This window comes from Lissotriton helveticus, chromosome 11 (assembly GCF_964261635.1).
Source record: "Lissotriton helveticus chromosome 11, aLisHel1.1, whole genome shotgun sequence".
Classification (NCBI taxonomy): domain Eukaryota; kingdom Metazoa; phylum Chordata; class Amphibia; order Caudata; family Salamandridae; genus Lissotriton; species Lissotriton helveticus.
Genome location: NC_136072.1, coordinates 399,661,697 through 400,815,129, shown reverse-complemented (window position 1 = coordinate 400,815,129; position 1,153,433 = coordinate 399,661,697). Strand labels below are relative to the sequence as shown.

The 1,153,433-nt window shown below is 45.2% G+C and overlaps 1 protein-coding gene and 1 long non-coding RNA gene across 4 annotated transcripts; one reads left to right on the top strand and one right to left on the bottom strand.

Annotated features, from left to right (window-relative positions):
• The first annotated feature begins 184,768 nt into the window (after positions 1 to 184,768).
• LOC144792671 (alpha-1,4-N-acetylglucosaminyltransferase-like) lies at positions 184,769 to 844,950 on the top strand. 3 transcript variants are annotated; one of them, XR_013602590.1, is made up of 7 exons: positions 184,769 to 184,819; positions 366,461 to 366,499; positions 476,644 to 476,688; positions 599,975 to 600,430; positions 673,902 to 674,018; positions 744,885 to 745,055; positions 843,562 to 843,682. XR_013602590.1 is itself a non-coding variant. In XM_078667818.1 (5 exons), exons 1-5 carry the CDS (start codon positions 184,811 to 184,813, stop codon positions 844,141 to 844,143), a joined length of 1,131 nt encoding a protein of 376 aa, XP_078523944.1. In that variant the 5' UTR covers positions 184,769 to 184,810; the 3' UTR covers positions 844,144 to 844,950. The 3 variants fall into 3 exon arrangements, 1 of the variants encoding a protein (XP_078523944.1); XR_013602591.1 differs by lacking the exon at positions 673,902 to 674,018; XM_078667818.1 differs by lacking the exons at positions 673,902 to 674,018; positions 744,885 to 745,055 and having other exon boundaries at positions 843,562 to 844,950.
• LOC144791772 (uncharacterized) lies at positions 308,601 to 308,968 on the bottom strand. The gene is made up of 3 exons (XR_013602470.1): positions 308,937 to 308,968; positions 308,792 to 308,849; positions 308,601 to 308,693 (listed from the first exon to the last, which is right to left on the bottom strand). It is a non-coding gene; the product is annotated as an uncharacterized LOC144791772 (long non-coding RNA).
• Positions 844,951 to 1,153,433: the final 308,483 nt, after the last annotated feature.

Genomic DNA, 1,153,433 nt, shown 5'->3' with positions numbered 1-1,153,433 from the left:
CTACGCAGGGCTATCAGGGATTACTATACTACATTCCCAGACGAGCCGGCGATCTCCAAGTCGCTGGAATTGGTTGTGACGACGGCCTCCAAGGGTTCTGTTCACGTGGGATGGGAAGCTGGGCCCGACAGCTGCCAAATGGTTAACTGATATGGTGTATTGTCAAGAGCAACTGTCCCTCTATGAAGAAGAACTTCCAACGAGATCACGACCTAAAGACATTTGGGCCCCATTACGGGAATACTTGTTGGCCTGTAGTGCGCAGACTGAAGATGCTGTCACTGCTCCCGCGGACTGACGGGAGAACTGTTCCAATCAAGGATGGTAGCCACTGGCTGTAAACCCGCAGGGCGAGGTTGTGCTCTAATACTGATATACGTATCCACCAGCGAGAAAGGTCAAACTGTGCTATGGTGTGGTCTGAAATGCAGCACTGGGCTCGGGCGGGGGGTGGGAATGGGGGGGCGCTCTTCAGTTCTTGGGTTTTGTATTGAGCGTGACTATGTATGCTGAATGTAATTCTCACGTATGTTCCTGACATGTCTTTCTATTTGCTTTGAAATCAATAAAAAATAAAAATTAAAAAAAGTAGATAGTCGAGCTGCTCCGAACTACCGTGTGTTTGTTAGGGCAAGTGTAGGCATATTTATACCTGGAAGGTGCCTAGTTTGACGTAAAGTCGGACATAATAACGTCATCAAGGAACCCAGAGGGAATCGTAGTTCTTCGAAAACTCCATGAATTTTTGGACAAATCAATATTCACGCAAGGGGATGTCCCTGACTGCTGAAGCCGAGTTTTCCAAGAAATCGTTGTGGCTTTTTGGAACGAGTGGAAGTAGCCATGCCTGTATTTGGACTGCATGGGTTATGTCTAAATATGGTTATGATTTCTATGCCTATTTAAGGGCAATGTGAATTGTACCTATATAAGGGCATGAATAAGTAAATTTCGCTCAGATCCTAAAACACTATACAACACCCACTCCACTTTATTATGTTCGATATTACTAAAATCTAAGCATTTTAAACATATCTAAAGCACGATGTGTAAAAATCCCTCCCAAAATACATAAAATGCATTCGAAATGGTTGTACACGAAAGAGGAGTATTTGTGCTGTACACATTTTAAAAAGCAATATTTTCATTCAAAGCATGTAGTGTGACATTGGAACTGGTATCAGAATGAATCATGAAATAACATTTATGAAATGGCTCTTAAATACAGAAGAAAGGTCAAGACCATTCCATGACAGAATATATCACTGTTTAGGTTGTGGACAAGGTCAAATATTGTCTCTTGGAAGTGTTTCAAAGAATTCTTGTTCTCTAAGAATAGTTCTACTTTAAGCAGATTACTTTATGCCACAAAAAGGTTCAATTTTGAAAAAAGTCAAATCGCAGAAAAATAGAGTTCTAAAGTTGGATTTTTTTTTTTGAAAAGTGAAGGTCGATTACAGAGCCCCATAGAACGCTGTGTGCTAACTTCAAAAGTCATTCTCGTTGTTTGGAGAAAACATCAAATCTTCTAAGCTGCTAAAGAATTTGTCCACCGCAGTAGGTGAAAGTTGGACCACTTCGTTAAGTAAACCGATAGCACAAAAATGTGAAGCATCGCCGTAAGCGTTAGCCGCATTAACAATGTTCTCCGGAGATGGAGATGGTACCTGTGTGCCTGTCGATCCACGAATCTCACCGTCAGCAGATTGCGTCTGTGAGAGCTCAACAAATGCCGTCATCAGGATTGGTAGCCGCTGGGGTCAACACAATGCATGGGCCGTTACTGAGCCAAGCAAAGTATGAACATCCGTTGGCAGTGCTGATGGAAGTGTTAGACAGATGTCCAAAACGCATTCTTCTCCACATAGCAGGCATCGTAGAACAGGTAAGATGCAATCTTGCCAGATTGGTCGGAATGATAGAAACCACGTGGTATGCAGATCTTTTAAACGAGCCAGGCTTAGAATCTATATCATGCACTCATGACACTTCATTGCCAGGAGAGTGTTCTCTACGGTAATCTGGGTTTCGCTGCTGACTGGACTTGCCATATCCGAGCAGAAGGAACAAGAATAGTATTCCTGCTAGGGGTCCCAAAATGAGAGACAGGCTGCCGAACACAGAATGCACGAAGTTTGGAAAAATGCTGAGGACTGCTTCAAATGGTGCTAATAGTCCCGAAAAAACTGTCTTAAATACATGTACAATACCACTGGTATCAGACATGTGTGAGATACGACCTAACATTTCCACGAAATATACAGGGCAGTTTGTCGATAATAGGGCAGGTATCTCTGCAGAGGACCTTGCAACTTGTAGTTCATACGTCTCTTTGGACGAGGTCAGTGGCACAGTTTTTTTAAATAGAATGGATTTTATTCTGCTTAAAGTATCAATTTGAATAGAAGAGATGTTCAGTAAAGGCCATAACGGCGACTCCCCGTCTGTCTTAGCTTTAGGAAACAATATTTGCATACAACAAGTGACCCTGGCTGACACAGTTACGAGATAGGCTGTTCCTGGCAACATGCCACAACAGCTGTGATCATTCAACATTATATAGCATCCGTTAGAAAGCTGCCTAAAAATTGGATCTATCACTGCTGCTAGAGAACCTTGCAGGTGGCAGGATAAGTAGGTCAAAGAATCGTCACAGGCTCCATGTAAATTAATACCCTGACATAAAAGTGTACCGCTTAGAGTGCTTTTACATTGTGTACCACTAAGAAATACTTATTTTCCCCCACTCCAACAGCTATGTGTATATGGTAATTCCCAGGTTGACTTTAGGTATTCTTTACCCAAGATTTAATACACGCCAGCTGGTATATGTTTCAAACAGTATTGAAAATTGTGACAGTCAGAGTGATTATCCAGTGTATTAACAATTCTGTTGCAGGTTTTTCTGAAAGTTAATGGTAATCTTTCCAGTTTCTCAATGCTCAGCGCCGTATAGTCTGCTCCTCTCTGTGCCAAAGTGATAAGGTTAAATACAGAAAACAATGACGTGGTGTTGATTAGACGCCATGGCACATATCCAGAACGAAGATTTTGCAACGTCCAGCCTAGAAGCATTATAGAACGTAATTGCGACTGTCCGTGCTGTAGCATGAGCAAGTCCTGTTCCCTTATGTCTATGGCAGAGGATACTCTGCTGTCCAAAGAATACATTCTGGATGACAGAGTCGATTGTCAACTACAGAGAGAGCTTTCTCTAAATTAATACGATCAATTTCTCATATTCGTTCTGCAGTCTCTGCCTGTGTCGCTTTCCAAGCTTCATTATAAATGACGTGTAGTGTAAATCCTATATTCCCAATAGGCTCTGCGCATTGGAATAATATATCCTGCAGCTTAGACGTAGGACTTATGTCGACTAGGTCTCTGCCGAATATATTAGACTTAATTGTGAGTGCCAGCTAGCTCAGAGGTCACTTGAAACTTTCTCAAATAAACAAGAAGGGATTAGTCTCTGACAACCATATAACATGACAACTTTGTTTCCCCAGAATGAAACGTATCTCTAGAGTCGCGGAAACAATAGACGGCTATTTCACTCAGCCAGAGGTGCATGCTTCGTTTCACCAGAGTTGCTTAGAAATAGAGAGACGGGCGTTTTCAATAAAAGTATTTATTGAACAGTCTTATTTCTTAAGCATAAGAAATGCACTGCTACAATTGAAATGCTAGTTAAGAAGTACACTGCATATAATATGAATAGTATTATGAAATAGTACTGTAAAAGCATTATATGGTTTCTGAGCCATATACATAAAATACATAGAATGCATAAAATACATACAATGATAAAATAGTGGCTAAATGTACTCAACTGGTGCTTCTAACATACGCCTACCCCGGTGTACCTAATCTAAGCCTAGTACTAGGGAGGAAGTAAGTGAGGAGTAGTTTGAGTTTTAGTATTTCTCTGCCAAGAGTCTGTTCAAGAATTCTTTAGGGATGTAATCAGCTCCGTACCTTGGTTTTAGAATGATAGAGGTCTTGTATCTCTCTCTCGGGACTCGATCTCCCAGCAACCCGCAAGGGTAGCCTGGAAACACTGGAGCTGGATTTCTCGGCAAAAGAGAAAAGACAGCGTCTTTTCAGTGCGTCAATTGAAGGGTCGGCTTCCTTCAGCACTTGCAGCAGCAGGGCGTCAGGCAAGTAGTTAGTCGATCTGCTCCTGAACCACCGTGTGTTTGACTGGACAAATGTAGGCATATTTATACCCCTGAAGGTGCCGCGTCTGACGTAAGATTGGACATAATATCGTCACTAGTGCCTCAGTTCCTTGAAAACTCCCGCATTTCTTGGAAAAATCAGTATTCAAGCAGGGGGAGGTTCCTGGCTGCTGAAGGCTGGTTTTACCACGAAATCAATGTGGATTCTCGGAGTTTAGTGGAAGTAGCCATGCCGTATTAGGGCTGCACAGGCTATAACTAAATAAGGCAATGATTCTTTATGCCTATATAAGGACTGGGTGATTTATACCTATATATGGGCAAGAATCTGGAAAAATTACACTAGGGTCCTAGATTACCACATAACACCCACTCCACGAATATTACGTTCAATAATACATAAGCACTGAACATATTCCAAAGCAAAAGTGTTCACAATCCCACCCCAAAATACAAAAATGCATTTTTCGAATAGGGTCCTTTGCATGAAGTGAGCATACATCATGTAGAAAATCATAGGCATCATATGAATTCAAATATAAACTATGAGCATATATCTTCACATTATATAAAACGAAAGTAAAGTCATTAATCGATACCTGAGATCAGTCCCATAGCATAATAATTTGTTCACTATCTTTGTAATCGAGGTTGAAGCCAAATATTGTTTTTAAGGAAGTTCAAACACGAAATCTTGTTCTCTAAGAATAGTTCTACTTCAAGCAGATTACTCTGTGCCAAAGTTCTATTTTGGAAAAAAGTTCAATTTAGTGGAATGTTTTGAAAAAATAAAGGCCGAATTTGCAGAGTTCAGAGAACGCTGTGTGAAATAATCAAAAGTTATTCTCAGGAGTGTCAGTAGAGTCGGGAGAAAACATCAGATTATCTAGGCTCGCAAAGAAACCCTCTACCGTAGTAGGTGAAAGTGGAACCACTTCAATTAGTAGTTCAAAAGTGCAGACGTGTGTTTCATCGCCTTCAGCGTTTGATGCATTAGCAATGTCCGTAGTAGATGGTACCTGTACGCCTGTAGTTTCTCGTATCTCACCCTCAGTTAGACTTGCCGGTGAGACCTCAATGAATGCTGTCATCAGAATTGGCAGCCGTTGGGGGCAACACAATGCATGAGCCGTTACAGGACCTAGCAAAGCGTCGACATCCGATGGCAGTACTGACGGAAGTGTAAGACAAATGTCCAACGCGCATTCCTGTCCGCAAAGCAGGCATCGAAGAACAGGTAAGATGCAATCTTGCCAGATGGGTCTTAACGAAAGAAACCAGGTCGTGTTCAGATCTCTTAAACGAGCCAAGCCAAGAATCTGTGAAATCCTTTCACGATATCTCATTGCAAGGAGGCATTGTTCCACGGTAGTTTCGGTGTTGCTGGTGACCGGACTTGCCATATCGGAGCAAAAGGAATAAAAATAGAATTCCTGCTACTAGTGCCAAGATGAGAGGCAGGCTGCCGAACACAGAGTGCACGAAATTTGGAAAAATGCTTCAAATGGTGCTAACAGTCCCGAAAAAATCGTCTTGTTGATAATAATGCATGTATCTCTGCAGAAGACCTTGCTACTTGCAGATCATACGTTTCTCTAGACGAGGTCAGTGGCACATTTTTTTGTAAAAGAATGGCTTTCATTCTGCTTAAAGTATCAATTCGTATAGAAGAGATATTCAGTGAAGGCCATATAGCCGTCTCCTTTTCTGTCTCTGTTTTTGGATACAATACTTGCATACAACAAGTGACCGTGGACGACACAGTTACGAGATAACTTTTTCCTGGCAACATGCCACAACAGCTGTGATCATTCAACATAACGCAACTGCCATTGGAAAGCTGCCTTAAAACCGTTATTATCGTAGGAGAGGGTGAAGCATGCAGGTGGCATGAAAGGTTATTTGCAGAACCGTCACAGGCCCCGTGTAAATTAACTTTATAGCACAGAAGTGTACCACTTAGCGATTTTTTGCAATTATTGCCACTAAGGAAAACTTCATGTCCCCCATTTCAACACTTGTGTGTATATGGTAAAACCCAGGTCGACTTAATGTATTCTTTACCCAACCTTTCATACAGGCCCGCTGGTATATGCTCTAGACAATACTGAAACTGGAATGTCGTGACTGGAATTGAAATGGAGCCATGAATTATCCACTCAATCACAGGCTTCTCGGAAACTGTCAATTGTAATCTATCTCATTTTTTAATGCTCAGTACCATATAGTCTGCTCCTTTTTGTGCCAAAGAGATTTGTTTATCTGTAAGGTTAAATACAGCAAACAATGACGTTGTATTGATTAGATGCCGTGGCACATAGCCAGAACGCAGATTTTGCAACGTCCAGCCAAACAGCAGGATAGAACGCAATTGAGACTGACCATGTTGTAACTTTAGTAAGTCTTGTTCTATGATGTCTATAGCAGATGACACAATGCTGTCCATAGAATATATTCTGGAGGACAGAGTCATTAACCCATTGTCCACTACAGAAAGTGCTTTCTCCAAATTAATACAATCAATGTCTCGTATTTTTTCTGCAGTTTCTATTTGCGTCACTTTCCAAGCTTCGTTGTAAGTCGCATATATACCGGCGTATATGAAACGTTTTTGCCTTGGCTTGCGAGGTCCCATTAAGAAATCTCGCAAATCATTGCTTTCTTTAAGTAAAGATAAGTGTTGTTTTATTTCTGGAAGTGTAGAATTCTGAAGCCATTCAAGGCAAAGCTTCCCTACACTGTAAGTAGTTACCATCCCTGGATGTTGTCTCTGGGAATATCTTGGATCTGGCCTATTTCCATCTGAATCCTTGTGATGTGTTCAGGAATCTTTCATGACAGTTATTAGTGTCTGTTTGCCAGATTAACCATGTTTTCCAATTACGATCAGTTCTGTTCTGTTTTAATATGAAGGTTACGTCTACCTCCTTATCCGAAGCGTTATTACTGTCCGGTGCAGGTTTTGGTATGGACGGTTTATTTAAATCTTTTATCTTAGCTAAGCCAAGACAAGAAGTCTGTTGAACAGTGTCATTTAAAAACAAAATTTGTTCTGGTATAATGCAGGCTCTGAATAGTGCTTCTAAACCTTGTACCTGCCAATCTTTCGTGCCCCAGACAATTTTTTCTCTCGATGTTGTCTTTCTAGTAGTCAAACCCTAAAGTAGACAGTTGAGCATAAAAGTTTGCAGAATAAATTTGTTTAGTATTTGTCAACATTGTTTTCATTCCTGTGTTATTTATATTTTTAAAATAAACCGTTCCTGGATTTGTAAAATGAAACCCTGTAAAGTATGGAAATTTCTCAAAGAATTTTCTCGAACTTCCTTTTAGCGGTGTTGGACAATGTTCCCATTGATTGTAATAAAACATATTTCTAGGGCTTGCGGATTTATGCAAGTAATGGTGACCGTAATGATTAAAACAATACATTTGTTCATAATCTGATGACCCTTCTAAGTAGTCATGTTCTGTATAGTTAGCTGACATTTCTAAATCTATCATCATGTTGTTAATAGTCTCAAAGTCAAAATCATCAGAAAATTCACTGGGGGCGACAAAGTCACTCAAAGAAACCTTAAATTGGTGTAGAAGCTTCAGAGGCTCAACCGGACCATAGATGTCATAATCAGTTCTGTCCCATGCTATACCCCCAGGTATAGGAACGGCTGTGATGTTCACTGCTGACAGTCCTCTTTTTTCACGATGAGATGACTTGTAAGGTTTCAGGACCAAGTTGATTTTCTTACTTGCTGTGTCCATAGTACTGTATTTTCCATCAATCATCCTTCCCAAGCTCAATACTAGCACGAGCCAGAGCAGGACGGAAAAGTACACCCAATCTAATCCAAACTTCCACCCATGGTGAAACCAGATATGTTTTTTCTAGTAGATGAAGGAGTTCTGTTACTTTTTTCTTGAAGGTTGTCTTTGCTGGCTCATCTTCAGGTTCACTGGGATCCTCAGAAAAGTTATCGAAGTTGATAAAGTAGCCAGAAGCAGTTCTGTCAATTGTTGGGATCGCATCAGGATTACTCGAAATCACTGGAGCTGTCTCTTTCCTTGTCATATTTGTATACTCAGATGGTACATCATTGTAGACAGGTGTTTCTTGACGAACTGTTATTTGGGTCTCAAGAGGCACAAGTTCCATGGCTTTGTTACATAGTCCTTCTTTTCTTACTGCAGGTTTATCAAAGGTGATAAGTCTTTCAGTTTGAACCTCTTGGATTGTAGCAAGATTTGGTCATCTGCTACTTCTTGGGAGTCCACTGGGCATACTACTTATTATTGGCCACATGATTGTGGTTTGACCAGGTCGATGGATACAACTCTGTTCTCCCTTTTACCATCAAGGGGCGGTAGTACTACTGATCTTGTTCCTTGGATTGCCAAGATAGGAACCGCTTTTCTGTAAGAAGGCCCAAATTCCTTCTTCACCACGATCTTCTCCCTGACCAGATCCCCAATCTTTGGAATCCAGACAGGCCTTGCTGGGACAGGTGGTTTCTCTTCAGTGGTCGTTTGCTTCTGTATAGTATTACTCAGACTTCTTCTTGTTTCATTTAAGTCCTGTAAAACAGCCAAACGATCTTTGACATCAAAGGGTTTTTGTTCCACCACTGAAGTCTGACTATCGAGGTCTTCGATTATCTTTCTAGTACCAAACATTAATTCATACGGAGTGACTCCACCCATAGAATTTCTTGGCAGATTGTTAAGACTACATTGGACACTTGTTAGATGTTTGACCCACCCTTCACCCAAACCTAATACCTTAGCTGTTATGGATTGCTTTATGTCACGTTTTTTTCTTTCCACTACCGCATTTCCCTCAGGATGGAAGGGACTAGAGTACCGCAATGCAATGCCCAAGCTAGCCATGGCTTCTTTGTAAGCTCGAGAGCTAAACGCAGGACCCTGGTCAGAATGTAGCGTGCCAATTGCGTATGTGCCGATAAAGACTCGCAAATCCTTTATAACAGTTCTGGCGTCAGCCGAGCGCTGTGGCCACATCCAAATAAATCTTGTGCATGAATCCACTGCGACCATGATATATTTATAGTTGCCATCCCTTGTTAGGGGACCACAGTGGTCCAGATAAACACACGCTAGTGGTTTATCTGAAATCAGAAGGGGCGTCTGTGCAGGTCGCTTCACTGTAGAAACTTTTATTTTTGGCAGATTCCACATTCTAGAACATAGTTTCTAGTTTGTTTCCTCTTGCGCGGCGACCAATATCTTTGTTTTAATAAAGATACTGTGGCGGAAATGCCTGCGTGGGAAGATGCCAGTCCTTCATGTGCTGCTAAGATCAGTCCTAACCTATGTTCCATGTTTGGAATTGCCCTATCCCCCACTCCAGGGATTTGAGCAAAAGGAACATTATTCGCATCAGTTATATATGATATTGGAAAGCCTTTCAGGAGTGTCTTACCACTGTCTTTAACTGAAGCAGTGACAGCTTGCATTATTTCGCTGTCTATTTTTGTTTTTTACCGAGTAATCGCAGCTACGGAAGCCGTTTGCACAGCTGCCTTTGCGGCTTCATCAGCCAATGAATTCCCTGCAACGTGAACGCCATCACGCTGATGACTCAGTGTATGAATCATGTGAGTCTTTTGTAGTTCTTTCTGCAAAAGAACTACTTGTTCCCAAAGCGTTTTATGCTTAATGGTGCCCTCTTTTGCATCTTTGAAACCGTTTTGAACCCAGTTCTGCAGATACTCATTGTAAGATTGTACGCAGTAATACGAATCACACACTATTAGTGTGGTGGGGAATTCGCGATCGGTATTTGCAAGCGCCATCTTGAAAGCCTGTAGTTCAGCTCGCTGAGCTGTACAGTCTCCGAGTGATTGAGTTTTAGTGACCGTAGGTCTGAATTTACCTTCGCGCCAATGGTCTTTAACGATCATGCACGCAGCACTATAGGCTTGTTTACCCCCAACTGCGGGCTGTGCTGATCCGTCTGTATTGATTATACATCCGTTATGTTCTAGAGGCAGACTTTTGGTCGGTATTGGACATTCGTATTCGTATTATAGGAATTCTTGTGTCTTTAAATTAGGGTCAAAGTCATATTCAACGTCTGTCGCAGCAAGAGAATTACCCATTGTATCCATCTTGGATGTAAAGCCTTAGCATTAGGAATGCTTGCCTTTGCTACTGCCTCTAAGGCAGGTACAGGTGTAACGCTCAATATGCGTTTACCCTGCGACAGAGTTCTTTCTTTTGCTACTGCAGTTTGAACCGCTGTCAGAATTTTTTCTGTTGAAGTAAATTTCATTTCTGCTTGTGTGTACAAGTGTGATTTGAATGCAATTGGTACCTTTTCTCCTTCATTAAAGGTCAGGTATGTGAATCCGCATTTCCCTGGGATGACACAGATCACGAGATTGCGCACATTATTGCGTGTATCTAATTTTGTTTTAGTCAACATGTCTGTTTGTACCGAACATAAAATTTCGGTATGTGTTTGAGTCCAATTAGTTGGTTTGAAATCAGGTTTGATTAAGTCGTAGAGAGGTTTAACCCTTTCTGCATAGTTTAGAACATAAGTTCTTCCAAAATTCAGGAAACCTAGAAATGACTGTAAGTTTTTCAACGTCTTTGGAGGTTGGAGCAGCACACATTTCTCTAGAAAGTTTGCTGCTAGGCTTTTGCCTTCACTTGATAACTCATACCCTAAGAATAGGACGTTGAGGTGGGCAATTCGTGATTTCTTAAAATTGAATTTATACCCTTCAGATGCAAACCCAAGTATTATGGTGTTCACTCTTTTCAAGTGCGCGTCCAAATCATCATCTGTAAGATAGATGTGATCGACATAAGATAATGCCTCATCATCGTACATTTGTAGTATTTCTGCTACTCTGGCTGAAAATAACCCCGGACTATTCTTAAATCCCTGGGGGAGACGGCAAAATTGCCCCTGTGACCCCAAGATTGAGAAAGCAGTCAAATGCCTGCTTTCTGGTGCAATGTTTTGACAGAAACACCCATTTGAAATGTCTAATGTGGTTTTATATTTTTTGCGCACTATGTTATTCATCAGTGCTGCACTATATGAATTTTGTTTTGCAAAAGTTTTGCAACAAGAGTTCAGGTGTCTGTAATCCAAAACTAGACGATATGTATTGTCTGGCTTGGAGACAGGAAACAAAGGATTGTTCATAGATGAGGTGCATGTTTCAATCACCCCTTGATATTCAAGTTGATCTAAGTTCTCCCTGACTTGTTTTTTATCCCCTTGCTTTACTGGATACTGCCTCTGAGCAGTAGGTTGATTTTTTAACTGGATTTTGTGGTGAGGAGAATCCTCATCCCATCCTACGTGATTTTTATATAATGCTGGAGCCTGAGCCACTGCCCATTTCCTGGCATATGTATATTTTTTATGAATCAGAATGTGATTTGAGAAGGTTGGCATAATTATCTCTTCGCCGAGTGGGCACTCCCTAACAACTGCAGGTGGCCAGTCTTTTTCAGCTAGAAGTATATCATAACCCTTGGAAAGCTTGTCCCTGAAGAGAGCTTTTATTTTTCTATTTATGTCCCCCTCCATCCGGAGTGTCACTTCATATAACTTGTGGGGTACACTAACCCTGGTGTCGGCAGTTTCAACCTGAATGTTTTCATTCAAGTCCACTGTCTCCAGATAATCCTTCAGGATCTTGCGAACTATGGTTACTTCTGCTGCGCTGTCTAGCATTGTCTGAGCCCAATCCCCGTTCTTGAGTTGTGTCCTCAGAATCCTCGGCATGTCTGATCTTTATGCTTGCTACCTTCTTTTTGGAAAATTTAGCTTTTTTACTCCGGTGAACGGGTTCTTTGTCTTTGGACTTGACGCGTTCTTCTTTGTGTTTTGACCGTTCTCTTCTTTCCGATTTCTGCGAGGAAGTCTGAAAAGATCGAGAGGGACGTATGTCATTATCTTGATATCTATCAGGTTTTCTTAAAGTATCCCTGTTTCTAAGGTTATATCTTTTTTAGAAGGTTCCCGTTGGGGAGACCTACCTCCTCGTTGAGGAGATCTTCCTCTGGACTGAGAGTGTTTCTCTTTAGGAGGTGTCTGTTTAGTGTTCTCCCACTTCTTTTTAGGAGTAGTGGGATTATTTTTAATAAAAGTTTTTTCAGGATTCTCTGTTAGTTGTGGTTTTAGTGGTTTCCCACCCAAACTATCTCTACCTAGTTCTTCATAGGATTTCTCAATAATTCTGGCAAGCTCATAAGGTTGCTCAGTAATGTCTGTTTCTTTTAATTTCTGGCGGATTGCCACTGATGCTGCTTCTCCACTAATGTTGGCTAATAGTATAGCCGAGACCTGTTTGAAATCTTTCAGTAATTTCATACCTTGATTTAAGGCCAGTTCTGGATGGTATTCATTTTGAATCTGTCTTAGAACGTCTGGTATCACCGCCATGGACGGAACACCATGTGTTTTAGTGTACATTGATGCAAAGACTGTACCCCAAGTGTCACAGTCCTCTATGTGTGGTGCAATCCCCATAGGTAAACAGATTGTGAGAATCCTGTGTTTCTCATGAGGTGTACTATCAGGAAATACTGCCTCTATTTGAGTAATTTTTTGTGCTAACCAGAACGGAATTTGTTCTCGTTTTGCTGGTAATTTACCAATGACTGACTGTATAGTCTGTGGTGCGATTTTATTTGTGTTCCCCTGGTGAGGGTTGTGCTGTGGAATTCTTACAGCTGGTTGGACTGTTAATGTCCACATGACATATTGAACCAATTGTCTATGTATTTTAATTAATTGTTTCAGCTGAGCTAATAATTCTACATCTGACATCCTTTCAATGTCTGGATGTGGTGTATAGCTGGCTAGTACCGGCCATGTAGCTCCTGGTCTACCTAGTGGACCGAGCCTGGTAATGTGATTTTGATGTTTTAGGGCGCCTTTAAACCAGAGCTGATGCTATTGGTAAGTTAATGGAATTTCAATGTCCTCGAAAGGAATGTATTCCGCTGGAGGTTCCTCTGCTTTGTAGTAATGGAACCCCTCGTATTCCCGCATTTGCTGCTGGAAACTGAATCCATGAATAGAATACCTCTGTCTGCTGATACTCATGTGCCTCTATGACAAAGATTACTCTGCCACCTCTTGCTGATACTCCATTATGTATCAGTTTGTAAGTTATACTTTTCCTTACATTTACAGAGAGCAGTGTAGCATCCGTGTCATTTTCTAGGATAGCTGCGTCATCTAAGATCGCTTGAGCTGCTGCTGCAGCTCTATCCAATTCGGTATCACTATCCGGCATTTTAGTCGGCTGAGAGTTTGCAGAACAAGTTTCAAAGAAACAAAGATTAGGTGCACAATATTTTGGAACACTGTATCCTTCAACATTGTATAAACCGAAAACTAATACATAGGATTTTTCATCCTTATCAGTTTTGGCGGATATTTTATCCTTTTAACCCACTCCAGACGTCTTTTGGAGTTTTTACGGGAAAAAGGGGTCTGTGTGAAAAGCACGACTGAGTTACTCTAGTATCTAGCGTTAAATTATCACCTTACCAAATGTTGGGTGCCATGGAGTGTAGTTCCTATATTCCCAATAGGCTCTGCGCATTGGAATAATATATCCTGGAGCTTAGACTTAGGACTTATGTCGATTAGGTCTCTGCCAAATATATTAGACTTAATTGTGAGTGCCAGATAGCTCAGAGGTCACTAGAAACTTCCTCAAATAAACAAGAAGGGATTAGTCTCCGAAAACCATATAACATGGCAACTTTGTTTCCCCAGAATGAAACGTATCTCTAGAGTCGTGGAAACAATAGACGGCTATTTCACTTAGTCAGAGGTGCATGCTTCGTTTCACCAGAGTTGCTTAGAAATAGAGAGACGGGCGTTTTCAATAAAAGTATTTATTGAACAGTCTTATTTCTTAAGCATAAGAAATGCACTGCTACAATTGAAATGCTAGTTAAGAAGTACACTGCATATAATACGAATAGTATTATAAAATAGTACTGTAAAAGCATTATATGGTTTCTGAGCCATATACATAAAATACATAGAATGCATAAAATGCATACAATGATAAAATAGTGGCTAAAAGTACTCAACTGGTGCTTCTAACATACGCCTACCCTGGTGTACCTAACCTAAGCCTAGTACGAGGGAGAAAGTAAGTGAGGAGTAGTTTAAGTTTTAGTATTTTTCTGCCAAGAGTCTGTTCAAGAATTCTCTAGGGATCTAATCAGCTCAGTACCTTGGTTTTAGAATGATAGAGGTCTTGTATCTCTCTCTCTCGGGACTCGATCTCCCAGCAACCCGCAAGGGTAGCCTGGAAACACTGGAGCTGGATTTCTCGGCAAGAGAAAAGACAGCGTCTTTTCAGTGCATCAGTTGGAGGGTCGGCTTCCTTCAGCACTTGCAGCAGCAGGGCGTCGGGCAAGTAGTTAGTCGATCTGCTCCTGAACCACCGTGTGTTTGACTGGGCAAATGTAGGCATATTTATATCCTCAAGGTGCCGAGTCTGACGTAAGATTGGACATAATATCATCACTAGTGCCTCAGTTCCTTGAAAACTCCCGAATTTCTTGGATAAATCAGTATTCAAGCAGGGGGAGGTTCCTGACTGCTGAAGGCTGGTTTTACCACAAAATCAATGTGGATTCTCGGAGTTTAGTGGAAGTAGCCATGCCGTATTAGGACTGCACAGGCTATAACTAAATAAGGCAATGATTCTTTATGCCTATATAAGGACTGGGTGATTTATACCTATATATGGGCAAGAATCGGGAAAAATTACACTAGTGTCCTAGATTCCCACATAACAGGCGTATATACCTGCGTATAAAAAATGTTTATGACGTTGTTTCGCAGGACCTTGTAAGAAGTCCCTTAAATCAACGCCATCTTTAAGTAAAGATAAGTGTTGTTTAACCTCTGTTAGTGTGGATTTTAGTAGCCACTCAAGGCACAGTTTTTCTACCCAAGGGGTCTCCATCCTTTTCTGTATTGAGAGCTACTTATATTCAATAAAACACATTAACAGCTACTAATATTATTAGTGCAGTATAATTTCAATGTATTTATATGTATATTAATTCAACCAAGCAAAATCTTTCTAATTTAATAAACTGGGCTGCACACAGGTGAGTTACTCAGAGTTAGCTCAAGAGCTACAGTAGCTCAAGAGCTACTGGTTGGAGACCCCTGTTCTACACTGTATGTTGTTACTATCCCTGGATGTTGTCTTTGCACATATCTTGGATCTGGCCTAGTTACTGTAAACCCTTGTGTCTTGTTCAGGAATCTATCTTGACAGTTATTCGTGTCTGTGGGCCAGATTAACCATTTTTACAATCAGGGTCAGTTCTGTTTTTTAGTAAAATAGTTTTTACGTCGACCCCTCCCTCTGAAGTGCTTTTACTATCAGGTGTAGGTATAGACGGTTTGATCAAATCTTTTATCTTGGCCAGGCCAAGGCAGAATGTCTGTTGCACAGTGCCGTTTAAAAACATTATTTGTTCAGGGATAATGCAGGCTCGAAATAAAGCTTCTATTCCCTGCACCTGCCCGGTCTTTTTAGCCCCAGACAGTTTTTGTTTCTATATTGTCACTCCAAAAGTCGAAACCTAATGAGGACAACTGGGCATAAAAGACTGCAGAATAAATTTGCTTTGTATTTGTTAACATACTTTTCATTCCTGCCTTATTAACATTTTTAAAGTAAAACATTTCCGGATTTGTGGTAGTAAAAACTGAGAAGTATGGAAATTTCTCATAGAATGTTTTTGAGCTACCTTTTGGTGGTGTTGGGCAATGTTCCCATTGATTAAAAGTATAAACTTTTCTAGGGTTTGCAGATTTGTGCAAATAACGATGACCATAGTGATTATAACAGCACATTTGTGCATAATCTGATGAACCTTCTAAGTATTCATGTTTTGTAAATTTTGCAGACATCTCTAAGTCTGACGTCATATTATTAACAGTCTCAAAGTCCCAATCATCAGAAAATATGCTGGGTGAAACAAAGTCACTCAAGGAAACATTGAATTGATGTGGAATCTTCAACAGATCTGCAGGGCCAAAGATGTCATAATCAGTTCTGTCCCATGCTATACCACCAGGTATGGGAACGGCCGTGATGTTCACTGATGTCAAGTCTCTTTGTTCACTATGAGATGATTTGTGTGGCTTGAGGAGCAAGTTGATGTTCTTACTTGCTGTGTCCATTTTACTATATTTTCCATTTATCAGCATTCCCAAAGTTAATACAAGGATTAGCCAAAGTAGGAGAAAAAGTACGCCTAGCACAATCCAAAATTCAACCCATGGTGAAACCAGATACGTTTTGTCAAGTTGCTGAAAAAGTTCTGTTACTTGTTCTTTAAAAGTTTTATTTGCTTGCATCGTTTCATGTTCACTGGGGTCCTCGGAAAACGTATATCGAAGTTAATGAAATAGCCAGAGGCAGTTCTGTCAATTGTAGGAATTGCATGAGGATTATTTGAAATCACTGGGGCTACCGGACCCTTTGTCATATTAGTATAGTCAGATGCTACATCATTGTAGACAGGAGTGTCTTGACGAACTGTTATTTGGGTCTCAAGAGGCACAAGTTTCATGGCTTTATTGCTTAGTCCTTCTTTTCGCATTGCAGATTCTTCAAAGGTGATGAATCTCTCAGTTTGAACCTCTTGGATAGTAGCAAGATTTGGTTGTCTGCTACATCCTTGGAGTCCAGTGGGTCTACTACTTTTTATTGGCCACATGATTTGGTTTGACCAGGTCGATAGATACAAACCTGTTCTCCTTTCTTCCAGCAAGGGGCGGCCGTAACACTGTTCTCGATCCGTGGATTGCTAGCACAGGTACTGGTTTTCTGTAGGAAGGCCCAAATTCCTTCTTATCCGTAAGCTTTTCTCTGACTAGGGGCCAGATGTAGGTAAATGTCATTTACCGATTCTTAAATACCGAATTTTACCTATTCGGTATTCAAAAATCGGTAAATGAGATGTAGGTTAAAAATCGGTATTTATTACCAAATCGGTAAAAGTCGGTATCGGACTTTCTGTAATTACCGAATCGGCAAATACCGAATCGATAATTACCGAATCGGTAATGGCCATACAACCCTATGGGCCAAAAGGCCCATAGCGTGCATTGAAAATACCGATTCGGTAAATACCGAATCGGTAAATACCGAATCAGTAAATACCGAATCGGGAAGCAAGCAAAAGTGAAACTAATGAAAACAGCCAATCAGGTGCTACCACCCTCCCCCTCCCAACCAGGAAGTGGCTGACCAGGCAGCTGCAACTCATTAGAAGGTTCTGGAGAGGCAGTCAGAGCTGAGCAGAGAGACAGAGCAGCAGGGAGAGATTTGTTTGCAGTGAAAGAGAGTAATAATGGCAAGCAGCACAGAGAGCCAGAAGGCTGAAAGAAAACAAAAATTAAAGTTCAGCAGCATGGAGCTGTAGGTACTGGTGGATGAAGTGGCGAGGGTCCACAAACAGCTTTTTGGCAGGCTGTCCCTCACAGTACCAGAGTCAGTCAAAAGAAAACTGTGGCTTGCCATAGGGGAGAAGGTGAATGTTGTGGGTGTGACCAGCAGGAGCCAAGATGACCTGAAGAAAAGTATTTACGACCTCAGGAGCCTCACCAAAAAAAAAATGGCAGAGATCCACAAGCAGGCTGGTGTGACCGGTGGAGGCAGGAACCCAGCGCCCCCCCTGACTGACCTTGAGGAACTGGTGGCCTCAACCATCGAGCCTGACAGTGTTGTGGGAGTAGGAGATGTGGACAGCTCAGCCAGAGCTACTAGAAAAGGTAAGAGGCTTGCGCAGCATGACACCCCAAAGCAAACTGCTTCCCTTTAGCCTTTGTGTACAGGCCAACCCCAGTCCAGTACTGCTAGCACTATACATGAGCAATGCATTATGGGAAATGTAGTCAGCAAATGTAGGACCACATGTAAGTGCACAGAAAACAGCAAGGCATTGAAAGCCAATCAGAGTAATGAAAGTGAAATGTGCAATGCATTATGGGAAATGTAGTCAGCAAATGTAGGACCACATGTAAGTGCACAGAAAACAGCAAGGCATTGAAAGCCAATCAGAGTAATGAAAGTGAAATGTGCACTGCATTTATTGTAGTGACTGTAAGACAATAGCACTCAGTGTACATACGCTTCTTTATACCTAGGGCCAACATCAGGCAGTGGACCATCTGCATCACAAGGAACTGCACCAGCGAGGGAGGAGAGTGTTGAGGCAGGGCCAAGCACCGCAGAAGCCTCGCAGGAGGACGAAGACGCCACTGCCATCTCACATGAGGATGACACTGTTCATCCCCTTGTGTTTCCCCAATCCCCACACCTTTCCCAATCCCCCCCATTGGTGTTCTCACCTGAGAACTCCCCATCATGGTCCCTGACAACACCTGCTACCTCACCAGCCAGGAGGAGAAATGTGGCCCCACTGAGAGTCATGGCGGGAGGTGAGGGTGAGGCTCCAGCAACCATACCAGTCACTCCTACTGCACAGGTGTGCACCCATCAGTCCAGCAGCACTCGCAGCCGCCAACGCACTCCCAGCAGTGCAGGTCTACCTGGAGAGGGCACTGTGTTCCGTGGCCTTGAGGGGAGCATGGTGCGCATCCAGCGCATGCAGGGGAAATCGATTCAGGCCTGCCACCGCCAATTTCGGATCCTAAATCAGCAAATGGGAGACATGGGCAAGGGCATCAATGATTTAGTGTAAACCAACAGGGAGGTTGCAAAGACCAACAGTGACATTGCATCTGGAATGCTTCACATGACCACCGCCATCAACCAGCTGTGCGCAAAAATGGATACCTAGGAGCAGACAAGGCGCAGGGATGCGCATGTGCACAACAGGGCTATGAACCGGCTGGCCACGGCAACATCCCAGCTATGCCATAGGAGCGTCAACATGCAGGAGAGCCTCACGCAGAACACCGCGGAGGTAACCAGGGGCATGGCCAGGATCACCAGTGCCCTGGAGGCCATGATCATCTCCCATACTACTGTGAATCCTGCCCTGGACATTGCTGAGCCAGACAACAGCAGCAGTCGCAGCAGCCCGGCTAGCGCAGTTGTTGAGCCACGCAGGAGTACCAGGCGCTCAGCTGAGCCTGCAGGCCATGCTGAAGGGAGTGAGTAACACCCCAGTGGCTCTGCGAAGCGCGGCCGCAAATGACATTGACAGTGTGGGTGAGGCAACCTGGGACATTAGCAGTCCCCACGTTCAGATACTTATTATTTGTTCCACATCAGTTTCATGAACGTTGTGGCAACATTAAAAATCGTTTTTCACAACCTGTCTGTGTCTCTTTACTCACTCAGAAATAGTTGTCTGTAATCTCCTCACGTCTGTATCTGCCATCACTTGGTGTTGACACTCCAGCAGGTTGGGTTTCTGGCACAGCATTGTCGTCATCATGATCCTCGTAGTCTGACAACTCCACCTCAGTGCCCTTCTTCACAGCAAGGTTGTGCAACATGGCACAGGCAGCAATTATCTTACAGCAGGTGATGGGGGTATACTGCCTTGCACCTCCACTCTTGTGCAAGCATCTGAATCTGCTTTTCCATATGCCAAAGGTCCGTTCTACTACATTCCTTGTGCTTTTGTGGGCCCGGTTATACCTCCTTTGGCTGGGTGTGGAGGGGTTGAGGTAGGGAGTGAGGATAAATGAACGTAGGGCATATGCACTGTCTCCTAAAAGGGAAATGGGAATACATTACTCACATGCATACTTGTTATTCTTACTGCAATAGGTGTTGAAGGGGTCTCACACTCTGTCTTACCTAGGAGGTATCCTTCGCCAAATTCCCCTGCAGACAGCCGTGCATAGATGCCGCTGTTCTGAAAAATATAGGAGTCGTGGGTACTCCCAGGGAATTTTGCAACAAGGTCTGTGATGACGAACTTTGCATTGCAAATCACGTGTACATTGATGGTGTGGGTGGATTTCCTATTCCTGTAGATGTATTCTGTGGCAGCAGGGGGACAAATGGGGATGTGCGTGCCATCAATGCAGCCGATGATATGGGGAAATCTAGCCATCTGGTAGAACTCAGATTTGGTTTGAACCAGTTCAGCATGGGTGGCTGGAAAAGAAATGTAATGCTCCATCCTCTGCAACATGGCGTCAAGGAATTTGTGAAAAAACCTTGAGAGGCTGCTCTGGGTCACCCCACCCACCACAGCAACCACGCTCTGGTAGCTCCCAGACGCGAGCAGGTGGAGGCTGCACAGCACCTGTACATGGGGTGGAATTGCATGTGCCCTTGGGGTAGTGTGCTCCAACAGTGGTTGTAGGTCCCTGATGAGGGCCAAGATGGTGTCTGGAGCCAACCTGTACCTCTGCAGTATCTCTTCCTCTGTGGGCATGAACAGGGTCACCCTCTGCCTGTAGACCTGCTCCTGTCTCAGCCATTCCCTCTCTCCTTCCTCCTGTAGCCGTAGCCGTCTTGCGATGACATAAAATGCCGCCATTGTGCAAACAGAATTGCATTTTGGGTCCATTTTTATAGGCTGCACCTGGTTACCACCTGATTTGAATCCATGGTAAATACCGACTCTTAAATACCGAATTTGAAGCAAATTCGGTATTTCAGAGCTTACCTACATCTCAATCTTGAATTTTACCTATTCTTAATTACCGATTCGGTATTTTACCGATTCGGTAAATTTTCCGAATCAGAAAATATTCCGATTCGGTATTTTTCCGAATCGGTAAATATTGCGATTCGGTAAATATTTTGAATCGGTATTTTTCCGAATCGGTAAATATTCCGATTCGGTAAATTTACCGATTTGGCCAATTTTCTATCTCCTACATACCGATCGCTCAATACCGGTAGGTAACGGCCGAAAATACCGATCTGGCCCTAGATCCCTAATCTTTGGAATCCAGACAGGCCTTGTTGGGACGGGTGGTTCTCCTTCAGTGGTCGTTGGCTTCTGTATTTTGTTGCTTTGTTGCTTTGACTTCTCCTTTTCTGATTTAAGTCCTGCAAAACAGCCAAACGGTCTTTGATTTCAAAGGGTTTTTGTTCCACCACTGAAGTGTGACGATCAAGATCCTGGACAAGCATTCTAGTACCAAAAAGGATTTCATATGGAGTGATTCCACACAGAGAATTTCTTGGCAGATTATTTAAACTACGTTGGACACTTATTAGATGTTTGACCCACCCGTCACCCGAGCCTAATAACCTAGCTGTTATAGATTGCTTTATGTCCCATTTTTTTCTTTCCACTACAGAATTTCCCATAGGATGGAATGGACTCGAATACCGCAATGCAATGCCCAGATTGTCCATGGCCTCTTTGTAAGCTTTGGAGCCAAACGCAGGACCCTGGTCAGAATGTAGCGTGCCGACTGCGTATGTGCTGATAAAGACTCTCAAATCTTTTATAACAGTTAGGGCATCAGCCGAGCGCTGAGGCCACATCCAAATGAATCTGTCCCAATAGTTATGGGATTGCATTTGTCCATAGGGACAACTGCGTTTAGATAGTCTAATGCTGCCTAGCAAAAGTGTCTGTCCTGGGCTGGCTACACTGCATCTGGCGGAGTTCTCTGCTGCGATCTCTGTTGCAGTCAGGGTAATTCATTGCAAATTCATACATTTGGATATTCATCCCTGGCCACCAGTATGTCTCTTTTAATTCTAGAATGGATTTAGAGATACCTTGATGTGTCAGACCCTCACCCATATGTGCTTCTTGTATCAAAGCTCATCTACGTCTCCTGTTTGGAATTACTCTATCCCCACTCCAGGGATTCGGGCAAAAGGAACGGAGTTGGCATCAATTATGTATGAATATTCGAGTGGATAGTTTAGAGGTAAGGCTGCACCGCAACCTTTGCTTGTGGAATTGACAGCTACCATTGTTTCGCTGTCTAATTTTGTTTTCAGACGAGTGATTGCAGCTACGGAAGCCGTTTGCATAGCTGCCTTCGCGGCTTCATCAGCCAATGAATTCCCTGCAACGTGAATGCCGTCATGCTGATGACTCAGTGTATGGATCACGTAAGTCTTTTGTAGTTCTTTCTGTAATTGAACTACTTGTTCCCAAAGCAACTTATGCTTGATTGTGCCAGCTTTTGCATCTTTGAAACCGTTTTGAACCCAGTTCTGCAAGTATTCATTGTAAGATTGAACGCAGTAATACAAATCGCACACTATTAGTGTGGGGAATTCGCGATCTGTATTTTCAAGCGCCATCTTAAAAGCCTATAGTTCAGCTCGCTGAGCTGTACAGTCTCTGAAATATTGTGTTTTTGTCCATAGGTCGGAATTTACCATTGCACCAGCGACCTTTAACAATCGCGTACGCAGCACTATAAGCTTGCTTACCCCCTATTGCGGGCAGTGCTGATCCGTCTGTATAAATTAAACATTCGTTCGATTTGAGTAATTTTTTTAGCTATCCAGAATGGAGTTTGTTCCCTTTTTGCGGGTAATTTACCAATGACTGATTGTATAGTCTGTGGTGTGATTTTATTTGTGTTCCCCTGGTGAGGGGTTTAGTGTGGAATCCTTATAGGAGGTTGGACTGTTAGAGTCCGCATGACAAATTGAACCAATTGTCTATGTATTTTTATTAGTTGTTTTAGTTGAACTAATAGTTCTTCACTTGACTTTTCTTCAATGTCAGGATGTGGTGTGTAGCTGGCTAGTACCGGTCATGTTGCTCCTGGTCTACCTAGTGGACCGAGCCTGGTAATGGGATTTTGATGTTGTAGGGCGCCTTTAAACCAGAGCGCATGTTCTTGGTAAGTTAGTGGAATTTCAATGTCCTCGAAAGGAACGTATTCCGTTGGATGATCTTCTACTTTGTAGAAGTGAAACACACGCGATACTGCATTTGCTTCAGGGAAGACTATCCATGAATAGAATTCCTCTGTCTGCCGATATTCGTGTGCCTCTATGACAAAAATTACCCTACCTACAAGAGGTCTTGGTGGTAGGCCATTTGTTATAAGCTTTATAGTGATGGTTTTCCTTAGGTTTTCCGGGATGATTATAGCATCCGGGTCATTTTGTTGGAAACCTGTAACGTCTAAGCCCAGTTGGGTTGCAGTTCCTGCAGCTCCACCGGTTGCGTTATTGTTGCGGTTTCGACATTGTTTAATAAAAGTTTGCAGAGCAAGTTTCAAGGACACAAAGATAAGGTGCACAATATTTAGGAACACTTTATCCTTCAATTTTGAATCAAACCAAAAACGAATACATAGGATTTTTGTCCTACTCAGTTATGGTGGATATTTTATCCTTTTACCCACTCCAGATGTCTATTGGAGTATTTTACGGGAAAAAGGGGTCTCTGTGAAAAGCACGACTGAGTTAATCTAGTATCTAGCGTTAAATTAGTGCCTTACCAAACGTTGGGCGCCATGTGGTGTAGTTCCTATATTCCCAATAGGCTCTGCGCATTAGAATAATATATCCTATAGATTTGACGTAGGACTTAGGTCGACTAGGTCTCTATCGAATAAATATTAGACTTAATTGTGAGTGCCAGCTAGCTCAGAGGTCACTAGAAACTTTCTCGAATTCACAAGAAGGGATTAGTTCCTGACAACCGCATAAACATGACAACTTTGTTTCCCCAAGAAAAAATGTATCTTCAGAGTCGTGGAAACAATAGATAGATATTTTACTCAGTCAATCGTGCATGCTTCGTTTCATCAGAGGTGCAGAGAAAATAGACAGATGGGTGTTTTCAATAAAAGGATTTATTGAACATTCTTCTTTCTCATGCAAGTAAAGTGAATTGCTACAATCGTAATACTGGTTGCAAAGTATAATGCGTACAGTAAGAAGAGTATTATAAAATAATACTGTATAAGCAATGTATGGTTTCTAAACCATAGATAAATACATACATAAATAACAAAGGATAAAAAGTACTCAACTGGTGCTTCTAAAATACGCCTACCCAATGTACCTAACCTAAGTCTAGTACGCGGGAAGAAGTAAGTGAGGTGTAGCATAGGTTTAAGTTTTCTTTGCCACAAATCTAACCAAGATTTCTCTTAGGGTCCAATCAGCTCCGTACCTTGGTTTTGAAATGACGGAGGTTTGGTATCTCTGTCTCGGACTCGATTTCCCAACACCCCGCGAGGGGAGCTTGGAAACACTGGAGCTGGATTCTCGCCAGGAGAAATGCAGCCTCTCGATCAGTGCGTCAGCTAGAGGGTCGGCTTCCTTTGGCACTTGCTGTAGCGAGCTGCGTCGGGCAAGTAGATAGTCGAGTTGCTCCGAACCACCGTTTGTTTGCTAGGGCAAGGGTAGGCATATTTACACCTGGAAGGTGCCTAGTTTGACGTAAATGGTACAAAAGGAGGTGGTGATGGACGGAGCATCTGAATCAATCAAACACTCACACCCAGTCAAAAGATCTGGGTTTAATCCATCACCGTTCTTTAGCCCACTCTGCCACCCCAGTTCTGACATGGCTATATGCAAATCAGTCTGGCCCTGTGCCTCATGGGAACAGTCCAGCCCAAACTGCCAAGCCATGTCTTCCCTGGACCGGAAACAAGCTTCCGAGGACTGGTTTCTGGCATTCCAGCCGTCTTCAGCCCGGCTTGCTTGAATCCAGTGGCAAAGTGAGCAAGGGACTCACGTCTGAGCATACCCTGCCACACTTATGGCGGCCAAAAGCGGTACAAAAGGGGGTGGTGATGGACGGAGCATCTGAATCAATCAAACACTCATACCCAGTCAAAAGATCTGGGTTTAATCCATCACCGTTCTTTAGCCCACTCTGCCACCCCAGTTCTGACGTGGCTATATGCAAATCAGTCTGACCCTGTGTCTCATGGGAACAGTCCAGCCCGAACTGCCAAGCCATGTCTTCCCTGGACCGGAAACAAGCTTCTGAGGACCGGTTTCTGGCATTCCAGCCGTCTTCAGCTTGCTTGAATCCAGTGGCAAAGTGAGCAAGGGACTCACCTCTGAGCATACCCTGCCACACTTATGGCGACCAAAAGCGGTACAAAAGGGGGTGTGATGGACGGAGCATTTGAATCAATCAAACACTCACACCCAGTCAAAAGATTTGGGTTTAATCCATCACCGTTCTTTAGCCTACTCTGCCACCTCAGTTCTGACATGGCTATATGCAAATCAGTCTGACCCTGTGCCTCATGGGAACAATCCAGGCCGAACTGCCAAGCCATGTCTTCCCTGGACCGGAAACAAGCTTCCAAGGACCGGTTTCTGGCATTCCAGCCGTCTTCAGCCCGGCTTGCTTGAATCCACTTGCAAAGTGAGCAAGGGACTCACGTCTGAGCATACCCTGCCACACTTATGGCGGCCAAAAGGGGTACAAAAGGGGGTGGTGATGGACGGAGCATCTGAATCAATCAAACACTCACACCCAGTCAAAGGATCTGGGTTTAATCCATCACCGTTCTTTAGCCCACTCTGCCACCCCAGTTCTGACATGGCTATATGCAAATCAGTCTGACCCTGTGCCTCATGGGAACAGTCCAGCCCGAACTGCCAAGCCATGTCTTCCCTGGACCGGAAACAAGCTTCCGAGGACTGGTTTCTGGCATTCCAGCCGTCTTCAGCCCGGCTTGCTTGAATCCAGTGGCAAAGTGAGCAAGGGGCTCACGTCTGAGCATACCCTGCCACACTTATGGCGGCCAAAAGCGGTACAAAAGGGGGTGGTGATGGACGGAGCATCTGTATCAATCAAACACTCACACCCAGTCAAAAGATCTGGGTTTAATCCATCACCGTTCTGTAGCCCACTCTGCCACCGCAGTTTTGACATGGCTATATGCAAATCAGTCTGACCCTGTGCATCATGGGAACAGTCCAGCCCGAACTGCCAAGCCATGTCTTCCCTGGACCGGAAACAAGCTTCCGAGGACCGGTTTCTGGCATTCCAGCCGTCTTCAGCCCGGCTTGCTTGAATCCAGTGGCAAAGTGAGCAAGGGACTCTCTTCTGAGCATACCCTGCCACACTTATGGCGGCCAAAAGCGGTACAAAAGGGGGTGGTGATGGACGGAGCATCTGAATCAATCAAACACTCACACCCAGTCAAAAGATCTGGGTTTAATCCATCACCGTTCTTTAGCCCACTCTGCCACCCCAGTTCTGACATGGCTATATGCAAATCAGTCTGACCCTGTGCCTCATGGGAACAGTCCAGCCCGAACTGCCAAGCCATGTCTTCCCTGGACCGGAAACAAGCTTCCGAAGACCGGTTTCTGGCATTCCAGCCGTCTTCAGCCCGGCTTGCTTGAATCCAGTGGCAAAGTGAGCAAGGGACTCACGTCTGAGCATACCCTGCCACACTTATGGCGGCCAAAAGCGGTACAAAAGGGGGTGCTGATGGACGGAGCATCTGAATCAATCAAAAACTCACACCCAGTCAAAGGATCTGGGTTTAATCCATCACCGTTCTTTAGCTCACTCTGCCACCCCAGTTCTGACATGGCTATATGCAAATCAGTCTGACCCTGTGCCTCATGGGAACAGTCCAGCCCGAACTGCCAAGCCATGTCTTCCCTGGACCGGAAACAAGCTTCCGAAGACCGGTTTCTGGCATTCCAGCCATCTTCAGCCCGGCTTGCTTGAATCCAGTGGCAAAGTGAGCAAGGGACTCACGTCTGAGCATACCCTGCCACACTTATGGCGGCCAAAAGCGGTACAAAAGGGGGTGGTGATGGACGGAGCATCTGAATCAATCAAACACTCACACCCAGTCAAAAGATCAGGGTTTAATCCATCACCGTTCTTTAGCCCACTCTGCCACCCCAGTTCTGACATGGCTATATGCAAATCAGTCTGACCCTGTGCCTCATGGGAACAGTCCAGCCCGAACTGCCAAGCCATGTCTTCCCTGGACCGGAAACAAGGTTCCGAGGACCGGTTTCTGGCATTCCAGCCGTCTTCAGCCCGGCTTGCTTGAATCCAGTGGCAAAGTGAGCAAGGGTCTCACGTCTGAGCATACCCTGCCACACTTATGGTGGCCAAAAGCGGTACAAAAGGGGGTGGTGATGATCGGAGCATCTGAATCAATCAAACACTCACACCCAGTCAAAGGATCTGGGTTTAATCCATCACCGTTCTTTAGCCCACTCTGCCACCCCAGTTCTGACATGGCTATATGCAAATCAGTCTGACCCTGTGCCTCATGGGAACAATCCAGCCCGAACTGCCAAGCCATGTCTTCCCTGGACCGGAAACAAGCTTCCGAGGACCGGTTTCTGGCATTCCAGCCGTCTTCAGCCCAGCTTGCTTGAATCCAGTGGCAAAGTGAGCAAGGGACTCACGTCTGAGCATACCCTGCCACACTTATGGCGGTCAAAAGCGGTACAAAAGGGGGTGGTGATGGACGGAGCATCTGAATCAATCAAACACTCACACCCAGTCAAAAGATCTGGGTTTAATCCATCACCGTTCTTTAGCCCACTCTGCCACCCCAGTTCTGACATGGCTATATGCAAATCAGTCTGACCTTGTGCCTCATGGGAACAGTCCAGCCCGAACTGCCAAGCCATGTCTTCCCTGGACCGGAAACAAGCTTCCGAGGACCGGTTTCTGGCATTCCAGCCGTCTTCAGCCCGGCTTGCTTGAATCCAGTGCAAAGTGAGCAAGGGACTCACGCCTGAGCATACCCTGCCACACTTATGGCGGCCAAAAGCGGTACAAAAGGGGGTGGTGATGGACGGAGTTTGACGTAAAGTCGGACATAATAACGTCATCAAAGAACCCCGAGGGAATGGTAGTTCTTCGAAAACTCCATGAATTCTTGGACAAATCAATATTCAAGCAAGGGGATGTTCCTGACTACTGAAGCCGAGTTTTCCAAGAAATCGTGGCTTTTTGGAACGAGTGGAAGTAGCCATGCCTGTATTTGGACTGCATGGGTAATGTCTAAATATGGTAATGATTTCTATGCCTATATAAGGGCAATGTGAATTGTACCTATATAAGAGCACGAATCGGTAAAGTTCGCTCGGATCCTAAAACGCTATACAACAGGACTGGGGTGTGGGGCGCAGGGGGCGCAGGTCTGACCTCCATTGCCAGGAGGCCTATTCCCACTTATGTCCTTCTACTTTTAGGGCCTCCCCACTTGTCAGTTATTCTCAATATTGCAGTCTTGGGGCCTTTGTCCGTTGGCCATATTATCACCCTTCAAGGATATTGCAGACTTCTTCTCAATATTTTCCTAATATTATGATATTGCCGCACAATAAGTAATAATGTGTCCATCAATATCTCACAGGTTGGGCAGTTTAATCCTCGGCCTCCTCCTTCCCCTACCCTTTCTAGGGTGTAATACACTCTGTGGAAATATTTACATTATACCAGTTATAGGCAGAACAAGACTGCCAAGGCCTGGGAACCATATTTGCTTTTGTCAATTCTGCCTTTTTCAATGGGCCTAAATGTTCTTCACATGTCTCTCTCAGGGCTTGGAGGGATCAGAAGTATTAACTACCAGGGATTTATATATATATATATATATATATATATATATATATATATAATTTATTTATTGCTTTGCCGGATTACATATAACATTAATATCAATTTGGTAACCCTGTTATGCACAGAACCTGGGGATAGTTACAGTAAGCGAACAGTCGTTCTGCTACATGGTTTATCAAAAAACCTTTCTTATTTAATACCCACCGGCGGGGGATTCTCATTTAATGAAAAAGAAACCAAATTGATTCTCCAAACTCATCAAGTAGATATGAAACAAAACCACTACCAAATAATGAAATGTGACTAATTCATATATATTAAATTATAAAAGGCATGACATATAAACACACAAAGGACCATTCAGAGCTTATTACACAGAAAAACACCGGGAAATTACATTACGTGAAATACAAACAATCATACACATAAATCACAATGCAATTGAATCAACAAAAATTGTTTACATATAACACAATCAGTTACTCCAACATCATAATCTTGTGCGACCGTACTAACTTAAACATAAACACTTAATCAATGGATCTCAAGTTTAATTGGACTATAATGTTTGATTTTCATACACGTTGAAGTTTTGACCACTTAAAGTAGTGTGAAATTGGTAACCATTGCTACGGGGTCTTCATCAGGACTAAGGACCAAATTGTGTGATGCCTGCATAAAAAGAACAAAGCCTACTTTAGAAAGTGATGTGGGAGAATTAAGGGGTCTATTAGGATGGTGGTTGGAAAACCACCCTGACCGCCATGGTAGCGGAAATAAACCATCCGCTGGTACAGCTGTAAAACCAGCGGCCCGATTAGGATCAACCGCAATAAATTTTTGACCGCGGCATAATGATGCCATCAAAGACCGCCGGTAGCGAGCAGAGCTGGTGAAAATCTGTCCGCAGTGGTTGAATTCATGGCGGAAACACACAAAACCGCAGCGAGGCCAGCGGAGTCACCGCACGTAAAATTAGGATTTTATTGAGGTGGCAGCAGGACGATCCGCTGTTTTGGACCACTGCACTCGCAAACAGTGATGAATGGGAGAGCCAGCTACGGACGCTCGGTGAGAAATATGGCGGTCAACAAAAAAATCACAAAACCCGGCCACCAAGTGCACACATCAAACTAGCTCTGCCCCCAAAAACACCTAACACACCCCAATGAGACATCCCCATGGTAACTTAAAAAATACTAATCCCAGGACAACCTACACAACAGACCTGACAGCAATACTCCATTGTGACACACCCACATTGCTGAGTATAAAACCAGCCCCTTCTCTGACTAGAATACTTTGCACTACTCCAGCCCTGAAGGAACCAAACCCTGCAGTATATTGGATAGGCAAAACACCACATATCTCACCAGCACAACAATACCCCCACACACCACCCCCACAACCCTCAAAACTGCACCCCAAACCATTTGCACATCACACACCATGGCACAAAAGAAAATGCCCAAATTCACTTACAGTGAGTTGTCAGTCATGACAGATGAGATAATCAGAGTAGAACCAGAATTGTTTGGTACTCTGGTCCAACAGACACCATTAGCCACCAGAGAACAAATGTGGACAAGGATAGTCAACAAAGTCAATGTAGTAGGGACTGTCCCACACACCAAGAAGGAGATTGTGAAGTGGTGGCATGACCTCAAGAGCAAGGTGAAAGAGAAGAACAACAAGAACCGTCAGCTGGCTCACATGACAGGCGGTGGCCCTCCCATTCCACCAAGAACATTCACTGCATGGGAGGAGAAGGTGCTTGCCATTCTGCATCCAGAGCATCTCACAGGAATACCCAGGGGAGTGCAGGCTGGTAAGTACAAACAAATGTACACCATTGCACTGCTATGTATGTCTTGCACAACTACAAAGCTACACCTCCTAAGCCCAATTCCATTCATCTGCACCACAATACCCAACACAGGTCTCACAGATGTAACATTCACTCCATCTGAATCACCCCAAAGGTAGCCAGCAACATTCCCAGGGTTGCATGTGTACAGGCATCCAGCACTACAACTCCCACCAGGCCCCCTAGTGCCACAGCTCAGGAAGATGGAGTACTGCCCCCCACCCAGAAGCATATGGCAGCCATTGCATTGTTCACCTTCACCTAACAGGTAGGTAGCCCTCTTCCCAGGGAGGGCTGATTGGGGGTGGGAGGCCTGTACTGCAACTCCCACCAGGCACCCCTGTCCCACCCCTGAGCAGGATGTAGCACTCCACCCCGCCCAGAAGCATGTGGCAGCCTTTATATTGATCACCCTCGCCTAACAAGTAGGTAGCCATCTTCCCAGGGAGGGCTGTTTGGGGGTGTGAGGCCTAGACCTCAACTCCCACCAGGCACCCCTGTCCCACCCCTGAGCAGGATGTAGCACTCCACCACACACCCAGAGAGATGTGTCAGAAATTCCACTCAAATGTGACAACAGAACAGGTAAATAGACAGTGCATGCACCACACCATACCTCTCAAAAAGCATGGAGCCATATGACACCAGCCCTCACCTCCCACCAAAATTGACACAGATCCAATAGCCACCTACAGTGTGCAGACAGCTAAGCGTATGTAACTGTCACAGCAACCAAAGTGTGACTCACCAAATTGCATGTAGAATAAATTCAGGGCACAATCATGCACAGCACTGAATGCCATCTGTAAGTTGAAGGACCATATGAAAACAAAGCTAGCATGGTCTGTAGAACAAATAAACCAATCCGCAAGCCATGACAAAGGTATGCATGATATAACAATGGCTAGTTCATGCTCAGATGTAACGTCTGCCAGGCAGAGTAATCAACAAAGATGCTTCACATAAAGTTGTTGTGCCTCTATTCATTACATAACAACATGTACTCGTAATCACAAAATCTGCTTGTGGCACATGGAATCCATTGACATGTCACAGCATGGACAAGCAATGCATTTACCTCCACATCATGTCATGATGCTCAGTACTATGCATCCATTCAAAGTGATGTCAATGTAAACTGTGTGGTGAATAACATGTAACATTCAAACATCTAATACCAAGCATGTGGGGTGCACTTCAATGACCATTTCCCCTCTGTTCCACAGGTGACCAAGAACTGACAGCAGAGGATGACGACACCAACCTGCAGAGCTAGTCTCCACCCCAGGAACATGGACTTTCTGATGATGACTCCCTGGATTTTGAGGATGCGGAGCAAGAAGCTGGCCAACAGGGTTGCCAGGGCGCAACAGGTCCCAGGACCCCACTCCCCCCCGCCACCACAACAGCAACAACAACTACGCTGACCCCTGCTGTAATTACCTGTGCGGCCTCCACTACCACCACCAGTACTGCCTGCAACACTCTCCCTGCCCCAGAGGATGACCACCCCACCCCACCAACTAAGGAGGGCAGGGAGAGTAGGTGGTTGCGTAGAGTGGTGAGGCAACAGGTTAGTGACAGCAGGGCAGGTGGGAGGGCAAGTGGGAGTCAAACACAACCGTACACTTAGACCGAAGCCCTGACCAACATCGCCAGAGTCCTTGGGGCGTATGAACAAGCCCAGGGACAAATGGGCCAGGCTCGAGAAGATTTCCATGAGCTCCGCCTGCTACTGAGGTCCATAGACAAATCGTAGACCTCTTGGGCCAGTTAGTGGTGGTTCTGAGAAACAGGCATGTGGCCCAAACAACATCTCCACCTCCATCCAGTGGCCTGCAGGATCACAGTTCCCCAACCTCCCCTGCAGCCACAGGGAGGGGGAGTCCTCAGACCCCACTGGGCCCACAGCAGAGCCCCCCCCCCCCCCCCTGCCAAACGACCAAGAGGCCTTCCAGAGAAATCCTAGGGAGGATCCTGAGGCAAAGCATCTGCCAAACACCAGTCAAGGAGCCAGCCATGATGGCACCCCTCTTCACCTTCCCATTGACTTTGTTGACTGTCCTTACCCACACTGCCACATTGTTGGCTAGCATCTGTTGGACTGGGTCACCACGTCAATGTGGTGACTACTCAATGGTTTCATCTTCAATCACTGACAACTCATTGATTCACTATTCACCTTTTTGTAAATATTCACTTCCCTGTCACATGTACCCAATGTAAATAAACATTCCTTACACACATATGTATTTGTGTCTGCTCCTTGTATATCACAGGATGTACAATGTTGACAATGATTACAATGTACCATGAGCACAGATTGTTTGTAGGCATGGACAGGCTGAAGGGACCTAGGAAAACACAACAAAACAATATTCACTTGTCAGGCGGTGGCATCACAGCCATTACACAACACTTGTCATCAAGGTACTCCTATCTGCACACATTACAATGAGCAACAGTATCGACATAGACATCCTGTAGCTGTGGATAACTACCCTGAGGGATATCAAGAGCTAAAAAATAAAGTAGTCTTTTGGCTGAGTAAGAACAGACCACTTCCACCAAGCTTTGATGGGGAAATTCTCCATGTAAGGAGAGTGGGGTGGCTGGGACATAGGCCAAAGGATGTATCAGGGGATCTGATCATTGTTAACTTTAAGGATAGGCGTGTAATCCCTTATTTGCAAAGCTGGCATCTCCAAAGAGGCGATGGAGGTAAATGTGTTTGTATTTATATAGCGCACTTCTACCCAGAGGTCTCATAGCGCTGTATTCATACCGCTGTGGAACCCATCCTGGCTTTCCTGTGAAATGTCCACTCCTGGGCACCCCCAAGGTGAAGCCAGGCATCCAAGCGCTGCTGGGGCCGTTGTGGAGATTAAGCAAACTATTGCCCAGAGTCACAGAGTGGGCACCGAGGCAAGAATTATCAGGGCTGGGGAAATTGAGTCCAAGAGCCGCCGAGGCGGGAATTGAACCCTGGTCCCGGGCCAGACCTCTGCATCAGGGTCTGCCGTTCTAACCATTGAGCCACGCTTCTCCACAGGTATATCCACAGGTATATCCACGCGGGACCTAAGTTACTTTTATCCCAGACCCCCAACCATGCCACTGGTTAGATATCAAACAGGAAATCCCTATACAGGTAGACCAGTTGACTTTAGCCGTAATGGCTTTAATATTCCAACCTTCAACCATTTTGCCATGTTTTCGGGACTAGAAGCGGTTGATTGACTTGCCATGGAGCTATCTGACCACTGCGAAAAACAAAGTAGATGGGAAAGTGAAAATGATGATAGCTCACAGACGGAAGTGAGGGTTCCCTGGGGGGGTAATTAAAGTTGCAGGATGTTGAGGAGGAACCCTTAGGGAGAGGGCCCCCACAGGAGGTTGAATCCTCTATTACCATACCTGTAAACGTGATTGATAACGCTGGGGAAACTGGAGCACCCAGGAGTGTAGGCGCAGTGGGTGATTTGGTTGGGGTCCCTTACGCAAGGAATAATTCCGGTAATCCAATTAGTCCTTCTGATAATGGGGAAGAATTCCGTTTGATGTTCTAGAATGTGGCAGGTCTAAAAACCAAAATAAACAATATCACATGGGATAACATCATAAACAAGTATGATATCTTAGGATTACAGGAGACATCAGTCAGTCAGTCAGTCAAAATACTTTATTTCGATAAATAAATATCATAAAAAGACAATAGCACTATACAAATTTCACGTGTTCTAAGATACATAGTTTATACAAAATAAAAAATAAAATCACGATTAATTTACACAGTCAAAATATTTACAAAAAGTATAAAAATGTTAAACTTTTAAAAATACATTTAAAATACATCAAAAAGAGGTCAGTTTGATAGGGATACAAGATGTCATTCATTATACAATACCACATATCAATTCCATTCGGTAAGCATTCCCATATTATAAGCATTGTACTTGCTTTCATCCACTATAAATCAACATTATAGGAGTTATTGGTCGCCTTCCTCTTCTTGATCCTAAAAGCTCCCACTAAGAAGTTGGCAACATGAGACATAATCCTGGGGGTCTGCAATAACTGTAAAAACAGAAGTGCTGGCTTTACTTGGATAAACCCTGCCTCCTTTAGAATAGCGATCAGATATTTCGTCCTTACTGCCGTGTAGTGTCCACAGAACATCACAAAGTGCATTGTATTCTGGGTGGAAAAATGATCACAAGAACACGGCATCGCATTTTCAGGAGTACTCCATGTTGGAAAATGACCAAGGTTCAGGTGAATCAAATTAAACCGAAATCGGGTTAAAAGGAACCAGTGATAAGCTTGATTCACAGTAGTTAAATACAATTCAGGGCCTAGTTGGGTACTCATAAGAATGTTAGCCCTCACCGTAGGTTTTTTTTAATTCCATTTGCTCCCTCTCCAGGCTTAGCATTTCTCCCATTGTACCCTTAATCAAGGCAATGTCCTTTGTTGTTATGGACTCCGGGGAGGAAAAAAGCTCAGGTCTCCCTAGCTTAGCAAAACTGTCTTTAATGTATGCTAGCCACAGGATTTTATTTGCTCTATCTAGCCGAAAGCAATCTTTTAAAATTATATGATTAAGGGGGATTTCCTGATTCAACCAGATCTTCAGCCATGCTAGAAGAGGGGCCATTTTTATCATGTCTGAAATAAAACCTAGTCCTAGTTCAGTGTGGATTGTGTATGATGGAGTAGATTGGGGCACAGAGAGGACAGCTCTTAAAAATGTGTTCTCAGTAGTCTGTATACTATCTGGAGAACAGTATCCCCAAATGGCACTACCATATGTGGCCACCGCAAGGCATTTTGCTTTATAGATTTTCATTAAAGTTGCTATTGGCCTTGCCCCCAATTTTTTCGAAAAGCCCTGTATAGCAGAGGATGTTCTTGCGAGAGAGATGTTTCTATTTTTTATCTGTGGACCCCAGTTCCCTCTCATCAAAAGTGATCCCCAGATATGGGAAAGTGGATACTCTACAAAGTTCTTCTTTGCCACATGTAAAAGTTGTTAGGTTCTTATTCTTGCTACTCCTGCCCATTATCGTGATTTGAGACTTTTTGACATTTATCTTAAGGTCCAGGGAACCCATAAAGTCTTCAAATACATCCAAGAGGCGTTGTAAACCAACACCGGTCCGCGAAAGCAAGACGGCATCATCCGCGTATAGGAGAACTGGAATTCCAAGAACACCTATACGCGGGATGTCAAGGGATGCCTCTTTTAACGCTGGTTCCAGTGCATTTATGTAAATGGTAAATAGGAGGGGTGCCAAAATGCACCCCTGCCTAACACCCCTTTTGGAGTTAAAATGATTAGTGCAGCGACCCTCCGAGGTAACCCTGACAGCGGCTAGAAGGCCGGAGTGTAAATCCGCCAGGAGATTTACTAAAGCCCTGTCCAGGCCCATGTCAATTAGGATTTGCCACAATTTTGATCGGTTAACAAGGTCAAAGGCTGACGAGAGGTCCATGAACCCCAGGTACATGAACCCCTCCTTGGCCCTGGTATATTTATCCACTAATAAGTGCAAATTAAGCCCTTGATCTATCGTGCTTCTTTTTGGTCTAAATCCGTACTGAACATTTGATAAGACCCCTTTCTCATGCACCCATTCATTCAGTTTAGATAAAATAACCCGACCCAATATTTCCACAGATGAATCAATCAGTGAAATGGGTCTATAACAGGAGGGGTCTTGCCTGTTACCCTTTTTATAGACCGGAATAATGATAGATTTTTTCCACGAGGCCGGGATGTTGTCATTTATTAAAGCATTAAAAACATTACATAAGATTTTTGACCAAAATTTTGGGGCACATTTGAAAACATCCGCCGGGACCCCATCAGGGCCCGGCGCTTTGTTTTTCAGGGTCAGATCTATTGCCCATTCCACTTCTACAGCCTCAAAAATTACAACAGGGCCCTCAACGTTATGAATAGTGCCCTTGATTTGCAAGTCGTTGCTAATTTCTGAGTATATTTTACTGAAATGTTGGGTCCAACCCTCGTCTGAGATGTTTGCCTCAAGAGGGGTGTTCTCCTCACCCGAAAATAGTGGCTGATTTATAATTTTCCAAAATAAACCACTATTTTTTAGGGTTTCTGGGTCAAGTAGTTGGGCCCAAGCTTCGTCTTTCAGTTCCTTTTTTCTCTCTAGGATAGCTTTTTTATATGTGCTCCTTAAGCTAGCTATATGTGCACGGTTTTTAGGCATGGCTTTCAGGGCTTTAAATAAATCTCCGTGGGCTTTGGAGCATTTTTTGTCAAACCACCTTTTACCTTGAAGTGGCTTCTGTCTTGATCCTGCTTGTAGACTATGGTTGATTTCTATACAAATGTTATCAAACGCTAATATAACATCTTCCTTTTGTGTCCGATTTGCTAGGCATATTGCCACTTCATCCTCTACCTTGATCAATACTTCTTGAAGGAATGTTTCAGGAACTATTTTTGTCCATTTTAACCTTCGCTTTTGATCTTTAACGGACACATTTAGTCCCCCTCTATGTATCACCGTTTTTAGTGAGAGTAGATCTGAATACTTTAATTCCAATAAAACAGGGTTATGATCATTAAAAAACTGATACCTCTGTGTGATAATTTAAAACCTTGCACAACAAAAAAGAAGACATAAAAATATAATCTATAATAGTGCCATCATCTTTACCCTTAAATGTAGGGGACCTTTTTATACCATCCCCGCAACCTGACTCATATAGATTCCATCTGGCAAGAAAGTTTTCTAAATACTCCCCCGCCTGGTATGTTCCAGGTGGATAAATGAGGAGAGGTGCTGGCCTTCTTCATCCTGGCTAATACATGGTAGGGTGCAGGGATGAATATTAAAATCCCCCAAAAATAATATTTCAAAAGTATTTACATTTACACTGTAGGCTGACAAGAATTTATCCAGTACTTCCAAGTTGTGACCGGTACACTCATTTGCATTTGAGTTATAAAAATTTACAAATAGAATCTTGGCCTTGGCCTGGGTAGAAAGTTCAACAATCAGACAATTATCGCACCCTGAGTTACACTGTGTTATTTTGCCTTTTACATCAAGTTTAAATAAGGTTAGTAAACCGCCCTTGGCTCTGCCTGCAGCACTACTAGATGCAGGAATGCAAAAGTGACTGTAGCCGTCCAAAGAGAAGCTATTAGCTTGATCCCATGTCTTTTGTAAAGCAATAATATCAAAAGTTTTTAATGTATTGAGCCACTCAATATTTCCAGCTTTGGTCTTAATACCAGAAATGTTCCAAGTAACAATTTTAAACGAAGGTATGGGGAGCTGAGATATACTCCCTGGTTTGATAGGGAGTCAATCATTTTCCTCCAATGAGGATAAAGGGGTATAACGATTAAATAGTGGTAGAGCCTGATTGAATTGATTATGCGTGCTAGCCAACTGGTAACAATGAGGGTCCCGTTATTTTGGTGTTGATAAACGTTTGGGACCCAGCCGGCAACACCCCTTCTATACCCATTAGCTGGATGCTTATGATGATGGGATGATGGTCGTTGGGTGTTATCCAGGTGATTGTAGAAAATCCCCAGAGGCCTAGCACATACAGAGTTATCCACTATGGGTAAGGAGGCTGCTCTAAGGAGGACTGTTGCAACATGTTGCGGTTGCTTAAAATTTACAATAATGCAGTCCCCACTCGAGTTCTTTCTAGCGTTGCCAATCCAGCTGACTCTTCGGGTGGAAATTATTTCATTCGAAAAGGAAAAAGGAAAACCACAATTCCTATTTAGCCATGCTAATGTTTTGTTTTTTAACGTGGCATGGGTTTCTAAACTGGACTCAGAAAGACAGGAATCAACCTCAGGGACATTTGTTAATACCACTGTATATGGGACACACTCCGGTGGGAGGTTAACTGTATATTTTCTCTTAGGCCTACTTCTCCCATCCTTATCTCCCCCCACTATAGTGTTCTGGCTACCAATGTTTAGTGGGGCTGGTTGTACTAATGGGGCTGGCATTGATGGTAGGTTGGGAGGTGGGGCTTTCTGTGGTCGAGTGACTGGTGGATTTTGTGCGGTGACCATTGGCCCATTTCCCCCTATGCTAGCAGAACCCACAGCCCCTATAGCATTGTTGCCAGTAGCGGGACTCGTGTGTGTGTTAGTCCGAGTCATGTGTGAGTCTAGCAGGCCCCCTAACCTAGAAACCTCTTGGGTAACCTGATCTAACTTTGCCACAAGAGGTCTAATCATGGCTTCTAATTTTGACTCGATGATACTTGCCAACAGCTCAATGTGGACAGGGTGCAGATTATTCAGCTCAGCGTTATTTATTGATTCTGAAACACTTCCACTGCTAGTTGATGTGCTCCCCGTCTTTTTTAACTTCCGGCCCACCGCCCACTTGACAGGTGCCTTCCTACATGCCCGCACAACTCTACGAGCGGCGATTGTACTGGTGAAGGCATTAGAGAGGGCGTCGGGGTCCGACTCGGGGTAGAGTCAGTTGTGACTTCTCGCTCCTCCTGTGACACTACAATGGACCCGTCATTAATATCAATGACAATAGAGTCTTCCAGGCGACTATCTGGCTGAGTCAAGGGAGTTGAAGGCAAACTCGGCCTTGTAGGTGAGGCATTTGGGCTTACCCTATTTAATGAGAGTCGCCTTTCTTTATTGATCTTGCTAACAACCTTCACAAGATAATTGTCCATTGTCCTTGTCTCGTTTACTGTCGAGGGTTTTGATGATCTAAGCTTCGTCATATTATTGGACCTAATGGTACTAAGGTACTAAACACAGGTACAGTAGAACGATAATGTCTCACCCAGAGGGTGTTTTAGTTCAATATCGTTGATAAGGACCAGGAAACAAAAATGATAAAAATAAGTACGTGTTATATTGTCTTACAGTTAGTGGAGTCCGAGGGTGAAGAGCCAAAATCAGTGGCCCAGCCCAGCCTCTTCTGGCCGCAGACGGCCCCGCCCTTGTCCCGGGCTTCTCCCGGGCGCGCCCGCGCGCGTCCCGCAGGACGAGATACCAAGGGAGCCTTTATGCGCCTCCAGGCGCTTCCGGTTCGCGTCAGCGGCGCCCTTGCCGCGATGAGGCTGCTGGGAGTTGTAGTGCGGCCCGGCGGAGCCAAGCCCGGCCAGACCATGAGCGAAGCTATGCATGGCCCTCAGGCACCACACCAAGGAACAGGGGATCGGCGGAGCCAAGCCCGGCCAGGAAAACACAGCGGAGCCAAGCCCGGCCGTCAGCAACACTCCAGGTCAGCGAGAAATAGTTCCCCCTGAACTCGATAGCAAGGGAGCCTTTATGCACCTCCAGGCGCTTCCTGTTCGCGTCAGCGGCGTCCTTGCCGCGATGAGGCTGCTGGGAGTTGTAGTGCGGCCCGGCTGAGCCAAACCCGGCCAGACCACGAGCGGAGCTATGCCCGGCCCTCAGGCACCACACCAAGCAACAGGGGATCGGCGGAGCCAAGCCCGGCCAGGAAAACACAGCGGAGCCAAGCCCGGCCGTCAGCAACACTCCAGGTCAGCGAGAAATGGTACAGGAGACATGGATAACAGAGCCCCTACATCTTTGCGGATATAGAACTCTGTTTACATCAGCAGTGGGAGCACCACATGGCAGGGCTAAGGGGGGTTTGTGCATATACCTATCGAACCAACTTAAATACGAGAAAGTACAATTACTATCTCATAATAGCCATCATCAGCTGGTAAAGATAGGTATTAACAAGGTGGTGTGTGTCATAATTGTCAATTTCTATAATAATATTCCCGCTGTCGATATTGAAGTGACAATAAAAAAATTGGGTTTCGAATTAAAAAATGAAATGGATGTCAATTTTAAAGAAGTATCGGTTATTTGGGGGGGGGTTAATTGTGCAATTTGCAAGAGGGGATGTCAAGGAATTTGTGGCATTATGCTGGCTCAGGATACTACTTTAACACATTTTGAACACACTGTATGTGGGGATTTGTTAAACGAAATTTTGTTCTCCTGTGACCTGGGCTATGCTTATGAAATCAGTGAAATAGAGTCTCCCTTTGTGCCGACTTTCATTGGCAGGGGTGCGTCCACGACAATTGATTTTATTTTATTTTCCGCCAGGTATGGACGCCAGATTAAAACTTGTAAAACCCTTAACGTCGCACTCAGCGACCATTTACCGCTGACTACACTATCCATCAAAGAGCTATCTCAGGCCTGTGGATTGCACAAGACAGACCTTGTGAGAAGGGTTTGAGATTATAAGAACATGTCCCTAAATGTGACTCCCATGACACAGTGAGCCATTCACAGAGCAAGGACATTGAGGGGTGTGCAGTGTTGGAAACAGTGAGTCTGCCCCAACACATCAATCCCAATGTAATGTATGTCTTGCTCACACACAAACTGGATAGCAGATGTGGGCCTCCTTCACATTGCATTCTGTGCTGGCATTCTGCATGTGTATGAGAAGGGCAGGTACTGTGTCCATCCTCATACCTGCATGCATTTTGGTATGATTATCCCATGCTTATGTACTATGTGTCATGATGTATTGTCTCTGCTAAACATATCTGTGAAGTAGTGCTGAGTTTGTGCATGCTCCTGTACTGAGAGATAGTGGTACGTAACCCAGTGTCACTGAAATTTCCTCCTCTTGTCTCCCATGCCTGCAGCCCAAAGTTCACCAGCGGAAGGCCGTATGGAGGGCCATTGCATGAAAGGTGCAGGCTCTGGGTGTCTCCAACTGATGGCACACACACCGTCACAAGAGGTGGGCTAAGCAAAAACGCGGCGGAGATGATGCTGGGGCTGCTCCCTTGGACTGGCAGGTTGACACGCAGGAGCATGACACCACTAATGGCCCGCATCTTAGCTGTGACACAGCCTGAGCTGGATGCAAGTTTGAAGGACCATCAGCAGCAAGCTGGGGGTGAGTATTGTGGGAATGGTGACTTTGGTTGTGAGTGACTGCATGTATTCTAAGCCTGAGCTAGTGCCGAGCTCTGTGATGTTGCTAGTGTGCTGCAATGGCTTATAAGTGGCCTCTGTGTTGGGTGCAGCTGTCATGCGTTTTTGCTACATGTACTTTCTCATCTCATTGAAGTAATGGCCCTTGACATTGCATTCTGAGTCATGGCATCAGCTGCATTGGGTGAGCCAGGGACATCCCATGGCAGTGAACGGCAGTGTGCCTCATCTGAGTGTGCTTTCATCAATGTGTGCAGTGCCTGACCTCAAAATTGAGAGAACTACACATCTGACACCAATGTGCCACGGTAGTTGTACCCCAAAGTGCGACATGAAGGATGGCATGAGCTAATGGCCATTGCAAACTTTTATTTAGGAGTCTGTATCCGTGTTGTCTCCTCACATATGGAGTCCACTTTGGTGACTCCATATGTGACTGCGACTACATGCTCAGAGGCATTTGTAACTCTGGTAACACGGAGGTACGGGCAAGCTATTTGGCTGTGTGGACATCACATGGGTCAATTATGCCAAGTTTGCATGATACCATGCTATTTGAGACTTTGGAATTAAGCTTGCACAATGTGACTGCACAGGTGGGTATCATCTTGTTTTGTGCTTTGCTTGCAGATGATGTTTGTGTGAATGGCAGTAACTGAACCTATGTCTCTGTCTCTTGCAGCATCTACCGAGGGCACAGAAGGACATGGGACGTACACCAGTGGGGAGGCATCAAGCACGCCTGCTGCACATGAGCTCACTGACACTAATGTGACCAGGGCCTCAGAGGGGGACAGGAGTTTGCTTGCGGAATCACAGCCAGAGACACCAACCTCAACGTCATCTGACTCCAGCAGTGACTACTCTATGTTGGCCGGCACAGGGAGTGGGAAATCTGCCCCCTCTTCCACCACACTTTGTTCAGTGCCCGCCCTCACAGCTACTTCCACTTAGTGCTGCACGTGCTCGCACCAGTAAGAAGGGATGAGTGTCCTTCTCCCCAGGCACCGCGGCCCCGGCCCCTGTCTCCCCTGCTGCCCTCAGTGTTGAGGCTATGGACCTTTTGCCCCCAGCTGTGTGTGGGTCAGACAACTCTCCTTAATGCCTTCCTAGACCATGGCATGAAGTTGGCACAGGTAGTTGTCTTCATGGAGAGCATTCATTCAGATGTGGGTGGGCTGCACAGGACTGTCCAGTCTTTGTCCTCCACAGTGACAGCAGCCATTCAGCTATCACAGGCTCAGAGTCCAGCTCCAGTCCCATCGGCCACCCCCTGCCTTTGCCTACATCTGACGAGAGTGACCACACACCACAGCCCACAGTCTCAAGATACACCACACGCTGCACACAACAGCAGCACCCCAAGCAGACCAGATCGCAGACACCATCCCCCAAACAAACCAAAGTTACCCCGGAGCACAAAGGCAAAAGCCCTTCAGGTAACACTCAGGGGCATCAAGCCAAGAAGCAGGCCTCAGGCTCACATGCCTCAAAAGCATCCCCATCCAAGGGCACTCCCGTCACTAAAGCATCTCCCAAAGATAAGCAGACAGTAGCCGTGCCCGCTGTGAAGCTGGTACCTGCTAAGAGTTCAAAGAAAAAGCCCTCTAAGGCAGATTTACCCACAACCTCAACTCCCATTCACACCCCTGTGAAGCTCGGAAAGGAGGGCACTGTAGGGGGTTCACCTGGTCAACAGGGGATGGATGGGAAAAGGCAAGGCCAGGCCAAACGTACCACCGAAAACCAGCAGATCTCCTGAAGGAGGGCCACCACCTGCACCTGATGCACCTGTGGTGGAGTTTGAGTCTGTGTGCCCGCCCGCTTACCACTCCACCCAAGACAATAATTTACTATCGAGTCCCCAAGAAGTGGAAAGGTATCCCTCCACATTCTCCCTCCCACACTGTAGCTCACGGCAGCATGACTCCACCTCCACGTGCCACCACACCACCCGGTCAAAGCAGCCCTCCGGCTCCCAAAGCCACTGATGCCTCTACCTCAGCTGCACCTCTCTTTCCCAGGTCCAGTCCTCCAACTTGCTTTTCATCAATGTTGCTGCCAATTCCCTGTGCAGCTTCTCATGTACTGTTAGAAATGGGGATCTCTAGTTGGCAGCGGCTGCGCCGAGGGCCAAATAGGGATCCTTCTTCCTAAGTCAGTGTAAGGGGGCTACACCTTTTGATAACCCCTGTTCAACCCTGTGGTAAAGTAGCACGAGCAGACAGGCCTATCCCAGAGGCAGTGTGTGAAGCAATTATAACCATACACAATAACGCAGGGGAGACGCTACAAATGGACACCACAAGCAGTTATAGAAAAATAGTTATCTTTATATAGACTGAACACGAGGTTTAAAAGTGCTCAAGGAGCCACAATACACGTAATTATAGATTCACGTCAAAAGCAATAAAGGCACTCAAAAAGCGAACGGACAAATTTAGTTTGAGGCCGGGGTCCAAGCGACCCGGTGATGCACAATGCACCAGAGATGTAAAGGGGGCACGGCACGCAGCCTCACAAGGAAGCTGCGGTGATGACAGGTGGACTTGCAGCGGCTCAGCATGCAGCTGTAGCAGTCTGCGGCGTGCACTCACGATAATCCTGGGACGGGGCTTAAAGGCGGGCACCCAGTGGCACATGCAGGTGATAACAAGATCCTCGATGTGGTGACTAGTGCGGCCACTCAGTGGCACAGCTTCTCAGCTGCAGCGGCCCACAATAGCAATTGGGATGATTCTCGTAGTACGGCAAATGCTGGCCCACAATAGCTATAGCAATGATTTTGGTGACACAGGCAAATGTGGGCTCTCAGCTGCAACAGCTCCTCAGTTGCGGCGGCCCACAATAGCCATGACTTTGGTAACACAAATGTGGGTTGTCAGCGGGTGGTGACTAGTGCGGCCACTCAGTGGCACAGCTTCTCAGCTGCAGCGGCCCACAATAGCAATTGGGATGATTCTCGTAGGACGGCAAATGCGGGCACTCAGCGGCACAGCTCTTCAGCCGCGGCTGCCCACAATAGCAATAACAATGACTTCGGTAACATAGGCAAATGTGGGCTCTCAGTGGCAACAGCCCCTCAGCTGCGGCGGCCCACAATAGCAATTCAATGACTTTCAGCCCACGTTCCCCGCAGTAGAACCGGAGGCTCTGGAATTCTGGACAGAGGTCTCACCTGAGAGTAGAATCCCCCTCAAATAGGGATTCGGATGGCTGATGGGTGAAGTCTAATTCCCTGAGACTTCAGCAGGAGGCAAGCTCAAATTAGCCCTTGGGTAGTTGCTTCAGCAAGATGGATGAACGTTTCAAAGTCCTTTCCCTCTAGTTCGTCTTGACATCCAGAAGTAACACACCGTGTAGGGGTTTTAGCCCAGATCTTTATACCCCAAAAGTCACAAATCACTGAACCCAGCCAGAACCAGTTTGGTTTTGTCCTAGAGCACTTGGTTTACAAGGCTGCATCTGCCTTTCAGGAAGAGGGGGTCTGCCTTCATACGCACAGTGGGCGGTGGAGCCATCATTCACCTTGCCAGGCACAGCCCTGCTCAGATCAAAGGGTCACCCCTCCCCATACTCCAACTGCAGATCTCTCTATTCAATCTACGTCGGTCTCAGCCTGCCCAGACCCTCCAAACCCAGACAGCCAATACACATAACAGTAGAGCACACTGGAAGGCTTAGGCAAGAAAATACCTACTTCCTAGAAGTGGTATTTTCAAATACAGAATATAAAAATAGTCGTCACTAAAAGATGTACTTTAATATTCGGAGCTCAGGCATTCCAAATTCAACTTTCCTATCATGTTCCTTGGGTCAATTAGGATTATACCAATTCATACAGTCAATTTACAAAAGGGAGCATTTGCACTGTGGCACTGAATGGCAGTGGCACAGCGCCCAGAGCATCTAACACCAGCAAACACAGAGGAGACAAAAGCGAAAAATGAAGAGAGACCCGCGCCAATCGTACCAGGTCTAACATTTACCTACTTTGCACTTTGTACTGTCCACTGGCCTTGCTGTTTATCACTTAGGATGCCCATTCCCTGTGCAATTTCTCAGGCACACCTGTACTGTCTTCTACTTTGTACTGGTCACTGTCCTTGCTATTTATCACTTAGGATGCCCATTCCCAGTGTAGTTTCTCAAGCACACATGTGCCTAGTTTGCACGTTGTACTGTCCACTGGCCTTGCTGTTTATCACTTAGGATGCCCATTCCCAGTGCAGTTTCTCAAGCACACATGTGCCTACTTTTAACTGTGGACTGGCCAATGGCCTTGCTGTTCATCACTGTCGAAGCCCATTCCCTGTGCAGGTTCTCATGTACCTCCTGTGCACTTTTTACTGGCCACTGGCCTTGCTGTTCATCACTGTTGCTATTCCCTGTACAGGTTCTCATGTACATACTTTGCACTTTGTACTGGCTAATGGCCTTGCTCCTGTCTACTTTTGATGCCTATCTGTGTCATATGTAATAAAAGTTATTCCTGTTGTCTGCTTTGTCAATGTCCTTGCTAAATAAATGGTTTGCTTTACGGGTATGGTTTAACGTGACACATGCTCTGTATGCCCCTGTAACATTGCCAATGGCTTGTTTCACTTTTTCAGAGTTTGGCAGAGGTGACATGCACTTCAGTTCCTCTTGACTCTGAGGCTTGGGGGTACACTGATGGTTGTTTGTGGTGACCTACTGTCATTCTAATCATTCTATGGCCAGGTTTGCTAAATTGTACCCATGTCATGTTTGGATGCCCTGCCAGCACAGGGGGGGGGGGGGGGGTTATATCCCCAGGATTTCAGGCAGGCTGGGCAGGGTCCATCATATCTTTGTGATCTTTCTTGATGTGCGGACAGCAGTGTTGGCGTATGGTCATCTTGTGATGGCCTGTCTTCCTAGTAAATAACCAGTATTGCCAGAATTACCCAGACTGCCCATAAAAAAACTTTTAACCTCCAGCTCAACTTCTCCATAAGGAAATGAGTGGCAACAGGCAAAAAACCAAATAAAACCGAATCCAAAAAATCCATTGAAGTAGGCTCTCCATCAGGCCGAAAAATAAAAGCCTCAAGATTGAGCGAGAGGCTGGTCTCAGCACCGACTCCGAAAACATCTTTGAGTCCCAGAAGCAAATCCGGGATTCATAAATTCTTCTTCCTAAAGGACTCAATGGTTGCGATTTACGCACCAACAGTCAAGGCCACCAAGCTGCCAAGTCCAATTTTTCCAGACATAAGGATCAACAAGGGCCTCTTTGAGTCAGGATCACCTGCTCATCAAGCAAATCGCAATGCCACTCATGGAAAATCAAGTGATTCCTCCACACAGGTACACACCAATGATGCTCTAATAGGGAAACCAGCCCTACAGGAATCAATGATAGAACTTCCAGAAAGTAAGTTGGTAACTGTAATTGCACTGGTGCACCAGATCAAACCCTCAACAAATGAAAAGGATGCATCTATAAGCATAGTAATGGAGGGAAACAAAAAGGATCTTACGGAGAAAAAGTCAAAGAAATCAGCAATGCGGGTAGTGCTTGGGGAAAAAGCCTGGTCAAACTAATTTTCCTTATCTAATAACTTCAACCTTTTAGAAATTCTGGAAATTAAAACACAGAAAGAAGAAACTCAAGGGAATCTCTTGCCACTGGAAACCAGTAGGGGAGCACAACATAGTAGATTGGGAATGGCGGAATCCACTAAATTAAGCTTGTCCCTTAGTAACGATCAACAAGTGATTGCACCACAGGAAGGCAGCAGTTTTTCTACATAAGTAAACCAATTAAACCTGTCATCCTCAATAAGAATTTCATCCGTCAGTAGGATCAGTCACAAGTCAGGGGACCTGGGGAACAGCCGTGAAAGTCATCTAAACGCACAATGGAGCCAAACCATGTTAGGGCACACTGGATCAAGCAATAGGGGTGCTTAATTACCAATCAGATAAAATGGAAGTCCAAATAGACCTCATTAATTTAATCGCCGGCCACATCACAGGTATAAACACCAAGATGGACTTAATTACGTCCCTACTAACTTTCAGGGGAAACTCGGAGCCTCATACACACAATGATAAACAACTGCCTAATTGTGGCTGCGGCGTTATAATTGAGAAATTGGCACTTCTGGCCGAAATATTAAAGGACATTCTAGGGGCCGTAAAAATGACGCGTAACACCAAGCAGCACACCGAAACTCAAATAAAGGTTGAAACAAAGAAAACATCAAACGGCAATAAAGCAATGACAAAACCAAGCAGTAAAGGCATGGGTGAAACAGAGGAAGAGGAATGTGATGATCAACCTGAGATAACGGATCACCAAATGGAAGTAACACCGAGCAGCCTCAAGACCTCGCCTAGTGCAAAACCAACAAAAAGGCAAAGAAAATGTGCAAGGAAGGCAAGGCTGAAATATAACAAACCACAAAGTTTAGGTCCAGTGAAAAACGGCTCAATTTTTACAATCAAAACATCACAAGGGGAAAAAAACAAATCATTGAAAGAGTCCACTTGTGAGGCACCACTAACAGTCTCAGATCAACCGAAACATATATTAGAACCCAAGCCAATGCAAGAAATTTCGAGCTCCATTGTCCCCACCACACAAAAAGAGATGAATCAGGATCTTCATTTAGTGTAGGACACCCACCGGCAAAAGAAGCAAACAGAAATCTAGACATGAAAAGTGGCATCTAGATCGAAACCAAATAATTGAGAAAGGGGCAGGGCGAGAAAAAATAACTCGAGGCCTAGAGAAAAATTTATCTTGGAGTTATAGATGTCCAAGCCCAGATACAGGAGATAAACATCTAATCAAAATGAGGAGAGTAAAAAACAGAGCGAACTAGGAAGTTTGGAAGATTCAACAAGTAAGAGGTTGTATGAGACAACAAACATCAAAGCCCAAAGCAATCATAAACCGATAAAAGTCACAATAATTGGAAAGGGCCAAAGATGTAGGCTTTCTCTCATTGAACTGGAATCTGTGCCAACAGGGACACTGACATCCAAAAACCCTGGAAAAATAGAGAAAAAAAGGATGAGGCGAATGTAGAAGTAATGGAGCAAGAATCGAACTCTGAATACGACATATCATCGACTAGAAACCCTGCGGTGGGAAAAAACGAAACTTTACAATCTTCTAGTAGCAACCAAAAACAGTCAAAGGTGTTTGAATCAAAACTGACATTAGCACCTGAATATTCAACCAAAGGAAGACAAGATATTTTGAATCGAGTAACCTGCAAAGGCTGTTTAAAGAAATTCCAGAATTAAATAGAATAGCCTCACAAGATCTAATAGCTGTGGAATTTCAACAATTATCATCAACAATTGAAGAACCATTAACAACTTGGTCCACAAAGGAATTAGTGGGCAAGATATATCCAAAAATATGTGTATCACTCCTGCAATGCCGCCCATCGCAAACGGGGCCAACACAACAGCGAATCCACTAATCGTAGAAGGCCGAACACTTGACAGCATGGACTGGTCTTGGGTGCCAAAGGTGTTAAGTAACAAATGTACCTAACAAAGAGCTTAAGTTAAGCATGGAAGACAAGAGGCAGGGCCATAACTGGGGGGAGGCACGGCCAAACATGATTAGGATCTTCTCATGGACCATGAAACGTTATGCTTTTTTCAACAACAAGACATAATTCTGGTCCAGGAAACTTGGAATATGAACCAAGTTTAAGGATACATAGAACACCACATTCTTGCAGAAAGATTTTCAATCTTCGGTCACCCGCGAGGCGGTTTATCAATATATGCTTCCCAAAAACATGACTGGTCAACTGAAGAACTGGATGCTGGGGTCAACTGGGCTCAAGTGATCAAAATTACTGTTAAGCTCCTGCCAAACAATTCAAATTGGCAATTACTACTAGTTAATGTTTACATTCACCCAGAGAGAAAGAATCAGAAAGAAGAATTCACTACTTTAATGAATCTGATAAAAGAGATGCAAAGATCTCACGAGTGATGCCCAATGTTCATCACAGGAAGTTTGAACTGTAATCTCATCCATACTAATATTATAAAGAGAGAGCCCAAACCTTTGAGGAGGGTAATCTCAGTAACCACAGCACCAATCACAACACCCAAACAGCGTTGGAAAGGGCAGTTGCAGCAGAAGGACATAGGCTATGCAGACGGCCATCATATAAATTTATTTATTTAAAAAAAACATGTTTTAATTGTTTTTATTAACTTTTCAAGAAACAGTGGTGTTCATCACAATCATACAGTGCAAGACATACAATTGTACCGTAGGACACCATATACATTTCAAAGGTAAAAGAACCATGCCAGCAAAGTAGTCCCTTGTGGGCGTGTCTGCGTTGTGCTGTGGGCGTTGGCTGGGGCGTGACTAACGTGACTAACGTGACTAACGCTGGGGGCGTGTGGTACGCCTCACCAGGAAGTGTGCTACTCCACTTCCGGTTTTCGCCGAGGTTAGCAGTCTAGCTGCTCGCCTCCACCGGCATATAAACCTTATGCCCCCTCTAACGCGCAGCGGACGAGCGCAGTGGGCCCGACGCGGGCGCGCAAGGCAAGCCCGTCTGCGCCCGTCTGCGCCCGTCTGTGCCCGTACCGGGCCCAGGGCCACACCCCCTGGCCCTAAGGATGCCAATTCCATTGGTACCCCTTTGCGCTATTCTTCATCTCAGCTAAAGGAGCTAAACACATGTGCCGCCAATTTACGGTGCCGGCCTCTGCCCCTTCCCACTTGCTTTGCATCTGCTCCAGCACCATGCCCTTGTTGCACTTTCAAACTCCCCTCCCCCCTTACGGCTACATATTTCACCCCTCTCATGTCCAGGCTCCCTTATCGTGCTGCGCTCATTAATGCATGCTCCCTTCCCAAACACAACCTGGAAATTAGGGAGTTCATCACCAGCCAAGAGCTTGACATCCTCTTTATTACAGAATCCTGGGGCGATGCCGCCTCCGGCCCGGATTTTTGCTCAGCCACACCGGATGGTGTCTGTGTGATAAGGCAGGACAGAACCATAGGTAAAGGCGGCGGACTAGCTATTATTCATAAAGTCTTATATCACACCAAAATAGAACTCATTTACCGCTCGGACTGTGAGGCCTTTGCCTACTCCATCACCCTTAATTTTAATCAAGTCTTTAGAGGCATTCTATTATATAGCCCCCCTGGTCCGCGCAAACGTTTTCTCTCAGCACTTGACGAACTCACTGAACTTTCGGTAGGACCTTCTGACTATACGATACTAGGAGACTTCAACTTTCATCTGGAAGCTCCTGGTGACAAAGACACTATCCAACTTATCACTGAGTTGCAACCTGTTGGATTACAGCAGTTAATCTCAGGCCCCACTCAGTAAGCAGGACACACGCTTGTGTGGCTGTTTACTAATAACTCTGACATCACGCTGCTCACTGTCCTCCCTTTAGCATGGTCGGACCACTTTGCAGTCATCTTTACTATGAGAGCCCACAATCCTAACCCACCTCAGTCTAAAGCTGGCATTCCCAAGAGCACTCGAGCCTGGAAAAACCTAGATATCCCTCTATTTATTCATACCCTTACTAACTCCCCTTATGAGGCCTCTTCCATCCTAGTTTAGTGTCCAACAGGTACCAGGACTGGATCCAGGATGCGGTCAATCAGGTAGCTCCGATCAAATCCATCTTTCCCAACCGCGCTACTCCATCTGCTCAATGGTTTACAGAGGACCTCAGACTACAGAGGCAGTACTGTAGGAACCTCGAGAGACACTGGCGCAAATATTACAGTCCTTTGGACAAGCAAACTTATAAAGATGCGCTAGCTATATATAAGAGATCCATTGTCACGCACAAGAGCACCTTCTTCTTATCCCAAATTGAGTCTGCCCAGAACTCTGCCAAGAAGTTATTCCAAGTAGTTAACTCCCTCTCTAATCCCCCGACAGGTCCTTCCATTGAGGCATCTCAAGATCTCTGCAATTCGATAGCCAAATTTTTTGCCACCAAGGTTACCAATAAATACTCAGCTTTCTCCTCCCAAAACCACCCTGAGGGCTCCGACCCCTACCTCCTGTCCTCATCCTCCAGACCGACTTTCTCCAATTTTCAGACAGTTTCGGCTGAACAGATTAGTAAACTTACTACCTCCATTAGGTCAGGCTCTCCTCTAGATCCGTGTCCACCTTCCATATTGAATCTAATCACTGAGGTTATTAGGCCTCCCCTCACGGACATTTGTAATTCCATCTTTCTGACAGGCTTATACCCGGAAATATGGAAAAAAGCAGTCATTAAACCGCTGCTAAAAAAACCTTCCCCTAACCCCTCTGATTCAGCCAGCTATAGACCCATTGCTTGCCTTCCTTTCCCTGCTAAAATATTTGAAACACTCATGAACCAGCAGCTTTCAGAGTTCATTAATCATCATCATCTCTTAGATGATACCCAATTTGGGTTCAGGAAGGGCCACTGTCCAGAAACTGCCCTGATAAAGGCCTCTGATGAGATCAGGGCTATCCTAGACCAAGGGGGGGGCGGCGGTCCTCATACTTTTAGATCTGTCCGCTGCCTTTGACACGGTCGATCATTCCATCCTGATCGACCGTGTCTCAACCTTAGGGATCAACCATCTGGCTAAGGTTCTCCTCGCCTCATTTCTGGCCGACCGCACGCAATCGATGAAGCTGGGCACGTTCTATTCGCCCTTCTTCACCCTACCCTGTGGGGTGCCCCAGGGATCATCGCTAAGTCCGACACTATTCAACATATATGTGTCGGACTTGGCAAGGGTCATTAAATTAAGGTGTTTAACCACCTATGCGGACGACACCCAGCTGGTGTTGGCAGTGCATAAGGATGGATTAGCTGTTGCATCAAGATTCCAGGAAGGGATGTCAGCCATCTGCTCCTGGATGTCGAGTAACTGTTTGAAATTAAACTCGGACAAAACCGAGGTCATGACCTTTGGTAAACTTTCTCCGGAATGGTCTTCCATCAGGTGGCCAAGTGAAATTGGCCACCACCAGTCCCAGTGGCCAAGGTCAGAAACCTCGGGGTCATGTTCGATGACAAATTGTTATTCAAACACCACGTGAATACAGTGGTCTCATCCTCCTTTTACATGTTAAGGAAAATTAAGAAGTTACTCCCATATCTTCCAGCATCAGCAGGAAAAACCTTGATGACCACTCTTATCTTTTCCAAAATTGATTACGGGAACTCTCTTTTCCTTAACGCGCAAGAACAGGTCTTGAATAAGCTCCAATCTATCCAGAATGCGGCAGCTAGAGTTCTGCTTGGTATCCCTAAACACCACTCCGCCTCCACGGCCATACGTCATTTGCATTGGCTACGAGTCAGAAGCCGGATAAAATTTAAAGCGCTCTGTATCGCCTACAAGGCTATTCATAACACTGGACCACGGTTCTTGAAGAGCGCTTTCCAGATATATGCCCCTAACAGACCCCTAAGCTCATCCTCCACCTGTCTCTTACCAGTCCCACGTACCAGAACCTCCGCCTGGGGATTCAGACGTTTCCTAGTGGCGACTCCTAGGCTTTGGAATATGCTTCCTCTGTCCATCAAATCCAGTGCTACTCTCGTCATTTTCCGTAAACTTCTGAAAACTTGGCTATTTGATCAATGATTTTGCCAGCAGGTCTCTGTCCAGGAAGATCCATATGCGCCGAGACACCTCAGGGTATTTGCGCGCAATACAAATCATGAAAACATAAACATAAACATAAACATTGTGGGCTGTGGGCGTGTGCTGGGAGTGTGACAAACGCTGGGGGCGTGTCCGCCCTTCATGCAATGTGAGTCGTACATACAAGCGCCAATTACGTTGCTGCGCAGCATCAAGGGGCACACTGAGGGCGTGACACGCTGGGGGCGTGAGAAACGCTGGGGGCGTGTGTCCGGCCTTCATGCCATGTGAACGCAATTGCGCCACATCAAGTGGCACGCTGGGGGCATGAGAAACACTGGGGGCGTGTGCTACGTCACGCCCTTCATGCCAAGTGGGTCGTACATTAATCAGAAGATCGTCTGCTGTGGCCGTGTGCTGGGGGCATGACAAACGCGTTCAGCTGGAGGCCTGGTAAGTAACATTACTGCAGCCTCTCCTGCGCGCTGTTACTGAACTCTCTCATTCAACGAAATTAGACGCGCCTGCTACCATCAACCAGGGCTCTAGCCGGGCTCAGGCGGTTGATCAGTACACTAAATACACACGCCTGATAACATCAACCAGGGCTGCAGCTGGGCCTCAAGCAGGGGAACACGCGCCTGCTAACATCAAACAGGCCTGCATCTGGGCCTCAAGCGGGGGAACACGCAAATGAGCGTGTCTGCGGGGACAATTACTGCAGCCTCTCCTACTCGCTGTCACTGAACTCTCTCATTAAACGGATTTACCCGCGGCTGATAACTCTCTCATTCAACGACATTAGACGTGCCTGCTAACATCAACCAGAGTTGTAGCCGGGCTCAGGCGAAGGATCACTACACCAATTACACGCGCCTGCTAACATCAACCAGGGCTGCAGCTGGCCCTTCTCCGTCCCTATTCTAATGAAACAAAAAATGTTGTCTACCGCAAGATTTTAAAATAAATTGCCCTTGCCAAATACACACATAACACACATTCTATTTCATACCCGGACAACGTCGGGACGGGCTGCTAGTAATCAATAATCAGAATAAAAGAAAGAGGCTTGAGAACTGGGGAGCACGAATAATAACAAATTAATCAGATAGCCTTGATCTGACAATTCTGAACCGCAACACAAAAGGAGATATACCAGCGGCAATAACACACTTGAGTGGAAAAATTTGCTCAACAATAGACTTCACCATTCCCAGCAGTGATTTAGTCCCATGTATCGACACATTTCAAATCGACCCGCGCATAGAAAGTGAACATCTTCCTCAAATTACGAGAATTAACATTACTCTCGCCCAGGCCCAAAAAATAAATGCCCTTATACGACATGCAGAAAGGTTCAATCTGCGGAAATTAAAATGGAGGGGAGCAGATTTGAAAATCACAGGACACAATCAAGGAACACTGGAGCATAAAAAACTGGGAACAGTTGGCCCTTGTCCTCATCCAAAAATGTCCAGCCACCAATGGAAGCCAAAAAAGATCAGATACCAGGAGGGAACCATGGTTCAACATTGAATTACGAGACCAAAAGAGAAGGATCGCAAGAGAGATGTGACTACAAACATGGGCGGCAAGAATGGGCTGTAAAAATGATAAAAGTAAACTGAAGGAAATACGGAACAACTATAGGAAGATGTTGAGGGATGCGAAAGCAGCGTATAAAGAAACCATCTGGACGAAATTGCCAAATAGCAGGGTCTTTTGGGGAATTATAAATAATTTGACTAAAGGCTCAAGACTGCAAAAGAAGCAGGAATCGGAGAGGAAATGTGGACCCAACATGTGCGAAACATGTACAGCAGCACAGTATCAGGGGCAATAGAAGGGTCCCGAGAGCCCTACATCGAACTGGAAAAATACAAACAATACCCTCCCAGGATCGGGCATAACGTGAAGAACCAGGACTAGTTGTTTAGTTCATTACAACATTGTAATGAACTAAACAACCTGACCGACAGTAAACAATTAAGAGGCATAATACAACAACTAAAGACCGAGGGGGTGCCAGGTCCAAACGGGCTTCCCAATGAGCTTTTTGAAAATGACCCAGATTTCTGGTCAGACTATCTTTCGCCACTCTTCAATCACATTTATACTCAGAACAACGTCCCCAATTCCTGGAAAGGGAACATAATCCACCCAATATTCAAACATGGATATCATTGTAAGCCAGGAAACTATGGATTGATATCTCTGATTGATGTAGAGGCCAAGCTGTATGCTTCTAGTCTCCTAGCCCAGCTTCAAGATTGGATGGACGAAACGAACATAATTCCCAAGTTTCAAACGGGCTTTAGGCAAGGGATGGGCACAATAACAAATTTGGCCATCTTAGCACTTTTAACAGAAAAAGCGGTAAAAAAGATAACATGGCTGTAAGCATGTTTTGTCGATTTAAAATCAGCTTTCGACCGAGTGAGTAGAAACCGTCTCTGGGAAAACTAAGCGAATGGGGATTGCCGAGTAAATTACTGAACCAATAATTGCATTATACAGTGATACCTGGGCAAGAGTGAAACTGGGTGACGGGTGCAGTGCAACCTCGAGCATCCATAAGCAGCAAGGTCTAAAACAAGGCGGCGTCTTAGCACCAAGCCTATTTAACCTGTTTCTCTCAGATATCAGCAAACAGATGCAGGCAGCTGATTGTCACCCGCCGAAACTGGCCAACGAGCCAATTGCCTTTTTACAGTACGCTGATGGCATCGTAGTGTTGAGCCAAAGTCCCATTGGATTACAAAGAGCGATAAATAACATAGTAACTTATTTGGACCAGGAAAACTTGAAACTAAACAAAGAGAAAACCAAAGTTGTTGTGGTTGATGGGTGACCTGGATGCAGAGGGGTGATTTTGTGACAGGTGGGACATGTGTGGGTACTCTTGTGGATGTGTTCCTGTCCCCACCAAGGTGTCTGTTGTCGACAGGAACCATATATCAGCCCAGGAGTTGTGTGTTATGGTTGCGTGCGGAGTTGTGTGATTGAGTGCCTGTGGCGTTGTCCACGACGGTGCATTACTTGCTGGTAGAGGATCAGGTACAGCACCGGAAAAGCGTGTAAAGATGGATCCATTACGGTCGTCACTGGGTGGAGGGGACCGTAAGTCTGGTTTAGCACTCCGCTGTCGTGCTTCTGCCATCTCCGGTTGGGTGGTTTCTCCTCTGCGGTGTGACAGGCTGTTTGGGGCATCCTGATTTGTACGGCGGTCCTGACGTCATTCCGTGGTGGTGGGTGCATTTTCATGGTGGTTCACGTCGCACCGTGGCAGACAGGAAATGGGTTATGTTTTGCCATTGTAATATTGTGGGCGTGAAGACCGCTACTGGCGTGCAGAAAATTATATTTTGCGCCACCACCAGTACCGCGAAAGTGCCTCGGCCCGCCATCATAATTAGCACCCTAAGTGTGTAGAATTAATCATACTCAAACTGAAACGCAAGACCTGTTTGATGCTCACTGTGTTTCTCAAATTGAGCAGCCTCATTTGACAGGTCTTCTTTGTAAAAAAATATAAAGTGGAGGGGCACAGTATGCTCCCTACGAGTTCTGTAAACTGTATAAAAAGAACCCCTGTCGTTAATGTTGTACTTTATTAGTTATCTTATAAAAAGATTAGGAGGCAGTACAAGGACTCACCTACAGCGCCAGGTGTTGAGGAGTCAAACAAATCAAGTAAGTTTCACTGTGTCAACAATTGGGGCCTTTCGCCTCCGTTGGCAAAGAAAGTTCCAAAAGCCTACCTAGTGGGGGGCAAACATGAATGTATAACATTAATGAAGTATCACTTGTGGGGTGATCGATTCAAAACAAAAGAACGCTGACAGCACTTACCTCCGGCTGCTATGCTCGGAGATTAAAGAGAAGTTACCTGATTAGATTATGGACAGAATATAATTGTGTCCAACAGGCAACAATCACTCCTATGTGCCAAAATGAGTCAGAAGCAGAATGGCTGCCTTGACCGCTGTAGAAGATACAACATAAAAATATTTGTCAAAGCGTCATTACGCCAGAGTCCACTCAAAGACCTATTACTGTGAATGACCCTGACTGTTGTGTTCCTGTTTATTGTGCGGTCGTGACGCCACTGGCGCACAACGTTAGGTCTTGTGACCTCCTATAATAAAAGAGGCACGCACGCACGCACGTTCATTCGGGTGCGGAGCGGAGAGCCAGCAACATATCATTTAGTGTCCGCCTCCCTTACTTTCTAGGCCACGTGTTAGGCCTGTACATCATCTAGGTGCCCCCTGAGTGTAGGGTCCCAGTGGCAGCCCCTAGGGTCATCCGATCAGCCCCTGAACAACACAACAATTGGCGACGAGGGTGGTTGATCGAGCCTTCGCCACGTGTGGGTGGCGCCAGCCCTTTTGTGCGGCGGCCGCGAGCGTGCATCTCTGCTCGCGGTGCTCGTGCCACACGGCCGCCTACACGCTGTGCGTGCACCAGGACACGGAGTCTCGCCTGTCGGGCGTGCAGGTGAGCGGGATCGACGCCCCTGGTTCATGCCCGCTGTGCCCCTGCCCCGTTGTTGGACCCTGCGAAGTGCGCACTCTCTCATCCCACGGTCCCTAGGCTCTCTGGTTGGGGCCCCGGTGCTCCTGGATCGGCGCCGCACTCGGCCCCCCCGCCGGTGCGTGAAGCACGCTCTCATCTGGCCCGGACGACGCACCTCCACTGAGCCGCGCCCAGCTTTCCCCCACGCATCACGCGGACGCGGTGTCGGTCACGTTATGACCACGATTCCGCTTATTGAACCGTTTGTGGTGGAGGGATCACCGTCGTCATTGGCCCCTAAGTGGAAGGAATGGGTGGATCGACTTCTGGTATTTTTTGAAGCCACGAAAGTCCACAAAGAGCAAAAGCGAGCCATGGTGCTCCACCTAGGTGGCAAGGACGTGCATTCCATTGCCAGAACATTTTGTAGAGGCCACTCCCAAAACTCACCACACACTCATCAATGCCCTGAATGCTCACTTTGAACCTATGGCTAATCAGGACTACGAAAGATTTGTGTTCAGACAAGCGCGGCAATTGCCCGAGGAGTCGTTAGACACGTACCACACCAGGCTTAAGAGGCTAGCGCTGTCCTGTGGGTTCGCGGACGCCACTGAGGAAATAAGGGGTCAGATTATTCAAGGCTGTGCATCGGCCAAGTTGAGAGAAAGGATCTTGGAAGAGTCGGGTAAGCCGCTAGCTGATATCCTGACCCTTGGTCGCACCAAGGAACTGTCCAAAGCACGAGCCGCCCACATGAAGGCAGCCCTACAAGCACCGGTCAAAGCTGAACCGGTCAACAAGCTACAAGTGCGACCGCCGGCCAAGTGGAACAAGAAACATGCGAGGACACAGGCAGGCGTGTCTGGGTTCCCGTGTGGGTACTGTGGAGGCCCAAACCATCCGGCGCCGGAATGTCCAGCTCGAGGGAAGCGTTGCTCAGGATGTGGCAAGCTCAACCATTTTGAAAAGGTATGCCGCTCAAAGAAGTTTCGCAAACCTCGACAAGCAGTGAACGCAATACCGGAAGGTGATCAGAGTCAAAGTGACATGGACGATGATGAGGAGGAAGAAAGGACGGTGCACAAGGTTCACATGATAGGAACAGCCGCACGTCGGACCAGGACACTTCCCCAATGCTCACTCCGAGTGGCCGAGCAGGATATAATGGCTGTAGTAGACACAGGGGCCACCATCAATCTCATGAGTGCCGACCTGTACAGAACACTGAATCACCCCCCAAAGTTGAATCCATCACCCATCAGGGTTTTTGCATACGGTCAGGAAACGCCCCTCCGAATCAAAGGAAAATTCCGGACATCCATTACTCATGGAGACAGAACCATCAATGCGAATGTGTTTGTCTCGGAAGATGGGCAAGGTATGCTATTGGGATGTCGAGCGGCTGAAGACCTAGGTGTTGTCACTTTTGCGTTTGGCGTCCATGAGGAATCGGTGCAGCAACTCATAATGGATTTCTCTGATATCTTCCAAGGCATTGGGCGTTTCACAGGTCGTGAAATACACCTCCATGTGGATCCGACAGTGCAGCCAGTCGCCTTGCGCCACCGTCGCATAGCATTCCATCTCAGGCCCCTGGTGGAAGAGGAACTCAGAAAACTGGAGGCAGCGGGTATCATTGAAAAAGTCACGGGCCCCACACCCTGGGTATCACCCATTGTGGTAACGAGGAAGCCAAAACAACCAGGAGCTGTTCGGATTTGTGTAGACATGCGCCTTCCGAATGCTGCCATCAAACGGGAGCACCACATCACACCCACAATTGATGATCTCATTGGGGAAATGGCTGGAGCCTGTTGGTTCTCAAAACTGGACCTTCGGTCTGGGTACCATCAACTGGTGTTGGACCAAGAATCGAGGAACATCACGACATTTTCCACACATATAGGCCTCAGGAGATACACTAGACTCAGTTTTGGAATATCCAGTGTGGCTGAAGTATTTCAAAATGTGATCCAGGAACTGATTGCAAACATACCTGGTGTGATCAATGTCAGTGATGATATCATGGTACATGCGAGAACCATTGGAGAGCACAACCAACGACTGGTACAAGTATTCCGAAGGCTAAGAGAGGCTGGACTAACCTTACATCGAGAAAAATGTGAGTTCCTGAGGCGGAAGATAGGGTTCTTCGGATATACCTTCTCGGCAGATGGAGTTCAACCCGACCCGGAGAAGGTCAAAGATGTTAAGGATGCCAAACCCCCCACCACGGTCACCGAAGTCCGCAGTTTCCTAGGGATGGTCAACTACTGTGGAAGGTTCATTAGAGATCTTGCCAATCTGACACTGCCTCTGAGAGAACTTACAAAGGACTCCACTCCCTGGACATGGGGACCGGAACAAGAAAAGGCATTTGAGAGCATCAAGGCAGCTCTATCGGACAATACCACTCTGGCTTTCTTTGATCCCCGAAATCTCACCCTGGTGGCCGTAGATGCCGGCCCGCAGGTTTGGGCGCAGTGCTCATGCAGAAACAGCGGGATGAATTGGATTGGATGCCCGTGGCCTTTGCGAGTCGTTCACTCACGGACACTGAGCAACGATATTCCCAAATTGAAAAGGAGGCCATAGCCATACATTGGGGTTGCAGACATTTTCATCTTTATCTGTATGGAAAACCATTCACTGTCATCACAGATCACAAGCCGTTAGTGGCCCTGTTTTCGGGGACCTCGACGAAACCACCACCCCGCATAGAAAAGTGGATGCTGCAACTACAAGACTACAACTGTACCATCGAATATCAACCAGGAGCCAAGAATCCAGCTGACTATCTTTCACGACACCCCGGGCTGCAACGCTCGATGAGATAGAAGAGGCTGAAGAAACTGAAGCTTATGTCAAGTGCGTCATGGCCAGGTCGTGTCCACGATCCATCTCTGTAGGTGAAGTGGCAGAGGCCACCACCCAAGATGCGTGCCTCCAAAGGGCCAGGGAAGCAATGCAGAAGCGAAACTGGCACAGAGCCAAGGAGAACTGGAAGACACTCACACCAGAAGCTCAACGAATCATGGAGAGTCTATACCATGTGAAAGATGATCTGAATGAAGACAACTCTGGTTGCCTACTACGAGGACACCGGTTGGTAATACCCTCAGCTTTAACGGACCAAGTTGTTCAACTGGCCCATGTTGGTCACCAAGGAATCGTCAAGACCAAGGCACGTCTGAGAGCTAAGGTGTGGTTCCCTTTGATGGATGAATTAGTGGAGAAGATGGTAAGATCCTGCACTGCTTGTCAGGTCACGGGGGATGCACCGCGGGAAGCACCGGTCATAGTGGAGCCCCGTCCGCAACAACCATGGAAGCAGGTTAGCATGGATTTCGTCAGTCTTCCAGATGGACGACACACCATGGTGGTGATTGATGATCACTCAAAGTACCCGGAGGTTGAAATCATATCCAATACAAGTGCTGCAGAAGTAATCCCCAAACTAGAAAAGATAATAGCTGCTCATGGAGTAATGAGAGAATTGCGCACTGACAACGGACCACCGTTTCAAGGCCAAGAACTAGCCAATTATCTGAGCTCTCTAGGTGTGCGACTTCGCCGGATAACTCCCCGCTGGCCGCAGGCGAATGGAGAAGCGGAACGGTTCATGAGAACTCTCAACAAAGTGATAATGATTGCGCAGGATAAAGGGCAGTCAGTGGAGATGGCCATATTCACATTCCTTCGAAGTTACCGCCAAACACCTCACACCACCACTGGAGTAGCTCCGGCGCACATCCTCATGGGACGTGTAGTAATGGACTCTATTCCTCACCACCCAAGCTGGATGCCGAAGAGGACGGATGAAGATAAGATTGCGAACAGCCGAAGAAGAGCATATGCCCAAGTCAGCCAAAGACGAAGAGCCACAGCAGTGAAATTCCGCAGAGGAGATGTGGTGCTATTAAAGAATAGAGTAACCAGTGGCAAGTTCAGGCTAACTTATGAAAAAGGTCCCTGGCGTGTGATCAGTGTGAAGGGTACCCGTGTAATGGCCACCAGAGGACGAGAAATAGTAACTAGGAATGTGTCTCACTTCAAGCATTTTCACAAGGAACTGAATTCAAGGGTGATCCCACAGGAAGCCACAGTGCAAAAAGCGAATGACAGGTCAGTCTGTGTGGATCCCATGGCCAGCACGGAGGACTCATGGAGAGACGCATCTTCTGATGACTCTGGCAGTGAAGTAGAAGAAAGGATCAGTGATGCTGGAGCTCATGAGGCGGCGGACGAGGTACTGAACAGCCATCCACTCACAGATGGAACCAGTGAAGGAACTGTCGCAGGGCGGGAGAGTTCGCAGTACAGCCTGAGAAGAAATCCAGAGCCCTCCTGTCGGCTGCGAAATTATTTCACGTAAGAATGTTCCAATTTGTTTCATTGACTAGCAGGGCACCTTGGTGTCACCCGGGACATTTTTGCTACTGTTAAGCTGAATCATGCTATACCAATTATGCCAAACGTGCCTGATCGAGTTTGTGAACTGCTGAACTGAAGAATCGTTTGTTCTTTGTTTTTCATGTTTTAGGAGGAATGTTGTGTTCCTGTTTATTGTGCGGTCGTGACGCCACTGGCGCACAACGTTAGGGCATGTGACCTCCTATAATAAAAGAGGCACGCACGCACGTTTATTCGGGTGCGGAGCGGAGAGCCAGCAACATATCATTTAGTGTCCGCCTCCCTTACTTTCTAGGCCACGTGTTAGGCCTGTACATCATCTAGGTGCCCCCTGAGTGTAGGGTCCCAGTGGCAGCCCCTAGGGTCATCCGATCAGCCCCTGAACAACACAACACCTGACTATGTCTTACCTCTGGCATCCCTACTCAGAGTCACATGTAGAAACGTCCTCTCTCCAAGGAGGGGGGCGTTCATAGTGAAATAGAGTTGATAAATGTTACGGTGCTGACAGCGTCAGCGTGCACGTCATGCACGCTTGGAATGTAGCTCTGATGCCTCACCATGGTAACCTGCGCGCGAGGAAGCAGCTCGTAAGAAGCCATCACCATGGTGACCGAACAGAGCGCGAAACTGCGCTCACTAGGTAGATACTCATAACACTGAGCATGTGCCTTCAGTGCTAAGTTACGCAGCATGCGTGTTCATCATGTAAACGGGACATTTTCTAAGGCAACATGAACCTCTATCTGTGCTTTAAAAGAAGGTGCCAAAATGGAAAACCAGGACCCCAATGGTACTGCTTATAAGGTTCAATTAAAATGTTGTAAACCTGATCAATGTGGTTTTTTAAAAACACATTGGGATTGAACATAGATTATAGGTATTTTAATCAATGTGTGTGATGTGGTGTTACTATCTCTTGTACGATAGTGCAATCTTTAGGTATTACATGGTCACATAAGGTACAGCATTGTGCAATCAAACATGTGTAATCTCATCCATCTTTCAAGAACAGTAGGTAGCAATAGACTTTTGGTGAGAAAATCATAATTCTTAGTGAAACGCCTTTAAAAATCCAGGACTATATTAACTGTGATCTAACTATATACAAAGAGGTCAAGCTTTATACAATACAACATTAAACAATGATCCCATCATGTAATGTATTTCAGAGCTACAACAGACTTCTATGAAACTTGCATCAAACTTCAGCCTGTGTTAAGAAGTGAAATTTGTCTGGAGATATCCTCCAGTTCGTTGAGACCCCCATGTGCGGAATCCAAGAGGTGTATCCATTTACACTCTCGGAGATTTAAAGTTGCTAATAGGGACCCACCTCTTGGTTTTGGCACAATTTTGTTTTAAGCCCCACCATCTCAGACTGTTGTATGGATGACTCTTTGCTCCAAAATGCTCAACTAAGGGGCCTTTTGGACTTTGCATCGAATGCGTGAGAAGTGTTGAAGTATTCGGGTCTTGATTTTCTGTCTGGTCTGGCCTACATATACCATATTGCAAGGACATCTGATGATATAGATAATAGGGGTGGGCGGAATTTGCGGAGTTGCCTTAAGCGAAATTCCACAAAACGGCAAGACATCTCTGCTAACACGCGGCCGTTTAATCTATGCAGGGTCACTCTCAGGGAGTCGGGGCAGACGAGCATCGTCCCAGATGAATCCTGCCCTGCATATTTGTCAAAGAAGATGCCACCGGTTTGTGCAGTTCCTCTACTCAGCTGGAGTACTTTCTACTGGCTAATCAATAAGTGCTACCTCGTTGGGTAGATGTGACCAGTGACCATGTGTGTCTGTAACTTTGCCACCGCGCCGAATGGCGCCGAGGTCCCTTGAGTGAGCTGTCCATCATAGTTGGGAAATGGCTGGAAGGCCGGATCGTGGCCTTGGGTTAGTGCCCACCTTTCACTCTGGAAGTTTCACTCTGGAAACCTTGAAGACTTATTGGTCTCAAGGCTCGACCCTTCTTTTTTCGTGACACTATTTTGTACACCAGAGAACATCCCTTTTATGGAATCACTATCGTTCATAGGCAATTTTATCTAAACTTGCCCCAGATTATATTTTTTTGCTGGATTCAATCCTCATCTGGCTTGGATTGCGATCTCTCTCTACTGGAACTATTAGACCCAGAAATACCATATCCAGACATTTGAGGGAACGTCCTTGGACCAATCGATATTTCTTGATTTGTGACCGCTTTAGGAGTATTTTTCCGTCCACCAAAAGATAATCTTACTTTTGACTGGGATTCCTTTGGTGTACAGAGTGGCAGCTGTACTCACAGCTTATGAGAACTTAATAGATTTCTCTCCTTCGATACGGGTATTACCCTGAGAAGCCCTCATGAAGTTCTCAATGAGAACAAATCACGTTGGCTGAACTGCATGTAATTTATTAAATATTTTCAATGAATAATTTTTGGGAATACTACAGAGCAAATTCCTGGACATTCTATTTCCCGGCGCACACCATCTAAGTAAATGGCGGGAAGACGTTGCATACCGATAGTGTGTGTGAGGCATTTCCAAATGGGCAGGGCTTCAATGCGAGTTCACATGCCTCTTGTTTATAAGGGTCAGAGGCCGATCAGAACAGCAGATGAGGCGAAAGCAGCCTCCTGGTCACACTTCCTGGTGAGGTTTAATTACCTCATGCCACCGAATTCTGTTCAGCCACGGATCGCGGAAGTTTTGACATTTTCGCGTACCACGCGGCACACGGAAATGCTCAAATTTTGCATGTTCCGCGAGCGGAACGGAATTTGCCGTCCACACTTAATAGATAAAATCCTTTGAGTTGCAATTGGTATGATGTCTGAGTTGGAAACGTCTCTCTCCCTGCGTGAACTCCTTTTGTTCTACTGTCAACTCACAAGCTTTGCATGTACCACACTTATAATGTACTTGTAAAGGTGGTAACCCAAGCTGTGTCCGTAAATTAGATGGAGATGCTTCTCTTAGAAATAAACTCACCACCTGGTCCTTGATATTTCGACTCGTCTTAAAAGCAAAAAGAGGTGGATCAGTAGTCCCTATTTCATCAGTTATTAATGAGCAATTTTTGTTAATGATTTTCTTTATATCATTAATCCTCATGGGATTACATATAACAGCATGCACATAAGGCGCATCCTGCTACAAAACAGGATAATACATAGGATACAGGTATTTATCCCGCCCCCCTCTTGTTACAACAATAAACAGTCAGCAGAGCCTGCAGAGCAGTATAGTACATTCCCTTCGCAAGTGCAGCTAATTTGCACTTAGTGGTCCTGCAGATCGGTACTAACATAAAAATGGCAGTTACACATAAACATTTTAAACCATGTCGGGATGTTCCATCAAGTACGCAGTCAATGGTGACGAAAAGTTCTCAGGTCTCGACGTCACCGGCAGCGCCTCAGCATATATATCCATTTGTTCTTTACAATACACAAGATCTTTGATCCGTTTTACCAATGTTGGGACAGATCCACCCCCACCCATGCATTGCGACAGCACGTTTTGCAAACACAGTAGAGATAACAACTATACGCCTTTTACTAGGCTATATCTTTTTCATCAACCAACAGAGCTCTGGTGTACCCTGAACCGTTTCCATGGTCATATCAGATAATACATGTGCAACGTGCTACCAGAAGTTATGTATCGCAGCACATCTCCAGGCCAGGTGCAGAAAGTTCACTACTTCAGCCCGCACCTAGCGCACATAGCATCCTCCCTTAAACCAAATATAATCAGTTGCGCGGGAGTGTAATACTACTGATGTAAGTATTTAAAATGTATTATTCTGAGGTCACAGTTGGCCGTCAAATGCCCGGTCAGTGCACAACATACCTCCCAGTCCTCCCAGGCCATAGGACCCGGACCACCCAGCAATGTCCTCGCCTCCCCCTGACTAGCATGCAAGCCCACATACAAATCACCAAAGAGATTTTGCGTGGGTATAAAAACGGCCATGTTTAATCACAAACAATCCATAAACATGACAGGCAAATAACATGCATAAATGATCATTCAAATTCACATTTTAATAATGACTTGTATGATTGATCTGATCCTCATGCCCCCAGCACCAAGGGGCCCTCTGGCTCGCATCTCGCAACTGAGCATCCTACGCCAGGTGCCATGCACCTGCCCCTTAGAGTGGTGGGCCCCAACCTCTGATCCTTGTCCGCCATTACCAGGGGCCACCCCTCGACCACCAGGCTGCCCAGGGACCCAGGAGGCTTGAAATCTGTCACCCTAGCCTCCCCAGCCGGTGGTCACTTCTTCCCAGCGGAGAGCTTACCGTCTCCCCCGTCAGTGCTGGCCTATGGAGTGCGCAAGGCGGACTCCAGTCCATTGTGTTAGTCACTGTTCACTGATCGCAGGTCTCTTTACCGCCACAAGGGTGGCCAATGCCCACAGGTCTGCCACCCTCCCTACCTGCGTTCAGAATAAACGACCAAAGTTCCTTGATAAAAGTGTCCGTGCACAAGTTCGAGAGATGCACCCCATCGTGGTGATACATAGCGTCCCCTGAAATCATCCGGTGCTGGATATGACACAAGCGGCCCTTCACTGAGCACAACCTTGCCAATTCGCCATTGAGCCGCCTCACTGAAACATTCAAAGATCTAGCCCGTACTCCAGGGCCCCATGACCTGCGCGGTATCATGCCCGACCAGGCAATCCTGGCCGATGGAAAAACTCGCCCTAACCACGCAAATTCCGTCAGCAATGGCTCCTTCACTGCCAGGCGTCCCCGTTCAACCATGTCGTTGCCTCCCAAATGTAGGATAATCCAATCAGGAGGCTTGTGCCCTTCCTGTTCCCTTATCTCCTCCACGAGCCGCCTCAGGTGCCGGATTCTCATCCCCCCGAAGCCTCGCCACATGAAGGTTGTCTCGTCCAAGCCCACCGGCTTCACCATTCGCCGTTGCTGCAAACGCCCAGTCGCGCGACGCACGAACGAGTACCCCAGTACCCACACCACCTTCGTGGGCATACTAGTTGAGAGGAGAGAAATAGAACAGTCAAGCACAGTCCACCAAGGGCCACCATTAATTTGTCATAACAATTCCGGTCTCACATATCGCTTGTAACAATCGGAAGACCAGCGCCCCACTCCCTTCACTGTGTTGATCTGGAGGGCCGCCCCAGCCGCCAATGTGGCCGCACCTATTCTAAAGGAATGAGAGGTGTACCCTACCGCCCCTAACCCTAGCTTCGCCAGTGTTAACCCAAAAACTGCTTTGAATTGGAACTGAGATAGGCAGTCCCCATTCTCGTGAATTAACAGTGCCTGCCCCCCCTTATCTGGGCGCAGGGCCAAGTAGGCCCGCAGCCGGGAAACTGGGCAGGCTGCCACCCCGGGCACTGGATGCAGCCGAATCGTGGCCCCCACCCCCCCTGATCTGTCTTGGATCTTCTTAAGATTACTTCCAGTGCTCCCAGGTAGAGGGTAGTGTCCCTGAATTGCAGTCCCCCCCCATGGTCGGATCTGGAAACACCCACCACTTCCCCCAGACGAAAGGCCCCATAGAAAGTCAGAGTAAAGGCCGCCCCCAGTAGGGCAGTCTCAAACAGAGAGGTACAGATTGTGGATAAGGACTCTACGATTTTAATCAGGGTATAAATGTCTAGTGGCCTGCGTTGGTCCCGTCTAGGCCCCTCAAGCCTAGCCCACCCCGCCAGCGCTTTCCTGACTACAAATGCAGAACCATGGTCCCGCTCCCCCGCCAGCTTTGCGAAGAAGCCTATTGCCAACAGGTGAGCCCTGGCATAAGAAACAGCCCTGCCCTGGTCCTTTAACACCTGCAAAAAAACATATATTGCATTAGCGGAGAATAAATCGGCTATGCCGGCTTCCTCCACAAAGGACCTGTAAAAATTTAAATGTTGTTGATATGCACGCTTGGTGCGATCACTTAGGGCGGCACCTACCAGCCCCGCTAATGCGGGGCTCCAATTGTCCACAGTGATGTAGGAAACACTGTCATTTGCTCCTCTGCTCGCTGATGGAACCTCCGGAAGTCCTGTAACTTGGAACGAGACAAAGCATCAGCAGCGTGGTTATCAACACCTGGTATATGTGCTGCTTTGAATGTCAAATTGAGTCTCAAGCATGCCAGCACCAATATTTTCAACAACCTCAACACATGTCTGCAGGTAGCCCCCTGTCTGTTAATGGCCTCCACTACTGCCATGTTGTCCGACCAAAAGATCACTACCCTGTCCTTGAAGCGGTCAGCCCAGACCGTAACTGCCACCCATATGGGAAAGAGTTCTAGGAAAGCTATGTTCCTGGTCAGGCCTCACCCATGCCATTCTGCAGGCCATTCCACTCCACACCAGGATGAGCCCAAGATGGCGCCAAAACCAATGCTGCCTGCTGCGTCAGTAAACAAGCCTAACTTAGCACTGGAAACAGGGGGCGCAGGCCACACCACCCTCCCATTGAAGTCCCTGAGAAAGCTGAGCCACACCTTGAGGTCCTCTTTTACTTCTGCTCTCAGGCGCACCCGGTGGTGTTTCTTTGTAAGTCCCACCATTGCCCTGGCTATGGACCTAGAAAACGGGCGCCCCATGGGGATGATTCCAAGGGCAAAGTTCAGTTGACCCACCAACACCTGCAACTGGTGCAAGGTCACCTTAGGACCCGCCAAGGTATCCTCAATCGCCTGGGAGAACGCCTGCACTTTGTCTAGAGGCAGCCTACACTCCCCCGCCACTGTATCAATCTCAATGCCCAGAAAGGACATACATGTGTCTGGGCCCACAGTCTTGTTGGGAGCCAAGGGCACACCAAATTCTTGGAACATTGCCACCAGGTCGGAGAGCGCCCGGGCGCACGCCCCTGATGCCGCCGGTCCCATCACCATGAAGTCATCCAAATAATGCACTACGTCTAAACACCCAGTTCTGTGAGAAAAAAACCACTGCAACATAGAACTAAATGTCTCAAAGTACTTGCAAGATACAGCGCACCCCATTGGCATACATTTGTCATAATAAAATTGGTGGTGCACCTGGAAACCCAGCAAGTGATAATCATCAGGATGGACGGGCAAGAGGCGAAAGACTGACTCAATGTCTGTTTTTGCTAACATCGCTCCCCTACCTAAGTCCCTCACTTTCTGCACTGCAGCGTCAAAGGAAGAGTAAGTCACAGAACATAGCGCCGGATCAATGGCATCATTCACTGAAAGCCCCTTGGGAGCAGAGAGGTTATGAATCATCCTAAACTGCCCGGGCTCCTTCTTGGGCACCACACCCAGGGGTGAACATACATAATCCTCCCACGGGGGGGCTGGGAATGGGCCTGCCACCCGGCCCAGCAAACGCTCTTTCTCCACTTTCTTAACCACTACTGCGGGGTACATCCTAACTGACAGGAGATTGCTGCACTGGCTAATGGGGGGACATCTAGAGCTGGAATGCGAAAACCTACAGAAAAACCTTCAAACAAAACCTTGGCTGCCGCCCTGTCAGTATACAGATTGGGCCAATAAGTCAGTTTCCCTATGTCAACCGGCGTGGGCAGTTTAGGACTGTGGGGGCTTGGTGTCTCTGTGCCCAGCCCCCCTACGCTCTTTGGCCTTCTTGTTACACTTGAACTCAGGGTGAGAGGCGTGGCCACAGAATGAGCACGCATGCTTGAACTTGCACTGCCCCACAGGCCAGGTGCACGCTTTCTTATTAAATGCCCAGCAGGCCCCCCTCTTTTCTCCCGGGCCTCCCTGGGACGTCCGAAAGGGCTGTTTAGTGGAATGTTCCCTGCTATTCACGCTCTCTAGCCAAGCATTCACTTCCACCTGATCCCAATCAATGTTCGGGTTTTCTTCTTTTGCCCACCGGAATTCCCTGTCATAATCTAGCCAAACAGCCCCCCATGCGTTGAATGTGCCTTCACAATCTTGTTTGTATAAAAAATTAAAGGAATTGCCAGCTCAGGTCTTTTTTCCAACACCACTGTTGAGAACACATGAAAACCAAAGAGCCAATTAGTCAAATTCTCCTCAACTCTCGGCCTCCTATCCCTGAAGGAGCTCTCCTTGCCTTCCCTCTCCTTGTACTCGACATCCCTGCGCTTGGGTCTGAAGAGTGCAAATATATCGACATATGCTCCCTTCCAAATCTTTTCCCGTACCTCCATGGCTACGTGGGTCGCTAACATTCCTGGCTGGGACAACACATTCCCCTGTGTTCCCCCCGTTACTACCCCCACTTCCAAGCCCTTGGACGCAGCTTCTCCCGTCTTACCTCCCATGGGTACAGTTGCTAATGCTGCTCCTGCCACCCCGCTGGGGTTCGCCTTGCGCGTGTCCACCAAGAGCGCCAACTGCTTCTGTATTTCTTTCAGCACGCCCTGCTCTGTCGCCTGCGCGGGGACCCAAGTGGCCACCGCTGAAGTGTTTGGCTTATTACTATCTGCCCCAGGCGAAGCTAACTGTCCCACCAGGGAGACCACTGATGCCAGCAGGCCACTCGTCGGGTCCTGCGCCCCTCCTGCTGTGACCACCGGTTGCGGTGGGGGAGGGGCCGGTGGGTCAGGTACTGAGGTAACCCCACTCACTGGTGCTAAAGATTTTAGGGCTTCCCTAATTTCTGTCAACACCGACCCCACTGGGTCCACTAACGTGGACGCCCCACTTGGGATTGCTGCCCCTGCAAGGGAGTCTGCGCCTTGCCCCCCTGCCTTAGGTGCCACTGGAATGGGTGGGGGGGCCACTATTACCTCAACCTCAAGTGGATGGGGGACGGGACCTACTGATCTCGCGTCCGTATCTCCTGTGTCCTGGCTGGTCTTGCTCCTTTTTTGCTTAGGCCCCCCTTTGCCCTTCCGCTGTGGTTTGGGCTTTTTGACTAAAGGAGGGAAGGCAGCCCTAGGTGGCACCCCCTCCCTGCGAGGGCGCTCTACTATGGTAGGCTGCTCATCCTGCGAGGAATCACTCTCTGCACTGCTCTCGTCCCCGTCCTTGCCGAGCTTCGCTAGGAGAAGTTTCATAATTTTTGTCAATTCGGGGTCCTTCTCTTTTCTCTTGTGCCCTCCCTTCTTAGGCGCCATCCTCTCTATTTGTGAATCAATTTATGTTAAACACTGGCCGTGGAAGCGCAGGCCGCACTAACTTCCCTTTTCTCGATTCCGAGGACAAAGGACACGCGCCTGCCGCCTGACTCTGGTAATGTTGCCTAGCAACCGCTGCTTCACATTCGCGCTGCCTTAAGCCGCCGGCTGCCTGCTCCCACTAGCACTATTAGGCCGCACGCTTGATCCCCGCACCCGGTGCCCCCCAGGAGCTCCGCCCACATTGCCCGGCAGGAGCCCGCGCCTCCGGAGCCCGCACACAGCCGCAGCAACTGCAAGGAAGAACACCCCAACGCTATTCACAACCAGACCGCAAACCTCGGCTGTCCACGGGCCCCCCCAGGCACCCGACTCCTTACCTGGCTCAGTGGGCGTAGCACCGCTGCAGCCGCACTCGTTTCTGCTGTCTCCCCGCCGCACCGCAACCACTAGCGAAGGGCCGCCGACGGGCTCAGAACCCCCGGTCTCCAAACTCCGTGCTCCCTCGACAATCCAACAGGAGACGCGGAGCTCGCAGTCGAAACAAAGGCCGGGAAACAGACCAGGGTGGGGTCAGGAGAGTTGGCGCGCGGTCTGGGCGACCGGAGTGGAAACAGGAACAGAGACCGAGGCCACAGGAATTAGCCCCTAAATAGACCAATGGTCTCCGCCCTCTCACCCCTCCGGAAGCGCCTATCCCCTTTGATCCGGAGGTGAAAGAGGGGGGCGGCCGGTCGCCCATTGGGCGAGCCGGCCGCCCAAGCAAGAGAGACCGGAGGCGGGGCCCGGGGAGCCGGGTCCTAAGGGTGCGCGTCATGAATGACGCACTTGGCATAGGGACAGCCAGCTCATTATTACATTTCTCAAGGTATGGGGAGCGCTGAACATATCATTTTCCCCCTGGGAAGCACAATAAAGACTAGTGATCATTCTCTCGCTCTCGTGACCCACATGGATGGCCCCAGTGTAGTCCTTGTTCTAACATCTTGTCCACATTGTTTTGCCTCCATGTTATAATCTTAGCACTAGCAGCTATTAGACATTTTTCCCTGCAGGCTGCCATGTACCTTTTTAATTTTCCATGTGTGAATGTATAATTATTGCGGTGAATGAGGTTTAGAGTGAGAGTGTATTTAGTGGTTGATTGCGGGAGTGTGTGGGACCTAGACAAATGCTTATTGCTTAGTGCCTATCATGATATGCACTATATTAGACTTTAAATCACTTGTTGATATATATTGTGTCTAAGTACCTGTATGGACTTTTTATACAAACTTTAACCTAACAAATGATGAATAAATCATATATATTTTCATATAAAAGGTGTACGGACTCTGTGTGATGAAGTATCGGCTCTGATATGTTACCTGTGTCACTTCTTGTTTGAATGTATGGATCCCCCTGAGGGACCTTGAAATTAACCCTGGCAGGGTTTCTTCTTTTTCTATTCAGCCATTCTCTCGCTCTCCCCTACCGTCAACACTCGTTGTAATGATTTCAGCATCTGCAGCTCTTGAGGGAACTCAAGATAAAGTGTTCTCACCGCCATGCTCAGTTTAGTATATATAAACCTATGCATTGAATTATAAGCTTGTCCAGCCAGGTACCCTTCCAGGGACAGGAAAAGCCCATTTATATACATGTCCCCAAGCTTACTAACTCCTGTGTTTTGCAAGATATTCAGTGCCTCGCGTTCCTGAGCTGCTGAGATATCCTGGTGCGCAGAAATTGGCATGGCAGGCACATACAAATACTCTCTCCCTGCACTAGCGCCCAAAGCTCTCCACACCCTGACAGTGCCCCTGACCATGTTAATCTCCTTCCTAGGTCCGCCATCATAATTATGCAGGACCATAGCGGTGAGCGGGACTGGGTATGAAGTGTCCGCCTCCACAGCTCAGTGTGGCAGATACCTCTGAGGAAAATGCCGGTAATGATCGAATTGCGCCTGAGCACACAGATAGTACAAACGCAAATCCGGGGCCTCAAACACTCCCTGTTCAAACAGCAACTTCAAAATACTCCAGCCACATATCGGCTTCTTACCAGCATGCACCAGGGCCAACAGACAGGACTGCAATGTTTTAAAAAGTGCCATATTCAAGGTTATCGGAATTTTTACAAATAAGTAGAGGAGTTAGGGGAGAATAGTCATTTTCATCACTGCGATTCTATCAGGCAGAGACAACGGAAGCTGCGTCAACTGTGCAACTTGTTCTGTGATTTTGGTTATTACATGCCTGTAGTTCATACTGAGCACCGTATCAGGGTCTATGCGCGCCTAAACCGCCAGGTACTTCACTGGCTCTGTGGATCAGACAGTTTCTTAAGTGCAATCAGTTAGTGGGAAGACCGTAGACTTCGCCCAATTTATGCCTAGCCCAGAGTGCCTCTCAAACAGGATGTATTCGCAAAGCACAGGTGCCAGATGTGTGGCCGGCTCCCAGACATATAGCATCATATCGTCCGCGTACAGTGAGATGGCAGGCAGACTCTGTCAAAATCCCAAAGCGGTGTCAGCATGTAGCTGTCAAATCTTACATGCCAGGGGCTTTAAATGTAAATGTAAATGTATTGTATTTATTTAGCGCACTTCTACCCGGAGGCCTCGTAGCGCTGTATTCATACCGCTGTGGAACCCATCCTAGCTTTCCTGTGAAATGTCCACTCCTGGGCACCCCCAAGGTGAAGCCAGGCATCCAAGCGCTGCTGGGGCCGTTGTGGATATTAAGCAAGGTATTGCCCAGAGTCACAGAGTGGGACCCATGATTAGAATAGGCACCAAGGCGAGAATTATCAGGTCCGGGGAAATTGAGTCCAAGAGCCGCCGAGGCGGGAATTGAACCCTGGTCCCGGGCCAGAACCCTGCATCAGGGTCTGCGGCTCTAACCATTGAGCCACGCTTCTCCACCATTGAGCCACGCTTCTCCACTTTAGCGCCAACGAAAAAAGCATCAGGGAGAGGGTGCAGCCCTACCTGGTGCCCCTACATATTGTAATTTGACACAATACCCACCCATTAACCCTGACCCTAGCAACAGGGCCAGTGTACAAGAGGCACACCCCCTTCAGGAAAAACTGTGGCATTCCCATTTTCTGCAAGGCCACAAACATGTACCCCCATTGAAGTGAATCAAAAGCTTTTGTCGCATCAAGGAGCACCGCCACAGGTGGGAGTTCAGGATCCGTCCGATGTAGTACTGCGAAAATGGTAAGTAATTTATGCACGGTTGATCGCTTGGGCACAAATCCAGATTGGTCCAGTAGTATCAGATTGGGAACCATGGGCTGAAGCCTGTTAGCAATCATTTTTGCCAATATCTTTGTATCAATATTTATAAGGGATATTGGCCTAAATGACTCACAGCTATTAGGTTCCTTGTCCGGCTTTAGGAGTGTTACAATAAGTACCTTCCTCAGAGATGGGGGCAAAACATAAGCTTCTGCAAAGACCACCATCAGCCTCGGAGTCAAAACATCAACATACATTTTATAAAACTCGCTGGACAGCCCATCCAGCCCAGACGCTTTGCCAGATGGCAATGCCATTATAGCTTCCCTGACATCTTCTATCGTAAAAGGCTATGTTAAATATTCCTGTTGACCATTGGCAACCACCCCAGAGCTACATTCTCCAGATAGCTAGAGATCTCACTATCACTGGCCGTCGTTCTGATCCCATATAAATCTGAGAACAAGTATCAGGAGTGGAGAATTGGGAAATGGAATCACTGTCAAACATCTCCACTATGTGCTCCTGTCCCTTTGGAAGGGCCAATTTATGCACCAGAGCTGCAGGGCCTGCCTTCCTCCCCATAGGTACGCGCCTTACATCTCCTGGACCTGTGCAGTAGTTCCTGTTCAGCATCCTGTACCAAGTCACCAACACCAAGTAACTAATTTGAGCTAAAAGTATGGACGATGGGCACAGTTCATAGTGGTCAAGACAGCTAGGAGGTTTTTTAGGTGTTCCAGAATTTCAAGGCGCACAGCCAGAGTACCCGCAAGGTAAAGGTAAGAGAAGTGAATGGTCAGTATAGGCAATAGGGCGAACGGTAAATCCTCACAACCGCTCGGGGATGGACCAGGGTTGGTCCATACGAAACATAGGAAAACAACAATGCCCCTGCGCTATACAATATTGATATTTTGATCACTTAGTGTAAAGAATGTCAATTCTATAGATAGTAAGAACAATAGAACAACACCCAATTCAGTTGGACATTTGAACAATTAGCGAACAGGCTTGACAAAATAGAGGTGTAGATAAGATCCGTTGTTGGTGTAAAAGTTCTGTTTATTGTTCCTATATGTAGGCCAACACGTGTTTCATCGCAGGGAAACAGACTGTGAATCTTCAGGGCTGAATAGAAACATAGAGAATACATTTGCGATCATGTTTATAATGCAAGTGTATACAAAGGTGACTTGGTAGTGTCACCCATTGTGAAAAAAGCATGCCATTGTGTGACTCCGTGGCAATGTGCATAACGATCATTACTTAGATGAGATGAGTGAATTTCAATGGTATCTAATCTTCTTAGTATAAACTGTAGACAAAAGAAACTTGGCCGCGGAAAGTTGTAGTGCTAAAGTGAAAAACGTGGGGTGTGTAAAAACAGAAGAATTCGAAATCCCAAGTGACTGTTACAGTGTGTTTAAACATTACTGACAACTCCTTTGGAAACCTATTAAGGAAACCTTTGTAGCTCTGTCTATATTGTTAATTCGTATCTGTATTGATTCCATTTCCAATTGTTAAAATTTTGGGGTGTGTAAGTGGACGATAACTGAGCTACACTGTTCCTTACTAATATATTTATTTGTTATAACGATATGATCCCTGTTATCATTCCAACTCTATGTGGACTCAAATATAAAAGGCTGGATTTATTTCTCTCAGGAGTTTCGATATGGTGCAGTGTACTAATCTGTAGAGCGGCTATTATACATGTCTACATTCGAATAATATCAAGTTTGAGAGTAGGAAAAACTAAAATGAGAATGAGGTGAAAAAATTATTCATTACTTTACACAAGAGAGGTCCATATTAATAGTTACTCTAAAAAGAACGCAGCGTTGGTCAGTGACACACATGCTCTGAGGATACAAAAGTATGCAGCAAAAAGGACGAAAAACTCACCCTAATGGGTGAGGGGCATGAGCCACCTCAGTCTGATGCGTGAAAAGGAATCCCGTTTTTTTGGAGTTTAAAAAATATACGTGACAGCAAACTCCAAGAGACCTGATGAGTCTATAAAGAGTATAATCAGGTGTTTTTTTATTATTTTTTATTAAACTTACGTGACATGTTAAACTATTGGTGTGATAGTCCACACGTAGAAAAAGAAAACGCAAAGCACTAGATAGACCTACCTCAAAGGTTGTGCAGAAATATATTAACCGGGAGGAGAGGATAAACAGGTTACTTCCAAATGGTGACACTGTTTATAGCGAGATAAGGCGGGTACACCTATATCAATAAACCATGGGGAGACAAACGAAACGGAGTGTTGGAGATACTCTAGTACATAGGCTCCGAAAAGCATCTAGTGTTTGTCCACAACAAAATGCGGAGGGGAAAGCTCGCTTACCTCCTCGTCAGTATTCTCCCTCTTGTATTTCCCGGCGCCGTTTTCCTAAGACGGTCATGTGACCGGAAGCGAGGCATGAATAAATACCGGCGAATCGCTTCCTGGAAGGGCAACGACTAGACCGTAAACTGTGGTTAGTTCCATTCTTCTACTAGCCATATAAAGAAGAAATACTACTAAAAACACTCGTATACCGAGTGTGGGTAGACTATCATTGATAATCAGTCCTTTTCTTGTTGGAAATTGCTAGAACCCATATCAAGGTGGGGAAAATATTTTAGATAGTAAACTAGATTATTGGGATTATTTGAACGATATTATGGGGCACTAATTTAGGTAGAGTTATTATGTCTGTTCGAGCATGTGCCAGATATAGCTCGTAAGTGCTGTGTATGTTAGAGTTGAAGACATACATGTATATTGCTACCCCTTAGATGTTGAACACCCGGATAAAATCAGAATCTGGGGTCTTGGATTATGGTGAAAATGTATGACTCCTACTCTAAGGATTTAAATCTCATGCTGCCTAAATTTTATGTGTCAAGGTAGTTATTGGCATTAATCAGTAAATATACTGCTTCGTTAGGAACACAAATGAATACACAATCTATATATACACAATTCAAAACATAGTATAAGGAGAAAAATTACAATAATTTGATATTTTTCGCTAAATTAAAGATTCTTATATCATTATAGTTAAACAATTAAGTCTGGGCGAAAAATGCAAAAATGGGCCAAAAGAAACACATCGGAAGAAGGATCTGGATCCCAAGGATTCAGAGGGTTCTTAGTTTCCTAGAAAAAATTGCATCTCTGGGTCATAATTTAATCCGTGTTCGATACTTTGAAGACGCATAATCCAAGTCGCTTCTTTGCGTCTGAGTGCCAACTCTCTGTTGCCACCTCGTACATGTATAGGCACGGTTTCAATTCCAAAAAAAGATACTGAGAAATCTCCTGTATTAGTTTGACATGTAGCCACATGAAGAGCCACAGGATATTTCGGATCTTGTTTCTGAATGGCCCTCATGTGCTCTGATATTCTCTCTTTCAGTGCTCTGATGGTGCTTCCGACGTATAGTTTGCCGCATCGGCATTCTATAATGTATACCACATATTTCGTGACACAGTTGATGTTCACTCTTATGTCATAAATCTCTTTGTTTGGTCCATTGAAGTGTTTAGTTTTATGCTTAGCCCATTTGCACATGGTACAGAAGCCACATTTGAAAAACCCATTGCTGCGTTGAGTTAACCAGTTGGTGGTCATGTCACCTCGTGGGACTGTAGGACTAAGTCTGTTTCTCAAAGTTCTCCCTTTGCGGAAGGTAATTTGAGGAGTTGTGGGTATTATTTCTTTCAATGTTGAATCTTCTCTAAGCAGACCCCAGTGTTTGGTCATACTGTATCTGAGTGATTGATGCAGTGCATTGTATTCAGTGATCATTCTCACTGTTGAGTCTCTCGCTAATTGTGGGTTGCTGGGTTTCAGCGTGTCAGGTCTTTTGATTTTGGAGAGTTTCTTTTTCGCTTGAGAAAGGATGGCTTTAGGGTACCCCCTTTTCTCAAACCTCGTTTCCATGTCTTGTATAGTTGTTTCAAGATTCTTGTTATCACTACAGTTCCGCCTGGGACGGAGGAATTCTCCAAAAGGTATCGATCTGATCTGGTGGAAGGGATGAAAGCTATCTGCTCTTAAAATGGCATTGCAAGAAGTGGGTTTCCTGTACAGTTTGCTTTGTAACTTATCATTCTCCACATAAAATTCTAGGTCTACGAACTCTATGTGTGTTTTGCTTGATTTCATGGTAAAGTTTATTTCCCAATCATTATGATTGAGATGATCAAAAAAGCTTTTTAGTAGTTCCTGTGTACCTGTCCAAAGTAGAATGCAGTCGTCTATATATCGACCCCAAAATAAAATGGAATTAGTATACATAGTGCCTTTGTTGCCCCAAATGTGGTCATCCTCGAAAGCACCCATGAAAAGATTAGCGAAAGATGGGGAAAATTTAGAACCCATGGCCACCCCGCGTTTTTGTTGGTACCATTGTTTGTGGAAAATGAAAAAGTTATTGGTTAAGATTAGGTTCATCATTGAGATTAGCATTTGTGTGTGTGCCCAGAGAGACGCCGGTCGTTTGGATAGAATCCGAGTCATTGCTTCCATACCTAAGATTGGATTAATGCTAGTGTATAGTGCGACGACGTCCATGGTAACCAGGGTAGTGTTTGGTTGCCATTCTAAGTCGCCCAATACACTTAGTATATGCTTCGAATCCTGTATGTAAGAGGGAAGGTTTTTTACCAGTGGGTTTAGGAACATGTCCACATATTCTGCAAGTCTCTCAGTTGGACCTCCAATTCCAGAGACAATGGGCCTGCCTGGAGGAAAAGGGAGATCCTTGTGAATTTTCGGCAGGGTGTAAAGCCATGGGTATGTGGGTTTGAGTACTTTGAGATATAAGTACTCATCATCATTCAGGAGACCATCTTCTTTCCATTTCCGTAGATGGTCATTGATGGTAATTGTCAGAGGGCCCATTGGGTTGTTGGTGATTCGTTCATAACAGGAATGGTCTGCTAGTTGATTCAATATTTCATTGTTGTAGTCATCTGTGTTCATCACCACAATATTGCCTCCCTTGTCTGCCTCACGAATAATGATGGTGGGAGTTTGGGTGAGTGTGCTAAGGGCGTTACGCTCTCCTTTAGTCAGATTGTCTTTAAAAGTAAAGGTTTCATTGTGTTTTTTTATGTTGATTTTATTTAAGTCTTCATGAACTTGTCTATGAAAGGTATCAATGCTGTTACCACCTGGTAAAGTAGGTGTCCAAGTAGATTTATTTTTTAGACCACTTACTACATCCAAATTAGTCTCTATATTCAATTCTTCCAGGAGTTGCCCCATTTCCATAGGACTGTCTTCCCGTTCAGTAATAGATAACAGTAAATGAATTGCTTGAACATCTTTTATTGTTAGTTCATCATTAGTCAAAACATCAGGAATATTCTTTACATTTTTGTCGCTAGGTGTTTTTCCTATAAAATGCTTTTTAAGTTTGAGACTGCGGACAAATTTAAAGAGATCTATTTTGATTTGACAGATGTCTCCAGTAGAGTATGGATTGAAGTTAAGGCCTTTAGAGAGAAGATTGGTCATATCGGGAGTTAGGGGAAAAGAGGAAAGGTTTATTACTTGAACCTCTTTATTTTCATTTCCTATTTCTTTGTTGTTCCTGATCTTAGTTTTTTTCGATAATCTTCGTTGCCCGCCCCTACTGCCTCTGTGGGTCTTGGATTTTGTGTTCTCCTTTGCGGTAGAGCCCTGTATCCCTTTCGAATCCGCTCCATTTCTACTAAAAAAGGAGTGCTATTCGCATCTAGCGTGTCACCTGTTTCCGGTCCTGGTTCACTTGTACCTGCACTATTCAGGGATGTGTTGCTGGACGAGACTGAGCTGGGGGCAGATGTGTTATCGCCCGATCTTATGGGGTTGGTTGGTCGGATCATTGCATCGTATTTGCGATCATAGGTGAAAATTCTACCGTTGCGGTAGTCTCCATCGTCTCTCTTTATTTGCCTTGCTTTCCTTTCTTTTATTTCATCCTGATGTTTAGATAGAAACTCATCCAGGATGGTGTAGTTTTTTACCGTCGGTTCTGGTAGGTTGAGGTCTTTTATTTCTTTTTCAAGGATCGCAATTTCTCCTAGCAGTTTAATTGATTTGCGTTCCGCGCTCTCTATTAAAATGTCCATGAGAGCAAATGAATTGTTAGTTACAGAATCTTCCCATTTTTTTAGAAGATCAGCATCCAAATTATCATAGGTAGGAAAGACTTGAGAGCGTAAGCCTCTGGGTATCTGCTTTAGTCGCATATATTGTTTGAGCGTGGTGGCATCCCACCATCGTGAGCTCTCTTGTTTTTTCAATCTTTCTAATTTTTTAAATTTATCTTTTAGACCCTCAATACGAGGGGGACCAGCATTAGCCGTAGCAGTGTGAGTAGGCATGCCCTTGGCTAGATTTTCAAATAGATCAGCAGCTATTTTGTCTCTGTTCATGATGAGGTAAATACGGTCAGAGAGGTGTGCTCGAAGGTATGGGATACAAATAGGATTAGGAAATATACGGGGGGCAGCCCTCTCTGGAAATCAGGAAGTACACAAGACAGCTAGGAGGTTTTTTAGGTGTTCCAGAATTTCAAGGCGCACAGCCAGAGTACCCGCAAGGTAAAGGTAAGAGAAGTGAATGGTCAGTATAGGCAATAGGGCGAACGGTAAATCCTCACAACCGCTCGGGGATGGACCAGGGTTGGTCCATACGAAACATAAGAAAACAACAATGCCCCTGCGCTATACAATATTGATATTTTGATCACTTAGTGTAAAGAATGTCAATTCTATAGATAGTAAGAACAATAGAACAACACCCAATTCAGTTGGACATTTGAACAATTAGCGAACAGGCTTGACAAAATAGAGGTGTAGATAAGATCCGTTGTTGGTGTAAAAGTTCTGTTTATTGTTCCTATATGTAGGCCAACACGTGTTTCATCGCAGGGAAACAGACTGCAAATCTTCAGGGCTGAATAGAAACATAGAGAATACATTTGCGATCATGTTTATAATGCAAGTGTATACAAAGGTGACTTGGTAGTGTCACCCATTGTAAAAAAAGCATGCCATTGTGTGACTCCGTGGCAATGTGCATAACGATCATTACTTAGGTGAGATGAGTGAATTTCAATGGTATCTAATCTTCTTAGTATAAACTGTAGACAAAAGAAACTTGGCCGCGGAAAGTTATAGTGCTAAAGTGAAAAACGTGGGGTGTGTAAAAACAGAAGAATTCGAAATCCCAAGTGACTGTTACAGTGTGTTTAAACATTACTGACAACTCCTTTGGAAACCTATTAAGGAAACCTTTGTACGCTCTGTCTATATTGTTAATTCGTATCTGTATTGATTCCATTTCCATTTGTTAAAATTTTGGGGTGTGTAAGTGGACGATAACTGAGCTACACTGTTCCTTACTAATATATTTATTTGTTATAACGATATGATCCCTGTTATCATTCCAACTCTATGTGGACTCAAATATAAAAGGCTGGATTTATTTCTCTCAGGAGTTTCGATATGGTGCAGTGTACTAATCTGTAGAGCGGCTATTATACATGTCTACATTCGAATAATATCAAGTTTGAGAGTAGGAAAAACTAAAATGAGAATGAGGTGAAAAAATTATTCATTACTTTACACAAGAGAGGTCCATATTAATAGTTACTCTAAAAAGAACGCAGCGTTGGTCAGTGACACACATGCTCTGAGGATACAAAAGTATGCAGCAAAAAGGACGAAAAACTCACCCTAATGGGTGAGGGGCATGAGCCACCTCAGTCTGATGCGTGAAAAGGAATCCCGTTTTTTTGGAGTTTCAAAAATATACGTGACAGCAAACTCCAAGAGACCTGATGAGTCTATAAAGAGTATAATCAGGTGTTTTTTTATTATTTTTTATTAAACTTACGTGACATGTTGTACTATTGGTGTGATAGTCCACACGTAGAAAAAGAAAACGCAAAGCACTAGATAGACCTACCTCAAAGGTTGTGCAGAAATATATTAACCAGGAGGAGAAGATAAACAGGTTACTTCCAAATGGTGACACTGTTTATAGCGAGATAAGGCGGGTACACCTATATCAATAAATGTCAGTAATGTTTAAACACACTGTAACAGTCACTTGGGATTTCGAATTCTTCTGTTTTTACACACCCCACGTTTTTCACTTTAGCACTATAACTTTCCGCGGCCAAGTTTCTTTTGTCTACAGTTTATACTAAGAAGATTAGATACCATTGAAATTCACTCATCTCACCTAAGTAATGATCGTTATGCACATTGCCACGGAGTCACACAATGGCATGCTTTTTTCACAATGGGTGACACTACCAAGTCACCTTTGTATACACTTGCATTATAAACATGATCGCAAATGTATTCTCTATGTTTCTATTCAGCCCTGAAGATTCGCAGTCTGTTTCCCTGCGATGAAACACGTGTTGGCCTACATATAGGAACAATAAACAGAACTTTTACACCAACAACGGATCTTATCTACACCTCTATTTTGTCAAGCCTGTTCGCTAATTGTTCAAATGTCCAACTGAATTGGGTGTTGTTCTATTGTTCTTACTATCTATAGAATTGACATTCTTTACACTAAGTGATCAAAATATCAATATTGTATAGCGCAGGGGCATTGTTGTTTTCTTATGTTTCGTATGGACCAACCCTGGTCCATCCCCGAGCGGTTGTGAGGATTTACCGTTCGCCCTATTGCCTATACTGACCATTCACTTCTCTTACCTTTACCTTGCGGGTACTCTGGCTCTGCGCCTTGACATTCTGGAACACCTAAAAAACCTCCTAGCTGTCTTGTGTACTTCCTGATTTCCAGAGAGGGCTGCCCCCGTATATTTCCTAATCCTATTTGTATCCCATACCTTCGAGCACACCTCTCTGACCGTATTTACCTCATCATGAACAGAGACAAAATAGCTGCTGATCTATTTGAAAATCTAGCCAAGGGCATGCCTACTCACACTGCTACGGCTAATGCTGGTCCCCCTCGTATTGAGGGTCTAAAAGATAAATTAAAAAAATTAGAAAGATTGAAAAAACAAGAGAGCTCACGATGGTGGGATGCCACCACGCTCAAACAATATATGCGACTAAAGCAGATACCCAGAGGCTTACGCTCTCAAGTCTTTCCTACCTATGATAATTTGGATGCTGATCTTCTAAAAAAATGAGAAGATTATGTAACTAACAATTCATTTGCTCTCATGGACATTTTAATAGAGAGCGCGGAACGCAAATCAATTAAACTGCTAGGAGAAATTGCGATCCTTGAAAAAGAAATAAAAGACCTCAACCTACCAGAACCGACGGTAAAAAACTACACCATCCTGGATGAGTTTCTATCTAAACATCAGGATGAAATAAAAGAAAGGAAAGCAAGGCAAATAAAGAGAGACGATGGAGACTACCGCAACGGTAGAATGTTCACCTATGATCGCAAATACGATGCAATGATCCGACCAACCAACCCCATAAGATCGGGCGATAACACATCTGCCCCCAGCTCAGTCTCGTCCAGCAACACATCCCTGAATAGTGCAGGTACAAGTGAACCAGGACCGGAAACAGGTGACACGCTAGATGCGAATAGCACTCCTTTTTTAGTAGAAATGGAGCGGATTCTAAAGGGATACAGGGCTCTACCGCAAAGGAGAACACAAAATCCAAGACCCACAGAGGCAGTAGGGGTGGGCAACGAAGATTATCGAAAAAAACTAAGATCAGGAACAACAAAGAAATAGGAAATGAAAATAAAGAGGTTCAAGTAATAAACCTTTCCTCTTTTCCCCTAACTCCCGATATGACCAATCTTCTCTCTAAAGGCCTTAACTTCAATCCATACTCTACTGGAGACATCTGTCAAATCAAAATAGATCTCTTTAAATTTGTCCGCAGTCTCAAACTTAAAAAGCATTTTATAAGAAAAACACCTAGCGACAAAAATGTAAAGAATATTCCTGATGTTTTGACTAATGATGAACTAACAATAAAAGATGTTCAAGCAATTCATTTACTGTTATCTATTACTGAACGGGAAGACAGTCCTATGGAAATGGGGCAACTCCTGGAAGAATTGAATATAGAGACTAATTTGGATGTAGTACGTGGTCTAAAAAATAAATCTACTTGGACACCTACTTTACCAGGTGGTAACAGCATTGATACCTTTCATAGACAAGTTCTTGAAGACTTAAATAAAATCAACATAAAAAAACACAATGAAACCTTCACTTTTAAAGACAATCTGACTAAAGGAGAGCGTAACACCCTTAGCACACTCACCCAAACTCCCACCATCATTATTCGTGAGGCAGACAAGGGAGGCAATATTGTGGTGATGAACACAGATGACTACAACAATGAAATATTGAATCAACTAGCAGACCATTCCTGTTATGAACGAATCACCAACAACCCAATGGGCCCTCTGACAATTACCATCAATGACCATCTACGGAAATGGAAAGAAGATGGTCTCCTGAATGATGATGAGTACTTATATCTCAAAGTACTCAAACCCACATACCCATGGCTTTACACCCTACCGAAAATTCACAAGGATCTCCCTTTTCCTCCAGGAAGGCCCATTGTCTCTGGAATTGGAGGTCCAACTGAGAGACTTGCAGAATATGTGGACATGTTCCTAAACCCACTGGTAAAAAACCTTCCCTCTTACATACAGGATTCGAAGCATATACTAAGTGTATTGGGCGACTTAGAATGGCAACCAAACACTACCCTGGTTACCATGGACGTCGTCGCACTATACACTAGCATTAATCCAATCTTAGGTATGGAAGCAATGACTCGGATTCTATCCAAACGACCGGCGTCTCTCTGGGCACACACACAAATGCTAATCTCAATGATGAACCTAATCTTAACCAATAACTTTTTCATTTTCCACAAACAATGGTACCAACAAAAACGCGGGGTGGCCATGGGTTCTAAATTTTCCCCATCTTTCGCTAATCTTTTCATGGGTGCTTTCGAGGATGACCACATTTGGGGCAACAAAGGTACTATGTATACTGATTCCATTTTATTTTGGGGTCGATATATAGACGACTGCATTCTACTTTGGACAGGTACACAGGAACTACTAAAAAGCTTTTTTGATCATCTCAATCATAATGATTGGGAAATAAACTTTACCATGAAATCAAGCAAAACACACATAGAGTTCGTAGACCTAGAATTTTATGTGGAGAATGATAAGTTACAAAGCAAACTGTACAGGAAACCCACTTCTTGCAATGCCATTTTAAGAGCAGATAGCTTTCATCCCTTCCACCAGATCAGATCGATACCTTTTGGAGAATTCCTCCGTGCCAGGCGGAACTGTAGTGATAACAAGAATCTTGAAACAACTATACAAGACATGGAAACGAGGTTTGAGAAAAGGGGGTACCCTAAAGCCATCCTTTCTCAAGCGAAAAAGAAACTCTCCAAAATCAAAAGACCTGACACGCTGAAACCCAGCAACCCACAATTAGCGAGAGACTCAACAGTGAGAATGATCACTGAATACAATGCACTGCATCAATCACTCAGATACAGTATGACCAAACACTGGGGTCTGCTTAGAGAAGATTCAACATTGAAAGAAATAATACCCACAACTCCTCAAATTACCTTCCGCAAAGGGAGAACTTTGAGAAACAGACTTAGTCCTACAGTCCCACGAGGTGACATGACCACCAACTGGTTAACTCAACGCAGCAATGGGTTTTTCAAATGTGGCTTCTGTACCATGTGCAAATGGGCTAAGCATAAAACTAAACACTTCAATGGACCAAACAAAGAGATTTATGACATAAGAGTGAACATCAACTGTGTCACGAAATATGTGGTATACATTATAGAATGCCGATGCGGCAAACTATACGTCGGAAGCACCATCAGAGCACTGAAAGAGAGAATATCAGAGCACATGAGGGCCATTCAGAAACAAGATCCGAAATATCCTGTGGCTCTTCATGTGGCCACATGTCAAACTAATACAGAAGATTTCTCAGTATCTTTTTTTGGAATTGAAACCGTGCCTATACATGTACGAGGTGGCAACAGAGAGTTGGCACTCAGACGCAAAGAAGCGACTTGGATTATGCGTCTTCAAAGTATCGAACACGGATTAAATTATGACCCAGAGATGCAATTTTTTCTAGGAAACTAAGAACCCTCTGAATCCTTGGGATCCAGATCCTTCTTCCGATGTGTTTCTTTTGGCCCATTTTTGCATTTTTCCCCCAGACTTAATTGTTTAACTATAATGATATAAGAATCTTTAATTTAGCGAAAAATATCAAATTATTGTAATTTTTCTCCTTATACTACGTCTCGAATTGTGTATATATAGATTGTGTATTCATTTGTGTTCCTAACGAAGCAGTATATTTACTGATAAATGCCAATAACTACCTTGACACATAAAATTTAGGCAGCATGAGATTTAAATCCTTAGAGTAGGAGTCCTAGTCCTAGGACGCTCCCGCGCCGCACGGCCACCAGCTGCTGCGTGTGCTTCCCCTTCCACTGTGCCTTGCTGCCCGACGGCCGCCTCGTGACCACGCCCCCTCCTCCGAGCGGCGTGGTCCGTGATCGGCGCTCCTCTCCCTGTGCCCCTGGTGTATTTACTGTATTGACTAAGTAGAATTGTTATTGTCATAATTGTTGTTTCTCCCGCTGTATTTGTTAGTATTGTTTTTTCTCCCGCTGTATTTGTTATTATTGTTGTTTCTCCCGCTGTTTTTCCTGTTCTCTCCTGCCTGTTGCCGCCCTCCGTCGTCCCTCCCCGCTCCCCGCTTCCCGCCACCACCGCTGACCCCGCCCCTTTTTTCCTTCTGTTCCCTCCCCGCTCCCGCCTCCCAGCTGCTCCGCCCACCCGTGCACTTGGCCATATATGGCGACCGTGCGACGCAGGTGAGTGTGTCCTAGTCCTAGGACGCTCCCGCGCCGCACGGCCACCAGCTGCTGCGTGTGCTTCTCCTTCCACTGTGCCTTGCTGCCCGACGGCCGCCTCGTGACCACGCCCCCTCCTCCGAGCGGCGTGGTCCGTGATCGGCGCTCCTCTCCCTGTGCCCCTGGTGTATTTACTGTATTGACTAAGTAGAATTGTTATTGTCATAATTGTTGTTTCTCCCGCTGTATTTGTTAGTATTGTTTTTTCTCCCGCTGTATTTGTTATTATTGTTGTTTCTCCCGCTGTTTTTCCTGTTCTCTCCTGCCTGTTGCCGCCCTCCGTCGTCCCTCCCCGCTCCCCGCTTCCCGCCACCACCGCTGACCCCGCCCCTTTTTTCCTTCTGTTCCCTCCCCGCTCCCGCCTCCCAGCTGCTCCGCCCACCCGCGCACTTGGCCATATATGGCGACCGTGCGACGCAGGTGAGTGTGTCCTAGTCCTAGGACGCTCCCGCGCCGCACGGCCACCAGCTGCTGCGTGTGCTTCCCCTTCCACTGTGCCTTGCTGCCCGACGGCCGCCTCGTGACCACGCCCCCTCCTCCGAGCGGCGTGGTCCGTGATCGGCGCTCCTCTCCCTGTGCCCCTGGTGTATTTACTGTATTGACTAAGTAGAATTGTTATTGTCATAATTGTTGTTTCTCCCGCTGTATTTGTTAGTATTGTTTTTTCTCCCGCTGTATTTGTTATTATTGTTGTTTCTCCCGCTGTTTTTCCTGTTCTCTCCTGCCTGTTGCCGCCCTCCGTCGTCCCTCCCCGCTCCCCGCTTCCCGCCACCACCGCTGACCCCGCCCCTTTTTTCCTTCTGTTCCCTCCCCGCTCCCGCCTCCCAGCTGCTCCGCCCACCCGCGCACTTGGCCATATATGGCGACCGTGCGACGCAGGTGAGTGTGTCCTAGTCCTAGGACGCTCCCGCGCCGCACGGCCACCAGCTGCTGCGTGTGCTTCCCCTTCCACTGTGCCTTGCTGCCCGACGGCCGCCTCGTGACCACGCCCCCTCCTCCGAGCGGCGTGGTCCGTGATCGGCGCTCCTCTCCCTGTGCCCCTGGTATATTTACTGTATTGACTAAGTAGAATTGTTATTGTCATAATTGTTGTTTCTCCCGCTGTATTTGTTAGTATTGTCGTTTCTCCCGCTGTATTTGTTATTATTGTTGTTTCTCCCGCTGTTTTTCCTGTTCTCTCCTGCCTGTTGCCGCCCTCCGTCGTCCCTCCCCGCTCCCCGCTTCCCGCCACCACCGCTGACCCCGCCCCTTTTTTCCTTCTGTTCCCTCCCCGCTCCCGCCTCCCAGCTGCTCCGCCCACCCGCGCACTTCGCCATATATGGCGACCGTGCGAACGCGCAGCGTTGACGCGCAGCGGGCGCGCCGATTGTGCGCCAAAGGTAAGCCCGTCTGCGCCCGTCCGCGCCTGGACCGCGCCCAGTGCCAGGACCCCTGGCCCCCACCGACGGAAGCCAACCCGACGAACCTACAACGCCGCCGAACTCATCGCACTCAACACCGGCGCCATCCCGAGATGTCACCGCGCCTCCCCGAGGCACACCCACGGACCCTTCAGCTGCCACGCCTGCAAGTTCACCTGCATCCGGACTTACCCTGCACCAGCACTCGCCAAGCCGAACACCAGCAGCAACCACCTCAAGTGCATCCTACTCAACACCCGCTCCATCCACAGACACGCCGTAGAACTCTGGAACCTCCTCGACACCACCGCCCCTGACGTCGCCTTCCTCACAGAGACCTGGATGAACGCCTCCTCAGCGCCCGACATCGCCATCGCCATCCCAGAGGGCTACAAGATCACACGGAGGGACCACACCTCCAACCAGACGGGAGGAGGCATCGCCATCATCCACAGAGACACCATCCGCATCACGACCAACACCGACGACACCCTAACCACCGCCGAACACCTGCACTTCCAGATCCACACCGACCCGAAGACCACCCTCAGAGGCACCCTGATCTACCGACCCCCGGGTCCACGCACACGATTCAGCGAGGACATCGCCGACTTCATCAGCCCGCATGCCCTCCCCTCCGCCGACTACATCCTCCTGGGGGACCTCAACTTCCACCTGGAGAACAACAGCGACCGCAACACCATCACCCTGCTCGACAACCTCGCCAACCTCGGACTCAAGCAACTGGTGACCACCCCCACCCACCTCGCCGGACACACACTCGACGCCGTCTTCTCATCCAGCAAAGACGTCACCTTCAGCCACGCAACAGGACTCCACTGGATGGACCACAGCTGCGTCCACTTCACCTTCAAAAGAACGACGATCCACCAACACCAGCAACAGGTTGCCCGAAGAAGCTGGAACAAGATCACAGCCGACCAGCTCACCGCTTCCCTGAGCCAGCACCCTCCCGCCAGCTCAGCGAACCCCAGCCAGGCCGCCGACAACCTCACGAAGTGGATCAGCAACTGCGCGGACGAACTCGCCCCTCTGAGAACCCCGCCCAGCAGACCCGGCAGCAGAAAAACCCCATGGTTCACCGACGAACTCAAGAGCTCCAAGAAGAACTGCCGAGCCCTCGAGAAAGTATGGAGAAGGGAACCAACTGCGGACAACATGACCACCCTCAAGCTCGCCACCCGGAAACACCACCAACTGATCCGCGCCACCAAGAAAAATACTTACAAGGACCGGCTGGACAACAACGCACACAACTGCAAGGAACTCTTCAACATCGTGAAAGAGCTCTCCAACCCCAACGCCGGAAACAATGACATCACCCCGTCGCAAGACCTCTGCAACTCCCTCGCGTCCTACTTCCACAACAAGATCGCAGACATACACAACAGCTTCAGCAACCAACCAACGCAAGCCACAACCGCAACAACGCCACCCACCACCACCCTCCGCACCTGGACTCCGATCAGCACCGAAGACACCATCCACACAATGAACTCCGTCCACTCCGGATCTCCGACTGACCCCTGCCCTCACCACATCTTCAACAAGGCCGACGCTGTCATCGCACCCCACCTGCGGGACATTATCAACACCTCCTTCGACACCGCCACCTTCCCGGAGAGCTGGAAGCACGCAGAACTCAGCGCTCTTCTCAAGAAACCTACAGCAGACCCCACCGAACTCAAGAATTACCGTCCCATCTCGCTCCTCCCGTTCCCGGCCAAAGTCATCGAGAAGACCGTCAACAAACAGCTGGCCGCCTTCCTCGAGACAAATGGATCCCTCGACCCCTCACAGTCTGGCTTCCGAGCGAACCACAGCACCGAGACCGCCCTCATCGCTGCCACCGATGACATCCAAACCCTGATGGACAACGGAGAAACAGCGGCCCTCATCCTCTTGGACCTCTCCGCGGCTTTCGACACTGTCTGCCACCGCACCCTAGTACAGCGCCTCGGCAACATCGGAATCCAGGAGAAGGCACTGGAATGGATCACCTCCTTCCTCAACGGAAGAACACAGAGAGTCCGCCTACCACCGTACAAGTCAGAGGCCACCGAAGTCATCTGCGGCGTCCCTCAAGGATCCTCGCTGAGCCCCACCCTCTTCAACGTCTACATGAGCCCCCTCGCGGCCATCGCACGCCAACACAACCTCAACATAATCTCCTACGCCGACGACACCCAGCTGATCCTCTCCCTGACCAACGACCCCGCCGCCGCCAGAGCCAACCTGCACGAAGGGATGAGAGATGTAGCCGAATGGATGACGACCAGCCGCCTGAAACTGAACTCAGACAAGACGGAGGTCCTCATCCTGGGCTCCTCGCCCTCCGCCTGGGACGACTCCTGGTGGCCCCCCGCCCTGGGCACCGCACCCAAACCGACGGACCACGCACGCAACCTGGGCTTCATCCTGGACTCCTCCCTCTCCATGACCAGACAAGTCAACGCCGTCTCCTCGTCATGCTTCAACATCCTACGCATGCTACGGAAGATCTTCTGGTGGATCCCCACCGAGACCAGGAAGACTGTCACCCAGGCCCTCGTCACTAGCCGACTGGACTACGGCAACGCCCTCTACGCCGGAACCACCGCCAAGCTCCAGAAGAGACTCCAGCGGATCCAGAACGCCTCAGCCAGACTCATCCTCGACATCCCACGAAACAGCCACATCTCCGGACATCTGAGAGACCTGCACTGGCTCCCCGTCAACAAAAGAATCACCTTCCGTCTCCTCACCCACGCGCACAAAGCCCTACACGACCAAGGCCCGAGCTACCTCAACAACCGAATCAACTTCTACACTCCCAAGCGCCACCTCAGATCAACCAGCCACGCCCTCGCCGCCGTCCCCCGCATCCGAAGAGCGACAACAGGAGGAAGGTCCTTCTCCTACCTGGCCGCCAAGACCTGGAACTCACTCCCGACCGACCTGCGCCTGTGTGGAAAAGTAAATTTTGCCATGTTCTGTGTCCCTACGTGTTCCCCATCTTATGTTATGTGTGCATGATTAATATGCATATGTATTCCCCATGATCGATTTAAAGACGCAATTACAGTTGTGTCCATCTCTAGTATGCCAGTTTCCAGTTTTCGTGAATACAACGAATATCAGGCCTATGTAAAGCTACGTTGCCACGTTTTACAGTGTGCACGTTATTTCATTGTAAAGTCCCCGTTTCTAGGCCTCAAAAGGGCCCGGACTCAGATACAGCTCCTGTCTCCTGAACCCTCGCTGAGGAGCGATACAGCCCCCACCTGTATCCCTGACCCTTCACTTACTTCCTGCCTCACAGTGCCCGGCTCGTCCTGGCTCTGCCTGCCAGTCTGCCAAGAGTATGTTATGATTCTAGTTATCAGTCCAGCCCTCCTTCTCTGCATTCCTAAGCTACTGAATTGCATCAATAGTTTCCGTCACAGTCTAGCCTTTACGTCTCCATGTAAGAGAAATACTGTATTAATGGTCATTTAATATTCCTCAGTACACACTACATGTAGAATAATGCATGCACCAGTCTTAGAATCTGTTAGCCTTTACCCTGATAACTTTTGGATTCTATCAACATGTTCTCTAAACATCAGATACTAGATAGTGTTTAGGTACATGTCGCTCTGACTCTCCAGACTTTCGTCTCTCCTTCTAGCTCAGAAGTCATAGCCCCCAGCTTCTCCCTAGTCACACGTCATTGTCAGTTTGCGCGCACCACTAGGTTAGAGGTCCCGGCTCCTTAGGTAGCCCCCTCCATGTTTCCGCCCCATTTATGACATATTCTGTTACGTTTACATCACATGTCTATGTTCACGCCTCCTGTTACACCCACTTTCATCCTTATCTTTCGCGACTGTTGCTAACTCCACCCACTGTCACGCCTACTGTATGCACCGTAATGCAATTGTTTTAGTATATATACTTGTGCACTGTTATTAAAAGTTGCTAGCCATCCCAGATCCTGCCCGTGCAGGTTGTCCTGTTCCTGTCCTTTATGCTGTATTAAACCTGCAAACTCCTACTACCTCGAATCTTGACTCTTATTTATTGAGCTATCTGTTATTGTTATGTCCAGTCAAAAATAGAGGTATTATTTATTTATTTACCACATAATGGCGCCCGAATAGGGACTTGCCCTTTCCCCACGCGCCGGAGAAGCCACGCAAGCCCCCTGATCCTCTGCAGTCGTGACGGAACCATCCTGCGCAGTGGCAGATATTTCTGCTTCAAGTATCCCTCAGGCCCACGGAGGAGACGGAGGTTGCGGTCCAGCATCCAGACGAGGCGGTGGAGGAACGCGGCGAGTCCCGACCAGAGCCCAAGCCGAGAGTCCAAGGTCCGAGGTATCCGGAGGCCCACCCGTAACTGAAGTCCGAAGTTCGGCCGTCCGGCGTCGTAGCAGTCCAGTCCAGTCCGAGGCCTTCCGTTCTTGCTGCCCGGTGAGTACCATTGCTGGGGTAGTATCTAGACAGGGTCAATTGTATTGTCTCTGGTCCGTGGGTTTGGGGTACACAGATCCAACACGAAGTGTCCACTTAGGTGGATGCGGGTCCTGACGTGTCTCTTTATGAGACCGGTAAGTTTCGTACTGTTTTAGCAGTGCATCTAGTTTCTGTTCTAGTCCGTTCTGTTCTCGAGAAATTCATGTATTTCTGTTCTCAGTATTCCAGGTAGTATTTTATCAGAACTGTTATATTAAATGTCATTCATGTATTTCAATGTCGTGGTATGAAAGTGGTGTAATTATTGTGTTTATTGTGTATTGTATTGTGTCTAGACTACAGTTCAGTCATGCCTTTGTTTTCCAAGTTACGTCAGTTAAAAACTAGAAAAGGTCTGCTCGAAGAAGCAGTTCCTGTCCCGCCTAGGGACAGTCCAGGTCATTTTATGTATCAAAAGCATGGCATAAGCGCCATATTATATCTAGATTTATGGGTGGAGTACACCAAGGAATTAGAGGAAAAGTATAGATGGCCCGTATCAGGTACGTGGGATGCCGAGTGCATCATGCGAGTAGAAGAAGTATTATGGAAAAAGAAAGCCAGACAGTCACAGAAAGATGCCATCGAGTTATGGCGCAAAGAATCTCATAAAAGAACAGAAAAAGAAATCAGAAAGTCAGAATTAAGTAGAGAATCCTCAGAAAGAGCCCAAGAAAGGGAACTAATCGAGATAGGTGAACGAGTTAAAACCGAACAGTCAGACAGACAGAGGAATGCCCTTATTAAGGGTATGTACCCTCTTCTTGCCGAGGGCTTGCCAAAAGCAACCCCGGAAGCATCCAGTAATCTTCCGCCACCTTTAGTCCCGACCAAGTTACGTCACAAAGCGACCGCAGCTGATATTTTTCTCTCGTCCTATTTGGACGACACAGTCCCAGAATATGCAAATCCTGTTCCACCAGCTCCTGTAAATAATGTAAATCCTGCTCCTCCAGTCACCGGGGCACCTCTTGCAGTACCTGCTACGGTACCCCCGGTCCAGCCCGTAGTACAAATCCCCGCCACATCAGTCACTCTGCCAGCACGAAGAGTATCAGTCGATGATTCCAGTATAGGGGTCGCAGGAGGAGGTCCTCCTGGCACCCCGCCGCCAAGTAGACGTCTAGGAACAGTCGAGTTACATGAACGTGCGTTACAGCGTACGCCCAAATATAAGTCCGTTGCAGAAATCAGGCGAGCTCTTACTGAATGCGGTTATGATCCAGTTCCAGGCGAGGATAGTATGGTTCTATATTCCATACGTATAAGACAGGTGTCCGAGTATTTGGTCACCCTACCGAACATGAAAGAAGATTTAGACAGAATGTATCATTTCATTCGTACAGGACAAGATCCAGAAAGTATTGCCGAGGTCATGTCTCTCAGGAAATCTGAGATCCAGTTGATGTTATTAAAGTTTCTGATCAATTGTTTAATACGGGAACAAGATTCCCCGACTAAAGATCCGGTCGAAATGAAAGTTCTGACAAGGTGGAGTGATAATATAGCCAAGGGTAAGCACAAGACCCTCAATAGTATAGAGAGTATGTACAAGAAAATACGTAAAGAAATAATAAGGTTACACGAACAACGCAGAGAAGCACAAGTAAGCGAGAAAGAAAATGACTCTTCTACTGAAGAGGTAGAGGACGAGAATACCGCCAGAATAGCGTATGTAGGTAAATCTAGATTTCCAGACCGACATTTACGCCTAGAACACAAGAAAGCCTTTCATCTTCCAGCACCAGAACAAGGCTCTCTAGAACAAGTATTTCAAGCTACCGATCAAATTCTGAAATCACGAATCGGTTATAGTGAGTTAAGTACTATGCATGAACAAGAACTGGCCCGATCAGCAGTCCGATGGATTACTGATTCTACCACTTTTCCAGACGAAATAGTGGCACAAATGTTTCTGAAATTGCCCCCAGCCGAGCAGCGACTGGTGGGTATGTATATGATCCAGCACCTCATTACACTGTATGAGGGTCAGCATTCTGATCCAGGTCCGTTACATGATATCCTGAACGAGTTACTCCAGTATAGATGGAAAGGTTTAGGTACCGATTTAATTAGTGTCATTCTAGAACAGCGCCACAAATATAGAACGTTTCTGAACCCGCATTTTGTTCATGTCTCACCTCCAGAAAGTAAACCGTTTTACATAGACAGACAGAATCCGTTACGAGAAGTACACCCAGTTAGGACAGCGGGTGGTGAAATGCAACGAGTATTTGTTTACACCCCAGTTACCAAGATGGAACTCTTAGAAATGAAGAAATTAATTCCCTGTCACGACAAAGATCCAGCAGGGTTCCACCGAGAATTAAAAGACATGCTCCGTATGGGAGAATATACGTATCCAGATATTATTAAAATGTTAAAAGTCCTGTTGCCCGCAGGGATATATGAAAAACTCAAGGAAAAAGATTGGGAGGTGGGAGAGAAAAAGATAGATTGGACAGCTCTAGAAGCTGAAGAAAATACACGTGTACCAGGTACCGGTCTAGGAGGTAAATGTAAAGAATTACCTGAATTATTAATACAAGTTTTGCCAAGATTACTAGCCACGAAAAAGGAAGACTGGGATGCAATCTCAGCCTGTAAACAGAAACAAGACGAAGATACTAGTGATTTTTATTCTAGATTCGAGAAATGCTTTAGCATTAACAGTGGTCTCAAGACAAGTAGTGAGTCATACCCTCCTCTTTTTGTTACTAAACTAGTCGAGAATTCGAGTCCACAAGTTAAGAATCGAGTTTTGAAAGTCGAAAGTACCTGGCAAGCTAATACTCCGTCCCAAATGTTACAGATGCTCCAGTATCACCAGAATAGAATCAGAGAAGAGCAAGATCATGAAAGGAAACGTATGAAAGACACGAAAATGAAAGTACTAGTTGCACAATCTGTTCCTCAAGACAGTCAGAAGAGGGGTCCGAATCAAGCCAGTCATCCTGCAGCTCCCGTTAAAGGGACATGCAATTATTGTAAACAGCCAGGTCATTTTATAAACGAGTGTGCAGTTCTGAAACACAATATAGCTACCGGTAAGACTAAAGAGAGACCACGTTCGCCTAGACAAGAACAAGTTTCACAGACTTCTCAGCCACAGAATGCACAACAGACAGTTCCAGCACCGCAGCCTATCGCTGCAACACAGCATGTTACACAGCAGATGTACCAGTATGCACAGTCCGAGTATCCAGAGTACCAGCAGTATTCATGAAACAGCCTAGAGAGGGAGGTAGGCTTGCCTCTCATCGAGATACCTGTAGATCAAGAGGGTCCCTATGTTCATAGTCAAGTATTAGGGAAAGACAGAAAGTTTCTGATTGATACAGGGGCAAGTAGGACAACTATTAGTCACGACGAGGTTCCAGGGGCTCCGCTCTCAGGCTCAAGAAATGTTTCCCTTGGATTTTCAGGAAAGCCTATTATAAACGAGATATCAAAACCAGTTACTCTAGAAGTAGGTCCATTGTCCCGAACTACTGATCTGTTACTTACTAAGTCATGTCCAGAAAATTTGTTAGGTATTAAGACCCTGAAAGAATTAGGTGCAGTTATTTGCTGTTCCCCAGAGGGAATACGTTTGTTTTTACGTGACTTCAAGGGTCACTATGTTTTACGAGATTTTGATCCAAGATTACTGAATGTCCCCCAGCATCTATGGGCACAAGGTCCAACTGATGTTGGTTTTATGCAAATCACACCCCATCGTGTGACTCTCAAGCAAGGTGTAGTGTTACCACGAATCAGACAGTACAGACTGCCACCTGAGGCTGTAGCAGCCTTATCCAAAATTATTGACGAGCTCATGGCTCAAGGAGTAGTTGTAGAAACTGACTCCAATGTATGTAATACTCCGATCATTCCAGTCATGAAACGTACTGATCCAAATGCACCCCCAGTATATCGATTAGTGATTGACCTTCGAGAACTCAATAAATGTATCATTCCCCAGTACCCAGTAGTCCCAGATATTTCTTCCCTATTGACAGCCATTGATTCTGAGGCAATATTTTTCACAGTTATAGACCTTAAGAACGCATTTTTTAGTGTCCCAATTCATCCAGACAGCCAGTACCTTTTCGGTTTTTGTTTAAATGGAAGGAGCTATAAATTTACACGAGCTCCTCAAGGTTTCACAGAAAGTCCTAGTATTTACAGTCAAGCACTTAAAAGACAACTAGACAATATTCACATGCCAGCTGACACTGCCCTGCTCCAATATGTCGATGATCTACTGATCACAGCCCGTTCTGAACGTGCTTGCGAGCGAGCATCACTTACAGTCCTGTATTTCCTAGCCGAGATGGGGCACAAGGTGTCCCCTTCGAAGCTTCAATTCTGTGTCCAGCAAGTGATCTACTTAGGCCACTTACTGTCCAAGTGGGGTAGGCAGTTGACACCCGATCGTATCCAGTTAATAGCGAGTCTTCCTCAGCCCAAGACCCAGAAGGAGGTACGTGCTTTTATCGGCCTCACTTCTTATTGCAGACAATGGATTCCTCAGTATGCATTTCTAGCCAAGCCACTGATACAGTTAACGACACAGGAGGCAGCCGTATCGACTGTCCTCCCTTGGACATCTGAACATACACTTAGTTTTAATGAGTTGAAGAAAGCTTTATGCCAAGCACCTGTTCTAGCTACACCGAACTACAGTAAGCCTTTTACACTTTTTGTCACAGAACGCGATGGTACGGCATTATCTGTTCTTACACAAGATCAAGCAGGACAATACAAGCCCTGTGCTTATTTTTCAAGCACACTAGATCCTGTAGCCCAGGCTCTGCCTGCGTGCCTCAAGTCAGTTGCAGCCACAGCACTAGCTATCAGACAAAGTGACTCCATAGTATTAGGACATTCCTTGACAGTACAAGTTCCACACTCCGTGGAAGTTCTTTTAAATCGAACACAGACTCAACACTTGACAATTGCACGTTTAACAGGTTATGAATTGACACTGTTCCAGCCACACATAGAAATCCGACGCTGCAATGTTCTGAATCCTGCTACACTGTTACCGTCAGTTATTTCAAGTCCTGCCACACATGACTGTGTGGAAGTTGTTAACACTATGACCAAGCCAAGACAAGACCTGACAGATATTCCATTACCAGATCCTGACCTGACACTTTATGTGGATGGTTCATGTATGAGAACAAGTACAGGAGAACTAGTAGCCGCGTATGCAGTGACCACTGACACTAAAGTTATTGAGACACACCGTATTGACACTCTGTCTGCTCAAGCCGCAGAGCTAGTTGCTCTGACTCAAGCCTGCATACACGCCAAGAACCTGAAAGTTAATATTTACACAGATTCACGTTACGCATTCGGAGTCGTACACGACTTTGGAGTGCTCTGGCAGGAGAGAGGTTTCATGACTTCTCATGGAACCAAGATTCAGCATGGTTTCCTTATTCAAGCTCTGTTAGATGCAATACATTTACCGACATCTATCGCTATCATGAAGTGCAAAGCACATACGAAAGTCACTGACATTATTTCCCAAGGTAATGATCTAGCAGATCGAACAGCCAAGCTTACAGCACAGACACCAGACATACCAGGTAACAAGACACCGACATCCACTCTAGAACAGACTACTTGTATGACAGTTAAGGACCCTACTCAAGATATCATAGATATCCAGTTACATGCTACTCCCGATGAAATCAAGAAATGGTCCGAACAAGGAGGGGTCCAGACAGATCAGGGATGGTTGACGAAGGGAAAAGCCACATGGTTTCTCCCCGACTCAATGGTTCAAGTCATTATCAATACCGCACATAGTCCTGCACACTTAGGAGAAAAAGCCATGTTAGACAGTATCCAGAACATTTGGTTTAACAAGCATTTACGAGCTGCAGCCAAGCAGAAAGTCCGTACTTGTATGATATGTTGTCAATTCAATCCAGGTAAAAGTGTCCCGGTGGAACAAGGTGGATTCCAGCCTCCTGACCACCCTTTTGAAGTCCTCCAGATGGATTATATTCAGATGGAGCGATGTCGAGGTTTCAAATATGTCCTTGTAGTTGTATGCGCTTTGTCCAGGTGGACAGAAGCATATCCAGTCCCAGATTACACAGCCGCGACCACTGCCAAACAGTTGGTTCGTGAATTCTTCCCCCGCTACGGACTCCCTAGGGTCGTACATTCTGATAATGGCCAGCCATTCTCATCCGAACTTATGAAGCACGTTTCCCTTTTGTTAGGGTACCAGTGGAAGTTTCATTGTGTACGCCATCCAGAAGCAGCCGGTCTCGTAGAGAGACATAATCAAACCTTGAAAATACGTATTGCTAAAATCTGTCAAGAGAAAGGTGTGGACTGGCTAGTAGCTCTGCCAGTCGCCTTATTTTATATGCGCATGGTCGCACATTCCAGATCAGGTCTGTCCCCGTACGAGGTCGTATTCAGCCGCCCCCCCAAACATGTGGGGTACACCCAGACCCCGAAGTATTACAGATGTTTCCAGTAATATGCTGACAGATTACCTAGCTTCCTTGATGTCTGCCCTCCACTCTTGTCGTTCACAGGTTGCCGCCGCATTTCCAGACAATACCGAGGTGAAACCGCATGAAATCGTTCCAGGAAGTCTAGTGCTTGTCCGGAATTTTGATCGTTCAAGTCCGCTGGAGCCTCGCTGGAAGGAACCGAAGCAAGTCCTTCTGACCACCCGTACGGCCGTGAAGTTGGAGGGCCGTAAGGGGTGGGTCCATCTGTCTCACGTCAAGAAATTTCATGGACTAAAACCTAAAACTTTTGCCAAGGATTGCATTTTACCTAAAGACTGCCAAAATACTATTCTCAAGGACTGTCCCGCAAATGACATTGATACCAAGCCCTCCCTGTTAGAGGAAACTCCGCAGCAGGAGTATAAAAAGATGCTTCGGTCTAGTAAAATAAGTCAGCCAGTTTAATTGTCTAAGTCCTCCCCTAGGTGAAACGGTTAGACAGGTATCTGACATGTATGAAATAGACCCCCATAGTGAGAGAGTTAGTCAAAACTCAATCCGATGTATCGTTTTTCTAAGTTTCATATTATTTTTAAGCCTGATGGTTACCTGCACGAGTTATGCATTTCATTTATGTTTTCCAATTTCTCATGTAAATAAGTCTTCTAATGCTACAGTAGAGCACACGTTTAGTGATCTGCCTCCTCATGAACTATCTTATCGTCTCGCTATGCGCAACAATTCATTTATCCGTATGTTACATTATTCACACCAGACCAGCAATGCCACTAATTGTTGGGTGTGTGGTCGACTCCCCCCTTTCCAGACACCTAAGGGAGTTCTGCCACTCTTTCCTTATCCGTTCTCACATAATGGCTCATGTGGAGCCTGGTCCATGTTAACGTCATCCTCAACTGATATGTCCTTTCTGAACAGTACATGTTTTCCAGACAAGCAAGGTCTTCCCCACAGAACAGGGTTAGATCTAGAAAATGAAGTTTATAATTTAGGTAATTATTCTTCGAATTTCATGGTCCTGAATGTTCAGTCTGATCCTACTCCAGACTTACCTGCTATTTCAGTACTACCAGTCAAAGGCGAATTATGTGTCAGAAATAATGGTTCCGTACATGTAGGACATAGTGATTGTACTACTATTGTCGAGTATAGTGACAGTGGGAAATCTATTTTCAAAGCTTCACGTCATTCTTATTTTGTTTGTGGTCAGACCGCATATGTTCGTCTGCCCCTCGATTGGGAGGGAACCTGTTACATTGCCTTCCTACTGCCACCAGTTTTCCTAGCCCCATCTGATTATCATAGAAACACACATCTAGTACACATTAGACATAGAAGGGAGATCGAGTCCCCGGTTGTCGATCAAACTGAAACTGCTCTAGAACAGTATACGGATTTCAATAGAGGATTCTTCTTCTTTATAGGCCCGATCCAGAATAGTAAGTTAATACGTAGATTAACCAGAACCCTTGAAGCAGTAGTGAATGAGACTGCCTCTGCCCTAGGTAACTTAACCGAAGAACAATCTGCTATGAGATTTGTCGTGCTCCAAAATCGTCTCGTTCTTGACGTCATACTGGCCGATAGAGGAGGAGCATGTAGAGTCATCGGATCTAGTTGCTGCATTTTCATTCCAAATAACGCGCCGTCTGTTTATTCAGCTATAACCAGACTTCATAAAATTGCCCATCAGTTACACCAGAATCCAGGCACCTGGACATGGTCCGGTTGGTTTTGGAGTATAGTTTCTGCCTGGGGATGGAAAGTATTGTCATTTCTAGGTATTGCAGTAGCGATCATATTCAGTTGCTGCCTCTGTATACAATGTGGCCCTGCGATTTGCGGCATTTGTGCTACCTCTTGTATTCCTAGTCCCAAGTCCCGTCCTAAATCCCGTCCCAAGACAATTCGAGACGAGCAAATGATACTGTATGAAATGATAGATGGTATCATGAATATTGATGTTTCCTGATGGAAACGTAGTGACAAGGAGGGAATGTGGAAAAGTAAATTTTGCCATGTTCTGTGTCCCTACGTGTTCCCCATCTTATGTTATGTGTGCATGATTAATATGCATATGTATTCCCCATGATCGATTTAAAGACGCAATTACAGTTGTGTCCATCTCTAGTATGCCAGTTTCCAGTTTTCGTGAATACAACGAATATCAGGCCTATGTAAAGCTACGTTGCCACGTTTTACAGTGTGCACGTTATTTCATTGTAAAGTCCCCGTTTCTAGGCCTCAAAAGGGCCCGGACTCAGATACAGCTCCTGTCTCCTGAACCCTCGCTGAGGAGCGATACAGCCCCCACCTGTATCCCTGACCCTTCACTTACTTCCTGCCTCACAGTGCCCGGCTCGTCCTGGCTCTGCCTGCCAGTCTGCCAAGAGTATGTTATGATTCTAGTTATCAGTCCAGCCCTCCTTCTCTGCATTCCTAAGCTACTGAATTGCATCAATAGTTTCCGTCACAGTCTAGCCTTTACGTCTCCATGTAAGAGAAATACTGTATTAATGGTCATTTAATATTCCTCAGTACACACTACATGTAGAATAATGCATGCACCAGTCTTAGAATCTGTTAGCCTTTACCCTGATAACTTTTGGATTCTATCAACATGTTCTCTAAACATCAGATACTAGATAGTGTTTAGGTACATGTCGCTCTGACTCTCCAGACTTTCGTCTCTCCTTCTAGCTCAGAAGTCATAGCCCCCAGCTTCTCCCTAGTCACACGTCATTGTCAGTTTGCGCGCACCACTAGGTTAGAGGTCCCGGCTCCTTAGGTAGCCCCCTCCATGTTTCCGCCCCATTTATGACATATTCTGTTACGTTTACATCACATGTCTATGTTCACGCCTCCTGTTACACCCACTTTCATCCTTATCTTTCGCGACTGTTGCTAACTCCACCCACTGTCACGCCTACTGTATGCACCGTAATGCAATTGTTTTAGTATATATACTTGTGCACTGTTATTAAAAGTTGCTAGCCATCCCAGATCCTGCCCGTGCAGGTTGTCCTGTTCCTGTCCTTTATGCTGTATTAAACCTGCAAACTCCTACTACCTCGAATCTTGACTCTTATTTATTGAGCTATCTGTTATTGTTATGTCCAGTCAAAAATAGAGGTATTATTTATTTATTTACCACACCTGACCCAAGACCACCTCTCCTTCAGGAAGAAGCTCAAGACCTGGCTGTTCGAGCAGTAACGGCACCCCCCCCCCCCCACACCTAGCGCCTTGAGACCCTACGGGTGAGTAGTGCGCTCTATAACTGACTTGATTGATTGATTGATTGATTGATTGAGTCATACATTTTCACCATAATCCAAGACCCCAGATTCTGATTTTATCCGGGTGTTCAACATCTAAGGGGTAGCAATATACATGTATGTCTTCAACTCTAACATACACAGCACTTACGAGCTATATCTGGCACATGCTCGAACAGACATAATAACTCTACATAAATTAGTGCCGCATAATATCGTTCAAATAATCCCATTAATCTAGTTTACTATCTAAAATATTTTCCCCACCTTGATATGGGTTCTAGCAATTTCCAACAAGAAAAGGACTGATTATCAATGATAGTCTACCCACACTCGGTATACGAGTGTTTTTAGCAGTATTTCTTCTTTATATGGCTAGTAGAAGAATGGAACTAACCACAGTTTACGGTCTAGTCGTTGCCCTTCCAGGAAGCGATTCGCCGGTATTTATTCATGCCTCGCTTCCGGTCACATGACCGTCTTAGGAAAACGGCGCCGGGAAATACAAGAGGGAGAATACTGATGAGGAGGTAAGCGAGCTTTCCCCTCCGCATTTTGTTGTGGACAAACACTAGATGCTTTTCAGGGCCTATGTACTAGAGTATCTCCAACACTCCGTTTCGTTTGTCTCCCCATGGTTTATTGATATAGGTGTACCCGCCTTATCTCGCTATAAACAGTGTCACCATTTGGAAGTAACCTGTTTATCCTCTCCTCCCGGTTAATATATTTCTGCACAACCTTTGAGGTAGGTCTATCTAGTGCTTTGCGTTTTCTTTTTCTACGTGTGGACTATCACACCAATAGTTTAACATGTCACGTAAGTTTAATAAAAAATAATAAAAAAACACCGGATTATACTCTTTATAGACTCATCAGGTCTCTTGGAGTTTGCTGTCACGTATATTTTTGAAACTCCAAAAAAACGGGATTCCTTTTCACGCATCAGACTGAGGTGGCTCATGCCCCTCACCCATTAGGGTGAGTTTTTCGTCCTTTTTGCTGCATACTTTTGTATCCTCAGAGCATGTGTGTCACTGACCAACGCTGCGTTCTTTTTAGAGTAACTATTAATATGGACCTCTCTTGTGTAAAGTAATGAATAATTTTTTCACCTCATTCTCATTTTAGTTTTTCCTACTCTCAAACTTGATATTATTCGAATGTAGACATGTATAATAGCCGCTCTACAGATTAGTACACTGCACCATATCGAAACTCCTGAGAGAAATAAATCCAGCCTTTTATATTTGAGTCCACATAGAGTTGGAATGATAACAGGGATCATATCGTTATAACAAATAAATATATTAGTAAGGAACAGTGTAGCTCAGTTATCGTCCACTTACACACGCCAAAATTTTAACAAATGGAAATGGAATCAATACAGATACGAATTAACAATATATACAGAGCGTACAAAGGTTTCCTTAATAGGTTTCCAAAGGAGTTGTCAGTAATGTTTAAACACACTGTAACAGTCACTTGGGATTTCGAATTCTTCTGTTTTTACACACCCCACGTTTTTCACTTTAGCACTATAACTTTCCGCGGCCAAGTTTCTTTTGTCTACAGTTTATACTAAGAAGATTAGATACCATTGAAATTCACTCATCTCACCTAAGTAATGATCGTTATGCACATTGCCACGGAGTCACACAATGGCATGCTTTTTTCACAATGGGTGACACTACCAAGTCACCTTTGTATACACTTGCATTATAAACATGATCGCAAATGTATTCTCTATGTTTCTATTCAGCCCTGAAGATTCGCAGTCTGTTTCCCTGCGATGAAACACGTGTTGGCCTACATATAGGAACAATAAACAGAACTTTTACACCAACAACGGATCTTATCTACACCTCTATTTTGTCAAGCCTGTTCGCTAATTGTTCAAATGTCCAACTGAATTGGGTGTTGTTCTATTGTTCTTACTATCTATAAAATTGACATTCTTTACACTAAGTGATCAAAATATCAATATTGTATAGCGCAGGGGCATTGTTGTTTTCTTACAGTTCATAGTGGTGCTCCAGTGCACTTATCGCCTTGCCCAGGCCCTGTAACCTATTCCGAAGTGCTTTTAATACACCTGCTTGTGCCCCAATACAGTCACCCCTAATGGTAACCTTAAACGACTCCCAAAGAGTACATGCCTCATGGACCAAGCCTCCATTTTCAAGGAAGAAATTTGTGATAGCATCACCAATTGTGGCTTGGAACGCAGGGTCCAATAGGGACGACAGCTGAAGCCACCACTGGAATGGCAGTCTGGTTAGAGCAGGCACAGCCAGCTCAAGGAGCACAGGAGCATGATCAGACAATGTTTTTGTCAGGTGCCTAACCGTCACAGTCCATGGGGCAACTTCCTTAGAGACCAACCAATAATCCAGCCTGGACCATGACCCATGCACCGTGGACACAAGAGTCCCCTCCCTCCCAGCAGGATTACAGCTTCGCCAAATATCCATGATCCCGTTGGCCTCCATCATCTCAGCGAGCACACACGCCGCCTGTTTCCCCTGTCACAGCGAGTCAGCAGACCGATCCATTCTAGGATTCAGATACACATTAATTGTCCCCACCCCATATCACTATAGAGGGGGGAATGACACAATACACCTCCAAATATCATTGCAGAAGGCTGGGTCATCCACATTTGGCCCATCGGTGTTAACAAATAGAACAGTTGTGCCACCCAGTTTGTCCCACACCAGAAGCACCGACCCTGCTCGCCCGCCTCTGTCTTAAGCAGAGTCAATGGTGTGCCCCTTCTGACCAGAACTAGCACACCCCTAGAATATGATGAATATGAAACTGCCACTCGCACAGCAGCCCAGCGAGCCCCCACATTGGGTTCTGATTGCTTAGTGAGGTGCGTCTTCTGGAGAAACGCCACTTGAATATCATTCCTATCAATAAAAGCTAACACATTGCAGATCTTCTTAGGTTGTTTAGACTGCGCACAGTCTATGTTATTAACTTAACAGTACCACCCAGACATGCATTTTCAAATTATGACTTGCAAGACCCCACCTTACATACCTCCAAAAGGGAACACACATTTTTGATAATGTACTGCATTTTTAGTGCACTGCACCTGCAACATTTCTCCCCTACCCATCCAGCCACCCACCCACTTCAGCACCCCCAACTTGCTAAAGACAATCCATGGCACAACAAACAAACCCCCCCCAAAAAACAGCACCCTGTGAAAGAAGTGGGGTACACCCATTGGGAAATGCTAGAGTACAGTCAGACTCCCACTGAACAGGGAGGTGGCCGATCATTCCAATTATATCAACAGTCCAACTAGAGTCTAGAGCCCCAGGGATATCACACAACCAGTGCCCTGCCAGTGCCCATGCTACTGCCAGGAGAAATGCCCCAGGCGCCAGGACGGCAAAATAGAATGTTACTAGAGTTTATATACCCTTCCTTTTTTTATTGCTTCACAGCAGCATAAAAACAAAACAATACAGCTTGTTAGTATAGCAATTTCACAAATTCAAGTATGGTCACAAAAAGCACCCCAGATACTCAAACCAATCTTACGTTTTTTTGCCCCCTTAACAGAAAGTAAACTAAATTCTAAATTAAAAAGGTTATACATTTTACCCCGCCTTAGCTCAAATGCGGGGGTTTCCGTTTGAAGCCAATTGGAGGCAACACAGAGCCGAGCAACTGTCATTGCAATAAAAATCAAATAACAATATTTATACAATTGAGTACCTTTATCAGTTTCAGACCCCATCCCTAATAACAGGGCCTCCCAGTAATTATAAACATGCATTTCTCTATATCCGCTATAAATCTAGACAGTTTGCAACAACTATAGAAAAGGTGCAGGCTATCGGCGTTAATTCCCCGACAACTGAAACATTTTCCATCCTAGCTCCCCCCCCCATTTAAACATACGAGCAGGGTATAGTACAAGTCAAAGACAGTTTTAAAAAATTGCACTTTCAAATTAGCTGACAATAGCATGGCCCGAGATTTGGCAATAGCGTTCTCAATAGATATGTTAGGTTCACCCAGAATTTTAGACCATTTAGCATTATGTTTCCCTAAATCATCTGCTCTATATGATAACAAAATATTATACAACACCCCAATTTTCTCCTGCCGCCTTACAGCCTCTACAAATGAATTGGGTGCAACCATAACATTTCTCCGTGATGAATAATCCCGGATTTGAAGAAATTTTAAAAACTGAAGATTAGACAAATTATAATGTCTTGCTAGTTCTTCAAAAGACATGAGTGACCCCTCCTTGGCAAAGAAATCCGCAATTGTCATAATGCCTTTGTTCCTCCATGCGTGAGCTATATTATCCCAAAAGATGGGAGGAAGAATCTTCACTGCATTCACAGGTGTATAGTATGATAATTTTCTTCCATACTTTGAAAGCTCCTATCATAACTTTAAATCTTGTTCGCTTAAAATAACTGCCCTCAATTTCTTTAAACAAGCATTGTCGGGCCTCAGATCCCAACAAGATCTCAAAAATCGAAGGGGCCTCTGCTGTACTAACCATTCCTTCCCCGGTCAGTAGTATCCGCATTTTTAACAAAAAACATTCATAAAAATATAAAGCAAAATCTGGTATTGCTAAGCCACCTCTCTCAACTGGTAGCGTCATAAATCTAACGGCTCGTCTTGATTTGCCAGGAGCCCAGATAAACTTCGAACACAAAGATTGAACATGTTGCAACTGAGCACCTGCCACCTCCAAGGGAATTGATCTAAATATATGTAGGACCTTCGGTAAAATATTCATTTTAATTATGTTACTTCTACCGATTAGAGTAAGATGTAGACGTCCCCATTTATCAAGTGAGTCCTTAACGCTCTGTAGCATCGCATTCCAATTGGCGTCAACCACCTCTGACATATGTCCTAATTTTAATGCCCAAGAAAGTCACCTCTTTTAACACTCTATTATCCTGCAAAACAATGCTCTCTGAGCAAAGCATTTGTGTTTTGGTTACATTAAGTTTGTAACCGGACACCTGGCCTGGTGTTGCTAATTGCAAGTGCAAGAAATGGATCAGCATATGTCAGTGCAATGTCATCCGGGTAAGCGAAAACGGAGAATGGGGTGTCATATACATAAAACGGGGGTTGTTGCCCAGCTGCTCAACAAAAGGATTAATATATAAGGCAAATAAAAGTGGCAGGCAAGGGCAGCCTTGCCTGGTATCTCTAGTGATTTTAACAGATTCTGACAATAACCCCATGGCAGTAATTCTACCAATTGGCAAAGTATATAGTATCTGCAAAGCAGTCATAAATCCCTGTCCAAAACGAATATGATGCGTCAGTTGCCATTAATACTCCCACTCCACCCGATTGAATGCTCACTCTGCATCCAATAAAATTAGCCCTAAATCTAATTTTTCAGTATGGGCAACATCAAAAAGTGTGATCACTTTATTTATATGTGTAGTGGTCCCTCGGGATGGTATAAACCCATGTTGGTTTTTAGAGACTAATGAGCTATTGACCTTAGATAAACGATTTGCCAATATCTTAAAGTATATTTTGCTATCGCAGTTTAACAATGAAATCGGACGATATGATCCAACTAGTTCTGGGTCTTTACCCTTCTTACAAACACCCACTATAGTGGCTTCCGCCTATGATTTTGGAGCATAACCCTTCTGTGCAGCCTGAAAAGTATTCAACATTTCGTCCTTCAGATAATGTAAGAACAGTTTGTAAATCTCTGCCAGCATCTTGTCAGGCCCAGCCGCTTTTCCTAAGGCAAGACTATTAAGGACCATCTCTAACTCTGCCATTGTAATTGGGCTATCCAGTTGTTCTGACTCAAGAGGATCTAAATATGTTATTCTCTGCTCCACGAATACGCTATTGTCCACCCCCGCCCCTTCCTGTTTTGTACACAATTCATTATGAAACTTATGAAAAATAGACAGTATCTGCTGTGGATCCTGACAAGATTGACCATTCTTATCCTTCAGAGAGACTATGGACCGGGAAGATTCTTTCATGCGTAGCCGTAAAGCCAGACATCTACCAACTGTTTCCCCGTACTCATGAATTTGCTTTTTGTAGAATAAATACTTTTTGGCACTCTCAATATTCCATAAACCCTGGATTTTATCCCGTGCTCCAGCACCAGAGTAATATAGCTCCAAAATATTATTACCTTGCTGTGCAATCCCCAAGGATAAATTGCCCTCCGCCTTTCTCAAAGCGGCATAGAGAGCCAGTAGTTCTAATTTAATTTTCCTTTGCTGATAGAGTCCGAAACTAAATACTTCTCCCCGATAACAAGCATTAAACGTATCCCAAATAGTTGCAATATGGGCAGACTGCATATTATTGTCAAAAAAGTCCTTCATCCAGCAAATCATATGCTCTCTAAATTCATCATTAAAACATAATTTCCGGTCAAAAGAGAAAGTCTTAGGCTGCACCGATCCTATCGAAATCGTTCTCACATACTAGAGTTATTTACATTACGGCTTTGGCCGCTCAACACTTTGGAATTACACACCCGTGTGGAGAGGATGACACGTCACACCCTCACTATCTCGCGGTAAGCCCTAGAGTCATTTCACGCGCCAAAATACTAGACCTCTGTGATCAGGTCGTTCTGACCGTATCAATCTCATTATGCCTCTACAATTTTTACAGACTTTAGTCACGATCTTTATACGGCACTGAGCGTACCCCTAGGCATCAGTAACAGGTCAGATTCAATGATTTGAGATGGTTATACTATATGAACAAGCGCATGAGTCACACGTGTTTGCTAATCACAGCGCACATTGTTCTCACACAAATATACGTGCACTTAGTCCTGATAACCACGCCCTCACTTTCACCCTTTTCCACCGAACAGACCACTTCTCCTTTTTCTTCGTTTTTCTTCAGTCTAACACCCTCCCCTTTTCTTCTTTTTTCTTTTTCTTTTTCCGGGAATCACATGTTAACCAAAATCCTGCTTGAAATTCGTCCTTTGCTTGAAAAACTGATAGACATTATCAAATGCATGACGTAGTAGACAATTATTAGCATCAGTATTATAATATATTAAATGTGTGCCTTACTTGGTTGCTTTCAGATATAAGACCCCTGATGAAGGGCGGACGCCCGAAATGCATTGGGCTGACAAGAAATATACGTTTGAATACATTATGAATCAATAATGTGAAGTATGAAAATTATTGAAAAAGAATAAAAATACAACGTACAAACCAATCTCAAGAAATTTTTATTAAGCAAATTCAAAGAACGTGTTCTTCGGAGTGCATCGAAGGGACGCTGCTCCCGAGGGAAACAGCGCTAACTTGCAATACAGCAAGACACCCCATGAATACCAATTCACATATGATACCATAACTAAATATACATACTGCCTTTGTGACTATATCAATATTTTATTTTGAAATATATTCTTCCAAATATTTACTGCTGTGGATTTTCTTTCCCTTTTCACCCCACCTAGGTGCCCCACAACAACCTCCCCGGTTTCCCCCGGGGTCCCCCTTACCCCCTCCCCCCCTGTAACAAGGCTTTCGGACCCATGGTCCTGTAGATGCAAGCTTCCGTGAACCTCCTGCCATTCCTCGCGGGCCCCCCAACTCAGGGGAAAGGAAAAAAAGGCTTCCCCCCTCAAAGTTAGCGGGAAAAAACACAGCACACTACAAATTAAGATTTTATAAGAAGAAGAGAGAAAACAGAAAAAGAAAATTCGACCACCACCCTAGAAGAAAGTAAGTAAAGAAGTATCGGGCTCAAAATAGCCAATGCCTAAATAAAGATCAAAATTAGCCTCACTAGATAGAGCCTAAAAACTCCTTAGCTAACCCTGCATTAGTGAAAAAACGAATACGCTCCTGGAAAATAACTTTGAACTTTGCAGGAATTAAGTAAGCTTGAGCCCCTTGACTTGAAATTGTGTGATCAGCTGCAGAAGTTGCCAGCGAAGCTCGACAGAGTGTTGGCAAAGGTCCGGCCTCACAAAAAATTCCACATCTCCCCCTACTTGTTTTTTATCAGGTCGAGCTAGCTGAAACACCTCTGTTGGACCTAGAGTTGTCAGGTCACCTAGGGTAGCCTGGCCTAGGGTAAGACAATCAATTTCCAGAAGCACATGTGTAAAGGTTGCACACCACCATGCAGTAACTTAATGCACTTCCGCACAAAAATGACACTACACCAATATGTTGGAAAAATAAGAGCTGTTTTATAAAAGTTCTCTTTCTTCCTTTAAATGTACTCTCCAGCACGTCTTTCTTTGCAATACTTCAAATCACATTTGTTTCGATTAATCATTAAGACATCACATTAGAGGAATGATTACTTGGTTTAAATCTTTTCACAAGCGCAGTACAGCGCAGACAGTTTCTCAGTTTTAACCTTTCCTCCTTTCACCTGTAAACATGGCTAACAATAGGCTTTATAAATATCTACCAGTTATTCTTGGCGGAGCATAGATCAACAATTAGCTGTTAACACAAAATTCCACAGGGAGCGCTACTATTACTCCTCCGACCTTTCACTCTCCTGGGCAGGTGTCATTGATCATTTCAGGAACCCCAAGGTAAGGTACATCACTTGTCTCATATATGCTGTACAGAGAAAATTCTCTCTCTGCCCTCAAGAATAAACTGTCTGTTATTTCCAGCTCATTGTAGGCCTGGTTGAATGAAGCCAACTCAGTCGCTGTTCCTGAATTCTCTCAGCTCTACGCTAAGGGCAGGAGAATTCCTTCTAACAAGTTCCCCCTCCACAGTTCTCCACACCTAGCTTCGTGGAAGTACTTCCGCTTTGGCCGAATCTAACTTGTGTGCCAATAACTCCCGTTGCTTTTCCTCACTCTCCTCACTTACGTCACACTTTGGCTGGGATCAAGCAGGATGGGGCTCAGCTAATGGGAAGATTCAGTCTTCTCCCTTACTTCCTTCCAGACGCACAGGTTCTTAGGGCCGGTCTCCCAAGTTGTAGGGAGGTCTCTGCCTACGTTTCCTGGCGGCCGCTCCTCCCGCTGGACTTACGCGGGAAGAAAACACCTCGGACTCCCTCAGCGCCTTCCCTCACCTCTCACTCGCGTTGGGGCTGTTGGATAGCACTGTGCTTCCTGTCCTGCGCAGAAGCTGCACGATGACGCCGCCTCTCACCTCTGGGCTGGCGCTTCAAGCCGCTTCCTCTCTGGGACACTCCTCCCAGTCACGCCTCTGCTGAGCCTGCACGAAGGAGAGACGCTACTCTCCCCTCTCCGCGCAGAAGCGGAACCAGGACACCACTGCTCGGCAGCTTCCCCAAGCCGTCTCACCGCCTCAAGGACCGATGGCCAGCCGATGACTGGAAAAGGCACACGGCAGAGATGTGGCAAATCCTCCTCAGCTCACGCCGGATCTCAGCACTAATGGGGGTAAGGAGAGAATCGGAAATCGGGGCGTTCTGCGGCCCCTATCCTTTTGATATCCCAGAACAGATTTTAAACATCGAGGATCCCAAGCCGGGTCAGACCCACTCGCGGGGATATGTCAGCAGAGGGGGGAAAATAGTCCATTTGACCATGAACCCTCCTACAGTGCACTATCCTCCTGACCGGTAGTCTAGACTCCTAACTGGCCTCTCAATGATTCTCCTCACATCTAAAATGGCTTCCCTAGCGTTGACCCTTTTATAGGTTTGCCCCAGATTTCCAGAACCAGCTGGAAGGTTTTAGAGCGTCCTCATGTTATCCTATGGGTCTATCTCAGGGTTGACAGTTTTGGCAGTTGAAAGCCACCATTTTGTAGATCTGGGTGAATTCTAGTCAGGAAAAAGGCACCTGGGCCCGAGGTAAAAGACCATGAGGGCAAAAGAGCATCTATCCCCCCTGGACAACACCATAAAAATCTAGTGGACACAAAAAAATATAATGGGTATGAGGGGCAAAAAGGGGACAAAATAAATAATGAATAGGAAGGACTTCCCAAAGGCAGACAGGTCTAACAACCTCCTTTTGAGCTAAGAAACTATTGAATTAAATTAGGAAGGCTCTAGGCTTGGGATCCCCCTGGCCAACTCTAAGACAAATATTAAAGGGAAACCTGTGGGCGCGTTCAGTCTCCCCAAACAACTCCTGGGCTCTTCAGCAATGCCATGTCATATGTTGCAACGCTGGATGGCACATTGTGAAGCAGGGTTTCGGGCAGATAAAAGGATCGGCCGGCAGAGTTGCACTAAGGCACAGCCATCTTGCTACGTGCGCTCTAGTGCCCTCCAGGGATTTATATGTTTGAGAGACCACTTTTCTCCCAATAGGATCAACAGTCAACTTAGCTGCCAATGGGCTAAAATCTCTTTAGTTCAGTTTCACTTATTAGCCCAGCGTCGGACGTGTGTCGCATATGAAGTGGTATAATTGAGTGTTGGATGGGTGCAACTTTTCCTTTAACTATTCAAATGACTTAATGTTGCTGCCTGTCCATGCATCTCAAACTGTAGAGTTCCAATCAAGACATATTCCCTCTGGCTTAGTCCTGCGTTTGAGCTATTTCCCCTTCCACAAGACAATTTGGGCTGGCAGGTAATAGTGGTGTACATCTGCTCCCCTCAAAACCTTCCTCATATGTGGACTGCACATATTTGTCAAATGAACTCTGTTCTTTCCCAGACCATATAAACGTATGAATATTCATGTGCAGTGTCTTGAAAAATTACTCAGGGATCTTGGGTGAGAACTTTTCATGAGTTTAGATTTCAATTGGAGTTGTGATCTAAGGAGAGGCTCAGGTCATTGCCTTACTAAGTCTGGCATGGGTGGTAGGGAACTTTCATCTACTCTGATAGGTGACAGCACAGCTAAAAAGAGACCTCCACCTGAAAAGAAAGACTGGCTCATTTGAGGACCCAAGCGCTGTACGGCCAAGCACCAGGACTCGTCAAGCCACTGGTGGGCAAATTCCTCTAGGGCGTTTAGTATCATTGAGTTCATTCTGACTAGAGCAGAGGACCAGGGCACAGACTGGAGTTGTTGGATTCATACTTCTTTCATTGGCAGCAAAGTGGCAAAGTACAGTACATCACAGCTAAAGGGCTATGAAACCCACCACTAACCATGTTGCAGGACGACAAGTGTGAGAACGCTTATTTTCTGATTGTGGTACCTTTCCTCACACATGCTGGTGCACATCCATTGCCTGCCATCTTTGTATCTCAGATGTAGATCATTTGTTCCCATCCATATTATGCGTGAACCAAGAGAGGCATCACAGAAATGCTTTCCGGCACCAACAAGAAGACACGTTTTCGACATTTACAACTTATCACCCAGCGCAGGTGTGGAATGCGCAGAAGGTCACTGCTACTCATGGGGAGATGAGAGGACCTTATCAAAGATAAGATGTCGAGGGAGAGCATTTACCTCACTAGTGCAAGTGTGACTCTGTCATTGGGGTACGTGAGAGTGAGGATGAGGATAGTAGGACTGTGTATGTCCTTCCCTATGTTAGTATGAATTCACCACTCAGTCTTATGTTGATAGTAAATCAGAAACTTTGGAAAGGCAGTCGCCACACTTAACGGCATCTGAGATGCCTATATGTAAAGGCCACTGAAAGTGTGAGAACGTGCAGAGTTGTCAGAGGTGTAAGAAGTTGCAAAGCTTTTAATTCTCCATTTTGAAAATTTGCTCAAACTTTACAAACTCCTAAAAGGGAATTTGTACATAGTGAAAATATATTTTGCAGTTGCAAACTTGGATTCGAGAGTGTTTGTGGGTGAAAAACAGGTTTGTACATCTGACCCAAGTTCTGAATACAATAATGGAGAAGTATCATCAACATGTGCCAACCATACATTGATGCAACAGATGGGAGTTGTACAGTACCATTTTTAACAGATCACACAGCTTGCAACCCATAAACTAATATGATAACTCAGTGCATGCACTGTAGACAGTACAGCACAGAAACAAAGATGATTAGTATCAGTCTATGTTTCTGCTCTGTGCCGTTGATGGAGCAAGGATTCGCACATGAAGCGACTTGCTTGTATTCATGAACCTCGAATAACGTTAATAATATAATCAACATGTTTGTTTTACTAATTTTGCATATTTTACCTTTACATGGGGTGTCTGAGTGAAGCTTGCTTATGTGTTTTACTAATCTTAATACGCTTGCATATAAAATAGCTGCTGCTATGCGAGGGTTTCTAATGCGCATGCGTAAGTCATACACACGTGACATGATGTATTCGTAATTTTGGAGGGAAGCTGCCGCTTCTGCGCACTACGGCTAATATGGCTGCTCTATGTTCTCACATGCGAGAAGCTTGCACCATTGTTTTTGCCAAGCTGTTCGTTTTGCCTGATTCTAATGCTATAGATAAAATTAAGATAATGGGTATAGAGTAGAAGTACATGGTATACAGTGTATTAATTTATTCTGTGTTCTAAAACTGTTTCTTTTCCATTTCATGTCGCACTTTGAAAACTGGCCTGTCTCATAACGCTGTTCTCCATATTTTTTTAAACTGCGACTGCGCGAGAATCAAAAGTCTCTGGAACAGTGACCTTTGGACTATAGCCAAGGAGCTGACTGACTGAGAAGATACTCCTGGGAACGTACACTTGTGAACCTGACATTTATACAATGTATTTGTCAATAGAACATCCATTGTTAGGTAGAATGAAGACACCATGTGAACCTGATTTTGATGGGCGGGAACGTAAATTTGAATATGAGATGGTAAAAGTCTCGAATTTGATGTGGTGTGACGACTTCTCCTCCTTTGACCATTCAAAATTGGGGATCCTTACACTTGCAACATTGGGGGGTGGTACACTGACCTGGAAAACAGTATAACTAGCCTAGGTTTAGCTAGAGAAATTGTCCCACTTGTCTGAATAGCTGACCTGTCACTGACCCAACGCACTCAATAGGTGATTAAAAGTAGAGGGCTGCGGAGCACTCTGTTAAAAGATTTGCTGACCCAATCGGGGTTCGGGAAGCTGAAGTGCTGGCGGAGCACTTTGTCGGTGAATGCTGTAACCCAATAGGGGTTCTGGCTGATTCCTTGCAAAGAGGGAGTAGCGCAGGCGTTGCAACCGAACTGCGGGTGCTGGTCCTGGTCCTGATCCAAATCTGGTTTGCCCTGTCCTGACTCTGATCTGCAACCTGCTGGTCTACTGGCGACTGCAACCTTTGGGGTTCTTCCATGTCCTTAACTGGGGAAACAACCTTTACAACGCAACTTTTACAACGCACTACCATTACAACGGAACTTTTACAACGCAACATCCATTACAACGCATGCATTTACAACGCAGTCATTACAACGCATGACACTACAACGCACACCACTACCACGCATGCCATTACAACGCAGTCATTACAACGCATACCATTACAACGCATAGCATTACAACACATAGTACCCTTACACTATCCAACACTTACCCTACTGTTGCACCCCCTGGAGTTAGAATAGTAATTTTTACCCCTTCACTATCCAACACTTACCCTACTGTTGCACCCCTGGAGTTAGAATAGTAATTTTTACCCCTACACTATCCAACACTTACCCTACTGTTGCACCCCCTGGAGTTAGAATAGTAATTTTTACCCCTACACTATCCAACACTTACCTTACATGCAATGTAATGTAATGCGTTGTAATGGTATGCGTTGTAAATGTAGTATGCGTTGTAGTGGAATGCGTTGTAAAGGTAGTTTCAAAGAATTCGTTGTAATGGCATGCGTTGTAATGGTGTGCGTTGTAATGGATGTTGCGGTGTAAAAAATGCGTTGTAATGGTAGGCGTTGTAAAAGTATGCGTTGTAACGTCATACATCCCCCTAACTGACCCGTGGCCAGGGTTGGTCTTACCATTCTAGGTAAATATAAATCTGTGTGGGTAATCGTCATTATAATTTGCGTCCTTTTTCTTTACCTTCCTTAATCGATAAAAGCTTTGATTGTATATGTTCCTTTTTCTTACCCTTCCCTTTGAATGATCAAAATCGTTATTTGATTTAATAGTATGTTCCACTTTCTTACCCTCCTATAGATTATGCTGAAATGTTCTCATGATTGCATAGTACATGTTACTTGATACTTTTTCCAAACCTTCCCTTTTTAGAATACTTAAGTTTGGTTATTAGATTTAAAAGCGTGTTTCATTTTCTTACCTTCCCTATAGTTATATGCTCAAATATTTTCGTAATTGCATATTATGTTCCTTTTTTCTTACCCACCCTTTGACAATTGCTTAAAGTTATGATATTTAGTATGTTCCTTCTCTTTACCCGCCTTTAGACAAATTGTGCAAATCTGTGTTAATAATAATTAGCATGTTCCTTGTTCTTACCTTCCTTTTAAATTCTAAATGATTGGCATAATATTTATTTTGCATAGCTATACACTGTTTCTAATGTTGATTATTGATAGTTTAATTGCTTTTAACCTCTGGATCATGACTTATGACTTATGATGAAATTTAGATAAAGAGTTTAAAACTTTCCTGAGTCTGTGGTTATTATATGAGTGCATATGTTATTTGCTACCAAATTTACACTAACTCCCTGATCCAATAGGTTACAGGTACCAGTGACAAGGAGTGGTAAGTCAATGGTATAGGACCTAGTAGAATAAAATATCTGGTAGTAGCATGGGTTACCTGATTAAGTAAAACGTGTAATTGATTATGGGCCCAAGTGAGTTTGGTAAATTCCTAGTCGGGTGACCTGCACGCTCTATCACGTCAAGTGGTGGCTCCTCCAGTTAGGTTGAAAATTAAATTGATAATAGCATTGTGTTATCATCATTATATTTTTCAGTACTGGTTCTGAAGGTACGTGGCAGGGCTGTACACACAGCAGGTGGAGGAGTGGTGAGCCCTTTCTAAGTGCCCACGACTTTTTGGCCAGCCATCTTTACCGGCCAAACAGTCATGCGCACTTAGCATGTTCTCTATCCGGCAGTGTTGCACAGCCGGGTGAAAAACATGCACAGTCTCACACTGCCTGTCTGAGTGCCAAACAACAGCACTCAGACCAATCACTACGCTGCTATCATGCAGATGACTGCAGCGTCGGTATTGGTTTAGGGAAGCCTGCTTCCTGCATCGACTGAAGAGGATGGAGGAGAAGCGGCGACCGGCAGGTAAGTGCAATTTTCTCTTTTTCATAATCCCCCACGCCTCTCCACAGCCTGCCCCACCACCACTGCTCCGTAGCAGCCACTGCTGGTGCTTTCTTGACTGCTTATGCTAAAAGGCAGAGTAAAAATGTTAGCACGTGCTCTCCAGACAACCAAATTTTGTTAAATGTGGCTGCACATCAAACTGTTGTATCAATGTTCACTTGCGCACATGGTGAGTAGTGCTTTTTCTTTATGCAAATTCCAGGACCTTAAACGGCTTCTCTCGTTGGACTGGAAGTGGTGTTAGTCCCCTAAGGATGTTGGTGCACCACAGTTGAGCCTGGTCAACAAACCAAACCATTCCATAATATGTGATGTACATTAAACTTCACAAAAAATACAGAGAATATTTTAGTTTCAAACCATGAAGGTTTACTTAAAGTTAATGGTTTACAGAGGCAAAGATAAAGTGTGTATGTTTCGTTTTAAATTTAAATTAAGTAAAAATCTTATAAATCAGAGGACAAACCAGCATGGGGTCCCCTCAGCAGGAAATGCAAAGAAAAGTCAGCCTCTCTCTGTGAGAGCACTCCAAGATCTTCCCTACTCTGCTCTGCTATATTTTGCTCTACACTATTCTGTTTCCATCTCTCCTCTGCCCTCAAGACACATAAGCACTAACATTTTACACACTTACACGGAGTTCTCATAAGAATGTCCAATCAGGTTAAAGCCCAATGATACAACTGCATATTCCTTAAGTTCTCAAGGTTTCTCACAATACAAGCTTCTCTCTGCTTCCTTCAAGCTTATACTATCCCAACCTAAATAAGAAACATAAACTAGTCTGCACCTGCAAGGGTCTTCTTGAATGTGCTATTTACTAAAACATTCTACAATAATCACACACAAAAAGTCTTCACGTGGGAAAGAAGGAAAAATAACATTATAGTAGACAATTAGAAATGCAGCTCAAAAAGAGATAACATATTTATGTGTCACAAAACAAGATGGAAACCAACGTTAAACATTTTAAAATTCAGGCCTACATTAGCCATGTCAATCCACACATGAATAGTATAATTTATCTCTACATATAGCATTTGCATGTCTATGTGTTAATGGAAATCATTTAATATATGAAAATGTCATCATACCCCTGCGTATGGTGAGTCTACGAAAAAACACCAATCACATTTTCACTAACTGAATTTTCCCATAATACAGAAGTTGTTGATTTTATAGTTTGCTATAGACTCCTCCAACCCCCCCTAAGTTTATAGTATACTTTGTCTTGGATGGCATCTACCTCAAACTCTTCTCTTCTCTTTTCCTCTTTCTTCCCCTCGTTGCTGATGCTGATTTTCTCCACTGCCAATTAACACACATTTTTTTCAAAATCATGCTGCTTCCTCTTATAAACGAAAAATGCATATCTCACAATTCAAAAGGAATAGTATTGGTGTAAATACAGTCCTTATGATTCCTCCCCCATTACTACCAAATCACTCTCCAATCTTTGATAATCCTTTCCATGGTGCTTTCCAGGTAGCTGTCTCCTCTAAAGCTTTCACTACGCAAGAGACATCTGTCATGTTAGATATGAACTTGTTAATCTTGTTACTTGCATCAGGTGCGTAAGTACAATGCTGCTGAACAAGAAGCATGCAACAGACTCAATCCTTCTTCACTAATGAGATATCTAAAGCAAACCTATTCTGCAGCACAATAACTCATGCGGCTATAGCCTCTATACTAACTGTAGTTAAAGTACCAGCTGTATTAGTAGCCAAACAATCTACCAAAGTAGACAGCTTTCAGCTTCAAATCAATTAAAACTACCTTACAGAAGGCATTATAGCTCCATATATATCTCTTACTATTTGTCAAGCACTTTCCTTACCTTTTCCAGGGGCCTCTACACTCCTGTCATCTATATGATATACCTTAGGACAGTGTTCCCCAGCTGTGGGCCATGACCTGATTTCTGGTAAACTGTGAAAGTCCAAGCAATAATTAAAGATGCCGTTATATTCTGTATTTATCTTGTTACATTTGCTGCATTGCAAAGACAGAGGTCACATTTCTGACATATTGCTGCTTGTTTTTTTTTGATGGGGGTTGGTGTTCACAAGCTACTTTAACTTTGCAGATAGAGAAAGACAAGTAATGTGAATTATGTGACAATCTTGTTGGAGTGCAGAGAATGTGAAAGGAGATGCTGTAGGATGTCATTTGTTATAACACAACAAAATGTACATGCAAAACAGCCTTAACATCACAGCTCGAACCATGATGTGCTTTAACAAAGCGGTCCAAGCCATGAATGGGTCTTTGCAATGCATTCTTTTACCACGCAATTCGTTACACCGACATGTCGTAAGGAAAGCGTTGTTGGACTGATGTTGGACTTTAAATCCAACACTTTCTCTACTGTTGCTCAGACTATAGTTGGAATAGTAAATTATACTATCCCAAAGTCCAGCATTTTCACTAAGGCAAGTGGTTACAACAACTTCTGTGGTAAAAGAATGCCTCGTACAAACACATTCATGGTTCGGACTATGATGTTAGGGCAGGTGTGGTAAATGCCTGCATGGTCCTGACATACAGCCAATGTAAATACCTGTAAATTAACAATACACATTCAGCAGTTAGAAAACCAAAGCTAAAGCACTTTTAAAAAAACATCTGAAGTGATGGAAGCAAAGATTGTAATAAGATGAAAACAAATTAAGACACTTTACTTGGTGATGCACAAATGATGAATATTCACTGAAACCTGATTTCCACACATTATAATATGTGTGCAATACATTTTTATCAGTAAAATAGTGTGCCTGCGCCAGGGCCGGACTGGCTACCGGGCAGTTAGGAATGCTGGCGAGCTGCTGCCTGATTTTACTTCAGTGGAGGCTGATTTTGTCCATGGAGACCTGCGTGCGCTGCGAAATACTGAATGCAAAACGAATTTCGTTTAGCTCACGCAGGTCCCCATTAACGAAATCACCCCCCAGCTCAACAGCTTTCCTAACTGCCCGGTAGCCAGTCCGGCCCTGGCCTGTGCAAATTTATGGTTCACTGATAGAATATCGACACCCAAAATATCCTCATACACAATTATCGAGTCATAAATACCGATGTAAAAAATATCGACATCCTATATTTATAATGGTATGTATAAAAATATCGAAAAAAAATATCGATGTACAAAATATAATTTTTTTATATATATAAAAAATAATGTTAAATATATTAAATAATAAAATTTACTTAAAAAATGATTTAAATTTAATGTACATTTTAACAAATATAAGAAATATATTTAATTTATAAAATATTAAACATACATATATGAAATGTAAAATATATATCTATATATTTACTTTAAAACAATTAATAAACTAATAATTTGTATTTATTTTAAAATGTTATAAAAATATAAAAAATTACAAATAAATATATATATATATATATATACATACACTATAACATAAAATCTAATTAAAAAACATTATATTATAAATTAAATCATTAACATTTTTAATAGTTTTCAAACTTACATTTTGCACTCCATTGAGTGCAACAATTGGGAAGGTTTTGGATAGCGTGGGGGTAAAAATTACTATCCCCACTCCAGTAAGTGCAACAGTAGGGAAAATGTTGAATAGCGGAGAGATAAAAATTACTATTTCCACTCCAGTGCGTGCAACAGTAGGGAAAGTGTTGGATAGCGGAGTGGTAAAAATTACTATTCCCACTCCAGTGAGTACATTAGTAGGGAAAGTGTTGGATAGGGGATGGGTAAAAATTACTATTCCCACTCCCGTAAGTGCAACAGTAGGGAAAATGTTGGATAGTGGTGGGGCAAAAATTACTATTTCCATTCCAAAGAATGCAACAGTAGGGAAGTGCAGGATAGCGGAAAGATAACAATTACTATTCACACTCCAGTGAGTCCAACAATAGGGAAAGTGTTGGATAGCGGCATGGTAAAAAATACTATTCCCACTCCAGTTAGTGCAACAATAGGGAAATTGTTGGATAGCAGAGGGGCAAAAATTAATATTCACCCTAAAGTCAAACAAAATACCAACTACAACACAAAAGATGTTAAAAAAAAATATATAAAAATCTTAAAAATTACAAAAGATAGAAACATATTATAATGTTAAAAAAATCTAGAAATGACCTACAAAGATTATTTAATACTAACAACTATTTTCAATAGGAATTAATTATAATCAAAAACATTAATTGTTACATAAATGTAATATTTTTTATTTCCTACCTATAGCACCACACAATTCCCAAACACACATCTAAAGTTTAAAAAAAGTGTACCTCTATAATTAACATAGTTAATTATCAATTAAACAAATAATATTAATTAAAAACAAATTACAAGAGATAAAAAGTAGTTTACTCACCAAACGTTACCCCTATAAAACCAAAATCAACACAAAATCAAAATAAACAATTAGCATGAATATTTATCAATTCATGAAGTAATAATAATGATCAACAATTATTAATTTATGAAACGTAAATTACTTTCCACCCTCTGCCCCAATAAACACAACACACACTTAAAAATCATTACACAATTTCCATAACTAATTTTTCATTAATAAAATAATATCAATTAACAAGTTATTAATTAATTTATAAGAATTTATTTCCCACCCTTTACCACTATAAACCCCACAACCCACAACTCACATCTCAAATTAATTACACGAAAGCTACATTCGAATTAATTAGTTATCATTAATTAACAAGTAATTATTAATTAATTATAAATAAATTACTTCCCACCCTATTCCCCTATAAACCACACCACCTATTCCTAAAAAAATTACACAATTAACATATTTAATTACCAATTAATTAATTAATACTAATTAACAAGCAATTGATAACTAAATATTAATAAATTAAGACCCCCAATTAACACTATAAAATATAAATTAAATAAATATTAATTTATAACACATATTAATACATTTATTAAAATTAAATCCCTTCACACCCTATTCCCCTATAAACACACAACCCGCTTCTAAAAAAATGACACAATTAACATAATTACCAATTAATTATTAATAATTAACAACCAATTCATAAATAATTAATAATACATTAATTTCCGCAATTAACAGTATAGAATATAAATTAAATAAATAGAAATGAATAGAAAATATTAATAATTTGATTATAATAAATTACTTCCCACCCTATTCCCCCATAAACCTACAACACACTACAGAACTAAAAAACGCAAAATGTAATTAACATAAAATGAATAAGTACTAAAAATGTAACACATATCTTAAAAAAGAAAAGCAATAATTATACAAAAAAAGATCACATACTTTTAAAATATATACTAAAATACATAACACTAATTAAAACATCTATATTTTAAACAACTATATTTTTGCAAACAATATTAATAATTTCGATATTTTCAAAAACGATATTTCTTACCTTAAAGTCGATATTCTTGACCACGATATTCTTGCTGTCGATATTTCTGTATCACGATATTTCCAACCCGATATTTGTGTATGTCGACATTTAAAACTAGATATTCTGTCTGTGCTCCCAAATTTATATGGCCGTTTCAATGGATAATGTGCTGTCTGTAAATGACATGATGCTTTAATTACATAAAAAATTCTCTCACCTCACGTGTATTAAAGCTAGGTGGAAGCTGGAAACAAGCATTCTTCTGACATGATTAATAAACCCCTCAAGCAACAGGTTCTTGCACTGGCAGAACTTCATCACTCATGGCTCTAAAGTCCTGTACACAATCATTGTTACCCAACATCGCTGGCTGTTGTTTCTGATCTTTCCCTCTTTCCAGATGATAATTTCCCCTTGTTTGTAAATCCACACGGAGGGCCCAATTAGGATGGCGGGCGGCAGGGCCGGACTGGCTACCGGGCAGTTAGGAATGCTGTTGAGCTGGGGGGTGATTTCGTTAATGGGGACCTGCGTGAGCTAAACGAAATTCGTTTTGCATTCAGTATTTCGCAGCGTACGCAGGTCTCCATGGACGAAATCAGCCTCCACTGAAGTAAAATCAGGCAGCAGCTCGCCAGCATTCCTAACTGCCCGGTAGCCAGTCCGGCCCTGGCGGGCGGACTTCAGTTCGCCCGCCACCCTAGCGGTGCAGGGACCATCCGCCAGCAGTGCGACGGTCCGTGCCGGCAATCGTGGCGATTGCCTACCGTCGGAAAAGCAGCGGACGGACTTTCCGGCCGCCGCAGTACCCCCCGCCATGGTAATATGGCAGGGGGAAATGGCGGTCGGGCGTGGAGTTATGGCGGGCAGATCACCACCACCGGTCGGGCGGTTGGATCTGCACGCCATCATTATGACCCCCTAAATTTAAATATATTCCTAATTCCCTAATTGTGTCTTCTTCTCTTTCCCAACCAATTCTTTCTTCTTTCTTTACTCCTTCTTCAGCCTTCAATTCTTCCTAATACAATACTTCTACAAAATGAGAATTTGCCTAGCCTTCATGCTGGTAAGTTCCAATTCTATTAAGGACTCGGAGGCGAGGATTATGCCTTCTTCCTTTGCTTAATTACTACACAGAGCAGCAAGAAAAACATCAAACAACTACATTTCCCATGAACACTTGGGAATCAGAAAATTTTTGCACATTAGTCCTTCTTTAGTGTCCGCACTCCGACAGCTCCCATCATGCCCTGCTGCTGCTTCCTCTTCCTCTTTCTTCGCGAGAAGCCTATGTTCCAGCATCCTCACGCATCCTGTTTGGGACCATCATTCCCTGCAAAAATCGCAGTGTCAGGTACCGATCATCTACTTAGACCCACCAAAGTCACATGGCAAGAGAAAACAATGCAAAGCAAATACAGCCATAACAGCATAAACCTTCCATGAAAGAGTTATTTACATTCCATACGGGGAGGGTCCACTTCTTGAAGTCATAGGGGGGGATAATCCTCGCCTCCGAGTCCTTAATAGAATTGGAACTTACCAGCACGAAGGCTAGGCAAATTCTCATTCTATGGCAGGACCGGAGGCTTCGGATTATGCCAGTTCAAAGCTTATCGACAACTAGCCGAGCCACTTCCAACACTGGCTTGAAATAAAACCTCTTAAAGGTGGAATATGACGACCAATTGGCCGCTCCCATCAGATCCTCCAACCTAGCCCCAAGGGCAAATGCTTCAGAGGCCATCGCCCCTCTCGCTGAATGAGCACCGAATTGCTTGGTATCAATCCCGCCTCCTTCATCACCCAACGCACCCAACTGGCGATTTTTGGGGAAGAAACAGCCTTGTACGGTTTGCGTAGGGCAATGAGAAGTTGTCTTTCGCCCGGAGGGCGAGTGTCATCAGTCATATCCTCGTAAGCACAGAGGAACTGCACTATACACAGTTTAGGGGAATCTGGAAAGGCAGGGTACGAAATGACCCGTGTGTGGGACTTAGTCCGCCTACTCACCGTGAAGGACACCCCGTCAGGGGAAAAAACTCTGGCAGTAATGTCAAGGGATCGTACGCCCGAGACCCTCTTGCAGGATATCAAGCACAAAAGCATTGCTAACTTAGCTGTGAGCTCTTTACGAGAAAGAAATCTATTTGGCTGCCAAGACAGAAATAAGTTCAGAACCCTGTTTACATCCCAAAGGACGGAATACTGCGGCTCGGGAGGCAGCGAGAGACGGATCCCTCTCAGAAGTCTGCACACCAAGGGGTGCTCCCCAACCAGGGAACCCTGCACCAGGTCGTGACCAGCCGAGATTGCGGAACGGAAAATGTTGATTGACCGATAGGCCAGACCATCTTCCGCCAAACCGGCCAGGAAGTTAAGAACGTGGACTACATCTGCCCCCACGGGATCAAAACTCATCACACACACACACAACACACCAGCGACGCCATCTATGCCAGGCTGATTGGTAACTCCTGGTCGTGCCATCAGCCCATGCCTTGGAGAGCAGATCCTCTGCTTTTCCTGAAAGGCCTGGGAGCGTCCAACGACGCCAGAGATCCTCCAAGCCATCAGCTTCAGCGATCCCTCCTGGACCAACCAGTGGGGAGTCCCATCCGGACTGAGCAGAATGTGAGGAGAATGAGGGAGTAGGATTGGAAAATCCTGAGAAAGTTCCAGAAGAACCGGAAACCAAACTTGAGACCTCCACCATGGCGTGATCAACACTGCCTCTGCCAACTGATGACGCAGTAACGCCGACACTCGCGTTATCACTGAAAACGGGGGATACGCATACCCCTTCTCGCCCGACCACTCCTGGAGGAAAGCGTCCGTTGCCTCCGCCAATGGATCCGGGCGCCAACTGAAGTACCTCGGAAGCTGATGATCCAAAAATCGCACGGCCCTTCCAGGCCTCCATGTGTGTCAGCCTTCACTGCATCTCGTCCCTCACTTCCTCCGAAAGAGGAATCAACTGAGAGTATGTCAGGCCCTTCCGTAGGTGATACGTCTTCAGACGCTGCATCACCCGATAATGAAGCGGGCCCGGGAATATGGCCTGAATCGAGGACGACAGGAGACCCACCAAACGCGCCAAGTGGTGCAGAGATATGAGCGGCTTCGCCAGGGTCTGGCGTAGCTCGTGCCTGATCTTCGCCATCTTCCTGGTGGGAAGACTCAAAGTGGAAGACACCAAGTCTATGTTGAACCCCAAAAAGGTGGCACACTGGACGGGAACCTGAAGGGACTTCTTCTCATTGAGAACGAAGCCCAGCCCCTGAAGGGGGTCGACTGCAACCTGCAGTTGGGAAACCAGCCGCTCTGGACACTGGTCCATGAACAGCATGTCGTCCAGGTACACGATCATCCTGATACCCCGTGCCCGCAAGGCCTCCACTGCCGGATGCAGCACCTTTGTGAAGCACCACGGCGCAGAGGAGAGCCCAAAGGGCACGTGGTGAATTCGTAAACCTGGCCGTCCCATTTGAACTGGAGGAAACGACGGTGAGGAGGAAAAATCGGAACCGCCAAATAGGCGTCTTTTAAGTCGAGCCTGACCATCCAATCGGATGGACGCAAAACATCCCTCAAGAGGTGAATCCCCTCCATTTTGAAATGGCGGTATACCAGCCACTCGTTGAAGTCCCTCAAATTGATGACCGGACGCCGGCCCCCGTCGACCTTGTGGACCAAAAAGAGGTTGCTGAGGAAACTCCCGGGATGCTCTTGCGCGCAACAGATCGCCCCTTTGTGGAGGAGGGCGGAAACCTCTTCGCGCACTAAGGGGCCCATTAGGATGTCGGGCGGATTGCCCCCGCCAGGCTGGCGGTAGCAACCGCCGGCCTGGCGGGGGCAATCCGCCCGACATCCACTCCCAAAATGCCCCCCGCCATATTAGTATGGCGGGGGGCACCGCGGCGGACTGAAAGACCGTCCAGCACTTTTCCGCCCTGGCCGCCTTGCGGCCGGGGTGGAAAAGGATTAATATGGTGGCGGTGTCTAATAGACACGCCAGCCATATGATGATGGGCCAAATCGGATGCCTGAAAGGCATTCGGTCTTCACTCGGAGGCCCCCCTGAGGGCCCCCAGAGTGAAGGAGAAGTGGGGGGGTGCACATGGGGGGTACCTGTGGTACCCCCCAGCATTTGCATGAACAAAGCAGCAGGCATCGCGTGGTGCCTGCCGCTTTGTTTATGCAAATGCACGCATACATTTTTAACATTGTGGCGGGCGGTACAGTGAGCACCGCCCGCCACAATGTTAAAAATGGGGGATGCACACATCGGGACGCGGGCGGTCCCGTTTTCCGCAAGGGTGGCGGGGGGGCCAAAGCCCGCCCGCCATCCTAATTGGGGCCTAAGTCTGCATCTCGCTGTGAGAAAGTAATGGGGCGGGGACGATGTAGCTGACACGGACGACCATGGAACTCCAGCTGGAAGCCCTGGACCGTCTGCAGCACCCAAGCATCGCTTGTAAGGGAAACCCATGCCGGGAAAAACTGCGCCAAGCGCCCCCCTATCCGCAAACTCGCTGAGGGCAGTACACTCACCTCTTCCAGCACCCTGTTGCTGGCCTCTTTGGCCCCCTCGGCCATGGAATCTCTGTCCCCTTTTCAGGTAGAAATCGTTGAATTGGTCGGTGCTTTGAAACTGACTGCGGCCGGAGCCTTGCCCCCGATCGGAGCTGTTGCCACGACCGAACGAGCGGCCCCTGCCACGTCCAGCCCGCTCAAAAACCTGAGGGGCTAAAACTTTCTTTATATTGGAATGCGCTCTCTCCAAAGAAGTAAACGTGGCTACAAATTTGCCGAGCTCCTTAATGAATGGGTCCCCGAACCGTCCCCCTTGCGCCACAGCGCCAGCCTCAGAAGAGGCGAGGTCACCCAGCTTAGGGTCAATCTTAATCAATAGTGACCTCCTTCTCTCAGTAGAGAGAGCGCAATTCGCATTGCCAAGGAAAACAATGGCCCGCTGCGCCCAATTGGAAAGGACCTCCGGGGATATAAAAACCCCTGAGACCTTGGCCTCTTCGGCCATGTCCAGACTCTTGGTCATGGGACCTACCGCATCTAGAATAAACGGTTTTGAATATGACTTGCATTACAGACAGCTTTGTACCTTGCACGGTAACCGTAGAGGTGACCGTGAGTACACAGCCTCGGTTATCCTCAGGAACGGATGCTTTTCTTTTGGGACCAAGGCAGGAGACACGTCCTGGAATTAGGTGACACTGTTGACTGATCTACACGACTTCACACGCTGACACATACTGATAGTCCTGTCCTCCCCCTTTCACGCCGTTCCTTTTGATTGGGACGCCCCTCCCTGACTATACTGCGCCAATCCTGGCCCGCTGGCAGTACTTTCAACACTCTTCCTGTACACCCGACTCCGGTTGATTCACCGGTTATTTACCATAGGCACCTCACACTAACCATTTAGTTAGCGAGATATGGTTGGACGGTTGGCTTATTCTGACATACTGTTGTCATTGTTATGTATTCTCACACAGCTCTGTTCCACAATCCTGTCATGTTGTTCTTACAACTTTGTGCTTATTTCACTATCAACCATGGAAAACTGATATGACATGTCATGTATATCCTACAATACCGCTGTGTTATTTATTTTCATGTATTTTCAATCAAGAAATGCAATAAAAGATATAAAAAAAAATTTTTTAAATGGAACCTACCGCATCTAACAGTTTGTCCTGGCTGGTACTGTCTATACCTTTCCTAGGTCCTTGACAAATTTAGCCAAAAATGTCACCATCTTCGCGTCAATATCTGGGGTCATCGCCACCTTACCGTCTGGTGGGGCGAGGACACTCGGCTCTAAGGCGACTGCGGGTGTCCTTATTCACGGGCTTCCGCAAACGGTTAGCCACATATTGGGCCACCTTTTCCCCGGGAACCCAGTCCGAAGACCGGGGGTGGACAATATCGTCCGGGTCCAACATGTCCGCGGAGGAGGCAGCTTGGGGCGGGAGCCACGACCTATAGGAACAGGCCTCCTCGTCTGTATCCGGAGAAACCCTTATCCTCCTGTGGCTCCGGGGACATAGTGCGCGGGGTCGGGGTGGCATCTCCACCGGGGGAACAGGGATGGTCTGGGACCACTCGTGCACCATAAAGGCGCTTTTAACCCTAGCAAAAGCCTCAGAGTCAACCCCCTCAGTACAAGGCTTCTTATTAGGAGGGGGGAGGGTGAAGGCGCTGGGGACGGGGCCGGCGCGGGTATAAGGGCCGCAAGTTTTGCGTACGCCTCAACCATCCGCGCTGTGAGGCGCTGCTCTAGGGGAATCATGGCCTGATCAACTGCTCTATAAATGGAATCATCCACCGCCTGGTAAAAATCGTCATCCCAAGGGGCATAGTTCAGAGGGTCCTCCTCTGGGCACTGGCCTTGGTCTCCCTGCATCATGAGGTAAGTTAGGCTCTGCAGGTTATCAGGGATACGACACAGCAATCAATCAAGGGCCCTCACGGGCACTAAGTTCAAACTGGGAGGGAGCCCAGAAAATGTGGGGGCACGAAAGGCACACAATTTAAGGGGGATTAGCCCTGGGGACGCTGCAACCCTTCTATTTACAGGGCACCACCCGGTAAAGCGTCCCACCGCACCAACAGACTGGTGCTGATTTCGACCTCTTAGGGTGTCAGAAATTGCAGTACACCCACACAGGGCATTCAATTATTGGGGAAAAAGCCTACATTTGCGACCCCGAAGGGTGTCTGACCGGGTGGCAGGGGACAAGACCAGCCTCCTGTGGCAAACGCGCAAAAAAACGCTTTGAAAAGCGTCCTTTCCTCGCGCTGGTCACAGAGTGAAAAGCTCGCCTCCTGGCGGTGGGAGGACCACACCGCGCTGTCACTGGGCACAAAATCGCGTGAGGAGCGCTAAAAGCGTCCAGCGATTTTCAGGGGATTCTGAAAATGAAGAAATATGTTAGCGCTAGCCAAAACACCAAACCGCTAACACTACAGCCCCCAAAACCCAGCAGAGAGAGTAAAAAACCACTTAACTTGCTGCTGAGCAGCGAAGAAAGAGGAAGAGGAGTCAGCAGCGAAGGACTAAGGTGCAGAATTTTTCTGATTCCCAAGTGTTCATGGGAAATGTAGTTGTTTGATGTTCTTCTTGCTGCTGTGTGTAGTAATAAAGCGAAGGAAGAAGGCATAATCCGAAGCCTCCGCTCCTGCCATAGAATCGTGTTTAACCTACATGAAGCCTTAAAATGAATTGGGTTAGTTGTATTAGTTTGTGTGATAGGCCTCATATATGAATACATGTGATTCACATACATCGCCTTTGATTATGGATTTAAAGACTTAAACATATGTACGTCATCCAAAAGCATATCAAAGTCAAAACATAATACTCAAAATGATCTTGAAGTAAAAAAAAATCATAATTATACAGCAGGGAAGAGAAGGCAAAGTGAAAGATAAATGGTGCTATGTGACATCAGCAGCTGTAAAACAAACAGGAAGACACATTCAAATATAATATTATGGGTACATTCAAATATCATATTATGGGTATCTATAGGTGAGTTCAAACTTACTAGTAAACCCAGTATTACTTTAATAATTGCTTATGCCAAAACTATTAATATCATTTTGCAACCCTTCTGCTTGGTTGACGGCATGATTTCTCTTGAGTCAGATCAAAAAGGAAAAATAAAAAATCTTCTTCTTGATACTACTGTGGAAATTTCCTGCAAAGCAAATTGTTTATGTGAACTTTAGGATTGGGAACCTACAACTTTGACTGTCAGCTAAAAGGAGAGTCTACTCTTCAGCTGGATACGCATGGGAACCTAATATCTTTGTCTGGTTAACTAAGATGCAAAACATTAATTTTCAACATTTGGACGGATGCCGCTTAAGTTCAGTCATCAAAAAATTCCTTCAATCCTTAACTGTAATAGCATTGTTCAAGTGGGCTTTTCAAACACATTTCAATGACTTTCAGTTTCATGAACTCCTAGGCCAGGATCAGGTTTAACAAAGTAGGTCCACTCAGTAGTGGGATACCTGCAGTATGACCCTCTTTGTCTCTTAGTTCTCTTACTTCTGATTGTTCACTGTCACTAGCACTCTTTTCAGTTGACTCTAGTTCTTTCATGATCATCTCTGGAATTTATACTTCTTTCACAACTTTCTTCAGTCTTTCACTAGTTTTCGGCCACTTCTCTTCCCGCTGCACTCTACCATTTAAAGTGCTTGGACTTGGGGGTGCTAGAGGGCGCGTGCACAGATGGCTAGGCCTTAGTGCAACTCTGCCAGCGATCTATAAACTGCCCAGAATCCTGCTTTAGGACAGCTACATCCAACGTGGCACTGTGCCAGTTATATGTAAATGTATGTAAATGTAAATGTAGTTGAGCTTATATAGCGCACAGCTACCCGCAGTGGGTTTCCCGGCGCTTGCTTAGGGAACCCTTCCTGGTATTCCCCTGTGAGATAGCAGGGTATCCACAAGGTGAAAGTCAGGCATCCCGCCGCGAGGGGCCGTTGTGGAGATTAAGCAAGCTATTGCCCAGAGTCGCAGAGTGTGAACCCGTGAGTCGAGGAGGCACCGGGGCGAGAATTATCGAGTCCGTGGAATTTTTAGCCCAAGCTCCCGCCGAGGCGGGGAATTGAACCCTGGTCCAGGACCGATCTCAGCTTCCGGGTCTGCTGCCTCTAACCCCTGAGCCACACTTCTCCACACAAGCCTAGGACAAGATTGATGCTCCTTGTGGCCCTGTACATGAAGCAGTGAGCCGATACTGATAGTATGCAGAGTAGCCGCGAAAACAACATGGTGGCCGCTGTTCGCAGTTGAGATCTGCGCTCGATCCTACATGCCGCTGAGGTCCCTCTGTGGTCAGACGGGGCCGCTCGAGCACTGGAGCTGCTACCTGTCTGAAGATTCAAGGCGGAGACGCCGGAGGAGCAGTAGTTGCCCTTTTGCCCGTGCGCAGTTACCTACTGCTGTGAGGCCTGCTGGGATGTACTGCGCTGCTTGACCGTAGTGATGCTGGGCCTGCTGTGGCATTGCTGAATTGACATGCTTGGGCTGCAGTGAGCTGTATTGTTGCGGCTGAGGCAGGCAGGTTCTGTCCGTACCAGATTCGCAGTGAATTCTTCCCCGACTGTGAGGGCTGTGATACGGGGCCCAAGTGCTGATGTACATTTACCTTGATGCTGTGGCCTGGGACGACGGGCCTCCCCTGACGGCTTGACTCACCTCATTGGCCTAGCGCTGTATCCGCGCTGAATTCCTACAGCCATCTGGCTGCATGACTTGTGGCGTTGCAGCTCTGCAGGACTGATTGTCCCGACTGCGTGGTGGCCCCTTGGATGGAATCTGGTTTCTGACTGGTGTGCAGGGAGTGCAGGGGTGCGCTGCGTGCCAGTCATCTGGACATCTGGACATCTTGACTGCTGCTGCTGCAGGAAAGGCTGGACAAGTGTGTCCGGGGCTGTAGTGGAGCACATATCTGGAACTGGCATATATCAGCTGGCTGCCCTGGAAGTGTTGAGTCCTGAGGCTGTGCCATTTATCGTAGCAGCCAGTAGCTGTGGATGCCTGTGACGATATAGCGACACATCTGTGGTCCAGAGCAGTGGTGCCTTTTGTCTCAGTATCCTATCTGCACCAGTGCAAATAAGCGGCTTGTTCCACTGTAAGGTATCTTACACCTGACTAGGTGGCTATGAGTGGTGACTGCTATTGCTACAAGTGAGCTGGTCACAATGGGCAAAACCGATAAGTCGCAATCCCGCCTCACGTTCGAAATGCGCAAGCCTGGCAGGTCGCAGCCTAAACAAACTTCGGACTCTCGGGTGGATGCTACACCAGACACTGCCCCACTCTGGAGACGACGCTCCGGGCGATGCAGGATAGCCTATAGTTGATTGATGTAAAGAGTGACATGATAAACTCTACGGCTGAAGATGACCTGCACACTGTCTCCAATAAAACCTTGAATATGGTGAAAGTGCTGGCAGTTATCCAGGCGAAGAATGAGGACTTGGAAGCGAGATCCAGGAGAAACATACTTGGAAGATGGAGATCTATGTGAAGGGGATGCTCAAAGATATCTTTGGTGTGGACAATCTGTCGCATATGCTGATCGTGGAGCACGCCCACTGTTCTCTGGTGGCTTGTCAAATCCCTGGGGCCCTGCCGCTACCTACTATAGTGCGACTGCTAAACTATAGATATCAGGACACGATCCTCAGATTAGCCCGAGAAAAAGGTACCATCAACTATCAGGGGAATGTGTTGGCTTTCTTCACGAATTTTACCACGGCTGTCCAGGCGGGAAGAAGGGATTTTGTACCAGTCAAAAAGCTGCTGTTGGCGGTGGACATCCCATATGCTATGCTCTACCCTGCACACCTGAGGATTGTCCCGGAGGTTGCCTCCAAGATCTTCAACACCCCGAGGGCCTCCATGGAACATGCTAAATCATTGAAAAAGCCTCGCCGTGAAACCACTAGTGATCCAGATGAAGAGGAACAGTGATACTGTCTGTGCCTGCAAACGGTGATGGTATGGTTGTGGCCTGAATGTCGCCTGACTGCTTTGGTGTTCGTTGTGAGGTTGGATGTTCGCTGAAGGTGGTCAACACCATGCAAAATATCCTTTCCCGAAGTGGTTTCATATTGATTACACGATTTGTTGTTCATGTGAGTACTTCAAAAAGGTTGAGATGACCGTGGTTTCATAGGCACTGAACACTGACTGGTCTGTCAAGTTGTCACTATGGACAAGTTCGGCCATCTCCCCTACCATTGGGAGGCTGTATGCACTCTAGTGAAACCTAATAGGTGTACCCCAACTATTTCTCTGAGGTCTGTTCTTGTGTGGGGGGGGGTATTTGTATTTCACTGGGATGTCTTTAGCAAGTTTGGCTTGCTGAAGTGGGTGGGAGGATTGGGGGAAGGGGGTGATTTGGCAATTACTGTGTTGTGTAGATGCAGTTTATTGGGTAACACGATGGTCCTATCTAGGAAGTAAACAATGTGGGATCTTGCAAATTATGATGGTTCAACAGATGTCAGGGTGGTACTGTTAAGTTAATAACGTGGAATGTACGCAGGCTTAACAACGCCACAAACATCCGTAATGTGCTAGCGTTTCTAGATAGGCAAGAGGTGCAGGTCGCATTTCTTCAGGAGACACATCTCACTAAACATACAGAACAAAATGTGGGGAGTCATTGGGCTGTGGTGCCTGTGGCAGTATCGTATTCCTCCTATTCTAGAGGAGTATTGATTCTGGTCAAGACATTTACCCCGTTCACCTTACTTAAGTCTGAGGCTGATGAGCAGGGTGCCTTCTGGTTCTGGGCAAACCGGGAGGCACGGCTGTTCTATTTGTTAATACTTATGGGCCTAACATCGTCGATCGGCATTTTTTTATGACGTCTGGGGGTTAATCTCCTACTTCCCTCTCTCTGTAGAAATATGGGGCAGTGACCTAAATGTATGTTTGGAACCTCGGCTCGACCACTCTGTGGATGCGATGGGGTGGGGGAAACAAGCTGCTCAAGTGCTGGTTGAGCTGATGGAGGCTGAGGGACTTATGGATGTATGGAGGTCCCGAAATCCGCTGGGAGGGAAAGTACAGTTGTGTCCACAGTGCATGGTCCCTGGTCCAGGTTGGAATACTGATTGGTTTTCAAGGAGGTGTGCCCCTGGACTGTCCCTATCAAACAACTGGCCAAACGTTCTCTGATCATTCTCCCGTGCTTCTAGAACTGAGTGTCCCTGAATGTGTTAGTCTGCCATTGCTGTGGCAGCTACAGCAGTCTTCCCTACTAGATCTGGTGTTCCGGGCCACGATTGGCGCTGCTATCTCCAACGCTTTCACGGAGAATGAAGGCTCGGTTGACTTTGGGGGCACACTTGGGAGGTCTTTAAAGTCACCATTAGAGGAGAATGTATTGGGGCACAGGCTGGTTTATTGAAGGACCTCCGGAATAGGATAAGTGGTCCAGCTGATAAGACTAGTGTGCTAGAGCGTGAATATGAACAATCTCCCTCGCCCGCAATTCTGGCCCAAATCAGGGAATTGATAACTGAACATAATCAGGTAACGGATCAGGAGGTACTACACAGGTCTAGGAGGTGTAATGGAGAGGTGGTAGACCCAGTAGGTCGTTGGTACATAAACTGTCTCTTCCAAAGGGACAAGTGCATATTGTTGAGATGGTGGATGAGGACTCTTTTTCCCGTCATTCAACCCCGGAGATTAGCAAGGTGTTTATTGACTTTTTCACCAATTTATATGAGATCAGGTCTTTGGCTAACAAGGACAAGGTCTCCAGTTACTTGGATGATATCGCTCCAGGGTGGCTCTCTCATGGCCAGCGTGAATATTTGACTCAGCCCTTCGATGTGGAGGATGTCAAAGAAGCTATAATGGCCATGCCGACCTGTAAGTTGTCGGGTCTAGATGGGCCGCCCAGTGAATTTTACAAGGCGTATATTGAGGTCCTGGGCCCGCGTTTGATGGAGGTCTTTGCTGAGGCCTACGGGACTGGTACACTACCCCCCAGCCTTAGGGAAGCACTGATTGCCACACTTTTAAAACAGACAACTCTGCAAATAAGTGTATAGGCCCCTGTCCTTAATAAATATTAACACTACAAGTTTGGCAAAAATCATTACTAATAGACTATAACCCCTGATCCCTGACCAGTCGGGATTTGGCCCCTAGCGATTGACCGTACATAACCTGTACTATTTTTGCTGTGATACACCACTTGGACCCTGAGCTCCCTGTTGTGGCAGTGCTTTTGGATGTAGCGAAAGCCTTTGGTTCGTTACAATGGTGGTACATGTTCGCTGTCTTGCAGAGAATGGGAATGCCTCCGTTCTTCTTGAAGTGGGTACGACTCTTGTATGCAGGCCCGGTCGCCAGGTTGTGCGGTAATGGATGGGTATCTGGTACATTCTCAATATGCAGGAGCAACAGGCAGGGCTGCTCCCTCTCCCCTACGCTCTTTTCATTGGCGCTCCAGCCTTTGACATGTAAGATCCGACAAAAGCATCCTGATGCCGCTCTAGGTTTCGGTCAGCGTCCGCGGGCTATCTCGCTTTATGCGAACGATATGATGTTATACGTTCGTGAGCTGGCTTTGCAAATGGCATCCCTACTACGCAAATACATCGGTTTGAGAGACATTTGGGGTTGGGTATGCATTGGGCAAAGTCTACAGTCTTCCCATTGATGGCCTGCAACCCAGAGCCACAATCATAGAGTACCCGCTATCCTGGTTAGCGGACCCTGTAAAGTACTTGGGGATCTGGCGGCACAGGCATCCTGACATGGTGCTCAGTATGAACTATGGGCATGCCATTCCCAAACTTACAGAACAGGTCTCTCGTTGGACTCGTCTACCACTGTCATTGGCAGATAGAATTGATGTAGTGAAGATGACTATTCTTCCCAAACTACTTATTTATTTGTGAATATTCCAATAATGCTAAATGTAGCACTTTTTAAAATGTTGCATTCTGCCTGCTGGCTTTGGTGTGGGCTGGCAAGCAGCCTAGATGCAGCTGGAGCAGTTTGGCGCTGCCGTTTAAGCATGGGGGTTTGAAGCACCTGATTTGCGTTTGTATTACCTGTGCACGCACACACAATTCACACACTATTGGTCTTTTCCACAGCGATATTTACCGCACTTGGCTGTGGAAGCGGACACTGCATTTCCAACACCGTTAGCCGCTATGATCCTGCATGGTGGCGAGGATGGCACCAGGATGGAGCTTAATCCTGTCAGGTGTACTGTCTGGGCATGGAGGGCCCATGCTACTCGCACAGGAGGGACTATATATATGCACCAGACATGCCGATTGCTGCAAACCCAGGCATTTCTGCAGCACAGGAGCAAGGGGCCTTAAATGTCCTACAAAATGCAGGTGTTACTAAACTAGGGGACATGTATCTGAATGGGTCATTTTTATCATTGAATGATTTTCTGGCCAGTCAAATGTACAAAGCAATGCACGGTTTCACATACACTAGACTGCGTTCGGCAGTGCGTATTCTTTACCCTGAGTTCCCTCTGGAGCCTAGAGTGCTGAATGCGCTACTGGTGGTTTTGTCAGGAGGGGATAGTAAAGGACTTATTACAAGCTTATATAATGCTTCCCAAAAGGAAAATGACTGGTCTGGCTCCTCCACGTTCAGTAAATGGAACAAGGATCTTGTTGTTCATATGTCCTGGGAAAATTGGGAGTCTTGCTCTAAACTGACTGGGCGTCTGACTGCCAATTGTAATCTTTGCATTATACATTTTAAGGATCTGCATCAGCTGTATTACACCCCTTGCTAACTGTTGAAATTTGGACTGCGGGAGGATGCGAGATGTACTAGCTATGGGCAGGATGGGGTCAATTTTATGCACCTGGCGTGGGGTTGTGTTGCTATATACAGTTTTTGGCAGTGTGTTGTGAAGGTACTCTCTGATATGACCCTGGATAAGATTGAATGTACACCGGAACTGTGTCTGCTAAAGCTGCTGAAGAAGGTTAAGCCATGCAATAGACGCATTGTTGCTATCTCTACATTGTTTGCTAAACACATTGTTGAAATGCATTGGGGTAGTAGAACAGTGCCCACTTTTGTGAAGTGGATCAGAGACTAAGGGCCCCATTAGGATGTCGGGCGGATCGCCACCCCCATGCGGGCGGTGGCAATCCCACCGACATCCTTATCCCGCCCGCCACCCATTTCCCCCCATCATGTTACTATGGCGGGGGGGACCGTGGGGGGGACCGTCGCCCGGGCGGAAAAGGGTTTTATATGGTGGCGGTGTCTGTTAGACAACGCCATCCATACTAGGGTGTGGGCGGGAACATGCGCCGCCACGGAAAGGCATGCGGGAATGTCTTGTGGAGGCCCGTTGCGGGTCCACAGGGACTCCGAGGGGTGGGGGGTGCACATGGGGGGTTCCTATGGTACCCCCCTGCACTTCACTGTACAACGTGGCAGGCACCACGCCGTGCCTATTATGTTGTGCATTGAAGTGCGCAATGTGCATTTTTAGCATTGCGGCGGGCTGTGCCGCAATGTTAAAAATGCGGGATGCGCTGCCATTTTGGCGGGCTCATCCTAATGGCCCCCACGGGACCACTGCTCTTATGGTGGGCGGTCCTGTTTTACGTCAGGATGGCGGGCGGACAAAGTCCGCCCACCATCCTAATGGGGCCCTTAGTGTACTGCAAAGAACAAATGGAGGCATAGGCTGAGGAACTGCCAATATCTTCTAGACCTAACGACTTCTGGGCTCCACTGAGTATGTACCTGTTGGAACATTCTGACATCTCATAATCACCTGTAGAAAATCTGTCTGCAGAGGTTGTATGGGCTTTGTAAGATCTATTAATATATATTGGTCTTAATTGTGTTGCAAATGTGTATCTTGCTCTGCACGGTCTGCCTTTTGTTTTGAGGGGTTGGGGTGGACAGGTGGGGAAAAATGACTGCATCCTACTTGCCATTCTATTGATGTACAGAGAGGCTCCTTTGTATGCTGCCTGATGTATCTTGCAGCATAATAAATAAAGTTTAAAAAAAGTGTTTGGACTTTCTTCCATTTCATGGCGCACACTCTACTTCTCAGCTTCTTGATCGATTGTGGTTATTCACGGCATATTCACCACAGACTGCACTCTTGTCATGACTTGATCACCCATAGCATCCCAACTCCTTGCAATAGTTCTGGAGGGTTGGAGCCTCAATCTTCGTTCTTGTTTTTGGTTTGGAGGTGTGCATCCTTGTGTATGATCTTCTCTTCATCTGCTTATCTCTCTGTCCTGGTATGGGAGGTATGTAGTCAGTGGGGCAATCTGCCACACTTAACAGCAGTATTCGTCACAAGGATCACATGAAAGGATTGTTTCCAGAGTAGTCAAGGCACATTTTCATGGTGAATTTCTTCACCAACACCCAATCGCCTAGACTGAGGTCATGACACAACACTTGTCTTGCAGGTGCGGTTGCCAAGTCAAAATGATGGGAAAAAGAATGCACTACATCAGCCAATCTTTTGCAGTTGTCATGAGTCATGTCATCAGTTATATTCACAAGCATAGATGGTGGCATTGACAGAATTCTCATTTCTCTCCCCATCTGTACTTTGTGAGGGAGAAGGCTAGTCTTTTGATCGGGAGTGCTTCAAAGGCTCATCAGAACATCAATATGTGGGTATCTCCCTAGACAGTCTAAATAATACGTAAATATATCATGCAAAGGCCTAGAAAATACAATGTCAAGCAAACATAACTCTATTAAAAGTTTATAGATTTATTGTTTTATGGTATTCAATCATAATATGCAAATTACATTAAATCAATATAAAAATTTAACAGATACATTATTCAAACAGTGCATATATATAGTCATATTTTAGAGGGTGTGGTGAGATTAAAGATAGTTCCGACGCGCGTTTCGGCGCTATTCCAGCACCTTCTTCTAGGAATCGAGCCACAGATTCCTGAGTCTATAGAGGCCAGCGAGTTATGGGAATTTGGAAATCTTCTTATCCCTGGAATTTAGAAATCGACGTTATTCTGAATTTGAGGTAAAAGACTGCCTCAGAGGGTTCTGTATCGGTTCAAGTCCTTCGTAGACGTAGTTGGTAGGTGTATTTCTATTTCATCTGCAGATTTAACATTTGACCATGGATTAAATTATTCAGACACACCACCATAGTGGCAATGGATCTACTAGAATGAAAATTAGGCGTAGGAAGAATCAAAGACCAGCTTTTACTTCTTCATTTATCTAATTTTTATTCAAAGCAAACTTTATCATGTCTGACATTTATGCATTAGTAAATCTTTATTCAGTAAAATCTTAAACTTTATTTCAAAATGATCATTTTATTTAGAGCTCAAGAAAATCGCTTTATTTTAGAAGACAGTTAAAATTTAGCAAAGAACAGATAGTTCCAAATCATTCTTTTCTAACATCCCTAACTAACACCCTCATCTTATCCTTCAACCCTGCAAAGCAAACAAGAAAAAATCATAAGTATCTTACATCCAGGAATCGGTCAACAATCGGGCAGCATCTCCGATGGAAATGGAAAAAGCGACCCAAACTAGACAAAACCAGGGGGTTTTATACCCTAAATCCCTAACTTAATCTATCTAAAAAGTATCTAACATCTCTTATTCAGAATTTCACTGGGCAATTTCGGGGTGGGTGAGCATCATCTCACCATTACAGCATCATTTTCACAACATGTCATCAAGAAATAAAGGGTTATTGTTTAAGTAAGTCCGTGGCCTAGACATTTCCTTGTATTCGACACATCCTCAAATTCTCCCAGGCCTTGAACATTACATCGTCCATGCTTGGCTCCCATCCTAGGTTCCGGGCTACAGCAGCCTTGAACCTTCTCGAGCACAGGCAGTTCACTCGGACTTGCAGGTTTTAGCGCGCCTGCGCTGTCCAACTCTTGCTCACAGTTTACCCAAGCAGACATCTTTTTGCATAGGCCTCAGAGGCCACTTTTGGAACTATCGAGAAACAAACACAAATTTATGTTAATTATTGAATGTTTAACCCGTTCTGTTTACCTCCTACCATACTAATGTTTCCCATTAGTTGTTACCTAGCAAAAAGTCACATAAATGCGTTTTATACTTACAATTTCGATCACCTCCTAACATAGAAACGTGTACAGTAAGCACATTTAAATTGCGTTTGTTTACACCTAAGCTGCACATTAATTCACAACACGATAACAATACATATTAGCTGGGTTTAGTGCAACATGCAAGCAAAGTTAGTTTTCCCCATGTATAATAATAAAAGTAATGTGTGCATTTTACTCTATGGTTGGTTATTTTCGAAAAACATGCAATCAGTACTTATTACGTTATGGGACATTAACTTTGCGAGGGGTACACAAAATTTTGTTTTTGCCACCTCGCTCCATCAATTCCCTCATCTGGTGATTCTATCACCAAATAACCCTCAAAATTTTGAAAAATTTTGCAGAACATGTTTCAATTCCCTTTTGTTAATATCATCTATACTTTTGTCTCCTTCTCTTTTAAATTTTTGAAAACCTTTTCTTTAATTTCTTCCATTCCTATCTCATTCTTTTCTCTCATTCTTGCCAATCGTTCTTCATTCCTTTTCTTCATCAAGTTATTGAAATCTCTTCTACCTTTGTATATACAACATAACCTTATAAAGAAGATCACTATCACTATAACTGTTACTGGCATTAGTATCTTACCTATAATTGAACTACCTATTTCTTGAAACCAATGTTTAATTGCTGAGAAACTTGTACCCAGCCTTACAAGGACACCTTCAACCTCCAGTGGTTCTATTTCTTTATGCAAATCTGTAATATTTATAATATACCTTTCAATGTTTTGACTTTTATCTGGAATATAAGTACAATAATGTTGAACTTTCAATATTCCACAGACTCCTCCCTCTTTGCTAAAATTATATCAAGGGCAAGTCGGTTTTGCACAACCATAGCTCTCATGGCAACCATTTCAGTATCTACCATTAGGAATCCTCCTGCTGTATCTGTCGATAATTTATCAACAATCGTGGACAATTTCTGATTCTATTTGCATTGAACGAAATTCCCACTGCTGGTATCAGTGCTTCAAATACATCACCTATTATTTCTAACACCGTTTCTCTTCTCTTTCTACTTAGAACTTTACCTATCTCATGCTTTCCATTAGTACCTCTATCTACATGGAAAATTTTAGGAAAGACCAAACCCACATAACATGTCCCATATCAATGGTCCGGCAGTCTATAATAAGCTTTATTCCCACATATGAAATAAATTCCAGGGAAAACAGGATCATTTCCTCCTTTAAATCCCCAACCCCCTATAATTCTATAGGTGTCTTCGCACCCACAAAATAATTGTCATACATTGAATTATCTCTTCTGATACAAAATGTTCCCATCATTGGTGCATCTATATTTATTGCTACATTTACATTCTTGTCTTCAATATTCTCATCATCAAATGTATAATATTTAGATTTTGCATGTTTCATCCTTTCCTTTCTTTTATAAGCAATTCTCCTTTCCTCAACCATGTTTAAGAATGCCTTTTCTTCAACTCTCATTTTACAGGTCAAATTATTATTAAATGCATACTCATGTGTTAACTCATCTATTTCTAGAAAATGTTCTCCCATCCCCTCTGCATATTTCCTTTTGTTTAGTGTGGCATCAATCTTCAACTTTGCAAATATCTCATCCACATTAGAATAATGATATTCCAATTTCCCAGTCTTATAAAACAAACTTGAGATTACACTACAAGTTACTCCATATGTAAGAGGAAGGTGGTGATAGGTCACCCCTTCTGACACTGATGTTGGCAATTTTACACAAACATAACAGTCATCAACATTCACAGTTTTGATGTACTCAAGCAATAATTTTGAAAAAGTATTTTGGGTGTAGTCACTAATAGACCTATCTTGATGAAACTCTGGCTTATACACATGAACCTCATGCACTTTTTCTTTATCAATTAGCTTCCTTGAACTCACATTCGGTTTTAATTTTGTTAAATTAGTTTGGAAAGGAATCACAATAGCTAAAATTATCCATAGTATATTCAACAACCCCATACATATCGTACAACACCTGCACCATTTTCTAAAAATAGAACTTTTCGTTTTATGGTTATTCATTGCCATTTTTTCTCTAACACTGTTTCTTCGACCTTATGTCACCTATATTTTTCACACCACACAGCACTCTAACAAGTTTTCTTCGACCTTGTGTCAACTCCGACCTCTTCTATATTTACAAAAACCGTCTCACAGGACTTCGGACTTTTTACTTTAATATCATATACTTTGAACATCTATCTTTTCTCTTAGATGACCTTTTACTCACTTTTCCCAATTGGTTTTGGGTCATACAGATTTTCCTGACTGCTATTTACTTCAACAGTTGGTGGAAGAACAATATATGTCCACTCAGGTGACTTGTACCTTTGATTTGGACGTCTTACTCTTTTTGGCCTTTGAATAGTTTCTATTTTCTTTCCCAGTGTTTCTTTCTGACTGGTAATTTCGTTTACTTGATCTTCTTGTTCTTTTATCACATTTACTATTTTAAATCTCAATCCTCCAGCCCCTTTAGGCCAATTGTCTCCTTTGCAGACTTTCTTAGTCTTTGGCTCTACAGTGTTATGCTCCACTCTCCAAGCTCTTTTTCCTGTGCTCTTTCTTAATGGAGTCTCATCTGTACTGTCATCAGTTTCACTTTCAGTATCTTCTACTGTATCATTGATTATGATTTTCACAATGTCTTTGTCTTCATCTGTCTTAGTTTTCTCTACTGTCACTCTGTCAGGAACTCTTTCATAACTGGTACTTGGAATCTCATCCTTGTCGTGAGTTACTTCCTCTTCCCCAGTTTCAGGAGTTCCTACTTCCAGAGTTTTCAGTTTGCGTTTCAGTTTTCTCCTTTTCAACAGCTCTCTCTTCACTTTCTTTTGCGTCTTTACTGGTGCTTGTCTTTACCGATTCTCGATCTTCAGATTGATCTTCTGAATCTGGTATTTCAACAATCTCCCTTTCACCTTCACCTTCAGACGCAGAACTGGCGTCTGATACTTCCAGATATCGACGTTCTTGTCGATCTTCAGTATCTGGATCCTTTTCTGGTTCACCTTCAGAATCAGAGTCAGTTGTACTTTCACCGTCGTATGGATATTCAGGTTCAGGCACACGGATGGTGTGACTAGCATAAACCCACCTCTTCAATCCAGCACACTTAACTGCAGTATTGCTGATCAAGATCACTTGACGTGGTCTTTGCCACCTTGGTACCAAACAATTCCTTCTGCGATGAACTTTCACCCTTACCCAGTCCCCAGGGACTAGATCATGAGCTGGGTATTTGATTCAGTTCCCACCTGGTGGCGCACAGAAGTTACTACATCAAATATATTTTTGCAGTGATCCAGTATGATGTCATCATTTATAGTTAGCAACTTATTAACTGGTACATAGCCCTGTCTCATTACCCTACCCATTAAAATTTCATGTGGGCTTAATCCAGTTTTTCTGTCAGGTATGCTTCTCAGAGTCATCAAAACCAGTGGTAAAGCATCAGACCACTTCATTCCTGTTGCCAAACACATCTTTGCAATTCTGTTTTTAATCGTACCATTTACCTGTTCAACTACTCCTGAAGCCTCAGGTCTATATGCACAATGTAGCTTCTGGCGAATGTCCAGAGCTTCACAAATCATCTGCATTAACTCATTTTGAAAATGCGGGCCTCTGTCCGATTCAATCGTGACTGGAAACCCGAAACGCGGTATTATCTCACGCAATAACAGTTTAGCAACAGTTATTCCATCATTCCTTCTCGTGGGGAAAGCTTCTACCCATCGAGAGAACAAGCAGATTATTACAAGACCGTATCTGAGCCTGTTGCATGGAGGTAATTCAACAAAATCCATCTGTAGTCTTGTAAATGGGCCACCCTCCCGTCCTATGGTTCCCAAACTTACAACAGTTTTTCTGTTTGGATTAAATTATTGGCAGACTAAACATCTTTGACACAAACTTTCAGCAATCATACTGAATTTAGGATTATACCAAGTCTGTCTAAAGAGACGAATCATAGCGTCTCTGCCAATATGTGCTTGACCATGATACATTCGGGCCATATCTTAAATCATGCTATCAGGCATTACTGGTCTTTCATCTTTGTAAACCCAAATTTCATCTTCCTCCCTTTGTCTGCAACCTGATTTTAACCAAATATCTTTTTATTCTGTTCCTGCCTCTTCCTGCATCTGCTTTACTTCCTGCCAAGTTTCTACTACAGTGGTTAGCATTAAAGGACTTGGAACATGTTCTTCAGTTTTCTCCCGATTGATTGGAATTTGATTTTTGGCGCAATGCTTTGCAATTGCATCAGCATAACTGTTTCCTCTGGTGATATAATCCTCACCTTTCTTGTGGGCAGAACATTTTACCACAGCCAATTTTTCAGTCACCTGTATCACATCAATCAATGTCTTTACAAACTCTGCATTCCGAATGGGTGTTCCTGCAGAGGATAAATAACCTCTTTGGGACCAAAGTTGTCCATAATCATGAACAACCCCATAACCATATTGACTATCAGTCACTATGGTTACTTTCACTTCTTTTCCCAACTCACATGCTCGTATCAAAGCAATCAACTCCGCTATTTGTGCAGACTGAATTCCTTTCAGACAAGATGCTTCCAACACTTCTGCTACTGTACAAACATCATATGCGGCACTTAGAACACCACTCTCTGTTCTCAAGCACGATCCATCCACAAACATTACAAAATCTGATTCAAGTAAAGGTTCATCTTTAATGTCTGGACGAGGTTTTGTGTAATACTCCAAAACATCCAAACACTTGTGATCAATCTCACCTTTCACTTCTGCTTCAACTGTATCAGGTAACAGTGTCGATGGGTTGACATTTACACATCTTGCAATTGTCACATTCTCAGCTCCTAAAATTATTTTCTCATAACGAGTCATTCTGCTGTTAGTTAGGTACTGAGTTTATGCACTTGTGAGGAGAATCTCTACCGAATGAGGTACATAGACTCTCACAGGAAATCCCATCACAATTCCTTCACTTTGCTCCAGACTTACACTGGTTGCTGCTACTACTTTCAGACAACCTGGCAAAGCTTTTGCAACAGGGTCCAAAACAGCTGAGAAATACGCAATTGGTTTTCTCATTCTTCCATGCCTCTGAATCAATACTGACAGAGCACATCCTTCTCGTTCACTGCAGTACAGTTCAAATTATTTTTCGTATCAGGCATTCCCAAAGCTGGTGCTTCACACAATTTAGTTATTAGCTGTTCAAATGCTTCCATCTCTGTTTTGGTCAAAACAATAGGTTCTCTGATGTCTGCTTTTGTCAGTCTCTGCAATGGTTTTGCAATCAATGAAAATCCACTTATCCACTGTCTGCAGTAACCTACCATTCCTAAGTACATTCTTACCTGTCTTTGAGATGTAGGTGGCTGCATTCCCTGTATCATTTTAATTCTCTCAATTGTGACTTGTCTGATCACTTTTGCAATCTTGTGACCTAAATACTGTACTTCTTTCTGGCAAAACTGCAATTTTGATGGAGACACTTTATTTCCCTCCTCTGCCAAATGATTCAATAACGCTACTGTGTCAGCTACACAGGCATCTTTTGTTTTTGATGCAACCAAAAGATCATCAATATACTGCACCAACACAGATTCTCCAGGCATGCTCAAATTATTTTCCAACGATTTCTTTAATAACTGATTGAAAATCGATGGACTCTCAGTGTACCCTTGCGGAAATCTACACCATGTTAGGATACAATTTTGGAAACGAAACGCAAAAATTGGTTGGCTTTCTGGAAGCAATGGAACAGTAAAGAACGCATTGCACAAATCAATCACTGTATACCACTCTCCATCATGTGGTATCTGGTACAAAATCACTGCTGGATTCGGAACAATTGGACAACATGGAACTACAATTTTGTTAACCTTTCTCAAATCCTGCACAATTCTAAATGTCCCATTTGGCTTTTTCAATCCCATAATTGGTGAATTGCAAGGTGAATTGCTCTCGATTTCTCGTAAAATTCCCTGCTCAATCATTTATCAATCACTGGAGTAATTCCTTAAATTACTTCAGCAGTCATTTTATACTGTGGTATATTCGGATAACTTGCACCTTCTTTTATAGACACTTTTACAGGATCAACTCCTTTCATCAAAACTATATCTTTTCCAGTGAATTCTCACACACTTTCTTTCACTGCCTCTTTCAATTCAACAGGAATTTTCTCTTATTCAAAAACAGGAAACAGTTTGTCTTGCTCTGCCTCAATCATGAGCATTGTCAATTTATACAAACTATCTTCGTCTGGAGTCTGCAATTCTATGCCATCTGGTGAACAGTATATGGCACAGTTCATTTTACACAATATACCTCTGCCTAACAAATTAACAGGACTGCTGTCGCACACCACAAACCGATGCATATCTTTATAAGTCCCAATCTCTATTTCAACTGGTTTTGTCAAAGGAGTATTTATTTGTATGTTAGCTACACCTACAACCTGGATCGTCTCACCAGAGAGAGGAAGATTTTGAATTTCAACTGATCTAACAGTAGAACGGGTAGCACCAGTGTCCACTAGAAAAGTTATTTCCACATCATTCACCTTTCCGCTCACAAATGGACCTGACTGATCTACCTCAAGAGTGGCTCCAAGCACAAACTCATCTTCCTCCCTCAGGCACCGTCAGAAACTTTCATCCGGATCACTGCCATTCTCTTCTTGCAACCAATATTGAGGACACGCATTTATTCTCTGCAGTCTTTTTACCTGCTCACCACCGCTGAATCCTGTCTCTGCACTGTATCTCTGCTGATTCCCACTGTATGGCAGTGGCGGTTGTGGCACCTGACTTTGCTGATTTGCTATTTGCTGTTGCTGTGGTTGCTGCTGATTTACCTCAAACTGCACCTGCGGATTCAATGATGTATGTTCCCCATTAACTCTAGGCGGACTTTTACACTCTCATTTCCAATGCCCTATCTGGCCGCAGTTAAAACATGGCAATTTCTTTTTCATTTCATCAATATTCCCCACTAATTTAGGTTTACCTTTAATCCCACCTTGATTCCCTACATTCTTATTCTCCACCTGTGCTACTTGTTGTTCGGCTACTTTTACTTGCGCCCACATGGATTTTTCTTTTAACTTCTTTTGTTTTGCATCAATCTCTTCACTACAATACTTTTCTTGTCTCAGAACCTTATTTACTGAACTTGACTGCCAATTCATCATGCTATGTCTAATCATATCTGGAATTTCTGGTCTTAATCCATATACAAATCTATAAACAAAGTGACTCATGTCCTTCTCATTTAATTCCTCATAACCACTGTACTGTTTAAAGACTAACAACAACCTTTCGTAAAATGAATGCACAGTTTCTTTTGGTTCCTGTGTTGTTCTCTCTATCTTTACCCAATCAGTTTCTTTTGGAGGTATCTTGTTTTTCAACCACACTATCACTTGCTCATATTTCCTCATCACGTCTGGTGAGGGAGCTCCCGTTTTCTCGTCCCTGGGATACTCCTCCCTTGGCCAATCCACAGATATTTTACATTCTGTCCATACATCTGTTGGTACTACTATGTCAAATAATCCATCCAAATCAATCCACAATACTTTTGACACCTTTACAAATCTGTCCACTTGTCAATACCATTCTACTGGCTTCTCTCTCAGTCTGGGGAAATCATTCGTAAAGGACAATATATCTTGTCTGCTCCAGGGCACATGTACATATCCTCCTCCAGGAATTTCTCTCATAGGGAATTCAGTTGCCACCTTTCCCTTCTCTCTAATGGGGAAAACTAAAGTAGAATTATCACTATTTTCTTCTTTCTTCTTTGCCCACTTGACTATCCATTTACCTACATCACCCCATTTGCGCAATAACACAATCACATCTTTTATCTGAACTTGTCTTCCTGCAGTGTTCATATTTTCAATGTCTCTTTCTGCAAAATTAACTCGATAAGATTTCTGCAATGACTTTATTTTTGAAAAGTCTATTCCACATTCACTTGCCACTTCTTCTAATTGATCGTACATTGTCTTTGCTCTCCATGTTATGCTTTTACATAAAAACATGAGCTCATCATCCTGATAAGTTTTTAATCTGTCTGTCCCTATTGTTCCAATTATTAACTCTTCCATGTCTACTTTTAATTTAGACACATCCAACACTTTTAATTCCTGCTCTTTTAATTTTAATGAGTTTATCCATTCACTCAACTCTTTTTCTGATGGTCCCATGGGTGTCTGTGTTAAATCTATTTTATCTGCACTTTTCTCTGGAGTAGCAGAGTCAGATTCTGCTCCTGTTGGGTATCCGCATGACACATTTTGATTAAAAGTTAACTCTGGCGGATTTACACTTATATTCTGCCTTATTTATGATAGATCAGGACAAGTATTCTCTTTTGCTCTTTGTAAGCTTTGCTGTAATGGAATGGTTAATCTTGGCACTTTTATTTTCTGGTCTTCAAATACCGGTATCACAGGTCCCATGGTTACTGGTACAGTTACAGCTTCCATATTCCTAGTAAGGTTTTGAATCAATTAATCTGTAGAACGCTCATAATCAGACATGATTGGCTGTTCATTACTTTGTCTTTCTGCACTTAACACAATTCTGTGTGAATAATTACTTTGTACAGGAGTTCCTGTAATCCTAGCTTCTCCTATCGGTGTACTCGGAACATATCTTGTTTCTACTCTTTCAGGAAAATCTCTGAAATTTGATGGTTGTCTTGGTGATTCATTAACTCTTTCTTCTGTCATCGGGGCATTTGGGGTAGTCCATAAAGAACTTGGTTGATATGGGGGTGGTCTGCTATTTAATATTTCTTCTAAACCAGCATCCTCTGATTCACTTTCACCATAGCTTTGATTTCCCAATTCTGTATTCTTTTTCTTTTCTGTACTCTTTCGCCCCTCATATTCTTCTACCAATCTGACGGGATACATTCCATCGCACATACTTCCATCCCTCCATCTTCGCATTCTACTCTCATGTGTTTCTCTACACAGATCTCTGCCTCTACCTCTCGGTCTAAGATGCCTACTCAACCTCTCACTCTCCAATTGATGCATCTCATCTTCCCATTCCACCAATGCTTCAAACTGAGTTGGTCTGGGTCTCGGTTCAAGCTTCATCATTTTGTCCCTCAAATTTCTCAGAATAGCCACATCAAACGATCCTCCTTCTGGAAAAGCTAACACACCATCATCCTTGGTATAATGTACCCAATTTTCCAACCAAACACACCTATGGTAACCATATTTACTTAACATATAGGAAGCAGGTGTTTTCGTTGAAGGAAGTACCTTTCCCTCTCTCGTAACTACCTCTTTGTCTTTTACGAACACGTTTTTCAGCTTTTTAAACCATGAAGATTTCTTCCTGTCATCATCATAATAGTAGTATGACATTTTCGATAAACTTTCCTGCTTTCAAAAGATCGCGTACTATTCTGTTGTTGATTCCGTAACACCAACCTATCACAGAGTGGTTCACACTAATGCACCAGTTAGAACACGATACGTCACTATAGTGCTTAACCAATAGCCTTTGCTGCTTTCTGTGATGAACCAATCAACTCCTACTCTGTCTCGGTCACATGGACCAATCCCAGCGCGACACTTTTGATGTCACCAGCGCTCCGGCTTCTGCAGCGCCGACTGACCCCCGCTTTACAGTTTTTTTTTCAAGAGGCCGTATTTACAAAATATTTTACAAAATCAGTTAGTAACTTTACACAAAACAAATCCATTAATCTGTTTCGCTAATAAAGTGATAGAATTTTCAATCGCACAAGTATTCTGTAACCGGAGTAGACGACGCTTATCTCCTCAGAATTTTTAGACTCGCCGATAAAGCAACGCTACTGGCTTTACCCTTCTATCAGGTAATAACGATCTCGCTTCTCTAGGAAAGCACATAGAGATATCTTTTTCACCTCCTTAGAGACAGTCCCAGAGTTTCGCTTGAACGCGTATTGCAATATCATTTACACACGCTCATACGGAAAACCCTATTCACATATACATGAACTCTGTGTTATCAATAGGCAGCGCGTCCACTAACCCACCACAGAATTCCTCTTTTGTTAGCAAAAGAGAGACGCCACTCCCATTACCCTTCAATCAAGCTCGGATTAAGACCTATTACTCTCCCAGCAGTAAGTTTTAGTCGGGAAGCACGGAATGATCCCTATACTTGAAGACTGAAATTTCATAGACTGTCCTCACTATACATTTATCCTTTCACACCTAAGGTCCCTAAACAGTGATATGCGACGATACCACTGCAGTATTCGGCAATACTCCTTTTTTGAAACAGACTAATTCACTGTGCGACTACCTTGCCACACTTCCTCCACCTGCAGACGAAGGCACTGGCTTCACCCTACTCTATGAAGCCTTTCCAGGACTACATGTAACGTAATACAAACTCAACAGATGTTAGTCATAATTCTGTACATCAAACTCTATATAGTACTTTACCATAACCCTAGCTAATTTCCTTAGTAACCACTACTCTGCTACCAAGAAATAACTGCTACAGCGCGGCTCCAGAAATCATTTCTAATCAATACTCACCGTTTCCCTGAAACCTTAAACTCACAAATCATGCATCAGTGGGGCCCATAACACTGCGCATTTACCCTGTTCACTTACACTTGGCTTCAAGGCTCTGGTGAATCGCAATGGAGAAGCGCTGTAACATTTGGTGGAGCGTCTAAACCTATTTAACTATTCATTATTTACACCTGCAGATTTAACATGTGACCATGGATTAAATTATTCAGACACACCACCATAGTGGCAATGGATCTACTAGAATGAAAATTAGGCGTAGGAAGAATCAAAGACCAGCTTTTACTTCTTCATTTATCTAATTTTTATTCAAAGCAAACTTTATCATGTCTGACATTTATGCATTAGTAAATCTTTATTCAGTAAAATCTTAAACTTTATTTCAAAATGATCATTTTATTTAGAGCTCAAGAAAATCGCTTTATTTTAGAAGACAGTTAAAATTTAGCAAAGAACAGATAGTTCCAAATCATTCCCTTCTAAGATCCCTAACTAACACCCTCATCTTATCCTTCAATCCTGCAAAGCAAACAAGAAAAAATCATAAGTATCTTACATCCAGGAATCGGTCAACAATCGGGCAGCATCTCCGATGGAAATGGAAAAAGCGACCCGAACTAGACAAAACCAGGGGTTTTTATACCCTAAATCCCTAACTTAATCTATCTAAAAAGTATCTAACATCTCTTATTCAGAATTTCATTGGACAATTTCGGGGTGGGTGAGCATCATCTCACTATTACAGCATCATTTTCACAACATGTCATCAAGAAATAAAGGGTTATTGTTTAAGTAGGTCCGTGGCCTAGACATTTCCTTGTATTCGACACATCCTCAAATTCTCCCAGGCCCTGAACATTACATCGTCCATGCTTGGCACCCATCCTAGGTTCCGGGCTACAGAAGCCTTGAACCTTCTCGAGCACAGGCAGCAGGGGCGGTGCGTCCATTAGGGCGCTTGGGCGTTGCCCCCCAACTGAGCATTGCCGTCATTCACTCTCTGTGACTCTCGTCTCACACAATGCAATCATTATCCCAGCAGGCAGCGGGGGCCGGAAGCAGTCGGCCCAGAAGGGGGCGGGGCAGCACTTCAGAGTTCTGCTGCTGCAAGTGTCAGTCTGAATGACTGACGTCATCCACACATGTATCAGGAGGTCGGAGGCAGAGCGCACAACACCGAGGGTGCGCATGCTCTGTTAAGGGCTTAAAACATTTGCGACCAGCCCGAACATGCGCACTAGGCGGTGCTCATTAGAAGAGCGATGGTTGTTCCATGCCACTCTCCTAATGAGCAGCCTAGTTGCGCATGTCTGGGCTGGTTGCAAAATTTTTTAAGCCCTAATGGGTCCCGGGGATCTTGGCATGAGCCGGTGTCCCCCGGGATTGTTCGCGCAATGTGACCTCCCACGGGAGGTGATTGGTTGTTTGGGGTGTGGGAGGGGCTGGGCCGTGCTCGGGATGGGAGCGGGAAGGCTACGTCACTCGCAGCGAGTGAGGAAGCGGTGTCGTCGTTTTTTCCTGTGAGGCGCGTCAGCTGGTGAATTCCTGTCAGATTTTTACGGAGATCGGCTGTAGCGGAGTTTTAAGTGTAGCGGAGGTGCGGAGGTCGGCTGCGTGAAGATTCTGTCACCGTTTTTTCCACACTTGAATGCTTTTCGGCGAGCGCAGTATTTGGTGTGGAGCGGAGTGAAGATGTCGGCGGCTGAAATTGCCAAGGAGGCAATAAGAGCTTTGGTGGCGGTCGGGCGCACTGACTTACTACGCCCAGGAGCTGTCCCTGAAGGCGGTTTTCAGGTGAAGCGCCCGCGGCGGTTAGCGGCTGAAAGGGTGAGTCATGCGGTGGCGGCATGCATGGCAGGGGTGAGCCACTCCTCAGAGGCTGCGTTTGAGGTTTCTGTGTCCGCTTTTAGACCCCGTCGAGCGCGCTCTGCAGGCAGGAGCGCTAGAGGGAAGAAGGCACCGCTGCACTCTGCCTCAGCTCTGGTTTTTGTGAGAGAAGGTCAAACTGTTTATGAGCTGCAGGTAAGGAAGAGAGCAGGGAAGCGGGATGGAAGGGCCAGCATTGCCTTGGTGAATAGGCAGCAGCAAGTGGAACTGTTTGAGGAGCCTATGGGTGGTGATTTCTTCTCAGAGGACAGTGTTGCTGCACAGGCGTCAGGAGTTTCATTGTTCCTTGAAGCTGAATTCCCTGGAAGAATGCCCACAGTGGCATATGCTGTGGGCGCTAATAGCACAAACGTGGATATTGCGCCTTGAGGTTTGGGTGGGGGAGCCGGCCAATGCGTTGGTGGACTACTCCAGCGACAGCGACGAGGAAGGTTGTCAGGAGGTCTCCGCGGGGGCTGTAGGTGCTGGGAGTGGTGAGCCAGTGTCGTCTACACACAGCCTTCAGACGCAGGAGATTTCAGGATTGCAAGGGGCGTTGCTGCCTCAATCTAGAGGGCCCCTGAAGGCAAATGTGGGCATGGAGTCCGGGCATGAGGAGGATACTGTTGACTTGCAGCCATATGATTTTCAGCTTGTTGAAAGGGGTCTGATGGGCAGACGTGTTGGGGCAAGTTCTCGTTGGGGGGAGGAACAGGGTGAGGGTGTTGCTGTTCTCAAGGACAGTGATGTGGTGGTGGTGTATCCGCAGTTCAGGCCACCTCCGTGTCACCCTCAGGTGCAGTTTGATTCTGATAGGGGGCCCCAACAGGGGCAGTGGGTGTGGGTCAAACACGCCGACTTGCCCAGGAAGGTTTTATCCGGAGTCAATGGTTTCAGGTAAAGAGTAAGTTGCGGGCGGTTCCTCACTGGAGCGGCGGGAACTTGTCAGCGGACTCTGGTCATGGGTCTGTTGGTCAGGGTTCTGTTAATTTGGTGGCAAAGCAAAGTGCGGCTTTGGGTACTGCGCAGCAGACCCGTGGCGAATCTGGTGCGGATTTTGCGTCATCGGCCGGGCGCTCGCAACAGAGGCCTGTGTCCAATTGGGTAAGTTATGATGGCGGCATTGGCGATGGCGCTATGCCGAGCACAAGTGGTGACTTCACTATGATTCATGATGATTACATTGGTGAATATGATGAAATTGATAAGGAAAATGTGGATAATTCCAGGGAATGGGTGTCAAGGGCGGCGGCTCCTGGCTGGGGCGGTCAAGAATTTGGGGTTGGGGGGGTCGTCTCACATCTTCTAGTGTGTTTCAGAGAACTGGAGCGGTTTTCTCTGCTGATCGGGGAAGGAGTGGCGGTCATCATCAGCGTGATGGTCTGAAGGATTTTCAGCAAAGGGCTACACAGCTGCCGTCAGGTAAGGAAGACTGGTGGGCTGCGTGGATGCAGCCTTTGGCGGGCGGCTCAGGTGTGGAGCCAGGGGAGAGTGGGCGTGAAGGGAGGGCTAAGGTACAAGGCGATTTGGGCAAAGTGACACAGGAAACACCACAGTCCACTATGGGGTCTGGGGGTCAGTTGGAACGGGTTGGGGGGGCAAGTCCTGCTTCGTCCATAGGTAGCTCTGCGCTGAGTGAGGTTCAGGGGTGTGGTCGCACCAAGCTACCTTATATGGGGGTGGCCATGCCTCTGGGCATGCACTTGTCGCAGAGGACGAGACAAAGAATTTGGAGTCATGACTATGTGGACGTTTTTCGTCTCTTACATAAGGACTTGCAGGCTAGAGAGGGATCGAAGGAGGAAGAGCTAGAGTTGTCTCGCCGCCCCAAAGTGCCGAAGACCATCGAAAATTGGACGGCCGCTTTTATAATTTATGCAAGTGTTTATTGTGAGCGGTATCCAGAGCGGGCGGTGGCACTATTTAAGTACATGGATATCATCAGGAGGGCACATTTGCAGGCGGGAGGCTATGCCTGGTTGAACAATGACGAAGAGTTCAGGGCCAGAGTGAGTGTGTTCAATGACAAACCATGGGGAGAGGTGGACCAGGAGCTGTGGCTCCAATGGATGTCGGGGCATCAGGTATCGGCTACGATCCATACAGCTAGTGGTCTTCCCATACAATATCGGCTCTTTCTCCAGCGTCCCGCTCCATTGGGGGCGGGTGGGGGTTGGGACGGGGACAGTTGCCTGCCACGGGAGCGTGTTGGGGAATTAATAGGGGTACCTGTGTCCGTCAGTATTGCAAATTCAAGCATGGGGTCGGTATGCCATATTCCAGTGTTTCCCCAATCATTACCAAGGGGATCAAGGGAGAGGGCAGAGAGGCAGAGGGACCCTTCCACCTCTTATACCAAAAGGCGCCTACCCCAGTTAAGCTTCAGGCCATGCGGGACTGGTTGGAGGAATACACAGATGGGCCAGCATCGGTTAAATTGCTCTGGGGTTTTCGTGCAGGTTTTCGGATTGGGTACCAAGGTCCTCGGTGCAGCGTTGGGCTGATAATCTAAAATCTGCAAAAGAATTACCTCATGTCGTTAGAGCTAAGCTGGTTAAGGAGTTGGAGCTGGGTAGAATAGCGGGTCCCTTTTGTAGCTGTCCACTGCCCAATCTGATGGTCTCGCCTTTGGGAGTCGTTCCAAAGAAAGCCCAGGGTGAGTTTCGTCTCATTCACCATCTGTCCTGGCCGGAGGGCCATTCGGTAAATGATTTCATCTCCGCGGAAGACACGGCGGTGTCATATGCTTCAGTAGACAACGCTTTGCGTCTGGTACGTTTGGCTGGAGTGGGGGCGCAACTTGCCAAGTGTGACATTCAGGCGGCTTTTAGGTTGTTGCCCATCCATCCGTTGGACTTTGAGCTGCTCGGAATGTATTTTGAAGAGAAGTTTTATGTTGATCATGTATTGCCCATGGGCTGTTCCATCTTGATCTCTTTTCGAGACGTTTAGCACGTTTCTGGAATGGTGTGTGAGACGCAAATCTGGGCATGAAGCTGTTTGCCATTACCTGGATGACTTTTTGTTTATTGGTCAAGCTGGGAGCGAGCAATGCACCAAAGTGTTTGCATGTTTTCAGGAAATGACAGGCGATTTTGGAGTGCCTTTGGCCCCAGACAACACGGAGGGTCCTGCGTCACAGTTAGTATTTTTAGGCATTGAGATTGATACTGAAGCAATGGTGGCTCGTCTGTCCTTGGCTAAGGTGCAGGAGATCAGGACGTTTTTGAGAGAAGTTCTGGATGAAAAGAGGTTGCAGCTCAGACAGGTTCAGCGGCTTTTGGGGTACCTCAATTTTGCCTGTAGGGTGGTGAGAGCGGGAAGAACCTTTTGCAGACGTCTTGGTCTTGCTATGTCGGGAGCTTCCTTGCCACATCACCATGTAAGATTGTCCAACAAGGTGAAGGAGGATTTGATCATTTGGCTGAGGTTCCTGGACGAATTCAATGGTGTGTGAATTAACTTTGTGGAAGACGACACTGTGTGGCAGGTCCAGATTTTCTCGGACGCTGCAGGGGCTCACAGATTTGAGCTGTTTTGGGAAGGGCGCTGGTGCGCCGAGAGTTGGCCGAAGCATTGGTTGGAACAAGGCCGCAGTATCGCCTTCCTGGAATTCTTTCCGTTACTGGTGGCGTTGCAGGTGTGGGGAGAGGAATTCAGGGACCGTTGTGTGTTATTTCACATCGACAACATGGCAGTGGTAAGTTTGGTCAATGGGCAGAAGGCAAGAGATGTGAGAGTGCTCCAATTACTGCGAGCTTTTATGTTGCAAATCCTCAAGCTGAACATTGTTTTTAGAGCCAGGCATATTCCTGGGGTGAACAACTCAATCGCCGATGCTCTGTCTCGTTGCAATTGGCAGAAGTTCCGGTCTTTGGCGCCAAAAGCGGACAGAAGCAAGACGGCGATTCCATCGACCATTTGGGATCTGGGGGAGTGAGGATTGTGGCACTGGTGGAGCAGTCTATTGCTAAGTCCACGCGCAGGAGTTACCAGCAAGCGTGGTCTGAATTTTTAAATTATGCTTTGGCACACGATCAGGATGGCGCAGCAGTTGGAAATGAACAGTTTATGTTAAATTTTGTATTACATTTGCTAGATAAGGGTTTGTCGCATACAACGATTTCCGGCAAACTGGCGGGCATTTCCTTTTATAGTCAATTATTGTTGGGTAAGGTAGTTCAGGTTGGGTTTTTGTTGAGGAGGATGCTGAAGGGGTTTGGGCGTAACAAGGTTCCTGGTAAATCTTTGAGGGAACCTATTACTTTTGAGTTGTTACGAAGGATCTTAAGTGTTTTGCTTAGGTGCTGCTATAACGAATGGGAATTAATTAAGTTCAAGTTGTGCATGGTCTGGATGTTCTTCAGGGCGTTTTGGGTTTCGGAACTGTTGGGTTTACGAAATCAACTTGGGATTCAGACATCGGACATTCGTGTTGGGAATGGGGACATTTTACAGATCAGGTTGAGACATTCAAAGACAGACCAAAGGGGGGTTGGAACTTGGATTCAGTTGAAAGCGAGTGGGGTTGTGGGTTGTTGCCCGTTGGGGGAGTGGGAGTCCTTTTTAAAGTCTGGTGTTTTCCGTTCTGGGGTGATTTTTTGCCATGATCAAGGGGGGCAGTTGTCTGGTTTTCAGTTTTTATCAGTACTGAGGAAAGGGCTTTCATTGGTGGGGGAAAATCCTCAATGCTTTGGGACACATTCTTTTAGGATAGGTGCTGCAACGGAGGCTGCCAGATTGGGTTGGGGGAAGGAGGAGATACAGCGCATTGGGAGGTGGAATTCCAACTGTTGTTACAGATATGTTCGGTTATGAAATACAGTTATTTTCTCGTATGTTAGTTAATTGTGGGTTTTTTCATCATAGGTCGAGTGTTGGATTTCCCCCGGAAAAAACGGACATGGATCGTGGGCCATTCCTTGATTAAATGGTCATCAGTTTTTGCAGAACAGCAAATCTGTGGAAGGGGTTTGGGTTTGTATGGGAAAGATCATGAGGTTTTGTGGAAAGGTGTGGGCGGAATGAGGTGGAAGGACCTTTTTCCATTGCTGTCAAAGCTGTCTGCTGAGCGGGGAATCCCGGATCTTCTAATTATACACCTGGGAGAGAACGATTTGGTGGAATTGTCAGGCCTCACCTTGATAAAACAAATGAAGTTGGATCTGGCAGTTCTAAAACAAAATTGGGTTGGAACAAGGGTTGCGTGGACTGGTTTTGTATACAGGCACCAATGGAGAGGGGCTAGGTTACACTCAGCGGTGGAAAAAGCCAGTCGAAAAAAGAACAGAGCAATGTCAGTTTTTTGCTAGTCTATGGGTATCACGGTCTTGGTGCATGAAAATTTTTCAAGTGAGATGCTTCATTTGTTCAGGTGCGATGGGGTACACCTGTCGCAGATGGGGCAAGCTTATTATTTAATGGAACTGCGTGATGTGCTGGCAAAGTTGTGGGGGGTTGATTTGTGGTGTTCTCACAAAGAAGTTTAAAAATTGTTGTTTTATATTTGCAGGTTTGGGGTGGGGCAGGAAAACAGTGGGGGTTTTCCTGGGTGGCCTGTTTTGGGGGATAGGATAGTCTAGAGCGGACATATCCTTTCTCTCTGGGGGTGGGGGGAGGGTAGGTGGATAAGGGAAAAGAAAAGTTGGAAGAAAAACTTTGGTTGGGATTAAAACAGTTTTGGAGTTTTGGCAAAATGATGAAATCATTGGGGAATGGTGATGTAAAAACAGTTGGGGAAAAAGGTTTTGGACAAAAGGTACAAAGGTTGGTGTTTTAATAAACGTAAGGTGCGGAGTCTGTCTTTGGTTGTCCTAATAATAAAGTGACCTTTTATGCTATAAGCAGAAATGTGTGGGGTGTCTTTGTTGCGCGAAGAGCACATGCGCACTACTGGTCAAGCCAATCCTGGCGCTGCTGCTGGAGCAGCGTATGGATTGGCTGAGACCAAACGCAGGCGGTACATGCGTAGGCGCCAACGCGGGAGTCGGACCCTGGCGCGGACCCGGTAAGTGTTCAGTTTACTTAATAAGTAATGCTGCTTGCTGCTTTATTTTAATCTCCCCCGGCCCCGTGCCGACCTCCCCACCCCACCCCGCGAGTATTTGAGCGTGAGCCGCCACTGGCCGCAAGCCCCAAGGTCACACTTAACAAACTAAAGTAATCATATTTCTGCACGCAACAGTGTGGGCGTCGATCCTCTTGTAAGAAGACCATGTAATACAAAGATTTCCTGCAGCCATTTAGCGAACCATTAGCAGAGAATCGCCCCGTACGTACAGTCCAGACGGTAGTGCGGGTCACAAGTCATTTTTACAGAGGAAAGTCACGCTTTCACTTTCCCCCAAGGCAAATGCAGCCGACGTGCAAATAAAATGTTAGTCGATTTAAAAAATATATCATTATAGAAAATGATGTTCTCCCGGGCCGGAAATGCAGCTTGTAGAATGGCTTGCAGTGTCCCTTTGGAAATGTAAACAGTCTGCAACCAAACTTGTTTGTCTGCATTGTTATCGTATTTCTTTCCACCTTCAGTGTTCAGCCCCCATTCTCTCTGTAGAGTGAGAGTCTGTCCCTGGCCTTTAACACTAAGCTAATGGCGCAATCCACACTCTCCCACTAAGTTCCCCCTGTGTGTTATGTCCACCTTTGCCAGGAAGGGCTTTACTTCAAACTTTTACAAAAAAGTGAAACCGAGATAATTTCGACCTGTGATATGTGTTTATTTTTATTTGCCAATATTTTCTATCACAGTTGACATTGCTCACTTCGGCTGTTGAGTGAACATATTTATTCATGTGAGCTTTCTTTGTATTGCAACACAGGGCGCGTGTTAAACTAACGTTACAACGTTTCGGTTTGCTGTGCAGCCCCAGATGCACTGTCTTCGCACGATGATGATTTTCTCTGCAGGGTTAATAACACACTCCATTTAACTGAATAGTTAAGCCTGAAATGTTAATGCTACACTGTGCATTTTTTGGAAAAATGTTTCGATCTTTGTTCGGATGAAGCATTAATGATGCAGTGATGTTAAGGGTTAATGACATTATTTGCTCCAACGCAGGGTTAATGGTGCCCGTGCAATTCTGTGAAAGGTTAATGGTGCCCCGTGCAGTCCTGTGAAAGGTTAATGGTGCCCCGTGCAGTTCTGTGAAAGGTTAATGGTGCCCGTGCAGTCCTGTGAAGGGTTAATGACAGATTTTGCTCCAGTGCAGGGTTAATGGTGCCCGTGCAGTTCTGTGAAAGGTTAATGGTGCCCGTGCAGTCCTGTGAAGGGTTAATGACAGATTTTGCTCCAGTGCAGGGTTAATGGTGCCCCGTGCAGACCTGTGAGAGAGCGCAAACTGATAAATGTATGAGTACATCACACTTACCTGTAGTAAGCACAAGTCATGAAGAGAAATGCCATGAGTGCTAATAGTATTTGCAAATATATCCTAAAATGTATAGCTAATGTAGAGATTTAAGTAGAAGTGGAACTAATACAGAAATGTGTGACATTATATGACTTTATTAGACGTGATTATTTTGAATCCATGTCGTGAAGCTGCTAAAACATGAGATGGTATGCGGTTAAACGCAGAACGTGGTAGGCCTCAGGGCCAGAGCTGGAGGGAAAGGGAAGGTGGTTCTTTTCACGACACAGATTGTTTTAAGGTTTTTGGCCATTGCATTAAATAGGCCATGATTTATAGAAATGTTTACTTAATAATAGAATAAGAGTATTAACATGTTTTAATTAAATGAAGAAGTTGAATGCTATAATCATAATGAGAAATATTGTAGGCCTGAAATGTTTTAGCATTGATTTACACGTACATGTCTGGGCTGAGAAATGTTGCAAGCCTTTTTCTTTTAGAAGTATATGAGAGTTGGGTTCTTGGCTACTGATATCTGTCTGCAACAGGAAAGGGGGGATCCAATTATAAATGAATGAATAGAGGTCTGTTCAGTAGACGGCCCAGACATGGAGGAGGGTTTTGGAATGTTTAAGGGGTATCAGCGGGCCGGAGAAGAATCTGAGAAGCAAGGTCAACTCTAACGTCTGAGGCCCAAGACAAAGCATCATGGAAAAAGCCAGAAGTTGCACCACGTGAGGGGCGTTCCACAAGGGGCGTCTCAAATGTTGTTGACTGTTTTGTATTAGGGACAGCACCCCTGGGTGGAGTTAGAGCAGAGACCTGAGGACCCCTAAGAGAGTGGATGGGTAGGCAGAGAGGGGTCATGACTGGAGAACTATAGGTTTTCACCAAGAGACTTAGAGTGAGTGACTTCCCTTGGGGGTCATTCACTGCTGACACCTTTGTTAGGTTGGGATTTGGTTAAGTAGGGATACCATCTAGAACCGGGTAGGGACGCCTAACCTGTGTGTTTTTTCCTCCAACCTAAATGAAGGAGAGATATGCGTCTATGCTGATAGCTTTGCTATTTCTAGAACTTGTGTTAGTGATTTCTGTTGCTCGTTTGAGGGCTTTCCGAGAGCACATGTATGTAATTGGACCTGTGTATCTCGTGAATCTCATTCTGAGATGCCTGTATTTGCAGCTCATTATATCTTTACAATAAACTTTTGAAAACTAGAAGTTGTCCGTGATCTTTGAGAGTAGAGTCCTTTCTTGGGTGAACTAACTTGGAAATGGGTGCACTTCCTTTCCTTACAGACAGGCAATAAAGGTTCAGTCGACCAGATCGAGGTTTGGATCAATAGATATAAGGTATCGATCGAAATCTCGCCCTTTCAGTTGGTAGCTATAGAGGATGGTTGCCTTCTTGAGGACGGTGACCTAGGCCAGGTTAGCTTACCCCAAGGCCCCTAGAGATCGATGATTGGAAGAACAGCCCGCTGGAGAAGATCCGGATGACGTGAGACAGGAAAAAGCAGCAGTATCGGTCGAGAGTGAGTATAAAGGGTTATGCGTGTTAGATTGCGGTGTTTTGTATTGTATCTATGTTGTAATGTCTGGCGGAGCTGAATGTCTGTAGAGTGACTGTGGAACAGGTTGTGAGCGCGCGCAACCGGTGGAAATCTTAAGTTCAAGGAGAGCTTAAGTGGTTCGGGTGTATCGGACACCCAGAGTAATTGTCAACTAGTGTGAAGGGGGTCATGAGGTACCATTGATCACCCAAGAGACCGAGATAGGGGGAACGTAAGAGTGAGTGCGTGAGTAACGGACGCTGGTCGGAAGTTACTGTGTGTGTAAGCAACCTATCAGAGAGACGATAAGACATCTCGTCAGTTGTGTTGACAATTACAGATAGACTGTGGACGTACAGTCGAGAGAAGTGACCGCTTGGTCGGAAGTAGTCATTTTTCGGTGTATGAATGGGACGCATGCATAACCGGGAGACGAGTTGAGAAAGGAGGGGTGCTGCTGCGAAGCGGAGAAAAGAGACGTCAGGTGGTGTCGCGCAGTGATTGGCTGACCGGAGAAAGACCGCGCTGTGATAGGCCAGCTAGCGAACACGTCACACAGGGTCGCGACGTGATTGGCCGACAGGAGAAAGACCGCGCTGTGATAGGCCAAGCTAGCAAAGCCGCGATAGGATTGGTGGATTGTCATCAGGAAGTAAACAGAGTAGCGAGGCTGGATTTTGTGCGCATAATTATGAAGTGTTTTAAATGGTTGAAAGCGTTGTTTAAGAAAGAGAAGCGGGGATCGTATGAAGGGGAAGAAGCCCCGCCGGAGGGTACGCCAGCTCGTTACATGGCAGTAAATGTTGGGTTGCATACGATCCTTTGGATATCAGAGTGGAGTAAGATTACTGAAGGAAACGAGGAACTGACGTTCCCAAAGTACGGGACGTTCAGATTAGAGGTGTTACATCGATTAAAATCAGTCATGACCTCAATTAGACCCTTGCCTAGACCAACCCAGTTTGAAGCTCTTGAAGCATGGATTAGGGCAGCGCATGAAAAGAATATGAACAGACGACAAGAAAGGGTGAAACGATCGGTAAGGGCAGTACAGGATGCCAGGTGGGATGCAGATGCTAAAAGATGGAGAGTGCATAATTTGGAAATAAATAAACTGTACCCAGTGTTAGAGGCGCCAGTAAATAAAAGCCCCCTAGAAGAAGATGATGAGAGCGAAACAGAGGATAGCCTGATAAACAGATTATTGACAGACAGGCCACCCCCATATAATAAAGCAGGGGGAGAGGTCGAGAATACTGAAGGAGAAAAGGGGGGCATTGCAGGAGAGCATAGACCGCTTCCCAGTTCACAGTGGGATCCTGAGCCAAAGAAAGAGCTGTTCCAGCCTAGTCAGGTGCAGCAGGTGGTCGGTAGGTTTGTGGTACAAAGAGCGCCGGAAACGGAAAGTGCCACATCCTACCCATTACCAGATGCACTACAAGTACCTGTTACCATAGGTCCTATAATATCGATATATGACCAAGAAAGAGCAAGAGGGGAAGAACGGGTACGGAAAGACAGAGAAAGAGCAGAGAAGGCTAGGAGGAACGATACCACTAATTCCCCAAGTCAGATGCCGATACCCAGAGAATGGAGTACACCGATGCACACAGCAGGGGACCCGGGAGGAGATCCTGGGGGCCCTAGATGGCCAATGGATCTGAGGGGATCGGGACGAAAATCCTTTCAAGAGCTAAATGAGTACATGAAGCAGTGGGACGAGGCAGTGAAGGCTCAAAAGTGCATCAATGCTGCAGAAGCAGAAAGGGAAAGTCAGGACAGCAGAGCACGGACTCACTGCGGGGCTGGGGAGAGTAGCCCGGAGTGGGACTGTAGAGGGAGTAGGGGAGTCACCCATTGGGCCCGGAGTGGAGGTAGAACAGACCTGGAAAACGGGGGCCCCGGGAGTGAAGGGGTGGCGCGCCCAATACTCAGTGAAGGGGAGAGGAGAGCACAAGAGTACAGAAACAGCTTTAAATGTCCACACTGTGTGCCCGGCACCAGAGAACTGAATGGGAGTTGTGAGAGGTCGCACCATAGTCCCTGTGATGACGGCAATGAGCGCAGCCCAGGGAATATGGGGAACCAGGAAGGATCGTATCGGATACTGAGCGATACGAGGCAAAGGGAGTGTAGCGACCAGAGGGAAAATAACAGAGAGATGTGCGGTGAGAGGAGAGAAGAAGAAGAGAGTGGGCAGAGAGAGAGTGGGGGTAACAGGCCCGTGTTCCATCACCTTCCTAGATCGGATGGCCGAGCATGGGACCTGGAGAGATGGGAGCGAGGGAGACCACCCATTAACTCTCCCGAGCCCAAACGCAGAGCTCGAAGTTGGGATGGTAGGGAGACCAGTGAGCCCCCTTCGAAAGACATATTGCGAGCTGAGATAAAAGCCAAAAGACTCGATGTCTCCAGTTTAAGGTCAGATCTGGATGACATGGTAGATGGTACCCTGCCTTTAGAAAGAATGGAAATGTATGAACAGGATGAAATACTGTATATGGCAAAGGACATTACTCGAAAAGCGAGAGCAGTCCATGAGAAGTTAGTCGAACTAGCAGGCAAATATATGGTGGACTTGTCAAGAACCAAGGCATTACAGGGTAACCACAGGCTACATTACTCAGATCGAGACCTAGATGAGAGGAGAACGATTGGGCTGAAAACACACATAAGGGAACTGATTACTGGAATAAGGACATGGAGGGCACTAGATAAGTGGGAAGAGAGGTGGTCCAAGAAAGGGACCGGCAGGAGAAGCATGATTGGTATGACACCAGGACAGCAGGGAATAGAAGCTTACCCTTTGCGTGAAGTTGCAAATGGGAATTATGTACATGTCCCTTGGAGTAGGGGAGATTTAGCTGCTTTTACCACCTCTTTCCCCAAGTTACGAGAGAGCCCAGTGGAGTGGTACAAGCAAGTGGAGAGATTTGTAAAAATCTCAAAGGTCCTTTGGATAGATCTGAACACGCTGTTTGACATTGTAGTACCAGGCGACCTGTGGACAGCATGCAAGGTTAGCGCTGAGTGGCCCATAACGGAGCCAGAAAGAGATGCCAAGACTAATGGGCCGTCCGAGATTGTGATGGCAAAATACGAGAGAGTGATGACTTGGCTGAAAGAGAAGGTGCCAATGCAAGACATAGATTGGGTCAGAATAGACCGAACAAGACAGGAACCCAAAGAGACAGTTCATGAATATTACGAGAGATTGCTGAAGGCGTTTAAACAGTATAGCGGCTTGGATGTAATGGATCCAAAAGACATAGGGCAATTTGTGTCCAAGTTCGTCCTGGGACTGAGACCGGATATTAGTTTAATGATTCAGCAACACTCGATTTGTTGGCAAACTAAACCCCTAGATGAAATACTGAGATATGCCAGGTACTGCTGTGATGAGATAGACTCCAAGGCTAAGAAACTAAAAGAAAAGTTGATGGTGGTACAGATGCAGGCAGCAGGGAAGGGGGGACAACAGCAACAGCAGCAAGGGACAGGTACCGGAGGAAAGAAGCAGTACAGTCAGAACAAGGGTAATGAGGAGAGTTCCACCTTTAGACCTAGAATAGACATAGCTACCTTGAAGAAAACGACTAGGTGCCACCAGTGCAACGAGTTGGGGCATTGGAAACGCGAGTGCCCTTACAATGTAGAGATAGGAGAGCAAGAGATAGAGGAGGAAGAGGTCCAGAGCGCACCTATGAGAGGGGCGACGCCATACCAAGGAAAGGTGCTCAAAGGGGGGGGGGCTCCTCCCCGAGCCCAGTTCCCGCAACCTCCTCGAGTAGGGAGTATGGGTAAGACCTATAGACAAATGCCCCTGTTTGTGGAAGGTGAAGAGTGCTATTATGTGGACCCATTAACCGGACAGAGAGTGGAAAGAGAAGACTGCACCCTCGGGGCAGCCTTAGAGGTGGATCAGAGGGGACCCTATGTGGAAGCAGAAGTAGCAGGGTGCCCTACGACATTTCTGGTGGACACAGGAGCCACTAGATCCACGATCAGATCAGCTGCAGTTCCAGACCTGCCCATGTCTGGAGAGACCATACAGGTGGTAGGGGTCGCAAACAGGAGAATAACCAGCCAATTGACAGAACCGGTGCAGGTGAAAATAGGGAAGTACAGCGATGAGCACCAGTTTGTGGTTTGCGATTCAAGTCCTGTGTGTCTGCTAGGAAGAGACCTGTTGTGTAAATTGAATTGTACTATATATTGTACACCTCAGGGAGTGGAGGTATTGACCAATGATGATGATGCAGATTTCAAAGTTGCAAACTCTAGAATATGCGTGGAACTGTACCCTACTTTAACAGTAGAGGAGCTCCCCTGGGACTTGAGAGAGACAGTGGCACCAGAAGTATGGGATTTCACTGGGGAAGAGATTGGTTTGGTCAAAGGGGTGGACCCAGTGAAAATTGTAGTGAAACCGCATGCTGAGTTCCCAAGAACACCCCAATATAAATTGACTCCAGAAACGATTGCAGGCATAAAACCCGTGATCGAGTCCATGATTAAACAGGGAATACTGAAAGAAATCGTGGGTAGTCCATGCAACTCCCCGATTATGGGTCTACAGAAACCAAATGGGAAATTTCGGATAGTGCAGGACCTTCGAAAGATTAATAACATAGTCGTTTCATGTTGTCCAGTGGTACCGAATCCATCAGTGATACTGTTTCAGATTCCATTCCAAGCAGAGTGGTTCACTGTGATCGATCTTTGCCAGGCTTTCTTTTCGATCCCTCTGGACGAAGATAGCCATTTTCTTTTCGCATTTAAGCTGGAAAATCGCGTCCTAACATGGTGTCGTATCCCTCAGGGGTATACAGAGAGCCCATCGATCTTTAACCAGCTTTTGAAGAAAAATCTTGAAAGTCTAGTGCTGCCCCAGAAGTCAGTTCTGGTCCAGTACATAGACGACCTCCTTGTGGCGTCAGAAACAGAAGAAGCTTGCAGGGAAGACTCCATTGCTTTGTTAAATCACCTAGCTGCCAATGGGCATAAGGTATCCCCGGGAAAATTGCAGTACTGCCTGACAGAAGTGCAGTACTTGGGACACAGAATTGAGAAAGGCAAACGAAAAGTGTCACCAGACAGGATAGAGGCGATCATGAAAATGAATGCGCCTCAGACCCAGAGAGAGGTCAGGATGTTCCTAGGGATGGTGGGTTATTGCCGACAGTGGATCGTGAACTTTTCACTGAAAGCAAAGCCCTTGCAAAAACTGACGCACAAGGAGGTGAGTGATCCGGTACCATGGGACAAAGACTGTTTGATGGCGTTCCTACAGTTGCGAGAGGACCTGTGTCGTGCTCCGGCATTGGGAATGCCTGATTACAATAAACAATTTTTTCTTTACTGTTGTGAGAGAGAAGGTTGTGCGTTGTCTGTGTTGGTCCAAATCCATGGGAATGCCCGTAGACCAGTTGCTTATTTCTCGGCTACTTTAGACCCAGTAGCCGCAGCGTTGCCCGGATGTCTCAAATCCGTTGCTGCAACGGGTGTCAGCATTGAGAGATGTGAAAATATTGTCATGGGGCACCCGTTAGAGGTGTGCGTGCCACATTCTGTTGAACTGTTGATGACCAGGACCAAAACACAGCATCTGACCAATAGCAGGCTCACGCGCTATGAGCAAGTTATTCTTGCTGCAGAGAACGTGACCCTCAAGAGATGCTCTGTTTTGAACCCTGCTACCTTGATGCCACTTCCAAATGATATTGAGGATGATGATGAATATACAGACCATGACTGTCTCGATGTGACTGAACTATGCACCAAACCCAGACCCGACATTGTGGATGAGCCACTGACTGACCCAGATGAAATTTTCTTTGTCGATGGCTCATGTGTAAGAGACGAAGTTGGGCAATTGAGAGCAGCGTATGCTGTTTGTACAATTGAAGGAGTTGTGGAAGCAGGGTGCCTGGAAGGAGTAAACTCCGCTCAGGTAGCCGAGATTATTGCCCTGACACGTGCTTGCTTAGCAGGCAATCAAATTCGAGTCACCATCTACACCGACAGCCAATACGGGTTTGGGGTAGTTCATGATTACGGGCAGTTATGGTCTCAAAGAGGGTTCATGACTTCTTCAGGCTCTCCCATTCGCAATGGAGAGTTTGTGCGCCTGTTGTTAGAAGCATTGCAATGTCCAGCAAGTATCGCAGTTGTAAAGTGCATCGCACATACCAAAAATGAGGACTTTGTTTCGAAAGGCAATAGATATGCTGATGAAGTTGCACGGTATTGCGCGGAACAGGGTTACTCTTTCACAGAGGTGGATGTGGGTGGAATAAATGTAAGAACTGAATTAGCCATGATTCTGGAAACTGTTGATACTTGGGATGAACTGTCAACCATGCAAGAAAATGCTCCTGATTCTGAGAAAGAAACATGGGAAAAGGCAGGATGTGTAATGGGTGAGACCCATTTTTGGGTCTCAGCAGACGGCAGAGCAGTGTTGCCCAATGAGATGGTGAGTCCAATGGCTAGACTCATACATGGTCCAGTACACCTAGGGAGAGATGCTATGCTGAGAGTGTTTAGACAGACTTGGTACAACCCTAAGTTTAGAATAGCAGCAGAAGCAGTGTGTCAGCGTTGTGTGACCTGCCAGCAGCTGAACGTAGGAAAAAGAACACCAGTTGCACTAAGTCACATAGGAAGGTCTGGAGGTCCATTCAATAGAATGCAGATAGATTTCATTGAAATGCCAAGATGCAACCGCCTTCGCTATGTCCTGGTGGTTGTTTGTGTGTTCTCCAGGTGGGTTGAGGCATATCCTACACGTAGGTGCGACACCCTCACAGTGGCTAAGTTACTGCTTAGAGAACTTATCCCTCGTTTCGGGGTGCCGGCCTTTTTGGAATCAGATAGGGGAACACATTTTAACAGCGAGCTTGTGAAGATGATTTGTGTTGCGCTAAATATTGACCAAAAGCTCCATTGCAGTTACCGACCAGAAGCCTCAGGAATTGTGGAACAGATCAATGGAACGATCAAGTCCAGAATAGCTAAAGTCTGTTCCTCAACGACCCTGAGTTGGCCTGATGCCCTGCCATTAGTCCTCATGAGCCTTCGTAGTACCCCAGACAGAAGAACAGGGTTGTCACCACATGAGGTGTTAATGGGGAGAGCAATGAGGCTGCCATCTATTCCAGCTACTGCACTGTTAAATATCACAGATGATATGATCCTGGACTATTGTAAGGGGCTGTCTGACGCAATGCGTTCTGTGTCTCTTCAGGTACAGGCTGCCGAGGTTCCAGCGTGCCAGGGCCCTTGCCATGACCTGTATCCTGGGGACTGGGTCCTGGTGAAGAAACATGTGAGAAGAAGCTGCTTGGATATTCGTTGGCGTGGGCCCTACCAGGTCATCCTGATCACCAACACAGCTGTAAAGGTGGGAGGCCTGCCCAATTGGATCCACGCGTCACATACGAAAAGGGTTCCAGCACCTCTGGAAACAGCTCCTCTCTCGGATGGACGTCCAGCTGGGGACCAAGAAGCCATAGAGGGGGCTAGCCAAGCTGTAGAGGTGCCAGCGGAAGCAGGGAACGAGTCTGACCAAGCTGAGGACGGTCAGTACAACAGTGAAACAGACGACGCTACAGAAGGAGAAAATAGCTGGGAGTACGAGTCTGACCCTGACAGGTCTGAAAGAGAGCGAGAACAGACCAGAAGGAGAAGGAGTAGAAGGGCACGTGGAGAAGCTAATTGGCCGCAAAGAAGGAGCTCTAGCCTGAGGTCAACTCCAGAGTTAACCCTTCCTCCGATATCAGAAGACTCAGACCCAGAAGAAGGTGCTCAGGGCGCTGAAGCACCGGACCGAAGAAGGTCAAGAAGAGTGCGTGTGCCTAACAGAAGATACTCCACACCTGAGTGGACATATCTGGCGACAAATGTCTGTGAAACCGGAGACAGGGAGGATCCGAGCGGTGGTGGTGTCCAGTTCTGAGCCCATTATCACCGTGGAAATACGGCTGTTGGTACCCGGTGTCGAACAAGAAGGGTCACTAACATTCGTGCTCCCCAGACCTCCCCGCCTCAGTAAGTTAAAACACATGTTTCTTACAGAATTGCAATTCCCCGACTTTGGTACAACGATAACAGCACATGAAGAGCACACTCTTCGCTTGGAAATATTGAACTATGCTATTGAAGCTGCAACCACAAATCTGATAGTCGATTGTTAAAGGACTTTGTAAATAAAGCAAGCAGAAAAAGAAGATTACCTAGCGCCCAGGAAGCAGTGAATTGTAGGGAACTTCCCTTGAGTTGATGGAGAAGGGCTAGGGTTGTCTTTTCGAACTGTTAAAGGACTTTTGCGAAGAAGGTTGTCAGCCTCCAGCTGTGTGGATTCTAAAGACAAAAAGGATTGAAAAGAGACTGTAAAGGAACGAGAGGAAAAGAACTTTTTGCGGAGATAAAGAGAGAACTATATAGTCTGACGAAATGGAGGCCGGCACCCCGAACCGCAGAGCTAAATGTATAATAGGTACACTAATAGTAGGAGTGATAATATTAATAGCTTTAGTGGTAACAATTTCTTATGTAAAGGGACATGCAGAAGAGGTAGAGGTAACTGATGCGAGTTCTGCAGTAACACTTACACCCACTGTTGCAGGTGAGAAAAGGGAAAACACTCAAGAGAAAGCGTTATTGGCTGCAGAAGCCCGCAGGTTACATGTAGACGAGTCCCAAGGAGACTTTAGGTCAAATGCTTATGCTAAACTCTTGTATGAATACGTGGATGCCATGGAGGTTAAGGATTGCTATGTCTGCATGCAGTTGCCGGCATCTGTAGACGAGGGTATTAGATACCATCACCTCCCGCTGACATATGGCATTACATGTAGCTTATTGCTTAGTATATTTTATGAGAGAGATAGTTTTGAATACTATTTCTCTAATTATGATTCAGTGTTGCCAGAAGTCCCAAATTATAAGCAGATGAACAAATGGGATTACTGGAAGAGTGAAGACAGATTGGCCAAGTTCTTCATTCCTTGGATTACCTTAGATACTTCACATGCCCGTAGAAATAACCTGACATGTAAGGTGTCAGAAGTCGAGAAAAAGTTCATAGGGCAGGTGGATGATCGTTACAGGAGACAAAAGATTTTGAAAAAATCAGGACAAGGGAAAATAGATTGGACCGAGGAAGAGAAGTCACACAAGAGAAAGGGTAGTAGTGGTCCAATAGCTTTAGATAAAGCGCAGAGAGGAAAGTTATGTCTTCACCGAGCCAAAACGTATTATGAAAATGTATACGTGGGTGAAGTTGACTGTGAACATGCTTTTAATTTAGAGTACTACACTAAGGATTTCCTGAAGGGAATGCAAGTGATTCCAAATGTGTATTTTGTATGTGGAAGAAATGCTTACGTGAGACTACCTGACAACTGGTATGGATCATGTTATTTGGCAATTGTCTTCCCCAAAATATATCATGCACAAGACTTATTGATCATTGAGGGCCAGACATCATCGAGGGGAAGGAGAGATTTAGGCGATGCAGAAATGGTTGGAGATGTCTTTGGAGCTATGTTTCCTCTTTTGGGAATAATCCTTAATGATGTTAAAATTAGACGACTGGCAACAGTTGTCGACAGGTTGTCTGCCAGCACTGCTCAGTCCTTAATGCTGGTAGAAGGAGAGATGCAATCGATAAGGGCTATGGTTCTTCAAAATCGTCTTGCATTAGATGTCCTATTAGCAAAAGAGGGCGGAGTCTGTAAGGCTTTGAAGGTTCAGGAATGTTGCACTTATATTCCAGACCTTTCAAAACCCCTTGAGAAAGTTATTAAGAACATAACTAATATTCACAAGGAGATCGAAGACTTGAGTAGAGAAAATGTCTGGGAAAAGGTGGGCCACGGAATGAGTGCAGTTGGAGGGTGGTTTTCCACCTTAGGAAAAAGCTTTATATGGTATATCCTAAAGCCTATCATCATAATATTGATCTGTGGGATAATATTGTGGGGATTGGTGAGGGTATTCAAATGGTACAGAGCAAGAAAGGCAGAAAGGGCCCAAAGAGAGCAGCTGCAGAGATTGGCTGCCATACAAGATAATCAGTACAGGAGCCTGAGAGCTCTGGAAGCGCAGAGAATGCCAGCAATAACTGCAGTTTAAATGTTAGTGATGACCCCGAGAGGTCATCAAAGGGGGGAACTGAGAGAGCGCAAACTGATAAATGTATGAGTACATCACACTTACCTGTAGTAAGCACAAGTCATGAAGAGAAATGCCATGAGTGCTAATAGTATTTGCAAATATATCCTAAAATGTATAGCTAATGTAGAGATTTAAGTAGAAGTGGAACTAATACAGAAATGTGTGACATTATATGACTTTATTAGACGTGATTATTTTGAATCCATGTCGTGAAGCTGCTAAAACATGAGATGGTATGCGGTTAAACGCAGAACGTGGTAGGCCTCAGGGCCAGAGCTGGAGGGAAAGGGAAGGTGGTTCTTTTCACGACACAGATTGTTTTAAGGTTTTTGGCCATTGCATTAAATAGGCCATGATTTATAGAAATGTTTACTTAATAATAGAATAAGAGTATTAACATGTTTTAATTAAATGAAGAAGTTGAATGCTATAATCATAATGAGAAATATTGTAGGCCTGAAATGTTTTAGCATTGATTTACACGTACATGTCTGGGCTGAGAAATGTTGCAAGCCTTTTTCTTTTAGAAGTATATGAGAGTTGGGTTCTTGGCTACTGATATCTGTCTGCAACAGGAAAGGGGGGATCCAATTATAAATGAATGAATAGAGGTCTGTTCAGTAGACGGCCCAGACATGGAGGAGGGTTTTGGAATGTTTAAGGGGTATCAGCGGGCCGGAGAAGAATCTGAGAAGCAAGGTCAACTCTAACGTCTGAGGCCCAAGACAAAGCATCATGGAAAAAGCCAGAAGTTGCACCACGTGAGGGGCGTTCCACAAGGGGCGTCTCAAATGTTGTTGACTGTTTTGTATTAGGGACAGCACCCCTGGGTGGAGTTAGAGCAGAGACCTGAGGACCCCTAAGAGAGTGGATGGGTAGGCAGAGAGGGGTCATGACTGGAGAACTATAGGTTTTCACCAAGAGACTTAGAGTGAGTGACTTCCCTTGGGGGTCATTCACTGCTGACACCTTTGTTAGGTTGGGATTTGGTTAAGTAGGGATACCATCTAGAACCGGGTAGGGACGCCTAACCTGTGTGTTTTTTCCTCCAACCTAAATGAAGGAGAGATATGCGTCTATGCTGATAGCTTTGCTATTTCTAGAACTTGTGTTAGTGATTTCTGTTGCTCGTTTGAGGGCTTTCCGAGAGCACATGTATGTAATTGGACCTGTGTATCTCGTGAATCTCATTCTGAGATGCCTGTATTTGCAGCTCATTATATCTTTACAATAAACTTTTGAAAACTAGAAGTTGTCCGTGATCTTTGAGAGTAGAGTCCTTTCTTGGGTGAACTAACTTGGAAATGGGTGCACTTCCTTTCCTTACAGACAGGCAATAAAGGTTCAGTCGACCAGATCGAGGTTTGGATCAATAGATATAAGGTATCGATCGAAATCTCGCCCTTTCACCTGTGAAGGGTTAAAGACAGATTTTGCTCCAGTGCATGGTTAATGGTGCCCAGTGCAGACCTGTGCACTCATTGCTCGTCCGATGTGCCCTCCACCGCGGACAGGTGTCCATAATTGTTTCCTCCATTCAGGGAATCGGGATATTTGACAGTCGCCAGCATGAAGGTGCTGTGTGTCTACAATATAAAAGAACAGGGGTTTTCGAATGCCGTGGCAGGGTGCGTACTGTAGCTGCACAATGTGGATTTTGCCACATGACCACAGCTTTAAGTCGTGCAGTATTTCATCCTGTCACACAAGTGCTGGGGAAGTGAACAGTACTTGCACAGACTTGTCGCGTATTAATATTTCACATAAAACCATACTTTTAAAGCTGAGTGTGCTGACATTCTCTTGTGGGATTATTAAATCAGCTCATTTGCATCCTAATAAGAACAAATGTTTGGTATTATTGCATTGTTAAAATGCTTAAACGGCGTGTGTGTAATTATTTTGCAGCTTGGATTCACAGAACTCCTTTCCCAAAACTCCCTTTTTTATGAAAAAATTAGTTAAAGAGACGGAACTCCAGACCATGACGTACACAATGTATGTTGTGTGTGCGCGTGCCTCAGTCCATGGTTAGCTGTGAACACATGTACATTAGACTAAGTTCCCAAATATTGTATTAAGAGATCAGCCATTGTATTTTCGGGGATATATTTGTGATGATTGGCCAGATTGTCCAATGAATTATAGCTTTTTTTGATGTATTAAATCATTGCTTTTCATGCTGCGGCATTTAACTGGGAAAGTGTTGTCAATATTTTATTTAAGGCATGGTGGAATATTCGCTAGCACTATTTTTTTTTTTAAATGTATTTTTATTGCAGTAAAAGGTTATAAGTATACACCAGTCACAATAATTTTTTTTTTTTTTAAATTAAGGCAATCAGTGGTGGCAGCGCCAATGGTGAGGTAGTACTGTTACACAGCCATTCAGCCCACAACCCGGAGGTCGGGCGGCAAACTGTAAATGGTGTATGTGCGTGGGTCCAATGGTGAACCCGAAACAAACAATCATCATGCCACATCTTAGTCCTGCTTTTGTTTTTGTTGTAAATAAAAGAAACCTGGAAAGGAAAAGACAAGGAAACAACCCCCCCTCCTCCTCCCCCATTTCAGCAAAACTCACCCAACGGTCTAGTGGCTAAACAACTTAGTCATAAGATCAAATGTCCGTGAAATAACTTGTAGGCGCTGGCTATCCACCATCCCCTTCCCCCCCCCGCCATCAGTGCATTGTTAGTTCATCTGTGAGCATGTAGGAGGAAACTATTCATAGTGTGTAGGAAAATGTAAGAAACCTATCGCATTATGGGGACGCAGGCAGTTCAGCAGTATCACTTTCCGTGTCGCTAGGGGAGTTGTGATCGCGTAGGGCTTGTACCAATGTTTCCCACGCCTGTGCAGAGTCCAGTGCCTTTTCATTTTGCTGCCGCCTCGCTAGTTGGTAGCGCAGGTTGCTCTCCCCCTCAACCCATTTGAGGAATTCAGTATGCCATTTAGCGCCCGTTGGACCAACTCGTGCCTTCCAGCGTCGCGTTATTTCCCGTTTCGCCAAGAATAGTCCCATGTCGATAAATTTGCTAGTCACTCGTGTCTTGGGGGTGTGTGGGAACCAGTGTAGAAGCCCCACTGTGATGTGAAACTGCAGGGTCCGCTCTGTTACCTCGTTAAGGGTGTCCCCTATCATTGTCCAGTAAGAGGACAGGGCGGAGCAGGACCAGAGCATGTGGGCCAGGTCCGCTCCAATTGTCCGGCATCTAGGGCAGGCCGCGGTGTCAGAGGCAAAGTACTTCTGTATCTTTCCCGGGGTCAGATATGCTCGGTGTAAAATATAAAAGTGGACCAATTGGAACCGAGCATTAATAATCGCTAGCACTATCATAGACTTGATAAAATACAACATACATCAGCCCAATTTGCAATGAAAAGGAGATGCAGTGGTTACCCCTGACTTCTTCCCTGTCAAAATCTTCATTGGACATATTTGGGAATGGTGAGGTTCTAAAACATTCTTCCATGTATTCACCTGAATTTCACAATTCCGATATCATCATGAACTGCACGTTTTCTGCACGTGTTGGATGTGCTATTACAGTCTCTTTATTGATATTGAATTCCTTTTTTGTCCATATTATTTACATGGTACTCTTTTGTTGTCACCGGTTTGTCACATAGAACATATTGATGCTTCTTTGGTTTGTTTTATTCCTCATTTTGTTTAATATTTTATCATAAAAGTTCAAAAGAAAGTGCTGCGTGTTTCTCTATAACATTAAGGTCTGGTGCCATGGGAATGCTCATTTTAAGGTTTTAAAAGGATTTCTTTTTCTAGTGTATTATACGTTTGGATTAATTCAGACTCAAAATTTTGTATCTGTACGCTAGGCTGACTTATTGTATGAAATATTACTTTCAATAAAGCTTTATAATTTGAAAAACAGAAAGTAATAACGAGTTTGGTGCTTGGCAGTGTCATGCAGTGGGGATACCTATCTAGGTTCTTGGGCTACAAATTCTTACAGGCCGCAGATTCCAGGCGCGTGTGCGTGCTTGTGTGTGACTTTGATCATGCATGTTTCACAGCACAGGTAATGTCCCATTGTGTAAGGCACATGAGTGGGGGAGGGGGAATTGATGATAGTTTGAGGGGAGGCAGTTCGGGCTGGCTCTCCCGCCGCAGTGTGCTCCACCACTAATTTTACGCCTCACCACTTTCAAATGTCACCAGCCGCCACTGACTGGCAGTTCACTCTGACTTGCAGGTTTTGGCGTGCCTGCGCTGTCCATCTCTTGCTCACAGTTTACCCAAGCAGCCATCTTTTTGCATAGGCCTCAGAGGCCACTTTTGGAACTATCGAGAAACAAACACAAATTTATGTTAATTATTGAATTTTTAACCCGTTCTGTTTACCTCCCACCATACTAATGTTTCCCATTAGTTGTTACCTAGCAAAATGCCACATAAATGTGTTTTATACTTACAATTTCGATCACCTCTTAACATAGAAACGTGTACAGTAAGCACATTTAAATTGCGTTTGTTTACACCTAAGCTGCACATTAATTCACAACACGATAACAATACATATTAGCTGAGTTTAGTGCAACATGCAAGCAAAGTTAGTTTTCCCCATGTATAATAATAAAAGTAATGTGTGCATTTTACTCTATGGTTGGTTATTTTTGAAAAACATGCAATCAGTACTTATTACGTTATGGGACATTAACTTTGCGAGGGGTACACAACATTTTGTTTTTGCCACCTCGCTCCATCAACACCATTCAAGGTCGAACAGTATGACCAGAACAACTTGCTTACTGCCATTCTCCACTACACACCGCTATGAAGAGCCAGTTGTATACCTTCTTTAAGTGCTCTGTTCCACCTTTCTACCAAACCATTGTGTTGTAACCTATACTGTGGTATTTCCCGTGCCCCATTTTCACCCCTCCTGCTATGCAGTACTTGGTACTGCCCATGTGACAGCCGGCGCTCGCTATGGAATGTTGACATAGCAGCGCGGCTCAAGTGATGACAGCTGACGGCATTCTTTATGTTATATTCTACTGAATAAAGAACCTACCTTCTGACTGCAGAGTTCGTTATTTACAACATTTCTTGGCGACGAGGAGAAGGAGAACTGTGCCAGGGACAGTGGATGTCGTCTCCCTGGGATGAATTTATTGCTGTCGACGGAGAAAGAAAAAAAAGAAAAACAAGTTTAAACGGAGCCTGTGAAGTGATGTAAGGAAAGAAATTAGAAGGGTCTTGGACAGGCGGAGATAAAAGCAGCACAAGTAAGAGCGCTAACGTTGCATGATACGGAAACTGACCAGCGCTGTGGTGCTAGGGAAAACTTCCCAGGGTGGTTCCGAAGTTATTTCGGGTGTCGTGTCGGGCACCTCATCCACTGGCTAGCCCTTGGATGTAAACTAAAAAGGGAGCAGCGCTCTGGCTTTAGGGATCGGCGAGTGTCTGGTTTAGGTCGTGTGTCATACCGGGCACAGGGGGGCGCTGAGGCGAAGTGCTCTAAAGTGACGACAACTGCGTGAGGGAACCCGTCACATCTTCCATTCGTTTTAAGGCAGGCGGCAGAATCATCGATATATTTTAAACGCGCTGCGCACTGTGCATCAGCTGTTTTAGGAGCTTGCTGTGTGGGAGTTCTCGAGGAAAATCCGGAAGGTACCTTGGTTTTCGGCGGCGTGTCCTCCGTCTACTCTCCTCACGCCAGGAATCTTGAGCCTCTGACTGAACTCCTGTTATTTTCTTTTTCGGTCATGTCTTTGAAATAGACAGTTGACTAACGGAGTGGAAGTGTCACAGCCAACGAACATTCACTGCGCATTTCCCTCTAGACTTTCAGACACTGTGAGGAGAAGTTGTTTCCACAGGAAGGTCCCGCCTGGGGGTGGAGGTTAACGAGCTCATTGGTTGGGCATACTAGATCTGAGGAAGTAAAAAGGGGACTTGCTAAACCCCTTGCCATGCTGATTTCACCTGATGTTCTAGACGTTTTTAAAAGTGAGCTGATGTGGTAGTTTCTCTAGTGTGAATAATTTCATCTTCTTCAAATAAGCATTTTTCCCCGCAGTTTCACCATCTTGTTTTGAAAGAAAACAAACATTTAGTAAAGTAAAGATACTGTATGGCAATGGCGGGAGCTGGTATGAGCCAGCCTCCACCCTTCCTCAATGAGTTAGGAGAACCTGTCATTCCTTGGAGGAGGTGGGAAGGCATTTTCAAATCTTATTTAATTGCCATAGGAGGTAGCAATTACACCAATATTCGCAAGCAGCACATACTTCTCCACAATTTAGGTACACATGGGAGGAAGATATATGAAGATATAACAGGGAGGTTAGTGGAGGATGACCAAGAAGAAGTGGAGGAAGGCGTTAATGTATATGAAAGCACACTGAGAGAACTAGGGGCTCACTTCAAGGAGAAAATAAATGTGGTGATGGAGAGGCATAAGTTTTTTAAGAGGGTGCAGAAGAGGGAAGAGAAAGTGAGTAATTACATAGCAGTTCTGAGAGGTTTGTCTGCCACATGTGAATTTGGGCAACTCACCGATTCATTGATCAGGGACCAACTGGTGAGGTGCACCAATGACACCAAAACCCAAGAGGAATTGCTCACCAAGAACCCCAATTTAGAGGAGGCCATTAACATAGCTAAGGGTCTAGAACATACCGCAAGGTGCATTAGGGAAATGAAGTCACCTGAGGGGACAAACAAGGAGAGGGCAGAAACCAAGTCTAGCACAGAGGGAGAAACTGTCTGTAAAGTAGGGGACAAGAACAAAGAGGTGGTTCGCAGTAAAGCAGGTCCAATGGTGTGTTTTAAATGTGGCAGTCCCAACCATTTGGCAAGTAATTGGAAGTGCCCCGCTAGGAACGTGCAGTGTAGAAAGTGCAACAGGTGGGGATACTATTCTAAAGTGTGTAAAACTCCAGGTAAAGCGGTGCACTTTGTTGAGGAATCCACACAAGGGGAAGAAGGGGAAAGATCCCAAATCTTCCAAGTAGGTGAAGAGAAAGAGGATGAAGGGGACATGTATCCAAAATGTGATGTTTTCTTGGATGGTGTGATGTTTAGTATGTATGCTCACTCATGCTCCCCTTACACCCTGGTGGATAAAAGTGTTTTTGAGGAAAAATTTGCTAATCATCCTGTGAAATTGATGCAACCTGACATCAGTCCCAAGGGGTACAACAAGGGAATAATCCCACTAGAGGGCATGTTGACTATGAGAATATCCTTTAAGGATAGACATACGGTAGGAAAGGTGTATGTATCCTCTAGTGGCTCTACTCTACTGGGCTGGAAACACCAAAAGCAGTTAGGTATCACTCTAGACCCAAATAACAAAGAACAGGTGTTGTTAATTGACCCCTTAGGCATAGCTGGTAGTCTCACTGAAGAGTTCAAGGAGGTGTTCAGTGACAATTTGGGGGTCTTCAAGAACTATATGCACAAGATCATTCTCAAGGAGGGAGCTGAACCTGTAGTGCACAAAACCAGATCCATACCGTTGCGCATGAGAGAACCCCTCCAGCAGGAACTTCAGAGACTGGTCAGTCAGGGGGGTCATCAGGGAGATTGAAAGTTCAGCCTGGTTGGCCCCGATTGTGATCACGGCAAAAGATGGAGGGAACAGTATAAGACTCTGTGTGGACCTGAGAGGCCTCAACGCGAACATTCTGGTGGACAGATTTCCTCTTCCCAGGATAGGTGAAATGCTGAGCACAATCAAGGGAGCAAAGTACTTCAGTGTGCTGGACTTGTCCTCCGCCTATTACCAAATAAAACTTCACCCGGATTCTCAGATACTCACTGCATTCACAACCCCGTTTGGTAATTTCAAGTTCCTGCGTATGCCATTTGGGTTGGCGTCTGCGGCTGCGGCCTTCCAAAGAGTCATGCAACATGTATTAAAGGACTGTAAGAACACCCTCTGTTTCCAAGATGACATACTGATCTACGGAGGTTGTGAAGTGGAACACAATGAGATGGCAAAGGAGGTATTGAAAAAATTGAAAGAGGTAGGATTCACCACCAAACCTTCAAAATGCAAGCTAGGAGTATGCTCTGTAGACTACCTAGGACATACTCTATCTGAAGAGGGTATCAAGCCTAAGCACGACCTAGTCAGAGCTGTGAGAGACGCCCCTACTCCCATGTGCAAAGAGGACATACTATCGTTTCTGGGGCTTGCGGAATATATGGCCAAGTTCATTAAGGATTTTGCAATGGTGTCACAGCCATTAAGAGACTTGATCAAGAAGGACAGCGTCTTCAATTGGGGCAAGGAGCAAGCGGAGGCTATGATGGACATAAAGAAGGCCATCATTGAGGCCCCATTTATCGGAAAGTTTGACCCGAATGGCGTGACCATCATCTCGACGGATGCCAGCAATAGAGGTATCGGTGCCACCCTGGCGCAAAGAGAAGGGAGCAAAATCAACGTAGTGGCCTTTGCATCAAGGACCCTCACCTCTTCAGAGAAAAATTACTCTACCATAGAGAAAGAAGCCCTAGCGGTCTATTGGGCAGTCTGCCACTATAAATTTTTCATCTGGGGAATTCCTTTTGAGGTGCAGACGGATCATAAACCTTTAGTCTCACTGTTCACTTAAAAAGACATGGAAAGCATGACACCTCGTATAGCCAAATGGGCAGTGGGACTTCAAGCCTACAACTTCAAAGTATCCTACATTCCCGGACAACAAAACAAGGTAGCTGATTTCCTGTCAAGAGCACCGACAGGGGAAGAAGCAGAAGGTGAATTGAGAGGTGATTCTATTCTGGAGTTGCGTTTAGCAGCGGTAGAGAAAAACACTTGGGAAACTCAGATGAAGCGAGATGAAACGCTGAAAAAAGTGAAAAAACATATACTCACGGGGTGGCCGAAGAAGTGCAAGGACATGGAAACGGAGATCCAGCCGTACTGGAATGTGAGGGAAGATTTATCGATAGAAGGAGACTTTATACTGAAATCCGGAAAACTGGTTCCTCCAGAAGCTTTAAGGAACCAAATAGTGGATCTAGCACACGAAGGACACTTAGGTAGAAGTCTGAGCAAGGCTAGACTTCGTACAGATTACTGGTTTCCAACGATGGACAGTGAAATGGAGGACAAAGTGCGTGATTGCTATGCGTGCAGTTTGAGTGACAAGTCTAAGACCACGAGAAGGGCACCATTGTCACCAGTGGAAGTACCTGATGCTCCGTGGAACAAGTTGGGCTTTGACATAGCTGGACCGATCCATGGCAAAGGGCCTCAAGACTGGTATCTACTAGTCATGGTGGACTACTTCTCAAGCTGGGTAACATGCAAGATAGTCCACAACGTGAACACCAGAACGATCATTGAGTTCATGAAAGAGGTGTTCTCAAGAGAAGGGGTGCCTGCGACACTGGTGACAGACAATGGCGTACAGCTAATCTCAGAAGAAATGAAGGAATTTCTCAAGGACTGTTCCATTGTACATGTTCGCACGCCTCTGTACTGCCCCAAAGCAAATGGCAAAGTGGAAAGAGTAAACCGCATGGTGAAAGAGTGCATACAGTTAGCCAAGCAAGCAGGACAGAACGTCGAAGAAGCGATAAGAGACATGTTGTGGGCATACCATACCACGCCAAAGTCTACCACCGGTTGCACGCCTTTCGAGTTACTGAGGGGGAGAAAAGCCGGCACCAAACTCACACCGAGTTGGATGGGAAGAAGACTAGAAGAGGAGGCCAACCCCCAGGAGATCAAGAGAAGGATTGAAGCAAATCAACGCAAATACAAAGAATGGTACGACAAGAAGTGGGGAGTTAAGGAGAGAGGATTCCAGCAAGGACAAAGAGTCTATGTAAAGAAACCTGAGAGACTGAGAATAGGGGGTGACAAGTTTTATGCTCCCAGTACAATCAAGATACGAAACAAGAATTCAGTAGTCATGGAGGATGGTAGATTGTGGAGTAATGACAGGGTAGTACCTGCTGGAGGGGAAGAATCCAGGTCTCACACGACCAGATCTGAGAGTGTAGACATCAGTAGGGATACCAGACCTGGCAGGAGGAGTGACAGACCTAGGAACACCCCCCAGTGGCACAAACATTACCAAATGAGATAGCTGCTTGCAGTAGAGCCATGTTAGTCTAGCAGGTTCCCCGAGGTAATCCTACAGCAGGGACAAGGAGGTTACCGCCCCATCTTTCCTCCCCTTTAGAGGGCTGTTTTCCTTCCCAGTTGCTTTCCCCTCCCACATTGCTATTAATTCTCATAGGGAGGATGATGTGTTGTAACCTATACTGTGGTATTTCCCTTGCCCCATTTTCACCCCTCCTGCTATGCAGTACTTGGTACTGCCCATGTGACAGCCGGCGCTCGCTATGGAATGTTGACATAGCAGCGCGGCTCAAGTGATGACAGCTGACGGCATTCTTTATGTTATATTCTACTGAATAAAGAACCTACCTTCTGACTGCAGAGTTCGTTATTTACAACACATTGGTTTGTGGATAATATACAGAGGACCACACATGCTCAATACCAGACTTTTCTAAAAAGTCCTTCATTGTCTCAAACACAAATTGAACACCATTGTTTGTGACAATAACTTCCGGCACTTCTTCTCTGTCCCCCAACTTGCAAAAAAATTCCACCGGCACGTCCGTAGTAATACGGCACCTGAATGTAACTTACAGCCAACGAGTATAATAATACACCACTACAATGGCAACCTTTGGCCGAATACCCAAAGCATACAATGGTCCTGTAAAATCAACAGCAATTTTCTTCCACATAGCATTAGATTTATCCAATATCACTGGAGGGTATTGCACCAAGTTTTGTGACTAATCGCTCCAAGCACTCAGCACACATTCTCTAATGCAGTGTTCCGCATCCCGGTCAAGTACGGTCACCAGTACTCAGCTCGGAAGTGCTTTTTAGTAGCACTGATGCCAATGTGCCCATCATGTGCCAGTTTCGAAATTCGCTCTTTCAGTTTGACTGGTACCACCTAAAACTCTCCAAGCAGCAACACGCCATCTTTTAAAGACAGCTCATCATTCATCACCTGTCCCTCTTGACCACATTGGACCAGATACTTTGGGGGCTGGCCAGCACCTAGAAGCAGGGCCTTCATTGGCAGCACTTTTGCGCTATCAATGATTGATGGCACTCCCAAACTGCATACAGTGGCCTGAGGAACGTTTTCCCTAGTGGCGGCGCTGCACAAAGAATTTCCGCACAAACTGACAAATAAAGCCCAAATTTGTGCAACCCTCCAGTACGGTTATTTCCCACAAAAACAGAAAAATATTGCCTATTTGTACGGGAAATAGCTCAATCTGGCAACACTGCTTGTTGCTTCCAGTCAAGCGTTTTCATGAGCTGCTTATTCGGTCATTGGTTGTAATGCATTGTGATATCAGTTTGTAGTGTTTTTCCTAATGGTGCATGGGAAATATAGTAGTGTATCTTGGCTGCTGTTCGAGTTAAGGCATGGAACCAACGCATACTCTGTGTCTTTAATTAAACCAGGATTTTACTAAAGACAGGAAAATCTCAAGTTTCATTGCAAGCAACATTTGGGAATTTAGATGGGGTAAGAGTGATATGAAAAGCTCTGTGTTTCTGATATTGCTACAGGAGCTTCCTCTGAACAAGCATTTTAAATAATTGTGTCAGATACAAATTTAAACTATTCATTTCAGTTTCAATGAACCCATGGTGAACTAATTTAGGCACCAAATATACTGAACAGATTCCACATTACAACGCAAATATTATGTTTCCTTTTCTTTTTTATTTTGCACATTAGTTAATATGAAAAGTAATAAAAAAATGAATAATGATCTTTGACATCGGTCGATGGGTGATTTTTTCTTTACATTATGAGAACATTCCTAGGAAAATAAAATTAAGGCTGGCCTCCTACAAAATGGCCGCAATACATGGCTGGCACAGGGAGGGAGATCTCAGCTAGTCCCTTTTTTCTGTTTAGTCTAACGGAGTACTTGACAACGAACAGAGCTGTACACAGTTGCTGCAATGAATCTTGTGAGTTTATGCAGATGCATCATCTTAAATGCATTAAGTATTGATTTTTTTTAACTGATAGCTTTATTATTTTAATAAGGAAAAGTTTGTACTAGTCTTTGAGGAATATAGTTATATAATAGTATCAAGGCATTTCTAGGCCTCGCAGGATCAGTTATACTCTATTTAAACGCAGGGCCAATGGGTACAAGGCCACACGGTGAGCTGATTAAAACAGAAATGCGTAGAATATGGGAGAGACTGGAGTTAATACATCCAAAAAAAGGAGCGTCGGGGATATGAACAGGCCCCGAGAATCTGTAAACAATACTTGCCGCTTATTTATGTTTACTATTTTTAAAGTGTCAGTACACGTTTAGTTTGTTTTATATTTCCGCGCACGAGGTCTTTATTATTGTATTTAATGATGTGCTCCTACAAAGTGTTTCCTTTCTCTGAGCTGTAGTTATTTTATATCAAGTTTCACGTGGCCGTGGCTTCAGAGTCGGAAATCAGTAAGGTAGACGAATTATGTAGTATTTTAATTATTTTGATGAAATTGATGTTAAGCTTATAGAATGTTTTTGGTACGTCGGGTTGCCACCATTCACAGTAACCATACCAACTACTTCTTAATGTTTTACGATTCTGTTAAGATAGTCATGGGGTTCTTAAATTACATTTTATGTAAACTCATTTTTCGATTATAACATGGCATTCCTACCTTTACTACTAAGGAATCGTTTAGGCATTACACTTTTTAAAGAGGTTTGTTCTATTTACGCAGTGAAATATGTACGCAGTGAAATATGTACTGAAAAGGGATATCAGTTTCCTCTGATTTTCCTGTTTTTTTTCCCAGTCTTGACATGAAAATACTTGTCACGCCCATAAAAGACGTCCAGTGGCTAACCTAGCCAAAGAAAGGTTCAAAACACATTTCTGATGTCTGAGCTACATAGGTTTCTCATGTTCCAAGAGCATGCCAGAGTAAATTCTCGTTGATATATTTAAGCATTCCTGTGGGGTTTCAGTAAAATGGCTGATTCGATAAGCACTGTAAGGCTTTTGCTGTTTCGGTATTGATGTTACTGTGATAAAAGATGGCATGGGAATTATTGGGGCCCACGATGACATAGGTGGCAGAGGAGGACTTTGGAAAAAAAATGCTCAGGATGATCCAAGAGTTAGGAACTCTGGGCCTGATTCAAAGAGGTATACTTTTGTGTACGTTTACAGTTTTTGTGGTATTAACAAATTACGAGTTAATAGGAGGTTTATGATTGGAAAGTTTTTGCAATCAGGGCGGAGAACTCCGCAAATAAAAAGATAGACCTGTCGTAAAAGTACTATTAACTAGTAATTTGTGAATACCCCAAAGAATATAAATGTACTCAATAGTGGAAGTTCACCTTTGTGAATCAGGCCCGTAGTTTCTGGGATGTTGTTTAGCACTGGAGATAAAGCCATATCTTGTATGTAAAAGATGTGTAAATGGATATTATATCTAATAAGTGTGTGTGTGTGTGTGTATATATATATATATATATATATGTCAGGAAGTCCTACAGGTTTTTCAGCTAGTGTGAAGCCTTTAACTAAACACTTTTGAAAACGATCCCTGGTATGCGAGTCTCTTTCCTGCTAGCTGAAAAACCTGTAGGACTTCCTGACAATTGAAGTCGGGTCCCGACGCCCGGAACTCGCACCGACCCGACAGGAGTGAAGCTGGTAGTCGGGACACTTTCTTTATATATATATATATTTTGGGTGTGCTGACATGTGAACACGGGGATGGGCTGCCCGACCAATGGGAGTGCAGCAGGAGGTATATGCAGGTGTGGGACTAACAAGACTGTATTTGAATGGGCATCTGAGGAAGGCGCTTGTTGCGCCGAAATGCATCATGCCGCATTGTCCGAAATAAAGCCTCCAACCGGTTTCCCCCGTGTGGCCTCTCACCTTTCTACATTGAAGGGGTGCTTTTTGTATATATATATATATATATATATATATATATATATATATATATATATATATATTCACTGAAAAAACCATAGGTTATAGACCATATATAGTTAGGAATTAGCATTTACTAAACCTTATTTTACTCACACAAAACCATTGAAATTCCATATATAGTTAGTTGCACTAACTATATATCGCGCACCCGCAATCCACTGCTGATCATGTCACATATTACATCATTCATGACATGGTCAGTGACATCACTGATGACATCACTGATGACAACATCCAGTGATTATGTGTTTCTGTAAAGTTTAAATATGTTTTACATATTGAAGAATGAGTGGATGTATAAGTGTCTGAATGAAGGTTTTAGTAGGTGCGTGATTGACTGTATGAGTGAGTGATTAAATGCGTCTTACTGAATGCACGGGTTAGTGACTAAACTGTCTAAAAGTGTGCATCAGTATGTCTGTTGTTGTGCAAGCTGCTGCACGTGTTGATCAGTAGCTATATAAGTAGCTATATGGGTTATTGATTGGTTGCACAAGTATTTGTATGGGAGACTGAGTGTGTGTATGGCTGGCTGGGAGGTGTGTGACTCTGTGCAGATCAATGTGTACTTGTATCAGTGATTCTATAAGAGAGTAACTATGTGTTAGTATATGTTTCAAAAATGTAAGGTGTTCTGTGTTTAACTGTATAGATGAGAAAATGGAAGTGTGATTGATTCTTTTCAGGACTGACTAGGTGTGTGAGTAACTCCATGGATGAGTGGCAGAGTGTGAGTGTCTGTATAGGTGTATGAGTGCATATGATAGTGTTGTAAAGATGAGTGATTGTATGTATGAATGATTGTATGAGTGAATGTGTGTGTAGACATAGGAATCAGTGAGTGCGTATGTAGTAACTAGTATTGGTGTGTCAATGGTTTCAAAAATGATACTCTCTATTTAACACTGGGTGTAACGGAGGTTATATTAGAGTGTGAGGAGATGCATTGTATTATCACATGAATGATATCATCAGTGATGTGATCATTGATATCAAGTGAGATGTCATCAGTGATGTCATTTGAGATGTCATCAGTGATGTCATCAGTGATGTCACTGACCATGTCATGAATGATGTAATATGTGACATGATCAGCAGTGGATTGCGGGTGCGCGATATATAGTTAGTGCAACTAACTATATATGGAATTTCAATGGTTTTGTGTGAGTAAAATAAGGTTTAGTAAATGCTAATTCCTAACTATATATGGTCTATAACCTATGGTTTTTTCAGTGAATTTTCAAGGTTTTGTAAATGCTAATTCCTAACTATATATGGTCTATAACCTATGGTTTTTTCAGTGAATTTCATTGGTTTTTTAACAGCTAATATCTGTAGCTGTAAAATTTATTCTTCTTTAAATCCAAAAATATATTTTATATGTTTATGAATAATTATTTTTTTAAATATTTTTTTTTCTTCGTTCCCGCTTCGCGAATCGGGAACCTTACAGTAAAAAAATGTTCAGAAAAAAAAAAAAAAAAGTTCTTTTCAGAACTACCTCCCCGTTATTAAAAAATTGGTACAATATTTGGAACTGTGCCAACCTCTATTTCTCTTAGTTCGCTTCCTAGTTCGCTCGCTGGTACGCGAACTGGAAGCGAACCAAAAACAGTAAGTATAAGGGAAGGAAACACACACTTATGTTAAAAGAAAGACAGCTATAGGGGAGTAAACTAGAGATACTATTACCCATAATCCACTACTGATGATGTCACATATTACATCATTCATGACATGCTCAGTGACATCATCAGCAGAGGATTGCGGGTTTTTTGGCAACATGCCTTATCGACGGTTTAATAACGCTGCCTTTTGCTTTATATAAGTTTTCAAATTGTATGAAATATATACCAATAGGTCTTTATGAACCTTTAGGTAGTGCTTTTGTTCATGAGGTCTGGTCGCTTCCATACACATACAGATGTTTCAAAGATGATCAAGAAGTTTATCTGAATGGAGAGGAATGCACTGAGACGCCAGATCATTCACTAATGTGTAGGCACATACAGTTACACGATTCATGCAACAAACAGCGACCAAATATGGCTTGCGTGATGCAAGGCACGCCAGTTCCTGCTATCATCCCCACGTTCAAGTTGTTGGAAAATGGTAGTTATTTGATGCTCAATAATGAAGATTGTTCTGAGTTAATTAAAAGTATTCCTTTTATCGTAACAGTAAGTGAACGGGTTATTTGCTGCAGAAATGTTCTATTTCCTCCCACACATGAACATAGGGAGTTTTCAATCTGGCCACAAATACCAACCTTGGGACACGTTTCAACGGCATGACAAGAATAAGAGCTCTTTTGTCTCAGAGAGAGGTGGCCTTGAGTTCGGCCCGTGAAACTTTCGTACTTCACATAGCGAACACCCGTACACAGGTTTGCCTTTCAATTTCAGCAACATGTTTCCGACTATCTTTAACGCATCCTCCACAAAATCCCTGGCACACTTTTTTAAAGTTGTTACCAGTGGTCTCGTGACTTCATTTGAGAAAATCTTTGGAGTCATCCCTGCTCCCTTTCATTCCATTTTCTCCACTCTGGTTCGTGGATTGCATTTTTACTTGCATTACCAGCGGACGCTCTTGTACTTTTTTACATTTTTAAATATGGATGTCCCTCCTATGCAACCTCCGACCCTGCAGCTGCTGACACTGTTCCGCAATCGCATGCTAGAATATTATGGCACAATGCCGTTGGCGATATTAAGCACGGCATATGGATTATCTTTTCGGTTCTCCTACTTCACCTGTGTCCAGCCTGTATTTCACTGCCTGACCTGTGATTTCGATTGGGCCATTGATTTGTGTCTCTGCGGACCGGTTTCTCCTGACGTCGACTTTAATCAGCTGATGACTCCTATCATTACTCACGAGTTGATTTGTCCTGGCGAAAGGATTATGGCTGTGGCATTGATGCATGGACTACTTGGTCCCTGGAATTTACTGGCGGCAGCACAGTCTTTCTTGGAACACAGCTTTCTTGAAAACCCACCGAGCTGTCCTCTGATGGTGATAGAGGATCCGGTGCTGGGAGAGCACGTATGTTCTTTTCCGCTTTTAAATTGGATGGCTGAACTGTTTTCGGATGAAGACGGTGACTTCCTGTTGGAGGCTGTTGCAGCTTATTTTGCATACACAGTTATGTCATAGACCTTTTTCATGTTTCATATGCTGAGTACTAGCATTTCATTGACAATTCATTGACTTAATTGTCAAGTTTTTATTATTTACCTTGCCTATTGGCTTAAGACTCGATAAAGTACTTGGCTGTTTTATTTTTCTTTAGCATTGAATTTTCCTAGTTTTTAATGCTTTACCTTGCGGACCGTCCACATATAAACTTGCAATCTGCTCTCATGAGATGGCACTTCTATTATCTTATTCAGTTCGTTTCCGGATCATGAGGAGGTGTCATCTAGGTCCTGGATATCTTTACACCGTGTTAAGTTAGCATGGGCTCATTACCGGTTTAAACGCCATTTTTCCTTTTTTGCAACTTCTGCACACGACATTTAGTTGTTGCTTTAGCTTTCCACCTAGTAGTTCATCGTGGTATACATGAGAATAATATGTTATTGGTCTACTATCTGCTTTACTTGTTAAACTATATCTGTACAGCGAGTGCTAAAGTTTCAAGAACAACACGGTACAGAATTGTTATGAGGTCTGATCTCCACGACTTCATACTCATAACATAAGTGCAACTTCTGCCAATTCTGGGCATGAGGCGGGTTTTATATTGCTTTGCCGAACACACATACACAACAGTTGATGCGGTTCACATGAAGAGAGAGCTGGTGTATGCTGATGTGATTCCTTCAAATCTAAGACACTAAAGTATGGGCACGCCCTAAACCAACACAAAGAGACCTTCTTAGCAAATAATATAATATGTGTATTAGGGAGGGTGAGATATAAGCAGCCGCGGGCCGTGGAGGGAGTTACGGTGAGGCAGGGAGGCGGGGAGGGGGAGAAGCAGGGTGGAGCCCTCTCTACCTTGCCCCTCCCCCTCCCCGCCTCCCTGCCCCACCGTAACTCCCTCCACGGCCCGCGGCTGCTTATAAGTGTTGCTAACTCTTATTCATTTACAGCATGTTAACATACTGTCACCATTCGCTTTTTATGTACTAGTAACTATGCTGGTAATTTTGCTACTGATAATATGTGTACTTGTATTCTCCACCCTGCTTCTCCCCCTCCCCGCCTCCCTGCCTCACCGTAACTCCCTCCACGGCCCGCGGCTGCTTATAAGTGTTGCTAACTCTTATTCATTTACAGCATGTTAACATACTATCACCATTCACTTTTTATGTACTAGTAACTATGCTGGTAATTTTGCTACTGATAATATGTGTACTTTTATTATCTAAGGTACTACGCCTGAGAAGACGGCATTAGTAAATAAACATTTCAAATACACATGTGTTCTTCTTAACTCCATGTTCTGGTTTCTAAGAAATATATAACGACCGACTGTTCATGAGTTCCACGTATCCTGAGGTACTATAAGTTCATATTCTGGATTGTCTAAACATTGAGAGTTTGTTATATCCAATGTGACACTGTACCTAGCTTGCTAAATAGTTTTTGATTACTAACGTGAGTTTTGGGACACCCTAATTCGCCGAGGTTCCAATCCTCTGTCCACAGTTCTGTGTGAGAACAGAAACCCTGCGACAGGGGCACCCCCGACCCTTGCTGGACCTTCATCACACTTGCGATACAACTCCAGCAATGCGCCACCTTTACGGCACAGATACATCACGCATCTGTGCTGTTTTTGCCCCGTGATGCGCCGCATTGTAAATGCAGCACACCATAGGTGACGGAACAGCGGCACAGAATGACTAACACATCCCTGGTGATGCGCCAGTCATCATAAATCTATCCCTATGCTTCTTATCTTGTTAGAGATGAACCGCCATATGTATCATCAAAGTTATTTGCATTTCCTAAATAGCGAACTTTAAGGAATAAATAGCGATTCTTTACCATTCCTAGTTTGCGATGAGCTATTTGCTAATTAGCCGAATGTAGCCCAATGAAGCCCAATGTAGCCCAATGTAGCCCAAAGATGGCCGCCAGACACACAAAAAAACAAATGTAGCCCAAATATCAGCCAGATGTAGCCCAACTATAGCCCAGTGACAGAATGACCAATCAGCTTCGCAAACCTCCGTTACGCGAAGCGGAGCGCTGTTACAGATATATATCTTTTTTTGAACGTTAATTTCTCAAAATCCACTGGAGCACATATATTGAGACCTAGCAAAGGCACATCGGGCTACCAGTCCCTAATATTTTGCCAAGTTTCGTGCAAATCCATTCAGCCGTTCAATTATTATTTTTATTATTTTTTTTTGCCCCGCGGGGCCCTTTTAAAACCTCCACATCAAACCTAGGGGGTCAGCGAGGATCTACTATGCCCCCTTATAGTTATTTCCCCCTTTGTTTTGACCTCCTCTTGTCTCTCGATCCTACCGAGAGACAAGATGGCGGCCGCTACGGACTGTTTGGAATGTTGACAGACGCCGGAGAACCAATCAGCTTCGCTTCACAAAGCTCCGTTGCGCGAAAAGTCCGCGAACCAGAGCGCTAACCGGTCCGCTGTTACAGATATATATCTTTTTTTAAACGTTAATTTCTCAAAATCCACTGGAGCACATATATTGAGACCTACAAAAGGCACATCGGGCTACCAGTCCCTACAATTTTGCCAAGTTTCGTGCAAATCCATTCAGCCGTTCGGGCTAAAAGTGAGGCCAACCGCCCTATGGAAAACTCAATGTTAAAAACACGTTTTGGGACCCCCCTTTTTTCTCGGCCCCCACTGGACGAACCCCCCCCAAATTTTCAAGGGCTGCTCAGAAACAAAATGTGCCATTTTCCTGAAAATTTCAGCCAATTCCGTCCACAAACGCCAAAGTTATTAGACATAGAATTTTCAAAAAACCCATAGAGAAAAAATCCTAACTATATATACCTACTGGCGACCGCCAGTAGGTAATATATATATATATATTCACTGAAAAAACCATAGGTTATAGACCATATATAGTTAGGAATTAGCATTTACAAAACCTTGAAAATTCACTGAAAAAACCATAGGTTATAGACCATATATCGTTAGGAATTAGCATTTAAAAAACCTTATTTTACCCACACAAAACCATTGAAATTCCATATATAGTTAGTTGCACTAACTATATATCGCGCACCCGCAATCCACTGCTGATGATGTCACATATTACATCATTCATGACATGGTCAGTGACATCACTGATGACATCACTGATGACATCTCAAATGACATCACTGATGACATGACTGATAACAACATCCAGTGATTTTTTGTTTCTGTACAGTTTAAATATGTCTTACATATTGAAGAATGAGTGGATGTGTAAGTGTCTGGACGAAGGATTTAGTAGGTGCATGACTGACTGTATGAGTGAGTGATTAAATGTGTCTCACTGAGTGCATGGGTTAGTGACTAAACTGTCTTAATTTGTGCATCATTATGTCTGTTGTTCTGTAAACTGCTGCATGTGTTGATCAGTAGCTATATGAGTAACTATATGGGTTATTGATTAATTGCCCAAGTATTTGTATGGGAGACTGAGTGTGTGTGTGGCTGGCTGGGAGGTGTGTGACTCTGTGCAGATCAATGTGTACTTGTATCAATGATTGTATAAGAAGGTAAGTATGTGTTAGTATATGTTTGAAAATGTAAGGTGCTCTATGTTTAACTGTATAGACAAGAAAATTGAAGTGTCATTGATTCTTTACAGGACTGACTAGGTGTGTGAGTAACTCCATGGATGAGTGGCAGACTGTGAGTGTCTGTATAGGTGTATGAGTGCATATGATAGTGTTGTAAAGATGAGTGATTGTATGTATGAATGATTGTATGGGTGAATGAGTGAAGGTGTGTGTAGACGTAGGAATCAGTGAGTGCGTATGTAGTAACTAGTATTGGTGTGTCAATGGTTTCAAAAATTATACTCTGTATTTAACACTGGGTGAAACAGAGGTTATATTAAAATGTGAGGAGATGCATTGTATTGTCACATGAATGATATAATCAGTGATGTGGTCATTGATGTCAAATGAGATGTCATCAGTGATGTCATCAGTGATGTCATTTGAGATGTCATCAGTGATGTCATCAGTGATGTCACTGACCATGTCATGAATGATGTAATATGTGACATCATCAGCAGTGGATTGCGGGTGCGCGATATATAGTTAGTGCAACTAACTATATATGGAATTTCAATGGTTTTGTGTGGGTAAAATATGGTTTTTTAAATGCTAATTCCTAACGATATATGGTCTATAACCTATGGTTTTTTCAGTGAATTTTCAAGGTTTTGTAAATGCTAATTCCTAACTATATATGGTCTATAACCTATGGTTTTTTCAGTGAATTTTCAAGGTTTTGTAAATGCTAATTCCTAACTATATATGGTCTATAACCTATGGTTTTTTCAGTGAATTTCAATGGTTTTTTAATAGCAAATATCATAAGCTGTCGAATGTCAAGTACGTGGTAAGTAAAAACATTTTCGTGTTTATGCACACTGATCTGCTTTGAATGCTGCCCCCCCCCTCATTTCTATTAGGAGTACTCTCTCTTTGCAGATAGTGAAAGGTAGTTAACGCAGGCCTTTGCCCCGGTTGTAATACGTCGTGCCTGCTTCTCTCTCCATTTGATTGATTGTTATCCAAGCATTTACTGTTTTAGAATTGGTTCTCTTTGGTTCATTCTCTATTTACAAACAAAGACAGAGTCGCAATACTCTGTTTAGTCTTTGCAGATAACGAAAAATCGTGTAAAAAAACAAAAGGAATCGAGCAAAATCAGTAGGCCACTAATGGGATCTCTTTTTGACCTCGCTAAAATAGAAACATTAAGAACAACCCCTCATGACAAATACGAAACTAGTGAGATGAACTGAACTCCACACCATGATGGCTGCAATACAGCTCGGCTCCGCCACCCACCCCGCCCAAAATAACGATAAAGAGCGGCTGCCATGATTGCTCGCGGAATGGCCACGACGGAGCTACGAAATGGTGGTGCTCTCATGCTAACGCCAGCTTCAGTCTGAAACATCCAGAAACACTGTAGACTACCAATTCGATCAGTTCCGGTAGCGCCCCAATGTAACCCGGTAGAGAAGAACTAGCCCTCCCCTCTTTGACTGATGGTTCTTGTTGCCTGTCCCTTCTGTTGTCATTTAACAGAACTATTTAGCCTGCTGAAAGGGGTTGTGTTCCGACCACTGGTTGGTGGAGACATTTTGACTATATTCTGGACCTGCGTTGTCGCGTAATGCGTCATATGACGCGCCGCGTTAGCGCATCCGGAAGTCATCCGGGGCGCGACGCGCAGCGCGTAACGTAAGCATAACAGGTCATGTGACTTGTTAATAAAACTTTTCATTGGTTCATTTTACTTTTCTTATTCTAATGATGAAAGGCTTGGTCATATGACCTAAAAATTACGCTTTTTATTACTTCCGAACATTATTTTTTCTTAAATATATGTTATAATGTTCCAGGCTAATGTACTTTCCCGGAAAATTTACAACTGTCCTGCAAGTAAAATATATTCTTTTTTCGAGAAAAAGGGCGTTTCTTCGTCCCATGACGGAGCCGTTGAGCAAAAGAGGGTCGACCTGCTGTCTTAGTCGCCGATACGCCTGAATATGAGATTCTTATCGATCACTTTATGTTGCAGGAGTAGAAAACACAACAGCCCTTGACCATTTATCTTTACTGCGTTCCTGCGTATTATACCTTTTACCCTTCATGTGATTGGTCTGCTTTATTTCACTTGCCTTTTAATGATTCTAAAACAGTGACTATTATTAAAAACTTTACCAATGTATATACTACTACCATGTTTTCTTTTAAAAACCTTTATTGTGAAAATTTCATTATACAAATACGAGCCTATAACCACGTGGGCCGGCCACGGAGCAAACTGTAATCGTATATGATGAGTAGACATTTACACTGTAGAGGAACGTAACGGGCGGGCCATTAGGTTGCAAGAACTAAGGTGTCTAACAGTTGCGGAATCGGTGGACGTACATTTTATAATTAAAATACGACAGGGCCAGTTACAATAAAATTATCTAGATATACATTTGCGGGCAAGTACCATGCGTGACGTTAATTCGAACTTTCAATAGTACAGTAATCAATAACACATCAGAACTTAATATCAATAGGGATGTCGAAATACTCAATCAATTCTCGTCCCCGCCCGCCATGTGCTTCAAAACTGCATACGTATCTCGTGATTTCAAGGTTCTGCAACCAGTACACAACAAGGAGTTACGAGTCCCATTTATTCCGGCGCCATTTTGGGCGAGGACGGGCAGGTCCAGGATATAGTCAAAATGTCTCTACCAACCATCGACTATGATGATGTTCATATGCTGTATTTATAGAGTAACACTCATCTGTCCACATGAAATTAATTTGCCACAATCTAAACATGTCATTTTAATCTTTGCAAAGTTCTTCTAAATATTTGGGACCGTTTCCCTTGCCTCTGATGCTGTCCATGCCACTTCTTTGATGAATGTACTGGCAGGTCGGGGGTTCTCCTCCAAATCTCTCTTTTATGCAGCACTATAATTAATTGGTGCCACCTCTCCATATGACGATGCATGGTATAGTTACCATAACTATATTTTTTTCCGGTTCCTCTGGAGAGTACATCGTGGCAGATGAAGCGTATAACGTACCGGGCATTTACCTTTTTTTGCATGTAGAGGAAAGGAAAAAAAAATCGAGCGTCCGAGTTCTAAGGTGTCCCAGGGCCATTTTAGTGGACCAGGCCCAAATCCAAAGAACAGGCCGCCATTTTGAGAGTCCTGTTGCAGCCGCCTGTCGCTGTAGCATCAAGAGCGGCCAAAACTCAGCTGAATGGCAACTGAAACGGTAAAGGGGCGCCCCACTACAGCAGACGAGCCTCCACCTAGGAAGGCCCGTTCACGCCGCCTCCCCCCCCCCTTCGGGCACCCCACGCCGTTATTCGGAGCAGTATTGTAGGATGGCCACACCAGTGCAGCAACTTGCTAGACACCACCTCGGTGGTAACCGAATCTCAGCGCCTTGTGGTGTCTTCTATTCAGAAAACATTGTTGTGCTGCCTTCGACCTATTCGCCGCAAGTGCGCACGCAACTCAGCTGCATAGCTTGCTAGACACCACCTCGGTGCTAACCGAATCTCAGCGCCTTGTGGTGTCTTCTATTCCAAAAATATTGTTGCGCTGCCTTTGGCCCCATTCGCACATCGGTCCGCTACTGCCCCATCTCACAGGCCAACGGGGCGCCCCACGCCGACTTTCAGCATTGTAGGATGGCCACACCAGTGCACCTTACTAGACACCACCTCGGTGCCATCCGGATCTTGGCATCTCAGCGCCTTGTGGTGTCTTCTATTCAGAAAATATTGTTGCGCTGCCTTTGGCCCCATTCGCACATCGGTCCGCTACTGACGCCATCTCACAGGCTAATGGGGCGCCCCACGCCGAGTTTCAGCATTGTAGGATGGCCACACCAGTACAGCAACTTGCTAGACATCACCTCGGTGCCATCCGGATCTTGGCATCTCAGCGCCTTGTGGTGTCTTCTAGTCAGAAAATATTGTTGCGCTGCCTTTGGCCCCATTCGCACATCGGTCCGCTACTGACACCATCTCACAGGCCAACAGGGCGCCCCACGCTGACTTTTACCATTGTAGGATGGCCACACCAGTGCCACAACTTGCTAGACACCACCTCGGTGCCATCCGGATGTTGGCATCTCAGCGCCTTGTGGTGTCTTCTATTCCGAAAATATTGTTGCGCTGCCTTTGGCCCCATTCGCACATCGGTCCGCTACTGACGCCATCTCACAGGCCAACGGGGCGCCCCACGCCGACTTTCAACATTGTAGGATGGCCACACCAGTGCGGCAACTTACTAGACACCACCTCGGTGCCATCCGGATCTTGGCGCGTTGTGTTGCCTTCGGCCTATTCGCACATCGGTCCGCTACTGACGCGAACTCACAGGCCAACGGGGCGCCCCACGCCGACTTTCAGCATTGTAGGATGGCCACACCAGTGCTGCAACTTGCTGGACACCACCTCGGTGCCATCCGGATCTTGGCGCGTTGTGTTGCCTTCGGCCTATTCGCACATCGGTCCGCTACTGACGCCGCCTCACGTGCCAACGTATTTTCTCCGCATTTTATACCCTATGCCGCATAACAGGTCATGTGACTTGTTTATAAAACTTTTCATTGGTTCATTTTACTTTTGGTTTCCTAATGATGGAAGGCTTGATCATATGACCTAGAAATAACACTTTTCATTGGATGAAAACTTTTTTTTTCCCAAACGATGAAAGCCCCACCTTGTTTCTGGATGTTTCAGACTGAAGCTGGCGTCAGCATGAAAGCACCACCATCTCGTGGCTCCGTCGTGGTCATTCCGCGAGCAATCATGGCAGCCGCTCCCCACCAGAAGCCTGCAGGAGTCGGGGGCCCCCAAAACTTTTGTTGAATCCTCAAGGCGGAGGGGACGCTTTCGAGAATGGGGTCCAAGACCTAGCAGACAGTCGTCCGATTTCCAAGGTGTCCCAGGGCCATTTCAGTGGACCAGGCCCAAAAAGAAAAGAGCCTGCCGCCATTTTGAGAGTCCTGTGGCAGCCGCCTATCGCTGCACCGCAAGAGTGGGCGCAACTCAGCTGAATTGCGGCTTTTGACACAGTGGACCAAAAGCGGACGGAATGGCAACTGAAACGGTAAAGGGGCGCCCCACTACAACAGACGAGACTCCACCTGGAGAGGCCCGTTCATGCCGCCTCCCCCCCCCCCCGGGGCGCCCCACGCCGTTATTCGGAGCAGCATTGTAGGATACCAAAACCAGTGCGGCAACTTACTGGACATCACCTTGGTGCCATCGTTCTGCTGCCTTGGAACTATTCGCACAACAGTTTGCTACTGATGACCCACCCCCCGCGACGCCCCACGCCGGATGCCGAAATCAGTGCGGCACCCAGGCAACATCACCTGGGTGCCGTCCAGAAATCTGGACGTTGTGCTGCGTTGGGACTATTCGCACAGCCGACCGCTACTTCGTTGTTTTTCCCTAAAAATGTTTATATGTTTTTACTGTTTTTGTTTTGTTGTATATATTTATAAGTTATTAAAGTTTTATAATCTTACTACTTTGTTGGAGTGCTATATATTTTTAATGTGACACATAATTGTAAAAACTTTGATGTACAAAGAGTCATCCCTGGAATCTTCCGCTTCAGGCTCGGTCCCCTCCCCAATCACAATACAGGATGGTTTTCAGATAGTAGGAACGCGTGTGCTGTGACGGATCTCATTGAGTGTGGGCCTTGATCTACTATAACTCCTTTGAAGAGGGGTGATTCTTTACAGCTGGGGCCATAAACTACATCTGCAGGGCTAGCTGATAGCCTAGGACCGGCCTGGACAATCGGACACAGAGGAAAAGGAGTGTCAGAGGGTGCGGTAGTGAATAGGGCGAAAGGGAGGTGTCGGGCGGGCACAGGGTGTGATTCTCAGGGAAGAGCAGCGCAGATGGGGGGAGGTTTATTACCCATGCATAAGACAGAGAGCGGGGGTGACCAGTGCCTGGGGGAGATGCTTGCGAGGGTGGGGAGCCATGCTAAGGATCGACAGCGTGCAGAGAGTGGGTCTGGTCAAGTCATCTAAAATGGCTGCCGTGCACGACAAAAGTGTGGCATTTGAAAAAAGGCAAGATGGCGCAGACAATGTTTTTCAACACTTCCTGATTTCCTTCGAATCGAACGTTAACAGACGTTGGGGCATATTACCAAAGTTAAGCGATATTTATCCCTAACGATGCTTAGCAACAAATTTTTTACCGCTAAGCATCGTCAGAAATTATCGCAGATAAACCTTGCTATTATCAAGGTTTATCGCAAATGCCATAAAAAACGACCGCAATGCATTAATATCGCTGAAAACTCAGCGATATTCATGCATTACCGAGCTAATGCTCTTAGCCATGTTATCCACCTCCCATTGGATAACATGGCTAAGAACTGCTCAGGGCAGGTGGTAGCTTTTGGAGATATTCGCGCTTAGCGCGAATATCTCCAAAAGTTGGTAATAGGAGATAGCGAATGTTAGCGACTGTTTCAAGTCGCTAACATCTTGGCATGCCCACTTTGCATGTCATTAGTGATAAATATCACTGACATGCAAAGTGGGGCCCAAGATGGTCGCTATCTCCTACTAGCGGTCGCTAACTGGTGTTAGCAACAGCTAGGTAATACAGAGATAATTTTATCTCCGCGAAGCGGAGCGCTGTTACAGATATATATCTTTTTTTGAACGTTAATTTCTCAAAATCCACTGAAGCACATATATTGAGACCTAGCAAAGGCACATCGAGCTACCAGTCCCTACAATTTTGCCAAGTTTCGTGCAAATCCATTCAGCCGTTCGATTATTATTATTATTATTTTTTTTGCCCCGCGGGGCCCTTTTAAAACCTCCACATCAAACCTAGGGGGTCAGGGAGGATCTACTATGCCCCCTTATGGTCATTTGCCCCTTCGCTTTGGCCTCCTCTTGTCTCTCGATCCTACCGAGAGACAAGATGGCGGCCGCTACGGACTGTTTGGAATGTTTACAGACGCCGGAGAACCAATCAGCTTCGCAAAGCTCCGTTACGCGAAAAGTACGCGAAGCGGAGCGCTGTTACAGATATATATCTTTTTTTGAACGTTAATTTCTCAAAATCCACTGGAGCACATATATTGAGACCTAGCAAAGGCACATCGGGCTACCAGTCCCTACAATTTTGCCAAGTTTCGTGCAAATCCATTCAGCCGTTCGATTATTATTATTATTTTTTTTTTTGCCCCGCGGGGCCCTTTTAAAACCTCCACATCAAACCTAGAGGGTCAGGGAGGATCTACTATGCCCCCTTATGGTCATTTGCCCCTTCGCTTTGGCCTCCTCTTGTCTCTCGATCCTACCGAGAGACAAGATGGCGGCCGCTACGGACTGTTTGGAATGTTTACAGACGCCGGAGAACCAATCAGCTTCGCTTCACAAAGCTCCGTAACGCGTAAAGTCCGCGAACCGGAGCGCTGCCTGGTCCGCTGTTACAGATATATATCTTTTTTTGAACGTTAATTTCTCAAAATCCACTGGAGCACATATATTGAGACCTAGCAAAGGCACATCGGGCTACCAGTCCCTACAATTTTGCCAAGTTTCGTGCAAATCCATTCAGCCGTTCGGGCTAAAAGTGAGGCCAACCGCCCCATGGAAAACTCAATGTTAAAAACACGTTTTGGGACCCCCCTTTTTTCTCGGCCCCCCCTTGACGAACCCCCCCCCAAATTTTCAGGGGCTGCTCAGAAACAAAATGTTCCATTTTCCTGAAAATTTCAGCCAATTCCGTCCACAAACGCCAAAGTTATTAGACATAGAATTTTCAAAAATCCCATAGAGAAAAAATCCTAACTATATATACCTACTGGCGACCGCCAGTAGGTAATATATATATATATATATATATATATATATATTATTGATTTTGCAAAAATAACACAAACAAGCCAGATTAAATTACAAAATGAAAAAAAAAAAGAAAGCAGTGACAGTGCATATACATTACGGTCAAAGGACATTTCCGATATCAAGTTACATGTCCAGGGTATTATACATTCAAAAATATAAAATGACATTCAAAATGATCCATTTTACAGCCTACTCTAGGCTAGCATTTACCCCTCGAGTGCAGCGTTGTCTCATGAAAACATCCTTTGGATAGTATTCTCTATACAGTGTGTAGGATTCTTTAGTCTAACAAGTGCCTAGTGTTAAAAACTAATATATGGTATCCTTCTAACCCAGAGATCACTACTAGCATGTACAATCCAAACTACCAGAGATATTCATTCTAGGCCAGCTAAGAAGCTCTGATACAGGCTCCAGAAATGTTTAGGGCGGCTCTGAGGGGGGGGGGCAACTCACTATATAGTTTGGATTGTGTGTTGCAGTACAACATATCCCTAGATCACTGTACTACCGTACGAGGAGACCCTTGTTCCCAGTGCTTAGCAACTTCACGCTTAGCCAGTAGTAAAGCCATATCCACCAGTCTACATATTTCTTTCCGAACATGTTTAGAATAGCCAATAAGAGCTAGAAGAGGATCGAGCATCAGAGGCTCCCCAATAATACCACTCAGTTTTGGGAAAATTAATACCCAAAATGTAGCTATATTGGGACATAGCCAAGCTAAATGTATAAATCCTGATTGGTCTACTCTACATCTCTTGCGTCTTGCAGAGTTCCGAAGGCCGTAGCTATGCAATCGGATGGGGTTATTAAATAATCAATCAATCATTTGTAAAGCGCACTACATAACCGCAAGGGTCTCAAGGCGCTGGGGGGGGGGGGGCGCTACTGATCGAACAGCCAGGTCTTGAGTATCCTCCTGAAGGTCAGCAGGTCTTGGGTCTGTCGTAGGCTCAGTGGGAGGGTGTTCCATGTCTCGGCGGCGAGGTGGGAGAAGGATCTCCCACCGGTGGTTGGTCTTCGGATGCGTGGGACTGTGGCCAGTGAGAGGTCGGCAGAGCGTAGCTGGCAGTTGGGGATGTAGAAGGAGAGCCGTCTGCTGAGGTAGGCTGGGCCAGTCTTGTGGAGTGCCTTGTGGGCGTGGGTGAGGAGCTTGAAGGATATCCTCTTGTTGACGGGGAACCAGTGCAGGTTTCTCAGGTGCGGGGTGATGCGGCCATGGCGTGGTATGTCGAGGATAAGTCGCGCCGAGGCGTTTTGGATGCGTTGTAGTCGTTTGATGAGCTTGGTCGGGGCTCCCGCGTAGAGAGCGTTTCCGTAGTCGAGTCTGCTTCTGACGAGGGCCTAGGTGACTGTCTTTCTTGTATCTGTCGGGATCCATCTGTAGATCTTGCAGAGCATGTGGAGGGTGTTGAAGCAGGAGGAGGAGACGGTGTTGACCTGCTTGGTCATTGAGAGGGTAAGAAATGTAAAATGAATAAGACGGTGTCTTCCATTTGGGGAGATGCGTTGCGTGGCCACGCCTCCGGTCATAGCTCCTGCCAGCCTGGGGTACCAATGGATAGAGCGGTGCCTCTGACCTGAGCTGTTGCCAGGTGAGGTGAGGCATCTTACTCATAACTAACGGGTTACCATCAGTACATCGTAATTCACCAAAAGTGAGACTAGTGCTGTGGGTTATATTTGTCCCAAATCACACCTTTAAGTGTTTTTATTATTATTTTTTTCACTTTATCACCTTGTTACGCAGTAGCATTGAACATCGACCCTGACACCAAGAGTTAACTAATAAAGTCTATTTTTCTCCTGGTAGTTAGTTTTAGAACACTCATTACATTTAGTTGAATTTTTTGCACTGCGCCCATCCCTCAAGCAACTTTAGTGCTTTACATCTGTCGGATTTTAGTAGATCCTTTATTAGAGTAGTATCTATAACATCCCTGCGCTCCTCCCTTACAGAGGGGGGGGGGGGTTGTAGCCCTTGGCTGCACTTGGTGTTCCAGCCAAGATGAGAAATCCCAGATGATGAAGCATGCCACTTCAGTGGGGGATGGGATTCCGTCCTTAATAATAATAATAATTATAAAGTAGTTTATAAAGCGCCTGGCGACGCCATCCTGGCGTGTCCCCGCGCTGTGGAGATAAAGATTAGCAAGCAACATTTAGCACCACCCCCGCCCAGGCAATAGATTAAAGATTATACAAGTGGGTTTTTAAAAGACTTCTGAACTTGGCCTCTGATTTTTCCAGCCTAAGGCATATCGGGAGTCTGTTCCAATTTTGAGCCACTACGACTCTGAAAGAGCGACCTCCCAGTTTTGCTCTTTTTACACGGGGAATCGTCAGCTGGCCCGTCCCTTCTGAGCGTAGAGCTCTATTAGGCTCATACCTATGTACTAGGTCTTGAAGGTAGGATGGAGCTTTATGCCAGAGTATCCTGTGGCATATTAGAATTGTATTGTATTGTATTGTATTGTAATTGTATTTATATAGCGCTTACTACCCCTGACGAGGCGTCAAAGCGCTTTTTCGGCGGGTAGCACGCTACTCCGGGACCCACAGAGGATTAGTGTTGAATTAGTATAGTGAAACATGCAAGTACATTTTAAGTGGTGGATAAGTTAATCAGTTATTTGGATTTGGAATGATAGCAGAAGGATAGAGTAGGACAAAGGTTCGTATTTATCTATCGCTCGCTTGTTGACGCATGCTATTCAGGGAGCCTATAGAGGATTAGTGGTGAATTAATATGGTGAAATATGAGGTAATTTCAGTGGTGGATATTAGTCTGTTACTTGGAGTGAGAAGGATAGCGGATGGATAAAAGGGGAAGAAAGATTTGCATTCATATAGCACTTGTTACCCCTGATGGGCGTTGAAGCGCTTTTCTGGCGAGTAGCACGCCACTCCGGAACCCATAAAGGATTAGTGTTGAAAATTAGTATAGTATAAATATGAAGTAATTTGAGTAGTAGATATGTTATTCAGTTATTTAGGCAGTATATTAGTATAGTTGAATATGGAATTTGAGAAGTGAAACATGTTAGTCTGTTATTTTTTATTGAAAAAAGGATAGTGGAGGGATAAAAGAGTAAAAGATTTTTTTTTTTTATATATATATATATTAGTAGTAGGAAGAGGCTTTTGGATGAGTAAAAAGGAGTTTTGGAGGGAAGGAGTCAGAGGGGAGAGTTTAGAAATGATTGTTTTAGGGGATCGGTGTAGTAAAAAGGTGTCAGATGATGCATGGAGGGGTAGAGCAGGAGAGAGTCTAGAAAAGGTTATTTTGGCGATCATAGTAGTGGTATGGGGTTTGGGATAAATGAGAGAGTGGATGTAGAGGATATATTGATAGATCTATAGGATGCGAGATAGGGTAGTGCATTAGAAGGAGTAGTAGAAAGAAGTTTGAGAGGAGTCTGAAGGTTGGGCTAGAAGATATATTGAGTGAAGTATAGGCTGAGAAATAGGCTAGTGCATTGGAAATGCTAAATTAGAAGAAAGAGATAAGTATATAGATCCATAAGTACATTAAAAATATATAGATACATAAAAAAGTAAGTATATTTAGATTAAATATATTGGTAGAGGCACAGGATGAGAGATAGGGTAGTGCATTGGATATGCTTTTTTTCAGGAGAAAAGTAACAGACACACAGATCCAAGTACATGGATGGTACATAGATGTACAATGGAAGTATGTACATGTAGACCAAAAATGATTTTTATTTATTGATGATTATTATTATTATTTTTTTTCTTCTCTTAACAACATAATTGTTTTACATGTTTTATAAAGTAATACACAAAGATAGATACATATCTATAGTGAAAACAAATGCTTATATACAGAGGGATATGCTGTAAATTTCTATTTCCGTATGGTACCTATGTGGGGAAGAGCCAGATCTTGAGTAGTTTTCTGAAGATAAGGTGGTTGTCGGTGGATCTTATGTTGGGGGGTAAAGAGTTCCATAGTTTGGCTGCTTGAACAGAGAAGGATGTGCCACCCATTGTTTTTTTCTTGTATGGTGGGATTTTGAGGCGAGATGCTCCTTTAGAGCGTAGGTTCCTTTGTTGAATGTGTTTGGTGATTTTATTCCTGATGAAGAGTGGTCCTACTCCATGTATTGCTTTGTGGGTAATACAATACAACAGAAGAGATTTAAACATAACTCTCTTCCTTATTAAAGGACTCCTTCTATGTACGATTGAGAGCCTCTGCTTGTGGCTTTTAATTTACGTTTCTGGTGCTTCTTCGAAGCCCGGCAGACCCATGGATAATTGTGTGTCTAACCATGCAGAAATAACGCCATTTATCATCATCAAGTGTAACCTCCAAGTCCGTCTGCCACTCCAATCAGGCCTTCATATAGAGTTTTTTCCGATAATCTTGGTCCATGCTGTATAGCCTAGAAGCTCTTTTACTAGTAGACTCTGCACACAGTATCAGCAAGAAGTGGGCGACTTCTGGGGGTTCCAGCATCTCTTCTCCAAGCAAATCACTGAGTGCGTGCCTAACCCTATGGAGATGAAATATGGTGAGCGGGGTGATATGTTGTTTTTCCAAGACTATCTCTTCCCAACGCTGTCCCATTCCTTCCTCAAAAAGATCACCTATTTTGGAGATGTCTAAGGAAGCAAGGGCATGTGAAACCTTCGGTTCATTAACCAGTGGCTGCCATTGGCACCACTCCCCTGGGGTAAGCGGAGAGTTCAGGATTGAGGCAGCTTGTCTTTTAATTAAATTCTGCCATGCGTGGGCAGTGCCTTTTATGAATCCCAATAGCCCTGTTCGCCGGGATGGCAATCATTGCAAAGAAGAGGCAAGGGGAGAAGGCGCATCTGCAACCTTTTCCATATGTAAGTGTGGGGAGAGGGTTGTTGGTGCAGCCAATAAAACGCATGAGTACACTACACCACACGGTAGTAAAGCTCCAAATCTGGAGCGCCGAGACCGCCCATAGAGTAAGGCAGTGTCAAGATATCCCATCTGACTCGGGGCTGCTTACCAGTCGATCTAACCAGCAAGGACCTGATATATTTAAAAACGTGAGTTGAAAGAACCATAGGGATGTTTAAAAACAAGAATAGAAATTAAGGTGGCACTACCATCTTCATTAAATAAATATGTCCCAGGAGAGACAATGGCAATTGCATTCATCCAGAAACATAATTTTCCAATTTCATTAATGCTCTGCCATAATTCTCGCTGAACACTATCTCCTAATTGGTGTGTACTTGAATGCTTAGTTAGCGCACAGAATCAGTGGACCACCTCAAGGGAAAATCTAATTATAATGGTGTCATGGCTGCAGTAAGGGGAAACATGGTGGATTTAGTCCAGTTGATTTTCAGTCCTAAGAATTCCCCATAGCGTACAACTTCCCTTAACACCGGGGATAAATTAACATCCAGGTCTCTGATGTACAAAAGGGTGTCGTCAACATAAGTGGAGATGATACAGTTATATCCAGAGAAACGTATTCCTCTGTGGCTATGGTATTCATCATCATCATCATCATCATGACTCCCAGTCTGGCTTCCGCTCAAATCGTAGCACCGAGACCGCGCTCCTTGAGGTTTCTGAAACCATCAAAGGGGTGCTGGATTCCGGGGGCAAAGTCATGTTGGTGTTTTTGGACTTGTCGTCGGCGTTCGACACCGTCCCCCATGATGGCCTTCTCGCAAGACTCTATGAGATAGGTCTTCGGGGGACGGTGCTCAGCTGGTTTTCGTCCTTTCTAGCTGGCCGCCGGCAAATGGTCTGGACATCGCCTGACACCGCCGTGATGCCGCCTTTGGGAGTCGGGGTCCCTCAGGGCTCTATATTGAGCCCGACCCTCTTTAATATCTTTATGACCCCTTTGGCGGCGGTGGCGGAGTCATTTGGTGCCCGGATCGTGTCGTATGCCGACGACACCCAGCTCCTCTTTTCTTGCGAGAGAGGGGCAGACTTTGACGGGGAGAGTATCCGGAATTGCCTTGGGGCGGTGTTCACATGGTTCCAACTGAACAGCCTCAAGTGCAATTCCGATAAGTCCGAGGTACTCTTCTTCGGGTGCGATACGGAGCCTAGCTGGCAGGCCTGGTGGCCCATCGATATGTTCCCTCCGTCCGGCTCTTCCCCTATGGCTAAGAACTTGGGGGTTAAGATGGACAAGGGGCTGACGATGAAAGCCCAGATCCTTGGGGTGACCGGCACCTGTTTCGGCCTATTAAAAATGCTGCGGAGGTTTTTGCCTCTTTTGTCGGAGGAGCACAGGAGGCTGACTGTGCAGGCCCTGATAGGCTCCAGGTTGGATTATGCCAACATTCTTTACCTGGGCCTACCTGAGTACCTGCTGCAGCGGCTTCAAGTTGCGCAGAATGCGGCGGCCAGGGCCCTTTTTGGTCTAAGCAGACGTGCTAGCGTCTCGGGGTTTCTGTTGACGCTGCACTGGCTACCCATCCGCAAACGGATTGCCTTCAAGGCTTTGACTTTGGCCTACAAGGCACTCCACGCTGTGGGAGCAAAGCATCTCCAAAAGAGAGTGGCCTTTTACCATCCGGCTCGCTCTCTGAGGTCAGAATCTCTATTCTTGGCGGCGGTCCCTCGAGTTAAGAGAGACCGCCTGGGTGGTCGTTCCTTCAGCCTGCTGGCCCCACAGATGTGGAACTCGCTTCCACTCCCACTCCCACTCGGGGGGCTGCTACTCTTCTTGACTTTAGGAGAGGTCTTAAAACTTGGTTGTTTACCCAGTAGTCCTCCCAGCAGTCCCTTTTTATCTGTTTGTTGTTCACTCTCTTTTACTGTATTGTGTTATTCCGAATTAGTTCTCCTTACCCAAAGCGCCGGGACACTCTTTTTGAGTAACCGTTGCGCTATACAAAAGAATAAATAACATAACATAACATAACATCATCATTGATAACTTTATTTCGGTCGGCAGACCATAAAAATGCAAGTAAAATACATACAAAAAAGCACAAATCATTAAAACAATAAATAGAAGGCCAAGTCAATATTAGACATAAAAATTAATTAAACTGAATGGTTATCAAGGACATGAGAATATAAAATTCATGATTAAACAGAGATATTATCCAAAACTTTTCCTTCTACGCCACATGCCAAATAAGAAGCGAGATACAGCAAAGACGATAGGGGGGTGAGTATCATACGTTAAAACCCTACAGGCTTGGATGCAACATCTGAAACCTAGGTTCCTGCATAAAGGAATCAAACAGCATTTCCTTATAACTTCATATGCAGGGCAGAAAAACATAACATGGCAGACATCTTCTCGCTTATAGTTACATGCCGGACAGGCTATATTTTCCGATTTTGACCATTTACTGGTAAATGCCCTGAGTGGTAGACTGCCATGCCTCAGCTGAATGTAAAGCTTCCTCGCAAGGGGTGGGTAAATTACATCTAGGAATTCCTCCGATCGCGATTCAGTTTTTACTAGGAGGAACTCTGCAGACAGTCTTCCCAGGGTAGCTCAACTCTGTAGAGCTAGTAAGTTCTGGTGCCACAGCTGACGTACGAGTTCCGATTTGGTTATCCCCGGGCAACACAACTCAGGGGTCTCCCAGAACTCAAGTAAACCAATCCGGGTACTGAGAGCCCTGATGTGAAGCAGCCACTGGATATTCTTGCCTTTTAAAAGAGCCCTAACCTCTAAAAATTCCTCTCTATAGGAAGCCAATTTGGGCACTGACCAAAGTCTCTTGCAGTAAAGCATAGGCCGTGCTGCTGCTAGCTCTTCTATTGATTCCAGCCCCAGATCAAGTGGCAGGGGGATGAGTGGTGTACTTAGTGGCTAGCCCAAAAGGCTCCTCATAAATCCCTGCTCTACCCTCAGGAGATTAGATGTACTTTTGTGGCCCCAAAGTTCAGCGCCATACATTGAGGCCGTTCTAGCCTGGAGTCGATATATTTCAAAAACCGGGGCTGCCGGTTTGAAGTCTGAATTGATGGCACTTTTTCCTCAAACTGCCTTGGTATTTTCCAATATATGCCAAAGACAGAAATGGAAGTGGTCCAACCAATTTTGTCCACAATTTGAGAAAGCACGGAAACATGTGAATAAATCTGTTTTGTTTCGCATTGACTAAATTGTATTGACTGCCTGATTGTTTAAAAATAGCGCTTGCTCGCATTGTTTGATATTGCATTGACTGCCTGAATAATTATCGTAGCACTTCATCGCATAGCCCACATCGCGCTTATATCTTTTGTTGCCTGTGTGATCTAATAGCGCTTTATTTGGAAGTCTGTAATAGCGCTATATTTGGAAGACTGTACCCGATTGTGCCGGTGCCTCTGCCCACATCCTGTTTCGCTTTTGCTTTACAGCCATTTTGTTACCAGCCAGGCTCTCCACCCCGCTCCCGCCTCCCAGCTGCCCCTCCCTCCCACTGAAGTTAAGGCTGTCCTGCACTCTCCAGCGCTGTGACCGTCCTGACTCGCTCAGAAGCGGTCGCTCCCCTCGCTCCCTGCTCACGTGGTATCGTAGCGCTTGACTGCTCATTGCTGCCTTTACCACTTGTACTCGCATTGACTAAATTGTATTGACTGCCTGATTGTTTAAAAATTGCGCTTGCTCGCATTGTTTGATATTGCATTGACTGCCTGAATAATTATCGTAGCGCTTCATCGCATAGCCCACATCGCGCTTATATCTTTTGTTGCCTGTGTGATCTAATAGCGCTTTATTTGGAAGTCTGTAATAGCGCCATATTTGGAAGACTGTACCCGATTGTGCCGGTGCCTCTGCCCACATCCTGTTTCGCTTTTGCTTTACAGCCATTTTGTTATTGCGCCTCCCAGCCAAGCTCTCCACCCAGCTCCCGCCTCCCAGCTGCCCCTCCCTCCCACTGAAGTTAAGGCTGTCCTGCACTCTCCAGCGCTGTGACCGCCCTGACTCGCTTGGAAGCGGTCGCTCCCCTCGCTCCCTGCTCACGTGGTATCGTAGCGCTTGACTGCTCATTGCTGCCTTTACCACTTGTACTCGCATTGACTAAATTATATTGACTGCCTGATTGTTTAAAAATAGCGCTTGCTCGCATTGTTTGTTATTGCATTGACTGCCTGAATAATTATCGTAGCGCTTTATCGCATAGCCCACATCGCGCTTATATCTTTTGTTGCCTGTGTGATCTAATAGCGCTTTATTTGGAAGTCTGTAATAGCGCTATATTTGGAAGACTGTACCCGATTGTGCCGGTGCCTCTGCCCACATCCTGTTTCGCTTTTGCTTTACAGCCATTTTGTTATTGTGCCTCCCAGCCAGGCTCTCCACCCCGCTCCCGCCTCCCAGCTGCCCCTCCCTCCCACTGAAGTTAAGGCTGTCCTGCACTCTCCAGCGCTGTGACCGTCCTGACTCGCTCAGAAGCGGTCGCTCCCCTCGCTCCCTGCTCACGTGGTATCGTAGCGCTTGACTGCTCATTGCTGCCTTTACCACTTGTACTCGCATTGACTTAATTGTATTGACTGCCTGATTGTTTAAAAATAGCGCTTGCTCACATTGTTTGATATTGCATTGACTGCCTGAATAATTATCGTAGCGCTTGATCGCATAGCCCACATCGCGCCTATATCTTTTGTTGCCTGTGTGATCTAAGAGCGCTTTATTTGGAAGTCTGTAATAGCGCTATATTTGGAAGACTGTACCCGATTGTGCCGGTGCCTCTGCCCACATCCTGTTTCGCTTTTGCTTTACAGCCATTTTGTTATTGTGCCTCCCAGCCAGGCTCTCCACCCCGCTCCCGCCTCCCAGCTGACCCTCTCTCGCTCTGCCCCCCCCACTATCCACTTATGTCAGAAGAGCTGACGCGCAGCGGACGCGCCCCAAGCGCGCCAAAGGTGCGCCAAAGGTAAGCCCTTCTACGCCCGTCCGCGCCTGGACCGCGCCCAGCGCCAAACCCCATGGCCCTCGCAAAATCCACTCCACCCGCTTAACGTACGACGCCGCAACCCTCTCAGCACTCAACCCCGGCCGACTCCCAGACTGCTACCAAGCCACCCCAGGACACACCCATGGACCCTTCACCTGCCACTCCTGCAAGTTCGACTGCATCAGGACCCACACCAAATCCACAAACTCCAAATAGAACTCCGACGCTAATCACCTGAAGTGCATCCTGCTCAACACCCGCTCGGTCCACAGACACGCCATTGAACTTTGGAACCTACTTTACACCACAACGCCCGATGTCGCCTTTCTTACAGAAACCTGGATGAACGCCTCATCAACGCCCGAAATCGCCATAGCCATCCCGGACGGCTACAAGATCATCCGAAAGGACCGCATCAACCAAACAGGAGTAGGCATCGCCATCGTCCATAAGAACACCATCCGCATCACGACCAGCTCCGACGATAACCTCGCAGCCGCCGAACACCTTCACTTCCAAATCCACACCGACCCCAAGACCACACTCAGAGGCACCCTCATCTACAGACCACCAGGACCCCGCACTCAATTCAGCGAAGACATCACTGACTTCATCAGCCCACACGCCCTCCCCTCCGAGGACTACATTCTCCTAGGGGACCTCAACTTCCACCTGGAAAAGAATAAAGACAGCAACACCACCACCCTTCTGGACAACCTCGCCAATCTCGGACTCAAACAACTTGTTGACACCCCCACCCACTATGCAGGGCACACGCTCGACCCAATCTTCACCTCCAGCAAACACATCTCCTTCAATCACACCACAACTCTCCATTGGACGGACCACAACTGCGTTCACTTCAACTACAAAAAGACTACGACCCACAACCACCCACAACCAATTCCCCGCAGAAACTGGAACAAAATTACCTCCGACCAGCTCTTCACATCGCTCCACCATAACCCTCCTGCCAAATCATCGGACCCAAACCAAGCAGCCACCAACCTCACACAATGGATCACCCACAGCGCTGACATATTAGCACCCTTGAAAAACCATCAAATCAAGCAAGGTAGCAAAAAAGCCCCCTGGTTCAATGATGACCTTAAGAAATCCAAGAAGATCTGCCGCACCCTCGAGAACGCCTGGCGAAAAAACCCAACCACTGACAACCTGGCCACCTTCAAGAACGCCACCCGCAAACACCACCAGTTGATCCGATCCACCAAGAAATCAACATTCAAGGATCGACTCGACAACAACGCCCACAACAGCAAGGAACTATTCAACATCATCAAAGAGTTTACCAACCCCACCGCCGGCACCAACGACATCACTCCCTCCCAAGTCCTCTGCGACTCTCTAGCCTCGTTCTTCCACAACAAAATCTCTGACATACATAACAGCTTTGGAGACCAGTCCACCCCACCCACCTCCGAACTTAAACCCCCCTCCAACAACCTCTGCGCCTGGGACCCAATCACCACTGAAGACACCATCCGCCTGATGAAGTCCATCCACTCAGGACCGCCAACCGACCCATGTCCCCACCACATTTTCAACAAAGCAGACTCCATTATCGCACCCCGTCTCCGAAACGTCATCAACTGCTCCCTCAACTCCGCTACCTTCCCGGAAAGCTGGAAACATGCCGAACTCAGCGCCCTCCTGAAGAAACCCACAGCAGACCCCACTGAACTTAAGAACTACCGCCCCATTTCGCTCCTTCCATTCCCTTCCAAAGTCATTGAGAAAGCCGTCAACAGTCAGCTCGCCGCCTTCCTTGAATCCAACAAATCCCTCGACCCTTCACAGTCCGGCTTCCGAACCAAACACAGCACCGAGACCGCCCTCATCGCAGCAACAGACGACATTCGAACTCTACTGGACAACGGAGAAACAACTGCCCTCATCCTACTTGACCTCTCCGCAGCCTTCGACACAGTCTGTCATAGCACCCTTATACAACGCCTCAGCAACGTCGGAATACAAGGAAACGCACTGGACTGGATCATCTCGTTCCTCGCCGGAAGAACCCAGAGAGTCCACCTCCCCCCTTTTAGATCAGAAGCCACCGAAGTCATCTGCGGCGTACCACAAGGCTCATCACTCAGTCCCACCCTCTTCAACGTATACATGAGTCCCCTCGCATCCATCGCGCGCCAACACAACCTCAACATCATCTCCTACGCAGACGACACCCAGCTGATCCTATCCCTCACCAAAGCCCCAAACACCGCCAAAACCAACCTACACGAAGGGATGAAAGAAGTAGCCGAGTGGATGAAGAACAGCCGTTTAAAACTGAACTCGGACAAAACGGAAGTCCTCATCTTAGGATCATCCCCCTCCGCCTGGGACGACTCATGGTGGCCGCCGGCCCTGGGGACCGCACCCATACCAACAGACAACGCACGTAACCTGGGCTTCATCCTGGACTCCTCCCTCTCGATGACCAGACAAGTCAACGCTGTCTCATCATCATGCTTCAACATCCTACGTATGCTCAAAAAAATCTTCCGTTGGATCCCCACCGAGACAAGAAAGACGGTCACCCATGCACTGGTCACAAGCCAACTGGACTACGGAAACACCCTTTACGCCGGAACCACAGCCAAACTACAGAAAAAACTCCAACGCATCCAAAACGCATCAGCCAGACTCATCCTAGACATCCCCCGCCAAGCTCACATTTCCGGTCACCTGAAAGACCTCCACTGGCTCCCCGTCAACAAGAGAATAACGTTCCGTCTCCTCACCCACGCACACAAAGCCCTCTACGACCTAGGACCCGAATACCTCAACACGCGCCTATCCTTTTACACCCCCACCCGCCAATTACGATCGTCCAATCAAGCCTTTGCCCCAATTCCACGCATCCAAAGATCCACCATGGGAGGAAGATCCTTCTCCTACTTAGCGGCCAAGACCTGGAATTCTCTCCCCACCCACCTCCGCCTTACACAGAACCACCTCTCCTTCAGAAAACAACTAAAAACTTGGATATTCAATAAGTAAAGTAACCCCCCTCCCTCAAGCGCCTTGAGACCCTCTGGGTGAGTAGTGCGCTATACAAATTTTAAACTTGAACTTGAACTTCTTTCTGCTTACATGAGAGACTATGGAATGGGTTCAATATACAACAATAACTTGCGTTACAACATGCAAGATATCTACAGAGGAGATGGTGTGCACTTCTCAGATGAGGGGAATAGAATGTTCCTCCTGAATTTACGACTGTGCATTGCAACCTACTTGTAGGTACCTAAATAAGCCACAGAACACAAAAGCTCTTTTCAGGGCTACCCTACCTCTGATCACTCCAAATGATTATTTTACTCTAACTTTTTTCACTGTGTTTCACCAAAGTACGCTCCTCGGTACGCTCCCCGGTACGCGTACCGGGCGCTCCCCCGCGAAAAATAATTTGTTTTTTGTTTTTCGCCTATATGGGCCTCCTAAGCCCCCCTCAGAAAACCTAGGGGGTCAGGCGGTGTCTACCGTGCCCCCTTTTACCCATTCCCAACGTTGTTTGTCCTCCATCTTGTGTCTCAAATCTACCGAAACCCAAGATGGAGGACTCCCGTTGCGCTGCCAGTACGCGTACCGGGGCGCGCACCGGGAAGCGCTCCCAAAATTTTGTAAAAGTTAATTTACATAAAAACCACTGGAGACACTTTCACCAAATATAGAATAGGCCCTACCATTTCCCCAAATTTGGTGGAATTCCATTGAGCTATTTGAGCTGTAGCACTGTCTAAATATCCTGAGGTAAATTACATGACAAAAACACATATGAAGTGTTAGAATTTACAACCAATTAAAATGTTCCTTTCATTTTCTACTTTTTTTTCCTGACATTTGATTGGTTATGTACATGAATATTAATGAAAAATGAGAGGGAAACACGGCCATTTTTACTACAACTACCTGAGGTACATCTTGAAAGGATTTTCGCATTTTTTCTTCTTCACATCTCTGTAAAGTAAGTTGTTAATTTGTAAGGGGCACTCTAAGTTAATTTGTAAAAACGTTTTCTGATAGTTATTTACTGTAGCTCTGTTATAGTTATAGATAGAGATGGGCTCCTCTGTTATATTTATGGATTGACTTAGGATTCTCTGCTATAATTATGAATTTACTTACGCTTCTTCACAGGCACTTTTTTATATTTCTACTTCCTGCCTGATACCATACACTGCCCAAAGTTAACTTCACTGTTCAAAAATCAGAACTACCTGTCTGAACTTAAACCCAACAGTGCCCTAACTCTACTGATATAGTTATTTTGTATGCAATTTACAGCAAGAAAATGGAAGGGGAACAAGAAAACATCAATGTTTTTATTGAGATTACAAATGAGGAGATTCTTAATGAAGATTTTGTTGACGAGGATTTTATGGATCAGTCTTTGGATCAACAATTTATTGACTGGTTACAAGATATTGAAACATGCATTTTTGAGGAGATTCCAGATGATCTAATGCTGGAAGTTTTATTAAACTATGAAAATTCTAACCAATAAATTTGTATTTAATAATTAAAAATTGTTGGAGACATTATTCATTTTTATATCTAATTCATGAAGTACTACCAAAATGATTATGTTTATATTATAGTATAAAGTGAAACTTACAGTATACTGTGCAATTTTAAAACATCATAAGGGAGCAGGGTAGACTACCCATGATCCCCTAGGTCTTCTCAGGGAGTGCTTAAAGGATCTGTTTCTGCTTTCCTGACAGACTATGGTATGGATTCCATATACCACAATAACTTCTGTAACAACATGCAAGATATCTACATAAAAAAAGGTGTACATTGAATTTAAGACTCTGCATTGGTACCTACATGTTGGTACTTAAATCACCCACACAACACAACAACTCTATTCAAAGCTACCCTACCTCTAAGCACTTTAAATTATTATTTTACTGTTTCACTAGGTTTTCCCCTTGGTACGCTCCCTGGTACGCTCCCCGATGCGCGTACCGGGCGCTTGCCCCGCGGGGACCTTTTATGGCCCCCACTTCAAACCTACGGGGTCAGGGGGGGTCTACCCTGCCCCCTTATGGTCATTTCCCCCTTTGTTTTTGCCACCTCTTGTGTCTCGATCCTACCGAGACACAAGATGGCGGCCGCTCCGGACTGTTTGGAATGTTGACAGACACCCGAGAGCCAATCAGCTTTCCGCGCGCGAACTCGCGTTACGCGCCGGGTGCGCTCCCCGGTGCGCGCTTATAGATATATATATTTTTTTGAACCTAAATTACTCTAAATCCTCTGGAGCACATATCTTGAGACATAGCAAAGGCACATCGGGCTACCAGTCCCTACAATGTTGCCAAGTTTCGTGGGAATCCATTCAGCCGTTCGGGCTAAAAGTGAGTCCAACCGCCCTATGGAAATTAACATGGGGAAAACACGTTTTGGGACCCCCCTTTTATCTCGGCCCCCGCTTGACAAATCCCCCCCCCAAACTTTCAGGGAAGGAGCGGAGCGGAGCGGGCCATCTAATTTGAGAAATTCACGAAAATTCGTCCACCGACGCCAAAGTTATTCCCAAAAGAATGTTGCGGATTTCCTATGGAAACTAGGTCCTAACTATAACTACCTACTGGCGACCGCCAGTAGGTAATATATATATATATATATATATATATATATATATATAAACATAGTATTAATAAAAAATATACAATATATTTACCATAGGATAGCGAGAGGGTTACATTTACTATTACCACTCCAGTGAGTGCAACAGTAGAAATAACATTGGATAGCGTAGCAGTAAAAATTACTATTCCCACTCCAGTGAGTGCAACAGTAGGGAAAGCGTTGGATAGCGGGAGGGTAAAAATTACTATTCCCACTCCAGAGAGTGCAACAGTAGGAAAAACGTTGCATAGCGTAGGGGTAAAAATTACTATTCCCGCTCCAGTGAGTGCGACAGTAAGGAAAGCGTTGGATAGCGTAGGGGTAAAAATTACTATTCCCACTCCAATGAGTGCAACAGTAGGGAAAGCGTTGGATAGCGTAGGGGTAAAAATTACTATTCCCACTCCAGTGAGTGCAACAGTAGGGAAAGCGTTGGATAGCAAGAGGGTAAAAATTACTATTCCCACTCCAGAGAATGCAACAGTAGGGTAAGCGTTGGATAGCGTAGGGGGTAAAAATTACTATGCCCACTCCAGACAGTGCAACAGTAGGGAAAACGTTGGAAAGCGTAGGAGTAAAAATTACTATTCCCACTCCAGAGAGTGCAACAGTAGGGTAAGCGTTGGATAGCGTAGAGGTAAAAATTACTATTCCCACTCCAGTGAATGCAACAGTAGGGAAAGCGTTGGATAGCGTAGGGGTAAAAATTACTATTCCCACTCCAGAGAGTGCAACAGTAGGGAAAGGGAAAGCGTTGGATAGCGTAGAGGTAAAAATTGCTATTCCCACTCCAGAAAGTGCAACAGTAGGGAAAGCATTGGATAGCGTAGGGGTAAAAATTACTATTCCCACTCCAGAGAGTGCAACAGTAGGGTAAGCATTGGATAGCATGGAGGTAAAAATTACTATTCCCACTCCAGTGAGTGCAACAATAGGGAAAGCGTTGGATAGCGTAGGGGTAAAAATTACTATTCCCACTCCAGAGAGTGCAACATTAGAGTAAGCGTTGGATAGCGTAGAGGTATTCCCACTCCAGTGAGTGCAACAGTAGGGAAAGCGTTGGATAGCGTAGGGGTAAAAATAACTATTCCCACTCGAGAGAGTGCAACAGTAGGGAAAGCGTTGGATAGCGTAGGGGTAAAAATTACTATTCCCACTCCAGAGAGTGCAACAGTAAAGTAAGCGTTGGATAGCGTAGAGGTATTCCCACTCCAGTGAGTGCAACAGTAGGGAAAGCGTTGGATAGCGTAGGGGTAAAAATATCTATTCCCACTCGAGAGAGTGCAACAATAGGGTAAGCGTTGGATAGCGTAGAGGTAAAAATTACTATTCCCACTCCAGTGACTGCAACAATAGGGAAAGCGTTGGATAGTGTAGGGGTCAAAATTACTATTGCCACTCCAAAGAGTGCAACAGTAGGGTAAGCGTTGGATAGCGTAGAAATAAAAATTACTATTCCCACTCCAGTGAGTGCAACAGTAGGGAAAGCGTTGGATAGCGTAGGGGTAAAAATTACTATTCCCACTCCAGAGATTGCAACAGTAGGGAAAACGTTGGATAGCGTAGGAGTAAAAATTACTATTCTCACTCCAGAGAGTGCAACAGTAGGGTAAGCGTTGGATAGCTTAGGGGAAAAATTACTGTTCCCACTCCAGTGAGTGCAACAGTAGGGAGGGCGTTGGATAGCAGGAAGGTAAAAATTACTATTCCCACTCCAAATAGAGGAACAGTAGGGAAAGTAAATACTTCATATATAATTAAAAATATATATATATTAATACCAATTACAAATTAATTAAAATTAATTCCCAATTTAAGATATTATAATAATCATTCAATTAAAAATAATACAATTAATTTAATTACTAAAAAATAATTAACTATTAATACAAAATATTTACCAATAACAATAAATTATTAAAAAATTTAAAAATAATTAACAATTAATTCAAAATAAATACCAATTTATATATTAAAACATTTAATTAATTACAATTAAATGACTTCCCACCCAATTCCCCTATAAACCCACGACCCACTACAAAAATTAAATACATAAAATTAACATAATTATCAATTAATCAATTAATAAAAAATAATTAAAAATTTTATATTAATTAATTACCAATTAATAAAGTAAATAACAATGAATTGTAAATAAGTAGCAATAAATAATTTAACATATTTAATTAATTATAATTAAATTACTTCCCACCCTATACCCCTATAAACCCACAACCCGCTCCAGAAAATAAATAAAGAAAATTAACATAATTATCAATTAATCAATTAATAAAATTTAATTACCAATTATAATTTAATTAATTACCAATTACAAATTAATTAACAAATATTTTTAAATAAATACCAATAAAAAAATTTAAATATTGAATTCATTATAATTAAATTACCTCCCACCCTATTCCCCTATAAACCCACAAACCACTCCAGAAAATAAATGAATACAATTAACATATTTATCAAATAATAAAAATGAATTACCAATTATATGTTAATTAATTGCCAATTAAAAATTAAATAACAATTAATTGTAAATAAATACCAATAAAGTAAAATATTTAATTAATTATAATTAAATTACTTCCCACCCTATTCCCCTATAAACCCACAACCCGCTCCAGAAAATAAATAAATAAAATTAACATAATTATCAATTAATCAATTAATACAAATTAATTACCAATTCAATTTTAATTAATTGCCAATTCATAATTAATTAACAATCAATTGTACATAAATACCAATAAGTGAAAATATTTAATTAATTATAATTAGATTACTTCCCACCCTATTCCCCTATAAACCCACAACCCGCTCCAGAATTATATTACGCAAAAATTAAATACCATAAATTGACTTACTTACTTACCTAAAATTCGATATTTTTGCTGTCTATATTCTATCCATCTCTATTTTTGTTGTCTATATTCTGTCCCTCGATATTTTTGTTGTCTATATTCTGTCCATTCGATATTAGGTCCATTCTATATTTTTGAGTCGATATTATTGTCATTCTATTCAATATTTTTGTAGTCTATATTCTGTCTTATCTATATTCTGTCTACTCGATATTTTCAACTTGATATTTAGCTACCTCAATATTTTTATGTCAATATTATGTCTGTATACCGGTGCAAGCCCCAGCATATTGCATGTTTTACCCCCAGTTACATCCTACCCTCTGTGCTCACATGTTGAGGTGTTGTTAAATTTTCAGGGGTATTGATGTCACCATTGCCCTCCACTAACGCTCTTTGAATACCTAGGCTACTAAAATTTTGTGGTATAGGACTCTGCCTCTCAGGGCGTCAATCCACCTGTTCCAACGTGCTAAACCTATTTCTTTGAGGGAATAGTGAAAGTAGAGGGATATGCGGCTGGAAGCCCTCCCAAGTTGTTGTCCCCTGTTGAATTCTATGGGGTAAGATGTTCTGGTCCCCTTCATGCTGGACACCTCTATACTGCCCAGTTCTCGACTGGGGGGTGGGATAGAAGTACGATAAATGTAGGGGGAGAATTTGAGTTTTAGACCAGTTGGGCACCCCACTGCAGATGTTTTCCACAGCACGTGTATGCTTAAAGTTGATTACAACACAGTTTCCTGCAATAGTTTTAGGTCCAGTCCCAATCCAGTCTACTCCTCTAACACACAATATTTCACCTGAGGCATTAGGGGGAAAGGCCTGTTGGAACTAAGCCAGTGTATACATTCATTTTTAAGTTCGGTATGATCCTCACTTTTACCCTGGCTTAGGGTAGGGACCCCAGCAAGCACCACAACAATATACGGCACGGAGTTCTGTGACGCCAGCTGTCTCACGTCTGCCTCTCAATATGGCTGCTAATGTAGCACCTTGTCGCTCTCCCTCCCCATACGTTTTAGTAAGAGCGTATTTCCCTAAGTACTTAACTTCTCTATCGGCGCATCATGATACTCCTCTAAGTTCTTTTTAAGCTCCTCAGTGGCTCGATCGCCCCCACCCTCCGCCACCTCTCACTCCAGAGCCGCAATTTTCTTTCAAGTGCTACCATTTCCCCTTTGGTTGAGCGCAGCACCTCTGAGTGTTTGGCCATTGCTATCCCTCTAATGTAGACCTTGAAAGTCTCCCACACCGTAGCAAACTGAAGTTACAGAGCCGACATTTTTATAACAAAACAATTCAATAGCTTCCGACATTTCTGATGTAAACATATTATCAAGTAGTGCATAGGGTTGGGATCTCCAAGTAAATGGGGCAGGTCTTTTTACTGGGGTCTCAAACTCTAGCTGTATAGGAGAGTGATCTGAGTACGAAGGAGGGTTTCCCTCACAGCGGTTAATCGCCACGCTCAATGATCGTGAGGTGAACCAATAATCAATCCTGGTATGCGGGTCATGTGGGGCTGAGTAGTGAGTGAATCCACCCGCTCCGTGAGTTCTCGAACGCCATGGATCGACCATGCCAAGTTCAGCAACAACATTCTCTATATCTTTAGCAGTTAGTGATTGTCGTCAATCCGGGCCTCCACAGCGATCTAGAGTCGGGGACACAATTGAAGTCACCCTCCCAAATCTGTGGAGACGGTGCTTAGTTGGCACAGGCACCCATGAAGTTTGCGATAAAATTGCGGGTGGTCAAAATTCAGTCCATAAACATTAACTATAATGAATTCCAATCCCTTCCCTTTGCATCTGGAAATGGTGTACCTTCCACCTTTATCTGTTTCAATAGCCTCCAATGAAATACCAGTTCTAGGGTTTACCTAGGTAATTACCCCACACGCGTGGGTAGGAAAGCCTGCTGCATAGAATGAGCCATGCAAGCATCTCCGAGTTAACATCTGACTATCCACCGGCAAATGGGACTCTATCAGCAGAGCTATGTCTATATTATGTCTCATTAGATAAGCAATTACTTTCTTGGTTTTCCTGAAGTCATTCAATCCCCTAATATTCCAGGTTAACAGCCGCAATCTATCCCCCAGAGTTTGAATAGGGTTCAGTCCCCTAATATTCCAGGTTAACAGCCGCAATCTATCCCCCAAAGTTTGAATAGGGTTCAGTCCCCTAATATTCCAGGTTAACAGCCGCAATCTATCCCCCAGAGTTTGAAGAGGGGTTTATATCCTTAGCAATGTTTCTCATATGACCATACAGGCAAGCTCCCGGGACTCCATCCTACAGCGGGACTCCCCTACAAGTATTAATAAACATACTATGCACATTTTGACCATAACAAAAATAACTGAATAAACACCCACTTAGCAAATCCCCTCCACCACCCACGCCATGCAATTCCTAACTTAGCACAGTCGAAATTCCCCCACCCCTTTCCTTCCCCACATAGAACATAAGGCAAGATGCCATATAGTGAGTAACACGCGGGGTGGAAGTTACCTTGGCTTTGCTAAGTGCACCACTAAGACAGTACATAGTAGTGCCAACCAAGGGTATCTGGGACATCCGCAAAAGACATTTTGGGAACCTTTTCAGCTCCCTAACAAATGGTGAGTCTCCCCTTCTCACATACAAACAGTGTGGTTAGCAAATGTTTGAGTTAACAAACAATGCAACCCACCCCCAAATCTTATTAACATATCCATAACAATATTTGCGGTATGCAGATTCCACTACAACGTACTTAACAAACTCAGATAATCTGGGCGCATGTATTAGCTCAGTCAGACCCAGTATTTTAGGGCAATTCTTAGACTCGTGTCAAACATTCCAGCCACAATTCCTGAGTGAAGACTCAACAGCGAATGACATTTCAATCCTGTCTGTCCATGCCACCGCCAGACACTTCGTCAAGCCTTTCCGCCTCTTCCGCTCTTCTGCCCTAGTGCAATCCTTGAGGGCCTTCTGTAGAGATTATGGGTCCTGGAAGATCTTTGACCTGCCGTTCATCTCGGCTCGCAACCTGGCAGGATACAGCATTGCATAGTCCAGGTTTTTTAAAAGCAGACGCCGTTTTAGCGGGGCAAACTGCCACCTAGCCTCCTGCACCTTCATGGTGAAGTCCGGGTATAGTGATATTGAAGAGCCCTCATACTGTAAAGATGGGGCGGGCCCCCAGGCGGGGTTTTGGGCCAAGAGAGCTGTGAGGGCTTTCCACAACAAACACATCAGAGAAGGTCTCCCGGCTTGAAGGGCAATGAGGAGCTTTTCTATGAACACCTCCATGTTACCCGTTGTAGTAGATTCCAGCAGTCCCGTGATACGAATGTTGCTTCTCCTAGATCTAGCCTCCAAATCTTCTACCTTGTCTTGCAATGTAGTAATTACTTTTGCCCGTTGTTTCTGTGTCCGCTTCCGATTGTGCCTCTCCTACCTCAGACACCCGTCTTTCAGTCAATGTTGATGCACTCAGCTTGTTTATCGAGGCGCTCCAACTTTCTGTCCATACGATAAGCCAAAGAGTCTATTTTCCCAACGATAGTTGAGAGGCTCTTCTGTATCCCCACCAGAATGTGTTTGATATCGCTGGCCGTCTCCTCCGCAAGGTCCGTCTGTTCATCAAGGGACTGGGCCCCCTCCATTTCTCTGTTCCTTGATTTCCTTAGTTCGAATTGTAGCTTGGGCTGAGTCTTGTCCACTTTGCCCATTCTGATGCTCAAGGAGGACACAGCCTCCTCCCGCCCGTCCCTCTCTGTGACCCAAGCGCTATTATCAGGGGAACAAAGTACTCCTGATCCTGCACAGGGACAGGCCCAGGTCCTGTGATAAATCGGAGGGATCAGGAATAATGGGCAACCACATGCTGCTGCAGAGCGCCAACGGAGGGGGGACCGCTCTATACCTTTATATGCCAACACTCCCGCATGGCCTTCTTTTATGCAGCAGCAAGACCAAGCCGCGAGTGCAATAATCAAGCATGGCGCTTTACTGCCGCTGGCTCCTTCCTTTTATTTGCTTTGCGCCTGGAGTCACACCACTGTTTTGCCCAGCACAAGGAGGCAGCTTAGGTGAGGATATCAAAGCCCGTCCAGTACTGGTGCTATTATCGCTGCCGCTCCTTGGTGAAGAGTGGGCTCACTGCTTATGGAGATCGTAGGCACAACCACAGTACTGCAGGCAATCCAATGGGGCACCGAGGCCAGGCCCTTCCAGCCCACACTGTAATGGCAGCAATCTCGGTTGGGACAAGCGAGCGCTCAGGCCTAGTCTGGCCACGCCTCTCGCAAGTCCCACAGCAGCAGCACATACCTCCACTCCAATGTTTAGGGCAGCGATGCAGTATCAGACAGGGACCGCTGCAGGCTGCACTATTCCCAGCAGCCAGGCCAACCGCAGCGTTGACTGCCGCCATCAGCTAGCCAGGCCCCCAGAAGGCAGGCACTCGATCTCCATGTCACCCGGGCGGCGCTCTCTACGTCCGACCAGGCCGGGGCCACAGTTTTCAAGATCCGCCACTCACAGCCAGACAGTGCTGCGCAAGAAGGCCCCACAAGTCCCGGGTCCGATCCGCATCTACAACGGCTCCAAAAGAGGCGGGCGCACACAAGCACCATGCACGGGCCGCAGAGGCAGCCCGCATCTGCCTGTAACCCGCAGTCTCGCCTGTTTGCAGCTACATGGTCATCTGGCGGTGGAGCGGCATCAGCACGATGTAATCCGCTGATTTAGGCCTATAATTGATGCGCCAATGTCAGGATATTTACGGATGGGAAGAACGGCTCGCTGAGCTCACTCAAAGCACGGCCATCTTGAGCCTCGGCAAGCCCCGCTCCGTGCCTAATAAGTATTTGTATATATCTCAAAGAACCACAGATAATCTAACAAGCAGTCTAAACGAATTTAGGTGTGCTGATGTAGGTCATGTGGTTATACGATAACATTGTGTGATGCAAGTCATGAGGGAACGTGCAAGCAACTGGTACACATATCAAGTGATTTCCCAAGTTTGGTACCAGAGTTATATGCCTTGAGTTGCCTGGGATTGTTGTTGAGGGTGATAGAATTGCCATTTAGGGGTGTTGTCAGTAGAGGCGAGAGCGGACTGAACCAATACACCATAACCTCTGCCAGGAATAAGTCTGCATAGGTCGAAGCTGGTGGTGTCATGTGACGTTAACTGTATGTCTTTGATAGTGAAGGCTCTTAATTTTGGAGAGGCAAAACCCCTGTTCCTTATAACATTCAAGATGCAGGCTTAAATATTCCCATCGGGAACGTTATAGCATATTTTAGAGACGCATGGTCACTATTGCCGCGGTTTAAAAAAATGAATTATCCCAACAGGAGCAAGAAAAGGAATTGTGCACAGCAGTGTGGAAGGTCTCAAGGTGACGTATATTAACCTTCATGGCTCTGATATTGATGATTGATTATGTGCTATTCTATCGCAAGAGGTCGAGATGATCACTTTAGTTTAATTTAGGATTTACCTCATATTATAATGTATTGGGCACATACAAAGTCCAGGTAGAAGAAACCAGGCAATATTTAGATCAGGTGACTTTCCTCAGGAACGAAAGGGAAACGAGAGGGCACTTGTGATTCTTAATGTTAGCAGAAGAGATAGTTTGATGAGTTTTTCATGGTGTGCCATTTCTAATACATGCATTTCATCAAGGCTGTGACAGTTTGTGGACTCTTACATTACCCCATTTGTGCTCCCTTTACTTTTTGGTCATGGGGAATCCATTAGTCATTTTATTAGACTATAGATCAACATGATATGTAAATGAGAGCCAGTTTGTTTGTGAGTGCGAAACTCAAGGTTCATTTGTTTTGTTTTACGTTTTGGAGGTACAATTTGTATAGAACATAACGACGTGGAAACACATAAACAGGCTTTGGGTTTTTTCCACTACTATTGCAATTTAACAAAATAAGGACGTGCACACACAATCTAATGCAATAAAATGCTTGCAGTGTTTCTGTGTTATACTACTATTAAAAGTACTAGTTTTGCTAACAAGAATACTAAATGATAATTACTAATAACCACCTGCCTTAAATAATTTGCATTTCAACCACACCATGCACTTTCATCCAACACTAACCTTTGTTTAAAACAATAACAACCCTTCTTCACGTTACTGTTTTTGCACAAGCATTTTGTAACTGAGTATTACCATCCTATTAAAATGAAAACCTATTAAAATGAAAACCTTTGCACTACCACGTCATACATATTAAATATGTACCCATTTCAAATTGGTAAAATATATGTATAGATATATATATTTGGCTTATTGTATACCACAAATTTATTTAGCTGCACTTTCGTTCATAACACTTTTCCATTTTCTTTCCGAATTTTTCGTCACTTCTTTTTTAAATGTTTATTGTGCTCATGAAGAAATGCAAAAATGAAAGAAGACCTCCTTGGTACACCATAAAATTACAAAATATTATAAAGTGTAGGTGTCCTGCGGAGACACATTTTCGCAGCCGTTGGCATCAAGAGTGTGAGCATCATACCTACCCCCAGGGCTAGCCAGGACCCTCTGTCATCGAAAAGTTCTCCGAAATAAAAGAAGGTGCTTACTTTGGTGTGTTCAATCCCTTTACCAAAAAACATGGACCTAGTGGCCTTCTGACAGCCAAGAGTCATTGTGTGTGATATGGTTTAGTTAGAGAGCAGTTCCAGAGAATACATGAAATCTATGAAGGCATTCAAAAGATGTGTAGGTCCACGGCGGTCCACTCAATCAGGACTGTATCACCTGCTTACAGTAAGGCAGGTATGCATTTGGGGATCACTGTAGGAAAATCCCTATAGGCAGCTGTCAGAACCTCCCCCAGTTCATTAATGTATAGAGAAAATAGCAGGGGTGCCAGAATGCACTCCTGCCTTACCCCCTCTGTACCCTCATGAGGCAGACAGACTGCCGTTCTATTCATTCCTCATAGAGGGAGATAGGTTAGAATGGAGCTATGTAAAAAGGCCACAATTTCGGGTTCAATTCCCAAGTCAAGGAGAAGAGACCAAGGCTTGGATATATTAACTCGGTCGAAGGCCGCAGTAAGATCCATAAAAGCCAAATGCAGGTAACCCCCCTTGGCTACAGTATATTTACCCATGATCAACTTTAGGTTGACGTACTGGTCATGTGTCCCTTTCTCCTGTCTGAAAACGTATTGCAACTCAGATATCAAATTGGTATTTTCCAACCAGGATGTAAGGTGGCCCAGACCAACCTTCCCCATAATTTTGGCAGCAGAATCTAAAAGAGAAATTGAGCGAAAACATAGTGGGTTGTTCCATGCCTCTTTTTTAAAAATAGTTCTAATGAATGATAGCATTAGACCAAGTGGGAGGGAAGTCACATTTACACGCCACACTAAAAATGTGAGTCAGAACCATGGCCCAGGTTTGAGGGTCAGCTCATCTGGGCCTGGCGCTTTCGGTCTCTGCATGGGTGCGCTCCACCCCATGGCAGAGATTGCTTTACATACTTCGTCTGTGCTGAAGATCAGTGGTTACATTTCACTCCCAGGCACCCAAGGGGTATCTGGGACTTCTTGGTACATCCACTATACATCCCCTCGAAATGGGTGACCCATATGTCATTAAAAGAACCAAATCCTCTGCACCTTGGTTCTCGGAAGAGCTCTTGTCCCCTCGGCGGGAATTGCGCAGGCAAGAACAGAAAGGGCGTGCCAACTCCAGCCCCATTGAAAAAGCGAAGCGGAAATCTCTGCTTCAGAAATATAAACAAGCTATTTTCCAAACTAATTCACGCTTTTTTATTGATAAGATTAAGTCAGCTGACAACTCTTCCAGTATGATGTTTAAAGTCATAACAGAGATATCTGAACCACCAAGTATTCAGGTGCTAGAACCTCAAGATTTCTGTGACAAGGTTGCAGCATACTTTCAGGACAAGGTCCTTAAGGTTGTTCACGATTGTACCCCCCTCGGAGGGGAGGAACCGGCCCTTGTGGACCTCACTCAGGATTCCAGGAAGAGTCTTTTTATCACTTTTTCTCAGACTACGGTTCAACAAATAAAGGAACTTTTGCTGGGCCTAAAATCGGGAGCTCCATCTGACCCATGCACACCTTCCATACTTAAATTAGCCCCAGACCTAGCGGCCAATTTCCTGTGCAAAGTGTTTATTGCCACACTGCAGTCTGGTTTTTACCCAGCCATTTGGAAGGAAGCCATTGTTTCACCGCTTCTCAAAAAACCCAATGCTGACCCACAAGATCTAAAGAATTTTCGTCCAATCTCTCATCTCTCCGCCCCTGCGAAGATCCTGGAGAAATTCTTCAATAAAGAATTTATGAACTACGGTGAATCACAGGAGATATTGGATCTCTCTCATAACAGGTTCCGCGCCAGTTACAGCACTGAGTCTGCTCTCATTGCGGCTACTGATTGTACCCGCGCGCAGGTTAATCAGGGCGGGGTGGCAGTTCTGATAATGCTTGACCTATCAGCAGCTTTCGACACTGTCTCCCCGGTGTGTATGGCATTGCGCTTGTGGCAAGTGGGAATAAGGGAAGTGCCTTGCAGCTTCCCCCCTCTTTCATGTCAAACATGGCCCGATCATCTTCTATGGAGGTTTTAGAGACAAGCCCTTTAGCCTTGCTTGTGGAGTGCCTCAGGGCTCGTCTTTGAGTCCCACTTTCTTCAATCTCTATGTGACCCCATTTGCCTATCTGGTGCAATCTTTTGGCTTTTAGGTGCTCTCATATGCGAATGATATGCAAATTATCGTCTCTATATCTAATGACCTGCAATTGGTTGCAGAGAGGTTCAATCAGTGTATGTCCAGCATTATCTGTTGGATGAAGGACAACTCACTGAGGATCAACGCAGACAAGACTGAAGTGCTGGTATTTGGTTAGCAAAACACCATCTGGTCGAACTCCTGGTGGCCGTCCGTCTGTGGTCCTCTCCCTGTCCCGGTCAAGACAGAAAAAAATCTTGGGGTCCTATTTGACGATGGTCTGTGCTTTGACACACAGGTCAGCGGCACAGTGAGCACTTGTTTTTATATAATGAGGATTCTGAGAAAGGTTTTACCTTTCATTCCGGCCAAACTGCATCAGTCTATCATGATTGCTCGGGTCACCTCTTGGTTGGACTATTGCAATGCTCCATACCTGAACATTAATGCGGTTTCCCTTAACTAGCTCCAGGTAGTCCAGAATGCAGTAGCGCAGCTAATTCTTAAAATTCCCAGGTGTCAATCTGCCAGGAATAGGATTTGCTCCCTGCATTGGCTCCCCATCAGGAAGTGTATATGCTATAAGGCTATGAGCATGGTATTCAAGGCCCTGCATAGTAAGGGTACGCTAAACTTGAAAACTCTCTTCCAGTAATACAACCCTGGGAGGCTCCTGAGATCTTCCTTACAGAAAATTGTGACTCCCAGATTTGGCAAGCCAAAATGGGGTGGTCGCTCATTTTTTATAGCAGCCGCCAAGCTTTGGAACTCCCTGCCCACCATCATTTCCAATGCGGACTCTTATCTAGTTTTCAAAAAACACCTGAAAACCTGGCTCTTTACATCTTATGTGGCTGCAGATGGGCTTTTGTCTCTGCTTCATGTTTTTGTCTGCTTATCATCTTGACACCCTTCGGTATAAGTGCGCTTTATAAATATTATCCTATCCTATCCTTGGGGGTGATGGTGCAGTCCAACCTGAAGTTTGATACACCTACAAAGAGAGGTCTATTCATATTCTCTCACAATTTAGAGCTGTTGGTTAATATGCAAGTCGGTAGCATATCCTCCCATGCCTGCTCCTTAATTTAATCCCCCCCCCCGCAGTGTTGCTTTCCTGCATGTCCTAATCTTTACTTCATCCCTGGGTTGCTACTTAAGTGCATCCATTAGATTTCTATGAGTTCTGCAGCAGCTACCATCAAACCACGTTTCTTCTTTAGTGTTCCTGTGTTTACCATGGGACAAGAGATTTGCGAAGATCTGCTAACAGAGTTTGCCAAAGGTATCAAGAAACTCCTCATCCTGTGAGCCACTTTCTAAACAGAGTGCAATGTCTTCTGCATTCGCTGTGTTTATGTTTTTTAAAAATGCCCTGGTATCACCCTGTTCTACTTCAACCTCTGGGCTTGGTCCTTAGCACCAAGGATTTTATTAGACAGACCTTTTTTTTTTACTATACATGTCAATATCCCAGGATAGGTCAAACATTATAGGGTTATGGTCACTGAAATTGTTCCAAGTTACACTCATGGATTTGATTGCAGAAGACAGAGGGGCAGATAAGATAATGAAGTCAAATATGGAGGAGTAGCTTGCCCTCCCCTGTCTTCTCCAGGCAGTACAGGTTTTTGGCCGCCAATAACTCCTCCAGCAGGTTACCTTGCCTGAAATGTTCAAAGTGTATTGGAACTGGAGTTGCGTTACATGTGCATTTCAAAAGGACAAAACCTTGCTGACATAATTGTATGTTAATGTCACCCAGTATGATAACCTGATAATAGACAACCTTTTCCTCCCCATAAAATTCCCAAAAATACTTTCAGGGCGTGGATATGTTCTGTTACTGTTTGCCTGCCAAAGGAGTTAAAAAATCACCACCAGCAAGGGGGTTTGTCATTAAATATCAGCTCAACAGCTAATATAGTTGGTGAGGAATATTCCACCAGGGTGGTGGTGCAGGGGTTCTTGAGGGACTCTAAAATAAGATGACCGTCCTTAGCTTGCCTTGCAGGAGATGGGAGCGCAGCTTTAAAAAACAACAACAACCCGTCTATAAAGAAAGAGTTTTCTGCCATGCTATGATGTGATATCCCCAAAGCATTCCAACCACCATGGGGCATCCCTTTTTTACTTCAGCCCGGCAATGTTCTATGTCATGACTTTAAATGTAGGGGTGTGTGGCTTTTGGATAAAACATCTTCACCATCTAAAGGACTCCGATGCCTAGGGCTAATGGAGTCAACTTTTGGTGGCATCAGTCAGTTGTTCTCATCTAGCCCACACAATGGTGCAAACCTATTGTCAAGTGATAAATCCTTCCCAGGAGCCTCCCTCTGAGCTACCACTTGAGGCATTATGGTGGTGTAACCTTTGGCTGCTAGCCTAGAAGAGTGTGGCGAGGGGGGGCTAGAAATACTGTAAAGAGACAATCCTGATCCTTGTCCTGTGTTTGAAAACTACTTTGTGTAAGTGCGTAATTGAATCTTGGGTGCCTTAAGTTAACAACAACGCAATCCCCCTCAGTGTTCTTCTCCATGTTATTTCCCACCCATCAAGCTCTTCTTGCCATTATGATATTGGGGACAAAGATGCCCATTTACTAGGGTGTTGTCGCACCAGTGCTTTACCTTAAGCATGAGGTGCACTGTGGTATTCCTCACTCCCTGCTTAATAGGTAGTACCCCCGTTAAAATAATGAGTAGGGTTGCTGATTTGGTGGTAGATGTAATAATTTAATATCACCCGTCGGTTGCTATATGAGACCCATTCGGGGAAGATGCGCTTTTTACAATATCCCTCGGACGATCAGACACTAGGAGGGTGCGCTCCTTCCCGGTGATACATTTGGCCTGGGTAATTTGGGATGAACCAATCCGACCCAGACCTCTCGATGGACCCCTCATATAATTTTAGCCCCCATCATAGTCTTGACTAGGTCCATCCATTCCATCCCCTGTGGCAATATTAACGACTCCTGTGAGACCACCCTGAACTTTGGTTACCGAATCCACTCCCTTTGTACTAGTAGAGCCTGTCTTGGGGCATAATCCCCTCTAAGCGCAACATAATGGGTGCCAGCAAACCGTTTAACAATGTTTCAAACCTTGGGAACAATATCGGAGAAGCACTTTCCCCTTTCTGTATTAATGGTGCCCTCTTCCCCTCCTTTCTTTTAACCAGTGGCTTGTCAGGCGGGATATTGTCATTGACAAGAGAGTCCTCCACAACCGCTTTGTGGCTAGCATTGATTCGCCTGGTGGTATGGTGAGGCCCACCTCGGTGTCCGTTTGGAGCAGCAGACCAGGTTCTCCTCTAGTGGTCTCCAGGGAAAGTCGCCTTTCGGTCAGGGCAATTTCCTTGGAAATAACACTCGCTACCCTCACCAAAAATGAATCTATGGTTTTAATAGTGTCTCCCCCACAGTATCTGCTCCCTGCAGAGACGAGAACGCTGACGGTGCTGGGGGCTGGACCACAAGCCCAGGTAAACCTTGCTGCAAGGCGCCACAAACACTGTTTGCGCCCAGAGCCACCTTCAAATCCTGCTGGGGCTCCCGCAGTGCAGGAAAGGAGAGCGCTGACGCTGCTGGGAGTCAGACCACAAGCCCCGGTAAACCTTTTTTTATTTATTTTTTCTTAGATTTTTATTGACAACAGTACATACTTGATCACATTCACATACCAGAAACATTTCTTAGATGGTACACCCGCTGACAATTTTGTTTGCATTGAGTCACATTGTTACACAGCATTATGCAAGCTATCCCAGCTCATTGTCCGACATTCCTAACCGTGAATATAGTTTCGTACAATACATATAAGCATGTTTGATCCTGCAATAAAATCATGTCCCCGAGCCAGTCCTTGAACTTGGGTGCTCTCCCCTACCCCATCGACAGGTCACCCGCCTTTTTGCCAACATGAGGCCAAAGGGGACAAACCAGCGATGTTTTGCTGGGATCTGTTCAGTATAGCCAAACAGCGCCACCAGAGGGGATCTCGGAATTTATCTGGGGACCATGTGGTCTTGTGCAGTCAAGGCCTTGGACCAGTATTCATGTACCTCTGGGCACGGCCAAGCGAGACGGAGGAAATCAGCAGATTCCACTTTGCATTTGTTACACTTGTTTGTGTCCCGTAGCCCAAATTTGTGTAATCATAATGGGGTGTAGTAACTGTGTTGAAGGAATTTATAATGAATGATGCACAGTCGGCTGCTTGAGGACACCTGTTCAGTGTGCTTATAACTAAATTCCCATTGTTCATAATTGAGAGGTTGTTCCAATTCGCCAACCATTTTTCCCGGGCAGCACACAATGTATAGGTAGTATCAGTGTACATAGTGCGGTATAAAGTGAACACTAAATGTGCTGCTGTGGGTGCGTGTGTCGTGTATGGTGCAGTGGTGAGAGAGTCTCTGGCTCTTCTGGTTATGTAGGTGTGCAGTCTTTCATTTCATGCCATAAGCATGCATATAAGAAAGTTTCCATGGCGGTGGGCTGGACGTCCGAAAAGAGCTGGTGTAGTGTGCGGAATATGCCATTGCTATATAAATCACCCCAATTGCGAATGTTTCGGGCCCTTATCATTTTGCAAAACACCCCCTCCTGCAACAGAGGCAGCTGTGGGTGGTATTCCAGTGGAAGTAGGGGCGAGTAAATGCATGTTACTTGTGCCGTGTTAGCGATGTATCTCCAGGCTTTGAGTGTACATTCTACAGAGTTAGGCCGTGATTACCGAGATGTAATTGTGGATAGTATTACGCCCTCCAGCGGAATGGAGTGTGCATGCCAATGTTCAGTTGCTACATGAGGCGTGTAGCGGGGGGTTTGAAATGAGCAAAGTGTGCCTGAGCGCAGTGGTAATATAATTCAAAATTGGGGATGTCAAATCCCCCCAGTGCATATGGGCGCATGAGCGTGTCCCATTTGATCCAGGGCCGCTTGACTCCCCATACCAGTCTGATTAGCTCTGTGCGAAAGTTGGCGAAGAAATGTCGTCCCGGGTAGTATGGGATATTTAAAAACAGGTAAAGAAATGTCAATAATATTACCATTTTTATTAGAGAGTTGCAGACCGCCATGGTCAACGGGAGTGCATTCCACCGAGTGACGCACCCAATAATGTGGTCCATAGCTCGCCCATAATTCAATCGCATTGTGAAAACAACGGGGTTAACCCTGTGTCCCTCAGAACCTGGGTACTTAATAGTTCAAACAAAATTGGTTCTGTCGGGTACGGACAACAATTTCTTTGTCATAGAACTCTGAGTTTACCTTAAATTTAAACCTAAAAACACACAACAACAGCTCAACCCCCTCTGAAAACAAAAAGCAATTTCTCACACTTAATGAAAGAAGAAAAGCCTTTTTCGTGACTATATATCCTTTTTATATATTTTTGTATAAGTCACATTTGTACAAAAAATCCTTTCTATGTGACGACTGTCAATATCTACAATATAGTGCAATACAGTGAAAACAGTGAATAGTGATCACATGTGAATATATACAGAATTAATACATTCAAACACCAATATACACATTTACAATATTCTTTAATTTACAATGGCCTCCCTTTAGTGTAAAACTTCCTGAACTCTTTTAATTTCTTTTCATTCAATGGAGTTCTAGAGTTATGGGGCCTGTAGGAAAATGTCGACGTTTCGACCCTGTGAGGCGCCAATTTGTTGGTCGCGGCGGGTCTTTCTCAAGACGAATATGAACACGACAGTCCTAGCGTCAAGTAGCATATATATCAACTGAAGGCATGATGATTTTAACGTCCTCTTGTCCTAAGTGTCTAAATCACTTCGCTCTGCATGATGCGGCGTCCGTTCATACACACAGGCTCCGGGCTCAATGGCGCGTACACTCTGGTCCAAACATTCGTTGAAAGGATTTTTTGTACAAATGTGACTTATACAAAAATATATAAAAAGGATATATAGTCACAAAAAAGGCTTTTCTTCTTTCATTAAGTGTGAGAAATTGCTTTTTGTTTTCAGAGGGGGTTGAGCTGTTGTTGTGTGTTTTTAGGTTTAAATTTAAGGTAAACTCAGAGTTCTATGACAAAGAAATTGTTGTCCGTACCCGACAGAACCAATTTTGTTTGACCCATAATTCAATCGCATCAGCTCCTCCCGGTCCGCTATAATCGTGATCCCCTGGTTGTAAGAAACAGCTCAACCCTCTCTCAGCATGGTGCTGTCTGATTTTAGCGGCTAAGGGCTCAATTACAAGAGCAAAAAGTAGGGGGATAGCGGGCATCCCTGACGAGTGCCCCTTGAGAGCGCAATCGGTGACAAGCGCAAAACCATTTATTTGGACCTTCACTGTTGGTGCCGTGTATAAGAGCCTGACATAAGTCATGAACCTATTTGGTAATCCCTTGTTAGCGAGTATAGTGAATAGGTATCCCCATTCTTCCAAATCAAAGGCTTTCGTGGCATCTAGAAAGACAACCACGAGTGCCAATCTGGGGTCCACATTTTGGAGTATTGAAAACAACGTTCGCAGATTATGAGCGGTGGCCCTTCCAGGGATGAATCCTGCCTGGTCCGGGTGAACCAGTTTCTCCATGAAGAGTTTGAGCCGGTTTGCAATTAGCTTTGGCAGAATCTTGGCATCGGTGTTTATTAGCGAAAGGGGCCGATATGACTCACACTTATCCGCAGGTTTTCCCGGTTTTAAAAGTGAAATTATGAGCGCCTCTCTCATCGACTCGGTAAGGATTCGCAGTTCTTGCGCCTCTAAGAAAACCTCCTTTAGAACAGGGATTAGTTGATCAATATAAGTTTTATAGAATTCTATGGTGATGCCATCAGACCCGGGGGCCTTCCCCGAGGACATCTGCATGATGGCTTCGCGAAGCTTATTGTCTTCAGATGGTGACGCCAGAAACTTCCTCTGACCATCCCCCAACCCCCAACCACCCTAGCGTTATGTCTACAAGATTCTGCAACAGATCCGGAAGGGATGCTGTGACGCGCGGTGTATAAGTCCGCATAGAACTCAGTGAACTTTTGCAATATGTCCCGGCTGTCCCTGTGCCTCGTCCCATTGCTTCCTACCACCTACAACACATAGTTGGAGATGCGGGTGGCCTGATCTCCGACGCCAGCGCTTTGCCCGGTCTTTCCCCTACACCATACTACCGGACTGTGAAGTATTTGCCTTTAAATCTGATCTCCCGCTCTGCTGTGTTAGAAAATTCAGATATTTTTTCCCATAGGAGAGCCCGTTGTGCACCCGATGACTCTGTCTGTCTTTATGTCTGCTTGCCATGCAAGGTCACCTTAAATACTTCCCATACCATGTTTACATATTCGACCGAGCCCTTGTTCCTGGCGAAGAAGTCGGTAATCTCTTCCCCCACCTCTTTTTGAAACACAGAGTCCAAAAGCACTCTCGGCTCTAGCCTCCTGCAGCGCTGGGACGCAAATAGATTGGGTGGCACAATCGTCAAACACACTGGGGCGTAATCTGAATGCGTGCTGGCCAAATGCTTGACTGAGTTTATCCATGTGCCGACCCCCCTGGAACAGACCCAGTAGTCCAGCCGTGACCAAGCCTGATGTCCGTCCATGTAGAAAGTGCCTTCTCTAGTGGATGGGTGGGCGTATCTCCAGGCGTTGATGAGGCCTTGATCTAAGAATAATTGAGATAGGGTGTCTTGTGTGTTATTATAATGTTGCTGGAGGGGGTGGATCTATCTAGTGCAGGGTGTAATGCAACATTAAAATCTCCTCCCCATAGGATGTATGTGGACCCCGTTTTGATTATCTGTCCCCATAAGGTGATGAAGAAGTCTGGGGCATCTATTTCGGGCCATAACAGGAAATCAAGGTAACTGACTGGGTGCCTAAAGTACCCCATAGCAGGCAGCTGCGGCCCGAGGGATCTCTGTAAGTGGCGCCGAGGATGAAGGGCAGGCCTCGTTTGACTAGTATGAGTGTTCCTCGTGAGTATGTGGAGTAGGAAGAAAAAATCCTTGTGGATGCACCCCTGCTCCGAAGCATGACCCCCGGCGAGGATCTATATGCGTTACTTGTAACATCGCTGTCTGTATGCTGTGCCAGTCCAGGTATGCCAGTATTTGACGTGAGTAGTTTAATTTGCACAGGTTCAGTGTGTGTTGACATTACAACTGGGATTCTGAAACAGTGAATGTGTGCTGCATGCAACGCGTGTGACCTCAAGCATTCCTGGTGCAACTGGCCCATTATTATCAGCCCTGCTGGACAGTCTTTGTCTCTTGGTAAATAGAACAGCCCCAACATCCCCATCCCACCCCTTCCCTCCCCAACAGTCCCCCAAAGATCGCCACATGGGCGAGTGTCATCAGCCCAAACCGCCCTCTCCCACAACAGCACTCCAATCGTACCGGTACATAGATACCCTCCCATCCTGCCCAAACAGCCCAAGTCACAAAACTGTGTTGCGTAAAGTCACAACTGTAACTCTATGTCGGTTTAAATGTCACTATATGGAAATTAGGGTGGAAAAAACAAACCAGAGAGGGGGATCTCCCGTACAGGGGGGGCACCAGTGAGCCACCAACAACCCTTTCCATGATCCCACTCCAGTTCCTTACAGTGCCCAAATGTTCCCATGGGGGGTGGGGAGGAGCGGTAAGGGAAGGGGGCCTGGCGATGGGTATTGTCAAATAATCACTGCCTGACTTAGGGCGACTTTTTGGAGCTACATGTTATAAAGCATAGCTCTGCCAACGACCATGGTATATGTTTTACACATTTTTTTTTTTTGCAGAGTTTTATATAGCGCGAACTAGACCCAAACCGAATCAGGTATCAGAGAGCTTTACATATTTTCCAGTTACGTTACATGAGGACACACTTTCATTTTAGGCACGGGGAGATTAAGTGATTTGCCCAGAATCACAGGAGGTTTTTTTGGCGTCGTTACCGAGACTCGAACCCAGATCCCCAGGTCCGAGGTCGAGCGCCCTAGCCGTTAGCCGTTTGCAGTAGTTCCGGACTTGAGGCAGCGCCGTGTGGCAGAGAGCATCAGTCGATTCCATAGTCCCAGCAGCGGTAGTCGGGGTCACAGGATGCCAGAAGCCGGTTGGCTCTTTTGAAGCCCTCTCATATGGGGAGGGCAGCCACCCTCACCAGTCTGACCAGTGCGAAGAGCCTGTCGTAGTCTGGTTAGTCGTCCATTAGAGAAGGTGAGTTGGACAGGCGTTCTTGCCGAGGTGATCTCGGCTGTGCAGTTTTAAGGAAGTCTTCCGCTTGTTGTAGGGTGTTGCAGACTACCTGTTTGCCCTCGTGCGATATCCGGAGCCGTGCAGGATACATTAAGGCGTATTCAAACTGAGCCTTACGTAGTTTTAGCTTTACCGGCAGGAACTTCCTCCGCTCCTCCTGCACTGCCTTAGGGAAGTCTGGGTATTTATTGTATTTGTTTCCTTTAAAGTGCAGGTTTTTGGTTTCACGTGGCTTCGGGAGGGCCACATTGCGATCCCGATAATTTAGCAGACGGGCTATTATGGGTCGTGGGGCAGTTCCCAGCGGGGGTCGGGGGCCCATCGCTCGATGTGCTCTCTCCACCGCCATGTGCGCCCAGAAGGATTCTGCTCCAAACGTGGTGACCAGAAGCCACTCCACAAAGTCCTCCATAAGACCAGTATGGGTACTTTAGGGTATTCCAAGAATGCGGAACATTGTTGCGGCGACCTCTAGCCTCCAAATCCTCGTTCTTTGCTGCTATGACCTTTAAAATGTTGTCCATGTTAAACACCTGTTTCTGTAGTTTGGCCGTGGCATCCTCAGTGTCCAATATCCTCCGTTCTGCCTCTTTAATTTGGCCATCGTGTTTGTCTACCTTTTGCACGAGGAATTCCAGCCCGTTATTCATGGTGTCCATCTTGCCTGACAGGTCACTTAGGCTGTGTTTCATGGCGAGGAGCAATGTTTTTACCTCGTCCTCCTGGGGTGGTGGAGGAGTGTGGGGCCGGAGTTCACCAAGTTGGACCCAGTGGATGTTTTTTTGTTGTCGAAGGTAAGACGGGGTTGGCGACCATCTGGTTTCCCCATCTCGGAGTCAGGTTTTTCCAAATCCCCCTCTCTGACGACCAATCTGGGCGCGGTGTGTGCAAGCAGTCGCGGTTCACTGCCAGCCACTCCGTCTAATTTTGTTCTCTCCTGCCGGCCCTAGTTCACTCTTTTTCCAACCTATTTGGCCGGTGGGCAGTGGCAACAATTCTCCGCATGGGGGGGGGAGGGGGTGGGGAGTCAGACCCACTATGGCATGGGCGATTGTGGAGCAACAGGCCAAGGCCGCAATCTCCAGTGTCTTACTGGCCTATCCACCTCCCGCTGTGTCAGCCAGCCTTGATTAAGTCTTGCAGGGCGCCTTTTGCTGTGGTGCGGTATTGCCACCTGCCTTGTCTGGCGTCTTTGTTGTGAAGGCCGTTTTGTGTATGCACACCGCCCTTTGCCGCAGTCTCTCAGTTTCTGGGTCTGCCGTCTTTCCCGCCACTCCAGTGGAATTCGCCCAATCTCTCCGTTCTCAGGCTTTGTCCGCCCGCTCCCTCGTGTGCTCAGGTGCCTCTCGAGGATACTTAACTGCTGCTCAGTTCGGCGTGCGGCAGCTGGGGATTAGCCTCCAGTAGGCCCAGTGCAGTCCGGGAGGATACAATGTGGTGTGATGCAGCGGGGATCTGCGCCGATGTGCATTAAAGGAGCCGCTCCTCCGGGGGGGACTTACCTCATCAGCGGCATCCAGTCCAGCAGCCCACAGCAAGTCCGACAGTTTCACCCGCGTCTCGGGGAACAGGGCAATATGGTGTTGATGAATCCTCCTTTCTCCCGCTCCATCCTTTTGCCGCTCTGGATCAGTGGCTCACTTCTGCCCGCATGCCGCGCATAGACTCCGCAAGCGCAGTTCCAGTCACCGCCCGCCTCATTTTTTTCTGTAGCTCACATAGGGCAGCTGATGCGACTGTCGGGGCCCAGCGCTGCGCAAGATCCCCAGCGCTCCAGTGGCTCAGCCAGCTGCTCTAGGGAACCACAGCCACGGCGCCTCTGTCCCCCAGCTACTATTTCTCGCTCCGGTTGTGCCACCGCTCCCCGGTGATCCGGGATTTTTACACCGCAGCTGCAGCTCTGCCCCGGCAGTCAGCTCCCCGTTTATTTTGTGGATCTGCAGAGATTATGAAGGATAAATGCTGAATTTATTTTGCCAGGTCACCAAAGCCTCATTAGATGTGCGGCCATCTTGGCTGTGCTCCACCTAGCACCTCCAAGCCCCGGTAAGCCTTGTGGCAAAACGCCGGCGACGATATTTGTTTGCGCCCGAAGGCGCCTTCAAATCCCACTGGGGCTTCTGCAGCACAAGACAGGAGAATGCTGATGGTGCTGGGGGCCGGACCACAAGGCTGGTGAACCTTGTGGCAGGACGCACCAGATGCAGTTTGTTTGCACCGGAGGCGTGTTCAAATCCCGCCGGGGCTACTGCAGCACAGGGCAGGAGAATACCTACGGTTCTGGTGGCAGGACCACAAGCCCTGATAAACCTAGTAGCAAGATGCCGCCAACACTTTTTGTTTGTGCCCGTAGGTGCCTTCAAATCCCGCTGGGACTGTTATGTTATGTTATGTTATGTTATAAAATTTATAGAGCGCTCAGCTGCCGCAGCAAAGTGGCGTCCCGGCGCTATAATGGACAAAATAACACAACCAGAGGAGGGAATTTAGCCGGAACCAGGATTAGGGTGATGGAAACAGAAAAGTTTTGATAGCTCTTCGGAAAGACAAGATGTCAGATATAGCACGGATGTCAACAGGTAGTGTGTTCCAAAGACTCGCTGCCAGAACGCCAAAGGAGCGACCGCCCACTCTGGCCTTCCTGAAGCGAGGAACACAGGCCAGAAATTGACCCGTTGAACGTAGTACTCTAGCAGGGACGTAGTAGGTAATTGCCTGTGCAAGAATAGGAGGTGAAGAGGCCTTTAGAATCTTAAAGGTCAGGCACAGAGCTTTGAACTTGATCCTCTGTCCGACAGGCAACCAGTGAAGATCGTGGATGGTGCGACTGACGGAACAGAATTTGGGCAAGCCTACTAGCATTCTGGCAGCTGCATTTTGCACACGCTGAAGGCGTGTTAATTCAGCTTGGTTAACGCCCAAGAAAAGCGAACTGGCGTAATCCAACCTAGAGAGTACTGTAGCTTGGACAATGAGTTGTCTAGTTTGGGCATCGAAAAATTTGAAAATAGGTCTGAGGCTCTGCAAGACCCCGAAACAGGTGCCAGCAACTCTTTTGGTATGGGGGATGAAAGTAAGGTTGGAGTCAATCCAGACCCCGAGGTTCTTAGCCTCTGTCACAGGAGTGGGGGCTTGGCCCAGCTCCGGTGGCCACCAGTGGTCTCCCCAGAGATGAGCCTGTTTACCCAGAACTAGAACCTCTGTTTTTTATGCGTTAAGTTGGAGACAGTTCTTCGTCATCCAACAGGCCACCTCCTTTAGGGTTTTCTGAAATTTCAGGGCTTCAACCGCAGGGTCCCCATTTAGTGCAACCGCTAGCTGGGTGTCGTCGGCGTACGACACCATGGTTAAACCACAGTTTTTTGCAATAGTGGCTAGCGGCTGCACGTATAAATTAAAAAGAGTCGGGCTGAGTGCCGAGCCTGCGGGACCCCTTGGGAGATGTTGCGTGAGGCAGATTCAAATGGGGGGGTGGATACTTTGAAGGTGCGTCCAGATAAAAAAGAACGAAACCATTCTAGTGCGGTATTCTCTACACCGGCCTCTTGTAGTCGTTGAAGAAGGATGGAATGCGAGACAGTGTCGAAAGCGGCACTGAGATCCAACAGGATCAGTGCCGCCGTCTGTCCTGCGTCTATCAACTTCCGCAAATGCTCCACCATGGCTAACAAAGCAGTTTCCGTGCTATGGCATGTACGGAAACCATTCTGGGATGGATCTAGAATGCCTGAGTTTTGAAGATGGTTAGACAGGATTTTGTTGGCATGTGCCTCCGCAAGTTTGGATACCCACGGGAGGAGGGAGATGGGTCGGTAGTGTTCAGGCTTTGAAGGGTCCAAGGTGGGCTTTTTTAAAATAGGGATAACCGTAGCTTGTTTCCATTTACTGGGAACAGTCCCGGACTCAAAGGATAGCCCAATTAGATCGAGCACAGGAGGCAAACAAATCTCGGCGAATTCATTGAATTGTGCAGGTCTTAGGGGGTCAGCGGGTGAGCCTGATTTAACTTTTATAGTAAGGGCTTTAAACTCTTCCTGAGATGGCTTAGGTATAAGCGACAGAGATCTGGTGATCGTGGGATTGCTTCCTAAGTTAGTTATAGGTACAGTTTGTGGGGGGAATGATCGATAGATCGCCTCGACTTTCTCTACAAAGAAGGCCGCTAGCGTTTCGCAGTGATTTAAAGAGCGTTTTTCTATTGCCGCCGTTTTCTTGCTGATGAGATCTTTACAGACCTTAAAGATGAGTTTTGTCGGATTAGGACTATTCTTAAACTCCTCGGAGTAGAACGTGGCTCGGGCTTTACATATGGCTCGATGGTATGCTTTAATACTAGTCAAGTAAGTCTGCTTGAGGTTGGAATCATAAGACTTACGCCAGGTTCTTTCTGCTCGTTTGCAGGCAGTTTTAAGAAGCCTAAGGGAGTCATCGTACCACGGACTAGAAGGACCAGGTCGAACTTTACTCCACCTAGCGGGGATTAGGGAGTCCAAGGCTAGGGTCAGCCACTCACAGAAGTGGTCATATCCCTGCGAGGCATCTTTAGGAGGGTCAAGAGGAAGCGATGACAGAAGCTGATAGAAGTCGGCCAGTCTCAATTTTCTCCAAGGCCGCTTAAAGATCGGTGGAGTGGAGTTCTTAAAAGGAGAGATGTTGCATATTAGCTGAACTTCTATTAGGTGGTGATCTGGCCAGGCCATGGGTCTGGGTGGGGGAGTGGTAACATTGTGAAGATTCGTCAGGAAGGGATCGAGGATGTGCCCGCCCACATGAGTCTGACGATTAATAAGCTGATACAGCTGTAGGGCCTCAAGATCTGCAAGGAAGCTACTAGCGGTAGTGGAGAGTGGAGTATCTAGGTGAAGGTTGAGATCACCTATGATGCTAAAGTTGGCTGATCTAAGGGCCAACGAGGAGACCACCTCGGGGAGGGCGAGCCGGAAGGCGGCGTCCGGGCCGGGGGGTCTGTAGATGAGTAATCCAGAGATGGTAAGTTGGGGATGTATAGAAATTGCAAAATGGGCACTTTCACATCCAGCTATGGGAATGGTATTCATGAGCATGGGTAGCATGATCTAGTTACAGCCGCAATTCCGCCACCTCGTGAGTTGCGGTTCAAAGTATACATGACGTATTCATCAGGAAGCGCAAGGTTAATAGCTGCTATGGCATCGTCGTGAAGCCATGTTTCTGTTAAAAAGAAAATATCAGGCTGTTCGTCTGTAAGTATAGTAAAGACATCTAAGTGGTGGCAGACCAAGGATCTAACATTAAGATGTAGTATTTTAAGTGTAGTCTGTTGGCTAGTAACCATAGGGGGGTTCACACTTAGGGATGACTGTATAGGCTGTAAGTCCGCAATGAGTAGGGGTAGCGGAAGTTCAAAAGAGCACGTAGGGCATTGGACCGGCCCACAGAGAGGATCAAGAGCTCCATAAACACAAGAGCTTACCTTGGGACGGAAACCAGTGAGGACATCACTGGATAACATAGTGGGGAATGTCCTGGGAGCCCTGCCCTAGCCCTGCCTAAGCGCTGACGAGCGCAGACGGGCAGGACTCTGGCTTGACTCCGGCGCGACTATGGCGCGCCCGCTGTACGCGTCCGCTGCGCGGAGCAGTGGCCGTTTATTTTTATACTCAACCCTATCAAAGATGGCCGCCGCCGTCTCTTCGACCGTGCCCCCGATGAGTCAGCCCTGAATCGGCTGGTCACCCAGGGGAGGAGGCAGAGGAGCGAAAATGCAGCGCTCAATCCTGTGAGTTTGTCAAGATTTAAAACTAGGCTAAAAACGGTAGTGCCTCCACCCGCAGTCGGTGGAGACAAGCAGCGCGATAATTCCGCGCGTGCAGGCAGGGGGGGTAGGACACAGAGGATAAACACAGGAACAAAGTAAAATCAGCTTAAAAGATTTAAAAGAAGTAGCAGCCCGGCTCAAGCCTCAGGCATCAATGGAAGACTCCCACAGCGCAGGACAGAAGAAGGCTAATGGTGCTGGGGGCCAGACCACAACCCCCAGTAAGACGCCACAGACGCTGTTTTATTTGCTCCCGGAGGTACAGCACAGGACATGCCCAGGTGTGCACTCAGGCCAAGACCGGGCCTGTCTTAGCCCGTGATAGCCCGACAGAGGCAGAGCTGGGTCACCCCCATTCACCTGCAAGGTAAAGGCTATTTATACTTCATTTCCATTAAACCAGGATTACAATGGGGAAAATGAAGATGTAACATCTCTTTATTGGTACAATTGATAAACATTAGCAAAACAGTTCATTCTTCCCAATGCAGATGCAACCTTGAGCAACAATCTTGAAGGCTTAGAAGAGAACATCACATCTCACTCCAATCTCCTATCTGTCAATTTGTGACCTCTACAAAATACCTTCTTAGTTATTAGTTGCATTAAAACTGCAGCAGTGTGTTCATGTTATTTAGACAAGATGGAGTCATTTTGGTTTTATTATTTCGGCCTAACCCCTCTCCCTCCTCCCTCTCAGATCTTTCCCACGTTTCGGCACATCAAGCATAAGCTAGGCCCTGCACATGTTAGTAATAATAAAAGAAGAAAATACACAAACACTGCCCCCAAGGGCCCTAGAATCGATTTTCCCCAGCTACCTAGCTGGTCCCATAGCTTCTACAAAAAATCTCGACTTGCCCATATCATGCTCTTCCTGCGAAACGTTTGAAATGTCAAATATAAGCTCTTGCATGTTCCGAGTATTTTCGGGGATAAAACTGCACATTACATGTGTAAATTACTCAGAAGGGTAAGTAATCTTTCTGAATAGCCCCTGCAATTTTTGAATAACTCCCAGTTTGAAGGAGAAATGCAAGTTACACATTTGGAATACATTTACACACAGCTTTTGTGAGTAGCCGAAAAGTAGTAAACTTACTCAAAAGTTTAAATTACTCAAAAATGTAAATCACCTTTGTGAATGAAGCCCTAACAGGGAATCTGAGGACCACTATGTTTTTAATAGCTCTTAAATCTAGGACCTTCTCCAGAGATGTCTTGGAATGGCTTAACACAGTTCTGCTAATAGGTGCCCTGTCATAATGAATCTTGCATCACTGGCTTAATTCCTCCTCAGTTATTTTGCTTAAGTCTGGTGAAGGTACATGTGGTACTGTCATCAAATTCATCACCTCGGGGGTACTATACACAGTTGTTACCATTTCACATAAGAGGTCCCTCCCAAAATTTCCATTCCCAATCAAAAAATTGACCATAATACTGTGCACTTACCAACATTTCCTATATTGTCTTGTCCTTGACAACATATCACGGACTGCTGTACTTGGGTACTAATATTGGGCTGCAGCCCCATCACAAAAGATGCCCTCAGGCCCAGCATTCCCCGCTGAATAGCATCTTGCATTCCACTATGTTGCTTGTATACATGTAACATCCTCTCCTAATAAGCATGCACGCTCTCATTCTTGTTTTGTTATATATTATATGTTATAAAATTCTTATAAAGAGCACGTACACCAATTGGTTTCATGGCGCTGTTTCTAGGACTTGCCGAACACTAGTGGAATTAATTCATATGCTTGGGCGAACAACCATGTCTTAAGGGATTTCCTGAAGCTCAACAGATCAGTGCATGATCTAATTTCCAGGGGAAAGGAATTCCAATGCCAGAGTTGCAAACCTACAGCCCCCTAGTCGCTTCAACTTGAAGGCAGGAGTTGCCATGAAATGAAGGTGAGCCAAGCGTAGATTATGTGAGGGAGTGCACCTTTGAATAAGACTATCAATGAATTTGGGGCTCCGTCTATGTAGAGATTTAAAAACAAGACATCCCACTTTAAAGGCGCAGCACTGGGGGACGGTAAGCCAGTGCAGCTTCCTCAGAAGTGGGGTGACATGTTGCCACCTAGGTTGTTGGTGGATCAGTCTGGTCGCTTGATTCTGCACCAACAGTAAACGTTTGGTTAATAATAGTGGCATTCCAAGGTAGACTGAGTTTGCGTAGTGGGACATAATCATGGCTATCATAACCTGTGTCAATGCTTCCTGTGTGAGTAGTCTGCTGATCTTTCAAATCTTCCATAGTTGGAAGAAGCAGGTAGAGATCACAGTACCAACCTGGGTTTTTAGTGACAGGTCATTATTTATTGTGACACCAAGACTGTTTGCAGCAGGAGAAGGGGTGGGGGAGGGTCCTAGTTCTGTTGGCCAAAAATGTGGGCCCCAGAAGTTGTGGTCGCCTGCCCCCCCCCCCCCCATCAGGACCAGTTCGGTCTTGCCTGGGTTAAGCTTTAAATGGTTATAGTCCATCCAATAGCGGATGTGCAGCATGGTTGACTGAAATTCAAAAGCTGATTTAGGTGAGTTGTTGATGGTGAACATTAGTTGTAGAGTTGTAGATCATCAGCGTAATTGAATGTGGCAACTTTCCTTTCCTTAAGGGACCGGATCAGAGGGAGGACGTAAAGATTAAACAGATGGGGGAATAGCGAGGAACCCTGCAGGACCCCCAAGTGGTTTTTAATTTGGTGCCGTGAACTGGACTGTGCGGACTGACTGGGAGCGATCCTCTAGGAAGGAACTGATCCAACTGAGGGCTGAGCCCTGGATCCCTGCTTCCTTGACACGGTCCACCAAGATACCATGGTCGACCGTGTCGAAGGCAGCAGAGACATTCAACAGCACCAGGGCCTGAGGGGTGCCCCTGTTGGCCTTCTCTCGCAGGGAGTCTAAGTACCGCCAGTATTACCTTCTCAGTTGAGTGGGCAGGGCGGAACCCAGCTTGGTGTGAATCGAGATAGTTGGATTGTTCATTGACGTTGGACAGGCATTTAGCCACATGGGCCTCCAGTACCTTAGCCAGGTAAGGAAGCAAGGAGATTGGACAGTGGTCCGACAGGATCTAGGGGTCAGCCCCTTGTTTCTTCAGAACGGGAACCACAATTGCCTCTTTAAAAGCCTTTGAGACACGACCCTGGGATAAGGACTCATTGAGAAGAGAGAGGGCAGGCCCCGGAAGACTGGTGAAGGCTTCTTTCAGGATGTGGGATGGACAGCAGTCCGTAGGAGATGCAGATTTTACTTTAGACGTAAGGTCCTGGAATACCTGTAGGCTAATGGCCGGGAAGTGTTCGAGAGAGCAGGGATTTCCAAGCATAGAAGGGAATATTTATTTACTCACGCTCTCCCTGGGCACTTGTCCTTTGGACACTCACCTACGGGCCATCCCCGCGCAGCGGATTGTAGTGCTGCCGCGGGTCACTACATTGTTGCCGCCATTCCCCAGAGGCTACTGGCCACGCCCACCACCAACAGGGCACGCCCCCCCCGCCGAAGGCATTTAAACGCGCTGACTGCTAGCGCGAGCCAGAGGAAATCCATCTCCTGAGGCGGAAGCCGGGAGAACGTTAGCTCTATAATTTTAAAAATTTGATTGTTTATACTGTGTTTTTATTTACTCACGCTCTCCCTGGGCACTTGTCCTTTGGACACTCACCTACGGGCCATCCGCGCGCAGCGGATTGTATCGCTGCCGCGGGTCACTACATTGTTGCCGTCATTCCCCAGAGGCTACTGGCCACGCCCACCACCAACAGGCCCCGCCCCCCCCCCCGCCGAAGGCATTAAAAAGCGCTGACTGCTAGCGCGAGCCAGAGGAAATCCATTTCCTGAGGCGGAAGCCGGGAGAACGTTAGCTCTATAATTTTAAAAATGTGATAGTTTATACTGTGTTTTTATTTACTCACGCTCTCCCTGGGCACTTGTCCTTTGGACACTCACCTACGGGCCATCCGCGCGCAGCGGATTGTATCGCTGCCGCGGGTCACTACATTGTTGCCGTCATTCCCCAGAGGCTACTGGCCACGCCCACCACCAACAGGCCACGCCCCCGCCTAAGGCATTTAAACGCGCTGACTGCTAGCGCGAGCCAGAGGAAATCCATCTCCTGAGGCGGAAGCCGGGAGAACGTTAGCTCTATAATTTTAAAAATTTGATTATTTATACTGTGTTTTTATTTACTCACGCTCTCCCTGGGCACTTGCCCTTTGGACACTCACCTACGGGCCATCCCCGCGCAGCGGATTGTATCGCTGCGGCGGGTCACTACATTGTTGCCGCCATTCCCCAGAGGCTACTGGCCACGCCCACCACCAACAGGCCACACACCCCTCGCCTCCGCCCCCTATAAACAATGTGTCTCTTCCGGTCGCGCAGCGGACGGGTGCAGCGGGTGCACGGTCAGCGCGCCGAAGGCGCGCCAAAGGCAAGCCCGTCTGCGCCCGTCTGCGCCCGTCCGTGACCAGCCGGGACCAGGGGCCATGCACCCTGCTCCCACCCTTACTTACACCCCAGCTCAACTGCTCTCTTTAAACGCAGCTCAGTCCATTGCCCCTTTCTCTGCTTCAGCGCATTGCCGCTCTGGGCATCTCTATCCCTCTACCCCCTTCGTCTGAACCTACGTTGCTTACTCCCCGGTTACAGGTTCCTCCCCCCCGCCCCTCTCCCTCTCCCTTCACCCATCACGGCCACTCCCTACCTGCTTAATACTAGATCGGCAGGTAAGCACCAGCTTGAGCTTTTTAAACTATTGGACACCGACGCCCCTTATTTTCTGTTTCTCACAGAGACTTGGTTCTCGGCCGACTCCCTTCCTGATCTTCTGTCCGCCCTCCCCGACTCTTACTACGCCCTTTGGGCGGATCGTCCAGCTGGTAAAACCGGTGGGGGTGTGGCGATGATCATTCGTTCTAATCTTCAGTTCCAGCTTCTTCTCCACCCTCCCATACTTGGCGTCGATTTTTTAGTTGCCCGCTCAGTCAACCTTCTGGCCCCCCTTACAATAGTCCTTATGTATCGTCCCCCTCAGAACATTCCTTCCTTTGTGCCTGCTTTGCAAGAACTACTGGCTACGCTTGTGGTCAATAATTCTTCTGTTCTCCTCCTGGGAGATTTTAACTATTGGCCGGGCAACCCCAGGGAAGACATGTCCTCCAAGGACTTTTCGGCCACTCTCCAGTGTCTCAACTTCCTTCCTCACCTTCACTTTCCTACCCACGTTCATGGCCATACCTTAGACCAAATATGGTCAGCTAGTTTTACTATCCTCCCCCCCCACAGTTTTCCCATGCACCTGGTCCGATCACTTTTTGATTTCATTCCCTATTGAGCACGGAGCACAAGAGAAACTCCCCTTACCCAAGAATGTCACAGCTCGTAATTGGAATCGGGTTGATCTCAACTCTCTCTGTGCCTTTCTCACTTCCTCTCCCCCCGACCTACGTATTCTTTCCCTTGATCTTCAAATAGACGCCGTAAATCATTGGCTGTCCTCCTCTTGCGATCTGGTTGCCCCCTCCGGAAAGTCAAGACCTGCCGCCCCCACGACGCCCAAAAATGGTTTACAGACGAGCTGAAAATCCTTAAACTGGACCTTAGGCGTTCCGAACGCCATTGGAGACGCAACTATTGTCCCTTCTTGCGAGCCAAATACAAGCTTCTTTTGGCTAACTACAAAAAGGCTATTCTCTTAGCCAAAACCAACTATTTTTCGGAGAGAATATCTTTGTCAGCCAATAAGCCCAAAGAGATTTTCTCCATAGTCCGCAACTTAGTTGCTTCTGATAGGGCCAACCCCAACCTTATCCCTTCCCAAGCTCTCTGTCTGTCTCTGAACGACTTCTTTCTAGAGAAGATCGCGAAGATCAAATCCAACATTCCTTTAGTATCTTTGCCACCTTTTTCCCCTCTTTCCCCTGCTCTTCCTCTGTCCTTCTCTTCTCTCTATCAGTTTCCACCTATCTCTCTGGACTCTTTTCTGGCTCTACTTCAGAAAGTGAAGTCAGGCTCCCCGGTTGACTGTGCTCCAGCTCGCATTCTGAGAGAGCTTTTCACTCACTGCCCTGATCCCCCCTCTCCCTCCTTAATGCCTCTATCTCCTCAGGTCTAGTCCCGAAATTTTTCAAATCAGCTATAGTTCGCCCCATCTTAAAAAAGCCTGGTTCAGACCCCTCCCTTCCCTCCAACTTCAGACCCATTTCCCTTCTCCCTTACCGTGGGAAGATCTTGGAGAGTTATATTACATCTTGTTTCTCGTCCTTCATTGAGGATAACCATCTTTTGGCCTCCCACCAAGCGGGTTTCCGTCCGGCCCACTCTACCGAGTCAGTGGTCCTGTCCGTCCTAGACGAGCTAAAGAGCAAGGCGGATTCCAACTTACCTCAAGCCTTGGTGCTCCTTGATCTGTCCGCTGCGTTTGACACGGTCGACCATTCCATCCTCCTCGGCCGTGTCTGCGCGGCGGGCGTTCGGGGCACCGCCCTCTCTTGGCTCGCCTCTTTTCTTAAAGAACGGACTCAGGCGGTCCATCTCTCCGGCTACACCGCCCTCACCCGCTTGGTCCCTTGCGGGGTCCCCCAAGGCTCCTCCCTGTCCCCTCTTCTTTTCAATCTTTACATTCGTCCCCTTATTCTTTCTCTCCTTGACATGGGGGTCTCCGTATATAACTATGCGGATGACCTCCAGTTAGTTTTCGATCTTTCCTCTCCTCTGCACTCCCTACCTAAATTCCACTCCACTCTAGTTTTCATCTCGGAGTGGATGAACCGTAATCAACTCAAGCTTAATCTGGACAAGACGGAGCTGGTCCTGACTGGCCCTACCACCTCCCCTTGGTCGGCCGCCTTCTGGCCTCCCATCTTCGGCCCCCCGCCCGTACCGGCGGCCTCCGCAAAGACCTTGGGTATTAAAGTCAGTCAGGACCTCTCCATGCATGCCCAGATTAGCTCAGTTGTTTCTTCCTGTTTCCTCTCCCTCCGGATTATCCGGAAAGTGTCCCGTTTCTTTTCCTCCGATGCCCTTAAACGTATTATTTTGGCAATGATTCTCTCCCGTCTTGATTACGGGAATAGCCTGTACGTGAGCATTCCGGCCTACGAACTACGCCATCTACAGGCTATTCAGAATCAGGCCGCCTGTCTTATCCATCACCTTCCCAAGTCCTTCCACATCAATCCTGTTTTGAAATCCCTTCACTGGCTTCCCATCTGTCAGAGATCCCTCTTTAAGATGGGCTGCCTGGCATTTATGGCTCGCACTCGCACTGCCCCGGCTTTCATCAATTCTCTCATTATCCCCTACACTCCCAACCGTGCCCTTCGTTCCTCCAATCAATCCCTCCTCAATGTTCCGCGGTTCCGTAGATCTAGAACTGGAGGCACTAGATTCTCTGTATCAGCTCCTCGTTTCTGGAACAGCCTCCCTCTGTCGATCAGATCTATCCCAGTCTACTCTCAATTCCGCAAAGCCCTTAAAACCCATTTGTTTTCCATAGCGTACTCTTGCTGATCTCTTTCGGCAAATTCCATTCTCCTCAGCCCTCTACCTTCAGCGCCAGGAAGCCGCTTGGTCGCAGTGCGCTTTATCAAGAACTTTCTTCTTCTTCTTCTTTCTTCTTCTTCATATCTCATGGGAGGTGTGTTTTGGAATGCTAGCTTTGATGGTGGAAATCTTTTTGATAAAGAAGTTGTTCAAGGAATCGCAGAGTGCTTGAGTCGGTGTGGGTTTTGTGAAAACTCTGTACGAGTTGGACAGTTCGTTTACAATTGCGAAGATTTCCTTGGATCAGAGGTCAAAATTCTGGAGGAGAAGTGAGCGGCTTTAGCGATTAAGATTGCTTTTTTATATTCTCTCATAGCGACCAGATAGATTTGTTTCCCTTCTGATAGGTAATTCTGTCTCCACTTCCTTTCCAGTTGGCGAAGGGCCAGTTTTTGTGATTTAAGTTCAGTGGAGAACCATCTCTGTGCATCAAGACAACAAGACAGTTGTATTTCTTTGAGTGGAGCATGTTTATTACTGGCTGCTAATAGTCAGGCTGAAATAGTTTTCTCGCTAAGATTAATATCAGATTCAATGATTGGGGCTGTGTTGGCCAGTGTGCCATGGAAACCAGTTCTATCAATAGTGTTCCATTTCCTAGCCATCCCACCTTCACTCATAGGGAGATTGGCTGTGGTAATATTCATTATGTTGAACTTTATTAAATAGTGGTCCGACCATATGCATGGTGAAATCGAGAGTGCGGACACAACTAAGTTATTGGTCCATACTTGATCCAAAATGTGCCTTTGATGTGTGTGGCCGAGGATACCTGCTGCGCAAAGTTTAAATCGGTTAGCTTGGTGGAGTGGGGCCCATCTCGTGTGTCAATTGACCAATGGTTAAAATCTCCTATCAGCAGGATTTTGGAGTGATTAGTTACCAGGTTAGCTACTTGTTTGTCCAGAGAATGAGGGAACATAGGCATGTACTGCGGGGGGTGGTAAAGTAACACACATATAAGAGGAGCTGAATCTGACTCCAGTTTGATTACGACATTGTCTACCGCGGGGAGACAAAGTGGGGCAAGGGCTGTGAATTTGAGGTCCTGGCGAATGATAGCCGCCACTCCTCCACATATTTTGCCTGGCAGGCGGTTCGTTTGAAGGATATAGTAGGCATTGGGCAATGCCCCAAGATATCAGGGGTAGATTCATGTGAAAGCCAGGTTTCGGCTAATAGGAGGATGTCCGGTTTCTCTGAGACCAGAAGGAGGAATATGTTGAGCTTGTGTTTGACTAGAGAGCAGGTATTTAAATAGTAGATTGATAGTACCGAGCACCTGTATCTGTCCTGACTGAATGTGGTAGCGTGTGGAATGAGTGACTTCAGGGAATGACATCCGTAGCACCATGATCTAATTTTGGGTCAGGCTGGAACCGACAGCAGGATTATGTGGAATCTTGACCGAGGGAAGCCGTCTTAGTTCCTGCAAGAAATATATAAGGAATTGGGCATAATGACTGGGCCCTGGGGTCCACGCATGGGCGCAGACGGGCATGCCTTCGGCTTGCCTTCGGAGTGCCGCCGGTGGGCCCACTGCGTGCGACCGATGCGCTCCCGCGCTGCGACCGGCATTAATGGCCGGTAGCAGCCTAAGCTCCTCCCCTCGCCCACAGTGATTTGCCGCCCCTGATGGGTATAACCAGGAAGCAGCTGGGAGCCTAGGACGCCGCAAACACACGCAGGTTGCCGGTAGCATTGGTATTTTTTAAAATACATAATTCTAAGTGCAAAGTGCACATTCATACAAATTTTATAGATAGTAGAGGTAAAATCACTGGCCCACAGCATAGCGGCACAGTCCTAAAGTGCCCACTCCCGCGCTGCGACCGGCATAAATGGCCGGTAGCAGCCTAGGCTCCTCCCTTCGCCCAACGTGATTGGCAGCCCCTGATATGTGTAACCAGGAAGCAGCTGGGAGCCTAGGACGCCGCAAACACACGCAGCTTGCCGGTAACGTTGGTATTTTTAAAAATACATAATTTTAAGTGCAAATTGCAAATTCATACAACTTTAAAAGATAGTAGATATAAAATCACTGGCCCACAGGGTAGCAACACAGTCCTAAAGTGCCTGCTCCTGCGCTGCGACAGGCATAAATGGCTGGTAGCAGCCTAGGCTCCTCCCCTTGCCCACTGGGATTGGCCACCCCTGATGGGTGTAACCAGGAAGCAGCTGGGGAGCCTAGGACACCGCAAATAGACGCAGTTTGCCGTTAACATTGATATTTTTAAAAATAGATAATTCTAAGGGCAAAGTGCAAATTCATACACTTCTAGTGTAGGTTGCATAATCCCCAACCCCTTCACACATTACAGCAGCACCTTTTCCTTGAAATATTACATCACCACCTTATACTTTTCCATTACTGTTGATGAGGGCTCATACTTGGGACCCACATGCTGTGGCTCCGTCTCTGTCCACCTTACAGCCATCCTATAAATGTATGAGTACTACAATAGAATACAAAGCATCCAGGTCTATCCTCAAGAGTTTTGATAACTTTATTGTCCGTTTTACCTCTGTGTACCACTTTTTGAGTGCTTCACGCAAACTTGGGAAGTCTTAGCTAAATGACCAGAAATCATAACCGATCTAAGTCACATGAATATGTATTGGTTGCCCCTCTGGCCCCCGTACCTCTCTCAGCGGGTACTCCCGTTCAACACACTCAAGCAATTGCATTTCTAGAATATCACTTTCATCATCAGAGCCCATCCCCTGATCCTCTGTGTCCCCTTTATTCCAATTCTTCTTCAATCCTTACTCGTCCTTGCACATGCTTCTCTTTTCTAACAAATCCTCAAACGAATGCTGCAATGTTACTATCTGTTTTCCTTCCTCCCTGCCATTTCATTCAATATCAATAGATATGACGGAATTATCCTCTACTTCTTCAAATGCATTCCCAGCATTTCAGCTTCAGTAATAATTCGGTGATACGCCGCCTTAGTCTGACCACAGGCCTGTACTATTAATTCTACAAATTAATTTCCACTTAAATGTTCCCTTGCCGGCTCTTTTTTCTGCGATTTTACAGAATTATCTAAAGACTTCTTTTTCTTCTCTGATACTTTTTTCACCAGCTTTTTTGCCATATTGGGGGAGGAGGAGGATCGACATTCAACAAATCTTCAACAACACTTTTGTAGTGTGTTTATCTAGGGACCTGAATCGATATTTCTATTTTACGCCCTTGTCCGGTTATAAATCAATAATATCCCTACAACGGCATAAAAACCCTATTCATAATTCAGTCGTAGCACATGCTGTCACATTAAGCAAGCCTACTCCTCCAGCCCCCTAGAAAGAACACCGAGTTCTCTAACCAAACCAAGCCTTCAGCAACCTGGGAAGTCCCCATTGCCTTTGTTTTGATTTCGTCCGAGAACTCCTGTAAAGCACTGTAAGAACGACCAGTTCTTAGGGACATCTTCATTGACGTCTTATGTCCAGCCTTACGTCAATCCCGGCACCTTTCAGGTATAAATATACCAACGCTGCCTTAAGCAAACACACGGTGGTGGTGAATCTGGAGCAGCTATCTACTTGCCCGAGAGCCCAGCTGATGCGAGAGCCCACGGACGCTGCCCCTCCCTTTTGACGCGCTGAGAAAGACGCTGTCTTTTCTCCTGCCGAGAAAATCCAGCTCCGGCGTTTCCAGCCTACCCTTGCGGGTGACTGGGATATCGAGTCCTGAGAGAGAGATACCAGACCTCCTGCCTTCTATTACCCAGGTACTGAGCTGACTAAACCCTTAAAGAGAATTCTTGAGTCAGATTCTTGGCAAAACAAACTTAACTTAAACTGCTACTTACTTACTCCTTCACACGTATTAGGCTTAGGTCAGGTACACCGGGGTAGGCGTATTTAGAAGCACCAGTTGAGTATGATTAGTCAATGTATATATTTTATCTATTTTAAAGTATCATATGGCTAAGAAACCATATCAATGCTTTTACAGTATTATTTTATAATCCTGCTTTTACTGTACGCACTTTACTTTACTATAAGTATTGCAATTGTAGCAATTCATTTCTCTTGCATGAGGAAGAAGACTGCTCAATAAATAATACCTTTTATTGAAAACGCCCGTCTCTCTTTTCTCTGCAATCTGGTGGAACTAAGTACGCACCTTTGACTGAGTGAAATAGCTGTCTTTTGTTTTCACACGACTCTAGAGATATACTCTTAATCAGGGAGAGCAAAGTTGTCATGTTTTATGGTTGTCAGAAACTAAATCCCTTCTTGTCTATCCAGGGAGGTTAAACTCCTCCTCGCTCATTCGAGAAAGTTCCTAGTGACCTCTGAGCTAGCTGGCAAAAACTTACGTCTAATATAGTCAGTAGAGACCTAGTTAACCTCAGTCCAACGTCTACACTGCTGAATATATTATTCCAATGCGCAGAGCCTATTGGGGCTATAGGAACTACACTACATGGCGCCCAACGTTTGGTAAGGCGATAAATCTAACGCAAGACGTTAGAGTAACTCAGTCGTGCTTTTTCACACAGACCCTTTCTCCCGTAAATACTCCAAAGACGTCTGGAGTGGGTCAAAGGTTAAAATCCGCAGGAACTTAGTAGGAAGAGATTCCTATGTATGGTTTTTGGTTTATTCAACGTTGAAGGATACAGTGTTCCAAAATATTGTGCACCTAATCTTTGTTTCCTTGAAACTTGATCTGCAACAAAAACCTTTCTGTCAGTAAAAATGTCAGACAGTGAAGACGAAAGGGAGGCAGCTAGAATAGCAGCTCAACTCCTAGAGGATGACAATAGTCTCCTGCAGACCGACCCGAATGCTATACTCATTCCGGTCAACATAACAAAAACTATAACTCTTAAACTTATAGAAAATGGACTAACATCGAGAGGTGGTATAGTCGTATTCGTAATTGAGGCACATGAATATCGGCAGACAGAGGTATTCTATTCATGGCTAAACTTTCCAGCAGCATACGCTGTCACACACAAATTCCACTATTACAAAATAGAGGAACCTCCGGATGAGTACACTCCTTTCGAGGAGGTGGAAATCCCATTAAAATACCAAGAGCACCTGCTCTGGTTTAAAGGCGCCCTAAAACATATTAATCACATCACCAGGCTCGGTCCACTAGGTAGACCAGGAGCAACGTGGCCGGTTCTAGCCAGCTACACACCACACCCAGACATAGAAAAAATGTCAGGCAAAGAACTCTTAGTTAAAATAAATGAATTAACAAAGGCATATAGAGAGTTAGTTCAATTGGCAACGGAGGATATAACTTACCTCCAGAAATTGAAAGAAACAGATATAGCAGAACAACCATTTGAACTTGCTAGAATCATAGACAAATCCTATGAAGAACTAGGAAGAGATAGTTTGGGTGGGAAACCAGTAAAACCACAACTAACTGAAAATCCTGAAAAAATATTTATTAAAAATAATCTAAACACTCCAAAAAAAAACTGGGATGGAAATAAACAATCCACTCCCAAAGAAAAAAGATTCCAGTCCAGAGGAAGGTCTCCTCGGCGGAGAGAAAGATCTCCGGACCAAGGACACAAGTCTCCCCAGAGGGAGCCCTCTGAGAAAAGATACAACCTTAGAAATAGGGATAATCTGAAGAAACCTGATAGATATCAAGATATTGATACACGTCCCTCTCGATCTTTTCAGACTTCCTTACAGAAATCGGAAAGAAGAGGACGGTCAGAACACAGGGAAGAGCACGTCAAGTCCAAAGACAAGGAACCTGCTCATCAAAGTAAAAAATTACAATTTCCAAAAAAGAAGGTAGCCAGTATTAAAGTAATCAAACATGCCGAGGATCCCGAGGACACAGCTGAAAAATGGAGAGTGGGCTCAGACAATGCTAGACAGCGCAGCAGAAGTGAGCATAGCTCGCAAGATCCTGATGAATCATCTGGAGACAGTGGACACGAATGAATACATTCAGGTGGAAACTGCAGATACCAGAGTTAGCAAACCTCATACAATATACGAAATAACATTACGTATAGAGGGAGATAAGACTAGGAAAATAAGGGGTCTATTTTGGGATAACCTTTCAAAAGGCTATGACATCCTTTTAGCTGAAAAAGACTGGCCACCAGAGTTTGTCAGGGAGTGCCCTCATGGTGAAGAAATGATTATGCCTACCTTCTCAAATCATATTCCAATTCATAAAAAATATACACTTGCAAGAAAGTGGGTAGTAGCCCAAGCTCCTGCATTATATAAAAACCATGTAGGATGGGATGAGGACTCTCCTCCTCACAAAATCCAGTTAAAATGTCAACCAACTGCACAGAGGCAGTACCCAATTAAGCAAGAAGCTAAAAAACAGGTCAGGGAGATCTTAGATCAACTTGAATACCAGGGGGTTATTGAAACTTGCACCTCACAAATGAACAATCCTTTGTTTCCTGTCTCCAAGCCAGACGATTCATATCGACTAGTTTTGGACTACAGACACCTAAACACATGTTGAAAAACTTCTGCAGTACAAAACTCACACAGTGCAGCACTAATGAATAACATTGTGCGCAAAAAATACAAAACAACATTAGACATCTCTAATGGATTCTTTTGTAAAAGCATAGCACCTGAAAGCAGGTATTTGACCGCTTTCTCAATAATGGGCTCGCAGTCTGTCGACTCCCACAGGGGTTCAAGAACAGCCCAGGATTATTCTCAGCAAGAGTAACAGAGTTACTACAAATGTATGATGATGAGGCATTATCTTATGTCGATGACATCTATCTAACAGATGATGACTTGGATACTCACTTGAAAAGAGTGAACACCATAATACTTGGGTTCGCAGCAGAGGGTTACAAATTCAACTTTAAAAAATCACGAATTGCCCATCTAACTGTCCTGTTTTTAGGATATGAATTATCAAGTGAAGGCAAAAGCCTGGCAGACAATTTCTTAGAAAAATGCGCTGTAATCCAAGCACCAAAAACGCTGAAAAACTTACAATTTATTCTAGGTTTCCTGAATTTCGGAAGAACTTACATTCTAAATTATGCAGAGAGGGTTAAACCTCTCTATGAACTAATAAAACCAGATTTTAAACCAATCAATTGGACTCAAAAACACACAGAAATTTTGAGATCATTGCAAATAGACATGTTAGCTAAAACAAAATTGCAAACTCGCGATAACACACGCAACCTTGTAATCCGAGTCATCCCAGGAAGATGCGGATTCACGTACCTAACCTCTAATGAGGGAGAAACGGTACCAATAGCATACAAATCACATTTGTACACAGAAGCTGAAAAAACATTCAGTCTTGCGGAAAACATTGTACATGCGGTTCAAACAGCTGTAGCAAAAGAAAGAGCCCAAGCACAAGGCAGACGGATTACTGTTTTAACAGCAGAATCCGCCTTTGAGGCATTAACAAGCCCATGTAATTTAACTACCGTGGCATTAGATCCAAAATGGATACAATGGGAAAATTCTCTTGCTACAGACAAAGTGAAATACTATTTTCACCCGAACATGAAAAGATTAAAAAATCTAGAATATGAAAAAGAATATCCTCTGTCAATCGACATTCTACCTCTACAACTTTACGCCTGTGTAATATATACAGACGGATATGCACAACCCTCCGTTTGGGGAAAACAAGCCTATAAGGCCGCATGCGAGGTTGTTAAATGCCGGTGGCGTGGAGGTAAATTGAGACCTCTGGTAACAATGTCACAATCTGTGAAAGACAATTCAGGTCAACAAACCGAATTAATAGCTTTAAAAATATCGCTAGATATTGCCGATCGCGAATTCCCGACACTAATAGTGTGCGATTCGCATTACTGCGTCAAATCATACAATAATGACTTGCAGAAATGGGTTCAAAACGGTTACAAAGATGACACAGGTGCCACAATCAAGCAAAAATCGCTTTGGGAACAAGTAGTTCTTTTACAGAAAGAACTACAAAAGACTCATGTGATACATTCACTAAGTCATCAACGTGATGGCGTTCACGTTGTAGGGAATTCATTGGCTGAGACAGCCACAGCGGAAGCAACTAAACCGGCTTCCGTAGCCACAAAAAAGCGTTCAGAAAAATACATAGACGGGGAAACCATGCTGGCGGTAAAAACGTCATCAAAAGGTGACTGTGCACCATTACCCGTGAACTATCCACTCAATTATACATATGTAATCGATGCAAACTCCGTTCCTTTTGCTCAAATCCCTGGAGTGGGGGATAGGGTAATTCCAAACACGAACAGGAGAGTCTTGTTAATAGCAGACGCACACATGGGTGAGGGTCTAAGACACCATAAGATTAAGGAATCTCGGAAAGAATTGCAATCAATATACTGGTGGCCGGGAATGAGCCTGCAACATCACAACTTTGTAATAAGCTGCCCAGATTGCAACAGAGATCGCAGTGGCGAACCGGCCACAGTAGTGCCGAGACCCCTGATAGAAAGTATAAGGCGATCTATACGCATGATCAAACAGGAAAAATGCGTCCCATTGTATATCATTTAAGACTAAATTCACTTAAAATGTAGACCCCTGCTCTCGGCTGACGCCAGAACTGTTATAAAAGATTCGCGAGTCTATATCGGCATATACACAATTGGCATGCTACATTCTGACCAGGGTCATAATTTTAGCTCTCGAGCTTATAAGTGGGCCATGACCAGCATGGGCATTGCGTTGCGGTAATCTTGTCACTTCCTTCCTGAGGGAAACGGGATGGTGGAAAGAAAAAACCGAGACATATAGCAATCTATAACGGCAAAGGTATTAGGTTCAGGGGATGGGTGGGTCAAAGATTTAACAAGTGTCCAACGTAGTCTTAACAATCTGCCAAGAAATTCTCTAAAAGGTTTCAGTCCGTACGAACTATTGTTCGGGACTACAATGCATATCCAGGACCTTGATAGTCAGACTTCAGTGGTAGAAGGAAAATGCTTTGATGTCAAAGATCGTTTGGCTATTTTACAGGACTTAAATGAAACAAGAAAAGACCTGAGCAACATAAAGTTGAAACAGCAGCCAACAGCCACTGAAGAGAAACCACCTGTCCCAGCAAGGCCTGTCTGGATTCCAAAGATTGGAGATCTGGTCAGAGAGAAAATCGCGGTGAAGATGGAATTTGGGCCTTCTTACAGAAAAGCAGTACCTGTCTTAGCTGTCAACGGAACAAGATCAGTTGTACTACCACCCCTTGCTGGTAAAAAGGAGAACCGAGTTGTATGACCTGGTTAAACCACAATCATGTGGCCAATAATAAGTAGTAGGCCAAGTGGACTCCCAAGAAATAGCAGAACACCAAAGTTTGCTACAATACAAGAGGTTCAAACTGAGAGACTAATCACATTTGATAAACCTACAGTGAATCAACAAGGACTATGCAACAAAGCCATGGAACTTATGCCTCTTAAAACCCAAATTGCAACAGCTCGTCAAGAAACACCTGTCTACAATGATGTAGCCTCAGACTATGCTAATGAAACAAAGAAAATTCCAAAAGCAAATGAAAATCCGTAAGCAATTCCAACAATTGACAGAACTGCATCAGGCTACTTCATTAATTTCGATGACTTTTCTGAGTATCCTAGCGAACCTGAAGAACAGCCAACTACAAAGACTTTTAAAGACAAAGCAAAAGAACTCTTTCATCAACTCAAAGAAACCTATCTGATTTCTCCATGGATTGAATTTTGGTTTGTGCTAGGTGTACTTTTCCTCCTGCTTTGGCTCATCATGGTACTGTGCTTGGGACATTTCATTGAGGGACAATATAGTACAATGGACACAGCAAGTCAGAACATCAACTTGGTCCTAAAGCCACACAAGTCATCCCACATCGAGAAAAGAGAACTATCATCAGTAAATTTCACAGCCAATCCAATACCCGGTGGGGTAGCTTGGGACAAAACAGATTATGAAATGTATGGCCCGGTCGAGCTCTTGAAGTATCCACATCAATTCAAGGTTTCATTAACTGACTTTGTAAAACCGAGCACATTCTCTGATGATTGGGACTTTGAAAGTATTAATGATATGATGTCAGATTTGGTTATGTCAGCAAAATTTACAGAACATGATTATTTACAGGGTTCATCAAATTATGAACAGATGTACTGCTACAATCACTATGCTAACCATTATTTGCATACATCTGCTCAGCCTAGAAATGCTTTTAATTATAATCAATGAGAACATTGTGCAACTCCACCAAAAGGCAGTTCAAAAACATTTTATGATAAATTCCCATACTTCTCAGGGTTTAACACAAGTAATGCAGAAACATTTTATTTCAAACTGTTAAATAGGACAGGAATGAAAACCATGCTGACAAACACTAAATTGATCTATTCAGAAACATTTTTTGAAAAAATGAATACATTTGGTTTTGATTTTTGGAAAAATAACATTGAAACAAAAACCATCTGGGGTACCAGAGATTGGCAGGTCCAAGATATAGAGTCATTATTTAGAGCCTGCATGATCCCAGAACAAATTATATTCTTGAATGACACCATTCAACAGACAACCTGTCTTGGCCTAGCCAAAATTAAAGACTTAAATAAACTGTCTATTCCAAAGCCAACACCTGACAGTAATAGCACTACAGATGTTGAGATAGACGTATCCCATATTTTTAACCAAAACAGAACACATCCTGATTGGAAAAAATGGTTGATCTGGCCCACAGACACAAATAACTGTCAAGATAGATTCCTGAACAAAATACAGGGGTTCAAATTGACCAGGCCAGACCCTAGATACTCCCAGAGACAACATCCAGGGATAGTTACAACATACAGTGTAGGAAAACTCTGCCTCGAATGGCTACAGACATCCACACTGGCAGAAATTAAGCAACACTTGACTTTACTTAAAGAAGGTGCTGACTTGCGTGATTTCATAAAGGGACCACGCAAACAGCGTCAAAAACGTTTCATAGCGGCCAGTATATATGCGGCTTACAACGAAGCTTGGAAAGAAACACAAATTGAAGCAGCAGAAAAAATACGAGAAATTGACCGTATTAATTTGGAAAAATCACTTTCTGTTGTGGACAATGGGTTAATGACTCTGTCTTCCAGAATATATTCACTGGACAGTATTGTATCATCTGCAATTGATATAATAGAGCAGGACTTACTAATGTTACAACACGGTCAGTCCCAACTACGTTCTATTGTACAGCTTGGCTGGACGTTACAAAATCTGCATTCAGGCTACGTGCCCCGGCGTTTAATCAACACAACGTAATTATTCTCTATCTTTAACCTTACTGATACACAAATCAGCTTGGCACAAAAAGGAGCGGAATATACAATTCTGAGCATTGAAAAACTTGAGAGATTACCATTGACAATGTCAGAACGACCTGTCATTGAATGGATAATACACGGAATCATAACTATTCCGATAGCAACTTTCCAATTTAAATACTGCCAAGATTATATACGAGCAGGCCAGTATGAAAGGTTGGGTAAAGAATACATTAAGGCATCATGGAAATTACCTTACACACACACATGTTATAGTGAAAAAGGACAGAATGTGTTTCTTAGTGGTGATAATTGTAAAAGGTCACTAAGTGGTATACTTCTGTGTCAGGGTATAAACCTACATGGGGCCTGTGAGGGGACTTCAAATAACCTTTCATGCCACCAGCATGGCACACCTGCAACTCGAATAGAGCCATTTTTTAGACGGCTTTCTAACGGGAGCTACATTCTAATAGTGGATCACAGATGTTGTGTCTTGGTGCCAGGAAAAGCTTATCTAGTAAGCGTTTCTTCCATGGTCACTTGTTGTATGCAAGTATTGTATCCGAACAACACTCCAGACAGGGAGGGAAAAATTTGGCCCATTTTGAATCTCTCTTCTATTCGAATTGATACTTTAAGCAGAATGAAGTCTGTTCTTCTACAGACTACTGTGCCCTTGACGTCATCAAAAGAAACGTATGATCTTCAAGTTGCAAGGACAACGGCAGAGATACATAAACTTTTATCAACAAATTGCCCCTTACATTTCACGGAAATGCTAAGCCAAATCCTAAACATGTCCGATACGAATGGTATCCTACATGTATTTAAGACAATTTTTTCGGGACTGTTAACACCCTTCAAAGCAGTCCTGGGCATCTTTCCTAATTTTGTCCATTTGGTCTTTGGCGGCCTTCCACTCCTGTTGGGACTCGTAGCAGGAATTTTATTTTTGATTCTCCTGCTTTGTTATGGCAAGCCATGTCACAGACAAGACTCCAGCAACAATGGAAGAAACAATCCTAGCTATACGCTATCGGGACCGCATAACTAAAGTCCTTGGATTAGCCCGGCTAAGAGATCTGAATATGACCTGGTTTCTTTCATTCAGACCCATCTGGCAGAATTGTATTTTACCTGTGTTAAGATGTATGCTGTGCGGAGAAGAATGCGTGTTAGACGTCTGTCTCACACTACAATCAGAAGTACCATTGGATACAGATACTTTGCTAAGTCCTGTAACGGCTCATGCATCGTGTTGTCCCCAGCGGTTACCTATCCTGATGACGGCATTCGTGGAAACTGCACCACTGCGATTAAAGGGTAGTGAAGTGCAAGATGAGAGCAGCATCAACCAGGTACGACCTTCTGTGAGCAATGCTAATCAATACATGGATGATAGCAATCATTCTCACGACTGCACAGTTGCGGCATTTTCCAACTTGGTCGAACTTTCACCTGAAGCGGTAAACTGCTTTTTTTGAAAGTCTGTCTGAAATGATGTTCTCCCCTGAACAGAAAGAATAACTTTAAAGCAAACAAGCACACAGCGTTCCATGAACTCTGAATTCGGCCTTCAGCTTTGATAAACAAAAGCTACTGAAAACATTTGGAACTATTTTTTCTTCTTCCCCTGAAATACGATTTTTTTTTTCCCGATTCCAAAATATTTACTTTTTTTTGGCACTTGTACTCTGCTTAAAGTAGAACTATTCTTAGAGAACGGAGCTTCTATTTTTAGGAACTCTAGAGACAACATATTACCTCAGCCTCTAGCATATTTACAGATAACTGTATTTATATGTGATGAAATGGTCTCGCACTTCTTTTTTGTATTAAGAGCCATTTCATGTGTAATTTTCGGAAAATCATTCCGCTGATATATATATGCATCCTATTTTTATGAATGATTACTCTGCTTGAAAAACGTACAGTACCTATACTCATTTTCATGTATTTCTTATGCACCATTTCAAATGCAAAAAATGTATTTTGGGGTGGATCGGTATACACATGCACCTTTAGATATGTTTACTATTGCTTAAATTTTAGTAATGATGGACATTAATTCGTGGAGTGGGTGTAGTGTGTTTATCTAGGGACCTGAATTGATATTTCTATTTTACGCCCTTGTCTGGTTATAAATCAATAATATCCCTACAACGGCATAAAAACCCTATTCATAATTCAGTCGTAGCACATGCTGTCACATTAAGCAAGCCTACTCCTCCAGCCCCCTAGAAAGCACACCGAGTTCTCTAAACAAACCATGCCTTCAGCAACCTGGGAAGTCCCCATTGCCTTTGTTTTGATTTCGTCCGAGAACTCCTGTAAAGCACTGTAAGAACGACCAGTTCTTAGTGACATCTTTATTGACGTCTTATGTCCAGCCTTACGTCAAACCCGGCACCTTTCAGGTATAAATATACCAACGCTGCCTTAAGCAAACACATGGTGGTGGCGAATCTGGAGCAGCTATCTACTTGCCCGAGAGCCCAGCTGATGTGAGAGCCCACGGACGCTGCCCCTCCCTTTTGACGCGCTGAGAAAGACGCTGTCTTTTCTCCTGCCGAGAAAATCCAGCTCCGGCGTTTGCCAGCCTACCCTTGCGGGTGACTGGGATATCGAGTCCTGAGAGAGAGATACCAGACCTCCTGCCTTCTATTACCCAGGTACTGAGCTGACTAAACCCTTACAGAGAATTCTTGAGTCAGATTCTTGGCAAAACAAACTTAACTTAAACTGCTACTTACTTACTCCTTCCCACGTATTAGGCTTAGGTCAGGTACACCGGGGTAGGCGTATTTAGAAGCACCAGTTGAGTACGATTAGTCAATGTATATATGTATGTATATATTTTATCTATTTTAAAGTATCATATGGCTAAGAAACCATATCAATGCTTTTGCAGTATTATTTTATAATCCTGCTTTTACTGTACGCACTTTACTTTACTATAAGTATTGCAATTGTAGCAATTCATTTCTCTTGCATGAGGAAGAAGACTGCTCAATAAATAATACCTTTTATTGAAAACGCCCGTCTCTCTTTTCTCTGCAATCTGGTGGAACTAAGTACGCACCTTTGACTGAGTGAAATAGCTGTCTTTTGTTTTCACACGACTCTAGAGATATACTCTTAATCAGGGAGAGCAAAGTTGTCATGTTTTATGGTTGTCAGAAACTAAATCCCTTCTTGTCTATCCAGGGAGGTTAAACTCCTCCTCGCTTATTCGAGAAAGTTTCTAGTGACCTCTGAGCTAGCTTGCAAAAACTTAAGTCTAATATAGTCAGTAGAGACCTAGTTGACCTCAGTCCTACGTATACACTGCTGAATATATTATTCCAATGCGCAGAGCCTATTGGGACTATAGGAACTACACTACACTTTTTTCTTCTTTTTCCAGCCCATCAGGAGCTGAAAGTGTAAACCGGAGAAGGATGGTTTCACTTCCGCTTCTTTCTGTTCCGCAAAGCTTCCTTTTTTTATACCTGCCATCCCCTTGCACAGCTGTCCATTTACCTTACTCTCATTTGCCTTATCCTTGTGCCCACTCATTAAGTGACTCAGCCTCAGCCGGTCTAGGTGATTTTTTCCACTCATTTATGCATTTACGCAAATATTGAAAAGCGTTTTACCTCAAATGAACCATATTCAAGAAAGTGCAATTTCAAATCATTTTTGGCAAGCTCATGCCATTCTTTCAATCATAAATAAGTATGCATCCTAACCTATATCAACCTTTCGTGCACTGACGTTCCCTTGGGGTGTTGAGGGGTCATGCCTTGTCTAGTCTACCTTTACTGTTAGACTTACACTGGTATGGGAAACATACTGCTTGTGTACTTGAAGGCGAACTGCCCCTCCAAAAACATTTGCACATTTTCAACCTCTAAGAGACCAACCTATCACATTTCATCTATCTTCCTTGCTTGTGAGATTGCCTGGGTATGGGGAAGGTTCTCAATAATTTCTGGTTGCAACCTGGAATCACCTTTCAGGTCTGAAAGGCTTACTCCTCACTAATTAACCTGTAGAGGAACTGCAGCTACCCAGAAGGAAGACGCATGCACTTTTCCTTCACACTTCTGCATTTCTACATTCTCTCCATGGTGAGAGGAAGGGAAAAAAATCCTGGCATGCTTTTCACTTCTCACAGTCACCCTAACTGCAATCTGTCGTCAGTTACTTTTACTCTTCTTCCCCTGCTGTATGACTACTCTTCCTTTCAAAGAAGTACTATGGTTTGGCAGAGGTCGGACTGTTAGGGGAATAGTCCACTGCTTTGTGTGGTTTCTGTATCTGCCAGGATCACCGCAACTTGGCTCCCTCAGAACCTCTCATCCAACAATAAGTGTGACGGCGTGGTTGTGTTTTCCTCCAAACTGTTAACACTAAGTTCTTAAATAAATGTCTGGAGTAAGATATTTCACTCCCTTGTCTTCCAGTTCGTCCATTGCTTAGCTCTGCAAAATATCTTCTTAATTATTAGGTGCTAAAGCCCGAAGTACGTTAGTCTGCAGCAATATGTTCATGTGGTTTAGGCAAGATGGAGTCTGTTTACTTTCTTGATTTCGGCCTAAGTGCTCATAAGCAAAAGTTCTGTTATCTGTAGGGAGTCACAAAATTCCCACCACCCAGCATTGGTAAACTTTGTCTGATAAAATCGGTAACCCACTTGTGTGGGTGAGCCCATTGCCCGTGTCAATGGAGGCCCCAAGACACAATTTGGAAACAGCAACATTTCACATTGAAAAGCTACTCATTCTTGTAATATGGGTAACTGCAATATTTTGGCCTGGACTTGGCTGCCACAAAGCGGAGCTGGCAAATCCAAAAATTTCTGAAAACTAGACAGCCGTGGTAGCCGAAGGTGGTGTGACTTTCGTGGATCCTACCACGATTTCGTGACAGCGTCAAGCTTTGGCTAAAATAACATATTTCCATTACATTTCTGTGAGGAAATGTACAGTTATCTGCAGGGATCCACATGATTACCATCGCCCAGTATTCCCTCACTGCTGACAAAAATGATACTCGTGGGCAGGGTTATCAGCCACTTTATACAGGCCCCAAAACACGATATGGAGATATTCAAATGTTGCTGTGACAAATTATCCATTTTGGTGATGTTGATAGCAGCAGTATTTTGGCTGGCTGAGCCATCACAATGGGAAATCTACCAAACACAGACATTGCTGATAAAAGAAGCCCATATGAGTCCAGGATGGTATGATTTGCAAAGATCCTGTTATGTTTTCCTATCTATAATGCCCTACAAACATTAACCTTTGGTTAAACACTATTTTCCAGGCTACTCCATCTGATTTTTTACAATAACTTCACACTAAGGTCGTAGTGTGCTTTTGATCTGCCTACCCCTCACCACAGAGGGAAATAAAGGGTAAACTCTTCCATATTCCCCCAGGAGTGGTAGGGTGACTGTGAGGACCATTTTGGGATGCGGCCACAGCCTGATGCCCGGGCAGGTCATTCCAACCCCCCCTTTTTCTTTCTTTTTAATAAACTCCTTGGCATTATATTGGGAATTCAGCCCCCCTCCCAGGAGGACAGATTGAGAAAAACAACTTAAATCTAGCCCCAGATGAGGCTGTTTTAGGTGAGCCCGGCCACCCCACTCCTTTTTCTTTTTTTTCAAAATCCCTCCCTGGCATCCTTGTGAGCTTTGTGCCCCCTGGGGCTCACAGATTGGATATATAACGTTCTAGTTACACTTTCAGGGGCGCAGAAAGACTGTGTTTTCATTATTTGGGGACGGTGCAGTAGCCAACTGTCTGCAATGCATTCCCCACAAAACCAATCCCATGCATGTAGTGGGTGGATCCCTGCTTATGGATTGCCACTGTTTGGTGAAACTCAAGCATAGACCCACCAGGGAGAGATTCTGTTGGAAAAAGAAGATTTTTTTTTCCACAGATACCTCTCTTGCATGGATTAGTGCTTTGGGGGCATCCGGCGCCAACTGCTTTCATTTTCATTTGTGTGATGTCACCACACTATGCGAGCTGATAGTCACAAAAGTAAAACTAATAAGCATCAGAAGTATTTTTTTCCCAATGTTTAGGAAGAGACATTCATGTCCTCCACATTATAAAGGTAATGCAGAGGACGGGAACATTCTATTCATTGTGTTTATGGGGTTAAAGATCTATTGGAAGATTGATCCTCACCCACTTAGAGTTTCATGCTGTATTGTCTTCATTGTTTTCGAACTGGGCAGCATCATAGTGTGTGCGTTGTATGCGTTATTGACCTAAATCTTCTGAGCCAGTTTTATCTTACCTACACAACAGGACCCCTTCTTGAGGATTTGTTACATCTATGACTGACCCTGTGATGTATTTATTTTGCTGTTATTTAATTCCCTTTCACTTGAGTGGTCTGTTTTTCATCCAAGCAATAGCTATGAAACAAGATCAAAGTTTAATCTAGAGTTTCACGTAGAAGTCAAAGGTTACAGGTATTGCAAGTAGGAAGATAGCAGCCACACCGGTAGCAGCATCCCAGCTGCTCAGCCCACATGCTCCAACTGACAATTACTCAACCAGGCACACATGAACATTCTGTGACATCACATACACTGTGGCTGAGAAGCAGGGCACATAAAACAAAGTAAAAAATATATGGCAATAAGAGCAGGTTACCACATACCTCCCTCCTTAACGGAAACAATAACAAAGAACAATACACATACGAAGGATACACTCATCAAAACAGACACATAAAGAAAGAAGAAATACAAAGAGGAATCGCGCACACACACACACACACACACACGCACACACACACACACTCTCTCCCCTTCAGAAAAGGGTACAATGCATGTGCTCCGACGGGTGCCATTATACCCCTATGTATGCAACACAAATGCCCTGGGATTGGGTGGTGCAAAGGAAATGTGTAGTAAGTAGATCCACTCGAAGTTGATTGTAATAATGAGATTTATTGTAGTAAAATAGGTGCTGCGCAGCAGCCGACTCAACCGAGGTATCCAGTCGCATCAACTGTACATTTTCAAACCCAAAGACTCTAAATGGAATGCTTGTGGCCAGAACATCATGGCACAAGCATTCTAAACCTCTATGGCCCTGTCACATCCTGTGCTCCTCCGACCTTCTCATTCACCTCAAGTCTCTGTAATCAAATGTGTGTCTATTTGTATCTTACACCTGTCCAGTACCCCCATTCATATTTCACATCTCCCCTTTGTTCTTCCACACCTTCTTGAACCAATGTCCCTCTCCCCTGTTACCTCAGCACCAGTGCTTAATTTGAGCTTAATGTGAGCAAGTGGTTTCCGCACTGGCACCTAATTGTGCACACTGGCACTTTGACAGTCTGACAGATGGTGGCTCTGTCTCTGTAATTTAGAGATGAGCAGAACAGCTATTTATTAATTCAAAATACATTAAAAATGATAAACTCCTGACACCCATGCTTGCCAATCTTATAGCTTTGGGGGCTTGAAATAGTCTGAATAGTCACGCATTTGTTTTTTACAGAGTTTTATATAGCACGAACTTGACCCGAATCTGGTATCAGACCACTTTACACAGCTCCAGTTGCATTACATGAGGACACATTAATTTTTTTTTCGGGGGTTAGGTACGGGGAGATTAAGTGATTTGCCCCGAATCACAGGATGTTCAGCGTCATTTCCGAGGCCCGAACCCTGTTCCCCAGATACGAGGACGAACGCCTTAGCCGTTAGGCCAACTCCTCTCCCATAACACTTGTGCAAGTGTCATGATTGGTAGTTGCATAGGTATTGTCATTGGATGCACAGGCAAGGCAGTTGGTGGGTGGTTAAAGTTGCAGTGGCCTACTGGTGAGGGCCCTTGCAAATGTTTTATTACAAATTAATCACTGCTCAGCACCCACCCCAGTACAGCAAATATAAATAGAAAGCACTTTTAATTGTGTTCTATGGCTGCCTCAATGATTCATGACTGATAAATAAAGGTAACAAAGACAGAAAAGTCACATAACAAATGAATATATATATATTTTTTAATAACTATATTTTGTGTCGAGAGGAGATCTTTGCAGGCTCTTTAAACAACACATGGCTGGCATTTTTCTTTTGGCAACCCTACTTTATATTCCTTTTCATGTAATGCATTCTCACACTAACCCAGTAAATGTAAAGTACAAATGTAATAAATAGGAAGAGTGGGGACCCAGAGGGTTCTGAACCTAGAAAAAAAACTAAGCCTTGGTAACCAGTTCACAAAAGGTATGTAAATATGCAAATGGTCTTTAAAGACCTGTGAAAAACCCAGGCGTGCCGGAGATAAGACTCCAGACACTGCCCAGCCCAGCCCACAGCAGCTCGAGCTGCCACAGCGTGGGCTGACACACACAACGGGGGAGGAGGGAGGCTGAAGCCCTTGTAGTCCATTGCACTTCTCTTTCATCCATAAGGCCAAGAATACCTATTTTAATGAATCCTGTGTTTGCAGATTATCTTGCACGTTTTTGTACCATACTCTCTATTGTTAATCGTCACAAGTTGTAGCCTCACACTAACCTTATTGGGCGATCGTATTTTTGGTTTCACTAAAACGAATTAAATATGTTACCTTCCGACAATGTGAATCGTGCACCCAAGAGTGATGTTTCACTTGCACTTTGTGTGGCAGTGAAACAAATTTTTTCAATGAATGAAAGGCATTTCCTGGAGGAAGTATCTAATTAGTAGCATAATGTGAGATGATTGATAACGTTAAAGCTCTTCGGTATTATGGATATATAACATCTATGGTAATAAGTCATTGCAGGTTATTCATTTTATCATTGAAAGTTAGGAATATACAGGACGCGCAATCAGCTTCTTTGATCCCGAACACCTTTCAACTTCTAAATCTGAAGCACGCTCCTGCTTCGGGGAGATGAAGACAACAGAAGTAATTTGGGCAGAAGTGTGACCGGGAATGCGCGACCCCTTTCCTATCACTCCACGACCCCCCTGGGGGTCGCGCTCCGCAGTTTGAATACCCATGGCCTAAGGTGTGCTCATCCCCATTTATGTTTTGGGTGAGAACAGCACCTAATCCCACACCACTGGCATCCACTGCGATGGTACACATAACATTGGGGTCAAACGGTTTGAGTATTATGGAACTAACAAGACATTGCTTAATCCACTCAAAAACATCATTGCATTAATTGTCCCATACAAAAGGAACACTTTTCTTAAGCATATTTGAAAGTGGTTAAACTCTGGAAGCGTAATCTGGTAAAAATTGCGAGTAAAACTCACACAAACCATTGAACGATTTAAGACCTACATTGTCACTTGGAGCTGGACATTCTACTATGGCTTTAACAAGACCTGGCCTAGGTTCAACACCATGTCCAGAAAGAACATGACCAAGATAATCTACTTTCTGTACGTAGAAAACACATTTCTCTTTCTTCAAAACCACACCTGCATCACGTAATGTCTCTATCACACAAAATACAGTCTCGTCATGTGACTCACACGTTTCACCATGGACTAAAACGTCATCTTGGAAAACGACAACTCCTTTAATATTTTTTAGTAAATTAGACATGATTCTGTGGAAGACTGCTGCCGCAGAGGCCAACCCAAATGGCATGCGACAGTATTGAAATGTCCCAATAGGGGAAACAAAAGCAGTTAAGTGCCTAGACAACGGATCCAGAACCACCTTGTGATAAGCTGATGCCAAATCTAATTTACTGAACCGTTTAGAACCATTGATAGCATGTCGTAAATTTTTGGGAGAGGATGAGAATCAATCCATATATTTTTATTGAGACTGCGTAAGTCTATGCAAACTCGAAGCTCACCATTTATTTTTTTTAGCCATGACCAAAGGAGAAAGCCAGAGAGACGATTCAATAGGTTCAATAATCCCTTTTTTACAAAGACCCTTGAGCTCTTGTTCTAACTGTTCTCTCACACTGAATGGATCATTTCTGAGTCTGTGCTTAACCGGTATAGCATTTTCCTTGACTTAAATACGATGAGTAAAACCCTTGATCTGTCCAAGACCATCGCTAAAAACTGATGGATAACGTTCAGACAAAATATCAACAAAATCCTCTGAACGAAGAATAGAGACTTGATCCTTTGTGCCTGGTCTAAGTATCATTTTGAAAAGACCCTGGTGGAACCATCCAAGGATATTTAAACCCTTGATGGCTTCATATACTTTCCCAAAAAATTTCCTGCCCCTAAATTCCAGGGTATCTTCAAAGTATCCTGCTAGTTCAATGATCCTCCCCTCGTACGATACAGGAGTTCTATCTGGAGGTTGCAATGAACAAGATCCCCTAAACTTCTTTGAACTTTTCCTTAGTGCTGGTAACTTCTTTAGGATCTTGAGGTAAATAAAAATGACTTCTCCCACTCTGACAAACCTTAGAAAAATTACCTAATCTACCACACATCCTGCAAGTGAGATTTTTAGCAGGACAGGGACGTTCTGATCTAAAATGCGGAAAATTACCACATTTAAAATAAATATTTGTCTGTTTGAAAAACTTGTTTTCATTACGAGTAAAAGAATAATTTCTAGCATCCCTGGGCCTTATAGCATTTATAGAGTCTTATTTGATAGATGTAGATAACGACTTTTCATCTAGTTCCTTCATGGAAAACTTTGAAAGTTCGATGTTCTTTGCAATGCGAATAGTTTCCTCCAGTGTTGGGTTCCCTAAGGAGAGTAGTTTCTGTTGAATACTCTTGTCAGTGCTCTTACAGATATATTGTTCCCTTATAAGTTGATCTCTAAACCCTTAAAACTGACATTCTGCACTTAAAATTCGTAATGCGGAAATAAAATCTTTAACTTTTTCACCAACTCACTGTTCTCTCCTAAAAAATGTATGCCTCTCGACAACTAAACTGGGTTGAACATCAAATCGTAGTTCCAATTTTTTAACAGTCTCAACAAACTCATCAATCTCTTCTTCATCAGCAGGACGCACTAAAGGAAATGTTTAAAAATGGATCTCCCTTCGAATCCTAGAATATTTAATAAAAGGCATTTCTTCCTCTCAGCTCTGTAACGTAAACTCCCTATTGCACCAATGTAGGTAATAAAAGCATCATACAATTTTTTCCATGAGATTGGTGGATCACACGGTGTTTCAAGAAAGATGGGGGTGGAGAAACAGACTGCATATTCAAGTACACTACTCTCCTAAAGTATTAACAATTAGAAGTTGAAAATTAATATTAATGTTAATATAACTTTTAGACAAAAGTTTTATAATCGTCAGATGTTATTTTATCGGGCGTTATATGAAATGGATAAGCTTTTCTGCTAAGTTTTCTAACAAACCACTGACTGACTGATAATTATTTTTTTTTTTATATGTAAAGCCTTGGAAATGTGTATGTCACATTTAACTTAGTAAGAACATACATTTGGTGTGCACATCACCATTGCCAAAGTTATTATCATAGATGTAGATGTGTACACTTGGATGTATTTCACAATAGATTCTAATATATACGCTTGTTGTAGTGAAGAAAAAAATAATAATACTAATTAAAAAAAATAATTAGCTGCACAGTATTACTTCTAAAACATACAGATATTTAAAATGTTGTGAATGCAAATGTCACCAATAACCTCGTGAACTTGGAGTTGTCAGTCAGTCAGTCAAATGCACTTTATTCGATTCGTTAAAATCATAAATGCAATAAAACATTTATATACAATTAAAAGGACACTTATTTCATACATATAAACAATCATTACAAATTCATTAATGGTGCATATTGTGACAGATGCAAACCTGAACACTGTTATTGCACGCTTAATCTGTACTAAATCCCTCAGTGGGCCTTTTTTGATTTAATTCTATAAAACGCCACTAAGAAACTGGCCACGCACAAAAAATGACACTGATACTACATAAGGACTGTAAATAGGCAAAGGCAGGCCTAACCTGGATAAAGCCTGCCTCTCTTAGTAAGGGTGCCAGATATTTCTTCCTGGGGCCCGAGTACAGACTGCAAAACATGATAAAGTGCATAGAATCCTGCAAAGAGAATTCGTCACAGCTGCATGGAGGGCCGCTTTCCGGCTTACACCATGAATGGTAAGTGCCTAAGGAGTAGTGAATTAAATTAAATCTGAATTTAATTAACAAAAATCTATGAAAGGGCTTAGTCACAATTCTGAAGTAAGGCTCGAGGGAAGGCGAACTTAATAACATATAATGTTGTCTGACCGTTGGTTTCATCAGTTCCTGCTCTTCCCTAGCTACTCTTGCCACAGCCATAAAATTCTTTTTAGTCCAGATCACGTCCTCTCGCCTAATGCTAGATGGGACATTGTATAAATCAGGACGTCCTTGCCGTGCAAAAGTATGTCTTACATATTCTAGCCAAGGTATTTTCATTGCATGGTCTAATGACATAACATCTGTCAGGATGGAATGATTAAGTGTTAACTCATCATTAAGCCATGTCTTTAGCCAGAATAATAAGGGGGCCATTCTGATTCTACTTGGAGTTAATCGTTGTATGTATCACAAATGATGTTCACAAAAAATAATAATAAGGAATGCACTGATGTGCGTGTCATCAAAAACAAGCACGTAGGGAAAATGTCGTGAAGGAGTTCATGTTAATGATAAACTGAACGTGTCACGTAATCAAAGAAAAGCGAAGATGTGCGTGTCATAGACAACAAGCACGTTGCGATTAAGCCAATAAGCTGACAATGTCACAAATAAGGTGTGCGTGTCACCGGTAACATGCACGTTAAATTTCCGGCTTTACCATATGTTAAAATATATTTAACAAGCACACTGGATGATGTGCGTCTCACCGTTGCCAGGCCGTGTGATGTGCGTCTCACCATTGCCAGGCCGTGACAAAAATGATTGCCGAACTTCAACTCCGACAAAACGTTCACCAAGAACACTAGAAGATTTGCCAATCGCAAAATGGCCCCTACGCTCTGGGTAGCCTCATAAAATTACTCCCTGTTGTACGCGAACACAATGTCACCTCAGTCATAACATTTCTGTGAATAGATGGGCCGCTATTACTTAGTACTCAGTACTCCCAACATGGTGTTTTCTGAAGAACTGTAACACCACCCTCATTTTCAGTTAAACAAACACTTTCTCCCACTGCTACAAGAGAACAACAACACAGTACCTCATTTATTTTCGCTCCGGCGGGTGGATTCCCGAAGTTTGATCAGTTTCACCAAAGGATTCAACAAGATGAACAACACTTCTTTCCTGCGCCGATTCGCTGACGAGGTTATCTTCACCATAAAGTGGGTTCTGCAGACACCTGTGATCGTCGCCACATAAAATGTAGTAAGTGGATCCACTCGAAGTTCATTGTAATAATGAGATTTATTGTAGTAAAACAGGTGCTGCGCAGCAGCCGGCTCGACCGAGGTATCCAATCTCATCAACTGTACATTTTCAAACCCAAAGACTCTAAATGGAATGCTTGTGGCCAGAACATCACGGCACAAGCATTCTAAACCTGGATGGTGGACACTACAAAATGCCCACCACCAACAATCGTAAGGAGAACACCAGGGTGCAAGACATGCATCCCATAAAATTTAACTGTATCACAGCTTGCGTGCAAATGCCCAGGACCAGTGAACGTAATTAGCACTTGAGGTCTCCAATCACATGTAATGCAGAAGTAAAATGTAAATACTAGAAAGGTTTGAGCTTAAAGCAAATGTCCTTAACCAGTAAAATGTAAGCACGTGGAGTCACAACTAACATGCCCCATCACATGTAAATTAATGTAAAATGTAAATGCAAGAAAAGTGTGAGCAAAATGCAAATACCATCATCAGTAAAACGTAAGCACTATGTGGAGTCATAACTAATATGCCACATGACAAGTAATGTAATGTAAAATGAGTTGAGGGAAAAAACATGCACCTCACCAGAAAATGCATGAAAAGTTTGGGGTAGCAATATACCCCCTGATAATGGTTTGAGCTCAACAATGTTTCCCACCACCAAAGAATGCAAGTCAAGTTTGAGCGCAACAACATGACCCAATATCTTAAGTACACCTATCAAATAAGGTTTGGGAAATAAGGTACATGCCCCATCAAACAACCATGGCAATGAGAATGACAGTCCCTTCTCTATTTCAAATTTTGTATCAGTTCCTCCCAGGTGATAAGAATTCCCTACCAAAATGCCTCCAGGCACGCCCCTCCAGCTTGCAGAAATACAATTGTTGAGGCTTTATGATTCACGATGATGTCAAGTTGCTTCGTAGAAGTTCCAATTGGCACTGCACACGCGAATGCCATGACAGAGCCTCACTCTTTGCACAGTCCTCAACAATAATATGAGGAAACGCTGAGCTGTCGTTCCAGCTGCTCAAGAAGGGTTTCGCCGATAACTGAGCGATTTTCTCCTGCTAGGTTCTTTATCTGAGATCTCAGATTTTGTTGGACTACATGTGACATAGGAGGGTGGACCTAGCATATCCCTCTACCCCCCCCTTTTTTTAATCTTGTTACCCACCTCCTGACATCCTCCACATCAGTGAAAGGAAGCTACCTGGGGCCAAAGGACATGTTTCCACCGGCAAGTTACTGGAGTGTAGCTGACATCTCCAAGCAAGCGTTCGTGTCCTGAATCACTCAGGTTAAATTATGAATGACCGCCGAGATCGTCCTGCTACGGCCGGAGACACCGGTCCTGGTCCGCTATCTTCTAAATGCCTGACCCGAGAAGCTGATGGACCCTGTGGTGTATATTTCATTGTTGTTTATCCCTACAGGTTGAACTAGGGAGCTTTTGTTTTATTAAAATTTGGGAGGAATGTTATGTCCTGTGAGACATGTTCTAGTGTCTAGACAGACATCAAGTTAGTAGCCACTCCCCTATGGGAATGGGCACACATGCATCCCTCACAGGCGTCACAAATGACGTGAGCCTGTTAATAAAAGGGCCCAGGTGCACGTGCTTGTGGCCAGTTATTCAGCCCCCCACTAACCGTGTCGGTGTCAGTCATTTCGTAATATGTGGGCCGAGGGCCCACGACGTAACACATCCCACAATCAGCTTCCCATTTGTACCGGACCATGAGGGTTTCTGCCTGTCTATCCTCTAACCGTTTTGTAAAGCACGGTGGTGGCCCTACCATTTAAAGATAAGTGCAATAAATGAGACTTTGTAATTTGATTGGGTGGGGGGGGTCGTGGGAAAAACATGCTAAGTAGCTGTGGAAGCTTTCCGTATTGTTCTGTAATGCAGAAATTGGCCATTAAGTTTGTCAGGGCTCTCTGCGAGTTATAAATGTGTAGTTTATAAACTGATCTCCAATAGATAGACATGCAACCCTGCAATATCCGTTACAACATATGACCATACATTTGCAAGTGCAAATACATACATTAACAACAAAACCCTCTAAAAAGTCAGGAAGTGAACTAAAAGGATCTGCCATGTTGTTGGAATAATCCATACCAATCAGAGGTTTTCAGGGACCTAGATGTCATACTAATTTAATATGCCTGCAATCAATTAAAATAAGATCAGATAAAACAATCAAAGCATCAATATCATAATAATTATCTGATATAAAAACAGATTTGCCAATAAAAAAATGCATTGTTATTAACTATTCTAGAAATTAATGGACCAGATGTGGTCTTTTTTTTAAAGCAAAACAAAAGCTATTTTATTTTATGCATAAACTTTACAAATAAAAGCTAGCTATACATTTTTGGAGTAGGCAACGTTCACATAAAAATTAATGATTTCAGGATCAATGCAAATGGGAGCAAACATTGATAAGGCATTTCAGCTTTTGTATAGTGAGCATATTTTCACAAGAATCATTAAGATTCGCATCACAGATACAGGACTGGCACCTACAGAGGACTCTTCCGTAACGCACGAAAAAGGCTTGGAACAGCTGTCAACAACAGTAGCAAAGAAAGATTCCCTCAGGCAAAAAATATGTGCAGTACGAACAGAAATGCAGTTTTACTAATAATGTAGACAGACCCAATTGTGGGACACCCCCGCGCCGCACGGCCACCAGCTGCTGCGTGTGCCCCTTCGCTGTGCCTAGCTGCCTCGCTGCCGACTGATCCTGCTGCCGTCCGTTTCGTTTTCTCTTTTCAATCATTTGTGCCTGTTTTTATTTGCTAATCTCTTTCCCGTGTTAAGCTTGTTTTTCCCTATCATTTGTGCTTGTCTGCCTTTTTAGTCTTTTTCCCCTGTTAAGCCTGTTTTCCAATCATTTGTGCTTGCCTGCCTATTTTTTAGTCTTTTTCCCGTGTTAGCGTAATTTGTTTCCATCTGTAAACTCTGCCCGCTCTGTTTCCCGCCTCCCTCGCCGCCCCCGCTTCCCGCCACTACCGCCGACCCCGCCCCTTTTTGCCTTCTGTTCCCTCCCCGCTCCCGCCTCCCAGCTGCTCCGCCCACCCGCGCACTTGGCCTTATATGGCGACCGTGCGACACAGGTGAGTGTGACCCACTTGTGGGACACCCCCGCGCCGCACGGCCACCAGCTGCTGCGTGTGCCCCTTCGCTGTGCCTAGCTGCCTCGCTGCCGACTGACCCTGCTGCCGTCCGTTTCGTTTTCTCTTTTCAATCATTTGTGCCTGTTTTTATTTGCTAATCTCTTTCCCGTGTTAAGCTTGTTTTTCCCTATCATTTGTGCTTGTCTGCCTTTTTAGTCTTTTTCCCCTATTAAGCCTGTTTTCCAATCATTTGTGCTTGCCTGCCTATTTTTTAGTCTTTTTCCCGTGTTAGCGTAATTTGTTTCCATCTGTAAACTCTGCCCGCTCTGTTTCCCGCCTCCCTCGCCGCCCCCGCTTCCCGCCACTACCGCCGACCCCGCCCCTTTTTGCCTTCTGTTCCCTCCCCGCTCCCGCCTCCCAGCTGCTCCGCCCACCCGCGCACTTCGCCTTATATGGCGACCGTGCGAACGCGCAGCGTTGACGCGCAGCGGGCGCGCCGATTGTGCGCCGAAGGCGCGCCAAAGGTAAGCCCGTCTGCGCCCGTCCGCGACCGGATTGCGCCCAGCGCCAGGACCCCTGGCCCCCACCGACGGAAGCCGACCCGGCGAACCTACAACGCCGCCGATCTCAGCGCACTCAACACCGGCCGCATCCCAGGATGTCATCAAGCCGCCCCGAAGCACACCCACGGACCCTTCAGCTGCCACGCCTGCAAGTTCACCTGCATCCGGGCACACCCTGCACCAGCACCCGCCAAGCCGAACACCACTAGCAGCCACCTCAAGTGCATCCTGCTCAACACCCGCTCCGTCCACAGACACGCCGTAGAACTCTGGAACCTCCTCGACACCACCGCCCCTGACGTTGCCTTCCTCACCGAGACCTGGATGAACGCCTCCTCAGCTCCCGACATCGCCATCGCCATCCCGGAGGGCTACAAGATCATCCGGAGGGACCGCACCGCCAACCAGACGGGAGGAGGCATCGCCATCATCCACAAAGACACCATCCGCATCGCGACCAACACCGACGACACCCTAACCACCGCTGAACACCTGCACTTCCAGATCCACACCAACCCGAAGACCACCCTCAGAGGCACCCTGATCTACCGACCCCCGGGTCCACGCACACGATTCAGCGAGGACATCGCCGACTTCGTCAGCCCGCATGCCCTCCCCTCCGCCGACTACATCCTCCTGGGGGACCTCAACTTCCACCTGGAGAATAACAACGACCGCAACACCACCACCCTGCTGGACAACCTCGTCAACCTCGGACTCAAGCAACTGGTGACCACCCCCACCCACCTCGCCGGACACACACTCGACGCCGTCTTCTCATCCAGCAACGACGTCACCTTCAGCCACGCAACAGGACTCCACTGGACGGACCACAGCTGCGTCCACTTCACCTTCAAAAGATCGACGATCCACCACCACCAGCAACAGGTTGCCCGAAGAAGCTGGAACAAGATCTCAGCCGACCAGCTCACCGCTTCCCTGAGCCAGCACCCTCCCGCCAGCTCAGCGAACCCCAGCCAGGCCGCCGACAACCTCACGAAGTGGATCAGCAACTGCGCGGACGAACTCGCCCCACTGAGAACCCCACCCAGCAGACCCTGCAGCAGAAAAACACCATGGTTCACCGACGAACTAAAGAGCTCCAAGAAGAACTGCCGAGCCCTCGAGAAAGCCTGGAGAAGGGAGCCAACCACGGACAACATGACCACCCTCAAGCTCGCCACCCGTAAACACCACCAGCTGATCCGCGCCACCAAGAAAAATACATACAAGGACCGGCTGGACAACAACGCACACAACTGCAAGGAACTCTTCAACATCGTGAAAGAGCTCTCCAACCCCAACGCCGGAAGCAATGACATCACCCCGTCGCAAGACCTCTGCGACTCCCTCGCCTCCTACTTCCACAACAAGATCGCGGACATACACAACAGCTTCAGCAACCAACGTACGCAAGCCACGACCGCAACAACGCCACCCACCACCACCCTCCGCACCTGGACTCCGATCAACACCGAAGACACCATCCGCACAATGAACTCCATCCATTCCGGATCTCCGACTGACCCCTGCCCTCACCACGTCTTCAACAAGGCCGACGCTGTCATCGCACCCCACCTGCGGGACATCAACACTTCCTTCGACACCGCCACCTTCCCTGAGAGCTGGAAGCACGCCGATCTCAGCGCTCTTCTCAAGAAACCCACAGCAGACCCCACCGACCTCAAGAACTACCGTCCCATCTCGCTCCTCCCGTTCCCGGCCAAAGTCATCGAGAAGACCGTCAACAAACAGCTGGCAGCCTTCCTCGAGACGAACGGATCCCTCGACCCCTCACAGTCTGGCTTCCGGGCGAACCACAGCACCGAGACCGCCCTCATCGCTGCCACCGATGACATACGAACTCTGATGGACAACGGAGAAACAGCGGCCCTCATCCTCCTAGACCTCTCCGCGGCCTTCGACACCGTCTGCCACCGCACACTAGTACAGCGCCTTGGCAACATCGGAATCCAGGACAAGGCACTGGAATGGATCACCTCCTTCCTCGATGGAAGAACACAGAGAGTCCGCCTACCACCGTACAAGTCAGAGGCCACCGAAGTCATCTGCGGCGTCCCTCAAGGTTCCTCACTGAGCCCCACCCTCTTCAACGTCTACATGAGCCCCCTCGCGGCCATCGCACGCCAACACAACCTCAACATAATCTCCTACGCCGACGACACCCAGTTGATCCTCTCCCTGACCAACGACCCCGCCACCGCCAGAGCCAACCTGCACGAAGGGATGAGAGAGGTAGCCGAATGGATGACGACCAGCCGCCTGAAACTGAACTCGGACAAGACGGAGGTCCTCATCCTGGGCTCCTCGCCCTCCGCCTGGGACGACTCCTGGTGGCCCCCCGCCCTGGGCACCGCACCCAAACCGACGGACCACGCTCGTAACCTGGGCTTCATCCTGGACTCCTCCCTCTCCATGACCAGACAAGTAAACGCCGTCTCCTCGTCTTGCTTCAACATCCTGCTCATGCTACGCAAGATCTTCCGGTGGATCCCCACCGACACGAGGAAGACGGTCACCCAGGCCCTCGTCACCAGCCGACTGGACTACGGCAACGCCCTTTACGCCGGTACCACCGCCAAGCTCCAGAAGAGACTCCAGCGGATTCAGAACGCCTCAGCCAGACTCATCCTCGACATCCCCCGACGCAGCCACATCTCCGGACACCTGAGAGATCTGCATTGGCTCCCGGTCAACAAGAGAATCACCTTCCGCCTCCTCACCCACGCACACAAAGCCCTACACGACCAAGGCCCGAGCTACCTCAACAACCGGATCAACTTCTACACTCCCAAGCGCCCCCTCAGATCAACCAGCCACGCCCTCGCCGCCGTCCCCCGCATCCGAAGAGCAACAACAGGAGGAAGGTCCTTCTCCTACCTGGCCGCCAAGACCTGGAACTCACTCCCGACCGACCTACGCCTGACCCAAGACCACCTCTCCTTCAGGAAGAAGCTCAAGACCTGGCTGGTCGAGCAGTAACGGCACCCCCCCCCCTACCCAGCGCCTTGAGACCCTACGGGTGAGTAGTGCGCTCTACAAATGACCTGATTGATTGATTGATTGACCCTGCTTGAACCTTCTCTTCTATACCAGAAAGGTGAAGGAACAAGCAGCAGCACAGGCCCCTGGTGCCCACACAGAACACAATGAGAAGAGGGAACAGCGTTGAAAACTGGGGGCTTATCTACAAGCCTCCCGCGCCACCGGGCACGCCACCGCTGACCATATTAAAAGTGACGGAGCAGCACCGCAAGGGGCCTGCAAATAAGTCCCTGGGTTACTAGTTGAGAGGGGTGGAACCATACGCAAGGAGCAACCACCAATCTATGTCAGGGTGGAGTTACAAGCAAGCCCCAAATTAACCTGTGCTTAACCCCCTGGTAGCCTAAATTTTCAAAAACCTTTATTATTCGCTTGTATGTTACAGCATAATAGGATCTTTTAGCAATCAGTGATTTACCAAGTTACATGAACCAGATTTGTCTCAAAAATAACCCCATAGTGCATACATTACACTGAATCTGAACAATCTCCCCCCCCCGCGCCCAGCCCTTTAAGCATACACATTTTCAGCATACAGACTTCCAGTAATTTGGAGAAATGTAAGGCACAGTAGCCCGCAACTCTGAAGACCAAGGGTTATAATTTCACGTGTAGGATAGCCAGTTCTTGAGTGATAGGGTTAGCATAGCGTTTTTATGCTAAAATAGGCCCTTTTCCCGTCCAACCCAGTCCTTTCACCGCTCCATGTCTGTCAACCATCAGTGCTCCGGTGCTTCAGCATCATTCTGAGAAGATAGAGGGTGCCCAACCATCCCTTCCGCCGTCTGGGCCCCGCCCACCTCCTCCTCCGGGTCCGTGTCTATGTCCACCTCTTGTGCTAAGAGGTATGCAGTCAGAGGACCCCACATGTCCTTCAGCCGCGATCTCAGGGGTAAAAGTTCAGCATAGCAAATCAATTGCCCCTGCCAGGTGGTCAAGTCTTGTATCCAGTCTTTAAACGTAGGGGCACGGCCCCTTCCCCATCTGCAGGCAACTTGGCGCTTCGCAAGTAGAAGGATCATCGTGAGGTACTTTTTGAGAACTGTAACTCCATCTTGGATGCTGCTCAGGAGGTCCACCAATGGGGTTGGCTGCACTTGCACCCTTATCATATGCAACATACCCTCAAACACCTGTAACCAGTATTCCAGCACTTGTGGACATTGCCATGCCCAATGAAGAAAATCTGCCCCTTCCCCTCCACATCTTGCACATCTGTCATTTTCCCGCAGGCGGAATTTATGAAGTTTGACGGGAGTATAGTAGAGCCGGTGTAGGAATTTATAGTGGATGAGTCGCAGCTGGCTACTAGCTGTAACTGTTTCTGTCTGCATGCACCTAAATTCCCATTGCTCGACCGTCAGGGGCACCTCCAGATCCTTATCCCACTCCGTCCAGGCAAGCGGGACATGGGAAGATAACGCGTTCAATATGTGTTTGTACATCAAGGACCTGACGTGTTTGGGAGGTCCGGGCTGCAATAGTGCGTGTAGAGGTGGTAGGGTAATTGATTCCGAGGGGAATGACGGAGTGGCATCCTTTACACTTTGCCGGAGTCGTATGTACATGAACAAATCATTAGTGGTATGAATGTGTGCTCCAAAGAACTGCTCCCTGGAGCGAAACTGCCCCCCAACATAGAGATCCCCTCCAAGTGGTGTATTGAAGACTATCGAGCAATCTCCTACATATCCCTACATATGTGACCTGCAGCAAAGGATGACACACTAAGGGCAGTCTGGGGGAGTACATCAATGGGACTTCCAATCTGGTAGCCATCCTTCGCCAAGCGGTATTGGTACAGTCCACCGTGGATGGGTCACGTTCCCGGTCTTTAACTGCCGTGAACAAATAACCAGAAGATGGAGTCAGGGCCATATACCCATCCTCAACAGCCAAGTGTGGTATAAACAGGGGTGGGTGAAACCAGCAGGCTGCAAAATGTGCCTAGGCACAGTAATAGTAATATTCAAAATTGGGGACTTCAAATCCTCCTTGGTGATATTGCAACATTAATGTTGCAAGGCTTAGTCGCGCTTGTTTCCCTCCCCGTATAAGTCTTGCTAGTTGTGTTTTGAGCAATTTAAAGAAAAACCTCCCAGGATGATAAAGAATGTTGATAGATAGGTATAAGAATTTCGGTAGGAGGACCATCTTAATGGTCGGTAATGTTGTCCGTCACTTTATCTATTGTAGTCCCATAATTTGCCCGCATAAGTGCTTCTTTGTCCCTAGTTAAGTGTATACCCAGATATTTAATTTGGTCATTCTTCCAGACCAGGGGGTATTCAAGATTGTGTGGGATAGTCTTGTCCGTTAGGTGGAAAATTGCAGACTTGTTCCAATTTATTTGTATCCCGGATATGACCCCAAATATTGTTATTTCTTGTAAGCCCAGATTAAGATTTTCTTGTTTTAAAAAAAATATATAATGTAATATCGTCTACATATAGTGAAATGAGCAACTGTTGGGATGGGTATACTAATGCCCTCTCTTTATGATGTTGCCTTATCTTTGCAGCTAGGGGCTCAATTACAAAAGCAAACAAATTGGGGACAGGGGGCAACCTTGCCTTGTGCCCCTGGAGATAGCAAAGTTGTTGGATCTGGCTCCGTTCAGCAATACCGTAGCTATTGGTTGCTTGTAGAGCAATTGCACCCAGTTTAGAAAGACAGGGTGCATCCCCATGTGTCCCAAGGTAACTATCAGATAGTCCCATTCTACAGAATCAAATGCCTTGGTGGCATCAAGGAACACTGCCACAGATGAACTGTTAGGATCTATGTCCTGCATAACCGCTAAGAGGGTTCCAAGATTATGTGACGTGGCACGGTTTGGGATGAACCCTGCCTGATCCGGTAGTACCAATCGCTCCATCAAGAGGCTGAGCCGATTAGATAGGACCTTGGCAAGGATCTTAGTGTCACAGTTCAATAATGAGAGAGGTCGGTAGGATTCACAGTGGAGCGGGTACTTATCAGGCTTTAACAGGGAAACTATCTGGGCCTCTCGCATCGTTCTCGGAAGGAAGCCCCTTATCCCTTGCTTCATAAAATACCTCTTTTAGTATAGAGGCCAGCTGTTGCACATATGTCTTATAAAACTCTATAGGCAGGCCATCCGACCCCGGTGTGTTCCCAGATTTCATGTGCATAATTGCTTCAGTAATTTCATCCACTTCTAAATCCAAACTCAGAAATTGACGCTGTGTATCTTCCAGCCAGGCCAAAGCCGTGCCCTCAAAGTACTGTGGGAGGTCAAGTGGGGGTCCCCTTTGGGAGGTGTAAAGTGAACTATAATAATCCATAAAGGTTTGTAACTGTCCCAGGAGGTTTCTATGAATTCCTCCATGTGAGTCCTGGATATCCGCTATATAATTGGAGAACTTGGGCGGACATACCAAATTTGCCAGGACCATCCCTGGGCGGTCCCCTTCCCCATATACTCTCGCTGTGTGATACGTCCCTCGAAATTTGCATTCTCTGTCCGCGGTGTCCTCGTACTCATTCATCTTATCTCGCAATTTGGCCGTAGTTTCTCCCCTATTCTCCCCAGAGGTGAGGTCTTTCTCAAGAGTTTTACTGTCCCCTTCCAGTCGGTGTAGGTCCCTTCGTATATCTCTGAGTATAACCCCGCCTTTGGATATACACCATCCCCTTGCTGTGACTTTGAAAGCCTCCCATACAGTCATGAGACTAGACACCGATGCAACATTGCGTGCAAAAAAGTCCTGAATTTCTTGCTCAACCTCAGTTTTAACCCCTTCGACGCTCATGACGAGCTCAGCTCGTCATGAGTTACGCCTGTCGTACGCTCATGACGAGCTGAGCTCGTCATGATACGCGGTTTTCGCAAATGTTAGCGCACAGCGGGAAAACCCGCAGCGCGCATGTAGTTAAAACCCGTGTCATGGAGGTGCATGGGGTTGAGGCGCCATCTGGCATAGGAGGCTTGTTCCACTAGGGTTTGCATAACTACCAACACAGGAGAGTGATCTGAGTATGTGCGGGCTAGGTGAGTCGCTGTTTCCAGCCAGTGCGCCATTCCCACCAATACAATCAAGTAGTCCAGCCTGGACCATGTTGAGTGGACTGCAGAGTAACGTGTACCCTCTCTCTGTGTAGGGTGTTTGTAGCGCCATGGGTAAGGCAGGTAATTGGTGTCTATCAGGTCCTTCAATGATCTTTGCATATTCTTGTAGTGTAAGGGGGAGACCCAGGATCTATCCATCTGTGGTCACACTACTGTGTTAAAGTCCCCACCCCAGATTACATAAGTGATGCTAAGTGCCTGGATCTTACTCCACAACATGTTTAGGGCTTGAGGGTCATCAGTGTTTGGGCCATAATAATTAGCTATCATCACATTCTGCGAGTCCCTTTGCCCCCAAATTAGACAATACCTCCCCTGTGAGTCAGTTTCCAACCCCCCCAGCACAAAGGCCACATTACGCTTAATGAGTATGGCTACTCCCCTAGAATATCCAGAGTATGATGAGAAGCAGCGGTGCGATGCCCATCGCGTAGCAAACTTTCGGTTTGGTTGCTGGGTTCAGATGAGTTTCTTGCAGCAGGGCTATGTTAATGTGATGTCTTTCCAAGTACCCTATTACTTGTCTTTTATTTCGAGGGTTGTTCAGACCTCGGACATTCCTTGATAATATGTGTAGTTTGGTATTATGGTTGGTAGTGTCTGTCATGCCTCCACCTCATATGAAATAGATTGAAGTGTATGTCGTTACCGTTCGTGCGCTGAATGAAATAAAACTCGTCCGGCTAGGACAATCTTCCCCCTCCCACTCCAACATCCCCAACTCGTCGGGCGTTCGTACCCACCCAAACAACCAGAACCTCAGATCAATCAATAACAAAAGCTCAACAGCGAAGATATGGGGGATCACCCTCTTGGGGAAGTCACTAGGTACCCACTACTTGCCCACTCCCCTCCTCTATTACACCCACTCGCCACCAAGCCTTCAATAGACTAGGAGCATGCTTGAGATGGAGGCAAGTGTCCGGGCGGATCAATAATCAATGTAGCGTCAAATGCAATATGCCACCATTGTACTGCGATTTGCGGTAGGAGGTCTGTTAGAGGCAGTCATGTCAATACTAGTTGGAGCTATAATAGCCAATCCGGGTTCGACTTCGGTGATTGGGATCTGGAGCGTTGGCGTGTTCCCGCCTCCATGGAGGCCACCTGGTGGCAGTGCTTAAGATACTCCTCTACCTGCTGTGGATTTTAGAAGAGGTGCTGCTCCCCTCGATGTGTGATGCGCAATTTCGCCGGATATAACATTGCATATGGGATCTCTTGCTTGACAGCTGCATACTTGCGTCGGGCCTCTTGCACTGTTTGTGTAAAGTCCGAGAAGAATGCTAAAGTAGTGTTTTCATAGGAGACCTGTTTCTTCTTCCGGGCTAGACGTAGGACAGTATCCCAGTCCCGATAATTTAGGAAGCAAACTATTACCGGGCGCGGTGGCACCCCTGGAGGCGGGCGCGCGGCTAGAGATCTATGTGCTCTTTCCACTATTAGGTGCGCTGAAAAGGAGTCTCTTCCAAACAAGTCAACAATGAGCCGCTTAACGAAGTCTTCCATACGGCCCGTGTTGGTCGTCTCAGCCAGGCCAAGAATGCGGACATTATACCTTCTAGAGCGGGCTTCTAAATCCTCTTTTTTATCCGCTATAACCTTAAGTAGTTTGTCCATTTGTGAGACGCGCTCTTTATTCGCCGTGGCCCCATCCTCCAGATCAGATATTCTGGTTTCTGTCTCTTTAATCCGTTGCTCGTGCTGGTCTAATTTATGTCCAACAGAGTCCAATCTTGCATTCATAGTATCCATTTTCGTGTATATAGACGTCAAGCTATGTTTCATGCTAAGCAGTAATGTCTTCCAGTCCTCCTCCTGGTTGTCTGCAGTATCCAAGTCTGCCTGCTCCGGTGGGCCAGTTCTGGGTGCCCTGCGTGATTGAAAAGATATTTTTGTCTGCTTTGCGTCAATACGCCCCATTGTGCCCATCAACTGTGTGCTGGAGTCCTCTGGGCAGGGTATGGTTTTAATGTTGGCTCCCCTCGCTGCGTTTTAACCCCTTGGGCGCGGCCGCGATTCTGCGCCTGTGTGACTGTTTCTAAGAGTGGGCGTGGCCGTCATCAGCACACGAGCACTGTGATGCATGACGGACTGGGGCCGTCATCAGCACGCAAGGGGTTAAAATGACAATCACCGGTGCCACCCCCATGCTCTCTCCGTGGTGGTCAATATTGGCCCTGCAGCAAGTTCCAGGTCCTACACAAGAGGTAGTAGTCACAGCTCCCAATCCTGAGGCACAGCCACACGAGGTCAAGTCCCAAGGTGTACACCAGCTTCCCCTGCCAAGCCCGGATCCTGTGGATATTCCTGATTCTAACTAGCTGGGAAAATGGCGTCCTCACCGCCCCTCCATACTGGGCGCAGCATTGTGCAGGTTTAGATAGGCTTGGGCCTCCGTGTATTATGGGATCACACGCTATGTCTCTGTTAGTTCCTCCCAGCTCCCACGATCACGAGTCTTCACCCAGCACTTTCTACTGTATCTGCAGGCAGCTGGGCCTCCAGCTGTAGCTCCTCCCGGCCGCCAAGTTATGGAGCCCAATTTAAAGGCTTTCTCTATGGCTTCTTCCAGCGTCGGAGCTGTTATGAAGCGCTCGCCACCCCCGTATCAGCTCACCTTGTGTGTATGGCGCTGCGATATCACGGGTCATTTATTGATGGCGGCTCCGTCGGGAGTCTCCCACACCGCGGCCGCCACGAGAGTGAAGCCTGCAGCTTCCTGCCCGAACGCGGTCTCGCCTGTCTCCCTCAGCCATCCTTCAGCTCCAGACGCCAGCCGCAGGCAAAAGGCGCAAAGTTGAGCAGGCCGCCGTCTCCATGGGCAGCCCCAGCGTCAGTTCGACCTCACCGGCTGCAGTTTATTCTTCGTAAAGAGCTTATCTACATCTCAGGATGGGTATAACGGATATTTTTCTACCCGGCGGAGTCTCACTGGTGTGCGGCCATCTTCGTCGTGCGCCACCTAGCGCCCGACCAGATGTAGTCTAATAGCCTGCTGCACCCCACTATCCTACATGTTCCATAAAGATTACTCTATAACCCTGTAGGATTAATATCTTCTCATATTATTGGAAAATACTAATTCCCCACAACAAACCTTTCAATATGATAACACAGGCCCTTTGTAAATATCTTGCCACTGCAAAAACTATAACTTACTTTAGGTCACTTCTTAGGATTATTTGTACCTCCCAATAATGCATTACACCCTCTAACTTGCAAACTGCTATTATCTATTTCTTATGCAGCGTGCTATATCAACGACAAAATAGGAAGAAATTATCTTCCTTTTCTTCTGTCTATAGACAGAAAGGACAATGCCTGTTAATGAACCTGTTTTGTCCCATCTGGAGGGGAGCGATCTTAATGGTAAAGTACTACTTCTGAACTGCACCTAACGGCATTTAGCCTTCAGAGGGTAAATTCAATCCATATGCATCTCAAATTTGGGCAAACATTTATGACCCAAGAACTGGCCTATGGGGCTCCCTGTGTTCAGACCAGATTCGGAGCATAACATTTTCCCAATATACTTTTATAAGAGTCTGTTTTACACCTTTAGTGGCTTCTGCAGGAGTATTCCACAGTTCGTCCAATTTCAGCCATTCACACTGCTTTTTGACATATTTCAGCCACGGGGTACAAACATATTTGTCCCAAGAAATTACATTTCCAAGTGACTCCTTATAAGGAGTTAATTCCAGAGTTGCGCATACCCGAACCCAATAGATTAACGGCTTTTAGAGGGACACCAGATATATAGAGTTAAGTGCTAAGTCTAGTCTCAAAGGAACAAGGGGAGTACTCCTTCAAAGGAACACGGGGAGTAAGCCTTGGTAAATTAAGAAACCTCTATAGAATTTATTTTCTTCTAATGTAAGAGAAGTTGCATCTTCATTCCCCTATATTTCTGCTCCATAGAGAGCTGCTGCCACTGCGGTAGCGTTATAGATTTTGACCGTAGGTGAAACCGTGCCGCCTGCAGTTGCCTTTTGATTCATTCTAATTAGGAGTGCTCTTTGGTTAAGTGCTCATTTAGCCTTTCTCAGCTGCATCCTCCAATTCAGGGTACCTGTCAATCTTATACCTAAGTAATCAAAGTTTTTTTTACTTGTTTATCTGTTAGATCACCTCCAAAATTCGACCTCACCTGTGTATATGTGTATGTACGAAGCACTCTAAGGATCCAGAGGAGATCTACCGCTAACCTGTAGGCATTCAACACCCTCCATAGGTTATCCCTAAGCACTATGTCAAAAGCTGACCTCAAATCAATAAAGGCAACATACAGATGGTCCTTCTTCAAGATGAAGTACTTTCATCACAGCACCTTAAACTGAAAGACCTGATCGAGGGTATTTACTTTATTCCTGAACCCTGCCTGAGTGCCTTACAGATTCTGTTTGTCAAATATCCATGCTTGTAGTCTTGCCAGTATCTGGCTACAAAGGATGTTTTACTATCGTCCAGTACACTGATAAGCCTATTATTAGATGGTAAGACTCTACTCCTCTTTTTAAAAATTGAGATTATGGCAGCACCATGCCACAAGGGTGTAATTTGACTACCTCTCATTATAGCGTTGCCCAGATGGTTATATTTGGGGACCCAGATTTCAGGATGTGACAAATATAGGTCACCGGGTATGCCATCCAATCCAGGAGTCTTTTGTTTCTTCATTTGTTTTATGGCATACTCAGTCTCTCTTAGGGTGAAGCAAGTAGGCTCACTATTATCGACAATCTCACTACACTCATGGGAGATTAGAGCGACTTGCTCTGTTCCGTAATCTTTTGCCTTATCTTGTTCTGTCTCTCTCCTTGGTCCCACTTACAATAAAAGCCCAAAAGTGGTCAACCCATTTGTCTGGCTGAACTACCACCTCTAGATGGTTATCAATGGCCCGCATTCCAGCTACCACTAGTTTCCAAAAGACCTGTGAGTTTTTATTGTCATGTACATCATTGAGTTCCATTTTCTGCGTCTTTTAGTTTTAGTTAAGGCCGTCTTATAATTTTTTATTGCAAGAGCAATTTCTGATTTACTACCCTTTTTTCATAGCATTTAGCCGGTAGATCTTCCCATGCCTGCAATCTCTACTATATCAAGTAGATAATAAATTTTGATGACGCCCCCGCTTTTGGTCCTCGACCAAGAAAGGCCTTAATTGGTTCAAGTTTGCCATATCCATTGTACCTAGTTTGGAAAAGAATTTCAGAAATATTTCATATATTTGCTGCTTGATATCAAGGCTTGATGCTATTTCCGCCCATTTGACATTTCGTCTATTATTTACTGTCTTAATTAGGCAAAAAAAAGGTTAAGGGTGCCAGGTTTGAGCTCCTTAACATAGAATTCCCAGGTTTTGCTCTAAGTGCTTGATGGTCACAATCCGGTTTTGGGACAGTTGCCATATCCACCAAGAATGGCCATAATATCTGATACAGCAATATATAATCAATGTTACTGGTTGTAGATCCTCTTTTAAAGCTGGGCCACGGAGGGGAATCTGATCTAGTGTTACCAGTAACTATTCTAAGGCCATATTCGACAATCGAATAGGATACTTTACCCCGCATTTTTTACTCCGTATGCCATTACCCCACATTTATTACTCTGCAAAAACTTTTACAACACAGGGCTTTACAACGCATTCCAACGCAATTACTATTCTAACTCAAGGGAGGAGTTACTTTGGGGAATGCGTTGTAACAGTTTTGTGGTTTAAAGCCCTGCATTGTAAAAGGTTTTGCAGAGTAAAAACCGCGGGGTAGTAGCATGCGGAGTAAAGCATGCGGGGTAAAGGATGCTTCCCTCGACAATCATATCTGCCAGCTGTATTGCTAACATGTTTGTCTTTGACGAAACTTGATCCAGAGTTCCTCTTTTGGATAGTGCATCAAGAGTTCCTATGATCTGATCTGTTTCTGTTTTACCAGGGTGAAGTCTTGCATTACAGTCCCCCTCAAATATTATTAAAGCGCTCTGATGTGAATGGGTCTGTATATTGGCAAGGAGATCCACAGTTGGAGATTGTTTATTCTGGAAGACTGATCTTATACACATATTCACAATGACAATATATCTAGTCCCTTGCAGAGTAGTTATTTATTTATTTATGAGTTTTATAGAGCGCGAACCTGACCCGTTAGGGTATCAGAGCGCTTTACAGGAAAATATAGCAATAAACAGAACATGTTTAACATCAACCAGTTACGGATCGAGTAGTAGGGGACAAGGTGCAGGATACATGAGGGAGATAAGGGCATGTATTTACAGGTTACCTATCCAAATACTCATGACACGATAACATATTACAGATTACATTTACAAATGTTCAAGACAAGGCTCCAAGTTTCTGATGGGGTAACTAGATAATCCAAAGGGAGGCTATAGACAGGCATAGATCTGGGCCATGGTCATGGTGGAGGCCAGGTTTAAGCTAGAAATGTACCTGTAAGGAAGGTTTTGGCCTCCCTTTTGAAGCGAGTCAGAGAGGGGATTCTTCTGATATCAGGTGGGAGAGAGTTCCATATTCTTGGGCAGCCCCAGAGAAAACCCGATTGGAAGTTTCTTTTTTAGTTAGTGTTTTTTCTAGTCCCAGCAGATGCATTCTATTGATGGAACTATTTTAACTGCTGGGAATAGATCAAACCTCATCCAAATTAGGAAGCCACCAGAAGCTCTACTCGATGGGGACGATATTTCAATAACAAGAAATGTTATATAACCACTTCTGAATACCGGATCTTCCGCCCAAGTCTCCTGTAATAGGGCAATATGATGGTGATCAATTAAATCCCCCCATTCAGGCCAGGAAGCTTAGTTCTAACCCCAACTAAGTTCCATAATAGAAGTCTGAGAGGATCATCCTGAATTACCCTGTCCACCGAACCATATAGATTTATGGCACGATTCTGAAGTACTGATTCAAGAGACACATTTTCAGCAGACATTAAATCACTGTTCATCCTCCCTCTCTTATCCCTAGCTGTTAATTCATGGAATGGCTCCAGTCCTGGAATTAGGTTGATTATCATTCTTACACAGTATTTTATTGCCTGTTGAAGCCCTTGAACATGAATGTAGTCAGTCAATCTCAGACAGACTAGAAATCTCATCTGAGTTATGCAACTGTTGGAGGGGAGCTGGCGAGTTATGGGTTACAGGCCTTATACTATTTACTTGTGGGGTGTGGATAGTCAACATAAGTTTTACTTAATAGCGGGCCTAAACCTCAACTCCTGTGAAATTAGCCCTTCAACCAGGTCTTTTTGGGCCCGATTCACAGAACTAACTTAAGACAAAATCCTAAACTTACTACTTTTGGTATTCACAGAAGTTAGGATTTTGTGTTAAGTTTGTCTTAAGACAGACTTAAGACAGACTTAAGACAAAATCCTAACTTAAGTCTGTCTTAAGTCTGTCTTAAGACAAACTTAAGACAAAATACTAACTTCTGTGAATACCAAAAGTAGTAAGTTTAGGATTTTGTCTTAAGTTAGTTCTGTGAATCGGGCCCTAAGTCTGTAATTTGAGCCCTATGTTGTCAAAGTGGCTCTGTTTGCCACTGAAGCATGTTGCCCTGAGAATATTTTTCCCTGATTATAGATCTGCATCCTCTAATGTGTCTCAACTAGTGGAAAACTTTATTAACACGTGAATCATGAGATTTGTGATCTTCTTGTTCAATTGTAGCGACCTTTATAAGGAACATATCATATGGTGTATTCATGGCCTCTGATGAAGTACTGTTACATAAGTGGCTATAATGTCTATAGAGCCTTGGGTCACTCTGTCTTTCGGGTATATAGTTTCCTTGTGGACAGATCGTCCTAGGTCTATACCTGCCTCCTATCAGATCCCCTCTGTCTTTATTTTCGCTAGAAGGTAGCTGAAGTCTAGGATGGTTGCCTTTTGGTGGAACCTCTGTTTTATCCCTACAAGGAGTTGCTTTGTGAGTGGAGAGTTGTTATACTAGCCGCTATAGCCTGTGTCTGCTGTCATTAATATGATTACTATTGTTTATTACCATATCCGCTAACTTATCTAGTTTCCCATTTAGCACCTTTGCCAGATTACCCATACACTCATGCAAGCTGAAAATCTCTCCCCTAAATGCATTTATCTGATTAGGTGTTTTGAATTCATCATTAGTGATTTTATCCAAGCGATGCTTAGACCCTACTTGTTCTGGGACTGTATTTGTTTCTATAAGTTCTAGTGCCACATTTCTATTCGAGCATTCAATATTTGGGGCTCTCCGGTAGGGGGACAGCTGTGCAGTTATCTTTTTTCCTAGCCCACAAATTACCGTTAGGGCTTGATTTACAGAAAAGGAGGTAATGCCCTTCTGTGTAGGTCTTTTACCCTCTTCCCCAAATGTCTTCCAAGTTCCTTTGTAGCAAATACGCGCTCCACCTCCTGTATTAGCTAGTCCGTTTCGCTCAAAGTGCAATTCTCTGCAAAGTACCCAGGTATCTTACTAGTGCCTTACCCCCCAAGTTTTCCGCTTGCCCATAGTGTTAGATGGCTGAGTGCTAATCACCACCAAAGATATTCAATTTTTTTTTAGCAGCCTATCCCAATTTACTTATCCTTAATTATTAAGGTTGAATGGTGTAGCATTTCACACATATGAAACTGTGGCATCATCTTCAATATGATAACCAACTTAAATAATTTAATTCATCATCTGCTACTAGTTAAGGTAGTCTCGGGCCTCCAAACCAGAGTTACTCAAAAATTAGCAGGGACAGCCCTCACCCCCTATTGTAGAGGATAAAATCACAAGGGTTATGGAGTGAACTAGCAGCTGGAAAGTCATTAATCACAAAAGGCAGTCTCTGCTCAAAGCAGCTAACAATTTGACTCAGTATTGAATAGCACTTAAACACCAGAGAGTAGGCTCTTCAGTTGTTAATAGTTTAACAAGACCCAATTGTAAACTTGCTTACCCTGTTCAAAGTTGGAGGATGACAACATCGGTAGAAGCAAGGCCAAGGGGGAATGTTCCTGTAGGGGATGGGGCATGATGGGCCCGCCCTTGGCACAGGCTGGCGTGGCCCTCACTTGTTCCTTGCAGCAGGAAAGTGAGGATGATTAAGTAGACTGAAGTAGAACAGCTGACAAATCTGCCAGGGATTGCAGTGAGCAGCAAACTGAAAGGGAAAGTGTATAGATGACACTACTTTTTATGGTTCTTGGTGTTCACTTGGGATCGAAAAGTTGGAGCATTCTTTTACAGCAGTAACTGTTGGAAAAAGTTTGCCGCACTTTTGAAAAACATTTGCCTGGGCTGGGCCACCCTTCTCGGTCTTCTTGGTCCGCAGTTGTGTGGATTTCCTTAGTTGCGGCCATCAAGGGAGCTACTAGCAAAAGAGCCTTGTGGTGCATCATCGTTGCCTTCCATCACGAGCAGGTAGGAGGAAGATCTACTGCCCTTTTGTTTTTTTGTCAGGGGGATACAGGTACTGTCTTAGTCTAGCTTGTTTAGCTCACTAATTGTTGTGAGCCCCTGCCTGAGAGCTATGGGGAAACGTAAAGGTCGGATGGCAGTAGCCTCAGGACTATCAGCATCTACAATGGACTACTTTCTATTAAGAGCAGCAGGGATTATAGACAAAGATATTGAATGGGCGGTCCGTCGGCTCTCCCGTTCCCCAGTAACTCGCCCCCTCTCTAGCCCACCAAGTACACCAAGGGTCAGCTTATCCCAGACTGCCAAGCCGGACCTAGGACTCTTAACCTCACCAGTAAGATTCACCAGTCTAGGGGTAGATGGAGGACCTGGCTCCAATGAAGTGTGAACACCAGGCCGGAGTCACCATGTTCGATTGTCTGAAGCAAGGGCTTGGAGCTTGGAGTGTTCCATCCAGTCAGGGAGCATCAGGGCGGGGACTGGATTGGGAGTCAAAAGGAAAGGCTCCTTGACCGGGAGCAAAGCAAAACGTCCAAGGGCGGAGAGGATAACGCTATATGCCTGAAAACTGAAAACCCTGACCAAGGACGATATGGTGGCCATGATGAAAGGCTGGCTGGGTTCTTTGCTGGCAAGTATGAACCTTAAACTAGATCCTATCAGGCAACGTTTAGCTACAATAGAGTTGGAGCTCTCAAGGATCAGCCAGCATAGCCTAGTGGGGGACAGCGCCTCGCAAAATAAATCTTTGGGGGCATCACCCGGCTTTCAGATAGAGAGTGCCAGAGGGGGCGATCAAGGACCAAGTGGGCAGATGCAGTCATTATCGTTAAATCCTGTGCAAGGTAGTGACACTCATCCACCCAGTCCCGGGTGGAATTAGTTCCTTTGGTTGTATACCCACTGGGAGGAGTGGTGATTTAGAAAACCCAGTGCCCTAAAGCTTGTCCTGGGCAAGCCAAATCCCCATTGGGAGAGTTATTGAGAGGAGGGGAGGGCTAGCACAGTGGCCCTGGTAGTAGACACCATGGGGCGGAGTCAGAGGCAGAGGTTATCATTTTTACATCTTCCACCTGAATCATCACTTTTTGTAGTGGTACTTGGGAACGTTCTGGTGCTTCCCTCGGGTGCAGCTGAAGACTAAAGACCTGCACTGGCTGCACTGTAACACAGTCCTGGGTCTAAGGATGGATAGATTTATCAACATGGTGCGAAGAGTTTACTGAATTTGAAGGTTCACAAAATACATGGGAGGATACTGTGTAATTGTTCATTTCAACAGACGTCAGTTTGTAGAGAGAATCTTGCATGCAGCTATACAGAGTAAATCACGTGGTGGCGTCTCGTCCATTTTGGCCCTCCCCCAGTGGCATTTCTATAGATCTTTGAGCAGCATGATGACACCTAACGAGGTGAATCCATGGAGGTTCCCTGCTCATCCTGTTCGCTCTCAGTCTGACTGGCAGATGGTAATTTTCGACACACCTCTCTCCAACAGATTTGCCCCTCTCGAAAAGCTGGACTCCTGCAATTGACTCACTGTGACAGAACCAGCAGAGCTATCACCCTCTTATCTTAAGAAGTCACTGGGTCTCTCAATTGTTCCAAGGGATGGCAAGGCTTGCAAAAATGTATTGTGGAACATAGCCGGGTTAGCGAGCAAGTTCGCTGATCCTGGCTGGAGCTTATTCATAAAATGATTTGACATGCGATGTCTCCAGGATACATGGTCCAATACGAACAGTTTTTTTCTAGAGGGATATCAGACCTTTTTTGTGGCCGACATTCCATCCAGGGCCTGGAAGATCTAAGGGCGGGTTGGGAATGTATGTCTCCTTAGCAGTATGTTGTCGCCTGACTGTGCTGCCAACCTCTAATCGTTGTTTGCAAGCGTTGTCATTTTTCCATGGTTCTGATAACCTGTTGCTATTGAACATCTGTAATGCTAACTATTTCTCCAGATGTTTGTAACATTTCTAGGATGGGTTCCTTTCAAAGAAAAGTAATCCTCAAGGCTCCTCATATTGGCCACCTTATGATTGCAGGAGACTTTAATCTTCACTTATGCTGGGACCCAACTTCTTTAAATCTTACTGACATGGGATGCCTGCGCTTGATGGGCATGCATGTAGAACATAACATCCTCAATTCCCTTGTCAATGAGTTTGATTTAACCCTGGTCATGTGCCGGCTGGACCAAGTCAGGAAACCTATCATTCCCACTCAATAGGTTCCTGAGATACCTTTTGACAGTCCCTCAGTCTACTCCCACTTTCTCAATACATTCAGAGGTAGGCCTGGACTATCTCACAGACAAATTGAAAATGGCCCATTTAATACTCTGGGTTAAAACTTGGCTTAACCTTGAACCACGCTATCTTGAGTGACATTGTAGCTTTGGATTATGCTAAAAGGGTACCCTGGCTGAAATACCTGAGAACAACATTTGAATGGCTAGGCCGCCCTGAGCTGTACTTAAACCCATCTTGCATTAGGAAGGAGGACGTAAACTGGATTAAGCAGCATTTTGTAGGTAGGAACAGATTAGATCGTGAGGTGCGGGAACTAGTAAAACCCACAGTTAGATCTCACTTCATGTTACTGACCTCCTCCTCACTTGAGCCATATCTGAAAATTGTGACTAAACCCTACCATAGAGTTTTACTGATAAAATTCAGATTTAACCAGATACATTATTCCTTGGGTACATACCAAACATGGGGTAATCCAGAATGCTGCCCGCCCTGTAACTGTGATAATTTTTCTTCACAGGATACCATGCATTTCCTCATGTTTTGTGGGATTTATGCAGAAATTAGGAAAAAATATCTGCTCCCGATCCTGCGAGAAGCTGGCTTTAGCCAAGTCAGACCTGCTCCTATGTTTCTCCAGATGTTAGGCAGTCCCAATACTATCTTCTGTTTGGCGAGTTTCTTAGTGGCAGCATTAAGAATTAAATCAAAAAATGTTGAGATAAATGTATAAACCTGTCTGTGTTTTTATAAATGAAATGTATTTTATCTGTCTTATATGGGCTCGCACTGAAATTGTATATATATGAAATGCTCAAACTTGTGCATGTATGAATTGTTGTCTCTTTTATGATTTTAATCAATCGAATAAAGTATTTTGACTGACTGACTGACTATCATTCCCACCTTTACAGGGATGGGGTATGCATCTTTTATAGATTTAATTTTTGTTTCAAGCCCCCTTTACTCACTTTTGTTGGACTTCTTAATTGAAAATAGCATCTTTAGTGACCACAACACGCTGTGCATCATAATCATTTGGCCTCCACTAGGCAAATCTAGGATGACAGTAGGTACGAGGACACTAAAGGCAATTGACCAGGGTAGAAGGTTAAGGTGGGCACAGATAACTCTGGATTTCTTCTATGAGTCCCTTCTAGCTGTGTGCAACAGGGAAATAGATGTTTGTACAACCTGGCAGGTAGCGCAGGGGACTGTCCTGGAGACTTTCTCGGTCATCTCGCATACCATTGGAGACCTATTAAAGGCGCCATCCATGAACCCAATGGAACGAGCCCCGAGATGGGTTGACCAGGTAACTGAGGGGAGCGTTAGGTACAAAACCAAAGGATCCGTTTTCGTAAAAGCTTGTAGAGGGCTCTACAAAGTGGAATTAGCAAGGCGTAAGGCCGAGTTGAGGGATAAGGCATGGAGCAAGCTCTCCGAGGCTAGCACTTTAAAAAATAGTGATACGTTTTGGAGTAATAATAGTCCCTTTCTGGCAGGAGACGCTGCACAGGTTCTTGATGCACTTATCACAGAAACGGAATGGGTTGGTCATTTCGAGTAAATGTTTAGAAGCCCATTAGATATTAGTATAGCCAGTAGTAGTGGAGAAGGGAAATCAGCTCTCGGTATTACAGGTGATGAAGTCAGAGAGAGCATTGACGGATTGTCTAGAAATAAGGCACCCAGACACAATGGTATTTCCCAGGATCTTTACATATCTAACCCTCCGTTGTGGGTGCCAGGCTTCACTTCAATTATTAATGCAGCTATCAGAGATGACCCGCCTAGCACCTGGGCTATATCCACCTTTGTCCCAGTTTTTAAAAAGGTAATAGGGATAGCACAATCTGTTCAAGGCCGATATCCCTATTCGACTCAATGGTCAAGGTGGTGGGACGCATTCTACTGGACAGGCTAACTACATGGGCAGACGATAACAATATCCAATATGGCTTTCGCCTCGGGAGGCCAACAGTGGATCAATGCTTAAATTTGTATATGATTGTAAACAAGTACACGGTTGCCCTCCTGGTACCATCTATCTGGCCTTCATGGACTTGTCCTCCTCCTTTGATAGTGTGAACAGAAGGAAGTTATGAGAGACCCTACTGTGAATGGGTGTGGATTAAGATATTGTTCTCTTCTTACACGAGCTCCATTGGGACACTAAAGGGAAGGTACGTTATACTAACGATTGCAAGGTGACCCGACAGTTTCTAATCAAGGGAGGGGTTCGACAGCGTTGTGTATTGGCTCCGTTTTTATTTAATCTATGTATTAAAAACCTGGAGAAGGTACTAGTAGATACACAGGTGTATTATCCCCAGGTGGGACGGTGTTGTTTGCCGGTATTATGGTATGCGGATGACACTGTCCTTATCGCCTGGACAGCAAGGGGTGTGGCAAACTCTTCTTAACTCCTTTGTGACGTTTATGAAAGACCAATACCTGTTGGTTAACATCGCCAAGTCTTGTGTGATGCAGATGGGACATAGCTCAAAGAAGTCTTTTAACTTCAAGGTCGGGTCTACTTCAGTCCCTAAGACTAGTGCTTTTAAAAAGCACTTTTAGAAAGCAGGAATACTTTTTACGGGCCCACACTGCTATTTATAACTTTGCTTCCCGTCTGGGCAAAAAAACAATAGGCGCACTCCTGCAGTTTTATAGAGCCAAGTGTAGAGGACAGGTGGCATTTGGTAGTGAAATTTGGGGCTATATTTCTCATGACAAGCTCCAAAGAGTTGAATATAGGTTCCAGAGACGGCTGTTATGTGTACTTCAGGGAACCTCCACTTTTATCGTACATGAAGAACTGGGTGTGTCCTACTTGTCAGACCTTTTGTCTTTTCACCCCCATCCCATTGGCTCAAGGTATGGGTAAGTAATGGGTGTCCCTTAAATAAGGAGATCCTAAGGGACTGCCTGGCCCTAGACCAGGGCTATCCAACCTTTTCTGTAGTGAGAGCTAATTATGCTCAAGGGAAGTACTGCTGAGCTACTAGCATTTTTTATCACTGCAGTGCTGACATTATGTATTAACATTACACTATGACCACCCTAAGCACAATTATCAGTAGTAACCACCCAAAAATTCCAGGTGAAGTTATCAGCAGAATGCTAGGAAATTGTTTATCATTATTAAATGATTGTAATCAAGTAAAATTCAAATCATCACATGCTGTGTGCCACAAAAGGTATTACCACAGCAGTAAGTCTCCCCAACTCAAATTGAATTATCATTCAGCTAACAACTTTAAATGTGTTTTAGAATTGCAATATTTTGTCGTCATTAGCATATTCGTTTTTGAAAATACACATTTTTCTATCAAAATCCCTTTCCACTTTGAGCCATCAAACTCAATTTTACAGACGAAAAACCTTTTCCCTTTTCTGAAAAAGCATAATTTTTTCCTTTAAAAATCAAATCAGTTTTCATCGTTAGAAAATACACAGTCCCTAAAAATCAGCTTTTTGTTTTCATTGAGTACCGCCATGTAAAAATGCCTCTCATGGACAAATTATACTTCAAATACCCAGGTATTGGAATCATAGGCCATGCTTCCTCACCATAACACTTAGGGGCCGATTCCGATCTCAGTTGGAAAGCACTCCGACCGAGCCGGATCCGGGGTGTTTTCCGACCGATCAGGACTCCTGCAGTCCGACCGAGCGAGTACAATGCAGACGTATGCTGTCGGACTCGGTTCGGTCGGACTCCCATAGAAGCCAATGGGAGCCGATCGTACGATGCATACATGGGCTCCCATTGACTGAATGGGTATGTTGCGGACAAGTGCGCCCCCTACAGTGGGTACGCGTTGGTGCCATCCGCACCGTACATGCCTGTGTTGGGGAGACCCATGGGTATCCCCCTGTGTCTGAGTCGTAAGGCTGCGGGTAACTGGGGGTCCGGCGCGGACCCCCAAAGTCCACCTCCGGGAGATTTTTCGAGCCGGACGCTCCGACTCGATCCGGATGTCCGAATCCAGCATTGTACTGGCTCGGTCGGAATTCGCCTTCATTGCGTGCCACGGTTAGCTTACGACCGAGACGTACGGAGCGGTTCGGACCCGGAAATGATTTGGACAGAGATTCCGCGCTTCTTCGCATCGTACTACGTCGTCAGGACCCGTGTACAAACCGGACGGAAATTCAGCCTCCGAATCGGATCCGCTGATGCCGAACCCGATTCAGTGCCCTTCCGACCGAGATCGGAATCGGCCGCTAAGAATGCGTCTGTTATGCCAAAAATGCCCACCATTAAACCAGGGCTTCCACTGTGCCACAGCTGGATGCCCATACTGCTTTATGAAACAAGAAAGTACCTGGTTCGTGTATTTTACCGCTTTTATATTTTGTGCGGGAAAAGAAACAATGACCATAAGGTTCATATGTTCAGCATATACCATTTACATTTTTTTCAGACATATAGAATATACATTTGAATTTCTTGTCTAAGACTCAATACATCTAACATCCACCAAAAGTAATTTTTGATCAAGTGCAAATCAAATTAATAATACAATGTGGCAATATTATAGAGTGAAAACATAATACAAAAACAACATATAGAATTCATCCAATTACTTCTGAAAGAATTACACCAGCTGACACATTTCCATAAACAAAATAACTCTATTCGCCTAGCTATAGGTGATTTTAAAGAGTTCCTAAAGCTACATGGGCAATTCTTCTTCACTCCCTATCGGGTGCGTAAACCTTTCTACACCCTAATTTTGGAGTTTAGAGCTGATTAAACGCCCTATGTGGCAAATATATTGAAAAGGCCGACGTGTTTCTAATTCCTGCAATGACTTGCGGGATTATCATCAGGGCACTGGGGCACGGTGTAACCTGAAACATGAAATTAAATAAACTAGTTAAAATCTGAACCCAACTCCCATTCCACATCTTTTGTAGTTTTTTAAGGTAAGAAAGTCGTATACCTGAAGGTCATGAAGTTGCTTCACACTGGTTAGTATGGACGATGCCTCTTTCAGGTGGAATCTACAACTATCAAGGACAATTACTGTTGCCCGGTTACCCACCGGTAATATCCATTACTCCGAGTCCTGGTCTCCCCGTCCCATTCCTTATACGTGAGCAGCTAGTCTGCTCTACAGAACCCCTACCTAGCTGAGCTGTTGGCACTTCCCCCTAGGATGATGTCACCATCACGTGACTACAAAAGGGGGAAGTGCCGGAAGAAACATCCTGAAATACCAAAGACAACAGAACGAAACACACAATCACCCAAACAAAAACCCAAACCAGGGAGGGAGGGAAGGGCTCAGGAATGGGACGGGGAGACCAGGACTCGGAGTAACGGATATTACCGGTGAGTAACCGGGCATTACCTCCTCGTCCTGTCTCCCCGTCCCATTCCTTATACGTGAGCCCATACCCAAGCACACGGTGATTGACAGAAAAAAACAGACCACAAAGGTTCGAGAAAACAAACAGGTCCATTTAATTCACAGAAAACAGTACATTTCAAACATCATGCACTGCAGAAAGGACAAGAGCCCCAAAGGCAGCAGAGGCCGCCATCCCCAACTGAAGCCGGTAATGGTAACAAAAGTATGGGGAGAAGCCCAAGTGGCAGCATTGCAAATGTCCCTCAAGGAGGCCCCCTTGAACATGGCCCAGGAGGACGACACGCTCCGGGTCGACCTACCCTGAACAGAGGAAGGCAGAGGACAGTGGGCAGAGTCGTAAGCGGCAACCACAGCACCCCGGACCCACCGAGACAAGGTGGACAAGGAAAAACGAAGCCCCAGCCCCGAGAGGCCATAGGTGACACAGAGAGAATCAACCTTCCGGAACGCAGCCGTACGATCCAAGTAGATGCGGAGAGCCCTCAGCACATCCAAAGAATGGAGGAGCACCTCCTCAGGAGAGGCAGGAGCCGGAAAAAACACAGGGAGAACAATATCCTCCTGACAGTGAAAGGAAGACACCACCTTAGGGAGAAAGAACTGACTCGGGCGGAGGATCACCTTATCCTCGCAAAAGCGCAAGAAGGGCGGCGAAGCCATCAGCGCCCCAATCTCACCAACCCGCCGGCCAGAAGAAATGGCCACCAGGAAAATAACCTTCGCAGAAAGGAACTTCAGGGCCACAGAGTCTAAAGGCTCGAAAGGAGGACCCGTCAAAGCCCGCAGAACCAGGGGAAGATCCCAAGGAGGCACAGGAGAATGGGAGACAGGACGCTGAAGTAAGAAACTCCGCAGAAGGCGAGCCACCAACTGGGAGACAGAGGCAAAGGAGGAACCCCGAAAAGCAAGAATGGCAGCCCACTGAGTCCTCAGGGAAGAAACAGCAAGACCCAGGAGGAAACCATCCCGTAGGAAGTCCAACACCCTCACAGCCTCACAGGAGGCAGAAGAGAGACCCTTCCCAAGGCACCAAGAAGAGAAACTCTTCCAGTGACGGGCATACGACTTCAAAGTGGAAGGACGCCGAGAAAGCTGAAGACAATGGGCAACCTCCACCGAGCAACCCAGATCCAGCAAACTCAACCTCTCAAGTGCCAAACCCCCAGCCGGAGGCGACGCAGGGAGACAAGGCCGAGAAGAGGAACCCTCAGAGGTAGGGACACAGGGGAAACCTCCAATGAGGGCGAACAGAAAAGGCCAGTAGAAGGGGGTACCAAGACCGCCGAGACCACTCCGGAACAACCAGGAGAACCTCCGCCCGATCCCAACGAATCTCCCGGAGGACCCTGGGAATTAAGGCAAACGGAGAGAAGGCAAATAGCAGACCCCTCGACCAAGGAATCGAGAAAGCATCGGTGGCCCATGCCAGCGGAGAGGGAACGACGCTGCAAAACCGAGGAAGATGGGCGGATTCCTCCGAGGCAAAAAGATCCAGCCAAGGAAGGCCGAACCGGAGGACAATCAGATCGAATAGATCCGGGGACAGACAGATGGACACCGAGGACGGCAACACCCGGCTCAAAGAGTCCGCAGGCCCATTCTCCTTCCCCGGAAGATAGACCGCCATCAGAGACAAGAGATTCGACTCGGCCCACAGGCCGATCTTCCGGGAAAGGAGAAACAGGGCACGACACATGCCCCCCTGGTGATTCACATAAGCACGAACCACCTGATTGTCGGTCTGCACAGAGACCGCCTGACCCTGAAGGAGAGGAGCGAACCAAAGAAGAGCCAACCAAACCGTCCTCAACTCCTTCCAGTTCGACGACTGCAGGGACTCGAAGCCGGACCACCGACCCTGAACCTTGGAGGCACCCAGAACGGCACCACACCCCAGAGCTCTGGCATCCGTGGACAAAACGACCACAGATCGAGGAGGAAGGAGATCGAACCCCCGGGAAAGAGAGAGAGGGGACAACCACCACTGGAGATCCGCCCGAATCCCCGGAGTGACAGGTATCAGAGACTCGTAATCCAAGGAGGCAGGATCCCAGTGCGACAGGACATGATGCAACAGGGGGTACACATATAGCCTGGACCAAGGAAGGAGATGCAGAGTGGACGCCATCTCCCCTTGACTCTGCAACCAGAAACGGCCAGAAACCCGGGACTGGGACAGAAGCCAGGAAAGGTGACGAAACAAAGTCAACTGGCGCTCCTGTGAGAGAAAAACCATGTCCAAGTCCATCCTGAAGAGAGCCCCCAGGAATTTCAGGGACTGGGAGGGCACCAGGGAGGATTTCCTGTGGTTGATAAGGAACCCAAAGGACCCCAGCAGAAGACACACCCGGTCCACATCCAACAGAGCCTGCGAAAAAGAAGGAGAGACAATCAACCAGTCATCCAAGTAAGGAAAAACCAGCAGCCCCATGGAATGAAGAATACCCACCAGAGGGGCCAACAGCTTGGTGAACACCCTGGGCGCCGAGGAAAGGCCAAACGGGAGCACCCAGAACTGATAATGCCGGCTTCCCACAGCAAACCGGAGAAAACCCTGGTCGTCTGGATGGACAGGAACATGAAGATAAGCATCCATCAGGTCCAGGGACGCTAGGAAGCCACCCGGAAGGACCAGAGGCAGGATTGGCTGGAGAGTCACCATCTTGAAAGGACGATGGAGCACGAAGCGATTGACCCGCTTCAGATCCAAGACAGGCCGAAGATCCGAAGTGTCTTTCTTGGAAACGAGAAAGAGAATGGAGTAGCACCCCATGCCCCTCTCCAGAGGAGTCACCTCCACAATAGCCCTCTTCTCCAACAGGAGCCGCACGCCGGCCAACAAAGCATCTCGCCTTAGAGGTAGACGGGGCAGAGGAGTCCGTACAAAACCCGGAGGAGGAGGAGAGGAAAACTCTATCCGGCAACCCTCTGAAACAGTCCGAACCGCCCAGGCGTCCGGGACAGACAACCACTGGGCGCGGAAGCACTGGAGGCGACCACCCACGGGCAAAGGCAGACAGTCATTGAGAAGAGGAGGAAGCGGTGGCGGCAACACCGGCAGCGGCCTGGGGCTTGGCACTTCAAGGGGCCCCCCGGCCACGACCCCTGCCACGAAAGGGCTGAGAAGCGCCACGAGCAGGAGGGCCAAAAGCGCGACGATAACCAAATCCACGCCCCCGAGAAGGAGGACGTACCGGGGCCACCAGCTTGCGGTTCTCCGCCGACTGCTTGACCATGCCCTCCAGCTGAGGACCGAACACCTTCGAACCCTCAAAAGGCAACTTAAGGAGAACCGACTTCTGGGAAGAGTCCGCCTTCCAGGAACGCATCCAAATATGACGACGAAGCAGCGGCTGCCGCCCCCAAATTGTCAAAGGAAATGTCCGACAGGTAGCGTACCTGCAACTCCATCAAAGACAGAAGAGGCGTGGCATCCTCGCTGTCATTCAGCAGAACAGACAGAGACTGGAAGTCTTTAAGGAGCGACTGAACCATATAGTTGGAATACGCAGTCGCCCGGACAGAGAAATTAGAAGCAGCATAGGAACGCTACACCGCCCCCTCAACACGCTTATCCACAGCGTCCGCAGGAAGGGCGTCCGCAGAAACAACCAATCCCTGAGAGGAAAGGCCAGCCATTAAATTGTCCACTTTCACAGCCTGAGGGAACTCATCAGCAAAACCCTCAAGAGGGTAACGCCTGGACAGGAAACGAGGAAAAGAAGACGTGTCCACCTCCTTCCATTCGTGGGACAGCACATTGCGCACAGCACTATGCAAAGGCAAAGAATCCGGAGCAGGCTGGACATACTGCGTAAAAAAGTCATCCTCAACAACAGCATCCGCAGGAGGAGAAAAACCCAAGTTGGACCTTACATGGGCAAACAGTTCAGTGAGCTCAGCACCCTGAACAAAACGACCACGGACACCCTCATCCTCATCAGGACCAAAGTCATCCACAGGAGCAGCCTGCGCATCCAAAGAAACACAAGGCACCTTGGGAGGAGGTCCAGCCGCGTCCCTAGCCAGGAAAGCAGCAGCCACAGCCTCATTAATAAGGAGGCGAAGGGCATCCAGAGGGGCCGCAGAAGAAGATGCATCCGCATCCATAGCGGAAGCAAAAAGTCCAAACAACACCCCCAACAGGCAAAAACAAGGACAAAAACAGCCCAACAAGGACCCCAGATATAGCCGAGGACCCGAACACCTGTCGGAGGAGAAAAAAACTGGGCCGGCATAAGAAGCCCAGCCAGCCGCAAAAATCGCCCCCTGAAAACATGCAGGACACCAAACTCCACAGAAAAGCCCTTGCCTGCTAGAGCAGGCAAAAAACGGACCGGAGAACGCCCAGGAACGGCCGCTGGAGCAGGCCAACCCAAGCCAGGTGAGCAAGCAAGCACTAACAATAGAAAACGGCCGCTAACGCGAGCCGCGTATAAAATAGCGCCCCAAACAGAGACGGCCGCTAACGCGAGCCGCCTGTAACAAGGAAGCCCCACAACGGAGCCAGCGCGGGGGAAAACGGCAGAGAAGAAAAACACAGGCGGCCGCTAGAGCAGGCCGCCGCAAACAAAAAATAAATGAACAAGGAGACTTACCAGTCCAGGAAGCCTCCAACAGCACAGCCAGGAACGCGGTCGTAGACTGCAGAAAAGAAAAAACAGGATGTTTCTTCCGGCACTTCCCCCTTTTGTAGTCACGTGATGGTGACATCATCCTAGGGGGAAGTGCCAACAGCTCAGCTAGGTAGGGGTTCCGTAGAGCAGACTAGCTGCTCACGTATAAGGAATGGGACGGGGAGACAGGACGAGGAGGTAATGAGTTACAGGACACTGTGTCTTGTAAAATTTTATGTGAGCTACTTTGAACTTCAGCATAAAGCTCTTACTTTTTAAATCAATGGATTAGGGGATGCCTGATGCTCGTGGTCAATTTTAAAGTATATGTGGCTTCCAGCTACTTCGTTTTCTTTTACCTTGATCTGCCATGAAATAGACAATGCATCCCAAATTACAATCCCTCTAATGTTATGTGATTTAAACTGCCAAATTATGTTAAATTGTCAACATGTGCATTTACTATTGAGCGCTGACACGCGTGTTCGACTACTTGTGAGCTTTACATCCTGCTGTTTTATCTGTGCGCCGTATGTAACACAGGCCAGAAAGAAAAAAAACGGGGAAAGAAATTGCTGTAAACCTCAAACGTTCTTAAATTCACTTACTTGGTGGAAGCAGTGTTCGATTTCAAAGGCGATCCATCACAACAGTTTAGGAGTCAGCCATCGCGCTACACGGAAATTGGCGTGTATACTTCACTAGTGAATTATGGGGCATGTAGTTTTACTCCACACGCCACCAGAACACCCAAATGGCTACCGTTTCTGGATTTAATTGCAACTTAGTGTGACTTTAAACCTGTGTGGCCGTGTCATTAAGATTAAGATTAAACTGCACACTGCTGATATCGTGCAGGAGTTAGGCCACCGATGAAAGCTTGGCATGTATTTAAAAAAATGATAATTGTGGGACAGTTTCTTGTTAAAGGGCATCATGTCTGACACTCGATTTATTGCGCATGGTAAATTACTTCCATAATCATCCTACGCTGTATTCGAGGCATTTATTAGGCCATTGGTGTTGACAACTACATATGGGGTGCAAACTCTATTCCAGGCAGATCGTAATAGTCCCTTTGTTCTACTTATGCTTCTTAGTTGGACATGTGGGCTGCATTACTATTTTAGCAGTGCCCATTTTATCACAGCTTAGGTTATTCGCATATACAGAGGTTTTGTCAAAACTGTTATGGTCATCACTGGTGGCCTCCTATTTTGTTAAATTTTATAATTAACGGAATATTCTGTCACTATTATAAGTGATTTGGGGCATCTGCAGTTTTTACACAAGGGACCCAGAGCTTCCAATCTGATGAGCTATGGCAACTCATTCAGACCATCTGCTACACAATCAAATTTCATGATGAGGTATGTTTCTTTATTGTTCAGCAGGAGTGTCAATGCAATTTCCCAAACTTCTAATATTCCAACTGTGTCCATCCGGACCTCTTGGAAGAATATGAATGAAGCAATATTCATAAAAGGCAGCGTTTATTCAAATGAAATACCCAATGCATTTCGGGCAAAAAGCCCTTCTTCGGGGGTCACTGTAAAGAACCATATAAAACACATAATTAGCAATTTTTGTATGACATTTACCATCTCTCATTACTTTATGCATTACATTAGAACTGCAAAACTGTATTGTATTCCATTCCAACCCAATTTACATTATAACCACTCTTATTTACAAGCCAAATCTGTCCCCCGGAGCGCTGGCTTTGATCTCCCTGATTTAACACCAGATCTGTTATGGGCTAAAATTCCAGGGTTATACATAGAAACTGTAGTGGCGCGTTCTAGTGTTCGCACGTCACGTACACCACGTGACGTGCAGATGGCAATGTTAGGCTGCGCGCGCAGGAGGCGCGAAAAGGGATTAGCGCTCAGGCCGAGAGCAGGGCTGGCGGCTCGGCGCTCCTTAGAGCTTGATTACTAATAAATACCAGATAACCCTTCACATGTGCAGCGTCCTCATTTATGGTAACAGCAACGTTACAATGGCGACGAGGGTGGGATAGCAGACCCAACCCCACCAAGCACAGCGAGACCAGGAGCCACCGAGGGAACCAACAAACACACCGGGGCACTGGGCCACGCTGCAAGGAAGAGAACGGGGAGCCAGCAGAGCAAAGGAGCTGGACATCAGGAGTGACCAGCCAGAAGGGAACAATACAGAAGGAAACACACATAGGTATCAGCCCTAAGCAGCGTGGCAGAGCCCAGGGAAACTCGAGAAAGCAGGAATAGACACTGTAGAGGCGGGGCGCCACCCAAGACCCAAGAGACAGCGCGCCCAACCAAACGGCTATAGGCCGAGGTGCGCCGAATCAAACAGCGACCGGAGAGACGGAGAGACAGCGCTGGATCCTCCACCAAAGAGCGAGGGGGCGGACGGAAGTAGTCCCCAGCAGCACACAAGTAAGGAGGAGCAGGACAACACGCCAGGCAGTCCCAGGAACCAGGGGAGCGCGCCAACCAAGGTCAAAAGTGAAAAGATGAGTGCGCAAGCGGGATATGCGATGGCGCCGGTGCAATTTCTACCCAGGCCGGGTGAGCCACTGATGAAGTGGGAGGACTGGAGAGAGTACATAGACAATTTCATAGGAGTCTTGGAGGACGAAAGTGAGGAGGAGTTCAATTCCAAGAGGAAAAAACGAATCCTATTACTCAATCTAGACCCCGAAGGCCTGAGGATAACAAGAGCTTGGTGCCGAAGGAAAGAGGGAGCACAGACGACGACGTGTACGCCCATGCCATCGATGACCTGAATGAGCACTACAGACCGGCGGTGTGCGTATCGGTGGATAGATTTAATTTCCAACAGAGGAAACAACGCCCAGGCGAGACAGTGGAGGAATACGTGGCGGCCTTAAAGAGACTAGCATCCACGTGCAAATACGACAATTGGGAAGAAGAGTTTATCACAGACCAAGTGGTGATGCACACCACGTGCACAGCCGTGCAAGACAAACTATGGGCCAGCGGAGACACCACCCTAAAAGAAGTGATGGTGATCGTCAAAAGAGCAGAATTAGCGCGAAGGTGTGCGGAAGCAACGAGGAAGGAAACGGTGCCCACTTGAGGAAAATGAAATTTTACATGACCAATATGTCCCCTGCGTATACCCTATGTTTAATGTATGTGCATGTCACCCATGCATTTTCCCTTAGTGGCCTGAATAACGAGGCCTCTGCATTTACGTCCTGCATTAGGATGCCAGTCATCAAGTCTCCCATGTAAGAAACGTTAATTTTGCATTGAGGCCCATGTGTTTGCATTGTGCACTTTTAAATCAGATGAACCCATTTTTGTGGCTCAGCCTGAGCCAGTCTCTGAATTAGGGTTTCATGACTCCAGACACTCTGAGAGCTGCAGTTACGTATCCCTGACCTCGCATACTTCTGGCTCAGCCGAAAGAGGCCCAGCACGGGGTGCCAAGACAGTATTTTGCACAACAGTTATCTGCTTGCTCTACAGAATCACATTCCTGCCTGGTGAAGAAGGTAAACAGAACCCGTCTGCAGAGATAGGGCCTAGCCTTTCTGTCTCCGTTTAAGTGAATTACAGAGCTTGCATCCGTAGAAAGCCCACGGCCCCCACGCAATGAACGAAGAAATATATGCCCTCTCTGGCTCTTAGTGATGAGCGACCTTTGCTTCAGATAATACATCCCCGGACTCAAGATATCAGATAATACAAGACGTACTGATCGCCCTGACACTGAAGGCCTCCCTACTAGACTGAATGTCAGCTCCCCCCAGTTACACGTCAGTTGCACGTCATGATCAAGTTGCGCACACAAGTAGGGCAAAGTTCCAGCTGGCCATGCAACCCCCTCCCTGTATCCACCCACCTATGACTCACCTATGACTCCTCAAATGCACGCCCACATGCTCTTATCTCTCTTTCTCTTGCTCTGCCTGGAGCGTTCCTCCCTATGTATGAGATTGTAAGTATATATATGGTACTCAGTAAATAAGATTCAGAAGACCCTTCCTGAACCTTAGTGGTGATGGAACTGATTCTCCCCTAACTCGAGTTATGGAAATAAAGCCCTTTTGAATTGGACACCACGGACTCTGCCTCTCATTTAATGCATGACACTTTGTTTATTTATAGAAATTATGACAGGGTAATATTTTATTTACCACATAAATCTGGCGCCCGAACAGGAACTAATCCCTTTCCCCACGCGCCGGAGACGTAGGTCCAGCCTTTGCCCCCTTCTACAGCCGCGACGGACTTCAAAGTGTACACGCCAGCGGGACTTCCTGCTTACTCCCTCAGGCCCACGGAGGAGACGGACTGCGACTAGGCGTCCACACGAGGCGGTGAGGATCGCGGATCATCCCAACCAGAGCCCAACCCGTGAGAGAGCAAGGTCCGAGGTTTCCGAAGGCCCACCTATTCCGAGGCGCATGCGCAGTATCAAGTTTCCGAGGCCTTCAAGTTCTGCTTCCCGGTGAGTACCACTATGGGGAACGCATAAAGTTAAAGACGGGTTCATTTATTTGAACACGGTAAAGACGTGTCCGTTCACACGAACACGGTAAAGACGGGTCCACGGTAAACGTGGGCACGGTAAAGACGTGTCTCATTTCTGGGACCGGTATGGCTGTGCTGTATTCCAGTGCATAAAGTTGTTTTTTTAAGTACATGTTTAGCTCTCTGTATCAGTTTAGATTGTATCTGTTTTAGTGTTTAATTATTTTTTTTGTGTGAATGATTGTTGATTGTTTCAGTCTATTCTGTGTGTATTGTGTTTCCATTGTGTTGGTTTCAACATGCCACTGTTTTCGAAATTACGTCAGATAGGGACCAGGAAAGGTATACTAGAAGAGTCAGTTAACATCCCGCCTAGAGACACACCTGGCCATTATATGTATAATAAGCACGGGCTAGACGCTATTTGGTTTTTAGACTTATGGGTAGATTACACGAAGGATCTGGAGGAGAAATATAGATGGCTTGTCTCAGGAACATGGGATTCTGAATGCATTGTGAGAGTAGAGGAAGCGCTATGGAAAAAGAAATCAAGACCCTCTCAGAAAGATGCCATTGAGTTATGGCGCAAAGAGTCACATAGGAGAACAGAGAAAGAATTGAACAAAGCAGAGAGAAGTAAACAAGCAGCGTAAAAAGCCAAAGAAAAGGAACTGCGGGAGGAGGGGGAGCGGGTCAAAACAGAACAGGCTGATAGAGAAAGAAATGCCGTTGTTACTGGTATTTATCCCGTCCTCTCGGAAGAACTAGCTAGAATGACCCCCTCAGAAACACCCAGTAGGTCGCGAACGCCACCACCTGTACCATATAGAGTACGTAGAATAAAGCCGACAGCATCAGAGGCTTTTATTTCCTCCTATCTAGAAGAGACCGCACCGGACTATGTAAACGCAGATTTCCCTCCGCCCCCATCGGCCATATAAGTTTACTGTGGAGTTCCTTGTAAATAGCTCCTTGTAAATATGGTTTATGAAGAGCATGTCATTATTATAACTTGTTGAGTTTCTTGTGAATATGGCTTGTGAATAGCGCCATGTGGTTATGGTTTGTGCAGAGCATGTTATCATTACGTTAGGCAGGAGAGAGCTGGATCTCTTTCAAGTGCTTGGAGAAAACGTTTTGAAGATGTGCGTACGTGTTATGTGATAACGTGGAGAGATGAGTTCATGACTTTCCCATGTACTACAGTCATTGGGGAATGATTGTGCTTCAGCTGCCAAATGGTTAATATCTTGTATTGAGAAGGCAGTATTTGTTTTAACATGCTGTTTATTTAACATGCATGGTTATGTGAGCTGACACTAAAAGTCAGTGAGTGTTTAGATGAATGATGGTTTGATTTAACTTTTTCATTGGTTGCTGGGTCTGCCTATGTGCTTTGTCAGCTTGCTGACTGAATGGTAACATCTTGCATGGAGAGTAAAGAAGTGTTCATTTAACATTCTATTTCAAATGCGTCCGCGTATTTGTGTGGGTTTGCCTTGGAACACTTGATTTAATGTGTTTGACTCAGAGGTCGGTAAGTTGTAAATAAACCAGTCGGATTGAGATAAGGGTTTGCACGGAGGGTGCTTTAATGTTTTCACGGTTGAGAAGAAAATATAAAACAGACCCATCATAGAATGTGCTTTTAATTAGTGTAATGCAACCGTGTGCTTTTTTTTTTTTTAAATAAAAATGTGTTCTACAAAATATACATTATTATTTTTCCCGAAGCAAGCTGCCCTTTAGAATAGTGTGTGACAGTTAATCCACTCAATTAGAAAACATGGCTTTTTGAAAAATGATGAATCTGGCCCTTTTAATAGGTAGAATAGAAGAGCTTGCACACTTAATTATGAAAATCTTGGTTATGCAATGCAAAATTATGGTGTTTCACGTTATTTTCAAAAAGTAAAATGTGATGTGTTTCCATGCCATGTTGTTCTGTTTCTTTTTTTTTCTCTTTGCAGCTAGTAACAATATTTTATGATATAATTATTTTAAAATGCTAGCATGTGTCTAAGTTACGAAATAAAATATGTCCTTATTAATTACTGATTTTAGGATGCTTTTTATCACGTTTTAAATTTGCTTCAGTCAAGTTAGAGAATGTTGGTTAGCTCTCTGGCCTGGGTACAGAATATGTTTTGAATTACAAAGAATGTGTTTTTCGACCTTGAGGTGGCCTGGCTCCCAGGGAAAGATATTTTGTGAAGGGAGGGCTACAGTCCTCCAACTGACTCAGGCTTCCTTCGCATGCAGATAAAGAATGCTTGCAATTTGACCAAGCTCTCTCTTCAGTAACTTGGCAGCTGTTCTTAGCTCTCAGAGTTTTGGAAGAGTGGAGGAACCGCCCTGTGGTTGACATCACGATGAAGAGGAGGGCAGTGTAGAGAAAAAAAACTTGATGAGCCACGGAGAAATGTTTATATAAGGAGGGGGTCAAGTTGCTCTTCCTTACAGTCAGCACTGAAAGCTTCATTGACTTCAGATAAGGCATGCTTGCAAATGAATAGTTTTTCCCTCGTAGTGTAAACAGAATAATTGGCAGGAGTTTTGCTCTTGCAATGAGCCCTAGCATTTACAGTCAGGCACTAAAAAGACAGCTGGACAGTATTAGCATGCCTACCAACACTGCACTACTCCAGTACGTAGACGACATCCTAATTACAGCACGATCAGAACCAGACTGCGAAAATGCATCACTGACAGTTTTACACTTTCTGACAGACAAGGGGCACAAAGTGTCCCCTTCAAAGTTACAATTCTGTGAACAGCAAGTGGTGTACCTTGGACACTTGCTGTCCAAGGAGGGTAGACAGCTAACACAGGAACGTATACAGCTCATTTCTAACCTTTCACAGCCCAAGACACAAAAGGAAGTACGGGCCTTCATTGGCCTCACTTCATACTGTAGGCAATGGATTCCCCAGTATGCCTATCTAGCCAAACCACTCATACAATTGACAACACAGGAGGCAGCGTCTTCGACTGTCCTCCCTTGGACACAAGAACATACCTTGGCATTTGAAGAATTAAAAAGAGCATTATGTCAAGCGCCAGTTCTAGCGACTCCTAGTTACAGTAAACCTTTTATGCTTTTCGTAACTGAACGGGATGGAACAGCGTTATCTGTCCTCACACAAGATCAAGCAGGAAAACACAAGCCTTGTGCTTATTTTTCTAGTACACTGGACCCAGTGGCCCAGGCTCTACCTGCATGCCTGAAATCGGTTGCGGCAACAGCCCTAGCCATAAGACAAAGTGACTCGATAGTGCTGGGACACCCCCTGACAGTACAGGTACTGCATGCAGTGGAGGTTCTCTTAAACAGGACACAGACACAACATTTGACTGTAGCAAGACTGACAGGATATGAACTGACATTATTTCAACCACACATAGAGATCAGCCGATGTAACATTCTGAACCCTGCTACACTTTTGCCCTCAAGTACAGTAAATGCACCACCACATGACTGTGTGGAAGTAATGAATATAGTGACGAAACCAAGACAAGACCTGACAGATATTGCACTTCCAGACCCTGACCTAACACTCTATGTAGATGGATCATGCATGAGAACGAGTGCAGGAGAGTTAGTAGCAGCATATGCCGTGACCACTGCTACTGAAGTCATAGAGACACAAAAAATAGACACACTGTCAGCACAAGAAGCAGAGCTCATCGCTCTGACACAAGCCTGCATAAGAGCTAAGTACTTAAGAGTGAACATTTATACAGATTCACAATATGCTTTTGGCGTAGTTCATGATTTCGGAGTACTGTGGAGGGAGAGAGGTTTCTTGACCTCTCACGGGGCCAAAATTCAGCACGGCCCGCGTATTCAGGCCCTGTTGGAAGCAATACATTTACCTGCAGCCATAGCTATCCTGAAATGCAAAGCTCACACCAAAGTGACAGACACCATTTCCCAGGGTAATGACCTGGCAGACCGAACTGCTAAACTTACAGCCCAGACACCAACAGACACGACAAGGACAGAGGTACCATTACTGACAAAAAGTATGACAGTCAGGGATCCTTCTCAAGATGTACTCGACATACAGACACATGCCACTACAGATGAAATAAAGAAATGGATTGAACAAGGAGGGGTCCAGACTGACCAAGGTTGGATGACTAAGGGAAAAGGCACATGGTTTCTTCCAGATTCCATGGTACAAGTAATCATAAACACAACACATAGTCCAGCACACTTGGGAGAGAAGGCAATGATAGACAGCTTACAGAATATCTGGTTTAACAAGCACCTGCGTGCAGCAGCGAAACAGAAAGTACGAACATGTATGATCTGTTGCCAGTTCAATCCAGGTAAAGGCATCCCGGTGGAACAAGGCGGATTTCATCCTCCTGACCACCCTTTTGAGGTCCTCCAGATGGATTATATCCAGATGGACAGATGTAGAGGTTACAAGTATGTCTTGGTAGTTGTGTGTGCACTAACTAGATGGACAGAAGCGTATCCAGTTCCAGATTATACTGCTGTGACAACCGCCAGGCAATTGGTGCGCGAATTCTTTCCCAGATACGGATTGCCCCGTGTCGTCTACTCAGACAATGGTCAGCCATTTTTCTCTGAATTAATGAAACAAGTGTCTCTTCTGTTAGGATATAATTGGAAGTTCCATTGTGTACGACACCCTGAAGCAGCAGGCCTTGTAGAAAGACATAATCAGACAATCAAGACGAAACTAGCAAAGATCTGTGCAGAAAAGGGCGTGGATTGGATGGTAGCCTTGCCGGTTGCCCTCTTTTACATGCGTATGGTAGCTCATTCAAGAACAGGCCTATCTCCGTATGAAGTAGTTTTCGGTAGACCGCCAAATATGTGGGGTACGCCTATGCCTAAGAAAATAACTGATGTTGACAGTAACATGCTGACAGATTACCTGGCTTCCTTGATGTCTGCACTACTCTCTTGTCGTTCACAGGTTGCTGCCGCCTTCCCTGACAACACCCAGGTCAAGGAACACGCCATAGTCCCTGGTGATTTCGTCTTCGTGCGGAACTTTGATCGATCAAGCCCCCTTGAGCCGCGTTGGAAGGCGCCGAAGTTAGTGTTACTGACCACGAGGACAGCTATCAAGGTTGAAGGAAGAAAGGGATGGCTTCATGCCCATCATTGTAAACGGTACTTTGGACAATCTGGAACTTTGGAAAAGAATAAAGACATTAAAGACATTACAGACTTTGCGCCGCCTTTGCTAGAAAGGACTCCACAGCAAGAGTATAGGTCTAAGTTACGATCTAGTAAGTCAGACGAGGTTTAATTGTCTAAGTCCACTAGGTGGTGAATCGGTTAGACTAGATTTCTGACATGTATAAGATCGCATATGAGAATAGTAAGAAGAGGAAAATGAAAGAGAAATACTGCAAGATATTACGTAGTAGATGTATAGTTTCTTTGATTATTCTTTTTTTTTCTGTGCATCGTTATAATCTGTGTTAGTTTAATACTACATGTTTTCTTTCCTCCTATTGCCTCACATATGCACTCTTCCATTAACAACACCGTAGAGCATACATTCAGTGAACTGCCACCCCATGAACTGTCATATCGACTTGCCCTGCGTAACAATACTTTCATTCGAATGTTACACCGTTCTCATCAGACCAGCAATGCGACTGATTGCTGGGTATGTGGCCAACTCCCACCTTATCAAAAGACGAAGGGAGTTCTGCCCTTCTTCCCTTTACCGTTCTCCCACAATGGTTCGTGCGGAGCATGGTTTGCCTTAATGACCTCACTAGACAGAAAGTCCATAGTTTACCAGGGTGACTGGATATATGGAAACTTGAATAAAGTAATGAATGAGGCATGTTTCCCAGACAAAGACGGACTTCCCCAAAGGAAGGGAACCGATCTAGAAAATGAAGAGTACGAACAAGGAAATGCATCCGTTAGTTTTATAATGCTGAATGTTCAGCCCATGCAAAATATAGGTCCACCGTTTATTTCAGTCCTACCGGTAAAAGGTGATTTGTGTGTTAGAGAGAAAGGCTCAGTACATATGGGACACAGCGAGTGTAAAGCTGTAGTAGAGTTTAACGATAAAGGACAGTCTTCTTTCAAAGCATCACGCCATACCTATTTCATTTGCGGTCAGACAGCCTATGTACATCTGCCTCAGACTGGGGTGGGACGTGTTATATAGCGTTCCTGCTGCCACCCGTCTTTCTGGCCCCATCCCATTACCATCGAGATTCACGACTAGAGCATGTTAGACAAAGGAGAGAGACCGATGTCTCAGAGATCGATCAGACTGAAACAGCTTGGGAGCAATATACAGATTTCAACAAAGGATTCTTTTTCTTCATAGGTCCCGTCCAAAACAGTAAACTGATACGCAAGTTAGCAAGAACTCTGGAAGCAGTTGTGAATGTGACTGCTTCTGCTCTGGCGAACTTGACCCAGGAGCAGTATGCCATGAGACTTGTTGTTCTTCAGAACCGCCTTGTTCTTGACGTCATCCTGGCGGATAGGGGCGGGGCCTGTAGAGTGATCGGCTCCAGTTGCTGCGTTTTCATTCCTAATAACGCGCCATCTGTGTACGCAGCAATAACAAGGCTCCACAAGATTGCTCATGATATACATCAAGACCCAGGCACATGGACTTGGTCCAGTTGGCTCTGGGGTGTAATATCAGCTTGGGGATGGAAAGTGTTGTCGTTCCTAGGAATGATACTGCTTATGATATTCGGCTGCTGTCTCTGTCTGCAGTGTGGCCCGGCCATTTGCGGCCTGTGTGCGACTGCCTGTGTTCCACATCCACGTATACAAAGGATCAAAGATGAACAAATGATGCTGTATGATCAAATATACGGTCTCATGAATATAGATGTGTCCTGAAGGGTAAAGTAGGGGACAAGGAGGGAATGAGGAAAATGAAATTTTACATGACCAATATGTCCCCTGCGTATACCTTATGTTTAATGTATGTGCATGTCACCCATGCATTTTCCCTTAGTGGCCTGAATAACGAGGCCTCTGCATTTACGTCCTGCATTAGGATGCCAGTCATCAAGTCTCCCATGTAAGAAACGTTAATTTTGCATTGAGGCCCATGTGTTTGCATTGTGCACTTTTAAATCAAAGATGAACCCATTTTTGTGGCTCAGCCTGAGCCAGTCTCTGAATTAGGGTTTCATGACTCCAGACACTCTGAGAGCTGCAGTTACGTATCCCTGACCTCGCATACTTCTGGCTCAGCCGAAAGAGGCCCAGCACGGGGTGCCAAGACAGTATTTTGCACAACAGTTATCTGCTTGCTCTACAGAATCACATTCCTGCCTGGTGAAGAAGGTAAACAGAACCCGTCTGCAGAGATAGGGCCTAGCCTTTCTGTCTCCGTTTAAGTGAATTACAGAGCTTGCATCCGTAGAAAGCCCACGGCCCCCACGCAATGAACGAAGAAATATATGCCCTCTCTGGCTCTTAGTGATGAGCGACCTTTGCTTCAGATAATACATCCCCGGACTCAAGATATCAGATAATACAAGACGTACTGATCGCCCTGACACTGAAGGCCTCCCTACTAGACTGAATGTCAGCTCCCCCCAGTTACACGTCAGTTGCACGTCATGATCAAGTTGCGCACACAAGTAGGGCAAAGTTCCAGCTGGCCATGCAACCCCCTCCCTGTATCCACCCACCTATGACTCACCTATGACTCCTCAAATGCACGCCCACATGCTCTTATCTCTCTTTCTCTTGCTCTGCCTGGAGCGTTCCTCCCTATGTACGAGATTGTAAGTATATGTATGGTACTCAGTAAATAAGATTCAGAAGACCCTTCCTGAACCTTAGTGGTGATGGAACTGATTCTCCCCTAACTCGAGTTATGGAAATAAAGCCCTTTTGAATTGGACACCACGGACTCTGCCTCTCATTTAATGCATGACACTTTGTTTATTTATAGAAATGATGACAGGGTAATATTTTATTTACCACACACTGCCATGGTGAACAGAGTCGATGATGAGGAACCACGCCGAGACTTCAAGTACAGGGGGTCGGGGCGAAAGGACACAACAAGTGGCAAGGCAACCCTGGTCCACCAGGCAAACAAGCGGGAAACAACAAGAAGCCATGTTACAGGTGTGGGAGCTGGTCCCATGAGGCGCATGACAGGAAATGCCCAGCGTTCCGCACCAAATGTATGTACTGTGGAATCGTGGGACACTACGAGAAGGTATGTCGGAAAAAGGCATCGAAGAGCGCAGTAAAGTACATTGGACAAGACAGCGAAGAGCAATACGAAGAAGTGGGGGAAGAGGTCGTCACAGTCATCTACATCGAGGACCAGGTATTAGATGTGGACGGTCAAGTAATGAGTGTCGACGGCAAGAGAACGATGAAACCAGTCTTGGAGATGTCGATAGGAGGAGTACCGACAACCGTGGTAGCCGATACTGGCTCGCCCTACACCATCGTCCAGAGAGCAGTATGGGAGGAGTGTTTTGTGCCGCACCTGGGCCCGGAGCTGGAGAAGTTGGACATCCGGCCGGTGACGTACAACGTGGACCGCATTCCCATGGCAGGGGTCAGGCCGTTGCATTTCAAGTTCAGAGGCCGGTCCGCGTTCTGCAAACTCTATGTATCGGAGAGGGGGCCCTCGGTGCTAGGGTGGCTTGACCAAGGTGACCTAGGAATCAAGCTGGACCCAGGGGGCAAAGAACAGATACTTCTCACGGAACCGGCATCCTGGCCGGATCTAGAAAAATGGAAAGAAGAACACCCCAAGGTATTTGGAGGCACCGTGGGCAGGATGGAGAAATTTGCCCACAAGATAATCCTGAAGGAAAACGCCGTGCCGGTTGCCCACAAGGTGAGGAATATACCATTGGCAGTGAGAGACGCAGTACAAGAGGAACTACAAGAGCTGGAGAGGAAAGGAATCATAGAACCCATCACATGCGCCGAGTGGCTCGCGCCGGTGGTAGTAGTGATGAAACCCAGCGGGAAGGTCAGGTTATGTATCGACCTGCGTGAACTGAACAAGAGCATCGTGGTGGAGAAATTCCCGCTGCCTAGAATCGAGGAAATGCTGGCTAGAACCAAGGGGGCCAGATGGTATTCCACCATAGACTTGACCTCCGCCTACCATCATATTGCTTTGCACCCGGAAAGCAGTAAACTCACCTCCTTCATCACCCCGTTTGGGTGCTACCAATTCTGCGGCATGCCGTTCGGGCTGGCCTCAGCGGCTGCGGTGTTCCAAAAGCTGATGCACCAACTGCTGAAACACCGAAGGCGTCCAATATTTCCAGGACGACATCCTGGTGATGGGACAAGACAAGCAGGATCACGACAACAAACTCGAGAAAGTACTGGAAATCCTTGAGAGTAAGGGCCTCACAGCTGAATGGTCCAAATGCAGGATAGGAATGGAGTCTGTGACATACTTGGGACATGAAATTGGGGTACGAGGAGTTACCCCGAAAGCAGACAATGTGAAAGCCATTTGTGAAGCTCCACCGCCCTCCAACAAAGAGGAAGTCTGTTCGTTCCTTGGAATGGCGGAATATTATAGCAAATTCGTCCAGCACTTCGCCTCCAAGACCCACCACATGAGGCAGCTGACCAGGGACAACACAGAATTCGACTGGTCGAAGGAGGCACAAGGTGAATTTGAAGTCATAAAGAGAGAGGTAGCTGGAGCAATACCGCTACAAGGGTATGACCCCCAAGGTAACACGGTGCTCACCACCGATGCCAGCGACAAAGGATTGGGTGCTGTCCTTATGCAAGACAGAGGTCATGGGAGAATGGAAACGATCAGTTTCGCCTCCCGCGCGCTAACTGAAATCGAAAAGAAGTACAGTGTAATTGAAAAGGAAATGCTGGCGGTAGTGTGGGCCATGACCAGATTCAGGCAGTTCTTGTGGGGCACACGATTCTTGTTGAGAACAGATCACAAACCCCTATTGAAAGTACTAACGTCCAGCGGACATGCCAGTGCTACGCCCAGAATTGCAAAGATGACGATCAGGTTACTGGAATTTAGGTACGATGTAGAACATATCCCGGGCAGCAGGAACCGGGTAGCTGACTATCTAAGCAGATCAGCAGCTACGGACGTGAGTGGAGAAGACCAAGCAGGAACGGAAGAGATGGTGGCGCTCACAGAAGACCAAGAAAAAACCATTGGGCTTCAGGAATGGAAGGAAGCATATAGGGAAGACCAGATAATGGAGGAAGTGAAGACGTGCATCACCAGAGGATGGCCAAACAAGCAACAAACACAAGGGCACCTCAAGCCCTATTTCGAAGTCAGAGAGGAGTTGTCGATGGAGGACCTAGGAGTGTTCGTATACAGGGGAGAGAAGGTCATTCCCCCGGCAGCAATCATCCACAAGCTATTGAGATGCTCCATGAAGGTCACTTAGGAATACCAAAACTGAAATTGAGAGCTAAACAAAATTACGGGTGGCCAGGGATGGACCTAAGGGCCGAGAGGCATGTCAGTGAATGCACCCAGTGCCAAGGGGCAGATAAGACCCTCAAACCAATACGCCCTGCCCTTGGAAAGTTCGATCTCCCGAGTAACCCATGGGAAGAGTTATCGGTGGACATTCTGGGGCCAATACTGGACACGCAAGGAGTCCAAAAGTATGTCTGTGTCCTGATGGACAGATATTCCAAGTAGCCGGAACTGAAAATAGGTGAGGCGATGGATGCGGAAACGATCGTTAAGTTCCTGGCCGACACATTTGTGAGGGAAGGTGTCCCGAAGTCCATCTTGAGTGACAACGGTCCCCAATTCAAGTCAGAGAAATGGATGGATTTCTTGCAGAGAAACGGTATACTGATGAAACACACGTCCATATATCACCCAGCCGGAAACGGATTGGTAGAGAGATTTAACAGAGTGGTGATGGGGTCGGTTCAAGCAGCCATCTCCAGCAACAAGGACTGGGAAAAGGAGTTATGGCATTTGGTCTGGGCATACAGGATTACCCCTACAGGGTCAGGATACATTCCTTTCCAGATACTAAGGGGCCGTGAACCATTCACCCAAGACAATCGAGTATGGAAAGAAAAAATCATAATGAGCGAATGGTCCCCTGCAGTAGTGAGAGCCAACTTAGAAAAAGCACAGACTGTCTACTCGAAACACTACAACAACAGGAGGAACGTGAAAGAGACGAGATTGGAAAAGGGAGAATGGGTGCGAGTGAAGCTAGCCACCCTACAAAGGAAGGGTGACAGCAAGTACAGCAAACCTATGCAGGTTGAGGAGGTACTGGGCAGAGCAGCTCGGCTAAGCGACGGAAACACATGGTCTATGGACCGCATGGCAAGATGCAACAAAGTGCTGAGTTGGGACAGAGTTGGAGCAGACCTGGAAAACGATGAAGGGGAAACCATAGAGCATGGACATCCAGAGGCAGATCCCGAGGAGAGGAGCAGAGAGCAACAGGAGGAGAGATCAGGTGGTGCCAACCAGGCATTGGCCAGTGAAGACAACACGGACTGGAGAGAAAGTAAGGTGGCCGCACTAACAAGGGAAAGGTGCGGGGAAGGGAGTCAGGAAGGAAGGACCCCGTCCACCCCGGTGAGACTGACCCAGAGGGGGAGAGCGGTGGTCAAGCCAGCCTGGTTCCGAGACTTTGACATGAATGGCGGACTGTGAGTTAACAGTTTTGTATGGGAAAAAAGGGGAGATATGTAGTGGCGCGTTCTAGTGTTCGCACGTCACGTACACCACGTGACGTGCAGACGGCGATGTTAGGCTGCGCGCGCAGGAGGCGCGAAAAGGGATTACCGCTCAGGCCGAGAGCAGGGCTGGCGGCTCGGCGCTCCTTAGAGCTTGATTACTAATAAATACCAGATAACCCTTCACATGTGCAGCGTCCTCATTTATGGTAACAGCAACGTTACAGAAACATCTCCATTACTTTGAGATATTGATGCTCTTCTTCCTAGGGGTTATCATATGGTGAATCAAATTCAAAAAGAGTCCCGGAGGATAGCTGCTTTCACAGCCTGTTTTTTTGTGTGCACAAGCCCCCTCTTCTGCAATGAATCAAAATATTGTTTATTCGGTTTCTCTTTGCACTCACTTCAGCTGCCTTTCAGCATCTGACACTTTGGAGGGGCAGCAGCAGGTTGCGTTGTCATGGCGAACTACTGTAGGGAAGGGATCCCAAAGACAATGGCTGCGCAGCCTTGAAAAGTGACAGGCGCGAGCTTTCTCTCTCAGATCGTAATTCTGTCAAGAGAACAATATCTACCCGAGCATGCCAAGTTTGGGGGACAGCCTTTGATCTTAAAAAAAGATCAAAGCGACAATGTCAGGTGGGAGAGAAAGCGCCTCTGTTTCAAGTGGGCCTTTCTGTTTTGCCGAATTCGCTGAATACTGGGAAAACTAATATAGTTTGATAATTAATGATTATGACCCCCCTTTATGCTATTTAAGTCCCTGTTCTTATGACAAATGTTTAGATTCTCCCAATCTCCTTTATTCCCAACTTGGTTGTGACTCGGGAGAAAAAAGGGGGCCTTGTGCATTTTTGATGAGTTAACCTTCTGATAGTGTTTTACTTGTTTTTATTGTTTCAGAATAGTGTGGTTATATAGAAGAAATGCTGATTTTGACCAATATGTTTGTGGCTGTTTTTTTAAAACATTAACCAGAGGCCTGGTCAATTATCCTAGTATTTAAAAAAAAAAAAGATTTTTCTTTTTCTTACCATCAGTGCAGTATGACATCCATTTACAAATAAGATTAACGTCGCACAAGACTTCATCACAGTTAAGCACATTCCATATTTCAAAGTCACATCTCTGTATTCTAGCATCATTATGATCAGATACCCACCCGCACACCCTTTGGTCTTCATTGTCCTTCCGAATCTGAATCTTCATTTTCTCGTTCAGGTGGTGGATCACATATGTCTCCCCTGTATTTGTTCCAGGCCCACCAGATTTTACTCCACTTTTGGGGGCACCCCGGACTACTGAACACTGTTCTTTCGGCTATCACGGCCGCATCCATGTCCCTTCCCCATGCAGCAAGAGATGGTGCCTCCGCCCCTTCCCATTTCTGGGCCAAGTTCCTTTTTGCGATCATGATCCCTAGCGTGGCCCAGCTCTGGGCTGGACAAGTGAGGTCATTCGGTTCCCATATATTCAATCCCATATATTCAATAAACACTGTCTGGGCTCTGGCACTAGTGACAGTCCCTTTGATTGCGACATTGTCCTCATCACCTGTGTCCAGTATTCCATTATTTTAGGACATTCCCATAGGGTATGAAAAAAGGTGCCCTCATCCCCGCAGCCGGGTAGACAGAAGGGATGCGCTATTTTACCTATCTTGTGTAGGATGTGTCTGGTGTAGTATGATCTATGTAAGATTCTGAGCTGCACCAGCTTGAGGCGCGAGGTATGCCCACCTCCCGTGGAGAAGCCAACGCTTCCTGCCATTCTGAGTCATCGAAATCGCCTACGTCCTGGGACCATTTGTCTTGCAGGGGTCCCATGGGGTCTGGCAGGTTGTTTACTAATTTGCGATACGTGAGTGAAGTGGCCTTCTTTTACATGTAATCGGTCAGTAACCTATCCTCCATAGGTGATGCCTCCGGAACTTTGGTACTGGGTGGCAATGCTGTCATTAAGGCATGTCTTATCTGCGTGTATCGGAACAGCTCCCAAGACGCCAGTTCATACTGTTGTTGAAGACGCTCAAAGAAAACTATTTTGCCATTTTGCCACATGTCGCCCACCGTGGATATGCCAATATCATCACAATTGTCAAAGCCCTTACTGTTTCTGAGCCTGCCTAATCGCTTCGTGTCCCACAACGGAGTAAGTTGGGTCATAACCCCGTGCCATCCCAGTTTGGCCTGGGCAGCATGCCATAGGACAAAGCCCTTACTGTTTCTGAGCCTGCCTAATCGCTTCGTGTCCCACAACGGAGTAAGTTGGGTCATAACCCCGTGCCATCCCAGTTTGGCCTGGGCAGCATGCCATAGGACAATTGTATGTCGTAGTGGTCCAATCAGTGTTGGGGTTAGTTTCTTGTCGTAGAGGGGAGAAAGCATACCTTTGGTACCTAACAGTGCTCTGCCTGCCTTGAATGCTGGGTCTGACTGTGGGGCATGCAGCAATTGGTTAACTACCTTCAGTTGTGCCGCCCAATAATAAAGTTGTATGTTTGGGAGAGATATCCCTCCACCATACCAGACGCGCACCAACTTGGCTTGCACAAAGCGTGCTGGCTTGTTGCCCCACAGAAGGCTGGAGACCTGTGCCGTGATAGCCTTAAAGTAATTTGGCAACACCGTGTACGGCGTATTCTCTAATACATACAGGAAGCGGTGCAAGGCCACCATTGTGAAAAGTTCTGCTTTTCCTAGCAAAGTCAGCGGCAGGGTTTCCCAATGGCATACATCTCTTTTGAGATGGTCCAGTGGTGGTTGCAGATTCACTTTAAAAAATTCCACAGAGTCTGCCGTGATATATATGCCCAAATATTTAAAACCACTCTCCGCAATCTGGAGTGGGCAGTCCTCAGGAAGCTGTGGCGGGGAGGCGTGTAGCACATACAATATTGATTTGGACCAGTCTATGGTATATCCAGACGCCCTACCGTAATCGTACAGAGATTTAGAAGGGTCAGTATGGAGCGCCTAGGAGATGTCAGATATACCAGGATATCGTCGGCATACAGGGAGACTCGATCCTCCCAGCTGTCTGTCCATTTGAGTCCCCGTATCATTGGCTCCCACCATAGCCATGCTGCCAGGGGTTCCAGCACCAGAGCAAAAAGCAGCGGTGACAGGGGACAGCCCTGGCGCATGCTCCTCGCCAGGGGGAAGTCATCAGAGATGTGACCATTAGCAGTGAAATGAGCCGTTGGTTTCGTATATAAAAGTCGAACCCATGTACAGAAGTTTGGCCCAAAGCCCAGGTGATGGAGCACTGCGAACAGAAAGGGCCATGTCAAATGCCATTTGTCCATCCAATGAGAGCACCACCACCGGTTCCTGTACCGCTCGAGCAAGCACTCCATGTAATCTCCTCAGGTTGAGGGCCGTGTTTCTGCCTGGCATGAATCCTGATTGGTCTGGGTGTATTAGTGCTGACAAATGAGGTGTGAGCCTATTCGCCAATCGTTTTACAAGGATTTTAGCCTCTGCATTTATCAAAGAGATAGGACGGTAAGAGGTGCACTTATCAGCAGGTTTCCCTGGCTTCAGTATAGCCACTATGGTGGCCGTGCGTTGGTCCAGTGGGAGTTCGCCCACTTTCAAGCTGTCAGTGAACATATTTAACAAGTGGGGTGCAATGGTCCCTGCCGTCCTCTTGTATAGTTTGACAGGTATGCCATTTGGCCCTACAGCTTTACCCGACTGCAGCGCTCTGATTGCTACCTGCAGCTCGTCTGCCGTGAGATCTGCCTCTAGTTCCTGTGCTGCTTCAGGGGTGAGTCTGGGCATAGCAAGGCCTTTCACGTAAGCCAACACCTCTTCCAGTGACATCTCAGAGTCTGACAAATAGACTGTCTGAAAGTGCCACGCCAGTGTGTGCACTATCGTCCGCGGGTCGGTTGTTGCCCGTCCCTCCCCCAAACGGAGTTGCGCTATCCATCTGTCACCCTTGTCCCTTCTATCTAGCCATGCCAGTAATTTCCCGGTTTCATCACTGGTGTCATATATCTTTTGTCGTGTGGCCTCTAACTGCTGTCTGGTCAATTCTATAAGGTGTTCTCTGTGTTGCCGCTGCTTGAGGTGCAGGCTGTGGGATGTTTCAGGAATTGGGTCATTGGCGTGTTGGGTCTCTGCATTCTGTAATTCTAGCTCTAGATTGTGCAGCTCTAGCTGCTTCTCCTGCTTATGCGCTGTAATGGAGGCGATGGCCTGTCCTCTTAGGACTGTTTTAAATGCCTCCCAGAGGAAGGTCGGGGAGTCAACCGACCCGGTATTTTCTTTAAAGTAATGGCCCATCGCTTTTGTGACCGCCTTCCTTATCTTGGGGACTTGCAAATAGCTGGGACGTATCGGGTAAATACGTCGTCCTTTCTGGTGGTAGTGGGTGTATTTCAGAAGCAGTGGGGAAAGGTCAGAGATGCCTTGGGTCGGATCTCTATACTGTCTATATTTTTAAAGCTGCCCGCTGATCCCAGGAAATAATCTATTCTAGTTAGGCTATTGTGTACCCCTGAGTGGTATGTGAATTGGCGCTCTGCTGGGTGGTGCCGCCTCTACACATCCCTGAGTCCTAGCGCGTCCATAAAACCCCCCAGGCGTGACACTCTCAAGTTACCTGCCCGCAAAGGATATCTATCTAGGGCTTCGTTCATAATGGCGTTAAAGTCCCCACCAATAAGTAGCTCTCCCTCCGGTAGGTCAAGTAAAAACTCACTGAGATCCAGGAGCGCCACTTCGTGTAGTGCAGAGGAATGTAGACGGAAACTATAGTGAGGGAGAGCCCCTCCCACTGAGTGATTATGGATGCGAACCTCCCTGACCCATCAGTTTTAGCTTTATGTATTATCAATGGGAATTGTTTTCGCACCAGTATACCTACCCCCCTGGACCTCGAAGAAAACTCTGAATGTACCACCATCTTATACCGATTTTGGAAAAGGGGGTGGTGATGGACAGAGCTTCTGAATGATGCAGAATACTCTTACCAAGTCAAGAGATCATGGTTTTAATCCATCACCGTTTTTTAGCTCACTGCACCATCCCAGCTCAGAACTTGGCTATATGCAAATTAGTCTGTCCCTGTCCCAGTGCATGATGGGAACAGAGCAAACCAAACTACCAAGCCAATTCTTATACTGGGAAGGAAACAAGCTTCCGGGGACCGGTTCATGGCATCACAGCCTTCTTCGGCCCGGCTTGCTTGAATCCTGATGGTGCAATGAGCAAGGGACTCATGTCTGAGTATACCCTCCCACACATAGTGTGGATAAAACCGATTTTGGAAAAGGGGGTGGTGATGGACAGAGCTTCTGAATGATGCAGAATACTCTTACCAAGTCAAGAGATCATGGTTTTAATCCATCACCGTTTTTTAGCTCACTGCACCATCCCAGCTCAGAACTTGGCTATATGCAAATTAGTCTGTCCCTGTCCCAGTGCATGATGGGAACAGGGCAAACCAAACTACCAAGCCAATTCTTATACTGGGAAGGAAACAAGCTTCCGGGGACCGGTTTCTGGCATCACAGCCTTCTTCGGCCCGGCTTGCTTGAATCCTGATGGTGCAATGAGCAAGGGACTCACGTCTGAGTATACCCTCCCACACATAGTGTGGATAAAACCGATTTTGGAAAAGGGGGTGGTGATGGACAGAGCTTCTGAATGATGCAGAATACTCTTACCAAGTCAAGAGATCATGGTTTTAATCCATCACCGTTTTTTAGCTCACTGCACCATCCCAGCTCAGAACTTGGCTATATGCAAATTAGTCTGTCCCTGTCCCAGTGCATGATGGGAACAGGGCAAACCAAACTACCAAGCCAATTCTTATACTGGGAAGGAAACACGCTTCCGGGGACCGGTTTCTGGCATCACAGCCTTCTTCGGCCCGGCTTGCTTGAATCCTGATGGTGCAATGAGCAAGGGACTCACGTCTGAGTATACCCTCCCACACATAGTGTGGATAAAACCGATTTTGGAAAAGGGGGTGGTGATGGACAGAGCTTCTGAATGATGCAGAATACTCTTACCAAGTCAAGAGATCATGGTTTTAATCCATCACCGTTTTTTAGCTCACTGCACCATCCCAGCTCAGAACTTGGCTATATGCAAATTAGTCTGTCCCTGTCCCAGTGCATGATGGGAACAGGGCAAACCAAACTACCAAGCCAATTCTTATACTGGGAAGGAAACAAGCTTCCGGGGACCGGTTTCTGGCATCACAGCCTTCTTCGGCCCGGCTTGCTTGAATCCTGATGGTGCAATGAGCAAGGGACTCACGTCTGAGTATACCCTCCCACACATAGTGTGGATAAAACCGATTTTGGAAAAGGGGGTGGTGATGGACAGAGCTTCTGAATGATGCAGAATACTCTTACCAAGTCAAGAGATCATGGTTTTAATCCATCACCGTTTTTTAGCTCACTGCACCATCCCAGCTCAGAACTTGGCTATATGCAAATTAGTCTGTCCCTGTCCCAGTGCATGATGGGAACAGGGCAAACCAAACTACCAAGCCAATTCTTATACTGGGAAGGAAACAAGCTTCCGGGGACCGGTTTCTGGCATCACAGCCTTCTTCGGCCCGGCTTGCTTGAATCCTGATGGTGCAATGAGCAAGGGACTCACGTCTGAGTATACCCTCCCACACATAGTGTGGATAAAACCGATTTTGGAAAAGGGGGTGGTGATGGACAGAGCTTCTGAATGATGCAGAATACTCTTACCAAGTCAAGAGATCATGGTTTTAATCCATCACCGTTTTTTAGCTCACTGCACCATCCCAGCTCAGAACTTGGCTATATGCAAATTAGTCTGTCCCTGTCCCAGTGCATGATGGGAACAGGGCAAACCAAACTACCAAGCCAATTCTTATACTGGGAAGGAAACAAGCTTCCGGGGACCGGTTTCTGGCATCACAGCCTTCTTCGGCCCGGCTTGCTTGAATCCTGATGGTGCAATGAGCAAGGGACTCACGTCTGAGTATACCCTCCCACACATAGTGTGGATAAAACCGATTTTGGAAAAGGGGGTGGTGATGGACAGAGCTTCTGAATGATGCAGAATACTCTTACCAAGTCAAGAGATCATGGTTTTAATCCATCACCGTTTTTTAGCTCACTGCACCATCCCAGCTCAGAACTTGGCTATATGCAAATTAGTCTGTCCCTGTCCCAGTGCATGATGGGAACAGGGCAAACCAAACTACCAAGCCAATTCTTATACTGGGAAGGAAACAAGCTTCCGGGGACCGGTTTCTGGCATCACAGCCTTCTTCGGCCCGGCTTGCTTGAATCCTGATGGTGCAATGAGCAAGGGACTCACGTCTGAGTATACCCTCCCACACATAGTGTGGATAAAACCGATTTTGGAAAAGGGGGTGGTGATGGACAGAGCTTCTGAATGATGCAGAATACTCTTACCAAGTCAAGAGATCATGGTTTTAATCCATCACCGTTTTTTAGCTCACTGCACCATCCCAGCTCAGAACTTGGCTATATGCAAATTAGTCTGTCCCTGTCCCAGTGCATGATGGGAACAGGGCAAACCAAACTACCAAGCCAATTCTTATACTGGGAAGGAAACAAGCTTCCGGGGACCGGTTTCTGGCATCACAGCCTTCTTCGGCCCGGCTTGCTTGAATCCTGATGGTGCAATGAGCAAGGGACTCACGTCTGAGTATACCCTCCCACACATAGTGTGGATAAAACCGATTTTGGAAAAGGGGGTGGTGATGGACAGAGCTTCTGAATGATGCAGAATACTCTTACCAAGTCAAGAGATCATGGTTTTAATCCATCACCGTTTTTTAGCTCACTGCACCATCCCAGCTCAGAACTTGGCTATATGCAAATTAGTCTGTCCCTGTCCCAGTGCATGATGGGAACAGGGCAAACCAAACTACCAAGCCAATTCTTATACTGGGAAGGAAACAAGCTTCCGGGGACCGGTTTCTGGCATCACAGCCTTCTTCGGCCCGGCTTGCTTGAATCCTGATGGTGCAATGAGCAAGGGACTCACGTCTGAGTATACCCTCCCACACATAGTGTGGATAAAACCGATTTTGGAAAAGGGGGTGGTGATGGACAGAGCTTCTGAATGATGCAGAATACTCTTACCAAGTCAAGAGATCATGGTTTTAATCCATCACCGTTTTTTAGCTCACTGCACCATCCCAGCTCAGAACTTGGCTATATGCAAATTAGTCTGTCCCTGTCCCAGTGCATGATGGGAACAGGGCAAACCAAACTACCAAGCCAATTCTTATACTGGGAAGGAAACAAGCTTCCGGGGACCGGTTTCTGGCATCACAGCCTTCTTCGGCCCGGCTTGCTTGAATCCTGATGGTGCAATGAGCAAGGGACTCACGTCTGAGTATACCCTCCCACACATAGTGTGGATAAAACCGATTTTGGAAAAGGGGGTGGTGATGGACAGAGCTTCTGAATGATGCAGAATACTCTTACCAAGTCAAGAGATCATGGTTTTAATCCATCACCGTTTTTTAGCTCACTGCACCATCCCAGCTCAGAACTTGGCTATATGCAAATTAGTCTGTCCCTGTCCCACTGCATGATGGGAACAGGGCAAACCAAACTACCAAGCCAATTCTTATACTGGGAAGGAAACAAGCTTCCGGGGACCGGTTTCTGGCATCACAGCCTTCTTCGGCCCGGCTTGCTTGAATCCTGATGGTGCAATGAGCAAGGGACTCACGTCTGAGTATACCCTCCCACACATAGTGTGGATAAAACCGATTTTGGAAAAGGGGGTGGTGATGGACAGAGCTTCTGAATGATGCAGAATACTCTTACCAAGTCAAGAGATCATGGTTTTAATCCATCACCGTTTTTTAGCTCACTGCACCATCCCAGCTCAGAACTTGGCTATATGCAAATTAGTCTGTCCCTGTCCCAGTGCATGATGGGAACAGGGCAAACCAAACTACCAAGCCAATTCTTATACTGGGAAGGAAACAAGCTTCCGGGGACCGGTTTCTGGCATCACAGCCTTCTTCGGCCCGGCTTGCTTGAATCCTGATGGTGCAATGAGCAAGGGACTCACGTCTGAGTATACCCTCCCACACATAGTGTGGATAAAACCGATTTTGGAAAAGGGGGTGGTGATGGACAGAGCTTCTGAATGATGCAGAATACTCTTACCAAGTCAAGAGATCATGGTTTTAATCCATCACCGTTTTTTAGCTCACTGCACCATCCCAGCTCAGAACTTGGCTATATGCAAATTAGTCTGTCCCTGTCCCAGTGCATGATGGGAACAGGGCAAACCAAACTAACAAGCCAATTCTTATACTGGGAAGGAAACAAGCTTCCGGGGACCGGTTTCTGGCATCACAGCCTTCTTCGGCCCGGCTTGCTTGAATCCTGATGGTGCAATGAGCAAGGGACTCACGTCTGAGTATACCCTCCCACACATAGTGTGGATAAAACCGATTTTGGAAAAGGGGGTGGTGATGGACAGAGCTTCTGAATGATGCAGAATACTCTTACCAAGTCAAGAGATCATGGTTTTAATCCATCACCGTTTTTTAGCTCACTGCACCATCCCAGCTCAGAACTTGGCTATATGCAAATTAGTCTGTCCCTGTCCCAGTGCATGATGGGAACAGGGCAAACCAAACTACCAAGCCAATTCTTATACTGGGAAGGAAACAAGCTTCCGGGGACCGGTTTCTGGCATCACAGCCTTCTTCGGCCCGGCTTGCTTGAATCCTGATGGTGCAATGAGCAAGGGACTCTGTCCATCACCTTTTCCAAAATCGATTTTATCCACACTATGTGTGGGAGGGTATACTCAGACGTGAGTCCCTTGCTCATTGCACCATCAGGATTCAAGCAAGCCGGGCCGAAGAAGGCTGTGATGCCAGAAACCGGTCCCCGGAAGCTTGTTTCCTTCCCAGTATAAGAATTGGCTTGGTAGTTTGGTTTGCCCTGTTCCCATCATGCACTGGGACAGGAACAGACTAATTTGCATATAGCCAGGTTCTGAGCTGGGATGGTGCAGTGAGCTAAAAAACAGTGATGGATTAAAACCATGATCTATTGACTTGGTAAGAGTATTCTGCATCATTCAGAAACTCTGTCCATCACCTTTTCCAAAATCGATTTTATCCACACTATGTGTGGGAGGGTATACTCAGACGTGAGTCCCTTGCTCATTGCACCATCAGGATTCAAGCAAGCCGGGCCGAAGAAGGCTGTGATGCCAGAAACCGGTCCCCGGAAGCTTGTTTCCTTCCCAGTATAAGAATTGGCTTGGTAGTTTGGTTTGCCCTGTTCCCATCATGCACTGGGACAGGAACAGACTAATTTGCATATAGCCAGGTTCTGAGCTGGGATGGTGCAGTGAGCTAAAAAACAGTGATGGATTAAAACCATGATCTATTGACTTGGTAAGAGTATTCTGCATCATTCAGAAACTCTGTCCATCACCTTTTCCAAAATCGATTTTATCCACACTATGTGTGGGAGGGTATACTCAGACGTGAGTCCCTTGCTCATTGCACCATCAGGATTCAAGCAAGCCGGGCCGAAGAAGGCTGTGATGCTAGAAACCGGTCCCCGGAAGCTTGTTTCCTTCCCAGTATAAGAAATGGCTTGGTAGTTTGGTTTGCCCTGTTCCCATCATGCACTGGGACAGGAACAGACTAATTTGCATATAGCCAGGTTCTGAGCTGGGATGGTGCAGTGAGCTAAAAAACAGTGATGGATTAAAACCATGATCTATTGACTTGGTAAGAGTATTCTGCATCATTCAGAAACTCTGTCCATCACCTTTTCCAAAATCGATTTTATCCACACTATGTGTGGGAGGGTATACTCAGACGTGAGTCCCTTGCTCATTGCACCATCAGGATTCAAGCAAGCCGGGCCGAAGAAGGCTGTGATGCCAGAAACCGGTCCCCGGAAGCTTGTTTCCTTCCCAGTATAAGAATTGGCTTGGTAGTTTGGTTTGCCCTGTTCCCATCATGCACTGGGACAGGAACAGACTAATTTGCATATAGCCAGGTTCTGAGCTGGGATGGTGCAGTGAGCTAAAAAACAGTGATGGATTAAAACCATGATCTATTGACTTGGTAAGAGTATTCTGCATCATTCAGAAACTCTGTCCATCACCTTTTCCAAAATCGATTTTATCCACACTATGTGTGGGAGGGTATACTCAGACGTGAGTCCCTTGCTCATTGCACCATCAGGATTCAAGCAAGCCGGGCCGAAGAAGGCTGTGATGCCAGAAACCGGTCCCCGGAAGCTTGTTTCCTTCCCAGTATAAGAATTGGCTTGGTAGTTTGGTTTGCCCTGTTCCCATCATGCACTGGGACAGGAACAGACTAATTTGCATATAGCCAGGTTCCGAGCTGGGATGGTGCAGTGAGCTAAAAAACAGTGATGGATTAAAACCATGATCTATTGACTTGGTAAGAGTATTCTGCATCATTCAGAAACTCTGTCCATCACCTTTTCCAAAATCGATTTTATCCACACTATGTGTGGGAGGGTATACTCAGACGTGAGTCCCTTGCTCATTGCACCATCAGGATTCAAGCAAGCCGGGCCGAAGAAGGCTGTGATGCCAGAAACCGGTCCCCGGAAGCTTGTTTCCTTCCCAGTATAAGAATTGGCTTGGTAGTTTGGTTTGCCCTGTTCCCATCATGCACTGGGACAGGAACAGACTAATTTGCATATAGCCAGGTTCTGAGCTGGGATGGTGCAGTGAGCTAAAAAACAGTGATGGATTAAAACCATGATCTATTGACTTGGTAAGAGTATTCTGCATCATTCAGAAACTCTGTCCATCACCTTTTCCAAAATCGATTTTATCCACACTATGTGTGGGAGGGTATACTCAGACGTGAGTCCCTTGCTCATTGCACCATCAGGATTCAAGCAAGCCGGGCCGAAGAAGGCTGTGATGCCAGAAACCGGTCCCCGGAAGCTTGTTTCCTTCCCAGTATAAGAATTGGCTTGGTAGTTTGGTTTGCCCTGTTCCCATCATGCACTGGGACAGGAACAGACTAATTTGCATATAGCCAGGTTCTGAGCTGGGATGGTGCAGTGAGCTAAAAAACAGTGATGGATTAAAACCATGATCTATTGACTTGGTAAGAGTATTCTGCATCATTCAGAAACTCTGTCCATCACCTTTTCCAAAATCGATTTTATCCACACTATGTGTGGGAGGGTATACTCAGACGTGAGTCCCTTGCTCATTGCACCATCAGGATTCAAGCAAGCCGGGCCGAAGAAGGCTGTGATGCCAGAAACCGGTCCCCGGAAGCTTGTTTCCTTCCCAGTATAAGAATTGGCTTGGTAGTTTGGTTTGCCCTGTTCCCATCATGCACTGGGACAGGAACAGACTAATTTGCATATAGCCAGGTTCTGAGCTGGGATGGTGCAGTGAGCTAAAAAACAGTGATGGATTAAAACCATGATCTATTGACTTGGTAAGAGTATTCTGCATCATTCAGAAACTCTGTCCATCACCTTTTCCAAAATCGATTTTATCCACACTATGTGTGGGAGGGTATACTCAGACGTGAGTCCCTTGCTCATTGCACCATCAGGATTCAAGCAAGCCGGGCCGAAGAAGGCTGTGATGCCAGAAACCGGTCCCCGGAAGCTTGTTTCCTTCCCAGTATAAGAATTGGCTTGGTAGTTTGGTTTGCCCTGTTCCCATCATGCACTGGGACAGGAACAGACTAATTTGCATATAGCCAGGTTCTGAGCTGGGATGGTGCAGTGAGCTAAAAAACAGTGATGGATTAAAACCATGATCTATTGACTTGGTAAGAGTATTCTGCATCATTCAGAAACTCTGTCCATCACCTTTTCCAAAATCGATTTTATCCACACTATGTGTGGGAGGGTATACTCAGACGTGAGTCCCTTGCTCATTGCACCATCAGGATTCAAGCAAGCCGGGCCGAAGAAGGCTGTGATGCCAGAAACCGGTCCCCGGAAGCTTGTTTCCTTCCCAGTATAAGAATTGGCTTGGTAGTTTGGTTTGCCCTGTTCCCATCATGCACTGGGACAGGAACAGACTAATTTGCATATAGCCAGGTTCTGAGCTGGGATGGTGCAGTGAGCTAAAAAACAGTGATGGATTAAAACCATGATCTATTGACTTGGTAAGAGTATTCTGCATCATTCAGAAACTCTGTCCATCACCTTTTCCAAAATCCACCATCTTATACCCCCATCTCTCCATCGCCTTGCTTGAGGTGGCAGTAAGGTGCGTCTCTTGCAAAAAAACTACCGCTGGGGCGCTCCTCTTGATACATTGCAGAACCAGACCCCGTTTTATTTTGTCTCCCAGGCCTCGCACATTCCACGTAAGAGGTGGTACCGGGGTTAAGGGGTCAGTGGCAGACTCAAGATGTGCTATACCGTTCACTACCATGTCTGATGGGACTCATAAAGTATGTGACTGATTTGCATGTATAAGTCGTGTGCTTTACAGTGTGTGCTTGTACTGCAAAACCCAGCGTTGTGTGTGAAAACAAAACAAAGCTTTGATATGAACATTGAAACAATCCCAACCCCCTCCCTGCCTCCCTGCCTTGCGGACTCAGAATTGCCCACCACCCCAACTCTGCAGAGTGCTAAAAACCCAATCCCTTAAACATTACTTGTGTGGATGGGAGCGGGAAGTCCGAGGAAGACCGCGACCTTCCCCTTCCCCAGAGTCCATAGTCACTGAAAAGTCTATCGCTGTTGCTCAGCCGAGGGGGGCCCATGTAGGCGCCTGTTCATACTGTCTACACGGGGTGTTAGATTGTCGCACCGAGTCTCACTTTCCCGGCTCATTTTGCAACTGTTCAGCCTCTTCCTCCCCTTGCTCGTGTTCATTGAGGTCTTCCTCCCTCCCGAGACGCCGTCGCCGCCTGTTCGTACGTCCGGAACTTTCCACCTGCCGCCATCCCTAAAGCCAATCGTGAGCCTCCTCCGGCGTCTCGAAAAACCATGTCTTCCCATCCGCCACCACCCGGAGCTTTGCCGGAAATAGCATGGAATAGGGCAGTTCGCGGGCTCTCACCTTCTTCTTGACCTCTAAGAAACTCCTGCGACGTGCCGAGACTGCCGCAGTGTAGTCCGGAAAAAAGGAAACCACAGAGTTCTGCACAAGTATGGGCGGCGCCACCCGGGCTGTTTGTAAAATTGCGTCTCTATCACGGAAATTGAAGATGCGAGCCAGTACTGGTCTAGGGGGGGGCCCAGGTTTGGGCCTACCTCCTGGCACCCTGTGTGCGCGTTCTACTGAGAAGAAGGTTGAAATACCCCTAGGCTGCAGTCCTGTCTTTATTAGCTCCTCGATGTAGAGGTCCATGGCGGGGCCCCCTTCACTTTCAGGAATTCCCGCAATCCTAACATTATTGCGCCGGGAATGCCCTTCCTGGTCATCCAGCTTCGCCGCCATACGTTTGTTTTCAGCCTCCAACTGCGACACTTTTTTGATTAACATAGTAGTGTCCTTTGTGAGGGATGTAGTCGCTTGTTCTACCTCTGTGACTCTGGCAGACATTTTCTGAAAGTCTGCCCTGAGGAACGTCACATCTGCAGAAATAAAGCCCACCGTTGACTGCATGCTGTGGAGGGCTGCCATGATATCTTCCAATGTCACTTTAGGGGTTCCCGCCTCCTCCGAGGCTATGTCCGTGTGCCCTTTATGCTCTGGCAATGGGGGAAAATCCTTGGGTATGCAAGTTTGTCCAGCTTTCCCTGCTCGGTCGTGAGTGTACCCCTGCCACTCATTGCCAACTGGGTGGTTGCCTCCTTCTACTACTATTTGTTGGTGTGGATCGTATGACTTTCGGGGGGCTACCAGCGGTCACCAGCTGGAAGTCTCTGGCCAGACACGTGGCAGCGCGGTCAGTGAGTTCCTCTTCACGTGGCACACAGTTAGTGTCTGGGGGACAATCGCGGCTTGTTAGCAACAGTCCATACCCTCAGCCACCTCTCCCCGAACGAGACCACTTCCGCAGTCCCCGCGTGTGGGTCTCCAATACTTTATAGGCTTGCACCACAAGCCTTTTAGCAGAGTTTATGTGTGTGGTAGTGGGCGCTACTTTTCCCTCAGGTCCACAGCTGGCTTTAGATGCCCTGTACCTGTGTTCTGCTTATTGCCTCCTGACACATCCAGTAAATGCCCAGGCAAGATCTCTCATCGCCGGAGCCTCAGTCCCGGCCGGGCCAGCCGTCGCAGTTGTCCACAAAGGCGCCCCACCGGGGGTGCCACGCGTGTTTCAAAGCGCGGTTCCTGTCAGCTCCGATCGGGCCTATGCAGCAGTGCCGGGACGAGGTCCCGATCTCGTTCTCCTCCACCAGCGCCTGGCAAACCACAACGCCAGACCTCGGTTGCGGTCGCTCCCCCCCCCGGGGGCCGCACCGTCACCCCAGCTACGGGACAGCGAAGAGTCACTGGTGCAGGCAGACTCCGCAGATGCCCACGCCCACCGCCACTCACTCGTCGTCTCTCCTCCAGCTGCGGCCGCAGGCTGCGTGTCCGGCGCTCGGGCTTTGTAGCAAAATGAAGTCCCCGGCTACCGTCGCCCGCTTAGGCCTCTGTCTGCAACACCGCCCACGTGATGTTCTAGATGGCGGAGAGACACCGGGGTCGGTGAATTCCGTTCTGTTCCCTCTCGTCTGCTTGCAAGTGTCCTCTGGGTACAATTTGTACTGCGGATCAATTACCGGATTATAGGGGAGACAGCCTCACCCTCGGAACTCCGTTAGATTGCGGCCATCTTGCTCGGCAGCAAGCCAAACCCCCCTTCCTAGTATTTTTTTTAAAACGGTGATACATATTTTCGGAATTACTTTCTGAAGTAGCGTTTGACATACGTTTAATTTGAGGCCTTGTTGCCCTATTGCCATAATTCACTGTTGGCTTTATGTAACCAGGGTTAATTACATTTTAATTTTAATTGTGATGACTGGTAATCCACGCTCTCTCACCTGAGGAAGTCATGTTGTCCTATATACATTAGGAATGTCTGAAAAACTATGAAAAACTGTGCTCAGGAAACAGAGCAACTGGTAAACTTAAGAGTATTTGGCCCACCCCGTCTATTAGCCAAGTTTGTGTGCAAAGCACATGTGGCAGGTACACTGCATAAAAAGCATTACTCTGGTTTTCACTTCCACCTGATCAGCCACTTAGGCACATTCACGTTTTCAAGGTTGTGCGAATCGCAACCAACCCCTAAAGCTCTTGTTACTCTTTGGGTAGATTGCTCATAAACAAGTGAATGTGCTTGTATGGTTAGAAATGCACACACTAATATTTCATGATCAATATTCGGGCACTTTTAAATGAACATGAGGCCCATGTGCACTGCTGTTGTGCGTACTTCTTTACAGCGTCAGTTGCCCGGGTTTGTGCCTCGTGTTAACATGGTTGGGGTGGGTATGTTCACAGGCATAGTGACCTGCCTTGTCCTGATCAGTTACACAGCTCTTAGTACACTCTCCTGGCTTTCCCGGGCAAGCATAACTAATAATTTCAGTAAAGATTCCAAGCCTGTCCAACATCTGCTTTTAGTTTACTATGAACACTCTACCTCTGATCTCATATGTTGAACTACTGTATGTTTGCCACTGTATTTCCTCTGAAAAAACTCCATTGAACTATAATAGCTTTTGTTCATAACCTTGCTGCCATTGGAGCAGCTGAACAAATATCTTCCAAGCCTCTATTTGGAATAATTTATTCTGCGTATAAGTTTGTGTAGAGTCATTTGGGTTATTGAATGTTTCATCAGTTGGAAATCAAATTGCAGGATCTCGTGCTATTTGGACGGTTAAGTGTTATGGAATCAGTTGGAAGCACTAGATGGGCTATCCACTCAGTGCTGCATGGTGGTGTGTGTGTGTTTTGTGTAGTGTGTGTCGTTATCTCTGGTAGGATTGAGGCTGTGAATAAGCACATAGCAACCTAAACAAAACAGCAATAAAATGTCATCTGTGTCACATATTTTAGATGATATGGGGCTTGCAGTGAAATGCCGCTGTACTAAATACTATTAAATGCTTTTCTTAGGTTTGTGCTAGCAGGGGAAGGGCTGTGGCAGGATCAGGTAATGGTCTGGGCCCTCAATACGAGCCGCCACTTAATACTGCTCGGGTTCGGTAATGGTAGATACCAGCACCATTGAATTATCGGATCCATGGGTTCCCGGTAAATCCGTTTAGTTTCATCCGAGATGTCGGCTGTTGAAAGCCTGGCCCGAAATGGGGTGTTAGTTCAGGCTCGGACCGTGAATTACAGATTCCTCTTGTAGCGTATCATTTCTCCATGGACCCTCAAAGTCCAACTTTTAGTGGGCTAGGTTCTATCCACCACCAGAGGCACAGGTAAAGCAAGGTAAGGTGTTTTAGAGTGCCGGGCAGGTAGAGGTAAAGGGTCAGACTAGGCTGACTAGGATGAGATGTATGTATTTAACATCTGCATAATCACATGCACTTTGCTCTTCACAGTCAAAATAATTAGTTTAGGGCAACCCTCACCTCGTTTTTGACTGTGGAGAGTAAAGTGCATGTGTTCTCAAATTTGCTTGAAAAGGAACCATTTGCCCACTCATTTTTTCAAAATTTTCTCTGAGGGAGCAATGGAGCAAGGATTCGCACGTTACGCGACTTGCTTGAACTCATGAACCTCAAATAACTGTAACAGAATAACCCAACATGTTTTGTCTTACTAACTTCCCTTTATTTTGACATTTGGGGTGTCCTAGCGAGGCTTGCCTATGTGTTTACTAAAACTTAATAACGCTTGTCACTAAAAATGGCCGCTGCTTGGCGGGTTTTCTTCTGCGCATGCGTTAGTTACACTCATGTGACGTGACGTACTTGCAGTTCTGGTGGGAATCTTTGCGCTTGCGCATTAGCATAAAGATGGCCGCTTTGTATCCTCACATGGTGAAGCTTGCGCTGCTGCTTTTGTGTTATTGTTTGTTTGCATTAACCATAATGCTATAGTTATATAAAGTAAGGGGTATAGAGTAGCGATTCCTGGTATACAGTGTATTCATTTATTTCTATGTTTTAATTTGTTCTCGCTTATTTTTCATGTATCGTAACCCTTGGGCCTGGGAGGGAGTCCAAACCCCATCTTAGAAGTCCCTACTGCGCATGTCATCTTGGCAGAGGGAAGAAAACCTTGTACCAGTGGAACTCAGCCAGCTGACAGCCACAGCCAAGATGCTCCTGAGAAAGTGACCTGCGACCCAGCAGAACGAAGCTGAACTGTCCTGCAAAAAGAAACAATTGTATATAATCCATTGTATTCTGTAGAACATCTCAAGGGAACCCCAAATTTAATAGGCGGTCCCGAAGTATGCTAATGAAGTCTTGTAAAGGTGAAATGTGGTTGGTGTGTTAACCTATCCTACTTGGGGACCAATCGAAATTGGGGATTCTGACATTTGCAACATTTGGGGGGTGGTCCACTGACCCGAAAACAGTATAACTAGCCTAGGTTTAGCTAGAGAAATTGTCCGACTTGTCCAAATAGCTGACCTGTCACTGACCCAACGCACTCAATAGGTGTCTGATACAGAGGGCTGCGGAGCACTCTGTCCGAACTTTCCATAGACTCTGGAGGTTTTAAACCTTAAGTGCTGGTGGAGCACTTTGCGAGGGAATTCGAAAACCCAATCGGGGTTCTGACTGATAGCTGCAGAGAGGGTGGAGCGCAGGCGTTTCTTCCGAACTGCGGGTGCTGGTCTTACCTTGGTGGTCCTGTCCTGATCCTAATCTGGGTTTCCTGTCCTGTCCTGGGGTGTCCATTCTGCACCTGCTGTCCCACTGATGACTGTCCTTCCTTGGGGTTTCTCCCGTCCTTAACTGACCCGTGGCCAGGGTTGGTCTTCACCCCATACTAGGTAAATATCGTGCTGAAAACTCTATTCTGCACCTTTCTATTTTTTCTGTCTTTTGCTTTAATAAAGACATACCTTTGCATACGTTGATTCTTCCATGCTTTTCGCAAACCCTACTAAATTAAAAGGTTATCCATTATTGCTGTTTTCTAGCATGTTCCTATGTTTCCCTTCCTTGAGTATTATTCTCGATACTGTTCATGAAATATAGACGTGTTTTATTGTTGTCTTCTTTACTGACTATATGATGGTCCTGTGATTCTAGCATGTTCATTTGTTCCCTTAACCCATAGTCATATGGTATCCTAGAGTTCTCATTTGATAAACTAAAGGTTCTTTTTCCATTTCCATTTAGTAAGGGTATTTTTCAACTGTGACATTCTAGTATATTCCACAATCTTCCTCGTCCTTGGCTATTCTATTTTAAATCTATACTCTGAAATTTCTGATTAGCATGTTCCCTGTTTTTACCCTCCTTCAGACTCATAAATGGTTAGCTTGATTTATTTCCTATATGGGTATGTGCTTTTTGTAATATTAGTTATCGATTGCTTACTCACTGTAAATCTTATGTTCTCAGAATCTGATGAAGCTTAGATAAAGGTTTTAAAACTTTCCCAGAGTCTGTGGTCTTTATGAGAATATAAAGAAGATATATATATATGTTGGTATTTTGTTGTCTGCCTTTCTTTTACAGCTAGCTCCCTGATCCGTCGTGATCATAGGTACCCGTAACGGTGGATTGGTAAGTCGGGTACAGTAGAAATATATAGGAAGGAACAGGGATACTGGTAGTAGAGTGTATGGTCGCCCGATTAATAAATATGGTAAATTGAAGTTTATGGGCCCGATACGTATATTGGAAAATTGGTTGGTCGGGTGACCTGCGCGCTCCATCAGGAGAACCCCCCCTGAACCCTCCCTAGGTTGTTCGTGCTCGCTCGTTACGCTCGCTTGCCACGGTGCTCCACCACAAATTTTACAGCTCACCATTTTCCAATGTCACCAGCCGCCACTGGTCCCAATTCTTACCTCAATACATAAGGGATGAGACATGGGCAATCCTGGAAATCACCGTCTAATAGCTTTAATCGTTAATGACACTAAGTGTTATACAGGAGTCTTACTGGAGGAATTACTACACTGGGTTGAGGCACATTCCATTATCACAGTGAACCAACCTGGCTGCACTAAACAAACAGGGAGCAAGCATTACAGCGCTTTTGTTGCTGGCCGATTACACAGAAATTAATAAACATCCACTCCATCTGGGTTTCATTGTCTTTAATTCAGCTTTTGATACAGTGGATCGGGGGAAGCTTTGGAAGAAATTGGCTAATCTAAACATCTCAAATAGGTTGTTAAACGCCCTGGAACTACTGCATACAGACACCTGGGTTAGGATCAAGGTAGGGGACAGGTCCCATTTATCTAGAGAAATCAAAACAATGCAAGGGCTGAAACAGGGATGTGTCTTGGCCCCAGCCTTGTTTAATCTGTTTTTTGCAGACCTTACGCCCCTACTAAATAATGTGAACTCTCATTTGCCCAAACTGGGGGGCCTTCAGCTATCTAACCTACTGTATGCCGACGATTTAGTCCTTGCAAGTAAAACCAAGGTTGGCTTAAGGCACCTGTTTGACGCAACCATTGCTTACTCTGAAAAGAACAGACTGAACAGGAAAAAAATAAAAACATTTACAATGCAAGGAAAAATGGCACAATAGCCTACCTGGTTCCAAGGGACGAAAGAGTTGAATCAGTAGAAAACTTCAAGTACCTTGGAGCTCATTTCAATTAGAATGGAAGCTGTAGTGACCATCTGGAGAGAATCAGGAAAAAGCGCAATGCGCTGGCTTTTGGTTTGACATCAAAACCTGGCTCAAGACCTGGCTCTTTGGATGAGACAAAGCTGTACAATATCCCCCGGCCCACCCCAGCTCTTTGAGGTCCTCACACATGTCCTTTGCCTGTGCCGCTTTGGTATGGGGGATCGATGCAAGCTTCTGTGGAGGAAGTGGAGAATCCAGCGCATAAGGTAGGGAGATGGTGCTTGCTTGCTTTAGACCTATGGACATCAGTCTGTACTGTGCCATTATTACTATTCCTACAGAGATTTGAAAATAAGGCCACAAGTAAGGATTCAGCCACTGGTGGAGAGGCAGGCATTGATTGAGAAGTCATCCTATGAGTGCTTATACCCTACAGAAATATTTTTAATGAGTTTCTAACTGAAGAGATTAAATATGTAATTTAGGGCCAGATGTAGGTAAATCGATTTTACCAATTCTAAAATAGCGAATTTTACGGAATCGGTATTTTAGAATCAGAAAATGGGATGTAGGTAAAAATTCGGTAAAAAATACCGATTCGGTAAAATTCGGTATCGGAGACTCTGTATTTACCGAATCGGTATTTACCGAATCGGTATTCCCCATTCATTCCTATGGGCCTTTTTGGCCATAGGATTGAATGGGAAATACCGATTCGGTAAATACCGATTCGGTAAATACCGAATCGGAAAAAAATAAATACCGAATCGGAAAAAAAAAGAACAAAAGTGAAACCTATGAAGGCAGCCAATCAGGTGCAAATACACTGCCCCTCCCTACCAGGAAGTGGCTACCCAGGCAGCTGCAACTAATTAGAAGGTTCTGGAGAGGCAGTCAGAGCTGAGCAGAGTCACAGAGCAGCAGGGAGAGTTTTTTGTAACTTTACAAACTGAAAAATGGCAAGCAGCAGTGAAAGCCAAAAGCTAGACAGGAAGAGGAAAATCAAGTTCAGCAGCATGGAGCTGAAGGTACTTGTGGAGGAGGTAGTGAGGGTGCACAACAAGCGTTTTGGCAGTCAATCCCTCACTGCCAAAAGAAAAATCTGTCTGGCAATTGTTGAGAAAGTGAATGCTGTGGGAGTCACAACCAGGAACACTGAGGACCTTAAAAAAAGATTCTATGACCTCAGGGGCCTCACCAGGAGGGAAATGGCTGAAATCCACAAGCAGGCAGGCCTAACCGGTGGAGGCAGGAACACAGCCCGCCCCGACTGACCTGAAGGAGTTGGTGGCCTCAACCATTGAGGCAGACAGCGTCTGCGGACTGGGAGATGTGGACATCTCAGCCAGAGGTGCAACAAAAAAAGGTAAGACGCATGCGCAGCATGACACCCCATACCAACCTGCTTCCCTTTACCCTTTGTGGACAAGCAAACCCTAGTCCAGTACTGCTAGCACTTTATGGGAAATGTAGTCAGCAAATGTAAGACCATGTGTAACAGCGCAGACATCAGCAAGTTAGTGAAATGATTGCAGATAAATGAAAGTGAAATGTGTAAATCATTTATTGTAGTGACTGTGACACAGTAGCACTCAGTTAATATACGTTCATTTACACCTAGGGGCCAAATCACGCAGTCGATCCACTGACACAGAAGGGACTGCACCAGAGAGGGAGGAGAGTGAGGAAGCAGGTCCAAGCCGAGTGCAAGTCTCGCAGGACGAAGGTGACACAACTGACATGTCCCTGGAAGATGACACTGTACTGATCTCAGAGTTGCTGCACTCCCCACAGCTTTCCCAATCCCCTCACTTGCAATTCTCACCAGAAATTTCACCATCTCTGTTCCAGTCCACTCCTGTATCCCCACCAGCCAGGAGGCGTGTCGTGGCCCCACAATCATCAATGGAGGCAGTAGAGGGTGAGGGGGAGGCGGAAGACACCGTGGATGATAGTTCAGCAGCACTGCAGTTCACAAATGAGATGGGCCCTTCTCGCAGAAGACAACGCAGACTCAGCAGTGCAGGTGGACGTGGTGAGGGCACTGTGTTCCGTGGGCTTGAGGGGAGCATGGTGCGCATTCAAAGGATGCAGGGCAAATCAATCCAAGCCTCCTGCCAATGCCAAATCAGAGCCCTGAATGTGCACATAGGAGACATAGGGAAGGGCATGAGAGATATAGTGGAGGCGAATAAAGGAGTGCCAAAACAAATAGGGACATTGCAGCAGAGATGCAGCAGATGAGCCACTAAGTAACGCAGCTATGCTCTAAACTTGACAGTGTGTCACACACATGGCGCAGGGATGCCCGTGCCCAGAATACGGCCATCAATCGCTTGGCCACTGCCACATCCCTGCTATGCAGGAGAAGCATAAATATGCAGGAGGCATTGACGCAGAATACAACTGAGGTCACCAGATGCATGGCCAGAATGACCAGTGCTCTAGAGGCAATGTTGATATCCCACACAGCACAGAATCCTGCCCTGGACGTGGCAGAGGATGAAGACACAAGTAGCCGGAGCAGCATAGCAAGCTCTAATGTGGAGACACGGAGGAGTACCAGGCGCCAAGCTGAGGCTGCAGGGCACGCTTAACAAAGCGAACAACATCCAAGTGGCTCAGTGAAGCGCGGGCGCAAGTGACATTACCGTTCATGGGTGAAGTAACCCAGGACATACAGTCCCCACGTGTATATTTTTTTATGTTGCACTTACGTGCTTAAACGTTGTGGCACCATTAAAATACGTTGGTCCCATACACAACCTGTCTGTGTCTCATTACTTACTCAGAAATAGTTGCGCGTAGTCTCCTCACGTCTGTATCTGCCATCACTTGGTGTTGACACTCCAGCAGGTTGTGGTTCAGGCACAGCAACCTCGTCGTCATGATCCTCAAAGTCTGACAACTCCACCTCTGTCCCCTTCTTCACGGCAAGGTTGTGCAACATGGCACAGGCAGCAATGATTTTACAGCAGGTGATGGGGGTATACTGCCGGGCACCTCAACTCTTATGCAGGCACCTGAACCTGCTCTTCCATATACCAAAGGTACGCTCCACAATATTTCTTGTGCTCTTGTGGGCCCTGTTATATCTCCTTTGGCTGGGTGTTGAGGGGTTGAGGTAGGGGGTGAGGATGAAGGAGCGGAGGGCATATGTACTGTCCCCTGAAAGGAAATGGGAGTAAATGTAAATGTCATGGTACTTATAGAGCGCACTGTCACCAGACGGTCACCTTGCGGTGTCGCCTAAGTGGTTTCCTGGCGCTGATACTCATACCGCTGTGGAACCCCTCCTGGCTTTCCCTGTGAAGTGTCCACTCCTGGGCACCCCCAGGGTTGAAGGCAGGCATCCTTAGCGCTGTTGGGGCCGGTGTGGAGGCTAAGCAAGCTATTGCCCAGAGTTGCAGCGTGGGGCCCGTGATTAGAATAGGCACCGATGCGAGAATTAACAGGTCCACGGAAATTGAGCCCGAGACCCCGCCGAGGCGGGAATCTAACCCTGGTCCCTGGCCAGAACTCTGCATCAGGGTCTGCCGCTCTAACCATTGAGCCATACTCCTCCACAGGAGTACATTACTCACATGCATACATGTACTTCTTTCTGCAATAGGTGTTAGTGGGGTCGTACACTGTGTCTTACCTAGCAGGTATCCTTCACCAAATTCCCCTGCTGTCAGCCGTGCATAGATACCGCTGTTTTGAAATATGAAGGAGTCGTGGGTACTCCCAGGAAATTTGGCCACAAGGTCAGTGATGGCGCACTTGGCATTGCAGATCACCTGCACATTGATGGTGTGGGTGGACTTTCTATTCCTATATATGTATTGGGTGGCAGCAGGGGGACAAATGGGAATGTGGGTGCCATCAATGCAGCCAATGATGTTGGGGAAATGCGCCATCAGATAAAAGTCAGTTTTTGTTTGGAGCAGTTCAGCATGGTTTTCAGGGAAAGTTATATACTGGTCCATCCTCTGTACCTTGGCGTCAAGGAATTTGTGGAAAAAGCGTGACAGGCTGCTCTGGGTCACCCCATCTACCGCAGCAACCACACTCTGGTAACTCCCAGACGCAAGCAGGTGTAGGCTGCATAGCACCTGCACGTGGGGTGGAATGGCGTGCGCCCTTGGGGTAGTGTGCTCCATCAGTGGGTGGAGGTCCCTCATGAGGTCCAAGATGGTGTCTGGGTACAACCTGTACCTCTGGAGAATCTCTGGCTCTGTGAGCATGAACAAGGTGATCCTCTGTCTGTAGACCTGCTCCTGTCTCAGCCATTCCCTCTCTCCTTCCTCCTGTAGCCGTAGCCGCCTCGCAATGACATAGAATGCCAGCATTGTGAAAAAAGTATTGCATTTTGGGTCCTTTTTTATAGGCTGCACCTGGTTACCACCTGATTTCAATCCATGGTAAATACAGACTCTTAATTACCGAATTTCAAGCAAATTCGGTATTTAAGAGCTTACCTACATCTCAATATTCAATTTTACCACTTCTTATTTACCGAATTGGTATATTTACCGATTAGGTAAATTCACCGAATCGGTAAAATTACCGATTCGGTAAACTCACCGAACCGGTAAAATTACCGATTCAGTAAATTTACCGAATCGCAAACTGTTGCGATTCGGTAAAATTACCGATTCGGTAAATTTACAGATTCGGAATGTTTGCCGATTCGGTAACTTTACCAATTCGGTAAATTTACTGATTCGGACGATTTTCAGTCCCCTACATCCCAAAAGCTCAATACCGGTCGGAAACGGCCGAAAATCTGTATTTTCGGCCGTTTCCGACTGGTATTGGGCTACCTACATATGGCCCCTAAAGTGTATTGTGTTGATGTTCTATTAATGTATCATATTGCAAAGGTTTTTATTAATTATGCAATAAAGAACTACTTACTTACCAGGCATACCCACTGTACTGTTTTAAATGCTTGTCTGCCTGCAAACTAAGGTCTCTGTAAGGGCTCTGTCCTGTTGGTGTGTCCCAACAGGTTCTCTGAGTATCTGTTCTTATCTTTTCTACCTGTTTTGTATAGCCAAATTTATCAGACAAGTGTATTACAGTGCTTATTGATAGCCTTTGGGAGATGAAAATTGATGGATATGTACGTGGTTATACTAATTATCTTCTCCTGCCCTTTTTTGGATGTTTCAAGTGAAGGTTCCTGTTATGTTTTCATGCTTTTCACTTTATGCATTTACCCCTGATTTCTACCCTGATCCTTTCCCCCTTTCCCTTGCCTCGTCCTTCCTTCCCTGATACCCATTACAGGGCTCATGTTCGAATGTTGGTGCTGGGTGGTTCGGGTGGGTGACGGTTGGAGAGGGATTGTATTGTGAGGAGTCGGCGCAGCTGGATGGAATAAATCTCGCAGCTGAAACTTACTAGAGTAACTTTGTTTTTCTTCCATGATTACCACATTATTATTGTGGCAATGAGTGACGGGATTCTAGACGTTTGGTTTACTTCAAGGCTTGGAGATTCCTGCCACAGCTAGCCTGCCGCATTTTCACTGTGCCATTCCTGCTTGAGCCCCCTTTGCTGTTCTTCCAGTACTCTGTCTGTGGGCCAGCGCAGTGAGTTAACAGCATATGGGTGTTCTGCTGCTGTGGCTGGTGGGCGGGACTGCCTCCTCGGTGTGTCTGTTTGTTACATGCCTGTAGGAGGGGTCCTGCTGTTTCCTCATTCAAAGGGGCCAGACAGATTTTATTTTTTCATTTTTGTTCCCACTCAGCCAATACGTACTGGAGGGTTGTCTATTTTATTTTATTTTTTGTATTTTTAGAAAAAAACATTCATTGATTTAAAATATGTCATCAGATAGACAGTCGACAAACAGTGAAAAAATACATATAAACAAATGAAATGTGCAATAATAAACTGTACAAGTGCTCAAGAAAAATATTGTCAGTTGATACAGGCGACACCAAACAATACACAATAGTATACCTAACGATACATTCTCATTAGGAACCAGTCCTTTCTATTAGGTACAAAGACAAGCGGACCTCAGTTTACAGAGAACTGCCTGCCTGTCTCACTAAGCCAAGGATCAGAAAGCTAATTGAGGGGTTACACATCTAGGGAACAAACAGTGTGGATTTGAGCAGCCCTAGTGGCACCCTTGTAGTTTTTCCAAGACTCAGGGTCAACGCGTTTCGAACCGCAACGTTAGTGGGGGTTCTCCTCAGGACACTGACTGGACGGAAGCCGAAACTGAAAATAATGGTGAAGAAAGGTGGTGTAAGTGTTGTGCCCAATTGTGAAACTAGGTAACATGATTCAGACTCGTGACTCATAAATCAAAGGGAACTTAGAAAGTACCTGGAAATGACAAAAAGATGTCACTTGTGAGTAGTAGCAATGTCACTCAAATGGAAGTCGCAGTGCAATGGAGAGTCTCTCATATACCGTATTTCTGTAACCGAACAGAAGTATACATCAGGGGGATCTAATGTCACACAACTGAGTTGGTATAAACGACATGGACAGAAGCCTACCTTTCCGGGAGGGCGTGCTTTCTGCGAAAAGGTGGAGGGTTGTCAGAAGCGGTCCCCTGGTGTTTATGGGGCTGAACTGAGCTGGAGCCAACCTAAGAAGAATTGGAGGACTTATTTTAACTGTGAGTCAGGCACTTTCACAAGAAACACTGGGTGCTGTGTGCTCAGCACAGATGTAAGAACCATTGTGACACTCACTGTTAAGGTGGCAACCAGCACCGGGGCTCGTAAATCTCTCTGGCGCCTACTCGTGTTAGTCGATGCGTCAGCGGTAATGATTCACCTGGAAATATCAAGAACCTGGGTCTTAATACAACTGTGCCATCCTGGTTCTTCCAAAATCGCTTAGCGCGGGGAAAGGGACTTTCACTCACCGGACGGTGTGGTCGATCAAGGCGATCTGTCTGTTTCACTCGAAAACGGCGTTCGGCTTGGGAACGCCGCGCGCGCTGAATGCAGGATTAAAGGGACCGCTCTGGGTCACATGTGTGACCGGGGGAGCTGGGACATGTAGTCCACAAAGCCAAAGAGTTAGACCTCTGAATTTCAGCTTGAGAATGCCACGCGCACCGAATGCAGAATTCGAGGGGCCGCTCTAAGTCACGTGTGTGACCGGGGGAGCTGGGAAATGTGGTTCACAGAGCCAGAGAATTAAACCTCTGAATTTGTCCTCAGAATTGAACCAAAGGGCGCCAGGTGATGGGCTGGGGAGGACAGACCTTGCACTGCAACATTCCTTTCGAACTTTAGAATGGCTGAGACACAGCGAGACAAGCCAGAACCGAACACAACACGGACCACATAGCCGAATTGAAACTTGGAACTGGCGGGTGTCCAGTATGGGAAGAGAAGGGCACTGAGAATTTACAGATTATTTATTTCGGACAGGTCATTCAATCCGGAGTGGGCTGTGTCGAATTTGAGTATTAGTTATGCTTCCCTCTGAGACAGGCGGAGGTCAGGATCACCTCCTCCCCCTGCTTTGATAACTAAAAGCACAGTCCATTTTAATTCGTCCACTTTGTGATTTTGTTGTAGGAAATATGCCACCAAAGGAGCAGTGAGAATTTTGTTGTTGATTCTGGACCGATGTTGAATGATCCTTTGTCTGACTGCTTGAGTTGTTTTGCCAATATACACCTTTTGACAAGAACATTGAATGGCATACACCACGTACTTGGTTTTGCAATTGGTGTGTTCTTCATGCCGCCAGAATTTATTTCCATCTGTAAACAGAGAGCCTTCCATTGTGAGGTTGCACACTGAGCAAGTGCCGCATTTTCTATGACCCTTGACTGGATTGGCACCGAATATTGTGCCCTGAGTGTCACGCTTCTTTTGGGGTCTTGTTGATGTAATCAGCTGTCCTATACTGCGATTCTTTTTCAGTGCAAAAGAGGTGATCCAACATCAGGGAGCACTTCTTCTACTAGATGCCAAGCATTACGGATGATTTTCTGTAAAGGGTGTGTGTGGGGTCCAAATGTAGATACACACACCATCCGCTGAATTGGTGGTTTTAGTCTTTTTTTCTAGCAGGTGCTCTCTAGGTGTCCACCTCGCTCTCTTCATGGAGTGCTTGAGAAGCTTTCTGGGATAGCCTCTATCATGTAGTTTTTTGACCAAGGCTTGGCCGTGGATGTCGAAGTCTTGGATTCTTGAACAATTCCTTCTGACCCTTAGAAATTGTCCATAGGGAAGGTTGTCCTTAAGGCTCCGGGGGTGGTAGCTTTTGAAATGCAGGGCGATGTTTTTAGCCGAACGCCGTTTTCGAGTGAAACAGACAGATCGCCTTGATCGACCACACCGTCCGGTGAGTGAAAGTCCCTTTCCCCGCGCTAAACGATTTTGGAAGAACCAGGATGGCACAGCTGTATTAAGACCCAGGTTCTTGATATTTCCAGGTGAATCATTACCGCTGACGCATCGACTAACACGAGTAGGCGCCAGAGAGATTTCCGAGCCCCGGTGCTGGTTGCCACCTTAACAGGGAGTGTCACAATGATTCTTACATCTGTGCTGAGCACACAGCACCCAGTGTTTCTTGTGAAAGTGCCTGACTCACAGTTAAAATAAGTCCTCCAATTCTTCTTAGGTTGGCTCCAGCTCAGTTCAGCCCCATAAAGACCAGGGGACCGCTTCTGACAACCCTCCACCTTTTCGCAGACAGCACGCCCTTCCGGAAAGGTAGGCTTCTGTCCATGTCGTTTATACCAACTCAATTGTGTGACATTAGATCCCCCTGATGTATACTTCTGTTCGGTTACAGAAATACGGTATATGAGAGAATCTCCATTGCACTGCGACTTCCATTTGAGTGACATTGCTACTACTCACGAGTGACATCTTTTTGTCATTTCCAGGTACTTTCTAAGTTCCCTTTGATTTATGAGTCACAAGTCTGAATCATGTTACCTAGTTTCACAATTGGGCACAACACTTACACCACCTTTCTTCACCATTATTTTCAGTTTCGGCTTCCGTCCAGTCAGTGTCCTGAGGAGAACCCCCACTAACGTTGCGGTTCGAAACGCGTTGACCCTGAGCCTTGGAAAAACTACAAGGGTGCCACTAGGGCTGCTCAAATCCACACTGTGTGTTCCCTAGATGTGTAACTCCTCAATTAGCTTTCCGATCCTTGGCTTAGTGAGACAGGCAGGCAGTTCTCTGTAAACTGAGGTCTGCTTGTCTTTGTACCTAATAGGAAGGACTGGTTCCTAATGAGAATGTATCGTTAGGTATACTATTGTGTATTGTTTGGTGTCGCCTGTATCAACTGACAATATTTTTCTTGAGCACTTGTACAGTTTATTATTGCACATTTCATTTGTTTATATGTATTTTTTCACTGTTTGTCGACTGTCTATCTGATGACATATTTTAAATCAATGAATGTTTTTTTCTAAAAATGCAAAAACTAAAATAAAATAGACAACCCTCCAGTACGTATTGGCTGAGTGGGAACAAAAATGAAAAAATAAAATCTGTCTTGCCCCTTTGTTTGTTCTGCATATTTGAGTGGTCCAAGCCAGTACGGATACAGGACCCAAACCTTTTCCTCTTGACCCGTTTCCTCATTCAGGCATCAAGTACCGGCGTTTCAATCCTCGCTTTCGTTTGGGCAGCCATTTGAGTGCCTAATAAATCTTAAGGAAATTTGTGTTCCAACTCTTGAGGCAGATTTTAATGGGTGGGCGAGGTGCACAGCGGTTTGTTTAGAGGTTTTTTATCTGATTTTTATGTACTGGGTAGGGTTGGGTGCTCCAGCAGGTTACGTGTCCGTCCGTCACGTGTAAGACAATAGATGCTAAGTGTGTGCATACATAAATTATGAATGCATCCCTGCGCTGTAGGGCACTCCTTTGGTTCTATATATAAGACTCCAAAACAAGTTATTGCGGTATGCTTTTTTAAATTTGTTTTCCAAAAATGTTCATTTGATATTAGATCATATCGATCAAAGTTCAGAAAGTTATTTTCATCATGTCGTGTTTTCAAACAATGAAAAATCCGTCAAATTTCATACATGCTCCAATGCATTTCGGGCTACCCTGCCCTTTATCCAGGAGCTTTAACGGACTGTGATCAGGATGAGGTTGATAGACGATTGAAGCTAAACATCTTAACGGTGATCGGTTCTCTGTGGACGGCTTCACGGGAGTGTTATATATAGAACCAAAGGAGTGCCCTACAGCGCAGGGATGCATTCATAATTTATGTATGCACACACTTAGCATCCAACTCTTGAGGCAGCCATCTTACACTGTTCAAATACTCATATTTTACCTCAGTGAATTTTTTATTTCATTGCCCTTTATTGGATATTATGAGACTTTTTTTTGTTTTACCAAGGGCTAGGATTTGTGGTTACCCTTTATTTTTGAGTTTTGTTTTTGACACTTGAGGCTTGTTAAGTGCAAACATGCAATTGGATCCTCCACTAAAACTTTTATAAATAAAAGGTGATAAATAAAAGGTGAACCTACTATACCTTGGAAGAGATGGAAGGAAGAATTTTTTATTTATTTAATGGCGATTGATAGTGGTAGTATGTGAGCTGGAAGGAAAAAAAGCATCCTTTTGCATTCACTAGGTTCAGAAGGTCAGGATGTTTTCAGGTCTTTGCCTAAAATTGAAAATGTAAGCGAGGATGAGGCATTGAATGAATTTGAGGATGCACTTTTGAGACTTAGGGCCCGATGTAGGTAAAAAAAATGTACCGGTTCATAAATACCGACTCATACCGAATCGGTATTTATGAACCGGAAACCCAAATGTAGGTAAAAATCCGGTACAAAATACCAATTCGGTATCAATCGGTATTCAAACTCGGTAAATACCGAATCGGTATCTACCGATTCGGTAATATCCGACTCGGTAACACCCATACAACCCTATGGCCTTCAAGTCCCATAGGAATGAATGGGAGACACCGAATCGGTAAATACCGAATCGGTAAAATCCGATCTTGAAATTTCGAATACATGACATGTGAGCCTGTGCACCAATCAGGGACACCCACCACACCCCACATCCTGGCATCTGAGAGATCAGCCAATCAGGTGCAAGTACCACACCCCAGTACCTGGAGGTGGCTACACCCATGCAGGTGCAGAGCAACAGAACTGCAGAGAGAGCTGGAAGGGAGACAGAGGAGCAGGCTGCAGTGAGACCAAGAGAAACAGCATGGAGTCCCAGGAGGCACAAAAGGATGGAGGGGACAGGGAGAGAAAAGTGAAATTCAGCCCCACAGAGCTCCAGGTGCTGGTGGAGGAGGTTGTGCAGCACTACAGCCAGCTGTTTGGGAAACAGTCTCTGCATGTAGCAGAGTCTGTAAAGATGACCACCTGGCTGGCAATACAGAGCAAGGTCAATGCTCTAGGAGTGACCCACAGAGAAATTGACGACATGAAGAAGAGGTGGTATGATCTGAGGATCACCACCAAAAAAAACTAGCCACCCAGAGGAAGGAATCAGCAGCAACCGGTGGGGGGAAGAGCCGTGCCCCAAGCCTCACCGACCTGTAGCAGCTCGTGGAATCAACCATGGAGCCTGAAAGCATACATGGGATCGGGGATGCTGATAGCTCAGCCAGAGCTGCAAGTAAGAAAGGTAAGATGCATGGACATGTACCCCACCCATTCCCAGGCCCCTTCCCCAATGTAGGTGAATCACTCACAATCTAGCACACATGACTGTAGTCCCCAGCAATGCATCATGGTAGTTGTAGTCATAGGTACATACATCAAAGCTGCCAACACCGAACCCTGCATGCCATGCCACACTCCCCATGCACAAACAGTCTAGGCAAATGAAAATGTGTGTTAGGAATCTGTGTTGGGAAAACAGGCAGCTGATCATTGTCCATGTCTGTTCACAGGTGAGTCATCGCGCAGAGCAGCGCTGAGAGGGGAGTGTAGTGCCACAACATCGTCTGCGTGGGAGAAGGCAAAAGACACTGCTGGACCTAGCACTGTCCCTGAGGAAACATCCACACCCCAGGCACCCACAGCAATGGAGCACGACACCACTGCTCAGCCACTCTCGCCCCTGCTGTTCGACACACAGACTCAGCCAGCACCAGCAGGAGCCACAACACCCAGCTCAGGGTCCCCTGTGCGCGTGAGGCCAAGTAGGCAGGATGCCCCACCTTTACGGATCCTGGAGAGCTCCGATGAGGAAGTGGTAGTGGCTCCCAGACCTACTACACCAACAATGGCTGGCCACGCAGGACAACTTGGCTCACTGGGATCTGGCCGTGCAGGTGACCGTATCCATAGGGCACGAGAGCAGGATGAGGGGCAGGATGTGCAGGGTGTCTTCGCTGGGCTTGAAGCCACAATGGTGAAAGTCCAGCGTATGCAGGCCAAAGGCATCATGGCTGTGCACCGGCAGGTGCGCAGCCTGAATACCAGGATGTCGGACATTGATAGGGGGATAGGTGCCATGGCAAGGGGAATGGAGGCCATGGGCAAAGGGATGGAGGCAATGGGCAAAGGGATGGAGTCCATGGCAGAGGGGGTGAGGGGCATGGAGGTGCGCATGGGCACCCTCTGTGACAGGCTGCAAAGTGACCAAGAAGAGAGGCGCAGGTACAGGCGCGAGGTCTGGCTGCTCAATCAGTCGATTAACCGCTTGGCAACTTCCACCACCCTGCAGTGTCGCCGCTCTGTTAATCTGCAGACTGACATTCTTCACTGCTGCAGTGACTTGTCCCGGGGGATGGGGAGGGTGACCTCAGCAATGGAGGCAATGTTGACAGCTGACAGCCACAGGTGGCAACATGGTTGTTGGGGACACTGAGGAGTCTACGAGCAGGAGTGGGTCCAGCACGCCTGTTCAGGACATACGTAGGAGCAGCAGACTCCATGCCGAAGACACCGGCACCACTGCACATGTAGACCCCCAGCCCCGTGCCTCTCAAAACATCATGCGTAAGCGCAAGCATTGAAAGACATATTGATCACAGGACAGGTCAAAGTGAGGAAACTTTGGCAAAACATTGTGCAAGGTGCATTTAATTTGATTAATGTTTTTTTGGAAGGTGCAGTTGTGTACATTAAAGTGAGTGTTCCAATCACTGGACCTGGCTGTGTGTCATCGCTCAATTAGAAGTATCTGTTGGTAATTTCAGCACGTCGCAGTCGACCATCTGTTGCTGGTGCTGCTCCTGCTGCATTGTGATCTGCTTGTACTGTCCCATCATCAATGTCCTCATGATATGTGAGTTCTATCTCTGTGCCCTCCTTGGTGGCTAGATTGTGCAGCATGGCGCAGGTCGCAATAATCTTGCAACAGATAATTGGCGTGTATTGCCGTGCACCTCCACTCTTATGGAGGCACCTAAATCTACTTTTCAGCAGCCCAAATGTACGTTCCACCACGCAACGTGTTGTTCTGTGTGCCAGGTTATAACGCCTTTCACTGGGTTCAGGTAGGGGGTGAGCACAAATGAACGCAGGGCATATGCACTGTCACCTGGGTGGGAAAGGATAATAAGATTAGTCACATACTCAGGAGTGCTCCTTCTGCATGAACTGTCAGGGTGTCTCACACATACTTACCCAGTAGGTATCCATCACCAAAATCACCAGCAACAAGGCGTCTGTATATCCCACTGTTGGTGAATATGTAGGAGTCGTGGGTACTCCCAGGATATTTGGCTACAATGTCCGTTATCATGTTGCTAGCGTTGCAGATCACCTGCACATTGATTGAATGTGTGGACTTCCGGTTTCTGTAAATGTGCTCAGTTGCTGCAGGTGGGCATAGTGGGATGTGCGTACCATCGATGCAGCCTATTATGTGCGGGAACTGTGCAAGTTGATAGAATTCGGTTTTTGTCCTTGCTAGTTCTACAGGTGTCTCAGGGAACTCAATGTAGTGCTCCATCCTCTGCATCATGGCGTTTAGGAATTTTCTGAAGAAGCGTGACAGGCAGCTCTGGGACACTCCACCTACACTGGCACGTGCTGGTAGCTCCCAGAGGCAAGAAGGTGTAGGCAGCACAGCACCTGTACATGGGGTGTGATGGCGTGTGCTCTTGGGGTTGGGTGTTCCAGATATGGGTGGAGGTCCCTGATCAATTCCAGGATCGTTCTGGGGTGGAGTCGGTACCTTTGCAGGATCTCTGCTTCAGTGAGTTGGAAGAGGGTGATCCTCTGCCTATATACCTGCTCCTCCCTTAGCCAGACCCTCTCTCCTGCTGCCTGTATCCGTAGCCGCCTTGCAATTACGTAGAAGGCCGCCATTGTGGGTGTACTGTTGCATTTTGAGAGCTTCTTATATATCCTGTTCCTGGTTTCCACCTGCTTCCAATCCATGTTAAATACCGACTCTTAAATACCGAATTTCACGAAATTCGGTATTTCCTGACTTTGCTACATCTCAAATGGCCTTTTTTACATGTGGTTTGTGGAGTCTCAGGAAAATTCGTAAAAAATGAGAGTCATAAAGGTGTGTGCAAAGATAGTAAGACATACTGTTTCAGGTGTGGTGATCCTAATCATTTTGCATCTTCCAGAAATTGTCCGACACAAAGCAGTGTGTGCAACAATTGTAATAGAAAAGGTCATTTTTCAAAAATGTGCAGGGACATTAGAAGACAACCCCTGCCTCGAGGTGCGCAGGTGTTTTAAGGCCCAGCATTGAAAAATTTGGAATTGGACAATGAAGATGTGATGGAGAAAAACATTGTTCTAATGGTGCATGGAGAACGGAAGGTAGATGATGAAGAGCCCATTAGTCCCCTTATGTGCAATTTGCAAGTGCTGGGTTTGGAACTGTCAGTCACCGCTGACTCTGGTTTGCCATTTACCGTAATTTCACATACATATTTTGAGAATAAGTTTGAAAACAGGAAGCCATTTCTTTTGAAACCTGATTTTATAGCTGTGACCTTTGATGGTCGACGCATTGATTTTTCAGGTTACTTTGAAGTCATGACCACGTTCAAAGGAAGGAAAGCCCAGTTGAAGATTTATGTGGCAAAGAAAGGTGCAAATGTACTAGGATGGAGGTATCAAAGATGACTGGGCATTAAACTTGTTCCTAGTGCAGCAGATCCTGTACTGGTGATACAGGATTTTCAGAATAGAGAAAAGATGTATTCCTCTTTCCTGGAAGTAGTTAATGAAATATTGGATAAACTGCAGGGGTACGAACATGAAATTAAATTAAAGAATGTTGCTAAGCCTCTTAAACAAAAAGTGAGAAAAGTACCATTTAGTGTGAGAATAGAATTGCAAGTACTCTTGGATCAAATGTTGGAAGATGATGTCATTGAGGAGACTGAAACCTCAGAGTGGATTTCTCCTGTAGTTATGGCCAAGAAAAGCAATGGTAAACTCCGATTATGCATAGACTTAAGGGCTCTTAATGAGAAAATCATTGTGGATAGACATCCCTTGCCTAAGATAAACAATCTGCTGTCCATGTTCGATGGTGCTACAGTATTTTCCACGTTAGACTTATGTAGTGCTTACCATCAAATACATTTGGCTGAGAAATCTAGACATTTGACCAGCTTTATCCTACCCTGTGGGGTATATCAGTTTAAAAGGATGCCGTTCGGACTGGCGTCAGCATCTTAAGTCTTTCAGAGAGCCATGCAGCACATGCTCACAGACATGGACAGTAAAGTTAGATGTTTTCAGGATGATATTTTGGTGTTCACCAAATCAGAGAAGGAATATTTTTATCTTTTGCAAGAGTTTTGCAGAAGACTGTCTGAGAATGGACTTGTACTATGCATCGAAAACTGTAAATTATTTGAGTCCCAGGTGGATTACTTGGGGCACACTATATCTGCCAATGGTGTGGTACCTAAGGAGAGTCTTTTGGATGCCATCAAACATGCTCCTGCACCAGACAACAGCGAAAAATGTATGTCTTTTAGTCGACTGTGTGAATACTATAGTTGGTTTGTGAAACATTTTGCCACTGTGATGGAGCCACTTAGGAAAGTATTACGCAAGAATTGTGAGTATTTGTGGGACAAAGATCAGCAGAATGCTTTTGAGTGTATTAAATGTTAAATATTGACTGCGACTGCACTTCGGCCTTTCGTGAAAGGAAAGAAGTGTGTGATATAGCAGCTGATGCTAGTGCCTTTGGGCTTGGTGCGGTGTTGTCGCAAAGAGCAGGTGGGTCGGAATGGGTGGTAGCGTATACTTCCAAGACTTTAAATAAAGCAGTATGAAAATATTCCGTTATTGAGCGCGACCTGTTGGCTTGTGTATAGGCTACCAACCATTTTAGACATTTTCTCTGGGGTACCCGTTTTGACATTGTGTCAGACCACAAGCCCTTTATTCCTATTCTGTCTCCCGGGGGTGGGAGAATTGCTACTGCCTGCATTGCCAGGTTCCCCTCCAAACTCCAGCAATACAGTATTTATTTTAGTAATGTGCCCGGCCGTTTAAACCGTCAGATTTTCTCTAAAGATTACCCCGGGATGATGAAAAGGAGGAAATGTACCTAGAAGAGGATTTGGTTGTGGTGGCCGTGTGACTGATGTGACTGGAGGCAATACAGCAGTTGATGACGATACCCTGTGGGCCACTGAATATTCTAAGGATGTAGAACTCAGTCTGGTCAAAAAATATATTGTTGAAGGGTGGCCTAGCATTAAAAGCCTTGTGGGTCCCCTACATTCCTTCGCTCAGGTGGCCCCTAAATTATCTGTGAATGGGAAATTTGTATTTCGTAACAACAAATGTATTCCCCCTGTTGAGATACGGAAATGTCTTCTTGAATTGAGTCACCACTGGCGCTTGGGAATGACTGCATTAAAAAATGAATTGCTGGAACATTACTTGTGACCTGGAATGGATATGGATGCTGATCGGTTTGTGAGAAAACGTGAGGTGTGTAAGGTGGCACACAGAAATTGCAAGACTCTAGTTCCTCCCATGAAAGCTACTCCTTGGCCAGAACATGCTTGGCAAAAAGTGTGATTAAATATTGTGGGACCATTGTTGAATTTACCTAGTGGAATGATGTTTGCCATTGTCCTTATCATTCCAAGTGGCCAGAGGTAAAGTTGGTGAAAAGCATTAGCACCAGTTGCGTTTTCTATTTTCTCATAAAGGTGTTTGATCTGGAAGGATATCCTGAGAAGCTGGTCACTGACAATGGTATGCAATTTGTTTTGAATGAAATGAAGCAGTTTCTCTGTACCCCTAAAATAGAACATGTGCGCACTGCCTTATTTGATCCATAATGCAATGGTTTAGTGGAACGATTTAATCGTTGTCTGGAAGAAAGTATACACTTGGCTCTGGTAGGAAAGATTCTTTTTCTGATCCCTGTCTGTGAAAGATTTTGGTCGTATAGGATTATGCGTCATGCTGTCACAGGAGTATTACCTTTGTTGCTTCTGAGAGGTAGACAACCCACTTTGTTAATATGTCCTTGGTGGTTCAAACTTAAATTCTCAAGACATAAGATCATGAATGAGCACGACATGTTTGTCATCAAGAAGAAGGTCAGTGACATGCAGTACAAATCTAAAAGACAATATGACATGGCACATAAAGTTGCACCTTGAAAAGGGTGGTTTCGTGAGAATTAGGTGGGACAGAAGGATGAGTAAGGGTTTAAGCAATTCTCTAAACCCATCAAAGTGATCAAAACTAATACGAGAAGTGTTATAACGCAAGATGGCAAATGTTGGAACATGAAGAGGTTGTCCAAGTGCACATTGGATGAAAGTGAGAGAATGTCTGGGGAATGCAAAGGGGGTACCGTACATGATTTTGTGGGTGTTCCCAGAAATGTGGATAATGGTGTGTTGATTGAAGAGATTCCTCGGTTTCATGACAAATGTTCTGAACTGAGTAAAAGTACTACTGAGGAACCTTTGGCTGTAAATGATCCAGTTGTCTTTGACAGCCTGGATGTAAGTGATGAGGACACTATTACCAGTCGGTGAGATTTGCTCCTAGGTCAAGAATTCCTTCAAGGAAAATATTTTTTGAGGATTAAGTCTTCCTTATTCATTGTTTTTTGAAGGAAGATGTGTTATGTTTTCATGCTTTTCACTTTATGCATTATCCCTGTTTTCTACCCTGATCCTTTCTCCCTTTCCGTCTCCCCATCCTTCCTTCCCTGCTACCCATTGATCAGAGGGCTCGTGTTGGAATGTTGATGCTAGGAGGCTCGGGTGGGTGACGGTTGGAGGGGGATATTATTGTGAGGAGTTGGCGCAGTGGGATGGAATACATTTTGCAGCTGAAACTTACTAGAGTCTCTTAGTTTTTCTTCCACGATTACCACAGTTCACCATTATTGTTCTAGGCTCTTTTTCTAGCTTCTCAGGTGTGTTTTCACCCTCTGGGATATATTTCACTTGTATTCTCAGTAATTATCCCATACACACTATAATATATCATTCCAATGTGAAACAATTATTCCATGTTATCAGTTATAGAGCCTTACTAGTTACGCGCACTACCTCTTATGGCATAATCTTATTTGGTTGTGTGTATACTGTCATTCAATATGTTCTTTCTAACAGACTGTATTCTAACAGATATATTTATGCAACCTTTGTTATGCCTCTTATAACATGAGTTGTTTTGGGCTCCAGCACAAACTCTCTAAGCCATATTTGTTCTCATGCCCGTTTACCAAGCAACCCTGTGACATGGGTTGTAACATAGTATGTGGGAAGTTTTACTTATCTCAACAGATATGAAAAAAACTGTTGGATAGGATTTGTTCTAATTTAAGAGATACAGTATTTGGTCTTTGTATTATTTTTGAACTAATAATATTCACCTTTGCCAACGTCTGTATTTTCTTAGTTATTCTGATCCAAATACCCGATAATATTTTAAGGTATAATAAATCACCATTAACATACCAATGAATAGTATGTATCCTGATTTGGAGGATGGAGTCCAAAACGAGTTTGTTCCCTACTATTCCCTGCATGTTCTCAGGCCGGTCTGTTGGTCTTCAGACATCATATTTCCAATGTGTGGGAGGAGGAGCCAAGCTAGCAACCAAGATGGTCTCTGACTCCCGCCGGAATATCCTGTCACTTATCCTGTTCTTTCGCCCGGCCTCCATGTTTATGAACCTGCCGTGAGCTTAATGGAACTATTCCGAACTTTTTACCTGTTCGGCTGACGAAGTTACGTCGAATGGAAGTTTGCGGCCTAGATCTGCCCAGAAACCGGGGTCTCGAGTACTGGCCCGTCCAGGTTTCAGTTGAAGAACATCGGCTGCGGTGGTGTGCTTGGGTCCGGTCCACCTGAGTGGAATCATTTATTTTGCTTTCTTGATTGCTATGGATGACGTTTGGCTGCCTCGGTGAAAGTCGGAGGAGGGGGGACAGCTCAACGGTCACGGCTGCGGACTGGGGTCCTGCCCGGTGACCCGGTAAAGGGCCCGCTGGTGTTCGCTGGGTTGGAGCCTACGCCTGCGGTTGTGGACCTGGGATTTCATCGGAACCATTGATAAGTCTCCCTCCGCAGTCGGCTATTCCCGACTCGCCCGTTCCCTCTCTGAGAGATCGAGTTCGAAAGGGGAGGCGATCATGACTGTCGCCGATTGCTGAGTAGAGGAACGGACCGAGAGTGACCCGTCGCTACGAACTGTGTTGGCAGCCATTGAATCTATTCATTTATACGTTGAAGAGCGTATTCAGACGATGATGGTACGCTTGTCTGAGGCGGTACAAATTGGACCGGACCCTACTCCACTACATGAAACGGTAACGACCGAGACACCCAAGATGGCCACTCTGCTGGATGACATAGACTCCGTACTGTGTGATATGTCGGAGCCTCTACCCAGTGTCATGGAAGATGAGAACAAACTTGATGCCACCAATGGATCGCCAAGCCTACAATCGCTGCCGCCTCTGGAAGAACTAAGTGTTATTCCCATTTTAGAGACTTTTGATGAGAGCTGTTATCGGAATGGAACAGCATCACTCCTCCATACATCGGGGCCGCTAAGATGGCGGAAGCATCGTCGTTGGGACTTCATAACGAGGAGGGGAGTCTCTGGACCTGTCGGTGTTCACAGCACTCTCGTTCTACTATTTTGTCTTGCATTGAATTCTCTTCCTCGTACTGTCCGGTGGTAGAGGCGGTTCGTTCAGAGGGGACTCCTGCGTCTGATCGTAAGGGGCAAGGATGAGTTTGAAAGACTGGGGTTTTTTACTTAAGAACGATGGACACGGGATCTGTTAACCTTATGCCTTGGAATGGCTGGGCGGTTATTGAAATTTCACTTGCAGAGACATGTTTGGTATCTGATAGCTTTCTTGACTTCAACTTGGGGATTCATGGTTCTGGCGGGGGGGAGGGGCGACCGGGGGCCCGTGCAAATATGCCCTCCTCCACTTCTCTACTCTGGTAGAGTTCTTCTTTTAGAGTCTAGTTAGTTGGGGAGAAGGCACGCTGCTACTGGGGGTTAGGCGGTAACCCTTTGCAGGGGTGCAGGGTGGGGGGAAGGGTTTATTGTTTTCTTTTTGTTATCCATATTATTTTCTAATTTTTCATTTTTTTCCTAGTCTTTCCTATACATGTACTGTTGTCGTAATATCCGGACTCTGATCCTTAACTTCTAGTGTCAGGTTGCCATGATTCTCCTGCTGTTTGATTTGTGGGTGGGTGGGTGTTGAGGATCAGCTGCTAAACTGTTTAGCGATTATACTGCAGTCAATTTTATTTTTGTGTTTACTACTGTGGACCTCTCGAAGAATTGTGCTGTTTCAAGTCTATCCTGTTTTTGTACCACTTCACCCTGGTAACATCGTATGTATCTATGGCACAGGATATCTCTGTTGATTTTTTTTATTTTTGCTTTAAAATAATAAAAAGATTTATAAAAAAAAATATTTCCAATGTTTGTAGCCGCATCTGAGATACCTATCCTTTTCCCTGCAGCGATAATCTTCTCCTCTCAGGGGATAAGGGAAGGGTAACTGGGTATGCTTCTATGAATGGGATACAGGGCTTGTCTTCTTAGGGCCTCTATGGTTCAGTGACTCAATTTTCTAGTGACACACTTGTAATGTATCAGAGACGGGCATATGTACTCACTGTGGGGGAGGGAGGGTGGGGTGGAATACATCAAATTCTTGAGAGAGAAAAGCAGCTAAATAAACACATTTAATTCATTGTCCACATTTAACCCTTTTGGTTCATGTAATTCTAATTTCAAAATGTATTTTGCTTCCAACCTGCGGAGATATTTCTCATGTTCCCTAACTCTGTTTTTTTTTCTCTGAATATTATCAATCACGCAATAATACAACTGTTCAAGGTCTCCCGGGTGTGCCTTCCAGAAATATCTCGCAACAGGGTAAGTTGTCCACGTTTTTATAGCCCTAAGATGCTTCAGGACTGTTTTGTGAATCTGTTTGATTGTGTTTCCTTTGTGTACTTTATCACAGCTTCATTTTAACAAGTAAATAGCACATTTAGTCTTACAGGTTAGGTGTCTGAAAATTGTAATCTCATGTCCATAGGGTGTGGGTACTGAGGTTATGTTTTTCCCATATCTGCAAGCTTTCCAATTGTCGCACCTGAAGAAGTCTTTCCTTGGTTTTAACCACTGAACATTGCTATTTCTAGTGTTATTCTTCACCATCCTGTCTCTAAAGAATTTGTCTTTCCTATAAGCTATAAACGGCTTGGTGGAGATCAAATCCGCAATTACTTTGTCACTACAAAATAAATGCTAATGTTTCTGTATTGTGCTCCTTACTGAGAAATGGTCTGTATTGTATGTAATTACAAACCTCAAGGTGTTCATCTTTTCTGTGGGCCCATTTTCAGAGCATTCTTTAAATAAAACCTCTTTGTGTTTGAGTTTGGTAACCCTGGAAAGTGCTGTGCCAAGTACCCCCTTACTATACCCTATTTCTCTGAATCTGTGCAGCATTTCTCTGCTGGTGTTGCTAAAGTTCTCATTCTAATTACATATTCTATGAGCTCTTAGGTACTCCCCAAACGGTATACTATGTTTCAGGTTTAATGGGTGACAACTAGAGAGAAGCATGTAAGGTGGTATTTCCAGAGGTGGATTTCCTAAATATATTCGTCTGCATTTTACCATTCTCAATAGTCAAGGACATATCAAAATATTCATTGCAAGTTTCACTGATCTTACTAGTAAATGCAAGATGAAAATTGTTGTTATTGATTGCCGCAATAAAAGCCTGTGCTGATGCCATGGTGCCAGTCAGATTTTATCAGGTCAAGCTACTTTTAGCACCACCATGTCCATCTGTTCTGGCAAATAAATGCAAGCTGGAAGGAACAGGTGTTTTCTGTTTACTCAGAAAGTGAATGAATAATAAAGAGGCCTTTAAGTCTTATTTTAATCTTGATACATTTGCTGTCTGTACAAGGGCAGAGGTCAAATGTCAGTTTTTCTTTTTACTAATTGTTTCTCACCCTGGAGCTTTTTGTCAAGTTAGCTGTCTGACAGTCATGAAACAAAAGGCTAAAAGATGTCAGTTTGTTTTTCTAACGCACAGCATTTAAACAGCTTGTAAAGGAATAATACAAGTATGTCAAAATATATCAAAGTTTTGAAATCATTTTTTTTTGTAATTCAGAAGTTTGATGCAAACAAAGCATTAAGTAGCAGCAAAACAAATCAGAACACTTTACTTGGTGATGTGTAAATGACAAATATTTGCAGAAATTCGATTTCCAAACATTGTACACTGTATAGTTTTATCAATAAAACCACATGTCAGTGGGAAATGCTGTAGCTATTTCAATTGAATTTCTGCTAATTGCAAAAAAGTGTGCTCCTATTTCATACTTCGGGTATATATTTATTAAAAGTGATAGTTATCAAACATGATTTGAGAAACATTCCTGCCCCAGCCCTGATGACAATGTGGTTAATGAACTATGAGGTAAGTCAGCAGTCATGTGTATGCTATATATGGCTAGATTTTTATTGTATATAGAGCGAAGGTTTAGTTTATTAAATCAAACAAAAGTATTTTTTGTAGAGCAGATATGCTGATTTTGCATATTTGAAGGTGCTCTCATATGTGATAAAGAAGAAAATGGCAACTCAGTGAATTAAAATATTTGCGATGGATCACATAATTTCAAACTATTTTATGAGTCAATAGCATTATCATTATATACCATTTCGTAGGCCAAAGAATGACATTTCCACCTTTGTCTACTTTACACAGCCAGCATTATTGGATAACCTAGGTAAAAAGTTTTTATCTCTCTGTGTTTTTAATGTTCATCTTGATCAGTCTATTTCTCTTGTACATTTGTTTTAGATCTTTTATCAAAGGCTCAGAACATATTCTAATATTATCATGCAAAATAGGAGGAATAAAAGAGGATTTAGCTCTAAAATGCAAGTGTCCCCCTATCAACAAATCCCCTTCCATCAATTACTCAAGGGAATCATATGCTTCCCCCTTTCTCCTCTTTCCAGATCTAATAGCTGTTGAAAGATGTCCACGTCTTCAACCAGCAAATTGCTTCCAACTTCAGGGTTACTAGGTGGCTTTCCTTTCAGAGTAACACCCTTTTTTCTTTCTTCAAAGAGTTTCATAAGCCTCAGTTTCCTAATGAAGATATATATATATATATATAGATATATATATATATGCGGCCATCGCGGACAAAAAGTTCGCTTTCGCAGCAATCTGCAGAGTGAAGGAGGCTATTTACGATTAGACTATCAGTTTGGCAGATACTGAGATTTGCCCCCCCTATATTATGAACGAAACGAAGCTACAAACAATGGAGGCTCAATAGGATGCAAGATAAGCCCTGCCTGACACAAAAATGGCTGCCGCTGCAGACAACATTGACAGAAAATAACTGCTAGCAAGCACAGCTGAAGGGGAAGAACAGGACCCCGGCCCGACTGACCCCAAAATGGTGGCTAGACCACAAAGTGGACAAAACATCAAATAAAGGCTACATCACCCAAAAGGCTTAAACATCACAGCAACTCTAGTAGAACATATTATTATTATTTAAACAGCAGAGGAGAGCTGATTACATCTCAAAGAGTCAACACCGCTGGAAGATACTGCAATACACAACACCTGACAATATTTAGCAAAATAGTTGATAACAACCTAGAAGCGACGGGCAAAAACGCACAGGTCATAAAATATCCATCGTACTTATCCAAAACAGCGGCCAAAAAGTTTAAACACAATCTAATGAGGAAAAACCCAGACATTTTGGTCTCTGACCCCTCATTTAGTATAAACAAAGGCATAATCGTCAACGACCTGATATTTTTCACTAGAAGAACGGCTAAATGGCGCAATATCATCACAGAGAAGCTCAACATAAGAACTATTAACAATATACCTCATGGCACAAAACTACTGACCACACTATCACCAAGACTTAGAGCAAACCTCTGCATAACGTTATACAAGAACGGAATAGTGCTCATACAAGCAGCCAATGATGATTTAGAGAAATTCGACAATATATTCCCGACCTTAAAAGAATGGGTAGAGAAACCTAGGGATCAACAACAACAACATCCTCGGACAACACAAGCAGATAGCCTAGACTCCATCCACCATAACATCACAAGCAACACATTGCCTAGACAATCGCAAGACCCACATCACCGAACGCCACCTGATGACACAGACATCATGCTACCCAGAGAGCCACAACATTCTCAACACCCAACGCCATTAAGAGACACAACGGAGACAGGAAACAGTTGGGACGGAAAGGACACAGTAAGAACAGTAACACCAATACCACTGGCCAATAGCGAGCCAGCACACGCACAGAACGAAGAAACATCACTGCCACAACATGAAACGACTCAAGGGATCATAGCGAGAAGTGGAGACAAACTGGCTGAAGGGGATATAGAGAGAAGAGAATTATGTACAACATCGGGGAACAATGCGTTACAACAAACAGGTAGGGAACTTAAACAGATCAACTCAAACGATGAAGACCAAACTGAGAGGACGAACGCTGCTAATACATCTCAGCAGCCCCATAAAGACTTCAAAGGAATACAGACACAAATTGACAATATAGCACAGGACATCCAAAATACTCTGAAAACAATGGTAAAAATCCTGGAAATCACTGCGGGAACACAATCCAAAGTTGAGCACATCCAAGAATTAGTGCGGAAATCGCTAGAAACAAGGAACGAGAGGGACATGCCATCAGCAGATCGATACAATCGACTAGACAGAAACCTTAGTTACTTGACAGAAGAAAAAACCCTGTCATTACTACAGACATACGAGCCGACTAAATACGGGGGAGGGGAAAAAATTGAAACAGTTCCGATTGACACTAACAGAACTTCCAAACATAAGACAAGGAAACCAAACTTTAACAACTTACAACAAATCCAGCTACCCTCCAATGGGCTTGCAAAAGACCCGAACAATACAAAAAAGCCTCTAAAATGCCTACTGCTCAACTGTCGATCAGCAGTAAAACACGCGTCAGACATCGCTGCACTTATCATTAACCAGGAAATTGACCTAGCAATCTTAACAGAAACATGGCTCTTGGAATCATCCTCTCCCTGCATGGATCTGTTAGTGCCCCCGCAATACAACATAATGAGACTAGATAGACCGAAGAAGATAGGGGGTGGGATAGCCTGCATCTACCGATCAGTCATAGAAATTAAACAAATACAATCAGACCCCCCGGAATCCTGTGAATATCTAGGTCTTAATATTAAATCAATAGACAATCAAAGATGCACACTACATACCCTGTACCATCCTCCAGGAAACAATGAAACCTTCATAGACCAACTAATGGAGATTATCACGGATAACTCTAACACTCATTCTAACAACATATTCCTAGGTGATTTTAACTTACACTGGGAAGACAAGAAGGACAAACAGATTAACACTCTTAAAACCTTCCTGACTGAGCTAAATCTAGTCCAAGCTTGCACACAGCCAACACGTTCAAAAGGAGCAACACTAGACTGGATACTATCAAGAAACAAGAACATAGTGGTTCACTCAGTTATGCCGTGCGACTGGTCGGATCATCACGCCATAATCTTCCTAATTCCAACATTAGGAAGGAATAAGATATCACAGCCCATCAAACTCAAAAAGTGGACACGGGACACTAAAGACCGGAATATTGAACGATTGGTAGAAAACTGTGAGAAAGATCTGAAACCACCTAGCAGCCTACAGAATGTGAATGATCTAACGGATCATTACACTACAACAGTAACAAACATAGTTAACACCACTATGCCTCTAAAATTGAAAAGAGTCTCGGAAAAAGACAAGAACCCTTGGTTTAATGGCTCATTGAACGATGATAGAAGGAAACTAAGAATGGCAGAAAGAAAATGGAGAGAACACCCTGCAACACCAGAACTGAAATCCCTCAGAAAAATCAGAAACGAATACAACAAAAAGATCCTCAGAACCAAAAAAGAATATATTAGATCAGAATTGGACAACGCCAAAAACAGACCACGGAAACTATTCGAAATCTTAAAGCAACAATCCAACAAACTAGCAAAATCGGCCCAAGAAATCACTAAAACCCAGTTAAGCTGTGAAGAATTCTCACATTTTTTTACCGAAAAGGCCAACAAGTTGGAGATAGAACTCAAGACGGCAGCGGACCACCTGCACAACCAACCATACAGACTGAGCACTGCCACACCGACAGTTGACCAAGAGGAAACAAAAAACAAAGCGCACTGGGATACCTTCGAGCTATATGATCAGAATACCATTGCCAAGACACTAGCGGATATCAAACCAAATAACCACTACAATGATCCACTCCCCACCAAATGTCTACAAAAAATCAACCACATCATCATCCCGATATGGACAAAAATAATAAACGCCTCCCTATCACAAGGGATCCTTCCAGAATGCTTAAAAACAGGCCAAGTGGCCCCGATCATCAAGAAACCAACGGCTGACCCAGCAGACCCTAATAACTTCCGCCCAGTTACCAATATTCCATTACTGGCCAAGCTAATCGAGAAATGTGTACAAAACCAACTGAGCCAACACATCACTAATTACATGCTGCTAGATGACTGCCAGTCGGGATTCAGAACAGGTCACAGCACTGAAACAGCTATCCTACATATCGTCGATGACGCAGTACAGGCCCTTGACCGCAATAGGACATGTCTACTAGTTCTCCTGTCCCTGTCATCTGCATTCGACACTGTAAATCATGGAAAACTACTAGACAGACTCCACTACAGGATGGGAATGACAGGAAATGTGCTGAAATGGTTTGAATCCTTCCTTCAGGACAGATCACAAAGATTTTGGGTCAACCAGACACTATCCACATCATGTCCGAATTCAATCGGAGTCCCTCAAGGATCGACACTATCTCCTTCACTTTTTAACCTGTACGTCGAACCACTGACAGAAATCCTCCGAGACGCAAACATATCCTACCACATGTACGCGGACGACACGCAAATTTACATCAAGATCGAATCCCTGGAGGACATCAAGTTATTGAATGAGACCTTAAAAATGACATTGAGATGGCTAACAAGTAATCACCTGAAACTCAATGCACAAAAAACTGAATTCCTACTAATTTCACCACCAAAGAACCACTCAGACGCAGAAGAATGGACCAGATTGATCACAGCGTTGAATTGCACCCCTACGCTAGTGGACTCAGTGAAATCACTAGGAATCACATTAGATAAAAACCTAGACATGAAAGCCCACATCAACTCAATGGCAAAAAATGCCCACTTTCACCTGAACTACTTAAGGAAAGTGAAACCATTCATTTCACCAGCAGATCTCAAACTGGCAATACAATCATTAGTAATCTCAAGGATTGAATACGGATGTACAACCTTAGCTGGCCTACCAAAAATTTCCACGGCACCACTGAAGGCATGCCTCAATGCAGCAGTAAGGCTCATTACCGGCTCAAGGAAATTCGACCATATCTCCCCTCATCTAAAAGCATTACATTGGCTCCCATACGAAGCCAGAATCCAATTCAAAATGGCATGTGTTACCCACAAAGCTGTTCACTACAGAACACCAAGATACCTGGCCCAGAAGATTGAGCTGTCTGGAGGAAGCAGACCAGTAAGGAGCGCCAATCTGCTGATGCTGAAACCACCCATCTTCCGGAAAAAGAAAACATACGACAGAGCTTTCTCAGGGGCAGCTCCTAGAATTTGGAACTCACTCCCTCCAAATATCAGAAAAATTACAAACACAACAACATTCAAAAGGGAAACAAAGATCTTCCTAATGAGTAAGTTCTTTACATAGCCAAGAAAGGACCACTCCGCCACCACGTAAATGTGTCAAATCTGAACATTGAATGGAAGAAAGAGAAAGTATATACTAGTCAGGACAAGCTGGAGATACTTTATTTACCCAGAAACGGATTGAAGAATACACAGATAAAAGACAATGCAATTCATTTGAACTGTAGTACAACTTACAGAAATAATAGATTAGTAGAATAACCGGGCTGACGCAATCTGAAAATATAGAGAAAGATGTAACACTGATGTCAATCACTTTTCTATTCTTACGAATCCAGAGTACATATGCTAGGATAGGTTCCTTATATACTTACACTTAACCTACCTCTTAGCAGCGGGAAATGTTTAATATATAACTTATACTTTAGACTTATACCTAACCTACCTCTTATCAAGGGAAATGCTCACTACATATCTCTGTACTTCCTAACCCATGCACTATATGGTAATGATGTACGAAATATATATATATGTACTTATGTTCTATATAGCCCTATACCTTAGATTATACCTACCTACCTCTTATCAAGGGAAATATTACTCTATAGCTTATACTACCTTCCTCACTCACGGTATGGCAATGTTTATGCAAAGTATACCCCAATACCATGTATATGTATCTGTGAAGCGCTCTGATACCCAAGGGTCACGTTCGCGCTATATAAAACTCTCTAAATAAATAAAATAAATAAATAAAATAATTAATTTATTTATTTTGAAAGTTTTATATAGCGCGGACAAGATCCTTGCAGATATCAGAGCGCTTTACAAAGAGAAGTACATGAGGGAGCATAGTCAAACAGATAAATCAATAGGTCAAATAGTACAAATAGGTGGCTACAAAGCCAAACATGTGTACAAAATAGTACAAATAGGTGGCTACAAAGCCAAACATGTGAGTAATAAGACAGTTAATACAAATAAAGAAATGGGTCAAACATGTAGTATAGATCGGTGCAGAGTACTAACAGTGTTCGAGATAGTAGTTCAGGTATATTTACCCATGAGGATAGCTTTTACTTCATTTTTAAAGAGTGTGGTGGAAGAGATAAGCCTGGTCTCGGGCGGGAGAGAGTTCCAGATTCTAGGCGCCATTCCTGAGAAGGAGCGCTTATATGTTTTTTCCTTCCGGAATCTTCGAGGTTTCAACAGAAGATTGTTTGTGCCTCTAGTGTTTCTAGCTCCTCCAGAGATTGTCAGTTTCTGAGCGAGGTATCCGGGTGAGTTTAGATGTAACGCCTTGTGTGTCATGCAGGCGATTTTTTCAGATGTATTCTAGCTTCAAAAGGCAGCCAGTTCAGGGATTTCAAGTCAGGGGTAATATGGGAGTGTTTTTTTGACCCAGTGATGAGTCTCGCTGCAGCGTTTAGCGAAGCTCTTAGGGGTGCGGTTGTAGTTAGGGGGAGTCCACAGAGGGAGATGCTGCCGTATTCAATTCGACGGATGACTAGTGCTTGTACTGCGGTTTGGAAGTCTTTGGCTGGGAGGTAGGGTTTAAGTTTCCTCAGAGTATTGATCTGGAAGTTTGCTCCCTTTGTTGCCTTGCTGATATGTTGCTGCATGTTCAGATTGGTGTCGAGTGTTATGCCTAGAGATTTTGCTGAGTCCACGATGTTGGGTTGGACATTGAGTGCGGTTAGGTGTTTAAGCCAAATTTGAGTGGTGGAGACCTTCGCTGGAGGTGAGATCAGAAGGAACTCTGTTTTCAGGGCATTGAGTTTGAGATGATTGTCGGCAAGCCAGGATTGGGTGCATCTGATCGTTGAGTTCAGGAGCAAGATGTCTTTGGGGGACTGTAATTTGAGATAAAGTTGGGTGTCATCTGCGTACATGTGAAAGTGTACATTGGATGCTTGTAGCAAGGTGGTGAGGGGTTCCATGACTAGGTTGAACAGAGTTGGGGATAGAGAGGATCCTTGGGGGACACCTAGCGTTACGGGTATTGGCGAGGACATCAGGTTGTTGCTTTTGAATTTCTGCGACCTGTTGTGAAGAAAGGAGGTGAACCACTTGAGAACAGTTCCAGATAAACCCATTCTTGTGTTTAGAAGCTCTAGTAAGTTCTCATGTTTAACGGTGTCGAATGCTGAAGAGAGATCAAGGAGGATGAGAAGGCAGGTGTCGTTTTGGTCTAGCATTTGAAGTGCGTCGTCAATTATGTGAGTCATAGCAGTTTCTGTACTGTGTCCTGCTCGGAAGCCTGACTGGTGAGGGTTGAGGAGATCAAATTGTTCAATGTGTTTAGTCAATTGTAGTTGTGCGCATTTTTCCAGCAGTTTGGCGAGAGTGGGAATATTGGTAATGGGACGGTAATTGTTGAGATCAGAGGGGTCGGCTGTAGGTTTCTTTAGTAGAGGTGTGACCTGACCAACTTTGAGGGAGTCAGGTATGCTTCCTTGTTGGAGAGAACTGTTGATAATTTTAGTCCAGAGAGGGATAAGCCAAGGGGTAAAGTCTTTTACTGCGGTAGCAGGAAGGGGGTCCGTGAGATGATTGGATGGTTTCAGGGTGCTGAGCAGTTTGCCAATTTCTTCTTCTGAGTATGTGCCAAAGGTTGACCATGTGGCATTGTTTTTTGGTTCAGTGGCTGCTAGGGACTGGGGTTTGGAGTAGAGGCTTGCGTCAATGAGGAGATCGCTCTTTATGTTGTCAGTTTTTTGGGTAAAGAAAGCAGCGAAGTCTTCACAGGAGGGTGCCTCACGCCCAGTGTTGAGTGGTTGGGATTGATCCTTGGATTGTGATCTGATTAGCTCAAACAGTTTTCTCGGGCGGTTTTTTGCTTGGTCGAGCTGGAGGCTGAAGAAGTCTGATTTTGAGCGTTTTATTTTCCTGAAGTAGGCGTTTCTCTTTTTCTTCAGATCTTTTAGGTGCGTTGCCGAGGGAGCTGATCTCCAGGTACGCTCTGCCATTCGCATGTCTCGTCTATCTTCATTGAGTCTCCCGTCGTACCATGGATTGGAGATTTTAGTAGAGACTCTTTTTAGCTGCATAGGTGCCGCCTCATTAATTATAGAGGTCATAGCGTTGAGATAGTGGTCAGTCAGTGTTTGAACGTCCGTATCGCCTGTCGGTGGCCGTAGGAGATTGCACCTGTTAGGGGGCAAAGAGCATGGGTTGAGTTTTTTCATGTCTCTTTTCCAGACTTTGGGCTTTGAAAATTGAATCGGGTTGACTTTAACTTTTTCATTGATAAAAAATGTGACAATATGATGATCTGACCAGTCACAGGGTTGGATGGACTCGAGTTGGATAGACTCCTCTTTGGAGATGATCAGGTCGAGGATAGAACCTTTCTCGTGAGTCGGGCTGTTGCATATTTGGGTGAGGTTGAGGGCATCGAGGAAGTTTTTAAGACTATTTACCACCGCGTCATTGCTATCGTTCCAGTGGAGGTTGAAGTCACCAAGGTATATTTGGGTGAGCTGCCGTCCGGAATTGGTTGAGATCATATCCATGATTTGTTGGGAAAAGGTGAAGTTGTCCCTGGGTGGGTGGTAGATGCTGTGAAGAGAGCATATCGGTTTGCCCTCACTAATAATGTCGAGGCAGATGTATTCCCAGGATGTTGGGGATGATAGGGAGGTGGAATTGACTTTCTGAACAGAGAGGTTATTCCTGTAGATGCATGAAATTCCACCACCTACTTTGCCTGCTCTGTCTAGCCTGATAATGTGGTAGTTGGGAGGAACCAGAATGTCCATTATAGGTGTCGAAGATTCAGTTAGCCAGGTTTCAGTCAGGATGATGAGGTCAAGGTCCAGTGATAAGAGGAGATGGGCAATGGCGGTAGAATGTTTCGAGGCCGATCTGCAGTTGAGGAGAGTGCATTTGAGACGGGGTGTGTTGAGGGTGGTAGACTGTTCTAGAGAGAGAGGGACTTTTCTAAGGTTATTGGGGATGGAGAATCTGCTGTTTAGTGTGGGGGGTCTAAGGGGATTTGAGTGTATCGTGGGAATGTTGAGGTGTGGGGTGGTTGTGTGATTTTGGGGGGCTGGGTCATAGGAGCGGAGAAGGGGGAGTGTGTCGAGGTCAGAAGTAGAGTTGTGGGTGCGACGAGGGCGGTTGTTGCGATTGCTAGCTGGGAGTGAGGTCAGGTTGGGGGAGAGTTGAGTGAGAGAGTTAGTCGGAAGGGTGGGGGACCCGTTGGGCGGGGAGGTGTAGATGTGTGAGGTGTTGCAGGGGCGACGAGGGGGACGAGGGCAGTTACTGCGCCTATGAGCAGGGATTGACGCCCGGTTTGGGGCGTGTTGAGTGAGGGAGTCAGCCGGAGGGGTAGGGGACAAGTTGGGAGGGGAGGTGGGTGAGGGGTGTATGGGGTGTGTGGCGAGTAGTTCCTTGATGTTGTGTATGTCTTCTTTGATCTGAGAGAGGGTGGCCATGATGATGTCCATTGTGGGGTAGGTGGTGGAGGTGGGGGCGGCAGTCAGAGGTGAATGACTGACCAGGGAGTTCGTGTGCAGGTGGGAGCGTGGGCTGGTGTTCGAGGAGGTATGCGTTGTGTTGGTGTACGGGAAGGTGTTAGGGAGGAGGGAGGTTTTGGGCGGGAGGGGTGTGGATGAGGAGGGGTGGAGGTTGGTGGTATGAGAGAGGGCATTGATGGTAGGCGGGGGGGTCAGGGTGTAGGCTGGAGACTGATAGTCGTGGTGGGGGTGCCGGAAGGGTAATGGGGGCTGAGAGTAGGAGGGGAAATGGGATTGGTGGTGGTCATGTTGTGGGGAGGGGGAGTTAGATTAAGAGAGGAGGTGTGTTCTGCGTGGTTGGTTAGGGGGTAATGGGGACTGAGAATGGGGGGGATGAAGGGGGGGATTTGTAGAAGTGCGTGTTGTTCTGGTGCTGGACTAGGTTAGGTGTGTTGGGGGGGGGAGCTGTGCTGTCAGGGGTGAGCGGAGTGTTGATGCCCGCTGTAGGTGTGAGAGGAGTGCTGCTGGTATGTGTGGAGGTCTGGGGGTTGGTAGAAGGGGTGGGGGTGTGTGTGGTGTATGAGGGGGAGCGATCTGTGTCTGTGTTTGAGGCGTGTGTTACAACTGCCTGGTGCTGAACTGGGATAGAGGGGTTGTGGGTGGGAGATGAGCGATCAGGGGTGGTAGGTGTGTCCCTGGTTGAGGAGTATGTAGTTGTGAGGTCATGGTTGGTGTGACTGGAGGGGATATGAGTGTTGGTCCGCGAATGGGAGAGGTGCTCTTTGAAGGTGGGGAACAAGTTGTCTAGCAGTTCCAGGTTCCTGTCTGTGGATTGAGATAGGACAATCCCGTTATTGTAAATGGTGATGGTGGCTCTGCCTGGAAAGAATTGGGATGGTGTGATGGAGAGAGTTAGGCTGTAAGCGGATTTCCTGGTGGAGGAGACGGTGAGTAGGGTGAGGAACGCTTTTCTCCATTGAGCTCTGCGTGTGGTGTGGAATATGATATCAGTGTTCAGGGATCCATTGTCCGGTGAGAAGTAGGTGTCAGCAAGGGGGGTTTCAGGGTGTGACCTAAGGAAGTTGTGTTTAAAGCGTTTAGCGGCTTTTTTGGTGAGTGACGGTGGGTAGTTGATTTTATATGTGTGATTGCCGATAGGATCCATGTTGCGATGATGGTTTAGTTGGGAATGGGAGAATGCACTATAGTGTTACACATGTGCAGGAAAAACAAATACATACAATAGGTTAGACGGTGCAAGAGTAGTACTAGTGATCAATCAGCATATCCCAAATGTAAGAGTGTGCAGAGAAGCATATACATACAATAAGTTATAGAGAACAAAAGTGGCACTAGTGATCAATCAGCATAACCAAGATATACGAGTGTGCAGTAGAGCAAATACATACGGTATTACAGAGTAGAGCAAATACATACGGCATTACAAAGTACCAAAGTGAAGTATAATACTGGGACAGGATACAGATGCAAATATCAAGTTACATGGATCAAAGTGACCCTAAATGGCAGAAGTGACACTAGTGATCAACCAGAGATATATGGATCAAGAGTGACCCTAGGGGCCAGAGGTGACACTCGTGAGCAACCAGAGATATATGGGGTAGTAGTCGGTGCTTTAGAGTGAAGAGTGAAAATGGATGCAGGTTGTAGAACTGTGCATAATAGTGCAGAATACCTTAGAGGTATATTAAGTATGAGGTAGCAGTCTGTGCATAACAGGAGCGAAAAAGTAGGAATGGGAGCAGGTTGCGGAAATGTGCAGAGTAGTGCAGAATACAAGTGCAAGTATAATACTGATAGAATATAAGGACAGGATACAAATACAACAGTTTACGTGAATCAAAACTCAAGAATCAAAAGTGACATTAGTTGGTAAACCAAAAAATATGAGGTAGCAATCTGTGCATTTACAAATGTTCAAAATACAGGTAGAAGTGGCACTAGTGAGCAACCAAAATATATGAGGTAGTAATCTGTGCATTACAAAAGTTCAAAATACAGGTAGAAGCGACACTAGTGAGCAACCAGAAATATATGAGGTAGCAATCGGTGCGTTACAGGAGAGAAGAGTGAGCATGGTTGCAGGTTGCAGAAGTGTGCAGAGTAGTGCAGAATAAAGAAGAAGTATGCGATATCTGAGGTAGCCTAACAGGAGGGAACAGTGCAGGTTGCGGAAATGTGCGGAATAGTGCAGAATACATGTGTAAGTATACTGCTGATCGAATGTAAGAACAGAGTACAGATGCAGACAATAGTGTACATGAATCAAAAATCATAAAAATCAGAAATGACATTAGTTAGCAACCAAGGCAAATGAGGTAGCATTGCATTACAGATGTTCAAAATACAGGTAGAAGAATAATACTGCAGTAATAGGTATATGAGGTAGCAATCTGTGCATTACAAATGTTCAAAATACAGGTATAGGTATAATACGGCAATAATAGGCAAACATTCTTTCAGAAATGAGGCAGCAATCTGTGCATTACAAATGTTCAGAATAAAGCTAGGAGTGTAATACTGCACTAATAGGCAGACATTCTTTCATATATGAGGTAGCAATCTGTGCATTACAAATGTTCAAAATATAGTTAGGAGTATAATACTACAAAAATAGGCAGGCATTCTTTCACAAGAAGGTGTAGATACCTAACTGAGCAAAGTACTCAGTAGTTGAGATTAGTCTAGAATGATAAATTCTTAGTGAGTGTTCCGATACTGAAGAAAAAGACTAGTCCAGGATGTCCGCCCATGAGAGAGACTAGCCTAAAATGGCCGCCAAATAGTTGAGATCAAGACAGTAGTCCTCTGTTAGTTGCTGTTGCTTAGATAGCAGGGGAGAGCAGTTTCCCTTCACAATCATGCAGGCAGGGGAGATAGAGATATTAGTCCTCTGTCTGCTGCTATTAGTTTGAGCACAGGGGAAGGGATTACACTTTCTTATTAAGCAAGCAATGCTCTAGGCTAGCTGTGAGGAATTCTTATCTCTGTGTGGGGGAGTTAAGCCGAGGAGCCTCGTGGACAACAGAGGTACGGGGGGGATTTATTGCTACAGTTTTATGGCCCCAGCCATTTTGAACAAAGGAGTTAGTTTTTAAAAAGTGAGCAGGCGGGTGGGAGAAATAGATACCTTAAGTTTCTTTGTGCCTGTTGATTTTGCCAGCAGAGTTTTACAGAAGCACTGTTTTAGTCCATGATTGGCTCAGTCCCTTCCGCTTCGTAGATATATGTGAGCTGCATGTACGTGATCCCAGATCAGGGCTCCAAGCCTGTATTATCCTGAAAAGCGGCTCAACCGATTACCAGGTATCCACTAGTGCCGATGGGGGCAGGCTTCGGTCTTCTGTCGCCCCTACCGCTCCTGTTAGACTCCGGGTTCACTTCACTCGCTATATATACATAGCGAATACATATACTCGCTGAATATACATCCATCCTTGACTACACATATTCAAAGGTTGATTCCTGATAAAAGGATAGTCCCAGAGTTAGTAGTTGGGTCTCCCCTTGTGACAATATAATCCCTGTCATGTTTATTAATGTTTTTGCCTTAGTATTCATTTTTGCTGCTCCTTGTTTTCCTAGAGCCTCCTTTACTGGCGTTTTCCTTAGCACCATCTCCTTTGTTGTTCTCTTGTGCTTCCTCTGCCTCCCCCAGGCATGTGATTTGTACTCCTGGCATTCATTAAAAAACTAAACTCATCCAAGATCGATGGTTGATGCAGGACGTCAGTACTTCTGCTTGTACCTGGCTGTTCTGGATCTGAGTTTGTCTCATCCAGTTGTGGTCGCTGAGTTGCTGCTTCCTTATATACTCAAAGCGCCTTGCAAAAGTATATATTTGACCCCTTTCATAGTCCAGGCAGTCACGTTGAAACTTTTTCATTTTTATTTCATCTTCATATTTATTGAGCATTTCTTGCATGTCTTTTCTGTGCTTAGCAATAGTCTCATTATCACTGTCCTGTGCTACACTCTCTTTTAAGGTCTCAATTTCCGTGAGCAGGCTCTCCCTATCAATCTCTGTATATTTTATAAGAAATGTCAACATTCCTTGTGAGCCAGCATTGTTGTGCTCAGCTCATTCCGTAATAAGTGCTGGGTTAGGGCACTCATAACTCTGCATTATCGTTATTCCAAGACCTTGTGAGACTCTTCCAACTTCCACATACTTCTGTAATGAATTGAACTCCCACCATTTAGAGACCTCCTGTCTTGACAGTTTCTCCGGAGTTGCAAATTATGTTGTAAAAAGTTATTAAATGTTAAATGGCTCTTGTCATATTTGTATCTCTCTCTGCCCGTAAATTTAGTGAACTGCTCTTTCGCTGCTTTCTCCCTTGCCTCAAATTCATCATCAGCCATAGTGCCAAACTCAGGCACATGAGCACTAGTAAAGCAATGTATTCACTGAGTGAGGCTTTCGGTCGCTGTATAAGTTTGATAATACCTTGTGTGTTTTGGTCCTATGTTTATGCTTATTCATCTTTCACTCTTCACCGTGTTTTATTTAATCACTTGTCATGTTCTAATAATGCTTGGAGACACAAGCCTGTAACCGGGAGCAAGGTCCAGATATTACCTACTGGCGGTCGCCAGTAGGTAGTTATATTTAGGACCTATTTTCCATAGGAATAGCGTTTTTTGATTTGCCAATATCTTTAGCACCGTTTGACGAATCTTGACGACATTTTCAAAACTATTGGGGAGCTCAGGTCAGCTCCTGTCTTTAAAGTTTGTGGGTGATTCGTCAAGCGGGGGCCAAGAAAACGCATTTTCTCCATTTTAATTTCCATCGGAATTTTGAAACAGGCTACAGCTCGAACTGCTGAACGGAATGACACCGAATTTGACAAAAAATTAGGTCTTGGTCCAGAAAGCGTGCTTTTTATTAAAATGGTGGAAAACCGTTCAGTAGTTCCAGAGAAACAATTTTTTTTTTATATATATCTGAGCACCAAGGAGGAGTCGCGACTTTTACCGATCACGAGCTTCATTCTAATTGGCTGCCAACACTCCAAACCAGGAAGTGTTGGCAGCCATCTTGTGACTTGGTAACCGAGTCACAAGAAAAAGGTTAAAATAAAACGTAACAAACAAGACAAGGTGGCAGGGTAGAAACACCCTGACCCCCTGGGCCTGCTCAGGAGGTCCCACAAAGACCCGCAGGCCCAAAAAAAGCATTTTTAAAAAAATGATTGGCCTAAATTCTCAGTGGGAAATAATTTTTAAAAAAATGAAGCGTAGTCTCTCGCGCTTCAGTTTTTTAAAAAGCCCCTGGGTGGGCCAGGTACCGGGGGAAATTCTAAATTATGGTGTGTGGCCACATGGGGGCCCTCACAGACTTGGGGACCGCCACCTCCCGGGGCTTAATATTTTAGTCGGGCACGTGGCCCCCCCACAGCCCCGGGGACCACCACCTCCCCAGGGCTTTTAATGAAAAAAGGGCAGGGGGCCTTGTGGGTCCCCCAAGACCCAGGGACCACCACCTCCCCGGGACTTTTTAAATGTTGAAGGGGGGCCGCGCTCCCCCCACGGAGTCCTTTATGGTCCTGGGGACCGCCACTCCCCAGGGCCGGCTCCTGCAATGTTCTGGGGTGCCCACCCCAAGACATTGCTGTTTGCTATGGCAGGGCGGGAGCCCGGCTCCCGCCCTGCCATAGCAAACCCTGCTTTGCTTTTTGGAAGCGAGAGCAGGAAACCTGCTCTTGCTTCCAAAAAGCAAAGCAGATTGCTTTTGTACGTGGGGAGCTGCCTGTCTGCAGCTCCCCTTGTTCAAAAATGAAATCCAGTATTTGTAAAGCTCACAATTACCTGAGGGTGTCAAGGCGCTTGGGGCCGTCAGGAAGATTAAGCGAGCTATTGCCCAGAGTCACCAGGGTTCGAACCCTGAACCCCGTGGTCCGGAGTCAGGCGCCCAGGCCACTGCCCCACACCTCTTGCTTAAGAGCAAAAACAATCCCAGCTCCTGCAGGAGACGGGAGCCGGGAGCTGGCTGGGACCATGGGGGCATTGGGGCTTCCCCCACGGTCCCCACTACTAAAGGCCGGCACCAGGAAATGGGTCCCCGGGGCCAGAAGTGGCCCGGGAGGTGGGCCACGTGGCCCCCTTCCCTCTAAAAAATAATAATTTAAAACGCAAAGGCCGGCCCCGGAGGATGGGGTCCCCAGGGCCATTATTGTCCTGAGGAGTGGGGTCACACGGTCCCCCTTCCATAAAAAAGATTAAAAAAAGAAGGCTGGCCATCCCTGGGGGATGGGGTCCCTGGGCCATTATTGGCCTCTGGAGGGGGCACACTGCCCCCCCCCCCTTCCCCCAAAAAGGCTACCAGAAGTGGCCCAGGAAAGGGGGTCCACGCGGCGCACCTCCCATAAATTAGGAAACTTATGAAAAAGAAAAAAGAAACCGGCAACTCGCCAGAGTCCCCGCCCCCTCCCTGCATGATTCTGCAAACGCACCCCCTGGTGCGTTCTAAGTTGGGGTATTAAGTCCTGTTGAATACTGACGGTCCCTGGGGGTCAACTAGCCCACCAGGTACCGTCAGTAAACGCCACACAGCTGGATTGCAGAGAGGTGGTCTGAGGCCATGCCGCTTTGTACACCACTCTGCAAACACGCCTCTTGGCGCACTGCTGGTGGGGCGATGAGGTCCTCTTGTGTCCTGAGGACCTCAGGACACAAGTGGACTTCATCCTCCAAGAAGCAGTGCTCCAAGAGCTGCGTCTGCAGAGTGGTGTAAAAAGAGGGCATGGCCTCGGACCACCTCTCTGCAATCCAGCTGTGTGGCGCTTACGAAAGGTACCTGGTGAGCTAGTTGGCCCCCAGGGACCCACAGTATTCAAAGGGACTTAATCCCCCAACTTAGAACGCGCCAGGAGGCGTGTTTGCAGAGTGGTGGAGAAAGGGGGCGTGGCCTGTGTCTACCTCTCAGCAATTCCACTGTGTGGCGCTTACTGGAGGTAAGAGGTATGCTAGTTGCCCCCTAAGGACCCCCAGCAGTGAAGGGACTTCAATCCACATCAAAGAGCACGCCAGGGAGCGCGTTTGCAGAGTGGTGTGCAAAGGGGGCGTGGCCTGTTATGGGAATTTAGCAATCCTGCTGTGTGGTACTTACTGGAGGTAAAAGGGGTAGTTGGCCAAGTACCCCTCTCGTTACCTCCAGTACGTCCCACACATTAGGATTGCTAAGACGTCTTAGAAGTCCATGCCCTCTTTCTCCACCACTCTGTAAACGCGCCCCCTGGCTGACTACGGGATGGGGAATGGAGTCAACTTCACTCCTGTGGGACTTTGGGGAACAAGAAGCCCTTTTGGTACCTCCTGTAAATCCTACACAGTGGAATTCCTGAGCGCTGGTCGGAGGCCCAGCACCCTTTCTCCACCACTCTGAAAACGTGACTACTAGTTAAAGAAGTGTTTGCAGTGTAATAGTTTTAGCATTTGCAAGAGTTTGAGCTATTGGTATTGTAAATGTCAAAGTTTTTAACTAATGTTTTTTGGAGTGGAGTGGATGTACTTTGTGTGTAGTAGAATTATGTGGTATGTTGTGCTGTGAAATTATGTGGATAGAAAGTATGTGGTATTTAGTGTATAGGAATTATGTAGAGTGGGGTTATGTGTTATGGAGAGTAATTATGTGGTATGGTAGTCTGTGTTGTGGAGTGGTAACCTCAGGTTTAGTCTTCCTCGTTTCCATAGAAGCTCAACTATGAACTCAGTGAAAAAAAAAGAAAGAATCGCTGAGGAGCACTTGTGGACCTAGCCAGAGGTGTAAGCAGGGCCACTGGAATTATGCGACTGTTTGGCTGCACCGACTTTCGCACAATTATACATTTTCTTCATTAGCCACATAATTCATCATCTGCTCCTTAATCTGCAGATTTTCTTTAAAAAAGCCTTGTTTCTAGCTCAAACGGCTCAAACGTTACCAAAAATGCAGCGACAAGTGTTACAGCATGGTGTAAGGCCCTTTTTAAACCTAGAATGCTCACCTGTTACCTATTGCTAAATGTAGGTGTCAAATTGACACTAATTGTGTGTAAGCCACTCTTGTTTCCTTCTGTGCCTCTCTTGCCTCTTTCGACATTTCTGTTGCTTCTTTCTGCATATTTCTTTTTCTGCACTTCTCTTACCTCTTTCTACAAATTTCTTCTACTTTCTGCACCTCTCTTCCCTTTTCTGCACATCTGTTGCCTCTTTCTGCACCTCACTTGCTTGTTACTGTACCCCTCCTGCCTCTTTCTGTACCCTTCTTCCCTCTTACATCTTTCTGTACCCCTCTTGCCTCTTTCTGTACCCTTCTTCCCTCTTGCGTCTTTCTGCACCCATTTTACCTCTTTCTGCACCTCGGTTACTTCTTTTTGCACTTCTCTTCCTTCTTTCTGTACCTCTCTTGCTTCTTTCTGTACCTCTCTTGCTTCTTTGTGCACCTCACTTGACTCTTTCAGCACCTCTGTTGCTTTTTTCTGCAGATCTCTTGCCTCTTTCCGCACCACACTTGCCTCTTTCAGCACCTATGTTGGTTCTTTCTGCACTGCTTTTGCTTCTTTCTGCACCTCACTTACCTCTTTCTGCACTTCGCTTGCTTCTTTCTACACCCCTTCTGCCTCTTTGTGCACCTCTCTTGCCTCATTGTGCACCCTTCCTACCTTTTTATGCACCCCTCTTGCCTATTTTGCACCTCTGTTGGTTCTTTCTGCACTGCTCTTTCTTCTTTCCACACTTCTGTTGCTTCTTTTAGCAATTCTCTTGCCTCTTTCTGTACTTCTTGTCCTTCTTTTTGCACCCCTCCTGCCTCTTTCTGTACCTTTCTTGCCTCTTTGTGCACCTCTCTTTTTCTGCACCCCTTGCCTCTTTTTGCACCTCTGTTGGTTCTTTCTGCACTGTTCTTGCTTCTTACTGCACTTCTCTTGCTTGTTTCTGCACCTCTCATGTCTTACTGCACCTCTGTTGTCTCTTTCTGTACTTCACTTCCTTCTTTCTGCACCTCTCTTGCTTCATTTGGCTCCTCTGTTGCTTCTTTCTGCACTCCTCCTGCCTCTTCCTTCACCCCTCTTCCATATTTGTGCAACTCGCTTGTCTCTTTTTACACCTCTCTTCCCTCTTTCTGCACCACTGTTGCGTCTTTCTGTACCTCTGTTGCTGCTTTCTGCACTTCTCTTCCTTCTTTCTGCACCCCTCGTGCCTCCTTTTGCACCTCTGTTTCTTCTTTCTGCACTTCTCTTGGTTATTTCTGCACTGCTCTTTCCTCTTTCTGCATCCCTCTTGCCTCTTTGTGCACCTCTTTTGCTTCTTTCTGCACTTCTCCTTCCTCTTTCTCCACCTTTCTTGCCTCTTTCTGCACCCCTGTTGCTTCTTTCTGTACTTCTATTGCCTCATTCTATACCTCTCTTTCTTCTTTCTGCACCTCACTTGCCTCTTTCAGCACCTCTGTTGTTTTTTTCTACAGATCTCTTGCCTCTCTCTGCACCTCACTTGCGTCTTTCAGCACCTCTGTTGCTTTTTCTGCAGAAAATGTGCCCTTTTCTGCACCCTCTTTTCTTTATGCACCTCTCTTGCCTCTTTCTGCACCCCTGTTCCCTGTTACTGAACCTTTACTGCCTGATTCTGCACATCTCTTGCCTCTCTCTGTACCTCTGTTACCTCTTTCTGCACTTCGCTAGCTCTTTCTGCACCCTTCACACCTCTTTCAGCACCTCTGTTGGTTCTTTCTGCTCTGCTCTTGCTTCTTTCTGCACTTCATTTGCCTCTTTCTGTACTTTTCTTGGTTCTTTCTACACCTCTGTTGCTTCTATCAGCAATTCTCTTGCCTCTTTCTGTACTTCTCTTCCTTCGTTTTGCACCCCTTCTGCCTCTTTCTGTGTCTCTCTTATCTCTGTGTACCTCTACTTTCTCTTTCTGCATCCCTCGTGCCTCTTTGAGCATCTCTGTTGCTTCTTTCTGCACTTCTCTTGGTTCTTTCTGCACTGCTCTTGCCTCTTTCTGCATCCCTCTGGCCTCTTTGAGCACCTCGTTTGCTTCTTTCTACACCTCACTTGCCTCTTTCAGCACCTCTGTTGCTTTTTCTGCAGATCTCTTGCACCTTTCTGCACCCCTCTTTTCTCTGTCTTCACCTCTCCTCTTGCCTCTTTCTGCACTCATGTTTCCTGTTACTACACCTTTGCTGCCTGTTTCTGCACATCTCTTGCCTCTTTCTGTACCTCTGTTACCTCTTTCTGCACCTTTCACGCCTCTTTCAGCCCCTCTGTTGGTTCTTTCTGCACCGCTCTTCTTTCTGCACCTCACTTGCCTCTTTCTGCATTTTTCTTGGTTCTTTCTATACCCCTTGCTTCTTTCAGCAATTCTCTTGCCTCTTTCTGCACTTCTCTTCCTTCTTTTTGCACCCCTCCTGTCTCTTTCTGTACTTCTATTGTCTCTTTGTGCACCTCTCCTACCTCTTTCTGCATCCCTCTTGCCTCTTTGAGCACCTCTTTTGCTTCTTTCTACACTTCGCTCGCCTCTTTCCCCACACTTCTTGCCTCTTTCTGCACCTCATTTGCTTCTTTCTCTACTTCTATTGCCTCTTTCTGTACCTATCTTGCTTCTTTCTGCACCTCACTTGCTGCTTTCAGCACCTCTGTTGGTTTTTTCTACAGATCTCTTGCCCCTTTGCTGCCTGATTCTGCACATCTCTTGCCTCTTTCTGTACCTATGTTACCTCTTTCTGCACTTCTATTGCTCTTTCTGCACCCTTAACGCCTCTTTCAGCACCTCTGTTGGTTCTTTCTGCACTGCTCTTGCTTCTTTCTGCACCTCTCTTGCCTCTTTCTGCACTTCTCTTCCTTCTTTTTGCACCCCTCCTGCCTCTTCCTGTACATCTCTTATCTCTTTGTGCACCTCTCCTACCTTTCTGCATCCCTCTTTCCTTTTTTGAGCACCTCTTTCCCCACCCTTCTTGCCTCTTTCTGCACCTCTGTTGCTTCTTTCTGTACTTCTATTGCCTCTTTCTGTACCTATATTGCTTCTTTCTGCACCTCACATGCCTCTTGTAACACTTCTGTTGGTTTTTACTGCAGAACTCTTGCCTCTTTCTGCACATCATTTATGTCTTTCAGCACATCTGTTGCTTTTTTCTGCAGATCTCTTGCCCCTTTCTGCATCCTTCTTTTTTCTTTCTGCACATCTCTTGCCTCTTTCTGTACCTCTGTTACCTCTTTCTGCACCTTTCACGCCTCTTTCAGCCCCTCTGTTGGTTCTTTCTGCACCGCTCTTCTTTCTGCACCTCACTTGCCTCTTTCTGCATTTTTCTTGGTTCTTTCTATACCTCTTGCTTCTTTCAGCAATTCTCTTGCCTCTTTCTGCACTTCTCTTCCTTCTTTTTGCACCCCTCCTGTCTCTTTATTTACTTCTGTTGTCTCTTTGTGCACCTCTCCTACCTCTTTCTGCATCCCTCTTGCCTCTTTGAGCACCTCTTTTGCTTCTTTCTAGACTTCGCTCGCCTCTTTCCCCACACTTCTTGCCTCTTACTGCACCTCATTTGCTTCTTTCTGTACTTCTATTGCCTCTTGCTGTACCTATCTTGCTTCTTTCTGCACCTCACTTGCTGCTTTCAGCACCTCTGTTGGTTTTTTCTACAGATCTCTTGCCCCTTTGCTGCCAGATTCTGCACATCTCTTGCCTCTTTCTGTACCTATGTTACCTCTTTCTGCACCTCTCTTGCCTCTTTCTGCACTTCTCTTCCTTCTTTTTGCACCCCTCCTGCCTCTTTCTGTACCTCTCTTATCTCTTTGTGCACCTCTCCTACCTTTCTGCATCCCTCTTGCCTTTTTTGAGCACCTCTTTCCCCACCCTTCTTGCCTCTTTCTGCACCTCTGTTGGTTCTTTCTGTACTTCTATTGCCTCTTTCTGTACCTATATTGCTTCTTTCTGCACCTCACATGCCTCTTGTAGCACTTCTGTTGGTTTTTACTGCAGAACTCTTGCCTCTTTCTGCACCTCATTTATGTCTTTCAGCACATCTGTTGCTTTTTTCTGCAGATCTCTTGCCCCTTTCTGCATCCTTCTTTTTTCTTTCTGCACCTCTTTTGCCTCTTTCTGCAATCCCTGTTCCCTGTTACTACACCTTTCCTGCCTGTTTCTGCACATCTCTTGCCTCTTTCTGTACCCCTGTTATCTCTTTCTGCACTTATCTTGCTCTTTCTGCACCTTTCGCGCCTCTTTCGGTTCTTTCTGCACTGCTCTTGCTTCTTTCTGCACCTCTCTTGCCTCTTTCTGCACTTCTCTTCCTTCTTTTTGCACCCCTCCTGCCTCTTTCTGTACCTCTCTTATCTCTTTGTGCACCTCTCCTACCTTTCTGCATCCCTCTTGCCTCTTTGAGCACCTCTTTCCCCACCCTTCTTGCCTCTTTCTGCACCTCTGTTGCTTCTTTCTGTACTTCTATTGCCTCTTTCTGTACCTATATTACTTCTTTCTGCACCTCACTTGCCTCTTTTAGCACTTCTGTTGTTTATTCTGCAGAACTCTTGCCTCTTTCTGCACCTCATTTACGTCTTTCAGCACCTCTGTTGCTTTTTTCTGCAGATCTCTTGCCCCTTTCTGCATCCTTCTTTTTTCTTTCTGCACCTCTTTTGCCTCTTTCTGCAATCCCTGTTCCCTGTTACTACACATTTCCTGCCTGTTTCTGCACATCTCTTGCCTCTTTCTGTACCCCTGTTATCTCTTTCTGCACTTATCTTGCTCTTTCTGCACCTTTCGCGCCTCTTTCAGCACCTCTGTTGGTTCTTTCGGCACTGCTCTTGCTTCTTTCTGCACCTCACTTGCCTCTTTCTGCAATTCTCTTCCTTCTTTTTGCACCCCTCCTGCCTCTTTCTGTACCTCTCTTATCTCTTTGTGCACCTCTCCTACCTTTCTGCATCCCTCTTGCCTCTTTGAGCACCTCTTTCCCCACCCTTCTTGCCTCTTTCTGCACCTCTGTTGCTTCTTTCTGTACTTCTATTGCCTCTTTCTGTACCTATATTGCTTCTTTCTGCACCTCACTTGCCTCTTTTAGCACTTCTGTTGTTTTTTTCTGCAGAACTCTTGCCTCTTTCTGCACCTCATTTACGTCTTTCAGCACCTCTGTTGCTTTTTTCTGCAGATCTCTTGCCCCTTTCTGCACCTCTTTTGCCTCTTTTTGCAATCCCTGTTCCCTGTTACTACACCTTTCCTGCCTGTTTCTGCACATCTCTTGCCTCTTTCTGTACCCCTGTTATCTCCTTCTGCACTTATCTAGCTCTTTCTGCACCTTTCGCGCCTCTTTCAGCACCTTCGTTGGTTCTTTCTGCACTGCTCTTGCTTCTTTCTGCACCTCACTTGCCTCTTTCTGCACTTCTCTTGGTTCTTTCTATACCTCTGTTGCTTCTTTCAGCAATTCTCTTGCCTCTTTCTGCACTTCACTTGCTTCTTTCTGCACCTCTCTTACTTCTTTCAACACCTGTTGTTTCTTTCTGCACCCCTCCTGCCTCTTTCTACACCTCTCTCCCCCTTTCTGCAACACTCTTGCCTCTTTCTGAACCTCTGTTGCTTCTTTCTGTACTTCTCTTGCCTCTTTCTGCACCCTTTGTGCCTCTTTCAGCACCTATGTTGCTTCTTTCTGCACTTCTCTTTCTTCTTTCTGCACCCCTCGTGCCTCCTTTTCCACCTCTGTTGCTTCTTTCTGCACTTCTCTTGGTTCTTTCTGCACAGTTCTTGCCTCTTTCTGCATCCCTCTTTCTGCAACCTTCCTGCCTCTTTCTGCACCGCTGTTGCTTCTTTGTGCACTTCTATTCCCTCTTTCTGGACCTCTCTTTCTTCTTTCTACACCTCACTTGCCTCTTTCAGCACCTCTGTTGTTTTTTTCTGCAGATCTCTTGCCTCTTTCTGTACTTCTTGTCCTTCTTTTTCCACCCCTCCTGCCTCTTTCTGTACCTTTCTTGCCTCTTTGTGCACCTCTCTTTTTCTGCACCCCTTGCCTCTTTTTGCACCTCTGTTGGTTCTTTCTGCACTGTTCTTGCTTCTTACTGCACTTCTCTTGCTTGTTTCTGCACCTCTCATGTCTTACTGCACCTCTGTTGTCTCTTTCTGTACTTCACTTCCTTCTTTCTGCACCTCTCTTTACTCATTTGGCTCCTCTGTTGCTTCTTTCTGCACTCCTCCTGCCTCTTTCTTCACCCCTCTTCCATATTTGTGCAACTCGCTTGTCTCTTTTTACACCTCTCTTCCCTCTTTCTGCACCACTGTTGCCTCTTTCTGTACCTCTGTTGCTGCTTTCTGCACTTCTCTTCCTTCTTTCTGCACCCCTCGTGCCTCCTTTTGCACCTCTGTTTCTTCTTTCTGCACTTCTCTTGGTTATTTCTGCACTGCTCTTTCCTCTTTCTGCATCCCTCTTGCCTCTTTGTGTACCTCTTTTGCTTCTTTCTGCACTTCTCCTTCCTCTTTCTCCACCTTTCTTGCCTCTTTCTGCACCCCTGTTGCTTCTTTCTGTACTTCTATTGCCTCATTCTATACTCTCTTTCTTCTTTCTGCACCTCACTTGCCTCTTTCAGCACCTCTGTTGTTTTTTTCTACAGATCTCTTGCCTCTCTCTGCACCTCACTTGCGTCTTTCAGCACCTCTGTTGCTTTTTCTGCAGAAAATGTTCCCTTTTCTGCACCCTCTTTTCTTTATGCACCTCTCTTGCCTCTTTCTGCACCCCTGTTCCCTGTTACTGAACCTTTACTGCCTGATTCTGCACATCTCTTGCCTCTCTCTGTACCTCTGTTACCTCTTTCTGCACTTCGTTAGCTCTTTCTGCACCCTTCACACCTCTTTCAGCACCTCTGTTGGTTCTTTCTGCTCTGCTCTTGCTGCACTTCATTTGCCTCTTTCTGTACTTTTCTTGGTTCTTTCTACACCTCTGTTGCTTCTATCAGCAATTCTCTTGCCTCTTTCTGCACTTCTCTTCCTTCGTTTGGCACCCCTCCTGCCTCTTTCTGTGTCTCTCTTATCTCTGTGCACCTCTACTTTCTCTTTCTGCATCCCTCGTGCCTCTTTGAGCATCTCTGTTGCTTCTTTCTGCACTTCTCTTGGTTCTTTCTGCACTGCTCTTGCCTCTTTCTGCATCCCTCTGGACTCTTTGAGCACCTCGTTTGCTTCTTTCTACACCTCACTTGCCTCTTTCAGCACCTCTGTTGCTTTTTCTGCAGATCTCTTGCACCTTTCTGCACCCCTCTTTTCTCTGTCTTCACCTCTCTTCTTGCCTCTTTCTGCACTCCTGTTTCCTGTTACTACACCTTTGCTGCCTGTTTCTGCACATCTCTTGCCTCTTTCTGTACCTCTGTTACCTCTTTCTGCACCTTTCACGCCTCTTTCAGCCCCTCTGTTGGTTCTTTCTGCACCGCTCTTCTTTCTGCACCTCACTTGCCTCTTTCTGCATTTTTCTTGGTTCTTTCTATACCTCTTGCTTCTTTCAGCAATTCTCTTGCCTCTTTCTGCACTTCTCTTCCTTCTTTTTGCACCCCTCCTGTCTCTTTCTGTACTTCTATTGTCTCTTTGTGCACCTCTCCTACCTCTTTCTGCATCCCTCTTGCCTCTTTGAGCACCTCTTTTGCTTCTTTCTACACTTCGCTCGCCTCTTTCCCCACACTTCTTGCCTCTTTCTGCACCTCATTTGCTTCTTTCTCTACTTCTATTGCCTCTTTCTGTACCTATCTTGCTTCTTTCTGCACCTCACTTGCTGCTTTCAGCACCTCTGTTGTTTTTTTCTATAGATCTCTTGCCCCTTTGCTGCCTGATTCTGCACATCTCTTGCCTCTTTCTGTACCTATGTTACCTCTTTCTGCACTTCTATTGCTCTTTCTGCACCCTTAACGCCTATTTCAACACCTCTGTTGGTTCTTTCTGCACTGCTCTTGCTTCTTTCTGCACCTCTCTTGCCTCTTTCTGCACTTCTCTTCCTTCTTTTTGCACCCCTCCTGCCTCTTTCTGTACATCTCTTATCTCTTTGTGCACCTCTCCTACCTTTCTGCATCCCTCTTTCCTTTTTTGAGCACCTCTTTCCCCACCCTTCTTGCTTCTTTCTGCACCTCTGTTGCTTCTTTCTGTACTTCTATTGCCTCTTTCTGTACCTATATTGCTTCTTTCTGCACCTCACATGCCTCTTGTAACACTTCTGTTGGTTTTTTCTGCAGATCTCTTGCCCCTTTCTGCATCCTTCTTTTTTCTTTCTGCACATCTCTTGCCTCTTTCTGTACCTCTGTTACCTCTTTCTGCACCTTTCACGCCTCTTTCAGCCCCTCTGTTGGTTCTTTCTGCACCTCACTTGCCTCTTTCTGCATTTTTCTTGGTTCTTTCTATACCTCTTGCTTCTTTCAGCAATTCTCTTGCCTCTTTCTGCACTTCTCTTCCTTCTTTTTGCACCCCTCCTGTCTCTTTATTTACTTCTATTGTCTCTTTGTGCACCTCTCCTACCTCTTTCTGCATCCCTCTTGCCTCTTTGAGCACCTCTTTTGCTTCTTTCTACACTTCGCTCGCCTCTTTCCCCACACTTCTTGCCTCTTTCTGCACCTCATTTGCTTCTTTCTGTACTTCTATTGCCTCTTTCTGTACCTATCTTGCTTCTTTCTGCACCTCACTTGCTGCTTTCAGCACCTCTGTTGGTTTTTTCTACAGATCTCTTGCCCCTTTGCTGCCAGATTCTGCACATCTCTTGCCTCTTTCTGTACCTATGTTACCTCTTTCTGCACTTCTCTTGCTCTTTCTGCACCCTTAACGCCTCTTTCAGCACCTCTGTTGGTTCTTTCTGCACTGCTCTTGCTTCTTTCTGCACCCCTCCTGCCTCTTTCTGTACCTCTCTTGTCTCTTTGTGCACCTCTCCTACCTTTCTGCATCCCTCTTGCCTTTTTTGAGCACCTCTTTCCCCACCCTTCTTGCCTTATTCTGCACCTCTGTTGGTTCTTTCTGTACTTCTATTGCCTCTCTCTGTACCTATATTGCTTCTTTCTGCACCTCACATGCCTCTTGTAGCACTTCTGTTGGTTTTTACTGCAGAACTCTTGCCTCTTTCTGCACCTCATTTATGTCTTTCAGCACATCTGTTGCTTTTTTCTGCAGATCTCTTGCCCCTTTCTGCATCCTTCTTTTTTCTTTCTGCACCTCTTTTGCCTCTTTCTGCAATCCCTGTTCCCTGTTACTACACCTTTCCTGCCTGTTTCTGCACATCTCTTGCCTCTTTCTGTACCCCTGTTATCTCTTTCTGCACTTATCTTGCTCTTTCTGCACCTTTCGCGCCTCTTTTGGTTCTTTCTGCACTGCTCTTGCTTCTTTCTGCACCTCTCTTGCCTCTTTCTGCACTTCTCTTCCTTCTTTTTGCACCCCTCCTGCCTCTTTCTGTACCTCTCTTATCTCTTTGTGCACCTCTCCTACCTTTCTGCATCCCTCTTGCCTCTTTGAGCACCTCTTTCCCCACCCTTCTTGCCTCTTTCTGCACCTCTGTTGCTTCTTTCTGTACTTCTATTGCATCTTTCTCTACCTATATTGCTTCTTTCTGCACCTCACTTGCCTCTTTTAGCACTTCTGTTGTTTTTTCTGCAGAACTCTTGCCTCTTTCTGCACCTCATTTACGTCTTTCAGCACCTCTGTTGCTTTTTTCTGCAGATCTCTTGCCCCTTTCTGCATCCTTCTTTTTTCTTTCTGCACCTCTTTTGCCTCTTTCTGCAATCCCTGTTCCCTTTTACTACACATTTCCTGCCTGTTTCTGCACATCTCTTGCCTCTTTCTGTACCCCTGTTATCTCTTTCTGCACTTATCTTGCTCTTTCTGCACCTTTCGCGCCTCTTTCAGCACCTCTGTTGGTTCTTTCGGCACTGCTCTTGCTTCTTTCTGCACCTCACTTGCCTCTTTCTGCAATTCTCTTCCTTCTTTTTGCACCCCTCCTGCCTCTTTCTGTACCTCTCTTATCTCTTTGTGCACCTCTCCTACCTTTCTGCATCCCTCTTGCCTCTTTGAGCACCTCTTTCCCCACCCTTCTTGCCTCTTTCTGCACCTCTGTTGCTTCTTTCTGTACTTCTATTGCCTCTTTCTGTACCTATATTGCTTCTTTCTGCACCTCACTTGCCTTTTTTAGCACTTCTGTTGTTTTTTTCTGCAGAACTCTTGCCTCTTTCTGCACCTCATTTACGTCTTTCAGCACCTCTGTTGCTTTTTTCTGCAGATCTCTTGCCCCTTTCTGCACCTCTTTTGCCTCTTTCTGCAATCCCTGTTCCCTGTTACTACACCTTTCCTGCCTGTTTCTGCACATCTCTTGCCTCTTTCTGTACCCCTGTTATCTCCTTCTGCACTTATCTAGCTCTTTCTGCACCTTTCGCGCCTCTTTCAGCACCTTCGTTGGTTCTTTCTGCACTGCTCTTGCTTCTTTCTGCACCTCACTTGCCTCTTTCTGCACTTCTCTTGGTTCTTTCTATACCTCTGTTGCTTCTTTCAGCAATTCTCTTGCCTCTTTCTGCACTTCACTTGCTTCTTTCTGCACCTCTCTTACTTCTTTCAACACCTGTTGTTTCTTTCTGTACCCCTCCTGCCTCTTTCTACACCTCTCTCCCCCTTTCTGCAACACTCTTGCCTCTTTCTGAACCTCTGTTGCTTCTTTCTGTACTTCTCTTGCCTCTTTCTGCACCCTTTGTGCCTCTTTCAGCACCTCTGTTGCTTCTTTCTGCACTTCTCTTTCTTCTTTCTGCACCCCTCGTGCCTCCTTTTCCACCTCTGTTGCTTCTTTCTGCACTTCTCTTGGTTCTTTCTGCACAGTTCTTGCCTCTTTCTGCATCCCTCTTTCTGCAACCTTCCTGCCTCTTTCTGCACCGCTGTTGCTTCTTTGTGCACTTCTATTCCCTCTTTCTGGACCTCTCTTTCTTCTTTCTACACCTCACTTGCCTCTTTCAGCACCTCTGTTGTTTTTTTCTGCAGATCTCTTGCCTCTATCTGCACTTCTCTTCCTTATTTTTGCACCCCTCCTGCCTCTTTCTGTACCTCTCTTATCTCTTTGTGCACCTCTCCTACCTTTCTGCATCCCTCTTGCCTCTTTGAGCACCTCTTTCCCCACCCTTCTTGCCTCTTTCTGCACCTCTGTTGCTTCTTTTTGTACTTCTATTGCCTCTTTCTGTACCTATATTGCTTCTTTCTGCACCTCACTTGCCTCTTTTAGCACTTCTGTTGTTTTTTTCTGCAGAACTCTTGCCTCTTTCTGCACCTCATTTAAGTCTTTCAGCACCTCTGTTGCTTTTTCTGCAGATCTCTTGCCCCTTTCTGCATCCTTCTTTTTTCTTTCTGCACCTCTTTTGCCTCTTTCTGCAATCCCTGTTCCCTGTTACTACACCTTTCCTGCCTGTTTCTGCACATCTCTTGCCTCTTTCTGTACCCCTGTTATCTCTTTCTGCACTTATCTTGCTCTTTTTGCACCTTTCGCGCCTCTTTCTGCACCTCTGTTGGTTCTTTCTGCACTGCTCTTGCTTCTTTCTGCACCTCTCTTGCCTCTTTATTATTTTTTATTTATTATTTATTATTTATTATTTTTACAATTTATACAGCGCGAACAAATGCCCTTAGGCGTCTCGGCGCTAAGAACAGTACGTAGAATTCCCCCTAAGGCTTAGTCGGAAGCTATTCTTGACAAAACAGCCAGGACTTTGTTTTTCTGCGGAATTGCATCAAGGACGGGCTTTCCCTGATGGTTACTGGCAGTGAGTTCCATAGTCTGGGAGCAGCCACCAGGAAACGCCTATCGCCCCAGGTGACTGTTTTGGTTCGTGGTACCAGCAGATGGTTGAGATTATTGGATCTGAGCGATCTTGTGGGTAATTGGAACCTAAGATGGAATTTCAGGAAGTGAGGACCTTGGTTGTGCAGAGCCTTATAGACTATGCATAGGGTTTTAAACTTAATCCTATTCCGGATCTTAAGCCAATGGAGATTTTTTATAGTCTCTGTGATTGGCATAAACTTTGGGGTTCCAGTCAGGAGACGGGCTGCAGCGTTCTGGATAGTCTGCAGTTTATTAGTCACTCTAGCCTGGGCATTGATGAATAAGCCATTGCAGTAATCTAGGGAAGACAGCACTAAGGCGCTTACCAGTGTCTTTCCTGCTGCGACTGGGAGGAACGGTAAAACTTTCTTAATTAGCCTGAGTTTATGATGGGCGGTGGCTGCTGTTTTATTTGCATGGGCCATGAAATTCAAGTTCCCGTCAAAAGTCACTCCAAGATTTCTGACTGTGGGTACCGGTTTGGGGGGGGTCCCATACGTAGGAGGCCACCACGTATTAGACCAACTGGGTGAGAGGTGTCCGAAAATGACCACCTCCGTTTTTTCGGAATTTAATTTTAGGCAATTGGATGCCATCCACTCTCCAATTGCCCACATGCCCCCTTGAAACTTTTCTGCTACTTTCTCTCCATCACCATTAATGGCCAGCACAAGTTGCGTGTCATCTGCGTAAGATGTGAGGCTCATCCCATGGGCCTTGATGACAGACGCCAGGTCCGACACATAGATATTGAAAAGTGTCGGACTTAGGGATGAGCCTTGAGGTACACCACACGGCAGTGACAGCTTGTCTGATTGAAGATGCCCCAGTGTGACCACCTGCGTTCTCCCAGCCAGAAAGGACGAGAGCAGCTTCTGTGCCAGATGGCGAATGCCATCTTTCCGACACGGTCCACCAGGATCTTATGGTCGACCGTGTCGAAGGCTGCAGATAAATCGAGCAAAACCATTATCGCTGTTCCACCCTGGTCTCGGATCACTCGTATATCCTAAGTCGCTTTAATAAGGGCCGTCTCAGTACCGTGGTACTTGCGAAAGCCAAATTGGGTGTTGTCCAGTAGCTGGTGCTTCTCTACGAACTCGGAGAGTTGTATATTAATGGCTTTCTTGACTACCTTGGCTAGAAAAGGTAGGCTAGCTATGGGGCGATAGTTTTTTAATTGCTCCTTGTCCAGGTTAGCTTTCTTAAGAAGAGGCTTCACTAGGGTGTTCTTTAGTGAATCCGGGTATGTCCCAGTTCTGAACATTGTGTTACAGATTGAAGCGATGTCAGGGGCTAAACAGTCCATAACTGGACGAATGACCTTGAGAGGACAGGGATCTAATGCTGATCCGGATTTGATGGTGACAATCAGATCCTTAATTGGTGTCTCTGCTAAGTCTGTGAACTGGAGCAGTTCGGCGTCCTGGGTTTTGCTATTTGGGGTGGATGAGTGGGTTACCGTGTTGACGGAGAATGCTTGGTATATATCATTTACCTTGGTGAAGAAGAAATTGGCCAATCCATCACAGAAACCTTGGGAGAGTGACGGGGCTAGGTCCGGACTGTTTCCCGCTAGAATCTTGGTAATGTCATATAGTTTTTTACTGGAGTTTTTAGCTTTGTCTATCTGTTCAGTAAAAAACTTTTTCTTGGTTTCGACAATAAGGGATTTATACAGGCCTAGTGCTTGCTTGTAGCTAGCCTTACTTTCTGAACTATAGGATCTGCGCAATGCCTTTCCCTATTTCTGCATAGTTGTTTCTGCACTTCTCTTCCTTCTTTTTGTACCCCTCCTGCCTCTTTCTGTACCTCTCTTATCTCTTTGTGCATCTCTCCTACCTTTCTGCATCCCTCTTGCCTCTTTGAGCACCTCTTTCCCCACCCTTCTTGCCTCTTTCTGCACCTCTGTTGCTTCTTTCTGTACTTCTATTGCATCTTTCTGTACCTATATTGCTTCTTTCTGCACCTCACTTGCCTCTTTTAGCACTTCTGTTGGTTTTTTCTGCAGAACTCTTGCCTCTTTCTGCACCTCATTTACGTCTTTCAGCACCTCTGTTGCTTTTTTCTGCAGATCTCTTGCCCCTTTCTGCATCCTTCTTTTTTCTTTCTGCACCTCTTTTGCCTCTTTCTGCAATCCCTGTTCCCTGTTACTACACCTTTCCTGCCTGTTTCTGCACATCTCTTGCCTCTTTCTGTACCCCTGTTATCTCTTTCTGCACTTATCTTGCTCTTTTTGCACCTTTCGCGCCTCTTTCAGCACCTTTGTTGGTTCTTTCTGCACTGCTCTTGCTTCTTTCTGCACCTCACTTGCCTCTTTCTGCACTTCTCTTGGTTCTTTCTATACCTCTGTTGCTTCGTTCAGCATTTCTCTTGCTTCTTTCTGCACTTCACTTGCTTCTTTCTGCACCTCTCTTACTTCTTTCAACACCTGTTGTTTCTTTCTGCACCCCTCCTGCCTCTTTCTACACCTCTCTCCCCCCTTTCTGTAACACTCTTGCCTCTTTCTGAACCTCTGTTGCTTCTTTCTGTACTTCTCTTGCCTCTTTCTGCACCCTTTGTGCCTCTTTCATCACCTCTGTTGCTTCTTTCTGCACTTCTCTTTCTTCTTTCTGTACCCCTCGTGCCTCCTTTTCCACCTCTGTTGCTTCTTTCTGCACTTCTCTTGGTTCTTTCTGCACAGTTCTTGGCTCTTTCTGCATCCCTCTTTCTGCAACCTTCCTGCATCTTTCTGCACCGCTGTTGCTTCTTTGTGCACTTCTATCCCCTCTTTCTGGACCTCTCTTTCTTCTTTCTACACCTCACTTGCCTCTTTCAGCACCTCTGTTGTTTTTTTCTGCAGATCTCTTGCCTCTATCTGCACTTCTTTTCCTTATTTTTGCACCCCTCCTGCCTCTTTCTGTACCTCTCTTATCTCTTTGTGCACCTCTCCTACCTTTCTGCATCCCTCTTGCCTCTTTGAGCACCTCTTTCCCCACCCTTCTTGCCTCTTTCTGCACCTCTGTTGCTTCTTTCTGTACTTCTATTGCCTCTTTCTGTACCTATATTGCTTTTTTCTGCACCTCACTTGCCTCTTTTAGCACTTCTGTTGTTTTTTTCTGCAGAACTCTTGCCTCTTTCTGCACCTCATTTACGTCTTTCAGCACCTCTGTTGCTTTTTCTGCAGATCTCTTGCCCCTTTCTGCATCCTTCTTTTTTCTTTCTGCACCTCTTTTGCCTCTTTCTGCAATCCCTGTTCCCTGTTACTACACCTTTCCTGCCTGTTTCTGCACATCTCTTGCCTCTTTCTGTACCCCTGTTATCTCTTTCTGCACTTATCTTGCTCTTTCTGCACCTTTCGCGCCTCTTTCTGCACGTCTGTTGGTTCTTTCTGCACTGCTCTTGCTTCTTTCTGCACCTCACTTGCCTCTTTCTGCACTTCTCGTGGTTCTTTCTATACCTCTGTTGCTTCTTTCAGCATTTCTCTTGCCTCTTTCTGCACTTCACTTGCTTCTTTCTGCACCTCTCTTACTTCTTTCAACACCTGTTGTTTCTTTCTGCACCCCTCCTGCCTCTTTCTACACCTCTCTCCCCCCTTTCTGTAACACTCTTGCCTCTTTCTGAACCTCTGTTGCTTCTTTCTGTACTTCTCTTGCCTCTTTCTGCACCCTTTGTGCCTCTTTCTTCACCTCTGTTGCTTCTTTCTGCACTTCTCTTTCTTCTTTCTGCACCCCTCGTGCCTCCTTTTCCACCTCTGTTGCTTCTTTCTGCACTTCTCTTGGTTCTTTCTGCACAGTTCTTGGCTCTTTCTGCATCCCTCTTTCTGCAACCTTCCTGCATCTTTCTGCACCGCTGTTGCTTCTTTGTGCACTTCTATCCCCTCTTTCTGGACCTCTCTTTCTTCTTTCTACACCTCACTTGCCTCTTTCAGCACCTCTGTTGCTTTTTTCTGCAGATCTCTTGCCTCTATCTGCACCTCACTTGTCTTTCAGCACCTCTGTTGCTTTTTTCTGCAGATCTTTTTCTACACCCCTGTTGCTTTTTCAGCAATTCTCTTGCCTTTTTCTGCACTTCTCTTCTCTTCCTTCTTTCTGCACCCCTCCTGCATCTTTCAGTAACACTCTTGCCTCTTTGTGTACCCCTCCTACCTTTTTCTGCATCCCTCTTTCCGCACATCTGTTGGTTCTTTCTGCACTGCTCTTCTTTCTGCACCTCTTTTTCCTCTTTCTACATCCCTGCTCTCTGTTACTACACCTTTCCTACATGTTTCTGCACATCTCTTGCCTATTTCTGCACCTCTGTTACCTCTTGTTGCACTTCTCTTGCTCTTTCTGCACCCTTCTCACACCTTTCAGCACCTCTGTTGGTTCTTTCTGCACTGCTCTTGCTTCTTTCTGGACCTCACTTGCCTCTTTCTGCACCCCTGTTCCCTGTTTCTGCACCTTTCCGTACCTGTTTATGAATCTCTCTCGCCTCTTTCTGCTCATCTGAGTTAGAGGTTGTTTTAATCCACCAGCCCTATTTTGTACTGGGGCCTTACAGAGGAGGTCATACCAATCACAGGGATACCCAAACCCATAGTGTACCCTAGTGCATGTAGGTGTTTTATCTGTATTCTAAGTGTTTTTGAGCATAGCACTAACTCCGCCCTCGTTTGTCACAGTCAGTTACCACCAGTATCAGTCAGCAAAATAGTTGGGGGCACAGATTTACTTTGCAACAAGGCCTCTTTCTGTACCTCTATTGGTTCTTTCTGTATATCTCTTGCATCTGTCTGTACCTTTCTTCCTCTTCTTGGACTTCTGTTGCTTTTTTCTTCATTTCTCTTGCTGCTTTCTGCACCTTTCTTCCTCTTTCTGCACGTCCTACCTCTGTTAGCTGATTTAGAAATTAGCATGTAAAAAACCTTAGAAAATCACTGAAAAAAACATAGGTTTCAGGGACGTTATAGTTAGAGATTATCATTTAAAAAACCTTTGAGATTCACTGAAAAAACCATAGGTTTCAGAGTCGTTATATTTAGAAATTAGCATTTAAAAAACCATAGAAATTCACTGAAATTCACTGAAAAAAACATAGGTTTTAGAGATGTTATAGTTAGTTGGACATTTCACTCGTACAAAACCAGAAAAATGAAACCGTTATAGTTAGTTGAACTAACTATAACTCGCCCCTCGCAATGCACTGCTGATGACGTCACATATTACATCATTCATGACATGGTCAGAGACATCACTGATGACATCTCAATTGACATCACTGATGACATCAGCCAAGTGATAATCTGATGCACCTCCTCTCACCCTAATATAACCTTTGATACACCCACTCTAAAATACAGAGTATCACTTTCGAAACCAGACACACCAACACCAGTTACTACATACCGACTCATTGATTTCTAGGTCTACACATACGTCCACTCATTCACCCATACAGTCACTCATACATGCAGCCACTTATCAATACAGCACTATCATTTGCACTCATACACCTATACAGACACTCACACATTGCCATTCATCCATTGAGTTACTCACACACCTAGTCAATCGTGCAAAGAATCATTCTCACTCCTAATTACTCATCTATACAGTTATACACACACCGCCTCACTTATTCATACAGATGCTAACACATACTTACTCTCTTATACCATCACTGATCCATGCACACACTCATCCATACAGCCACTCTCGCAATCACTCACTCTCACATATAGTGATTTATGTACTCCAACACTCACATATACTGCATTTCACATATGTAGTTACTCACACATGTACCACTGAGACATCCATTCAGTCACCAACACACCCCTACACACAATCACCCACCCATTTAGCCCTACACAGATGCACTCTTGAACCCATACACCCAGTGAATCACCCACTCACACATCTATGCACAGAGTCTCCCCCCCCACTCACACAGACACTCAGGCACCCATACAGATATTCAGACAACCAAACAATAACCCATATAGACACTCATGTAGCTACTCACCAACCCATGCAGCCGCTTACACACCAACTGACAGACTGCTACAGACATTTACACAGTTTACTCACTAACCCATGCATTCAGTAAGACACGTTTAATCACTCACTTATACAGTCAGTTATGCACCTACTAAATCATCCATTCAGATACTCTGGCATTTATATATATATAAAACATTTAAACTTTACAGAAAAACACAGTCACTGGATGATGTCATCAGTGATGTTATTTAAGATGTCATCAGTGATGTCACTGACCAAGTCATGAATAATGTAATATGTAACGTCATCAGCAGTACATTGCGGGGGCGCAAGTTATAGTTAGCTCAACTAACTATGACAGCCGAATTCCTCTGGTTTTGTAGGAGTGAAATGTCCAACTAACTATAACGTTCCTGAAACGTATGGTTCTTTCAGTGTGTATATATATATACATAAGCTCCTACAGTTTGCACCTTCTTAGCGCACTCGCGAATGGGTGCTTTTCGCGGGTGGTGCTCCCGCTAAAATCAGCGCTCCAAACTTGCCTTCTTGTCAAAGAAAGAGAAAAAGCACTCTTGGGGGCGAATCCAGGTCTTTTATTCACAGACTCACAGTGACCAGACGCATTTCGGCAGTTGCCTTTTTCGATGGTAAATCGGCGCGCCGGAAATGGCCATTATTTATTGTATTTAATTTCCGACATTAACACAGACATGGAAAGCGGACTATTCATTTCCAAATCATTCACCATCTTAGAACATGTAAATGCATAGTTAACTCACTTTTGACATTAATTCACTACAATCTCATTTCTAATGAACACTTTACATATGTTAATAAATGTAACCCACAGATGGTTTCACGAGTTCAAAAGACGCGCAATGTTTTATCTATGCGTTCAAGAGAACATAGCAGCATTTATCATAGATGGCGCTCGAGAATATATAACCACATGTATTCACGTTATATCATCGTAAATCACGGCATTATATAAATTAATGCTTTCCAAAATTCACAGTTTACACTTGAAGCCCTATATGGACACATATTCATTCAATTTCATTGAAATGTATATATATATATATATACATATATATATTCAAGCACTCATAATCTTATTCAGAACCCAATTAATTTTGCTAGCAAACTTTGATTATGCGAATGACCATTTTAAACAATCTAACCAGAAGCATGATCTCAATTTAAATATCTTTTACTTTCCTAGGTGAACTGCCAGTTCCTCATTCGTGTTCTATCCAACTGGGGCTTTAGTTTGGAGATCCATTATATATTTAGACTCCAGTCTTCTCAGGCTCATCACCCTATCACCTCCTCTTGGATGCAAAGGAACATGATCCAGAGTAACAAATGACAGGAGATCCCTATTGCTGTTATGTTTGATTTGGAAGTGCCGGGCTACCGGATACGACATGTCACAGTTTTTTATCACCCTAGTGTGTTCAAGAATCCTCATCTTCGTTTGGTGAATAGTACTCCCAATATAGTGGAGACCACAGAGGCAGGCAAGACAATATACAGTATATGGGGTGCTGCATGTCAAAAACTTCTTGATTTTAACCAACATTTTCAGCCCTGGGACCTTATAAGACAGGACTCTTTCACTCCCTGCGCATGCTTTGCATTTTTCGCAGGGTTAAAAGCCCTGCAACCTGTTAGCCAACAGATTTGGTACTTCCTTATTCATATAACTACTTGTAAGAGAATCCCTCAACAATCTGGTTTTCCTAAAGGTGAGTAACGGGTGACTAGGGATATCCATCCCTATAACAGGATCTAACTTCTGAAGATTCCAATTTTTTCTGAGGATCGTTCTCAACTCCCCTGCCTCTTCTGAAAAAGTGGTGACCATCCGAAATGTACTTTTGTCAGTCAGCTTCTTGATCTTTTCTCCTAGCAGTTGCTTTCTCGGAATCAAATTCACTTTTCTCAGTGCACTCTGGAGTACTTGGTCTCCATAACCCCGTGCCCTGAATCTATCAATACATTCTACTGCATGTGTCTTAAAGTCACTTTTCCTTGGATCATTACATTTTATTCATAAAGTTAGGACTCACAAATTTAGGACTCCTAAACTGAGAAAAATCCTAACCTGAAGACTTTCGGTATTCACAGAAGGCATTTAAGAGTCCTAAAGTTAGGAGTCCTAACTTTACTACTCCTAAACTGAGAACAATCCTTACTTTAAGACTTTCAGTATTCACAGAAGGCATTTAGGAGTCCTAAAGTTAGGAGTCCTAACTTTACTACTCCTAAACTGAGAAAAATCCTAACTTTAGGACTTGTATTTACAGAAGGCATTTAAGAGTCCTAAAGTTAGGAGTCCTAACTTTACTACTCCTAAAATGAGAAAAACCCTAACTTGAAGACTTTCGGTATTCACATAAGGCATTTAGGAGTCCTAAACGTAGGACTCCTAAATTCTGTGACTACCGAAATGAGTAAGTGCCTTCTTTGAATATCAAAATTAGTAAGTGTCTTCTTTGAATACCAAAATGGTAGTAAGTTTAGGATTTTGTCTTAAGTTAGGTCTGTGAATCGGGCCCCTTGAGTTGTTCTTTGTGTTATATAAACACACCAAGGAGCCATCAAAATAGTGTGTTCAGATTGCGTAGCTAACATTTTTCGCATTCCTAACGCAGATCTCGTTCTGCCTTTGCAAATCAGACAGACACAACCGCTGCAGATTTAAGCATCCGAATAACGTTTGGGGCATTAAAAACAAGTTGGATCCCAAGGTGCCACTGAGAGAAAAACGATTTATCGACAGACCTTTGACTAGTGAATATGTTAAAACACATTTGCCCTTTAAACAATGACTAGTTTGGTATGCTACATTTGTACAGGATATACTTAGTAAATTTAGCATTTTATGTTCGAGACACTCGAGGTTAGACTGTGTGCGCTAATGTCCGTAATATTTGCTGTGATAATTTTAAACTTGGACTGAATGCTTGAAATGTTTTAAATGTCACAAATGTTTTAAATTGCACTAGCTCTCGATATTGAGCTCTTGCACAACGTAAGAAGGGGAAGTGTTTACTCACCTCTTTTTGCCTGCTTGCCCCGGTCCACCCCGCTGTGTGCCGTTTGTATGGAGGGCGGAGCAAAGTGTGTCACATCCGGTCTAGCAGGCAGAGGTGCTCCTTCCGCCTGATTGCCTACAAAGACCGTGGGGAAATCGGACGCGCTGAGACACTCGAGGTGAGACTGAGTGTGCGCTAATGTCCGTAATATTTGCTGTGATAATTTTAAACTTGGACTGAATGTTTTAAATGTTTTAAATGTCACAAATGTTTTAAATTGCACTAGCTCTCGATATTGAGCTCTTGCACAATGTAAGAAGGTGAAGTGTTTACTCACCTCTTTTTGCCTGCTCGCCCCGGTCCACCCTGGCTGTGTACCGTTTGTGTGGAGGGCGGAGCAGAGTGTGTCACATCCGGTCTAGCAGGCAGAGGTGCTCCTTCCGCCTCAATTATCCCCCCTATTTAAATCAATGTGCCCGTGACCGCACAGCAGACGTGTGCAGCGGGTGCTCTTCGGCGCTCCAAAGGCAAGCCCGTCTGCGCACGTCCGCGACCGGCCGGGACCTGGGTCCAGGAACCCTGGCTCCAAGAGGACCTTGGAGAGGATTAAATACTCGAAAGAAGCACTATTAGAACTAAACAAACCCATTGGTGGTGCATGTATTCATAAAATCCATGTAGAGAACATTGCACGAACATGTAGGCATTGCAATACAATACTCACTGGTAGAACACACACCACCAGGGAGCTAATAATACAGTTAGCACTACTAAATTGCAGGTCCATGGGCAAACACAAGCATGAGATACGCGATCTACTGAGTGAAAAATCTCTGGACGCCCTATTCCTAACCGAAACATGGCTTAATGAGAACTCAACACCTGATGTGATAGACGCCATCCCCAACGGCTACCGCCTTGTTAGGCAAGATAGAATAGGCCAAAAAGGGGGAAGAATTGCCATAATTCATAAAGACGAGATGAAATGCGAGATACAACAAACTGATCTAGATAACTGTGAGTCACTCTTCTTTACGCTGTCAATAGCAGATGACAACACGTTAGCAGGATTCCTCATATACCGCCCTCCCGGCCAAATAACAAAGTTTGTGACAAGTCTAGAGGAGAGGATAGTTTATCCAGCATTGAGATACAATAACTTTCTGGTATTAGGAGACCTAAACATACACTTTGACGACAAAGAAAACCAAGAAATAAGTACTATCTGTAAAGACCTTCTATCACTACATCTGGTGCAAAAAGTAGATTCGCAAACCCATCAGGGTGGCCACATTTTAGACCCTATTTTTACAAACTGCAATGAGTTAGATATAGGAGCACCGTGGCCAGTTCCGTGGTCAGATCACTATCTGGTCCCATTTACTGTGCCAGCGCAGAGATGGAAGGCAGAACATCACAGGGAGGCAATAACCACCAGAAAGTGGAATAAATGTAATGCCACCTCATTTACACGAGCTCTAAAGGAGCAGAAGCCAAGGTTGGACAATGATATCAACAGAGCTAATGACCAGATAGAGACATGGATTACTGATGCACTAGATAAGGTAGCACCTTGGAGCACGAGAATCCCGAAAAGACCAAGGGTAACAGCACCCTGGTATAATGACGAGCTAAGGAAGGTGAGGAAATCATGTAATTTATTTATTTATTTATTTTGTGTACTTATATAGCGCGGACCTGTCGCCCCAAGGGCATCCTGGCGCTTGAAATCCGGTCAACAACACTTCCACTGCTCAGCCAGTTCTAGGGAAAAGATGGGTTTTTAGGGATTTCCTGAACGGAAGGTAGTCCCTAAAACTTCTTAAAGGAAGTGGCAGGGCGTTCCAGAGTTTGGCCGCTGCGACACTAAACGAGCGGCCACCCATTAGAACGCAAGAAATTAGAACGCATCTGGAGGAAAAATTATTGCAATAAATCCAAAGATGAATATAAAAAAGAACTAAAATCCTATCACCTATTGATAAAAAAAACAGATGTGAATTCTATACAGATAAAATAGACAAAGCCAATAACTCACATAAATAAGTGTTTGCAATTCTAAAATCTCTCAAAAACCAAGAAGAGAAGAAAGAGGATGTACCAGCGGCGAAAGAGATCTGCAATGAGATAGCAGAATTCTTTGCAAACATAGTAACAAACATATATGATTCCTTTCCTACAGAGGCGCGACTTGGCACCTCTGCACCTGCTATTAAAACTGTGAACTCTGTAAAAGTAACGCTGGATGAGTTTAAAATACAGGAAAGTGAGGATTTAAAAACCATAGTAAAAGGAATAAAATCCGGCTCTCCTCGTGACCCATCACAACCAGAGAAAATGATGGAAGGGATGGATACTATCCTATCCACACATCGCAGATCTTATCTCCCGCTCCTTTTAGACGGGTATAGTTCCTAAAAAATGGAAACAGGCCATTGTCAGACCTCTTAAGAAAAACCTAGCACTAGACTACACCAAACTAAACAATCCGCGCACCATCTCACTACTTCCATTGGTGGCGAAAGTCGCAGAAAAAATTACAAACAAACAGCTGGTAGACCACATCAACATGAACGACCTACTTCACCCCTCGCAATCAGGCTTTAGAAGGGCGCACTCAACAGAATCAGCGCTACTTATGGCGACAGAGGCACTTAGGAAACATGTTGATGAGGGACAAACAGCTGCGCTGATATTGCTGGATCTCAGCGCGGCATTCGACACCGTTTCGCATCCCCTGCTACTTCAGAGACTTGAAGCCTGTGGCATCAGGTGCAATGCTCTGAAGTGGCTGTCCTCGTTCCTAAATGAACAAAGCTTCCAAGTTGCCCAACAGACATATCAGTCTGATAGCTTCCCTCTGCCTCAAGGGGTCCCACAGGGATCAATCTTAAGTCCCACCCTGTTCAACCTGTATGTGGGACCACTAGCAGAGTGTGTAGAGAAACATGAGGTGTCGATAGTGTCATATGCAGACGACACGCAGCTAATTGTACTACTATCCCAAAACAAAGCTCAGGCAGCAACCTGCTTTGCTACATGTTTAGAAGAGGTGGTTGACTGGTTGTCAAACCACTGCCTCAAACTACACGGGAATAAGACGGAGGTCCTGGTGGTGGGTAAGACACCTACCATCTGGTCATCTGCCTGGTGGCCAGAAGCACTGGGTCAAGTCCCGCACCCTAAACCAGAGGTGAAAAATCTCGGATTCTGGTTCGACTCCAAACTGTCTTTTGACACTCAGATCCGGAAGGTAGCAGGGAAGTGCTATGGTGCCATGAGAACCCTGAGGAAAATCATAGATCTATTACCACCTAAAGCCAGGAAAACCATAGTTCACGCAGTAATTACCTCACAATTAGACTATGGCAATATACTGTATTTAGGTGCCTCCAAAAAAGGCCTTACTAGACTACAAAGAGTACAAAATGCTGCACCACGCCTGGTTCTCAGCCTTCCAAGGAGAGCTAACACTAAGAAAGCCCTGACCACCCTACACTGGTTACCAGTAGAGAAGAGAACCATGTTCAAGGCAATGTGCTATTGTCACCGCATTCTTTCACAAAAAAGACCCAGATACCTATAATCCCTACTGGCTAAATATACTCCAGGACGAAATCCGAGATCCATGGATATGGCTTTAGTAGGCATCCAAAGAATATTCAAAGCCCGTATGGGGGCTCGCTCTTTTAGGTATATGGCAGCAAAAATCTGGAACACCCTACCAATCACCTTAAGAATAGAACCCAATGAAGGATCATTTCACAGACAGCTGAAGACATGGCTGTTCTCAAAATCTGAGGATGGTACAACATAGGAACTAGGCTAGAATTACAGTCACTCTCATCTGGATATGTCTCAGCGCGGGGACACACCGTCGCTGTAACCATGCGCTCTACAAATGGAATAAATAAATAAATGTTTATAAAAGTATACTATTTTTTTTTAGCTACTAAAAGCTGTATAATGGAATAGGATACGCCCGGCGCATACAAAGGTGCGCTGTGTCATCTACGCTGTGCCCCTTTGAATGTTTGTTTATGCACCTTATTATGTAGCTGCGGCGCAAAACCCAGATGAATTCCATGTTCAGAGAATGTCTGCGCTGGCAAACAGGTACAGTTACTATACTGGCAGTAATGCGTAAGTATGGGCAGAAAATCCGTTCCGCTTGCGGATTTTGCGGATTTTCAGCAAATTCGCAATCCGCGAGATTCGCGAATTCCCCGCAAAATCCGCGAGCGGAACGGATTGGGTCAAAAGTTGAAGCTGACTTTTGTAACTATTTTAGAATGGCGCCGGCAAGCTGCCAGCAAGCTGCCAGAGCCATTCTAAAATAGTTACAAACATCAGCTTCAACAGGGAGCACTAATAGATAAAGCAAAGCAGGTGCTCGAGTTAAAGCTCAAATTCAGTTACACAATCATTAATCACCCCAAACTCGGGGTGATTAATGATTGTGTAACTTAATTTGACCTTCAACTCGAGCACCTGCTTTACTTTCTCTATTAGTGCTTCCTGTTGAAGCTGACTTTGTAGCTATTTTAGAATGGCGCTGGCAGCTTGCCGGCGCCATTGTAAGTGGGGCTGAGGGCAGAAGGGCACAAAGTGGGACAGAGGGCAGAAGGGGACAAAAAACGAGTGGGGCAAAAGGGCACAGAAACGAGTGGGGCAGAGGGCAGAAGACCACACAAAACGAGTTGGGCAGAGGGCAGAAGAGCACAAAAAAACGAGTGGGGACAGAGGGCAGAAACGAGGGGGGCAGAGGGCAGAAGACCACAAAAACGAGTTGGGCAGAGGGCAGAAGAGCACAAAAACGAGTGGGACAGAGGGCACAAACACGAGTGGGGCAGAGGGCAGAAGACCACAAAAACGAGTTGGGCAGAGGGCAGAAGAGCACAAAAACGAGTGGGACAGAGGGCAGAAACGAGTGGGGCAGAGGGCAGAAGACCACAAAAACAAGTTGGGCAGAGGGCAGAAGAGCACATAAACGAGTGGGACAGAGGGCAGAAACGAGTGGGGCAGAGGGCAGAAGACCACAAAAACGAGTGGGAGAGAGGGCAGAAACGAGTAGGGCAGAGGGCAGAAGACCACAAAAACGAGTTAGGCAGAGGGCAGAAGAGCACAAAAACGAGTGGGACAGAGGGCAGTAACGAGTGGGCAGAGGGCAGAAGACCACAAAAACGAGTTGGGCAGAGGGCAGAAGAGCACAAAAACAAGTGGGACAGAGGGCAGAACCGAGTGGGGCAGAGGGCAGAAGACCACAAAAACAAGTTGGGCAGAGGGCAGAAGAGCACAAAAACGAGTGGGACAGAGGGCAGAAATGAGTGGGGCAGAGGGCAGAAGACCACAAAAACGAGTTGGGCAGAGGGCAGAAGAGCACAAAAACGAGTGGGACAGAGGGCAGAAACGAGTGGGGCAGAGGGCAGAAGACCACAAAAATGAGTGGGACAGAGGGCAGAAACGAGTGGGGCAGAGGGCAGAAGACCACAAAAACGAGTTGGGCAGAGGGCAGAAGAGCACAAAAACGAGTGGGACAGAGGGCAGAAATGAGTGGGGCAGAGGGCAGAAGAGCACAAAAACGAGTGGGACAGAGGGCAGAAACGACTGGGGCAGAGGGCAGAAGACCACAAAAACGAGTGGGACAGAGGGCAGAAATGAGTGGGGCAGAGGGCAGAAGACCACAAAAACGAGTTGGGCAGAGGGCAGAAGACCACGAAAACGAGTGGGACAGAGGGCAGAAACGAGTGGGGCAGAGGGCAGAAGACCACAAAAACGAGTTGGGCAGAGGGCAGAAGAGCACCAAAACGAGTGGGAAAGAGGGCAGTAACGAGTGGGGCAGAGGGCAGAAGACCACAAAAACAAGTTGGGCAGAGGGCAGAAGAGCACACAAACGAGTGGGACAGAGGGCAGAAACGAGTGGGGCAGAGGGCAGAAGACCACAAAAACGAGTTGGGCAGAGGGCAGAAATGAGTGGGTCAGAGGGCAGAAACGAGTGGGGCAGAGGGCAGAAGACCACAAAAACGAGTTGGGCAGAGGGCAGAAAAGCACAAAAACGAGTGGGACAGAGGGCAGAAACGAGTGGGGCAGAGGGCAGAAGACCACAAAAATGAGTGGGACAGAGGGCAGAAACGAGTGGGGCAGAGGGCAGAAGACCACAAAAACGAGTTGGGCAGAGGGCAGAAAAGCACAAAAACGAGTGGTACAGAGGGCAGAAATGAGTGGGGCAGAGGGCAGAAGAGCACAAAAACGAGTGGGACAGAGGGCAGAAACGACTGGGGCAGAGGGCAGAAGACCACAAAAACGAGTGGGACAGAGGGCAGAAATGAGTGGGGCAGAGGGCAGAAGACCACAAAAACGAGTTGGGCAGAGGGCAGAAGACCACGAAAACGAGTGGGACACAGGGCAGAAACGAGTGGGGCAGAGGGCAGAAGACCACAAAAACGAGTTGGGCAGAGGGCAGAAGAGCACCAAAATGAGGGGGAAGGAGGGCAGTAACGAGTGGGGCAGAGGGCAGAAGAGAAAAAAAACAAGTTGGGCAGAGGGCAGAAGAGCACACAAACGAGTGGGACAGAGGGCAGAAACGAGTGGGGCAGAGGGCAGAAGACCACAAAAACGAGTTGGGCAGAGGGCAGAAGAGCACAAAAACGAGTGGGACAGAGGGCAGAAATGAGTGGGTCAGAGGGCAGAAGACCACAAAAACGAGTTGGGCAGAGGGCAGAAGAGCACAAAAACGAGTGGGGCAGAGGGCAAAAGGGCACAAACACGAGTGGGGCAGAGGGCAGAAAGGCACAAAAACTCATGGTACAGAGGGCAGAAGGGCGTTAAAGACGAGAGGGTGGCAGTGATGAACCAGAGGGCGCATCACGGTCTCGCCCCAAAAAAAACCCGCGAACACGGAAAGCGCCCCGCGAACATGCCAAAACGCCCCACGAACACGCAAAGCGCCCCGCGAACACGCAAAAATATAAAAATCACAAATTCGCGAATTTTGCGGATCGCAAATTTGCGAATCGCAAACTTGCAAAATTCGCCCATGCTTAGTAATGCGGAATAGCTCACCTGTGTGTAAAAGATTTTGGGGAACTGAGCTGCAGTCTTGTTTTCACTCCTTCGTTTGCGCTTTACAGTGGTTTTGTTTAATTATAACGGGTTGTATTCTAAATAAAGCAGACTTTGTTGTCTGCTTTTGGACAAGTTAGTCTCCTTTCTAAATTACATTCTCATTTTGAATGATTTTATTGTAGCTGCAAAAAAGTACATGAAGTATTTTTTTCTGTGTGGTGAGCTAGGTTATCTCACTTGTGAAGAAGGGGACGAGGACAAGGGATACCTGAGAGTAATTGACTGGAGGTTACTCTGTGGTATTATTTAAACAAGCATTTTCAATTCAATATGTCTCGCAGTTACAAGAGTTTCAGCTATTGGCATTTCAAATCACAATGCCTTTTATTTATGTTTAAAAAAAAAAAAAAAAAGGCATCATTATTTGCAATGTCAATAGCTCGAACTCTCGTAAATTCGAGACCTATTGCATTGCAAATGCTTGTTGTATTTGCGCCTGGATTTTAATGATGGCTGTACATGGGCTACTCACAGCAAAAGTAGGACATTGCGCTTTCCTCAAGCCGTTGGTACTACTGCAGCTCTTGAGATGTCTATTGGCAAAAAAGCCATTGCCCCCATCCTTGAAATATATAAACGGAAATGCCTACGAATTTTAACATACGGAATGGGTATCTGGGGATGTAGGGATGTTCATGTAATCTAGACGGCAGAGAATAGATTCTGTTGCCAGGTATTAGGCGTTCCTCCGTCAACCCCGCATTTCCCATTGCACCTGGAGCTATGCTTGGAGTATGTCCAAGACACTCACTACCGCACCCCTGGCTCTTTGATGCTCATTTTGGGTCAGTAAAGAACCTAAGCTCAATCGGGCAGTCATCAGTGATTGCTCATCGTGTGCCCAATGATTGGCCATACCATGGGTAAAATACATAAAAGATTACTTTATGGCACTGGGTCGTGCTCATTTGTTTGAGCACCCCGAGACCATCCTGAAAAAAGATCAAAATTGGCCTCTGTAGTGTTTCTTTAAGCATAAACAAGTTACCAAAGAATTAACAGAAGTGTCCAGACCTTCAGTCCGAGACTACTACATTATTCAAATAGTGCCCACTATTGCCCCATATTTATTATATGTGACTGATGTGTAAGAAAGGACACTGTTGGCAAGGTTCAGGTTAGGTTCTTTTCGCTGGCTAATATGTTTCCCTTTAGGTTAGTATTCTTCTGCCTCAATTTGCACCTGTGCTGTCCATGTGATGAGCAATCGAGTCAAACTATTTTACATTTTGTGTACTTTTGTCAATTTTATATGCCGTTTACAAGAACATTTATATTATCTCTTTTGCGCAGGCATACATTCTCCAAGTGTAAAGCTGCTTTATTTTACCTGTTGCAACTCAATGCTTACTTTGTATGCAATGCAGTTGCTAGTTTGCTTAAGAGTATTTTAGCTGAAAGAAAAAGTATGTTGTTTTAATGAAATCAGTTTTATATCCTTTTCTTTTTAAGTTTGGTGGGTTACATACTGTAAATGGAAATTGTGTTCCTCGCATCTGTTACCTTATCTATTACATTGATTTAGTAGAGTCAATGCTTTTGAATTCAAGTAGTATGCACTGTCACTTTAGAAATTGTAAATTAATATATAACTCCCCCTTTTTTAATTGTGGATGTTTTTAGGTCTCCTGGCGTTTAACAGCGCGTCAGCGCTGTGTCCGCCAGGAGATCTTTTGTTACTGACTCTGCTTCCCAGGAGACAGCACCTGGCCGCGTGCATTTCGCAAAAGGCGATGGGCGCAGGCCACGCGCGCGCGAACGCGCTCGCCGTGGCTGTCTCCTGGGAAGCGCAAACATACACAGGCACACCTCCCCCTGCACGCATGCGCACACACATACACAAGCACACATACACGCACGGAGAGACATCCCCCCCTCCCCTCCGCCGTCGCATACACAGACACACGCACACGCACACATACAGGCATCCCCCCCTTCCCCGCTCACCGGCACTGCGGACTTGTGCAGCCTCCGACCGCGGGGCTCTCCCTCGGGCATGGGAGCCCCGCGTCACCACTGCTCCTCCAGGCACTCCGTGGGCGCGGGCTTCACAAAACGGAAGTCCCGCCCCCACCATAGGTTTCGTTTTTAGTGCGCGCGCAGTAGCGTCCTCCTCCGTGTCAGCAGCAGGCCTCATTTCAGCACTCCAGCCCACAGCAACAGGAAACCACGGACCATATGGTTTAAGTTTTTCACTCGCTCCGTTGTGCATCGAATACAGTGACTCGTAAAACAAGCACTTTCAGTGCGTAATTGCTTGCTTGACAGCTAAGATTGTACCTTAATATTAATTAAAAAATAACATTGAAAAAAAAATTATAAAAGCAAAAAGAAGAATATGAACCGTCTAAGCGTTTTACTCTGTAAAAAGCAGCTAAGATCTCTCTTGGCATTCGTTTGGTTGTGTGAAAACAATTGATTTCCTGCTGCTACGACCATGGAGTATTCGCCCAGTTAAATGCAATTCACTTGAATGCGTTTTCGTGTACAAGTAGTTTATTTAAAAAAATGGCAACTAAAGGAAACGGTTGTGTTCAATAAATGATACTCCATGGGGTGTGACTATGCAGCGTTTGCCCGCCATGCTTCTCCAAGTCAGAGCAGCCTTTCCAGTCACTGACAATCACAGCGCCCAGACCCACTTCTTTGCAAGGACTCTTGTTACCTCTTCCACCCCTCTGCCCCCGTAGGCTTCTTCTCCCACCCCCACCTGCCTATGTTTCATCTCCCCATCCCTCGTTCGTGTATGTGTGTAGTTCATCGGTGATGTCATACCCATCACAGCTAGAGCCGAACGCCTGGCCCGCCATTGCTCGGACAGCCATCCTCTGAGGCACACAGCTTCTCCAGAGTAGCAGCACTCATGCCTGCCACGGGCCAATTATTAATGTGCAGAGAGTCTGCACCATCCCACAGGCACGTTTCGGAGTCACTGGTAGCAGTGTAGAAGCGCTTGTTGTCTCGGAGGGTGCAATGTCCACACCCAGACACTTGCATGGGCACAAATTCAAAAAAAATATTCTCAGTGAACCGCAGACAATGCAATTTACAATGTGTAACACGAGGGAAAGTTGTTACATACCCCCTCCTCTTACTATATGTTAGCCATCATAGCCTAGGATAACAGATGACCACATGTCTCCAAACACCAAGCGGTCCAGTTCCGATTTTTCATTTAACAACCAAATGCATTCTGGGAATTATAATTAATTTGAGTCAGGTTAATTTAAGTTGTATTTTGTATTTTTTGTTGCATTTGTAAGTAATTGTGAATGTTTTTGATATTGATGATATGTGTACGTATAAACTGCTTACGTCGTTTCCTAATGGAAATATTTATTTTATGTTGATACAAGTAAATCATGTGCACATTCTAAAATGGCGCACAGTATGTGGTCGAGGCCATTGTAACGGCTGAAACTCGTTGTGGTGACTAAATTGAATAAATTAATTTGCACTCAGCCTCTACTGCATCGGAGCTTATCTTGAATAAGACAGAATTATTAAATGTTTAACAGAGCTACTGGAGATGTAGTCCGAAGCACCCCTTTGTTATGGAACCAATGACTGTAGTTGGAGGATATCTCATGAGCTATTTAGATCCCTTCAGTCTGAGCAGTAAGATGCGAGTTCCAAGTCCACTTTTCCAGTCCGCTTCGCTACTGTGTAGCAGGTATACTAGCGGCTCCATGGCAAGTGAAAAACAAGCATTTTTTTTTATATAGCACGAACTTGAGAACTGTCTAACAAAAAGCAGCCAGCTTGCCTTACTCTGACTGCGCTCCCTCTGGCTGCAGCTCGCAGAGCCCGGCTGGGAGGGTGAGCATTACAAGGTGTTACAAGTCGTTAGTTACAATTTCACGTGGCTTCCACGATTTGCTGCAACAATAGCCTCTCTGGGCCACATGGTCATGCAGCAATGAATCAGTAAGTGAAAAAAACAAACACTGGGATCCATCTGGACCCAGCCTCACATGGACCATCGTCTGTTGTTGTCTCGAACCAGTGACCACACACTATAGACAGCGAATGCCGCTCTGGCAGGGGTAGGTCTTGGTTTTCTTTTCATATTGTCAAATGCCACCCTCACAGTGTTCGGGTGGGGAGAGGTCGAGCTGGCAGGCAGTGGGCATGGTGCACAAGATGCTTTCCCCTTTTTGCAGCTGGCCTCCCTGGTACTCCAGACAATTTCTGCGGTCCGGCCAGATTTATTGTGATTGACTGGAAGCCAACAACTTTGCCCTCGCCAGCAGCTATTGTCATGGCAGTCCCAATATTGGCCCGGAATGTATGAGAAGATGTAGGGGGTCCGGGGTTAGAAGTGTGGGGTGCAGCTCGCTGTGACACTTCTGCACGGGTATACCCACTAACCTATCCCCCTGTGCCTACAAGCCTCACTTTAGTAACCCCAGTGACTTTCTTGGTGCTTCAGCAGGCGTTATAGCCCCCGCCCACTCCCCCCACCCCGGGCAGTGGCTGCAGATCTCACCTCCAATAATCCCCACTTCTGAGGTCCGCTAGTTACACGGACAGATGCTGGACGCTGCGGAGAAGTGTGGAGGCATCGAGGCGGTTCAAGGACGCAATTGCAGCAGTGAAGAGATCCAGGCCACACTCGATGGAAGCTGAGGGAACAACGACCTTCCACTATCAGGTAGTAAGTGCAACAACAGGTCCAAACTTTCAAGGTATTGCATCCGGGGTGCACAATGGGGACAGGGAACTTTGGGACACTACCGCGGAACTGCACTTTTCACTGGGCTCTAGTTTACTGAGGAACAAGAATGTATACAATTACTAGATGCACATCTTATGTACTGATTAGTGTGTAAAGCTTACTTAGTAAATATCTAATTTATTTTTCCTCGTAGGTGTTGTACTAAATTATCGTTATTTTCCCACTGCAGGAAGCAGTATTAAATGCAGTTCATAGGGGTTTCTATCATTTCATGATTTACTTGTGTTATTTGTCGTGCGAGAACCAGGTGAGAGACATTGTTTCAGCAGTCCCTGAGTGCAGAGTAGTGAGTGCAGAGTAGTAAGTAGTGAGTGCAGAGTAGTAAGTAGTGAGTGCAGAGTAGTAAGTAGTGAGTGCAGAGTAGTGAGTAGTGAGTGCAGAGTAGTGAGTGCAGAGTAGTGAGTGCAGAGTAGTGAGTAGTGAGTGCAAAGTAGTGAGTAGTGAGTGCAAAGTAGTGAGTAGTGAGTGCAAAGTAGTGAGTAGTGAGTGCAAAGTAGTGAGTAGTGAGAGCAAAGTAGTGAGTAGTGAGTGCAAAGTAGTGAGTAGTGAGTGCAAAGTAGTGAGTAGTGAGTGCAAAGTAGTGAGTAGTGAGAGCAAAGTAGTGAATAGTGAGAGCAAAGTAGTGAGTGCAGAGTAGTGAGTGCAGAGTAGTGAGTGCAGAGTAGTGAGTGCAGAGTAGTGAGTAGTGAGTGCAGAGTAGTGAGTGCAGAGCAGTGAGCTGCCTCAAGTGAAGTACTCTGGTACCCAAGGATGACTAGCAAACAATATTATTCACAACGTTGCTTACTATTCAGCAACATTTGACAGTTTGCAAATCATCTTTATACAACAATTCAGAGTTTGATAACAAATTAATGTAACACATTGTAATATACAATGCCAATAGCTCAAACTTTAATGATGGGAGACCTATTGCATTGTAAATGCTTGTTAATAAATGTGTTTATAATCCCATGGTTTTTTATCATTGTATGTATGTATGTGTGTATCTTTTATGATCTGCTTCTGCGAGATCGAATAAAGACTAATTGAATTGACTTGCCTATAACTCTGGCATTGTTTGACAAATCTTCACAAAACTTTACATAAAAACTGTAATCAAAAGTCTTGTTGTGCATGGAAAGTGGTGTTTCGTCAAGCAGGAGCTGAGAAAAAGAGGGGTAAAAAAAGTGGGGTATCCATGTTAACTCCCATAGGACCTTTAGACCCGCCTGCAGCCCGAACCGCTGTTCAGTAGTTGTTGAGAAATGTTAGAAACTCAAGATAGTGATATTTATGGCCTTGGATATTTTGCAATAATTTCGCGGTTCACTGCAACGATCTTGTGATTAGCTGCGGATACATGCGTCAACAGGAATGGCGTGATTGGCTGGCCGAAACCTGAGGAGAGAGTTGTGGCAGCCATTTTATGTAATGGGAACTGTCCCTGGGAGTTTTAAACAAAAGTGAAAAGAGGTTAAGGGGTCAGTGTGACCACATGGGTGTGATATGAGGGTGCTTGTGGAACCCCTTATGTGTACAACACCTCCAAAAGTGTTTTTTTGCCTCATGAGCGGTATTCGCGACTACTTCGCGACCGTCAGCTGTGTCCCACCCATGTAACGTCGCAATGTACTTGTGAATATCGTCTTAAAACATTAAAAACAAAAACATTCGCAGACCCACTCAGACAATGATGCACTAACTCACAGACATACTCAATGAATCATGCACCCACTCACAGACTTAGTGATACAGTTATGCACCTGGTGGCCCCCCGCCCTCGGAAGTCCACCCACCCCCACGGACCACGCACGCAACCTGGGAATCATCCTGGACTCCGAACTCAAAATAGACCGTCAGATCAACGCTGTCTCGTCCTCCTGCTTCCACACCCTCTGCCTCCTACGCAAGACCTTCAAATGGATCCCCCTCGAACACAGAAAGACTGTCACTCATGCCCTGGTCACCAGCAGACTCAACTACGGCAACGCACTCCACGCCGGAATAAACAAAAACCTCACACGCAAACTACAGAACATCCAGAATGTCGCCGCAAGACTGGTCCTCAACCTGCCAAGACACTGCCACATCTCCCTGCACCTGCACACACTCCACTGGCTCACCATCGAAGCTAGAATCAGCTTCAAGATGCTCACCCATGCTCACAAGGCCCTCCACGACACCGGACCAGCATACCTGAACAGCCGATTCAAATTCCACGCACCCCAAAGGACCCTACGATCAGCCCAGCCCTTCTACGCTGTGGTCCCCCACACCAGAAAGAGCAGATCAGGCGGCTGCTCCATCTCCTTCCTTGCTGCCAGAGCCTGGAACGCCCTCCCTCTCCACCTCAGACAGACATCTCTCCCCATCTTCACAAGAAACCTCAAAACCTGACTCTTCTACAGACCACCTTCTTGATGGACTGGAACCGTGATTGATTGATTGATTGATGCACCCAATCAGAGACCCACTCAGAGACTCATGCACCCACTGACAGACCCTGATGTCCAATTCACAGGCCCACTCACACAATGATGCACCCAATGATGCACTCAGACAATGACGAACCCCCTCACACTTAGGAACCCACTCACAGACCCTGTAGGAAGGTGGAATCTGACTGTATGGTCCCCCCATTTTTTTCCTGGGGTTTTGCTGGTTTTCGACTCAGTTGGCCTGGGACCCTGCTATTCAGGACCCCAGACTATCTGCTTTCTCTATCAAATGGACTCCATGTACTTTAGGTACATACCAGATTGTTTACTGGGTCACCCTTGTGAGCCCCTGTATAGTGTACCATAGGTACCCAGGGCATAGGTGCACCCTAGGCCTACTAGAGGCTGCAGCATGTATTGTGCCACCCCTGGTTTGCCTTCCAAACTGACACCACAGGTCTGTTCACACAGCCTGGGTAAGGTGGTGTAATCACCCCTTACTTAGATATAGTATACTTATATCTACCTTTACATATAGACACATATACACCTATAAGCCACTCGTGTGGTAGGCCTCAACAATCCTGGAGTCAGCGTGCTTGGCTTTATGTGAGAGGGTGCCCTAGCATGAGCTGAGCCCCTCTGAAGCTTTCGGAACCATCTCCTTATAGCTGTTCTATGATATAACCATACCATATACTCTTAAGTACATTATAATCCTGGTGGTTAATGCTGACTTCGTTTTGGCTTTATCAAAACATGTTGTGTAAGGTGTCAAACACTTTGGAATACTACCCCCGCCAATTCTGGTAGCGGGGGTAGCATTTCACCCTTCTAGAAGGAAAAGACATATAGTTACTGGTTTACCCGGTTAAAGTTAAACAGAGCCTCAGTATCACAAAATGGATGCTGCTGCCAAAGACACGAGTCTGACCTCCTGTTGCTGGACGAAACTCCGGCAGGGGAGGCCTGGACAATAGGTTTCCTGTCCAGGAGGTGCTGGCACCTCCCCAGACAGGGGTTTTGTGGATTGGGGCAGGGAGGGCTGCGTTTAGTGAATGCTTCTAGACACTGCCTGGGGCACACAAGGTGCTCCATGCATAGCCCAGTTCAAACCGGTTGCTGGGGCACACATCCCCAGCTCTGGCACGAAACTGGACAAAGGGAAAGGGGTGTAACCACCCCCTTCTCAGGTCCACCCATAGGAGGGACCTAGCCAGGTAGTCCAGCCCCATCCTTACTATAAGTATAGGAGCTGTATCCCTAGGACTTTAGACTATCCTGAACGAATCTTTGAAAGACATATCCTGGACCTTCGACGTTCCATTCTGACGGGAAGACGGAAGACATCTCCCTTGTGGTCAAGGAGTGACCACCCTGTGCAAACAGGCACCAACAGCATCTTTGCCGGTCTGCAGTTTCAAGGCTTCCGTAGGAACCCGAAGACTCTGCAACACAGGAACTGGACTTCCAGACTTCTCTGACTCCGACCCACATCCACAGCAAAGCTGAGACCCGTGGCTGACACGAGAGACGTGGGACCGGCCACCCTGGACCTCCTGCATTTTGCTACCTGCACTCCTTTCCTGAAGCCTCAGTAAGTTTTGCATTGGGGTACGAGAAGCCCCAGCCCCGAGCACCATTTGCACTGAAGCCCAGGCCCCCACACTCCGTGAGTGTCCCGCGGGCCCGCCTTTGCATTTGAGCACGACGCGTCTTCCCGGTTCCTTGCCCGTTGGCTTGTGAGCCCCCTGAGGATCTTCCTTTGAATTTAACTTGCTTTCCTGGTTGCTCCAGGTTTACTCTAGGCTTGCTCCAGCTTCCCTGAAAAGGAGAAGCACCACAGACCTTGCTGGTCTGCAACAGAGACAATCTCGACATCCTGCGTGGGTTGTGGTTGCCAAGGCTTGTTGGGTCCAATCCCGATTCCGACACCACAGTCATCTAGATCTATCGTGGAACATCTCGAATCCAGCGCCTGGTCATCGTCGATGCCTCCTGGACCTCGTGGCTGAAGAGACAAGTTCGACTACTTCACCTGAAATCACCTGACATCGCCTGGTTCCTTCCTGGTTCCTTCCTGGTCACTGGCTAGTGACCCAGACTCTGTCCCTTCTGCTTTCAGGTTCTTCAGATCTTTGATCCACCCTTGGATCCACCCGGACACTTTTCCTCTGGTCGCCTGCAGCACTTCTTTGCAGCTCTCCATTGAAAACAACAACGAAACCCGACACGAAAAGACACCTATGCACCCGGCTTCCCTGGGTGAGGTAACACGAGTACTCCGGTGCTTCCGTGGGTCTTGACTCTCGAAGTGTCCTAGTTTAAAAGGGTTCCATCCTAGTCTATCCGGAAGTGTCCTTAAATTGTAACTTCGTAACTTTTACGGTCTCCATAGAAAGTCAATGGTAACCCGTGGCTGTGTTTAGACACTGCACGCGTCTCCCGTGGGCCTCCTACTTCCTAACCTTTGGTTGATTAGTGTAGCCCTAGCGATTCCACAGGCCCTAGGCTTTCTTTCTAATTCTCTTGTGGTACTTATACCACTTTCTTAGTATATGGTTTGTGAGGCCCCTAGGGCATAATGTATACTGTTCAACTTATTGTATATTAACTGTGTGGCTTGTATGGCGTTTTTACCTCTGACCTCATAAAGAGTGCAGAGGGGTGGTGTGTAGATTAAATACATATATATTTGATATATACCTTGTGTGGTGTCCTTTCATTTGGTATTCAAGGGATTATATATGGTAAAACAACTTGCTTAACTCGCCTACTGAAGTCTTAGCCTGAAGACTGTTGGTTAATGCTACCACTAGGATAGCTTTCTATAAGGTTGACTTTACAACCACCATCAATAAGGGTCTATTAGACTGGTGCAAGGTGCCCACTAGAACTAGTGGACATCATATGCCAGGCCAACTTCTCACAGACCCATTCACAGTCATGCACTCACAGAGCCACTGATACACTTAGTCATTATCCCACTCACAAATTATGCACTCACTCACAAACTCACTGGTACACTTACATTCCCACTCACCAACCTACTCAGTCACTCATTTGCCCACTCACAGATCCACTCAGAGACTCATGCACCCACTTAGACACTTACGCACCCAATCACAGCCCCACCCAGACACTCATGCACCCATTCACAGAATCACTCTGAGTCTTACACACACACACACCCCGACACACACACACTCAGACCCACTGACAGACTCTTGCACTTACACACAGACCTAGTCAGACATTCATGCACCCAGTCACAGGCCCACTTATATAGTCACTGACTCACTCAGAGGCCTACTCATACACTCACCCACTCAGACTTTTATACAGACTCACTGAGAGACACACGCAACCACTCAGTCTCCCACACCACCCACTCACAGACCCACTGAGAGACTTATGAACCGACTCACAGTGTGAGTGGTTGTGTGGGTGTGTAAATGTGTGTGTGGTGGGTGCATGAGGGCCTGTGAGTAGGTGTGTTACTGGCTGTATAAGTGTGCACGTGGGTGTGTGAGTGCCTGTGTGGGTCTGTGAGTAATTGTTTGAGTTGTTCTCAGGGTCTGGAAATGGGTGTGTGAGTGGCTGTATAGGTGTGTGAATTGGTGTATAAGTAGTTGTCTGAGTCTCTCAATGGGTGTGTAACTGGCTGTATGGGTGTGAGAGTGGAAGTGGCTATGTGTGTGGTAGATGAATAAGAGGTTCTCTCGGTCTGTAAGTGGGTGTGTGAGTAGCTGTATGAGTATTTAAATGGGTGTGTAAGTGGTTTCTGGGTCTCTGACTGGCTGTGTGAGTGACTGTGTCTGAATGGGTTTGTGAGTGGTTTTCAGGGTCTCTGAGTGGGTGTCTGCTTGGCTGTATGGGTATGAGTTGATGTGAGTGGTTGTGTGGGTGTGTAAGTTGGTATGTGAGTGTGTGGATGTATCAATGTCTGGGTATGTGAGTGGGTGTATGAGTGGCTGAATGGATGTGTGTCTCGTTGTGTGGGTGTATGGGAGAGTGTGTTAATTGGGGTCTGGATCTGCAGATCCGCCGCAGCTTCACTATGGGACTGCACTGAGCACTGCACTGGATTTACTTGTCCTCGTACGCCTAAAATAAAAAAAAATTGGACAATAATTTGCCCCTGAGGAGTCCCTCACAGACCCCTCAATCAGTCCCATGGGGGTAAAGATACTGCTATCCTGACCCCATATTCCTATTTATACTTTATTCCCCCTACCCCAGGAACTGTGATCCGATTCACAAAATGGCGGGCACAGCGTTTTACTCAGGTTGCGGCCAACCAATCACAGCATTGCTGTTGGCACGTGGGGCCGATATACATAAATCTCGTTTCTTTAATAACTCCAATACTAATGAACAGATTTACACAAAATTACAAAAAAAATACTCTTGCTGGACCAAGATCTAGCTTTCTGCCAAATCTGGTGTATTTCCGTTCAGTGTTTCGGGCAGGTGTCATTTCTAAAAGCCCTATGGGAAATTGTATTGGGAAAAAGGGTTTGGGAACTCCCCTTTTTCTCACCCCTCGCTTAACTGCTCACCCCAAAACTTTCCGGACAGTAGCTGACGTGACTGGCACACTCATTTTAAAACGTTTGTGAACATTCGTCAAACGGCGCCAAAGTTATTGGCAAAAAAATATTGTTTTAAAGCGTTTTTTCTTTTGCCAATATCGTTGGTGCCGTTTGACGAATCTTCGCGAAATTTTCGAAACTAATGGTTCACTTAGGTCAGCTGTCATGAAAGTTTCAGGGAGATTCGTCAAGTGGGGGCAGAGAAAAAAGGGGGTCCCAAAACGTGTTTTCCCCATGTTAATTCCCATAGGAACTGTAGACAAAGTTACTGCCCGAGTAGCTGAACGGAATTATACCAAATTTGGCAAAAAGGTAGGTCTTGGTCCATAAGGCGTGTTTTTTTTTTTAAATGGTGTAAATCCGTTCAGTAGTTGCTGAGAAATTAAAAAAACTAAAATGTATATATCTGAGCACCAAGAAGGATTCGCAAACCCTCCCAAGCATGAGTTTAATTCTGATTGGCTGCCAACCCTCCATATTAAAATGTGTTGGCAGCCATCTTGTGACTCTGTAAAAATGAGTCATAAGAAGAAAGGGTTTAAAAAGGATAAAAAAACAAGAAAAGGGGGCTGAGTAGAAACACCCTGAATGCCTAGGCCTAGGCCTGCTCAGGGGGTCCCCCCAGGAACTCCAGGGCCAAACAAAACATAAAAAAAAAAAAAATTGGCTGAATTTGCGCTGGGTGCGCAAATCCGGTCGAACATTTAAAAAAAAAACAAAGAGCTGGCTCCCGTATTTTGTTTTCTAGAAGCCCCCAGGTGGGCCGTGGGCAATGTCCAGATATGCAGCCCCAGGGACCTCCACCTCCCCATGGCTTATATAATGATATGCAGGGGCACGCAGCCCCCCCACAGCCCCGGGGATCGCCACCTCCCCAGGGCTTTTCAAAATGCAGGGGGAGCTCCTACCCTCCCACGCTGCCCTGGGGACCGCCACCTCCTAGGGCGGAGTTATTTTCGGGTGGGTGGGCCTCGGGGGAACCCCCAAGCCCTGGGGACCTCCACCTCCCTGGGGCTACATTCTAAAATTATGTGGGGGGATTGAGCCCCCTCACACTGCCCCAAGGACCACCACCTCCCCGGGCACAAGAAGCAGAGCAGAATTGTTTTGGGGAAAGAAGAGCAGCATGTTAGCAGCTCCCTTTGCCCAAAAGCAGTGGTGGCTCCCGCAGGTGGTGGTGAGCCGGCTGGGACCATGGGGGCATTGGGGCTTCCCCACAGTCCCCAAAGTAAGGCCAGGCCCCTAGGGACGGGGTCCCCAGGGACATAATTTGCCTCAGGAGGGGGCCACGCGGACCCCCTCCCAAAAACATAAAATAAAGTCTGGACAGGCCCCGTGGGATGGGGTCCCCGGGGCCAATAGTGGCCCAGGAACGCCCCCCCCCCCCCCCATATACATATTTAAAACAAGGCTAGTGGCCCAGGGAAGGGCAGCCACTCGCCCACCCCCTCCCTTATGCATAATCTTTTTTTTCTTTTTCAAAAGGTTGGCCAGGCCCTGGGAAATGGGGTCCCCGGGCCGTAATTGGCCTCATGATGCGGGCCATGCGCCTCCCCCAAAATACCAAAAAAAAGGCTGGCCAGGCCCTGGGGGATCGGGTCCCTGGGGCAATAATTGGCCTCCGGACGGGGGCCGTGCGGCCCGTTCCCTTTTTTTTAAAGACTTTTTTTTAAGTGGGTCAGGCCATGGGGGAAGTGGTCCCCAGGGCCCGAACATACTAAAAGAAGGGTGGGGTGGGGGCGATGAGGTCCTCTTGTGTCCTGAGGACCTCAGGACTAAAGTGAACTTCATCCCCCGAGCAGCAGTGCGCCAGGAGGCGCATTTGCAGAGTGGTGTAAAAAGGAGGCCTGGTCTCAGACCACTCTCAGCAATCCAGCTGTGTGGTGCTTACTGAAGGGACCTGGTGGGCTAGTTGGCCCCAGGGACCCTCAGGATCCAAGGGTACTTAATTCCCTAACACAGAATGCACCAGGAGGCACATTGGCAGAGTGGTGGAGAAAAGGGGCATGGCCTGTGTCCATGTGTCAGCTATCCCACTATCTGGGGCATACTGGAGGCATCAGGTAGGGTAGTTGGCCTCTAAGGACCCCCAGCAGTGAAGGGGACTTTAATCCCCATCCAAGGGTGCGCCAAGAAGTCCGTTTGCCGACTGGTGTGGGAAGGGGGCGAGTCCTGCTATGAGAACTTAGCAATCCTGCTGTGTGGGACTTACTGGAGGTAATAGGAGGGGTAGTTGGCCCCAAGATTAACCTTAGGGCCTAACGAACCCTCCTGTAACCTCTAGTAAATCCCACACTGTGGGATAGCTAAGAAGTCTTCGGAGGTCACGCTCACCTTTCTCCACCACTCTGCAAACACGCCTCCTGGCATAGTATTTGATGGGGATGAAGTCCACTTTGCTCCTGAGGGACTTTGGTGGCCAAGTAGCCCTCCTGGTACCTCCTGTAACTCCTACGCAGCGGTATTCCTGAGCACTGGTTGCATGCCCAGCCCCCTTTCTCCACTACTCTGCAAACACGACTACCAGTTAAAGAAGCATTTGTAATGAAATAGATCTCGTATTTGCAAGAGTTAGAGCTATTAGCGTTGTAAATCTAAAAGTATTTTATTATTGTTTCTTGGAGTGGATGTAGGTTGTGTGTAGTGGAATGATGTGGTATATTGTGCAGTGAAATTATGTCGATAGAAAGTATGTGGTATTTAGTGTATAGGAATTATGTAGAGTGGGATTATGTATTATGGAGAGTAATTGTGTGGTATGGTGGTCTGTGTTGTGGAGTGGTAACCTCAGGTTTAGTCTCCCTCGTTTCCATAGAAGCTAAACTATGAACTCAATGAGACAAAAAAAGAAGGAATCTCTGAGGAGCACTTCTGGACCTAGTCAGAGGTATGACCATGCCACTGGAATTATGCGACTGTTTGGCTGCACCAATTTTCACACAATTATGCATTTTCCCCATTAGCCACATAATTCATCATCTGCTGCCTACTCTGCAGATTTGAACAACAAAAAGCCTTGTTTCTAGCACAAACGGCTCAAACGTTACCAAAAATGCAGCGACAAGTGTTACAGCGTGGTGGAAGGTCCTTGGTAAACCTAGAATGGTCACCTGTTACATATTGCTAAAGGTGAGTGTTAAAAGGGTATTATGGTGTGCAAGCCACTCTTGCTTCCTTTCTGTTGCTTCTTTTTGCACATTTCTTTCTTTTTCTGCACTTCTCTTACCTCTTTCTACAAATCTCTTCTACTTTCTGCTCCTCTCTTCCCTCTTTCTGCAATTTTGTTGCCTTTTTCTGCACATCATTTGCTTCTTTCTGTACCCCCTTGCCTCTTTCTGCACCCTTCTTCCCTCTTTCTGCACCTCTCTTGCCTCTTACATCTTTCTGCACCCTTTTTACCTCTATCTGCACCTATGTTACCTCTTTCTGCACTTCTCTTTCTTCTTTCTACACCTCTCTTGCTTCTTTCTGCACCTCACTTGCCTCTTTAAGCACTCCTCTTGCCTCTTTCTGCACTTCTGTTGCTACTTTCTGCACTTCTCTTGTCTCTGTGTACACCCCTCTTGCCTCTTTCTGCACCTCTGGTCATCCTTTCTGCACTTTTTTGTTTCTTTCTGCACCTTTGTTCCTTTCTGTATCCCTCTTACCCCTTTCTCAACCCCACTTCCCCCATTCTGTATCTCTGTTGCTTCTTTATGCACTTCTCTTGGTCCTTTATGCACCTCTCTTCTTTCTGCACCCCTCTTGCCTCTTTGTGCACCCCTCTTGCCTCTTTCTGCACCTCTGTTGCTTCTTTCTGCATTTTTCTTGCTTCTTTCTGCACCCCTCTTGCCTCTTTCTGCACCCTACTTGCCTCTCTGCACCCCTCTTCCCTCGTTCTGCACCCCTCTTGCCACTTTCTGCACCTCTGTTGTGTCTTTCTGCACTTTTCTTGTCTCTTTCTGCAACCCTCTTGCCTCTTTCTGCACCTCTGTTGCTTCTTTCTGCACTCCTCTTGCCTCTTTTTGCACCCTTTCCCCTCTTTCTTCATCTCTCTTGCCTGTTTCCTTTTTCTGCACCTCTCTTACCTGTTTCTGCAACTCTCTTGCCTTTCTGTAGTTTTCTTACCTCCTTCTGCACCTCTGTTGCTTTTTTCTGCACTTCTCTTGCTTCTTTCTACACTTCTGTTTGTTTCTTTCTGTACTCCTTTTGCCTCTTTCTGCGCCCTTCTTCCCTCTTCCTACACCTCTCTTGCCTCTTTCTGCACCCCTGTTCACTTTTTCTGATCTCTCTTGCCGCTTTCTGCGCCTCCCTTGTCTCTTTCTGCACCCTTCCTGCCTCTTTCTGCACCTCTGTTCCTTCTTTCTGCACTTCCTTTGTTTCACTCTGCACATCTCCTGCTTCTTTCTGCAACCCTTTTGCCTCTTTCCTCACCCCTTTTCCCCCTTTCTCCATGTTTGTTGCTTCTTTCTAAACTTCTCTTGTATATTTTTCCACCCCTCATCCCTCTTTCTGCACCTCCTTTGCTTCATTCTGCACTTCTCTTGCTTGTTTCAGCACCTCTGCCCCTTCTTTCTGCAATTGTTGTGCTTCTTTCTGCACCCCTTTTCCTTCTTTCTGCTCCCCTCTTGCCTCTTTCTGCACCTCTGTTCCTTCTTTCTGCATTTCTTTTGTTTCTTTCTGCAACTCTCTTGCTTCTTTCTGTATCCCTCTTGCCTCTTTCTCCTCCCCACTTCCCCCTTTCAGCATCTCTCTTGCTTCTTTATTCACTTCTCTTGCTTCTTTCTGCCACTAAACAACAAGAGAGAGAGGGATTTTTCAAGAGCACTCTTAGCCCCCTGGCAATATATTCAAACAACAAAAGAGTGAGCCTTCTTAGAAGAAGAGCAGAGCAAGCGAGAAGAATCACATTTGATTCTTTAGAAAGCCCTCACTCACCAACCTAGTTGGTGACATGCTTCATCATCGGGCCCCACCACATAATCGAGTACCTCCCCGGTGTGCTTCAATGCCAGAATGACTGCGGAGCCGGTTCATTTTTTATAGTGTGCAAGTGAGAGTGATGTGAGTTAAAAGTGTCTAGGTTGTGCCCCAAAAATGATTCGATGGCCAACCAGGCACGGTTAAAAGATGGAGTGAGTGATGGATGCTGGATAGATAGTTCAGCTATGTCTCACTGTGGGTGATCGTGGGTGGTCAACATGTTTCTGCCTATATGTTGCAGTTAGCTAGGCATTTGTCAGGACCAGTATGTCGACCCCGGCGATATGAGCGCGCTAAGGCTCACCCTAACCAGGAGGTCAAGTGTGTGGGGAAAAAAAACAGAAAACAGGAAAAACCTTTTCAAAACATGTTATTAATGAGGGAACTTGATCCTTTTTCAGGAACCCAGCAGTTTCGGGAAAGGTAAAAAACAAACAAACACAGACAAACACATATAGAAAAGAGAGACATTTCAAGTTATGATTGTCAGATGTTTGTAGTTCTTAGAATTTATTGAGTACTCATGCTCTGTTCAATGTGCACTGGAACTAAATCTCACAAGGCTATGGTGCAAAATAGTGAGAAATGTATGTGCACCTAGTTTTCACATTATCATTAGTGGTGGCAGAACACTCCACTATTAATGTGATGGTACCAGTTTCTTATCACTATATCGCCTGCACGCCTACCAGGGCGGTACGTGGTATGGGTGCGTTAAAATTACACTCACTGTGTTGTGGCTAACAGGACCTCGCCCTGTGCAATGTGGCGGGTAGCTGAAAGCCTGATATAAAAAATGGGTGGGCAAAAGAACCTTACATGCGGAATGATCACTAATCACCCCATAGGTCTCGGGAGGGGGGTGATGGCTAGTAGGTACACCCTATATGGAGAAACGAGAGAGACGCCAAACATCAATGAAAAGGTCACCCGCCCCAAGCCAATTACTTATCTGTGTGGTTGCGTGGTTTGCGGTAATCAACTCACGCCTGCAAAGCCGGCACCCGCTTGGTACCTGGTCGAACCCTCTGTAACCGGACCTCGTTGATGGGTTGTCCGTGTCTCAGAGTTCTATTTAAAGGCTGTATTGGCTGCCCAGGATCTCTCTGGAGTCAAGCTGGCGGGGCGTGGCTTGGCACAGTAGTGTAGGTACGTCATTCCGTATCCGTTGACACCAGTGGCCAATCAGGGTCAGAGAATAACAGTCATGTGACCGTGATCGTCAGCGAACAACTAGAAGGTTGCCTTCTGTGGCCCCAACTTGGCTTGACTAATGAAGTATTGTTCACAATTTCAATCACGTAATATTGTTAATCTGGGATGCTTTATAAATCGGAGAAACAATGTTTGTTTGCAATAATTAAAGAGAGTGGGAAAAGTCAAGATGCAGAACAAGTGCGCGTTTAAGTAAGCAAAAGTATTTAAAAGCGTATATTTCCTCATGAGTAAGGGTAAGGATGTAAAAAACAAATCCCCCATACCTCTGAGGGCACTTGATGTAATACCACATGTCGGTTGGTTTAGTCACAGAAGAACTCCCGAGACCAGTTGAAGGTGGATAGGAGTTGATCCTTGATGGTTTTCAACCAGTCATTTTCCAAGATGTATCGTAATGGTGTGAGTCATATGTCGCTTATTCCAGTCGCATATGGTTAAGTCACATATAATTTCCTGGAACCAGTTGCTGACAGTGTACACCGGGATCATGAGTTGATGTTTTACAAACAGTCAATGTGTCTTATAGTGGAACAAATCACTGCTTCTTTCTGCACCTGTCTTTCTTCTTTCTGCACCCCTTGTGCCTCTTTCTGCACCCCTCTTCCCTCTTTCTGCACTCCTCTTGCCTCTTTCTACAGCTCTTTTGCTTCTTTCTGTACCCCTCTTTCTTCTTTCTGCACCCCTCTTGCCTTTTTCTGCACCTCCGTTCCTGCTTTCTACACTTCTTTTGTTTCTTTATGTACCTCTGTTTTTTTCTGTATCCCTCTTTCTCCACCCCACTTCGCCCATTCTGCATCTCTATTGCTTCTTTATGCACTTCTCTTGTTTCTTTATGCACCTCTCTGCTTTCTGCACTGCTCGTGCCTCTTTCTGCACCCTCTTCCCTCTTTCTCCACTCCTCTTGCCTCTTTCTGCAGAAATCTTGCTCTTTCTGCACCCCTCGTGCCTCTTTCACACCCCTCTTCCCTCTTTCTGGACTCCTCTTGCCTCTTTCTGGACCTCTGTTGCTACTTTCTGCACATCTCTTGCCTTTTTCTGCACCCCTCTTGCCTCTTTCTGCACCTCAGTTGCTTCTTTCTGTACCCCTCTTTCTTCTTTTTCCACCCCTCTTGCCTCTTTCAGCGCCTCTGTTTCTTCTTTCTACACTTCCTTTGTTTTTTTCTGCACCTGTTTCTTTCTGTATCCCTCTTGCCTCTTTGTCCACCCTACTTCCCCTGTTCTGCATCTCTATTGCTTCTTTATGTACTTCTCTTGTTTCTTTATGCACCTTTCTGCTTTCTGCATTCCTCGTGCCTCATTCGGTACCCCTCTTCCCCCTTTCTGCACTCCTTTTGCCTGCACCTCTGTTGCTTCTTTCTGCACCCTTCTTTCCTCTTTCTGCATCTCTCTTGCCTCTTTCAGCACCCCTGTTCCCCTTTTCTTCGCATTCTCTTGCCTGTTCCTGCAACTCTCTTGCTTCTTTCTGCAGTTCTCTTGCCTCCTTCTAAATTTCTGTTTTTTCTTTCTGCACTCCTCTTGTCTATTTCTGCACCCCTGTTCCCTGATTGTGCAACTCTCTTGGCTCTTTCTACATCTCTCTTCCCTCTTTCCGCACTACTATTGCCTCTTTATGTACCTCTGTTCCCTGTTTGTGCAACTCTCTTGGCTCTTTCTACATGTAAATGTAAATTGATACTTGTATAGCGCACTACTCACCCGCAAGGGTCTCAAGGCGCTTGTAAGAATACCGCTGTGGAACCCATCCTGGCTTTCCCTGTGAGGTGTCCACTCCTGGGCACCCCCAAGGTGGAGGCCAGGCATCCTTAGCGTTATGGGGGCCGTTGTGGAGATTAAGCAAGCTATTGCCCAGAGTTGCAAAGTGGGACTCCATGATTGGAATAGGCACCGAGGCGAGAATTATCAGGTCCGTGGAATTTTGAGCCCAAGACCCGCCGAGGCGGGGAATTGAACCCTCGTCCCGGGCTAGACCTCTGCATCAGGGTCTGCCGCTCTAACCATTGAGCCACACTTCTCCACTCTTCCCTCTTTCCGCACCACTATTGCCTCTTTCTGTACCTCTGTTTCTTCTTTCTGTACCCCTCGTCCCTCTTTCTGTACCTTTCTTCCCTTTTCCTGCACTTCACTTGCCTCTTTTTGTACCTCTCATGCTTCTTTCTGCACCTCTTTTGCCTCTTTCTGCACCCCCTTTCCCTCTTTCTGCACATCTCCTGCCTCTCTCTGCACCCCATTTCCTGTACCTCTCTTCCCGCACTGCTCTTGTTTCTTTGTGCACCTCTCTTGTCTCTTTGTGCATCTCTCTTACCTCTTCCTGTACTTTTATTGCCACTTTAGGCACCTCTGTTGCTTCTTTCAGCACTTCGGTTCCATCTTTTTGCACCTCTGTTGCTTTTTTCAGTACTTCTCTTGTTTCTTTCAGCACCCTCCTTGCCTCTTTCTGCACCTATGTTGGTTTTTTCTGCACTGCTCTTGCTTCCTTTTGCAACTCTCTTGCCTCAATCTGCATCTCACTTGCCTCTTTTGGCACTTTTCTTGTTTCTTTCTACACTTCTGTTGCTTCATTCAGCAATTCTCTTGCCTCTTTCTGCACTTCTCTTACCTGCTTCTGCACCTCTCTTGCCTCTTTGTGTACCTCATTTGCTTCTTTCTGCACCCCTCTTGCCTCTTTCTGCGCCCCTGTTTCTTCTTTGTGCAACTCTCTTGCCTCTTTTTACACATCTCTTCCCTCTTTCCGCACCACTATTGCCTCTTTGTGTACCTCTGTTTCTTCTTCCTGTATCCCTCGTGCCTCTCTCTGTACCTTTCCTCCCTATTCCTGCACTTCACTTGCCTCTTTCTGTACCTCTCATGCTTCTTTCTGCACCTCTACTGCCTCTTTCTGCACCCCTCTTCCCTCTTTCTGCACATCTCTTGCCTCTCTCTGCAGCCCTCTTCCTGTACCTTTCTTCCCTCTTTCTGCACTGCTCTTGTCTCTTTCTGCACTGCTCTTGTCTCTTTGTGCACCTCTCTTGTCTCTTTGTGCATCTCTCTTACCTCTTTCTGTACTTTTGTTGCCACTTTTGCACCTCTGTTGCTTCTTTCAGCACTTCTGTTGCCTCTTTTTGCACCTCTGTTGCTTTTTTCAGTACTTCTCATGTTTCTTTCAGCACCCTGCTTGCCTCTTTCTGCACCTATGTTGTTTTTTTCTGCACTTCTCTTGCTGCTTTCTGTACTTCTCTTGCTTCTTTCTACACCCGAATTGCCTCTTTCTACACCCTAATTGCCTCTTTCTACACCCGAATTGCCTCTTTCTGTACTCTTTTTGCCTCTTTGTGCACCTCCACTGCCACTTTCTGCACCTTTCCTGCCTTTTTTTTGCAGTTCTATTGCCTCTTTCTGAACCCCTCTTGCCTCTTTCTGCACCTTTGTTGGTTCTTTCTGCACTGCTCCTGCTTCTCTTCTTTTTGCACCTCTGTTGCAAATGAATGCATCTATCTTGCCTCTTTCTGAACCCATCTTCCCTCTTTCTGGACCCCTCTTGCCTCTGTCTGCAGTTCTCTTGCCTCCTTCTGCAATTCACTTGTCTCTTTCTGCACTTCTCCTCTTTCTGCACATCTCTTCTACTTTCTGCACCTCTTTTGCCTTTTTCTGCACACCTATTGCCTCTTTTTGCACATCACTTGCTTCATTGTTTACCCCTCCTGCCTCTTTCTGCACCTCTGTTCCTTCTTTCTGTACTTCTTCTGTTTCTTTCTGCACCTCTTTTGCTTATTTCTGCACCTCTCTTGCCTCTTTCTCCACCCCTCTTCCCCCTTTCTGCATGTCTGTTGCTTCTTTCGGCTCTTCTCTTGCCTCTTTCTCTACCTCTCTTCCTGCATCTCTTTTGCTTCTTTATGCACTTCCTTGTGCCTCTTTCTGTACCCCTCTTCTCTTACTGCACCTCTCTTGTCTCTTTCTCCACCTCTCTTCACTCATTCTGCACCTCTTTTGCTTCTTTCTGCACCTCTGTTGCTTCTTTCTGCACCCCTCGTGCTTCTTTCTGCACCCTTCGTCCCTAGTTTTTGCACCCTTTCTGCCTCTTTCTGCACCTCTCTTGCTTCTTTCTGCACCACTTCTGCTTCTTTCTGGACACCTCTTCCCTCTTTCTGCACCCCTCTTGCCTCTTTCTTCACCCCTGTTCTTTCTTACTGCTCTTTTCTTTCTTTCTATACCTCTCTTCGTTCTGCACCTCTCGCCACTTTCTCCACCCCTGTTCCCCTCTTTTGCAACAATGTTGCTTCTTTCTTCACCCCTCTTCCCTCTTTCTGCTCCCCTATTACCTTTTTCTGCACCTCTGTTCTTTCTTTCTGCATTTCTTTTGTTTCTTTTTGCAACTCTCTTGCTTCTTTCTGCACCCCTCTCGCCTCTTTCTCCGTCCCTCTTCCCACTTTCTGCACCTCTGTTGCTTCTTTCTGCACCTCTGTTGCTTCTTTCTGCACCCCTCGTGCCTCTTTCTACACCCCTCTTCCCTCTTTTTGTACCCTGCTTGCCTCTTTCTGCACCTCTATTGCATCTTTCTGCACTACTCTTGATTCTTTTTGCACCTCTCTTGTTTCTTTTTGCACCACCCTTGCTTCTTTCTGCATCCCTCTTTCTGCACCCATCTTGCCTCTTTCTGTACCCCTGTTCTTTCTTTCTGTATCTCTCTTGCTTCTTTGTGCCTCTTTCTTACCACTTTTTCCACCCCTGTTCACCCTTTTTGTATCTCTGTTGCTTATTTCTGCACCCCTTTTCCCTCTTTCAGCTCACCTCTTGCCTCTTTCTGCACCTCTGTTCCTTCTTTTTGCATTTCTTTTGTTTCTCTCTGCAACTCTCTTGTTTCTTTCTGTATCCTTTCTGCCTCTTTCTCCTCCCCACTTCCCAATTTCTGCACCTGGCTTGCCTCTTTCTGTACCTCTCTTGCCTCTTTCTGCACCCCTGTTCCCATTTTCTGTACCTCTTGTGCCTGTTTCTGCAACTCTCTTGCCTCTTTCTGCAGTTCTTTTGCCTTCTTCTGCACCTCCGTTGCTTCTTTCTGCACTTCTCTTGCTTTTATCTACACTTCTCTTGCTTCTTTCTGCACTCCTCTTGCATTTTTCTGCACCCTTCTTTCCTCTTTCTGCACCTCTCTTGCCTCTTTCTGCACCCCTCTTGTCTCTTTTTGCACCTTTGTTGCTTCATTCTGCACTTCCCATGGTTCTTTCTGCACTTTTATTGCCCCTTTCTGCACCCCTGTTGCTTCATTCTGCACTTCCCACGCAAGCACCCTGCTTGCCTCTTTCTGCACCTATGTTGGTTCTTTCTGCACTGTTCTTCTTTCTGCACCTTTGTTGCTGCTTTTTGCACATCTCTTGCTTCTTTCTGCACTTCTCTTGCATCTTTCTGCACCAGTCTTGCCTCTTTCTGTACCCCTTTTGCCTCTCTGTGCACCTCTCCTGACACTTTGTGCACCTCTCTTGTCTTTTCTGCAGTTCTCTTGCCTCTTTCTGCACCTCTTTTGCTTCTATTTGCACTTTTCCTTTTCTTACCTCTTTCTCTACCCCTCTTGCCTCTTTCTGTACCTCTGTTGGTTCTTTCTGCAATGCTCTTGCTTCTTTTTACACCTCTGTTGCAAATCTCTGCATCCCTCTTGCGTTCTACTTTTCTGATTACCTCTGATTTATATCCTCTAGTTATAAATCTTTGCCTCATATGGTAATCAGAAAAGCAGAACGCAATGTGGAGGGGATTGCAAGAAGCAATACCCTCAGAGATAAAGCACGTGATCCTAATGCTCAGTCCCATGTGAGACTAGTAACTAATTACAATGAAGTGGCTATCACACTCAGGAGGAGTATGCAAACCCATTGGAAAATACTTACCAGTGACAAAACACTGAATAAGTATATTGCAAAACACGCCCTAATTACATACAGACGAAGCAAAAACATTAAAACATTGATCAGTCCTAGTTACCCAAAACAAAACATGAGACAACCGAATTGGCTGGAACAGAGATGTGTGGGATTCCTTAAATGTGGATGCTGCAAAATATGCCCTCTGGCTATGAACAACACCAGAGCTTTTCGCAGCCACCTGGGAAAGGAATATGAAATCAAGCAGATGATTAACTGCAATAGTCGCTACGTAATGTACATGATCAGATGCATATGTGGAAGATTTTACATAGGCAGCACAATCAGATCACCGAAGGAAAGAATATATGAACATTTGAGGGTCATTAAACATAAAGATGCACGATACACAACTGCATCTCATGTTAATGATTGCCGAGCGCAAACAGAAGGCAAAACAATTACATTCTGTGTCATGGAACAGGTGAATCCGGACCGAAGAGGTGGCAATCATGAGCTACAATTAAGATGTAGAGAGGCTCTCTGGATTTTGAAGCTTCAGGCGGTAGAACACGGCATGAATTCTGACCATGAACTACATTACTTCCTGGGGGATTGAATGAATGAATGACTGGAATATTGATTTGATGCTGCATATTGAAGTGTCTAGACTTGTAAATAGCATACTAATGAGGATATGTATATTGAGATAAGCGAATACAACAATGATGACAAGGTGTAGAAACCCTAGGATATGACAGATCTTTGTAACCATGTGTTGCGGTTCAGAAGGAGGGACAAGGACACCAAAGCGAGGTAACTGGGGTTTTATTTTTATAAATGTCTTTTTCTTGCGTTGGGACTGTCTTTCCCTTGCTAGAGTGGCCGGATCCAAAGTAGCAGCTAGGTCTCGGGATCTGCGGGGACTCGACCTTCCGTCTTCCTCTTCCGAGTCTCTTCCCGGGTTGGATTCCAGCGCCACATGCAGAAAAGAAAGACTCTTAGGGATTTGTTCTCCTTGTATGTTTTCCCGTAGGGAAACCTGGGGAAGTGAGGACACCGGTGAGAGTGCACAACTATATATAGTGCCGAACGAGTGATGGGTACTTTGGTGAAGGATAGAAGGTCTGGGGAGGTAGGGTGAGTACATAAAGGGGTGGATAGGTATGAAACGCTATATACTATTTACACGGCGGCTCCCCGCCTCCCTCACCAGCCTGACACACGGTCACGCACTTGTGAGAGCCACACTCCTCCTCCTCCTGGAGTGTGGCTGGGCGCAGCGCGGTATCGCGGGCCTCCTGGCACCGCTCCTCCTGGTTTCTTCTCCGCGTCTCCCTCCGTTAACGCTCCTCGTCCGTCCTCTTCGTTCCTTCCTCGCTCTCCTCTCTTCTCCGTCTCCGCGGTGTCGGGACACACCGATTCCTCCTCTTCCGGGTTTTTGTTCACTCCTCTTTGCCACACGTCACGAAGAGGCGTGACTGCCTGTCCCCTGCTGTATTCACTGAGGCTTACGAGTACGTCACCAGGGGGCGTGTCTTCTCGGTCTTCCTCGTCCGAGTTAAAGGTATAGTCCTCCTTTCTGCCCTCATGCTTGGTCCACCATTCTTCGGACTCCGATCCCCATGAGTTCTGCAGCAGAGAAGGGGCGGAATTACTGTCAGGGGTCCACCAGTCTGTATCTGTCGCGATACCCTCCACCCCATTACACTATGACAAGTGAACTAGATAACCATTACCTATGTAATAATAACATGTGTGAGTACCAACCAACGATAACATCTAATGACATATAATTGTGGGACAGTGTGTAGATATTGGTTTGACTTATATTATTAATCAACTGTATTGTAATGTGTTTTGACAAGTTGAATCCCCTCAAAACCTCTTTAATTTACCGACTGATCATGATGGTTGCACAATTACTGAGCACCTAGGAGTACCCTTTCCAAACTGCACTCTACTGAAGGACACTACTTTGCACGTGAAATATATTTTATATAGAGAGATAATACATATTGGATTCACTATATAATGGCGGCAGATTTGTATTTTGGATAACCTTAAATGTAGGATATTATGTGCGAACGCTGGGGTTTTTGATCAATATCTGATCTGCAGACCCTATACCAGCGCGATGCGCATTCGACTTTAATTTTGGCATAATGGTACCATTAATAAATTTTGGATGCCGGATACGCGGATCCGTAGTGAGGATTTGATAATTGTCGTCGTATGCATCAGTGAGATATTGGGATTGTAATTGTACCTGAGCGCGATTTTACGGGAGTGAAGGTGCGATATATGTTAAATGGACACCCAATATGGCGTCCAATGGCTCGACTCGAGTTTCTCGGGTAGATGGTCTAGTTGTTTTTACCTAGTCATATGGATATTTTAGACCACTTCCGCGTTTGCAGTGCCGAATCACATAGACCACGCGGAGACGCCGGATAAGGGTGGCCGCTTGAAAGTAGCTGGATACAGGTACGAGTAGTTACACCACTTCGCAGCACATTGGTTTGTTATGCTGCTTGGATTCTTGTTTGCTAACAGTATCCCCGCTCTTCTTTCGTCGTGTCTATAGTGCTACTGACTTACTGGCAAACTTATCTGGAGCTCATCTATTTTCCGGACATGGATATTGCACGCATTTGATTACTTGGGATCACATAGGTTGTGGGATTTGCTACCCTAGTTAGGGACAATCATTTCTGTGGAGTAGACTTGAACATTATAACTCTCAATTGTCTGATGTATGACAGGTCGCATAGACATCTACATCTTTAGAAGGTCTGTTTAGATGTGCCTGATTTTGTTAATGAGGATTAGGACCATTGGTGGTCTTGTACCATGGAGAGTAGAAGCGTTTCAAACCATATGTAAGGATGCCTCTTGATTGCATCAACTATATTTGTTTATAGATACTGAACTGAATTACGAAGACCCGATTGTGAGCGTCTTTCTATCTATTTGCCCAACGTGTAATAGGCTGGGTCGGAATTATAACCAGCCAGAAGGTTTGTTACAGACCTTTTTGTGCTATTTAGATGACAGTAAGATTAGACGGATTGAATGGTTGATTAAATGTTTGTGTCACTATTGTCTAATGTAGGCGGAAGTCCTTTCTGATTATTACCTTGAAGGTAGGCCTGGGGTACGCCTAATTCTCATTTGTTTTTGGACTGTGCACATCTATCACGAGTAATTCCTATGATAACCGTTCGGGATACATTGGTAGACCACACCCAGCACCCCCTGTCCCCACGATTCGTAGACGCACGTGGATAGAACTAGTGAAATAAGTTTGCCTCACGGACACGATCATCATTGATTACCCTGCTCGGGTTCACAATCTGGACTGGATTCTGGTTTCTTGTTTGGGTTATTTTCTCTCAATTTTTCTCTCCATTTCCATCACTAATAATGAAAGTATGCCACCTGCACCTGCAGGCTCCTCACATTGCCATGTGCATGAAGATGTATAATTATTTGGAAATGTTTTAATATGATGTGAGAAACGCCCACTATATGTAGGGCTTACACTGTATTATCTGTATATGTCTTTCCAGCCCTGAGGAAGTCGTGGGCAATATTCCCGAATGACGAAACACGTGTCGGCTGGAGTTCGAACAACGTAACTACATTAAAAGGATACATGTTTTTAATGTTCATGTTTAATTTTGGAGACAAATTAATCTGTCGAGATATGTATTGTGGTGTGCTAGGTTCTGGTTTCAAGTTATAGGATCGGCTGATCTGTATGTTGAGGTATTGGATGACTGCCTCTACCCTAAGCACCCGCTAACTAGAAATACCTTGTATTGACAATACTGACCATAACAGGCGAAGCGCCAACATAGCCCAGGGTAAATTCATCCCAACCTTGTACACACCCTTAGACTCAGGGGTGTCCCAGGGTCAGTGATGCACTGTTGTTGCACCCTCAGCGGCACTCGGGCGGCCGGGTGCAGAGTGTTGAGACCTATATTTATCCTATGGAGGATAGGGGGGCTCCGGTTGTTGGCGGCTGGCTAGCAGGCCACAGGGTTGTGGGAGCCAAGCTCCTAGGGTTAAGCTCAGGGCAAGTTGGGGACCAAGTTAGTAGAAAAGGGGCACCCTCAGCGGCGCTAGGGCAGCCAGGTGCAGGGTGCTATTTTGAGGTTGGGTGCCCTGTTGATTTCAAAGGAGATTCTCCGGGTCAAAGATACCCTGCAGGCTCGGGGACGAGGATCTTCCAGGAGTGACCACAACTTCGAGGGGTAAGTTAGGATGTAGAGAGATGGTGAGGCACCGCTGGGTTGGGCACACAAGGCCGTGGGGCATCGGGTGCAGGGGTTCCTTTTGACGTCGGATTTTCTTACCCGCTCTGGACGCAGGAGGGGGGTCCTCTGGATTGAGGCTGCAGGCATCGTCTGGAGGCTTAAGGCAGGTCAGGGATCACCGGATCTCGGGTCAGGATCACCGGGGGAACCTCCTTGTGATGTTTGTTCACTCAAACACGGGCGGGTCTGGGCAGGTGCAACGTGTGCTGGGTTCGCGGTTCTGGCTGGCACCAGAAGCTGCAGTTTACACACGTCCCGGTGTTCATGGGAGAAACAGCTTGGAAAGTGAATGCAGGCAGGTTCTCTAGGGTTTTTGAGGTTGCTGGCCACTGGACTCGCCAGGGTTTTGCAGTAGCAGGTTCGAGGGGAGACAGGCCTGTAGGGCTGGGTTCAAGTCAGTGGGCATCGTCCTCTTGTTAGCTCTTCATGGCTTCTCGACCTTCTTCCTTTTCTTGTTGCTGGATCTAAGGAAGGAAGGCTCAGGGTGCCCCAAACACTATATTCAGGGTTGCCACAGGTAGGCAAAGGGCAGGGACCAACTGGTCCCCTCCCTGGGGAGGGCACACCCCCACTCTGCCACTCTCCAGTGGGAGGGGGGCCGGAGCCGTCCCTGGTTGGCATGGTCCCCCATCCCCAAGACGGCAGGGACCCGAGGCCGCGCCCCACCTCGCCTCCCCCACCACAGGGGCGGAGCCAGCAGAGGTGGGCACACCTCTCTTTCCAACCCGCTTTTTCCGCCGGTTCTCCCGCCCATAGTGGGGGGCAGAACCAGTGGGGACCAGCCGCAGAATACAGCAAGTGTGCTGGAGAGGCTCACAAAGGCGGCATGCCCCTGAAGCTTCTCCCTCGTGAACCCCGCCCAGGGCCTCCAAGGGTGGTACAACAAGTGCTGCAGCCCCTAGAGGTTCTCCCTGGTCACAGTGCCCTGGGTACCTGTGGTACCACCTACCAGGGGCTGACCTGTGGCCAGAGATGTCAATTGGGTTTTGTGGGGTAGAACACGGGCCCTGGAAAACTGACCGGTAGGGATCCAAGGCACACCAAGGAAAAGTGCATCAGTAGTCTGACAAAAAGTGTGGGGGTTACTGCAAGACAACCCCACTTTCCTACAGTCAGCACCTATTACCTTCTGTGCTGCTTATAACGCTATGTGTTAAGACTTTCGCTCAAATTTGAGCATAGTAGTGCTCGCATAATTGATTTTTTTTCCATCCCTGGGGCGCAATCACGTCTGTTACATTTCTATTTGCATTGATGTTGTCTTTAAATACAAGCATTTGCAATGCAATCGGTCTCGCAATTACTTAACTCTTGGAAAATGCGAGACCCACTGCATTGGAAATGGATGTTTGCAAAAGTGCCCCATGCAGCGCTTTCAAGTTAATGGCGACGTGCCTCTTTACTTAGACTCGGCTCGTCTCAAGAAAGAGGCGTGGCCTACATTAACGTGAAAGCGCTGCATGGGCGCTTTTACAAACAAAAGTCGAGAAATAGAAAAACAATGAATGCGAAAGCAGTGCTAGTGAAACAGGCGCTGCTCTGATAAAGTATGCCCACAATTATTGAAAAATATTTGCAATGCAATAGGTCTCGCATTCAAATGCAAGACCTATTGCATTTCAAAGTAGCGGCCGCCATTGTCCCGGCTGCTACAAACGAGAAACAGGCATGGCACGCTGGACATAAGTAAAGTACGTCCTGCCTGCAGCAAGAGAAACTCAATAAAGAAAATAGTGCTTGCACACTTAAAGAAGACGCACCGTGTAACAACTGAAGTAAAAGGCCAGTCTCCATGGGAAGTTACAGATGAAGACAAGACGGTACTAACGAGCGACTAACAAGACTCTTTGTGAATCAGTCACCAGCATTTAGGAAGGACACAGACAGAGGCAAGGACAAACATGGGTGGAAAGTGGGCGAAGCTTCTCTTCCGTATTACACTACAACCAGTCTCGCTGAGCAGCGCATGTGCGCTGACTGATGCTCGACCTAAAAAGGAGAAATTCAAAATGCTCACGTTGGCTGAGGTCCTATCAACCCTGGAGACTGAATGTTTGTGCTGGGCTGGCAGGAAGCATATTTCCATATACCGGTCCCGCTGGCAGGTATCATCTGAGGTTCATTTTGGGGCCAGGAGCATTTTCAATTGATTGTGCTCTCCTTTGGCCCCACCAGCACCCCTTGGTGTTCTCTAAAGTGATGGGAGTGGTTGCAGCACATCTGTGGAGGTCAGAGGTCCAGTCTTCCCCCGCCGGCGACTGGTTATTGAAAGCAGGATGCCCCACGCAGTCGTTGCCCACCTCCAGACTATGGCGGATGCCTGCATTCGCTAGGTTCAATATAAACATGCCAAACTCACAACTGAATAGTTCCACGCCTACCCTCCAGATCAGCAGGTCTAGGATATTCACACTTTGATACCAATGTTTCAGACTTTATCCTGGATTTTGGCGAGACTGACTCGGAGGCTGCTGTGTCTCATGGCCTTCTGCATCCTGCTAGTAAATCATGCCCGCTTCCATATACAGGCTCTGCAGAGGAAGCTGAAATCCCAGTGGGACAGAATCAGGAGAATCTCTCCGTCCTGGTCCAAATATCGTAGAGCACTGCAAATGACATGCAGTGGTGGCCAACAAACCTCACTCGGGTCAGCAGCAGACCTCTCTCCCTTCTCCACCCAGTGGTGACAGGTACGTCCCTTCTGGGTTTGGGCGCTCATCTGAGAGAGGTGGAGATCAGATCAATCTGGTCTCCGGTTGGAGATCCCGCTCGACATCAACTTGTTGGCGTTGAGGGTAATCTGCTTAGCATGGTCTTCCTACCTTCCATCAAGAAGAGGCTGGTTCAGAGGTTTGAGAATAACACCACCACAATGTGGTACTGCCGCGAGCAGGGCTGGGTGGGATCATGGACTCTGTGTCATGAGGACCTGCGCCTCAACGTTACTGTAACGTCAGGATATTTTCCTGGTTGTACAAAACCTGGTGAGTTCGCCGAACACAAGGGTGGGCAAAGTCAGCCGTTGATGACTAGTGGATCACGAATGGTATCTCTCTCCATAGGTGGTGCAAGGTCTCTTCTGCGACTGCAGAGAATCTCGGTTAGATCTGTTTCCCACTGCCAAGAATGCGCAATGTCAGCACTTCTGCCTGTTGCATTTTCCAAGGTGCCTCTCGCTCGGAGATTCATTTTGTTTCTATTGGGGCTCACCATGGCTGTATGCCTTCCCGCTGATGCCACTCCCACCTCGAGGTCTGAAGATCAGGATGAACATGGAGTTTATGTTATCCTAAACTCCTGAGCATGCATGCTCCAATCAGGCTGACCCTTTGGGAGAATCTTCTGTTGCAGGCAGGGTTCTACACCCAAACCTGTGCATGCTCCGTCTTCATACATGGAGACTGAGCGGTGACAGGTGATAGTTTTTTATCTTTCCTTGGAAGTCTGTGAAGTTATACCATCAGCTAGGCATCCATCAACAAAGACTGTATATGCCTGTCATTGGGACAAGTTTGTACTTTGGTGTGCAGAAAAGCATGTTTATCCTCTTGCTGCACCTTTGTCTGAGGTATTAATATTTGTTCTATCTTTACACCAACATGGCTTTGCTACGGACACAGTTAAAGGGTATTATTCTGCTTGTATTGCAGTTGCCAGATCAGCCCTCCCAGTTCAAGTTGCCAGACTTATTTTCCTGAAAAGACTTTGACATCTGTTTCCACTTAAACCCTCCTTTATGCACCAATGGAACTTTAACTTTGTTCTAACCCTTTTGATGTTGTTGCCCTTCAAATCCATGCACAGCTGCTCTTTGTGTCTCTTGACAACCAAAACAGTCTTCCTGGTGGCCATTGCATTGGCCAGGAGGGTTAGCGTGCTACGGGTGCTCTCTGTACACCTGCCATATACCATCTTCTACAAAGACAAAGTAGTTCTCCACACCAATGCCTTTTTCTACCAAAAGTGGCAACACATTTCCATATCGGCCAAAGCATCACGTTGCTGACCTTCTTTGATCCGCCTTACCCTTCTAAAAAGGAGGAGAAACTCCATCACCTGTACCCAAAAGGAATGTTGTCATTCCACATTGATCGCACCAGAAAACACCCGGTGGATGATCAACTCTTTGAGTTGGCCCGGGCGAAGAAATAGAAAATGGTGTGCCGAAACAGACCATCTCCAGATGGTTTGTGCTTAGCATTAAGATCTTCTGCACACTGGCCAAGAAGCAGTTCCCTGAGGGCTTGGAATCTCACTCCACCAGTGTCACAGCTGCTATGTCTGCGTTAGCTCGCGGAGTCACTGTTCTGGTCATCTGTCAGGCTGCTACATAGGCATCTCTGCACACATTTACGAAACTACTATTACCTGGGCAGTCGGGTCCGTCGTGACGGGCACTTAGCCCTTTTGATCCTCCATCACATTTGTCTTACCCACCTGTGGGGTAGTCTTTCTTGGGTATCTATTCTAAGAAAGGGCCTTCTAACCGCAGATTCCTTATCAGATGAACACGTTACTCACCTTCAGTAACACCTTATCTGTAGAGACTATTTAGCCGCAGGTTCCTTACTGACCCTCCTAGCCGCCTTGCTTCTACCAACTATTTTTTTATCTAGAAAGTTCCCTGTAGGTCCGTAGTTTCTACACATTGGTCCATTAGCTCTTTGTAGTGACTCCATGATTCTGGAGCAGAAATGGTACAAAAGGAAACTGATGTCATCGAGCTGGCGTGGCACCTATATAATGGGCACCGCCTATGTTAATTCTGCTGTAGACGCCGCCGACATGGACAAGGTCAACACCACCTACCAGCTTGCAGAGCTACTGCTAAAGATTTTCCTGATCCCCTCTGATGCCTGAGGAGTATTCTACGGGAAGGAATCTGTGGCTAGATAAAGTGTCTACCAGATAAGGTGATACTGAAGGTAAGTAACTTGTTTATCACAAAATTCTAACAATATGCAGAGAGGGTATGTGAATGTGCTTTGGGTGGGTGACCAGATTAGATGGGGCTCCAAATTTTAGGTTGAGGCTTCGACAGCGCATGCACTCTCGCTTCCAAGACTTATTGATTACAATAAAGGACTTGAGGCCTGCATATTGCTTTTACCACTCATTGGCTTCATTGTTACTATTCTTTGCTATCTCCTCATCGGCCAGTGCATGCTAAGCGTCACTTCCTTTCCAGTCTGTGGAATATGGACCAAGCAGACATTTTTTCAGCTTCATTAGTTCTTGTCAGATGCTCGTACTGTGATTTAGGTACTATTTCTTCTTTCCTGCCTCCCAGTTCCCCTCGTGGTGGTGATTTTTCACCTCCCACCTGTTGCTGCCATGCTGTTTCGTGCTTCCTACGGTCCTCCCTCATGTAGTTGCCAACCCTATCCGTTATTGCTGCTCCCTCCCTCAGACCTCCCTTGTGTGGCTTGCCTCCCCTGCGCAGGTTGCTGTGCAGCATGGCTTAAAACAAAATTGCTATGACATGGTCAATGCTGGCTGCGTTATAGCGCTTTTCTTGCTCGACTTTAAACTCACGCTGATGTGCAACATGTCTAAATAAGCATTGAAAGTGCAATAGGTCTCGCCTTTTATTAAGTTAAAGCCATTTGCTTTGCTAATGGTATTGTATAGCAAAGCAAATGGCTTTAACTTAGTGAAAGGCGAGGCCAATTGCATTTTTAATCCTTTTTAAATTTTTTTTAGACTTTTATACAGCGCGAACTAGACCCGGGACATCGGGTATTAGAGCACTTTACATGAGCACCAGTTTCGTTACAGATGGACACGTTCATTTTTGTTAGGCACGGGGAGATTAAGTGATTTGCCCATAATCACAGGATGTTGAGGGTGGTTGCCTAGACTCAAACCCAGTTCCCTAGCTTCAAGGTCGACTGCTGTAGCCGTAAGGCTACATCCTCTCCCCATTACTGAGAGAAAGGCCTAGGTCATGGCACACATGCATGACCAGTGTTTGCTCATGACCAAAAATGCGACTAGGGATTCCGGGCACTCTGTGCAAAGGATGCACGTCCGTCACCTTGCAGGGACTTTCCCATCCATACATGAGCAAAACTCTGTGTTGAGCAATGGCCTGCATCGCAGGAGCCACAGGTACCTTCATATGTACCTGTTCTGAGCTGTGTCTTGCTTGTTATATGATCAAATGTATGTTCTTTGTTTTTCTCATTGCATTGATTTCACCTTGCTTGGCAGGTATTCTGCCTAATAAAAACATCAGGGCTCAGTGTTTAAACGGGACAGGCAAGATCAGAAATGAGGTCCTGGCAATGTCTAAGGCACAGGGTCAAGTCGCCTTTCAAAGGCCAACTTACAACTATGGTGCTCTGTGTGATCTTGTTCAAGCATCGTTCTCTTTCTGCGGCCTACATACAAACTGCAGTGGGGAATTAATAACAGATTGTATAATATGTAGGTCAAACGCTCTAAATATACTGCCTGGTATTTTGCAAAGCATCTAATGTAAATAAAGGGCACGGACTGTGCACATTCTCCACATAATAATAACCGCTTGTTTTCGCATGGAATGTCTACAACAGTTTTACCGTAGCATGGTGTAATAGCTGGTTACCATTTACGAACTCTGTATATTGACCTCATAATGGTGAAAGACTCAGTAGGCCCTTTGGTGACCCAAGCGTGTTTCCTGCAAGTCATAAAGATCTCAGCAACAACCACTGAACTCGCTAAGCTGCCTTACCAGCTCATGGTGTGCAGTTTATTAAAGTGCCAGCCCTTGCAGAGGTTTATCACCTGAATGTCTGTAAGCACGTGGTAGAACTGATGCTCAGACTAACTGAGCTAACTCATGCACGCAGTGTCGAAGACATATTACAGCTTTTTAGAATAAAAACTACTCACCAGGAAATATTACACCAGAGTTTCACGTATTTGTGAAATAAAGTGCTGGCTTGTGCCAGAGGCCACAGTAGGTGGATTATGTTGGTTAGCGCGCTAATTGTGGAATAACTGAGTACGAGCAACAGTACAAAATTTCAACCACTGTGTGAACCTGGGCGAATCTCGAACTCCATGTCCCCCAGCGCCTCAGAGCGTCATTCTTGCCGCTAGCAAGTCCAACACGCTAAAACTAATTGCTTTAATGGACTTTAAATCCCATCACGCATTTATTATTCCAGGCCCTTTTATCTGCAGACAAAGGAGCTCCTTCTCAACACCTTCAACTGGCTGCAATAGCGACCTATCACTGGAGCCAGCTGCAAGTGTTGACAGTGTTGTAAGTTGGCATCAGTTCTTAAATTGCGCTAGGGGTTGCCTTTGGTGGGAACTGGCGTTCACTTTTGTCGAGACATTTTCTTTTTTGGGGGAGTTTTATGTAGCAAGAACTCGACCTGAAGGTATCAGAGCGCTTTACTCTAGCACCAGTTGCTTCATACAAGGACACATTTGTTTTTGTTGGGCGCGGGGGGATTAACTGATTTGTCCAGAAACACAGGAAGTTCAGTGCCCCTGCAAAGCCCGGTTCCCAGTTTCCTCGTCGACCGCTCTAGCCGTTAGGCCACATCCTGTCATTATTATCATCCCTCGTCAGAGACTGACCCAAGAGAACCGAGACTAAATAGGGAGAAAAGACACAGAGAAAACTGTGACAGATGAAGAAAGCAGGAACGACAAATAACCTACAATACTTACAAAGAACCTGGAAGTCCAAGGTGATGGGAAAGAGAGAGAGACTAAGAGCCACGAGGTGGCCCCAAGACTAGCCAGCTCTGATAATCTGTAGCGCTACCTCACAAATAAGCTACCCAACCCCCTTTGCACTCCTATGTCTAAGCTCTGAGGCCAAGGAGGGCCCGGGCCCTGTAACTATCCCGGGGTCTGAGAGATCCCCGTCTGCCTTGCCCACACCGTTCGTCAGGAGTGGGGGCAATCGGTTGCAGAGGGGGCCGAATGCTTTCCCTGGCTGGAATGGAGCATTAGCACACCGGCCCCAGTGGAGCCATGACGGCCTCTCGAGAAGCTGGTCTGCAGATCGGAGTATGTGGGGGGGGCAATGGGGCTGGCAGGAGAAGCTGCAGGCAGACGCAGGGCAGAATTAGCAAGTCAAAGGCTGCTAGCGCTACCGGGACAGCGCAGACAGCAGCTGTCACTCAATTATCACCGGCCCCACTTCAGCCCTCACCACCTTGAGCAGGGAGCAATGGTTCTGTGCTCTGATGCAATTAGTCGGGTGACCCCACATCTGGGGTTTCCGTCCGGTGAGCTGTGTGAAAGAGCGGCCTCAGTTCCGAGCCGGGCCTGGGCAAGAAGAGTCAGGCAGGAGCTGTTATTAATGGGAGAAGAGTGCTTTCCATTCCCAGCTCCGGCGGCGGGGGCGCAGTGCCTGCAGACTCAAACTACTGGCAGGGGCAGCGCAGAGCTGGGCCCGGCACAGCCCATAGGTACACACGCGGGGGCCCAGGTCATGCTCGGCCAGGAAGCAGTAAAAAAGTTCAGCACTGACTTCTTGAGCAGGACACCACCACCCTATCCCCTAAAGCCCTCTACCCCCTTAAAAAGACACACGTACACACCAGTGGATAGCGCTACTTACTGCTGGGAGTCCTCTTCTGCCTGCACTTCGTGCGCTGCCGTCGCCGCAGGAGCGAATCCAGGCATGCACAGTCCAATTCCTGGGTGCAAGGTGCTCATCCCACTGGATGCCGATTTTTGCAGGAAAGCTTCACCAGGGACCAGATTCCGAAAGGGGAATAATCACCGGGGACCAGATTCCAAAAGGGGAAAAACAGCAGGGAATAAAACAACAAAAAACAAGCACTCGCTTTGGTGACGGTCATATTCTCTTTTTCTGCCGTCCCACTTGGACGGCCTAGGCCTGCTTTCCTTCTGGCGTAAAAGGTTTTTATTATCTTTATGGGGCCACCTCTTTTCAATGGCCGGCCACCGTTTAGCATACACGGTGACGCAGGCCAATGGGAAAGAGGGGCTGGGCTTAAAGCCCGCTAGTGAATCTCCCTCTAAATTACTAAATCTCGCCAGCAAGACTGCGCATGTGCCCAGCTCTAGGCTTCAACCTAAAAAGGGATGCCATCCAATCAAGTAGGCCGAAGGAACAGACGTGCTCCTCGTAATCCGATGCTTCCAAGAGCATTTCTGGGCAACTTGTGTGATATTCTATGAAACTCCATTGCAAGAGGTTCTGCGCAGCCGCACAGATATTCCACTCAGTCAAGACTCCAAGTGCAGCCGCACGTGCCATACAGCCATTCCCAGAACAGGCCTGCTCATGGGTAATCAACAGGCCATAATCCAGGTCTAAACATGACGTATTGGAGAGGCATAAATCCAAAGCCCAATAGAAGGGGCACCGCTGACAGTAGAACACAGGTTGCACACAAGTGAAGTAGGCAAAGCGAAAAGTTAGTCCATTACTCACGCTAAGCGTTGCTAATTGCAAGCATCCAAAAAGTTGTTACCTTTGGTCACGGTACAGTTGCAATTGGCCTGGCCTGTGCATTACCACAAGATGAGCAGCAATTGCGTAGCAGAAGGATCAGGATCCCACCAACAAGCGCCAGTAACAAAGGGAACCTTTTGAAGATGCTAGAAAAAATGAAATGAATAAAAGTTGGTAATACTCCAAATATCATCTGAAAAGTCACAAGGCCGTTTCCCACAAGTTTAAAAAAATGAGCAAGGGCTTTGGTATCAGATGAATCAAATATTTGATGTATAGGCTTCCCAAAGTGAAGTGGGAAGTTCGTATTTAGAAGTGACTGAATCTTGCTAGAGGTTCTAGCCACCTTCAATTCAAGGTCTCGCGAGCCGAAGGGAGAGGCACTTCTTGTTGAAACAATAGCCCTTTCAGTCTGCTTAATTTGTTGAAATCTGTTTTCAAAGTCGGAATGGAAGGCCAAATGGAACTATCCACATTCCCATGTGGGGGTGGAAAAAGCACATTGCTACAACTAGTAACCAGTTGTGAAACTGTTACTATATATGGATTCCTGCCTGTAAACCACAGCAGTCATGGTTATTCAAAATAAGATAACTGACGTTAGTAAGCAATGTAAAAGTGGGAATTATTGCTGGGACTGGAGTGCCTTTAAAAAAGCAAGCAAGATTAGGAGCGGATACATTAAAAGCGCCGTGCAACTTAACGTGTTTACAAACTAGGGAATGTCCTACTGTGGAATCGTAGTCCTCCCCTGTTAGGAAAACCTCCCTATCCTCCCATTGACATCTGTAAGAGAAAGGTAAGGACCATAATTCATGGAGAAACGCAATACTTAGGGGTTCAAAGCGCCAGTTGGCAAATGTTCCATGCAAGATTTAAATTGAAACAGCGAAAATGGGAGAGAGATAACCCCATCAATTAACCATACAGCTCAATCCGTCTCCGCCACGGAGAATGGCAAGTGTTCTAATCGTTCAATGTGTAATCGCGTATATGTAGCATCTTTCATGGACATTAATCTCTGTTTATCAGTTAGATTAAAGGGCAAAAACAATGCAGAAGCTTTCAAATAATCTCAAGGAATTTTTCCCATTTTGAGAGACTGTAATGTCCATGCCATCTACATCACTGATTGCTATTGATTTTGACCATGATATAACACAGACACATCATTCTGAATAATATCAATAATAGATGAAACAATATTATCCAAAGTATAAATGCATGAAGACAGTCTGTTGATGCTATTGTCGACCACTGCAAGAACTTTTTTTAAATATGCTTTGTCAATTTGGCGCATAGGAGGTGCTGCTTCAATCTGCAAAAGTTTCCATACTTTATTGTAAGGGGCATAGATAAATTGTTTTGTTCTTGAAATCCTAGGACCTAAGATAAAATCAGCCAAATTGATGTCGCTCGACAAGAGTGACAAGTGTTGTTTTATTGACAACAAAGTTGAGTGTTCTAACCATTGTTGGCACAATGTACCCACCGAGTTTGTGGTGACCGAATATGAATGTGGAAAACGAGGATCTGGTCTAGTTTGTGTGAATCCAGGCGTTACATTATAAAAACGGAGTTGACATGCATCTAAATTGGTTTGCCACACTAACCATACAGACGGGTCAACATCAGAGACATTGAAAGTGTCATTTCGAAACAAAACTTGCAATACATCGAAAGTATAATTTGAGTGCTTACGCCAATTGTCATATTCTGCTTAAGACAGAATGGAGGGGATGTTAAAATTGTTGGCAGTTGCCAAACCACAGCAGGTGGTTTGATGCACAGTATCATTTAAAAATAAGATTTGTGTAGGGATTAGGCAGGCGCGATGCAAAGCTTCAGTGCCCTGAACTTGCCAAGCCTAGGTGCCCTAAATTGATTTCAAATCAAAGGTATCTTTCCAGTGATCATAACCCTGTGTGACCAAATAATTTCTAAAGGAATTGGAATAGATCAATTTAGTGTGGGTCAGAATAAATTTGGACTCAGATAACAAGTGCAATCTAAAGAAATAGGATTCTGGATTAGACGTGTTGTTATCCGTGAAATAGGTGAACTTATCCCTAAGGGTTTTTTAGCTCCCCTGTATGGGCTGGACAATGTTCCCATTGCGTGTAATTAAAAAACGGTCTTAACATGTTTGTTTTGTGTAAGTAATGATGCCCATAGTGTTGATAACAGAATAAATCTGCATAATTGGGCAGAATTTAAATACAAATCTTCAGCATCAAAAACAGCATAATACTTTAAATCAGAAAACAAGGAATGTACTGCTTGTACATTCCAAGAATCGAAATGTATGTCCGGTGTTACCACATCTCCTAAGCACGTATGGTACCTTGAGGACTTCCGTCGGACCATGGATTTTGAAAGCTACTTTATCCCAAACTATGTCATCTGCGACCAGGAAAGCTGAAATGTTCACAAGAGTTTGATCATGTTTCATGATATGGGACAATGTATGGGGTGCCCGAATTCCATCGACCAGCTTCACAGCAGAGCTTTCTGGAAAGAATGACCATTGATGAGCAAGAAGAATACAGTCACAAATCCAATCAACATGAAGAGGAAAATCACGATGAGTACCATCCAGATGTAGGTCCAGGGTGGGACCAGGAAAGTCTTTGTGAACCATTGTCGGTGGAAGTGCCAAAGTGGAAGTAGAGTAGGAAGAGTCATAAGAGAAGCTTGCACGGCCCCAAAAAAACGCTTGCACCCATGGTCATCAAAGGTGATAGGTGAGCATCAGCTTGATGTTTTCGAGGACTGGTCAACACCTCACTAAGGTCTCATTCGCAGGGTAAGTATACTCAACTTCATCAGTGGATGAGGATGGTGGCAGGACAGGGAAACGGTCAATAGTAGTGTCCATCTCACCCTCAGCGATACGTAGATTAGTTGAAGAGGATGAATTTACCAGATTCAAAGAAATAACGTTGCACGAAACTGCAGGAGTTACGCTATTCACAATCGGCCAGACGGTGTAATTTGACATTGTCCACTGAAATGTATCTGTTTTCTTTGCGGCCAGGCAAAGGTGGTAGAATTTCTGTATGAGTACTCTTCAATCCAAGTACAGGAACATGTGTACGATAAAAGGGACCAAAATATTTTTTGTTCTCCAGCTTTTCCCATACCAGATCACCAATCTTAGGAAGCCAGCCGGTGACCGGAATCAGCAGTGCTGTATCATTGGAAGAGGGCAAATGCTCAGTTACGTAGCTGTCACGGGTCTTTTGTAGGGCCTGTAACATTGTAGAATGATTATCTGCATCAAAGGTTGCGGCAGCCGCCACAACGTCTAGACCATCAAGGTCTGGCATAAACATTTTATTGCCAAAGAGCATTTCGTATGGGGTCGCCCACCCAAAATCTTTCATGGAGATTATTAAGTGCACGTTGAACCCCATACAAATGGGCCAGCCAGTTCCTGCCAGTACCTAAGACTGTAAGTCTCGGTTCATTCGTTCCACTATAGAATTTCCCTCAGGCCTGTATGGAGAAGAAAACTGCACCAGCACCCCCATCAACTTCATCGCGTCCTTGTACCCCTTAGAGGCGTACGCTGGACCTTGGTCAGAATGGAAAGTGCCACAGGCAAAAGTCCAGACAAAGACACGCACATTTCTAATGACATTTCGAGCATCAGCACAGCGTTGTGGCCAATCTAGTGCACGATTCAACCGCAACAAAAATATATTTGTATGCAGTGTCTGAAGTCAACGGACCGCAATGATCAAGGTATATACTGCCAAATGGCTAATTTTCATATACATAGTTGTGTCTGTGGTGGACGTGACACTGTAGAAGGCTTGATTTGTTGACAAATGTCTCAAGAAATCACATAACTATGGGTATGTTTGTATAAACCCTGCCACCAATAGCATTGCTGTAGAATAGACACTGTTGCAGACACTCCAGCATGTATGGAAGCCATGCCTTCATGAGCTGCTATGATCAAAGGAAGTCGGCGGTCCATGATGGGAATCAGCGATCCCCAACTGACTGAATTGAAGCATAAGGAACTTATTAGGGAGACAAATTATAAGAATATTTTGAAGGCAAGCCCTGAGTATAGGCAGTTCCATCCTTCGTAGCAGCTATAGCTGCCAAAATGCCATTATGGTCTTAGTCATGGACCTTGTTTCTGCTGCAACGGAACACGTTGCTACTGCAGATTTGGCTGCCTTTTCAGCCAAAGAATTACCAACAGCATGTGCTCCGACACGCTGATGGCCAAGAGTGTGAATAACTTGTGTGAGCAGCAGAAGTTTCTAAAGCTCCACCTGTCGAACCCATAGCATCTTATGCTTTATTGCACATCCCTTGGAGTCTCGATAATCATTTTGAGACCAAAAGAATAAGTTGTCATTGAAAGGCTGGACACAGTAATAAGATTCGCAGACAATAAGAGTATTCACAACAGAATCGGCAAACTCGAGAGCTAGAATAAGAGCCCGCAGCTCCGCTGATTGCACCGTACAGTCCCCAAGTGCCTGTGTATGCACTATGGAGGACTTAAACTCACCATTTACAATGGAACCAGCAACAATATCCTAAGCTGCGGAATAAGCGTGTTTGGACCGGAAGGCCGGTTGAGCCGAGCCCTAGGTGTAGATAATACATTTTTACTCATCCAAAGGAAGCAAAGACAGCGGAGGAGGATGAACATGTTAATTATGGTAAAAACTCCTGTGTCTTGAGAGCAGGATCATAGATAAACTTGACATCAGCCAATGTCAAAGGAATAGCCCATTGAATCCAACGGGTATGTAAAGCCTTAGAGTTTGGTGCACTTGCCTTAGTCACTACTTCTAAAGCAGGGATAGGCAAAACCATCAGAATGTGTTTTCCCTGCACCAGCGAGCGTCCTTTCAGAATCGCCATTTGGACTGCAGTCAAAATCTTTTCAACATTCGAAAAGCGCATTTCTGCTGCTGTGTACAAATGTGATTTGTATGCAATAGGTACTATGTCCCCTCTGTTGAACGTCAGGTACGTGAAACCCACCGTCCCTGGTACAGTACTTATTATCAGGTTCAAAGAATTGCCACCTGTCAACAAAAAGTTCGTTTTTAGCAGATCAGACTGCAAAGAAGGTAGAATAGATGTATGTTCCGGTAACCACCCGGCAGAAGTATATGAAGGTTGTCTCAACCATAAAGCGGTTTGATACGCTGGGCGTACTCTGGAATGTATGTCCTCCCAAAATTAAAAAATCCAAAAAATAACTGAAGCTTTTTCAGTGTAGAATGAGGTTGCAATTGTGCACATTTCTCTAGAAAGTGGGGGGCTAACACCCTACCTTCATTATTGAGTTTGTAGCCCAAAAAGAACACTGCCAAGCAAGCGGTGTGTGATTTTGCAAAATTAACTTTGTATCCATAGTCGGCGAATGACAATATAATTCTGTCGACCCGCATTAGATGCGGCATCAGCTCGTCGTCTGTCAGATGAATTTAATCAACGTACGAGGATGCATCAGGGTCTATGCTGTGCAGCAAAGACACAACACATGCAGCAAAAGCCCCAGGGCTGTTCTTATACCCCATAGGCAAGCTTGCACATGTTTTCTGATTCCCAACGGCGGTAAATGCTGTCAAGTCACGGCTCTCAGTGGCCAAAATGTGACTATAGAAGCCATTGGAAATATCCAGTGTCGTCTTATATTTTTTATGATCTATACTGTTCACTAGCGCAGAGCTGTGAGTGTTCTGTACCGCAAATGTACGACAATGACTATTCAAATTTCGATAATCTAAAACAATGTGATATGAAATGTCCGGTTTCGATTGCAGAAAAAAATGATTATTCATAGGAGATATACAGGATTCAATTACACCTTGATATTTCAATTGAGTCAGAATATCACGAACAGGAGCTTTAGCCTCCCGTCTGATTGGATATTGCGGTTGTGGATGTGGCATAGACCGTAATGGAATCTCGTGTGCCGGTGAATCTCTATCCCAGCTCACTTGATTACAACACACAACAGGAGCAAGGGCCAAAGCCCACTCAGCTCCAGAAGCCTTTGCATGTTCCTCAGGGACTTATGGTGAAAACTCGGAAGTATCACATCTTCTCCCCTAGAAGCGGCCAAAACAAATGGTGGGGGCCAATCCGCCTCCGCCAACAAAATGTCATATGAGGAAGTCAGATTTTCCCAAAAAAACACTGTAATAGGACGCTGTATATCACCCTCAATTTGGAAGACTACTTTATATAGTCTATCCGGGGGGACAACTTGTGTATCTGCTGTCTCCACTGTAATAAATCTATCAGTTGCTCTCGCCTCTAGATAAGGACGCAGTGGCTCCCGCACTATGGTAACCTCTGCCACGCTGTCGAGAAGAGTCACCTCCATGTGTAATCAAGAAGTTGTGTACACATCTTCTGAGGCATACTTCGCTGTTAAAGCGGTAACTTTTTTCTTCTGATACGGGGGTCTAAAACGAGGCAGATCCTTAGGTTTGGTTTTAAGGTCAAACTGTTGAAGTTGATCTCGTCCCTGCTGCGTGATCAGACCTTTGCCACGATCCTGGCGTTCCCGAACACCGACTTGAAAGTCTGATGTGTTCTGTAAAGAACGAGGAGAGCACTGATCAGGGACTTGAAATCTATCAGGAGTCTTAATTTTCAGGTGGTCCCACAAGTCATAAGTATGCTCAGAAGACTCCGGTGCTTCTGTTGTTGCTGCCCCTGTTTTTCATTTATCCAGTTCTTTTTAGGAAGGAACAGGCGCCCATCATTATCAGTCTGGGCCTTTTGTTGAGTTTTAGTTTGAGTATGGGTAAAAGGCTTGATTCTCAGACTATTGAGCCCTAGGTTTTTAAGCTTTAGCAATAATCTTTGGGAATTCGAGCTGTTTGTCTGTGTCCGCCATAGCCTCCAAGCGTTGCCCCGCTTGTAAGCTCACATCATCACCCTTAAAATTAGCAAGGATCATATTGCAAACAATGTCGAACACACCCACCAGTCTCATTCCCAACTCCAGGGCCGCTTCAGCCCCATGTTCATCCTGAACACGTTTGATCACGGAAGGGAGAACGGTCATTGAGGGCGTGCCGAAACACCTTGAATACAGTGCTGCAAACACTCTACCCCAAGTATTACAGTCAGCTAATTCGGGAACAAGACCTTTAGGTAAACTCATGGTCAATATCCTGTGTTTTTCCACAGGTGTGGTATTTGGAAAAACAGCTTCCAGTTGTCCAAACTTCTCAGCAAGCCAATAAGGAAGTTCCTCCTTAGTTTGTGGATGCTTGCCCATCACAGAATTAATCATTAATGGACTGATGATTACACCACCAAGTGCTGGTGGTTGCGCAGCAATGCCAGCTTGTCCCACCTGGAAGTTGCGTCACATGAACTGACTAACAGCTCTATGTTTATGTATTAACGAAGTATGCAATACGCATAGCTCTGCGATTGTAGCAGTGAGATCATTTGGGTGCAGGGTATACCCTGCCAAAATGGGCCTCATAGCCCCATCTATCGATAAGGGGCCTAAACGGACCGGTGTGATACAGTGAGGAAAGGCACCATTAAATCATATGTGATGTTGCCAAGCCGTTAGTGGAACTTCAAGAGACCTGTAAGGACGATAATTCTGAGGAAGAGCCGTGGCAGTGTATTCGTGGAACTAATTATCTGTCCCATCGACTGCCGGAAAGGTGACCCAAGAATAAAACACCTCGAAGTGGTAAGCCGCATTCGCTTCGACCACAACAACTAGCGCAACACCAGCATCAGGGACTCCAGGTGCGCGGTTAGGAGGTGCTATGACAACTGCCATAATCAATATGAAAGAATAACAACCTATGTATGTCAGTGCAATAATGGGCAAAGAGAAATACCTTTTAAAATTCAAGCTTGAAAAGTCTATTATATCACATTATAGGAGGCACACCGTCACAGCTGTTTCCGGAAACAGAAATGAGGGTATTGTGGACAAGCACAAGCACTACTAAGGAGTCTTGCAGATAAGAATCAGAACAAACGCTGGCGGCGCCATGTTGCGGGGATCCTTCACATACACATACCCTATACACCGAAAACAGGACCTCATTGTACAGGGGTTGTACCTTCCTATCACCTTAGTACCCAAAAGCCCAAAACGGAATAGCTATAGTGTCTCATTCATTCTCCTACATAATCACAAAGCTACAAATGATTTGACAACCCAGAACACAACACTCCTGACTCTCTCAGGAATCGCGGTAGCAAGACTTACCCTTTCTCTCACTCATTCGCACTTGTCCACAATAAGAATTATCAGAGTCACAGTTATAGTTCAAAGTGTTTATTTTAACTATTGTGCTCTATAATGCAGTATACGAGCCACTACCAGCAGCAAAATGCATACACTTAGAACAGTTAGCCTAGTTAAAATTCCATAGAATATAAAGGGGGATGTCATTATATATAGACAGTGAAAAAAGGACTGTAAGGCCTAACCACCCTCCCCTTGGTAAATTGAAGTTTATTTTATAAAGGAAACCTCTGGGCTGTGTCAGCAGACCCCATACCTCAGTGCCTAGATGGGAGTTTTACATCATAGGAACAGCATAGCTCTTCTCCATGGAAAGGTCCCTCTCCAAGTGTGTGTTTTAACAACATGCATCCCCGTAATATCAAAGCACGAGTTTCCAGTAGTGCGCTGTGCTAACATAATTTGTCTAGGTGCTAGGGACTGACCAGAACAGAATAACAAGGGCATTGTTTATCAACCTTGCACATCGTGTTCAGACTAAACTCCAGGAACAGGCAGAGAACGCAGAAAGCAGACAGTTCTCTTGTGAAAGGCACAAACAGATCCTTGCACAATAAAGTCATGGAGTAACGTGCGCAAAAGCAGCATCATGGCAGCAGAGCTCATGCTAATTTAGCAATGTTGTCAATGACCCTAACAGCCATATAATATGAAGACATATTAGTTACAGTTTTGAGTAACTTTCCAATCAAATTTATGACTAGCTAAAAAGTAGTAAATGTACTCAAAAGTGTAATATACAGTTGTGGCTGCAGGCAGAAACAAATAATTTACGCTTTTGGGTGACATACAAGAGTATCTCTGACAGACTTCATCCAAAGCACATTAGTCAATACAGTACAACACCATGAAAAGATCCCATTGCGATTATTTTATGAAAAATTAAAAACACAGAGAGAAGGGAAACATACATGAAGTGCAACTTTTAAAAGTCAGGTTCACCAGCACAGTAAATTAGTTTTACTGGTTTAAGTTATGCTAACTTAAACCACATAAGTAAAGCTTATGTTTTTTCATTAATAAATCTGCTCTAACATGCTCAAAAGTGTAAGTTACCTTTGTGGATTAAGCATTCTCTCTACAAATTGTTCAAATGTGCACCTTTAACTTTTCAATCAGAACTCAATTGTTTCTAATCTTTCCTTTCTATGTTTAAATTTGATGTAAAGTATCATCATATAGAGAGTAAAAAATATGAAAAAACTATAATACACAGGAAAGCGTGATTCACCTTATTGATTATATACCGTACCTGATAATCCATTATGATTTAAAAAATGAATGGTAAGATTTTCAGATATCTATGTTTAGGCAGAAGATCACAAGGGGTTTTTAATTCTAAATACTTAGACAAATATACATTTAATTGTTAACCAGCAAAAGACTTTAATGCAATTTTTCCAGTTACAAAAAATCTAACAAAAAAATGTAACTAAAATATTGTCCATACTTAACACATAGAGTTGGTTGGTGGCTGTAGCGTGGAGTGCCAAAATGGCGTGTGGCAGGACTATGTAACTCACTTTGAAGGTGCATAAGGCTTGGATCCATATAATATCCACATTTGGAAGTGCAGTTTGTGGATATACCAACATTTGCCTGTTAACTTTCATAGAGATTAGGTTTCTAAAAACATGCCTTGTTCTCCACCAGATAACATTCAATATTCCCTGTCATTTTGAGTTAAGGCAAATAAACATTGAGTAATTTATATGTGGGAATGGTGAGGTTAGGCGAGTAGGGGAGTGTTTTGGGATATTGGACTGTTTGGGGATATGGGAAGGTTTAGGGGCTTTAGGTGTGGTTCGGGCAGTTGGGATAATGGAGGGTAGCCGAGGGCTGGTGTCAAAAGGAGAAATTAGGCTGGGATGTGGAACTGGGTCAGGGCTTGGAATGGTGACAAGTCATGGAATGGGATCAGGGGTTTCGCTGTGGGCAGATGGGGAATGGTGCTGTGGAGAATTGGGGACAGAGGGATGAATAGAGGTAGATGTGTCAGAAGCACCAGTGTCAGAGGAGACACTATAAGACAGGCAGACAGGGTTGAGCGACTGCCATCCAGAATGTCGATGACTGGTCCCAGTTGCTGATTGACACCCTAGAGGGCATACAGTAATGCTGCCTGCCCTACCGAGAGGTTCATCAGAACTTCAAGGGCCTCGTCTGAGACCAGTGGTGGCGGGAAGAGGGCATGAAGAGAGGTGCCTATGGTGAAGGAGACCTCAGTCAGTTTCTGGACAAGGTTTTGTCTCTTTTCCGTGGGTACAAGAGGAGGGTGCTGATGGTAGTAGATATAGTGGTGGACAAAGAAACAGATGGAACATCTTGGAATGGTGTGTCCACTACCATGAGGGACTGGACTGAGTCGGAGTTTGATGTTGTACTGATCTCTTGGGCAGCTCCATCAACCTTAGTGCCATTGAGTCCCTCGTTGATGGTGGCTGCACCTTTCAGCTCCTCGTGGCTAACCCGTTGCTGCCCTGAAATTTTTTCAGCGTCTCCCTCAATAGTTCTAGAAGAAGTGTAAAGCACACCTATGGGCAAGTCAGTTACCAAGTACAGGGTCAATTACAACACTTGCATACACCAGAGAGGCCCAAATGTACCTTGTTAGAAATTGGGGGTCTCTAGTTGGCAGATGTATGTACCTTGTCCAAGTAGGGGCCCGTCCATCTAGTCAGGTTAAGGGGATTACACTTCTAAAGTGACCCCTACTTACCACTTGGCAGCTTGGCATGAGCAGTCAGGATTATCTCAGAGGCAATGTATAAAGCATTTGCACATAACACACATTAGTACAGGGAAAACACTACAAAAGGGCATCACACCAGTTTTTGAAAAATAGTTGATATTTATATGTGTAAAACAAGACCAAAACGATAAAAATCCAACATACAGTAACCAAAATACGAATATTGCAAAAATAGACTTAAAATACCATTCCTTGAAGTTGATAGATCTGTCCTTGGCTATCACGGAGAACAAGCAAATCCAGCAGTTCAGGCTGACCGCTGCATTGCGGGCCAACTAAGGTGTCCGGAAGACCCACAACCAGTACCTTGAAAATGCAGGGTGTCATGGACTTTACGATGAGCTCTGAAGAGGCGGTGTCCTTGGCTCCGGAGATCGGTGCAGGAGTCGTTGGGCCCTCAAAGTCACAAGTGTTGCAGATCGAACTCCGTGAGGTTGAAGTCAGGAGCGCTGGCAGGCGTTTGTGGCTGCAGTGCAAAGTGGAGCGGTGCGGCATGCAGTGCCCTTAGGTTGTGGTGCCAGTAGCAGCTCGGTGACAGCGTTCAGCGGCGTCAGTGAGACCAGGACTGCGGGGGGAAGTGGGCTGTGCTAATTGTGGCGCTCGGAGGTCACAGTGCATGCAGTGGTGTGGTTGCTGAAGCTAGTCGATGGTAGACAATCTAGAGTTGATGTCCCCCCCATTGGTCCAAGGCAGCTGTGTGAGATGGGGCGGTGCGTTGAGTAACTTACAAGTGGTGCCCCTTGACAACAGTGCTGGCAGCGGCGTCGATGACGGCATGGAACGTCGTTGTAGGGGATACCAGGGCAGCAATGTGAAGCGAGGCAGTGCGAAGTGCGGTGCCCTCAGGTCATGGTGCAAGTAGCGACTTGGTGGCGGCAGTGCGAATTCTTGTCGGTGAGACCAGGGTTGTAGTTCGAAGCGGGGCAGTACTCTCTGCGGTGCAACAGGTCACGTAGCCGGCTGCGGCGGCATTAGATTGCTTTTTCTTCTGTTGCAGCACAAACACACAGTTTCCAATGCTGGTAGCAGATGAACTTGAGGTCTTTGCTGCTCCTTCGACTTCTTGAACAAGGGCCACGCTCTACCTGAAGCCCATGGAGAAACTCAGGAAAATAAGTAGGAGAAGGTCCATTCCAGTCCTTTCACTTCTCAAGACAGAAGCAGCCACTGAAGGCCACACAGCCAAGTGGTAGTTCCTCCTGACAGCTACTCCAGCTCTTCTTCTTGGCAGGTTGCTTAGTCCAAACGAGATCTAAAGTTCTGGGGTCAGGGCCCCAATATTTATACTATTTTCCCCTTTGAAGTTTTAGGGAGCTCAGTAAAAAACAGTTTTGTCCTCTCTAGTCCAGTTTTTCTACAGGAGGTGGAGACAGTATTGTGCAGAGCAGACACAGCCTGTTCAGGTGCTAGTGAAAACTCCTCCCACCACTCTAAGGGCCAGATGTAGGAGCCCAAATACCGGTCGGTAACGGCCGATTTTGGCCGTTACCGACCGGTATTTAGGAATTGGCATGTAGGGGCCATTATTTTACCGATTCGGTAAATTTACCAAATTGGTAAAATACCGATTAGGTATTTTTACCGATTCGGTAACTTCTAGATGTAGGTGGGACTCTTCTGAGTCCCAAAGGCCTTTCAGATTCGGTATTTTACCACCCAATCCAATTGGGTGGTAAAATACCGAATCCAGGTGTGCTTGCACATGTGTGCATGCACACCTATGCCATGTGACAGACAGACATGCCCTTAGGGCATGTTTGTGTACCACATGGCACACATGCCTGTATTTGGGGTGCTAGAGGGTGTCAAAGTGACACCCCCTGCACCCTTGCTGGAATCGGTATTTACCGAATCGGTAAATACCGATTCGGTATTGCCCATTGATTCCTGTGGGCTTCAAGGCCCATAGGAATCAATGGGCAATACCGAATCGGTATTTACCGATTCGGTAAATACCGATTTTTACAGAATCGGTAATTCAAATACCGATTTTACCTAAATCTCCCTCCTTCTATTTTACCGATTCATAAATACCGAATCGGTAAAATTCGGTATTTATGAATCGGTAAAATAGAATTACCTACATCTGGCCCTAAATGCAGGAAGGTCTGTTCAGCCTGGCTATGAATCACCCATGAAAGGCAGGACACACCTCAACCCCCCAGCTCCTGTCACTCCAAAACCAAACGTTGAATATACAGAGAGGCAGAGGCACACAGGATGGATAAACAAGAAAATGGCCACTTCCAAAAGTACAGTAAAAAGATAATGGGGAAACACATTATGCCCTTGGAGGCTTGGGAAAAATAACTATAGAGAGGTAACTGTGCATGCAAGGGATTTCATTCAGAAAGCTTAGTTAAACCATTTAGATAACTGACTTTGTTGTTAAGCCCCAAAAGGTGGCTAACTCATGAACAATCTGTACATCAATTAGCTTACATTCATATCAGTGAATCAACAATAACAATTTCAAACACGGGTGTGAACATCTCAAATTATAAACTCATTTAATGGGAATGGACAAAGAAAGGGTACACAGAACATATTGATAGACCACAATGACCAAGGTTGATTGACCGTTTTGGAAAGATTGAAACCTTCAAGTCATTAGTGTCAACATCTATTCCAGAATGATCCCAAAGTGAAAAATTAATCTGAAACAAACAGAAAACAATTCCTTATATGATAAATCTCTGAGGGAAATAGATGAGCTTGTCGACGTTTCGGTCTTGGTGGCAAATATGTCCGTTACACCATCTTCAGGACAATAAATGAAGAGTAATTATTGACCCCTGCATAGACATATTATATATTGCTGTAACAATAGATGTGAAGACTAAAGAGAAAAAGACACACCCGTATAGAAGAAAAAACAATAATTGGCCCCTATAAAACTGGGACCAGTGCACTAAACACAAGTGAAACCACAACCGTGAATCAGAATAGAGGTAAATGAAATACATAAAAAATGCCACACTGCCAACAAGAGTTTAAATAAATGTGATGACTTGAAAAATCGAGGCAACTTACTTATGTCTGATCACACAAATGTATAGAGCCAGGCGAATCACAGAAATGTTGTGGGCTTCCAGGTCACAGACACAGGAATACAGACTTATTCAATGGATTGGTAAGTGTCCCTACTGGTAACAATGTAGGGATCTGTACATCCTAAAAAATAACTGCAGTCATATTGGAGACCCATCTCTAACCAGTTTACAAACATTTTTGAATCCCGACGATCATAGGGTCCAAAAGAATCTCAAAACAATTAAAAAGGAAGACAAATTATGAAAATAACTTGGGTGATAATTGACAGTCCGTTTTTAGTTTTGACGTCAAGCGTGCCTAGAAATAGACCTGTGGTCACATTCGGCTTTGTGTATGCCATGTGGAGTCACAGCGGTATTCGTGAGGAGCTTTTGCCCTACACGAGGTAGGATAATAACTTCTGCTGGTTTTTGTATTTATTTACATTTGTAAGCCTTGTAGAGGTCAGCTATTTGCGTTATACTTAAATGTGTTCATTTTTTGAAGCCTAAGATCAGTTTGAAAACTGCTCTGAGTGGCAGAACTGCTTTTAAACAGTAAATTTTACCTAATTTTGAAGTTGGTGTTAGGGGCACTTAAAAATGAATAACCTACAATGTTTTGGCATATTAGTCATCCCCAGAGTTTCCCCTAGATATCCCAGGAATGGGGGATCAGATATGTATAAGGTACAGCCTTATAAAAATGAGTTTTGTACACCTGGGTAAAGAGACATTTTACATTTTAGTTCCCCCATTGCGGTTCAGCACTGCTTAAATTCAACTTTGATGCTAGGAGTTCAAAGTATGATAATTAGGCAGTATAGAGATAAAAAAAAGTTTCAGTGCACTTATTTTTAATGAAATTTATTTTTTCATATTGGCAGAATTCCTCCTTTTTTTTTATAACACCAACACTTTTGAAGGTTCCATGTATGAAAAGCAAGCCTCATTCCTTCCCTTTCATATTTAAACGCATTCATTTATAATCCTAAGCACAGAAGCCTTACTTGAAATATGAAAAGTCTGCGCCACTTTTTAACCCCTTCGATGCTTATGACGGAACGGTTCCGTCATCAGCGTCGGTTGAGCTGTGCTGATGACGGAACCGTTCCGTCATGACCACACCCGTTTTTTAGAACCTTCAGCACAGCGCGAAAATTCGCGCCGCGCTGAAGGTGTTAAAGGACAGTTATTTTTTAACATCAGAACCACAGATGTGCTGATGTAAAAAGGCGTTAAGAAAGGAAATCCCTTCTAATCTTTTCTCTGTCATCCGAAATAATGAAACTGTCTTTTGTAACTTTTAAAATAAGCAGTCTGTAATACAGTAAAATCAAGTTAACTCAGCAGTTTTTCTGTGTGGCTTGGGACCAAAAATAGCCATGTATTATTGACGCAGCATTGCTCTGACCAGCAGGTGTCAAATTCTCACGCCTTTCAAGCCAGCACAAATCTATCGTTCTGTAATGTCATGTTTAGTTCAGCAACAACCAATTCACTCAGATGATGTGAATGCCTTTTAATATCTAATACAATGTATCTAAGGAGAATGCTGTAACATTTTGTATTTTAGTCCTAGTTATTACAAAGCACACAATTTAATTTTTTAAGGCCTATTGTATTCATATTGAATATGAATTCTAATTGTATCTTTAGCATTGTGCACACACGTATAGTTTCTTACTTTGTCAATTTTAATTATAGTGTGCAGCTATTTAGCATATGTTACATAGTTTCATTTCTGGATTTTTTTTAATATGTAATTAATTAAATGACATTATGCATAACAGAATGATGACAAAAAAATCAAACACATTGAGATCATTCCAGACATTTTCAGAAGGGGGTCATACACTCAGAACACACAATACAGCGTGCTTAAGGCTAGCCATTCTTACACAAAGAGTGCAATCGCTACTTACTCACACAAGTACCACCGGTGTCAAACCACAAACCACATAGACATTTAAACACACATTTAACCCACAAATCAACATTCAGGACAGAACAAAACACAGCCCACAGACTGTACTTAAACCAAACCGTCTGTAAATACTAATTGTAAGTCATATTTACAAGAAGAGCTTCTCAAAAGTAGTCCAAAGAAAACTGCACCAAAACAGCCCAAAGACTGTTCCATTTTCAATAAGCCAAAATGCACCAAATTTGCCAGTTTTGGCAGGCAGAACACTCAAAAAACGCACTGCATATCATTACTAAGTGCACAGACCAGGATCCTTTTTATGTACATATTTAATTCCATGGGGTACTTAGTCACCAAAGAAGAAATACATTTTTTATACCTAAACCTATTTAAGTATCCCCTCTAAGGGAGCCGGCTGATTCCGTTCTAATTCCATTACGGTACCTCCAAGAAAGCAACAGATTCCACGAAGTGTGCTTAAGAACAGGCATGCCAAGAATATTGTAGCATATACAATATTATACAGCAGTGGCACTTAACACAATAAGTGCAGTTACAAATTATTCAAAAATTAGAGAAAAGTCTCCTCATTAACTGCCTATATAAATTGCAATTCATATATTTCAAAGTTCCAAAGTCTTTAGCCAAAGCAAAAACAAGTAAAATGTCGACTACCTTACCAAGCACAAATCTCCAGCCTCTCACTGCCAAGTTCTGAGTGACCTAACGGTCGTTTTAGAATACTTACACCAAAAAGGTTCTCAGTCGGGAGTGGCAAACAGTTGGAGGATCAGATCAGAGACACCAGAAATATACTGGGCAGCAGAGGCAGAGAATCTCTGTGCGCAGGATTCCTCCTTAGTAGATTCCTGTCCTGTCCTCCTCAGTAGATTCCTGTCTCCCATCAAGACCACTCCCTTGGATAGCCGCTTCTCCGAAGAGGTCCACGTCGGGCGCCATTTGAAGAAATAGAAACCTTATAAGGGGCTCACTGATACACCTAGTCCTTTAAACCAACAAAGAAGAAATTGGCACGGAAGCTGTAATATAAAAACAATGCATTTATTAACCTCACATGAGGGAGACTGCGTTATACAGTACCCTCGGGCCACTGTAGGAGCCAGTCTAAGGAGTACAGAGAACAGGGGCGTTATATATGCATAGGTTTACATAGTCAGCATAAAACCAAGGGGGTGTCCTGGCACATACAAGCATGCAAATTGACTAATATGAGTATACAAAATTTGCTTGCTCAACAAAGTGGGAGGGGAGACTAAACTGAACACATCAGTAAGAATAACCTGACAGTTCTATACTAGGAGCAGGTGCATTCTGACAGCTAGGCCTTTCTGAGCATATGCAAGGTTCTGGAAGAGGGAGAAAGAATATGGCTAACTAAAATGGCTGCCAAGTACAAAATGGCTTTCAGGTCATGCTACCAGCGATTCCTGCAATCTTTAACAGTTAGGGCCTGGCAAGTTGCCAGGTCGACATGTCAGTTAAACCTGCGCGCAGACACTGCAGTGGCAGGTTTGAGACACCTTTGAAAGGCTACTTGTGTAGGTGGCACAGCTAGTGCTGCAGGACCACTAGTAGCATTTGATTTACAGGCCCTGGGCACACACAGTGCACTGTACTAGGGACTTACTAGTAAATCAAATAGGCCAATCATGAAAAACCAACCATAACACAATGTGCATGAAGAGCATATGCACTTTAGCACTGATTAGCAGTGGTAAAGTGCCCAGAGTCTGAAAATCAACGAAAAATAGGTGAAAAACAGGAGGCCAAAAAAGCAAAAAGTCTCGGGATGAACCCGTCAAAAATACCAGGTCTAACATCCTTTATATCATTTTGTTCATAACAAAGGGCACACAAAACAACATTTTAAAGGGCGTGATTGTGAATTCGGAATGTCATGAATATTAGATTTGCCTTAATTAAAGTGGATTGTATTGTCTAACTCTTATATTAAGGTGGAAAGGATGATTGTCACATTTGTGACTGTATAATCCAGCCAAAAACTATAAATGTGACCCATACATTTTGCCCAGCACATTGAGACTTGTATATGCTTTGATAATCGTGTAAAAATTATAGGTCTAGAAAGACATTGTTTCAAGGAGATTTTGATCTGTTAAAAAGGGGTTCCAACAAATGGTTATTTTTGGGTATTTCAAATTATGTTGAGACCACATGGTGGATGCTCACAGGCCATGCTCAACATTTATATTCAGACATATCTGTTCTCAGACTTAGATGACTATTGGCCTGATTTAGAATTTATATTATAACCTACGGCATTTGTAATTAAGCTGACCTACTCGTCAGGAGTACCTGTCCGACAAAATATAACCAATTTTTCGGAAAAAAACAATAACATCTTATGTGAAGGCCTAGGCACCTTTTAGCAGGAGCTTGTTCCAACACTTTGCCTGTTCCTGGATGTCTTTGACCATTTAGAGGCTGTAGCTATGGCCAAGGGGAAATTATCAATGTCATTTATTATACAGTCAATTACAAATCTGGTGGACATTATGATTAATATTCATTTAAACAATTTGTTATTTTTTGTATGCTAAAGGAGTGTGAGTCTCAGGAACCAGTTAATAAATTCCAGGTTAGAATTTGAATCCCTACCTTAATCCTCTTGCATCAGACATGGCATCAGCAAATATACAAGCGCAGTACTGCCATTCTGCATTTTTATATTTTGAAGTTTCAGTTACTGTGCCACAAATGTGATCTATATCCTGTCTGCTTTACTGCAGTTATGAATGCCTTATATGTAAATGTGTATGTTATACAGTGGATGGAATAACTTTTATATTAAGGATGGAATAGTTGTCTGGTAGTAACAATGGGCCTACTTATTTTATTGTAATTATCTTTATTGATTTTAAACCCAATCCAGCATAACTGCACGATAGGTGTCATGCATGGAAGCACATAAAGACATTTTGTCATTCTACATAAACATGTGAGTCTGTAACAGCTCACTGCCGGGCAGCGCAGGCTACGGTTGTCTCAGTCATATCAAGATCAACAACAAACCATTATAATAGTATCAACCTGTGCCCCAGCCCGGGCCCCGGGAATTGGTTACTATCTCCAGGCAACACTAGAACGAAGCTCTTCACCACACAACCTTAGTTACTCTTGCACCATCCACGAGCTTTGTTTGTATTATATTCGGCACCTATATAGTGTTGAAATAATCAAGGTAGCAGCTGGTCCAATCGCAGTGACAGATTTACAAAACCGATCTAAAAAGAAAATTTACATTTTCAAGAGAAGGAATTGTTTTCTCATGAGTGTTATTTTAAAACCCGCCTATTATCAACCCTTATCGAACAATGGCAACTAGAAAACTGGAGATTCTGCACTTCCGGTGGCTCGTGCATACCGTCATGCTATGACAAAATAACCATTTGTGCATCTTCTGTGCGACAGGGATAGCTTCGGAAAAGTGTGCTGCAAGACTCGAACAGAATGCATAAGGCATCCTTTAGGAGACCGGGCTGGCATGAACTGTAAGGATGCCATAACCATCATAGAAGGCACCAACTCCCGAATGAATAGCAAAAACATCTCTAAATATTTTACAGAAGTTTCCTACTATTCTCCTTTTGATAGTTAGAGCCTGCTGAGGAACAGTTTAAGTTTGATTCAACACTGTTTATTAAAAAAATCATATATTGCTTCCCACTGTTTTGAAAGGGCTCAGTACTAAGGTTACCACATCGGGATATACATCAAAACATTATTTCTTTGAATATATGCAAAACCAGTATATATAATGTCCAACTGTTTCTAGGTCTTCGTTTTACACCTTTGTGTGATAGTGCAATTCATATTTATTCAATTATTTGCTCTACCATGGGCCTCATTTATGAAAGCCTTGCGCCACCGGTGCGTCACTTTTTCCATGTTAAAAGTGACGCACCGGCGGCGCAAGTCCTTCATAAATAAGGCCCCATGGCCCTTATTTATGAAGGCCTTGCGCCGCCGGTGCGTCACTTTTAAAATGGAAAAAAGTGACGCACCGGTAGCGCAAGGCCTTCATAAATAAGGCCCCATGTGTTTAGAGCGAAACACCTCCGGGTTTTGCGCTGCCGCTTCCCAGCATTCTTTTTTTACTTTATTCCATTAGCAACCAATAATGCCTGAGACTGAGTGATGGTATAATCTCTTAGTTGCACTTGCTATGCTATAAACTTTGCTTTTTTAGGCTAGCGCAGGTCATGAATGAACAAATCAGTGAGATCATCTGAGCAGCTGCAGTGCCTGCCTGCCCTATGTTACTGAGAACTGCAGTTTTGCAGTCTGTCTCTGGTGAGTGCCCTTGCATTTCTGGTGCTTTACAGAAGTTTTAAGATCTTTTTAGAATTTTTGTTGCTCAAACGGGCATCATTTCTTATATTTATAGGTATTCCTCGTCTTCATTGCTTGATTTTGCTTGCAAGAAAGTGTCACTCACAGACGTTGTAGTGTCATTCATAATTACACTGAAATTATGAAAATGCCACACATAGCATACTGAAACCTTGGCAGCTATGTATATCAGTATGGTCCATGGCCCCAATCATTAATCAAGTATGGAGGGAGGTACCCTTTTACTGGAAAAGGAATGGGTCACAATATTAAAACAACAAATTTCCTTTTCCAAAGTTTTTTTTCCCCGAGGATGGAAAAATCCTGGCAAGTCGCTAAACTGTATAGCGACCTACCCTTCAGTGTGAAGAAAGTCTTTGCGCAGGTTACCAAATTTACAAAACTCTTTGTAACAATTATTCAACAGGGGCACATTATCCCACATGAGCTTAAAATTTCAATTATTTATTAAAAGTCTTGTTAAAATATCAGTGCAGTACTGGAATCATGTTATGCATCATTTAAAAAACAATTAGTCACAATTATAAAAGCATCTTTAGTGAAAAACATTCAAATTCACAATTTATTGCTAAAAAACCTAAAAAAAATGTTTTCCTTGGTCACACTACAGTTAATAGTAAACAAACAAACTGTAGTGTGACCGAGGATTTTTTTTTTTAGGGTTTTTTAGCAATAAATTGTGAATTTGAATGTTTTTCGCTAAAGATGTTTTTATAATTGTGACTAATTGTTTTTTAAATGATGCATAACATGATTCCAGTGCTGCACTGATATTTTAACAAGACTTTTAATAAATAATTGAAATTTAAAGCTCATGTGTGATAATGTGCCCCTGTTGAATAATTGTTACAAAGAGTTTTGTAAATTTGGTAACCTGCGCAAAGACTTTCCTCACACTGAAGGGTAGGTCGCTATACAGTTTAGAGACTTGCCAGGATTTTCCCAATCATTAATCTCCACTGTATCTGTTGTTTAGGTTAGCCCCAAGAACGGAACTGTGCCGGTCGGTGCAGGGCAGGTACAGTGGAGCCCGCTGCAGCCGTCAGTCCACCCAGTCGTTCCTCCATCGGCTAAAAGGCCGAGTTGCTTCCTCCTGCATACCACCCCCCTGATCATTCCCCTTGTTAGAGACATTGCTGCAGCTAACATAGAGTAGCGTAATAATCCACCTGTCTCATGTGGGGTTCATGTTATTAGTCCAGCTACAAGGAGCTAGTGACCACTTCCCCTCAACAGATCTGCAAATGTCTATCTGCGTATCCCTCTGTAATTCTCAACCCGTGGTGCTTCCCCTTCAGCCATCGCCCATGGTTGCGCTTCAGCCTGCCATGTACTATGAGGTGTGCCATTGGGGGACTTCCAGTGATGAGCAGTGCTGCTACACGCTACTGCCAGGTCAACGAAATGGTCATCTACTTTCTTTTCAGTGAGTTCCTTATACAACCCTAGTAGGCAGATTTCAGCCGCGTGCAACTGCCTGCGGTTTAATGTGCATTCCAGACCTGTCACAATCTGTATCCTAAAACAAGCTATAATTGGACAGCCCCAGCCCATGTGTAGAAAATCCACATTAACCTGAGCACAGCTAGGGCCCCTCAAATCTATGATTTGCAGCATATTATTAAGCCTGCATGGGGTGAGATAGGTGTAGTGCAAGTAATTGAATTGCGTGTACTTGAATTTAGGATTGGGAATATAGGAGTAAGTGCGTTCCAGAGTTCAAGACTATTCCGTACTGGAGAATTGCTGGCCAGTATGGGTCTCCCATCTAGCCTTCAGCGTCCGTAATTCATCCGTCCAAATGTTAAGACAGTCTGCAGGAGATCATGCGTAGAAGGCTCCTGCTCAAGGGCCCCAAGCATGTGGCTCAGGTGATGGCACTATATGTCAGAAATTGGGTGCCAAGGAGGTCACCCTCATTCAGTAGCTCCTTGAGTGACCAGAAGGAGCCTTCTACATAACAGTCCCCCCCAGTCTCCCCTCCTGCATCTGTCCAAGGAAGCATCCGTGCGCTCAGTGATAGACCTACCAGTGGCATTGCCAGTGTGTACACAACTGTCAGTCACACTCAGTGTCACATTGCCCCCTAAGATCTGAGAGGGATGCGGCTTAATTGTGACTTTTGGGCCAGGAGCAGCCAACCCCCCACCCCCCATAATTAGTGCAAACAATGCACCTTTCCTAAAAGGGTCTCTGAATTCATCCTATACTGCCAGACTGCATGGTAATGTAAGTCATAATTCGTGACCCCCTAGACCCCCCAGCCACCGAGGGCCTCTGCAGCGTATGCAGAGACTCTCTTGGGCGCTGTCCACTCCAGATCAGTTCTGTAACCAGGACATCCAGGAGTTGAAACCCAACCTGCGGTATCTAGATTGAAAGAGTTACAAAATAATAAAGAACTCATGGTAACATCACCATCTTAGTCAGCTAGCTTCTAGTGATGATGGCTAACTGCAATGTCCATCAAAGAGCCACACTGCTATGCAATCTGCGCATCACACCCCCTAGATTTCCTTCCCAGATAGCAGCATCTGTATGATACACCTTGGCTCCCAAATACTTGAGGGCTTGGTGTACCCACCGGATTCTGAACCTAGTCCCCACTGCCGGCAGCTGCTCAAGCCCCGCCAAGACCAGGAAGGCATTTGACTTTCTCCAATTCACACAAAGGCAGAATATCTGTCCCAAGTTTTCTAGTATGGCAGCACTCCAAGGGAGTCCAAAAATGGCATCTTGCAAGTAAATAAGCATATCATTTGCATATAGGGAGATAACATGTTCCCCATCCCACAGCGGAATTCCCCGACCCAGGCCCTCCCGCCTCATCACACAGGCAGGCGGTTCAGTGGCCACTGCAAACAGCGAAGGGGGAATCCTTGTAGTGGACGCGTGCAAGTCTCAAAGGGTTCAGAAGAATACCCTCCTGTATGCACCCACACTAAATCCCCTATGTTTAGCATGGAAAAATCCATTTATTCCAACCATCACCATGGCCATTCTGGCCAAGACCAGCTGCAGTTAGTCCCATCCAAGGGTTTCCAAGGCTTTGCTTATGTCTGTAGATAGAATTATTGCCTCAGGGAATTGCACCCCATCTGCGGCTTCCAGAATATGTAATAATCGCCTAAGATTCTTAGACGTGTTACGTCTGGGGATAAACCTGCTCTGGTCTTGTGTATCAGTCCATGGAGATGGGACTGCAACCGACTGGCTAGTACCTTACTAAGGATTTTGTAACCTTGGTTTAACATGGTTAAGGGGCAATTGGACGACACATTTGCAGGGTTGTTTGAGGGTTTGGGAATGGCAATGTTTCCCAGGCGTTTTGCCACGAGCCATGCTTTTTATGGCTTCTCTAATTTCAGGTTCAGAGATGAGGGCTTCCAACACCTCACCTTACCCAGTAGTAGATCCAAGGTCTTCCTTGGCGGTGTGACACCAGGCTCATACAACGCCCTGTACTCACACAACGCCCTGTAATATGCCGTGAACACTTCATGAATCTCCTTTGAGAGTAAAGCAGTTCTCCTGTCGGTCCCTCTATTGTTCCCTAGGTTACTCCCTGTCTTCGGAGCGGCTCAACCACCCAGTAGCCTCCCCGTTTGCCTCCCGCTGCAATCATAGAGGATTAATGGTCCTGTTTATGAATGGAATGAAGCTTTCCTGATAGCCTCAAGGATTTTTGTGCTTGTCTCGAAGGGCTGTCCAGGTCACCAGGTACACCGGGGGTTTGTTCTCCAGACGCAGTATGTTGGCCTCTATAGCAGACGGCTTCCACAGATTGACCCAAGCAGTGTCCCTGTATTACAGTCTTACAGGCATCCCACTCGACGGTGTGAGAACCTGCCTTGTGCGTGTTCACATCAAAATAATCCACTATCTGCTCCTGAAGGGGGTCCAGAAAAGGCGGGCTTATATAGGAAGGCGGATATAAGTCTCCACATGGGAAAATGGGCTCTACCTCCACCCAACTGGATTACCACTTGCAGTGAGTTGTGATCCGACAGATTAGGCTCCAAGTACTCAGCCTGGACCGGCAGCCTGGACCGGCAGAGCGACCAAGTCAGCCAAGCCCAACACCTTATCCAGTTGGACTTGCAGACCACGCACTGGTGATTGAAACGAGTACTTGCCCGGTTCCGCCATAAGTCTTTTAAGGTCCAGTAATGTGTCCAGTCTCAGAAATCCTGCACTAATGTCACCACTGGTGATTCAATAAAGGGCCAACGTTATGGCATGCTTTTGAATTTTGTAGACAGGCTACATGGCGGTTATCCTGTCTGTATTATTAAAAGTGTTTTGCATTGTAATGCATTTGTAATAAAATGGATGTTGTTTCTGTCATATTGTAACAGATTAACCCATCAGCAAAACTCAAAATCAGGTCCAAAATCCGGGGCAAAGTATAAAATAATTTATGTGGCTTCTATTCACAACATTTTATATGCGACTGTCCTGAATTCTATTTAGTTGGATTTTAACTCATAGACTTAACTGATGCCTCAACAGTCTTTTTGCTACTACATTATATTCTAGGGCACTTGGTGTAAGGTTGATGGGATATGCATGACACTTTGGATTGAATAAACTTCAGCAACACTTTGCACCAGACCATAAATGTGAGCCTTCGATTTGTGACAGAAAATGTAAATAATGGTTAGTAACAACATGGAAAGTTGTCTATGCTCCTTAGTCTTCAGCTTCCCTTTCAGTTCTGCATAACCTACCTCCAGAATGTGCAGCCTCATGGGGTCGGCCACCTGGGCACCCGTTTCTTTTGCTGGAAGGACATCTGAGTTTACAGTAATGACACACTTATATTATCTGTTCAAAATGGTCTTCACTAGGTTTGCATGTAAAAATTGTGCTTTCTGTATTTCAATGAAGGTTTCTGTGTTGTGTTGAGGAAAAACCGAAAGAAAATAAATTACTTTTTGCGTTTTCTTATCCTCTTTACAAGGGAGTGAGGAGGAGAAGGAAGAAACAAAAGCGAGAAAGAATAAGGGTGAGCCCATGAAACTTGTACAGTGCTATTTGTTTAGGAGGATAATAACCTGCTTATAGCATGCACTTTATTTGTAGTATATTGTGGGCATGCCATTTTATGTTTGTAGTGCTACTAATAATGACAGCTTAAGTAGGACGCACTATATATTAAACGTCTTTTCTCTCTTTATAAGTGTAACTGCCACCCTGTATGGCACTCATTGTTGCCAGAGGTCTTTAGTAGATTTGCCTGTGAAGCTCCACTAGGACTTTCAATAACAGCCCTCGGTACTGAAAACTTACCGATGAGTCAACAGCGAAATCTAGTAATTACTGATATATTGCACTAGTTTGCTGTTGATTGCTGGACCCCTGGGGCCTCATTTATGAAAAGTGACGCATCGCTGCGTGAAAACAGCGATGCATCACTTTTCATTGTGCCCTCCTTGCGACACCAATGATGCCTCATATTTACAGTATGACGCATCATGTCGCAAGGAGTTACAGATACGTCAGTATTTCGGACGTATCTGTAAGCGCAAAAGTCACGCATTGCTGGAATGCGTCACAAAAGTGACGCAACTCCAGCAATGCGTCCTTTCACATGGGGAAAGCCCCATGTGTAAGGGCCTGCGTCAGTCTTACACCTGCTGTGAGGCAGGCGCAAGATTTTGACGCAACAGCATCCTAAAAGTGACGCAGTGAAATCTCATAGATTTCACTGCGTCACTATTACGAGGCTTTTTGCGGGGGAACGCCCCCTCTGCATACATTATACCTGACACAGGTATAATGTAGCGCAGGGGTTTGCAAAGTGACGCATCTGCTTAGATGCGTCACTTTGTAAATGTGGTGCAGCAAGGCACATTTTTTATTCCACTGGCGCGTCACTAAAAGTGACGCACCAGCGGCGTAAAAGTGACGCAAGGCACATAAATGAGGCCCCTGGCTCTTACTTGATGTCTCTGTGGAGTCAGCCTTAAGGATGTAGTAGCACTCAATGTGTCTGACTTTACATGGGCATCTAGTATTGTTCTATATTAATGCAGCTGTTATATTGTTTTGCAAAAAGACTGAGGGGATAATTTAGATTGTGTGGCTACTGGCTTGGCTTGCAAACTCCTAGGGCAGAAGAGGTGCTGCCTCTGCTTGTCGTTTGACAACTCTCACACCAAAGTTAGAATACCTGCTGTGTAGGGGTGGAATTCTCTCTGAACGTAGTCCCACTGACATGACGAGGACTGTTTCAGTGGAAGTGCATGCAGGCCAGGCCAGCATTTATGATGGCCAAGCAGGTAAGTGTTTGTATTTTTTCGTGAAACAATTCTCCAGATGGTCTGGAGTCAGGTCAGTCCCTGTGCCCAAATACTTCTGCGTGCTGCCTTTATAGAAGCTGGATGTAGTATATAATCAAAAACATTTCACAGCCAATAACTTTCTTTCACGTAAGTTATGATTTCTCCTGCTTTTAGCACCATAAAATATAATAAAAACCTCAGAAACTGCCTTCATAGCACAGTTATTGTGAAGTTATGGTTATGAAATAAAACTGGAAAAAAACTAAATTCAAATTGGCCTGTCTTAGTTACTAATACAACCAATAAATCCTATCTCCTTCATAAAAATACTCACCAAATACACTGCTTATGACCTCACAATATTTATATTAATAACGACGAAATGAAGAACCTAACATCATTAAATAACAACACATATCCAAATATAGAAATGATAATGTATCCATTGTGATGTTATCCATAATGCCAATGTATGATTATATGGAATGTCATCAGTGATGCCATCAGTGTCATTTTTGAAGTCGTCTGTTACACCATGTGTACGATGATCAGCAGAAGGGAGTTATGCCGACATTCAGCCAGTTCCTGTACCCAATCCCGATGACTGTACAATCCATTTGCAGGACTTACCCGTCTGTGGCACTAACTCCTGCAGCCTGCTGCTTTTGACCATGTGCAGCAGGGGTGCAATGTTATGTTTTTTCATGTTGTTCTGGCCCTGCACTGGATGTGTACTCCAAGACCTTCATTTGATCTGCAGGACCCAAAAAAGGGACTGGGATCTGAGTATCCACCACAGAATCTCCAACACCCTGAAGATAAACTATTTCTTTTTGTTTTGTGCCAAAGCGAGTTATTTATAGCTCTCCCTCACGAAGTATTGAGTCATGCTCTATTACTTACCGGTAATCTTCATTACTCCTGGTCCCGTTGTCCTCGGCCCATTCAGAACTTATGGAGATAACCATCTCCTGACAGAAAATAAAACAAGAGGAATGCTGGGATATCCCTACTGCCCCTCCCCCCGGGAGTACAAAGGTAGGATCTACCCAGCAGCCCTCCTGTACAAACAAGCCCAGACAGGAAGGCCGGCCACCCGGGAGGGAGGGAGGGGCGTATGAATGGGCCGAGGACAACGGGACCAGGAGTAATGAAGATTACCGGTAAGTAATAGAGCATTACCCCCAGGTCCCTTATGTCCTCGGCCCATTCAGAACTTATGGAGAAATACCAAAGCAGAAAAAGCCGGCCTTCCCAACCCAACAGAAGCCAACCCAGGAAACCACACCAAGGCAGCAACCGCAGAAGGAAAAAGGAAGAACCGGGGAAACCCCAGGCAGAGCCCCCGACAAGAGGAACCCCACCAGACCAGCACACACCCAACAAGAGCAAGGGCGCACAGCCAGAAGACCAGACCGGCCACCAGAGAGGCCAACCAGACCACCGCAGGAACACCCCACAGCCAACCAGCGACAGGGGGAGCACAGACACCCAAGCCACCACAGGCAAGAGGACAAACAGCAGAAGAGAGGCCAAACAAGAGAAAGGCCAAGATCCACCAGGCCAACAAGCCAGAAGCGGGCAGAAGAAGACAACCCAGGCAAGAACAGGCAGGAGACAAGCGGACCAGAGGAACCAAAGGCCCAACAAAGACGAACAGCGGAAGCCCACCAGAACTCAACCCGAAAGGCAAGACTGAGCCCCAGGCCAGGGAAAGAGAGAAACCCCAGACACCAGGGAACGAAGAGCAAACCCCAGGAAGCCAAGCCACCAGGTCCCGCAAGACGAGGACACAAGGCAAAGGGAATCAGCACCTCCAGGAAACCCGAGCAGGAACAACCAACAAGGGCAACCAACCAGGACAAAGAGACCCGGAAAAGAGAAAAAAGGGGACCGAAGGAACCCCAGGAACCCCGAAACAGAACACCAGCCAAAGCGGAGGAACAGGAGCAGGAAGCCCCAGCCCGAGGAATGCAAACCCGAACACCAAAGCAGGAGAGCAACCGGACGGGCCAAGCACCCGGAGGACCCAAGACGACAGCAAGGGAACCGCGAAGGACACAACAACCACAGCCAAGCCCAACCAGAGACAGGCCAGGCACAAAGACCCCAAACAGCCCAAGCAAAGGACCGGGGCAGAAACCCAGAGGCCAGAGAGACCGAGGCAAAACCAACCCAGAGGACCTCACAGAACCAACCGCAGCCAGGGAGGAAAGCACAAGCAAACCACACCCCACAGCCCGGCAAAACCCAAGGCAGGGCACGCACAGGGGACGAACCCCGTACGGCGAAGCCACAACCTAGGACACAGACAGGAAGCCAAAGCCGAAGCCAAAGGCAACCCGCAGAACCAACCCAAAACAAGGGAAGGACAAAGAAGGAAAGACCCCAACAGAGCACAGGCCCGAGAGCCAACAGCCCCGCCGACGCCCCAACGAACCCCAGAAGAGGCAAGAAGGGAAAACAAGAAGGCAACAGCGTGACGGTCAGAAACAAGAAGAAGACCGGAACACAGCACACCCACAAGCAACCGGAACCCCATGACACAGGGACCAGCCACCCCAAAGGCAGACAGGGCACCCGCAAAGAAGCGCCAAGCCACCCAAGAAACTCCCAGAATAGACTCAACCAGGCAGCCCAGGACCGCAGCAAGAGCACAACCAGGCAACCCAGAGCAGGACGCACAAACAGAAGGCAGACCAGCCCAGAACAGGAGCCAACAGGGAGGAAGCCCAAGGCAACAGGCCACCACAGAAAGCCACGGCCGAAGCCAAGCAGAAGCAAACGTAGGCCACAGCAACCAGCGCAGCGCTCCTCCCACACGGCCAAGCAACGGGGAGACGCGAAGAGCGACCCGGAAGAAACGGGGAGGCGGCGCCCCCGCCCCAAAGGGCCGAGAAGCCGGAACACCGGCCAGGTAGAAGCCACGCAGCCCAGCAAGCCCGGCAGGCAGACCCAGCAGACATCCGTGGAGACAAAAACCCACAGGCCCAGGAGAGGCAACAACAACGGCCACCCCGCACCACCACCAAAACCAGAAGAGGCAGGGAAGAAAACCAAAGGAAGAAGCCAATCGCACCCCGCAGCTCCAGGCGGCCAGGCAGAAACCAACCAGGCCAGACCAAGCTACCGAGCAGACAGCGGGGCGTGGGAACAACACACCAACCCCGAGAAAAGGAGGCAAGACAGGACCCGGCAGCCGCCAGGAGGCCCCAGGCATACCACACAGCAGACACAGGAGGGGATGCCAGGAAACAGCAGAACCCAGCAAAGGGAAGGCCACAGCACCAGAAGGACTCAAGCAGGCCCCCACCACGCATCACGCCCGACAACAGGCGCAGGCCGGGAGGAACAAAAAAGCCGGACCCAAGGCAGCATATGCCACCCAAGCAGAGGCAGAGGGGAGAGAGCACCCCAAAGAACCATCGGCACCCACGAGAGGAACCAGGCGCAGCCACTGCAAAGGAGGGAAAGGACCAGGAACCCGGAAGGGAAGAACCAGGATCCCCAAGCAGGGTAGAGGCCACAACAGCCAGCCCGCAGAGGAGGCAAGACCACCGAGGAAGAACAGGACGGCAGGCCAACCTGAACGAGGGGAGCCCAAGGATCAACCGCGCAGCGGCCCAAGAAGCAGGAACAACGACCCACCACCAGACGGTGCAGAGAGCCGGAAGCAGAAGGCAACCCAAACAGGCTGCCGAAGCAGGAAAAGAAGCGACACCGACACCAGAGCACCAGAGGGCACGGTGCAACCCATCAGGCAGGGAAACCCCAATCACACAGGGAACCCACGAGCAAGCAAAGGCAGGAGCAGCAAAAAGAACCAGCCACCACAGAGGCGACCGGAACCCAAGCCAGAAACAGAAAGGGCAAACACCCCCAGAGGCGCCAAGAGCAGGGGCACCCCCGAAGAAAAGAACCAAGGGAACAGACCCACGGAACGTCCACCACCGGAGAACCGGGGCCAGCCGACGGCAGCGCGGACCCCAGAAACAGCAGCAGCAGGAAACCCCCAAAAGGGAAGGCAGCACAGAGCCCACAAGCAAGCCCCGACACCAAACAGAGGCGCAAAACTGCAGAGCGGAGGCCAACCAAACGCCGCACAGGGGACCGGAGGACCGACAGAGGGCAAAGCGCCAGCCAACCAACACAGCAAAAGGAAGTGCCAGCCAATGCAACCCAGGAGGCGGACGAGCAGCAGCACGGCAGCGAGGAGCCCACATCAAGGAGAAAGGCACCCAGCCGCAGCGCCCAGACACCGAGACCCAAAGCCCAGCGCTGTACTCAGAAGCGTGGCGAGTCGACAGGAGGCACGAACCAAGGGTGGCAGCACCAAAGACGGCAGAGGCAGCCTACAGAACACAACCACTCCCAGACACCGAGGAACCCTGCCAAGTCGGAAGGAACCGCGAGAAAAGGAGATCCGCCGAGAAACACCGGAGGAAGAGCGCCCCCGCCGAGACTAGAACCAGGACCACCCACCGCTAAGTCGTCCGTCCAAGTCGGAAAGGCATGACAGGCAGAGCGTCAGGGACAGAGCAGCCCCACCACAGAGGCAGGTAGCACACCCCCCCCCCCCCAGACCCGGGTCCATGAGAGGAAGGGACAGAGCAGTGGCCCAGCTGACACGCAACATCTGCAGCAAACACGCTCCCAACAGTGAATAGCCACACAAGTCAGCCAGCGCAAAGCATGTCATATGTACAGTGCGCACCCCTGACAAAAAACCACAGGCCCCTTCACACCGACGTCGGGAAGAGTGGCATCAACATTCAACCCTGTCAAAAATGCAAAACGCATGACGGAGGGAAAATACATCAAATCGCAAACAGTAAAGCACAGGCTGCAGAACCAATGCCGAGGACCGAACACGGGACACCAGCCCCAAGCCGGCAGCACCCGCCGTAACTATGTGTCACCGGCACAACAAGGAACACACCGGAACAAGCCATGCCGCATCCGAGCACCCTCCGGGGGAAGCCAGGGAACAGCAGCCGGAGACCGAGCACCACGCTCCCAGGTTCAGGCTCAGCAGCAGCGGCAGCCTCGAGATATCCGAGGCAGGAGTGCAAACACAAGCGCTCCAGGAAGTCAACGCTCCGGAACAAGCAGCACAACACTGACAGAGGGAGCAAAAACACCGCAAAAGCGGGACTTACCCGGAGCGGGGGCCTGAGCAGCAACAGCAAGGCCCCCACACACCAACAGCCGGATCCGGGATCGACCATCCAGCGCAGCGCGTCTCCCACCCGGCCAGGCTCGGGGAGACGCGCACAGCGACCCGGAAGTAACCGGGAGGCGGCGCACCAGCCGCAAAGGGCCGGAAAACCGGAACAACGGCCGCGAAGAAGTCAATCCCCCCCCCAGCAAGCCCGGCAGGCCGGGGGGGGAGACACACAGGAACCACACCCCTGCCCGTGAAGCCAGGCAGCCGGGCAGGAGGAGCCAGAAGAGGACTGCACGCCACTCAAGCCCAGCAGGAGCCGGTGCAGCCCCCAACACCAACAGCATCCATCCATCAGCCATTCTGTCGAAGACAGAAAAAAAGAACAGGAGGGCTGCTGGGTAGATCCTACCTTTGTACTCCCGGGGGGAGGGGCAGTAGGGATATCCCAGCATTCCTCTTGTTTTATTTTCTGTCAGGAGATGGTTATCTCCATAAGTTCTGAATGGGCCGAGGACATAAGGGACCTGGGGGTAATGGTATGTTCACCCTTCAGCCTTAAGTCCCATTTTCTTTTTTGCCGATTGTGAGAGAGTGACGCTTTTGACATGGTTAGCCCCGCACTCTTTACCTGGAAAATGATGTGATTTCAATTGTAAATGCACAGGGTCCCCGTCAACCAAGTCCCCTTTGCCCGTGCTCCTTCCCTTAAACTGTACCACGATTGGCAATTTCAGCGCCCCTGTAAGTCCCTAATTAATGATACCCCTGGTACCTAGGGCAAGGGGACTGAAGAGGGTATCCTAGGGACACCTCACCAAGGCCATGCCATTACCACTGCAGCTTGCATACCTTGGTGGAGTGAAAAATGACAAAGTCGACATGGATCACTGCCTGTGTTCCATGTGGCACTGCCCAAAGTATAGGTAAGTCACCCCTCTAGCAGGGCTTACAAGCCCTAAGGCAGGGTGAACTATATCTCAGGTGTGGTCATATCTGCATGAGAAGACATGCACCTACAAAAGTCAAGTCTACTCTTTAATATTGCAAGTGCCAGTAAAGCCATTAAGAATACATAGGTTGGAAACTCGACATCTCAACTTCCCCAGCACCATGATGGCTTCACTGAACCTAGGAGTGTTTGGTACCAAAGTACTCTTCTTAACAAACCCACACTGATGCCAGTGCTGGATTTATTAAAACATGTACTCAGAGTGCACCTCATAGGGGCCCCCTGAAAACCTACATATACTAGTGTGGTCTCTGACTGACTTTAGGCAGCCTGCCACCATCAGTCATGTTTCTGGATCCTCAGAGAGCATAGTTTTCCAGCTCTCTGAGACAAGAAAAACAAGGCATATCCTGGGCTGAGGTGTAACACCTTCCCTCCAGGATGAGCACAGTGCCCGCCTTTATAATGCAACCCCAACCTCTGCTTCTAGCACCCGATGGCTGCCCCTGGTTCAAACCACTACTTTTAGCGATAGAACCGGCTAGAAACCTTAGTAAGAATAAGAGGTGTGCCAACTCCACCCCTCAGGCGCTGGAGGCAAAGTAAAGCTCACTTTTTGGAGCCAACCATTTTGAAGATGGTGGGACTTATCCAATCAGGGCTAGGTTGGCACCGGAGGGTGGCATAATAGTGAGTGTAGACACCCCAGGTAAGAAACCCATAAGGCCCACCTGTTACTCCCTTGTAGCACCCCTAAATCTAGTAATTAGGTGACTCCCCCAGACCCTGAAATCAGATTTCAATTACCTACAAAGAAGAGCCATGCAGCAGTGAAGACTAAGACACCAACTGACTTGCTGACTTGGCCCCAGCCCTACCGGCCTGTCTGCAGCCCTCAAAGACCCTGCTGAAGAATAGCGACTCGCTCCACAGGCCAGCAACCTCCAGGACCCTGGGAGGATTGCCTGCTCTCAAGAAAGGCTCCTAATCTCCTGTGGACAGCAGACCTGTCCGGAAGAAACGGTCTGCAAAGAAAAAGAACTCTGCCCTGAGGAACTGAAACTTGCCTCCGGCTCCACCTCTGCACCGACTCCCATGACCTGAGTTCAAATGGCTCACCGGTCCTGCAAAGGTTTCCCAGCGCTTCTGAGCCGAGTCCACCATATGCTGACCTCTGCCGTACTCCTCCCCGACGCCTGTAACCTCAACTTGAAGACTCTGCCCGGTAAGAGTTTTTTTTCTGATGCCTTAGGACACCCCAACACCCTAAGCCCCTGGGCCTTGGAGACCTCAACCTTCATTGTTCCCGCGTCCCCTAACATCTCTAATTACCTGGGCAGCTATTTGTTTTCTTTGTCCGGCCTCCTGGCCAGAGCCTGCAGCATTTCCTAAATACTGATCTCCCCAATTGGTTAACATTGGGCACCCGACACTGTGTTGGCCATTGAGGGTGTTCGTTTGGTGCTGCCCTACTGCCCCGTGGCCCTCTCTTGTACTTACCTTCACTCCAGGAGATCAACTCCTGACACCGCTATACTCACCTGTGACCAGCACGTCTTCGAGTTCTCCCAGTCTCCATTGGTTAACATTGGGCCCCAACCTCGAATTTGACCTCTGCACCTCTGCGCCCCTATGAAAATGATGGTGCACTCTTGGAACTGATTTGAACCCTGCCTGGGGTTGACCAAAGACCCTGAAGACAGAATCTGCAAAAACTGCATTCCTGTTTTCCTCCCATAGATTAACATTGCAAAGCTTGACATCTGCAGTGTCTACTGTATAAAGTATTTTTCCTGAAAAAGTACTAACCTTTTTGTGAACATCTTGGTCTTCCTATAAATCTTGAAAGAAGCTTATTTTGTTTAATTGGTGTGGGTCTCCTATTTGAGTTGTGTGTCATTTGTTAGTCACTATGTGCATAACAAATGTCTTATACACTTCTCTGTGTTAGGCCTAAGGCTGCTCGCCGACACTACCACAAATAGAGCACTTTGAGTCCTGTACACTTCTGGGAGAATCTCTGGACTCTGTTGTGCACAATATAATCCCTTAGTGGTATACCATATACAGAGCCAGCTTCCTACATCGATGCAGGGCTCAGTGCACTGCATCAGGGAAAGATATGCAAAAATTGAAAATTTTCTGTAACACCCAAACACTCAGATTTCTTGGATTGATGGATCATTGTAAAATGAAAAATGCTCACTTTTATTACCGCAGATATTTCTGCATGTTGCAATTTTTCATTGCTTTGAAGAAATTTCTTAATGAAAGGTATCAAATTGACTGTAGGTTTTATTTCCATCCAAGGATGGAAATAATTTTGAGATCTTTGACTTTCAATGTAATTGTGCCATTTCTATTTTTCTTTTTTAAAATAACTGTGTTGCTTTTTTGTTGACTCTATCTTCTCCTCCAGATTTAGACTTCACAGAGGTCTGGTGGGGATTTTTTTCCTTGATGTTGGTTACTGGCACCCCTAGGGGTTTGTGATCTTTCCTGTCTGCCATGATGTGCCTCCTGAGATGACTTTTGAAAATAGTATTCTGCTTTGGCTTCAGAAATAGCAAGTAATAAAATGATCCAAATGAGTGGTATTAATAGGCTAATGAGCAATGTTAGTAGCCAATTGCAGACAGAAGTTGGGATCAGGAATGTTGTACTTTCAACATGACATCTGGAAAATAAGCCTTTATCTGGTAAAATGACTTCCAGTACACATAAACAAGGAAACACATGATCAAACAGCCATCATGGCTGTGGGAGCCACAGTGCGTCATCTTAAAGGGTAGTTGGTGGTCTTTAGTTAGTATTCATAGCCTCAATTGGTGGAGAGGCTTTTGGAAGAAAGATCTCTTGGAGCAGCACCTAGCACTCTCATTCACCTCACTATCGGGGCATACCGATCCATTCCATTGAAAGTGGATTTCACATTTTACCTCACCAATGCCGGCTTAATACTTCAGTTCAGTGGAGGTGAGGACTCAAGTGAAGCCAGCTTCAGGCAGGTGAGCTGCAGTATAAGTACTATCATTTACCGCAAGACCATGCTTTCCAAAAAAGCCTGTGTCAGGAGCTGCAGGAGTGTTTTGGCCTAAACTTCAGGGCAACATACCTAAGTCCTCATACCATCTGGTTAAGAAAGACCTTAGTCTACCACAAAGGTGAGTTCCGGGGTAGTCTATGACATCAAGCCAACATTCCAATAAAAGATAGCTGCTCCACTGTTGATAACATGTATCGGCTATGAAGAATTGAAGTTTTCTATTAGTTTATTGAGTGCATATCAGAGGAAACAACCCCATATCAACACCCAATACAGAGACCAACCATACTGCCCATTAGCATTGCAGGGAATCGCATGGTTTACAAGCAGGAGAGACAAGTATTCCTGAACAGTTTGAGATTAGCAAGCTCACAAGCCTCCAAACCCTTTAAATCTGCATCAAATTCAGTCCAAACATCCAAGACTGGCTCAGTGCAGGGAGTAAACCAGGGTTAGCCTATTTGCATATATATTTGTTGGCAATTCTTACAAATGTAGCATTTCCATTTTAACAAGCCTGGGAGCGATGATAAATAGGATACACTTTGTCGCCCGTCAATCAGAATGCATAGGAGCATTAAGTAGGTAGGACCACAATGGGTTCCAAAACTCTTTCGATATTCTGGCTTGAGGAAGTGTGAAATAGTAAAGTTCCAATTGTTCATTTCAATAGGTCATATCATCTAGCCACTTCCTAATCATCAGGACCCTGTCTCTGCTCCAGATGCAGCCACTCATTGTTTTACCAGGAGCAATGCAATGGACACAAAACACCTCATGTCACTCTGGATACCGAAAGTGCATCCCAGAAAGGCCAACTTGGGGGAAGGTTGGAATTGAGCATCAAGTTCAAGTTCAGAATCTTTATTCAATCTTTTTTTAAAACAGATCATAAAAGCATCATTTCATCACATAGGCCATAGCACAATAATATTTTTTAAAAACGTATAAAAACAATTAAAACAGTTAAGATCTATCTAACATCATTGGCGATTTCCACAAATTTGCCCTACACAAAGAATGTAGTATTTAAAAGCCAAAAGTGGGAATGATCATAATCTTAGTACAACTTTTCCTTCTTAGGCCCCCATTACTTAACAAAAACCCGATTTTTCCCGTCAGTACCGCAGATTATTGCAGAGGCTGCTCCCAAAGGGGGCTTGAGAGCCGGCGCCATAACTAGCGCTGCGCCCCTGGACACAAACTAGTGGGGGCCGGTTTTGCCGCGCAAAGCGACCAGGAACGAAGGAAACGCCTGGCTCATCCCCCCCGCGCGCGCGCCGGCCGCCGAAGAGGCGCCGGCACCCCCAGTCAATGGAGGCCGAGGCAGGCTACAAACTCTCCAATGGGCAGGGGGCCTACCTGGCCTGGAAGGCGAAGGGGGGGGGGCATATAAGCGCTGCTCCCCCTATCTTATCGGAGCGGGGGAGCAGCTCCGGCAGCGGAGCACAAATTCTTGTGGGTTAAGAGTGGAATCGCCAAGGACAGGAGGCAAGGTGAAGCCGGGCGCGAAAGGGCCATCAGGAGCAACCGCCGCCGCTGAGAACATTCACCCCGCCCGGAGCAGAGCAGGGTCAGCCAGGGGCAGAACAAACTGAGAACCGGAGACTCCCGGCCAGCGAAGTCAGCTGGCGTTGGGGCATGGGCGGAACTACGGTGGGCTGCAGCAAGTCGGACTCGAGTCCCGCAGCCGATCTCTTTCCCTGAACACGGGCTAAAACCCAAGATAAGCACGAGTGGCAAAGTCCGGGCAGCGTGATCTCTGGCCTGCGCTTGATCACCGAAGCTCCCCAGCATAACCGGAGCCCACCCGGCGGGGAGTCGTGGGTCCAAGACACTGCACGTTGATGCCGGAGCCCACCCGACTAGACGGACCGAGGCCGGCGCCGGGAGGTCCCTGCTCCCGCCGAGACATCCGGAGCCGTGCTCCGACACCGGAGCCCACCCGGCAGAAGGAGCGGGAGCCTCCGCCTGCGCTACAGAGCTGATCCGGGTATCATCTGGCCATTCCTGGGGGCGGGAACAGTAGAACGGGGGCCGGGGCTGGGAAGCCTTCTCCCCATCCCATTGCGAGGAACAAACACAAGCCGGCGCGGGGCTGCAACCGGTATCCGCGCCAATGCGAGGGAAACACAGGAAACAGCGGGATCAAAGCAGCGTGAGGGGCGGCAACGGCCGGGGAACCTGAAGCACTTAAAGAGACACCCACCTTGATGGCCCCGGCTGCCAGCCGTGCCTCCCGCCTTTCCTGCGTGCCTCGGAGGGGGAACGAAGGTGGGACAACTGCGGTGAGGATCGCCCGCTGCCGCTGGGAGAAGCAGGACGTCTTGGGAGGAGCTGAGAAAAGGCACAGAAATTCACAACTTCCAGCACCGGCAGCCTGAACGGCAGTGCGCAGGAAAGGATGCAGGTCGGTGCGGGTGGCGGTGCCCCCGAAGCGGGGTAACAGAGGTAAGCTCAGCAGACGGGGGGGGCAGCATAGCTTAAAACGGCCATTGCATACATGATTTTGTTTGGGGCAAAGCGAGGGGCTGGCTCTATTGTTTGCGCAAAGGCAGTTCCAGGGTGAGGCATGGCTAGAATACGACAAGGGTTTCAGGCTCAAAATGCAGACACACCCGGAAATGGAGTGGAACGAGGAAGACGTTTCCGGTTTCATCCGTAAGATGATGGTAGCGAAGGACGCTAGGTCTTGGGGGGCGGGGGAGGGGCGAACAATCCTATCGTGGATCCTTTCAAAGAGGGAAAGGAAGGCCGTTTCAGAAGCACAAACACTTCAACACGGGAAAGGGGACACACGCAAGCGGACCACCAGCAATATGCTGGAAATTTGAGGCCAACGAATGCACATATGGGGCAGCATGTAAATTCTTACACACATGTGTCATTTCTGCGTCTGCCCTGGGTGCCAGTTCCCTGAATCTGCTCATCTTGCCTCTGGATAGGGCGTCCGCTATCTCGTTCTCCACCCCTGGCATGTGCCTTGCCCGCTGGTCTATGTTGCCTTCCAACTGCAAGGTAACCAGACGGCGCATTAGTCTCAGTGTGTCTGGGCACCTGGCCGACCCCCTGTTAATTGCCTGAACTACGTCTTTGTTATCCGACCATAGGGTTAGTTTCATGTTCTGGAGTTCCTCCCTCCAAATCATCAGAGCTACTACAATGGGAAAAAGCTCCAAGAACGTTATATTGCTTGTTACGCCTTGCTTGTGCCAGCTGTCGGCCACTGCCCCGCGCACCACTTGTCCCTCAAGATCACGCCAAACCCTGTGCTCCCTGACGCATCCGTATACAGCTCGACCTGCTTGCAGGTAAGCCAACCTTCCCTCCAGATCAGTACCCCGTTGAATTCCGCTAGGAAGGAATCCCACACTACCAGGTCCCTTTTTATCTCAGCCCCCAGTCGCACATGGTGGTGCTTGTGTGTGAGGCCACGTGTGAGTTTTGTCAATCGCCTTGCGAACACTCTGCCTGCTGGGATGACCCTGGTGGCGAAATTCAGCTTCCCAATGAGTTGCTGTATCTCTCTTAGTGTGGCTTTTTCCCGCCCACACAGACCTTGTATCTCCCCCCTGAAGTCCTCTACCTTCTCGGGGGGGAGCATGGACGTACCTAAGACTGAGTCCAGCTCTATCCCTAGGAACGTGATCTTTGTCGTGGGCCCCTCGGTTTTGTCTTTGGACAAGGGAATCCCTAAATTTCTTGCGAGCTTGATGAATGCCCCTAAGGTGTCCCGGCACACGGGGGACTTCGCTGGGCCGGTGAATAAGAAATCATCCAGTTCCAATGAGTCAAAGTTTAGTTGTGTATCAAAAGTTTTTGCAATGGAAGGGAGATATTCTAAAATCTCACTGTCTGTAGCTGCAGACTCCGGTGTTTAGTTTACAAAGATTCATAAAATCGATGGAATTCTTGTATGATTTCAGAATCTTTGTATCTAGGTGAATTTTGATCATCTATGATTGATTCAATGTTGAGGTTTTTTTTTATTTTGGGGTAATTTGCCAATAATTTGCCACATTTGTTCTAGCCTCCATAAAATTTTGCACTGTATTTTAGCAAATATAATGCTGCATTATCAGTAGATTACTTATTAAATCTAACTTTAGTTGCTATAAGTTCTGACAAACATTCTTGCGATTTGGTAGTATAATATTGTTCTAGTGTCTTTATTTTTGCAAAAAGATCTGTGGCATGTTTACGGGCAGAGTGTAGTTTCTTAGAGACATAATTAATGATAAAATCACAGCAGCCCCTTTAAAAGCGTCCCATATTTTATGGAAGGGTAAGTTTTCTGTTTCATTAAAAAGAAGGTACTCTTCAAAAAAGGAGGCAAAAGAAGAAGTGTACATAGGGTCTAGGAGTAGCGCATTGTTAAAGCGCCATAGTTTGTAGACATTCGGTTATTAAGTATGTCTAATAAAACAGAGACGGGAGAGTGGTCGAATATTAATATAGAACCAATTTCTGTAGTTTGTAGAGACTGAGAAACATTTTGGGATACAACAACATAGTCAATACGTGATTTGGTTTGATGTGCCGGGGGACAGTATGTATATTCCCTTAGAGTGGGGTTACATAATCTCCAGGCATTCACCAATTTTTTTGCTGTTGACTAGATTGGAAAAATAATTTATGGGCTTTATTTGGTATAAAGGAAGTGAGGGAGGTGCGGTCAAGAACGGGATCTACAATTTTATTGCAATCGGCTGCTAAAATGAGATTATCCTGCAATAGTTTCTTTGTAAGGTGAGATAAAAAAAAGAGAGTCACCAGTGGTTGGGGCATAGATATTAAATAAGGAGAGTGGAACCTTCCCAATCAACAAATCAGTAAACAGCCAGCGACCCACGGAATCAGCTTACTGAGATACCAGTTTAACACATAGAGATTTGTGACATAAAGCGACTACACCGTTTCTTTTACCATCTCCTGGAGAGAAGAAGACTTCACCTACCCAATCTCTCCTTAATTTTAAGGACTTTCTTTATGTAAGATGTGATTCTTGAATCAACGCTAGGTCAGTTGTTAATTAGGCTAAATGTGTTATATCACGCTGCCTAATGATTGGAGAGTTTAAGCCTCGTACATTCCATGAAACAATTTTCAACGACATCTACTTCTCATTATGAAGCAAAAGTGAATTGAGCCAGACATATTATAAAAATAATCCAATGCGAACCACAATATTATTTGCTATAACAAACGCAACAGCAAAGAATACTATGGATATAGAAGGAATTCGAAACATGATAGAAAACAGTTGGTATTTAGGAAAGAAAACTAACAGGAGGAGGAAATTGAGGGAAAATTCAAGAGGAAAAAAGGGGTAAAAGTAAAATGAAGAATACAGAAGAAGTAGCAGATACCTACACAATTCCAAAAAAGACAGAGGGAGTGAAACCACATGGAAAGATGGTGCATCCAGATCTCGTGGAAGGGGCACATGGGCGACTGCACTTTACAAGATGCGACACAACGACAAGCTCATATATTAAGATACCTAAATGGAGAAGCGAGAAAAAACTGGTTATTTGCTCAAAGTTAACATCAACGTTAGAATATACATGTCAAGAGGAAATTGACATGAATAAGCAGTTACATAACAATAGAAGAAATCCAATTAAATATTTCTGATTATCAATATGCCCTCAAAGTTTTAACCAGAGTGAGACGTTGAGGCTCCAGAAGTGTCCATAGTTTCTATTTTGCAGGAGTTAATGAAGCTTTTCAATTTAACTGGATCTTCATAGGTGGTTGTTTTAATTCTATAAGTGACCTTGAAGAGACGTTGATGGAATAGGCTGTAATGAGCCCCAAGAGAACGAAGATCCGGCCTCATAGCTGGAAATTCTCTATGTCTATCTGCCATGCTCTTGGCATAATCTTGAGAAAAAATAAAGCATGTCCTGACCAAGATATACTGGTTGTTGTGTTGGATGCAGAGAGAACTTTGAGAAGATCTCTATATTCCAATAAGTATAAAAGGACCAGAAGCATTAAATTGTTGAATACCCAATCTGTTAGCATGCTGAATGTTCAGAGAGGTGCCTTTAGGTGAATTTAGCACTTTAGGAAGAAAAGGTTTGAAGAAAGTGAGAGGGTCTGGGCCCTCTGTGTTCTCCGGTAAACCATATGTGCGTAGATTATTTCTCCTGTTTCTGTTTTTCAGGTCTTTAACTTGCTTCTGCAGAGAAGAGACTTGTGATTGAAGAGAGTTCACTTTGCTATTAGTTGTACCATAAGAGGAAACATTCTGTTCCACCACTTGTAGACGTTCCTCCATTTGAGACCACCTCTCAGTTAGAAGCTACAGTTTAGTATTCGTTTCCTCCACAAAGGGGCGCAGGGCACACATTTCTTCGAGTAAGAGGTCTAAAGAAGCAGGCTGTGGGGATTTTGCAGGGGAGGGTGGGTCTTTTTTCAGATGCTTTGTAGAGGCCTTCCCTGAAATCACCAGTGTAGTATTTGTGGCTTTCGCAGTTGTAGACATGGCATTTTTTAGCTGGGAGGATAGAGAGGATTCCATTGTAGCAAACTGCGTGGAAACTGTGACATTTTTAATAAATCTACACGTGGAGGACAAGGTAGATAAGCTAACCCTCTTTACTCTTCCCATAGGCAGTGCAAAAGCCTATAAAACAGCACCACACCTTATGTGAAAGATGTTTTAATTATAACAGTGTTGGCAAGAAGAAGAGAGATGAAGTGAAATACTACGGCAAAAGTCAGTTCAGAGGTTAAACTGACAAAAAGAATAAATAAATAAATAAACAGGCAAGAAAAGCTCTTTCTTTTCCCTTTTTTCTCCCTTTTAAAGTTATGAGGGCAATATACCTTTAAGGTCTTTGCAGGCATCTTCTTTTAAAACAATAACAGTACCAGGAAGTGAGTGGAAGCACGTTGTCTCAGCGCTCTGCTGAAGTGATATGAAGTGGCCGCATCCCAAAATGGCGGCCGCTTCTGAGGAAGATTATGTTAGAGATAAAAAAAACCCGGCTGCCCCTTTACTTGAGGCGTACTGCAAACATCATGGGGCCGACGCGGAACACTTCCCCATTCCAGACCTGCTTTGTGTCTCGGCAGCAAGTTCCAGGGTCTGCGCAAAAACAGCTGTCGACCTGTGCCCCCTCGCCGCGGCTACAGGAAAGCCGCCATCCTCCTTGGGCGTCAAGCCAACAGTCATGCTAATACTTTTAACCAGTTTATCAGGTCCAGTGTTGGGTTTTACTCCTCCCCAGCCCCCTGGAGAAACTTCTCCCTTACCTTTAGCACCTGGAATTGTCACATGGAGTTCAGTCCAGCATTCTCCTTTCCACAGCTTGTGGAATTGATTTTCCCCTGCCAGCAAACCATCTACTAAACAAAAGCACAACACATCAGGAACCCAACAGTCTAGGTTGTGTTTAATGACAAAAATAAAGAGCACCTCAGCAAATAATCTAATTTCATTTGTCGTGTCAGCTGACAGAGCTCTCACCCAAGGTGACCAGTTAGATCATGTAATGCTTAATCACCTGAAATTTAGTTCAGCTTTTGCTTTCTCCCAATACAAGTCTATTGAACATTATCACATGACAGTAACGTGTTAAAGTTTACCAAAAGTTTGACTCAGTCGTGCTCACGCTTTAGCCAGTATTCTATGTACACTGCTGGGTCGTGCTCCATCTCAGTCCTGCAGAGTAAACTTCTCCCTTACCTCTGCCACCTGGAATTGTCGTATGGAGTTTGGTCCAGCTTTCTCCTCTCCACTGCTTGTGGAATTGGTTTTCCACCCCCAGTGCACCATCTTCTAAATGAAGGCACAACACATTGGGAAGCCAACAGTCTAGGTTACATTTAATGCCCAAAACAGGTAGCAGCACAGCAAATAATCAAATTGCATTTGTCATGTCAGCTGACAGAGCTCTCATCCAAAGTGGCCAGTTGGATCATGTGTTGCTTAAATACCTGAAATTTAGTACAGGTTTTTATGTCAATACAAGTTAATGGAACATAATCACCTAACAGTAACATGTTACTTTTAGCAAAAATTAGCAGGTTGCAGCATCTTCTTTTAGAGGAAGCCCAAGAATCCATTGAAGAGACAATATCGTTTATGAATACAATTCTAAGTTCTTAATTGTCCTGAATCTCGATTTTTGTTGCCAGCACTGAACAAAAAGCTATGTTTTGACAGAATGTGCAAGTGTACTATCCTAAGTAAAATAAAAAGTCTTCTGGTCTAATAATGCCATGAAACTTAGCAAGCCTAAAACAATAATTATGCTTTCACGCCTTTACAGGCTGTATTTCTCAAGCTTCCATTCTTATTATCTTACCCACCCCTTTTACAGGATGTCTCTTTAAAATGACTCTCTCTCTCTCTCCGGTTGCTGAGGCCTTCAGCCAAAACATCTTTTGCCTCTGGGGTCACCTGTAGTGTACCTTCTGATTGAGCATGCAAAGGGATGGGTTCTTGGCAGCTCAACCATTTCTGCATTCAGTCTAGTGCAGTCTGCAAGCAACGTCACCCCTGTGCCAACTCACATTGTGCCAATGTTGGAGCTAGGCAGTCTGCTTGGTTTCTATTATGTCTAATGGCTCTGGCTCACTTTGGTTTCAACCCCCCTCCAGGTGTCAGGCACTCTGGGGGCAGCCATTTTCTGCCTCTCTTGTATCAGCTTCACTGTTGCTCTTCCTTTACGTTCCACTGCCTTTCTGTTGTGTCCGCCTCCAAAGGCTTTGCTACGCCACTGATGCCTCCTACATTTGTCAAACTTCCTGAGGTGGCTCGATATTGTTGGAAGTCTGTGGAAGAACGGGCAGGTCAGGCCAGAGAGCTAGAAAATATGCCCTCTTCCTGCCATCTTGGCCATGCACAGGACCCGATTCTGTAATGACAACTCTTATCACTATGTAAAATTCACAAATTCTAACTCGGATTCCTGGATGTAGGTCTCCCTTCAGTTGTACTGTTCCAGAGCTCATTCCACAGATGGTTCCGGTGCCCTGAATCTTCCACGCCATTGGCAATGCTTTAGAAGATCGAAGCCTTTACAGAAGACTTGTTACAAATATTTATTACTCTTCCAGCTCCATTTGGTATGCTTTTGGTCCCCAAAGATTCACAGGGGTCCTGAGTCAGGTTACCACCAGCGTGTCCATCCTCGGTGCTGTCTGATTCCCCAGCTCCAGTACAGTCTTTCTCTCCCAACTCCATTAGCTGCATCGCTCCTTCTCTATATGATGCCAGTACCGCTGGCACCAAAGGACCATCAAGTGTTGGTTCCGATGTCTGACCATGAAATCACTTGAGCGTGATCCTGACTGTTGTTGCGCTCCAAAGTTACTAAAGCGCAACCATTCACCATAGAGCCTGATTCTAATCCTATGCCTCTACTATATCTGATGTGCCATTAGAGGTTCCCTTATTATTTTGGCTCTGATTGTGACCAGAGCTTGCCACAACCCAGAGATGATGGTGGGGATGAGGATGATTTGCCCACTCATTTTGATGATGACACATTTTACATGAACTTACAAGAGGCCAGTGGGCTTGATACATCCCCTGATACAGGGTTAAACTCAGTATTTGCTCCTGCAGCCAAGGAGAGTGCATTGTTTATTGTGTTAATTCGATGAGCAGCTGAGGTCTTGGGCCTACAACTGCCCTCTATTGTAGTAATGACAGAAATTCATATAGAAATCTTGCAGGCTGGGCCAGGCAAATCTGAGTCCTTGCTCCCTTTCAGTGAAACCCTCAATGACACCTTAATGGGCAACTGGTTGAAGCCAGATTCTTGGCCACTTGTGAAGAGGCTGGTAGCTAGACATGATAGACCGGTGCCTAGAGATCCTGTCTTCCTCACTAAACATCTTACTCCATAGAGCCTTGTTGTTCAGACTTCATCCAGCAGGGTGAACCCCAGTTAATTTCCCACTACTCCCCTCGGATAAGGAGTATAGAGGATTGATGCATTCAGAAACAAATGTTCTTTTCAGCTACCCTAGCATTAGTCAGTGACGTTTGTTTATTGGACTGGTATACGCATACCCGCTGGGACAAGGCCAGCGAGATCTTGCGGCTGTCACAGAAGTCCTTCGAGCCTCACTCCAACATAACATAACAAAACGTGTGTATTCATAAAGCGCACTCTCACCGGTAGGCCTCTTGGCAATGAATAACAGATGTTTATTGTTTTCCCTTCACTCCTTTTGTGGCTATTAAGTGAGGTCAAGATGCAGCCAAAGATGGTATACATGCTGGCCTTGATACTACTGGTTCTGTAGTAGGGGATCTCTGTGTATAGTCATAATCTAGTGAATAGTCCCGCCCATGTGCGTGGACCCCGGCAATCAAAAATAATCTCTTAAGTTGTCAAAAAAATGCAGAACTGCAAAGACACTTAAGAGAAAATTTAAAGACAAATAATGCAGCCTATATCCACAGGCTACACTGTCCAGTACTTCAACTAGAAATTCCACCAAAAATCCACAAACAGCAAAGCCTGTCCAGATTTCCCTTGCTTTTACTGCAAAAAAAACCCTCAGAAATGATAGAGAGGAAGGCCTGGACAGACAAGCCCCATAGGCTGCCATTATGTGGCTTAAACAGGATACTGTGCCTTTAAGGAAACCTTCTAGAACCTTCTCCCAGTATCCCAGAATGCATAGCAGGTCCCACTGACTTCAGTTCTTTTTTCCGGCTCCTGCTTACAGGACCCTGGCATTGAGCTCTCCCTTGTTTCAAGGGTTTATTGCATGTTTTGGCACTTTTGTATTCTAAAAGTGTTGCAGTTTACTCTCTTGGTTTTCTCTTCTCTTCTGTGTGCTGCTTCAGGTGTTTTAGGGCTCTAAAATGCCTGGACTCTTTGTGAAGTGTCCAGCATGTGAGAGGAAGAAGGCCAGAGGTGATCCACATGAGGTCTGCATCGTCTGCCTCCCTGAAGATCATGTCCCTGAGGAGTGTGTCGTCTGCCAGCAGTTTACAACTCGCACTCTGAAGGAAGGGGCGAAGATCAGGCTGTCTGGCCTTGAGGAGAGGCGCCTGCAGGCTGCAGGTGGGTCTGGGCAGTCAGGGAAGGTTCCCTCTGCCTCTGCTGAGGCCTCTGGGGGCTCCCCAGAGGCAGGAAGCCCAGCAAGCGATCCCGGTCTCCGTCGACGTCGATAGCGTCGACGACGACGTCGAGAGGGATGACGGCGGTGTGCTCCCCTTCTCCCCGGGGCTCCGGGTCGAGACATCGGGACGACTCGACGTCGAAGCCACCGCGGACGAAGCCGCCGTCGACATCGTCTTCGTCGTCGACGTCGAGGGCTTCATACCGACGTCATGGACGGAGCAGGCATCGGCGCTCGCCGTCGAGGCGACACCGCCGGTCGACGTCGAGGGGATCCTCGACGTCGAGAGCATCCAGACGACGGCGGCGACGCTCGTCGTCGAGGAAGGACCGTTCGACGTCGCGGAGGCGTGCGACGTCGCGGAGGCGGCGTTCGACGCCGGAGTCAAGGAAACGTCCTTCGACGCCGGAAAAGCGACGCTCGACGTCGAGCAGACGGAGGTCGACGTCTGGGAGTCGGTCAGGATCTCCAAAGCGTCGCAAGAGGGATTCTAGTCCCAGGAGTCACACTGCTTCCAGTGGGGGACGCAAGAGGAAGCGGTCTCCGGCTGAAGGGGCGGGCTCTCAGCCCTCTTCGCCTAAAGGATCACAGGGCACGGTGTACTCTGCGGTGTACACTCCTTCTCGGCCTCGGTCGACGCATACACCTGTTCCTAAGGCGGTCACTCCTCCTCCTCCTCTGCCTAAAGAGGATCCTCCGACACTGCCTCCACTTCCAGCGGACGACCCGCCGCCACCGGTCCCTCCGCGTGGGCCGGCACCGCAGCCGAAGGTTCCTCCGCAAAAGGTTCCTCCGCAAACGGACAACACTACCACGATGTACTACCTCAACAAGCAGGGGGGCTCGAGATCTCGCACTCTGTCACAGGAGGCGCAGGCGATCTGGCACTGGCTCCTGGCCAGAGGACTGACGATAACGGCTACCCATCTGCCAGGTGTGCAGAATGTTCAGGCGGACGAACTCAGCAGACTCATTCAGGAAAACCACGAATGGGTCATAAACGACGAAGTACTGGGAGAAGTCTTCGCAAGGTGGGGAACTCCAGACGTAGATCTGTTCGCCACCGCCGAAAACAGCAAATGCCGAGACTTCGCCTCCAGGTACTACCAGCCGGGGTCGCTGGGGAATGCGCTATGGATCAGCTGGTCGAACAGCTTTCTGTACGCTTTTCCACCCATTCCCCTGATTCCGGCGGTACTCATCAAGCTGGCCCGGTCCAGGGCTCGGATGATTCTCATTGCCCCGGAGTGGCCCAGGCAGTGGTGGTTCACGGACCTGCTTCACCGATCTCTCCTTCCTCACATTCGGTTGCCGTGCAGGCCGGACCTTCTCACGAAGTTCGGGGGGCGGATGTTACACCCCAGCCTCTCGTCTTTGAGTTTGGCGGCATGGCTCCTGAGATAGTGCAGTATGGACATCTGAATCTGCCCGAAGATTGCATGGACATACTGAAGGAGTCTAAGAGACCTTCCACTAGGACTTCATATGCTTACAAGTGGAAGAGGTTTTGTATCTGGTGCCAGTCTAGGAACCATGACCCTACAACCTGCAAGGAAGATTTCATCCTTCCTTACCTTTTACATTTGGCGCAGTCTGGCCTTAATGTTCATTCCATTAGGGTTCATCTTGCTGCATTGACTGCCTACAGGAAATGCCCTTCACAGACTTTTTTTTTCCAGATCCCTGTGATCAAGCACTTTCTGGAAGGATTGAAGAAGGTGTTCCCTCCTGTCAGGCTTCCCTCGCCTTCATGGGAATTGAATGTGGTGCTGTCCAGATTGATGAAGGAGCCTTTTGAACCCATTCACAAGGCTTCGTTGCAGCACCTGTCCTGGAAGGCGGCGTTCCTCGTGGCCATTACATCGGCCCGCAGGGTGAGTGAAATTCAGGCGTTGTGTTGTACTGAACCTTATACTGTATTTCATGCTGCTAAGGTTGTGATGCGTACTCACCCTAAATTTCTTATCAAGGTTATTTCTGATTTTCATGTCAACCAGACCATAACTTTACCTACGTTTTTTCAGAATCCTTCCTCTCCGACGGAACGATCTTTGCATTCCCTGGATGTTAGGAGGGTGTTGAAATTTTATCTGGATAAGACCAAAGATATTCGTAGGTCAGACCAATTGTTTGTCAATTATGGATCAGTCAGGACGGGTCTTGCTACCTCTAAGCAGTCCATTTCTAGGTGGATTGTGTCCTGCATTCAATTGTGTTACCAAAATGCTAATAAGACCTTAGGAGGTAAGCCTAAGGCTCATTCCACCAGGGGCAAAGCTGCCACGACAGCCTTGCTCCGTAATGTGCCGATTGCAGAAATCTGCAAGGCCGCCACTTGGAAGTCGGTTCATACCTTTGCTAAGCATTACTGCCTGGACTCTGATGCCAGGGCAGACGCTCAGGTTGGGCAGGCTTCGCTGCGGAATTTGTTCGCACAGTAGTGGCGTTATGTTCTTTCTCCACCGCCGCTTTGGTGTGGGGATGGGCTTGCCATTCTATTCACTAGATTATGACTATACACAGCGATCCCCTACTACAGAAGGAGTAGTTTCTGTTCTGTAACTCCAGTTCTGTAGTAGGGGTATCTCTGTTATAGTCATAAGCGCCCGCCCTCCTCCCCGGTGGAGAATTGTTCATGTAAGTAATGCTACAGGTCTGGCGTTTTTACGCCTTCAAAAAGAACTGAAGTCAGTGGGACCTGCTATGCATTCTGGGATACTGGGAGAAGGTTCTAGAAGGTTTCCTTAAAGGCACAGTATCCTGTTTAAGCCACATAATGGCAGCCTATGGGGCTTGTCTGTCCAGGCCTTCCTCTCTATCATTTCTGAGGGTTTTTTTTGCAGTAAAAGCAAGGGAAATCTGGACAGGCTTTGCTGTTTGTGGATTTTTGGTGGAATTTCTAGTTGAAGTACTGGACAGTGTAGCCTGTGGATATAGGCTGCATTATTTGTCTTTAAATTTTCTCTTAAGTGTCTTTGCAGTTCTGCAATTTTTTGACAACTTAAGAGATTATTTTTGATTGCCGGGGTCCACGCACATGGGCGGGACTATTCACTAGATTATGACTATAACAGAGATACCCCTACTACAGAACTGGAGTTACAGAACAGAAACTACTCCTTATCTTAGAAGGGCAGTCGGCACCAGTATGATGCTCCTCTGCCATGCATGGATGTGCTCCAAAGGATTCTGTTGAGACTTACAGGCCTCTCTCATGGATATGACTTTTAATAGCTCAAGCCTGTTCGAGGAAAAGTTGATTCTGCCTTGGAATATTTCAAAGAGGTTAGGGTCATGGTACTCGTTTGGGTATTTTGACCTCTGCCAAATATGATCACCCAGTGAGATGCAGGATCCAGCATTTCCTCCCAGGGTGGCGATCCACGTCCGACAAATGTGTCCATCAAATTGTTCCGCATGGCCTTGCCCTGCCCTTTTTTTCTGCCAAATCTTCCACTCTGTCCAGAGCAAATCTCAGAGGAGCACCTGCCCTTTCTCATGAAAGTGATCAAAGTTTTATTTTCCAAAAGAGACATCAAGAGAAATAGAGGAAGTTTTCTACTCTTGCTATTTCCTTGTGCCGAGGAAGGAGGAGGACTTCCCACCTTACATTGTTGTATAACATTTTAGGACCCTATTGTAATGTTCCCGATTCAAGCCCTTATATAGGTATAAATCACCATATCCTTATATAGGCATAGAAATCATAACCATATTTAGACATAGCTCATGCAGTCCAAATACGGCAGGGCTACTTCCACTAGTTCCGAAAATCTACAATGATTTCTTGGAAAACTCGGCTTCAGAAGCTAGGGACTTCCCCTTGCTCGAATACTGACTTGTCCAAGAACTCGTGGAGTTTTCAAAGGACTGAGAATCTTTGATGACGTTATTATGTCCACCTTTACATCAAACTCGGCACCTTCAAGGTATAAATATGCCCACACTTGTCATAGCAAACACACAGTGGTTTGGAGCAGTTCGACTATTTACTTGCCCGACGCATCCTGGTACAGCAAGTGCCAAAGGCAGCCGACCCTCCAGCAGACGCACTGAGAGAGACGCTGTCTTTTCTCTTGCCGAGAAATCCAGCTCCAGTGTTTCCAAGCTACCCTTGCGGGTTGTTGGTAAATCGAGTCCTGACATTGACCTTCTTCATTCTAAACCAAGGTACGGAGCTGATTAGACTCTAAGAGAAATCTTGGATAGATTCATGGCAAAGAATACTAAATTTATGCTACACCTCACTTACTTCTTCCCTCGTACCAGCCTTAGGTTAGGTGCATCGGGGTAGGCGTATTTTAGAAGCACCAGTTGAGTACTTTTTAGCCTTTGTTATTTATGTATGTATTTATCTATGGTCAAAGAACCATACAATGCTCTTAAAGTATTATTTTATTCTACTCTTCTTACTGTACGCATTTTACTTTGCAACCAGTAGTACGATTGTAGCAGTTTATTTCTTCTGCTTGAGAAAGAAGACTGTTCAATAAATACCTTTTATTGAAAACGCTTGTCTATCTATTTGTCTGCACCTCTGGTGAAACGAAGCATGCACAAATGACTGAGTAAACTATCTAGTGTTTCCACGACTCTGAAGATCAGTTTTATCTTGGGGAAACAAAGTTGTCATGTTTATGCGGTTGTCAGAAACTAAATCCCTTCTTGTGAACTCGAGAAAGTTTCTAGTGACCTCTGAGCTAGCTGGCACTCACAATTAAGTTTAATGTATTCGATAGCGACCTAGTAGACAGAAGTCCTACGTCAAATCTATAGGATATATTATTCCAATGCGCAGAGCCTATTGGGAATATAGGAACTACACTACAACATCTTTGTTGTCTGAATCCCCTTTCTGTGGAAGAACACGTTCAAAATGCTAAGGCTGGCATGTAGGAAAGTGGGGTTGTGTTGCAGTAACCTCCCACCCTTTTTGCTAGATTTCTGATGTACTTTGACTGCATGTGCCCTGGGTCACTGCCAATCAGGTTGTCAGGGCCTGTGCTCTTTCCCATAACTGTACCTTTGTTTCCACAATTGGCACACCTCTGGCCGACATATAAGTACCTTGTAAAAGGTGCTACTGGTACCAAGGGCCTTGTGACCAGAGAGGGTCTCTAAAGGCTGCATCATGTATTGTGCCACCTTCACCTAACACATACACACTGCCATTGCAGACTGTTTTGGTGCAGACAAAACCTGAGTCGACATGGCACACCTCTCTATGTACCATGCCCACCAACCATTGCCTGTGGCATAGGTAAGTCACCCCTCCAGCAGGCTTAACAGCCCTAAGGCAGGGTGTACTATACCACAGGTGAGGGCACAGCTACATGAGCAATGTGTCCCTACAGTGTTGGTGCTGTTCACGGACATAGTAAGTGCAGTTGAGCCATTTTGAGTACATGGGCTGGGAGTTGTCATTACAAACTGCACATCTCCATGATGACTTTACTGAATGCTAAGGAGTTTGGTATGAAACTCCTCAGCATAATAAATCCACACTGATCTCAGTGTTTGATTTATTACAAAATGCACTCAGAGGGCATCTTGGAGATGCCCTCTGAAAAACGACCAACTCTCTTGTGTCCAGCTGACTGGTCTGCACCAGCCTGCCATGCACTAACATGTTTCTGATTTTCTGAGATGAGAGCCCTTGCGCTCTCGTGTGTCAGAGACAAAGTCTGGTTGAGGGGCAGGTGAATCACACCTACCCTGAAGCAGGAACAGAATTCAGGATGGTAAGCCTCAAAGGCTTTCTGTCCTTTGATATTCTAGCCAGTGCTTATAAACCTAGTGGAGATGCCCGCCCCCTCGAACAAGCCCCGTTTTTTACTGCAAGGTGGGGCAGGAAAATTGGTAGTCAGGAGAGGTGTGTCCCCTCTCTGCCAGGACCAATCCTAAGGTGCCTTGGATCAAGGTGACCCCCTCCTTAGGAAATCCTCCCTCTTGAATGGAAGGGTTCTACCCAATAAGGTTAGGTGGATGCCCACTCCCCAAAGGAAGGGGACATTCTAAGGTTGTAGTCACCCTAAAAGCAATTAGCACATTGACTACCATCTGCCGGTATCTGTAACACCCCTAAGGGCACCCCTGATGCTTGATCCTCAGATTCGACGGACCAGAAAAGAAGATGGAAGAGGACCGCTGCTGGACCAGGAACTGGAACCCTGCAGACAGAACTCAGCAAAACCCCGCCACCTGTAACCAGTTCGACAACTAGACCTGCTGTCCATCCACAAACCATGCAAAGCCTCCAAGAACTCTTGAAGACCTTTCAGCCTTCTCCAAATTGCCAAGAACATTCCTTTGGGATAGAGACTTCAGTATCTGGCATCTGCTGGTATAGGACTCGCAGCAGTTGAGGACCGGCACTTGTGTTGACGCGATTCTGCCGGATGGCTTCCACAATGTAGAGGGATCCTCTCAACCCAACGACCCAGGCTGTTCACAGCCGCGTTCCCAAAAGCCTGTACCCTCTTGCAACAGGCCCTGTAAGCCCCCTCCTGCATGAACGCTGCCTCTCCATGACTGACCGACAACGGCAGAACATCTCCATCCCCTGCGCATCTCCATCCCCCCTGACTGCTGGGTTGGCGGTGCCTCCATTAGATCTACAGTAACTTGCTTACGATGTATGGGTGTTGGTAGTCGACTGAATCCTATCCATCTTCATTGCTCTCTGCTGACCGCCAGGGTAAATATCATTGTTGGAATTGACCGCTGCGGCTTAGATACTGAATCCTGCACCTCTTCGGATGCCCCCCAGTCTCTATTGGCTAACATTGGACTCAGTAACGTTTGCACCCGTCCGCCCAAGTGCCACTGGTGGTGTAGTACCTACCTTGCACTAAACCTTGCCCAGTGTTGATCTAAACCCCCGAAGACTGGAAAAGTAAGTCGTGTACTTATCTGCTAGATGCATAAACTGTTTTCCTTCCTTAGGATTGCATTGCATTCTAACTATTGCATACAACTGTCTATCTTTTTCAAGTACCCATTGTTACTGTTTCTAATTGACAATACAAAAGTATTTCCAAGACTCTAAAGCATTTCTACTGCCTTAAAAAAAACTATTCCCACTGCAATTTGAAAAGTATTACTACTTTGAAAACTGTGATTTATTTGCCACTGAGTACTTCATGGTTCTAGAAATAAAATCACCAAATAATAACTTTTTATACAAAACGATTGGTCTTGATTCAGTCTTTGTGTGTGTTATCATTTCTTGCCTGAGTATGTACAATAAATGCTTAACACCGCCCTCTGATGAGCCTATCTGCTCAACCACACTACCACAAATAGAGCTTTTAGTATTACCTACTTAAGCCTCTTTAAGCCTCTGGGGATCCACTGGACTCTGCACATTATACCTTACTTTCGTATAGCATATACAGAGCCAGCTTTTTACATGGCCCAGAATCTGCCTGCCTTGGATCCGATTGACTGTATACTGTCCTTGTACCTGCATGATACATATTTTCCTATACTCATTTTTCAGTCAAACAGATGTTACCTGCACTTCAAGGTAGGCCAGCAGCATTTACAGTCTGCTGCACCCCCCCTTCTACTTCATAAGTGCCCCTTAGGTGTACACAAAAGTGACACTGGTGGTTAAAGCCGATCTTTTGCGGTTGGGTGCACCAGTAGTCTTGTTCCTCAATGACTGGCTGTAGAAGATGGGCTCACCACAGTCAAATATAGACCACCTCCAGACTACAGAAAACCTCCTGACGTATTTGAATCTGGTTCAGGATCAATGAGTGAAGTTGCGCCTGACTCCTTCGCAGAGGCTTCTTTTAATTGAACTGCCCTTGATTCAGTACAATTCAGGACTTTCCCTTTTGTTGCAGCTTTGCTCCTGGATCTTGGTAATAGGAGCTCCCAGGCTTCTTGGCATTTTAGCTTCTTGTATACTCCTTGTCGGTTACACCTGATGGCATATGCTGGCCCTGCAATTCTATCTGAATCCTCAGTGGACGCTGCTTCAGGGAAGCCTAACAGATGACATTCAGAATTCGGAGGAGACTGCTAATGATCTCCAGTGGTGGTTGCACGACCGCAGTTGGTCCAGCAGCAGTCCCCTCTCACTCCCCCATTCAGAGTTGACAGTGGTGAGAGGTGTGTCACTGCTCGTGTAGAGAGGACATCATTTGGAAGTGGGAATCAGAGGTCTCTGTTCTCTGTCAGAAACCCAGCTCCTTATGAATCTGTTGTTGTTGCATGCTATTCTTCTTTCATTGAGGGCTTAATTGCCCTTCATCCAGGAGAATCTGGTGCAGGTTATCATGTACAATACAACCACCATTGGGTACAGCCACAGTCAGGAAGTAGTGGGATCCTGGATCCTGTGCCAAGAGGCTCTGCACTTCTAGAGTTGACTAGAGTGTCTGCTTTTCCCTGATCATGAGCAACCTGGCTTGACGATCACGGCAGATTTACTCAGCGACAGCATTTGGCAGATCATAAATGGCATGTACATCCCAAGGTAGCATAGGGCATCTTCCAACAGTGGGCAGACCCCTGGCTAGATCTGTACACCACAGATGAAAATGTGCAGTGTCAAAGGTTTTCTCCTTTGGAATTTCCGCAAAGCGACTCACTACAAAAGCTGGACTGGAACACAGGATTTCTGTACATCTTCCTGCCTCTGCCTCTCCTGCCCTGATAACTGAAAAAGATCACAATTGACTGGGCCCAAGTTAACCTATTAGTTCCGATAGGGCCAGCAGAGTGGTACCCCGAATGTCTAAGCATAAGCATCAGTCCAGCAATCAGGCTACCACCTCGGGAGGTTGTCTGATGCAGCAGCAGGGCTGGTACTTTCACCCAACCTGTGCAATCTGCACCTTTATGTGTGAAAATTGAGTAGCGGCAGCTAACTGCACTTGATGTGCTACCCGAAGTGGTGTATGTTTTTCTTGCCTTCAAGTGCCCTTCCATGAAGTTCATTAATGTTGGGACAAATTTGTGGCATGATGTGGCGTCTGCAAGGCAGACGCTTTGCAAGCTAAACTGTTGGATGTTTTATTGTTTGTTTTGTTTTGGGCCCTGCAAGGCCTATCATTAGGCAATATTAAAGGATATGTGTTGTCCCTTCAGCCTTTTTGCTGGACCAACCATCCTTGTTTAAATCACCTGTTGTGATGCAGTTTTATTAAAGCTTTAATAAACATGTTCCTTCCCAAAGTATTTGTGATGATATAGTGGGACCTTAACTTGGACTTGATATTTATGTGTATTCCCTTTTAGCAGTGTGTCTTTTGTCTCCAAATATTGTCTTTCTCATTGTGAGCTCCTCAGCTTTACGTGTGAGTGAGCTTCAGGCACAATCAGTGGGGCCACCCTGCACCGACATTGGTACTGAGGACTTATGCAACCTTCCTGCCTAAAATTGTTACTCCCTTGACCACAGCCAATTCTGCTACCACTGCTTTGGCACACAGTGCCTGTTCTTGATATCCTACATAGTTCAACATGGGTGTCAGTGCACACGTTCACAAACCCCTGTTGACTGGAGAACCATATCCGAAGAGCAGGAAATTTCGCCTGTTTGATCCTGCAGGACCTTTTGAACTGAGCCTACTCCATGGACTCTTCACCTTGAGGAGATACTGCTTTGGTATTTATTCTAAAGTGAAGACTTTGCCTTTAGAAGTGTCCTTCAAAAGAACAAGTTACTTGCCTTGGTAACATTCTCTTTGATGGACAGTCTAACTGCAGATTCCACATTGCCCTTCCTCCTCTCCATTCTGTGGAGTTTTCCCTCTTTAATATCTACAAACGTGCCAAGTTATAAATCTGCACACTGATATTACCAATTTTTCATGCTCTATGTTTGTGAGTACAGAAAGAGACAGAAAGAGACAATGAAGAACCTGACAATGAGTCTGCAGGGGCGGAGCTTATATCTTCTTAACTTCTGGGGCAGTATGAAGTTACCGTGGAGCTACATGGTGCCACTTAGCGGTGCACAGGAGCATGGCTGATGAAAACTTTTCAGATCCAGTCTGGCGCCTGTGGAGAATTCCAATGTGAGGAGTCTGCAGTTTGCCAGTGTATCCACCAGAAAGAGTGTTATAACAAAGGTAAGTGACTTGTTCTTTAAAGTTCTTGTCTCTCAGTTTTATTTTTCCCTTGCAGTGCAATTGTCTTGATGGTACATCACTCATCACATGTTAAATGACATCATTGATGATAACAGTGATAGCATCACAGTAATATACTCCAGAGAAATACTGAATGTGGCCATATGGGTCAATAACATTTAAATAGCGTGAGCCCTTGTGCACCATTTACAAATCAATAAAGTATGAGGTCAAGGGATTACTCATGTTTTTTTTAAACAAACTTTATTGAGCCATTTTTGAGAGTACATTACATTATAACAAATATTCATGGCATTTTTCATTTTAGGTGTAGTATTGATTCATCTGTCTCCATAAGTAAATATACATACTTCAATCCTCGTATCTATCATTTACACAGCATGGAAATTATAATGCAATGAATGTAACATGCGGAATCATACATATGAATTACTAACGTCTCCAATGTATTTTGGCTTGTATTTGTACTTTTATTTCCTAATGTAAGTTAACTACCCCCTCCCTCCCCCCCTTCCTGGTCTGTCCGTGTGTCTCCATCTATTCTGTCATATCTTTGAGAAATCATGGAATCCAACCTATACCTCTCGTGTACTATGGGCCTTCCCTCATCGCCCTCCTTAATTGTTGCTGGCTATGTGTTAAATGGCGGACTGAATCAGGAGAGTGGGTCAAGAGATGTAAGTGGGATATCCAATTGTGTAAGATCTTCTAACATGATGTCCCATTCCATGGGGATGGGACGTTTTCTCAACCCCCTCGCCTCTTCTCGTCTAAGTGCCGCACTTTCTGCGCTACCCCACCTGATTACCTCCTCTTTCCATAAATGTAGTGGGGTGCTCCTTGGGGATTTCCACCTCATTGTAATTGCCCTGATCGCTAATATGACCGCTAGATCTCGGAATCGCAGGTGGACCTTCTGGGCCGTGGTGCGCTTGCCTAGATCCGAGAGGCCCTCCGATATGTTGTCTGTCATTGTGAGATGTGTAATTTCTCCCAGCATATTACGAATGTGTCCCCAATAATCCCTAAGGTGTGTGTAAGTCCATAACTTGTGAGCAAATCCAGCCTCCTCCTCCCTACACCTCGGTCAATAGCTCTTGGCCTTTGGGAACATACAATGTATCTGCTTCGGGGTTAAATACGCTCTATGGAGAACCATATACTGTATAAACTTGAGCTTGGCATTTCGAGAGACCCGTTTGGGGTGATCCAAACTGCTTTCCTATGCCTTATCTGTGATTACCACTTCTGCTGTTTCTGCCCATTTCCCACGGAGGTCCGTAAGGCAGATGGAAGCCTGTGTTCGGATGCCGGTATATAACCACTTCCCTAGGTGTCCACCCCTCCCCATGTTATAAAGTAGATGGACCAGGTCATACTGTGGAGGCCCGCTACGCTGGGGTGCCCATGTCGTCTTGATGTAATGCGCTGTCATTGCATGTAGCAAGTAAAGGCGGTCAGGAGCCCGAATGTTCCTCACAAATTTATCATGATCTAGGAGCGCACCGTCTCCGAAGAATGAACCCACCTCTTCTACTCCCACTTCTATCCAATCCTGTATCCTAGCCATTGTAATCCTACCACCCATGACTGGCAGCCCTAGTAGTGGGATATTAGATGCGTAGGGGATCGTGGTCAACGTGTACTGTAGGGCCTTTTCCCAACATTGCAGTGCCGCTTTTAACATCGGTGGGCCGTCAGAGGGTGGTTTCGCCCCTGGGAGCAGCATACTATGGAGTGTACCCCTGTCTAGCTCTTGTGGGTTATAGTTTATTTCTTGTAAGTTCCTGCCTGCCGTCCAGAAAGACAGCCATTGTAATTGGGCGGCATAATATGCTCGGAAATCAGGGACACCCAACCCTCCTCGGTTCAATGCCAACTGCGGTTTCTTGGGACTTACTCTGCTCCTGCCTCCGCCCTATATGAGTTCCAACAAGAGTGTGTCTAGAGTGCAAAATGTGGCCTGGGGGACCATCAGGGGTAGATTAACAAAGAAGTACAATAGCTGGGGCAGCATCACTATCATGGAGATGGCTATCCTTTCCATCACGGACAGTGGCAGGGAGGTCCAGAAGGAAATGCTTGGGCGCAGCGAGGCTATGGCCTTCATTAAATCACCTTCTAGTTGGTCTGAAGGAGCACTCTACACGTTAATGCTAAGTACTTAAATGTGTTTAGTGCCACAGGAATCTGGTAAGTGCAGAATCGGATTATGTCTTCACGAGGACCCTCTTGGAAATAAAAGGCATGAGACTTTCCTGCGTCAATCGCCAGCCCCGATATAGTCTTGAAGGCGGAGAAGATGACAGGGAGCGGGCTCGCCTCATTCTCCAAGTCGCGCAAATATATGAGGATATCGTCTGCGTATATTGAGATAAGGTGCGTATTATCCTGTATGGGAATTCCCAAATCTATTGACGACCGCCTCAAAGCTATGGCCAGCGGTTCTAACGCAAGCACAAACAGGAGAGGGGAAAGTGGGCCCCCCTGCCTAGTACCTCTTTGTACCACGTATTCCAGGGATATATACCGCCCCGTAGGTGACCTTGCAGTAGGTTCAACATAGAGTAGGCGTATCCACCTCAAAAAAACTTGGGGGAGACCAAAACGCAACAGGGCTGCAAACATGTACTCCCACATTATGGAGTCGAATGCCTGACGTAGATCTAACGCCAGACATCCTGTCTTGTCATAGTCACTGGGAACAGCCCTCATTATATGGTGGAGTCTCCTAGTATTGAGTGAAGTGCTACATGCAGGAAGAAGCCCACATTGGTCACTGTGTATAAGAGTGGGGAGAGCGGGGATCAGGCGGTTGGCTAAGGCCTTACTAAGAACTTTATATTCGGTAGCCAGTAACGACAGCGGTCTATAGTTGGACATTTCAGTGCTGTCTCTTCCGGGCATGGGTAGTGACACCACCATAGCTTGCAACGTGGATTGCGGTAATCTACCGGTTTCCCAATCCGTTTTATATAGCTCCTCTAGTTTAGGCGCTAAAACCTCCAAGTACGTTGCATAAAATTTGACAGGCAGGCCGTCTAGGCCCGGGGCTTTATTGCGGTGAAGGCCTTTGATTGCTGCTCTGTTGGGTGATGGGGCTTAAAAGGCTCTTCCGCATGGCCTCCATGATCTTGGGAAACTGTAAGCCATCGAAGAAGACATCTTTTAGGCCATTGTCGATATGCGGTAGCCAGTAACGACAGCGGTCTATAGTTGGACATTTCAGTGCTGTCTCTTCCGGGCATGGGGAGTGACACCACCATAGCTTGCAACGTGGATTGCGGTAATCTACCGGTTTCCCAATTCGTTTTATATAGCTCCTCTAGTTTAGGCGCTAAAACTTCCAAGTACGTCGCACAAAATTTGACAGGCAGGCCGTCTAGGCCCGGGGCTTTATTGCGGTTAAGACCTTTGATTGCTGCTCTGTTTGGTGATGGGACCTAAAAGGCTCTTCCGCATGGCCTCCATGATCTTGGGAAACTGTAAGCCATCGAAGAAGGCATCTATTAGGCCATTGTCGATATGCGTTGGTGCCGCATACAGAGTACTGAGGTGATTACAAAATGCTTCATCAATCTCTATTTGAGTATGATTCAGGCCCCTCTGTGGAGAACAGATACAGGTGATCAAAGGTGTTTCCAGGTTATCCTTTAGTAATTGTGCTAGTAATGTTCCTGACTTGTCAGCATCTGTGTGTTTCAGTTGTGTATATGCTCGGTAATCCATGAGTAAGTGTTTCCACAGTCTCTGCATGTCTAATACGGGCCTCCTGGAGAGATGCCCTTTTTTCATCATCTGTCACTGCGACTGGTTCTAACTCTGTCACCAGTGATTCTGTATCTAGGGGCGTGGCCAACAGCCGAGCATGGTGGCTGCTTTTTAGCGGAGCTCCGGACCCGAGCCATCTACGATCCTGAGATATACTGACTTTACCTGCTGCATGGACGGCGGTAGCTGCTGGGGAACATCGAGGGGGCAGATCTGTGCCCTCGGAGTTGATCGGAGGTCGCGGGGAGCCGTGCTTTACATTGATACCGCCGAAGGAGAGAGGTGCAGCGGGGGGAAGAGCTGCGACCCAGACTGGCGGACTGTGACCACGAGTGCCGGCGGCTGCTACGTCGAGCCTTGTATAGCGATTCTGGACGGCGCACCTTGACTTCCGCCAGCTGCGGACACGCTGGAGCCCCGCTCACGGTTCCGCTGACGGGAGCTGATACGCTGACGGAGGTGAGGCGATTTGCGGAGGTGGGCCGGGGCACGCTACTACGCGAGCCCGGGGATGCGGTGAGGCCTGTCCTTCTTCGGCGCTGTGCCCCGACTGACACTGTCCGCATCGAGGTGAGGAGCGCTCCCCTGCAACGCCTGTGACTGCCCGAGGCTGGCGGGGGGACCGGAGTGGCACCTCACCGGCACACTGTGACGAGAGAGGTCCGGACACACGCAGGGACTGCAGCATACCGGACGGACCTCCGGCGGCGGCGGCCATTTGCATTTGGGCCAACTGTGGACAGCTGTGGATGAGACCGGCTACCCCTGCCTGGTCTCTAGGAACTGCGCGGACCGGACGGCGAGTGTTCCCTTCTGGAGGCCTAGTCCCTGATGACTGAAAGATAGTGTGTGGAGGTAGGGGGCAAACTGGGCAGGCCTTGACCGCCGACGCCGTGGAGCAGGATACTTGGGTGTAGGACACACAGGGGGCACGCTGTCACGAGGTGAGTGCCTCCCTGGGGTACACAGTGCAAGCACCACAGCCATATCACTCTCATTGCCCGGGGACGTGCAGAGGTATATTTGAGACTGCTATTGGGGATCAACCTTTCTCCCCTGGGTGTTGTCGCCTGGAACCACGCCATATTTCCCCCCCTGGTGCGGGCCACAAGAGGGATTGCCACATGTAGTGGTGCTACACTCCACGAAACCGTGAAGCGGGAGCGGTGCGGGCGCCCCCCCCCCCTCCCACGTTACTGGGGGTGTGCCTCTCCGGGCTGGGCCGCACCCGGTGAGTGGCTTGACGGCAATACCACTTACTTTTGGCGCCTGTGACCCAGTTGGTGCCCGCGTGCGACCTGGGTGAGTGCCGCCTTTTCATTAGGCCTGTGGCATCGTTAGAATACCGCGGGGTGCAACACTGTCCTACCGATATGGGGCGCAACAGACTGAAACAGTCGGGACAGGTGGTAACGGGCCCCACGCAGGATACGAATGACGACGTGGATACTACGCCGGAGTCGGACTGTATCCCCCCTACGGTGGTGCCTGCACAGGCAGACAAACTAGACCTTATTCTGCAGGAAGTACGTGACTCCAGGAAGGCCATTGAGTCGCAGATAGGTACCCTAACTACTGGCTTAGCCCTGTTGAGGGCGGATCACACGAAAGTAGCTGATAAAGTGAAAGACCATGCCACGGCCTTGGCGGAGGTGCTCCCGCAGCAAAAACAGACAGCGGTCGATGTGAAACTCCTACAGACGCAGATGGCGGCCTTAATAGTCCGGGTGGAGGACGCGGAAGGGAGAGCAAGGCGCAATAACATTAGGGTGATCGTCCTGCCGGAGAGAAGTGAGGGGATCGACGCAACAAGTTACATGGAGCAGGGGTTTAGGGACCACGTCATGCTGGAAGGGCTCTCCTCGCAATATTGCATCGAAAGGGCGCATCGCATACATACTGGCAGACCGAAACCGGGTGCCCCGCCTAGACCCCTCATTGTGAAACTCCTCAATTTCAGAGATAGGGATGCCCTATTGAGGAAGGCCCGGGAGAAGGCACCAATCACCTTCGAGAACGCAAGAGTCTCCCTATACCTGGACTACACAGTGATGGTACAGCGTCAGCGCTCCTCATTCCTAGAAGTGAAGCGTCGGTTACGGGACTTGAAAGTCCAATGTGCTCTGTTGTTTCCGGCGCGTCTGAAGGTCCTACATGACCAAAAAACCTACTTCTTAGAGAGCCCCGGTGACGTGGAGGACTGGATCGAAGTGATGGAGCTGACTGCCGCTGCGGACGCCACTAAACGCCAGGACTTCCCCAAGAGATCTCAGCAGACTGCCTCAGTGGGCCGCAGGAGCGGTTGCGTCAGACAGACCATTCTGGACAAGCGAGCCCCCTCGCAGCGGCTGCACCAATCCAAGCAACAGGCGATCGTCGCAACAGCAACCTTCACGAATGGCCCACAAGCTGGTAATGAGACTAAATCCTCCACAGACGATGAGTCATTTCATGGATCGGACTCTGAGGGCAGCGTAGCCCTGTTCCCCTCGGCTAACCCCTCAATTGATTACGGACTTATTTGGCTAATACACACACGCAAGTATACACTGTGCTGTACCTTTTATTTGGAATTTACCTGAAACACGCTGTTGATCTCTGTTATTTGCTGTTTATATGCTTATTGCAGGAAAGTAATGATTGGGCTCGGGTATCGTTGTAACTTTAAAGTGCTCTCTTAAAGTAATACGCTTACGCATGCGAGGTGTAGTAGCCGCCCCCACTTGGCGAAGGCCCTTGGATTGCGAATTTTGCTTTGCTTGTTGCAATGTTATGTTGTGGTCTGGAATGGTTCCGGTTCCAGACCGTGTATTGGGAAAGTTGGGGGGAGGGATGGTCACCTACATAATGCAGATGTCACTCTAGTCGCTCTCCTAGGCGCTGAGGTTGCACCCTTACTGCTGTACGGAATGACACCATGCATGTACAAAACAGCGCTAACATAGTCACCTGGAATATACGGGGTATGGGCACCACACAAAAGCGCCACAGGATACATGCGCTACTGCTTCGATGCAAGGTGCAGATAGCCTGCTTACAGGAATCGCACATGATAGCCAGCGAAATAGCCAAACTCAGGAAGAAATGGAGAGGGCAGGTTTTCTCCACCTCTTACTCAGGCTACGCTAGGGGATCTACGATTTGGGTACGTCATGGAGTGCCTTTCGTAGATCATGATCAGAAAATTGATAAGGAGGGTAAATATGTTTTTGTGCGTGGGACACTGGACGGAAGACTAGTGGTGTTAGGATCCATATATGCCCCTAATTTCGATCAAGACAAATACTGGGATATTATCAGCGGAGCACTTGCGGGATGGGATACCTGCCCTTGGATACTTGGTGGAGACTACAATACGGTAGTAGATGTCTCCCTAGATACATCTCACCCGCCACTGCGTGGCGCTGGGGTATTCAAACAAACTGAGGCGCTAGTGCGCTGGATGAATGGATGGAGGTTATGTGACGTATGGAGGACGAGACACCGAGGCCACCGAGAATACTCGTTTTATTCAGCAGTACACGCCTTACACACTAGAATAGACAGGGTCCTATGCTCGGAGGATATTGCAGGGCAGGTCCTTAGTTCCACATACCTCCCCAAAACATCGTCCGACTACAACCCGCAAGAGATCAATATTACATGGGGTAGGCTACCTACACCGGTCCCCACGTGGCGCCTTTGGCCACAGTTGCTGGAAGACACGGTGTTTCGCGCAGATATATTACACACAATAGAACGATACTTCACAGAGAATAGCGGCACAGCGACCAGTAGGTTGATAGAATGGGATGCATTCAAAGCGGTGTTGCGGGGCAGAGCGATTAGCGAGACAGTGGGTGCACGACAGGAATTACATAAGTCACTGATAGACAATGAAACACAAATGGGCAGATTAGAACAGTTGGTGGCGACTGACGACACACACTCGGAGGCACTCCAGGAAGCGCGGATTAAACATGCTGAACTGTTAGAGTCACTTAGAACCATAGATTACCAGGATTACACCAAAAGGGAGCATGTGGATGCAGCTAAGGCAGGCACATTGTTAGCTAGGCTGCTCCGGGACGCTCCTCCCTCAATTGTGATCAATGAAATCAGGACGGTAGATGACACAAGAGTTTATACGCAGGGAGAGATTAATGAAGCCTTCAAAACATATTATGCTTCTTTATATGACAAACCAGTAGAGATACCCCCGAACGTACATATGCTTTCCTTTCCTCATTGACCTTCCCCACACTATCGGACGCGGCGCAAAAGGAACTCTCAGGGCCTGTAACCTCACAAGAAATCAAAACTGCTATGAAGGGCCTTCCTCACAACAAAACCCCTGGTATGGATGGCCTGCCCATCGAATTTTACACTACGTACGCAGAGACGCTTGTACCCAACCTGATGAATTATATAAGACGATCTGGGAGGAGGGTGTTTTACCTCACACTACCGCACAGGCTCTGGTCATCTCATTACCTAAACCAGGCAGAGATCATGCTGACATGGCTAATTATCGGCCGCTGTCGCTCTTATCCACGGAATACAAAATATTGAGTAAGGTGCTGGCTAACAGACTACAGCCCTACTTAACCCAACTGATACATATAGACCAGACGGGGTTCATACCAGCACAAAGCACATCCCTGAATATTAGGAAGCTACACCACTTAATGTCGGAAGTGCCGCAGCACTTTTCTCACGCGGGATGTCTTTCTTTAGACCTCAAACAGGCGTTCGATTCGATCCACTGGGATTATATGTTTTGGGCGCTGTCATGTTTCGGGATACCTGACAGCTATCTAACATGGCTCCGTCTGCTTTACACAGAGCCGACAGCAAGAGCAAGAACGGGCAGACACATTTCAGGGGAGTATAAGATATACAGGGGGACGCGACAGGGCTGCCCATTATCGCCTCTGATTTTTGTACTAGCCCTAGAACCCCTGGCGATTGCAATGAGACAGGACTTAACGGATATGGGAATACCACTCAGACGCACCACCCACTTTTTTTCGGCATATGCAGATGACATACTTGTCTATCTCCGCGACCTTTGTCAGCCCTTAGCTCCGATCTGTGACTTGTTTCGGAACTTTGAAACCATATCCGGTCTTACCGTGAATGCTGCCAAATCACACACCTTTTTCTTTACGGACCACGCTGACGTCACGGAGGTGGACTTCGGGGATGCTCCACTATTTGTTGCCTCCACTACATTCAAATATTTGGGTATCCAAGTGTATAGAACACCTGCCGATCTGTTAGAGGGTAATCTCAGCAGAACAATACGGTCCCTGAGATCCAGTGTGGTTTTTTGGACTTCGCTGCCATTATCCGTTATGGGAAGGGCGGCAATAGCGAAGATGGTATTTCTACCACGACTACTTTACTACTTCACGAATTTGCCTCTAATAGTACCAATATCCACATTTCAGAAGTTGAACACGTTGCTGATAGACCTAATCTGGGGTACAGGGAGACGGCGAATTAGCTTGAAGAAACTGCTAATATGCACTAGTTTGGGGGGGTTGGGAGTCCCGGCCTTTAGGGCGTATTACTACGCCTGCCAACTACAGTGGCTGTCCTACTGGACGGCTGGACGTAATCTCCATGAAATAGGCCTCACAAAAACTGATTTGGAGACTGGCGCACTACACACCCTGATGCTACCAAGTTACAAAATGCGTAGAGACTTACCTACACTGCTGACCACTGCATTGACATGTTGGAAGGCGGCGCTCCAGTACGCCAAAACGCCCTTCACGTACGCTGGCAACATACCCCTACTGGGCATTCCACTTGCTGCTGGTACCCTCACTAACCGTACACTAACACCCTGGGCAGAGTCTGGTGTCACTACAGTGGCGGACCTCTTTAGACATGAGCTCCTAATGGATCACGACACGTTCGTGCACGAGACAGGTGCTCCGCAACATTTAGTTTTAACCCATGTTGCTCTGATACGATACATTAAAAAACATTGGGCACCACAAGGTTGTGAACCCGACCAAAACGAGCTAGTAAAGATGGTGCATTATATGGGGAGGGGGCGACACCTGATCCGCTGGATATATAATGGGATCAGTAACCACACCAGGATACGCCTGGATCCACTGCGAGTTATATGGACGGAGGAGATAGGTAGGGTACTATCGGACACCGAATGGGCAAAGATTCTGGAACACCCCAAAAAGGTATCCCGAAACTCGAGGTCAAATTCATTAAAACCATGATATTACACCGCGCTTATCTGGCTCCTGACCGATTGGATAAAATGTTTCCTCAGACACAACACTCATGCCCGAGATGTCAAGCCCCTGGAGTGGGATTATTACATATTTTGTGGACATGCCCCGATCTGTTCAGCTACTGGGTTAGAATTAGAGAGATCACAGGAACAGCGACGCACCTTCTGTTGCATGACACAGTGGAGGCATGCTTGCTAGGATTACACAAACACAGGTCTAAACACAAAGTACAATTTAGATTCATCGACCTGGCACTACTTCTGGCCCGTAGGAACATTACACTGGGATGCAAATGCAATGATACGGATGATGGGTTTATAGGGTGACCACAGTTCTCTGGGGTGGGGGGGTTTACTGAGGGTTGTTTCTTAATGATTGCCTATCATGGACCACTGATATGTACTTACATGTTATATATGTAGCACTGTTCACATTTATGACTTGTCGTAAACTTTGTAGGAACATTTTACAGGACTGTAAACGAACTTAAAATCAATAAAATATGTTTAAAAAAAATCAGTGATTCTGTATCTATAAGTCTTTTGTATGCTTCTTGGTGCGCCCCTACAGTAGAACTAATTGCCGAGCCTCGAACCACCACTTTGAACGCGTCCCAATCTATGAGGTTGGAGGAGGCTATATTCCAGTTGTCTGTGAAGTAGTTATTAATGGTATCTAATAATGTGGTCCGAAAGAGGGCATCCTCTAGGAATTGGGGCATAGTGTCCAAGTCGGCACAGGGGTCGGAACCCTGCCCTACGTTCGAGTAATTTCTAAGGGATTGTGGTCTGAAAATGTTTTGGCCAGGTATGTTGATTTATGTATTTGTGTAGCTTTAGGGTGGGAGCAGAGAAATCTATTAAGCCTAGTATGAAGCTGGTGGACAGAATAAAATGAATATTCCTTATGTGTAGGGTGAAGCATGCGCCATGCGTCTATGAGAGCCCAGCCCTGCATCCAAGTGTTCAGTAATTCAGCCTGTTTGTGTGTACTGGCCCCGTGTAGTGGTGGATGGGATCTGCCTAATTCAATGTCTAGGACCGCATTGCAGTCTCGCCCTAGGATCCAGAGAATGGCATCCTACCCCGTCAAGGCTCTGCCCAGATCAGAGAAAAATTTGTCTTAACCGAAATTCGGCGCATATATCCAACCCAGGATTACAGGCAGACCATCTAAAGTGCCCTTCAAAAGTATATATCGCCCCTGGTCATCTATACGGCGATCCACTTCCACAAGCGGGACCCCATGGCGGATCCAAATAGTCGCCCCTCTAGCAAAGGCCAAATAATTGGTGGTATACAGTCGGCCTCCCCATTTTTTTCAAGTTTTCACCGCCTCCGCCCTCCTAAGAAGGTAAGCATGTACTCTGTGCCGTTTTCTCACAGTCCCCAACCCCCGTACATTCCAGGTCAACAGGTTGTATGCGCCCACGCCAGTACGTTTAAGAGACATATCTGTGCTACATGTGTCGTTCTCTGTGTAGTGCGGAGCCCATGACTATATGCAGACCAGGAATCCCCAACCCTTGCAAACTAACTATAAAAGGCGCAGTCAATAAACCATGCTGATCCAAACCATACTGCTGTCTGTATGGGTGTATAGCTCTGGTGGTTCTACTGGGCCATGGGGGGGGGGAGGGGGGGTTGTGCCTCTCAAGCTATACTCATCAGTGCATTTTATAGTAAAGGTATCCGTGTTTGAGACCAGGGGGTCCGCTATAATATGCTGTCTACAAGTACCTGGGGTTAATCACAAACTTGTGGAATATTGCTAGTCTAAATTACCGATCAGTGTGCACCTAATGATAAAACATAACAGCACGGTTCATAATACAGGCACCGTATACACTGTTAAATGCACAACTCCACAAGTTCAATCAAAAAGGATACTGTCTAACGGTTGATATTGTGTCCGTGTTGAAGCAGTCCTCCCCATGTGAGCCAGGTGTGGGAAAAGTTCATGACCGTCCGTCGGTTGTCCAACAGGCCATCTCCCGTTTGTGTCATCACCGAGGGGAAAAGAGTTATTCTATGTTCCGAATCCGAGTGTATGGTACTGTCCTCCAAGTCCGTCGGAATCTTTGCATTTTCCTCACGGAAGGATCCAGCGACTGCCAGCGCCTCCTCTCTGTCCATCCTCTTTTGGGCTGGAGTCGGGCTTAGTCTTGCAGAGTTCCTCGAGCCTCCTCCCTGTCGTTTGAGCAGCTGTTGTTGTGATGGTACAGGGCTGTGTCGCACCGAGCCAGACAGTCTCTCCTGACTATGGTCTAATTCCATTACTTCGAGCCATTCTTCCACATCAGGGGGGCTTTCAAAGAAATAAGATTTCTTGTTGTGCATGACTTTGAGCCTGGCTGGGAACAAAAGGGCATATTTAAGTTGAGCCACCCGTAGTTTTTTCTTCACTGCTTGAAAAGAGGTCCGCTGTCGCTGCACCATGATCGTGTAGTCCGGGTATAATGAGATCCGCTGATTTTCAAATTGGATGTTCGTCTTTTCCCTTGCTTTTTGGAGTAGCATGTCTCTGTCCCTGTAATTCAGGATTTTGACAATCAAAGGGCTTGGGGGCACCCACTTTTGGTGCGCCAGTTGGAATCGGGTGCGCCCTCTCCACGCAAAAATATGGGGATAAACCTTGAAGGGCGACATGTTCTCTGAACCATGCTTCCAAAAAATCCGCTGGTCTCGCTCCTTTGCTTCGTTCCGGCAGACCAATAACACAAACGTTATTACGTCAGTTGCGTCCCTCCGTTTCCTCAATCCGGGCCTGGAGTCCAGTAACTTGGTGTTGTAGTTGTTTTATTTGCGTCGCCTGTTCCTTGAGTTGGGGGTCTATGCTTGTCAGTGCCGTTTCATGATCCCGCACTGTTTCAGCGAGCTTCCAATGATCTGCCCGTAGCAGAGTAAGGCCGGTCGTGAGTGCTCCTATCTGCTGTTCCATCATCTTCTTGGAGTCACGGATTTCCTTCAGTGTTAAGTCCAGCTTCTCCGAGTGGGACTCAGTAGGGTCGGTGGTGGAAGTGCCCGGCGCCGGCCCCTTATCATCGGGTTCGTGGGACCCCCTCTTGAGGGTAAGCCAGCATCCAATACTTTGCCCTTGAGTCTGCCCTCCTCACCAGGCAGTGATCCGCTGCGTCCTCAAGTCTATGGACAAGGCCTTTCACCTTCGTATCACCGTCCTCGTTGTCTCGCAGTATCCTATTCTTCTCCTCAGCCCCGGGGGTCTGTCTCACAGCAGACTGCCTTCTGCGGTGCTACGTCCCTATCCGCCTCAGCAAGTGTTCCCTGCACACCCTCCGTTCATGTCCCGATCTGCTCCGGTGTAGTTCCGTAAAAAATGCGTGTGCCTGAAGTCGCTCTCTGTAATGTGTGTGTGTGTGTGGGGGGGAAATCGGCACTCAGCACTCTGTCCGGCGTCACCGCCGAGAAGCCTCCAGCATGCGTGCCTTCAATCTATGCCAGCCTATATATGCGGCTCCCCGCCATGCAGCCCTTCTGGATTCCGGCCGGCCTTGGAGAGTAAATAAGAGGTGGAGAGAGCCGCACGCTCGCAGCCCGAGTCTCCATCTTCGCGCCTCCCACTGCGCTATGCTGCTGCGTCGGTGCTCAGCTCACTGTAATTCGCTGCCGGTCTCCCAGCCCTGCTCCTCAGAGTATCTGCACATGAGTAATCCGGAGTGGCCTCCAGTCTCAGTTCTGCCCTCCAAGAGCGCAGCAGATCAGAGACGGTGTGGGCCTCAGTCCGGCACGTAGCCCTCCCAGAGCTCCACCAACAGGCCGCAAGCCCTGCGCTCTGTTTCCAGTGCCCGCTATTTCCACTCCTCAGCCACTGCGTCATATCGGGGATAAAGTCTGGTGCCTGATCGCGTTGGGGAAGTTCTGGAATCCCACCGGCCCCACTGTGAGACCGCAGCACGGTGAGTTTCAGGATATTGTCCCCCCCCAGGGTCCGGAGCCTCACCAGGTCGCGACTGCCATCTTAGGCGGTTGGCCGCGCCCCCGGGATTACTCATGTTAAACAAGGTAAAGGCACAGCGCACCTGATGAGGATTGGGGAGGTATGTCTGAAAGTAGTATGTGGCTTACAGCCAAAGCCTGTTCTAAAAAATCTGTGTGAAAGGCCAAAGCTGCTGCTGTCAGTACATTAACAACCAGTGGATATCTAGGCCTGTGCCCATGTTAACTAATTGTAATTCAGTGGCATAAACAAATTCTGTAAACTGTGAATGTTTATTTCCAGACCACCACTAAAGATGTTGAGGCACTGCAGATTATTGAGTAATCTATACTACTATAATAAAGTAAGAACTTTCAGGCTTTGAGGCGGGTAAACTCGGGAACCACGGCGCCAATCTACACACCCGATACACAGTTGAAATCGTCAGGGTGTGTCGATGGTTATAGGCTATATAAATATTAAAAATAAACGTTATTTACAAAATGTATATTAAAAAAAAGTAGTCCCTCCAAAGTAGCGCCGGCCGCGACGTGCGTGCTCACGTCAGGAGCACGGGGAGGAGCGGCGTCCGAGGAGCGGCGGACATGGCGCGGGGGAGGAGCGGTGACGTGAGGAGCAGCGGACAGGCCAGCAGCGGTGCAAGCACCGGAGAGGCAGACATGGCGCGTGGGAGGAGCGGCGGCGGACAGGCGGTGAGGAGCAGAGCGGCGAGGAGCGGTGAACTAAGGAGCGGCGGATGAGGTAAGGCTCCGCGGCGGCGGACAGGCGGTGAGGAGCAGAGCAGCGAGGAGCGGTGAACTAAGGAGCGGCGGCCGAGGTAAAGCTCCGGGGACAATGTCGGGGCAGGCGGGGGTCGGGGCAGGCAGGGGACGGGGCGGGCGTGGGCACGGGCTGCTGGGCAATGTCGGGGGAGGCAGGGGTAGGGGAGGCCTTAATGCTCCCGGACAAGGTCGGGACTGACTGCTAGTATATATATATATATATATATATATATATATATATATATATATATATATATATATATATATATATATATATTAACTGAAAAAACCATAGGTTATAGACCATATATAGTTAGGAATTAGCATTTAAAAAACCTTATTTTACTCACACAAAACCATTGAAATTCCATATATAGTTAGTTGTACTAACTATATATCGCGCACCCGCAATCCACTGCTGATCATGTCACATATTACATCATTCATGACATGGTCAGTGACATCACTGATGACATCACTGATGACATCTCAAATGACATCACTGATGACATCACTGATGACAACATCCAGTGACTGTATTTTTCTGTAAAGTTAAAATATGTCTTGAGTGGATGTATAAGTGTCTGGATGAAGGATTTAGTAGGTGCATGACTGACTGTATGAGTGAGTGATTAAATGTGTCTCACTGAGTACATGGGTTAGTGACTAAACTGTCTTAATTTGTGCATCATTATGTCTGTTGTTCTGAAAACTGCTGCATGTGTTGTTCAGTAGCTATATGAGTAACTGTATGGGTTATTGATTGGTTGCCCAAGTATTTGTATGGGAGACTGAGTGTGTGTGTGGGTGGCTGGGAGGTGTATGACTCTGTGCATAGATGTGTGAGCAGTTGATTCACTAGATGTATGGGTTCAAAAGTGCATGTGGAAACAGCTGTATGGGCGGTTGACTTTGTGCATGAGTGTATTGGTGAGTGAATGGATATCTCAGTGCTACATGTCAAAGTAAGTACACATGTAAAACATAGTACATGTGAGAGTTGGCATATATAAATAACTGTGCATAAGAGCCAGTGAATGTGTGAGTGGCTGTATGGATGATTGTGAACTTGTATTAGGGATTGTAAAAGAGAGTAAATATGTGTTAGTATATGTTTGAATAAGTAAGGTGTGTATAACTGTATAGTTGAGGAAATGGAGGTGTGATTGATTGTTTGCATGACTGACTAGGTGTGTGTGTAACTTCATGGATGAGTGACAATCTGTGAGTCTGTGTTTACACTGAGTGTATCTAAGGTTATATTAGAGTCTGAAGAGGTTCATCGTATTATCACATGAATGATGTCATCAGTGATGTGCTCAGTAATGTCATTTAAGATGTCATCAGTGATGTCATCAGTGATGTCATTTGAGATGTCATCAGTGATGTCATCAGTGATGTCATTTGAGATGTCATCAGTGATGTCATCAGTGATGTCACTGACCATGTCATGAATGATGTAATATGTGACATGATCAGCAGTGGATTGCGGGTGCGCGATATATAGTTAGTACAACTAACTATATATGGAATTTCAATGGTTTTGTGTGAGTAAAATAAGGTTTTTTAAATGCTAATTCCTAACTATATATGGTCTATAACCTATGGTTTTTTCAGTGAATTTTCAAGGTTTTGTAAATGCTAATTCCTAACTATATATGGTCTATAACCTATGGTTTTTTCAGTGAATTTTCAAGGTTTTGTAAATGCTAATTCCTAACTATATATGGTCTATAACCTATGGTTTTTTCAGTGAATTTCAATGTTTTTTTAATAGCAAATATCATAAGCTGTCGAATGTCAAGTACGTGGTAAAAAACATTTTCGTGTTTATGAACACTGATCTGCTTTGAATGCTGCCCCCCCCCCTCATTTCTATTAGGAGTACTCTCTCTTTGCAGATAGTGAAAGGTAGTTAACGCAGGCCTTTGCCCCCGTTGTAATACGTCGTGCCTGCTTCTCTCTCCATTTGATTGATTGTTATCCAAGCATTTACTGTTTTACAATTGGTTCTCTTTGGTTCATTCTCTATTTACAAACAAACACAGAGTCGCAATACTCTGTTTAGTCTTTGCAGATAACGAAAAATCGTGTAAAAAAACAAAAGGAATCGAGCAAAATCAGTAGGCCACTAATGGGATCTCTTTTTGACCTCGCTAAAATAGAAACATTAGGAACAACCCCTCATGACAAATACGAAACTAGTGAGATGAACTGAACTCCACACCATGATGGCTGCAATACAGCTCGGCTCCGCCACCCACCCTGCCCAAAATAACGATAAACTCTATACAAATATTACAAATATATACTACACACCAGCAAAGTAACAGGGTAAAACATTTTATTAAACAACTATTTACATAACTATTTTATACTTTTTGTTGCCCGATCCGGCTAGCTCAATCGATCGAGCATGAAACTCATGCACTCTGATGGTTCAAAGTTTTGAGGAGTGCTTGTAACACTGTCTGAAGCCTATTTGCGCTTGCTTCAGCTTCACTATTCTCAAAGTAAAGTGGGGGCTGTTTGAGGACGTGACTGCATTTGTGAACAATGTGATGCGGTGCCACCCTGAACCGCTTGACGGAGGCCCCCGAGGGACGGTGTGATGGCGCGGACTCGGAGGGGGCGCTTGGCTCCGGCCCCCTCCCCAAGTCGTGTTCTCCTGGTGTGGCCTGAGATCGCCCGACATAGGTGGCCGGCTCCCGGGATCAAGCGGAACTTTTTGCCTTTTGGTAACTCTTCCATTCTTGACCTTGTCCCACAATCCGTTTCACCTAAAGACACGCTGTAGTGGGGCGCCCCTTTACCGTTTCAGTTGCCATTCCGCCCGCTTTTGCTACGCTGTGCCTCTTCCGCTATTCAGCTGTTTACCGCCCGCTCTTTCGACTACAGCGTCTCGCTCACCATGTAGTTGAGTTACTCCCGCTCTTGCGGTGCAGCGATAGGCGGCTGCCAGGACTCTCAAAATGGCGGCCGGCTCTTCAGATTTGGGCGTGGTCCACTAAAATTGCCCTGCGACACCTTGGAACTCGGACGCTTGTCTGCTAGAGATTGGGCTCCATTCTCGAAAGCGTCCGCTCAGCCTTGAAGATTCTACAAAAGTCTTGGGGGCCCCCGACTCCCGCAGGCTTCTGGTGGGGAGCGGCTAGCATTATTGCTCGTGGAATGGCCACGACGGAGCTACGAAATGGTGGTGCTCTCATGCTAACGCCAGCTTCAGTCTGAAACATCCAGAAACACTGTAGACTACCAATTCGATCAGTTCCGGTAGCGCCCCAACGTGACCCGGTAGAGAAGAACTAGCCCTCCCCTCTTTGACTGATGGTTCTTGTTGCCTGTCCCTTCTGTTGTCATTTAACAGAACTATTTAGCCTGCTGAAAGGGGTTGTGTTCCGACCGCTGGTTGGTGGAGATATTTTGACTATATTCTGGACCTGCGTTGTCGCGTAATGCGTCATATGACGCGCCGCGTTAGCGCATCCGGAAGTGATCCGGGGCGCGACGCGCAGCGCGTAACGTAAGCATAACAGGTCATGTGACTTGTTAATAAAACTTTTCATTGGTTCATTTTACTTTTCTTATTCTAATGATGAAAGGCTTGGTCATATGACCTAAAAATTACGCTTTTTATTACTTCCGAACATTATTTTTTCTTAAATATATGTTATAATGTTCCAGGCTAATGTACTTTCCCGGAAAATTTACAACTGTCCTGCAAGTAAAATATATTCTTTTTTCGAGAAAAAGGGCGTTTCTTCGTCCCATGACGGAGCCGTTGAGCAAAAGAGGGTCGACCTGCTGTCTTAGTCGCCGATACGCCTGAATATGAGATTCTTATCGATCACTTTATGTTGCAGGAGTAGAAAACACAACAGCCCTTGACCATTTATCTTTACTGCGTTCCTGCGTATTATACCTTTTACCCTTCATGTAATTGGTCTGCTTTATTTCACTTGCCTTTTACTGATTCTAAAACAGTGACTATTATTAAAAACTTTACCAATGTATATACTACTACCATGTTTTCTTTTAAAAACCTTTATTGTGAAAATGTCAGTATACAAATACGGGCCTATAACCACGTGGGCCGGCCACGGAGCAAACTGTAATCGTATATAATGAGTAGACATTTACACTGTAGAGGAACGTAACGGGCGGGCCATTAGGTTGCAAGAACTAAGGTGTCTAACAGTTGCGGAATCGGTGGACGTACATTTTATAATTAAAATACGACAGGGCCAGTTACAATAAAATTATCTAGATATACATTTGCGGGCAAGTACCATGGGTGACGTTAATTCGAACTTTCAATAGTACAGTAATCAATAACACATCAGAATTGAATATCAATAGGGATGTCGAAATATTCAATCTATTCTCGTCCCCGCCCGCCATGTGCTTCAAAACTGCATACGTATCTCGTGATATCAAGGTTGTGCAACCAGTACACAACAAGGAGTTACGAGTCCCATTTATTCCGGCGCCATTTTGGGCGAGGACGGGCAGGTCCAGGATATAGTCAAAATGTCTCTACCAACCATCGACTATGATGATGTTCATATGCTGTATTTATTAGAGTAACACTCATCTGTCCACATGAAATTAATTTGCCACAATCTAAACATGTCATTTTAATCTTTCCAAAGTTCTTCTAAATATTTGGGACCGTTTCCCTTGCCTCTGATGCTGTCAGTGCCACTTCTTTGATGAATGTACTGGCAGGTCGGGGGTTCTCCTCCAAATCTCTCTTTTATGCAGCACTATAATTAATCGGTGCCACCTCTCCATATGACGATGCATGGTATAGTTACCATAACTATATTTTTTTTCGGTTCCTCTGGAGAGTACATCGTGGCAGATGAAGCGTGTAACGTACCGGGCATTTACCTTTTTTTGCATGTAGAGGAAAGGAAAAAAAATTCGAGCGTCCGAGTTCTAAGGTGTCCCAGGGCCATTTTAGTGGACCAGGCCCAAATCCAAAGAACAGGCCGCCATTTTGAGAGTCCTGTTGCAGCCGCCTGTCGCTGTAGCATCAAGAGCGGCCGAAACTCAGCTAAATGGCAACTGAAACGGTAAAGGGGCGCCCCACTACAGCAGACGAGCCTCCACCTAGGAAGGCCCGTTCACGCCGCCTCCCCCCCCCCCTTCGGGCACCCCACGCCGTTATTCGGAGCAGTATTGTAGGATGGCCACACCAGTGCGGCAACTTGCTAGACACCACCTCGGTGCTAACCGAATCTCAGCGCCTTGTGGTGTCTTCTATTCAGAAAATATTGTTGCGCTGCCTTTGGCCCCATTCGCACATCGGTCCGCTACTGACGCCATCTCACAGGCCAACGGGGCGCCCCACGCCGACTTTCAGCATTGTAGGATGGCCACACCAGTGCGGCAACTTGCTAGACACCACCTCGGTGCCATCCGGATCTTGGCATCTCAGCGCCTTGTGGTGTCTTCTATTCAGAAAATATTGTTGCGCTGCCTTTGGCCCCATTCGCACATCGGTCCGCTACTGACGCCATCTCACAGGCCAACGGGGCGCCCCACGCCGACTTTCAGCATTGTAGGATGGCCACACCAGTGCGGCAACTTGCTAGACACCACCTCGGTGCCATCCGGATCTTGGCATCTCAGCGCCTTGTGGTGTCTTCTATTCAGAAAATATTGTTGCGCTGCCTTTGGCCCCATTCGCACATCGGTCCGCTACTGCCGCCATCTCACAGGCCAACGGGGCGCCCCACGCCGACTTTCACCATTGTAGGATGGCCACACCAGTGCGGCAACTTGCTAGACACCACCTCGGTGCTAACCGAATCTCAGCGCCTTGTGGTGTCTTCTATTTAGAAAATATTGTTGCGCTGCCTTTGGCCCCATTCGCACATCTGTCCGCTACTGACGCCATCTCACAGGCCAACGGGGCGCCCCACGCCGACTTTCAGCATTGTAGGATGGCCACACCAGTGCGGCAACTTGCTAGACACCACCTCGGTGCCATCCGGATCTTGGCATCTCAGCGCCTTGTGGTGTCTTCTAATCAGAAAATATTGTTGCGCTGCCTTTGGCCCCATTCGCACATCGGTCCGCTACTGCCGCCATCTCACAGGCCAACGGGGCGCCCCACGCCGACTTTCAGCATTGTAGGATGGCCACACCAGTGCGGCAACTTGCTGGACACCACCTCGGTGCCATCCGGATCTTGGCGCGTTGTGCTGCCTTCGGCCTATTCGCACATCGGTCCGCTACTGACGCCGCCTCACGTGCCAACGTATTTTCTCCGCATTTTATACCCTATGCCGCATAACAAGTCATGTGACTTGTTTATAAAACTTTTCATTGGTTCATTTTACTTTTGGTTTCCTAATGATGGAAGGCTTGATCATATGACCTAAAAATAACACTTTTCATTGGATGAAAACTTTTTTTTTCCCAAACGATGAAAGCCCCACCTTGTTTCTGGATGTTTCAGACTGAAGCTGGCGTCAGCATGAAAGCACCACCATCTCGTGGCTCCGTCGTGGTCATTCCGAGAGCAATCATGGCAGCCGCTCCCCACCAGAAGCCTGCAGGAGTCGGGGGCCCCCAAGACTTTTGTAGAATCCTCAAGGCGGAGGGGACGCTTTCGAGAATGGGGTCCAAGACCTAGCAGACAAGCGTCCGATTTCCAAGGTGTCCCAGGGCCATTTCAGTGGACCAGGCCCAAAAAGGAAAGAGCCTGCCGCCATTTTGAGAGTCCTGTGACAGCCGCCTATCGCTGCACCGCAAGAGTGGGCGCAACTCAGCTGAATTGCGGCTTTTGACACAGTGGACCAAAAGCGGACGGAATGGCAACTGAAACGGTAAAGGGGCGCCCCACTACAGCAGACGAGACTCCACCTGGAGAGGCCCGTTCACGCCGCCTCCCCCCCCCCCGGGGCGCCCCACGCCGTTATTCGGAGGGCGGCAACTTACTGGACATCACCTTGGTGCCATCCACATTTCAGCGCGTTCTGCTGCCTTGGAACTATTCGCACAACAGACCGCTACTGACGACCCACCCCCCGGGACGCCCCACGCCGGATACCCAAATCAGTGCGGCACCCAGGCAACATCACCTGGGTGCCGTCCAGAAATCTGGACGTTGTGCTGCCTTGGGACTATTCGCACAACCGACCGCTACTGACCATTGTTCCTTCTTTTTCCCAAAAAATGTTTAAATGTTTTTACTGTTTTTGTTTTGTTGTATATATTTATAAGTTATTAAAGTTTTATAATCCTACTACTTTGTTGGAGTGCTATATATTTTTAATGTGACACATAATTGTAAAAACTTTGATGTACAAAGAGTCATCCCTGGAATCTTCCGCTTCAGGCTCGGTCCCCTCCCCAATCACAATACAGGATGGTTTTCAGATAGTAGGAACGCGTGTGCTGTGACGGATCTCATCGGGTGTGGGCCTTGATCTACTATAACTCCTTTGAAGAGGGGTGATTCTTTACAGCTGGGGCCATAAACTACATCTGCAGGGCTAGCTGATAGCCTAGGACCGGCCTGGACAATCGGACACAGAGGAAGAGGAGTGTCAGAGGGTGCGGTAGTGAATAGGGCGAAAGGGAGGTGTCGGGCGGGCACAGGGTGTGATTCTCAGGGAAGAGCAGCGCAGATGGGGGGAGGTTTATTGCCCATGCATAAGACAGAGAGCGGGGGTGACCAGTGCCTGGGGGAGATGCTTGCGAGGGTGGGGAGCCATGCTAAGGATCGACAGCGTGCAGATAGTGGGTCTGGTCAAGGCATCTAAAATGGCTGCCGTGCACGACAAAAGTGTGGCATTTGAAAAAAGGCAAGAAGGCGCAGACAATGTTTTTCAACACTTCCTGATTTCCTTCGAATCGAACGTTAACAGACGTTGGGGCATATTACCAAAGTTAAGCGATATTTATCCCTAACGATGCTTAGCAACGAATTTTTTACCGCTAAGCATCGTCAGAAATTATCGCAGATAAACCTTGCTATTATCAAGGTTTATCGCAAATGCGATAAAAAACGGCCGCAATGCATTAATATCGCTGAAAAGTCCGCGATATTCATGCATTACCGAGCTAATGCTCTTAGCCATGTTATCCACCTCCCATTGGATAACATGGCTAAGAACTGCTCAGGGCAGGTGTTACTTTTTGGAGATATTCGCGCTTAGCGCGAATATCTCCAAAAGTTGGTAATAGGAGATAGCGATGTTAGCGACTGTTTCCAGTCGCTAACATCTTGGCATGCCCACTTTGCATGTCATTAGTGATAAATATCACTGACATGCAAAGTGGAGCCCAAGATGGTCGCTATCTCCTACTAGCGGTCGCTAACTGGTGTTAGCGACAGCTACGTAATACGGAGATAATTTTATCTCCGCTTTCTTGGCTTTTAAAGCCAAAAAAGCGGAGATAAACCCCCTTGATAATATGCCCCGTTATCTCTCCCACACTACCGGTCCCCCTGGGCTTAAACGCCGAGATGGTAGGGACTGCATCCCGTGGAGATAGGCCGAGACGTCACTCAGCAGAAAAACAAGTCTATAAACATACAATAAGTTAAAAGTCAATCATTCTTCTTTCCTTGTAGTACGCTCCCCAGTCCACTTCCCGTTACGCTAACCGGGCGCACCCCACCAAAAAAACGATTTTTTTTTTTTGCCCCTCCAAAAAGAACCAATTTTTGCACTCTATACTATAAGTCTTTTTTTATACTACAATCACTTCGCTACAACCTCATAAATTAAAAATAAAAATGAATAATGTCTCAAACAATTTTTGATTTCTAAATATAAATTTATTCTTCTGAATTTTCATAATTTGAAAGAACTAGTAACATGTCCTCATCAGGAATTTCCTCTTCAATCATCTCATCAGGAATCTCCTCATGAAAAGTCTGCAATGATGATTCTTGTAACTCTATGGTCTCCAAACATTCGATAAATTCGCCGTCAAGAGATTGATGAAAAAAATCATTCAAGTCATCTCCTCCTTGTGAGAATATTTCATTATTGGTGCTGTCAATTTCAATAAATGTAATGGATAATTCAAAAGAAATTGCCACGGTCTCTTCATTGTGATCCATTTTATTTTGAAATTTCTTGCTGTAAATTGCAGAAAAAAATAATCACTCTCATTTATCGTTTTTAGTAATACATAATATAAAACTAACTTTATCAAGTATTTAGTATAACAAAAGGACTGAAAATAAATAACAGAAAACATTTTTCAAATTATCTTCAAGTGTACAACATAGTTCCCCTTACAAATTAACAACTCACCTTTTTAAAAGTAGGAGAAGTGTTAGTACTGTGTAAATCAAACACCAGAAATTGAGCACCAAAAATTCCTCACAAATGTACCTCAGACAGTAGTATCACAAAATGGCTGTGGTTTCCTCTCATTTTAGATATATACATAACCAATTAACTTTCATCACACACAAATACAAAACCAAAGTAACATTTTAATTGGTTCTAAATTTCAACACTTTCAAATGTGTTTTCCCCATGCAATTTTCCATAGGACATTTAGATACGTCTACAGCCTGAATGGCTGAACGGAATTACACCAAACTTGGCAAAATGGTACATCAAACCTAAGAGGTCAGGGAGGATCTACTATGCCCCCTTATGGTCATTTGCCCCTTCGCTTTGGCCTCCTCTTGTCTCTCGATCCTACCGAGAGACAAGATGGCGGCCGCTACGGACTGTTTGGAATGTTTACAGACGCCGGAGAACCAATCAGCTTCGCAAAGCTCCGTAACGCGAAAAGTACGCGAAGCGGAGCGCTGTTACAGATATATATCTTTTTTTGAACGTTAATTTCTCAAAATCCACTGGAGCACATATATTGAGACCTAGCAAAGGCACATCGGGCTACCAGTCCCTACAATTTTGCCAAGTTTCGTGCAAATCCATTCAGCCGTTCGATTATTATTATTTTTTTTTTTGCCCCGCGGGGCCCTTTTAAAACCTCCACATCAAACCTAGGGGGTCAGGGAGGATCTACTATGCCCCCTTATGGTCATTTGCCCCTTCGCTTTGGCCTCCTCTTGTCTCTCGATCCTACCGAGAGACAAGATGGCGGCCGCTACGGACTGTTTGGAATGTTTACAGACGCCGGAGAACCAATCAGCTTCGCTTCACAAAGCTCCGTAACGTCAAAAGTACGCGAACTGGAGCGCTGCCCGGTCCGCTGTTACAGATATATATCTTTTTTTGAACGTTAATTTCTCAAAATCCACTGGAGCACATATATTGAGACCTAGCAAAGGCACATCGGGCTACCAGTCCCTACAATTTTGCCAAGTTTCGTGCAAATCCATTCAGCCGTTCGGGCTAAAAGTGAGGCCAACCGCCCTATGGAAAACTCAATGTTAAAAACACGTTTTGGGACCCCCCTTTTTTCTCGGCCCCCCCTTGACGAAACCCCCCCAAATTTTCAGGGGCTGCTCAGAAACAAAATGTTCCATTTTCCTGAAAATTTCAGCCAATTCAGTCCTCAAACGCCAAAGTTATTAGACATAGAATTTTCAAAAATCCCATAGAGAAAAAATCCTAACTATATATACCTACTGGCGACCGCCAGTAGGTAATATCCATACTAATATAATAAAGAGAGAGCCCAAACCTTTGAGGCGGGTAATCTCAGGAACCACAGCACCAATCACAACACCCAATACAGCGTTGGAAAGGGCAGTTGCAGCAGAAGGACATAGGCTATGCAGACGCCCACCATATACATTTAAAAGGTAAAAGAACCGTGCCAGCAAAGTAATCCCTTGTGGGCGTGTCTGCGTTGTGCTGTGGGCGTTGTGCTGTGGGCGTGACAAACGCTGGGGGCATGTGGTAAGTTCCGCCCTTCATGCCATATCTCATATTGTGTGCTAATCCCACCCTGCTCCCTTTAAATACCCATGCACCCCATAATCATAACCCACCCTTACTCCTTAAAAGACCCCAACACCCTTAAACACTAACCCATCTTAACCCTATAAATATACCCTGTACCCCAAAAACCAAACCTATCCCTAAACCCTAAAAATACCCCTGTACTAAGCATGAGCGCTAAATCCGCTCCGCTCGCGGATTTTGCGGATTTTCGGTAAATTCGCGATCCGCGAACTCTCGCGAATTTCCCGAGAATTCGCAATCCGCGAGCGGCGGATTCCTAGGTCAAAAGTTCAAGCCTGTTGTTGTAACTATTTTACGATGGCGCCGGCAAGCTGCCAGCGCCATCGTAAAATAGTTACTAAATTAGCTTCAACAGGAAGCACTAATAGATAAAATCAAGCAGGCACTCGTGCATCTGCTTTATTTTATCTATTCACGCTTCCTGTTGAAGCTAATGTAGCAACTATTTTAGGATGGCGCTGGCAGCTTGCCGGCGCCATCGTAAAATAGTTTACAGTGTATCATTTACAGTGTATAGGTTGCCTGTTGGTCAGGCTGCAGTCTAAGACAATTGATTGTTTTCTCATGGCCTTGCTGGGATCCCGATATGTCTCACAGAGAGTGTCCATTGGAGAAGGCAGCCATCTATACTAACTCCAGCACCCCTGGGCAGGGCTTAGTCAAAGCACCACTGTGTTCCATGTTCCTGATCTGCCAGTGTGCACTCCGGACATGCTGTTTGTGTAACACCCATGGTCAGTTCTCCCAAACATGCAGGCCCCCCCTTGGCAGATCACCAACCAGGTAGACCAGCCACTCGCAGTTTCGCTAATGTGCCACTATGTTCGTGCCTAGGCCACAGCTCAGGTCAGGTATCGTAGGTTACCATCAGAAGTCGATGAAGTTGCTGATGTGTGCCCTCCATTACGACCCACTGGTGTGTCTTTCAAGCATGTCAACTGGGAGGCAACCATGATCGATGCTCTAGGACATGAAAGCATTTCCTTAATTTGTGCTTTCAGTTGTCCCTGTGGGCACCTCCTATATGACCTTTGAAATTCAGCACAGCCGGCATTACTTAGCCGTGTTAGACTCTGGGCAGAGCATGCAGGGATACCACCAAAGTCCTTCCAATCATGGTCCAATTAGCCAGCTCTAAAGCTGCCCTGTTCAGTAATAATGCAGTTCGGCCTTCAGCCCACTAACACATTTTTGAGTATGTTCCACAGGCCAAATTCGCTATAGGTTCTCAGCCCCATTTTCGAATTGCGGAGTTGCCACTTCTTAGGCAAGAAAATAATGCGAGGAAGAAAAATTGCCAGAGCTCCCCTGGAGAGGCAGTTCCCCATTGTGGTCCAGTCCATGACAACCCTGTAACCATGTTTTATTCATACAACTTTTACACAACTTTTTTCCTGGGATCTTCTTTTCTTTTATACACACAAGAGGCATGTGCACTCGCATGGAAGCCCCGCCCCAAATCCGCAATTACGAAAATCCGCAAATACGCGGATTTTGCGGATCCACGATCCTTGAATACGCAAATTCGTGAATCGTGGATCCGCAAAATCCGCCCATGCTTACCCTGTACCCCAAAACCCAAACCTAGCCCTGAACCCTATAAATACCCCTGTACCTCAAAACCCAAACCTACCCCTGAACCCTAAAAATACCCCTGTGCCCCAAAACCCAAACCTAGCCCTGAACCCTAAAAATACCACTGTACCCCAAAACCCAAACCTACCCCTGAACCCTAAAATACCCCTGTACCCCAAAACCCAAACCTAGCCCTGAACCCTAAAAATACCCCTGTACCCCAAAACCCAAACCTAGCCCTGAACCCTAAAAATAACCCTGTACCCCAAAACCCAAACCTACCCCTGAAACCTAAAATACCCCTGTACCCCAAAACCCAAACCTAGCCCTGAACCCTAAAAATACCCCTGTACCCCAAAACCCAAACCTAGCCCGTAACCCTTAAAATACCCCTGTACCCTAAAACCCAAACCTACCCCTGAACCCTATAAATACCCCTATACCCCAAAACCCAAACCTAGCCCTGAACCCTAAAAATACCCCTGTACCCCAAAACCCATACCTATCCCTAAACCCTAAAACTACCCCTGTACCCCATAACCCAATACTATACTGAACCCTTAAAATACCCAAACACCCCAAAACATATACCTCAGTACCCCAAAACATATACCCCTATACCCATACTTACCTTATCCAAACATTAAAAAAAAAACATGCTTTTACCATTCATCCATTTACAACGAATATCGTTGTAAATGTATGCGTGGTAAAAGCATATAAAATGTATTGCCATGCGTTATAATGGCATTGTGGAGTCATGGTACTTTCGTAATGAAAGTATGCGGAGTGATGGTATGCGGAAAGAAAGTTGCGGAATAATGGGTGTTTACCCTCCCCCGGTAAGTACATTGGTGGCACGGCGGCCCACATCTCCAGCAACATACTCATATTTTTTCACCACCCATTTGAAAAATGCACAGGTCTCTCTCATTGATGGCCAGCACCGACAAACACTTTTAGACACACCTCCCGCCACAAGTTCTAGAATTGCGAACTTTAGAGCTGGGGAGCTACGTTCGAATCTCGGCATCAGCTCAACATCCTGTGATTCCAGGCAAATCGCTTTGTCTCCCTGTGCCTACCACAAATGAATGTGTTCTTCTGTAATGTAAATTGTGCTCATGCCATGTTGTCGAGTTCGCGCAATATAATATTGCAAGGAAAAATAAAGTAGGGAAACTCGAGTTCACACACTACTGAACGCGCACTCTTAAGTGCATCAGCAGTGCACTGTGAATCGGAGCGTTTCACAGGCCTGTCACAGATAAGAAATGCTATCAAAACGAAATCCTACGAAGCAATATACTACTGGCCGGCAGCAAATTATACCCGGACAACGTCGGGACGGGCTGCTAGTGTAGAATATAGGGGTGTCCCACTAAGAGGTTGTGTATCTTATACTGATGTTGTAAACATAGTTCTAAGGTTGTATCCCTGTATGCCCATCTCAGAAATGTGTATATTGTATTTTGCTAAACTTCAGAGCATAGTAAATAGGGCCTGTTAGAACGTGACTTTAAAATGGCAAGCGTATACCTGTCAAACTCTTTTGACTTAAAACTCTGGCTCATGTGAAGTCTTTAAGAGGGTAATCCCATTACGGTGAAAAGAAATGTATGGTTCTGGTTCAAACCCTCAAAACCACTGAAATTTGTCAGTTATGATATTTAACGAAGGACATAATTAATGTCACCCACCATATTTAACTCTTATTTCACTACCTACGATACGTTTATACAGGATGGCCGAAGTTATTGATGGTTTGTGTTGGGTGAATTGAAAACTATAACTGGAGAATTTCTGTGGTTAAGTGCATTTGGACCGCAACCATAATTCATCTTTTACCTGTAATTCTTCATGGAATTTATATATAAACATCTAGGGCCCGATGTAGGTGGCCATTACCGGTCGGTAACGGCCGAATTAGGCCGTTACCGACCGGTAAATGGGTCATTGAGATGTAGGTGACCTTTTTTACAGATTCTGTAAATTTACCGAATCGGTAAATTTACCGATTCTGTAAAAACCGAATCGGTAATTTTATCTATTCGGTAAATCTCACATGTAGGTGGCACTGCAAACAGTGCCACAGGCCTTTAGGAGTCAGTATTTTACCACCCAATCCAATTGGGTGGTGAAATACCGAATCCAGGTGTGCATGCACATCTGTGCATGCACACCTGTGCCATGTGACACACAGACATGCCCTTAGGGCATGTATGTATGCCACGTGGCACACATGCCTGTAATTGGGGTGCCAGAGGGTGTCAAAGTGACACCCCCTGCACCCTTGAAAAATTCGGTATTTACCGATGTGGTAAATACCGATTTGGTAATGCCCATTGATTCCTATGGGCTTCAATGCCCATAGGAATCAATGGGCATTACCGATTCGGTATTTACCGAATCGGTAAATTCCGATTCCTTCCGATTCGGTAATTAATTACCTACTTCTGCCCTCCTCTTTTTTACCACTTCTTAAATACCGATTCGGTATGAATCGGTATTTAAGAAGTGGTAAAAAAGATTTACCTACATCGGGCCCTTAATTCCCAATTCTCAGCTCACAAACTAGCAGTGGAGGCCATTTTTTTTCCCTCCCGGGCTCTCTCTTTCTCTTTGGTTCACAGCTTCTCCGTCTTTTGTCTGTCTCTGTCTTTCTCTGTGTCTGCCCCACACCCCTCTGTTTTTCATATGTTTTTAATCTTTGGAAAGTCACAAATAAACTGACTACCTTTAAAACATTTTTTTTTACAAAATTGCACTCGATTTGCGATTTTCAAGGTGGCAAAAAATGTCTACAGAGAACTTCACCAAACAATAACATTTGCAGAACCTACTTTAGAGCGTTGCGACCGGTGTGGCCGCACTGGGCGCTGACTTTGAGGGGGGCACTGACCTCAATGGGAGCCCTGTGTTTAGCAATAACTTATGATTTGAGAGCACCCTCTGCACAGTTACTTGTGCATCCAGTTTTCAGGCAGTAATAAACATGTCAAGCTAACTCCGCTGATTATTGTTCCTGCTAGAGAGAGAGATCGGAGTTTTGTCTACTGCCAGTTTTGACTTGCCGTAAAGTTGCCCAGAGGATTAATATGCCTGCTGCAAAGAACAGATATGGCGATAGCTGAGTGGATTAGTAAAGCCAGCCTTAACATGCGTTTTAAAACAAATGAAACGTATGTGAGAAAGGGGCTATGAAGAGATGAGGGGCACTTTTGCCAGACGGTAGTGAGGGAATCTGAGGAGGAAGTCATGGGAGGGGGCACCAAAAAATATTGTTGCACTAGGTGCCACCAGCACTGAAGCCGGCCCTAAACATTTGCCAGCAAATTCATGCAAATCACGACTTTAAACTGCAAAGATATACAAAAATATTAACCCTTTTAAGCCAATCCGGTACCTTTTTCAAATTCTTATCTCAAAATACACTCATCGGATTTACACAAAAAACAACCAAGAACCCTTTCTGACTAAAGTTCTTTATTCATGCCAATCATTGCGTACATTTATTCAGGGGATTTTGCTGTAGGCGCAAGCACAATTTCCTATAAGAGATAAAATGGGAAAACACAATTTTGACCCCCCCTTTCTGTTTTTCCACTGCATTGCCAAAAATGCCTTTTGCGTGTGGTGCAGGCATCTGAGGTTACACAGATGTTTCTCGATTGCAAACCAAAGAAAAGTGGTTTTCCAGATGCCTGTTGAGTTTACCACAAAGTACACCTCATTTCATCTGCCATGAATAACTGTGCATTGGGTATCTAGAAGACAAGATACAATTGGCCTGAGTATTGTTATGAGTCTCATGGGGTCCAATCCCATGGCCTGTCTGAACATGGAAGTCATTTCAGACTGCCTAAAGGTAGATTCTATACACAGGATACCCTGGTCAGAATCGGACTAGCCAGTAAGGCAATCAGACAGTGCCAAGCCCAAAAGACATTCAGACAGTGCCTGGTGAGCTACTGATAGGTCAGTGTGTGGGCCGCTTTCTTACCTGCATATATGGGCCTAATATTTACTGTCCGACTTCTTTACAGAGGTATGGCGACAGATAGCAAACCTTGGTCCTGGGGCGGGGACTTCAACGTCTTGCTTCATTCTAAGATAGATAGATCGGGCGCCTCTCTCCACACCCACCCCAGTGCGGCAGCCCAGCTTCACATCCTAATGCAAGATTTGAACTTAGTTGATGTCTGGAGGCACCTAAACCGGGACCGTACTGAGGGGACATGTGTCACATTGACGCACGGAGCCTGATCGCATATAGACTACTAGCTGACCACTTGCGACATCCTCACTTGGACAGTCAAGCAGGGCAACTCCCCTGCACATTGTCAGATCATGCCCTTGTGCTTTTAGAGATCGCTTTTCCATTGGCGTTTGACCCCGGTGCATTTTGGGACCAGGTGTTTTGTGCCGAGATTCGCACTAGTATAGATCATTTCACAACAAATGAAGGGTCGGTAAGCTCCCCTCAGGCGCTCTGTGAGGCCTTTAAAGTTGTGATAAGAGGGGCCTGCATTGCAAAACAGGCGGGTGTAGTGAGGGCGATAAGGACGAGACTAGCTCAACTCGAACAGGACCTACTCATACTCAAACCTAAATACTACAATTCTCAATCCTCAATCTGCTGACACCTTAGCATCCATACGAGAAAAACTCACAGAGTATAAGGAGCAGGCAGCTCACGAGCTACATTATCTGTCCCGCAAATCTACAGCACAACAGTATGGTGAGGGAACGGAGCTGGCAGGACCCTGGCCAATATGCTTTTCACTCCCATGTAGTGGAGCTAATAGATGAAAAGTTGGTAAGTCAAACCTCCCTAACATCTATACTTAACACGATGACTTCCTACTACTCCCAAATATACCAGACTAATGCTGAGTCGCTCACGAGAGAACTGAATGAGTACCTTGATGTGATTCAGCTATTGTGGCTTAATGATTTGCATCGCCTTTTAGACTCGCCCTTCATGGAGGAACAGTTTTACAAGTTATATGCAGCCTCCCAAATGATAAAGCACATGGTCTTGACTGACTAAAGACTTCCTTCTAAACAGAATATGCTACCCTACTAACTCCCCACTTACTAGCCATGTACCAGGCATCTCCAGAAGCCCATGTCTTGTCCCTGTCACTTAGCAAAGGGGTTATCTTTACCATACTAAAGCCGGGTAAACCAGCACCCTCATGCAATTCTTATAGGCCACTCTCAATGATAAATGTGGACAACAAAATATTAGCAAGGCTCATTGCCAACAGACTTTTTCCTCTTTTTCCTAATGTAGTCCGCCCTGACCAGTCGGGCTCAATGGCACATAATCTCTGCAAGCTGTTTGCTAGAATGCAAAATGTGGAGCCTGGCTTTACTGCAATTGCCGCTCTATTAGATGCCACAAAGGCATTCTATTAGTTAGAATGGATCTTTCTATTCTCCCTCTTCTGGCACTTGGGTTTAAGTCCTCACTTCAATCATCCCATAAACTTGTTATATACCTCTCCGACTGCAAGATTGCGTGTAAATGGAATGATATCAAATCCTTTCCCTATTAGACGTGGTATCGGTCAGGGATGTCACTTACCACCAGTTTTATTTGCCATTGCTGGGGAGGCCCTTGCTGCCAGATTGCGGCAACATCATGCACATAGAGGGCTTAACTTTATATGAGAAGGATATTAGTTTCCATGTATACAATGTGGCATTATACATCCTCATACCCCAAACCAATTTGGACACTGTTATCTGTCTGGTGATTCGCTTTGTGGAGCTGTCGGGCATTCGAATTAATCAGGCAAAATTTTCCCCCTCACAATCAATACACCACCGTTTGAATCGGAGTTCTCCTTGACATGAGCAATGGAGCTGGTTGGGTACCTGGGCATATGGCTCAGTTGAGACACAGACAAACTGTGGAGCGCTAATTATGGTAGAATAATGTCCTGGCTTGAAGATAGGATTCCAGTATGGAACTGCCTTCCCTTATCATTATTGGGTAAATTAGCAGTAGCTAAAATGGTGGTTTTGCCCAAATTTCTATATTCCTAAACCTCCCACTGCCACTCCCTGCACATTTCTTCCACCGTCTAAGATTGCACTTAATTTCACTTGCATGGGCCGGTAAACAGCCTAAAATTATGTGGGAGATTCTTACGCTCCCCTTGGGGCAGGCTGGCTCAATGTATCTGACGTGGCATTGTATCCTCGGTGTGCCAAACCCAACGTGTCAATTTCTGGCTATATCCTACCAAGTTTCAACCACACATGGCCGTAGAGGCCAACTTAACTTTTCCTACTCCTCTGTCCACTGCACTATACCATTCATTCAAGCACTCAGGCACTGAGGTCACCACGGTGGATGGCATGAAATGCACATGGGACAGAATGAGACGTCGTGCCAAGCTTCAATGTATACACACACCATCCTAACAATCCAATGATACCAGCACTGCTGGACACGGTTGCACAGTCCAGAGCGCACAAGTGGAAACTGTTCACATTTGCTGACTTATACCCCGAAGGCCAATTCCTTCTCTCTCCTATTCAGTCTGATACCCATCGACCTACGGGGATGGACCTACTTTTATACCATCAGCTGTGAGCCGCATGCCACACAAAACACTGTACATTCCCCGGGCATCTACCCAGGTTGGACGCCCTGGATTATTTGCTAACCTATGCCTTACACTATAAGTTAGTCGTACGTCTTTTATATCTTTATGCGAGACAAGGTGACTATACGTACTCCTAAAGCCCATTCCTTGTGGATGATGGACATAGACACGCCCTTAACAACTGAGCAGTGGGCGTCTTGATGTGAACAAACAGTAGCTCTATCGCCTAAGTATAGATTACGTCTTTTACATTTTAAATTTCTCCATAGATTATACCACACACCCATACAATTGCACCACATGGGCTTAAAGGGTAGGCGAACTGTGAGCGATCTTTTCTACACCTTGCTTGGGAATGTCCTAAAATTGCAGACTACTGGCATACAGTGCACAATACCTCTTGGGTTATGTTACAGACGTGCCGCAGGAACACAGACACCAGACTGCTATGCTCCTGTCATTAGCAAAAAGTGACCTCGCCAAGCACTGGGGGAGAAAGGCCGTGCCCTGGGCTGCACTCTGGCTGCAAGATGCAAGTTACTGTCATGAGCAACTAGCTGCCTAATGGGAATCTGGCCTAAAGATATATGGAAACCACTTTTAGCATACCTGAGATTGCGAATTCTCTCACTCCACATACACAAGCGGACAGTTCTCAGTAGATATGATTCAATGGAGGCATTGGGATGAGTAGTTTAGTATCAGGTTACAATGCACATACTGTTACTTTGATGTGGTGTCAAGTGTAATAAATACCTTTTTGGTGTACCTCTGAAAAGTGCCCTTTATAGGCATTAAACCTGATCTGTGTAATGTTACTGCTAAACAGTGTAGCTCAGGATATCATATCTTGCGTAACGCTATGATGTTAACTGAACATGACTTCTCTGTTTACCCCTCCCCAGTTACTTGACTTCTGTAGTTGTTTGAGGCTGCTGCCTTGTATTGTATTATCATATGAAATGTCAATAACGAAACACTCAGACACCCACTCACAGACCTATTTACTTACTCAAAGACCTACTCACAGATCCATTCAGAAACACACACACACACTCACAGATCCACACAGACACTCACATACCCACTCACAGACCCCCTCACAGACACACTCACAGTCCCACTCACACACCCACTCAAAGACCTGAACAGCCACTCACACACTCACCGACTCATACAGCCACTCGCACACCCACTCTAAAACCTTACAGGTTCCAGTAAATGTATTTTTAGAAAACATAGAAATTCATTGAAAAAACAAATGTTACAGGGACTTTATAGTTAGGCTCAAATTTCGCTCATACAAAACCATAGAAATTTAGCAGTTATAGTTACCTGAGCTAACTATATCATACGCCCCCACAGTGCACTGCTTATGACCTCACATATTACATCACTCATGACATGGTCAGTGACATCACTCATGACATTACTGATGACATCGTAAATGACATCACTGATGACATCATCCACAAAATCACTCATACCCCCATTTAATCTCTCATACACCCATACAACCACTCACATACCCATTTTCAGACCCACACAAGTTACTCACTCACACACCCACTCACTAATTCTTACAGCCACTCAAAGAACCATTCACTTACCCATAGAGCCACTCACACAACCACTTACCCAGCCATGCAATTACACAAACATTGACTCATACACCAAAAGAGACACTCACACAGCCACCCACTCACCTATACAGCACAACTTACCTGGACTTATTCTCCTTTGGAGCCACTGACACACCCATACATCTACTCATATTCCCACTAGCTCAACAATACAGCCACTGAAACACCCAGTCATACAGACATACAGCCACTCAGTAATGAGTTACTCACCCACACAGCTACTTACAAACCCACTCACTCACCCATAAAACCACTAACACAACCACTCACTCACCCACACAGATACTCACACCTACTTAGTCATACAGATCCAAACACATACTCATTCACCTATACAATCACTGACACAAGCACACACTCACCCATACAGTCACTCACACACTCACTTACCCGTTTAGGCATTGCCAAAACAACTCACTTATCCACACAGAGACTCGTACAACCTCTTACTCACCTAAACAGCCACTCAAACACCTGGTCACCCATAAAGCCACTAACACACCCATTAACTCACTAGCACAGCTATTCACACAGGCACTCGTTGACCCCTAGAGTTACTCACAAAACCACTTATTCACCCATACAGCTACTCACAGACCCACTTAACCCGTTTACTGCGGCCGTTATTTCGGCACAGTGCGGGCGTTTAACGGAGTGGGCGGGGCCGCGTCGGCCATTGAACGTTCGCAGCACCAGCCAAGTAGTGCTCCGAACGTTCAACGGCCGACGGCAGCATCAATGGGGTTAATCAACCATACAGCCACTCACACACCAAAAAAGCATCTGTCACAACCAGTCGCTCACACATACAACCAATCCCACAGCCACTCTCACACAACGATTCAGACACTTACACAACCACTTAGATAATTTATGTTAGAAATAGTATCACTCATCAGTAGTGGTGAAAGAATAGTAATTTAACGTATGTAGTAGCTTAGTATCTGTCTTTAACTCTCAGAAATGTTTTCAAAACACTTATACTCACTGAATGATGTCATCAGTGATATTTGAGATGTCATGAGTGATGTCACTGATCATGTCACGAGTGATGTAACATGTGAAGTCATAAGCAGTGCATTACGGGGCATACATTACAGTTAGCTCAGTTAACTGCTGATTTTCAGTGGTTTTGTATGAGTGTAATTTGAACCTAACTATAAAATTCCTGTATCCTTTGTTGTGGATTCCTTTCTTAAGGGCAACCTGTCGAATTTATTTGCAGCGGCTTTGCTCGGCCGCGAAAGGATCCCGCTGCCTCAAGGCAGACCAGCGCTGCTCCATAAGGATCAGCGTGAAATGGATGCAAAAAATCCGGGACTTCAACACAAAGCAAAGTGAAGGGCTGAGACGTGCCAGTACTTCAGCCCACTGAGGTTTGAATTGCATTAATGATGCCGAGGTTCTACTAACTCACTTGAGGTCGAAATTTCCAGGCACTACATGTCCCAAGAGGCCAGGAGCCACGCCCACTGGGCAGGACTATATGTGATTTAAGTGCAATGGAACAGAACGAACATTTGGCTCATAGCACACTACCATTGATAAAGGGGATTGGAGTCCCAGAAACGCGTCTGGTGTTTGTGCAAGAACTTAATGAAGCTGTTGGTGCGCTGCTATTCACAAGCAGTTGGAGTCCAAATAAAAGGAGCTATGAATTTTGCCTGTGGATTCCTTTCTTAAGGGCAACCTGTCGAATTTATTACCTACTGGCGGTCGCCAGTAGGTATATATAGTTAGGATTTTTTCTCTATGGGTTTTTTGAAAATTCTATGTCTAATAACTTTGGCGTTTGTGGACGGAATTGGCTGAAATTTTCAGGAAAATGGCACATTTTGTTTCTGAGCAGCCCTTGAAAATTTGGGGGGGGTTCGTCCAGTGGGGGCCGAGAAAAAAGGGGGGTCCCAAAACGTGTTTTTAACATTGAGTTTTCCATAGGGCGGTTGGCCTCACTTTTAGCCCGAACGGCTGAATGGATTTGCACGAAACTTGGCAAAATTGTAGGGACTGGTAGCCCGATGTGCCTTTTGTAGGTCTCAATATATGTGCTCCAGTGGATTTTGAGAAATTAACGTTTAAAAAAAGATATATATCTGTAACAGCGGACCGGGCAGTGGCCCAGGACGCGTACTTGTCGCGCAACGGAGCTTTGTGAAGCGAAGCTGATTGGTTCTCCGGCGTCTGTCAACATTCCAAACAGTCCGTAGCGGCCGCCATCTTGTCTCTCGGTAGGATCGAGAGACAAGAGGAGGCCGAAGCGAAGGGGCAAATGACCATAAGGGGGCATAGTACATTGTCGCTCACCCCCTAGGTTTGATGTGGAGGTTTTAAAAGGGCCCCGCGGGGCAAAAAAAAATAAAAATAATAATAATCGAACAGCTGAATGGATTTGCACGAAAGTTGGCAAAATTGTAGGGACTGGTAGCCCGATGTGCCTTTGCTAGATCTCAATATATGTGCTCCAGTGGATTTTGAGAAATTAACGTTCAAAAAAAGATATATATCTGTAACAGCGCACCGCTTCGCGTACTTTTCGCGTTACGGAGCTTTGCGAAGCGAAGCTGATTGGCTCTCCGGCGTCTGTAAACATTCCAAACAGTCCGTAGCGGCCGCCATCTTGTCTCTCGGTAGGATCAAGAGACAAGAGGAGGCCAAAGCGAAGGGGCAAATGACCATAAGGGGGAATAGTAGATCGTCGGTGACCCCCTACGTTTGATGTGGAGGTTTTAAAAGGGCCCCGCGGGGCAAAAAAAAAAATAATAATAATAATCGAACGGCTGAATGGATTTGCACGAAACTTGGCAAAATTGTAGGGACTGGTAGCCCGATGTGCCTTTGCTAGGTCTCAATATATGTGCTCTAGTGGATTTTGAGAAATTAACGTTCAAAAAAAGATATATATCTGTAACAGCGCTCCGCTTCTCGTACTTTTCGCGTTACGGAGGTTTGCGAAGCTGATTGGTTTTTCGGCGTCTGTAAACATTCCAAACAGTCCGTAGCGGCCGCCATCTTGTCTCTCGGTAGGATCGAGAGACAAGAGGAGGCCAAAGCGAAGGGGCAAATGACCATAAGGGGGCATAGTAGATCCTCCCTGACCCCCTAGGTTTGATGTGGAGGCTTTGAAAGGGTCTCGCAGGGCAAAAAAAAAATATACTGTTTTTTTAGTTTTTTTGCGTGGAGTGCGCCCGGTTCGCGAACCGGGAAGCGGTCTGGGGAGCGTACTTTCTTGAAAATTAGTGAAAAAAGTTAGAGTAAAATAATAATTGTGAGTGATCAGATGTAGGGTAGCTCTGAGAAGAGCTTTTGGGTTTATGGTACATTTAGGTACTTATAAGTAGGTACCAATGCACAGTCTTAAATTCAGAGTGAAAACTCTGTTGCCCTCATCTGAGAAGTGAACTCCATCTGCTCTGTAGATATCTTGCATGTAGTAACGCAAGTTATTGTTGTACAGGGAGCCCATTCCATGGTCTCTCATGTAAGCTGAAACAGATTTGTTTACATGCTTCCTCGATTTCTCAATTTGTGGACAAAATTGGTTCGACCACCTCCATTTCTGTCTTTGGCATATATTTGAATATACCAAGGCAGTCTGAGGAAAAAGTGCCATCAATTGCTCAAAGGTGTCCTTTAAAAGCATTTCCAGACCTACCCCAGTCAAAGTGCCCAAATCATTACCTCCACAGTGCACAATTAACAGGTCAGGTTTTGGCAAATGCATAAAGGTTTTCACCAATGGTATCAATTGGTGACATTTTAATCCTCTGTGGCCAAACCACTTAATTTCCACATCTTGTAAATTGAGGTTAGGTTAATTCCTGTTTTCAGCGTACCTTTGAGCCCAATAGATGTAGCTATGTCCAACAATCCAGACAGAAAACATGGCGAGAGAAGGTTCTCCTGCAGTCAGATGAAGTGTGGCAATGAAATGGCAGTTGAAAAAATGAGAGTGTAAAATGAAAAAAACTGAGGAGTTTCTGTGTTAATGAAGCAGTAAGAGTGATTGGTGGATTTTGATTGCTGAAAACAGAAAGTTAGTGTGCATGGATGAGTTCGTTGAAAGATGTATTTTGAGTGGCGAAGAAAAAATCATTAAATGAAAGAATGCTCTGGATATGCAGGTGCACTGAGAGTTCAGAGTTCAATTGCAACATTGTTGTGTGAGAGGTCTTGCAAGAGGTGGTTGCTATGCAGAAAAAGCAGAGAGGGGGCAGAGGGGGGAAGGGTTTTGCTTTGAAAAAAAGTGAGGGAAGAGTTTTGATTGGGTGACATGAGAGATCTGTGTGAGGAATTACAGCATTTCTGTGCTTTTGATAGCTGCAGACTCTGGAGTGCATACCTTTTGCTCTGCTGAAGACAAATTGGTGTGTTTCTGAGACTGTTTTGAAACTCAAAGTATTTGCTAAGGTGAGAAAAAATTTCTTTAATTTAGATAGAAAATAGTGTGCTTTAAGGAGAAAATTATGAAGAAAGTTGTGTTTTTCAAATGTTGCTTTGTCTCAAGTGTTTCACAAATAGATTTTGTTTCTTTGAGAAATTGTAATTGGAGAAAATGTGAAGTATTAGTACTGACAGGGCTTTTATGTGCATAGGAGCTGTGGAGTGTTTTCAAATTATGACTTGTAAATCGTTTTTGAGAAAAAGCAATGGTTTTAATATTGATGAGAAGGACATAATGGTGTCTGCTTCTTTATAAGGTAATTGAGAGTCTCTGATGTTATTTTTCCCATTTCAATGTAAGAAGTTTGTCTGTGGAGCAAATTGCTTGTAAATATGCTCCCACCTGTGCATGGTAAATTTAGATTTTGAATGTTTCCGTTACATAGGCATGTTAAAGGTGACTGAAACATGCTGCAAAGGCAATCAAAAAATGCTTTTATGTGTCTTAAGGACATTTTAAGTCATTTCCCCATGTGCAGTGTTTTCAAATTATGAGTTGAAAATCGTTTTTGAGGTAAAGGAATGTTTTCAAAATTTATGTGCGCCATATGACCCCAAATTTTTTTTTTAGGGGTGCAGCAGGGTGTTCTTGAGACACCCCTGCACCGTCGGAAAAATTCGTAATTTGCGATGAGGTAATTGCTAATCGCAAATTGCACCTTCATTCCTATGGGCCTCCTGCTGCATGGAAATGAATGGGTAATCTTGCTGAAATGCAAAGTCGAATCTGTATTTAAAAGGGTCTGCACCTCTGTACGGGTGTTCGCTATGTGAAGCACGAAAGTTTCACGGGCCGAACTCAAGGCCACCTCTCTCTGAGACAAAAGAGCTCTTATTCTTGCCATGCCGTTGAAATGTGCTCCCAAGGTTGGTATTTGTGGCCAGATTGAAAACTCCCTATGTTCATGTGTGGGAGGAAATAGAACATTTCTGCAGCAAATAACCCGTTCATTTACTGTTACGATAAAATGAATACTTTTAATTAACCCAGAACAATCTTCATTATTGAGCATCAAATAACTACCATTTTCCAAGAACTTGAACGTGGGGATGATAGCAGGAACTGGCGTGCCTTGCAACACGCAAGCCATATTTGGTCGGTGTTTGTTGCATGAACCGTGTAACTGTATGTGCCTACACATTAGTGAATGATCTGGCGTCTCAGTGCATTCCTCTCCATTCAGATAAAGGTCTTGATCATCTTTGAAAATCTGTATGTGTATGGAAGCGACCAGACCTCATGAAGAAAACCACTACCTAAAGGTTAATAACGACCTATTGGTATATATTTCATACAATTTGAAAACTTATATAAAGCAAAAGGCAGCGTTATTAAACCGTGGATAAGGCACGTTGCCAAAGCAGTGAACCTTTTGGATTTATACTGGAAATGTTAAAGGAAGAATTACGGAGTAGGGCCTGTAAATCTTTAATGGACAACGAGTAAAATTACTCCAACCATCATATTCCTCTAACTCCGGGATAGTAGGGGTGTTTAATTTTTTAGAAGTAGCCAATCCAAAGCATTTGGTCTGGGAAATTGTTTCATTCACAAACAACATATGATTTGGGATGAGACATGCACGGTGGAAAGCCTCAGTGCCTTGTACCTGCCAGGTTCGTGAACCCCAAACTGATGTAGATCCTGGATATTTTTACACTGTGTTACGTTAGCATGGGCTCATTACTGGTTTAAACGCCATTTTTCCTTTTTTGTAACTTCTGCACACGATACTTAGTTGTTGCTTTAGCTTTCAGCCTACCTGCGTCAAGATCTATGCCTGCTTCAAGCAGGCGCAGGGTTTTGATGTAGCTTTGTCCTATCTGATTGTAAATGCGGCACACCGTGGGTGGCAGAGGAGCGGTGCACGTTAACTGGTGCATCCCTGGGGATGTGCTAGTTAATATAAATCTGCCCCTTTACATTTAATTATGTGCAGGGGACACAGAGTAGGTGAGGTTTATCCAAGGTTAAGAAGAGATGAGTCCTGTTCAGTGAAAAATTGGAGATATGCTTCAGTATATTATATACTTAAGTAGTGTGTTAAGTTTTTGATGACTGTTATTAATTTACTGTTGGGTAATAGTGGTTAATAACATTTTTTATTATATTTTACCACAGATTCAACTGCAGATTATTTCAAGATTTTAGGATGCCTAGCAAAGAAAGAGTAAGAAAGGCTGCAAAACGTCAAAGACAGCAGGACCATGGAAGAATGCAGCAGTCCTCTAACAAAAAGATTTGTCAAGTCACCAAGAAAGCACCGGGTAAGAGTCGAAAAACAGTCATAAGAAATATGTGTAGTAAAAAAAATATTACTACAGAAAATGTTTCAGTCCAGAAAAGGAGACAGAATTCAAATGGTAAGGAAAGGCCAATGAGAAATGTTACTGCTAGAGTAAGAGATAACTCTATGCATGAAAGTAGAAGGAAACAAGAGTTTAGGGATATTCGTAAATGAATGTTCCGCAACAGGATAATTGGGAATTTGTTAAAAAATATTAAGAAAGGTCAGCAGAAAGTGGTTTTTTATAAGAGAAAAAAAATTGTTGAGAAAGTTATTGATCAGGCATTTGAAATTAAACGTAAGTTATTTATTTTGACAATCAATAGAATTCGGAAGCTAAACAAGGTAATTTATGATTTCAAAAGAAATAGTAGATGGAAGAGAATAGTTAATCGTAGTAATTTTTGTGAAGTTTTTTCTGGAGAATGGATGCATAGTTCAAGCTCTGAGGCATTTTTTAATGAGGAGAGTTATTTCCAGGATAATGATTTGGTGCATGCAGTTGACACCAGTGGTCGAGCTTATGAAGTGAAAGATGGTTGTCCAGTTGAAAAAGAAAAACTTGTGACAACAGAGATAGAAGAGGTGTTAGGTAATGAGGTTTTAGGGAGACGTCCTAAGGGTCCTGTGTACACCTGGAAGTGTAGTAGTATTTGCAGTGTACAACAGGATTCCATCAATTTGCTTTGTGATTTTATACGGTCATTTAGTAAGAACAGTTTGAAGCAGAAAATGAAGTTGTTGCAAGAATTAGATCCTTGCAGAGTGAGAGAAGTGATAGGTTTGCATGGTCATTCACTGGCTTGTCTTTCCAGGAGAGTATGCCAGAGTGTTTTTCATCATTTCAGGATGCTAGCAGTGCATCATAATAAAGTGAGGAAATTAGTTAGAATGTTGTATTATGCTAAGAGTCCAGCAATTATGCTTAAACAATTATGCGCTGCTCTTTTGCATGGTTCTGAAATAGATGTGAAGAATATATGTGAAGAAATTGAGTTTTGTTACTTTGGAAGTAAAGAGGAGAATGTTGAAATTGACCAAGAAGAAGAGAGTAATGTGGAAGATAGTGTACAGGTTTCCAGTACAGATAATTTCCAGAGGGAAATTGCGACGTTTGAGGTGAAATCAAGTGAGAGGCCAAATTTCACTTGTGTGTGTTGTCGACGCACTTATTATAAGAATCAGACTAAGTTAGTGGATTTATATGGAAAAAGTGAAAGGGAAAATAATAGTGAATGGAAGGATTTTACAACATACTTGATGGTAGAAAATTGTTTTGATTTGGGATTGGATCAACGTGTGTGTACTTATTGTTGTAACAAATTAAATCAAAACCAGATGCCTGCTAGAGCAGTTCATAATAATCTGGAATTGGTTGAGATTCCTTCTGAATTGAAGGATTTAAATACTTATGAATCTATTTTGATTCAAAGTATCCATCCCTTTCAGGCTATTGTAAGAATGGAGCCAAAGACAGGGAAATTGCCTCCATCAGATTTACAGAGAGGATTAAAGGGAAGAGTTGTTTATTTGCCTCTAGATTTGAAGAAAAACATTAACACAATTGGAGTAGAAAAAGTGGAAGAGGAACCTCTTGTTATCTTAGTTAATGGGGTTCCGACAAAGAATAAGAAAATATGGCAAGATTTAGTAGATGTTAGGAAAGTCAAAAGGGCAACATTGTATTTGAAAAAATATAATAAGTACTATAAAAATGTATATGTTGCAGAAGAGGAAGTAAGTGAGGAAGAGGATAACGATTTGTGTGCTGGTCAAATTGAGAAAGTAGAACCCTGTACTAGTGAAGAAATATATGAACATTATAGTATTCATCCTTTGCATTCCAAGGAAGTCATGGGGAATGCTATTGAGTTGTTTCAAATGAAACAAGCGAAAGGGAGTCCCATTAGTGTTTGGGAGGAAAGTTTGGAAGCTCGGTGTTTCCCACAGCTTTTTCCAACAGGTCAGGGAGGAAGATATGATGAGCGACCTCATCAAATTCCTGCTTCTGAATACCGGACTTTGCGATTGTATGCAGGAGATCCTAGGTTTCGACAATGCATTCCTTATTTGTTTCATCTCCTGTTTGAAAGCGATCTGTCTGGACTGTCATATGCAGTGAACCACATCTTGAAAAGTGGTATACACATGCAAAACATCTCGGCAAGTGACTTTATGGATAAAGTCAATGTCCAAGACAGTATTTTGGATTCTCACCTGATTAATCTCATGGCGTGTCAGCGTGGTACTAATGAGTACTGGTACCGTCGTCATGGTGATTTAAAATGTATGCTAAGGAACTTAGGAACTCCCACATGGTTCCTCACTTTGAGCTGTGCTGAGTATGGCTGGGAAGACTTACTTGAATTTCTACGAGAGGCAAATGCTAACGTAGAAAACATCGAATTCAAGACACCCGGAGAACTGTGCACTTTGGATCCAGTCAATGTATGTAGGTACTTCAATCATAGATTTGAAGGTATGATGTCTTTCATCATGAATAAGAAGAATCCACCTCTTGGAGAGGTGTTGGATTTCTTCTGGAGGAAGGAGTACCAAGCAAGAGGTGCTCCTCATATACATATGTTGCTGTGGATCAAGGATGCACCTAAATTTGGAACAGATGCAGAAGACTCAGTGATGAGTTTCATAGAACAGTATTCTACGTGTGCTGTTCCAAACGCAAAGGAGAAAAAAAGCCTACGAGAAAAAGTTCTACGTTTCCAAAGCCATCGATGTGGAAAGTACTGTCGTCGTAAATTCCGGAACAAAGACAAGTTCTACACCAAATGTCGTTTCGGCTTTCCACGACCGGTGATTTCTAAAGGAAGAGTGAACAGTTTGATGTCTTCGCTGCGACATAATGTGATGAAGAAATCACCTAAAAACACATACAATTTGAAGAGGAACGAAGAGTCTAAGTACATTAACGACTACAACCCGGTGATTTTGTCCATGTGGAATGCTAACATGGATATACAGTTTGTGGCTGATAACTGTATGGCTGTGGCTCGGTATGTGACATCTTACATCACCAAAAAAGAGAAGACAGAATTGAAGGATATGTGGGAGGACATTTCCCATGAAAAGAGCCTCAGCAAGAAGTTGTACAGTTTCAGTCTGAAGATGTTGTCGCATCGAGAAATCGGAGCTTACGAATGTTCTGACCGGTTGTCTTCAGCAAGTCTCTATGCCAAGTCCAGGAGTATCGTTTGGGCGAGTGTTGGTCTTGCTGCAACGCGTAATCGAGTTCTGAAACCTGTGCGGGAAATTGAGTATTTGGCGGAAAAGGAGCCAAACAGTACCGACATTTTGAAGAGCAACATGTTGGATACATATTATCCAAATCGAAGCAGTCACCTCGAGAATGTTTGTCTGTATGAGGTTCTGCAAAATTACATATTCAAGAGGAACATCAAAGAAGATACTGAGAAAGGAGTGTATGCTGTAATAGGAAGTGAGGGATGTCTGGTCAAGCAAAGAAAATGCCACTTGATAAACCATCGAAAATTGAGTGGTGAATCTCCTGAAAAAAAGGAGTTTTTCTATTTAGCACTTTTGCAACTTTTTAAGCCTTGGCGTGCAGAAGAGGAACTGCTTGGAGATTTCCTTTGTTACGAAGACTCATTCAATGCTGCCAAGGAGACCATAGAATGTCCTGCTTTTCCCAAATATGTAGAAATGTTGAATGTGGAAATTGAGCAGGAAGCAACGATTGCAGCCGAGATTGCCAGAGACAGTTCTCAGGACAGTCAGAGTTCTGCTTCATTGAGTCAGGATCCACTAGGAGGACCTCTTATCGAAAATGAAGCTGCCACTGCTATGAATGAAGTGGAAAGAGCCATGGCACATGCTCAGGAGGATGCGGTTAACTTAGAAGAGTTGGAAAGACAACTCAACGTTGAGCAGAGGAAAATATATGACGAACTTACCATGCAAATTGATCATGGATTAAGTCATGACAAGAAAGAGTGCTCATGTACGTCGTTGAAGCCTGTCCGACTGTACGTGAGTGGAGAAGCGGGAACTGGAAAAAGTTTCCTTATTAAAGCAATTTCATGTTATTTGCAGGAAAGGACAGAGTCATCGCTGTCTTGTGTTGTCACCGCTCCAACTGGACTGGCAGCACATAACATTAAAGGGATTACTTTACATCGTTTACTGATGCTGCCAGTGGAGCATGACAACAAATTAGAATATCACAAGCTATCTGGAGATGCTTGTTTTGAAGTTTCAAGAGTCTTGAGGAAAATGAAACTTCTTATCATTGACGAAGTAAGCATGGTTTCCAATGTCATGCTTGCCTTTGTGCATTTGAGAATGCAAGAAGTTCTCAAAACAGAGTATGATGTGTTATTTGGTGGCAAACACACCATTGTTTTCGGAGATCTTCTGCAGCTGACACCAGTGAAAGGGCAACCTGTGTTCAAAATGCTCACGCATGAAGATACCAGGAAGTGCTTAGGGAGTATTGGCAACGTCAATATATGGTTAAACTTCAATTATGCTGAACTGCATGAAAATATGCGTCAGGCAAAGGATGAAGTTTACAAGACTATTCTACAAGATGTTAGAATTGGAAAAGTGACCGAGCATGGGAAAGAAGCTTTACATGCACGATTACTGACAAATTTATATCCAGACGAAGATGTTGTGCCTGAGAATATTTTTCAGAAAGTTACTGAGAAAAAATCTGGAATATGTTTGATGCCAACTCTTGCAGAATGTGCCAAATTCAACAACAAGATGTTGCATTTAGAAAAGCAAGAGATTGTGAAATTGGAAGCTATTGACAGAGTAGAGCATATGGGATCAACAATTATTTTGTCTGAGAATCTGAAAACAAAATTGGATTCATTAGAGAAGAGTATATCTAAAACTGCGGGTTTTGAAAAGACTCTGAATGTGTGCTTGAACTGCCGTATAATTTTAAGAAGGAATTTACATGTTGAAAGAGGTCTGGTAAATGGATCAATGGGTAATGTTGTTGATTTTGTGAAATACAGAAATAGAGATGGAATTGAATTTTTAAAAATTAAATTTGATGGCATTGAGGAAGTACAGCTAATTGCTCGTTGTTCTGCTAGATTTTTGCTTGTAAAAGACTTATATGTTCGTCGTAAGCAGTTTCCTGTTTGCTTGGCATATGCGGTGACAATCCATAAATCGCAAGGTTTAAGTGTAGACTGCATTGGTGAATATTGGCAGTTCTGTGTTCAAGGAGGGTATGGCATATGTGGCATTGTCACGAGTTAGGACTTTATCGGGATTGTACTTGATTGAGTGTGATGTCACAAACATTTGTGCGGATCTAGATTGTGTTAAGGAATACAATAGGTTGAGAAGAGAGTATGCGCCACATTTGCCTCAGTATCCTTTGTTTGAGAAACGTGTGGTAGGCCGGAAACGAAGAAATGTGACCAATACTGGGGAGGTTGTAGCAAAAAGACGAAAAGTCGATGAACCTGAAATTATAAGCAGAAACAAAAAGGATTCTGTTGAAGATGTTGTTGGTTTTCAATTTGAAAACAGTTCTGGTGTCAACTGCTATGCTAATGTAGTGATTAATGTTTTGTTTTCTCTACAAAATGTAAAAGAAGAGATTGTGGTCAATTCTGATCAAAGATTTTGCAGTTTGTCAAATTCTGTGTTAGAGAAATGTAGCACTGATAGAACAAACATAGAAAGTGTGTCTGAAATTCGAAATCTGTTAGACAGATGTTCAGGCCAAACACAATTCTCTCAAAATAGTCAGCAAGATTGTCAGGAGTTTTTAATGTATATGCTTGATGTATTGTATGCTGAAGGTGTAGATGTAGATCATCTGTTTGGGCTTTCTTATCAATGGCAGCATGACTGCGAGAACTGTAGGGTATCAAGTAGTACTAGTGTAGACTCAGAAAGATTTATATATTTAACTTTGCCAGACAGTAAATCAGTCTCTTTTAATAAGCTAGTAAAAGCAGCTGATCACAATATGGAGTGTAGGCAATGTAAATCTGAAATGATGTCCACATTATTTATACGAACATATGGCCAGTATGTCATTTTAATGTTCCAACGATGTAGGCCTGATGGAACAAAATTGACAACTTTAATTAAAAATTTTGTGGCTTCACAGTTGTCAATATCAGGAAGGACTTTTGTAACTGTAGCAATTATATATCATGATGGTTCTTCAATAACATCAGGACATTATACAGCTTATTTAAAGTGTAGAAATGGCTGGTCATTCTGCAATGATTCTGTTTTAATTTTCAAAAAAAAATTGCCATATGACCTTAAAAACTCTTACCTGGTGTTTTTAAAACCAAAATTTTAGGGAAAGAATCTCGGGATGTGCTCTGAGGAATTTCAAGAAGTTCTCATGGCTCCTACACTATTTGGCCTTGAAGATAAGTGTAGTACAGAGACATAACTTTTTACCATAACACTGGACGTTATTGAGAAATATGTGCACTTTGAATGAGTTCAGAAAAACTATTTCTTTTTATAAGCTAATTGAAGCAGCGAATCAAAACATGGAGTAGAGGGAATGTAAGTCTGCAATGCTGTCTACTGTTTTACATTGCTTTGTGATTAAAAGTGATGTAGAGAATTAAATAATTGTACTAGTCATAAAGGTAGTGTAAGTCTGCTTCATAGTAAGCAGTATCAGTGTGATAGGAAATGTAGAACATGATTGAGCAAGAAGGGGAAGATATTACTAGTCCAGGATTGTGTAAATGATCTTCAACATTTTAATTCTGAAAGTTGTGGAAATGCGAAAAGACGGGATTGGCTAACAAGAAATCCAAGAGTTATACATGGCTCTGACAAGATTTGGCCTTGTGGAATCTTGTGGTAGAGAGCAAGAAGTCATTTATTGTATGTAACATGTTTTTGAAAACGATGGAGGTTTTCTTTCAGAAAGTGGCGGGTTGAAAGTAATAACAGCACAACAGAGTGTAAGCTGTTCATAGGACATCCTTGGCCGTCATGGAAAGTAAGTTAACTTTAAGGAGTTCTGAATTCTGATTTCTAATGTTGTATGGGTTTTTTAAACACAATCATTTTGATTGTGTTTTTTTTTCCCCGCTGTTATATGATGAATACCTTCAAGTCACTGTTTTAGTGAAATTTGATACATTCTGAGAACAGCAAAAATAAACCATTTAACATGTATAATTAATTCTGTTCTGTTTGCATTTATGATGTACATGTAGAACTGTGTAGGAGGCATGGAGAAGGTGAGGCTTCTGTAAGTGTCAAAGTTGTTGCATACAGTGCTCATATTCTACGTAGTCTTTTATATTTCATTACTTTCACTGTTTCTGACTGATCTAAAAAATTTTTTTTTAAAAGAACAGTAAGTATAAGGGAAGGAAACAGACAGTTATGTTAAAAGAAACACAGCTATAGGGAATAAACTAGGGATACTGTTACCCGCAATCCTCTGCTGATGATGTCACTGAGCATGTCATGAATGATGTAATATGTGACATCATCAGCAGTGGATTACGGGTAATAGTATCTCTAGTTTACTCCCTTATAGCTGTCTTTCTTTTAACATAAGTGTCTGTTTCCTTCCCTTATACTTACTGTTCTTTTTTTTAAAAAAAAATTTTGGGTTCGCTTCCGGTTCGCGTACCGGGGAGCGAACTGGGAAGCGAACTAAGAGAAATAGAGGTTGGCACAGTTGCAAATATTGTACCAATTTTTTAATAACGGGGAGGTAGTTCTGAAAAGAACTTTTTTTTAAATTGTTTTTGTTGTTTTATATTTTTTTTATTATTTTTCTGAACATTTTTTTACTTTTTTTGAATTTTTCTGAACAGTTTTATATTTTTTTTGTTTTTTTTTCGGAGGGGGCAACGAAAACGATTCATTGTAAAGGGCTCAACAGGAGCAAGAAAACAAAAAAAAAGAATTTATTGTTTGGGGAGTTTCGGACAAACATGAGCATGATTGTCAATAGCTCTGTTGATCAGAGTGATGCTACTTTCTGCGTAGCAAATGAATCCACTGCAATGTACGCAGACTTGTTTTACTTCACGAAATCTCGTTTGTATATTTGGCACCATCTCCCTGCCCTCTGGTCCCGTTACTTCCGGTACAACAGATCTTCTGGCCATAATAGGGAGATTATCTAGGTCGTCCTGTTCCTCTTCTTCCTCTTCTTGCTGAATTATAACTTTAGCAGGTGGTCCACTCTTCCTTGGATGTGGTGGAGGTGGTGGGGAAGCACCAGCTGAAGCTAGTAAAGAAGCCATTGCTCACTGGTAACAAAGGGTCTTTCTCTCACAATGATGAAAGTCAGAGTGAGGAAAGAAGGAGGGATTTTCACCATTTGGGAAAAAAATAGTTCTCAACCAATGAAAAGTGTTCATTTTAGATCATATGACCTAGTCTTACATCATTAGGAAACCGAAAGTGAAATGAACCAATGAAAAGTGTTATTACCAAGTCACATGACCTGCTGTGTGTATGTTACGCGCTTTGCAGGGCCTCCCGGTTTGCTTCCAGAAACCTGTGCTTTGCGACTCGGTAAGCGTACGAGTTCGCTAACGTAGCACGTCATATGACGTATCACGCGACAACGCGAAACGTCATGCGGACGGGAGGCGTCACGATGTTGTTTTCTAACGCGGCAGTTGCGGTAAAGAAACGTTTACCGGCTCGCGGTCTATTTCGCGGCATCAAGGTCAGCTAACGGGAAGCTTCCCGATTCGCGAAGCGGGAACGAAGAAAAAAAAATATTTTAAAAAAAAGTTATTAATAAACATATAAAATATATTTTTGGATTTAAAGAAGAATACATTTTACAGCTACAGATATTAGCTGTTAAAAAACCAATGAAATTCACTGAAAAAACCATAGGTTATAGACCATATATAGTTAGGAATTAGCATTTACAAAACCTTGAAAATTCACTGAAAAAACCATAGGTTATAGACCATATATAGTTAGGAATTAGCATTTAAAAAACCTTATTTTACTCACACAAAACCATTGAAATTCCATATATAGTTAGTTGCACTAACTATATATCGCGCACCCGCAATCCACTGCTGATGATGTCACATATTACATCATTCATGACATGGTCAGTGACATCACTGATGACATCACTGATGACAACATCCAGTGATTATGTGTTTCTGTAAAGTTTAAATATGTTTTACATATTGAAGAATGAGTGGATGTATAAGTGTCTGAATGAAGGTTTTAGTAGGTGCGTGATTGACTGTATGAGTGAGTGATTAAATGCGTCTTACTGAATGCACGGGTTAGTGACTAAACTGTCTGAAAGTGTGCATCAGTATGTCTGTTGTTGTGCAAGCTGCTGCATGTGTTGATCAGTAGCTATATAAGTAGCTATATGGGTTATTGATTGGTTGCACAAGTATTTGTATGGGAGACTGAGTGTGTGTATGGCTGGCTGGGAGGTGTGTGACTCTGTGCAGATCAATGTGTACTTGTATCAGTGATTCTATAAGAGAGTAACTATGTGTTAGTATATGTTTCAAAAATGTAAGGTGTTCTGTGTTTAACTGTATAGATGAGAAAATGGAAGTGTGATTGATTCTTTTCAGGACTGACTAGGTGTGTGAGTAACTCCATGGATGAGTGGCAGAGTGTGAGTGTCTGTATAGGTGTATGAGTGCATATGATAGTGTTGTAAAGATGAGTGATTGTATGTATGAATGATTGTATGAGTGAATGTGTGTGTAGACATAGGAATCAGTGAGTGCGTATGTAGTAACTAGTATTGGTGTGTCAATGGTTTCAAAAATGATACTCTCTATTTAACACTGGGTGTAACGGAGGTTATATTACAGTGTGAGGAGATGCATTGTATTATCACATGAATGATATCATCAGTGATGTGATCATTGATGTCAAGTGAGATGTCATCAGTGATGTCATTTGAGATGTCATCAGTGATGTCATCAGTGATGTCATTTGAGATGTCATCAGTGATGTCATCAGTGATGTCACTGACCATGTCATGAATGATGTAATATGTGACATCATCAGCAGTGGATTGCGGGTGCGCGATATATAGTTAGTGCAACTAACTATATATGGAATTTCAATGGTTTTGTGTGAGTAAAATAAGGTTTTTTAAATGCTAATTCCTAACTATATATGGTCTATAACCTATGGTTTTTTCAGTGAATATATATATATGTATATATATATATATATATATACACATTTTTTTGCTGAAAAAAACAAAGGTGAAAGTGACGTTGTAGTTAGATGAATACATCAGTGACAACATTAACATTTTTAACACAAATAAGCACAGAAACTTACCAGTTACGGTTAGCGGAGCTAACCATAACTTGTGCCCCGCCATGCACTGCTTATGACCTCACATATTAGATCACTCATGACATGTTCTATAACATCATTTATGGCATCACGGCTGACACTGACTGACCTTCTCCCCAAGCCTTCTGGGGCTCGGGACCCCACTCCCCAGGGCCCAAATCTAAGGGGATGGGGAAGTGCAGCCCCAATCCCTGAGAATTTATAGGCCCCGGGGACCATATCCACTGGGGTCAGATACAATAAAAAAGGGAAGGGGGCCACATGGCCCCACATCCCGAACCCTTGTAAGCCCGGGGATCCGATCCCCGGGTCAAGTTATATTTAAAAAAGTGGAAGTGGGCCGGGTGGCCCTCTTCCCTGAGCCTTATTAGGCTCCGAGGACCTCTTCTCCTGAGCTGGCTGTTTTTTAAAGGGGGGACTCCGCAGCCCCACATCCCAAGCCTATTTTGTCCCATGGGCTTGCAGTCTAAATAACTGGATGCCCTGGTGTCCTTGCAGGGGAACCACCAAGCACATGGGGCTACAGGGTTAACCACAGAGCCTCATCAGGCCCAGCCAGCTCTCCACATGGTGATGGAGCTTGCATTGCGCCCGCCCGAAGGGAGACGTTTTTTTTTGTTGCATCTTCCGAGGGTAGCAATTTGTGTTGATGCAAGCAGGGAAACAGAACACAAGTCTGCTCCCAGCTGGCAGGAATATTTTAAATCCCCTGCTGTCTGGGAGCAGACTTAGTGTTGGCTCCCGTTTGCAGGGAGATTTAAATATACTCCTACCAGACGGGAGCAAACACATGTTCCCCTGCCTACGGTAGTGCTGGTAGAGAAACTGCTGTATCCTGGGGGTGGGCCTCCGGGGACACAATAGATGACCTGGCTCTGGGGAATAGGGTCCCCTGGGCCATTAAAGGCTTTTTTTGGGGGGGGGGGGGGGGGGGTGCAGAGCTTCTCCTTTTTAATTCAAAGTACAGCCCAGAGGGATGGGTCTCCAGAGACTTTCTAAGGAAGGGGGCAGTGAAGCCAGCCCCTTTATTTTTGAATGCGGCTTGAGGGAATGGGTCTCCAGTCTCATTAGGTTTAGGGAGGGGATGTTGCTTGCCCCCTCTACTTAATAAATACATTGGGCTGGGGGGGTGGGGTTCCCGGGACTGAAAATGGCTCTTGGATGGATAACGCACCCCCCCCCTCCCTTCAAAAACATACCTGGTCCTGGTAGATGGGTCTCTGGGGGCCAAAGTGGGCCCTACTCCCTCGTGCATATATTTGAAAAATGGCTCCCGCCATTTTGGTTTTTCTTTTTTGCCCACGATCCTGCCAGACTTCTGTAGATTGCAGCAAAAATTGTTGGATTATTTTTGTATTTTGGCCCCGGGGATCCCTCTGGTTCCCCAACTACAGAACTTGTGGGGACAGGGTATCCCTAACCTGCCCCTTATGTTAAACTTTTGTAAAACTTCGGACAAGGGACTAAGTCCTTGAGTTCTGTAATGTCTGCCAGCCGCATGTTTCTCATGTTGTTGACAGCCAATCAGAGTGATTGAGCAGCTTGTCTCCCATGGGAGCGAAGTGACTCAAGGGAAAAAAGCTCCCAGGGCAAATCAGAATGCTACATTTTTTTTTGTTTGGGTTCAAGGGACACAACAGTTCCTCAAACCCACTGTCCAGATATGCAAATATTTTTGGAGCTTTATTTCTCCATAAATACTGAACGGATTTGCACCAAATTAAAAAAAAGCACAATCTGCGGACCAAAATATAGCTTCTTGTCACATTTATTGCAATTCTATTCAGCAGTTTTTGTGAAAACGCTTCTGACAAAAGTCAATGAAAAATGCATGGTGATTTTTGCATTTTGGGAACCCCCTTCTTTGTTGGCCCGAGCTTGACGTATCACCCAGACACTTTTCATGCACAAAGTAGGCACAATAGGGCACCTTTTTAGAAAGTTTTGTGGATATTCGTCAAACGGTGCCAAAGTTATAAGCAAAATAAAAAAGGCATTTCGTAGGGAAATGCTGACCTAACTATAACTACCCAGTGGCGACCGCCGCTGGGCAATATATATATTCACTGAAAAATAAAGGTTTACAATGGAGTTATACTGAGATCTTCTAGTAACAAAACAAAGTTTTAAAATCGAAAACTCACTAACTTTGTACCTCCTATATCATGACACACAGTTAGTGCACCTAAAAAATGTGCCCTTTGGGAGTAGGTTTCAGACATCATAGGGGCTCCGAGAGACGTACAAATGAAAGGTGAAGTCCTTACTCTGGGGAGGCTTCCTCAGCCATGCAATATGGCACAGTGGTTAGAATGTCTGCTCAGTATTTCAGTCTTGCCATTACCAACGGACCTCCTGACTCTGAAAATTAGCTGATGCACTTGAGAGACCAGAATGTTTTAATTTCAGGCACATGTTTACGGTTTGCACTGGGCACAACCAACGATGGTGCTCAGTGGCACAAAAGTATTGATATGCCATGTTATCAAATCTTGCTCCTGGTGTAGACAACATTAGTGGATTTTTTATAACATATTTAAAGATAATATTTAAATTACGGTTAGTGTTGAATAGGAGGTACTTGTCATATGTTATATTAACATTGCTACCATGTATGGCCTCTGTTCGCTTTCAGAGTCTGCCCAACTTTTAAAGCTCTTGGATTCTGTTAACCAGAGTCAATGGGGCTTGAACTCATTGTGTCTGTTTAGAGGATTGGTCTGTCTAACCTATCACATAGTAATGGCTAAAGGGTTGAATAGAATTTGCTGGTCCTGTTAGCGATTGATAGCAAATGTAGTAAATTATGTGTGGTTGTTTGAGCCGAAGGACTATATCATTTTTTGCTGATGTAATGTCACCGGTGCCTGAGATCACATGCTCATTTGGCTGTTATTATAATACTCATGTGTAGACAATTTATTATTTTTGTTAAATGCATTTGTAGCGTGCACAGCTACTGCAGAGTGTCCCGGCGCTAAACCTGAAACAGATCGTAGCTCAAGGGATTAAAACAAGAGAGTTTTCAACTTTTTCTTGAAGGTCCGGGAATCTTGAATGGTACGTATAGCCAAAGGCAGTGCGTTCCAACCAAGAGCCGCTTTCCGAACAAGGGAACAATCGCCAAGCCTTTGACGGATAAAACAGGGAATCTGAACCACCAATTGGGAGGTGGAACGCAACTGTCTTGACGGCGTATAAAAAGAAAACCTCTTCTGCAAATAGCTGGGTCCCCGGCCATACAAGGCAGAATGGGCAATTGACAAGACCTTAAATTTAATCCACACCTCCATAGGAAGCCAATGCAGGGTGCGCAAATGAAGGTGCACACTACTCCTTCTGGGAAGATCCAGGAGGGCCGCAGAATTCTGCACCACCTGGAGCTTCTTTACCAAATAGTCAGGGGTCCCAACATACAGTGCATTATCATAGTCCAGGCGAGACAGGATCAGCGCCCGGACCACGGTTTCCCTCGCAACCTTTTGAAGAAGTGGGAGAAACTTCCTCAAGGTTTTTAAAATGCCAAAACAAGACCCCGCCAATTTCTTAACCTGGGTGGCAAAGGTTAGGTTATCCTCGAACCAGACGCCCAGATTATTTGCGGCAGTGTCTGACATACAAGGCAGGGGAAACCCCATGGTCCATAATGACTCTCTAAAGTTAGGCGGAAATTTACCATAGAGAAGTATTTTGGATTTCTCCTCATTACACTTCAACTGTGCCTGAGCCAACCAGCGAAATATCAAGAGCAGTTAGTGCTGGCAGGGAAAAACTCTGCATCGTCGCCCTCCCACGTAAACAACAGCTGAGTGTCATCCGTATAGGCAATCACCCTATCCCCAAGCTTCTCCGCTAAATTTATCAGCGGGGTAACATAGATGTTAAAGAGCAAGGGGCTAAGGGACGACTCCTGCTGGACACCTGTAACTACTGGCTGGGATGCTGAGACACATGGTGGTAGCCAAACCTGCTGCGACTGGTTGGCCAAGAAAGAAGTGAGCCAGCCTAAAGTGGGACCGGCAATACCAATCTTCAAAAGGCGAGCAAGAAGAAGGGAGTGAGGCACCATGTCGAATGTCGCAGAGAGGTCTAGCATTATCAAAGCTGCCCTCCCGCCAGCATCCAGCCACTCTCTGATAACTTCCGAAACCTCTATCAGCGAAGTCTCTGTACTATAAGAGGCTCGAAAGCCAGACTGCGCTGGGTGCAACAAGCCAGCATCTTCAACAAAGACCGTAAGTTGTCTTGTGACCACCTTCTCACATACTTTTGCCAAACTTGGCAGAAGAGAGATTGGGCGGTAATTTCCAGGAGACAAAGGGTCTAGTGAAGGCTTTTTTAGGAGAAGAAGATCATGGCCTGATTCCAAGTAACAGGCACTCGGCCCTTTGACAGGGACATATTAACAATATTGTTGATCTCAAGGTTAATGATGTCAGCGGCTGAGGCTAGCAGCCTAGCTGCACACGCATCGGCAGGCAAGCCCGATTTCAGACCCTTAAGAATTCTAAGGGTACAGGGTAGCTCTGCTGGAGAAAAAGCATGTAGTTTATGAATAGGGCCAACTAGGGATCCGGAGGGAGTAGAAGGAACAGGGGGTCCCAAGAAACAGGCAGAAAAAGCCGCCTGGATAGCCTGAATCTTATCTAGGAAGAACTTAGCAAGAGCATTGCACCATGTCTTAGAGATTGGTGCCGAACACACCTGGGCATGGGGAGCCACAAAACTTTGTACTATTGAAAACATTTCTTTCGGGTTGTTATTTGCCTGATCAATGCGCAAGGAAAAGTAAAGTTTTTTTGCTTCAATAATCGCCCATATATTAGTTCTTTTGTTTGGTTCTAAGCGCATGTTTCGCCAGCAGGCAATAGTTATTGGAGCGCTGTAATCTCTCAATACCTGACAGTCGTGTTTCTATAATTGGAGCTCTGGCGAGAACCAGGGTTTGGAGGGGGAATCTCTAGCAAGCCTAAATGAACGCGGTGGAGAAAGCGCAGTCACTGAATTAGAAATCCATTCGGTGAACCCCAACAAGCAGCCTTCCAGATCCTGCTGACAAATGGGCCGCGAGGAAGCTAAGACACTGTTAAACTGCTGAGGATCAATTTTACGAAACAGTGGGGGCCGGTTGGACCGCATTGGCACCGTCTGCTGTGGGACATCCCAAGAAAAGCAGATGGGAAAGTGGTCCAACAAAGAAACCGGCAGACGTTGGTCCACCTGAATAGGGAAATTAGAGCAGATGGGGTCTAATAAATGGCTACCCTGGTGTGTGGGAAGGCAGAGCCATTGTGAGAGTTGAGCCAAATTGAGCGAATCCAGAAAATCACTGGAATCCCCAGTCTCAGGCTGATCAAGGTGGAGGTTAATATCTCCTAAGACCTGGTAATGCGAAAATCGAAGCCCCCGCTCCGCCACGGCATCACTAAAAGAATTGAGAAAAGTGATAGCCGGCCCTGGGGGACGATAAATAAGAGAGCCTCCCAGCGTAAAATGCATGGAGAGGTGTAGGCTAAAGTCCAGCACTTCACTTTCAGCCCACACGTTAATGTCTTCCATGTGGAGTGACCACTTTTCCCTATACACAACAATGGCAACACCCCCCCTTCCAACCTTCCGGTCTAAACAGGCGATCTTAAAGCCGGCTGGGGTGGCAAGTGCAGCAATAGGATTTGAAGTGTCGTCTAACCAGGTCTCCGTGATAAACAGCAAATCCAAGCCGTTATCCAATATCAAATCAAATACATCCACATCGTGCTTCCTAAGAGATCTCGCATTTATAAGGGAAGCTTGAACACACTGGGACCTAGATGCTAGACTAGGAGGAATTCTATCTAGGGGGTCTAGATTCGGCCTGAACCCACAGGTATTGCAAACATAATCCAGGCTGCACGGTGTGACCATCCTACCTTGGGGTAGACACATAGATGACCAAAGAGCTTTTAAGAACGCCGCAGACGGTATGACCCTTTCACCCCCACCTCTTTCAATTGGGCAGCATAACAGGCTTGGCTGCTGCGCAGAGGGGCTTGCATTAGGCGCGCCATCGGCACGTCCGCTGCACGAACGGGCAGTGGCCATTAAATATTGTGATTGAAGTCCTGCGTGCAGCGATTACAGCGCTGACTGGGGAAAACGCATGGCACTAACAAAATGGCCACTCAAGCCTGCGTTTCCCCGCAAAGTGCTAGGACGAGTTTGGCCAGCAAAAGGGAGTTTAACACACTCCAAAGTGCAAAATCAGCAAATAACATAAAAGTTAAAACAGTTAAAATAACACAGCCCCCGACAGTTAGTTTGCCGTAGCTATAGCAATTGTGATGATATTCTCATTAGAAATTCATGAAACACAACCTGTTCAGGCATCTCGCTCCCGAGCACTGCCCTTAAGTAGTGTGATTGAAGTCCTGCGTTCAGCGACTAGAGCTCTGACTGGGGAAAACGCGTGGCACTAACAAAATAGCCACTCAAGCCCGCGTTTCCCAGCAAAGTGCTAGGACGAGTTTGGCCAGCAAATGGGAGTTTAACACAATCCAAAGTGCAAAATTAAAAAATAACATAAAAAGTTAAAACAGTTAAACTAACACAGACCCCCACAGTTAATTTATCATTTATATTGATGATTATTTTTACAATGTTAGCAGCACTAATGCTGTCTGAGGGCAGAGACTGTAACATAGATTTTTGTTTTGTAAATAGCTCTTTATTAGGTAAACAGTTTATAACCTCATTACAAAGGAGCAAAATACAAAGGGAACATCATCACAAACAAATTATATTCCCTCCCACCCCTATATTGTAGCAATGCAGGTAGTCCTTTGTGGTGTTGTATAGGTATTGGCACACACAGGTTTTGAGAAGAGCTCATAACGAACATTGCATAACTAAACCAAAATAACTTTTGACCCTTCTTTCTCCACTCCTGTCACTTCGTTTGCGACTTCACCTAGTCCGTCAAAGTCATCCGATGAGACGAGGGAATGTCGGAATTCGAGGCCCAGCTCTGCGGTAGAGCCTGCACTAGAGCCATCTCTGAGCCTCCCATAGTTTCCTGGAGCCGTAGCAATCCCGGGAGCAACCTCCATCCATCTTCTTGTCCCTAACTAGTAGGATCTTCGGGTAACTGAAGTACCTGCATTACAGAGGCTCTTTCCCCATTTACCTTCAGATATGCTAACTTCACCATTGTTGGTGATTTTAACATTCACTTTGACAATCTGTACTGTCAAAATGCCTTCTCTCTGATAGAGGACTTAATGGCCCTGGATGTCCAGCTCATTAACAAGGCTCCCACCCATGAGGCAGGACATCTGCTTGTCCCCCTTTGTCTGACTTAAAAAGCCTATGGGCTGGCCAACCAATTCGCTTATCTTGGTCTGATCATCTTGCTGTACCTTTTACCCTCTTTATCCCCTTGGCGCCCCGTATGCAGGGGGACCAGTCAGTCTCCTTTGGCAAGAGCGGGTCGAACCGCAATGTTTCTGCTTTGAATTCCACCTTAGAGTCTAATTGCCCAACACTGAGCTACTTAGTGGAATCAGACTAACCCATTATTGCTAATTGGCTTAGGACATCGCTTGACTCTTTACGCATAGGAAGCATCACAGAACTCTTCCCCTGGCCTCATGGTTTAGTGATGCCTTGCCCAAAAATATAAAGATCTGTGAATTCTTGGAAAGAGTCAGGCATAAATCCTACCGTGAAGAGGACAAACACAAAAGTATAAGTTGGCTTTGAAGGACTATCATAAAAGTTGTCACTCAATCAGAGCCTCTTTCTACGTGGAAGAAATAACTTTAGCTCAAAATTGCCCTGAAACCCTTTTTCAAATAGTGAAAACATTGTCAGATCCCGCAAACATTGCTCCAGTTGTCCCCCCCAGTGCGATGAATTAGCAAGCTTTAAAAAAAAGTTACGGACATTAAGGCTTCATTCTCCTCTACACTCGACCCTAACTGCCATCATTTACAACCCACCCTACCTTGCTCGTTGACCTCTTTCCAGCCCCTGGACAGCCTGACTTTTTATGGATTTCTTACTGCCACCAAATCAGGCTCACCTTTAGATCCCTGTCCTCTTTCTGTGTTTGCAAGCTCACACCACAATCTCTGAATCCGCTTATTCAGCTTCTTAATGCATCATTCTCCGAAGGTATTGTCCCAACATCTATCTTTCTTTGGAAACATGCAATGGTCATGCCTCTGCTGAAAAAGCTGAATCTTGACCCTTTCACTTGGTCTAATTATAGGTCAATCTAACTTTGGCATATTCTTGCTAAAGTTCTGGAAAAACAAACGAATAACCAGCTCATGTTGTACGTGGAGCTAAATGACTGTATCCACCCCTTGCAATAAGGGCTCAGAGCAGGCCATAGCACTGAGTGCTCTCTGTTTCACTGAATATCTAAGGAATCAGTTAGGCAATGGTAGTACTGATGCATTGATCCTCTTATACCTTAGTGCCACATTTGACATAGTTTACAGTAACACTCTCCTCCAAAGATTAGAGGAGATGGGTGTGTAGGACTAGGCCTTGTCTTGGCTAGGCTCTTTCCTGCTGACCCTTGTCTCGCAGGAACACACTCATCAGCATTGCTCAAAGTTTTACCCATTATCATCTTGTGGCTCTTAGGGCTTCACCCTCAGTCAGACCCTTTTTAATCTTTATGTTATGACGCTTTCAGATACTGTGGAAAGCTGCGGTCCTACACTTTTTTCATACGCTGATGACAGCCCAGATTGTGGTCTCCCTGTCATCTCAGGAGAATCAGAGTGCAGAGGCTCTGAACATCTGCCTTACACAAGTTTCATCTTGGATGAATGCTAACGCCCTTAAGCTGATAAGACTGAGTTTCTGTTGGTGGGCAACCTCCCCCGCCTTGGGGACCACATCGGTGGCTTGGGGCTATGGTCAGTGTTCCCACTCCAGTACCTGCGATCAAGAATCTGGATGTTTGTTTTGACAGTAGGTTGTCTATGAGTCATCAGATTACCAAGGTTGCTTCCACCTGTTTTGGTATTCTAATATGGCTCAGGAAAATTCTTGGATGTCTTCCTGTCTCAGCCTAAAGAACTGTAATCCAAGCCTTGATTATCTCCAGGTTGGATTATGGTAACATTCTCTACCTGGGCATTTTAAATGTTTTGCTTAAGTGGCTTCAGATAGTGCAAAACGCTGCTGCAAGACTTCTACTTCACCCCCACCCTAAAATCTACGTCCACAGCCTGCCTTCTCCATGACCTTCACTGCCTGCCAATTGAGCTTCAAGTCCAATTTAAAGCACTTTGCTACATGTATAAATGTTTATCCAATTCTGGCCCCATCTATCTCAGATCCTTGGTGCCACTGTATAAACCTAATCATCCTCTGTACTCAAGCAATGACGGTCTTGTTGTAAATTCCCAGAGTAAGGACATCCCATCAAAGAGGTTCAGCTTTTTTTTATTTAGGTCCTACGTTGTGGAAGTCCTTACCCCCATCTATGATAACATGTCGCTCTCTCTTAAATTTCTGCAAATTGCTGAAAACTTGGCTGTTTTAACTTTCTGTGATAGAAAAGGCATGACTTGAATCGGGAGGAGCATAGCTCTGTGAAACCCTTTTAGGCAGCCATGCGCTCTACAAATCTGTATTATAATAATAATGATAAGGCCGTGCACTTCATATTTAGGTGGCTTGTCCTTGCTGATGCACCTTTGGGCCCCGCAGGTTTGGGAGGCTTCCCTACTGGTCTTCTGCCAGCGGGTTTGCGGCTAATGCCAGTCAGATCCAGAGCAGTGCAGGTCGAGCAACCTTCCCCAAGGCTGGTTCCATTGCTGGTGCAGTCACCATATTCCTCTCTGATTTTTACACATAGCCAGATGGGCGTTGCCTGGAGACATTCCAACAGGCCGGATCCTGTGCCCCATGCCTCTGGGATATGATTTGGGGATGATTGAGAGGGGCCACTGGACCCTGATGATTAGCAGCCCCTAGATATCACAGTGGACATCTGGTGTCAGAATCTGGTTGATGCCAGTGGTCTGGACATATCCCCAATACTGGCTTAGTCTCTCCTCCTACTGTGGCTACAGAGGACAGAGCCTCATTTGCCATGGTGGTCAAGAGGTTGGCCGAGGTCCTTGACCTTCAGTTGACCTCCGTGGCTGCTAAGTTCACCTTTTATTAGCAATTATAACACATTTCCGCCTTTGTTAGATCGCAGTGAGTGACTACCTTACAAAATATATTTACAAACCATAGTAAAAAGTAAAAACAATGCTTCATGAGTTAGCAATCCTTCCATCATTATATGTTTTCCTCCAAAGCCAAATAGCTCCATCCATTATATTATTGGAACTCTATATTTACCAGGCTCACATACAGAGGAATTTTATGCCCAAAGTCAAATTATTAAATAAATGAATCCCATATGCTAAATTTGACTACAGATGTCTCTTCCCATCAGACTTTTAATGCTCACGTGATCCCATTGTGCTATGATTACTATATTGTAAAACATAAAGAGTTAGCCTGGTTTACTAAACATATAAATTGAAAGCCTGCCCAAATGGACTTAATAACCCGTTGAAAATTCACTAATCAAAGTGTCCAAATTGACTGTTCTCAATATGTTATCACCCATAGAATTAACATACAATTTCATCACAATGCACAAAATGTACTGTATGAAGGCAAAATTGGCCGCAGATGTATACTTGGATACTGTTATAAAGAATTGCTTAAACAGATTCAAGCACTGGTGAGCATAGATTCTATATCAGGACCAGAGGCAAGAATTATGCTTTCCTTCCTTCACTGTAATACCATTTTCTCAAAACAGCAGCCATTTTAATATTCCAGAAAAAAATCTTTCCAATGGACACTAGGGAAACATCAACTATTTATGATTCCTTCTTTACTGTCCATGACACAGGGTCCCATACAGTCCTATCTCACTGCCTGGACTCCCTCTTTCTTTGCTGCTCAGAAGCCAGTTAAATTGTCTTCTTGTTTCTCGGAGGGAATTCGTTTGTTGTCTTCAGTGTTTTCAGGCTACGCTCAATATTGGGATGTTTGGCAAATTAATGTATGTTTTCCACCTCAGTGCAGCATCACAGTGCTAATTAATTTTCTTTCTCATAGCCCCCTTTCCGGGCTCGGGACTGCTATCATGCTCCTCACACGGCCAGGGCCTGTTTCCCAGAATGCGGGATGCGCTGCACCAGCTAGAGGGCACTGCTCTGCGTCCCTCACTGGCTCCCAGGAGCGTGTCTCGTTTCCTCTCCACAGCAGGAGATTGTGTTGCCGAAGCCGCAGAGCCTTGTCCCCGCTGCCAAAGGTTACGCTCGGTCTCCGTGGTCAGTATTTTTCCCAGCAGTGTATCGATACGTCTGTAATTGCGAGCACGCTCGCGTTGACCTCGGTTTTGGCGGTACTGCGCTGCATTTCTTTTCAAGTGTACAGGTACGTCCTGGCAGCAGAGCCCTATTCAAATTGAGGGGCAGTGGTGTGCCTCGCAGTCGGTGAGACCTGATTGTGTGCCTCTGGCCCACCCACATTGTCTGGGTCTCCCTAGCTCCCAATCTTGCGCAAATACTTGTGCTGCCGTATTGACCTCACCTTGTGTGCCTCTCCTCCACTGACCTTCTCTTTGCTATACACTCGGTCTGACATGGGGGCTTCCAACAATACCTATGAGGAGGAGGAGGATTTCCTTGCCTATTTGCAATGGGCTGTGGACATTTATAAGGCAGTGGACTCCTCAATTTTTAGGGCTGTCAGTGACTTAGTAAGGCCTACGGAATAGCGCCTCTCCAACAGGATTGAGCAGCAGTGTCCCAAGGTTGCCAAGGCAGAAGCACAGATCTCTGACAACACAACCCCCACCCCCAATGGAAACCTCGAGGGACGTTTCCCCCCTCCCTTAAAAATAAGTGGGAAGAGGGGGATGGACAGGGACGCATTTGTGCGCCTCAAACAGGCCTTCCTTGCCAAATCTGCCCCACTGGAGCCCACTCCTCCCGAGCCCCAACACCCTGACACCCCTGAACCCCAAGATGAGGACTCCCATGACGAGGCTGGCTCCTTGAGACCTTGGAGTCTGGCTGTGGCGCCTTTCCCACAGCAGGGTGGCGATTCAGATATGCTGGACCCGGACAATATTATTCACCTGCGGTCTGCGGTGTGGGCTCCTAGTGACAAGGTAGCTAAGTTTGTCACCGGTTGCCTACGCAAGCCTTTGGAGAAGGAAGCCCGAAATTGACTCAGGGCGGAGTGCCCTCACCCTAAGCTGGAGGGCAAGGTGGCCCATACTCCCGACATTGATTCTAAAATGGCCACCTTCGTAGTGAAGTACATGAAGGACCCAAAAAAGGGCATAGACTGATCATGGCGCTCAGGCCAAGATAAGCTTCATGATGCTATAGGTCCCATGATTAAGGTCTTAGATATGGCAGAAGAGGCCAAGGTTTCAATAGCCCTAATCTCCCCAGATGTTCTCCGAAACTGGGCACAGTTTGTTATATTTGTGGGCAATGCCAACTGGGCGCTTTCAATGCAGCTCGACTCCAAATTAGGTGACCTGGCCTTCTCTGAGGCAGGGGCGATGGCAAAAGGAAGAAGTTTGTGGCAATCCTTACCTCGCTGGATGAGGCGCAGTCCAATATCAAAAGAATTTTCACCCTATGGGTTTTCCAAGGGGCCAACTGAGGCAGGAACCACTCGGTTGGCCGTTCCTCATAACAAACCCCCCTCAATGGACAAGTCTCTAGGCATGGCCAATTCAAAACTAGTGCGCACCTTACCAACTTTTACCCCACACGAGGCCAGAGCTTCCGAGGTCAAGGCGGATACAGAAGACAAGCGGCAGGTGCCAGCTCTAACTGAGTGTTCTTCCCTCTGGCTCTGGATGGCTTGGTTTACCGCTCAATGAATGCGGTTAGATCAGTCATTTCAGCGGGCATGCACCGGCAGATGCGCCCCGTTTGGAGAACATCCCTTTGTGTATATGTTGCTGCGTGGAATCCACCTTTCCCTTCCTCCGGAACCATGCTGTACAGTTATGTGGGATGTAAATTTAGTCCTAAACCTTTTTCACTCTTAGCAACCGAACAGGTAGCTATCCCTTAAACAACTTTCGACCAAACTGGCCATGCGGCTTTGCTTGATATATTGTACGTGGGTCTCGGATGTGTGAGCCTTAGACATTTCCACAAGATTGTTTTCGCAAGAGGGGGTGGTCTTTACCGTATTTCGATGTACCAAGTCCAACACTCATACAATAACGTACCCTGCGTATCTGGACTCTCCCAATCTATGCGTTGTGCGTTGCCTGAAGGCATATGAAGCATTAATCCAAGTGGTCCGCCCTCTGGGCAAAGAACAGCTACTCATTGGAATAAAAATGCCTCATGAAGGAGTTTCCTCTCCCGCTATAGCTCGCTGGGTACGTTGGGTCATGCAAGAAGCAGGCATAGACACTAAGCAGTTCGGAGCGCATTCCACCAGGGGAGCTATGGCCTCGAAGTCTTCTTGTTTGGGGGGGGCATCTGGAGGACTTGATGCAGCCAGCAGACTGGTCCCCGGACTCGACCTTCAAGAGATTCTATTTTAAGCCAGTGGTGAAGGTGGCTCAGTTGGTGGTAAATAAGCTTTAAACTAGCATAATCCTCTCCTCCGGTCCTGACATTGAATGAAAATTTGCCTAACAACTTGAAGGTAAATTTCAGTTCTGTTAGGGACACGGAGGCGAGGATTATCCCACCATGCAATCATACTGATGTGAACCCTTCCCGTATCATAGTAAGTAAGGCTGTTATCATTAAGATGTCTATAATGGAATGTTTTGATGCCATGCATGGTATTGTTATTGTCTGCCTAACAAAAGTGAGCCTTGTTCATGACATGTTTGTATGAAATTCATTCAGACTGTTCTGACATGGTGTGTCTTTGCAGAAAATGATGGGCCAAAACAGGACTTGTGATATGGATTGGATGGCGTGATTCGCTTTAAGAAAGAGAGAGTCTAGACAGTGAGGATGGGCTATATGGAACCCTGTGTCATGAACAGTAAAGAAGGAATCGTAACTTGTTGATGTTTCCCTGGTGTTCATGAGAAAGAGTTTTTTCTGGAGTATATTAAAATGGCTGCTGTTTTGAGAAAATCGTATTAAAGGGAAGGAGGAAAAGCATGACCCCAGCCTCTGTATCCTTAATAGAACTGAAACTTACCTTCATGTTTTTAGGCACATTTTCATTCATATGGGGTTGACACTGTATCCCTATTTAACATAATGATAATAATATTGTATATATTTCCTGTACACTAACTTTGACAAGATTCTTATCAAATTCACGCCTAGTTGAAATCTTAATCAGGCCAAGTAAATTACAGCACTCCTTACTAAACACAAACTGCTAAAGCAAGGTGTCCAAGATCAACAGTCAATACTTTGCAAAACACTGTGTATTTTAAAACGAACTCCGAGTCTTAAACTTCAAGATTGACATGAAAAAAATTCAAAGACAGAAGAAAGGCAAGATGATTTTATATAGGAAGGAGGAGCCCACATATATCTAAAGAAAGGAAGAAGGGAGCCAGAATACAAGGTTGATTAGCCACATGGGAATTTACCTTCCATCATTCTGCTTTGTGCAACTAGAATAGTTTATGATTTGTTGTGCTAGGGCTGCACTGGTAAGAACGTGATGGTTGCACCAACTCTAAATAGAGCAGGCAGACTGTCAGTGTATGCTTGTCGGACACGGAGTACCCCATATTACAAACCCAGAATAACCTCCTACATCTTGGCATGTCAAATTTCATGCGAAGTCTGTTTGGGCCTGCAGGGGAGAGTTTACAAAATGTGCACTAACCATTACATTTCCCATTGGAATTCTTTTTTTCTGCTACAGCAAAAACTGCTGCATGGATATCTCCAAAATTTAGCATGAAAGTAGAACTTTACTCAGGGGAGGGGCTTTTCTAGTTTGAAGTAAATCCATTCAATAGTTTTTTAGATAGTATTATAAAAATGTGTTTGATGGGCTTCTGAAGTCTAATCAGTTAAAATATCTTGAATAATATTTTGTGGATAGGTCTGTAGACCCATGTTTTGAGGAATAAACATAATTTTGCATCAGGGAGCATTTTCTCACATCACTAGAGGAGGGTGTGCAGACCATTAGATGGTCTGCGAATCCATCATTTTAATTGACTTACAGTAACTGAAATGCATTGTTGCAAATACACTACTGGATGCAAATCACCAAGTCCTGCTTCCTGGCGAATCATATCTGGGAAGGTGTAATGGGGCAAGGGAACAGCCCCTGGCTGTAGGGAGGATGTAGGTGGGGGAATACAGTGTGCACTGTGGATATTGGGGCTGGCGTAAAGTTTTGCTATTGTACTGACCTCATGGCTAGAGGCTGTTGTGCATTAAGCAATGCAAAGCAGGCTGTTGGCACAGACCCTGTGAGCTGATCCGCCGCTCACAGCCAAAGGCCATGTGCACTGGACTCAGTGGCCTGGATTTGGTGCCGACCATGTGCTCAGAGACTGCTGTGCACGGCCAACGGTCTGGTTGTACAGGTGCTCTGCCTAGAGCGTTTTGCCTTTAGCCAACATCTATGTGCACTGAGTTCAGTGGCATGTGTCTATTCCCATGCGGCCAGAGCCCGCTGTTTGTGCCAGAAGACAGCAGATAGAATGATCAGAGGCTCAGTAGCTGTTGGGCCAAATGACATGTACTGTGACTTCCATAGAATATGGGGAGACTCTGGTCCTATACCCAGAAAACAGCTGTGCAAAACTGAAATCCGAATGTGGATTTCGTGGCAAAGTCACATGGCATGTGCAACTGTGTCCGCGGCACAGACCCTGCACCCAGAGCTCGCTGTGCATGGTCAATGACAGTCAACATCGTGGCACAGTGGTGGGCTGAAGGTCCCATATAGTGATTTGGTGGCAAGATCTAATCAAAGGTCAGCCTCAGTAACTGGAAACTGCAAACAAATATTACATTTCACTATAACTAACCTTATCTAAGTATTTTCGGTGCAAAATAAAAATAACCATAAACTCCCACTTGTAAAAAATATGTTTTAATTTCAAAATATTTTATTGAAATTTATATGCAGGTAATACATAAAAACAATTAAAAAAATATTACCATAGAGCAAAAATACCTAAAACCCCATCCAATGTAACAATCAATATATAACAAGATTGTATTAGGTAAATATAATAACGTTTTGAAATCAAAATAAAAAGGGAGGGAAAGGGTAAATATCCAATTTAGAATATAAATATTGAATGGAGCTACTGTAATAAAGAGAGAATGACATTATTGGAAAATGAAATCAACCTAGATGACAAAAATATTCATACATTACTTAATATCTAAATATATATCAACAGGTAACCAGAACGATTGAAAAGAAATTGAATTATGCATGAGCCCCTTCATAGATAACTGAGCACCTCTTCTTGTAAAAAGAACCCATGACCACCATGCATGAACAGATAAAGAGGAACAATCTTTCCAACAATAAGTAATAGATTTCAGTGCTGCTTAAATGAGAAAATTGAAAAGTTTACATTCTAAAACATTTAAGTCTTGTGATAAAATATGTGATTCACAAATCAACAATTTATAAGAAATATCTTCTTGAATATTTAAAATCTTAGTTATAATAGCCCAAACATCTGACCAAATTTCGAAAATTAAAGGACAATCAAATAACATATGCTGCAATGTACCAGAATCTAATATACAATGCCAATAGTCTGCAGAAGGGAGGAGTTTAGCATGAAATAACCGGAAAGGGGTCCATAATCTATTAAGTAAATATAGGAGTTAGTTTGATAGAGGGAAACAGGAAGCCAACCAGATATTCCATTACACCATATATCTTTCCAAGTGTCTGTAGATAGAGAAAGTGATTGATAATTTTTCCAAAAAGTTGACAGCGTATATATATTGTTACCAAGAGTGTCCAATAGGTTTTTATATAAAATAGAAACACCATGAGAAGAAGACGAAACCGTTTGAATGTAGGTTGATAAATCAGCAGCAATATTAGAGGGAATAGCATCTGTAAAAGAATCTAAAATTGAATTACATAAGTAATGGTATTTGGTAACATGGGATCGAGATAAACCAAATCGGGATTGTAAATGTTCAAACAAAATGAAAGTATTATTGGTATACACATCTTTAAGATAAAAAATACCTGCTTTAATCCATGAGGAGCAAAAATTAACATTCCTATTCAAAGGGAGGTATCTTCAGTAGTATTCATGGGGGAAAGAAAAATTAAGTCTAAATCATTAAACATCATTTTAGTAGATGTAATATTGGCAGATGTATGTAAAAATGCTGCGGTATTAGACAATGTTATTAGAGATGGAAGTGGGTGAGGATTTACTAACGATTTCTCAATAGATAACCATGCAGGCGGATTATTTAATGAAGAATGCTTAAACCAAAGTGAACTTTGTTTCAAAATAAAGGCTTTATGATAAAGAAAAAAATCAGGAATGCCAAAACCAGCGTTACGCTTGGGAATTTTTAGAAGTTTATAACTAATACGAGGCGATTTGTTGTTCCATAAAAACTTAGACAAAAAAGTATCAACATCTTTAAAAAACTTCAGTGGAAATTAAGTCGGGAGCATTGCAAGGGAATACATTTTTTTGCCGCTAAAGTCATTTATATAGAATCCAATCTGCCCCACCATGACAGATGTAGTGATGACCATTTAGATGTTTTGTCTTTCATATAATTTAAGAGAAAATCACAATTTAAAGTAACTGTTGACTTTATGGACGAAGAAAATAAAATCCCAAGATATTTCAGTTTATTTTTTTGCCAAATTATACCATTCATCGGAAGCATATCAGGCGTACAATATATATTTAAAGGGACACATTCTGTTTTATTTGTATTTAAAGTATAACCAGAAACTGTAGAGTAATTTATTATAATACGAAGTAAAGGCGGGAAAGGGGACACAGGATCACTAATAAATAAAAGCACGTCATCTGCATATGCAAGGGATTTAACAAGTACATCCTTAATACTAATTCCTTTAATCTCATCACATTTTCTAATTGAAGAGAGGAAAGGCTCAATGCCAATTAAAAATAGAAAAGGAGAAAGCGGACAGCCTTGCCTCTTACCTCTAAAAAGAGAAAACTGGTGAGAAATGTGTCCATTGATAAATAAACGAGCAGTAGGAGCAGAATATAAAGCGGAAACCATACGTATAAAAGAATCTCCAAAATTAAAAAAGGATAATGTATGAAATAAAAATTGCCAATGAATTTATTCAAAAGCTTTCTCAGCATCTAAGGCTAAAATACCTGAGGGGGTGATAAAGTAGAACTTTGCTCAATTACGTGATGTAAAGTTCTAGTGTTATTAGCAGAAAATCTATTTTTCATAAAACCAGATTGATCGGGATAGATAACTGAATCTAAAATAGGTCCTAATCTAGTAGCGAGTATTTTTGCATATAATTTACAGTCTTGATTAATCAAAGATATAGGGCGGTAGTTAGAGACAAGAGTGGAATCTTTATCAGGATTTGGAAGTACAATTATTAAAGCTTCCGTGAATGAACCAGAAGTCGTACCTGTGGACCCAAAAAAAGTGAAAAGTTGAAATAAAAAAGGTAACAAGTGTAATTGAAATTCTTTATAAAATTCTGCTGGTATCCCGTCTGGACCAGGAGACTTGTTTTTTTTAAGGGATTTAATGGCTAATAAAATGTCATCTTTAGTGATGGGAGAGTCAAGACCATTTTTATCAGATTGGGAAATCTTGGGTAAATCACAGGAAGATAAAAATTAGTCAATTAAAGATTCATCATGAAAATCAGGTCATATATTGTAGAATAACACTTCAAAAATTCATTAACAATATCATTTTGAGAAAAAGCAATTTTTCCATGAGAACTTTCAATAGAATTGATTTGTTTTGTCCTTTTTTATGCATAAGTAATTAGCTAAAAGTCGGCCAGATCGATTGGTGTTAAAACTAAATATGGCTTTAGCATTAGAAATTTGAATGCCTGCTCTATTACTAAGAATGGAGTTAAATTCATATCGTAATTTTTGAAGCTTAAACCTATATTGGGGATCATTAGAAGTTATAAAGAGTCTTTCAGTTTTCGCAATTTGTTTTTGCAGTTCTGTAATGGATGCATTGAATGTTTTGTTTTCATGTGCCATAATGGAAATTTTAGCCACAATAATATAAGCTTTAAATGCATCCCATCTGTTAATTAAAGATGTAGAACCTTCTTGATTAAATGAAAAATACTCTTTTATGGCTGATACAAGTTTTGGTTTGTTCTTTTCATTTAATACAATACCAGTGTTCATTCGCCCCCTAGATTGTTTAGTCTATGTTGATTCTAAATTTAAAAGTAATGAAACCAAGGCAAGGTTCCGAGATATCAATGTTACCAATTCGAGGATCTGTAACAGAATTAATTAAGTGTCTAGAAATTAATAAACAATCAATTCGGGAATGGGAGTTATGAAGGTTTGAAAAAAAAAAAAACTTTTTTCTGTGGGGAAATGTAATCTCCATATATCTACTAATTTAGTGGTTTGAAGAAAAGGTTTGAATGCGAAATACACTTTAGAAGGTTGAAATTTAGTACGAGAAAGTCTATCCAATAAAGGATCAGAAATTATATTAAAATCCCCTCCAACAATTAAAGGAACATTTCCAACCTTTAAGACCTCTGTAGCAAGAGTGGACCAGAATGTAGGATCGTCTGCAGTGGGACCATAAACATTTAATAAAAATAAGAGTGTATCATGAACATTAATTTTTGCTAATATGTATCTACCATCAGCATCAGAGTGTTTACTTAAAATCTGACAGTGTAATCTTTTTGCAAACAGAATAGCCACACCATTTTGTTTGCCAGAAGCAGGAGAAGAAACAATGATATCAACCCATTTCTTTTTCATATATTCTAAAATGTTGTCATTAATATGAGACTCTTTAATAAAGCAAATATCAGCGTTGTACCTTCCTAAAAAATCTTGTATTTTTGTATGCTTAACTGGATGACGCAATCCTTTGACATTTAATGACACTACTTTCAACTTATGAGCATTACCCATAGTAGAAAAGGATAAGAAATGAGACCCAGAAAAAGGGTGTAAGAAAAAGAAAAGCAGAGAAGAAATTGGATGAAAATAAAGAAAAGAAAAAAGTAGCTCCAAAACAGACCAACGGATAGAAAAAAAAGAAAAAATATGAAAAAAACAACAAACGAAGGACATAAATGTGAAATGTGAAACGCTAACACGGTTACATGTATGGCCGGAACCGCTGGAGCCCTACATAAGAAGGTCTTAGTATCCTGTCAGAAAAGGCAGAACTGTTATAACTGAGACTGTTGATCAAAAAAATGTCTCAAGTCTTCAGGATGTTGAAAAGATTTGGAGAAATTATCCTTCCAGATACGCACCGTTGATGGGTCAAAAAGTCCATACTTGAAGCCAAGACGTCGAAGATGAGGACGGAAAGCAGAAAATTCCTTGCGTATTGCGACAGTTTCTTTGGCAAAATCTCGATGAATGCAAATCTTATTTTCATTAACCATCAGTGAAGGAAATTCTCGTGCTGCCTTTCTGATTAAGACCAAGTGATGGTGACGAAGAACCTTAAAGATCATTTGTCGTGGCTTGGAGTGATGAGGGTTTTGATGGGAAGGAATTCTGTGAGCCTTATCTACTTCAAATTTTTCAGGAAATTTGAGTTGCAAAAGACCAGAAAGCAAATTTTCCAAATATAATCTGCAGTTAGCTACTTCAACATCTTCAGGCAAATTAAAAATGAAAAGATTGTACCTCCTATTGCGATTTTCCAAATCCAGCAATTGAGAACACAAAGCTGAAATTTTTGCTACTAGAGGAGTGAAAGAGTCAATTTTAGCCTTATTATCCTGAATTTTAATTGAATTATCTAAACTTTTCATGGATAAACTAGCCATTTCCTTGCAAACATTTTTAATTTCTGGCGCAATGGACTCAGTATTAACTCTCAAAGCTTGAATCTCCTCTAATATTAAAGATAAGGAAGGCTCCGAAGACTCCACAACCTTAGATTTAATAGGAGGTGGGGAAACTTGCTGCCTCCTTTTATTATTAACAGTAACTTTATTTTCCATGTTTTCAAAAAAAAAAATGGGAACAGCACAAATATAAGAAACCAGTCCAAAATGCTGCAAAATCTGTGGAAATGGATGAAAAACAACTGGTGCAGCAGCTAAAATGAGCAGTGGGCGTGGCTAGGCCCAAGCCAGGCCCTTTCCTAGAATTGCACTCCGCCTCCCTGACTGAAAACCCTGCAGTACCTCAGAAGCTGGGCTGGGTCCAGGAGACAAACTGCGCAAAAAGCAACTTCCAGGGCTCCAAAAACGTAGAAAATCGCTGGATAAGGCAGGTAGGCAATCCTACAGCACTCCGACCACTTTTGAGGCGATTTCCGACAGGAATCGTCGTTTTAATACTAAAAACGGGTGGGAAAACGCGCTAGTGTAGGAGCGCGGCGGCCATCTTTGTTCGCGCAAAAATACGTTTATTGACGCTGTATGGGGAGTATTTGGCTTCTTCTCGCTTTTGGAGATGTACATTTGAAGATTCAGGCTTTTTTTAGTTGCTATAGAGATCGATTCCTTGACTCTTAATACTTTGATGTTATAGCTTCACCTGCGTTTCCACTACTCCTTGGTACAATCGGGCTATGATCTCATAGTCCCTTTATAAACTGGAAAAAGGAGGACATTGTTATGGAATCTGAATACTGCATATAACAATGGTTTTGTTGTTTTTTCAAGTGTGTTTATCGAAATTTCCAGCAGAACACTATACAATGTTGGTCTTATATTACTCATAAACAATTACAGTTGCATCAGAAGAAAGACAAAATATGGCGCATTATACATAATTCAATCAACTATTAACATTAGGGAGCGGGGCAGTGGATTAAGGCATTTTGCAAAGTGTACTGCAAACTGATGTCTGTTACATAAACAGACGTGTTTTCATTAAAGTTAGTGAGCACGTTGTAATAGTCATGCATCAATGTAACTTAATTTGGCATTCCCGCAGTATGCACAGTTATTGTTTGTAAGGGCGAATAAAGGAGGGCAAATTGTCCGAATGGGCAGGTTCTCCTGCCTTGTACTTAGACATGTTCACTTGAGGGTGCAATCTGTGTATCTTTTACAGCTGTGTTCTGAGCACTTGCCCAAAGTGTAAACGGGCCCAGATATCTTTGGGTCTTGATGCTATGGGCATCGGATCCCAGTATGCTGCTAGCTGTTCTTGGCAATAAGAAATATCAGGTAACCACGCATCTATTAAGGGGGCAGTGGTGCTGCCCCAGTGTATGGCTATTTACGTTTAGCTAGCAGGAGCATCATGGCGGATAAGCGGCATGTGTTGGGGGGAGGACTTCCCCGACATGCCCCAGTAGTGTCACTAGCAATGAGCTTCTCAGGTTCAAGTAATTAGCTAAAAGTCGGCCAGATCGATTGGTGTTAAAACTAAATATGGCTTTAGCATTAGAAATTTGAATGCCTGCTCTATTACTAAGAATGGAGTTAAATTCATATCGTAATTTTTGAAGCTTAAACCTATATTGGGGATCATTAGAAGTTATAAAGAGTCTTTCAGTTTTCGCAATTTGTTTTTGCAGTTCTGTAATGGATGCATTGAATGTTTTGTTTTCATGTGCCATAATGGAAATTTTAGCCACAATAATATAAGCTTTAAATGCATCCCATCTGTTAATTAAAGATGTAGAACCTTCTTGATTAAATGAAAAATACTCTTTTATGGCTGATACAAGTTTTGGTTTGTTCTTTTCATTTAATACAATACCAGTGTTCATTCGCCCCCTAGATTGTTTAGTCTATGTTGATTCTAAATTTAAAAGTAATGAAACCAAGGCAAGGTTCCGAGATATCAATGTTACCAATTCGAGGATCTGTAACAGAATTAATTAAGTGTCTAGAAATTAATAAACAATCAATTCGGGAATGGGAGTTATGAAGGTTGGAAAAAAAAAAAAGTTTTTTCTGTGGGGAAATGTAATCTCCATATATCTACTAATTTAGTGGTTTGAAGAAAAGGTTTGAATGCGAAATACACTTTAGAAGGTTGAAATTTAGTACGAGAAAGTCTATCCAATAAAGGATCAGAAATTATATTAAAATCCCCTCCAACAATTAAAGGAACATTTCCAACCTTTAAGACCTCTGTAGCAAGAGTGGACCAGAATGTAGGAACGTCTGCAGTGGGACCATAAACATTTAATAAAAATAAGAGTGTATCATGAACATTAATTTTTGCTAATATGTATCTACCATCAGCATCAGAGTGTTTACTTAAAATCTGACAGTGTAATCTTTTTGCAAACAGAATAGCCACACCATTTTGTTTGCCAGAAGCAGGAGAAGAAACAATGATATCAACCCATTTCTTTTTCATATATTCTAAAATGTTGTCATTAATATGAGACTCTTTAATAAAGCAAATATCAGCGTTGTACCTTCCTAAAAAATCTTGTATTTTTGTATGCTTAACTGGATGACGCAATCCTTTGACATTTAATGACACTACTTTCAACTTATGAGCATTACCCATAGTAGAAAAGGATAAGAAATGAGACCCAGAAAAAGGGTGTAAGAAAAAGAAAAGCAGAGAAGAAATTGGATGAAAATAAAGAAAAGAAAAAAGTAGCTCCAAAACAGACCAACGGATAGAAAAAAAAGAAAAAATATGAAAAAAACAACAAACGAAGGACATAAATGTGAAATGTGAAACGCTAACACGGTTACATGTATGGCCGGAACCGCTGGAGCCCTACATAAGAAGGTCTTAGTATCCTGTCAGAAAAGGCAGAACTGTTATAACTGAGACTGTTGATCAAAAAAATGTCTCAAGTCTTCAGGATGTTGAAAAGATTTGGAGAAATTATCCTTCCAGATACGCACCGTTGATGGGTCAAAAAGTCCATACTTGAAGCCAAGACGTCGAAGATGAGGACGGAAAGCAGAAAATTCCTTGCGTATTGCGACAGTTTCTTTGGCAAAATCTCGATGAATGCAAATCTTATTTTCATTAACCATCAGTGAAGGAAATTCTCGTGCTGCCTTTCTGATTAAGACCAAGTGATGGTGACGAAGAACCTTAAAGATCATTTGTCGTGGCTTGGAGTGATGAGGGTTTTGATGGGAAGGAATTCTGTGAGCCTTATCTACTTCAAATTTTTCAGGAAATTTGAGTTGCAAAAGACCAGAAAGCAAATTTTCCAAATATAATCTGCAGTTAGCTACTTCAACATCTTCAGGCAAATTAAAAATGAAAAGATTGTACCTCCTATTGCGATTTTCCAAATCCAGCAATTGAGAACACAAAGCTGAAATTTTTGCTACTAGAGGAGTGAAAGAGTCAATTTTAGCCTTATTATCCTGAATTTTAATTGAATTATCTAAACTTTTCATGGATAAACTAGCCATTTCCTTGCAAACATTTTTAATTTCTGGCGCAATGGACTCAGTATTAACTCTCAAAGCTTGAATCTCCTCTAATATTAAAGATAAGGAAGGCTCCGAAGACTCCACAACCTTAGATTTAATAGGAGGTGGGGAAACTTGCTGCCTCCTTTTATTATTAACAGTAACTTTATTTTCCATGTTTTCAAAAAAAAAAATGGGAACAGCAGAAATATAAGAAACCAGTCCAAAATGCTGCAAAATCTGTGGAAATGGATGAAAAACAACTGGTGCAGCAGCTAAAATGAGCAGTGGGCGTGGCTAGGCCCAAGCCAGGCCCTTTCCTAGAATTGCACTCCGCCTCCCTGACTGAAAACCCTGCAGTACCTCAGAAGCTGGGCTGGGTCCAGGAGACAAACTGCGCAAAAAGCAACTTCCAGGGCTCCAAAAACGTAGAAAATCGCTGGATAAGGCAGGTAGGCAATCCTACAGCACTCCGACCACTTTTGAGGCGATTTCCGACAGGAATCGTCGTTTTAATACTAAAAACGGGTGGGAAAACGCGCTAGTGTAGGAGCGCGGCGGCCATCTTTGTTCGCGCAAAAATACGTTTATTGACGCTGTATGGGGAGTATTTGGCTTCTTCTCGCTTTTGGAGATGTACATTTGAAGATTCAGGCTTTTTTTAGTTGCTATAGAGATCGATTCCTTGACTCTTAATACTTTGATGTTATAGCTTCACCTGCGTTTCCACTACTCCTTGGTACAATCGGGCTATGATCTCATAGTCCCTTTATAAACTGGAAAAAGGAGGACATTGTTATGGAATCTGAATACTGCATATAACAATGGTTTTGTTGTTTTTTCAAGTGTGTTTATCGAAATTTCCAGCAGAACACTATACAATGTTGGTCTTATATTACTCATAAACAATTACAGTTGCATCAGAAGAAAGACAAAATATGGCGCATTATACATAATTCAATCAACTATTAACATTAGGGAGCGGGGCAGTGGATTAAGGCATTTTGCAAAGTGTACTGCAAACTGATGTCTGTTACATAAACAGACGTGTTTTCATTAAAGTTAGTGAGCACGTTGTAATAGTCATGCATCAATGTAACTTAATTTGGCATTCCCGCAGTATGCACAGTTATTGTTTGTAAGGGCGAATAAAGGAGGGCAAATTGTCCGAATGGGCAGGTTCTCCTGCCTTGTACTTAGACATGTTCACTTGAGGGTGCAATCTGTGTATCTTTTACAGCTGTGTTCTGAGCACTTGCCCAAAGTGTAAACGGGCCCAGATATCTTTGGGTCTTGATGCTATGGGCATCGGATCCCAGTATGCTGCTAGCTGTTCTTGGCAATAAGAAATATCAGGTAACCACGCATCTATTAAGGGGGCAGTGGTGCTGCCCCAGTGTATGGCTATTTACGTTTAGCTAGCAGGAGCATCATGGCGGATAAGCGGCATGTGTTGGGGGGAGGACTTCCCCGACATGCCCCAGTAGTGTCACTAGCAATGAGCTTCTCAGGTTCGACCCTGTGACTTGATGTTAAATCTCATAAACTCTAACCCAGTATTCCGCAATGGGGGGGCAGTGTCATGTTAGATGCAGGAATGACGTTTGTTGGTTTGTGCATTTCCAAAAGCTTACATCGGATCTGAGGCCCATTTTGAGCAGCTGTAGGGTGATGCGATACAATCGATGGAGGAATTTAAAGTGGATTAGATATAACTTGTAGTTGGGAGATGAGATCAAGTTGAGAACAGCAGAAGGTCCATTGTTCATCAGTGAGGGGCTGGCTGATCCAGTTCTGTGTGCCAGATAGCTAGTGCCTTTGCTGTGATCACCGATCAGTTGCGCTGCGTGGTTGTGTACAAGCATGTTATCAATTTCCAGGGAGAAGGACTGGTCAGCAGAAGTTTGAGTGGTTTCAGAGTTGAGGGCACGTCAGGGAAAGACGCCTGTAACTTCTGGCATGTTGCTCTGATTTGGCAGTATAGGAGTAACTCTGATGCGGATGTGGGGCGATCCCCATTTGTAGCTGGTGGGGCCATGATTCTGTTATCTGGGTATATGTCTGCAAAAGTGTTAATATCATGTCAACGGGCACAGGTCCTGGCCCTGCTGTTGTGCAGGAAGGGGAAGAGAGGGTGATATGCTTGCGGGATAACTAGGACGTAAATGGTTGGGATTTTGGCACATCTGCGCAGGTTTTCCCAAAGCCCATCTGATAGTTTCTACTGTGCTTACTTCCCCTCTAGGGTGTCTGTAGGTTTGGTATAAAAAGACTTGTAGTGGGGTTGGAGTTGCTATGTCTTTTTCCATGGCAACATGAGGCTGGAATGGAGTTGGGTGTACCCAATAATGCAGGAATTGGGCCTATGCACAAAATGCGTAGCGTGTGACGTCCGGGGCACCTAGGCCTCCTTGCCTAAGCGGCACTGTGAGGAGCTCCCAGGATATTCTGGGCTGCTTACCCGCCCAGGCCAGAGCCACAATTTGTGAGCAGAGATTCTTGAAAAGGCACAAGTTATTAGGGGGGTACATTGATAGGAAAAAAAAAAATTAACAGCACCACCATTTTTGCTATGACAATTCTGCCTGCCAGAGACAGGGGCAGCCGGGACCAAAATGGGACCCTCTCCTCGAACCAGCCCATAGTTCGCCTTAGTTCATGTTCTAAAGTTCTTGCGTGTCACGGCTAAGCAGATCCCCAGGTATTTGATCGGGCCTTGGGCCCATGCTAGGGAAAAATCCAATTTGAAGTGGAGGTGGTGTCGGTTAGGGGGAATCAGACAGATTTTGACCAATTCATGGTTATCCCTGACAGGCCACCAAATTGTGTGATCTCCCTCAAAACCGGGTGAAGGTTTTCTTCGGGTTTGTGTATGTAAAGGGTTATGTTGTCCGCGTACATTGAGACTATTAGTGTTCTATCTGCAAACCTCAGTCCTCTTGTTACATGATGTTGGCGCAGTCTAGTTGCAAGTGGCTCCATAACTATGGTGAAGAGAAAAGGGTAGAGGGGACAACCCTGTCTGGTTTCATGTGAGATCGCAAAGGGGATGGATGTTATTTCGTTGGCTCTCAGCCTGGCTGTGGGATTGGTGTAAAGCAAGCATATTAATTTGATGAATTTAGTGCAAAAGCCCATTCTGGAGAGTATGGTGAATAGATATGGCCATTCAAGTGAGTCGAATGCCTTCGTGGCATCCAGAAGGGCAGCCAGTGCAGGCAGATGAGGATCTTGTTGGTGCAAGACAGCAAAGAAGATGCTCAAATTGTGTGTTGTGGAGCGTCAAGGATGAACCGTAGTTAATCCAGCCTGGAGACAAGTGGAAAAAGGGGTTGGAGTTTGTTGGCGAGGAGCTTAGCAAGTATTTTGGTGTTGATGTTTAGGAGAGAGAGTGGGCGGTAGGAGTCACAGTGATTGGCTTGCTTGCCTGGTTATAGAAGTGAGATTATAACTGCTTCACGCATGGATGGGGGTAAAACTCCTTTGTCTAGTGATTCTTGATATACCGCAAGGAGGTGGGGTGCCAGTATATCTATGTACGCTTTGTAAAAGGAGACTGTCAGCCCATTTAGTCTGGAAGCTTTGCCACCAGGCATGCTTTGTATAGTCTGGAATATATCATCGGGTGTGAAGGGTTCGTCAAGATATTACGGTGTGCATCGTTCAGCCAAGCTAGTTCAATCGATTCCAAGTATTCGCACAGCCCTAAGTCTGAATTACCGCCTGTGGATGTGTAAAGGGTAGTGTAGAATTAGGCTAGAAGGCCTAGTGTGGCGCTTTGTCCCCTAATTGGACTGGAATTGTCGTCCAACAGCTCGAAAATATAGGATGATGTCCGTGGATGCCTAAGTAATGAGGCTAATGTTCTGCCAGGATGATCTCCCTCCCTGTCATGTCCAGCCTTAGCGTGTTTGCTGAGGAAGCAGGTTTCTCTGGGTGCTTCTTCTTCATATTCTGTAAACTTCCCTCTAATGGCAGCGAGATTTATAGGGTCGTGGCTGCGGTAGTATACAAGTTATTTTTCGCGTATGTTGCGCTCTATACTTTCTAGGGAATGCCTGATTGATTTCAGTATCCTGGATTGTTTGGTTATGCATGCTGCTCAGATTAGGGCCTTAAAGGCCTCCCAGAGAATCGAGGGGGACAACACTGACCCCTCATTAAGTGATACGTATTGTAGTATCTTGTTGCGTATCTCCTCCTGAAACACTGTCCCCTGCAAAGCGTTAAGGGGCAAGCGCCTGCTGAATGCCCGAGGGGATATTTGGGGTATTGTCCAGCTACAAAGGGCAGGGACGTAGACAGATAGTGTGCATGCCTGGTGGCGGGTATCAGTGGCCCAAGCTGCCACGTCTCCCGTTGTCAGCCAGAAGTCTAATCGTGACAAGGCATTGTGGTACGATGAAATGCAAGTGCCTTTAGCTGTCTCCGTATGCCATGTGCGTCAAATGTCTATAAGCCCCCATTCCCGGATTATGCATAATAATTTCTGGCACGCCCTGGGATGAAGACTCCGGGCACCGCCCAAGCGGTCCCATGTGTCATTCAAGATAGCATTAAAATCACCCCCGTAACAGAGTGTCACATTCCTTCAGGGAAATTTTTGGCCAAACCATATCAAAGAAATTAGGGTAATTTGTTTTGGGCCCATAAATTGCCACCAGGATAATAGGGGTTGTGTCCAACTTGCCAATTATGATAATGTATCTTCAATCAGAGTCAATTGCGGTACGGGATGTGGCCCATCTAAGTCCCAGTCGAATCAGTATAGCTACTCCGCGTGCATAATTTGAATAGACCGATGAGTATATCTCACTCCAGTATCTATTCTGGAGTTTGGGGGAATGACATGTTCTATGTTATGCCTGATTAGATATGAGTGGACAAGGCGTGTTTTCCTGTGGTCGTTAAGCCCTCTAATGTTCCAAGTAAGGAAGGTAATCGAAGTCATGAGTATGGCTAGTGTACTAACTTGTTGCAAGTATGGCCGAGTCTACTGTTAGGTTCACGTGCAGTTTGCAGTTGCCTAATGCAAGTGTGTGGTCTGGGGTTTTTTATGCATAGGATGATTGTATGACCCCCTTATGTGTTCAGTTTCCGGTCTCTTATGCACTCCTATCCCTACCGCGTGCCAACTGCAAAAACAGTCCCCCCCACTACACCAACCCCCAATTAGCCTATTATTTGCATCCGCCGCCCCCCCAACTTGAAAATTACTCATATCCAACTTAGCCATGGGAGTTCTCCCTTGGAGGCTTCGGTCACCTGCATACTACTCAGCCAGAGAGGCAGGGTGGCCGGGCATTACATGTATAGTAGGCTAAGGAGAGGAACTGATAATATTGTGTTCAAGCACAGGCATTGTGAGTAGTTACTCTTGGCATTTTGTTGCATACGGCATATGGGACAAATAGCATGGATGCACTGGTGTTCCATATTATAAGCGGCCTAGGCTTAGGCGTACATTTTAGTCATTGTCCCTCATGCCAATGTCTGCTCGAGCGCCGTGAGTGGACCTTGGGGATTTATTATGGCCGATGATATGCTTGGCGTATTTGAGGGCCGACTTTGCATCAATAAAGAAGTGTGATTGTTCATCATGAGTCACTTTTTAGTTTGGCTGGGTAGAGCAGGGCTTATGGAGTTTCCGCTAGTTGTAGGATGCGTTTGGTGGGCCCGAATTCACGGCAGGCAGCTTGGACCGTGGGAGTGAAGTTGGGATTGAACAAGATATTGCTGCCCTGGTGATTGATAGTTTTGCTCTCTCTGACCAGGCTCAATATGGTGTTGCTGTCCCGATAGTTGAATATGCGCGCAATAATGGGTCTAGGTGTGGCTCCCACCGGAGGTCAGGGACCCAACGAGTGGTGGGCGCGCTCTACTGTGAACATGGGGGAGAGTCCTGCACCGAAAAGGTCGCATAGTAGAGTTTCTATATAGGGCTCCATCTTGAAGATCGCAGTTGTCTCGGCAGTTCCTGCTATCCTAAAGTTATATCGCCTGGAGCAGGCTTGAAAATCCTTGTTCTTTGCTTTAATCACACTTAGGGTCTTTTCCATCTGGAAAAGTTGGCTCTTTGATTCTATGAAGAACTTATGTTCCTCAGAATCTCGGTTTTGGAGGATGTCTAGCCTGGTTTCAGGGGAGTCAACTTGCTTTTTAACTATGTCCAGACTGGAGGTCAGAGCATCTAATTTGGTGTGCATAGTCTTAAGGTTGGTTCTGACCTCAAGCAGAATCGCGCGGAAGACCTCTGTTTGACCCTCACCATTGTACCTGGCGCCATCTTCTGTGTCAGAGTCTGGGCCTGATTCTGTAAGGTAGGCAAGTCTTTTGTTTTTAAAAGGCAGCTTTTGATTGCATGGAGTCACTTTTCCCCATGGTGTGGAAGGAGCCAGATACCACACCCAGTTAGCAATGGACAGAGTGTATGGTGATAGTAGAACGCTGCTGGTGCAGGCCCGCCATGGGCTGCAGAAGTTAAGAATGGGCCTGTATGTCGATTTTGTTTTGGGCCTTCAGCCCAATGCGAGTTCTTCACGGCAGAACAGCCCTGCTTTTCAAGGCATTTTAGGGTGTCTCTGCTGGTCTAAGGCTCCTTGTTGTCTCCCGCCCAGGTTCCGCCTCTAGGTGCGGGAGGAAATCGCAGCACTCATTGCAGGGTCGGCCCAAACGCCTCACCACCCACACATGTGTGCGGCACGCTAATGGGTGCCAGAGTACCCGCGGGGCCTGCGCAGCGAAGCCCAGCCCCAGCAAGCTAAGCGAGAGCTCCGCCCCACCGGCCCTCCAGACCCCAGCCAACCACGACCCACAGAGGTCCATCCCCGGCTCCATGCGCAAATCATGCAGAGCAACCTCCAGCCAGCCCCAGGGACCAGCCACCCCCGCAGCGGTCTCAGGGCCTACCTCTCCGACTGGGGATTCGCCAGTCTACATGTGCCAAGCGCGCCCATTCCGAAGGCCCTAAAAGGTACTCATGCGTTTCAGCCCTCAGGCACTCACTCCGCCTCATCAACGATCTTTGGCAGGTCCGGGCGAGCAGCTCAGCTAGGTTCCACGCGGGGCAGATGCCTTCAATCTTCTGTGGGTGCGACCTTAGGAGTTAACAAGTCAGCAGTAGGGCAACGCTCCTGAACATTGCAGGCCCTAGTCAGGCACCAGCCTGTTTCTTCCTTCTTGGGAGCAGCCGTCAGACGGGTAAGCCGCGCGTTGCAGCCAATGTAATCACCAAAGCCCAGACTTAGGGCTGCAGCCCCCGGATTGCCTTACCATGTTCAGGATTCTGTAGGATAATCGGCTCGGCTGGCAGAGCGCTCTTAGTGAGCGGCCATCTTGCAGCTCGGCGAAGCCACGCCCCTCAATTAACAATGTTAGTTGAGACAGCATGTTTAGACGAAATAACCCTTGCACACAGGTTTCTTCCTTAGAAAGTGTGGTACCACTAGTCTGTAGGTAATTTCAGGATGTCAAAGCAGCTAATAAACTTCCATCACATCGGATATATAATTTTGCTATGGACTTGAAGCCACAGTCTAAGAGTCCCATTGAATCTGTCCTCTGACACCAAAGGAAATAACTTAGCAAAGGAATTTAAATACCTACCATTAAGTCTCTACAACAGTATTGTCCATCTTCTTCATTCCCAAACACAATGGAGTGTATCATCCATGCATAGACTACTGAAAACTCAATAGATTACGTTCAGAAACGAGCATGTACATCTTTGCCGTGACTGTTGCAAAAGACTGTCACTGTGGACTCATCTGTCCCTTTTGATTCAGTGCAAAGCTGTTTAAAGTAACTGATATACAGCACTAATTCCTAATGTTCCTTGCAAAGAGTAAGTAATCCCCAATGAGCTCACTGTTCCATTTGTCTTTGGCCAAAAACTTGTTCAAAGTGTGTAAATTTGAAGTTAATGGTTATTCTTTCTCTTGGTCATCTTTAACGGTATTCTGTTCCCCATCAAAGAAATGACCCACTGCAGCAGCTTTTTTAGTACTTTACCTACGACGTATGACCGTGACCGTCTGGATTCCTTCCATTACGGTCGCTCCCCCAGCTCCCTGCTCTCACAACGGAAGCTTCTCCTCGCTGCCTGCCTACCTGCCTTGCCTGCCTTGCCTGCCTGATACCTGCTGCCTGCCGCCCCGTTACAGCGCACTGCTCAGCGCTTGGTATCGTTTTTAGCCCTCTTTAATTTTATGCAATTTGTATACAGCCACGAACTGCATAGCGGCTGAGATAATCTACTTTTGAAGCGTTTTTGGGTACTTTAGCGTTATTGTATAGAAGTTGAGCTCCGGCTGTGCCCCAGTTTCGGTTTATCACCGGGCGGCCATTTGAGATTGTATTTACCTCCACCCGTGTCTCCTCCCAGACCCCGCCTCCCAGCTGACCCTCCCACACACTGTCGACTACACTCGCCCCGTCCTCTCCTATCCTGTGACCGTCTGGATTCCTTCCATTACGGTCGCTCCCCCAGCTCCCTGCTCTCACAACGGAAGCTTCTCCTCGCTGCCTGCCTACCTGCCTTGCCTGCCTTGCCTGCCTGATACCTACTGCCTGCCGCCCCGTTACAGCGCACTGCTCAGCGCTTGGTATCGTTTTTAGCCCTCTTTAATTTTATGCAATTTATATACAGCCACGAACTGCATAGCGGCTGAGATAATCTACTTTTGAAGCGTTTTTGGGTACTTTAGCGTTATTGTATAGAAGTTGAGCTCCGGCTGTGCCCCAGTTTCGGTTTATCACCGGGCGGCCATTTGAGATTGTATTTACCTCCACCCGTGTCTCCTCCCAGACCCCGCCTCCCAGCTGACCCTCCCACGCTCCGCCCCCCCCCACTCTCCATTTATGTCGGATGTCCACACGCGCAGCGTCCACGCGCTACGGCCGCGCCGAAGGTGCGCCAAAGGTAAGCCCGTCTACGCCCGTCCACGCCTGGCCCGCGCCCAGCGCCAGACCCCCTGGTTCCCGTAATGCCCAGCCCACTCGCATCACTTACGATGCCACCACCCTCCTAGCCCTTACCCCGGCCGTTCCCCCAACTGCGTCCAAGCAGCTCCTGGACACACCCATGGACCCTTCTCTTGCAACTCCTGCAAGTTCGACGGCACCAAAACCAACTCCTCATCCACCAACACCAAACAGAGCCCTGACACCAACCACCTAAATGCATCCTGCTCAACACCCGCTCGGTCCACAGACACGCCATCGACCTCTGGAATCTACTAGACACCATCTCACCGGACGTCGCCTTCCTAACAGAAACATGGATGAATGCCTCTTCAGCCCCAGACATCACCATTGCCATCCCGGAAGGATACAAGATCATCCGTAAGGACCGCATCAAGCAAACAGGAGGAGGCATCGCTATCGTCCATAAGAACTCCATCCGCATCTCAATCAGCTCAGACGTCAACCTTGCCAGCGCCGAACACCTCCACTTCCAGATCCACACCGACCCCAAGACCACACTCAGAGGCACCCTCCTCTACCGACCTCCAGGACCCCGTGCACAATTCAGTGACGACATCACTGACTTTATCACCCCACACGCCCTCCCCTCCGAGGACTACATTCTATTGGGAGACCTCAATTTTCACCTGGAAAAGAGCAATGACAGCAGCACCACCACCCTTCTGGACAATCTCGCCAACCTCGGACTCAAACAACTTGTCACTACCCCCACCCACATTGCAGGTCACACACTCGACCCCATCTTCACCTCCAGCAAACATGTCTCATTCAGTCACACCACAGCTCTTCATTGGACGGACCACAGCTGCGTTCACTTTATCTACAATAAGACCACAATCCACAACCATCCTCAACCCACCCTGCGAAGAAACTGGAACAAAATCACCATCGACCAGATCTCCTCATCGCTTCTTCTAAACCCCCCCCGCCCACTCCTCAAACCCCGACCAAGCAGCCATTAACCTCACCCAATGGCTATCCAACAGCGCCGACATCCTTGCACCGTTGAAAAAACGTCAAATCAAACTAGGCAGCAAAAACGCCTCCTGGTTCAACGATGATCTTAAGAAATCGAAGAAACTCTGTCGCTCCCTCGAGAAGGCCTGGAAAAAAGACCCAAACACCATCACCAGGGACGCCTTCAAAAACGCCACCCGCATACACCACCAACTAATCCGGTCTGCCAAGAAAGCCGCATTCAAAGACCGACTAGATAACAACGCCCACAACAGCAAGGAATTATTCAACATCGTCAAAGAATTTACCAACCCATCAGCCAACTCCAACGACATCACCCCCTCCCAAGCCCTCTGCGACTCCCTAGCTTCCTTCTTCCACAACAAAATCGCAGACATCCACAACAGCTTCGACATCCGACCCGGAGACCAACCCACCCAACCTTCTGCAGGACCTTCACCCCCCTTGAACATCCTTAACGACTGGAACCCAATCTCCACTGAGGACACCATCCGCCTGATGAACTCCATCCACTCAGGATCCCCAACTGACCCATGCCCTCACCACATCTTCAACAAAGCAGACTCCATCATAGCACCACACCTCCGAGATGTCATCAACTGCTCCCTCAACTCCGCCACCTTCCCGGAAAGCTGGAAGCACGCAGAACTCAGCGCCCTTCTGAAAAAACCCACAGCTGACCCCACCGAACTAAAAAACTACCGCCCCATCTCGCTTCTTCCATTCCCGGCCAAAGTCATCGAGAAAGCTGTCAACAACCAGCTCGCCACCTTCCTCGAAACCAACAAATCCCTCGACTCCTCACAGTCGGGCTTCCGAGCCAAACACAGCACTGAGACCGCACTTATCGCAGCAACAGACGACTTTCGAACTCTACTGGACAATGGAGACACAGTCGCCCTCATCCTCCTCGACCTCTCCGCTGCCTTCGACACAGTCTGTCATAGCACCCTTCTACAGCGCCTCAGAAACGTCGGAATCCAAGGAAAAGCACTGGAATGGATCACCTCGTTCCTCACCGGAAGAACCCAGAGAGTCCGCCTCCCACCATTCAAGTCAGAGGCCTCTGAAGTCATCTGCGGCGTGCCACAAGGATCGTCACTCAGCCCCACCCTCTTCAACGTATACATGAGCCCCCTTGCGGCCATCGCTCGCCAACACAATCTCAACATCATCTCCTACGCTGACGACACTCAACTGATCCTCTCACTCACCAAAGACCCTAACACCGCCAAAACCAACTTACACGAAGGAATGAAAGAAGTAGCCGAGTGGATGAAGCACAGCCGTCTGAAACTGAACTCAGACAAAACAGAAGTCCTCATCTTAGGCACCTCCCCCTCCGCCTGGGATGACTCTTGGTGGCCAGAGGCCCTTGGAAAAGCACCCATCCCGACGGACCACGCACGGAACCTGGGCGTCATCCTGGACTCCTCACTCTCGATGACCAGACAAGTCAACGCCGTTTCATCATCTTGCTTCAACATTCTTCGCATGCTCAAAAAAACATTTCGCTGGATCCCCACCGAAACTAGAAAAACGGTCACCCACGCACTGGTCACGAGCCGCCTGGACTACGGAAACACCCTATACGCCGGTACCACCGCAAAACTCCAGAAAAAACTCCAACGCATCCAGAACGCTTCAGCCAGGCTCATACTAGACATCCCGCGTAAAGAACACATCTCTGGTCACCTGAAAAACCTCCACTGGCTCCCCGTAAATAAGAGGATTACTTTCCGCCTCCTAACCCACGCACACAAAGCACTTTACGAACTCGGACCCGAATGCCTCAACACACGACTGTCCTTCTACACCCCCTCCCGTCAGCTACGATCCTCCAACCAAGCCCTTGCCACTGTACCTCGCATCAACAAAACCACCATGGGAGGTAGATCCTTCTCCTACCTGGCAGCTAAAACCTGGAACTCACTTCCCACTCACCTTCGCCTTACTCAGAACCACCTAGCATTCAGAAAGCAACTTAAAACTTGGATATTCGACAAGTAATTCCCCACCCTTCCTCAAGCGCCTTGAGACCCTATGGGTATGTAGCGCGCTATATAAATCTCTTGACTTGACTTGACGTATAAGCATTTGAATTATCTGCATCTTTCCACCATTGCACACCATCATACAAAATATTCGAATACCATTGATCTGAGCTCCATCAAATACTGAACTTAACAATTGAATACACTAAACAATGATGGCAGTGGAATAAACAGAACAACCAGCACCTCTGCTTTGTTTGTGAAAAAGTCTATATGTAACTCTCTATTTTGAGGCGTGCTCTATGTCTTTTAACCGTGCCACCCACAGTATCACCTAATATATACCGGATCACTCCGAATATATTAATCAATTTATAAAATATAGACAGAGCACAACACTGGGTTAAGTAGACAGCTGATTGAGCCCACATATATTTGTCCTTTTGGACACGACAGTTCGAATTACGATCACAATTTTTACAAAGCCTTGAAAAAGTCGCAAATGGCGACGAAACACGTGTCGGCTGTGGCTGTATTAATGTTGTAACCATAGAACATCCTCTATGAAGACTGTATGCTGAACAGAATCTACTATATGTTTTTTGTATTAAAACAATTTTGCTGGTTGGGCTCAATCAGCTGTCTACTGAACTTTACAACTTACTACTAAAGGGGAGGGATCTAGAGAGGCATAAGGGGGCATCGTAAGCTAAGGAAGGAAGTAGGAGGAACAGATATCCTCCCATACAGGAGTAAGCCCATTGCTATTCACAAACTGCGCTTCTAAAGTTACTGCAGCCAAAAAGGACGAAAAATAGTTGTAAATTTACACCAGCTCAGGCCTGGAGTAAGTCCAGCATCACACATGGCCAACCACTGGTACTGCAACCACCTGCCATATAAAATAATTGGGCAGGGACTTAAAACCCATATGAAATATTATTGAAATAAATGCATATATTTCAACATCTTAAAAATATATATAAATTAATTTTAATGTTAAGAAAATGATATCTACATAATAAATACATTATATATAATTATACATTATTTTAAATGTAGTGTACTTGTATAGCGCACGAATCGACCCCAGCTGGGGTATCTCGGCGCTTGTACGCATACCGCTGTGGAACCCTTCCTGGTTTTTCCCTGTGAAGTGCCCACTCCTGGGCAACCCCAAGGTGAAGGCAGGCATCCTAGCGTTGTTGGGGCCGTTGTGGAGATTAAGCAAGAAATTGTCCAGATTTGCAGAGTGGGACCCATGATTAGAAAAGGCACCGAGGCGAGAATTATCAGGTCCGAGCAAATTGAGCCCAAGACCCGCCGAGGCGGGAATTGAACCCTGGTCCCAGGCTAGACCTCTGCATCAGGGTCTGCCGCTCTAACCATTGAGCCACACTTCTATTTTACTAACCTTTTATACATTTTGAAATAAACGTAACTATATATTTTAAAAAATCACATTAATTTGAATTGCTTCAATAAACAACTGTTTATAATTTTTAATATATAATAAATAAATATACAACTTTTACTTTAGGTGGGATTTTTAAAAATAAATATTTAAAAAATAATGTTATTTTAATATAGTTAAAATAATTAAATATTCAATACATTGATAATTGTTCTGTAGCATGTTTTAAAATGTTGTTTTCATTTAAAATAAATATGTATATTTCATTTTCATTAATATTTAAGACAGCCCTAACTTTACATGAAAAAAATGCAATAATAAGTACTTTGAATTTTCCCAATACTTTACTATAGGGAGATCTCCGCTCTGCCTACATGTGAAAAGTACCTAGTAGTAACTTTGCACTCATAAATGTACATGTAAGTCTATACTTTGTAGTAAATGTATACACTCAGGCATAGTGAATAGTTAAAAGTAATACATTTTTTAAGTAAATTTACTTCTATAGACTTACTTACGTCTATTTTACCTTTGTGAATAGGCCGCATAGTTTGTGGACATTCCCAAAGTCCGATTTCACCCCTTTCCACCCTGGTGGCCTGGGGGTAGTCAGAGATTTAGTCCAGTATGGGGCTGAAGTATCTCTCCTGCCATGTTGGGTGGGGATATAAGCTAAACTGACACGGCGCTCAGCCAGGGGCTGAAGGGGTGAGCATGTTCTCCATGCAGGCTGTAATGCATCCTGCGTGGAGAACAGGAAAAGTGCACTTGACTGGTTGGGCCAAACAGTTATTGAGCACTTAGGAGTGGGCAAACCACTCCTCCCCTGGCCTGCTCCGAGAGCAGAGCAAACTCGCACGCCCTCAAAGCAGCACGAAGTATAATATGATAATGATTCAAAGTTATTATCATTTTATGTTTCGTACTTTGCACTGCTTAAAAGCTGTGGGACAATGCTTCTCCATAGCGGAGGAGCCGCCACTGATCAAACATACTACTGTGAATGCTGGTGATTAGGGAAAGGATGTAAAAGTACGTTCTGTCAGAGGAGGAAATCCTCGCCCGTAGTTGGACAACTTTTTTCATGAATAATTATAGGCCCAAGAATATTCGTGTACTGTACATTTTGTCTTAAAAGAAATACATTGCCATGTGATGTGTTCTCCCTCTTCTCTTTTGTTTTCATTAGACATGTTATTATTTTCTGCGGAGAGTTGCTATGAAAACATTGGCAGCTGGGCTCCTATTGTCTGCTATTTCCATGTGCTGTTATACATTCTGGAAGAGCAAATGGCTGGACCATGAAATCAATCGCTGGAAGTCATACCTGCAGGAAACCAGAACAAGAGGCACTGCAAACTTTTTCAGAATTCTGGAAACATGGCACACTACTGGTATCTTTTTTGTGGAGACTTCAGAGCGATTGGAGCCTTCAGCACTTGAGATGTGCTCCATCGAGTCAGCTGCTCGGACGTATTACAACAAACCTGTGTTTTTCCTCATGAAAGGGCTCAGTCAAATAAACAGATGGAATGCAAGTTACAAGGCCCTTACTCTGCTGTCAACCTTCAAAAACATCAAAATTCTTCCTTTGAGGTTTGACGATGTGTTCCGGCACACTCCAATGCTTGACTGGTATCAGAAGGTATGTCGTTCATTCACAGAGTCACAGTACACTTTAGCTATCTTGGTATTAAGTTGTCAGGATATATTTACTCACCCGTTCCCTCGTTCACCCACGTTCTTACTGAAGTACCTAAACTGCATCATGATTGATCTATTTTCTTTGCATATTTTTATAATTTTTATTGTAAATCTCTGCTCCCTTATTCTTGTTAAAAATGCAATTAGAAGTTATGTGAAACGTGCAGACTGTATAATCGTTTTGTTTGTGTAGCCTTTCAAAAATATATTTAGCGTTTAGAAATTTTTCATTGTGGATAAAAGTCATTTCTTTCTTCAAGTCATCTTGCAATGTTTATAGTATGCATTTACCGTGGAGAAAGGGAATCAGCATATTTGAAAGCATAATTACCTGTTTGTTCTTTTCCTCGTCAAAGTCCTTCCTTACTCAAGATGTTGAGCCTCCCAAAACAGTTTACACTAATTCAAATAACTGGAGAGAAAGACTTTTCTTTCACATTTAACAGTCTTTCTTACCTACCAATTACTGTCGTAGCGCTTCCTTTTCCTCCATATCTTTCCTCCTTTTGGCAAACAAATTTCTTGCTCTTGCTCTGTCAGCACAGAGCCCTATAGGTTGTAGTTAGGTAATTTGTTAAAAAAAAAAAAAAAAATCTGGGACCAGAGGAGAACATGGCGGCCGCAGGCTAGTGCGGTGCGCGCGTCCGAAACAACCCTCCGATGCACCGCGGTGCTGCTGACTCTTCTGTAGTTTAATGGAGCCGTAATTTGGTCTCAAACCCCCCAGGAGGAAAAGAACGTTGCTTAGACCCTTTCTTTGTCGTCTTTGCCGGATACATCGGCTGTTTTCCCCGCTGCCCTTGCGAGGCTCTCTCGGATGTGCTTGGCTGAAGGTGCAGGTCCCCGGTCCCTCCCCCTCGCCTCCCTGCTGTGGTGGAGCCGGTGGTGCCGAGCAGCTGTGGAGCTTAGGCGCGTCCGCACGGCGGCGGCTCGGGGACTTTTTCGAGGCGGGTCATGCTGCGGCAGGAGGGCTGCTGGCCCCCAGCAAGCTCTCTCTAGCGTTTCCAGGCGGGGACTCAGTAGAAGGTATTGCCAGCAACAGGACCAGGGAGGAGGAAGCCTGCAGAATCCCCGAATCAACTATGGATCTTGCCAGTAAGGTTGGGAGGGTGGGGGGGGGGGCACGGAGACAGTCAGTGGTGGGAAAGCTTCAAATAAGAGACAAACCTCAAAAAATGTGAGCAGGAAACGGGGGAAAGGTCAGAAATCAGGGAAGAAACTACAAGTCCCAGAATGCCCAGCTAAAGAGGGGGATAGGCTCGAGGAAGGAACGTCGGTATCCATAGGTGTAGAAGTGGAGGTAGAGGCTACTACTGTAGTTGGTATAGAAAATCGGCCGAAAACCGGCCCTGGCAAAGAGCTCGGCGGCAGCCCCAACCCCCGGAGCACTTTGCCAGGGCCGGTTTTGGTTCCCAGTCCGGCCCTGGAGGTTAACCAGGTTAACCAGAGGGTCAGTAGCAGCAGTAAGGAGGTGGGTAAAGGTACGAAACCCAGGGGCAGCTCTCAGAGGGGGGCAAGTAATAGATACTCCAAGAGCGGCACAGCAAGGATTACGCCCTCTTTGTGCTCATTCTTTAAAGTGTTGCCCCAGGTGCTGGATCTATTACCAGCTACAGTTACGGACACATCTGCTCCTCTGCCCACAGTTTCACCAAACACACCTACACCTTCAGGATCTATCACTACCACTGAATCAGGGATGGCTGACCCACCCCCTCTCCCCGAAGTGGTAGCTGATGGCGATGGTACTTGTGAACAAACTCCAATGGTTCTGGAAGAGGAGGTAGATGCAGGTGTGGACGGCATGAACGGCAAGAGTGGGGAGGTAAATGGGGCCGGTAACACACTTGAGGCCTAATAGCGTCAATATCATCTATGAGGGAAGAAATAAGAAACGATTTCCTGGTATCTACACCCAACCAGAGCGAGATACGAGCATCATGCGAGACCTTAGAAAGGAAAGTAGATGGATTATGCGAGAGAACAGAGGTACTTGAGGGCTCTGTGGGGTTATTGAAGTCCAGCCTAGAGGTTGCTGAATCCAAAATCCAAAATCTACGGAGGGAAGGAGATGCTATGAGGGAGAGGGTCGAATCGCTGGAAAACTACTCACGGAGGAACAACCTTCGACTCCTGAAGATACCGGAAGGAAAGGAAGGAGGGGATGTCAAGGCCTTTGTGATCAAGGTATTGAAGGAGTCACTTAATCTCGAAGAATCCATCGAGGAGCTTATCAAAGATATCCAGCGGATACATCGGGACCCATTCCGATTAAACCCTGGCAGAACGAAACCCAGGAAGATTTTGATCAATTTCCTTACATATACCCTGTAGGAAAAAATCTTAAATCTCTCATTAAAAGCAAAAACGTTAAAGGGCCCCGATTTCTCTTTCGAGGTACGGTCTGACCTCTCCAAATCCACTCTGGATGGACAAGTTCAGGTCTTTTGGTGCAACTGTACAGATGCGGTTTCCCGCATTTTGCGGGTAATGTATAATAACAAGATGCACAACATTAGATCCCCCGTGGAGGCCGATGAATTGGTGGAATCTATTAGAATCCACTCTCATGGTGGAATTTAATATAGCAATACCCAGCTTCTGTTCCAATGCTGTCCTTATCTCCTGCCTCCACTGGTAGCATACACTAGTAGACCAATAGACATAATTTTTGTGATTCCTTTGGGCAGTTGACGCCCTTTCTTAAAAGTCCTTTAAGCTAAATGGAAAGTGTGGTAGTGTACACAGTATTGAGGAGGTAGAATGGAAAGAATTATTGGTGTTTAGAGTCACGAAGATAAGATAAATAAAAAATAAAAATAAATTAGTGTACACATTAAATGGGGAAGAGCATTGGGGTTCATAAAAAATAATAATAAAAAAAAGAAATATTAAGGAAGGAAAAAAAAGGGGGGGGGGAGTATGGCTTTTAGTTGGGCTCTCTGATAAGTAATCCAACCGGTATTCGATCGCTCCAGGAGTGCTCCAGGAGTGCCAAGCGGTGCAGGAGGGGGAGGGTTGTCAGAGGACGCAAATCCGGCTTCACATCTGGCCGGAGTAAGTATGGGGGGGTTTTCCAGGGGGGGGGGGGGGGGGGGGGGTACAAAAGCAAAAAATACTTATGAGTCTGCCCTCCATAAGTCTGTTTTGTGTCTTAGCTGGGTACATTTTCAGCTTCGGGATAATAAGATTGCCAGGTGGCAGGGTATAGGGAGGAGGACGGATGTCAAATGATGACCTCTGTTCAATTTGTGTCCTGGAATGTCAATGGCCTGCGCGTGAGGAGCAGAAGAGAGCGTATTTTACAATATCTGAGAGACTCCCCCGCGCAGATCATTGTCATACTGGAGACGCATCTTCTTAAAGCAGAGGTCATCGCACTACTAAAAAAGCAGAGATGGGTAGATAAATTCATATGCACTGACCATAATGCAAATATAAAAGGAGTCCTCCTACTCTGTAAGAAATCTGCGAAAGTCCAGATTCTGGACTATAAGGAGGATCAAAGTGGGAGATGGCTCCTAGTGAGAATCTCAATCGACGGCTGGGTATGTATATTGGTCGGTTATTATGGTCCCAATCTCGATGACCCGTCTTACTTGGAGATAATTAGGAACCATCTGATAACTTCCCAAGACCCTATAATTTGGGCAGGAGATTTTAATATTGTGCTCAATCCCAAACTAGATAAATCAACTAACTCCAGAGCCTGCATGCCTTCCAAATCAAGGCAAACTCTCATAGAAATCATGACACAGTTGGGTTTGGCAGATTTGTGGAGGGAAAGGGTTGGCAATAAACTGGGGGTTTCCTTCCGGAATCTTAAATACAAGCACAAATCAAGAATTGATTATGCGTTATTCAGTTATTGCCTTAAGAACACCCTATTAGGGATAGACTACCTTCCCTCCCACCTGTCTGACCATTCAGCTCTCCTGTTCACTTTATAACTTGAAGCCCAGATTACACACCCATCCTGGTCATTTGATCGTACTATCTTACTGGAAGACGAGGAAGACAGTTTTCTGGCAATTGAGACCACCTCATTTTTGGAGATAAATCTAGAATCTGCGGCACTAGTTACGGTCTGGGAGACATTGAAAGCTTTTTTCAGAGGCTGCATTACCAACAGAGCCTCCCATTGGCACAAAATATATCAGGAGAAGATTAAAAACTTGGAGCAGGAAATGGATTCGATTGAGCAGAGGCTCTGTGCCTCAATAGGGTCACCAGGCGAGCAAGAGAAGTTGGGCGAGCTGAAAAAACAACTGGAGAATATCCTACAAGAAAGAGTGGTTAAGAGATGGGAGGCAAGTAAGATCTCCCATTTCGAGTTTGGGGAGGCAGCGGGTAGGTTATTGGCATGGAAGGTTAAGGCGGACCAAGCCCAAAATTATATTAGAGAGATCAAAGTTGAAGGGGAGAGTGTAGCCAGGATTTCTAATCAGGAGATAGGTACTGCCTTTAAGGAGTTTTTTATGGGTTTTATAGGGAAGACATACCAAATGACCAGCTGGCAAGGGACACATGGCTAGACCAAATTTTCCTGCCAACTCTCTCAACAGTGCAGAGCAAACGCCTGGAGATGGAAATATCTGAGGCTGAAGTGAGCAAAGCTATCAGGCAACTTAAGCGTGGGAAGGCGGCAGGCCCTGATGGTTTGCCAGGTGAGTTATACCGAGCTTTGGGCGCTGCTATTGTCCCTATACTGACAGCTCTTTTCAATGGGATCCTTAGGAAGGGGGAAGCCCCCCAAAATCTTGGGGAGAGGCGACCATATTCCTGATCCCCCAACCAGGGAAGGACCCAACTGAGGGTGGGTCCTATCGACCGATCTCACTTTTGAACAGCGATTATAAGATCTTCGCTTCCATCCTGTCAGCGAGATTGGGATCTGTAATTGGGGAAATTGTTCATCCAGACCAGGAGGGTTTCATCAAAGGGAGTCAATTATCTGATTTGACGTATGACCTGGTGGGGGCAATAGATATCGCTTCGGCTTTTTATCTTCCATTGGCTACACTCACTTTAGAAGCGACAAAAGCCTTTGATCGGGTCAACTGGCCCTACTTGGCTGCAGTCTTGAAGAAGTTTAATTTTGGCGGAAACTTTTGTCGTGTTATCACTCTCATGTATGGTGCTCCATCGGTAAGGCTGTTAATAAATGGTGTGCTGACAGAATCTTTTAAAATCATGAGGGGCACGAGGCAGGGCTGCCCGCTCTTTCCCCTTCTCTTCAATTTGTACATCGAACCGTTTGCTCAGCTCCTGCGGGGAGATGAAAATATTCCATCTTTCAAATTTGGGGAGTGGGAGAGACGGGTCGCACTTTACGCAGACGATATTCTCATCCTAACGTCTGATCCGGAGGCATCATTTCCGCGGTTATTAAAAGGGCGGAGGAGTTTGGTCGCATTTCAGGGTATGAGATCAATGCCAGTAAAACAGACATCATGGTGTGGAATACCCCCAATTTACACCTGGGTGTGACCAACTCTATGCGTTACCTAGGAATACGGGTGACTCAAGAAGTCGGAGACATCGCGCAAGTTAACTTAAAGAGAGTTTATAATGAATGTAGGAAGTTATTAAAATCTTGGTCTCACCTCCCACTTACTATACTGGGCAGGGTGAATTTGATAAAGATGTCTATCCTCCCCAATTTTACATTTATCTTTAATACTATTCCCCTGGCTTTTGATGTTAAAATGCTAGACAAGTGCCAGCGAGAGATACATTCTTTTATTTGGAACTATAAGTCAACCAGATTGGCATGGAAGAAGTTAAGGAGGAGGAGGGAAAAGGGGGGTCTGGCTCTGCCTGACTTGCAGTACTATGCATGGGCTTTTCAGTTGTCCCACTCTAGAATGCTCTTAAAAACACCATCAAATGCATCTTCTGGGACAATGTTTAAAGCCATGCTGGTAGGAGCAGTTTTACCAACTAACGGATTCTTGTTTAAATTTGGGGACCAGAATTTTTTTTTAAAAGTTACGTTATAAACTCTTCTGTCCTTGGCGAAAGCCTAGGTACAGATTAGAAAAAGACTAGGTTTGCCTTAATATTCGAATTATGCACCAGTGTGGGATTCCCCGGGACTTCCACTCTGTTTAAAGGACAGGCTATCGATCCCGGTGAGGGAAGGGGGATAACAAGATGGGGAGAGCTGCTGGCAGTAGGGTCGGTGAGGACCTGGGAAGAGTTACGTTAACAGGTGGGCCCTGGTTTCTCTAAATTTAAGTATCTACCGTTAGACAGCTGGGCCAGGGCTTTGAGTCGGAAAGGGACATCTCTGGGGAAGGTTAGTTACCTGGAACAGCAGTTGGTTGAGCGACAAGGGGGAGGTAAAGAGGTGGCCCAGTGGTATTGGAGTTTGTTGGAGGAGATCGATGGGGAGTTTACTCTACCCGACGAGTTGTGAGGAGAAGAGTTTGGCGCCCAGTGCGAAGAGACTTGGATAACATTTTTCACCCTCCTCTACAAAATCGTAAAACCAGCATGATTGAGACGTAACCAGCTGTTCACGTCACATCGAGCCTACCTCTCACCCCTGAGATTGTCTAAATTCCTCCCAGGAAAGAAATGCAACAAGTGCAATTACATCGAGGCCTCGGACGTGCATATGTTCAAGGACTGCCCCTACATCGGCCGGTTCTGGGAAGAAGTGAAATCAACCTTGGACTCTATCTTAAATATATCTCTGTCCATCACGCTGCCACTAATAATCTTCGGCTTGGATGTTGGTATTACCGGTCATGCAAGGTCTTTCTTGTTTTATGCAGTTCTCTTGGCCAGGAGGCAAATATGTAAAGATTGGGTGGAAAACACGGCGCCATCACACTCACGCTGGCTGATGTCCCTGTATGAAACATCCAAGGTGGACTTGGCCAGAACCTGCAGCAAACCTAACTTGGCTTTTTGGGACCTGTTGGTTCATTGGAGATAGCGTTCCGTTACACCCCCCCCCCCCCCGCCCCGGTCCTATGACTATGCCTATTACACTCCAAGGACCTGGGCTCCCCGATTCATCGTTGGTCCTACAGGTTGATTAATACCAAGATGAAGTAAGTGAAAGCCCGCTCCCCTCTACCCCCCTCCATCTCTCAAGTTCCATCTCCTACCAATAATCACAAATCGTGTCACTGAGTGGGAGACAGCCAAAATCTTAAGTATCTCGGCGCGGGACACGCTAGGTGGTTGGCAGCTTCTTGAGAGGAGGGCAAGGCAAATGAGGACAAAAAAAAAAAAATATTTCTACGTTACTAAATACGTTTAATTACATTATGCGGACATACGGATTGCTGATGGCTAGTGCAAACTTGTTGTGTATGGTCTCAGCACTAGCGGAACCTTGGTTTGCTTTTAAGTCGAGCCTACCAGACACCATAAGCAGTCAGGTTGCGAAAGACATATTGTGGGCTTATGAAAAACATACAGTGACGTGTAGCCTGCCCGTTGATTACCATTGGTTGGCTTTTCTGTCACTCTTAATTTCTTTCTTCAAATTCAAAGCCTTTACTTTTTTCAGAATTTCAATCTTGTGTTTGTCCCAGTACTTAATGTGTGCCCTTGTTTGCCGGTGCACTTATTTAACTAATACCTGCCAGTACATATTTATGACAATCCACCACATGATAGCACTGCCAGTCTATTTTTATAAAAGCACATGAAAAAGTGTTTAACATTCAATTTAAGGTTACAAAAATAATAATACTAAGATGCCCAGGCAATTATTTTGGCTTTGGGTCACCTAATATAGTCCAAATTGTCATATTCGTAGGACTGTAATGGTGAGTACATGCCATTAGTATTTGGCATTAAAGCAACCAAATGATGGACGGAGGACCTGTCCTGGCAGTTCGGTCTGGATTGTTCCCATGGGGCACAGGGTCAAGACTGATTTGCATATGGCTGGGTCTAAACTAGGGTGGCGTAGTGGACAAAAGAACGACGGATTTTACCCAGAACTTTTGACTGGGGGAGAATGTTTGCATTGTCAGCATTCTGTCCATCATTTGTTTGCTGTAACACTTTTCGCCCTAAGTGGGATGGTGTAACCGGGAGGCGGGGTCCGCACCCCCTGTATCCCGGAGTGCGCCTGTAAACTGTGACCCCCCCTCTTGTCTCAACAGGTGTCGGAGAACTCGAGCTGGAACCACGTGGAGGACCAGTACAGCTGTGATGAGGAAGACATGGAGCACGGTCCCTTTAACTGGCCCCGACCAGGTGACGAGGAGGAGGAGCACGACATCACCGTAAAAGACGCCCAGCTGCCGGAACAGGTGTGTCTATACACCGGAGGAGCGGTCAGAGTGGAGAGGAGTGGAGGTGTGGCGTGGAGCAGAGGAATTGAGCGGAGGAGAGGAGCAGCGTGGAGCGGAGGAGAGGCGTGGAGCGGAGGAGAGGCGTTGAGCAGAGGAGCGGCGTTGAGCAGAGGAGCATCGTGGAGAGGAGGAGAGGAGTGGAGCGGCGTAGCCGAAGGCAGCACTGCCAGAGCAGGGACCGTGGAAACAGTGGAGGCGTCTGCAGAACCGGAGGGCGGCGGCGCTTCAGGAGCGGGAGTCACACGGGGAGAGGAGGAGAAGCCGGGAAAAAGACGACTCGGAGTCCTACGGAGACCATCGGGAGAGACGGACCCAGGAGGGCAACGGACCCACGAGTCGCCCAGCCACTCCCCCGGAGGGGCGTGGCTAACAGAGGTACGTGGAAGGGTTACTGGGTGGTTGCGGTTAAAGAAGGGAGAACCCAAAATCCCTTAGAGTAAAATCCCCGTGCACTCCCCTCACTGACCGGGCCGTAGTTGAAGCACTGAGTGTTCCCTCACCCCCTTTCCCTAAAGCAACCGTTGGGTCGAACCCAGTACTGATACCTCCTCTGTTTCTGTCTCCCCCTTCGGCGGAACCTGGGCCACGACGGATCACGACAGAACAGGAAGGCGGAGCCCGACCCGGCGCCGAGAGGAGGGTGTCATCCGGAAAAGCAGGAAGGAAAGAAGCCGCTCACCGCGTCCTTCGCCGATCTGACCAACCTGTACAGACAGACTGTTTCAGTCAATAAAGCCTAGTTTGAACCCTACTAAGACTCGTCTCTTGCCTATTCCCACCCAGCCGGCCACAGTGGTGGAGAATGCGCGCAGTTTACCCATCCGTGTAACGACGATGGAAGCGATCCTGGAGAGACTAGCTAAAGGACAGGAACGGCTGGAATGGGTGGTTGAGAAGCAGATACAGTCGGCCGACGCCGATAGGGAAATAATGAAGGCAGCCGTGACCGCCCATGCCCTGGATCCTGTGATATCTACGGTAGCCCCAACGGCCGGCACGGTACCCCACAGCATCGGGGGGGTGTCACTACAGAAATATATACCTGGAGAGGACCCGGATGCGTTTTTACTCAATTTCGAAAGGGCTGCACGGGCGTGTGGATGGCCTGTGGCCAAGTGGCCTTTCTTTCTTGCCCCCCTGTTGGTTGGGGAAGCACAGGCCGCCTATCAGGTGGCTAATCCCACGGGGGATACCTCATATGCCAACATCAAAAGAATAATATTGGATCATCTGGGTTTGGACACTGAGGCCTATCGGATCAAGTTTAGGAAGGAGAGGGGTGTCCCCGGGGAAACCCCAAAACATTGTTTGTGCGGTTAAAGATGGCGGCAGACAAATGGCTGACCCCCCAGGTGTGTACCAAGGAACAGATAATGGACAGGGTGTATCTAGAACAGCTCTTGGAGGCCCTGCCGTATGCCACTCAGAGGTGGTTACGACAACACCATGATCTCACTACAGCCCAAGCAGTCGAGATGGCCACCACCTTTACGAGGGCCCAACCCAGACCCCCCTCGGGGTGGGAGCAGGAGAGAACAAGGCCGTCCGTGAAACCAGAGAGGAAACCGGTACGAATGCCGGAGGCCTTGAAACCCAAACCCTGGAGGCCAGAACCCCAGTCGCACAGTGGTTCAGTGCTTTGACTGTGGCAACTGGGGACACATCGCCCGGATGTGCCCTAGGAGAAAAACCAACGAAGAGCCCATGGAGGTCGGGTACCTCCCCAGAACAGTGTTATACTCGGCGGAGATGGGACCAGCCTTCAGAGTGAGTGTGAGGGTGAATGGGTCTCACATACAAGAGTTGCTAGATTCGGGATGCCGTCAGTCCGTGGTACAGACCCAACATGTGAAAGCCGCCCACCTGCTCCCAGACGACCGGGTCTATATTCGATGTGTTCATGGGGACGTCCGCCCCTATCCGGTAGCGCTCCTCCCCATATACCCCACGGGGGGTAGGCCGCAGAGCATTAAGGTAGGGGTGTTGGATACTCTCCCGGAGGACCTCATTATAGGAACCGATAACCCTGCATTCCTGGAGATGTTCCACGATAGCCTGGGAAAACAAGAAGGGAAACGCCCTAAGCCGGCTCTGGTGACCCAAGAACCGTGGGTACTGGACCGCAGTTTCCGGTTCTCACAGGCGAATGATACCACGCTCTTCAACGCCTGGGACAACGCACAGAGGAACCAAGGCCAGAACCCCGTTGTTTATCCCCGTTTCTTTATAAAAAGCGAGCTCCTATACCGACAGGGAAAGAAAGATGAGCCAGAGCAGCTGCTTGTCCCCCTGGCGTTCAGGGAACAGGTATTGTTCTATTCACATGCACACCTCGTAGCCGGCCACACCGGGGCCGAGAAAACGACCCAGAACATACTCCGCCATTTCTACTGACCAGGCATTTATAAGGACGCCATGGAATACTGCCAGAAGTGTGAAACGTGTCAAAAAAAGAACATGACTCGCCCCCCAGCGGTACCCCTACAGCCACTCCCCATTATAGGAGTACCGTTTGAACGAGTGGGAATGGACCTTATCGGACCCCTTCCAAAGACCCGGAAAGGGCATCAATATGTTTTAGTGATGGTGGACTACGCCACCAGGTTTCCCGAGGCGTTTTCACTATCCTCCACCACCACTCGACAAGTTGCGGATAAAATGCTTGAACAATTTTCCAGAGTGGGGTTCCCCAAATAAATTTGACGGATCAGGGGACCCCATTCGTGTCCAAGCTAATGAAGGAGGTGTGTCATCTGCTTAACATACACCAAATACGCACCGCCGTATACCATCCGCAGACAGACGGTCTTGTGGAGAGGTGTAACCGAACATTAAAGACCACACTGAGGAAAATGTTGGAGGTGAACGGATCAGACTGGGATCAAGTATTGCCCCTAGCTCTGTATGTGATAAGGGGGCAAAAACAGAGTAGTACAGGCTTCTCGTCTTTCGAACTGCTTTACAGAAGACAACCAAGATCCCTCCTGGACATGACTAAGGAGGCATGGGAGAAGGAGACCCCCGAAGAGACTATGAACACCTTGGAGTATGCCAGGAATCTCCGATCGAAACTCGGTAAAATGAGGGATCTAGCCTATACCAACCTAGAACAAAGTCAGAGGAAGCAGAAAACGTGCTACGACAAAGGGAAACGGTGGAGGAGGCTGCAAAAAGGGGACTGGGCTTTGGTGTTGTTACCCTCCTCCCATCAAAAATTTAAGGCCGAGTGGGGAGGGCCTTATCTGGTCATATCCACCATCGGAAACACCAGTTACAAACTACAGGTGCATCCATGGAAGACCCAGGTGTACCATATAAACATGCTAAAAAAGTTGCTGGGTCCTCCTCCTTCTGGGGTACACTTGGTCGAACAACCTCCCCCAACAGAAGGGAGCACCCTAAGACATCTCGTGATCAACGACGAATTGGTGGCTCAGGAGAGAACTGAATTAATGACAACCCTGAAGCAGCATTCCCCTGTCTTCTCAGACCAGCCGGGACGGACATCCTTGGCAGAACATCAGATACGAACCCAACCAGGCAAGGTGGTAAAAATCAGACCGTATCGCGTCCCAGAAGCCAGACGAAGAGGGATACAACAAGAAATAGACGATATGCTGCAACTGGGAGTGATTCGTCCCTCCAATAGCCAATGGTCCAGTCCGATAGTGATGATACCCAAACCAGATGGTAGTCGCCGGTTTTGCATGGACTTCCGCGCCCTCAACGAAATATCCACCTTTGACGCCTATCCGATTCCCAGGATCGACGAATTAATAGAAAAACTAGGAGAAGCCAAGTACATTAGTAACATTGATTTAACGAAAGGATATTGGCAGGTGCCCCTGCGGGAAGAAGACCGTCACAAAACAGCCTTTTCCACGGACTCAGGACACTATGAGTTCAACGTCCTATCCTTCGGGCTACATGGAGCCCCTGCCACCTTCCAAAGATTGATGAACAATGTATTGAAGGATCTAACGATGTTTACATCCGCATATCTGGACGACATCGTAGTGTTTAGTCCAGACTGGCAAACCCACCTAGCCCATCTGGATCGGGTGTTGGGGACACTCGCGAAAGCCGGATTGAAGATTAACGTGAAGAAAACACGCTTAGCCTTCCAGAAAGTGAAGTATCTTGGATACGTGCTCGGGCACGGCCTGATTGAGCCCCAGATAGAGAAGGTCCGAGCCATTGCCGAAACCCCCTTCCCCAGCACCAAAAAGGAGATGCGTGCCTTCCTTGGGCTTATAGGATACTACAGGCGGTTCATCCCCCAGTTTGCCCAGCTTGCTGCTCCCCTCACGAACACCCTCCAGACCAACTTCAAACAATCCGGGTTGTTATCCCCCACAGTGGATATGTTGAGCGCGTTTTCCGCGCTACAATGAATGATCACCACGACCCCTATCCTGACCTCGCCGGCTTTCAACAAGCCGTTTTCACTACATACCGACGCCTCGGATTATGGAATAGGGGCAGTTTTATCCCAGACAGGGGAGGACGGGGTAGACCATCCGATATTATATGTTAGTCGGAAACTGTTCCCGAGGGAGTTAAAATATCCGACGGTGGAGAAGGAATGCTTGGCCATCCGATGGGCGGTTGACAAACTGGCATACTACCTTGAAGGACGGCCCTTCACACTGTATACGGACCACGCCCCCCTCCTATGGATGGACCGCAACCGATCCAATAATCCCCGGGTGTTGCGGTGGTTTTTGGCGCTGCAGCCGTTTGCCGCCACCGTGCGTCACAAAAAGGGAGTGGACAACACTGGGGCGGACTACCTATCCCGTAATCCCCTTCCCGAACGGAAGTGTCCTGCGGGGGAGGTGTGTAACCGGGAGGCGGGGTCCGCACCCCCTGTATCCCGGAGTGCGCCTGTAAACTGTGACCGTCCCCTCTTGTCTCAACAGGTGTCGGAGAACTCGAGCTGGAACCACGTGGAGGACCAGTACAGCTGTGATGAGGAAGACATGGAGCACGGTCCCTTTAACTGGCCCCGACCAGGTGACGAGGAGGAGGAGCACGACATCACCGTAAAAGACGCCCAGCTGCCGGAACAGGTGTGTCTATACACCGGAGGAGCGGTCAGAGTGGAGAGGAGTGGAGGTGTGGCGTGGAGCAGAGGAATCGAGCGGAGGAGAGGATCAGCGTGGAGCGGAGGAGAGGCGTGGAGCGGAGGAGAGGCGTTGAGCAGAGGAGCATCGTGGAGAGGAGGAGAGGAGTGGAGCGGCGTAGCCGAAGGCAGCACTGCCAGAGCAGGGACCGTGGAAACAGCGGAGGCGTCTGCAGAACCGGAGGGCGGCGGCGCTTCAGGAGCGGGAGTCACACGGGGAGATGAGGAGAAGCCGGGAAAAAGATGACTCGGAGTCCTACGGAGACCATCGGGAGAGACGGACCCAGGAGGGCAACGGACCCACGAGTCGCCCAGCCACTCCCCCGGAGGGGCGTGGCTAACAGAGGTACGTGGAAGGGTTACTGGGTGGTTGCGGTTAAAGAAGGGAGAACCCAAAATCCCTTAGAGTAAAATCCCCGTGCACTCCCCTCACTGACCGGGCCGTAGTTGAAGCACTGAGTGTCCCCTCACCCCCTTTCCCTAAAGCAACCGTTGGGTCGAACCCAGTACTGATACCTCCTCTGTTTCTGTCTCCCCCTTCGGCGGAACCTGGGCCACGACGGATCACGACGGAAAAGGAAGGCGGAGCCCGACCCGGCGCCGAGAGGAGGGTGTCATCCGGAAAAGCAGGAAGGAAAGAAGCCGCTCACCGCGTCCTTCGCCGATCCGACCAACCTGTACAGACAGACTGTTTCAGTCAATAAAGCCTAGTTTGAACCCTACTAAGACTCGTCTCTTGCCTATTCCCACCCAGCCGGCCACAGATGGGTATGCCCAGACTTGGGTCCCTTGCTCACTGTGCAACTGGATTCGAGCTAGCCTGGCTGAAGAAGGGTGACATACCCTGAAACCAGACCCAGGATGCTTGTTTCCGGTCCAGGGAGGACCTGGCCTGGAAGTTTAGTCTGGACTGTTCCCATGGGGCACAGGGAGATCTTTTGACTGGGGGAGAATGTTTGCATTGTCAGCATTCCGTCCATCATTTGTTTGCTGTAACACATTAGTATTTGGCAGCGCTGGCAGGGACCAGAGGTGGTGAAAGCTGCAGAGGCTCCTTGAGGAATATTTTGGGCCCAGGCACTTAATATTTTACAAATTAATCACAAATTAATCACAGGTTTGTACCTCCACTGGAGCATGGCGTCTGTACCATTTCTCGGGTTGGTCGGCTTCTATCCCTTCACTGCTTACTTTTAAGAAACTACTTTTTTATTTGCTTAAGCACTCCATAAGAGTGCTGGTGTTTTCCAGCTTTCTCTTTCTCTCCCTAATATGCTTCCCACAAATGCCCCAGTGCTCATTTCTTCTATCATGCACTTCTACCCCTCACTCTCTGTTGGGAGGGGAATGTCACCAGCATGATATACACTCGTGTCCCCTGACTTACTTGCATGCCTGAACTGCATATCAGCGATCCTGTGATTTTTGATTTTTGGTTCTGCCACACACTAATCCCTTGTTTGTGCATTGACCTATGGCTGGTCTTTTGACAAGCATAGGTGTCAGACCTAGTTCTGAACTGGGAAGGGTGTACCAAGTGCATCCTCATCGTGACAAGGAACTACGGCCCCTGTAATTGGTTTCATGCGTTGAGCGCCAGAGGTGGCAGCAGACTGTGCAATTGAATTTTATTGAGAGGCTTATCAGCCATACATGAATACAAGCTTCCTGGCCCATTCATCTAAAGTGCTGCTGCTCATTATGAACCCAGAATCCTGAATGGAAGATACAGTGTGTTGTAAGTGTGCATGTGTGCTAAACGTGATAGGGTGCTGCGTATGAGTGAATCAAACCTGTGGGTTCCATTTTGGAAACCAACAGCCTGGAATCAGAGTTCCACAAAGAGGAGAGATGCTTTCTCCAGACAGCATATGCATATTGCTAGCATCTCCTAGATGGGAGAGTTATTGCTGGCATCTCCTAGATGGGAGAGTGGAACACCAGATGCCATGGTGAGGAATGAGGAGACAGACGTTCCATAGAAGTGCCAGGGCCCTCTTGATACTTTGGGCTATTAATGACTCTGACTGCAGCTACTATTAGGTAGCTGGCCATATTTACAGGGTAAGGCCTATTGTTAGGGAAAGGAGTCCTTTGAGGGGCACAGATTATTGTCTCTCTTCCTGATCTCTGTGAGGAGGGGTCATAAATAGCTTGGTTCAGCCTGCTCTCACCTCTTTTTACTTCTATGCTGGGCACTCTACCTGAAACTGCCCTGGTGGGCAGAGCATCCTTGCAGACAAAGGACAGGCCTGGAGGGTGGCTGACCTGGACTCATGACCTGGGAAGATAGGAGCTTATGACTCATCAATGTCTTTGTTTTGTTATCTTCTATTAAAGAGGGGGCACTCCGCAGAGTACTTAGGGACTACTACAACACCGAGGGTTGGTGTTGCACTGACAACTAAATCCCCAGATGTGAGGGAACAACGTCGGGAGTCAAGTCTGAAGAAGGAACTACTATACTGTCCTTGGTGCCAAGATATCGGACCTGTGAGTGAGGGAAGGAAGTGCCAGCCCTGCAGGATAAGTACATTGTGGAAGAGACTGCTGTAATTGATCCTGACATGGGTCTGTCCAACAGAGACTTGCTAAGCCCGCTTCTGCAGTGCGACCTTTGGCCTTTTTTCCATGCGTAGCTGGCAAGCAGCTGGAATCGTGGGCAAGTGTTTTAGTCCAGACTGAAGCTGTGGTGATCGTCTGCCGGTGTGCCCCTTAAGTGCATGTTGATAATGGTGCCATTGGGTCGCAACCAGACCTGAAGGCCAAGTGAACCCGGGAGGTGCTGTTGAGTGCACTTTGAAGAATAGAGGTCGTCAACTCAAGGCGGTGTGCTGAAAATAGCACTTGGCTTTCATTGTGCTGAAGAATTGTCATGTGCGGGCATGTGGCCATCGCTCTGAAAGAGTATAATTGAGTGTATAGTGGAGTCCTATATTTTCTGTGTTATAAAGAGCTTGTCTTTTCTACAAAGAGAAGATTTGGGCTGGAAATTGATTTAATTGTGCTAGAGGGTGGGTGATATTGATAATCCCCCACTACATTCCCAGAAAAGCCTGTGACTGCTGTCTACCATTGAGAGTCAGGGAAGGAAAGGGTTGTATTTGGCCCAGTTTCCAGCCATAGGAAGGGAGGCCCTGGATCATCAGTGGCATATAGGCTCAACCCCTGTGGATGTGCCTCAGTGTGTTCTGCCTGCCCCTTACCCTTTTGCATGGGGATTGACAGTCTTTGTGTGGTTGTTGGAAATGGCCCTTTTTGCAGGGCAACACGCCAACTACATCGAGCGGGGTTGTCGCATCGCCTCCCCAGGGTCTCAGGAGTGACGATTTGGAGAGATGGAGTTTGCAGACATAATGATAGACATAGCTGTAGGTAGTGGGAACAATTAGTTGTGAGGGGTCAATGTTACCGTGCAGTATTGTCACATAAATATACCTGGCTTTGAGTGTAGGGAGACACAATATCATGTTGGTTACAGGAAAAGAAAACCTTATGAGGCATGAATAACGCACAATGGGACAGAGACAAAAGGGGGATATGGTTCATGTGGGCATGGATACATGAGGGCCCAGGTGAGAGCAACTAGTCGCTAGTTTTGAGCGTCGTTATACATCACACATTCAAAAATATGGGTACGTTTTTACTGGCTGATAGTCAGTGATCTTAATCAATCACATATACAAGGAGACACACATAAGAGTGATCCACCAATGATTAAAAAACACTTGTTGTAGATCACGTCATCAATAAGTTGGATCCCGGGAATCACTGTGCTATGTACATTACACATGCTGTGGTGGTAGTACCTGTGCAGGGGTTAGCAGAATCGGGGCAGGATGCAGTTTTGTGCAATATTTATGTGCATTGAGCAAACTTACCTCTACCTGGATTGCTGCATTCTATGTGGGGAAGCCTAGTCCCCCAGAAAGTACTGCATCTCGTGGTTGGTGTTTAAGCCACATTCAACTGCTTTAACAAACATGATCCAGGTTGCCTAAGTGTGGTGTAAAAGGAGTTCTCTGTTTCCCCCTCTTTGTCTAGGTGGTACATGCTCGATTCCGAAGAATGAGAATTGTTTATAGGGGCCCTGAGGCTTGCATTCTGTGGCATGGTCGCCATGGGGTACTTCTCATCACACTGTTTCAGTGCCCTAGAGTGCTCCCTAATGCATTCTTTCAGCATCCTTATTATGCTACCTACGTATTGTTTGTTGCATTTGCACATGATAATGTAAGCAACATATATGGACACACAGTTGATGTTCTCTCTGATTCTGTATTCGCGCCCATCATGTCCGTTGAATACTTTCTTGTTCATGGTCCAACTGCACAACCCACAACACCCGCACTTATGAAAGCCCTTGGAGTGATGAGTGAGCCAATTACTGTCCCTGTCAATTTTGGGAACAGTGAGGCTGAGAATAGATTTCAGGGTTCTCCCTCTTCTGTATGTAATCTGGGGTGTTTCTGTGGTTAAACCTTCCAGTGTCTTGTCAGCTCTGAGGATGTGCCAATGTTTCTTCATACCTTTGAACAGATTGTGTGTAGGTTCATTATGGTTAGTGATCAGCCTGATGGGTTGATTAGAGGGTGTCTTGTTCCTCCTGTCTTTTAGGGGTTCCTTTCTGGATAGTTAAAAAATGTGTTGTTCTGCTATACTGAGGGTGGAAGTATTGTATCCTCTCGCCCTGAATCTGGTTTTCATTGACTCAAGGCAGGAGAGGAACACGCTCTCCTCGCTACAGTTCCTACTTGCCCTGGTGAATTCCCCATATGGGATGGCCCTGATTTGGTGAAAGGGGTGTGAGCGAGTGGCATGCAGAATCGCATTGCAGGCTGTAGGTTTGCGATGGAGTTTACTGTGTAGGGTGCCGTTACAGATGTAGAATTCTATGTCCAGGAAAGTTATGTGCGTGCTGCTGTGATGGTGTTTGAGATTTCATATATTTGTAAAACTCTTCCAGTTTCTTCTCTGTCCCTGACCAAAGCAACAGGCAATTGTCAATGTACCACCCCCAGTAGACTATGTGTTGGTTGTAGGTGTTGCCACTCGAGTGCCACACCCATTGTGTTTCGAAAAAACCCATGAAAAGGTTGGCGAACGATGATGGTGAGAACTTCGAACCCATGGCCACCCCTTCAGGTTGTTTATACCACTTGCCCTCAAATATTGGAATTGGAATTGGAATTGGAAGGTTCTTATATAGCGCATGGCTACTCGGGAGCATCCCAGCGCTTAAAAAAGATGGAAGTTGATGCAAAGACTAGGAAAAAGAGAAGGATGGTTTATGGCCTGGGAAACAATGAAGTTTTTAGTTGTTTTCGGAACATCAGAAGGCTGGGTTCTAGACGGAGTGATAATGGTAGGGCGTTCCATAGTTTTGCTGCATTTCGGGAGAAAAGGCGGTCCCCAGACCGGGCTTTATTGGTCCTGGGCGTTATGAGGAGGTTTTGATGGTTGGACCGAAGGTGCCTGGTTGGAATGTATGGTTTGATCATATCCTTCAAAATGGGGGGGCCGTTCCCCTGAAGTGTTTTGTGGACCAGACAGAGGGTCTTGAAATGGATTCGCTACTTTATGGGGAGCCAATGTAAGGCCCTTAATGCAGGGGCTGCGGTGATACGACGGCTGGTTCCGGTGAGTAGCCTTGCTGCAGAGTTTTGAGCTATCTGCAGTTGGCGGATCACTGAGGCGGGGGCTCCTAGGTAGAGAGCATTCCCATAGTCCAGCCTAGAAAGAATGAGGGACTGGACTATGGTTTTCTTCGCAGTTTCCGGCAACTGGGGGAGAATTTTCCGGATTGTTTTTATTAGACCGAAGCACGTAGCCACTGTCTTTTTCGCCTGAGTTTTAAAGGAGAGCTCTGTGTCAAGCCAGATCCCTAGGCTTTTTATCTCCGCTTTGGGGGTGGGTCCGGGTCCCATACAGGGAGGCCACATGGAGGGGGTGTCAAAGGAGGCCTTTCTTCCGAGCAACATCAGCTCGGTCTTTCCTCCATTCAGTTTTAATTGGGAGGCATCCATCCATCCTGCGACTTCAACCAGGCAGCTACAGAGATTGTTTTGAGGGGGGTCTGCCTGGGCGAGTGAGACTACCAGCTGGGTATCGTCAGCGTAGCTCACCAATTGGATTCCGAAAGGGGCTACTACCTCTGCCAAGGGTGCCATGTACACATTAAACAGTGTGGGGCTGAGGGAAGAACCCTGTGGCACCCCACACTGCAATGGTATTGGGAGGGAGCAGTTGGTGTCTGAGAAGACTTTAAAGAATCTGTTACTGAGAAAAGATTCAAGCCATACGAGAGCTTTGCCTGTAACTCCAATTCTCTCTAGGCGGGCGAGTAGGACACGGTGATTAACCGTGTCGAAGGCGGCGCTGAGGTCCAGGAGGATAATGGCCGCACTGCCACCTGCGTCCAGAATCCTCCTGGATACCTCAACCACCCTCAGCAAGGCTGTCTCCGTTCCCTGTCCCTTTCGGAAGCCTGTTTGTGTAGGATGGAGCAGGTTTTGAGACTCCAAGTATGATGCCAGTTGTTTGTTGACCCACTTTTCGGCCAGCTTGCTAATGCCGGGGAGAAGGGAAATGGGGCGGTAATTAGAGAAATCTTCAGGGTTGAGGTTTGTTTTTTTTAACAAGGCCTTTACCATGGCTAGTTTCCAATCTTGAGGGACTATCCCAGAGTCCAAGGAGCTGTTAACAAGATCAATGATATTTCTACTGACATGGGGAAGGACCAGTTTCAAAATGGACATAGGAGCGGGATCAAGAGGGGAGCCACTCTTTATGGAATTGAAAAGGGAGGGGAAAAGTTCGTCACTGAGGGGGTGAAAAAATGCTAAACGGGGTGAGGTGGGATTAGTATCGTCCCTCGATGGAGGGTTGGACGCTACTTCTGATGGTGGGGGGAGGGAAAGTAGAATTGTTTCAATTTTCGTGGCAAAGAAATTTGCTAAATCATTACAACGAGCACCGGATTCTTCCGGGGAGAAGTCGGATGTAGGGGGGTCAGGGACCTTGATCAATGTTTTTACAATTTGAAACATTTCTCTCGGAGCATTGGCAGATTTCTCAACTTTTTCGGCGTAAAAGGTGGATTTGGCTTCATTGAGTGCCCTCTTGTATTTCTTGATAGTGAGTTTGTACTTGATTTTTTTCTCCTCATTGAAAAGTTTCCGCCATTGTCTTTCTTCTCGTTTACACTCCTGTTTAAGGAGTCTCAATATGAAGCAGTTGTTATTCAGGCTGAGCTCCATCATCGATAACAGCATGCTGGTATGTTCCCACTGGGTCGGGGGTCTCTTACTTAGATGCCAGCATGACCAGCATGCCAAGTGCGGGTTTAATGCTTGTGTAAAGGGACACCACGTCTAACGTTGTTAGAATGATGTCATCCTGCCAAGTGAGATCTGACAGAAGGCTAAGGATGTTTTTAGTGTCCCTGATGGAGGAAGGTAAATTCTGCACTATGGGAAACATGTCCACATATTCAGCTAGTCTTTCTGTGGGGCCTCCTACGAAAGATACTATTGGTCTGCCTGGGGGGAGAGGCAGGTGTTTATGCACTTTCAGCAGAGTGTATAGGACAGGGAATATGGGTCTGTACACCTTAAGATATAGATGCTCATCTTCATTTAGAAGACCTGTGGAGTACCAGTCTCTTAGATGCCTATTGATTTTGATGGAAAGGGGCCATGTGGGGTTTGAACTCAGCTGTTCATAGCAGTTAGTGTCCTATAGTTGAGTCAGTATCTCTCCATCGTAATCTCCTTGTTCATAACCATGATGTTTCCCCGTTTGTCTGCCTCTAATGATGATTTTGTTGTCAGTGGTGAGGTGTGTCAAGGCATGTCATTCCCCCTGTATGAGGTTGTCTCTAGTGTGTGCCTTGCTAGGCCTTATTTTCTGGTCACACTTGTCCAGATCACCTAGGACTAGTTTATGGAAAATATCTATAGTGTTGCCCCCTGGCAGTATTGTTGTCCACTTAGACTTGGTCTTGAGCCCACTAGCCAGTGAGTAATCTGTGTCAACATTTAGTTCCCGAAGGAGGTTGCTCATGTCAGCAGGAGATTGTTCCTGTTCAGTGATGGATAAGAGTAAGTGGGTGTCATAGACGTCCTGGATACTGAGAACATCAGATATACCACACACTGGAATATTTTGGATGATTTTATTCACATTTGGATTGTTAGAAAAGATTTTTTCAGGGTCAGGTTTCTGATATCTTTGAACAAGTCTATTTTTACCTTACGCATGTCACCCCTTTCAACTGGGCAAAAGCCTAATCCTTTTTGCAATAGTGAGATCCTGTCATGAGTTAGTGTTTGTGAGGAAAGGTTGATCACGTCTACCCCACTTTCTTGTGTGGCATAATTCCTCTTGTCTCCTGATCTGAGGTTCATTCTGATGTTTGTTTGACCCTGCTCTTTTCCCTCGGCGAGTTTTCTTGTGTTTTCCCCACGATTGGAGTGTGTCCTGTTGCCCTTCTTGATTCTTTGAACCTCCCTTAAAAAAGACTTGCAAGGTCTATCTGCGGTGGAGGTGTTGGGTGCATTGTCAGCCTCGCTGTCACTTGAGGGTGGAACACTAATTGACGTAGAGCTCGATGAGGTGAAGATTGTTTGAGGTTGGCCTGTATTACCCCTGTCCTGGTCACTGGTAAGTATCTGATCATATTTGTTCACAAATGTAAACACCTGTCCCTCTCTGTAGTCAATCTCATCCCTTTTCAGTTTTCTAGCTTACCCTGCTTGATGTCCTCTTGATGTTTGGATAGGACCTCCGTGAGGATCACATTGTTTTTTTTCTGTGGCTTCTTGTAAGCCTAGCTCCCTGATTTCTCCCTCCAGTTTGATGATTTCCTGTTGCAAGGCCATCACTTTGCGGTCTGCATTCTCTATTAGGATTCCCATGAGGGTTTTGGAGTTCAGTGTCAGTGCTTCTTGCCAGTGTGTGAGCAGGGCGTCATTCAGTTCGTCATACGTAGAGAAGATATGGGCTTGTAGGCCCCTTGGGATTCTGTCTAGTCTTAAGTATTGTTTTAATGTTATTCCATCCCACCATTTATTGTTTTCAATTTTGTTTACTTTCTCTAACTTTATGAATTTCTCCCTGAGTCCCTCACTATGTGAGGGGTTCCGACTTTTCACAAATGAGGCCACTGTGTCGCCTTTAGGTAAACTTTGGAACAGTTCTTCAGCTACTTTGTTTCTGTCCATGGTGGTCTTCTTAGACTGTAGAAATAAGATCTGTTTGGATTTAACGTGTGGGTACACTGGGGCTTTCTCAGCTACTGGGCCTAAATGTGGACAATGAACAGGGTTTTGAACATATGTGGTTTGGAGAAGGTGCCTGCTTAGAGTGTGCGTATTTTCAGGATTGGAGGTGTGTGAGACGGTGCTGACAGGAGGGGGAACCACCCTGAACCCCCTAGAATATAGACCAGATGTCACACAAAATTGCTGCAAGCCAGTGCACACGTCAGAGTAAAGTGCAGAGTGAGTACTCCTTATCTCAAGAATCTATAATGCAACTTTCACTGTATAATAGATAAAAATAAAGACAAGATGAACAATCTTAAGTATTGTGTTCTTCTTTTAATGAAACTCCTCCAACTGATTCTTTACCTCGTTGTAGAATAATGCAGGTATGGAAACATCTAGAGAACTCAAGGTTTCTGAGATATTTGAGTAAAAGGTATAAACCGGCTGACTTCAGGAAGAAATCCTTCAAGTTCCAAATGTTAACACTATACTGGCCATCAAGTATTTTGGTTCTTCTTCTCTGGGCTCTGAAGAAGCAACTCTGCCCCATCCCTTTTATACAAGTGGAAAGACTGATTAGGTGTTCCTTTGCAGCTAAATTTTTTTCATCAAATACAGGAACGTAATCTGCTCGAACAATATTGAAATACATTTATATTTTACTTGGCTGTATTAAAAAATTAGAAATTTTGCAGGAGTGCCTTCCATTGATCAAGAGGAAAAGATTTCTATAATTCCTTAAATAAAATGTGTCTCGGATCACGTGTGAGTTTAGAAAGGGTAGGTTATAGAAATATAAAAAGTATCCAGCACCCTCCTATAAGACCAGCAACCAGGAGTGAAATATGAACCAAGTGCTTTAAATAGACAGTCCCATGAGTCCTTGAGAATGTAGCAAAAAGCACAACAGTAGAGTCCAACAGGTAGAGTGTTTTCCCACTCTCAACCAATCAGGGGACTCCAGCCTGATCATAGTTCCTTGTCAGTGGCCTCCAGGGCCGGACTGGCTACCGGGCAGTTGTGTGTGCTGCCGAGCTGGGGGCTAATTTCTCTGTGCTGTGGGCTTATTTCGTTGATGGGGACCTGCGTGCGCTTTGAAATAAAAAAAGCAAAACAAATTTCGTTTTGCACACACAGGTCCCCATCAACGAAATCATTCCCCTGCTCGGCAGCACACACAACTGCCCGGTAGCCGGTCCGGCCCTGCTGGCCTCTTCTTTTGTCGCACAAGATCAGCCTCCACTGGCAATTCATAATTCCTGTTTGCTTGCGTCCATTCCTGCAACCAAAGGACATTTTTTTAGTACACGACCATGGCTAATGATTAGCCCTAAAAGGGAAGATGGCACATTCATGGATCTTTTAAAAAAAAAATTGTTGAATTTTCCAAAATTTACAATCAAACACAAGCAGAAGAAATCATATGATTATAAAGAGCGTAGCATTGCAGTGTAACGACATAAGTGAAAACTGCACAGCAACAGCGCATGTGGCAATACATCTAAAACAATCATGGATTCTTTTTTTTTTGTGTTAAATTTTCTTTTGTCCTCATACATGCCATCAGCAGATATAACCTCTAAGTGGGATCGCTCCGTGCCACTTGCACTCTTATTTTTCTTGGATTCCACCCTTGATGTAATGTGCAACGCAAACAGAGATCGCCCAGAGGCAGGCTATTTCTTAGTCCAACTCCCCTTCGACACGTTACCTGGGAGGACCAGGCCTATAGCCTCTGGCATAATCATTGGACTTCGGTTATCTTTCGGCCCAAGTTCTTAAAGCTGACCACACTTTGCTAGCACTTTCGCCACCACACGCCATATCCGACTGACTTATCATCATGACATTCCTCAGGCACTCTGCAAATTTTGGGGAAGCCTCCGACTTCCACTCTCTACATATTTCTCTCCTTGCGATCACAATTACATAGAAGATAAATTGAGTGACTGGATTGTTAGTCAAGTACCCTTGTGGGAGCCCAAAAAAGATTAATCTAGGGCAACAGGTGATCGATGTTAGCAAAACCTCTTCCAAAAAACCACACACCTGTCTCCAGTAACTAGTAATTTGTGGGCACTCAAAAAACATATGCAGATCATCCGCTGCTCCCAGCTTACACTTTGGGCAACAGTATCTCTCTGCTGATATCCTTGAGAGTTTGGCCGGAGTCCAATACACCCTATAAGTTGTAAATAGGTGATTCCTTCTGAGGTTAGCTGGTTTAATTGTCTTTTGTGATATTACAAATGCATCTGTCCAAATTTTCCTGGTCTCCTCCGGATTTTCTGCTAGATCTCCACTCCAAAGGTCGGATATTTCGGAAGTTAAAGTGTCATTTGCCCCAATCAGAGTATTATACCAGAAGGCCACCTCACGTTTCTAGACGCTGCCTCTATCAATGAGATCTAGAAATTGGGGCTCTTCCTGCATCCCACCATGAGGACAACTGATAAAACTTAAATCTTGTTAGGGGCCCCCCAGTTAGATTTACTAATGATTCCCAGTCAAGCAGCTGGGAGATAATACTAAGGTCCGCCCACTTTACAACACCCGCCTCTCTCAATGGGGTTGCCAATCTATCTAACAAACAATCGGGGGTACCGGGTGAGTCCCAAATGGGAGCGTGCATACTATAGTAGGGGATTTGCGAAACTTTACGAAGATACAGCCAAGTTCTTAATGCAGCCTGCAGAATTTTCAGGCAGACCTTTTTATAGAATTTTTGATGGCCAAATTTATAAAGAAAAAATTCCGAGCTAAATGACTGGTCTGATAACATTGCCTGAAATAGGCGACCATGCGAGGAGGAGTCAAGCCTGTTCGCCAAAATTCTGAAATTTTTAAGCTGAAAGGCGTAGCAATACATCAAAAGATCTGGTAACGCAAGGCCACCCAGCTTCAACCCCCTTCTCAACTTCCTCCAAGCAATTCTGGGAGATTATGTAGCCCAGATGAGCCGATTTTCCCTTGTAGGTTGGCGATGTCTTTGTGGTCGAATGATAGTGGTATGTTGTTAAACAAAAAGGTTATTTTGGGGAGGGTGGTCATTTTTATGAGGTTCACTCTTCGATAAATGTTCAAAGGGAGAGTCGCCCACCTTGATAATAGCTTACTGACTTCCTTTACTACCATCTGCCAGCTGGTTTTAGCGGTGTCTGCTAGTTTCTGTGTAAGCTGTATTCCTAAATACCTCATCTTTTGTTTAGCACCCTGTACTGGGGAGTACTATTCCAACTCATGATTTCGGTCTTCTCCTTATTTATTTTGTAGCCCGACACCCTCCCAAATTCTTCAGACAGTTTAAATAATAAGGGGATCGATTCTGTAGGGTTGGTAGTATAAATGAAAAGATCATCTGCATATAATGCAGTTTTAAGTTCAACTTCCCCCATTTTGAAGGGCAGGATATTAGGATCTGATCTCAAGGAACATACAAAGGGCTCGATGTAGACATCAAACAGTAGGGGAGACAGGGAACAACCCTGCCTTGTGCCTCTGGAGATATTAAACCAGTCCGTCATGCCACCATTGATCAAGACTCTGGCCCGGGGGCTCTTATATAAGGATTTAATTCCCTCAACAAACATGGGGGGAACCCCAACCTAGCCATTGTCTCCCAGAGAAAAACCCAGTTTACCTGGTCAAACGCCTTAGCGGCATCTATCGCTACTATTGTAAGAGGAAGGCCTCTTTCTTCTGCGACATCTATTGCCCCCAACACCTGAAAAGTGAGTTTGTTGAGCTGTCAACCCGGTATAAAGCTCTCTGATCTTGATGGATTATTGACTTAATAACTTTTGCTAACCTGGAAGCTAGTAATCCAGAGAACATTTTCAGATCAGAATTCAAAAGAGAAATCGGCCTATAAGATTCTATCCTCTGGGGGTCCTTATTTGGTTTTGCTATTAATACTATAGTGGCCTCAAGCCAGGAGGTAGGAATACCTTCCCCTTGAAGAAGAATTCTGTTAAAAAGTGATACAAGGACTGGCAGAATTACTTCTAGGTTATCTTCGTAAATTTCTGTTGGTAAGCCACCTGGGCCTGCCGCTTTCCCCCGACTCATCTTCTTCACTTGCGCCCTCACTTCCCCTTCCGTGATCTCACTGGCCAATAAGCTCTTTGCCTCCTCAGGTAATTGGGGCAGATCTATCTGGCCCAGCCAGGAATCCACCGCCTCTACTTCAATACCACCATCCTCTAGGTATAGCTCCTTAAAGAAACCCCTCGCTTCCTCCCTGATCTCGTCCTCCCCTGTTAACACAATCCCGGATGCTCGATGGATTAGCGAGTCTATGTTATTCCTGCTCTTCTCTGCCCTCGCTTTCCAGACGAGAAGGGCTCCACATTTCTCCCCGTACTCAAAGTTCTTCATTTTACTAACCTCCCACCTGTCCTTAATGACTTTATCGCTTCTTGCTTGGAATTGAGATTGGAGATCCAGAAGATCTTTTTCTTGCCTTGGAATGCTTTCCCTATCTGTCTGGACCGCTAGTTGCAATTCCAATTCCTTCTTTTTAATCCCTTCTAGGTCCTGAATTTCTCTTATCTTTAAGGATTTTCTTTTAAAAGACATCAAGGAACTCAAAATACCCCTTAAGTAGGCCTTGAAGGAATCCCAGACGAGTTGTTCTATGCCTGAGCCTATATTAAAGAGAAAGAACTCAGACATACTTCCTTTGACCTTGGACTTAGTCTGATTCTCCAACAAGAGGGTTCTGTCCAGGGTCCATCTGACCACAGTAGGCTTAATCCTGAAGTTTAATATGAGCTCTATAACTGAATGATCAGAGAGGCCTACCGGTAAATGGGTTACCGACACTAAGTCAGGCATTAAGGTACGGTCTATCAAGAAATAATCTATTCTTGAGTAGTGTTTATATTTCTTGCTGTAGAAGGAGTATTCTTTAACAGCACCATACTTAACTCTCCATGCATCTTGAATATTGAAATCTTTCATGATATTTCTTAAAACTAGGAGAGAGTTTTTTGGGGTAGAGTATTTTGCTCTGGAGGTACGATCAAGCAGGTTATCAAAAACCAAATTAAAGTCCCCTCCCATTATTACTGGCGCATTATACTGTAATAGACTACCTCCAGCTTCAAAAGGAAGTTGGAGTTATCCTCGTTGGGACCATAATACACCGCGCAAGTATAAGGGGCATTATCTATTAACATAGCCGCCACTAACCATCTGCCAGACTGGTCAGTGTCCCATTTCCGGACTTTTATCCCCTTATTAGCTCTAGTAATAATAGCTACCCCCTTGATACCCCCATCTGCCTTGAACAAAGTACCTCTTCTACCTAGCCTAGTCTACTAAAAACTTGTTTACACAGCTTTGCCTCTAAATGGGTTTCCTGTAGTAAACTGACTGATGCCTCTGAATTTTTTAAAAATTCACAGACCCTTGCTTGTTTCTTCACACTCCCAATACCATTGAGATTCCAAGAAATATTTTTTTTACCATTCAGCCTACTAGCAGCCATAATAGTCCTTAAAAGGTATCATTCCCACCTTCCAATGTGCTGACTGGCTTGCTGGTGTTGCATTATATGAGGACTCTTTATTTTTTCCCTTCCCCCCTAGACCCTTCCCTAACCCTCCCACAGGGAACCCTCCCATCACGATAGGCGCTGGTCTCGCCTATGGGGAGCCCCCAGCTCCTGCAGCACTGCACACTCTTATTTGACTGATGCAGGACTTCCGTGTATTTATTTATTTTTATTTTTATTTTCTTCCCTTCCCTCCCCTTTTTCCCCTTTCTTTTTCTTTCCTTTCCCTCTCTCTTTTCTTCTCTCTTTTTTTCCCCCTTCTTCAAATATCTTATACCTGTGCGTTTTTTTCTCTCGTTTTTTTTCTCTTTCTTTGAGTTGCTAACTGCGGGGGGAGACGCTTTGCATTTAGTATTAATTAGTATTCATACGAGAGAAAAAAACAATCTTTTTTTTTTATTTCCCCTTCTTCCTTCTCCTCCAAATATCTCTCTGTGTTTCCTGATTTCTTTTACACCTTGGCTCAGTTAGTGTCTAACAATGACTCCCAATTTAGTTCACCACTTCTCCACTTCTCCGCAGATCAACTGATTAGTAACCTAAAGCCAAGCTATTTTCTCATTTTAGATAAGAGATCATCTACCTCCTCTGGGTGGTTACAATTATACATTTTATTGTTCCACATCACCTTTAGCAGTGCGGGGAACTTCATCTGAACCTGTGCTCCTAATGACCTGAGTTCTGGCATTCTGGAGCCTACTTCCCACTGCCTCTGGGCAGTGCGGCCTCCGATGTCGGAGCGGATTAAGTAAGGATTAGCTCGATGATGTAAGGAGGACCGAGAGAGGCACCTATTTAAAATCAATTCCTTGATGCTGTAAGTTTGGAAGTTGACCAGTATTTTCCTTGGGGCCTTCCGATCTGGATGTAGCCTGAAGGGGTCCCTGTGCAACCTCTGGATTTCTGATTCCAAATCGATGTCTGGCCGATGCTTCAAGACGCCTTCTCGTAAGAGGTTGCACACAAAGCCTTTAATATCCTCAACTTCCTCTCCTTCTGGAATTTTCAAAATTCGGAGGTTGTTCCTGCGTGTGTGCATCTCAAGTTTCTCTATGTCCATCATTAAAGATCGATTTTGTACTTTTAAGAAACCTATATCTTTGGTGTTTCCCAGCGTGGAATCAGATAACAAAGAAACTTTAGATTCCAACGCATTTGTACGAGCAGAAATGTCCTCTAATTTTGATTCGAGGTGGTCGAATCTATCATGAAGGCTCTTCTGATTACTTTCCGACACCTCAAATTTCCTCAGGAGATCCTCCCTGAGGGACTGAAATAGGGAGCCAATCATTTCTCCTTCAGACTGAAACTTTGTCAAACACGGTTGTGGTTGAGAGGCCATGGTATCTTGAGTAGGACCCGCTGGAGCCTGTATCAGTGGGGGCGATGGGGGATTAGACAGCCCAGGCGGTTGAGAATGCACTGGGAGACCCTGTATAGTGTTGACTTCAGGCTCAACAGACTCCGCTCCAGACTCCGCTCCAACAATTGTTGTCGAGGTCCCTGGTTCCGCTCCATCTAGAACGCTATCCAGAGGTGCATACTGGTTTTCCAGCGTAATAACTGCGGGCTCAGGCTCAGGCTCAGGCTGGGACTGAGGCTGAGCCAACTCGTTGGCTTTCCCTTTGGGACCCGCCATACGCTCCATGATTTTGAAGTAGGCTTCGAGCGATGGGGTGTTTTTCTGAGACTGTAGCTGGCAGGTTACCTTTGTTGCCCCGGCTTTTTTAACTCCTAACTGTCTCTTCCTTTTAAACGGGGTTAAAGGGGATGGACCACCTCTCTCAAAGTTATCAGCAGAGTTCAGGACCCCCTTTAACTTCAGGTCTTGCTTGGACCTTAATTGATATCTGTTTCTACTATTTACAGATGGTTTCCCTGAGTTTTCACTTAAATTACTCTCAGCCAATAATGTAGAAACTGCTCTGGAACAAGGCGCCACCACCCCCTCTGTAGAAAATAATGTCCCACTCTTCGTTCCAGGTAAAGGCTGAGCTAATTGAGCAGATGACACCGGTTGCAAATCCATGCAGTCCCCCCTTTTTTGAACCGCCTTACCGGTGTTTTGGACGCTGACTCCGCTTTCTGTTTGCTCAATTGTTTTAACCCGGGACCGGCAAACTGGCCCGCAAAACTGAATGGTGAGGAGTGCGAATTGTGCGCGGCTCCACAACCTCTTCCGCTGTTTGCCGACTGACCACGCCGACTCCGCTGAGTCCGCTTCTGACGCCGGTGCAAGGAAGGATCGTCTGCTGCTAGACTCGGCTCTTCCCACCACGCCGCTTGCCATACGTCTTCAGGGTCCTAGCGCTTCCGAGCGCTATAATCGGCTCTCCTATTGTAACGACACTTATACGTGTCTGAAAACGACCCCGAGGGGGAAATAACATAACCAGATTATCTCACCGCATCGGCAGATCAAAAACCGCGTCCTGCTAGTCCACTATTTTGCCTTCTCCATCTGCAGTACCGCTGAGCTACGGAGCTCAGCGACAAGCGTTAGCCTGTCGCCGCCATGTTCCCCTCTGCCCCGTGCTTGACCTTTTGGTGACAATCATCGATTCTTGAGTAAACAACATAGTTACAACCAAGTAAAGAACAGGGATATACTCAAAATCATTACTTACTCCACAACGAGGGTGGGAAGGTTCCAGATATAGGCAAAACCTTGGGTGAGATACTCCTTGCCTCCGAGATTATGCTAGTTTAAAGCTTACTTACCACCAAGTGGGCCATCTGCATAACCGGTTTGAAGGAAAACCATTTGAATGTAGAGTTCGGAGACCAGTCTGCAGCATTAAGTATATCTTCCGAACGGGCCCCTAAGGCAAATGCTTTAGAAGCAATTGCTCCTCTGGTAGAATGAGTGCCAAACAACTGCAGGTCAGTGCCTGCTGCTTGTACCACTCACCGTACCCACTGAGCGATCGTGGGAGAGGTAACAGCTCTGTGTGGTTTCCGCAGAGCGATGAGGAACTGTTGTTTGCCCGGAGTGCAGGATTTCTCTGACATCTCCTCATAGGCCTTGAGACCAGACACTACACACAACATAGGCGAGTCCGGAAAGGCCTGATACGAGATGGATTTCGTTCCATATTTGGTCCTTCTACGTAACCACGGGGTGGGGGGAATCCTTTCGGAGACATCAAGGGCTCTGACATCCGATACCCGTCTACAAGATTTCATGCAAAGAGCATGGCTAGTTTTACCAAAAGTTCCTTCCTGGAGAGGAATCAATTTGGTTCCCATGAAAGAAAAAAGATTGAGTACCTGGTTCACATCCCAGAGAGCCCTGTACCTTGGTTCCAGGGGTAGAGAAAGTCTTATCCCCCTCAAGAGGTGGCAAGCGAAGGGATGTTCCCCTACCAGGGATCCATCCACTGCTACTTGCCCCACCGAAATGGCAGATCTGAAGTCTAAAAAATTCAGGATATCACATCTGCTGCCACGGGATCGAGGTTCCATCGCATATACCAACTGGACCATCTTCTCCAAATGGATTTGTATCGCTTGGCTGTGCTGTCCGCCCAGGCCTTGGACGTGAATTTCTCAGCTGCGCCTCAAAGACCTGGGACCGACTATCGTCCCCTGTAATCTGCCACACCATGAGAGCTACGGACCCTTGCAAGTTGATCATATGAGGCTGTTGAGCCGGATTTAGTTGTAGTGCTGGGAACCAGGGGAGAGGGATTGGAGAATCCCAAGAAAGTTCCAGAAGAATCGGAAACCAGACTTGCGATCTTCAAATCGGGGTATTCATCACCACGTCTGCTGCCTGATGCCGAACTTGGGCCGAAGCTCTGGTGATCATAGCGAACAGGGGAAAGACATAGCCCTGTTCCTCCTTCCAGTTCTGGAGGAACCCGTCTGTGTTCTCCACCAGGGGATCCGGTCTCCAGCCGAAGAAACTGGGCAGTTCGTGGTCCAGGCCGGAGGCAAAGAGGTCCTCTGAAAAGGGGCCCCATTTGTTTTAGAAGTCAGCGAACACGCCTGCATACAGCTTCCACATGCTCACATCCCGGAAGTGGCATGACTGGAAGTCAGCTGCTTGATTGTCTTGACCGGGCAGGTGTTCTGACGTGACCGAGGTCTGGTGGTCCAGGCAATATTGCCAGAAGTTGGCGGCAAGGTCGGAGAGGGCTTTCGAACGAGTGCCCCCCAGGTGGTTTATGTACCATACCGCTGACATGTTGTCCATCTTGAGGAGAATGCAGGATTGGCTTGAGTCTTTGGTCCAGCATTGGATTGCAAAGAATCCTGCAAGAAGGTCCAAGCAATTGATATGTAATAGATGTTCTAGAGGTGATCCTACACCTCCCGTGGTGAAGTTGCCACACCTTCCTCCCCAGCCTAATCTGCTGGCGTCTGGACTCTATGACAAAATCAGGAGCGGAACCGAATATTGTCCGACCGTTCCAAGCCTCCATGTTGGCGAGCCATCAATTGAGTTCTTCTCTGGCCTCCAAGGGCAGTAACACTTGCTGTGAGTAGGAGAGACCTCTGGGCCACTCACAAGGTGAGCGGCCTTCAGGCGTTGAAGGGCACGGTAGCGCAATGGCCCTGGAAAGATGGCCTGGATGGATGAGAACATGAGCCCCACAATGCGAGACACCTGTCAGAGAGATTCACGGTATCGCGAGCGCCCACCGGAGCTCATGGTGTTTTTTTGTCACCTTCCTGGACGGGAGGCTGAGGGAAGCCTTGGAAGCCTTGAGGGAGTCGATCGAGAAACCCAGAAAAATCACCTTCTGAGAGGGAACCAGTGTGGATTTGGATTTGTTGATCGTGAAGTCCAAGCCCTGCAGGAGGTCGACTGCTGTTTGAAGTTGCTGTATGAGTGCCCGGGGGCACTGAGTTATTATTAGAAGGTCATCGAGATGGACGAAGAGTCTCATCCCCTGCACCCGCAGGTGTTCCACTACCGGCCTGACCGCCTTTGTGAAGCACAACAGAGCCGAGGACAGGCCGAAGGGCAGCGTGGTGAACTTGTAGGGCCTGCCCTCCCAGAAGAACTGTAGAAACTCTTCTGTGGGGAGAAAATGGGAATCGAGAGGTAGACTTCCTTGAGCTCCAGATGCACCATCCAATCTCGTGGTCTCAAAATATCCCAGAGCAGGTGAATTCCCTCCATTTTTAAGTGGTGATAGATCTGCCACTTGTTGAATTTGCACAGGTTCATGACTGGGCGCTGACCAACGTCCGCCTTGTCCACCAGGAAAAGGTTGCTGATAAACCCCCTGGGGTGAGGAAGGGTTTGAGAGATCGCTCCCTTGGCTAGGAGAGACTTCATCTCCTTTGCTACTAGGGCGGAGTCCGCCACAGAGAAGCAGATAGGCTGCAGGGATGGGGGCTGAGTGGGAGTCTCATAAACCTCTATCTGGAAGCCCTGAATCGTCTGGAGAACCCAGGCATCTCCTGTGATGGAAGACTAAGCCTGGAAAAAATCGACCAGTTGCCCCTACCTTTAGAAGGGAAGAAGGAAGAACACCCACCGGAAGTGTAGGAGGCGCTGGCGCCTCTGGCTCCTGTGTCTGCCACTCCTTCATTTGGTGGGATAGAAGTTCGCAGATCTGGCTTGGTCCTGGTACTGGCCTTAGTGGGTGCCTTATCCTCTGGAATTGTATTGATTAGGGCGGCTGGACAAGCAGCCCCTTCCACGTCCGGCCCCACGGACAACCAGGGAGTGAAACACCTTTTTAATAGACGATTGTGCCTCATCTAGGGAGGTAAAGGTGTTAACAAACTTCCTCAGCTCTTTAATGAAGGGCTCCCCAAAGAAGCCACCATGTGCAATTGGACCCGCTCCTGAGTGAGCCCAATCCCCAAGTTTGGGGTCCACCTTGATAAGCAAGGATCTACGCCGCTCGGTGGACAAGGCGCAGTTGGCGTTGCCCAAGAAAACAACGGTGCTTTGCGGCCATGAAGTCAGGGTATTTGGGAAATGAGGGAGCCCGAAAATGTTGCGTCCTCCGCCATGTCCAAGATCTTTGTGAGCGGGCCCAGAGTGTCCAGCAGCCTGTCCTGGCAAGCCCACCAAGACCTATGTAACCCTTTTTAGGGTTTTTAATGAACTTCTGCCAGAAGATGGCCATTCTTGGATCCCTGTCAGGTGTGTATGCCTCCTTGCTTTCCAAGGATGTTTGGGGGGTATTCCGCTCTAAGGCAATTCGGGCATCCTTCTCCAGAGGCTTTCGAATGTGGCTCACCACGTACTGAGTGACCTTATCTCACAGAGCCCATTCCGAAGACCTTGGGTAAAATATATCATCCGGATCCAGCATGTCTGCGCATAGGCCCTGGTCGTTGTTAGCCACAGGGGGCCGGGTGGGGGTAGGGCTGAGGGGAGCCAGGGTCAGGAGGGACCTGGCTCCTTCATCTGTGTCCCTGTGATTCCCATCAGCGGGGTCAGGGGACCCTGGGGGGCGGCGGCAGTACCGGCCAAAAATACCTGTTTTAGCCCATCAAAATCATCCAGGTCTACTCCTGGATGATTTCGTAGGCGGAGGCTGTGAGTCATGGGTGGGAAGTGTATTTGGCAGCACTGGAGCGCGGGCCCGGGGTGGACCTTGACAATTTGTCGCACACCTGTGCGATTTGGCACGAAAGGCGATCTTCCAATGGGGCCAAAGCCTCAGAAACTGCCCTATATATTGATGCATCTACCGCATTGTAAAAATCATCATCCCCTTCAGTGCGCTAAGGGGGTCCTCCTCACCCCCGTGGTCTTCAATACGGGGTTTCATGGTGGGAGACATGCCCTGCCGGTCTTCAAATGTATTACACTAAGGCTTTAAATACTGGTGACTGGGCAAAGTATTGAAAGGCAGGATATGCCTGATGAAAGGGCTGGGTGTCAGCCTAAGCGCAAGAAGGCCCGGGCCCCTGCAGCCCTGGTGCACAAAAAGATAAGGGGTAAGCTCATCTGGGAGACTGTCCCAGCAAGACGGAGTTTGCTACTGTACAATGACAGCAATTAACTGTGCAGTACAGACCCTGGGAAGAGGGTGTATAAATCTGTCTGCCACTGCGTCAGTACTGACCCACACGGGCGTAACTTTCCAGACGGACAAGTCTCTCACCGCTGCGCCGCAAGTCCGAGTCCATAGGAATGTGGAGAGTGCGTTGCGGGTGAGCAGCACCATTCGGGCACCCCTGGTGGCGGTAGGACCACACGCAGTGCCTACACCAATCCAACGTGGCCATGAAGGAGCGAAAAACACTCCCACGGCAGGAATAGGACCAACCCGAGTAGCGGGAAGGACCGAGAGGAAAAACCTACCCACTTGAGAGCGGGTCAACAATTAATCGCACCAGTGAGGCACAGAATCAGATAAACTGAGTACAGTAACTCACCAATAGAATCCGAAACGAAATCAGAACATAGAAAAAAACAGTGGCAATAAGGCGTTTTAAGGCAAAGCAATTTACACAAGAAACACCACTGACAAGCTCAATATGAGAGGAAAGAAAAAGCACACTTATCTCTGGCTGTGAGCAGCGAAGAAAGAGGAGAAAAGGCCAGTGACAAGGGACTATGATCAGGCTGGAGTCCCCTGATTGGTTGAAAGTGGACAGACACTCTACCTGTTGGGCTCTATTGTTGTGTTTTTTGTTAAATTCCCAAGGACTCATGGGAATAGAAGTTCTTGTATTTTACTTTGAAATGGTGGCTATTCAGTAAAGTGGAGAAAGCATAGCATAATCCTCACCTCCGTCCTGACATAAAATTGCTCTCACTCAACCAAAAAAAAGTTATTTGCAATAAAGTTTAGTGAAGCTTGGTTAGTAATAAAAACTGGACACTTTGTGGGAGGGAGACTTGAACCCCAATATTTAGTCTGTAAGTCAAATAACTTAGGCATTAGGGAGTGAGTGTCTCTTCTGTTGTTTAATTATTTTGCTGAAAAAGAATGATTTTAAGTTACATTTATGATAGGTTCGCTTCTTCTCCCAAGAAGCTCTAATACCCAATAGACATATTGCTTGCAAATAGCGGTGCTTACTATAGGGATCTTCTTAGCTGCCAAGTTGGCAGACTGCTCATGTGTGACATTTCCATGGCTTCAGTATGGGTATGAGTGACATTCCATTGCCAAATGTGTGACAGTTCAAGGAATACTTTAACAAAGGTAAACCAAACTAAGAAGTCTATTCAAACAAACAGCGTAAAAGTGAATATCCTGCACCCCTGTTACATTGTATGGAGCTTTCAGTTCAATTCCTTTCGGGTAATACATTTTGTTTATTATGGCTATCTTCAATGGCTTCCGGTGGTTCCTTAACAACGAGATATTGTTTTTTGGTTGAAATTGTAAAAATGAAAAGAAAGCCAGAGAGCTCTTTCTTTCATGGGTTCAAAACTGGTTTGCCCCTATCTAAATTAGTTAATTTAGAGGATCAAAAGATTCTCCAACCTTTCTGTATTTAGCATGATTAGACCTAGTCATTTAATCCTAGCAGATAATCTCAAGGGTGGTAAGAGATTCCTTGTCCGTTTTTTTGGCCAAGCCCGGGCTCCACTGTTGGGGAAATCCTAGCAACATGGTCAGTTGGAGTACTAAGAACAACAGGCTCTAAAAACCCTGACTGACTATGCCACAACAGTTTCATTCAGAGGGCATAGTCAACAATTACATGGGATTTAGGTTTCAGTCATCCGAGAAGAATAAGTGCTAAAAGTGGAACTAATAGATATTTTACAGATTTTCATCATTCAACAGCAGAGTTGGTTTATAGAACTACTCCTCTTCTCCAGGAACTGGTACGTCTCCAAAAACCTCTAAAAGCAATAGAATTCTTGTTGAAGCTATAATTATAGTCCCTCAAGAACAAAGGAAGCTCATTTTCTGTTTCATTCTCTTCCTAGTCCCCAAACCAAACAGAAGATTTTGTCGAATTTCCTTTGGACCTGAAGGGAATGAACACATTAGTAAAGTATGTACCGTTAAAGATAGTGACATTACAGTCAATGATACCTTAGATTCCTCCTGGGAACTATGGGTAATTTGCCTAAAGGATGCCTACTTTTCATCTGTCATTTGAACGCTTTCTACGGTTTGCAGTAGAAAATCACTTTTATTAAGTCTTCTTTCCTTTTCTTCTTTTCGGCTTTTCCTCTGCCCCAAGGGAGGCACCAAGATTATGGCTCCAGTTGTAGTACCTTTACAGTCATAAGGAGTACAATATTTGCTTATCTTGATGACTGGTTAATCTCTGCTCCTTCTTATTCAGTAATGGAATGTGATGTGCAGAAGGTTTGCAATAGTCTGAAATAGCTGCAATTCCTTCTGAATGTTGAAAGTCTCACATTTTTCAAGCTTTGGAACAACAGTTCATTGGTGTCATCTTCCAGATCAATGCAGGATTAGTAAAATCCCAAAAATCTCTAGTGACATATACTTTGTTATGCGCACATCTGAGGTGAAGGAGAACTTTCTCTACACCGAGCAGGCCCACTGTGATGTTTATAATTTGGGGTTTAAAAATATGAACCTAAGTTTAGAAAGTGTGGAGCATCTGGATTAAATAGTATGTACCACCTCTCTTATGGTCTGGGTGTCCTTAGATTGTGCCAAGCATGATATAACCAAGCCTTAATGTAGTAGCTCACTCATCAGCGTCTGACTGGTAATGTGCTTGGTCCCATAAGAATGTCAGTGTATATAGAACAATATTGTGTACTTGAAAAAAGAAGTAAAAACATCATCACCATCATCTGGTATATTCATCCGATTTCGAGAGTCACCTGTATATGCGCCTCTCCTGTGCGGAGTATGTAGCCCTTTCGCTATGTCAGCACTCATTAAAAATAATGGCAAACGCCCAGGAACACCGTGCATATATCACTCGCGCTGTGTTCAGTCTCCCATACCAAACAGATCAAATAAATGGATAAAAGATCACGGAGTAACAGTGTCTGTATTGGTCTGTTTTATATTGCCGTGTCTGTATGTATCAAATGCAAAAACAACAGTTGATGGACAGAATGCAGAACAATGTCAAAGTAATCGCATGGCCGGATCTTACGCTTGACACGGGGCCCCATGATTACCCACGCACCACACTCAGACCCAGAAGAGGACTGATCGTGCCCTGGCAGCCTTTGCGTCATCTACAGCTGCGCAGCAAGTAGTGCCAGCTGCACCGTTTAGGCCTTTTACAGCTGCGCAGTAAGTAGTGCCAGCTGCACCGTATAGGCCTTTTACAGCTGCGCAGCAAGTAGTGCCAGCTGCACCATTTAGGTCTTTTACGGCTGCACAGCACGTAGTACCAGCTGCACCGTTTAGGCCTCTAACAGCTCAGCAGCAAGTAGTGCCAGCTGCACCATTTAGGCAACTTTATCCGTGGGGACAGCTCTGATTGAGTTAGGACTCCCGCTGCATTTCCAGCACCATTGACACTATGGATTCGGGGCATTTGAGTCCCCCTCTGAGATGGCCAGTTGGCCAGGGAGACTGCGAGGTTTGTAGGGCACCAGGCCTTGTACGTATATGTGGTGCTAGGAAATGTTTTTCATGTTGTTTGATTTTCGCACCCTGTTCCGAGTACCTCTAAAGGTGGTCTTATGATGACGAGGTTGTTGTGCATATTCAGATTTTGCTAGTCAGATTTTGCTCCACCCAATGCTCTTTGCCCATAACGTTAGTGATTCTCAGGAGATTAGGGTCCAATAGTAGTCTGTTGAGATCATGGGCGTACAATGTGGTTGGTGCCGAATGTGGTTCTGTTAACAGGCTGGTGTTAAGTACAGTGTTCACCAGTGGTCCCTGGGTGTTCGTTTATAATCTGTTCTACTTTGACTAAATTTGCTTTGTGATGGTTCTGAAAGTGGTCAAGTTGGTTTTACCATATGTAAACAGTTCCCGTGTAAATATTATCTAGTGGCATCATGTATTCCTAGATGAAGGGCCCAACAAACACCCACCTCACTTCCTGTACGGCACATTAGTTCTAATATCTTCACCCAACGTCTGGAATATGTGCCCCCTTTATGCCCTTTTACTTCTCCTCACCACCGCTTTTCTAGTAACACCCTTCTCATATCCCCCCCACCCTCCTCCGCCCCATTTTCCCAACATGGCCACCACTCGAGTTAAGGATGGAGTTAATTGCTACAAAATCATTTATCCTCCCGACCAGACTAAAGCTGCAGTAAAACGATTGAAGCATAACACTATTGAACGTTTCCCGGATTCCCTTTTTGGTGATCAATTTTACAATGGGCGTTTTGGGAGGCTCAAAAATGATTTCATTTTCTTCACTCACGACACCCCCTCCTGGTCCACCAGCTTATATAATTCCCTTAACGTGACCTCCTCCTCTATTCCTCATGGGAAACAACTAAAAATTCCCCCCTCTGCGTGTTTCAACGGCTACCTCACTATCTCACTCTATAACAACGGTACTGTCATGATCCAAGGCAAAGACACCTGTCTCTCGCTCTTTGACCACCTCTTCCACTCCCTACTCCCCTCCTCTGCGACCGGGTTATCCCCTGACTCTTCTTCTAGCTCCGCCCATTACTACCTTTATTCTCCCTTGACCCCCCACACTCCAATAGGCTGCACCCTCGAGAAGCACAGGTCGGCCCTCTTCCCTCCCCCTCCCCTGTGCCCTCCTCTCCTATTCCTCCCCCTCACAGTATGCCCCCCATATCACTTCAGCCTTACCTCTAGCTAATACGTTCCTCGTCCAATCTGCACCTTCCTGGTACTCCAATCTCTTCTCCTCCCCCATATTCCTACCCGCCACCCCCCTTTTTAGTCCACCTCTCCTCCAACCTGCTCCCCCAGTTAACTTTCCCTACGCTCCCCTTATTCCTCCCTCCCCCCTCTTCTCTACCCCCTCCTCTTATTCACCCCGATTTCTCCACAAACCCACTGCATCTCTCTCCTCCCTCCCACTCCTCCAGCAGTGCTGTGCTACTCCCTTTCCCCCCTTGGTAACCCTTTCCATTTCCCTCCCTCGGGCCCAGCAGAACCACTTCCTTTCTTCAACTTCCCTTTCTCCCAACCCCCATCACTCTGCCAGATGCCCGTTCCCTCACAGCCACCTCTCCTAGCTGACAGGACCTCTCCAACCACCTCCCCTCTTTTCCTCCCAAACCTCCTACATTCCCATGACTCCACACAGTCCTCCCCTCTCCTTCTATTGTACCGCCTTGATCCACACCCATCTCCCCCTAAATATGTCCTTAATTCCTTTCCTTCTTGCAACACCAACAAAGACAACTCTCCCTTCACCTCCGATTCACCAACTCCCGATCCCAACCCCCACCTTTCCCCACGGTTGAACCCTATACCCCAACTCACCTCCTGTCCCCTCACCTCTCCCTGCCTTCCACAACCAATTCCATCCCCTCCTGTTTCCATCGAGCCACCCAACCTTCCGTGCTCTGCCTTACTCTGGAAAATAAGCTAGGCTCTCTTATCACCTCCATCTCCCAGCTTGTAGCTGCCATTTCACTTTCAAGCTTCAAGATTTCCACCTTTCCATACACCTCTACTCCTTTGGAAAACCCTCAATTTCCCACGAGATGCACCTCGCCCCCTCACCCCAATATCGCCAAGCTCAACCTGTCGTCCGCAAACGTCGTTAACTCACACAAGCCCTTGAACGCCACCCTTCTTCAACCTGCATCTCCTAGTAACCCTACGATCTACAGTATTCCGACCATCTCCTCTGTTAGAACCAAGCATCCACCTAAACCCTCCTGAGCACCCCCGTATAAGTACAATATCCCGATCACTCTTCAGAGCCCAAGTGCCCCGTCACCAAAACAGTCTTGACCGAGCTGCGCTGTCTGCTCCACAACTGCAGATTTGCAGTAAAACACAAACTTGAAATCCCCGATACCATCACCTTTCACAATATTGACATGCTCTTCCTCACAGAGACCTGGTTCAACGATACCTCTCACTCTTTGTTTGATATCCTATTACCCACAGGCTATTCTATTTTTAGGAATGACAGAATTGACAACGTTGGGGGAGGTGTTGCAGTCATCTTTCGAAACTCCCTTCAACTTAAGGCTTCTCTAGCAGCTCCTTCCACACCTTTGAATGCCTTTCTCTTGAGCTTCATTTGCACCACCGCTCACCCCTCAGATTCCATGCCATTTACCACCCGCCTTGTAGCGGCCCTTCGTTTATGGAGGAACTCACTGACTTCATCAGCGGCCAATACTCGCAAAGTGACAATCAGACCTTCGTGGGTGACTTCAATCTCTACTGGGGCTTACCGCAAGATTCTTCTGTGAACTCGCTGGCCACCTTCCTCTCTGCAAAGGATCTTATAAAACACTGCACAGAATCAACACACTCTAAGGGCTCAATCCTACCCCTATTCATGTAGACTGGTCTGACCACCTCCTCATCCCATTCTCTCTTCACCTATCACACTCTATAACTCTTGGCCAACCTAAGAGGGCTACCTCCTGGTTCCGTGATGCTAAAAATATTGATGTTGGTCCCCTCTGTGAATCAGCTTTGTTATCACTTCCAAGGCTAGACCCGAACCTAGATGTTGACTAACTCACCTCCCAATGCCTCTCAGTCCTTCCAGTCGAAATCAATAACGTCGCTCCACTCAAAAGCAAAAAGCTAAGGCCCACTCCCTCAGCTCCTTGGTTCAACAAATCCCTCTATGAAGAAAGGAAGCAGCTAAGATTCCTGGAGAAACATTGGAGGCAAGTGCCCTCCACCGATAATTTGGCAACGCTTCGTTCAGCAAGATCCAAGTACCACAAGCACATCTTCCTTGGGAAAGCGTCGCACTTCAAAACCCTCCTTGACTCAGCCAAAAATAGACCCAAAAAACTATTCGATCTCATCAAGATTCCTAACTGCTCTCCCCCAACCTCCAAGTTGGAGGATTAAACAAAGAAAGCAGCTGATTTCGCTATATTCTTCGACGAAAAAGTCAAATCACTTGTGGATCAGGTCGCTCATCCTACCCCTCCAGAGGAATGCAAATCCTTAGCCATTTGGCAGAACTTTGACCCCATCTCTGAAGATGCCCTTCTCAATTGCATCCTCGAAACAAAGCCCTCCAACCATTCTCTGGACACCATCCCCAGTGCCATTGCCATTGACTTCTATACCCATTCCCTTTCCTATTGCACCACTCTGGACAACCTCTCCCTCTGTCAAGGCTCCCTCCCTGTCTCCTTCAAAACTGGGCAGGTCACCCCACTGCTTAAAAAACCCACTGCTGCTGCAAATGACCTCAACAACTTCCGCCCCATCACTAACCTACCCTTTCTTGCGAAGATCACAGAAAGATGTGTAGCGAAACAACTTTCTCGTCATATCAAGGACAATGATCTTCTTGACAATTGTCAGTCCGGCTTCATCCAAAACTGCAGCACTGAAACAGCCCTACTGCAAGTGGTTGATGACGCGCTGAGAATACTCGATTCGGGGGGGTCCTCTCTTCTAATTCCCCTTGACCTTTCTGCAGCCTTTGACACTGTCAATCACAACACTCTACTCAACACTCTGCAACAGAGAATGGGCATGGAGGGCACTGTACTTAAATGGTTTGCTTCCTTCCTCTCTGGTAGATCCCAAATGATCAAAATAGCGAACAGTCTTTCGTCTCCTTGGCGGTTGGTCAAGGTGTTCCTCAAGGCTCTATACTTGCACCCAAATTGTTCAATCTCTATTTAGAACTACTGGGAAATCTCCTAAGTAAATCGGGGATCCACTATCATCTCTATGCAGATGACACTCAAATCTACCTCAAGGTTGCCTCCACTCACGATCTCGCCATCCTAAGCTCTACTCTCGACTCCATTCAAAACTGGATGTCAACTCATCAACTGTTTCTGACTCCCTCCAAAACTGAATTCCTCCTCCTTGCCTCCTCACTTTCTCCTCCCCCGGTTCAATCATGGATGGATCAGATGAATCTACTTAACAATAAACTCATCATTGTCGACAGCGCAAAATCCCTTGGTGTCATACTCAACAAAAAAAATCTCCCACATCAATTCCATTACAAAGTCTTTTCGATACCAACTGCGCAATCTTTGGGGAATTTGTCGCTTTTTCCCGGAGCAAGACCTTAAAACCCTGGTGCAATCGCTGGTCCTCTCCAGACTGGACTACTGCAATTCTCTTCTTACTGGCCTCCCCAAATCCCACCTGTCCCACCTTAAATCTGTTCTCCATTCAGCAGCTCGCTTCATTTATGGGGCCAAAAGAAACGACCACATCACACCGATGTTATCCATCCTCCGCTGGCTTCCCATCGAGGCTAGAGCTATCTACAAGACTGCCTGTATCACCCACAAAGCATGCACTCCTCCTCTCCTCGCTACCTGGCGAATAAACTGAAACTCTCTGGAGGCTATAGACCATGTCGTAATACGGAAAATGTACTACTTGAACCTCCCACTTTCAAGAAGGAAAGATCGATGGCCCAATCCTTTTCAGGCAACGCAGTGAGAATCTGGAACTCACTTCCGCCTCAGCTCCGGACCACCACCTCCTCCCAGGCCTTCAAAACAAAAGTTCTCCTCCTCCAAAGACACCTCCAAATTTAATTCACGCCCTCTCTATTTTCTGAAGGAAGGCCCTCCATTACTGAAAATTCTATTCTCCATGACTATGGAAGTGCCTTCCCAGTGTGTTCTTGTGGTTGGAGTGTTTGCCATTTATTGCAGTATTATCCTTGTACCTGTGTTTGATACTCTTTTGTAACTTGCACACGCCACTTTTCTCTTGTAACACACTGTTTGCTACCTCTCACATTTTCTTTGCTTTTAATACTTGCACAAGTGCCACCATTGCCAACGTAACGTTTGTTCTTGTTCTTGATTGTCTGCCATATATTGCAGTATTATACCTCTAATTGTACTTTGTTTTCTCTTGTAACCTGCACACATGTCACTTTTTCCTCCTGTAATGTACCGTTTGCTACCTCATGTATTTTGTTTGATCAAAAATGTCACTTTTGCCTTATGTAACTTAACGTTTGCTTTTGTAATTTGTTCACTTGTAATTTTCTCCTCATGTATCATTACTGTTCCTATTGTGAAGTGCTCTGACGCCTTTGGGTAAAGTCCGCGCTACAAAAAAACGCATAAATAAATAAAATAAAATAAACCCCAGTACAGAGATCTGGGCCTAAATCCATCGTTTCTTTGCTCACCACACCACCCTATTTCAGACTAGGCCATATGCAAATCAGCTTTGACCCTGTGCCTCATGGGAACAGTCCAGCCCGAACTGCCAAGCCATGTCTTCCCTGAACTGGAATCAAGCATCCTAGGACCGGTTTCTGGCTATCAGCCGTCTTCAACCAGGATAGCTTGACTCCAGTGGCGTGGAGAGCACGGGACTCACGTCTTACCATACCTGCCCCACTCTGGTGACAAATGCAAAAACAACAGTTGATGGACAGAATGCAGAACAATGTCATACATTCACCCCAGTACAGAGATCAGGGCCTAAATCCATCGTTTTTTTGCTCACCACACCACCCTAGTTCAGACATGGCCATATGCAATCATCAGCACTGTGATTGTAGTCCTGAGCTGAGTGATCATTCATTAAAAATAGCAAATGTTCAAGAATGCCTACCAGATAGCACGCATGCTGTGTGAAATCATCCATAATGGACGGACCAAAATTAATGCCTGCATAGTACTGGCACCGCATAGTCCTACCAACTGAGGTGGTTGCACTTACCTGCAAACAATAGTGTTCAGCCAGTATCTGATCCTAGGCTGGCAATCTATGTGCTACTGCGTATCAAAATGCTCAACTACGGGATGAGCAGGAAGATTCAGCCACACCTCCTTGTTGGAAAGTATACTATACTAAAGCATCACTTCCTCACCTGCCACATTGTAGTGTATTGAGTCTCTATGCCTGACTTTAGAGGTAGTCTGAGTGATGGGTTCAATTGTTATTATTGTGTGTTAGATAAAAACATATAGGATGCACGTACAGTGTATAAGATCTGTACTCATTTTTTTCCAAGAACCCACATTTGTCAGTGTCTAATGCAAGCCCTTTCTGTGATAAAATAATGAGGTCTAATGATGCATTTGTATTTCTCATTCTATGTTGCTGTACCTATATTCCGTAACATAAACAGTTTACTACAATATTACACATCATCATACATTAGTCCATGCACACGTACTCACAGTGTATACGTGGGGTTGAAACTTAGTTCATAGGGCCATGGTCACTTGTCAAATCTGAGATCAGTCATCTTATCAGAGTAATAATGCTGCAGCATTCCTTAATTCACTGTCATCATCCAGTCCCAGTTCAGTGGTTTTAAGATGGTCTACCCTCCTGCATTTGCTCATTGTTAGTAGTGTGCTGATTGCTGACTGCTTGTCATTTTATTTAATCTTCGTGGTGTTTGAGCTTCAGGTAGTGTTTTACCACTTTGCAGAGAATGCTGCTGTATTGCTGGTATTTTCTTTGCTTAACCATTTCGGTTGTTTGGTCGAAAAACATCATATTGCATAGACACATAATTACAAATATCATGCTTTAGTGTTACAGTTGGAGTGTGGCAGTAACCAGAACTTTATAGTTTTCAGAAGCTTAGTAATGTATGTAAAATAACATGCTTGACAATTCCCACACCTGACTTACCAATTATTGGTGCTAAGCCCTGGTGTTGTGTGGTATGTTGGGTAGATCCCTATGTGCACTGACCACACAGTTCCTTATAGTCCCATGTGATTGAATGCAAATAAAGGAAAATTATTTTTTAAGTCTTCTAGTGAATTTCAGGGTCTTTTGACTATTTTCTGGATCGGTGCTAACTGTACAGACCAAGGGCTAGATGTACGACTCTTTTTTGCGCTCGCATACGGGAGATCGGCCCGTTTGTGACCGCAAAGAAGGGTCCTGGAATGTAAAAACTCTATTTTGCAAGTCACTGACTCTCAAAATAGCGTTTGTGACTCTCACTATTAGGAAGGGGCGTCCCTTCCTAATAGCGAGACTCAATGCCATGTACTATTGTTTTGCTACCGCATTTGCGGCTGCCAAACACTCACAGTTTACCACCTACTTCAAGTAGGTGGTAAACCACTCGCAAACGGGAAGAAGTCTCCAGGGGATCCCTTTGTGAGTGCGTGCGAAAATATTTTTTAAGAGCAGGCCGTGGTCACAGGGACCACTGCCTGCCCTTAAAAAGTGAAACTGAAAAGTTTCATTTTTCTTTTTCAAATGCATCCAGATTTCCTTGAAAGGAATCTGGCTGCATTTTAAAAAAAAAAGTGTAATATCTTAGTAAGTATGCTCACATCTCTTCCTTGACTCCACCAGTGGAATTCAGTAAATGTGATGTCATTTAGAATGTTATGATTGGATTCATCACAGTTGGTCTTGGGCTGAGCATCTAGCCAGACGCTCCTGGTGGGGCTTCCATCCTATTTGTAATAGTTTGTAACTTATCCTAATAAATCAACATAAAAGCTACCTTCAGTCTGGACCCAAGTTACATTATTTTGGCGACGATACTGAAAGAACCTACTTCAGTCACCTCTACAAGCAAATACATCTGGAATGTACCTATCTTCACTGCTGTGAACCAACTGTCAAGAAATCAGCCCCACCAGTGACCTCTGCACCGGTCGCCCTCATCGCACTTCATCTTGGTTCCTGTCAACTTGACACTCTACAACCATACTACAGCAGTGACTTTGACAAAGGTAAAAAAATCCTTTTACGTTAACTTCGAAGTTTCTGAAAGAAATTAGCAGAAGCTTTTAAAACAACAAAAAACTCCTGTTAGGGGTTAAAAGCATCGTGAAACGGAGGAATTTCTGTATTGAACTGTGACTGTGCATTTTTGAACTAACTGTCTTTCCTGGCTCTCAGTGTATTTGGAAGCGTGTGTGGATACGTGAAATAAATAAAATTTATTGACTCTGAGCCTAACTGTAAGCAGAAGAGACAGCAACTCTGACTGTAAGCAGAAAAGACAGCAACTCTGACGGATTATGTGCGAGGTAATTCATGATCTTACCGTGTTCTGTCAGTGACGGTTGGTCATAGGAACTTATCATCGTTTCACTGAACCTTCAAGTATCTCCGTTTCTTATGTTTAGATTTCCACAGACTGCCTGAATTTCCAATAACCTTCTGAGCCAAGCATCTATGTGATTTTGGAGATTGTGTACATTCACATCGTTTTGACTGCTTGTGGGACTGAATGATAAATCGTTACTGCCATCTACTGGTCTCATATACATCAGTTTATTTTGTGTGCGATGTGTGTTCAATACACTCGAATTTTCAGCAATTTTAAAGCAAGTGAAGTAATGTGGTCTTTTGAAAATATTTGCCCCAGAGGAATAGAGTGAAACGCTGTGTGACGTTTGGTTTTCCAATTTAGTATCCACTTACAGTCTACACATCAAGTACGTATATTTAACTCATTTTCACCCGATCTCCAAGTGCCAGTTTGACGTACATTTCACTCGTTATCACTCGATCCCCAAAATGCCGGCTTGACAGTAAACTTTCCTCTATGTGATAACATCAGTCCCATAAGAGTTGGACGCTGTGGAGATTAAGTCTCTCTCTTACCTTATGTTCGTCTGCTGAGTGACGGTTGGATTTTCTGTGTGGAGCCATCCTTCTCCTGCTGTTTCAGTTTGTGACTGATTACGTCACTGAGCCCTCCCGGAGTGTTGGTGATCAAAACCTCTCTCTTCACGTCATCACGCCTGACGCAGCGGCCATCTTAGACTTATTGCTAGTTGCCATAACGGTGCCTGCCTCTCATTATGTGCAGTCTAATGAACTATTTAGTCAAACAGTTGAGCAACAACATGGATGATATTTTCCTCATAAACGTACTGTCATAGTTATTTTCAGGCAAAATTCAACAATTACTACGAATACTCGGCGGCATCTGTAGGAAGCGGTATGCAGTGACCCCGGGTGAGAAGTCGCTCACCGGCGACTGGAGTTATTGATTATTTATAGTAGTTTTTATTCATTTTACAGTAGAATTTATTTTGTATACATGATGTCTACTGTAAGATATAATAATTTTGAAAGACATGTGTTTCAATGTTATGAAGGTAATTTCACGCTTTGCCTGTCAACCTTCGCGGTGATAGGCACACCAATTACCAATTACAGTTATTTGTGCACAATTAAGTTTAGTCTCATACAGTGCATATTACCTTTCGTTCACAGTGCACAATATTTAGGTCTCAGTCGTTTCAGCAAGCTTTTTCACATCGTGGTCATTTTCTTGTTAGTTTATTGTATTTAGGGTTTGTTTCATTTATTTATTGACCTCAATGTACAATATTGGACCTACATTTATACCTTAACTTAGGGTTTGGAGCAGTATTTATTTTTCTCTTTCATAAGAGAAGTCATGAATTTCACTCGTTCTATTTTGGGTTCTAGCCCAATTAATACTTACCTCATGCTATTTCTGTATACAGAATTTACAGGTGATTTGTTTTTTTCAGTGCACTGTTTTCTCTGCTTCTTTTTCACGGTGCATAATCTGTACCACGAACAGTAGTGTCTCACAGGGTTATAGTCCTGTCTGTTAGTACACTGTTTGCGCATTTCTGTTTGCGGATATTAGTGGGGTGTCGTCCCATTAGTTCAGTGCACTATATTTATCCATGTTGTAAAGTTAAGTTACTCTCACTACCATCTTTGTTCTTTTTCTCCTCTTGGTATTTAGTGTGAGTTTGGGTTGTTACTAACTTTACGCATGTCAGTATCTCTCCGGAGGTTGCCCATGTTAGTTGTTTTACCCTATGTGGGTGCATGGTTTTTATTACCTTGATCCATGGGTCAGTTTACTCTGGGCGTTTTTGTTCTTAATACTTATTTGATATTTTCCACTTTAGCCCAGTTTGAATTTTTCTTATAATTATTTTTCTTCTTTTATGATAGTGAGAGTTGAGAGAAGTTATTCCATTCCCTCACTGTCTATTCGTTTTCCCCTGATTTGTGCTGTCCTTTTCTAACTTACCTGGCCAGTGGGTGTGAATTGAACTGCCATTGATGGTTTTCCTACCTATTCTTTAACTTTTCTTTCTTTTTCTGTGTTTAGAGAGGAGGATGAGTAATATGTCTATTATGGGATTTAATATGGAATCTCTATTTGTATTTAGTTTGCTTCCTCATCTCTCTTATATTGTCTTTACTTTTATTGCTGGATCTTCAATTCTCTTTACTTCTCTTTTGAACGTCTTTTATTCTGCTTTTCTGTGGTGTATTATTTTCTTATCTAAGTTTCTTTCTTTGTGTTCTTTTGAGAAAGGAGGATATGTAATATCTTAGTAAGTATGCTCACATCTCTTCCTTGACTCCACCAGTGGAATTCAGTAAATGTGATGTCATTTAGAATGTTATGATTGGATTCATCACAGTTGGTCTTGGGCTGAGCATCTAGCCAGACGCTCCTGGTGGGGCTTTCATCCTATTTGTAATAGTTTGTAACTTATCCTAATAAATCAACATAAAAGCTACCTTCAGTCTGGACCCAAGTTACTACTTTACTTAAAAAGCAGTCACAGACATGGTGGTCTGCTGACCCCAGCAGGCCACCAACCCTGGGAGTGCTAGCCATTCCCAAAGGGGCAGCAAATTGCGCTTGCCTCGTGATTATTAATGAGGCATACAATTTGCGACCCCGTTGGGAATCGCAAAATGTGTCTGAGACACTGTTGTACTTTCACGTTCGCGAGTTGCAAATTGCGAGTTGCAATTTGACACAATTTGCGACTCGCCAAAATTAATGGTTGTACATCTGGCCCCAAGTCCTCTTTATTCTGGCAACTTCAGCACATCGTAGGAATTGCTCAAAGTCTCAGTACAAGATCTGGTTAATTGTTTTCAGTATTAGAGAAGCCGTTGATAGCGGTGGGAAGGCAGCTCTGATCCTGCTGGATTTATCTGCGGCCTTTGACACTGTCCATCATGGTATTTTGATGGACCGTCTAAAAGATTGTGGGATCCAATCTAAAGCCTGGGCTTTGCTAAATTCCTTTCTATCCGGCAGAGGACATTCTGTTGCATTAAGTGGATATCAATCTAGGCCCTTTTCGCTGCCCTGTGGGGTCCCTACAGGGTTCTTCCCTTAGCCCCACGCTATTTAATGTTTTTGTTTCATCCTTGGCCCCCTTTATTAGAGCATTTGGGTTTGGTCTTAGTTCATATGCGGATGATACCCAAATTGTGGTGTCTCTATGGCAGGGCAGGAAACGGGTATAGATAAACATTTCCAAATATGTGTGCAGTCAGTTGGGAAATGGATGGCAGAGAACTGTCTGAAACATAATTCAAGCAAAACAGAAGTCCTATTGTTTGGAAAGGACACTAATTTTTGGACTTCAAGTTGGTGGCTGGATTCGATGGGCTCGCTCCCACTGCCTTCCAAAAAGGTGAAGCATCTCGGGGTAATTGTGGATGAGAGACTCTTCTTTGGGGATCAGGTTAATGCAGTAACGTCATCAACTGCTTATGTGCTCAGAACGGTCAGGAAAGTAATGCCATTCCTTCCTCTAGGTAGTCGCCAAACAGTAGTCACAGCTCTGGTGCTGTCGAGACTGGACTACGGCAACAGCCTGTATCTGAATACCCAACAAAACAGTTTGAATAAACTTCAGCTGCTGCAAAATGCAGCAGCGAGACTTCTGACCGGTACATCCAAATTGTCCCGCATCTCCAAGGAAATAAGGAAGCTGCACTGGCTCCCAGCAATGAGTCGAGTGTGCTTCAAATCACTATGCATGGTCTTCAAAGCTCTGCAGGACAAAGGCCCAGACTACCTGAACAAGCTGTTTCAGTGGTATATTCCAAAAAGAGACCGCCACTTGTTATGGGCTAAGCTGGTTTCTGTGGTATCCAATCTAAAGCTTGGGCTTTGTTAAATTCCTTTCTATCCGGCAGAGGACATTCTGTTGCATTAGGTGGATATCAATCTAGGCCCTTTTCGCTGCCCTTTTGGGTCCCACAGGGGTCTTCCCTTAACCCCACGCTATTTAATGTTTTTGTTTCATCCTTGGCCCCTTTTATTAGAGCATTTGGGTTTGATCTTAGTTCATATGCGGATGATACCCAAATTGTGGTGTCTCTACGACAGGGCAGGAAACGGGTATAGATAAACATTTCCAAACATGTATGCAGTCAGTTGGGAAATGGATGGCAGAGAACGGTCTGAAACTTAATTCAAGCAAAACAGAAGTCCTATTGTTTGGAAAGGACACTAATTTTTGGACTCCAAGTTGGTGGCTGGATTCGATGGGCTCTCTCCCTCTGCCTTCCAAAAAGGTGAAGAATCTGGGGGTAATTGTGGATGAGAGACTCACCTTTGGGGATCAGGTTAATGCAGTAATGTCATCAACTGCTTATGTGCTCAGAACGGTCAGGAAAGTAATGCCATTCCTTCCTCTAGGTAGTCGCCAAACAGTAGTCACAGCTCTGGTGCTGTCGAGGCTGGACTACGGCAACAGCCTGTACCTGAATACCCAACAAAAAAGTTTGAAGAAACTTCAGCTGCTGCAAAATGCAGCAGCAAGACTTCTGACCGGTACATCCAAATTGTCCCCCATCTCCAAGGAAATAAGGAAGCTGCACTGGCTCCCAGCAAGGAGTTGCGTGTTCTTCAAATCACTGTGCATGGTCTTCAAAGCTCTGCAGGGCAAAGGCCCAGACTACCTGAACAAGCTGTTTCAGTGGTATATTCTAAAAAGAGACCTCCGCTTGTTATGGGCTAAGCTGGTTTTTGTACCGTTTAGGAGGAAAGCTTTGTGGGGGTGCAGAAGCTTTGCGGTGTGCGCGGCGAAAGCCTGGAATGACCTTCCGTTTCGTCTAAGAAACTCCACTGACCAGTTAGATTTTAGGAAGGCTTTGAAGACCTGGCTTTTTGCTGAATAAGCTTAGTTCCTCCTTGCACCCTCAGGCTAGATATGTTAGCGCCAGGACACCTTCGGGTAATCGCCGCACTTTATAAAAGTTATTAACATAAAATATTACTTAGGTTGCTAGTCAATTTGAGGTCAGCGTTTTGCTCATTCAGCCAATCAGTAAATGCTTTCAATTCATTCATAGGTCCATGCCAGACCATGAATACATCATCTATAGCTTCACCACAGGTTCCTTTTAGTTTTGTAAGGGTTACCTGACCCATAGATTATCAGGTCCTCAAATTCTGCAACTAACAAATTTGCTGTCTGGGGAGAAACACAGCCCTATAGCGATAACTTTTGTCTGGAGATAGAATTAATTCCAAGATGTACATCCAGTAGATGATGATGGGAAGGAAAGTCTGAGGGCCACCAGGAAGTATCAACTGGGGGTGATATGCCGGACTGCAGGCACTCCATCCGCCACTGCAGTCAGTCCACATGATGAGGGTAAACTCCCATTAGCCATTCGGGATCCAGAAGCTGTTCTACCAACCTTAACAGATGATAACTTGATACCCCTGGCCCAATGTCAGACCGCCCACCTAGCCACAGATCACAGCGTATTTGCCCCTGTGGTCCTCGAAACTACTAGATCTGATGATAGGGAGAGGGAGGATAATGGCCAGGCAACAACAAAGACTACCCTCAAAATCCTATCCTGGAATATAGTGGGCCTTACCGCCAATCTAGATATTCCTGATTGGTGTACTTTTGTAGATCTTCATGGGATCTGCTTATTCCAGGAAACGTGGGCGACAAACCCCACCCACAGAATGGGTTACGTCTCCTTTGTGGAGCCTGCAGTAAAGGGCCCAAGAGGTAGACCATCAGGGGGGTTATGTATTTGGGTGGGTGTCCATCTTGGATTCACGTTGAAAAGAATAGAAACTAATTGTCCTGACCTCACCTGTATCCTGATGTCACATAAAAAGACACCAAAACTGGCACTTATTAACATATATTTACCCCCAGCACGATCGGGGGGAAGCCCCAATACTCTGGACCTGTTGTCTAATTTATTGCATTCAATTGGGGGCGATGTAGTCCTGTTGATCGGAGGAGACTTTAATTGCCATTTTGAACCGCTTAACGGGGTCCCTCCGATCACAACAGAAGAAGATGAAATCTGGTCAGTTCCACCCCCTAATGTCTATCCAGCGAAATCTTGGACAGCCCAAGCTATACAGTTGACCTCTCTCACTTACACCTTTTCTATCAGAGCATGTAATGGGCGTTTTCAGGGTGATATCCCAGGCCACTCAACCTATAGAGGTATGGGACACGTATCTGTTATAGACTACTTTATGGTTAGTCTGCCTCTGTGGCCTAAAGTGCTGGATTTTAGGATCACTGCCCGTACTGAAAGTGATCACAATCCTTTGACCACTGAGATGGACTTCCAGCTGACTAGTGAGGCTGATGCCCAGATTGCTACTAACAACACTGAACTGAAAATAGTTCAAGGTGGGAGAAGAATCCGATGGGCAGCCGTTAAGATGTCCACTGAAAACATGGCCAAAATGTATCGGAATATAATCCCCCTGCTCGAAAGAGCTTATACAATTGACGCCCACTCCTTTGATAAAGGTATAGGCGGTCTTTCCAATATACATAAGGAATTGGTATCAGTATTGGAAGACACCTTTTACAAATCAGGCACCATCAAGCTAAAACCGGGAAGAGATGGCAATCCTTGGTTTAACAGGGCCTGCAGGGATGCGAAGGGAGCATTATTATCAGCACTACAACAAGGTAACATGACTTGTGTCACTACAGCTAGACAGGCGTATAAAAATATCACAACCAATGCGAAAGCAGAGTGGGAAGCAGACCGTTGGTCTGCTATTAGATCCGCACTTGTGGCAAAGGATGCTAGGTCTTTTTGGAACCTTGTCCATACTGGAAAACCAGAGGGCAGGACTACAATCGATCCTAACATCCCGGAAGAAGCCTGGTCCTCTTACTTCAAAGAGCTTTATTCAGTTCCCCCGTCATCACTAAGCGAGTCCCCGTCAAGCCTCTTGCCTACGGATCCTATGTGGCCTTCACCATTGTTTACTCTGGCAGAAGTCCAAAAAGCTTTATTAAGTATCCAGCCAAACAAAGCCCCAGGACTAGATAGGATTCTGGGCGATCTTTTTAGAGAGGAGCCGATAATATGGGGCCCCTATTTCTTAGTTCTATCCAATGCGATACTGCAGGGGCAACCACTACCTTGTACTTGGTTGGGGGCAGAGATCATTCCAATCTTCAAGAAGGGTAGTCCACTTGAACCTTCTAATTATAGGCCTATAAGCCTTATGGACGTGAGCCAGAAAATATATGCTAGGCTCCTTTTACGACGTCTGCAGGATTGGATTAATGATAATAACATCTTGACTCCGCTCCAAGCGGGCTTTAGGATAAAGACTTCAACAATAGACCAACTATTCCGACTACAGATACTTCATTGGAAGCACGTAGTTCTGGAAGGGGGAAGCTTATACCTCACCTTCGTGGACCTAAAATCCGCATTTGATATGGTGGACCGGAATCAATTATGGAATATTTTATTATCAATGGGCCACCGTATCTATGCTACCAACTCAAAATCTTACACGAAGGTACATATGCTAGAGTTCGCTTTGGCAAGTCAGGCCAACTAACTGGGCCTTTTCCGATCAGGAAGGGTGTAAGACAGGGCTGTGTCTTAGCACCGGCCATGTTCTCCCTCTTCCTCAATGGGCTCATGGAAGACCTCCTTGCCATCGACGACATTGACTCCCCCAAATTGGCCCTTCAAAGATTTCCTGCACTAATGTTTGCAGACGACACTCTGCTGCTTTCAAAATCGCCAATGGGCATGCAGCGAGTGTTGAATCAGTTTACCAAGTTTTGTAATAAAAGAAACTTGGGAGTTAACATTAAAAAGACCAAGTACATGGTCTTTAATGCAAGTACCATTAATTGCCCTCACCCGACGATGGAAGGCAGACCTCTTGAAAGGGTCCCAATTTTTGAATACCTAGGACTATCCCTAAACGATAAAATGGGGTGGGGCCCTCAAATGACCAAGGCCAATCTAAGATTAACCCAGGCAGCAGGGGGGATTCTTAAAGTGCAAAAAAATTGTGCGCTTAAAATAATAAGCGCCCCCCTTGAGATTTTTAGAGTCCAAGCCAGGGCATCATCCCTCTATGGGGCTGAACTATGGGGGCACGTAACACCAAGTGACCTTTCTATTACAGAAAACAGCTTTATTAGGCAACTCTTGACCTTGCCAAGAAGTACCCCTTTGGTTCCACTTAGACTGGACTTGAATATCTGTCCAATTGCAGATGTTGTTGCTGCGCGGCCAATACTTTATTAGAGGAGGCTGTGGAGTACTCCTGAGCTGCTGTGCTATAGGGAGGAATTGAAAGTCATGGCTTCACTAGGTGCTGGTAGAATCCCTTGGCTATCTTTTGTAAAGCAGACTCTCATTTCGGTTGGGCTTGAGGAACTCTGGTCAAACCCAGAGGTCTCTTGCCCAGCGATTTCGAAAAAGACCATGTCGTGTACTGTAAAAGACTTCAATCTAAGGAAGGTTCTCTGCACAGCTAAATCCTCAAGTTTGACTGATACCTTCCTGGATTTTAAGTCCACTTATAGCTTTGAGCCGGAGTTAGATGCCATTCAACCGACCCTGGCGAAGAAGCTATATTTACAATTCAGATATGGTACTCTACCACTGTATTCAATGATTGATAAGTGGACAGGTGGCCCAGCACGTCCTTGCCCAGGATGTGGAACAGAGACTGAAACTCCCACTCACGTTATCATCTTCTGTCCGGCTTATGGTACCACCAGGAAGAAGTGGATAATCCAGTTGTGCAAAAACCTGGGCATTAGGCACTATCTAGCCTTCTATAGGATACTGAAAACTGATACCAACTCTGTGATAGTGTCTGCGGTGGTGAAGTTCTTGTTCTCAATGTGGTTAATTCGAAGGAACTTGATAGCCAATACAAATCTGCACTGAGCTCTAATGACAACCCGAGTATGGATTATAATGATTTTATATCTTTTAGATATTTTAACATTGATGGATTTTATTATATTTTATACTTTTTAAAGAAAGTGTATAAATCAAGTTTTAATGCTTCCTATTAACACTCATTTGAAGCCGACATATGACTCAAATGTAAATCTTGGTTAAATCGATTGGATGTAATGTGCATATTTTATGTACTTTTATGGTATATAAAACCGCAATAAAGCTTTGGAACGAACAAGAATTCATTCTTAAATATAAAATAGTTCTTTACGCTTTTTCTGAAAGTTTTAGGATTAATCCACCTAATGTCTGCTTATCAATCAGAGTACTATCAATGGTGTGTATGGCTGCATCCTGTGAAGTATTTGTGTATAGAGATTCTGGGTCATTTGTTAGCATGGTTGTCTGTTCCGTCTCCGGCGCCAATGGGTGAGCAATTCACCTGCGACCCGGCTCCATCATTTTTCCCTGACTATCAGGAGATGGATGATGAGGAGGACTGGGAGGGGTCTGAGGAACCTCTGGCACTGCAGGACTGGGCAGTCGAGATAGGGGAGGCCAGGTCTGGACACTTTGCCTGACACTGGATTCGTCTCTCCTCCCTCTGTGGCTTCGGAGGAAGGGGCTGCTTACAGCGTGGTGTTGAACAGGGCGGCCAAAGCCTTGGCTCTTGAGCTCCCTGTCGCAGCCGTGAGGACTAACCTCCTCACCGAGGTGCTCAGGCCGCAGGCAAGCTCCTCGAAGCCTCTTTTGCCGTCAACGAAGCCCTCACCGCTGTTCTGTTGGGCACCTGGTCCAAGCCCTCCACAGGCTTCCATGTGGATCGGAACGTGGCCCAACGCCACCGCCCGGCTCCGGGCGACCCTAGCTTCCTGTCCGTTCACCCCACCCCCGAGAGCCTGGTGTCCAGGCCTCTACGTCCCAAACTGCATTCCCGACTGCTCCTCCGGATCGGGAATCCAAAAGGTACGTTCAGTTTGGGAAGAAACTGTTCTCGTAACCTGAGTTTGGGGCTGCGGTCTGTCAGCACCGCCTGCCTTTTGGGCCGTTACACCCACTCTCTGTGGGATATGGTTCCGGAGGTGCTGCCACAGTGCCCGCAGGAGGCCCGGGCACGGCTCGCCCAAGCCCTGGCGGAAGAGCGGGATGAAGCACGCTATTCCATCAGGTGTGGACTTGACACCACGGATTTGTTGGGCAGGTTGATTGCAACGATGGTGGCGGTTCGCCGCTAACGCCTGGCTGACTTTTCGGGGGATGTCCGGACTACGTTCATGGACATGCCCTTCAATGGCCGTCGCTTCTTTGGCGACAAAGCGGATAGTGCTCTGGAACGTTTCAAGGATTCCAGGGCTACGGCCAAATCCTTGGGCCTAGGCCAACGCCAGCAAACTTCCGCTTTTCGCCCTTGTCAGGGAAGGAGCGCCCCCACTGGAGTCAATCTATCCTGGCTGAAGACGGATGATAGCCAGAAATCGGTTCTAGGATGCTTGATTCCGGTCAAGGGAAGACATGGCTTGGCAGTTCGGTCTGGACTGTTGCCATGAGGCACAGGGTCAAGACTGATTTGCATATGGCCATGTCTGAACTGGGGTGGCTTGGTGAGCAAAATAACGATGGATTAAACCCAGATCTTTGACTGGGGGTGAATGTTTTGCCATTGTGCAAGATTCCGTCCATCATCTTGTGTATTTTGCTGTTCACCCTATGTGGGAAGGGTATGCCCAGACGTGGGTCCCGTGCTCATTAAGCCACTGGAGTCAAGCTATCCTGGCTAAAGACAGCTGATAGCCAGAAACCGGTCCTAGGATGCTTGATTCCGGTCCAGGGAAGACATGGCTTGGCAGTTCGGTCTGGACTGTTCCCATGAAGCACAGGGTCAAGACTGATTTGCATATGGCCATGTCTGAACTGGGGTGGCTTGGTGAGCAAAATAACGATGGATTAAACCCAGATCTGTGACTGGGGTGAATGTTTTGCCATTATGCAACATTCCGTCCATCATCTTGTGTGTTTTCCCACTCGTCCAGCCAGCCACAGGCCGCAGGCCCAGTCTCAACACGGTCGCGGACGTGGTTACCGCCGTGACGGTACCGGGTGACACCGGCAAGGTCAGTCCACACCCGCCCCCGCAGCATCTGCCTCTAAGCCTTCCTAGTCCAGCATTTCAGGCCCATTTGACGCCAGTGGGGGGCAGGGTCTGCCATCACCTCCCCCACTGGTGTACCATCACGTCGGACAGGTGGGTGCTGCAAATCGTCCGAAGGGGCTACTCCCTCCCCTTCAAGGCGACTCCTCCAGCCATGCCACCGCAATACCACCGCATGTCGGGGGATCACTTCCAACTTATGCAGGAGGAAGTTACGGCCCTCTTGGCCACGGGGGCCATTGAGCGTGTTCCTGGACCAGAAGTAGGACGTGGTTGCTATTCCCACTACTTTCTGGTACCCAAGAAAAGCAAAGGAGGCCTACGCCCCATCTTGGACCTACGGAGCATCAACGGCTTCCTCCGGAAGGAGAAGTTCAAAATGCTGACTTTGGCTCAGGTCCTAGCTGCCCTGGACCCAGAAGACTGGATTGTAGCGTTGGGCTTACAGGACGCGTATTTCCACATCCCCGTCCTGCCGGCCCACAGCCGTTACCTGCGGTTCACGGTAGGCCATGAGCACTTTCAGGTTACCGTGCTCCCCTTCGGCCTTACCAGCGCCCCACGGGTGTTCACGAAAGTGATGGCGGTGGTCGCAGCTCATCTGCGCAGATCTGGGGTTTCAGTCTTTCCCTATCTCGACGATTGGTTGTTGAAGGCGGGCTCGCCCCAAACAGTCGTCTCCCACCTCCAGATCACGTCTGACCTCCTGCACTCGCTGGGGTTCTCCATCAACGTGCCAAAGTCACACCTGTGCCCCTCTCAGAAGCTCCTTTTCATTGGAGTGGTTCTGGACTCAGCGCAAGGTTCGGCTTCATCCCCCCGAACTGCAGGTTTGAGATATTCAGGCTCTGATTCCGATCTTTCAGCCTTTATCCCAAGTCTCGGTCAGGTTGACGCTGTGGCTCCTGGGGCTGATGGCCTCCTGCATCCTTCTGGTGCATTACGCCAGGTGGCAGATGGCGGCTTTGCAGTGGGAACTGAAGTTTCAGTGGGTACAGCATCAGGGCAACCTGTCCGACCACCTCCTGATCTCGGAGGGCACTAGGAGTCAGTTGCAGTGGTGGCTCACGAACCGCGATTGGGTCAGCGACAGATCTCTCTCCATTCCCCAACCGGAACACGTAGCGGTGACATATGCATCCCTCCTGGGATGGGGGGGCCACATGGGAGAGAGGGAGATCAGAGGCCTCTGGTCTCCGGCAGAGTCCTGGCTCCATATCAACCTTCTGGAGCTGCGGGCGATCCGTCTTGCACTGAAGGCATTCCTTCCCTCTGTCCGGGGAAGTATAGTGCAGGTGTTCACGGACAACACCACCTCCATGTGGTACTGCCTCAAACAGGGTTGTGTGTGGTTGTGGACCCTCTGTCAGGAGGCTCTGTACCTCTGGACATGGCTGGAACACCAGGGCGTCACCCTGGTGGTTCAACACCTGACAGGTTCCCTGAACGCCAGGGCAGACAAACTCAGCCGCAGGTGCATGATGGATCACGAATGGCGTCTGAACTCGGACGTGGCGCAAGGTCTCTTTCAGCAGTAGGGAGAGCCTTGGTTAGAACTATTCGCCACCGAAGAGAACGCGCAAGGTCATCAGTTCTGCGCATTGGAATTTCCAAGGCAGCACTTGCTCGGAGACGCTTTTAGTCGCAAGTGGAGCTGCGGTCTGTTGTACGCCTTTCCGCCTACACCACTTCTGCACAGAGTGCTGAAGAAGATCAGGCGAGACCGGGCCCAAGTCATCCTTGTGGCTCCGGACTGGGCACGAAGATACTGGTATCCTGAGCTACTCAGCATGTCAGTTGATCCCCCGATTCGTCTGCCTCTTCAGGAGGACCTTCTGTCGCAGCAGCATGGGACGGTCCTCCACCCGAACTTGTCCAGTCTCCATTTCCATGCGTGGAGATTGAGCGGCGACAGTTGAGGCCATTTGACTTGCCTCCTGAAGTCTGTGATGTGATTCTGGCAGCCAGGCGTCCCTCCAAAAAAACGGTATACGCCTACAGGTGGAACAATTTGTGGCATGGTGCACAGCAAAGGCTGTGGATCCACTCTCTGCCCCCCTTTCAGAGGTTCTCCTCTTCCTTCTGTCTCTTGCCCAGCAGGGCTCTGCTCTGGGCATTCTCAAGGGCTACCTCTCAGCCATTTCAGCCTTCTTAAGGCTTCCTGATCAGCCTTCTCTTTTGAAGTCACCTGTTGTAAATAGATTCTTGAAAGGCTTCACACACGTTTCCTCTTGTTCCCTTCGTGATGCCTCAGTGGGACTTGAACCTTGTTCTGACATATCTTTTGTGCGGTCCCTTTGAGCCACTTTATAACTGTCCTCTTCGTCTTCTGACTCAGAAAACTGCATTCCTCGTTGCCATCACCTCTGCCAGGAGAGTGAGCGAGCTCCAGGCTCTATCTTCAAAACCTCCTTTTCTCTCTGTCCATCCGGACAAAGTTGTTCTGAGGACTCGTCCTTCTTCCTGCCCAAGGTAGTCACAGCCTTTCACATCGGGCAATCCATCACCTTGCCCACCTTCTTTCCGCCTCCGCATCCTTCAAAGGAGGAAGAGAGGCTCCACCTTCTGGACCCAAAACGTGCGCTCTCCTTCTATCTAGATCACACAAGCCAGTTCCGGGTGGACGACTAGCTCTTTGTTGGTTACGTGGGCGCTAAAAAGGGACGGGGCGGTGCACAAGTGGACCATCTCTCGGTGGGTCGTTTTGTGCATCAAGGTTTGCTACTCCTTGGTGAAAAAGGAGCCTCCTGTTGGGCTGCACGCCCATTCCACTCGGGCCACGGTGGCTACTACTGCCCTGGGTCGGGGAGTACCCTTGCAGGACATCTGTCAGGCAGCTACGTGGGCCTCGCTGCGCACGTTTGCTAGGCACTACTGCCTGGACAGCCAAGTCTGGAGAGATGGCTTTTTCTGCCGTTCTTTTCTCCAGAACTTTCTGGTGCGATCTTGGTTCGCAGACCCACCACCGGGGTTGGTATTGCTGGGGTATCTATTCTAAGGTAAGGAATTTAGCACTAACATGTTTCTTTCAGATGCACAAGTTACTTACCTTCGGTAACAATATATCTGTAAGAAACATTAGTTAGTGTTAGATTCCTTACCGCCCAACCATCCTCCCTGTTCTGCGAACCAATATCTTGGGTTAAAGACATTCCTTTCAGGCCCCTAGTTTCATGGAACCAGTGTTGGTTTATATCATGGCTCTGCTTTACTGGCACGGAAAGCTATTTACAGAACTGACGTCAGCGCGCGAGGGTGGCGTCTAAGTACTCCGTCGCGTCATCCCGGCGATCACGATGCCGACGATGGACGCCGAGCCGCAGACGACGCCGAGCGACGCGCAGGGGTACTGCTGACAAAAACTTTCCGGATCCAGTCGGACGCATGAGGATATTCTAAGGTAAGGAATCTAACACAAACTAATGTTTCTTACAGATATATCGTTACCGAAGGTAAGTAACTTGTACTTTGATACTCAGGGCAAACAATGGATGGGGGCAATACTGCCTGGTGCCGGTGCCGCAGCGCAGGAGCAAGTGGAGAGGGAGACCCCATTCAATAATATGGTAATCATGGGATTTTGATAGCCTGCAAGCATCCTTGTCTTAAAACTGAGGCCTATACCAACCTCATCTCGAATGTGGGAAAGGGATCTCCTGTCTACTCTATTGAAAGACTTCTCTGCATCCCAGGTCACCAATACTGCTGGGATTTGCTTTCTCTGGGTTTTCTCCACTAAGTGGATCACCCTTTTCCAGTTATCATGGGTTTCTCCATTTTGAATAAAGCCTGTTCGACCTGGGTGTACAAGGTCTGATAATACCTCCTCTATGTCCCCGGGCAACATTTGGTGTAAAATGTTTTGTCAACATTTAATAGAGCTGTGAGTCTGTATGACCTTCAGAGTTGTGGGTCTTTCTGTAACTTGTGTATCAATGTGATGGTTGATGTATTCATAGATGTAGTTACCATTGTGGTAGAGAGGAAGGAGTTGAATAGTTTGAGTAAGGTTGGGATCAGGAGGGGCCAAAAAGCCTTATAGTAGTTTACTGTACAGCCATTGGGCTCCAAGGCTTTGTTAAGTTTAAATGGCCTTGATCATCTTCAAACCCTCCTCTTTGATAAGGGGAGTTTCTAAACTATCCCTCCGGGCCCATGAGAGGCACAGTAGCCCACTGTATTATACTTGCTCAATCTGGGCCTGGTCGAATGAGGTGTCCGCGGTATACAGTTGTGTGTAGTACCTGTGAAAGACCTGTATTTTGTCATTCTCGTTGGTAACGCAGTTCTTTGATTAATGCCCACTCCTGTTGTATTCTTAGAAGGCGGGCTAGGTGGGGGTCCTACCTTGTTACAGTGTGTATAGTATGATTGTTTGATTTGTAGTTGGAAGAGTTCCGCCTTATTAGTACGAGAGTGAGCATTTATTTGTGTAGGCGGGTGAGAGCCTGCAGGTTTTCAGAGAAGGGTCAAAGATGGCATTCTTCCTCCCCCTCCTTCAGCTCTCTTTCAAGTTGGTCTCTATGTTCGAGTTTCAGTTTTTTGAAGTGGGCCACCTTGCTAATGAAGATCCCCCATATGTCCCTGTTGAATTCATCCCAAATGGTTGAAGTCGCTGAGTCGGGTTTGTCATGATCCTTGCAATAGGTAGTGGGAGTATGTTCTATGTACGTGAAAAAGAATGTGTAGTCCCTTTCTGGTTATGAAAGTGTCATTGGTATCTACCCCTTTCCTCGAGGACAGCAGTAGATCAATGTAACAATGACACACTCAGCACAAAACCTTCAGTGAGCGAGTCACGTCTTCGATAACAAAGAGGCCTTTGCCTACTATTTGGAGGGTGACTGTCTTTAAGACACTAGAGGCTCCCCCCCTTTTTTTCAAAAGATTAGGTATGTCATTTTATGGGTCTTGAAGAAATGCCATTTGATCATCCCGTGACATATTGAGGCATGAAACTTGATAATTGATAACTAACTAAGATCAGTGTGAATTCACTTGATCTTGAAACATTTAATATAGCTCTATATCTGATCTTTTCTTGAGAGACTTGGAATATTGTGTCCAGGAATCTCTCACACTGTTATTAATTCGACATATACCTGGATTCTTATTAAAGTGATAGCTTCACCAGGTCTATAGTTGATTTTAACTCACTTTCTCCACTCTTCTCACTCACCGACGGCAACTTACTCACTTTCCCAGTCCCTCTTTGGTGATTAAATGATCTCCGGTAAAGTGCCCTCTAGCGGGGACCATTGGACATTGCAGCATCAGCCCAACGAGGAGCAAGCCCAATGATGAGGCATGCTGCCTTTGGATGGGTGAGAGCACTTGCTTCTACAAGCAAACACTCCCAGTGACTGTCAACAAACCCCAATCGAGGGAATTTAACCTCTTTATGTTCAGCAACAGTATCTTAACCATAGTCGTACTGATTCTGTGTCATATGAGGTGGCTAATCTTCCCTGATAAGGCACCATTACTATAATATCCCAGTGTATACAGTCGAAATGTGTCTTTGTGTTTTGCTCCCCAGAAAGAAAATCTATTTTCAGACTATCCGTTAAGTCCCATAGATCTGTCCCTTCTTCCCCTCCCTTCTCCCCCAAACATATTTGAAAATTTGTAGGTAACTTGAAGGTGATTTTCTTGGTCCAGCCATGAGACCAGTTGGTCAATGCAGTCCATCTCCCTGCTCAAAAGAGGAATAATGCAACAGTTTGTGTGGTAGAGACCAATACAATGTGACTTCTGATTCCTGCTGATGAGTCCCACTTTGTATTATTCATGGCCACGGTGTGGGATACCATAGCACTGCAAAGTGTTCATGTCCTAAGATGGTGTCATCAGTGGTTCAATGCAGCTCTGCCATGCTGCCCTGGGCGGGGCACCAATCTGGCTGGGTGGACTATGATCTCGCTTAAGGCCCCTGTGTCCTCTGGGACATAGGGTTTTCCACGGTGTTATCTGCATCCTGTCATTGTGTTTTGGGTACCGGTCTTCTGTGCAACGGTGTGCCGACTCCTGTCCTAGTGCAATGCCCAGTGTCTGGGCTGCATATTCCATGTCTGTGAGCAAAAAAATTTTATTGTTTTTTCCAGACGATGCCAAAGGGGAAGAGCCACTGGTATTTCATTTAGATTGTCTCTGGTAGTCCGTAAGAGGTCGCAGTTGTTATTCTCGCAATAAAGTTGATGGGGCCACATCTTGAAAGAGGGAGTAAGGCTGGCTATTATATGTAATGCAATCGCGCACTTTGGCCGCCTTGAGTACCATACTTTGCATTGATAGTTGTGTACTTTTGCTAGAATATCTTTTGGTCTGTTCAGCCCCTTTTAACTGCGTTTGCCCACTCTATGAACCCTATCTGGTTTGATCTTATCTCGGGGCAATCCCGCCAACTCGGCGAAGAGAACTCAGACCAACTACTCTATATCCGATCCCTCTACCTCCCCTCATATTACTCGTAAGCAGAGGTCATCTTTGTGAGTGGTTCTCGAAATCTTCCACCTTCCCCTGCAGATCATTGTGCTGTGGTAGGAGTGTCTCTATTTGACTTTCTGCTTCTAGTACTCTGAGGCCTGCTGCTTTGACATCAGTTCTCAGGGCCGATTTCTTTTCTCCCAAGTCGGAACGAAGGGCAGTCAGTTTCTTGGTAATGTCAGATCTCAGTTTTGGGATTAAGCAGAGGTCATCTTTGTGAGTGGTTCTCGAAATCTTCCACCTTCCCCTGCAGATCATTGTGCTGTGGTAGGAGTGTCTCTATTTGACTTTCTGCTTCTAGTACTCTGAGGCCTGCTGCTTTGACATCAGTTCTCAGGGCCGATATCTTTTCTCCCAAGTCGGAACGAAGGGCAGTCAGTTTCTTGGTAATGTCAGATCTCAGTTTGTCTTGAAGCTCTACTTTGAATGGCTTGAGGCTTTCAATGAGGTCATCGTTTGTCAGTGTCTTTGTGTCGGTGTTTGCTTGGTTGACAGGATCACTGGAATGGGAGAAGTGCCCTTCTTCATCTTTTCAGGAGGGGCTCAAAACTCTGTGACCTTTTTCTGAGTCTTTTTAGAATGCACTTTATATTCCCCAGGGTTCCCTCCACTTAATGGGCTTTTCTGTCCTCTGTTGTCCGAACTAGACCTTGCACTCTCTGCTATTGCGCGGCGCAACCTCCAGGTTTCACTCTTGGGTCTCACCCACCAGCCATCCCGCCACATGACTCTCTGGGGTTCATATGTGTACCCCCATTCAGCAACGTTTCTTATGTGGGAGGGGCTATATAGCAGGTCTCGCTTTCAACTTGTGGGTACCGTGTATGTAATGCCGACTGCTGCAGGCATGTTTTTGCCCTTTGTCTTCAGGCCTACTTAAGGTAGGCCAACGCTCTGACCGCGTTCCCCCTCTTGTTACCCCAGTCTGTCCGACTCGGCATATGGGAAGACCACTGGACATTCGCCGATCAACAACTCTGGTCAATCTCGGTGCTGTAGTCTGCCATCCCTGTTGCTAGTCTGCAGAGCCACCATCTTGAACTCGGGTAAGGCGTCCTAATTTTCCTTCTCCCATGGGCAGGTGCACCTGGGGCCCACTTATAGTTGCTCTGGGCCCCCGGATGCAGCCCCCACCGTTCATGATGCAGAACTGTGCATCTTTGTGGCATGCCTGTTGATTGCCAGAGAAGCCATCTCGGAGCTCCAATGCACTATGGCCATGTTGGTCGGCGTCTTGGCTCTGCCTGCTATATCCCATTTTTAACTCTATGTCCTTGATACTCATTATTTCTCTGTGTATCTTTTGTAATGGGTTTCCATGCAATTTTTTGCAATGTAAAGCATTCCCAATTTGTCTCCGGATCTCACTCCCATCTTCTGTGTCCTGGATCACAATGGCATCCCCTTTGTCTGCTAATTTTAATGTAATTTCATAGCTGTCACACAAGGCCATAAGGTCTATTCTCTCAGTCCTTTTTGATGCAGTTTGGAACATATGTGTTACATTTTTCCAGCTCACTGTTATGTCTTAGAACATGATTCTCAAACACCAATATTTCAGAGACCCTAGGTGTTAGATGACTATGACGTGAGGTGATGGGTGTAGAAAGTAGAAGGTAGTTGGAGGCACGTCCCTTCTAACTTAGGTCTGGAGGGTGTGTCCTCAAATAATGTATGTGAGATGAATCGTTCTAAAACACATGGAATAGTTCACTTTTGATGATACAGAAGATAGGTTTGACTGTAATGACAAAACCTACCTAACCCTCAACTTTTGTCTGCAGTCAGTACATGCATTGAAATATTGTGGATGGGTGATATCAGTTTAACACCCTCATTATTTGTTGCCAACTGTATGTCTGGTTCTTCATTCTGTCTCTGTCCTGGTTTGTATTGGGTCCCCCTACTCCCTTTACCCTCCTTCTGTTCCTGAGTCTGCCACCTGCTTGCTGTGGGCTGTTGATTCTTAAAAATGTGGTGGTGCTGTCTAAGTTTGCATTGACATGAAAGTACAGGTACTTGGTTTTTCTAATTCGTTATAACTACCAGAAGACTTAAAAAAGTGTACTGTTTTTTTGTTTCTCTTGCCACTGGCCTCACTGTGTAAGGTATCAGGATGATAAAAATATTTACAGAGTAATGATAAAGAGTCTCTGCTGTATTATATAGCTTTTTTCCATTCTTTTTAAATTTTCTGATTGATTGAACCTTCGAACTGGAGGAGGTCGCAGAGGGCATTATTGGCTTGACAAGTAACAAAGTGCCAGGCCTGATGGTATCCCCCGGACCTCTTTAAATCTGATGTATCCTTTTGGGCTCCTGTGCTTACAGCAGTTATTAATGCAGCTGCCATGAAGGGATGCCCGGAGTCCTGGGCCATTTCTACAATCGTGACAGTTTTTAAAAAGGATGACCGAGGTAGTACACAATGTTATAGGCCCGTCTCGCTGTTGGACTCAGTAGTCAAGGTGCTGGGTTGTGTGCTACTTGATACATTGACCACCTGGACAGAGGAACATGAGGTACTCTCAGAGGTACAATATGACTTCAGCCCGAGCCGGTCAACCATCACCCAATGTCTTAACCTAAATCTGATACATAACAAGTACACTGTGGCACAATCCGGAACTATTTATCTAGTCTTCATGTACTTGTCCTCCGCGTTTGATCGTGTGAATAGGGCAAATTTCTGGCAGTCCATGAGGATATTGGGGTTGATGCTTCTGTTCATTTTTTGGCAGACCTTCACCAGGAAACTAAGGCTAAAGTTAGATTTTCAAACGGGCTCCGGGTGTCCCGGAACTTTGACATTCAAAAAGGTGTACACCAGGGGTGAATCTTGGCGCCTTTTTTGTTTAACCTTTACATTAATGACCTGGATAAAGCTCTTTTATCAACCAGGATAGATTATCCCTGCGCAGGCCGTCGAGGCCTCCCTGTTTTACTCTATGCGGATGACGCAGTCCTTATTTCCAGGACTGCTAGGGGGCTGCAATCTCTGCGTGTCGCTTTCTCTGATTTTATGTCGGAACGTGGCCTAACCATCAATAATTCAAAATCTTTTGTTATGGAAGTAGGGATACGCACAAAAAAGAGTTTTCAATTCAGGGTAGGGACAGTTAAGGTACCCGAACAGATGTTTTTTCTTATCTCGGGGTTATCCTGGACGACCAGCTTAAATGGGGTCGGCTCAAACAAAGGAAGAAGGGGGACCTGGCACAGGTGAACACAGCTATTTTTAACTTTGCCTCTAAATTGGGTAATAGACCTATATCTGGCCTGTTGAAGATCTACCAAGCAAGAAGTGAAGCCACAGCCGCCTGTGGGAGTGAACTATGGGGGTATTTAGCTACAGATTTGTTAGAAATGGGATCTCTGGTTGGCTAAGACTTGCGCCAAAGCCAGGCAGAGACCACCACTCTAGTCAAGGCAAGGGAGTTACATGCCAAGATAACCCCTGCTCACCCCCTTGGTAGCTTGGCCCGAGCAGTCAGGCTTATCCCGGAGGCAATGTGTAAGCGTTTGCGCAACACACACACAGCAGCAACACACAAGGTACACCACAAAGAGGAACTCCACACAAGGTTATATATATAAAATAGCTGTTGTATTACCATAGACACATTAGATCATAATCACACAGATACACTGTGCCAACTGGCACTGGGCAGTATTTACAGGGGATTATTTACACATGACAGGGCCACGTGGGCCACTGTCAGAATTAGCACTTAGTAGAAATAGCACTTCTAGAACTTAGAATAATTGTAGCACAAAATAACATTTGTAGGACACAACCAGTAACCACTGGTAAAAGGTAGGTACACACTACGCAATACTTATCACCATAGGCATAGATCACGCAGGAAAACATAAACTCACTAGCATAAACTATACTAGGCAAAACAACCTCCTAAGTATGACAACACAGTTAGAGGTATCACAGGCATAAAGGCATTGCACATTACGCATAAATCACATTTGGCATTAGGTAATCAGCATCACAAACACAGTATACCCTCACCTTGCGCAGAATCACATTAGACACTGACCCCAGGCCAACTGGCCTTCCGTGGGGCTCAAACGCCCTTTGTCTCAAAAGTCAAAAGCAACAACGCCAAAGAACAGGCCTAAACGTGGTAGCTGCCCACTACTTGCTGGGCAGCTGTAAAGGCACAAATGTGGGCGAAGGAGTGCGTCTCACTCCTAGATTTAGAAGCAGGTCCCCTAAAAATGAAGTACCTAAATGGTGCAGCTGCCCACTACTTGCTGGGCAGCTGTGAGGTAGGAAAAAATGCGGCAAGGGCTCTCAGTAGCCCTTTAAACAAATGGCTCCAAACGTTGGAGCCTTCTAGGCTCTGGAGATCAGGTCCCCCTGGAGCACACTGGCTCCTGTAATACTTGGACGTAAGATGGGGTAGCACGGACCCCTGAGGACCCCACTGGGCCCTTAAAACAACATATGCCCAAAGGCTAGAGCCATCTAGGCTTGGGAAAATACTGAGGCAACGTTGGAGCGGCCCGCTGCCATCCGGGGACACACTGGAAAATGGCACCGCTCTGGCGCTTGGACAAGTAGGGGGACACAGGCCCCCTTTTAAACAATCATGGGCTCGTAGGAGCCGCCCACTGGCAAACGGCCTGCTCAGTCTCAGGGCCCCCCACGGGGGTCTCTTCAATCAATAGTCCCCCCCCACGTTGGAGCAGCTTGGCTCTGCAATTGGGAGATGCTCCACTTCGTGGGGGCGGTTGTAAAGTGTGTCCGTGGTCCCTTCCTAGCCCTCACTCACTGGGATTTCGCGGGACTCCTCTGGCTGCTCCTTGGTCTCCGGCGCGGGGAAAATCCTTCCCTGGGGACCCTCGAAGCTCAGGTCTGGTCACTTTTCTGCCGGCAGGCGGGTCACTTCTCTGCCGGCAGGTGGGGCTCTCCTCTCCACACGGGAGCCCCGCTTTGAGTCAGGCTGCCTCCTTCCTCCGGTTAGCACGTCCCAGTGCGGGGTGGGCTCCTGCCTGGGTCCTTCAATGCGGTGCTTCCCGGGACACACGCAGGAGCACAGGGTAGGCTCCCGCGGCTTCCTGTTCAAACACTTCCGGGTCAGGCCCCACCCACGTCACGGCGAGGGTTGCCTGACTTCTGGGGTTTCCACGGGCTGCGGCGGTGATGCAGCACGGTACGGGGTAGGCACCTGTCAAAAATCAAAGTCCCTGGCGGGTGGGCACCCGCTAGGGGTATATACAAAATAACACATACGCGGGGTCAGCACCCGCCCGGAAAGTACAACTGCAGGGGGATCCCCACGCCGGGGATGCCCTATTAGAAGCGGTCACAGCGCAGCGCTGCAGACCCAAGGATGGAAGCGCACCTCAGGACAGCAAAGTGCTCCTCATCAGTAAAGCGCTATATAAAAAAATAAATGCAAAGCGCTCCCAAGGCGTGAATCCTACACGGTGTAGCCTCGCGCTGCAGGCCCAAAGTCCAGGGTCAGAACCAAGCGCTCCTCCACACCAAAGCAGGGCAGGGCTCAGGGAAAGTCCTGCAGAACAAAGGGGGCAAAGGCTGGGCCCAGGGGCCAGCTCACAGGGCCCTCCAGCAGAGAGGCAGTCCCCAATGGCGGTCGTCCTGGTGCCCAGCAGCAGCAGGCCCCCCTTAAGTCAGAATCAAGAGAGAACATCATCCATGGGGTCACAGCCCCTTTTTATACACATTTTCCTTTGTCTTCAAAGTGCAGGACAAGGGGGAGAACCAGTTACAACTGGTTCTTGAGCACTTTGTTTTGCTCAGCCCCTCTCCCTATTCACAGGAGAGGCTAGGGACATCAGACGCACCACAGGGGGCGGAGCCAGCATTGTGGAGGGAAGGCCTAGCCCTATTCAGGTCCCAGGTGCACTCCTCCCTGCCATCAACATGCAGATCTCCCCATTCATCACCAGGCAGACCCATCCTGACTCCTGGAGCCAGGCACACCAGCCAGCTCCAGCCAATCACAAGCCAGATAGTCAATTCACATTCACTGTACAGACATGCCAACTTCTAGAAGTGGCACTTTTACACTTAGACACATTAAATCTGCGCACACCGACGAGCAGCATTTAATCTCACGAGTACGCACATACCAAACTCGCCCCTGCACTTCCCACACATAAGGAACTACCATGGACACACACATTCCCCATGCATTCCTATGGGAGGGCAGGTCAATCTCACCACACGCACTCAGATTGCGTACACACTTTACACTGGGACACAGTGTTAAAGTGCGCAGAAGCCATAAACAACTAACACCAGGTCACATCTAAAAGCAAAAAGTTTAGGGGTGAACCTGCCAAAAGGGCCAAGTCCAACAAGATGTCTTTTAGGTAGCCGAGAATTAATTTCTAAAGCGCTTGTTACGTGTACCCCAGGGCAAGCCCAACCTGGTGGTACACGAGGAACTGGGGGTACCTTATCTAAGCGATACTTTGGCACTCTGATCCTTGATCTTCTGGCTGAAAACTTGGTTAAACGAGAGCCTAACACTTTGCCATTTGATTGTAAAAGATTGTATGTCCCTGGATCATGCTACTAATATACCTTGGTTTAGGTACATTAAGAGCAGCTTTGAAAAACTGGGATGAGCTGAACTCTTTACTAACCCTGATTCAATAACCAATAAGGACGTGAGAATAATAAGGCAGTCCTATTTTAGTTTAAGAAAATTGGAAAAGGAAGAACTGGAGCTGCGTAAGCCAAGCATTCACACATTTTTAATGCTTAAGACAACCCCTTTAGCTGAGCCGTATGTCCTGGGGCTTTTATCTGTCTATGAACGGTTTTTGCTGACAAAGTTTCGCTTGGACCTCTTTCACCTCCTGCTTGCCTTCCCCAGGGGGTGCAGTAGAGGCCAGCAGCTTGCATCCTGTGGCTGCGATGGTGAATCTCCACAGGACCTGCTACATTTTATGTTTTTAAAAAAATTGACGAGGTTCCGAGGAAGTCTTTTTTAGTCCCTATTTTAAAGAAGCCTAATCTTTCACAGGCGCGCCCAGCTCTCCTGTATCTACAACTGTTTAAGGATGATTGTATTTTCTTCGTTGTGTGTTATTTGAAATCTGTGGTGAAGTCCAAGGCTTGTCTTGATTAAACAAGTGTTGAGTGTTCTGGGCTTATGGTTACCATCTGTAAGTTGTATTCATTTTATAAAATAGGACTCTTTTATTGAGGGACTGATCTAAAGGGGAAAATTGTTGATTAATGAATTATAATTTGATGTCACCAAACAATCGGATATATGGTATAACGTCATTTTACAATGTTTAATGGTGCTGATCTTTCACAACTTTATAACACCGTATGGTTGTGTCACTCTGTTTTATGGCTATCATGTTACAGTCGATCATGAGACTATTGATGATAAATTGTGCTGCTATTCTGAATATTTTATTATTTTTATGTTTGTCAACTTTTATGATTTTATACTTCAAAAACCGAAAAAAGCCTATATTGATATTGAGTGATTGAGTGAAATTCTACAATGTATTTCACAAGACTATCCACAGCTGCTTTTGCATTCTCCTCTATATCCCCCTCACTGATCTTCATCTCTAGTACCTGTATTTGTATTTTAAGGAGTTCGACCTCTACTAAACCCATTCAATTCCTAGTGCCATCCAGTACCCAGAGCAGCTGTTTGCAATAAAGCTAAAGGGGCATATTATCAAGGGCAGAATTGCTGCTTTAGCTGCACTTTTTGCCGCTAAGGCGGCGATATTCTTATCACCCTATTAACAAGGCGTCGCTAACATGCATCAGCGCATGTTAGCAGCCGATTTTGTAACGCATCTCATGACAGCGATAGTTATCGCTAATGAGATGCAAAGTAGGCTTTCCCTCCTAAGACAACATGTGAAATGCTCGTAAAACCAACATCGCTGTATCAACAACGCTGCTCCTGAACAGCGAAGCAATAACATAACACGCGATAAGCCCCCATTATCGCGTGATTCCAATGCCTGAAAAAACCTGACTTAACAGTATTGCTTATGGGAGGTGGATTGTGTGGTTAGGTTCACAGTCCCCTATTAACAAGCATGTCATTAGCGCTGTGAAATCATCGCAGGATTTCAAACGCTAATGAGAGAGGAGTTGGCCTAACGGCTAGGGCGCTCGACCTCAGACCTGGGGATCTGGGTTCGAGTCTCGGTAACGACGCCAAAAACCTCCTGTGATTCTGGGCAAATCACGTAATCTCCCAGTGCCTAAAATGAATGTGTGTCCTCATGTAACGTAACTGGTGCTATGTAAAGCGCTCTGATACCTGATTCAGTTTGGGTCTAGTTCGCGCTATATAAAACTCTGCAAAAAAAAATAAAAAAATGATGATTATCGCTGGATTGCACTTCGCCTGTTAGCAAAGTGTTGCTAATACGCCGCTAACAAGGCGATGTAATTCAGCGATAGAGGGCGATAATGAAAAACGCGAGTTTTATGCGATATTTTGCAGTTTGTAGATAACATGCCCCACAGTCCTTTGTGAAATAACTATTTTTAGTAAAGATGATAGTGTATTTTTCACATACAGACCCAAAACATACATAATTGCTAGAGGATGCACGATTGTGTGACAGAATATCGACAGACAGAAATATCGACTTAAAAATATTGAAGTCAAGAATATCGACATCCTATCTACATTATGGTAAGTACAAAAATATTGAAAAATAATATCTATGTCTAAAATATTGTTGTTAAAAATATACTTTTTTAAAGTTACAAAAATAATGTCAAATAAAGTAAATAATACATATATTTAAAATAAACAGTTACAAATATTTTAAAATTATACCTAACTAGCAGCCCGCCCCGGCCTTGCTCCTCCCGGCGCTCATGTTCTCCGCTTTCCTGTGTATTCACCCCATTGCTGTAGGAGCTCATTGGAAGCATCTTGTTGATTTGGTATTAGCATGATTCTTAATCCCCTTGGGATACGACGTACTCCCAAATATTTGTTTAGGGTAATTAATTCCCAGGATGTATTTATTTATTTCCTGCTTAATTTCTCCCATTGTCTCAGTTTGCTTTTCATGTCCGTTGTTATTGATGTGTTTTGTTTATCTGGATCACTTGTTGTTGCAGCTTGTTTGTTACCCTTTTCAAACATTGTTGTCAAAAGCTCTTTCCTTTTTGCATCCCTTTTGTCCATGTTCGCCTATATTTGTTTAATGTTCCTTTTTTGCTTTTGTCTGTTACTGCTGTGCACGCAATTACTTAATGACAATCTGCGTTATGATTTTCAAATGCGATTGAAAGTTCGTGTTTTAATTAGCACTTTGCCGCCTTTTATAAATGCTGGTTTACTTTTAAACTCACGATTGCATGTTTTATATTGCGCAGCCTGCCTAAAAGAAACACATATCTTTCACTATGAACCGACTGGTGATTTGGGAAGGTTTGCTTCGAGTTTTCAGTCTTTGTTGTTTAAATGCAGGCACATACAGACAGGCTTACCTCGAGGAGTTTTCCATCGGGTGACGTGTTGTTCTGCTTCATTTACAATTCCTCAGTAATGAATCATTCCAGTCAGCGAGCACCGCAGCCCGGACTTTGAAAGTTACTTCTCATTTGGTTCAGGATGCCGGATTTGCATGGCACTCATTTAGGTGCGGGGCTTCAAGGCAGAACCACTGCCGTTTTTAGGGCTCGCCTGCTGATGCGCTTCAGCGCATAGCTGGCGAAGCTCTATTGCGGCTTAAACAGAGGTTAACCACCACTGGCGATTTCACTGGCGATTGCATGTAGTGCATGTGCTTTTTAGGTCATTGCGCTTGCGCAAGCCCTAAAAAGCGCGTGCACAATGCCACCAGCCGCCTGCCTGCCTGCCTCGCGTTACCACATCAAAGGCAGCCCTCCGAGCGCATTTCTCACCCCCTAATTATTCACGGCCGGTCGGCAGGCACATCAAAGGCTGCTGCTGCCGTGACTCGCATTTCTCCTCCCTCCTCCCTGTAGTGTGGTAAGGCCAGGCCTACCACGTGCGTTCATACACTATACAGACAACACGTACACCAGTATGTAATTAGCCGGAAAGACCCCGAGCGGTCTTCCGCTTGTTTATTTATACCTGGGGCGAGCCCGCCCCGAGGCTGCGTGTGCGTGCATGCTGGGAAAGAGATACATTGTAGGTGAGAGCCCGGGTGGCTCTCTACATCCCTCCTTTATTTTAGTCTCTTTCAGCAGACACGTTTGGATACTCTTGCTCATGGAGACGAACAGGCAAAGTCCAGCAATCGTTGACTCGGCCTTGGATTGGGCCGCAAGTCATATTGATGATCCTGAGTCCGAGGTAGTTCGACAACCCCAGCCGGGGTTGTCCTCGGACCTTCTCTCGCATCTTCGACCCTTAGCTGACTCCGCCTGACCTCGGGGCCTGTTGACACTGGCCTTGGCGGAGTGACTATTTGCGGCTGAGTAAGTGCTGGACTAGGACAGTTATCTACGACCATGCTTTCCTGTTCTTCAGGTTCCGTTCTTTGACGTCTGTCAACATTGTCCAGTATCTTCCTGAAACATGAGGCATTTCTTGTCACAGATTGGCCATCTCTTTTAGCTGTAATCATAGTCCCTTGTACTCGTTCCACTGTCCACACTTCAGGCTCGAATGGAGTCCGAAACTTCCACCCAGGATGGCGATCTTTGACAACAACTGCATCCCCCTGCCGGAGGGCAGGTTCTTTGGCATGCCGGTGTACACTCGCTTTTATGTTGGTGGCCTGTCGCCGGGCTTGTATGGCCTCCGCGTCCCTTTCTCCCGGCACCCACGTGCTTGCGGTGGGGATGCCATCCCTTGGAGCTCGCTTGAATAGAACATGGGAGGGAGCACACTTTGTCGTTGAGTGAGGCGTCTGACGATAGGCTCCGAGGAAATCGTCCAGGGCGGCCTCCGGGTCTTCACCACCATCAACCGCAATCCTAAGTGCTCTGTTTAATGTCCGCATCAGCCTCTCGACTTCCCCATTAGCTTGGGGCCACAGGGGTGTGATTTTCCGATGTTTGATCCGGAGAGCCTCTAAATAGGCCTGGAACTCTCTCCCTTGAAAGGGGGGTCCGTTGTCGGACTTGATTTCTTCGGGGAGCCCCATCGTGGCGAACACTCGGTTTAAGACTTTCTTTACCTGCGGGAACGCTGTGGATGCGATGACTTCCACCACAGGGAATTTTGAAAAAGAATCGACCAGCACCAGCATGTGCCGACCGTCCGGAAAACTGCCAAAGTCAATACTGAGTTGGGCCCACGGGGCCTGGGGTGCTCCTTCCGTAAGCACGGGTGCTGGGGCAGGGTCACTGCTCGTGATCGTGCATGCATGGCATGACCGTATCATGGCTTCCACCTGGCTGTCCATCGCGGGAAACCACACCTTGCTCCTCAAACGGGCCTTGGTTTTAGCTATACCTTGGTGCCCCACATGGGCTAGGCTCAGGGCCTGTTGCTGAAGGCTTTCAGGCATGACGATGAGGTGCCCGCGCAGCACCACTCCCTCATCTCCGATGCTAAGTTCACTCCGTATTTGCCACAACTGCTGTCTGGCGTGACTCACCTCCGGCCGGAGGCACGATGCACCATCAAGAAAATGGGCCCAGCGATTTCCTTCGAGCGCTTCCTTGACTTTCACCAGGGTTTCGTCCCTCGCCGTGGCGTCGCTAATGTCTTGAAGCGACATATTCTCGGGGCATGCAGCTTGGGTGATCAGATGTACCATCTCTTCCAGCTCTTCCCCGTCTTCGGTGAGGGCCGTTGGCGGGTTGACATCCGGATGGCGCGACAAGTAGTCAGCAGGATTGTGTGCTCCAGGCCTGAACACCACCTTGAACCGATACCCCTGCAGCTGGACAGCCCATCGCTCAATGCGCGGGGGAGCAAGCCGGGACGTCCCCGCAAAGAGGGGCAACAGGGGCTTGTGGTCGGTGACCACCGTGAATTCCTGCCCGCAGAGGTAGAGGTGGAAATGCTGGCATGCCCATTTGATAGCCAACGCTTCCCTCTCAATTTGGGCATACCTGGTCTCCGTGTCGGACAGGGCCTTACTGGCATATGCAACGGGCTTCCACTCATCCGGCCCGTACTCTTGCAGCAGAACAGCCCCCAACCCGACCGGGCTGGCATCAACAATCAGTTCGGTCCGCCTCCGAGGCTGGAAGTATGCCATGGTGGTGTTGTCGAGTAGACTGGCCTTGATGGTCTGGAACGCCTTGTTTGCGGCCGCAGTCCAGTCCCACTTCTGATCGGCACGGGTGAGGGCGCGGAGGGGTTCCGCTAAGTCAGCCAGGTTCGGGATGAACCGGCCACAGTATGTGGCCATGCCCAAGAAACTTCGGACTTCGGTTTGACTCCGTGGAGTGCTTGCTGCTTTGATGGCTTCTGCCTTCTTAGGGTCAACTTTCAGGCCTTCCCTCGTAAAGACATATCCAAAGAAATCCACCGATTCCTGATAGAAGGCACATTTGGCGCGGTGGAGAGTAAGGCCGCTGTCGGCGAGCCTCTGCAGGGTCGCCCTCAAGTTGGCGTGGTGCTCCTCGAGGGTCGTTGAGTACACTAGGATGTCATCACTCAGGTTGATCACCCCTCTTAGTCCGGAGAGCACCTCGCGAATGGCGTTCTGAAAGACCTCGGCCGCAGACGAGACCCCAAAACTGAGCCGAGTGTACTGACGCAGCCCCACGTGCGTCGAAAATGTGGTGATGTACCTGCTGGCCGGCTCTAGCTCCAGCTGGTGATAGCCTGAGTTGAGGTCTAGTTTTGAAAACCATTTCGCCCCGTTGAGGTCAGCTATGATATCATCCATTGTGGGGGTGATGTGCCGTTCGCGCTTGACAGCGGTGTTGGGGAGCCTCATGTCCACGCACAGACGAATGGCCCCCGGCTGTTTTGGTTTGGGGGCGACCACCAGCGGCGAGACCCAGGGTGTCGGACCCGACACTTTCTCGATCACTCCCAACTCTTCAAGTTTGCGGAGCTCTTCCTCGACTTGAGGCCTGAGGTTGAAAGGTACTCGCCGGTGTCTGAGAGCGACGGGTTGCACAGTTGCATCAATGTGTAGCTTAAACTTTTTGCCCTTGAGCTTGCCGAGGCCCTTGAATAGTCCTGGGAACTCCTTTAACATGAAGTCTGCGTGAGCCTGATGTACTTGGTTGGCGAAAAACACCAGCCCCAGATCCTCGGCTGTGTGACAGCTCAGGAGAGTGCCCTTTTTGCCCTCAGTGATGTGGAACCTGGTCACGGTGGAGTATTCTCCATTGATCACGGTGGTTTGAATGACTCCACGAAGAGGCATGGGTTCCGTCCCGCCATAGGTGTAGATGCGTGCCGCGGACGGTGCCAGCGTTGGTTTTGGGGACATGCGCTCATACTGGTCCGAGTCCATGACGTTCACGGACGCCCCTGTGTCTATCAGCGCATTGACACTCGTCCCATCCACTGAGACGGAACACATTGGCGGCGGTCTTCTTTTCGTGGATGCCCGGCTCACGTAGGAGATGACATACACCTCATCATCTTCGTCGTCCTCGTATCTGGGCCGACGGTCTTGAGCCTCTGTGTCGGGAGGGGGTCCCTCCTGGTCAAGGGACATTTGACGGACACGCTGGGTCACAGTTCTGGCGCGCGGGCCTGCTGCTCGGAACTTCCCTCCCCGGCAGACAGCAGCGAAGTGATTCATGCGCCCACACTTAAGGCACGTCTTGCCTTTGGCACCACACGTGGCTGATGAAGGGTGGTCTACACCGCAGTACCCACATTGGGTGCCTCGTGGCGGGCCACCTCGCGGCCTCGCAGGCGGGAACCGCCTGTGGATCGCATCCACTCGTTCTTCTTTGATGGCCGGGGCTCTTGCCCCCGACGGGGCGATCACCGGGGTGCGCAGCGCGACCTCCATCTCTTCCGCCCGGGCATCAGACAGTTCGTGCGACCTTGCCAGGACAAGGATCTCGTCTAGGGTGATCCCTGGTTGTCTGAGGATCAGCTTCCTCAGCATCTTAGATTTGCAGCCGACAATGATCTGGTCCCTGATTTCGTCGCGAGGGTTGGTGAAAGGACAGGTGCTCGCGAGCCGTCGGAGTCGAGTGTAGTACATGTCGACCGACTCGGAGTCCAACTGCCATGCGCGCTTAAATTTGAATTTTTCAAAATCATTGTTCAGCTGAGGATCAAAGTGCGCGTTGAGGGCCGCGACAGCGGCGTCGTAGTTATCCTCGGCTCCGGTGTTCGGGAGCGATTCAAATAAGTCATAGATCTCCTGACCCCCATAGAGAATGAGGAGCGACCTTTTCACCTCACCGTCGGTCTCCCTCGTGCCCTTGAAATACAGATTGAGGCGTCCGACCCACGCCTTCCAGCGGACGGCTGCCGTAGCCGGGTCAGCGGACTCACTGAACGGTGGTATGGGTGCTGCGCCAGCGTGCTGATGCGCGTTGGGCGCGGGCGCTGGGGGTCCCGCTGGGGCACCCGCTCCAACTTGGGCTTGAGCAGCGGGCGCAGCCGGTTGCTGCTGGGGAGCTTGCTGGGGGGGCTGGCCAGCCCCGTCTTGGACCGCTCCTGGCGCGACTATGCTCATGACGTGGCGTCACTCTGGCCTCGCAGGTGCTTTCCGGGGTGGTGGCCGCGTGAGGCGCAGGGCAGGAGCGTAGGCCGCGCTGCGTGTCGAGGCGTGGTAGGGCGTGGCGCAGGAGAGAGGCAGCAGTGGCGAGGATAAGGACCTCGGGGACCAGCCGTGGTGGCAGAATCTGTGATGCACGGCCTGAAGCGTACCCCCGTTTATTGAGCTTCCCACTTGTGCGTGCCAATGCTTGTTTAATTGCCACTGTTCATTGAGTGTCCCTTCTGTGCGTGCCAATGCTTGTTTAATTGCCACTGTTTCTTGAGCTGAGCTTCCCTCTTGTGCGTGCCAATGCTTGTCTAATTGCCACTGTTCCTTGAGTGTCCCTTCTGTGCGTGCCAATGCTTGTTTAATTCCTCCCCCTCCAATAGCAGCCGACTTTCGTTCTCCCTCGAACGTCGTGAGGGCAGGAGCACTGCAGGGGGCTAAGCGCCGCGTCTAGCACGTGTCACAGCACTGGCGCCTCATGCGCGTCTTCGCCGAAGGGCGGGGGCGGACCCAGCGCGGGCTGGTCCGTGGTGCACGTTTGTCTTCTCCTTAGGCCTGCAGCCAGCAGGCGTACCTCCTCCGCGGTAACAGGCGGAGAGCGGCAGGCAGGGGCCGCGCAAGCGGGGCAGACGATCACTCACCCGCAGGATCCGCAGCAGGCCGCACGTTGGCTCCGTCCCCCTCCTCGAGTCCCGCCAGCTGAAGGCGCTCCCTCACGGGAGACGCGTGGGCGGGTCTCAAGCGCGCGGGAGGCCGGGATAGTAGAGCGGCATGCACCGCAGCTTGAAGCGGGCGTCGGGCAGGCAACCCGGGGCCCCAGGCACACGTGGATACCGGAAACACCGGCCTCGTCGCCAATGTAGTGTGGTAAGGCCAGGCCTACCACGTGCGTTCATACACTATACAGACAACACGTACACCAGTATGTAATTAGCCGGAAAGACCCCGAGCGGTCTTCCGCTTGTTTATTTATACCTGGGGCGAGCCCGCCCCGAGGCTGCGTGTGCGTGCGTGCTGGGAAAGAGATACATTGTAGGTGAGAGCCCGGGTGGCTCTCTACACTCCCCTATCACTGCCCAGGCCGGCCGTACTTTCTCTTTACACGGGCGCCCATTCCTGAATCACTTGAAATCTCTCCACATTATTTGCATTTTGTTAATTAAAAAAATAACGCTATCTGTTCTGAACTTTACCAAGGTGCTCGGCCCCTTCTTTCTTCATTTCTTACTGACACGTGTCAAATATATTTTAAAAATTTACGTTGCGTAGTATATTTTTGTCATTTTTGCCCAGTGTTTTATCACGGTATTGACAACATCGAGTCTGCTGTGTCCTAGAATAAAAAAGATTTGGCGTTGTGGTTATGCAAACACTTTCCTTTTTTGATAGCATAAGTCATATGCTTGTGTTTTGATGTGGACATTTTGCATTTGCAATGCCAGCTTCCATGCACGTTGTGAAGGAGGGCTGCCGCCTTGTCCACGTTGACGATGATGCTTGATGGGCGCATGCGATTTGTCCAATGCGCTATTTTCCATAATCGTGGGTTCTCCGGTTTCAGTTAAACAGTTACAAGCTGTCTCTGGAATGCGGCCATGAATCCCCCGACGTATCTGGCTCAAGGTTGCAGTAGGAATGTTTCTGTTACATTTGGCAGCAGTGCGATGACATCGTGCTGTTGTTTTGCTTCGGTAGAAAAAAACAGGTCGGGGAAGGCAGTACCAGAGGATGCTTTGCTAGGGTACTCCCAATTCAGGCATAGGACGCACGCAAGGGCTGCATGTGCAGGCATTCTCCACGAGGAAAGATTGTATGGCTTGGAGCGAATGTTAATTACATTCTGTTTTTGCATGCCGTGTGTCTCTTGCTACATTTCATAGCATCTCGAGGTGTCGAAGGTACATCGTAACCCATGTAGAAAAATTATTTTCCATTTCCATGGTGGCCTATTGTTGAAAAATCCTTACTTCACCCTTAGAAGTTAAAACAAAACTGGAGCTTGACAATAATACATTTGATTCATGATTGATGCTACAAGAAAGCTAAGTTTTTTTTTCTGAAATAACTAGTATCGCTGTAGTTTAATTTGAACCCAATTATGAAAATGTTTCTTATTTGATGTTTGCATTTTGTGTTTAAGGGTTCTTCCGAGGCCTATTTAAATGAAGCGTAGCCACCACAGTTTAAAGGCCACAATCTCCACCCTCACTCACCCTCACTCACCCTCACCCTCACTCACCCTCACTCACCCTCACCCTCACTCACCCTCACTCACCCTCACTCACCCTCACCCACACTCACCCTCACCCTCACTCACCCTAGACGCCTCACCCTCACTCACCCTCAACCCCTCAACCCCTCACCCTCACTCACCCTCAACCCCTCACCCTCACCCACCCTCAACCCTTCACCCTCAACCCCTCACTCACCCTCACTCTCACTCACCCTCACTCACCCTCAACCCCTCAGCCTCACCCTCACCCTCACTCACCCTCAACCCCTCACCCTCACTCACCCTCACTCACCCTCAACCCCTCACACTCACTCACCCTCACCCACCCTCAACCCCTCACCCTCACTCACCCTCACTCACCCTCACCCTCACCCTCACTCACCCTCAACCCCTCACCCTCACCCACCCTCACCCACCCTCACCCTCACTCACCCTCAACCCCTCACCCTCACCCACCCCCACCCACCCTCACCCCCTCACCCTCACCCTCACTCACCCTCAACCCCTCACCCTCACTCACCCTCAACCCCTCACCCTCACTCACCCTCACTCACCCTCACTCACCCTCAACCCCTCACCCTCACTCACCCTCACCCTCACTCACCCTCAACCCCTCACCCTCACTCACCCTCAACCCCTCACCCTCACCCTCACTCACCCTCAACCCCTCACCCTCAACCCCTCACCCTCACTCACCCTCACAACACATATTGTGTTACAATAGGTGTCACATTTGCGAAAGATAAAACTATCTAGAGATGTAGCATAACGACCAGAGCTGCCATATCAGTCACGTAAATACAAAACATGTTGCATTCCAAATGCTATAGGTGTCACATTCGCGAAAGTTATAACTATTGGCATTGTAAATGACAAAGCCATCAATTTAGCAATTTTAACAACGAAAAAATAAATAAATTATGTCATTTACAAGACCAATAACTACAACTTTTCTAATGCGAGACCTATTGCATTCCAACCCCACTCATCCACGCAACGCCACTCACACACGCAACGCCACTCACACACGCAACGCCACTCACACACGCAACGCCACTCACACACGCAACGCCACTCACACACGCAACGCCACTCACACACGCAACGCCACTCATCCACGCAACGCCACTCATCCACGCAACGCCACTCATCCACGCAACGCCACTCATCCACGCAACGCCCCTCATCCACGCAACGCCACTCATCCATTTGCAAAACGAAAAATGTCAAACTCTTCTATTGCGAGACCTATTGCATTTTCAATGCTTGTTGTATTTCCTCTCGCACTCCGCTCCGCAGCTCCTCCCAGCGCTCATGTCCTCCGCTCTTCCTGTTGCTGGTGAACGCCGCTCCTCCCCTCACGCAGACGTCCGGCCGGAACTACTTGCAAGGCACTACTTTATTTTTATTTCTAAATATTTTAAACAACGTTTTTTTTAATTTTTATGTAGCCTATGTCCTTCTGCTCCCCCTGAGGTTTTCTAAGATGTCTTGGGTGTTTCGATTGGTGGTGTAGTTTTCGAGTTTACTTGGCTCAAAGGTGCAAGTTCTCTCTTTATAATAGTAGTATAGATATATATAATGTAAAAAATGAATGAAACATACATATAACATATAATATATACTTAATAATGTTTTAATTATTTTATCAACTTAAAAATTGTTAAAAAATATCTTATAAATTACAAATACATGTCTACACATGAAACAATAATATAAATACAAATTAAATAATTATATATAACACATTTATTTTAAATCTATTATTTTCAATATTTTTTAAATTCTTTATATGCTACGTTAACTAAAATAATACAAAAATTATTAGATAGAGGAGGGAATAGAATTAGTATTCCAACCGCAAACAGTGCAACAGTAGAGAAAGTGTTGAATAGGGTAGGGGTGAAAATAACTATTCCCACTCCAGTGAGTGCAACAGTAGGGAAAGTATTGGATAGCGTAGGGGAAAAAATTACTATTCCCACTCTAGGGAGTGCAACAGTAGGGAAAGTGTTGGATAGAGTTAGTGTTGAAATTACTATTCCTACTCCAGTGAGTTTAACAGTGTGGAAAATATAGGATAGCATAGGGGTTAAATAAACATACTTATTAATTAAATATTGTTTTTATTTTTTTTTAAATAACATATTAATAATTAATTAACAAAAATAGTAATAATAAATGTCAATACAACTAAATAAGTATTTACTTAAATAACATTAAATTACTTCCCACCCTATTCCCCTATAAACACACAGCCCACTGCACAAAAAAGCTAACTAAATTATTCAAATTATCAATTAATCAATTAATAAAAATTAATTACCAATTAATAATGAAATAACAATAAATTAATATTGAATACCAAAATATAAAAATTGAAATTGACTTAATTATAATAAATTACTTCCCACCCTATTTACCTATAAACCCACAACCCGCTACACATAAAAAAATACAATTCATTTTATTATAAATTAATCAATTACTACAAATTAATTACCAATTAATTAATAATCACCAATTAATAAAAATTAAAATGTACTTAATTATAATAAATTACTCCCCACCCTATTCCCCTATAAACTCACAACCCGCTACACATAAAAAATAACACATTTAATTATCAATTAATAAATTAATAAAAATGAATTACCAATTAGCAATTAATTAATTATACAATAATTAACAATAACAAAAATACAAAATAATAAATTAATATATATTTAATATAATTATAAATTAATCATTAATAGCAATGAATTACCAATTAATAATACATGTATTAACAATAAATTAACAATCATTAAAAAAGAAATAAAAAATATTAATAAATTAATTATAATTAAATTACTTCCCACCCTATTCTCCTATAAACCCACAACCCGCTCTGATACTAAAACACAAAATGTAATAAAAAAGACTAATTTCTAAACATTTAATACATAAATTTAAAAATAAATAAAAACATTACAAAAAATGTTAAACACATACATACCTTCGGCATTACTGACGCTGAGTTGCGGTCCCTCAGGCCCTATTTTGGGCTTGGGTTAGTTCCCCTTTTCACTCCAGAGTTACTGCCTGGTGTCTCCACAACGGTGTCTTTGTCTGTTTATTTACCATACAGACTCACTGCACGCCTACATAGATCCTCATTTGGATGCCTTTTATTGAGAAGGTGTGTCTGTTTCAGTATGACACAGCCCTGATGAAGTTCTCTTTGAGAACGAAACGCGTTGGCTGAACCTTTTTTTCTTTGAATCAACTTATACATTTGATTAATAAAGGACTTTGAAAAACTCTGCAGCTAAGTCCAGGACATTTCTCTCATTCCTGCGCACACCATTCAATTATCTCTAAAGGATCTGGAGCACAGTGGCATCATAGGACGGTTGGTGTCTAGGCTTGTTGTGCCGGATTACCACAGAAGATGAACCTGGTATAGAGCTGCAGGAACGACAGTCCACCGTCATCTGTCTTGTTGCTCACATACATATAAAATACATACTAAAATACATAACACTAATATAAATATTGATAATATTAACAACAATATTTTTGCTAACGATATTAATTGCTTCGATATTACTTACTTTGATATAAAAAAAAAACGATATTAATTACCTTAAGGTCCATATTCTGGTCAACAATATTCTTGACTTCGATATTCTGTCCATACTATATGTAAAACTCGATATTAGTGTAGGTTAATACAAAAAAATCAATATTATGACTGCATACCAGGATGCACGAGTCAATCTTCCTGTGCATCCCACAGTGGAATGTTCCAGTACACTGTACACACCGTGATTGCTGGTCTAGGATAGTGATGGGCCGAGTTTGTGGCTTTCCGAACTCCGCGAAGTGCAAAAGAAAGTTAGATAAATGCTGTTCGCTGTGATTGTCAGTGCCAGGTGCTGTCTGCACTGTGCAATCATTGCGAATGGCACCATACACAGTGCAAGCGAGCGCTCTTCCTTTCTGCTGCTTGAGTAAATATTTACGCAAGCAGCAGCTTTCTCAATGTGAACGGACGGTTTCTCAATGCGAGCGGTCGTCAGCATATGCGATCGTTTGCAAATGAGAAATTTGACCACGTGCGGTGAGAAATCTTGCCGGGAGGTTGATTTCCGTGCTCACCAACTTGATGTTGATGATCACGAACGAGGAAAAATCTTGCTGGGAGGTAGATTTTCCTCTTTTACGCTTGCCAACTTGACGCTGACGAATGCGAGCAAGAAAAAAAACCTCTGGTCTGGTATGCTGACTGGAGTTTTTGGAAACTCCACAAGCTCCGCATAACGCGAAGTGCGGAAAACTCTGCAAACTCAGTGAGCGGATCAGAGTTCACCGCCCAGACTTAGTCTAGGATCAGACACTGGCTGAACACTATTTGGAGGCAAGCACGACTACCCCATTTAGTTGTCCAGAGGGCAATGTGGTGTCAACACCATGGTGGCATTGTTTTGGCCCGTCCATTTGGGTGATTTCACAAAGCACGAGTGTTATCTGCTCCGCGTTCCCGGCTGTTTGCTATTTTTAACGAGTGTCCACTCAGCACCAGGATTTCAGTTGCTGTGCTGATGTTAAATACAAATGACATAATATAACATAGACAAATTACTACACTGTTGAGGCTTTATCTGATATCCATTTATTTTGTCCATTTACTATTGGGGATTGCACACAGTGCGAGCGATATATGCACCGTGTTCCTGGACATTTATCATTATTTTTAACAAGTGTTCAGTGCGGGGGTTACATATGCCGTTCAGGTGAGGCATACATACAGATGACTCTCGAAATCGGATGGATATACCACATGACAGTAATGTTTTTACTTTTTGTTTCAGCCATCCAATAATGTTATGTGTACAGTGATGCTCTCATGGAAGCAAACCATGGTAGAAGGCTGACACTGACTAGAGAGCTACTATATTAAGGCTTGGTTAGATCATACATGGCACAATCTAAAGGCACCCACACCATAAAGAGGCTGGTGCATACAAGTTGATACGGATGATTAACGCATTCTAAACGTAGGTTCTTATTTTTAGATCCCTGTTTAGAAACATCACAGAAGGCCTGCCTAGTGTATAGAACATTCTCCTTAGGTATCTACATGAAAAAGTATATATCACTAGATATATATATTTTTTTTATACATTTTATTGAGACTTATGCATGTACATACATGGCATCATGAAGTGCTTCAAAACATGTAACAACGTAACAACCTGGGGAGGTAAAGGTACAGTGGCATATACATTTCCAGGTACTGGTATATAAACTGCAGAGCATTACAGTGCAAAAGGGGGTCCAACCCTACAAAACTATACATCAGGGTCAGGTGGTGTATCTCAGTCTCGTGCATGGAAATATTGCAGTAGTGGTTCCAAAATATCCTTAGGCCTAGAAGCGGGGGGAAGTTCTTCAGCATATACGGTCAAGGTGTCACAGCATTATACGAGATCTTTTAACCACTGTTTGGTAGAGGGGCTAGCTCGATTCTCCCACACCATCGCCACCCTCGCTTTGCTAATAATAGTGTTATTTTTACAAGTCTACCCATAGTTCCTTTCAAGAATAGTACCAGACTTAGCAAACACACCTGCGGTGTACAGTCCAATTTGAGACTAGTCATGTCCTACACTATATTGATGACAGCTATCCAGAACGTTGCCACCCGCCCACATTCCCATGGTAGATGCCAAAAATCAGCTCCTGAGGCGCCACATCCTTTACATTTATCAGTGTCCCTGAGACCATATTTAAATAACTTGTATGGTGTGTGGTAGACATGGTCTAGATATTTAAAATGGATTATTCGCAAATTGCTATTGGATGTAAGAGCGCTAGTAACCTGGCAACAGTATTCCCAGTCTTTATGCGTGAGTTGTGGATCTAATTTTGCATTCCATTGTAACAAGCTCTTGTTAGGAGGTGGTGGGGTTTCCTTTCTAGCAGCACGGTATAGTTTGGTCACCAGTTTGTGTCTTGTGGGGCTGGTAAGCAGGGTTTGTAGGGAGGTCGGCGTCGGAGGTTCAATCGGGAAGGTGGGATAGAGTGTCTGTAACGCCTTCTTCAATCTTTGCATGGTGAAAGTAAATAGCAGTGTCTGATTTTGTACATAAGTAAGATCTGCCTGTGTTAAAAAGACGCCATCATGGAAAAGGTCTTGCATTTTGTCAATGCCGGTCAGTGTCAATATGCGCATAACCCCTTTGTCGTGTGTGGCCGATATCCCTGCGTGATACGCCAGAGGCACTAGTGGAGAGTATAATGGCACGTTCTCGGCTCTATTGCCAAGCTGTGATGGTAACATCAACGGAATTGATTTTAGATTTGGGTGTACCCCTCCGTGTATGAATCAATATAGATCTTAGAGGGATAGGGTGGGCATCCCCTTCTTCCACTGCCACATGTGGAATGAAGCTGTGAGGGTTGTACCAATAATATGCGTATTGAGCTTGAGCACATAGGTAGCAAAGGAATATGTCAGATACACTAAAACCCCCCGAGATGTAGTCTAGAGTAAGGGTTGCCAGATTCACTCGTGCCTGTTTACCTCCCATTTCAGCTTGATTAGCAGTGTTTGTATTGTTTAAAGTAATATTTTGGGTAGCTGTATAGGGATGGTGTTAAAAAAATAAATCAAGTTAGGTAACACGATCATTTTGATAAGCGCCATGCCGTCCGCCAGCTTTAGTGGCAGATGTATTCATCTGTCAACCTGCGGTTCCAACATTGCACAGGCTGGGCCATAGTTTTCTCAGATTACTATGTCGGGATCGCGATGGACCCAAACCCCCAGGTATTTGACAGGCTCAGCAGACCACATCAGAGAGAATTCAAGTGCATGAGGGAAAGTAGACTCAGTCAGCGGTACCACCATTGATTTAGACCAATTTATAGTGAGGCTGGAAAAGCGCCCAAACTGTATGAATTCACAGAGCTCGGGCTCCAAGAACGTGTGCGTCTCTCTAACAAATAAGAGCCCATCATCAGCATACAGGGATATGCTCACGGGGCGATGAACGAATTGCAACGCTGCCGGCCTGTGTCACTGTTGGATGATGCAGGCCAGGGGCTCCAGCATTATCGCAAAGAGGAGCGGCGACAGGGGGCATCCATGTCTAGTACCCCTGCGAATCCGTATACGGCGGAGAATGTTAAAGAGATAGCCCCATTCTATGAAGTCAAAGGCCTTGGTTGCATCGAGCATCACAGCCGCAGCCTTTAGATTTGATCTAGAATATGATATATTGCAAACAGCGTTCTTAAATTGTGTGAGGCGGATCTTTCGGGTATTAATCCGGATTGATCCGGTAGGACTAAGTTGGGCATCAAGGGAGTGAGTCTGGATGCCAGGATTTTTGCTAACAGTTTCACGTCAATAATAATGATCGATAGCGGGCGGTAGGAGTCGCAGCGACATGGTGGTTTATCTTTCTTCTACAGAGTTATAATTAGGGCCTTCCTAAGTGTTGGCGGCAGCCTGCCCACCTTATAGGTTTTGGCGTCCATTTCAAGGAGATAAGGGGTGAGTTCTTCTGCAAACTTCTTGTTGAACTCGCAGGTGAGTCTATGGGGACCCGGTGCCTTCTTACTCAGAAGTGTTTTTATCGCCGCTTTAATGTCTTCTTCATGATGGGTTGACTAAGATACTCCCTCTGATCATCGGAGAGCCACGCTAGTGCAATGTCCGATAAATAATCATCTAGTTCTGTGGCCGGAGCGCTGGTCTGTGATGTGTACATCCCTGCATAAGACGTGCGTAATTGTGTGACAATAGCTGTAGCGGAGTAATGGTCCACTCCAGTGGTATCAGTTATTTTAGTGATGCTGTGTTTGTCCTCCCTGGCTCGGATTTTAAGCACTAAATTATGTCCCGGCCTTCCACCCTCCCCGTACGCTTGGGCCATGTGTCTTCTGGACAAATATCTGATTTCATAATCCGCCTGCTTAGTGTATTCCGTTAAGGATTCTTTGATTTGGGCAAGAAGTGAGTCGCTCAGAGCACTCTCGTATTCCCTCTCTAGTCTTCGCAGTGTGTGCTCAGTCTTGGAAAGCTGACCACAAAGGTCTTTCAGTATCCCCGCAGTAGTGCTTATACATTGTCCGCGGATCGTGGCTTTGGAGGCTTCCCACAGGATTGCTGCACCGTCTACAGTCCCCTTATTTCGTGCAAAATATTGTGTAATGGCTTCACAAATATACTTCTAACCCTGCTGGTCTCGTGTTGGTCGATCCAGGGCTGACTCGGGACAAGGCTACTGCCTCGTATGGATTGCAGTTTGGGCGGGCGCCATTTTTAGTGAGGGCAGGTCGGCGGGCTAGTGCTCCGGGCCATACAGGCCATAGAGTACTTAAGGAGCCCAGAGTGCCGCGCACACTGCTAGTTCCGCTAGTTTGATTCTTGAGGCGGAAAGCCGAGAATCTTTAGGGACGTTTTACATTTGGAATAATTGTTCTTACTTGATTTTAAACTGCTGTGTGCTCTATTTGTATACTTCTAACCCTGCTGGTCTCGTGTTGGTCGATCCAGGGCTGACTCGGGACAAGGCTACTGCCTCGTATGGATTGCAGTTTGGGCGGGCGCCATTTTTAATGAGGGCAGGTCGGCGGGCTAGTGCTCCGGGCCATACAGGCCATAGAGTACTTAAGGAGCCCAGAGTGCCACGCACACTTCTAGTTCCGCTAGTTTGATCCTTGAGGCGGAAAGCCGAGAATCTTTAGGGACGTTTTAAATTTGGAATAATTGTTCTTACCTGATTTTAAACTGCTGTGTGCTCTATTTGTATACTTCTAACCCTGCTGGTCTCGTGTTGGTCGATCCAGGGCTGACTCGGGACAAGGCTACTGCCTCTGATGGATTGCAGTTTGGGCGGGCGCCATTTTTAGTGAGGGCAGGTCGGCGGGCTAGTGCTCCGTGCCATACAGGCCATAGAGTACTTAAGGAGCCCAGAGTGCCGCGCACACTGCTAGTTCCGCTAGTTTGATTCTTGAGGCGGAAAGCCGAGAATCTTTACGGACGTTTTAAATTTGGAATAATTGTTCTTACCTGATTTTAAACTGCTGTGTGCTCTATTTGTATACTTCTAACCCTGCTGGTCTCGTGTTGGTCGATCCAGGGCTGACTTGGGACAAGGCTACTGCCTCGTATGGATTGCAGTTTGGGCGGGCGCCATTTTTAATCAGGGCAGGTCGGCGGGCTAGTGCTCCGGGCCATACAGGCCATAGAGTACTTAAGGAGCCCAGAGTGCCGCGCACACTGCTAGTTCCGCTAGTTTGATTCTTGAGGCGGAAAGCCGAGAATCTTTAGGGACGTTTTAAATTTGGAATAATTGTTCTTACCTGATTTTAAACTGCTGTGTGCTCTATTTGTATACTTCTAACCCTGCTGGTCTCGTGTTGGTCGATCCAGGGCTGACTCGGGACAAGGCTACTGCCTCGTATGGATTGCAGTTTGGGCGGGCGCCATTTTTAGTGAGGGCAGGTCGGCGGGCTAGTGCTCCGGGCCATACAGGCCATAGAGTACTTATGATTTCCCTAACGCGGAAGCGCAGCGGACGCGCGCGGCGGGCACGCCAGAGGCAAGCCCATCTGCGCCCGTCCGCGGCTGGCCGGGGCCTGGGGCCAGAACCCCTGGTCATTTGCAACAAGGTACTCTTTACTATTCTCGTGAGGCTCTTATCTCCTTCAGATACAGTGTTTGTGCTAATGAGGTTCCTATTAATTGTGATCAGAGTCCTTTTTGCTGTCCTGATTGCGGCCTCCCATCCCTTCCCCTCGGTCAGGAAGTTAAAGTTAGCACAGGAGGATCTGTACAATCTCGCCTTAATGATCCTGTTTTCAAATTTTTTAGTCTTAACTGTAGGTCGCTCCAAAAACATAAAAGAGATATCTTTGACCTACTCGAAGGATCTCAGCCAGATGCCATCTTCCTTACGGAGACATGGCTAAGTGATAGTTCCGGTCCGGATATTGCTACGGCTCTCCCCCTTAATTATTCACTTCTGGGTAGAAACCATATTGGCAAAGAAGGAGGAGGGATAGCGATTATTTTTAAGAACATATATACCTGTAAATGGGATGATCTTGCTCTCCCTGATTGTGAGGCGGGCCTTTCTAAATTACTGCTCTCTCCCAATTTTACTCTCTCTGGGACTCTCATTTATCGCCCTCCAGGACCAGTAAGCTTGTGGGCTGCTTCCTTCTCTGACCATATTGCCCAGTTGTTGCTTGAGGCTCCTAATTTCCTGATTGTAGGTGATCTTAATATTCATCTGAATGACACCTCCTCAGCCACAACAGGGAATTTCATTTCGGATTTAGGAGCACTTAACATCATCCTGCATAACTCTGGCCCTACTCACATAGCTGGCAATTTGTTAGACCCAATTCTTTCTAATTTAAGTATGTTATCATGTAAACCAACGGTCCCTGTTCTCTGGTCGGATCACTACTTGGTTGAATTTCAAATCAAATCGGGGCATTCCTTAGCCAATTTTTCTGTTACTTCAGTGCCTAAAAATAGTAAAAATTGGAAAAATCTGGATGCTAATAAGTTAAATTTCTGTAGTAGGGGATCTCTGTGTATAGTCATAATCTAGTGAATAGTCCCGCCCATGTGCGTGGACCCCGGCAATCAAAAATAATCTCTTAAGTCGTCAAAAAATTGCAGAACTGCAAAGACACTTAAGAGAAAATTTAAAGACAAATAATGCAGCCTATATCCACAGGCTACACTGTCCAGTACTTCAACTAGAAATTCCACCAAAAATCCACAAACAGCAAAGCCTGTCCAGATTTCCCTTGCATTTACTGCAAAAAAAACCTCAGAAATGATAGAGAGGAAGGCCTGGACAGACAAGCCCCATAGGCTGCCATTATGTGGCTTAAACAGGATACTGTGCCTTTAAGGAAACCTTCTAGAACCTTCTCCCAGTATCCCAGAATGCATAGCAGGTCCCACTGACTTCAGTTCTTTTTTCCGGCTCCTGATTACAGGACCCTGGCATTGAGCTCTCCCTTGTTTCAAGGGGTTATTGCATATTTTGGCACTTTTGTGTTTAAAAGTGTCGTAGTTTACTCTCTTTGTGTTCTCTTTCTCTTCTGTGTGCTGCTTCAGGTGTTTTAGGGCTCTAAAATGCCTGGACTCTTTGTGAAGTGTCCAGCATGTGAGAGGAAGAAGGCCAAGGGTGATCCACATGATGTCTGCATCGTCTGCCTCCCTGAAGATCATGTCCCCAAGGAGTGCGTCATCTGCCAGCAGTTTACCACTCGTACTCTGAAGGAAAGGGCGATGATCAGGCTGTCTGGCCTTGAGGAGAGGCGTCTGCAGGCTGCAGGTGGGTCTGGGCAGTCCGGGAAGGTTCCCTCTGCCTCGGCTGAGGCCTCTGGGGGGCTCCCCAGAGGCAGGAAGTCCAGCAAGCGGTCCCGGTCTCCGTCGACGTCGATAGCTTCGACGACGACGTCGAGAGGGATGACGGCGGTGTGCTCCCCTTCTCCCCGGGGCTCCGGGTCGAGACATCGGGACGACTCGACGTCGAAGGCACCGCGGACGAAGCCGCCGTCGACGTCGTCTTCGTCGTCGACGTCGAGGGCTTCGGGCCGACGTCATGGACAGAGCAGGCATCGGCGCTCGCAGTCGAGGCGACACCGCCGATCGAGGGGATCCTCGGCGTCGAGAGCCTCTAGACGGCGGCGGCGACGCTCGTCGTCGAAGAAGGGCCGTTCGACGTCGCGGAGGCGGCGTACGACGTCGCGGAGGAAGAGGTCGACGTCGAGTCGGCGTTCGACTTCGAGGGATCGGCGTTCGACGTCGAGGAAGAAGAGGTCGACGTCGCGGAGGCGGCGTCCGACGCCGGAGTCCCGGAGACGTCCGTCGACGCCGGTGAAGCGGCGCTCGACGTCGAGTAGACGGAGGTCGACGTCTGGGAGTCGGTCAGTCTCTCCAAAGCGTCGCAAGAGGGATTCTAGTCCCAGAAGTCACACTGCTTCCAGTGGAGGACGCAAGAGGAAGCGATCGCCAGCTGAAGGGGCGGGCTCTCAGCCCCCTTCGCCTAAAGGGTCAACGGGCACGGTGTACACTGCGGTGTACGCTCCTTCTCGGCCTCGGTCGACGCATACTCCTGTTCCTAAGGTGGTCACTCCTCCTCCTCCTCTTCCTAAGGAGGATCCTCCGACACTGCCTCCACTTCCAGCGGACGACCCGCCGCCGCCGGTACCTCCACATGGGTCGGCCCCGCAGCCGAAGGTTCCTCCGCCGAGGTCCACTTCTCTGCCGTTTTTGCCTGTGCCTCCTAAGGGGACACCTAAACCTGCACCCAAGGAGGCTCCGAGGAGGACCCCCCCACGGAAACCGGTGGGGCGGCCACGGACTGGCAGGTCTCGCTCTCGCTCTCGGAGGCGGGACAGGTCGCGACACAGATCGTCCACGCGGTCGAGACGCCGCCATAGGAGGCGCGAGTCTCGATCCCGTACGGGATCCTCTGGTTCCGGGGAGCGTTCTCCTACCCTGTCAGGATCACCGGACACGAGGGTTTCCCCAATTGATGACCTGGTGGCGTTCCAGGATGTCCTCTTGAGGGGCGCTGCGAAGTTGGGCATACCCCTGACGGTGCCCACGCCTAAGACGTCAGTGATCTTTGAGACGTTGCACCAGAAACACTCGTCTCGCCCTCTCCTGCCTCTGGTACCGGGCCTGGAGGAGCCAGCGATGGACCTTTTCCTCACCCCCGCGGTGACAAAGGCGGCGCCATCTAGGCTGCTGAGGAAGTACCGGGCCCCGGATTCGGATCCGGCTTTTCTGAGAGCGGAACCCCCTCCGGACTCTGTCATTGTGACGGCGGCACGCAAACAACATGCCTCCGCTCCGTCATCCACGGTCCCCCCGGATAAGGAGTCCAGGTGGATGGATTTGGCAGGAAGGAAGGTCTGTGGTACAGCCGCCACCTCCATGAAGGCTGCGAGTGCCACGGCGCTGTTGGGTCGGTACGCCCGCGCCCTCTGGGACTCCCTTGAGCGTTTTGCGGAGCACTTGCCTCGTGAGCAGCGTGAGGACTTTCAGGAAGTGCTGAGTGAAGGGATGCTGGTGGCCAACCAGATCATCAGCGCGGCAGCGGACTCTTCCCTGTTGGCTGCTCATGAGTTTTGCCATGGCATCAACCAAAGACGTCACGCCTGGCTCCGTCTGACGTCCCTGAAACCGGATGCACAGCAGAGGGTGGCCAATCTGCCGTTCTCCGGCAAGTCTCTGTTTGGGCAACATGCGGACGACGAGATGGCCCGCATGAAGGCGGAGGCCGAGACGCTCACGGCGGTGGGCCTCGAGAAGCCTAAGGAGACAAAGAAGACGTACCGCCCTTTCCAACGGCGGTCCGGTGGGCAAGGCCGCGGACGTGGCCAGGCTTCGGGACATTCGCAACAGCAGCAGCAGTTCCGTAAGCCGTTCCAGAAGCGCCAGAGGGGCAGGGGAGGCCAGCAGTCGGCTCCGGCGCCCAAGGGCCAGGCTGGGTCTAGGCCCTAGGAACTTACTTCCCCCGGATCCGTTACCCACTCCGGTAGGGGGAAGCATCCAATTTTTTCTGGCAGAGTGGAGAAAAATTACTCAGGACAAGTGGGTGCTGAATATTGTTTGCAATGGATACAGTCTTCGGTTCACCAGCCCGCCTCCATCGATTCCTCCGGTCAGCTCGCGGTTTCAGCTGCTAGAGCTCCAGGTGGAGGCCGATACCCTGTTAAGGAAAAGGGCGATAGAAGACGTGCCTCTGTCCCAGAGAGGAAGAGGCCTGTACTCCCGGTTCTTCCTGGTTCGCAAGAAGGACAAGAACGAGTTCAGGCCCATTCTGGACTTGCGACAGGCAAACAAGTGGATTCGCAGGGAAAAGTTTCGCATGCTGTCGTTGCATCAGATTTATCCTCAGTTGCAACAGGGGGACTGGCTCTGCGCCATAGACCTACAAGATGCGTACTTCCATGTGCCCATTGCACACAAACACAGGAAGTTCCTGCGGTTCCAAGTCGGCACCAATCATTATCAATACACAGTACTCCCGTTCGGACTGAAGTCTGCGCCGAGAACATTCTCGAAGTGCATGGCGGTGGTAGCAGCGCACCTGAGGAGGAACAAGGTGTTTGTCTACCCGTACCTGGACGATTGGTTGATCAAGGCAGCCTCCTTCTCGGAAGCGCGAGAACACTTCCAGAAGACGTGCGTTCTCTTGAACAAGCTGGGGTTGCACATCAACATGGCCAAGTCTGTCCCGACTCCGGTCCAATGCATACAATACTTGGGAGCCTCCATCGATACGCTGTCAGCAAGCGTGTCTCCTTCGGAAGAGCGACGATTATCTCTCCTTCGGAAGGCTCAGGCTCTTATGACGTCTCCATCTACAACAGTGAGGACGGTGTCTTCTCTGCTGGGATCGATGGCCTCTTGTATCTTCCTGACGCTGCACGCACGACTGCACATGAGACCGCTGCAGGAGTGCTTGGAAGACCAGTGGGATCAGAGGACAGGATCCTGGGACGACAGGATTCGACTGTCTCTGCATGCTCTTCAGTCTCTGAAGTGGTGGTGTTCGGCGAGGAATCTCCTCAGAGGGGTTCCTTTTCACAAGGACATTCCCACGCAGACTGTCGTGACGGATGCTTCTCTCCTGGGATGGGGAGCGCACTCCGGGACTCTACAGATTCAGGGAACGTGGTCACCAGTGGAGGCCACGTATCACATCAACTTCCTGGAACTCAGAGCTGTTCACTTGGCACTGAAGGCCTTTCTTCCGTCCTTCCAGACCAGCTCCCTGCTTGTGCAAACGGACAACACTACCATGATGTACTACCTCAACAAGCAGGGGGGCTCGAGATCCCGCACTCTGTCCCAGGAGGCGCAGGCGATCTGGCATTGGCTCCTGGCCAGAGGACTGACGATCACGGCTACTCATCTGCCAGGTGTGCAGAATGTTCAGGCGGACGAACTCAGCAGACTCATTCAGGAAAACCACGAATGGGTCATAAACGACGAAGTACTGGGAGAGGTCTTCGCAAGGTGGGGAACTCCAGACGTAGATCTGTTCGCCACCGCCGAAAACAGCAAATGCCGAGACTTCGCCTCCAGGTACTACCAGCCGGGGTCACTGGGGAATGCGCTATGGATCAGCTGGTCGAACAGCTTTCTGTACGCTTTTCCACCCATTCCCCTGATTCCGGCGGTACTCATCAAGCTGGCCCGGTCCAGGGCTCGGATGATTCTCATTGCCCCGGAGTGGCCCAGGCAGTGGTGGTTCACGGACCTGCTTCACCGTTCTCTCCTTCCTCACATTCGGTTGCCGTGCAGGCCGGACCTTCTCACGAAGTTCGGGGGGCGGATGTTACACCCCAGCCTCTCGTCTTTGAGTTTGGCGGCATGGCTCCTGAGATAGTGCAATATGGACATCTGAATCTGCCCGACGATTGCATGGACATACTGAAGGAGTCTAAGAGACCTTCCACTAGGACTTCATATGCTTACAAGTGGAAGAGATTTTGTATCTGGTGCCAGTCCAGGAACCATGACCCTACAACCTGCAAGGAAGATGTCATCCTTCCTTACCTTTTACATTTGGCGCAGTCTGGCCTTAATGTTCATTCCATTAGGGTTCATCTTGCTGCATTGACTGCCTACAGGAAATGCCCTTCACAGACTTCTTTTTTCCAGATCCCTGTGATCAAAGACTTTCTGGAAGGATTGAAGAAGGTGTTCCCTCCTGTCAGGCTTCCCTCGCCTTCATGGGAATTGAATGTGGTGCTGTCCAGATTGATGAAGGAGCCTTTTGAACCCATTCACAAGGCTTTGTTGCAGCACCTGTCCTGGAAGGCGGCGTTCCTCGTGGCCATTACATCGGCCCGCAGGGTGAGTGAAATTCAGGCGTTGTGTTGTACTGAACCTTATACTGTATTTCATGCTGCTAAGGTTGTGATGCGTACTCACCCTAAATTTCTTCCCAAGGTTATTTCTGATTTTCATGTCAACCAGACCATAACTTTACCTACGTTTTTTCAGGATCCTTCCTCTCCGGCGGAACGTTCTTTGCATTCCCTGGATGTTAGGAGGGTGTTGAAATTCTATCTGGATAAGACCAAAGATATTCGTAGGTCAGACCAATTGTTTATCAATTATGGATCAGTCAGGACGGGTCTTGCTACCTCTAAGCAGTCCATTTCTAGGTGGATTGTGTCCTGCATACAATTGTGTTACCAAAAAGCTAATAAGACCTTAGGAGGTAAGCCTAAGGCTCATTCCACCAGGGGCAAAGCTGCCACGACAGCCTTGCTCCGTAATGTGCCGATTGCAGAAATCTGCAAGGCCGCCACTTGGAAGTCGGTTCATACCTTTGCTAAGCATTACTGCCTGGACTCTGATGCCAGGGCAGACGCTCAGGTTGGGCAGGCTTCGCTGCGGAATTTGTTCGCACAGTAGTGGCGTTATGTTCTTTCTCCACCGCCGCTTTGGTGTGGGGATGGGCTTGCCATTCTATTCACTAGATTATGACTATACACAGAGATCCCCTACTACAGAAGGAGTAGTTTCTGTCCTGTAACTCCAGTTCTGTAGTAGGGGTATCTCTGTTATAGTCATAAGCGCCCGCCCTCCTCCCCGGTGGAGAATTGTTCATGTAAGTAATGCTACAGGTCTGGCGTTTTACGCCTTCAAAAAGAACTGAAGTCAGTGGGACCTGCTATGCATTCTGGGATACTGGGAGAAGGTTCTAGAAGGTTTCCTTAAAGGCACAGTATCCTGTTTAAGCCACATAATGGCAGCCTATGGGGCTTGTCTGTCCAGGCCTTCCTCTCTATCATTTCTGAGGTTTTTTTTGCAGTAAATGCAAGGGAAATCTGGACAGGCTTTGCTGTTTGTGGATTTTTGGTGGAATTTCTAGTTGAAGTACTGGACAGTGTAGCCTGTGGATATAGGCTGCATTATTTGTCTTTAAATTTTCTCTTAAGTGTCTTTGCAGTTCTGCAATTTTTTGACGACTTAAGAGATTATTTTTGATTGCCGGGGTCCACGCACATGGGCGGGACTATTCACTAGATTATGACTATAACAGAGATACCCCTACTACAGAACTGGAGTTACAGGACAGAAACTACTCCTTCTGCCTTGACAATACTAGACCAGTATCTACTATTACTTCTCTAAAGGAAGCTGCAGCCATCCATCATTGGCTTAGCTCTTCCGTTGATGCCTGTCTCCCATCGGTTAAGAAGAAGCGCACTCATTGTCTTCCACCAGCTCCTTGGTTTTCTGAGATTCTAAAGCTGGAAAAAACGAGATGTAAAAATCTGGAAAGACAATGGCGCAAATACTATGATCCCAAGATTAAATTGCTCTATAAATCTGCCCTTAGTACTTACCATGGACATTGTAGTGAAGCAAGAGCAAGGCAGTTAAATTCGACTATCCTGGAAGCTCAAAACTACCCCCAAGGTACTCTTTAAGGTGGTTAAAGAACTCTCTGGAGCTGCCTGTCAGCCAAAGCCCCCCCATCTTGACTCTAAACAATGTGAAGAGCTGGCGGTGTTCTTCACTAATAAAATTGATAATATTTATGACGAGTTCGACAAACAGATTGATATATCTACTACCAACTCTTGTACCAATGACTCTCGTAAGGACCTTTCCCCGCAGGCTCCTATATTAACTACTAATACCATGGTTTTAGATAAATGGGCTCCACTTGATGCTCCCACCTTTTGTGACATCTTAAGGGGCATTAAATCTGGATCTCGGAAGGATCCGTTGCCTCAGTCAGTCCTTCAAGCTCTGAATCCGCCCTCATCTAATCTCATTAGAGAGTTATTGAACATTGCTTTAGCTGAAGCCATGGTCCCGGGAGCATGGAAACATGCCATGATTGTGCCTTTATTAAAGAAAGCTAATCTAAATCCTGAGGAGCCATCTAATTTCCGTCCAATTTCTCTTCTCCCTATATTTTCAAAAATCTTGGAGAAGCATATTAACACCCAGCTGACTAGTTTCGTGGAGTCTCATGATGTCCTTCACCCCTCACAATCGGGTTTTAGGGCAGGGTTCTCCACGGAATCCACTCTGCTGGGTGTTACGGAAAATATCTGCTTATTAGTAGATAGAGGTGAAACTGTAGCACTTATTCTTCTTGATTTAAGTGCTGCATTTGACACTGTTTCTCACTTCATTCTTCTTAACACCCTCCAATCTTATGGCATTACTGGATTGGCACTTGAGTGGCTAGCTAGCTTTTTACGGCAGAGAACCTTTCAGGTTTTCTCGGCCACTTCCAGCTCCAAAATCCATGTCTCTCGGTATGGAGTCCCTCAGGGCTCCATACTCAGCCCTTTACTTTTTAATATTTATGTGAGTCCATTGACTAGAATAGCGGAGCAAGCTGGGCTCACGGTGTATTCTTACGCCGATGACACCCAGATTATTTTTTCACTCTCGGCCAAAACCAAACATGATATTTCGGGACTCTGTGCTGGACTGACGAGCATTGCCGATTGGATGTATGCTAATAAACTTAAGCTTAATGGGGGTAAAACCGAACTACTTCTATTTGGCAATGACAAATCCCTCTGGGGCCCTCAACATTGGCCCTCTAAGATGGGACTACCTCCTATTTCCGTGCATTCGGCCCGCAATCTGGGTGTCATTGTTGACGACCAGCTGACTATGAAGCAACAAGCTGTTAAAGTAGCCTCCACTTGTTTTGTGATTCTTAAGTGGCTACGAAAAATCCTATGGATGCTTTCTCTGCCCACCCAGAAAACTGTAGTTCATGCCCTTATATCATCTAGGCTGGACTATGACAATATATTATTTCTGGGGGCAAGTAAGGAAGTATTTCATAGGCTACAGGTTGTACAAAATTCTGCTGCCCGTTTACTCTATAAACTTCCATACAGAACTCCGATCTCAGCCTCGCTACGTGATCTTCACTGGCTTTGGATTGAAAATTGTGCGAAGTTCAAAGCTCTGTACTATATGCACAAGATCAAGTCGGGCAATGCGCCCATCTCGCATGCTCTGGTCATCCAATCAGCATCTTTTTGAAGTTCCCAGGGTTAGACGTGTAAGAATGGGCGGACATTCCTTTTCCTGTCTGGCTCCTTTGATTAGGAACTCGCTTCCATTTCATCTGCGCACTGAGCAATACTTCCTCAAATTCCGAAAGGAAGTTAAGACATGGTTGTTTAATCAATAAGGGCCAGATGTAGGTCGGTCGGTAACGGCCGAAAATCGGTATTTTCGGCCGTTACCGACCGGTATGTGGGTGACAGTTATGTAGGGGGCATTATTTTAACGAATCGGTAAAATTACCGATTCGGTAATTTTACCGATTCGGTCAAATAAAAAAACGGTAAATTTACCGATTCTGAGGCACCGAGATGTAGGTGGGACTCTTCAGAGTCCCAGAGGCCTTACAGAATCGGTATTTTAACATCAAATCCAATTTGATGGTAAAATACAGATTCCAGTGTGCATGCACATGTGTGCATGCACACCTATGCCATGTGACAGGCAGACCTGCCCTTAGGGCATGTATGCCTGCCACATGGCACCCGAGCCTGTTTTGGGGGTGCCAGAGGGTGTCAAAGTGACACCCCCTGCACCCTTGTGCAAATCGGTATTTACCGATTCTGTAATTACAGAATCGGTATTGCCCATTGATTCCTATGGGCTTCACAGCCCATAGGAATCAATAGGAAATACCGATTCAGTATTTCCAGATTCGGTAAATACCGAATCTTAAAGATTCGGTATTTACACATCTGGAAATACCTACATCTCCCCCCTTCATATTTACCACTTCTTAAATACCGAATCGGTAAAATTCGTTATTTAAGAAGTGGTAAATAAGAATTACCTACATCGGGCCCTAATTCTGTTAACTCTTTATTGTTTTTGTCCCCCAGTATTTTTAGAGGTCCCAAGCGCCGGGAAACCTACGGGTAGCTGTTGCGCTGTACAAATTCAATAAATAAAATAATAGTGTGTGTATAGAGTGGGTGAAGTAGCGCCTCAGAGCGAAACTGCAAAGTGAACTGTCGGTGTATAGTTTGTGGGATGCGCTGGCTAAGCTTAACTGGAATCTGATCCGAGAGCGTCCTTAGTAGTCCCTCTAAGTCTGATACCCAGGTTGAGCTGCGCTTGCTTATGAGCCAGTAATCTAGCCCGGACCAGCTACCATGTGCCGTAGAGATGAGTCCCTTCAAGTTTGTCTGGATTGCGCAATCTCCAAACATCTGTCAGGGCGAGCTCTGTGTTGTCGTCATTAAAACTCTGGCAGCTCTAGGTAAGTGTCCCCCTGTCCCACTTGATTTATCCTTGCTAGGATCTACATGAGTGTAAAACATACCTCCCCATATGATCGCGGCATCCGGCCATTCTCGCAGTATTGAGAGTATGCATTCATAAAACTTAGGGTTGTCTACTTTCGGACTATACACATTCACCAGAGTGACTAATTCCCCTGCTAGTTTGCCGTGAGTTAAGGCGTATCGGCCTGCTTCACCCGTACAGCTTTTGAGCACAATGAAAGGCAGGTTCTTTTTGATGAGTGTGATTACCCCCCTAGCATAGGATGAATATGATGAGACAAGCCTGTACCCCACCCATTTCGCCCCTACTTGTGTTTCGGTATGCCGTGTCAAATGTGTTTCCTGTATGAGGGCAATTTTGGCATTTTGACGATCTAGGTATGCTAGGACTTGTCGTATTTATTTGGGAGAATTAAGCCCCCATATGTTCCATGTCAGGCAAAAGATGTTTTCATAGCCTGTGTGACCCTGGCATAGGACATGGAACCTGCACTTTAGGACAACGGAACTATACCACTGCACACCTTATATTGGGATGTCAGAGTAACAGTGAGCCATTTTAACATAATCCCTGTGTCCCCCCACCCACTTCAGCGACCCCAACATGCCAAAGCCATCCCAAACCACTCAGAACAATGTCCAACAGTAAAAATTAGCTGCCGTTGTCACAGGGATCCTGCTCTCACACAGAACTGTGCATAGAGACTTGGAACCTCAGTGAATTAGGGTGTGCCAAAACTCACCGTAGTACCCAAAATCCCATACCAGACTAGCAATCAGTGTCTCATTGGTTCTTACAAACTCCCAATGTTTAGACAACCCAGAACATGGACTAAGAACACCTCAGTTAACGTGGAACACTTGAACACTCTTTCGTTATACCAACATATCAAACCAGAACTAGAAGTAAATGAAGACACGTGCAAGTTTGAAATGTTTATTTCTAATGCAGTGTTCTCAAGCGCAGTATCTTAGCTAATACAAGCAAACATATTATAAGAAACAACGTTATCAGCATAGTTACTAGTCTATAAAATACAAAGGGAGAAAGCATGTTAAAATGCTAGAGGGAAGAAGGCTAAATGGCACCTAAGTCTTACCCTCCCTTGCTAGTATATTATATTATATCTAAAGAAGGTCTCTTTGGGTTTTAGTAGGGCGGCCCCATACCTCTGATCCTAGTGGAAAGGGATCACATCATCTTCCACCAGCTCTCTGCATGCGAAGCATCATCAAGTGTGTTGGTATGCTCTGTGCAGTGCAATATTAAACGCGCCTAAAGCCATAGTTGGTCGCAGCTGCATATATGTTATGTCTAGAACGTGCGAAGATCAGACCTCACAACAACCACTGTGTTGAAATAACCTTGAAGGAATCGGCACTCACTGTACAGACATAGCTTACCAAGCAAAGCTGATACAATAGCAAAACATAGTATTCTCTTGTGAAGCAAAATATTCTACTAGGCTCAAAGCTCTAATAACAATATGTGCCGTGTGCAGAAGCAGCAGAAAGATAAAATGGCATTTAAACTTCTAATAAGCGCATGCTAACTTAGGCAAAGCATATCTATATGACACCCTCCCTTGATCCGAGCACGGATAAGCATAAATAAGATAAGATAAGGGGCACATTTTTGGAATGCAGAGTTCAAGAACGACAGTCAGCTCAAATTTGCGCAAGTGAAAACAAAATTAAAAACAATTTTCACCCAAAAACAAAATCTCATAATCAAGAAAATGTAGTCATTGGCTTTAGCAAAGTCAATAGACCTGGGGCAGAGAAAGTTTTCAAATACTAGAAAAAAAATAATAGTAATAAAAAATGTTCAATGTCCAATAAATGGTGATGACATACTTCATCCTAACATTGAATATGCAAAATATGCAGCAACAGCTTCCAATAGGAAGTCACTGTTCTCATCCGAAAATAGTTCAGCCATCCAATTTAATAGCGGGGAAGAACATACATGCTCTTCAATTACCGGAGCCTCTAGCACCATCGGAGGGCAACTCGGTGGGTTCTCAATGAAGCTGTGTGCCAAGAAATCTTGCGCAGCTGCGAATACATTCCAACGACCCAGTATTCCATGCATCGCTGCAAAGGCCATAATCCCCCCATCAGAACATAGCAATTCATGAGCAACTAAAGGGCTCATGAGCTGGTTATAATCCACATCAGGAGATACCGTATTGCAGAGACACAAATCCAGGGCCCAGTCGAAATCGCAACTCAGGCAATGAAAGACAGGCTGGACACATGTAAAATAGGAAAATCAAAACGATAATCCATAAGCTGCACTTAAGGTGGCAAGTGGCAGTGCTCCATAGTACTCAAGCATTCTGTTGCGAAACAGTGCCAGTCGTGACAGCTCGTCTCGAAACACAGGACGTGCATCCATTTTGAATGAAACAAAACAGCAAAAGAATGCCTGCAGCCAGTGCCAGTAGAATGGGAAATCCACCAAATAAGCTGGAAAAGATCGAATGAAAGAAAGCAGGAAAGACCCCAAATATACTTTGAAATGAAGTCACAAGGCCGCTGCTAACCACTTTAAAAAAGTGTGCCAGCCCAGTTGTGGAGGATGCATTCAAGATTGTGTGAATTAATTCACCGAAATGCAAGGGCAAGACAGTATTTAATAAAGCATGCACCTCTGTGCGGGTGTTAGCCACGTGAAGGACAAATGTTTCACGAGCAGATGTGAGGGCAACTTCTTTTTGGGACAATAGAGCTCTTATGCGACTCGTCTTATTGAACTCTGCTTTCAAGGTCGGAATCTTGGGCCAGATGGAAACATCCAGTTTCCTATGCCGGGGTGGATACATTACATTCTTACAACAAACCACGCGCTCACTGACGGTAACGACATAAGCAATACCTTTTATTAACCCACAGCAATCCTCATTGTTTAATAGTAAATAACTCCCGTTTGCCAGTAATGTGAATGTGGGAACGATAGCAGGCACGGAGGTACCTTTCAAATAAACTTCCTTGCCCTCCCTAAGGCATCTATATGTAAAAGGAAGCGACCAGGCTTCATGGAGATAAGAACTACCAAGAGGCTCGTATCTACCAATGGCAAAGTATTTCATACAGTTTGTAAACTCAAACTGAGGAAACGGGAGAGTTATCAATCCGTGGATAAGCCATGTTGCAGTAGTGTCCTCTGCCACAGAAAACGGTAAAGAATCCAACCGCTCAGTGTGTAACATGCAAAAAGAGGCATCCTTCATTGAAAGTAAATGCTGCTTGTCAGTCAAATTAAACGGGGCATACAGGGAAGGGGTATTCATGTAATGCCATGGCACTTTTCCTGCCTTCAGAGTCTGCAGGGTCCAAGCAAACTGCATCATAGAACGCAATTGATTTTGACCATGGTACAATACAGACACTTCATCTTGCACAATATCAACAACAGATGACACAATATTATCCAACGTGTAAATGCGGGAAAAAAGTGTGTTAATGCTATTATCTACAACTGCTAACACTTTTTCTAAATTAGCTTGATCTATAGCTCTAAGGCGGGTAGCCCCCTCAATCTGGGATGTTTTCCAGAATTCGTTATAAACAGCATATATGCATCTTTTGGATCTAACTTTAGCCGGGCCTTTTATGAAATCATTCAGATCAACATCGTCAGTCAGTTTAGATGAATGCTGTTTAACTGACGCCAAGGTAGAATGTTTGAGCCAATTCTGACATAATTTGCCTACAGAATAGCTAGTCACAGAATGGTCACTTTCAAAACGAGGATCCACCTTGACCTGTGTAAAGCCGCGAGCCAAACCCAGAAAACGATGCTGGCACGAGTCAGCACTTCTGTGCCAGAGCAACCAGCCGTTGGGATCCAAACTGGATATATTAAAAGAAGAATTCAGCAACAGAGTTTGCAACTCTCTGATCGAAAATTGTGTAGTATTACCCCAACCTGAATATTCTTCTAAATCGGGGAAAGAAGGAGCATTTAATTTTTTAGAGGTAGCCAATCCAAAGCATGTTGTCTGTGAAATTGTAGAATTCAAAAACAACATATGATTCGGGATGAGACATGCACGGTGAAAGGCCTCAGTGCCTTGCACCTGCCAACTTTTAGAACCCCAAACAGATTTAAGGTCAACTGTTTCCTTCCACAACTCGTAGCCTCCAACAGCTAACTGGTCTAGAAAGGACTTCGAGTACAATAATTTAGTATCGGTAAGTCTAACTTTGGATGTGGACTTTTCGGTCATTTTAAAATAAAATGCATTGGGATTTGACTGATTAAAATCAGTAAAATAAGTGAACCTTTTCAAAAAGGTAGCAGAACTGCCTTGTATAGGAGCTGGACAATGCTCCCATTGTGTATAATTTACAGTGTTCCTCCTGGTATTAGTTTTATGCAGGTAGTGATTGCCAAAATGTTGGTAACAATATAAATCACCGTAATTAGCAGATTCTAAATACAAATCTTAAGCATCAAAGGCAGCATAATATTTCAAATCAGAAAACAACGATTTTACGGCCTGAACATCACAATCATCAGAACGTATATTTTGTTTAACCACATCCCCCATGTTAACTCTAAGCACATTAGGGACATTTATAACCTCAGTGGGGCCATGGATTTGAAATTTAACAGCATCCCATACAATCCCATCCAGGACAGGCCAGGCAGTGATGTTAACAAAAGCCAAGTCTCTCTTCAATCTGTGTGATGAGGAATGGGGTGCCAATGTTCCATTGATATGTCGAATACATGTTCTCTCCTCGACATAGTGTCCATTGACGAGACGGAAAAAATAAAACACAAAACCAATTGACATAAAAAAGTAAATCGAAAAAAGCACCAGCCAAATATAGGTCCAAGGGGGAATCAATTTTTTTTTTTAAACAATCTTGCATAAACAGTAATTCTTGAAGGCTTTCTCGATGTGTGTGAAACAGTGTCAAATGAAAATCTGGATTCGGTTCCAAGCGAGTTTGTAAATCAGGCATCGATAAGTCAGTTGGGTAAGTGTAGTCAGTTTCATCAAGTTGAGTACCAGGCAGTGTACTCAATAAATGACTAGAAATTGCAGGCATCTCAAAGGCAACCTCAGGCACTGGATTAGAAGCTGGGGCCAAAACCGAATATCTCACAAACGAAGGACATGAGACTGCCGGTGTCATACTAAGAAGAATCGGCCACTCTGTGTATCTTGACATTGTCAATGGAGATATAACTGTTTTCCTTACGACCTGGAAGTGGTGGTAAAATGACTGTTCTTGTGCCCTTCACGCCAAGCACTGGAACTGGAGCTCGATAAGAGGGACCAAATTCTTTCTTGTTTTCGATCCTCTCCCGAACCAGTTCTCCAACTTGGGGGAAGCCAGCCAACTACCGGGATCTGCAACGCATCATCCGAGGTGGAGGGCAAATGTTCCTTTGCAAGACTGTCTCTCGTCTCTTGTAGATTCTGTAAAACATTGCAATGTTCATCTACGTCAAAGGAGGCAGTCACAGCCGCCGAGTCTAGACCGCCAAGGTCCGGTACAAACATCTTGATACCAAAGAGCATCTCGTATGGGGTCCGCACACCCAAAGACCTTCTAGGGAGATTATTTAGGACACGCTGCACGCTATTGAGGTGGGCCAGCCAGTTCCTGCCAGTGCCTATAACTCGAGCTGTCAAAGACTGCTTTAAATTTCGGTTCATCCGTTCCGCAACACTATTGCCCTTGGGTCTGTATGGAGACGAAAACTTGACTTGGACCCCCAACAAAGTCATGGCATCCTTATACGCCTTAGAGGCGAAAGCCGGACCCTGATCCGAATGGAATGTACCACAGGCAAAAATCCCTACAAAGACACGCAAGTCTCTTATGACAGTTTGTGAATCTGCGCTGCGGTGAGGCCACACCCACACAAAGCGTGTGCATGAATCAACTGCTACTAAGATGTACTTATACGCAGTATCAGAAGAAAAAGGACCGCAGTGATCTAAGTAAACACAACCTAGTGGTTTATTAGATATGTACAACTGGGGCGGACGCACAGCAGTTGAAGGCTTAATCTGCTGACAAATGTCACATTGAAGGACATAATCACGTGTCTGTTTGTACAGTCCCTGCCACCAGAAACGCTGTTGTAATTGAGCCACAGTAGCCAAAACGCCCGCATGCGCAGGCGCAACTCCTTCATGGGCCGCTGTGAGCAATGTGTGCCTGCGATCTGTGTTGGGAATCAACCTCTCACCAACGTCAGGTATTTTCACCTAAGGAACTTTATCAGGACTTAAGTGGTATGAATACTTCGAAGGGAACCCCTTAGGATATTTACTTCCCCTCTCAGTCGCAGCAACAGCTGCCAAGATATCATCATCAATCTTACTTTTGGACCGTGTAACTGCTGCAACTAAATATGACGATACTGCTGATTTCGCGGCCTCATCTGCCAACGAATTGCCAACAGCGTGGACTCCTACGCGCTGATGACCTAAAGTGTGAATTACAAACACGAGTGGCGACTGCTCTTTAAGCTCAGCCACTCGGACCCAGATCATTTTATGTTGTATTGTGCTACCCTCGGAATCGCGAAAATCATTCTGAATCCAAAAGAAGAGGTTCTCATTGTAAGACTGGACACAATAGTAAGAATCACTCACAATTAGAGTCGTCACACTAGGATCAGCATACTCCAATGCAAGCATCAGAGCACAAAGCTCTCCCAATGGTGCCGTGCAGTCCCCTAGAGTCTGCGTGTGCACGACTCTGGACTTGAACTCATTATTCACCATGGCATCTACCACAATGGCGCAAGCGGAAACGTATGCGTGTTTAGACCCATGCCCAACTTGCGCTGAACCATCAGTGTAAATGATACAATGGAAATCCTCCAAAGGCCGCATAGCCAAAGGTGCAGGATGAACAAATTCATATTGCAAAACCTCCTGCGACTGTAAGGAGGCATCAAAAATAAACGTGACATCCGGAGGTGTCAATGATGCTGCCCATTGTATCCACCGAGGGTGCAAAGCTTTAGAATTCGGTACACTGGCTTTCGTCACTGGCTCCAAAGCAGGATACGGGGTAACAACCAATATGCGTTTTCCCTGTGACAGCGCACGTTCCTTTAAGAATCGCCATCTGCACTGCTGTCAATACTTTTTCCACAGAGGAAAACCGCATTTCAGCCGAAGTGTACAAGTGTGACTTGTAAGCAATAGGTACTGTGTCTCCTCCGTTAAACGTTAGGTAAGTGAAATCCACCGCCCCAGGGATGTTTCTTATCACCATGTTGGTGTGGTTATCACGAGTCAGTAAGAATTTAGATTCTAAAAGATCAGCCTGTAAAGATTTCAAAATAGCTGAGTGTTCTGGCAGCCAGCACAATTTGGTAAAAGTAGGTTGTATCAAAGCATACAAAGGCTTGATACGCTGGGCATATTCAGGAATGTATGTACGCCCGAAATTCAAAAATCCCAGCAAGGACTGTAATTTTTTCAGAGTTGTAGGAGCGCGCAATTGTGCGCATTTCTCCAAGAAGTGAGGAGCTAAACCGCGACCTTCATTGTTGAGCTCATAGCCCAGGAACAACACTGTGTACTCTGCAATGTGAGACTTTGCAAAGTTGAATTTGTAACCGAAGTCAGCAAAGTTACAAATTATGCGGTCAACGCGACACAGATGCGCCCAAAGCTCGTCGTCTGTGAAATAGATGTCATCCACATACGAACACGCATCCGTGTCCACTCTCTCTAAGAGAGAGACAATGCGGGTAGCAAACACGCCTGGACTGTTCTTATAGCCCATCGGTAAACGATTGTATTGGCGTTGTTTGCCGCCACTTGTAAAACTGGTCCATTGGGAACTTAGACCATCTAAGTTGTGGGCAAAAAAAACATTGGAAATGTCAAGTGTGCTTTTAAATCGTTTACGCACAAGACCATCCACTAAAGCAGAGCCGTGGGTATTCTGTACTGCACAAGTACGACAATGCGAGTTAAGATGCTGGTAATCCCATACCAAACGAAACGAGCCGTCTGGCTTGGTTACAGTAAAAAGAGGGTTATTCATCGGTGACACACACGTTTCAATTACACCTTGATATTCCAATTGTTCAAGGATCTCCGCAACGGAAGCCTTAGCCTCGCGTCTGATAGGATATTGAGGTTGAGGCTGTGGCATAGACCGTAAGGGAATCTCGTGGTTTGGGGAACATTTATCCCAACCACAGTGTGTACGGTAGAGAGCCGGCGCAAGGGCTTTAGCCCACTCTTCTGCAAAATTCAGTGCATGCTCCTTCGACAGAGTGTGCGCGAAACTAGGGAGGATCACCTCCTCCCCTCTCGGAGCTGCGAGCGCAAAAGGTGGGGGCCAGTCAGCCTCCACTAACAAAATGTCATAAGTAGTCGTAAGATTTTCCCAAAATACCCCTTTTATGGTACGTTGTATGTCACCTTCATTTAAAAGGACTATTTCATAAAGTCTATCAGGGGGAGCTACTCTAGTGTCAGCTGTCCCAACAACAACATATCGGTCAGTCGCTGTCACCTTCAGTAGCGGACGCAGGGCCTCTCGCACTATGGTAATCTCTGCCGCGCTGTCCAGCAAGGTCAGAGCCCATGTCTTATCCCGAAGCTGCGTTCTCACTATCTGTGGCATATCTCGCTGTTAAAGCGGCAACTTTCTTTTTCTGAAACTGGGGTCTTTTCGGTGTAGAATCGTCCTGCTTGCCCTTACTGTCTTTCGGACGGGGCTGGTCGCGTCCCTGCTGGCCGCCCTGACCTCTGCCGCCTCCTCCACCACCGGTCGATGAGGCCGATGATTCCTGAAAAGAACGAGGAGAGCGTTGTTCAGAAACCTGAAAACGATCAGGTGATTTTATCGTTGCGCGATCGCGCAAGTCATAAATACGTTCTGTAGGTGCAGGCACTGGAGACGCAAGACGAGACTCCTGTTCCTGCTGTTGTTGTTTACCCTGTTTTTGTTGTTTTTTCGGCCAATTTTGCTTCTTAGCCTTTGGCTGTTCTTCAGGTTCTGACTTCTGCCCTTGGGGTTGTTTTTTCTCTTTTGTTGAGAAAGGCTTGAGTCCCAGACTATTACGGCCTACGGTTTTATAAGCCACCACAATAATTCTTGCTAACTGCCGGGGTTTGTCAACATTGGGTACAGCCTGCAAAGCATTAGACACCTGAAAGTTCGCAGCATCTCCCTTGACATTCGCAAGTACGAGATCGGAAACTACGTCAAAAGCGGCGCATATCCAATTCAACCGCCGCCTCGGGTCCGTGCTCATCCTGAACACACTTAAGGACCGTAGGAAGGACAGTCATTGACGGAGTGCCGAAGCACCTCGTATACACTGCCGCAAAGGTCTTATCCCATGTCTCACAGTCACCAGGTTCCGGGACCAAGTCTTTTGGCATGCTAATTGTCAGAATCCTGTGTTTTTCACCAGGAGTTGTGTTACCAAATACTGCTTCCAGCTGGTCAAAATTCTCGGCAAGCCAGAAAGGAAAATCATCCTTATTCTGGGGGCGCTTTCCCATTACTGCGTTCACCATCACAGGACTGAGCTTCATTCCGCCCTGGCCGCCAGGAAGTGCCGCAGCACCCGGGGCCCCGCCTGGGAGATTGCGGGTAATGTACTGCACTAACGACGAATTACACTAATTGCGACTGTATGTAACAGCCGTAAATCTGCAACAGGAACCGCTCCATGTCTAGGATGCGCTGTAAATCCAGCCAAAACAGGCCAAGTTGCACCTGGAATGGACAAAGGACCTAACCTCGAAGTTAACAAAGGGTGGGGTAGGGCGCCATTAAATCAAACTCGGTGCTGCCAAGCATTAATAGGAACTTCCTGTGTCCTATAGGAAACATATTCCTGTGGCATGGCAGTCGCAGTGTACGTGTCGAACACATTAGTATTTGCATTCACAGCCGGGAAGGTCACCCACGAGTAAAACATTTTGTATGGGTAAGCTACTTCCGCACTCAACACCATGATCACAGGCATGCCATCCACAGGGACATTATAAGTCTGCAAATGATTGCAAACTGCAATCCGACTATGATGTGGAATATCAACGGCATTAGCCATAGCGACACAGTAAGAAAGAGGTACAATAAAAACTACGTAGCACAACTTGGTAGTATTTAAAAAAGAAACCGTTTGAAAAGAATCAAGCTTGAAAAGACCTACGTAACTATAGGTAGGTTTGTCCGACACCACTGTCTTCCGGAAACAATAGCGAAGGGTGTTAAGGACTGATGGAAGCACTACTCAAGTGTCATGTAATAAGACCATCAACGGTTGGGCGCCATGTCGCAGGGATACTGCTCTCACACAGAACTGTGCATAGAGACTTGGAACCTCAGTGAATTAGGGTGTGCCAAAACTCACCTTAGTACCCAAAATCCCCTACCAGACTAGCAATCAGTGTCTCATTGGTTCTTACAAACTCCCAATGTTTAGACAACCCAGAACATGGACTTAGAACACCTCAGGTAACGTGGAACACATGAACACTCTTTCGTTATACCAACATATCAATCCAGAACGAGGAGTAAATGAAGACACGTGCAAGTTTGAAATGTTTATTTCTAATGCAGTGTTCTCAAGCGCAGTATCTTAGCTAATACAAGCAAACATATTATAAGAAACAACGTTATCAGCATAGTTACTAGTCCATAAAATACAAAGGGAGAAAGCATGTTAAACTGCTAGAGGGAAGAAGGCTAAATGGCACCTAAGTCTTACCCTCCCTTGCTAGTATATTATATTATATCTAAAGAAGGCCTCTTTGGGTTTTAGAAGGGCGGCCCCATACCTCTGATCCTAGTGGAAAGGGATCACATCATATTCCACCCGCTCTCTGCATGCGAAGCATCATCAAGTGTGTTGCCATGCTCTGTGCAGTGCAATATTAAACGCGCCTAAAGCCAGAGTTAGCCGCAGCTGCATATATGTTATGTCTAGAACGTGCGAAGATCAGACATCACAACAACCACTGTGTTGAAATAACCTTGAAGGCCTCGGCACTCACTGTACAGACATAGCTTACCAAGCAAAGCTGATACAATAGCAAAACATATTATTCTCGTGTGAAGCAAAATATTCTACTAGGCTCAAAGCTCTAATAACAATATGTGCCGTGTGCAGAAGCAGCAGAAAGGTAAAATGGCGTTTAAACTTCTAATAAGCTCATGCTAACTTAACACAGTGTGAAGGCAAAGCATATCTATATGACACCGTAACAGCTGTGGGGAGTACCCATTGGGGAGCGCTGGAGCGCAGATTCCTCCCATGTTAAAAAGGGAGGTGGCTGGAGAACAATGATATAAGATCATTCCCGAATCCTAATGAGGACTTTGTGTTTCGAGTCCTTATGTTAGATTTGTGTTCATTTAAATGTACTTTAATTTTACGTTCTGTCTTCCCCACATAGACTTTGCCACATGGGCATTTAAGCATGCAAATCACATTGGAAGTGTCACATGTTGCTGACACTGCGAGCTTGATGTTGTAACCCTTCATGGGATGTGTTACACTTTTACCCGGTATGATGTGATTGCAATATATATGCATTGATATATATAAAGTAACATTCAAAAGGTTAGCTTATCTGCAACATCAGTGTTAAAGACAGCAGTGTAGTTGGAGAGCCGGCGCCAGTGATGAGACGGCAAGCAGCACCTTGAGGGGCAGAGACACTTGTGGGCTCAGGTATGGTGTCCCTCTGTAGTCCCTTGCGAGGAGGCCTTGTTATTGTCATCCTCAAGAGTGAAGGGGTCTTGGTGTCTGCGCTTCAGGTACTTTGCAAAGTCCATTGCTGCTTTTGGCAATGTGAAAATCCTCGATTTGTGAAAAATATTATTGTCTGCTGGTGCAAAGCCTTTGAGAGTCTTATTGAGGGTAAACTGAGATTTAGGTGCTCCACTAGTGACGACTTCCGTCCTATGACGTCTAGTAACAATCACATACCCTTATCACACACTTTATTTGTTGTCACGATCAGATCACGATGTTTTATTATATTTTACTGCTCATATGGTGTTCATGTATAATAAAATCATGCTATGATGTTTCATGTTACAGAAATGCTCCCAGATGAAGGGCAGCAGGCCCGAAATGCATTGGAGCAAACTGAGCTCTTGATACAATGAACTCTATCTGTTGATGGAATACTACAATAAATTATGCTAATATCTTAAATATCGGCAGCAACCTATGAGAATAAATACTCTTTTCAAACTACCCCAAAGTATTTGTGAAATCCTTTACCAGGAATCGTGAAAGTGTGCCCAAGGGGATGCGACCAATTGCCAATTGGAAACACATTATATGCAAAATCCTCAATTTACCATTCAGATCAATGCGCAACCGCGTTGGGTATAACATTGCATAGGGAACTTTTTACATCATAAGGATCTTTTTGACGGTTGGTACTCTTTCCTTGCAGCTTGTACCGCTGCAGTAAAGTCCGGTTAAAAAGCAAAAGCATTCCCCTCGTCGACTATGTTCTGTTTCTCTCTGACCATACGAAGCATGGTGTCGCTGTCCCTGTAATTCAGCAAACATGTGATCACGGGGCGTGGAGGAGCGCCCGGCGGAGGTCTAGCGGCCAGAGAGTGGTGCGCCTGTTCAACTATTACTACAGGTGATAGATGCTCTGCCCTGAAGAACGCCTGCAGCAGGGCTTCGCAGTACGTTTCAAGGCAACCCGTGTTGGTGGACTCTGGCAGGATAGTGATACGCAGATTGTTCCGCCTTGATCTGGCCTCTAAATCCTCGTTTTCGGCCTGTATTACGGCGAGTACCTTCTCCTCGTCTGATGTTTTTGCTGACACATGTTGTAGGCCGTCCTCGGCATCAGATATTCGCCTCCTGCCTCACCAAGACACTGCGCATGCTTGTCCAGCTTATTAGACATATTATCCATCCTCTGGTTTAGATTATCGATCTTGCCATCAATGGTCTGCAAGCTGGTTCGAACAGCCAGAAGCGTTTTTGCAATTGTTGAGAGGCTATCAGCAGGGGTGTCTGCTTCGGAGTATGACGCTGCCCGTTGTAGCGATATGCTGGCTTTGCGGGGTTCAAAAGTGAGACGCGGTTGACTGCGTTCGGTTTTGCCCATTTTTGTTCTGTACTCTTGTGTTTGTAGGACGAGGTAGTGATGGTGTAACGATCCTGGGTACCAGGCGACAGCGTGGCCTGGGCAACTTTGCAGTGGCAGTCCAGTTATAGTGCAGGTGATGCGGACACCCAGCAGTGATTATGATAATGACGGAGTGTCAGGATTAAGCATGGGGGTAAAATCCATTCCGTTCGCGGAATTTGCGGATTTTCTGCAATTCGCGGTCTATGAATCTCTCGAAATTGCAGAAAAATCCGCAAAATCGCGTGCGGGACGGATTTTCAAAAACTGAAGTACATGAAGCACTTACAGGGTTACAGCAGGTGCCGAAGTTGAAGCTAATTTCTTTGTAACCCTTTACAAAATGGTTACAAAGAAATTAACTTCAACTTGGGCACCTGCTGTAACCCTGTAAGTGCTTCCTGAGCAGCGCCTCCAGAGTTGTTGCCCACTTGCAACTATTCTCTGACCCTGCTCTGACCCTCGAAGCAGGGTCAGAGAATAGTTACAAGTATGGCACAATGCTCCAGGCTGTCACAAAAATTGACCCACAACAGGAAGCACTTACAGATAAGGAAGCAGGTGCCGAACTTGAAGCTCAAATTCAGTAACACAATGACCAGCCCCCGGTTGAGGCTGGGCAGGTGTGCTTTCTCCCCATAATCTACAGTGGCGAACCAGAGGGTGGCAGTGATGAACCAGAGGGTGACAGTGGTGAACCAGAGGGTGCTGTGATGAACCAGAGGGTGGCAGTGATGAACCAGAGGGTGACAGTGATGAACCTGAGGGTGGCAGTGGTGAACCAGAGGGTGCTGTGATGAACCAGATGGTGGCAGTGATGAACCAGAGGGTGACAGTGATGAACCAGTGGTGAACCAGAGGGTGGCAGTGATGAACCAGAGGGTGGCAGTGGTGAACCAGAGGGTGTCAGTGGTTAACCAGAGGGTGGCAGTGGTGAACCAGAGGGTGCTGTGATGAACCAGAGGGTGGCAGTGATGAACCAGAGGGTGACAGTGATGAACCAGAGGGTGGCAGTGATGAACCAGAGGGTGGCAGTGGTGAACCAGAGGGTGACTGGTGAACCAGAGGGTGCTGTGATGAACCAGATGGTGGCAGGGGTGAACCAGAGGGTGGCAGTGGTGAACCAGAGGGTGCTGTGATGAACCAGAGGGTGGCAGTGATGAACCAGAGGGTGACAGTGATGAACCAGAGGGTGGCAGTGGTGAACCAGAGGGTGCTGTGATGAACCAGAGGGTGGCAGTGATGAACCAGAGGGTGACAGTGATGAACCAGAGGGTGACAGTGGTGAACCAGAGGGTGGCAGTGATGAACCAGAGGGTGGCAGTGATGAACCAGAGGGTGGCAGTGATGAACCAGAGGGTGACAGTGATGAACCAGAGGGTGACAGTGGTGAACCAGAGGGTGGCAGTGATGAACCAGAGGGTGGCAGTGATGAACCAGAGGGTGGCAGGGATGAACCAGAGGGTGGCACTGCTAAACTGCCCCGGAGCCCTGTGGGTGTGAGCCCCCGCGCTGCTGAGCTGCCCAGGGGTTGTGAGCCCACGCGCTACTGAACTGCCCCGGGGCCCAGTGGGTGTGAGCCCCCGTGCTGCTGAACTGCCCCGGAGCCCTCTCAGTGTGAAAATCATTTGTGCTCAATTGCCTGGGAGCCCTCTGGGTGTGAGCACACATTGTGCTAAGTGCCCCCCTGCCCCCAGTACATTATACCCGTACTGCACAGCACCATTATGCTCTTGCACCATGAAGTTTGGTGCCTGGATGCTCATGATCCGTGTAGGTGGTACCACCGTCTGGTGCAGTCAAAATGTAAAGTCATAACTTGCTACACAGCACCAATAAACACGTGTCCCCCCTGGCACCGGTATGTGCATGTACCAGGCGTGGAGCACCCGCATGCCACTGCACCCTACTGCCCAGCGCCAGCATATCCCTGTACGGGGCAGTTTAGTATGAGATGGGACATTGTCCAGCAGCAGCAGCTGCATGCGCCTGAAGCAACTGAGCAGGATCAGAATGACTTTGTACCAACACGCGCAGCAGAGCTATCTTGGACATCTGAAGGATTCTGGGGTCCTGTGCCAAACGTATTTTTGCATCCATGAGTTTCCCGAGCGCGATCCCCGTGTAGCTCCTGTGACCAGGAGGCTACTTTCTCCTCATCTGCTGCTCTGCTCGGTCTCTGACCCTTTATAAACAAGATGCATGTGAACTCGCATAGAAGCCCTGCCCGTTTGGCCCCATCCACCACACACTAGCGGTATGAAACGTCGTCCCACCCGTCCCCACTATAATGGCCAGCTCACTCAAGGGACCTCGGCGCCTTTTGGCGCGCTGGCAAAGTTACAGGCACACGTGGTCACATATTTGTGCAAATGGCACAAAAATCCACGAGTTCGCGGGAAAATTCGCGAACTCGCTGACTTTTTTTGCAATTTCGCACGAATTCGCGTACCGCGAATTCGCAAAATTCGCCCATACTTAGTCAGGATCCCGCAGTTATGGTTCCCTTATCGTCAAATAGTGCAGCACTCCTACTACGCTGGATTTGCTGGTGAGTGGAGGCTATTTCGACCCACCGGGTTGCTAGAAACTGCTTTGTGGCGTAAGAATTCCAAATAGAGCACCACGAGGTCTTAATCCCCGGCCGGGGCCAAAACTACACCCAAAGTCGTGGTATCAGCAGTCTATTCGCACATAGCGCCCGCTTGCAGTTGAGGTGGGCCACGGTACATGCAAAGTCGAGATAGACGTGCCACCCGCAATCAGTCCAGAAAAAGAGTCACTGTAAATTGGGGTGGACCAAAGGCAGATAGCGGTGCGGGGCTAATAAGCGCTGTGGTATAGGCATTAATCCGCGCTACACTGTGTGATGAAGTAGCATATACAGGCCGGTGGGAGTAGACTGAACTCATTATAATGGTGTGGGCCTCCGGTAACTTGCCGAGCTCTGCACCACACCGCAGGGATATGTGACCTCTGGTGCAAGGTGCTGCCGTAGGAGTTATGCCGCTATGGTATGCGATGCCACGTGTAACGCCAGGCTCTCGGTCGCTCAGTCACTGCTGAGCGCAGGCTTCAGGATCAGGAGTAGGCCCAGTTGCAGGCCCGCCCAGGGATCTTTCTTCCCACCGGGAGGCACACCCACCGGTTCCCGGGCGGCAGGCACAACATCAGGCGGCAGCCCAAGTATCGGCGCGCCCGCTGTTACGCCGACACAGCGCCCAAGGAGACGCCGCACACCCTCAGCGGTCAGTGACCGCAGTGCAATCCAGGCCAAGGCTGTTGATTGTTCCGGTGAGGCGGCGGGCTGCCAGCATTTACTATACTTATGTGCGCGCACCGATTGTACACAACAGTAGGGGCATGTCAGGAATCAGCGCTGGCACCACCTTCGCACACAGGGCGCGGCCTCCGATCCACACAACACCCAACTCGCCCGCTCCCCGTAAGAGCCTTAGGCCGCCATCTTCAGCAGTTAGGCCCCGGTCAAGGAGACCCGTCTAGTGACGCAGCCTTGCCCACAGGTGGCAATATCTTCCTAGAATTGTGTGACGCAGGTGTAGTGCATCTAGAACATATGTTTGAAGTAACAGGATGCGGGCTGAAACAGCAGGATTGTTGTCGGATATAATCTCCAGCGGCGGAGCTGCACTAGGGCGCAGCCATCTCGCCGTGTGCCCTCTAGTGGCGTGCCATATCACTAGATATTTTTTGCATTAAGTCTGAAACGTATGGGCCTTGTTTTTCTATCCTAGGTTGCTAGACAGATGGCATTGCCCTGAAGAGACTTGCAGCTTTTATTCAATAGGGTGGATAAGTCGACATACCCTTGCGGTTGTTGCTATATAAACTGATGTTATTAAAAACAAGGGAACACAGTTACAATGGTCAGGGACCTTGGGTATCAGTAAGTTATAAACACAGTGGTCCCGAACAAGAACAATCTGAGCGGGGAAAAAAACAAAATTGGACTTTAATATTTCAAATACTTAGCAACAAATAAAGTGGGGATACAATCCTGCATCCAGCAAGGTGTACATATAACAAACCAAAACAAAAGGCTCAGGCAGAACTGAATGCTTGTGCATTATACAATAATTTAAGCAAGCATAGATGTAAGGAGACACAGTTACACATGAGCAGTGATAGGTAAAATTGCGTTTATGGTGTCAAAAGAGTCTACGACCTTTTGATCCCATGAAAGCAATTGTGGGATCTTCACCAGGACATTTCATACCATGCCTGAGTGAATGCCTGTAAAACAATAAAGAAAAGGGGAAAAAGCAAAAGGAACAAGAAAAGGGTCAATGTGCAATAAGGTTTGAGAACGGCAGAGCAACATGGGCCATGCAGTTGTAAGTGAGGGGCGAAGGTCATAGAATGGTCAGACACAAAAAGGAGGCTGGTGTTGCCATGTGGTTTAAACTGTGACCGGAATGGGGAGACTGTGTATGCAGAGCACATAGTGCCATAGGAAGTGACTAGGTACACGTACCATCTGCTAGATTTATGAATAATGGGATGCAAGGAGAAAGGGCTAGCCAGCGCGTCGATCCAGTGAGGAAGTAGCAACTGTGAAGAGTTGCAAGCGGAAATACTGATATCTAAGTAGAAGTGAACCGGAGATTAATCGCTGCAAGTATTGCGTGAACAAGTACTGCTAGGAGTGCAGAAGGGAGGCTTGCCTGATAGGTTTGGGGCAACTGGAATGAGTTGCCTGCTTAAAATAACGGCTTTGAACAACCTGTAGTGAAGTGAATGAATGAATGAATATTAGTTTTCTAAAGCGCAAACTTAGCCTAAAGGCGTCAAGGTGCTGCAGGAGGGGCCATCAGACAGAAATACATGTAGTGTTCAAACTGAAGAACAGTTAAAGAGCCAGGTCTTTAATTCCTTGTGAAAGAGAGAATGAGACACTTGTCCAGAGATAGTTGAAGAGAGGGAATTACAGACCCTAGCAGTGGCAACCGAGAAGGCTCTGCCCCCATCTGGCTTTCTTAAACCTGGGGACTGCCAACAGATTTTTACTGGCTGATCTTAGATGTTTAGTGGGAACATAACGTGGAAAGAGCCCTGTGATACCATCCGAACCAAGATTATATGAGGCCTTGTGAGTAAGACAGAGAGCCTTGAACAGAATTCTTTGGTTTAAAGGGAGCCAATGCAGCTTGCTTACAGAAGTAGAGACTGAGTGGTATTTGGGAAGATCCATCACCAGCCTGGCTGCCGCATTCGGCACCAGCTGCAGACGACGAACAAGGCCCTTATTAATGCCCAAATCGAGGGCTTTACAGTAGTGCAATCTGAACAACACTAAGGCGATAACTGCCTGCTTTCGAGAGGTGGGAGAGAGGAATTGGGAGATTTTCCTAAGGATCCTAATAGTCCCAAAGCAAGTGGACACCGTTCTATTAATCTGAAGGCTCAGAGAGAGAGAACTGTCCACAATGACGCCTAAAGTTTTCCTTGGGATACAGGACAAGGACAGGAACCACGCGAGCACCATTCATTGGACCAGATATGCTGTTGGTTTCCAAAGATCAAAACCTCTGTTTTGTCCCTGTTAAATTTAAGAAAATTCTCAACCATCCATGAGGAAACTGCCTGCATACAGCTTTTGAAATTAGTGGCAGATGCCTTAATGCTGTTGGTAATAGACACCATGATTTGGGTGTTGTCAGCATAGGATGGCACCTCCAATCCAAAGGATCTGACAACTCTAGCCAGGGGGCAACATAAATATTGAAAAGGGTCGGGCTCAATAAGGAGCCCTGAGGGACTCCACACAACAGCTGGTTAGGGGCAGAGTGAAATTGACCAATTTTCACAATTTGTGCTTGATCACAAAGGAAGTGGCTTGTGGGCCATGCCCCCACCCCCTATTTCCTTGAGCTGGTCCATCAGTCTCAAGGGGGATATGGTATCAAAGGCTGCAGTAAGGTCAAGAAGAATCAACAGCGTGGTATGCCCCGTGTCAACCTGAACACAAATGTTGTTGATTACAGACGTTAATGCCGTCTCTGTGCTGTGATCACTTCTAAAACCATGCTGTGAGCCATCAAGCAGCTGGTGATCCCCTAGATAGGAATTAAGGTGAAAATTCATATGTTTTTCCAAAATTTTAGCTGGGACTGGTAACAGGGAAATGGGGCGGTAATTATTTCGTTCAGCTGGAGCCAGAGAAGGTTTTTTTAAGATGTTTAACCACCGCAGTCTTCCAGGGGATGGGTTACTGCCCAACAGAGATGGCAACATTGAGTACTAAGGTAAGGTGAGGAAAAATAGCCTCCCTTCCTAACTTCATGATCTTCAGTGGGCAGGACTCTAGCGGGGAGCCAGATGTAATTCCACCTAACAGGTGGTCCGTATCCACTGGTGACAGGGGCAGGAAGGTAAGTAACTTATCTACCTCCGCCAGGGGGCCGGGATTATTATAGAAAGGGGGGAGGGGTTTGAAGAGACTGATATGGGGATCTCAGCATTAAAAGTTTCCAGGGAGGAATATATATATACGTGATTTTGGACTGGAAAAAATTAGCCATTCTGTCACAGAAATCCTGGGAGGTGTCCGTCAATTCAAGGTCAGAAGGGGAGGAGAGCGAATTAATAACATTAAAGAGCTCCCTAGGAGATCTGAGGGATTCTGTAACCCTTACATAAAATGAAACCTTTTCCTCGATGATAGCAGTTTTATATTCCCTCAAGCTTTGTTTATGTAAATCTCTTCCCACAGGGTTAAGGTCTAAACGCCAAAGCCTTTCCTGCTGGTGACAAGATTGCCTTAATTTTCTCAATCTATCAGGGAACAAGGGTGCAGAGTGCTTTTTTCTAGCTACATAATGCTCCATAAGGGGAGATAGGGTTTCCATGGCTGCTAAAAACCGATTAAAGAAATCAAAGGCAGCCAGATTAGCATCAGAATAAGAGTTGTGACGGTTATTAAGTGAGTTAAGAAAATCCTCTTACTAATACGACTGAAATGTCTCTTCTCCATTATCTTTTTATTGACTGGAACTGTACACGGTACCGGGATCTGGAGATTAAAAGGAATGGCATAATGGTCTGACCAGGAGAGTTGTATAAGTTTTCTTACCGTGATACGGGAATCATTAGAGCGAATGCCATCTACTATATGTCCCACTACATGGGTCAGGCTCATGACCAATTGTGGCAGACCACAGCAACCCAAAGTTTCCAAGAAAGTTTGAGTATCCTTACATAGAGTCTTATCGAAGTGGAAATTAAAATCACCCAAAAGGGTAACAACTGTATATCTTCATCTTAGGGTGGGAAGAAGTATGCAGATTCAGGAGGGGATAATCCTTGCCTCTGTGTCCTTAATAAAATTGAAACTTTCCGTAACTAGAGCTAGGAAATTTCATATTCTATGTCAGGGCCAGAGGTGAAGATTATGCTAGTCCAAAGCTTATTGATGACCATACTGCCCATGCTACGTACACGTTTGAAAAATAATGTCTTGAATGGGGATTCAGAGGACCAGTTAGCTGCATGAAAGATATCCTCCAATTTAGCCCCCAGAGAGGACTTGGAAGCCATGGCTCTTCTCACAGTGTGTGCACCAAAAACAGACAAATCAATACCATCCTCTTGCATGATGTACCGTACCCATCGTACAATAGTGGGGGACAACACTGCCCCATATGGTTTAAGTAGTGGAATCAGTAGTTGGCGTTTTCCCGCCAGACGAACCTCCACCATGAGAGCTTCATAAGCCTTAAGACATGCAACCACACACAATTTTTTTTTAATGAAATGCTGGATAAGACACCACTTGGGCATTACACTGAGTTCTTCTTGAAATGTGAAAGTAACCCCTTCTGGGGTAAATACCTTACCTGTAATATCCAAAGCTCTCACATCCAAACCCAGTTCACAGGAGAACAAACATAGTAACATGGTCAGCTTACTCAATAATTATTTCCTGAAAGGCATCTGTTTCAATACAATGAGAGAAAAAAGATTAAGTACTTAATTCACATCACATAGCATTGAATATTTGGGTTCCGGAGGAACTGACAATCTGATACCTCTCATCAATTTGCTGACTAGGGGATGTTCCCTTACCGGTGAAGCCTCCATCGAAAGCTGCCCTGCTGAATTGGTGTAGCGAAACATGCTTACTGACCTATAGGCATGCCCTGCGAGTTCCGAATATGGATGACCTCGGATGGCATGGTATCCAGATCCCTTTTCAAACACCAACAAAGCCATTGTTCCCAAGCATCCGCCCATGCCTTTGAGAAGAGGCCCTCAGCTTCTTCCGAAAGGCCTCTGACCGTCCATTGACTCCTGTAATCCTCCACACTATGAGATTGAGCGACACGTCCATGGTCAAATGGTGGGGATTCCCCAGATCATCTTGGTGGAAATCCTGCCTGTGGTTTAGACGAATTGGCGAATCCCAAGAAGGTTACATCATTACTGGAAACCTTAGTTGAGACCTCCAGAAGGGGGTGATCACCACCAGATTCGCTTTCTGCCTCTGAACCAAAGTTGATAGTCTCATGAGCATAATGAATGGGGGAAAGTGTACCCTTTCTCCAGACCCGATTCCTGGAGGAAGGCATCCCTCCCTGCTGCTTGTGTATCCGGTCTCCAACTGAAGAAGTTGTCCACTTGATGATTCAATTGGGGGGTGAATAGGCCCACAGCAAAAGGACTCCTAATGTCGTCTACCATCTGAAACACCACCAGAGGATGTCTCCATGCACTGAGATCTTGGAGATGCCTACAGTGCCAATCAACCACCTCAGTTGTGCCTTGGAGATATTCCTCCATCACTGAAATCTGGTGATCCAGGCAATACTGCTAGAATTACTTTGCCTGTTCCTCCAGTGTCTTGGATCTGGAAGTTCAGTTCTGGGAGATCAGGCTGTTAATATAGCAGACTGCTGAAATGTTGTCCATTATCAGGACCACGCAGCAACTTGCCATCTCCTTCGTGCTACAGCAGACGGCAAACGACCCCGCCAACAATTCCAGGCAGTTGATGTGCATATTCCGTTCTTTTGAAGACCACTTTCCCCCCGTTGTAACATCTTCACAGCGTGCCCCCCAACCTGTCTTGCTGGCATTGTAGTGTAGTTCCTATATTCCCAATAGGCTCTGCGCATTGGAATAATATAAACAGCAGTGTAGACGTAGGACTGAGGTCGACTAGGTCTCTACTGACTATATTAGACTTAATTAGTTTTGCCAGCTAGCTCAGAGGTCACTAGAAACTTTCTCGAATAAACAAGGAGGAGTTTAACTTCCCTGGATAGACAAGAAGGGATTAGCTTCTGACAACCATAAACATGACAACTTTGCTCCCTCAGAATAAGAGTGTATCTCTAGAGTCGTGTGAAAACAATAGACAGCTATTTTACTCAGTCAATCGTGCATACTTAGTTTCACCAGAGTGCAGAGAAATAGAGAGACGGGCGTTTTCAATAAAAGGTGTTATTTATTGAGCAGTCTTCTTTCTCATGCAAGAGAAATGAATTGCCACAATTGCAATACTTAACATAAAGTAAAGTGCGTACAGTAAAAGGAGTATTATGAAATAATACTGTAAAAGCATTGATATGGTTTCTTAGCCATATGATACTTTAAAATGGATAAAATATACACATACATAAATACATTGACTAACGTACTCAACTGGTGCTTCTAATCTACGCCTACCCCGGTGTACCTGACCTAAGCCTAATACGTGGGAAGGAGTAAGTAAGTAGCAGTTTAAGTTAAGTTGGTTTTTGCCAAGGAATCTGAATCAAGAATTCTCTCAAGGGTTTAGTCAGCTCCGTACCTGGGTTATAGAAAGCAGGAGGTCTGGTATCTCTCTCTCAGGACTCGATATCCCAGCAACCCGCAAGGGCGGCTGGAAACACCGGAGCTGGATTTTCTCGGCTGGAGCAAAAGACAGCGTTTTTCTCAGTGCGTCAAAAGGGAGGGGCGGCGTCCGTGGGCTCTCGCATCAGCTGGGCTCTCGGGCAAGTAAATAGCCGCTCTGCTCCAAACCACCGTGTGTTTGCTTAAGGCAACGTTGGTATATTTATACCTGAAAGGTGCCGGGTTTGACGTAAGGTTGGACATAAGACGTCAATAAAAGATGGCACAAAGAACTGGTCGTTCTTTCAGTGCTCGCAGGAGTTCTAGGACAAATCAAAACAGAAGCATCGGGATTTCCCAGGTTGCTGGAGGTTTGGTTTGTTTAAAGAACGCGTTGTACTTTCTAGGAGTCTAGGGAAGTAACCTTGCCGTATTTGGACTGCATAGGCTATTACTAAATATGGATATGATTCTTATGCCTTTATAAGGATATTATTTATTATAGCCATATAAGGGCATACATCGGGAATATCGAATTAGGGTCCTAGATAGAAACACAACAGCATCAGATTCTATTATGATGCCCGGACTGGATTCAAAGATCGCTCATCCGTTCCATGCTTCCATATGGGCCAACCACCATATCATCTCCTCTCGAGCATTCTCCGACAATGGGACAGACTCGGAGTCCTTCAGGCCTCTGCGTAAGTTGAACGCTGTCAGCCAATGAAGGGCCCGGAAAGATCGCCTGGGTAGACGCCGCTAGACGACCCAATAGGCTGGCCAACTGCTGTAGGGACGTGGACTGACGGGACAGGGTTTTCCTCAGTATATGTCTGATCTTCGCCACCTCCTTGGAGGACAGGCTGAGGATATATTCCTTGGAATATGACAAATCCCTGAAACGTTGTCTGTTGTACTGGTACCAGCAAGAAACCCAGCCATTCCAGTAGGTCCATGACTGTCTGGAGTTGAGTTGCCAGAGTCCGGGATAACTCGTTCATCAGGAGGATATCACCTAGATAGACAATCATCCACAGGCCCCAGCTGTAAAGGAGTTCCACCACCGGCTTGAGTACTTTGTGAAAAAAATAGTGCAGAGGATAGGTCAACAGTAGCACCTTGAATTCTAATACCTGTGGCCCCACACCAACTGCAAGAATCGACAGTGTGGGGAAAATATTGGGATCAATAGATGCACTTCCTTGAGGTCAAATTTCACTAAGCAGGCCTCTGGTCGGAGGAGATCGCGCAGCAGATGGATGCCCTCCATCTTGAAATGACGGCAGCACAACCACTCATTGAACTTTACTGAGGTTGATAATCGGGCGATGCCTGCTGTCCCTTTTTTTCACCAGGAAAAAAATTACTTAAGAACCCAGTTAAATAATATGATCAGGTGTAAGACGGTGGGAACAATCGCCCCTTTTCGCACAAGCCCCTGATTTCCTGTTCTATGAGTACTGAATCCTCTTGTGAAAAATGTAGGGGATGGGATCAGGAAGCTTGCACGAGAGAAGCCATGAACTCCATTTTGAACCCTTACGACGTCTGCAGTATCCAAGCATCAACCGTTTAGGCCGTCCACTTGTCTAGGAACAAAGCCAAACCCCCTCCCACTCTTAGTTGCGTAGAAAGAAGAGTCCTCTCTTCAGGCATCATGGTTACTTTAGAGTGGCTGGAAGGGTAGAAGCCTTCGTATCTGGCTGGATCCTGTTATTGACATGAGCAGGAGCCTTGGCCTCTCAGGGGAGCCATAGTAAGGAGGCGGCCGGATGAGCATCCCCTGAAACTTTCTGTCATGTGTTTGGCACCTGCCCCATTGTAGTTACTATATAATCACCTTTGCGCCACATATTTTCACTCAGAAACTGCAGTTGTGCTTAATTACAGCCACCTAATTATCTTAAGAAATTACAATCTTTCCTTGGCTTTTTGAATTTCAGAAGGACCTACATTCAAGACTATGCACAACATATCAAATTGCTCTGTGCTTTGATACATTCAGATTTTTAAGCTTCCTGCTGGATGTCTACACATACTGAGTCTCTCAGATCTTTACAGTCTGATTTGCTTGAAATGCGACATTTACATATATGTCCTAATACAATTAATTTGGTCATCTGAATTTTACTGGGTGCTATTGGTTTTACCTATATCACATTCAATGAAAGTGATACGGTTCCTATTGCAAATAAATCACATTCATATATATTTCCTGGCGGAAATGTGTTTTGCATCCATTGAAAAATTACTGACAGCAGTCCAGATGGCCGTCTTCAAAGAACGCCCTTTAGAACAAGGTAAACACATTATTCTTTTTTTAAATTTTTTTTTTATTATCCTCATTTGCCTACATGGCTCCAATCTATCAAAACAAAAACTGCCACAGAGCAGAAAATCAGGCTGTGCCTCTGTACTGTCTCAGCGTCAGCTGGCAGGGATAGCATAGGAAGGATGGCAACCAAATCCCAACAGTAACTGCTGGCAAGCCATGAAACTCCGGTGTATGGGCTATTTTGTTGGTCAATAGTGCCCGAGGTACCAGGGCCACAAAAGCGCCGCAGCATACTGCCGCAGAGCCTGAAGGTGAGCCATGTCTGCATTATTCATTGGACCTGGGGAAAAAAAAAAAAAACCCAGGCTCAACGTGACCACTCCAGCTGGTTCCAAAAGGCTCTCTTTCCCTGATTCCCTCCCCTTGCCAGATCGAGTTTTGAGATCTGGAGGATTGAAGAACGCCATTCATAGAAAGTGTGTTTCAAAAAACAAGGGAACCCTTAAGGTATAGCGTAGGGACCTTGGGCATTACATATTATAAAGAACAGTGGTCCCTATGTACAATTAATATACAGTACAACATAATCATATACTTGATAGGTAATATGTCTTCTGTCCGTCCGGACAGGGTTTATTTAGCATTAGATGCAAAGATGAGGTATTTTTAAAGAAGATGTCAAGTGGGCACAGCCGTGACCCTCAACATACAAGACAAAACAACAGAAAAGCAATGTAAACAAGGCAAAAGAATCAGTCTGCGTACTTGTACTTCAGTAAGGCAGGCATAAATTACAGAAAAACACTCCATTGCATTTTGTGAATTTTGACATAAATAATTTGCATATGGGGTTTAAAAGTCGACGACGTTTCGATGCCTATAAGGGTAGAGGCATCATCATCAGGACAAGAGTTGACACTATTGTTGTCTTGAACAAGAGCAATATATAATGCCTTTCAATTACATTTATTCATAAAAATGAAAAGCTGGTTGTGAGGCACTGTTGCGGGTGTGGCAATCTGGTCTACCTGATTGCCACACCCGCAACAGTGCCGTTGCACTCTTTGAGTAGCCATCGCGCTCCTCCGCCATTGCTGCATCAGAGTCCCGGCATAACTTTCTCATTATCGAACATTGTTCTGAATAACCGGGCTTATCAGACCCGCCGACTAAGCAAACGCGCAACCGCCAGATCTATTGATCAAGCAATCCGGGGAGTGAGTTCCTCACAACCAGCTTTTCATTTTTATGAATAAATGTAATTGAAAGGCATTATATATTGCTCTTGTTCAAGACAACAATAGTGTCAACTCTTGTCCTGATGATGATGCCTCCACCCTTATAGGCATCGAAACGTCGTCGACTTTTAAACCCCATATGCGAATTATTTATGTCAAAATTCACAAAATGCAATGGAGTGTTTTTCTGTAATTTATGCCTGCCTTACTGAAGTACAAGTACGCAGACTGATTCTTTTGCCTTGTTTACATTGCTTTTCTGTTGTTTTGTCTTGTATGTTGAGGGTCACGACTGTGCCCACTTGACATCTTCTTTAAAAATACCTCATCTTTGCATCTAATGCTAAATAAACCCTGTCCGGACGGACAGAAGACATATTACCTATCAAGTATATGATTATGTTGTACTGTATATTAATTGTACATAGGGACCACTGTTCTTTATAATATTCATAGAAAGTGGGCGGCAAGGCGTCCTTCCAATGTCTGCAAATTTCCCTGCGTGCCGCCAGAATGGAATAGCACACCAGGTTAGAGGCAGCGCTGCGGGACTTCCCGCTCAGACCAAAGATGACTAGGCCTAGATCTATAGAGATGTGAGAATCCAGTATCGAGGACAGTTTGCTACTTATGGAATCCCAGAAGGAGGTAATTTGCGGACATTCAAAGAACATGTGAATGTCGGACGCCGCCCCCAGTCCACATCTTGGGCAAGAGACCGGGCCTGTCAGGGAACATTTTGACAGCCTCTGCGGGGAATAGTAAGCCCTATGCAATGTAAATAGATGGTTCCTTCGGAGCCAGGCTGGTTTGACCAAGTCCCACAGCACCCTACATGAAATTGACCAGAGTTCTACCACGTCTTTTCCTGGCATCGACTCAGCCCACAGTAGCGTTGTGAGACAAAATTTATCGTCTGCTTCCTCTAAGATCATGTTATACCAAAGCGAGATCTCCTTCTTTACAGGGGGTTCATCCACCAGACACGCCTCTAATTCACTTCCTCCCCCTATAGGTAAGCTGCTGTTCCGCGAAGACTGTGTACAAGATGCCTGAGCCCAACTTGAGATTTGTAAGTATTTGAATCTTGAGAGTCTAGGCTCAACTTTGTTGACCAAGTAGTTCCATGGAAGTAGAGATCCATCCATAAACAAGTCGCCCCAGGATACAATTCCAGCCTCTTTAAGTGGTAGTGCTAATACATCTTCCGCCCAGGCTGGGGGCGCAGGTAGATCCCATATAGGAGCTCTACTTGAGTGATAGCCTAGTTTGATCAAGTGCCTCACTTTATACCACGTATTGGCCATCCCCTGTAGTACCTTCAGCTTTATTTTTTTTTAAAAATTTAGGGTCTCCGAATTTAAACAAGAAACTGCCCTGTCCAACTCCCTCACAGTTCAACAAGGTGGAAAACATAAGGCCCACGCCAGTTTCAGTTGGTGTTTTCAAAAGCATTCGTGCATGTGATAACTGAAATGCCCATGCGTAAGCCTGGAGATCTGGGCCCGCCAACCCGCCCTTCTCCCTGCGACGCCTTATCTTTTTCCAAGCAATTCTTGGATTCTTATTGTTCCAAATGAATGAAGAAATCTCGCTCTGCAGCTTTGAAATTAATTTGGGGTCAAAAAACAGCGGAATTGAATTAAATAAAAAAGAAACCTTTGGCAGAATAGACATTTTTACAAGATTTACCTTCCCCAAAATGGTAAGAGGGAGGTGTGCCCAAGCTCTCATCAATTTTCGGCACTGCGCTGCTACTTTAACAAAGTTTGAGGAGGCTATCAAATTTATGTCTTTGACTATATTAATCCCCAGGTACCGTAAGTTAGCTCTTGATGTTTCTTTATGGGTATTTAAGTTGACATTCCATGACATTGACTCTGTTTTGGAGGCATTCACCTCATATCCTGAAACCTTTCAAAATTCCAGGGCTAAATCTATGACCTCTGGGGAGGTAAACACATTATTCTTGTTTCCCCTGTGCCAATCCTTAGAGGCTGTCGCAAAAGCTAGCATTCCTAATTCAAAAGCCCTTAATCTCCGGTGGATAAATTGGGCTACATCCTTAACAGCAGTTGATGTTGACTTCGTTTTTTGACCCCTCTCTACAGATACAGGAATTTTTACAATAGGAGCATGTTTATCCTGTACCCTCTTCTTTTCTTCCTCCTGGTTAATACAATTGTATTATTTACACCAATGGTTCGGCACAACTGGCTATAGGTTCTAAACAACAATACTCTACAGCATGCGCCATCATTTTGGGCACTATGTCAGACGGTGTTTTTCATCCTACTACTACTCACACTCAGTCTCTAGGAGACTGCACTCCGCATTGGCTGAGCATAAAAGTTTGCTTCTTGCACTTGAACGTACAGATCCTGAGTTCCCCACAGTTATAGAGTGTGATTGGTTTTATTGTGTACAATCATTTAATGATAATTAGCATTTTTGGTGACAAAATTACTTTAAGGATTCCAAAGGTAGCACAATTAAGCGTAAAATACATTGGGTTAATGTGGCAGATTTTAAAGGTAAATTGCCACAAGCTCATGTCATTCATACATTAGGTCATCAACGTGTGGGAGCACATACATTAGGAAATTCTATGGCTGATGAGGCAGCCAAATCTGCAGTAGCCACATGTAAGATAGCAGCAGTTACGTGTTCTAAGACACGTGTTGAGAATGATATCTTGGCTGTCGTTCGTGCTTTTCAATCAGGCACCGTTTTACCTAAAGGTTTTCCTTTCAAATATTCAAATTACCTGAATGAGCAGCTGGTTCCTTTTATAACAATACCGGGGGTTGGTGATCGCTACCAAACCTTGACCGTACTTTTTTTTGGTTTAAATCTTTTTTATTAGTATTTTACACATTTTAGGTAGACTATCCGAGCAATGCCCGTTCATTGTGAATAAATGTGTTTCAATAGCACAAGCACAATCAAGCTCTCAACAGGAGAGGATGTAGCAGATAAATTACATAACATTGACTACAAGGAGTACAAAGACCGCGCCTCCTGGTAGTCAAAAAGTTGTACCACTGCTCGGCGTGTAGATAAGTCAGACATGGTACAAATTGCATCAACTGTGAACATAGGGTACATCAAAAGGAGGACAACATAAAACAAGAAAGGGTAGGAGAGTCGCTTTAGACCGCAAAAAATCTTTAATAGCTGCAGCACATGAAGGAGTCACTTCGGCACATGCGAGAGGGCTGCCACTATTTCCCTTTTACAACGTTATTGGTGGCAAGGTTACACCAGCTAACCAGAAAATATGTTTTATGTTGTGACGTTTGTCAATAAATTTAAACTTTTACTGTGTCCCATCCACCTCAGGCACATTTCTTTATTTTGAATCAGCTTTTTCGCTTTGATTATCCATATCATTGCGGTCCTTTAATTTCTGATACTAGATTCACATTTATTTTTAATGCTCCGGGTTTGGCCACAGCGCTCAGCTGAAACTCTAACTGTTATTAAAGATTTGAATGTCTTTGTTGGTACTTATGCCTCTCATGCATTGCACTCAACCAATGTCCAGCTTTGGCTTCCAACGCATAGCCTGATTCAATAAAGTCCATGTGTTTGCAAGTGCATTTTTCTTCTCCATATAGGCCTGAGGGCAATTCTGTTGTGGAGAGAATGATACCATGACTTAAAGCAATCCTTAACGGCTAGAGTATTAGGTATAGTGTGTGGTTGGTTTAATAATCTCTATTGGGTTCAACAAGCATTAAATAATCTCCCCAAAACATCTCTGGGTGGGTGGACCCCATACCGAATGCTCTTTGGCATCAATATGTATGTTGCAGACCTTGATGATCCAGTCGTGTGGCGGCAGCCATGACCTTTGATGTAAATAACCACTGTGCTGTCTTGCAGGATCTATAAAAGTGCTGTGACCCTCCGGCTAGCACATATTTGCCTCCAGCTCTTTCTTGAGTACTGAGCTTCAAATTCCTGTTCCTGGTTGGCTTCCCATGGTTGGAGACATCATTCGCGAAAAATTAGCCATCAAGAAAGTATTCGGCCAACGTACTGGGCTCCTCTTCCAATCCTTGGTATCCAGGGTATACAAACTGTGATTTTGCCATCGCTTCTCGGCCATAAAGAAAATCGCTTTGTTTCCATTGAACATGGCAAGCCACACCATATGGCTAATTCTTCATGGTATGCCCAGGAGTGGCCTCTTGCAAAAACTTTCTTTGCAGCCAATGAGCTCCACCATTGCTTCTTCCCCCCGGCTGCTAAGGGGGGAGCTTGAAACCTCTGTCGATTTGGTACCTGTTTCTGCTTCTCCATCTTCTACTATGGATGCCGTTTATACTGTTCCGGCATTGTATATCCCTTCTGAGTTCCATTTTTCAAATCTGACTGCTGAATCGCAGCCTCCCCTTTTCCATTTGAGTTCCCCTGGGTACTACATGAATCAAGACCATTTCTTGTCTGACAGTTTTCCAAGTCTTTGGTTCTGCATTCACCGGCAGCACGGATTTGTGTTTTTATTTCTTGGTTTAAATGCACTTATCAAGTCCCTCCTTAGATATATATATAGTTGGATGATATTCTCTTTGGTTCTTTTATACATGTGGATTGGATTCATGACAGTCTTTTTCTTTCCAAATAATGGCAATTACATTCCTGAACGTTCTGCAACAGAATTGGTTGACAGGGTGCTGGCTCTACATTTCTCCTCACATAAATTAAAAATAGACTTGTCCCTTGTCAACATTTCAGTCGTTCCAGTGATTGCTGGAATTGTTTGGGATAACGTTCCTTTCAATATATTTGGTCCAACAAAGACTCTGCAGATTCCATATGTGTTCAAAGTTTCTGTGGGTGATGTAATAATACCGGAGTCATCTGCAGATGACTGGGATGTTACCACTATGCATTCAATGCTTTCTGAATTAGAATATTACACTGTGTTTGCATCAGTTATTTATATCTTAATTCTGCACATTACCCTGAGATGTTCTGTTACCGCCGTTATGGACATCATTTTCTGCATAGGGCAAGTGGACAGCGTTCCCATTATAATTATGCACAATATGAACATTGCTCAACTACACCACAGGGCAGTTCAAAAACAAAGACAGGCAAGTAAATATATTTTACAAGTGATGATCTTTCAGACCTAACAACCAACATTTTAAATTGGTTCCAACCCAGTCGCAAAAGTATATGCTTACTCAGACCAAACTAATATATGCAGCTTCATTTGATGACCAGCTTTCTCTTAAGGGTTATGATTATTGGAAAGACAATATTTACCTAAAATCAATTTTGGGTACAAAAGACTGGCAAGATCAGGGCCCAGAATTCTTATTTCAAGCCTTCCTACACAAATTGTTTTCCTAAATGAAACGTTTTAACAAACTACTTGTCTGGGATTGGCTAATGTTGAAGAGCTGATTGCCCCGACAATTCCTTTCTATTGTACACTTTGATAATTGGCAATCTTACACAAATTATACAGAAACCCAGCTAAATTATATTTTACAAACTGGTACATTTTACTTGTGATTTTCGATTCCTTGTGGGTAGTTATTGTAGCCAGTAGACACAAATTGGTATCATGCTTGTTGTTTCTTAACTCCACGCCTGGTTTCAAATCAGATAGACCAGATCCACAGTGCTCCACGTCAACACAGTCTAACATTATTACCACCTATTTAGTGGTAAAATTATGCCAGCAAATGTTGGAACATTCTACACTGTCTGCAGTGAAACAACATCTTTTGCTTCTGTCCGATGACGTGAATTTTTCAGATTTTTTTCTGGGTCCCAAGTCCTCTAGTTATAAAACTTTATGCAGCCTAAAATAAAATAGGGAAATTATCACAAATTGAAGCTGCCATGGGCTTAAGACAAATTAATCAAGATAAGTTGGATAAAGTACTTGCTGTAGTAGACAATAGTATTAATACGTTATCATCCTGTATTTATAATTTTAACAGCATTGTATCATCTGTTATTGATCTTGTACAGAATGATATGTTGACTTTGTATCATGGTCAGAGTCAGCTCAGATCCATTATACAGTTTAATTGGACACTTCAAACACTTAAAAATGGACTAGCTCCTTGGCATTACCTGAACTGTACTTAACAGACAAACAACAATCGATGGCTATGATTGATTCAACTTACACTTCGCTACAGTTAGATAAATTAGAAAAAACTTCTATTCACTATAGCCAATACGCCTTCAGCTGTATGGTTAATACATGGGGTTATCTCCTTGCCTATATCTACATTTCAGTTTAAAGCTTGCATGAAAGATCTTCCGGTAGGTAGATATGAACCCCTTGGGAGCACCTACATCCATGACTTATTGATCCTGTCGTTTACCTATAGCTGTGAACGTGCTGATAGACATTTTTCTTACGGGAGAGGAGTGTGACTCCACTTCCCATCATTCACTCGTTTGTCAACATGTTAAAAGTCACAGCGCCTGTAAGGTTTTGGTGCCTACTTTGGCTTGTTATTTAAAAGAAACTCTAGTTACCACAATTCTCCCCTTCATTACTGTACTTTCAGATGGAAGCTATCTTATGCTTAGTAATCAAGACTGTATCGGTATGCGGGCAGGAGTCCAGTATATTGTATCCGTTTCCCAGTTTATCACTTGTTGCAACAACCTCCTGTGTCCCCCTCTGCATGGGATAGTAGATAGCTCATTGTGGCCTTCCATTCCAACTTTGAAAGCAGATTTCATCAAGCTAAGCAGACTCAAAGCATTATTGTTCCAACAAGAAGTGGCTCCCACATCTGCCCACGAGACCTTTGAATTGCAGGTTGCTAGAACTACTGTTAAAATTCAGTCTTTATTAAATACATATCTTCCCCTGCATTTCAGCAAATCGATACATCAAGTATTTACTGCTTCTGATACCGTGATGTAGCCCACATTTTTTAAACTTGTGGGCTCTTGCCTCGTCACCACTTTCCAAACTGTCTTTGGAGTCATTCTAGCTTTTATACACTCGGGCTTATTTACAAGTCCCCTGCGCCAATTTTGCGTCACTTTCCCAATGTTACAAGTGACGCAAAAGTGGTGCAAGAGGCTTGTAAATAAGCCCCTCTATTTGTTCCAGCGTGTTTGGTGGGTTCCAGGTACTGCTGTTTCTAATTTGCGGCATTCTCATCCTGTTGCTGCTTTTCCATAATGGATGTCCCTTCTGCCGCCACCTCAGACCGTGCATCCCTCAAGCACTACTGTACACATATGCTTCAGCTCTTTGGCAATGTTCTGCTACAGGCATTGGAGGTGGATTGCTGTTTACCGTAACAATATAGATAGCTGTTACCTTTACTGTTAATGTTCCGCCATTTTTCTTCACCTGCGTGCAACCTGTATTTCATTACATCCTCTGCCCCTTTAAATGGGCACTAGACATATGCCTTGATCCACAGACGCCCGCTGCCCTGGATCTGAACTGCTGATGATCCCTTAGTGGCACATTATCAGGACTGTGCCTTTGAATTGGTGCCCTCTACTGAATCTGAGTCTTGAGAAAATGGTCAACAGGTGTTCCTGTAAATCGGTACAGCAATTCCTAGATCAGAGTTTTGTTGAAGTCAACGCAGGTTGCCTGGTGACAGTATGTGCATCTTGTGAGAAGTTGGCCTGTCATATGATGTCCACTGTTTTAGTGGGCACCTGGCACCAGTCCAAACAACCCTTATTGATCGTAGATTTAGACAACCTTTATAGAAAGCTATCCTAGTGGTAGCTGTGGAGAGCAGCCTTCAGGCTAAGTCTTGAAGGAATGTAAAGCTGCTTGTTTTACCAGTCTATAATCTCTTGAATGACCAAACGAAAAGAGCACCACATCAGGTATATATATATATATATGTAAAATATATGTATTTATCCTAAACACTCCCTTCTAGTCTCTTTATGAGGCTAGAGGCAAAAGTACAATACAAGAACTTAAATAGCACACAGTAAATTAGCATTGTATACCTTTTGCCCTAGGGGCCTCACAAACCATATACTAAGAAAGTGGTATAAGTACGGCTCTCAACATAGAGACCAGGCCTAGAGCCTGTAGAACCGCTGGGGCAACAAGGAACCACCCAAGGTAGGGACGCAGGAGACCCACGGAGGACGCGTGCAGTGTCTAAACACAGCCGGCAATCACTATTGACTTCTATGGGGAAAGTTAGAGTTACAAGTTTAGAGTTTAAGGACACTTATGAGTAGACTACGGTAAAACCCTTTCAGTACTGGACACTTCCAGAAACAAGACCCACGGGAGCCCCGAAGTACTCGTGCTACCTCACCCAGGGAAGCCGGGTGCATAGGTGTCTTTTCGTGTCGGGTTTCGTCGTTGATTCCAATGGAGAGCTGCAAAGAAGTGCTGCAGCGTCCAGGTGAAGAGTGTTCGGATGGATCCAAGGGTGGATCGGAGATCTGAAGAACCTGAAAGCAGAGGGGACAGAGTCTGGGTCACTAGCCAGTGACCAGGAAGATGACAAGAAGATGCCTGCCGATGTCGGGTGCTTTCAAGTGATGGAGGTGAAGCTAGACTATTCAGCCACGAGGTCCAGGAGGCGTTGACGACAAACAGGAGCTGGATTTGAGCTGTCCCACGTTGTATGTCAAGTGCTGCGTGATATAGGCAGGGGAAACCCAATAAACCCTTGTAGGCTTGGGCAAAAGACGTTTAAAGTCAAAGTATGCTACAAGGGACTTAATTCAGAGAAAAATGAATCTCAGTTAAGGAGTCGTACAGACGTATCACACTCCAGTGTATCAACAGGATATCACACTTTACATTTTTTTGCTAGAATGAATCAAGGGAAGGGAAAGCGAACACACGGAGGAAGTAAATCGTATTCAAAGAATATTTATATTAAGCGATAAAGCATCAAAATGAAAATCTGGGGAGACAGATACAAAGAAATCAATTCAAGCAAAACAGTTATGAACAGAGGTATATATAACATCTACTCATCAGTTCACAACTAAACAACACTTCCATCATCTCCAGAAGCGTTGCGTTGGCACCAACACACGGCCATTATTTATCAATGAATTTGGTTGTCTGTGATATTTACTAGGAGTTGATGTTTAGTTGTGAACTGATGAGTAGATGTTATATATACCTCTGTTCATAACTGTTTTGCTTGAATTGATTTCTTTGTATCTGTCTCCCCAGATTTTCATTTTGATGCTTTATCACTTAATATAAATATTCTTTGAATACGATTTACTTCCTCCGTGTGTTCTCTTTCCCTTCCCTTGATTCATTCTAGCAAAAAATTTTAAAGTGTGATATCCTGTTGATACACTGGAGTGTGATATGTCTGTACGACTACTTAACTGAGATTCATTTTTCTCTGAATTAAGTCCCTTGTAGCATACTTTGACTTTAAATGTCAAGTGCTGCAGCATCAGTATCCGGATTGGACCCAACAAGCTTTGGACACAGCAACCCACGCAAGATGACAAGATTGGCTTCGGAGCAGACCAGCATGGTCTGAGGGACTCGCCCTTTGGAGGGAAGTCAGGCCTCGTCTAGAGCAACCAGGGAAGCCCAACAAACAAAGGATTGTCCTTTGTGGGGACCCACCAGTTGACAGACTAGGGATCGCGAAGGAGCCTCAAGCTGAAATGCTGAAAGCGGGCCCACGGAACACTCGTGGAGTGTAGGCCTCTAAGCTTCGGTGCAAAAGGTGCTCAGGGCTTGGACTACAAGTAGCCCAATGCACAACTTCGGGAAAGCTCGCTCGGGAAGTCGATGCACTAGCAAATGTGCAGGATGTCCAGGAGTTCCGGTCCCATGTCTCTCGAGATAGCTACAGGTCTCAGCTCTGCTGGGGACTCGTATCAGCCTGGGAGATGTCTGGAAGTCTGTGTCCTGTGTCGCAGATTCTTCGGGATCCGTCGGGAGCCTTGACAATGCAGACTGGCAAGATGCTTCTTTGGTGCCTGTTTGAACAGGGGAGTCACTCCTTGACCCCAAGGGAGATTTATTACGTCTTCCAGTTGATATGGAATGTCGAAGGACCAGGATTTCTGCTTCAGAGTTTCATCCAGGGTAATCTAAAGTCCTAGAAACTGGGTTCCTATACTTATACTAAGTTTAGGGGTTGGACTAACTCTAGGGTCCCACCTATGGGAGGACCTGGGGAGGGGGTGGTTACACCCCTTCCCCTTTGTCCAGTTTCGCGCCAGAGCTGGGGCTGAGTGCCCCAGCAACCAGTTTGAACTGGAAAATGCACGGGGACACCTTGTGTGCCCCAGGCACTGTCTGAAAAGCATTCACTGAATGCAGCCCACCCTGCCCCAATATACTAATGCCTGTCTGGGGAGGTGCTGGCACCTCCCTGAACAGGAAACCTATTGTTCAGGCCTCCCATGCCGGAGTTTCATCCAGCAGCAGGAGGTCAGACTTGTGTCTGTGGCAGCAGCATCCATTTTGTGATGCTGAGGCTCTGTTTAACTTCTACCGGGTTAGTAAGTGTGTACATGTCTTCTCCCTCTAGAAGTGTGGAATTCTACCCCTGCCGCCAGAACTGGGGAGTAGGATTCCAAAGTGTTTGACACAAACACGACATGTTTTGATGCAAATGGGGGTGGGGTCGCCATCCCTGGACACGTGTTTCGGGGTATTACCCCTCATCAGCAGGGATAGGCCGTGTACTGGGGTTGCCGATGGCTGCCAATATCTGCCAGGTATAGTACCACTCAGGCGCGTAGGTGAGGGATCCCAGGCTCGTCAGCCCGCTGCTCAAGGGAGCTTTAAAGTTACAAATGGGGGTGGGGTCGCACACTACTCACACACCGGCGGTGTCGCCCCTAAGGACTCTGGTCAATGTAGTAAAGTGTTCGCGATGCATCATCTTTCGATCTTCTGCTATCTTCGCTGTCTTCGCCATCCCTGTTTTGATGCAGCCATTCCAAAGTTAGCGTTTACCGCGAGGTTATAATGAATGAATGAAGGATTTATAGAGTGCATGGCTGCCCTTAGGCTTCCAGCGCCTTGCAATTTGATACTGAAGTTGGGCAAGTAAAACCTTACAGATATTGCGTGAACAGCCATGTTTTAATTTTTGGGCGGAATTGTGGTTCCCCCTCTATTCGCCTCAGTTCCAATGGTAGGGAGTTCCGCAATTTAGGCGCCAAGTGGGAGAAAGACCTTCCTCCTCATTTTTCCCTACAGACCTTGGTATGAACTAGCTCTCTCTTCTGCGCTAGAGTGCAGCTGTTTCTTTGGGATGTAGGGCGAGATCAGATTTATTATTTTTTTGGGGCCTTTTTTGTGTCGTGCTCTATGGGTAATGACCAAGGTTTTGAACTTTATTCTGGCCTCTACTGGGAGCCAGTGAAGTTTCTTCAGATGCATTTTCACTGATTCCCATACTAGGATGTTACACAGTAATCTTGCGGCTGCATTTTGGGCTATCTGCAGCTTCTGGATAACATATTTGGGTGCCCCTAGGAAGAGTGAATTTCTGTAATCCAGTCGCGAGGTGACCCGCGAGTGGATCACTGTCTTCCTTAGTTGAGTGGGTATTCTGTCAAAAATTTTCCATAGACTTCTAAGAAGCACAAATGAAGTTGCTGTGACTTTATTGGCTTGTGAAGTCATGGAAAGGTTTGTTTCTAGCCAGAACACCACATGTTTTACTGTATCTGCTGGGGTGGGTGGTTTACCCAAACATGCAGGCCAGTTTATTATCGGTCTAGGTATTGCCTTGTTTCCGATAAGTAGCAGCTCAGTTTTTTCACCGTTTAACTTTAGGCAGCTTGCCGTCATCCATTCCTTCACTTTAATCAGACATGAAGATAGTCTCTCACCATCCCTTCAATTTTCAGGATCCAGGGAGATGATCAGCTGTGTGTCGTCAGCATCCGAGGTCATGGAAATATGAAACTCCAGTCCAATTTTGGCGAGAGGCTCCATGTACACATTAAAAAGTGTTGGATTCAGGGATGAGCCCTGAGGAACTCCACACTTAAGTGACATGGTTTTGGAGCAGGTATTATTTTCCTGTACTTGGAATGAGAGTCCATCCAGAAATGAAGTTAGCCACTTAAGTGCCATTCTTTTTATTCCCTTATCCAAAAGCCTTCTACATAATATACGGTGAGTCACCGTATCGAAGGCTGCGCTCAAATCTAGTAAGAGCAATGCCGCAAGTTTTCCTATATCTAGTGACTGTTTTAACTCCTCCACCGCTACCAACAGGGCAGATTCAGTGCTATGTTGTGTCCTGAACCCCATCTGTGAGTGGTGGAGACAGTGGTTAGTCTCCAGGAATTCTGTCAAGCTCTCATTTTTTCAATAGCTTGCCAGTGTTGTGAATCTATCTAGGACCCTAATTAGATATCCCTGATTCATGCCCTTATGTGGTTATAATAAAAACATATCCTTATAAAGGCATAGGAATCATGTCCATATCTAGTCATAGCCCATGCAGTCCAAATACGGCACGGCTACTCCCATAGACTCCTAGAAAGTACAACGCGTTCTTTAAACAAACCAAGCTCCAGCAGCCCGGGAAATCCCCCTGCTTTTCTTTTGATTTGCACAAGAACTCCTGGAGTCCAGGAAGAACTGTTAGTTCTTAGTGACGTCTTATGTCCAACCTTACGTCAAACACGGCACCTTTCAGGTATAAATATACCAACGTTGCCTTAAGCAAATACACAGTGGTTTGGAGCAGAGCGGCTATCTACTTGCCCGACGCCCAGCTGATGCGAGAGCCGAAGGAAGCCGACCCTCCCATTTGACGCACTGAGAGAGACGCTGTCTTTTCTCTAGCCGAGAAATCCAGCTCCGGTGTTTCCAGTCACCCTTGCGGGTTGCTGGGAGATCGAGTCCTGAGAAAGAGATACAAGACCTCCTTCCGTCTAGAACCAAGGTACGGAGCTGACTAAACCCTTAAGAGATTTCTTGATTCAGATTCTTGGCAAAAAACCAACTTAACTTAAACTGAAACTTGCGTACTCCTTCCCACGTATTAGGCTTAGGTCAGGTACACCGGGGTAGGCGTATATTAGAAGCACCAGTTGAGTACGTTAGTCAATGTTTTTATGTATGTATATATTTTATCCGTTTTAAAGTATCATATGGCTAAGAAACCATATCAATGCTTTTACAGTATTATTTCATAATACTCCTTTTACTGTACGCACTTTACTTCATGATAAGTATTGCAACTGTGGCAATTCATTTATCTTGCATGAGAAAGAAGACTGCTCAATAAATAACAACTTTTATTGAAAACGCCCGCCTCTCTATTTCTCTGCACTCTGGTGAGACTAAGCATGTACGATTGACTGGATGAAATAGTTGTCTATTGTTTTCACACGACTCTAGAGATATACTCTTTAGTCTGAGGGAGCAAAGTTGTCATGTTTATGCGGTTGTCAGAAACTAATCCCTTCTTGTCTAAATCAGGAGAGTTAACTCTTTCCTGAACATTCGAGAAAGTTTCTAGTGACCTCTGAGCTAGCTGGCAAAACTAATTAAGTCTAATATAGTCAGTAGAGACCTAGATGACCTCAGTCCTACGTCTACACTGCTGTTTATATTATTCCAATGCGCAGAGCCTATTGGGAATATAGGAACTACACTACACCAGCATATGGCAATAAGGAGATAGGGCGATAATTTTCTTGTAATAATTGGTTCGCATTGGCTTTTTTTAGTAATGGTTTCATCACAGGATGTTTCCACCCACTTGGGACTATGCCAGTGTCTAGAGATTGATTCATAATCTTTATTAGAGTGGGTACCACAATCGGTGCTACTTATTTGAGGATATGGGGGCGTGCTGGATCTAAGGGTGAGCCCAACTTCACTATATCTAGTAGGGATTCTAGGTCCTTTTGTTCCATATTAGGAAAATTAGTGATGACCTGTTGTAAGGGTGCCCCTACATGTTCTTCCTCCTTCTCTGTTAGGTGGGCTACATCTGTTCTAAAGCTACTGTAAATATCCGTTACCTTCGAGAGGAAGTATGAAGCTAGGGTGTTACACCTGCCCTCTGATGATTCGGACGGACTACTGCCGGTAAATGAATTGGTCAGGGTTTTAATTATTGAAAACAGTTCTCTAGAGGAGTTCTGTGCCCCCCTAATTTTCTCCTCAAAAAATGTGGCTTGGCTCAATTTGATGTTATCATACTTCCTGATGGTCACTTTATACTTTGTTTTGAGTTTGGGTTCATAACACTTTCTCTACTCTCTTTCGATCTTTTTACACTCTTTTTTTTGTACCAATAATTGTGAGTTAAACCATCCTTCTGCTCTAGGTCTAGTTCTGTGTATGTGAATGGTCTTAGGTGCTACGGTATCGAGTGAGTGTGTGATCCAAGATTCCCATTGTGAGTAGGCTTCTTCAACTGACCCTGGTATTTCTAATTGTGAATTTGCTGTCTCTGTCAGAATATCCTCCCAATTGTCTGGGTTAATCTTATCCTAGGGTCTTTTCAATCCCTCGTTCTTCCGTGTAGTACTTCTATATTTGTTCCCTGTCTTTTGTACCTTAAATGGTACAAAATAGTGGTCTGTCCAAGGCACTGGGACAGGGGAGGCGACTGTTAGATCGGGGACATTGGAGATTACCACATCCAAGATGTGGTCTTTAATATGTGTAGCTGTTTCTACCAGTTGAACCAATTGTAGACTTTATAGATCTGATAATAATCTCTTCGTACTTGTGTTACTTTTATCCTCTATGTGGAGATTCAGGTCTCCAAGTATTATGATATGGGTTTTTTTGAGAAGCAAACTAGCCATTGCATTAGATACCTCTTCTAAAAACACCCCAAGGGGGCCTGGTGGTCGATAGATTAGTAGGCCCGAAATAATAATGCACTTATGAGTATATGGTATGGCTGTGTCACAGAACAGCTATAATGAAGGGTTTCCGAAAGCTGCAGAGGGGCTCAGCTCATGCTTGGGCACCCTCTCACACAAAACCAAGCACTCTGTCTTCAGGATTGTCAAGGCCTGCCATAGGAGTGACTTATAGGTTTATATGTGTCTATATATAGGTAGGTATAGGTATAATATATCTAAGTAAGGGGTACAAGTACCACCTTACTCAGGCTGCAGTAGCAGACCTGTGGTGCCATTTTGGAAGGCTTCCCAGTGGTGGCATAATACATGCTGCAGCCCCTGGTAGGCCTCTGGGGTACCTATGCCAATGGTACCTAAGGTACCATATACTATGGGACTCACAGGGGTAACCCAGTAACCAATCTGGAGTGTAGGTAACCAATTTAGAGAGAGAACAGCTTGGCTGTGGTCCTGATTAGCAGGGCCACAGTCAGACTAAAGTCGATAAACCAGTGAAACACAGCAAAACATGGGGGTAACCATAGTAAGCAGATCCTACTCTCCTACACATCTGTAGGAGCTGAAGATCATGTCTGTTCTTTGGACCTTATGAACTGGGCTGCCAATCTGTTCATCTACATGGAGTCGGACCCCATTATGGAGCCCTGTGCTTCTACAATGGCTGCTTACATACTGGATACCTTCGAGGCACACTAATTGGATATTTTTTGTTCCAAAACTGTCATTTTCTGGCTCCACTAAAAAGTTAAATTCTCAGTGATGGCTTTGAGTTTATCTTCCAATTTCTGTGCCTCCTTCCTGACCAAGGAGAGGGTATCATGTGGTCAGTACCCCCCATTGTAGTTTCCCTATGTTTGCCTAACTGTGCATGACACAGGTGACATTTGCTTTGCACACTATATAATCATGTTTGCTTTTGTGACACATTATATTTTCACAGAGAACCTGCAATTATTTTCTCGTTTTGTTCTTTTCTGAGATTTAGTTTGAACAGTTGACAAGGTTAAACAACAGTGTCCCTTCATATTTTGTTCTAGTCAGGCACTGGCACCTAGACACAACACAGAAATGCAGCTGTTGTTTATGAACATGCAAACCTTGTCATATAGATATGAACAGCAATGTAACACACAGAGATAGAAAAATATTTCCTGAGAGAAGATCACAGCTGTACCTGAGATGTAGAGCGCCCTTCTGTATACGTTAAGGTACGTGGTCCACTATTAAACCCAGATATCTTTGCTGTATAATCAGTTTTCTTCTGTAGAATGGTTGGAGGTTTAGGCTAATCTGTCTTATAATATGACAGGGCTTTTCATAATATACGGTTTACGGACTATACTGATGGTATGTTTGCTAGGCACTGTTTTCTGATTGTGGCAATTATACTGGATTCTAGAGCATGATAGTTTAAATAAATATTTCAAAACTTCCCTCGTGTCTCTGTCATATCTTACTGTGGATGAGTATGAGTGTGTGAGTAGAAAGGTGTATCCTGTTACCGCAATCCCTGAGAGGGCCGGGAGTGTTGTGAGATGTTGATTCACTTGTCTCTCTGGATACAGTTAGGAGGGCACATGAGACAATATAGCTAGTCGGACTCGGGCTCATGGTACTGAGGTGATATGGCGACTCAGTCTCTATCTACTGATGTTCCATTGTCCCAAGCATAGTTCTATAGTCCTGTTCCTGAGCTGAATCCCTGCAACAATCCAGCCTCACGAAAACCTTAGCTGAGAAAATCTTTTTCATGGAGGTCTCTGTCTTTTCAGGGGAGGGGGGTTAAAGGTATTGACAAATCTGCCTAGTTCTGAAATAAACGGTCCCCCAAACAGACTGCCCTGAGCTGTGGGCGCTGCTTCCGAAGTTGCCAAGTGGCCTATCTTGGGGTCAACTTTGGAGTGTGAACTTCGCCGCTCTGCCGATAAAGCACAGTTTGCAATGCCCAAAATAATCACTGCACAATGTGCCCTGCCAGGCTGGATCTCCAGAGTAATCAGGGACTGACTGCTTCACAACCTCAACCATATTTAATATCTTGATCAGGGGTCCCGTGACATTTAGCAGCTTGTCCTAACACGACTGCCAGGAACGGTTGATGCCCTTCTTGTGATCTCACATGAACTTGGCCAAAAAGGTGGCCATACGGGCATCAATTTATTTCGGGAGTCAAAGCGACCTTCCCCTCCAGCAAGTGGCATGGACATTCCATCCGTAGGCGGGCCCTGACATCTTTTTCAAGTTTCTTGCGGAGGCGTTCCACCACATAGGAGGCCACTTTGTCACTGGGGGACCCCATTGCAGATATAGGATGCATTAAATCGTCCGGGTCCAGCATGTCTGCTACCAAGATGTCTGGCTGGGATCCTGAACTTGCCTTGGGCTACCGGCCTTTGTCCGCTGATGGAATCACATCCCTAAAAAAAGTTCCCCTTGTTTGCAAATTGGAGCAGTTTTTAACTTGTAAAGACATGATGTGTAATGGTTGTACAAGGGATGGAAGATTGAATAGATTTGAGCTTGCTGCAGGCAATGTTTGTGTTAATATCAGGGACATCAACATAAAAACCGGTCCAGCAGATCATAAAACAGGGCCACAAACCACCCAAAATACTGCCCACAAATGACACAGACCTTCCAGACCAGGACACGGGTTTGGTTGTCACAAGAGTCAGTGATAAGGCAAACTAGAGGGCCCGGGCTCCTTACAGGCGGGCAATGCAGCTATTCATGGCACCAGAGCACAAGAGAGAGCAGGGAAAGAAACGGAATGGAAACAAGGAAAGTGGACAATACCCGAAAATGGAAGAACACAAAATATGAAATCATAAAGTCTGAACAGGAAGGCAGAACAGAGAGAAGATCAGAGGGTTGATGTTATCCTCTTTATTCGCACTTTGTTGTCTCCACATCCCTGTCCGGATCCGGGAGAGAGGGCCGTCCCAACAGAGGAGCAGGGAGTTTATTTCATAACTTGCCAGAACAACATGCTGCCCTGGGGCTTGACTCTGCTTGCCAGCAGTAGCTTTGCCTGGGAGCGTCGCCAAACTCTGAATGCCACCGGAGCTGGCAGAGGCACCCTCTGAGCCCGGGGAGAAGGCTGTGAGCAGCCGGGGCTGTCACCCGTAGGATCTGAGCTCTGCCCTGAGAGCCCATCTACTGCAGAGGGCAGGCGAAGAGCGCACGGGGCACTGAAACGTCATCACCACTGGTGATAGTCACCCAGATGACAGTTCCTGTCCCGCCTTCCAGTCCAGCTCTAACACCCAGCTGAGAGGCCAGGCAAACCTCCCATTCCATCTCTAACTCCCAGCAGAGAGGCCCTGTGCCACCTCACACCTGAGAGGCCTTGCGCCCCCTCCCATTCCAGCTCTAACATCCAGCTGAGAGGACAGGCAAACCTCCCATTCCAGCCCTAACTCCCAGCTGAGAGGCCCTGCGCCACCTCACAGCTGGGAGGCTTTGTGCCCCCCCATTCCAGCTCTAACATCCAGCTGAGAGGCCCAGCAACACCTCCCATTCCAGCTCTAACTTCAAACTGAGAGGTCCTGCAGTGTACCCCCTCACAGCTAAGAGGCCTTGCACCACCTCCCGTTCCAGCTCTAAATCCCAGCTGAGAGGCCTGCAGCCCCTACCATTCCAACTCAAACTGCAAACTCTACACTGCCTCCAATTCCAGCTCCAACTCCCATATGAAATGCCCTGCAAACCCCCCCGACCCCCATTCCTGAGCTAACCTCCAGCTTAGAGGCCCTGCTCTTCCTCCCATTCCAGCTCTAATTCCCAGCTGAGAGGAAGTGCACCCTCTACCATTCCAGCTTTAAATTTCTTACAGGGCCTGCACCACCTCCCATTCCAGCTCTAACTTATGGCTGAGCGTCCCTGCGCAACTTCAAATTCAGAGCGCTGATCCCAGAAGTGAGGCCTTGCGCCGCTTCCCTTCCTCTTCAAACTCCAGTGTAGCTGCCCCGTGTCCAGGGTCGAGCACTAGGGCAATGGTCCAATAGCCACTCTCTGCAATATCTGAAAATAACAGGTCTCACTGCTTCCCAGGTCAGCAGCACTTAAACATACACTCCCCCAGCGGAATATTGCAAAATGGTGGGGCCCCACGGGCTGGCAGGAGCAGCCGGGCGGCGGATGTCCGCCCCTCATGGTGCTCCCACGATGCCCGGCATGGCACCAGCGGCGATGCCGGGGGGGCCAGCCCGGGGGCGCAGGTGAGGTGGTGGGGGGGGGTCCTTGAGTGGGAGACGGTGGTCTCGAGGTGGCAGGGGTAGGGGGACAGGCGGTCAGCCGCCGCACAGAGATGGCGAGTCCGCTGCTCTCTGCCGCAGCAGCCCTATCACCGGCAGAATAACGAGGCTTAGAGCGGGGAGGGAGGAGGAGCCGCCAGGCGCTTCCAGGGCTCGGCTTCCATCCTCCTCTCCCTCCCGCAGACTCAGGGGCCTGGGAGAGGGGGCGTTGAAGCAGGCTGGGGTGTGGTGGGGGCACTCCCGTCTGATTCCCCATCCAACACTCACTCTCTCCCCTGCCCCTACTGAAGCCACTGCTCCAGCCTCAAATCACCTGGGAGTGGTGGCAGGGAATAGCTGGAGAGTGGTGGGTGCCCACCCCTAAACACTTTGGGGGTCTGCCATCTCATATCAGACCCCTCGGATGATGAAAGAGGAGCGTGGGGGCACCCATTTTTGACCAACCCCCAAAAAACTCACAAGACCCCTTAATCTGCAGTCCCCTACCACAGAGGGAGTTGGGTATCTGCTGTAGGGCTCTTCTTTATGAGGGTCTAATTTCCAACGTCATCTATTCCAAAACATCCCCCCTGTTCGATCTGTGCATTTCCCCCATAGTTCGAACATTCGGATTGATTCCACAAATTGTACCCCCGCCAACGAGCCCCGTTGGCCCCGCCCACCGGAGCAGAGATTTCACCCCAAACACACAGAAGCTGGACAGAAATACAAAGATTTGCAGGCGGTCACACACTTATTTAGTTTCAAGGATCCCACGAAAAAACAAGCTCTCGTGGCGAAACACACTTTTCTCTTTTTCTGCCATCCCACTTGGACGGCCTGGCCTGCTTTCCTTCTGAAGTAAAAGGTTTATTATCTTTATGGGGACATATGTTTGGCCCCATAAAGATAAGAAACCTTTTACGCCAGACGGAAAGCAGGCCAGGCTGTCCAAGTGGGACGGCAGAAAAAGAGAAAAGTCTATGTCACAGAATGCTCTTTCCCAATGGCTGGCCACCGTTTAGCAGAAACAGTAACGCCGGCCAATGGGAAAGATATCATAAAATCTCACCAGCGAGACTGCGCATGCACAGCCTACGCAGGCGAGACCTAAAAAGGAGGTTAGTAGAACCCGACTATGATTTCAAATACCGCGATTACACTGGGAATCACCCGGCAGAGCGGATAGCTAGAAGAGCGACTCTATGGTTACCAGAGTCCACAAGCCAACATTGCAATTGCGCTGCACCAGGATTAGAAACAGGCTCGCATGCGGAGCACCAACCTATAAACCTGCGGGCCCCTAAGATAAACACGAAACAGAATTGGCACATTAATAGAGCCAGAATATGTATACATGGCCTAATAACACTCTACCAGTAAAGCACTATACAAGTAAGCAGGGAGACCACTTAACTGTGATGGTTGCTGAGCAGCGAAGAAAGAGGGGGCATAAGCATTGAGGATGGACTTTATTGTGGACTCTGATTACTGATTGGTTGTTCTATACTACTCCTTCCCAACGGTTTATGGTAAAGGAAGTTTTTTCTGTTATTATGAAGGTTGCTGTGTAATAAAGTGAAGGAAGTATAATGCATAATCCTTGCCTCCAGTACTGACATAGAATTCAACAAACCAATGTATGTACTAATAGATTGGTTTGCTAAATTACGTTTCAGAATGGGTCAGAGTGGGTATATTAATGAGGTAGGTTGCTATTTGCAATTCACTCCAATTGATGGCCATCACTGGAATGGGGCTGTGCGAGAAAATCACCATGTCTCTGATCGCTTTTCAAAAACGTTAATTTTTTTGTCAAATGCAGTCCGTTTTAGAAACAAGCCTGCATTTATATGTGGTGTTTATTTTTTTCCAAAAGTTTTCCCAAACCCCCTTCTGTCCCAATATCTCTGCTAAACCCTTTTACTGAGAGAGATGAGATGAGTTAATGGACAGAGGTATGTAAGTATGTGTTAATTATGTAGTGCAAACCAATCCAAACAGCAGCAGTGTGCAGTACATGGTCAAATACCAGGATACAGTCAACAAGTGATTTGATAGGTAGCTGGTTCATGGAAGCAGAAGTGTACACTTACACACTACATTATGACATAGCGTTCTTTAACCCCTCCCATGCTCATGACAAGTTTAGCTCTTCATGAGCCACGGTTGCCTTGGCGCTCACAAGCGGGGATATTTACCCTGCTGTGCTGAGCGTTCTAAAGAAACGGGCGTGGTCATGACGAGCTCAGCTCGTCATGAGCACAGCGCCACTGTGCTGCATGACAAGCCGAGATCGTCATGAGCACCGGGGCGCTGTGCGCGCCCCGCCCCCAGCACAGCGGGGGAATTACCCCCACGGACAAGGGGTTAAAGAAGTCTATCATCAACTCTTTCCTAAATTTGATCAGGTTTGGGTTATTCCAGTTGATTTAGGGATGTTGTTCCAGATTCCGGCCATATAGACAGAAAATGTCTGTTGCATTTTTCTTTCTTATTTTACACTTTTGTCTGCAGTCTGATGGTGTCCTGGCTTCAGGTTTGCTGGTAGCCGTGCCATATAATGAGCTTGTCTGCCAGATAAGTGGCAGTGCAGGTTGCGATAGTTTGTAATGATGCAGCTGGGTTTGAAGATGGTTTGGGCTTATTTAAGGAGCCAGTAGACTTTCATCGAGATGGTGCTGACGTGGTCAGATTGCTTCAGGTCCTGGATGCGATGTGCGGCTGTGTTTTGGATACTTTAAGGGAAGTCATTGGATTTTGCAGAAGAATATGAAGCAGGCCGTTTATGTCCTCCACCTGCACCTCCATGAGTAAAAGGGGTGTTCTAAAGTTGCTTCCTGGGAGAATGGTTTAATTTTCTATAATAAAAAAAGTTGGTACCAGACAGTCCATGTTTATTTTTTTTTTGCAGTGCGTTTCTTGACAGTGAGGTTGGTGTCCAGCATGAATCTAAATTACTTTTCATTGGGTAAAAGTTGGAGTTTGAAGCTGTCAATGTCCATGTCATTGAGCCAAGTTTGGATTCTTTCTTGCTTGTTTTTCTTGGCAAATACTAGGAACTATGGGTTGGTGGGGCTAAGGTTCAGGTAGGTGCTGAACATAGGTATGGATGAGGTATAGGCAGTGTTTGAGGCACTGTAGAGCTGGAATTGAGACTTTCAGGTAAAGCTGTTTATAGGTACATTTTGAGGCTGTTATCAGTGTGTTAAGCCAAAAGGTGGATGGATGGAGCCATAGGGGGGAGACTCTGGTGGACTCTGCAGGTGATAGGAATATTCTGGGACCTGGATGAACCCCCTGTGAAAGAACTGATGTAGGTTAGAAAATTAGAAGGAGAACCATTGAAGGACTTTGCCAGTAGAGGTGCTAATGATTCTGGCTTTATACAGGAGACGACAACTAAGACATTGAAGCTAAAGGGTGATACACAAAAGTGAAAGCTTAAGTTTTTTTTTCACACTTTCTGAGGAATATGGATTTTCTGATTCCTCCTTCCCTTCCACATCTGGAGATGATTTTCCTGATAATGTTTTTGCTCTTCCCATGTACCCACATGGTCTCCTTCTTCATCATGGTATTCAGCAGGGACTTCTGTATGAATAGAAAGATACTCAAAGGCCTCAGTCCCTTGCTAATGGGCCAAATGGATCCACTCATGGATTTTGCTTGGGATTTTCCAGATACGTTTGCGATTGACTCTCTCCTCCCTCTGCCTGTCTGGCCACTCTGAATGCATCTGAAGATGCCTTATCATCTGACTCTATTGATAGGAAACTTACGTTTTCCATAAGAGGTGAGCATGCATCAAGCTACTTGTGCCCAGATCTATGCATAATATGCTACCAGCCCATGATGAATGATCTTCAGTGCTTGATAACTGCTTTGGAGGAGGTATCTGTCACTGCTCGCTATATTTTATCAATGAAAGTTGCAGTTTTGCCTTAGACACGTCCTTAATGGTGATGTCTTCAGTTCTTTAAACAATATGTTTTCAGTCTTAAATATATTTTTTTGACTTAAATCACTGTTACTGGGCCTACATTCCAACTTCAAAAATCATAACCATCTTTAGATATACATTGAGACATATGTACAGCCTTCGTACTAAAAGCACAGGGGCACAGTGCGTAACTCCAGATGGTTATCTACCAATATGGCATTCAATCAAAACAGACAATTGAACTTTTAAATTCAGGCATAGTCTGGAAGAGGAGCTGCAAAGCAGCAGTAACACCTTCCTTGGCTAAATTTGGGTACAACTAAATTGTGATTGACACTACTTAGGGAGAAGTTAAGACACTGAGCGTATCTATTTATTTCACTACATTGAAGTCCCAGATGCCCCTGCTTGGTTATTCTTCTTCCCTCTAGGAGGTCTCCCACAGTTTCACAGTGTTTGAACACATGATCAGCTTTTTTATCGCTGCCCTTCAATTTTGCCACATGCCCAAGGGACACTTTGATCTTCAGCTTTGAAGTGCCTGTGTTTAAAAGCTGCAGCTGACTCCATCTGTGTTGTGTGGCTCGAGGGATTTTGTCACTACATGGCGTTCAGTGCTCTTTTTGTTGTCTTCACTCAGGGCTGCCTCTCACTATAGTAGGCTAATCAACTCAGCAATTATGGTCCCTTAATCTACGTATTGTTCCCTGAACCTCCAGTAGGAAGCTTTTTAAAGGTTGTACCTATAAAAAAAAATATTTGTTAATGAATCCTTGGACCAAGGCCAAAAGAGGTTCCCCTGACTCAAAACTGCCAGATATGGTTCTGTTTTCGGACTCACTCTGATCTTATTTAACCAACTCCATCTCAAGCACTGAAGACTCTTCCTGTGAGGATCTCAATGTCCCCTTTTGTTTTTTAAGCTTTGCCTTATTCATGGACACTCTCTTTTCTATTGATGATAGGACAGTGACTGTTGATGTCACCTTGAAGAATTTACTTGCAGTCGTCTTTCATTGGTCAGGAAATGCTATAAAAACGAGGGATTCGTTGTCCAAACACCTTAAGTTCAGGGCCGGACTGGGAACCAAACCCGGCCGCGGCAATTTCTTTGTATTTGGCTGAATATTAAGATGACACATTTTTCTGTACCAAATAACAGGGAAGGTAGTTGTAACCTCTCTTCCCCTTACCCACCCCTCTCTCCTCTCCCCTCTTGGTACAGCCCACTCTGCCTCCGGAAGTGCGTGTTAGAATGTTAGCAGTGAGAGTCTGCCGCCAAGCTGGGAGCACCTGTTTATTCATGACTAAAATAAAATCGGACTTTGGAACCTTTATTGCATAGTGGCTCTTTACTACATTTCTGGCGACGAGGGCGAGGAGCTGAGCCAGGGTCAGTTTGGTGTTTTCCCCCCTGGATAAATTTTATGCTTGTGCGGAGTTTTGAATTGAAAAGAAGGACTCACCAGTTAAAGTTTGATGATCACTGGACAGCAGACATACCGGTATCCAGGCTGTTCTCATCGAGGTATTCCCCTGGGGGGGGGACGTGAGATTCTCGATTCCGGAACGAAAAAGGAAGTCGGGTGTGAAGCCTCGGTGAAGGTGAACTGGAGCCGTGTGGAGAAGAGGAACGTTCCCTCCTTGTTGAGGTCTGACTGGCGTTGGTGTATCTGGTAACCTGTGTCCTTGGACAAGGAAAAAAAAAGATATGATGTAATGAAGTGTTGACCTACTTCGGGCGTTCTTGTGAAATTGAAATTAAAAAGAGGAATAAGACCCGAGTTGATGAGTTTTAAAAGAGGCGAAAGTCCGTGAATTGAGCAGCTGAAGCCTATGAAGAGAGCTGAGCGGAGGGGGAACGAAAGTATTTTTAAATCGTTCTCACGGCGAGCAAGGAAAAGAAAAAGAATTGAAGTGATGACAATTGAGGTGAGCTGAGCGGAGTGAGGAACAAAAAATGTTTTATTAAACGTTCTCACCGCATTTTGAAGTTGTTAATATGAGCTTTGGTGGCAAAGGAGAAAATTGAACCCAGGAAAACGCGGAAGTCCTTGCTTGAGGCGAGAAACTCCAGCGTAACAGCATCGCCGCGACTCTCCCCGGCATCGCGTCACCCCCATGCAGCACGAAGCAAGACAGAGTCCATGAGGAGGAAGCGACATCTGTAGACATCCCTGAGGGTGCCACAGGCGGAGTCTATGCTGGTGCAGGTGGCGGGGTATCCTGTGTGAGAACCGCAAATGAGGTTCGTCTTCGCGGGAGAAGGCACTAAGATGAGGTGAGAAGCGCTATGTGGAGAGGCGCGAAAGGCAAGCCGTGTCAGGTCCCAGCCGTGTGTGCACGGAGTGCTAGCTAATATTCTGTGAGAAGAAACGGTTGGGGAATTAACAGAGAAAAAGGGGTTGTCACACGGCCCCTGCCGTGAGCTGCGCTGAGGTGACGGAGTGTTCGGCGCTTCACCGAGAGGTATTCTCTGACAGAATCCGCCCCAAGTAGAGAACCTGTCGGCTGTATAACTCACCCCTGAAGAAGTTGAGGTACGACATCGCGTTGTGCTCGTCTTTCACGAGAGGGAAATATGAGATAGTAAAAGGAAAAAGTCTTATAAAGGTGAAATCTGAGTGAGTTATTCACGAACTTCCTTGAAGTAAAAGATTACATAGTTATTCAAGTAAATTTACTGTGTAACGTGGGGAGTACTCGTGAGTGACATATTGGACAAAAGTACTGTGACTTTGCTCTGAATTCGAGAGGTGCGCACCAGAGAAATTGATCGTAAGGAGAAGTCGATGGTGATTTAGGTTTACTGCTCTCCTACGCAGCAGAGTAAAATTTTGAAGTTTGACAGGCGCTAGTGCCGTTTCCTGCAGCACGTAAGTCGAACAGGCACCATTTTGCACTGCCACCCTGTGGGCCATTCTTGTAAACGCACGCTTGTTGCAATCCCGGATCAGAGGAAAAATAGAAGGGATAAGGACTTTAAAAAAGAAAAAAAATAATAAAAATAAAAGACGTGTGGTGGTACTAAAGATAATAAGGGGGTACCTATAAGCACATAAGTTCGTTTAGGAGAGAATTAGCCTCTGAGAAAAATCGGCGTGACTGAAAGTGGTATACCGCCGGTCTGAGTAGTCTACGTTCCTGTGTCGGGGTCATTTGGAACATTCAAGTAGGAGGAACTCTTTACATACGCATGCTTGAAGTGGCAAAATGACCGAGTGTAAAGCAGCGCAGGAAACATTGGATGCTGTAAAGAAGTAGGGTGGGGCATTTTAGCTGTGGAATTCATTATAGTGCAGTTGGGAGTGTACCAAAATATCTTTCCACTCCTTAGCTTTGAATCAGTCCCACCCTCACCTGACCAGAGCTTTAGATTTAGGAATACTCCCTCCCTCTCCCTCCATTTATCTGACCCTAACATTTGGATTATCCGCGCAGTGTTTTTACCAGTTGGGGCGAAAGAGAGTCCAATCGTGGCGCACTGGTACTGCCATCTTTTGGAGGGAGGTGAACATTACATCTTTACGGTTATTCCTTGTAATAACAGCGCGTTCAACATGGAGTGGGGCCAGAAGTATAATTTTCCGCCACCAGTGCCGTTCCTGGAAGGGGATGAGCAAAACGTTGCAGAATGGAGTGAATGGAAAATATATTTTGAGAAATACATGTCAGTTCGTGAGGAAGAGGTAGTATCCATTGTACCTAAGGAAAAGGCGGAAATATTACTTTACAGTTTAGGAACTGGGGGACGGAAAAAATACCGTGAAAAGGAAAAGGAATTCATGAAAGGAACAGTCAGAAATATTTATGAGGACATCTTGAGAGTGTTGGATGAACATTATGCACAAGCCTCGTTGGTAAAAGTACAAAGGGATGAAGTGTTCAAGGAAAGAATGGATAGCAAAGAGGAAGTTAATCCAAGTAAAATAAACCCGGTGTGTACTATCTACATAGGCGGAGTGAAGACAGATATGAACTTAGATTCAGGATCACGTTATAGCTTGGTAAGCAAGAGTGAATGGAATAGAGAATTAGTTAAAAAATGTGGAAATGTATTCAAAGAGGCAAACATATCCCTGATAACGTATACAGGGGAGGACATCAACGTAATAGGATACAAAGTCATGGATTTAATGCACAAGGGAAATAATACTAGGAGTACCATATATATAACAGAAGGCGGACCCACCATGCTAGGGTGGAAGGATCAAAAGAAATTGAGAATATCACTTAATGGAAGAAGAAAAGAACAAATGAGTGAGCAGGCACAGAAACAAAGCATGCAGGTAACAAAGGGTGGTGCCTTGAAGGTACTCACGCCGCCTTCCAAGGTTTCAGTAGTTTTTGAAGGGGCTGCCAGTATTAAAGAACGTGGAGAAAAAACAGCTAAGGACAAACTTAAAGAAAAACGAAAATCTTACCAATGTTGGGTGGATGAAAGAGAAATACGTAAGAAACACGAGAGAAAAGGCAGAGAGGGTATAGTTGGAGAAGAAGGAGAAGTCGTAAGGAAGGAAGAACGCATAATTGCTACAGCTAATGAGCGGAAAAGGTCAAAATGTAAGAGTAACCAATTCCATCGCAAAGAGACGTGGCAAAGAACCACATCGTCTGAGTTCAAGACTAAAACTAGGGAGGAGTATGTGGTCAATTGGGAACAGGAAAGAGAGGTGGACTCAAGTTTGTTTGAACCGAAGAGTGAGAATAAAGGCAAAAACACGCAAAGGCCCTACAGTGGGAAGTTGGAGAGTGAGAATAAGGAAATGCAGAAAATACTAAAAGATTTCCCACTAATGGTCCAGTCAGGGCAGAAGGGTTCACTCTATGATTATAGGAGAAAGCATAATTTTCGTGACCCAGAAAACACTACTGAGTTCTCCCATGGTAGACGCGTGATGAAACAGGAGAACGGAGTTAGGGCAGAAGAGGCTCAGTTTGATGTTCGGGAGCTGTTTGAAAAGGAATTCGATAAAGGTTTGGATTCTGGTAATGGCCAAGGGAGGAAGAGTAAAAGGTGGCCTAGACCAGTCACAGAGAATGACATTGTAAGAGAGACATAGGGTGCCAGAAGGAGTTTCCGGGCAGTGCCCTGGTCCAATTTGCTGCTTTGAAAATAAGATATGAACCTCACCCCCAGGATCATCCTTCCCAGAGGGGGATGGAAAGACTAATAAAAGAAGTGCGGAACTTTATGGCGAATTAGACTGTTGGGTTTGCTCACCCTAAGGGGAGCCCAAGGTGCAAGAGGGATGAGATTCTCATATCTGTGTTCAACCAAGGTCATGAGGTTCATCAATGAGACTTTAAGAAGAGTATGGTGGGGTGGCAGAGGAGGTTCTAGGGATATGAAGTTTCTGCCACACCCACTGTGACACCAAGTTGCTCATCCCTGTGCGAGAAAAGCCAGTAAATTGGGAAGGACCTTGTGGAACCTATGTACCCTCTGTCCCAGTCCACTCCCTGTTAGTTCCTTATAGAGGTTTGCGGGACCTAGTGGACCAAAGGAACCCTACGCTCAAGACTACTTCATGTCAGTTCCATACTGAGGTTAACGAGATGGTTTACAGTTTGCTGTTCAATGTTTCCTTTGATATAGCTCCAGTTTTCTTCTTCCCCACCCCTCCTCTCTTCCTTTCCTGCCACCTCTCCACTCTTCTCTCACGTCTCCTTTTCCCCTCTTGCTGCTTACTCTCGTCCCCCCCCCCCCCCCGCCTGGGGCTCCGCTATTCCTTTTCTTCTTTTCTCCTTAGGGGGGAAGGTGTGTTGTAACCTCTCTTCCCCTTACCCACCCCTCTCTCCTCTCCCCTCTTGGTACAGCCCACTCTGCCTCCGGGAGTGCATGTTAGAATGTTAGCGGTGAGAGTCTGCCGCCAAGCTGGGAGCACCTATTTATTCATGACTAAAATAAAATCGGACTTTGGAACCTTTATTGCATAGTGGCTCTTTACTACAGTAGTCCAGCTTATCATCCAATGGACCACAAGTAGATGTAACCAGCCCTGCATTCTGTGTGCTCCTCTGATGCCTCCTCCCTCTCAGATCCTCATTAAATTCCATATGTGTCAAATTTAGTGTCTGTAGTCAACACATGCTCAATGCCTTTGCCCCATTTTAAAAGACATTTTTGACTCCTGACATGAGAGAGAAATACAACTCTCAATTCTTCTCTAAACTCCAGTTTATGGATCAAGGCGTTTTTTGGGACTTGTTTGGAGGAATTAGTCAAACATGCATTTTAGGAGAGAAAGCTGGCCATACTGTTTCATCCTTGTTCGACTTCGGTATTGCCTCAAAAGTTGAAAATAACACTTAAAAAAAAAACACTTCCCAATTTTTAGTTTAAAAAAAATTGTGATCACTTAAGGGGTTTCCCTAGTAGACCTCTTTGCAGGCGCCCAACTCCCAGCTAGTCCCTCACAGTGGGGAAAGAGCAGAGAGCCTTCAGGATGGTACTGCTAAACATTCTTCGAAATTTTCATTGACCCGATTCACAAACATTCTGCTTTTGAGACAATTTGACTTACTCTTGTACGCAGTTGCAGAGCCTTCCTGCTCCTGGGCCAGCCTTTGCTTTGTGTAACCCTTCAACACCACCAGTCTCTCCCTCACGAGTCCCAAACACAGCCTCAGACCAACAGTACATTTGGTGTCAGCAAGTGTCAGGCGCTCTTAACGAAGACAAAGGTCCTACCATTAATATTGAAGGAGCTCTTGCAAGATCAACACTAATTTGGGTAGTAGCGTCCACCAAAATGCTTGCTGGTTCTTCCACTTTGTCCTGTTGGCAACACCCCAGCTGAAAGAAACAAAAGTATTAGCATCACAACAGAATTAAAACGTGCACGGAGTGACAGTGCACAACTAAAATCCAACCAAGACCTATAAAGAAATAATGAGCCAATGACTGAAAAAACTCACTCTAATTTTGCATGACCTTAATGAGTGCATTAGCCAATGATGTGCGTGTAGATGACACTGCTAATTGAGGACACTCCTGCTCTTCTGTCCTCTTGTGAGATAAAAGGTACTTGTATAATGATAGTAACATAGGCAGGATGCATTGAACATCATATGCTAATGTCATCTTTTGTTCAGGGGTAAGTTAACAATATGCAAGCTAACTATGCAGTTTATGTTCGATGGTAGCCGACGTGTCTACATATACAATATAGACCACTTGGTTCTTATATGTGCTTCAAAATCATTCTGTGTAGGTAGGGCAGGGTCAGGTGTTTGTATTATTGCATCAATGGTGTGTGGTATTCTTGTTGGTTTACACAACGTAGTGGCATTGCTGGGTCCAAGCAACACACATTTATGGGTACTGAATGGAGTGACAGCAGTGTCCCGACAAAATAATGGCAGAGGCAATCTATTGACACAGCACCAGGACGCCTTTTCAGCTGTGTTTCTCTTGTACCATTGCCCGTTTCTCCACCTGTGTGTTCTCATGACTGCCCTCCTATTCGAGAGGTGGGAGCAAGCTGAAAAGAGAGAAAGGGTAACCACATCGCTCCTGGAGGAGGACGAGCATGGTTGATTAATGTTAGTGCATGGAACTTAATGGACTATATAAATGCCTTCCACTAGATTCTCCAATGATGGGCATGCTTTTTGATTATGAAAAGTAGCATGGTGAAAAAGTTGATAATTTCCGGATTAGGACAAACAGAGAAGACCTATGTCAAGAACCTATAGAATACCACACTCTACCCGACCAACAACAGCAACATGGATTTTGGAGGTGTAGACAAGGCATATCTATGTGACATTGCTATTCATCTCAACCTTCGCTACAGCAGCTATTTGGAGCCAAAGCAGGTAGTAGCAATCCAAAGCCCTAAAAGAGGATGAGATTTCAGCATGGTCCTTCATCCCAAGGGCATCAACACTGCTGTAAGGCCTTTATTGTGAAACTACATGATGCCCCAGAGACGGGGCTAAAATCAAGATTCATTCAAATATGGATACAGAATACCTCCAATTGGGGTGCATCCTATCATTTCTAAAGACAGCTTCCTAAAGACATGTTTTCCATTGTCATTGATAGATCTATCGTTTCTACTATTTGAAAATATACTTAGAGTAGGATTTTGTTCGGCCCACTTTGATCATTGTCTTTTTGTGTTGTTACACTGGTTTGAGACATTGTAAACCACATCTTGGATCAGCCAACAGGCAACTGTCTCTCCCACCTCTTTCATAAATACTGTTTGATAACTGGAACAGTGGCAGCTGGCACAGATCGATTGGGGGTAGGGGGTAGGGGAAAGGGAATCTAAAATAAGAAGAAAAAAACGTACCTTACCGCTGCATGTCTCCACCATCTCTCCTCCTCGTAACTCCGCATCACCGTGAACAGGAAGCAAATCCAGGCTCCCCTAAGCCAATCACAATGTTGCAATGCATCGTTATGATTGGTCTGAGCGCCGTGGTTCGGCTCTCAGCCAGGGAATGGGAGCCTAGGCATGTTCTCAACCAGGCAGTAATGCAGCCTGGGTGGAAAACATGCAAAGTGCGCATGACGCTTGGGCGACCCGAGATGGTCGGTCAAACATTCGTGCTCACAACTCCCTCTGCTCCGGTCGTCAGAGCAGCCCCTCCCCACAAAGCTGCAGCAGCAGGACAAAATAAAATGATAATAATCATTTTATTTTTCCTTTATTTCACTGCTGCAAAGCAATGGGGTCACAAATGCAAAAAAAATAGATGGACGGAATGCTTAATTAATCAAACATTCACCCCCAGTCACAGATCTGGGTTAAATTCATAGTGTTTTTGCATGCCACGCCATTCCAGTTTAGAACCAGCCATATGCAAATCAGTCTTGACCCTGTTCCCCATGGGAACAGTCTAGCCCAAACTGCCAGGCCTAGTCCTTCCTGAACCAGAAACAAATATCCTGTGGCTGGTTTCGGGGTAACATCCCTCATCAGCCAGGCTAGCTTGAATGTGGTGGCGTAGTGAGCACTGGACCCACGTCTGGGCATACCCTTCCCACTTAAGGTGACAAATGCAAAAAGAACAGGTGGACGGACGGATAGCCACCACTGATCTGGAAACCTCCAGGTCTTCCCATATTTTCAAATGGACCAACCTTGGAGATGAATCAGTTTGTGTGCCTATAGTTTCATGTGTATTTCTAAATACAATCATCCGAAAACAATGTGCTTTTTGGGGCATTGCCATATTATGCGGCAAAATGTGACTTCCAGCCTATAGCTCCTTAAACTCTTTGATGTGATACTCTATTCAAACGAGTTCAGTTATTTTGTAGAGCAAAAGACCCTCTGTAGTAGTTTGACTTGTATGTGTCTCACGTTTTGTTTTCTAACACTTCCTTGTCTCTTGCTATTCGTCATCTTCCACAATCTGTATATTTTTTCCCATATAGTTTTAGTTTGATTAGACTGTGTTTGGCATTAATTTGTAAATATTTTATATGATCACGAGACGGCTTTAATATCCATCATGTGATTCAATTTACTATTTTCTAGTAGGGGGTAATCTGTTACATATACCCCTGTAACAACTTATCGCTCAATTGCATAGTGTAATGAGAGATATCTAAAGAATTTTGCCGTAAGCATCTCTAATTCTTCATTTAGTTGGGAAAAGGACTGCATGGCATTTAGTCCCCATCTGTCTCTCATGTTGGCTATTCCAATTGTGTCCTTGTCTCGGTTTTTTAACCTCCCTAGGTTGCTGATCTCCTTCATACATATTTGTTTGCATAATGGAGTATTATGGATTGTTTTCTTTTCCATCCGGTGCCACTGGTCGTCCTTCCCCTGCATTAATAATGCAGGTATCCCTTCTGACCCATTGCAAATTTAGCTATCCTAAGAGATGGTTCACTCTGATCCGTAAAAACCCACTTGTTGATTATTCTCAAATAATAATTCTGCATGTTAGTCACGGAGATTCCACCATCATAAACTCCTTAAAGAGGATCTCCAGGGAGAATCTGGGTGCCCCTCCATCTTATAAGAAATCTTGTAAAATGTGAAGTGCGTTTTTAGTATTAAATCTGTTTTATTGACGGGGGCGTGGCCAGCAGCTTGGCAGAGTAAGTTAACTACCTCCGTAGCTCTGGCGAGCTAATCGTGATCTGGCTTGAAAACGGCGTACGACAGTCCCGTTTCGGACATTGGAGGATCGCTACAGGTCCCGCCGAAACCTGGAGGCAAGTTAGAGTGAGCAAGGAAGCGCTAAAAAGCCTCGAAACCGTAAGATAACCCGCACTGGCTCCGGAGCATAGCGACCCTGGTCCCAAGATGGCGGTGATCTACTGACGGGACTGGAGCGTCTGGGGACGGGACAGCAGACACAGAGGACGGCCAGCAGCGGAGTAAAGCGGTGACTGCGGCCCGTAACTGGCAGTGATTCACCCGACCTGAAGTGGAGTGCAGCAAGGGCGCTGACAGGGATCTGCGGCGCCGCCGGGCGCCGCGGAGCACCAGAGGCGGCGGCGGCCTATATCAAAGGCCCGAAGAGGTAGGCCCGGGACAACCTTGCGCTGGCCTGGATCACGCGAGCGCTGCCTTCCGGTGCTGGATGAGGGGGCCTCTGCTGGTGAGGGGACGCCGCCTGGGAGTGGTGACAGGCCGAAAACACCGGTGACGGAGCTCCGGGGCCCATAAAACAAGGCAGCGGCCTGCGGAGCAGAGCCCTCGCTGGGCGTTTGGCCTACTTAAAGACCCGGCGCCGACTATCCTGTCAAGTCGGCCCTGACGGTGGTGCGCACGGGGACAGTGCGTGGGAAGCAGCCCTGAGACTGGAACGGTCCTGCCGACTCGAGTGGGCTGTGGAGATAGAGAGCGGCCCAGAGCTTTGGTGACCGGGACAGGGGAAGCAACATCGAGGACCCCCCTGCTTCCCTCCACTGCGCTGACCTGCGGAGGAGCCATGGAGAGGTCCCAGCAGGAGATTGGAGAGCCCACCTTCCAGGCAAGCGGTGACATGGGTCAGGGGCACTCCGGGATGTTGAACAAATCGCAGGACACAAGTGAGTGACCAAACCAGGGGAGCTCCGCAGGGCCAGAGAGCACAGCGTTTGAATTGAGGGCCGGAAGCTGGTACCGGAGGGGAGGAGGAGAAGATCGGACAGGGGGAAGTCACCATTGTCCAGCCCTCTGGGAAGTGCGGAATGGGTAAGAAGGAGGCGACCGCCAGAACCCCACGACAGGGGACCCTAGACCGCTATGCCACGACACACCCCAACGCAGAGACTGGACTCCCAGGGCCACGCTCGGATACAGATCTATTGATGGGGGCCATACAAGCATCGCGGGAAAACATACAGGCGTCCCGTGCAGCCCTGGAGGTCAAGATTGGGGAGATGGGCTCAGAGGTCACACTGCTGCGGCAGGTCTTTCGCAACTTAACAGAGCGGGTGACCGCAGCGGAAACCAGGGTGGGCGAGGCAGAAGACTCCATACATGCCCTCAAGAAAGACATGGCGGAAATTCAGGCCTCACATCGGCAACTCCAGTGGAAGGTGGACGACGCGGAAAATAGGGCCCGCCGCAATAATCTACGCTTTGTGGGCTTTAGAGAAGGAATCGAGGAGAACAACATGGCGGCGTTCCTACACTCCTGGTTGCAGAAGACCTTCCCGACCGCGAAGTTCTCTACTTGCTTTATGATAGAACGAGCACACCGGGCACTGCTGGCGAAACCGCTAGTGGGGGCGAGACCGAGGCCGGTCATTGCCTGCTTCCTGAACTTTGCAGACCGGGATATGATATTGAGAGAAGCCAGAAAGCTCGGGGAGATTCGAGTGGAGAACACGCAAATTATGATCTTCCAGGACTATAGCCAGGAGGTACAGAAGCAGAGGCGCTCCTTTGACCTGGTGAAAGCGAAATTAAGGAACCTACATATTCAATACATGCTGCTCTTCCCGGCGAAATTGAAGGAACTATACAAGGAGAAGACGCACTTCTTTACTCACCCGGAAGATGCCTGGCAGTGGCTAGAGGAGCGCCCCTCTCTTCGGAGAGCGGAGGAGGAGAGACGAGGGGAGGCAAAAGAGGCGGCTACCACTGGGGCCCAGTGGGAGCAACCGAAGACCCAGAGACGGAGAGGAGGACGGGGGGGGGAGGGTGAAGAAGACGCCGTATCCAACGCAAAGCTCGACTAGCCGTTGAGGGCGGAACTCTGCATTCCCCGTTCTAGGAGATCAAGCAGGTTTAAGGTTTTGCTGCTTAGCCGGGAATAATCGCTCGGAGGGGGAGGAAGACACTGGCGGCAACTCATCCGGTGAGGAGGAAGTGGAGGCACAGTCGCTGCACCAGCTGGAGGCGGCAATCCATGAGCTGGAGCAGGATTCGGCCAAGGAGGCCGGGGTTTCGCAGGATGCCATCCAGGACTCACATTCTTGTACATAGGACAGAAGGTACGGAATGGACACAGGCTCATAGCCGGCTGGCACGCAAGTGGTTTCAACCCCTATACCTATTGTTTTATTGTTTGTTTGGGTAATTGGCCTTCGGCTGTGTAATGACAGGTGAAGGGAATGTTATTTGCCTTCTGGACCACGCCTCGGGGGCTGAGTCTGTAGGAGGGGGGGTTTTCTGGGGTGGGCGATAGACCTTCTCCGTCCGAAAGTCCTGTACGGAGCCTATGGCGAAAGTGGGACAATCGTAGGGGAGACGTGGGGAGGGGGGAGATGGGAGAGGGTACTGTTGTTTCATGTTTTGGGACTTGGAGGGGTGTTTGGAATGGGAATGTCAGACACTTTACAGGGGCTGGAAGTTGGGGGAGGGGGGATTGTTACAGCATGTCAAGCAGATAACACATACTCGGGACCTAGAGGCCTCGATCACATGGGGTGGGGGAGGGTGGCGGGGCTGCAGCGCGACACATTGGTCACACGTGCGCGCGACCTCGCTGCTCCACTGCCACTGAATTTATGCATCTTGCACCATGACGCAGCGCCGGACCCAGGATAGTGCGACAGACGTGCCACAGGCTCAAAGGGGGATTAAAATACTTACATGGAATGTTAATCGGCTGGGCAGTAAGGTAAAGAGAGGGTTAGTAAATACATACTTGAAGCGAGTGGGCCCTGATGTAATACTACTACAGTAAACACACCTACAGGGAATTAAATGTGGTTTCTTAGCTAGAGGACAGTATAGAGTGCTAGCGCACGCCGGATTTACCACAGGCTCCAGGGGGGTAGCCATACTGATTAGAAAGAATCCACTGTTCAGATAGCGCAGACCTGGAAAGATCCCCAGGGGACATATGTGGGAGTGAGGGGACACTGGCCAAGGCGGAAATACACTATCATTTCGGCCTATGCACCACCGAAACTGCAAGCGCCTACACTCAGGGGAGTTACTGATATCATCTTAAACACGTCAGACACCCAGCAGGTGCTAGGAGGCGACTTTAATGATGTCATGGCCCCGGGAACCGACAGGACAGGAGACAGGACTAGGGTCCAAACACCATCCCTGCTTTCCACGACGATGGCTACATTAGGACTGATAGACATATGGAGATGGCTCCATCCTGAGAGGAGGGCGTATTCATTCTTCTCTGGCGCACACAGGGTGTAATCACGTCTGGATTATATCTTCATGCAAAAACAACAGGTGATGGACAGAATGCAGAACAATGTCATACATTCACCCCAGTACAGAGATCTGGGCCTAAATCCATCGTTTTTTTGCTCACCATGCCATTCCAGTTTGAACCCAGCCATATGCAAATCAGTCTTGACCCTGTACCCCATGGGAACAGTCCAGCCTGAACTGCCAAGCCAGGTCCTCCCTGGACTGGAAATAGGCATCCAAGGACCGGTTTCGGGCTTTCAGCCCTCATCAGCCTGGATAGCTTGATTCCAGTGGCATGGAGAGCACGGGACTCACGTCTGAGCATACCCGTCCCATTTGGGGTGACAAATGCAAAAACAACAGGTGATGGACAGAATGCAGAACAATGTCATACATTCACCCCAGTACAGAGATCTGGGCCTAAATCCATTGTTTTTGCTCACCATGCCATTCCAGTTTGAACCCAGCCATATGCAAATCAGTCTTGACCCTGTACCCCATGGGAACAGTCCAGCCCGAACTGCCAAGCCAGGTCCTCCCTGGACTGGAAACAAGCATCCAAGGACCGGTTTCAGACTTTCAGCCCTCATCAGCCTGGATAGCTTGATTCCAGTGGCATGGAGAGCACGGGACTCACGTCTGAGCATACCCTGGAACTGAGTCCCTTTTCGCCTCAAGATGGGCATTGCATTGTTGCTTTGCATCTTACTCCAGTTATTCCCGGGAAGTTGCTATCTTAGTCAAAAGAGGAGTGCCCTTTGTGCCTAGCGGGTGCTAGATTCTGCCTGGTCTGGGGGAGGCTCGGATTCTCCTCCAGGTCTGGAGAAGCATCCCTGAGATCGGCACTACCTATGTCGTATGAGGGGGGGGGGAATTTAATTACGGTGCTGCAGCCTCAAATGGATAGGTCCTGAGCTTCCCCGACACATTATACAAACACACAAAGAACTCTGAGAGATATAGTCCTTGACAACCACTTGCTTGACTCGTGGAGGTATACGCACCCGGAGCTTCGGGAGGGCACGCACTACTCTACAGTCCACTTGAGCCAGGCTTGACTATATATTCCTATCCGTGGGAATGGTGCATTGACTACATTGTGCGACTCATTTAGCCCGGACATACTCAGATCACTCTCCAGTTATTGTGGAAGTCCACATACCTTTGCAATGCTCCCCTTACAGTGGCTGGTGTCTCAACCTTTTATACCTGCAGGACACTGCGTTTAAGGCAGAGCTGGAGCAAGACATCCGCGATTTCTTTGAACGCAATATCCATTCTGTCCCCAGCATCACCACAGTATGGGAGGCGTTCAAAGTTACGGCCCGGGGCTGGTGTATATCTAAGGGCGGGGGCATTCTTTAAACGCTGCGCAATGACCTCTTCAAATTGGAAAGGAAACTCAAACAATTGGAGAATGCTATCAGCACTAGTACTAACAAACATGCCCTTAGAGCAACCATGCGTAGCAAGCTAACAGAATATGGTGAGATCGCTGATAGGGAATGCAAATTCCGGGGAAAACCACACATGGCTAAAATATATGGGGAGGGGGACAGGCCAGGGAAGGCCCTAGAAGCCCGGTTAAGCTTAGCAGATTTCGACTTAGAGAGAATGACAAATGTGCAAAGTGTGGTCGGGAAGGTCCGGACTTTCTACACCTGGCGTGGAATTGCCTCCCGGTGGCAGAGTTCTGGTCACAGACGTTTGACGGGCTCTCGGAAATGATAGGGGTCCGTGTGCTGCCATGCCCTCTCTTAGTCCTCTTTGGGGCTGATTCAAAACATTGATACAATACATAAAAAGTTCCTAGCATGGGGTTGCTGTTGGCGAAACGATAGGTAGCGTGCCGCTGAGGTAGAGGCCGCGCTACCAAGTTTAAAGACTGGTTTCGCTCGTTGACTATGTAGCAGGATCACATACACAACTATGCAGATTTGTTACCCACTAAGTCACGTCCAAAGGATATATGGGGCCCGCTGACCTCTTATTTGCTGGTGCAAGAGGCTAGGAGAGAGGAAGAGGAGGATGAGACTGACTCGGAGACAAACGGTGAGGTGGTGTTTGAGGCCCTGTCCCCAACCCCAGGGAGGGCTAGCTGCATGAATAGCTCTACTCAAGAGCATTGAGGGGAGAGGGGGGTCATGGGATAGATGTGTTGGAGCCTCTTAGCCACACTTGTTCGCACTGGAATTGGGGCACCAAGATTGGAACTATACTATTGTGTTGCCCGAGTAAATAGCATTGTTTAGACCTTGAGCATATTGGGGTTAAGTGGTTGTTTGCATTGCCAGCAGATGGACTGTATTAGCAAAACTGGACTACTAAATGTAATTTCTGGACCTACATCGGAATTGACAGGAAGGGGAAGTTGATGTTCTAATATCACTGGTACGGGAAGGTGTCATGTATACGTGTAATAATGTGATATAAGTTATGAAGCTGTTTGTTTATTGCACAAATGTACCATACGATCTTTCAATAAAGGTTGAAAAGAAAAAAAGGTTTCTTGTCCAGAAGTGATCTAATTTCTTGGGATCAGGGTCCCAATATTTATACCCCAAAATCCTTTCTTCTCTAAAGACAGAGAGGCATCTACCTAGTCCAAACAAGTTCCTGAGCACTTTGTTTACATGACTCTCTTCTTCCTTTCACTGTGCAGGGCAGAGACATTAGCCGCCCCACAGGAGGTGGAGCTAGCACAGGGGAGGGAGGATACAGCTCTGGAACACTGTGTTGACATGATTCCTCCTCTCCTTTCACAGTGCAGGGCAGAGACATCAGACAAATCACAGGAGGTGGAGCCAGCATTGTAGAGGGAAGGCCCAGCCCTATTCAGGTCCCAGGTGCAACTCCTCCCTCCCATCTAGATGCAGATTTCTCTATTCACCGCCAGCTGCCACAGCCTGTCTCCTGAAATCCCCCAGTCCTGTCACTCACAAACCCAGACAAGGAATACACAACCCAGCAGAGGCAGGCCTGGATGGTTAGGCAAGAAAATACCTACTTTCTAAAAGTGGTGTTTTCAAACACAGAATATTAAAAACAACTTTACTAAAAGATGTATTTTATTATTCTGGGTTCAGGCATACTAAATTTGAATTTCTACCATGTTCCCTGAGTCAGTTAGGATTATAAGAATGTAATAAGCTAACTGCCCATTCTAACCTATGAGAACAGGTAGCCTTCAAAAGTGAAAAACGAAAATGGCTGTAATTCACTATTAGAACATGCTACCCACATCAGAGCATGTCCTACCTTATACTCACAATGCACCCTGCCCGTAGGCCTACCATAGGGGTGTCTAACATGAAGCAAAGGGAAGGTTTAGGGACTGGGAAGTGGGTGCACTTGGCCAAGTCAACATGGCAGAGCTAGAATGCACATGGGCCTTGCAATGGCAGTCCTGAGACACACTTTACAAGCTGCTTCTGTGGGTGGCGCAACCAGTGCTGCAAGCCCACCAGGAGCATTTAATTTACAAGCCCAGGGCACACATGGTGCACTGAACTAGGGGCTGATAGATAAATCAAATAACCCAATCATGGAATAACCAATTAGTACATAAATTTAACATAGGGAGCACTTGCACTGTGGCACTGTGCCCAAAGCATAAAACCAGCAAAAACATATCTAAACAGAGGAGGCAATCCGTCAAAATGGAAGGGAGACTCACGCCAATGATGCCAGGTCTAACACTTCTCATTCAGTAACAGTATATGTAATGTAATTAGCGTTTGTGTTTCTTGTGGATATGATGGTGTGTGTTCTTTAATGCCTTGCCGTGATCGAACATATAAGAAAATGTCCATGGAAGAGGATTTAGATGTAGCGAACATCTGCTGCATTGTGCGGAACTTTACTTTCAAGTATACATCTCCCCAATCGGGAATGGCAAATTTAGTTTTGGTTTGTTTAAAAACTCCCTCTTGTGATACTGGCTACTTGGGGTGATACACTAAGGGAAGCACAGTGCCCCAAAACGAACAAACTCTTGCATTATGGGGTTTAAATTTTGCTGAGGATTTCTAATATACAGGGTAATAGCATCTACGTATAAGGCAGACAAAGGGTTACTTGTGTCCCCCAAATCCTTGCTGCCCAGGCCCGCCCGCTGACTGATCCTCTTAGGTGCTTGGGAATCGCTGCACGTGCTCCGCTCCAACTTGCCAATGACGCCGCTTCGGGTCCGGTCTAAGGTCCAGTCCTCTGGTCAGTTGTTCTTCCTCCCAGCGATTCCTTCTCTCAACTGCGAGGCGGGGGGTTGTGCTTAATCAGGCCTGTTGCCGCCTCTTTATCCCCCCTCGCTTTGTCAGCTCGTTCCCGGATTACGGGGTCCGAGCTTGCCCTGGGGCGACCAATCCTGGTCACCCTCCTCAAGCTGATTATGCATATGGGCGGGGCAGGGCTTCCCGCCTATGGCCAGCATTTATCCCGGGCCCCCTCTGGGTCAGGCTTCGCTTTCCCCGGCCGGGGTATGCGGCAATGTTGTTTTTGCCATCGCAATTATCTTGGTAGTGTTCTTTATTAATTCCTCCAGGGAACTCTTCTCTCCCCCTCCGAGCGCTGCTGTGGGTGTGTGAGTTTGTCCATGAAGTGCAGATCCACGGGCTGGGTCAGCACACCCTTGGCTTCCGAGGCATGCACAATATGGTCTCCGTGGTTGATCATGGTCAAGCAATATGGCACTCCCGACTCAAAAAGATTGAGTCACTGGAGGTCAATCTCAGCTGTCCCTTTGCCTAGGCATCGGAGATACCATATGTAACCCAAGAGAAGCTCCCTTGCCTCCAACCTCCAGCTTCTGCATTGGCCTTGGGAAGTTATTAGTAGACAAGACGTTTCTGAAAAATGCTGAGCAGCAGTAGGCCACACCTAGTGGCAGTTCCTTTTTGCCTGTTTCTTGCTTAGGTGAGGTCCAAGAGGACCCAGGCCCGTTGGACCAGGCAGAGTGGGCACAAGTCACGGTTCTCCAGTCACACAAGGACACTGCACTCTTTGTCTGCTCAAAATCGTGCTGCGTCGATCTGCCCCAGTATGCAAAACAAGGAAGGGGGAGGGATGTCAACCACCAACAGCATTGCTCACTCTTCCTACCTCTTCGCTCAGTCTCTCATTCCTGGGAACAGTAGTCATTTCTGTGTCAGCGTCTGCCCTTCCCTGTATGAGGGCAGTGCGTTAGGCTCCCAGTGGCAGTTTGTCCTCGGCACAAGATAAGTCACTTGCAGTCATATGTCCCCTGGCTCCTTGCGTTCTCTCCACAGTGCTGCATCACTGTGCAGTTATGCACCACCTTTGCTGGCAGCTTCTCTGAGAGTCAGGCTTGGGGCAGGCACTGTGTGTTGCCATTTTGGGGGAGCCTTAGTCCTCCGCTTCATACAGCTGCCTTGGCCCCTGTATGGCAAAGAATCATGCCCCAGTGAGTCCATCAGCGCAGCAAGAGTTTATTTCACACTGGCTTCTGAGCGTGGACAGGTTTGGGTATCAAGGTGGAGCCAGGATTCCGGTGGAGTGGTAGCACTTCTCGCACATGTCCACCTGCTTGCTCAGCTTAGCCACGCCCGCCCTTGTCACACTAGCAACACTAGTTCTTCTTCGCTCTGCTTCCATTAGAGGATCCTCTTACTCAGTCAAAATAGTGGCGGAGGCTTTCAATCTTTTTCAGTTATCATGAGCGGGATAAACTGTGTCTTAACAGTTTGAGTTACTGTATGTTAATTTTTATCTTTATTTTGTTGTATTTTAATGGTTGGTCTGCTAGTGTCCAGCTCGTTTTTCATTGGTTTTTCTCGTAGTCATACTTAATTGCCTCATTTTTTTCTGCTCCATGCCCACATTACACTTTCATAGGTGCTTAAGTCTGTTGACTTTCATATGCTATCACTAATATGTTAGATATAATTTGAGGATCTTATGTGATCTTGAGATGCTTACCCTGGCACCTCCCTACTTCGCTCTTTTCCTCACTTACATCTAGCACCCTCACCATTGAGGGTTTTCAGCACCTGATACCAAATACCCTAAAAGAACTTCATTCACTGCACCTCAGCTGTGGAGAGTCTATGGGCCAGATGTAGGTAGGCTATTACCGGTCGGTAACGGCCGAAATCTGCCGTTACCGACCGGTAATAGACTTTTGAGATGTAGGTGGTATATTTACCGATTCGGTAAATAACGAATTGGTATTTACCGATTCGGTATTTACCGAATCATCATTTACCGATTCGGTATTTACCAAATCGGTAAATGAGATGTAGGAAGCACTGCAAACAGTGCTTCTGGGCTTTAAGGATTCGTTATTTACCACCAACTATTAGTTGGTGGTAATTAACGAATTCCTATGTAAATGCAAATATGGGCATTTACACCTGTGCCATGTGACAGACATACATGCCCTTAGGGCATGTATGTGTGCCACATGTGCACACAAGGACTAATCAGGGGTGCAACGGGGTGTCAAAGTGACACCCTGCCACCCTTGACTTTTTACCAATTTTACTGAATCGGTTTTTACCGATTCGGCATTTGCCTCAAGGCCCATAGGAACAAATGGAAAATACCGAATCAGTAATTACCGAATCGGTAACTACCGAATCTTAACGATTCGGTATTTTTTACCGATTTTTTACCTACATTGCATTTACAGATTCGAAAATACCGAATCGGTAAAATTAGTTGTTTCAAAGAGATTGTAGGTTTAAAATTAATTCAAACGTCTGATTTGGACGTAGTACTGCTCCTTAACTCTGTGTTGGGGAGATCTACAAGGGTGAAATTTTATTCAAAAATAGTGTCAAACCTAATTCTACAGTGGGCTGCGGAACTGCAAATTAGAGGAATAGATGTTATTCCATATTTTGGGGAAAAATATAATTCTCAGGTACTCCCCAATTTGTCATCTTCTCCCCATTTGGGTTTGAAGCTGACGGAGTGGTCTAGTTCTGGGTCAGAGGATTTAAAAATATGTGTGTCCAGGAATGAAAGGCAAGTGTTGTATAAAAATCCCCCCTTGAAACAAATGTTGAAGGATGATCAATCTAAATGGAGTTGGCTACCGGGAGTCTTAGCAAGTAAGGCTTCTTCTGGCCTTAAACCGCATTTAGATTTTTAACAAAGAGTTGAAGATCATTTCGTGGAATACAGCAGGCTTTAAAGATCACAAGGAGAAATTAGCCTTTTTGTATTCACACAAGGTGGATATAATTTGCTTACAAGAAACATGGGTGGAAGGTAGAATAGCGTTGGAAAAGGATTTTTTCGTTTTGGAAAAGTGTGCAACCCCCTCTAGAAGAGGTCACGCAAAAGGAGGAATAGCATGTTTGTTAACAAATAGAATAAAATGGAATTATTCTCATTATCTCGATCCAGGGAATTTGTTCCAAGCAATTACCTTAAAAGATGTTTTTGAGGATTGCCCCAATAGATCGTTGGTAATAATAAACATCTATATCCCCCCAAATCGCTGCTATAATGATGGTCTCAAGACGTTGTTTTCCTTTTTAAATGCTACATTGGATGTTGTTTCGCCTCCTTATGTGTTATTGTTTGGGGATTTGAATTGTAGTACATCCAATTGTGGGCTAGCTCTATTCAGAAACAAAATTAGGGAAGAATCTCTAAATATCCCATTGGCCCAGTTCCCTGTCAAAGTCAAAACTAATAAAAGAGGTAAACTTGTCTTAGAAGGTCTATATAAAGCTGACTGTTTAATAGTAAATGGGAGGCTTCCTTCTGATACCCCGGCAGCTTGTACGCATAAATCACATAAGGGAAATTCAATCATTGATTATGTCATGGCTGATTATGCTCTATTCTCTAAGTTGAAAAATATGAAAGTCATTGAGTCTAATCTTAGTGACCATAATGCGTTGTTGCTTATAGTCTCCGTTAGTCTTCCGAAAGTGGACTCTTGGAGTATGGAGAGGGATCTGGTGAATTTTAACTCCATCTCTGGGAAATGTTTCTGGAATTTTCGTTGTTTTGAAAATCTGCTGCCCCTTTTGAATCAAACTGTTAAAAGCTTATCTCTCTGGGAAGGGAGAGAGCTGTTAGGATTTGCTAATTTTTTAGATTTGGTAATTGCAATAGCGAAGAAAAAACCTGGGGTGAAAAAATCGCTTGCAGTCCCTCCTTCTTTGCGGGCTTTAAATAAAGAAATTAATAAAGTAATAAGGGGGCAATATTTATTATTTACTCAAGAAGCCAAGCATAAATTGTCCATTTTAAAAAGAAGGAGAGCTAGGCTTAAGGCCCGTCTAAAACGTGATAAGGAAGACTCTCTCTGGATACAACTGAGAGAAGCCTCTTATAATGGTCAAGTAAAAAATTTTTGGTCTTTAATCGGCAGGGGCTGTGGGACCAGAGCCAGTGCCACTCCGATTGCCATCGAGGAACAGATTTGGGTCCAATACATTGAGAAACTGTACAGTAATAATAATGTGCAAGTACAAAGGGTGGAATTCAATGATGGTTCATGCGTATTTGATTGTCCCTCTGAAAAGGAAATTGAATTTGCTATCATGAACATGCGTTCCTCGGGCGCGATGGGGCCAGATAAAGTTCCCATCTCAGTACTGAAACAACAGAGTGAACTCTGGAGCAAGATTCTATTTCCAGTTTTTAAGTTCTGTTTTCTTAGCGGAACAGTCCCCCCCTCCTGGAAAGGAAGTATCATTGTCCCCTTATATAAAAAAGGGGCGAGAGATCTTCCCCAAAATTATCGTCAAATCGCTTTGCTTGACGCCATAGGTAAAGTTTTCGCAAAATGTATTCTCACTTTAATGAATCAATGGGTAACTGAATTTAATATTTTACCTATTGAACAAACAGGTTTTAGACAGAATCATGGAACTCTTGACAACCTGTCAGCTTTACAAGTCATCACAGAAAAATATGTTAAAGTTCGTGGTGGGCAGGTTTATGGGGCTTTCATCGACTTTTCCACCGCATTTGATAAGGTGGATAGGATATTACTGTGGAGAAAGCTATCTGATTTGGGTATGCCCTCTTATCTCATTAAGTTAATTCGTGCACTCTATTCAGATACTTGGTGCAGAGTTCTATTGGGAGGTGAACGCGACTTATCCAAATTAATTTTTACCTCTAATGGGTTAAAGCAAGGATGCCTTTTGGCCCCCTTGCTATTCTCCCTTTATACTGTCGATTTACCTGTTGCCCTTTCATCGTGTGCTGGTATTGCCCCTTCTTTGGGGGGGGTTCCAATTGCATGCCTCATGTATGCAGACGACATCCTGATTTTGGACCTTACCCCGAAGGGCTTAAATAATCGCTTGCAGGCACTGTCTGAATACGCCGAAAACCATTACCTATTGATAAATACGGCAAAAAGCAAAGTGATGTGTTTCTCCGGCAGGAAGAAACCTAAATTTCTTAATTTTCCATGGTGTGTGGGGGAGAAAAAATTGGAAATTGTGAAATCATATACCTTCCTTGGTAAAATTGTCACAACTAACCTCAGTGACAAAGCCCATATAGATAACAACTCCCGAAAGGCTATTTCACAGGGAAAGAGTTTAATAGCCTTGTATAAAGCTACAGGTAGAAGGCATTTCTCAATTCTCTTAGATGTATTTAGAGCAAAAGTCCCTGCCTCCCTGTTATATGGCTTAGAGTTAATAGAGCAAAATCAATGGAGTTTCTTATCTTCCACGGAAGGAAAAATCTTGCGTAGTTTACTATCTGTTAGTTCTGCAAGTTCGACTGCTGCTATGAGACAGGAACTTGGCCTTCGTAGCAGCTGGGCTCAAGGTTTGGCTGGCTCCATTCGTTGGGTTGTAGGCTTAGTAAAAAGTGAGTCTAATACCCTGAGATTTCTTATAAAAAATGAATTGCTAGGCAATCTAAATGAACATTCTTTGATTGTAAAAAACTTTAGATTTGCTGTGGCTCAATTGAAATTGGATGAAGAAACTTTATTTTCTTTATCCTCTTATCAATTAAAATCTCTATTGAGGATTTCTTCATGGGAATTGGGGTTTTGTCATGACAGAAATTCCCGTCTGTTAAAAAAAGGTTGTACTCCTGTTATTGATTCATGCATCTTGCGGAAAGCACAACCTTATATGTACTGGAATATCCCTCATGGCGTTCGTCGCTTAATGTACTTAATAAGACAAAACCTGCTTCCGCTGAAAGTTCTTTATGCTAGATGGTATGGTCACTCTCCACTCTGTGATCTTTGTCAGAAGCATGTTCAGGACTTAAATCATGTAATCTTTGTTTGTCCAGTCCTGATGTCTTATAGGCGCAGATGGTTACGTTCAATTTGCTTACAACTTAATATTCTTTCTGCCCAGTCATTTCAGATGGCCTTGATTAACCCTCCTAATGAAATGTTTTGTTTTAAACTGTATGGCTTCTTTAAATGTTTCTTGGATTTTTATTAATATGTCATTTTTTCACTTGTGTTTGGTGTTATATGGACATTGTATGCATTTTTTCTTTCCTGTATGTATATTTTGTTTTATGTGGACCTCGAAAGAGTTCCTTTATCATAACAAATAAAAACTTGAACTTGAACTTGAGATGTAGGTGGTATATTTACCGATTCGGTAAATAACGAATTGGTATTTACCGATTCGGTATTTACCGAATCATCATTTACCGATTCGGTATTTACCAAATCGGTAAATGAGATGTAGGAAGCACTGCAAACAGTGCTTCTGGGCTTTAAGGATTCGTTATTTACCACCAACTATTAGTTGGTGGTAATTAACGAATTCCTATGTAAATGCAAATATGGGCATTTACACCTTTGCCATGTGACAGACATACATGCCCTTAGGGCATGTATGTGTGCCACATGTGCACACAAGGACTAATCAGGGGTGCAACAGGGTGTCAAAGTGACACCCTGCCACCCTTGACTTTTTACCAATTTTACTGAATCGGTTTTTACCGATTCGGCATTTGCCTCAAGGCCCATAGGAACAAATGGAAAATACCGAATCAGTAATTACCGAATCGGTAACTACCGAATCTTAACGATTCGGTATTTTTTACCGATTTTTTACCTACATTGCATTTACAGATTCGAAAATACCGAATCGGTAAAATTCGGTATTTTAGAATCGGTAAAATACAATTACCTACATCTACCCCAATGTTTTCCATTTCTTTGTTTTGGACATTAGCGCCCTGGAATAACTGGAACTTTAGGACCACTTTCGGTACCATTTGCAGTCTGTCTCTAATGACTGGTCCCTGACACCCACAGGTTCTGCATCATGTCACCTGTCTTTTCCACTTTCAGATGTTGTTAATCACCCAAGTCTCTACCTCATACGTGTGCTAGGGAATACTGTGGTCAACTCATAGTTCAAGAGGGTGTGGGGAGGTTTCACACCTCTTGCTGTTCTGCTGCTTCTTAGCTGCTCTCCAAAGAGGATCTCAATCAAAAGTTACAAAAACATTGCAACATGTGTGCCTGCACATTGGAAGGCCCTTTTTAAAGGTTGACTGTTCATCTTTCAGTTGCTTATTACTGTATGTGTGTGTTAAATTGATACAAATAAGGTGAAATATTTTCATAGACAGTGTTGCCATGTGTAAAAATCACAAACTAATGTACTAATACTATTACAAAATATGCCTCAATACACCATATAATTTGCATTTTAGCTACATAATTTAGTCAACTCTAAAGCTTAATTTGGTCCTTGTCTGCTGCATAATTCATGTGGCCCTTATTATACCTGACACTAATCAAATAGCTTCAACACTGAGTCATTCTAGGCCCGATTTAGGAGTAGGGATACAAAGTAATCTCTTTTGGCCTGGCAGAGGACTTAACCTCTGCCAGGCTGAGACTATTAGGCCTGCCAAATTTAGAAATGTCCGCCAAGCTGGTGATCATCTCTAAAGCATTAGCATGAACTGCCATCACAGTTCCAGACAGTGCTGTTTACATTTTGTTGCAGGACTCTGTCAACAGGATGAAGTGCTGCACTAAAGTGTATTTTTTTTATTTTCAAAAAGAAAATCCCAAAGCAGAGTTTTCTTTTTTTAAATAAAAAAAAAAGTACCACCTCACCATAGGACCTCTCCCATGACAAGGAGAGCATTTTGAAGTTTTCACAGTTTTCTCCAGGATTTTCCTGGCAGTGATAGGCAGTGCAAACTGACCTCTAATTCCACCCATCTAAATTAGTAGTCTCCAACTTGATTAAACCTGGTTTCCACTAGTTTTTAAATTTGGCAAGCAGCCTATATCTTGGCCGTATGTATATTCCTCCACCTTTGTGACAGAGTATACATACCGCCAAGTTATAAATCAGGCCCTTAGCTTCTTGTTCGATTGATTCATAGCCCTGGGACACGAGATATAGGTGCGATCTCAGATCGGACATTTGGTGCTAATATGAGCATCTTTTTAACCTTTTATAAGGCTGCAAAAAGCATGGCTCGGAGTGCCTGTCTCCTTAAGGGTGACATTGTCATTACTTTGTATATGTATGGCCAAAATATCTGGTAAAGTGATGTGAATCCCAGGTCGAATTAAATGTCGCTATTAAAAAAATGCACCTTTTAGAAAGCTGCCACTGTGTGACCCAGCTTTCCTGTAGCCTCACAAGGGTACAGACCAACAGACAGCACTCTCCTTGCCTGGGGAGTTGTGTGAATTATTCCCAAGCTTATAAACAGTAGCAGCCGCTGCGGGGAGAGCTGTCGCCTCCCCCTTGCAGGAAGCGACTCATGGTGTTTGCCCAAAAGAAGAGCTTAAAATGCGAAGACTCCTTTGATGGACAAATGGTGATAGCACTCTTGAGGGGCTGCCTTTTGCTTAGGTAGACAGGCTGGAGATAGGGCCATAGAGGGAGACCAGTCCCTAAACGTGTTTTCCCATGGGCGTGTAGCCCCCAGGTAGCCAGACCTCTAGGGTGGTCTACCAAGCTCCTAACAGTCGAGGAAAGGTTCAGAGATGATGAGAATGGATAAAATAGTGCACTTTGAGATTGTCAGATGTCACACATTGCCCGAAAGTCGTCACCAAGAGGGAGGGCACCTGGTATCCCATTGGCTAGTGACCGCCCTGTCTCTTTGGGGCTCTTTCTGGGATAAATATGTCACCACTGGCATCCTGAACCTCAGATCACATTGGAATCGGAACAAGGACCGGAAAAAACTCCCCTGCAGCCCATGGGCTGCACAAAGAGAGGCTGCACCTTCTGCTGGGTTGCACATTCTGCACTTTTGGGCTGGCGAAGTTATGACTGTGCCTGTGGCTCCTGGGTCGTGGAAAAGTCAATCCCTAGCACCAAACCAATGCCGTGACTCCAAGGGTCAGTTGGCTAGCCCCTTTAACAGCACCATGGACATGAAAGCTGAAGAAGTCCAAAACAGCAGGTTAGTAGCCACTACAAAGGAATCGCTGTTGACTGCCGCTGGGTGTCCCAATAGACCTATCCTCAAATGCAAAAAGTTGCGCCGCGTCTGCCGGACCCGGGAGTGGCATCAGAGTCCAGGTCGATCGCCAGAGAGGGACACTAGCCCTCACTAAAGGATTTCGCAAGTACAGTGGTGTACGGAGACTGGTAGTCTAGTCGCAGCTGGCCTTTCTTGGTCTCAAAGAGGACTTGGAGGGACCCCCAACCTCTGTGACCAAAGTCGCCCCTCAAGACATGTGGACTTAGGAATCACCCAAAGGCACCCGCATCATTTGCACCGTAACTTGAGCATTGGAGCATCTTTTCATCCTGTATCCTCCTCATTAGGACCAGTCCAATAACGTCTACAGTGGTCTTCCCATAAAGTTTGGAACTGGACTGGAAAAAAATCTGGTGGCCAGGTAACTGTCCAAATCTACCCCATTTGCCCCCAAACCTTCTCCCTGTTGGATTTGGTCACCAAGCCACGCCAGAGTAGCTGAATTAACCCTATCAAACTTTCCAAAAGTTTTCAAGTGTTTAATTGACCAATGCTTGTTTGCGGTTGAATTGAAAAGTGATGATATCTTTAAAAATCTGTATCTTCGGAACCCTATGGTGGATTTTGCTCATCAAGGACTATAATCTATTTTTATAAATTGGTGTCATGTTTCTTTCATGTTGCTTGGGTTTCTTATTTTGTTGTTTGGTACTGTTAAATGCTTTACAGTAAGTTCCTTTGTTCAAGCCTTGCTGCTTGAAGCCACGGCTACCCAGGGTTGAGATTAATGTTGTTCAAACAAGCCTGACAGTACTCAAGACAGTTTTGGCAAGTGTATGCCATACTAAGTCTGCACAGCCATACCATAACCAAATCCTCACACCACAGATTCACTGAATTTCTCACTTGATCCCAAATTAACAAATGGTCACACCAGCAAACATTCAACTTTGATAGCTGACACCTGAGGCAAGCAATTCAGATATCCTGAAAGTGCTGAAAAAGGCAAGTGAATATGCCAAGCTAAATAGCATGATCTCTTTGTGGAAGAAACATATGTTTGGTAGTATCCCTATAATATTTGAAAACCTTGACACATCAGTCAGAGTCCTGGAATTTGCATAGCCAAGGAGATGCAAACCTATCCTTTAGGGCCATTTGGATTCTATACTCCTTTGTTAAGTCTGTCAACCCCCTAAGGACAGCAAAGAAGGCAGTTGCAGACAACTGCTTCTTGATCAGCAGAGCAGACTTGCCGCATTCCCTCTGCTTTGCCATGACCTTTAGGAACCCCATTGCAACAACCCCCCCCCCCCATTGCTTGTGTCAAAAATTGCATCAGTTGTCTGCCAAGCTGCTGCATACTTATGCTAAGTCCTTGGGGTGAGAGAGGGTGATATTAGCTAACAGAGCATCAAGCTTCCACAAGTTCATAGAGAATGCTGTCACCACCTTCTCCACGTCTGGCTGTGGTGATCTGAAATCTGGCAACTTAAAACAAGACAGGACATGAGCCAATATGTTTTTGAAACCAACCACATGCTTGGTTAAATACACATTGGAAGCAAGGTATCTACGGAGTAAGGCTTTTAGAAGTCTCCAGGCAAAAGTGCACTTTGTTTTCTGCTTATTGATGATGGTCACTGTGGATATGGTATCTAACTAAAACACTATCTTTCTGTTGGCTAAAATTGCCCCCAAACCCAAAGTGCCACTACAATTGGAAAAAGCACCAGGAAAGTAATGATACCAGATGCTACCCATTCTGCAGGTCACTGTCGCATACATCACTTGTTGCCAAATATGGCTCCAAAGACAACTGTCCCCGCTGTGAGAAGTTAGCCTGGCATATGATGTCCACTAGTTCTAATGGGCACCTTGCACCAGTCTAATCGACCCTTATTGATGGTGGTTGTAAAGTCAACCTTATAGAAAGCTATCCAAGGGGTAGCAGTGACGATAAGTCTTCAGGCTAAGACTTCAGAGAGCGAATTAAGCGAGTTGTTTTACCAATTATAATCCCCTTAAGTACCAAATGAAAGCACACCACACAAGGTATATATCAAATATATATGTATTTATTCTAAACATAACCCCTCTGCACTCTTTATGAGGTCAGAGGTAAAAGTACAATACAAGTTACTTAATTAGCATACAATAAGTTACACAGTATACATTTTGCCCTAGGGGCCTCACAAATCATATACTAAAATAGTGGTATAAGAACCACGTGAGAATTAGAAAGCAGGCCTGGGGCCTGTGGAATCGCTGGGGCTACTCTAAACAACCAAAGGTTAGGATGTAGGAGGCCTACGGGAGCCGTGTGCAGTGACTAAACACAGCCGCAGGTTACCATTGACTTTCTATGGAAAACGAACAAGTTACAAATTTACAATTTAAGGACACTTCTAAATAAGCTACTATGGAACCCTTTCGGACTTAGACACTAGGAGGGCCAATACCCTCGAGACTACCAGAGTTCTATTGTTACCTTACCCACGGAAGCCGGGTGCATAGGTCTCTTTTGGTGTCAGGTTTCGTCGTTGATTACAATAGAGGTCTGCAAAGAAGTGCTTCAGGCGACCAGAGGAAAAGTGTCCAGATGGATCCAAGGGTGGATCGAGGATCTGTAGAACCTGAAAGCAGAAGGGACAGAGTCTGGGTCACTTGCCAGTGACCAGGGTGGCGATAGGAAGATGCCACCAGATGTCGGGTGATTTCAGGTGAGGAGGTGAAGCTTGTCTCTTCAGCCACGAGGACCAGAAGGCGTCAACGACAACCAGGAGCTGGATTCGAGCTGCCCAAGAAGGATCTAGTTGACTGCAGCGTCGGTATCCGGATTGGACCCAACAAGCCTTGGCAAACGCAACCCATGCAGGAAGTCGAGATGGGCTTCGGTCTAGACCAGCAAGGTCTGAGGAACTTCTCCTTTGCAGGGTAGTTGGAACAAGCCTGGAGCAACCAGGAAAGCAAGTTAGATTCAAAGAAAAGTCTTCGGGGGGGCTCACTAGCCAACGGGCAAGGAACCGCAAAGACACATCGAGCTGAAATGCAAAAGCGGGGCCCACGGGACACTCGTGGAGTGGGGGCCTCTGAGCTTCAGTGCAAATGGTGCTCGAGTCTGGGGCTTCAAGCACCCCAATGCACAACTTCGAGATACCTCATAAAGTAGGTGCAGCTTACAAAATTCAGGATGTCCAGGAGTTCCGGTCCCACGTCTCTCGTGTCCGCCATGGGTCTCAGATTTGCTGTGAGTGAAGGTCGGGGTCTGAGATGTCTGGAAGTCCGTGTCCTGTGTCGCAGATTCTTCGGGATCCGGCGGGAGCCTCGAAAATGCAGACCGGCAAAGTTGCTGTTGGTGCCTGTTTGAACAGGGTGGTCACTCCTTGACCTCAAGGGAGATATCTTCCGTCTTCCAGTCGAAATGGAATGTCGAAGGTCCAGGATATATGTTTCAGAGTTTCTTCCAGGGTAATCTAAAGTCCTAGGCACTGGTTTTCTATACTTATAGTAAGTTTAGCTGCTGGACTGAATGTCTGACAAAATATCGAGATTCACAATATCGACGTACAAAAATATCGGAGCAAAAATATCGAAATCAAAAATATCGGGTTCCTATACTTAACAAGATATATACACAAATATCGATTTTTTAATATCGATATACAAAAACATCGTTTACTTTTATATCGACTACATTAACATCGGAAAACAAAAATATCGCTATCTACAAAAAATAATGACATTAACTATAATATCGACATCAAAAATATCGTGCACTTCAATATCGGATTATCAGCTATATCGACTTTTTATATGCATCTGTTTGCATAATTAATTAACGTTTTATATGTGTTCACATCTAAATAAACACACAATACTTAAATTAATACTATAGACACACTATTAATTTGTAAAAAATATCCTATTGGTATAATTATATCACCTACACATATAAAAATATTCTATACTACTTTGTATAATTTTATAATTTGTTTTTGTTTTTCACTTCTATTACAAAGTAATCACAACTGAAATTCAAATATACTAACTAACCAATCACAAACCTAATTTTTTAAATAAACCAATAGCAAAGTAATTACTACTGACACTCCCCTATATAAACAATTAAAATCTAAGCACAAACTACTTGCCAAAAGTCACTGAAGGAGATTCATCTCTATCCGAATTGCTGCACAACAACTAGAAGAACCAGACTATCAACCTACTATCACATCTTCTAAGTAAGTAAATAAAATAGAAAGTGCATTATTTGCTAATACTACTTACTTACCTGCTAAATACCCAGTGCCCCTTTGCTATTCATACTACTCAACATGCTAAATAATTATATGAAACTATTTTTTTTAGATACAACGAGTACTGAATATTCTACTCAAAATAACTGTGAACAAACCCCTAGGAATACAGATTCTAATAACTATGTAAGTAATTTCACATTGATTCATTATGTGCACATAAATCTAAACACACAGAAATAATGACTTTTGCCCCACATATTTCTTTTTTTCTGTAGATTCTACTACTGAAAACTGCACTACTAATGAACTAAGGACATCAGTACTATTTCTCCAATACATTTTACTACGTAAGTATTATGCAACTGAAATAAATGTGGAAAAACAATACTAACATTTAGAACTGTTCTAATTATGTTCTATTATATATTGTTTATTTACAGAGCAAACACAACGAATAGATATATAGACATAATACAGAACTCCACATTCTGAATAATACAGATAATAATCACAAAGTAAGTATATTAAAGAACATAATTACCAGATAATCTATTAAAAAACATACCAACATGGTGATTATTCTAATACATATGTTCCTTTTTTATTTAAGATAACACTACAAACTACTCTCCAGAAGCTGAAGAAACAACTATACTGGCAAAGACCAACCTAAAAAAATATGTAAGTATCTTCACAATGTGAATCATGAAGATACACTTTTGTAGTAGAAATGAGCTCTAACATTGCAAATGTACCAAAACATTAATTAATAATATACTACTTTCATGTTTTTCATAACAGCTACAACAACATCACAAACAATTATCCCCAACTAAAGAAGCAAGCAGCTCCTAATTTTGCTGTAAATTCAAAAACACGTAAGTATAAACATTCCTACTTATCACTAACATAGATTATTTATCACATTTAATTTGACATTAACTATTATATATACATTTTATAGATATACAAAGTACAAAATGACCGAAGGAGCCGAATTTGTGACCAGCCAGAAAGGAAAACTATTACTATGCTACATGGGTTACACTTATACACAAGAAAAGCTATATGGCATGCAAGTTAATTGGAAATGTTGTAAATATTATTCTAACAAGTGCTATGGCAGAGCAACAACTAAAGAAGCTACAGTACTGTATACTAGGGAACACAATCATCCACCTAATGTTACTGAAATAGAAGTTAGAACAGCTTTGGAAAATATAAAAGAAGCTAGTGCAGGTTCCCAAAAGCAAACAAATGTCATTTTAAAAGAAGCCATTCCTAAAATCCCAAAAACTGCCACAACTCAAATGCCAAATATCCTCTCCTTAAAAAGAACTATAGCACGAACTAAAAAAGCTCCTACTTCTACAACACCATCTCCCAGAACATATCAGGATATAAATTTAACTGCTAACCAAATAATAACTTTAAATAAACAACCATTTATAGTTTACGACAACGAAAACAATGACAAAAGGCTTATAATTTTTGGTACCAGTATGAATTTAGTTAAACTGCAGCAAAGCCAATATTGGATGATGGATGGAACATTTAACATCTGTCCCAAACCATTTTTCCAATTATACACAATACATGGCCTCTACCACAACTGCAACATACATTTGCTATATGCACTATTACCAAACAAAAATAATTCCACATATATGGAGTTAATAAATATAATTAAACAAAAAACTAATGATTTTTCTCCTGAAAGTATCATTCTTGATTTTGAGCAAGCAATGCTCTCAACTATCATAAAAATCCACCCCCATACCTGCATTCAAGGCTGCTATTATCATTTAAACCAGTGTTTATGGAGACACCTTCAAAAAACTACCGTAAGTGTCGAATATGCTACAAACTCATCTTTTGCTTTCCAAATTAAAAAACTCATTGCACTTGCTTATGTACCTGAAACAGACGTAGCTGAACACTACAACATTCTTATAGACAGCCCCTTCTACAAACAAAATGAAGCTAAATTAAGTCCATTTCTGGACTACTTTGAAGACACCTGGGTAGGCAGACTCCACAGATCTGGCCACAGACGAAATCCCAAATTCCTCATACCCTGGTGGAACGTTTACAGAAGTACCCTTAACGGAGATTCAAAAACTAACAATGCAGTGGAAGGTTGGCACAATGCATTTGTACAATCAACTGGCAGAACCAAACCTACTCTAGAACATTTCATTAAATGCCTACAGAAAGAACAGAGCTACCAGGAATTTAGAATGGACCAATCTGTAACTGAACTTGTCCCTAAAACATCAAAGCAAAATAAACAAATGCACAAGTACCTGGAAGAACAAGTTAAACTTTACCCTAGTACAAAAGGCATAGAATACCTAAATATCATTGCCAAAACACTACTCTAATTAATTCCCAAAATGTTATAAAACACTAAAAGTATCACCTAAGTATGGAAAAATATGTAACGTGAGCTTCTAAAGTATTTAATGATTGCAATATATAGAGATATTATTATAATATATGCACACATTAAAACTAAATAACAAGTAAAAAACTATTCCATAATAAAAATAACATTACCCACCCACACAAAATAAGAAAGCAAGCACTTACCAATCATGTTGTCAATCCAATAACCTCCTTGTCCACCAAAGTAATCCAGGTAGTGCCAAATTAACCCAAAAAAAAATGTAAAAATACAACTGTTCCAAAATTAAGACATCCACGTTATCCAGAGCCATCGAATAAGCATAAAAAACCCGAAAAAATTGAAAAATAGAAAGAATCGCTCCAGCAAAACCGAAAAATGTAAAGAAGTGTTTGTAAAGCAGTGTTGAATTAAACAAACAAACACTTCCTTTAAAAAAAAAACGGAACTTCCGATGTAGCGTACACCTATGACAAAAAAATAGAAAACAGACATTCCCACCCACATTAATTAGCTAGTAATTAGGTACAAACATATTAAAATAGATTATTTCACTTGTAGATATACCGTAAAAGACTAAAATTCACTCTATATATAATGAGTTAACTAACTAACACTACGTGTATATACCATAAGTAATTATCTGTTTTCGAAATCTAAAACATACCTCCCTCACATTCAACAACACAAAATATAAGGTCACTAATCTCAAAACATCATTAAAATACACATAAAACATATAAAATAAACCTTACCTGAAGCGACGTGAAGTGTCTCCCAACCGCGATCAGCCCTTCTTCCAAATAACCTAAAACGACCTAACCCGGTTACAAAATAAAGCACCCAAATGCAATAAAATAGTCCCAAGTATAAAATATAATATATATACTTCACTAAATATGCAAAAATGAACATTAAGTTTCTATTATTGTAAAGAAATATTTACTTTAATCCTACAATGATTTGATTAACAAATATGTAAATGAATGTAATAAATAAATATTATGAAAAGAATAATATTTATATTAACAATGTCTAGAAATATAACTACATTGTCAAAAATTATAATAATAGAAAAATGTGTTAAAAATATGTGACTTACATAATAAATATTTTATGTATTGAAATAAAGTGTATAAAATACTTTTGTTATTTCTACATTTCTTTATGAAATTACAATATGTAAAAGAGATAATAAATAATATTCATTTTTGTACAAAAAGTATGAAAATAATAATGCTTCTGTATAGTTGCTTATCATTGTGTTTATAAAATATGTTTATAAAACCAAATGTAATAAAAAGAATTTTGTAATGAAATAACATTTTATTTGTGAAACATAAATAAAAATAATGTTTCTACAATCATGTTGAACTATTTGTATCATTATCTTACTATAATGTAACAATCTTATCAGAAATTTTGCACTGTATATTAAATGTGAGTATATGTTGGTCTCTAATAATTTAATTATTACTATACCAAATCCAGCGTACATTAAATTAAAACTGACCCTGAACTCAAAAAATACCCCTTTACCCAAAAACCCAAAACTGACCCGGAACCCTAAAAATACCCCTTTACCCAAAAACTGAAAACTGACCCTGAACCCTAAAAATACCCCTTTACCCAAAAACCCAAAACTGACCCTGAACCCTAAAAATACCCCTTTACCCAAAAACTGAAAACTGACCCTGAACCCCAAAAATACCCCTTTACCCAAAAACCCAAAACTGACCCTGAACCCTAAAAATACCCCTTTACCCAAAAACTGAAAACTGACCCTGAACCCTAAAAATACCCCTTTACCCAAAAACCCAAAACTGACCCTGAACCCTAAAAATACCCCTTTACCCAAAAACCCAAAACTGACCCTGAACCCTAAAAATACCCCTTTACCCAAAAACTGAAAACTGACCCTGAACCCAAAAAATACCCCTTTACCCAAAAACCCAAAACTGACCCTGAACCCTAAAAATACCCCTTAACCCAAAAACTGAAAATGACCCTGAACCCAAAAAATACCCCTTTACCCAAAAACTGAAAACGGACCCTGACCCCTAAAAATACCCCTTTACCCAAAAACTAAAAACTGACCCAGAACCCAAAAAATACCCCTTTACCCAAAAACCCAAAACTGACCCTGAACCCTAAAAATACCCCTTTACCCAAAAACTGAAAACTGACCCTGAACCCTAAAAATACCCCTTTACCCAAAAACCCAAAACTGACCCTGAACCCTAAAAATACCCCTTTACCCAAAAACCCAAAACTGACCCTGAACCCTAAACATACCCCTTTACCCAAAAACCCAAAACTGACCCTGAACCCTAAAAATACCCCTTAACCCAAAAACTGAAAACTGACCCTGAACCCAAAAAATACCCCTTTACCCAAAAACTGAAAACGGACCCTGACCCCTAAAAATACCCCTTTACCCAAAAACTAAAAACTGACCCAGAACCCAAAAAATACCCCTTTACCCAAAAACTGAAAACTGAACCTGAACCCTAAAAATACCCCTTTACCCAAAAACTGAAAACTGACCCTGAACCCAAGAAATACCCCTTTACCCAAAAACTGAAAACTGACCCTGAACCCTAAAAATACCCCTTTACCCAAAAACTGAAAACTGACCCTGAACCCAAGAAATACCCCTTTACCCAAAAACTGAAAACTGACCCTGAACCCAAGAAATACCCCTTTACCCAAAAACTGAAAACTGACCCTGAACCCAAGAAATACCCCTTTACCCAAAAACTGAAAACTGACCCTGAACCCAAAAACTACACCTTTACCCAAAAACTGAAAACTGACCATGAACCCTAAAAATACCCCTTTAACCAAGAACTGAAAACTGACCCTGAACTCTAATAATACTCCGTTACCCAAAAATAATTATTATTATGTATCTACAAAATAATAATTAATTAACAATAACAATAAAGTTAATATATTAGCACATTAGCTGTAAAGAAATACATTTAATTATTAATATTATTTTTTCCAAAATAATTTACAATAAGTAAAAAATATATATTAAACTAAATGAAGCTAATTAATATAATTAACTAATTTATATTAATTAATTACCAATTAATTATTATTTAAAAATATGAAAAAAATTATATTAATTAATTAACTAAATAATAATAATTAATTAACACATATTTATTATTTAAAAATATATACAAAATTATATTAATTAATTAACTAGTTAATATTAATTAATTACCAATTAATTATTATTATGTAATTACCAATTATTTATTATTTAAAATTATGTCAAAAATTATATTAATTAATTTACTAATTAATAATAATTAATTACCAATTATTATTTTTGTACTATTATGTACGATATTATATTAATTTATTAACTAATTAATATTCATTAATTACCAATTAATTATTATATAAAATAATGTACTAAATTATATTAATTAATTAACTAATTAATATTAATTATTTACCAATTAATTATTAATAAAAAGTTTTTTACAAATATATATTAATTTATTATTTATTTTTAAATTACTTCCCACCCTTATCCCCTATAAACCCAATAACCCGCTCCTAAAACTATATATGTTTTTTAAAAATATTTTTATATTAAATATATTGTAATTTTTTAATATAGACCTTTTTATCAAATTTTTATTTACAATTATTATATTTTTTCCTACACTATTTATTTTTTCCATTACTACACGATATTTTGTATTGTCGATATTTTGTCATACGATATTATTTTTTTCGATATTTCTACTTACTTACCTATTACGATATTTTTGTATCCAATATATTTGCTTCCCAATATTTTTTACCTTCGATATTTTAACTTCGATATTTTGTCTTTCCGATATTTTATTTTCGATATTTTGTCTGTGTACCGGCTGGACTACTTTTAAGGTCCCTCCTATGGGTGAACCTGGGAAGGGGTGGTTACACCCCTTTCCCTTTGTCCAGTTTCACGCCAGAGCTGGAGCAGAGTTCCCCCAGCAACCGGTTTGAACTGGGAAATGCATGGAGCACCTTGTGTGTCCCAGGCACTGTCTGTAAAGCATTCACTGAATGCAGCCCTCCCTACCCCAATATACTAAAGCCTGTCTGGGGAGGTGCCAGCACCTTCCTGGACAGGAAACCTATTGTCCAGGCCTCCCCTGCTGGATTTTTGTCCAGCAGCAGGAGGGCAAACTCGTGTCTGTGGCAGCAGCATCCATTTTGTGATGCTGAGGCTCTGTTTAACTTTAACCGGGTTTACCAGTAACTACATGTCTTCTCCCTCTAGAAGGGTGGAAGGCTACCCCCGCTGCCAGGACTGGCGGGGGGGAGGGTAGTATTCCAAAGTGTTTGACACCTTACACGACATGTTTTGATAAAGCCAAACCAAAGTTAGCATTAACCGGGAGGATTATAATGCACTTAAGAGTATATGGTATGGCTATATCATAGGACAGCTATAAGGAGATGTTCCGAAAGCTGCAGAGGGGCTCAGCTCATGCTAGGGCACTCTCTAACATAAAACCAAGCACTCTACCTCCAGGATGGTCGAGGTCTGCCTTAGGAGTGGCTTATAGGTGTATATGTGTCTATATACGTATATAGATATAGGTATACTATATCTAAGTAAGGGGTGATTACACCACCTTATCCAGGTTGTGTGAACAGACCTGTGGTGTCAGTTTGGAAGGCAAACCAGGGGTGGCACAATACATGCTGCAGCCCCTGGTAGGCCTACGGTACACCAAGCCCTGGGTACCTATGGTACACTATACAGGGACTCACAAGGGTGACCCAGTAACCAATATGGTATGTACCTAAAGTACATGGTATCAATTTAGAGAGAGAACAGCAGGGCTGTGGGCCTGATTAGCAGGTCCACAGCCACACTAAAGTCGAAAAAACTGAGAATCACAGCAAAAAGTGGGGTAACCATAGGAAGCAGACCCTACTGTCCTACACCCGCCGCATCCATGTAAAGGGCCAAGCTCGAGTTGGATTGTGCTTGTTAGCAACAAATAAGCAAACCATTAAAATGGTCATTGAACTCTATCCAAATACTCATATCTTCTCTGCCCTTCCAAGATAGCCTGGTACGGTGGTGCTCTGCATGCGTGCCTGACATTTATTTAACAATGATTCTGGAGACGGTCCTCACCATTGGGATCAACCTACACACAAAGTTTAATTGCTCTACCAGCACTTGCAGCTAATTAATCGTGAACTTTTGTGATGGCAGGCATGCCTCAAAGTAAGCCCTGAAACTGGAAACCTTGTCCTGTGGTAGCATACAGGTCCCTGCCAGGGTGCACGCATGGTGGCATAGTCTTTGATATATCAGGTACAGTAGCTAACCATACCTAAGAATGATTTCAGCATCCCTACATCTTGTGGTGGGGCTATGGTGGTGAGTGCGTTGATTTTGTCTGGATCTGGTGCTATTCCTTTCTCCGAGAAGATGTGTCAAATGCACCCTAGTCTGTCTTTTGAAATTCACCTTTTCCGGCGTTGTGTGAGACCTCCAGCCATAAGCAGTTGGATTACTTAGTTTATTGGTGTATCCGGTGCCCCTGTCATGGTTCCAAACACTAATCTTTCATCGCTATAACTGAACGTGTCTAGCTCTGGTGTATAGTTTGGCAATGGTTGTATGGTTTGGATCTCTGCTGTTGAGGATATATCAAAGTTCAACCATTTGTTGTGGAAGAGTCCTTGGTGCATAGAGAATAGTAAATGTAGCAACTTCCTTCATCCAGTTCTGTTTGATGGTACCCTTTGATTAGTTCAAGTTTGGAGAAAATCTTTGCTATGTTTAGTTGTGTGATCATGTCTAAGATATTTGGGCCAGGGTGTCGTTCCTGGTCGATTGCTCTGTACAGTTGACGTGTGTCAACAACAATCTGCGCATCTCAGATTATGCCCTTTTTTGGCATTGATACTATTGAGGAGATCCAATGGGTCCGACCCTTGGACGTTTCAATATTGTCCAGTTTAAGAAGGTTTCTAATTTCTTTTTCCATGGCTTCTTGGCGGTGGAATGCCAATCGCCTGTGCCCTTGCGTGGCTGGGTGGATTGCCTCCTTTCCATAGGTCCTTCATAGGTCCTTAATTTTACCTTGTCTACTGGCCAATGTGGGCAATGTTTGGGTCAGTGCTGACCTGTAAATCGTATTTGACTTATATCAGTCAAATTCGCTTCAGCGGTGAAGCTGAAATGGCACCCATCCGGCATTTTTCCTTGCATAACAAGCATGGTTGTTACTGTGATCCCTGTCTTGTGTTGTAGGGATGCTTTTAATGACTCAGTCCTCTGAAGGCTGCCCATGTGTAGACTTGAACGGGGGAGTCGGCTTCATTTCATTGAATCCGATGTCACGGATGAACAATGTTTGATGATGGCTAGTATTCCTAGGGATTATTTCATTATTTACTGATTCAAGTTGGATCGGTAACTAAACAACAAACAACAAGGAGAATGCAGTTAGGGGAAGCAACACAGAGTGCGGGGAACGGGAGCAAAAGGGAGGTCTTGGGTCAGACAAGCAATGCAGAGGGCATTGGAGTAGTACACAACATTGGGCGAGAGACAGCAACTTGGAGTACGGAGGTCAAGAAGCACACAGGCAAGAGAGAGCAATATGGAGCTGAAACAGAGTTAGTACATGGGCAAATATGCAATGCCATTGGGAGAAACATGAGGCCAAGCGCACAAGGCCGAGCTCAACACAAATGGGGCAGATGAGAGTCACATGGGGAGAGGGAGCAACAGAGAATGCAGAGGGTTGAAGAGAGGTACACAAGGGGGGTACCTGGAATGTACATGCCCTCTCTTGGAGGGCTTAAACAAATGCTCCAGTGAAGTAACAAACACACGAAGAAGAAGGAAAGCCCACATAAGTTAGCAAATGACAGTGACTATAAAGCCAAACAATGGTAAGCCGTAGGAGTAATCTAAGCCCACTCTAAGCTGACAATAGGTATTTTTGCAAACAGATTGTTCTGTATAGTAGGCAATATCTTAAAAAGAAGTATCTGATAGAGAGATCTAGCCGCAGATTCCTTACCTTTGACCTTCCAAGCTTCGAGCTGGATCCGGAAGATTTTCTTAGCAGTACCCCTGCGTGCTTGTAGGTGGTGTCGATCGACTCCACATGACGTTGTTGGCGTTGTGTTCATAATCGTCGTGACATCCGCGTCGTCAATATTACCCCGACTCCGGCGCCCTGACCTAAGTTATTTTCTTTCCACGCCATCAGCGCCGATCCATTGAAGAGAGCTACCCCCTATAATTTTTTTGACAGACTTTTTTATTCCAACTTTTTGTCAACTTCATCGGTGTGTTAGGAGTCATATAGAGTAAGAAAACTTTGGGGTTCCAGCTGTGTGACGCCTGCACTGCGCGATGTTGGTCACGGACCCCCATTTGGTCTGTCTTAAGTGCCTGGAGCGTGACCTCGACTCCTAGTCGTGCTCCTACTGCCGGGTCATAGCGCCAAAGGCTTTGAGGGAGCAGTCCGTAAAGCTTCTCGTGGCCAGGCGTCCGGCACCGCGTAGGTCACCTCGTCTGTATCGATCCTGGTCCAGGTCTCAGTCCAGATGAAGGTCCGAGCACTGTTCCGGCGAATCGAAGTCCTCTTCGTCCAAGTCATCAAAGTCAGGTAAGAGGCACCACAAAAAGCACAAGAAGTATAAGCGTGCTTTGACTTTGCCTTCCTCTTCACATGACGCGGCAGAAGAACCTCGGCGTTCGCTGCCCTGTTTCGCGTTGCAGGTGCTGGGGTTGGCTCCTTGTTTCCCTGCCTTTCTGGGGCCGGGAGCGACCCCCACCCAACTAAAACCATTTTACTACCCCAAGTGTGCTCTTTTTGGGCAGCCTGACCCTGCTGTAACTCCTCCAGGCCCAGCAGGCTCAGAAGATGGAGTGGCCCCTGTGGTTTTCATGCCATCAAATCCGGTGCTACGACCTCTAGGTGGACCCTTCCCTGGGTCCAGACTGACACCGATCACACCTCCACAGCGACTTCCCCTGCGTTGCGTCCAACACCGAGGTCCTCCCCTATCCTTATTCCCGACAACACGGAGTCGGTCTGGCGTCCACCAACACAGGCACCGACGGAGCCGTACGGCTCCATGTAATTTTTTATGCCATATTCAGAAGGGTTAGGAATGGAGGAAGATGATTGGGAGGGGGAGCAGGAGCCCTTAGAAATTCTGCAACATGAGGATCTAGACTGGTATGAGGAATTGAAGCCAGTGGTCTGGACACCTCCCCGGACACTGGCATGCTTTCCCCTCTTACCCTGGCTACGGAGGAGGGATAATCTTTTGCCATGGTGGTGTGTAGGGCTGCGGAGCTCCATATCAATCTGTTGGAGCTTCGGGCGATCCGACTGGCACGGAAAGCCTTTTTACCGTCAATAAAGGGAAGGCTTGTACAGGTGTCCACGGACAACACTACCGCCATGTGGTACTGCAACAAACAGGGCGCAGTGGGGTTGTGGACTCTTTTTGTCAAGAGGCCCTGCATCTTTAGGCTTGGCTGAAACATCAGGGCATTTCCCTGGTGGTTCAACACTTGGCCGGTTCTCTGAACTCCAGGGCGGACACACTCAGCCTAATGAGCCTTGCAGATCAAGAATAGTGTTTCCATCTGGAGGTGGCACAAGGTTGGCACAAGGTTTCTTTCAGCTGTGAGGAGAGCTGATTAGATTCGTTCGCCTACCAGAGAACGTGCAATGTCAGCTGTTTTGCATGTTGGAATTTCCAAAGCGGCACTCGCTCGGCGATGCTTTTCATCTTGAGTGGAGCTCGGACCTCCTATACGCCTTTCCGCACATACCACTCCTGCCCAGAGTGCTCAAGAAGATCAGGAGTGACTGGGCACAAGTCATTCTTGGTGCTCCGGACTGGTCTCAGAGAGTTTGGTGTCCCGAGCTTCTGCACTTGAGCGTCGATCCTCTGATCAGGCTGCTTCTGCTGTGGATCGTCTGTCGCAGCAGCAGGGGAGGATCCTCCACCCAAATCTGTCCACTCTGCATCCTTGCGTGGAGATTGAGCAGCACAGTTGACAGCTTTTGACCACTCTCCTGAAGTTTGTGAGATGATCTTGTCAGCTAGGCATCCCTCCACGTAGTTGGTATACGCCTGCTGATGGAACAAGTTTTGTAAATATTGTACAGACAGGTCTATCGACCCCTTATCTGCCCCCTTATCCTGAGTTCTTCTCTTTATACTTTCTTTGGCTCAGCAGGGCTCTGATATAGGCACTTTGAAGGGCTACCTTTTGGCTTTTTCTTCTTTTCTTCGTTTGCCTGATCAGCCCTCTCTATTTAAAATCTCCTCTGGTGCAGAGATTTTTGTAGGTGTTAACCCATTTGTTTACCCCTTTCCCCATCATCATGCCACAGTGTGACATTAACTTGGTGCTCACATTTCTGATGTGTGCGCCATTTGAACCACTGCACAACTGTCCCCTGTGGTTACTCAGCATCAAAACAGCTATTTTGGTGTCAATTACCTTTGCCAGGAGTTTGAATGAACTGCAGGCACTGTCCTCGCAACCTCCTTACCTGACTATTTTCCCAGACAAGGTGGTACTCCGGACTAGGGCATCCTTCCTACATAAGGTGGTAACACCATTCCATCTGGGACAGTTGTTTACCCTGCCCACCTTCTGTTCACACACACATCCTTCCAAGGAAGAGGAACGTCTCTATCGGCTGGACCCAAAAAGAGCGTTATCGTTCTACCTAAAGAGTTCTGGTTGGATGACCAACTCTTTGTTGGATATATGGGTGCAAAGAAAGGTCATGCTTTCCAGAAGAAGGCCATATTCTGATGGGTCATTCTCTGTATAAAAATTTGTTATGCCTTAGCGAAGAAGGATCCCCTTGTAGGGCCCGTTCCGCCAGTGCAAAGGGGCAACTACGACCCTCCAGCGGGCCCTTCCTGTCTCTGACATTTGCCAAGCTGCGATGTGGGCATCTCTGCACATGTTTGCCAGACTTTAATGAATGGATTCTCAGGTTCGTAGAAAATGCCAGTTTGGTAGCTCTGTTTTACAGGATTTCTAGGTCTACAGCTGTTCCGCAGTCCTTCCTCCAGGGATTGTATTGCTTGGGTATCTGTTCAAAGGTAAGGAATCTGCGGCTAGATGTCTCTATTAGATGGACAAGTTACTTACCCTCGGTAACGCCTTATCTGGTAGAGACAGATCTAGCCGCATATTCCTTATCGACTCACCCATCCTCCCCGCACTGCGGAATGGTTAAGTGTCAGGGATGTTCCCCTTCAGGGCCCTAGTCATTTTTTAACTCACCATGATCAGACACTTCATGGTTTCACACTTTTGGCGTGGAAAGTCGTGAAAAGTACTGACATCATTGCGCTGAAGTGGCAGTTATATTGACAACGTGGGCGTCTTGATGGCGACGAACAAGACGCCCACGATGTCACGTGGAGTCGACCGACGCCACCCACTGGCACTCAAGGGTACTGCTAAGAGTAATCTTCCGGATCAAGCCTGACGCCTGGAAGTTCAAAGATAAGGAATCTGCAGTTAGATCATGTCTCTACCAGATAAGGTGTTACCGAAGGTAAGTAACTTGTCCTACTTTGCCAGTTACATTGCTTGAAAAAACAGTGCACTTTTCTACTTTTGACAAGAAGCTTGCTGCCAATGATTGTGAATGATTACATATATATGGTATAAACATATATATATATATATATATATATATATATATATATATATATATCCCTCTGTAAACGCACCACAACTTGAGAAGCCACACACGGTCGTGTATTATACCTTTTATTTGGCAGGGCAGCAGGGGAGCAAGTTCATCATTACAGCTGAAGTTCAGGCCAAACATGTTTCGGGGCTTCCTTGACCCTTGGTCACTGGCATCTTAATGGGAAAAACGGCTGCAGGAATCTTTCGCCGCACTCGTGGCGTCTACATTTAAAGTCCCGCCCTTGTGGGCGTGTCGAGCTGACTGCATTCTGGTAAATGTTGTTCAAAAAGTTTTAAAGCCATCGTGGAATTTAGCTTTTTTCTCCCAATCAGTACTTTGTTCCTTTCGTAGGTAGCTGTGCCTGACAGAACTTGATCCCTGCTCTTATTCACCTCCCAAAGTGGTCACGCCGTTCCTCGTATGTCTTGGATATGTGGCAAGCAGGATCTGCACATCCGCAGCGAGGCTTCTCGTGACCCGGTACAGGCCGCTATATATCCCTCTGTAAACGCACCACAACTTGAGAAGCCACACACGGTTGTGTATTATACCTTTTATTTGGCAGGGCAGGAGGGGAGCAAGTTCATCATTACAGCTGAAGTTCAGGCCAAACATGTTTCGGGGCTTCCTTGCCCCTTGGTCACTGGCATCTTAATGGGAAAAACGGCTGCAGGAATCTTTCGCCGCACACGCGGCGTCTCCATTTAAAGTCCCACCCTGTTGGGCGTGTCGAGCTGACTGCATTCTGGTAAATGTTGTTCAAAAAGTTTTAAAGCCATCGTAGAATTTAGCTTTTTTCTCCCAATCAGTACTTTGTTCCTTTCGTAGGTAGCTGCGCCTGACAGAACTTGGTCCCTGCTCGTATTCACCTCCCAAAGTGGTCACGCCGTTCCTCGCATGTCTTGGATATGTGGCAAGCAGGATCTGCACTGCCAAATAAAAGGTATAATACACAACCGTGTGTGGCTTCTCAAGTTGTGGTGCGTTTACAGAGGGATATATAGCGGCCTGTACCGGGTCGCAAGAAGCCCCGCTGCGGATGTGCAGATCCTGCTTGCCACATATCCAAGACATGCGAGGAACGGCGTGACCACTTTGGGTGGTGAATACGAGCAGGGACCAAGTTCTGTCAGGCGCAGCTACCTACGAAAGGAACAAAGTACTGATTGGGAGAAAAAAGCAAAATTCCACAATGGCTTTAAAACTTTTTGAACAACATTTACCAGAATGCAGTCAGCTCGACACGCCTACAAGGGCGGGAATTTAAATGGAGACGCCCGAGTGCGGCGAAAGATTCCTGCAGCCGTTTTTCCCATTAATATGCAAGTGACCAAGGGGCAAGGAAGCCCCAAAACATGTTTGGTCTGAACTTCAGCTGTAATGATGAACTTGCTCCCCTGCTGCCCTGCCAAATAAAAGATATAATACACGACCGTGTGTGGCTTCTCAAGTTGTGGTGCGTTTACAGAGGGATATATAGCGGCCTGCACCGGGTCGCGAGAAGCCCCGCTGCGGATGTGCTGATCCTGCTTGCCACATATCCAAGACATGCGAGGAACGGCGTGACCACTTTGGGAGGTGAATACGAGCAGGGACCAAGTTTGCCAGGCGCAGCTACCTACGAAAGGAACAAAGTACTGATTGGGAGAAAAAAGCTAAATTCCGTGATGGCTTTAAAACTTTTTGAACAACATTTACCAGAATGCAGTCAGCTCGACACGCCCACAAGGGCGGGACTTTAAATGGAGACGCCGCGAGTGCGGCGAAAGATTCCTGCAGCCGTTTTTCCCATTAAGATGCCAGTGACCAAGGGGCAAGGAAGCCCCGAAACATGTTTGGTCTGAACTTCAGCTGTAATGATGAACTTGCTCCCCTGCTGCCCTGCCAAATAAAAGGTATAATACACGACCGTGTGTGGCTTCTCAAGTTGTGGTGCGTTTACAGAGGAATATATATATATATATATATATGATTCATCTGCATCGTGAACAAGGCAGCGAGAAGCTGTTGAAACGCGTTGATGTATCATCACTTCAATACATAATTGAGTGACTTACCCTTTGGAGTGCTGGCTGATCTCTGCTAAAACACGGTCATCGTATTTTCGGATATATATATATATTCCAAGTACTCGTCTCTGCGCTCCACAATCTTCGGAAAAGAAGACGAAGCGGACCCAATATTCCAGTGCTTAATCTGTCTTTTTTATCTGCCCAGCACGCGTTTCGATCCTCACAGGACCTTGATCACATCACACGCTACCAGGTACAGATCACCAATTTAAAGTGACAGTGCAAGTTTTTTTCTCTCTCCCTTTCAGCATGGACAAGGAAAATAGACTTTAGAAACTTTCATTTCAATACCTTTGCAACACATTACATGTTTGAAAGTGCAAGTGCTATTTTTTCACTGCATGTACAATACATAGTATTAAACAAAAACAAGGAAAACTAACTTGGCAAATTTCATTTCTTTGCTTTTGCCAAGTAATCCATTCCTAATGATGAATAAAGTGCAAGTGCTAAGATCTCCCTGTGCATAATACATGATATTAATATATCCCTCATGCTGGACTCAAATCATCCCATCGTCTGAGTCTCAACCTTTACATATCCACTCAATGTTGTAACTAAGCAGGGCTGAGGGCACTAACCAAACCAATTGTACATCTTTATAAATAAATAAATAAATAAAGATAAATAATTGCGAACAATTGTTTTACAATTAAAACTGCATATGTACAATGATTTTGCCAATTATGATGAAGTCAAAAAAACTTATATTATCAAAATCTTCATATTGCGATAGCAGTGGATATCAATTCATATATGCACAATGATTTTCCTAATAGCTCTGCTAATAACCCATGTTGCATTGCAAGAGAATAAAGCCCCAAGTGGGCAATGCAGACTGTTACCAAGTCCATGGTATGAAATACAATTTGAAATCTATTGAGTGTCACCAAGTGATAAACAATACCTAAAACCCAAAGTGTGCAAAATGCGCATAAAGATTCAATGAATATTTACAAAAGCAGCATATGTTTCTATACAGAAATGGATAACAACAGATTCCATTCTGATTTTCAAAACAATATTATAGAAATGTGTTAATGTCTTCACTAGAATTCAACCCATTGGGAGTTTTAGTGTCCATTTCTAAAATATATTTTGTCTCAAGTTGTCTTAACATACTGTTTCGATCTCCTCCTCTTCTCAATGGGGGAATGGAATCAACTACAAAGTATCGCAATTCACCAGATTTCCTTGCATGTCTTTCATCGAAATGGCGGGCAACGGGATAGGTGACATCTCCGGTGTTGATTGCGCGAATGTGCTGGAGTATCCGTTTGTGGACCTGCAACCGTGTACTTCCCATGTATCGCAGGCCACAAGGACACTCCAGCACATACACAGCAAATTCCGTCTTGCAAGTGAGTTTCTTAGAGATTTTAGTCAACCTGTTACTAAATGGTGTACTAAACTCAGTCTTGTTCACACCATGTTTACATGCCCGGCAGACTGCACATTTAATAAAGCCTTTGCTGGCCTGAATCCATGATGTATTCTCGATTAACTCAGGGCTACTATTGATCAACGTATCACTCATGGAGCTTGCTTTCCTGAAAGTTAACTTGGGTGATCTGGTCACTTCTTCACCCAAAAACGGATCATTCCTTATTAAAGCCCAATTCTTATTGACTATCTTCCTAATAGTACGATGTTGGTTACTATATGTTAAGATGAGTCTAATTGGCTGTTCTTTCATAGGAATATTGTCCTTCAGAGTTTTACCTTTCAGTGCATGTGCTCTTCCCTGTTCATTTTCCCTAGCCATGGCTTTGTCGATTAGATTGGGGGTGTAACCCCTATCAATGAATCTCGTGCGGCATTCAAGCTGCGCTTTCATACAGTCATCATTCGCGCTGCAAATCCTCCTATTGCGCAGCATCTTCCCGAACGGTATGCTGCGAATTAGATGCGCTGGATGGTGGCTGTGTGCATGTAATAGTGAATTGCCGGCTGTGCTCTTGCGATGTAACCTTGTCTGCAAATTGTTTTCTTTGACATAAATCTCCACATCCATAAAACTAATCGAGTGATGGCTAATCTGACTCGTAAACTGTAAATTTAAGTTGTTCACATTGATTTGCTCAACAAAATGGATGGCCCCTTCCATATGATGAGCAGGTCATTCATGTATCTATACCAACGTATTACATTGCTGTTCATATTGTTCCTGGAATGCCGGCGGCAGGACCTGTTCCTCCCACAGCCCCATGTGCAAACATGCGTAACTGGGGGAGAAATAGGCCACCATCGCCACACCCCAAATTTGTTGTTATACCTGTTTCTGGAATAGAAAGAAATTGTTTTCTAGACACATAGATATGATGGCCATCAACATTTTGTTGTGTTCAGCAAAGCAAATGGGTCTATTGTTAAGGAAGTGTTCAACAGCTTTCAGTCCATCTCTGTGGTGAATGGAAGTATAAAGAGATGACGCATCCAAGGATATAAGCAAATAATCTGATTGTCAAATCACTTCCTCCAACTTACGTAGAAGATCCCCTGTGTCCAAAATGTATGAAGGTAATGACCTTACATGGTCTTGCAAGAAGAAATCTACGTATTTGCTGGCGTTTTCCATGATACTGTTGCAGGCAGATATAATGGGCCTGCCAGGTGGATTTGCCATGTCTTAATGGATTTTAGGTATAAAATGTACCACAGGCATCACCGGATGATCATTCTTCAGGTACCTGAATTCCTCTAAAGATACTAGGCCCGTACTCTTCCATGCTACTAGGCTTGAGTAAAAGGAGTCCCAGGATGACTTGACCACTACCATATCACTCCGCTTGTAGCAATTCTTATCATCAAGCTGATGTAAGTCTTCTACCATGTACAATTTCCGCGGCCACAAAACAATGTTCCCACCCTTATCCGATTGGCGCACAATCACGTTGTTATCCAATCGAAGTTTTTCCATTAGTTTGAAATAAGCATCATCATGGACGGTGTAACGTTTTTTCATTAGACATGGTTTTTTTGTGGAGGATTTTAAGTTCCTGTGTCACTTTTTCATGAAAAACGTCTATATTGTCTCTCAATAATACAGGACAAAACTTAGATTTTGGTTTGAAACAAGTCAATGGTGCTGTTATTTGGTCCTTGGCAACCTGACTATATGACCCCATTGATATTTCATTTTTCTCTGTAAATCATGTGGGTCACTCATCAATTCGCAAAAAACACAGTTGATGGACAGAATGTAGAACAATGTCATACATTCACCCCAGTACAAGGATCTGGGCCTAAATCCATCGTTTTTTTGCACTCCACACCACCCTGGGTTAGACACTGGCTATATGCAAATCAGCTCTGACCCTGTGCCTCATGGGAACAGTCCAGTCCGAACTACCAAGCCATGTCTTTCCCAGACTGGAATCAAGCATCCAAGGACCGGTTTCTGGCTATCAGCCTTCATCAGCCTGGATAGCTTGACTCCAGTGGTGTGGAGAGCCTGGGACTCACGTCTGAGCATACCCAGCCCACTCGGGGTGAAAATTGCAAAAAACACAGTTGATGGACAGAATGTAGAACAATGTCATACATTCACCCCAGTACAAGGATCTGGGCCTAAATCCATCGTTTTTTTGCACTCCACACCACCCTGGGTTAGACACTGGCTATATGCAAATCAGCTCTGACCCTGTGCCTCATGGGAACAGTCCAGTCCGAACTACCAAGCCATGTCTTTCCCAGACCGGAATCAAGCATCCAAGGACCGGTTTCTGGCTATCAGCCTTCATCAGCCTGGATAGCTTGACTCCAGTGGTGTGGAGAGCCTGGGACTCACGTCTGAGCATACCCAGCTCATCAATTCAGCATCATGTACTGTCAAGATTGTCGGACTCATGACTGTTTTGTCAGGTGCTGTTGGCTGTCTTGTTTTATTTGGACCTTGTAGGAGATAACATTTCTTCAGCTTTATTTTATGCACAAACTTGTATATGTCTATGCGACAATCAGCATACTTGAAAACACTCCTGGGATTAAATGTCAGGCCAAGAGACAATATTGAATGTTCTTCTTCAGTTAGGGGATTATCCGTAAGGTTAATACCAGTTTGTGCTTTGCTGGTCAACAAATCAATGTTCATTTCCGATTCCATTGTTTTTTTGGGGAATTGCTTTTTTGTTACGTTGCTGGCAGCATTTTCTGCGCTCCCATCTTTTCCAATTTCTTTTGCGTTTTTCGTGGCACCCTGGACACATGGACGGAGTGTCTGACGCCTGTCTTGTCTAAGACAATCCACCTCTTGCGCCAGGGTGTACTTTTGAAACCCCAACCGCTGAGCTCTCATTGTTTCATTATCAGATCCGCTCTCAGCTGCAGAACTTAAATCTGATCCCGATACAGATACTGCAGATGTTATCTCTTTAGATTGTGTCAAGGAGGTTTGCGCTGTCTTATTTTGCGCTTTGACATTATCGTTTTTTCTCGAGAAAGTGAAAATGTGTCCATGTTCGTAGTTAAGTTTATCTTGCTGGAACTTGAACGTATTTTTCTTCTTTATAACCTCTTCCTCCCGATATAAACGTATTACCATCTCCTCTCTGTACTTGGTGATAACATCAGTACCCTCCATTTTGTTAATTTCGGCATTGATAGCATCTATTTCTTTTTGTAGTTTTACCTGGTCACTTTCCGCATATTTTACCAGGAGAACTACCCACCGCCTAGAAGATTCTAAGTTCACCTCTGCCCATTCAGCGAGCATCAAAGGGTCTGGGTTTTCATAACTGGGGGCTAGCATGATGCGTAACCCCCGCGGTATTCGTCCCACCTCCAAATACCGACTGAGAGATCAATGCTCCCACCACTTTGCCTGCTCCGACTTCATAGCCTTTTCTAATTTTTTAAAAAGGTCCCGTATATTGTGGTTTGAGTCATTTGCGGGCAACGCGGTGGAACTAGGAATCTGTTCTCTACTTGGGGTGGGGTATCGTTAATCATATCTAATACAGCCGCTTCTCGACATCGTAGCGTGTCAGCGGACATGGTGCAAACAAACTTGGCGCAATAAGTAGAGACGCCTGAGTTCGTAACAAATGTAAATGCTCAGCGTTTCAACCAGTACACTCCTTCACCGTCTCATACAAAATGACTCCTACCTTCGCTCCGCTTCAGGAGCCGATGTCAGCGATACCGGCTCCTCCCTGCTACGCGGTAGGCGCTTTACCTTTGTTGGATGGGGGCAACCGCGGCTACTCATACACTGAGTTTCTTGATCATCCCGGCACGAACTTCTATATATATACATGTATATGGAAGTCTAGATTTCTAGGGCCAGATGTACGACCCTATTTTGCATGCGCAAACGCAACCACTTCCCCTTTATGAATGCAGGGACATTTTTGTTAGGGGGGGGGGGGGCAGGTAGTGGTCCCAGGGACCAGTACCTGCCCTTAAAAAAAGAAACAAAAACATTTCATTTTTCTTTTTTGGGATACATCCTGTTTTCCTTTAAGGAAAACGGGCTAAATTTGTTTTTTTTTAAACTGCTTTATTTAAAAGCAGTCCCAGACATGGAGGTCTGCTGAGCTTAGCAGGCCACCATACCTAGGTGGGCCATCCATTCCTATTGGGAGTCACAAATTGCTAGTGCCTCACTAATATGAATGAGACATGCAATTTGCGACCCCATTAGGAATCGCTAACAGTGTCTTAGACGCCATTTTTTTTAGCAATTTGCGAGTCAGAAATCAGAATGGTCGTACATCTGGCCCTTAATGTACTTCGCTCAGCAAGACATATTTACATAGTTGATGCTGCAGGTATCCTCCATTAAGCTCTGCTTTCTGCCAGTATTCTATTGGTGACTGTAGGTTAACTCATTTGGATGATAAGATTGGTCCAATGGAGGATCGAAGGAGCACCAAAATATAGAACAAAGCATTTCCCCACCACTGAAGAAAACTTCATTGTCTGTAGATGTGCTTCATGTTAAAGAGCTGACTGTGGTCACTCGCAATAAAGTCAGGCAGTTGCTGACCCATTGCCCCATGCTGTATGCTGTAGTAAATCGAATGACACAACAGACCAATGAATGAAGAGGTTTGGCTGAAAGTCCCTGTAAGTATATAATATATATTACAAGTGTCATAGGATATAACGCATTCGTAATAAGGTGGACAAGGTATCCGTCATAATTGTGATGGAGTAACCCATCTGTGAGCTAGTGGCTACCAAGGTCGTCCTGCCCTCCAGTTAGCAGGAACACTGGAGACAGTATGGATAGTGTTCGGTTTCTTTTATTAAGGCTCTCTTCCTGTGTATCTCAATGCTTCTTGGGTAAATATGTCCAGTCACGTACTTGGGGTTGTAGATAAATGAAGTCACAAATGGGGGTAAAACAAAATGAAGTCCCAGTCCACACGAAGCTATCTTTTTGATATGACTCTGCCCCAGCCTTGCTTTTCTCCTCAGGGGGATACCGGAAAAGGAATTAAAATCAGAAAGGACACAGTCAGATCATTTCGGTCTGGTGCCGTTTGTAGGGAAGAGTGCCCCTGTCACCCGTGCTCTCTATTGTGTCATGCCTAGGTGCCAGGAGGGATTCAGTGTTTTGGGGTGATGTGACCCATAACCCCGCCCACCAGCCCCTAAAAGATAAAACCAGTGCTTGGGGCACTTGCCTGGACCCACGACTCTCCTGGGTAGCGGGGTTGGGAGTTCCAGCCTCCTCTTCTCCTGTTGGAGTGCTGGAGTCAAGGGCGTTGTTCCTGGAGCGGTCTCCTCTCTGGTGCTTCTCCTCCTTGGTCAGGAACGACCCTCCGCTCTTCTCTCCCTCGTCTGCTTCCTTTTCCCCCATGTCACGCTCGAGTCCGATTCCCGGCGTCTCCTTGACGTCAATGGCTCTGCCCAGCTGCTCTCTGATTAGTGCCCCGCCAATTCCTGCTGGGGCCGCTGGACCGCTCACCCCGCTTCCGGTCCAGAACATGGCAGCTGCCAAGTTGAAATCGTCAGGAGGACCTGCCATTGCGGGAGGGAAACTTTCACACTGCCTCCCTTCCAGGAATGGCATACGGGCCATTCAGACACAGGACTGCGGGAAAGGAAGTCCACGTTTGTCTGCAGCTTCCCTGGAACGTGTATGATGCGAAAGGAGAAGGGCTGCAAAGCATGGAACGAGCGGAGCACTTTAGGATTAAAGTCTTTGTTTTGGGACAGCCAAGTCAAGGAGGCATAATCAGTCAGCAGAAAAAACTGTCGTCCTAGAAGGTAGTATTGAAGGGCCCCTATTGCCCATTTGATGGCCAGGCATTCGTGCTCTATGTTGGCATACTGAGTCTCCATAGGAAACAGCTTGCAACTTAAAAACAGGGTAGGGCAAAGATCCCCCTTCTCATCGGCCTGGGAGAGCACAGCTCCACGGCCCCTGCCAGAGGCATCGGTTTGAAGACCAAAAGTCTTCTGGTAATTGGGGCATGCAAGAACAGGGGCATTGCATATGGCCTCCTTTAATTGCGTAAAGCTCTGTTCTTGAAGAGGTGACCAGTGGAGGGGTTTCCCTGACATGGCTTAGCGAGCTGATCTGTGAGAGGACTAGCGATAGTTGAGAAATGAGGGCTGAACCGTCTTTCTTGGTGGTGGGGTGTGGGAATGTTGGTTATGGCTTCTAGCTTGTCTACCTGTGGTCTGATTTCTCCTGCCTGAATGTCGTATCCGAGGTATTTAATGTGGTCTGCACCAAAGGGGGTTTTCTTGGGGTTAATGGTGAGACCGGCCTTTTGGAGTGCGTGCAGGACCTTTTCTAGATGGACACGGTGAGTCTCCCAGTTGGGGCTGTGGACGACTAAATCATCCAAATACATGACTGCGTATGTTTGGTGGGTGTGCAACAGGACATCCATCAAGCTCTGAAACATCGCCGGGGCGCCGGCCCGGTCAAATGGAAGGACCGCAAACTGGAACAAGCCAGAGTGGGTGGAGAAGGCTGTTTTTTCTTGGGCGTCTGGGGACAACGGAACCTGCCAGTACCCTTTTGCGAGGTCGATTGTGGACATCACCCTGGCGTCTCGCAGATGGTCTATGAGCTCATCCACCCAGGGCATCTGGTACGTATCAAATTTAGAGGTTGCACGTCCCGGTATCCCTGATAGAACATCAGAAAACAAGGAACATAGGGTCAACAATTGTTATTTCTGTTTTTCTGTCAATTGTTTTCCTAGATAAACAGTCTCAGGCTTTTTCACGTTTGGGAGCAACCATAGGGGTTTCAAGGGGCTTGTCAAGGGTAATGTGGTGTACTGGGATGTTTTTGCATGGAGTTGTTGGTAAGGGACCTTCCCAGACTTTTAAAAGGTTGACATGGTATGTTTGTCCTGTTTGGGTTTTTTGCGTGGAACGGCTAGATGATATGAAACTGGCGTTACTCATCCAAAACCCAGTAGGGACCCTGCCATGTGGCCGATAATTTTTTCCTGTACTGGGTAACAATATCAGGCCAAGGTCCCCCACCTTGAATTCCCTTAGTTTTGTGTTGCTATTGTACCATCGCTTTTGTTGAGTCTGTGATTTTGCCATATTCGCATGGACCTCTTCCCAAAGAGACATTAAAGCATCTCCTAGGGTCATACTGTACTGTTTGCTCTCGTCTTCTTCTCAACCTATTGTTCGATTGCCATATCAAGGAGTGTACGGGGTTGTCTCCCATACAACAGCTCGAACTGAAGAAACCCGGTAGACTTCTGCTCATGTGTTCGTATAGCGAACAAAACCAAGGGCAATTCACGGTCCCAGTCCCTCCCTGCTTTATATATGGTCTTTCTTAGCATGGTTTTGATTATCCTATTATATCTCTCAACAAAGCCATCCGTTTGGGGGTGGTACACAGCCGTACCTAACTGCTTATTGCCTAAAAGGTCAAATATCTCTTTCATAAGTTGTGACATGAACAGGGTGCCTTGGTGCATTAAGAGCTCTCGAGGAAATCCTACGGTGGAGAAAAAGGAGACGATGGCCTGGACTACGACTGTGGTAGTTGAGCTAGTTAGGGAAATCGCCTCCGGGTACCTGGTGGAGTAGTCCACCAGAACCAATAAAAACTGGTGTCCATGGGCAGAGGGAAGTAGAGGCCCTAAGATGTCCATACCCACCCGTTGGAACAGTGTGTTGATTATTGCTAGAGGCTGTAGGGGGGCACAGGGAAGAACTGGGTTATTCACTAGTTGATATCTAACTCAAGTAGCACAATATCTAGCTACTTCCTGATACACTCCTGGCCAGTAGAATTTGTTATATAAGTACTTCAGTGTATGTTCCTTCCCATAGTGACCACCCCCTGCCTGGCTATGTGCAAGATCCAACACGTACTCTCTAAAGGCTTGGGGATCAACAATTGTTCTCTAGCTTGCCATGTCTCCCACATTCTCCTGTAAAATAGACCCTTTTTCACACAAAAAAGAGGGCCTACCTTTTCTGGGTGATCCTCCTGAGCTTGGTCCCAGGCATGCTGTACAGTCGTATCATCCCTCTGGGCGGCTCGGAGGTTCTGACTCGGTGTCTGTGGTTCGTCTGGGGAAACAAGGATAGGAGAAGACAGTTCATCATAGGGCTTATGATACAAAACCTGTTCTTCCCTCTTTTCTCTATGGGTTTTTGTTCGCTTGATGGAGGGGCCCTCTATATAGGTATGAGAAAATGGGGCGTTTCTCAACCACCCGACATTGCCGAAGGGAAAGAAAGGGCTGATAAATGGTCATGAAACCGAGGAAGTTCGGTCCCTAAGAGGACGGTCTCAGGAAGTGAGGGTATCACCCCCACCTTTCTCAAGAGCGGTTCCCCATCTGTGGTCAGTAGAGCCTCTGCAGGAGGGTACATTTTCTTTTCAAAGAATCCGAAACCGGTCCCAGGATGCTTGTTTCCGGTCCATGGAAGACATGGCTTGGCAGTTCGGGCTGGACTGTTCCCATGAGGCACAGGGTCAGACTGATTTGCATATAGCCATGTCTGAAATGGGGTGGCTGAGTGGGCTAAAGAATGGTGATGGATTAAACCCAGATCAGTTGACTGGGGGTGAGTGTTTGATTTGCTCAAATGCTCCGTCCATCATCCCCTTTTGTATCGCTTTGTTCGCCCTAAGTGTGGCAGGGTATGCTCTGACGTGAGCCCCTTGCTCACTTGGCCACTGGATTCAAGATAGCCTGGCTGATGAGGATTATGAATCCGAAACCGGTCCCAGGATGCTTGTTTCCGGTCCATGGAAGACATGGCTTGGCAGTTCGCGCTGGACTGTTCCCAGGAGGCACAGGGTCAGACTGATTTGCATATAGCCATGTCTGAAATGGGGTGGCTGAGTGGGCTAAAGAATGGTGATGGATTAAACCCAGATCAGTTGACTGGGGGTGAGTGTTTGATTTGCTCAAACGCTCCGTCCATCATCCCCTTTTGTATCACTTTGTTCGCCCTAAGTGTGGCAGGGTATGCTCAGATGTGAGTCCCTTGCTCACTTGGCCACTGGATTCAAGATAGCCTGGCTGATGAGGATTATGAATCCGAAACCGGTCCCAGGATGCTTGTTTCCGGTCCATGGAAGACATGGCTTGGCAGTTCGGGCTGGACTGTTCCCATGAGGCACAGGGTCAGACTGATTTGCATATAGCCATGTCTGAAATGGGGTGGCTGAGTGGGCTAAAGAATGGTGATGGATTAAACCCAGATCAGTTGACTGGGGGTGAGTGTTTGATTTGCTCAAACGCTCCGTCCATCATCCCCTTTTGTATCGCTACATTTTCTTTTCTCCATGCAAAATAGTTCCTGAATCTCTGGTATGAGCTCTTTACTGATGGCAGTATAGTGACACCCTGTATCCAACAGGGCTACCACTGGTTTTCTGTTCACCAGTATCTTCTTATGATACCTCGGATGTGGTTTCATTGCTATGCAAATGCAACCTTGGTATACCCTACTTCCATGGGCTCCTGGGGAGGGGCACGAGAAGGACATTGACGGGCTTTGTGTCCCCACTCTGCACTGGGGAGACATTCTAGTCTCTGTAATGGTTGTGTTCCTAAGGCTGGTCAGGGTGTATGTATTATCAGGGGATGGAGAGTTCGACTATCTGTGGTTATCTTAGTCGGGGCTCAGGGCAGGCCTATAGGGAAGCGCTGTGGTTGTGCCCTAAACTCAGGGGACCTATGATAGGCGCATGCCAAGTTAACGGCCGTGGTACAGTAAGATGGGGATGTTGTTTAACCCTTGTTCGGGGACAAAGTGAGCTAGCCTCCAGATACTGCTCCAGGTAGATTTTCTCGGTCACGTCATCTATAGACGAGGAAGACGGTTGCAGCCACCGGTTCCCTCAATCCCTTATCCTGTAGTATAGGTCACGGGGGTTATCCCCAACTGTCCATTTCTCTTTTCGGAATCGGGTGTGGTAGTACTCTTGGTCGCATCCTAATCTTTCCATAATGGCCCTTTTTATTTCGGCATAAGGAGTAGTCCCTGCAGGGTTGGCAGACTGAATGGCAGCTTGGAGTTCGCCGGACAACAAAGGGGCTATCTCTTATCCCAATCCCTTTGGTGGCCAGACAGTCGTGGAGGCAACCATCTTGAAATTCACGAAAAAGAAATCGGGGTCGTCACCCACCTGGAATTTCTGTAGGACTGTACCGGGAGCATTGGGGTGTACTTGTGCGTTTGTTATGGCATCGGTAAGGCGCAGGATAGCTGTGTCCTGAACTTGTTGGTTCTTTGACATAAGGGACGCCTGGTCTTTCAGAGCTGTTTGTAGTGCCTCACGCTCCTGCTGGGCCATTTTTATTTGTTCCTCAAAACTGTCTGTAGGTGGCATCTGAAAGAGACAGGTTAGTGATAGATTCCTCACCTTAGAATATCCCCAGACGTCAGACTGGATCCGGAAAGTTTTGTTAGCAGTACCTCTGCATGTCAGTAGGTGGCATCATGCAGCTCCGCGTCCGTCGTTGGCGTCGTAAGCGCCGAAATGACGTCACGGACACTACTTAGGCGCCACCCATGCGCGCTGACATAAGCTCTTTCTGTTTCTGCGCAGTAAGCACAGATCACGTTAGAGCACGTACCTTAGTCACTTTTTTACTATCTTTTTTGGGACCTATTGTCTCTGATTGGTTTTCTGTGGTACTTGTAGGGATGCTTGGTTTCAAGTCCTGTGGGGCCTGCCATCGCAACATGTCGGTGGCGGACCCCCACGACGTCTGTCTCTACTGCCTGGAGCGCGGCCCAACTCTTGGTCCTGTCTGAACTGTTGGGCCATGGCCCTGAAGGGCTTGAGGGATCGGCAAGTAATTCCAAAACAAGACCTAGACCGACCAGGCATAAGCAATTTAATACATTTCTTGGTGAACCATCAAACGCAAAACATTTTGCAGAAGACTCCTCACTTTTAAATATTGAGGTAGGCGGTAACACCGAACTATGCCTTCAAGTAAAAAAGTTGCCCAAACCCTTGAAAAACCAGTTGTGAGACAACAAATAACACACACTTATGTGCCCAAAGTCAAAATATAAAGAGTTATAAAAAAGTGTGTGTGAGCGAGATGGCACCTCACGGGCGAACCACCAACGGGAACCTGGCAGGTACTCACCAGGATAGCCCTGATCTCATCATTGGCGCCATCAAGCTCTAAAGAAAAGGAGGGTGTCCACATAACAAACAAAACAGTGTTTGTGAGGAAATGCAGTGATGGGACAAAACAAAATACCACAATAGGTGAGCACAAACAATCACGTAAAAGCCATAAGCAACACGAGACTTATCTTTTATTCTGTTTCTTTCGTGTTGGTCATGGAATGTAAAAAGGTGGAGTAGGCTAATCCCTATCTAGCCATATTCCACTTGCCGACATGTTTCATTGCCCTTTCTATTTCGGGCAATTTCTTCAGGGCGTCACCAATTTTTTGAGCCACTGCATAAGGACACGTTGTGTTCACAACTGAAAAACAAACATAAACATAAAAACGCACACATATGGTCTGTCATCCTGTTTAAAAGCCGAACCCAAAGTGTGGGGGGCTGCAGACAAAGAGACTGCCACCAACCATATACAACATCCAGCTATTTACCATCAAGCAACCACCTGGGCTCATACCATTTGCAGGGTCCAGACCGAAATTGGTTACAAAATTGACTTCAGCTGTAAGTCAATCTTCTTCCCACAATTCTTTGCTGCAAGAAAACAACATAGACAGCAATATATGATTTCTAATCACTATGTACTATTGGATATGTGTGCAATGCACTGTCTGATTTTTGGTATTTATATGTTCCTTCCAACTTCCTCCTTTTAAAAGGGCTTCTTTTTAAATACCAAAATAAAAATAAATATAAAACCCATAGCAGCCTCAAATGGTCGGTATCCCTGTGTCCCTGACCATTCATTCGAACAGTACAGGAAGGAGTCCATGCCATCAGACACCAACATATCCACCTAAAAGAGGTAGACAAATCTACGCGATGTATATAGCTACATATATAGCCACTGGGTGCCCATCCCATAGAACACCTAAGCGCCGTGTTCATAACCATGTTTACAAACATATTTATCAAGCACACTCGAAATAACGATCCGAAATGATTTAAAAGGGCAAGTCGTTACTCGCGTTAAACAAATTGCAGGACAACCGTGTCACAGATGATTTTAAAGGGCAGGTCGCTGCTCGCGTTTAACAAAGTCCGTGTTACAGGAGGGCGGGGCTGCAGACTTACCGGTGATGTGCGGGGGAGCAGCGTTCTCTCTGCACTCGCCAACACCGGGGGCTCCTAACTTCTGCTAAAAATACTCTCCTAGATCTACAAACACTCGCGTATCATCGCGTGTGTACGGGTCCGCCATCTTGTGACAGGATCAGACCCATATTGGGCTAGGAGATCGCAAATTATTGCGTGAAAGCGGGTCCGCCATCTTAGAATGGATACAGGTCAATGCATGTAAATGGCACCTGCGGGATCGTATATGACAGCCTGATTTCTATTGAATCAGAAAACTCTTTTTAGTTGAAACTCATGTAAAATCAGACAGCACACACCCGTTTTTAGCTTTCCCTCCAACTTTTAAACAAAACAGTCATAATTAGTGTTAGGCCACAGTATTAACTAAGAATGGTAAATAATTTTAATTTTTATTTTTTAAAATGTGGAACACAGATAATAGGAATAGCGATATTTCGAATGTATTATACAATGGAGATGAACAATAATACACCTGAACTCCTAAAAGCTTTCCCCCTCTTTTTTACACTGTTGGAATAATTGAGTAGTGGGATGGCTAAAATCATGGCAAAAATGCAGAAACAATTCAGTATCAACATGGAACATCAGTGCACCTTGTTCCATTCCAAAAGTTCGTTCAGACCTATCTGATCACATTTCTCTTGGTAGATCCATCTTGCTTCTTTGGTAGTAAGCAGCCGCTCTACCGTTCCAGAATCTCCTGTAACTTTCTCTAAAACCACCCATTTGAAAGTGTGCCTGTTGGTATGGCAATGTTGAACCAGTTTGGTGGTAAGTTTCCCTACCCTGATGGTACTTAGATGCTCTTGTATTCGTGTTTTAATTTTTCGGGTGGTGAGGCCAATATATTGCAGACCACACTCGCACTCAAGTCTGTATACCACATTTGTGGTGTTACAATTGCTGAACTGTGAGAGGTACCATTTTCTGCCTGATTTCAAAATGACCTCAGAAGTCTTTGACGTCAGGGGACAGACCGAGCATCCTCCGCATGGAAAATGTCCCCTAGGGATAGTGCTGTTCTTTGACTTATTTTTATCTTGCCGCCTAGTATGAACAAGCTTGTCCTTGAGGTTGCTTGAACGTTTAAAAGCAAACCTAGGTGGAGGCATTTTGAAGTCTCCACTGGACAGCAACGACCAGTGTTTGCGTATCGATTGCCTTATTTTTGTGGCCAACGGGTCAAAGGTCATCACCACAGGGAGGCAATCACTCTTTTCTTTACAGTTAACTTCAAGGAGGGCACTTCTAGGTGTATTCAAAGCGCGTTTCTTTGCCTGATTAATGATCTTATTCGGATATTTTCTCTTTTCAAGTTTATCGCAAAGAACTTGTGCCTGATCTTTGTATATTTCCGTGGTCGAACAGTTTCTGCGATATCTAAGAAATTGCCCCACTGGTAGGTTATCTCTCAAGGCTCTCGGATGGTATGAGTCATACGCCAAAAGAGAATTCCTATCGGTGGGTTTATGATGAACACTAGTTGTAAGGCCACCATTGCTCGCTGAAATGTCCAGATCCAGATAAACTGCCGATTCTCGACTGTGAGACCACGTAAAGCGCAGACACTGGTCCTGCGTGTTTAACCAATTAAGGAATTCCAAAAGTCTGGCTTCATCCCCAGACCAAACACAGAGCACGTCATCTATATATCTCCTCCAGAGCCGGACATGGTCTCTGAAGGGATTGATGGTAGAATAGATGACGTGCTCCTCAAATTGGCCAACATAAATACAGGCCAGGCTTGGTGCCATCGTAGCCCCCATTGACGTGCCCGTGGTTTGCAAAAACATCTGATCTTTGTAACAAAAGAAATTTCTAGTTAGGGCCAGTTCGATACACTGTAAAACAAAAGTTTGTGGTGCATCATAAAACCATTCCTGCGCCCTCAGGGCGCGTGCTGCTGCCACCAGCGTAGCGTCCTGAGGGATACAGGAATACAGCGACTCAATGTCTATTGTCACCAATATTTCAGTATCAGGATCAAAAGACATATCTTTGATGACATTTAAGATATCCATTGTATCCTTGACAAAGGATTGTTGTGTTACAACGGATTCACGTAGGAAATAATCCGCGAATTGTGATAACGGTTCCAAAACAGATTGTATCCCTGAAACAATAGGCCTGCCCGGCGGAGGCCGGGCAGGCTTATGAATCTTTGGGAGAATATAGAATGCAGGAGTTCTGGGATTGGTATTTACAAGAAACTCCGCTTCTTTTGCCGAAATCCATTTCTTTTCTTTGGCTTCTCCTACCATCTTTTTAATGACAGTGAGTAATTCGGGGGTAGGATCTTTACTTAGTGGCTGGTAGTTGGCTCTAACATTGAGTAACCGGTGTACCTCTGTTTCATAGTCACATGTATTTAGGACCACTACCGCCCCTCCCTTGTCTGCGCTTTTTATTGTAACATCACTGTTGTTTTGTAGACTCTTCACAGCTTCCCAATCCGATCTGGACATATTCTTATAGTTGGTATTCAATTGTTTTGTTTCTAAGAGTTCTATATCATGTAGGACTCTGGATTCAAAAACTGCAATTTCAGGGCCTACCGACCCTCCCGGGGGAACAACGGTGGAGGGTTTTCTGAGATTGGTATTAAACCCTCTCTGGTCTTCCTGTGGTTGATTCGCAAAGAATTTTTTAAGTTTGATTTTTCGAACTGTTTCAAAGAACTCCACTCTACATTTGAAAGAGTCATGAGAGGGTGTGGGAACAAAGCCCAACCCCTTATTCAGTACTCTTAGTTCATTTTCAGACAAGGTATGGTTGGACAAATTGACCACTATGTTGTTTATTGGGGTTGCCTGCCCCTGCTCCGAGTTTGTCTTGGGGAGAATACTTGCCATTGAGGGGGTGGGCGATTTCCCCGACCCCTTCCTCTTCCAATTTGTCCTGCACCCCTGTTGGCCCCTTGGCCCTGGCCTAAAAAAGAACGTAACAACACCCCTAGGTCTGCGTTGGTTTGTTCCTGGGGGTTGAATCTCACTCTACTGGCTTGAGGCCTGTCTTGTTCGTCCTCACTGGACGTGTTGTCAAATGTCCAGTTCGCCGGGGTGCGTCTTTGTTGTTGTCTACCACCCGCCCTCTACGTGGCCCACTATGATCTACTTGTTCTGGCCCTGACTGGTAGTGTGTATCATTAACGTAGGGAAAAGCCCACTCATGCGAGTATCTTTAAAGGTTTCTTTGGAGGCCTTTGATTTTCTGGTTGATCATATAGCTCTTATATTCGTTCAGGTCGTCTTGTATTTTAGAAAGATGGTCTTTAGCATTCGTAAGGGTGTTATCTCGACTAATGCTTTCTTCTAATTCTAAAATTTCCTTCAGGAGTTCCTCACTTAGTCGTTGGGCTGTACTGATAATGAGGATTAGCCAATCCCTGGTACATTTGTTGGCTATATAGCTCCAATCTGTCCTGAATTTTTTGTCATCCAGAAAAATCCTAGGCTCTATTCTCACTATAAGACTAGCTGGTGAAGCTCCTGATGTGTAATATTCAGACATTAACGCCCCATGAAGGGCAATCCTAACTTGTTTCTTTTTAAGGTTACTGAGCTTCTCCCATTCTTCTCTAACTGTTGTGTTTCCCAGAAAAGGAGAATCAGAGAGTAATGAAGGTCCAGCTAAAATTGCAGCTATTTGGTCTTCTGTAAATGCTAGACAGTTTTTATCCAATATATGGATAAGTTTGTTAGCTGGATGTGACAGGTGGAGGGGCTTTCAAACAACGGAGGACAGGAACCAAGTGGCGTCTAAAATCAAGGGAAAGGTTTACTTTATGGGCTTTGCAAAAAAAAGCTCTCACGGCTGAGCCACCGTACACATCATGCTGAACAAAAAGGAGCTTAGAGGGAAAAATCAGTCATTGGTCACCCTCCACTCAGTTAAGTAATTCCAAAACAAGACCTAGACCGACCAGGCATAAGCAATTTAATACATTTCTTGGTGAACCATCAAACGCAAAACATTTTGCAGAAGACTCCTCACTTTTAAATATTGAGGTAGGCGGTAACACCGAACTATGCCTTCAAGTAAAAAAGTTGCCCAAACCCTTGAAAAACCAGTTGTGAGACAACAAATAACACACACTTATGTGCCCAAAGTCAAAATATAAAGAGTTAGAAAAAAGTGTGTGTGAGCGAGATGGCACCTCACGGGCGAACCACCAACGGGAACCTGGCAGGTACTCACCAGGATAGCCCTGATCTCATCATTGGCGCCATCAAGCTCTAAAGAAAAGGAGGGTGTCCACATAACAAACAAAACAGTGTTTGTGAGGAAATGCAGTGATGGGACAAAACAAAATACCACAATAGGTGAGCACAAACAATCACGTAAAAGCCATAAGCAACACGAGACTTATCTTTTATTCTGTTTCTTTCGTGTTGGTCATGGAATGTAAAAAGGTGGAGTAGGCTAATCCCTATCTAGCCATATTCCACTTGCCGACATGTTTCATTGCCCTTTCTATTTCGGGCAATTTCTTCAGGGCGTCACCAATTTTTTGAGCCACTGCATAAGGACACGTTGTGTTCACAACTGAAAAACAAACATAAACATAAAAACGCACACATATGGTTTGTCATCCTGTTTAAAAGCCGAACCCAAAGTGTGGGGGGCTGCAGACAAAGAGACTGCCACCAACCATATACAACATCCAGCTATTTACCATCAAGCAACCACCTGGGCTCATACCAGTTGCAGGGTCCAGACCGAAATTGGTTACAAAATTGACTTCAGCTGTAAGTCAATCTTCTTCCCACAATTCTTTGCTGCAAGAAAACAACATAGACAGCAATATATGATTTCTAATCACTATGTACTATTGGATATGTGTGCAATGCACTGTCTGATTTTTGGTATTTATATGTTCCTTCCAACTTCCTCCTTTTAAAAGGGCTTCTTTTTAAATACCAAAATAAAAATAAATATAAAACCCATAGCAGCCTCAAATGGTCGGTATCCCTGTGTCCCTGACCATTCATTCGAACAGTACAGGAAGGAGTCCATGCCATCAGACACCAACATATCCACCTAAAAGAGGTAGACAAATCTACGCGATGTATATAGCTACATATATAGCCACTGGGTGCCCATCCCATAGAACACCTAAGCGCCGTGTTCATAACCATGTTTACAAACATATTTATCAAGCACACTCGAAATAACGATCCGAAATGATTTAAAAGGGCAAGTCGTTACTCGCGTTAAACAAATTGCAGGACAACCGTGTCACAGATGATTTTAAAGGGCAGGTCGCTGCTCGCGTTTAACAAAGTCCGTGTTACAGGAGGGCAGGGCTGCAGACTTACCGGTGATGTGCAGGGGAGCAGCGTTCTCTCTGCACTCGCCAACACCGGGGGCTCCTAACTTCCGCTAAAAATACTCTCCTAGATCTACAAACACTTGCGTATCATCGCGTGTGTACGGGTCCGCCATCTTGTGACAGGATCAGACCCATATTGGGCTAGGAGATCGCAAAATATTGCGTGAAAGCGGGTCCGCCATCTTAGAATGGATACAGGTCAATGCATGTAAATGGCACCTGCGGGATCGTATATGACAGCCTGATTTCTATTGAATCAGAAAGCTCTTTTTAGTTGAAACTCATGTAAAATCAGACAGCACACACCTGTTTTTAGCTTTCCCTCCAACTTTTAAACAAAACAGTCATAATTAGTGTTAGGCCACAGTATTAACTAAGAATGGTAAATAATTTTTATTTTTATTTTTTAAAATGTGGAACACAGATAATAGGAATAGCGATATTTCGAATGTATTATACAATGGAGATGAACAATAATACACCTGAACTCCTAAAAGCTTTCCCCCTCTTTTTTACACTGTTGGAATAATTGAGTAGTGGGATGGCTAAAATCATGGCAAAAATGCAGAAACAATTCAGTATCAACATGGAACATCAGTGCACCTTGTTCCATTCCAAAGGTTCGTTCAGACCTATCTGATCACATTTCTCTTGGTAGATCCATCTTGCTTCTTTGGTAGTAAGCAGCCGCTCTACCGTTCCAGAATCACCTGTAACTTTCTCTAAAACCACCCATTTGAAAGTGTGCCTGTTGGTATGGCAATGTTGAACCAGTTTGGTGGTAAGTTTCCCTACCCTGGTGGTACTTAGATGCTCTTGTATTCGTGTTTTAATTTTTCGGGTGGTGAGGCCAATATATTGCAGACCACACTCGCACTCAAGTCTGTATACCACATTTGTGGTGTTACAATTGCTGAACTGTGAGAGGTACCATTTTCTGCCTGATTTCAAAATGACCTCAGAAGTCTTTGACGTCAGGGGACAGACCGAGCATCCTCCGCATGGAAAATGTCCCCTAGGGATAGTGCTGTTCTTTGACTTATTTTTATCTTGCGGCCTAGTATGAACAGGCTTGTCCTTGAGGTTGCTTGAACGTTTAAAAGCAAACCTAGGTGGAGGCATTTTGAAGTCTCCACTGGACAGCAACGACCAGTGTTTGCGTATCGATTGCCTTATTTTTGTGGCCAACGGGTCAAAGGTCATCACCACAGGGAGGCAATCACTCTTTTCTTTACAGTTAACTTCAAGGAGGGCACTTCTAGGTGTATTCAAAGCGCGTTTCTTTGCCTGATTAATGATCTTATTCGGATATTTTCTCTTTTGAAGTTTATCGCAAAGAACTTGTGCCTGATCTTTGTATATTTCCATGGTCGAACAGTTTCTGCGATATCTAAGAAATTGCCCCACTGGTAGGTTATCTCTCAAGGCTCTCGGATGGTATGAGTCATACGCCAAAAGAGAATTCCTATCGGTGGGTTTATGATGAACACTAGTTGTAAGGCCACCATTGCTCGCTGAAATGTCCAGATCCCGATAAACTGCCGATTCTTGACTGTGAGACCACGTAAAGCGCAGACACTGGTCCTGCGTGTTTAACCAATTAAGGAATGCCAAAAGTCTGGCTTCATCCCAAGACCAAACACAGAGCACGTCATCTATATATCTCCTCCAGAGCCGGACATGGTCTCTGAAGGGATTGATGGTAGAATAGATGACGTGCTCCTCAAATTGGCCAACATAAATACAGGCCAGGCTTGGTGCCATCGTAGCCCCCATTGACGTGCCCGTGGTTTGCAAAAACATCTGATCTTTGTAACAAAAGAAATTTCTAGTTAGGGCCAGTTCGATACACTGTAAAACAAAAGTTTGTGGTGCATCATAAAACCATTTCTGCGCCCTCAGGGCGCGTGCTGCTGCCACCAGCGTAGCGTCCTGAGGGATACAGGAATACAGCGACTCAGTGTCTATTGTCACCAATATTTCAGTATCAGGATCAAAAGACATATCTTTGATGACATTTAAGATATCCATTGTATCCTTGACAAAGGATTGTTGTGTTACAACGGATTCACGTAGGAAATAATCCGCGAATTGTGATAAAGGTTCCAAAACAGATTGTATCCCTGAAACAATAGGCCTGCCTGGCGGAGGCCGAGCAGGCTTATGAATCTTTGGAAGAATATAGAATGCAGGAGTTCTGGGATTGGTATTTACAAGAAACTCCACTTCTTTTGCCGAAATCCATTTCTTTTCTTTGGCTTCTCCTACCATCTTTTTAATGACAGTGAGTAATTCGGGGGTAGGATCTTTACTTAGTGGCTGGTAGTTGGCTCTAACATTGAGTAACCGGTGTACCTCTGTTTCATAGTCACATGTATTTAGGACCACTACCGCCCCTCCCTTGTCTGCGCTTTTTATTGTAACATCACTGTTGTTTTGTAGACTCTTCACAGCTTCCCAATCCGATCTGGACATATTCTTATAGTTGGTATTCAATTGTTTTGTTTCCAAGAGTTCTATATCATGTAGGACTCTGGATTCAAAAACTGCAATTTCAGGGCCTTTTAGGAGTTCAGGTGTATTATTGTTCATCTCCATTGTATAATACATTCGAAATATCGCTATTCCTATTATCTGTGTTCCACATTTTAAAAAATAAAAATTTAAATTATTTACCATTCTTAGTTAATACTGTGGCCTAACACTAATTATGACTGTTTTGTTTAAAAGTTGGAGGGAAAGCTAAAAACGGGTGTGTGCTGTCTGATTTTACATGAGTTTCAACTAAAAAGAGCTTTCTGATTCAATAGAAATCAGGCTGTCATATACGATCCCGCAGGTGCCATTTACATGCATTGACCTGTATCCATTCTAAGATGGCGGCCCCGCTTTCACGCAATAATTTGCGATCTCCTAGCCCAATATGGGTCTGATCCTGTCACAAGATGGCGGACCCGTACACACGCGATGATACGCGAGTGTTTGTAGATCTAGGAGAGTATTTTTAGCAGAAGTTAGGAGCCCCCGGTGTTGGCGAGTGCAGAGAGAACGCTGCTCCCCCGCACATCACCGGTAAGTCTGCAGCCCTGCCCTCCTGTAACACGGACTTTGTTAAACGCGAGCAGCGACCTGCCCTTTAAAATCATCTGTGACACGGTTGTCCTGCAATTTGTTTAACGCGAGTAACGACTTGCCCTTTTAAATCATTTCGGATCATTATTTCGAGTGTGCTTGATAAATATGTTTGTAAACATGGTTATGAACACGGCGCTTAGGTGTTCTATGGGATGGGCACCCAGTGGCTATATATGTAGCTATATACATCGCGTAGATTTGTCTACCTCTTTTAGGTGGATATGTTGGTGTCTGATGGCATGGACTCCTTCCTGTACTGTTCGAATGAATGGTCAGGGACACAGGGATACCGACCATTTGAGGCTGCTATGGGTTTTATATTTATTTTTATTTTGGTATTTAAAAAGAAGCCCTTTTAAAAGGAGGAAGTTGGAAGGAACATATAAATACCAAAAATCAGACAGTGCATTGCACACATATCCAATAGTACATAGTGATTAGAAATTATATATTGCTGTCTATGTTGTTGTCTTGCAGCAAAGAATTGTGGGAAGAAGATTGACTTACAGCTGAAGTCAATTTTGTAACCAATTTCGGTCTGGACCCTGCAACTGGTATGAGCCCAGGTGGTTGCTTGATGGTAAATAGCTGGATGTTGTATATGGTTGGTGGCAGTCGCTTTGTCTGCAGCCCCCCACACTTTGGGTTCGGCTTTTAAACAGGATGACAAACCATATGTGTGCGTTTTTATGTTTATGTTTGTTTTTCAGTTGTGAACACAACGTGTCCTTATGCAGTGGCTCAAAAAATTGGTGACGCCCTGAAGAAATTGCCCGAAATAGAAAGGGCAATGAAACATGTCGGCAAGTGGAATATGGCTAGATAGGGATTAGCCTACTCCACCTTTTTACATTCCATGACCAACACGAAAGAAACAGAATAAAAGATAAGTCTCGTGTTGCTTATGGCTTTTACGTGATTGTTTGTGCTCACCTATTGTGGTATTTTGTTTTGTCCCATCACTGCATTTCCTCACAAACACTGTTTTGTTTGTTATGTGGACACCCTCCTTTTCTTTAGAGCTTGATGGCGCCAATGATGAGATCAGGGCTATCCTGGTGAGTACCTGCCAGGTTCCCGTTGGTGGTTCGCCCGTGAGGTGCCATCTCGCTCACACACACTTTTTTCTAACTCTTTATATTTTGACTTTGGGCACATAAGTGTGTGTTATTTGTTGTCTCACAACTGGTTTTTCAAGGGTTTGGGCAACTTTTTTACTTGAAGGCATAGTTCGGTGTTACCGCCTACCTCAATATTTAAAAGTGAGGAGTCTTCTGCAAAATGTTTTGCGTTTGATGGTTCACCAAGAAATGTATTAAATTGCTTATGCCTGGTCGGTCTAGGTCTTGTTTTGGAATTACTTAACTGAGTGGAGGGTGACCAATGACTGATTTTTCCCTCTAGGCTCCTTTTTGTTCAGCTTGAGGGATCGGCGCCAAAAGTTGCTTGAGGTTCGGCATTCGTCCCGGCGCCATTCGCGTTCCCGGGGCCGTTGTAGGGAAAGCTCGGGGGCCACCATCACCGCTTCTTGTGTTCCAAGGCTTCACCCTCGGATTCGGGTAAGAGACGTCACAAAAAGAAGTCGAAGAAGCGTTGTTGCTCTCCGACGTCCTCCCGTCGGTTCCCGGATGCGGACGCGGGGGACAAGGGCTCCGCCCCTGCGGCTCCTTCAGAACCTGGGAGTCCCGCAGCCTACCCGCTTTACCCGGGTCCATCGGCGACTCCCGCACAGATGCAAGAATTTCATGCTGCCATGGACCGCCTGTTCAGGCCTCGGGTTCCCGCCGGTGCGCCTTCGAGCTCCGCGGTCCTGTGTCAGGATCTTGCTGACTCCACCTGAGACTCCAGCCCTGGCACCGCCAGCGGATCCGGTCCCAGTGCCGCAGGACCCTGTGCCATTGGCTCCGGCCACAGCGCCACGAGGTCCCAAGCTGCCGGCTACGGCCCCACTGCGGCGCCGCAGTGGATACCATTGGTTCTGCCTTTGCCACGGTTTCAGGACGGTTTTGTCCCCGCCTGGGCACCGTTTTCTATGCCGTTCGTTCCTTTCACGGTCCCTGCCCCGCCGCCGCGGTCGGTTCTGCACACGGCGGAGGTGGAGGATGCCTGGGAGCGGTCCGAGGACCCTCTGGCTCGTCAGTGTGACTCTGAGCAGTATTGAGTGGACAACTTGGAGGAGGCTGGTGGCCTCAATGTCTCCTCTGATCCGGAGTTTGCCCCCCTAGTATGGAGGAAGGTGCCTCGTTCACTGTGGTGCTCCGTTGGGCAACTGAGGTCCTTAACCTTGATCTCCCTACGGTCGCCCTAAAGACTAATCTCCTCACTGAGGTGCTCCAGTCGGCATCCACCTCATCGGAGCCACTGCTGCCCTTTAATGACGCCCTCACTGACGTCTTGTTGGACACTTGGTCGTGACCGGCCACAGGGGCCCCTGTGGATAAGAACGTCACAGGGTGACCCTGCCTTTCTGACCACTCATCCGACGCCTGAGAGTCTGGTCATTCAGGCTTTGCCATCCCAGAGTGCCTTTCCCACAGTTCTGCCGGATAAGGACTAGGCCTGTGCAGTAAATTCCATTCCGCTCACGGAATTTGGATAATTTCACGTTCCGCGGAGAACGCGAAATTGCCCAAAATTCTCCGTTCCGCGGCTTCATGGAATTTTTTGCTTGTTCGCGTTCTCAGAATGCGGGTTCGCAAGATATTTCTAACCGAGCGATCGCAAACAGAAAAAAAAGCAGCGCGAACAAGCAATTCCGCGTGTTTGCGGAATTTCTCAGTGTTCGCGGAGATTTTTTACAGTTTCGCAGAACTTTGCGTAGCGCGACTACGCAAATTTTGCCCACCCCTAATAAGGACTCTAAAAGGCTAGAGCAGTTTGGCAAACAGTTGTTCTCCTCGACCAGCTAGGGGCTGCGTTCGGTGAACACTGCGTGTCTGTTCGGCCGCTATTCCCACGCAGTGTGCGATACAGTTGCTCAGGTGTTGCCACAGTGCTCGGAGCAATTCCAGGCGGTGCTGTCCCAGGCTGTGGCCGAGGGTAAGGATGCGGCTAAATTCACTATTCCTTGTGGCTTGGACACCGCAGACTCTCTCAGTAGCGCAATTTCAACAACTGTGGCGCTTCGTCACCACGCCTGGTTGAGATCTACCGTGTTCTCTCCAGACGTCCAGAGCTCGCTCATGGACATGCCCTCGATGGCACTCGCCTGTTTGGTGATAAAGCTGACAGTGCGCTGGAGCTTTTTAAGGACTCTCGGGCTATAGCCAAGTCCTTGGGCCTTTCTGCCACGTGCCCGGCCACGTCTACTTTTCATACCTTTTGGGGCCATGGGAGGGGTGCCCCTGCTCGCTCATTCAGTCAGAAGCCTGCGCAGAACCAGACTCGGCGCGGCTGTGGGCGTGGAGGCCGCCGGGGCGGCACAGGGGGCCAGCGGGCGGGTCAGTCCACCTCCGCCACTGTGACATCTGCCTCAAAGCCTTCCTAGTGTGAGCTTTGGGACGCACCCCACACCAGTGGGCGGCAGGATTCGACTTCACCTTCCCCACTGGCATTCTGTCACCTCCACCAAGTGGGTTCTGTAACTCGTCCGGAGGGGTTACTCCCTCCCTTTCAAGTCTACCCCCTAGCCATGCCACCTCAGTTCCACCGCATGTCGGGGGATCACTTTGCACTTCTCCAACAGCAAGTTGTGGCTCTCTTGGCTAAGGGGGCCATCGAGTGCATTCCTGGGCCAGAAGTAGAATGTGGTTGTTATTCCCACTACTTTCTGGTCCCCAAGAAGGACAAGACGGGATTGCGCCCCATCTTGGACCTCAGGAACATGAATCGCTTCCTACGGAAGGAGAAGTTCAAAATGTTGCCTCTTGCTCAGGTCTTGGATGCCCTCTGTGGTAAATAAATAATTAATTACCGGTACTATTTTTGAATACATTAATGAAAACAGATAGCTCAATAAATAAGAGGCAAGATCCGTGGAATCTGAGTCTAACAGGCTTTAATCAAGCATAAGGGAAGGGACAGGATCGGAACAGCCTGAAATAGAATGGCATGGACTGGCAGCTGCTCTGTTTCATTAACAGTACATAGTATATATAGGAAACATTACAATTGCATCGAATACAGTAGGCGTAACAAGTAACAAACGTAAGATAAGAACACATGGGCGTAAAAAAGAAGGCGTGTACAAAGACATGTGATGAGAACATCACAGAAGTGTCATAAAATGGGTGGATACATGGAGGGGGCTACCTGGGCAGCTGGAACCTTTAACCTAGTGGTGCGCGCAAACGGGCCATGACGTGTATCTGGGGAGAGCTGGGGGCTCTGACTTCTGTGCTAGAAGAGGAGACTAAAGTCTGCGATGTCAGGACGACATGTACCTATAGCATATCTGGTATCTTGTGTTTGGAGTACATGTTGATAAAATCTAAAAGTTATCAGAGCAAAGGCTATTTGACACTAAGACTGGTGCATGCATATATTCTTCATGTATTGCGTGTGTTATGAATCTTCTATGGATATTAATACAATAATTCACTTGCATGGAGACAGGAAGACTAGACTATAACTGGAGATGTTTATGCGGTTCGTTAGCTTAGGAATGTGAAGACGGAGAGCTGAACTGATAACTAGAGGCATAACATATTCTTGGCAGACAGGCAGGCAGAGCCAGGCCGGGCACTGCGCTGCGCGGCAGGAAGTAAGTGAAGGGTCAGGGATGCGGGTGGGGGCTGCATCGCTCCTCAGAGTGGTTTCAGGAGACTGGAGCTTGAATCTGGTGTCCGGGCCCTTTTTGAGGCCTGGAGACGGGGACAATTCAATGAATAAACGTGCATAATGTAAAACGTTGGCAACATAGGCCTAATACTCGTTGCTTTCACGGGGACTGGAAACTGTCATACTAACGTTGGACACAACTATAATTGCGTCTTTAATCGATCAATAGGGATATATGCATATCGATCATGCACATATAACATAGGATGGGGAACACGTAGGCACACATAACAAGGCAGAATTCAATTTTCCTCATTCCCTCCTTGTGCCCTACGTTTCCATCAGGAAACATCAATATTCATGATACCATCTATCTGTTCATAGAGCATCATTTGCTCGTCTCGAATTGTCTTGGAACGGGACTTAGGACTAGGAATACAAGAGGTAGCACACAAACCGCAAATCGCAGGGCCACATTGTAAACAGAGACAGCAACTGAATATGATCATTACTGTTATACCCAGGAATGACAATACTTTCCATCCCCAGGCAGATATTATACTCCAGAGCCAACCGGACCATGTCCAGGTGCCTGGATTCTGGTGTAACTGATGGGCAAGTTTATGAAGTCTGGTTATAGCTGAATAAACAGACGGTGCGTTATTAGGAATGAAAATGCAGCAACTAGATCCGATGACTCTACAAGCTCCGCCCCTATCGGCCAGTATGACGTCAAGAACAAGGCGGTTTTGGAGCACGACAAATCTCATAGCGGATTGTTCTTCAGTTAAGTTACCTAGAGCGGAAGTAGTCTCATTCACTACGGCTTCAAGGGTTCTCGTTAGCCTACGTATTAGCTTACTATTCTGGACAGGACCTATGAAGAAGAAGAAACCTTTATTGAAGTCTTGATACTGTTCTAAAGCAGTTTCAGTCTGAATGATAATTGGGGACTCGATCTCCCTTCTATGTCTGACGTGTACTAGATGTGTATTTCTGTGATAATCGGATGGGGCTAGGAAAACTGGTGGCAGTAGGAAGGCAATGTAACATGTTCTATCCCAATCTAGGGGCAGACGTACATATGTGGTCTGACCACATATAAAATACGAATGACGTGAGGCTTTGAAAGTAGATTTCCCACTGTCACTATACTTGACCACAGTAGTACAATCACTGTGTCCTACATGTACTGAACCATTCTTTCTGACACATAATTCGCCTTTTACTGGTAGAACTGTAATAGCAGGCAAATCTGGGGTAGTTTCGGACTGAACATTCAAAACCATGAAATTCGAGGAATAATTACCTAGATCATATACTTCATTTTTCTAGATCTAACCCTGTTCTGTGGGAAAGACCTTCCTTGTCTGGGAAACATGTTCTATTCAGAAGGGACATATCAGCCGAAGATGACGTTAACGTGGACCATGCTCCACACGAACCATTGTGTGAAAACGGATAGGAAAAAAAAGTGGCAGAACTCCCTTCGGTGTCTGAAAAGGGGGGAGTCGACGACACACCCAACAATTTGTGGCATTGCTAGTCTGGTGTGAATAGTGTAACATTCGGATAAAGGTATTATTGCGCATGGCAAGACGATAGGATAACTCGTGAGGAGGCAGTTCACTAAATGTGTGCTCTACTGTAACATTAGAGGGAAAATGTACATGAGAAACAATAGGAGGAAAATATATATGTAAAACATAACTTATGCCTGTAATAGTAGGACTCAGAAATAATAACATTAAAAGAGTAACAATGCATTGACTTCGAAGATTCTTTTGATAACGTATTTTCTTAGAGTTTTGACTAACTCTCTCACTAGGTTGGTCTATCTCATACATGTCAGGAACCTGTCTAACCGTTTCACCCGAGAGGGACTTAGACAATTAAACTGGCTGACTTACTAGACCTTAATTTTTCTTTATACTCCTGCTGCGGAGTTTTCTCTAACAGAGGAAGTTTAGAGTCAGTATCTGGGCAGTCCTTGAGAACGGGGCAGTCTTTGAAAAAAGTTTTTGGAGAGAGTCCATGGAATCGCTTCACGTGACTGGAGTGCAACCACCCCTTGCGACCTTCGACCTTGATTGCCGTTCTTGTTGTTAGCAGGACGAGTCTTGGCTCTTTCCATCGGGGCTCCAGCGGACTTGAACGATCAAAATTACGAATCAAAACGAGGTCGCCTGGTATGACCTCGTGCGGTTTCACTTGAGTGTTGTCGGGAAAAGCAGCGGCGACCTGTGAACGACAAGAGAGTAGTGCAGACATCAAGGAAGCCAGGTAATCTGTCAGCATATTACTGTCAACATCTGTAATTGTACGTGGCCTAGGTGTACCCCACATGTTTGGGGGACGACCGAAAACTACCTCGAAAGGTGAGAGACCTGAACGGGAGTGAGCGACCATTCTCATATAAAAAGAGCGACTGGCAGGGCTACCATCCAATCTACGCCTTTTTCTGCGCATACTTTGGCAATGCGGATTTTCAGAGTCTGATTATGTCTCTCTACGAGACCAGCTGCTTCAGGATGTCGTACACAGTGGAACTTCCACTGGTACCCTAACAGAAGGGATACTTGTTTCATAAGTTCGGATGAGAATGGCTGGCCGTTATCTGAATACACGACCCTCGGTAATCAATAGCGGGGGAAATACTCACGAACCAACTGCCTGGCAGTGGTCGCGGCAGTGTAATCTGGGACTGGATATGCTTCTGTCCATCTGGACAAAGCGCATACAACTACGAGGACATACTTGAAACCTCGACATCGATCCATCTGAATATAATCCATCTGGAGGACTTCAAAAGGGTGGTCAGGAGGATGGAATCCGCCTTGTTCCACCGGGACACCTTTACCTGGATTGAACTGACAACATATCATACAGGTACGCACTTTCTGCTTGGCTGCTGCTCGTAAATGCTTGTTAAACCAAAGATTCTGAATACTGTCTATCATGGCTTTTTCTCCCAAGTGTGCTGGACTATGTGCGGTGTTAATAATGACTTGAACCATAGAGTCGGGGAGAAACCATGTGGCTTTTCCCTTCGTCAACCATCCTTGATCTGTCTGGACCCCTCCTTGTTCAGACCATTTCTTGATTTCCTCTGGGGTAGCATGTAACTGTATATCTAGTACGTCTTGTGTAGGGTCCTTAACTGTCATACAAGTCGTCTGATCTGGAACGTCTGTCTGTGTCGTGTTAACTGGAATGTCTGGAGTCTGAGCTGTAAGCTTGGCTGTTCGATCTGCCAGGTCGTTACCCTGGGAAATGATATCAGTGACTTTCGTATGTGCCTTGCACTTCATGATAGCGATAGCTGTCGGTAAATGTATTGCATCTAACAGAGCTTGAATGAGGGGGCCATGCTGAATCTTGGTTCCATGAGAAGTCATGAAACCTCTTTCTTGCCAGAGTACTCCAAAGTCGTGTACGACTCCGAATGCATAACGTGAGTCTGTATATATGTTTACTTTCAGGTTCTTGGCTCGTATGCAGGCTTGGGTCAGAGCGACGAGCTCTGCTGCTTGAGCAGACAGGGTGTCAATACGATGTGTCTCTATAACTTCGGTTTCAGTAGTCACTGCATACGCGGCTACTAGTTCTCCTGTACTTGTCCTCATACATGAACCATCCACATAAAGTGTCAGGTCGGGATCAGGTAATGCAATGTCTGTCAAGTCTTGTCTTGGCTTTGTCATGGTGTTAACAACTTCCACACAGTCATGTGTGGCAGGATTTGAAGTAACTGAAGGTAACAGTGTAGCGGGATTTAAAATGTTGCAGCGTCTGATTTCTATGTGTGGCTGAAACAATGTCAGTTCATATCCTGTTAAACGTGCAATTGTTAAGTGCTGAGTCTGTGTTCGGTTTAAAAGAACTTCCACGGAGTGTGGAACCTGTACTGTCAGGGAGTGTCCTAACACTATGGAATCACTCTGTCTGATAGCTAGAGCTGTGGCTGCAACTGACTTGAGGCACGCAGGCAGAGCCTGGGCCACCGGATCTAATGTGCTAGAAAAATAAGCACAGGGCTTGTATTGTCCTGCTTGATCTTGTGTGAGAACAGATAATGCAGTACCATCACGTTCAGTGACAAAAAGTGTAAAAGGCTTACTGTAGTTTGGTGTCGCTAGAACAGGTGCTTGGCATAAAGCTTTCTTTAATTCATTGAAAACAAGTGTATGTTCTTGGGTCCAAGGGAGGACAGTCAATGTGGCTGCCTCCTGTGTCGTTAACTGTATCAGTGGTTTAGCTAGATATGCGTACTGAGGAATCCATTGTCTGCAATAAGAAGTGAGGCCGATAAAAGCTCGCACCTCCTTCTGAGTCTTGGGCTGTGGAAGATGTGCTATTAACTGGATACGGTCTGGTGTCAACTGCCTACCCCTCTTGGACAGTAAGTGTCCAAGGTATACCACTTGCTGGACACAGAATTGCAGTTTCGAAGGGGACACCTTGTGCCCCATCTCGGCCAGGAAATACAAGACTGTAAGTGACGCACGTTCGCAGTCACGTTCAGAACGGGCTGTGATCAACAGATCATCGACATATTGGAGCAGGGCAGTGTCAGTTGGCATGTGAATATTGTCTAGTTGTCTTTTAAGTGCTTGACTGTAAATGCTAGGACTTTCTGTGAAACCTTGAGGAGCTCGTGTGAATTTATAGCTTCTTCCATTTAAACAGAATCCGAAAAGAAACTGGCTGTCTGGATGAATGGGGACACTAAAGAATGCGTTCTTGAGATCAATAACAGTAAAGAACTCTGCTTCGGGATCAATAGCTGTCAATAGGGAAGAAATATCTGGAACCACAGGGTACTGGGGTATGATACATTTATTAAGTTCTCGAAGATCAATCACTAATCGATAAACTGGAGGTGCATTGGGATCAGTACGTTTCAGAATCGGAATGATAGGAGAATTACATACATTGGAGTCAGTTTCTACAATTACTCCTTGAGCAATGAGCTCGTCAATAATTTTGGATACGGCTGCTACAGCCTCAGGTGGCAATTTGTACTGTCGGATTCGTGGTAATACAACACCTTGCTTTAGCGTGACACGATAGGGTGTAATGTGCATACAACCTACATCAGTTGGACCTTGCGCCCATAAATGCTGAGGTACATTCAATAATCTTGGATCAAAATCACGTAATACATAATGACCTTTAAAATCTCGCAAAAACAATCGCACTCCTTCTGGGGAACAGCATATAACTGCTCCTAATTCTTTCAGGGTCTTAATACCTAGTAAATTCTCTGGACATGATTTCGTAAGTAACAAGTCTGTAGTTCGGGACAATGGACCAACTTCTAGAGTAACTGGTTTCGATATTTCATTAACAATAGGCTTTCCTGAAAATCCAAGGGAAACATTTCTAGAGCCTGAGAGTGGAGCCCCTGGAACCTCGTCATGACTGATGGTAGTCCTACTTGCCCCTGTATCAATCAGAAACTTTCTATCTTTCCCTAATACTTGACTATGTACATAGGGACCCTCTTGATCTACAGGTATCTCGATGAGAGGCAAGCCAACCTCCCTCTCTAGGCTGTTTCATGAATACGGCTGATAATCTGGATACTCTGACTGTGCATACTGGTACATCTGCTGTGTAACGTGCTGTGTGGCAGCTATAGGCTGCGGTACTGTAACTGTCTGCTGTGCGTTCTGCGGTAACTGGGAATTCTGCGGAACCTGTTCTTGTCTAGGCGGACGTGGTCTCTCTTTCGTTTTACCAGTAGCTATGTTGTGTTTCAGAACTGCACATTCGTTTATATAATGACCTGGCTGTTTACAGTAATTGCAGGTCCCTTTAACGGGAGCTGTAGGATGACTAGCTTGATTCGTACCCCTCTTCTGACTGTCTGGTGGAACAGACTGTGCAACTAGTACTTTCATTTTCGTGTCTTTCATACGCCTCCTCTCATGTTCCTGCTCTTCCCTGATTCTGTTCTGGTGATACTGGAGCATCTGGAGCATTTGTGACGGAGTATTAGCTTGCCAGGTACTTTCGACTTTCAGTACTCGATTTTTAACTTGTGGTAAAGAATTCTCAACTAGTTTGGTAACAAAAAGATGTGGATACGATTCACTACTTGTTTTCAGACCACTATTAATAATGAAACATTTCTCAAATCTAGAATAGAAATCACTAGTGTCTTCGTCTTGTTTCTGTTTACAGGCTGAGATGGCATCCCAGTCTTCCTTTTTCGTGGCTAGTAATCTTGGCAAGACTTGTATTAACAATTCGGGCAATGCTTTAGCTTTTTCCCCAAGACCGGTACCTGGAACTCGTGTATTATCTTCAGTCTCTAATGCGGTCCAATCTATCTTTTTCTCTCCCACCTCCCATTCTTTTTCTTTAAGTTTTTCATATATGCCCGCAGGCAACAGGACCTTTAACATTTTAATGATATCAGGATACGTGTATTCTCCCATACGGAGCATGTCCTTTAGTTCACGGTGGAACCCTGCTGGATCTTTATCGTGACAGGGTATTAACTTTTTCATTTCTAGAAGTTCTATTTTCGTGATAGGGGTGTAAACAAATACTCGTTCTAGATCACCCCCCTCTCCCTTAACTGGATGTACTTCTCTCAACGGATTCTGTCTATCTATGTAGAATGATTTCCTTACTGGGGGTGGAACAGGAACAAAATGTGGATTCAGGAACGTTCTGTATTTGTGGCGCTGTTCTAAAATGACACTAATTAAATCGGTACCTAGACCCTTCCATCTGTTTAGGAGTAACTCGTTCAGTACATCATGTAAAGGACCTGGATCAGAATGCTGATCCTCATACAGGGTAATGAGGTGCTGGATCATATACATACCCACCAGACGCTGCTCGGCTGGGGGCAGTTTCAGAAACGTTTGGGCCACTATTTCATCTGGAAACGTGGTAGAATCACTAGTCCATCGGACTGCTGATCGGGCTAGTTCTTGTTCATGCATTGTACTAAGCTCACTATAACCTATTCGTAATTTCAGAATTTTATCGGTGGCCTGGAATACTTGTTCAAGAGAACACTGTTCTGGTACGGGAGGAGGAAAAACTTTCTTGTAATCTAGACGTGAATGTCGGTCGGGAAGTCTAGTTCTACCTACATACGCTATTCTGGAGGGATTCTCGCTATCTACCTCTTCACCTGAAGAGTCATTCTCTTTCTCGGTTGCTCTTTTTGCTTCCTCCTTTTGGTGTATACTTATAATTTCCTTACGAATTTTCCTGTACATACTTTCTATACTACCTTGTGACTTGTGTTTTCCCTCGGCTATATTGTCACTCCACCTAGTCAGGCCTTTCATCTCGTCTTGGTCTTTATCAGGATAATCTTGCTCTCTTATTAAACAGTTAATCAAGAACTGTAAAATCATATTTTGAATCTCGGCTTTCCTGTGTGCCATAGCTTCGTGAATACTTCCTGGATTCTCCCCTGTACGGACAAAATGATATATTCTGTCTAGATGTTCTTTCATGTCGGGCAGGGTGGCCAAAAAGTTGGCAACCCGTCTTAAACGTACCGAATATAATATCATGTGATCTTCGCCTGGAACTGAATCATATATGCAGTCAGTAAGAAGTCGCTTGAGGTCTGCGTATGTAGCCACTTTGGGCGTGCGCTGTAACGCTGCTTCTCGCGGCGTCAGTCGTTTTACTTGAGGCGGGGTGATAGGAGCACCTCCCCCCGCACCTCCTTAACTGGAATCGTCAGTTAATACTGTACGTGCTGGTAGAGTGACTGGCAAAACGGGCACACTTAATGTGGGCTGGTCCGGGGGTACTAGCACATTAACGTGGTCCCCGGGACCAGTGGCTGGAGGAACAGGAATTACATTATTAACAGGGTGCTGCGGGTGAGCAGGCGGAATAGGATTTGCATATGCTGGGACTGTATCGTCCAAGTAGGACGAAAGAAAAATTTCAGCTGCAGTCGGTTTATGACGTAGCTTAATCGGGACCAATGGTGGCGGTAAATTACAGGGTGCTTCCGGGGTTGCCTTCGGCAAGCCCTCGGCAAGAAGAGGATACATACCTTTAATAAGGGCATTTCTCTGTCTGTCTGACTGTTCTGCTCTAACTCGTTCACCTTCTTCTAGGAGTTCCCTTTCTTGGGCTTTTTCTGAGGATTCCCTACTCAACTCTGCTTTTCTGAATTCTTTTTCGGTTCTTCTATGAGATTCTTTGCGCCATAACTCGATGGCATCTTTCTGAGACTGTCTAGCTTTCTTTTTCCATAATGCTTCTTCTACTCGCATGATGCACTCGGCATCCCATGTACCTGATACAGGCCATCTATATTTCTCTTCAAGATGTTTGGTGTAATCCACCCATAAGTCTAGATATAATATGGCATCTAAGCCATGCTTGTGATACATAAAATGTCCAGGACTGTCCCTAGGAGGGACAGGAACTGATTCTTCGAGTAACCCTTTTCTGGTTTTGATCTGACGTAATTTCGAAAACAGAGGCATGATCGGGTCGTACCTAAACTAAACACAATACACAATAATCACAGTAATGAAATGGCAAACAAAACACTCATACCACGACATAGAAATACATTAATAACAGTTCGAACAGAATACTACCTGATACATTGAAAACATAATACTTGAATTTCTCGAGAACGGACTTACTAGAATTACTGGATGCACTGCTAAAACAGTACAGAACATACCGGTCTCGTAAAGAGACACGTCATACCGTATCCACCCAGGTGGACACGTCGGACTGGATCTGCGTACCCAAACCCATCGGACCAGGAACAAACTAATGAACCTGTCTAGATACTTCCCCCGCAACGGTACTCACCGGGAAGCAGAAACTGAAGGCCTCGGACTGGACTGGACTGCTACTGGACTGCTACGTCGTCTGGTTACTACGCATGCGCTTCGAACTTCGGTGCTTCGGTTACAGGTGGGCCTCCGGATACCTCGGGCCTTGCTCTCTCGGCTTGGGCTCTGGTCGGGACGAACCGCATTCCTCACCGCCTCGTCTGGATGCCGGACCGCAGTCTCCTTCTCCTCCGTGGGCCTGAGGGAGACTTGATGAAGCAGAAATATCTGCACGTGCACGGTAGAGTTCCGTCACGGCTGTAGAAGGGTCAGGGGGCCTGCGTTACATCGCTGGCGCGTGGGGAAGGGACTCGTCCCTGTTCGGGCGCCATTATGTGGTAAATAAATAATTAATTACCGGTACTATTTTTGAATACATCAATGAAAACAGATAGCTCAATAAATAAGAGGCAAGATCCGTGGAATCTGAGTCTAACAGGCTTTAATCAAGCATAAGGGAAGGGACAGGATCGGAACAGCCTGAAATAGAATGGCATGGACTGGCAGCTGCTCTGTTTCATTAACAGTACATAGTATATATAGGAAACATTACAATTGCATCGAATACAGTAGGAGTAACAAGTGACAAACGTAAGATAAGAACACATGGGCGTAAAAAAGAAGGCGTGTACAAAGACATGTGATGAGAACATCACAGAAGTGTCATAAAATGGGTGGATACATGGAGGGGGCTACCTGGGCAGCTGGAACCTTTAACCTAGTGGTGCGCGCAAACGGGCCATGACGTGTATCTGGGGAGAGCTGGGGGCTCTGACTTCTGTGCTAGAAGAGGAGACTAAAGTCTGCGATGTCAGGACGACATGTACCTATAGCATATCTGGTATCTTGTGTTTGGAGTACATGTTGATAGAATCTAAAAGTTATCAGAGCAAAGGCTATTTGACACTAAGACTGGTGCATGCATATATTCTTCATGTATTGCGTGTGTTATGAATCTTCTATGGATATTAATACAATAATTCACTTGCATGGAGACAGGAAGACTAGACTATAACTGGAGATGTTTATGCGGTTCGTTAGCTTAGGAATGTGAAGACGGAGGGCTGAACTGATAACTAGAGGCATAACATATTCTTGGCAGACAGGCAGGCAGAGCCAGGCCGGGCACTGCGCTGCGCGGCAGGAAGTAAGTGAAGGGTCAGGGATGCGGGTGGGGGCTGCATCGCTCCTCAGAGTGGTTTCAGGAGACTGGAGCTTGAATCTGGTGTCCGGGCCCTTTTTGAGGCCTGGAGACGGGGACAATTCAATGAATAAACGTGCATAATGTAAAACGTTGGCAACATAGGCCTAATACTCGTTGCTTTCACGGGGACTGGAAACTGTCATACTAACGTTAGACACAACTATAATTGCGTCTTTAATCGATCAAGAGGGATATATGCATATCGATCATGCACATATAACATAGGATGGGGAACACGTAAGCACACATAACAAGGCAGAATTCAATTTTCCTCACCTCGACCCTGGAGACTGAATTGTAGCATTGGACTTGCAGGACGCATATTTTCACATCTCCGTCCTGCCGGCCGGGAGCATTTTCAGTTTGCCGTGCTCCCCTTTGGCCTTACCAGCGCCCCTGGGTGTTCACGAAAGTGATGGCGGTGATCGCAGCTCATCTGCGCAGGTCAGGGGTGTTGTATTACCCTACCTCGATGACTGGTAGTTGAAGGCTGGCTCACCCCAGGCAGTCGTCGCCCACCTTCAGACTACGGCCGACCTCCTGCATTTGCTGGGGTTCTCCATCAAAGTGCCGAAGTCCCACCTGAGTCCCTCTCAGCAGCTCCCCTTCATCGGAGCGGTTCTGGATTCGATGCGGTTCCAGGTTTCTCCTCCCGAGCAGCGAGTCCGGGATATTCAGGCTATTATTCCGATCTTTCACCCTCTATCGCGGGTTTCAGTCAGGATCACCCTACGGCTCCTGGGCCTGATGGCCTCCTGCATCCTGCTGGTGCAACATGCCAGATGGCTTATGCGGGCTCTGCAGTGGGACCTGAAGTTCCAGTGGGCACAGCATCAGAGCAACCTGTCCGATTATGTCCACAACAACAATTGCAGTGGTGGCTCACGAATCGCAATTTGGTAAATGATAGATCCCTCTCCCTTCCCCAACTGGAGCACACAGTGGTGACGGATGCCTCCCTCCTGGGATGGGGAGTCCACTCGGGAGAGGCGGAGATCAGAGGCTTGCGGTCTCCAGTGGAGTCCCGTCTCCATATCAATCTTTTGGAGCTTCAGGCGATCCGAATTGCACTGAAGGCACTCCTTCCCTCTTCCGGGGAAGCGTAGTGCAGGTGTTCACGGACAACACCACCACCATGTGGTATTGCAACAGACAGGACAGGGTGGGTTAGTGGACCCTATGTCAGGAGGCTCTGCGCCTCTGGACATGGCTGGAACATCAAGGCATTACCTTGATGGTTCAACACCTGGCAGATTCTCTGAAAGCCATGACGGATGAACTCAGCCGCCAGTGCTTGATGGATCACGAATGGCGTCTGAACTCAGACGTGACGCAAGGTCTCTTTAAGCAGTGGGGAGAACTTTGGTTAGATCTATTCGCCACCGAAGAGAACGCTCAATGTCATCAGTTCTGCACTGTAGTGTGGTTTATGCGCCTCTTTCTGCGTGCATGTTAAGTTAGCATGGCTTATTAGGAGTTTAAACGCCATTTTCCCTTTTGCTGCTTTTTTGCACACAACAATGCTTAGCTGTTTTTGCAGAGTAAGCTTTCACGAAGGTCTATACATGAGAAAAGGTTTGTTTTTCGACATCTCTAGACATACATCGTTCCCCCAGTCTGTACAGTGAGTGCTGAGCTGCCAAGGTTATCATAATGTGTGAGCCTGTTTATCGGCGTTGTCGTGTAACACATTCTAGACACAACAATTTGGCTGCTGCAAGCCGAGTAGGATTCTGGCCCCTTTATCATAGCACACTTGCCAGAATTGAACACACTTGGAAGATTCCAGGCATGCAGAGAAACTAACCGATTTTGATGTAATTTACACTTACTGAGCAGACAGGTAAATGGGGTCCCCCTAAGAAAGCTCAAGAGACCTTCTATAGTTTTATAATACATAGTTCCTAGATAGGGAGGGTGCTTTAAATAGGCGCTTTTATCAGCTGTTTGACCTATCATTGTAATATGATTCCTCCTTTTGTATTTTATAGAAATTGTAACCATGCTGACCATATTATTTTTAATCATATGTATGCTTAAGTTGATTAGAATACTGCGCTTGAGATCACGTAGTTAAAATAAACATTTTAACCTTACCGTGTCTCTATTTTACTCCTGTTGTGGACTGGTATGAACGTATAACAAAAGAGTGTTCTCACTTCCCACCATTCCTGAAATGGTCCTAAGTCGCATGTTCTAGGTTGTCTAATCATTGGTTTCTTTGCTACAGGCGAAGAGCTAATGTGACACTGATTGCTAGTCTGGGAGGGGATTTTGAGTACTAAGGTGAGTTTTGGCACACCCTAAATTACTGAGGTCCTAAGTCTCTATGCACAGTTCTGTGTCTGAGCAGAATCCCTGTAACAGCACGTTGGAATTTCCAAGGCGGCACTCGCTTGGGGATGCTTTTTGTCGCGAGTGGGGTGGAGTTGTATGCCTTTCAGTCTATACCACTTTTGCCCAGAGTGCTGAAAAAGATTCGACGCGACCGGGCCCAAGTCATCCTGGTGGCTCTGGATTGGGCACGAAGACACTGGTATCCCGAGCTACTCAGCATGGCGATCAAGCCCCCGATCTGACTGACTCTTCGGGAGGATCTTCTGTCGCAGCAGCAGGGGACGGTCCTCCTCCCGAACCTGTCCATCCTCCACCTCCATGTGTGGAGATTGAGCGGCGACAGTTGACAGCTTTTGATCTTCCTCCCGAAGTCTGTGATGTCATTCTGGCAGCCAGGCGTCCCTCCACTAAAATGGTAAATGCCTGCAGGTGGAACACATTTGTGGCATGGTGCACAGCATAGGCTGTGGATCCCCTCTCTGCCCCTCTTTCTGAGGTCCTTCTGTTCCTGCCATCTTGGCCCTGCAGGGCTCTGCTCTGGGCACTATCAAGGGTTATCTTTCGGCCATCTCCACCTTTCTATGGCTTCCAGGTCACCTTCTCTTTTTAAGTCCCCGGTTGTCAACGGTTTTCTCAAAGGCATTACACACACGTTTCCTCCCGTGCCTTTCATAATGCCTCAATGGGACTTGAATCTTGTCTTGAACTATCTGATTTGTGCTTCTTTTGAGCCCCTTCATAACTCCCCTTTCCATCTTCTCACTCTAAAGACAGCTTTCCTGGTAGCTATCACCTCTGCCAGAAGAGTGAGTGAGCTCCAGGCTCTTTCTTCTAAACCTCCTTGCCTTTCTGTTCATCTGTACAAGGTGGTTTCAAGGACCCATCCCTCTTTCTTGTCAAAGGTTGTCACGCCCTTCCACATCGGGCAGACCATCACTTTGCCCACCTTCTTTCTGCCTGCGCATCCTTCGAAAGAGGAAGAGAGGCTCCACCGTCTGGACCCAAAACCTGCGCTCTAGGTCTATCTGAAGCGCACACAACAGTTCCGGGTGGATGACCAGCTCTTTGTTGGCTACATGGGCGCCAAAAAGGTCGGGCTGTGCACAAACGGACCATCTCTCGATGGGTCGTTCTGTGCATCAAAGCATGTTACTAATTGGCCAAGAAGGAGCCTCCTACGGGGCTGCGTGCCCATTCTACCAGGGCGACTGCAGCCACTACTGCCTTGGGACGCGGCATTCCCTTGCAAGACATTTGTCAGGCAGCTACGTGGACTTCTCTGGACACGTTTAGCAAGCATTACTGCTTTGACAGTCAAGTCCAGAGAGACGGCTTCTTTGGCCGTTCTGTTATCCGTGACTTTCTGGTGTAATCTTGTTTGCAGACCCTCCACCGGGGTTGGTATTGCTGGGGTATCTATTCTAAGGTAAGAAATCTATCACTAAAGTGTCTCTTTCAGATGTACAAGTTACTACTTGTGTAACGATATATCTATAAGAGACATTAGTTAGTGATAGATTTCTTACCGTCCCACCCATCCTCCCTGTTCTGCAAACGGATTTCTAGGGTTACGGTCATCCTTTTCAGGGTCCTAGTTTCATGGCACCAGTGGTCAGTTTCTTGCATGGCTCAGCGTTCCTGGCGCGGAAAGTCGTTTACAGAACTGACGTCAGCGTGCATGGGTGGCGCCTAAGTAGTCTCCGTGACATCATCTCGGCACTAACGACGCCAGCGAAGGACGCTGAGCTGCATGACGCCACTTACTGACACGCAGAGGTACTGCTAGCAAAACTTTCCGGATCCAGTCTGACGCCTGGGATATTCTAAGGTAAGGATCTATCACTAACTAATGTCTCTTACAGATATATCGTTACACAAGTAGTAACTTGTGCGTTGGCCATCTGCTAGTTGCCTCCATGGTGAGGGGCTGTGTCATAATCATTAGACACCAGATTCATTTCTGACACCACTGTGAGCTCGTGGCTACCTCGGTCGCCCCGCCCTCCCGTTAGCAGGAACACTGTAGATAGTACAGATAGTGTTCGGTCGCTTTTATTAAGGCTCTCTTCCTGTTTATCCCAAAGCTTCTTGGGTAAATATGTCCAGTCACGGACATGGGGTTGTAGAGAAATGAAAGTCACAAATGGGGTTAAAACAAAATGAAGTCCTGGTCCCCAGGAAGCTATCTTTTTGATAGGACTCCATCCCAGCCTTGCTTTTCTCCTCAGGGATACCGGAAAAGGAAAAAAAAGGACACAGTCAGATCACTTTGGTCTGGTACCGTTTGTAGGAAAGAGTTTTCAAGTCACCTGTGCTCTCTATTGTGTTGTGCCTAGGTGCCAGAAGGGTTTCAGTGTTTTGGGGTGATGTGGCCCATAAACCCCACCCTCCAGTCCCTAAAAGATAAAACCTGTGCTTGGGGCACTTGCCTGGACCCCCGACCCTCCTGGGCCACGGATTAGGAGTCCCAGCCTCCTCTTCTATTGGAGATCTGGACTCAAGGGCATTGCTCCTGGACCGTTCACTTCTTTGGTGCTTCTCCTCTTTGGTCTGGAACGTCTCTCCGCTCTTCTCTGCCTTGTCTGCTTCCTGTTTCCCCGTGTCGCCCTTGAGTCCGATTCCCGGCGTCTCCTTGTTGTCCATGGCTCCGCCCAGCTGCTCGCTAATTGGTGGCCCGTCGATTCCTGCTGGGGCCGTTGGACCGCTCACCTCACTTCCAGTACAGAACATGGCGCCGCCGTTTTGGAATCGTCGGGAGGACCCGCCGTCGTGGGAGGGAAACCCTCCCATCATCACTCAAACTATAAAACATGCCCCTTTTATTTATTTGTCTTTTTACTTCCATGCCATCTTAGAAGGGCAATCAAAATGTTTTACATATAGATAATGGCTTACAAAATCAAATCCCGTCAATCCTTTCCAATGAGTCACTCTAGAAGACATTTTCTGCAATTGATTCTGATCTCTATAATACAGGTAATTTGATAAAGTTTGACATCTGTAAATAAAGAATATAGAATGGAAGTTTAATATTTAGAAATTGTGAAGGCATTTGATGATGTGGCATACAAAAACCTATACATCATTCACATCAGTTGAGTATAGTTAATAACTGAATATTTTTATTCTTATAGGTTGAACTAGGTCAGTAATTCACCCCACGGCATCCAAGCAGTGACAGACCTTTGGAAATAGGTCAGAAAGTTCTACACCGAATACAGCATAGCTGCATATATTTATAAATCATTTAGAGAGGAATGTGAGGAGTGAAATGTGGTTCCTTAAAAATGATATAAAACTGATTCTTGAAGTACATAGGCAACAAGAGAAAAGAAACTGCATGTCATTGTAATATGGGAACCACTTCATAGATAAAGGGCCTATTTAAATTTTTGGCGGACTAAGTAGTAGCATTGGCCTCTGGAAGACTTTACATTTGCCAGACCATGACTACTCATTTCGCCAAATTTATAAATGACCACCTAGCTGGCAGCCATTTATAAAGGCATTGGCAAAAAAACACCTTCACTGTGGTTCCTGTCAATACATTTTACTGTTTGTTACAGGGCTGCGTCAGAAGGTCCCAGTCTTGTAACAAATAGTAATCTTTTTTTTCTTTTCTTAAAGAAAAAAAGTAATACTTCCTTTGCCATGGGAGGATTCTCCAATCGCGGGGAGAGCATTAACATGTTTTTACTATTCCTTACTGCCAGGCTTTACCTGGCATCAAGGAACAGGAAAAAATTACTACATGTTCCCCCATCCAAATTTTGTGGGCGGGGATGTAATCGTTTCTTAGATGCCCCTTACTCCGCAGGACCGTCGGAGAAGATTAATCATGGCGGAGACAGAGTAGTCTTTGCCATGATTAACCTGAAGGTTCTTCTGCATCTAAAAGCGGGGTACAGAATGCATTCTTGGCGGTGAGGATACTCCGTAGCTGGTGCGACAGAGTATCCGTACCGCCAAGAATTAAACTGAGCCCAAAGTTTACAATGTCTATCTGGCTGATGATGTGTAGGATTGACTCAGGCCGGACCAAGCGTTTGGTTGAAAATGTAGGACATATTTAGCCGTAGTTACAAGTTGGCCGCTAAATTATGATCCCTGCACAAACACCTGTTTGCTCACGGGCCGGAATTTCGAGTATTAGAACAGTTTCAGTACCTTTGCAGTTTTTTCCTGGTGTATTTTCGCTGTTTAACGTGCCAAAATGTACAGTGTGAAATGAAACACAAAGCATATACCTGCAAATGGAATTTGATTAAGAACGCACCAAATACTGCATGTACTCCTCTATGTAACTCCACATGAAACTCCAGAGGAAAACTGGGAATAGAAGGTTTTTACAGTGCTCTGGAAATACCACACTCCACGCTGTCAGTAATACCTCATGCATGAACTGTACTCACGAAATCAGGGTATTGAGAGGCCCCCCGCTCCTAGGGGAGGGGGGCCTTTAGTGGCATTATGGGCGAGAGGCAGTGAGGAAGAGGCTGGGCCAGCAGTAGTCATGTGGTCAAGGGGAGTGGGAGGGGTTAGCAGGAAATATGAGGAGGTAGGACGATCTTAGTGTGTCACTTAGGTACGCAGGCGATCCCTTCCCAGGGAAAGGGATAAGAGCACTGACCACGAGGGAGAAGCCCTCTTTGTCCTCTTGCCTCGGGCGCCGCGGGTCACAGCTAAAAGGAAGTTGCCCACCCACTCATCCCTGTTGTTAAGGTTAGAACCGGCAGGGTCCCGGCCAAGAAAAATGTCGGGGACTCCTTTTTTGGCAGGAACTGGCTCATCCTGGAACAAGGAGGGCAGTCAATGGGGCTCCGGGCTGGCGGGAGAGGGGGCCGTCCTGCTGGTGCTCCTGGACTCTCCGGCCCTACCCGAGATTCAGGTGCTTGGAAGAAGCAATTTGGAGAAAGCAAGGAAAGGCGCAAAGCAGTACCAGGTGGCTTCATCTAGGGGGTAGACGACGGGTAGTTACCTGGAATGGATTGGAAGCAATGGAGATGGGTTGTGGCCTGCTGGTACAACCCACATCCAAGGTGGATCTGGAGATCCTGAATTGTAAATACAATTGTAACCTGTGGTGAAAACGAAGCCTGCGCGACCCTATGTTTATCAATGTGTGTTGGATTGTTTTAATAAAGTTGGTCTAATGTTGACAATGCATCAACAAATAAAGAGGGCGTTATCTGAGAGAATTAATAAAGACTATGCAGTGAAGACCAGTCACTTTGTATGGTGCCTTTTGTGGGGGGCAAAGTTTGGTGGGACGAATTGCATGTTATATGCCTACTATTAGGTTGATTTCTCTATTCAAGACGTGTGAGGCAGGGAGATATTCTGGTCTTCTGTCTTTGGAAGTGACCCCAAGATGGCATTTACATGTACAATCTTACCACGGAGATCCACTAGACAATTGCCAAGATATTGGCAACTAATTACAGAAAGGATTCTTGTACCTACGCCACATATATATATATATATACATATATATATATATATATATATATATATATATATATATATATATATATATATATATATATATATATATATATATATTGGTTACAACAAACAGGGGAACCTGGGGCAAATAAAGATTATAATACTAACAATGGTTCTGGCACAAAATTACACAAAAAAATAAATATAACTAATATTAAAAGCAATTTAAATGAAGCAAACGTAATAGTGAATCAAACAACATTAAAAAGTTGAAAAATTATATTGTACAAAGTTATGAAAATGATACTCGTACACAATTAAACAATATATACTACAAAACATATAACGAAGCCTAACTGTTGTTAATTCGCAGATAAATCCGGATACCGAGCCATATTGGATCCATCAGCTGTCTGACGCCTGCAGGCAAGTGCTCCTGTGGAAGTTTGGAGGGATCTACATGGACACTGACGTCATCTCTTTAAGGCCCATCCAGGAAGAAGATTTCCTGGCTGCTGAGAGCGAAGAACTGTGCAGTAGTGCCGTGCTTGGTTTCCGCCGGTTTCACACCTTCCTTTGGGACTGTATGGAGGATTTTGTGAGAAACTATGATGGGAAACTCTGGGGGCAGCAGGGACCAATGCTCTACACACGCATGTCAGAAAGGCTCTGTCCGATTCCATCCATCGACGTAGTGAGAGACATCAAATGCCCACAGTTTGTTTACTTGCACCAGATTCGATTCTACCCCATTGGATACCAGTCCTGGAAAAAATTCTTTGAATTATGGGATGGAAACGATACTTTATTCCACCACTCATATGCTCTTCATTTTTGGAATCACATGAATAATGAACATATGCATGTGACGGCAGGGAGCAACACTGTAGCCGAGCATCTCTTCCAACAACATTGCCCCCTAACCTACGATCGCTTTGTGAAAAACGCGAGGTAACACCCTAAACGTGAGCGATGCTTAATTTTATGAGTTGAAATAAACAGCAGGCATGTTTCTTGTATACCAAACTGTCCTTCCAGTGTAAAAGAATGGTCTCAGCAGTACGAATTTTGTGGCGAAATGTGTTTTGTTTTTGTAGGATAATTGTCAGTCATTATACTGGTGCGCCTGAACTGGTTTTATTCTGCGCGATTCCTCAATTGCTGCAGTGTGCGGCCAATGTCAAAAATATATGAAATACCGTCACACACCGATTTACAGAACCGGCAGAGAGATTAGTTCAACGTTTGATTTCTTCTTGTGTAGAGAAGCGCGACTTAAACACAAAGACTCAGAGATGCATGGATAACCAGCGCCGAAAATTTGATAAATAGAGGTGCACAGTTTCACGCTGTGAATTAAGTAATTTTGTACATTTTAGCCCTGTCAGAATCGTAGAATTTAAAATGGACTCATCGGTAACTGAGAAAATATTGTTGATGTAACCGTTGAAGCTGGTACATTATCCTTAAAGTAAATGACTGCCTTCTTTTTTCAAATGTTTTATAGAGCCTTTGTAAGTAACAAATAAGCACTCGTGGTACATCGTTGTGAAAGTTCTTTAATAGTTTATGAATTCAGGGATAGTATGTTAAAAGTTATAAGATTGTTTTTAACTTTTTTAAACTTTGAGTTATTTAGTTAGGAGAAAGTTTTTATGAATATTAAAACTAGCAAGAAAAGTTGTGTTTAAAAGCTGTAACCTTTATATATACGTTTCAAACAAACAGGAAAGGGGTTAATAAAAAACAATTTAATGATTAATGGCTCTGAAGCAGGATTTTTGTCAGAACTTCGAATTTCACTCACTTCAGATCTTTATCATTGTTTGGTTAAAAATACTTTCTTTGTTCATTTTTCAAAAATATTTTACCTTGAAATAGACTAATTACAGAGAACACATTTTATTTCACAAATGTAATATTATTTTACAGAGGCCCGGGATAGGGAGAAAGGGAGCTACGGTAAAAGAGGCACATAAGAACATGTGAAATAAATGTCCACAATTCAGATCCAAACCTTTGTGATAGGCTTTCCAGGAGCATTTCAGATTTCATTTCCATTATTAGAACTTTGGCATGTTGGGAGCTCCATTGAAGACAATGGAGTGCTCCCTGCTTCTATGGGCAGGTAAAGGCCTGCAGAGCAGCATTCCAATGTTTGACAAAGGCCTCTTGGGGCAATCCCCTCGAGCTTCGAGAGGCCTTTGTTTTATCTGTTAGAACATTCTGTCTTCTAGTGGCAGAATGCTCTAATAGCCTTATAGCCCTTCGTAGAAGGGCTAAATCGGCTATTAAAGTCCCGTTCCCTTGTTAAAGTCCCTCGCCTTCGGCACGGGCCTTTAACGCGGGAGCGGGCCTTTAATAGCCGGTATAGCCCGCTACGGCGGGCTAAAAGGCTATATTAGAACACTGGACTGTTGGAAGCTCCATTGAAAACAATGGAGTAGTTCCGGGCTTTTAATGGCTGGTATAAGCCCGGAGTTCCAACATTCCAATGCTTCTTTGTTCATAGCTGTGGCTGTGAACAAGGGCTTCAGGGAGCCTGAGGGGATTTCAATCCCCTCGCGCTCCCTAAAGCCTTTGTTAAATTTGTTAGAACATTCTGCCCTCTAGTGGCAGAATGTTCTTATAGCCCTTCGTCTCTGGGCTATACCGGCTTTTAAAGTTCCGCTCCCTTGTTAAAGTCCCTTGTCTTCGGCACGGTCCTTTAATGCTGGAGCAGGTCTTTAATAGCCGGTATAGCCCGCTACGGCGGGCTATAAGGCTACATTAGAATATTGGAATGTTGAGAGCTCAATTGAAGACAATAGAGTAGCTCTGGTCTTATAACTGCTGGTAAAAGCCCACAGCTCCAACATTCCAATGTTTGTCTGCACGTCTCTCCCTTTTTCATTTATAACATTTTACCCTTAGTGAATAGAATGTTCTAATAGCCTTATGACCCTTCTGCTTCAGGCTATACCAGTTGTTAAAGGTTCTCTCCCTCTTTATAAGCCCTAGCTTGCCGCTCAGGCCTATAACTTGGTTAAAGTGCTTTTAACAATCAGTGTAGCCCTCACCAACGGGCTATAAGGCTATAATAGGAGCACTTGGAACACGGCGACTCGGGAGAGGAGAGATCAGAAAATACGACCGCTAAACAACAAACTTATAAGGAGTTATCCGCTCCACGAGCACAATGCAACCGCCTACCTGGGATCACTGCCCTTTGAAAACGCCTTCGGCGTTAACCTCTCCACTACGAATATTTTGAAACTAATACTGTGGCAATAAGACAGTAATCCAGAGACGTTTTTACTCGACCAGACGAGACACCAAGAAATACATTTCTTTTTGGCTCATTACCTCCAGGATATCACGCACTAGGTCACGGGCCCTGCCGGGTCGGAATTATCACCGGTGGAGAGACCTCCTTTCTTTGACAAATTTGAATTGCAGCCCTGAGAAGTCGCAGAATTACTTTTCCAAACGCGATGAAACACATGTCGGCTGGCTGGTTTAAAAAAAATGAAAGAACTGAACTGTAGTGATACCTTGCAGGAAATCCCTGTTTGTTTCTGTTTGCTTTGTTCTTTTGCATATGTGTGTCTACACAGACACAACTGTAAGACATTTCTTTGCTGTGTGCATAGGGTATTCTTGTAAATATAAGGCTATAATAAGAGCGTTTTTCCCACCTAGTAACTTTTTTCCAAATTGGCATAGATGTTGATTTCAGTGAAAAATAATCGTTAATGTGTAACATTCTCGAAAATATACTCCCAAAATGAATTGGGTTAAAAATTAATGGCAAATCGTAATTTTAAATACATTCTCCTTGTCATCAAATAGAAACATTGAAAGGAACAATGCCGATTTACAAACATAACACCAGCTCTTATAATTCATGAATATATAGGAAATGGGGTAAAGAAAATATAAATAAAACATGCATTCTCTCATCTCCACCAGTGGAAGGAGTACTCAACCAAAGAGGAAAAAGTGTAATATTTAAGTTGCTCACTGTACTTTGTTAAAATGCCCATGAAGTGTTGAAGCACCATTGTGTGCAGGGTATATACAGAAGATACAGTTGTAAAGCTTTAAGCTCACATTTTTTTATCTTAGGAAATTGTTTTTAAATTTTTGACTAGATTGATAAAATCATAAATAATGAGTGATATTCGTCTTGCATTGAGCACAACAATTCTGGAAGAGCAAATGTCCAGGTATACCTTCCCCTGCATGAGAGGAGTAAACTTATTTTTAGGTTGTGAACAAGAGGCGGCAAGAAGGCGAGAGACTACAAGAAAGTGGTATAAAGCAACTCTTTTTTTCTGTAGCAGCCATATTCAGATGCTCTTGTGTCAGAACTCGTGCTCACTAAGCTGTCATCCAGAGTCTGTGCAAGTACAATGAATGATCATCAAAGCCTCTCAGCCTGACATCAGTTACCAAACTAACATTGGCAAAGTCAAGAGGTCTCGCCAATGCTATAACTATTGGCTTTGCCATTGTGTTTTAGCCATGTTGTTCACCAGCGTGGCTGCGGTTCAGCAGGGCTAAAAGTTTGTGGCGTAGAGTGTCGTGGTGTGGAGTGGCACAGAGTGAAATGTCGCAGAGTTTCAGAGTGGTATAAAGTATCAGAGAGGAGTGTCATAGTGTGGCATAGAGTGTTTAGAGTAGAGTTTCGTGGATTAGAAGTTAGTGATGTAGCGTGGCATGATGTGGAGTGGGGTAGAATGGCACAGAGTGGAGGGGTGTAGAGTTAAGGGCATAGAGTGGAGTAGAGAGGCATTGTGTGTCCTGGCATATAGCGGAGTAAAGTGGAGTGGCGTAGAGGGGAGTGGAGAGGTGTAGAGTGTCATTGAGTGGCGGCAAGTTGCATAGAGTTGCAAGTCACAGAGCAGAGTATGAAAGAGTTGAGTAGAGCGTTATAGAGTGTCAGAGGGTCATAGAGTTTTGTGGAGTACCATAAAGTGTAGTAGAGTGGAAAGGTGTAGATTGTTGTAGCGTAGAGTGGTGTAGAGTGGCGTTGAGTGGAGCAGAGTAGAGTAGAGTGGAATAGAGTGCTGTGTCATAGAGTGGAGGGGCATAGGGTGGAGAGGCAAAGAGCGTAGGAGCATAGAGTGGAGGGCATGGAGTGGAGTCGAGCACAGTGGAGTGTCAGAGTGGAGTAGAGTGGCATAGATTGGAGTGGCATAGTGTAGTTTGTCTGAGGGGAGTGAACACAGGATTTTTATACTCTTTGACTACTTTGAAGCTGTGCTTCCACAAATGTGGTTCTGATGCCCTTGTTTAAATTCTTCTTAGGATCAGAGAACTCCAAACAAGACAAACCTACAGTGGATTAAGAAATGTTTGCAGAAAGAAAGAGGAATACAGACTGTCTACAGGAATGGTTAAAGGAGAGGCTTGCCTCTGAACCTGGGTGGAAAGCTGCATGATCATTGCAAATGGGGGAAACGCATATGCTTGTTCCTTGCTCCAATCCTGGAGGAACCCATCGATTGTCACTGCACTGGGGTCCAGCCTCCAACTGCAATACCGCTGCAGTTGATGGTCCAGCCGAGAGGCAAAGAGATCGATCGAGAATGGGTCCCAGCATTCCTGGAGAGCACACAAGACTCCAGATAAAGGTTCCAGACGCTGGCATTGTGCCAATGACGGGAATGACAATCCGCCACATGGTGGGATATGCCTGGGAGGTGTTGCGCTGAGAGAGTGATTTGGTTGTCCAGGCAATAAGACCACATGGAGCAAGCCAGGTTGGAGAGGGCCTTCGACCTGGTGTTCCAGGGAGCTAATGCACTCTCCTGCCAGGGCAGTCACTGAACGCAATGCCGTGCACAGAACATCTTACCCGCAATGCAGGTGTCAAGCATCAGGTGGGGGCTCTCAAATTATGCCCAGTCTAGCCAAACGATTTTCACAGCCAGATCCACACCAACCCCAAGACTACCCTCAGAGGCACCCTCATCTACAGACCCCCGGGATCACGCACACAATTCAGCGATGACATCGCAGACTTCATCAGCCCGCACGCCCTCCCCTCCACTGACTACATTCTCCTCGGGGACCTCAACTTCCACCTGGAGAACAACAACGACCGCAACACCACCACCCTGCTGGACAACCTTGCCAACCTCAGTCTCAAGCAGCTGGTGACCACCCCCACCCACTACGCCAGACACACGCTCGACCCCGTCTTCTCATCCAGCAACAACATCACCTTCAGCCACGCCACCCGACTCCACTGGACGGACCACAGCTGCATCCACTTCAGCTTCAGAAAGAACACAATCCACCACCACCAACAACAGGTTGCACGCAGAAACTGGAACAAGATCACGCCCGACCAGCTCGCCGCATCCCTGAGCCAGGACCCCCCCGCCAGTTCAGCAAACGCCAGCCAGGCCGCCAACAACCTCACGAAGTGGATCAGCAACTGCGCAGGCGACCTCGCCCTGCTGAGGACCCCGCCTAGCAGACCCGGCAGCAAGAAAGCCCCATGGTTCACCGACGAACTCAAGATCTCCAAGAAGAACTGCCGAGCCCTCGAGAAAGCCTGGCGCAGAGACCCAACACCAGACAACATGACCAACCTCAAGCTCGCCTCCCGAAAACACCACCAACTGATCCACACCACCAAGAAAACTGCATTTAAGGAACGACTGGACAACAACGCACACAACAGCAAGGAACTCTTCATCATCGTCAAAGAGCTCTCCAACCCCAACGCCGGAACCAACGACATCACCCCTTCACAAGACCTCTGCAACTCCCTCGCCTCCTACTTCCACAACAAGATTGCGGACATTCACAACAGCTTCAGCACACAACCGACGCACCCCACGAACGCACCAACGCCCCCCACCACCGCCCTCCGAGCCTGGACCCCGATCTACACCGAGGACACCATCCGCACGATGAACTCCATCCGCTCCGGATCCCCCACTGACCCCTGCCCCCACCACGTCTTCAACAAGGCCGACGCCGTCATCGCACCCCACCTGCGGGACATCATCAACACCTCCTTCAACACCGCTACCTTCCCGGAGAGCTGGAAGCACGCCAAACTCAGCGCCCTACTGAAGAAACCATCAGCGGACCCCACCCAACTTAAAAACTACCGCCCCATCTCGCTCCTCCCGTTTCCGGCCAAAGTCATCGAGAAGACCGTCAACAAGCAGCTGGCCGCCTTCCTCGAGACGAACGGATCCCTCGACCTCTCGCAGTCTGGCTTCCGGGCCAACCACAGCACCGAGACTGCCCTCATCGCAGCCACCAATGACATCCGAGCCCTGCTCGACAACGGAGAAACAGCAGCCCTCATCCTCCTGGACCTCTCCGCAGCATTCGACACTGTCAGCCACTGCACCCTAGTGCAGCGCCTCAGCAACGTCGGAATCCAGGAGAAGGCACTAGAATGGATCATCTCCTTCCTCGCCGGAAGGACACAGAGAGTTAGCCTCCCCCCGTTCAGATCAGAAGCCACCAAAGTCATCTGCGGCGTCCCTCAAGGCTCCTCGCTCAGCCCCACCCTCTTCAATGTCTACATGAGCCCCCTTGCGGCCATCGCACACCGACACAACCTCAACATCATCTCCTACGCCGGCGACACCCAGCTGATCCTCTCCCTCACCAACGACCCCGCCACCGCCAGAGCCAACCTACACGAATAATAATAATAATAATAATAAATAATAATAATAATAATAATAATAATAATAATAATAAATCCACATTTGTAAAGCGCACAATCACCCGTAAGGGTCTCTAGGCGCTGGGGGCCGTCGGGAAGATTAAGCAAGCTATTGCCCAGAGTCACATGGTGCTGGGCTAATCTACCGCCGGTACCGGGGATCGAAGGGATGAAAGACGTAGCCGAGTGGATGATGAACAGCCGCCTGAAACTGAACTCAGACAAGACGGAAGTCCTCATCCTGGGATCATCACCATCCGCCTGGGACGACTCCTGGTGGCCCCCCGCCCTAGGCAGTGCACCCATACCAACAGACCACGCACGCAACCTGGGCTTCGTCCTGGACTCCTCCCTCTCCATGACCAGACAAGTCAACGCCGTCTCCTCGTCGTGCTTCAACATCCTGCGCATGCTACGTAAGATCTTCCGGTGGATCCCCACCGAGACCAGGAAGACGGTCACCCAGGCCCTCGTCACCAGCCGACTAGACTACGGCAACGCCCTCTACGCCGGAACCACCGCCAAGCTCCAGAAAAGACTCCAACGGATCCAGAACGCCTCAGCAAGACTCATCCTCGACATCCCCCGACACAGCCACATCTCGGACACCTGAGAGACTTACACTGGCTCCCGGTCAACAAGAGAATCACCTTCCGTCTCCTCACCCACGCACACAAAGCCCTACACAACTAAGGCCCAAGATACCTCAACAGCCGCCTCAACTTCTACACCCCCACACACCAGCTCCGATCCACCAGCCACGCCCTTGCCGCCGTCCTCCGCATCCGAAGAGCCACCGCAGGAGGAAGGTCCTTCTCCTACCTGGCCGCCAAGACTTGGAACTCCCTCCCGACCCACCTCCGCCTGACCCAGGACCACCTCGCCTTCAGGAAGAAGCTCAAGACCTGGCTGTTCGAGCAGTAGCGGACCCCCCTCCCCAAGCACCTTGAGACCCCCCGGGTGAGTAGCGCGCTATATAAATGCACTGATTGATTGATTGATTGACAGCCCTGATACTGACGTGCTTCGCTGAAACCTCTAGCGGAGAGACTCGCGGCCGCTCTGGATGTAGAAGTGCTGAGCGTGCGGAGTTGCGGACGCGGTCCCTCTAGTGGTTGTTAAACCACACCACATCGTATGAGCCACTCTGACAAGCTGCCGCGAAGGAATGAAGACTGTTCCTGTGGCCGAGTATCACCGAATACTGGCTAATTTCAAGTACAGGCTCTCATGCTTGCGGTAGCGTGGCCCAATGAGCTGCAAACTAAGAAATTAAGTGTTAAAACAAACATCACCAGCAAAAAATACAAGAGACAAAACCGTACTTATCTGCAGGCTGCTGGAGCAGCAGAGAAAGAGGAACACAGAGCGTCTACAGGAATGGTTAAAGGAGAGACGTGGACCTGATTGGACACTCAATGACTTTCATTTCCTAATGTCTGATGGGAAATGTAGTTTATTAACGTTGCATGTTCCTATAACGGCTGCTGTGAGAAATAAAGCAAGCAAGATAATCCTAATTCTCGCCTCCTGTCCCGACATAGAATCCAGTTTGGTAGAGTAAAGAGGTACAGAGTAGACTGGCATAGAGTGCTGTTTGGTAGAGTCCAGTGGCGTAGAGTGATGTGGCGTACGGTGGTGCTGACTGTGTGTTTAGAGTGCAGTGGCATAGAGTGGTGTGGAATACAGTGGCGTAGAGTGAAGTAGTTAGAGGAGAGGGATGAAATGTAGAATGGGGTAGAGTGCAGTGGCAAAGATGAATGGTGCAGAGTAGATTGGCTTACAGTGCAGTGACATAAAATAAAGTGGTGCAGATTAGAGTGGTGTAGAGTGCATTGTTGTAGAGTGCAGTGGCATAGAGTTCAGTGTTGTAGAATGCAGTGGTGCAGAATACAGTGGCGTAGAGTACTGAGGTGTAGAGTGGTGAAGAGTAGAATAAAGTGGCTCAGAGTGCAGTGATGTAGAGTGCAATGGTGAAGAGTGGTGTAGAGTGAAGTGACAAGAGTATTGCAGAGTAGAATGGAGTGGCGTAGTGTGTAGTGGTTTCAAGTAGAGTGGTACAGGGTGCATTGGCATAGAGTGCTGGTGTGTAGAGTGCAGTGGGTTATAGTAGAGTGCCATAGAGTGAAGTGGTCTAGAGTAGAGTGCGCTGGCATAGAATGCAGTGGTGTAGAGTGGAGTGGCATAGAGTGAAATGATGTAGAGTGGAGTAGAGTGGCATAGACTGCAGTGGTATAGAGTAGAGTAAAGTAGCATAGAATGGAGTGGTGCAGGCTAGAGCGATGGCATAAAGTTGAGAGATGTAGAGTGCAGTGGTGCAGAGTAGATTAGAGTGGCATAGAGTGGAGCGGTACAGAGTAGAGTGCGTTGAAGTAGAATGTATTGGCACAGAGTGCAGTGGCATTGAGTGCAGTAGTGTAGAGTGCAGTGACGTAAAGTGAATGGCATAGGTTGGAGTGGTGCAGAGTAGAGTGCAGTGTCCTTGTGAGAAGTGTTTTTAGTGCAGCAGCGAAGAGTGTAGTGGTCCACAATAGAGTAGAGAGGAGTGGAGTGGGTGCTGTACAGTGCAGAGGCATAGAGTGTAGTGGTGCAAGGTAGATAGTAGTGGCGTAGAGTGCAGTGGTGTTAAGTAGAGTTTCATAGAGTGGAGTGACTTAGAGTAGAGTGGCATTGGGTGGATTGAAGTAGAGTGGTGTTGAGTGGCACTAGGTGGAGTGAAGTGGCCTAAAGTGGAGTTGTGTAGAGTATGGTGCATGGAGCGGCATTTATTGTAGGTACATAGAGTGGCTTACACTGGAGTAGCGGAAAGTAGAATTGACTGGCGCAGAGTGCATTGGCATAGACTGTTGTAGATTAGAGTGTATTGGCGTAGACTGGAGTCATGTACAATGCAACATTGTAGATTGCAGTGGCTACTTATAGCCCTTTGTAGCAGGCCTATATCGGCTATTAAAGTCCAGTTCCCTTGTTAAAGTCCCTCGCCTTCGGCACGGGCCTTTAACGCGGGAGCGGGCCTTTAATAGCCGGTATAGTCCGCTACGGCAGGCTATAAGGCTATATTAGAACACTGGACTGTTGGAAGCTCCATTGAAAACAATGGAGTAGTTCCGGGCTTTTAATGGCTGGTATAAGCCCAGAGTTCCAACATTCCAATACTTCTTTGTTCACAGCTGTGGCTGTGAACAAGGGCGTCAGGGAGCCTGAGGGGATTTCAATCCCCTCGCGCTCCCTAAAGCCTTTGTTAAATTTGTTAGAACATTCTGTCCTCTAGTGGCAGAATGTTCTTATAGCCCTTCGTCTCTGGGCTATACCGGCTATTAAAGTTCCTCTCCCTTGTTAAAGTCCCTTGTCTTCGGCTCGGTCCTTTAATGTTGGAGCGGGTCTTTAATAGCCGGTATAGCCCGCTACGGCGGGCTATAAGGCTATATTAGAATATTGGAATGTTGAGAGCTCAATTGAAGACAATAGAGTAGCTCTGGTCTTATAATTGCTGGTAAAAGCCCACAGCTCCAACATTCCAATGTTTGTCTCCACGTGTCTCCCTTTTTAATTTATAACATTTTACCCTTAGTGAATGGAATGTTCTAATAGCCTTATAGCCCTTCTGCTTCAGGCTATACCAGTTGTTAAAGTCCCTCACCCTCTTTATAAGCCCTAGCTTGCCGCTCAGGCCTATAACTTGGTTAAAGTGCTTTTAACAATCAGTGTAGCCCTCACCAACGGGCTATAAGGTTATAATAAGAACACTTGGAACACGGTGACTCGGGAGAGGAGAGATCAGAAAACACGACCGCTAAACGACAAACTGATAAGGAGTTATCCGCTCCACGAGCACACTGCAACCGCCTACCTGGGCTCACTGCCCTTTGAAAATGCCTTCGGCGTTAACCTCTCCACTATGATTATTTTGAAACTAATACTGTGGCAATAAGACAATAATCCAGAGACGTTTTTACTCGACCAGACGAGACACCAAGGAAGACATTTCTGTTTGGCTCATTACCTCCAGGATATCACGCACTAGGTCACGGGCCCTGCCGGGTCGGAATGATAACCGGTGGAGAGACCTCCTTTCCTTGACAAATTTGAATTGCAGCCCTGAGAAGTCGCGGAATTACTTTTCCAAACGCGATGAAACACATGTCGACTGGCTGTTTTTGAAAAAATTAAAGAACTGAACTGTAGTGATACCTTGCAGGAAAACCCTGTTTGTTTCTGTTTGCTTTGTTCTTTTGCATATGTGTGTCTACACAGACACAACTGTAAGAAATGTCTTTGCTGTGTGCATAGGGTATTCTTGTAAATATAAGGCTATAATAAGAACGTTTTTCCCACGTAGTAACTTTTTTCCAAATTGGCATAGATGTTGATTTCAGTGAAAAATAATTGTTAATGTGTAACATTCTCGAAAACATACTCCCAAAATGAATTGGGTTAAAAATTAATGGCAAATCGTAATTTTAAATACATTCTCCTTGTCATCAAATAGAAACATTGAAAGGAACAATGCCGATTTACAAACAGAACACCAGCTCTTATAATTCATGAATATATAGGAAATGGGGTAAAGAAAATATAAATAAAACATGCATTCTCTCATCTCCACCAGTGGAAGGAGTACTTAACCAAAGAGGAAAAAGTGTAATATTTAAGTTGCTTACAGTACTTTATTAAAATGCCCATGAAGTGTTGAAGCACCATTGTGTGCTGGGTATATACAGAAGATACAGTTGTAAAGCTTTAAGCTCACATTTTTTAATCTTAGGAAATTGTTTTTAACTTCTTGACTAGATTGATAAAATCATAAATAATGAGTGATATTCGTCTTGCATTGAGCACAACAATTCTGGAAGAGCAAATGTCCAGGTATACCTTCCCCTGCATGAGAGGAGTAAACTTATTTTTAGGTTGTGAACAAGAGGCGGCAAGAAGGCGAGAGACTACAAGAAAGTGGTATAAAGCAACTCTTTTTTTCTGTAGCAGCCATATTCAGATGCTCTTGTGCCAGAACTCGTGCTAACAAAGCTGTCATCCAGAGTCTGTGCAAGTACATTGAATGATCATCAATGCCTCTCAGTCTGACATCAGTTCCCAAACTAACATTGGCAAAGTCAAGAGGTCTCGCCCATGCAATAACTATTGGCTTTGCCATTGTGTTTTAGCCATGTTGTTCACCAGCGTGGCTGCGGTTCAGCAGGGCTAAAAGTTTGTGGCGTAGAGTGTCGTGGTGTGGAGTGGCACAGAGTGAAGTGTCGCAGAGTTTCAGAGTGGTATAGAGTGTCAGAGAGGAGTGTCATGGTGTGGCATAGAGTGTTGTAGAGTAGAGTTTTGTGGATTAGAGGTTAGTGATGTAGCGTGGCATGATGTGGAGTGGGGTAGAATGGCACAGAGTGGAGGGGTGTAGAGTTAAGGGCATAGAGTGGAGTAGAGAGGCATTGTGTGTCCTGGCATATAGCGGAGTAAAGTGGAGTGGCGTAGAGGGGAGTGGAGAGGTGTAGAATGTCATTGAGTGGCGACAAGTTGCGTAGAGTTGCAAGTCATAGAGCAGAGTATGAAAGAGTTGAGTAGAGCGTTATAGAGTGTCGGAGGGTAGTAGAGTTTTGTGGAGTACAATAGAGTGTAGTAGAGTGGAAAGGTGTAGATTGTTGTAGCGTAGAGTGGTGTAGAGTGGCGTTGAGTGGAGCAGAGTAGAGTAGAGTGGAATAGAGTGCTGTGTCATAGAGTAGAGGGGCATAGGGTGGAAAGGCAAAGAGCGGAGGAGCATAGAGTGGAGGGCATGGAGTGGAGTCGAGCACAGTGGAGTGTTGTTGAGTGGATTGTCAGAGTGGAGTAGAGTGGCATAGAGTGGAGTGGCATAGTGTAGCTTGTCAGAGTGGAGGGAACACAGGATTTTTATACTCTTTGACTACTTTGAAGCTGTGCTTCCACAAATGTGGTTCTGATGCCCTTGTTTAAATTCTTCTTAGGATCAGAGAACTCCAAACAAGACAAACCTACAGTGGATTAAGAAATGTTTGCAGAAAGAAAGAGGAATACAGAGCGTCTACAGGAATGGTTAAAGGAGAGGCTTGCCTCTGAACCTGGGTGGAAAGCAGCATGATCATTGCGAATGGGGGAGACGCATATGCTTGTTCCTTGCTCCAATCCTGGAGGAACCCATCGATTGTCACCGCACTGGGGTCCAGCCTCCAACTGCAATACTGCTGCAGTCGATGGTCCAGCCGAGAGGCAAAGAGATTGATCGAGAATGGGTCACAGCATGCCTGGAGAGCACACAAGACTCCAGATGAAGGTTCCAGACGCTGGCATTGTGCCAATGACGGGAATGCCAATCCGCCACATGGTGGGAAATGCCTGGGAGGTGTTCCGCTGAGAGAGTGATTTTGTTGTCTAGGCAATAAGACCACAGGGAGCAAGCCAGGTTGGAGAGGGCCTTCGACCTGGTGTTCCAGGGAGCTAATGCACTCTCCTGCCAGGGCAGTCACTAAACGCAATGCCGTGCACAGAACATCTTTCCTGCAATGCAGGTGTCAAGCATCAGGTGGGGGGCTCTCAAATTATGCTCAGTCTAGCCAAATGATTTTCACAGCCCTGATACTGCCGTGCTTCGATGAAACCTCTAGTGGAGAGACGCGCGGACGCTCTGGATGTAGAAGTGCTGAGCGTGCGGAGTCGCGGACGCGGTCCCCCTAGTGGTTGTTAAACCACACCACATCGTGTGAGCCAGTCTGACAAGCTGCCGCGAACGAATGAAGACCGTTCCTGTGGCCGAGTATCACCGAATACTGGCTAATTTAAAGTACAGGCTCTCATGCTTGCGGTAGCTTGGTCCAATAAGCTGCAAACTAAGCAATTAAGTGTTAAAACAAACATCACCAGTAATAAATACAAGAGACAAAACCGTACTCATCTGCAGGCTGCTGGAGCAGCAGAGAAAGAGGAACACAGAGCGTTTACAGGAATGGTTAAAGGAGAGACGTGGACCTGATTGGACACTCAATGACTTTCATTTCCTAATGTCCGATGGGAAATGTAGTTTATTAACGTTGCATGTTCCTATAACGGCTGCTGTGAGAAATAAAGCAAGCAAGATAATCCTAATCCTCGCCCCTGTCCCGATATAGAATCCAGTTTGGTAGAGGTGCAGAGTAGACTGGCATAGAGTGCTGTTTGGTAGAGTCTAGTGGCGTAGAGTGATGTGGCGTACGGTGGTGCTGACTGTGTGTTTAGAGTGCAGTGGCATAGAGTGGTGTGGAATACAGTGGCGTAGAGTGAAGTAGTTAGAGGAGAGGGATGAAATGTAGAGTGGGGTAGAGTGCAGTGGCAAAGATGAATGGTGCAGAGTAGATTGGCTTACAGTGCAATGACATAGAATAAAGTGGTGCAGATTAGAGTGGTGTAGAGTGCATTGTTGTAGAGTGCAGTGGCATAGAGTTCAGTGTTGTAGAATGCAGAGGTGCAGAATAGAGTGGCGTAGAGTACTGAGGTGTAGAGTGGTGAAGAGTAGAATAAAGTGGCTTAGAGTGCAGTGATGTAGGGTGCAATGGTGAAGAGTGGTGTAGAGTGAAGTGACAGAGTATTGCAGAGTAGAATGGAGTGGCGTAGTGTGTAGTGGTTTCAAGTAGAGTGGTACAGAGTGCATTGGCATAGAGTGCTGGTGTGTAGAGTGCAGTGGGTTATAGTAGAGTGCCATAGAGTGAAGTGGTCTAGAGTAGAGTGCACTGGCATAGAATGCAGTGGTGTAGAGTGGAGTGGCATAGAGTGAAATGATGTAGAGTGGAGTAGAGTGGCATAGACTGCAGTGGTATAGAGTAGAGTAAAGTAGCATAGAATGGAGTGGTGCAGGGTAGAGCGGTGGCATAAAGTTGAGAGATGTAGAGTGCAGGGGTGCAGAGTAGATTAGAGTGGCATAGAGTGGAGCGGTACAGAGTAGAGTGCGTTGAAGTAGAATGTATTGGCACAGAGTGCAGTGGCATTGAGTGCAGTAGTGTAGAGTGCAGTGACATAAAGTGAGTGGCATAGGGTGGAGTGGTGCAGAGTAGAGTGCAGTGTCCTTGTGTGAAGTGTTTTTAGTGCAGCAGCGAAGAGTGTAGTGGTCCACAATAGAGTAGAGAGGAGTGGAGTGGAGTGCTGTACAGTGCAGAGGCATAGAGTGTAGTGGTGCAAGGTAGATAGTAGTGACGTAGAGCGCAGTGGTGTTAAGTAGAGTTGCATAGAGTGGAGTGACTTAGAGTAGAGTGGCATTGGGTGGATTGAAGTAGAGTGATGCTGAGTGGCACTGTTGTGTGGAGTGAAGTGGAGTGGTGTAGAGTATGGTGCATGGAGTGGCATTTATTGTAGGTACATAGAGTGGCTTACACTGGAGTGGTGTAGAGTAGAGTTGACTGGCGCAGAGCGCATTGGCATATACTGTTGTAGATTAGAGTGTATTGGCGTAGACTGGAGTCGTGTACAATGCAACATTGTAGATTGCAGTGGCGTAGAATGCAGCGGAGTAGATTAGAGGGCTGCAGAGTACAGAAGAGTGACATGTGGTGCAGAGTAGAGTAGAGTGCCATATAGTGGTGCAGAGTAAGGTGCGCAGAGTGCAGTGTCGTAGAGGGCAGTGGTGCACAGTGGAGCAGAGTGGAGCGCTGCACTGTAGAGTGGCATGGAGTGGAGTGATGCAGAGTAGGGTGGCATACAGTGTAGTGGCCTGGAGTGCACTGGTGTAGAGTGCAGCTGAGTGATGAAGAGTAGAGTGGTGCAGAGAAGAGTGCAGTCGCATTGAGTGACTAGTCATGTGGAGTAGAGTGGCATTAACTGCAGCAACGTACAGTGCAACATTGTAGATTGCAGTGATGTAGAATGCAGTAGAGCAGATTAGAATGCTGAAGAGTAGAGTGACAGAGTGCAGTGGTGTACAGTGCAGTGGTACAGATCAGAGTAGAGTGGCATAGAGAGGTGCAGAGTAAGGTGCGCAGAGTGCAGTTTCGAGTGTAGTGCTGCATAGTTGAGTGCAGTGGCATGGAGTTGAGCGCTGCAGAGTAGAGTGGCATTAAGTGTAGTGGCCTAGAGGGCAATTGTGTAGAGTGCAGCTGAGTGACGGAGAGTAGAGTGGTGCAGAGTAGAGTGCTGTGGTGTGGAATGCACTTTGAATGATTAGTGCAGAGTAGAGTAAAGTGCAGTAGGGCAACATAGAGTGTAGTGGTGTAGAGTGGAGTGGCATACAGTGGAGAGGGGTGAAGTAGCGTAGAGTAGAGTAGAGTGGACTGGCATTGAATGGAGTTTATTAGAGTATAGTGCAATGGAGCTGAGTACAGTGGAGTGGCATGACAAATAGTGAAGTGAAGACAGTGACAGAGTAGAGTGGCATACAGTGAAGTGTAGATGCTTTGAATGGCGTAGAGTAGAGTGGCGTAGAGTAAAGTGGAATTGTGTGGAGTGATGTGGGGTAGATAGACACTGTGGAGTGGAGTGGCATAGAGTGAAGGGGCATAGAGTGGCTTACAGTGGGGAGGCGTTGCATAGAGCAGAGTGAACTGGTGCAGAGTGCAGTGGCATAGAGTAGAATGGTGTAAGTAGCATAGAGTGCATTGGCATAGAGTGTAGTTGTGTTGAGTAGAGTGTCATAGAGTGCAGTGCTGTAGAGTGCAGTGGCGTAGAGTGCAGCATCGTAGAATGCAGCGTGATAGAATGGAGTGGTGTAGAGTAGATAGAGTGGCTTAGAGTGCAGAGGTGTAGAGTTGAATAGAGCAGATTGGTGTAGAGTTGAGTGGAGTGGTGTAGACTAAAGTGATGTAGAGTGAAGTGGTGCAGAGTAGACTGCAGTGCCGTAGAGGACAGTGGTGTAAAGTGCAGTGGTGTAGGGTGCACTAGTGCATAGTAGAGTGACATAGAGTGGTACAGAATAGAGTAGAGGTGGGAAGAGTGCAGTGGCATAGAATGCAGCAGTGTAGAATGCAGTGGCATAGACTACAGTGGTCAACAGTAGAGTAGAGTGGCCTAGTGTGCAGTTGCGGCAGTTGATTAGACTGGATTGGCATAGAGTTGTGCAGAGTAGTGTGCAGTGATGTAGAGTGGAGTGGTGCAGAGATGAAGGGCATGTAGTACAGTGGCATAGAGTGGAGTGCAGTGGTGCAGAGTAGAGTAGCATAGAGTGCTGTGGCATAGGGTGGTGCGGAGTGCAGTGGCACAGAGTAGAGTGGAGTAGTGTACAGTGCAGTGCCATGGAGTGAAGTGATGCAGAGTAGAGTAGCATAGAGTGTAGTGGCATACAATGCATTGACGTAGAGTGCAATAGAATGGCATAGAATAGAGTAGTGCAGAGCAGAGTGGCATCGAGTTTAGTGCTGTAGAGTAGTGGTGCAGAGTAGAGTGGTGTAGAGTGTTTTGGCATAGAGTAGTGCAGAGGAGAATAGAGTGGCAGAGAGTACAGTGATGTATAGTGCAATGGTATAGTGTGGTGTAGAGTGTAGTGAATATTGAATGTTGGAGAATGAAGTAGAGTGGCATAGAGTGAAGTGCTACAGAGTAGAGTGTTGTAGAGTGCATTGGCACGACGTGTAGTGGTTCAGATTAGAGTGCAGTGGCATAGAGTAGAGTGGTGCAGAGTAGAGTAGAGTGCAGTGGCATAGCAGAGAGTGCAGTTGTGTAAAATACAGCGGCGTACAGTGGAGTGGCGTATAGTGTAGGTGTGCAGAGTTGATTAGTGGCATAGAGTGCAGTGAAATAGAGTGGAGTTGTACATAGTAGAGTGCCTTGGAGTAGAGAGCAGTGTTGCAGAGTGCAGTGGAGTTAAGTGGAACCGCATAGAGTGGTCCAGAGTAGAGTTGAGTGGTGTAGAGTGCGGCGGTGCAGAGTAGAGTAGAGAGGTATAGAGTGGAATGCCATACAGTGCAGATGCCATACAGTGCAGTGGCATAGGGTATAGTGGTGCAGATTGGAGTGGCATTGTGTGAAGTGGAGTAGAGTAGAGTTGTACTTTGTTGAGTGTATTTGAGTATTGTGTATTGGCATAGAGTGAAGTGGCATAGAGTGCAGTGGTGTAAAGTTCAGTGGCGTATAATGTAGTGGCATAGCGTGTGGTGGCCCATAACAGAGTGGAGTGTCTCAGCATGGAGTGTTGTCGAGTGTAGCAGTGAAGAGTAGAGTAGAGAGGCATAGAGTGGAGTGCTATACAGTGCAGTGGCATAGAGTGGAGTGCTGTGGGGTAAATTGTAATGGAGTAGAGTGCAGTGGCATAGAGTAGAGTGACATAGAGTGGAGTGGCTTTGTGTGGAGTGGAGTGGCTTAAAGGGGAGTGTCATAGAGTGTGGTGCGTGGAGTGGCATAGAGTGAAGGTGCATAGAGTAGTGTACACTGGAGTGGCATAGAGTTGACTGGCTTTGAGTGCATTGGCATATAGTGTTGTAGATTGAAGTGGTGTAGGGTGCATTGCAGAGAGTAGTGTTGTGCAGAGTAGAGTGGCGTAGAATGCTGCACCATAGAATACCGAGGCATACAATGCAATGTTGTGGATTGCATTAGCGTAGAATGCAGTGGCATAAATTAGAGTACTGCAGCGTAGAGTAGAATGGCAAAGAGTGCAGTGGTGTATAGTGCAGTGGTGCAGAGTGGCATAGAGTGGTGCAGAGTAAGGTGGCAATGAGGAAAATATCGACACCCAAAATATCCCCATACAAAAATATTGTGACCAAAATATCGATGTAAAAAATATCTACATTCTAAACTTATAATAGTAAGTACAAAACTATTGGGGGAAAAAATCAATATAGTTGTACAAAATATCGTTTTTTAATATATATATATATATATATATATATATATATATATATATATATATATATATATATATATAACATAAATTAATAAATATTAAATATATTAAAGAATACAATTAATAATAAAACATTATTTAATATACATTTTAACAAATATAACAAATAAACTTAATTTCAAAAAGTTAAACACACATATATAATAATTAATATATATATATTTACTTCAAAACAATTATTAAACTAATAATTTTTATGCATTTTATCATTTTAAAATTTATATAAAAATGTAACAAATACAATTCAATTCAAAAAAACTTTATTTCGATCTCTGTGGATCATAAAAGTACACCATAAAAAAGACAATGACAAACACACAATACAATAAAATAGGTCACCCCAAGTAAGCAATCACAATCTGTCTACAGTCTTAATAATATTAATTGACTAAAGTGCGCTAATATTTGTGCAAAATAGAGGTAGATCCACATAGTTAAACAGTTTACATTATTAATGATAAAAACAGACTTCATAAATGTTCCTTATTACAGAAAAACCAATGGCATATATTACAGCTTCTTTTAAAAAGAAATAAAAAATGCTAAAAAGTTTAAAAGTATGTGTTACATCATGGGTACCATTGTATTATCGCTTTCATATGAAGAATACTTGGCACGCCTTATCCATAGGGCCTTTAGGAACTTTGCTACACAAAAAACAATCATGCGTATCGTGTTAGACTTCATTATTCTAAATGCCTCCTTATATCTCCTTACTCCCAAAATTCTACAAAGGGGCGCTATCCATTTTTATCAAGATTGGGAGTAGAGGGGGCAAAAAAATAAGACATGATCAGGAGTCTCAACAGTCCCTAGACAGCAGGGACAACACTCATCTACACCACGCTCCCCTTCTCTACTCCAATTTCTTCTAAAGTGATTTAAAGGAAGACAACCATATCTAAACTGTAAAAACAGTTTCCTCGCTAGCGGTGGCTCAATTTCATCCAATGTGGGCTCAAAATGAACAGATTGTTTAAAATTCATAAAATCAATTGAAAGTGACCCCTTACAATTCAATATCAAGTCATTTTCAATAGTACCCCAGTACATCGATTTAAGGCTGGATTTACTTATCTGACTCAGAGTTTCTGGTTCACTCCAATGTTCAGCCAATTCCGGTTTACCCAGCAGGTTCTTAACTGTAGACATCCAAGGGATTTTGTCCACACCTAGATACTATCATTAACTCCAGGAGCCCCACTCTATAAGAGTCAAGTGCTTCAGTAGTCCGCAACCGGTGTCAGAACATAAGTACCCGCAAACCAATATTATGTGACACACTCTTCTGTCGAAAATCCATATAAAGAGGACTCAGGGGAGTAGACACTGGAAGACTCACTAGAGATCTAAAACAATTGTGTTCAAATATAGCAAACTTAATTTCAAAAAGTTAAACACACATATAAAATAATTATTATATATATTTACTTCAAAACAATTATTAAACTAATAATTTTAATGTATTTTATAATTTAGAAATGATATAAAAATGTGAAATTTTCATACATATATATATATATAAATATCAATAACATAAAATCAATTGAAAAAAATCCATTATACATTTAAACAAAACTTTTTAGAACTCTTTAGACTTAAATTTCACACTCCAGTGAGTGCAACAGTAGGGAATGTGTTGGATAGCGGAGGGGTAAAAATGACTATTCCCATTCTAGTGAGTGCAACAGTGGGGAAAGCGTTGGCTAGGGACGGGATAAAAATTACTATTCCCACTCCAATGAGTGCAACAGTAGGGAAAGTGTTAGATAGCGGAGGGGTAAAAATTACTATTCCCATTCCAGGGAGTGCAACTGTAGGGAAAGTGTTGGATAGCGGAGGGATACAATTTACTATTCCCACTCCAGTCTGTGCAACAGTAGGGAAAGTGTTGGATAGGGACAGGATAAAAATTACTATTCCCACTCCAATGAGTGCAACAGTAGGAAAAGTGTTGGATAGCGGTGGGGTAAAAATTACTATTCCCACTCCAGTGAGTGCAACAGTAGGGAAAGTGTTGGATATGGGAGAGGTAAAAATTATTATTTCCACTCTAATGAGTGCAACAGTAGGGAAATTATTGGATAGCGGAGGGATAAAATTTACTATTCCCACTCCAGTCAGTGCATCAATAAGGAAAGTGTTGGATAGCGGAAGATAATGTTAAAAACAGTCAAAAAACACTAAATTCATTATTCATTCAGGGGGATTATACAGTCATCTGAACTTTGGGGAGAGTCTTAGGAAATATTCAACAGAATAAGACGTATGTTAATCAAAAATGCAAATTCCGTCAGTGATTCGATAACAAATAATGTTAGATGCAATCATAAAAACATTGAAAGAGATCCATGATTCATTCAGGGCAATTATACAGTCGTCTGGACTTTACGGAGAGACATAGAAAAGATGCGACACAATAACAGACATGATGGTCAGACAACACTTTTTAAAAAGCTAATCCTTGGCGACATTGTCTAAAATTGTGTTTACGCATTATTCGCCGGATAAACCTATTTCCATGTTCCAAATAGAAGTTACAAAAAAATAAAATGTGTATGTCAGTTTGTGGAGGCACCCCAGCACAAGGGCAGGGTGGTGGTGCTTGTAGAGAGAAAATACTAGATGGGTGCCCCAACATACAAGGAATGAGGTTTAATCTGAACCTCAACAATATGAATTGGTGGCATGGATTTATCACAGTCGCCAAACGAAAGGCTTGCCCCTCAGTTGTTAGTGGAGCTTCATGGATTTAGTGCCATTGAGTCGATTCCTTTTTTTGGCCATAACATTATGAAAGTGAGCTTTAAGTGCTTTTTTAGAAAAAATCTGACATAAACTTGGTGTTTCAAAAATGGTTTCTAGACCTAGGGATTTCAGGTTCTTTTAAACATGTGACAACCAAGAAATCCTATTGTACGTGTAAGGAAGTCCTTCAAGAACTGCTGTGTTAGGTCAGCCGAGTCCCTTCTCCAGATGGAATACCATTGACGAATTGGGGCCAGGGATACCTGGTCTGATATGTAGGGGACTTTCAGCTCAAGGTGGCAATTGTAGTTGAAGCAGATTTGTGGAAGACGCATGAATTTCTTCCAAAATGTATCTTCTATAGATTGTAGTGTGGCATGGTTAGTGTGACCTCACACACCAGCTCCATAAGTGGCTACAGAGATGGACTTAGCTAAGTATACCTTTCTTACTGCATCTAAGGGTTTTGAGCCTAAATTTTTGGTAAAGGAGGATAGCGCACCTATACTTTTTTTAAAGCATTAGGCCCCTATTTCTCACCATACTAGACCATGATAATGCTCTGTCGAATGTCACCCCTAAGTAGGAAAATGTATTTGTCTGAGCCACTCTCCATCCTGCTATTTAAAACGAAGGCACTTTCTTCATCTTCGGTCCGGTCACTAAAATAAAAGATTTTGTCTCATTAGTTTGTAAGTCTAAATTATGCATAAAATTAACATAGGTATCTAAAAGCTTCTGGAGTGCCAGGCCAGTGCATGCTATTAGGACCGCATCATCTGTGTAGAAAAGGATGGTGATACGGACTCCATTCATTTTTGGGACGTCAGCGGTGAGTCCAGCAGGGGGGCCTCAACTCTGTTGGTGTATAAAGAAAAAATAGGGGTCTTGAATGCACCCCTGGCGAACCCCCTGTTAATTGGGAACCACCTGGTGCACTCACCCTGCCTCCCAAGGTGAACACATGCTACAGCCCTTGAGTACAGTTGTTTAATAAAGAGGATAATAGTCTCCTCGATCCCCATATCCCTCATTATTCTCCACAGATGATGGTGAGCAACGCAGTCGAAAGCTGCAGGAAGGTCCATAAGGGTGGCATAGAGCTTGCCTTGATTTGCTTGCAAATACTTAGTGAATAGCAGGCTCAGGTTTAAACATTGGTCCTGGGTGCCTTTACCCTTCTTGAATCCATCCTGGGTTGGGATCAGGGCATTATTAGTTGTGGCCCATTCCTCTAATCTATTCAATAAAACCCGTCCCATGAGTTTTGCCGTAGTATGCAGGAGTGAAATGGGCCGGTAATTTTATCCCCCTTCTTAAAGATCGGAATTATAATAGATTTTGACCAACAATCTTGGCGACCACGTTGAAAACATTTATCAGAGCGCCATCCAGGCCAGAGGCCCTGTTGTTTGTGCACTGAGAGAGTGCTTCTCTTATCTCTGAGAGATGGAAGGTAAGGACAGGAGTTGAATTTAAACCATTATTAGTCGTAGGCAGATACCTGCCTTCCCTCCCACGGCCGAATATGTTGGAATTGTGAGCCACCCATGATTCTTCGTCCATGTGGCTATCTAAGCTGGCTATCTAAGCTGGGATCTGAAGATGCTTTAAAAAAAATGGGGTGTTAATTACCTTCCAAAATTCCCTAGAGTTTTTGGGTTGGGAGACTGCTGAAGTTGTTCCCATTCTTCCTCCTTCATTGTTTATAATCTAGCCTTCCTAACATCTTTGTAAGTTTTGCGTAATAGCTGAATCTGTGACCTGTCTCTTGGATCAGACCTTAGGGCTGTGTGTAAGTTTGAGAGAGGTTTAGTACAGTTTTTATCAAACCAAAGTGGAGTGGTTATTTTTTTGGCTACTGCATTTTTTGTTTAATTCTTTTTTACTTTGCACAATATTGACTCAAAAGCAGTCCCGACCTTAATTGGATCATTGTTCGTTCCCAGGCATGTCATGATTTCATTATATCTTTTCATAACTACCGAATGGACGAGTTTGCCTCGTGGTCACAGAACGCTGTAAATGTTACTTTTAGGTCGATAACAGACTTTGTAAGGGATGTTGATGCAATTACAAAATGTATGGTTGATCACTGAAGTGTGGATCCAAATGTGTTCTGAAGGTGCCCTAAGGACTCAATTATGAAGTTAATTATATCTAAATCTTGTATAAATCAATCAATCAATCAATCATATCATTTTTAAAGCGCACTTTTAATTCGTAAGGGTCTCAAGGCGCTGGGGTGGGGAATGCTGCTACTGCTCGAAAAGCCAGGTCTTGAGGAGTTTTCTGAAGGTCAGCAGGTCTTGGGCCTGCCGTAGGTGGATGGGGAGGGTGTTCCAGGTCTTGTCGGCGAGGTGGGAGAACGATCTGCCGCCGGAGGTCGCTCTTCGGAAGCGGGGGCCTGTGGCGAGGGCGAGGTCGACGGAGCAGAGCTGGCGGGTTGGGGTGTAGAAGCTGAGTCGTCTGTTGAGGTACATTGGTCCGGTGTTGTGGAGTGCCTTGTGTGCGTAGGAGAGGAGCTTGAAGGTTATCCTCTTGTTGACCGGGAACCAGTGCAGGTCTCTCAGGTGGGATATGATGTGGCTGTGGCGAGGGATGTCGAGGATCAGGCGTGCAGAGGCATTCTGGATGCGTTGGAGCCATCTCAGGAGTTTGGCCGAGGCTCCTGCGTAGAGGGCGTTTCCTTAGTCCAACCTGCTGCTGACAAGGGCCTGGGTGACCGTTCTTCTCGTTTCAGTGGGGATCCACTTGTAGATCCTGCGGAGCATGGGGAGGGTGTTGAAGCAGGAAGAGGAGACAGCGTTGACCTGTTTAGTCATGGAGAGGGTGCAGGCGAGGTTGACCCCTAGGTTGCGTGCATCGTCGGTGGGTGTTGAAGCGGTTCCCAGTGTGGTCGGCCACCAGGAGTCATCCCAGGCCGAAGGGGTGGATCGGAGGATGAGGACCTCCATCTTGTCCAAGTTCAGCTTTAGTCGGCTGTTCCTCATCCATTCAGCGACAGCCTTCATTCCTTCGTGAAGGTTGGTTTTGGCGGTGTGGGGGTCCTTGGTGAGGGAGAGGATCAGCTGGGTGTCATCGGCGTAGGAGATGATGTTGAAGTCATGCCAACGGGCGATGTGGGCGAGCTGTGCTATGTAAATATTAAACAGAGTTGGGCTGAGGGATGAGCCTTGGGGTACGCCGCAGATGATCTCGATGGCTTCGGAGCGGAAGGGGGGAAGGCGGGCTCTCTGTGTTCTGCCGGAGCGGAAGGAGGTGGTCCAGTCCAGGGCCTTTACTTGGATCCCGGCGTTGTGGAGGCATGTTCGTAGTGTGTGGTGGCAAACCTTGTTGAAGGCGGCTGACAGGTCCAGGAGGATGAGGGCCGCCGTTTCTCCGTTGTCCAGCAGGGACTTGATGTCATCGGTGGCTGCGATGAGGGTAGTCTCGGTGCTGTGGTTGCTGTTCTCCTTGAGGTAGTGGGTCAGTTGTTCGTTGACGGTCTTCTCGATGACCTTTGCCGGGATCGGGAGCAGGGAGATGGGCCAGAAGTTCTTGAGGTCCTTGGGGTCCACCTTGGATTTCTTGAGTAAGGCGTTGATATCGGCGTGCTTCCAGCTCTCTGGGAAGGTTGCTGTCTCGAAGGAGGTGTAGATGACTTTCCGGAGATGGGGTGCGATGGATGTGCTGGCTTTGTTGATGATGTGGTGTGGGCATGGCTCTGACGGAGATCCGGAGTGGATGGTGTTAAGTGATCTTGATGGTGTCGTCGTCGTTGATGTTGGTCCAGGAGAGCAGGCGGTTGGTGCGGATGGTGGTCATGGGGGCGGAGGTCTCATTGGTTGTCGGGGCGGTTGTGGCGTTGAAGCTGTCGTGGATGTCCGATCTTGCGGTGGAAGAAGGTGGTCAGCAAGTCGCACAGGTCTTGCGAGGGTGGGACATCGTTGATGTTGGAGCTGGGGTTTGAGAGTTCCTTCATGATGTTGAAGAGCTCTTTGCTGTTGTGCGTGTTGTTGTCTAGGTGGTTTTTGAAGGAGGCCCTTTATGGGATCTGATGAGGTGATGGTGTCTGCGGGTGGCGTTCTTGTAGGCTGCGTGGCTGTCTGGTGTTCGTTCACGGAGCCAGATCTTTTCCAGCTTTTGGCAGGTTTGCTTGGAGGCCCGGAGGTGTTCAGTGAACCAGCTGGCTTTCTTGTTGGTGTGACTGTTGGAGGGTTTCTTGATCGGGGCGAGGGTGTTGGCGCAGTCGTTGATCCACTGTCTGAGGTTGCGGGTGGCGGTGGCGGGGTTGGTGGTGTTGGCGGGTTGGCTCTGGGTGAGGGCGGTGGTTAGCTGGTCTTCGGTGACTTTGCTCCAGCAGCGGCGAGGTATCTGTTAGGTGCGGTGGTGCGTGGTGGGTTTCTTGAAGGTGAAGTGGATGTAGCGATGGTTAGTCCAGTGGAGTTCGGTGGTGTGGTTTAAGGAGACGTGGGGCTTACGGAGAAGATGGGGTCAAGCGTGTGACTGGTGGAGTGGGTGGGTGTTGTGACGAGTTGTCTGAGTCCGAGGTTGGCTAGATTGTTGATCAGGGTGGTGGAGTTGGTGTTGTTGTTGTTCTCAAGGTGGAAGTTCAGGTCCCCGAGGAGGATGTTGTCCGTGGAGGCGAGGGCATGTGTGCTGAGGAAGTCAGTGATGGAGTCGCTGAACTGTGGTAGGGGTCCAGGGGGTTTGTAGATGAGGGTTCCTCTGAGGGTGGTGTTGGGGTCGGTGTGGATCTGGAAGTGCAGGTGTTCGGCGGTACTGAGGGTGTCGTTGGTGTTCGTCAAGACTCTAAGAGTGTTCCTGTGGACGATGGCGATTCCCCCTCCTGCTCCGTTGGTGCGGTTCCTGCGGGTGATCTTGTAGCCTTCCGGGACGGCTATGGCTATGTCGGGTTCAGCCAGGTCTCTGTCAGGAAGCCGACGTCTGGGGAGGATGAGTTGAGTAGGCCCCAGAGTTCAACAGCGTGTTTGCGGGCGGAGCGGATGTTGAGAAGGATGAATCTGAGGTGGTTGGGTTTTTTCCTGGTCGGCAGCATGGTGGGGTGGATGCTTGTGAAGCTGCAGTTCCGGCAGGTGAAAGCTCTGTGGGTGCGTTTTGGAGCGGCCAGGAAGCAGGTGTGTGATCGTCCGGTGTTGAGTGCGTGGAGGGTTCTGGCATCGTAGCGGTGTCGGGCGTCAAGGCGTTCGCGGGGTCCAGGGGTCCTGGTGCGGACGGGCTTGCCTTAGGCGCACCCGCTGCGCGGCCTCCATATGAGGGGATGTGGGAGGGAGGAGCAGATGGGAGGCGGGAGCGGGGCGGCGAATGGAATTGCAGGGGGGCCGGGCCGCAGGGACTCAGTGGCAGTAAAAACGGGCGGGGCCATGGGAGAACTGGGCACAGGAAGGAAAAACAAGTATAGGCAAGAAAACAAGTACAGGCACAGAGGAAAAAAAACAAGTCAGGCAAGAAAGCAAGTACAGGCACAGGGGAATAAAAACAAGTTTGGGCAAAAAATCAAGTACAGGCACAGGGGAATAAAAACAGGTCTGGGCAAGAAAGCAAGTACAGGCACAGGGGAATAAAAACAAGTCTGGGCAAGAAAGCAAGTATAGGCACAGGGAAATAAAACAAGTCTGGTCAAGAAAGCAAGTTGGGCACGGGAAAAATACAAGATTAGGCAAAAACAATGCAGGCAGAGCCGTACAGCAGCGTGGGGAGCGACCTGCCTGCAAGCAGGGTCAGAGGTCGCTCTGTTGATAGCGTCACCATAGGGTCTGTGTGTGAAATGCATGATGCCATCACCTTCCTCATCAACTATTCCACAATTCGTGTTTGTGATCAAGGGACAGGAATGCGCATTAAAGTCACCCAGCCATAAGATACTTGGTACCTTCTTGCAATTTTTTAAAACTACATTTAATTGACCTTCAAGGAGATCTACAACTTTGGCCAACTTTTGCCATCTCATAACAGTTGTTATTATAGTAATTTATTCAAAGTGTTGTGCTGTCCCCCCTGGTCTAGTAGCTGTAGTATGTAAAAATAAGGAGCATCGTTACACGAGGAAAAAACTTGAAATTTGAGGGTGTTTTTTAATACCGTCATGATACCACCCTTTGGTTGGTCGGATTTTGACTGTATGGCTGGGGTGTGGAAGGTATGATAGCTATCCACATGGAAAAAATGTAATTCCCAGGCTTCTTGTAAATGTTTATGTCGAAGGAAGTTATGTAGGGAGACCATATTTAGTCACACTTTTTTTCACCTAATCCTGCTATGTTCTATACAATTATCGATAACTGATCATTTTCGTAGTTGGTTGTAATGCATACTCCAACCCCCTTCTATCACTGCCTGATGAGGTATAATGGAGGACCCCTTTCGTCATCTGTCAATCACAAGTCAGCTAATGCTGTAAAATGGTTATTAGTTGGTAAAGGGTTGGATATTGGCCTTGTTGATAGTCGATGGTAAGGCCAGCCCTAGGTCCCCTTTCCCGGGGGCATTGATTTACAGGTTTGTAGAAAAAGCCTAAGGGTAGAGCAAATATCTGGGACACCACTGATGGGGCCTTAGGTAGTACAGTTAGAAGTTTTCAGACCACTAAATGTGAATTAAAATGTAATACAACACAGTCCCCCCACTTGTTCTGTATGAATTTCCTACCCAGCCCATCCTTCTTGCATTAAAATACTGGTAAATGTGCCTGGCCAGCTATTTGTATATCTGTTGATCCAACAGCACACTTTTAGATTTAGTTGGTCAGTTGTTTCCAAGTGCATACTTTTCACCTCCGGACAGGCAGCTGGCGGTAAGTCTAATCTCCAATGAGAATGAGTTCAGAAAAGGGCTTCTGGCCTTTCCAATCTGCACTTCGAGTACCTACTGTTCTTGGGTGTTTTTTGGGGGCCCCTGATAAGATCTCCGTGTCAATACTGCCTCTAATTGAACAGTAACAAGGAGAGAGGGGAGGCAGGAAGTAGAGATTTGAAATGGTTATAGTGAACCCAACAGTTTCTTCACAGTCAAGTGTGAATTGAGATGGTGGAAGGGCCAGTAATTTCTTGTGTTCTGTCAGCTAACGTATTGCCAGACTTATTCGGAGCATGCCAAACGGGTCCCAACGGAGAAGTGTCATGAGTAGTGTCAAGAGTAGCAGTAGTTAAGGTGGGGACCTGGGCAGCGGTTTCTCTCCTGGAGGACTGCCCCCTCATGAAATGAGGGAGGCTAATATTGACTCTATTCTAGCAAGTCTTTCCGAAACAGGCTGCAGCAGCTTTACAATTCTCTGTTCGATACTATGAATGACTCCCTCCTGGTCTGATCGAGTGGGCAAAATATGGTCCGCATCTGTAACTGTAGGGGAAATACGTAGCTCTAGTTGGGCACGTGGGGGGTTTAGTCGAGCCTTTTGGGTGGGTGGTAATTAGCGGCTCCGCAGGTGTGTCAGTAGTAGACAAAGCATGGTCACCGTTGGAAGACCAGCCTCCACATAGAGAGCCTGATGCCCCCAGCAGGAAAGAATACAGGATGTTAATTGACTCACCTCCTCATTCTACTGGGTTATTCTTCCGCTTTCCTATCTTTCGCTCAAGGAAAACTGTAGATGGGGACTCAGTCAATCAGAGGGGTGGCCCAGCCCAGCCTCCTTCAGGCTCCAATGGGCGTGAAAGGGCCGGCCCTTGGCCCTGGCGCGGTCAGGAACATTGCTCAGCCTCACCCTGTGTTATATGAACATACTTATAATCATGCTATTGTCGTGTACCTTGTGGAAATAGCTACTAAAATTGCCCTTTGTTTTATTATTAATATGCAAGATTCCATAAGACTCCATTATCTGCATTAAAGCTTAGTGATTATTGTATTGGCTTATGCTTGTTTCGTGTTGCCCCCATCATGTGTATTAAAGCTTGGTAACCATCATTGCATTTGCCAGTGCTTGTTTTCAAAGAGAGCCAGGGTGCATTTATTAAAGATCACATTGCCAAGTCCAGAGTTAATCTCCATAAACTGCACATGTCTTCTTAAGCAGTTGAGACATTTGCGCCTCGTTTCTCCCCCTCTCCAACTGAAGAAACCCCACCCTTCAAGAACTTTATAAAAGTCCTTGAATCCCAATTGTACGCGCTTGCGTTTGTTTGATAGCTTCCTCACCTGGATTCCAGAGTCGTCGCCGTGTCCTTACTGCAGCGAGAGGATTTCTTCATCGGTGCTTCCTTCCCGGCCGGGTCTCCATGACGCCGCAGACGCTGTGAATCCTCTTCCTGATTCCGATTCCTTTCCACTCCGACCCGAAACAAAACAAAGGAGAGAATCAAGTAAGAGTATCACGTGCACTATCAGAAACGCGTTCAAAGGAATTAAGATATTTACAAACTCGATTTTATTATTACTTTAGTTGGGATTGAATACAAATTGCCAATCAAAAAACAATAAGAGTTTAATAGGCAAGACACTTTTCATTGTTTTAGCACGCATAAACAACAAACAATTTTTTTGACAATTACAAATACTCACCTTGGATTTCTGGAACTTTTCACAAGACTTTGGTGTGATGAAGGGCAGCAGTTGTGCCTATAAAGAAATAAGCAAGAAAAGACGACAATGATTAAAGGATATTTCAATACCCGTTCTATATGTTTTTTAGGAGACATTTTACCTTGTTAGAGAAACTCATTATTAGTAAGTTAGTGACAATAAGCACATTAAATTATGAGAAAGGATTGGTGCATAATAGCGAATACTGTTCTATTATATTTCTACAGATACTAGTCAGAAATATAATTTAGACTGTGTATTTTAATGAACACTATTCTGGTGAACATAACCACAAGCACTGAAAGGTATTTTTTCCTAATGGTAAGGTTAAATAGATAGATTGAATAAGAACAGTTAACAAAGACAAGTTATATATATATTTCACTTGAGTTCTTTAAATAGATGTCAGCTTTAAGACGCCAGAGTACCTGAAACTCTGAACAAAAGAAAAGAGTGGAGTTAATTGAAGTTGAAAACAGTGGAGTGTTTCTTTTCTTTGTTATTTTGTCCCATTTTCCCCCTTACCCTGGAGATCTGTTCTCACCAGACTGCGTTGTAAAATCAGTCGGGCGGGTATAGGTTTTTAGGGGGAGACGGGAAGTAGCGTCTCATCTCTCAAGTTGAACAACCTGGACTTCAGGTGAGTGAAGGTTTAACAAGCGCCACGGGGCTATGTCGTGCTTAAATGAGTGTGGATGTCCTTGGGGCTGCTGGGGATTGTGGTCCCGGGCATCCAGCAGCACACAACTGTACCAGCCCCCACCAGGCAGCAAAACAGCTACCCCGACCGCGGGGCTGCATCACGCTTAAATGTGTGTGGATGTCCTTGGGGCCACTGGGGATTGTAGTCCTGGCCGTCCAGCAGCACTCTCCGGTACCAGCCCCCATCAGGAATCAGGAGGCAGCAAAACTGCTACATCAATAGGTCACTCCAGTCAGTTCAAAATTAAAAACAAACAAAACATCATCAACAAAATATAAATATTAAAAAAAAAGTAAATAAAATATGTTATATATAAAAATATGTTTAATATTAAAAAATATATATTATAATGTTAAATACATATCACACATACCTACAAATATTATCTAAAATAAAATAATAATTTTCAAACAAATACATATTTTTATTTAAAATGTATTTATTAACAAAAACATTAATTATTACATACATGTAGTCTATTTACTTCCTACCTGATAACACCACACAACTCACAACCCCCATTGAAAAAAATAATATTTGCATAATTAACATAATTATCATTTAAACAAATATTAGTAATTAAAAAGCAATTTGAAACCCATAAAATGTAATTAACCTCCACCCTTTACACCTATAATCCCCACAACCCACACCTTAACCCCTTCGACGCTGATGACGAGCTGGGCTCGTCATGAGGTAGCCTCCTCGCACGCTCATGACGAGCCCAGCTCGTCACGTAAAGTGCGCTTTTAAAAAAGTCAGCGTACGAGCGGAATTCCGCCCGCACGCATGCGGTTAAAGGACACTGTAAAATGTTTTATTACACAATTAAAATACTTTTTCAATTAAATAACTAATAGTATTTACCAACTAATTATAAAGTAAGTAAAATTACTTTACTCCCCACCCTTTACCTCTATAAACCCAAACCCCCACAAAAAATAATCAAACAATTGCACTTATTAATTATAAATTAATTAATTAATATTAATGATTAACTAATCAATAATTAATTAGAAATAAATTACTTCCCAACCTTTACATCTAAAAAAAACCAAAACTAACATTAATTACACAATTTCCATATTTGTTTGTCAAATAATTAATATTAATTAAGAAGTAATTATGAATTAATTAAAAATAAATGACTTGACACACTTTACCCCTATAAACCCCACTACCCGCACCTAAAACGTATTCAAAAAAATTAAAAACACAATGAATATTATTAAAGTTCAAAAAAAATATTAATACATATATTCATTAATTTATTATAATTACATCACTTCCCATCCTATTCCCATATAAACCTACAAGCCGCTACGGAACGAAAAATGCAAAATTTTATTAAAATAAAATTATTAACAACTAAACATGTAATACATATATTAAAAAACATAAACAATACTTATACAAAAATAATCACGTACATTTAAAATATATACTAAAATACACAGCACTAATTAAAAAATCTATATTCTAAACAACTATTTTTGCAAACAATATTAATTACTTCTATATTTTGAAATTCAATATTTCATACCTTAAAGTCGATATTCTTGACCATGACATTCTTGCTGTCGATATTTCTGTATCACAATATTTAAAACTTAATATTAGTGTAAGTCGACATTTCTAACTTAATATTTTTACTGAATACCAGCACAGTGCAGTGTCATAGAGTGCAGTAGTGCAGAATGGTGCATAGTAGAGTGGTATAGAGTAGAGCAGAGTGGAGTGCTGCAGAGTAGAGTAGAATAAAGTGTAGTGGCGCAGAGTGCACTGGCGTAGAATGCAGCTGAGTGACATAGAGCAAAGTGGTGCAGAGTAGAGTGCAGCTGCGTGGAATGCAGTGGCATTGAGTGGCTAGTGCGGAGTGGAGTAGAGTGCAGTGGTGCAGCATAGAGTACAGTGGCGTAGAGTAGAGTATTTCAGAGTGGAGTGGCATAGAATGGCCTACAATGGAGAGGAGTGGCATAGAGTAGAGTAAAGTAGCTTAGAATAGAGTGAACTGGCATTGAATATAGTGGAGTAGAGTGGAGTGGCATAGAGTGGAGTGGAGTAGAGTGGAGTGCAGCAGAGTACAGTGGAGTGGCAGGTCACAGAGTAGAGTTGAGTAGAGTAGAATGGCAGAGTGAAGTTTAGCTGCTTGGAGTGGCGTAGAGTAGAGTGGCGTAGAGTGAAGTGACGCAGAGTGTAATGGCACAGAGTAGAGTGGAATTGTGTGGAGTGAAGGGGTAGAGTGGGGTGGAGAGACACTGTGTTGAGTGCCATGGAGGGCATAGAGAGAAGAGGCATGGAGTTGCATAGAGTCATGTAGAGTGGCTTACAGTGGAGTTGGTCCTCTACAACCAACTGTACGTTCTTTTCTCCTTCAGTTACATTATCAGGGCCCTCAACAACAGTGTCCCAGCTTTTATTTTCTGTTAACTATTGTAATATTAAGTCGCTATCAAAGCATTCAATTGAAGTCGGGATCTTTTGACATCTCTTTCCCCGAACTTCTGTTTTCTTACGGAAACCTGGCTAAATGCTTCTGCTCTTCCCTGTATTAATTTGGCCTTCCTGGACAACTACCAACTGGTCAGACTAAATAGATAATCCAGACCTGGTGGTAGTTTCTATTGTATTTTGTAACTCCGTTAAGGTTCATATCATTCAATCTTTTATTGAGGAGTCAGTTGAAATGTTTATTTTTAGGCTTGAGCTGGCAAATAGTCCTCATTGGAAGCAAGCACTAATTTATTGCCCCACAGGACCCAGGAAAGATTTTAGCCATCTTCTGACTGAACGTATTGCCCCACGTATTTTCCTGAAATAACTTTCTCCTGTTCAGAGATTTTAACTTCCACGGAGAGGACATTTCAAGACCAAAGGTGGACGGTCTTTTAGATGACTTAGAAACTCAGAAACTTCAACAATATATCCCTAGCCCTACGCATAGAGCCGGCCATACACTGGATCTGCATTTTATTAACCCTTCCCTCTTGGCTAGTGAAAACCCTCTGCCCCTTACTTGGACAGATCATTATCTGATCAAGTTTCAACTTGCTATGACCGACGTAATGAATCAGTTGGCTACAGCAGGGATAAAGACCTATAGAACATGGAATAACATCTCGCAAGAACAGTTCTTTAACGCTGTATCATGGGGAGCAGCAACCCGGACCCAGATATTAATATTGCTTTAGATTAATACCTTTGTGCCCTGTCTATGGCATTTGATAAAATTGCGCCTACAAAACTATTCAAACAGACATGTTCCAGACCACATGCCCCCTGGTTATCCAGTGAACTACGCTTGCTGAAGGCAGGATGTAAAAAGTTAAAAAGAGACTGGCGCAGGCAAAAACTCAAAATAACAAAGTAGCCTTTAAGTTGGCGCTATCTGAATATCATGCACATATAAGAAAAACTAGAAGGAGTTTTTTATCTGCAGTCAAATTACAGGTGCAGGCAGTTCTTCCATAGAGCCCTATAAAGTGCTCAGTGATTTCATCCACCCTCATGCCTGCGTTTCAGCCATCCCTGCCTCTCAACAAATTTGTAATGCACTAGCTGATTTCTTTGAGGACAAAATTGATGCTATTTACAAGAAATTCCCCATTAATCTGAGGCCGATCACCCCCATTTAATCCATGTGGTCCTGTAATGACGCTCCTTTGCTTTGGGATAGATTTGAAAGCCTCACACTCAACCACTTTTTAATACTCTTATCGAAAGCCAAATCTGGCTCTCCCGCAGATGTCTGCCCCTCTAGGATTTCAGCCACTATATCAGCATTAATAGGTCCTGCTATTCTTTCTATAGTCAATAATTCTCTTGAATCTGCTAAACTACCTTCATTTTGGAAGGCAGCTTTGATCTCCCCCATTTTAAAAAACCTAATACAGACCCCAAAAACCTGACTAATTACCGCCCCATTTCCCTCCCCCTGAAAAGAGACTGGCGCAGGCAAAAACCCAAAATACCAAAGTAGCCTTTAATTTGGCGCTATCTGAATATCATGCACATATAAGAAAAACTAGAAGGAGTTTTTTATTTGCAGTCAAATTACAGGTGCAGGCAGTTCTTCCAAAGAGCCCTATAAAGTGCTCAGGGATTTCATCCACCCTCATGCCTGCGTTTCAGCCATCCCTGCCTCTCAAAAAATGTGTAATGCACTAGCTGATTTCTTTGAGGACAAAACTGATGCTATTTACAAGAAATTCCCCATTAATCTGGGGCTGATCAACCCCATTTAATCCATGTTGTCCTGTAATGACGCTCCTTTGCTTTGGGATAGATTTGAAAGCCTCACACTCAACCACTTTTTAATACTCTTATCGAAAGCCAAATCTGGCTCTCCCGCAGATGTTTGCCCCTCTAGGATTTCAGCCACTATATCAGCATTAGTAGGTCCTGCTATTCTTTCTCTTGTCAATAATTCTCTTGAATCTGCTAAACTACCTTCATTTTGGAAGGCAGCTTTGATCTCCCCCATTCTTAAAAACCTAATACAGACCCCAAAAACCTGACTAATTACCGCCCCATTTCCCTCCCCCTGTTGCTAGGGAAAATGATTGAATTCTACGTAAACAAACAGCTTATGTCATTCCTTGAGGAGCAGGCTATCCAAGACCCCCTCAATCAGGTTTTAGAGTGGCACACAGCACTGAGACTGCATTGGTTGCTCTCACAGATTCAATCCTTCTTTCCCTCGACACAAGTATGCCTGCCATGCTTGTGCTGCTGGATCTCTCTGCAGCTTTCAACACCATTTCTAATGCAATACTGATTTTTAGACTGAGATAAGTGTCTGAGGCACTGTCCTGCAATGGCCGGCTGGTTTCTTAGAAGATTAGTCTCAAACTATTACTCTGGGTGCCTTTAAATCCAGTGATATTTCCCTCACCAAAGGTGTACCGCAAGGCTCATCCTTGAGCCCAGCGCTGTTCAATATCTATGTTGCTCCTCTGGCCCAGATTGTCAAAACATCAGCTTTTGAAGTAATTACTTACGTTACGCTAACAATACTATTTAATCATTTCTTTTGATAGGACATTGACGATGCAAAGTGTCGTTTTCAAGCCTGCATGAGGAATATTGTAGCCTGGATGTCCAAAACCTGCCTTTAGTTGAATAGTGAGAAGACAGAGGTTCTGTTGTTTGGCAAAGCCCAACATCTCTGTCTGGTCCCCAGACTGGTAGCCCTCTGAACTGGGACCTGCCCTCTGTGCAAGGATGCAGCAGCGTAGAAGGCATCAGCTTAGAACAGAGTGGTGTAGAGGTGAATAGAGTAGCCTAGAGTGCAGTGGCATATCGTTAATTAGAGCGGATTGACCTAGAGTGGTGAAAATGCAGTGGTATAGAGTACAGGTGCATTGAGTGGTGCTGAATAGAGTAGAGTGGCATAGAGTGCAGTGGTGTAGCATGCAGCAGCGTAGAGGGCAGGGGCATAGAATAGAGTGGTACAGAGTATAATAGAGTGGCCTAGAGTGCAGTGGTGTAGAGTTAATTAGAGTTGATTGGTGTAGAATGATGCAGGTTAGTGTGCCGTGGTGTAGAGTGGAGTGGTGCAGAGTAGACTGGAGTGGCCTAGAGTGCAGTGGCGTAGAGTTGATTAGAGTGGATTGGCGTACAGTGGTATTGATTAGTGTACAGTGGTGTAGAGTGGAATGCTGCTGAGTAGAGTGGTGTAGAGTGCAGCGGCATAAAGTGGAGTGGTGCAGAGTAGAGTGCTGTGTCCTAGCGTGGAGTGTTGTAGAGATGATTAGAGTGGATTGGCGTGAAGTAGTGCAGAGTAGTGTGCACTGAGTGGTGCAGAATAGAGTGGCATAGAGTGCAGAGTATAGTGCAGTGGCATAGAGCTCAGTGGTGCAAAGTAGAGTGACATAGAGTGCTGTTGCATAGGGTGATGCAGAGTGCAGGGGCATAGAGTGGTGCAGAGTAGACAAGAATGGTGTAGAGTGGAGTGCCATAGATTAGAGTTGTGAAAGTAGACTAGTGTGGGGTAGAGTGCAGTGGCATAGATTGGTGCAGAGTAGAGTAGCAGTGGTGTAGAGGGGTGGAGTAGAGTGGTGCAGAGTAAAGGGGCATAGAGTGCAGTGGTGTATAGTGGAGAGGTACAGAGTAGAGTGGAGTGTCCTATGGTGAAGCAGCGAAGAGTGCAGGGGTGCAGAATAGAGTAGAGAGGTATAGAGTGGAGTGCCGTACAGTGCAGGTGCGTAGAGTGGAGTGGTGCTGGGTAGAGTGTAGTTGTGTAGAGTGCAGTGGCGTAAAGTGGCATAGAGTGGACTGCTTTAGAGTAGAGTGGCATTGTGTGGAGTGGAGTGGTGTGGGGTAGAGTGGCGTAAAGTGGCACTGTGTGAAGTGAAGTGGCTTAGAGTGGAGTGGTGTAGAGATTCGTGCATGGAGTGGCATAGAGGGGAGGTGCATTGAGTGTCATAACTTGGAGTAGAGTAGAGTGGACTGGCATACGGTGCATTGGTATAGAGTGTTGTAGATCAGAGTGATGTAGGGTGCATTGGTGTAGAGTGGAATTGTGCAGAGCAGGGTTGCGTCGAATGCAGCGGCTATGGACCAGAACCACAAAGGCAATCTGAGACAAAAGTCTAACTTTACGACTTTTAATATTCACAGAGGTCTGGAATCTTCAGTTCAAGCCGTACTCTCCGGCTCCTGCAGGAACCTCTACACCCAGTGTTGACTGTAACGCTACAGTCAACACTGAGGGGAGCACAAACTGTGAACTGCATGTACCGTGCTGCAAAGGAGCAAACTTTTCTGGGATGTAATGTTGTGTCTGGCCTCACCTTTTCCCTGCCCAAACTGATTTTCATGACCCCCTCTAACTTTTATCTTACGTTCCTAATGTTCTTTTTTGTAAAAATTGCATCCCGGCCCATTGTTTACACTTCATCCGGCCCGAACCACAGATTTCGCCCAGGGTGTGGAGATAATGGCCTGAGCTGGGGACTACAACTTGAGACTGAGAGGACGGCTTGAGCCAAAATCTCCAGCTCGACTGGGGACATAAAAATACTCTGTGAGTAACAAAAGTTGTAAGGTTAAACTTTTGTCTCAGATTGCCTTTGTGAATTGGGCTCATAGAATGCAGTGACGTACAATGAAAGGGCGTAGGTTGCAGTGGTGTAGAATGCATAGATTAGAGTGCTGCAAAGTAGAGTAGAATGACAAAGCGTGAAGTGATCTAGAGTGCAGTGATGCAGAATAGAGTGGCATAGAGTGCAGTATGATAGAGTGGTGCAAAGTAAAGTGGTGCAGAGCGCAGTGGCGTAGAGGACAGTGGCGTAGAGTGGTGCAGAGTAGAGTGTCTTAGAATAGTGAGTACATAGTAAGGTAGAGTGGAGTGCTGCAGAGTAGAGTGGTGTAGAGTGCAGTGGCATACATTTCAGTGGCGTAGAGTGTAGTGATGCAGAGCAGAGTGGCATACAGTGTAGTGGTGTAGAATGCATTGGCGTAGAATGCAGTAGAGGGGCTTGGAGTAGAGTGGTGCAGAGTCAAGTGCAGTGGCATAGAGTGAGTGATGCAGTGATAATAATATTAATAATAATAATAATTTCGCCACTCTGGCTTCGGGCCCATATACTCCAATTCACCATATATACATTGATCAGATGACCTTACAATCTACTACCAATAATCATTGAGTCCCTTTCGATTATTTCCAGTGTACCCGACTTACCATCCACCGTTACGGGTACCTATGACCACGATGGGTCAGGGAGCTAGCTGTAAAAGGAAAGGCAGCAAAATACAAAACCCAACTTATTGTACTTTTATTTTCATGAAATGACCACGAACAAATGGGAAGTTTTAAGACCTTTATCTAAAGTTCAAATTCAGTGAGCAGACAATTTATTGCGAGCAGACAATCAATAACTAAGATGACAAAAATAACATATCCATATAGGAATAATGCTAAAGCAACCATTTATAAATGCAAATGTGGGAAGTGGAAAACAGGGATATACTATGTAAATTCAGAAGTGAGATCTAAGAATGGACATTCATAAACTCATGCACGTACTAGGGTTATACTATTGGAGAAGTGCTTATACTAAGGAAAAATAATTCAGAGATCCTATACATCTATAGGAAGAGCGAGAAAAGAGAAACACACTATGCATCTGGGAACTACTTTAGTCAGATTTATACGAGAAAATTATAGACCACATCAGCAAATTGAAAAAAACAATGGAGAAAATGATTTCAAAAAGGTAGGGTAACATAGGAACACGCTATGATATTAAATGCAAAATGACTTTAGGATATGCAATGGTTGCGGAAAGCATGGAAAATTATCATATGCAAAGGTATGTCTTTATTGAAGCAAAGACAGAAAATAGAAAGGTGCAGTTTAGAGTTTTCATCAAGATATTTACCTAGACTGGTGTGAAAACCAACCCTGGCCACGGGTCAGTTAAGGGCAGGAAATACCCCCAGGAAGGACAGACATCAACGGGACAGCAGGTGCAGAATGGACAACCCAGGACAGGACAGGAAACCCAGATTAGGATCAGGACAGGACCACCACGGCACGACCAGCACCCGCAGTTCGGAAGCAACGCCTGCCCTCCACCCTCTCTGCAGCTATCAGTCAGAACCCCGATTGGGTTAGCGAACTCCCCAGCAAAGTGCTCCGCCAGCACTTAAGGTTTAGTAAAACCTTAGAGTCTATGGTCAAATTCGGACAGAGTGCTCCGCAGCGCTCTGTATTCAGTCACCTATTGAGTGCGTTGGGTCAGTGACAGGTCAGCTATTCGGACAAGTCGGACAAATTCCCTAGGTGAACCTAGGCTAGATATACTGTTTTGGGACAGTGTACCACCCCCCAAATGTTGCAAAGTGTCAGAATCCCCAATTTCGATTGGTCCTAAGGTAGGATTTGGTTAACACACCAATCAGAACAGACTTCTGCAAGTCCCTATTTACATTTTTGGGTACCGCCTAGCGAGATTGGGGTTCCCATGAGAGAATATGCAGAATACACTAGGAAAAATTTCATTGTAACAGTTTAAGAACATTCAAACTCCATCTTGCTGGGTCAGAGGTGGCGTTCACATGAGCATCTTGACTGTGGCTGCCAGCTGGCTGAGTTCCACTGCCCAAGGTTGTGTCTTGCCTCGCATCACGAGCATGCGTGGACGGGACTTTCAAGATGGCTCACGACCCATTCGGACCCCCATTTCCCGCGATACATGAAAAGTAAGCAAAAACAAATTAGCACATAGAAATAAATGAATGTATTACATATCATGATTTCGTACTTCATGTTTATCATTTATAAAAATATACTATGCAATTAGATATTAGTGCAATATATAACGACACGAGAGCAACAGCAGGAGCCTCACCACATGATTACTTTGAGCAGCCATTTTATGGCTATTACGCATGCGCACCCTTTCCCTCTCAAACTACATCTACGTAGAGTCACGTGAGTGTGACTAACGCATGCGCAGAAGCAAATTTAAAAGCGGCGGCCATATTATGGACACGGGTTATTTGTATTAGTAAAACACATAGGCAAGCTTCGCTATTACACACGTATACCCAAAATAAAAGAGATTGATAAAACGTACAATTGTTATAAGGTTACAACAGATTCGAGGTTCATGAATCGAGCAAGTCGCGATGCGAAATCTTGCTCTATCAATCCCCTCTTTGATGATATTTACTATCATCACAAAATAATGGAACCAGATGCCAACTTTTCCTTTCACACTTTGTACAACAGCCTATTCAGTTTCTCTTTCTCGTTTTTGGTAGGGTGAGAATTTTTCACCCTTTTGTAAATCTGATTATTCATTTCTTCTAATTCAAGTTCATCCGCACTCCGTTTCACTCCTCTTGCATTCACTTGATACCCTTTTGTGTGTTTGCGACATTTGCAACAGACGAATATGAGAAAAAGGGTAAAACCTATCACTCCAATTGGCATCAGTACCTTAAACAGTAAGCTTCTACCTAAGCTAGCAAACCAATGACCTACATTGGAGAGACCATCAACCAATCTCTTCCAGGCACTGTCAACCTCGAGTGGTTTGAGTTCTTTTTCCAAATTAGTAATATTTTTCACATATCTTTTGAGTTGTACACTTTTGTCCGGAATGTAAGTGCAACAATGTTGCGCCTTCAACATCCGGCAGACTCCGCCCTCTTTTGCTAATAGAGTGTCAAGAGCAAGTCTGTTCTGCAAAACCATTGATCTGATCGCAACCATTTCGGTATTGACCAACAGAAATCCATGAGCCGTGTCAGTAGACAACACATCCACTATTGTGGATAATTTGCAAATTCTGTGAGTGTTCAGAACCACTCCCACTCCAGGTATCAGTGCACTAAAAATACTACCCATTATTTCACCTACGTTTTCTCTTTTGCTACGCACTAAGCCATTAGTGTTTTCATTGCTTCCTGCAATTTCATTCACATGGTATATTTTCGGGAAAACAATGCCAAAGTAGCAGCTTCCATACCAGTGATCCGGCAATTTGAAATAAGCCTTGTTTCCACATATATAATAAATTCCGGGAAACACAGGTTCTGACCCATTTTTGAAACCCCAACCTCCAATTACTTTGTAATTTATTTTATTTTATTTTATTTTATTTAGCGATTTATAGAGCGCCTGGTGACCCGGAGGCATCCCCGCGCTATGAAGTCAATGGAGACCTGAGGGGAGGGTGGGGGGGACTATTTAGGAAAGAGGAGGGTCTTCAATCTTTTACGAAAGAGGAGGTGACAGGATTCCAGACGCAGGCTGCGGGGAAGTGAATTCCATCCTGAGGATGCTTTGACAGCAAAGCGTCGCCCGCCGGAGCGTACCTTCCTGAATCTAGGGACGGTGGCCAAGCGTTCGTTGTCCGAGCGCAGGAGTCTAGGAGCTTTGTAGGGGGTGACCATGTCTTTCAGGACATCTGGGCCTGTACCGTTGATGAGTTTGTGGGCAGTGCACAAGGCCTTGAATTCTACCCTCTGGCGCACAGGGAGCCAGTGTAAAGCCTTAAGGGCAGGCCTAGCCGAAGCTCTGGGGGGGAGATTCATAATGAGCCGCGCCGCCGCATTTTGGGTCCGCTGGAGTTTCGCCAAGGTGTATTCGGGGGCACCGAGGTAGACGGCGTTACTATAGTCCAGGCGGGCCAGAATGAGACTTTGAACCAATAGTTTCCTGGATAGCGGAGGAAGAAGAGGGAGGATCTTGCGGATGGATCGCATAAGTCCAAAGCAGATTCCAGATGTTTTGGCTGCCTGGGTCTTCATGGTTAGTTCAGGTTCAAGCCAGACTCCTAGTGTCTTAATTTCATTTTTCGGGGTAGGTCCCTCCCTGAAAACGTCTGGCCAGACCGACGGGGGAATGGATGTCCCTTTCTTGCCCATGAGCATGATTTCGGTTTTTGCTCCATTGAGCTTAAGAGAGGACTCGCTCATCCAGATGTAAATGTCCTGAAGACAATTCAGAAGGTTGTCTGGATGGTTGGCAAGGTGAGATAGTGAGACGACCAGTTGCGTGTCATCCGCGTAGCTCACTATTTTTATCCCGTAAGGGGTAACGACGTCCTCGAGGGGGGCCATGTAAACATTAAACAGGGTGGGACTAAGCGAAGACCCCTGGGGGACTCCGCTAGAAAGTGGTAGCGGGGCAGAATGTGAGTTGCCGTCCCAAACCTGGAAAGAGCAGCCTGATAGAAAAGAGTCAATCCAAGCGAGTGCTGTGCCCGCGATTCCTGTCCTGGCCAGACGATGGAGAAGGACACGGTGGTCCACCGTATCAAAGGCTCACATTGACTGGAACCAATGAAAATGTTATTATAATAACTAGTCTTCTCGCGGTGAAGACAGAGTTTCCCTTTCTTCTCGAAATCCAGCAGCAAAGCAGACCCTGCTCCGCCATTTGAGGTGCTTTCCATGTTTTCAGCCCATTTAGGAGTTTTCTGTCTTTTGTCATTTGCCTTTCTTTGGAAACTCTCCCTTCTTTTCTCTGCCATGTTTAAAAATATTTTCTCTTGTTCATGTAATGAACAGGTCAAGTTGTCTCTGTGTGCTTCATTTAAGTCTATGGTACCTATAGTCAGAAAGTATTCTCCCATATAACGTGTAACGTCACTTTTAGTATGTACAGGGTTCAGGTTTCCACGTATAGGAAGTTCAGAAAAGATCACGTCATTGTTAGAGTAATAGTACTGTAACGGTCCTCTTTTGTAAAACAAGCTTGCTAAAATACTACAGGAAATTCCATATGTCAGGGGCAAGTGATGGTAAGTAATGCCTTCAGCTACAGAAGTAGGTAGCTTCATGCAGACATAGCAATCCTCTATCTCCATAGTCTTTACATAATGTACTAACAGGTTTGCGAAAACATTTAAATGAGTCTGATTTTTAACTCCATGGTAATGTAGTCCTTCCTCATCTGATGCTTCTAAGTCTCGTTTTGTTTGTCTGAGTGCCTTCTCACGTCTTTCTACACTTCGTGTTGTCAGTTCGTCAGTGTCAGTAGTCTGTGTAGGGTCGATATTAGTATTTTTGCTTACCATAAAGGGAATGAAAACTGTTAGTCCTATCCAAACGAATATAACTATAACTATACTGCATATACATACTTTGCAGCATGTTTTGCAACAACTACGACTAGGCCTTCCATTCATTCGTGAATCAGACATTTTGGCTCAGAAGAAGTTTTTCAACCCCTCTTTGTAACTTTACACAAGTAGCTTACTCTGTGCAATTTCAGGTGAGCTCTTCTTCTTCGGCAGACAAATCAGTAACCTGATCTTCGTCGCATTCGTCAGTTATATCAAGGTCCTCAAAATTTTCAAAAATTAAATATGTCCATTCAGGATCCTGATATTTTTCATTCAGTCTTTTTTTCGATCACTTCTTCTTTTGGAGCTATCCCCAGGCTGTTCTGCAATCCGTGGACTTCTCCTTTTGTCTGCAAGTTTCTCTTGTACTGTTTTTATTCTCAGTCTCAGTCTCTTAATATATCTTGGCTCAATGTGTTTCTTTTTCTTTAGTCTTTTAGCTGGCACTGTGTTCTGGCTTTCTTCTAATGCTCTTTTGTTTTCACTTGTTTGTGGCACTTCGGTTTCTGCTTCATCCCTTCCTGTCTGACTAGTCCCAGGTCTTGTATCTATTTCTTCTGCCTGGTTACTAAGCTGGCCTGGTTCAGGTGAAATTTGGTTTTTGCTTTTGAATGTCTCTGTTTCTGCGTCCTGAACACGTTCTTCTAATTCTAACTGATCCTGTTCAAGCACTTCGATCCCTTGATTTTCTTCTGCTCGAACTTTTACACTAGTTCTAGTCTGTCCCTTTTCGATTTCAGGAGTTAGTGGAGATGTGTCAATCACCTGATCTGTCCCTGTCTGACCTTCTTCTTCGTCCTCAGACTTGATATGAATCTCAATGGTCTGAGGGTCTTCGCCTGTGCCTGACTCAACCTCTCTATTCCACTCTCTATCTTCGTAGATTCGCTCTCTTGTTCTGATTGGGTCTTCAATGAGATCAATTAGGGGTATCCAATCATCTTGGCTGGTGCTCGGCTGCTCGTCATCAGCTACTTCCGGACCAACGTCTACAGGACCCTCAACTGGACTGGTGCTCGGCTGTTCGTCATCAGCTACTTCAGGACCAACGTCTGCAGACCCCTCAGCTGGACGACCTTCAGCTCCAGTCTCCTCGTCTGGTATCACCTTCTGGGTATGGCTGGCATGGATCCACTTGGGAACGCCTGCACACTTCACCGCTGTCATGGTTACCAGGATTACTTGGCGCTTTTTTCCCCACCTTGGTTCAAGGCAACTCGAACGAGTGTGTTTCTTTATTTTAACCCAGTCACCCGGAACCAATTTGTGAACTGGTGTTGTCGGGTTGGCGACGGCGTCTGCCCCAATCTGGCGAGAGATAGAACGCACTTGGTCACCCAGTTGCTTGCAGTATTCAAGTACCAAATCATCAGAAATGCTTAACAGTTTGTATCCTGGTACCCATGCTTGTCTCATCACTCTTCCCATCAATATCTCATGGGGGCTCAGGCCTGTTTTTCGATCTGGAATGCTCCTGAGTCCAATCAGAACAAGAGGTAAGGCATTTACCCAGTTTATGCCAGTAGAGTCACACATCTTTGCCAATCTATTTTTTATGGTGCCATTGATTTGCTCTACCACTCCAGAAGCCTCTGGACGATGTGCACAGTGCAGCTTTTGTGTGATCCCAAATGCTTTGCAGAGTTGAGCCAATATTTCATTCTGAAAATGTCCGCCTCTATCTGATTCAATAAAGACTGGAACCCCGAACCTAGGTATCAACTCTTTTAGTAACAGTTTGGCTACTGTTATGGCATCATTCTGTGTGGCAGGGTAAGCTTCCACCCATTTTGAAAATAGGCAGACAACTACAAGGACATATCTTTTCCGGTCACAACGAGGCATGGTGATGAAGTCAATTTGTATTCTCACAAAGGGACCCCCTGACTTCCCAATTTTCCCTAGTTCGACTACTGTTTTCTTGCCAGCGTTGAACTGCTGACATGTCAAGCACCTCTGACTAAGGGACTCTGCTACCTTCCTGAATTTCTTGTTGTACCAAGTCTGTTGGAACACCAGAACCATGGCATCCCTACCAATGTGTGACCCTTCATGTATCAATCGGGCCATAGGGGCAAGCAGGTGTCTGGGTAACACAGGCATACCATTTGGGCCCACAATGACACCATCCTCACGTCTCGGTCGACAACTTTGCTCCTTCCATTTTTCCTTCTCTTCCCATGGCGCAGCATGCTGCCATTCTCTCACTTCATCCCATGTAGGCACTTCTTCAAACATCATAAGTTGGCAGCTGTTTCCAGTCCCACCCAGTCTGATATTCATTGACATGCGATCCATAGCACATTGTTTTGCTACCCGATCAGCAAAATCATTTCCCAATGACACAGGGTCAAGGCCCTTTTTATGAGCAACACATTTGACCACTGCCAATTCCTTTGGTAATTGAATTGCCTCTAGAAGGTCTTGGATAATTTTCCCATTTCGAATGGGAGTACCTGATGAAGTCAGGAATTCCCTTTGTAGCCATAATTGGCCAAAGTCATGCACAACCCCATAACAGTACTGGCTGTCAGTATACACTGTTATTCTTTTGTCTTTTCCCAATTTACAAGCTCTTATCAGGGCAATCAATTCGGCTACTTGTGCAGACTTTACTCCGAATAAACAGGATGCTTCTGTAATTCTGTCTAAAGCAACCACAGCGTAGGCAGCACTTAGACCCACCTGTTCGTGTCTCATGCATGAACCATCCACAAACCATTCCTCATCATGTACAGGCAAGGGTGTTTCTTTAATGTCTGGACGGGGCTTGGTACTGAACTCTGTCAAATCAATGCAGTCATGCTCGTGGTCTCCCCCATCTTCCAGAATCATTGAATCAGGGAGTAGAGTGGCTGGGTTCAAGACATTACACCGAGTAATGGCTATATTTGCAGCACCCACGAGAATTCTCTCGTATTTAGTCAGCCGACTAGGGGTGAGATACTGAGTCTTACTTCGGGTCAGTAGGATCACAACTGCATGGGGAACATACACAGTTACAGGATGTCCCATGACAATGGATTCACTCTGCTCTAAACTTGTGCAGGTTGCAGCTACTGCTTTCAAACACCCAGGTAATCCAGCAGCCACTGGATCCAAAGTGGCATAGAAATATGCCACGGGCCTTCTGGTTAATCCATGCTCCTGAGTTAGGACTGACAATGCACAATTGTCACGAGTGTCACAAAATAGGGCAAACTCCTTAGAATAATCAGGCATCCCTAGAGCAGGTGCTGTACACAGGCAATCTCGTAATTTAGTGAATGCTGTTAAGCTTTCATCATCCCATTCCACTGGGTCCTGAGCCTCTTTCTTTGTCATTTTTATCAAAGGCTTTGCCAGGACTGCGAATCCCACAATCCATTGCCTGCAGTATCCTACAACTCCAAGGAACATTCTGATTTCTTTCTGAGTACGGGGTAACTGCATATTTTGAATTATTCTGACTCTCTCTGAGGTGACTTTTCTGACGCCTTTTTCTATCTGGTGTCCCAGATATTTCACTGATTTTGAACAAAACTGCAATTTCTCAGGGGCCACTTTATGTCCCTTTTCCCTCAGGTGATTCAGTAGGGCAATGGTGTCAATCACGCAGTCCCTATGACTTTTGGACGCCACCAATAGGTCGTCGATGTACTGCACCAAACCAGATTTTCCAGGTAAGACTAAAGATTCAAGGCATTTTTTCAAGATCTGATTAAAGATAGAGGGGCTTTCTGTGTACCCCTGGGGGACCCTATTCCAGACATACACGTGACTGTTGAAAGCAAATGAGAAAAGAAATTTGCTGTCTGGATGCAATGGAATCGAAAAGAATGCGTGACATAGGTCTATCACTGCTGGGTTCGGAACATTAGGGCAACAAGGAACCACTATCTTGTTTACCTTTCTCAGGTCCTGCACTACTCTGTACTTGCCATTAGGCTTTTTGATGCCCATAATGGGTGAGTTACAGGGGCTGCTCATTACTTCCTGTATGATGTTTGCTTCTAGTAATTTCTGTATTTCGACGGCAACTCCTGCTCTTACTTCGGCACTCATTCGGTAGGGCTTGGTATTGGGGTACACTGCGCTTTCTTTCATTGCTATTTGTATGGGGTCTACGTTTTTCATTAGTCCTACATCCTTTCCTGTAAAGTCCCATACTTCTGGTTTCACTGTCTTTTGGAGTTCTTCAGGTAAGTCCTGTATAGTCATTCGTTTGATTTCTGAGTCAGGTCTGATTAACATTAACTTGTAAATTCCATCCTCGACTGGGGTTTGAATTTCGACGCCTTTTGGTGTGCAAAAGATGGTACAGTTCATTTTGCAGAACAAATCACGTCCCAGTAAGTTCACTGGACTAGTATCACAGACGACAAATCTGTGCATTTCTTTAAAGTTCCCTATTGAAATTTCCATGGGTTCTGTAACGGGGGTACTAATCAATTGATTAGATACCCCTACTACCTGGATTGCTTCTCCCGAGAGGGGTAGGTTTGGAACGTCCACTGTTCTTACAGTAGAACGGGTAGCACCAGTGTCCAATAGAAAGGTGACATCATTTCCGTCAACCTTTCCTTCAATGTATGGCCCTGACTGGTCTACCGGCAAGGAGGCGCCAAGTACACACTCCTCGTCCTCCCCTCTCAGGCCCCGTCAGTACTGGTCGTCACAGAAGAAAGTGTCATTCAGTAGATACTGCGAAGTTGCTGTATTTCTATTCTCATTGCCTCCCCAGATCTCTATGTCGTCACCCTGCGGGGATTTACCCTTAAAAGTTGGCTTTGGTGCTCGGGGTACTTGAATTGTTTTTACCTGCTGCTGGGTCTTTCTTGGCTTTTCATTCTGCGTCTGTGGATTTAAATCAGGGGTTTGGGCATTATCAGACTGTAAATAGGGACACTCGTCTCTCCAATGTCCGATTTCTCCGCACTGGTGGCAGGGAAATTTCTTTTTCGCTTCTTCTCTGCTCATCTTAGCTCGGGGTTTTCCTCCACCCCCACCTCCAGGGCCTTGGTTCTGAGTAGTTTTATTTAACTTACTTAATTGCTTTTCTTGTTGTTCTGCGAGCTTTACTTGTGCCCACATCACTTTCTCCTTTAAAGCCTTTTTCTTTTCTGCCATCTCATCCTCACAGTACTTTGCGTACCGTAGGACCTCATCCATCTTTTTGGATTGCCAACAAATTTTGTTATCTTTTATCCACTGACAAATTTCGGGTCTTAAACCGTTTACAAACCTGTAAATGAAGTGGGTCATGTCCTTCATCTCGATGTTATCTATACCACTGTAGGTCTTAAATACCTGCAACAACCTTTCATAAAAGGAGTGCACAGTCTCGTCCCTTTCCTGCGTTGTTCTATCTATTTTGGTCCAATCAGTTTCCTTTGCGGGCACTTTTAGCTTCAGATGCTGAATTACCTGATCATATTTTCTCATCACTTCTTTAGAGGGTTCTCCTGTTTTAGAATCTCTCTGGTATTCCTCACTAGGCCAAGCTATGGCGATTTTACACTCTGTCCACAGATCTACAGGGACCACTATGTCGAAGAACCCATCCAGGTCCTTCCACAGGCATTTCTGTACCTTTACAAACCTTCCTACCTGCCTGTACCAATCCACGGGCTTCTCTCGTAATTTTGGGAAATCATTAGTAAAGGACACAATATCCTGTCTGGACCATGGAACGTGTACATATTTTCCACCTGGCACTTCGCGCATAGGGCATAACTGTTCTGGTTTGTCAGCTTCCTTTAGAACAAATTCGGGAGTTGCCTGCTTAGACCTGGCCTCATCTTTTTTCCTAGCCCATCTGGCTTTCCATCTCTCTACATCTCCCCATTTCTGCAATACTGTCAATAGTTCTTTGACCTGTACTTTCTTTCCTGACACATTCAGGTTTTCTAAATCTTTGTCTGAAAAGTCTGCTCTGTAGGGTTTCTGCAAAGGTTTCGATTTTGAAATATCTATTCCCATGCTAGCAGCCGTGTCTGTCAATTTTTCATGGAGTACTCGGGCCTTTCGGGTAAGACTTTTGCAAATAAACAGCAGCTCTTCTTCAGAGTATGTATTTAATCTGTCTAATCCTACATTTCCTGCCATTAGTTCTTCTATTTCTACTCTCAATTTGTAGAGATCTAAAGGTTTCATCTGTGGAGTTTGTTTCTCTAATTCTTGACTCCATCTTTCGATTTCCTCAGGAGTCACCAACGTGACACTTTTAGTACCCGAAGTTGATTCCATTTGAATCTACCTCGTGTTGAAAGGATTATGTCTTTTCTGCATTCTTCTCCCTGTATTTCTAATGGGCAGATCCAATAGTGAGACTTCAGATTCGCCCTCACTTGTCTGTTCATCTACAATTAAGGGCTCTGGTCTTGACTGTGCTATGACGGGAGTAATGACTGGAGTTTTAGGACTCCCTTGACGGTCCCCATACAACGGGAAAACCGGTCCGATAGTTACTGGGATTGTCAAGGCTTCAGGACTGGTATTTAACTGGGAGATTTTCTGAATGATCTCAGCTCTCTGTTTTGCTAGAACCTCCCGCTCCTTTTCTTCCAATATTCTCTCTAAGGTTTTGTCATGTAACACCTGCGGGGTCAGAGTGGGAGCATAACTCGGGGCAGTGGGATGTGTTTCACTTGGTCCTTCGCCATAATTAGGTCTTGGGAACAAACTTCCTGTGCCTAGGGATCTTGGTTCCTCCTCATAATGAGGGTGTAGGAACGGCATTCCTGAACCTGAGGGTCCCGCTTCACCTCCGTAAGGGGGTCGAGAGCAAAAGTCTTTTTCACGGGAGTATCTTGCCTCCCCACTAACGGGTATCTTTGGATAAATATCCCTCTTCTCTACAGGACCTAGACTTTCGGGGTAGGGAGGTATGAAGCATCCCCCTCCTGCACTGGCAGATCTGGCCTCCTCCGGGGGAGGAGGTCTTCGGAAAATTTCCCCTTCACTAGAAGGTCTACGTTCTTCATTATAAGGAGGTGGGCTTCTTGTAAATATGTCATCTAACAATTCATCATTTGACTCTCCAATGGGCACCCAATGTTTGCATTTTTCTGTCTTTTTCTCCCCCCCAGGAGGGCCACCCGCCGGCATCATTGGAAACAGTCCTTCAACAATCATATTCTGTCTCCACTGTTTCATCTTTTTGGCTCGGGCTTCCTGCTTCAACTTTGGCTAAAATTTAGTTAACCCTTTATCCATCCGTGGCTTATCCCTTTCGAAAGCCTCGATTTCCCATTCCTCTAGTGCTTCGTACTGCGTTAATCTAGGTCTGGGATGTAAATCATTCATTCGGGTTCTCAGATTAAATAGAATCCTGCTGTTAAATGTTCCATCTAACGGAAAAGCCAATACTCCGTCATCTTTTGTGTATTCCGCCCAATTTTCCAACCATACACATGTGTTGTACCCTTTATCGAACATCATGAAAGATGCGGGAGTATTTGGTGGCGGAATTACAACACCTTCTCTAGTTTTAATCGGCTTGTCCTTTTTGAAAAAATTCTTTACTTTATTTACAAGGGACAATTTTCTCTTATTTCCGTACATAATGTCGTATCTATTAGTCTTCCACTTATCTTTTCCAAACCCTAGGTATCTTGGATCAGGTCTAGTCTCCGGAGTATACGTGTGCCACATACGACTTCTGCGAGCGGCTTTGTTCACAAGTCACTCCCAATCCAAATGCGTCTTATAATTCCATGCGACCAATGAAGTGCACGAGTTCAAATAGTTCCGACCAATGGGTGCGCGGCCTTTTCGCGAGACAGTTCTCACGCTTCGGCGCTCACCCCTCCTTTACAATTCCAGCTCCGCTACACACCCGCTGTGTCTACCAATCCCAGCGCGGCACAGAGTGACGTCAGAGCAGCTTCGCGACTGACTCCCTCCCTTACAAGGTAACGGAAACTTTCTTACTTTCTAAAGTGCTTAGTGCTTGGTTATTTCACAACAAATACACATTCGCCACTGTGCTCAAGTGTCTAGACAGGAAAGAATTTTTCCCTGCAAGTAAACTACTTCCATTTACTTTTCACACACTACGGGTAGATCTCTTCTGCCTACCCTTCACTCAAGCATTAGAGAACCTGTTACTTCCCTAGACTCATCCACCTTTCCGGGATATATCCGAGCCTAAAGTTTCCCCAGCGAACCCCTTTGCCTTCACCCGAGCTTCGATGAACCTGCTACTCTTCCGGTGTGACCCTCACTAGGTTATGCCACAATAGGAATTTTACCAATGAACCTCGTTGCTAACATTTATTCAAACATACATTCAGAAAAAACCCTGGTTAGTGCTTCCAGTTCTGCCTAACCTGCACCAACTTTCCTTGTAACAAGTGACCTCACAGCAAGTGGATTCTTTTCACCACTCGCTATTCAATTCCCCGGGGATTCCTAACAACTTAAAAAACGTTTTACGTACGAATGGATTAATACATATAACAGTATAATAACAAGAATAACGATTTTAAAACATTTCATAATTTTTCAAAGTAAACACTTCAAGTGAGTGATCAGTCCACCTGAACTGCCTACTTTCGCTAGCAGCATCCGACTTAGCTAGACTAACTAGTCCTACCTAACCTTTAACTATTCCCTAACCATCCTCGATGCTACCAGAAAATTACTGATAGAGATCGCAGGTCACCCGACCAATAATTTCGCCACTCTGGCTTCGGGCCCATATACTCCAATTCACCATATATACATTGATCAGATGACCTTACAATCTACTACCAATAATCATTGAGTCCCTTTCGATTATTTCCAGTGTACCCGACTTACCATCCACCGTTACGGGTACCTATGACCACGATGGGTCAGGGAGCTAGCTGTAAAAGGAAAGGCAGCAAAATACAAAACCCAACTTATTGTACTTTTATTTTCATGAAATGACCACGAACAACTGGGAAGTTTTAAGACCTTTATCTAAAGTTCAAATTCAGTGAGCAGACAATTTATTGCGAGCAGACAATCAATAACTAAGATGACAAAAATAACATATCCATATAGGAATAATGCTAAAGCAACCATTTATAAATGCAAATGTGGGAAGTGGAAAACAGGGATATACTATGTAAATTCAGAAGTGAGATCTAAGAATGGACATTCATAAACTCATGCACGTACTAGGGTTATACTATTGGAGAAGTGCTTATACTAAGGAAAAATTCAGAGATCCTATACATCTATAGGAAGAGCGAGAAAAGAGAAACACACTATGCATCTGGGAACTACTTTAGTCAGATTTATACGAGAAAATTATAGACCACATCAGCAAATTGAAAAAAACAATGGAGAAAATGATTTCAAAAAGGTAGGGTAACATAGGAACACGCTATGATATTAAATGCAAAATGACTTTAGGATATGCAATGGTTGCGGAAAGCATGGAAAATTATCATATGCAAAGGTATGTCTTTATTGAAGCAAAGACAGAAAATAGAAAGGTGCAGTTTAGAGTTTTCATCAAGATATTTACCTAGACTGGTGTGAAAACCAACCCTGGCCACGGGTCAGTTAAGGGCAGGAAATACCCCCAGGAAGGACAGACATCAACGGGACAGCAGGTGCAGAATGGACAACCCAGGACAGGACAGGAAACCCAGATTAGGATCAGGACAGGACCACCAAGGCACGACCAGCACCCGCAGTTCGGAAGCAACGCCTGCGCTCCACCCTCTCTGCAGCTATCAGTCAGAACCCCGATTGGGTTAGCGAACTCCCCAGCAAAGTGCTCCGCCAGCACTTAAGGTTTAGTAAAACCTTAGAGTCTATGGTCAAATTCGGACAGAGTGCTCCGCTGCGCTCTGTATTCAGTCACCTATTGAGTGCGTTGGGTCAGTGACAGGTCAGCTATTCGGACAAGTCTGACAAATTCCCTAGGTGAACCTAGGCTAGATATACTGTTTTGGGACAGTGTACCACCCCCCAAATGTTGCAAAGTGTCAGAATCCCCAATTTCGATTGGTCCTAAGGTAGGATTTGGTTAACACACCAATCAGAACAGACTTCTGCAAGTCCCTATTTACATTTTTGGGTACCGCCTAGCGAGATTGGGGTTCCCATGAGAGAATATGCAGAATACACTAGGAAAAATTTCATTGTAACAGTTTAAGAACATTCAAACTCCATCTTGCTGGGTCAGAGGTGGCGTTCACATGAGCATCTTGACTGTGGCTGCCAGCTGGCTGAGTTCCACTGCACAAGGTTGTTTCTTGCCTCGCATCTCGAGCGTGCGTGGAAGGGACTTTCAAGATGGCTCACGACCCATTCGGACCCCCATTTCCCGCAATACATGAAAAGTAAGCAAAAACAAATTAGCACATAGAAATAAATGAATGTATTACATATCATGATTTCGTACTTCATGTTTATCATTTATAAAAATATACTATGCAATTAGATATTAGTGCAATATATAACGACACGAGAGCAACAGCACGAGCCTCACCACATGATTACTTTGAGCAGCCATTTTATGGCTATTACGCATGCGCACCCTTTCCCTCTCCAACTACATCTACGTAAAGTCACGTGAGTGTGACTAACGCATGCGCAGAAGCAAATTTAAAAGCGGCGGCCATATTATGGACACGGGTTATTTGCATTAGTAAAACACATAGGCAAGCTTCGCTTTTACACACGTATACCCAAAATAAAAGAGATTGATAAAACGTACAATTGTTATAAGGTTACAACAGATTCGAGGTTCATGAATCGAGCAAGTCGCGATGCGAAATCTTGCTCTATCAGCACAGCATAGAGTACAGTGGTGCAGAGTGGAGTGACCTAGAGTGGATTGGTGCTGAGTGGAGTAGAGTGGCATAGAGTGCAGTGGCGTAGCATAGAGTGGTTCAGAGTAGACTGAAATAGCGCAGAAAGGAGTGTTGCAGGGTAGAGTGTAGTGGTATAGAGTGCCATACAGTGCAGGGGCATAAAGTGCAGTGGTGCAGAATAGATTATAGTGGCATAGAGTGGAGTGATATAGAGTAGAGTGCATTGGCATAGTGTGCAGTGGCTTAGAGTGCAGTTGCATAGAGTAGTGTGGTGTAGAGTGGAGTGGTGTAGAATGGAGTGGCGTAGAGTGGAGTTGTGCACAGTAGAGTGGAGTGGCAAAGACTGGAATGGTGTGGAGTGCAATGGTGCAGAGTAAAGTGGTGTAAAGTGCATTGGCCAAGACTATATTGGTGCAGAGCAGAGTAGAGAGGTGTAGAGTACAGATTAGAGTAGATTGGCATAATGTGCTGATTTAGAGTGAAGTGGTAGAAATTAGAGTGCAGTGGCATGAAGTGGTGTAGAGTGGAGTGGCATAAAGAGGAGTATGTATGGTGTGGTACTGTACTGCAAATTATAGACAACACATTTTCATTTGAAATGGCTATTACAGATATGCAAATTTACTGATAAAAGTATAGAGTGCACAAGCAATATTGTATGGAAATGTCATCACCTGGTGTATTGATTTGTTTTGATCATAGTAAAATATATGTTTCCCACCACACTTCAGAATTTTGAAAAAATATGCTTCATTTGTGCTTTCCTAATTTTGATATATTCTGAAATATCAACACTGTTTATTTACAGACATTTACATTTGTTGTCTGCTACAAAAAAAAACATTCCTTTCACAGCAAACACCAAGCTCTCTCGGAAGACAGAGCCTAACATTTGACCTATGTCTTTGAATACTTAACAAATGTGACGAGTTAAGAACAAGATTTCAAGGACTGGGTACAGAAAGCGAGCACTGAAGTAGAATACAGTAAAGAGGATATGCTGCACAGATGGACAAACTCAAGCTGGACATCCTAAAATAAATAAAGCTAGCACATAGAAAGCAAGCAAATGTGAGATACAGACTGCAATGCCAATGGTAACCATTAGGTGTAATGCATTCCCCGGGAAGCTTTCCAAATGTCCCCAAGATGTCTTTATCAAACAAGACATCTGCACTGTCTGGTAGGCTCCGATCCCAAAAATCTAAGGCTCTCAATAGAAAGTGGGATTAAAGAGGGATAAGGGAAAAACTACTGCAATCTTTGAAATGGAACTTGCAGGGTGTCCCTGTACCAGATTGGAGAATTCTAGTATATAAGTCTTTTCTCATTAACTTGCCGGTCAAAAACGTCTGCAGTTTCCAAAAAATGCGGAGCATTGGTAGAGGCAATCGCTTGGCTAAATGCATCTACAAAATTACATTCAATCGTACAATGCAGTATGTAGCCTCTTGGCTTTGTTAGTAGCTATCAATGTCTTTGAATTCCGGTTTTAATATATAAATAGGACTATGGTCTGTAATTCTATTGCTGATTCTGAGCTAAATAACATTTGGAATCACCAGAAAGGGCAGTTCCATCATTTAGTTAACAGAATAGCCAGGTGAAGTTCTTTCCTTCACATCATAAAATGAATAATATTTTTTTGACGGAAAACAACCTTTACAACGCAGTCATTACATCGCACTACCTTTACATAGAAGTCATTACATCGCAACATCCTTTACATTGCATGTCATTACAACACAGCCATTACATCGCATGTCACTACAACGCATGACATTACAACGCATGTCACTACAAGGCAGGCATTACAATGCATACCATTACAACGCATAGTACCCTTACACTATCCGACACTTACCCTACTGTTGCACTCACTGGAGTTAGAATAGTAATTTTTACCCGTACGCTATCCAACATTTACCCTACTGTTGCACTCACTGGAGTTAGAATAGTAATTATTACCCCTAGAGTATCTAATACTTACCTTAAATGTGATGTAATGCTATGCATTGTAATGGAATGCATTGTAAAGGTAGTTTCTCAAAATGCTATGTGATGGCATGCGATGTAAAAGAATACATTTGTAAAGGATGTTGCGATGTAAAAACTGCATTATAAAGGCATGCATTGTAAATGTATGCATTGTAACATCATACATTCTTCTTTGACACAGTTACTGTCTTGTTAGTTCATGCATCTTAGTTACATCTTTCACAATATGTTACACACTAGTGCATATTCCTAGCAGTTTTTTTCACAAAGGATTTTAATTCTAAGTTGACTTCATCCAAGTTTCTCCATATGTTTTTTGTGCTTTTTGTTGTTACACCAGTTCTAAATGTTTATTTAGATTTAAATTACATTGTTTATCTTGCAGGTTGAATTCAGTCACTAGCGGTCTAACAGGTAAAGAAATGGGAGTGTTGGGTTTTTGATTACAAAATACTGGACTGACTTTAATTTTGCTTTTCCTGTTCTTTTCTCTGGTTCAAGTTGGTTTGGAGCAGCATGAGTGCATGAAACCAAGGTTGAAGCACCCAGGAGCAGCTTGACAGTGTGAGGTCGAAGTTGTCTGCATGAGGTTGTGAATGCCAGATTTCAAGGTTGGAGTTAAGTGAGAAAATCTCACTGTCCCTCCTTCTAGAAACATAAGGAGTCACATGCACCAAAATGGGCACTTGCTAGATACTAAGCCATGGTGTTGCTCTTGCAAGATCAGGACTCTTCCTGCGAGAACAAATAACCTTATAAGAAAAGGCCTGAGACTATTATGGGCAGTTTCTGTTTCTTGTTTTGTTCCCTGTACATTGCCTCACGGGGGTCCAACTAAGTGGGCATTCACTCTCTGTTCCTGTTGTGGAAACAAGTGGTTTCATGCTGTGCCAAGGGCTTAAGTGTGGGAACTGCAGGTGGTAGTCACTTACATTTGTGTACCAATCCCGTTCGATGTGCTACTCTAAATCTCTTGAACATGCACATCTTTGGGAGCAGAAACGGATGAAGAGGTGCTCAGAATATGGGTATTACCTGTACTAAAGCCTTGCCTACCAGAGGGACACACTACATTAAACACTTGATCGAAGCAATAGGGATTATATGGACTATGGAGTCAGCCACTGGAATTGCACAAGACTTATAAATGGTGATGGGCATCTTGAATGCCTAAACTATAATCAAGCTCCTCGTGGTCCACACAATTATTGCTAGGCAGTTGTGGTTCATAGTTGTTGCAGCTGAGACCTGATGCTTGTTAGTTGTAAACCTTGCACCCTGTTTCTCTGAGAGGTAAAGGAAAGACATCTGGGAGTCAAAGAATTGTTTTGTGCTGCACTCATGTAATGATAAAGACTTGTACATGTTTATTTTATAAGGAGTCGGCCACCTCATACAACCTCATATTTTGTATTTTGTTAGTATTCACAAGGTGTCATCTAGTGGCCGGGCTAAAAACTCAAATTTTCCACAATGCTTGTTTTACCCAGTAGTTTTCCTTTAGGATTATAAACTCTCTATTCATTTGAATATTTTCACAAGGAGAAGTCCATTCAAATTAGGGGGTCGATTACGATGGCAGTCGGCCTTTCATCTGACCGCCATCGTTGCGGTAGTGGGACCGTCCGCCTGTATGGCGGCGGTCCCGTATGTGTAATTACGATGCGACCACCACCGTGGCGGTCACATTGTGCATGTTTACCATTGCGGCGGGTGCTACTGGCTGCAGCACCCGCCGCAATAGTAAAAATGCATGTGTGCAGGGAAATGTATGGCACCCCCCCAGTACAACAACACCTCTCCCCAACACCACCAGCCTTTCCATGGCGGTTCCACCGCCATGGAAAGGATGGCTGACGCCCGTATCGTAATATGGTGGACTTAGCCTTCTAGGCACTGCCACCATTTGACCATATCTGGACCGTCTGCTAGGCAATCGGTCTGATTGCCTGTGGCGGTTTCGTGGCGGACGGTCTTTCGTCTGCCATGGTCGCAGTGTGGATCCACCCGCCATCTTATTATGGTGGGCGGTAAATCCACATTTAATTGCGGACGGATCGCCACAGCACGGCCCCTAGAAGTCAAAATTAATTGCCTTAGGAGTTAATCATATTTTTCACAGGCTATCATTTCTAGAACAGGTATGGTGATAAGGTATTCACTTAACCTCTTCAGCGCGGCGCAAATTCCTGCGCTGTGCTGAACGTTCCATTGAGCTTATGGACTCATGACGGAACAGTTCCGTCATGAGCACAGGCCAACCGACGCTCATGACGGAACCGTTCCGTCATGAGCACCGAAGGGATTAAACAATTGTGTGATTGCTGAGTCTTTAGGCGAATTACATGTAATGCATTCTTTTCATACTCCAGCCATTAAACCCATTACAATGAATGCAATCAAGAGGAATGAAGTAGCTTCACATGATACTGAAGGTAAGTTTTTTGAGCAAACAATATACAGTTATTTAGAGTGTTGTTCACAGTTATCATATCAAGTTTCATGGTTACAGAATGTATCAAAAAGAACAGATCAGTGTTAGTTCTTAAAAATGTATCCATAGACGGTTAAGCAATTGGACACCCAATACAATTGATATAGCATTCATGAAAGTGAGCAGCAGACTCAAAAACCTGACACTCCTTCAAAATATCATAAGAGGAGCCCATAGGAATAAACTCTTGTTTGCACTAGTGTTCATAGACATTTGTAAAGCATTTTTTGTGAGTCTCTATCACATCATACTGAGTCTCGAAAGACAAAGATTTCTGTTATATATCTGAGATCTAATAAGAGACTTAAACACAGATTCATCTATGTACTTCAAAAGGAAAAAACAATACATAATAATGAAGTCTGGGGTCAAACGAGGTGACTCACTATCCCATCCCACTGTAGTTTATTATTGTCACAGACCTACTAATAGGTGATCTTTAGAAAAACAACAAGGGCTTTGCATTTGGCTCAGATGGACTTATTGAGCCTATCACTGCTTTAGCCTTTGCGGACCACATAGCAGTACTCATTAACAAATGGGTTGGCATGAGTACTAACTTGAAGATCATAGAAAAAATTCAACAAAACAACAGGCCTAAAACTAAATGTCAAAAAGACAAATGCGTTCTTCATAAGTCACCCAATAACAAAGTTCTGGTGGGTAATTGTAAACCACAGCAATTTTAATAACAAAACATCAATAGCATACACTGAGATGACTTTGAGAGATACTTTGAACTTTGATCCTCATACTAAAAACAACAAAATACATTCAATACTAACAGAATAAGCTAACAAATTTGACAGTTTACCTCTCAAGCCAACACAAACTATCAAAATACTATGTCAATACTTAACTCGGAAGCTGCCTTTGAAATTGGAAATGGCAGGCACGGAAGCAAATATTCTCATTGAACTACACCAGACAATAAAGAAATATGTCAAAAACTATCTTCACCAACCTGCATACACATGCATTGGTCGCTGTATGCAATACAGTTCAAATGGTGGCTTAGATATACCAAAGTTGTGTGTAACTACAAAAACCAACAAAATTAACAATCTATTATATCTCAGAGAAACTCCAGACATGCACATCGCTCACTCTTATATGTATGCAGAAGCTATAATAAACGTTAAAAGTCATCACATTATCTAAACTCAAAATCTTGAACTATTAGATTCCTGGACTACTCTTTCAAATTACTAGTGTCTTATGCCTGGAGAAAGGATTAATTTGAGAACTGGAAAAATCTCCCTGTGCATGGAGTTGGTATAAAATACATGGAAAATAACCCAACCTCAAAATTTTGGATTACAGAGCTCATTAAACGAAAGCAAAATCAATACATAGCTGTGCTTATGCTGAGAGCGAATGTTATGAACACTGGAGAAACAATATCCAAAGGAAGAGATTGATCATTTGCTGCTTGTCGACATTGCAAATATATATGTGAAGCAATTTCTCCGGTGCCAGGTGGATGTTCCAAAACAAAGGACATTAGAATGTAAAAACATAACACGGTTCTGCAGCAACTCATTGATCAAGCCATAAGATGTGGTTGGCTAATATACAAGGAAACTTATTTGAAGAGCAGTCAAGATGAACTAAGACAACCTGATGCAGTGTTCACCAAAAGTGTTACTCCTGTGGTAATGGATGTTTCAGCCTGTTACGTAAACTCACACGATACCCTTGAACAAGTGTGTGAAAGTAAATTATTACAGTAAAAGCTCTCAAGAAATTAAAACTCTCAGAAACTGTTCTACTGTGAAATTTCATAGTTTCATTTTAAATTGTCAGGGAATGTGGCCTCAATGTAACAGTGTTGCTGTAAATTATCTACGGCTGAAAATTTCAATCTCATCCAAGAGGAATGTACTTACTACCATAATGGCCAATTTAAAAATGAGTCAAGTTTTCAAGGACAACTAGCAGATTAGTAAAGCACAATAACTGTTGATATGTTTTGTTTTAACTGGCATGTTAAAGGTAGAAATGTTGAAACTTATGTTTAGTATTACAAGTTAGTGTGAATTTTTATATGTTATATAATGTTAGGGTGTGATAATTATACTTAGCTCTTTGTATTTGTTTTTGACAGTTTTGTTCCTTTACTTAATCTAACGTGTTTCATTATTCATACTATTTTGACTAAACAACACCTATGAGAACCACTGTTGCAGTTAAGATCTAAAATCAAAGCTGTCTTTCTGCCAACATGTAACTGGTGTCAAGTAACAAAATGCTGATAAAAATCTTCAGCAACATCACTGAAATGAGGGTTAAACCGAAATTCCTTAAAGGAGCGTAACATTCCAAAACTCTCAACATGGATTGATCGGTGCATACTTCTCAACATCTTGTTAAAAATACAGTTTGGCAAAACATATTTCCCTTCACAGGATCTTCACATATTATTATTATCATCTTTGGGTCAACCTACAGAAATCCACTTTTTAATTTCACACTAAAGCATATTGTTCTATGATTTTTAAATTCTTCCAATATTTGAATAGATGTAGACAAGAAATAATTAACACTTACCTTTTCAGAATTACAATCTTTCTTTGATTTTAAAGTACTGAACATAAGACCATAGTATTTTGCAACTACATCAACATATCGGTTGCCAAATGTAACCATGTAATTTCCATTCTTATGTGCTGAATGTTTCACAACTGCAACTAACTGCAGTGCATTAAACAGATCTAAAATTCTTGGCCCATTCTTAATGAGGATGTAATAAAAACCCTATGTGACCATAAATGCCAAAAATCATGCACCTCTCCAAGTTCATATTTGCTACCAGTGTAGAGTATAACACTCAGGCAATTGACCTCGCAGCATATTCTTGTGATGGCAATTAATTCTGCTTCTTGTGCTGAGGTTACATTACAGAAGTATTTTTCTTCAATAATTCATGCTATTGTGCAAACCACATGTGCTGCTTTCAATGTTCCTTGATGGTCTCTCAAGAGCAATCTACAATTCGAACCAGCCAATTTGAGTGGAATATATTGAATGTCTGGTCTTTGTTCGCTATACAATTTTGTCACTTCTATGCAGTTATGCTCATAATCATTGTCTCCATAATCTGTATCTTCCCTATTTTGCATTTTCAGAATTGTGGCAGAATTCATGGTATTGCAATGTTTCATTGAAATCTTCTCAGTCACAAGAATGATCTGCTCATACCTTTTCAAGTGCCTGCTTGTCAGAGTGCGCAAAATCTCAACTGAGTGAGGGACTAACACAGTAGGGTCCCGATTCACAGAACAAACTTAAGACAAAATCATAAACTTTCTACCATTTACTTATTTTGGTATTCACAGAAGGCATATACTCATTTTGGTATTCACAGAAGGCACTTACTCATTGATGAGTAAGTACCTTCTGTGAATACCAAAATGAGTAAGTGCACTTACTCATTTTGGTATTCACAGAAGGCACTTACTCATCAATGAGTAAGAACCTTCTGTGAATACCAAAATGAGTAAGTGACTTCTGGGAATACCAAAATGGTAGTACGTTTAGGATTTTGTTTTAAGTTAGTTCTGTAAATCGGGCCCACAGTGTATAACCCATCACAATATCTTCACTCTACTGATTGGCAATCCAGTTTGAAACAATGCTTCCCAGGCAGCCCTGATGTTTGGCTGCCACTGGATATAATGTAGCAGAAAAGTAGACTACTGGTTGCTTTGCTCCTCCTCACTCGTTTTCAGCTTTGTGGCCCAAGTGAACAGCTTCATTTTGGCAATATTGTAGTTTTGTCTGGATTACTTTATGACCATTTTCTGCAAGGTGCTTTACCGATACTATTGTGTCAAGCTTCGAAGCTTACTTTGTTTCAGCTTAGATTATGAGGGCTTCAGTGTATTGCACCAGCACTGATTACAGGGCAGATATAAATTCTCTAAATCTTTCTTCAAAATTTGGAAAATATTGACAGACTCTCTGTATAATCCTGTGAGATTTGACAACGGACCATTACTCTACTAAAAGCAATAATGGCTAACCTCATGAACAGTAAATGAGAAAAACATTTGGACCCAAATCTTTATCTTTTTTGTCAGTTCAGATAAAAAGATCACCCATCAACAGTTACATTCATTAAATCAGAAAATTACATACTAATATAATCAAGATGATAAAACCAACTGAAAAACCTTAAAACATTCTGCTACTAGTACATAAAAAACAATCAAATTGAGTTTGAGAAACACATTTAAAGGGCTTTACATAATGAAGCAATATCTTAATTGGCCCGATAAATATACTACCTATCAGGGATACACACAAATCAAGTAATACATTCTATAACGTAAGATTAGCCCAAACATTCAACCATTTAAGACTTCTTAAAAATGGATTAAAGTACTTAAGATACGTACAACAAGGTCATAGAGCGCTTCCAAGAGACTTACAATAAGCATCTTAATTCCTCTCCCAGTCCACTTAATACGTTCCCCAGCAAGAGAATGCACAAATCAAATCATCAGTGCAGTAAAATTAATTAACCCAAGGCTATACATTTCAAATTCTTCTCTCTTATAGACCATATTATTTGGAGGTACCTGGAGATCACAAACAACCTGCGTGCCAGTATCTGATTTAAATATTCTTAATGCATGGCAGTACTTTCTGACCCCTATTTGCAAACAGAATGGTTTAACCCATATCTGGATTGGTTTGTTGTAGGCACAATAAAAAAAGAAAACATGCTCCTCTGTTCCATCAGCTGAATTATGTGGAAGGCAAGTCCTACAATCAGGCTCAGAATTTGACCACAAGACTTTAAACATGACCAGAGGTAATACACTTAGGGGTCGATTCCGATTGCCGTTCGGAGCGTTTTTCCCATACGAATCGTACCCTGCAACGTCCCCGTACGTACGACAAAGTACAATCCGTACCAGGAGCTGGACTCCGTACGAATCGTACAGGGATCGTACGAATCAAATCCCCGTACGAATCTCCCACAGAACCCGCTGTACGCGACATCTGTATGGTTCGCGGCTGCTTTTTCCGAACCGGCAAGTACGATTCGTGTTGGGTACGCACCGTACGACCCTTTCTCTACGGGAGCTGAAAACAGCCGTAAAAGCAGAGTTCACCCCGAAACAGGTACGGAACGCCCCCCCGGGTACAGTGCGTACCCCCCATGATCACAGGGGTACGGTGCGTACCCCTGCGATCACGGGGTGTACGCACCGTACACCGCGATCTTGGGGTGTACGCACTGTACCCCAGGTACGCTGGGTGTACGGTGCGTACCCCATGTCCGCTGGGTGTAGGGTGCGTACCCCCCATGATCGCAGGGGTACGGTGCGTACCCCTGCGATCATGGAGGGGTTCGCACCGTACGGTGTGTATGTGAATGTGCGCTTTTCCGTACGAATCGCCCTTACCTGACGTGGACCGTACGAATCGCGTCCTGATACCCCGGTCCGGATAGTACTCGTCGAGTCATACGGTGTGTGTACGAGTCGTACGGAAACGGCTCCGGATGCGAATCGTACGGACGAGAATTTTACCGGATCGGAATCGGCCCCCTAATGTTGACTTAAATTATAGACTACTCACAGAGATAAAATAATATTCATGTAGTCCTCTAATTGATAATCCCATTTCATCATTAACAACTTGCCCTCAAGGTGACCTTCTTTGTATGTGGTCAGCAGATACCAATATCTTTCCTTTGTTATATGATAGTAGCAGTTACTAATACCTGGGACATTAAACCAATATTCCCCAAATTACAGGCTTGTAATATATCTTTTATATAATTAAGCCGGTGAATTTGTAATGCCTGGGAATGTTAAATTATATCCAATAGTCCTTCTCTGAAGGTATCAATTCCTCTGTTGTTTAGAGTCTTAGCCGAAATAAAATAGGGCAGAGTTCTGCAAAACTTGGAATCGATTTCAAACCCAAATCCAGCCTTAACAGGATTAATGGAGTGCTCTTTTGGAGTTTCAAGAGGGCCTATATAAAGGTATTTTCACCCTTCTCTAAATTGTCCAGCCTACCGCCTTAGGTTGTATTCATATAGGGCAACACTCATAGCTCCTGTTCTATATATTTCCAGAGGTGGGTATACTGGGTAGAAGTAACCCCTTTTGCTCTGTGTTTGAGCAGGAGTGTGCTTTTCGCAATCTGCTCTCGCCAAACATGTAAATCAGTTATTCTATTTCCCAAGTAATCAAACTCAGTCACTTTTTCAATATCATTATTACAAAATTTTATCTTTCCCCTGAATTTTTATTGGGGTAAAATGCCTTATATTTGGTTTTCCCAGAATTAATTTCCAGATCATTTGAGTTAAAAACTTTAGAAATACTTCACACAAGGTGTCCAAGCCTTTTAGCAACTTCTCATCAAAGGGATTTGGAACAAAATGACAGCAAGATTCGGTAGCATGGGACAACAAAGGCTTAAAACATCCCCCAGCCACCTCACACTCAGAATCACTCACAATGGTTTGTTTTTCTTTTTCACTTTTTTCTCTGTAAAATTTTTATTTTAGAAGTTTGTAAGAAGAAAGGAAAGGAGAGTGAAGAAAAAGTAGGAAGAATAATACAAGCGACATGTCCGCCATAAGTCCCTCACAAGGGACGCCACAAAACCTCTCAAAGGATACAAATGGGGGGGTGCACGGCGAGGCCACAAGGCAGTATAGCGAAGTCCAGTGCATGAGTCCAGCGCTCACCAAGGAGTTCCAGGCGGAAGCGCATACTCGGCCAAGTGCCCGGCAGAGGAAGAGTGCTAACAGTCCCCATATGTGAACAGCGTCGCAACCATCAACAAACCCATAGAATACCTGCCCCCCTCCCTCCCCCCCGGTGGTGGCAGCCACATTCTCACATACATAACCAGTCGTAACATCCCTGTAGTCCGATTAAACTTGGAACAGGTGAAGAGCGTGAAGCGTGGGCGGGCAAACCGCAGACGGTAAGCCTCGGGACAGAAAGCGAACCAAGGGACCCCACCGGAACATAAAATTCTTAAAATTGCCCAGGAAGATGTCCGCCATTCTTTCCATGCTCAGTAGCCCCCACAGTCTCGCGTGCCACAGTGACAAGGCCGGGGCCTGCGATTTCTTCCACGCCGCCGCCAACGTGTGTTTAGCGGCCCCCAGACACAACCACAGGATTAGTTTATCTGCTTTAGTTTGGTGTTCTAACTGCGGGTCACGGAGACCTAATAGAACATGGGCTATGGAGTCCGACACCGGATATCCCAGGATGTCCTTGATATGGGCCAGAATTTCCACCCAGAAGGGGCGAATGATCGGGCAGTCCCACCAGATGTGGCGAAAGTCTCTCAGGAGGCCACAACCCCTCCAACATCTGTCCGATGATGCCGGGAAGATTCAATGGAGCTTGGATGGGTAGAGATACCAATCGTGCATGGTCTTTAAGTGAGCCTCCCTAAGGGCCACCGAATGATTGTGCGAGATAATATCGCTCCATAGGGGTTTCCACTCGTCCCCCGATACTTCCCGCTCTAGCAGGACCTCCCAGTGTTCCATGTAGAGGGGGCGCGGGGCAATCGTGGTGGCCAATAGCAACCCATACAGGAAAGAGATCGTCCCTTTCATAGTGGAAGTGCGTAGAAGGAAGGATTCGAACGGGGAAGGCGGCCGGGTGGCCGCCTCACCCACCCTCGAAGAAGCTGGGTATGGCGAAAGCGCTCAGTAATCGGAATCCCATAGTCCTGCACGCAGTTATGAAATGTGAGCGGGGACGCTCCATGGAACAGATGCGTGAGCGCCCTACAACCGCCCTCCCTCCAGAGCCGGAAGGGCCCCTCACGCATTGCAGGTGGAAATGCCGGGTTGAAGTGAATGGGAGTAAAGGGGGACGGAAATGTGGTCCAGCGGTCGTCGCTGGAGACCGTATCCCACACCTTTAGGACCGTGCTAGTCGGAGTGCTAATGTAGGCATTCTTAGGCCTATCTCCCTTGGGTTTCCAGACCAAGTCCCAGATCGATCTCCCGGCTACACTCCTATCCATGTGTAGCCAGTGTTTCTCTGAGCATCGCTGGGACCATTCCACTATTACGCGGAGCTGCGCAGCTTTGTAATATAATTGCATATCCGGGAATCCCACTCCACCCTCCTTTCTCGGACGGCGCAGCGTCGAAAATGGGATCCATGCTCGCCCTCCCTGCCAAACAAATTTCAGCATCAAGGTTTTCAATCGTCTGAAAAAGTCCACCTCTATGGGGATGGGAATGGCCTGGAACAGATAGAGGAACTTAGGCAAGAGCACCATCTTAAGGGCATGGATTCTCCCAAGCCACGACAAAAACTTCGGTTTCCACCGGTCCAGATCTGCTTGTATCGACGCTAGCATCGGGGGAAAGTTAGCCGCGAATAAGGACCCTATAGTAGGAGTCAGGCGTACTCCCAGGTATAATAGGGAGGCAGACACCCATGGCAATGCCGTGAGCAAACAAACTTGTTCCACGACCGCATGGGGGAGATTCAGGTTCAGTATATATGACTTGTCAAAGTTGACCTTAAAACCAGCCACTGTTTCAAATTGGTATAGGACCTCCTGAGCATGCGGCAATGAGTGGATTGGGTCCCCCAGGGACAGAAGCACGTCATCCGCGAATAGGGAAATCTTGTGCTGCTCGCCCGTAAATGGAAGGACTACGATCTGCTCCTTCTCCCGTATTGCAATTGCCAGAGGTTCGATACTCAATGTGAAGAGGAGAGGGGAGAGGGGGCAACCCTGCCTCGTCCCCCGCGAGTGAGGGAAGGGGGCAGACCGATGTCCGTTAATCATCACCCTCGAGCTAGGGCAGCTGTAATTAGCCCGAATCATGGAGATGAATTGGCGCGAAAAACCGAAAGCAGATAGGGCGCAGAACAGAAATCCCCAATCGACCCGATCGAACGCTTTTTCCGCATCCAGTCCAACAAGCACTGCCGGAATGCGGAACCTGTCAACCTTCTCTATCAAATGCAGTACCCGTCACAAGTTGTCATGCGTCTGCCGACCCTTTATGAACCCGGATTGGTCCGGATGTACCAGAGCGGGCATCAGGTCCTGAAGCCTGCGGGCGATAATAGAGGAGTACAGTTTAGCATCCACATTGAGGAGTGCTATCGGGCGATACGATGCGCACTTGGAGGGATCCTTCCCTTGCTTGGGGATCACGGTTATCATGGCCTCAGCCATGGACCCAGTGGTCGTTCCGGAGACCGCCATTTCCTTAAAAAGTGAGACCAGGTAGTCCACCAGCTCCGTCGCGAATGATTGGTAAAAAAGAGCCGTGTAGCCATATGGGCCCGGAGCTTTGTTAGGTTTCAGAGCCTTAATGGCTTCTAGCACCTCCGCTCTGGAAAAGGGGGCCGCGAGATGCTCGTTCCACCCATTGGAGACCTGGGGCAAGGGGAGGTCTGCCAGGAATGCGTCCTGTTCCTCACCATCCAAGGAGTCACCTTCATACAGTGCGGCATAAAAACGGCCAAAAATGTCCGCTTTATCTCTGTCCCTATGCTGCAGGGAACCTCCCGGACCTTGGATCCCTCCAATGTACTCCTTCTCTCTTTTTTCCCGAAGTTGACGGGCCAAATGTCTACCCACCTTGCTCCCCTGCGAGTAAGACGCGTGCCGCAATCGCAGGAGGGTGAATTCAGCCCGATTGGTGTAATGGGCCCTCAACTTCCCTCTGACAGCCGTCAGTGGTCGAAGGGTTGCACGAGATGGGTACAATTTATGTGCCCTTTCCAAGCTGGCAAGCTCCATTTCCAGGTCCTCCCGTTCCTTTCTCCGTAATTTATTGAGATTCGCATTAAGTCCTATGCAGGTGCCCCTCAGTGAGGCCTTGCAGGCGTCCCAGGTAGTGAACACCGAAGTGTCCGACGTGGGGTTGAGAGCTAGGAACTCCCGAATAGCCTCCCTAAGCGCCTTGCAGGAGGTATCATCCCTAATAAGTGCCGCCGGGAAATACCATTTCCGAAATCCATCCCCCTTCATTGACCACTGCACCATAAGGATCAGGAGGCTATAATTGGAGACCGAGAGTGGAAAAACCCTAGAATCACGGACATCTCCCCTAAGTGCTTGGCTCAAAAAGATGTGGTCTATACGGGAGTATGATCGGTGGACAGGGGAGAAGAATGTGTAATCTCGGGTCTGGGTATGCACAGTGCGCCAGCCATCTATCAACCCTATTTCGCCCATCCGATCCTTGGAATCAACAGAGAAGGTTCCGGAGTCCGCCCTTTGGGAGCGAGAGCTGTCCAAAGCCTTGTCCCACACCATATTGAAATCACCCAGGAGAAATAAGTGCCCCTCCACAAACTCTCCTATCTTATCCAACAGGCTCTGAAGAAAGACATTCTGCTGGGCATTGGGAGCATACATCACCACAAACGTACACAAACAGCCGTACAGTAGTCCCTTAACCATCAGCCACCTACCCTCCTTATCACAACAGACCCCGGTAGGCTGAAATTGGAGGGACGCCCGAAAGAGAAGAGCCACCCCCCTGTGCTTTGTAGGGGCAGAGGATCTATAGATGAGAGGAAACTGCCTATGGCGGAGCCGAAGCTCATCTTTGCGTGCCAGATGGGTCTCCTGAAGACCCACCACATCCAAGTGATGGTCCAGCAAGTATTTCCAGATCTTTTGGCGTTTCGGTGGAGAGTTGAGGCCCTTTACGTTCCACGTGCCAATGCTAAGAGGCATGAGGAAGGTCCAGTCTCCTCTGCTCTACAATCGCCAATGCATCCTGCTTCCCCCCCCTCTCCACCACAGACATCCAGACCCCCCCTCCGCCCCCAGTCCTCTCCACACGCATTCGGCCATCCGCACATCAAGCTCCCACCGGTTGCCACCACCTTCCCCCCCCCTTCCCCCTCCCCTCCCCAACAGCCCCCCACCCGGATACCCCCTAGGGCTCCAACCCCCCCTACCGCCAACATGCAACCTACCCAAAAAGTCAAACTCAACAGTCCTAGGGAAGGGTAATCCGAAGGGACCACCTCTAGTTGGGCTCGGGACACCACTGGTGGAATCCCTAGGGCCACGGTCTGGGGTGTCTTCGCAGAAAGTACAATCATACCCCCGGTACCTGAGTGTCTGTGCCCCTCCGGCACCTCGGCCATGGGATCACGTCTAGGCCGCTCCAGAGCTCTGCTGGGAAGAAGCCAGTGTCACCGAAGCCACTGACGCTACTGATGCACCCCTCTCCTGCAAGCTGAGATTTCGGTCCGGTCCCCCAGTGTCCCTCTCTGGGCCCACTCTGTGCCAGTAGGAGGACCGTCGCCGCCTTCGGGAGGGAGAGACGCCGTTCGCCGACGGAGGGTCCAGGTCATCGATGCCAAGAAGCTCCTTTGCTGCCTGTAGGGAACTGATCTGTACCAGCCGGTTTTGCCATCTGAAGACGATTCGGAAGGGGTGACCCCACGAGTAGGATATGCTATGATCTCTCAGGAATGCGGTCACCGGGCGAAACTCTCTTCTTTTCTGGAGTGTGGAAGCTGCCAGGTCTTGGTACAGTTGGGGACGGTGCTCACGGAACTGCAAGGACGGGAGTTCCCGTGCCTTTCATAGAATTCGCTCCTTTAGCTGAAAATCGCGCACACAGACCAGAATGTCCGGGGGCGGGCCCCCTCCTCGCCTGGTCAGCCCCACCCTATGGACTCTGTCCATCCTGACGTCCTGCAGATCTACCTCACCGAGAATCTGTAAGAAGAGTGCCGGGACATAGCCACGAAGGTCGCCTGCCTCACCATCCCACGGCACCGCTCGTATGCGGATATTGTTCCGGCGGGAACGGTTCTCCAAATCCTCCGCGTGGGCCTGGAGGTCTAGATTCTGTTCCGTAAGCCGGATCACGTCCTGCTGCAGCTGGTGGACATCACTCGCCATGCTCAAATCGTGGTCTTCCAGCGTGGCCACTCGTTCACCGATTCCATCGACATCCCTGCGTACTTCGCGAAGATCCGATGCCAGCTGAGTACGGAGCTCAGAAATGTCCTCTTTAATCGAAGTGAAGAGCTCCGTCATGAAGGCCTTAGTTGCGGGGGCCTCATCGTCCGAGCGCCCGGAGGACGAGCTAGGTCCCGGCGAGGCCGGCTGCTGGGGTCCCTTAGGTTGACCCTCCTTGCCGGGCTTCCCCTTGCGCTGCGAGGAGGACATCGTCGCGCCTTTATTCCTGCTGGAGGCCAGCCCGTCACAGGGAATCACCCCTTCGATGGGACCGTGTCCCAGACCAGAGTGCTGCTCCGGTAACCCCCGGTGATCCCCCGATTTGGTGTTGATGTCGGCAACCCAATCCAAACGCCACGCAGCGTCTTTGTCCCCAGTTCGCCTCCACGTACCCGCTATACCCGAAGCAGATGGGAGAACACCAACTCAAGGTCTTTGTGCCGTCAGGTCTCAGGCCAGCCCGATACGCAGAGCCCCCAAGGTGGCAACGGGGTCCAGTGGGAAACTCTCGGTGCGGTAGAAATACCGGATCCTCTACACCCCACTCTGCAATCCGTGACCCCCTTCAAGGTCGCCGAGCTGTTCCGTAGTGGGTCACCGTGACACCCCGAGGTCCCACTGCACTGAAGTGGCCTTGCTCCCCCTATAGCCTCCTGTCGTGCCGCTGGTCCAGAAGACGCTCCGCAGCTCGCGACCCCCAGGAGCCAGGAGCCGCCCGAAGTGCAGTCCGCAACCCTTCTGCCTTTCTGGGTTTGCTAGGCCGCGAGGCCCCGTCCGGCACCCCACGTGTTGCTGGAGAATCCCGGCTGCTTCTTTCACTGTGCCATTGGTCGGACCCCAGCCGGGGGCCGTCGCGCCGATCGGAGCAAGTCTCCGTCTCCCCAGGCCGTCCACTCGATGCAGGCTGGGCTCCGGCCGCCACCAGGCCGCAATCCTCGGGCTCGCGTAGGGCACGCGCCGAGTGGCAGGCTCCCACGACGTGTGTGGCCTTGCTCCCCTTAGAACCTCCTGGCACTTCACTGGTTCAGCACACGCTCCGCAGCTCGCGACCCCCAGGAGCCAGGAGTCGCTCCAAGTGCAGTCCGCAGCCCCTCTTGCCTTCCTGGATTTGCTAGGCCGCGGGGCCCAGGCCGGCGCCCCACGCATTGCTGGAGAATCCCGGCCACTTCTATCAAGGTTCCACTGTTCGGACCCCAGCCAGGGACCGTCGCCCCGATCGGAGCAAGTCCCCGCCTCCCCCGGCCTCCACTCAATACAGGCCGGGCTCCGGCCGCAGCCAGGCTGCAATCCCCGGGCTCGCGTAGGGCATGCGCCGAGGGACAGGCTCCCGCGACAGGCCGGGTCCCGCAGGCTCCAACCGCCGGGCACACCAACGCAGGCAGTCCGCCTGTGGATCGGATCGCCTCCCACGGGACCGGGGACTACAGTAGGTACTCCCACAGCGTGTCAGCCGCCAGTTCACTCCCCGCCGTCCGCTGTGCACCTTGGCCCACTGCTCCGTCTCCCGGGCCCCGTAGCTCGTCGGCTCAGGTCCGGAGCGTCGCTGTGCTCACCCCAGCCACAATACCAGGGTCGCCGGCCACCACGGGTCTCAGCGGGCGCAGGCAGTGCCAGGGGCTGGGAAGGAGCCCCGGATCGGTGCTATTTGATGCTTTAGACGGCCCGGCGCCGGAGGGGACTTAAAACGCGTCCTACTCCGTCGCCATCTTGGCCAAGCCCCCCTTTTTTCTCTTTTTATGATTTCCATCCATTCTTTGACCAATTAACTCAAAATCCTTTCAAATCATTCCACTTATTTATATTCTTTATTAAATCCATAATGTGCTCTAAAGCTCATAATTCCCAATTCTTGTATTTTGTTGTCACTCACATCCAATCTATAATTTCTACATAACCTCTTTTTATACAAATCCACATTATATTCATCAATCAATTCTTCCAGCTTCTCATATGCACAACATTCATGCCTTGTTGCTTTCTTATTATATGATCATATTCTCTCAACACAAATAGAACCATTGACAATTTCTCTAAATTCAACTTTTAATCAATAAATGTCAATTTCTTTTGTTAGGGCTTACTCAGTGTTAGTACTGACATACTAGTTCTTGCAAAGCAGGACTTAGCTCTCCAGCTCCTCTCTCCTGATCTGTAAGTCTTGTTTCATCATTATATGGAGGCGGTCTTAAATTTAATAAATCATCTAAAAGTTCATCCTCATCATCAGAATCGTTAGAATGCGACCTATCTTCCTCTTTCTCAACTTTCTCTTATTCATCTTTAGATTCATCTTTGATATTATGTGTTTTTATTTTTGTCTGTCACTCAAACAATTGCAGAAAACTCATGCATATCCTCTACCATGTCGTCTCTCCATTCCTTCTTTTGCATTCACCATTTTGATTCTAACCAATTGCTCACTGCTCATTTCTCGCCTTCATCATTTTCTTACACTCTTTCTCATTTGCCACATGATTCCATTTGTTCAGTGCTTCCAACTATGGAGGTGTAGGCTGTGGCTTTGCCTCATACAAAACACACCTTAAATAGTTTGGCGCCTATTAGGATGGCGGACGGACCTGCGTCTGTCCGCCACCCCCGAGGTAGAGGGACCGTCCGCAGGGGCAGCAGCGGTCCCTCCGTGCAAATTAGGATGTGACCGCCACCCCTGGTGGTCACATCCCGTATATTTTACATTAAGGCGGGTGCTGCTTTATGCAAGTGTAGCCTTGGCATGCACAACTTGGCAGGCACCGCGTGGTGCCTGCCACCCTGTGCATGCCAAAGCAGGGGGGTACCATAGGTACCCCCTATGTCCACCCCCCAACACCCTGGGGGCTCGCAACGGGCCCCCAAACATGAAAGACCACATGCTTTTCCACGGCGGAAAAGCGCCGCGGAAAAGCATGTTTTCTGCCCCATCCTAATATGGCTGGCGGTGTCTGATAGACACCGCCACCATATTAGAGCTTTTCCGCCACGGTCGGAAGGCGACCACAGCGGAAAAGCGGCGGACGGTCTTCCCGTCCGCCGATGACTCCCCAGCCATCCTAATCTGGCGGGGGGTCTTTGAAGGCACCGCAGCGGTGAATCCGCATCCTCTGGGCCGGCGGTGCCTTCTGCCGGCCCGGAGGATGCGGATTCACCGCAATCCTAATCGGCCCCTTAGTCTTCCTCATGCTAAAAGTATAATGCAAAGGAAAGTGCATATTTCTGTAATCAGCAGAAATCTCATTTCGGTCTCTGAGCCATAAACACATATGAAGTCCTGAATTTAGTAACATGAAATGGGCAGGTGAACCTTCAGCTTAAAACTTATCTCCTTCACGGCGTGGCGGTTTGCGCTTGAGCTCCGGGGCGGGCAGCGGCTGGCAGAAGGTTTTCGCCTCCCCCTGAAGGCGTCCTGATTTCGGAACAGGCATTTTCGAGATCGGATTATGCCGTGAGTGTTCTGGTGCAACTCTGACCCTTTAACAACGGCTGCATCTCGTTTTTTCGGACACCGGAGGCTGGGCTATTTGATCTTTGGGAGCGGCAGCCATTTTGTGTTGTGGTGGCGTCGGCTTGGTTTTTTTTTCTTCAGGAACTTGCGACAGGTCACAGAACGAGGTCACTGATGCTGGGAATGAGGTCCTGTTGACAATTTATTCATTTTTGTAGTCCAATGATGGTTTCTTCCTGTTTCTAACACCTATTATGGAACCTTTTTTGATTCTTGGGCTACATTGCTGATGTCATTTGCCTTAGCTCGACGTTGTTCCATAGAAAGCTGATTTTGGACTGCGCATGGTGAGGCTACCTTGCTTTTTCTGTCACTGGAAGCTTGGTATTCTGCTTATTTAATGCCTTTCTCACCTTCAAGATGTTTTTCTTTCTTATACCTGCATTTGACCGCCATTTTGTCTCCCAGTGCTATATTCTATAGGGGCGGCAATTGCAAAAACAACAAGTGATGGACTGAATGTGGATCAATGTCACACACTCCCCCAGTCAAAAGATCTGGGCCCAAATAGGGGTGGCGCTTTACTCGTTGATGCTCTGAAGAGTGTGCTTGCCATTTTGAGTGTGTAATATTTTTTTGTCATTTTTTCTTGGCCTCCCTCGCTCGCTCTTTCCTCGTACAGTCTTTCTGGAGGAACTATATTGATTTTGTCTTTGCTTTGGGCCTTATGGCTGCCAACATGGGTCTTTCTCCGAATGCCAAAGATGCCAAAGACTCAAAAGACTCCAAAGGCTCCCTAAAGAGGTCCAAACAAACCTCCCCTACACCGGAGTGTTCTCAAAAAGACAATAGTTCTACTTTGGACACCATCCTTTCTCGACTGAATGATGTGCATGATATTGCGCAATCTACTAAGACAAATACTGACCTATTACAGGTTGAGGTGGCAGCTATTAGGAATGACTTCGAGGCGCTATCTCTTCGTGTTTCGACTGCAGAGACACGTATCAGTGGTGTGGAGGATAATGCGCAACAGCACTCTAGGTCTCTCTTACAGATGGAACGTTCTATGGCGGCACTACGGAGAGACCTCACGGAACAGGAGGATCGCAATCGCAGAAGTAATTTGCGCATTTTTGGTCTTCCTGAAGATTCAGAAAAATCTGCTCCTTCAATGATAGACTTTCTGTACCAATGGCTTCCATCTACTTTGCAGATTTCGTTTCAGAAGGATTTTGAAATTGAACGGGCTCATCGTGTTCCTACTTTTAGACCCAAGTCCTCATCTCATCCTAGGGCGATCATCTTTAAACCGTTACGACAGCAACACTCGGAACAAATTTTGGCTCATATGAGGAAGGTTAAATCAGTTCAGTGGGAAGGCCATAGGATTTCAATATCACAAGACTTTGCTAGGGATAGGTTTTCTTCACTTACGGAAACGTCTTTTGGACATGAACATCCCCTTTTCCTTTGCTGGTCCTTCAAAGTTCCGTATTACCTTTAAGGGCCACTCTAGGATCTTCGACGAGCCTGCTGATCTTTCTTCTTTCCTGGATAATCAGATGGAGTCTCAGATGGACTCTTCTCCTGTTCCTGGTCCTTCTGGTTCTTGATATTTTTTCGTTTATTTGTGAAGTTTCTTCCTTCTTCTGTTTCGATGTGCCTCTTGTCTTAGAGTTGCATGCTAGGTCTTTCTAGTCTCCTTACTACAGTTACGTTTACCGTCAGTTTTATAGTTGACGTGTCGTAATGTGTTGGTGGACCGCTTGGCCTTGTAGGATGTTTCTTGTCATGTTCACTTGTTTATGTTATGCTAGCCTTTGGATTCGTTGTTCTTCTCCTTGTTACTCTTCCTTATTTATTTTTTATTTTTTTATGTTTTGTGGCGGTGGCTCCTTTTCTTGATGGTTCTTTAGTAGATGTCTTGTCTGCCTTCTTTTTCTGTGCACATTTGTTTTTTTTTATCTTTTTCTTGGCAAATGGACTATATAACATGATGGATGTGTTTTATGATGAATATTTGTTGTCTTCATGTATCTCTTTTTATAGTGTTCAATGGTTTACTTCTTGTCATATATATTGACTGTTGTCATAACGTTTCTAATATTCTTACATATCTTGGTGGTTCTTCTTTTTGGTTTCTGATGAAATTGTTTGTTTTGCTTTTCTCTTTTTCTTGTTTTTATTCCTTCCTGTTACCTTCTCCTTTATTGTAATTCTTTTTAATTTCGGCTGTTTTGTTTTTCTTGTATGCCTTTTTCTATTGATTCATGTCATTTTTTTATTTTATTTTTTTATTGCAAGTTTAATTGATACATAACGCTTGGTATTATATAGCATTTCTTAGTGTTTCATGATATGTTTTTTTTGATTTATAGTTAGTGTTATTGATTCATGATGTTTGTTATTACGATGCAAGTTTTATGGGTTCCTGATGTTTTTCATTATATAGCAACTTTTATTGATTCATGATGTTTTCTCTTAATATAACAAGCCTTCTGCTTCATGCTTTTTTTCTCTTATATTGCAACTTTTATGGATTCATGATGGTTGTTTCTTTATGGACCTCTTATTGTTTCATGATGTTTTGCTTACATAGTACTTTTTATTGATTTATAACAGTTTATCTTCTGTAGAAATTCATATTGATTCATGTTATTTTTTCTTATGCTGCAACTTTTTTATGATTCCTGCTTTTATTGCAATTCTCATGGACCCATGATGTTTTTTCTTCTGTTACTCATTGTGTTTTACTTTCTTCCATCTTTAGCTATGATGTAGTGGTAATGAGTTGTGCTTGGTCACATTTATATATTTATATTCCTTAGTTGCGTCTCTTCTTTATAGCCTGCTATGTTTTGCTGGCTTTTATTATGCTAAGTTATGGGGGTTTCTGTTTCTGGTACTTCTATACCTCCTGCTAGTCCCCTTGCTTGCCTCTCCATGTCCCCCCTGGTATGAATTTGGTCCTTTCTAGACCTCCCCTGGTGGGTTGTTTTCTTTTCTGGTACTTCTATACCTCCTGCTAGTCCCCTTGCTTGCCTCTCCATGTCCCCCCTGGTATGAATTTGGTCCTTTCTAGACCTCCCCTGGTGGGTTGTTTTCTTCTTATTACTATACTTCTCTTCGTGCTTCTCTCTTCTCTCTCTCTTCTTTCTTTTTTCTCTTTTCTCCCTTCTTCTCTCTTCCCATGGATATCCTGTTGGTAGTCTCCTTTTGTGGTGTGTATAGTGGGTTTTTGGTTGTTTGTATTATTCTTTATATTTCTTTCTTTGTTATCTAGGCACTATGAACTCAGTGTTTTGATAAGATTATGCCTGGATTGAATGTTTTGTCTCTTAATGTTAGAGGTGTAAATCATCCAGTGAAACGCTCAAAGATTCTAGATTATTGTAAATCCTTATCTTCAGATTTGGTACTTTTACAGGAAACTAAAGTCTCTTCCAAGGAGGCTTTGTTTCTGAAGAAAGAGTGGGTCCTTGATGTTGTATGTTCTGATGCCTTGGGTAAAAAGAATGGGGTGATAACATTAATCTCTAAGAATTCTGGATTATCGGTGATCTCATCTGAGCATGACTCGGAGGGTCGTTGGTTATTATCCAAGTTCTCTGATGGTACTAATGACCTTTATGTTCTGAATATTTATGCTCCAAATAGTGATGATCCTTCATTTTGGCGGATGATTACTAAAAAGTTAGCTGACACACTTAATAGTTGGTGGGGATTTTAATTTACCAATGGACCCCTTGTTGGACAGGAACTCTGCCTTTACTTTCCGTCCTCCTAGAGCTCACAAACAGATGATAAATAGGTGCTTCGCTGCTCATCTTCAGGATCTTTGGCGTCTTCATAATCCCACAGGCAGTGACTTTTCTTTCTTTTCCTCTCCTCATTCCAGCTTTTCTCGTATTGATTATCTTCTAGTTCACTCGTCTCTTGTGCAGTCTTCTTCTTCCCCGCACATTCATCCTATTCTCGTCTCTGATCACACTGCTGTTTCTTTTTCTCTCTTGACCTTTGCTCCTAAAAAAGAACCTCGCTCCTGGAGGTTAAATACAGAAATTTTACATGATGATTCTCAAGTTCTGGCTCTGTCTAAAGAAATTGACAATTTCTTTACCGATAATGATGGCTCGGTTAGTTCTCCAGTAGTGCTGTGGGATGCTTTTAAATGTACTCTGCGAGGTCAAATTATTAAATGTATGGCGAAAAGGAATGCTGTCATCAAAAAGGAACTTACAGATTTAGCAAATGAGATTAAGCAACAAGAGATTCTTTTTCGTAGTTCTAAAGACAAACAACTTTTACAAACCATTAAGAATTTGAAATACTCCTACAATACTATTGTGACTAAGAGAGCTCACATAGGGGTTCAGGCTCAGAAATCTAAACGTTTACTTTTAAAGAATCGTGCAGGTAAAATTTTGGCAGCGACGTTGAAATTTCAGGATTCTACTTTTAAGTCTTCCCAGATATCCTCTATTAATGATAGCTTTGGCTCCTGGGGGTCGCGAGCTGCGGAGCGTGTGCTGAACCAGTGAAGTGCCAGGAGGTTCTAAGGGGAGCAAGGCCACACACGTCGTGGGAGCCTGCCAGGAGTCGCTCCAAGTGCAGTCCGCAGCCCCTCTTGCCTTCCTGGATTTGCTAGGCCGCGGGGCCCAGGCCGGCGCCCCACGCATTGCTGGAGAATCCCGGCCACTTCTATCAAGGTTCCACTGTTCGGACCCCAGCCAGGGACCGTCGCCCCGATCGGAGCAAGTCCCCGCCTCCCCCGGCCTCCACTCAATACAGGCCGGGCTCCGGCCGCAGCCAGGCTGCAATCCCCGGGCTCGCGTAGGGCATGCGCCGAGGGACAGGCTCCCGCGACAGGCCGGGTCCCGCAGGCTCCAACCGCCGGGCACACCAACGCAGGCAGTCCGCCTGTGGATCGGATCGCCTCCCACGGGACCGGGGACTACAGTAGGTACTCCCACAGCGTGTCAGCCGCCAGTTCACTCCCCGCCGTCCGCTGTGCACCTTGGCCCACTGCTCCGTCTCCCGGGCCCCGTAGCTCGTCGGCTCAGGTCCGGAGCGTCGCTGTGCTCACCCCAGCCACAATACCAGGGTCGCCGGCCACCACGGGTCTCAGCGGGCGCAGGCAGTGCCAGGGGCTGGGAAGGAGCCCCGGATCGGTGCTATTTGATGCTTTAGACGGCCCGGCGCCGGAGGGGACTTAAAACGCGTCCTACTCCGTCGCCATCTTGGCCAAGCCCCCCTTTTTTCTCTTTTTATGATTTCCATCCATTCTTTGACCAATTAACTCAAAATCCTTTCAAATCATTCCACTTATTTATATTCTTTATTAAATCCATAATGTGCTCTAAAGCTCATAATTCCCAATTCTTGTATTTTGTTGTCACTCACATCCAATCTATAATTTCTACATAACCTCTTTTTATACAAATCCACATTATATTCATCAATCAATTCTTCCAGCTTCTCATATGCACAACATTCATGCCTTGTTGCTTTCTTATTATATGATCATATTCTCTCAACACAAATAGAACCATTGACAATTTCTCTAAATTCAACTTTTAATCAATAAATGTCAATTTCTTTTGTTAGGGCTTACTCAGTGTTAGTACTGACATACTAGTTCTTGCAAAGCAGGACTTAGCTCTCCAGCTCCTCTCTCCTGATCTGTAAGTCTTGTTTCATCATTATATGGAGGCGGTCTTAAATTTAATAAATCATCTAAAAGTTCATCCTCATCATCAGAATCGTTAGAATGCGACCTATCTTCCTCTTTCTCAACTTTCTCTTATTCATCTTTAGATTCATCTTTGATATTATGTGTTTTTATTTTTGTCTGTCACTCAAACAATTGCAGAAAACTCATGCATATCCTCTACCATGTCGTCTCTCCATTCCTTCTTTTGCATTCACCATTTTGATTCTAACCAATTGCTCACTGCTCATTTCTCGCCTTCATCATTTTCTTACACTCTTTCTCATTTGCCACATGATTCCATTTGTTCAGTGCTTCCAACTATGGAGGTGTAGGCTGTGGCTTTGCCTCATACAAAACACACCTTAAATAGTTTGGCGCCTATTAGGATGGCGGACGGACCTGCGTCTGTCCGCCACCCCCGAGGTAGAGGGACCGTCCGCAGGGGCAGCAGCGGTCCCTCCGTGCAAATTAGGATGTGACCGCCACCCCTGGTGGTCACATCCCGTATATTTTACATTAAGGCGGGTGCTGCTTTATGCAAGTGTAGCCTTGGCATGCACAACTTGGCAGGCACCGCGTGGTGCCTGCCACCCTGTGCATGCCAAAGCAGGGGGGTACCATAGGTACCCCCTATGTCCACCCCCCAACACCCTGGGGGCTCGCAACGGGCCCCCAAACATGAAAGACCACATGCTTTTCCACGGCGGAAAAGCGCCGCGGAAAAGCATGTTTTCTGCCCCATCCTAATATGGCTGGCGGTGTCTGATAGACACCGCCACCATATTAGAGCTTTTCCGCCACGGTCGGAAGGCGACCACAGCGGAAAAGCGGCGGACGGTCTTCCCGTCCGCCGATGACTCCCCAGCCATCCTAATCTGGCGGGGGGTCTTTGAAGGCACCGCAGCGGTGAATCCGCATCCTCTGGGCCGGCGGTGCCTTCTGCCGGCCCGGAGGATGCGGATTCACCGCAATCCTAATCGGCCCCTTAGTCTTCCTCATGCTAAAAGTATAATGCAAAGGAAAGTGCATATTTCTGTAATCAGCAGAAATCTCATTTCGGTCTCTGAGCCATAAACACATATGAAGTCCTGAATTTAGTAACATGAAATGGGCAGGTGAACCTTCAGCTTAAAACTTATCTCCTTCACGGCGTGGCGGTTTGCGCTTGAGCTCCGGGGCGGGCAGCGGCTGGCAGAAGGTTTTCGCCTCCCCCTGAAGGCGTCCTGATTTCGGAACAGGCATTTTCGAGATCGGATTATGCCGTGAGTGTTCTGGTGCAACTCTGACCCTTTAACAACGGCTGCATCTCGTTTTTTCGGACACCGGAGGCTGGGCTATTTGATCTTTGGGAGCGGCAGCCATTTTGTGTTGTGGTGGCGTCGGCTTGGTTTTTTTTTCTTCAGGAACTTGCGACAGGTCACAGAACGAGGTCACTGATGCTGGGAATGAGGTCCTGTTGACAATTTATTCATTTTTGTAGTCCAATGATGGTTTCTTCCTGTTTCTAACACCTATTATGGAACCTTTTTTGATTCTTGGGCTACATTGCTGATGTCATTTGCCTTAGCTCGACGTTGTTCCATAGAAAGCTGATTTTGGACTGCGCATGGTGAGGCTACCTTGCTTTTTCTGTCACTGGAAGCTTGGTATTCTGCTTATTTAATGCCTTTCTCACCTTCAAGATGTTTTTCTTTCTTATACCTGCATTTGACCGCCATTTTGTCTCCCAGTGCTATATTCTATAGGGGCGGCAATTGCAAAAACAACAAGTGATGGACTGAATGTGGATCAATGTCACACACTCCCCCAGTCAAAAGATCTGGGCCCAAATAGGGGTGGCGCTTTACTCGTTGATGCTCTGAAGAGTGTGCTTGCCATTTTGAGTGTGTAATATTTTTTTGTCATTTTTTCTTGGCCTCCCTCGCTCGCTCTTTCCTCGTACAGTCTTTCTGGAGGAACTATATTGATTTTGTCTTTGCTTTGGGCCTTATGGCTGCCAACATGGGTCTTTCTCCGAATGCCAAAGATGCCAAAGACTCAAAAGACTCCAAAGGCTCCCTAAAGAGGTCCAAACAAACCTCCCCTACACCGGAGTGTTCTCAAAAAGACAATAGTTCTACTTTGGACACCATCCTTTCTCGACTGAATGATGTGCATGATATTGCGCAATCTACTAAGACAAATACTGACCTATTACAGGTTGAGGTGGCAGCTATTAGGAATGACTTCGAGGCGCTATCTCTTCGTGTTTCGACTGCAGAGACACGTATCAGTGGTGTGGAGGATAATGCGCAACAGCACTCTAGGTCTCTCTTACAGATGGAACGTTCTATGGCGGCACTACGGAGAGACCTCACGGAACAGGAGGATCGCAATCGCAGAAGTAATTTGCGCATTTTTGGTCTTCCTGAAGATTCAGAAAAATCTGCTCCTTCAATGATAGACTTTCTGTACCAATGGCTTCCATCTACTTTGCAGATTTCGTTTCAGAAGGATTTTGAAATTGAACGGGCTCATCGTGTTCCTACTTTTAGACCCAAGTCCTCATCTCATCCTAGGGCGATCATCTTTAAACCGTTACGACAGCAACACTCGGAACAAATTTTGGCTCATATGAGGAAGGTTAAATCAGTTCAGTGGGAAGGCCATAGGATTTCAATATCACAAGACTTTGCTAGGGATAGGTTTTCTTCACTTACGGAAACGTCTTTTGGACATGAACATCCCCTTTTCCTTTGCTGGTCCTTCAAAGTTCCGTATTACCTTTAAGGGCCACTCTAGGATCTTCGACGAGCCTGCTGATCTTTCTTCTTTCCTGGATAATCAGATGGAGTCTCAGATGGACTCTTCTCCTGTTCCTGGTCCTTCTGGTTCTTGATATTTTTTCGTTTATTTGTGAAGTTTCTTCCTTCTTCTGTTTCGATGTGCCTCTTGTCTTAGAGTTGCATGCTAGGTCTTTCTAGTCTCCTTACTACAGTTACGTTTACCGTCAGTTTTATAGTTGACGTGTCGTAATGTGTTGGTGGACCGCTTGGCCTTGTAGGATGTTTCTTGTCATGTTCACTTGTTTATGTTATGCTAGCCTTTGGATTCGTTGTTCTTCTCCTTGTTACTCTTCCTTATTTATTTTTTATTTTTTTATGTTTTGTGGCGGTGGCTCCTTTTCTTGATGGTTCTTTAGTAGATGTCTTGTCTGCCTTCTTTTTCTGTGCACATTTGTTTTTTTTTATCTTTTTCTTGGCAAATGGACTATATAACATGATGGATGTGTTTTATGATGAATATTTGTTGTCTTCATGTATCTCTTTTTATAGTGTTCAATGGTTTACTTCTTGTCATATATATTGACTGTTGTCATAACGTTTCTAATATTCTTACATATCTTGGTGGTTCTTCTTTTTGGTTTCTGATGAAATTGTTTGTTTTGCTTTTCTCTTTTTCTTGTTTTTATTCCTTCCTGTTACCTTCTCCTTTATTGTAATTCTTTTTAATTTCGGCTGTTTTGTTTTTCTTGTATGCCTTTTTCTATTGATTCATGTCATTTTTTTATTTTATTTTTTTATTGCAAGTTTAATTGATACATAACGCTTGGTATTATATAGCATTTCTTAGTGTTTCATGATATGTTTTTTTTGATTTATAGTTAGTGTTATTGATTCATGATGTTTGTTATTACGATGCAAGTTTTATGGGTTCCTGATGTTTTTCATTATATAGCAACTTTTATTGATTCATGATGTTTTCTCTTAATATAACAAGCCTTCTGCTTCATGCTTTTTTTCTCTTATATTGCAACTTTTATGGATTCATGATGGTTGTTTCTTTATGGACCTCTTATTGTTTCATGATGTTTTGCTTACATAGTACTTTTTATTGATTTATAACAGTTTATCTTCTGTAGAAATTCATATTGATTCATGTTATTTTTTCTTATGCTGCAACTTTTTTATGATTCCTGCTTTTATTGCAATTCTCATGGACCCATGATGTTTTTTCTTCTGTTACTCATTGTGTTTTACTTTCTTCCATCTTTAGCTATGATGTAGTGGTAATGAGTTGTGCTTGGTCACATTTATATATTTATATTCCTTAGTTGCGTCTCTTCTTTATAGCCTGCTATGTTTTGCTGGCTTTTATTATGCTAAGTTATGGGGGTTTCTGTTTCTGGTACTTCTATACCTCCTGCTAGTCCCCTTGCTTGCCTCTCCATGTCCCCCCTGGTATGAATTTGGTCCTTTCTAGACCTCCCCTGGTGGGTTGTTTTCTTTTCTGGTACTTCTATACCTCCTGCTAGTCCCCTTGCTTGCCTCTCCATGTCCCCCCTGGTATGAATTTGGTCCTTTCTAGACCTCCCCTGGTGGGTTGTTTTCTTCTTATTACTATACTTCTCTTCGTGCTTCTCTCTTCTCTCTCTCTTCTTTCTTTTTTCTCTTTTCTCCCTTCTTCTCTCTTCCCATGGATATCCTGTTGGTAGTCTCCTTTTGTGGTGTGTATAGTGGGTTTTTGGTTGTTTGTATTATTCTTTATATTTCTTTCTTTGTTATCTAGGCACTATGAACTCAGTGTTTTGATAAGATTATGCCTGGATTGAATGTTTTGTCTCTTAATGTTAGAGGTGTAAATCATCCAGTGAAACGCTCAAAGATTCTAGATTATTGTAAATCCTTATCTTCAGATTTGGTACTTTTACAGGAAACTAAAGTCTCTTCCAAGGAGGCTTTGTTTCTGAAGAAAGAGTGGGTCCTTGATGTTGTATGTTCTGATGCCTTGGGTAAAAAGAATGGGGTGATAACATTAATCTCTAAGAATTCTGGATTATCGGTGATCTCATCTGAGCATGACTCGGAGGGTCGTTGGTTATTATCCAAGTTCTCTGATGGTACTAATGACCTTTATGTTCTGAATATTTATGCTCCAAATAGTGATGATCCTTCATTTTGGCGGATGATTACTAAAAAGTTAGCTGACACACTTAATAGTTGGTGGGGATTTTAATTTACCAATGGACCCCTTGTTGGACAGGAACTCTGCCTTTACTTTCCGTCCTCCTAGAGCTCACAAACAGATGATAAATAGGTGCTTCGCTGCTCATCTTCAGGATCTTTGGCGTCTTCATAATCCCACAGGCAGTGACTTTTCTTTCTTTTCCTCTCCTCATTCCAGCTTTTCTCGTATTGATTATCTTCTAGTTCACTCGTCTCTTGTGCAGTCTTCTTCTTCCCCGCACATTCATCCTATTCTCGTCTCTGATCACACTGCTGTTTCTTTTTCTCTCTTGACCTTTGCTCCTAAAAAAGAACCTCGCTCCTGGAGGTTAAATACAGAAATTTTACATGATGATTCTCAAGTTCTGGCTCTGTCTAAAGAAATTGACAATTTCTTTACCGATAATGATGGCTCGGTTAGTTCTCCAGTAGTGCTGTGGGATGCTTTTAAATGTACTCTGCGAGGTCAAATTATTAAATGTATGGCGAAAAGGAATGCTGTCATCAAAAAGGAACTTACAGATTTAGCAAATGAGATTAAGCAACAAGAGATTCTTTTTCGTAGTTCTAAAGACAAACAACTTTTACAAACCATTAAGAATTTGAAATACTCCTACAATACTATTGTGACTAAGAGAGCTCACATAGGGGTTCAGGCTCAGAAATCTAAACGTTTACTTTTAAAGAATCGTGCAGGTAAAATTTTGGCAGCGACGTTGAAATTTCAGGATTCTACTTTTAAGTCTTCCCAGATATCCTCTATTAATGATAGCTTTGGTGTTAAACGCTTCCAGACCACATAGATTCTTGAGGTCTTTCGCGAATTTTATAGTAAACTCTATACTCCCACTCAGCAGTCCTCCTTTGACCAGTGTCAGGAGTTTTTAAAAACAATACCTATCCAGACTGTGACAGTGGCAGATGGTCAAAAATTGGGTGGCTCGATAACGCCTGAGGAAATCATTAATGCAATTAAAGCGACTCGATCTGGGAAAGCTCCGGGCCCTGATGGCTTTCCCATCTTGTTTTATAAAACCTTTCTTTCCTCTCTTGTTCCTCTTCTTAAGGCTGTCTTTGATGCCTTCATTCAAGGGGGTCTGTTTCGGGTTCGCCAGCTGATGCCACTATTGTGGTGATTCCTAAAGAAGGCAAGGATCACTCGTACCCCAAAAACTTTCGCCCTATTTCTCTTCTGAATATGGAAGCGAAGATTTTTGCCAAAATATTGGCTAGACGTTTGGAGTCATATATTCCTATGCTTGTCCATCCATCTCAGACGGGCTTTGTGAAGGGCAGACTTGCTCGAGATAATGTTCGCACCTTCTGCCATATTTTGGGTAAAGCTAAACGTTCTAACCTTCCGGCTGCTGCTTTGGCCCTCGACGCCGAGAAGGCTTTTGATAAGGTCTCTTGGCCCTTTTTACATGCGGTTCTTTGTGCACATAATCTTGGGGAATCTTTTGTTAATATGGTTATGTCGTTGTATGCCAAGCCTAGAGCAAATATTAGAGTCAATGGAGCTACATCCTCTTTTTTTAATCTCTGCCAAGGCACCAGACAGGGTTGTCCCTTGTCCCCGCTTTTGTTTCTGTTATCTATTGACCCGCTCCTTAGACTGATTGACTTACATCCAAATATTAAAGGCTTTACTTTTGGTGCCCACTGTATAAAGACGGCTGCTTACGCGGACGACGTTCTCATTTTCTCTGACGACATTGTGTTGGCTATTCCCGCTATTTCTGACTCCATCTCTCTTTTCTCTAGGGTATCTGGGTATACTCTTAATAGGGATAAGACGGAGATGTTCCCCCTAAACGCATACTGTTTTCCTGCACATATGGGCTCTGCAGGCTTTAAATGGCAATCTAAACAACTTAAATATTTGGGGATTTGGTTTTGTAGTACCCTTTACGATACAGTGGCTTACAACGAAGCGCAGACTATAATCAAAGTGCATACAACAAACAATGAGAGTAGGGTCTGAGGGCGAGTTTACTGACCGACCAGGTACATGCCCCAAAATACAGTATTATCACAACAAAATACACCTGGGGGTCACAAAAAAAGAGTCAAAACAGAGTGGATCACAACACCAATGCTACACAAAAGACACCAGTGAGGACATCATCCGTGTTAATAAAATGCAGGCCAAGTTGAGGCTCAAGAGCATATGGAGAAATAGTTCCCATCAGAAGCCACACTGTACCGCCCTCTTTCTCATCATTTGGATTCTCCTCACCCAGGAGACAGAACGGCCGGTCAGATGTTACCGTGACCGATATGTGTGAGATAAGGGGTGGTGTGTATAGTACAAAAAATTTGACGTGGCTACTGTAAAGGCAGTGTTAAAGTGGTAAGAGTGTTAAGTGAGGGAAAATGTAAAATTAGGTGATCAGGTAGACAAACAATATTTATTAGTGTCTCCCAATCCCTAAGGTTTAAAAAGCAAGTGTAAGTGCGGGTTTTAAATAATCACCGTACTCAGTAGTGGTCGACATGTTTCTGCATTGTATTGAACATAGTTTCGAAATGCATTCTTCAGGACCGAAAAAATAAATAAAAACACTGCTACTTAGATGAGAGAAATTAAGAACAATATCACCTGACCTTCAGGTACATACTCAACCGTATACTGTTGCATCACACGGTATTGGATCCACACGGCAAGACAAACAAAATAGAAAAAGAACATGAATATGTCATATTCCTATGAATTATATACTGTGATGAGTACACATTCACATGTATAAAGACAAACATTGCCAATTGGCAGACTCACCCAAATATGATGGTTGAGAGGCTTCACCCCACCTGGCTACAGCGCAGGTATGAGGAGCACCGCTCTACAAAGAATTCACAAGTTACATCTTTAGAGCAAAATATCAAAAGATAAAATGAGTTCACAATGTGGCATATTGCTCGATATGTCCTTCACAGTCCACATTAGTGAAAATGTGGACCATCCCACTAGCACTCGACTCCATCCGTCCGACAATGACAGACCAAGTCTGGGGCCAGGTTAAAAATGGCATTGTTATAGAAAGGTAAGCGTTTTAAGAACTGAGCTTGTCAACGTGTAAGTTCGCTGGTCGAGTGAAAACCCCTTAAGTGTCAACCTGATCGCTTCTAAGCATCGCGCTTGTGGTGTAAATGGTCAGCGTGAGAAAAGTCAGGCAGCCAGAGCGCGATGGGCGTTCCAGCGCGTTAGTGCGCTGATCCTGGTGGTGGCGCGATCGGTATCTAGCAGCGCGTTGTCAATCAGGCAGCGCGCTCAGAAAAGGCTAGCGCTCGCTTACCTGTCCGTCGATGTCTCCTGGCAGTCAACTGTACTGCTTGGGGGGGCACCGACGTTTCTCCAAAAGGACTGATATGCACTTCCTCATTCCGCATAGCAAGGAAGCAATCACGTGGTATGATCACGTGATCACGGGCATGCTGGGATATGTAGTCCCAACAAGGAATAGTGCATAATATAGACTACCAGACAGATAGGTCTATGCGCAAATTATATGTCCAGGGAAATCAAATAGGTAACCCCTAACAAAGATGGGGGTGTTAAGAGGTAGAGCAAAAGAACTAGCGAAAACCCATGTAGTTGACTATTTTTTATAAGTTCATGTTTTGTAGTGAAACCTCACAGGGACATCCAGGGAATGGGTTCATTAAGTCCCTCTTTATCACTGTTGAGGCGGTACACCCACTTCTGTTCAATTTTGAAGAGGAACCTGCTGATGTCAGTACAGGATAGGGGTATTTGCGGTTGTTCTAGAACAGTCCAACAGAAATCTTCAGGGCCATGTCCCTTTTCCAAGAAGTGTGCGGTGAGACGGGTAGCTTGTTTTCTACACCGCACTGTACTTTTATGTTCTTGTAACCTTGTCCTGATTTTCCGGGTCGTCATGCCGACGTATCGCAAAGAGCATGGACAGGTTATCAAGTATATAAGATTACTGCTGTTGCAGTTAGTGAATCTTTTCTGTGTCCAAGGGCGATTAGTCCCAATATCGACCTCAGTAGATTTCTTGGTTTGGGGACAAACAGTGCACGCCCCACATGGATGATGTCCAGAAACTGGAGGTAAGTCCCACAACGTACCCACTTGCCTAGGTTCTTTGTTTCGAGGCCGCGTGTGGACCAATTGATCTTTTAAGTTTTGTCCTCTTTTGAAGGCAAAAATGGGTAAAGCGATGTCATCGTTTCCAGTCTTCAAGATAGACCAATGCTTCTTTATGATTTTCTGTACCTGATTCGAGCGAGTATTAAATGTGTTAACAAAGGCAATGCGGTTGGTCTTGTCTTTTGGTGGCTGTATTTCCAGTAGGGACTCTCTGTTATTGTTGGACGCCCTCTTTTTTGATTGCCGAATGATCTTTCTCGGGTAGTTCTTTTCACTCAGTTGGGTTTCCAAATTCTTAGAGTGAATTTCGAAGGCTTCTTTGCTGGAGCAGTTCCTTTGTACCCTAAGAAATTGGCCAAAGGGCAAATTGTCCCTCAAGGCTCGTGGATGACAACTGTCATACCTTAATAGTGCATTTCTAGCCATCGGCTTCCGATAGAGCTCCGATTCAATGCCATTAATACTATTCCATGGCTGGTTGAATAGTAAGAATGCCTACTTGAAGTTCACTATTGAACACAGTAGAACATCTTTAGCCTTTTTAGATCTGAGGCTACATGCAACTATTAATGGCATTGAATCGGAGCTCTATCGGAAGCCTTCGAAATTCACTCTAAGAATTTGGAAACCCAACTGAGTGAAAAGAACTACCCGAGAAAGATCATTCGGCAATCAAAAAAGAGGGCGTCCAACAATAACAGAGAGTCCCTACTGGAAATACAGCCACCAAAAGACAAGACCAACCGCATTGCCTTTGTTAACACATTTAATACTCGCTCGAATCAGGTACAGAAAATCATAAAGAAGCATTGGTCTATCTTGAAGACTGGAAACGATGACATCGCTTTACCCATTTTTGCCTTCAAAAGAGGACAAAACTTAAAAGATCAATTGGTCCACACGCGGCCTCGAAACAAAGAACCTAGGCAAGTGGGTACGTTGTGGGACTTACCTCCAGTTTCTGGACATCATCCATGTGGGGCGTGCACTGTTTGTCCCCAAACCAAGAAATCTACTGAGGTCGATATTGGGACTAATCGCCCTTGGACACAGAAAAGATTCACTAACTGCAACAGCAGTAATCTTATATACTTGATAACCTGTCCATGCTCTTTGCGATACGTCGGCATGACGACCCGGAAAATCAGGACAAGGTTACAAGAACATAAAAGTACAGTGCGGTGTAGAAAACAAGCTACCCGTCTCACCGCACACTTCTTGGAAAAGGGACATGGCCCTGAAGATTTCTGTTGGACTGTTCTAGAACAACCGCAAATACCCCTATCCTGTACTGACATCAGCAGGTTCCTCTTCAAAATTGAACAGAAGTGGGTGTACCGCCTCAACAGTGATAAAGAGGGACTTAATGAACCCATTCCCTGGATGTCCCTGTGAGGTTTCACTACAAAACATGAACTTATAAAAAATAGTCAACTACATGGGTTTTCGCTAGTTCTTTTGCTCTACCTCTTAACACCCCCATCTTTGTTAGGGGTTACCTATTTGATTTCCCTGGACATATAATTTGCGCATAGACCTATCTGTCTGGTAGTCTATATTATGCACTATTCCTTGTTGGGACTACATATCCCAGCATGCCCGTGATCACGTGATCATACCACGTGATTGCTTCCTTGCTATGCGGAATGAGGAAGTGCATATCAGTCCTTTTGGAGAAACGTCGGTGCCCCCCCAAGCAGTACAGTTGACTGCCAGGAGACATCGACGGACAGGTAAGCGAGCGCTAGCCTTTTCTGAGCGCGCTGCCTGATTGACAACGCGCTGCTAGATACCGATCGCGCCACCACCAGGATCAGCGCACTAACGCGCTGGAACGCCCATCGCGCTCTGGCTGCCTGACTTTTCTCACGCTGACCATTTACACCACAAGCGCGATGCTTAGAAGCGATCAGGTTGACACTTAAGGGGTTTTCACTCGACCAGCGAACTTACACGTTGACAAGCTCAGTTCTTAAAACGCTTACCTTTCTATAACAATGCCATTTTTAACCTGGCCCCAGACTTGGTCTGTCATTGTCGGACGGATGGAGTCGAGTGCTAGTGGGATGGTCCACATTTTCACTAATGTGGACTGTGAAGGACATATCGAGCAATATGCCACATTGTGAACTCATTTTATCTTTTGATATTTTGCTCTAAAGATGTAACTTGTGAATTCTTTGTAGAGCGGTGCTCCTCATACCTGCGCTGTAGCCAGGTGGGGTGAAGCCTCTCAACCATCATATTTGGGTGAGTCTGCCAATTGGCAATGTTTGTCTTTATACATGTGAATGTGTACTCATCACAGTATATAATTCATAGGAATATGACATATTCATGTTCTTTTTCTATTTTGTTTGTCTTGCCGTGTGGATCCAATACCGTGTGATGCAACAGTATACGGTTGAGTATGTACCTGAAGGTCAGGTGATATTGTTCTTAATTTCTCTCATCTAAGTAGCAGTGTTTTTATTTATTTTTTCGGTCCTGAAGAATGCATTTCGAAACTATGTTCAATACAATGCAGAAACATGTCGACCACTACTGAGTACGGTGATTATTTAAAACCCGCACTTACACTTGCTTTTTAAACCTTAGGGATTGGGAGACACTAATAAATGTTGTTTGTCTACCTGATCACCTAATTTTACATTTTCCCTCACTTAACACTCTTACCACTTTAACACTGCCTTTACAGTAGCCACGTCAAATTTTTTGTACTATACACACCACCCCTTATCTCACACATATCGGTCACGGTAACATCTGACCGGCCGTTCTGTCTCCTGGGTGAGGAGAATCCAAATGATGAGAAAGAGGGCGGTACAGTGTGGCTTCTGATGGGAACTATTTCTCCATATGCTCTTGAGCCTCAACTTGGCCTGCATTTTATTAACACGGATGATGTCCTCACTGGTGTCTTTTGTGTAGCATTGGTGTTGTGATCCACTCTGTTTTGACTCTTTTTTTGTGACCCCCAGGTGTATTTTGTTGTGATAATACTATAATCAAAGTGCGACACCTTTTGGACACCTGGTCTCCTAAACATATTTCCTGGTGGGGTCGTCTCCAATCTTTGAAAATGATGATAACACCTATTGTTAATTTTGTATCCTCGATGCTTCCTGTGAAATTATCCTCTTCTTTCTTTCATGAGATGGATGTCCTTACTTCAAAATTTCTCTGGAATGATAAGAGAGCTAGAATTGCATATACATTTTTAAGGAAACCTTATGCTATGGGGGGTTGTAACTTTCCTGATTGGGAGAAATATCAAGTTGCTTTTTTAGCCTCTCAAGGGGCGCTTTGGTTTTCCTCTATCCCCGGCCATCTCCCTTCTTGGTTGTTGATTGAACAAGAGCTTTCTTCTCCCTTGCCAACTTCTTCTTTCTTAACTGCATCCACTCTATCTATTCCGTTTTCTCGTACGATTATCTTAGATACTATTGCAGCAGTCAGAGTGATTGATAAAAAAGTTGCTACTCCTATTCATAAATCGAGATGGTCTTGACTGTGGCGTAATCCTAAGATTAAGATTGTTATTGATCCCATGTTGATGTCTTATTGGGCTACTAAAGGGATTACACTAGTTCGACATCTTTATGACTCAAATAATGATCCGCTACCCTTCTCCTCCTTAGCTCTTCATTTTTCTCTTACTAATTTGGATTTCTACACCTTTCTAAAGATTAAAGTTGCTCTTGCTAAATTGCGGCTGGTTCCTAATTCTCCTACCATTACGTTATTCCAGATGTGGCTTAGATCTGGTCATGTGGCTTCCAAAATTTATACATTTCTGTCCTCTTCATCCTCTGTTCTGTGTACTGTTACCCAACAAAAATGGGTACGGCATTTTGATCCAACACTGACTGATCATATCTCTTCAGATTCTTGGCAGTTGATTGGGAAGCTTTCTCTTCATAATAAAATTGCCCCCTCTTTAATTCAGTCTAAATTCTTTTCTATTAATCTTCTTCATTGGACTCCAGTATGCTTACATTCCCTGAAGCTAAAGAATGATGACCTTTGTTGGAGTTGTGGTTTGTCTGCTGGTGACTATCCACACATGTTTTTTGAATGTTCGCTTCTTCATTCATTTTGGGATTTAATACATAAACATCTTATGTTGATTTTTAATATTCAGTTCCAGCTCTCCTTTCCCATGATTATGTTGGGTCCATTGGCATCCCGGGTTCCTCTGCCCTTAGATTACTTAGACTTGCAATTAATGGATCTTTTATTGACTGTAGCTGTTAAAGTGATTCTTATGGATTGGAAGTCTTTTTCTTCTGTTTCATACCATACTTGGTGGGCATGGGTTTCCTTTTTGAGAAGTGCTCACACTTCGGTTGATGAGGCCCATCTCTCCCCCTTGATCTCTAGTGGTGTTTGGAGAGCTCTGGATCTACATATGGATTTGGCTTCGAAAGGATTGGTTGATCAATATCCCTTTGAATCGTCTGGTTGAATGTTTTGTGGCCCCACAGTATATCCTTTCCTCCTTCCCTTTTTTCTTCCTCCTCTCCTCTGTATTCTTTTCTCTCTTCTTTTCTTTCTACCCTGTTCTTTCACGTTCTTTCCTTTCATGGTGATACTTTTGATGCTCATTTTGGCTCCTTTGTCTAAATGTAGTCGTTTTTACAATACTTATGAATTATTTCGGATGAACTATTGGTGCTTTGGTCATCCTTGTGAGTTTATTTCTTTTTCAATATTTCCTTGCTGTATCACTTTTTATTGTATCTAACTATTTATATACTCCTTTAAACCTAATAAAATTATTGAACAAAAAAAAAAACCTATCTCCTTCACAGATAGGGATTTTAGATTTTTTCAGAACAGCACCCATTTTCACTCAACAGTTAGACTGAACATACACATGTTTTCAACACAAGCGACAAACCCATCACAATCCAATTTCAAAATGAGATTTGAAACAAAGCCACAAATAAAACAGTTACCTTTTCAGCCTACTAGAATTTGGAGTGGGAATAAAATTAACCACAAAACTAGGGAAGCACTAAAAACACCTATAATCACAAGATACATTTCTGACTTTGAGTCAGTGTGTCTATTTTCTGTGCACCAAGCCACAACACTGATTAGTTCAAATTAAACTAGACCATTAATGATGTATGGGACTCAAACCTATAATCTTGATGCAATACCCAACGCTGTGAGCAGACATCTTAAATATTTATTTCAGCTTCTTGGATTCCTTAAAATCCCTTAACTCAAAGACCATATTAAATTAAAGCAACTCCATCAAACACAATTCAAAACAAGTTCACTAATTACAATGCAATGCATATTTCAACTTCAAACGCTAGTGCAATGTGAAACCCGAAATACAATTAACATTAATGCCACCACAACACAATCTGCTGCTCTCCATAATAAGTTCTGCCGAGGATGCAAAACAAAGGACTCACTTCACTCATGATGCATACCAATACACATAACAACAACACCTAAACAATCCACAACAGGTTGGCAGTAGGGAACAATTGCACAAAATAGTATCAAGTTATTTACTTTCTATATATCTTCAATAGTATATGCTCCAAGGGAGAGATACAACCCCTACCTTAGGTTGTAATATTAGACAGAAGAGATTCTATCTCAAATTATAATTGCAAATTCTCAACCTGAGCAACATTAATAAGTAATAGAATGTCCAAATCAATAACAGTCTTTTCCAAATATTGCTATGTCCATATCTTCTTTATTTATTCCAATCCAATTGCATAGTTCATCCAATCCATGGGTACAAATCATAAGGGTTTCTCCAACATTACAAGTAACCAACAGACTTTAGCCAACACGTGTTTCGTCTAGGCTCCTCAGCCAATGACTTCGTCAGGGCTAAAAGTAAGCAGAATATATCCTTAATACACATGAATATAGTCTATAAAGAAGTTTTACAGTCATAATCTAATTATAGATTAAAGGAAGAACCTACAAGGGGGGTTCACTAAATAAGATATGAGCCGTGAGGTGATATAAGAGGTTTCTCAGTCATAATCTGATTACTGATTAGAACAGTGAGGTAGTATAAGAAAAGATCATTCACCCAAAGGAATACACCAATTACATAATCAAACAATTTCTATGAAGTTGATAAGATTTAGAATCAAGGTAAGAGGGGTGTTAGAAGGGGAGCAAAGGTAAAACATGTATACAGTGTCATTTAACTAAGTTCGAAAAATAGTGAAATATTATTAGAAGCAAGTGATTTTAAAATTCTTTATCCCTAATAACTCTCACTCTGAATCAGACATATATTAAATTCAACTTACCAAGTTGACTAAATTTCAGGAATAATATCAGTTTCATATGGAATTCAAGCATCAATCGACAATTCTTAAATGAAAATCCTACAAAGGAAATGGATAGTTCAGCTATTGTACTTGTAGTGATGATTATAGTATATTCATCAAAAGATAGTAGAGGGGCTACACCTAAATTTAATCTATAACTGATATGCAATAAATTAAAATTCAGAAAGCAGCTAGAACTAAAAGTATAATCTAAATCTATTATAAAGATCAAGTAGGGACAAAGTTTACATGCTATGCCATAAGAAGTTGTATATAACACGATTCTATGATGCCTATTACAGGTTATCAGTTTCTGACTAACCATGATTAAAAACGAAAGAACCGCTATACGAGTAATGATATATCTCATATTATTCTCAAGCTAATCTATTCATAATATAGTTTATGATTTACAATCCTTCCGACACTTAGGCGATCTAAAAAGAGGTCCAATACCTAAGAATAAATTCAATTATTCGTCTGTTTCTCACAATAAGTTATTCGTTGCTAACTGTAACTATTTCCGACCAATATAATGTGTTAAATTCTAAAAAAAAAGTATGAACATATTTACCACGATTAAATCAGTGTCCTATATATATCCCATAAGGTTAGTTAAATAAGTAAGATCCTATACCTCAGATATAGTCGCATTTACTTGAAAAGGTGTGAGATTCTGTATTGCGGTTCAGTTGTTGTCCTATTTATGGACCTAAAAAAACAAATACGATAAAATAATTGCTGTCACTGCTCTTGTTTCCTTAAGAAAAGGAATATTAATATACTAGTTAACTTTCGGCTGGTTATCCTATCCGATTATCAAATCCTCTAAACTTACCAGCGACATGAGTCCGAGTAGTTGCATCCAGCACAAGCTTGTAGTGGCGTCTAGCATCAGCGCCATCTTGGATTGGGGTTTATATACTCTATTATGATCGAGAATAGAGGACGGACTCACCTTATCTTTATTCTTTTAAAATCGTATATATTGTATTAGAGTATTTAATGTGAAGGAATATTTAGTCACAATGGTAATACGGGATATCTAGTCTTTATTTAATCATATAGTCAAATTAAGGTTACTAAATTATTTTTATTTACTTTTCCAAGCTTTCAATCCAATAGTGATTTTCAAAAAAGATTAACAACTCTATATATATAGTTACTATTTTAAAACAAGCAGTGTAAATCGGTTCGTATCAGATTACCACTTTGCCTACCTACATTGTAAAGTTACTCAGAGATCGAAGAGGGACCACTACACGGCAATTAGTGCCATTTTAGTAGTTTAATTGTCTAAAATCTTATTGATTTCTATTTCAGATACTAAGAAGAAAGGGATTAACGGACAAACCAATTTATTTACTAACGAAATCTATGATAATACTATATCGTTTGACCTGTCCTAGTAGATTCAAATAAAAATAATAATAATTCTTAGTTAAAAAGGGAAAGAATAGAGCGCCACATATAAAGGAGAGGGAAGGATAAATCATTAAGTGAGATAGTTTGACAGATAGTTACCCATCACCATATTACCGATGATTAGTGACATTGTTAGCATAAAGAGTTTTTTAAAACCAAGTATAATCCTAAAAGTAGCGATACATAATTGGATCACACTGATTAGGTTGACACAGATTACATACATTGGCATTTTTAGACATGCATGTTCAGTTAATAACAATTTAGTTATACATACAGTGTAATTACTAGCATTAACGGATATGTATTTAGACTTGGAAGTAGCTTAATACAACCTAAAGATAATAGCAGTAGTGTCTGGGTAACTCGGGGATCTACTTTATCTATTTTCCCAAGAAATATTGCATCTCATTATCAATATTTATGCCCATCTCTACCGCATGAAGTCTAATTATCCAACGCACCTCTGCCTGCCTGAGCATTAATTCTCAATTTCCTCCCCTAGCATTAATGGGGATACTTTCTAACCCATGAAAGGAGAAGCCAAGTTGTTTAGTTTTCTGAGGGCAGACGGAGGCATGTACACCAATTGGGTATCTGGGATCCATATTTTTGAATGCTCTAAAATGTTCTGAAATACAGTCTTTCATGCTTCTGATGGTACTTCCAACATAAATTTTCGAACAGTTACATACAATGATGTAAACTACATACTTGGTGGTACAATCTATATGTTATCTAATTGTATAGATTTTAGAGCCATTATATCTAAAATCCTTCTTTTCTTTAAGTGCAAATCTACACATGCTGCAATTAGTGCATTTGAAGGATCCCACATTATGTCTATGTAACCATGTTGGGTTCAATCCATCATTCTTGGGGTAGCTTGGGCTAATCAGACTACCTATTGTTTGTCCTTTTCGATATGTTACACTGGGATATTTTGATACATGTTTTCGTAGTTGTTCGTCCGCAGTTAATAAATGCCAATGGCGTTTTAGAATACCAAATATTTTATGGGACCATGGATGGAAATTAGTTATTAACCTTACAGGTCCTTTTTTTACTTCTTTTGAATCACGTGATTTAAGGTTGTCTAGCCTAGTTAATGCGTATGCACGTTTATTTGCCTTTGTCACAACTTTCCTATCATATCCTCTAGATAAAAATCGATTTTCTATGTCCTTAGTGACAATCTCATAGTCCTTATTCTCTGAACAGTTCCTGCGAGCCCTATAGAATTCTCCACACGGAATTAAATCATTCTGAGTTCTTGAATGGGCACTATCTGCGTGAAGCAGTGAATCACATGATGTTTCTTTCATATGCATTCGACTTTTAATCTTTCCTCCTTCCACAAATAGTTCAACATAAAGGAAGATAATAGATGTAGCACTATAATTCATGGTGAATTTCATATTGAAGCTATTGTTGTTCAAAAATTCAAAAAATTGTAACAAATGTGGTATTCCTCCCGTCCATATCAATAGACAGTCATCTATGTATCTCCCAAAATACATAAGATAGTCATGCCAGTGTGAGCCAGATGGGCCCCAGATATGCAACGCCTCGAACCATCCCATAAAGAGACAGGCCAGAGACGCTGCCAATCTGGAGCCCATCGCGATGCCACATGTTTGTTGGTACCATTTGGTTTTAAACAGGAACACATTATGTTCCAGAATCATCTGGGCCATGTCAATCAACATATTGGAATGCTCATTTAACTCAATTGGTCTACTGTACAGGAAATAACGCAGTGATTCAAGACCGTGTTCATGAGATATATTTGTATATAAAGCAACTACATCTAGAGTTACTAAAATCATTGATTCATCCCAAAGAATATCCATGATGATATTCAAAATATGTTTGGTGTCTTGTATGGTGGACGGGAGATTGGCCACATAAAGCTGCAAAAAAGTGTCCACAAATTCCGAGATTTTCTCAGTAGGCCCACCTATACCTGACACAATAGGTCTTCCTGGTGGTCTAGTGGCATTTTTGTGAATCTTAGGTAGGCAATATAGACATGGATGACGTGGTCTATCTACTGTTAAGTATTTGAATTCATCTTCACTGATTAACCCAGATGAAAACCATAATTTAAGTTGATCATTGATCAATTTTGTAACTCTAAAAATAGGGTTGCTAGGTAGTTTTTTTATAAAAAGTCTCATTATTCAGTTGGCCCAAAATGTCACTCTTGTAGTATTCTTTATCTAGGATAACGATATTCCCACCCTTATCAGCCCGCTTTACAATAATGTCCTTGTTAGATGTCAATTGCTTAAGTGCCAGTCGCTCATTGGTTGTCAAGTTGTCTACATGTGCCATCAATCTTTGATCATTCATACGGTTTTCACATTTTGCCAAGTCATTTTTTATCATTTTATAAAAATGTATCAATGTTGTTACCACTCAAGAATTGGGGTGTCCACTTTTATTTAGGTTTTAAACCACTATCAATTCTATGATCGGAACTATATTCTAGGTCATGGAGTACTTTATGCATAGTAACCGGATCATCTTCGCTTTCCGTAATTGATAGCAACAAAGCTGTATCTCTAATTTCTTGAAGGGATACATCTCCAACAATAATATCTGGTGCTGCATTTTTATTCACAGTATTATCAGATGCAAAAAAATATTTTAGCTTCAAATTTCTAAGAAATCTGTAAAGATCTATTTTAACAGAAGTTAGATCACATGATGCTGTTGGACAAAAGCTCATTCCTTTACATAATACATTGATCATATCTTCAGATAATGCAAAACAAGACAAATTGACAACTTGTATATCATTACCAGGAGTATTTATTTGTTGCTCTTGCTCCAAGAGCGAGTATTCACCCTGTCTCTCGCAGCGGGATTTACCCTTTCCCCTGCATCCTCTCTTTGTCTTCCTCTCTGATCTACTCTTTGGTTCAGATTGCTTTCCTTGTTTCCTATGCGGATTCTCTGCACATCGCGTAAAAAATTGTTCCCTAAAGGGGTATTGACTGCTGAATCAGCATTAGAATCCTCAGCAACCACAGACACGTTACTAGATGAGGCACTACTTATGCTAATTAGAGAGGTTTTAATAGTACTAATTTGTAAATCCTGTCTGACTAAGTTATCAAATTTTTTAGCAAACGTAAAGACTCTTCCATTACAATAATCATTCTCATCTCGTTTTAATTTACGAGCCTTTTTATCCTTGATTTCATCTTCATATTTTGTTAGGATACCTTCTAAAATTGCATAATTTTTCTTTGTGGCTTCTGTAAGTTTTAAATACTCTATTTCCTTTTCAACCATATCGACCTGTTCAGCAGCCTGTGTAACCTTTCTATCTGCATTTTCAATGAGTATGTTCATCAGTCTCATAGAGTTCCCTGTAAGTTCCTTCTCCCAAATGAGGGGTAGATCCTCCTCCAGGTCATCATAGGTGGGGAATATGTTGGAACAGAGGCCCCTTGGTATTCTTTCTAACCTCATATATTCTTTTAGGGTTGCACAGTCCCACCATTTGGTGATTTCAGTTTTTTTGAGGCGTTCCAACTTCAAACATTTCATCTTGAGACCCTCATTAGTTTTTGATGTACCCTGAGTGACTGCCTTGCTAACTGATATTCCTGCACTTACATTTTTAAACATATCTTCAGCCACTTTACTTCTCTCACTTTGAGAACACATTTTAGTATATATTATACAATTCAGTAGGTACTATTTGCTGCAGTCCCTAAAAGTAAAACTATCCACAACAGGTTGGCAGTAGGGAACAATTGCGCAAAATAGTATCAAGTTCTTTACTTTCTATATATCTTCAATAGTATATGTTCCAAGGGAGAGATACAACCCCTACCTTAGGTTGTAATATTAGACAGAAGAGATTCTATCTCAAATTATGATTGCAAATTCTCAACCTGAGCAACACTAATAAATAATAGAATGTTCAAATCAATAACAGTCTTTTCCAAATATTGCGGAATTCATATCTTCTTTATTTATTCCAATCCATTTGCATAGTTCATCCAATCCATAGGTACAAATCATAAGGGTTTCTCCAACATTACAAGTAACCAACAGACTTTAGCCAACACGTGTTTCGTCTAGGCTCCTCAGCAACAACTGAACCGCAATACAGAATCTCACACCTCTTCAAGTAAATGCGACTATATCTGAGGTATAGGATCTTACTTATTTAACTAACCTTATGGGATATAAATAGGACACTGATTTAATCGTGGTAAATATTTTCATACTTGTTTTTTAGAATTTAACAATTATATTAGTCAGAAATAGTTACAGTTAGCAACTAATAACTTATTGTGAGAAACAGACGAATAATTGAATTTATTCTTAGGTAGTGGACCTCTTTTTAGATCGCCTAAGTGTCGGAATGATTGTAAATCATAAACTATATTATGAATAGATTAGCTTGAGAATAATATGAGATATATCATTACTCATATAGCGGTTCTTTCGTTTTTTAATCATGGTTGGTCAGTAACTGATTACCTGTAATAGGCATCATAGAGTCGTGCTATATACAACTTCTTAAGGCATAGCATGTAAACTTTGTCCCTACTGGATCTTTATAATAGATTTAGATTATACTTTTAGTTCTAGCTGCTTTCTGAATTTTAATTTATTGCATATCAGTTATAGATTAAATTTAGGTGTAGCCCCTCTACTATCTTTTGATGAATATACTATAATCATCACTACAAGTACAATAGCTGAACTATCCATTTCCTTTGTAGGATTTTCATTTAAGAATTGTCGATTGATGCTTGAATTCCATATGAAACTGATATTATTCCTGAAATTTAGTCAACTTGGTAAGTTGAATTTAATATATGTCTGATTCAGAGTGAGAGTTATTAGGGATAAAGAATTTTAAAATCACTTGCTTCTAATAATATTTCACTATTTTTCGAACTTAGTTAAATGACACTGTATACACGTTTTACCTTAGCTCCCCTTCTAACACCCCTCTTACCTTTATTCCAAATCTTATCAACTTCATAGAAATTGTTTGATTATGTAATTGGTGTATTACTTTGGGTGAATGATCTTTTCTTATACTACCTCATGGTTCTAATCAGTAATCAGATTATGACTGTGAAACCTCTTATATCACCTCACGGCTCATATCTTATTTAGTCAATCCCCCTTGTAGGTTCTTCCTTTCATCTATAATTAGATTATGACTGTAAAACTTCTTTATAGACTATATTCATGTGTATTAAGGATATATTCTATTTACTTTTAGCCCTGACAAAGTCATTGGCTGAGGAGACTAGACGAAACACGTGTTGGCTAAAGTCTGTTGGTTACTTGTAATGTTGGAGAAACCTTTATTATTTGTACCCATGGATTGGATGAACTATGCAATTGGATTGGAGTAAATAAAGAAGATATGACTTCGCAATATTTGGAAAAGACTGTTATTGATTTGTACATTCTATTACTTATTAGTGTTGCTCAGGTTGAGAATTTGCAATTAACACCTAAACAAGACAACCCCTATTTATACTCACATAATGAAATATCCAACAATGTCAACAGGACTGATGGGTGGTGTGGCCAAGATGATGACTTGACCAGACGCACCATGCTGAGCTCTGGCGTGATCTTCCAGGCCCAGAGCAAAAATCCTGCATAACAGTAGTGTATAAGGACTGGGGAGGGAAAGCAGTGTGATCGAGCCGGCCTTCATAGGCAAGGCAAGACCGATGCTGCTGAGGAACGTAAGCCCTCCAGCTGGCTCCTGCAGTAGTGGATGTGGCAGGTGAGGAGCTCTGTTGCCTACCTTGCCCTGGCACCAGGGCATCTGCCTATACATAGAGAGGGCCCGGTTCACAAAGGTAAAGTTAGACCAAAAGTCTTACTTTAGTATTTTTCTGTATTCAGAAAGGTAAGTTATCTGTAGTATATTTTTGAATACGAAGGTTCCGCACTCGGGGCAGAGATTCTGCACTCGGGACAGGGGTTCCACACTTGGGGCAGAGGTTCCGCACTTGTACGTAAGTGTAATTTCATACACCTGCAGACACTTAATAACACCTGGAACCCAAGCACAAGCAACTACATAAAAGCAGCCCTTACGCAAGGCTGTGGTAGTTCCACACCACACTTCACATGCCTGCTCTGTTCCTTTCCTTGCCAATACAATTCAAATACGCTTTATTCGATTTTTGATGCAATAAAATCATAAAAGCACAGTAAAATAGCAAGGGCTACACACATTTTGCTCCATAATAGAAAATGTTTTAAAAAAACAGTAGATATATACACAACCATAAATTTAGCATTTCTCTAAAAGTGCACTTTACATTGTATTCCTGTATCTGATCAGAGTTCTTAAATAGGCAGAAATGGCCATACTAGTTTGTTCATTTTCTAGGAGTTGTAGCCTTAGGAAGGCTGTTCTACATAGTCGTAGGCCCCCAGCTTCTTAGAATTGATATTAAAAACGTTTTCCTCTGTAAAACATAATATTTACAAAACAATGTACAATACATAGTTCATTGCGTTGAAATATCATCACACGGACATAGAGGCAAATTTCTCAACCAATCATTAGTTTTTTGGGAAAGTAATCAGCCTAAAAAAAGAACCACAACGGAAACGAGTTAAAAGCATGCAACAGAAACTGCTCTGAACCTGTACCAGATACAGTTGTATTCCTAGACACGTTGTCATCAGATGGTTCTCCATGACTGTTTGTTTCTCTCTTTCTATACACCATCGTTTATCCGCTAGATGATTTAGGTAGCACGTTTTTATTGTTTTTCGTGGGGTATTCTGGATGGTCGATCTCATAGGACATTCTTTTTATCCAGCTGATCCATGGAATACTAGAAGCCTTATCCAATTTCATGCAATCTAAAATTACATCTCTGTTAAAGCCTGTTTCCAGGGATGCCCACACCTTATGCCACAATAAAAGGGGATTGGTTTTAATTATATCAGTAATATAAGTAAGACCAAGTTCCCTATGGCAGTTATATGTGGCAGTAGAACTGGGGACCACCAACACATAGTGGATAAAAGTGTTTTCACAGAGTTGGATATCTTGTGACTCTGCGATGCCCCAGATACCTGCCCCATATGTCGCAGTTGAAATACATTTATATTTATAGATATCCAATAACTCAGGGACAGGACTACAGCCTAATTTTGTTGAGAAATGCGTAACTGATCCTAGTGCTCTTGCGAAGGTAAGTTTCCTCGCTATAATAGCAGGTTTCCAGGACCCCTTCCTGTCAAAATTAATTCCCAAGTAAGAAAATCTGTCTGTACTTTCGATTTTTTTTAATTTATTTTTATTTTTTAAAAACCTTTATTGTCAGAAAAGTCATACAAATACAGACCTACAACCCCCCAGGGCCGGTCAGTAATAATCCGCAACCCAATCGAAACAGTACAAGGCCCATCAACCCCTGGAATCAATCGCAATGTTTACACGTCAACAAACAGGGCCGGCGGCTGTAAGGGGATAATAAAAAGGTTTCACATTTTATATTTTAAACAAAACAACACAGAAACAAAATCCGAGGTAAGATTGTTGTCGAAGTGACCATTTCCACCAGCAGGGGGGGAAAGCCAGCCAATAGCTGATCTACAGAAGGATAAGTCTTAAGGGGGAGGAAAGAAGGGCCAAGAGTGGACAAGCAGACAGTGTGGTATAGGAGAAGGACGCATGGAGGCGAGGTCACGGAGACAGAGGGGTAACAACGGGATCTACGGAGGGGGGCCTACAAATCTCTCCTCGGTACGCATTCCACCGACCCCACACCTTACCCCATTTCCTAGGCCTACCCCGGGCAATATACACCGTTTTCTCCCTAAACATACACCAATCCATGCATTCCATCCACGCCGATGCCGAGGGTGCCCTCTGGGACCCCCACAGCTGGGCTATGTCCCTTTTGGCGATCATGTTGCCTAGGGTGGCCCACCGAGTCTGCGCCACGCTATAATCATTGGGCTCCCAAACATTCAGAAGGCACCTCCTAGCCTCTGGCAGTAAAGACACACCCGTCACCTCTTCCATAATGGCATGTACACCTCTCCAATAAGACATCACATCCGGACACTCCCATATGATATGGAAAAAAGTAGCAAGCATACCACAGCCACGCCTGCACAACCCATCCAACGAATAACCCATCCTCATCAGGCGTGGACCCGTGACATAGACGCGGTGTAAAATCTTCAATTGCACTAGCCGTAGACGCGCCGGAATCGCCACTTCCTTTGGAGACGACACCGCGGCCTGCCAGTCTTCGTCATCCAACTCAAGCCCATCCGCGGTCCAGGCATTACGGAGCTGTAAGAGGAGGTCAGAGCGGGCGTTAATAAGCTTCTTATATATAAGAGAGATGGTACTATCAGGGACATGCCCATCGAGCACCCCATCCTCCAGGGGGGAGGATTCCGGGACTACGGCACCAGCCGGAAACACCGAAGCAAATGCGTGGCGAATTTGAAGATAGCTGTAGTATTCCCTGTCACTCAGGCTGTATTCCTGCTGGAGTTCGGCAAAAGTCTTGATCCTGTCCTTGATCAGGAGCTCCCCTACTCGGCTGATACCGATAAGATCCCACTTGTCGAACCCCTTCGTCGCCCAGAGATTCCCCAGCCGTTCAGTCGCATAAAGCGGAGTTGCTCTAGTCAGCTTGTCTGTCCATCCCGTGGCAGCCGTCGCACTAGTCCAAACTCGCACAGCGACCGCAGTGGGACCAGTAAGTGACTTCCTAGCAGCTTTAGAATAAAGCGCTCTATTGTAGTCGCCACCCGGTAGCTGCCATTTGTCCATCTCGAACGCAGGGTTAGGGGTAGGCCCATACATGGCATGGTTAATGGCACTCAACTGAGATGCCCAGTAATAGCGCCTGACGTCGGGCAGCGCTATACCGCCATCATACCAAGGTAGAGTCAGTTTCGAGAACGCAATGCGAGGCCGCCCGCCCCATACCAGTTGCCGTTGGAGGCCCTCAACCTCACGGAAATAACTAGCTGGGACCAGATCGAGCGTATTCTGAAGGGCATAAAGGAACCGGGGGAGAGACATCATCTTAAACAGGGTGGCTCTCCCCAACGGGGAAAGCGGCAAGCCACACCAACCCGCGACGTCAGACCGCAGCCGACGAAGTGGCGGCAGTAAATTCCTCTCATACCGCACCGTAGAGTCTAAGGAGATATAAATCCCCAAATACTTAAAGCCGTCACGCACTACAGGTATCGGGCAGGCACGGGGCAGCAAGGGCATTTCTCCAGTGAGCGGATAAATACAAGACTTGGTCCAATTAATGGACAAGCCAGAGTTTCTCCCGAAGGAGCGCAACACGTCAAATAACACTCCCAAGGATTTACGAGGGGAAGTCAAGTACAGCAAGATATCATCCGCATACAACGAAACACGATCCTCATATCCCGGGGACCAACTAATGCCCTTAAGCGACGGCTCCCATCGGAGCCATGCGGCAAGGGGTTCAAGAGCGAGTGCGAAGAGCAACGGTGACAACGGGCAGCCCTGCCGCGTGCCCCTGCCAAGAACAAAGGACTCCGAGGCCCTGCCGTTCACCACCACTTGAGCCAATGGTTGTTCGTAGAGGAGCTGAACCCACCCGATAAAACGCGGGCCGAAACCGAACTTCGAGCGAGCCGCCCATAAATACGACCACTCTATTGTGTCAAAGGCCATCGAGGCATCTAAAGAAACCAAGATGGCCGGCTCACGAAGTGACCCCGCCCGCGCCAGAACGCCATTAAGACGGCGAAGGTTGAGCGCAGTATTACGGTGGGGGATAAATCCGGACTGATCCGGATGTACTAAGTCACCAATCACTGCAACTAGACGGTTCGCCAATACTTTCGCCAGAACCTTAGGTTCAACATTCAGAAGCGAGATCGGTCTATACGACAAGCACTGCTCACGGGGTTTCCCATCTTTATGAATGACCGCAATGGACGCCAATCTCTGATCCCGGGGAAGGAGTCCGAGATCTCGCGATTCCAAGAACATGCGACGTAGATGTGGCGCCATCTTATTCGGGCACAACTTATACAACTCTACCGGAATACCATTCGGGCCAGTGGCCTTGCCTGAACAAAGGGAACGGATAGCAAGCGCTATTTCGTCAGCGGAAAAATCTGCTTCCATAAGCTCACGGTCAGACTCCGAGAGGCTAGGCAGCGCGATATCTCTCAGTAGCAAATGTGAGTCCTCCTCCGGCCTGTCCGAGACCGGCGCGTAAACCTTCTGAAAGTGCTGAGCAAAAGCCGCGACTATCCCAACAGGGTCCACAACCCGCGAGCCATCCACCCCTTCCACAGCAGGCACAACCCTATTCAAACACTCTCTCTTGTCCAACCAAGCAATCAACTTCCCGGCCTTATCACCAACATCATACATTCTCCCCTGTTGCACACGATACATCATCCTGGCTGCATCCGTCACCAGAGCCCTGTATTCAGCCTGTTTAAGGGCCAAAACATGCAACTTCTCGGGTGTAACCCCGGATTCCAAGTCTTCCTCCAAAGCTGTGACATCATTCTCAAGGCAAACAACCTCCTCATGCTTACTTTTCTTAGCGCTAGCAATCAAAGACAGGACCTGACCCCGAATCACGGCCTTATAGGCCTCCCAGAGGGAAACGGAAGAGGACACCGATCCCACGTTCTCATTAAAGTAGTGTTCTATGCATTGAACCACTGCAGCCCTAGTTTTGGGGTTGCGTAGGTGCCAGGGGTTGATCGGGGCAACACGGCCCTCCGCTCCCTCGGGGCAACACGGCCCTCCGCTCCCAAGGACAAATCAATCCCAAGCCAAAGTGGAGAGTGATCCGAGATCCCCCTAGCCAAGTGACGCACTTCCGTTACGGAGACCATCTGCACCGCTGGCACTAGAATATAATCAAGCCTCGAAAGACTACCATGCGCCCCCGAGTGAAAGGTGTACTGTAACTGTCCAGGATGCAGGTGCCTCCAGCTATCCACTAAACCCATCGCATCCAGAAAATCACCCAACCATGACTGCGATCTCAAAAGAGTTCTTGGGGGGTTACGATCATCATCACCACTAACCACTGAATTGAAGTCGCCACCCATTATCAACATGCCCTCGGGGAAGCTCAAGACCACCCCACCCAAATCAGAGAACGTAGTGCACTGTAGACCTGGTGGGACATAGACAGAGAGTATGGAAATCGTCTTCCCCTCCCATCGCCCCGTAATGGCCGCATATCGGCCACGATCGTCAAGCACAACGTCATCGATCTCCAAGGGGAGGGAGTTACGAACCAAAACGCCCACCCCCCTCGAACCTGTGGTGAAACCTGAGTGCGCCACCAGATGATACCCCCTCCTATTCAGCGCATGGCAAGTGTTCCCTATCAAATGAGTTTCTTGAAGCAACACAACATCAGGTGAAAGACGTTTCAAGTACTGCAAAACTATCCCCCGCTTGATCCTATCACCCAGCCCGTTTACATTCCAACTCAACACCCTCAGCCCCCTACCCCCCATTGCAGAAACGTACCCAGCGTCCCCCCCGCATAAGGACAGTCACATCCAGCGAATCGTATATTGAAATGAAACCTCGGAGTAAACAAAGAAACAAAAGACCCCCCCCACCCCCGAAAGAATACCCAACACACACCCCCCCACCCTGCACCCCTGCGTCGATCCAAAGAACCACCCCAACTTGCAGTGTGCCTGTCGCCCCATTAAACTAATCTACGGAAAGAGAGAAGAACCCCTTAGAGGAGGAAGAAACCCGAACCCTCCCACGCCCTGGTAAACAATATACATGCGCTCAATAACAGTCAAACCGCTGCTGCAAGTCCATATAGCCGGCCCTCCGGCGGGGACTCACTCCACCCGCTCCTCCAGGCCACCTTCAGCACCGCCGGAGTGTTCAGATCGATCCCGCCGTGTAGATAGAGTATCAAGCCAGTCACTAGCAACCTCCGGGCGATCAAAAAAGAAAGTGCGCTCCTCATATTCGACCCTCAAGCGGGCCGGGAACAGCATAGCGTACTTTAGGCTCATATCTCGGAGGCGTCGTTTCACACCCATGAAGTTCATGTGCTGTCTTTGGACTGACTGCGTGAAGTCCGGGTAAAAACTGATAGATGCATTGTCAAATTTCGTGGGCCCACCAGTGCGCGACGCCTGAAGAATAGCGTCTCTGTCTCGAAAGTTGAAGATCCTGGCTATAATGGGCCGTGGCGCCGCTCCCGATTTAGGCTTACCACCTGGGACTCTGTGGGCCCGCTCCACAGTGAAGAAGTTACCGAGGCCCTTAGGTGCCAAATGGTTCAGAACGAGGTCTTCAACCAAAAGATCCGTGGACACTGCTTCGGAACTTTCCGGAACACCAATGATGCGGACGTTGTTTCGCCTGGCCCGGCTCTGGTAATCATCCAGCCGACGAGCAAACAAGTCATTAAATTTCCGGAGATTGTGGACCTCGGTCTGGAGGTCCGAAACATCAGTAGTGAGACTTGCCGTTTTAATGTCCAGCGATTTTACCCGCTCATTAGTCTTTGCAAGATCCGTTCTGATGAGGTTAACCTCGATGGCCACAGTGTCTATCTTCGAGGCCAGTGTCTCGTACTGCTGGCCCATGGAGGTCTTTACACTGGCAATGGCGCCCATGGCGTCTCGCAGCGTCAGGTCGTCTGTCGCAGGAAGGTCCTCTCCAGATTCACCCGGGGCTCTACCCAGCCCCCCAGGGGTGCCTTTCGGGCGGGCGAAGCGATCAATGGTATTAGACTGAGTAGAACCCCCTCGGTTCGTGACCCTGGTGGCCCGCTTCTCGCTCTCAGGTTTACCCGACATGGCGGCCAAGGAGTCTTGGCAGACCTCTGGAAAGGTACGGCGAAGGCAGCTCTCTAGAGATCCGACGTGTACAGTCAAGAAATACAAGAGACAGGAGATGCGCTGGGGGCGGGCTGCAAGGTATGGGCCAGCAGTACTGGTAGGCAGGAAGCCACGGAGGACAGCGACCAAAAACGAAACCGAAAGTACCACAAGGGTTGCGATCAAGCCCCAGTGACCGTTTTTATTCAATTACCACTCGGGTAGTTCGGCAACTCGAGACCGTGGGCATCCGCCGGTGTAGGCCAGAAAGTTCGAGATGCAGCAAGTCCGGTGTCCGGCGGCCAAATCGAATTACGAAAGACAATTTCGTATCAGCAGGGCTTCCTTCAGTCGAACCCGTCGTCTAAATCAGGATATTGTATAGGATAGCCACAGGAGGTGGAAGGGGTCTCGGGAGCCCTGTGCTCACGCGTCCATCTTGGATCCGCGCGAAGCTCCTCCTCCCGATTTTTTTTATTATCAATAAAAATATCACACGTTTTACTCCTCTTACTTCCACAGCTCATGGTATAGGTCTTTGTGATATTGACTTGAAAGCCCCTTTCTTTCATGTATGTAACAAAATTGGTCACAGTTCTTTGTAAACCTATCTGCGTCCACGCCATAATAACTGCGTCATCCGCATATAATAAAATAGGGACAGGGGAATTCTGAATAATTGGATAGTCTTGTCTTTGATCAATCAGAGTTTGTCCTAAGCTATTGATGTATAGCCAAAAGACAAAAGGGGCAAGTATACACCCATTTCTCATCCCTTTTTTTATACAAAACTTAGTTGAGCACTCCCCCTGTCTCCCATATCGAACCCTGGCCCCTGAGTCCCTATACAATTCCTTAATAAACAATAGCTGGGGTGGATCTACATCCATGTCTTTAAGAATGCTCCACAACTTGTCATGTTTCACGCAGTCGAACGCTGAACTTAATTCAACAAACATTAGAAAAAGTTTGCCCTCCTTTGCTAATGTATATTTAGCGATAATTTTTGTCCCTGCTCAACCGTACCAAGACCTGTGCGAAATCCATATTGGGAAATCGATAGTACACCTTTTTTTTCAGCCCATGTCTGTAATTTATTTTAAATGACCCTCCCTGCAACTTTCATAAACGCATGCAATAAAGAGATTGGGCGGTAGCAGCTTGGGTCATTTCAGTTTCCTTTCTTAAAGATGGGAATCACAACTGCGTCCGTCCAGGTGGGGATAAACCTGTGGCGATTGCAACTATTTAAAACATTTGTTAAGAGAGGGGCACATAGTGCTATGTTAGTTTTATAGTCGTCCACTGTGACGCCATCCATCCCCGGTGCTTTCCCTGATGCACTCTCAGATATAGCCCTGGTAACCTCCTCAAGGGAGATATCAATATCTAAAGGAAATATACTGGCCTGGACATTTTCTTCAAGGACCATTTTGAGCGGAGCCATCTCATTAGAAAAAACAGTGGTCTAATCATTATAGAGACCCGTGAAAAATTCCACCCATTTCTGCTCAGTAATTGTTATATCTATGATATCGATCTCCCTATTCACAAAGAAGGGAGCATTAACAGCTTTCCAGAAACCAGTAGTATCTTTCTTTAGGCATGCCAGGTGCAGAGCCTGCCATGCTTCCTTTTTTAATTGTGTTTTTCTTGCCTGTCTAATTTCTTCCTTACATCTAGTTTTACTATGAAGGACATTTTTCAAATGAGAGTGGGCCTTGCTACAATCTCTGTCAAACCAACCTTGTGGTTTGTGCATTCCTTGTCACTGCTCCTTCTTTAATAGCTCCCAAGCCTGGTCAATTATCTTAATGAAGGCATCAAAAATTTCTACGTCCTCCCTCGTCTGTGAAAGGCAAATTTCAATATCATCTAGTGACCTTTTGACTAAGTGTTCAAGAAAGGCCACAGAATCCACTTTTGCCCAGTTCAAAGTGTACCCACTTGTGCTAGCTAGATTAATATTATAATTGTAATGGGTGTCATTACTCATAGTTTATATTAAGCCTTTCATACTAATATCGAATCGAATTGGGTAATGGTCGCTCATTAGGATATCAAGGGTTTCACAGGAAGAAACAATACGTGAGTATCTTTTTGACATTATAACAAAGTCAATTGTAGAATTGCATTCTCCCTCATTAAAAGTGGGCTTAAAAGGTACAGACGGTCGACGTAGTTCGTTTGCATATCCCAAATCAAATTGAAAAATTATATCATTTAACAGGTCCCCTACGACTGTGTGTGAGAAGTGTGTCAATATTTCTTCCTTAATGTCGCCTAGGCCACAGATCCCCTGTTGGCTATGTTGGCTTAAGTAACAGCTAAAATCGCCCACCCATATGATAACATGTCCTCAGGCATTTTTTCATCTATGTTTTTTAATATTTAACCTAAGTCAGCGAGGACGTTCTTCAACTGTGTTTTGGGAATATTGGGAAATAAAAATTTATTAACACTCCTAGCCTTTCTCCCCCTATGCCCATAGTTAGTATATTATAGTAATTGGACGCGTTTACAATTTTCACATTAGTGAGACCTGCCACATTGGAGACATAAATACATAGGCCCCCTTTATTTTGCCCCTGCTTGCTAATACTAGCTGGTGTATTAAAAGTTTGAAAGCCATTTATATGATGTTCTCCAGTTACCCATGTTTCTTGGACACAGATTAAAAAAAATGTCTCTATAAAAGATAGCCACTGTGGGTCTTTTACTTTAGTGGTTAGTCCTTCAATGTTCCACATTAGTATTTTACACAGTTTGGTGGTATTTAATTCTGTCTTCACTCCTCCTGAATCACTAAGGGTCGTATTTCTGCTTTGGCTATCCCCTTCCATTGTTAATGTTTTTATTTTACTAGGTCCTGCTCCAATATTGCCTTGTACTATGGCATAGTTTTCATATCTTTCCCCCTCCCTCTTTATTTCTATATGGACACAACGTATGTTGTCTTCCTTCCTCGTACGGGGTATCAATAACATGACCCTGTACATGAGTGGTCTCGTCCCATATGGATGTCAGATTTTCCCTCCGGTGACCATCTTCTCCTCCTTGCTTTACTGTTAGTCAATCTAAATCTTCCATTGAGGTTAACAGGTCATAACGATTATGCATTGGGATACACTATGGCTTTGTTAGATCAGTATGAAAGTCCCTTGCGTAGGTACTAACGGGGAGCTTAGAAAGAAGTGTTTTTGGGGGGTAGAAGGCCCCTAGAGGTAGAACATTGATTTCATTTTGATTGTAGGATACATTTCCTACTCTAGCAAGGATCGCTTGCTCTAACATGGGTTCACTGAATGTCAAAACTATGCAATCCCCATGCAAGGCTTTTCGTTCCTTTCCCAACCACCTGACCCTTCTTGCCATTTTGAAATGTTTAAACAATGCATAGCTAAGATCTGATTGTCTTCCTAGCCAATGTAGGGACTTATTACGAAGTTCCTCCCACTTTTCAGACTCTAGTGTATGTATTATGGTGCGTTGGCCAGGATTACTACATAGGGTGTAGCTACTGGAGGTAAATCAAGGTGATCGCCCACTATGCTTTCTGGGTTTGACCTCAACCTCATTGGGAGTACCCCTATATTACCATTCGGTCTAATCTTCTCTGATTCTAGCATATCTGAACCATCTATGGCCTATGAGTCTTTCCTAGGGGGGGTCTTTGGGGTGCTAATCTAGATGCAACATGGGGGATATCTCTATTAAGAGTAGCTCTGGCAATCATTTTAGTGGTTTTGAAACAAAAGGAGGAGTATCCCCTACAGAATATAAGAAGAATAGTCTGGAGGGTAGACTTTATGGCAAAAAAGGAGAAAATATATCCTTTTGTTTAAAACCCCTCACTCACCAGCCTAGCGGTGACATGCTTCATCATCGGGGTCCACCCTGGTGGCCTAGCGTCACCAGGGTGTGCTTCGACACCTGAACTACAGTGGAGCGGGTTGTGACTGTAAGTGCAAAAAGAAAATATGTTAAAAATTGTCCTGGTTTAACTCAAAAATATAACTTTATTGTAGAGCAACTGAACAATGTTAAAAATAAATAGTGGCGAGATGCTGGTAGGCAAGTTACGACCGAATCATCTCTATATGTGTTGGTGTGTATTGGTCGACATGTTTCTACCAATGGGCGAGTGCCCGGTATTCCTCAGGACCAAAAAACAGGTAGACGGAAGGTGTGGGCCCCCTAAAAGGCTCACCCTGTCCTGATCCCCTGTTAACCCACAGGCATAACATATTTTCTTTTTGCACTTGCACTTAAACTAAATATTCAGATATCATGTTAGGCCCTGTGACATTGGCCAGGAAAACACCTACTACAGGATCTCTGCTCCACGTATGGGTGTGACATTTGTTCAGGCACCACACACGAGGCAGATGGTAGACCCGGGTAGGTACACTTAAAAATTACTCGTAATCTTATTGAGTGATATGTTAACAGTATGTAGTGTGTGTCTAACATATCTTTTGTCACTTATCTCCAAAAGCTTAGCATTGGCTCATAAGAGAATACTACTTCATAACATATAAACAAAACAGGTTATGGGAGCCAGGCCAAAGAACACGGGTGTTCTACACTGTATTAAGGAGAGAGTATCAAGATTGTATCAAATGTTTGCTGGTGCACTAGAAAAAGGGTTGGCTACCACAATAACCCTTATGTAACCCTCCAGCACAGGGGGGTCAATAACTATGAACAGAAAATCTGAGCACCCCAATTTTATACAAAGTCAAATGTCTAGTCCAAGGTTTGTTACAGTAAAGTCCACTTTAATCCATGTCATAGGTTCAAGCCATCGAAAAACTTCCATGTATATACAAACAGACCAGCAGTTGTATGAATAAGACTTTCAGCCAGTGCTATATATAAGACGTTCAGCCAATGTTATGAGTAAAACTTTCAGACAACAGTTGTTTTGTCGAATAGTAAGTAATGCCTCAACTTCAGGGCTATAAATGTTTAGATGACCAATATTAAAACCATAAAATCAATTTACAAATATTCACCATCACCCACAATAGAACATAGAGCACAGAGTAAGTAAAAGTGTAGACTCGTAAATCAAGAAGGACTTAAGAAAGCTTAAGTACCAATCCTTAACACCCATCTTAACTCTTTCTGTCCGACGTCACAGGTGGCGTGTGTGTGGGAGGGCACGGGGGAAGCGCTGGCGCTCCCTCCGTGGATCGTCATAAAAGCTGCCCCCACTAGGGAAGGCAGGGGTAGCACCTTCCCTGTCCCCCCACCCCCAGGTCATCTGATGACGTCAGTGTGCGAGGCGCGCTGGCGTCATTAGGGGATACCGGATGCACTAGAAGCCATTTGCTTCCAGTGTGTTTGGTTAGGCAAGGGTCGCTCCCCTATTTGGGGGCAATATGTTTTGGCTGTGTCGCACCATTATTTTTAAATTACAGAGGCCCACTAGACCACCAGGGAACAGGGATACATTTATGGGGAGTTACTCCCCCTGGGGGCATTGTTTTTGGCTGTCTGCCTCCAGGGATTATTTTCTGGGGAGTGGCCATTGGGCAATGGTCGCTATCCTTTGGGGAGCATTAATTTGACGTTTCTGCCCCCATGGGGGGCAGATCAGCAGATTTTTTTTATATAGCCACTATGGATTTTTTTTGTTTTGTTGTGGAGCAGCCCCTTGGGCAAGGGGGCTCCCCAACAAATAAAGTCTCCCTTTATGGGAGACTAATTGGGGTGATTTCAGCCCTCTTTGGGTGGCCGATCAGCAGTATGTTTTTATGCCCATCTACCCCCAAGTAGGGCAAAAGCCACTAGACACCAGGGTTATTAAAATTTGGTGTTGGGGATTGGCCTCTTGGGCAAGGGTTGCTCCCCTTTTAGGGGTAGAATATTTTATTTATACTCTTAGGCCCACCTACCCCTTAGCTTGGTTGATGGATTGTGTGTGGACTGGTGCATTATTTGCATATGTGATTGTAATGTTTTTCTCCTTTTTATTCTAGTGTAAAGCTTTTGATTCCTGTTTGCGGTTTTGGCAGTGGTTGTTCTGCAGTTTTGCATACTTTTTTGGTAAGAATAATATTTTTGTTTTTACTCCAAATGAGTATTATTGTCAACGCGGTTTTTACATCGCAGTCCATTACAACGCATAGCGCTTTGGGGTGCTGGATAGTGAATAGTTTAATTTACTATTCCAACTCCAGTCCCCGTGGACACTAGGGAAGGTTATTGGATAGTAAATTAACCTATTCCCTATCCTAGAGCGCCCTCCAGAGCAATGCGTTGTAATAGTTTGCGTTGTAATGACCGCGTTGTAATGGTAGTGCGTTGTAAAAGTTTCGTTGTAACGGTTGTTCACCTGGTGGGGGAGACAATGTCGGGGGATGCAGGAGGCATCCCAAATTTTAGATCTTATGGATAGAGGTAGTGGTTGGAAGCGGGAGGTTGCCTTTTGGTATAGTACTTTGGTAGGGGCAAAAGATACTTTAACTTCTGAAATATCCTGCCTTTGGAGTAACGATCTAACAGAGAATCCGGAGGAGATAAGGAAAATCTGGTCTGATGCATTCGTAATATCACAAAAGACAATCAAACCAGCCAATCTCAGAAGGAATCACTTATTTACAGCATACAGAGTGTATTGGACTCCGGCTAAACTCTCTAGGATATCAGATGAGAGATATTATTGCCCGAAATGTAAACTGTTCGCAGCTGATGACTTGCACATGTTTGTGGAATGCCCTCAAATTACTCCTTACTGGAGACAGGTGTGTGGCTTTCTTGAAGAGGTTTTGCTAACATCTATCACCTGCTGCCTCAGACTGATCATCTTTGGTCTCCCACAAGGGTACTCCATGAATAATCCAGCTACACAATTTCTTTTCTATGTTATCGTCATCGCTAGGAGGGAAATATGCAGAGAGTGGAAGTCGGAGGCCCCCCAAAATTCACAGAGTGCCTGAGGAACATCATGATGATCAGTCAGTCAGACATGGCGTGTGGTGGAGAGAGTGCCATTAAGGTGTGGTCAGCGCTAAAAGCTTGGGCCGAAAAATAACTGAAGTCTAATGATTATGCCAGAGGTTTATGGTCTGGTCCTCCCGGGTAACGTGGCGATTGGGAGTTGGACAAGAAAACAGCCTACCTCTGGGTGAACTCTGTATGCTCCGCACACTCCTTAAGGGCAGAATCCAAGAAGACTTAGTGTGCAAGAGGCTCAGAGTGATCCCACTTAGAGTTTATATTTTCTGGTGGCATGTATGAGGACAAAAAAAAAAAGCATTATGGCTAGCCGTAGAATGACTGCTCAGCAGGTGGTTGGTATGCTTCTGTAGTGTAGTTCCTGTATTCCCAATAGGCTCTGCGCATTGGAATAATATACCCAGCAGCTTAGACGTAGGACTTATGCCGACTAGGTCTCTGCCGAATATATTAGACTTAATTGTGAGTGTCAGCTAGCTCAGAGATCACTAGAAACTTTCTTGAATAAACAAGAAGGGATTAGTCTTTGACAACCATATAACATGAGAACTTTGTTTCCCCAGAATGAAACGTATCTCTAGAGTCGCAGAAACAATAGATGGCTATTTCACTCAGTCAGATGTGCATGCTTCGTTTCACCAGAGTTGCTTAGAAATAGAGAGACGGTGTTTTCAATAAAAGTATTTATTGAACAGTCTTATTTCTTAAGCATAAGAAATGCACTGCTGCAATTGAAATGCTAGTTAAGAAGTACAATGCATATAATACGAATAGTATTATAAAATAGTACTGTAAAAGCATGATATGGTTTCTAAGCCATGAACATAGAATACATAAAATGCATAAAATACATTCAATAATAAAAGAGTGGCTATAAGTACTCAACTGGCGCTTCTAACCTACGCCTACCCCGGTGTACCTAACCTAAGCCTAGTACAAGGGAAGAAGTAAGTGAGGAGTAGTTTAAGTTTTAGTATTTCTCTGCCAAGAATCTGTTCAAGAATTCTCTAGGGATCTAATCAGCTCCGTACCTTGGTTTTAGGATGATAGAGGTCTTGTATCTCTCTCTCAGGACTCGATCTCCCAGCAACCCGCAAGGGTAGCTTGGAAACACCGGAGCTGGATTTCTCGGCAGGAGAAATGACAGAGTCTCTCAGTTCTTCAGTTGGAGGGTCGGCTTCCTTCAGCACTTGCAGCAGCAGGGCGTCGGGCAAGTAGTTAGTCGATCTGCTCCTGAACAACCGTGTGTTTGACTGAGCAAATGTAGGCATATTTATAGCCCTGAAGGTGCCGCGTCTGACGTAAGATTGGACATATTATCGTCACTAGTGCCTCAGTTCCTTGAAAACTCCCGGATTTCTTGGATAATTAGTATTCAAGCAGGGGGAAGTTCCTGACTCCTGAAGGCTGGTTTTACCACGAAATCAATGTGTATTCTCGGAGTTTAGTGGAAGTAGCCATTCCATATTAGGGCTGCACAGGCTATAACTAATTAAGTTATATTAAGGTGGGTAACCCAATAAACCCTTGCGAGCTTGGGCTAGAATTCGATATAGTAAATTGCCAACAAGGGAATTTATTTGATAGTACCTCAGTAACAGGCGATTGATCAACTTGTATTTTCATAAATTCAGATCAACCTTATTCAATTAGCACCTGTTATTAAAACTGATTTTGTCAATTACAACTACGACAAAGTGGTAAATACTCACAAAAGAGAGCTACACGGGAAATAGATTTAGTAGAAATATCACTTTATATAAAGTTTTCATTAATAAGGGTACATTTTTGTAAAAAAGAGAACAATGAAAAAAATTAACAATGAACAAATGGACAAGAAATAAATAAATTGTTCTTTCAATCCACTTGCGTTGAAACGCAAGTGAATTTCTTCCCTTGTTGGCAATTTACTATATCGTATAACTAATTAAGGCAATGATTCTTTATGCCTAGATAAGGACTGGGTGAATTATACCTATATATGGACATGAATCGGGAGAAATTACACTAGGGTCCTAGATTTCCACATAACACTTCTTGAATCTTCCTCTGAGCTGGATTATGAGACTGACAGCGCGTCTGAGGGAGATTAGGGACGGGAAGATTCAGGCAGTGAGTTTTCTCTCCACATGGAATTATCAGATGATGAAGATACTCTCAGTGCGGATGAAGTGCCTGTTTTAGAGGAGGACACTGCTGTGCCGATGGTGCAAGAGGCATCTGGATTGCAGTCTGATGCTGCTAGGCTTCCTACTAGAAGTGCTGGACTCTGGGTTGATCCAAACATGGTGCAGCCGGTGCTGCCTCCCTTTAGTGGTGATGCAGGGTGTAGAGTTGATTGTGAACATTTTTTGCCTACACAGTTTTTCAGTTGTTCATGGATGATGTATTTTTGGGTGAGATTGTTGAGCAGACTAATTTGTATGCTGAACAGTTTTTGAGGGACAACAGTGACAGACTTAGACCCCGCTCTAGAGCTACCCAGTGAAATCTTTATGAGATAAAGAAGTTTTGGGTTTTTACTTCTTTGATGGGCTTAATAAGGAAGCCTTCCCTGGCTTCATTGGTCTACCAGTCCATTGATGGTAATGGCCATATTTCCTGCAATTATGAGTTATGATCAGTATTTACTTTTCCTTCGGATGCTGCATTTTGTTGATAATGCTTTGGCGCTGCTACAAGCTCACCCTGACTGTGACCATCTTTTTAAGATTCGGCCTATTCTTGATCACTTTGTAGATCGATTTTCAGAGATCTATACTCCAGGCAAAGAAATATCTGTTGATGAGTCTTTGGTCCTGTTTTTAGGCAGTACATTCCTAGCAAGAGGGCACGTTATGGAATTAAGTTGTCTGAGAGTAGGACAGGATATGTCATTAATTTCCGGATGTACACTGGTAGGGATTCCACTATTGACCCCCCTGGTTGTCCGTCCACTTTTGGAGTTTCAGAGAAAATTGTGTGGGATCTTGCTAGAGGACTGTTTAACAGAGGCCACCTTTCGTACATCGATAACACTGCTGTGCAATCGTTTAAGGAATTGTTCAAAGTGGACACTTTTTCTTGTGGCACAATCCGCTCTAACCATAAAGGTTACCCAAAAGAGCTTGCTTGCAAAAATCTTCAGAGGGGACAGTGCAGTGCCTTGCGTAGTGAGGAAGTGCTAGCTGTGAAATTTGTGGACAGGAGGGATGTGTACCATTCATGATGAGATTACTTCACCTGTGACTGTTTGGGGTCAGCTTGGTGAAGTGGGCAAACCTGTGTGCATTGCAGACTACAGTAAGCACATGGGTGTTGTCAATAGAGTAGATCAGAGGTTGGAAACTTACACTGCTATTCATAAGGCTTACATTTGGTATAAGAAGTTGGCCATCCATCTCTTCAATTTAGCAACTTTCAATCCGTTTGTTGTGTACAAGGAGTGTTGAGGCAACATCTAAATTGCCAATCACAAAATGTTTTGGGCCCTTGCCTATCACGGGTACTTGGGCCTCCTACACGAGTGAGGCACAATTTTCATAGGGAGAACCAGGGAAACGCTGGGTGGTAGGAAATTTGTGTCAGCCCTGTGGTGCTACAACTTTCCCAGACAAAAATGTGTGAAAAAGTGATTTATTAAGCTAAATTTGAGGTTTGCAGAGGATTCTGGGTAAGGAAACGTTGGGGGATCCATGCAAGTCATACCTCCCTGGAATTTCCCGGGTGTCTAGTTTTCAGAAATGTTTGCGTTGGATAGATTTCCCTCAATGGCCACCGAGCACAGGGCAAAAAACCCAGGTGACCCCCCTTGCAAAACCAGGTCATTTTGAGATAGGCTATTTTGATGTCGCCTCAATACGTTTTGGGCCCTTGCCTGTTGCGGGTACTTGGGCCTCCCACATGAGTGAGGCACCATTTTTATTGGGAGACCTGGGGAATCGCTGGGTGGTAGGAACTTTGTGCCAGCCGGTGATACCACAACTTTCCCACACAAAAATGTGTGAAAAAAGTGATTTTTTAAAGCTACATTTGAGGTTTGCAGGGGATTCCCGGTAAGGAAATGTTGGGGGATCCATGCAAGCCATACCTCCCTGGAATGCCCCGGGTGTCTATATTTCAGAAATGTTTGGGTTTGGTAGTTTTCCTGAGGTGGCCGCCAAGCACGGAGTGAAAAACCCAGGTGAAACCCCTTGCAAAAACAGGTCGTTTTGTGATAGGCAATTTCAAAGTCGCCTCAATACGTTTTGGACCCTTGCCTGTTGCGGGTACTTGGGCCTCCCACACGGGTGAGGCACCATTTTTATCGGTAGACTGGGGGGAATGCTGAGTGGTAGGGAATTTGTGTCAGCCTGGTGATGCCACAACTTTCCCACACACAAATGTGTGAAAAAAGTTAATTTTCAGCCATACCGCCCTGGAATTTCCCAAGTTTTTATTTTTCAGAAATGTGTGGGTTTGGTAGGTTTCCCTAGATGGCCTGCCGAGCACAGGGCCAAAAACCCAGGTGACCCCCTTGCAAAACTAGGTCATTTTGAGATAGGCTATTTTGATGTTGCCTCAATACTTTTTGGGCCCTTGCCTGTCACGGGTACTTAGGCCTCCTACGAGAGTGAGGCATCATTTTTATCGAGAGACCTAGGGGAAAGCTGGGTGGTAGTGATAATTAAAAAAAAACGTTGAGACAAACAGCTGTTTTTTCAACTAATTTTTTTTTTTCTATATTTAACTGTTAGTTTCTATAAAGAAACCTTGAAGGATCTACATAAATGACCCCTTGCTGAATTCAGAAATGTGTCTACTTTTTAAAATGTATAGCTTTCCAGGATCCATTATTGATTTCATACCAATTTCTACCATTAACTGGAAGGAGGTTGAAATCACCAAAAATAGCAAAAATAGGCTATGTCCCAGAAAAATGCCAAAACTGTTAAAGAAATGTTGGTTTTCTGACAAAAGTCTGCTTGTCCCTGAAGGCGGGGAAGATGGTGATTTCAGCACCACAACCCCTTTTTTGATACCATTTGCAGGGAAAAAAACCAGATGCTTTCATCTTAAGGCCTTTTTTCCCATCCCCCTCAAAAACAAATGTTTCCTTTATTTTGGCTAATTTCTGGGTCCCCTCCTGGGGAATCCACAAACTCTGGGGAACTTTAGAATCCCAATGATGTTGGAAAAAAAGGACGCAAATTTGGCGTGGATACCTTATGTGGTCAAAAAGTTACAGGGGCCTAACCTTGAACTACCTCTAAATTGCCAAAAAAGGCTTAGCACAGGGGGGAAAAGGCCTAGCAGCAAAGGAGTTAAATTGTAGACATGAAAGAGGAATCAAAATGTATATATAATATCCAAAGTGTTAGGAATACTAATAATATTTCACAATGACACATACAATGTATAGTGGGATACCGTATAACAGAAAAAAACAAGAAAACATGGAGGAAAACCTCAACTCCGAGCATTCAATAATCGCGTTTTCTGATGGTTGTACATGTTAAAGTGCTCTTAAGTAGAGTGAAAAGTGACAGAAATACGGATAATACGCTGATATGTAGAGAAAACCACTATGATTCTGATAAATGGAGGCCCGCGATCCTGGGACCAAATAACCAGCAGTATGATGTAATCTTTATATAAATGAAAACAAAAGACAAACTGTGCAATCCTCATTATACCTTACGAACACAATTAGATTCAAGAATAATACAATAACCAACCATCCTGTGTATTATGGCATCAGAGAACTATAAGTATAAAGTAGCATCAGTGCAGATAGAGGTAGAAGGTAAAACATGCAGACAAAATATGACTTACACAAAGTGGAGGGAGAAATGAATATACCCACCACAAATTACCCGCATCTATACAGGCTTCTATAAACTGACACACTTTATTGTTGCATCCAATGGTAAGCTAAGCACATATGTTGATTTCTATACTGTGCTATCCGAAAGAACACATCGGTAAGAATGAATAATCATAGTTATGTGGCAAAAGCCCCTACAGTTAGATGTAAATCTATACCTAAAATTGTATATATAAGTTGCAAAATTAGTGTCCATACAATCATATGAAGCTTAGACCAGGCTTGCTGTAAAACAGCAAAGTATCAAGTTAAGGAGAGTGCTCCTCATGTATCTCAGCGTGGACCATGGGCACCATCTTTAAAGCTATATATATATCCCAGTCCTCCCGATCATGTGATCCATCAGGAAATGGAGGTTTTGGGCACCTTATAATGTGTAAATAAAACAAGCCTCAATCCGTGTTGCTAAAGTAACCCAAAAAGCACATCTAGATGCCAAAGTAGTAAATAAGGAGAGTGATCTTCGAGGGTATTGGCATGAGACATGACTCGCTACCAGTACGAAAATATCAGGCGAGCGTACCTCATGTGTATCGGCATCAGCAATGTGTGCCATCCTGGAAACATACTATGTATCCTAATCATACTAGAACAAAAAGTCTGCCATTTTAAAATGTGCACACCTAATAGGGTAAAATGACATTTGTATCAATAGAACACATACGGAGAAGGTAGGGTCCAAGGGAAATATTTAAAGACCTAGTCACAGTTATAAACCCCTTACAAAACACTGTATACAATAATAATAACTGTGGATCTCAAGAAACTCAACATTTCTGTGTTCAAAGTGTGTCTAGTCCACTACATGAAACGCTAGGACCCATCACTGCGTGGTATGGATACCCATCAGTTACACTTTCTGGACCGCCCTCTTGGTCATCATTTGGGCCAATCTCACCAAGTGGTATGTCCACAAAGTGCCATCAGTGCACACAACCATAGGTAACTGAAAAGCAGTGCATAAAAAATAATAAGTGATGTGAGTGATTAAAAATGAATAGTGGATGCAAAGTTAACTTTAATCAGACGCAATCCACTTCCAAGATTAAAAAACATGGAGTGCAAAATATCAGTAGTTTTAAACAAATATCTACTGCATGTATAGAGAGGTCGACATGTTTCTGCAGTTACTGATACTACTTGTATCACCTGCTTCTTCAGGACCAAAATTATATTTCACTACTGCTTCAAAAATGTGCGTGTGTGCATAATTAAATCAATATAAGTGTTATGATATCACCTGAATCGGCATTCTCAGTGCTCCTGTTTAGTAGAAGCTGATAGATACAGGCAAGAAGAATCATGTGTAGACGACACATATAAAGAAAACAGAAAATAAGGAAAACACATTAGTCAAAGTTAACCATCATGAGTTTCGACAGCTGGTGTTTTTAATGTACTTGTACAGTTCAAGTGCAGAACCCAACCACTTTCACTTTGAATATGTCTCTCACTCACCTAGAGTTTGAGAAACCGGCGCCACTCCTCGCCCGGCCACAGCTCAGGATATGGGGGCACCGCTCTATTATGAAAAAATGAAACCACAAGAATAACAATGAAAAACCTCAACGAGACCACCGACTCTCAATCAATCCACCAAAACATGTATGTGGTGGTCATCAACAGCTCACATAGCACATTCCGTTTAATAAAAGTGCTAAATTGATGTTGTGCCTTCAACTGTAAAGATAAAGTAGAACAAACAAGAAACTAATCCATTATGAAAATATGTCATGTTGATGTCTGGAAACATCGCCAGGGATCAAACGCCTATCGGAGGATTCTAAAGTACCTCCATAGTATTGCTAAATCAGGTTAACTCAGCGTGTTAATGCGAATAAGTTTGATGCATGTAGAGCTGCCAGACAGCAAGATCGTAAAATACGTTTAGGCAATACTCCTCACGTGGGGATATCTAAGCCCCAGCTGACGAACAAAAGTCAATTAGGAGTCCCACTATGTTCGCATTATAAAAGTCGTAGTACTGTGCATAAACTATCGTTCAAGAGGCAGTCTGTGGACCTACCTGTCGGTCGATACCCCAGTCTGGCATCTGTGCTGTACGGGGAGGCACCGAGAGTTGTTTGTGTGTCGTATTTCACAATACGGAAGTGCCGCCTCCCTTACGCATTACCAAAGCGCATGCGCCGTCCCTCGACTGCATCGAACTACAAAGCCTGAAGGAAACCTGGGAAACGTAGTAAGAGAGCTCGTTCGTGATGAAATACAACCGTGCTCGCTCTTTTTTACTTTTTTACATTTTTCCACTCCAGCCATTGACTATTCGTAATTCATGGACTATTGGAGAATGGTGTTTGATAGTTCAGGCATTGAATCATCTGAATAAAGGCGATGATGTAGTATCGCTAAAAACTGTGAAATGTAAAACCAATAGTAACATGTCAAGTGAATATCTGGAGGTTGCCTATGGGTAATTAGGGGCAATGGTCCAGAGTCTAGTATCCTAATCGATCTATATTCAGGATATGATGTTATTGAATCCATACATTAGTGCATATGGCCACTAGTAAATATGGGCAATAGTCCAGAATATGACACCTATGTACGAGATGTGATGTTATACAATCCATGCTGTATGAGCATGTAACCCATAATGATAGCGACGCTCAATGCGTCGTAAATAGATCTAATCACAACTGTCCATCAGTCACGGAGTGACTAGTGTTAATGAAAAACACAGTAGTGTGAGTAGACCCTATAGTCCAATAGAGCATACAGACGTTCTCTCATTGCTCAAAACAGCAATGTATGAAAGCCAGCGCCAAATAAGGCAGGAAGATCTAGTACTGGAGGTCAAATAGGGATCATACTATAATGTAGCCCATGGAATGTCTTCGTTGAGACCGTTCTTATCTGTATTCAGACGATACACCCATTTTTGTTCCAGTTTGAACAGATGTTTTGTGATATCAGTAACATGCGGAGGAATCCGTGGCTGTTCCAGTACTGTCCACAAAAAATCCGTTGGGGCGTGTCCTACCTCCAAGAAATGGTTCGTGAGGCGGGTGGCTTGTTTCTTACATCGGATCGTGCTTTTATGCTCCGATATCCTGACTTTGATCTTTCTTGTCGTCATTCCGACATATTGTAAGGGACAAGGACATCTGATAAGATAGATTAGATTAGAGCTGTTACAGTTAGTGAACTTTTTTTGTTCCCAGCGTCTTGGAGTCCCTATGTCAATGCTGGTGGAATGGATTGTTTGAGCACAAGCAGCACAATTACCACAAGGGTGGTGACCCTCAACCGGTGGCAAATCCCATAAAGTTCCCACCTGGTGAGTTTTCTTTGGTCCAGGTCTAGTGTGCACTAGCCGATCTTTCAAGCTTGGTCCTCTCTTGTATGCAAACAACGGTATAGGAAGGTTGTCAGGGCCTGTATTCAGGATCCTCCAGTGTAGTTTCACAATTTTTTTGATTGCGTTGGATCTTGTGTTAAAAGTATTCACAAACGCTATCCTTTCATTTTGTTGTTTAGGACATGCCACTTCCAACAATGATTCACAATTATTATTAGAGGCTCTCTTTTTTGAGTCTCAAATCAATTTTTTGGGATATTTCTTATCACGGAGACATCGTTCGAGTTCTCCTGCATGTTTCTGAAACCCTTCTTTAGTACTGCAGTTACGTTGAATACGCAGAAATTGACCGAAGGGCAAATTGTCCCTTAGCGCCTTAGGATGACAGCTATCATATTGGAGCAATGAGTTTCGTGCCATAGGTTTCTTATACAGTTCAGACACCAAACCCCCTCTTGTGGCCGTGATACGTAGGTCCAAAAATGCCAAGGTGGTTTCCGAAAATTCAATGGTGAATCGTAAGAACATGTTCTGGTTGTTCAGCCATGAATGAAAGGCCTGTAATTCACTCTCAGTTCCACGCCATACCACCAGAATGTCATCTATGTAGCGTTTCCAAACCCTTATCGATGGTAAATAGGGATTGGTAGATGATAGTACATTATCTTGTTCGAACTTGTGAACATAGAGGTTTGCTAAAGACGGGGCAAAAACACTGCCCATGCTGGTCCCTGATATCTGGAGGAACATCGTCTCCTCGAACCGAAAACATTTTTCTTTCATTGCCATAGTGGCAAGTTCCATGACAAAGGATACTGGAGTAATGGAGTCCCAGCTTTGGTCTCGTAGTAATTTCTCAACCACCTCTAGTGTCTCATTTTGTGGTATCGAGGTGTAGAGAAACTCTACATCAAAGGATACCAAAATATCCAAGGTGGTATCAAACTCAATATCAGGTAAAGCTCTCAGCAAATCCTTTGTGTCTTGGATATAAGTTAGCATCCGTTTTACCAAGGGTCGCAGAAAGATGTCGACAAAAGTCGATAACGGTTCCAAAATGGAACCGATACCGGAAATTATAGGACGTCCTGGTGGTGGGCGTTGTTGTTTGTGGACCTTCGGGAGCACATAAAAATATGGCATCACCGGATTTGAAGTGCAGAGGAAGGAGGCCTCATTTGCCGTAATCCAACCTTCTGACAGTACCTCCTCAGTAAGGTGTTTGATATTGAGTGAAAGTCTCTTCGTCGGATCTACGGACAAAGGAATATATGAGTTGGTGTCACTCAGTTGTCTGAGGCATTCCTGCCTGTAGGTGCTCATATCCATAAACACAGTTGCCCCACCCTTGTCTGCAGGCTTGATGATGACTGTTTCGTCTTTTGCTAGTCCCGACAGGGCCTGCTGTTCTTGCTTCGATAGGTTCATGAATGGCTTATTGGGCCTTGTAAACAAAGCCTGTATATCATGTCTCACCGCCTCCTCAAAGGTTAAGACTTTATATGGAATAGTATGAGGTAGAGGCGTGAAGTTAGAGGCTTTTTTTAAACCTGTGTTGGATTCAATAGGAAGGCTCTCTGACTTCAAAAAGAAAAAAATTGTATCAATAGTCTATGTTTGGGTGAGCAAGAATAATATGAAATAAAGTAACCATATTACCCAAATAAAGTCTATTACCTAGGTTATGTAAAAGTCATTCATTACATTTACGAAAATCCGCAAACTACAGGGAATAAAATCAAGGTTGCCAAAAAGTAATTCTATTAATCTAGTCCTGTGACTCTCAGACAAAATGAGACAGCCATATTTACCATGCTGTATACCCAGCACAGCATATATCTTAGGAACTATGGGCCTCATTATGATGGCTGTCAGACTTCCGTCCGACCGCCATCCTTTTCGTAAATGGGACAGCCCGACTTGCTGTTGGTGGTTCCGCCATAGACATTAGGATGCGACCGCCACCACGGCGGTCACAATGTATATATTTTGTATTGCGGCAGGTGCTGCAGGCTGCAGCACATGCCCCAGTACAAAAAAATTAAATTACACATATCCCTGCAGTGCATGGTGGTGCCTGCCTCATGGTGCAGGGATACCTCCCCCCAAAGCTGACGGCCAGGGGAGGTGGGCCCGCTACGGGCCCCCAATGTCCCTTTCCGACAGCTTTTTCATAGCGGGTAAACCGCCATGACACGGCCAGTGGGTAAGGACATCATAACCCCTACGGCGGTGCCTGGCAGACACCGCCAGCATTGTAGGGATAGAAGTTCCCTCCCACGGTCCAAGGGGCTCCTTGTGCCTGTCGGATCCATGGCGGTAACTCTCTCCGACGACCACCCATCTGCCCACCATCCTAATCGGGCGGGAATCATCAGTATGATGGCGATGGGACCGCCACCGACAGGCCCTCATCGTAATCAGGCCCTTTGTTTGTATCCCATTTGTATTGGAATAACAGATGTCGGCCCTTTAGAAATGTACAATCTACGGAGGTAATTCCAAATTTTTATCTATGACCAATATATGGGTAACAAAAAATAATATTAACCTTGTCGCCCACGTAATAATGTATTTTAACAAGGTAATTTATAAATACCTCACTAACTTTGAGAAAATCCACACCGCCCCAGGTGGGACCAGAGGAATAAAAATGAGGTTGCCAAAAAATAGTTCTTTTAATCTTACCATGTAACTCTCAGGTTTAAGGAGACAGTCATAATTCATGTGCTGTTTAACTGTCACAATACATATTAAGTCACTAAGTAGTAACAATGCCCCAGTCAATTGGGGATATATGCACAGCAAAAGAATAAAGATATAAGACAAGTAGTAAAAAACAGTATTTCACTCAATCAATGTTCCTATAGGATCGTAGAACCAGTTGAGATCTATACATAATTATGCATAAGAGAAAAATATATCTACTACTGCAGAAGTGAAATTAAGAAATCAGAAAAAAGTATCACCATATGCCACACTCTGTAGTAACACAGTTATGCCCATCGAAGTCAAGCCCTGACAATAATAACATTCTATGTTTTGAAAACATAATAATCGAGAATAATCTAAAAATCTTTGAAGCAGTGTGCTGTTACAATTGTAAGGCAGACATTGATTGCCATGCTCACACGGCAGTTTTCAAGAACAATCCAACACAATAAAAGATGTCCTCATTATTCAACTGGGGCAATACATTATACGCTTTTCTAAAATCAGTAATGTGTAGCCTCTTAATTAATGGTAATAAAATACTTTTAGTGGACAGTAAATACAAATCATAGAACAATAACAAATGTGATTTTGATTGACCAGACCTCTCATTACATGGACAGGGGTGAGTATCTAAATGTGTTTGAAAACCCAGTGAGAAGGTAAGCAGGTACTTGATTGTGCCTTCCCTAAAGTGGAAATACAAACTGTGCTCCCAGTGACCCATGGGGCTGGTCAGGTAGCTTTGGGGTGGGACAAGCCCTTGTGGGTTTCTGCCTAAGTATACTGTCACTCTTGCATTGCAATTACACTGACGCGCGGAATACGTTAGGAGGAAGTAGGTACTTATACCGACGGGGAGGATTTTATCTTTACGTGTGCTTGTGGGTTTATAGATGCCCCATACACACTTCGTTGATCATTTGGCTAGCAACAGTCTCCACCCCCAGTTTGATACTTCACAACGGTGGTTCTGGCTGAGTACAAATTCTCTTCTGAAACAGGGCAACTGCAACGTTATTAGACACCTTACGGATTTAGAGGCCTGACCTTCCTCTTACCAAACTGCTAATTGTTGACCTTTTACTCACGCTATCCATGCCCATCAGGAATGAGATTATTTCTGCCGCCGTTTGATGTGAAGTAACCACCTTAATCTCCGTTACCAGCCACTAGATATAAAGCCCATTGGTTACCTTGGAGATTTCCTGCTCATGGAATCTTTTTGACTACTTTAAGGGACTCCACCTATAAACACTTTTGCCCTGACGAAGTTCCCAATGGGATCGAAACGCGTTGGCTGAGGCCTTTTAAAGAATTGGATCAATAAACAAACTTTTTTCAAAAATTATAATTTGCTTGGACTCCTACTTTTGGTGCACCATCCTTATCCATAAGAATCTGCATCTGTCTCGACAGTGGAGCTTCTCTGCGGCTAGCTCTGGATGTTCTTGTGCACAACTCCTTACGGACTTGCCGACACTTGAAACTTAAGTGCGAAACCTTAGTCAGCCGCAGTTGTGTGTTTGGAATTTATACTGTCACTCTTGGTTTGCCTGACTCCCTCTTCATCCTCTCTGCATGTGCAATTTTAAATCAAAGGGTCTACAACAGTTTTGTATTAATAGTGTGTCTGCCTCCTGGATTCTCAAACAATATTTTACTGCCAATTTTGTGCATACGTGATTCTGTATACATCAACCATGGCATTTTCCTACATTTGTCACAGGAGAGGCAATCTTTTATTCCATCTTTCGTGAGGGCTCCCTCCATATTGTTCCAGATTGCAAACCAAAGTAGCAATGGGCGGGCACTAATGTAATCCTCAACATAAGGGGTGCCCAACTCACTATGACATACAAAGCTGGAGCTAGAAATCGGTGTCCCCAGGATCTTCCTACAGAATCTATGCTCCTCAAGTTGGATTTGGTTGCAGTTCTCGGTTCCCCAAACTTCAGTCCCATAGGTGGCGACGGGAAGGCATTATGATTTGTACATCTGAAGTAAGGGGGCTAGGAGTCTCCCCTTCCTAGGATGGGGTAAGCTAGGTAGCGTTCCTATGGCTCTGGAGAGTTTGCTCCCACAATTTGCTATATGTGCTTTCCAAGAACCATTTTCGTTAAACGTCATGCCAAGGTTAGAAAAAGGGCTAGTGCAATATAAACTTGATTCACCTACTTTTTAGGAATGACATATTATGTTTTTTTGGTCTGCAAGACATAAAAGATCTAATGATGCCATTCACTTTACAAAGCCGCTCACTAAAAGAGAGAGAGCCTTTGGGATGCAGGCCATCAACACTGCATCCTCAGTATATAATAATGCTGGTAAAAAAGCACCTTGGATCTTATGGACATTGGGAGTGGTGGTGAGTAAAAAAGGGTGGATATCATTAATGTACATAATAAATAAAAGTGGAGCTAAAAAGCAACCTTGTCTCACACCTCTCACGATATCGACATCTTCCGACACTTCCCCTTTGGTATTAATTCTTATTATTGCTTTCATGCCTCTTTGCAAGTATGCCAAAAAGTGCATTAGTGCTTAATCCAGGCGAATGGAAATTTAAATAGACCACAGCCTTAAACGATTTACACTGTCAAATGCTGTGGTCAGGTCCATAAAGGCCAGTATATAGGCACATTTTTGGCTATAGTATATTTCCCAATAATTAACTTAAGGTTAAGGCACTGCTCTATCGTACCCACCTTAGGTCCAAAACTCATTGGGGTAGAGTATTGACTTCTCTTTAACCCACTCGTTAATGTGGTTATATAAGGCCCTACCTAAATTCTTTGGAGAGGTATTGAATAATGAAATGGGCTTATAACAGCTGGCCTGTGAGAGGTCCCACTTTTAAAAAATAGGTTCTATTATGGAAGTCGACCATGACATGGGAACATGGGCGAAAGCAAGACTATTGAAAACATTCAACAATAATGGTGCCCAGAAGTTGGAATTTTCCTTCAAGAGGTCAATGGGAACCCCATCAGGTCCGGGTGCCTTACCAAAAACACTCTGATGCAATGCCTCCTCTACCTCTTCCAAAAACATTGTACTGAGGTGAAGTTAAAGTCAGACACAATGTCGGTGTCTGAGCATTCCGGGGCATATATTCTAGTTAAATGGGCCTCCCAGTCCTGACTTGAAATGTTGCAATTAATCATGGACTCTGATTGATTCATCTTTTTAACAGCAGCCCAAAAAGGTTTATTATTCTTGTTATTTGCTGCTGTAATAAGAGAGTCCCATTTTTGACTAAGTAGCTCGGCTTTCCTGGTAGTTATAGTATGCTTATACTGCTTACGGGCTGCAGCCAGAATCAGGAAGCTCTTCGGAAAAGACTTAGGGGTCCGCCAAAGCTAACGGTTAGCCACAGAGCATTCCTTATTATGCCAACGTGGTCTACCTGTTGGTTCATGGGTTAGTACCGTAAGCTCTTTTTTAATTTTATCACAGAGATGGGCAAAGGCGACAGCTGCAGGGTTAGTAGTATCAAACTCGATAAGGCATGCCTGCACAAGAGGGAGGTTTTCACTGATCACTTTCCAATATAGGTGCTCAGGTTCTACAGCTCTCCATTTTAATCTTAGGCCATCTGAAGAGGGGTCAAGATGGCAGGCCCCAACCTCTCTATTAGATGAAGTTTTCAAAGCTAGGGCAAAGAGGGTTTCAATGGGATTGTGGTCGCTATGGCTGGAGGAGATCACTTTACCATGTAACAGAGAATCTACAAAATTCGAAGATATGAAAATATAATCTATTGTAGATGTCTGACATCAGCCCTTAAACTCTTCTATGCTCATGATGAGCTCAGCTCGTCATGAGGCACAGTGCAGCTGCACTCATGATAATTACCCTGCTGTGCTGAACGTTTGAAAAACGGGTGTGGTTGTGACGAGCTCCGCTCGTCATGAGTGCAGCTGCACTGTGCCTCATGACGAGCTGAGCTCGTCACAAGCACAGCGGCGTCGGGCGCGGCCCCCCTCCCCGGCACTGCAGGGGGGAAACACCCCGCAGCGAAGGGGTTAAACGTGGGGGGGGGTGCTTCAATGTCTCTATAGTCAGTGTCCATGACATTTACTGAATCCAATAGAGAGACCAACTGATGTGCTCTTGCATTTGAACTATTTGAATCTGCAATGCCCTCCATAGAATGGAAATACAAATTCCTTATATAGGAATGAGAAAGAGATGTTTGGCAGAGTCTTGCGTTGAAATCGCCCTTATACAAAAGCCCGCGGTTTGGCCGCAGTCAGCTGTGATTGTGTGAAGAGCAGTAATATGTTCAAATAATGATATAAATTTGATGTTGGGCACACAGGTAAAGTCATTGTTATAAAAATTAGTTAGGTATAATGTCCGACCTCTTTTATACCTTACTGTCAAAAAATTGGCATCAACTGTCTCAAGGGCCTTTGCGCAACCTCCGGCCTTAAAATTCACCCAGGGTACCAAACTCCCTATCGCACACCCAGACATTGATGGAGATGCTGGGTTGTAAAAGCAAACAAAGCCATTCATATCTATATCAATTGTATACACATTTACATTTTACTGTGAATTTGCCTCAAGTTGCACATGAGAAAGATTGCATATCATATACAGACTAATCTCTCAAAAAATATTGTAGTTCATTATCAATATTAAGTTCTAGCTCCACAGATTACTCGAGGGAGGGGAGACTCCACTCGCTACAGAGGAGCACCTACTAGCATTGGTCCTGAAATCTCTTTTCACCAGATGGTCAAACCATTTTGCAAATGTACACATTTACCATTATTGTAGTCTATCTCCTCCCTCTTAAGCTTTCTAGCCTTACATTGCTTAATCTCATCTTGAAGTTATTTTAAAATATCTTCAATAATAGCATAATTCTTATTTGTGGGTTCCGGTAAGTTTAATGCCTTAATTTCTTGTTCTAACTCATCGATCTCATGAAGTAATTTGGCAATATGTCTTTTTGTATTCTCGATGAATATATTGATAAGGTTATTAGAACTGTTTGTCAGCTCTTTCTCCCATTTTAGCAACAAATCTTCCTCTAAGTCATCATAAGTAGATATAATTTTGACCTAAGGCCACGTAGTATTCTATTAAGCCTGAGATATTGTTTCAACATTGCATCATCCCACCATTTGAAGCAATATGTACAGAAAAGAGACTTCATGCAATTCACTGTTACATGCCTCAAGTTCACATCCTGGGACTCATATGAATGCCATACCTTTTGGTGAGATGGTAATGGCTTACAGGAACTGTAGTGATGATATGGAATTTGCCAGAACCCTTCAGGACCTTGAGCTCAGATTTACTAATAGAGGATATGAAAAGAATATTATCAATAGGGTGATGCAACGTGCACAACACCTCAGAAGGTTAAGTTGAATCCCAGCCAGAAGAATATGTCAGTTTATTCTGATAAAGTGTGATTGGTGACCAGTATTCACCCATACTCATGGAAATTGCATAATATCCTTAAGAAAAATTGCCACTTTTTGACCTCAGACAAGTCATTTTTACCTTTCTTGACCTTGAAACCTAGCCTGACATTTATGAGAGGCCGCTCTAGGACAAACATTATCAGTCTGAGTTATCCCCAACCAGCCACAAATAGGAATTGCATAACTGACTGCAAAAAAGGCTATAACAATACAGGTGATTTTGCTATTCCAAGGTATATTAACTGTGAAACCAGATATGTGTTCTGAGTGATTATATTTAATTGATAAAAGATATATGTGGTTTTCAGTCAAAATATCGTAAAAAATATTGCCATACCAAAGTATTGTGTCAAAAAATCGTCAAATGGAATAATCGTCAGCAAGAATATTGTTGTCAAGAATATCGATTTTAAGGTAAGTAATATTGATTTTTAAAATATCGAAGTCATTAACATTGTTACAAACTTAAAAGATGTAATTGTTAATAAATAATTAATAGTATTTAACAATTAATTATTAAGGTTTTAAATTAATTCACTCCCCACCATTTACCACTATAAACCCCATACCCTGCACCAATTTCTTTTAAATTAATTACACAATTAACATACTTAATTATGAATTCATTAATACTAATTAACAACTAAGGGGTCGATTATGATGCTGTTCGGAAAGCATTCGGTCTCGGAATGTTTTCTCCCCGAATCGGATTTGGGGGGTCCGACCGATTGATTACGATGGTTTCGGATACCATTCGGTCAGACTCCCATTGACTTTGATGGTAGCCTGTGTTCCGACCAAATACACAGGCTCCCATTAAAGATAGGTGTGGTTGGCAAAAATTGTGCACCCTGTGGTGGACACCCCTTGGTGACTGCCACACTGTACATGGCTTGAAAGGGGACCCTACAGGCCCCATTTGAAAGGCCCTGGGTGAAGGGGGGCTTGCTACGGGCCCCCAAAGTCAGATTCTGACAGCTGATCCGAGTCGGAACAAGTGATTCGGACAAGCTGTCCGAATCTGACTTCGTAATCGCTCAGTTGGAAGCGCATTACGTATACCTGTACAAATTGACTCCAAATGACTCAGGGGTATATTACCAACAACTAGCGATAATTTTTGTCTCTAACTTGTTTAGAGACAAAAATTATCGCCGCACATCGGCGATTTTTATCGCAGATAAACCTTGCTATTAGCAAGGTTTATCGCAAATGCGATAAAAAACTCCCGCAATGCATGAATATCGCTGAAAAGTCAGCGATATTCATGCATTATCGAGCAAATGCTCTTAGCCATGTTATCCACCTCCCATTGGATAACATGGCTAAGAACTGCTCAGGGCAGGTGTTAGCTTTTGGAGATATTCGCGCTTAGCGCGAATATCTCCAAAAGTTGGTAATAGGAGATAGCGATGTTAGCGACTGTTTCCAGTCGCTAACATCTTGGCACGCCCACTTTGCATGTCATTAGTGATAAATATCACTGACATGCAAAGCGGGGCCCAAGATGGTCGCTATCTCCTATTAGCTGTCGCTAACTGGTGTTAGCGACAGCTTGGTAATAGGGAGATAATTTTATCTCCGCTTTCTTGGCTTTTAAAGCCAAAAAGCGGAGATAAACCCCCTTGATAATATGCCCCTCAGTTCCTCCAAATGCCATCCATGACTGAGTTGCAAAGGCCGAACGCTTTACAAACACTGTAATCGGTCGTTTGGAAACCTTTCTGAATCGGTCGGAAAGACGGGTTACGAATCGGATCTGAAGACCCAAATCCATTTGGACCCTATGCGATCGGCATCGTAATCGACCCCTTAATATTGATACTGAATTACAATATTTTATGAGAGATTAGTATTCATACGATGTGCAATCTTTCTCATGTGCAACTTGATGCAAATTTGCCTTAAAATGTATATATGTATACAATTGATATGGATATGGTGTATGCGATTATTATGTCTTCTAAACATAGAAAGTCATATTTTCAGGGCTGAACCTCAATGTGCCCCCTTGCTCATGGAATGGGCATAACCATGGTACTTTGGAGTGTGTAGTCATATGGTGATAATTTTCTTCGGATTTCTTCATTTCAAGGTACGTATAGGTAGAGATATTCTTCTCTAACGCATAAATGTATATGGATCTCAACTAGTTCTAGGTCTGGTATAGGATCATTGATTGTGTGAAATACTGTTTTTTACAGCTTGTCTGATATCTTTAGTCCTTTGTTGTGCATACAGCCCTAATTGAAAGGGCTTTGTTACTACTTGGTTACTTAGGGCCTAATTAAGATGTCAGTCCGCCCGACACTTCTCGATCCTGGGACGACCGACCTCTGGTTGGCGGTCCCAACTGCCTAATTAGGATGCGACAGAACACTGTTCGGTTGCTTTCCTAAATTTCACTATGGGAGCACGCATTATGGCTGTAAACCTGCCACAATACATGCTCCCTTAGGTAAATGGGAGGTGACGTTCATCCCTGCACCCCGTGGCAGACTCCTCAAGGTGCCTTCCATGGGGTGCATGGATCAACTCAGCCCCCAACTGGAGGCCGCACACACAAGGGGACCCTACTGGGGGCCCCCAAACACTCTTTCCGACATGGTTTCCATATCGAATAGGCCAGCATGGAAACCATGCCGGAAAACGTGCATTGTAATCCCAAGGGTGGAAATGTCTGCCCTTTGGGATTATGAGCCGGTTCGGACTGGCCGACGGGGAATCCAGACAACATGACCAGCCTGTTTCAATTCCGAGCAGCTGATACATAATCAGCCGGTCAGCATTAAAACTGACAATGGGGGTCAGAAAGCCTCCGACCAAAGATCGGAGGCTTTCCGTCCTCCATCGTAATGAGCCCCTTAATCTTTGCTGTGAGTGTTAAACAACATGTTAATTATGGCCGTATCATTTGCCCTAAGAGTTACATGATTAGACAAAAGTTACTATTTGTTGGCAACCACGTATTTATTTCCCAGGTACCACCTGGGGCAAAGTGGATATTCACACAGTTAGTGAGTTATTTATGAATGACCTAGTTAAAATATATTATTATGTGGGTCACAAGGCTATTATTATTTTTCGTTACCCATATAGTGATCAATGATAGAATTTGAAATACCCTCTATATAAGGGAAGAGTGTGGGGCCGTGGCCAGGGCGACTGACGCTGGAATCTGGGGCTCACGGTTCGATCCCCGGCACCGGCGGCAGGTCAGCCCAGCCCCATGTGGCTCTAAGCAAAAATGTCCAGCACTGGGATGCCTTCGGGTAGCTGTTTGCGCTTTACAAATACTGGATTTACATTTACATAGATTGTGCATTTCGAAAGTGCCGACTTCTGTTGTTCCAGTACGAATAGGATACAAACATAGTTCCCAAGATATATGCTGTTATGCAGCATGTTAAATATGGCCGTCTCATTTGTATTGAGCGTCACATGATTGAAATTAATAGATTCTTTTTAGGGCAAGCTTGATTTTGTTCCCTGGTGCTACCTTGGGCTTTGATGACTTTTGTACAGGTAGTGAATGGCTTTTACATTGCTTAGGTAATAGACAATTATTTGGGTGATGAAGTTACTTTATTTCATTTTATTCTTTCTTATGCAAATGTAGACTATAGAAAGAAATGTCATTTTATCCCATTAGGTTTGCACATTTTCAAAATGTCCAATATTCTTTATTCTAGTATGATTAGGATACATACATACAGCATCATAATGATGCCACCGTATCAGCAAAGGGACTGCTCGACATGGTGTTGGCGGTCCCCCTGCCCTTATTACAATCCGACCACCGTATATTTTCTGTTGTGGATTGCGCTGAGGGCAGCAGCACAAACAGCAATAGAAAATATCCAATTTAAAAACATCCCTGTACCTGTGGCAGGCACCATGCAGTACCTGCCACATGGTGCAGGGATGTTTGAGGGGCACCTTAGGTGTTCCCCAGTCCCCATAGCAGAGGGCCAGGGGGTAGGCGGACCCACTAGGGCCGTCAAAGTCACTCTCCATCTGTCTTTTCATGGCAGGTGAACCGCCATGAAACGGCAGGCAGAAAAGGACATTCTAATCCCTACGGCAGTCCCTGAGAAGGCACCACCCCTATTGTAGGGATTATTGACCTTCCGACGGTCCGACTGGATCCTTGAGGCTGTTGGAAAGTGTAGGACTGTCCCTCTGCCTGCTGCCTCCGGCTGCACACATTGTAATGCGTAGGTCAGACCCAGCAGCATATGGTGGATGAGCCGCCTCCAATGAGCCATTGGATGCTGTCCGACCGCCATCAGAATGGCACCTTAAGTTTCTAAGATGGCACACATTGCTGAAGCAGATACACATGAGGTGCACTCTCCTGATAATTTTGAACTGGTTGCGAGTCATGGCTCATGCCAATATACTTGAAGATCACTCTCCTTATATACTACTTTGACATATAGATACAATTTTTTAGGTTACTTTAGCAACACATATAGAGACTTGTTATATTTACACATTACAAGATGGTGGAACACTCCATTTCCTGATGGGTCACGTGATCGGGAGGACCGGGATATATATAGAGCTTCAAAGAAGGTGCCCATGGTCCACGCCGAGATACATGAGGAGCACACAACTTATCTTGATAATTCTCTCCTTCACAGAAAGTTCGGTCTAAGCTTTTTAGGACTGTATGGGCACTAATATTGCAACTTATATATGACATTTTAATTATATATATATATTACCTACTGGCGGTCGCCAGTAGGTATATATAGTTAGGATTTTTTCCCTATGGGATTTTTGAAAATTCTATGTCTAATAACTTTGCCGTTTGTGGACGGAATTGGCTGAAATTTTCTGGAAAATGGAACATTTTATTTCTGAGCAGCCCCTGGAAATTTGGGGGGGGTTCGTCAAGGGGGGGCCGAGAAAAAAGGGGGGTCCCAAAACGTGTTTTTAACATTGAGTTTTCCATAGGGCGGTTGGCCTCACTTTTAGCCCGAACGGCTGAATGGATTTCCACAAGACTTGGCAAAATTGTAGGGACTGGTAGCCCGATGTGCCTTTTCTAGGTCTCAATATATGTGCTTCAGTGGATTTTGAGAAATTAACGTTCAAAAAAAGATATATATCTGTAACAGCGGACCGGGCAGCGCTCCGGTTCGCGGACTTTACGCGTAACGGAACTTCGCGTAGCGAAGCTGATTGGCTCTCCGGTGTCTGTCAACATTCTAAACAGTCCGGAGCGGCCTCCATCTTGTCTCTCGGTAGGATTGAGAGACAAGAGGAGGCAAAAACAAAGGGGGAAATGACCATAAGGGGGCATAGTAGATCCTCCCTGACCCCCTAGGTTTAATGTGGAGGCTTTAAAAGGGCCCCGCGGGGCAAAAAAATATATTTTTTTTTTTTTTTGGGGGGAGCGCCCGGTTCATGAATGATGTAATATGTGACATCATCAGCAGTGGATTGCGGGTGCGCGATATATAGTTAGTGCAACTAACTATATATGGAATTTCAATGGTTTTGTGTGAGTAAAATAAGGTTTTTTAAATGCTAATTCCTAACTATATATGATCTATAACCTATGGTTTTTTCAGTGAATATATATATATATATATATATATATATATATATATATATATATATATATATATATATATATATATATATATATATATATATATATATATATTCCACAGGCAATCTTCATCGTTAGAATCAGACTCAGGAGGCACAGCGGGGCTCATGACACCATCATTCTTTATTTTCAACATCAGGGCATGACGCGTTTCGGAGGGTTTCCTTCATCAGACACCCTCGATGTTCAAATTGCCACTGTTACACTCAGTCCTCTTTCTCAGTGTCTTTAATTATTCACCAGCACTGAAGTAGTGTGGGATACCATAAAAACGTGGCACAGACTCACCATGTTTCCTCAATTGGACTACATCCCCCAGCATGCAGTGTTTCTAACTTGCTGTCGATGGCTCCGTTAATCGGCTGTTAATCACAATCCCCATTGGGAGGCCGATATGCTGTGAATTCAGGTGAGGGCTGGTGTACCTGTTCTGGGCTTTTCTCACCGGCGTTCTTGTCCCGCATTCCCAACCTCACAGTTCCTTTGGCCGCAGAGACGGGGAAGCCGGTATATATACCTTTAGGGCCTTTTGCCACATAACTATGATTATTTGTTTTTACTGATGTGTTCTTTAACTAGGATAGTGCGGTATAGACATATGTGCTTAGATTACCATTGGACACGACTATAATTTGTGTCAGTTTATAGCAGCCTGTATAGATGCGGCTTATTTCTGGTGGCGATATTAATTTCTCGCTCCACTTTGTGTTAAACAAATTTCGCCCGTAAGTTTTACCTTGTACCTCCATCAGCATTGATGGTACGATATTCTTACAGTTCTCTGATGCCCTCATACGTAGGATGGTTGGTTATTGTATTGTTTTTTAGTCTAACTTGCATTCGTAAGGTATCATGAGGATTGCACACAGTTTGTGTTTTGTTTTCATTTATATAGGTATTTCATGTTACTGCTGGTTATTTAGTCCCAGGATTGTGGGCCTCTGTTTATCAGAATCATAGTGGTTTTCTCTATATATCAGGCAATTATCCGCATATCTCTCCCTTTTCACTCGCCATAAGAGCACTTTAACATGGAGGTCAAGCATCTGAAAATGAGATTAATGCACTCTGGAAGTTGTAGTTTTCCTCCTTGTTTTCCTACTTTTTTCTGTTATACTATCCCACTTTATATAGGGTGTGTATTTATGGAATACGATTATTAATCCTAATAATTTGGATATTATATATACATTTTGTTTCCCCTTTCATCTCATTACCTCAATCAAATTGTAAAGGATTGGTGCTTATGCTTTGTTGAGTAATTCTCAGTCTACGAGTCTTCACATTTGCGTACATAGGGCCTAATTAGGATGTCGGATAACAACAATAACAATAAAGGATGTTGGTCGGTAAGTCTCTGACCGCTCGTCAGACATTTACCGACTTACATCCTTGGCTTGAAATCCGACCGCTGTATTATGATTACAGAGGTCGGAATCCAAACCAGCTGGTCAATCTGGCTGGCTTCCAATGCACTCCAGCACTCCGCCAGCCAGCCGGAACCGCCACATAATCCTTTATGGACAGCGTTTCCGCCGTCGGGATTATGATGTCAGTTTCTGATAGGTGAATTTGGGGACCTCTAGTAGGGCCCCCTTCTCTCTGTGGCTTCTGGATGTGGACCGGGGGGCACCTATGGTGCCCCCCTGTAAATTCCTACACCGTGTGGCAGGCACCATGAGGTGGCTGCCACATGGTGCAGGGATTTACAGTAACTCCCATTTCTCTATGGGAGCTTGTGCTGCGGCCAGTTTCTGACCGCCGCACAAGCTACCATAGGGAAATGGGAGTTTGAGACCCCACAATGTGTGGTCACATCATAATTGCGGTTTCGGACCGCCGACCCAAGGTCGGTCGGTTTTGCAACCTCAGGAATGTCGGTTGGAGGCAACCCCGACCAACATCCTAATCAGCCCCTTTGTATTCTAACACCTATGGTAGGTGACAGTGAATATTTGTTAATTGATTCTGTGATTGTAGAATTGCTCATTTAAACATTGACAACCCTGAAGTAGTCGAGGGATTACTTGCTAATCGACAAAACATGTGTTGGGTGAAAGTCTTATTCATATCACTGGCTGAAAGTCTTATTCATACCACTGCTATTCCTTTTGGATAGACATTAAAATTTCTCTGTGGCTTAAACCTATGAAGTGTATTAACCCCTTCCACGCTCATGACGAGCTGGGCTCGTCATGCAGTAGCCTGCTCACACGCTCATGACGAGCCCAGCTCGTCATTAATAATGGGTTTTTGAAAATCCCAGCGCATGGTTGTAAATCTGCGAGCATCGATGCGGTTAAAGTGGACTTTACAGTAACGATCCTTGGATTGGACATTTTACTTTTTATAAAATTGGAGTGATCAGAATTTCTGTTCCTACTTCATAACATATTAGGGCATGAAAGGATGGCTCTACATTTAAATTGACATAATACCGTATGTACAAAATTGCTTATATTGTTTCATCTAAAGAGGCATAGCCTCAACTGTGTTGAAAGTGTATATCTGTGACACACCCATGTAAAATGATTCACAACATCCGTTGCCTTGAAATATGGCTATGTACTATACATTATAGCTGCTGCCAAGAGTTCCTCAGGTATCTAAAGACCACAACCAGGTATTTAGGAGACATCTGTTCATCAGGTAGGTGTCCCATATAGTGTTATAAGCTATTAATTCCCAATTAGTTCACAATAACCAAATCACAGTGAAAGGAAATTGGCCGATATTGCCACTTTTTTAACCCCTCCCACGCTGGTGACCGAACCGCTCTGTCACGCCCCTCGGGTGGGCTCTGCTGGTGACGGAGCGGTTCCGTCACGGCCCGCTCGCCGCGCCTGCGTGGCGCTGATTTTGCGCCTGCGCGGCGCTTTCTATTGAGCGGGAGGGGCCGTGACGGAACCGCTCCGTCACGCCCCTCGGGTGGGCTGTGCTTGTGACGGAGCGGTTCCGTCACCAGCGTCGGAGCTCCGCACGGGCCCCCCCACACCCTTAGCGCTGCGGCGGAATTGCCGCCGCAGCGAAAGGGTTAAAGCATCTGATGTTGGTGTGTGATATGTTCCCAACATAACCAATCAGTGATGTCTGTGTTAATGTTGCATGTTCACTTATAATTCATGCTGAACATTAATTAGGGTGCCACTGCCATCTGAGGCTGCTGGATCAAGGACCATATCTTCTGCCCCTTAATCAATGAGCTAGGTTCAGCAGCTGACATCATGGGGGATCTCAATTCTACACAGAGTTGTGGCTGGTACGGGTGAGTTTGATTTTGCATTGCACATCTGCATTGAACACCTCAGTGCTACAGTGTGAGCTGTCACATTTAGGTTTACACAATTTAGGCCACATGTAGAACATCAGATAAGTGCAAAGGATATTTGTCCCAACTTTTGAGGTGTAGCACATTTTAACCCCTTGGGTGCTCATGGAGGCTCCACGCCGTCATGAGTCACCGTCATGCTGCTGACTCTCCGCCCACGCAGCACTACTTCCCCGACTGTGTGGGCAAATTAATGAGCGGGCGTGGTCATGACGGCACCACGCCATCATGAGCACATGCCGCCTGTGACTCATGACGGCGTGGAGCCGTCATGAGCAATGAAGCGCCACGCTTACCCCCTTGCCCCCCCGCGCCGCGGCGGAATTTGCGGTGCAGGGAAGGGGATATACTATAGAAAATACTTATCATGTATCAACCTCTGTCTTTCAGGTGCTGATGACAATGAGGCACTTTATGAAGTGGAACTATCCACCAGTGGAGGGTGCCAGGCAATGCCAGGAGAGATCCCAATCCTTCTCTAAAAAGAAATGTCAGCAGCCAGAACTGCTCAGCAATATGAGGAGAACGTGTTGTGTAGTTTCTAAAAATCTTTATAGTGATCTGCGTGTTTAGACAACATAAACTGAGGGATTGGTGTCTAGACTGATTCCAGACACCCCCAAAGTATATGTTAGCCTTTAGACCAGTTAGCTCACAGTGCCACCATAAGCCCCCTCACCGTACCAAGGGGCGAATAGTTTCTAGCAACTATCAAACATGACAACAACCCATGATCCTGCAGGGATCATGAAAACAGTACAGTATTTTTGCTCAGTCACTCATGCTCACTTCTTCACAGAGAGATATACAGAATAAACAATGGGAACGTTTTCTATAAGCATGTATCTAGTATAAAGTACTTGAGCTGTGACAACCATGAGATGAGACAGAAATGGATATATGCAATTACAAGCACCCACAGGTTAAATAAAAGGTAGAATTCTTCCATGGTGCTAAAACAGTGAATATATGCTGGTATATGGATACATAGCAGTAATCAAGCATACTCCTAATATGCAAACTCTAGCTAAGTGTACCTAGCATGTATATTGGTGTAAAGCCTAGAATCCCCTGGGAAAAGCCAACCCCATTACCTGATGGGAAAGAACAAATGACTCCGTCTTGGTCTCGAGTTGGACACCCCGCAAGGGATGTCAGACCACTGCCTGTTGGAGTTTGCGCATGCAGGGACTTTAGCCTCTTGTGTCAGCATGGAAGTTTCTCCTCTTGTTTGCCCAGTGAAGATGTGATGCTTATATATCCGAAAGTTACCCTCAAGGGTTCTACCTAGATGTGTAATGGTACTGTGTGCGTGTTGTCCAAGGATGACGATAGCGGTGACTTTTGTACAGAGTTATTATACAGAAGATGGTAATACTGCTGTGTGATACTAAGAATCAAGCAAACACAAAGAGATGATGGACGGAGTGTTGAAACTTCTCAGACACTCGGCCCCCATCACAGATCTGGGTTAATCCATCATTATTCTTTAGCTCACTTCGCCTCCCCAGTTCAGACCCAGCCATATGCAAATCAGTCCTGACACTGTGCTGCATGATAACAGTCTAGCCCGAACTGCCAAGCCAAGTCTTCCCTGGACTGGAAACAAGCATCCTGCGACCGGTTTTGGGGTAACACCCCTCATCAGCCAGGCCAGCTTGAATCCAGTGTTTGAAAAGTTTCAGTACTCCGTCCATTATCTCTTTGGGTTAGCTTTGGTACTAAGAATCCTAATGCATAATAAATGAGGCTAGTTTTCGAAGAAAACCACACAACATTTATTCGGCACATAACTAGGCAAAAGGTCAGCATCAGAGCCATTATGTGGAGCAAGGTAGGACAAATGTAGGTGAAAGGTCATACAGCTACCTAGGCCTATATTGGGGTACACTGGGGCTCATAGCACTCACTCCTCATCCGAAGGACGATATGATAAACTAATGATAAATTATACTTGTCTAAGAAGCATAAAAACATTGTTTAAAAAACAAATGTTAAAAAATAAAAAAAAACATGGTATATGTAAAAACTATGTAAAACGTTCAAAAAGACACAGAGAAGAAAACTCTAGAAGTCCTCTACATGGTCCATATACTGTTTAGACCAACTGAGCACATCGAAAGCCATGGTACTCAGTGAGTATTCTTTGGCTTCTGTGCTTGGTACATATATTGTCGAGTGCTGTTTTGTTTTGTAAGTACACTAGACTGTTTGTCGTGCACGCTTTCTGTCTTTGACACTATCACAAGAGCCCTCCTGAGCGGTCTAGGAACGGTCATGGTGGTGGCTGTCTCCATAAGACAATCGGTTGGATTCGCTTTAGCCACTAATTTCATAGATATGGTACTCCATGCTGTGAACATGCCCATGAATAAATAGACACACAGCACCTCACCAGTGCAAGTCTAACTGGCTATAAAAAAGTACTGTTCGGAAACATTCTCATGATTAGAAGTGTGTCACCTTGAAGTCAGCCATGCTACTGCCCCTCCCTTCTGTAAAATGATAGAATTGAATTGAAAAGAAGATGAAAGGATGGGTAGACTAGAATTATGTTCCCTTATCTGATCCTTAACGGGTACTATAGGTTGATGGCTCCTGTTTGAATTCCCAGGTGGCACCACCACTGTTGCTCATGTTACCGCAACACTCGACAGCGCCTACTCAGATGAACAATAGGAGCCTACCAGTGATGGCTCTGCGAAAGACACTGGAAAGAAGAGTTTTGCCCGTCCTGTTCCCTGGTCACCAATTCCATTGTTACATTTCTCTCCCAATCACCATATATCCATTTGGTCACTCAATTGATGAGGAAAATAGCCTTTTGCTCTCCCTGTCCAGAGCGGGGTTGGTACATAGAAAGTGCAGGTTGCATCCCTGCTTGATATTGTGCTAATAATAGTGTTAGGAACATCCTACTCCCTGAATGAGAAGTATTCTGCGCACTCTCAAGTTCATGCAGCACCTACTTCTCTTGTGAACATGTTTGTTACTTTGGCTCCTTGCACAGGGGAGCACAGGAAGACATAAAATGATGATACAAGTGTCTACATTGGTGTACCTTTGATTCTGTTCTCCAGTCCCAGATATGACACATAGGGCCCAATTCACAGAACTAACTTAAGACAAAATCCTAAACTTACTACCATTTTGGGATTTACAGAAGGCACTTACTCATTTTGGTATTCACAGAAGGCACTTACTCATTTCGGTATTCACAGAAGTTAGGAGTCCTAACTTTAGGACTCCTAAATGCCTTCTGTGAATACCGAAAGTCTTAAAGTTAGGATTTTTGTCAGTTTAGGAGTAGTAAAGTTAGGACTTCTAACTTTAGAACTCCTAAATGCCTTCTGTGAATACAGAAAGTCAGGATTTTTCTCCATTTAGGAGTAGTAAAGTTAGGACTCCTAATCTAGAGCATGAATCCACTGCCACCAGGATGTACCAGTTAGTCTGTCAGATTGCATGGGTCCGTAGTGGTTTAAATAGACACATGCGAGAAGTCTGTCTGATATCAGAAGTGGTATTTGCGGTGGACGTGCTACGGTGGAACCCTTCATCTGCTGACATATGTCGCACTTAAAGAGAATGCTTTTGGCCTGTTTGGTAATACCTGGCCACCAATAACGTTGTTTCAGTAGTGAAACTGTTGCAGTGACACCTGCGTGTGCTGAACCCAGAACCTCGTGTGCAGCTAGAATTAAACTTACTCTGAGAACCATGTTTGGTATTACTCTGTCCCCACTCCTGGAATTTGAGCATACAGAATGTTTTGCGTATCTAACTTGTAGGAGTACTTGAGTGGAAAAGCTTTTGGCAAGGCTGAATTGTTATTACGGGTAGCTTTCTCAGCCTTCATTATCTGTCCATCTATCCTCGTACTAGAACAAGTGATTGCAGCAACTGCAGCAGTTGATGACTCAATGTGTGTATTACGAGAGCCCGTGGCAAGCCTTTTTTCAGCTCCGCCACTTGTTCCCATAGCAACTTGTGCTTTATTGTGCAACCTTTGGAATCTCTAAACCCATTCTGGCCCCAGTAGTGAATATATTCATTGTATGACTGGACACAGTAAAACTAATCCCGCACAATAAGTGGAATCCCCGATCTGTATGTTTTTGTGCTAGTATTTGGGCAATTAGTTCTGCCAGCTGTGCCATGCAATCTCCTAGAGACTTCATCCGCGTGTTGCTAGGATGGAACTTGCCATCCTGCATATGTCCGTTCACAAGCGCACATGTTGCGCTGTGTTGCTGTTTACTTCCTACGGTCGGCTGGGTAGATCTGTCTGTGTAAATGATGTATTCATACTGATCTAGAGGCATTATTTAATTCAGGAGAGGATATTCTTGTTCGTACTGCAGGAATCCTTGTGTTTTTAATGAAGAATCAACCTTGTAGTCTACATCTGTTGCAGTGAGAGAATTAGCCCATTGTATCTATCGTGGATGTAGTGTTTTTGCATTTGGAACGCTTGCTTTTGTAACAGCCTCTAAGGTTGGTGCTGGAGTCACAACAATTATTAGTTTACTCTGAGCTAGTGCTCTTTCTCTCACTACAGCTGTCTGTACTGCTGTCAGTATTTTTTCTGTGGATGCAAAATGCATTTCAGCGTTTGTGTACAAATGAGATTGTATGCAATCGGTACCGTTTCACCTTCAATGAAGGTTAGGTAAGTGTATCCTGATTGACCGGCGACTACACGGATCACCAAATTTTTAATAATTACATGTGTATATAAGTGTTTTAAAGCTATCATGTCAGCTTGTAGGGAACGGAGAATTTCTGTGTGTTCCTGTGTCCAATGTTGAACTGAAAAATCACTTCAAATTAAATCATAGAAATGTTTTACCTTTTTTGCGTAATCCTAAATGTATGTTCTACCAAAATTTAAAATCCTAAAATGGATTGTACGTTGTGAGTCTTTGGAAGTTGGAGTAGTGCACATTTTTCTAAAATAGAAAATCGGCGCTGGAGCGCTTCAAGGACAGTTGGGCAATGGCCAAGTCTTTGGGCCTTTCTATGGGCTTACATCACCTTTAATATGCTTTTCAGGTTCATTTCTGAACTCAACTTTATTGCCCAAATGAATTATACTCTAACTACTTGTACCTGGATTATAAGGATGCCTAAGAACATTTTTGCATTCACCCAGCAGTCTGCTCATAAGCAGGTCGCTCTAGCCCTGGTAAAGTCCAGACTTGATTACTGTAACTCGCTGTACCTCGACTCAAATAAGATCACGCAGCAAAGACTCTAAGTGGTGCATAATGCTTTGTCGAGACTTGTTCTGGACATACCCAAGGGGCAGTCAGCTGCGAAGCAATTGGAGACCCTTCACTGGCTCACAATTACCAAATGCATCAGCTTTAAATCTCTCTGCATGGTACATAAGGCTCCTCCTCGCCCAAATCCAACAAGATTAAAAACAATGTTTGGTTGGTATTGCCCGAATGGCAGACACCTTTGTTCTTCGCTTCAACTACAGCTCACAGTACAGAGAACCAAAAAAAAAATGAGGCGATAGAGCTTTTTATACAGCCGCAAGCAAACTTTGGAATACCCTTCCACAAAACATATGGGCCATCGCTCCGCTCATGCCCGTCAGGAAGACTCTTAAGACATGATATTCTCCTTGTAGTTATCTTCTGATTTTAGAGTACTAGTGGGCTTTCCTGATGGTGATCTATACCACCTTGATGCCGTTGGGTAATTGCTGCACTCCACAAATTTAAATCAAATTCAAATCAAATTCGGTCCTTTCAAGGCTACAGAAGTGGTTTCCAGTTGTGTCAATACCCTCCCAGCCAGTGTTCCATGCATGCTTTCCAGCCTATGTGTGGCTACGGTACCCACAGACCATGTGGGTCAGGCATCCAGGGGTCTGGTCAGTCAACCACCCCCAGCAACTGCAGCCTCCAAACCCTCCTAATCTGCCATCTTACCACCATGGCACCCAATTGGTGGCAGGATTCACTATCACCTGCCCCACTGGCAGTCCATACAATCGGACCGGAGGATTTTGCAAATTGCATGAAGGAGCTACTCCCTCCACTTCATAACAACCCCTCCTTCCATGCCACCATCTCTAGCCCAGCTGATGGGGGAACATATGTGTCTTCTATGCAAGGAAGGTATGGCTCTCTTGGCCAAGGATACAATAGAGAAGGTACTGATGGCAGAAGGAGGCTGTGGTTGTTATTCCACTACTTCCTGGTGCCCTACAAAGTAGCAGAGGCCTTCATCCTATCCTAGACTTATGGCCCCTCAAATACTTCCTCAAAAAGGAGAAGTTCAGAATGCTCATGTTAGCTCAAGTCCTGTCTGCTCTGGACCAAGGAGACTGGATGGTATTGCAGGACACATCTCCACATTCCTGTCCTACCTGCCCACCGGCATTACCTGCAGTTCAAGATGGGCCATGAGCATAATCAGTTCACCTTTCTCCCTTTTGGCCTTACCAGTGCTCCTCTGGTGTTGGCAAAGATGATGGTGGTGGTTGCAGCTCATTTGCAGAGATCAGGGGTGCCACTCTTCCCCTATCTCGATAACTGGCTGTTGAAAGAGGGATCGCCCCAGACCGTCGTCTCCCACCTCCAGACTATGCCAGACCTTCTGCACTCACTGGAATTCACATCAACATGCCAATGTCACACCTGACTCCCTCTCAGATGCTCCTTTTCATTGGAGCTGTTCTTGACACAGTGTAGTTTCGGGCATATACTTCCAAGTGGCCAGTCCAGGATATTTAGGTTATGATACCGATGGTTCAGCCTCTATCCTGAATTTCAGCAAGACAGACCTTGAGGCTGTTGGGACTCATTGCCACCTGAATCCTATTGGTCACTCATGCCAGATAGCATATGCAGGGTCAGCAGTGGGACCTGAAGTTCCAATGGGCACAGCATCAGGGGGATCTCTCCGACATGGTCCAGATCTCGGAAGGAACTGCAAAAAGATCTGCAGCGGTGGCTCATTAATCATGATTAAGTCAGAGTCAGGCCCCTCTTCCTTCCCCAAATAGATCTCACAGTAGTGTCAGATGGGAGAGGTAAAAATCAGAGGACTTTGGTCTCCGGCATAATCCAGACTCCACAAAACTTGCTGGAGCTCCTGTGCCATCCAACTAGTATTGAAAGCGTTTTACCCTCCATCAAGCGAAGGCTAATGCATGTGTTCATGGACAACACCATTGCCATGGGGTACAGCAACAAACAGAGCGGGGTGGGGCTGTGTACCCATTGTCAAGAGGCCCTGTGTCGCTGGATATGGCTAGAACAGTAGGGCATATCCCTGGTGGTTCAACACCTGTGAAGTCCGTGGCAGACAAACTCAGCCGCCAAGGCCTAGGATGGCATCTCCATCCAGAGGTGGCTCAAGGTCTCTTTCAACAGTGAGGAGAGACTTGTTTAGAACTGTTTACATCTGCAGAGAAAATGCAATGTCAGCAGCTTTGTGCCTTTCTGCCTGTTAGAAACGGGATCTCTGGTTGGCTAAGGCTTGCGCCAAAGCCGGGCAGAGACCACCACTCTAGTCAGGGCAAGGGAGTTACACACCAAGATAACCCCTGCTCACCCCCTTGGTAGCTTGGCACGAGCAGTAAGGCTAATCCCGGAGGCAATGTGTAAAGCATTTGCACAACACTCACACACAGCAGCAACACACTAGGCACACCACAATAGGAACTCCACACAAGGCTATATATAACAAGCATTGGAAATGCAATAGGTCTCGCATTAGGAAAGTTTGAGCGATTGGTATTGTAAATGACACTTTTTTTATTTATGTGTTGGTTTTGAAAATAGCAAAATTAATAGCTTAGTCAGTTACAATGTCAATAGTTTTAACTTTCGCAAATGTGACACCTATAGCATTTGTAATGCAATGTGTGTTGTATTTACGTGACTTAGATGTATTGATATTACAAATAACAATGGCTTTTAATTTTGTAAATAATTATTACTTAAATAAAATTTATTGTAATTTATAATGGCAATAGCTTAAACGTTTGTAAATAACTTTTGTGAAGATTATGTTCAGTGTATTTTATTGTGACGAAAATCCAAGAACATTGCATTTGCACCTACACACACACACACACACACACACACATATAGATGTGGTGGTGGTGGATCTGGGGGATATGGTGGTGGTGGATGTTGTGGTGGTGGTTGATGTGGTGGTGATGGTGGTGGATGTGGGGGTGGATGTGGTGGTGGTGGTGGATGTGGTGGTGGTGGATGTGGTGGAGGTGGTGGATGTGGTGGTGGTGGATGTGGTGGTGGTGGATGTGGTGGATGTGGTGGTGGATGTGGTGGATGTGGTGGTGGATGTGGTGGTGGAAGTGATGGTGGTGGGTGTGGTGATGTGGTGGTGGTGGTGGATGCGGTGGTGGATGAGGTGGTGGATGTGGTGGTGGTGGTGGTGGATGTGGTGGTGGTGGATGGGGTGGTGGTGGTGGATGCGGTGGTGGTGGTGGATGTGGTGGTGGTGGATGCGGTGGTGGTGGTGGATGCGGTGGTGGTGGAAGTGGTGGTGGATGTGTTGGATGTGGTGGTGGATGTGGTGGTGGATGTGGTGGATGTGGTGGTGGATGCGGTGGATGTGGTGGTGGATGCGGTGGGTGTGGTGGATGTGGTGGTGGATGTGGTGGTGGATGCAGTGGTGGTGCATGTGGTGGATGTGGTGGTGGTGGATGTGGTGGATGTGGTGGTGGATGTGGATGTCATGGTGGATGTGGAGGTGATGGTGGATGTGGTGGTGGATGTGGTGGTGGATGCGGTGGATGTGGTGGATGTGGTGGATGTGGTAGTGGTGGATGCGGTGGTGGTGGTGGATGTGGTGGTGGTGGAATTGGTGGTGGATGTGTTGGATGTGGTGGTGGATGTGGTGGTGGATGTGGTGGTGGATGTGGTGGATGTGGTGGATGTGGTGGTGGTGGATGCGGTGGTGGATGTGGTGGTGGTGGGTGTGGTGGTGGATGTGGTGGTGGATGCGGTGGTGCATGTGGTGGATGTGGCGGTGGATGTCATGGTGGATGTGGAGGTGATGGTGGATGTGGAGGTGGATGTGGAGGTGGACGTGGTGGTGATGGTGGATGTGGTGGTGGATGTGGTGGTGGATGCGGTGGATGTGGTGGTGGTGGATGCGGTGGATGTGGTGATGGTGGATGCAGTGTTGGATGCGGTGGTGGTGGTGGATGGGGTGGTGGTGGTGGTGGATGCAGTGGTGGGTGTGGTGGATGTGGTGGTAGTGGACATGGTGGTGGATGTGGCGGTGGATGTGGCGGTGGATGTGGCGGTGGATGTGGTGGTGGATGTGGTGGTGGATGTGGAGGTGATGGTGGATGTGGTGGTGGTGGTGGTGGTGGATGCGGTGGATGTGGTGGTGGATGTGGTGGTGGAAGTGGTGGTGGATGTGGATGTGGTGGTGGATGTGGTGGATGTGGTGGTGGTGGATGCGGTGGATGTGGTGGTGGATGTGGTGGGTGTGGTGGATATGGTGGTGGATGTGGTGGTGGATGTGGTGGTGGATGTGGTGGTGGATGCGGTGGTGGTGGATGTGGTGGTGGATGTGGTGGTGGATGCGGTGGATGTGGTGGTGGTGGATGCGGTGGATGTGGTGGATGTGGTGGTGGTGGAAGTTGTGGTGGATGTGTTGGATGTGGTGGTGGATGTGGTGGTGGATGTGGTGGATGTGGTGGTGGATATGGTGGATGTGGTGGTGGTGGATGCGGTGGATGTGGTGATGGATGTGGTGGTGGATGTGGTGGTGGATGTGGTGGTGGATGTGGTGGTGGATGCGGTGGTGGTACATGTGGTGGTGGTGGATGTGGTGGTGGATGTGGTGGTGGATGTCATGGTGGATGTGGAGGTGATGGTGGATGTGGTGGTGGATGTGGTGGTGGATGTGGTGGTGGATGTGGTGGTGGTGGGTGTGGTGGATGTGGTGGTGGATGTGGTGGTGGATGTGGTGGTGGATGCGGTGGTGGTGGATGTGGTGGATGTGGTGGTGGATGTGGTGGTGGATGCGGTGGATGTGGTGGTGGATGTGGTGGTGGTGGGTGTGGTGGATGTGGTGGTGGATGTGGTGGTGGATGCGGTGGTGGTGGATGTGGTGGATGTGGTGGTGGATGTGGTGGTGGATGCGGTGGATGTGGTGGTTGTGGATACATGGATGTGGTGGATGCGGTGGTGGTGGAAGTGGTGGTGGATGTGTTGGATGTGGTGGTGGATGTGGTGGATGTGGTGGTGGATGTGGTGGATGTGGTGGATGTGGTGGTGGTGGATGCGGTGGATGTGGTGGTGGATGTGGTGGTGGATGTGGTGGTGGATGTGGTGGTGGATGTGGTGGTGGATGCGGTGGTGATGCATGTGGTGGATGTGGTGGTGGTGGATGTGGTGGTGGATGTGGTGGTGGATGTCATGGTGGATGTGGAGGTGATGGTGGATGTGGTGGTGGATGTGGTGGTGGATGTGGTGGTGGATGTGGTGGTGGATGTGGTGGTAGATGTGGCGGTGGATGTCATGGTGGATGTGGAGGTGATGGTGGATGTGGTGGTGGATGCGGTAGATGTGGTGGTGGTGGATGTGGTGGTGGTGGATGCGGTGGTGGTGGATGTGGTGGTGATGGAGGTGGTGGTGGATGTGTTGGATGTGGTGGTGGATATGGTGGTGGATGTGGTGGATGTGGTGGTGGATGTGGTGGTGGATGTGGTGGATGTGGTAGTGGATGTGGTGGTGGTGGATGTGGTGGATGTGGTGGATCTGGTGGATGTGGTGGTGGATGTTGTGGTGGATGTGGTGGTGGATGTGGTAGTGGATGTGGTGGATGTGGTGGTGGTGGGTGTGGTGGATGTGGTGGTGGATGTGGTGGTGGATGTGGTGGTGGATGCGGTGGTGGATACGGTGGTGCATGTGGTGGATGTGGTGGTAGTGGATGTGGTGGTGGTGGAGGATGTGGCGGTGGATGTCATGGTGGATGTGCTTACTAAAACTAGTGACAAACGACGGAAGTAGGTAACCAGCACAAAAAATGCCAGATTTCAGTAGGAAAGAAAATACATAGAGCCGACATGATAACATGGCGTGTGCTTTACAATCACAGCAATGGCAAATGCATTTACGGAAAGATGTGAGTCGAGGCAAGGGGGTAATAAATTAGTCACTTCTCCAAAGAGTGTAAGTCTCTCCCAGTGAAGGAAGTGCTACTGCCAGCTGCTGTTCAGTCAGAAAATTGGTTTGATTTGGGCACCACGCACGCCTATCTCGTGACGACCGCCTATGCTAAAAAGCACTTAATTTGCATAAACACAGCCAGCACACGAGTAGTCCAGCTCACAGCTCGGTGCATTCAAATAGACTTCTCATTTAATGAAAAGAGTCAATTCCAAAATAGAAATCTAAGACTGGAATGGTAAACTATTTTGAGATAATAATGTGACGGTCCGATAACAGAATGATTGGAAGAAGCTCGTCTTGATGGATTTACTGAGTGCAGATTTTTGGCATTAATGGCGGTTCATTTCCCTTCCCTGTCGCGGTCAAACCTCACTTTTGCATTGAAGGAAATTACAGCTGCAGCAGCTTTAGAGCATGGCTTCATGAAGTATAAACTGCCCTTTTCTCTCAGAATGCGCAAAGAGGAATTACTATCAGTAATCATGCCACAGGTCCCGCATGGCAGAGTTCATTGCCCCCAAAAAGGATTCCACAAAACAACGGTACACTAAACTAAAATGGGATGAAATAGATCAAACAAAAAAATACCTCTAGCAGATCAGTGCGGTTCTGTTTACACATACTGTGGCACTTTAAAAAAAAGATTTTCAGGGCCGTCGGAGCTTGGAAACACGAGCGCTCGTGAAGCCACTATAAGCAGCACGGCACATTACGTAGGAATAAAAAGAAATGACAGGGCTGTCGGAGTCCTGGGATTGAAAACACGATTGGATAAAAAAAAATGTATAGGGCCGCCTGAGCTTGGAAACACGAGTGCTTACTAAAACTAGTGACAAACGACGGAAGTAGGTAACCAGCACAAAAAATGCCCGATTTCAGTAAGAAATAAAATACATAGAGCCGACACGATAACATGGCGTGTGCTTTACAATCACAGCAATGGCAAATGCATTTACGGAAAGATGTGAGTCGAGGCAAGGGGGTAATAAATGAGTCACTTCTCCAAAGAGTGTAAGTCTCGCCCAGTGAAGGAAGTGCTACTGCCAGCTGCTGTTCGGTCAGAAAATTGGTTGTGATTTGGGCACCACACACGTCTATCTCGTGATGACCGCCTATGCTAACAAGAAAGGAAACAAGACGGAGGGCATTGCTAAGGGGAGGGGGGAGGAGAAATGCAACATGGCGGGCAGGGGAGGGGGCGGAGCGGGGAGAGCGGCGATGAGGGTATGAAGCAGCTGGGGCCTTTGAAGTGAAGCTAAGCTTCACTTCAAAGGTGTGGGAGGAGTACGTCTGAGGGAACAGATGGCGATTTGATGATGTGCACGCGCATTTTAGGTCAATGCGCTTGCGCATTGACCTAAAAGCGCACGGGCACAGCACCAAATCGCCCAGTTGGGTAAAGTCTGTTTAATTCGCTATAGTCTCGCTCTGCTCAATGCGCATGCGCATTGAGAGGCGAGACCTAAAAATAGCCTTTGTAATACCATAAACACATTAGATCATAATCACACAATGTACACTGTGCCAACTGGCACTGGGCGGTATCTACAGGGGATTATATACACCTGACAGGGCCAATTGGGCCACTGTCAGAACAATCACAAATCACCAATTGTAAATGTAGCACAGATAGTAAATGTAGAGCACAACCAGTACCTACTGGTAAAAGGTAGGAACACACTATGCAATACTAATCACCATAGGCATAGATCACGCAGTGGAACCTAAACTTACTGGCATGAACCATACTAGGTAAAACAACCTCCTAACCATAAAACACACTTGGAGGTCTCACACAGGGTGCATACATACTTTACGCCAAAATCACATTAGGCATAGACAATGTACCCCAAGCGAGGGCACAACACATGAAGACTGTCCCCCAGGCCAACTGGCCTTCCATGGGGCTCAAACGCCCTTTGTCCAATAGTCAAGGCTAGCTGCACAAAGCAGCAACGCAAGAGTTTGGGGCCTAAACGTGGCAGCTGCCCACTAATTGCTGGGCAGCTGTAGAATCCAAATGATGGGCACGGGCACTTTGGTCAGGACTCTACCCTGGGGCTCTCTAACCAATTCTGTGCCACGTAACGGCTGCCTGCACTTTCACAGGGCAGCTGGCCATAGCACTACTCAACACTGGCACTCTGGGCCTAAAAGAAACCTACTAGGCTCCAAACGAAGTAGGTACAGCAGGAGGGGAGGGGGCGGGCACCGGCAATGTGCCCCGATACCCCCTCTACCACAATGACCCCAGGAGCCGTCAAGTACATCAGTGCGGGCACCACTGTGCATGTGAGTCCCACTCGGGGGACTCTTTGCAATAGATCTGCCCCCAATGTCGGAGTCCCGCTCTGGGACTTCTAAAAAGACAATGTGGCCCAAAATGAAGTTAGCATCAGCAGGAGGGGGGCGGGCTCCGGCAATGTGCCCCGACGCCCCCTCTAACAGTAATGAACCCTGGAGCCCCACTTACCGTCTAGACTGTGGGGGCTCTCCCTCACAGCTCACTTCTCCTCTGGACACCGGAGCGCGGGGTGGGCTCCCGTCGGCTTCCGGTTGCCTTCTCTGAGCAGCGCGGGCTCTCCTCTAACACTGGAGCCCCGCCTGCACCTTCAGCCACTCTCCGCTCCTCACTTCGGGGTAGGCTCCCGCTGAAGACGTCCTTCAGCACATGCAGGGCTCACACCACGGTCGCGGGAGCCCTGCCTTCCAGGCTGCACTTCCCTTCTCGGCACGGGAGCGCGGGGTAGGCTCCCATCTGCTTGCTGTTTCTGCTGGTGGCCCGCCCATGTCGTCTGCGGGGCTGCCTGACTTCCAGGTTACCGCGGGCAGCGCAGTGGTGATGCGGCACAATACGGGGTAGGCTCCCATTTCAACACAAAGTCCCTGGCGGGGTGGGCACCCGCTAGGGATATTAGAAACAGCACAAAGCACCTGGTGGGGTGGGCGCCCACTAGGGGTATCCAAATAAACGGCAAATATGCGGGGTGGGCACCCGCGCCGAAATCAGTCCGAAGTTCACCGACAAATGCGGGGGGAATCCCACACAATGCAGCTTCGCGCTGCAGGCCCCCAGCAGTCCTGGGACCGAGCACAGTGCTCCTCAGGACAGCAAAGCCACCTTTCAGGAATAAAAAGTAGCGCTTTATTGGCAATAAAGCGCAAGGCCCCAAAGAAAGTCTTTCAGAGTGCAGGGGGGCAAAGGCTGGGCCCAGGGGCCAGCTCACAGGGCCCTCCAACAGGGAGGCAGTCCCCAGTGGTGTTTCCTCCTGCTCCCCAGCAGCAGCAGGCTCCTCTCAAGTCAGGAACAGAGAACACTTTTTATGGGCTTCACAGCCCCTTTTTATACACACATTTCCATTGTCTCCTAGCACAGGGTTAAGGGAAAACCATATGCAACTGGTTTGGGAGCACTTTGTTTTGCTCAGCTCCTTTGCTTCTATTCACAGGATGGGCCTGGGTCATCAGAGGCACCACAGGGGGCAGAGCCAGCATTGTGCAGGGAAGGCACAGCCCTATTCAGGTCCCAGGTGCAACTCCTCCCTCCCATCTACATGCAGATCTCCCTATTCACCACCGGGCAGACCCATCCAGGCTCCTGGAGCCAAGCACACCAGCCAGCCCCTGTCACTCACAAGCCAGTCAATTCATATTCATTGCACACAGAAATGCCAACTTCTAAAAGTGGCACTTCTACACTAGTCATATTAAATATGCGCACACCGTCGCACATCATTTAATCTCACGAGTTTGAACATACCAAACTCGCCCCTGCACTCCTCTCACATCAGGAACTACCATGGACACTCATCTCCCCCATGCATTCCTATGGGAGGGCAGGCCAATCTCACCACACGCACTCAGACTGCGCACGCACTTTACACTGGGACACAGTGCTGAAGTGCGCAGAAGCTAAAAACAACTAACATCAGGTCACATTTAAAATCAAAAAGTTGAGGGTTGAACCTACCAAAAGGGCCAAATCCAACACTGCCCATACCACTTCTGCCCAGAGTTCACCAGAAGATCATGAATGACCGGACCCAAGTCCTTCTTGTGCCTCTGGTTTGGGCATGAAGAGTCTGGTATCCCGAACTAATGAGCATGGCCATCGATCCTCTGATCAGGCTGCCCATTCTGTTGCAGCAGCAGGGGAGAGTTTTCCAGCTGATCCTGTCCAGTCTCCGCCTTCACAAAAAAAACACAGTTTATTGAATTTTATACAACATGGTACACAAAAATCATTGTTTCATTATATTGTCATTAAGTGTAATCATCAGTGCAAAAGTTTGCACTGAAGAAAATTACAAATAATACACTAGCATAAACAAGCCCTCAAACATACAACTCACTACCCCTCCTCATGCAAACCACCCTCCCCTCCCTAGAGTTGAGTTGAATCTCAGTTTGGTAATATGTTTACAGACATATCATGCAAACCACCCTCCCCTCCCTAGAGTTGAGTTGAATCTCAGTTTGGTAATATGTTTACAGACATATCACACAGTTTACATAGGCGCATTAGGTGTGAAGGAGAACTAAAGTTGCAACGTGATACCCCGTATGATAACTTGATCACTCAATATGGATAAAATATTTTATTGTTCTGATTGTACTGCTGATGCTAGAGGGGAAGCAGCAGGGGAATTCTCCTCAGGGACCTAGAGACTCTCAACTAACGTCTCCCACGCTCGAGCTGCTTCCGTACGGCTTCCCTAAACTGGACGTCTCCTTGACAGTCTGCTATTTTACCATTTCTCTATGCCATGGGGCAAATCAAGGACCCCACAGTGATTTCCAATTTAAAGTGATTTCTCATTTGGCCACCACAAAAGCCAGATCTTGGAATCTATTGGTTACTTTATTTTTGGACTAGCGGGGAAAACACCCAAGTAGAAAATGCCCTGGAGTACAGGATGCCTCATATAAATAACAAAAGTGGGAGGGAGAGAAACAGTGGATTCAGTCTCCCTGAGCGTTATAAGTAAACAAAATGGAATCCACTTGGGGGGTGGTTGTGGTCCCTACTGTGGTGGGGAGCACACCCTGTTGTTTATATACCCCTCACACACCAACAGGCCCCTTGGTGTCATGCTTCATCATTGGGGTCTTCGCACCCCTCTACGGGATGCGGCGTGCTACGACTGACGACTACGTGGGAGCACTTTCTGTGGACTATGTGTGGATGTGTGTGGGGTTCTAAATGTGAGTGGTGGAGTGGTGAAAGTGATACCTTAAAAAATACCTGGCTCTTGGGGGAAAAAAGACTTTAATTAAGCCCCGGGCTGGTATTGTTAAAAAGGGTGCAGTGTGAGGTTACTGGTGTATAATAATGTACATTAACCTCTTTTTAGTGCGTCGACATGAACATGTTTCGGAGTGCGAATCTCCTTCTTCAGGACGGGAAATGCACAAAATTCCCCACCTTACTCACATGAATGTATATATAAAAGTGTATTATACAAAAATAGTGAACTATAGGTGTTTATGTACCTAAATTGTAGTTCAGCACGTAGTCTCTGCGCCCAGTTGGCGTTTTTTTCACGACATAGTGTTTTTGGTTACAATGCCTCATGAGCCTTTAGCACATTTTGGGGGGTTCCATCATGCTTGGTTCAGCGATGGTTTTACAGGAGACGATCCGCCCTCTTCCCCTCAGCGCTGCTCCGATGATCATGCGGATTTTGTGCATTTCCCGTCCTGAAGAAGGAGTTTCGCACTCTAAACAAATCCCCTATCACGGAAGCTCCAGCCACCACCCGATCTTTTAACTGTCTCTTGTTCCCACCAGGCGGCAACCTACACAACACATCCAAGGGCAAATCTGGGGAGAGCAGAATTTTAACACCACTTTTCTGTATTTGTCAATGCCAACATCTGATAATTACTTGGTACTCCTGCGAGTCATCCGTATTGGGGCATTGCACTGGCAGCAGTGTTCTTGTAAGGGCCAAACAGCCCCACAACCATCCCAGACGTCTGCCGGCATGCAAGCCACTGAACAAGCCACTGTAACTAGGCTGCCAAATATTAAGACTCAATGTCCGGGACCACCAGGCCTCCCATTTCTGTTGGATGCCTCATCACCGCAAATGCCACCCTTCTGCGTCCCTGACCCCAAATGAAGTCTATAATCATAGAGTCCAATTCATGGAATAGAGCCTGGGGGATCCACAGTGGGAGTGTGACATGCAAGGCTATCCTGCCCCGCACTGACAATGGAAGGGTCCTTCAGAATGTCTCATGGAACCTGAGTGATCTAATAGTCAATCCCATTGCCATTCAATAAGTAGGCATGGTGATGGTATTTACATCATTATAGGGATGACACCAGGGTTCCCACAACAGGGCATTGAGACCCTCAGGGGATCACGATCAGGAGAAGCCGGGAATATTTTCGACTTTAGCCAGTTTACCTTAAGTGCTGATAAAGACCCAAAGGTCTCAAGCATGTTCTTGGCTCCCGATAAATCCCCCTGTGTATTTTATTTTTTAAAAGAAAAAGGTCATCTGCATATAGCACAATACAGTGCCAGACTGCTCCCATCTTCCATCCCCAGCAAGCTGCTTTAAGGCATGTGTAACCAGCCAACGGCTCCATAGCTAGGGCAAAAAGCAAGGGCGACAAGGGGCACCCGTGTCTTGCCCCCCTCTCTACCACATAAGTCTCCAAGATGGTTTTACCGATTCTAACCCTTGCCATTGGGTTCATATAGAAGAGGCTGGTCTACACACCAAATCTTTCTCCCAAGCCCATATGAGTCACGACTGCCTATAAATATCCCCATTCTAGACTGGTGAAAGTCTTTTCAATGTCAACCGTAAAGACTGAAGCATGCTCTATACCATCAAGATCACTTTCCAGTAATGGAAGAAGTCGAGTTGCCAATAATCTGGTCAAGATCTTATAATCAATATTAAGCATGGACAGTGGTATATAGGCTTTGTGATCATTCTGCTGCTACCCAGGTTTTAAAAGTGGAGCCACTAGAGCCTCTCTGGTGGTATTAGGAAGGTGTTTACCAGCTAGAGCCACGGCATAATGCTTGAACAACACATGAATCAATTCCTCTGAATTGGTTGCATGAAACTCCACTTGGTATCCCTCCGTTCCTGGTGTTTTCCCCCTGGACATGTTTGATTGCAGTTTTTTTTCCTGCAGGATAATGTTCGTTCCCAACTAATCTGCTTCCCCCTCAGTGAGTTCCGACAACAGAACCAATGCCACGTAGTTCTGTAAGGTATCTGGAAAATGCAGCCTGGTACTGCGATATAGGCCCGCAGTATAGTGGTAAAAATGCTGGTTTATTCCCTTCTGTTATTGTATTGTGCCCACCCTCTCCACCTTAAGCTCTAGGATAGGTGATCCCTGTTTTGCAGGGTTCGCCAGCCAGGCCAGTAGGGCACTAGAATGATCCCGTTCCGCATGTGTGCGATCCAAGTAGTACCTAAAGTCAAAGTTCCGGAGCCTCTCCACCTGACAGGCCACTGCCTCCTTGGCCTCCAGGAGGGGACTGCTGGTCGAGCCTACGAGTCTTTAAGTCTTGGAATATTTTCTCTGCCTCAGAGATGTCACGTAAAAGGGAACTTCGTATACCCATGGACATGTATTGCCCTCTAACTGTTGCCTTCAAGGTAACCCACTCCACCCAAGGGTCGGACGTCGAGCCCCCATTCTCAACAAAATATTTTACTATAATGTCCTGTATGGATTCACCTAACACATGGTCATCCAGGGATTCAGGCTTCAGTTTCCATATAGGTATATGCGGGGTCAGAGGTGCCCAACCTAAACTTAGCAGGCAGAATTATGATCAGAGATCGTACGGGCTAAGTATTCAGTGATCCACACAAAGCTGTGAACATCAGGGGTGCACAAAAAGGCATCCCAGAGTACATGTAAATAGTGTAATCCGGAAGAGAATGAGTAATCGCGAATGTGAGAATGAGCTACTCTCCAGTGATCAACCAGCGCCCTCTGTGTCTGCCAATCTACAAACGCCCTAGCCACCCTATGGGTACGTGAGGCTGGGAGCAGAGGAGGGGATCTATCTAACTGAGGATTCAATACACAATTAAAATCTTCCCCCATAAGATCTGAGTGAAGGCGGTGTGGGGCTAATGCATTAGAAAGGATCTCAAAGACGAGGGGTTGGTCCATATTAGATGCATAAACACTAACAATAGTGATGTTGCGACCCTCCAATTTACCCATCACCACCATGTAGAGGGCCCCCGGGTCCACGATACTAGCAGTAAATTGAAAAGGTCGACCCGCCCAAAACCACACCAGAACCACCCTGGCATAGGTTGAATATGTTGTGTAGTAGAGCTAGCCATGCCAGCGCATTTCAGGGCCTGCCCCTCCTTAGCTGTCTAGTGTGTTTCTTGAAGCAATTCTCTCTGAGCCCAAGTCTGTGTAGGTAGGAGAATACTTTGTAATGGTATTAGACATAGTATGCATCCCTCTAATATTACAGGAAATACACTTATACATCATATATTTCACCATCAGGTAGGACCAGCATTTCCCCCAATCGACAATCTAGGATGAGCAGGTTGCGGGCCCCCATCCAAACCATCACAACAACAAATGTTTTGGTGAGAGTACTCACAAAGAACAATAACTTGGGGTGTGAGGCAAGGAAGAAGCACATTACATCACATCCAGGACCAAAACCCCAGCTACATCAGTACTCAAAGACAGTTATCACACAGGGGAGAATGCAGGGCCCCTTTCCCACAGTACTCCAGGACAGTTCAGAGTGCTCGCCAAGCCAGACCTGGACAATTATCTTGAAATACATTACCACCATCAGACCAACATCATAGGACTTCATTTGAAGTTCCAGGAGTCACGTCCGGTATCTCCATGCTGGGCAGCACAGAAGCACTGGAGGCAAAGTCCAAATCTTTGAGGGTATTGTCATTTGCCAGAGGCGAAGGACCCATGCAAGAGCCGCTCATAGATACCACCGCATCCACTACGTTTCATAGTCTCTATTTGAGAGGGGGTGGGGGTCTATTGTCGGGTGTGTCTGCGGCTCGATCAAGCCCCACATTGGCATTTAATCCTAGGGTCTTGGTCAGGCAACATAAGGGCGTGCTGTTCCAGCCATTTCTATATTTCCTGTGGATTTGGAAAGAACCGCATTCCATCTGCAGTCACCACTATAAGCCTGGCCAGTAACAACATTCTGTACTGAATCCCCAATTATCTGAGTCTCTTCTTGGCCTGCAGGAACGTAGAGCTCTACCTCTGCACATCTCTGGAGAAATCTGGGAAAATTGGGACTTTATGGTTGTCAACTGTAGCATCTCATTTGAGTCTGGCTTATATAAGGATGAGGTCACGGTCTTTGTAATTTCAAAATCTAGCTATAACTGGCCTCGGAAGAGCCGCGGGGAGAGGCAGTCTCGCCAGGACTCTATGAGCATAAAACGATTATAAGCCCTCCAGCGCCACTTCAGTTCTCAGCCCCTCCTTCAGGTAGGCCAACATGTTACCACCTTTGATCTTTTCAAGAAGGTCCACCACTCTAAAATCATTGGGGCGGGAGCAGTTTTCAGCATCTTCAGCTCTAAAATTCAAGTGTCCAGATTTTAGATTTCATAAGCACCAGTCTTTCATTAACTACAGTAAGGGCCCGGGCACCTCAGCAATCTCTCGCTCAGCGGCTGTGACTCACTTTGTAAGCTTTCTATGGTCATCATTGATCAGACCAAGGTCTGCTTGCAGAGTGTCAATTTTAATTTCTGGCAATTCCCCTCTAGTGGTGATGGCCTAAAGGATGTCCTGCAATGTAGGACCCCCTAAGGCCCTGGGCTCTGCTCCTGCACGTCTGTCTGAGCAGTTGCATCGGAAGAGTCTCCACCCTGTGCATCGGGCAGTTGGTGATCATTTTTGCGCCTCATTTTGTTCAAAGGGAGCTGAGCAGGGCAGAGATCTTAAGGGATCAACTGGTGAATATTCAGGCACAGATTAGCCCTATGGGTCCCCTTCTCCTCAGTATTCAACAGAGCAGGAAACTACCAGGCCCAAGCCAAATAACAGCCACAGACCACATGGGCAGGAGCCGTTTACAGAGTCCTAGAAGCGGGTGGGTCCAGGGCCAAGCAGGTGAGTGAGCCTATTACTAAAGTAGGGGTTGGTGTGACGGACCACCACCATCCAGGGGTCAGCTTGCACAACCAAAATGGGGTTGCCCGTAAAGAGTGCATAGTCACTTGTGCATTTATTGAAGTTAGCGATGTAAGCAAATTCCCACATCATGGACCGGCCTGGTCGAGAAGCAAGATGGTCATCCAAGGGGGTAGTGAGACAAAATATCGAAATTAAAATATCGATATACAATAATATCGATGTTTTAATTTCGATGGTATAGAATATCGATGTCCAAAATATCGACAGACAGAATATCGTTTTTTTTAAGGTATGTATGTTACTAATATCGAAAATATCGAAATTTACTAATATCTAAATTTTGTTTAGTGTTATGTATTTTATTATTTTGTTTATATGTTTGTTAAATATGTTTTGTAATGTATGTTTGAAAATTAGTAAATTTGTTTCCATTTTGCGTTTTAGTATCAGAGCGGGTTGTGGGTTTATAGGGGAATAGGGTGGGAAGTAATTTAATAATAATTAATTAATTAATATATTTTTGTAAATATTTTTAATTAATAATTAATTGGTAATTAATTTATATTAATTAGTTAATTACATTAATCAGAGTTAATGTTTTAATATATATACATGTTTGTTATTGTTAACTAATTAATTGGTAATTAAATAATATTAATTCGTAAATTAGATTAATTAGAGTTAATGTGCTAATATATTTAATTTATTGTTATTGTTAATTAATAATTAATTGGTAATTAAATATTATTAATTATTTAATTAAATTAATTAGAGTAATTGTGCTAATATATTTAATGTTTTTGTTATTGTTAATTAATAATTAATTGGTAATTAATAATTATTAAGTGAATAAATGATATGATTTATTTATGTGTAGTGGGTTGTGTGTTTATAGGGGGATAGGGTGTGATATAATTAAATTTAATTAATTAAAGAGATTGTATTTATTTGTTGGTATTTATTGTTAATTAATTAGTAATTAATATGTGTTAATTAGTTCATTCATAATTACATCAATTTAGTAATATTAATTGTTATTAATTGATTAATAGAAATTTATATTAATTTTGTTTTTTTTATGTGTAGTGTGTTGTGTATTAAAGGGGGAGTAGTGTGGGAAGTAATTTCTACCCACATGCTATCCAACGCTTTCCCTACTGTTGCACTCTCTGGAGTGGGAATAGTAAATTTTACCCCTACACTATCCAACGCTTTCCCTACTGTTGCACCCTTTGGAGTGGGAATAGTCATTTTTACCCCTACGCTATCCAACGCTTTCCCTACTGTTGCACCCTTTGGAGTGGGAATAGTAATTTTTACCCCTACGCTATCCAACGCTTTCCTTACTGTTGCACCCTCTCGAGTGGGAATAGTAATTTTTACCCCTCCGCTATCCAACGCTTTCCCTACTGTTGCACCCTCTGGAGTGGGAATAGTAATTTTTACCCCTACGCTATCCAACGCTTTCCCTACTGTTGCACCCTCTGGAGTGGGAATAGTAATTTTTACCCCTACGCTATCCAACGCTTTCCCTACTGTTGCACCCTCTGGAGTGGGAATAGTAATTTTTACCCCTACGCTATCCAACGCTTTCCCTACTGTTGCACTCTCTGGAGTGTGAATAGTAATTTTTACCCCTACGCTATCCAACGCTTTCCCTACTGTTGCACCCTCTGGAGTGGGAATAGTAATTTTTACCCCTACGCTATCCAACGCTTTCCCTACTGTTGCACCCTCTGGAGTGGGAATAGTAATTTAAACCCCTACGCTATCCAATGCTTTCCCTACTGTTGCACCCTCTGGAGTGGGAATATTCATTTTTACCCCTACGCTATCCAACGCTTTCCCTACTGTTGCACCCTCTGGAGTGGGAATAGTAATTTTTACCCCTACGCTATCCAACGCTTTCCCTACTGTTGCACCCTCTGGAGTGGGAATAGTAATTTAAACCCCTACGCTATCCAACGCTTTCCCTACTGTTGCAATATGTGGAGTATGTATATATATTAATTTATATGTAGTTTTAAATTTATTTTAAATGTATAGGTATTCGTTATAATTTTTTTAATATGTTTTAATGTTTTTCTTTAATATTTGTAAAATTATATGTATTTTTAAACTATTTTTACAGTATTATTAATACATTTAAAAAAACGATATTTTTACTTTCGATATTTTTGTACTAGGATATTAAATTTTCGATATTTTTGTACTTACCTTTATGAAGATATAACTCCGATATTTTTGACTTCGATATTTTTGTATCGATATTTTTGTAGGTAGATATTCTGTCTGTCGATATTATGTCATAGATTCCATCCAAGAGCCGGCAGCAGTAATCACGGGAAATGAAGTCACATGGCCAGCACTCAGGAGCAGAGTCACTCAAAGGTCCCTTAAGCGCTTCCAGTCATACCTACTCAGTGCAATTATGCCACAGTTCAAAAGTGCAGGAGAATATGAGAAGGTAGTTTTGTTATAGGTAACCAAATGAACAGCGAATTATCTGATCTCTTCACTTGATTCACTCGGTTTCATTGTGGTAGGTTTCCCTAGATGGCAGTGAGCCCGGGGCCAAAACCCCAGGTGCCCCCCCCCCCCCGAAAAACCAGGTAGTTTTGTAATAGGTAACCAAAGGAACAGCAAATTATCCGATCTCTTCACTTGACTCACTGGGTCTCACTGTGCTCAGAAATGTGTGGGTTTGGTAGGTTTTCAGAAATGTGTGGGTTTGGTAGGTTTCCTAGATGGCGGCGAGCCCAGGACCTAAACCCCAGGTGCCCCCCCACCGAAAAACCAGGTAGTTTTGTTATAGGTAACCAAAGGAACAGCGAATTATCCGATCTCTTCACTTGACTCACTGGGTCTCATTATGCTTCGCAAAGTTAGGCTTCCAGGCAGCCTCCAAACTCTGTCTCAACAAGTTGCTCCCACAGCCAGCATCGTCCTGGGCTAGTTGCAGGGCCAACCCACCTCCTGTGGTGCTGGGTCATCTCTTCTTGTGGAAGTGCTGTACGCCCACTGCCATCTTGCCCCTCGAGCCGCTGCACCACCAAAGGCCCCTCCCAGCTGTGTGATGCTACACTCCCTGTGGCGCCCGTAGGCACCAGCTGCCTCCAATACAGCCACCCAGGCAACCAGGCTCAGGGAGGATCTTCGATCCTCTGGTGAGCCCCGACCCTTTGCACCTCTTGCTGCACCTCCAGGGCCCCACTCCATACACAAGGCCAGCCACACCGTGGCACCCGTCCAGGTTTCAGGGGACCCTCAGAGTGACTTGCTTCTCCAGCAGCTCCCAGGTCACTCTCTCTGCACCTACCGCAGGTATCTCTTTGTCCTCAGCAGCATACTCGGGGCAGACCCAGCTCAAAGCATCAGATGGGCTTAATTACAGGTCGCAGCTCAAGCACTGCAGCCACCTTGCCTGCAGCACGTCAAGGTTTCTGTAGCATTGCAGGCAGCACCCCTTAAGGACTACAGATCATCTAGAATCTGCCAGCAAGTTTTTTTTCAGGCCAGCTTGCTCACCTGAGTGTGTTTGTTTATCCCCTGGGGCAAAGGATAATGTCACAATAGTGCAGCAGAAAGCCACACCTGATAGAGCATAGCCTTTTGCTGCCAGCTTCGTCGGCTCCCGGCCACGCCCCGTCTTGTCTCCACCTTCTTGCTTGGAGATTGAGCAGCAATAGTTGACTGCTTTTGACCTTCGTCCCAAAGCCTGCAACGTCATCTTAGCGGCCAGGAGTCCCTCCACCAACATGGTATATGCGTGGCGTTGTAAAAAAAATGGTGGCATGGTGTGCAGAAAAATTCATTGATCCCCCTTCTGCTCCCCTTTCTGAGGTTCTACTTTTCATTCTTTCTCTTGCCTAGCAGGGCTCGTCTCTGGGCACTATTAAGGGCCATCTTTCTGCCCTTACTGCTTTTTTATAGTTATCTGGCAAACCTTCCTTTTTCAAATCCCCTACTGTACATAGGTTTCTGATAGGTCTTGTTCATCTTTTACCTCCTTCACCATTTATCATGCCTTAGTGAGACCTTTATCTGGTATTAACCTTCTTGATGTGTGCCCCTTTCGAGCCTCTCCACAACTGTCCCCTCAGGTTACTTATGATCAAAACACCCTTCTTTGGGGCGATTACATCTACCCGAAGAGTGGGTGAGTGAATTGCTGGCCTTGTCAATAATAATAATAATGCCAATAGGGAAAGGCAAATTAGGGGTAAAGGATATGAATATTAATGGTTTGACTATAGACTGCGTAAAATCTTATAAATACTTGGGAATTACATTTGATGATGGATTGACATTTAGACAGCATTTTAATAATTTAGAGGCTAAAGGTATCTCACTTTCCTTTGCTTTTCGAAAACTGAGAGATAAGTTATTATATCCCAATTACGATCACTTGCTCAAAGCCATGAAAGCAAAGCTTATCCCCTTCCTGGACTATGGGTCAAAAATTTTTAGGGGTAGGGATGCGAAATAGCTTGAGGTTATAGTGGTAAGGACATATAACTCAGTTTTTAGGATTTTTAGACAGATTCCTTGTGCTAATTTAAGACTGGAATATGGTTTAAGGAATCAGTTCTTGGTCCGCCAAGCTACATTTTTAAAAACATTATTGGCATTATTCGAGCCGATGAGGGCAGGTTAGCAAATGTGTGCTGGCGTGAGACCTCGAAAGGCCAATATTCAAGAAGCTGGCAGGATTACCTATCCGAGTGGCTTTTAAATTTCGAATGCCCTAACCTGGTAGATGAAGTGAGGAGCAAAACGGTTTATAAAAAATCAATCAATTCAACCGTTGGTCTGTTGTCAGAAATAATGGATAAAGATGAGCTGAGAAAAAAAAACACTTCTGGTCTATAGCAAACTCTTTTGTGAAAATGTTTGTCCAACCTTATTTACTGTTTCATCTAAAACCCTTGATTGAAAAGAAATGTATGCTATTAAGGTTTGGCATATATCCAACCAAAGATGGAACCCCTAAGTGGGAGTTTACATGGTCATCAAATATTTGTAGGCTTTGCGGGCTGTATGAGGAAACTTTGCTGCACATTGTAACACTACGTCCAAAAATGTTGCAGGAACGGAAGACAATTTTAAAACCTATTTTTAAAGAAATGGGAGTCAGAACTTGTAGATCGGCATTAATATTTTGCTTGAGTGGTGTCAATGTTTATAGTATACATCAATCTGTGCAATTCATTTTTAAAGCGGAAAAGAAATTCTGTAAGGTTGACATCCAAAGTAAATGATAAATCTGTTACGGCTGCGAAACAATGATTTTACTGTTTTTAGGGAGTAGGTGGGCTATTTTACGGCATTTTTAATTCATGTTGAAATTGTGTAATATTTGTATGTTGTTAGGCAACTTTTATAGCTATGCTTGGCTCATCATGTCCACTTATTTTATGATTTTAAAGACCGGAGTATGTGCACTTTATCCCCGAAAGGTGCTATGTATTATAGATTATTTTTAAAATCAGATAATAACTTTTTGCTGCTAGCATAAGGCACTTTAGCTTTGTTGGTGAAAAATTCAATGCACTTTTCATTTTGCTGCTGATAGCATAAGTCACTTTAGTATTGATGTTGAAATACTATTGTATTTTGCTGCTAATAGTTATAGACAATCTGCAAATTTGTTCTTTTACTCTGCTTCTAACTGTTATTGTATATTTGCTGCTAGCACATTGCACCTTAGTTTTTGCTATGTGAGCCCATGGTACTTTATCTAGACATTGTAGACTGCTATCAAAAATTGAATAATATTTGCTGTTAGCATCATGCACTTTAATCCCTAACTGGAAAATGGTTAAACAAATGTCGACCAATTTATATTTTGGCTTTGTATTCATATATGTTCAATCAGACTTTGTGCTTTATATGTACTTTTTCTTTTTGTAATGATTTTAATTAATCAACAAATAAACAATTACTGGTGAGGGCAGCTAACAAATTGGCCACAACTTTAACTCCAGATCTTTAGGTAGGGATGTCTGCTCTAATGAATGATAGAAAAGGCCGGGTGGGGGGGTGGGGGAAGGGTAAAGGGGGTTTGAGAGGGGGCCGGGGGCAAGCCAATAAACACATTCAGCGACAGTTGTAAGGTCGGAAATGTTTTGTGTGTGGCAGCTCTGAATTTGTAAATGCTGTGGCTGTTGGGCTAGCCACTTTCAGCTGGAGCTGGGTGAGAGGATGGGGGGGGGGACACTGGCACTGGTGTGTGGTGTGCTTTAGTTATTGTAAGAAATATGAAGTTTGGTAAGTGTTTGGACTTCTTTTTTACTTTCACATTTTGGCTGTTTATGGAAGATATTACGTGACATATAACTAATTGGTAAATGTGCAACTGTAGTAGGGATGTGGTATCATTCAAACTTGTGATGTTCTGGTTGCCACTTGAATGGTCACGTGTATAGGCCTCTGGTGTTGTTTCTTACATAATATATATACACTAATATAGTGGTGTGTGTTTTTCCCTTCGCATTGACCCCTTCAATATGCTCCTTACACATACACATATATACCTGCCCGCAGTAAATGGTACAGATACCTGAGAAGACTTTGGGCAGCATTTCCAGCACCCCAAAAACAACTTGTTGCTCTCTACTGACGAAGAAAAGAATCCAGAAACGTGTGTCTAGAGTTACACAGCACAAGCTGCACCAACAAGGAAGAAGAATTAACGACTACTATTGAAGTAAGTAAATTTACCATAATGCATTGGGGCAACTTGAGTCCTGGAATGTCAGGCAGTGTGCTCCCACCCTCTTTCTACATACACATAAGTACACATAAGTAACAGCCCAGTGCCTGCATGTAGCTCTTTTCTGTTTTAGGTATTTGCTGCTATGTAAGTTGCACACCTAGATATCATAGATTTCATGATGTGTGTATGTGGACATATGTGTTGGGGCATACACCATGAATGTTCTCTTCTTTCACTGTGTTGTGCTCTGCCCCGTGTGTGGAGAATCTGCTCTGAGTGTGGAACCTCCGCGCGAGTGTGGAACCTCTGCCCTAAGGGAAGAACCTCCGCAGTCATAAAGATACTACTCGTAACTTACCTTTGTGAATACCGAAAAGTAGTAAAGTTAGACTTTTGGTCTGGGTCTAATCTTGAACTTTTGGTCTAACTTTATGTTTGTGAATCGGGGACAGAGCGTCTGACCTGCAGCGCTGCCGATTTTGGAGATCACCTGGGAAGTATTTGCTTTGCTCTGTCAAGAGGCCTGAAGCCCCGTCAATGGGATCTTGCCCCCAACAGAAGGGCGCCTTTGGTGAGCAAACAGGTGCCCCTGTCGTGCTCGTCGACATACATCTCGCTCCGGGCAGAATGGGCAAGTCTAAGCCACGCATGCCATTGCTAGACAGGCAACCTGATATTGTACAGGAGCCACTTCCACAGTGTGCTGCAGTGCTCAGCCACATGGAGTCTACACTGCATATGCACACTAGTAAATTTGACTCCATCCTGCATGCTATTCTGGATGCCAAGTCTTTACTCAAGGCCAAAAGGCACTCTGTGGGGTGCCAAAATGAAGAGGGAGACAAAGCAAAAGGGTGCTTGTCTGTCAACTAAACTCTGAGGAGTCCAGATTGGCGCCCATGGTGGTGAACACACACAGGAAGCCATTTGCCAAACATTCACTGGCTACTATTACACACTATATGCAGGGTTGAGCAGCGTCTCCGCCTGCCAGCTACACAAATACATGCATAGAGCTCTCACACCAGCATTAGGCCTGCTCCAGTGCCAGTAGCTAGATGATCCTCTTCAAATTGAAGAACTGCACGTAGCAATCTCACAGAAGACCAAAATAAAATGGCTGGACTGGATGGCAAAGCGGTACTGAAGGGGTTGGTGATGGACGGAGCATCTGAACCAATCAAACACTCACACCCAGTCAACAGATCTGGGTTTAATCCATCACCATTCTTTAGCCCACTCTGCCACCCCAGTTGAGACATGGCCATATGCAAATCAGTCTGACCCTGTGCCTCATGGGAACAGTCCAGCCCGAACTGCCAAGCCATGCCTTCCCTGGACCGGAAACAAGCTTCCTAGGACCGGTTTCTGGCATTCCAGCCCTCTTCAGCCAGGCTTGCTTTCTTTAAAATATGTAGACAGACACATGCTCTAGCAGTCAATGTCTGGTTTTGGTGAGGTTGTGCGCGATCAAGATTACATTGTTGACGAGCATGCTACCTTCTCCGCAGAACTATGAGGAGTTAGCTGAAGCTCTAGCCCCGGAAGCAGTTCAATGGAGGCTGCTTTATTCGTTTATTTATATTCTGTAAGGAAGCAAGACTTAAGGGACCCCTCTCCCTGATTCCATCATGGCAGGTATCTAGCAAGTCTTCAGAACTAATGTGACTCCTGTTACCTGGTAACAAGTGGATGCAGGAATTGCTCCCCGAGTTTTTTTTAACCTCACCTAATAAAATGATTGCTTCTCCACGTTGCTTGTTTGTGGTGGTAGAAGCATAATGGAGGGAGAGAGAGTTCCTAAATTGAGGCATATAGTTGAATCTGGCTCAGGTGAAGAGGGTTCTGTCCCACCATCAGCAACACGAGCTGAGTCTGGTATGGATGTGAACCTACTCCAATAGATGTTTAACAACGAAATGACTCTGCATTTGCTGCCTCAGATGGTCAGCCTTCTGCAAAAGGCCCCTGGGTTTGCTCTTTTGAGAATTGTTATACAGATTGGTCTGATGATGAAGAGCGAAGGGGAGGTGCATTTGGGGATCTGAACTTACAAAGGGTCTATTCCATTTAAAGAAAAACCTTTCTTTCACTGGGATGTCCTTCAACCCGAAGAGGAGGAATTTTTCTCTCAATATAAGAAAAGCAAACCAGAGAAACTGCCCATTCATAAAGCTAACAAAAGGTTGCTGTCTAGCGAAAGAATGGGCCAAAGTGGGGAAAATCTATTTTCCAAGGTTTATTGTGAGGTAATACCCTCTTCGGAACTATCAGGAACAATATTCCTCCACCATAAAGGTTTATTCTTTCATGACTGGCCCAGGCTGAAGATGCACTATCATTTCTGAAGATGCTTCACCTTCAGATCAGGTATACAGGAAGGTGGAAAATGTGGTGACAGGAGCATACTCAGCATCTAATTTTGTCGTCAGAGCAGGTACTTACGTAATGTGTACCCCCCACCCAGTCTCTTCTTTTCGAATTCCAGGCAGTGACAGAAGAACTCCTGCAGGGTGAAAATAGAAATGACAGGTTGTCTATCATGGAACAACAAGTCAGGTTTATTCTTACATAACTTCCAATTCTTTATAAGCATGTGCAGCGGCCTCTGGTCTCAACATAACGACTAGATGTCACATGTGGATGCATTTATGGAAGTAGTCAAATTCTTCATTGACAAATCCTGGAAACAGTCAATAGATTGTCCAGCCCCTAGAGCCCTTCCCAGCCCCTAGAGCCCTTCCCAACCCATGACTATTTAGATGAACTAAGAGGAAGGATCAAGAAATTCTGTGAGCGCTGGGAGACAGATGTTTCAGATTCCTCGGTCTTCCGCTTGGAGCAAGTAGGCTACAAGATTTTCCATACCTCCAGTAGATGTCTTCATCTCAACTGCCACTCCTCTCAATCCACATAAAAGCCCAGGTCTCATCATAGGTGATCAAGTTCCTTATAGGGAAAGGGACCATCATTCTGATACCAGAGGAGGAAAAAGGATGAGGATGTTACTCTCTGACACTCTTATGAAAAAAAGCTCCAGAGTGTTTATTCTGTTCCTGGAGCTAAAGGCAGTCAATCTATACATTCCATCCCAAAGATTCAAGATGATGTGTCTACAACAGATTTTGCCTTTACTCTCCTCCGGCATGTTTTTAGTCTCTATTGATCTCTTGGAGTCTTATTTTCAGATTCCCACACACCCTTTGGCCCCGCTTTTGCTTCAAACATTTTTACTAAGACTCTTGCACCATTGGAAGACAACTTCCATTCATTGTGTTTGTTAGTTTACACTTATTTGGACAATTAGTTATGCTTCCTCTTTTCATAAGAGTCAATAGGCCGTCGAAAGTAGCCGAAACATAGATCCCGCAGAGTCACACAGGGTAATATGTAATGATAGAGGAGGAAATGAGGCAAGGCACCCGCATCCCTACCTAGATTTACCCCAAGACTGTGCACCCTATGTCGCTGTCCTGACTGGTGTCCCTGACGTAGAGCAGGGCATAGATGAATCTTATGACCAACTTAAAAATAAGACAATACACGTGGTAAACAATAATAGATCACTGCCCTGAGATGTTCACTGCAAGATTCTCTTTGTGAGGAGAGTGAGATGGGTAGGACAAAGGTTAAAAAATACAGTAGGGGATTGCATTGTCGTTAATTTCAAAGACCCAAAGGCAGTGCATTATGTCACCCAGGGCCCTCAGGTAGGTCCACGATCGCAAATCCAAGTTCGGAACGAAAGTTATTTTTATAGGCCAGCAGATCATAGATTTAACCGGGAGCACTTTGAGACCCATAGGGAGAGGATTGGCCAGCCGGGTAGAATGAGAGGCAGGTTTGATGGGGAGAGGAGCGAGTTTCCAGAAACAGTAACAGTGGGAGGATCCACATATGACCGTCAGGCAGCCTCACAGAGGGAGAGAGGAGGGCCAGCACTCCTGCTATTTAATAAATATGCGCCACTTGGCTGGTGAAGACATCTCAGCGAAGTGGACTGACTACAGGGAGAGGAGTCAGGCCAAAAAATGGAGCCAAATGGGGCCCCCATAAACTCAACAACGCAAGCAGGGGAGCGCTCGGATTGTGCTTCTCTGAAAGAGAACCGGTTGACCTCTGGCATCCCAAATCCACCTAGGCTCGAGAGCCCCCAAAACAGGAACAGGTCCATCATACCCACTTGTCCCCCTCACACACCGCCATGGGAGCTCCTTTGAATTAGTATCTTGGAACATGGCAGGTCTGTCAGCCAAATTCCAAAATCAGGAATGACTCGAATATATTAACAGATTTAAAATAATATGTGTGCAGGAAACCTGGGCAGTAGATTATATTAACGTTCACGTAGCTGGGCATAAGTCGTTTGGGGCCCCAGCAAGTAAGTCCACGGTAGGAAGAGCAAGGGGCGGCCTCTTAATCTTGGTAGACCTGTACCTGGAAGGGGTTTGGACAGACTTAAAATGGAACTCGGACTGTATGATAGGCCTACGGTTCAGGAACAGGGGTCTCAACATAATCTTGGTCAACTTTTATAACGCAGGAGGTTCTAGAGCAAGAGAGTTGAATGAAAGACTCTATTTGTTGAGAGAGCAGGATCAGGGCACAATGGCTCCATTGCTTTTAATAGCTGGGGACTTCAACTGTTATTTGTGCCCAAATTTGATACCTATCACAGAAGACTGGACCTCATGCTGCCTGGAAGAGGGACCACATTTTGAGCACACGCCGGAAAGTGGATCACTGAGTAGGGTGATGAAAGGACACTTAATTGAACACTCAATGGAATTATTAGCCACTGAGCCCAACATGCAGGTCAACCCTACCTTTAAAGGAAGGGGTTGTAGCTCATTTTTTGTTTTTTTACTAGTGTCCCAACTGTTTAAGAAGTGGCTACTGGGATTTGCAATAGAGTGGAGCGGTTTTAGCGATCATAACCCACTAACATTGTCGGTGGCAGAGACAAATGCCAGTAACGTTATAAGGAGCGGGGTGGGGACAAACAGGGAGAAGGTCACGGATCAAGGCAGGCGCTTGAAATGGTCAAGGATTAATGGAGAAAGTTTTTACAAGTCCCTTGCGAAAGAGGGGAAACAGCTCCGGGAGGTGTGCCTAGATATAGCAGTGGAAGGACCCCCGTTAGTGGAGGCATTTGAAGAAATAGGGCGACTGATAGATGGGCTCATGCAGACGACAAGGCAGGGCAAGCGTAAAAATTATCCCAAATGGTTCGATAGAAGGCGCTCCCTAGCACAGAAGAATTTAAGAGCAGCCCTTAAACATAACCCAAGGGATGAACATAAGGTTATGCGCTGCAGATTAATTTACAAGCAGGCAGTAAGGCGCCGGGAGAATGCTCTCCAAACTCAAACGTGGGAGTACTTGAGAGGAGCTGCTGAACGGAAAGACCTGACCACCTTCTGGAAGATAGTTAATAACCCTTGCTTCCAAGATACAAATAGCCCGCAGATAGCGTCTAATGTGCTTCCTGAACAGTGGGTGGAGCATTTTAGAGGGCTATATAATCGGGGGAATACTGTGATATAGGAGAACAAGGAGGGTGTGGGGAGGTGGGAGGTGGCACTAGAATTTACCCTAGATGAGATTACCGCGGGTATCCTGGGCCGTACCCGAAATAAGGCTCCGGGACCGGATGGGATCACCCCGGACCTTCTCTTAAGCAAGGTGGACCTATGAGGACTAGTTCTAACAAGAGTAATAAACGCTGCCATCGCTTCGGGGCTCCCCCGCTCATGGTCAACGGCTATAATAGTGCCTGTTTTTGAGAAGGGGAACAGAGATAGCCCCCAATGCTATCGCCCTATCTCCTTGATAGACCTGACTGCCAAAGTGTTGGGCCGTGTTGTTTTAAATCGCTTGATGAGCTGGGCTGAGGAGTACCACATCCTTACTGACGTCCAGTACGGATTTAGGGCCAAAAGATCAACAACAGATCAATGCTTAAACTAATATTTATTAGTGGCAAAATACACCATTGCCAATAATGAAGCGTTTTGTTAGCTTTTATGGATCTTACCGCAGCATTTGACTGTGTGAATAGGGAGAAGTTGTGGGCCTTAATGTCTAACCTAGTCAAGTCAAGTCAAGTCAAAGATTTATATAGCGCGCTACATACCCAGAGGGTCTCAAGGCGCTTGAAGAAGGGTGGGGAGTTACTTGTCGAATATCCACGTTTTGAGTTGTTTTCTGAATGCTAGGTGGTTCTGAGTAAGGCGGAGGTCAGTGGGAAGTGAGTTCCAAGTTTTAGCTGCTAGGTAGGAGAAGGATCTACCTCCCATGGTGGTTTTGTTGATGCGGGGTACAGTGGCAAGGGCTTGGTTGGAGGATCGTAGCTGGCGGGAGGGGGTGTAGAAGGATAGTCGTGTGTTGAGGCATTCAGGTCCGATTTCGTAGAGTGCTTTGTGTGCGTGGGTTAGGAGCCGGAAAGTGATCCTCTTATTGACGGGGAGCCAGTGGAGGTTTTTCAGGTGATCAGAGATGTGTTCTTTACGCGGGATGTCTAATATGAGCCTGGCTGAGGCGTTCTGGATGCGTTGTAGTTTTTCCGGGAGTTTTGCGGTGGTGCCGGCGTAGAGGGTGTTTCCGTAGTCCAGTCGGCTCGTGACCAGAGCATGGGTGACTGTTTTTCTAGTTTCGGTAGGGATCCAGCGAAATGTTTTTTTGAGCATGCGAAGAATGTTGAAGCAAGATGAAGAAACGGCGTTGACTTGTCTGTTCATCGAGAGTGAGGAATCCAGGATGACGCCCAGGTTCCGTGCGTGGTCCGTCGGGATGGGTGCTTTTCCAAGGGCCTCTGGCCACCAAGAGTCGTCCCAGGCGGAGGGGGAGGAGCCTAAGATGAGGACTTCTGTTTTGTCTGAGTTCAGTTTCAGACGGCTGTGCTTCATCCATTCGGCTACTTCTTTCATTCCTTCGTGTAGGTTGGTTTTGGCCGTGTGAGGGTCTCTGGTGAGTGATAGGATCAGTTGAGTGTCGTCGGCGTAGGAGATGATGTTGAGGTTATGTTGGCGTGCGATGGCCGCGAGGGGGCTCATGTAGACGTTGAAGAGGGTGGGACTGAGTGAGGACCCTTGGGGTACGCCGCAGATGACTTCAGTGGCCTCTGACTTGAATGGTGGAAGGCGGACTCTCTGCGTTCTTCCGGAGAGGAACGAGGTGATCCATTCCAGTGCTTTTCCTTGGATTCCGATGTTTTTGAGGCGCTGTAGAAGGGTGCTATGGCAGACTGTGTCGAAGGCTGCGGAGAGGTCGAGGAGGATGAGGGCGACTGTGTCTCCATTGTCCAGTAGAGTTCGAATGTCGTCTGTTGCTGCGATGAGGGCGGTTTCGGTGCTGTGCTTGGCTCGGAAGCCGGACTGTGAGGAGTCGAGGGATTTGTTGGTTTCGAGGAATGCGGCGAGCTGGTTGTTGACAGCTTTCTCGATGACTTTGGCTGGGAATGGAAGGAGTGATAGTTTTTGAGTCCGGTGGGGTCAGCTGTGGGTTTCTTCAGGAGGGCGCTGAGTTCGGCATGTTTCCAGCTTTCCGGGAAGGTTGCGGAGTTGAGGGAGCAGTTGATGACGTCTCGGAGGTGCGGTGCAATAATGGAGTCTGCTTTGTTAAAGATGTGGTGGGGGCAAGGGTCAGTGGGGGATCCTGAGTGGATAGAGTTCATCAGACGGATGGTGTCCTCAGTGGAGATTGGCTTCCAGTCATTGAGGATGTTCAGGGGGGGTGGGGTTCCTGCAGGGGATTGGGAGGGTTGGTCTCCGGGTTGGTTGTCGAAGCTGTTGTGGATGTCTGCGATTTTGTTGTGGAAGAACGAGGCTAGGGAGTCGCAGAGGGCTTGGGAGGGGGTGATGTCGTTGGAGTTGGCTGAGGGGTTGGTAAATTCCTTGACGATGTTGAATAATTCCTTGCTGTTGTGGGCGTTGTTATCTAGACGGTCCTTGAAGGCTGCTTTCTTGGCATTTCGGATTAGTTGGTGGTGTAAGCGGGTGGCGTTTTTGAAGGTGTCCTTGGTGTTGGTGGTTGGGTCTTTTTTCCAGGCCTTTTCGAGGGAGCGACAGAGTTTCTTGGATTTCTTAAGGTCATCGTTGAACCAGGAGGCCTTCTTGCTGCCTAGTTTGATTTGTCGTTTTTTCAGTGGTGCTAGGATGTCGGCGCTGTTGGATAACCATTGGGTGAGGTTGGTGGCTGCTTGGTCTGGGTTTGAGGAATGGGCGGGGGGCTTTAGAAGAAGCGATGAGGAGATCTGGTCGATGGTGATTTTGTTCCAGTTTCTTTGCAGAGTGGGTTGGGGGTGGTTGTTGGATGTGGGCTTGTTGTAGGTGAAGTGAACGCAGCTGTGGTCAGTCCAAAGGAGAGCTGTGGTGTGGCTGAAGGAAACATGTTTGCTGGAGGTGAAGATAGGGTCGAGTGTGTGACCTGCGATGTGGGTGGAGGTAGTGACAAGTTGTTTAAGTCCGAGGTTTGCGAGGTTGTCCAAAAGGGTGGAGGTGTTGCGGTCGTTGTTCTTTTCAAGGTGAAAGTTGAGGTGTCCCAAAAGGATGTAGTCCTCGGAGGGGAGCGCGTGTGGAGTGATGAAGTCCGTGATGTCTTCACTAAATTGTGCGCGGGGTCCTGGTGGCCTGTAAAGGAGGGTGCCTCTGAGTGTGGTCTTGGGGTTTATGTGGATCTGGAAGTGAAGGTGTTCAGAGTTGGCGAGATTGATGTCTGAGCTGGTTGAGATGCGGATGGATTTCTTGTGGACGATAGCGATGCCTCCTCCTGTGTGGCCGGTGCGGTCCTTGCGAATGATCTTATAGTCTTTCGGGATGGCAATGGTGATGTCTGGGGCGGAGGAAGCGTTCATCCATGTTTCTGTTAGGAAGGCGACGTCCGGAGAGATGGTGTCGAGTAGATTCCAGAGGTCAATGGCGTGCCTGTGGACCGATCGGGTGTTGAGCAGGATGCATTGTAGGTGGTTGGGGTCGGATATCTGTTGTGTGTTCGTAGATGAGGAGTAGTTCTTGGTGGCGTCGAACTTGCAGGAGTTGCAGGAAAAGGGTCCATGGGTGTGGCCAGGAGCCGCTTGGACGCAGGTGAGGGATCGGCCGGGGTTGAGGGCTAGGAGGGTGGTGGCATCGTAAGTAATGCGGGAGGGGTGGACTTCACGAGGACCAGGGGGTCTGGCGCTGGGCGCGGTCCAGGCGCGGACGGACGTAGACGGGCTTACCTTTGGCGCACCTTCGGCGCGGATGGGGCGCGATCGCTGCGCGTGGACGCTGCGCGTTGGGATTTTGCTCATAAATGGATGGTGGAGGGGGCGGAGCGTGGGAGGGGCAGCAGCTGGGAGGCGGTGGCGGGAGGAGGGGCGGACCAGGGGAAAACAAACAACAAAATGGAGGGTCAAAGGCTAATGGAGCCAGGGGCAGCAAATTCACTACAGCGCCGAGTGTGCAGGACAATTGCAAGAAAACACACAAGCCTCAGTGTACCAAAATTAATTCAGCCAGCCTCAGCAAGGTCGTGCTAGCAATTAATTAATTAAATAGAATAGTGCGGCGCTGCGCGAGCAAAGCGCTTCTAGGCTGCGAGGGTCAGTCAAATACACAAATACAGCTGAAAATGCTTGTTGAGATAACGATACCGCCAGGAGACAGAGCGAGGCAGCTGCAGTTCAGCTGGAGCGTGGGGGAGCGACCGATCTGGAAGAAGGTCCAGGCGGTCACAATCTGCTCGGGGGAGAGGAAGGGTAGAGATCGTGGGTGGGAGGGGCAGCAGCTGGGAGGCGGTGGCGGGAGGAGGGGCGGACCAGGGGAAAACAAACAACAAAATGGAGGGTCAAAGGCTAATGGAGCCAGGGGCAGCAAATTCACTACAGCGCCGAGTGTGCAGGACAATTGCAAGAAAACACACAAGCCTCAGTGTACCAAAATTAATTCAGCCAGCCTCAGCAAGGTCGCGCTAGCAATTAATTAATTAAATAGAATAGTGCGGCGCTGCGCGAGCAAAGCGCTTCTAGGCTGCGAGGGTCAGTCAAATACACAAATACAGCTGAAAATGCTTGTTGAGATAACGATACCGCCAGGAGACAGAGCGAGGCAGCTGCAGTTCAGCTGGAGCGTGGGGGAGCGACCGATCTGGAAGAAGGTCCAGGCGGGCTGACCAAGATCTCATTAAGATTCTGAGAAGTTTGCATTGGAATACATCGGCCAAAGTTAGGTACAATCTGGATGGCGAAAACACAGAGCCTTTCTTTTGTGCCAGCGGGGTAAGACAGGGGTGTATTCTGGATCCGTTCTTGTGCTCCCTGTATATAAATGGCCTAGAACAATCCCTAAGAAGCCTAAAGGTGGACTCACCTAGAGTCGGTAGCAGAGCAATCCCTGTCCTGCTTTATGCAGACGACACAGTCTTGTTGGCACGCACTTCACTGGGACTACAGTGAATTATAAATGGTTTTGTGGACTTTATGAATAGTTTAGATCTATCCGCCAACTTGACCAAGTCGTACATTATGGAGATAGGGTCCAAACCTAGGAAAAAATTTAATTATAGAATAGGTGCACATAGTTTAGCGAAGGTGCAATCTTTCTCGTACCTCGGCATTTTATTCGACAGGGGCCTAAATTTTAAAATATTGATTGAGGAGCGATGCAATAAGCTTGTATCCAGTACAGGGGCAATAATGAACTTTGGTCGCAGACAAGGGCGATGGTCGCCGGAGCAAATGATGAATCTATACAATTCAATTTACTACTCGAAAGCCGCGTATGGGGCAGAATTGTGGGGGATCGCTAACGCCGTAAAGCTGCAGACAGAGGAAAACAAATATTTGAGAAGGCTCCTCACAGTCCCACAGTGCGTCCCCTCCTATATTATACATGAAGAACTGGGTGGGAGCATTTATAGAGGACAGGGTGGAGATTAGGCCCCTGTTAGCATTGCTAAAGAGCTGGGTTAACCCAGAGGCCATGCTGACTAAGCATATAACCATGGACTGCCTGGGCAGGGATACGGCAGTGAATATCCCATGGCTGAAGTACATAAAGGGAACCTTGGAAAACATTGGTTGTAAGGACCTTTTCCTGAGGCCGACCAGTATACTAGGTCGGGATCAGGTTAGGGTAAAGGAGATGTTTTTCAAATATAAAGCCTCAGCCAGAGAAGTCAGGGAATGGGGTAAACAATCAGTTAAAGCTCACGGTCTAGTGAGGACCTGTGAAGGAATGGAACCTTACCTTGCCCTCATACATAATGCCAAGGATAGATTTTTAATTACACGTTTTAGGCTCAACTTTTTACATCATTTATTAGCCGATCCAGCAGGTTTTACTAACTCAGTTGAGTCAAAGGGTCCCTGCGACTGCGATCAACGATCTCCGCAGGATACCCTTCATTTTGTATTATTATGCCCCTTTTATTCATTGCCCAGGCGCCGTTTTTTAGTAAGTCTGCTGAAAAAAAACAAATTTAGGCATGCGAAGGAGGCCCCATTATATTTACAAATGGCCCAAGACCCCCTGACCTTACTTTCCGTCACAAGTTTTTTAAGGTTAGCAGTAAAATTAAGAGACACAAGAGGGACTCGTTGAGTGAAATACCCCCATAATCATGAATAATTTGTGGGGGGGGGAGACGGGCACTATGAATTGTAAGAGTAACAGTTTCTGTTTTTTTTTTAAATTGTATATTATTATTATTTTTAATTTGCACTTTTATGGCGTTAATGCAAAATGCCGAATAAAGAATTTTGAATGAATGAATGCAATAGGCCGTCTAATTTGTGTGCGAGTGCCTGAGGGATCATCAGTTTGATCTCAAGATCAGAAAAGCGACTTGACTACATCACAGGAGCTCCAGTTCACTGGTGCCTTGCTGAACAGAAAGGGGGAAAGAGTATATCTTCCTCCACTGTGGCAGCAGAAATTAACAAGTCATCTGAGGAATCTGTTGGACTTTCAAGTTTCAATGGTTGAGAGTGCAGGGACACATGGCCACTGGCACTTGAACTCTCAGAACTACGAGGACTCAGTCCCAGTCCTGGGTCCAGTTTCTCAGAAACTGCAATGGTGGTTCACTCCTTCGAACCTAGACAAAGGAGTATTGTTGATCCTGCCATCCCATTGATAATAGCAACAGATTCCATCAGTCTGGGATGAGGAGCGACATTGGAAAATCAATTGACCCAGGGTCAATGGACATCAATGGAGTTGATTAACTCTTCAAACTTGAAAAAACTGAATGCTGTCTGCAAAGCTCTGTTGGCTTTTGGCCCTTGCGTCAAGCAGAAAGCAGTTCCGATCAGGTCAGACAAGTAGCTCATAAGGGTATACATAAACCATCTGGTGGGCTGCCTGGGTCCCTCAACAAGCTTTTAACGCAGAGCATATTGTGTTCAAGGTAGAGGAGGACATATTGTCTCTGATTTATTTGCTAAGGAGGGAGAATGGGTGTCAGGATATGCTCAGCCGGTAATTCCCCTCCCCGGATCGATGTTTCTCTGTTGTCAAATATTTCAGGAGATTGTAGACCTGTTCTGTATCCCATAGCTGGGAATCTTCACATAGCCTCAGGATGCTTCATCCTTCCATGTCAATAGGCATGAAAGGTAGAATAGATGTGTTTCGCATGCCCCCCAGATTTCCTCTTCCATCTTCCTCCTTTTGCCGTCTTCAGCAGGGTCTGGTCCAAGATTAAAGGGAGCAGGTGGAAGTGTTGCTAGAAGTTTTGTCCTAGAGCCGTAGCCCTAGTTCCCATTACTGAGTAATTTCTTGATCCTCTCCCCTTGGATTTTCCTGATGGATGCACCCCCTCTCAGATTTCCTCTCTTTACAGAGAGGTCTCCTAGTCAGCTCTCCCTGGTGTATGGCAATTGAGACAAAGGGAGGTTGAGGCTTTTGGGTTTTCCTCAGAAATTGTTCTCTCCGTTTAAAATTCCAGAAAAGAAAGCACCGTAAAAATTTATGAGGAACACTGGAGAAACTTTTCTGAATGGTGTTCCTCGAATGGGGGTATTTTTGTCTGGGGAGTAAGAGTTTAGATTTACTCAGGGAAGAGTTTCTCCTGGGATTGCCATTCTCCACTTTGCATAGCCAATGGGCGGCAGCCAAGGATATCAGGGGCCCTTCCTTGGAAAATTTTGATCCTTTGGCTTCTCGACTGCTCAAAAGATTGCATTTGAAGAGGCATGTTATCCATTCCAGGTCCCGTCTTGGGACTTGCAACTACTGCTGAATGTTTTGCAGAGCCCCTCCCTGCCTCTTTGAAACTCTGCCCTCTGTTACAATTATGTTTCTGACTCAAATTTTTGTTTCTTGCAGCCATTACCTCTGGGTGAGTTTGAAAGAAATTGAAGTGTTATGTTGTCATGATCCTTTCTTAAGATTTTTCACTGTATTTTGAGGGCAGACCCTACCTTCTTACTAAAGGTTTCTTCTGCCTTTCATCTCTACCAGTATCTGGTTCTTTCACCCTTCTTTTGATATCCTTCTTCAAAGCAGGAAGTACGCTTACATTCTATAGATCCGGCAAGAGCCCTCTCCATTTATCTAGAGAGATTACTTCCTTTAGAAAGGTGATTTCTCTTTTTCTGCATATTTAGTTTGTCCAATAAGGCAATCATCCTACCACTTCGACTTTAAGTCACTGGGTCAGGTTGGTTATATTAGTGGCCTACCAAATCTCCGGAGTTTCCCTTCCTCCTGATATTCAAGGGCTTACTATTACAAGTATGTCTTCTTCACGGGCCATTTTCAGAGACGCATTCTTGGAGAATATTTGTGCTGTGGTTACATCGTCTTTCTCTTACATCTTTATTTCTCATTATAAGTTAAGAATGGGAGAAGTTTTTTCCTACTGACTTTGGAACAGCAGTTTTTCCAAGTTTATTATGATACTTAACTTTAATAAATAATTTTTGTTGTTGTACTACCGTCTGTTGCGTTGTGCCAATTTTTACCCAAATAGCTAGCCTATACGCAAACTTGTTAGGACTGGGACGGGGAAGACGGATGAGGTACTACTGATAGTCTTCATTACAGCGAGCTAGAGTCTTCCTCCTCACAGTTCTAGATTCTCTCCATCAGTCCCTGGGAGAAGTGGGGGGTCAATTTGCTATGTGTTTTTATTATTTGATACTTCCAGGAAGACCCGTTATTATGGCCCCAGCTGCATGAGTAAGGTGTTAACCACTAACTGTGTCAACCATACTGGTGGGTCACAATTGTATTTTTTCTCGTATGGGTGAACTTTGTGAGTGTGATTTAAAGTGTTCACTTGTTAGACTGTGATGAGGAAGACTATAAGTCGGAGTAATGAAGATTATCATTAAGTAGTGAGTCATTCACCTTCACTAGACCTCTTGTTATATCCCGTCTGTGCAGCATGGACATATGAACACATAGCCATGGGATATTTAATATATTCAGTAGTCAATAGGAAGCTATATTCTTAAGTGAGTCAAAGTCTTTCCTCATCTTCTCTCTAGGAGGGGGAATATTTATTAACAGTACCCTAAAAGGTGTCATCCCTTGGGGAAACAACCAGCATGTGCCATGCCTCGATTCAAATGACTGGCATGCCTTTTGTAGTGATCCTAGCCTTCAATCACCCATTCAGTCAGTCAGTAGCAACAATTGTTCCGGCAGAGTGGCGGTGGGGCGACGAATGACAAACAACACAGGAGACACAAAAAATATATATAACTTATGGGCTGCTTCTCCGAACTTCTGCTCTGTTCTCACCAGCACAGATTCCCAGAATCCTCTGCTGCCAATCCTGACACTGCTCTCATGCTGCTGACAGTATGAATGCAGCATCAGGATTGGCCTGAGTGCCTATGATTTGTGCTCCCATCAAGACTGGGAGCCTGTGCTTGAAGTCTTCAACCCGGTAATGCAGCTCGGGTTGGAGACAGCTTCAGTGCACATGTCAGTTTAGCCATCCTGAGATGGCTGGCCAAACCCACAGGCGTATCAACAACAGTGCCCTGCCCACCACTCCCCCTCCATGATGGCCCCAATTAGGCCCCATCCCCAAGACTATTGAAAGAAAAATAATATGATAACAAACATTTTTATTATCGTTTTATTTTTAACATTTTGAAGCTGGTGGGGGGAGGGGGAGGGGGCGACGCTACTACGCCATAGCAGAGGACCCACAGCTGTAGTCAGTTATCCCTTAACTTAGCTGTCTTTTGTACATATAATATATGAAGACACTTTTCACTTATTTCATCCCAATTTGCCTCTTATGGTTTGAATCTAACTCACCCAGGGATCCGAAGTATCTAATCCCACATTTTTCCTCAACCTTTCCCTGTCTAAAGGCAGTATTAAATGTTAGAGTTCTCAGGCATCCTCATGTGTCTCTTTTTCTATTTCACTTCAGAATTATACTTTGTAGTAAATTACACAGGTGCAGCGATCTTCCCTTCTTCCATCAGATCAAGTGTTTGAAATCTAATGGACAATATTACAACTTCTGATTTACTCACGATATTGAAGTGCTTACATTCATATGGGCTATATGTTGGCCCTTGAAGGCACTGTTGTCACATGGCGAAATCTCAATGAAATTCTTGCTTTCTGCATTATGTCTGTTTTCCTTAATAACCCCCTTTCTGGGTTATGTATTTGTATAATTTCTGTGTGAGGAAGACTGGTTTGAGCAGAAAATGTCTTTTGGGAACAGCAAAACTGATGTGTGCTGCAGCGGTTATGTATTTCTGCTCAACTGAGTCTCCCTAGTATCTTGAGCAGCTTTTGTAACCAAGGTATGACATTGTATATAGTTCTCACTGAGATGTCAGGAGGAGTGGATTTTGTGTAATGTGCATAACTTTTTCAAAAGTTCAATATATTTCTAATAGAAGTAATTTTTGATTTTGCCCACCTTTATTTTTTCACCATAATGTCTGCTCCTTAATTTTGAAGTAGATACACCGCCCATGCAGATTCACTTTTGGACTTTGAGCTTCTTTTTGAGGGTCTCTTCCTATTACCTGCTGCTAGGTTAGGAGACTGAACGGCTTTTTTTCTGGGATTGCATTACCTAGTAAAGTGAAGGCTTAGAACAAGCGGCCTGCTGCATCTGGCACGTAGCTCAAACCAATCTCGGCCGGCAAAGAAGAGAGGGCCGCATTAGCGCATTAGGGAGAGTGAGAGAGCTGCACCAGCCCCAGAAAAGGAAAGAAATAGCCTGCAGTAGCCTCACACAATTTTTAGGTCGAGCGTGAGCCAGCGCACAAGCACTACTCTTCGAAGAGATGTGGTAGTTCATTAGGGAGAGGAGCTTCGCCCACTCCCCCGCCCTTATCTTTCATTGGCTTGTGTGTTTGTCCTTTGTAAATGCTGTCTTCTGATTTATTATGAGGCTTGTTAGTCACTCCTTAGTACAGCCATATTGATCCTGCCATGGCTACTGGCCCCTTTACTTGGTTGTTACACAGGGCGTGTAATATTTCCTTTATTAAGTTTCTCCATTAGGCGGACGATGTGCCTCGCTTACATTTAGCAGACATGCCCGCTTTCACTTTTGAAACAGCATGGTTCTGACATCTAGTATTATCGGCATGTATTATGGTGAGCATGTTGAGTGCTGTTTTTAAGGCTTCAGCTTTAGTTTTGTCACTGTTTAGGATGAGTCAGTTGAACGTCATTCTTTTTTCGAGACGCTAAGTGTTATTTTGTTCATTTCAGTGATGTATTTGTAAACTGATTGCACAAGAGTTACGGTACAACTGGGATATTGTTGCTTTAGGTGTAAACACCTACATTTGCATAATTTGGCCATGAGTAAGTTTCATGCGTGGATTCTGAAGGAGATCGGCATGTTATGGGACACCCTTCTTTGTGATCGTGTTGCTGTAATTGTTTCTCCCAGTGTTACTTGCTTGCACCTGTTTGTCATTAAAAAGCTAAGCATGTGGGAAGATTGATGGTGATAAATAAATGTACACATGTAGGATGACGTCATCTTTCAAGTAGTTTTAAGGTTTCCTGTCACCCAATCAAATGACAGGACTAAATAAAGAGACATTTTGGACGCAATTCTTCCAAAATCTGAAGAGTGTAAGTGTATGCATTATGTATGCATCTGGTATATTTATATATACTTAGGTAAGTTTACTTGTCCAAGCCACTGTTTTGTATAGCTCTAATCTGATTCACATGCACAGGCTGCGTCCTGCCTTGCTCCTGTGTTCCTTTCAAATAAACGTCCTTACTTTACAATTAAGCATCGATTGATACTTTACAATTTGGCGACGATCTGGCTGGAACACTAGGAATACCCAAACCCATTTCTTCAATTACTTGAATTTCTGGATTTTCACGGATTTAGATTTACACATCCTCATTGGAATTTGAATAATTTCAGGATCTTCATGTGACTGCTACTTTCCAGGATTCATTAAAGGCACTTTTTACATTTATATTTTCTTATTCAAAGATCCTTCTCCTTTTACTTAAAGGGTAGTTTGGCTTCTTATGGATTGCAAGGGTCAGATTTTTTCCCGTACCCTTTAATCCTCTTATATGTAGCCCTCTACCAACTGCAACTTTTATGCTTAAAGTTAAGTTGCTTTATTTTCCTTTAGGAGTTAAGGATCCAACGTGCTATTCAAAAGATGCATCTTACCGTGTACTTGTTAGAACTGTGAGCGAGGAGTATTCCTTCTACATTCTCCTCTCCGTTCTCAAGTTCCCTCGTCACTTTGCCCTTAGTCACTCACGCTTCTTTACGCTTACTTGTGACGTATTTAATGCGTGGCGCCATCTTGGAAGTACTTAGTTTCTGCACGCCTGCATTCATTTTCAAGAATGCGTTTTGTTACCTACGCGCAACGTTGGAATAATTTATTTGCTACGCTCTACTTTCTAGGATTTCAGCGCATTACACAGTTACACTTGCCTCCAACATCTTCATTTGTCTACGAGTTCATTTACCTGTCAACAGTGTTTTCTAGCTTATTCTCTTTGAAACTTGTAAGTACTGTTTAAACCTATTGTTTTTCTTCAGTTCTTCTTTTCACCTCGTTTTGGATTTTCTGTACTTCACGAGTTATTTTCATTACCTGTGTATTGATTAATTCCAATGGCTGCACAGAGTTTTTCTACCCAACCTCCACAATAATTTTGGCCAGCAGGAAGTGAACCTTGTATGAAATGGTTACAATGGAAAGCTTATTTTTTAACTTTATTGAGACAATAGACGAGGAAGGCAAAATGAAGCCAGAAAGGAAAAAAAACTATTTTTACATTCGATTGGTGCTGGTGGTTTAAACATGTATGTTGAAATGACTAAAACAACTTGTGGGGGAATCTAATGTATTTTTAGATGTTTTAAAAGATTTTGATCATCACTTATCTCCCAAAGTATGTATAGGTATAACAAGATATCATTTCTTCCGTAGAAAACAAGAACCAGGTGAGACTGTTGACATTTGTGTCGCTGCTCTTAAAAAAATCGCAGAGGATTGTAAATTTGACCATATTCAATGGCAATTCATTAGAGACCAAGTTGTTATGCACACGTGATCTAGCAATCCAAGATAGACTCTGGATTAATGTAGATGCTGATCTTAAGGATGTTTTGGCCATAGTCAGAAAGTTGAACTCTCGAGTAGAAGTGCCAAAGCCATTAAGAATGAGAGTAAAGATAAAGAAGTGCAAGAACAAGTTGTTTCCAAGATTAAAAAAAGCCTAATTTTAAACAAAGACCTCAATTCAAAACTAAAGCACTTGAATTTAAGAAAAGTGAAGATTTTAAATGCTACCGTTGTGGCAGTGATTCTCATTTGGCCAATAACAAACTTTGTCCTGCCATCAAGGAAAAGTGTTCTAATTGTGGTTTGATAGGTCATTACTCTAGAGCATGTAGAAGGAAGAAAAGTAAAAAAGTTAAAGTTATTTATGATTCTTCAAGTGATGATGAAACCATTGTTAAGAAAATTACGCATTGTTCTGTTAAAGATAATTTGTGTGATACTCAGAAGAAAGAACAGTTTATCTTTAACATTAATGATACTTCCATCAAGGATATCAAAAAGAAGCTGATTTGTAACATGTTGATTGGGGGAGTTTCTATAGGTATGTATGCAGATTCAGGCTCTCCTTATACAATTTTTAGCGAAGAAGTGTGGAATATTTTTGCATTATTTAGGTGAAAAGTTTTATACTCCTGATATTTCTCCTGAAGGTTATTCTGGAGAAAAAATAGACATGATTTTGGACCTCTCAATTTCAGATCTAAAGGAAGAGAAACTTTAGGAAAATGATATGTGGCTAAACGTAGACCTTCTGTACTTGGGTGGAAGGACCAAGGAAATCTTAACATCATTTTAGATACCAATAGCTCTGATCCTGTTCTTGTCGTGGATGATAGTTGCGGAATTGGGAATATCATGCCATCCAAATTTCCAAAAGTTTTCAGTGGCAAGATAGGCAGTTTTTAGGATTTTTTTCACCGTATAGTTTTAAATGCCAATCCTAAAACTCACAAAGCTAGAGAGATTCTCATTTTAATACGCAAACTTGTTAAAGAGGATATCATAGGGCCAATTGAATCCCCTGAGTGGATTTCCCCTATTGTCGTAGCCAGGCGTTCTAATGGTAAAATTTGTCTATGCATTGACCTTCGTCATCTCAATGACAACATAGTAATTGGTATGTTTCCCTTACCAGAAATTTCGGAAATGTTATCCTTAGTAAAATGGTGCCATGTTTTTCTCCACAATAGATTTATCAGCCGCATATCACCAAATTTTACTTGATGAAGAGAGTAAACATCTCACTACTTTTATTACACCTATGGGATGTTTCCAATATAAAAGGATGCCATTTGGATTGGTATCAGCAGCTACTATTTTTCTGAGACTGATGCATCGTCTTTTTGGCAAGCATCCCAAGGTGAGGTACTTCCAGGACGATATCCTTATTTTCGGGAAAGATAAAATTGAACATGATGCTGTACTGGAAGAAGTGGTGGGTACTTTAGAGGAAAAAGGAAATCTGTTGAGCACTCAAAATGTAAATTTGGTGTGAAATCTGTGACTTCCCTTGGTCACGTTTTATGTGCTGATGGTGTTGCAACTAAACCAAATTTGGTGGATGCTATAAAAAATGCTCCTCCACCATCCAACAAGGATGAGGTAAGGTCCTTTCTAGGGATGGTGGAATTTTACGCAAAATTTATGGCAAGTTTTTCCAGTAAAGTTTCTAACATCAGACAATTGCTCAAAAGCAATATTAGATTTGTTTGGTCAGATACATCCAAGAATTAATTTGACAGTATCGAAGAAGCCATCATTCATGCTCCTGTTTTATGCTCTTTCAATTTAAACAAAAAATCCATGATGACTGTTGATGCTAGTAATAAAGGATTAGGCGGTGTGTTCCCTCAAATGGACGAGAATGGAAAATAATCTATTGTTGCATATGCTTCCAGGGCACTCTCTTCTCCTGAATGCAAGTTTTCAGTCATTGAAAAAGAAACATTAGCTGTTGTTTGGGCCTTAGAACACTTCGGAAGTTTTGTTTGGGGCAAAGAATGCATAGTTAAATCTGATCATAAGCTTTTAGTTAAACTAATTACCACTGAAGGTTTATTGAAAGCTTCAGCCTGGATAGCCAGTATGTCAATGCGTCTACAAGATTTTATTTACAAGATAGAATACGTTCCTGGGAAAAGCAATGTTTTAGCAGATTGTCCTTCAAGTTCAAGTTCAAGTTCGGGAATTTGTATAGCGCACTACTCACCCAGAGGGTCTCAAGGCGCTTGGGGAAGGGGTTCATTATTTGTCGAATATCCAGGTTTTAAGTTCTTTTCTGAAGGAGCTGTGGTTTTGAGTAAGGCGGAGGTGAGTGGGGAGTGAGTTCCAGGTCTTGGCAGCAAGGAAGGAGAATGATCTGCCACCCATGGTGGATTTTCGGATGCGCGGGACTGCGGCGAGGGCTTGATTGGACGATCTTAGTTGGCGGGTGGGTTTGTAGAAGGACAATCGGGTGTTGAGGCATTCGGGTCCCAGATTGTAGAGGGCTTTGTGTGCGTGGGTGAGAAGGCGGAAAGTAATTATTTTGTTTACGGGAAGCCAGTGGAGGTCTTTTAAGTGTCCGGTGATGTGATCTTGGCGAGGGATGTCTAATATGAGTCTCGCTGATGCGTTTTGGATGCGTTGGAGTTTTTTCTGTAATTTTGTTGTGATTCCGGCGTAGAGGGTGTTCCCATAATCCAGTCGACTCGTGACCAGTGCGTGGGTGACAGTCTTCCTTGTCTCGAGGGGGATACAGCGGAAGATCTTTTTGAGAATGCGAAGTGCGTTGAAGCAGGAGGATGAGACTGCGTTGACTTGTCTGGACATCGAGAGAGAGGAGTCTAGGATGAAGCCCAGGTTACGTGCATGGTCTGTGGGAGTGGGTGCTGTGCCCAAAGCGGAGGGCCACCAAGAGTCGTCCCAGGCAGAGGGGGAAGATCCTATGATGAGCACCTCGGTTTTGTCTGAGTTGAGTTTTAGGCGGCTATGTTTCATCCATTCGGCTACTTCTTTCATGCCTTCGTGAAGATTGGTTTTGGCGGTGTTGGGGTCTTTGGTGAGGGAAAGTATTAACTGGGTGTCGTCGGCGTAAGAGATGATGTTGAGGTTGTGTTGACGTGCGATGGAGGCAAGAGGACTCATGTAAACGTTGAAGAGGGTGGGACTGAGTGAAGATCCTTGTGGTACGCCACAGATGACTTCCGTGGCCTCTGAGTTGAATGGGGGAAGTCGAACTCTTTGAGTTCTCCCAGCGAGGAATGAGATGATCCAGTCCAAGGCTTTTCCTTGTATGCCGATGTTGCTAAGGCGTTGTATGAGGGTGCTGTGGCAGACTGTGTCGAAAGCGGCGGAGAGGTCGAGTAGAATGAGGGCCACAGTTTCTCCGTTGTCTAGTAGTGTTCAGATGTCGTCGGTCGCTGCGATGAGGGCGGTTTCAGTGCTGTGTTTGGCTCGAAATCCGGATTGAGATGGATCGAGGGAGTTGTTGGATTCAAGGAAGGCGGCGAGTTGGCTATTGACGGCTTTCTCAATGACTTTGGCCGGGAATGGGAGGAGGGATATGGGTCGGTAGTTTTTAAGTTCCGAGGGGTCTGCTGTGGGTTTCTTCAGAAGGGCGCTGAGTTCGGCGTGTTTCCAGCTATCTGGAAAGGTGGCAGAGTTGAACGAGCAGTTGATGACGTCACGGAGATGGGGTGCGATGATGGAGTCAGCTTTGTTGAAGATGTAGTGGGGGCAGGGGTCGGTTGGCGAGCCAGAGTGGATTGAGTTCATTAGGCGGGTGGTGTCTTCAGTGGTGATTGGGTTCCAGTTGCTAAGGTTGTTAGTTGGTGAAGTAGGATCAGAGGGGGATGGGGGGGGCTGATCGCTGGGGGTATTCTCGAAGCTGTTGTGGATGTCGGCAATTTTGTTGTAGAAGAAGGAGGATAGCGCATCGCAGAGGTCTCGGGAGGGGGTGATGTCGTTAGATGCAGCGGTGGTGTTGGTGAATTCTTTGACGATGTTGAAGAGTTCCTTGCTGTTGTGAGAGTTGTTGTCGAGGCGATTCTTGAATGCTGATTTCTTGGCGGATCGAATCAGTTGGTGGTGTTTGCATGTGGCTGCCTTGAGGGTGGCCATGTTGTCGGTGGTTGGGTTTTTTCTCCAAGTTTTCTCCAGGGTGCGGCGTAGTTTCTTGGATTTTTTAAGGTCATCGTTGAACCAGGGAGCCTTTTTGCTGGCTAATTTGATCTGGTGCTTTTTCAGGGGTGCTAATTCGTCAGCACTGAGGGTGATCCATTGCTTGAGATTGGTGGCCGCTTGGTTTGGGTCCAGTGAGAGGGAGGGAGGGTTTTGGTTTAGTGATGTGAGGAGTTGGTCGGAGGTGATTTTGTTCCAGTTTCTCCGAGGAATAGGTTGTGGGCGGTTGTGGTTCAGGGTGGTTTTGTAGCTGAAGTGAACACAGCTGTGGGCCGTCCAATGGAGAGCTGTGGTGCGATCGAAGGAGATATGCTTGCTGGAAGTGAAGATAGGGTCGAGTGTGTGTCCGGCTGCATGGGTGGGGGTGTCAACAAGTTGTTTGAGTCCGAGGTTGGCCAGGTTGTCCAGAAGGGTGGTGGTGTTGCTGTCGTGTTTGTTTTCAAGGTGGTAATTGAGGTCTCCCAGTAGAATGTAGTTCTCGGAGGCGAGGGCATGTGGGCTGACGAAGTCCGTGATGTCATCGCTGAATTGAGTGCGGGTACCTGGAGGCCTGTAGATGAGGGTGCCTCTAAGTGTGGTCCTGGGGTCGGTGTGGATCTGGAAGTGGAGATGTTCGGCGGTTGCAAGATTACCGTCGGAGCTGGCCGTGATCTTGATGGTGTTCCTGTGGATGATGGCGATGCCTCCTCCTGTTTGATTGATGCGGTCTTTTTGGATAATCTTGTAGGCGTCCGGTATGGCTATGGCGATGTCGGGTGCTGATGATGTGTTCATCCATGTTTCTGTGAGGAAGGCGATGTCCGGTGACGCAGTGTCGAGTAGGTCCCAGAGTTCAGTTGCGTGCCTGTGGACCAAGCGGGTGTTCAGCAGGATGCACTTCAGGTGGTTAGAGTCGGAGCTGTGTGTGGAGGAAGTGTGTTTGGTGAGGGTCCTGAAGCAGTTGAACTTGCAGGGGCCTTCACGCATGCCGTTAGATCTTCAGGAATGCACTGATAATGAGTGGGATTCTTTACACGTTGCCCTTATCCATGGTGAGAGTCCTTTTTGTGTGGAAAAGAAAAAATGAAGAGAAGAATATTTGAAAGATAATGATTTAGTGTCCCTTATTTCTCTCATTCGTCAAGGTTGGCAAGAAAAATCCAAGGTAACTTTGAGTCTTAAATCATTTTGGGAGGTAAGAAACTAGTTATCCATTACTGACAGTACTGTTGTTCGTGGGATAAAGCTATTCCTCCCACGTCATTGAGAGATTCTATTTTAAAATTATGTCACGAAGATCATTGTGGCATAGTAAAAACCAAACAGAATGTAAAAAAATGGTACTGGTGGCCAGGAATTGACCTTAATGCTGAAAGAATTGTACGAGTTGGTGCTATTTGTGCTAATTCTGACAAAGCACTTAAAACTTTGAGACCTGAAATGTGTCAACCCGTCATATCAGATGGACCGTGGCATATGGTTGCAATAGATATCATGACTCCTATTGGTAGCACTCCCAAATATATAATATCCATGATTGATATTTTTTTGAGATGGCCAATCATTGTCATTGTGGACAAAGTTGATTCTGCCTCTGTTTTACAATTCATTGACAGGGTTTTCATTGAAAAAGGTTTTCCTGTTCAAATTATTAGCGATAATGGAGTACAATTTATGTCCAAATTAGCAAAAATAGAGTATTGAAAAATGCAATCCAAATCGGTGTCATGAAAGGGGCTGATTGGGAACTTCAAGTGTATAAAGCTGTTTGGACTTATAGAACTAATGTTAATGAGGCTTTAAAATCTCACCTTTTGAAATATGAGAGGCCGAATTGCCAGAACTAAACGTAATCCTGATTGGCTACTCAAAAGTTCTGGTCTTGATATTTGCATGAACCCTGTCAAAAATATTATTCTTGAAAAACATTTCAAATATAAACGTATTTTTGATGATAAATTTGGTTCAGGTATGGCTGACATTAAAGCTGGAATGTGGGTTAAAGTTAAAAAAGCTTGGAAAGTTCGCAAAGGTGAATCTCATATTTCCGATCCTATATTAGTCAAGAAAGTTTTACGTAATGCCGCCCTTTTAAGTGATGGTAAGGTTTGGAATATCGGAAGGATTGCCATTTTCAGAGAGAAAGGTAATCTTGCAACTCCTACTCCTTCATTGCCTTTTGGAACTTTTGATGAAGTCAACAGTCCAACCATTTCTTCAGATATTGGTGCGTCTAATGCTCAGAAAGATTGTGTTCACAATTCCGGTTTTGAACAAATTGTTGAAGGGGAACGAGGTGGTGGTGTAACATCCAAAAATTAAAATATAACTTCTGAAAATGTAGAAGTTGGTTTTGGAAATGTAATTGTTGATACATCTGAAAATTGAATTGTTGAACCTGAAAATTGAATTGTTGAACCTGTTGAGAATATTGCACCTTCCAAACCTGTTACTAATGATGATTCTGTCAAGAAAAGAGAATGCTGTAAACCCAAGTTGTTGGAGGATTTTGTGTGAAAACTTGTAGTGTATAAGCCATTTCTTTTCTTTTTGTTTTTTTAAATTTTCTTTAGGGAGGAAGACGTGTCATGTTTATATTTTGTAGAATTGTTTTCATTCCAATCTTCTGTCTTCCTCGTGCTCTATCTGCAAATTTCTATATTCCTTGCAGCGGCTATGGGTAGACAGTTGCTGAGGAAGAAGACCTGTGCAGGCTGCGTCCTGCCTTGCTCCTGTGTTCCTTTCAAATAAACATCCTTACTTTACAATTAAGCATTGATCGATATTTTACAACAATATATCCTATTCCCTCTATCCTGCTCTCCTACTTTCACTCTCTCTCTCTCGCTCTTTCTGTCTTTCCTTTTCTCCCTCTCGCTTACCTTGACTCCATCTGCAGATAGATAACTATAGAAAAATATGCTTTAAGGGCCAATATTTCAATGGAGGGATTCTGACAATAAACTAGGAGGCTGGGGGGCATGGTTACTATTGGTGCAGCAGGTGCAGTAGCACCGGAACCCAAAGTACCCTGTTCAATGCTAAATTTACTAGCTCCAGAGCAGCCAACAGGCCGCTTTTATTGTTTGCACCTCGGCCCATGGCACCATTGCCATGATACTCAAGCTGAAGGCAGTGTGGCTTCCAAATGTCACCAGCTCTCCATGACGTCCTTCCTGGACTATAAAAGCTGTATGAAACCTGTCTTGTATTTTTATTGTTATTTGGCATCGGTGTAGCGCATTCTGTTATTGAAATGATAGCAATGCGGGATAGTCTGTTGTGGTGTGCTGAGTTGGACTGCCAGATTATATTGTGCCTTGGATACATTTTGATATTTAAGCATGCTGCCAACATTCGATGAGCATTTCTAAACTGCACAGCAACTACAGCCCCCTGTCCTGGTACAGGTGCAGTGCCTAGCAAGAGTAAAGCACTTCAACTTAATCAGAACGGGCTGATGTTAATTGCTGTCTAAGATAAGAATTGTTCGTCAAAAGATCAGAGTTCTGCTTCCAGCCACTTAACTATAATGTGTGATCCTGGACTAATCACTTTATCTCTTTGTTCCTCTGTACATTTTTAGGTCGCGCCTAGTGGCAGCGTGCATGCGCTGCTCACTCTGCAAGGCATGCTGTATTAGGGTATGCACTGGCAGCCCCGCCCTCTCTCCGCCCATATTTGTCATTGGCTTCGTGTCACTGTCTTTCGTAAGCGCTGCCTTCTGATTGATTATGAGGCTTGTTAGTCCCTCCTTAGTGCCGCCTTGTCTCCATTTGTTACCGCTCATAACGACGGGACCTTTTACTAAGCTTGTTACATGGTCGGTTTTATCTAGTTGGTGAGCACTATTTTGTTTATGGCCACTCATGGGGACAATGGCGGCTGCTTTTTGTTGTATTTGCATGCTGCTACGGGTATGGGACGGGTATGCCCAGACGTGGGTCCCGTGCTCTCCGTGCCACTGGAGTCAAGCTATCCTGGCTGATGAGGGCTGCAAGCCCGAAACCGGTCCTAGGATTCTTGTTACTAGTCCAGGGAGGACCTGGCCTGGCAGTTCGGGTTGGACTGTTCCCATTGGGCGCAAGGTCAAGACTGATTTGCATATGGCTGGATCCAAACTGGAATGGCATGGTGAGCAAAACAACAATGATTTAGGCCCAGATCTCTGTATTGGGGTGCATGTATTACATTGTTCTGCATTCTGTCCATCAATCATTTTGTATTTGCATGCTGAGCATGGCGCCCGCTTTAGGGACCCCGAAGTCAGTTTCAATGTGTTTTTTTTTAAGCATTAATGTTGAGCTCCGCGCCTGCTTCAGGGACACCGCGCTTGGTTTAAAATTAATTGTTTTAACTTTAGTAATGAGCGTGGCGCCCGCTTCAGGACACCATGCCCTCTTTTTTTAAATAAACGTTCATAATAAGTGTGCTGCCCACTTCAGGGACACTGCGCTGAACCAGGAGCAGCTTTGGCTTCGTCGCTGCACACTCCCTCCCCTCAGCCAGTCCACACTCGCCTCCTCTATTGGCACCCTCCCTCCTTCTAATGAGGGGAGAGGCTAGGGGCAATCTGAGCCAGTGAAAACAAGCATTGCAATGCAATAGGTGCATGAGTTAGAGCTATTGGCATTGTAAATGACAATGCCATTTATTTATGTTTTTAAGGCATAAGTGAAAGGCATTATCAGTTACAATGCCAATAGCTTAAACTTGTGTAAATGTGAGACCTATTGCACTGCAAATGCCTGTTTTGGTTGCCAGCAGCTGTGAGGCTAGCCTCCCCTCTCAGCAAGTAAAACTTTAGTAGAGAGAGAGAGATATGAGGTCGCAACATCCGGGAAGCTGCCGCGGCCTGGAGTTAATGCTGCAGTGCCACCAAGTGGCCATAGATGGTAACTGCAAGGCTTCAGGCAAACGTTCAAAGCAAGGGCCCACAGCACTGACAAAGCTGACTGGCCCATGGCTGAGGTGGTGGCAACACCCACTGGCATGAGCTACCAAGTTAAGGTCAGCCAGGTTCTGTGACGCCAAACACCCATGTCCCTCAGTGGAAGAGGGGAGACAGGCGGGTAGCACACAGTGCGGCACCAAGGAAGCAAACGTCAGGAAATTAAGAGACTGTTAGGAGGGTTTCTCACACCCATGGTGGGCTGATGAGTGTTATGAAAGGGGACAGAGCATGTACCCTTGCTGTGAAAGAACTCTAAAGTAACCCAAAATACCCCCATCATGAAAGTTGCCAAAATGAGGGTCTGGGTGACAACTAAAGGGAGTGACACCAAGGCTGCCAAGGGGAATGATAACCCCTGTAAATGCAGCCAGACATGGGTCTGTGTCTCCAGAGACTGCACAGTGTGCATTTGGCCAGAGTGTTGGGGCCACACATCAACAAGGAAAGTCCCCGGTGAAAGGAGACAGGCCCTAGTGGTGAACATGTACTAACGAAAGTCAGAAGCATGGAAATGCTAGGCGCCAGTGGAGAGTGCCCAAAAAGAGAAAGAAAGGGCATGAGGTCTGAGAGGTGTTGTGTGCCATGTCTGGAGATCGGACAGCATGGGCAAGAGCCTGGGAGTGAGACCCTGCGAGGAAGAGTTTGAATGTCATCACAGGGTGTGACTGACCCGTGAAGCCTCTCTTGCCTGTCTGTATGTCCATGCCTTTGAAGCAGAATATATTCAAAGTGAACTTAACCCATTTAATAACAATATACGGCTCTGGAGAAGCTATGTTGATGTGCTGGTGATATTGAAGGGCACACCAACAGAAGTTTAACCTTTTCCAGCTGGTTGAATGCCCTTGTTCCACACCTATGATTCACAATGTCAACGGAGGCAATGGACTTCCCTTTCTGGACCTTCTGATACAAGTAGGGAATGGAAAGCTGATACTGAGGTGTATTACAAACCTTCGGATTGTAACAATCTATTACGCTTTGACAGCTTCCATCCTCGCAATCTGTGGGAAAACCTACCTGTTGGCCAATTTCTCCGACTATGACACAACTGCATGGAATAAAAAGAGTATAGAATACACAGCCAATAAATTGTGTACAAAACTCCTTGAAAAAATTAACCCAAAAGAATCGTTAAAGCGGCTGACAAAAGAGCCCTCAACAACAACAGGGATCAGCTCCTGGATTCTTGGAGAAGAAAAGACAAGGTTAGTCTAATCTGTGTCTCAACCTATAACAAGCTATCAAACGCCTTCCAGAAAGTAATCAAGAGAAATTGGAAGATACTTTTAACAGAGGGGTCCTAAGATTGAGAAGCCCATGTTTTCATTCAGAAAAAGGACTAGTATGAAAGATCTAATGCTGCACACACACCCCTAGAAAATCCCTGAAAAGAACACACAGTCTACCATGTGGAACCTTCCTCCACCATCTGGACATTTGCCATGTGGCAAGTGCAGTGTTGGTCCCTTGACCAAGAGAGTAAAAGAAGTAGACATTGGCCTTAGGACGCCGTGGAGATAAAAAAATCTTACGAACTGCAATTCAAAAAATGTAGTTTACATCATCAAATGTCCATGTAACCTTCTGTATGTGGGAATGACAACGACAAGTCCGTACCAGAATAACAGAGCATCGAAATACTGTCTGGTACAATAGAGAAGCCACCAGATTAACACAACACAACATTGAAAAGGGCCACAATGACGGTAAAATGGAATAGTATGTGTTAGAAAAACTTACACAAACATGCCCCGATATGAGTGAGCTTCTATTCATTCATTCATTCTTTCTTTATTCAGTTTTTAAAGTACATAAAAAACCATAAAAGCAGTGTCACAAATAAAAAACATCGTTATATATAGATTTAAAAAAAGTTATTACAATTCATAAAAAACGTGATATCCATACAAAACATTGGGGAACCCTAACCATGCTAACTAATACATCAGTGTTCCTGATTTCTGATAATTCATATATTTTCAATGGGGTAAAAACTTATCAAAAATGTACTCTATGTTTAAAAATACATTTCAGAAATGTCACGATGTATTTACAGATCCGTTCAGACTCTAAAAACTGCAATCGCAGCATGGCTGGGCGACATCTTCTAAAGCCCATATGTATGAATAGTTGACTGCTCTGATATTCCATCACATGGGCAAGATGATAGAATTCGAACCCAACTGTTTTTGGCTGGAAATGCCACCAATCGAAGAAAGATATTAAATCTGAATCTTACCAGAAGAAATCGCTCAAATTGTGACAAAACATATGTTAAATATGGTTGAATTGAACGGGTAGTCTGGATCGCCATTGAATGTTGAACAGAAGCTTTTCTTGTTTCTGTGGCGATACGCAGCTCTTCTACGTGACTCAATGCCCTCTCTTTCAATTCCTTTCTGGATATTTCAGAAATCCTCTCAGGAGCAAAGTAGTAGTTTCCAAGCCCCAAGTCGGTCAAAAACTTTTTCACATACATAAGCCAGCTCATTTTCGCTGAATGGTCTAATGACATACAATCTGCCACTATTTGCTTAGTAAGGGAATTTTTCGTTGTTGTCCAGATTCGTCGCTAAAGTAATAGGGGTTGTATTTTTGCCAAATCCACCAAATACGGGATCCCCAATTCCGCATGACACGCAAACGTGGAAACGCATTTAGATGCCGCTAATAAACATCTTAAAAAGGTGTTCTCTGCTATTTGTAAGGAGCTAGTATTGGTGTGCCCCCACAGTCCAGCCCCATACAGGGCTGTCGTTTGGCATTTGGCTCTATAGATATGTAACAGTTCTACAGGTGGCCTTTTTCACAACTTCTGTGAAAAACTTATGAGCGCAGCAATTGCTCGCATTAGATGGTGTTTCCTGGCCTCAATTTCAGGTTTCCAATTTATTCTGTCATCAATTATGATGCCTAGATAGGGGTATTGGCCAGTAACTTCGAGTCTTTCTTTATCAAGGAATATATCTTTACCCCCTTTTTTCCCTGAACCAGCTGCCATTACATACGTCTTTTTTATATTTATTCGCAGATCAAGGTTTCCCATAAAAGTGGCATACCTATCCAACACCTTCTGCAGTTCGCGAGGAGTGCGGGCCAGTATCACGGCGGCGTCCGCATAGAGCAGAGCGGGTATCGGGCGGTTTCTTACTTGAGGTAGATCCTGGCCCCCCTTCAACATTGCCACCTCCAGTCCATTTGTGTAGAGTGAAAAGAGAAAGGGGGCCAAGACACAACCCTGCCGGACACCACGCTCTACTCTGAACGACTCAGACAACTCGCCTTTTACACCAAAACGTACCCTCGCGGAGGCATTCGAATATAGTTCCCTCAAAAAGCCAATCAGAAGGGCATCAACGCCCATTTCTGAAAGGACGGACCACAATTTTGTATGGGAGACGCAGTAAAAAGCAGCAGACAGGTCAACATACACCATGTATAACCTGCCCTGCTTTGCACAAACGTATTTACCCAACAACATTCATAAATTTAGGGCTTGCTCGGTCGTCCCAAAACCCTCCCGGAATCCGAACTGGAGATCAGAGAGAATCCCACCATCGTCAGCCCACTGCTGTAAACGCTCAAGCACTACTCTCCCCACCACCTTGCCCAGCGAGTCCAGCAGTGAAATCGGGCGATAGCAGGACACTTCATGCCTGTCTCCTTTCTTAAATATGGGGACCATGATGGATTTGGTCCAGGAGGCCAGCAGACCGTTCTTCATTACTGCCCCGAACACCCTAGTCAATATTGGGGCCCACAGGTCTATTCCTATTTGAACAAAGATGGGTCTACATTATGTAGAGATTTGCATGGTCTGAACGACGATATCCGGTGGGGTCTGTAATTACTCTTATGTGATACATTCTCATCAAATGAAAACAGTGTGGCAACACTAAAACTGTCACCCTGGTAGCAATATGGGAGAATGATATGCCCCTCGTTTTTCACATCACAATGTCGTCTAGTAATGTACACAGCACAAAGTAAAAGAAAAATAGGAACTATCATCACCTCGAATTCATTTCAAAATGACCTACACAGACTATTCTTCATACAAATATAAGGTTTCAGATTGTTGAAACCACGGGTAGAACAAAAGCTCAATATGAGTACTACAACCCTCATAAGCCCTCAGGACCAGGAACAATTTCCGGGCCCGACAATCACTTCCTGTTCCAGTCGAAGCAGGCGGCAGAGTGGACATACTCGGAACTGTTTAAAAATCCCCGCCGTACATGCAGTCCTTCGTACCGTCGGCACAGAGAAGGGAACGGAGTAGGTAATACGGATGGGTTCTCCTGTAGATGATGTAAGTAGGGGAGACACACAGCGGACATACTTTCTCGTGAGCTAATTTTACCTTTAGAAGAGCGTTCAGACCACATTGGTGTCTATGCAAATGATTCCAACAATGATGCAAGCCATTTGAGTAGTTGTATGCCTGTATATCAATTTGTATACCTATAATACTTTTTCATGATTGAAGGATCAGTACAGCATCCTCCATACATATTTTCCAGTATTCCAAAATCTTAAAAGTGATGATGTGAAGTATGTATTGATTGGTTCTATACAGGAGTTATAGCACTCAACACTCACCAGAGGATTGAGATTAACCACACTCGTCCACAATGTGTTTTTGGTAAAGGGCACTTAGACCTTTATACCAACATGTATACCTTGAGTGGTTTCCCATGAGTAGATTAGTTGAGTGCTATCTTTTAAGTAGCAATCTCTTCGACCACATGTTTAAGACTAAAGATGACATGAAAAATCTATAGACTTTTACTGATTAATGGTTGTATTTTATCACCCTGCTGAGTAAGCTTAGAGAATTATACTAGTCAGTAACACTGTTAGAGACTTCATATGTAGTGTATAAATTGTAAATATAGAAACAAAAAAAAAAAAATCACAAACAACTCCTTTGGGTGCTTTTCAACTGAAACTTGTTTTACTGTTATCACTATCTCCTTGTTAGTGTGTGACTATAAAGTACCCCACCCCCTCTGTGACCATGATGCTGGTATCCCCTAAAATCTAGGGTAAGGAATAATAAAACATTATGTAATGTCCACAATGTTATAGACTAAGAATATAGTCCCAAGTAGGCTGATGACCATATCCCTATAGTTCACACAGAACTCTCCATATTCTGGAGATTATTATCTATAAGCACTTGTATGAACACAACCTTAGATGTCTATATTATCTTTAATAGAATGGTTCCTTCCTGGTTAATCCCATGTCTCTTGATTTATTCTCTCCCCCTGTTTTGTTTCTCTCTTATATTTCTCGAATATAGGTTTCAAGTTCACACAGATCAACAAACGGATGTACGTTGTTACGACGCGTGGTATTACCACGCGTGCCGTTACAACGCGTATTTTACAACGCAAGTCGTTACCACGACTTGCGCTGTAGGGGTGCGGACTTAGGAATAGTTTAATTTACTATTCCAACACCAGCCTACGTACAGTAGGGAAGGTGTTGGAATAGTAAATCTACGATTCCTTGTCCTTTAGCGCCCTCCAGCTCAAGTCGTGGTTACGACTTGCGTTCTAAAATACGCGTTGTAAAGGTACTGCGGGGTAACATCCGCGTCGTAAAGGATGTCCCCCCAACAAACATGTAGGACATATGGGTAGAGCCTAACTAGGCAGCCTCCCTGGCCAACTTAGCCAGGCTGAAAGGAAGATTGTTTAGGCACATATCACCATTTGGGATCCACATACCCTGACGAATGCCCTAGACCTTTTAGGCTATTTACCAATGGGCAGAAACATGTTTGCAGGTAGTGGATGGGTGTGAGTCATTGTACTCCTGGTGCCCACAGTCTTCGAGGAGGTCAAGTCCGCCTTGGTGGCACTGTCCTATCAGGGTGGGGAGAGGATTCCTATGATAAAGCAAGACACTAAAAGTGTGTGAGATTTCCTCTTCAATTAAGGAGGACTTTGCATAGACAATAATCTAATATTGTAAATCTTTGTAGTCTATATACGTGTAAAAGCCAATAATCTTGGAGCATCTATTACACCGCTTATCATTCTTTGATAAGTGCCACTGTACTAATATGTTGTGTTATGACCCGTGAAGCATGCCTGAGAGGAGGCAGAAGCGAGTGCCACAATGGCACAGCCTCGAGTTGCTTGCCTGACACCATCAAGTGATGAAAGGAAGTTACGCTATGGTGTAGCCTTGAGGCACAAGGTGTTCATTCTGAAGTGAAGCGAGATCTGTGAGAGGTCCAAAAAGAGAAGACCTTTGAAAGTCCTTCAGAGATGGCAGGATGCTACCAAAGAAGGTCCCTGCAAGAAAAGAATATCACAGCCAGAGGTCTGGTCAGGGAAGAAAGAAGAGAAGAGAGTCAGTCCTGGGGGTGGGACGTGACCATGAAGGTCAAAGTGAAGTGCACGTCACTTGGAGTGGCCTGGGAAGGAAGAGGAGAAGAAGGGAAGAAAAAGAAGATGGAAGAGGAGAAGAAAATTGTGGCATGAGGCCACAGCACTAAAGCGTGAAGAAAAAGAAACAAATGGTTGTGTTTAGTAGATATCTGGCACACCACAAATTACAAACTAGGAACTGTGAGTATAATCTCAATCAAGTGAATCCCTAAGAATATCTAAGGAACACTGTACATCTAGAGTTGAGCCTTGTACCTGTAAAATACCTAGAGATCAATGAGGCATATTTGACGCAGTGGGAGTCTGGCCGTTCAGGAACCAGCTGTGTGCATTGGTGAACCTGACTTGTGCTGGTGAGAGCAATCTCATCCATTGGAACATCCACCCTTGGGACTGAAAGGAGGCTTGGATGTGGCTCTGTTGGGAGTTCTTCAGTGACCCCTTAGTGATGTCTATGAGAGGCTGGCACAGTCCACGCAGTCCCGTTTCAATCCAGGGGCAAGGGCCTTAAGGGAATCCAGTGAGAGGGGAGTCTTGCCAAGAGAGATGTTTCTGCAACAGCTCCACAACTGGTATCAGGAAGCAACAAAAGCATGCATGGAGATTGGGTCACACCAAAGACTGTCCTGTAGATGCCTGTGCACCAGAGTCCGGATGGCAGGAGTACACCGATCCTTGAAACAACTACCTTTCAGGTCGAGTGAGAGACTTGAAGGTAGGACTGGTGCCGATTCTTCCATAGGCATATGGTATGGTATCAGAGAGATTCTGCGCAGTCCACACCATCCTGTGGAAGCCTAGTGAAGAGGGTGTCAGTTAACCTTTGCAAGGGGTTGGACACTGCTGTCACCTTGTGGGGCGCTGCCTCTATAGTAACTTTTGATCTGTTCGAATAAGAATCTTATTTTTAGGTCGAGCATTCGAGACCTCTACTTTATTAGGTCGAGCATTTGAGACCACTTGTATATACTTTAGTATATACTTATATACTTTAGTATATACTTATATGTGTATTACTTTGTGGGCTTTGGAGATCAGCCCTAGGACTTGTCTGCTTCCGCTTAGGGACTTTCTTTTCTGTTCAACTGCCTCTATTTAACTGTCTTGATAGAAAACAACCAATAGAGGTCAGTAAAATACCAGAATTGCTTTCTGCTGAGGGACTTTCTTGTTTTTATTTGTCTGGCAACTACCTCTATTTAACTTTCTTGATAGAAAACGACCAGCAGAGGTCAGTAAAATACCAGAATCACTTTAGCATTCTCTAGATTCCAGTCCATAGAAATTGTCTTCCACGAGCACCCGTAGACAATAATATTTTTTTCAAATCTTGTATTTTCAGTGATATGACCACCGAAGGCCCTGATTTTATAATAAAAACAGAGCTTTGGACAATACCATTTCCCGCTGAATGGCAATATTTCTCTCTATGTGTTTCCATACCTGGCGTGTCACGCAGTGTGGTGCCTACTTTTCCTCTGTGTTAAAGAACAGTTGATGTTTCAGCACCCAGGCTAATGTGCTGCATAGCTAAATACATATATGGTCCCAAAGGCTAGACTAATTGCAGTGCAAATGCTTGTTTAGATTGTATATTCTTACATGTGTTTGTTACATGGCAGTGAAAGTGTTGTAAATTTAACCAATCAGTGTGCTAATGTCAGAACTGGGTATATCCCAGGTGTCTCCAGTGGGTAGCTAGAAGGGTCCCGTTCCGCTTAGAAGTTTTTCCTGCTCCCTCCCACTTGTGTGCCAGTCCTACAAACACAGCTGATTAAAGTACCACCAGGTAAGTCAGAAAAAAACAGCATCTTGCCAGTCACATTAATTTGTGCAACTACTTTTCTTTTGAAAGCAATGTTGTTTGATTAAAGTGTTTAAACCTCTCTGTGTATGTATGTGTGTCTATATTTAAATATACATATAAAGATATATGAATGCATGCATACACACACACAAACACATCGCCTGAATAGATGGCCCCACCAACTGTATCTGTGGGCCAACGTGCGGCACCCCCCAAAATTCACTTCTAGAGACAGCACAGGTAATACAAGAACAGGTCTAGTTTTGTTGTATTTCAGTTGCAGAAGAAACAACTATCCCAGCATGCACTGCACTGGCATGATGTAAATGACCGAGATGAACAAACTGTCAGTAGAAGTCACAGCTGTCGATTGTTGTCAGAGATTGTCATCGAGGCAGAGCTGAAAGATGAAGGCTGGAGCACAGTTGGGATTTGACGTGAAGCTAGAGATTATTCTCTGTGCTTACTTTTAGCATGTCAATACTAAGCGTACTGATATATCTGTGAAAACATATTTATGTAACAGTTAAAACTGAAGAACTGATGGGTTATGTTTTTTTAACTGTGAGTCAAGAACGACTATCCACCAGTTGAGGAATAAAACAAACTAAGAGGTAAAACTGTAAATATGAAGGTACAATTTTAAAGCGAAAAAGTTACACTGAACAGATTTCCCAAGTGCAAACAGACTAACATACAGTCTGCCTCTAAAGAAATCAAGGGAATATATCTTAGCTGTTCTCCTAAATGGAGAATTTGTATACACTTGTATACAGAGAAATTGTACAGTTAATCTGGTATGATGTAAAAGTTACATTGAGCTATCCAGTGGTAAAACAGAAAACATATCACCTGAACATAACCTTTTCTCTACTGTTAGTGAATAACTCTGTATTAAGCCCTACAACATAAAACAAAAGCACATTCAAAATATAAATAGCACATCTGTTCAGCCAAAGGAAATGGCCTTCAAATAAATTCACTTAACAGTCCTTCCTTCAAAAACATCATGAGCACATAATGAGAAACATTTAATTGAAACACTGCAAGCAAATCTGTAAAGCTAACTGAATTTCTTATAATTGATAAAATATTTAAGGTAACATTTGAGGCTCCATGTACACAGGCAGAGAAAGAAAAAACTGTTAACATTTGTTTCTACACATAACACACATTTTCAAGTACAATTGAAAACAAGACCAGGTTCACTCATCTCACTAATAATAGTTTGTTATATTAAACACAATATGAAAATTGCATTTGTGTCTCATATTAATTAAAGAACAGAATTAGTAATTTTGATATTTTCTTCCACAGCTCCTACCTCAGATGATAAGGATCATCACAAAAACCCACACTAAAATAGCATATCATAATTCACTCTTTTGTTTCTTTCGCCTGGATTTTTCCAATTCTTACAATTCATCATAGATCTTGACTTTAATGTCTACCATTTCATATTCATCTCTTTTCCTTTTCTTACCTTTTGTCATTTCTTCTTTCTTACTCACATAGTTAAGCCCTTTTCCACAACATATTACTCCAAAGTATTTATGAAGAAGTATTACACCTATTATACACAATATGATCATAATTAGCAGTGTTAGACCCTTTTCAACATTCCATCGCCCACACCACCAAATCATTCACTGAATTTTGAAATGCCATCTCCAATCACACTAAACCATGAACCACCCGTTTATTCATATTTGTTATAGATTGGGTAATGAGCCCACTAATATTATGAACAAAGAGGCATTTTCAGCACATGGCACACATCACCTTCTTTCATGAGAAGAATATCTAAGGCTAATCTATTTTGAAATACCACAGCGAACAAAGCTATCATGTCATCATGTATTTTTGCTAGTGCACCAGCAGTATTGGTTGCAAGTTGATGAACTAAAGTTATGTTATGTTATACTGGGGTTTTATATAGCGCACGGCTTCACATCATTCAAATCAACAACAATAGGAGGAATTAACACACACAAAATATCTATAAGCACTTGTCGAAAATCTATGTTTCACTTTCATTCATTTCATTTACATGATATACTCTGGGAAACACCAAAACAAGATGGCAGCTACACACCCAGTTTTGTGGTATGTTAAAAAAATCAATTTTACCTCAGACATAATAAACTCATTTATATATAGGTTCTTAAACCTTCAAATTCTAATTCTCAATCACAAAATAACGACTGCATTCTCTGTCTCCCAGCACTTCATATGACTTCAGTTCATTGGATTTCTCACTCATCATATACACAATTCCTTTTCTCTCTTGCTCAGTTCTAACCCTTGGATGTATTTTTGCACTTTTAAACCTCGCTTCAGCCTCAATTTACAAGTTAATTTCTCTAGCTTCATCTAAATTTCTGCTAATTTTCACTCTTCTCTCATAAAATTCTCTAATAAAAGTTTGTTCAACATCATGTAACTTACACACACTCTTCTCATACCTCATGTTAGTTGCTCTAATAGGCTTAACTACTCTTTCATGTTCTGCAATAGATCTTATTTTAGGTGACCACTCAAAAGGAACATTAATATTTACATCACTAATTTATATAAAACCTTGATCACGAAGAATTAATGTTAGTACACTGCAATTCAGACAATAGGAGAATGCTAATTGATTGAAGATCGCCCTTTCTGAGACAGAAACAGGCAAGAAAGTTCACCCATAACAATTTAGATAGGTTTATAATATCTAAAAGCTAGCACAGGTTTTCTCCTTGAAATCATTAATAGGCACATTATAAATATTTAGAATTTATAATTGAATATTTTACCTATAGAATTATTGATACTAGTATGCAATTCAATATCTGACTTAGCGGAGACATATATCACTGTGTGAAGGCTAACCAGAATACCTACCAATATTTTCAGCTCAAATAATAGCTCTTCTTAATTTAGGCCATTACTCCTTCTGAAAAAATATTTTAAATTAAAAAACCCACACTACTAATATGAGGAAAATAACCAAACTTCAAATATTTCAAATCTCAATATGTCACCATACTCTTTGTTCTATACTTTGTCCTTATAGATCTTCTAAACACAGGTTGCGCCCACTCTAGGTCACTCTAGGTCACTCAAATATGCTCAATCTGGTCTGGGTCTCCTTCCGTCTCTTCTTTAACGGTTCCATGTCTACAACTTTCTTTTGGTGCCATTGTTCTCCCTCTCACACTCTCAGGTAAACCATTTAGGATCCAGATTTCATCTTTGGATCCACAACTTACAACTGCTAAATCTTTGTCTTCACTTGCCACTCGATCTGTGCAGTTTTTAATTGGAACAGCTTCATCTGCTCTGAGGATTATTGAAACCAGTCCTTTTGTTTGCACACTTGCTTGTTGATTTTGTTCAGTTTCCTGTAGTGCACTGTGTGCTCTTTCTTAAGTTCTTGTCTGAGAGAAAAATAATTCTGTGCATGAAGCATACAAATTCTTTAATTCAAAGTCAAATGAAATGGTTGGAGAGTCTGAAAGTATTCATATGTTTGTGGTTGATAAGGAGTGTTTGATGGATGAACAATATATATCTAGAACGATTTATTATGTTTTTGGTAAAATTGCTTATTTTATTTTAACATGAAATTGGGTGATTAGTTAACTAGCTTCGGTGATTCCTAGAGTATATTATGTGACTGAAATCAATGCAAGTGGACTCAAAAGACTGGCACTTTGATTTGAAGAAGTGATTATAGATATGTTTGGTGAGTTAATTTCTCCTATTGTCATGTATTCCTATAGGTTCTGAATCGATCCCCCTATTCCTGACCCTATTCTGGTTAAACTAACTATCAAGTTAACTAACAGTCAGCCCATGAGGCAAGAACAGCCCCCATGATGCAGATACCGTTATCTGACGCAGTCACACTACGGCACAGGAACGTGTTATCTGATTAGGTCATAACGCTTGAGATCTAATTAGACAAGCGACATTCCTCCAGCCCCTGATAAGGCATACGACGTTCTCATAACAAATCAAACCTATGACAACCTGGAAAATCCGTGCGGCCATTGTTTTGATTTCACAGAGAACTTTACGTCAATCTCGGCACCTTTAAGGTATAAATATTGCCGATCTTGCCCTATGCAAACACACGCGTGGTGACGAGACGGAGCAGCCATACTTGCCGAAGCCGAGAGCAGAAGCAGACCCCGCTGGCAGCAGCCCCGCCTTCCTGACGCGCTGAGAGACGCGCTGCTATCTCAAGCCGAGAGACCCAGCACCGGCGCTTTCAGGCAGCCCTCGCAGGCAGCCTGGAATATCGAGAGCAGAGAAAGAGATACCATTCCTCATTCATCCTAAATTCCAGGTACAGAACTGAATAACCCCTCACAGAGAATTCTTTAGTTATTCACTTGGCAAAAACAAACTTAACTTAAAACTGTAACTTTCTATTCCCGCCCACGCATTAGACTTAGGTCAGGTACACGGGGTAGGCGTATTTAGAAACACCAGTTGAGTACGTTTAGTCAAATGTATATGTGTATGTAAATATATTTTAATCATTTTAAACATCATATGGCTCAGAAACCATATCAATGTTTTTACAGTATTATTTTATACTATTGCTTTTAATGTATGCACTTTACTTAACTATAAGTATTGCAATAATATCGATCCATTTCTCTTGTACGAGAAAAGAGACTGATCAATAAATAACACCTTTTTATTGAACACGCCCGTCTCTTCCTTTTCTCTACAATCTGATGAGACTAAGAATGCACGTACTGACTGAGTAAAATAATTGCCTTGTGCTCACACGACTCTTGAGATTGACTCTTGATTAGGGGAGAGCAAAGTTGTCATGTTCTATGGTTGTCAGAAACTAAATCCCTTCTTGTCTAATCAGGGGAGTTAATTCTTTCCTGAACATTCGAGAAAGTTTCTAGCGAACTCTGAGCTACGCTAGCAAACCCAAAACTTAAGTCTAGTATCGACAGTAGTAGACCTAGTTAACGTCTGGCCTAGGCCTTTACTGCTGTAGGTATTATTCCAATGCGCAGAGCCTATTGGGAAAATAGGAACTACACTACATGGCGCCCAACGCGTTTGGAAAGGGCGATAAAACTAACGTAAGACATTTAGAGTAACTCAGTCGTGCTTTCTCACTCAGACCCCTTTTCCCAAATTCTCCAAAGACGTCTGGAGTGGGTGAAAGGTAATATCCTCCAAAACCGCACAGGAGGGAACTCCTATGTGTGGTTCTTGGTACAGTCAACGTTGAAGGATACACTGTTCCAAAATATTGTGCATCTAATCTCTGTTCCATAAGAAACCTGATCTGCAAACAAACAAAATAACCATCCTGACAGTAAAATGTCAGAAAGTGATGAAGAAAGAGAGGCAGTTAGATTAGCAGCTGAAATAGCAGCAGCAGATACTGCACTAAAGGATGCAGACGCGGATATAATACTCATTCCGGTCAGCAAAAGGAGATCTATAACCTTAAAACTTATAGAAAATGGACTGACACCTAGAGGTGGCACAGTCATATTCGTAATTGAGGCACACGAATATCGGCAGACAGAGGTATACTATTCATGGATACATTTTCCAGCAGCAAATGCTGTAACAAAGTACTTCCACTATTACAAAATAGAGGTTCCACCCGACATTTACACTCCTTTCGAGGAGGTGGAAGTACCACTCAAATTCCAAGAGCATTTGCTCTTATTTGATGGCGCCCTAATACATAATAATCACATCACCAGGCTCGGTCCTTTAGGTAGACCAGGAGCAACGTGGCCGGTCTTAGCCGGATACACACCACACCCAGACATCGAAGGGATGTCTACTGGAGAGCTGTTAATACAGCTAAAACAATTACTAAAAATTCATAGACAGTTAGTTCAGTACGTAATGCGGACTTCAACAATTCAGCCAGCGATTAAACTTCCACAGCTGACCCCTCACCAGGGGAACACAAATAAAATCACACCACAGAACATCCAATCCTGCCTAGGTAAAGTTCCGGCTAAACGGGAACAGATACCATTCTGGTTGGCACAGAAAATCACCCAAATAGAGGCGGTGTTTCCTGACACCACCCCATTAGAAAAACACAGGATTCGGACTATATGTCTCCCAATGGGAATCGCACCACACATAGAGGACTGTGACACTTGGGGTACAGTCTTTGCTTCAATCTACACAAAAACGCACGGTGTTCCATCCATTTCGGTAATACCAGATGTGCTAAAACAAATTCAAGATGAATACGGTCCAGAACCAGCTTTAACTCTTGGTATGAAATTACTGAAAGACTTCAAGCAGGTCTCGGCTATATTACTAGCCAATATAAAAGGTGAAGCAGCAAACGTGGCGATCCGCCAGAGGTTAAAAGAGACAGATATAGCAGACCAACCAGCTGAAATTGCCAGAATCATAGAAAAATCCTATGAAGAACTAGGTAGAGACAGTTTAGGTGGAATACCAGTAAAACCGCAACTGACTGAAAGTCCAGAAAAAATATTTTTTAATAATAATTCACCAAAAAAGAACTGGGATGGAAACAAACAATCCAATCCAAAAGAAAAGAAATTCCAGTCCCGAGGAAGGTCTCCTAGGCGAAGGGAGAAATCTCCGAACCAGAGACACAGGTCACCCCAGAGTGACCCCTCTGGGAAAAGATATAACCTTAGAAATAGGGATAATATTAAAAAAGCTGATAGATATCAAGACATTGATACACGTCCCTCTCAATGTTTTCAGAATTCCTCGCAGAAATCGGAAAGAAGAGGACGATCAGAACAAAGAGAAGAGCACGCCAAGTCCAAAGACAAGGAACCTGCTCAGCTAAAAAAGAAATTACAATTTCCAAAAAAGAAGGTAGCCAGTATCAAGGTAGTTAACAATGCCGAGAATACTGAGGACACAACTGAAAAACGGAGAGTGGGCTCAGACAATGCTAGACAGCGCAGCAGAAGTGAGCATAGCTCGCAAAGTCCTTATGAATCATCTGGAGACAGTGGACACGAATGAATACCTTCAAGTGGAAACTGCAGACACCAGAGTTAGCAAGCCCCACAAGATATACGAGATAACATTACGTATAGAGGGAGATAAGACTAGGAAAATAAGGGGACTATTTTGGGATAACCTCTCCAAGGGTTATGACATCCTTCTAGCTGAAAAAGACTGGCCACCAGAGTTTGTCAGGGAGTGCCCTCATGGCGAAGAAGTAATTATGCCTGCCTTCTCGAATCAAATCCCGATTCATAAAAAATATACACTTGCTAAAAAGTGGGCAGTGGCCTTAGCACCTGCTTTATATAAAAATCATGTAGGATGGGATGAGGACTCCCCTCCTCACAAAATCCAGTTAAAATCACAACCTACTGCACAAAGGCAGTACCCAATTAAGCAAGAAGCAAAAAACAGGTAAATGAAATACTAGATCAGCTAGATTACCAGGGGGTGATTGAAACTTGCACCTCACAAATGAACAATCCTTTGTTTCCGGTCTCCAAACCAGACAATTCATATCGTCTAGTTTTGGATTACCGACACCTTAACACATGTTGCAAAACCTTTGCAGTACAAAACTCACACAGTGCTGCACTAATGAATAACATAGTGCGCAAAAAATACAAAACAACCTTGGACATCTCCAATGGATTCTTTTGTCAAAACATAGCACCTGAGAGCAGATATTTAACTGCATTCTCAGTAAATGGCACTCAAAAGCAATTCTGTCGGTTAGCCCAGGGGTACAAGAATAGCCCGGGAGTATTCTCAGCGAGAGTAACAGAATTACTACAACTATACGATGATGAAGCATTATCTTATGTCGATGACATTTACTTAACAGATGATGACTTGGAGACTCACTTGAAAAGAGTGAACACCATAATACTTGGGTTCGCAGCAGAGGGTTACAAATTCAACTTTAAAAAGTCCAGAATTGCCCATCTGACAGTCCTCTTCTTAGGATATGAGTTATCAAGTGAAGGTAAAAGCCTGGCAGACAATTTCCTAGAGAAATGTGCCGTAATCCAAGCTCCTAAAACACTAAAAAACCTACATTCAATTCTAGGCTTCCTAAATTTCGGAAGAACATACATTACAAATTACGCAGAAAGGGTCAAACCTCTTTATGATCTAATTAAACCAGACTTTAAAAAATCCAATTGGACTCAAACACACACAGAAATTTTGAGATCCTTACAAACAGACATGCTAATTAAAACAAAATTAGAAACACGTGATAACACACGCAATCTTGTGATTCAAGTCATCCCAGGGAGATGCGGATTCACATACCTAACCTCTAATGAGGGAGAAAAGGTACCAATTGCATTCAAATCACACTTGTACACAGAAGCTGAACAGAAATTCAGTAATACAGAAAAAATCATTCGTGCAGTTCAAACCGCAATAGCTAGAGAAAAAGACATAGCTGACGGTAGACATATCACAGTCAGAACAGCAGAATCAGCCTTTGAGGCACTAACAACACTGTGTAATTTACCAACAACAACATTGAATCCGGAATGGATACAATGGGTGAATTCAATCACAACGGACAAAGTATACTACTACTTTGATCCAGAACTAGAAGAATTAAAAAATCTAAAATATGAAAAGACGTATCCTCTGCCAATCGACATTCTGCCTCTACGACATTACGCCTGTGTAATCTATACAGACGGACATGCTCAACCCTCCGTTTGGGGAGAACAAGCATACAACCCCACATGTGAGATTACAAAAGAAGTGTGGCGCGGAGGTAAACTAAAACCTCTATTAACAAAATCACACTCAGTAGAAACTAATTCAGAACTACAAACTGAAATAATAGCTTTGAAAATGGCGCTAGATAATGCGGATCGCGAATTCCCGACACTTATAGTGTCAGATTCATATTACTGCGTCAAAGCATATAACAAGGATTTGCAGACATGGATTCAGAACGGTTACAAAGATGACACAGATGCACCAATAAAGCAGAAACTGCTCTGGGAACAAGTAGCTCTTTTGAAAAAAGAACTACCAAAGACTCACGTGACACACTCACTGAGTCATCAGCGTGATGGCGTTCACGTTGTGGGGAATTCATTGGCTGAAGCAGCCGAAGCGGCAGCCACTAAACCGGCACCCGTAGATCGAAAAAAGCGTACATTAAAATACATTGACGGTGAAACAATGCTGGCGGTAAAAACGTCATCAAAAGGCGACTGCTCAGCGTTACCGATCAACTATCCACTCAATTATACATACATAATCGATGCGAACTCCGTCCCTTTTGCTCGAATCCCTGGAGTGGGGGATAGAGTGATTCCAAACATGGACAGGAGAAGCTTGTTAATCGCAGACGCACACATGGGCGAGGGTCTCAGACACCTCAAACTGAAAGATTCTCTGGAAGAATTACAATCACGGTACTGGTGGCCAGGCATGAGCCTGCATTACACCATGTTTGTAAAAAACTGCCCAAACTGCAACAGAGATCGCAGTGGGGAGAGAAACAGTTTAATACCTCGTCGTATCAAGGCAGATAATATCACCAGTAAAAAGCAGGGCTTGCGATTAACATATACAGGCTAGTTTCCACTTATAATGTAGATCACCAGCACTTGGCTGACGTCCGGACTGTTATACACAGATTTGCGAGTCTAAATGGCATATACGCTAAGAGCATGCTACGTTCGACCATTGTTTTCACTCAAGCCCTCCGGCCGGGGGGGAAACATGGCCTAATGAGCACAGACCAGCGGGAATCTTCTCACTTCCTTCCTGAGGGTACTGGATGGTGTAAAGAAAAAACCAAGGCAGAAAGCAATCTATAATGGAAAGGATATTAGGTTCGGGAGCTGGGTGGGTCAAACATCTAATAAGTGTCCAACGTAGTCTAAATAACTTGCCAAGAAATTCTCTGAGGGGATTCAGTCCGTACGAATTATTATTTGGAACTAGAATGATAATCTCTGACCTTGATAGTCAGACTTCAGTGGTTAAAGAAAAAAGCTTTGATGTCAAAGACTGTTTGGCTATTTTGCAGGACTTAAACAAAACAAGAAAAGACCTGAGCAACATACAGTTGAAACAACAGCCAACAACCACTGAAGAATCACCACCTGTCCCAGCAAGACCTGTCTGGATTCCAAAAGTCGGGGATCTAGTCAGGGAGAAGATCGCGGTAAAGAAGGAATTTGGGCCTTCTTACAGAAAAGCAGTTCCTATCTTGTCTGTCAACGGGACAAGATCAGTTGTACTACCGCCACTTGCTGGTAAAAAGGAGAACCGAGTTGTATCCATCGACCTGGTAAAACCACAACATGTGGCCGATAACAAACAGTAGGCCAAGTGGACTCCCAATAAGTAGCAGAACACCAAGGTTTGCTACCAGTACAGAGGTCCTAACGAAGAGGCTCATCACATTCGAAACGCCTACAGAAGAACAACAAGGACTATGCAACAAAGCAATAGAACTCAGACCTCTGACAACCCAAATAAAAACATTTAGCAGAGACACACCAATCTACAATGAAGTACCAAGTGAAAATGCAAGAAACAAAAATCCTGAACCAATTGGAACAATTGACAGAACTGCATCCGGCTACTTCATCAACTTCGATGATTCCTCTGAAGGCTTCAGTGAATCAAAGACACAGCCATCATCAAAATCCTTTAAAGACAAAGCTAAGGAACTTTTGAAACAACTGAAAGAAACATATCTGATTTCTCCATGGATTGAATTTTGGGTGGGTTTTGGTGCATTTATCCTCATACTTTGGCTCATCATGGTATTTACTTTGGGACGCTTCATTGAGGGAAAATATGCTAAAATGGACACAGCAAGTCAGAACATCAACTTGGTCCTCAAACCACACACATCTTCACACGTCAAGAAAAGAGAACTTTCTTCAGCCAACTTCACAGCCAATCCGATACCTGGTGGGGTAGCCTGGGACAACACTGACTATGAAATTTATGGTCCGGTCGAGATCCTGAAATACCCACACCAAATCAAGATCTCCTTGAGTGACTTTGCAAAACCAAACTCATTTGCTGATGATTGGGACTTTGAAAGTATTAACAATATGATGTCTGACTTAGTAATGTCTGCTAAATTTACAAAACATGATTATTTGCAAGGTTCTACAAATTATGATAGTATGTATTGCTATAACCACTATGGTAATCATTTTTTGCATAAATCTGCACAACCTAGAAATGTTTTAAATTATAATCAATGGGAACATTGTGCAACACCTCCAAAAGGGAGCTCAAGAACCGTTTATGACAAATATTCATATTTTTCAGGTTTTAACACAAGTAATGCTGAAACATTTTATTTTAAAATGTCAAACAAGACAGGGATGAAAACCATGATAACCAACACAAAATTGATATATTCAGATTCATTCTTCGATAAAGTGAATACCTTTGGATTTGATTATTGGGACAAAAATGTTGATTTGAAAAGTGTTTGGGGTACAAAAGATTGGCAAGTACAAGGTTTAGAAGCTTTGTTTAGAGCCTGCCTGATCCCAGAACAAATGATATTTTTAAATGACACTGTTCAACAAACCACCTGTCTTGGATTAGCCAAAATCAAAGATTTAAATAAACCGTCTATTCCAAAGCCAACAATGTTTAGCAATAACTCTGATACAGATGAAGAGATAGACGTAAACCATATATTAAACCAAAACAGAACACATCCTGATTGGAAACAATGGTTGATCTGGCCCACAGATACAAATAACTGTCAAGATAGATTCCTGAATAAAACACAGGGTTTCAAAATGACCAGGCCAGACCCTATATATCCCCAAAGACATCACCCAGGGATAATAACAACCTACAGTGTGGGCAAATTATGCCTTCAATGGCTACAAACTTCCACACTGCCTGAAATAAAGCAACACCTAACTTTACTTACTGATGGTGCTGACTTGCGTGATTTCATAATGGGACCACGCAAACAGCGTCAAAAGCGTTTCATAGCAGCCTCTGTATATGCAGCATACAATGAGGCCTGGAAGGTTAATCAAATTGAAACAGCAGAGAGAATACGGGAAATTGACCGTATTAATTTGGAAAAATCACTTTCTGTAGTGGACAATGGGTTAATGACTCTGTCCTCCAGAATTTTTTCTTTGGACAGCATTGTGTCGTCAGCAATCGATATATTATCGCAAGACTTACTGTTATTACAACATGGTCAGTCACAATTGCGTTCTATTGTACAGCTTGGCTGGACGTTGCAAAATCTGCGTTCAGGCTATGTGCCTTGGCGTTTAATCAACACAACGTCACTATTCCAAATCTTTAACCTTACTGATAGACAAATCGGTATGGCGCAAAAGGGTGCTGATTATACAATCTTGAGCATTGAAAAACTAGAAAGATTACCAATGACAATGTCAGAACGACCTGTCAGTGAATGGATAATCCACGGAATCATAAATATTCCAATCTCAACCTTCAGGTTTCAATACTGCCAAAAATATATACAGGCTGGCATGTACGAGAAATTGGGGAAGGGGTACCTTAAAACAACTTGGAACCTGCCCTATTCACATGCATGTGTCAGTAATAAAGGACAGAAAGTGTTTCTTAGTGGCAACAATTGTGCCATGTCACTAAGCGGCACGCTTCTGTGTAACGGAATTAGTTTGCATGGAGCCTGTGAAGGGAATTCATACAACCTTTCATGTCACCAGCAAGGCGCACCTGCAACTGAAATAGAACCATTCTTTCAAAGACTCTATAATGGGAGTTACATTCTTATTGTAGACCGCAAATGTTGTAGTCTTATGCCCGGGACTCCTTATCTAGTCACTACGACTGCGAAGGTCAAGTGCTGTGGACGTTCTTTATTCCCCAGCTCCTTTCCAGACAGGGAGGCAAGGGCATGGCCCAATTTGAAAATTACTTCTATTCGAATAGATACTTTAAGCAGAATGAAAACAGTGCTTCTTCAGACGCCTACAAGGCTCACGTCATCAAAAGAAACGTATGATCTACAAGTCGCAAGGACGACTGCGGAGATACATACATTATTATCAACTAATTCCCCCGTACATTTCGCGGAAATCCTGAGCGAAATCTTAAATATTTCTGATACCACTGGGGTCTCAAAGGTATTTAAGACAGTATTTTCGATGGCATTAACACCATTCGAAGCCATACTGGGTATTTTTCCAGATTTCGTCCATTCGATTTTTGGCGGACTTCCCCTGATCCTGGGACTAATTGCAGGAATCCTATTCTTAGTCCTTATTTTTCGTTATGGCAACCCATGTCACAGATCAAACTCTCGCGACAATGGAAGATACAATCCTAGCCATTGGATACCGGGACCGGATATCAAAAATCCTGGGACTATCCCGGCTTAGAGACCTGAACATGACTTGGTTTCTATCATTTCGACCAATGTGGCAAAGATGTGTTTTACCTGTATTGAGATGTCTGCTATGCGGAGAAGAATGCGTGTTAGACACCTGTCTGACGCTACAATCGGATGCGCCAGTGGATGCAGATACATTGTTGGTTCCTACCAAGGTTCACGCTTTGTGCTGCCCTCAAAGGCTACCAATCCTGATGACGGCATTCCTGGAATCTTCACCACTACGATTGAAGAGTAGTGAAGTTCAAGATGAGAGCAGCATTGAACAGGTACGACCTTCTGTCAGCAATGCGAATCAGAATGTCAATGCAGACAATCATGCGCACGAATGCATGGTTACCCCTATTTCCGACTTAGTGGAACTTTCCCATGAAGCTGTTGACAGTTTTTTCGAAAGCCTTAATGATATGATGTTCTCTCCTGAACAGAAATAGAGACTTTTGAGCAAGCTCGCACACGGCGTTCCCTGAATTCGGCCTTCAACTTTAAAAATAGAGTCACATGAACAATTCTTCCCACCAGTTCACGGACAACAATTTTTTAGCAGCCCCAAATTATTTTTCACAAAATTTTCGGGACACTTATCTTCTGCTTAAAGTAAGAAACTATTCCTAGAGAACTAAGATTTCTATTTTTAGATACTTTATAAACTTTAGTTGCCCGCTGGGATGTTCACAAATATTTTATTATGTGATGAGATGGTCTCGAACTTCCTTTCTGTATAGCCATATTAAGAGCCATTTCATGTGTATTTCTCATATACCAAATAAGCAATAATGTCTACAAATGCGTGTTTACTTTAGCGTTTAATTCATAGCTTAAGTGCATACAATATATATGACTGCAATTTTTCAGTATATTTGAAAATTTCAAAATGCATTTATGTATTTTGGGGTGGTAAGGTATACACTATACTCTATAGTATGTTGTACTATGTTATACTATGCATAGATTAGTAAATATGACCATAGTTAGCGTGGAGTGGGTGTCATGTATTCCTATAGGTTCTGAATCGATCCCCCTATTCCTGACCCTATTCTGGTTAAACTAACTATCAAGTTAACTAACAGTCAGCCCATGAGGCAAGAACAGCCCCCATGATGCAGATACCGTTATCTGACGCAGTCACACTACTGCACAGGAACGTGTTATCTGATTAGGTCATAACGCTTGAGATCTAATTAGACAAGCGACATTCCTCCAGCCCCTGATAAGGCATACGACGTTCTCATAACAAATCAAACCTATGACAACCTGGAAAATCCGTGCGGCCATTGTTTTGATTTCACATAGAACTTCAGTAAAAGAATGTGCTAACGAGCAAGTCGTATGACATCTTTATTGACGTATCTATGTCCATCCTTACGTCAATCTCGGCACCTTTAAGGTATAAATATTGCCGATCTTGCCCTATGCAAACACACGCGTGGTGACGAGACGGAGCAGCCATACTTGCCGAAGCCGAGAGCAGAAGCAGACCCCGCTGGCAGCAGCCCCGCCTTCCTGACGCGCTGAGAGACGCGCTGCTATCTCAAGCCGAGAGACCCAGCACCGGCGCTTTCGGGCAGCCCTCGCAGGCAGCCTGGAATATCGAGAGCAGAGAAAGAGATACCATTCCTCATTCATCCTAAATTCCAGGTACAGAACTGAATAACCCCTCACAGAGAATTCTTTAGTTATTCACTTGGCAAAAACAAACTTAACTTAAAACTGTAACTTTCTATTCCCGCCCACGCATTAGACTTAGGTCAGGTACACGGGGTAGGCGTATTTAGAAACACCAGTTGAGTACGTTTAGTCAAATGTATATGTGTATGTAAATATATTTTAATCATTTTAAACATCATATGGCTCAGAAACCATATCAATGTTTTTACAGTATTATTTTATACTATTTCTTTTAATGTATGCACTTTACTTAACTATAAGTATTGCAATAATATCGATCCATTTCTCTTGTACGAGAAAAGAGACTGATCAATAAATAACACCTTTTTATTGAACACGCCCGTCTCTTCCTTTTCTCTACAATCTGATGAGACTAAGAATGCACGTACTGACTGAGTAAAATAATTGCCTTGTGCTCACACGACTCTTGAGATTGACTCTTGATTAGGGGAGAGCAAAGTTGTCATGTTCTATGGTTGTCAGAAACTAAATCCCTTCTTGTCTAATCAGGGGAGTTAATTCTTTCCTGAACATTCGAGAAAGTTTCTAGCGAACTCTGAGCTACGCTGGCAAACCCAAAACTTAAGTCTAGTATCGACAGTAGTAGACCTAGTTAACGTCTGGCCTAGGCCTTTACTGCTGTAGGTATTATTCCAATGCGCAGAGCCTATTGGGAAAATAGGAACTACACTACACTATCAGTGTCGCTTATAATGGTGTTGTTGGAATTTACCCTTTCTGAAGGGTCATCCCCAAACTGTTGCCGTCCTCCTTTTACTTTTTGCTTAATTAGTTTTTGTTGGCTTTAGAACTCTGTGCATTTTGTACACTTCACCACTGCTAACCAGTGCTAAAGTACTACTGTTCTCTCTTTAAAACATTGCAACATTCAATTATACCCAATGGGCATATTTAATTTACTTGTAATTCCCTAGTAAAGTGGTATTACATGTGCACAGGGCCTGTATGTCAAATGCTGCTAGTGGGTCTGCAGCACTGATTGTGCCACCCAATCAAGTAGCCCTTTAAACATGTCTCAGACCTGCCATTTCAGAGCCTATGTGTCCAGTTTTAATCTGCCATTTTGACCTGACAAAATATACCTTTTTGTAGGACCGGATCTTATTTTTTAATTTATATAAGTCAACCCTAACCCTGGAAATTCCCAAGGGCAGGGTGCAGTGTATTTAAAAACGGGGACATATACTTTTAAGGTTTATACGTCCTGGTAGTAAAAAACTCCTACATTTATTTTTCACTATGCCAAGGCCTAACTCTCCCATAGGATTACATTGGAGCTACCTTATTACATTTTATAATTGTAATTTCCATTTAGGAAGAGATAACCCTTGAAGTTTGGTGTCTCTGGAATCACACTTTAAAACCCTAACTTATGGTGATGTTAAAATGCCACTTTAAGAAAGTTGTCATTTTCTTTCATCAGCCATTTGGTCCCTGAAGCCTGTTTCTGACCTCATGATTGGGTGTAGACGGCAGATGGGCTTTGAGTGTTCTTTCTAGACAGGCACACACAAAGGAGAGCTTAGGTATGACTGAACGGCAGAATGGGAGGGAGGAGCTGGCTACAGCCTCACTTACATTTGAATAGGCTGTGTCCTACCACCACACAAAGGGCTGACCAACCCGGTATTGTCACTTCAGTCAGCTTGGAGCCAGGGTAGGGAAGGTAGAGAATTCCAAGCACTTCAAAGCCACTGTCTAGAAGTTTCTCCCACCTTCCGGAACCAGCGCACTAGTGTATAAAAGAAGGCCCTCAAACACCAACTTTTCAGTACACTTCTGAACTTCTGTGCTGCTGAATGGACTGTCACTCTGCTGGACTGCCACTTTGAAGGTGCTGCTGCCCTGTTGTACTGACCTGCTGCCTTCTTCCCTGGGGAGGAAGAACTGGACCTGCATCTTCATTCTGAACCCAAGACCCCAGAGTAACGCAAAGGGCTATTCTGCTAGTGACCCCCTCCTGTTCCCTCTCTGTCACCGACCCTATCCTGCGCCCTATCTGTATTTACTCCTTCCTGCGCCCTCTAGGTAGTGGTCTAGCAGGCAGGGCTCATGTTGGATTATCCCTAAGGCGATTCATGGCACGCTATGATACATGACTGATGTTCCCTAAAACATGTGAGTCCATTGCTCTTGAGTATTTGCAAGCGTCTCCCATAACCCGTAATTCCTTTACTCTTGAGTCCCTTCAAGCTTACTCCAGAATCCAGTGAGCCAATGGCAAGCCATGCTCTCACTGTTACTTAGGCCTTGGTGTGTTTTTCTATTGAGTTTCTACAAGCTTCCCCAGAATCCTGAAAACCAAAAGAATGCCTTACACCCACTGTTGCCAGGGCCTTGGTGTTGTTTTCTATTTGCACGTTCAAGCAAAACAATACATTTGTTTCCTGTTATTGGTTCCACTTATCAAGTTGCACCTGCCTGTAAGTCCATAGTGGAGTACTTATAGATATTTTCTTCAAGGCTTCAAGAACTTGGCAGAAGGCCATGTGCCCCACATGCCACACGTAATCTAGCTACATCCATTCACCACTCACCTGAAGAATCCATCCGGAACCAATAAGTGTATCAAGCTCCTTCAATACCAAGTTAACCGTGGTTCCCATGGCTTCCTTATCTCTTCCTCCTGCTCAGCTTCTCTGAATCCTCAGCAACTCTCAGACTCAACACTTCAAGATCTTCTTCAAACTTCAGTCAAGTGGAAGAACTATGCTAAGTACTTGATTTCAGGTTAGTGTGTGCTAATCCTCATACAGTAGTAGCAGAACTATTATTTATTTTATTTATTTATTATAGTGTTTTATATAGCGCGAACAAGACCCGTGGGTATCAGAGCGCTTAACATCAAGAATGGTTACACATTGACAGTAAAATAACAATTATATAATTATGGAGTTATAGAACAAAACCTATAAGAAGTAGAAGAGCTTATGGCTAAGGGGGGTGCAAAATATATATATACCAGACGCGTGTGCAATTAACAGTAAAAGTGGCTAAGGCTTAATTTATCTCTATCAATATAGATAAATAAGAAGAGGTAGAGGTTATATAGTCTTCTGCTATCACATAGTTATCGGTTCATCTAGTAGGAGATGGCAGTGAGGATAAAGTTCAGTTCAGGTATGTGGGTGGAGACATTCACTTATCGATGATATCGTTCAGGCAGATGGCCACCGTTCATCTGATTAAGACTATTCGTCCCGGAGTTCCGTTAACTTTCCTAATCAAGGTACATCCTCAACATATGGCTTTTCAATTCCCGTTTGAATTGAACAATATTTTGAATCTTCCTGATGCTTGGAGGGAGAGAGTTCCAGACTCTAGGGGCAGCCCCGGAGAATGATCGGTCATAAGACTTTTTCTTACGGAAGATGGCTGGCCGCAACAATAACTCCTTGGCACTTCTAGTCGGTCTGTTTCCTCCCGATAGCTTGATTTTCTTGGCTAGATATCTTGGTGTGTTATAGTGCACCGCTTTGTGGGTGATGCATGCTATCCTCATTTGAATTCTAGCCTCGTAGGGTAGCCAGTTTAGTGCTTTCAGGTGAGGAGAAATATGATCATATTTCTTAGACCCCGTGATGAGTCTTGCCGCTGCGTTGAGACAGGCTTTTAGTGGTGCTGTAGATGTTTTAGGTAGGCCGGCTAATGTGGAGCAACCATATTCGATCCTTGATATAACTAGCGATTGAATAGCCAGTTTTAAATCTGCTTCCGAGATGAATGGTTTTAATTTTCTTAAGTAGCTCAGGTGGAAGCGGGCACTTTTCGCCATTGAGGTAATGTGGACTTTCATGTCAAGATTATCATCAAGCGTAATTCCTAGTGATTTAGCTGAGTTGACAAGCTTTGAGGTGCAGTTTAGTGCCGTCAGCCGTTTGGTCCATTCCTTTATTTCAGAGTTGCTCCTTGGTGGTGAAATTAGCAAGAATTCTGTTTTATGAGCATTTAGTTTCAGATGGTTAGAGGTTAACCATTCCAAAGCCATTTTTAGTGTCTCATTCATTAGGTCAATGTCCTAGAGATTGGCAATCTTCAAGTATATTTGCGTGTCGTCTGCATACATGTGGTAGGAAATCTGAGATTTCCGTAGAATGTCTGTAAGAGGTTCGACATATAGGTTGAATAGATCTGGGGATAGTGTTGAGCCCTGAGGGACCCCAATTGTATTAGGACATGCGGGTGAGATTGCTTGGTTAACCAGGAATCGCTGTGTTCTGTTGCGTAGGAAAGAATTGAACCATTTCAGCACATTTCCGGACAATCCCATCCTGATCTGTAGTCTGGACAATAATGCTTCATGATTTACCGTGTCAAATGCGGCTGATAGGTCTAAAAGAATCAATAGGCAAGCTTGCTTTTGGTCTAGGGCTTGTAGCGCGTCATCTACAATGTGCAGGATCGCTGTTTCCGTGCTATGCCCTGCTCTGAAGCCTGATTGGCATTCGTCTAATAAGGAGAACTTGGTAATATGTTGATTCAATTGTTTCTGCACGCATTTCTCAATAAGTTTGGCCAATAAAGGGATATTCGTTACTGGACGATAGTTATTCGGATCTGTTGTGTCTGCAGTCGGTTTTTTGATTATTGGCACTACTTGTCCTGTTTTTTAGGCAGTCTGGGAGGATCCCTTGTGCAAGAGACGCGTTTATTATTTTGGTCCAGATTGGGACCAGGATGTGGCTGATTTCTCGTACACACTTTGCCGGTAAAGGGTCATGATAATGGTTTTTCGGTCTAATTTCTGAGAGCGTTTTAGCGATCTCGACCTGGTCATATAGTTCAAATATGTCCCAATTCGCTTTATTTTTTGCCTTCGTCCTCTCTGTTGTCATAGGGGCCGCATTTGTCGGCATATGGTGGGTCGGGAGGATAGCCGCGGCATTTGAGAGCTCTACCTCTAGCGATTTGGTCTTTTCTGTGAAAAATGAGGAGAATTCCTCGCCACTTAAGGGAGTCTTAGAATGTTCTTGTGCCGATTTAGCCAGTTTGTCTGATTGTTGTTTTAAGATCTCGAAGAGTTTTCGAGGTCTGTTTTTGGCATTGTCAAGTTCTGCTCTTATATATTCTTTCTTGGAATTGATTATCTGTTTGTTATAGTGCCTTCTGGTGGTCCTAAGGGCTTTTAGCTCGGGAGAGGAAGGGTGTCGTCTCCAGTTTCTTTCGGCAGTTCTCAATTTGCGCCTTTCCTCATTTAGTGATCCATTGAACCAAGGATTTTTTGATTTTTCTGCGACTCTTTTCAATTTTAGTGGCATGGTGTCATTGACAATATTTCCAATTGAGGTTAGGTAGTGATCAGTCAACTCATTTACATTCTCCATGTCGTCAGGTGACTTTAAATCTTTCTCGCATCTTTCAACCAGTAACTCAATATTCGCCTCTTTGGAATCTCGTATCGCTTTTTTGGACCTGGGGGGTTGTACAGTCCTACCCTTTTTCACTGAGGGAATCACGAATGTTATGGCGTAATGGTCAGACCAATCACAAGGATCAATAGCGAGTATAGATGTCTCTTTCTTATTTGCAATAATCCAGTCTAAGGTCGCTCCTTGTGCATGTGTGGGTTGGGTGCAAGCTTGTGTAAGGTTTAGTTCTGCGAGGAACTCTTTAAGCAGGTTAACCGTTTTGTCATTTTCGTCGTCCCAATGTAGATTAAAGTCTCCCAGGAAAATGTTATTGGCATCAGGATCGTAGTTAGTCGTAATGATCTCTATTAGTTGCTCTGTAAACTGTACGTTATTTCCAGGTGGATGGTAGAACGCATGCAGATTGCATTTCTGGTTGCTTGATGATCTTATGTTCAGACCCAAGTATTCACAATATTCAAAGGGGTCGGCTTGGATTTGGTTGACTTCTATCTCTGATCGGTGGATGCATGCTATACCTCCTCCTACTTTCCTTGGCCTATCTAATCTCACAATGTTATATTGCGGTGGTACTAATAGATCAATGGCTGGCGATGATGTTTCATTGAGCCATGTTTCCATGAATATTGCTAGGTCAATTTCCTTATTGAGGATGAGGGCTGCTATGTCTGAAGCATGTTTAGTTGCCGAACGACAATTGAGTAGAAGGCAACTCAGAGGTTTTTCCGAGTTACTGGGGTTCCCATTTTCGGATTCCGTTGCTGTTAGTTGGATATGTTGTAGGTTGTGGTGGATTGCTTTCCTATCGTTCTTTCTGGATGTTCTGTTAACATCTATTGGTACTGTTTTGATTCTCTCAGCGCTCCCACGTTCCGGTTGTTCGTAAGTACTGAGTTAGGCTAGGGTTTCTTCATTTGAAAGGGGATTTGTCCTGTCTGGTCTACTGATCCTGTTTTTTTGAGACTGGTCCATCTCATCATTCCATCTTTGTGTGGATAGTACCAAATTCTGAATATGCGAGACCTTTGAGTGTGTGCTTACTGTCATCTCCCACATTTTATCAATTACTTTTGAAATTTTCAGCGAGCCTTGTGCCAGTTTGTCTACTATGTTCAGGAGCTCCTTAATTTCTTTCAAGTTTCGAGGTGATTTCTTAACGAGGCTTGATCTGTTAGACCAGAACTGAGTATCCATCATCTTCAAATACCCTAGACTTTTCCTTCATGCCCTCTCTGTGATTTCCTCTAGCGCTTCTTTTGTGTTTATACTCTGGACCCTTCATGCAACCTTGGCGCTTGAACTGTTTGCGCAAGGACTAAAGACTTAGCTTACTGTTTCTCTGATGAACAGTAGTGCCAAGAGAAAGCACTTCAGAGTCTTTGAGATATGTCTGACCCCTGTTCCTAAACCTGAGTTTACCTTTGGGAGTGTAAATAACTCCACCCTGTGTTCCCAGTTTACCCTTGGGAGAGCAAGTGACTCCAACCTGTATTCCGAGTTTACCATTGGGAGTGCACGTAGCTCTAACCTGTATTCCGAGTTTACCCTCTGGCATCCAAGTACTCCAATCTGTGTTCCAAGTTTATCCCTGGGAGTGCAACACCCCAATCTGTGATTCTGGGTATTCTGCTCTCATGCCCTGCTGTTGATGAAATATGTAGGTGTACGTCACTGAAGTCAATGCATGGTCATTGTATTGTATGTAGAGACCTGTTAGTGTTCAGAGGGTAACTGCCTCTTCTTGTTATTTCCATTATATTGCACCATCACAAAACCAAAGATTCAGGTCGAGTGCACATCTACTTTGCAAAAACAGAAGGTCTCAGAAGTGGCAAATCCTGTGACGCAGTGTCGCACAGCCACTGAGGAGATCCAATACTGCAGGTCTCTTGTTTCTTATTTTATCACAACAGTTCTTTCCCCCAGGGGCTGTGTGTGATCTAAGGAGGTTGGTCCCTTGATCTTGTGTGGCTCTGAGAGGGATAGGAGGATCAGTGTCTGCTCCAGTGTCATCTCCGCGGTTGGGACCAGGTGAGCACATGACACCTGATCTGAGCCTCAGGGTCATAAAAGGCTTCCCACATCTCCGGGGTCCATCTTCAGTGAGTTCCGGACCCTCAAGGGGTTCCCCTCAGGTCCTGACCCTTGGTGTAGCTCAGTGGGCTTTTAATTCAAGCTTTTGGACTCTTAATTACTCCACACAGGCCCATTTGCACTGCAACCATGCCACTCACACTGAAAATCAGCGCAAACCACCACCAGCCCGTCTCTTCGCACATCAAGCATTGTTCGTCGCAGGGTGCTGCCAGTGCCTGGCCTGCTCCTTGCGCCAAACCGACCACTCCAACAACGCTCTCCTTTCTCCCTTCGGCCATTTCCAATGCAAACGGGACTCTTGGCACAAAAGTTAAGATAGTATTACTTCAGCAGGACTAATTAGGACCCGTGTCGGACTCATGCTCCATTGTGGTTGGCCTGAACTTTTGACTTTGATCCAGTCCAGCACGACCAGATAGCCGCAGTTGGTGCTTTCTGCTTTTATGAGATTTATTGCAGTTTATTCTTAAAAATTCATAACTCCGGTTCAACTGATTGGATTTTTTTCTGTTTTGGTCATGTTTTATTTATTAAATTAAGCTGTATTTGTCAATCCTGGTTTGGAGTCTTTTTGTGTGGTGTTTTCACTGTTTTACTGTTTGAAGTGTTGCACAAATACTCTCTAAATGAAGCCTGACTGCTCCGTTCCAAGCTACCAGGGAGTAGAGTAGAGTAAGCATGGGCTGAAAATTCGTTCCGCTCGCGAAATGTGCAGATTTTTGGCAATTTCGTGTTCCGCGAATCACGTGAAATTGCCAAACAATCCGCAATTCGCAGGTTCGCGAATTTATTTTGCTTGTTCCTGATTCAAAAATACAATCTTTCACGCGCTACATTGACTTTACCTTGATTCTGAGTTTGCCGAGTTGTTTTCCTCCCGCGAACAAGATGGTCGCGCTCAAAAACGACCGCATGGATACGTTCGTGGTAGCTGTGCTGAAAAAAATACCCCGCGAACACGCCAAAGTAAAAAAATGTGTTAGTTCGCACAAATTCGCGGATTTCACGGACCGCGAATTCGCTTTCGCCCAAATTTGCGGAACGCAAATTCGCACATTTCACCCAAACTTAGAGTAGAGCACAGGTTAATTTGGGCCTGCTTGTGCCTTACCCCGACTAGAATTCTGGTTGCTGCTTGACCAGTTCTCACATCCCATTCAACCAGTAACCCAATTTCTAAAGATGTGTATATTAGAAAGTTATTGATGTTGAATGATTCACTTGCAACTCATACTGATGCAGAAATTACCAAAAATAGATGAGGATATTGCTTTCAGTGGTATGGTTTTGTAAAATTGGTTGTACGTTTGTTGCTGACATAGTGGCCTTATTAACCAGTTCTTAACAAGTTTATAACGGTGTGCATCAAGGTTCAGCACTTCCTCTTTGTTGGGCAATACCAATAGTCCGGGGGCGGGGGGTGGTCCACTTGCTGAGGCTTAGACCTACTTAACCTCAGCATTGGTATTTTTGTAGAGACAATTAAGTGTATCTACCCTTGAATAGAGAAGGCTCAGAGTCCTTTTTATTTCAGTTTTATTTATATTAATTATATAACTATGTCTCCGGCTTTAATTATTCCATCAGGTAGTTATGATGAAGCAAAGCTTCGCATATTTGCGGCTTGCCGAAATCAAGAACCTCGTTTATGTGTAATAAGGTAACAAAAATGTATGTTTTACTAACATTTATTTTGTTTAAACAAAATTCCCGAAGCTTGCCTATGTGTATTTCTAATGAATTTAATCCATGTCCCTTAAAATGGCCGCCGCTTGTATTTTAGTTACTGCGCATGCGTCAGCCACACTCACGTGTCCTGACGCGTCTGCAGAAGTGGAGGGAAAGTTGTGCGCATGCGTAATTCATAGCTGTGCTTATCATGTGGTACTGCTCGTGCCACTGCTCTTGTGTTCGTCTCAATGTAGCTAACATTTAAATGCATAAGTTTATTTCTTGATGATGAGTTAAAAGTACAAACCCTGTGATGTGTTTTCATGATGACATTTATTATGTATTAATTTGTTTTCGCTTACTTTTCATGTACCGCGGGAAATGGGGGTCTGAGTGAGAGGAGAGCCATATTGGAGGTCCCTTCTGCGCCTGTGCGACATTCGGCAGCACGAGGGACCTTGGCTGATGGAACATAGCCAGTTGGCAGTGATGGGCGAGATGCTCCTGAGAAAGTCACCTCTGCCCTGCGAGAACAGCGAATGTGGCTCCTTATATGATACATTGTAATATTGCGCTACTGTTTGCCGTGTAACTTCTCATGGGAACCCCAAACCTGCTAGGCGGTACCCAAATATGTTAATGAAGGCTTCAAATCGTGTATTGTGATTGGTGTGTTACCCAAACCCTACCTTAGGACCAATCGAAATTGAGGGATTCTGACACTTTGCAACATTGGGGGGTGGTACACTGTCCCCAAACTGTATATCTACCCTGGGTTCACCTAGTGAACCGTCCGACTTGTCTGGTTTAGCTGACCTGTCACTGACCCAACGCACTCAATAGGTGACTGAAGATACAGAGCGCTGCGGAGCACTCTGTCCGAATTTGACCATAGACTAAGGTTCTACTGAACCTTAAAGTGCTGGCAAGCACTTAGCTGGGAGTTCGCTGACCCAATCGGGGTCTTGATCGATAGCTGCAGAGCGGGTGGAGCGCAGGCGTTGCTTCCGAACTGTGGGTTCCGGTCCTGTCCTGAAGAGGGTCCTGTCCTGAGGGTTTGCTGTCCTGTCCTGAGGGTCCTGTCCTGATTCCTATTCCGAGGGTATCCTGTCCTATCCTGGGTGTCCATTCAGCACCTGCTGTCCTTTGAGGGGTATCCTTCCTTGAGGGTTTCCTGTCCTTAACTGACCCGTGGCCAGGGTTTGGTTTCCACACTTTTCTAGGTAAATATTGCTCTGAACCTCTTGAAATTCTTGCACCTTCTGAATTTCTAACTTTTGCTTTAATAAAGTTCAACATTGCATATGTTATATTTTCCATGCCTTTCCGCAACTATTGAAAGTCATTTATAATTTTTGCAAAGTTATTCCTATGCCTTCTCATTTGTTAGAAATTATATTTTGCATAGCAGTGTGTCATTTCCTGATATGGTCTAGAACTTCGTTGCCTAGGTTGTTCAAAGGCCCCTTCACCTTAAGTGAAGCGTGTTATTCATTATAAACTCTCCTATAGTCACTCACACTTAGGTATCCCTGTTTAGATAATACTGACTTGCATAGTATCTTTTCTCGTTACATTTTATTTAGTACCTTGATGATTACTCTGTCATTATTTCTTTCTGCCTATGTGATTTACGTTATCTTGGTTATTGATTGCCTTGTTTTATTGTACCTCATACAAGAAAATATTGAATTTAGATAAACATTTTAAAACTTCCAGTTGTCCGTGGTCATTTAAACAGTATTTGAATGTTATTGTTTGGGTTTGTATTTTGCTGCCTTTCTTTTACAGCTAGCTCCCTGATTCATTGTGGTCATTAGGCACCCGCATCGGTGGATGGTAAGTCGGGTGCACCGAAATTTGGTAGCAGGGAACACACACACACCAACTTGATAGAGCTCGTGAAGTCACCTGATCGATGTATATGGTGATTTGAAAAGTATATGGGCCCTGAAGCCGGAAACGGCGAAAACTGTTGGTCGGGTGGCCTCGCGCGCTCTATCAGTTTTCTGGTAGCTAGAGGATGGTTAGGGACTAGTTGAGAATAAGGCAGGGATTAGTTGGACTAGTTAAGTCGGAAGCTGCTATTATATTAATGCTGCTATAAGAGCGGCTGTTCTGAGGGAACTGATCACTCTCTTGTGAATACGCTGCTGAAACTCATGAATTTTTGTATTGTTATTATTCTTGTTCTTATATTGTTATATGTACTAATCCATGCAATTGTCAATCGTCTAGTTGTATGTTGTCCGAACTCCCCGGGGAATTGAAAGGGCAAGTGGTGAATAGAATCCATTGTCCTGAGGTCACAGGTTCGAGGAAAGTTAGGTGCAGGTTAGGATAACCGGGAAGCACTAACTAGGGTTTTCTGAATACATGTGTGAATAAATGACAGTAACGGGGTTCATTGGCAAAATTCCCATAGTGGCGTAACCTAGTAAGGGTCACATCGGAAGAGTAGCAGGTTCCTCGGAGCTAGCGTGAAAGCAGAGGGGTCCGCTGAGAAACCTTAAACTCGGAATATATCCCGGAAAGAAGTGGATGAGTTTAGGGGAATAACAGGTTCACCGATGCTAGAGTGAAGGGTAGGCGGAAGAGATCTGCCCGCAGCGCGTGAAAAGTAAATGGAAGTAGTTTACTTGCAGTAAAAGAATTCTTTCTCTGTCTAGACACTTGAGCACTGTGGCGAATGTGTATTTGTTGTAAAATAACCAAGCACTGAGCACTTTAAAAGAAAGAAAGTTTCCGTTACCTTGTGAAGGGAGGGAGTCAGTCGCGAAGCGCCTCTGACGTCACTCTGTGCCGCGCTGGGATTGGTAGAAGCAGCGGGCGGGTAGCGGAGCTGAAAATTGTAAAGGAGGGGTGAGCGCCGGAGCGTGGGAACTGTCTCACGAAGGGGCCGCGCACCCATTGGCGGAGCTTATTTTGTGTCGCGCACCCATTGGTTGCACGAATTTTCTGAAGCGCGTTCTGATTGGAGGTAGTTTGTAAACAAAGTTAGCGCAGAAGTCGTATGTGGCACTCGCGGACTACAGAGACTCGACCTGATCCAAGGCATCTAGGGTTTGAAAGGGATCAGTGGAAGGCTAATAGATACGATATTATGTACGGAACCAAGAGAAAAATGTCCCTTGTAAGTAAGGTGAAAAATTATTTTAAAACGGACAAACCGATTAAATCTAGAGAAGGTGTTCTTGTCCCAGCACCCAATACTCCCGCCTCATTCATGATGTTTGACCGAGGGTACAATACCTGTGTGTGGCTGGAGAATTGGGTGAAGTACACAAAAGATGACGGAGTATTGGCTTTTCCGTTAGATGGTACTTTCAATGGTAGGATCTTATTTAATTTAAGAACCCGAATGAATGAACTGCATCCCAGACCGAGACTAACGCAGTATGAGGCATTAGAGGAATGGGAGATTGAGGCTTTTGAAAGAGAAAGACCCCGAATGGACAAGGGTTTGACCAAGTGGTACCCCAGGCAGAAACAGGAATCCAGGGATAAAAGGATGAAACAGTGGAGGCAGAGCATGATTGTTGAGGGTCTGTTTCCCATGATGCCTGCATGTCATAACATTGGAGCGGGTGAGAAAAGTACTGAAAAATGTAAGCATTGGGGGGCCCTGGGGGATTCAGATGATGAACTAATAGATGACATCTGTACCAGAAGTCCGCCACCTTACAATGAGGGAACCCGACCTTCCAGTGTAGGAGATGTTCCCCGACGCCACTTCCTAAAAGAAGAAGACAGGTCCCTGGGACTGGGAGGGGGTGGTCAAGTATTGCCCTATCCTGAAAAACCCGAACTGACGGAAACAAGGGATATATATCCCAAAGTGCCCGCAAGTCAGGAAGAAAAATATTCACGTACGAAAACCTTTTTTCCCAGACCCTTGTATGAAAGCGAAGAGAAACCCTCGAATTCAGGACTGCCTTTTGTTCAACCTCCATATGGGGAAGAGCGCAGGTCCTTTAATACTGGAACTTTATTCCCGAAACCAAATTATGGGGGAGGACCAAGTGAAACGCATCCTACTGCCCCGAGTTTTACTCCTCCATTGACCCCCCAGATATTACATGACACAACTCTAAGAAGGGTACTAGTGGAAAAGGAGCAAGAGGCTATAGCTAGACAAAGAACAGAAATAATTCAGAAAATTTCTCAGTTAAATACCAGTCCTGAGGCATTGACTATTCCAGTAACTATTGGACCGGTGGTCCCGTTATATGGAAATGGTCAGGGAAATCCGATTACTCCAGTTATGACCCCAGTCATGGCAACCCCGAGACAGGAACCGATCATTATAGATGATCAGTCCAGTGAGTGCGAGTCTGAAGTTGCGTTTTTGGAATTGCCAAACAAACAGACTGGAAAGGGAACACAGCAGAGGTATAACCCTTTTAATACAAAAGAAATTAAATTAGAGACAGCAACAGGTACTAGGAATGTCTCCCTGGTAACTCCGGATGAAATTGAGAGTTGGAGTCGTGAATTAGAGAAGCAGACTCCGCAAACAAAGCCTTTAGATCTCTACAAGCTGAGGGTCGAAATAGAAGAATTAATGGCAGGAAATGTGGGGTTGGATCGATTGAATACCTACTCTGAAGAAGAATTGTCATTCATATGTAAAAGCTTTACAAGGAACACCAGAGTGCTCCATGAAAAACTGACCGAAACAGCAGTTAGTATGGGGGTAGATATCTCAAAATCCAAGCCCTTACAGAAACCGTACAGAGCAGACTTCTCAGACAAAGATATAGAACACCTGAATGTGGCAGGGAAGAAGTTGCAGATTAAAGAATTAATGGGGGTACTGCAGAAATGGGGAGATGTGGAAAAATGGAGAAGCAGGTGGGCGAAAAAGAGGGAAGAGGTTCGCTCCCGACAAGTGACTCCCGAGTTTGCTTTAAGAGAGGTAGAAAAACCTGAGCAGTTATGCCCCATGCGCGAAGTTCCAGGGGGAAAATATGTGCATGTCCCCTGGTCTAGGCAGGATATTGTGTCCTTCACGAACGATTTTCCAAAATTACGAGAGAAACCAGTTGACTGGTACAGGCAGGTGGAGAGGTTCGTGAAGGTACAGAAATGTCTGTGGAAAGACCTGGATGGGTTTTTCGACATTGTGGTTCCGGTAGATTTATGGACCCAGTGTAAAATAGCCATAGATTGGCCCAGTGAAGAGTATCCCAGAAACAAGGAAACTGGAGAGCCATCAAAGGATGTCATGCGAAAGTATGAGCAGGTAATTCAGCATTTGAAAGAAAAGGTGCCCGCAAAGGAAACTGATTGGACAAAAATAGATAGAACAACACAGGAAAGGGACGAGACAGTGCACTCCTTCTATGAGAGGTTATTGCAGGTATTTAAAACATACAGTGGTATTGACAACATCGACCTGAAGGATATGACGCACTTTATTTACAGGTTTGTAAATGGTTTAAGACCTGAAATTTGTCAGTGGATAAAAGATAATAAAATCTGTTGGCATACTAAGAAAATGGATGAGGTCCTGCGGTACGCTAAGTACTGCGAGGACGAGATGGCAGAAAAGAAAAAGGCCCTTAAGGAGAAGGTTATGTGGGCTCAGGTGAAGCTCGCAGAACAACAGGAAAAACAATTGAGTAACATGGTTAAAAATGCTGAGAACAAAGGTCCTGGGGGAGGGGGTGGAGGAAAGCCCCGGCCCAAATTTAGCAGGGAAGAGGCTATGAAAAAATTTCCCTGCCATCAGTGCGGCGAAATTGGACACTGGCGAAACGAGTGTCCCCAATTAGTCGATGTTAATGAGAAAACTCCTGATTTAACTCCACAGACGCAGAAAGAAAGACCAAGAAAGACTCAACCCCAGGTAAAAACCGTTCAGGTGCCTCGTGCACCCAAGCAGGTATACAGGGGAAGACAGGCAGAAAATGAAGAGATAGAGGTTTGGGAAAGCGGGGAGAACAGAAATACAGCAACTTCGCAGTATCTGCTGAATGATACCTTCCTTTGTAATGATCAGGACTGACGGGGCCTGAGAGGGGAGGACGAGGAGTGCGTACTTGGCGCTTCCTTGCCGGTAGACCAGTCTGGACCATATATTGAAGGAAAGGTTGACGGAAATGATGTCACCTTTCTGTTGGACACTGGCGCTACCCGTTCTACTGTAAGAACAGTGGACGTTCCAAACCTACCCCTCTCGGGAGAAAATATCCAAGTAGTGGGTGTATCTAATCAATTGATTAGTACTCCTGTTACCGAACCAATGGAGATTTCAATTGGAAATTTTAAACAGATGCATAGATTTGTCGTCTGTGACACCAGTCCAGTGAATCTACTGGGTCGTGATTTGCTGTGCAAAATGAACTGTACCATCTTTTGCACACCAAAGGGTGTTGAAATACAGACCCCAGATGAAGACGGCATTTATAAATTATTGTTGCTTAGACCTGACTCAGAAATTAAAAGATTGACCCTGCAGGACTTGCCCCAAGAACTCCAGGAAGCCGTAAAGCCAGAAGTGTGGGATTTCACTGGAAAGGATGTGGGTTTGATGAAAGATGTGGACCCCATACAGATAGCCATCAAGGACAATGCAGTATATCCTAACACTAGGCCCTACCGAATGAATGCTGAAGTGAAAGCAGGTGTCACTCTGGAAATCCAAAAATTATTGGAAGGAAACATCATACAGGAAGTGATGAGCAGCCCATGCAACTCACCGATTATGGGCATCAAAAAGCCTAGTGGCAAGTATAGGGTAGTGCAGGACCTGAGAAAGGTTAACAAAATTGTAGTTCCTTGCTGCCCTATTGTCCCAAACCCTGCAGTGATATTGTACCAGATTCCTTGGGATGCTGAATGGTTCACTGTGATTGATTTGTGTCATGCATTCTTTTCGATACCCCTGCACCCCGACAGCAAATTTCTTTTCTCATTTGCTTTTGAGGGTCACGTGTATTGTTGGAACAGGGTCCCTCAGGGGTATACAGAGAGCCCCTCTATCTTTAATCAGATCTTGAAAAAATGTCTAGAGACTTTGATCTTACCTGGGAACTCTGTGTTAGTGCAGTACATAGACGACCTTCTACTGGCGTCTAAAAGTCACAGGGACTGTGTAGTTGACACCATTGCCCTCCTAAATCATCTGTGTGAGAAAGGGCATAAAGTGGCCCCTGACAAACTACAGTTCTGTGCAAAATCAGTAAAATATCTAGGACACCAGATAGAAAAGGGTGTCAGGAAAGTCACATCAGAAAGAGTGAGAATAATTCAAAAGATGCAGTTGCCCCGTACTCAAAAAGATGTCAGAATGTTCCTGGGGGTATTAGGGTACTGCAGACAGTGGATTCTGGGATTTGCAGCTTTAGCCAGGCCCTTGATAAAAATGACCACGAGAGGAATGCCAGATGTTGTAGAGTGGGACGATGAAAGTCTAATGGCTTTCACAAGATTGAAGAACTGTCTGTGTACAGCCCCTGCGTTGGGAATGCCAGATTATTCCAAAGAGTTTGCCCTTTTCTGTGACACTCGCGATAATTGCTCATTGTCTGTCCTGACTCAAGAACATGGCACAACCAGAAGGCCTGTGGCTTATTTCTCTGCCACACTGGACCCAGTAGCTGCTGGGTTACCAGGCTGTCTGAAAGCAGTAGCTGCTACCTGTGCAAGTTTGGAACAGAGTGAGTCCATTGTCATGGGACATCCTGTGACCGTGTATGTTTCACATGGAGTGGTAATTCTATTGACCAGAACTAAAACACAGTATCTCACCCCTAGTCGGCTGACTAAATACGAGAGGATTCTTGTGGGTGCAGCAAATGTAAGCATTGTTAGGTGCGGTATTCTGAACCCTGCCACCTTACTCCCCGACCCCTTGGAAATGGAAGGTGGGGATGATGATGAACATGATTGTATTGACCTAACAGAGTTCAGTACCAAGCCACGTCCAGACATAAAAAAAGTACCATTGCCTGAGCATGATAAAGAACTATTTGTGGATGGTTCCTGTCTAAGACATGAATTAGGAGGCTTGAGTGCTGCTTATGCAGTAGTGTCTTTCACCAAAATTGAACAAGCAGGTTACCTATATAACATCAAGTCTGCACAAGTAGCCGAATTGATAGCCATGATAAAGGCTTGCAAAATTGGGAAGGACTTACGCATAACAGTGTATACTGACAGTCAGTACTGTTATGGCGTTGTGCATGACTTTGGCCAATTATGGCTACAGAGGGAATTCATGACTTCCTCAGGTACTCCCATTCGGAATGCAAAGGTTGTTCATGACCTTTTAGAGGCCATCCAGTTGCCCAAAGAACTGGCAGTGGTAAAATGTACTGCTCATCAAAGGAGCATGGACAGAGTATCACTGGGGAACGATTATGCTGATCGAGTGGCTCAATGGTGTGCCAAAGATCGGTATATTGTAAATCCAAAACGAGGGGGGCCAGGAACCAGCTGCCAGCTTCAGGTGTTTGAGGAAGTGCCTACATGGGATGAGGTGAGAGAGTGGCAGGAGTCGGCTCCTTGGCAAGAAAGAGAGAAATGGAAGGAGGATGGGTGTAGACCGAGACGTGTGGATGGTGTGATTTTGGGCCCAACTGGTATGCCTGTGTTACCCCGACACTTGCTTGGCACAATGGCAAGATTAATACATGAAGGATCACACATTGGTAGGGATGCCATGATCCTGGTATTTCAACAGACTTGGTACAGTAAAAAGTTCAGGAAGGTAGCAGAGTCCCTCTGCCAGAGGTGCCTGTCATGTCAACAGATGAACCCAGGCAAGAGGACAATGGTTGAACTGAGCAAGATTGGGAGATCAGGGGGTCCCTTTATAAGGATACAGGTTGATTTTATCACCATGCCCCGTTGTGAAGGGAAACGATATGTCCTTGTCATTGTTTGCGTATTTTCAAAATGGGTAGAAGCTTACCCTACTACTCAAAGTGACGCACTGACAGTAGCGAAGTGTTTACTAAAAGAACTGATACCTAGGTTCGGAATACCATGCATTATTGAATCAGATAAGGGTGGACATTTCCAGAATGACATACTGGCTGAACTCTGTAAGGCCTTCGGAATAAGGCAGAAACTCCATTGTGCATACCACCCAGAGGCTTCTGGAATAGTGGAACAAGTAAATGGAACTATCAAAAACAGACTAGCAAAGCTGACAGATGCTACTGGCATGACCTGGGTGAAGGCCCTGCCCCTGGTCCTGATGGGACTAAGAAGTGTTCCTGACCGCAAGACAGGCCTAAGTCCCCATGAAATCATTATGGGAAGAGTGATGAGACAAGCATGGGTGCCAGGAAGCAAACTGTTGAGTATTACTGATGATTTGGTGCTTGAATACTGCAGAAGATTGGGTGACCAAGTGCGTTCTATCTCTCGCCAGATTGGAGACGACGGCATCCTCAATCCAACGACTCCTCTCCACAGCTTGGTTCCAGGAGATTGGGTCAAAATAAAGAAGCACACTCGATCAAGCTGTCTGGCACCAAGGTGGGGAAAGAAACGCCAAGTAATCCTGGTGACAACCACTGCAGTAAAGGTCGCAGGTGTTCCTCAGTGGATCCACGCTGGACACACCCAGAAGGTATTGCCAGACAAAGGATTTGAAGAAGAAGGGCAACCAGCAGAGGACCCTGAAGGAGCCAGACCAGAAGCAACTGACAACGAGCAGCCCAGCACCAGTCAGGTTGCAGGAACAGCAGACGTTGGCCCAGGAGTAGTTGACTACAAACTGCCAAGAATCCAGCCTGCTGAAGAGGTCCAGGAAACTGAGCCAGGAGTAGCTGAAGACGAGCTGCCAAGCATATGGCCAGAAGAATGGATACCGATGATTGATCTGACTGAAGATCCTATAAGAACAAGAGAACGACTTAGTGAAGGTAGAGAGTGGACTAGTCAGGAAAAGCAAGGCACAGGCGAAGAGCCTCAGCCGCTTGAGATTCACATCAAAACTGAGGAAGGAGAAGGTCAGACAGGGACAGAGCAGGTATTCGATACACCACCGCGAACACCTGATGCAGATAAGGGAGAGACTAGAAACAGAGTGATAGTTCGAGCAGAAGAAAATCAAGAGATCGAAGTGCTTGAACAGGATCAGAGAGGGTTAAAAGAACGGGTTCAGGAAACAGAAACAGAAACAGAGACAATCGAAAGCCAAAAACAAATTATTCCTGAACAAGGCCAGATTAGCAACCAGGCAGAAGAATTTGATGCTAGCCCTGGAACTAGCCAGATAAGGGAAGTAGGAGAAGAAAGTGGAGAAGAATTACCACAAGATAGAGAGAACAAGAAAATAAGAAAAGAAAGTGAGGTCCAAGTACCGACTAAGAGACTAAAGAAAAGAAACAACCTTGAGCCTAGGTTTGTAAAAAGATTGAGACTAAGGATAAAGACAGTGGAAGAAAAACGTGCAGAGGCAAGAAGAAGTGCTCGAATAGCAGAGCAAGAAGAAGACTCTTCCAAAAGAAGGAGTGAGCGAATAAAAAGACAAAACAAAAAGTACAAGTCTCCTGAATGGACACTGGTTTTGGAAGAACTTGAAGATCTTGATATAACTGACGTGAGCGACGGAGAACCTGTCCCAGAGTACTCAGCTGAAGAGGAAGACGAACCACCGTGAATTTGCACAAAGTAAGCTAGTTGTGTAAAAAGCTAAAAAGGGGGGTGAGAACACTCCTTCTGAGCCAAAATGTCTGATTCAACAGTGAATGGTAGTCCTAGTTGCAGCCGTTTTAAGACGTGTTGCAAGGTGTGTATATGTAGTGTAGTAGTACTGATAGTTATCTGGATAGGATTAACAATTTTCATTCCCTTTGCTGTAAGTAAAGATACTAACATTGTCCCTGCTGAAACTGTAAATACTGACAGTGAGGAGTTGACAACACAGAGTGTAGAAAGACATGAAAGAGCTTTGAGACAAACAAAACAGAACTTAGAAGCATCAGATGAGGGAGGACTACATTATCATGGAGTTAAGAACAAGACACACTTAAACGTTTTCGCAAACTTATTAATACACTATGTAGAGACTATGGAAATTGAAGATTGCTATGTCTGCATGAAGCTACCTACTTCGGTGGCTGAAGGCGTGACATACCATCATCTGCCATTGACATATGGAATTTCCTGTAGCATTTTAGCTAGTTTATTTTACAAAAGGGGACCGTTACAGTATTATTACTCTAACAATGACGTGATCTTTTCTGAACTTCCTATACGTGGGAACTTGAATCCTGTACATACCAAAACTGACACCATAAGATATATGGGAGACTACTTTCTGACTATAGGGAACATTGACATAGCAGACGCACACAGAGATAACTTGACTTGTTCTTTGCGTGAGCAGGAAAAGATGTTCCTGAACATGGCAGAGAAAAGGAGAATTAAAATTCAGAAGAAGGCTAATGACGAAAGTCAGAAAAAGCCAAAGTGGGCAGAAAACATGGAAGGCACATCATCTGGTGGAGCGGGTCCTGCTCTGTTGCTGGATTTTGAAAAGAAAGGCAAGCTATGTCTTCACCGCGAGAAGACTAGCTATTATAATAATGTTTTCATTGGTTCCAGTGAATGCGAACATAATTACAAGGTAATTGGAGGTTGGGGTTTCAAAAATGGGTCAGAGCCTGTGTTTCCTGGAATTTATTATATTTGTGGGGACAAGGCTTATTTCAAATTGCCGGATCACTGGTATGGAAGCTGCTACTTTGGCATTGTTTTCCCGAAAATATACCATGTGAATGGAAAAGCTGGAAGCAATGAAGATACTAATGGCTTAGTGCGTAGTAAAAGAGAGAGTATAGGTGAAATTATGGGTAGTATTTTCAGTGCACTGATACCTGGAGTGGGAGTGGTTCTGAACACTCACAGAATTTGCAAATTGTCTACTATAGTAGATGTGCTGTCTACTGAAACAGCTCATGGATTTCTGCTGGTCAATACCGAAATGGTTGCGATCAGATCAATGGTTTTACAAAATCGACTTGCTCTTGACACCTTATTAGCGAAAGAGGGCGGAGTCTGCCGGATGTTGAAGGCGCAACATTGTTGCACTTATATTCCGGATAAAAGTGTACAGATCAAAAGATATGTGAAAAACATTACTAATTTGGCAAAGGAACTCAAACCACTCGAGGTTGATAGTGCCTGGAAGAGACTGGTAGATGGTCTCTCAAATGTAGGTCATTGGCTTGCTAGCATAGGTAAAAGCTTATTATTCAAAATTTTGATGCCAATTGGTATTATAGGTCTTATTATACTTTCCATTTTCTTATGCTGTAAATGCCGCAAGCGCACCAAAAAGCACGAGGTAAATGCAAGAGGAGTGAAACGAAGTGTGGATGAGATTGAATTAGAGGAAGTGAATGATCAAATATACAAAAAGGTGAAGACTTCTCACCCTGCTAAAACTGAGAGAGAAAAGTTAGAACGGCTGCTGGAAGAAATAGAACTTTATAAGGTGTGAAAGAAAGTTGGCATCTGGTTCCATTATAATTTGTGATGATAGTAGATATCATCAAAGAGGGGATTGATGAAGCAAAGCTTCGCATATTTGCGGCTTGCCGAAATCAAGAACCTCGTTTATGTGTAATAAGGTAACAAAAATGTATGTTTTACTAACATTTATTTTGTTTAAACAAAATTCCCGAAGCTTGCCTATGTGTATTTCTAATGAATTTAATCCATGTCCCTTAAAATGGCCGCCGCTTGTATTTTAGTTACTGCGCATGCGTCAGCCACACTCACGTGTCCTGACGCGTCTGCAGAAGTGGAGGGAAAGTTGTGCGCATGCGTAATTCATAGCTGTGCTTATCATGTGGTACTGCTCGTGCCACTGCTCTTGTGTTCGTCTCAATGTAGCTAACATTTAAATGCATAAGTTTATTTCTTGATGATGAGTTAAAAGTACAAACCCTGTGATGTGTTTTCATGATGACATTTATTATGTATTAATTTGTTTTCGCTTACTTTTCATGTACCGCGGGAAATGGGGGTCTGAGTGAGAGGAGAGCCATATTGGAGGTCCCTTCTGCGCCTGTGCGACATTCGGCAGCACGAGGGACCTTGGCTGATGGAACATAGCCAGTTGGCAGTGATGGGCGAGATGCTCCTGAGAAAGTCACCTCTGCCCTGCGAGAACAGCGAATGTGGCTCCTTATATGATACATTGTAATATTGCGCTACTGTTTGCCGTGTAACTTCTCATGGGAACCCCAAACCTGCTAGGCGGTACCCAAATATGTTAATGAAGGCTTCAAATCGTGTATTGTGATTGGTGTGTTACCCAAACCCTACCTTAGGACCAATCGAAATTGAGGGATTCTGACACTTTGCAACATTGGGGGGTGGTACACTGTCCCCAAACTGTATATCTACCCTGGGTTCACCTAGTGAACCGTCCGACTTGTCTGGTTTAGCTGACCTGTCACTGACCCAACGCACTCAATAGGTGACTGAAGATACAGAGCGCTGCGGAGCACTCTGTCCGAATTTGACCATAGACTAAGGTTCTACTGAACCTTAAAGTGCTGGCAAGCACTTAGCTGGGAGTTCGCTGACCCAATCGGGGTCTTGATCGATAGCTGCAGAGCGGGTGGAGCGCAGGCGTTGCTTCCGAACTGTGGGTTCCGGTCCTGTCCTGAAGAGGGTCCTGTCCTGAGGGTTTGCTGTCCTGTCCTGAGGGTCCTGTCCTGATTCCTATTCCGAGGGTATCCTGTCCTATCCTGGGTGTCCATTCAGCACCTGCTGTCCTTTGAGGGGTATCCTTCCTTGAGGGTTTCCTGTCCTTAACTGACCCGTGGCCAGGGTTTGGTTTCCACACTTTTCTAGGTAAATATTGCTCTGAACCTCTTGAAATTCTTGCACCTTCTGAATTTCTAACTTTTGCTTTAATAAAGTTCAACATTGCATATGTTATATTTTCCATGCCTTTCCGCAACTATTGAAAGTCATTTATAATTTTTGCAAAGTTATTCCTATGCCTTCTCATTTGTTAGAAATTATATTTTGCATAGCAGTGTGTCATTTCCTGATATGGTCTAGAACTTCGTTGCCTAGGTTGTTCAAAGGCCCCTTCACCTTAAGTGAAGCGTGTTATTCATTATAAACTCTCCTATAGTCACTCACACTTAGGTATCCCTGTTTAGATAATACTGACTTGCATAGTATCTTTTCTCGTTACATTTTATTTAGTACCTTGATGATTACTCTGTCATTATTTCTTTCTGCCTATGTGATTTACGTTATCTTGGTTATTGATTGCCTTGTTTTATTGTACCTCATACAAGAAAATATTGAATTTAGATAAACATTTTAAAACTTCCAGTTGTCCGTGGTCATTTAAACAGTATTTGAATGTTATTGTTTGGGTTTGTATTTTGCTGCCTTTCTTTTACAGCTAGCTCCCTGATTCATTGTGGTCATTAGGCACCCGCATCGGTGGATGGTAAGTCGGGTGCACCGAAATTTGGTAGCAGGGAACACACACACACCAACTTGATAGAGCTCGTGAAGTCACCTGATCGATGTATATGGTGATTTGAAAAGTATATGGGCCCTGAAGCCGGAAACGGCGAAACCTGTTGGTCGGGTGGCCTCGCGCGCTCTATCAGTTACACACGTATATAAGTGGTGTTCTGTGAGCAGCCCACAGAACACCACTAATATACATGTGTAACTATCTGATGGTGATATAATTACTACAAATCAAAGAAATAGGAAAGGCGTTTGAGCCTTCTCAAAGTAAGGATAGATACACCTAATCTTCTTTACAAGCAGTTTTTAACAAGTATTTCCCATGTTTCACATGAAGCAAATATAATGTAACAATTCCTAGGCAATTAGAATAAAAACAAAAGGGAACTGGTATGGGAGGAGGGAGGACATACAACCAATTCTTAATCCAATAAAATAATGTTTAATATACAATTAAATGCAAAATCACATTTATTTCAATTCAAAATACACATAATAAAATACATAAAATTATTAAACATAAATAGACAATAATTCATAAAAATAGTGGCAAGAGAATACTTCTCGACGCGCGTTTCGGCGTGTACAACAACGCCTTCTTCAGGAGCCACATAAAAATGTTAAAAAAGCAGATTTACATCAGTCAGTGGATATATGGACGACTTGTAGAGGGTCCAAAACGTATTACTTCGTTTCACGCAGATGTACTCTTTAAAGCATTCGATAATGGGGAACTAATCACAGAGCAACGACCCCAATCAAGGCAGCGTTTCAAACGGGCGGGATGTGCCGGTTTTAAAACAACATAGTTACCAAGAGTAAAGAGAACGGGTTGAGTTCTCAAACAAGGAATAAGGTTAAAAGCGGTATTTAAAAAACGGGATCCTCCGGTTGATAGCGGGAAAGATGCTGCCGCTTTTCTTGAACGCGTGTAATAACTTCAATCAAGAATACAGATACCAGGACGAAATGGCTCAAGATGGCCGGTGGCGTCCAACGTCCGTTGCAGTGAAAGCCAAATGAAGCAAAGACATTTGGAGAAAATGGTGCATGCGAAACGGCTGGTTCATATTTTATTGTGATCAGAGATGGAGTTCAAAGGTGCTTCACACTACTATGTGCGCTGGCTTGTGCCTTCAGGGTATACCACACGCTTTTCAGGTTTTGCTGGAGTGTTCAAATCTTGCTTGACTTCACATGAGATGCCCAGGTCTCAGGGGCCATTCTAGACCCTTCTCTATAACAAACGCCTGATGTATCTGTTCTCTGCTCGGCAATCTGGTACGGTTCGAGGAAGGGTCTCTACACATCCCGAAGACCGTCACTTTCTAATTTGGAAACTCACCAGTACAGAATTGAACGATTGATGTTCACATAAAACTCGCTTCATAGGGATCGACAGTCCAAACTTCCTTATTTAGAAAAGAGTATAGTAGCAAAAGAATGCTCATATCATCAAAACGTTTTAGAGGTAAATGTAAATTCATACTTGTATAGCACACTACTCACCCGCAAAGGGTCTCAAGGCGCTTGTACGAATACCGCTGTGGAATGCATCCTGGCTTTCCCTGTGAGGTGTCCACTCCTGGGCACCCCCAAGGTGGAGGCCAGGCATCCTTATCATTGTGGGGGCCATTGTGGAGATTAAGCAAGCTATTGCCCAGAGTTGCAGAGTGGGACTCCATGATTGGAATAGACACCGAGGCGAGAATTATCAGGTCCGTGGAATTTTTGAGCTCAAGACCCGCCGAGGCGGGGAATTGAACCCTGGTCCCGGGCTAGACCTCTGCATCAGGATCTGCCACTCTAACCATTGATTCAGAAAAGGGGGTGGTGATGAACAGAGTGTCTGAATTAAGCAGACCACTCTTACCCAGTCCAAAGATCAGGGCTTGATCCATCACCGTTATTTATCTCACTGCCCCATCCCAGCTCAGAACCTGGCTATATGCAAATTAGTCTGTCCCTGGCCCAGTGCATCATGGGAACAGGGCAGACCAAACTACCAAGCCAATTCTTCACCAGAAAGGAGACAAGCTACCGGGGACCGGTTTCTGGCATTTCAGCCTCTTCGGCCCGGCTTGCTTGAATCCTGATGGAGCAGTGAGAAAGGGACTCATGTCTGAGTATACCCTGCCACACCTATAGTGGCCAAAAACGATTCAGAAAAGGGGGTGGTGATGAACAGAGTGTCTGAATTAAGCAGACCACTCTTACCCAGTCCAAAGATCAGGGCTTGATCCATCACCGTTATTTATCTCACTGCCCCATCCCAGCTCAGAACCTGGCTATATGCAAATTAGTCTGTCCCTGGCCCAGTGCATCATGGGAACAGGGCAGACCAAACTACCAAGCCAATTCTTCACCAGAAAGGAGACAAGCTACCGGGGACAGGTTTCTGGCATTTCAGCCTCTTCGGCCCGGCTTGCTTGAATCCTGATGGAGCAGTGAGAAAGGGACTCATGTCTGAGTATACCCTGCCACACCTATAGTGGCCAAAAACGATTCAGAAAAGGGGGTGGTGATGAACAGAGTGTCTGAATTAAGCAGACCACTCTTACCCAGTCCAAAGATCAGGGCTTGATCCATCACCGTTATTTATCTCACTGCCCCATCCCAGCTCAGAACCTGGCTATATGCAAATTAGTCTGTCCCTGGCCCAGTGCATCATGGGAACAGGGCAGACCAAACTACCAAGCCAATTCTTCACCAGAAAGGAGACAAGCTACCGGGGACCGGTTTCTGGCATTTCAGCCTCTTCGGCCCGGCTTGCTTGAATCCTGATGGAGCAGTGAGAAAGGGACTCATGTCTGAGTATACCCTGCCACACCTATAGTGGCCAAAAACGATTCAGAAAAGGGGGTGGTGATGAACAGAGTGTCTGAATTAAGCAGACCACTCTTACCCAGTCCAAAGATCAGGGCTTGATCCATCACCGTTATTTATCTCACTGCCCCATCCCAGCTCAGAACCTGGCTATATGCAAATTAGTCTGTCCCGGGCCCAGTGCATCATGGGAACAGGGCAGACCAAACTACCAAGCCAATTCTTCACCAGAAAGGAGACAAGCTACCGGGGACCGGTTTCTGGCATTTCAGCCTCTTCGGCCCGGCTTGCTTGAATCCTGATGGAGCAGTGAGAAAGGGACTCATGTCTGAGTATACCCTGCCACACCTATAGTGGCCAAAAACGATTCAGAAAAGGGGGTGGTGATGAACTGGGATGGTGCAGTGAGCTAAAAAACGGTGATGGATCAAGCCCTGATCTTTGGACTGGGTAAGAGTGGTCTGCTTAATTCAGGCACTCTGTTCATCACCACCCCCTTTTCTGAATCATTTTGTCCACCGTAAGCGTGGAAGGGTATACTCAGATGTGAGTCCCTTGCTCATTGCACCATCAGGATTCAAGCAAGCCGGGCCGACGACGCCTGAAATGGCAGAAACCGGTCCCCGGAAGCTTGTTTCCATCCCAGTATAAGAATTGGCTTGGTAGTTTGGTTTGCCCTGTTCCCATCATGCACTGGGACAGGAACAGACTAATTTGCATATAGCCAAGTTCTGAGCTGGGATGGTGCAGTGAGCTAAAAAACGGTGATGGATCAAGCCCTGATCTTTGGACTGGGTAAGAGTGGTCTGCTTAATTCAGGCACTCTGTTCATCACCACCCCCTTTTCTGAATCATTTTGTCCACCATAAGCGTGGAAGGGTATACTCAGATGTGAGTCCCTTGCTCATTGCACCATCAGGATTCAAGCAAGCCGGGCCGACGACGCCTGAAATGGCAGAAACCGGTCCCCGGAAGCTTGTTTCCTTCCCAGTATAAGAATTGGCTTGGTAGTTTGGTTTGCCCTGTTCCCATCATGCACTGGGACAGGAACAGACTAATTTGCATATAGCCAAGTTCTGAGCTGGGATGGTGCAGTGAGCTAAAAAACGGTGATGGATCAAGCCCTGATCTTTGGACTGGGTAAGAGTGGTCTGCTTAATTCAGGCACTCTGTTCATCACCACCCCCTTTTCTGAATCATTTTGTCCACCATAAGCGAGGAAGGGTATACTCAGATGTGAGTCCCTTGCTCATTGCACCATCAGGATTCAAGCAAGCCGGGCCGACGACGCCTGAAATGGCAGAAACCGGTCCCCGGAAGCTTGTTTCCTTCCCAGTATAAGAATTGGCTTGGTAGTTTGGTTTGCCCTGTTCCCATCATGCACTGGGACAGGAACAGACTAATTTGCATATAGCCAAGTTCTGAGCTGGGATGGTGCAGTGAGCTAAAAAACGGTGATGGATCAAGCCCTGATCTTTGGACTGGGTAAGAGTGGTCTGCTTAATTCAGGCACTCTGTTCATCACCACCCCCTTTTCTGAATCATTTTGTCCACCATAAGCGTGGAAGGGTATACTCAGATGTGAGTCCCTTGCTCATTGCACCATCAGGATTCAAGCAAGCCGGGCCGACGACGCCTGAAATGGCAGAAACCGGTCCCCGGAAGCTTGTTTCCTTCCCAGTATAAGAATTGGCTTGGTAGTTTGGTTTGCCCTGTTCCCATCATGCACTGGGACAGGAACAGACTAATTTGCATATAGCCAAGTTCTGAGCTGGGATGGTGCAGTGAGCTAAAAAACGGTGATGGATCAAGCCCTGATCTTTGGACTGGGTAAGAGTGGTCTGCTTAATTCAGGCACTCTGTTCATCACCACCCCCTTTTCTGAATCACTCTAACCATTGAGCCACACTTCTCCACTAGGTCAGTGACTTGATGTAGTTGTGGTATTTAGTAGCACCACGAGGAAACATGTGTACATAAATGATAAAAGTAGAAGAGGACTGATACCGCTTTATCTGTCTAGGGACAGGTATGTTGAACACAACAGTAAATTAGGACTGTCATTGGAATTAGAAACGAAACACTAATAATCTTGGGAACATTTGTATGGAGCATTAAGTGCTGTTTTCTTGTTTGAAATCTCTGACAGAAGAGAACTTTTCAGAACACATTTTGCTACATCCTAACAGTTCAAGGGAAGGCTTGTTCAGTAACACTAATACTTGTGTCAAGGAAATTGAGTCATGCTAAAGGTGATAGAGATAAACATTGTGTGTGATGCAGCGTGAACCAAGGGCTTATTACATACTTATCACAAACCACATCATATTCACGTCAGCTACCATCATCAACAATATCACCGAGTTTGGTCCATATAACTCTACAACGTCAATGTCTATAATATCATAAATCAGTCAAGGTCCTCTGATGGATCTTTGAATTGAGCTAACAGGGACTGAGATGAATGGCCAATCCTTCATGAGGACCTGGAATAACGAAGTGCCTACCTGTCAAACATAACATATTCAAAGACTATACACTAGGAAACAACATACACATAAAGGTTACAATCAACAAATCTTTATCTAATCTTCATATTCAAATGTTCAAAGCACAAAAATGCATTTAGAATAATTTAATATCGATTATCATTTTAGTACAGGTAAAATCACAACACATCACACTTTAGAGTCAAATAAATTTCAATTCAAATACCTGGTGTGAATGATAGAGAGAGAGAATATAAACACAATATCAGAAATACAGATTATGAATCATGCAAATCAAAGATCAGTTGCAGATTGTCGGGAATACGGAGACTCAAGGTGAGCCCAAAAAGACGCTAGAGCACAACATGCAATAGCCGGAGTCATTTAACCCTTCAGGCAAAAGGTTTGCCTGCACAACTTCATCAGCTGGTGAAGTGCAAGAAAATTAGGAAAGTTCAGTTCAGAGAAAATAAAAGTTCAGTCCGATAGAATGCCAGGTGTATAGGAAATTTCTAGGATAGCCAGCCAGCAGTCTTGCACGATTTCCATTGATCGAAGTCTATGGTCTGTCTATGGGGTGATCATTACATTACTAAATTGATACGGAAATTATACGTAATACCATTGTCCAATTTTCATCCTTTTATAAAAAGCTCAATTTTGTTCCTCTTCGGAACTAGGAATTTTATTTGTAACTTATCATGTCTGTTCCCAAGCGCTGTCTTCTGAACTTGCAACAAAGTCGACACAGTTTTATATGAGCAGAGAGAGTGTCCTTTATTCAAAACTAGAGAAAGAAACTGATGGAGAAACCATGTCAGCTCATTCTAGTCTTTTTTGAAGGAAAAAATGAAACTGCATGTTAAGGCCTACATGGAAACCCTACTAAAAGCATTATTATTTACTGAAAAGGTATACATCTTTCAAACATTTAATTGAATATAGATGAAGCTGTTTCATTTGTCATTAATATTTCTTCATAAAAAGTTAATAATCAAACACCATTTTGTATATCATTAAGCATTAACTCATTTGCAAAATCATTTATAAGTGAACAAACACATTTTCTCTCGACATTTTGAAATGTCAAGTTTCCATGATAGTATTGCTACATGAACAAAAGTCTTTTCTCGTTTTCGTTTTCAACAACTCATGTTAATCCACTTTTGTTACTAAATGAGTACTTTTCTAACTTTTCATAATCATTTAGTTAAAACCTACATCATTATATCACACATTTTAGCGTTTATAGGTTTTCATAGCACATATGTATTGTGAATTCATTAACAATATACATTTTTCTCTCTCATGAACAATTTTCAACTCAAACTGGTTTGCGTTCATACTGCATGCTTTTACGATGCAGATTGAACAGATGTGTTTTACGAACCACACTGTTAGCCGTGTTTTTTTTAACTATGTATTAGTATAATTATTATCCAATGAGCAGGAATTGACTGAGACAAATCATACTAAGATAATTACTCTCCATCATATGTATATCCTTTGTGAAAAAACGTAAATCTGAGTTCCTCACAGCAAAACGTTAAGAAAAGTAGACAAGTAAAGAAGAGTGCTTGTGCCAGCTACAAAGGTGAATTATAAAACAAAAGATTATTAATAAGGTGAAATATTTTCACAACATTAATTTTGTTCTCACAGTAAGGTTAATAAAACAACCAGCCACTTTGACATTCGTCTGCAAAAACAGATCAGACAGAACATACAATGAACAAACCAGCTTCAGACCGGTCTTGTGTTCTCCTATCCCATTCCGCCTTTCTCTCCTTGGATGCCACAGGAGACACTATTTTATGAAAGGCGGTTCTTGCTGCATATAAATGGGATTGAGAGCTGGGTCAGAACAAAATATGAGTTTAGTGCTTTCTGTTTTGATTTTGATTCCAATAAAAGGTCTTTTTTAAAGGCACCAGCATAAAGGCCTGCAGGTGAACATTATTTTTTCATATGGTGAAGCACGCTGTAAAAATTAATTATTTTCTGAACTGGTGGAAGCTACTTATTTATTTTTAAATACGTTCTTTAGACCACCAACCCATCAGAACAATTAACTTTTGCAGTAGCTTTTCAAAGGTAATGATTTTGTCTATGGATAGTTTGCTTATCTCACACACTCAATAATTTTATCAACGTGAAAGGTTTCTGGGCTCCTTTTAAACCCGTAATTAGAAGAACTAGGAGAATTAATATTTAGGGGGAATGCAAAAGTAAATAGATGAAAAAAGATCGCCAAAAATGGTCAGGCCATTTTTGGAAAAAGCAATCGGTGTAAGACATGCTATGGAGTGCAAAATTATCATGGTATAAAAATATTGTGACAGAAACATAAGTAACCATAATATTGACTTTCATTAGCCTGTATGGAAATAACAAAGTAATCAACTACAAAAACACTGTCATTCAAAACTTCGGAAGACCAAATATATCTAAGAAAATTAGTATCAAAAGTATAATAACACACTAAAATAGATGTAAAACAACACAAACTATGATTACCAGCATATCAATTACTATGTTTAGTTAGAAATATTGAAAAAATACTTGCACACAAAAGAAACTACCGCACAAAATAAAAAGCGAATTTATCAAAATGATATAAGAAATACAGTATATAGAAAATCTAATAGTGTCTTACATGTTTGTTAATACCAAGCAAGGCACCAAATTCAAAGGCGAATAGACAAATATGGAAAATTGGAATCATTTTTAAAAAGGGTAAAAATATAGAACACAAGAAACTCACAAAATGGGGGACAGCTTGCCCATAGCAAAAGAGGCTGTCACTCGGTCTGAATGGAATCTCACATATACAATCATCTATCTATATGGGGAGTCAAACTGCATCCTGTACATCCAGTTACTCCCCGAATCAAATATAATAATATCTGCGTATTGTATATGCTATGTATGTTTGGTGTACTCTGTTTTACATGCACTCTCTACACTGTACTGCACTTGTCCTAAGGTCTGGTGGTAATCAAGGTCTTTTTTAATTTTAGTAAATTTTTTATCTATAAAAATCTTAATTTTAGAGCAGAGGTCTTCAAACTATAGGGTGCGCCCCCCTGGTGGGCTGTGGCAACATTCCCAAGGGAGCAAAAATGCCTCAGTGAGAACGTGTAAATGAAAATGGCCTGGATGCGCAGATATGCTTATTTACCATGCTTCCAGGCTGTCTTCATTTTACAAGCAGCAGCTAAAGTGAATGGCAGTTTTAAAGACATGATTAAAAAGAATAAACAATTATGTAACTATTCTAGTTTTACACCTGCAGATAAAATAACGCATACCTTAACCACTTTACTGCTGGGCCATCCCGCCCCCTCTCCCGGTGCGGAGCCCTTTAATGGCTGTTTGGGGTAGTTAGGGCTTAGGGCACATAAGGTATCCAAACTAAATTAGCATCCTTTTTCAGGTCTCGCCTGATCCAGTGCATGCGATGGTCTGGCCGAGACATTTAGTAGCTGCTTTTAAAAGTGCTACCAAAGCGGCCAACAGCTTACTGTCACGTGCACAAGCCCACGCACTGCTGCGTGCGCATCCCTAGAATGTTTTAGCGCGTCATCGCGATCACTTTCACTTTCAGAGTGATCGCGATGATTTTCGCTTTCACTGCCGCGCTGTGTTACTTTTACTGCCGCTCAGCCAAATCTTGTTTATTACGCAAATTTGTATTGGTTTTTACTATTTAGTTAGAGCAGAAAGCCAGAGGTACGTAAACCCCACGGTATTTCAGCATTATATATTCGGCAGCAGCATCATCCCATCAGAAACACTCCTGGTGCCAGGCAGACATGAATATTTATAAACACGACCACCAGCACAGTGTGGTTGGACCAGAGTGCAGATCCTTGCCCTATCATCGCAGAAGCATTCGAAACCACCCTCGGACAGTATTCATGTTGCCTGGACAAAGCACTACAACTGCCAATCAGCCACCAATAAATTGCTCCGAAAGAGCTGTCGCAGGCAAGCGTTTGGCAGTCCTTCTCTGTGTGGGGTGGCGGCCATCTTAAAGCGGATCTGTCGTGACAAGTTCCAGTGAAGAATGAGACTTGGCGTTGAGTTCCCCGCCTACTACATATATACAAAGTGCAATGCATCATATTTATCATATTTACAAATACAATCCTATATATCAGTAAATTACAGTGAGAACTGTTCATCAAGATATAGAATGCACCCTATTAAAACTCAATGTTCCAGATTACGTTATTGCACCGCGGCATCACAGACAAGGTGTGGTGCTTTCTCTGTCCGTAGTCCTTAGTCACGTCCTGAACTCGTACGGGGAGGCAGATCGTTTCCCTTCAAGATGGCTGTCAGGCGAGGTCATTGCCAGCTTAGGGGGGACGGCCCTGAAGCTGCAGGGGAAGGATGCAGGGGGTAGGGCGGGCTGCTTCTCGTCCCTGCTGCGTGTTGTTTGCTAGCTGCCAGCCCTGTGTTGTGGGTGTGACCCTCTGGGGTGTGTGTAGTTGTTTTCACTGCCACTTGCAGAAACGCGCATTGACATTACAGCTCCTGTTTGTAAATGTTGTGCGCTGGTTAGAGCTGCACACTTTATCCTGCCTCAGTGTGCGCTCCCGAGTCCTCTTGCTCTTCATTGTTTCCTGCTCTGTGTTGGAGTCGTGATGTATCCTTAGCGGCAGTGATTTTGCACCTGTTTGGGAAAAGAAGCTAAGTTTAGCTGTCGCAACCCAGCATTAGCCCTACCGTGCACCATGAGCAACCTGGAGCTTTTCCACACCTCCCCCATCATTCCAGGTAAGTGTGCGTTGCCATCGCAGCATTGAAAGGGGTGACAAATCCGGAGATGCTATGAATGTAGAAAGGGAGATAGTTTTTTCTCAACTCTGTGTGTATTTAAGCACAACACAGTAATGCAGCGAGGGTTGTTTTGCTGTGACTGTGGTAGATAACACAAACAAGACCTACTGTGTTGTACGTAGCCTGCGCGGCCTATCTTCCACCACCATAGCAAGTATATTATCTGAATCAACAGTGGTGTGCCCCATTTAATCTGTGACCCAGAGATCTAAAACTCTCATAGCCTATGTTTACCTCTTAATTCTCTGTAGGCAATGTTACAAACTGCTGTATGTTGTGCAAAATTGTCCCTTCTGGAAACCCTGTACACCCTGTCAAAGTAAGTCACTAGAATATCCATTGCAGAAAGGTGCAGTCAAGGAAGAGCTATCAACCTATTTCAAGCCTGTATACCTCTCAGGAGGTGCCCATAAAAGGGAACTTTCATCCTGTGCACCAAAATCGCATTCCAGACCATACGATCATGTGGGCATGACAAGCTGTCTACTTCCAAGAACAACAAGCATTGTCATAGCTAGTAGGTCTCGCCTTTGGGACCTTATAAGTGCTTAGCCATGCAACAGTTGATGTTGTTCCACCAAGGATATTGTGCTGCATAACTAAATACTTATAAGGTCCCAAAAGCGAGACCTATTGGCTATGCCAATGCTTGTTATAACATCCTGGGGATTCTAAAGGTACCTGGGTTTTGTGGATTCCCATGGAGGGGACCGAGAAAACAAGCAAAATATAGCTACATTTTGAGTTTTTGGAGAAAAATAGGAAAAAAGTGCTCTGGATAAAAGTGTCTCTTTTTTCCACCTAAAATTGCTTTAATGAACGGTTTCCTGTGATAAAGTCACTGTCTTTCCAGTTTTCACAGCTGAATAAAAAAAAAAACCTTTTACCACAGTTGTGACATTTTTCAAAGTGGTAGCCCATTTTCCCCATTTTTTCTTCTCTCAACAAACTTACATTTTGTGGTGGGAACTAGTTTGAAACACCTGGGTGATCCAGGAAAGCTATAGATTTCTGAAACGTACACAAAACTCAAAATTATTCAAGGGGTAATATATGTTGATCCCTCAAGTTTTCTCAAAGAAACAAAGTGTTGAAATAAAGAGATATTGAAAATGAGAAGATGAAAATGACCATTTGTGAAAATGTTTTTTCATCTTGATGGAGCAAGGTTTCGTACGTAAAGAAACTTGCTTGGACTCAACCCTCTCGAAATAACATGTAATAACGTAACCAACATGTTTGTGATTACTAATAAGTGCACCACACAACATTTTCTTCATCTAGGGGAAGCTCACTTATGTGCTTTACTAACTAGTAACCTGAGTGTCTTAATATGGCTGCCCAAAATGTGGGAACTCTTCTGCGTCTACTGCATCTACGTAGTATGACGTCTTTCGCTTTTGGTGGGAATTCTTTGCAGCTGCATAGCAGTACTTAAAATGGCCGCTTTGAACCTCACATGCTAATGCATATGGCTATGCTTAAACTAAACATCACATGGCTTGCTAATCTGCTAAGGTGAAGGTCACTCACCAATTCACCTTTAGCGGTGTGCTTATATATCGTCCTCCTGGGAATGACACCGCCTTCAAGACTGCCCTTGTGGACGTAGTCAGTTCCTTGACTGCAACTTGCTCTAATTTCAATATAGTTGGTGACCTGAATATACATCTGGATCAGTCGTCATCCCCTTCCATCAGCTCTTTGCTGGCGGACTTAGAAGCGTTGCAACTTGACCAATTGGTCACCTCTCCCACCCACACAGGAGGACATATATTAGATCCTTTCTTTACCACCTTAGCTCGGGCTAGATCAGCTTACCCGATGGTGGTGGGTTGGACGGACCACCTACTGGTCAAAGTGTCATGTCCCCTGGACACCCCCCAACTGAAACCTGCAGGTAAACAGAGTTTAAAGCGTGACTGGCGTAAACTTAAGCTGGAGGAGTTTGTCAGGTTATTGGAGGCCCAACCCCTGGACAAACTGCAGAATGCAGAACAGGGTTATGAACAATTCTGCAACTGGGTTCTTACTGCCCTCGATACTCTTATACCGATGCGGTGGGCAAAATGTCATGCGAAAAATCGTAGCCCTTGGTATAATGAGGCGCTTGCCGAGCTTAAGAGATCTTGCCGGCAAGCTGAGAGGGCGTGGAGAAAAGCTTTTGATCCCACGTTAAAATCATTTTATTTTGCCCAGCTTAAGTCTTACCATAGAGCTATTTGCCAAACCCGAGCCACCTATTACGCTGCTGAGTTTTCCAACAGCCCCAACCCCACTAAGTTGATCTTTAAGGTACTCAAAGACCTGATGGGGAAACGGGCCACCTCGCAAGAAATCTGTACGGACTCGCACTGCGAAAGCTTGGCATCCTTTTTCGTGGAGAAAGTACAGAAAATCTATCGAGGATTCGTACCAGCTGCCCCCGGGGATGCTCCTAGCGAAGTAGAGATCTTGGTGCCTGAAACTCTGTCAATCCTGCCGAGTATGTCTAATGAGGTATTCGACACTCTGAGCCTTAAAATTAAATCTGGATCTCCCTCAGATCCTCTAAAACCGGAGTTTTTCGCCTCTCTCCCGCCTCTCTGTCGCGAGCCCATTATGGAATTAATCAATCTTTCCCTCAGTAAGGGCGTGGTGCCATTACCCTGGAAGCAGGCTGTGGTCAAACCCATCTTGAAGAAACCGAATTCTGACCCCCTGCTCCCGGAGAACTATCGGCCCATCTCCCTCCTGCCTTGGACCGCCAAGGTTACGGAGGCACACGTGAATACCATTCTGTCTGCCCACCTTTCGCGTAATAACATCCTTGACGAGACTCAAAATGGGTTTCGTGCGCAACATAGCACTGAAACGGCTTTGCTCTTTATGATTGAGCATTTGCGATCAGTGCTAGACGCGGGGCAGACCGCGGCGCTCCTATTGTTAGACCTGAGCGCCGCGTTCGACACGGTGTCTCATGACATTTTGCTACGGCGTCTGGAGGAAGTGGGGATTGTCGGGAAGGCTCTTAAGTGGTTCCGCTCATTCCTCTCGGACCGGTCTTTTAAAGTAGCCATTCCACCTGGCCAGTCCTCGTGTCATCCTCTGGAACTGGGAGTCCCTCAGGGCTCTGCCCTCAGCCCCACACTATTCAACTTGTATGTGAAACCGCTGGCTGCTGTCGTCAGGCAATATGGCCTTACGATGACATCGTATGCCGACGACACGCAGCTGGCGGTGACACTCAGTGGGGACCCTGAGGTGACTGCACCCAGATTCCGGGCAGGACTGATAGCTGTGGCTAGTTGGATGCGTAACAACTGCTTACAGCTTAATACCAAAAAGACCGAGGTCCTGATTGTGGGGAAGCAGGCGGAACTCTGGGGTGACCAGTGGTGGCCTCTCGAACTGGGGGCGATGCCTATCCCAGTGGAAGAAGTAAAAAATTTGGGGGTATGGCTGGATTCTAACCTCTCTTTTGCCAGCCATACAAAGAAGACAGCAGCCACCTGCTATGGCATTCTGCGAGGACTTAGACCAGTTCTCAAATTTTTCGACCCTCCCACACGTCAACTGGTGGTTCAGGCCTCTATCCTCTCACGGATAGACTACGGGAGTGCCTTGCTCCTTGGAGTCAATCAGGCTGAGGCGACGAGGCTCCAGAGGGTGCAGAATGCTGCTGCACGGGCCATTGTAGGTCTTCCGAGACTATGTTCTGTCTCTCCTGTCTTGGCCTCTCTGCATTGGCTTCCGGTCAGACAGAGAATCAAATTCAAGGTTCTCTGTCTGGCATTTAAGATCTTAAAGCTTTCTTCTCCTCCGGCCTTGACAGGCCTTATTTCTTCTTATGTCCCCACGCGATCCCTTAGATCCGAAGCCCAGTATCTGGCGAATAAGCCTAGGTTCAGGCTTAGCAGGATGGGAGGACGTTCCTTCCGCGTGTTGGCGGCAGACTTATGGAATTCCCTTCCTGTTCATATTCGGGCCCTTAACAGCTTGACCCTTTTTAGAAGGGCCATCAAAACCCACTTGTTCATCTCTGTAGGCTAATATCTCCCTCTGTTAGCTCTGATCTGTTGTGTTGTTGCATATGATCAGGCGCCAGGACGCCCCTTCGCTGGGGCAGCTGTTGCGCCTAATAAATGTTATTAACATAACATAACAACATAACTAATGCAATAGTTAAAATAAAATAATGGGATTAGAGTAGGAATAAGTGGTATAGAGTGCATTCATTTATTTTTGTATTCTAATATGTTCTTCTTTGACTTTATTAATAGCTTGTATTTGGGCCTGAGGGTGACTTAAATCTCCATCTTGAAATTCTGTACGCATGCGTCGGGGAAACTGAAAGACCTCGAGCAATGACATTGAAGAGCTGCCAAATCCCATCTTACCAGCGATGCGCTTGAGAACCTCACCTCTTGACCCAGAGAGAGGAAGAAAAAATGAATGAAATGTATATACATTGAACATGAAGTAATGTGAATATTGCTGGGTGGAATAAAGCATGGGAAAATAAATTAAGGGTGGGAACGTAGAACAATGAAACCAAAGAAGATGACTTCATATTAATATGGTGTGATGACCTCTTCCCATCCCAATAACCAATCGAATGAAGGGAATACACAAATATTGAAACATTGGAGGGAGGTATATACAATGAGAATAGTACACCTAAGGTAGGCTCAGTCAATTAGATTGTCTGACTTGTCACAGACCTGTCACTGACCCAACACTGCGGAAGAAGATGGCAAATGCCACGGAGATCAGAGGGCTGGTCGAATACTCTGAAAGAAGAATCGGTAAGATTGCTGAAGAAGAATCGATCCATCTAGAAGGGGAACGAGAGTAGCACCATAGAGGGGTGTAGCGCTGGCGTTGCACTTAGAAGAGGTTACCTGTCCTGTTCTGCACCTGTCCTGAACGTCTGCCTCCTGACTATTCGGGAGCCCGTTCTTTTCCAGCCCTTTGGCCAGGGGTTGGTCCTCGCACCATTCTAGGTAAATATACATCTGTGTGGTATGTCCTTGTACAGTTTCCTTATCCACCCTTCCCAGGTACCAATGTCATAAGATTTTATTAAGTCTTCTTTATGAATTTTTCTTTAAATCATAAAATTCTCCTCGATAAGTTGGTGTTTTACATGTATTGGTATTTGACTCACAAAAGTATTGCATAGATAAAAGTTTTAAAACTCTCCCGAGTCTGTGGTCATTCAAAGAAATAAAAGTAATTGTTGTTTATGCCTATTATGCTAACAACCTGATCTATTGACCTGAGGAAAATTGAAACTAAGGTATTGGTAAGAAATGGTATATAACTATAAATTATTTTAAGGTAAATAAAATTCCTGATCTGCAGCAAATAGGTTACCAGCTAATAGTATGTGTGTTTATGGGCCCAGGTGAGTATGGTATTTATGAGTAACCCAAGCTGGTAATCTCGCGCCATCAATCTGTAACTTTTTTTCATGATGGCCGATTCACTAAAGCAATACCATTACGTCTGCTAGACCCTTCTGGTTGTGGGGATATAGAAAGCTTGTAGGTTCTCTAAGAACCCAAGGGACCCAGACACCGCAACTGAACTAGCCCGTACAAAAGCTATTATCCCTCTGGTGCAGGGGTTTGGCTTCATGCCAAGGTAGGCCACCACCTCCTTTTGTTTGTTTTGGCATAATTTTGAAATCACTGGTGTTTATTGTGCTTTCTGCCCCCTGAGGGAGGGCAAATTGGGACAGAAAATCAATTTGGCCCTGGGGTGGGGGAGCACAGTCCCATGCCCAAAGGAACTCCTGAAATACAAAAGTTCATAAAGGTAATGTAGGAAGCTGTCTTTCTATATAGTGCACTAAAACTAAGTACACTGTGTAGAGAGTCTAGTCAAACCCAGGTTGGTAAACCGAGGCAAAAATAGGTAATACTAACGCACTATTTGTGGCAGTGTGGGCAAGCAGTTAGGCTTATCAGAGGGTAGTGCTAAGCATTTGTTATACTCACAGAGGCAATAAATGAGATACACACTCAAGAATGAATTAGAGAACAATTTATTAAATAACAATAATTTTTATGGAGTTTATCAGACCAAGAACTTTGTTCTACAGTAAGTGCTTTTAAAGATAGGAATTTTTCAAGTTAGCTAATTTAATCACATTTGTGCGCAATTATGCACAGGAGAAGTCAGCGAGAGAAAATAGAAAATGCATATAAAATCACAGTTAGATTTTAAGGTTCAACTACTGGATTTAAGTGAGTAGCAAGGCCAGGCCCAATGTCCCACCAGCGGATTCTCTGGAGTATCCCGGATTCAGCCGGGAGCAGGGTGCTGAGGTTGTTGTTAACTGGTACGATACAAAAAAGGGGGCCACTTGAAAACACACTGCACAAGGGGGCTTAAAGGTAAGTCTGAGGGGTCCCACTTGAGGGAGCAGATTGCAAGGGCCTCAGGACCACGGGGCACAGCTAGATCATTGGTGCCAAGGCCGGTCGAGTCGGTGCAGAGCAGATCGGTCAGCCGGGCAGCGCACCTCAGGATATCATCACAATCAGGAGCAGGCAGCTTGGAGAAGCAATTCCAGGACAGCTGGGCCACTCACAAAGTGAGTTTCAGGGGTCTCAACATCCCTTGAGGGGTGCTTCCTGGGCACTTGGAGTCTGGATTGGACTCTTCATCTCACTGTATGCTGTAGGGGGTCTGGTTCTCCGGTTATTGGTGTGGCACAGCTCTGGTAGATCCTGGAGTCTCTAAACCTGGAGGGAAGACAGATATGAACCTCTGGGGCATATGTGCCACTTTTGGTTTGAATGCTGCTTCGGAGTCACCAGGGAGCAGCAAGTAGACAAACCAGACTTTTCGGGTTAGGTGCCTGCGGGCTGCAAGGAAGTAGTACATCTACTCCAAGGGAGTCCTGTGGCAATTCCCAGAAGGCTGGATAAGCTCCAGGGTTCTTGGAGGCGTCACAATTGCAGGACAAGACAGCACACCAAAATTGTTGAGTCCTTAAGGCAGCAGGGAGGGTTTGGCTCCAATTTTCTGCAGCAGAGCTTTAGTCCTCGTGTCAGCAGCTTTTCTTTGTCCCTATCTTCTCTGTGCATGTTGAATATAAGTTCAGGGTCCAGGGGAGTCACATAAATGCTGCATTTAGGGGTATTAAATGGGGTGACAGGTAGTAGCCTATAGGATAGCTACCTTTAGGTTCTCAACACACTCTAAGTGACCACTTTCTGTGCGAAGGTACACTAACCTGACCTTCATTGTCTAATTTCCCTCCAATCCAAGATGGATGGAAATAAAAAGTGGGCTCCACATTGCCTGTCCCACCTTAGGGGTGATGGTGGCTGAATGTGAAGCCACCCCCTAATTTAACTAATTTTCCCGCCCGTCCTCCTGTCAAATGCAGAGCAGGAAAGGGGGTTTGGCATCCTCCACTAGCTGGAGCTGCCTGAGCAGCATTTCAAAGGTGGCGTCGCCTTTCAAGCTTCCCACCCTGGAAGGCCATCCTTCGTCCAGAGCAAGCTTTCTTTCTGGCCTCTGAGAGTGCTGGCTTTCACCCCGTGAGTTCAGAAACATGTCTGGTGGTGGCAGCCTGGCTAAGACTAGTCAGAGACCACTCCAGTGCTTGGTAGGGGTTCATGGAACCCTCTGAAAGGTGTCCTGTGTTCATATGTTAATAAAATCAACACTGGCATTATTGAGGATTTATTAAGACTAGATGTTTGGTACCATGAAGCCAACATAGAGCTAGGAAACTCGTAATTATTAGTACCCAGCTCATGTACTCTCTATGACTTCCCTGTGCAAGAATAGATTTCTTGGTGTAGGATCATATCTGCTCATGCAGCTATGTCCCCACATGGGATATAGTGCACCCTGCTTTAGGGATATAAGGCTTGCAGGAGGGGTGACTTACCTATACCTCATGCAGTGTATGGGGGCATGGAAAGCAGGCTGTGTGCCATGACGACTCTTCAGTTTTCTCTGCACTGAGACATGCGGCCTGCAATGGCAGGTTGCACGGTCTTTGTGAGGGGTCTCAGGGGTGGCATTATTTGTTCTATAGCCCTAGAGGACCCTCTCCAGTAACAATGTCCTAGGTACGATGGCTACCACTTACTAGGGACTTACAGGGGTTCCTGAAGTTGTGGTAAAGTTTTAGGAAACATCTGCCACTGGGAACCTGGGGGCATGTTATCAAGATTCTGCGATAATTATCGCAAAACGAGGCTAGCGCATTTTTTTATCACCGCATATCGCTGGATTTACTCGCCCTGTTAGCGGCATATTAACAACGTGGCGAAGTAAAATCCAGCGATAGCGGTTAAAACCAGCGATAGCAGGCTGATTCCTGCGATACAATACCTGCGTTATGTGTAATGCTTGGTGATACAAAAGTGTGGACTTAACCATCTCTTCAATGGAAGATGGATTGTCATGTTAAGTCACATTTTTAGCAGGTGTTAAGTTCCAGCGATAACCGCGGTTAGCATGGCTTTTATAATCGTTTCGCAGGTCCGGCCCCGCATTGCTAATAGGCGATGTTGTGTTTGCGAGGGATTTAATGGGGATTAGGTGAGGAACGCCTACTTTGCATGTCATTAGCGATATTGATCGCTGACATGCAAAGTAGCAAGGAATCACGCGCTGACACTTGTTAGCGTGTCCTTGTTAATTAGGCGATAAAACAATCGCCGCTTTTTCGGTGCTATGTGCTGAAAAAGCTGCGATGTAAGCCTTGATAAAATGCCCCCTGGTTAGTAGGGACCCAGTGCACTTTCAATTTAAAATCACACCAAACATCAGGCAAAAAGTGGGGGCTAACCTTGCCGAAAGAGGCACTTTCCTACAGGCAGTCCCTGGTGTATAGTGGACATTCTTCCCCAAGGGAAAGCAAATTGGGGGTTATTGCCCCATGCACCTTCAGGGGTAGAAAGACTGTTGAGCCCTTTTCTGGGCTGCAGGGTATCACCATGCCTATGGTGGGAAGCTGCCACCCTAATTATCTTTTCCCTCATGTCTAGTGGTCTTTCTGCCCACCAGGGAGCAGATTGGGGGTAATCACCCTATCCACCACCCAAAGGGGCAGAAAGACTGTATGTGCCCTTTCTGGTGTGGGGTGTGGGCAGCCTCCATCCCTATGTTTATTTTTAGAAAGAATACCCTGGTATCTAATGTACTTTCTGTCCCCCAGGCGGGGACATTTGAGGTAATCACCCTATCTGCCCCTGGGAGGGGCAGAAAGACTGTTGCATGTATATTGGGGTGGGGCATGGCCATGCCCTGGGGGACACACCACACTTCTATATTTTTATTACCTACTGGCGGTATTCTATTTCCAATAACTTTGGCGCCGATTGACGAATCTTCCCAACATTTTTAAAACTAGTGGGGCGCTCCAGTCCGCTCCTATCTTGAAAGTTTTTGGGTGATTCGACCAGCGGGGTTTGAGAAGGGGGGTCCCAAAACGTGTTTTCTTCATGTTATTTTCCATAGGAAACTTTAGACACGGCTACGGGACCGAACTGCTGAACGGAATTACACCAAATTTGGCAAAACTGTGGCCCTTGGTTCAGAAAGAACTCTTGTTGTTAAATGGTGTAAATCCATTCAATAGTTCCTGAGAAATTTGAAAAAGAAAAAGATATCAATATCTTTGCGGAGCCTAACCACACATGTCATCGTGAGATCTGATTGGCTGTCAGCACTTCATCCTGGAATTGCTGGCATCCATCTTGGGGTCAATATACATGATAGTACCCCCTTGAAATGCATTGTAGTGAATCAAAGATTTTGAGGGTTACCAAAAGGAGAACTATAAAGGGTGATAATAGAATTTAGTTACATTAGAATTCATTTGTTGATGGAACCATACTCATTCAGGAATTGTGGTTTGTTCTGAGGTGATTTTACCCTGTGAAAACATTCTGTTGGGATATAATGAATCATGTTTGAGAGAAAACTATTTTCACATGCTTGTCCCATAGAGTTTTGGAAGGTGCTCCAGAAGCTAAAATGAGAGCACATTATCTGTAAATCCACATTATCTTTCTCAGTGATGTGAGAATGAAGTCTGACATTCTCAGTAAAACATGTACATCCAACAAGGGCATAGACTGTCAGTTGATGCCTTTGTGTTCTACTGCAGCTTCCCAGAGTGTTCTAAAGAATGACTATGACTAGAGAGCTAACAGTCTTACTTATGACAAAAGTATGGCACACCTGTAGCCATCTTTATTGGAATAAACTAACACTTAAAACATTTAATTTAAAAAGATACAAAATTAGGGGGTTCATTTTGCCATAGAAATTATGGTTAGTGCGGCAGAAAGATAATTTAGGGCATGTTTTAAGTGAGATCTCAAATCCTCTTCTATTTTATTAGACAATTCTGACATGCAGACTGAAACAATCACTTTCGATACCAGCAGTAGACTTCCAGTTAACTCCCTGGTGAGCAGTAGCTTTACCACAGTGATCTAATGAACAACTAGAGTGCTAACATTCTGAATTTATGGCAAATGTGTGACACATCTGAATGCCTTCTTGATGGAATCAAAGTAAAAAACTGAAAGAATTTCCTACTGAGGAGACTGCAGTAAATGAGGAAATTAGGAAACTTCATAACAAATAACTTTCCCAAGATGGCCACCAGAGAAAAAAGACCCCAAATGTAGCACAAATATCACCCAGATGTAGCCCACATATAGCCCAATGACAAAAGTTTTTTCTGCAGTTTTATATAGTGCAGACTGGTCAGGTATTGGAGCGTTACATCTTACTTGGACCCCTTATTGCGTACTTTGCATGAAGTATATGAGATTGATCTTGTGAAACATTGAACTTTACGATTCTTTTAACCTGAAGTTGCTCTGAACCGGGCTTTGTAACACCCGTTTTTACCTACTGGTTTTAATGAATTCTCACTGTATTGTATTAGGAAAGAGGATTTACTGTTTTTATGTACACTTTTATGATCTATGTTTCTAAATCTGATTAAATAAAGTTGAATGAATTCTATGGCAGGACGGAGGCGAGGATTATACATATCTTTCCTCACTTTATTTGTATAGCAGTTCAAAGAAAACGTAACACAACAATCAATAAACAGACTACACAACCCATGAACCATTAGGGGGGTAGTCTCCAAGGCAACTATGGTCCAATCATATCACAGTCCATCGTGTATATTATTGTGACGTTTCTTCCGCTTCTTCTTTCTTCACTGCTCGTCAGTTAAGTGCATTCCTTACATTCTTGGCTTAATCTGACGTTGTTGCTGTTTGTATAGTGGTTTCTTGTGCACCTTATTATCATTATTGCCTTGGTATTGTTTCATATTTCCTGCGAAGCAGGCTCTTGCCCCAGCGCGTTCTCCCCCTTGCAGTTTCTCCTGCTGTGCACTCTGCGCGCTGTGAGATCTTGTCAGGCACGTCTGGTTTGAGCGAGGCAGCTCCGTTGAGCGCTCCCGCAGGTCTTTACGGGCGTTTGGGAATCCAGTCACTCCTTTAGTGTCTGCTTGATCCCTGACCAGCCCTCGCCTAATTTTGACACAGCTACGCGGTGATTTCCCCACACGGCCACCAATTACCACCTGCTGGTGGTAATTGGTATTGTGCCTCAGTCTATTCTGCCCTCGCAGGTGGTCGCTCCCTCCTCGCTGTCCTGCCGCTCGCCTGCCTGCCTGCTGTCTTTCCTGCTGCCTGGACGCTTTCCCGCCGCTGACCCATAGCTCCGCCTCCCCCCTCTCCCATTGGTCCTCCCGCCTCCCGCCTCCCGGCTGACCCTCCCTCCCGGCTCCTACTTATGACGCCCCCTCAGCGACCGCGCAGCGGACGCGCGCAGCGGGAGCACCGATTGAGCGCCGAAGGTGCGCCAAAGGTAAGCCCGTCTGTACCCGTCCGCGCCTGGCCCGCGCCCAGTGCCAGGACCCCTGGCCCCCACCGTCGGAAGCCGACCCGACGGACCTACGACGCCACCGAACTCAACGCTCTCAACACCGGCCGAACCCCGGGCTGCTACCGAGCCACACCGAGACGCACCCACGGACCCTTCAGCTGCCACTCCTGCAAGTTCACCTGCAACCGGACCCACGCTACACCAGCACCCACCAGGCCAAACTCCAGCACCACCCACCTGAAGTGCATCCTGCTCAACACCCGCTCCGTCCACAGACACGCCGTCGAGCTCTGGAACCTGCTCGACACCACAGCCCCAGACGTCGCCTTCCTCACGGAATCCTGGATGAACGCCTCCTCAGCGCCCGACATCGCCATCGCCATCCCGGACGGCTACAAGATCATCCGGAGGGACCGCGTCAACCAGACAGGAGGAGGCATCGCCATCATCCACAAGAACACCATCCGCATCACGACCGACACCGACGATACCCTCGCACCCACCGAACACCTGCACTTCCAGATCCACGTCAACCCCAAGACCACCCTCAGAGGCACCCTCATCTACAGACCCCCGGGACCACGCACACAATTCAGCGAAGACATCGCCGACTTCCTCAGCCCACACGCCCTCCCCTCCGCCGACTACATCCTCCTCAGGGACCTCAACTTCCACCTGGAGAACAACAACGACCGCAACAACATCACCCTGCTGGACAACCTCGCCAACCTCGGACTCAAGCAGCTGGTCAACACCCCCACCCACTACGCTGGACACACGCTCGACCCGGTCTTCTCTTCCACCAAGGACATCGCCTTCAGCCACGCCACGGGACTCCACTGGACGGACCACAGCTGCGTCCACTTCAGCTTCAGAAGGACCACGTTCCACCATCACCAGCAACAGGTCCCCCGCAGAAGCTGGAACAAGATCACTGCAGACCAGCTCGCTACCTCCCTCAGCAAGAACCCTCCCACCAGCACAACGAACCCCAGCCAAGCGGCCACCAACCTCACGAAATGGATCAGCGACTGCGCAGACGACCTCGCCCCTCTGAAGACCCTGCCCAGCAGACCCGGCAGCAAGAAAGCCCCATGGTTTAACGACGAACTCAAGAGCTCCAAGAAGAACTGCAGAGCACTCGAGAAAACCTGGCGCAGAAACCCAACACCAGACAACATGACTGCCCTCAAGCTTGCCACCCGAAAACACCACCAACTGATCCACACCACCAAGAAAACCGCATTCAAGGAACGACTGGACAACAACGCACACAACAGCAAGGAACTCTTCAACATCGTGAAAGAGCTCTCCAACCCCAACGCCGGAAACAACGACATCACCCCTTCACAAGACCTCTGCAACTCCCTCGCCTCCTACTTCCACAACAAGATCGCGGACTACACAACAGCTTCAGCACTCAACCGACGCACGCCATGACCGACCCACCGCCCCCCACAACCACCCTCCACGCCTGGACCCCGATCAGCACCAAAGACACCGTCCACACGATGAACTCCATCCACTCCGGATCTCCGACAGACCCCTGCCCTCACCACGTCTTCAACAAGGCCGACGCTGTCATCGCACCCCACCTGCGGGACATCATCAACACCTCCTTCGACACCGCGACCTTCCCGGAGAGCTGGAAGCACGCCGAACTCAGCGCTCTACTCAAGAAACCATCAGCCGACCCCACCGACCTCAAGAACTACCGCCCCATCTCGCTGCTCCCGTTTCCGGCAAAAGTCATCGAGAAGACCGTCAACAAGCAACTGGCCGCCTTCCTCGAGACGAACGGTTCCCTCGACCTCTCGCAGTCTGGCTTCCGGGCCAACCACAGCACCGAGACCGCCCTGATCGCAGCTACCGATGACATCCGAACCCTGCTCGACAACGGAGAAACAGCGGCCCTCATCCTCCTGGACCTCTCCGCGGCCTTCGACACGGTCTGCCACCGTACCCTAGTACAGCGCCTCAGCAACGTCGGAATCCAGGAGAAGGCACTGGAGTGGATCATCTCCTTCCTCGCCGGAAGGACACAGAGAGTCCGCCTCCCCCCGTTCAGATCAGAGGCCACCGAAGTCATCTGCGGCGTTCCTCAAGGCTCCTCGCTCAGCCCAACACTCTTCAACGTCTACATGAGCCCCCTCGCAGCCATCGCACGCCAGCACAAACTCAACATCACCTACGCCGACAACACCCAGCTGATCCTCTCCCTCACCAACGACCCCGCCACCGCCAGAGCCAACCTGCACGAAGGGATGACAGACGTAGCCAAATGGATGTCGAACAGCCGCCTGAAACTGAACTCGGACAAGACGGAAGTCCTCATCCTGGGATCATCACCCTCCGCCTGGGACGACTCCTGGTGGCCCCCCGCCCTAGGCAGTGCACCCAAACCCACAGACCACGCACGCAACCTGGGCTTCATCCTGGACTCCTCCCTCTCCATGACCAGACAAGTCAACGCTGTCTCCTCGTCGTGCTTCAACATCCTGCGCATGCTACGTAAGATCTTCCGATGGATCCCCACCGAGACCAGGAAGACGGTCACCTAGGCCCTCGTCACCAGCCGTCTGGACTACGGCAACTCACTCTACGCCGGAACCACCGCCAAGCTCCAGAAGAAACTACAGCGGATCCAGAACACCTCAGCACGACTCATCCTGGACATCCCCCGCCGCAGCCACATCTCCGGACACCTGAGAGACCTGCACTGGCTCCCGGTCAACAAAAGAATCACCTTCCGGCTCCTCACCCACGCACACAAAGCCCTACACAACCAAGGCCCAGGATACCTCAACAGCCGCCTCAACTTCTACGCTCCCAAACGCCAGCTTCGATCGACCGGCCACGCCCTTGCCACCGTCCCCCGCATCCGAAGAGCCACCACAGGAGGAAGCTCCTTCTCCTACCTGGCCGCCAAGACTTGGAACTCCCTTCCGACCCACCTCCGCCTGACCCAGGACCACCTCGCCTTCAGGAAGCAGCTCAAGACCTGGCTGTTCGAGCAGTAGCGGACCCCCCCCCCCCCAGCGCCTTGAGACCCTCCGGGTGAGTAGTGCGCTATATAAATGCTTTGATTGATTGATTGATTCTTATAACAGCTTTGGGGAAAGCCCAGCTGTTGGAGCACTGGCGAGGGGGCTGCCTTAAGGATTTTAAGGGCATTCGTTCTGTGCTCACACCCTCTGCTATCATGTCTTCTCCAGAAGACCAATTTTACTGCTCCTACCAGGAAGTGGAGGAGGAATGGTCCCCCAACTTCTCCCTCTAGCAGTGGACCAAGCCCTCTCTCTGGCTATTTCTAGGGCGCTGGCTCCTCTTAGGGATCAGGTTGATAAGCTGGCGAAAAGCATCCTTGGGGAGTTCAGTGACCCAGATCTGGTGATGGCAGGTCCCAGTTGCTCCCAGATGGAGAATAAAAGGGCTGTTAAGCATAATGTGGGGCACTTGGAAGGATTTGATCAATTTACGGAGACCTTCCTCAAGAATGCGCGAATGCTAAAACATGCACCCTGCCGGGAGGAGGAGGAGCCTATAAAGAAAATTGCGACGCGGTCACCACTATTGTATACCCCGACGGTGGGTTTCCCTTAGAGGGAGAGGGTGTATCGGAGGACGATTTCTCCTCCGATGGGGATAAGGACTCGGGACATCCCTGGCATCCAGAGTCCCACTCCTCTAAGTCCCTGGTTGGGACGAGGTCTACTTGGACATGTTCGAGCCTACCCAAATTGATCATCCTAGGTCGGCGGAGTGGACCCCTGATGCCAAAGTGGCAGAGTATATGGTGGGGAAATCCATCAACCCCTTGAAAGGGAGGTCAGGAATAGGATGAGGGGAGAATACCCCAGGCCCTCACTGAAGGGAAAGGTGGCACACACGCCTGAAATTGATGAGAAACTATGTACCTTTTACTCCAGTATATGAGGGATCTGAAGAAAGGAATTGATAGGTCTTGGACGTGGTAGGGCCCTTGACACAAATGATTCAATTGGCGGAGCGTTCAAAAGAGTCAGGATCCCCTTTGTCCACGGATATTGTGGCTGGTTGGGCGCACTATCCTAAACCCTAAAACACTACCCCCTCTACTACCCAAACACCACTGCACTACCATAAACCATAAATCTACCCCCAGCACGACCCCCTACACTACACAAACACCACTGCATTACCCTAAACCCTAAATATACCCCCAGCATGGCCCCCTTCACTACACAAACACCACTGCACTACACTAAACCCTAAATCACCCCCCCAGCACGACCCTCTTCACTACCTAAACACAACTGCACTATCCTAAACCCTAAAACACTACCCCCAGCACAACCCCCTTCACTACCCAAACATAACTGCACTACCCTAAACCCAAAAACACTACACCCCAGCACGACCCCCTACACTACCCAAATACCACTGCACAGCCCTAAACCCTAAAACACGACCCCCTACACTACACAAACACCACTGCACTCCCCTAAACCCTAAAACACTAGAACCCAGCACGACCCCTACAGTACACAAACACCACTGCACTACCCTAAACCCTGAAACACTACCCCCTACACTACACAAACACCACTGCACTCCCCTAAACCCTAAAACACTAGAACCCAGCACGGCCCCCTACATTACACAAACACCACTGCACTACCCTAAACCCTAAAACACTACCCCCAGCACGACCCCCTACACTACACAAACACCACTGCACTACCGTAAACCCAAACCACTACCCCAGCACTACCCCCTACACTACCCAAACCAAACACCACTGCACTACACTAAACTCTAAAACACTACCCCCAGCATGACCCCCTACGCTACACAAACACCACTGCACTACTCTAAACCCTAAAACACTACCCCAGCACAACTCCCTACACTACACAAACACCACTGCACTACCCTAAACCCTAAAACACTACCCCCAGCACAACTCCCTACACTACACAAACACCACTGCGGTACCCTAAACCCTAAAACACTACCCCCAGCACAACCCCCTACACTACCCAAACACCACTGCACTACCCTAAACCCTAAAACACTACCCCCTACACTACATAAACACCACTGCACTACCCTAAACCCTATAACACGACCCCCTACACTACACAAACACGACTGCAATACCCTAAACCCTAAAACACTATCCACAGCATGACCCCCTACACTACACAAACACCACTGCACTACCCTAAACCCTAAAACACTACCCCCTATACTACATAAACACCACTGCACTACCCTAAACCCTAAAACACTACCCCCAGCATGACCCCCTACACTACACAAACACCACTGCACTACCCTAAACCCCCCTACACTATACAAACACCATTGCACTACTTTAAACCCTAAAACACTACCCCCAGCATGACTCCCTACACTACCCAAACACACTGCACGACCCTAAATCTACGCCCAGCATGACCCCCTACATTACCCAAACACCACTGCACTACTCTAAACCATAACACACTTCCCCAGCACGACCCCCTACACTACACAAACACCACTGCACTACCCTAAACCCTAAAACACTACCATCAGCATGACCCCCTACACTACTCAAACACTACTGCACTACCCTAAACACTACCCCAGCACGACCCCTACACTAACCATACACCACTGCACTATCCTAAACCTTAAAACACTACCCCCAGCACGACCCCCTACACTACCCTAAACTCCAAAACACTAAACCCAGAACTGTGGAAAAGTAAATTTTGCCATGTTCTGTGTCCCTACGTGTTCCCCATGTTATGTTATATGTGCACGATTAATATGCATATGTATTCCCCATGATCAATTAAAGACGCAATTACAGTTGTGTCCATCTCTAGTATGCCAGTTCCCAGTTTTCGTGAATACAACGAATATCAGGCCTATGTAAAGCTACGTTGCCACGTTTCACAGTGTGCACGTTATTTCATTGTAAAGTCCCCGTTTCTAGGCCTCAAAAAGGGCCCGGACTCAGATTAAGCTCCTGTCTTCTGAACTCTCGCTGAGGAGCGATACAGCCCCCACCTGTATCCCTGACCCTTCACTTACTTCCTGCCTCACAGTGCCCGGCTCGTCCTGGCTCTGCCTGCCAGTCTGCCAAGAGTATGTTATGATTCTAGTTATCAGTTCAGCTCTCCTTCTCTGCATTTCTAAGCTACTGAATCACATCAATAGTTTCAGTCATCGTCTAGCCTTTACGTCTCCATGTAAGAGAAATACTGTATTAATGGTCATTTAATATTCCTCAAACACGCACTACATGTAGAATAATGCATGCACCAGTCTTAGAGTCTGTTAGCCTTTACCCTGATAACTTTTGGATTCTATCAACATGTTCTCTAAACATCAGATACTAGATAGTGTTTAGGTACATGTCGCTCTGACTCTCCAGACTTCAGTCTCTGCTCCTAGTGCAGAAGTCATAGCCCCCAGCTTCTCCTTAGTCACACGTCATTGCCAGTTTGCGCGCACCACTAGGTTAGAGGTCCCGGCTCCTCAGGTAGCCCCCACCATGTTTCCGCCCCATTTATGACATATTGTGTTACGTTTACATCACATGTCTATGTATACGCCTCTTGTTACACCTACTTTCACATTTATCTTTCGCGGACTGCTACGAACCCCACCCACTGCCACGCCTACTGTATGCACTGTAATGCAATTGTTTTAGTATATATACTTGTGTACTGTTATTAAAAATTGCTAGCCATCCCAGATCTTGCCCGTGCAGGTTGTCCTGTTCCTGTCCTTTATGCTGTATTAAACCTGCAAACTCCTACTACCTCGAATCTTGACTCTTATTTATTGAGCTATCTGTTATTATATATCCAGTCAAAAATAGAGGTATTATTTATTTATTTACCACATAATGGCGCCCGAACAGGAACTTGCCCTTTCCCCACGCGCCGGAGAAGCCACGCAAGCCCCCTGATCCTCTGCAGTCGTGACGGAACCATCCTGCGCAGTGGCAGATATTTCTGCTTCAAGTATCCCTCAGGCCCACGGAGGAGACGGAGGTTGCGGTCCAGCATCCAGACGAGGCGGTGGAGGAACGCGGCGAGTCCCGACCAGAGCCCAAGCCGAGAGTCCAAGGTCCGAGGTATCCGGAGGCCCACCCGTAACAGAAGTCCGAAGTTCGTCCGTCCGGCGTCGTAGCAGTCCAGTCCAGTCCGAGGCCTTCCGTTCTTGCTGCCCGGTGAGTACCGTTGCTGGGGTAGTATCTAGACAGGGTCAATTGTATTGTCTCTGGTCCGTGGGTTTGGGGTACACAGATCCAACACGAAGTGTCCACTTAGGTGGGTGCGGGTCCTGACGTGTCTCTTTATGAGACCGGTAAGTTTCGTACTGTTTTAGCAGTGCATCTAGTTTCTGTTCTAGTCTGTTCTGTTCTCGAGAAATTCATGTATTCTGTTTTCAGTATTCCAGGTAGTATTTTGTCAGAACTGTTATTTTAAATGTCATTCATGTATTTCAATGTCGTGGTATGAAAGTGGTGTAATTATTGTGTTCATTGTGTATTGTATTGTGACTAGACTACAGTTCGGTCATGCCTTTGTTTTCCAAGTTACATCAGTTAAAAACTAGAAAAGGTCTGCTCGAAGAAGCAGTTCCTGTCCCGCCTAGGGACAGTCCAGGCCATTTTATGTATCAAAAGCATGGCATAAGTGCCATATTATATCTAGACTTATGGGTGGAGTACACCAAACAGTTAGAAGAAAAGTACAGATGGCCCGTATCAGGTACGTGGGATGCCGAGTGCATCATGCGAGTAGAAGAAGTATTATGGAAAAAGAAAGCCAGACAGTCACAGAAAGATGCCATCGAGTTATGGCGCAAAGAATCTCATAAAAGAACCGAAAAAGAAATCAGAAAGTCAGAATTAAGTAGAGAATCCACAGAAAGAGCCCAGGAAAGGGAACTAATCGAAATAGGTGAACGAGTTAAAACCGAACAGTCAGACAGACAGAGAAATGCCCTTATTAAGGGTATGTACCCTCTTCTTGCCGAGGGCTTGCCAAAAGCAACCCCGGAAGCATCCAGTAATCTTCCGCCACCTTTAGTCCCGACCAAGTTACGTCACAAACCGACCGCAGCTGATATTTTTCTCTCGTCCTATTTGGACGACACAGTCCCGGAATATGCAAATCCTGTTCCACCAGCTCCTGTAAATAATGTAAATCCTGCTCCTCCAGTCACCGGGGCACCTTTTGCAGTACCTGCTACGGTACCCCCGGTCCAGCCCGTAGTACAAATTCCCGCCACATCAGTCACTCTGCCAGCTCGAAGAGCATCAGTCGACGATTCCAGTTTAGGGGCCGCAGGAGGAGGTCCTCCTGGCACCCCGCCGCCAAGTAGACGTCTAGGAACAGTCGAGTTACATGAACGTGCGTTACAGCGTACGCCCAAATATAAGTCCGTTGCAGAAATCAGGCGAGCTCTTACTGAATGCGGTTATGATCCAGTTCCAGGCGAGGATAGTATGGTTCTATATTCCATACGTATAAGACAGGTGTCCGAGTATTTGGTCACCCTACCGAATATGAAAGAAGATTTAGACAGAATGTATCGTTTCATCCGTACAGGACAAGATCCAGAAAGTATTGGTGAAGTCATGTCTCTCAGAAAAGCTGAGATCCAGTTGATGTTATTAAAGTTTCTGATCAATTGTTTAATACGGGAACAAGATTCCCCGACTAAAGATCCGGTCGAAATGAAAGTTCTGACAAGGTGGAGTGATAATATAGCCGAGGGTAAGCACAAGACACTCAATAGTATAGAGAGTATGTACAAGAAAATACGTAAAGAAATAATAAGGTTACACGAACAACGCAGAGAAGCACAAGTAAGCGAGAAAGAAAATGACTCTTCTACTGAAGAGGTAGACGACGAGAATACCGCCAGAATAGCGTATGTAGGTAAATCTAGATTTCCAGACCGACATTTACGCCTAGAACACAAGAAAGTCTTCCATCTCCCAGCACCGGAACAAGGCTCTCTAGAACAAGTATTTCAAGCTACCGATCAAATTCTGAAATCACGAATCGGTTATAGTGAATTAAGTACCATGCATGAACAAGAACTAGCCCGATCAGCAGTCCGATGGACTACTGATTCTACCACTTTTCCAGACGAAATAGTGGCACAAATGTTTCTGAAATTGCCCCAGCCGAGCAGCGACTGGTGGGTATGTATATGATCCAGCACCTCATTACTCTGTATGAGGGTCAACATTCCGATCCAGGTCCGTTACATGATGTCCTGAACGAGTTACTCCAGTATAGATGGAAAGGTTTAGGTACCGATTTAATTAGTGTCATTCTAGAACAACGCCATAAATATAGAACGTTTCTGAACCCGCATTTTGTTCACGTCTCACCCCCAGAAAGTAAACCGTTTTACATAGACAGACAGAATCCGTTACGAGAAGTACACCCAGTTAGGACAGCGGGTGGTGAAATGCAACGAGTATTTGTTTACACCCCAGTTACCAAGATGGAACTCTTAGAAATGAAGAAATTAATTCCCTGTCACGACAAAGATCCAGCAGGGTTCCACCGAGAATTAAAGGACATGCTCCGTATGGGAGAATACACGTATCCAGATATTATTAAAATGCTAAAAGTCCTGTTGCCTGCGGGCATATACGAAAAACTCAAGGAAAAAGATTGGGAGGTGGGAGAGAAAAAGATCGATTGGACAGCTCTAGAAGCTGAAGAAAATACACGTGTACCAGGTACCGGTCTAGGAGGTAAATGTAAAGAATTACCTGAACTATTAATACAAGTTTTGCCAAGATTGTTAGCCACTAAAAAGGAAGACTGGGATGCAATCTCAGCCTGTAAACAGAAACAAGACGAAGACACTAGTGATTTTTATTCTAGATTCGAGAAATGCTTTAGCATTAACAGTGGTCTCAAGACAAGTAGTGAGTCATACCCTCATCTTTTCGTTACTAAACTAGTCGAGAATTCGAGTCCACAAGTTAAAAATCGAGTTTTGAAAGTCGAAAGTACCTGGCAAGCTAATACTCTGTCCCAAATGTTACAGATGCTCCAGTATCACCAGAATAGAATCAGAGAAGAGCAAGATCATGAAAGGAAACGTATGAAAGACACGAAAATGAAAGTACTAGTTGCACAATCTGTTCCTCAAGACAGTCAGAAGAGGGGTCTGAATCAAGCCAGTCATCCTGCAGCTCCCGTTAAAGGGACATGCAATTATTGTAAACAGCCAGGTCATTTTATAAATGAGTGTGCAGTTCTGAAACACAACATAGCCACTGGTAAAACTAAAGAAAGACCACGTCCGCCTAGACAAGAACAAGTACCACAGACTTCTCAGACACCACAGAATGCACAACAGACAGTTCCAGCACCGCAGCCTATAGCTGCAACACAGCATGTTACACAGCAGATGTACCAGTATGCACAGTCCGAGTATCCAGAGTACCAGCAGTATTCATGAAACAGCCTAGAGAGGGAGGTAGGCTTGCCTCTCATCGAGATACCTGTAGATCAAGAAGGTCCCTATGTTCACAGTCAAGTATTAGGGAAAGACAGAAAGTTTCTGATTGATACAGGGGCAAGTAGGACTACCATTAGTCACGACGAGGTTCCAGGGGCTCCGCTCTCAGGCTCTAGAAATGTTTCCCTTGGATTTTCAGGAAAGCCTATTGTTAACGAGATTTCCAAACCAGTTACTCTAGAAGTAGGTCCATTGTCCCGAACTACTGATCTACTGCTTACGAAGTCATGTCCAGAAAATTTGTTAGGCATTAAGACACTGAAAGAATTAGGTGCAGTTATTTGCTGTTCCCCAGAGGGGATACGTTTGTTTTTACGTGACTTCAAGGGTCACTATGTTTTACGAGATTTTGATCCGAGATTGTCTAATGTTCCGCAGCATCTATGGGCGCAAGGTCCAACTGATGTTGGCTTCATGCAAATCACACCCCATCGTGTGACTCTCAAGCAAGGTGTAGTGTTACCACGAATCAGACAGTACAGATTGCCACCTGAGGCTGTAGCAGCCTTATCCAAAATTATTGACGAGCTCAGGGCTCAAGGAGTAGTTGTAGAAACTGACTCCAATGTATGTAATTCTCCGATCATTCCAGTCATGAAACGTACTGATCCAAATGCACCCCCAGTATATCGATTAGTGATTGACCTTCGAGAACTCAATAAATGTATCATTCCCCAGTACCCAGTCGTTCCAGATATTTCTTCCCTATTGACAGCCATTGATTCTGAAGCCACATTTTTCACAGTTATAGACCTCAAGAACGCATTTTTCAGTGTCCCCATTCATCCAGATAGCCAGTACCTTTTCGGTTTTTGTTTAAATGGAAGGAGCTATAAATTTACACGAGCTCCTCAAGGTTTCACAGAAAGTCCTAGCATTTACAGTCAAGCACTTAAGAGACAACTAGACAACATTCACATGCCAACTGACACTGCCCTGCTCCAATATGTCGATGATCTACTGATCACAGCCCGTTCTGAACGTGCTTGCGAGCGAGCATCACTTACAGTCCTATATTTCCTAGCCGAGATGGGGCACAAGGTGTCCCCTTCGAAGCTTCAATTCTGTGTCCAGCAAGTGATCTACTTAGGCCACTTACTGTCCAAGTGGGGTAGGCAGTTGACACCCGATCGTATCCAGTTAATAGCGAGTCTTCCACAGCCTAAGACACAGAAGGAGGTACGTGCTTTTATCGGCCTTACTTCTTATTGCAGACAATGGATTCCTCAGTATGCATTTCTAGCCAAGCCACTGATACAGTTAACGACACAGGAGGCAGCCGTATCGACTGTCCTCCCTTGGACATCTGAACATACACTTAGTTTTAATGAGTTAAAGAAAGCCTTATGCCAAGCTCCTGTCCTAGCTACACCGAACTACGATAAGCCTTTTACACTTTTTGTCACAGAACGTGATGGTACAGCATTATCTGTTCTTACACAAGATCAAGCAGGACAATACAAGCCCTGTGCTTATTTTTCGAGCACATTAGATCCAGTAGCCCAGGCTCTGCCTGCGTGCCTCAAGTCAGTTGCAGCCACAGCACTAGCTATCAGACAAAGTGACTCCATAGTATTAGGACACTCCTTGACAGTACAAGTTCCACACTCCGTGGAAGTTCTTTTAAATCGAACACAGACCCAGCACTTGACAATTGCACGTTTGACAGGTTATGAACTGACACTGTTCCAGCCTCACATAGAAATCAGACGCTGCAATGTTCTGAATCCTGCTACACTGTTACCGTCAGTTTCCTCAGACCCTGCCACACATGACTGTGTGGAAGTAGTTAACACCATGACCAAGCCAAGACAAGACCTGACAGATATTCCATTACCAGATCCTGACCTGACACTTTATGTGGATGGTTCATGTATGAGAACAAGTACAGGAGAACTAGTAGCCGCGTATGCAGTGACCACTGACACTAAAGTTATTGAGACACACCGTATTGACACTCTGTCTGCTCAAGCCGCAGAGCTAGTTGCTCTGACTCAAGCCTGCATACACGCCAAGAACCTGAAAGTTAATATTTACACAGATTCACGTTACGCATTCGGAGTCGTACACGACTTTGGAGTGCTCTGGCAGGAGAGAGGTTTCATGACTTCTCATGGAACCAAGATTCAACATGGTTTCCTCATTCAAGCTCTGTTAGATGCAATACATTTACCGACATCTATCGCCATCATGAAATGCAAAGCACATACTAAAGTTACTGACATTATTTCCCAAGGTAATGATCTAGCGGATCGAACAGCCAAGCTTACAGCACAGACATCAGACATACCAGTTAACAAGACATCGACATCCACTCTAGAACAGACTACTTGTATGACAGTTAAGGACCCCACTCAAGATGTCATAGATATCCAGTTACATGCCACTCCCGATGAAATCAAGAAATGGTCCGAACAAGGAGGGGTCCAGACAGATCAAGGATGGTTGACGAAGGGAAAAGCCACATGGTTTCTCCCCGACTCAATGGTTCAAGTCATTATCAATACCGCACATAGTCCTGCACATTTAGGAGAAAAAGCCATGTTAGACAGTATCCAGAACATTTGGTTTAACAAGCATTTACGAGCTGCAGCCAAGCAGAAAGTCCGTACCTGTATGATATGTTGCCAGTTCAATCCAGGTAAAAGTGTCCCGGTGGAACAAGGTGGATTCCAGCCCCCTGACCACCCTTTTGAAGTCCTCCAGATGGATTATATTCAGATGGAGCGATGTCGAGGTTTCAAGTATGTCCTTGTAGTTGTATGTGCCTTGTCCAGGTGGACAGAAGCATATCCAGTCCCAGATTACACAGCTGCGACCACTGCCAAACAGTTGGTTCGTGAATTCTTCCCCCGCTACGGACTCCCTAGGGTCGTGTATTCTGATAACGGCCAGCCATTCTCATCTGAACTAATGAAGCACGTTTCCCTTTTGTTAGGGTACCAGTGGAAGTTTCATTGTGTACGCCATCCTGAAGCAGCCGGTCTCGTAGAGAGACATAATCAAACTTTGAAAATACGTATTGCCAAAGTATGCAAAGAGAAAGGTGTAGACTGGCTAGTAGCTCTGCCAGTCGCCCTATTTTATATGCGCATGGTCGCACATTCCAGATCAGGTCTGTCTCCTTATGAGGTCGTATTCGGCCGCCCCCCGAACGTGTGGGGTACACCCAGACCCCGAAGTATTACAGATGTTTCCAGTAATATGCTGACAGATTACCTAGCTTCCTTGATGTCTGCCCTCCACTCTTGTCGTTCACAGGTTGCCGCCGCATTTCCAGACAATACCGAGGTGAAACCGCATGAAATCGTTCCAGGAAGCCTGGTTCTCGTCCGCAACTTTGATCGTTCAAGTCCGCTGGAGCCTCGCTGGAAGGAGCCGAAGTTGGTCCTCTTGACCACCCGTACTGCCGTCAAGCTGGAAGGCAGGAAGGGGTGGGTCCACCTGTCTCATGTTAAAACATTTCACGGACTAAAACCTAAAAACATTTCCAAGGATTGCCAGGATTTTAAGGACTGCCAAAATACTATTCTCAAGGACTGTCCCGCAAATGACATTGATACTAAGCCCTCCCTGTTAGAGGAAACTCCGCAACAGGAGTATAAACGTAAGCTCCGGTCTAGTAAAATAAGTCAGCCAGTTTAATTGTCTAAGTCCTCCCCTAGGTGAAACGGTTAGACAGGTTTCTGACATGTATGAAATAGACCCCCATAGTGAGAGAGTTAGTCAAAACTCAATCCGATGTATCGTTTTTCTAAGTTTCATATTATTTTTAAGCCTGATGGTTACCTGCACGAGTTATGCATTTCATTTATGTTTTCCAACTTCTCATGTAAATAAGTTTTCTAATGCTACAGTAGAGCACACGTTTAGTGATCTGCCTCCTCATGAACTATCTTATCGTCTTGCTATGCGCAACAATTCATTTATCCGTATGTTGCATTATTCACACCAGACCAGCAATGCCACTAATTGTTGGGTGTGTGGTCGACTCCCCCCTTTCCAGACACCTAAGGGAGTTCTGCCACTGTTTCCTTATCCATTTTCCCATAATGGCTCATGTGGAGCCTGGTCCATGTTAACGTCATCCTCAACTGATATGTCCCTTCTGAACAGTACATGTTCTCCAGACAAGCAAGGTCTTCCCCACAGAACCGGGTTAGATCTAGAAAATGAAGTTTATAATTTGGGTAATTATTCTTCAAATTTCATGGTCCTGAATGTTCAGTCTGATCCTACTCCAGACTTACCTGCTATTTCAGTACTACCAGTCAAAGGCGAATTATGTGTCAGAAATAATGGTTCCGTACATGTAGGACATAGTGATTGTACTACTATTGTCAAGTATAGTGACAGTGGGAAATCTATTTTCAAAGCTTCACGTCATTCTTATTTTGTTTGTGGTCAGACCGCATATGTTCGTCTGCCCCTCGATTGGGAGGGAACCTGTTACATTGCCTTCCTACTGCCACCAGTTTTTCTAGCCCCATCTGATTATCATAGAAACACACATCTAGTACACATTAGACATAGAAGGGAGATCGAGTCCCCGATTGTCGATCAAACTGAAACTGCTCTAGAACAGTATACAGATTTCAATAGAGGATTCTTTTTCTTTATAGGACCTATCCAGAATAGTAAGTTAATACGTAGGTTAACCAGAACCCTTGAAGCAGTAGTGAATGAGACTGCTTCTGCCCTAGGTAACTTAACCGAAGAGCGATCTGCTATGAGATTTGTCGTGCTCCAAAATCGTCTCGTTCTTGACGTCATACTGGCCGATAGAGGAGGAACATGTAGAGTCATCGGATCTAGTTGCTGCATTTTCATTCCTAATAACGCGCCGTCTGTTTATTCAGCTATAACCAGACTTCATAAAATTGCCCATCAGTTACACCAGAATCCAGGCACCTGGACATGGTCCGGTTGGTTCTGGAGTATAATTTCTGCCTGGGGATGGAAAGTATTGTCATTTCTAGGTATTGCAGTAGCGATCATATTCAGTTGCTGCCTCTGTATACAATGTGGCCCTGCGATTTGCGGCATTTGTGCTACCTCTTGTATTCCTAGTCCCAAGTCCCGTCCTAAATCCCGTTCCAAGAAAATTCGAGACGAGCAAATGATACTGTATGAAATGATAGATGGTATCATGAATATTGATGTTTCCTGATGGAAACGTAGTGACAAGGAGGGAATGTGGAAAAGTAAATTTTGCCATGTTCTGTGTCCCTACGTGTTCCCCATGTTATGTTATATGTGCACGATTAATATGCATATGTATTCCCCATGATCAATTAAAGACGCAATTACAGTTGTGTCCATCTCTAGTATGCCAGTTCCCAGTTTTCGTGAATACAACGAATATCAGGCCTATGTAAAGCTACGTTGCCACGTTTCACAGTGTGCACGTTATTTCATTGTAAAGTCCCCGTTTCTAGGCCTCAAAAAGGGCCCGGACTCAGATTCAGCTCCTGTCTTCTGAACTCTCGCTGAGGAGCGATACAGCCCCCACCTGTATCCCTGACCCTTCACTTACTTCCTGCCTCACAGTGCCCGGCTCGTCCTGGCTCTGCCTGCCAGTCTGCCAAGAGTATGTTATGATTCTAGTTATCAGTTCAGCTCTCCTTCTCTGCATTTCTAAGCTACTGAATCACATCAATAGTTTCAGTCATCGTCTAGCCTTTACGTCTCCATGTAAGAGAAATACTGTATTAATGGTCATTTAATATTCCTCAAACACGCACTACATGTAGAATAATGCATGCACCAGTCTTAGAGTCTGTTAGCCTTTACCCTGATAACTTTTGGATTCTATCAACATGTTCTCTAAACATCAGATACTAGATAGTGTTTAGGTACATGTCGCTCTGACTCTCCAGACTTCAGTCTCTGCTCCTAGTGCAGAAGTCATAGCCCCCAGCTTCTCCCTAGTCACACGTCATTGCCAGTTTGCGCGCACCACTAGGTTAGAGGTCCCGGCTCCTCAGGTAGCCCCCTCCATGTTTCCGCCCCATTTATGACATATTGTGTTACGTTTACATCACATGTCTATGTATACGCCTCTTGTTACACCTACTTTCACCCTTATCTTTCGCGGACTGCTACGAACCCCACCCACTGCCACGCCTACTGTATGCACTGTAATGCAATTGTTTTAGTATATATACTTGTGTACTGTTATTAAAAATTGCTAGCCATCCCAGATCTTGCCCGTGCAGGTTGTCCTGTTCCTGTCCTTTATGCTGTATTAAACCTGCAAACTCCTACTACCTCGAATCTTGACTCTTATTTATTGAGCTATCTGTTATTATATATCCAGTCAAAAATAGAGGTATTATTTATTTATTTACCACAGAACGACCCCCTACACTACCTAAACACCACTGCACTACCCTAAACCCTAAAACACTACCCCCAGCATGAACCCCTACACTACCCAAACACCACTGCACTATCCTAAACCCTAGAAAAGAAACCCCCATACCATGCCCAATCCCCCTCACCTCTTACTCCTTGTGGTTCCTCTCTCCTTGTGGTTCCTGCTTCACATCCTCTCTGAGGGGCGGTGCACGTCATTGTGAGGAAGCGGAACAGCCTCTGTTTCCTAACAACAGCGTGGATCGTCTACATGTTTTTTAGAACGCATGTTCATTTACCATACATACCTTTACAACAAAATTTGTTGTAAAGGCATGCGTGATAAATGACAGTGTGTTCTAAAAAATGCGTAGTAATGACTTCGCGATGTACAATGCATGCGTGTTAATGGTATCGCGAAGTAAAAAAGTTGCTGTAACGGCTGTTTGCCGATCGAAGCTGGCCCCTGTTCTTCAGTGAGACATTTATTTGATTAATTAGGAGGAAGGAATGTGTTTTTTTATACCAAAAAGTGCATTCCCGGCTGAGAGAGTGGAAGAGTCTGTTTGGATCTAAAGGAGCTCTGTTGTTGGATGAGGCCGGCGCGACACGTCATCAGAAAACATAGCTAATGGAAAGCGACCTCCCTGAAGTGTGGAGCAGTACCATGAGAGGTCAATGAGTGTGCGTCCCACCGCAGTATGACCGTACCGCGTGACCCATGTGCCGCCTCCAGGGTACGGGAGGCAGAAGCGCCTTTGCAGGTCCTCTTGAAGACTGTTGTAGCACTAATTCTACATTTTGGTACTAGGGCATTTTAACTTCGTTGTTCCTGCCACATACAAAGAGAAGATCCTGTGTTATTCAGTGGCCTTGTTACCTTTTTTGTGGGTTGTGGTGCTTGTCACTTCGCTGCCCCACCGGTGCACAGGACTGGGCACCCCACCTCGTGTGCCATCTGCAGGGCCTCTGCCCTCGGATCACTGGTTTCGGTTTCTGGAGTGGAAACATAAACAGTTGCTCCCAAAGGACTATCCTGAACACTTAAGTGAATATCCCCTGCACCAGCATTCCATGGAAATTCTTTCCTAGCTCTCCCACATTGAAGAGGATGTCATAATAGCATGGTTCCGCTTGCGACACCGTATAACGTCATAGGAGCCATGAGAGGACCTCGTCGGCGTGCTGATGTCAGTTCCACACATTTTTTCCGTGCCACCGAGGGAAACAGGCGGACGGAGACATTTTAACATGTATACATAGTATAATAAATATATATATATATTCACTGAAAAACCATAGGTTTCAGGCACGTTATAGTTAGAAATTAGCATTTGAAAAACCTTAGAAATTCACTGAAAAAACCATAGGTTTCAGGGGGGTTATTGTTAGTTGGACATTTCACTCGTACAAAACCATAGAAATTCCCCCGTTATAGTTAGTTCAGCTAACTATAACTTGCGCGCCCGCAATGCACTGCTGATGATGTCACATATTACATTACTCATGACATGGTCAGTGACATCACTCATGACATCACTGATGACATCATAAATGACATCACTGATGACATCATCCAGTGAATGTTTTATATATGTATATCTCAAGGTCGATGGAAGAATAAATGGGTATATAAGTGTCTAAATGGATGATTTTTTTTGTAAAATTGATTGTATAACTGACAGATTAAGTGTATCTCAGTGAATATATTGGATAGTGAGTAATGTTTAAATATGTAAATATCTGTATCAGTCTCTCACTTTGTGTATACGTGGCTGCATGGGTTGGTGAGTAGCTACATGAGTGTCTATATAGGTTATTAGTTGTTTTTTTGAGTATCAGTATGAGTGTCTGAGTGTCTTTATGGTTCGGTGGGGGGTATTACTTAGTGCATAGATGCATGAATGAGTGACTCACTGTTTGTATGTGTTGAAGACAGCATGTGTGCAGGACTGTATAGGTGGATGAGTGTGTGTATGGGTATGTTAGTGAGTGAATGACTGTCTCAATAGTGTCTTTATGAGTAACTACATATGTTTTAAACTAGTATATGTGTGTATTGAGGTATATAAGTGAGTATATGTGAGAGTGAGAGATTGGAAGAGTTCCTGTACAAATAAGTAGGTGTTTCTATAAGTGATTGTTTAAGAGAGTATGTATGTGTAAGTTTCTGTAGAATTACGTGTGGTAGTGTGTGTATAACTATATGCAAGTAAATGGATTTTTGATACTTTGTTTGCATGTGTAACTATGTGTGTGAGTAACTTATGGATGAGTGGCGGTGTGTAACAGGATGTATAGGTGTATGAGTACATACGATGAGTGAGTACATGTATGAGTGACTGTATAGCGACTGTTGGTGAATGAGTGGATGTGTGTGTAGATCTTGGAATTACTGAATAGGTGTGTTGTAACTGGTATTGGTATGTCTATTGTTTTGAAAATGTTAGTTTGTGCTTTTGAGTGTGGGTATCAAAGGTTATATTAGGGTGACAGGAGGCTGTCACTCTGTCACAAGGATGATGTCATGAGTGATGTCATTTGAGATGTCATGAGTGATGTCACTGACCATGTCATGTGTGATGTAATATGTGACGTCATCAGCAGTGCATTGCGGGCGCGCGAGTTATAGTTAGCTAAAGTAACTATAACGGGGGAATTTCTATGGTTTTGTATGAGTGAAATGTCCAACTAACTAGAACGCCCCTGAAACCTATGTTTTTTTTAGTGAAAAAATATATAAACAAATCACTGGTGTCTAGTGGGCTTTCCGCCTCTTGGGGCAGATCTGGGGTAATTACCCTCATCTGCCACCCGGGGGGAGGGGGCCGAAAGACAGTTTTAATGAAATATGCTGGGGGAGCACAAGCCCTTGCCTAAGGGACCTCTCCCTCATCTCTGGTGTTTAGGGCTTAGATCCCTGCTTGGGGATCACAACGCAGAGATCCATTGGGCATTCTCCCTTTTCCAACAATACCTCTGCCATAAGAATGATTGCTTAGCGGACTCAGATATCCCCCTGAGCACTGATTCAGTGATAGTGAAACCAGCCCTTTGGCTTGTTTTACTGTGACTTTTGTAATGTAATGACCTCAGTATGTCCTGCCTGCTAATCGTCATTACAAACAAACACAAAAAACCTCAGGATGCTCAGGAAGCTCTTCCCAGCTGCCTGAGTCTTGGGGAACAAAAAGGAAACACTCTGGTGAGAAGCACCAGAGGGCTCTTTCTAACCCTTTCCAGAGTGTCAGCCAGTGGATGACAGATGCACTAGTGAGGGAGTGCTGCAGTAACAGAATTGAAACCTTTGGGCGCAGTGGGAAAAAGGGGCTTGTGTATACATAGTGTTACGAGGTCCCTGCCAGTAATTTAAAGCACTGTGAATATGAATACGTAAATCCTTATTTTGAAACTGTATTACACCTAGTTTAAAATAGGCTGCTGCAGAATGGTTTAGTCAGAGCCACTGGAATTATGTGTCAGGAGAAAGCCAAATTATGCAGCAGAGTTGACGAAAATATGGTAGAAGAAAAGGAAAAATATGTGGAATATGTTTTGATAGTATAACTTCATTATTTTGTACTTTTTACACATGGTAACACTGCTTGGGCAAATATTTTACTTCATTAGTACCAGTTTAACAACCAAATACAGAAATAAGCAAATGAAGGTGACCCATTTTGTGAAGGGCCTTCCACTGTGTGGGAACACCTGGCCACATTTTATTAACTGTTTATCCTAAAGCCTTCAGTTTATGTAGCGGATGATGGATTATGTGGCAAATTGTACCCAGTGCAAGCATTTTTATAAGTATTCATTAAAAGGACACTTTCCAGAACTCAACACCTTTATGTCGTCATCGTGAAACGCCCAGTGACTCCATTAATTAAGGGTTATATATTGGGTTCCAAGCTGTCTTTACATTTGGTGATTAACCAATTGCACAAATTTATATTTCTTTCAGGTAGCAGGCACCTTAGTAAGAAGACCTATTTCTTCTTTACCTCTCTGTCCTGCCCTCTGCTTCACAACACGAGAGCCCCACCCCCTCCTCTTTCGGTTTCACCCAGAGGTACTGCAAGGCCGGCATTCACCACTCAGGGATGGCTGTTTCTTTTTTTTTAACAAAAAGTATGGGAACTGGTTTTGTGAAATGAAAAGAACCTAGGCACATCGGTCCTCCCAAAACCTGCCCGCTCCGACATGCAGATGTCCTTTCACATAGGCGGAAAGGGGCCTCCGGGTTCGCATTCAGAATCAGAGCCCTGATCATTCGGACTCCTGGGGCTTCAGAGTAATGGCTCAGGAGAAAGAGGAACAGAGCGAGACCCATGGAGACATGCCTCAAAGAAGGGGTGCTATTTGGCGACTCATTTTTCCATCTACAAATGGACAGACATATAGGCAACATACGGGGGCTGTTTTTTATTAAAGGACCAGTGCCACCATTAATGGAGCATGTGCAGTGGCACTGGGACCATGAGTGTGAGGGGGCCACTGTACCCTAGTTATTTTTCAGTTTAAGAAATTATTTATTGAATTTTTAAGCTAATCACAGTACATACGTTATGAGGTCATATAATCAGAAAAAATACTATGAGTACATCAGAGATACATAACATATGTATGAAAAACTAAATAGTATGATGAGGAGGGAATAGAGGATAGAGAAAGGAAGAAATAGGGAAAGAGACAGAGAAGAGCCAGAAAGAGAGAGGAAAGATAAGAAAAGAAGGAAAAAAAAAAAGAAAAGGGGAAGAGAATGTGGGATTAAATCGAAAACAGTCAAGAAGGAGCATTGGAGGAAAGATAAGACGTGAAAGGAAGCCATAAAAGATCTGATTTAATTTTTAGAGGAATAGAAGAAGAGGCAGCAATAGAGATCCTATGTTCATCACATACAAAATTCCACCAAGTAAGAATAGAAAGCTTAGAATTATCTTTCCAACACGATAGAATGACTTTGAATGCAATAGAGATCAACAGTTCTAATAATTTGACAGAAGAAGGTATAATATCAATATCATCAGATAACGAACCTAGAAAAATGTTCAGTAAAGATAAGGGAGCGGAACATGAAAATATACGCATACATGTTTTCCAAACTTCCTTCCAAAAGGAAAGGACACGGGGACATGCTTATAATAAGTGTGTAAGTGTTCCAGACTCCGTAGAACAGGACCAACACATGTCAGAAGAAGTCTGGGAAAACTTATGAACTGTAACAGGTGTAATAACGACTCTATGATAAATAAAAAACAAAGATTGAGTAATTCGAGCAGCAACAGATGTTTTAAACAGTTTGGACCAAATACGATCCCACAACAAACCAGGGAATTCAGTTTCTAGGTCACATTCCCATGCAATCTCAACAGAAGATTTGGGATGAGTACCAACAGTCGAAGTCAAAATTGTATAAACATGAGCAGCCTTTGGTTGATGGCATGACAATAAAGGATATAAAGGAGAGACAGGGACAAAGGAAGGGAAAATATCAGTAGGAGAGTAGGAGGCTAAATGAGACAGAATGGCAGAAGTAATAATGTTGTATTCATTCACCGAAGAAGGGGGTAAGTCAAATATGGTTTGTAAATCAGTATAAGGAAGGATAGAGCCATCAACAAAAAACTGATGAACGAATACAATATTCTTTTCCTTCCAATGTTTGAAGTAGAACGATTTCCCTTTGTAACGAAGGAATTTGTTATACCACACAACTGAGGCTAAAAAACATTGCAATGGGGATAGTTGAGAAAAAAATACATTGGAAAGCACAGTTTGAGAATACTTTAAAATAGGGAATTTAGTCAAAAAAGAAGAATTGGACATAAAAATAGTATGCTGAAAAGAAAAATCCTTCAACAGAGAGCGTTCAAGGATAATCCATGCAGGTATGGGTGTATCATTAAAAACATATGCTAAAGAAAAAGCTTGTCGAATCAAAAAGGCTAAGTGGTACGTTCTAAAATTGGGAAAGCGAACGCCACCTTCTGATTTGGGGCGCATCAGCTTATTCATGGCTATACGAGGATGTTTGTTATTCCAGAGGAATTTGGAGCAAACAGAGGTTAAACGGGAGAAATAGGAAAGGGGGATTTGAAAGGGGAGCATAGAGACAGTATATAAAACATGTGGAGAAATCATCATTTTAATTGTATCCAAACGCCCCCACAATGAGAGATATAAAGGAGACCAAGTTTGAAGAAGGGATTGGAGTTTCAGTATGAGGGAATCAAAAGTAAGAATAAGGGTAGCTTTCAAGGAAGTGGAAAACCAAATACCAAGATATTTAATTTTGTTTGGGCACCATGCGAAATCAGTGTCACTAAACATGTATTGATAACATAGCGTGTTAAGTGGTAAGACTTCAGTCTTGGAGAGGTTCAGCTTATATCCTGAGACAGAGGAATACAAACGGACCTCTTCCAGGAAAGGAGGAAGAGAGGATGCAGGGTCGGACATATAGACCAGCACATCGTCCGCATAAGCTGACAATTTAGTTTCGGTCGTGGATAATTTAAAACCAGAAATCTTGGGATTAGACCGAATTCTTTCTAAGAAAGGTTCAAGGCACAAAATAAATAATAGAGGGGATAAGGGGCATCCTTGTCTAGTACCTCTAGAGAGGGGAAAACATTTGGAAAATTGATTATTAACAAAAATACTAGCACGTGGAGAGGAATATAGGAGTTTGACCATCGATATAAAGGAAGGACCAAATCCAAACCACTGCAAGGTATGGAACAAGAATTGCCAGTTAATGCGGTCAAACGCCTTTTCTGCGTCTAAGGAAAGAGCAGCCAGAGGGATTTGAATTTTTTTACTGTGGCAAATGACATTGGAAAACATACGGGCATTATCAGAGGCAAGTCTACCTTTTACAAAACCTACCTGATCAGTTTTAATTAGACAAGGGATAAGGGAGTCAAGACGTAAAGCCAAAATTTTTGCGAAAATTTTACAATCATAGTTAATTAGAGAGATGGGGCGAAAATTTTTACATTGGGAATGGTCCTTGTCAGGTTTGGGAATGATAACAATTAAAGCCTCCAGAAAGGATCCAGATGCCTTTGCATTCAAAATAAATGAGTTAAATAATTGTAAGAGTTTTGGAACAAAAATGGCATGAAAAGTGGAATAAAATTCCACGGGAAGGCCATTAGGACCTGGTGCTTTGGATTTTTTAAGTGAATTAATGGCTCGAGTTATTTCTTGAATAGTAATCTCTTTTTCCAATAGAGCGAACTCATCTGGCTTGGATGGGGGAGAAGGAAGGCCAGCAAAGAAGGACGTTAAATTAATAGGAGAGGGGTGCGTGTCATCAGTGTATAAGGCCTTATAATAATTATGAAAAACATTAGCGATATCTTCATCCGATGAAATTAGTTTGTTTAGAGAATCATTAAAGATTGGACCTATATTTTTACGTTCTGATTTGACTTTCAAATAATTTGCTAGCATTTTCCCTGCTTTATTTTGACCACCGTGAAATTTGGACTTGATTTTGAGAATAGTGTTACACGCTTCATTTGTGATAATCTTGTTCAAGTCCGATTTGGCTGAAATTAAATCTTGAAGTGAAGAAGGGGATTTAGATGAATAATATAGGTTTTCCAGGGATTTAATTTTCTGGAGTTGCTCTACATATTTTTTCTTATGAAGTTTCTTTTTGTGTGCAACATAGGAAATAGTAAACGCCCTAAAAGCAGCTTTAAAGGCATCCCAGTTGTTAGGAATAGAGGTGTCAGAGGGGATATTAAGGGTGAAAAATTCTTCAAAGAACTCCATACTTTTCTTCATAAAAACCGTGTCTGATAGCAAAAAGGAGTTAAATTTCCAAAGATTGAATTTGGATAAAATAAGGGAAAGGTCAAGTGAGGTAAAAACAGGAGCGTGGTCAGAAATAAATATGGAACCAATCACAGAATTTTGGATGGAGGGGAGTAATGATTTGCTAACCATAATATAGTCAATTCTAGATCGGGTCTGATGAACATTAGAAAAAAAGGTATATTCCAACACATCAGGATTACACAACTTCCATGAATCAAATAAAGGACGTGAGGCAATGGCAGATTGAAAATTCTTATGGGACTTATCGGGTTGAAATTTACTGGAAGAAAGTCTGTCTGAAAAAGGGTCCAACCATTGATTAAAATCACCGGCAATAATAAAGTCAGGAGAATCAATGGAGGAAATTAATGTTTTAATATCGGTCCAAAACTTAGGGTCAGGACGTGTCGGACCATAAATATTAAGTAACACCAACGTCTTATTATGGATAATTACCTTTGCCATAGCCCAACGTCCTTCATCATCAGATTGAGAAGAGATCATCTGTACATTTAAAGCTTTATGAAACAGAATAACGACCCCCCCTTCTTATTAACAGCAGGAGAAAAAACAACTTGGCCCACCCAATGCCTTTTCAACTTTTAAGATTCTACATCAGAACAGTGCGTTTCTTGAAGGAAAACAACCTGCAAATTGAGTTTCGATAAATGAGACAATACCTTTTGACGCTTGACGGGATGTCCAAGACCACGAACGTTCCATGAGACAAATTTACACACCATGGAGGGAGTAGGAGACGGGTGACAAGCGGATGAAACACACGGTAAGGGAGCAGCTACGGAATAGGGAATAACAGATACAAAAAACGCATGAGACGTAAATTCCCAGAAAACTCTCAATACAAAAACATAACAGATTATATTCCAAAATGATCGACAAAAGGAAAACAATGGAAAAAAAGATTGCATAGGAACAAAGATATATGGAACAAATAAGAAAAAGAAAGAGCAAGCTAGCAAAAAGGAAGAAGGGAAAGAAGAGAAAAAAATGGATAAGAAAAAGGGAGAGAAAATAAAAATGAAAGAAGAATGAACAGATCAAGGCACAGAAGCCTGATCTGAGAAGGAAGGGAGAACCGAAACGAATGAGGCATGGATACACCAGACTAGGGACATGCCCCCCCGAGCAACCACACATGGACCCAGAACAAAAAAAAACAAAAAAAAAAAAAACAGATATCAGAATGTAAGAGCTAAACCTCAAGAATGAGAATAAAGAACATAAGAAAGAGCAAAATAGGATAAGAAGAAGAAGAGAATAACTGCATTATGGAGGAAAAAAGCAACACAAGAAAAAGCCAACAAGCGGAACATTAGATGGCACTGTCCATATTCGAAGGCGTGATACTCCGAAGAAATTCATGAAGCTTCTGAGGGTCATCATATGAAGAGGTGCGGCCATTATGCGTGATCTTGCAAAAGCATGGATGAAGGATACCATATTGAACGTTGAGCTGCCTCATAAGAGGACGGAGGTTCAGAAATTCCTTGCGTCGAGCATTCGTCGCTGATGAAAGATCTTGAGAGATGAAAATGTTATGGCCGGACCATTGGAGGTGTCTCTTGAGTCGAGCGGCTTTTAAGACTGCCATCAACTCCGTAAATTCTAGGAAAAGCATAATAATGCCACGAGGCTTATTAGAATTCGAGTTAATGCGGCCCAGGCGATGAGCCCTCTGGATATTAAGAGGGTGTGACGTAGGTTGGAGGTTTAAGAGTTCCTGTAAGAATTTACGTATGAAAGCCACCATGTCAGGCCCTTCCAAATTTTCCGGAACACCATAAACACGAAGGTTATTTCTTCGATTTCGATTTTCCAAATCCTCCGTGTGTAGCTTAAGTTTATGGATCTCCTGCTCTAATATTGGAATTTTGACTGAAACATCCTGGATATCACTCACTCTTTGCTCTAAGTTTAAGACCTTGCCCTCCATAAGCACCCAACGATCCTCAATTTGCTTAAGGCGGTCATTTGTAGCAGACATAAATGGTTGAAGACCACGCACCTCCTCAAGGATAGAGTCTAACACCGGGTTTGGTGAAGATTTTATGGGAGAAGGCGGGTCATTTTTGAGTCTTTTAGGCTTGGTACCTGTTTGAGACATCTTTGAGGTCTGAGAGTCAGTCGCCATGTCTGCAACGCTAAATAAAGCAAAAAGGACCGTACAGGCTGGAGAAGCACGGTAAACACAGCCCAAGGAAGATGTAGTATGACTAAGAGCAAAGAAGCACAAAATACCAGCACCTCAGTCAAGCCGCAAGAACCACGGAGTAAAGAGCAGAAGTAGAGCAAGAAGTCCCAAAACACTGGTGAAGTAGAAATAGAATGATGAGGAAGGGCATAGTAAGTGAACATACATCGGCATTAAAATATCGTAACCAGCATAGGAGTTGACATCAGCGTAAAGTCATTGAGTGACAGCACCTGGTTTAGGAGCGATACTAGTGAAAAATGGAATACTTATGAGGAAGCTGCAAAAGCATGAGGTGAAGCATTCCTAAGATGGCGGCAAGCATTTCAGCTAGGTAGACTCGAAATTGTGAAAAAACGGCAAAAAAGAAACATGCAGCATATGTGAAAAAAAAGGAAAGGTAACCACGAGTCAATGTAGGAAATCTCCGTGGAAAATTGGCAAAGTAATATTCCCTCAGAACAGCAGTAATGTCAGAAGCTGCAAAAACGCATGCGTGTGACCGGCGTGTAAAATGGCGGCCGTCCGCTTTACATGATGAGAGAATTACCGGTAAGGTGACAACACATCACCGCTGCATGAGCACGAGCGAAAACAGCATCCACTTGGTCACGGCGTGTTCCGCTGTAATTGCAGCCGTCTCCAGACGAGAAAGAAGAGGTAGAACCGCTCTCACGGCATCTTCAGTAAGGGTCCGTAGCGGAGCTCACGGAGACGACGTCCTCTCCTGTCGGCGCGCAAGCCACGCCCCCACTGTACCCTAGTTATGACTGTCTTACTAGTAAAAAGTGGAGTGGAGGCCCATTTTCCTTGCTGGGTTAGGGCCCAGATCAGGGTTGTTGCACAGGGAACAGGGCCTCAGTGCCAGGGAAAGGGGGGCAAGATGTGGGGCTTTTTTTATTACACAAAGAGGCAGACAGACTACTCTGAGCCTCAGGCCTATAAGTAATAGATCCGTGCAGAGGACAAAGCCTGTTTCGTAGGGTTGTGGATATCATTGGTGCTGCAGGTGCAGTGGCACTGAGACCCAGTGATGTGAGGGGTCAACTAAACCTCAATTAGGACTGTTTTACTATCCTTTCTTGTTTGCATTAGGCCCCAGTGCACCCTTGCTGTGCCAGTATTTTTGGCCTCATACCAATGTCCCTAGGGAGGTGCATATTGAAGCAGAGGATACGACTTAGCTTGGTCCTCAGGAGAGATGACAGAAGGGTTGGAGCACGTTTGGGGCCCATGTTTTTAGCGAAGAACAGAGGAGACTGCCTATTTCACCATGCAGTAGCCATCATTAGTGAAGCAGCTAACGTGGCACTGGATCCCAAGGGGTTGAGAGGCCCACCGCATCAGAATCATGACAGTCTAACTTCCCAAAAGAGACATAGGGCCTTGCTAGCATTAGAGATGAGGAAATCATTTCTGCAAAGTGAGGAAAACACATGGGGGCTTATTTTTTTCTGAAAGAAACAGAGAGTCTGTTTCGGGATTGGAGTGATGGCCAAACATGGTGGAAAAGCTGAAGCAGCAGGGATAGCCTGCTAATCAGGGCTGCAGCTATTATTAGCGCAGCAGGTACAGTTTATTCGGGGCTCACAGCACTCTAATTATGTGGGGCAGAGTTTTGTGGTCTATTGTTTTTGTGTGATGTATTTGCTCTATTTTTAATACTGCTTACATTTAGTGCAGAATTTGAGCTACAGAAAAGTACCCCTGAAATTACCTCATGCTCCCAAACCCCTGCGCTTAGCCTTACCACACCTCCACCCCCAAGTCTTGCCATAAAGATTTGGAGGGGGGCCCGCCTTCAAAACATTTTCCTTAGAGGGGGTCAGAACAAAAATCTTTGAAGACCTCTGTTTTAGTGGCTTTCAGCAACGAGCCCTCTTCATTCATTGGTCTGTTGTGTCATTCACTACAGCATACAGCATGGAGCAATTGGTCAGCCCATTTCAGCTATCGGCTATCTTCACTGTGAGCAACGGCATCTGTGCATCTAAAAACAAAGTAGTTCCCTTAATGCTAGAGGCTCCTTTGGAAACTAATGAATGCATATTCTTTATGCATGTATTACCAATGCAGAACTGAAATTGTGAAACTTTAAAAACCAACTTCAACGAAATGATAAAACTGTGAAGTATTGCGCAACAACAAGCAAGTCAAAAGGAAGAAAATGATTGTAGGTATAAAGTTACAAAACAACTGTCCTTAATAATAAAATATAATAGAAAAAGTACAGTAAAAAACGATAAAATATAATACATTTTTTGTCAAAGTATTGTAACATGATTAAAAATAGCAAAAAAAGTAATACATAATTACATTAACATAAATATAGAAAAGGAACAAAAATAAAATAGAATTTACTAACTAAATAAAAAATATATATTTCGACAGTATTAAATAATATTTTTTCCATAGTGACAAAACACGGTATTCTTACTTTCGATAGCATGTCCCACTATGTTCTGGACGATACGGTACTTTAGAAATGATATTATTGTTCAATGATATTGTTGATTCAATGTTAAAGTGGAAAACGAAACTACCGTAGCTTCTATTCCGTTTATGAATAAGAATGAGTTTAAATCCTTAATCTTTCATGGGCACTATCACTCTTTTTGATGACTGGAGGCTAACCATATATTTTCAGCAACAATATAGTAATATGCTTTTGGCAATTCAAACATTATAATAGTCTAATGCAGCTGTTAAATGCCAAAAAGAAGCAACTGAGGGTATCTCAGCACAGATTAACTCCGAAGGGCATGGATTATAGATTGTGAGAAAATCAGCATATTTTATGATTCATCGACCTTTTTGCATAGTAGTGAATACCAGGGAATCTTTGTAAACTTAAGCCAATCAGTCACATCGTCCTTTCAGATAGTGAGACAGCAAGATCTTTTAATCAGCCAGCATTTAATGACAAAGAACCTGTGTAATATGGATTTAGATCAGGGGTTGGGACTATTGAACAGAGTCTTAACGTAAATATGCTCATTAGAAAATATGTAAGAATAAAGAAGGGGACTCTGTATTTAGCGTTCGTTGATCTTACATCGGTGTTTGATTGTGCAATACACGCTAGGCTGTGGGGAAAGTTGAAAGAAATGGGTGTAGAGCGATCTATCATCAGTTTCCTAAGGGATACATGTACAGGATGCAGTGCCAAGGTAAGGCACAGGGCTGGAGGATAATGTACCAGGGCCTTCGACGTGGAGGGAAGGGTGAGACAGGGATGTGTCCTGGCCCCCTTTCTGTTTTCACTTTATATAAACAGTGTTGGGGAGGAGCTTGTGGCTACTACTAAAGATCTTCCACAAATAGGCACACGCCCAATCCCGGCTCTCCTCTACGCCAATGACGCAGTTCTAATGCCACATACCCCATTGGCCTTACAGACGCTGCTCACTAATTTTGTCAAATACATGAGTAATCTGGGACTCCATGTTAACCAATCAAAAATCTTCATTATGAAGTGTAAAAGGAACAAAGTGAAATGTAGAAACTTACTGCTAAATGGCAGAAAGACCAATACCTTCTCTTACCTTCTCTTACCTTGGAGTACTATTTGACAAAGATGGGTCATGGAACAACTCAATTGAGCATAGAAATACCCTGTTTAGTAGGACATGTTGGGCAGTTAGAGGCTTTGCAAGTTGATTGATTGATTGATAGCTTTATTTCGATATGCGTATATCATAAAAGCATTACACAAAAATATATAAAAACGACATATCAGAACTCATAGACTGTGCAAACATCATAGTAAAAACAGAATAAATAGATAACTGGTTAAGAAAAGCATTAAATCGATAAGGACAGTCTTTTGAGACGTATCAACCAGGCCCATTTTAAAAATTTAGACACAGCACAAACAATAGGGGGGGCAGTATTAGTCAATAAAATGCGTAGGGCCTCAGAATGCTTGCGAATACCCATCTCATTGCAGAGGGGTTTAAGCCAAACAGATCTCGGGCGCGCATAGTCTGGACAATCAAGAAGAAAGTGCGCCACAGTTTCGCAACAGTCAGAGCAGAGCGCACAAAAGCGTGATACCTGATTTTGCAAGTTCCATCTAGAAAGGAGGTCAGCTAGAGGTAGGGTTCCTAGTCTGAACTTGATGTACAAAGCCCGATCCATTGGGATGGTGATAATGTCCAAAAAGGGTTCAAAGGCAGTGACATCTTTAATCCTTAAATATGCTGCGGTGGAATTGCAGTGGTGATGGTTGCTCATAAGCTTAGTGGACACCCAACCCCAGTATATTTTCTTCAGGATCTCCTTTGGGGGGGCTGAGTGAGTAAGCCAACAGTTGCCCAGACCTAGTTCCCCGAGCAGGTATTTAATGTCCCTGAGCCACTTGATCTTTGACCAACCTTCCGAATGCATTATCTCTGCCAGCCCATCTGCATAGGATTTGAGTTCCGGGACTCTCCAAAGTCGCGCCCACAGTAAGAGGGGCCGCAGACGGGCCAGATCTTTCATTGGTTTACAACCCACATCCATAAGCATCGGTACAGTCGGGGTGCTCATCGGGAGTGCCATCAAATCTTTAATAAATTTGTTCTCTGCTTTGGACAAGGACTCCAGGCAGCCCAAACCCCATAGCTCTGCTCCGTATAGCGATGCAGGTACCGCTCTAGCCTTGTATATATCAATGATTGGTGATACACAATGTTTCGATGATGTGCTATACTCCTTGAGTAGGGCTCCCCCCACCCTTTTGTGGACCAGTGTCATTTTAGTGATATGGGGTACCCAACTCATGCGGTCGCTCAGCCGAATTCCCAAATAGTCAAATTCGGCGACTTTTTCCAGCGGGATCGAATTCAAGATAGGGGGACACAATTTCCTGGGAGGGTTCATTACTAAGTATTTAGTTTTTTGTACATTAATAACGAGACCTCTCATTGAACAGAAGTCCTGGAACCGGTTCAGGAGTTTTTGGAGGCCCTGGGGAGTTTTCGAGATGAGAAGGGTGTCGTCAGCAAACAACAAAGTTGGAATTTTAACATTACAGAGTGTGGGGGCGTCTGCTGGATCTTCAAGCAAGTAGTCAACCACCCCATTCACATAAAGCGAAAAAAGGGTGGGTGCTAGGACGCAACCCTGCCGTACACCCCTCTCTACCTTGATCTTGTCAGTCTTCTCCCCATTCAAGCCCCATCTGACCTGAGCATAGGTGGCTTTATGCAATTTCATTAGGAGGTCCACGATGTATGGGGGCATCCCAAGGCCGTACAGCACCCTCCAGAGTTCCTCCCGGGGGACAAGGTCAAAGGCAGTCTTTAGGTCTATAAAGGCCAGATAAAGACTGCCCCTGCCCAGTACCACCACCTTCCAGTATAGTAGCAGGAGTCTGAAAACTTGTTCAATGGTTCCTGTGCCAGTACGGAACCCAGCCTGCATCTCGGATAGTATGTGGTTTTCGTCTACCCATGAGAGGATCCTACCCAAAATTGCTTTTCCCGCCACCTTCTGGGTCGAGTCAATCAGGCTTATGGGCCTGTAGTTTCCAGGTAGGTCCCGATTTCCTTTTTTAAATATTGGGACTACCTCGGCCCCTTTCCAGGATTCTGGAACCAACCCACCCCCCATGATGGCATTGAGGAGAGCGGAGATCAACACCCCCCAGTCACCTGGATGTGCACGAAGAAGATCCCCTGGTAGCCCATCCGGGCCTGCTGCTTTTAGTGGAGTGAGGGTTTTAATTATATTCGTAACCTCTTGGGCTGAGAAAAGAACCGTATCTCTATCCATAAGATAGGAGGGGAGAATGAATTGGTCGTTAAGTGGGCCTTCAATAGCACAATAGAGACCCAAAAAGTGATCAAACCATGCCTTGGCAGTAATAGTAGACGTCCTCATGGTGTCATCAGGACGCTTCCTACTACCCACCAAATTCCAAAAACTTCTCGCATTTCTCCCGCGACTGGCTGTCAGGAGTTCCTGCCAGAAGTTGTCTTCCCACTCCTTCTTTGCGGCATTTTGACATAGTAAATAAGACCTTCTGGCCTCCCTGGTCCTTTCTTGGGATTTGGATTTAACTGCAGCGACCAGCAGAGTCTTCGCCTCTCTGCAAGCGCGGTTAAACCACCCCTGTCTAGCCCAAGAACCTGGTCTCTTTCCCTTGGTGCTACTTGGGACAGTAAAGAGATCACTAAGCGCCAGGGTTAGGGTACAAAATCTTGCAAAAACATCCCCCACCCCACACCCCCGAGGATCAAGGTTACTCACTGCTGCCGCTAGGCTTTGAGAAATAAAAAGTAATTTCTCAGGTGAAAGGGACAACTTGGCCCATTTAAGCCGACGGCCGCAGTTCGAAACAACTGACATATCCGGGACTGAGGAGCACAGATTGTTCCTACCAGAATCAACTAAACACCAATTGGACAAGGTAAGTGAAAGAAGGTTATGGTCACTATCTACAGTAGATATAATGACCATATCCTTGACAAACGTCCACAAATGAATGTGCAGGAGAAGATAATCTATCCTGGAGGAGTGCGCAGGCCTGTTGTAGGTATGAGCTCCCTCTTTATCGGAGTTGGTCCTACCATTAAGTGCCCTCAGGTCAAACTCAGATGTTATAGAGATGACCTGGAGCGCCACTTCCGACCATTTCTTGATTGGGCTAAGCTCTAAGGCCGGAATGCCCCACCTATTGTCGACATCCTCTTGATCCTCTAAAACTTCAAGGCCAAGAGGCTCAAAAGTACAATTAAAATCCCCTCCCACCAGGGTACAATGCTTGTATGGCGATGCTCGTAGCAGGGCTTCCAGCCGTGCTATAGTGGGGGATTCTCTGCCTCCCTTTACACCTCGGGCATAGATGTTAAATATGTTAAGAATGACCTGGCCCTTAGAATTTTTTAGAGTGATATTAAGAAGGTCGGGACATTGAGTATCATGCTCAACCACCCTACAATTGAGTGCGGTAGCTACCCATACAAGGAGGCCTCCCGAGGGACGGCCACGACCGCACTCTGATGGTACTGCTGGTATGTGGTGGGATGAATATCCCGCCTTATGAGAAGGCTCCCTGCACCAGGTTTCCTGGAACAGGCATATAGAATAGTCCTCCACCAGGGCGTTCCAGTCAGGCATTGAAAGTTTCCTATCCAGCCCGGCCACATTCCAACTGAAAATCCTAAAGAGTGGATCCGTCACAGTCGGGATGCTACCGGCCTCGATGGTATTAACCAGATCTGTAACTTCCACCAAGGGACAGGTGTTCATAGACTCTGTCGGGATCTGCACTATCTCTAGTTCCCTTGCGCCACCTAGTCCCTTATGCTCCCTAGAAGCGGGCGACGAAATAGATTCAACAAAAGAATTTAAATTCCCGCAATAAGGGGTACCAATCGTTCTGTTGGGTGTTAGGGTCCTATTATTAACCTGGCAGTCAAGGGATTGTCACTGCCCCCTCCCTAAATCATTCCACACATCCACAACAGAGGTGGACGGGATGGTAGGGTAAGTAGGGTTCTGTATGGGTTGGCCTGCAATCCCTGGCCACAGACAATTTCCAGGGCCGTTCGCCTCAGCGATCAGGGAGGTCAAAACACAAGAGGGGCGCGGGTAAAAAAATGTAAGGTCGACAATACCAATGCCTCCCTTGCCCGTGCACCAGCCCTGTCTCGTAATCCACCCCACCACCCTTGGATCTTGAAAATTGATCAAAATACAGTCCCCCCCAGGTTTTTAGTGGTAGAGCCTATCCAATCTATTCACCTCACTCCCAGAATGAGACCATCTACGTCCCCAGGCAGCGGCCGATTCACCCTTAACCAGTGCATGGCTTTGTTCTTAAGCGTCTGGAAGGATTCTCTCTGTCCAGATGTAAGTGGTGGGACATTAATCAGGACCGCTGCATAGGGGAAGGAGTCAGGGGTGAGGTTCATAGGGGGTGTCTTATGTGGGGGCTTTTTCAAGGGTGGTAGGGGCGGTCTGGGAACAGGCGGGACAGGGCGGGGTAACGATTTGATCGTTGTTGACTGGTTTACAGTTCCTGGGGCAGATGATACAACAATACCCTTTTTGGTACCCTCCGATCCTCCTCCCTCTACAGTACCCAGCCGAATACTACTAGGCATTGGCTGTTGCAAAACAGATTGGCCCGTTGATGCAATAATGGGTGCATTTGCAACAATACCTAGTGGTGCTGGATTAAGGGACTTCGAGGGTCTCTTTGCCAATCCACCACTAGTTATTACAGCCGGGGAAGAGTTTGGATGTTCCCTTTGACCCTTAGCATGTGATGGGGCTTCAGCAATGATCTTACAGCTGTTGTTGCCCTCCTGCCTTAATTGTGTTTTTAATAGTGCCTTAGTCGAAAAGAAATTGTCAAGAGTAGCTTGCTCGAAGTGGTTTAAACGGTCGGCAAGCTTTGTGATGCGTTCTTCTAGTGGAAGCAAAAGGGACCGTAAAAGCCGTTCTACTTCAGGAAGCAAGCTAGTCAGCCACGGCTGTGTGTCAGCTGTTACCATCTCAGTGTCTATAGGGGTGGGTAAACTAGGATCTATATTGCCAGAAGGTGTAGTTACCCCCTCTAACGCGGGTTCCCCCCCTCGACTCTCTACAGTAGCTGTCTTGCTAAGATACATACTTTTGTTAACTTTCCTGAGTTTATGGGGTGGTTTAGGGGGAAGGCTTTTCCTAGGTGTATGGTTACTTTTCCTTTTAAGACCCGGCTTTAAGTTGGTCAGTGGAGCACCTACCACAGATAGGGGGATTGGAGTTGTGATAGGACTTCCGCTTGCACGGGAGACGGATGAATCACCCACACTACCCTGGTTGTCCCCATTCGTGCTTGCATCTTGACCCAGATTACAGAAATCAGGTAATTGGAGTGAGGACAATGGTGTTACTAAAGCGGGATAAATTTGCCAGAGCGCTTGTCCCCCGAATTCTTTAACAGTTCAATTGATAGTCTGCGCTCTGCGCGCCTCTCAGCCAGCGATAGCTCTTTGTCAACAGGATTAACGGGGCGATTGAAAAACTTGTCCAAGGGACCAACCACAGATAGGCCAACATCGGCCGTTGGAGATTTCAGGACTGGACCATTGGAGTGGTCCGGCATATTGGGACGCTGAAAAGCCCGCTTGACTGTTAACTAGTAGATTTATGCAAAGATCAGCGGAGTGGCCCAGCCCGGCCTCCAGCGGCCCCGGACGGCCACAGACGGTCCCGCCCTTGTCCCGGGCTTCTCCCGGGCACGCTCCCGCGCGCTCCCGCTCAGCGGCCCGTTGATCTCCTTTTAAGGTGGAGAGGGAAGGATTATGGACAGGGGGCGGGGCCAGCAGGGAGAGCAGCCCAGGTGTAGCGAGGGCTCGCAGGGACTCCTGGATGGTTGAGTCCCTGCTCCCTAGCTCGCAGCCCTGCCGTCAGCTCCACACGCCCCGGGGTCACAGCTCCTCTCCTAATGTCACACGCACTGAAAATGCGGCGCTGCGGGACCCGCGAAGCGGGTCCGGCGAGGTTAGTTCCACAGCAGAGTCCCAAGCACAAGGTGAGAGGTCTTTAGGGATTGTAGCAAAAACCGGCAAAAGGCTTTGCAAGTACACTTAGCATGAACCCCCCAGAAATCCTGATGAAAATATATAAAGCAAAATGCACTAGCATAGCACTTTATGGGGCGGGCATATGGGGATATGAGAAATGTGCTGAGAAGTAAGTAAAAGAAAATAATTTAGTTATCTTTTAGCAACCCCTAAAAGCACCTCAGCTTATGTACTGCATTCCGAATTTGGCGCCCCATTCCTCACTAATTTAATTAAATTACAACCAATTCTGTTGTGGCACAAAATATGGACTTCCGACTACACAAATCTTAACCGAGCGATAATTACTGACTGTCTGAAGTCAAGTGAATACAAGTCTATACCTTAGTCGACGTATGTCCAGAGGTTCTTTGGTGACATACATATTTTGACAGCATATTTTGACAATCCAGAGACACTAGTTATCATCAGCAGAAAGGCATTGAAAACAGAGGTGGTGGCTCATTTGGGAAAGCTTAGTTTGACACTCGAAATCCCGAAATCTTCTGTTATACACAGGCAAATTATATTAACCACTTTTAAAATGCATCCTTACCTTACAACTGTTTTAAACTCATGGCATTGGTTTGTGCTTACACACCTAAGATTGGATATATTTCACAGATTATGCACCTTTCCCACCATGAATGATTGGTCAACAGATCTGGTAAATGGTCCATGCGAAGGCAGGCTGCGCCAGAACACCATGCACGTGGTTATACTGTGCAAATTTTACTCTAAATATAGGAAGCAGTATATTTCTAGAAATATAAGGCACTTTCATTTTTAACAATGCCGTCCTGCATATTTGTACCTGCAGTCATTGCCAACACTAGAGATCTGCTGTAGAATGTCATCTTTCCTCTGGGCAGTGTTTTATGCTAGAAAGAAGTTGAAAAGAGGTGCAACATTGAGTATATTAATGGGAATATATAGTAATGAGCCATGAACACAAAGGTAACTGGGAACAATAACATCTGGATGGGGAATACGAAGAACACTGCACTAATGGCCTTTAATCACTTTAGAATCAGTATAATTGTACAATGGAACTCTGGGCACTAGTGATCTTTTGGTAATTTGCCCTTATGACAACACCCTTATATACCTTCCTGAATTAATTTAATTATTTGCCTTTTTAATATTTCGTTTTTATGATACTATTGTTCTTGACCCTTCTTTTTTTTTTTAAATGTAGAGAAAGGAATCTGAAGTCTGTTGTTTTTATCTGTGTAAATGCTTGTATGGATGCTCCTCATGGCTCCGAATAAAGTTATATATGACCATGACAAAGAACCCTCAGCAAGAACCAGTTTGAAGTCATCAATGGCCCGACTCAGGAATAATTGGTCTACTTTATGAGATTTTTCATGACCTTGAATTACTATTCTGTCCTTTATTGCTGAGTATGCATGAATGGGACACGCATTAGTCCTTTTTTCCTAATATTGTATAGGGATAATTATAAGGTAGATATTGAGCTAATAAATGTATCTGTCTGTTGTTGAATTACACTGGAGTGATAGGTGTTGGAGAATTCCAGATAAATTAGTTTTAATGTCATTTAGCAAGCCAAAGTCTGTGGATTTACCCCACATGATGGAGCCCAGATGATTTGCAAATATGGAAAAGTATATATTAGCAGGGACAGATTGGCAACGCGGGCAGTCAGGCATTGGGCGATGGTGTCTCAGTGCCTTCTGTGTGCCGTTTACTTCTTTTCTGGCCGACAGAGGGCACTGGACAGGGAGAGTAAATCAGCCTTGCTGGGGGAGGGAGGTAGGGGGGTGTGAGGCTTGCACTAGGATAACAACATTTTCTTTTGTTCCTATTTTCATGTGACTCCCCCCTCAGCCTGCAATGGGGGATCTTGTTGGGTGATGTTCATGAGTTTTCTTCCCCCACCCCAAGCAGAAAGGGTCATTCAAATTTCCTGCCTCACCTCCATATGGCCAAACTCTTACCTCACTGCCTGCATGAGTAGGAAAAAAGAAGGGCCATTGGGTTTCTGCCTCGGTGCTCTGACCACACCCGCTTTCCCAGTCAGACAGTAAGACGCACTTTCGGATTGAAGTGAGAATTCATAGATTTTCTTCCTGCCTCATGATTACCACGCCCCACATTGGCAGGTGAGGGACAATAAAGCAGCTGACCAGTGGTTTTCCTCAGACAACTTCAAGTTGGACTCTATAGTACCCACCACCAGGAGGATCTTATCCAGATGTGGCATCAGGCGCACAGACCTGCTTCAACAGGCTGCTGCTTCAGCCTACTTCTTCATCTCTTTAGGCCCCAACCTTTTTTGTCATTTCCAGGAGCAAGAAATCCATGCTAAGGCCTTCAGTGGCATGGTCCAACGCCTGAGGATTAAGCAGAAGGTAGTCCCAACCCTCCCATACGGAACTACAGAGTGTTCACCCAGCCTTTTATTTTCAGTTATTCTCATAAGCCAGAAGCACCACAGGGCCAAGCTCCAACTCAAGAGGGCCATCTAATACCCTTTGCACCCCATTCTCCACAAGGCTGACCAAAGCCGGCTGAGTAATGCAGTACTCCAAGCCACAACTAGTGCTCCGCAGTCACAGTCCCGCCTCACTCAGAAAATCCTTCAATAGGCTCAGTGAAGTAGATCTGTCCGAAAGCTTTACCGACTTACCACATTCTAACTCTATTTTAAAAGCCTCATCCAAAATCCAGACAAGGGACTATCCAGATGCCTAGAATATTATTCAGTAACTTTGGTTATTTTTTGGCTGTGGTTTGTAGATCATTCTGACTAGACTCTGTTTTAGGTCCTAGGCCGGAATGTGCCAACATTTGTGTGTATTGATTTCAGGATATCTTTAAGCCTTTGTGTTAATGTGCATACTCAAAAGAGAACCATGTGAGTCTCATTCTGAACTAGGCCCTGCTCAAGGCCTAAGCAAAATTTGCAAACTTGACACTTTCTTTGTGCAACAGGCTTGCCTCTTCTAGAATGTTGAGGTCATATGTCCTTTTTGCTGAAGTTCTATGTCTGCCATCAATAAAGGAGCTTTCCTGCAAGATAATTGCCTCAGGTCTGTATAAGGGCTTAGGCCCTGTCATGACCCCAGATCTAGGCATGCAAGCGGAGCGCCCTTTGGTATATACACAACCTTTTCTGGTTAGTTATGTTTTGTTATCATGCATGTGGCCCACAGAGCAGGTTTCAGATTTGGTGCTAAAGCATCTGTCTTACACATGGAGTAACATATGAAGAATTGTGAGGGATTGTTAAACAGACAGATATCCCTAGTTGCCTGCAGGTCACTTTAACTATGATTCTGAGAACAGAGAGTGTTTATTGCTTTTACTGAATTTTGCGTGGCATTTGATCCACATTCTCTTTGCAAAAGTGAAGAAGGTGCACTTTGTGAGTTTCCATGTGCTTTCCTATGGCCATAAAGTATTACCTATATCTCTTCCACTCATTATCTGCCTACTTCTTCCATTTCCTACAGCTATGTATCTTTCCCTCCAGCCCTCCAGTTGCTAGTTCCCAGCAGAACTGGGGATCATATCTAACCAGAGTAGTGCACACAAAGAGGGGAAGAAGGAAAAGACGGGAAAGAGAAATAAGGAGAAAATTATTAAATTTTTCCCCCAATGGAATGGTGAATATTCTCAGAACAGTAATTTGATTTTCAGTATTGCTGTAAGAATGGAAGTAGTAAACATAAATAAAGCTGCAATTGCAAACACAATGCCCATATGGTTTACTGTGATATTATGTGCTAGCTCACTAAATATCAACAAATTCACCCTTACCTTCCCAATAAAAATGCAAGAAATAGGCTGGTTACACACAGTATTCCATGTAAAATGTTGTTTTTGCAATTTAATGTACACAGTTCACTCAAGGATTGTTTTTGGAGCATTATTTCAGATTGTATTGTGTTATGGCATAGGCTAGAACATGGGTACCTGCAAACATTTTCCCAGGGGCCACAAGTTTGGTTTGTGAAGAGACGAGTGCCGCATTGATACCAGTAGGGTGGGGGCAAGGGTTGGTGTTAGGGTGGGTGTAAGGGAAGCAAGGCAGATTCATATACAGTCTGAATTGCACAATGTGAAACCAAAAACGTGGGATTAATACTGGTTTGTCAACTTAACCAAACTGCGTAATCCTAGGCAATTGTTTTATTTCATTTTTCCTCCTTTTCATCATTATCACATAGCAGGACCCTCAAATACATGGCTGCAGGATGGGTACTGTACAAAACCTTCTCCTATATTTGATTCAATAAACTATAATGTTGTTCCTGTATAATAGACAACCAGGCCACCCGAAGAGTGCACATAACAACTGCCTTGCCTGTTGGTACACTAGTGGCATTGTTGTCAGGGTGGGGGAAGAATGAATGTTTCTGAATTCATGTTTGAAAACTACCACTTAAAAAAATACTTCTCAATGCACTGATGTAATCTGTTGTACTAAGGTGAAATGGTTATGCATGATTATGAAATACACTATTTGAATTTTGAACAGACTTTATCATACTTTTAAACTTTTGCTGCAAGAAACCTTAAAAAATGATAGTGTGTCTAAAGCTGAGCGGAGCAGGATATCCTAGTTACCTTCGTTCTGTACCTTCAGTTAATCTTATCTTTAAATAAATGCAAGGATGTTTATTTAGCATCTTTTAATCTTAGTGCTGAGTTGAGTAAACAGCAGCCAAGTGCTGCTCTTTTCCAGGGGGCCACATGTAAAGGTCAGGAGTGATGCATACGTCCCCTGGGTCATACTTTGAGTATCGCAGGGCTAGATCGCGTGTTCTTTGAGTATCATTGGCCTAAAGTGCTTTCTTTGTGCAGCGTTCTTACTAAAAAATGTAAAGCTAATAAAATAAAATGGCAAATTATATTTTGCAAATTACCATGCAGCACAAGAATTCTGGAAGATGTATTTGTTAGTAGTTTTCCTTTTTTCTGGCAGTTCGGACTATGGGCCTGATTACGAGTATGGCGGTCCACAGGACCACCGTACTCGTGGTGGCAGTCCAACCACTGCCACATTGCGGGTCCACCCACAGTATTTTGTGTGTGGCGGTCGAGCTACCAAAAGACTTCCGGCTCCACAGTGATCAAGGATCCTGTGTGGCAGAGGTGGTGCTGACAGGGGCAGCAATAGGCAGGTGGTGCCACTGAGGCACCACTGAACATTTTACAAGTTGTCTGTCCACCACCCTTTCATGGCGGTGATCCCACCATGAACAGTGTGACGGAGAGACTGCCACTCCTAGGCCGGGGGGTATGCGGGGGCACGTGTAGCCCACCCTGGATTTGCACCCCCAGTTCCTTCACGGTGTGGCATGTATGCCGCACTATGCAGGAAGGTACAGTTGGCACTCTGATGGCGGCAGTCTGCATATTAGGCTCTTCTGTGAGCCTAACAGCAGCTGCTATCAGACCACTGCAGGACCGCCCACCAGACCAGGATTTAACTCCTAATCTGGGGGGCAGTTGCACCACAGCTTTGGTGGTCCTACGGCAGATGGCGCATTGCCACCCCTGCTGTAGGACTGCCAAAGTCGTAATCAGGCCCAAATCCTAAATGAATGACACAGACAACAGGATGTTTTATTTGTGCAGGGAAAGAAATGGAACAGAAGAAAAGAAAATGGGGGGGGGCGAACAATGATGAGCTAAGAAGAGAAAAAGGCTTGAGGAAGCGGTAAGAGAAATTAAGAAAAATGTTCACATGCTCACAATGCTGACCAAAAAG

Excerpts from the sequence above, each read along its gene's own strand:
- LOC144792671 (XM_078667818.1), top strand. Across the intron at positions 366,500-476,643 it reads CAGAAATATCTCGCAACAGG|GGAGTGAGGAGGAGAAGGAA; the intron begins GTAAGTTGTCCA and ends CCTCTTTACAAG. Across the intron at positions 476,689-599,974 it reads AAAAGCGAGAAAGAATAAGG|ACATGTTATTATTTTCTGCG; the intron begins GTGAGCCCATGA and ends TGTTTTCATTAG.